The following is a 1,153,433-nucleotide window of genomic DNA, read 5'->3' on the forward strand; positions in this document are numbered from 1 at the left end:
CATATAAACCGAAAGAAGAAAAAATAAGGTTAAATTTCAACTTAGTAAGATTAAGTTTTGTACTAAAAGTAACCAGAAGTCACTGAATGTTTTGGAGGAAGAGCATTTCATGAGCAGATCTTTGTTCAGCAAGATGAGTGAAGAATGAATTAAGTGTAACAAGTTGAAATTGGAGGCTAAGAGATCAATAAAATTGAAAAGTGATTTTGAACTAGAGCAATGATTGTAGGAATAGAAAGAGTGAGATATAAATTAGAAATGTTTATACAAAGATTTGAAATGATTTGGAAACTTAATTTTTAGCTGTATGAAAGCCAGTTAATTTGAATTTGGATGAATGAAAACAGTCCAATGCCATTTATAGAAACGGTAATTTTTGAAAGGAGAGAGAAGGTTAGGGAAGAAATTATTGTGTTCAGTTTTATATGTAATGGATTTGGAGTTCCAGCAAGAAATCCAGGCACATCCAAAAGGCAGGGGGAGATACAGAACTGGTATTAAAGAAGAAATTGGTAATGGTTATATAGACCAGAGCTTCAACTACTTAGACAAAATCATAGATCCCAAGAAGGAAGATGAGATGACTAAAGAAAAGACAGTAAATAAAAGGATGACCTCTGGAAGTACCTTAAGTTAGATATTTGTTCCTTCTTTAAGAGGAGGAGGATGGTCCAGTAAGGGAAACACAAAGAGTGATCAGACAGGTAAGAGAATATTCAGGAAAGAACTTGAATAAGTGAGTCAGTGAGTCAGAAGGCAATAAGCATTTACTAACATGTATAATGTGCTAGGCACTGGTAATAACAAATAAAGGCATAAAATATTATATTTTTTCAAGGACATCACAATCTAATCAGAATTAGAAAATTTTCCTATATACCTATATACAAACAAGATATATCAATTGTGAAAGACTTAGTTCTCCTCAGTGTTCAGTGATCCAAGGCAATCCCAATAAACTTTGGATAGAAAACGCCATCTGCATCCAGAAAAAGAATTATGGGGTTTGAATGTAAATCAACACATGCTATGTCCACTTTTTGTTTGTTTTTCTCTCCTGTGGTTTTTCCTTTTTATCCTGATTTATCTCTCCCAATGTGATTCATAAAGAAATGTGTACTAGACATAAAATTAAATTGAAAAGAACAGGAAAAAATGTTAGTATAGGAAAAGCACTAGCATTAAAAGTGGTTGGGGAGAACTCAGGAAAGGCTTCTTATAGGAGTTATGATTTGAACTTGGACTTGAAGAAAGTCAGAGAAAGCAGAACATGGAGATGGAGAGAGAATATTTCTGACACAAAGGAAGAAATGCACAGTTAGAAGATGGAGCATCTTTGATAAGAAACAGATCTCATGTAAATACAAAACTGTGGGTGTGTTTTCTTCTTTAAAATATAAATATATGATGGTTCTCTCTAGGAGAAGGTTTCTCGGGCAGCGGGCAGGTTTTCTGGAGGCAGCCTTAGTATCAGTTCAGATCACTAATTACCCCAAATGCAGCCAGATGCTAAAAGTTCAGATCTTTTATTGTCTCCAATATAGCCCAGTTAGTTTTTCTTAGAGGCCTATCTTTCTCCTTGGTTCTAAGAACTCTTGCAGCTTTGCTTTCTCCTTTGCTCCTGCCTCTACTTTCTTCAGCCTCCAGACAGCACCAAGGTAAAAGTTGTAATGAATCTCTTTTGCCTTGGAGAGAGGGCTTGTGGGCTTCCTCCCAGAGTGCTCCTCTCCGATCCCTGAAAATGTTCCAAAGTCCTTCCTTGAAGCTCTAAGAACTTCCTCTATATATATGATCTTCCAAAGATTAACTCCTCTAAGAGAATGGAATTATGGGTTTCTCCCAGAGTGCTCTCTGGCCCTAAGAGCTTCAAGGGAGGTGTGAATTCAGATATTTCATACTAAACCCTGAAATCTCCCAAACATGTGAACTCCAATGAGTACTTAAATCCTTCTTGCTTATAAGAGCTCTCTAAAGGTGTGAACACAAGCATTGTTTCTATCAGTCGTAATTAGTACCTTGTTTCAAGTTCTGGCCCATAACATCTCCTGCTAGGATCAGATCAATCATACTGAACCATGCTAAATTAGATAATTATTATCTCTATCAACTCTAATGACTTAACAGTTTGTAAAGATTCCCACACAAAACAAACAAAAAAAGAAAAATACCAGTAAAAAGAACATCTAAGCACATATAAAAATATTCAACATTCTTGGTTCAATCATGGCAAAATAATAAAAATGACATATGCTAAATGACTACTACTGAAATTTCTTTAAAGATTTAGCACTATTCCAATGAATTTGCCAACAGGTGATCTTATAAAATTAGACAAAATCATAATGAAATTATTATGGAAGAATAAAAACTGAAGTCTATGAAAGGAGTTACTTGCCAAAGAATTGAAGTACCATTCCTTTTAAAAAATGTATATTGTATTAAAAAAATTAATTACCAAAAAACCCAAATAGAAAAGAAAAATAGAAAAGTAGATCAATAGAATTGATTATTGAAGCAAGATCCCAGAAACAAACATAAATAAGGGTCTTGTTTAAACCTGATAATAAATTATATGAAAATATATGAAAATAAGATATTCTAAGAAAGTAACTGGTTGATAAATAGGTTTGAATCACTTTTAGCCACATATCATAATAAATTTAAACTGAATGGAAGGTCTAAATAAAAAATAGTTATATAACAAAATGATAAAAATGATAAAATAACAATATAGACACTAATACATTGTTGATGTAGTTTTGTACTGATTCAACAGTTTTAGAGAGCAATTTGGAACTATGCCCAAAGGACTATCAAAATGTGCATACCTTTTGTTTTATCAGTATTTCTACTGGCTGGTATCTTAGAGAGATCATAAAGGAGGAAAAGGGACACATGTGCAAAAATGTTTGTGGCAACCCTTTTTGTAGTGGCAAGAAAATGGAAATTGAGTGAATGTCCATCAATTGGACAATGGCTGAATAAGTTATGGCATATGAATGTTATGGAATATATCCTATATCCATTATATTGTATATATATAATGTATATTTTATATACATTCTACAAGAAATGATCAGCAGCATGATTTCAGAGATACCTGGTGAGTCTTATATGAACTGATGGTAAGTGAATTGAGTTAGAACCAGGAGATCATTATATATGGCAATAACAACCTTATACTGTGATCAGTTCTTCTGCTATAGCTCTTTTCAGCAATGAGATGTTTTTTGTTGTTGTTGTTGTTTTTATATATATTTTTTATTATAATAACTGTTTAATGACAGAAACCATGCCAGGGTAATTTTTAACAACATTATCCCTTGCACTCACTTCTATTCCGATTTTTCCCCTCTCTCCCTCACCCCCTCCCCTAGATGGCAAGCAGTACTATATATGTTGAATATGTCACAGTATATCCTCGATACAATATATGTGCAGAACCAAACAGTTTTCTTGTTGCACAGGGAGAATTGAATTCAGAAGATAAAAAAAACCCGGGAAGAAAAACAAAAATGCAAACAGTTTACATTCATTTCCCAGTGTTCTTTCTTTGAGTATAGCTGCTTCTGTCCACCACTAATCAATTAAAACTGAGTAAGGTCTCTTTGTCAAAGAAATCTACTTCCATCAGAATATATCTTTATACAATATTGTTGTTGACGTATTTAATGATCTCCTGGTTCTGTTCATTTCACTCAGCATCAGTTCATGTAAGTCTCTCCAAGCCTCTCTGTATTCACCCTGCTAGTCATTTCTTACAGAACAATAATATTCCATAACATTCATATACCACAATTTACCCAACCATTCTCCAATTGATGGGTATCCATTCATTTTCCAGTTTCTAGCCACTACAAACAAGGCTGCCACAAACATTTTGGCACACACAGGTCCCTTTCCCTTCTTTAGTATCTCCTTGGGGTATAAGCCCAGTAGTAGTACTGCTGGGTCAAAATATACAGTTTGATAACTTTTTGACCATAATTCCAGATTGCTCTCCAGAATGGTTGGATTTGTTCACAACTCCACCAACAATGCATCAGCGTCCCAGTTTTCCTGCATCCCCTCCTACAATCATCATTATTTTTTCCTGTCATCTTAGCCAATCTGATCAGGTGTGTAGTGGTATCTCAGAATTGTCTTAATTTGCATTTCTCTGATTAATAATGATTTGAAACACTCTTTCATATGAGTGGTAATAGTTTCAATTTCATCATCTGAAAATTGTCTGTTCATATCCTTAGACCATTTATCAATTGGAGAATGGCTTGGTTTTTATAAATTATGGTTAGTACTCTATATATTTTGGAAATCAGAACCTTTAACTGTGAAGATGTTTTCCTAGTTTGTTGCTTTCCTTTTAATCTTGTTTGCATTAGTTTTGTTTATACAAAAGCTTTTTAATTTGATGAATCAAAATTTTCTATTTTGTGTTCAATAATGGTCTCTAGTTCATCTTTGGTCACAAATTTCTTCCTGCTCCACAGGTCTGAGAGATAAACTATCCTATGTTCCTCTAATTTATTTATAATCTCGTTCTTTATGCCTAAATCATGGACCGATTTTGATCTTATCTTGGTATATGGTGTTAAGTGTGGGTCCATGCCTAATTTCTGCCATACTAATTTCTAGTTATCCCAGCAGTTTTTGTCAAATAATGAATTCTTATCTAAAAAGTTAGGATCTTTGGGTTTGTCAAACACTAGATTGCTATAGTTGACTATTCTGTCTTGTGATCCTAACTTGTTCCACTGATCAACTTATCTATTTCTTAGCCAATACCAAATGGTTTTGGTGACTGGTGCTTTATAAAATAGTTTTAGATCAGGTACAGGTAGGCCACATTCATTTGTTGTTTTTTTTTTTTTTTTCATTAATTCCTTTGAGATTCTCGATGTTTTATTATTCCATATGAATTTTGTTGTTATTTTTTTCTAGATCATTAAAATATTTTCTTGGAAGTCTGATTGGTATAGCACTAAATAAATAGAATAGTTTAGGGAATTCTGTCATCTTTATTATATTCGCTTGGCCTATCCAAGAGCACTTAATATTTTTCCAATTATTTAAGTCTGACTTTATTTGTGTGGAAAGATTTTTGTAATGTTGCTCATATAATTCCTGACTTTCCTTTGGTAGATAGATTCCCGAATATTTTATGCTGTCGACAGTTATTTTGAATGGAATTTCTCTTTGTATCTCTTGCTGCTGGATTTTGTTGGTGGTGTATAAAAATGGTGAGGATTTATGGGGATTTATTTTATAACCTGCAACTTTGCTAAAGTTATGAATTATTTCTAATAGGTTTTTAGTAGAATCTCTGGAGTTCTCTAAGTATACCATCATATCATCTGCAAAGAGTGATAGTTTGGTTTCCTCATTACCTACTCTGATTCCATTAATCTCTTTCTCGACTCTTATTGCCGAGGCTAGTGTTTCTAGTGCAATATTGAAAAATAATGGTGATAGTGGGCAACCTTGCTTCACTCCAAATCTTACTGGGAAAGGTTCCAGTTTTTCCCCACTGCATATGATGCTTACTGATGGTTTTAAATATATGCTCCTGACTATTTTAAGAAATAGTCAATTCATTCCTATACTCTCCAGTGTTTTTATTAGGAATGGATGTTGGATTTTATCAAATGCTTTTTCTGCATCTATTGAGATGATCATATGGTTTTTGTTAGTTTAGTTATTGATAGTCAATTATGCTAATAGTTTTCCCAATGTTGATCCAGCCCTGCATTCCTGGTATAAATCCTACTTGGTCATAATGTATTATCCTGGGGATGATTTTCTGTAATCTTTTTGCTAATATTTTATTTAAGATTTTAGCATCAATATTCATTAGGAAGACTGGTCTATAATTTTCTTTCTCTGTTTTCAGCCAACCTGGTTTGGGTATCAGTACCATGGCTGTGTTGTAAAAGGAGTTTTGTAGGACTCCTTCAATCCCTATTTTTTCAAATAGTTTATATAGCATTGGAGTTAATTGTTCTTTAAATGTTTGGTAGAATTCACATGTAAATCCATCTGGTCCTGGGGATTTTTTCCCAGGGAGTTGGTTAATAGCTTGTTCTATTTCTTTTTTCTAAGATGGGACTTTTTGGGATATTTACTTCTTCCACTGTTAATCTGGGCAAGCTATAATTTTGAAGGTATTCTTCCATTTCATTTAAGTTGTCAAATTTGTTGGCATAAAGTTGGGCAAAGTAATTCCTAATTATTGCTCTAATTTCCTCTTCATTAGTGGCGAGTTCTCCCTTTTCATTTTTAAGACTAACAATATGATTTTCCTCTTTCCTTTTTTTAATCAGATTTACTAAGGGTTTGTCTATTTTGTTGGCTTTTTCATAGAACCAACTCTTAGTTTTATTAATTCCATAGATTTTTTTACTTTCAATTTTATTGATCTCTCCTTTTATTTTTAGAATTTCAAGTTTAGTGTTTGACTGGGCTTTTTTAATTTGTTCCTTTTCTAGCATTTTTAGCTGCAAGCCCAATTCATTGACCTTCTCTTTCTCTATTTCATGCAAGTAGGCCTCTAGAGATATGAAATTTCCCCTTATTACCACTTTGGCTGCATCCCACACAGTTTGGTATGACATCTCATTATTGTCATTTTCTTGGTTGAAGTTATTAATTATGTCTGTGATTTGCTGTTTCACCCAATCATTCCTTAGGATGAGATTATTTAGTTTCCAATTATTTTTTGGTCTACTTTACCCTGGCTTTTTGTTGAATGTGATTTTTATTGCATCGAAAAGGATGCATTTAGTATTTCTGCCTTACTGCATCTGAATTTGAGGTTTTTAATGTCCTAATATATGATCTATTTTTGTATAGATTCCATGAACTGCTGAAAACAAAGTGTACTCCTTTCTGTCTCCATTTCATTTTCTCCAGAGATCTATCATATCTAACTTTTCTAGTATTCTATTTACCTCTTTGACTTCTTTCTTATTTATTTTGCGGTTTGATTTACCTAATTCTGAGAGTGCAAGGTTGAGATCTCCCACTATTATAGTTTTACTGTCTATTTCTTCTTGCAGCTCTCTTAATTTCTCTTTTAAGAATTTAGATGCTACACCACTTGGTGCATATATGTTTAATATTGATATTGCTTCATTATCTATGCTACCCTTTAGCAAGATATAGTGCCCTTCCTTATCTCTTTTAATTAGATCAATTTTTGTTTTTGCTTGATCTGAGATCAGGATGGCTACTCCTGTTTTTTTGACTTCACCTGAAGCATCACAGATTTTGTTCCAACCTTTTACCTTTACTCTGCATGTATCTCCCTGCTTCAGTTGTGTTTCCTGTAAACGACATATTGTAGGATTCTGGCTTTTAATCCATTCTGCTAACTGTTTCCTCTTTATGCGGGAGTTTACCCCATTCACATTTATGGTTAAAATTACCAATTCTGTATTACTTGCCATCTTGTTAACCCCTGTTTATTCTTTTCTCCCTTCTTTTCCCCTTACCCCCCTTCCTAATATTAAAGTTGTGAACATCACTTGCTTCTCGCAGGCCTGCCTTTTTAGTATTCCTTCCCCCTGCCTTAGAGTTCCTCTCCCTATCTTACTCCTTTCCCTCACAGTTTCTGTATTCCCTTCTGCTTAGCTTATTCCTTCCCTTTTCACTTTTCCCTTCTCACTTTTCAATGACATGGGAGAAGTTTCACCATAAATTGAATATGTCTAATTTTTTTCTCTTAAAGCCAATTCTGATGGCAGTAAGATACCCACTATATTCATCCCCCTTCATTCTTTCTCTCAGATATAATAGGTTTCCTTTGCCTCTTTGGGAGATGTAGTACCCCCACTTTACCCTTTTTCTGATACAATGTCCTTTCCACCTCTAATTTCTAGAACAAGGTATATATGTATTCTTTATACATCTTTACAGCAGAAATATAGTTCCCAAGATTTCTTTTTGCCTTTTTAGGTTTCTCTTGACTTCTATATTTGTAGATCAAACTTCTTGTCAAGTTCTGTTTTTTTCATCAAAAATAGGTGAAATTCACTTATTTCATTGAATGACTATCTTCTTCCCTGGAAAAAGATGCTCATTCTGGCTGGGTAAGTTATTTTTGGTTGCATACTGAGTTCCTTAGCCTTTTGGAATATCATATTCCAGGCCCTTCCATCTTTTAATGTGGATGCTGTGAGATCCTGGGTGATCTTTATTGTGGCTCCTCTATATTTGAATTGGGGTTTTCTAGCTACTTGGAGTATTTTTTTCCTTCATTTGAGGGTTCTGGCATTTGGCCACTATATTTTTTGGTGTTTTGATTTTAGGATCCCTTTCAGTAGGTGATCGATGAATTCTTTCAATGTGTATTTTACCCTCTGTTTCTATGACTTCTGGGCAGTTCTCTTTGATAATTTCCTGGAAAATAGTGTCCAGGCTCTTTTTTTCATCATATTTTTCTGGGACTCCAATAATTCTCAGATTGTCTCTCCTAGACCTGTTTTCCAGGTCTGTTGTTTTCCCAAGAAGGTATTTCACATTGTTTTCCATTGTTTGATTTTTTTGGTTTTGCTTGACTGATTCTTCTTTTCTCCTCAAGTCATTCAATTCCATTTGCTTGATTCTGATTTTCAATGAAGTATTTTCTTCATTCACTTTTTAAATATCTTTTTCTAATTGTCTAATTGAGTTGTTTTGTTCTATGGAATTTTTTTCCATTTCACCATTTTTGTTTTTTAGAGAGCTATTTTCTGTTTCCAGTTCACTAATCCTATTTTTCAAGGATTTGATTTCTTTATCCATTCTGTCTTTAAATGAGTGGGATGACTTCTCCAGACTCTCTTGCCAAGCCTCCCTCTCCTTTTCCAATCTTTCTTTTAGCTCTCTTGTGAGAGCCTTTTTAATTTCTTCTATGAGATTCATCTGTGCTGAGGAACAGATGATCTCCTCCTGTGGGGATTCACAGTCTGTTTTTAGTCTCCTCAGGGTTTAGAGTCTGCTCTCTATCCATATAGAAGCTGTCGATTGTTAAGGTCCTTTTCAATTTTTTGCTCATTTTGTCAGAGAAGAATCAAACACAAACTAGCAAAGAAAAAAAGAAAAAACCCAAAAGGAATCTGATTTCTTTTTTGGGCTGGGTGGTGTTACTCTACAGATTGTGGGGGGTAGCAGCGAGGCACTAGCAGGACAGTGATGGCTGTGCTGTGCCTGTGTTCTGAGAGTCTGAGAGCATGCTGAGGCACTGTGGGGGAGGGGTGGCCAGGTCCCAAGAGACTCCAGCTGTTTGGGGTTGTATTCTTCACTTCTGGTGTTTTTAGCTTCTCTGCTGGTCTACTGACTTACTGCCAGGGCAAAGTATCCGATCCTGTAGCAAAGCTCTCCCCCAGAGATGGCTGAGATCACACCCCACCCCATTCTGGTCTGCTCAGCTGTGAACAGCCTGCTGTACTCTTGCTGCTGCTGCCTGCCCTCAGCCTGTGCCCGATCTAAAACCTTCTCGGTCTCAAGCAAAAACAGACATTTCCTGGTGAATTTCAAGGATGTCTTCTCTTGGTAACTATTTGTGGGTTTTTTTCAGTCAAGCATTAATTCAGAGGCTTGTCATGAAATGAATTCTGAGAGAAAACTCAGAGCTTATGCAGCTGTGTGCCTTCTCTCTGCCATCTTGGCCCGGAAGTCCCCAGTTAGCTTTCTTAAAGGCCTTTCAGAGTCTTGGTTTCAGTGCAGAAACTGCAGGAGGACAGCCTTGCCACCAAGGTGGTATGAGATGGGATGAATAAATCTGACCCCAAGAGCTTGTACTTAAGCCTCCAGTCTGCTTGTCTTCCCTAGCTCTGAATCTGTCTGCGGCTCCCAGCTTATATAGGCTCTGAGTATAAACCAATCATTATATCACTAGGAAACTATTATTTGTTGTAAGATTAAATCAATCATACTGAATTTAGAGAATTATTATGCACCATGCAAAACTAGACAATCATTGTCTCATCAAGACAATAAAGAAATAGCACCTTGTAATAATCCTTGTTTCATGTTCAGAGTTCTAGCCCATAACAAAATGTAGTGAGGTAATAAAGATGCAAGAGTTGGGGAAGAACAGTGTTTCTCCTGGGACAACCAAAGAAGATACAAAGAAAGATACAAGGCTGGAGGTTTGTTTCATGTGAGTTGTAAATATTTTCAGGCTTCTAAATAAGTGGTGAGCCCTGGGGCTAGCTGGGTTGGAAGGAAGTCTCTGTCCCAACCGCCAAATATTTTACCTCCTGTACAATGTGGAGAGTTAAGCAGGGGAAGATTGAGGGAATTTCCGCTGATAAAGGATACCAGGCCCAGCTGTGCTGCTGAGTGAGAACAAGAAGCTCACTTGGGTGAAAAGGAATCAGCACCTACCCAGATGTTGCTGGCTATGGATGAATACTAAAGGTAGAACTCTTGGTTTAAGTTTCATGCCAACCTTTTCCTACATCCCAAGACTAGAAGAGATTAGAATTACAAGCTGATATAAATTTAAAAAATGAGCAGGTAAAGGAGAAAGAATCCAATTATAAAAAATCACTATGGGAATAGAGAAGAATGGGATTCATTTTCAGACAATAGTACAGAAGCAACAAAAGCCTCTCCAATGCCAAAGAGTAATATCAACTGGTTGTCTTCCCAAAAATAATTCATAGAACTCAATAAAGACTTTAAAAATAAAACAACAGAGATTGAACTAAAATATTTAAAAAGAACATTCTAAAAAAAAAACAACAACAGTAAAATATGAAAAGAAAGTCAAACAAACAGAAAAGGAAATCCAGAATTTTATAGAAGAAAATGAATCTTTGAACTTAGAATTAGGTCAGGAGAAGCCAGTGAAGTTATAAGAGATCAAGAACTAATACAAAATATGAAGAATGAAAAAAAAATAGAAGAGAATGTGATACATCTCATAAGAAAATCAACTGATCAGGAGTACAGATCAAGAAGATAAAATATAAAAAATGCACTACCTGAAAGCTACTGTAAAAAAAATCTTGATACAATGGTATAAGAAATAAAGAAATTTATCCTGAAGTGTTAGAAGACAAGAAAATATAAAAAGAAAAAAAAGTGATCCACTGATCACCTGAATGAAATCCTCCAAGGAAAACCAAGAGGAGTATCATAGCCAAACTCTGTTATGCTGAGATCAAAGAGAAAATATTATGAGTAACAAGAAAAATATAAATTCACTTATGGAGGAAATACATTTAGAATCACATAATACTAAGCAGCATCTACTACAAAAGGTCACAGTAATTGGAGTAAATATATATTGAAGAGCAAAAGAACTAAGCTTGTAGCCCAAAATAGCATACCCAGCAAAGTTAGGCATAATTCTTAAAAGAAACAAAATGAAAATTTAATGAATTGCCAGACTTTTAGAATTTTGTTGCAAAAGCCCTGACCTTGATGTGGATATGCAATCCATAAAATAAAAAAAGGTTGGAGGAGTGGATCATGTGTAAAACTATTCTGTCTGTACTGAGCTCTCTGCTGATACCCAAATATGTATTGAACTCCCAGAGGACTCACAGGGAAAGAAAATTAAAGAAGCTGAATCAATTAGACTGCATGTAAGATTACCCATCTCCTGACTTCCACTTTTAGGTGCTTGTGTAATTGTCCAGTGTCAATTAATTCTGATTCTTCAACTCTCAGATTTCTGGATCTCTGCTAGGTGGTACATTATATGTAGCACTTGACTTGGAGTTTGGAAGACCTGAATTAAAATCTTTTCTTAAACCATTAATAGCTGTGTGACTCTGGGCAAGTCACTAGAAGTCATGTAAAACTCAGATTTTTTTTTAATTTATAAAATGAGGAAAATAGTAACACCTAACTCAGAGCTATTGTGAGTTTCAATATAAGTAATGTATTTCAAATATTTTAAACCTTTAAAAGATTACATTAATGTTAGCTATTATTGTTGTTAATAGTTTACAACCCACAGCCCACACTATTATGAGGACAATGATAGAAACAACTAAAAGTCAAACACAGTATGACACACTTTTCTCACAAAGCCAATCCCTGGAAAGTTCACTTAGGAAATAAATCTTCCACCTTTCATTATAACTGCTTACCCTTATTATTGTGATTCAGGGGATGTTCTGGGTGACCTTGCATGTTCATGACATCTCCTGGTTATCAAAGAAGATCATGTTTCCATCCATTTACTTTCACTAATAGGACATCCAATTATGCAATATAATTGTTGAGCCATATTGATTTAACAGCTGCTGACCTTGTCCTCCCTGGCAAATATTGTAGTATCATAATGCACTCATTTACATCATACCATGGCATCTGATTTCTCCCAGGAATTGATATGAAAATTTAGAAGAAAGTGGTAGATAATAACATCAAACAAGCTTCATATGACCATCCATTTCTCCTTAAATGCTTGTCCTTAAATGTTTGTCATATGCAGAAATGTAAGATGGACAAAATTCCAATTAAATAATATGCAAGGCTCTTCTAATTCTTTCCAATTCTACAAATATCCTAAACTTGATTCTCATTGTACCATGGGCCAATTTACAGATGACAATAGTCAGTTAACAGCTTGATAAAAATGGTTCATTTTTTGATATATGTTATATTTTCTACCATCCCTGAAATAACTCATTTGTTCTCATAGGTGGACTTTCAGTTTCATGGAATTTCTGGCCTCAATTTAGATTAAGGAATCCCACTTTACGTAATATTTCTGGATATCACTGTTTCCTGAACTTTTTTATTTGAAAATTGTTTATTTTTTTAAGTAATAGTAATAATTTGAACCACTCATATAAGATGCTCCTTAGTTAGCTCCCTTTTTTTCCCACCATGATTTTTTTTTTCATTCTGTGGGACATAGAAGGATAATTTGCCTTCCAAGGATACTAGTTAATTTAATATCTACAAATATATGTATATTTTCTAAACATAGTTAAAAGAAAAAACTCATAAAATGATGGTTCTGTTTTGCATTATGTATGAAGCTTGTTTCCTAAGGATCCTCCACTACTGTACAGCTCTGAGGTGATTTTCAATGTTTATCTTTTATTGAAATGATCACTGTGAGAGTTTATGAATTCTCTGCTATGGCCCCTAAACACATATCTATACTGAATACAGGATATCTACCAATCCTTTCTAAATAATACCATCTGAACAAACTGCAAAATGCTAGGAAAATAGATTTATAATAAAAGTCATAATAAATGACAATGATATATTAAACTTATGTTACATGTTGCTATCCACTTTCTTTTACTCTCTTCCCCTTTATCCATTTCTATCCCCATGTTAACACAAATAATAATAAATTCTTAGTTTGTTGATTCTTCCATGAATCCCCATGATAAATATCATCACATCATATTTGGAACCTTCTGGGTTTCAGCAAGGAGTCCTAGTTCCAGAAGACCTATGTTTTCAAACAGTATGCATAGACCATCAGAGCTCCACATAAAAATAGTCAATTCTAGGGATTTCAAAAGATAAAACATTCTAAACTTGGACAACTATTACTAATATTTGCTGAAAAATAAGCATAGACAATACACTATAGGAGGAAAGGCAAGAAAGCTACTTATGGTCCTGAGAGCAGTATTGGCTCAGAGATAAAGTCTTTCTAAGCCATTCTCTTCATTTTGCTTTTAGTAATAGTACTTTGAACTTGAACAACTTATGGAATTGGCTTATCCTTTAGAATGAAAACCACCAATAGTTAGGAGGCCTTTGGTAGATTTTATGATTATATTTTACTCTACCAAACTGTTGCAAGGTAGCCCTTTATTCAGAAGATCATGAGGCCTATCAGAGTCAGCACCCTTATAGATCACATTCTTTAGTATCTAGGTCATTATTTGTGAAGATCGTGTATTTTTAAATCAGCAGGAGTCAGGAATTCAGGTTAGGGGAAAATCGTCAGTCTTTATTCTCAGTGAAGAGGGATCGGAGGTGGAAGAGAATCGGCGATAGCAATGTGTGCAGCTGAGTCAAGAAGCTAGCTCGACCAGCTGCCACACAACCAGCAGCTCGGAGTCTCGAACCCAGGCCCAATCTCTCCCAGCTTCTCTTCCTGTCTCTCTCTCTGCCTCCACCCACCAAAATCGTCATTTCCTATACAACACATCAGGACTTGCACAGAGAGTGGGCAGGGACCATTCTTTATCCAATCATGTATATTAATAGAGTATAGCCCAATTACTATTTAGCCTCACGTACTTGGGACCTCAGTGCCTCAACTCAAACCTCAGCCCATTACAATTATTAGAATTTAAAAAGGACATGTAAACTCCCATTCTTTTTTATTTATTTATTAAATAAAATAAGACTTGATTTTATTAAGACAGTGATGAGGAAATTTAATAATGAGTAAGAGAATAGATATTTTTAAAATACCTTTTTCTATATTTTATTTTCTAATCAATATTTTCTCCATTCTGAAAGATCCCTAATTGTGTGTCAGTCACCTACATGACTGATGTCAAAATGAACTAGTGGTTGTGATGAAATACATTCTATTCAAACCATATTTTTAAAGTTACTATTGAGTACAGAGCACTATGTTAGATGCTAGAAATTACAATCTTTTAGTAAAGAAAAGGCCCAGCCTCTATGAAGCTTACAGTTTATTTGATAGAAATGGCATAAAGAAATATAAATATACATATAAATGTTATATATACATGTTATATGCATACATACAAATAAATAATATAAACCAATTCTATAGTCATCTGAATAGAAATGACAGTTGAAACCAGAGGATTCAATAAAATTGTCAAGGGAGAAAGTGTAGAAAAAATGAGAAGTTAAAGACAGAACCATGGATGTGAAAGTTCAAGACAGAGCATAAAAACCAGAACAAGATCAAGGAATACTTAAAGTAGGAAGAGAAGCAGCAAAATTAAGTTTTCTTTTTTTGATTACTCATTCCTGGGTTCCTTCACCTAATTCTCATATGCTAGAGATTCAAGGCCTTTCAAAATTCTAATTTCCTACCTCTGGATGTTTCCCAGATTATCAATACTCTCCACAAAACCAGAGAAGAGCATAAAGGAATAACATTTTGTCTTTTGTTTTTCTTTTGGCAGTTATTCTTCCCTTGATACAGCCAAAGATCTCATTAGCTTTTGTGTATGCCTAATTATACAGTTGTAGTCTGGCAAGAATAAAGATCTAAACTCAAAACCAGCAAAACATATGTTCAGCTCCTGCCTTTGACACACCCTGAATGAGTGATTCGGAGCAAGTCATTTCACTTCTCAGTGATCTAGTTACATTATAAACTATAAGTTAGATAGGCAAGGCTAACTTATAGTGGTAGATGGGATTTGCTCACCCTGGAAAAATGAAAAAAACAACAATGGAATCCTTACTGTTGTCACAATTTGTCTCATATCAAGCTTACAGGCTAAGATTATTTTCAGACAAACATTTGGGGAACTCTGCCTCCCCTATTTTGTGCTTGTAGATAATTAACAGATCTGAAGAGATACAATAAAAGTTCAAGTTTATGTAGCTTGATAGTGTCAGAATGAGGCATTCTAAATTTCTTGAATGTTTGCATCCTATAGTAAGCACTTAATCTCTTTTTCTCTCTTTCCCCTCCTTCCCTTCCTTCCTTCAGCCCTCTGTTTCTGTCTCTCTGTGTCTGTTTTCCTCCCTCCCTTTTCCCTCCTCCCTCCCTTCTCCTTCTTGCTTCCCTCTTTCTTCTTCTTGGTTTCCTTCCTCCTCCTCCTCTTTCCTTTTCCCCCTTCTCCCTCCCCTTCCCTTTCTTTTTCCCCTTCCCCTTTCTTTTTCCATTCCCCTTTCTCCTCTTGTTCTTGTTCTTCTTATTCTTGTTCTTCTTCTTGTTCTTGTTCTTCTTCTTCTTCTTTTCCCTTTCTCCTTCTCCTCCTCCTTCTCCTTCTCTTCCTCTCTCTTTCTTCCTCTCTCTCTCTTTCTTACACCATCACTCTCTGTCTCTTCTTCTTGGTTCTATCAATCCCTCTCTTTATCTTTGTCCCTTCTCCCTTTTTTTCTGCCCCCTCCCTCAATTTTTCTCTTCCTTCTCTTTCTCTAACTCCCAAACGACTTAAAACTCTAAAAAATATTTTTTTAAATACAGTAATTCCCTTTTATCAGCCACATCACCTCTATTAATTTTATATTTTGAAAAAATAACTCAAATTAAAATGAATGCTTTTAATATAGAAAGACTATGCAATGAAGAAACAAGCACACATTGCTTCTATTTTTGCACAGTTAGAGCATGGAAATCTTTTTTTTTCCCCATAGAGATCATTTTTTCAGAACAGATAAGGACCTGAGGAGCAAGGTAACAGGACTGACTACCTAAAAGGTTAGACATACTTAAATTATAGAAAGCTCATGGTCCAAATAGCATATATTCATGAATACTGAAATTGGAGAGAAAGTATATCAGAACATCTCTAAAGGAAGAGTTGTTTCTTATTTTTTAATGTTTTTTTTGTTTCTTATTATATGTTTTTTTATGTTTTTAATGTTTCTTATTATAATGTTTCTTATAATTTTTTTAATGTTTCTTATTATAATTCCTTTAGCTTACTTTGGAATAGGCACTATTTCTATGAAAATTCTTTTTAGATACTAAAATTCTCCAAATGAAGTATATATAAAACAATATATCTATCCATGGTTATTAAGAATAGTAGATGAAGGGGAAATGCATCAATTTTATACTGTCTAAGGATTGACATCTGAACATCATTTCTAAAGTTACATTTTGTTTCATTTTGTTTTTTAATATTATTTTCCCAATTATGTCAAGACAATTTTAGCATTTATTTAAAAAAAATAATTATTCAAGGGAGTAGATGATATAGATTTTATATATTTCCTTACAAATCACGTTGGGAGAAAAATCAGAAGAAAAGGTGAAACTATGAATGAAAAATAAAAGAAAAGAGAAAGAAAACAAGTGAACATAGAATGTTTTATTTGCACTATGTCTCTGTACTTCTCTCTTCAGATGCAGATTTTTTATTTACCTTGGATCACTGAATTATCAAGAAAACCCAAGTGTATCATAGATGATCATGCTACAATCTTTCTGTAGCTCAATGTATTTCTGGTTCTGCTTGTTTCACACAGCATCAGTTCATGTAAATCTTTCCAGGCCTCTCTAAAATCAACTTGTTCATCATTTTTATAGAACGATAATATTATATTACTTTATATACCATAGCTTATTCAGAGATTAACCAATTCATGGTCATCTACTCATTTTCCAGTTCTTTGTCACCACAGAAAAAGAGTGCTTACAGATACAGTTCCATTCTTTATGATTTTCTTGGGATAGAGATAGAGATATCTGAGTACTCTGACGAAGGAAGTAACAAGTGTGAAATACTGACTGACAAAGACCAGTTTTTTTTTTCTCCCAAAAACATTACTTATTGGACACAAAGGAATCTAGAAAAAAAAAGACTAAATAAAAATTGCAAGTTCATTATACCATATTTCCTGCACTATATTTCTATTGCATTATGCTTTTGAAGCCAGGAAAAATTAACAGGATTTGAATTATCCTTCATTTTTCATGACAGGGATATTGATGAAGACCTTACATTGATGAAAAATTTATTTTAGAAATAGAAGTGGTGTTTCTTATTTTGTTTTATTATAGCTTTTTATTTACAAGATATATGCATGGGTACTTTTTCAGCACTGACAATTGCAAGACCTTTTGTCCCAACGTTTCCTCTCCTTCTCCCCACCCCTTCCCCCAGATGGCAGATTGAGCAATACATGTTAAATATATTAAAGTATAAGTTAAATACAATATATGTATACATGTCCATACAGTTATTTTTTCAATTGGAATTGATTTGGTTCATCTCATTGTTGAAGAGGGCCATGTCCATCAGAATTGATCATCATATTTGTTATAATCCTCTCCTGGTCCTGCTCATTTCACTGAGCATCAGTTCATGTAAGTCTCTCCAGGCCTTTCTGAAATCATCCTGCTGGTCATTTCTTACCATTGATCTTATCTTGGTATAATTTTTTTTGTTTGCTTTCCCTAATGGAAAGAGAACAATGTGACAAAATAGAATGATATAAACCAAATCTCAAACATCCAAATAATTGAATCCTACTGAAATTAAGATTGGAAATATGGGGCTGGAAGATGATTTCAAAAGAGCTTGGAGAGACTTGCATGAACTGATGCTAAGTGAAATGAGTACAACACAGCAACAGCGAGCTTATACAATGATCAAAGCTGAGGGCCATGACTCTTTTCACATTTTCACAATGTTTTGCAAGGATGAATGTTGAAAATTATTGATGTATATGTTTTGAAAATAAAAAGCTTTAATAAAAAAAGAAAATGCTGGCTGGGATAAACCTCACAGAGTAATGACAGAGTAGGATAGAAGAGAAAAGTAGAATTATTTCTAGTAAATATATCATGAAAAAAATCTGTTTTCTAGAAAACAAAAATGCTAAAAGGTTTAACTATCCAACAACTATAACACAATTTTATTTTTGCTTTTCAGAAAAATATAATATCTTTTTATTTGACATCTAGAAAAGAAAAGTTAATCAAGAAATCATAGGTAACAAAGACCCCAACTTTTGACAAAAATTGCTGGGAAAATTGGAAACTAGTATGGCGGAAACTAGGCATTGGCCCACACTTAACACCATACACCAAGATAAGATCAAAATGGGTTCATGACATAGGCATAAAGAATGAGATTATAAATAAATTAGAAGAACATAGGATAGTTTACCTCCCAGATTTGTGGAAGAGGAAGGAATTTATGACCAAAGAGGAACTAGAGATCATTATTGATCATAAAATAGAAAATTTTGATTATATCAAATTGAAAAGTTTTTGTACAAACAAAACTAATGCAAACAATATTAGAAGGGAAGCAACAAACTGGGAAAACATTTTCAGTTAAAGGTTCTGTTAAAAACCTCATTTCCAAAATATATAGAGAATTGATTCTAATTTCTAAGAAATCAAACCATTTTCCAATTGATAAATGGTTAAAGGATATGAACTGACAATTCTCAGATGAAGAAATTAAAACTATTTCTATCCATATGAAAATATGCTCCAAGTCATTATTAATCAGAGAAATGCAAATTAAGACAATGCTGAGATACCACTATAACCTGTCAAATTGGCTAGGATGACAGGGAAGGATAATGCAGAATGTTGGAGAGGATGTGGGAAAACTGGGACACTGATACATCATTGGTGGTAGAATTGTGAATTCATCCAGCCATTCTGGAGAGCTATTTGGAACTATGCTCAAAAAGTTATCAAACTGCATACCCTTTGTTCCAGCAGTGTTACTACTGGGCTTATATCCCAAAGAGATCATAAAGAAGGGAAAAGAACTGTATGTGCAAGAATGTTTGTGGCAGCCCTTTTTGTAGTGGCCAAAAACTGGAAACTGAGTGGATGCCCATCAATTGGAGAATGGCTGAATAAATTGTGATATATGAATAATATGGAATGTTATTGTTCGGTAAGAAACGACCAACAGGATGATTTCTGAAAGACCTGGAACTGATTCTTAGTGAAATAAGCAGGACCAGGAGATCATTATATACTTCAACAACAATACTATATGATGATTAATTCTTATGGACCTGGCCATCTTCAGCCATAAGATGAACCAAATCAGTTCTAATGGATCAGTAATGAACTGAACCAGTTAACCCAGTGAAAAAACTCTGGGAGATGACTAAGAACCATCACATCAAATTCCCAATCCCTATATTTTTGCCTGCCTGCATTTTTGATTTCCTTCACAGGCTAACTGTACAATATTTGGGAGCCCAATTATTAAATTATGTATATATAAGTAATATAGATAGGTAGTAGATTACATATATTATACAGAGATAAAGAATAATATAAATAGATAATACATAATATATATGTTACGTGTAGGTAACACATAATATATGTGCATTGTATAGAGATAAATAATATAGATAATATGTATTCTATAATAGGTAATATAGGTAGATAATAGCTATTATATATAATATACATTATATATAGATAGATAATAATATAGGTAGATAATATAATATATAGATATATATATATATATATATATATATATATATATATAGAAAGAAATCATGAGCAAAAGTATAGCAGAAAATTAAAATCTTCTATGTTTATCTCCATGAAACAACAATTCTATCTCTTAGATTTCAGAACTCTGAGTTTTGTAAGAGAATACGTATAGAGGGAGAACTATAGCAAAATAAAAATAAACAAATAACTACAAGCATCACCTTGATCCTAGGAATATAATGAAAAGAAGTAAAGTATAGTAAGACAGGGTCTTACCTCTATAAAATTATTAAGGAGAATGGAAATTCAATTTATCCTTATATAATATAGAGTGTGAAAAGTGTCAGGGAATGCAATTTTGTCAGCACTACTCATATCCATGTCATATATAAGAATCAATTATAGTAATAAATTGCAACTTATTAATAGTATTTTAGGATTTTAAAAGTCCTTTACTTGTATTCTTGTAGGTGATCCTCAGCATAGCCTTGGGACTTATGTATTACTTTTATCATTTTACCAATAAAAAATTTAGGTTGGGGGGGTGGGGCCAATATGGCAGAGGAAAGACAGAAATTTATCCAAGCTTTCCTCAAAATTGTTCCAAATTCCTTTCAAAATAACTCCAAACAATTTTTTAGAGCATCCTAACACCCAAACAGTTGGAATAAAACATTTTCCAGCCAAAGGCACCTTAAAATTCTGCTCAGCAGAAAAGGTCTGTGGCATCAGGGAAGGAATCCAGAATGCAGTCCCAGTATAGTGCACACCAGCAAAGTCCTGGATCCAGCCTTAGTTTATTTCATTAAAAACAACAACAACAACAACAACAAGAAAAACAAAAACAAACTTGGGAACACTAGATGGTACAGTGGATAGAATACCAGCCCTGAAGTCAGGAGGCCCTGAGTTAAAATATAGACTCAGACATTTAACACTTACTTCCTAGCTGTGTGACCCTGGGCAAGTCACTTAATCCTAATTGCCTCAGGGGAAAAAAAGATAAAGAAAAGTAAGAAAAAAAAGACTAAACTGAAAATAAATGCAGAAAGAGATCTTTTAAAAAGTATTGGTTTTCCTGAACATTATGATTGAAAAAAAAAAAAAAGTTTGGACATCATCTTTCAAGAAATTATTAAGAAAAACTGTCCAGATATTCTAGAATCATAGGGTAACATAAAAATGGAAATAATCACCACCTGAAAGAAATCCCAAAAGAGAACTCCCAGAAATATTATAGCCAAATTCTGGAACTTCCAGATCAAGGAGAAAGTATTGCAAACATTCAGAAAGAAACAATTCAAGTATAGTGAAACCACAGTTAGAATAATACAAGACTTAGCAGGTTCTACATTAAAAGACCAGAGGGCTTGGCAAATGACATTCTGGAGAGCAATGGAGCTGGGACTGCAACCAAGAATCACTTACTCAACAAAACTCAGTATGATCCTTCAGAGGAAAAGGTGGCAGTTCAAGGAAACAGGATTTTCAATCATCTGTGATGAACAGACCATAGTTGAATGGAAACTGATTTTCAAATACAGGACTCTGGAGAAGCATAAAGATAGAATCAGAAAAGATTTTATATATATATATATATAATATTTTTTATTATAATTTTATATATATATATATAAAATCTTTTCTGATATCTATATCTATCTATATCTATCTATATATATAGAGAGAGAGACATTTTTAGATATTTATATAGACAGAGGGCATGAGTGTGTGGTGAATATGAAAAGATAGTATCTGTTTCTTAAATGATGAAATTAAGGAGGACAGAGGAATGTACTGGGTGAAAGGGAAAGAGAGAAGCAGAATGGCGCAAATTATCTGCCAAAGAAAAGAAGCAAGAAAAAATTTTTACAGTGGAGGGAAAGAAGAGGAGAAGAGGGTGAATGAATTAACCTTACTGTCATCAAAATTGGATCAAATAGGAAATAGCATATAAACTCGGGCTCTACAAATCTATCTTGCCCTGCAGGAAAATAGGATGGGAATGGGATATGAGATGGGGATGAGGGTGATAAAAGAGAGGGCATATTGGAGGAGGGAGTGATCAGTAACAACATAATAGCAATATTCTGGGATGAACAACTGTGAATGACTTTGCTATTTTCAGTAGCATAATGATCTACAACTAATCTGAGGTACTAATGATAAAAAATCCTATCCATACCCAGAGAATTGATTCTGCCTGACTACACATTGAAGTATTCTCTCTGTCTCTCTGTCTCTCTCTCTCTCTCTCTGTCTCTCTCTCTCTCTCTGTCTCTCTCTGTCTCTCTCTCTCTCTCTCTCTTTCTCTCTCTCTCTCTCTCTTTCTCTCTCTCTCTCTCTCTCTCTCTCTCTCTCTTTGGAAAAATGTTCTGGAAATTGTCATAACTTCACATGTGTTTTCTTAATAGGTCTGTGGATGAGTATGAAGGAGAGAATCGGGAACTCAAAAATTAAAAAAAAAATAAATATAAAAATTGTTTTAAATGTAACTGTGAAAATATTAAATAAATTAATTTTAGAAAAAAATTAAGGCTGAGTGACTTACCCAGCATCTGAGGCAAAATTCAGAATAGAATCTTGTTTTTTTATTTTACCTTTATTTTTAATTACATGTACACAAAAATATTTAGCAACTATTTTTTTTTTTTATTTTGAATGGCCTCCCTCCTACTTCTCTCTCTAACTTGAGAAGAGAAGCTATCTGATATAGATTAAGGATGTGCAACCATGCAAACTTTTTTTATATTAGTTACATTGCAAAAGATAACAGGCAAAAAATGTAATAAAATTTTAAAGTATACTTCAATCTGCATTAAAATCCATCAGGTATTTTATGAAGATGGTTATTATTTTTCATCCTAAGTCCTTTGGAATTGTGTTGGGATTGTTTTGTTGCTATAAATAGTGAATCATTCATAGGCCATTGATGTACAATATTGCTGTTACTTTGTTCACTGTTCTCCTGATTCTGCTCACTTCATTTTGCATCATTTTATATAAATCTTTCTAGGTTTATCTTAAAGCAATATGCTTGTCATTTTTTAAGGAATTATAGATTCCATCACAATCATATACCACAGCTTGTTCAAACCATTTCCCACAATTGAAGGATATCTCCCCGATTTTTAATACTTTGCCACTACAAAAAGAGTTACTGCAGTTATCTTTGTATATATAGGTCCGTTTCCTTTTTTCCATTTATTTCTCTGGGATATAGACCTAATAATGGCAATATTAGGCAAATGGTATATAGAGTTTTATTATCTCTATTTTCCCACATCCTCACCAACATTTGTCATTTTTCTTTTACTTTCATATTGCCAATCTGATGGGTGTTAGATGGTACCTTAGAACTGTTTAAAACTGCACTTTCCTAATCTATAGTAATTTATACAATTTTTAAAAATTTGATTATGATAAAAACATCATGTTCATATCATTTGTCCATTTGTCAGCTGGAGAATGATTTGTATTTGTATAAATTTGATTGAGTTATCAATATATTAGAGAAATAAGTCTTTTATCAGAGAAACTTGTCATAAAAATTTCCTCTAGTTTCAAGATTACTCTCTAATCTTGGCAGCATAGGTTTGTTTAGGGGGAAAAACATTTAATATGATGTAATTATAATTATCCATTTCACATCTTATAATGCTATCATTTATTTTGCCATAAATTTTTCCTTTATCCATATATCTGATTGGAAAAATACTTTATGCTCCCTAATATATTTATGATATTACCCTTTTCTAAATCATATATCCCTTTGACATTAAATAACAATATAATTTTTTGACTTAAAGTCTATTTTACTCTATAACATAAATTCAAATTGTGTCAATAGTAAGATGTATAAATTAAAGGAAAAGAAGAAGTATATTGATATTATTTATACAAATGGAATCTAGAGGAAATTCCTGAACCCATTAGAATTAAACTAATAGTTGAAAATGCTAGGCATAGGTCTCTATAACAGCAGATAAATTTGCTGAATAAAATTATTTCTCTATATTTAATTGTCTATCCTAAAACATAATGAAAAAAAAAGAAAACTCTTTTGCCTTACAACAAAGATGTTAAGGAGCAAGCTAATAAGTATTGTAGCTTTTGGTATCCTTGCCTTGCAACCCCCCCCCCTTTAATTTCAAGCAGTTTTATTTTTATATAAAAAAGTTTCATTTGTTTCAAAGTATTAAAATGTTTTATGTTAACAGTTAAAACATGTTTACCATCCCATTACTCTCCAAAAAATATCTCACTGATGTAGAGTAAGCTCTTTAGGGTCAGAGAGTATTAGTTTTTCTCTTTTGACCTCTAGAACCTAACACAGAAGTTAGCATATAGTAGACATTTAATCAATGTTTTCTGAATTAAATTAAAATATTTTACTTTCAAATGCTAACTCTTTACCCCACCACGTGAAATGCTCATCATGCTGGGACATTTTAAAAATTGTATTCACTTTTCAGGCTCTATGGTAGTTTTTTTGTAAGCTTTATCCTCATTTTTTTTTTTTTTTATTTCACCATTGCTTTTTATTCTTTTGCTTTCCTTGAGGCTATTGTTGCCATTTTAAGGAAGGGAGGTATATTTAGATATAATCTTATTATGTTTATTCAAAGTTTTCTCTGTATCTTTTACTAGTTTATTGAAATTACTGAAGCAGTTAGTTTGCCAATTTCTAATAATTTACTGTCTTTGGCAGGAAGCAGTGTTGAATTACTAAAAGGACTGCTTAAGTCATTGTATAAGTAAACTAACTGTTCCAGATATATTGACTGATACATTAATCCATTGAGTTGCCATTCTACAGAACAACCATGGAACATATCTTCATCTGAACAATCCACATATTTTTAAAATATATACATGATGAGAGAACTTTTTTGAGTATTCATAGATACTATTGATGAGGCTCTACAATATTCTTGAGAGATATGCAGTGTTCTTGGAAGGAACTTTAATTATATAGAAAGAATATAGAGAGCTTTATACTTTAATTTCCCTTTATTTTATGTTATGCTATTTGGACTTTACACAGGATGAGGCTCAACACATGGAATTTGATAGGCACATAATATATATTCATTGATTTTATTGGACTGGCCCACTATTTTTTGATTAGAAATTTCACAGATGATATTTTTTTTTGTTCTTTATATTTACATCATTAATAATCTATTTTTCCCTAAGATAGGTCACTGAATTGCCCTTTGTGTCAACTAGACTTTTGATTCTTTGAAGAGAATGGTGCTCCATCATTTGTCAGTAGAATCACACAATTAATATAGGATTTGAATAAATGGGCTCTGTTTCAAGAAGTCACTAAATATTATTGAAATTCAATTCTTAAATATATATATTTTTAATTTTAATGGCTTTTTATTTACAGGTTATATGTATGGGTAACTTTACAGCATTGACAATTGCCAAACCTCTTGTTCCAATTTTTCCCCTCCTTCCCCTCACCCCTTCCCCCAGATGGCAGGATGACCAGTAGATATTAAATATATTAAAATATAAATTAGATACACAATAAGTATACATGACCAAACCGTTATTTTGCTGTACAAAAAGAATCAGACTCTGAAATATTGTACAATTAGCCTGTGAAGAAAATCAAAAATGAAGGTGGGCAAAAATATAGGGATTGGGAATTCAATGTAATGATTTTTAGTCATCTCCCAGAGTTCTTTCGCTGGACATAGATGGTTCAGTTCATTACTGCTCCATTGGAAATGATTTGGTTCATCTCATTGCTGAGAATGGCCAGGTCCATCAGAATTGGTCATCATATAGTATTGTTTTTGAAGTATATAATGATCTCTTGGCCCTGCTTGTTTCACTCAGCATCAGTTCATGTAAGTCTCTCCAGGCCTTTCTGAAATCATCCTGCTGCTCATTTCTTACAGAACAATAATATTCCATAATATTCATATACCACAATTTATTCAGCTATTCTCCAATTGATGGGCATGCACTCAGTTTCCAGTTTCTGGCCACTACAAACAGGGCTTCACAAACATTTGTGCACATACAGGTCCCTTTCCCTTCTTTATGATCTCTTTGGGATATAAGCCCAGTAGTAACACTGCTGGAACAAAGGGTATGCAGTTTGATAACTTTTTGAGCATAGTTCCAAATTGCTCTCCAGAATGATTGGATGTATTCACAATTCCACCAACAATGTATTAGTGTCCCTGTTTTCCCACATCCCCTCCAACATTACACATTATTTTTCCCTGTCATTCTAGCCAGTCTGATAGGTGTGTAGTGGTGTCTCAGAGTTGTCTTAATTTTCATTTCTCTGATTAATAATGACTTGGAGCATATTTTCATATGACTAGAAATAGTTTCAATTTCTTCATCTGAGAATTATCTGTTCATATCCTTTGACCGTTTATCAATTGGAGAATGGCTTGGTTTCTTATGAATTAGAGTCAATTCTCTATATATTTTGGAAATGAGGCCTCTATCAGAACCTTTGACTGTAAAAATATTTTCCCAGTTTATTGCTTCCTTTCTAATCTTGTCTGCATTAGATTTGTTTGTACAAAAACTTTTCAGTTAGGTATAATCAAAATTTTCTATTTTGTGATCAATAATGATCTCTAGTTCTTCTTTGATCATAAATTCCTTCCTCTTCCACAAGTCTGAGAGGAAAACTATCCTGTGTTCCTCTAATTTATTTATAGTCTCATTCTTTATGCTTCATGAACCCATTTTGACCTTATCTTGGTGTACGATGTTAAGTGTGGATCAATGCCTAGATTCTGCCATATTAGTTTCCAATTTCCCCATCAATTTTTGTCAAACAGTAAGTTCTTATCCCAAAAGCTGGGGTCTTTGGGTTTGTCAAAAACTAGGTTGCTATAGTTGTTGACTGTTTTGTCCTTTGAACCTAACCTATGCCACTGATCAACTCATCTATTCCTTAGCCAATACCAAATGGTTTTAGTAACTGCTGCTCTATAATATAATTTTAGATCTGGTACAGCTAAGCCACCTTCATTTGATTTTTTTTTCATTAATTCTCTTCAAATTCTTGACCTTTTGTTTTTCCATATGAATTTTATTGTTATTTTTTCTAGGTCATTAAAATAGTTTTTTGGGAGTCTGATTGGTATAGCACTAAACAAATAAATTAGTTTAAGTAGTATTGTCATCTTTATTATATTTGCTCATCCTATCTAAGAGCATTTAATATTTTTCCAATTGGTTAGATCAGACTTAATTTTTGGGAAAAGTGGTTTGTAGTTTTGCTCATAAAAATTCTGATTTTATCCTTGGCAGATAGATTCCTAAGTATTTTATACTATCAGTAGTTACTTTGATTGGAATTTCTCTTTGTAACTCTAACTGTTGGATTTTGTTAGTGATATATATAAAATGTTGATGATTTATGTGGGTTTAGCAACATTGCTAAAGGTGTGGATTGTTTCTAATAACTTTTTGGTATAATCTTTGGGGTTTTCTAAGTATACCATCATATCATCAGCAAAGAATGACAATTGGGTTTCCTCATTGCCTACTCTAATTCCTTTAATGTCTTCTCAATGCTTATTGCCAAAGCTAGCATTTCTAATACAATAATGAATAGTAACGGTGATAGTGGGCAGCCTTGTTTCAATCCTGATCTTATTGGGAATGGTTGCAGTTTTTCCCCATTACATATGATGCTTACTGATGGTTTTAAATTGATGCTACTGATTATTTTAAGGAAAAGTCCATTTATTCCTATACTATCAAGTGTTTTTAATAGGAATGGATGTTGGATTTTATCAAATGCTTTTTCTTCATCTATTGAGATGATCATATGGTTTTTGTTAATTTGGTTATTAATATGGCCAATTATATTGATAGTTTTCCTAATATTGAATCAGCTCTGTATTCCTGGTATAAATCCTACTTGATCATAGTGTATTGTCCTGGGGATGATTTTCTTTAGTCTTTTTGCTAATATTGTATTTAAGATTTTAGCATCAATATTCACTAGGGAGATTGGTCTATAATTTTCTTTCTCTGTTTTCAACCGACCTGGTTTAGGTATCAGTACCATGTCTGCGTCATAAAAGGAATTTGGTAGGACTCCTTCATTCCCTATTTTATCAAATAATTTATATAGCATTGGGGCCAATTGTTCTTTAAATGTTTTGTAGAATTCACATGTAAATCCATCTGGTCCTGGGGATTTTTTTCTTAGGGAGTTGACTAATAGCTTGTTCTATTTCTTTTTCTTTTCAAGCAATTTACTTCCTCCTCTGTTAATCTGGGAAGTCTATATTTTTGGAGGTAGTCATCCATTTCACTTAGGTTATCAAATTTATTGGCATAAAGTTGGGCAAAATAACTCCTTATAATTTCTCTAATTTCCTCTTCATTGGTGGAAAGTTCTCCCTTTTCATTTTTAAGACTACTAATTTCATTTTCCTCCCTCCTTTTTCTAATCAGATTTAGCAAAGACTTATCTATTTTATTGACTTTTTCATAGAACTACCTCTTAGTTTTATTAATTAGTTCAATAGTTATTTTTTTACTTTCAATATTATTAATTTCTCCTTTTAATTTTAGAATTTTAAATTTATTATTTGATTGGGGAGTTTTAATTTGGTCTTTTTTTAGTTTTTTTAGGTCCAAGCTCAATACATTAATCTTCTCTTTCTCTGTTTTATTCAAGTAAGCCTCCAAGGATGTAAAATTTCCTCTTATTACTGCTTTGGCTGCATGCCACAAATTTTGGTATGATGTCTCATTGTTGTCATTATCTTGAGTGAAATTATTAATTGTATCTATAATTTGCTGTTTCATCCAATCATTCTTTAAGATGAGATTGTTTAGTTTCGAATTCCTTTTTGGTCTATTTACCCCTAACATTTTGTTGAATGTAGTTTTTATTGCATCATGATCTGAAAAGAAAGCATTTACTATTTCTGTCTTCTTGTATTTAATTTTGAGGTCTTTATGTCGTCCTAATATATGGTCAATTTTTGAATAGGTCCTATGAACTGCTGAGAAGAAAGTATATTCCTTTCTGTCTCCATTCAATTTTCTCCAAAAATCTAACATACCTAATTTTTCTAATATTCTATTTACCTCTTTAATTTCTTTCTTATTTGTTTCGTCGTTTGATTTGTCTAATTCTGAAAGTGCAAGGTTGAGATCTCCCATTATTACAGTTTTGCTGTCTATTTCTTCTTGAAACTCTCTTAACCTCTCCTTTAGGAAGTTGGATGCTATATCACTTGGTGCATATATGTTTAGTATTGATATTGCTTCGTTGTCTGTGCTACCCTTTAGCAAGATGTAGTTTCCTTCCTTATCTCTTTTAATTAGATCAATTTTTGCTTTTGCTTGATCTGAGATAAGGATGGCTACCCCTGCTTTTTTGACTTCACCTGAAGCATAATAGATTTTGCTCCAGCCTTTTACCTTTACTCTGTCTGTATCTCCCTGCTTTAAATGTGTTTCTTGTAAACAAAATATTGTAGGGTTCTGATTTTTGATCCAGTCTGCTATCTGCCTCCTCTTTATGGGAGAGTTCATCCCATTCACATTTACGGTTAAAATTACTAATTATGTATTTCCTGCCATCCTCATATCCCCAGATTATGCTTTTCTTTTTTCTTGCCTCCCCCAATCCTTTTTCCCCTTTTTAAACTTATGTGCCCACTTGTATCATGACACACCCTCTTTAGAATCCCTCTCTCCCCAACTTTGAATCTCTTCTTGTACCCTTCCCTTATTACTCTTTTTCTTTTCCCTTTTCCTCTCCCCGTTTTTAATGAGGTGAGAGAGGATTTTCTCTAAAACAAGAATGTCAATTATTTTCTCTTTGAGCCAACTCTGATGAGAGTAAGATTCACAAATTGTTCCTCCCCCTCTCTAAATTCCCTCAGATATGATAAATTTCCTTTGCTTCTTCGTGGGATGTGGTTTCCCTCTTTTTATCCCCCCTTCCTACCTTTTCTGCCATCATCCCTCTTCCATATCTACTTCCCTTTTTTATGTTATATCAGTAAAATCAAATTATACATGTAGTCTTTTTGTATATCCACAATAGAAATACAATTCTCAAGAGTTACTTTTACCTTTTCTGCATCTCTTGAGTCCTATGGTTGGACATCAAATTTTTTGCTTAGTTCTGGTTTTTTTCCTTAGAAAAAAATGGAATTCATTTGTTTCATTAAATGTCCATCTTCTTCACTGGAAGAAAATGCTCAGCTTAGCTGGGTAGTTTATTCTTGGCTACATTCCAAGTTCTTTTGCCTTTTGGAATATCAGATTCCAGGACCTTTGATCCTTTATTGTGGAGGCAGCCAGATCTTGGGTGATCCTTATTGTGGCATCTTGGTATTTAAATTGTTTTATTCTGGCTGCTTGTAAAATTTTTTCCTTAATCTGATAGTTCTGAAATTTGGCCACAACATTCCTTGGGGTTTTTATTTTAGGGTCTCTTTCAGAAGGTGTTCGTTGAATTCTTTCAATGCCTATTTTACCTTCTGATTCTATTACATCTGGGCAGTTCTCTTTGATGATTTCTTGTAAAATAGTATCTAGGCTCTTTTTTTCATCATAATTTTCAGAAAGTCCAATAATCCTCAGATTATCTCTCCTAGATCTATTTTCCAAGTCTTTCATTTTTGCAAGTAGATATTTCATGTTTTTTTCCAGTTTATCATCTTTTTGGTTTTGCTTGACTGATTCTTGCTGTCTCAATGAATCATTAGTTTCTATTTGTTCAGTTCTGATTTTTAAAGAATTATTTTCTTCATTAGCTTTTTTTTTTACTTCTTTCTGTATATGTCCAATTGAGTTTTTAAATGAATTGTTTTTCTCTATGGAATTTTTTTCCATTTCACTAATTTTTATTTTTAGTGAATTATTTTATTTTTCCAATTCACCAATCCTACTTTCTTGAGAGTTCTTTGTCTTTTCCAGTTCACAAATCTTACTTTTCAGAGATTTTTTTTACTTATTCCAATTCACAAATTTTGTTCCCCTGCACTTCCTGGGAATTTTTTATCTTTTCCAATTCATATTTCAGGAAGTTGTTGCTCTCTTGTAAAGCTTCTCTTTCCTTTCCCCATTTTTCTTCTAACTCTCTTTTGAGACTTTTAATGGTCTCTTCTATGAGAGCATCATGTAAAAAGGGACAGGTAACTTTTCCCTTTGGGGTATTGTCTGGTGCCTGTTTGCTATTAGTCTCCTGGGGTTTGCAGACCTGCTCTTTTTCTGTATAGAGGCTGTCAATTATTCTTTTCAGTTTTTTATTCATTTTTTAAAGCCTTTAGGGTAGGCCTTCTAGGCAAGGGGTTACCAGCTTCCGCTGCAGAGCAGGGAGAGGTAAACTGGGTTCTGGATCAGTGGAATAGGAGTGCTCTGGGTGAAAGTTTCCCCTTCCCCCAACTGGAGGTGATTTAGGACTGGCCGAGCTATGGAAGTGCCCAGTTGAGCTGTGTGGTTTAGCAACTGCCCTAAGGCTAGAGACTAAGTGGTAAAAGTGTCACTGCCCCAGGCCAGAGCCCCTTATGTGGCTGTGGGTATTAGCAGCTGACCAGCCAATAGCCTGGCTGGACCTGAAGTCTCTGCCTGGAAGTCTCTCCCCAAATGCAAATCGCTCTGCAAAAGCTCTGTTGCCCCAAGCCAAGCCCTCCACTGTGCATATTAGAGGCTGCCCTGGGCTGTGCCAACCTTCTGTGCAGGTTTGTGAATGCCCCAAGGAAAAGCCCTGTACTATGGGTTGGGGCTGAGGGTTTGTGCTGCAATCTGTGCTCTCACTTCCAGTTTGGGGTTCTGCTTGGAGCCTTAGTTCTCTCCCTGCTTGTGCTGATCTCCCTCCCAGCTCCGAGGATAAACCTTTTTGGTGAGACTCCAAATTATCTTAGGCTGGTGAGTTGTTATACTTTTAATCTTTATGAATTGTAGCCAAGTCTATTTTTGAGGCTCGATATAATATTGATAATGAGGGTAAGAGAGGAGCTTAGAAAGTCACGTGTGCCTTCTCCACCATCTTGGCTCTGCCCCTCAATTCTTAAATATAATAAATATTATAAATCTTACCCTCACATTCCTATTTAATTCTAGGTTCAGTTCATTATACTTTTATAGTACCTGTCCTGTAGATAGTTATAATGATGGGCTAATTCAATAGGCTAAGTATTTCGTTACATGTCACAGTTTGAATGATAGGAATTTTTTGGCTATTAATTTCCCCCATGTTTATTGTCAATCTTTTTTGATGAGACAATGAGGATGCAATGAGGAAACTTGTTCAATCTTAACATTTGATTGGGGTAAAACATTTAAGACTGTATGTTGCTCTCTGAATATTTTTTTCCCTTTTTTTTTTTTTTTTTTTTTTTTTGGCCTTTGGACATGCAATGAAATAAACTTCACTAACTCATTTTTGAGCCAATGAGTATATATGACCCATCATTTTACTTAACTGCAATAAATCATCAAAATCATGCAACTTGCATTTCATATTAAGCACTTGCACATGCTGTTTTGACTATCAAAAAGTTTGAAAGGTAGTTCAAGTAACTTGGGAAGAAATTGAAATAAAGCTCAGCTAAAAGACAAGGCAGCAGTAGAATAACGGCAGCATGATGGACAAAACCAAAGCAAAACTCTTCCCCAAACATAAGATGGAAATAATAATCAGTTCTAAGATAATTTTGAAGAATTCTGGGATGAAAAAATTTCAATAACAAGTGATTTCTCAGAATAGTCAGAGACTAAGGGAATAATAGCTTTATTCAATATTATCCAGAACATCTTTTTTAGAAATAACAGAAAATAGTGTAATATCATAAAGGTGCCAATATCAAAATTCCTGCAACATAAAGATAAATTCATTGCTCAGCTGTCTTTTATTTAAATCATCAAGCACAAACAAAACATTGTTGTTGTGATTTTTAATCCCATTTTTTTTATAGTAATCCTCTCTGACTCTTTGGCAGGTAAGGCATTCTATAAACTTTGCATGTAAGTAATTTCAAATGATAACAGACTATTAGTTCACTTATATTTATAGTATAAATGTAAATAGCTTAATGCTTATTTCTGTATTAATAAGTAAACTCACTAGGCTATACCTTAGTATCTCCCAATTAGGGTCCCAATATTTAGTTTAATATTTATCAACAGTGTTAAAAATAGCATTTTTTGGTGGTCTGTTTCTATTTCTGCCATACAGCCATTCTTGCTTCAAAAGTGGAAAGGGGACACAAAGGACTGAAGAATATTTTGTATTTGTACTTGCTCACTGTTTTCTCATGCCCAAGAGTTCACTCTTATTAGCATGGTATTGATAATGCTCTTCAAATTTTGCTTACTTGGTTTTTAAGTAACAGAATGTATTACCATGGCAATATTCCACTAAAATTTTCAGACTTGTTGAGCTATAGTAGCAATTTCCAACATTAAATTTTCATGCTTTAAAATTTGACAACATACATTTTTACAACCTGAATGATTTGATTAACTCTGTTATGATAATATATATTTTGGTAAATAGACATGGTCATCATTTCAAGTGTCATTGAAGAACTGCCATATATTATAAATTCGTGTGATATGAAAGTAAATCCTGTGATACTTGGTATAGACCAGAGGCATTCATGATTAGCAATTAATATATATATATATTTATAATAAAATATTATAATTTTATCTCTTTAAGAAAATCAAATTTGAATGGATCTATGGGTATGAGTCTATGAGTCTGTGAAACAAAATATTTTCAATGCATTGTCTATAGATTACCATTATATTGATCAGAAGCAAGCAAAGAAAGATAGCTAAAAGAAATCTCTAAATAAATAATGGTATGAATGTAAGATAAACTCATAAGAATAAAAAAAGTCTAGTGACAATCCAACTTGCTCTTCTAAACCTCAAAGTATATGGTAATCCAAAACCATTCAATTTAAATGTCTTTATTTACAGGAGTGTTGACTTTAAGTTTTTGTATATTTTGAGAATTAATTGCCATCACTCATCAGTTCCACCAGAGTTTTTATTTTCACTCCTGTTTTTTCAGCCTCCTATTTCATCTCCTATTTCAAGATTAAGTTTACTGACATGTATCTCACAAATTTTTAATGAAAAACAATTAAGGATATTTATATCAAATGGCTACCACTTGTGTTCAGACACAGTCCAATCTCCATAAATCAATGAGTTTTAAAACTTCTATATAATATACCTATTTTTTTTAGTTTTCCCATGATTTATCAAACTTTATTCTCATACCATCATAGTGTGGTAGTGCAGAGAGCCATTATCTCCCATTTTGGAGTTGGTGAAATTAAAGGAGAGGAAGTTAAGTGGTTTGCCTAATGTCACATAATTTGTTAATGACTTCATTCCCTTGCAAGCTAGGATACCCTACACCAGGAGACACAGAAAAGATGATAAAGATCTTTAGAGTACTTTTCATATATCATTCCATTTGATTCATAAAACTTCCCTGTTAGAAATTGCTGGGAGTATTCAATTCAATTTAGCAAACTTCTGTTGGTGATCTACAATGTTCTAGCCACTATGCTAGGCACTATGAATATAAGTACAAAAACAAAACAAAACAAGAACTCCTTGATCTCAGGGAACTTTCATTCTACCAGAGTGATGTGTGAAGAAAGGACTCATATACAGGTTGTCTTAACTTTGCTTTGAAAAAAAATATAAGAATTCTACAGGGAAGAGGACACAATGGACTATAGTAACAATGTGGGGGACTTTCTGCAATGATATAAAGGTGGAAATAGTAATTAGTAAAAGAAAATTAGAAAGAGTGCATTGGCAGAGAGGATGCTGGCAAGATAGAGGAATAGGTCAGAAAATTTCAACCTTTCCCAATTTTCCCCCACAAACTAGAAAAATTGTAAACATAGAACAGCAAAAGCAAATAAGAGTTGGTGCAGAACATTAATGCTTCTTGGAAAAGTAGATAAGACCCAAAGAGAAGTACTCTTAGAGAGGTTTGACCCATGTGAAATATAAAGACTTTCAGAATAATTCAGCAGAAACAACAAGCAGAGAATGCCAGGACTAGCTGGGTTAGAAGGTAGTCTTGGTCCCAGTCTCAGGAATACTCACCTCCCAGACAATTTATACATTTGAGTGTCTGATTTGGGGGAGACTATGGGAATCTTTGCTAATGAAGAATGCCAAAATACCTATTTTTCTGAAAGGCAACTCTGAGTGAGGTGGAAGCAGCACATAATCAATGAGTACAGAAGCAGTAGGGTAAGGATACTGGTGTCTGGGGGCACTTAAAGGAGAATGGAGTTCTTATTTTGGGTTCCAGGGCAATGAAAATAGGACCTGAGACTAGAGGGACCATCCCCCAACCCAAGGACTAGAGGTGATTATACCTATAATCCACTACAAATTTGAAAAAAAAATAATTGGAAATAGGATAATCTAATTCTAAAGAATGAATGGATGAAACAATAAATTATAGACACAATCAATAATTTGAACCAAGAGAATGACAAAAATGAGACAACATACCAAAATTTTGGTGTTGCAGCCAAAATAAGGGGAAATTTTACATCTCTAGATGTTTATTTGCATAAAACAGAGAAAGAGAAAATCAATGAATTGGGCTTACAACTAAAAAAGGTAGAAAAAGAACAAATTAAAAACCTTCAATTAAATACTAAAGTTAAAATTCAGAAAATAAAAGGGGAGATTTATAAAGTTGAAGTAAGAAAACTATTGAATTAATAAATAAAACTAAGAATTGGTTTTATAAAAAAAACTAGATAAGCTTTTAGTTAATTTGATTAGAAAAAGGAAAGAAGAAAATCAAATTGTTTGTCTCAAAAAAGAAAAGAAAGAACTTTCTAATAATGAAGAGGAAAATAGAATAATAATTAGGAGTTATGTTATCCAAGTATAAGTTAATAAATTTGATAATCTAAGTGAAATGGAGGATTGCTTACAAAAATATAGATTGCCCGGGTTAACAGAAGAGGAAATAAATTATTACATAGTCCCATTTTAGAAAAAGAAATAGAGGGGCATAGCCAAGATGATAGAAAGGACACACTTCTTTCTGAGCTCTCCTATTACCCTCACATGAATTACAAAATTCAGCCTCTGAAATAGTGCCGGACTGGCAGAATCTGCAAATATTGGAAGTGCAGCAAATTACCTGCAGAAGAAATTTCGAAGATTGCCAGAAAAGTCTGTTTTGGTCAGGCATAGGAGGTTGCCAGGCAGAGGCAGGGAGGAAGAGCATGGAGGCCAGAGAACACTGAACAGATCAGGGGGAGTGCAGTCTCTACAGGGTAAAGAATCTATGAAGAGGACTCTACCACAGTGTTGGCTACTCTGCCCTGGTTGCAAGCCAGTAGATCAGCAGAGAAGTTATAAAACATCCAACACAAACACAAAAGGTAAAGAGTGAACCCCTAGAGATCTTTTTTTATGCAAAAATCAACAATATAGATATATCTTTGGTAAATTTGATTAGAAAAAGGAAAGAGGAAAATGAAATTTTAATCTTAAAAAATAATTTTAATTAAAAATGAAAAGGGAGAATGAAATTATAAACAAATTAGAAGAACATAGGATAGTTTAATTCTCATATCTGTGGAGAAGGAAAGCATTTGTGACCAAAGAACTGGAACTCATTATAGAACACAAAATAGATAAGTTTGATTATCAAAAGTTTAAAAAGTTTTTGTGCAAACAAAACTAATTCAGACAAGATTAGAAGGGAAGCAATAAAATGGGGGGGGGGAATTAAATCCAAAGGTTCTGATAAAGGCCTTATTTCTAAAATATATAGAAAATTGATTCAAATTTCTAAGAATTTAAGCCATTTTCCAATTGATAAATGCTGAAAGGATATGAACAGACAATTTTCAGATGAAGAAATTGAAAATTTCTAGTCATATGAAAAGGTGTTCCAAATCATTATTGATCAGAGCAATGCAAACAGAGACAAGTCTGAGATATCACTACACCACTCTCAGATTGGCTAAGATGACAGGAAAAGATAATGATGAATGTTGGAAGAGATATGGGGAAACTGGAACACTAATACATTGTTGGTGGAATTGTGAATGTATCCAGCTATTCTGGAGAGCAATTCTGAATTATGCTCAAAAAGTTATCAAACTGTGCATGCTCTTTGATCCAGCAGTGTTTCTACTGGACTTATATCCCAAAGAGATCTTAAAGGAGGGAAAGAGACTCACATGTGCAAAAATGTTTGTGGCAGGCCTCTTTATAGTGGTAAAAAACTGGAAACTGAGTGGAGAATGGCTGAATAAGCTAAGATATATGAATATTATGGGATATTATTGTTCTATAAGAAATGACCAGCAGAATGATTTCAGAGAGGCTTGAAGAGACTTACATAAACTGATGCTAAGTGAAATGAGCTCAAACAGGAGATCATTATATACGGCAACAATAAGACTATGTGAGGATCAATTCTGATAGAAGTGATTATCTTCAACAATGAGAGGATCCAAATCCGTTCCAATTGATCAGTAATGAACAGAAACAGCTACACTCAGTGAAAGAATACTGGGAAATAAGTGTGGACCACAATATAGTATTTACACTCTTTCTGTTATTACTTGCTTGCTAAGTGGTGGAAGAAGTTGGAGAACCTGGAAATGCCAATGGGGAGCAAGGAGTATTCTAATTCCCCCACCTCAACAAGTAAGCTTAGGAAAATGAATAAACATGAAGCAAATATTGGAAAGGGTAGACAGGAAGGCTAGGCAATCTAGAGGGAGCCACATTTCAGTAGAAGCTAGTAGATTGAAAGAATGATAGAAGAAACGGTTAAAGGAAAAGGGAAATGCTATGAAGCAAACACTCCAGAGGGCAAAGTGAAAGGACACTATTTGGCTGAAATCCTGGGGTGATAGTATTGAGGGGGATGAAAATAAGGAGTAAGAGGAAATGAGGAATAAGAGAATACTATTCCTTGCAATGGAGATTAAAGATCAGGCTGAAGATAAGAAAAGCGTGAGATAGGAATATAGGCAGACAGTTCAATGAAAGAGGAACTATTTCACTACTTCTCTTCCCTTAAAGGGTAGAAATTAGGCAGAAAAGGGGACAGGAAGATATGCAAGTCAAACTTACATAGCAAAAGGAAGAAGTCCTGTTCTGCACCAATTTTTTTTTTCTCTTCTGTGAATTTCTAAGAAATAGAAGACACCGTCAAAGAATAATGCTACTTTTGGTACAGATGTTTTCCACATCCAATTTTGCAGACTAGGCTGTCAGCAGGTGGTAGATGTTCCCAAGTGCAAGTACAGATATAAAACATTTCTTTCAGGTAAAGGAAGTCCTTTGGGAGTGCTAGAAGAGGACTCCCTTCCTTATGGGACATATGGTGCCTGAGAATATGCTGTTTTCAGGAGAAGAATGAAAACACAAAGTGTATTTCCAAGAACAATTGGCCACTCTTCATGTAGCCTTTGCTTTAAAAATTCTATGTATGGGTCACTTACAAATAAGGAATTCTATCTCACCTTTCAATGGTCCTCATATAGAAGTCTTATTCTACTTCGTCTAAATTTACTTTGTTTTTTCCCCCAGTCTTTTTGCCAACTTTTGCCCTTTACAATCAAACAAAACAAGTCTAATCCCTCTACAATATGGAAGCCCTTAAAATAGTTAAATACATTCTTTTCCTGCCAAATTCTTTCTTCTGCAAACCAAGCATGCTTATGTTCTTATACAGATCCTATGAAACATACATTTTTTTTTTTAAAAGTGTAGGAACTCTTAGTTTTGGTGGACTATGAATGGAATGTTGGGGATTTCTAGTGGAGTATAGCAATAAGAATGTCATCTCTACACATTATCTTTTTATTTGTTTTTTGTTTTTTTTTTTTAGTTTGAGTTCCAAATTTTCTGCCTCCTTTACCCAGGAAAGAGAAAGCAAGCAATAGGATGTCCATATAATAACATATATAATCATATGATAAATGCTTATTGGTTGGTTAATTGATCATCAGACCTCCCAGAAATCATAGGAGACAGTTAACTGATGTTAAAGAGATCATGTAACATAAATGGTGGTTTTAAATTCTGCTTCCATATCATGAGTTACAAAACCTATTTTGCTTGATCAATGGGGCAAAATGAGGAGTAATGAATAGAGATTTCAGGGAGGTAGATTTCAACCCAAGGAAAGGTAATATATTTGCCTTAACAAAGATAGTTGTAAGCATGTTGATCCCTCATTTTTCTCTGATTTGAATTAAGTTTGATAAACATTTTTTTTAAAAAAAAGCTTTTTTATTTTCAAAGTATGCATGAGTAATTTTTCAACATTGACCCTTGCATAGCCTTATGTTTTAGATTTTCCCCTTCTTCCACCTAAGTGGCAAACAATCTCCTAAATGGCAAACAATCTATATGTTATATATGTTAAGATACATGTTAAATCCAATATGGATATCTACACATTGTTAAGCAAAACATTGTATTTCTATCTCCACAAGCCTCCACAACTCTTTTCCCTCTTTCTTTCCTTTTCTGATAGAATAATTCTCAATATACTTCACCATTGTGGATATCTTCTTTTTGACATTTTATACCTTATATCATCTTTTATATGATGCTCAAAATTAACTTATTGCTTCAGAAATTGTCTCACTAAGAGGGAATTTAATAGGATTTTCTTCTCTTTTCTTCTATACATTATTTTTAATTCACTCTAATATTTTTGGCCATCTTAGAGCAATGTTTCTTTGGAGATGGTGTCACAACTAAAATTTGAACTTAAGATATAATTTCTACTAGAACTATTCCCGATTTTTTTCACCAGCTCATTCTCTAATCTTGACCTATTGTGTTCTCTAACTAGCTGTGAAAGTCAATCACATATGTTTAGATTATATTCAATAATTTTTTTCTTGGACTTAGTTCTCTTGATTTTTGGCTTAGGTTTCTTTTTAAATATGTATCACAGGCTGCTTAGTTTATAATTGATTTTTCTCTGTAAAATGCTAGCTATTCAAAATACTACATGTTGCTAAATAAGTTTTTATATGCTATGATGCATCAAGCAGGGCTTACATTTCAAAACATTTTTAGTAGTTTTTATTTTTGCAAAGCTGTTCATTTTCTGATGATAACAGCACTAAAAACACTCAAAAGAATGATTTTCTACAAACTCCCACTAATTTTCTAGTCAAACATTGTCCTTTCCCCCACTCACTATTTTGGCAGGCTTAACTTTTTTTTGGCAACTGCGTTATTGCTAGTGCATTCAGATTTGATGGGCTCTCTCTAAGTGTTTTATTGTAAATCAACAAAAAAGTCTCGTTCCTATTCCCTACCAAAATTTTTATTCTTTCCCTGTTTCTTTAGTACTTAATGTCTCATTGGGTATGAACTTTCTTATACTTACTTTCAAATCTGAAGTACTTCCAAGTAAAAAATTATAGCACAATTGGTAATGTAAACAATGAAAAAAAGAAAATTATAGTAAGCCATCAAAAACAAATATTCAGAGGTCTGAATGTCAATATAAAATATGTTTGAAATTACATTTTGATGTTACTGCCTTCCAAGAAACCAATAAAAACTAATATGTGGTAACCAAATATCAGTAATCAGAACAGATTAATCCTATATGGTATCTCTCTCTATATATATATGTATGTATATATATATATATATATGAACATATATGTGCATATATATGCACATATGTGTTCATAAATATGAATTGAAGTTGTGACTGAGGATGTTTTTCTCTGTTTTTTATCATCTATGTCTCTTGTAACAAAGATTTTTACGTTTTTTTTTTAATTGTTCAGCAAAATCAATTAACACATCAATCAAATCACATCTGACAGTGGAATATTTCATATCCATTGTGCCACACTTATACAATAAATGAAAGATTTCATCAATCCTTATTTAGGGCCAATTTTAATCATTGTAATTACACTAAATTAATCTACATTTTTGTTCTTTCTTCTTTACATTTTTTTTTATTCATTGTGTACATTGCTATCTAGATTTTATTTCTTTCATTATCATTAAAATTTCCAGGTACTTTAAAAATTCTTCATAGTACTCATTTATTATGATTATCTAATATCCCATTATGTATTTGTGGCATAAATTATTTGACCATTCATCATTGGGGTTGGGGGAGGCATTGTTTTTCATTCTTTAATACTGGATAAATACTGCTATGAATATTTTAGTGTGTGAGATCTTTCCTTTGCATTTCTCTTTTCCAGTCATGTAGTGCTATCTAGTTGACAACCATTCCTTTTCACCCTTTCTTTTATGTTTCTCCCTTAAAAAATATTCTTGATGGAGGTTTGGGTGAGAATACCAAAGTAGTGTTTAAAGATTAGATTGAAAACTATTAAAACTATTCTTATTCAATGAAACCTCACAGATTCATGTTCAAGCTAAATAATTAGATGTCAATGACTGAGTCTATCTATTACTTCAATATTGTAGAATTATAGAGCTGGGAGGGGAAAAAAAATTCTAATTTTACATATGAGGAAATTGAGACCTGTAGGTTAAACAAGATCACAGTTATTCAGTAGTAGGAGAAAAAAAATAGATCCCTGACTGAAATTCAAATTATTACAGCATCAATTTTTTTTAATTGAGTGACTTTTCATTTCAAGTCTTGTTACAAGGTAAATTTTTGAACCAAAATGCCAGGCAACATGATAGACTTCCCCAGAAATCCATACTAAAACATTTATCATATCTGATTTATATTTCCTAAATATATGGATTTGAAATTTGAAGAAGGCATGTAAAGTTCATTACGTTAAAAATTTCCATGTATTTATGATGTCCTTGATGTGTGAATTCCAATTCCACCTATCCCTGTCTGTACATTCTGTACATTTTTGGTCATGTCATCAAATAAGTTTATGCTAGGTGGATCACCTGTCCTATTATGAGCTATTTTTACTCTGTTTTAACTTGGATGCCAATGGAATAAGCAAACGGTCTATCACTTGTCTCCCACTCTCATCACATAACCATACCCTTTTCTTTTTTCACAACTACATTTCTCTTATATTTTTGCATTGTTTCACTTTCATAACACTTTATTTGCAATGTGTCAAAGTGTGTAAATACAATACAGATGTCCACTATGTTGTTGAAATTAATTATCCTTGATTTCAATCCTTAACAGATTTTAGTGCTCTATAACTTACAGCTGAATTATATCACAAGTAAAATATTGATATCCAAAAAGTGCTTCTGTTTTGGGGGATAATATGGGGAATAATTAAAAGAAATTAGCAATTTCAGAAAAAAATTGATACAACCTCTGAGAAGAGGACTCAAATATAAATCCAATTTATGTACAGTGTCTGTCATATCTATAAATACTTTTCAGAATCAGCTCTATTGGATGTCCATTCAACTGCAGATCATAATTTAGTTAATACACATTCTTTACACAAATAGTTTTTCCTGTGTGGATAATGAAGTCACATTCTGCAGAGTGATTATGTCTCATTTAGAAGTATCAGCAATGTTCCAGAGTTTTATGCATTCAGAACAAACTGGAATATTTGAAAATAGCACTATGGGGAAAATGTCTTCTTGACTTGGACTCTACCCTGTATCTCTTCTATGACAGTGGAAGGATACTAAAATCTAAAGAAGAAAAAGACTTTACATATCAGTATAATCCATTTATTATTTTCAATTTATTTTTTTTCCTTTTCAGTATATAGCACAATGCTTGAAGTAAAATTGGTGTTTAATTAATGCTTGTTGATTGCATTATTTGAAAAGTTCAAATATTTGTCAGATTATATTTCTCTCAAGGAATCTCTGAGACCTAAAGCAAGGGAAAATATCATTATCATAGTCCATTTATTTTAAATAAGAAAATTGAGTCCTAAAGAAGCTGTGATTTTCCTAAGATCACTTAACTTGTAAATTTAGGAGCCAGAACTAGAATGCAAATCTTTTTTAAATAATACTTTCTTCTTTTCCAAATACATGTCATAACAATTTTTTTTTGCATTTTTTTTAAGAATTTGAGTTCCAAATTTTTCCTTCTTTCCTACGTTTACCTCTTCCAAAAGTGATAGGCAATTGAAGACAGGTTATATATCTGTTCTATTGAAAAATATATTTTCTTATTAGTTACAATTGTGAAAGAAGAGACATATCAAAAAGAAAAAATACAAAAAAATAATAAAGTAAATTTTAAAAGTATGCTTTGATCTGCATTCAGTATTTACAAGTTCTTTATCTGGGTATAGATAGCATTTTTTTTTCCTTCCTGAGTTCTTTGTTTTTAGCTTGAATCATATTGTTGCTGAGAAGACCTGAGTTATTCATAGCTCACCATTACACAATGTTTTCCTGGTTCTACTCATTTCAATTTTGTATCCATTCATACAAGTCTTTTAAAGTGTGATCATTATTTTTGTTTTCTGAAATCTGCCTGTTTACATTTTCTTGTTACACAGCAGTATTCCATTATATTCATATACAACAGCTTGTTCAGCCATTCTCCAAATGATGAACATCTCAATACCCAATATTTCACCACCAGCAAAAGGGCTGCTGTAAATATTTTTGTGCATTTTTCCCTTTTTCATGATCATTTTGAACATAGATCTAGTCTAGTTTCCTCAGGGTTTGAAATCTATTCTTCTCTTTTGCCATAAAAGCTGTCTATGGTTAGAATTCTGTTTACTTTTTTTTACTCATTTTTAGCTCTTTTTTTTTTTTTTTTTTTTTTTTTAAGTTGTCTGCCTTTAGGGTGGGGGAGGTTTTCCAAGTGGCCAAGACTGATTCCTTCCTGATGCTGGGTGGGCGTGGCCAGGTCCTGTGAGATTCTGACATTTTGGGTTGACTATTGATTGTTTTGTTGCTTGTCTTCTGTGTTTTATGATTTCTCTGCTGATCTTGCAACCAGGACAGAGTGGCCAACACTGGTGTAGATTACTATAGATTCCTACCCCTAGATTTTTCTTCACACAGAATCTGGACCACCTGAACACTCTGCACTGTCTGCACTGGCATTTGTGGTAAGCTTCTTGTGTTGACTATCCACTCCCCATGTTTAATTGAAACAGATCTTTTCTGGCAATCTTTGAAATTATCTTCTGCTGATAATTTGTTGCACTCCCAATATTTGTGTGTTCTGATGGTCCAGAGCTATTATAGTGACTAGATTTCATAATCTGTGTGACAGTTGTAGAGAAGTTCAGAAGGAAATTGTATTGTCTCTGCCATTTTGACTCGGCTTACTTGAAGTCCCACCAATAGTATTTTCGAAGCGTTTTTTTTTTTAAAAATTTGCCAAGCTATTGACTCTTTTCTTATAATTCTCTTCTATCTTTCTCATTTCTCTTCCCAATTTTTCTTTTTTGAGTTCCTCTATGTGTTCTTTCTGGGCTTGAAATAACTTCTTATTTTTCTTTGGGATTTTTCCCATAGGCGTTTTGATGATGCTGTCCTTTTCAGAGTTTTGTGTAGATTTTCTCTATCACTATAATACATTTCTGTGTTCAGATACTTTAAAAAAAATTATTATTGTATTTTGTTCATCTTTTTTTTTTTGCCCCTTTCCCCCCTTTTTTTAAAATTTGAGTTCTACTGCTAGAGTGGAAGATATACTATCTCAGCTATTTTTGTGCCAGTGGCTGCAGGTCTTATTATATTTACCTGATGTTGCACTGATGTTGCTTTGAGCTCCACTGTCTCTTTCATGTCTCCTCTTACACTGAGGGGCAGGGATAGGGACTATTGGAGTTTATAGGGGTCTAGCAGTTTGCTTGCATTTTTAGCTGGGGTCCTAGTGATTGTGTATGGCATATGTTGAGGTTGATAGGGTGCTTCTGTGTTTTCAGAGCTACACTAAAGGATCCAGAGGTCTGCTAAGCTCTGGAAACTCCCTGTTTTTCTGGGGCTTTCTGAAAGCATTTGGAGGTCTAGTCACTCAAGAATGCCTCTTCAATCTCAGGCTACTCTGAAGCAAGTAGTGGTCCTCAGAGTTGGATTGTACAAGTTGAGCTGGCTATGCTAATGCATGTGGATGGTCCTGATATTGGCATTTATCTGCTCTATCAAACTCAGGTTCAGGATCTCCCTCAGGTTTCCTGAGGTGGAGCCTCTTGCTAACTTGATGGGATAGTTCCTGTCCTAGACTGCACTTCCCTTTTATTTGAGTGAGACAGATGTTTCCTATCTTCTCAGTTTCTTGGGTTAAAAATTTATTTCACTCCATCATTTTTACTGGTTTTGCTGTTTTTATATTTGTTTCAGGAAGTGAATATGACAGAATTTCATTTATTGTTTATTCTGCAATTTTGAGTCCTAGAAGTCCTTCTGGAACTTAGATGTTTTCATGGTAATCCACTGTAAAAATGGGGAAAGCAGTGGAATAAAGCCAGGAGAATTTAAGGTCTAGTGCTAACTGTTCCAGTAGCTAGCCTCATGATATTATTTGGTCAACTAAACTACCAGGGTTTATAAGGTTTTGTTTACAAGACAAAGTTATTCTTCTTATCTTTGTAGTCTTTCAAATCCTAATAATCTGAACTTGGAATACTACTTTATTATTTTAAAAAAGTACAGACATTGCAATTATTCTATTCTTGTCTTGGTTATATTCTATTGGTTATACCCCTGTTTTATTGGCTTTTGAATTCTTGGGCAAGAACATAAAGTGCAATTATAATTTTCCTTTTTATTGGAAAAATATAAACCAGTTTAGACTATAGTTTCTGAAAATGCACTGTAGTACAAAGGAGAAGAGCAAAATATGATAGCTTGTTTTGTTTTTCTTTTTCAACAGACCACAATTACAGACTAAAATTTTAGATTAATCCTTACATTTGCTTTAACTTTTTTGCTCTCTACCTAGGTTGTAACCACTATTCTTTATCTGCTCATTACCACTGTAAACATTTTGTGAGTATATGCCTGATTCATTAGTAGCTAAGTTTTAGCAAGAGAATGAAATTAAATGTCTTGCACATGCAAGGCGTTCAATAAATATTTGTAGAATTGAATCAAAACCTGTTTGTAAATTTTCTCATTGCAGTGGAAATAAAGATTGCCAATCAACACATCTTAAAAATAAACTTTCAGTTTGAGTAGTCTATTTCCAGCTAAAATATGTTGAAATACTTGGCACATCCTTAATCTGAACCAAATGTTAATAAAAGTCTAAAAATTAAAGTAAATATTGTTAACCTAGGAAATTAGTTGAAGGTAACAAACTAATAGAAACGATCACCCAATTTCTCTTTCTTATATTCTCCTAAAATATTTTATTGAAATAAAATCTTGAACTTATTTATAAAGGCAGGTATTTGAGGGGAGAAATAAATTTCATATGGAAAATATGATTGAATTTTTAAAGTCCAGAGTGATACACACTTTATTTTAGTCACTTTTTAAAATCTAACATAGCCTGATATAAATAATTTTGACTGTCAATGAAGCTCATATATGACAGGGATGGCAGTGGATTTAAAAGAGTATAAATATAAGACAAACTCCAGTTTTTTCAATTGGGCATTCCATAAATTCAAATAAAATTAGATATTAAATAATAATTTGTTTTGGTTAGCTCTTTAAAAATGGGTTATGTTTAAAATTGATTGAGAAAAACAAATATATTGGCCCTTTTATTCTCAAAGAAACAACTGTGGAAATATTAATATGATAGAAAGTAAGTATAACCAAATAAATAAGAAATATATTGACTGAATGACTATTCTTTAGTATTTAATAATTTACCTTTTGATGAAACTAATATTTTGATAGCACAAAAATGGCAGTAACATAAAAATCAAATTGCTTATTATTAGAAATAATAATTAGTATTATATGTTTTGGTCACTTTTTATGTCAACAATTTAAATAATCTTCAGACATCACATCTATAACTGCCTTTATATAAGCCACCATATTGCAGAACATAAAGTGACAGCTCTATGCCATTAGTTTCTGAAACATTGCCATCTAGTGGGAAAGATTATACACTGTTTTTCTGCACTAGCCTTTAAACAAAAAAAAAAAAAAAAAAAAAACTCAAACCGATTTAAACACATGCAGCTTAAAATTAAGCAAACAAAAGCAGTGGTAGTTATCATAAATCATGACACCTTCACAACTCTAAGACTTTACTCAAAGAACACAGGTATGAATTACTAAAACAATTATTTGGTTAGCAATTACTTTAAAGATAACAAACTTTTAGGAAAATTCTAAGAGGAAGAAAAGAATATAATTTTCAAAGCTAGTCTTATCTGTGAGGCAAGATTCTGTCTATTGGCATTCTGATGAATATGCTGAACCTCTGATCACCACCCCCAACTCCCCTCCATCCTCTTCCTTCAGAATTTATAAAAGAAACCTTTAGAGAATCAATTGGAGAGATGATAGGTTAAATTTGAGGCTCTTTAGCAGCTACACTGACAAAGTGACAAAACTCAGAATATTTTTTTTTTACTGTTTCCTTTTTTTTTTAATTTACACAGCATATGCATGGGTAATTTTTGCAACAGTGACCCTTGAAAAACCTTTTATTCTAAATTTTCCCCTTCTTTCCCCTACCCCTTCCTCTAGCTGGCAGGTAGTCTGATACATGTTAAATATGTTGAAATACATGTTAAATCCAATATATGCATACATATTTATACAGTTATCTTGGTGCACAAGAAAAATCACATCAAGAAGAAAGGAAAAGAAAAACTGAGAAAGAAAACACAATGCAAGCAAATAACAAGACAGAAAGTGAGAATGCTATGTTGTGTATCACACTCTTTTCCTACAGTTCTCTCTCTGGGTGTAGATGGCTCTTTTCATCACTGAACAAGTGAAACTACAAACTCAGAAATCTGAACGACATATTTTAATGTTTATGGATATATGAAGCCAAGATGATGCTTTGGTTGCTATCTATGGGAAATTATTTAACCTTTGTTGTCATATAATTATTCAAATTATATGTTTGCCCACATTTTATTTTTATAATGGAGTTTAAGAATGATTTTTAAAATATGTAACATAGCAATATTTACAGAGAGTAAAGAAGGCTGAAGAAAACATTCCATTATGCTACTCTTAAAAAACAGAGACTTTAGGATTCATGTTTGTTATTTATTTATTGAAGAGAAAGAATGAGAGTTAAAAACAAGTGATGATATATAATGCAGCTTTTAAAAAATACATCTTTTTTTTCCTAGTAGATTTATTTAGTTTTAATAGACTTTTTTTTGGAATCTTGTTGGGAGAGAAAAATCAAAGCAAAAGGGAAAAACTAGAGAAGAGATTAAAAAAGCAGAAAAAAGAAAGGAAAGTGGCATGTGTTGATTTACATTCAGTCTTTTTAGTTCTTTTTGTGGATGTAGATGGCATTTTCTGACCAAAAGTTATCAGGATTGCTTTGGATCACCGAACCACTGAAAAAAAAAAAACAAGTCTTACATAGTTGATCATCACATGTTCTAGTTGTGATTGTGTACAATGTATATCTGGTGCTGATTATTTCATGCAGCATCAGTTCATGTAAATATTTCAGGATTTTTAAATTTTTTAAAATGGGCTTGTTTATCATTTTTGATAGAACAATAATATTCCATTACTTTCATATCCCACAACTTATTCAACCATTACCCAGTTGATGGGTATCTACTAATTTTCCAATTCTTTTCAACAAGAAAAAGGAGCTGCTACAAACATTATTGTATTGGCTTCTTTTCCCTTCTTTAAGATTTCCATAGGATACAGACATGATAATGTTACTTCTGGATCAAAAGGCACGCACAGTTTTATAGTACTTTGGGCATAGTTTTAGATTGGTCCTCAGAATGATTGGATCATTCCACAATCTATCAATAATGTATTAGTATCCCAGTTTTCCCACATGCCCTCCAACATTTATCATTATATTTCCCAGGCATCTTAGCCAATCTGAGAGGTGGGATGTGGCACATCAGAGTTGTTTCAATTTGCATTTTCTCTCATTAATAGTGATTTAGAGCCTTTTTTCAAATACCTCAAGAGGGCATTAATTTTGTCATCTGAAAAATTGTCTGTTCATATCATTTGGCCACTTATCAATTGAGGAATGACTTCCATTCTGATAAATTTGACACATTTCTTTATATAGTTTAGAAATGAGACTTTTTTCCCACAAATACTGGCTGTGGGGCAGCTAAGTGGCACAGTGGATAGAGCACCAGCCCTGAACAAGAAGACCTGAGTTCAGATCTGGCCTTACACACATAATACTTCCTAGCTTTGTGACCCTGGGCAAGTCACTTATTTCCAGTTGCCTCAGGAAAAAGAAATGGCTGTAAAGATTTTTCCCCAGCTTTGTATTTCCCTTTTAAACTTGTTTCTGTTGGGTTTTTTTGTGCAAAACCTCTTAAATTTAATGTAATCAATTTTTTCCATTTTCCCTTTCATAATGTTCTTTATTTTTTCTTTGGTCATAAATTTCTCCCTTCTCCAAATATCTGATAGGTAAATTATCCCCTACTCTTCTAATTTTTTATATGATATTGTCCTTTATTCCCAAATCATGTAGCCATTTTGACCTAATTTTGATATGGGGTGTGATACATAGATGTATGCTGAGTTTCTGATATATTATTTTCCATATTCCTAAGGAATTTTTGTTAATTAGTGAATTCTTATTCTAGAAGATGGAGTTTAAGGATTTATATATTTGATTAATATAAATTAAATTAGGCCTTGATTATTGTATCATGTGTATATAATCTATTCCACTGATCAACTACCCTATTTCTTAGCCAGTACCAAATGTTTGTGATGACTGGAGCTTTACAATATAGTTTCAGGGTGGTTACTGCTAAGCTACCATCCTAAGCTTTTCTTTTTCCAGATGAATTTTGTTATTAATTTTTTAGTTCTATAAAATATTTTTGACAGGTTGATTGATATGGCACTGAAAAAGTAGATAAATTTAGGCAGAATTGTCATTTAATTATATTAGCTTGGCTTTTCCACGAACAATTGATATTTTTCCAGTTGTTTAGATCTGACTTTATTTGTGTGAGAAGTGTTCTGTAATTGTGTTCAAACACTTCCTGAGTTTGTCTTGGAAGATAGAAGCCCAGTGTATTTTGTTTTGTCTAGAATTATTCTAAATGTAATTTCTTTTTCTATCTCTTGGTAATGGGCTTTGTCAATAATATATACAAATGCTGATGGTTTTTGTGGGTTTCCTTTATATCCTGCAACTTAGTTAAAGCTGTGAATTGTTTTCAGTAGGTTTAATTTCTTTTTCTTTTCTCACTGCTAAAACCAACATTTCTAGTACAATGCTGAAAAAAAAATTTGATAATGGGCATCCTTGTTTCACCCCCAATCTTACTTGGAATGCATTCAGCTTCTCTCCTTTACAAGTAATGCTTGCTGTAGATTTTATATACATACTGCTTATAATTGCATGGAAAGCTCTCTTTATCCCTCTGCTGGCTAGTGTTTTAATTGGACTGGGTCCTGTATTTTGTCAAAACTTTTTCTACTTCTATTGAGATTATCATATGGTTTCTTTTGGGTTTCTTATTAATATGGTTAAATGTGGTATTAGTTTCCTGATATTGAACCAGCCTCGCTGATAAATGGATGTAATCTTTTTGCTAATATTTTATTCAAAATTTTGCAACGATTTTCAGTAGGGATATTGATCTATAATTTTCTTTCCCTCTTTTGCCTCTTCCTGGTATAGGTATATCCTAAAAGGAATTTGGCACTACTCTTTCTTTACCTATTTTTCCTAATTGTTTACATATGTTTGGTAAAATTCACTTCTCAATGCATCTGACCCTGGAGATTTTTTCTTATGGAGTTAATTAATGACTTGTTCATTTTTTAAAATGGAACTATTTAAGTAATTTATTTTGAGCAATTTATATTTTTGTAAATATTCATCCATTTCAATTAGATTGTCAGACATGCTGCCCTAGAATTCACCAAAATAACATCTAATTATTGCTTTAATTTTTTTTTGTAATTTCTGATAAGTTGAGCCTTTTCATTTTTTATGTTAGTGATTTTTTTCCTTTCTTTTTCCTAATCAAATTAACCAGACATTTATCTATTTTGCTGATTTTATAAAATTAAATCAACTCTTAGTTTGATTTATTATTTCAATAGTTTTCTTAGTTTTTATTTTAATCTCTTCTTTGAGTTTCAGAATTTTTAATTTGGTATTTAATTGATGGTTTTTAATTTGATCTTTTTCTAGCTTTTTTAGTTATTTGCCCACGCCTTTGATCTCCTCTTGCTCTATTTTGTGCATGAAGCTATTTAGAGATATAAATTTGCCCCTAAGAATTGCTTAGGCTGCATCCCTTAGATTTTGGTAAGTTGTCTCATTATTGTCATTCTCTTGCATGAAACTATGGATTGTTTTTATGACTTATTGTTTCACTCACTCATTTTTAGAATTAGATAATTTAATTTCCAATTGATTTTTTGTCTAGCTTTTTCTGGTCATTTATTGAATATATATATATATATATATTTGCATCATGATCTGAAAAGGAAGCATTTACTACGCATGCCTTTTTGCATTTGATTGTGAGGTTTTTATGTCCTAAAACACATGATCTATTTTTTCCATATGCCATGTACTGCCAAGAAAAAGATGAATTTCTGTACATCGCCATTCACTTTGCTCCAGGGTCAGTCAAATTAATGTTTCTAAGATTTTATTAATTTCCTTACTTTCTTTACTGTTTATTTTGTGGTTAGATTTGTCTGATTATGAGAGGGGAAAATTGAGGTCCACTACTAGTATAGTCTTGCTTTCTAAGTCTTCCTGTAACTGGCTTAAAATCTTCTCTGGGAATTTGGCTGTTCCACCACTTGGTGCATACACAGTTAGTATTACTATGTTATTTGTATATTGTCCTTTATCAAGATGTACTTTCCTTTCCTATCTCTTTAAATTGGATGTATTTTTACTTTTGCTTTATCTGAGATCAGAATTGCTACCCATGCTTTTTTTTTTTTTTTTTTTTTTTTTTAATTTACTTCAGCTAAAGCATAATGAATTATGTTGGAGTCTTTTACTCTCTCTGTGTCTTTCTATGTCAACTGTGTTTCTTGTAACCAACATATTGTAGGATTTTGTTTTTTAATACACTATGCTATGCATTTCCATTTTATGGGAGAATTCATCCCATTCACATTTACAGTTATGACTACCAGCTCTATGTTTCCCCTTTCTTATTTTGTTTTTTTTTTTTTGGATTCAAACGATATTTATTTTAGCTAACATATATTTGAATATGTAATTTCTTTTTTTTTTCTTTTTTCTTTATTAAAGCTTTTTACTTTTCAAAACACGTGCCTGGAAAATTATTCAACATTAGCTCTTGCAAAACCCTGTGTTCCAATTACCCTCATCCTCCCCCATACACTTCGCTAGATGGCAAATAGTCAAATATATGTTAAACATAGTAGAAATATATGATAAATCCAATATATGCAAATATATTTGTACAATTATCATGCCAAACAAAAGAAAAAGTGAAGCAAAAAAATGCAAGCAAACAACAAAGAGTAGAAAGCTCTATTGTGCACCACACTCAGTTCCCACAGTCCACTTTCTAGGTGTAGATGGCTCTCTTCACAACTGAACAATTGGAACTGGTTTGAATTATCTTATTGTTGAAGAAAGCCATGTCCATCAGAATTGATCATCATATAATCTTATTGCTGTGTATAAAGATTTCCTGGTTCTGCTCATTTCACTTTGCATCAGTTCATGTAGGTCTCTCCAGGCCTCTCTGAAATAATCCTGCTGGTTATTTTTATAAAACAACACTATTCCATAACATTCACACACCATAATTTATTTTGACATTCTCCCATTGATGGGCATTTATTCAGTTTCCAGTTTCTTGACTATAAAAAGCGCTGCCACAAACATTTTTGCAAATGAGGGTCCCTTTACTCCTTTAAGATCTCTTTGGGATATAAGCCCAGTGGAAACACTGATGGATCAAAGGGTATGCATACTTTGATAACTTTTTGAGCATAGTTCCAAATTGCTCCCCAGACATTGATGCATTGTTGGCAGAGTTGTGAACGAATCCAACCATTCTGGAGAGTAGTTTGGAACTATGCTCAAAAAGTTATCAAACTGTGCATACCCTTTGATCCAGCAGTGTTACTACTGGGATTATATCCCAAAGAGTATGTATTAGTAATTATCTTTTCCTGTCATCTTAGCCAATCTGAGAGGTGTGTAATGATAACTCAGAGTTGTCTTAATTTGCATTTCTCTGATCAATAGTGATTTAGAGCCTCTCTAGAAAGTTTCGATTTCATCTGAATATTGTCTTCATATCTCTTGACTATTTATCAATTGGAGAATGGCTTGAATTCTTATAAATTTGAGTCAGTTCTCTATATATTTTAGAAGTGAGCTCTTTATGAGAACTCTTAAATGTAAAAAATGATTTCCCAATTTAATGCTTTCCTTGAAATCTTGTCTGCATTAGTTTTGTTTGTACAAAAACTTTTTAGCTTTTGATAATCATACTTATCTATTTTGTGTTCTATAATGTCTCAGTTCTTCTTTGGTCACAGATTCGTTCCTTCTCCATAGATCTGAGAGGTAAATTAACCTATGTTCTTCTAGTTTGTTTATAATTTCACTCCTTATGTCTGGATCATGAATTAATTTTGAGCTTATCTTAGTATATGGTATTAAGTGTGGGTCATTGCCTAGCTTCTGTTATACTAGTTTACAATTTTCCCAGCAGTTTTTGTCAGATAGTGAGTTCTTATCCCCAAAGTTGGGGTCTTTGAATTCATCAAACACTAGACTGCTATAGTTATTGACTGTTTTGTCCTGTGAACCTAACCTATTCCACTGATCAACTTGTCTATTTCTTAGCCACTACCAAATGGTTTTTGATGACTGCTGCTTTATAATATAGTTATAGATCTAGTACAGCTAGGCCACTTCCATTTGATTTGTTTCTCCTTCAGTTTCCTTGAAATTATTGACCATTTGTTCTTCCAGTTAAAGTTTGTTATTATTTTTTCTAGGTCAGTAAAATAGTTTCTTCAGAGTTTGATTGGTAGAGCACTAAATAAATAGATTAGTTATTTAATACTGTAGTAGAAATGTTGGCTTTATCAATGAGAAAAGCCAAAAAAAATTAAAGGAATTAGAATAAACAATGAAGATAAAAGCTATTAGTCTCTGCAGATGACATGATGATTTGCTTAGAGAATCTTATAAAATCATCCAAAAACCTACTTGAAATAATTAACTTAAAACAACTTTAGCAAAGTAGCAAAATATAAAATAAAGCCACACAAATCATCTGCATTTTTCTATATTACTGACAAAACTCAGCAGCAAGATATAGAAAGAGAAATTCCATTTAAAATAACTGTAAACAAAAAATATATATATTTATGCATATACCTGTCAAGAAAAACCCAGGAACTATATGAACACAATTACAAAACACTTCTCACACAAATAAAGTCAGATCTAACCAATTGGGAAAATATCAATTGCTTGTGTGTAGGCTGAGCTGCTGTATTAAAAATGACAATTCTAAATAAATTGGTTTGATTCTTCAATGCCATCCCCATCAAACTGTCAAAAATATATTTTATAAAGCTAGAAAAAGAACAACAAAATTCACTTGGAAGAACAAAAAGCCAAGAATATCAAGGGAATTGATAAAAAAAAAAAAATACAAAGGACAATGGCCTAAATGTACCAGACCTAAAACTATATTACAAAAAATAGTCATCAAAATCATTTGATACTGGCTTAGAAATAAAGTCATGGATCAGTGTAATAGATTAGAAACACATGACAAGCTAGGTGGCACAGTAGATAGAGCACCAGCCTTGAAGTCAGGAGGACCTGCGTTCAAATGCGACCTCACACACTTAACACTTCCTAGCTGTGTGACTCTAGGCCTGTCACTTAACCCCAATTGCCTCAGGAAAAAAAAAAAAAAGAAAGAAACACATGATATAATAATCAATGACTGTAATTATCTAGTATTTGATAAATGCCCAAACTCCAGCTTCTGGAATAAGAATTCACTATTTTTCTTGGGAAACTGGAAAATAATATGTGAGAAATCAGCATAGACTTACATCTCACATTCCTTACCAAAATAAGATGAAAATAGGTCTATGATTTGGGCATAAAGGGGGTTACCATAAGCAAATTAGGAGAGCAAGAGATAATTTACATATGAGATCTTTAGAGAAGATAGAATTTATGAGCAAAGAAGAACTAAGGAACATTATGACATGCAAAATAGACAACTTGGATTAAATTAAATTTAAAAGTTTTTGCACAAACTAAAGCAACAAACCCAAGATTAGAATGAAGCACAAAACTGGGAATTTTTTTTTTGTATCCAATATTTCTGATAAAGGCCTTATCTCTAAAATAAAGGACAGTGTCAAATTTATAAGAATACAATTCATTCTCCAATTGATAAATGGTCAAAGGATATGAATAGACAATTTTCAGATGAGGAAATAAAAATCATCTATAGTCAAATGAAAAATAAATGCTCTAACTTGCTACTGATTAGAGAAATGCAAATTAAAACAACTCTGAGGTAACACTTCAAGCCTGTCATATTGACTAAGATGAAAGGAAAAAAATAATGGTAAATGTTGGAAGGTATGTGGGAAAACTGGGACACTAATGAATTGTTGATGGTGTTATGAAATGATTCAGCCATTCTGGAGATCAATTTGGAAATATCCCCAAAGGCCTATCAAACTGTGCATACCTTTTGATCCAGCAGTCTCACTATTGGGTCTGTATTCCAAGGAAATTATAAAGAAGTTAAAAGGACTCACATGTATAAAAATGTTTGTAGTGGCTCTCTGTATGGTAGCAAAGAATTAGAAAATGTGAAGATGCTCATAAGTTAAGGAATGGCTGAATAATTTGTGGTTTATTAAAATAGTGAAATACTATTTTTCTTTTTAAAATGATGAACAAAATTACCCATGCACATGTTCTGTCAATAAAAAGTTATAATAAAAAAAAATGATGAACAGACTGATTTTAGAAAGGCCTGAAAAGGTTTACATGAACTGATGCTGAGGGAAGCAAGCCACACCAGGAATACATTGTATACAGTAATAACAAGATTGTGTAACCATCAATATGAAAGACTTGATTCTCCTTAGTGGTTAAGTGATCCAAGGGAATCCCATTAAAGTTTGGATAGAAAATGCCAGTTGCATCCAGAGAGAGAACTATGGAGATTGAATGTAAATCCACACATGCTATGTGTACTTTTCTTTTTCTTCTGGTTTTTTTTTTTTTTTTTTTTTTTTGGTCTTTCCCTTTTGTCCTGATTCTTCTCTCCTAACATGATTCATAAAGAAATGTGCATTAAAAAATTAATGTACACATGTAACCAGAAAAAATAAAACAACTTAAAAAAGAAATAACTCAAAAGGAAGAGCATCTTGGGAAAAAAAAAAACTCATGCTTTTATTTTATTATGGTTTACAAATATAACAATTCCTCTATGCTCGAATTAATATGAATTCCATCTCACTACCAAAAATAAGTTTTTTTTTCTTATTTAGTAGTAACAACAGTTCATTTTTATGGTTGTTGTTTTTACCTTTTCTATTCAGTTTTTGCCTTGCCCATGGGCAACAAAATTGGAAGAAAAGTAAAAGTTTTGTAATTACAAAGTCAGGAAATTGGAACCTACTGGCAGCAGGTTGAAAATTTTCCCTTGTGTTCTCTTATGTTAACCAGAATCTTGAAAACTCAAAAATAGCCGTCCTTCTTCCCTCATTTTCAGAGAAAGTAGGCTACTGATAGTTCATTGGGTCAAATTCATTGCTTTCATAATAGGAAACATCACTTTTTTCTTCCTCTGTTACATTTTTCTTTTTGTCTATACCTTATGTACTTCAAATTCACAAAAATAAAAAAAATACATGCTCATGTCATTTTGGGGGAAAAAAACACTGGTTAAATTGAAAGAAGACACAGCTATTTTTTTTTTTTCTAATGTAACTAGCATTTTCCATAAAATTGCTTACTAGATTGTAAAAGGCAGAACTCTGGAGAAGTATACTTGAAAGAAGGTGTTAACTCAGAGGAATTGATAAGACAATGGTTATCTAGTTTAGCATATGAGTTCTCTAGTTCAGTATGGTTGAGGTGTTAACTCAGTGGAATTAATATAATGATTCTCAACTTTACATGTACTTAGTACTTATTATAGTCCTGCAAGATTGACACCTACAATGATGTAACTATAGTAGAGTATATAAGAGCCAACAAGAACTGGACAAGAGACATTCCATCTTTGATCAGGCCCCTGGTGACTCTCCTTTATTTCTCCACTGAAACCAAGTCCCATCTGAAGGCTCTCCAGAAAACTAGCCAGGCCCCAAGTGAAGGAGACAGACTGTGAAGGAAATAATAAAGAATTTGGACTTTATCTCTGGCTATTCTCATGGTGATTACTCTGCTGAAACAAAGGCTGGTCCCAAGACCTCCAGAAAGCAAACCGGAACATTATACTACATATCAGAAGTTTCCTAAATGATTCCTTTTTAAGGAAAAGTTTATTACTTAACCTCTAGTTACCTAGATCATCCCTTGATGTGTTTATATTGACCTTCCTAGTAATGGAGTTTCTATCTTTCCTCTTTTCCATATGGCTAAGGAAATAAAGTAAAAATCATTCAAAACAAGTATCTATCTAGTTTTTAGGATAAAATATAAATTTCTCTTTTTAGTTTATCAAGTTCCCCACAATCTGACTCAATCTACCTTTCTAGCCTCATTATACATTAATCTCCCTCCAGCCCTCTTTAATCTAACCAAAATAGCCTTTTTCTGTTTCTCATATATCATTCCCTACATTCATTCTTTTAAATTGACCATCTTATGTGCTTGGTATTCACTTTTGTTATTATCTCAACCTCATAGAGTCCCTCCATTACTTTTAATTTTTAACTTAAACAACCTGTTCAACTCAAAGACTTGTTTGATTCCTTCAACTTTTTATATGTTCGTATTTCAAAATTCCCTATATTTACATACTTTGCTATATTTATGCTTCTTCACTTTGTTACTCTGTATATATGTTTATAAGTTATCATCTTCACTATTATCTATTTCATTTATTACAGTGGTATCTTCGTCACCAATTACAATATTTCAAGTACTTAAGTTCATGATGATTGAATGAATAATATAAAATGAAGCACTGTTATCCCATCACTGGAAGATCTTACTGCCATAGAGTGTTGGCCAATAGGGGCTTAGTCTTTCAAGACAAATTAAAAACTGCCTAGTGCTTACTCATATATATATATATATCACATATGAATGTTGCTACATTAAAACCTCTGTAAGGATATGCAAGGATGTAAATTTTGTTTCTATCACAGTAATTAGCACCTCACCAAAAATGCAGTTACATTAAAATGGTTACTTAAGTTGAGACATCCAAACTGACTCTTGGCAGTTTTCTATCCTCATGTAAAAATTCTCTAAATAAGTATTGATTAGAAAAATGAAAATTAAAACAGCTTTGAGATACCACCTCACACCTATGCAATTAGCTAAAATGACAGGAAAATTATTAATGATAAATGTTGGAGAGGATGTAGCAGTAAAAAAAAATGACACATACATTGTAGGTGGCATTATTAACTCATCCAACTATTCTCTAGAGAAATTTGGAAATATATCAAAGAATGATCAGACTATGCATATCCTCTGATCTAGCAATTGCACTAGTAGATTCATGTCCCAAAGGGATCATAAAAAAGTTAATGAGTCTATATGTACAAAAATATTTGTATCAGCTCTTTTGTGGTGAAAAAGAACTGAAAATTGAAGAAAAGTCTCTCAATTGGGGAGTTGCTGAAAAAGCTATGGCATATGACTGTAATAGAACATTATTGTGTTATAAGAAATAATGAGCAGGCAGGTATCAGAAGGCCCTAAAAAACTTTCATGACCTGAGAATATTTTATACAGTAATAGCAACATGATGAGATAATGAAATAAGATTTGATGACTCTTCTCAGCAGTTACAAGAATCCAAGACAATAACAAAAGATTAACGATGGGAAATGTTATCCACATCCTCAGAATGAAATATGTAATCTGAATACAGATCAAAGCATATTATCTTTGTTTTTTTTTTCTCTCCTGACTTTTCCTTTTTATTCTGTTTTTTCTTTCTCTGTATAACTAATGTAAAACTATGTTCAACATACTTGTAAAACTATCCCAGATTAGTTGCAATGTTGGGGGAAATGATTGCCTTCTAGGGAAAGGAAATCAAAATCTTATTTAAAAAATGAATGCTGGAAACTATTTTATATAATTGAAAAAACTATTAAAAATTTATCATTTTTAATATACAGATATATGTTTATAAGTGTTTGTGTGTATACATTTATATCTATAGGTAAAATCATACACATTCACATCTATAGGTAAAGCCAGTTTTAATCTGACATAGTTGCAAGTAAGCTCATTGTCAGATATACTGTTGTATATGAAAAATATGAAAAACTCTCTAGAAAAAATTAATGGATTAGGAGAAAATCTTACTATCACAGAGCAGAAAATCAATATTTATTTGCAGACAAAGAGAAGCTTCATTAATAGGTTATGAGGAATTAATTGTGTGAGACAGCTAGACTGTTCATTGGATGAAACATTGAGTCTGGAGTCAGAAAGATTTGAGTTCAAATCCATCTTCTTGAGTTCAATCCACCTTTAGCTATGTGATCTTATTATTAACTAAGTAACAAATCACTTAATCTCTACTTACCCTAATCCACTGAAGAAGGGAATATCAAGCCATTACCATATCTTTGCCAAGAAAAACCCCAAGATTGAACTGACCTACTAAAAGCCACAGAGTAAGAAAGAGTTGAATCTGATTGAACAACTTAATAGTAAGCTAATTATATATGGAGTTATATACCCAAAGGCAATATTTGTCCCAAAATTATATTTAATTTTATACTTATTTTACTTTAAGTTAATGAGCAATATAAACAGGCTTGGAATACTACATTGAATTATTAAGAATTCTGCTAAATTAAACAAAGTTGACCACTCAGTCTAGAAATATATTCTCATAACAATTCATTTTTTGAGAAAGAAAGGAAAAAAAATAACTAAAATTTAATCTTCAAAATTTTGACTTTTAAATTATCCTCTCTCTTTCCCTACTCTCTTTCTAGGACTGTAAACAAGGTGATATTCCCTAATAGGGTAATATGTTTTGTATGATTGCACATGTATATCAATATATACAATATATTGTATATATCTCAATATCTGCTATAATCAATATCTCCTTTTAGTCACAACTTCTTAAAAAAATGAAATTAGATTTAGTACAGAAGCAACTTGACCAAGGACTTTTACAACCTTCTCTAAAAGTTCTTGGAATTCCCATGTATTTGTTGTAAAAAAAAAAAAAAAATCTGGAAAATGGAGGATGTTGACTGATTCTAGAAAAGTAAATGAACAGATGGAAACTATGGGAATTCTTCAACCTGGACTTCCATCTCCTACTTATTTGCCTAGAGAAGGGCCTCTTTGGGTCATAGACATTACGGATTGTTTCTATTCTATTCCTCTAGATAAAAAGGATATGAAATGATTTGCCTTTTCAGTACCCAGCTATAATTTAACAGAGCCTTATAAGATATGAATGGACAGTTTTGCCTCAGGGAATGAAAAATAGCTCTGCATGTAAAATCTGATACTGTGCACAAACGTGTGCAAAATATTTAGAAGTATTTGCAGATACTTTATCTGATTTTATGGTTTATGGCACACCCATAATTGCAAAAGCTTGTATAAAGAATTCGGTGACAACTTGGCCTGTTTCTTTTGTTGCAGGTATTGCAAAAGTAAATCCTGAAAAGATGTGTATTACAACACAAATAAAAGACAGACAACCAAAAAATTTATAATGGCCCACATCCATTTGTCAAATTTTATTGGGTTTCAAACCATGAGAATTCTTCCCTGAATGGAATGTAGGAGCATGGAAAGGAAGGCAAGCTTTATAGGCTTTTATTATACTCCTGGGTTCTTCTTTTTTATCTCAAATTCCAAACATAAAGCTCCAGCAGCCTGATGATATTTAGATTGAAATTCTTGGGCTGCCTGAAATAAAGGAGTATTGACTAACATGGTTAGAAAGTGATCTGGCTTTTAATTTCCGTAAAAAAAATAGGACCTGGAAGCCACTGTGAGAGTGGACATGGAAGATATAATACTTAATTGGAGGTTTTCTTACTTGCTCTCGAAGTTCCTTAAAGAACTGATGTAAATTAGAAGCTACAAATTTTATTTGGGCTGTGGCAATTCTTTGTACTACATCTACTAAATAGGCTGAATCAGATATTGTATTTATATCTCCTGGATATTAAGTAAGAGCTAGCATGGTTGCATACAATTCATTCTGCTGAGTGGACTGAAAAGTTGTAACTACTGTATAGTTAAGTCATGAGAGTATATAGCAGAAATGTTATGTTTGTATGTATCTGCAAAGATAGTTTGTGCTTTAAGAGGAAACTTAGAAATGTTTTCTTCAAAAATCCATTGCCAATTATGTAAAAAAAGGTGACTAGAGTAGTGAATGGGAGGCACTAGATAGGTTAACTGCTTGGGGAAGAGGGTTTACTTGTATCTCTACAAATGGAGAAGGAACCAAATGAGTGCCAATGAGCCATATCTGCCTTGTCCGTCAAAGAGAGACAGGAAAAGAGAAGACCCTTGAAATGAAGGAGAAGACAGAGGAAACATCTAGTGGTTCTTTCTCTTGACTGCTTTGCCACAAAAAGAGCATGGCTGTTAACCCAAAGTGTATGAATTGATTCAAGACCATCAAAAATTGTTAATGAGACACTTCATTGTTGACCATCCTGGTGGCTCTCTGGCCTACTTCACTCCTCCACTAAGATCAGGGCTGGTCCCAAGATACTACAGAGAGCTAGTCCAGACACTACACAATAATTCTTAAATTAGAAAATCTATTTTCCATGTTAGTTTCTTTGCCAATGACACATTTTATATTTTCTTATGTTTTTAATTCTTTTGTATTGTTTTGTTGTTTCTTGATTTCAGCAGCTTCCATTTACCCAATTGTTTTCTTCAATTAGCATCTGTACCTCCAAAGGAAATTGGAATGCAGTCAAGAATAAACCATCTGCTAAACTGAGCATTTTCTACAGGGGAAGAAGATAAGCATTCAATGAAACAGGAGAATTCTGTTTATTTCTGATTAAAAGACCAGAGCTAAACAAAAAAAAATTGACCTCCAAATATAGGACTCAAGAGAAGCATAAAAAGATAAAAAGAACTTTTGAGAACTTCAATTCTGTTATGGGTATACATAGAGGGTTCGTGTATAATTTGATTTTATTGCTATAATATAAAAAAGAAACTAGAGATGGAAAGGATATTGTACCAAAAAAGGGAAAAGTGGAGGTAAAATGAGGGAAATTGCATCTCACAAAGAGGCAAAGGAAACCTATTACATTTGAGGGAAAGAGGAAGGGGAATGAACATTGTGTGACTCTTACTCTCATCAGATTTGGCTCAAAGAGAAAATACAAAACATATTTGGGTTACAGAGAAACTTCTCTCATCATATTGAAAAGTGGGAGGGGAAAGACAAAAAGGGAAGGGGTAGGCAAAACTGTACAGAAAACAGAAATAGTAGGTGAAAGATATAAGACAGGGGAAGGGACTCGAAAAGGGGAGAGATTCTAAAAGGGGAGGGCTGCTGGAGGCAAGTGGTGCTCATAAGGTAAATACTGGGGAGGAGGGAAAGGGGGAAACGAAAAAGAAAAATATAATCTGGGGATAATAAGATGGCAGGAAATATGGAATTAATTGTTTTAATCATAAATGTGAATGGAGTGAATTGTCCCAAAAAAGGGAAGCGAGTAGCAGATTGGATTAAAAGCCAGAGTCCTACAATATATTTATAAGTAACACATTTAAAGCAGAGTAAAAGTAAAAGGCTGGAGCAAAATCTTTTTATGCTTCAGGTTAAGTAAAAAAAAGCAGAGATAGCCATCCTCATCTCAGAGCAAGCAAAGGCAAAAATTGATCTAATTAAAAGAAATAAGGAAGGGCACTATATCTTGCTAAAGGGTACCATAGATGAGAAAGTAATATGAATACTAAACATATATGCACCAAATGGTATAGCATGGAAATTCCTAAAGGAGAAGAGAGAGCTGCAAGAAGAAATAGATAGAAAAACTTTAATAGTGAAAGATCTCAACCTTGTTCTCTTCTAACTAGATAAGTCAAACCACAAAATAAATAAGAAAGAAGTTAAAAAGGTAAATAGAATATTAGAAAAATTAGGTATGATAGATCTTTGGAGAAAATTAAATGGAGAAAGAAAGGGGTACACTTTCTTCTTGGCAGTTCATGCAACCTATACAAAAATTGACCATATATTAGGATATAAAAAGCTCAACATAAAGTGTAGAAAGGAAGAAATAATAAATGCATTTTTTCAGATTATGATGCAATAAAAATTAGATACACTAAAAAGCTAGGAGAAAATAGACCAAAAAGTAATTAGAAATTAAACAATCTCATCCTAAAGAATGAATGGGTGAAATAGCATATCATAGACACAATTAATGATTTCATTCAAGAAAATGACATTTAATGAGACAACCTAACAAATTTTGTGGGATTCAGCCAAGGCCATAATAAAGGGAAAAATTATGTATCTAGATGCTTACTTGCATAAAATAGAGAAAGAGTAGATTAATTGGGCTGCAACTAAAAAAGCTAGAAAAAAGCAAATTTTAATCCCCCAATCAAATATCATACTTGAATTCTAAAAATAAAAGGAGAGATATATAAAATTGAAAGTAAAACAACTATTGAATTGATAAATAAAACTAACAGTTGGTTTTATGAAAAACGCAACAAAATAGATAAATCATTAATAAATTTGATTCAAAAAAGAGAAAATGAAAATCAAATCTTTAGTCTTAAAAATGAAAAGGGAGAACTTTCTACCAATGAAGAGAAAATTAGAATGAAAATTAGGAGTTACTTTGCCCAACTTAATGCCAATAAATTTGATAACAAAAGTGAAATGGAGGAATACCTACAAAAATATAGATTGCCCAGATTAACAGAGGAGAAAATAAATTGCTTAAATAGTCCCATTTTAGAAAAATAAATAGAACAAATATTAAATCAACTCCCTAAGAAAAATTCTCCTGGACCAAATGGATTTACATGTGAATTCTACCAAACATTTAAAGAACAATTAACTCCAATATTATATAAATTATTTGAAAAAATAGGGAATGAAGGACTCTTACCAAATTCCTTTTATGACACAGACATGGTACTGATACTTAAACCAGGTAGGTTGAAAATAGGGGAAAAAATATAGACCAATCTCCCTAATGAATATTGATGCAAAAATCTTAAATAAAATTTTAGCAAAAAGATTACAGAAAATCATCCCCAGGATAATACACCATGACTAAGTAGGATTTATACCAGGAATGAAGGGTTGCTTCAATATTAGGAAAACTTTAGCATAATTGACTACGTCAATAACCAAATTAACAAAAACCATATGGTTATCTCAATAGATGCAGAAAAAGCATTTGATAAAATCCTAAACCCCTTCCTATTAAAAACACTAGAGAATATAGGAACAAATGGACTTTTCCTTAAAAGAGTAGCATCTATTAAAAACCATCAGTAAGCATCATATGGAATGGGGATAAATTGGAACCATTCCCAATAAGATCAGGAGTGAAACAAGATTACCCACTATCACCATTACTATTCAATATTATATTAGAAATGATAGCTTTGGCAATAAGAGATGAAAAAGAGATTAAAGGAATTAGAGTAGGTAATGAGAAAATCAAATTATCACTCTTTGAAGATAGTATGATGGTATACATAGAGAACCCCAGAGATTCTTCTAAAAAAGATATTAGAAATAATCCTCAACATTAGCAAAGTTGCAGGATACAAAATAAATCCACACCAGCATTTTCATACATCCCTAACAAAATCCAACAGGAAGAGATACAAAGAGAAATTCCATTTAAAATAATTGTTGATTGTATAAAATAGTTGGGAATCTATCTGCCAAGGGAAAGTCAGGAGCTATATGAGCAAAACTACAAAACACTTTCCACACAAATAAAGTCAGATCTAAACAATTCGAAAAGCATCAAAGCTCTTGGATAGGTCGAGCAAATATAATAAAGATTACAATGCTACCTAAACTATTCTATTTAGTTAGTGCCATAACAATCAAATTCCCAAGAAAATATTTTACTAACCTAGAAATAATAACAAAATTCATCTGGAATAACAAAAGATTAAGAATTTCAAAGGAACTTATGAAAGCAAAAGCAAATGAAGGTGGCCTGGATATACCAGATATAAAACTGTATTTTAAAGCATTGGTCATCAAAATCATTTGGTACTGGCTAAGAAAAAGAGTACTTGATCAGTGGAATAGGTTAGGTTCACAGGACAAAATAATTAATTACTATAGCAACGTAGTATTTGACAAACCCAAAGTCCCCAGCTTTTGGCATAAGAATTCACTATTTGACAAAAATTTCTGGAAAATTTGGAAAATAGTATGGCTAATACTAGGCACTGACCCACACATAATACCATATACCAAGATAAGGTCAGAATGGGTTCATGATCTAGGCATAAAGAATGATATTACAAATAAATTAGAAGAACATAGGATAATTTGCTTCTCAGAGCTGTGGAGGAGAGAGGAATTTGTGACCAAAGAATAACTAAAGATCATTATTTATCACAAAATAGATAATTTTGATTATATTAAATTAAAAAGTTTTTGTACAAACAAAACTAATGCAAACAAGATTATAAGGGAAGCAATAAACTGATGAAGGCCTCATTTCCAAAATATATAGAAAATTGACTCAAATTAATAAGAATTCAAGCCATTCTCCAATTGATAAATGGTAAAAACATATGAAAAGATAATTTTCAGATGAAGAAATTGAAACTAATTCTAGTCATATGAAAAGTTGCTCCAAATTGCTATTGATGAGAGAAATGCAAATTGGGACAACTCTAAGATACTAAGATGACAGGAAAAGATAATGAGGAATATTGGAGGGTATGTGGAAAATCTGGAATACTAATACATTGTTGATGGAACTGTGAACAGATCCAACCATACTGGAGAGCAATTTGGAACTATGCTCAAAAAATTATCAAACTTTGCATGCCCTTTGACCCAGCAGTGTTACTACTGGGATTGTATCCCAAAGAGGTTTTCATGGAAGGAAAGGGACCCACATGTGTAAAAATGTTTGTAGCAGCCTTTTTAATAATGGCTAGAAATTGGAAACTGAATAGATGTCCATCAGTTGGAGAATGGCTGAATAAATTATGATATATGAATGTTATGGAATATTATTGTTCTGTAAGAAATAACTAACAGGATGATTTCAGAGAGGCCTGGAGAGATTTACATGAACTGATGCTAAGTGAAATGAACAGAATCAGATCATTATACATGGCAACAATAAAATTATACAATGATCAATTCTGATGGACATCACTCTCTTCAACATGAGTTGGGTGAAACCAGTTCCAATTGTTCAGTAATGAAGAGAGCCATCTCCACCCAGAGAGAGGACTATGGGAATTGACTGTGGACCACAACATAGCATTTTCACTCTTTCTGTTATTGTTTACTTGTGTTTTAGTTTTCTTTCTCAGTTTTTTTTTTTTTCTAGATCCGATTTTTCTTGTGCAGCAAGATAACTGTATAGATATGTATGTGTGTGTATGTGTGTGTGTGTGTGTGTGTGTGTGTGTGTGTATTTATAGGATTTAACACATAATTTAAAATATTTTTAACTTGTATTGGACTACTGCCATATAGGGGATGGGGTGGGAGGGAAGAGGGGAAAATTTGAAACAGAATGTTTTTTCAAGGGTCAAAGTTGAAAAAATTACCCATGCATATGTTTTGTAAATAAAAATATATAATAATAATAAAATTGATCTATTCTATTTTTAATGTTTAATTTCCTTCAGAAATTTTTGTGCCTCCTTTACCAAGATATTAATGCTTTCTTGCCTATTTTATCACTTTTCCCCATTTTCTTCTTCCTGTCTTACTTGAGTTCCTCCCTGGTTTGAGACCAATTCACATTTTTTGAGGCTTTACATATAGCTGCTTTGATCTAATTATATCTTGAGTTTGTGTTTTTAATCTTTGTCACAAAGTAATTTTCTAGGCCAGATTATTTTAATATTTGTTTTTACTTATTTTCCTGGCTTTCTCTCTTGATGTTAATTTTTTTTTTCTTTAATTTCCATGCGAGTTCCACCTCTTCACTCATCTTCTAAGGCTGAGGACCCGAGTTTGTATCGAGATCCTCCAAAGAGCTTGTCTGGACACAACACTCACTTCTCCAAAGATCTGATTGGTAAATTATCCCTTGTTCACTTAATTTGTTTATGTTACCATCCTTTATGCCCAAATCATGTATGTATTTCAACCTTATTTTGGTATGAAGTGTGAGATGTAGGTTTATGCTGATTTTCTGACTTATTATTTTCCATGTTTTCCAGCAATTTCTGTCAAATAATGAGTTTTTATTCAAGAAACTAGAGTTTGTGGGTTTTTTTTTCAAATACTAGATTACTGTAAGTTTTTTTTCATAATTATAACTTTTTATTGACAGAACCTATGCTTGGTTAATTTTTTACAACATTATCCACTGCACTCACTTATGTTCCGACTTTTCCCCTCCCTCCCTCCATCTCCTCCCCTAGATGGCAAGCAGTCCTATACATGTTAAATATGGCACAGTATATCCTAGATACAATATATGTATGCAGAACCAAACAGTTCTTTTGTTGCACAGGAAGAATTGGATTCAGAAGGTAAAAATAACATGGGAAGAAAAACAAAAATGATTACTATAGGTTTTGATTATTTTGTCATGTGTATCTAATGTATTCCACTGACCCACAATCCTATTTCTTAGCCAGTTACAACTTACAAACACACAATCACACAAACACATGAACACAAATCATAACTTACAAAATAGTTGTCATTTCTACTGCTTTATAATATAATTTTAGGCTTAGTGCTGCTGTCACCTTCCTTTATATTTTTTTCCATAATCCCCTTGATAGTCATGATCTTTTGATCTTCCAGATGAATATTCTTTATTGGTTCTATAAAATAATGGGTTGACAGTTTGATCAGCATGGCACTAAACTAATAGATCAATTTAGACAGAATTGTGATTTTATTATATTAGCTTGGCCTAGCTATGAACAATTGATATTTTCCAACTTGATTAGATCTGATTTTATTTGTATGAGAAGTATTTTGTAGTTGTGTTCATATAGTTCTTGGGTTTGTCTTGGCAAGTAGACCTCCGAGTATTTTACATTATCTATAATAATTTTAAATGGAATTTCTCTATCTCTTGCTGATGGGCTTTGTCAGAAATACATAAAAATGTTGATGATTTTTTTTGAGTTTATTTTATATCATGCAACTTTGCTAAAGCTGTGAATTGTTTCCAATAGGTTTTGGGATGTTTTTCTAGGTTTCTCTAAGTATATCATCATATCTTCAAGGAGTGTTAGTTTTATTTCTTTATTGCCTATTCTAATTCCTTTAATTTCTTTTTCTTTTCTTACAGCTAAAGCCAACATTTTTAGTACAATGTTGACTAAAAGTGGTGATAATGGGTATTCTTGTTTCACCCCTGATCTTATTGGGAATAAGTCCAGCTTCTGTCCATTACACAATATTTGTTATAGGTTTGAGATAAATATTGCTTCTTATTGTAAGGAAAACTACCTTTATTCCTATGCTTTATAGTCTTTTTAATAGGAATGGATGCTGTATGTCAAAAGCTTTTACTGTATCTCTTGAGATTATAATTTGATTTCTATTTGTTTTGTTATTGATATGGTTGATTATGCTAATAGTTTCCCATATTGAATCAGCCGTGTATTCCTAGTACAACTCTCACTTGGTCATGTTGTATTATCCTGCTATAAGTTGCTGTAAACTCCTTTCTAATATTTTATTTAAAATTTTTGCATCAATATTCATTAGGGAGATTGGTCTGTAATTTTCTTTCTCTGTCAAACAACATCAGCAAAAATTCTCTTATGATCTCCTTCTTACCAGTTTTTGAACTCCTTACTGTATAAGCTCTGGAAGACATCTCTGCTAATTCAATCACAATCAAGATCAACTGCTAATTTGGTGTGTGTGGTCTGTGCTGGTGTGGCCTACAATAAATGGCATGTACTCTTTCCTTAGACAAACGAGACAGCTCTATTTAGCAACCATTTAAGTAGGATTCAGTTGAAAAATTGGTTATGACATTTCAGAATTCATTCTGGGTGTAATTTTAATATTGTTTAAAAGAGAATTTGGAAAAGCTCAAGGGAGTCTTTTTATTCTATCAGTATGCATCAGTTTCATAAATCAATATTTATATTATTCATTTTTTTATAAACCCAGAAAAATGTCTGTACAAATGAAAGGTTTATGGTGAATTGGGAAATTCATTTGCAAACTCATTCGTGAGACCATTAAGGTGCTAGACTTTCCTTCCCCCCCAAAAAAAAGGTAACTGTCATCTCTTCTGCATGTATGATTTTCTCTATTTCAAAAAAAAAATCAAATGTGGGGATATGGAAAGAGTGATTGAGATATTGTGAAATGTTTGAATGATACAAAATAGTATATTAAATTTCTTCCTTCAATGAGGTTTATAATCCCAAAGTAAATGAAAATCAATAGAAATCTAGAAATTGTGCAAATGAATAGCAAATCTGAGTGCTTATATCATTCAAGAAATCATTCCACCTACTCAACAACAACAACAACAACAAAAATCTTTGAAAGATTACAATCCCTTGTTGACAAATTTTCCAGCTGAATATCTTACACCCCATATGTTCAAAAATAGCTTTTATGATCGTTTCCATGCATATTCAAGAAATCTAGCACAACAAATTGGAAGTGTTTTTATGAAGACCAAATGTAATATATTTTCTACTGAAGAATATTAAATTATAACTTGCTGTTATGAGATAGTTCTTTCCTCCTAGTTAAAAAGTAATAAATAATTAAGAAATCAAGGAAATTATTCAATTAGAGTTGATCTGATCTTGCTTTACAGGTTGGGGGAAAGGAAAATATTATCAAGGGTTTTTCTTTAAAGCATCTCACCTTTTATAAAAGAGTTCACAATTTCCTCTATAAAAGAGATGTTTAGTATAATAACATTTTTAATTCAAATTATCTTAATACAAACTAAAACTTGACATTTTTATTTGGCTAATGTATTAATTGCAATATATTAGAGAATGCAAGAGAAAGTTATAAGCACCTGAAAAATGTTCCTCTTTTTTCAAAATTTCTATACTATATCTTACCTTATTTAAAGATTTTATTTGAAAGTTGGTTTTGCCATGTAGGTGTTCCAAATATTTAGGGAGACTATTTGTATTTCTTGATTTGACTTTTCATATTCAAAGCAGTTAAAGTTTTAAATCTTATTTATAATTAAAAACACTTACTTCTGAAGGTGTTGTGATATAATACCATTCAATAACTGCATTCCACTTTATATAGTGAGTTTTTTTCACCTGACACAGCCAGCAGTTGATATGTAAAGTCATATGTAAATAAAGTCATGATAGGGAAGTAAATGATGTATAATATTGTGTTTTGAAAGTGAGAATAAATTATTATAAATGCTGAAGTTACATTAATTCATGAAGGGAATTAAGTCTCGTGACAGAAAAGATAATATGTACATGGCCACTCTGTTACACATTCACTTGATTATGCAATCTTCTTTTGTAACCAGATTGAATTTTTATAATCAGAGTTGAATGGAGCATACAGATTTAATTGATGGCACATTTAATTTAGGCATATTTAGTTAAAATTTTTGCCGGGTCGTCACCAGCTGAAAGCATCAGCTTTAACCAAACCATTCCACATTGGATTTCTAATACCTTGAGACAAATAGAATTTCAAAGCATTTTCTCCCATCCATAGTTACATACTAGAAAAGAAGGAGTTGTTGTCTTTACAACCATGGGAAAAAAACTGATACAATAATGATTTGAATATGTATAGTTTCTTTCTCACAAGGCTTTCAAATTGCTTGACATTATAAATGTGTCACTCCTGAGGTAGAGTAAAGCAAAGATTACTGATGAACAATGGAATTAGTTCATGCCAAAACTTGATAACATAAGCAAGTATAACATAATCCTAGACTTGAAATCAGGAAAACATGGGTTCAGATCCTGACTATAACTTTTACTTTGTTTAACCATGTAATAGTCTCTCTAAATCTTAGGTTCTTCACCTACACCAACAGGAAAATCATACCTGTAGTGACAACTTCAGAAGATGGTTCTGAAAATGATAGAATGGACATCTTCCTCCTGACTTTTAGTAATTTTTCTCTTCCTACAATAGACTTAATCTTATCCTCTGGTCATGAGGAAAATCTAACAAACTTTACTCCCTTTAGTTTCTGAGATCACCAGTCAACAAACATTTATTAAGCATTGACTAAGTATAAGGCATTCTCCTAAGTTCTGGGAATACAAAATAGAAAAAATACATTTAATAGAAAGTTTGAGTTGCAAACTATTTTAAAAGAAATGAAATTGTTTTTATTTTCTTCAGTAATTTGAATGAAAAAGTAGTGCTCACTATCAAGATGTCTCCATACTACTTTAGTAGGTGATTTATTTATTTTAGTAGTGCCTATATGTATGTATGTACATACAAACCGTTTAAATACAGAACAAACTGTTTAAAGATATTATATATGGTATTTATATATTATGTTGTGTACTGTATTACACGTAAGCATGTTATTATGTATGCATATTTGTATTACTACATACATGCATATGCTAATAATTTATTAACCAAATCATTCAATTTTGAGTCAATGGAAGTTCAATATGTATAATAGCAATAAATTACTCTCTTTGTTTTCCTCCTGGTTGAAGGAATCTATGGTAAAAGTTCTACTAGGTGATGTAGTTTTAATATAATTCTTTAACCTGCCATCTAGAATAGTTATAGTTTAGATAGTGCACAGGCCATTAATAATAGTTGCTTTATTGAGGGAGGAGAGAAGGTTAGAAAATGTTTATTAGCCATTGAATATTTATACAGTAATAGCAAGAATACTTTGCATTTATATTGCACTTTTCAAACAGAGAAGCTCAGACCACTTTGTAGATATTACCTCCATTAAATACAAGATACAAGATATTCTTCTCCTTAACATACTAGTGGAGGAACATGAGTGCCACTCAAGCAGAAATCTGAATAAACAGATGGGACTAGAAGCTATCACATGCTAGAAATGAATCAAGTGGAGAAGAAAGTTGAGACGCAAAGGGGATCATTTTCTTCAATTAGCCAAAAGAATATTGGATACGATTCTTTGGTGAAAATTAAGAGAGTAGCTTTGGTCTGGCTAGATTAATTTTAGTGTTATGGATCATAGGGAGATTTATAACTCTTTTTTTTTTCTTTCAAGCTTTTTATGATACTTTCTAAAGCATTGGGATAACCCTCAAAATTTACAACTTTCCAAACTGAAATATATGGGAACATTGAATGTAGAACTAGGGTACATATAAGAAATCATATAGCATGACCCTTTCATTTTTTAGATAAATAAAATCAAGAGGCTATTGATTTATTGGGGATATTAGGGAATATATAATGATAAAGGGGAATTAGGACAAAAGCTTACGAGACTATAAGAATTAAATTAACTTTTTCTAAGATTACAATGTAGTAAATAACATAACTAAGGTTGGAAATTATGTCCAGTGGCTTTAGGACAACTAAGTGATATAGTGACCAGAGTTTCAGGCAGAACCTGAATTCAAATCTGGTCTTAGACACTAGTTACATTAAGGAAGTCACTTATTCCCTATTTAGCTCAGTTCCTCATATTCAAAATGAGCTGGAGGAAATAGTAAATCATTCTGTTATTTTTGACAATCCAAACCCAAATGGGGTCATAAAGAATCTGAAAGGACTCAATAATAAACCATTGACTCTAAAGTTGTATCTACTTCATATTCACTTTTTAAAGTACTCTGTACTTTCTGTACTGATTCTGAGATTCATGAAAAATTGTGAAGAAATTTTTCCATTGACATTGTCTTTCTCAAAAAAATAGATGACCATTGGGGGCTGGAATAATGATGTCCTATTAACCTGAAATCATTATATACTTCAATGTTGTGAGATGATATTTTGTCAGATCTTTATTGGATCTTTTATCTACTATGTTAGTGGATGACGCTTCCGGTGATGTCTTTTACACAGGAATTATCAGTGAAATGGGATGGTAGTATTATCAGCTAGAAATGTGAAGTATAAACTTTGTGTCTCTTTAAAATAGCTGCCTTGGAAAAGCAGGGGAGTTTATTTCCAAGGTGTGCACAGCTTGAATACATAAAAATTTTAGAAATGAAGACCCTTAAACATGTCTTGTTTCTAAGTAAATCATTTTCAAATTTATTCCTCTCATCTAATTTAAGCTATTTAGCTTAAAGGAAGTCTACAAAATTATTCCTAAGGTAAACAATATCATTTACAATTATTACTCAAAGATTGGGTACAATGAATCATTGTCCTAGACAACTACAGAATCGATCATGTGTTAATGTCTTGGGCTTGATTGGGGCAAGATGCTCCATAAGAAGGTTGTTTATGAGATTCAGCTTTGACTTCCTCAGATTCACTATATCTGACATCCAGCCAAAAGAGAGATAGCAAAGATAACCACAGAATACAAGTTGTTCTAGAGTAAGAAAAATAAAGACACAGCATTTTCTGGTTACTCTTCCAAGATTTGTTAAAGTTTAAATGACACAAAGTTAAATGCCAATGTTAGAGAGGACTCCAGGGAATCACAATGTGACAGCACACTCTTCCTGAGCATCAGAGGTTTTCTGGATTTTAATTGTGCTTTAAGAAAAAAGAAAATTAAAGCTGCTTACATGACTCTAAAAAGAAGGATGTTTATATCTGCTTTCGGTAATCTCCAGTCTTCTAAAATCATTCACTGAATATTCTGATATAATCACATAATGGCAGTACAAACAAAGGAAGTTTTTGTGTGTTTTTTCTTGTTCTTTTCTCTCAGGTTCTTCCAGCTGCTAAGTGTGACAATCATATTATGGTCAGATATTAATTCTTTATAACACGGGAATTAATGGTGCATGAAAGATACAGAGAAAAGTTCAGTCCACGTGTTTATCTTCACTTCTTATTTATCTTCAAGACATTAAAGAAAAAACAATAATTGTTGGGGAACATAATTACCATATAATATAAGTAAAAATCATTGAAATTCTAAAATGTTAAATAGTTGGTGTTGATGATGGTGGTGAACATGGTGGTGATTATGGTGGTAGTAGCAGCAGCAATAACAAAAAGAGAGAATACCATTAGAACTATTTGCAGTAGTCTTAGAATAATAGCCATAAAACCTCAGATATGTTCAAAAGAAGACCTGATCTAGTTTACACAAATGCTTCTGTGGTAGTGCTAGAAGCACTATATAATTAATAATAGCATTGCTAAATTAAAATACCCAGCAATTTTAAAGTTTTTAAGGCACTTGTCATTAGAGAAACCTAGCTGTTAACATATATACACAATACTCACACACATACATATAATAGTTTATATAAATATGCTATATGCTTATGTTTAATGTGTAAATGTTAGGTAAAAGTTATATGCATTTATGTTAACAATATATAAAATGCTTATATTATATAAAATATATGATATGCAAATTTCAAATGGTCATCTCTATATAAAATTGAGAAATGGTAAATAGAATTAAATATAAAATTATTTGTAAAAATGAAAAATTAAGACATCTTAAAAATAAAGGACATGGAACTCTTTGTGATTAGAAATTATATAATGATAGTGTTAAAAAGGTAATTGAGCAGTAAATTATATATGAACTGATCAGTATAATGAGGATTAGATAGTAATATTATATGACAGGAATGACATAATAATGACAAGTAGTAATAAAGGGATATTATAATTATTCAATTATATTTGGAAAAATACCTTTATTTTAATGAGAAGTGGAAGTAAGGTTTTCAGAGAGGACAAAGGGCTGTTTCCTAGAATAAAGCATTAAAGAAAAAAACCTATAAAAAGAGATGTAGAACTGGAGTTGATCCAAACTAATAAACAGGTACCTGTCCAGAAAGAAGTTGTGGATAAGCTTTTTATGTAACTGTGATTGCAACACAATTCAATTCCTCTTTACTTAGAAAAAGTGAAACCCAAGAAATCTGTCACAAGTACCAAATTACAGAAATGAAAACCAGAACAAAATGTAGAAAACAAAAATAAAAGCAGCATTTCAAAGTCAATAATCCCTGAGAAAGTTGAAAGACATTTTAAAACACCTTACTTCTGCCTGAAGAATAATATACAATTTTTAGAATTACCAGGTTGAGGCCCAATGAATAACTGACACTTATAGAATGTGAAAGTGAGGGGAGGATGTTTTGTTTAATAAGAATAGCCCAAGGAAGTAGTCCAAGGAAGTCAACAGAAACAGTATAACAGGTTTATAACATAAAACATTAATTAGAGAATATTTGAACACATTTTCATGAGTAATAAAAATAGGAATCGAATATTATTTCTAAATTACTTGAAAATATTTAAACAGAAAAGTCAACTAAACAATCAGCAGGATGCCTTGATGATTGTAGGACAAAGGATGTATTAAGGACAAAAAAAAAAAAAGATGTTGTTAATTGTATGTTTTTGTATATTTTATTCATCTTTACTAAGAACAATGTTAAAATATCACATTTTCAAATTTTCCCCTACATTAAAAAAGTTTGAAATACTAAAGGGACTAATGGTCAGTATGTAGAATGTACTTGGTCACATAAACAAAATAAATATAGCTAAATCACCAGGACCAGATGGCATCTTCCTGAGAGTTTTGAATGAATTCAAGGATGAAATTAGGGAGTTTTTGGCCAAAGCATATAACCTGTCATTGCAAATGGCCATTGTTTTATAATACTGTTGGATGTCAAAAATGGCTTCTGGTCCTAAGAAAAATTCTATAAGGTGTTTTAGGAATTGAAAACTAGTAAGTATCATCTAAACAAGGCACTGGAGTCTATAATAAAGTATAATGTGATAAAAAAAAATAAAAATATTGCATGGAAATAACAATATAAAACTTACTCCATATGAATACTGATAATCATATGCAAAGTGCTTTCTTATATATTTTGAAATAGTGGTGCAGCAGAAGCAGGAGCAACATTACAATCTCTGTTTTACAGATGATGAAATTGAGATTTACAGATATTAATAAGAGGACAAGTACTTTCACAACTGATTCTAAGGCCCATTAAAGGTATCTTAATTTATTCCCTCCCTCATTTAAGAAGCTCACATCACTCTTACATATGTGGTACATACAAAGAAATAAAAATAACCTCTAAAGAGTGTTATGCTAAAATCTGATCTGATTTCCAAATGATATATTTGGGAAACAAAGACTGGCTATTTATTATCATGGCAAATTTGTGGTAGTATCTTTCTCAGTTAGCATAGAATGGGGTATAAAAATGGTAAATGGCTCATGAGAAATTTTTTTGGTATATATTCTAAAGAATATATTGTCAAATTGATTATCTGTATTTATATTACTATGTAAATAGCTAAGAAACTGTGACATTTTCTTTCATAAGATGATAAATATACCATTTTTTTCTAAAACAAATACAATTGCAAGAGTCCTAACAAATTTAATTGGGAATAGCTATATTGAATTATAAGCTCTAGAAGGTTTGAAATTGCTATGTTTGCCATCAACTTCTACTGTTAAAGTCAAAGGGGAATTAGGACAATGGTAGACATCTAATCAGACTCCATGGACATTTAGAAATCAGGTCAAAACTTTCTATTAGTTCAACAAGGAACTGCTACCAATAGTCAATTGATAGTATGAATTAAGAATAAGACTAGTCCCAAAGTCAACTATTAATACACAGTTGAAATAGCTTAAATGCATAAGGATAACTAAGCTCTTTAAGCACATCATTCAGTTGAATATATTATATTTAGCCATTTAAAATTTAAAATCCATTCTCTGCTTCTGTTCCTTTCCATCCTTAAGCTACTTAGTTTTCCATTTTAAACATAAGTAATTACTATTAGTTTGTAATATAAAGTGCTGCTTCCACAATGCCCATGATCAAGTTCTTGATACTCATTTTCAAAATTAAATGTTTCCTTAAGTTTTTGTCCATGAATTTTGGGGGGAGCTTGTCATAGTTTTAATGGCTGTTATAAAATAATGGCATGTGCAAAGCTAAAATGGTGATTGATAATCTTTCAAATATTTGGAAATTTGGTTCCATTTTAATAAACATCAAATAGTTATATTTGCAATTAGCATTAGCACACACGCAGAATGAAGGGAAAATATTTTATTTTTTCCAGTATAGAAAGTCAATTATACATATTCAAACCAATATGTATTTATCTAGCCAAAAGACATGAAAAATTTATATTTGACTGGCATTCTCATTTTTTACTTGTAGATTTCTAGTACTGAAAACTTCCAGAAAAAAAATATGGAAAATGCATTATGATATGGCTGCTACTGGAAATAATACAACTTTAAGAAAGTTCTACATATCCTTTACTCCTATACCACTTACCATAGAGAACAGAAGCTCAAAGAATGACAAAGAAAGATAGAGATTTGCTAAGAGTAAAGGAAAGACAACAAACAAAGAAGTGTCTACTGTGGGATTTCAACTGTAAAAGTTCATATTTTGAGGAGAAAAAAAACTCTACATAAAGTACAATTGATAATTTCAGCACTATGACAGAGCACTAATTCAGCTTGATAACAGCTAGTATGTATCATATATTTTTTAAAAATATCCATTGTATTTATGTTGAACTGAATAACTGCTGTCTATTGAAATCATGTCTGCTGCTCACCATGAACAAGTAAATAGGGCAATGTGTGTGTGTGTGTGTGTGTGTGTGTGTGTGTGTTTCTTTTTTTTTTCCTTTCAGTACAAATGAAAATGTTTTCCAAAAATTGACTAAAAATTCTATTGTTTAGGTGCACTTCAGCCAAGGTGATTTAAATCTTGGCTGTAATATTGTGTTCCTAAGCTACAGAAGATCTATTAATAACAATATTTTTTTCAATTTATGCCAAGTCACTTAAAATTAATTCAAAATACCTCTCCTCCTTCTACATGATTTCAGCATTGGTCCAGAGAACACAACTTTTTTCATCTATGATGTCTGTTTAAAAGTTATTTATACATGAATTTCTAAAACTCTTGTGGTCTTTAAGGAATGAATTCTTACTTTCAGGAATCAATTTCAAAACAGAAGATATTTTTATTTTATGTGCAAGATACCTAAATAGGTTAATCAAAATCAGATGCTTTGCTTCTTCTTTATATTTTTGATAATGTGATTTTCTGACTAACAAGATTAAGTCAAGAGAATTGTTTTAGCAAGACTGATATACTAAAATTATTATGGCTTCTTTTGGGTACTATGGTTTATTTCATTTTTGAAGCTCTCTCCTTTTCCTTGTTTTTGCCCCCAAAAGTAATTCAATACTTCAAGTAAGCACACGTTGAAAATTGTTTGTTTTGGTTTTTTCATTTTCAGTGTCCAGAAATCTTTGGCACAAAAGATGCTTATAATAAATGTTTGTTGATTCATTAATTAATTGATTAATAAATGCTATAGTAGATTCCTATAGCAAGAGGAGAGAAAAAGATGGGGAAAAGGTAGGAAGGAAGAAAATAAAAAAGGAAGGAAGGAAGGAAGGAAGGAAGAAGGGGAGGAAGGAAAGAAGGAGAAAGGAAGGAAGAAAAGAAAGAAGGAAGGAAGGAAGCAAAGAAGAGAGGAAGGGAGGGAGGGAGGAAGGGAGGAAGGAAGGAAGCAGGGAAGCAAGGAAGGAAGGAAAGAAGGAAGGAAGGAAGGAAGGAGAGAAGAAAGGAAGGAAGGAGAGAAGGAAAGAAGGGAAGGAAATGAGGGGGAAGAGAAGAAAGAAGGGAGGAAGAGAGGAAGGAAAGGAGGAAAGGAAAGAGGAAAGAAAAGGAGGGAGGGAGTTCTTTTGAAGGTCTAACTACCAAATGATTATGATTAACAACTGAAGTATAAATGGAAGTATCAATTCAGGTATAGATAGAACATCCTAGATTCGGGCTCATGAAAATAAGGGAAAAGACCATGTAAAGTGGCCAAGTTATGGAAGATCATTTTTCTCTCTAATGTTTTTTCTTTACACCTCCTCTACCTCAGCATTTCGTCATATATTCTAGCTTTATTTTTAAATTTGTTTTCCTGTCTTTTCTAAATCTTTCTCTCCTCTTGAAATATAATACTTTAAAAATGTGATCATTTGAATTCACTTCTATGTTTACTGTAAATACAAAACAAGGAAGTAAATACTCCTCTTTTTTAACCAGAAAGTTCAAATACCTCTCACTTGTTTCTCACAAGAAAGAGGTCACATATAGCTATTAAATTAAAGGGCCTATGAAGGGAAGAAATAAACTTTGATAGATTGTTCAGCTATAAATTGTAAAGAATGATCACAGGAAACTGACTTGCCAAAAGTCTCTTCCTATTAAAAGCATTTTAAAATATAGTTTCAAGTAAATACTTCCATACTTCATATCCAGTGCTTATCAATATGTAATAATTTTCCAATCCTGATTTTCCCAAACATTTCAGTTGTCTAGCTTGGTAAGGTGATAGAAGAAGAAATGCTATTTATAAAACAGATTTCATAAAAGGTTCACTTTTATACTCCTGAAGAAAATATAATATTTTAATTATATAAATGTCAAATTTGTACATGAAAACTGGCTTTCTGAATGCCCAATAATTCTCAATATCTTGCATGAAAATGCAAGTTACTTTCAAATTCAGCTGTTTTTATTCTTGATGAAAGAGAAAAATAACTTTCTTTTTTTTTCATTAAAGCTTTTTATTTTCAAAATATATGTATGGATAATTTTCAACATTCACTTTTGCAAAACCTTGTGTTCCAAATTTTTTCTCTTCCTTATCCTCATCCCCTCCCCTAGATGGCAAGTAATCCAATATATCTTAAACATGTGCATTTCTTCTATACTTATTTCCACAAATATGCTGGACAAGAAATATCAGATCAAAAAGGGGAAATGAGAAAGAAAACAAAATGCAAAGAAACAATAAGAAAAAAGAGTGAAAATACTATTTTATGATCCACACTCAGTTGCCACAATCCTCTCTCTGGGTACAGATGGCTGTCTTCATCATAAGAGTATTAACACTGGACTGAATCATCTCACGGTTGAAGAGAGCCATGTCCATCAGAAATGATTATTGAATGATCTTGTTGTAGCCATATGTAATGATTTCCTGATGCTGCTCATTTCACGTAATATCAGTTCATGTAAGTCTCTCCAGGCCTCTCTGAAATCATCCTGTTGATCATTTGTTATGGAACAATAATATTCCATAGCATTCACATACCATAATTTATTCAGCCATTCTCCAACTGATGGGCATCCACTCAAAAAGGGATGTCACAAACATTTTTGCATATGTGGGTCCTTTCCCTCTTTTATAATCTCTTTGGGATACAATCCCAGTAGAAGCACTGCTGGATCAAAGGGTATGCATAGTTTGATAGCCTTTTGGGCATAAATCCAAATTGCTCTCCAGAAGGGTTGAATCGGTTTACAACTCCATCAACAATGTATTAGTGTCCCAGTTTTCCCACATCCCCTTCGACATTCATCATTATCTTTTCCTGTCATCTTAGCCAATCTGAGAGGTGTGTAGTAGTACCCCATAGTTGTCTTAATTTTCATCTCTCTGATCAATAATAATTCAGAAAAAAATCATTATCTTTATATTACTGGAAATGTTTTTAATTTCTTCATCTGAAAATTGTCTGTTCATAATTTTTGACCATTTAAAAAATTTTAGTCAATTTTCTATAGATTTTAGAAATGAGGCCTTTATCAGAACTCTTTAATGTAAAAATTTTCCCCAAATTATTTCTTCTCTTCTAATCTTATCTGCATTGGTTTTGGTTTATACAAAAACTTTTAAATTATTTAATAAAATCATAATCAAAATAATAAAATCAAAATGTAAAAATGATATTGAATCATTTTGTATTCAATAATGCACTCCAATTCTTCTTTGGCCACAAATTCCGTCCTTCCCCACAGAACTGAAAGGTAAACTGTCCTTTGTTCTTCCTAATTTGCTTACAATATCACTCTTTATGTCTAAATCATGAACCCATTTCGATCTTATCTTGGTATATGTTGTTAGGTGTGGGTCAATGCTTAATTCCTGCCATACTAATTTCCAACTTACCCAGCAGTTTTTGTCAAATAGTGAGTTCTTATTCCAGAAGCTGTGGTCTCTGGGTTTGTTAAACACTAGATTACTTTAGTCCTTGACCATATTGTCCTGTGAATCTAAACTATTTCACTGATTGACTACTTTAAACCAGTACCAAATGGTTTTAATGGCCACTGTTTTAGTTTTAGGTCTGGTCCAGCTAGGCCACTTTCATTTTTTTTTATTAATTCCCTTGAAATTTTTGACCTCTTGTTCTTCCAAATGAACTTTGTTATTATTTTTCCTAGCTCTATAAAATAATTTCTTGGGAGTTTGATTGGATATGACTGAATAACCACATTAATTTAGGTAGTATTGTCATTTTAATTATATTCACTTGGCTTATCCATGAGCACTTAATAGTTAAGAAATAACTGATTTCATCCCCAGTTCACATAAGATCTAAGGGGAAATTTAAACTTAAACTTAGGGACCAAGAACTATTATTGAACCCATTACAAAATGTGCTATACCATTACAGTATGCATGGCATAACTAAAGACATATAGAAGTAATTAATCATGGTTCTTATAGTTCAACTATTAATTATTATTATTTTGGTATTTATATTTTCAAAAGTCTTTCCTACACTATTTCATCCCTTCTTTCCTTTATTCTTTCCTGTCTTCCTTTGTCTTTTCTTTCCTCCCTCATTCACTCCTTCCCCTCCTTTATTCCTTTTTCCTTTTTTCATTATTTTTTTCCTTCTTTCCTTCCTTCCTTTCTTCCCTCCTTCCATCTTTGTATCCTTCATTCCTCCTTTCCTTTTCTCTATCTATATGGCTGAACCCATTGTTAGAAAAAAAAAAAAAAAAGAACAAATTGCATGAGTCACAAATCATAACCACAAACACCTGTAAAATGCAACTTCCTACTATCTTGTGGAAGTATAATAATTCTTGATAAACTTTAATAATATTAGCAGTATGAAATTAGCTTCAGGAATGTCCCAATAGTTGAAATGTTACCCTTTTCACTTCCATTTACTGGGTTCCCTAAGTTACTTTAAATCTCAGTGAAAATTCCATTTACAAAATAATTTACCTAATTCTGCTTTATTTATGTACCTTCACTTTTCAAACTCATTTTTATGAATCCTCTCTATAACTTGCTTGTATATATTTATTTTCTTGCTGTCTCTCCCACTGGATTGCAAGCTCCTTGAACACAAGGATTCTTTTTGCTTAACAGTGCTTTCCACAGCACCCAGAACAAAGAAGGTATTTATTAAATGTTTAATTCCTGATAGTTTTAGATTTTTACTATCTGCCACTTTTGACAGTACTGACTACCCTCTTCTCCTCAATGTTTTGTTGCACTTTTAATAATTTTTCCTGGTTCTCCTCTAATTGTTTCTTAATCATTTTCTTAGTTTGTGATCCATATGATAACCTCTGAAAGTCAGTGTTTCCTAAAAGTCTGTCCTGCTTTCTTCTCTAGTCTTTAGTTTTTTTTTTTGTTTGTTTGTTTGTTTTTTTAATTTTCAGTTCCAAATTATCTCTCTCCTTCTATCTTCCCTCCTACTCATTGTAAAGGCAAGAAATACAATATCCATTATGCATATAAACTCAAGTAAAATGTAATTCTATATTTGTCATGTTTCTCTAAAATAAAATGTTTTATCTTTCTGCCCCATACCTTTACACTGGCCTTCTCCTATACTTAGATTGAACCTCTTATTACTTTCTCTTTTCTCCAAGCACCATCTTTTCAGGGAAGATTTTCTTATACTTTCCAGTTATTAATGAATTCCCTCTTAAATATCTGATTTTGTACTTGTTTATATTTATTCTATATGTATTCTGTATACACTTGCATATGCAGTTGTTGTCTTCCTATTAGAATGTTACTGCCTTGAGGGTGAGGATCAATTCATTTTTTGTATCTATACCACCTAATACAGAGCTTGGCATATAGTATGTGCTTATTAAATACTTATTTGTTAAGTGATTAATTTCCCATATCAGATTTTAAATTCTTTAAAGGCTAGGATCATGCCATGTTCTCATCTCTGTCTTCTCTCAGCATCCAACACTGACCCTAATATATTTAATAATTTAAATTGTTAATACAATGGTCGTCGGCAGGAAATCAATTGAATTTAATTTTCTTTAAAAAATAAAAACAGCAGAAATGGATCTACCCAGCACAGAAGTAGCATTTCTCCCTCTGGATATGATCCCTGAGTTAACAGTAGCCATTTCAAAGAGATTCACATATTTAATCTTGACACCACCTATTCTTGTGTAGGTCTCCCAACATAGTAAAAGTGAAGATCACTGCTAATGAACAAGGAAACAAAATCACTCCCAAACAGTTTTCACTAACCCAGAACATTCCACAGATATTCTTTAAAGAGTAAAGTTTCAATGGACTTCATCAACACAGTTTTTGATGTCAAACATCTGATCCATCACTCATCTGATGTTGTAATTTTACATTCAGTCAGGAAGCACTGGTTTCTCACAGTAGTATATAACACATTAGTCCTAAGGTTCAAGATTTGTACACAGTAAAGACCAAGTAGTTGGTTTTTTGTTTGTTTGTTTGTTTGTTTTGTTTTTTGTTTTCCCAGTAGAAGCATCTTCTAAGGTCTTGATTGAAATTGCTGGTTTACCTTGAAGAGACTGTTAAAAATGCTGTCATGACAATATTTCTCTATTGCAACAATACTCAATGCTAGGCCTTCAAAACCATCTTAATGGTTCCTAAATCATCAATGAGCCAAGTGTTGTTGCTACTGCTTATGGCTTGGCCCAAAAGTTTAAAGCTGAGATAAATGTGTTGATCTTTGACCTTGGAGGTGGTACATTAGATATCTTCATTCTTACCACTGAAGATATCATCTTTTGGGTGGGAAGGACTTTGACAATTTCATCATCAACTATTTCATTGCAGAGTTCAAGCAGAAGCCCAACGAGTACATGAAAGAAATCAAGAGTGTTATCTGCTGTCTACAAACTGCATGTGAATGTGCAAAGTAACTCTCTCTTCCAGTTCCCAGGACAGTATTGAGATTGACCTCCTCTACCAACTTTCTCTACTTCCATTATCCAATCCCACTTGGAAGAGCTGAATGATGACACATGGCACACTAGACCCTGTGGAAAACACTTTAAGAAATGGTATGTTTCTTAAATCACAAATTCATGACTTTATCCTTGTAATGTTTCCACTTGAATTCCTAAAATCCAGATATTTCTGCAACACTTCTTCAATGGCAAAGTGTTCAACAAGAGTATTAACCTTGATGAGGCTGTTGCCTGTGGTTCAGTGGTCCAGATTGCACTTTTGTCTGGAGATAAATCTGAGACTCTGCAGGACTTGCTGCTATTGGATGTCACTTCTCTTTACCCAGGAGTTGAAATGGCTTTTGGGGGGGTATGACAGTTCTGATCAAACATAATGCATCCATTCCTCCAAAGCCGACACAGATCTACCACTTATTTGGATTTATGAATGTGAATAGTAATTACAAAGAATAGCAACCTGCTTGACATGTTTGAGTTCACAGAAACCACTCCCCTCCAGCACTCAGGGGTATTCCTCAGGTTGAAGTAATTTGACATTGATACAAATGGCATCCTCACTGCTTCTCCTGTGGCTAAAAGCACAAGAAAGAAAAACAAGTTGACAAAGGTTGTCTGAGAAAAGAAGACATTGAGCATATGGTCCAGGAGTTTAAGAAAAATAAGACTGAGGAGGAAAAAAAAAAAACAAGTAATCTGCCAAGATTTCTTCTGAAATTTGTGTGATTGAAATGATCAGTTGACTGAATAAGAACTATATTCCTTAGAAGTAAGAATTTGATTATCAGCAGAAAGAATTGGAGAAGGTCTGCAACTACAATATTACTAAAGTATACCACAGTGTAGGGAGTAGGGAGGTGGATTCCTAGAGGGTGCAGCAGTCCTCTCTGGAGGTGCATCAAAGGGGCCTACTAAATGCACCAGAAGAAAGAACATTTTATTCAGCTTTTCAAAAATTGGAAGACTCAAATTTATAACAAAGGCAGTAGCACATTTAAAACAGTTAACCCACTCTGTAAATCTAGAATTTCTGAATACTTGAATTGTGCAGAAGGAGAGAAGTAAACAACATTTTACTATATCAGTATTATAAACAAGAGAAAATGAACTTTTTGTCCTAGAGAATAAAATCTATTTAAAATTAACTCCATAAAAATTTCAAATGAAATGGCAACTTTAACTCTCATTAATGAGAGGCTGGTAGGTGTTCCCCATTTATTAACAGTAATCTAAACATGTACTTGAACTACATTGCTTATCTAAATTGCTGTCTAATTATTATAATGTAATGCTCTCAGTTTTCATAGAAATTAAGGCATTTTTTACTCTAAGGGAAAGACCCTTAGAGGTAGCCTTATCTTCTAAGTCTGTTTACTTCATTGAATAAGCAAGCAGATGAGCAACTAAATATTACGTCTAGAACATTGATCCATTAGTTGACTTTTTATATGCTTTCCTTTTTTTTTCTTTTCTCTTTAGTATCTTACCATTTCAAGAGAAAGTTGTGTGACAAACATAAATTATTTATATCTACACTAGTACAAAGTCGCTTTAGCCACATACTTGATTTGACTAGTCAGCTCAGATTTTTAAAAAATTCAATTAAATTCAATGAGCATGTCTTTAGAGACAACTATGAGAAAAGCCCTGTGCTGGTACTTTGAATACCCTACATGTTGTAATTGCACCACTGCTTACAAGAAAAAAACAAAACAAAACAAAACCTCCATAATGCCAATGCCCTCAACACCCATAAATTTTATACATTTTTATCAATATAGATGTTTTAAAATAAAAAACCTCTATAGAATAATAGCATGTTGATTTAATATAGAGTAGCAATTATGTGCAGTTATTGTAATCACAAAGAACAATGGTATGAAAAGTGATCTATAGTTAATATTGAAATGCTTATTGTGGAGTTATAAAGCATAGAATTTGTAAGTGTGGGTGTGCTCTACAGTATAGTTTTTCTTTTTTCCATCTGCATATATAGTAGACATTTCCTTAGCTTTGATATCATGGTATCTAATAATTCCAATAATTCAAGATCCAGAGAAGACATCAAAAGTCATTTAGTCCAAATTCCCATATATATAGCTGCAGAAATTTGGTCATAGGGAAGTGAAAAGTTTTTCCAAAGATAACCAAGTTAAAAATGACTTGAGGAAATATTAGATTCCTACTCTTTGGAGTCTTTTCACTTTATCACACTACCGCCCTATCAGAAGACTTTGTTCTGAATATTGATTTTATCACTACTAATATTACCTTAAACATATAATTATATTTCTCTTATCCTCTGTGTAAACTGAAGTAGATATATTACAGGAACTCCTGAGTTTTGTTAATCTCTACATTGATACTCAGTCCCACTAAGTTCTAAACTTAGTGCAGATGCTAAGGATTTGAATGGTGTTTTAAAATGTCATTTGTTAGAATTTCTGGGAGCCAAAATGACAGAGTAAGCAGTAAATTGCTATATCTCTCACATTCACCTCCAAGAAATCATAAAATAGCACCTACAAATAAATCAATCAGTATCAGAATCAGCAAAAAATAAAATAAACAAGTTTTAGACAAAGAAACTTAGACAATTGGCAGGAAGTCTTATCTCAGACTTACATGAACTGATGCTGAGTGAAACAAGCAGGGCCAAGAGATCATTATATACTTCAACAACAATACTATATGATGACCAATTCTGATGGACTTTTTCCAAGTAAATATTTGACTTTTTTTCCCCAATCTTTCATTTTTTTTTTTTTTTTGGTTTTGTTTGATGGATTCTTGATGTCTCAATGAATCAGTCATTTCTATTTGTTCAATTCTCATTTTTAGTGAATTATTTTCTTCATTAGCTTTTTTTTACTTCTTTTTGAATATGTCCAATTGAGTTTTTAAATGAATTGTTTTGCTCTTTGGAATTTTTTTTTCCATTTCACTAATTTTTTTTAGTGAGTTATTTTCTTTTTCCAATTTACAAATTCTGTTTCCCTGCACTTCTTGGGAGTTTTTTACCTTTTCCAATTCACATTTCAGGAAGTTGTTGCTCTTTTGCATAGCTTTTCATTCCTTTCCCCATTTTTCTTCTAGTTCTTTTTTAAGGTTTTTAATAGTCTCTTCTAGGAGAGCCTTTTGTGTTGGGGTCCAACAATTGTCTGGAGACTGTCTGCTATTAGTCTCCTTGGTGTTGAAAAGCTGCTCTCTTTCTGTAGAAACTATCAATCGTCCTTATGATTTTTTTTACTCATTTTTTAAAGCCTGTAGGATCTGCCTTCAGGGACAGGAGGTTACCAGCTTCCTCTGCAGAGTAGTGATATATGTATGGGGATAGCTGTCCTGCCAGCTGGCTACAAAGAGCAGTGAGTTATTGGAGTACTCTGGGAAAGAGTTTCCCACCTGGAAGTAACTGCTGGGAAAGTGCCCTGCAAAGAACTCTGCTGTGCAGGTTAACAATTGCCCTGGGGTTAGACATTGAGCAATGAAAGTTTCACTACCCCAAGCCAAAGCCTGCCCTGGGGCTGTGGTTATTAGTGGCTGAGCAGTGAATAGCCCTGCATGGACAGGAAGTGTCTCTGGCCTGGGAAGCACAGTCTGCTGGGGAAGTTCTATTGCCCCAGGCAGAGCCCTCCACTGTGCAGATTATAGGCTGCCCCGGCTGTGCCCCACCTGTCATGCAGATTTGTAACTGCCCCCTACAAAAGCCCTGTACTTCAGGATGTGTCTGCAGGGCTGTGTTACAGTTCTGACTGAATCACTCCCGGGTTTGGTTGGTTAAAGCCAGATCTTGTTAGGTTCTGCTGTTTTTTAGAGAGTACCCTCTGTTTTAGGCTTTAATTTTTCTGTCAATTTACTGCTTTTTAATCAAGGCAGAGCAGTTAGCCTATAGCAGAGTTATCTCTATAACTTCTCTAGCCACAGAGATCACCCCCGCCCGTGATGTGCTCAGGATACTAGTCTCTCCCTGCCTGTGCTGATCAGTTCCTGGCCCTCAGGATAAACCTTTCCTGGCAATCTTCCTGATTATCTTCCACTGGTAAGTTGTATGCTTCTAATCTTCATGAATTTTAGCAATCAAGTGCTATTTTTGAGGCTGAATTTAATAGTTGGTTGTGAGGGGATGAGAGGAGCTTAGAAAGTTGTGTTTGCCTTCTCTGCCATCTTGGCTCTACACTCTAGCATTTTCATTCAGAGAAGAAGATGGACGTTCAATAAAACTGGTGAATTCCATTTATTTTGAACTAAAAGACCAGAGCTAAACAAAAAGTTTGACCTCTAAATATAGAACTCAAGAGAAACATAAAATGGTAAAAAGAAAAAAAAAAAACTCCTAAGAACTTTATATCTGTAATGGGTATACATTAAGACAACATGTATAATCTGATTTTACTGTTAAAATCCAAACCAAAATCCAAAATCAAAATATATATATAAAAACTAGAGATGGAAAGGGGATGGTAACAGAAAAAAAGGGAAGGTGGATGTAAAATGAGAGAAATTACATCTCCGGAAGAGGCAAAGAAAACATATTGTAATTGAGGAAAGTAAGGGAAGGTGAAGAATATTGTGAGAATTTTACTCTCATCAGTTGTGGCCCAAAAAAATTAAATGGTTTCACCAAGAAACATCTCTCATCATATGGAAAAGTGGAAGAAGAAATTTGCAAAAAGGGAAGGGGTAGGCTAAATAGAAGGGAAAACAGAAATAGTAGGGGAAAGGTATGAGAAAAGGGAAGGGTTTCTAAAGGGGGAGACTACTCAAGGCACATAAAGCTCCTAAGTAAAAATGCTGGGGAGGAGAGAAAGGGGAAAAGGAAAGAGAAAAAGTTTAGTTTGGGGTTACTAAGAGGGCAGGAAATAAAGAATTAGTAATTTTAACTGTAAATGTAAATGGGGCGAACTTTCCCATAAAATGTAAGCAGATAGCAGACTGGATTAAAAGCCAGAATCCTACAAGATGTTGTTTACAAGAAACACATTTAAAACAGAGTGATACACACAGAGTAAATGTAAAAGACTGGAGCAGAGCAGAATCTATTATGCTTCAGCTGAAGTAAAAAAAAAAAAAAAAAAAGCAGGGGTAGCCATCCTGATCTTAAATCAAGCAAAAGAAAAATTCTATCTAATTAAAAGAGTTAAGGAAAGAAATTATATCTTGCTAAAGGATAACATAGATAATGAAGAAATATCAATATTAAATATATATGCACCAAGTAATGTAGTATCTAAATTCCTAAAGGAGAAGTTAAGTGAGTTGCAAGAAGAAATAGACAGCAAAACTATAACAGTGGGAGATCTCAAACTTTCTCTCTCAGAGCTAAATAAATCAAACCACAAAATAAATAAGAAATAAGTTAAAGTTGTAAATGTAATACTAGAAAAACTAGATATGATAAATCTTCGGAAAAAATTAAATGGAGACAGAAAGGACTACATTTTGTTCATGGGTTATATACACAAATTGACCATATATTAGGACATAAAGACCTCAAAATCTAATGCAGAAAAGCAAAAATAGCAAATGCATTTTTTTCAGATCATGATGCAATAAAATTACATCAATAAAGGGCCAGGGGAAAACAGAACAAAAAGAAATTGGAAACTAAATAATCTCATCCTAAAGAATGAATGGGTAAAAGAGCAAATCATACACACAACCAGTAATTTCATCCAAGAGAATGACAATAATGAACAACATATCAAAATGTGTGGTTTGCAGCCAAAGTGATAATAAGGGGAAATTTTACATCTCTAGATGCTTACTTGCATAAAATAGAGAAAGAGAAGTTTAATAAATTGGGGTTACAACTAAAAAACCTAGAAAAAGAGCAAATTAATAATCCCCAATCAAATACCAAACTTAAAATTCTGAAAATGAAAGAAGAGATCAATCAAATTAAATCTAAAAAGAAACCTATTGAATTAATAAATAAAACTAATAAAACTAAGATTTGGTTTTATGGGAAAAAACAACCAAATATATAACCCATTAGTTAATTTGATTAGAAAAAAAAGAGGGAAATAAAATTGCTAGTTTCAAAAATGAAAAGGTAGAACTGTTTATCAATGAAGAGGAAACTAGAAAAATTATCAGGAGTTGTCTTGCTCAACTTTATGCCAATAAAGTTGACAACCTAAGTGAAATAGAGGAATATTTACAAAAATATTCACTGCCCAGATTAACAGAAGAGGAAATAAACTACTTAGTCTCATTTTAGAAAAAGAAATAGAACAAGGTATTAATCAACTCCCTAAGAAAAAAATATCCAGGACCAAATGGATTTACATGTGAATTCTACCAAATATTTAAAAAAACAATTAATCTAACAAGGTATACCAACATAAGGCCAAAATGGGTTCATGATCTAGACATAAATAATGATACTATAAAAAAATTAGAAGAACATAGGATAGTTTACCTCCCATATTTGTGGAGGAGGAAGGAATCTGTAACCAAAGAAGAACTAGATATCATTACTGATCATAAAATAGATAATTTTGACTATATTAAGTTAAAAAGTTTTTGTAAGAGCAAAACTAATGCAGACAAGATTAGAAGGGAAGCAATAAACTGGGAAAACATATTTACATCCAAAGGATCTCATAAAAGCCTCATTTCTAACATATATAGAGAATTGACTCAAATTTATAATAGTTCAAGTCATTCTGCAATTGATAAATAGTCAAAGGATATGAACAGACAATTTTCAGATGAAGAAATTGAAAATATTTTAGTCATATGAAAATAATGCTCCAAATAACTATTGATCAGAGAAATGCAAATTAAGACAACTCTAAGATATCACTACACACTTGTCAGATTGGCTAAGATGACAGGAAAAGAATTGGTGGAGCGTATGTGGGAAAACTGGGACACATATATTGTTGGTAGAACTGCAAATGGATCCAACCATTCTGCAGAGGAGTTTGGAAATATGCTCAAAAAGTTATCAAACTGGGCTTATCCTTTGATCTAGCATTATTTCTACTGGGCTTAAATCCCAAAAAGATCTTAAAGGAAGGAAAGGAACTCACATGTACAAAAAATTTTGTGGCAGCCTTCTTTGTAGTGGCAAGAAACTGGAAATTGAGTAAATACCCATCAGTTGAAGAAGGGCTGAATAAATTATGGTATATGAATGCTATGGAAAACTATTGTTCTGTAAGAAATGACCAGCAGGATGATTTCAGACAGGCTTGAAGATACCTACATGAACTGATGCTAAGTGAAATGAGCAGAATCAGGAGATCATTATACATGGCAATAAAATAAGATTATTTGATGATCAATTCTGTTTGACATGGCTCTCTTCATCATTGAGATGATTCAAACTAGTTCCACTTGTGTAGTGATGAAGAGAGCCATTTATACTCACAGACAGAATCATGGGAACAGAGTATGGAACACAATATAACATTCTCATTATTGCTGTTGTTATTTGCTTGCATTTTGGTTTTCTTTCGCCATGTTTCCTTTTCTTCCTTCTTAATCTGATTTTTCTTGTGCAACAATATAACTGCATAAATATGCATGAATACATTAGATCTAACATGGATTTCAACATATTTAACATATATTGGACTACTTGCCAGCTAGGGGAGGGGTTGGGGGGAAGAAGGGAAAATTTGGAACAAAATTTTGTGCGTATATGTTGGAAAAATTGTCCATGCATATGCTTTGTAAAGAAAAAGCTTTAATAGTAAAAAAGAAAAGAGTGAATATAAACATTCATGAAGATGAAATTAAAACAATTAAAATCTATTTTGATTATAGTCCAATAAATCTAACAATTTAAGTGAAAAATGTTTATAAAAATATTAACTTCCCCAATTAATAAAATTAAAAATGAATGCTTGAAAAACTATACCTTAGGGAAGAGAAAAGAAGTGGAACAAGGTATTGATGAGCTCTGTAAGAAAAATTCCCAAAGCCCAGATGAATTCACAAATATAATCTACCAAATATTGGAAGATAAGTTAATTCTAATACTATATAAATTAGTCGAAAAAATAAGGATTCTTAAGAAATTTCTTTTATGCCACACATATTTTGTTTATGCTTAACTCAGGAAGAGCAAAAACAGAGAAAGAAACTACAAGTCAATTACCTAATTAATATTAATGTAAAAATTGTAAATAAAATATTTGCAAAAAGGTCACTGCAATATTTCACAAGGATCATAACCTATGACCAGGTGGGATTTATACCAAGAATGCAGGGTTCAATACTGAAAAAAGTAGTAGCATATTTAGCCATATCAATAAATGAAGACAAGGACTTTGATAGACTATAACATTCCTTCCTATCAAAAACAACAACTAGAAAGTATAGAAATCATTGGAGTCTTTCTTAAGATGATCTTTTAAAATGAAAACAATTACAAAATATGTTTATACAAATAAAGACAGATCTAAAACAATTAGAGAAATAGTAATAATACATGGCTAGGCTAAGACATATAATAAAGATGTCAATTTTACTTAAGTTAATTTATTAAGTGCCATGACAACCAAGCAATGAAATGTTTATTTTATAAAGCTAGAAAAAATAACAAAATCTATCTGGAAGAAAAAAATGTCAAGAATATCAGAGGAATAAATGTGTGTGTGGGAGGAAGGTTAAGAGAGTGAACCTACCAGGACATGATTCCATACTACATTACAAACTTATAATAATGAAAACAGGAATGGCTAAGAAATAGAATAATGGATCAGTTTAATAGATTAGATACACAATATAGAGGAATAAATTACCATAGAAGCAAAGTGTTTTATAAACCTAGAAATCTAATCTTTTCTACATTCATCGTTTGAAAAAAAATTATTAGGAAATCTGAAAAGTAGACATAGATTAACATCTCATACTACATGATACAATGAGGTCAAAATGGATAAATGACTAGACATAAAGGGTGATATCATACTTTTAAATTATGGAAATATGGAAAAATGTACATTGTCATAACTATGAATAAAGGAAGATTTTATGATAAAAGACAGAGAAATTATAGGTAGCAAAACAGATAATTTTGATTACATCAAATTAAAAAGCTTTTGTGCAAACAAAAATAATGTAGGCAAAATTAGAAGAAAAAGGAATCTAGGACAATGTTCATATCTATTTTCTCTGATAAAGGCCTCATTTCTCAAATATATAGAACACTAGCCATATTTATAAATATAAAATAACATTTCCCAGTTGATAAATGGTAAAAGTTTATAAACAGGCAAATTTCAGAAGAAGAAATCAAAGCTATCAATAGTCACATGGAAAATGTTCTAAATCACTCTTTTTTTTCCCCTGAGGCAATTGGGGTTACATGACTTGCCCAGGGTCATACAGCTAGGAAGTGTTAAGCGTCTGAGACCAGATTTGAATTCAGGCCTGGTGACTTCAGGGCTGGTGCTCTAACCACTGCACCACCTAGCTGCCCCATAAGTCATTCTTGATTTGAGGATTTCAGGTTATAAGAACTCTGAGATAATTCATAACTCTTAGATTGCCTCCTATGACAGAAAAGGAAAATGTACAATGCTGGATACAAGTACACACTTAGAGGAATTGTGAATAGTCTAAATATGTTGGAGAAAAATTCTGATATATTAAAATAGTTATTAAAAATTGTACATATCCTTTAATTGACCAATACATCTCCATCAGCAAGAAATAAAAAACAGGTTAAAAGACTAATTTGTATAAAAATATTTGTAATGCCTCTGTTTTTTTGTTGAAAAAGAATTGGATGGGGTAGCAGAACCAAGATGGCAAAGAAAAGATACATCTTTATCTGAGCTATTCCTAGTGTCCCTCAGAACAACACCAGATCAAACCTCTGAACTGGTTTTAGAGCAACAGAACCTATAAATATTTGAAGTGTACCAAATTTCCAGCAGATGATACTTTGGAAGAACTTCAGAAAAGTTCCGTTTCAATCGGTCAGGAATGAAGGAAATAGAGTGCAGACACAGGGCAGGGAGTCAGGGCTTGTGACTTCCATGTGCTAGGGAATCTCCTAGGAGGCTCTTAAAGAAAGTACAGCTGTATTGGCTACTCTGTCCTGGTTACAAGCCAGTGGATCAGCAGATTAGGTTAAGATATCCAAAGCAAATACAAAAGGTAATAGTGAGCTTCTGAACCCAAGAAAAACATGGGTCTCACATTTTTGCCTCACCTACCCAGAACCAGAAATCTGTCAGCGGCACTGGCCTGAGGGCAACCAAAAGAAGATTCAAAAGAGATAAGGAAGGAAACTACATCCTACTAAAAGTTACCATAGAAAATAATGTAATATATATAATATTATACTATATATATATAAATTAAACCCCCCAATTAAATACCAAATTTGAAACTGTGGAAATAAAAGGGGAGATTAATAAAATTGAAAGTAAGAAAACTATTGAATTAATCAACCAAATTAAGAATTGTTTTTATGAAAAAAATCAACAAAATAGATAAAACATTAGTTAATTTGATTAGAAAAAGGAAATAAGAAAATCAATTTGTAAGTAGAAAAAATAAAAATGGAGAACTTTCCACCAGTGAAGTGGAAATTAAAACAATACTTAGGAGTTATTTTGTCCAACTATATGTGAATAAATCTGATAATCTAAGTGAAATGGAGGAATACTTACAAAAATATAGATGGCTAAGATTAACAAAATAGGAAATAAATTACTTAAATTGTCCCATTTTAGAAAAATAAATTGAACAAGGTATTAATCAACTACATAAGAAAAAATCTCCAGGGCCAGATACATTTACATATGAATTCTACAAAACATTTAAATAATAATTAATTTCAATACTATGCAAACTATTTGAAAAAATAGGGAAAGAAGGAGACCTAAATAATTCATTTTATGGCAGATATGTAGTGTTGATACCAAAACCAGGTAGGGTCAAAACAGGGAAAAAATTATAGAGCAATTTCCCTAAGGAATATTGATGCAAACATCATAAACAAAATATTAGCAAAGTGATTACAGCATGTCATCCCCAGGATAATACGGCATGACCAAGTAGGATTTATACCAGTAATTCAGGGCTGGTTCAACATTAGGATAAGTAAGTATAATTGACTATATCAATAACCAAAATAAGAAAAATCATATGATTATCTCTACCAAGATTTGACAAAATCCAACACTCATTACAATTAAAAACACTAGAAAGTATAGGAATAAATAGAGTTTTCCTTAAAATGATCAATAGCATCTATTTAAAACCAGCAGCAAGTGTCATGTGTAATGGGGACAAACTAGAACCAGTTCCAATAAGATCAGTGGTGAAACAAGGTTGCCAACTATCACCATTACTATTCAAGATTGTATCAGAAATATTAACTTTGGCAATAAGAGGAGAAAAAGAGATTAAAAATATTAAAGAAAATAATGGGAAAACCAAATTACCATTCTTTGCAGATGATATGATGTTATCCTTAGAAAACCCTACAGAATCAACTCAAAAACTACTAGAAACAATTCAAAACTTTAGCAACATTGTAAGATACAAAATAAATACACAGAAAATATCAGCACTTTTATATATTACCAACAAAGTCCAGCAACAAGAGACACAAAGAGAAATTCCATTTAAAACAACTGTACATAATATTGGGAAGTGTACCTGCGAAAGCTGTCAGTAACTATATGAATACAATTACAACATATTTTCCACATAAAATCTAATTAGTCAGATCTAATCATTACTAAAAATGTCAAGTGCTCATGGGTAGGCTAAATGAATATAATAAAAATTACAAAACTACCTAAATTGATCCATTTATTCAGTCATAAAACAAACTCCCAAGAAATTATTTTACAGAGTTAGAAAATATAATAACAGTGTTCATCTGGGAGAACAAAAGTTCAAGAATTTCAAGGGAATTAATGAAAACAAATTCAAATGATAGTGGTCTAGTTGTATCATACCCAAAACTATATTATAAAGCACTAGTCATTAAACTATTTTGTACTGACCAAGGAGTAGAATAGATTAGGTTCATGGGACAAAATAGTCAATGACTATAGTAATCTACTGTTTGACAAATCCAAAGATCACAAATTTTAGAAGAACTGACAATTTGAGAAACACTGGTCAGAAAATTGAAAATTAATATGCCATAAACTAGGCACTGACCCATACCTAACACTGTATACTACTATAAAGTCAAAATGGGTGCAAGATTTAGATACAAAAGTTGACATTATAAGCAAATTAGAAGAACAAAGGATAGTTTACCACACAGATCTATGGAAAAAAAATTTTGTAACCAAAGGAGAACTGGAGAAAATTTGAATACAAAATAGATAATTTTGACAATACTAAGTTTAAAAGTGTTTGTACAGACAAAACCAATCTAGATAAGATTAGAATAGAAGCATTAAACTGGGAAAACATTTTTACATTCAAATATTATGATAAAGACCTAGTTTCTAAAATATATAGAGAATTGGCTCAAATTTATGAGTTCAAACCATTCTACAATTAATAAATGGTCAAATGATATGAACAGACAATTTTCAGATGGAGAAATTGAAACCATTTCTTATCATATGAAAAGATGCTCTAAATCACTATTTATCAGAAAAATGCAAATTAAGGCAACTCCAAAGTACCACTACATTTCTCTCAGATTGGCTAAGATAATAGGAAAAGATAATGATAAATTTTGGAGGGGATGCTGGAAAACTAGGACCCTTATGCATTTTTGGTGGAGTTGTGAAATGATTCAACTGAATTGGAGGGAATTTGGAACTACATCCAAAGAGCTATAAAAACTATGCCTAAACTGTACATCCAGCAGTGTTTCTACTGGGTTTGTATCCCAAAGAGATCATTAAAGAGGAAAAGGGAGCCACATGTGTGAAAATGTTTGTGGCAGATCTTTTTGTAGTGTCAAGAAACTGGAACCTGCGTGGATGTCCATCAGTTAGAGAATGGCTGAATAAGATATGGTATAGGAATGCTATGGAATATTATTTTTCCATAAGAAACAATCTGCAGGATGAGTTTAGATTGGCCTGAAGAGACTTACATGAACTATTATTAAGTGAAGTAAGTAGAAACAGAAGATCATTGTACACAGCAACAGCAAGATTATATGATAATCAATTTTGATGGATGTGGTTCTTTTCAACAGTGAGATGATTCAGGCCAGATCCAATGGTTTTGTGATTAAGAGAGTCATCTACACCCAGAGTGATGACTGTGGGAACTGAGTGTGGATGACAACATACTTCTTTCACTCTTTTTGTTGTAGTTTGCTTGCATTTTCTTCCTCATTTTTTTTTTCATTTTTGATCTGATTGTTTTGTGTAGCAAGGTAATTGTAGAAATATGTATAAAAGAATTGCACATATTTAACTTATATTGGATTGCTTGTCATCTAGAGGACAGAGTGGGGAAAATGGGGGGAAAGTTTGGAACACAAGATTTTACATGAGTCAGTGATGAAAAATTATCCATGCATAAGTTTTGAAAATAAAAAGATTTAATTTAAAAAATAATTGGATAGTGATTGATTTGTTTTTCTTGCCCTGCTCTGAAGCAACCCCTATTGCATCTCCCCTAGCAAGCCAGACACCCATGACAACAAAAGTAGGAGAGACCTGTGGGCCTCTGCCTCCTCCACCTCTCAGAGCACTCTACTGCCCCTCCAAGGGGTTGGCACATTCTGATAGTATTACTTGTATAGTGTCTATGATTATACAATACCAACCATGGCCTGGTGAAAACAGACATTCAGATCTCTCTCTCTCTCCTGGGTTCTTTGGTAGAGGTGTTCTCCTTTCTAGTTTGTTTGCAAAATATTTCATAGATGTAGGAGCTATTGTCATAGATGAAGATTACAGTGGAAATGTTGGTAATGTATTATACATTTCTTAGGGAAGGAGAGGAGTCTGTGTTTTCTTTTACTGTTGTTCAGTTGCTTCAGTTGTGTCCAGCTCTTTGTGACTTCATTTGGAGTTCCATGGCAAAGATACTAAAATGGTTTGGCATTTCCTTCCCCAGTTCATTTTGTAGATGAGGAAACTATGGCAAACAGAATTAAATGAATTATGCAAGGTCGAACTGATAGTAAGAATTAGAAGCCAAATTATACCCAAGAAAACAAATCTTCCTGATTTCAGGGAAGACACTTTATCCACTGCTCCACCTACCTGCTCCTATGGTTTTTGTTTGGTTTACACATGTATAATCACCATCATATTGTTTTCCTTTTCAAAGAGTAGGAAAGGGTGAGAGGAAGAGAGGGAAAATTTGAAACTCAAATTTAAATATATATGTATATATGCATATATATGTATATATATACACATACATATATATGTATATGTATATGTAATATATGTTGAAATATAATGAAATAAATAAATATTTTTTAAAAATAGAATAAAAACAAAGAAGACACATTCTAAATAGAGATTAGAATACCAAAATCACAGAGATTCTGTTAACAAGTTTTGAATTTTAGACAAAATTGTCCTCTTTGCAAATACAAAAGAACAAGTTTATATAGGCCACAACGTTCTTATACAAAATTACCATACCAAGCATAAGAAAAATAGAATTTCTTTCTCTTGTAACTGTTGTTTGGATAGACACAAAAGCGGGTTTAATGTATTCAAAAGTTTAATATAGAATTAGTTTGTGAAATGCTAAAAATCTAAAGAATCAGCAACAAGAAATAAAATATATGGGAAGGGAAGTAGTCCTCCTACTGTGAAAACAGGTATAATGACCTTCATATCAATTGCTTATAGGCATATCCCACTTATATTTAATAGATTTGTAGAAAAGTGGAGGGGAAATTTAAAAAAAATGTGGATGCCTTCTTGTACTCAATAATGGATCCTAAGTGTTTATGTTATTTTGATCATTTTACTACAGATATTTAAAACAAGTAACTGTGTAGCTTATTAAAGGTTTAAGAATTGAATTGAACAACAATTGTGATATTTATATTATTTCAAAATAATGTTGGGTCTCTCTAAGAAAGTTTCTTTCTTAAAAAAGCAGAAAATATAGTTCTACCATTTTCAGATCCAACAATTGTTACTAGAGAAGCAAGATTTATCATTATGAATTACTGGTTATTTGAACTACTGGCAACATATTTTGGTCAACAAGCTTTGATTTGATATCTATATATTTTGCAGCCTGGGTATCAGGAAAGGATTCATGTGGAAGAAGGTAGCCCCTGATCTGAACTTTGAAAAACAAATACTTCCTTCCAAAATTCAGAAATTATGAGGAGCACATTCCAGGCATGGGGAAATAACCTTTGTAAAGGTATGAGGTTTAAAAAGAAAATCACTGACTAGAAATTATCCATATATGTGGTATTCTTTTTATAAGATAAATTCCTTAATAACAAGAGATGTCTTTTCTATTTGTACCCTAGAGTTTAATGTTTAAATGTTAAACATAATAAATTCATTTTTCATAAATTCTTCTCTTTATTTGCTATTATGAGAATAACTGTCAGAAATACAATGTTTCAGAAAATATCTCCATAACCTACCAAACACTGAAATAGTTTAATGTTTACTTCAGTGAAGCTATACTGTGATCTATGTGGTTAATCCATTATTCAGTGCATATAGAATAATTTATGCCTTTCCATCTTGGCCAAGAGTCTTGTCCATGTCCTTTCCTAAATCATCCATGAAAGTCCATCTAATTTTCAGGGTATATTTCTTTTGGGTTATTGACCCACCATTGGTGAATTATCTATTAAAACTTACTCTTTCCAAATGATTGACTTCTTTCATTTTTTTCTAAAACATTTCTTGGATTATTTATTTTATTATTACTAAAAAGCCCCAATTCCCACCAGCTCACATGCAAATCCATTCCAAATAAGATAGAATAGAGCTATAAAAAATAATGTTTTTCATTAACTCCTCTGCCTCATCATTCAGTGTAATGTTCGAGCTAACTTTTTGGAGGTCCTTCAGAAAGGTCTTGGTTTCAGCAGGATAGTCACCCTGAGGATGGAAAAGAACAGACTCCAGTCTTTATTGTGTTCGGCACAGTCTGTGTCATAGTCTGACCCAGTCTCAATCTGACCTAGTCTCCTCCAGCAGTCTGCAAGTCTGCTAGGCTCAAATAGTCTCAGTCTATCTGACTTTGTCCCCAGTTCTCTAATCCATTAAATAACCTATTACAATTACATTATTATAGTATACTGAGTATAAGCCAATCTAGAGTAATTATATCATTATATCAAACTAGAGTGATTACATCATTATATCAAACTAGAGTGATTATATTATTATATCATACTAGATATATATAAACTAGAGAACCATTATATGATCAATTCTAATGAGTTAACACGTTGTTTCAAGCATACTTCTCCAAAGTTCCGGCCCTCTCCATCACCTGCTTTCTTTTGTTTTAGAACACAGGTGGTCATACTCTCCCTGATTTCTCAGGAAGAAAGGTGAAAACACCAAAAAAAAAAAAAAAAAAAAAAAAAAAAAAAAAAAAAAAAAAAAAAAAAAAAAAGGAGGTGATCAAGCCCTCCCTGACTTCTCAGAAAGAAAGGTGAAAATACCGAAAAAGAGGTTCCTGGGCTTCTCAGGAAGGTGAGAATACTAAACCAGATATTGTTAGCAGGTTTCCTCTGGAATGAAGGCTTTTACTTCAAACAGGTATACATAAATCCATCAGCATGGGAGATATTACACAAGCACATAATAATATAACACAGGCTAGTAGTGATGTAAGAAACAACATGAATCAATATGAGGAATTTGATGTTCACTTTCATGGTTTTTCAGTGGCACACATTGTCAGAGATGGGACCATTTGATGTTTCTTGGGTCTTGTCCATTGTTTAAAGGGTTTTCTCTGTTGCTTTCTGATGGACAAGGCAAATATGGCTTGTTGGCACCCATCTGATTCTTTCCATATCTGTAGAGATACAAGCAAACCCTCTCCTCCAAGCAGTTAACCTATCTGGTCCCTTCCATTCACCACTTTCTGGATCTCTCCACATCACCTGGTGATTATCTAAAGATAGTGGAGCTGCTCACACTGAACACTGCCCTTCTGGTGGGTTATAAAAATCTGTCTTCCAGAGCCAATGCATCTTGTCAAAAACTAAAAAAAAAAATAATAGTATAAAGAGCTAAATTTAAAAGTACTTTAGGGTTACCTCTGGCTCCCCTTTCCTTTTGTTTCTGGAGTAGCTTCTTGATGTCTCTGTTTCTCCTTTCTACTATTGCCTGTCCTTGAGTATTTAAAGGTATGCCAGCAGTGTGTAAAATCTGATACTGTGAACAAAAGTGTGCAAAATGTTTAGAAGTATATACAGGTCCATTATCTGTTTTTATTGCTTGTGGTACACCCATAATTGCAAAAGCTTGTATAAGGAATTCAGTGAGTACTTGGGCTGTCTCTTTTGCTGTGAGTATTACAAAAGTAAATCCTCAGAAGATGTCTACTACAACATGGATAGAAGACAGACGATGAAAAGATTTATAATGGGTTACATCCATTTGCCAAATTTCATTGGGTCTCAAACCATGAGTTGTTTTTTTTTTTTTTTTTTTTTTTTTTTTTTTCCTGATGGGAGTGTAGGAGCATGGAAAGGAAGGCAAGCTGTACAGCCTTTTACTATGCTCCTAGCTTCCTCTCTTGTTATTCCAAAATTGGAAATGTAAAGCTCCAGCAGCCTGATGATATTTAGAATGAGATTTTGGGCTGCCTGAAATAAAGGAGTATCGGCCAACATGATTAGAAGGCCATGTGCCTTTGAATTGCTGTAAAAAAAATAGAACTTGGAAGTCTACTATGAGAGTGGACATGCAAGATATAAATCTTATCTGGATGCTTTCAAACTTGGTCTTGAAGTTCCTTAAAAAGATGATATATATTAAAAGCTACAAATTTTATTTGTGCTGTTGCAATACTTTGTATCACACCTACTGAATAGGATGAATCAGATATTATATTTACATCTCCTCGATAATAAGTAAGAGCTAGCATGATTGCATACAATTCATTCTGTTGAATGGACTAAAAAGGAGTTCTGACTACTCTTTTTATAGTTAAGTCATGAGAGTTTACAGCACAAATGTTATGATTGGATGCATCTATAAAGATGGTCTTTTAAGAGGAACCTTAGAAACCTTTTCTTCAAAAATTCATTGCCAATTATGTAATAGCTGGCTTATTTTTAATGAAGACCATGTGTAAAATTTGGAGTTGTGGCCTATAATGCCTAGGCTAGTTTTCTGGAGGGGATCAGGATCATTCAGAGTCAGGATTAGTCAAAGTCCTTGGTTTTTAGAAGGAAAAATGAAGGAGGCAGGCAAGCTGCCAAATGGTTCATGAAAGATGAATGCTGTAAATGGTCAAAGATATGAACAGACAATTTTCAGATGATGAAATTGAAACTATTTCCATTCATATGAAAGAATTTCCAAATCACTATTAATCAGAGAAATGCAAATTAAGACAACTCTGAGATACCACTACACACCTCTCCGATTGGCTAAGATGACAGGAAAAAATAATGATGAATGTTGCATGGGATGTGGGAAAACTGGGACACTGATGCATTGTTGGTGGAGTTGTGAACGAATCCAGCCATTCAGGAGAGCAATCTGGAATTATGCCCAAAAAGTTATCAAATTGTGCATACCCTTTTTTCCAGCAGTGCTACTACTGGGCTTATACCCCAAAGAGATACTAAAGAAGGGAAAGGGACCTGTATGTGCCAAAATGTGTGTGGCAGCCCTGTTTGTAGTGGCTAGAAACTGGAAAATGAATGGATGCCCATCCATTGGAGAATGGTTGGGTAAATTGTGGTATATGAATGTTATGGAATATAATTGTTCTGTAAGAAATGACCAGCAGAATGAATACAGAGAGGCTTGGAGAGACTTACATGAACTGATGCAAGTGAAATGAGTAGAACCAGGAGATCGTTATATACGTCAACAACGATATTGTATGATGATATATTCTGATGGAAGTGGATTTCTTTGACAAAGAAAAGATCTAACTCAGTTTCAATTGATCAATGATGGACAGAAGCAGCTACACCCAAAGAAAGAATACTGGGAAATCAATGTAAACTGTTTGCATTTTTGTTTTTCTTCCCGGGTTATTTCTACCTTCTGAATCCAATTCTCCCTGTGCAACAAGAGAACTGTTTGGTTCTACACACATATACACCATGGCCTATTTAACATGTATAGGACTGCTTGCCATCTCGGGGAAAAGGGGGAGGGAGGGAGGGGAAAAATTGTAACAGAAGTGAGTGCAAGGGATAATGTTGTAAAAAATTACCCTGGCATGGGTTCTGTCAATAAAAAGTTAATAAAAAAAAAAAGAAAGAAAAGAAAAAAGAAAAAAAAAGAAGCAGAAAAATACGAACAACAACAACAACAACAAAAGATGAATCCTGGATTCTGGAGTCTGAAGACTGAAGTCTTCTCTCCTCAGCATGCTTTGGAAGAGATAATCTGACCCTCTTCCTCAGCCCTCCAATCCGTGTCTTCAGTTGCGTCAGCACAACACATTCATCAAGCACCAATCCTGAGGAGAGCCATCACATCACCATATCATATAGAACAATTATCTCATATTGAGCAGGTAATTAGCCTTAAGTGTTCTGCTGTCTTACATTCAAATATACCTTTTTCAGAGTTCCAGCCCTCTACAGTGGACAATAAAATTTGCCACTCTGGGATGGTTTCACAGCATACATTAATTTGTGCATTGGTATAAAAGGTATATATTTTGTCAGATCTTATCCCAGATACTTGTAATACTCTCTTAATGCCCTTTAATAAAATTCTAGCCACAAGCACTGGATAAGGAGTAAGGTTTTAGTCCAGGTTGTGCTGGTAGGATCAGTCACTCTAGCACACTGTCTCCCTGACGAAGGATTGCTTTTGCAGCAAAAATTGATATTTCCAAGGGTTTCTGAGTGACTCCTTCAACCACATTGGATAAAGTCAGTTCAACTTCTGTCAAAGCCTCTTGAGTTTCTTTTGTAAGCTGACATGGAGAGTTTAAAGCAGTATCTCTCCTTAAAATGTCATATAACTATTGTAATTGATAAGTAGTTAAGCCTAACACTGGACACATCTATTGGATATCTCCTATCAATTTCTGAAAGTCATTTAAGGTATTCAACTTCTCTGTTCTTAAACAAAGTTTTTGTAATGTAATCACCTAGGATATACTTCATATCCTAAATATTGAAAAGGAGCATCTCTGAATTTTTTCTGGAGTTATATGCAATTTGTAGTTCCTTAGTGTTTCTAAGGTCTTTCATAGACATAGTTCTAACATTTGCTGCTCAGGTGAATACCCCAAGATATCATCCATGTAATACAATGTCATAACTTTTGTAAATGCTTTTCTTACTGGATTAAGAGTGGTAGCAACATACATTTGACACATAATAGGGCTAGTTTTCATTCTCTGTGGCAAAACTGTCCATTCATATCTTTTATAAGGCTCAGCTAAATTAACGCTGGGCACTGAAAAGGCAAAACTTTTCTTAGCTTCCTTATTCAGAGGGATAGAATAGAAAGAATCCTTAATGTCTATAACCCAAAGAGGCCATTCTCTAGGCAATTGAGTAGGAGATGGAAGTCCAGGCTGAAGAATTCCCATAGTACCCATCTCTTCATTTATTTTTCTCAAATCAGTCAACATCCTCCATTTTCCAAATTTCTTTTTTACAACAAATACTGGGGAATTCCAAGGACTTAGAGAAGGTTGTAAGTGTCCTTGGTCAAATTGCTCTTCTACTATATCTAATAAGGCCTGATTTTTTTTTCTTTTTAATTGTTAAGGGGCACTGTTCTACCCACATTGGTGTATCAGTTTTCCACTGAATGGTAACAGACGAGAATGCAGGCAGGCCTTCAACAGCAGCCCTGTCTAAAAAGCTGAAGTTATTAGGTTATAAAATCTATAAGAACACATTTGTAATCCTAGATGTTGTAAATGTCTTTTCCCTATAGATTGATGTTTTTTTTTTTCAAATTCAAAAGGAGGAAAAACTCCTGTTTCACTTTCAAATATCCATCTCAAAGGGGTAGCATTAATTTCAGCTGTTATTGATCCTTCTATGCTAGACATATAGGTTTCTGCCTTAATCTTTTGCCAATAATTGGGCCAACTCGGCACCTCTAATAACTGTACGATCTGCAACTGTGTCTATCAACCCTTTCAGTGATATTCCATTTATATAGATAGTGAGCATAGGAAGGTCAGCTGCAATGCTGCAGTTCAAAATATTCCTGGATTCTGTTGATGGGAGTCAAAATATGAATAACTATCATCAAATTGCCTATTAGGAATATATATCAGTAACCCTGATTCTACTACTTCTTATGGTTGATAAGTCACACATTGTCTATCTTTGTTAGTGACTGGGATATTATCTACACATTCCCCAGTTTCCCACATCAGTGTATGGATGGACATTGTTTTGTAAGCACTCTCAGGAGGTGGAATGGTCAAGCCTACTGTGCCTGGAAGGAAAGGATCCATAGGCCAGACAGGAATAAATTTCACCTCCCCAGGTGATGTCTCAGTAGTCCCAGTTGCAGACAACTCTATTCTCTTCTATTGTATTCCCTTTCTCCCATCAGATTGCTTCTCAGCTGTTTGATCATGTAATCTCTTTCTCCCAACAGGTTGCTTTTCAACTGATTGATCATGTTAGATCATTTTTTTTTGCCTGGGGCCCTGGAGCTGGGCCCCATTTCCCATTTCTCTGTGTCAATCTACATTCTGATGTCCACAGGGCCCCTGGAGCTGGGTCCCATATCCCTGTTTTATTCTACATTCTACATTCTGATGCCCAAAGGAAGCCTCTGTTGCATTTTGGACATAGAGTTTTGGGTCTTGTTCTCCCACCCTGTCTTCTGTGCCAACATTGAGCTTTCAGATGCCCTGCTTTACCACATTGAAAGCATTGACAAGTCTCTTTGGAAGTCCCTTGCCAAAAGGGATCTTGTCTTCTCATGTTCAGATCTTGAGAAGTCTGTATCATAGCCTGAGTAGAAAAGGTATTTGTGCCCACTGTGGCACAGCATCTTATGATCTCCTCTAACGGTACTTCTTATACTAATTCCTATTATAAGTCTTCTTCAAACCTCATTAGCATAAATTAGTAGCATAATTTCTGTTGCTACATTTTCTCCAATATTTCATATGAAAGCTGTCTGCAGAAGTCCCACAAAATCAACAGAGGGTTCATTTGGACCTTACATTATTTTCTTGAAGGCTTTCCTTCTATCTTGTCTTCCTGGGAGGGTGCCCCATGCTTTTTAGCAGCAGCGGCAATTTGCTCATATGCTGCTATAGGGTAATTAATCTGTGCTAAAATGTTCTACATAAAGACTTAAACCTGCTAGTTGATCAAAGGTGACTGGTATATTAACTCCAGGTTGTCTATTTCATTCGACTTTTATTCTACAGAGTTCACTATACTCAGAAAGCCATAACAAATTTTGTCCAGGTTCTAAATATGTCCTTGCTATAGATTTCCAAGCACTAGAGGTTAAAATTTCAGAAGTCATATTCTCTTATAACAATATAACATGATGTAGACTCATAAAAAATGCAAGACTTTTTCAGATCTTTGATAATTTCCAGATTAAATGGAGTGTTTTCTTTTCTTTTTTTTTTTGACCTGAAGAGTCAAACTCTTTAATCACAGTGTATGCTTCTTTGCTTAAGTCAGATATATCCTGTCCTTCGTTTTTAGCTTTAATTAATGCCTTTTGTAATTGTGTCATAAGTGGCCAACAAAGCTGCTGCATGGTGGTGCTGATTGAGAAGCTCCACACTCCCTAATTTCATTAGCACTGTACTTAACTCCTTTCTTGTCTAATTCTTCATGTTTTTCAGATGCTTTGTCAGTACCATTCCTATTTACTCCTTTTTTCCTTGTTTTTCTTATTCTCTTATTTTAAACTTGTTGGATTAATTAAAGCCAATTGTATTATGTTGTATATATAGGATGTTTCCTTAGGAATTTAATCAGGATGATTATCATTGCAATATTCAATTAGTTGTTCTCTCACTAGTTTCCATTTATCTGACTCTAATTTTTCTTCCTTAGAGAACCAAGGAGACATGCACTCTAATGTATCTAAGAGTTCAATGATCTGCTCCTAAGTTACCAAAAAAAACCTTGCTTCTTTATTAACCTATGCATTCTACATACTTCACTTGGGGTGGGGAAGACTGTTTTCCTAGTATTTGTCCCAATTTAGTTGAAAAACGAAAGTGACTAGTTTACTTACCCTATTTCCTGGTCACAGCTACTTCTCCACTGAACTTACGATCATGCCCATCGAACTGCTGAGTGTAGGTCCTTACATCCAGAGCCTCAAAATGTAATGTGCTTCTTTTAGTGTCCCACATTTGGCCGCCAAAATGTAATATTCAGGCTAGCTTTCTGGAAGTCCTCCAGAAGGACCTTGGTCTCAGTAGGATAGTCACCCTGAGGATGGACAAGAATAGAGTCCAAAGTCTTTATTGTCTCCTTCACAGTCTATGTCTGTAATAGTCTGACCCAGTCTTCTCCAACAGTCTACCAGTCTGCTAGTCTCAACCAGTCTCAGTCTGATTCTGACTTTATCCCCAGTTCTCTAAGCCCTTAAATACACTTGTACAATTATATCATTACAGTAGAGAATCAGCCAATCTAGAGTGATTATATCATTATATCAACCTAGAGTGATTATGTCATTATGTCAAACTAAAGTTGTTGTTTCATTATATCCATACTAGATATATATGAACTAGAGAACCATTATCTCATCAGTTCCATTGAGTAAACACCTTGTTTCTAGTATACTTCTTCAGAGTTCAGGCCCTCTACAATTTAGAATAACTTAAATTTTTGCAAGGTTCTTGATGTGTTGTTTAGTAAATTGTTAAGTACATAAAATAAAGGTATTCTAATTATGCTGAAAATTTGAAGTAATTGTATTTCACTTAAGTCCCTGCTGAAATGCTTAGTATGGATGACCAAAACAATTAAATCCTGGGTTAGTCTGGGTACTAATCTGAGTAACAAACATTCCCTGCCTTCTATAAGACTTCTTTGCCAGTCTTTTGTTTCCCTTACTTTTGGATGTGATTGGTCCATTTTAATAATCAAATGTACCTTATATTTTAATTTTACTTATTCTGAGTATATAGGCAATCCAATGAAGAAACACTTTTTTTAAAGAGTTCACAACACCTTTGTGTTTTGTCTGTGTATGTGTGTGTGTGTGTGTGTGTGTGTGTCATCACAGAAAGAGAAATTGCAACACTATGCTATAGTTTGCTTTAGAAAAGAAAAAGAAAAGAAACCAGTCATAGAACAGCAACAAATTTGAATGTCTTCTTTGGCATTTGATGATTTGGGGATTGATAAAAATTTAGTTCTTCTCACCCCCATGGTATAGGAATTCATGGGGCAAGAGGAATTTTGAGAATAAATAACTTTGATTTTGAAAGAAATAAATTATCCAAGCAAAGAAAAACATGATGGCAGGAAAACAGGTATGAGAGATACAGATTCAATTGGAAATGTGTCTCAAATAAAAATTGGTCCAGCAAATTCTAATATAAAACTGTCAGTTGATAAAGAAATATCCATCTTAAAATCATGCTATATGAAATTTTAAATATTTATATTAGTTCTTGTTCATCTATTAACTAAAGTCCACACTCCACATTTACAACAGTAAAGTGGTTGTGTGTCCTAAATGCTTTCCAAAAAAAAGTATCTTCAGTAATTCATATAGGCTATTTTCCTAATATCTTTGGATAGAAATAGATATTTATTAGGACTACACAAAACTTACCTGTTTGAGAGTTTGAAATGGATTTGACTGCTTTTCCAAGTATAGACTTTTATTTTCAGGAATTTTTTTTTGTTGTTGTTGTTTTGGTTTGGTTTGATTTGGTATGATTTTTTTAGCTATGAGGTTCTATTTAGCCCTTTGATTTCCCATTAAAGTCTACGCTTTCAAAACCTAAATTCACTCTAGTGGTAAAAATTTCACTGGAACAATTTCTAAAGCTTCTGGATCATTTTCTAAATAATAAACATCTCCCTGCATGAAATCCCTCAGCAGCAGCATTATCCTTTCCTCTGTGATGATGTTCTAGCAAACAGAGCAGTAAAGAGAAATTATCCCACAGAGCCAAAAGTTCTGCCTGTTCAAACTGGACCAAATTCAAATCTTATTCTAGACCCATTACTACTGTGTTTTTCAATCTGCAGAATTTATGAATTAGGCCCACCATGAATAGATAAAACCATTTCCCTGGAGGGAAGAGGAATTAAATAAGGAATTTTTGTAAGGAAAACTATAGTAAGGGTTAGAAAAAGAAGTAATGGATTCATCACTTCTTAGAAAAGGGAGGGCTGATTTAGCCTTATCTTCCTATGAGGACAATGTTATTCTCTTCTTTGTTGTCAATTTCTCTTCTAAACCTCTACATCCTCTTCTTTAAGTAAGATAGTATTCTCAAAAATCAATTACCTGCCAAGCCCCTTGTTACCTGTAGACTTCAATAACCATGTTATCCCAGGATACAAGTCAGGGTTATGAATTCACATTTTAATTTGAAAATTTATAGCAGTTTTATGTTTTCTTTCTTTAATAAGCTCAAGGCTGTGATGAAATTCAACATGATTTTTGTTGTTTTAGTTTAGCATTTCTGGTTCAATTCATAGTTTTTTATACTTATGATCTTATTTAAAAATATTTTTTCCACTGAGAAGATCTATTCAATACAGAATCCTTGCTCTAGAGAGTGTTGCAAATGATAATTAATTCATTATTAAGAATAGCTCTCTAAGGTCAGCTAGGTAGAAGAGACGTATTTATTAAAATAAATACAAATAAATGAAGGAAAATCTCCTTGAGAATTCACAAAATAACACAAAATATGACATATAAATGAATGCAGAAAATCAAAGTTTAAGAGAGGAAAAATTCAGAAGGAATTCACATTAATAAGAATTATGGCAAGACTAGCCCAAGGCCTCAGGTTGGCTAATAGATGGATTTCTAAAAAGTTCTTTCCTTGTTCTTATTTTTCCAAGCCCTGGGAAGACTATTATATAAATGATTACATTAATTCCATGATATTTCAATTATTCAGTTATACTGCCTTTAGATATGATAACCATTTTTGTACTTTTCATGCTTTAAAAATAATCTCTTTAGAAATGTGATCAGGAATCTATACAATGTGGAAATGAAATAGGACATCATAATCTGGAATCTAACTCCATCTCCATTCTCAAAGCATATATTCTCACATACTACTCAATGTAGGCAATTAAAATTAGGAAGAAGACTGTTTGAAAGAGTAAAGGCATCTATAAGAAATGACCAGCAGGATGAACACAGAGAGGCTTGGAGAGACTTACATGAACTGATGCTCAGTGAAATGAGCAGAACCAGGAGATCATTATGTACTTCAACAACGATACGTTGATAGTATGAGGATGTATTCTGATGGAAGCAGATTTCTTTGACAAAGAGATCTAACTCAGTTTCAATTGATCAATGATGGACAGAAGCAGCTACAACCCAAAGAAAGAACACTGGAAAATGAATGTAAACTGTTTGCATTTTTGTTTTTCTTCCCAGGTTATTTCTACCTTTTAAATCCAATTCTTCCTGTGCAACAAGAGAACTGTTTGGTTCTGCACACATGTATTGCATCTAGGATATACTGTAACATATTTAACATGTATAGGACTGCTTGCCATCTCGGGGAGGGGAAAAATCGGAACAGAAGTGAGTGCAAGAGATAATGTTGTAAAAAATTACCCTGGCATGGATTCTGTCAATAAAAAGTTATTAAAAAAAAAAAAGAAAAAGTAAAGGCAGCATTCTCTGCTTAAGAAAAAAGATTTGCAAAAATTAGATATGTTTCATTGTTGACTATTAATTGAAAGTAGAAGATTGACTAGGTAGAACTGGTTATGTAGATTAAAAGATTCAAACTTATCTAATACACATATTTATATTATATAATTATGTTATGTTTATGTATTATTGTTTATATTAATATTCTATTCATTCTATTTTTATTTATATTTATTTAACATTTATATTATAAATATGTATGAAATAATTATTTAAAATAATATTATAGATTAATTACCATAATTATATATTGGGTTCTATAAATTCTTGAAGCATCATATCTAGGGACTAAGAGCCACATTATTATTCTTTTGCAATTTACAGCTGAATATTTTTGTATTATATACACTTTGCTTGATCAACCAAAAGAATCTTCCTGAATTTAAGTAAAAACACTTCTACTACTTATTGAACATTTTAGGTCACACTATTATTTATTATTTTAACTTTAAATTTTAAACTACTTTAACTTAACTATAAACTACAAAAAAAAAAACTGCAGGGACTCTCTACTATAAAGAAAATTAATAACAAATTGATTAGCCTAGTATTCAAGACCCTCCATGATCTGCTGCTTCAAACTTAACTCTTATTATTTTTCCTTCATATACTTTACATTCTGAATGAACTAGATTATTCATTGCATTTCATTTTATCCTATCTTGTGGGCATGTAATCCTTCCTGCTACATCTTCACTAAATGAAACTATTACTTTCCTTCAGGGTATCACTGGAGTGACATCTTTATCAAGCTTTCAACTTTTTTCCTGTATACTTTGTGTTATACTTCCTATCACAGTTTTCTAATAAAATTGTTTAGATTTTCATGTGCTTATATTCTTTTTTAAAAATTTTAAAGATTATTTTTTTAAAAAAAGTATTTCCCTCCAATCCTTACCTTGCCCACTGAGAAGACAACATTATACATGTATAATTGTGCAAAACATATTTTCATATTAACCATACTGCCAAAATACAGTAAAAAGCAAGAAACATATATTTTAAAAGTTTATGCTTCAATCTGCATCAATACTTTATTATTTCTCTTTCTGGAACTGGATAGCATTTTTCTCATCATGGGCTCTTTGGAAATGTCTTGGATCTTTGTCTTAATCAGTTACTGAGTCATTTACAATTATCTTTATAATATTTGTTTTATTGTTCACAATGGTTTCTTTTTGTCCTGCTTACTTCACTTAGTATCAATTCATTTAAGACTTCCCATATTTTTTCCTGACAATATCCTGCTCATCCTTTCTTAGACCATAATATTGTTCAAATCATATCACGATCATACATCACAATTTGTTCAGCTATTCCCTAACTGATGAATAATCCCACAATTACCATTTCTTTGCAAAGAATAAAAAGATCTACTGTGAATTACTTTTGTATAAATAAGTCTTTTGTCCTTTTCTTTGTTCTCCTTGCTATATAGAACTAATAACAACATTGCTAGATAAAAAGAAATGCACAGTTTTATATCTCTTTAGTTCTAAATTGTTCTGCAGAATTGGAGCAATTGACAACTGCATCAGCTATGCATTAGTGTCCCTATTTTTTCCACATGCTGTTTAACATTTGCAATTTTCCTTCTCTGACATGTTAGCCAATTAGTGGTATGATATTTCAGAAGTGTTTTAAATTACATCTCATTATTCAAGAATGATTTAAGGCATTTTAATGTAACAATTGATAGCTTTTTAAAAATCTACCTATTCATATCTGTTGACCATGTATCAGTTGGAAATGGCTTGCATGTTTATAAATTTAGCTGTTTCCTATCTAGTAGAGAAATGGAGACTATCAGAGAAATTTGCTATAAATACTACCCCATGCCCATTTCAAATTTTCCTTCTAATTTTGTCTATGATTTTATTTGTGCAAAAGCTTTTTAATTTGATATAATCAAAATTATACATTTTGTCTTCTGAGAGTCTCTCTAATTCTATTTTGGTCATAAAATCTCCCTCTATCCATAGATTTGACAGAAATATATTCCATATTTGTAATATCTGGGCTAGCTTCCTGGAGGTCCTCTGTACGGGCCTTGGTCTCAGCACGATTGTCACCACAAGGATAATCAGGAATAGTGTCTAAAGTCTTTACTGTCTCCTTCACAGTCTGTCTTCTTCATAGTCTGTTCACTCTGACTCACTGACTGACTGACCCCCTCCCCAGTTCTCTCAGCTTAAATATCTTATTTCAATTACATTATTATAACATACTGAGAATAAGCCAATCTAAAGTGATTATATCATCATATCAAACTAGAATGATTATATCATTATATCATACTAGATATATGTGAACTAGAGAACCATTATCTTATAAATTCCACTGAGATAACACCTTGTTATTAAATATCCTTGTTTCAAGTTCTTCTCCAGAGTTCTGGCCCTCAACACATATTTCATTTCCCCTAATTTTAGTTATGACATTACCTTTTATATAAAATCATTTATCCTTCTGCCCTGATCTTATTATACAATGTGATGTATTGGTCTATATCTAGTTTCTTCCAAAATCTTTTTCAATTTTCCAAGAACTTTTCATCATATTGTGAATTGTTACTCCAAAAATTTAGATCTGAGGGTTTATTAAACATTGGATCCATTGTCATTTTCTATAGTATATTACATAACTAATCTATTCATCTGATCCATCACTTGATTTCATAGAAATGTTTTCATGATTCCCATTTATATCCAATTTTACGATGTTATTTTTGGTTGTAATTCTAATTCTTGCCTTCTATAATATCATATTTCAAAGTTATCAATCTGTGCATACCCTTTGATCCAGCAGTGTTACTACTGGGCTTATATCCCAAAGAGATATTATAGAAAGGAAAGGGACCTGTATGTGCAAAAATGTTTGTGGCAGCCATTTTCATAGTGGCTAGAAACTGGAAATTGAATGCATGCCCACTAATTAAATAAATTGCGGTATATGAATGTTATGGAATATTATTGTTCTGTAAGAAATGACCAGCAGGATGAATACAGAGAGGCTTGGAAAGACTTACATGAACTGATGCTGAGTGAAATGAGCAGAACCAGTAAATCATTATACACTTCAACAACAATACTATATGATGATCAATTCTAATGGAAGTGGTTTTCTTCAAAAATGAGAGGGTCCAAATCAGTTCCAGTTGATCTGTAATGAACATAACCAGCTACACCCAGAGAAAGAACACTGGGAAATGAGTATGGACCACCACATAACATTTCCACTCTTTCTGTTATTGTTTGCTTGCATTTTTGTTTTTTCTACTCAGGTTATTTTTATATTCTTTCTAAATCTGATCTTTCTTGTGCAACAAAACAAATTCCAAATCTAGGCAATGAATATGCAGACTTAATTGATAATTAAATTATGAAATAGGGGAAGGATTCTGGGAAGATGGCAGAGTAGGTCAGAAAGTTTCAAGCTCTCAATATTTCCAGCAAAAACAGAACAAATTTGCATTTCAGGGTGAACATAGAACAGTGAAAAACAGAAAAAAGTCTTGGCGCAGAATAGGGGTCCTCTTGGGATAATATGAGAAGACCTGAAAAGACCCCCAGGATGTGGTTTAACCAATGTGATATGTAAATACTTCTAGGCTACTTCCATGAAACAGCAAGAGGGACCCTGAGGCTAGCTGGGTTCAGCAAAAGCCTTATCATGAACCACAGTTGTTTTTACCTCCCAAATAGCTAGAGAAGTCAGAAATCTAAGTCCAAAAAGACTGAGGGAACCTCTGGAAACCAAGTCCAACTGTACTATTGCCCTGGGCAAGAAGAAACCAGCATACCCAGTGAGTACAGAAGCAGGAGGGCATAGATACTGCTAAGTACTTCCAAGAGGGCAGAAGTCAAAGGGGAGAAATGAAGTGAAGAGAGAGGCACCATCATCCACCCATCTCAAGATGAGATGTACTTACACTAATAATTCTCATTTTTAAAAAATGGACAGGAAGAGAGGATCCAAACTTACTGTGGGAATAGGGAAGACCAGGGTTCATCTTCAGAGGAGGACAATAAAGTTAAAAAAGCATTTTCTACTCCAAAGAGTAACATTGAAAGTACAATTTGAGTAAAATTGAAGAATTTCAGAACTTTGTCTAAATCAAATCTGAATTTAATAGAAAATATAACATGTAAAAGGCAACATCAAAGATTAATTTGAAGGGATTCAACATGGACAAATAGTTTAGGGTATTTTTTTTGTTTATTTTTTGCACAGAAATGTACACCACATATTTAAGATTAATATCAGTAATTAGATAGCTTGAAAAAAAAGATTTTGGCACTTCTAAAAACAAAACTGTCTAGGAAAAGGTAAAATAATAAGGATGTAATGAGGGGCAGAGGAAGAATAGACACAAAGGCATTAGACAGGGGAGGAAGAGTGGTAGTTCTAAAAGCTTCTCACATCAAGAATGGGTTAAAAAGGAAACTATATAGATATAGATATTGTAATATATGTCACATATACATATCTTTCTATCTATATATACACACATGCAGACACACACACAAACATATATATATATATATATATATATATATATATGTATATGAAATCATCCTCCAAAATACATAAAGAATTGGGGGGGAAGGAATAAAATAAGATGAGGTATAGAAGGATGTTTAAATCAGTGGGAGTGGGATAAAGAGGGGAGGAAAGATTAGAGGGAGAAAATATGGGAGGGATCCATGGGTGGGGGGAGGTTAAGTAATGGCAAGGCAAGTTAAAAAAAAGAATTAAAGTAGAATAGTTAGCAGGGATAGGAAATAAGAGATATATGCCAATGCTATGACAAAAATCAGGAAAATAATTTATTAGAAATTTTTTAAAATAGGACTAGTAGTCATGGACCTATAAAATGAGAGAAATCTATATTATATGTTGGCCATATTCATATTATTTTAGATGCATGTTTACATATTTGTAAATGTGCCTGTATATATACATATATATCTATGTGTGTATGTATGTAGGTGTATGTGTGTGTGTATAGATAGATAGAGAGAGAAATAGATGTGAATGTGTATAAACATCCTACCACATATATATACATATGTGAAAGGGGAAAAAAGAATGAAGTAAAAAGTACACAATAGAGAACCAATAATATATAAGAAATATAAACAAACAACAATCATGACTATAATCTCATCTATTATTATATATGCTTTTCTAGGTTCGTGTATTTTCCCCCAGTAATGAAAGAGTTAAGGTTGCCCAAGAGAATCAAGGTTTTCAGATAGGGGTAAGTTTCTCATTCCATTACTTAGGTTGAGTCAGCCCTTCTCTAATGTAACTAGTACTTCCTGTGTTAGTTTACAAACTAAATTAGTGGTGTCTAGGTTAGCAAGGTTATCTCAATGCATATGTAACATTTTTATATACACATAATGTAATTACTTTTGTTTATCATGCCTGAAATGCTTTCTGTACTGGCAATTTGCCACTTTTGTTTGATTTTAATAAAAAGATACCAAAAAGTCTAAGGGTAATGGGGCAGTGGGAAGACAGAAGACAAAAGAGAAGGAAAAAGACTGCAGAGATGTAATACCACAGAAGTGGCAAACAGAAGTTAAGAGCAGTTAGAGAGAACTACCTTTGAGTATAGTTAGTGTCTCAAGTTAACAGACAATGAGTTATAAGCACACACACACATACACACACACACACATACACACACGCACACATAAATTTATATATCAGCTCTTGCATAGAAACAGCTAGCTGAGAGCTGAGAGTAGCCAGCTCCTGATAAGAGGAAAAGTTAGAATTCCAGTTACTCCTAGGAAATTACTTAGAGATCTGCCTCCCTGTATCTTAGTACTATTTGGTTATGAAAATACTGGACTTGCCTCCTTTTGTTGATATGAAATAAACCTGAGGGAAGAAAATATATCATCCCTCAGAACACACACAAAGACCTTTCTTGAAAAGGAAATCTATTGTTACATATTTTGAATTCTCCCTGATGTTCTACTATGCTCATGACAATGTTTTGTTATTTGTTTTGATTTTCCTTTTCTGTCTTTCTTTTTCTATTTCATTATATTCTTATTTTGTATTTAGTTTTAAATAAATAAATATGTTTAACAATTTTTTAAATGAATTATGAAATAGGGGAAGGTATTCCTGGTTGTTTGGGTGTTCAATGGGAAAGAGCACAATTGGCAGCAAGAAATCTAGTGGCAATCACACTTTAATCACACTTTAAACACAGTAATTATAAGAGCAAAAAGGCCATATTAACAGAGAAAAGTGGTGAAAAGTGGTACAGAAGCAGAAAGCAGCATGTGGACAGGCAATGGAATTGTAAAGGAAGGCAGGCAGCATGGAGGAAAGAATAAGGAAAAGTAGAAATAATGAATCTCACTTACATAACCACTTATCACGGTTGCATAGAGTGACATGGATCTGATTAAGATGAAAGAATACTTGGGGGTGGATTAAGGTTTGAATTTTCTTTTTTTTCTTTTTTTTTTTTTTTTTTTAGTTTTTTAGAATTTTTGTCAAGAAAGAAAGCAATACTACCACCTCGAAAGTAGTTCATTAATCCATTGAAATCATCTCAAAGTTATTTGTAAAACTTCAAAGTTATCAACTCAAAATAATTAGCACTTTTTTTTTTTTTTTGGATAGTCTAGAGCTGAGGAGATCTACAAACTTTGAGAAACCACCTAGATGGCTTCCCTTGGTTCAGCACATATTATCAATGTGTATTGTTGTTAATATATCATATAAATTATATGATATATGTTATATTATTTCCCTGATAGGGAGAAAAGACTCCAAAGATCATTTATTTTATATCACATATGATTTATTCATATCATATAATTATATCATATAATATATGATTTCTCCCTATCAGGTTCCCTTTTGTAATATTATTTCTTTCTATATTACCTTTATACTGGCTACTTACGAACTTCTTATTCTGACTAGAAGTGGGGAGATTGAGACCAGAATATGAAACAAAAAATAATAATTAATATTAACAATCATATCTGTGCAAAAATTGAATAATTTGAACTTGGTGTTCTTACTGGCTTTCTAATAATTGGAGCTCTTTAGCTAAAACTTGATTACCATGAATCAGGGATTGGGATGTTTTTGGTGTTGCAGTTTTGTTTTGTTTTATTATCATTCCTTTAGCATAGTTTGGATAGATTTACACTAGAGTTCTTTCCAATTTGGGGATACTATAATTCTATGATTCTTACTTCACACTACTTTGAATTAAGTGAATGGCCCATTATGATAGTTTATACTGAGATTTATGTCAGGACTTGCATTTGATATAAAAACCAGCTATAAATATATTAATTTTGAGGTATTTTAATTGTTTTTCTCTTTCATAGTGATTATATTCAAGTTAAATATGTCAACACAATTTTAATTACTTCTAATTTACATTTTAACTTCCTTTAACATCTGACAATTAATCACTTTTTACTATATGAAGCCAATTATGATTCAGATTTTTTTTATCATTTGAACAATGAAATCACTATCAGATATTGATGAAACACAATAAAAATTGATTTTTTTCCCTTTGAAAAAATTTGCAGAATAAATAAGGTTTAAATTTCTGTAACTTTTAATTATTCTATTTTACATAGAGAAGAAAGATCTAAAGATGTATATGATTCATTAGCAACTATATATTACACTGATATCTTCTAAGGAAATAATAATAATAGCCATAAATTGCCACATAAAAAGCCATATTAGGCCTTCCAATAGCTGTTTTAAGAGCATTTATCAAACTGATCAAAGTAGGGCCAAAGATACTTTATATTTCTAGATTTTTTTCAAGGGGAATATTGCACCCATTGTTAATTTCAATTAAATCTTCCCTGGTGGCAACTAAACTATATAGTGAAGACATACTAGACAAGGATGTATACATATTTTATAGATAAATATTTATGTAAATATACGTATATGTGTGTTTGTAAATTATTGAAGAACTATCAATTAGTATTGAGTGCTTTAATTTTTTAAAGAGAAATATTCCATTTCTATTTGAGAAAGTGAAATCTTCTATCGCTTAATTTTTTAAATCTTCTGTAGGAGATATATGTTCTTCCCTTAATGCAATTATGTCAGTTGATCATCATAAACATTCCTCTTTTATTCAGGTTTCAACCCATTATCTTATCCAAAACAAGTAGATTCTTTTCAGAATCAAATGGTACATTGAAGGTGTACTTTTTTGCAAAAAAAAAAAAAAAGAAAGAAAGAAAAAATAGAGGTAAATGTAATGTATATTCCTCAAACAATATGGCATTCTTAGAAAATAATGGCACTTTTTAATGACCTATCTTAAAATCATCAAAAGTAGACAGCAGTGCCACAAGATAGCTATTAGAGAGTCTTTCTATGGAATGATCTGAAGTATTCTCTATTGTTACAAATGCTGTTGGAAAATTCCTTTATTTCAAAAAACCACTCAATATATTGATTAACATCTATGAGTAGACTTAGTCACAGAATTGAATAGTTGAAAATAATTATTTACCTCCACAAACATCCAGGTAAGGTTGACCACATACTTTCTCACATACACACACACTTATAAATCTCTCTTGAACTGACCTATTTTGGAAGTTTAAAGTTCCATTACAATCCAGTCTTTCATTAAGTTAAAGAAAGCTTTCTTCTGAAGTTGAGAAATCTTTATGATGGATAACATATAAAGGACAGCAATAACTTTGTATCAATTGGTTTATAAGATCCTTTTTCAGAGGACAATTAAATTAAACCTTTGATAAAAATCAAAGAAATAGATAAAGACTAGCAAAAACACAGAAATATCCATATTTGAAAGGTTTCCTGAGGTCCTATCCATACTTGATTAGGAACTTTCTCCACAACAATCCTAATGAGTGGTAATCAAAGTTTTTCCTGAAAATTGCTAGTGAAAAGGAATCAGTTACATCCTTTGGCAATCCCTTCCATTTTGGGATATTTCTAATTGTTAGAGAATAACCTTGTCCTACCTAACTCTATCTTTATAACTTTCCCTATAATATAAGCTTTGTCTTTAGGAAATATAAAAATAAATCAGATTTCTCTTCTATATGATAAACCTTGAAATACTTAAGGACAATTATTATGATTTCCTTAAAACTACTCTTCTCAAAGTTAAACATTCTCAGTTTCTTCAATCACAGCTCTCATGGCATTGTCTCCTAATTCTTCATGATACAAATTACCTTCTTCTTAATGTTTTCTGAAATGTTACTGATGTTCTGCTAAACTATAGCACATTTTAAACATATAACAATACATCATTCTGACAAAGGAGTAGACAATATTTTCATCATCTCTGGTCTTTTCAGTTTTTTTCTTTTATTTATTTAATATTTTTTTCCTAATTATATCCAAAACAAAAAAAAATTACATTTGTTTCTAAAATTTTTGAATGCTAGGTTCTCTCCTTTATCCCCATCTACATGCAAAACATTTCCATAGAAGTCAAGGTGTGAAAAAAATCACAGATCTCCTAATGAAAATAAAAATTCTCAAGAAAAATTAAGAGAGAGAGAGGAGGAAGAGGAGGAGGAGGGAGAGAGAGAAAAACAGAGGAGACAGAGAGATAACGAGACAGGAGAAAGAAAGAGAGAGAGAAAGAGAGAAAGAGAGAGAGAGAGAGAGAGAGAGAGAGAGAGAGAGAGAGAGAGAAAATGAGAATGATTCAGTCTGTATTCAGACACAGTTCCTTCACTGGGTATGGATAGGATTTTTCAGCATAAGTCCTTCAGAGTAGTTGTGGATGATTGTACTACTAAGAATAGCCAAATCATTCACAACTAATTATCTTGGAACATTGCTATTACTTTGTGTGTAGTAAATTTCACTTTGCTTGAGTTTATAGAGGACTTTCCAGTTTTTTTTTTCCTTCCTGAGAGCATCCTGCTCATCATTTCCCATAGAACAATAATATTCCATTACAAACACACCACAGATTATTCATCAATTCCCTAATTGATGGGCACCTGCTCAATTTCCAATTTTTTTCCTCTGACAAGAGAGTTGCTATGAATATTTTTATACATATAGATCATTTTCCCTTTTAATGAATCTCTTTTGGTATTCATGACAAGTAGTGGTGGTGTTCTGTCAAAGGATATGCATGAATTTATAAACCTTTGGGTACAGATCATATATTTTGATCATTTATCATTTGGGAAAGACTTTTTTTTTTTTTTATAAATTTGACTCAGTTCCTTTTATGTTTGAAAAAAGAGGCCTTCTCAGAGAAACTTGCTTCGAAATTCTTTTTCCAATACCTATTGGTAAGTGTATTTACCCTATTTATTTTCTTCTTTCACCCTTTTGTCCCTCCTCAGAAGTGTTTTGGTACTGACTATTCCCTCCCCCAATATGCCCTCTCTTTTATCACCTTCATCCCTTCCCTTATGCCATTCTCTTTCTATTTTCCTGCAGGATAAGACAGATTTCTATACTCTTATTGAATACGTATGTTATTTTCTCTTTGAGTAAATTCTGATCAAAGTAAAGTTCACTTTCTCCCTCTCTCATTCTCCTCTTCCTCTCAACTGTAAAAATCTTTGTTTACCTCTTTTTTAAGACAAATAATTTGCATCATTCCACTTCTCCCTTTCCCTTTCTCATACTACATTGTTCTCTCACCCTTTAATTTCATCATTTAAAAAAAATTACCTTTTGGTATTTAACCCACATATATGCCCTCTGTCTACATATACTTCTTCCTACTGCCATAATAATGAGAAAGTAATTTAGAATTGCAAGTATCATCCTCTAATGTAGGAATATAAAGAGATTAAACTTTATTATGTTGCTTATATTATCACTTTACCTCCTTATGCTCCCACCCTGGTGTCGCAGAACTTTCTTGCTTACCTTCTAAATTCATTTTGGCTGGAAAATATTCTATTCTCTCTTTTGGGGTGTTCTGATGTTCTAAAATTTATTTAAAGTCATTAGTTAAAGAAATTTGGAGCATTTGGGGAAGAGGTTGGGTGAATTACTGCCTTTACTCCACCATTGTGGCTCCATCTCTCTGATCTTTTGAAAAATAATGTTTAATATTCTTCTATTTAATTAAATCTTTGATTCACACAGTAACTAATCCTCCATTATAAACCTATGAATTGTGGCATCTGTTATTGTATCGTAAAGTTGTTTTTTCTAAAGAATCTATAAGACCTCTTGATCATAACAGTTGTTCATTGTTATTTGGACTGGATGTATTTGGATTTTCTTTTTATGTAGTAGCTCTGAATTTTGGCTAGGAGATTACTAGGATTTGTAACATTGGGGTTCCCAAAGTTCCTAGAATACCTCATATTGGATCCTTCCCCTATCTATTCCTAATTCCATAAGACATCTAAAAGTCAAAGTGTGCTCGAAGCAAAGTTATGCAGTGGAGTCTGCAAGTCCTAGGAATTCAGAATTTTCTAACCATCCCTTATACAATAATGCCCCAGTTTTTAATGTTTATGAAAAGTATATCTAGCTCAATTCTACAGGTACAACAAATAATATAAAGGAATTAACTAGATGCAATGCATATGATAAAGCTTGAAATATTATATAAAATCATGTTTTTATTCTACAATCTTCTACAAATTACATGCAACATCCAATTCATCATAGTTTAAGGAGCTTTCACAATTTCAAATTCACAAAACATGTGGGATGTGAAATCCCACATCCCAAAATAGGTTGACTGTTCTGCCATTAGCATTGTTTTTTACATAATCAAATGAAATGAAAGATGTCTGTCAGTCATAGTAACATTTTCACATAAAAGATATATGATTTTTGGAATGTGACCTCAGGACTATTTTCCAGTATATTTTTGAAAAAGAAAAAAGTAATTAAATTTAAATATTTTTTAAATTTATATTTAAAATGCAATTTAAATATATTAAATATTTAAATATTAATTAAAATTAATTAAATAAAAATTTTAAAAAATAATTAAATTACAATATTTAAATATTTTTTTAAATTTATTTTTATAAAGAATAGCTTTCCTGGTAGAGCCAAGATGGTGGAGACAACACCAGTTTCTCTCTGACCTTCTCTTTAACCTTCACACTAATTGTGAAATCCAGCCTTTGAATTAGCTCTGGACTGGCAGAACCCACAAATATTGGGAGTGCAACAAATTATCAGCAGAAGATAATTTTGAGGATTGTCAGAAAAGATTTGTTTCAATTAAAACTGGGGGGAGACAGCCTAATACAAATAGCTCACCACAAATTCCAGTGAAGACAGTGCAGAGTCCTGGGGCATTGCTGACTCCGCCAATGTTGCTAACTCTGCAGGGCAGTGCAGACTTCACATGGCAGAGATTCTATGCAGAAGAATCTATACAAAAGATCAATAGTGAACCCCAAAACACCAGAATCTCACAGGACCTGGCCACGCCCACCTAGCACCAGGAATGAATTATGACTGACCCAGCACAGTTGTGACCCCTTGGAAAAACCCCCCTTTGTCCTAAAGGCAGACCTTAACTTAAAAAAAAAAGAGCAAAAAAGTAAAGAGGACTCTGACAATAGACATAGAACAGGGGAAAGGGAAAGAGAAAATTATAATTTGGGGTTATAAAATGGCAGAAAATACAGAATTAGTAGTTTTAACTGTAAGTGTAAATGGGGTGAACTCTCCCATAAAACATAAGTACATAGCAGACAGGATTAAAAGCCATAATCCTACAATATGTTGTTTACAAGAAACACATTTAAAGCAGAGCAAAACATACAGAGTAAAGGTGAAAATAGTATGCTTTGCTCTTCATTCAGACCCTAACTCTTCTTTGGAAGTGGATAATGTATTTCATCAAGAGTCATTGTACAGTATTGCTATTATTTTGTACAATGTTTTCCTGATTGTGCTCATTTTACTTTGATTTGAATTAGTTTTAGGTCTTCTAAAACATCCTGCTGGCTATTTCTTATACAAAGTATCCCATTACAATCTTTCATCATAAATAATTGAGCTTTGAGTTTGTGTCTTGATCTTCCCTATAAACATAGTAACTTCTGTGGTCTCATTGTTTTTTGTTATTGTTTTGTTCACATTTCCAGTCCAATTTGTGACTTTATTTACTACAAAGTTGGGCTTTATTCTTGGTGTTAAGAGGACATTGTCTCAAGCTTATTGTCTAAAAAGCATGGAAAACTAGCCAGTTACCTTCATTATGTTTGGAGGTTTGTTGTGCTGAGGGAGTCAGGTGGCCTACTCTACTGACATGAACCTGGACCTCCCATTGCTGGTTTATCCAGAAATCACATGCTCTAGACTAAATTCCTCTTTTACCTGAGTGACACTTTTCTACCAATCTTCTGAGTAATCTTGTGATGTGTTTTGACACTCCAAAATTCATTGAATAAGATCTGGGAGGGTATTACTGGAGAAAACTATTTAAGTTCCTCATCAAAATAGCTAAACTTAAAAAAAATAGCTAAATTTAAAAGTTTTTATATTGTGAAAAAAATCTAAAGTAATAACCATTTATGTATTTAAAGAACATAGTATATGATATATGAAATATCTTAAAAATTTAGTATTATCTTTAATCTTAGCTAAAATAAGCCTACACATTGTAAGAGATGTGTCTAATGATTTATAATAACTTAGCACTTGAAGATGGTGGTTTTATTTTTAAAAATGTAATATGCTGACCTATCAAATCAAGGTATAAAATTATTTTCTTTTAAAAAATGAAAATTTTTAAAAAATGAAATTAATCATATTATTTAGTTCACCTAGCCCCTTTCATGCAAGCCAAATGACATTTATATAAGTATCTTGATTGACACTTCTTGAGTCTTATAAGATCATAGACTTAGAACTAATTGGCATCTTAAAGGATTGGTTCTCTTATTTTATAAATGACAAAGGTAAAATAATTTGCATAAGTTCACAAAAGTGCATTCTTTCACTTTATCAAGAGATATTACATCATCTTTGTGGTTTTGGGGTAATTCCCTACAACTTGTTTATTAGCCCTAAATGGCTTTTTTCTTCTGAGATAATAGAATTTCTACAATGAGAGCCAAACAAACAACCATATCCACAATACCTTCTTAAAATCACAGGTGTGTATTTTTTGAGATTTGAATATTTGAGATTTGAACATTATAATCTTAAAATAATATTAAGCACAAGACCTTCCAAAAGTACATAAATAATATGACTCATCCTAGTTGTTTAATTTACTTATAAACACTTACAAAAGTATAATTAATTCTATTCCATCTGTAACAATAAAAAGTAGCCAGAAAAGAGAATTTATTTAATAATATTAGTTTCTTTATGAAATGTTAATAAAAAATAATTTTGACACCAATCTTGTCATGCTGGTGCTTTATTTTCAATGTAAATAAATACTTCAAGGAATAGTGCTTAAATCAATCATTACTTTGTGAAACACCTACTATAAGCCACATATTTATAACACTAAGGATAGTATACCATCCAATGGTTAATACTATATTTCTCTGGGAGCTTTTAAATAATACAAAATGAGGACAAAAAGTTGGTGTGAAGTGCCTTCAATTGTAGCCTTAGGGAAATTTTCTTTTTAAATACTTTAAATATCTCACCAAGGCTGGAAATAAAGAGACCATTAGTGGACCTGACAACATTGCCTTTTTTCATGGAAGCTTTGACTGTTTCTTTTCTGATTTGAGTCAATTTGCCTCTCCTTGGAAAGCTTTAGTGATTCACTTATTTTCAAGGGTCTATCCTACTGATGCAGGATATAATACGAAGACCCAACTGCATTTAGTTTTACTGCATCTCAGAATTTTCACAATTAATTGATCCACCAGCCTCAATCTTTCCAACAAAATGGATAAACAGATACACCATTAGACTTCAAGAATTTGATTATGGTAAGATAGCCTAGATTTTAAAGCTTGTTAACCTTAAGAATACTTTTGTGTGAAATTTTCTTTACTTACAAGTTTGTAAGCCATGAATCTGATGAATCATAATGTTATGAAAATGTGGTCCATAGATTTTTTTCCCAGGATAAAAGAACTAATTAGCCACTTGAACTACTTAAAATTACTTATCATAAACCTTCTCAATACCCTGTAGTGTCAAATAGAGAGAAGTAAAGTACAAGAAAAAGGAGAATGAAAGATCAAGGAATCCTATTCTTAAATTAATTATTCAGTCACCCTGGGCTCTTCCTCCAGTCCCTATTTCCATATGCTCTTTCTCCCTGTGCTGGCTACACCCTTAGCCAGATATCAAATCTTTTTAGCAATCTGGGCAAATATAAGGCCTTCTAGAGCAAATGCCATTGTTTGAATACCTCTATCATAGGTATCATATAATCGCTTTTCCATATGAAATATAGTTTAATAACTTCCATTTGAGTTCACATTCATAGGAAAATGACACGAAGGAATAAAAGAAAATAGTGTATCTCATTTCTTATTTGGTCTGAAATCTAATCTTAATTAAATTTATTCTAATTTCTTAAAGCACTGGACTTTTGTTTTCTTAGACACTTGAAATCATGAGTATATACTCAAGTTTGGGCATTCTGCCTGATTTTTAACTTTAATATGACATTCAAGTTAAGACAGCTTTGAAACAAATTACATTAATAAATGACAACTGAAATAAAGAAAATATTAATTTGTTGTTAAGTGGAAATAATGTTTATCATTTTTATTTTAAATATCCTGACAATCTAATATAATCTTTTTTTAATCTTTTAGGTCACAGTAGATTTGAAATATTATTATAAAGAGGGATTGGAAATAAGTCTGAACAAAGAAAAAAAGGTCAAAGAATGAAGCAGTTGTTAATGACTTAGATGGTTTTCTGGAATTCAGCTTTTCAAAGGTGTGTTGGGGGTGAAGAAGAGGAATAAGGATACTTATATAGTAACAGAATTCTAGAAAGAAAGAAAAAGCATTTGCCCTTTGCCCTTGGAGTGGGATTCACTTCAGCAAGAGCCTTAGCTGTTATGTGGATAGGACAAACCTGAGCTTTTTTTATTGCTGTGAATAATTTGGAAATGAAGTCCTAATGAAAAAGAGGTTGCCTCTCTAATAACCAAATTCATTTTGAGGAATGCTCAAAGCATTTTTGGAGCTATAAGTTTGGAACTCTTTCTATATCACTAGAAATGCTGAAAATTGAAGGAGAATTGTTTTGCTTGTTAATGGATTGCTATCAGTTTTTAATGTTGTTGATTTTCTGTCAAGTGAAATAAAGGATATTTTTGTCAAAAATATATTAGTGAGAGGATGCTTATGTGGTTTATAGTCAATAAACAGTTATGTCCCTGCTGCGTAGTAGTCACTAAACTAAATGGAAGCTGAGATTTTTCTTTCTTTTTTTTTTTTTTTTAATTTTTTTTTTTTATTTATTTACTAGCCTTTTATTTACAGGATTTATACATGGGTAACTTTACAGCATTAACAATTGCCAAACCTCTTGTTCCAATTTTTCACCTCTTACCCCCCCCACCCCCAGGGGGTGGGATGACCAGTAGATGTTAAATATATTAAAATATAACTTAGATACACAATAAGTATACATGACCAAAACATTATTTTGCTGTACAAAAAGAATCAGACTCTGAATTATTGTACAATTAGCTTGTGAAGGAAATCAAAAATGCAGGTGTGCATAAATATAGGGATTGGGAATTTAATGTAATGGTTTTTAGTCATCTCCCAGAGTTATTTTTCTGGGCATAGCTAGCTCAGTTCATTACTGCTCCATTAGAAATGATTTGGTTGATCTCGTTGCTGAGGATGGCCTGATCCATCAGAACTGGTCATCATCTAGTATTGTTGTTGAAGTATATAATGATCTCCTGGTCCTGCTCATTTCACTCAGCATCAGTTCGTGTAAGTCTCTCCAGGCCTTTCTGAAATCATCCTGTTGGTCATTTCTTACAGAACAGTAATATTCCATAATTTTCATATACCACAATTTATTCAGCCATTCTCCAACTGATGGACATCCATTCAGTTTCCAGTTTCTAGCCACTACAAAAAGGGCTGCCACAAACATTCGTGCACATACAGGTCCCTTTCCCTTCTTTATAATCTCTTTGGGATATAATCCCAGTAGTAACACTGCTGGATCAAAGGGTATGCACAGTTTGATAACTTTTTGAGCATAGTTCCAAACTACTCTCCAAAATGGTTGGATTCGTTCACAACTCCACCAACAATGCATCAATGTCCCAGTTTTCCCGCATCCCCTCCAACAATCATCATTATTTTTTCCTGTCATCTTAGCCAATCTGACAGGTGTGTAGTGGTATCTTAGAGTTGTCTTAATTTGCATTTCTCTGATTAATAATGACTTGGAGCATCTTTTCATATGACTAGAAATAGTTTCAATTTCTTCATCTGAGAATTGTCTGTTCATATCCTTTGACCATTTTTCAATTGGAGAATGGCTTGATTTTTTATAAATTAGAGTTAATTCTCTATATATTTTGGAAATGAGGCCTTTATCAGAACCTTTGACTGTAAAAATATTTTCCCAGTTTATTGCTTCCCTTCTAATCTTGTCTGCATTAGTTTTGTTTGTACAAAAACTTTTCAGTTTGGTATAATCGAAATTTTCTATTTTGTGATCAGTAATGATCTCTAGTTCTGCTTTGGTCATAAAGACCTTCCCCTTCCACAGGTCTGAGAGGTAAACTATCCTATGTTCCTCTAATTTATTAATAATTTCATTCTTTATGCCTAGGTCATGAACCCATTTTGACCTTATCTTGGTGTACGGCGTTAAGTATGGATCAATGCCTAGTTTCTGCCATATTAGTTTCCAATTTTCCCAGCAATTTTTATCAAACAGTAAGTTCTTATCCCAAAAGCTGGGATCTTTGGGTTTGTCAAAGACTAGGTTGCTATATTTGTTGACTGTTTTATCCCTTGAACCTAATCTATTCCACTGATCAACTAATCTATTCCTTAGCCAATACCAAATAGTTTTGGTAACTGCTGCTCTATAATATAATTTTAGATCTGGTACAGCTAAGCCACCATCATTTGATTTTTTTTTCATTAATTCCCTTGAAATTCTTGACCTTTTGTTTTTCCATATGAACTTTGTTGTTATTTTTTCTAGGTCATTAAAATAGTTTTTTGGGAGTCTGATTGGTATAGCGCTAAATAAATAGATTAGTTTAGGTAATATTGTCATCTTTATTATATTTGCTCGCCCTATCCAAGAGCATTTAATATTTTTCCAATTGGTTAGATCAGACTTAATTTGTGTGAAAAGTGGTCTGTAATTTTGCTCATAAAGTTTCTGATTTTCCCTTGGCAGATAGATTCCTAAATATTTTATATTATCAGTAGTTACTTTAAATGGAATTTCTCTTTGTAACTCTGACTGTTGGATTTTGTTAGTGATATATAAGAATGCTGATGACTTATGTGGGTTTATTTTATAACCAGCAACTTTGCTAAAGTTGTGGATTATTTCTAATAACTTTTTAGCAGAATCTCTGGGGTTCTCTAAGTATACCATCATGTCATCGGCAAAGAGTGATAATTTGGCTTCCTCATTGCCTATTCTTATTCCTTTAATCTTTTTCTCAGAAGCTGAGATTTTTCTACCTCTACCTAGATGTCTGCTAAATTGTGTCATCCACAAATGAAAAACTTGAATAAGCAGGATAATTCAAAGATATTTATTCTCCAATTTTTGAGAAGGCAAAAAAAAAAATTGAGCCAAATCTTTATAAACTCAGGTTGCTATATCAGAATTAAATACAGCTTAAAATATTTTATCTGTACCTTTTTATTTTCAAAAAATTCTTATTTATATCATTTATTTTTACAATGCTGCATTTTCCCCTTTATTTCTCCAAAAGTCATTCCATATGACAAAGAATATTTTTGAAGAAAAAGGAGGAAAACTAGCAAAACTGATAAATATACTGAAAAAATTCTGAAAATATGTGAAATGTTCTTTACTCATAGACATTTTGCTTTTGCCACAGGGTGAAATGGAAGTGTCTTCCCCATACTTCTTCACTGGGGCTATAGCTTATTCTTTAGAATATTGTAACATGCATTTTGTGTATACTTTCTAATTTTCTGATAGGCTCAGTTTTTCAGGGCATGTAACTTCAGATTGTCTGGAGTTCATTTGCTTTTCAGATTATTCGAATTTATTTTCCTTTATCCTGGTTACTAGCAAAATTTATTATCTCTCATTGGTGTTGTAAAATGTAACTAACATAGGTCTTTAAGTTGGAATAAAGTGATCTGTATATTCTTTATATTTATGCCTTATTCTATTCAGAAGTTCTATGTGGTATTTTTGTATTATTTCTCAAGTTATGCTGCTTATTTTTTTTGACTTGTCATATTCTTCTTCAAGACCTGTAATTCTCAAATTTTCTACTCATCCTGTCTTTGAAGTAAATGTGTTTTGCTTGCCTAATGATCATATAGTTATTTATTATTACTGCATTTTTTTCTCTCCATATGGTCCTTCAGCATATTTCTATTCCCATTAACTTATTTGTTTTGTTTCTTTAGAGACTGATTATTATGGATTAATTGTTTTTGTTGTAATAGTTGCTGCTAATTATTTCTGTATAGGACTTAAATTCTGCCATCTTTTCCAGTTTAATGCTTTCAAGATTCTTAATTTTCTTTTGAGCCATTCAGGAACGTCCTTCTGTGGTTCATTCTCCTTAAATATTGGTTTAGTTTCCATTATTTTGGAATATTTATTTATGGACTTTTGATTTTATTTAGATACCATGGTGACTGTCTTCCATTTTGTCTAAGCACATTCTTTATTGATATTCCTCTATCTTCACTTTCTTATTCCTTCCCCTTTGATTGCAAATCAATATGGACTAGATCTCAATCCTGTCTCAGTCTTCTCCAAGATTAAAAAATTCACTTTCCAACAGCCTCAGTCTTCATGAATAGTGACTTTGTGGGGTGGAAAGAAGGCAGAATTGCTCCCAGTTAGATTCCATTTCCATTTTCTTTGGGCCTTATGAAACCACCTGCACACTCTGGTACTCAGTCCCATTTTTTTCTGTTCTTTATTTGACTGGTGAATATTGCTGCAATAAGTTACTGCCCTGGGCAGCACTGATGTGTTATTTTCTATTGCTGTATTTTACTTTTCCTTACTCTAGATAGGATGGGTATTATAGAATACAAGACCAAAATAATAATAATAATAGCCTGTCATCAATAACCTTATATTTTATAAGATCTTTCTGAATAGAAAATTGGAATAATGATAATATTTCAGGCCTGCCCAATATTGGGAGAAAAAGACAGGGGAAGAAAACAAATATTTGGAAAAATTCAAATGAATATCAAGTATAACATAGTAGAAGAACATGTGTTTGGAATAAAATTTATTGCAAAAACATAAGAATTGGTTTAATAAAAAAGTACCAAAGAAGTTCATATGTCATAAAATTCTTGTTTTTTTTTTCATTTATCTGTAGTTGAAGAGAATACCTCATTTAATCTGAGCAACTCTAAACTGACAATATTCTTCACCTAGTACTTCTACATAAAATGAAAACAGAAAAAAGTTCATCCATGTTCAAATGTCTGCCAAGAAACCTTATGGTCTATATTAGTGATTGAAACATTACAAGATTAGCCATTTCATTGAGATGTTTCTTCTTTATGAACTTTGGCTATACATCCATGAAATGAATGAGTAAGCATTTGCAGGTTTTGCCAAAAATGCTACATTTCAGGGAATCCAAGGATTCACTGGCTAGAGATAGATGTTTAGGTGTTCTTAATAAGTATTTTAGACTTCTGGAGTTACTGTAAGATTTTTCCAGCCAGCTCAAGGAGCTGGGAAAATATGATAGTAAATTACAAACATGAAAGTACAGAGGGGAAAGAAGACATCTAAACCACAAGAGGATGACAGAAACATATTCAAATTCATATGATTAATGAAAAACAATAGTTATGTGTATTGGTTTTACCTGAATACATGTTCATGTATGTATATATAAATAAAAGCCTGATATACCATGTGTGTTTATATATACATGTGTGAATATATACACTTGTGTGGAGGCAGCTATATAGCTCAATGGATAGAATGCTGGGCCTAATGTGAGAAAGACCTTAGTTCGAATTCAGCTCAGCTTACTTACTAGCTGTGAGATCTTGTCACTTAATATCTGTTTGCCTTAATACACTGGAGGAGGAAATATCAAACCACTTTAATAAATTACCAAGAAAACTTCATACATAATCATAAAGATTCATATGTGACTGAATGACTGAAGAAAAACAATATATTTATGTGTTGATATATACATACATACATATAGGAATTGTCTAGTTTTAGTACTAAATCCTGAGTGAAAGACTGAATCATTTTTTCTAAAATGAACACATATATATGTGTATATGTAAAGTTATATATGAATATATATATATATACATTCATGAATCTCAGTGTATATAGTAGTAAATATACCCACATACATGTATATATGTATGTATGTATGTGTATACGTATACACACATGCATACATTTATAAGCTCACATAAAGTAACATTTTGTGGGATTAGAAAATACTAGCACATTGGGTTCTCAGAAACAAGAAGGGAATATTATAAAAATGATGAGGGGAAGAGAAACTTATCATGAACAAATACTACCAAAGATAAACATTTCATAAACACTTTAATAATGGGACGAGGCATCCTAACTGATGAAAGATTTCCCAGAATTTTGGTTTTCCTTCTTCCACAAGGTCTTCCAATTGTTACCTCCATAGATTTTTGAAATTGTTTGGTAATTACATTTAAGAGGAATAAATTTTCAGAGATCACAGTTTTTTAGCCTTTTTCTGTTCTAAATCATTGGTAATCTGGGAAAGCCCATGGACCCTTTGAGAAATATTTTTAAATGCATAGAACATAGAGAATCACAAAGGACACCAATTATAATGAAATGTAATTTTAATATATACACATATACATGCTTACATAGGCACATATAGTGTACATACATGTGTGTGCATGTATGTGTATGCATGCACATAGACATATGTACATATGTGTGTATTAATGTTCATGTAGCTCTTCTTAAGAATCTCTGCTAGAGCCTTATTCTCACTAATAAAATGATTCCAAAACTTCTATTCAATAAATTAAAGGCTTATAAACTAGACCAGAGCAAATAAGTGAAAAATTCCTATGATGAATAAAAATATCCAAATTACAGATAGGCAGATAGGTACATAGATAGATAGAAAATTTTTGTTCATTGCAGCATTTTCTGAGAATTTTACATTAGTTTAAACAATTTTTATATATGGCTATTTGTCTGATCGACAAAATTTAAACACAAAAGAACAGTAAACTAATGATTACAATATACCATTCTTAATTCTGACTCTTTTCAAGTTGCTCACTGACATTCTTCATTTTCTGAATTCTACTGTATGAAAACATGAGTTTCATTTTCCTTTGGTTTTAGATTTTTTCTTTGTTTGGGAGGGAGTTATTCTTTTAATTTCTTTTATCTTCTTTAAAAAAAAACATTCTTATCTTGATTGTGTATTTATCTATTATTATAAAAAACAACAACAACAGTTTTAAGTATCTGTCCCAAACATTGTGGTTCACTGGAATGAAAACAGGATGAGGTGGCAAGAGGTTAGATATCTAATCCCATCTACCACCTACACTGTAAAATGAAAATATTAATATTTATTATCTTGGAGCTTGGTGAAGGATGTGGGTCTGCAAAACTAAATAAAATGAAATGTAAAAAGAGTCAAATATGAAAAATATTAGATTGGTGGATAAGATAGGAAGATGTGGATTTATTCTTCGGTTAGTCTATATAAAGTACATATTCAAAATATATACATAAACTTGCTATTCTGTGTAACAGGTAATACAAAACTGTGCCCAAACCTATATGTTGTATGTAGTATATATATATTTTATTTACCTAAGTTATGTGTTCTTTGATAAAAAAAAATGAACTTCATAGTTCCCTTCTGAGGCAGTTTAATATAATAGATCACAGTTAGAATAACCTACTTGAACACATGCACCTCATTGTAAATAATAATTTACAATAGTAAACAAAATGTTTATTAAATTTTATAATACTTATAGGTTATTCATTACCTTAGTACTTTGGTACTAAATAAAGTTATAGTTCCAATGTTCATGTATATCCTGTGTCTCTTTCTCTCTGTCTCTGTCTCTCTCTGTCTTTCTTTCCCTCCCTTCTATCCTTCTTCTTCTCCCTCCCTCCCTCTCTCTCCCCCTTCTCTCTTTCTTTCTCTCTTTCTTCCCTCTTAATACCTCTCTGTCTCGCTTCATCCCTCCTTTCCTTTTTTCTGCCCATTCTTTTTCCTCTTCCCTTTATTAATCTTTTATTTTCTTTAATATTTTATGTAGCCATAGCATTTCCATTACATCACCAATTCAAAAGGAAATTCACCAATCTATCTCAACTTCTGGAAGATATTTAAAAAAAAACACTGAAGGCACAGAAGTTCTATTTATATGAGTTAGGAATATAATCTATTTATGTTTAGGGAAAAATTCCATACCCAGATCCCATCATTTCCTGAACTGTGCTCTGCATATGATTACTATAAAAATAACTGTGAAAGTACTTGATTATTTTCCCTCTCCTCCATCTGCTTCCATCTCATTTGCATTGTTTGCCATGTATTGTCCCTTTACGATAAACAATTGTCTTAAATTTGCAATGTATTCACAGTCTCTATAGATCAGAAGTAACTAATAGATTTAATCCACTTCTTGCTGCCATGTATTTCACAGTATCTTAGGAATAATTTATATGAACATGAGAGACACTGCCATGTGGATATTTTTGAGATTAATGAACCAATGCTTTACAAGAAAACAGACATTTAATGTCAAAATCATCATGTTAATTGTTTCACTGAGTATCATGAACTTTTAATTTTTCATTCAGCAATACCCTAGAGATATATTGATGGAGTATCTATGAGATGTATTCCAGAAGTTTAGCAAAAGTGGCTCAAAAATTCAGAAATTCTTTATGTACATATATATGTTTAGTTTTCTAATCTTTATTTAATTATTAAAAAATCAATAAATAAAGAAAAAAATTTTTAAGTTCTTCCTTAAACCTGTCATTAATATTGCTCTACAAACCTCCACTCTTTTACGCCTAGCAAATCTGATAACATGATATGAAGATATGTCTGAATTTATTTACAAATTGGTAGCAATATGACAGCATAACAGTATGAAGTTCCTTACTATGTTCCATATTCTATATATATTCTATGGAATATATTCTATATTCTATATCCCAGGAAAGCTACAGTGCTTGGAGACTAGGATAAAACATCTCTCCCCCAACTTAACTCCTAATATGAAAATGTTTCATGGAGAAGTTACCTTTTTTTTAAAAAAAAATGTGTGTATATATGCTGAATCTGAAATCTGAATTTGTATTTCTTCCACAGTAATTTTAGCATATCATCACATAAAGAAAAACTTGTAAAGGAGGCCTTCAATATTGTATCACATGCAAATTGTCTGGAACTTGATGAACCAGTAAACAAGCAAATTTTATAACTTGCCTTTTACTACACTTTTAGAAGCTGTTGCTAAAGTTTAAAATTTAAGTTGGCAACAGACAAATTTCATCATTGTCTTAGTTGCAATTATTTTTAATCTATCCTGAAAATATAGGCACCCAATTTTAGTCTGATAAGGATGCACATATGTGCATGCATGTTTAATATTGTCAGAAGTAGAAAAATAGGGATGAGACATATGAGAAATAATCCTTATCTTCAGTTCCTCACAGAATATATATCATAATAAAAAATAACTATGATTTTTGTTCCCAAGAGAAAATGAGGATTTTAGGTTCTATTTTAGGAGACAATAGAAGAAAAAATCCACATTAAATGGTTATGTCACAGATGCCTTATATCCACAATCATCTAGTTGTGGATTTAATCTGAACAAACACGTTGAAAACTAGCTAGAGTTCTCTAAAGTCACTGAATGTATCAGTAACGTGATTTCCCAGATATACATTCTAAAATATTTAAGTGGTCAAAAGCAATGGTAATTATAAAACAAATATGAATTCTAGGCCATATAGGTATGTTCCTCACAAACACTCTTCCCCATTCTATCAGCCATTTCAATGGCCTACTCTCATTCCTAGAGTGATTCCCCTCTTACCTGTCTCTCAAGACACTTTGCTACTTTTAACACCTGAATATTTAAACACCAAATAATTGCCCAGAATTCTTTCTGGTTCTCTCAATTATTAATACCTTCCCCACTAAGGTTACCATGTTTACTCTGTACATATTTTGCATATGTCTCTTTCTGTATGTGTTTTCTGACCTATTAGAAAATAACACCTTTAAGGGCAGAGGTTGTTCTTGCTATTTTCTTTAATTTTATCCATAACACTTAGCATAGTGACTGACTCATGGTATTAAAATTACTGATTGATGGGTTTATGTATAGATTTGTGACTCCTTGCCAGCTATTTAATATACAATGTTCAATTTTTTAAAAGAATAACCCTACTCTTACAGATACAAAAGTATTTTGGCAGAAGATAGGGCAGAGGTGAGGGACTGATAATTGATTAACATTTGCTCTTATTGCATTGACAGCTCCTACACAGGCACCAAAGAAATACCAGAGGGGAAAGTAAAAGAGCTTACAGCTATTGTTATGTCTTAAAAGTAGAAGACAAGAATCTTTTGTCAGAAATGGAATCAAGAGGGGAGAGATTATAAGATACAAACTAAAAGATAGGGTGAAGGAAAGAGAGAAAAATGAAATAGAGGTTGAAAGGGAAAGAGAGGGCTCAAAAGTCATTTACATATTCAAACATTTCCCAGCACTTTTAGTATAATTGGATCACATTCAATTTTTTGCCTTCTGTCTAGTCTCATAAATGTTAGGATTAAAGGTAAAAGCATATCTTTTGTATTTCAAACTTTATGCCAGATCAGTGAACCAATACAGTTCATTTTAAGGGACAATTCAGCTTAAAGACAGTTCAAAGATGGTCCAATCCTGTTAAAAATACCAAGTCACTTCATCAATTTCACCTGTGATTCCTTTATCACTACTTTTTTTTTTTTAAAAGAACTAATGTTCTGGATAGAATTGAGTGGTTAATAGTCAAGTTATAACCTTGATTCTAGCTATTGGATAAAAAGAAGTTAATTGATAAGGTATTAATTACCAAGCAGAAAATTAATTACTATATTTTTAAGGACAAGTAAATAGGTAGGGTCCTAAGATTGCATAGAATGAGCAACTCCTATGGAGAGAAAATTTGACTAAATCTTATAATTTCCATACAATGATTAGAGGATATTTTGTCTATATAAACTATAACATATACTTTTATTTCAAGAAACATATTCATTCATTCTGAATCAGACCTAAATTTTTATTAGTAAATAACAATGTATGTTAAGTCTATAGGAGTACATATTTGTATATCTACAAAGTGTATAAGTGTTTGTGTATATATATATATATACAAAATCTCATATAATAAATTCCATAATTATTTTTTGGCAATTTGTTTTTCCCTAGGTAGAATATTAATGTCCAGAATCATTGCATAATGTCTCTGTTACATTTGTATGGTTTATGAAATAGTTATATATGGGCAGATAAAATGAATTTTCCCAGACACAGAAAACTGATTAGTGACAGTGACAGGACTTGAACCTAGATGTTCTCTATTTTCTAGTCCAATATCTTTCCATCAAATGTTATTAATTGTTTGTTTTTGACTATCATTTTCAGAATCATAGAAACAGACCTAAAAATTCTCCTTAAAGAGGACCTAATACAGTCAGTCAGGTAATAAGCATTTTTAAGAGTTTACCATATGCCAAGCTCTGTCTTAAGCACTGAAGATGTAAAGAAAAAGGGGGGGGGCGGAGTTTATAAACTGTTCTAGAAATATGGATGCCTGATGTACTACCTTAATATACAACATTTCAAAGATGATTTTCAAAACAAAAATTTACTATACCATCACCTTTACTAATCATGGTCAGAATAAAATTGATTAAAACATATGGGAACTTTGAAAACTTAAATAGATTAATAGTCTTCATCATACTTGCAGAAAATCAGCAAGCTATTAAGTGTGGGTACATTTTTCAGTAATAATCTGTCATGGCAGGAAAATCCATTGTTTGCAATTTCGAACAAGTGGTTTTATTCTATATAAAAAATTACAAGCTTATTAATAAAGGGAGAAATATTAATTGACACAAAGAGAAGGGAAATCTTTCTGGGCAGATGGTACAATCCATTTTCCACAGATATTTCCAATACACACACACACACACACACACACACACACACACACCTCAAAGTGCTAGGTTCAGAATCAGTGAACCTAGCTTCAGAGGAATTTTGCTGGTTTTAAGCTAGGAAAAACAAAGACTAGTTTGTAATCACGTGTCTGAGACAAGGAAAACTATATTTCTTTGTTAATATTCCATTATAACTTGGGAAGGTAAAGGGAATTCAACATTTAGCACTAAAAGGAGCTTATTCTAAGTGGGTATTACTTATGTGGAGAAATGAAATCACATATCAAATTGAATAAAGATTATAACTGCAGTTTTAAAGTTTGATTTGTAGCAGGGTTTCCTGTATAATTCAATTTTTTTTCTTAGGGTTTAGGAAAAATAATCTTTCATTTTCAAAAGAATCTTGAATTTGGAATTGTCTCCTTTTTATTGAAATTTGTATTTTTGATTTCTTCTTTTTTGTTAAAACTATCGCTTCTATAATTATGTCAAAGAATAGTGGGAAGAGGGATGTTCCTCCTTTTTACTCTCATACCTATTGGAAAGTTTTCAGTGTTTGTCTCTATTTTAGATGTATATTCTTGACTAATTTTAATAATTACCCTTTCAAACTAATGCTTTTTAGAAATTTTAATATAAATAAGTGCTGCATTTTGTGGTAAATATTTTATTACAATTCTGTGGTCTTGATGTATAAATGATTAATTAAAACTTATCATCTTTGGGCAGCTAGGTGGTCCAGTGGATAGAGCACCAGCATCTAACCTCAAACACTTAATATTTCCTAACTGTGTGACCCTGAGCAAGTCACTTATCCCCAATTACCTCAGAGGGAGAAGGAAAAAAAAAGTATCATTTTCCTAATGTTAAATGATTCCTGTTATAAATCTAACTTGATCATAGTAAATAGTTTTAGATATATTTCTGTAGTTCTTTTGCTAAGATTTTATTTTAAAATTAGTTAAGAGTATTATTTCATGAGAAGAAGCATTTTTTCAAATATTACAGTACCTTCAGGTCTGGCTTGTTTCAAATATTTCAAATTCACTTTTGTGATCTTGAACAAATTATTTATCCCTTCACCTCCTTAAGATTATAAATTGAATCTAAGTAGCTTATTTGTACTTGTGGAAACAGATCCAGACTTAAGAAATCATAACTCTTGAGTTTAAAAAAAATTGTTCTTAGTAAGTATGATCTATAATTCTTTTTTTTTTCTTTTATGCTTTATGAGTTTGGGCATCGTAACGATATTTGTCTCAAAAAAGGAATTTAGTGTGATGGTTTCATTCTCAATTAGATCTAGATTATTTTAATAATTTAAGTACTAATTGTTCCATTTCATCAGTATCAATAGTTATATATATATATATATAGATATAGATATATATATATATACACACATGTACATGTATAATTGAAGGGAAATGCAATTTGATCAATTAATTACATCTATAGAAGTCAAGATATTTAGATTATAGAATATAAAAATGAATGTTATATTGAAACGACATCTAAGATACATCATTAATTCTCATAAAAATCTAAGAATATTTAAGAATTTATTCTTATTAAGAATATTAAGAATAAGAAAGAAGATTTAAGAATCAGAATAATGACTTATTCAAGCTATTCTCATTGCCCAGCTGATAGGAGAACCAAATTTAGAAACTTTATAAGCCTATGAATAGTAGAATGACATGCAAATGCTTAATTATTGCTTGATTGATTACAAGGTGTGTGTACCTCCTTTCATATTATGCAATTTCTGCAGAAATAGCCTCAAAAACCACTACCCATAAAATGATAGCACATCATAACAAGAAGTATCATATATCTCAAAACAAATGACTAATTTCCTTTTTGTTTTCAGAACTTTGTGTATTCCACCCAACCCCTAGTGGTAGCTATTGTGCCAGAACAGGGATTTCACCTCATTTTATAGATGAAGAATTTGAGACCAATGATATTTAAGTGACTTACCCATTATTAATCAGGTATTGAGTAGCAGAGACTGTCAACTCAGTTGTTATAACTCTATAATTATTCCCATAGAAACTTTCCACAATGCCCTGATTCCTGTTCCAGGCACCTTGAAATGATACAATGAATAAATGAAAAAGCTGTTAAATAAAAAAAAAAGTAACATATTCTTCTTTACCTCTAAGGTCAGAATTGGAAAAGTTCCAAAAGATTCTGAAGAATAAAAAGCAAATATAACTGGAAAGTCAAGAAAAGTAAAGAAGGGAACTTATAAAGGGGACAGAAGAAGAGGAAAAAACTTATAAATTTTTTTTTTAAATCTGTTCATTGCAATAGTATACTTATGTCCTTGGCAGTAGGCCCAGAAATATGCAACGATACTGACAATGATTATAGAGAGCATCTTCTGCTCAGGCGAGGCTGAAAGGTTGCTGTGGAGGTTTTTGCCACCACTTTCCTCTAGCTATTTCTTGTGCTTACAAAAGCTTCAATGATCAAGGGAACTAAGAAGAAAACTTGTTGTGGCCTCTGCTTTCATAGTTATTCTACTGTATTTTGGAAAGAAGTCATTTCTTATCCCCTAAAGCCACATCCTTTTCTGCTTTATTGTCTCATTTTTTGTGGGCAGACAACACAGGTACTAGTTGTCACTAGCCAACTGATTGCTGAAATATTGAATCTTTCCATTGATAATATTTTCCTTTTAAATTTAGCTAGTAAATGTTAACATCTGTAAATCAATAAAAATCAAATCCTTTATGTGTGTAAGTGGAGCTAACAGCTACTTTAACAATGTAGTGTACACTTTAGTAAATTAATGGAGTCCTTTTTAAATATCAAGAATTTTTTTACACATTGGTAGTGTTTTAAGTGAAACATTTTTTTCCATCTTGATTTGACCTGATATTTTAAAAAATACTCTTATTTTTCTTGGTTTCTTTACAGGTGTGCAAAATAAATTTGAATTTAAAAAATCAATTCTTTCTAGACTTATATTCTATACCTCACTGTCATTTAGGAAAAATATTACAGATTTTCTTCTAAACATATTTTACTCTCTTCTTTGGGGTTATTTATTAGTCAGATGCTTCATTCTGGTCCTATCAACCATTTGTCTCCCTGTAATAATGTCTCTCTGTGTAATTACTGAACAGAATAGGGAAAGTGGATTAAATTATTGTGGTGTTCTTTTTCCAAAGCACAGCCAGGTGATAAAAGAGTTCAAATCTTTTATTGTGTTCTTCAATATAACCCAGTTAGCTCAGAGGCCTATCTCTCTGCTTAGTTCCAAGACTCTTGCAGCTTTGTCCTTAATTGCCTCCAGCTCAACTCCAACTTGTGGCTTCTCAATCTCCAATTGAGGTGAGTAGGCTTCTGTATATCCCAGAGTACTCTGTCTTCGACCCCAGTCAATGTTCCCCAGAAAAACTCTCCCAAGTGGCTTACTGGAGCTGTATTTATGCTACTTCCCCAAGAGTGGGATTGTGGGATATCTCCTAGCATGCTCTCTGGCCCTAAGGGAGGTGTGAATTCAGATATCTCTTTCTAAATCCTCAGTTCTCCCAAACCTGTGAACTCCATTGAGTACTTAGATACTTATGAGCTCTCTAAAGGTGTGAACACAAGCATTGTTTCTATCAGTTGTACTTAGCAGTACCTTGTTTCAAGTTCTGGCCCAAAAATATCTCTTTCTAAGATCAAATCAATCATATTGAACCATGCTAAATTAGATACTTATTGTTTCTATCAACTCTAATGGCTTAACAGTTTGTAAAGATTCCAACAAATTATCTACATGTAAGAAATTACAAATTGTCTTTAATAACCCCAAACTTCTGCTGAAAACAAGCAAATCCTTTTTAATGCCAGCATATTCCAGTAACTCATACAAATAAATAAATTTTAAAACAACAATAAATCCAATTGGTGATATCTCTTTTTCACTTTGTTTAAAATTTTTTGAAATGAGTTGTCTACAATGTGCAGAGGATCACAGATAGTGGGGGAACATGGGGTGAGGTATAAGACCTTCCAGGCCAGGAAGGCAATCTACTGAAGTGTCTGGTTGGCTCCTCATTATTCCAGCGATGTCTTGGACTTCCTGAGAAGTAAGGGGGTGTGACAACCGGTGTTGTAATTAATGCAGAGTTATACTAAATGGCAAGGAAACATTTGCACACAATAGCAAGTTGTTTATGTGGCCCCCACATGTGCAGTATATAGTTAGTGCATGCACAGTGTACAATACTTATGTAAGAGTATTAGGGTATATAAAGCTGAGGGAATTTTGAATAAATGAACTCCTGTTTGGTCATCTTCATGATTTCCACCCCTTTACTCCTCACCCATGATCAGGATTCAGGCTTGTACTGAAATCCTCCAGTGAGCCAGTCTGGACACAATGGGTACCATTCTTTCCTTATCTTATAGTTATTGTTCAATTCCTCTCATGAAATGTAGCTTGTCCTTGTACCTCTAATGTTAAATAGTCCTCTTGAGGAAGACCAACAATTTTCTAATATTCAGATTAAAACTGTCTTTATCAATTCTCTTCAACATTTCTTTCACATTTCACACTTTTTTTTACCTTTTTTTTTTTTTAGCTCCAAACCAATTAATTAAATAGATCCTATGATTTTTCCTTCTTAAATTCTCTCCTCCTTCAGATAACATAACAAAGCATTCTCTAGGTTCTCTTCTTACTTCTCTGATAATTTTGTCGTATATTTTTTCCTGTTTTACTGGAATGTATTGTTACTGATCCCTTCCTACTTAGCTCCAAGAAGTTGACCCCAGCATTCTATATCTAGAGGTGACCACTTGTTTTATATTCTGAAAAACCTGATTAAAATATTGATCTTACTGAAATTTTAAACATATGAAAATTGAACTCATCATAACCTTTTATATTGGATTATCAGATAATAGGACATTTTCCCAAAAGTCTTAACACCTCAAAGTTACAAGATTTTCATTATTCTTTTTTAAAATTTGTTTGCTGCTTTTTGTTTTCATATCACAGTACATATATATATATATATATATATATATATATCCCTATTCCTAAACCCCAGATTATGTTCCATTATGACAAAAAAAAGTCAAGCAAAACAAACTAATATAGTAATCGTGTTTGATAATACATAAAATTTCCTATATATTAGTTCTCCATCTCTCAAACAAAATGAAAGTGATGAATTCTCCTGTTTCTTCCCTGAAGAAAAAAATTAGTAATTATAATTATACAGCACCATTTTACATTGTTTTTAATTTATATTTTTTATTTAAGTTTAAAGGAATACTAACTAAAGGCTCCAAACCGGTTTACAGAAAAGGAGTACAAAATATGTTATTATACAAACTATAGATATTTGGCCATAACAAGAGATCTCTGTGAATTATTTGAAAACACAAAATGAAGAATAATAAACTATGCCTTTTGGTGAACTTTAAGAAATTAATTCAGTAGAAAGACTTCAAGAGGAATCATACTCCTTATTGGACTCAAAACAATGTCCTAAGCTGGAGCAGTAGAGGCTATGGGGAGATATAGGGAGTTTGAAAAGCAAGAGCAAAGTTAGAAGCATCAGAAAGGAATGAGCTATAGTTTTCAGAATCAGACTACTTGGGGAGAACCAAGAGATCATTATATATGTCAGCAACGATACTGTATGAAGATGTAATCTGATGGAAGTGGATTTCTTTGACAAAGAGAACCAATTCAGTTTCAATTGATCAATGATGGACAGAAGCAGCTACGCCCAAAGAAAGAACATTGGGAAATGAATGTAAACTGTTTGCATTTTTGTTTTTCTTCCCAGGTGATTTTTACCTTCTGAATCCAATTATCCCTGTGCAACAAGAAAACTGTTTGGATCTACACACATACATTGTATCTAGGATATACTAGGACATATTCAACATATATAGGACTGCTTGCCATCTAGGGGAGGGGGTGGAGGGTGGGAGGGAAAAATCGGAATAGAAGTGAGTGCAAGGGATAATGTTGTAAAAAATTACCCTGGCATGGATTCTGTCAATAAAAAGTTACTATAAAAAAAAAGACTACTTGGGGAACTTGCAGGGTCATGTTGGGAAAAGAAATTGGCAAAACTCTATCATCCTCAAGGAAATGATCTTTTAAAATGTCTTTGTCACATAGAGCTCCTTTTTAGAAGACAAAGTCTTCATATCTGAGGAAAGCAAAGTTTCCTTTATATTTTTTAAATGTTTCCTTTTTCTTTGAAAACAATACAAAAACATACTAGTTTAACCATACTTACTAGTAAAAAAAGAGGAAGTTATCTTCATAATTGAGGAAAGAAGGGAAAGGAGAAAGAAACTGAAACAGAGATATAAATAAATAGAGAGAGGAGAGGCATAAGGGAAGTTTGGGTGGTAGAGGGAAGAATAAAAGAGAGGTGGAAAGAGAGAAAGGAAGAGGGGGAGGGAAAGATGAGAATCTAACACTAGGGTAGTTTGTCAAAGTCTAGTCTATAATTCGAGTCTCATAGGTTCATGAGATGGTAAAAACTGCAAGAATTGCAGATCCTTTAATATAACTTTCCAAAGAATAAGAGGAAAACTCATACCAAGAAAATTATCAAAGCATTCAGTCATAGTGAAGGAGAGCCTTCAGGCAAAGAGAGAAAGGGGCAAATGGAAGCCTTTGAATTATCTTGTTCATCCTACAACTTCTGCCTATTGTTTTGATGATTCTGCATCCTTCACTCTGCCTCAGTTCATACAGCTCTTCTGACGCTTCTTTGAACATCATGTATTCATTGTTCCTTATAAAGAAATAACAATCCATTATGTGAATCTTAATTTATTCAGTCATAATTAAATGAAAAGTGTCTTATTGTTTTCCCAGTTCTTTGTTACCACAACATTTCTAGAATGAATATTTTGGTATTTATTTGATTGTTTTTATTTTCATCTTTGATATCTTTGGAGCATATCCTCAGAAATGAGAAATATAAATCAAATGATATGAACAATTTAATTACATAATTCCAATTTTGGGGGACTTGATTAGACTATTTAACTACAACTCTAGAGCTCTTATTTGAATTGCTGTCTTACCGTAGCCATTCTAATCTTGATTATATATTTCATAATTTTTGCTTATTCTTATGACTATTCATCTTTCATTATTAATGACAGAAACAAAGAGTAAATTCCAAAAGGTTTCTAGATAATTAAAGTTCACTGTTATGATGATGCCATGTTTCTATAATAAATTTGCATTTTTTCCCCAAATTACAAATTTTCTTCCAGTTTAGATTAGGAGGATTTTAATGTTGCTCAAAAGACTTGAATATCAAAAATGCCCTTTATAACTATATTTTAATAAAGTTGATTTTCTTTATAGTATGATATTTTATATAATTTAAAACATTATATATCTGTATATACATATAAAATTATATATGTAAACATTATACAAATATGTATTATATTATATATACATATATAAAATATTATATTATATCATTATATGTGCATTATATAGGCACAGTGTACAATACTTATGTAAGAGTATTAGGGTATATAAAGCTGAGGGAATTTTGAATAAATGAACTCCTCTTTGGTCATCTTCATGATTTCCTTTAAGCTTTAAGAAATTAATTCAGTAGAAAGACTTCAAGAGGAATCATACTCCTTATTGGACTCAAAACAATGTCCTAAGCTGGAGCAGTAGAGGCTATGGGGAGATATAGGGAGTTTGAAAAGCAAGAGCAAAGTTAGAAGCATCAGAAAGGTATTTCTCCAGAGTTCTGGCCTTTTACAAAGAACTCTGGCCATAGATAGTTTTTATGGTGAAATAGAAAAACAGATTTCAAACCCTGATGAAGCACCAAAGGATGATATAAATTGATTCCCATCACACAAGGCTCTCTTAGAAGAAATTTTAAAAGATCTTAAAAGAGAGCTAGAAGAAAAATTGGGAAAAGAAATGAAAACTTTTCAAAACAGTTTGGAAAAGGAAACATTGAAATTATCTGAAGAAAATTCATTACAAAATAGACTTAGTGAAATGGATAGATTTGACAAAATGGAAAAAGAAAACAACTCCCTGAAAAAAAGAATTTATGAAATGGAAAAAGAAGATAACTTCTTAAACAATCAGAATTTGTTAAATGTAAAAAACAAAAATCCAAAGAATAAAACAACTCATTTAAAAATTCATTTGACCAAATACAAAAAAAAAAAACTTAAAAAAGTAAATGGAGAAAATAATTCACTAAAAATCAGAACTGTACAAATAAAAATGGATCATCCAATGAGACATCAAAAATTAGTCAAGCAAAATCAACTGACTTGGAAAATACATCTAGGACAGAAAATCTAAAGATTATTGGACTTCCTGAAAAACCATGAAGAAAAAAATAAGAGTCCACACATTATTTTTCAGGAAATCATCAAAAGGAAGTGCCCTGATGTTCTAGAATCAGAAGGTAAAAGATCCATTGAAAGAATTCACTGATCACCTCATGAAAGAGACCCCAAAATTAAAACTTCAAGGAATACCATGGCTAAATTTTAGAACTATTGGTCCAAGGAAAAATATTGCAAGCAGCCAGGAAAACAAACAAACAAACAAACAAACAAACAACAACAACAACAAAAACAATTCAAATACTGAGGAGGCACAATAAAGATTACCCAGGATCTACTCAACTTCCACCTTAAAATATCTATAGGGCTGGAATCTGATATTTCAAAAGGCAAAAGAGCTTGGAATGCAGACAAGAATAAATTATCCCACTAATGTGAATATTTTCTTTCAGGAAAGAAGTGGACATTCAATGAAACAGGTTAATTTCATTTATTTCTGATGAAAACACCAGAGCTGAACAAAAAATGTGACCTACAAATACACAAGAGAAGCATAAAAAGGTAAAAAAAACTCTTAAGAATTATATCTCTGTTATGGGTACACATAGGGAGTTCATGTATAATTTGATTTTTCTATTATAACATAAAAAAGAAACTAGAAGGGGAAAGGGGGTAGTAGGAAAAGGGGGAAATGAAGATAAAATAAGGGAAATTACATCTTACAAAGAGGCAAAGAGAACCGATTATAATTGAGGAAAAGAAGAGAAGGGAGTGAACATTTTTGTGAACATTACTCTCATCAGATTTGGCTCAGAAACGATATTAGACATATTTGTTTTCACAGAGAAACTTCTCTCACCTTATGAAAGTGAAAAGGAAAAGGAAAGAGGGGGCTAATAGAAGGGAAAAGAGAAATAGTATAGGAAAGGTATAAGAAAGGGGGAGGGACTCTAAAAGGGAAAGGCTGCTTGAGAGAAGTGGTGCTCATAAGTAAAATACTAGAGAGGATAGAAAGGCAAAAAGTGAAGAGAAAAGCATAATTTGGGGTAAATAAGATGGTAGGAAATACCGAATTATTAGTTTTGACTATAAATATAAATTAGGTGATCTTTCCCATAAAACAGAAGCAGATAGCAGACTAGATTAAAATGGAGAACCTTACAATATGTTGTTTAAAAGAATAACAGTTAAAGCAGAGTGATTATTATGCTTCAAAATTATGCTTCAAATTAAGTAAAAAACAAAACAAAACAAAAACAAACAAACAAACAAAAAACCATAAACAAACAAAAACAGGAGTAGCCAAAGGATATGAACAGTCAATTTTCAGATGAAGAAATAGAAACTATTTCTTTCCATATGAAAAGATGCTCCAAGTCATTATTTATCAGAGAAATGCAAATTAACACAATTCTGAGATACCACTACACACCTGTCAGATTGGCTAGAATGACAGGGAAAGGTAATGCAGAATGTTGGAGGGGATGTGGGAAAACTGAGACACTGATACATTGTTGGTGGAACTGTGAACATATCTAGCCATTCTGGAGAGCAATTTGAAGCTATGCTCAAAAAGTTATCAAATTGTGCATACCCTTTGATCTAGCAGTGTTACTATTGGGATTATATCCCAAAGAAATCTTAAGGGAGGGAAAGGGACCTACATGTGCAAAAATGTTTGTGGCAAGCCTTTCTGTATTGGCAAGAAACTGGAAACTGAATGGATGCCCATCAATAGAAGAATGGCTGAATAAATTATTTTATGTGAATCTTTTGTAATATTATTGTTCTGTAAGACATGACCAGCAGGATGATTTCAGAGAGGCCTGGAGAGACTTACATGCACTGATTCTGAGTGAAATGAGCAGAAACAGGAGATCATTATACCTGACAACAACAGGATTATACGGTAATCAGTTCTGATGAATATGACTCTTTAAAAATGAGAAAATTCAGATCAGTTCCAATGGTTTAGTGATGAAGAGAGCCATCTACATACCAGAGAGTGGACTGTGGGAACTAAGTATGGTTCACAACATAACATTTTCATTCTTTTTGTTGTTGTTTGCTTGCATTTTGTTTTGTTTCTCTCTTTTTTTTTTTTTTTGGTTTGATTTTTTTTTTATGTGGCAAGATAGTTATATAAATATGTATGCATATATTGGATTTAAAATATATTTTTACCATGTTTAACATATATTAGACTACTTGCCATCTAGGGGAGGGCCTGGGGGAAGAAGAAGAAAAATTGGAAAGCAAGGTTTGGAAAGGCTAATGTTGAAGAATTATCCATGCATATATTTTGAAAAATAAAAAGCCTTAATAAAGGAAAAAGAAGATTAATGTGCCTGTTGAGTGGAAAGTAGATTCAGTGATGGGAGAGATGAGGCAGTCAGGTTAACTAAAAGGCTATTTCAATTATCCATTCATAAAATGATTGAAAGCCTGAACTAGGATAGTGGCAGTGACAGAGGAAAGAAGGAAAATGCTTTATAAATCCCAAAGTTCATATAATTCATTTTTAATTTAGTGCCTTGTTTGTTGTAGATACCCAGCTAAATATTTGTTTAAACTGAATTAAATTGGTCATTGAACATCTAAAGCAATAACTATAACATAAGATTTTGCTAAATATAATTTTGAAATTCGTTATATAAATGAGAGGACTAGGAATGAAAGAAGTCCTTAGCAAGGATACATATTCTTCAAGAATATGCATTTATTTTACTTAGATTAACCAAGTTCTCTTGTGAAAGCAAAAGATGTAGGAAAGTATATTAATTGAGTAAACTTTTTTTCTTGTCATTGTTATGAGAGTGACTATGATATATAAGTATACTTTTGTGAAAGTAATATGGTTCAACCTTTTTGAAAGAGTAACTAGAAATCACTAGAAAATAGGAAGAACACTGAAGAAAGTCAGCAGAAAATATTCCCAGGAAAAATGAAGATTTTGGTACTTTTGTTTAAACCTATTGTCTTGAAGACCTGCTCAAATCTAGCCTAGAGTTGTGCAGAAATGGTCACTTTTGGAAGTTAGCCAATTAATTAATAGTTTGCCTGAGGATTTCTGAAATATCTGGAGGGAATCTAACTACTAAATTTTCCTTTGTTTTACTGGGTTTTTTTTTTTATCAGAATCCATTGTTATTTCATCAATTTGGGGGACTTTTAGTATGAAAACTTCTTCCTTTGATGTAGATTAGTATTTTTCTCCCAACTTATGAACTGATAAAATTTATAAGACTTATTCACATATTGTGTGGCTTATCTTCAATTATTCATCTATGACACGTCAGAGACAATATTTGAATATTAATCTTCCAGATTTCTGAGTTGAAGTTGTAATCACTAAACCATGATACATCTTAACCCTATTGTATAAAATTGCCTGTGGTGACACTTGAAAGTAAATGCTATGATTCAGTTAGTAGAACACTGGTTTTTAACTTGTTTATGTCATGGACCCCTTTGGCAGTCCACTGAAGCCTATGGATGCCTTTTCAAAAAGACATTATCTCAAAATAATGCATTTAAATGCATAAAAGAAAATACATATGATTGCTAAGGAAAACAATTGCATTTAGATGGAGTTGTGAGGTAAAGTAATAGATAATTAGACAGACAGACAGATAGATAGTTTCCAGTTAGGTTAAGAACCCTTCTCTTGGAGCAATAAATGGCTAAGACAAAAAGAATAGAAGATGTATTATTTCTTTCTTACCTTTAAGGAATTGCAAATAAAAGAGTTCTTTCCAATGGAATTCAACTATCAATCTTTGTACTCTGTAGGTGACATTTTTCTGAAACTTTCAGGAAAAGGCAACTATATTTCTGCTCCTTTCCCCCAAATATTCAGATATGTTTCTGTTTTGCATGAAACCTGAAAGTTCAGTTCACAGAAGACTATTTTGATTCAACAAATACTATGGATGTCTAGAAAACACAACTAAATAAATCACTGCTCTCCCAATTTAATAAGACTAGAATTAAGGGGAAGAACTGAACTATGTTCTTGAGATATTCTCACTTCCAAGTTTTATAGATTCATAGATTCTGGTACTATTTTCCTCAGTGTCAGCTCTCCATTCCACTCCAAAATCAATGTACACAAAACATACAATATTCCTAGAACTCTACTATTAAAAAAAGTGTCTACCCATTTCTTTCAAGGTGATTTACTCCTAAAGACACCCTTAAGGGAGGTGGGATTAAATAAAAGTTATAACAGTCTGTCCATAAACCTTATCAGCTATAAAATGGCTAGGGGTGAAATTGGATTTAAATTAATTTTTGAGTCTTAAATTTTATTTTATTTTTATTTTTTTTATCAGAGAAACTATGGAGTTTTGGGATATGGGAAAAAGCTAACCTCACCACTCACTTTTGTAATAGACTGATCCTATGAATATTGAAGAGCTCTACATTTATTAAACACCAGCAAAATGGTGAAGCCATTTCTTTTTCTCAATCAGATTATTTCTCAAGGCCCAAAACCAGAGTCCCTTTCCCAGCTTACTTTGCTGACCCTAGGTTTTGACTCTGTATCCCATTAATTGATATAACTTGATACCTTCACCAGGTGATCTTAAACTTTGTGTATGTTGTAGGCAGTCAGATGGTGTAGTGAGTAGAGAGTGCTAGAATTAAAGACAGGAATACAAATTTACATTCAGTCTCACATTGCTAGCTGTGTGATGCATAGAAAGTCATTTAATCCTTGTCTATCTCAGTTTCCTCAAATGTAAAATGGGGATAATATTAGCACCTTGCTCCCAGGATGTTAAATGGATGAAATTAAAATTTGGAATTTTTTTTCTTCCTTCTTCCTTCCTTCCTTCCTTCCTTTCACAATTAGGAAAAACTTATGGTTTCTTCAGAATTATGTTTTTTAAATGAATAAAACAAAATAAAGAGGAAACAAATTATGTTGAAAATAGTTATGAAAATATATTTTTAAAAAAGTCATGAACCCCAATTAGGATAGGATTTCCCTATTCTGTTCCTGAAACAGTTTCCCTTAAAAACTATTTGAAACAGAATTTCAGAATAGGCCAATCTGTCAAGTTTTAGAGAATTCAATGTGTGTGTGTGTGTGTGTGTGTGTGTGTGTGTTGGGGGGAGACAGAATGTTCTAGAAACATTTTGGAAAAAGATACAAATACTTGTTTCCTCAAGATTTAAGAAAAAAACTTCAGAGATATATTGGACTCTCCAGGTTTCATCTTGTTATCCTTATGTCTCCCCTTTATTAAGCCACCCCCAAATCTGTCTTTTTCAAGTGAGACCCAAAAGAGGCTGCAGCCCTGAAAGATGTATAATGGGCTGTCCAGCAATCTTTCTTTTGAGTACTTATGAATTAATGAATTGAGTTTAAGATTAAAGATCCAAAACAGAGGATTTTGCAGGAAAGAATTTGTGGAACAGAAGTAAACCTGAATTGTCAATTCTGCCCGAGCCTTTGGCCATCAGTAAAAGGCCAGATTAAGGTCTCAGTCTTCAGAGATTCAGTATGGTTGAGCCAATGGCCCATAGTCTCCTAAAATAAATAAATAAAAATAAAAATAATTTTAAAAAAGGCTCAGCCTACAATGCAGTAACTCTTAACCTGACAATAATTTAAACTAAAGGTACTATGCTGGAAATGAGGCTGGATGAATAAGTAAACAAATTAAAAGAGACAGTGATGGGGAAGGGGCCACAGAGTCAGAGTGTTTGTCTTTGTGTGTGTGTGTGTGTGTGTGTGTGTGTGTGTGTGTGTGAGAGAGAGAGAGAGAGAGAGAGAGAGAGAGAGAGAGAGAAAGAGAGACAGACAGACAGATAGAAACAGACACAGAGACACAGAGATAGATAGAGATAGATAGATAAAGAAACAGACTCAGAGACAGACAAGAAGAGACCGAACACCGTTGTAATGTCAAGAAACCCTTAAGGAAGAAAGAAATGAATAATAATTTCAAACTACAAAACAAAAACAAATAAAACTAGAGTTTCATCACAAGATCAATTAGTATTCCTAGAAGAAATGATTTAAAAGTTTGGGGTTTTCTTATGAGCTTAAAATTTTAATAAATGAAATAAGAGCAATACAGGAAATAATTTGAAAAGAAATGGGATCTTTGGAGGAAAAATTTGGAAAGTGATTTGATGACTTCATGAAGTAAATAGAAACCACAAGAAACGTTGAGAAAAAGTTAAAAGATGGAAAAGAAGAAAATATAAGTTATCTCATAATAAAAACAACTGAACTAGAAAACAAATCAAAGAGAAATAATGGAAAAATTGTTGGACTACCTGAAAGTCATGAAGAGGAGGGTGGGATGAAAAAGGAGGGGGGAGAGAAAGAAAAAGAGAGAGAAAGAAAGAAAGAGAGAGAGAGAGAGAGAGAGAGAGAGAGAGAGAGCGCACCTGGATATCAAATCTGAAGAAACAATGAAAAAAAAAAGCCCCAATATTTTAGAATAAGAGTGAAAAATGAAATTAGAATCTGTTGTAGTCAACTCATGAAAAAAATAACAAAATCAAGATTAGGAACATCATAGGAAAGTACTTTGTAACATTTAATAATTCTGATCATTGCAATGACTAGCCATGATTCTATAAGACAAATGATAAATTCTGCTACCTCCTGACACATATTTTTTTTAAAGTGAGGCACTTGGGTTGCAAAGTAAGATTTAAATATAAATTAAAATATCTGTATATATATACGTGTGTGTATTTAACTTCATATCTCTTAGAAGAATAACTAGAAAATGACTTTTTGACTGAATTTGGGTCATTAGTGTACCTAGTCATGTATCTCAGATTAGGTAACCCACTCATAGAATATGAATGAAATTTTCAAAGACATTAGTTTTTAGGGTTTATGTAAATCATCCTCAGATTTCTAAGCATATTGCTTTCTATCTTTGCCTTCCTTTCATCTGCTTGGTAGCAGTTTTACAGATCACTTAATGTTCTAATTCCCTAGCCATATGTAACTTATGCTCACCATAACAAGTAAGCTGTGTCCCCTTGCTTACATTTACAAAGTATTTATATTTTTCAAGGTCCTTTCCATGCATAATCTTTATTTTCTCTTTTTATTACTTTAACAATTCTGTGAGATATAATGAATAAGTAGTATGTCCATTATATAATTATGAAACTCAGTCTCAGAGTAGTTAAACAGATTATTTCTTTCTCTTATAACAAGCATTTTCTTTTAATTTTAGCAGCATTAACATTTCTCACTTATTGCACCTTCTAACTTTACAGATAGAAACTTCGTTATAACAAATAAGTATGACCAAGCCAAGTAAATCAAAACATTTATCACATCTGAAAATGACCTCATTTTGTGCTTCTAGTCCAATAACTTTGACAGTAGTGAGAGAAAGAAGGTCACATTTTATTATCAGACTTTTATAATAGTGATTAATCATTATATTAATCAGGATTGATGCTGATATCTTCTAGTGTTAAAAACACATTTCCCAAGGCCAAGGGAATAAAATGGCAGAAAGTCTTTCTTACCTCCTGGACTAATATCTTTCCCATTTGTGTTAAAAGGATCAACCATTTCAAACTTGTCTTCTACTTCAAAGACCATCATTGGGAAGATGTTTTCTATACGAGAAGTTCTCTGTCCTAATAGATTTGTGGCTTGTCTTTTTCATGTTGATATCTTCTGTCATTCCTTTTACAATCTTTCACTTGCATTCACACTAAATTGCTGTTCCCCAGTGCAACAGCTGCCTAAGCATAACAGACTGTTGTAGTTAGAAAGAAATTTCATTCTATGCCCTCTTGAACAATTATATTAATCTTTCAAATGATCTTCACAGGTACAGGGACCACCCAGATCTTGAGAGGACAAAAAGCAAGCAAAGAAGAGACTGGAAAATACAGGCACGGAATGAGGGTATGACGTCTGAGGAAGTTCGATTAAAAAGATAAAACTAAGAATTTTAAAAATACATAATCAGAAAAGTAAATAAATATATTCTTTCTATAAATAATACTTTTGCTGATATGAAGCAATGTGATACATAAATATTTCATTTTAGTGAAATTATAGATTTCAGAAAGCACATATTCTCCTCTATTATAATATCCATTTAATGAACATAAAGCAATTTGCAAATCATAACACACTAAATAAATGTCAACTATTACTATTAACTAATATTAGATATACTAAATGTAATTAAGAATCTAATGACCAAATGAATATAGCAATCACAGACTCATGTATAATCTGTGTATAATTATATAAGTATATATAGTTACATAAATATACATTATATATAGTGTATGTATGTATATGTGTGTTTGTGATATAGAAAATTTGTTTCATGGAAGTGTTAAAATTTAATTTAATCAAATGTTATTTCTGGTGCCTGGAATCAATAATCATTAACTATATTCAAGACCTCTTGACAGTGTAATAGATAGAATGGTGGGTCTAAAGTAAGAAACACCTGAGATGTCTCAGACATTTATTAGCTGTGTAACATTGGAAAGTCATTTATCCCCCTTTTACCTCAGTTTCTTCAATTGTAAAATTAGAAGAATAATAGTACTTACTTCACGGAACTGGTATAAAAATAACATAATAATGTAAAACACTTAGCACAATGACTAGAACATAGTAGCTACTTAAGTGCTTGTCTTATTGTTTCGTATGTACAAGATACTATCATTAGAAATAGGGGAAGAAAATCACATTCTCTGCCCTTGAAGAATTTATAGTCTAAACTGGAAAATACAAAACTTTAAAAAAAAATACTAGCTCATTTAATCTTTATAACAGTTCTCTAAGCTTAGTACCTTAATGATATTATTAGTACAGAATTATTAGCACAAATATTTCTAATTTTATTATTGCATCTGAGAAAATTGAGGCTGAAAGTCACAATGACTTGCCTGGGATCACAAAGCTGCTAACTACCAAATGCAGGACTGGAACGTAGGTGTCTTTAACTATATAAGTCCATGCTTAGTCACTATGTCATGCTGTCTCCCTCAAGTCTGATACAAGATAAAATGTGTCGAGCAGGAAGAAACAATTCCGAGAATGTGGTTTAAGAAAATTTGGGATGGAAAATGATAGTTGTGTTCAATCTTCAAACATACAGATATATAAAGCCTTATTTGGAATCTTGCAGCACATTCACTTGATTTGCTATCACTCTACTGAGAATCTTTTCCTCCTTGATATTTTCTCCTTTTGGGGCTTTCAGGATTCTGTGATTTCCTGCCTATCTATCTGATAATCCCTAAGTCTTTTTTGCTGAATGTTCATCTGTTCACATTAATCATAATCACATTATCACAAAGTTCTTTCCTGGGCACTTCTCTCTTCTCCCTCTCTATTGTTTCACTTGGTAATATTATTGTCTCCCATCAACATTCATCTTGTTCCATATGATTGTTAGATTTATTTGTTCAGGTCTAGCCTTGCTCCTGACATGACCAATTGCCTATTGAGCATCTTGAAAATTTCTCATAGCTGTCTTAAACACATATATCCAAAACCAAACTCATATTTTGTTCACCTCAACTTCTTCCTGCAATTTTACTGTTGAGTGCATTACTGGAATCTGATAATCACCTAGACTCACAACTCAGTTTTCATCTTCAGCTTTTTACTCTCTCAAACTTTCAATATCCAATCTCTTGCCAAGTAATATTAATTCTAAATTCTTAACATTCTCTCCTTTTAAACTGCCAATACCCTAGTTCAAGCCCTCATCATCTCTTGCTAAAAAATTATTAAATATGCTTCTTTTGATCTCCCTGCCTCAAATTTCTTCCCACTCCAATTCATGCTCTTTTCATCTATCAAAGTGATCATATATCCTCCAACAAGCAGCCCTTCACATGATTCAGCACTGACCCCAGCAATCAGGAGGTCAGGTCACCACTGACTTCAATATAACACCAGGCAAACAACCAGCCTCTAAAGATCATTTTGACAGTGAATGTGAAAGGGATAAACTCTCCTATAAAATGGAAGTGGATAGCAACAGCATTAAAATCCAGAATCTTAAAATATCTTGTTTACAAGAAATACGTTTAAAGCAGAATGACACATATAGAGTAAAGGTCAAAGAGGCTGGAGCAGACTCTATTATGCTTCAGGTGATGTAAAAAAAAAAAAAAAAAAAAAAAAAGCAGGGGTAGCAATCCTGATCTCAGATCAAGCAAAGGTGCAAATAGTTCTAATCAAAAGAGATAAGTAAGGAAACTATATTTTGCTAAAGAGTACCATCAATTATGAACTAATATCAGTACTAAATATATGTTCAACAAGTGGTATAGTATCCAAATTCTTAGAAGAGAAGTTGAGAGAGTTGCAGAAATAAATAGACAACAAAATTATACTAGTGGGGGATTTTAACCTTGCTCTCTCAGAACTAGATAAATCAAACCACAAAATAAATATGAAAGAAGTGAAGGAGATAAATAGAATACTATAAAAGTTAGGTATGATAGCTCTTTGAAGAAAATTGAATGGCGACAGAAAGGAGTCGGTGGTTCATGGAATCTATACAAAAATTAACCATAAGTTAGGACATAAAAACCTCAAAATCAAATGCAGAAAGGCAGAAATTATAAATGCATCTTTTTCAGATCATGACACAATAAAAAAGTACATGTAATAAAGGGTCAGGAAAAAATAGACCAGAACTTAATTGGAAACTAAGTAATCTGATCCTAAAGGATGAGGGAATAAAACAACAAATCATAAGCACAATCAATAATTTCATCCAAGAGAATTACAATAATGAGGCAACATATCAACATTTATGGAATGCAGTCAAAGCAGTTCATAGGGGAAGTTTTATATCTGTAGATGCTTACTTGTATAAAATATAGAATAAAAAGATCAATGCATTGGGCATGCAACTAAAACAGCTAGAAAAAGAACAAATGAAAAACCCTCAATTAAATATCAAATTTAAAATTCTGAAAATAAAAGGGGAGATTACAAAATTCAAAATAAGAAAACTATTGAACTAATAAACAAGCCCAAGAGCTGGTTTTTATGAGAAAACCAAAATAATAGATAAAATTTTAGTTAATTTGATTAGAAAAAGCAAAGAAGAAAATAAAATTGTTAGAATTAAAAATGAAAAGGGTGATCTGTCTACCAATGAAGAGGAAATTACAGCAATAATTAGGAACTATTTTGCCCAACTGCATGACAATAAATATGATAACCTAAGTGAAATTGACAAATACTTACAAAAATATAGATTGCCCAGATTAAGAGAAAAGGAAATAAATTACTTTTTTAAAAAGTCCCATTTTAGAAAAAGAAATTGAAGAAGCTATTCTTATTTATTATCCCTAATAACTCCCTAAGAAAACTCCCTAAGAAACTCCCTAAGAAAAAATCTCCAAGGTAATATTGATTTATATGTGAATTCCACCAAAAATTTAAAGAACAATTAACTCCAATTCTATATAAACTATTTGAAAAAATAGGGAAAGAAGGATTACTATTAAATTCCTTTTATTGCCACAGATGGGGTACTGATAGTTAAACCAGGTGGGGTAAAACAGAGAAAGAAAATTATACACCAATTTCCCTAATGAATATTGATGCAAAAATCCTAAATAAAATATTAGCAACAAGATTACAAAAAGTCATCCCTAGGATAATACACTGTGACCAAGTAGGATTTCTACCAGGAATGCAGGGCTGATTCAATATTAGGAAAACTATTAGCATAATTGACTATATCAATAACCAAAGTAACAAAAATCATATGATTATCTCAATAGATGCAGAAAAGGCATTTGACAAAATACAACAATCATTCCTATTAAAAACAATAGGGAGTATAGGAATAAATGGATTTTTCCTTAAACTGATCTACATCTTTTTAAGACCATCAGCAAGGATCATATGTTATAAGAATAAACTAGAACTGTTTCCAATAAGATCAGGGTGAAACAAATTGCCCACTATTACCATTACTATTCAATATTGTATTAGATATGTTATCTTTGGCAATAAGAAAAGGAAAAGAAATTAAAGGGATTAGGGTAGATAATGATAAAACCAAATTATCACTCTTTGCAGATGGTATGATGGTATACTCAAAGAATCCTGGAAAATCAACTAAAAAACTATTAGAAACAATCCATAACTTTAGCAAAATTGCGGGATACAAAATAAATCCACAGAAATTATCAGCATTTTTATATATTACCAAGAAAGTCCAGCAGCAAGAGATACAAAGATAAATTCCATATAAATTAACTATAGATAATAAAAAATATTTAGGAGTCTGTCCAGGCAAAGTAAGATACTGTATGAAAACAATTACAAAAAACTTTCCTCACAAAGAAAGTCAGATCTAATTTCTTGGGAAAATATCAAAAGTGCTCATGGGTAGACCAAACTAATATTATAAAAATGACAATACTGTCTAAATTAATCTACTTATTCACTTCCATAGCAATCACACGTATATGAAGTTATTTTACAGAGCTAGAAAAAATAATAACAAAGTACATATGGAAGAACAAAAGGTCAAGAATTTCAAGGAATATATATATAATATCATAATATATAATATTCGAGTTTTTATACAAACAAAACCAATGCAGACAAGATTAGAAGGGAAGCAATAAACTGGAAACAAAATTTTCATTCCAGAGTTCTGATAAAGGCCTCATTTCTAAAATATATAGAAAAATATGTATAGACTCAAATTTATAAGAATTAAAGCTGTTCTGCAATTGATAAGTGGTCAAATGATATGAATAGATAATTTTCATATGAAGAAATTGAAACTATTTCTAGTCACATGAAAAGATAGCCTAAATCACTATTTATGAAATGCAAATTAAGACAACTCTGAGATACCACCACACACAGCTCAGATTGGCTAAGATGACAGGAAAAAATAATGACAAACATTGGAGGGGATGTGGGAAAACTGGGACATTGATACATTGTTGGTGATGCTGTGAACCAATTCAACCATTCTGAAGAGTAATTTGGAACTATGCAGGGTTTCTTTTGGACCTGTATCCCAAAGAGATCTTAAAGAAGGAAAAGGGACCCATATGTGCAAAAATGTTTTTGCATTTGCATTTTGCAGTCCTCTATGTAGTGGCAAGAAGCTGGAAACTAAGTGAATGCCCATCAGTTGGACAATGAATAAATTAGGTATATGAATGTTATGAAATATTTTTGTTCTGTAAGAAACAACCAACAGGATGATTTCAGAGAAACCTGGAGAGACTTACATGAATCGATGCTAAGTGAAGTGACTAGAACCAGGAGATCATTGTACATGGCAACAGCAAGATTATATGATGATTAGTTCTGAAGGACATGGCTCTTCTCAACAAAGAGAGAATTCAGTCCAGTTACATCTGCATACAGGGAGAGGACTATGGGAACTGAGTGTGGACCACAACACATTGTTTTCACTTTTTTTGTTGTTGTTTGCTTGCATTTTGCTTTCTTATTCATTTCTTTTTCTTTTTGATCTGATGTTTCTATGCAACATGATAATTGTGGAAATATGTATAGAAGAATTGCACATGTTTAACATATATTGGATTATTTGCCATCTCAGAAGCAGATGGGAAGAATGGAGGGTAAAAGGTTGGAACATAAAGTTTTACAAGTGTGAATGTTGAAAATTATCAATGAATATATTTTGAAAATACAAAAGCTTTAATAAAAATTAAAACTATCAGAAATTATGATTAACAACAAATATAGAAAAATGTTTTAGCAAAATAAAGCACCCATTCCTTCTAAAAACACAACAGAGCATAGGAATAAAGGGAATGTTCCTTAAAATTATAAAGAGTATCTTTCTGAAACCATCAGAAAGAATTATCTGGAATAGGCTTCAGCTAGAATCCTTCCACTAAAGATGCCAGTTATCAACACTATTATTCAATTTAGTAATAGAAATGTTAGCTTTAACAATAGGAAAAGAAATCAAAGGAATAAGAATAGGCTATGAGGAAACAAAATTATTACTTTTTGCATATGATATTACTGTATACTTAAAGAATCCCAAAGATAAAACTAAAAATTACTTGAAATAGGTAACAATGGGGCAGGTGGGTGGTGCAGTGGATAGAGCACCAGCCCTGAAGTCAAGAAGACCTGAGTTCAAATCTGACCTCACACACTCACTTCCCAGCTGTGTGAGCTTGGGCAGGTCACTTAACCCTGATTGCCTCAGGGGGAAAAAAAGGTAACAACTTTATGAAAGAAAAAGTATGTGGATTAAAGCCACACAAAACATTAATTATATGACCACAAAGAAACAAGAGATGGAAAAATGTGTTTTAAAATAAAGAAATTCAATTTTAAAAATTGTAAACAATATAAAACACTTGAGACTCTACCTGCCAAAACAAACTCAAGAACTATATCAGCACAATTACAAAACACTTTTCACACAAAGTCAGATCTAAATAATTGGAAAAATATTAATTTCTCATGGGTAGGCTGAATCAATATAATAAAAATGACAGTTATGCCTGAATTAATTTACTTATTATCTGTCATGCTCAACAAACTACTAAAAAAAAAAGCTAATCAACTAATAAACAATAAAAAATAACAACAAAATTAATCTGGAAGAACAAAATGACAACAATATCAAGAGCATCAGTGAAAAAATACAAAGGATGGTGCTCTAGAAATTCAAGATTTCCTACTAAATTACAAAACAATAATCTTCAAAACTATCTAGTATTGGCTAAGAAAAGGAGTGGTGAAACAGTGTAATAGAGTTGTACACAGGACATAATAATGATAAAGGTAATTTAATGTTTGATAAACTAAAAGAACCCTGCTTTTAGGACAAGAATCACTGTTTTCCAAAAAACTTCTGGAAAAACTGGAAAATAATAGAATACAAACTAGCTATAGACTAACATCTTACACCACATACAAAGATAGAGTCAAAATAGATACATGATTTAGACATAAAAAGTGATACCATAACCAAATTATAAGAGCAAGGAATAACCTACCTGTCAAATCTCTGGGGAAGGGAAAAATTCATGACCACACAAGAGATAAAAAATCATTACTAAATGTAAAATATATAATTTTGATTATGTTAAATTTTAAAAGATTTTATACAAACAAAACCAATGCAACCAAAATTAGAGGAAAGCAGAAAGCTGGGAAACAATTTGACAGCAAGTATTTCTCATAAAAGCCTCATTTTCCAACTATATAGAAAATGGAGTCAAATTTATAAGAATACTAGCCATTTCCAAATGATAAGAACAGGAAGTTTTCAGATAAAGAAATCAAAGTTATCTCTAGGTCTGTGAAGAAGTATCCTGCATCACTTTTGATTAGAGAAATGGAAATAAAAACAATTCTGAGATACCAAATCACATATCAGATTGACTAAAATAAAAAGAAAAAGGAAAATGTTAAATGTTAGAGAAGATATGGGGAAAATGGGATACCAATGCATTCTTGGTAAATATGTGAAATGATTCAAACATTTTAGAAAACAATCTGAAACAGACCAAAAGGCAACCAAACTGTGCATATCCTTTAATCCAACAATATCATAACTATCCCAAAGAGATCATTATAAAGGGAAAAGAATCTATATGTGCAAAAATATTAATGGCAGCTCCTTTGTAGTGGCAAAATATGGGAAATTGAGGGGGTGCCCATTATTTGGGGAATGATTGAACAAATTGTGGTATGTTATTATGATAGAGTAGTATTGTGCTATAAGGAATGATGAGCAAATTGCTCTCAGAAAATCCTGGAAAGACTTACATGAACTGATGTAATGTAAAATGTACCCTGTACAAAGAAACAGCAATATTGTAAGATGATCAGCTATGGATGATGTAGTTATTCTCAGCTGTGTGTGATATAAGATAACTATGAAAAACTTTTGATGAAAATTTTATCCCTCCTCTGAGAAAGAACTGATGGTGTTTGAATACAGATTGAAGCATATTTTTTATTATTATCTTTACTTTTCTTGAGTTTTTTGGTTTGTTTTCTTTGACAACATGACAATTATAGAAATGTCTTTCTTGACTACACATGTATAATCTATTTTTAATTGGTCTCCTCAATGAGAGGGGGAGGTAGGAAGGGAGAATATTTGGAACTCTAAGTTTAAAAATAAATGTTATTTTTTACATGTAACTGAGGCAAAATAATAATTAATAAATTTTTAGAAAAAGGACTGCCAAAATATATATGCTTCATAGATTTCTCTTTGTACTTGTTATCTTTCTCCAGTAAATTGTAAGCTCCTTGAAAGAAGGCAAGTGTCTTAGTCTTAGACTTTAGTCTCATCCCTGCTGTGAGTCATGCCTACTAAGAAAAAGATTGTAACATGCCTTTCAGTGGTTAGCTCTAAAACTCCACTATCTTGTATTTGGCCACAAATTTATCAAAATATTAGGAGATACCCTATTTCTTTGAAAACTAAGATCCAGCAAGCACTTTGTGTCCTGAGATTGGCATAACAACAATCCTTTTCATTCACTCCCTGGTATGATCTCACCCACTAGAAAAATGTATTGCTTATTTCTCCTTATTTCCCAGACAACTGAGAGACCAAAACAGCCAACATGCAGCAGCCAAAATGATCAATCATCCCTCTTGACACCTGTGCTTGTATAACTGCACAGTGAACTAAAACAGAGGTTGCACTCCTTTCCCATCATGCTAATTTTGTTTCTGTATCTTGCTGGATAAAGATTCAAAAACCCTTAAAACTTGAGAAGGGGCAGCTGGATGTCATAGTAGATAGAACAGTAGATATAATACATTTTTTTAGCCTTATCTTTTTTATTATAATAACTTTTTATTGACAGAACCCATGACGGGTAATTTTTTACAACATTATCCCTTGCACTCATTTCTGTTCTAATTTTTTTCCTGTCTCCCTCCATCCCTTCCCCTAGATGGCAAGCAGTCCTATATATGTTCAATATGTAGCAGTATATCCTAGATAACAATATATGTGCGCAGAACCGAACAGTTCTCTTGTTGCACAGGGAGAATTGGATTCAGAAGGTAAAAATAACCCGGGAAGAAAAACAAAAATGCAAAGTTTACACTCATTTCCCAGTGTTTTTTCTTTGGGTATAGCTGCTTCTGTCCATCATTGATCAATTGAAACTGAGTTAGGTCTCTTTGTCAAAGAAATCCACTTCCATCAGAATACATCTTCATCTTCATACAGTATCGTTGTTGAAGTATATGATATAGATCAAATTTAATTAACTTACTAGGCTCTGTGACCCTGGGCAAATCACTTAAACCCAATTGTCATGGACAAAGAGAGACAGAGAAAGGGAGAGAGAGAAAATAGAGACAGAGACAGAGACGAGACAGAGACAGAGAGAGATACACACAGGACAGGAAGAAGGAAAGGGAGACGGAAAGGGAGAGAAAGAGAGAGAGAGAGATAAAAGATTCAAGAAAATCAACTTGGGGAGTGTTCCCACAGAGACCAAGTCAAAAAATGCCTGCCATGAGACCTTTTTTCTCAAGACCTAAGGATCATGGTGTTTAGTTCTACTTTTTTTGTGGTTTTTCAGGAATATAAGCCCTATGCCTTCCCCAAGAAGTCAATATCTCCTACTAAAGGGACTCAAAGTAGGAATTTTGGCTTGTAAACTCATTTTCCTCACTTTAAAATTAATGAAACTGCTACTTGACTCCAGACACTACCTGTTTCTTTTCTTTGTTTGGCTCCAGCCACTTATAGGTCAGAGGTCAGTTCTAGTCCAGTTGACAATGACAATCCCTCTAAATCCTTTGACTCTGGGCACCAAGAAAAATAAGACTTTTGGATACAAAGCAGTAGTAAGTAACTGGGAAGTCTTTTTCCAGTTTTATAAAATATCAGATCAAACAACTGCTCCCTCACCACCAGCTTATCATTGGACAACATAAAAGTTAGGGGACAGAAGCCAAAAATAGCACAATTAGAAATAGTCCTAATATACTAATATAAAATACTCCAAACACCATTCTGTAGTCCTGACAAAGCAGTTATAAAGGCCTGGCTATGTGGAGATTTTTTTTAAATAGTAGATTGGTAGATTTCTCTAGAGCAAAATCAAGCATTTTTTTAAATAGATTCACAGCAGAATTAAACAGTTTAATCAGCATTCCTATTTACTCATAAGAGAAGCTTCAGGAATTACAATACAAAAACAATATTTTTACCTCAAAACATGATCTCTGTGCTCAGTGAGAGGCAATTTTCAATTACACCTGCCTACAGTTTACATCATTCCCTTAAGCTATGGAAGCTGCTCTGTTAGAGTGATTACAATAGAGCTAAAGTGATTTAAGAACATCTGCAATATGAATTTCTGAAGAAAAAAATCTTAATATAATTAATTCAGCATCAGATCTAGATACTTTAACTACATTTATAAAACTCTAAACAAAAAAAAAAAGTACTTTCTGCATCAGAACGTTAAATAAGTTTATATCTGTGGGTATACAATAAAAAGATAAAGGACTAAACAAAAATGTCCTAGATATAGAATTTAAAGTAATCACATAGGTCACTGAATACAACTCCTTTATTTTAGAGATGAGGAGAAAAAGGCTCAGAGAGTAAACCTAACTTGCTAAGTGTTACCCTGGTATTAGATGGCTTAACTGACTGACATTAACTAGGTACTCTGTCTCCACATTCAATTCTTTTTCTATTTTACAACTCTACTTACATTATCATTATTAAAACCTAGTAAACACATTCAAATCCTTTCTCCTAAAAAATTTAAGGTCTTAGGTTGAATCAAAGACAGGGATTAGTCTTTTAAGACTGAGTTGGTTAACTGGGCTTCAAGGAGTAATTGTCTTTAATACACTTCTCATACTTAGTATTAATTCCTAAAAAATTAGTATTAAAAATGATTTCAATATATAGTGAAATCTATGCATGGAACACATGGAACCTGCACTCTATCAAATTCAGTAGAGCTCCCTAATACTTGCCTTTGGATACTCCTTCCAGATGTAGTTCTGTATTTCTACATTATTGCAAATAAATATTGGTGTTTGTAGGCATTTTTCTATTTCTCTGGTGAAGCCATTTTATTAAAAAATATTGATTGAAGAAAGTAATAGGAAATCTTTTAGGAATAATTAATAATATTTTGTCATCATAATCTCCCACAAAGCAAGAGAGTTTATTAGACATTGTACACATTATTCGGGCCTACTCTCCCAACTGGCAGTTAGGGTTACCAGAAAGTAATTGCTACCTTTTTCAGGGTTTTAGGTAAACTAAAAGGATAAGGATGATTTTCTAGTACTAATGTACCAGTGTGATTTCTCATTGTTTATCTGTTGGTGTAAGTTTGCCACAAGACAATTTTTAGAAAAAAGGTATTTACTAAGGTACTATAGTAAAAAAAAAAAAAAAAAAAAAAAAAAAAAAAAAAAAAAAAAAAAAAAAAGAAAAGAAAGAAAGAAAGAAAAGGAAAGGAAAAAAAAAAAGAAAGTTGATATAAAACTGCTTCCTCAACAGTCTGGTACATATTCCTCCACCATACATAAGAAAACCAGAGGAAAGTGGGCTTCAGCTTAGGGTGCATAGATGATATAGATACAGCTCCCAGGTTCTAGTTACAGGAAATCAGTATGCCTAGTTTGTCATTAGTTCTCAGTGCAGAGACATCTACAACTGCTACTGTAATATTACTATTAGGATACAGAATAAATGTGTAAAGCATTTCCAATCAATCAAAACTCAATGAATCCTACTGTGATCAAGGTGATGAGTAAAAGAGACAAAAGCTCTACTCTAATTCTGCCTCTTGTAAGTATTTTCTCTCAAAGATTTGGCTGGAACTTCTTTCTTCCTTCACCCCTGGATATATCTAGGTTTGTGAACTAGTCTGCAACTGCTTCAGAAAAAATCTATTATTGTGACTAATTTTTTTTTCAGCCAAATCTAATCCATGTTCTATATAGTATCCTTTCACTTCATGTATTCTTTCAAATTGATCAAGGATATTTTCACACATAGTTAAAGTGGTTTTGCTTTATTGATTAATTCAATAGAGTCTAGGTCTTTTTCATAACTAGTTCATTTAAAGAGAAATATAGGTTATTTTTATTTATTGAGATAAGTTTAAGAGAAATGCATCATTTGGTGGATCTATAGGATTCCTAAGAGAACATAGAATAACCTAGTATGGGTCTGAATATTGAGTTGTGAATTGCATCATTAAAGAAAGCACCTACACTAATGAAACCAGGATTGAAAAAAAAAGAGATGACTTACATTTTTTCTTGATTCATTACTTCTGTAAAAACAAAACAAAACAAACAAACAAAAAAAAAAAACAATCCCACACCATACTAACTACTTATATTCCCTCCAACTTGTGTCTCTATTCTAAAGTTAGAAACAGTAGAACTTTCTGAAATGCTAGATTTTGAAAAAATGTACCCAAGAGCAAAAGTGATGCCAGTAGTAAAATAAAGTCTTTGATGTTTCTTATTACTACTTGACAAAAAAATCACTAAGTTAGTATTTATTTGCTTCATAAACTTCAGCATTATCTATGATCATCCTGTAGACCAGCTGTTTCGATCATGAAACTTCAAATAGTTACTCTAATCGCCGCCCTTTCATGACTATCTTAAGTTCCAAAAACAACTTAGGATAAATTTAGAAATCAAGAACAAAGAACATATGAGACTTCGGTTTCAACAGCTTGTGGCTTTTACTGGCATCTGTCATCATTCTTTTGAAAAGCTATTTATCACTGCAATTCCCTTACTGTACAATAAGGAATTTGAGGCCTTTTCATCTTCTTAACCTAAACACTTCCCAGAAGCAAGATCAGTAATACGAAAATAGAGGTGCCATATTTGATGAAGATCTTAGGTTGTGACTACTTGATATCACATATCCAGAAATATTAGGATAACAGAATTATTTTTGTTTTTAGTTTTCCCTTTGATATCTAGAATGGGTATTCATTTGAAATATACTGGAAAGTATAGTTTCATGTCCCATCTTAATTAAGCAAAGAAGGGTAGAGTTGAGTAATTATCTGTTGAATTTAGATAGTGTAAATTCTAGTGATTATTCAGTATACCAAAAAAACTCCTCATTCTTTTCTTTTAATTATATTTATTAAGGACTTGGGTGGGAGCAGGGAGAAATCTAAATTATAATAAAAATTCACCAAACTTTATCTTTATTTTATGTAATCATAGTTAATCATAACTTATTTTCATGAAAGATATATCAAATTGATCATATAAAAAGTGGGTGAATTTTTATATTTCTATTTCATACTTGATGGATTTTTAAATTACATTAGATGGCAGAATAATACGTTTAGACCTATAACGAATGTTGAATGTCATATTGGATCATTACCTTGAAGCTGAAAAGGACATAAGAGTTCAACTAAGGTAATCAAATATCCTTAAAGATAAGAAAATATAGGCCCAGATAAATAATGTTAAGAGTCAGATTAATAATTAAAACCTAAATTGCTGGGTTATTTAAGCTAAATCAACATTAATTTCCCATTGCAATATAATCTAGCTCCATTATTTTAGATGACAATTAATAGATTAATTTTTATAATGTCTGTAAATACCTTAGTTTGATTTACTTTCTTCCAGTTATCTGAGTTTTATGTGTTCTCTTTTTCTGTCTCTTTCTGTGTCTCTTAATTTCTCTTTTTCTTTCATAGTCATACAGGGGACAAAAGCTACTCCAGTTCTGTAAAGCAAAGCATGACCTACCAAACTGAAAATTCCATCTCATGGCCAAAGATAGACTGTGCTTTCTGAAGACCATTCTAGATAAGGAGAAATTGCAAGTCTGGTAGCCAAAACGATGGAATAAATAGAAAAATCATCTTTATGCTACTCTATTAACCCTCAAGCAACCATAAAATAATACCCTAAAGATAATCCTGTTACAGGAGAATCAGAAAAAAAAATAGGATGAAACAATCTTTTATTAGGTAAAGAAACTTAGAAGATCCGCAGGAAAGGTCTAACTCACTCCCAGGTAAAGGGAAAAGGTAAAGGTAAAATTTACCTGTCATTCAGTGTAGACAGTATCCCAGCAAGCAACAGCAAGTTCTACCTCAGGAAACCAGTGGGAGATATTGAGCCTCAGTTTGGTGGAGCAGGCAAACATCAACCACAGGACTACTCACAAGTCTCAGGAATGAGGGGGAATGAGCATCCTCCAGGCCAGAAAATTACCACATATTTAAGTGTAGCCCCAGGCAAACAGGCTGCCTCCAGCAGACAGACTGCTTCAAGGTAGCCCCAGGAAAACACAGAGACACCCTTCTCATCTCAGCTCAAAACAAACATCACCAACTAGGATCCTGGCTAAACAGCCATTAGCATCTAGAGCTTTCTAGATTCCAGTACTGACAGTCACCCACACCCCAGCTCCAGACATGAGGGTCTCCTCTCATTCTCAAGACAACATCGTTGTAGCATTAGGTAAACAGCCAGGTACAATTGACCTAATAAAATAGAAAGCACAAAAATCTAAGTGAGGAAAACAACTCCATAAAAATCAGACTTGGGCTTGATAGAATTGTAAACTGATACAACTATTCTATTTTTTTTAATTAAAGCTTTTTATTTTCAAAACATAAGCATAGATAATTTTTAACATTCACCTTTGCAAAACCTTGTGTTCCAAATTGTTTTTTTCCTTCCCTTCCCCTCTCCCCTCCCATAAACAGCAAGTAATCCAATATGTTAAATATGTGCAATTCTTCTATACATATTTTCACAATTATTATGTTGCACCAGACAAATCAGATCAAAAAAGGAAAAAAAAGAGAAAGAAAACAAAATGCAAGCAAATAACAATAAAAACGTGAAAATACTATGTTGTTATCCACACACAGTTCCCATAACATTTTCTCTGAATTATGATCCAATCATTCTATAGAACATTTTAAAATTATGTCCAAAGGGCAATCAAATAATGCATATTCTTTGATTCATCAGTACCACGCCTAGGACTGTATCTCAAAGAGATCATTAAAAAGAGGAAACAACCAACATATGCAAAAATATGTATAACAGCACTTTTGGGCATTGCAAAATGTGGAAAATTGAGGAGATGCCCAACAATTGGAGAAATAGCTGAACAAACTGTGTTATATGAGTATAATGGAATACTACTGTGCAATGAGAAAAGGTGAAAAGGCAGATTCAGAAAAACCTGGATAGACTTTTACAAACTGATGTAAAGGGAGCACCAGCAGGAAAAATTGTACACAATATTAGCAATATTGTATGATGAACATTATGAATGACTAAGCTCTTCTCATCAATGAATTAATATAAAACAAGTAACAAGGAACTCATGAAAGAAATTGCTATCCACATCCAAATGAAGACCTGATAGACTCTGAACATGGGTTGAGCCATCCTTTTTTCATTCCCTTTATTCTTTTTTGTGTTTTTTTCCTATTAGTTTCTTTTTTTACAACTGTGACTAACATTAAAAAAAAAATGATAGCGCATGTGTAATCTGTAAAAAAATTGCCTACCATTTTCAGAAGAAGGAAGGGCTATGGAGGAAGGCAGAAAAATTTGGAACTCAAAACTTTGCAAAAAATAGGTAATAATAGAGCTCAATCAAGTAAAGTTTTTTCATCATGAGAGAACAGGAATTAGGAGAGATCTCAAATGCCATCTATTCTAACCCATTAATTTTACAGATAAGAAAATTGAGGACCTGATTGTGATTCTTTCACACGTCTACACAAATAATAAATATTAGAGATTAGATTTGAAGACAAGTCATTACTTTCTTATTATTAGGAATGAAAGAGCAAATATTTAATTTATTAGGCACTTACTGTCAAGCACTTGAAATGAGCAAAAATATAAAAATGCCTCTCATTTTTCTGCAATCTTCATTTCCTTTCACAATGAGAGTGACATAGTAGGGGAAAAAAGGAAAAATAATAAGAATCACAATTCCATAAATGCTATACAAACATTAATTTAACTATTGATCTTAATATACAATATTTGTTCAATGACTAAGAGACTGATGTACTATAGGTGAAAATAAAACATATCCATACTAACATCAATAAAAATGAGGACACATGATATAGAAATGAATGAAAATATAACATATTTTCCTCACAAATAAAGGAGTTATTAGTGCTAGTTTCTTGCTCCTGAAAATAATAAGAAACATAAGAACTTTGGGTAATCTGACTTTTAGAGTTCATAAATAGTATAAGCAAACAGACCAACATAAAGGGAATGTGATTATATGAAAATATACATCGCAGAGGAAAAAAATGAGAAATTTGGTGGTTCACTTACCAAGATGCTCCAAACTAAGTCAAAATGTTAAGAATTTTTATTCCTTTGAAATATTTAACCAGTATAAACCAATCAGCCAAACATGGGAATCAAAAGATGCTTCACACTTGATTATAATAATCTACTTGTAGAGACATTTAGTCTAATGATAATATCAGTACAAGGCAATTTAAAATGCAGTACAGAAAAGGATGTTACATCATGAGCAATATCATTTCATGAAGGATTATTTGAAGGAAAATTGCTCTACCATAATTTGGTATGAGATAATTTACATCATCTCATAAATGTTACAAGTAAACCCGCAATGATACTGAATGGAATTAAAAGAAAAATCAGTTTTCCTCCATCCTACTGATCTGGAAGGGTCCTCAGTGATCATCTACCACATCTCATTCTTGAAAATGCATTCCATCTATAACATACATGACATCCAAACTTCGTGTGAATAATTCCTGTGTCCGTTTATAGGCAATTTCAAAGTGCTGCCCTTATGCAAGCAGACATATAATAACCTTCCACATGATAACTTTTTAAATATTCAAAAATATGGGGCAGCTAGGTGGCACAGTGGATAGAGCACCAGCCCAGAGGTCAGGAGGGCCTGAGTTCAAATTTGACCTCAGACACTTAATACTTCCTAGCTGTGTGACTCTGGGCAAGTTGTTTGAGCAAAATAAATACATAGATAAAGAAATAAATGTTCAAAGACAGATATCACTAACCTTCTAATAAATCTTCTAATTATTCCATCTGACCTCATATGGCATTAATTCAAGGTTCTCCACAATCTGGTTGCCTTCTCATGATACAACTTGCCTGTCTACCTTTACCAGTACTGCTTATACTTACACAGATTAGAAGTGAAATTAGTCTCATTGTTTAATATTTCCACTTCCTTGGTCCTTCTCTATAATCACCACTCAATATTCACTTCTTGTTTCAGCTTTACTCAATCTACATTTATCTCCCAATCACAATTCTTTCCTGTTTAACCCATTTCTGATGTGAGGATTCTAAAATTATAAGTTCTCTCCCATCTAATGGGAGTTTTTTTGTGCCAGTTCTTACTCTTGAACCTCATTTGTACTCATACCTCATAGTTATTATATTGACCTTTTCCTACATGTTTTTGCTTTTTAAAATCACATCATACTTAGCTCTACCCTAACCTTTGTTTTGAACTACCCAATTAATAATGACAATCTTAGACACATGTTTTACATGTACATGTATAAAACAGTTTGTCCATATTGAGTCCCTTGAAATGTCTTTGACGTTTACATTATATTACTCTTGGGTATCATATATCAAATTTTTATTAAGTTAAAAATTTTTTTGCAACAAAATCCTGAAAATATGGTAATTCATTGAATGTTCATTTGTTTCTGTTCAGGATAATGCTTACTTTTGCCCTACTACTTCACTGAGAAAAATGAAGCTATTTACTGAGAATTTCTTGTTCTCCCCTTTTCACCCCGAATCACTTAGACACTTTTATCCTTTCCTTCTAACTTATAAGAAGGGGTACTTCTCCTAGACAAGGTTAATCTCTTTACCTGCACATGTGACTCTATTCCATCCTATCTTCTCTAGAAGATTGCCATTCTATCCTCCCTAGTCTTGCCCTCATCTCCAATCTGTTCCTCTCTATAAGTTGCTTCCCTACTACATATAAACTACCTACCCATCATCAAAAAAGTCATTTTATACATCCATATTTGCCCGTTAGCCTTTCTTTTGTGAGAGATTTATCTAAATGAGTACCTCTACTTCTTTTCCTCTGATTCTTTTATTTATTCTCTGTAGTTTGGCTTTTGATCTTATCATTCAACTGAAATTTTTCTCTCATAAGTTATTTTTGTTCTCTAAATCACCTATATTTAATCATATTTTTTAGTCCCAATCCTCTTTTATCTCCTTATAATTTTATGACTCCTTTATGGATACTTTCTTAACTCCTAGTATTCATGATTCTACTGTTGTTCTTGTTCTCCTAAATGTCTATCCATCCTTTCACATTCTTCTTTGATGGATCTTTATACAGGTCATTCCAACTAATTATAAGTGTCTCTCAAGATCCTCTCCTGGGCCTTCTTCCCTGCTCACTCCCTCACCATTTCATTTGGTGACCTCATCAGGTCTCTGGATTCAATGATACTGATATCTCTCAGATTTATTTTTCCATGCCAAAGTATCTCCTAATATTCATTTCCCTACTTATAATTGCCTATCATATATCCCAAAATTGACATCTCATAGATATCTTAAATACATGTCCAAAACAGAATTCATCTTTTCACTAGCCTCCCAGTCACTTAGTCTCACAAATCAGGTGACATCCTCAAGTCCTTATTCTCTCACCATCACACTCATATTCGATTTGTTGCCAAATCTTATTGATTCTACCTTATTAATTACTCTTATATGTGCTCCTTTTTCTTCTCAGACACTAAAATCACCCCGATTCAGACTATCATCACCATATTGAAATTGCCTTGCCTCAAGTTTTTCCCAAAATTAGTCATTATGATACTAAAATTGATATTCTTTAAATAATGGTTTGATCATCTTGTTCCCTCCCCACTCCCTTCATTCAATAAAATTAATGGTTCCCTGCTACATATAAGATAACATATAAAATTCTCTGACATTCCAGTATCATTATAATCTAATCCCCCTACCTTATCAGTCTTATTATACCTTACCATCACCCTGTACTCTCTCACCTCTGTACATAGTCAGTGACCTAGTATCACTGGCCTATTGTACTCCATCTCCCAAGTCTGCATTTTCCCCGTATTTCCATCCTATCTTGTCTTCCTTGACTTCCTTGTCTACCTTCAAGGATCACCTGAAATCCCACTTTCTAAAAGAAACCTTTCCGGCTCCTCATGAAGCATTTAGTGCTTTCTTTATCTTATTTCTTATTTATAATTTGTACTGTGTATATCTTGCTTTTATGTAGTGTTCTGCATGTTCTCTGTCTACTTTATACTGTGAGCTCCTTAAAAGTGGGAACTGGTTTTTCCTCCTTTTTTTGTAACAAATTAGGTTATATTTGTAAAGTATTTAGCACAGTGCCTGAGACATAACAGTTGCTTAATAAATATATATATACAAACCCCTAGGTTTGTATCACTATAAGCAAAAAGTTGGGTAAGAGATAAGGATCCACATGTATGAAATCATATTGCATATTTTCTCTGTGAATTGAAAAGAGGTGGGGGGGAAAGAATTTGGAACTCCAAAATAATTAACGTTTAAAACATATAACTTCCAACAGTTCCCAGATGTGTGACCTTGGACAAATCATTTAATATCTATTTGCCTCAATTTCTTCAGCTATAAAATGGAGATAGTAATATCACCTACTTCACAGAAAAGTTGTTGTAATGACCAAATGAGATAATATGTGTAGTGCCTGAAACACAGTAGGTATTTAATAAATGTGTGTTTTCTTCCTTATTTGTAACATATAGATTTTTTTCTTCTACTGGATGCAAATGATCATAATTTGAAATGGTTGATTATTGGAAAAATTTTGGGTATAAATTACTTATAATTTATTTGCTTACATTTCTTTCATAACGCCTCACTTGATTTTCTTTTTCTATAAATGTGAAAAATAAGAATGACATAGATTTTTCATAATTATTCATCACAACTTATTATCTGTGTACTTTAAAAGTAAGAAATCTTAACTTATTGTAATGAGCCTTGGTCAAAAACTTATTTTATATTAAGGTATTCAAGAATCAATAGTATAATATAATAATAAAATGCTTAGAACTGGAAGTACACTTAAAATCATTCAACTCAATACCCTCAGTTTACATATTTGAACTCAGGAAAATGAGTCTTTGTGCCAACAGGCCTCTATGCACTATGGCACCACCTAGCTACATTATTTGTAGTGTGACTCTTTCTTTGTTCCAGGTCCAAAACATCTTTATGAAAATTTCTATCCTTTTGTATATTTATACCCACATCCACTAACTCCTAAGTTAGATAGGGGAAATGCTCATTCTTATAATATTTTTTTTTTATTTATTTAAAACAAATACAAAATAGAAAAAAAAATTTATATGTACAGCAAAATATTGAGAGGACTCAAAATATGAGACAATAAATTTCCATTTCAAGAAAGCCTATATAATAAATGCTACATATTGTTTTCAGAGTTATCCAGCTTTGCTTTACTTCCTTGTAGTTTTTGTTGTTGTTCTATCTTGTACACTTTTTACTGTATACTTTTTCCCCTTTCCCTTCCCCTCACTTTTCCCAAGAATGTTACAATTAAGCATTGATATATTTATTTATGCATATACACATTTACCCGAATATATACATTCATACATCTAGATACTATTATTATACACATGTAAACATGTGTTCTTATACACATATGTAAGCCTATACTATGTTAGTTTGTTTTTTGTTTCTCTAAAAGTAGATAACATAATCCTTCATAAGTCCAATTTTTTACATATTTTTCTAAATCTACTAACTCAAAATTTTCTACAGCATAGCAATATTCCAACCTTGTACTATTCATTTATTTTAAATAGTCTAAAATAATATTAAAATACTGACATAAATTTTAATTTCCTTATTTTTTTAATCTTTTGGTTTTGAAACTAATTTTAACTTTGTTTGAGATCAATGATTGCTACCCCTGAATTTTTTTCTAGTAAATTTTATTCCTGATCATTATTATCATGTTTGGATGTATTTCCTAATTTTTATTTCCTAATCCTGCTAACTTCTCTGCTTTACTTCTACCAGTCACTTTGCTCGTTATTACCTAGCCTACCTTCCCTCCAAGGATCCTTCCTTTTTGCTCTTCCCCCACCCTTTCATTCCCTCTTTATCCCATTTCCATTCATCTACACATCCTTCTATATCATCTTTATCATAGTCCCTCTCCATCTTGTTAATCTATAAATTTAGAAGACTTTTATACTCTCCCACATATATATGTATTGTTTCCTCTTTAACCCATTCCTAATATGAGTAGAATTCCCACAACTTCCAGTACTGTTCTTTCATCTAATTCTTTTATATCAATTCTTCCTCTTGTACCTCATTCAAATAACATAATTATCCTGTTTACCTTTTCCTATACATTTTAGTTTTTTTTTTTAAATCACATCATATCTTTCTTTTGAATTACCCAGTTAATAATGACAATCTTAGATACATGGTTTACATTTACACATGTAAAACATAAATAGTTTATCCTTGGGTCCCTTGAAATGTTTTTTTTTTTTTTTTTTTTTTTTTTTGCCTTATATCTTTTTTGGATCTTATATATTAAATTTTCTATTACTTTCAGGTCTTTGCAACAAAATCCTGAAAGTCTGGCAATTCTTTAACTGTCCTTTTTTTGTCACTTAGGATTATGCTTAACTTGACAGGTTATGATATTTTTGATCCAGGCCTACTTTTTTTTTTTGCCCTTCAATATATAGTGCTGCAAAACCCATGGTCTTTTCATGTAGCTACTACAAGGTCTTATCTAATTTTAATTGTGACTTTGTCATATTGAAATTGCTTTTTGTTTTTTGGTTTTTTTTTTTGTTAGTTTGTTTTTCCCTTGTTGCTCATTATATTTTTCTCCTTGATCTGGGGGTTTCAGAATTTGACTATGATATTCCTGTATATTTTCCTAGGATCTCTTTCAGGTGATTGGTGTATTTTTTTCCTTATTTTCCCCTCTTATTCTAACACATCAGGACAATTTTCCTTAATTATTTCTTGTGTTATTGTATGAAGATTCTTGTTTTGATTATACTTTTTGAATTTTTTTATGTTTTCTCTTACTCTGTTTTTAGATTTGTTCTTTTCCTTATATGATATCTCATATTCTATTCTTTTTTTTTTTATTCTTTTTATTTTATTATTTTTTGGCCTCATAACTTCACTAGTTTTCCCTTGCCTACTTTTACTTTTCAAGATGTCATTTTCTTCTTTAAGATTCTGGATCTCATTTTCTCATGTGTTGAGTTTGTGTACATAATCTTGATTTTTCTTTGATTGTTTTTAGTTTCTGTTTTAGATTTTTCTGAATATTTTTCAATTTATTTTTGAAGTATTTTTTTGAGTTCTATGAATCTTTTTAGGCAGGAGAACATTTAATGATACTCTTTGGGGTAGGAGAGGAGTTTTTTGTAGTTTAGAGGGGTTTTTTTTGTTTTTTTTTTTTTTTTTGGTTTGGTTTGCTTCAGTATCCTCCTCTGAATATGAATCCCGGTCTTCTCTTTTTCCTTAGTAACATTCTATCTTTGGGTACTTTCAACTTAGCCTGATCATCTTTTTTGTTTTTTTTGTTTTTTTTCTGTAAATTTGTCACAGATTATTGACATAATTACCTCTAATTCTGAAGTATAGGAAATGGTGCTTCTGTCCTAAGGTACTCCTTTAGGTTCCCCCTCTGTCCTGGAACCTGAAATCAAGATCTCCACCCTCTTATAAGCGTCTATAGGCATAGCATCTCTATATCGTAGCATTTCTTCTGCAGTCATTGGGTATATACTTGTTCCTTCTTGACCAGGGCAAAGTCTCAGCAGCACAATGGGATCTGTAGATCCTTATCAGCAAAGGTTTCTTCAATCTTACCCGACTCAGATATCCAATTTCCCACACTGTCTGGAAAGTTAAAATTCCTATGGCTGGGTTTGAGGCTCCCTCCTCAACCAAGTAGTCCCAAGGCTTGGCAGAACTAGTCTGGAGATGTTTACACTTCACAGGAACCAAATCTCTGCTCTTCTGGCCCAATTTTTTTTTTCTTTCCTATGTTTGCCCAGAAGTACAATTTTGTGTTTTTTTGTGAAGAAAATCTGGAGAGCCCCATCTCCACCATCTTCCCAGAAAGCTCTTCTCCTACCATTTTAACAATTTCAATTATCCACTAACATGCATTAGGTAAATCAGGCTTGTTGCTCCTTCTCTTTCCCTTTCCCCTCCCTCAATCATTCCTAATAATTAATTTTGCTCATTGAGTCTTTTAAGGACCCATAATGATTTGGAGTTAATCAAGTTCTCCCTATAAAGTCACTTAAAGTTAAAGAGAAAGTTCTTTACTCCTTTTGGGGTAATAATAATAAATATTAAATTTGTTTTCAGGGTGATTTACTCTCCTCAAGCTAATATTGGAAATGAGAAAAGTAAAACCTATCCCACTATAAAAAAGAAAGGTCCCTAATGTCTGAGAAGCTGTGTTCAAATCACATCTCAAAATCTCTTCACTAACTGTGTAACTTTGAATAAGTCATCCTTCTTGAGTCTTTTCTATGCTAGAAGTTTCCTTCTCCAACAATGACTTGCTCCTGAGATCTTCTGACCAGGAAATTCCCAGACCAGCCAAACTTCATTCCCCTCCTTGAAGATCTCTGACTCACTATATCATGGCCCTAAGTAGATACTTTCACAACCTTCTTCCATTACTTTACAGCTCTCTTTTGGATATTTCTTTGATTATTAGATTGTAAGCTACTTGAGAGTAGAGATTGTTTGCTTTTATTTATATAACCAGTGCTTAACATAGTGCCTGGTTTACAGTAAACATTTAATGAATACTTGTTGAATTATCTTGCCTCTTCTTTGTGACAGGCAGTTAGATATTTGAAAACATCAGTACTACAATTTTATGATTCTTTGAAAATTTAAGTAATAATGCAAAACCAGAGAAAATTTGACAAGACAACAAATGATTAATGTTTAAATAAGTAGCATAAATAGTGGGATGAATTCAGAGAAAGTAGAGATTATTGTGTACTATGGTTATCTAGGAAGTTTCAGGGAGGAAGAGAAGTTTAAGCTTGACCTTAAAGAATAGGTAAGAATTGAATGCCTTTTGCAGAAAAGCCATTTTTGATAGAGGAAATGGAATGTAAAAAAGTATGTTTGAAACTGCTAGGCAAATTTGTAGAAGATAGAATAAAAAAGTTTGAATGGATTGAAGAATTTGCATAGGACAAATACATCAAGTTACAAAGTTGGACAAGTAGTTTGAGTTTAAATTGAATAAGTCCTTAAATTTCAAGCTGAATTTTTAATCTATTCCGTAGATCAAGTGGAATTAAATGTTTTGGAACAAAGGAATGATATGGTTGAAAGAATATTGATCTGAAAGTGATATGTCAGATGGATTAGAGAAGGACCTAGAAACAAAGAGATCATTTAGATATGTATTAGTATAATTGAAGCATGAGAATATATTGATTTGAACTCACCTAATGGCAACAAGAATGTACATGAAAGAATAGATATGAAGTATTATGAAGGAAAAGTTGATGAGACATGGCACCAGATTAACTTAAGAGTTCAGTAAAAGATAACAGTCTAAAACCAGTGTTGAAATTTTGAGCTTGGAAAACTGGGAAAATGATGACTACGAAAATAAACATAGAAATATCAGGAAGGAAAAGACTCAGTTTCGAGGGAATCTGATACCTATTTTTTAGACATGTTGGATTTGAAGTGATGTTGAGATACAATCAGAAGCAAAGATTTGATATTAAAGTTCAGAAGAAAAGACCAAGATAGAGATGCAAATTTAAAAGTCTTCATAACAAAGTGCTTCTTGAATGAGTTTTTCCAGGGATAGAGTACAGAGAAACTAAAGGGTGATATTTCATAGAATTCCTACAGTTAGAAAGGATGAAGAAAGAACAAATTATAGAAAAGTAGCTGAAAGTAGGAAAAGAACTAAAATTGTAGATTGCTAACAGTAAAAATTGCTTCTATTGTCTCCCCCTTGGTAAATTCTATATGTCACTGAAAGATTAATCTTCTTAAAATACTTTTTATCAGGTTGTAAAATCAAGATAGAAAAAAACAATTAAAGTAAGAGAGATCAGTATCAAAAGATTCAGAAGGATCAAAGAGACTTAAAATTAAGAAAAGACCATAGAATTTGTAGATAAGGGATTCATCAGTAACCTTGATAATGGGATCAAGTAATAACCTCTTTTTGAAATGAAACAATTGCACATCATTTGTCTTGTTCCATGATTAGACTATAATAAAAATGTTCCTAAACCTACTGTAATAATTAACTTTGTAGAGATTGCTACATTTCTTTTGAATATTATTTAAGGAAAATATACAAACTGGAACTTTGCCCAAATGGTTAACAATCAATTTAATTTTTCTCTTCCCATTAAGTCAGGGGAAAGGAGAGGAATGGTGAATCTAGATTTCATGACCTTTTTCCCAATAAAAGGACAAGACATTTTCCTATAGAGCATAACTGATTCATTACCAGGGATATGTATTCAATTTAACACATGACATGTTTTTTTTAAGCATCTACTATTATTTCCTTAGGTGCTAGTGATTCAATAAAAACTAATTAGTCTTTTTTGTGAAGGATCACACCTTCTACTTGAAGAATACAGTATGTACACATAAGTAAATTATCTCTATATTTATATATATGTGTATGTGTATATATGTATAGATACACACAGAGAGAGCTAATAACATTTGGAATCCCTTTCACCACTTAATACCCAACATCTTCACTTCTGGTCCTCACTAACATCTGGAAAAATTAAAAGTATGAATCAAGTTGGAAGGGCCCTATTAGTTCATCCAGAACCACAAAAAGACTCATATTCAGCTGTTTTATAGAGGCCTCTAATTCGTTCAAACATCCTGGACTGATATTCAGCAAGCTAGACAAAACTCTAAATCTAATAAAACAGCTAACTTTTGTATTACTCTCACAATGTCCAGATGCTGTCCTAAGCAATTTCTGGTTATTATTTTAGGTGATCCTCTCAACAATCCTGGAAAGTTGGTGCTATTATTATTTTCTTGAAGAAAATTAAGTAAACTGACATCTTTAGGGTTACACAACTAACAGGGGTCCTAGACCTACAAATGTCTAGAAACAAATCTATACCATGTGCTAATGTGCTAACTATGGCACTAGAGGCAATTTTCGAGAATTATACACATTAATAGATTAAGCTATCTCAAAATCCAACTTCTGTTCAGAGGTTAAGTTCCCAAAGAGCAGCTGATCATTTTTGCCCTTGTGAGTTCTACACTTAACCCTCAAGAAGTTCCCTTCATTCCCCAGTATATATAGCTCATGAGCCCTTATGGTATAATTACTCCCCTGATTATCAGTTCATGTCATTTAACCAGTGAGACATAGTAAGCTTTTAAAATCAGATAATTAATAAGACTAAAAGAACAGTTTGAACAAAATATCTGCCCATCAGGAATCAAACTCCCTCATCAGTACATAAAGAGTCCAAGGAAAGAATGATGATACAAACTTAGAGAAAACATGTGATAAAGGAGCAATTCACATCTCCAGGTTGCTGGAACAACTTTTTACTATTTTATAGGATCCTGATTAAGCTATCCTTAGACAAAATATTACTTTCTGACAAGTGACTTAGTGTTCTAATTTGTCCTCAGTTCAGAGACTGTTCCAGGAACATGACTATTAAACTTATAGAAAGTCCAAAATCTTCTGACCTTTTGAACTGAATAAGGTCATTCTCTGATAAAAGAGGAATAGAAAGATAAAGGCTCTCTACACTGCCAATGAATTCTATCTTGAAGATTGCTTAAAACTGTTCCTATACCCAGGTAGGTTAAATTCCTGGATTCTCAATTGGCTTGCTATTTTATGTAATCTCTAATTGGCGTGACTGAATCTCCTCAACCAATCCAATACAAGCCCTGTGTAGTGTCATTTCATTTTATCTGATGGTTTTCCTCATTCCCAATAAGGGATTTTTCCCACATATTTTAACATTGTTAGTTGATTGAGTTAATAGAATTTTTATCATCTAGTTAACATCAATACTTTCAGTGTCAAGAGGGATTAAGTGAATAATTCAATGAACTCAGACTTATACATGAATACATACATATGCATGTACTTACACACATTTATACGTAGTGTACTGTATTATGTATAATTTAATATAATCAATCAATTGATGTTTCATTTTGAGAAGAAAATACCTCCAACCAAACACAAAGGGGAAAGCTAGCCCCAAAGATAAATGTAGACAGATTTAATGTTAAAGCAAGACATACAAAATAGATTAGATTTCAGATAATACAATGGAAGAGAGAATCAGAGCTAAATCCAATGAGTGCAAATTACATACACTTCTTTATACTATAATATTTCTTATGTTTTCATGCTTTTAAAAATTCTTTAAAAGTAGATTTTTCCCTTTATCTTCTGCTATTGTTTTCTAGAGATTCAATCAGTTTAGGGTTTTGTTTTGGTTTTTTAATACTGAGGCAATTGGAGTTTAGTGACTTGCCCAGAATCACACAGCCAGAAAGTGTTGTGTCTGAGTCCAGATTTGAATTCAGGTGCTCCTGACTTCAGGATTGGTTATCCAGCTTAATTTTAAATCTTGAACAATAGTGAGGAGATTTAGTAACACAAAATATTGAAAATGAATAGGCATCTACCATCTCCACCTAGTGTTAAAAGAATAAATTCTGGTGTTCATTTTAAAAATTAGGCATCCAATTGTCATAAAATGGTGATAAATTAGATTTCATGAATCATTTTATTTTCACCATAACTTGATCTCAAAAGGGTAATCTGAAAGTGAGAGTCATCATAGTTCTTAACAAGGTTGCAATTAATTTAGCATGTGTCTCATAGGGAATGAATAGGAATAATAACAAAAAGTTAAAGAAGGAAGAATATAGAATGAATGGTAGGAATATATGCTATCATAACAAGGAACAATTATTTTTAGGAAGATTCTTTTTAAGAAAATGGTGGGATAGCACTGCTTTTACCATTTCCATTTAAAATGAAATAAAATGAGAGAGATAATAATGAAAGCTGTTTTCATTAACCTAAAGAATGGAGAAACTAAAATCAGGAATGCCTTCTTGTTAATTGTTATTCTATAAAATTTAATCCTTTTTTATTTGAAAAATAATTTTTAACATTTAAAGATGCTTGAAGAGGCTATAACAATTAAAACAGCAATAAATAAATAAATGAACAAGGGACAATTTGAAAAAAATAAAAACACCATGATCTCAATATGATATTTTTTTTTCTAGAACACAGATGTCCCTGTAGGATTCTACATAGTGTGAATGATAAAATGTTGAACCTAAGGTTAGGAAGAGCTGAGTTCAAATTTAACCTCAGACTCTTAAAAACTGTATGCCCTGGACAAGTCATTTAAACGCTATCTGTCCCAGTTTCCTCAGCTGTAAAATGTAAATAATATTATTGCCTACCACCCAGGTAGGTGGTCAAATGGGATAATCCCTGTATAGCACAAAGCCTCAAAGGCTGAGACATAGTAGCACTTAGTAATGTGTATTTCCTTCCTGTTTCCCCTTTAAAGTAGATCCATAACTATCTTCAGTCAAAGAGTAATACCAGAATCCCGAGAACATTATTAAAAGAGGTTTGTTGATATACTGGGAAGAATTAGAAGTAGTAGTATATTAGAACAGAAAGAACACTAGATTTGGAGCCAGAGGACTTGAATTCAATAAGTTAAGTAATAAACATGTATTATCAGATGATTATATATGCCATGACTTATTTCAAAAGTTAGTATATACAAAGAAAAATAAAAACATGAAAATACTCCCCACTCTCTTCCGGCTCTTATTGTGAAAGGAGGGATACAAATTGCAAATAAATACAAGATAAGATGCCTAGTAAAAAGAAAATAATGTTAGACACAAAGGATCAGTAGATTAGGGCTTTTAGGAAAGCCATCTTTCGAAAATGTACTCAAAGTGGGGAAGAGCAGCTGTACTACACAGAGTAGAAGAAAAGAATGAATATATATTACTGGACCATCAAGTACTTGAAGGGAATAAAGATGTAAGACAACTAGTAAGGAGAAAAAGTACCAAGTTATAAAAAAGCCTTAAATACTACATAAAAATTTTTATATTTTATCTGGAGGCAAGAAGGGACACTGAACTTTAATGAGAAGGGTAGGAGACATGATCAGACCTGTATTTGAAGAAAATCCTTTTGGCAGCTCTGTGAAAAATGAATTGGAGTGTGGAAACATTTCAATCAATTCAGAAAGCTATTGTGATAGTTTGCACAACAGGTGATAAGAAGTTAGGATTAGTCAGAGTGCTGAGTGTGATAATAGAGAAAGGGGATGGATAGATTTTCTTTAAGGGTAGAAATAACAAAATTTGACAACTGATTGAAGGTGGAGAAAGAAGTTTGAGAGTTAAGGACAATAGTATTGTAAACTTGGGTAACTGACAGGAGGGTAGTTTGCTCATAACAGGAAAAAGAGTGTTGTTTTGAATATGCTGATTTTGAAATCCCTCCAGGACCTCTAATTTGTAATGGTCATTGGTCCATTGGTAGAATTGGAATTGAGAATAGAGATTAGGCAAGATATGGGAATTGTCTACATAGAAATAAAAATTGAATCCCTAGGAGCTGACATCACCTTGAAAGTGTAGGGTGGGAGGACATAAGGGAGAGACGACATAGAAAGGAAAGAAGTTCAGAGAAAGGCTGATATTCAGTGTTACAGGGCAAAATAAATTGTCAGGCAGTCAACTAGTATTTAGCCTAATGTATACTGGAACAGCTATAATGCTAGGGGTAGGAAAACTCTTCCTGAGTTCAAATATGACTTCAGATAATTACTATATAACTCTGCTTCAGTTTCCTCATCTGTAAAAGGAGCTAGAGAAGGAAAATGGAAAACCATTCTAGTATCTTTGCCAAGAAAACCCCAAAAGGGGTAGTGATAGTCAATATAACTGAACCAATAAGACAATAACAATGATATGTACTGGGCACTGTGGGCACTATGCTAAAAACTACTTTGAAAAATTGACAGAGTACACTGAGAAGGAATGATCAGCCAGGTAGAAGCTCACAAAATAAAACCAATGTCACAGAAGCCCAGAGAGGAGAGAATACATAGGAGAAAAAGACCAAGTGCCAACTCGGCAGAAAGAAAGGTGAAATTAGGAGGTTGGAGAAAGGCCAAAATTTGACAATTAAGAGATAACTGGTAACTTTACAGAGCAGTTTCAGTTCAATGATGAAGTCGGAAGGTAGGTAGTAATGAGTTTAAAAGAGAGTAAAAAGAAATGAAATAGATGCTCAAAAGGATGACTTTTTGAGGAATTTACTAAGAAAGAGAAGGGGAAATAAAGAGCTATAGCTAACAGGATTGGTAGATTAGCATGGTGATTGGCTAGATGCTGCTCAGCAGAGGCCATAGGGCACCTAGGGCCTGGTGACCTGAATTATTTCTTCTGCTTTTACTGGCCTTACTATTTGTCCTGAGTGCATAGCTCTAGATTTGCTTCTCTTTTTAACAGGGGAAGTGAACTTCCTATTTTTAAGTTATTGGTTCCTACCCTTATACATGGAATACTCTGGAGTCAATCAAAGGGAGAAGATTGAAAAAACAAACCCCCAGAGGTACATTTACCTGAATCAGGCAAGGAACAAGTAATCTTATTTCCATAAAAAAATGCTATCCAATAAAGAATCATACAATGATTAAGTAACCTAGTTACATCACAACTATTATGAATTAAAAAGTTAATATTTAACTTTTGTTGGGAAATGTTTAGATAGTTTCTTTACTACTCCTACCCACCCTTAGTACAGATCAGAAAGTTGTGCTAGTTTTTTCAAAACCATGAGAAAGAGAAGAATTATGGGGCAGAATGGGGATTGTGCTTTTAGTATAACTTCAGAGAAAATAGTCAATTAAGATATTTCTATCTACTTAGTAAGATCCCCTAATTCATTTTGACTGGCAAGAGGCAGTCAGAGAATATCTGTATGTGCTATAAAGTTATCGCATGCAGGTTATAGCAAGCAGGTCTGTTTCAAATATACATACTTTTGCCTAGAAACAAATTGAGCATCCGTTAAGGTATGTCCCTGGGTATATTGAGTGTTGTAAGATGGGATAAACTTTAGTGTTTTTGTTGGCAGTAGGTAAGGGATCAATAAATCAGGAGAGAGACAATATTAGAAAGTTTAGGGACAATAATAATGACAGTTTGCTTCAAAATATAGGACACAGGATCCAATATATAGCAGATGGCTTATTTTAATAAGAAAAGCCATCTTCTCTTGCAGAACTGGAGGAGAAAATGTAGGAAGATATTTTAGTAACATGTAATAGAATATATAGAGCAGTACATGTGAGGCCTAAATTTTTTTCTGTGTATACGGAGAGATGCCCACAACTGACAAGGTGAGAGAAAAGGGTAACATAGACACCAATTGGTTTGGTTTGGAAAATGTTTAACAATGAGAGAGGAGTAAGATTGGTTTGTGCAGAGGATCCAGTCAGCAATGTTCAGAGGCTTCTTCTAGCTCCATTCAAGAATTTATGAGTAACTTATAATGTTATCTAAATTTGGGCAAATTATTTCATCCTTCTAAGTCTGTTTCCTCTTCTGTAATAACATGAGAGTTCAAACTTACAATTTCTAAGTACCCTTTTAAATCTAAATTACACAATCTTAAGACTTGCATTCTATTCCCTGCTTTGCCATTTACTTAGTCTGTGAATATGGGTAAATCCCTATTTCTCTCTAAGCCATGGTGGGTAATAATAGTACTATGCCTCCTAGAGTGGTAGTGAAAAACAAATAAGATGATAATAGCTAAAATTTACATAAGATTTCAAAGTCTGCAAAGTACTTTTGCCTCTATTATCTTATTTGATCCTCACAACCATCCTGGGAGATAGGCTCTAATAGTATCTACCTTTTATAGATGAGGAAACAGAAGCTTAGTCAGGTTAAGTGATTTACCCAAGAATCACATAGTTTGTAAGTATCTGAGCTGGGATTTGAACCCAGTCTTCTGACTCCAAATGTGGAAATTTCTACTCTAAAACATCAAAATATTTGAGCTATTAAAAAGCACCAATTGCCATTTTTCTTTCATGAATGAGGAAATTAAGATACCAGAGAAAAGTGACTTTCTTAAAGGCCTGACATTATTCATCTCCAAAGCTGAAATAAAAACCCAGCTTTTTAAATTCCAACTTTACTGAGTTCCTTACTATATCATACTGTTTCCCAGTGTACTAATACTGTAGTATTAATGGGAAGGGCACCCATGTAGCTAATTCACTATATATATTTTTTTCAGGACTTTAAGATTGATTCTTCAAAAACATATATATGTGCAGATGTATGTATATGTACAAGTATATATGTGTGTATATGTGTATGCATGTGGGTGTGTATATATACACATATATACATATAGTGTATGCATACATATAGTATCAATGTTTATACATACATAGCAACATTTCTATATCAATTTCTATATCTTTATATTGATATAGATAGATCTAGATCTATCTATATGTATATACATATATTATATATTTCAGTGTATATATATATGTGTGTGTGTGTATATATATATATATATATATATATATATATATATATAAAATGTGTGTGTGTGTGTGTGTGTGTGTGTGTGTATGAAATCCCTGTATCTAGTTTGTATTGGTCATTGGTCGATTGCATAAGTAGGACTGGAATTGTGTGTGTGTGTGTCTGTATGTATTTATGTGATTTTCTCTTTGCCTGAAACATCCTGAAATTAAAATTTAGGGAATTCTGAATTTGCTTCAAGACCACCTAATCCAATTAGGCAGACTCAGACGAAAAGAAACATATCAATGATTGTTTCATTTTTTCAGTCACTTTTTTGTTATAATGCACTCATAAGATTTATAAGAATTATGTTGAGAATAGTAATAAATGTAATGCTGGAGAAACTGAGGCAGGAGAGAGATTAGAGAGTTTTCAATATTTTATTAATTGGAGAGTATAATTGACTGGACAGGACTCTTGTCTCAAATTATCCAGTCAGACAGAGATAAAGATATACTGGGACCGAGGAATCCATGTTGGTCCTAGGGCTGGGGGAGACTGTCATCTCAAAGAATCCAGCAATCAATAGGAGAAAATCAGCTTCTTAAATACCCCCTCTAGAAACAAAGAACCAAGAAACACAGGAAGACTTCTGTCAGGATGGGGGGAGACCATAAATCCTAAAAGCCCAGAGACAGGATATCTGAATACCCAGAGATAAAGATGTCAGTGAGGTATCTTGGAATATTTTAGAGGGATATTGTAAATTCTTGAGGACAGGGGAGGGTCAGGAGTTCTGCTCTCTTGTTTATCTTGCTAGCAATTTATAACCTTAGAGTAAACGTTCCCAATCTTAATGGACCAGAGTGGGTTTTTACAGTTTTAAGGAATTGAGACAGAACAGTTAAGGAAACTGACATAAAGGAAACTAGTTCAGAGAAATCGAGTCAGAACAGTTAAAGAGAACTGTGGCATAACATAAACATTTACAAAACTGTTTTGAATTCTTTTTTTTTTTTTTTTAGTTCTTATAGTCACTTTTATACAACCAATTCCATGCATTTCCTTCAGGAAGAAAGGAGACTGGAGACTTCTGGTCAAAAAGGAGACAACAGTCAGCCTATTTTCTTTCTCAACATTTAACATGTTCTTTCATAATTTTTTTTGAACAGCAATAGTAAAAACTAGGTGACAGAGTGGACATTGTGTTAGAATTGAAGTTATTATGCTAGAATTAAAGTCATGAGGTTGAAAGTTCAAATATGAACTTAATGAGGCCAATACAGCCTGGCCCAGAAGTACATTCCCTGGGAAAAACTCTCTTCCCACACCTTATCTCAAGTATGCTCCTTTTGGATGCAAAACTTAAATGGCTTTCAATTGTTTTTTTGGTATAAAAGTAAGTCCTGAGAAAATGTCTCTTTGCAATTCTTTGTCATTGCCCACTAAGTGAACATCTTGGTGTCTCTCTCTTTAAAAAAGTGCCTTTTCTTATCATAGCCTTTGGTGTAGCGAATTTCTCACTGGGAACCCGCCCTAACTTGGTGTTCTGGAGAACTAGGAGACCAACCCATATTCCTGCCATGATCCATACCTCATCAAACTCAGTTATTACTAGCTGTATGACCTTGATTGTATTATTTAATAGCATTGTCTCATTTTCTTTTCTATAAAATGAGAATGACAATAACAGCTTCCTCTCCAGGTTGTTGTAAAGATAACATTAGATAATATTTGTAAAGCATTTTGCAAACTTTGCTGCATAAATGCTCCTTATTATTATTCTCTTCATAATCAGTAAATCTAGGAAGACAGGGATTTAGTTCAGATGGATGAGAGAGTGACCATTAAGGCTTTTATTTTTTAATACATTTATTTTATTTCTTAATTTTTTATATTTTACATATTTATAAAATAAATTTATAGACTACCAAGGATTCCACAAATAACACAATCCAGGATTACAATTTTCCTTCTGGCTATTCTTCTCCCTGATTATTGTGGAAGACCTAAGCCAGAACATACTTATTTCACTTTCAGAAATTGGGTCATCCCCCAATCTCTACTACCCCACTTTCTGCTCCAAGTATTATATAAAAATTGCTAACTTCATCTATGGTTAACCCTGAAAAAATTATCTTACTTCATTTTATTTTCTTCCTGGAATTCTATTACTGTGGCACTCAGGTTATTAGTAACTTAAAAAAAAATGCAAATGTCTTTTAAACTAATTCCATAGCTTTCTGACCTTTTCTGGTTATCACCAGGTCATTTATCTGAGAATAAACCATTCCCTCACTTTGTTTTACCTATTAGCTTCATTAACAATCTTTTCAGGAGGTGTAGAAAGAAGTAGAGAATAGGTATCATTTCAATAATTACCTAATAGGAAGCCTGTTGGATGTTACAACTTCAGGGCACCAAGTTTCAGGAAACTGGGAGAGAAGTACACAACTGACATCTAACACATTTCTGTGGGCTATGGCCACCTGAATCCCTTCCCACACATACCTCAATCTCTTTTTTGTTAGTGAATTTAACATTAACACTAGACACTGATCTGGATCCCTTTTTGCCTTCCTGTTTGCTTCATTTGCTTCTGGCCCCTAACCTGTTTTTTTCTCAGCCTCAGACGAGTAAACTGAACCTGACTTCTGAATGTTGCCTTGTTGAGGAATGCTTCTCCTGGTTAAGAATGTAAAAGGTGGAATAATCAAATAGATTGTTTAGTGGAGAAGAAAGATGGAGTGTTCAGTCTTTGGCTGAATAGATGGATGATTAAAAAATCAGAAGAAACAAATTTCAATGTATTTATCTTCACCAGCTTGGATACATATGCTGCAAGTCATAGTTGCCATTCCATAATCACCTTAACAACTTCTTCCTTAGGGATAGGCAAGATGATGTGAATAAAAGAAAAAGGCAGGGTTCCCTTCTTTTTTTTTTTTCTCCCTATCCCATCCCTAACAGCTTTTGTGATTTACTTCCTCACTTTTATATAACTCCAACTTTCCATGTATATAAATGGCACAAATAATCATAATATGTATGAATAGTGTTAATCCATATACATCTTTTAGTGTAAGGCACTTTGGAAGTGGCATCCAGTAGTAACCAGGGAATAATTTAGTAAATTATATTAATGTTTCAGGTGCATCTCCTATAGCACTAGGGAAATTTGGTTCAATGTATTTTTAAAACATTTATTAAAATTTATTAATATAATGCAAAAGTTTAAACCATGCAGAACACGGCCCTACTCTATTTGAAGTATGGAATCTTAACAGAAGAGGTATAACATCCCTGATTAAATTACCTAGAATCTGAAACACCAAATTCTCCTTTACTAAGCCAGTGGTCACAGGAAAAAAAAGAGAAAAAGCTAAACAAAAAAACCCAACATCTTAAGATAGATTGTTAATTATCTTACTATTTAAGCATGAATTCCCAGCAGGGTGTTCTGAGTCAGAGGTATCTCTGGAAAAACTCTGTCTCAAGGCATGATCAGCTATTTATGTGAAAGTGTTTATTTAGGTATCCTAATGATTCTGTGAAGGTAAATTCTACTTTGTCTGATTTTCATTTTAAGGTAACTGCAAATTGCATTCTTATTGATGATTCTGCTTTTTCTCTTCTGAACTATTTACCTTTATTGCTTTCTTTTCATCTAATTTGAATCACAGGAAACATCTAACATGGAAAACAGTTTTCATGTCATTCAAAAAGACAAGTGTAATGATTTCCAGTTTTTCTTATAAGAGTAATATAAAGCCAGAGATTTAAGAAATATAATTTTGAAATAAATATTCAAGGTATAACAGAAAACCATCCGGTCTGTCAAGACAAATGGTCATTCTGAGCTTTTAAGACAAGGTTTATAAACTCAGAATGTTAGGTGGAAATTTCCTAATTCATCACCATGTTAGCATGAAAGTGGGAAGGGGATATGGCAGGATGGTAAACACTGACCTGGAAGAAATTCCATCAGCTTATTGTATGCAAGAAATCTAAGTTTCAGTCAGCTATTGATGGTCATTACCTTCACAATTCAATCAGCAGTAGACTGTAATGCAAACATTTCATTATGTTTATGCTTGAGTTTAAAACTTATTCTAATGATAACTACAAAAGTGTTGGTAAATCCATATGCTACACTCTAAAGGGAAGTCTTAATATTTTTAATAGGAAGATACAATCAGGAAATTAATTGTGTTTTTGTGTATAAATCCATTTATACAACTAAGTATTTTATTAAAGTATTATGTCTTGATCAAAGATAATACTGCATAAACTATCATATATCTAGATTACTACTGAACATGCAGGTTATTTGAAATGGTTTGATTTATTAATAGCTTTTTTATCAATGTGCCACTCAAAAGAACAAAAACTTAGCCTTCGTGATAGAAACATAGATGTAAGCACATGTAATTTACCTTTGAATCTTTAACCTTTCTTCCTTCTAATTTCTTCTCTCCTCCAAACTAGAGAAATTATGTGTCTGTGTGTATGTTTGTGTATTAAAGAGAAATACTTTTTGGAGATGAGTGTATATATGTATATGTGAATATAGGTATATACACATATACTATGTATATATAACTATACAGAGCAATTTACATATATGCATATAGATATATGTATATTAAAATTCCTAATAAAATCATATAATGTTGTTATGAAACTTTTTTTCTTGATCTCTATTACTTATCAGAGAGACCATAAAGCATACTAGATAGAATATTGGAGTTGAAATCAAGAAGACATAATAAATTCAAAACCAGCTTTTGACAATTATTTTTATGTCTACAGTCAAGGCATATAATTTCTTTGAGTCTTAGTTTCATCATCTATAAAATGAGGGTAATAATATCTGTACTACCTACTACTTCAGGTTATTTTGAGGCTCAAATGATACACTGTGCATAAATTGTTACCATTATCATTTGTAAAATGGATATTTTTTTTCAAGTAAAGAGATTTCTTCTTAGCAATGCAGTGATACAAAACAATTCCAATAAATTTGAGATGGAAAATGTCATTTTCATCCAGAAAAAAAATTATGGAAATTTGGAAACTGAATGCAGATCAAAGCATACTATTTTCACCTTTTTTTTTTTTTTTTTTTTTTGCTTTTTTTTCTTTCCTTGGGTCTTTTCTCTGTTGTTCATATGTCCTTGTCTTTTAAAATACAAAGCGGTACAGAAAGCATTCTAACTTCAAGGGCTTGTTGCCCTGCCTGTGTTCATGATGCATTGGTAATAGATTCCTTGGTCTCATCAATTAAGTCTTTCTTAAATGATCACTAATGAAGAATTTTCAGTTATTTTAAAATTTTGAAAGCATTCAATAATCATTTGTGGTCAAATCTAGGTAAAGGAATTCTTTCCAATAATAGACTTCATTTCCTCCTATTCTCCTTTGTCTGAAAGTTAAGTTCAAATGTAGAACTTAATTTTGCAGCCGCAAGAGGGAAAAAAGTGACTTCAAAATATTGCCTCATAAGTTAATACTGAGTAATTAAGTTCAAAGTTAGATCATTAAAGCAGAAGCATTCTAAAATGTAAATAATACAACCAATAAGTCTCACTGCTGAGTTTCTTTGTGAATTAGGAACTATGGGAAGAGGCTTTAACAGAACAAACTTTTGACTAAAGCTATACTACTAATGACTAGAAGAAATGCTTTATGCATTTACAAAGCACAGCATCAAATGCAAAGCTTTTAAATTCAAATCTCTTACAAAATTGGCTCCCTCAAATGACTTTTGTCCATGTTTGGTATTTAAAGATTTTAAAGGGATGTCAACTGTAAATAGCCCAATAATTAAGCATGCACTCACATGTTCCAACTGAAAATAATTAAACAAATTGCAACAGAAAGTCTAACTCCCCCTCTGCAAAAATGTGTATTGTTTCTATAATATAAATGTTTATATATGTGTATATAATGCTTAATTTAAAAAGAATGTAGCTGAATTCGAATTTTTAAAAATTATTAATTCACTAAATTTGTTATAACATAATTCTTCAGTCTCCCATATTCTTTTAGCCTGTGTTATTTTTCTCAAAATAGAGTACAAAGAGAAAACTTCTAAGTTATCATTATTTACTATGATCTTTCAATTCTTCTAAAGTATTAGTCTATTTCATAGTGTTCTATTATTTTGTTTAGAACTAAACATAGTCAGTTTGGATGTCATTTTGTTCTTTTCCGAAGAAAAAATATCTAACTGCTTATAGCCTGCTTTTCATAATGACTAGAAATGAGACGAAAACAACGAATTTATAATATTTTCCTTCAGATCCTATCTTGAGAATAGATTTATGTCATTCCATTTCTATCTTAATAGCTACTTCAGCCATCAGGATGGACGACTATTTTGTCTTTTTCAGTTCCCATTACAATCTGTGATGAGAATAAGGTACTGAAATGTTAATGTTTTATATATTTTGTGACAGAAGTAATGTACAATTCCATTTTGACCTTTCCACTATGATACAGATCGATTACCTGGACATTTTATTTCTTCTGAGGTCTATTCCTTTAATAGTCTATGGAGAAAAGGGCGCAGTGATTATTCAATCAAACTTTCAAATCTGTGGTATAACAACTGAAACAAGAAAAAAAATTCCTTATCTACCATGTATAGACTTGATTTTCTGGTGCATCAATGCATATTTCACATCTTAAATCTACTTTTTACAAACCTGATTTTAATTATTCCTCTATAGTCTATTCTGGTTTAAGTTCTGATTATTTTAAACAATCTTAGAATTGCAAAATTGATAAAGGGCCTTTCAGTTCATCTTTTGCAATCTATACCTGAATCCAAATTCTCTCTACAACATCTCTGAAAAATGGTCATCTATTTCCTACTTGAATTCTATCTTATATTACCTGTCTAATCTAAAAGTGAATTAAAAAAGTTTAATGGATGTCTCCCAAAGGTCCCTAATCAGGTTAGTATGAATATAAGAAAATTACTTCCTGGGCCAGCCATCTCTTTATTTCTTATGAGCTTATTTCTTATTATTCTAAATCCTCCAGAATTCCTCCATACTAGCCATCTTTCTGCTACTACCTTTTTCATCTATCTTCTGTTTTCTTCCTGCATTAGAATGAAAGTTCTTTATGTGGGATAATATTTTTCCTTGTACATGTATTTATATTTGCTGATCTTAAGTATTGCTGCTTGGAACACAGCATTTAATAAATATTTGTTGACCAACTGACTGTTTAACTGGCACTATAAAATGAGGAATTAACATAACCCTTTAAGCTTGGAACATCCTCTCCTACAGATAAATACAAGGTCTAGGAGAAAATAAATTGACACATGGAAAGCATATGCAGCAAAAGCCTAGCTCTTAGTTCCTGACTTCTTAAAATTCTTTCTTCCAAATCATGATGTCCTCGTAAAATTCCCCTCAGACATGAAGCAGATTTTTTATGGCCTCCACACAGAATCCTTAACTACTTTTCCTCATTATGTCTCAATTTTCCTAGTTCAAGACTGCTATAAATCTCTGCTTTTCTAGGACCACTAGAACAACAGTAGGAATTCCAGTATTTATTAGGACCACTAGAACAATCATAGGAATTCCAATATATTCCAAATATTCCAAGTACTCAAAGTCAACTGGTTAAGATAGAGTTGGGATGGGGAAGAAAAAGCTTCCTCCTTCAATTCAAGTAATTCCCTCTCAGGATCTCAGGTACAGGTGCTGCTATCAATGTGCCATTGAAATGCTAAATGATTAACTGATTTGTTATTTTATACAAATCACACAGAAAAGAATTCACTTGTCAGCCAACACTAATATACTCTCCTTATAGTACCTTTTAATTTGACCAAATGGATGAAAGTGATGGGATTAAAAGGTTTTTCACCCCAAAAATATATTGGGATCACAAAGCAATGTTAAGGGTTGTCTCAAAAGAATTTGGAGGGTTAGCTCTTCTGCTAATAAAGGGGCAAAGTTTTTATTATAGTACCAAAAACATATAGGTTTTTAGCTAAGAAAATGTATTTTGGCAATTAATAAGGAAAAATAAAAACAAGCTCCCTAGTAGAACTCACAGTTAAACAAAGGGAAATGTCCATTAAGAATGAAGATGACATTAAGGCAAGTTACTAATGAACCCTGGACTCTGAAAAGTAAAAAAAAAAAAAAAAACCTGGACACACACACCACTAAAAAAACCCTTTTTAGGGTTAGCAAGTTAGTGAGATTGTTTTACATGGGAACTATAATATAGGGACAGGTGTGATAGCGTGATATCTTGGCTTTCTGATTGGATACAGTAAATGTGGTGTTATGATGGTTTTGTCAATGCAAAGATTTCCATGGAGTTATGTAGGTTTTGTCAATGCAAAGAATTCTGCTAAGATTTCTAAAAGATACCTCTTCCTGGGACTGAACTGTGTGTGTGTGTGTGTGTGTGTGTGTGTGTGTGTGTGTGTAGTTGAAGAATTTCCAGCAGCTGCATTTAGTAAAGATAAGGTGAAGAACTTCCAAGGACATTTAAATTCCTCTTCTGTATTTAAGTTTCTCTAGGTCTCTGCGACCTGCATGAGTATGTTGAGTGGTAGCCAATATGTGCTTAGATTTTAGACATATGTATTTAACCTCGAATGATGACATTTATTGCTGTTCAAGTTACTAACATCTGGACAATTAGTTGCCTGATGTATGGCTCCTCAAGGAACTAGGAATCTGCTGTTTTTGGCACAAATAACATCCAATTAAGGGGGGGGAGGGGCACCTATTCTTTAATGTTCTCCAACTCAAGATGTAATCCTTTGTATCTAAAACCTATAAAAATTGTATACCTTATCCCCTTCTTTAGCCCTTCTCCCATGAGCTCTCTCTCTTTCCCTCCTCGTGGTGGAATTGCTCATTCTCATGAGAATTAATTAAATAAACAACTTTTCTGCTTTTTTCTTTGAGAGGTCTCTGAGTAGTCATTTTTGGATAGGATTTTCTGTCCCTCACAACTGTAATAAAGATGCACTTAAAAAAATTTTTTAAAAATTAAGATAGAAAAGTCAAGATAATCATTGTTCCTCCTTACCTATCATAAGACATATCTATTTTTCATATGAGGAAGTTGAGTCTCTCAGAACTTCATTGACTTGCTTTTGATCAATCAAGTAACAAAGTTCTGAGTGATTTGATCCCAGGTTTCTGGTCTCTAAGAACAAATAACACACACACACACACACACACACACACACCACTAAAATGAGCAGATTTACCAAGGAATTCACAAGTATTAAGATACCCCCCCCAAAAAAAAAAGGAAAGGTACCTTAGTCAACACCCAAAGTTATTCAGTTTTAGCCAAAGGGGAATAGAATATGAATAGAAAATAAAACCATTTAAGAGATTCCTTTGAAAATGGGGGATCTTTCACCTCATTTTTCTGAAACCCATATCAATAATATTATGCTTTTTGAAGTCTTTCATGTTTACTCTCTACTCTCTAATAGATTAATAGCAATCCATTACAAACAAAAGGTGTTTCTATATGACTATACTGAAAGATCTGAATCTTTCTGCTGATAAATGAGATATAGTGAAAGATAAAGACAAATGAATTAAGTATTTTATTCTTCCTGATCATTTATTAGTGACAATGCAAATGAGGTAAGAATAAAAACAGCTAAAATCTTTACTTTTCAAAGTTGGCCTCACTTCATAATTTCTAAACTAATGATTCCCAGCTTCAAAACAAAGAGGCAGTTATACACATTTAGCAAATGCATAGTCTATTCCATTACTATCATAATTCTGAAAGTAGTGGAAATATCAGGACCAGGAATCAGAAGAAGCTTTTTAGGGAGGGAATGTTGTTCTAGGATCCCATAGGCCACAAGCATGAAAATCATTCAAAAGTCATAGAATGATTAGCATAAATGCAGGAAGAGTTCCCAGAGTCAATAGACTCCATTTTCACCTTGTCAGTAGTGTTCTAACAGGAATATAATAAAGCTGAAATATTTGATTTCACAACTCATTTGACTGCTTTGAAATGTTTTGAAAACTAGTTGATTGTCATTGCTTATGTTCCTCCTTAAACTTGAGGTTTCCATCAGAAACATTTATAGATCAACCTTATTGGTACAAAAAATATTCTAAGATTCCATTTTAAAATTAAATGAAAAAGTCATATATAATTTAGCTTCTTTTTTTGCAGGGCTACAGACAAAGCTTATAGTAGGGAAGAAAAAGAAACCAGAATATAGTACTTTCTTATTACAATTTCTCCTTGACCTGCTTCTTGCTTATTTTCCTATTTCCATAGCCAAAATTTTTCTGACTGAGCTTTACGAGAGATGTAGGAAAGGAAAATGAAAATAAAGAGGAGAAGGAATGAAATTCTACTACTGTTTGTACTTGTTGAGCATCAAAAGAAGTCAACTGAGCATCTAGTGAAGTGTTTTATGCATGATACATCATAGCATTCTAGGATTTAGAGTTGAAAATGACAGTGATTGTTGAGATATTAGAAAAAAAGTCAGCTCTAGAATCAAGAGATTCAAGTTCGTATTCAGCTTCTAGCACATTCTACCTAAAAAACCATAGGCAAATCATTGCATCTCTCTAAGTCTCAGTCTTTTTGAAAATTAGGAGGTTGGATTAGATCTCCTCTGATGTTCCTGCTAGCTGAAGAACTATCTATGTATAATCCTATAAAGAAAAACTAATAAAAAGGAGTTTTTGAACCCATATATCTTTTTATTCAAAATCTGTTACTCTTTCTACCATTCTATGTTGTGATAAAAATATATATTGATGATTAATTAGAGTTCTCTCACAAGGACTGAAACACTGGTCTGTATTCTACTACATTCCTTCTAAGGTCAAGCAAGAATGTCCTATTATTTCTTTAAATAAAAATGCAAGTGAAAATATAAGAAATATGTTTCCAATATGGAATTATTTTGTAATTATGATATGTGATATGAAGATGTTTTGGTAAATTGTTAAAAAAAAAAAAAAAAAAAAAAACATTTTTAGTTAGAATTCTAAAATCTCTTACCCCTCCTGCCCTCTCCTTCCCCTTTGAGAAGACAATAAATTTGATGTCGGTTATATATGTAGTGCTCATGTAAAACATAGTTCCATATTGCTAGGACATCAGGGGAGTTTCCTTGATAACTTTTTGAAAGATAATATCCAGCCTCTTTTCTTGATCATGGCTTTTAGGTAGTCTAATAATTCTTAAATTGTCTCTCCTTATTCTATTTTTCTCAGTTGTTTTTCTGATAATTTATATTTTCTTCTATTTTGCTTTTTTATGATTTCTTGATGTCTCATGGAGCCCAAATCACATTTTTAGAGAGTTATTTTCTTTACTAAGCTTGTGTTCTTCCTTTTTCATTTGACCAGTTCTCCTTTTTTAGAAGTCCTTTATCTCAGTAAACTTTTGTACCTTTTTTTCTCATTGGATCAATTTTGATTTTTAAGGAATTCTTTTCAGTGGATTTTTGTGCCTCTTTTACTATTGGACCTATTCTGTGTTTTTTAATTAATTGATTTAAAAAAGAATATAAAATAGAAAAAACAAGGAAAAAAAAACTTTCCATGTCCAAAATAGAACATAAGAAGATTCAAAATATGAGATGAAAATTTGATTTCAAAAAAGGTGACATAACAAATAAATAATAAATTAATGAATGAATGAATAAATGGAAACAAGAAATAAATAAATAATAAACAAACACTCCAGATCAGCTCCACCAAAAAAAAAAAAAAAAAAAAAAAGTATATGTTGGCTTCAGAGCTATCCATTCTTTTTTTTTTTCCTTCCTTGTAGGTTTTCTTTTGTTCTCAGCTGTGTACTAAGTAAACTTTATTTTCCCCCTTTCATCCCTACTACCTCCCTCAAAAAGGCTATAATTAAATAAACTTATATATAGAGAGAGGGGGGGGACATATCCATATATACACACACACATATATGCATCCCTAAATACACAAGAATATATATATATATATATATATATATATATATATATACACACGCATATAGAGAAATATCTATAATTATACATACATATACACATATACATTCATATATATATCTATGTAAGGCCATACTATAGTTTTTTGTCCTCTATTTCTCTTAAGATAAATAACACTATTCTTCATTAGTCCAAGTCGTTCCTTAATTTTCTAAACCCACTAACTCATCATTTCCTATACCACAACAATATTTTAATCTTATAATATCTAGTTATTTTTAATGGTCTAAAATAATATTAATTAATATGGCTGATGTATAGTATAGTTTCACTATATTTATTTTTGGATTAGATCTACTTTGAGATCAATAATTACTACTCCTGCATTTTTAATCAGTTCTACTCCTTATCATTATTATTATGTTTATGTGTATCTCTGCTGACTCTTCTGCTTTACTTCTACCTACTTTGCCTTGCTATTACTCAATCTACTGTACTTCCAAGGATCCTTCCCTTATCCTCTGCCCTTAGCCTATCTCTATGTTTTTATCTCACTCCCATTAATATGCATAGCCTCCTATAATCTCATTTGGTTTTTAGATATTACATTCAGTATTTTTTGTGCTTCCTTTACCAAGTTGTTGACTAATTTTTTCATGACTCTTTTGAACCCCTCTTATTCTTTTTCCCCAATTTTTGCCCCACCTCTCTTAAAACTTGCAGGGCCTGAGATCAATTCACATTTTTTATTTGAAATGTTGTATGTAATTTCTTTAATTTCGTTGTCTTCTGAGTTTTGATAATTTCTATAACCACAGTAACTTTTTATGTTCAAGTATGTACAGATATTCTTTCCTCTTTTAATCAAATCACATGAGAGTAAAGTTTAATCATTTCTTGTCAACTTCTTCCATTTTCTCCTACATTGTAAAAATTCATCATTTGCAACTTCTTTTATAAGATACTTTGTCCTATTCTTTTTTTTTATTTTTCCCTTCTCCTAGTACATCTTTTTTTCTCATCCTTTCATTTTTTGAAGATTATTACAATGTAATTGACATTCTATTTTATGTAGATTCCTTTTAACTGATTTAATGATGATAATGTTCTTGGGAGTTACAGGTTTTATCTTCCTTTATAGTAATGTAAACATTTTAACTTTATTGAGTTCCCTATGATTCCTCTTTTATGGTTCTCTTGAGTCTTTTATTTGAATGTCAAATTTTCTATTCAGTAGACTCTTTTTATCAGAAATGGCTGAAAGTTTTTTTAAATTAAATATCCATTTTTATTTTGCTGAAATAAATAAACTGAAGGATTTAGTTTCTGAAGGATTAAATACAGTTTTGCTGTTTAGGTTGTTCTTAAGTAATCCAAGCTCTTTTGCCTTCTGGGATATCATATTATATCCTCCTTCCCCCACCACTTGTTTTTTTTTTTTTTAAATATAGTAGCTAAATGTCTTGTGATTCTCACTGTGGTTCAACAGTATTTGAATTATTTCTTTCTGACTGCAATATTTTTCCCTTAACTGCGAGCTCTGGAATTTGGCTATAATATTCCTAGGAATTTTTATTTTTAGGATTTCTATCAGGAAGTAATTGGTGGAATTTCTTATTTTATTTCTATTTTTATTTATCTATAAAATAGCAAGGCAATTTTCTTTTAAAATTAATTGAAACTGTGTATGCCAGGAGAGAATTCTGTGAAGGTGGCACAGTAGATCAGAAAATTTCAAGCTCTTCAGATTTCCCTCACAAACAAAACAAATTTGTATCTCAGGGTGAACATAGATTGGTAAAGTACAAAGAAGACTTGGGACAGAATAGGGGTCCTTCTGGCAAAGACTAGAAAAAAGAGCCCAGGGATGGGATTAACCAGTATGAAGTACAAACACCTCCAAATGAACTCCACAAAAATAGCAAGTGGGAAATCCTGGGGATAACTGGCTTCTGAGGGAGCCTCACCCCAAACTACAGGAACTTTCAATTCCAGACAGCTTGAGAAATCCCTGATCTGAGTCCAGGAAAACTAGGGAATTTCTGATGATTAGGAATGCCAGGCTGTACTAGGTGAAAAAGAACCAGCATACCTGGTGAGTGCAGAAGTAGTGGGGCAAGGACACTACTGGCTGTAGGCACTTGCAGGAGGGGGCAACTTTAGGTCTGGGGATGAGTGAGGAGAGCTGAAGTGAAACTAGAGACACATCCCCTTCTCCCTCCAGGTGTTTACACTAATAGTTCGTATATATATGTATAGTGAACAGACAAAGAAAAAAGAATCCAACCATAGAAACTTACTATGGGAATAGGGAAGACTAGGATTCATCTTCAGAGAGGAAAAAGTAAAAATAGCCTCCTCTACCCCAGAGAGTAATGTTACAAGGCCCAAACAGAATTCATAGAACTCAAAAAACACTCTAAAATTTAAGTGACAGAGATTGAAGAAACACTAAAAAAATAAAAATGAAAACCATTCATTAAAAACAAGAAGATTATGAAAAAAGTTAAGCACCAACTAGAAAAGGAGATACAGAATCTTAAAGAACATAATTCTTTGAAAATTAGAATTGGGCAAGGGGAAGCCAGTGAAGTTATAAGAAACCAAAGAATAATTAAACAAAATATAAAGAGTGAATAAAAGAAGAGAATGTGAAACATAAGAAAAACAATAGAGTTGGAGAACAGATCAAGAAAAGAAAATATGAGAATAATTAGATTACCTGAAAGCTGTGATCAAAAAAAAAAAAAAAAAAAAAAGAACCATGACATAATAATGCAAGAAATAATCAAAGAAAATTGTCCTTGAATAATAGAACATGAGGAGAAAATAGAAATAGAAAAAAAATCCACCAATCAACACCTCAAAGAAATCCTTTATAGAAAACACATAGGAATACCTCATATATTAATCTTTACTAATGATATTTCTCTTATCTGTTTCTATTTCCTTCTTATCTCCATCTCTCTTCTTCAAATACTTCTCATTTACTTCAAATACTACTCATTCTTTAACTCAAGCTGTACCTTTTCCACAAAGCCATTTTTGATAATCCTCTGGTACAAAATATCTCTTTCAGGAATTTCTATATCACTGATAATGTATGGAATCGGTATATCATTTGGGCATGTATTTCTATGAAGCTGGGTCCTTGCCTTATACCTTTGTTATAAGTATTGAATAATAGGCTGAATTGATAATGTGTATTTTTTATTTTATTTGAAATCCTAATAGAATAAGTTAAAGAAAAGGATGAATGATTTTATCAGTGTAAGATTTTCCAGTGTGGGACTCTACCACATTATTATAAATTGAAGTCCATCCATGACTTATCAGGTCACATAGGTTATAAGTCCCAGTAACTAGATTTGAACCAAGATTCAAGCCCAAAGATTTCAAACCTAAAATTCCGCCTAATTTATACTACAGCAGCCATTAAAGTTTTGTCAGAATGGTGTAGTAAAAACAATTCATATTAGGCATGATGTAAAGTTTCCTTAATAATGTTTTTTTTTTCCATTCAGCTCCCAAAGATTTTGTTTTTTTTTCATATCATAATTGATATAAAATAATCTTTACATACTATAAATCTGAAATTTTTACCTTGATGCATTTTTTTAATGTAAGGACCAACTTATGGAATGTTTGGCAGCTTGGAGACAATCAGGAAAAGTCTGTTGTCCTAAGTTTACCATTTCACATGGCCTTGATTCACACATATTTAAATTCATGAATGCACTATGCATCATCATAATCAGGTGCAAGGATTTGGACTTCAGAAGTATCCACAATGTTTTTGTTTTTTATTTTTTATTTTTGGTTGATGTTTATCTACATGTTTTGGTGATTACCAGCTGCTATTTTCACATTTGCAGATAACAAGAGATTGTTAGTGTTCTGTTTTCCAGTTTTGAACTCTATCATAATTGGCTTATTTGCATTTGGTTGACTTGATAAGACTATCAAAACTACTGCAGGATTCTTTTTTTTTGTCATGGATTTAGGAATACAAGACAAAAGTGTGTGTGTATGTGTGTGTGTATGCATCATATATTATGTATGTTATATTTAATATGCATTTAATAAATGAAATATATATGTACATTATATTGGTGATGGTTGGAGAAAAAGCAAAGGGAAACTAAGATTTAAATCAGCTATAGAAACAAATCAAAACAAAACTTCCACCTTTTATTAGGAAAGGCATAAATGCTTAGAACAATGCTCTTTTCAATTTTTTCTCTTCATCACTGTCTTGGATTCTGGATTTAATGAATAGCTCCTTTCTAGTTGTTCTGGGGAGAAGACACAGCAGTAACTCATATAGCTCAAAATATTTATTAAGCTGCAATAGGTTTCACAGCTGGGGCCACAAACTCAGTTATACTTTGATCTGTTGGGTTTTAGCTTTAAGGAAATGGACCAATATGTAGGGTTTTCAATGCCACTAGTTAAAAACATATATCAGTTAGAGTGTGAATCATAGGGCCTCAGCTAATTCTTTCCTTTCTATGATGATGGAACAGTCCTAGAACAGAATTCTTTCTAGGATATTTGCACAGGGCTTAGCATTCATGCTCCTTGCTTCAAAACTCAGCTCAGGTACTTCTTTACCAGTATAAAAGAGGCTTCTGTAGCACAGGAGAGAGATATCTAATCACAATGAAGAAAATGAACCTGAAACTGCAGTTTTTATCTGCATTAATCTAAATTAATTAATTAATTTGAGCTGTAGTAATCTATAATGCATATGATAATCTGATTAAATATTCCCCGAGATATGATTTTACTTTCATAAAAAAATCATGACAAATCAAGCCATTTGTAATTTTTTTTCACTCTATTGGCCTCAACAGAATTAATGGAAAACTACCCATCATTACAAATACCCCCAAAAAATGAGTATCAATTTTGGTTGTTGTGGGCATGGATTTTTTCCCCCAGAATTTATTACAGCATGATGGCTACCTCTCTTGTTTTTTTCTTTCTTTGTTTGTTGTTGTTGTTTTAATCAGTACTGCTAGTTTCACTGTGACCAACTAAGCTAGCCATTTTCTATTCACCTAGAGCTTGTCTCTCTTTTTCCTACAATTTGATTTCATTCTACTTGCTTGCATAAATCACTTTTTACTTTTCCCAGCCCAAATATATCCCATAAAATCTTTTCCTGTCTCTTCCTTCTAGAATTTAACTCAACCCTTCAACACAAGACTATTTGTTATTGTTTTTGCATGTTTTTTTTAATGCTAGGCCTTAAACACACACACAAAAATATACATTCATAAATTGTATTTCCCACTAATCCCTTTTCTGACTTTAAATGGTTTTGTTGGTATTGGCCTAGTTCAATTTAACAAAAATTCTCTTCACCAGGAGTTTTTTTTTTTTCCAAAAAAAATTCTTACTTGAATTTTTCATAAGGTGTACAATTTCTTCAATCTGGATATTCCATCCACTATTTTAAAAGATAACTCATTCAATATTAAATAGATGGTATCATGAATTGTTATGGGTAAAGAAATTTCCTAAAATGGTAGACTGATTTTTGATGATGAGCAGTTTAATCAGGCTGGCTATAGATAACAAGATGATAATAACATACTAACCTATTCTCAAAACCTTTCCAGCTTGGTAGAACTAGTTAACTCTTACAACTCTCTAGCATAATCTTTGAGAACCCGAGGTTACATGAATACCACAATGGTAGGGTTTAGTAAGAATTAGAAGAGATTTCTCACAGTTAACAACTGATGTTTTAGTATTCAAACATTTAACATTCTAATGTCAATAATTCAAAACTCAAAATTAAAAGTAAAAATTAAACAAAAGAAAATTAAATTCTCAATTTGTTTTTAAATCAGTGGAAGCAGATAGTACCTATACTGTATATGTATGACGGTGTGTGTGGTGGGCAGCAAGGAATAGAAGTAATTTTTCATACCTGCTGTGTTGGGATTATATCTGGTGAACTAATTCCTAGAATATAAGTATTAGATTGTCCATGCTATCTGCCATTTTTTTCATACTGAAATCTTCTCTTTTCTAAATCAAAAAGAAGCCTATTTTTTAAGAAGGTAAAAGAATCCAAGAAATTTTTTCTTGACCTGAGCTAACCTTATCTCACCAGAAATATGATAAAATAGTTATTGACATATTTAAATTTCACTAACAATCACCCAGATGGATTTTTGACAAATTATACTAAAGAAAAATTCCCTGAATTGGAATGGAAGAAATCAAATTTACTTTGTGGAAATTTTTCTGTTTTATTTTATTTTTTATTATTCCATTTCAAGCCAAAGGATGCAGAAACTGCTAGCAGAAATTATGCTTTAGTAAAGGGTCCTTTTTGATAAAATGGTCCCCTGAGGTTCTGTATTGTAGTCATGACTATTCAAGAGAAGGTTTTCCTCCTCCCCCCAACTTGGTTTAAAATGTGCTAGATTGGGGATTGGAATATATATATTTTTTTTGGTCTCCCTTCACCAATTCTTTTTTCTTGACTACAGGAAATGGGTTAGGAAACAATTTGGTCCAAATACTGTGGGAGACCCATAGGAGTCTGTTCATAGTGGCTCCCCAGGGCACACAGAACATATGGTTGCTGGGCACTCTGACCTTGGGTGACCATAGCACAATATGTACAGCTTTTTAGAAGACAGTGTTACTCAAAAGAATCTTAGAAAAAAATGCATTAATTTTGGAATCAGGATCAGTATTAATAGTCTTCCAATTAAGTACAAAGATGTTTTAATAATATACAGCACTATGCCTTATTAATAGGTTCTACATTTTTAAAGTTGTAAAAATTTTATGTAGAAAACTTTTATAACTGTGCTTCAGAAAAAAAAAATGTATTAATGTGGCAGCAACCTTATATAGAATGTAATGAAGTCTAAAAGAGAAGGTTTCAGGTCAAAATTAGAACTTTGTCATTTAGAGTCATTATTTTAAGTGTTATGCAGAGGTGTTATAAGGATTTGAGTTCACATATTTAAAATATCCAATTTAGAATATTGTCACACTCCAATAATTAAATAGTTCTTCGAAATTACTCCATATAGGAAACACTAGCTGGTCTCCCCTTCCCTCTTCTCTCCTCCCTCCCTTTCAAGAAAGCAAAATTATTATAAACTTTTTAAGAAATGTAGTGCCCCCTTAAAACACACTCAGGTGATATTCTAGGCAAGATCATAAAAGTTTGAGGTGAGTCTGCTTCCAGTCATGCATAATAGAGGGGCCATTCCCATCTTCTCCACTTCAGAGCAGGTGAGGAAATCTGATATTATGTCTTAATGGATATAATATAATGACTCCTAAGTTCATTCTATGAGGTAATGAAAAAATTTTAAGAGGCTACTAAGATTAAGCTGTGGATAAAATATAGAGATGAGTTTCACCTCTAAAGCTTTTTCTTTAAGCTAACTGTTATGTGCTAGAATAAGTCTCCGAGATATTGGTAGAGACCATTGCAGGATTCTTTTCTGTTCCTCAGAGGCAGAAACAATTACCCTATGGACCTACTGGATAAACCTATGCTTTCTATTTGAGTCTTTCTTCCTTTGCTACAGGGTTTTGTGACCTCTCAATATACAACCTGCATGTCTGTCCCTCCACTTGGCAGACAGTAAAGGAAGAGAATAATAGGCCCAAGAGTATTGTTATGGGCAACAGTCAAAGAAGTAGATCAAATGGGAGGAGGGGGAGAGACTGAGTTGGATTTGATTAGATAGTGGATAGTGGCAGTAAAAAATAAAATAATAATTACAAAGAAACTACAAATATCTCAAAGCGATTTTAATATTAACCTTCCAACTGATTATAAAAGTAGTAATAAGTTACTGGAATTTGTTCTTATCATTTTATGACTATTGCTAAGCATTTTGTTTTCTGTGTGAGAGTGCAACTGCAACTACTTTTCTCATAGTAGATTCCCCTTCCTCTCCCTCTGCTTTTCTGGGGGAGAATCTTTATACTAAGGCCAAAAATAGAGTCATGCCCAAAATAACCAGCATAGCAACATGATATAATAAATGCTACAATTCAGTGTCTAATTCTCCTATTGAGAGCTCAGGGTGGCTGAACTAAATTTGAGTAAATCATAAGAGCAGATAAAGAATAGAATGGGTACAGGATACCAACTTCTAGCATATCAAACAGATGGTGACTGACTAGCTCCTGTGCTAAAGGCATATTATAATTTATAGTTGCAATACAGTGAAATCTCTATATAACACTGTTTGCCACAAACCAGACATCATTAGGAGGTTTTCAAGAACCTACATTATACAATGGCTTTGTCTACAAACTTTAATTCCATATAGATCTTTAAAGAAAACATGAGAAAATCTCATGATATATGTTAGAACTTCTTTGTAATGTTGTCTTTTGAAAGTCCATAGTATCTCAAAAGATTTATAAATCTTTACTCAAACTCCTTTGAACTTCTAATTGAGTTTTAAAACGTTTTCAATTTTTGCATCTATTCTCAATCCTTTATATTTAAAAGTTAATTAGTATTTTCTCCAGGTAGGAATTGTTAACCATTTATATGTCTACAGAATTTAGAATACAGCAAGAACTATTTTTTTTTTAGCATTCTGAAGTTTGAAAATGATTCTAAAGACAGAAACAAAGGCTGTCTATGAAAAAGCAGCCTCAGAAAACTTAATAGTAAAGAAAACTCAAGAAAAGTAGTTGAGTTTTGTATAGTTAGGTTAGATGTGTTTAAATAGTTGTTTTGTAGAAAAGAATAAGGAGCAATTTGGTGGTACAGTAAGTAGATGGAGTGCCAGGCCTGGAATGAGGAGAATTTATCTTCTTGAGTTCAAATTTATTAGCTGTGTGATCCTAGGCAAGTCACTTAATCCTATTGCCCCTTAACTATTAAAAGCAAAGAATCACAGTTCAAGAAATTAAAACAAAACAAACAAACAAAACAAAAAAACAATCTTTAAAAAACTCTAGAAATCATAGGGCAAAGTATATGGGGGTAAGGATGTCAGCAGAAATGAAAGAACTAATAATAGGCCATTGAAGTAAGAATTCATAAGAGCATTATTCTGCCAACTGGAAGGCTTAGCATCCAATTAATTCACTGGTCTGTTGAAGTGTCATAGTGTGATATTTCTACGTTCAGCTAAATCATTAAGCCTATTGTCACCTTATATCCCACCCCATCTCTACCTATTGTTTCTTCTTCTTAAAGTATAATTCAATGTTTTTAATGTCTTTTATAGATGTATATTTATAAATAGATAAACATATATCATATATATATATATATATTTGTAACTTTTTTATTCTTTCTTTTTTTTTGATAGGTCTTGAGAAGGTTGTGGGAGAGAGAAAAGTCAGATTTTCCTTGTTCAGTTATTTTTCAGTCATATCAGTCTTACCCTTTTTAATTTGGCTTTGCCTTTGGGTTGTTTTTTGTTGTTGCTATTGTTTGTTTGTTTTGTTTTGTTTTTCAAAGATGCTTGATTCTTTGCATTGCCTTCTCCAGTTCTTTTTAGAGATGAGGAAACTGAGACAAATTGAGGTGAAGTCACTTGCTCAGATTCATAAAGCCAGTAAATGTCTAAGGAGATTTGAACTCAGAAGAAGAATCTTCCTAACTCTAGGCCTGGCACTATATCTACTGTACCATTTATCTACCATGCTGAATCCTAGAGAAGTGAAAAATGGAAATTGATTATTTAGCATAATAATCAGTCTACTATTTTTTTAATGCAAACTCTTAAATAGAAGTGATAAGTATAAATTTAATGTATATTTACTATTAACTTTGTACTGGTTGAATTATATTTTGTTTAAATTATTATATTTTGTCAAAAACAATCTGTTTAAATCAGCCTTCTTTCCAAGCAGGTTGTACTTTGTTTTTCTTCAATGTGAATCCTTCATCCCCATTCTATTTGAAAGAAACTTGCAGATGCAGGACATGACTTGTTCCATTTTCCAAAGGACTGAATTGAAGAAAATATCACATATGAAGCAATCTTAGAAACAGATCAATGTCACATGAAGAATGTGTCATTCTTAAAAATTGGGTCAATCATGGTCACAAAATAACAACAGAAAAGTTTTGCTATGAGTAAAATTTCTCAATTATTTCCTTTTTTTTTTTCTAGATAAAAAGAAATAACACAAGCGTCATTTTTCCAAATGGCAATTTATGCACACACACACACACACACACACACACACTTGTGTGGCTATATATTTGTATTTAAATGTAGAAATAGCCTTTTTTAAAAAGGATTTTAGCTACAAAATGAAGGATTATTTGTCTAGTATATATGTCTATGTGCGCACATACATGATAGCTTGATGGGATGACAGGATCAAAAGAATATTGTTTTTTTTAAGAATGAGGAAAATTTATAAATGTTTGAAAGCACAAAGGAAGAATTTAGTACATCAAGAGAGACTGAAAATGAGAAAGAATATAAGGAGGAAAAAGAAGAAGAAAAACAGGAAGAGGAAAAGAAATGATCCAAGGTCCAAGCTTTTGTAGGAGATGGAAACATTTGGCATTATGAGATGAATAAATAGGAAGTATTGCACAAAATGAAAGAATACCACATTATCTAACAATGGAGCAAAGGAGAGAACTGGGTCAGATAATGTGGTGATTTGAAATATGGAACTGGAAAGAAAGAAAATTTGTGGTGGATAATGTCAAGTTTTTAAGGCTGAGAGGAAAGTGGTGGTATAAAAATCTTGGACAAGAAGAGAAAGAAAAACAAGAAAATAAAAAATTACACAAGACAAAGTAAGACATAGCATTAATTTCTACAAGATAAAAGAAAATATAATTACCAATTCTGAATGAATTAAATCAACCATAAAATGAAAATAATAGAAAAATTTATTAAAATAAATAAAAATATAATAATCTGCTACATTAAAAACCACTTAATACATATATACAGATACAGGATAAAAATATAGTTCAAAATAATTACCAGAAACTATTTAATTACATACTAGCAAATGTAAGAATTCAAAGGCAACTTCTGAATACTTAAAAACATGTAAACATGCAGATTAACAAAAAACAGAATAACAGGAAACAGAAACCTTAAGCAATCCAGTCTCAGAAGAAGAAGAAAAAAAAAAAAAAAAACTGAGAAAACCTTAAATGAACTTGCAGTGAGAAAAGTAAGATAAAAAGAGGAAAAGGTAACCCTAGTCAAGATGTATTTACAGGTGAATTGAAATATTGAAAGCACAAAGAGGGTTCTTGGAAGGTAGAGTAGGTGCAACAATCCCAAATTCTCCAGAGTTCCCCCAGAGACAAAACAAAATTGTGATCCAGAGCAAATGTAAAATAAAGAAGAATGAAGAAATGAGACTTTGGACAGAACAGGAGTTCTCCTTGGACAACCAAATAAGACCCCAAGATTCTGGGATTTAACCTGTGTGAAATATAAACACTCCCAATCTAGCTCTGCAAAAAAAAAAAAAAAAAAAAAAAAAAAAAGCAAGCTAGGAGCCCTAGAATTAGCTGGTTTCTGTTGGATACCCAGTTCACACCATAGGAATTTTCATCTCCCAGACAGTGGACAGTGTAGGGAATCAGGTCTGAGTCAGGGAAAACTGTGCTGATTAGGAACACGAGGTCCAGCTTTGCTGCTGAGACTCTGTTCTGGAAGGAACAGCACACCTGGTGAATGCACAAACAATAGAGCAGAGATGCTGCTGGCAATGGACACTTGCAGAAGGAGGGAGCTTTTGGTTTAGGGTTACAAGTCAGAGGGGAAAGCTGAAGGTAAAGCAAGATTCATCATCCCTCCACCCCAGTATTAGTAGTGCTTACAGTAAGGGAATACAGAAGACTACATGTCATCTTCAGAGGACAATGAAGTAAAAAGAAAAAGTCTCTTCTACCCCCAAAGAGTAACTTTGAATGACTCCCCTGCTCAGAAAGAATTTATAAAATTCCAATGAGAGAGATTAGGGAAAAACTTAAAAAAGAAAAAGAAAACGAGGAATTGGGAATCATCCAAGAAAAACAAGATTATTGCAGGGGGGCAGGGAATAGAAACCAAATAGAAAAGGAGATCTAAAGTTTTAAAGAAGAAAATAATTCTTTGAAAATTGGAATTGGTCAAGGGCAACCCATCAAGCTATAGGAGAACAAGAAATAACAAAACAAAATATAAAGTGTGAAAAAATAGAACAGAATATTAAACATCTAATAAGAAAAATAGATCTGGAGAACAGATCAAGAAAAGAAAATATAAGAATAATTGGACTATCTGAAAGCTATTGTGTGGGATGGCAGGACCCTCACTCAAATTGACTACTCAGACGCATCCCTAAGTACAGACAGAAAGTTTCTTTATTTAGAATCTCAAGAAGCAAACAATCCAGCACTGAGTCTAAAGGGGAAGCTCAATGTTTGGAGGCAGTGGGACAGACATGGACAATCACCTTTTATTACCAAAAAACCACAAAAACCACACTACTTCCTTAACCCACCCATTCCTCCTTGTCTGTAGGGAATAAAAGTTCATGGTCTTTCTGCAAGGTACTTTCACAAAGGCTTTACAAAAATATAATTGTCACAATAGCATTTTGCAAGGTCTGACATGAGCATTATTGAACAGATTCGTAATCTTATTTCTGAGAAATGGAAACTGAGACTCTCAGACTTTAATTGTTTTAATAAACTTTTTGGGGGGAGACTTCCTATATATATATTTCACACACTATGATCAAAAAAAGAACCTTGACACAATAATACAAGAAATCATCCAAGAAAATTGTCCTTCAGAGATAGAGTTGTGGACTAATCATTGGATCTCAATTTGTAATAATGAAAGAAATGTTAGTAAATAGTTTATACCTATCCAATGATCTTACTGCTGAGCACATATCTCATGGAAGTAAAAGACAGAAGCAAAAATGCAATACATACAAATTTATTTTGTGGTAGAACACTCTGCATTAGAAATGAACAAGTTGTAAACTAGGTGTGCACAAATTTGAGAATAATTGACAAAAGGCATGAATATTTGAATAACTTTCTGTCTCAGTTTGATCCTTCATATAGATGCCAAAAGAATATTCTGAAATCTAAATATGTTACTTCCTTTGGTCAAAATTCTCTGGTAATTCCCTATAGTTTTAAGTAAAATATGAACGTTTCTTTTTGGTATTTAAAACCCTCCACAAAATGGCATTAACTTACCTTTCTAGATGCATCATATGTAATAGATATTCCATAGAATATAGCATATTCTATATAATATGATATATTCTATATTATACCATAGTTAATCTACTATTCCCTATACTTGAAATTCCAATTTCCATCTCTGTGCCTTTTCACAGGCTGTCCATATTCTGGAATATACTTTCCTCTCAATATAGCATCATCAAATTCCCACAGATTTTCAAAGATAAATTGAAAATCCACTTCCTATATAAAGTCTTTCTTGAATCTCTCAAATAGGGTAGTACCTTCCCTCCAATTATATAATAATTATCCAGTGCTCCAATAGGTCATAAGTTCTCATAGGAACCTATCTTTCCCTCTTTTTATATCTCTAGGATTTGTTGTAGTGGCTGGAACATAGTAGGTGTTCAACAAATGTCTATTAATTTATTAGTTTACATATTATACATAATATTACATATTATATACCTTATATATGTATATATCATTTCTTTTAATAAACTACAAGTTTATTAATATCAGAAAGCTGTGTTTCTTTTATTTTTGCATTCCAAAAACTTAATGTTTGGTATATGGTAGAATAAATTTCTACCATAAATAAACAATAAATAAATAAATATATGTTTATCGATTGATTACCTTCCTAATCAAAACTATTCACTGATTTTCCACATGAAATTTCAAAACATTATGGTTGTAATAATAATAACATATATATATATATATACATATACATAAGAATATATATATGGTGAAATTTATTGATTGTACATATTTTGAAAGCATTTTTAAAACACAGAAGGTTTTTTGACCATGCATTATGGAAGCAACCTGCTAGTGACTGCTGGGGATCTAAGTGTGATTAGCAGAATAGATCCCTTCATGTGAGAGGATGATGGCAATACAAGGAGACTGAGAGGCAGTTGCATTCTGTGCCCTGTCTCCTCATTATGATTCACAGCTCTGAGGGCTTTCAGAGAACCAACCTGCCCCTTAATGGTACAGTCCCCTTTAACCCTTTACAGGCTTTCTGGGTTTCCCACTTAGGCGTGGTCCTTAACAATCATGTTATACATGTAAAGTTTATTTTTTTGTAGAAGATAAATACCTCATTGCAAACAGAATGGGATTTCTTAAATCTAACATTTGCTTTGAAACTTAATGGCATGATTTCATTTTTACCACTGAGCAAACAAATGCATTTGATTCTCTAGAAATCACATATGAGCAAAACATGTACCTGTCACTTTTTTTTTTAGAAAGCAATCAAAACAACTATACAAATGTGGTTTTTTTTAAATAAATGACATAATCAACACATAGAAACTTATTTAAATACCTGTCTCTTCCAGAATGAAATGGCCAGTCTCATCTTCATCTTGTGTTTCTCAAAAACTTATATAAAAAGGATAAAAGTGAGCAACTGTTAAATAGTCTTTATCTAAATATTATTTCCCCCCAATTCATAGGAGTTAATAGAAATGAAAGTAAAATAGGCAGTCTAAGGCAAACCACAAGTCTCTAAAAACTGGTTCGTGGTCCATTTGATTAACTTTGAAAGAAATAGAGCAGTTTTGTTTTGTTTTGTTTTGTTTAAGCCCAGTGAATCTACTAAATAAGCATTCATTAAACATCCACATAAATATGTGCAAAATACTGTGCCAAACACAAAATCAAAAGAAAATCCCTGCTCTCAAGGTTCTTCTTTTCTACTAGGGAGAAGAAAACTTATACACATATGCAAATACTAATGGTTTTTAAAAATAAATATATCAACATAATTTTAAGGTATATGGAAATGATTTTGTGGTTCAGAATTTTCAGATATGTACAGCTATTTGGGTTTTTCCTGATAAAGATGCTGGAATAGCTTGCTACTTCCTTCTCCAGTTTATTTTACAGATGAGAAAATAAGCAAACAGGATAAATTGACTTTACCCAGAATCACATAGCTAGTAAGTATCTGAGGCTGGATTTGAACTCACTAGCTGAATCAACTGCACCACCTAGTTATCTATAAAGATAATAGAAAAAAGATTTAAGAGGCATTGACTCTATATTCTAGGAACTGTGTTAAATGCTGGAAGTTGGTTTTTTGGTTTTTTGGGTTTTTTTTTTTAAAGGAAAAAAAGAAAAGCAAACAAGAATGGCCTCTAATCTCAAGAATGAAAAAAAAATAAAGAGTGAGCAGCTCAGAGCCTTCTTAAGACATGAGGGTTTCGGGCAAGGATTCACCAGACATTGAAATGGTCTCAAGATAGAATCACTTCCAGAGGAACAAGAGACTGACTAGTTGTAGGAGGAACTGAGGACTGTGGTTTTGGTGCAGGTTGGAGAGTGAGTCAGAGAGAGTGCAGCATTGCTAGGCCTTCTTATGTCAGCTCTAAGCAGAATTTACCAGTCCCTTAGTCAGACTCAGTGAGGTCATCCTCAGTGGTCAATTAACCAATATGGGAATGGAGCAGATTAAAGGATGAATGAGAGGATGAAATAAGTCCCAGATTTAGAATCAGATGGTATGGATTTGAATTTCAGAAATGTTCCTTACTGTATCTGCAACCTTGGAAAATTAATTATATGATCACAGACATAGAGCTAAAAGGAAGCATAAAGGTCACTGAGTCCAACCTTATTTTATAGATGAAAAAACAAAGCCTGAAAGTTAAATGACTTAAGTAAGTTAAATGACCAAGGTGATACAGATAGAATATCTGTTTTAGGAATTGAACTCAGACTTTTCTAAATACTCTACTGTGCCATTTATCTTTCTCTCTACATCTCAATTTTCTCACCCTTAAAGTTAGAATTTTTCCTGTTTTTTGTTAAAGCTTTTTCTTTACAAAACATATGTATAGATAATTTTCAACATTCACCCTTGCAAAATCTTGTACTCTGAATTTTTTTTCCTTTCCTCCTCCCCAAGACAGCAAGTGATCGAATATATATAAAATTAGAGTTTTAAACATAACTAGATGACTTCTAGGATTTCTCTGAGTTCTAAATAAATAATCCTAAAACAAATCCTCTGGTCTGACTTGACATGTCATTTGAAATCTAATGAACACATTCTGAGAGTTCTTCTGTTTCTTACATAGGACAAAGTTATCAAATGCTATTGAGATATGAAGAGTTAAGTGTTGGTATAAAAAATGGAATCATGACTTTTATGTTACCTTCTATAACCTTTGTCATTTCTATTATAACAATTATAGTCTTACATATTGTTTCCCTTAATTTGAAGGCAAACTCAGTGCTAATAAAAATATAAAATCTGCTATAATTTAGTCATGGTATTTTACAGAAATAAAGTAGACACTACTAATCTACCTAGGTGAACATGGGTTTTGAGTTGCTTTTATAAGTGACCATTAATTTTTTCAATTAACTTTTAGTCTTTTTTTCTGTTATCTCTGTTACCTATAGCAACCACCTCTGAAAAGACAAATGGTCTGTGGTTCAGCCTGTACTAATAGAAAATAGCAATACTTAAATGAGCAAAATCAGGACTTAGGAATCATTTAGGCCCCATTAGCACCAAGTCTGAAACAACTGATATAAATTAAGGGTACTTATTCTTAAAGAGCATGGGGCAAGAAAGTTTGATTCACCCTTACCTTATTGGTTTATATAAGTTTTCTTTTTCTTAGTTATTCCCCACCCCCCATTTGTGAGTACCCACTGTGTATTGAAAAAGTTAAAGCTATTTTCCTTCTTAAAGAACCCAGTTGGGTTACAATGGTAACCCAAAGTAGAGAAAATAGTAATTTCTCTATTCTACAATCCATTCAGTTTCAAAATTGATGTAATGATGCATTTTCTTTTGAGACTACTGTATTACTTAATTAATGTTTGCTAAATACTTGGGAGATTCTTGGCTTTAAGAGGATGCATAAGTGCCAAGTACTTTATTATTTGATTGAAATTAATGCCAAGATAAAACATAATGTTGAAGGTGATGGCCTGGAAACTGTTTTCTATTATAAGTTGTAATGAATATATTTGTTTGACAGCTTTAAAAATAAAATGCAAGCCAGGTATTCCCTGGAAAAGCACTTTATCCAACTAGGACAATTTATCTAAGATAATTTTAAGTTTTCTGCTGAATTCTCTGGATAATTGCATCAATTCCAAATTTCTATCAGACAATGAATACTGACAGCAATTATGTGTAAAAGAATAAATGATAGAGTTTGAGACTATAAAGGTGCTGGAAATATAGTCTTATTGCATACTTTAGTATTTGAAGGGCCCTTTGGTATTGACCCTTGTCACAAAAAAAAAAAAAAAAAAAAAAAAGCTAACTAACTAAAGAGATGGAAGAAAGTGATAAAGGCCCCACAAATATAAAATTATTTAGGAACATTTTTTTGATGTTACAAATAACTGGAAGCAGAAGGGATGCTTATCAACTGGGAAACAGTTATACAAATTGTGGTCTATGAATGTAATGGAATATTATGCACTGCAAGATCTATAAGAATTTAAAGAAATCTGACTAGACATGTATGACACCAAACAACCAAACAAACATTTGCAATCATAAAAGATTTAATAATATTAAAGGAAATTAGTGTGACTTTTATTTTCCTTTGATATATTTTCCCAATTACTTCTTTGCCTCGGTCTTCTAAAGTTTTTCCAAGCCTTTCATTTTCACAGTAAAATTGGCAGAAAAAAAGACAAATTGAAATGATGCTGTATAGCTGTGAACTCCTAGTAAGTATTAGAAACTGCTCACATAAAAGCTACATATAAAAGATTGTCTTTTCTAAACTATTGCTGTTACACAATTTGAAGGAAGCCTCAAAGGATTATTTTGTTCTAACAAACCAAAGACGCTGATTAATGAAAAAAAAATGTTGGTTTTTTTGTTTATACTCCTTAATTCAGTTGTATGACTAAAAGTTTCATGTTATAGAATATTATTTTTGAAAGGCAGCAGATTTCTTACCTTCATCCAGTTAACCCTCAATATATATGAAATAATTTTCATAAAGATGGGAAAGTCGGTATATGTTTTAATATTGATATTTTCTTATTTGAAGTTCAGTGGTACATTTTACAATCAGAATTTAATTTTTTTTTACAATTTTTATTATCTTTCAGATGTTTTGCAACTTGCTCGCTCTTGCTGACCCTCACAATTGTGTTGCTTGCAGCACATATATCAACTGGTTTAGTCTAGATATTTTTTCCTGTTACCTTGTTTTCCTTAACACAATTTCTACCTCATGAAATATAACAAGAACTATGATATCTGAATCAAAATGTGATGACTCCATTATTGTTGATGGTGAAGAAAAATTTGTTATAGAAATCTTAACAGAGCTTTTCCTTTTTTTATTTCTTTGTTACTCTACTTGTGAGTTCATTCTCAAATACCCTCACTGTGATTTTTGTTAATTGGGTGTTTCTATCTAAGGATTGTTTTGTTTTATTTTATTTTTTTTCCTTTCCACTGATGTCTCTTTCCTTCTAAAAATGTTTTATTTTTTATGTTTTTTTCCCCAACTATAATTCCTTTCCTTCACTTGCTCCATATACCCTCTACCACCATATCCTTTATGATTCACTAGAACAAAAGAAAATTATTTAACAAAATCAATCTAGCAATTGACTATCCAAAATGCCCTACCTACTACCTCAATAAAAGAAATAGTTCATCTTTTTTTTTTCCCCAAGAACCAGATAAGGTCCAGATAAGATATTCTAAATTTATAATATTCAGTTTCATAACTGAGTCCTCTTTTCATTTCCATTGATTAGTCATTCAGATGTATGAGCATATGTATATATTATATTGTTTTCTGAATCTGTTCCCATATCTCCCATATATCTTCCTCTGTCTTTCATTTATCCCCTCATATTCATCATTTCTTAAAGCAGAAAAATACTTAATTAAAAACTATATGTTGCAATTGTGTAGTCATTTCACAATCAATGAGTACCCGCTCTATTTCCAGTTCTTTGTTAACACAAAAAAATGCTGCTATAAATATTTTTGTACTTATTGATTGCCTTTTCCTCTGAGAGCATAAGTCCAACAGTGTGATCAATACATTAAACATTATAAATAGTTTAGTTACTTTTTAAAATACAGTTTTAATTTATGAATGGTTGAACCAATTCAAAGTGCTACCAACAGGCTATCTGTGTGTCTGCATTCTCATAATCCCTTTAATATTACTTATTTACATCTGTGAAAAGATTGGATCATCTTTGTCAATCTTTATGGTTTTTTGGTGAAATCAGAATTATTTGAATGGGCAGTTTTTTATGACTTATTTGGGCTATTCTTTCATTCTACTATATCTGTGGTTCTCAAACTTTTGTTTTCAATATCTTTATCCTATTAAAAACTATTGAGGATCTCTCCAAAGCATTTTTGTTTATCTGGGTTATATTTATAGACATTTACCATACTGGAAATAAAAACTATTTTTGAATTTGTAGACCTTCTAAAAGGGTTTCCGAGATCCCCAGGATTCTCTAGACCATACTTTGAGAACCACTGTATTATATCTTATGAGAACTATTTGCTCACCATTGACTACATTTTTATTGGGGGAAATTACTGGTCTTATATATTTGTGGTAATTCGTGACATAACTGAGTTGTTTGCAACAAGTTTTCTTCCTCCCCCCCAAAATAATAAATTAATATTTATATTTTTATCAAATGCGAATTTTAAAAAAAAATAATTTTATAGAATTGAAATGATTTATTTGGTTTTGATTGTCAATCTAATCCTATTTGACTGAGCATTTTCCCCCAACCATAGCTGGTCAAGGGGTTTCAATGCCAGAGAAACTGAGGCAGGATAGAGATAAGAGAGTTTTTAATATTTTATTGAAAGGGAGAGATTTATTGGGACCAAATGGATCCATGGTTTGGTCCCAGGACTGAATAAGACTATGCTCTCCAAGAACCCAGTATTCAGCATCCAGCATCCAGCATGTAATTGGAGTTCTCCATGACATATTTATACACAGTAGCTAAACAAAGGCAGGTGGGTGGAGTCCATACTCTGGTGAACGGGAATTTCCAGGCAGGAACCATCAATTCATTTCTGACAGGTTGCGGGGTAGGACCAAAATTTCTTACTAATTGGGAGGTAAGAAAGTGTCTGACTAGAGACAGAATGTCTGGATTTCCCCTTTATGAGTTTACACATTAACAATTTATAACCCCTGAGTTATACCAGTCTTAATGAACTAGAAGGGGGATTTGCAACTAAGGGGATTGAGGAAGAACAATTGAAGAAACTGAGTCAAGACCATTTAGGGAAACTGAGACAGAACCAATTCAAGGAGACTGTGACACAAAAGGGTATCCTATTTATGTCTATTTTAAAATATATGTACACTATCATTTTGTGTAGGTCACACATCTTTTTTGGGATTTATTGCAAAAAATACAATATAACATATTGTACAACAGTTTGGTTGAAACCTACTTGTACTTGGCTGCTTTCTGGTTTTCCCAAAACTTCTTGTCAGATAGGGTTTCTTTTAATTGACTCTGTTCCAGTTGATCAATTTTTCTGTCTTTTAACTAATGCAAAAATGTCCTGGTTACATATTTTTAAAACAAATTTTATTCTAATATAGTTTTTCACATTATTATAATTTCTCATAAAAATTTTCCCCTTCCAGAGAGTCATCCCAAATAATAAAAAATATATATTTTTTAAAAACAAAAATGAAGAAAAAAATCAGCAAAACTGATCAATACATCAACACTGTCTAAAAATATATAAAATGTTCCACACTTATGGACAGATAACATCTTTGCAAGGAAGTAGGATGTAGTTGCATAATTACTGAGTTTTAATATATTTTGAAGTTTTTAAGTCTTCTCATAGCATTCTTCCTACTTATTTATATAAGTTCCAATAAAAGATTATGAATTATACTCCTTCATGTGAAGTTTGTTACTATTTACTTAATTTTATTGTGAGGGGGAGGTAAAGGAAATACATACATATACACATTATATATATATACATACACACATATATGAGCATGTATACACATGTATTTATGCATACATAAACATGTGTATTTGTGTGTATGTCTTTATATACAAACACACACAAAGTACTTAGCACATTTTGTGTATGTGTGAGTGTGTGTATGTGTGCCAGACACTGTGCTAAGTACTTTTAAAATATTTTCTCACTATCACATGTGTGTGTATTTCTATAAAGTAAGCTCTTGGTAGTTTAGTTAGCATAATAATAGCTAGCAATTTATATAAGCTTTCAGGATCATAAACCATTTTTCATATACTATTTTATTTGAATAAAAACTGTAAATTTATGTATAATGACTTGGTGAGGTAGGTGATATTGTTATGTTCATTATATTGATTAGGAAACTGAGGCTGAGATAAAGTGATTATATCCAGAAATACAGTTAGTGAATATCTGTGTATTAAAAACCCAAATCTTTCTGATTTCATTTCTAATATTCTCCCCATTGTGTCATGTAGAATCCTAGATATATCAAAAAATCCATTAATTTAAGTAATGATAAGGTCCAGCTTAACCAGGTGTGTATTGACTGAGAAAGCCTGAATCTCTGTAAGCAATTTGATAGCCCAGCTACTTCCTCAGGCAAAAAGGGAGGAGCACTGATAGGATTATAAATGGGTCTTTTTGATTTTGTTTAGACATTTTTTTGTTAAGTTATTTTTCTTTTGTCCTTCCTTCTCTAAGAGAACCCTGACATCAGGGAGGTGATGTCATGATACCCAAGTGAGTTGGATTTAAGTGAGGAAAGCTATGCAAGGTCTCCTGCCTCATTTTCCACTCCAGAGCTATTTGGGTCCACTGGCCAGATATAGCTCAGGACAATTGGAGATGGCCCTAGATAAAAGGAGACAGGCATTTTTTAAGGAAAGGTCTTTAATAGATCTCAGTTTAATTGAGACTGCACACATTCAGTGAAAAAGGTTAGATAGCAATGCAAAGAATCTCCTCTTTCACCTAATCCAAAAAAAAAGAAATCCAAATAAATAAATGAATCAGGGAGGAGACCCTCAGAGTTTCCAGCCAAAGCAGAAATGATTGCTATATACAGTTAATCTGAGTCAGTCTGGGCCTAACTAAATAGGGCTTTGCTTAAAACTTATTGGTGGCCAATTAGAATTAGGACCAGGCCATAACCCAAAAGCAACCTGTTCTTAATCTAGAGGACTTTTGGTTTCAGTCCCACTCCAAGTAGAAGTCTCTAAAAAGCCCATCTTTACTGTATGCAATCAGAAAGTCCTGTTACCAACCTTTCCCCTGACCTCAGGCTATATTTCCCCCATAAAATATTATAGATCTTCTTTAACTTCTCCATGAATTTAGTCCACAATCAATGGTTTAATTCCACCTCAAGCTACCTCCCTCTTATTGATCTTGGTAACTCCTAGGGAACTTGTCTTTCCCCTTGTTAATTGTGAAAAACCCTTTCCTTACTAAAAAAACCCTATAGGAATTTAGCCTGCTCTTAGCAGTGTAATAAAATCTTTGCCCCTTGATTTAGAGGTTTGTGTCTACAAATTCTTTTGAGAATACTCTTGACACCATTCCTTGATCTCAATATACTTTTGGGTCTCACCCCATACCTCTTCTTTGGGGTATCCCATTCATTTGGGTAGCTTCACAAAGGGAGAGTCTAACTGCACCCCATAACCTCAACAGCAATATTATATATATATATAACCCAATCATTGAATAATGAATATCTTTTTATTTATGAAAGTTTTCCTTTATTTCTATAAAGAATATAGCTTTATCAGTGTGTCTTGAGTGTTTCTTAATTGGTTAACTCCTAGATCCTCAGTTTCTGGCTATTTTATGTGACAATGCTATTCATAATCTCCTACCATCCCTCTCCATAGGATTTTGTAAATTTAACTGTCAAATCTCTCTAATTGACAAGGGGATCTTGTTTTTGCTGGCTTGAAATATTCTAGGTCCTTTTGTTCTTTTCATTTTGGCAACTAATTTTAATAAGATAATTGCTTTGGAAATGGTACTAGTCTGTGACAATACATGATCTCATCCATTTGTCTTTTTTTTTTTTTTCAGAATTATTAGATTACTTCAGGAAACATTCCCTCAGTTTCATGTGATATCTATTTTCCCTTCTAATTTGGTATTGATTTTGATCTTTGTTCTTACAAGTAAGTTGTAAGACAATAATATAGATTGCTGTCTCAGAAATGGTTCCCATATCAGGAGCTTGTTGTTTTTTTTTTTCCATACTGTTAAAATAGAATCTTTTTTCATGATGTTATATGGTACTTGCCATTTACAGAACCTCTTGAATATCTTTGTAAGGAAAATATCTATTATCTCTGTTCATGTGTATGTCTTATTTTGTTTATGTCTTTATTATGAGAAATACTGCTTCTGTATAGTATACCAGTCTTGTTTCTCTTTCAATTTGTCTTTTAATCATGTTTTCCAGCATAGTTTTCACTATAATTCCTTATATCTACTTTTTCATTGAAGCAACCAAATAAAACATAGATTTATTTCATTCAGAATTTTTTATCAAATATTTTATAGTATTTCTTTCTCTCCTTATCCCTGAAACATACTTTGGTGAATTCAACATAATTTTCATAGAGTCTCTTTTTTTTTATTTGCAAGTGCTCATCATGAACACTGCAAAATATGCTATTCAAATATTCCTTTAAATGATATTTATTGTTGACTCTGAACATAAAATAAAATAATTCTACCTATACATATGTATGTGTATACACATATGCTTACCTATATACAAATTCATTTAATACATTTATATAGATCTCTATTTGGACAATGAATTCTATGGACCAATTATAAAATTTTATGTTATTAAAACTATGAATAAATATCTATATTCAAATATTGTGTGAATGTGCATATATTAATATGACCTTCCAGGAAATTATGAACCTTTATACAATTAATTGTGGCTATCCTTTCCTGGACCCACTCTCTTATTTGGATTTCAGGTTGATTAATAACACCTTCACTTCTTTAGAAAAGAGGAGCAAGGAGATGAGTACTGAAGGGAATAAGTTAACAAAAAGAGTAAAAATGAAAAGAAATAAAGAAATGATTGGGTCACATGGGAGAGAATAGAAAAAAAAATCTTAGTGGTTTGCAAATAAGAAATCAAATATTAATGTGTGGGATAAAGACCACCAGCTCAAATAAATTAAAGAGTTTTCTCAAGGTAAAAGCAGAAAGGAATGTATTACAATCTTGCGAGAAAGGATGTCTCTCCCCCCGCCCCCCCACAAGCCATCAGGCAAGGATAGGCAGTTAGCAGACAAGGATTATATAGAGGTCTTGGGTACCTTCCTGTAGGCTGGACCTTTGACCTCACATTCTAAGTCATAAATAAGGAAAAAAATTCTAACTCAGCCACATCCTTAGGATTACTAAATTATCTTATATGGGAGATTTAATGCCAAGGTGGCTCTAACTTAGCTCACAAAGAAAAAGGCTATATGGTACTATGCTTTGTAAACCACATGATCTCCGGACAGAAACCTGGCTCTGGGGCACAGCCAACCTTCACTTAATTTTTAGAACACTGTCTTGATCTTGTGAGATAGCTTTCACAGTTCACTTCATTCACTATTAATTTGGCCAGAAAGTCTACTTTTTTTCTCCTCTTATTCCCTTATTGTTAGGAACCAACTATAGTACTTGATTATGCAAGTTTTATGTAAATGTAGTTCTTCCTTTTATAGTACTCTTTTTCATACAGGTGTGTGTATCTTCTCTTTCCATGTGAATTACAAGCTCTCATAGGGCAGGGACCATACTTAGAAAACCTAGTAAAACCTAAGCAAGTCTGAATTAAGCCCAACCAAAATCTTGTTAAGTTTTGGATTATAATGCTGGAGAAAATGAAGCAAGACAGAAATTAGGTTTTTAATATTTTAATAGTGGAGAATTTGGGCTAGCCATAGTTATCTGGTTGGATGGGACTCTTGTCTCAAAGCATCCAGCAACCAGAAAGTAATTCCAGAGACTTTTATAAGACTCCAGCTATCAGGGAAACAAAAGGCAAGGGGGGCAGAACACTGGATGAGTGGAAATTCCAGGAAGGACTATAACATTTAAATTCTGACAAGTTTGGGTGTCAAGAAAATGGTCAAGCAGGAGATAGGAAGTCTGAGACCAGAAGATACTCAAGCATTTGAGATAAGTCATCTGGAGTTTCGTGACTCTTTGAAATGTAAGAGTGGCCAGAGCTTTGAAGCCCCTATTTTCTCAATTCCAATGGGGTAAGGAGGGGGTGGTGGTGGTGACCATGAGGTAGGGAAACTGAGGCAGGAAAACAGGTATTTCAGGATTATGACAATATTTCCTGATGGCATGCATTCCAATTCCCATTTCATTGTCTTTACATGTGTATATGACCTAAAAAATGATTCTTAGAGTAATAAAATACTCCTGTAATGGACAATGAACTTGGATTATTTATAATTCTATTCACTGTACCACCTAGCTGTTCTCATATCCTATTTCTTACTGGAAAACCACTTAGATTTAGTTTTTCTATCCTTTTCTGTTTCATTCATTGCTAGCTATTAAATATATTAAAACTTAAAAGTGAACACCACCATTTGGGACACCTTGAATATTAAACCTTTGTTTTGTTTTATAAAATACTTCCATGATTGGAAATATACATGAGAAACAAAAGCCTTTCCATATTCTTAGTTGGAATTAGTCAGTTTTCCCAGTGTCCTTTTCATATACATTGCTATACTTATGGAGGGAAAAAATTTGAGGAGCCAAAGTTATATAACCTAAAACTGCTCATGTGTGGTATATAACTTGTGATTTAGGAATTTGAAGAAAGATTAAGAATTTTATCACAAGAATGGTTATTATTTTCATTAAAAACAAATCTACAATAAGGATTCAGCTAAAGGCATTCTCAACTTCCCAGCAATAAATACTTCCAACATCATCCTAAGTGCTAATGTAAATTAAGGAAATCAAGATAATTTCTGATTAGCCATTACTTCCCTAGGCTAATGTATAATAATGCACATATATAGATAAGGTTTAGAGACAGGGAGATCAAAATTTTATGCAAATCGAAAAATTCAGCTTGGCAAGAGCTTTTTGCTTAATGATATGTCTAAAAGAAACTAACTTTGGAAAGTGGCTGTGATTTTCCTGGTTAGAACTATACTAGCAATGGCCAGTATAACTTGCTTGTTTTAAGCTTCTCTCTGGCAGAATCACGTAATTTTGATGTTATATTCTAAATAATTTAATTGAAAGTACTAAATTATGATAGCTTTTGTTTCCTTTTCATCAACAACTGCAGCACATAACCAGGATTACGGTGTCCTATAATTTGGCAATCTGGAGAATTGATATGGAATGACTAAAACTTAAGTACTGCACTATTAGGTACTTTGTAGGGGTTTTACAATGTTTCACAGAAGCAATCAGCATCATATATTGTTTAGAGAAGATTCTAGAGAAAAATAGGTAGTTTGGCCCTCACAGTTTTCTATTATTTTATCAAAAATTTGTCAGGGGAAGGTGAAAGGGGAGACAAAACCTTTGCACACTGAATACTTTCAAAAACCTTACTAGTATAAATTCTTCTCTTTAATATTTTCATCTGTATTAAAAATAAAGAAGAAACAAAATGAGACAAAACTCACCCATAAGTAAGCATAAAGGCAACTAGTTTTTCATTTCCACAAAAATATTTCATGCTGACATAGCAACAGTAAGATATGCATCAGATACTTACTAGAAAGAAAACTCTGCATTTTACATCTTAATTAGATATGTGTGATAGACATATGTGTGTGTATGAACATATAAACCTAACTTCAAAGTGACCCAGACAACTAAAATGAATTAAAGAAATTTATTTTCTACATATATCTTCTTCCTCCTTATTAACATAATAGGTAGAATTCATATAGAACTTATGTGACAAACTCTATGCCAAACAGTTTACAATTATTGTCTCATTAGATCCTTATCATAATCCTGAGAGTCAGATGCTATTATTATTCCCATTTTGCAGATGAATTACACAAGCAAACAGTTAAGTCTCTTACTCAGGTTGTTCTGACTTTCATTGCAGTTTGCCGTCTATAAAAGATTGATATGTACATATATACATAAATACAAATATGTGTGTGTACAGACTAGTAATTCAAATAATAGGAGTACCTTCCACACCTCAGATTGTACCTTCCAATGATACAAATCAGCAATTCATTTGAAGCACTTGCAATTTAGAGATTAGCCCTGAACTATAAAGTAACTTGCTCATAGTCACAGAGCTAGTTTGTTGGATTTTAACTGGTTCTAAAGCTAGTGGCTATTTATGCATTATTTCTAGGCTCCCTTCATGAATGACCTTGAGAACGATGGCCTTTTCTCATTAATTCCAATAACGGCACATAAAAGACACATGATATGTTACAATGCTACATTCTTTTATGCTTGCTAACTGTTTGATTGAAAAGAAATTCTTTGAATCTCAAGCAATATTTTAAGATTAAATACTACATTTTGGAAGCCACAAAACCTGTGTTAATGAAGAGAGTTTCTAAAGAAAATCATAAATTGGTGAAATATCGGTATCATATAATTAAAAGATTATTTTCTACACTTTTGGATTTTTTTGAGAAATACAAAAAAATCCAATTTCTATTTTACAATAACTTGAAAATTATCTTCTTGACAAAGACAAAGCAAAACATAGCAACTATATCTCAGGATATGCCATTTGGCATCCCTGAATGAAGTCTCTCAAGTCTCTGCTTTATGATCAGTGATGAGGAGATCTCTACAAATCAATTCATTATATCATTTGGCCTAAATGTTTACTATACGTTAAAAAAATCTATTGAGCATAAAACTGTTTCCCTATGCTTCTTCAAAAATGTATTAGTTGCTTTGTAGATTGAGATAGATATATCTTTCTCACTTTAAAGCATATTTTTACTATCAAAATAATAGCAAGAGGGAGTAATAGTAAGAGTTTAGTGCATTAATAACTACATTCCATTTTTTGGTCATCTATTCAGAACAAGCAATTTTAAAATGAAACGAGATTAATTAAATTAAAAAATTTTTAAATGTTAATGTGGAATTTTCAAACTGATATAATTTTTTTGTATTATCACTTACTCAACTGATTTTTTTCCTAATTGATTAAAACATCACAGTTGTATTTTTTAAATTAATTGTAAAAGAAGCAATTTCTTCTGTTGAGAGGGGATCAGTCTGAATAATCTGAACTTCTTATTCACTGTAGATGTATTTAGAATAAAAGAAAAGGAAGACTGCAGGCAGAAATAATCTTTCAACTATATGAACAACTTTGTTCTAAATGTTTCCCTCAATGAGTCTTATAGGGTAAGTATGAAATAATTTGCTGAAGGGCAGCAAACTGAGGGCAGGAACCATATTTTATTCAACTTTCTATCTCACTTAGCCAACATACCTGTTATATGAGGTACCAAAAGTGTCAAAGTGTCTGTTGGATAGTAGGCAATAAGTCATTAGATAAATATCTAAACAAAAGTTTGTAGCTTTATAACTTATAAATTATTTTCACCAAAGTTACCTTAGTGATCCTAATGATTCTACCGATTAAGCAGAAACAGTTTTGTATCAATTTTCCAGAAGAAGCAAACCATAAATCAATCAGTAAGACTTTAGAAGGTAATGAGATGTGAGACTATTCTAGTAGGCAGTGAGAATACCTAGACAAAAAATGAAACAGTATCTTCTCTCAAAGAAATTAAATTTATGGGGATATAGGAAAGATTAAAAAGTATATATTTGGTGAGAAGTATTGGCTGTTTGGAGATTAGGAAATCTCAGGAAGAAAGTGGAAGATTCAAAAGGAAAGTTTTTCAGGGATGAGGTGGTATAAAGGTGGAGACGAACAACCTGTGCAAAAACAGATGAAAAATCCGGTGGTGTTTATTTTGTTTTTATTTTCTTTTGTAAGGAACAGCATGAAAACCAATTTGACTAGAAAAGAGAACATGAAGGGAAGTCATGTATATTTATAAATATGGAAAGAGACAGATTGTAAAGGGCTACTATAATAGAGAGTCCCTGGAGTTTTATTTTATTTCTTTTGTTTTTAAGAAAGGAAGTGATGTTGTCAAGACTATTTGAATAGTTCAGGTAGAAGAGGTATAAGTAAAAAGAAAATAAAGTCAGAAAGGTGATGTAAATGACCCAGGACCACCTATTTAGTAACTGATCAGTCTAGTCATAAACTCTGATATACACTTTGGCTATATACCCTTATATACACTATCTTCAGTGATACATTTTATATCAATTCAGAGATGGACAGAGCACAATATATATGTAAATGTTTTGAAAACCCTTTAAAATATAATATTTTGGGTAATCCACAATATTATACATAACCAACAAATATAATAAATAATTTTGTGATACCTTTAAAAGTCAGGGAGAGCAGAAATATTTTGTATTATTTGGTTGGTTGGCAGCTTTATTTTTAATCACCAAATATATATATATATATATATATTTATATGTATTTAAATAAAGCTTTTTTTCAAAACATATTCATGGGTAATTTGACAATATTGACCCTTGCATAGCCTTTCGTTTCAGATTTTCTCCTCCTTTCCCCTCCCCCCTCCCCTAAATGGAAAAAAAATCAATATATGTTAAACTTGTTAAAATATCTGTCAAATCCAATATGTATAAACATTTATACAATTCTCTTGCTGAGTAAGAGAAATCAGATAAAAAAAAAGAAAGTAAATGAGTGAGAAAACAGAATGCAAGTGAACAACAACAAAAAAAGTAATAATGTTATGTTGTGATCCACATTCAGTTTCTACAATCCTCTCTTTGGGTGTAGATGGTTTCTTCATCATAAGATCTTTGGAACTGGCATCAATCATCTCAGTGTTGGAATGAGTAACATTCATCAGAATTGATCGTCGTATAATATTGATGTTGTCATATACAATGATCTGGTTCTGCTCATTTCACTTAGCATCAGTTCATCTAAGTCTCTCCAGGCCATTCTAATATCATCCTCCTGATATTTCTTATAGAACAATAATATTCCATAACACTAATATACCATAACTTATTCAGCCATTCTCCAACTAATGGATTTCCCCTCAGTTTCCAGTTTCTTGTCACTATGAAAAGGGCTGCCACAAACATTTTTGCATATGTAGGTACCTTTCCTTCCTTTAAAATGTCTTTGGGATATAGGTCCAATACAAAACCTGCTGGGTCAAAGCATATGGACAGTTTGATAACTTTTTGAACATAGTGCAAAATTGATCTCCAGAATGGTTGGATTCATTCACATGTCCACCAACAATGTATTAGTGTCCCAGTTTTCCCACATCCTCTCCAACATTCATCCTTGTCATTTCCTGTCATCTTAGCCAATCTGAGAGGTGTGTAGTGGTATCTCAGAGTTGTCTTAATTTGCATTTCTCTGATCAATAGTAATTTAAAGCACTTTCTCAAATGATTAAAAATTGTTTTAATTTCTTTATCTGAAAATTGTCTGTTCATATCCTTTGACCATTTATTAATTGGAAAATGGCTTGGATAATTAAAATTTGAATTGATTCTCTATATATTTTAGAAATGAGGCCTTTATCAGAATCCTTAAATGTAAAAAATGATTTCCCAATTTATTTGCTTCCCTTCTGATTTTGTCTACATTAGTTTTGTTTGTACAAAAACATAAACTTAATGTAATCAAAAATATATTTGGTGTTTAATTAGGAGTTTCAGTTCTTCTTTGGACACAAATTCCTTCCTTCTCCATGATCTGAGAGGTAAACTAGCCTATGTTCCTCTAATTTGCTTATAGTATCACTATGTCTAAATCATGAGTCCATTTAGATCTTACATTGGTATGGGGTGTTAGGTGTGGGTCGAGCCCTAATTTCTTCCATACTAGTTTCCTATTTTCCCAGTAGTTTTTGTCAAATAATGAGTTCTTATCCCTAAGGCTGTAGTCTTTGGGTTTGTCAAACACTGGATTACTATAGTTATGTGAACTTAACCTATTCCACTGATCAACTACTCTATTACTTAACCAATGCCAAATGGTTTTGATGACTGCTGCTTCATTTATTTATTTATTTATTTTATTATATATCTTAAATTTATTTATTTACTTACTTATTTTATTTTATTTATTTATTTTGATGACTGCTGCTTTTTTAGTTTTAGATCTGCCACAGCTAGGTCACCTTCATTAGTGTTTTTTTATTCATTAATTCCCTTGAAATTCTTGACCTTTTGTTCTTCCAGATGAATTTTGTTACTATTTTTTATAGCTCTGTAAAATAATTTCTTGGGAGTTTGACTGGTATGGCACTAAATAAGTAGATTAATTTAGGTAGTATTGTCATTTTATTACATTTGTTTGGCCTAGTCATGAGCACTTGATATCTTTCCAACTGATTGATTAGTTCTGATTTTATTTGTGTGGAAAGTATTTTGTAGCTGTGTTCGTATAGTTCCTGACTTTCCCTTGGCAGATAGATTCCCAAATACTTTATCTATCAACAATTATTTTGAGTGGAATTTCTTTTTTTATCTCTTGCTGCTGGACTTTGTTGATAATATATAAAAATTCTGAGGATTTATATGGATTTATTTTGTGTCCTGCAACTTTGCTAAAGTTGTGAATTGTTTCTAATAGTTTTTTAGTTGATTCTCTAGAATTCTCTAAATATACCATCATATCATCTGCAAGGAGTAATAATTTGGTTTCCTCATGACCTACTCTAATTGCTTTAATCTCTTTTTCTTCTCTTATTGCCAAAGCTAACATTTCTAATACAATATTGAATAATAATGGTAATCATGATTTTATAAAAATAGAGACCATAAGAATTGCACTGATTTGCCCAAGGACTGGTTTATAAATTTTTAAAATGGGATTCAAACATGCATCATATGATTCACAGCAGTGACAGTTGAATGACTTTAAAGATCAACTATTGAAATCACCTAATTTTGTATATTAAGGAAAAGAGGTCTAGAAAAGTTAGATGATTTGTCCAAGATCACATAAGCGATAAGGACTGCATCCCAAACATATATATATATATATATATATATATATATGTATGTATATATGTATAGATGTATAGATAGATAGATAGATAGATATAAATCCTTACAGCTAAATCTAAAAAATTGTAGCCACTGCTTGTTTTCTACCTCAATTTGTAAATGTTTTTTTTTGTTTTGTTTTTTGTTTTGTTTTTTTTTCAATTTGTAAATGTTTAATTATGACTTAATTTTATAACACCTAGCCCCAATGATTCCATCTATAGTTTCCAGACTTTTTTCACAGTATGCCCCATGATGTATTCTACTTTTCAGGAATAATAACCTCCTTAATCTTTCTGAAACATGAAATTTCATTTCATGCCCAAGTATTTTTGAACATATTTCAGGTATCCTCCCGTCCTACACTGTACCTTTTGAAGATGATAGCTATCTTCAAGGATCATCTCATATGCTCCTTCTATAGGTCTTACCTCCTAATTGCTAGTTCTTTCTTTTCTACCATTATTCTTTTGTATATGCTTTAAAAAGATCTTTGTATTAAATCCAAATAGTACCTTAAGTGCCTTTTAGCTCATTTTTTTCATTTTACATATGCAGAAATAAAGCAATAAAGCAAGAACAGCAATTTGTCCCGTGTCACATAGAAACTCGAGATGAGAAGAAGCATTTGAACTCACATCTTCCAACTCCAGGGTTAGCACTTTTTTTCCTACTCTACCATGGGACCCTTTATGCATTGTAATGACAGAGATTTTTACACTTTTTTGTTGGTGTCTCTAGAATGTAGTAAAATCCAAAGCATAAAGTGCTTATCTAAATGATTGTAGGAGGAATAAATATTATAAGGGACAAAGAAGTAAAAATATTTCCAAATAAAATTTATAATTTCATTTCATTGTATTATTTCAATTCTATTTCTTTTTTAAAACTTTATTAAAGCTTTTTATTTACAAAACATATGCATAGGTAATTTTTCAACACTGACCCTTGCAAAACCTTCTGTTCCAAATTTTCCCCTTCTTCCCCACATCCCCTCTCCTAGATGGCAGGTAGTCCAATACATGTTAAATATGTTAAAATATACATTAAATCCAATATATGTATACATATTTATAGAACTTTCTTGCTGCATAAGAACAATAGGATCAAGAAGGAAAAAAATGAGAAAGAAAACAAAATTTAAGCAAACAACAACAGAAAGATTGAAAATGCTATATTATGGTCCACACTCAGTTTCCACAGTTCTCTCCCTGGGTATAAATGGCTCTCTTCATCACTGAACAATTGGAACTGGTTTGAATCATCTCATTGATGAAGAGAGCCATGTATGTCAGAATTGATCATCATATAGTCTTGTTGTTGTGTATAATGATCTCCTGATTATGCTCGTTTCACTCAGCATCAGTTCATGTAAGTCTCTCCTGGCCTCTCTGAAATCATCCTGCTGGTAGTTTCTTACATAATAATAATATTCCATAACATTCATATACCATAATTTATTCAGCCATTCTTCAACTGATGGGCATCCATTCAGTTTCCAGTTTCTTGCCACTCCATAAAGGGCTACCACAAACATACCTTTTATAGTCAGAGTCTACATGCTTGACAAAAATACTATTTCAAAATCATTCTGACCATAATTTTTTGTCAAATTCTGTGGAAGTATAAATTGTTATGCCTAAGACCCCATTAGGACACCCTTCAGGAAGGTTGAGCAGTCTCAGAGCATATAATGGAGTATGCAGATGGACAATGAATCTGAATTACAGACTCATTGCAGACTCATTCCTTCAGTCTGGTCTCTTCTAATGTGTCCTAAGAACAATTACAGTGAATAAGATACTTAAGAGAATGAGAAACACATATGTAGCAATCATTTTTTGAAAATACCTCTCTTGGGAATGAGAAGGAAACATACTATCCAAAGATATGTATTTGTGGGGGAGGGTGATGAGAAGAGAGCAGAAATCTGGGTTATTACATTAACTGTAGTCATGCTTTTCTAAATCTCTGCCTCTCTTTCTTTCTCTTTCTCTCTGTCTCTCTCTGTGTGTCTGTCTTTCTCTCTCTCTCTGTATGTCTCTCTTTGTGTATCTCTCTCTCTTCTTCTTCTTCTTCTTCTTCTTTTTCTTTCTTCTTCTTCTTATCTCTCTCTCTCTCTCTCTCTCTCTCTCTCTCTCTTTCTCTGTTCCTCTCTCAGTGTATTTCTCTCTGCCTCTTTCTCTGTCTCTATCTCTGTCTCTTTGTCTCTTCTGTATCTGTCTTCGGATTGGATCTCTGTTTCTGTTTTTGTGTATGTGTGCGTGTGTGTGTTGTATTTCCCTCACACCTTTGATATACTGGGCTCTGAGTCCATCTTTGAATGATTAGAGTAATGCCTCTATAACTTAACAAATTTAACTAAGACAGTTTCATTATCTATGTGTAGAGCTACATATACCTCCCAAAGAATAAAGTACCACTCCTCCATGGTCAGGTTCTTTGCTTCTTTACTGTAGAGACTCAGTATTATAAATGGCATTAATTGTTCCTACACATAGAAAAATTATATTCAACTGAAGCAAATGAAAATTATGACCAGAATGGTTCTGTGATTAAGGCTGTAAATTTATGCTAATTTTTAGTTTTTGATGAACTACATAAATATTCCTTTAGTTCCATCATATTTCAATCAGAGTATTAAAAAGAAATAAGATATTAGAACTTTCTTTAAAATAAATAAAGCAACTAAAAGTATACTGAGTACATGCCTGTTGTGGACCCTATCAACATTATATATTGTAGGTTTTTTTTTATTTGTTTTGCTTTTTTTTTAATATATTTTTTACTATAAAATTTGTCGTAAGCTTTAATTTATATAACTTCCAACTTCCTCTCATTAGTATACCTTAAGGAGAAGGGGATTGGTCTGCTGAGCAGAGATTTATGGTAACTCCTTCTAATGCATAAAGGAAACTAATCTATAATTTCTACTTGGAAAGATATTTATGAAGCTCTGAGAAGTTAGGTGACTTAGCTTTAGCTAAGATATACATCTAATATGTATGCCTAAAACAGCACTTGAACTCATTCCTGATTGATTGATCCTTAAGTTCTCTGTCATGAGTTCTCTCTTTCACTTTCTAGAAGTTGCACTTGAAAAGTTTAAAACAGATTTTTTTAGGAAAAAAATGGGAAATAACAAGAACAATAGTTCTGAAAACATATTCATAAAATAAGTCTAAGATCAATCCAATGAATATCAGCTGCTTTTGCGTTAGTGAAATGAATGTTTAGTCATGGTAATTTTCCTAAAAGCGTCAACAAATTTTAAGATCATGAAATCAACACAATAGCATTTATCCAGGTAACTTAGCTTCCCTTGTTGCTGTAACATTATTAGCATATTCATCTCTCTGATTTTCTTTTGGCTGTTTCTTTCCTAATAGCGCACATCCATTAAGATGATATTTGCTTTTATAAGAAGAATAATTGCAGGGAAATTAATTTATATGGTCAACCTCTTGCAGAAAATCCAGGTAATGGAGTTATTTGCATATGGCATAGCTTGTACTTTGTAATCAGCCATTTAATTCTTAAATGTTTCAAGGGCTGTATCTCAGATATACACTACATATATCTCTGCAAAGCAACATTCACTTAAGTGTTCTGCATTCTGGGTTATGTATCTTATCTTATAGAAAACATATCTTTAGGAGATTAAAATAGTGCTGCCTCTCTGCAGGTCCTAAAATAATACCTCTTTAAGGGATTTACGTTTTAAAGTTTAGTTTAGAAGAGTAAAAATTCTGGAAAGTCCTCTCACATAGAGAAAGCATTTCATGTTGACCATATGAGAAAAGTCTTAATCATCCCTGATCAAGCCTACTTAAAAATGTAAGAAAGTTTATCATTAAAAAAGTTGCCCATGCAGTGATGGATTTTCTTTTTGTATAGTAACTCCTAAAAAACAGGCATTATTTATTTTCACTTTCTGTCAGTGATATCTAGCACAATGACTTATAAATACTTAAATAATTTAATCAATGAGTAATTTTACCCATTTGAGCATTTCCTCAAAAAATCCATATTATAACCCAATCATACCTACAGATCCAGGGTGATTTCCATTCATATTCTCCCACAAGTTTACTATAGCGATTTCTTCCAATTTTGTCTTACTTTCCCTTAGTATAACATGGATATAACATAGAAATTCTTGGGCTATCCTTTGGCCTACCAATGTCTTCATGTAAATATCTCTCTCTTTCTTTTTTAAAACCAGGTTCCTTACTCTTCATTGCCTTTAAAATTACTTGTTTATGATATGTTGCAATCTCATCACACTCAGCAAGTATTTTGACACTGATGTTAGATCATAGTAGGCATTTAATAGGAAATTGTTTTTCTTTTTTTATTAAAGCTTTTTCTTTTCAAAACATATTCATCAATAATTTTTAGCATTGATCTTTGCAAAATCTTGTTTTCCAAATTTCCCCCCTCATAACCCCACTCCCTCCCCTAGATGGCAAGCAATCCAATATATTTTAAACATGTTAAAATATATGTTAAATCCAATCTAGGTATACATATTTATGCAACTATCTTGCTGTACAAGAAAAACCAGATCAAAAAGAAAAAAATGAGAAAGTAAACAAAATGCAAGCAAAAAATAAAAAGAGTGAAAACACTACGATGTGATCCATATGCTATGAATATGGTTCAGTTTCCACAGTCCTCTGTCTGGATGCAAATGGCTCTCTACATCAAAATATCATAGGGACTGGCTTTAAATCATCTCATTCTTGAAAAGAGCAACACACATCAGAATTGATCATTGTGTAATCTTGTTGTTGCTGTGTACAGTGATCTCCAGGTTCTGCTGATTACACTTAGCAGCAAGTCTCTTCAAGTGTCTCTGAAATCAGATTGCTGATCAATTCTTATGGAGCAATAATATTCTGTAACATTCATATGCCATAACTTATACAGGCATTCTCCAACTAATGGGCTCAGTTTTCAGTTTCTTGCCACTCCAAATTGCACAAGTGATTTTTTTGGGATATAAGCCAATAGAAACACTATTGGATCAAAGAGTATGCACATTTTTATAGCCCTTTGGGCATAGTTCCAAACTGCTCTCCAGAATGGTTTAACTTAATATAATCAAAATTATCTGTTCTGTGTTCAATAATGAACTCCACTTCTTTGTCCACACATTCCTTCCTTCTCCAAAGGTCTGAGAGGTAAACTATCCTATGTTCTTCTTATTTGTTTATATCACTATTTATGTCTAAATCATGAACCCATATTGACATTATGTCGATATATAGTGTTAGCTGTGGGTATGCCAGTTTCTGCCATGTTTATTTGTAATTTCCCAGCAGTATTTTTTCTTTTTTTTTCAGTTTCATATATGTGGTGGCTTTCTTTAATTATTATTATTATTATTATAGCTTTTTATTTACAAGATACATGCATGGGTAATTTTTCATCATGGATGATTACAAAACCTTTTGTTCCAATTTTTCCCCTCCTTCCCTCACCCCTTCCCCAGATGGCAGATTGACCAATACATGTTAAATATATTAAAGTATAAGTTAAATACAATATATGTATATATGTTCATACAGTTATTTTGCTGTACAAAAAGAATCAGACTTGGAAATAGTGTACAATTAGCCTGTGAAGGAAATCAAAATGCAGGTGGACAAAGAGGGATTGGAAATTCTATAGTGGTTCATACTCATTTCCCAGAGTTCTTTCACTGGGTGTAGCTGGTTCAATTCATTATTGCTCTATTGGAACTGATTTGGCTCATCTCATTGTTGAAGAGAGAGCCACTTCCTTTTTTTCTTTTTTTTTTTTTTATTTAATAGCCTTTAATTTACAGGATATATACATGGGTAACTTTAGCATTAACAATTACAAACCTCTTGTTCCAATTTTTCACCTCTTACCCACCCCACCCTCCCTAAATGGCAGGATGACCAGTAGATGTTAAATATATTAAAATATAACTTAGATACACAATAAGTAACATTACCAAAACATTTATTTTGCTTGTACAAAAGAATCAGACTCTGAATTAGTACAATTAGCTTGTGAAGGAAATCAAAGATGCAGGTGTATAAATATAGGGATAAATTAATGTAATGGTTTTAGTCATCTCCCAGAGTTCTTTTTCTGGGTATAGCTAGTTCAGTTCATTACTGCTCCATTAGGAAATGATTTGTTGATCTCGTTGCTGAGGGATGGCCTGATCCATCAGGACTGGTCATCATCTAGTATTGTTGTTGAAGTATAAATGATCCTCCTGGTCCTTATTTCATTAGCATCAGTTCGTGTAAGTCTCCAGGCCTTTCTGAAATCATCCTGTTGTCATTTCAAGAACAGTAATATTCCATAATTTTCATATACCACAATTTATTCAGCCATTCTCCAACTGATGGACATCCATTCAGTTTCCAGTTTCTAGCCACTACAAAAGGGCTGCCACAAACATTCGTGCACATACAGGTCCCTTTCCTTCTTTATAATCTCTTTGGGATATAATCCCAGTAGTAACACTGTTGGATCAAAGGGTTACAGTTTGATAACTTTTGAGCATAGTTCCAAACTACTCCAAAATGGTTGGATTCGTTCACAACTCCACCAACAATGAATCAATGTCCCAGTTTTCCCACATCCCTCCAACAATCATCATTATTTTTCCATCATCTTAGCCAATCTGACAGGTGTGTAGTGGTATTCAGAGTTGTCTTAATTTGCATTCTTGATTAATAATGACTTGGAGCATCTTTTCATATGACTAGAAATAGTTTCAATTTCTTCATCTGAGAATTGTCTGTTCATATCCTTGACCATTTTTCAATTGGAGAATGGCTTGATTTTTATAAATTAGAGTTAATTCTCTATATATTTTGGAAATGAGGCCTTTATCAGAACCTTTGACTGTAAAAATATTTTCCCAGTTTATTGCTTCCTTCTAATCTTGTCTGCATTAGTTTTGTTTTGCAAAAACTTTTCAGTTTGGTATAATCAAAATTTTCTATTTTGTGATCAGTATGATCTCTAGTTCTGCTTTTGTCTAAAAACCTTTCCCTTCCACAGGTCTGAGAGGTAAACTATCCTATGTTCTAATTTATTAATAATTATTCTTTATGCCTAGGTCATGAACCCATTTTGACCTTGTCTTGGTGTAGGCTTCATGGATCAATGCCTAGTTTCTCATATTAGTTTCCAATTTTCCCAGCAATTTTATCAAACAGTAGTTCTTATCCCAAAATCTGGGATCTGGGTTTTCAAAGACTAGTTGCTATATTTGTTGACTGTTTATCCTTGAACCTAATCTATTCCACTGATCAACTAATCTATTCCTTAGCCAATACCAAATAGTTTTGGAACTGCTGCTCATAGTATAGTTTTAGATCTGGTACAGCTAAGCCACCATCATTTGATTTTTTTATTAATTCCCTTGAAATTCTTGACCTTTTGTTTTTCCATATGAACTTTGTTGTTATTTTTCAGGTCATTAAAATAGTTTTTTTGGGAGTCTGATTGGTATAGCCTAAATAAATAGATTAGTTTAGGTAATATTGTCATCTTTATTATATTTGCTCGCCTATCCAAGAGCATTTAATATTTTCCAATTGGTTAGATCAGACTTAATTTGTGTGAAAAAGTGGTCTGTAATTTTGCTCATAAAGTTTCTGATTTTCCTTGGATAGATTCCTAAATATTTTATATTATCAGTAGTTACTAAATGGAATTTCTTTGTAACTCTGACTGTTGGATTTTGTTAGTGATATAAAGAATGCTGATGACTTATGTGGTTTATTTTTATAACCAGCAACTTTGCTAAAGTTGTGGATTATTTTAATAACTTTTAAGAATCTCTGGGGTTCTCTAATATACCATCATGTCATCGGAAAAGTGATAATTTGGCTTCCTCATTGCCTATTCTTATTCCTTTAACTTTTCTCAGCTTTATTGCATAGCTAGCGTTTCTAATACAATATTAAATAGTAACGGTGATAGTGGGCAACCTTGTTTCACTCCAGATCTTATTGGGAATGGTGCAGTTTGTCTCCATTACTATGATGCTTACTGATGGTTTTAAATAGATGCTGCTGATTATTTTAGGAAAAGTCCATTTATTCCTATACTCAAGTGTTTTTAATAGGAATGGATGTTGGATTTTATCAAAGCTTTTTCTGCATCTATTGAGATGATCATATGGTTTTGTTAATTTGGTTATTGACATGGCCAATTATATTGATAGTTTTCCTAATATTGAAACCAGCCCTGCATTCCTGGTATAAATCCTACTTGATCATAGTGTATTATATCTTGGAGATGATTTTAGTCTTTTGCTAATATCTTATTTAAGATTTTAGCATCAATATTCATTAGAGATTGGTCTATAATTTTCTTTCTCTGTTTTCAGCCTACCTGGTTTAGGTATCAGTACCATGTCTGTGTCATAGAAGGAATTTGGTAGGACCTTCATTCTATTTTATCAAATAATTTATATAGCATTAGGGCCAATTGTTCTTTAAATGTTTGGTAAAATTCAATGTAAATCCATCTGGTCCTGGGGATTTTTTTAGGGAGTTGTTTAATTGCCTGTTCTATTTCTTTTTCTGAATGGGAATATTCAAGCAATTTACTTTCCTCTGTTAGTCTGGGAAGTCTGTATTTTTGGAGGTAGTCATCCATTTCACTTAGGTTATCAAATTTATTGGCATAAAGTTGAGCAAAATAACTTTTATTATTTCTTAATTTCCTCTTCATTGGTGGAAAGTTCTCCTTTCATTTTAAGACTACTAATTCCATTTTCCTCCTCCTTTCTAATCAGATTTACCAAAGGCTTATTCATTTTATTGGCTTTTTCTAAGAACCAACTCTTAGTTTTATTAATTAGTTCAATAGTTTTTTACTTTCAATATTTTAATTTCTTTTTAATTTTAGAATTTCCAATTTAGTATTTGATTGGGGTTTTAATTTGTCTTTTTTAGTTTTTTAGTTGGCCAATTCATTAACTTTCTTTTCTGTTTTATTAAGTAGCCTCTAGATATAAAATTCTCTTATTACCGCTTTCTGCATCCCACAAATTTGGTATGATGTCTCATCATTGTCATTATCTTGGAGTGAAATTTTAATTGTATCTATAATTTATCTTCACCCAATCATTCTTTAAGATGAGATTGTTTAGTTTCCAATTACTTTTGGTCTATTTCCTAACTTTGTTGAATGTAGTTTTTATTGCATCATGATCTGAAAAGAAAGCATTTACTATTTCTGCTTTCTTGCATTTAATTTGAGGTCTTTATGTCCCTAATATGGTCAATTTTGAATAGGTTCCATGAACTGCTGAAAGAAGTATATTCTTCTATCTCCATTCAATTTTCTCCAAAGATCCAACATACCTAATTTTTCTAATATTATATTTACTCTTTAATTTCTTTCTTATTTGTTTTGTGGTTTGATTTGTCTAATTTGAGAGTGCAAGGTTGAGATCTCCTTAACATTACAGTTTTGTTGTCTATTTCTTCTTGCAACTCTTTAACTTCTCCTTTAGTTTGAGTGCCATACCACTGGTATATATGTTTAATATTGATATTGCTTCGTTGTTTATGCTACCTTAGCAGGATGTAGTTACCTTCCTTATCTCTTTAATTAGATCAATTTTACTTTTGCTTGATCTGAGATAAGGATGGCTACCCTCCTTTTTGACTTCACCTGAAGCATAATGATTTTGCTCCAGCCTTTACTTTTACTCATATGCATCCCCTGCTTTAAATGTGTTTCTTGTAAACAACATATTGTAGGGTTCTGACTTTTGATCCAGTCTGCTATTCTGCCTCCTCTTTATGGGGGAGTTCATCCCATTTACATTTACGGTTAGAATTACTAAATCTGTATTTCCTTCCATCCCAATAACCCCAGATTGTGCTTTACTTATTCTTGCCTCCCCAACCCTTTCCCTTTTAAACGTATGTACCCTCTTGTATCACGATACTTATCCTCTTTATAATCCCTCCTCCCCTTTGAGTCTTTCCCCTTCCTTCCCTTATTACTCTTTTTCTTTTCCTTTTCCTTCCCCGTTTTAATGAGGCGGAGAGAATTTTTCAAAACAAATGTCAATTATTTTTCTTTAGCCAACTCTGATGAGAGTAAGATTTACACAATGTTCCTCCCTCTCTAAATTCCTCAGATTGATAAGTTTCCTAGCCTCTTTGTGGGATGTGGTTTCCTTTATCCCTCCCTTCCCACCTTATTCTGCCATCATCCCTTTTCCATATCTACTTCCCTTTTTATGTTATATCAGTACAATCAAATTATATGTATTCTTTTTGTATATCCACAAATAAAATACAATTCTCAAGAGTTATTTTTACCTTTCTGCATCTCTTGAGTTCTATTCTTGGAGATCAAATTTTTGTTTAGTTCTGGTTTTTCTTCAGAAACAAATGGAATTCATTTGTTTCATTAAAGTCCATCTTCTTCCCTGGAAGAAATGCTCAGCTTAGCTGGTAGTTTATTCTTGGCTGCATCCCAAGTTCTTGTGCCTTTCGAAATCATATTCAGGCCCTTCTTTCCTTTAATGTAGAGGCAGCCAGATCTTGGGTAATCCTTATTGTGGCACCTCGGTATTTAAATGGTTTTTTTTGCTCCTTGTAAAATTTTTCCTTAATCTGATAGTTCTGAAATTTTGCCACAATATTCCTTGGGTTTTATTTTAGGGTTTCTTTTTCAGAAGGTGTTCGATGAATTCTTCAATGCTATTTTACCTTCGATTCTATTACATCTGGGCAGTTCTCTTTGATGATTTCTTGAAATAGTATCTAGGCTCTTTTTTCATCATAGTTTTCAGAAGTCCAATAATCCTCAGATTATTCTCCTAGATCTATTTTCCAAGTCTGTCGTTTTTGCAAGTAAATAATTCGTGGTTTTTCCAGTTTGTCATTTTTTTGTTTTTGCTTGACTGATTCTTGCTGTCTGATGAATCATTAGTTTCAATTTGTTCAGTTCTAATTTTTAAAAGAATTTCTTCAATAGCTTTTTACTTTTTCTGTATATGTCCAATTGAGTTTTTGAATGTATTGTTTTGGTCTGTGAATTTTTCCATTTCACTAATTTTTTTTTAGTGAATTTTTCTTTTCCAATTCCAGATCCTACTTTCGGTGTTCTTTGTCTTTTCCAACCAAGATCCTACTTTCTTGCGAGTTCTTTATTTTTCCAATTCACCAATTTGTTCCTGCACTCCTAGAATTTTTAACTTTTCCAATTGTATTTCAGGAAGTTGTTGCTCTCTTGTAAGGCTTCTCTTTCCTTTCCATTTATCTTCTAATCTCTTTGAGACTTTTAATGGTCTCTTCTATGAGAGCATTTGTAAGGAGACAGTCTGATGATTTTGTTGTTTGAGGTCCTTCAGGTTTGCTGACCTGCTCTTTTTCTTGTATAGAAGCTGTTGATTGTTCTTTTCATCTTTTATTCATGTTTTAAAGCCTTTAGGTAGGTCTCCCTAGGCAAGGTTACCAGCCCTCTGCAGAGCAGGGAAAGATGTAAACCGATTTCGCCTCGGAGGTATGGGAGTGCTCTGGGTGAGAGTTTTCCCTTCCCCAACAGGAAGTGGATTCAGCACTGGCTGAGCTATCAAACTGCTTAGTAAGGCTGAGGGATTATCGATTGCCCTTGGCTGAGACTATGGTGAAGTGTCACGCCCGGCCGGAGCCTCTTGTGGGACTGTGAGGTATAGCAGCTGAGCAGACAGCGAAGCAGACAGCCACAAACTCTGCCCAGTGTCTCTGCCTGATGCAATCGGCCCTGGAAAAGTTATGGCCCCAAGCCGAGCTCCCCTGGCAGATTGAGGCTAACCTGCTGCGTCCTCCGCTGCAGGATCACAACTGCCCCAAGGAAAAGCCCTTACTGCGGGTTGGGATGCGCTTGTGCTGAGATCTGTGCCTTCACCCTGGTTTGAGACTCTCCTCGGAACCCACTTCTATCCCAGTCTGCTGACCTCCCCTGGCCCCGGAACCAACCTTAGCGACGATTTTTTTCGGCTGGTGAGTTGTTCTACTTTTATCTTTACAAATTGTAGCAGTCAAGACTATTTTTGAGGCTCGATATAATATTGATAAAGAGGGTAAGAGAAGAGCTTAGAAAGACACGTGTGTCTTCTCCGCCATCTTGGCTCCGCCCCTCGAGAGAGCCACTTCCATCAGAAATGATCATCATATACTATTGTTTGTTGAAGTATATAATGATCTCCTGGTCCTGCTCATTTCACTCAACATCAGTTCATGTAAATCTCTCCAGGCCTTTCTGAAATCATCCTGCTGGTCATTTCGTACAGAGCAATAATATTCCATAATATTCATATACCACAATTTATTCAGCCATTCTCAATTGATGGGCACTCATTTCCAGTTTCTGGCCACTACAAAGAGGGCTGCCACAAACATTCGTGAACATACAGGTCCCTTTCCCTTCTTTAAGATCTCTTTGGGATATAAGCCCAGTGGTAACACTGTTGTATCAGATGTTATGCACAGTTTGAAAACTTATTGAGCATAGTTCTAAATTGCTCTCCAGAATGGCTGGATGTATTTATGATTCCACCAACAATGTATCAGTGTCCCAGTTTTCCCATATCCCCTCCAACATTCCGCATTAACTTTCCATGTCATTCTAACCAATCTGACAGATGTGTAGTGGTATCTCAGAGTTGTCTTAATTTGCATTTCTCTAATTAATAATGACCTGGAGCATCTTTTCATATGGCTAGAAATAGTTTCAATTTCTTCATCTGAGAATCATCTGCTCATATCCTTTGACCATTTATCAATTGGAGAATGGCTTAATTTCTTATAAATTAGAGTCAATTCTCTATATATTTTGGAAATGAGGCTTTTATCAGAACCTTTGACTGTAAAATGTTTTCCCAATTTATTGCTTCCCTTCTAATCTTGTCTGCATTAGTTTTGTTGTACAAAAATTTTTCAATTTGATATAATCAAAATTTTCTATTTTGTAGTCAATAGTGATCTCTAGTTCTTCTTTGGTCATAAATTCCTTCCTCTTACACAGATCTGAGAAGTAAACTATCCTATGTTCTTCTAATTTATTTATAATCTCATTCTTTATGCCTAGGTCATGAACCCATATTGACCTTATCTTGGTGTATGGTGTTAAGTGTGGGTCAATGCCTAGTTTCTGACATACTAATTTCCAATTTTTCCCAGCAATTTTTGTCAAACAGTGAGTTCTTATCCCAAAAACTGGGGATTAAATTAACCTATCAGTGAGTTATTAAATCCCTATCAATCACAAAAATATAGGTTCAAAGAAATTGGTGGAGAGGGGTAAAGTTTATTGCTGAATTCCAGTTTAATAAATGTAATAGAGATGAGAAAATTATGAGCAAAATAGATTTGTTAAGAAATTGAAATAGAGGTTTTATTTTAGGCTGCTAATCATGTTAACAATTTCTTGAAAGCACCTGCTTAATGGAATTTTATTTTGAGTAGCTTAAACAAAAGAGGAGGTGCCTTCTTAATTAAATATAGTTTAATAGTCCTTAGCTTCCCTTTTTCTGTAAAAAAAAAAAAAAAAAAAAATATATTTGCTTGTGACCATTTACAACTTGCAGTTAATAAGTCTCTGGAAGAACAACCATAATGCTATTAAAAAAACAAATATTAAAGAAACTGAAGATATCCAGATAAGAAAAATAGAAGATCCTTTCAGCATACACATAAACTCTTGGCACTTAAATACATATTTTTGTTATAGTTTTTATTTACAAGATAAATGCATGTGTAATTTTTCAGCATTGACCCTTGCAAAACCTTTTGTTCCAACTTTTCCCTTCCTTCCCCCACTTCCTCCCCTAGATGGCAGCTAGACCAATATATGTTAAAGTTAAATGCAATATATGTATACACATTTATACAGTTATCTTGTTGTACAAGAAAAATTGGATTTAGAAATAAGGTAATACCTGAGAAGGAAAACAAAAATGCAAGTGGACAATAAATAACAGAAGGAGTGGAAATGCTATGTTGTGGTCCACACTCATTTCTCATAGTTTTTTCACTAGGTATAGCTGGTTCTCTTCATTACTGAACAAGTGGAACTGATTTGGTTCATCTTTTTGAAGAGAGCCATGTCCATCAGAATTGATCATCATATAATATTGTTGTTGAAGTGCATAATGATCTCCTGATTCTGCTCATTTTACTTAGCATCAGTTCATGTAAGTTTTTCAGGTCTATCTGAAATCATTCTGCTGGTCATTTTATACAAAATAATAATATTCCATGACATTCATATACCACAATTTATTCAGCCATTCTCTAATTGACTGACATCCATTCAATTTCCAGTTTCTAGCCACTACAAAAAGGTATGCCACAAACATTCATGAACATATAGGTCTCTTTCCCTTCTTTAGGATCTCTTTGGGATATAATCCCAGTAGTAACACTGCTGGATCAAAGGGTATGCACAGTTTGATAACTTTTTGACCATAGTTCCAAATTGAACTCCAGAATCATTGGATCTGTTCACAACTTCACCAACAATGCATCAGTGTTCCCGTTTTCCCATATCCCCTTCAACATTCATCATTATCTTTTCCTGTCATCTTAGCCAATCTGACAGGTGTGTAGTGGTATCTCAGAGTTTTCTTAATTTGCATTTCTCTGATCAATAATGATTTTGAGCATTTTTTCATAAGGGTAGAAATAGCCTTCATCTGAAAATTTCTGTTCATATCCTTTGACCATTTATCAATTGGAGAATGGCTTGATTTCTTATAAATTAGAGTCAATTCTCTATATTGGCCTTTATCAAACCTTTGACAGTAAAAATGTTTTCCCAGTTTATTAATTCCCTTCTAATCTCGTCTGCATTAGTTTTGTTTGTACAAAAACTTTTCAATTTGATATAACCAAAATTTTCTATTTTGTGATCAATAATGAACTCTAGTTTTTCTTTGGTCATAAATTCCTTCCTCTTCCACAGGTCTGAGAGGTAAACTGTCCTATGTTCTTCTAATTTATTTATAATCTCATTCTTTATGCCTAGGTCATGAACCCATTTTGACCTTATCTTGGTGTATGGTGTTAAGTGTGGGTCAATGCCTAGTTTCTGCCATATCAATTTCCAATTTTCCCCAGCAGGTTTTGTCAAATAATGCACTCTTATCCCAAAAACTGGGTTCTTTGGGTTTGTCAAACACTAGATTATTAAAGTTATTGACTGTTATCCCTTTGAACCTAACCTATTCCACTGATCAACTAGCCTATTTCTTAGCCAATACCAAAGGGTTTTGGTAACCACTGTTTTATAATATAATTTTAGATCTGATACAGCTAGGCCACCTTCATTTGATTTTTTTTTTCATAAGTTCCCTTGAAGCTCTTGAGCTTTTGTTTTTCCATATGAACTTTGTTGTGATTTTTTCTAGGTCATTAAAATAGTTTTTTTGGGAATCTGATTGATATATTGCTACTTAATTTAGGTAGTATTGTCATCTTTATTATATTTGCATGCCTTATCAAAGAGTATTTAATATTTTTCCAATTGGTTAGATCTGACTTTATTTGTGTGGAAAGTGTTTTGTAGTTTTGCTCATATAGTTCCTGATTCCTCCTTGGCAGATAGAGTCCTAAATATTTTGTACTATCATTAGTTACTTTAAATGGAATTTCTCTTTGTCACTCACAAATCCTGTTTTTCTGGAAGTTCTTTATCTTTTTTCAATTCACATATTATGTTTCCCTGGGAGTTTTTTGTTTTTTTTCCTTTTCCATTTCACAGTTCAGAGAGTTGTTTTCTTTTTTAAATCTTTCTTTTAATGTGTTATATGCCTTTTCCATACTCTCTTGCAGAACTTTCCCTTTCCTTTTCCCATTTTTCTTCTAGTTCTCTTTTAAGATTTTTAAAAATTTATTCTAGGAGAGCCTTGTGTGATGGGGACCAGAATATATCGCCCTTTGAAGTTTGTCTGGAGATTGCTATTAGTCTCCTCAGGGTTGGAAATCTGCTCTCTTTGTGAATAGAAATTTGGTCTCTTTCAGTATAGAAGCTATCTATAGTTAAAACTTGCTTTGCTTTTTTACTCAATTTTTTTTAAGCCCTTGAGGTCTGTATTTAGGGCAAAGAGGTTCCAAGCTTCCTCTACAGAGCAGGGATAAACAGTGGGTATCCTGCAAACAGACTGCAAACAGGCTGTGAAGAGTGGCCATGCTATGGGAAAGGGCCTGCCCTGCAAAGAGCATCTGTGCTGTGACTGTGCTGAGTAACTACTGGTGCTGGGTGGGTATGGCCAGGTCCTGTGAAATTCTGGCATTTTAGGGTACACTCTGTCTTTTGCATTTGTGTAACTTCTCTGTTCATCTACTGCTTTGAAACCAAAGCATATCAGCCAACTTGTGGTAGAATCCTCCCTGCAAATTTTCTACCCACAGAGTCTGCACCCTGCCCCGATCCCCTCAACATGTGCTGGCCTCCTTGTTCTGCCTCCCTGCCTGCACTGGCCTCCTCCTGCCCAATCAAGACAAACCTTTTCTGGTAATCTTCCAAATTTTCTTCTGCTGGTAATTTGTTGTACTCCCAATATTTATGTATTCTATCAGTCAAACATTATTTCAGAGGCTGAATTTTATACTCAGTAGTGAGAGTAGTAGGGGAGCTCAGAATGAAGTGTGTGTCCTCTCTGCTATCTTGGCTCCATCCTCTAAATGCATATTTTTAAAGAATGAGTGTTATTTACATAATAATCTATAACAAGTAATCTAACCCCTCTTTGAGATCTCTTTTGCCAAGCCTATTAGGGACTTTGAAGGGAATTATTAGATTGTAAGACTATAATACTTATAAATCAGTGATTACTCTCTATTAGATCAATAGAGGAGCAATCTGTGTACTAGTTGTTAAAAATAAAAATTACAGATATGTAGCACAGTTTACACAGATAAAATATTTCATTAACTTCTTTCAAAATACAAACCATGTGTTTTTTAGGAAATCAAAGATATGAACATATCCCTGAGAAGGAAACACAAAAGTATCATTGCCCCTACTTTACAGGGGAGTAAACTGAATCTCTGAGAGTTGTCCACTGACATTAAACAGATAATAAGTGTCAGAAGAGAGTTGTCAAATCAGATTGGATCCAGAGCCAGAACTACTTCTGTTATACTACAATTATCCCTCATATAAGGAAATTGAGGTTTCATGAGGTAAAATGACCTAAAGCTAGGATTTTTTTTACTACAAAAGGAGTAAAAACTCATGTCTTATCTTCTAATTTTCATTTCAAATGGGTAGTACTAATTTTGCCACTATTGATTTTCCTATGACAGACATATGGGTGTCTGCTGTAATTTTTGGCCAATGACTGGGCCAACTGATACCTCTAATGACTGTACTATCTGTACCCATGTCTACCAACCCTTTCAATGGTATTTTCAATGGCCATTTACAAAGATAGTAAGCATAGGACAGTTAGTTGTAACAGCTGCAGTCTACAGTATTCCTGGATTCTGTTGTTGGGAGGCAAAATCTGGATAAATATCACCAAATTATATTTCAGGAGTATCAAGAAGCCTGATGCTACTACTTCTCCTGGGTAGTTCACCATTGTCTAGATCACCTATTGTCCTGGGATATTATCTACACATTCCCCAGTTTCCCACATCAGTGTATGGATGGACACTGTTTTGTAAGTACCCACAGAGGTGAAATGGTCAAGCCTACTGTGCCTGGGGGCAAAGGATCTATAGGTGAACAGGGATAGGTTTCTACTGTCCAGGGTATATCTCAGTAATCCCAGTGGCATACAGCTCTATTGTCCTTAATTGCAATCTCCTTCCCCCACAGGCTCACTTAAAGATTCTCTGGGTATAATAGCAGTTGCCATCAAGCCCCAAGTGTTTTTTGCCTGAGGCCCCTGGAGCCAAGCCCCACCTTTTATAATGAGGACATAGAGGGTGAGCAAAACTGCTTCACCAAAGTGGAGTTGAAGAAGGAGGAAGGAGATGGGGAATACTGTAAGGGCACATGCTTGGGTGTAGGCAGAATTGAAAAGGAGCTTTGACGGTGAAAAGCTCATCAGCATGGTACTTAGGGTACTTAAATTGGCCCAACTGGCTATGCCCTCCAACTATGGCCCAACTATGTCAGTATCATCACCCTCCTGCTTTGTCTTCTTACACTTCCTTGTCTAGCCATCTACATTAAAATCATCCCTTGTTTTTAAAGTTGTGAGATTCTTTAAAGCCAATTGTATTATATTGTACATAAGGAATGTTTCCTCAGGAATTGAATCGGGATCCATAGCTTTGTAATATTCAATTAATTGCTCTCCCACTATTTGCCACATCTCTGGCTCCAATTATTTTTCCTTAGAGAGGCAAGGAGACATGCACTCTAATAAATTTAAGAGCCCAGTGATCTGCTTCTGAGTTACCAACAAACTTTGCTTCTCTATTAACCTAATTACACATGCTTCATACTTCCCTCGGGGTGGGGGAGGTTCTTTTCTTAGAATTTGCCCCATTTCCGGTGAAGAATGAAAGTAACTACTTTAGCCCTTACTGAATCTTCCTGATTACCTATTTTTATACTCACCCTATTTCTGATCAGTGGGATTTCTCCACTGAACTTGCTGATTGCATCAGTTAAGCTGCTGAGTGTAGGGCTTCACATCTACGGCCTCAATTCTAGGGCCCCACATGTAGGTGTCAAAATGTAGTGTGCTTTCTAGAGCCCCAAATTTTTGCACCAAAATATATTATGCTTTCTAGAGTCCCCACGCTGGGATGTTAAAATATACCATCTGAACTAGCTCTCTGGAGGACCTCAGGACCAGTCCAAATCCTTGGTTTTAGTGGAGGAATGGATATGGTCAAAGATGGAGTCCATTTATTTCAAGTCCTCTCAGCCCTTAAATATCTTAGTATGATTATATCACCACAGGACACTGAGCATATGCCAACTAAAGAACCATTACATCACCACATCATATTGAGCAAGTACTAACTATAAGCACCCTGCTATTGATATATAAATGCCTCTCTTTACTGTAAGTATCCCTTGCTTCAAGTAGAACACAGTTGATCAAGCCTTCCTTGACTTCTCAGGAAGGATGAGAGCCCTTAGGGGAGATGTGAAGCCAAACCAGACATTGTTAGCAGGTTCCGTTTAGGCTGAAGAGTCTTATACCTTACCCAGAGTTCCTCCACTGTCTATAACCCTCTACAGAAATTCATTTTCTATGAGTATGACTCAGTAGTATTCATCTGTACTAAACTTCCTGTAGCTTCTGATACACAATATAAATTAGGGAACCAGACCACTCATTTAAGACTTAAATCTACTTTACCCTAAATCAAATAGGCAATAGACATTAAAGTTTTCTTAGGTGAATTTTCTACTTTCCTTACAAAGACAACTAGGAATATGTTGGCTTTAGATTACACTGATTCCTAAGAGTCAACCGTTAAAATTTTAGAGTTAACCATTAAAATTAAAATTTTCATTTACACTTAGAAATTAGCAAATGCTCAAAATCAGGATTTGATTTATTGGGGATATTTTTGATTATTTTTATTATTTATACATAAGAAAGTAATAGAGAAAATTTAAATAATAATGAACTAAAAAGCATGCATATATGTATAATTATATAAATATAGATTGATAGATAAACATACATAGACATATATAGACATATACGTACTTTTTTCTACTTTTTTCTTCTTTTTCCAGAGAGCTTATTATTAAAACTTTTCTAGCATACCTTGGAATACAACCTTACTGACCTTTCCCTTAACTATCAAGTTCCATGTTAACCAATTAAGAAGAATCTTCTTTTCTCTATTGAGAAAAATACAAACCTTTGACCCAGAAGGCAATAATAGAAGTGCATACAAGTGTCAAGAACAACCTGTGGTAAATCCAAAAGTAAAACTCAAGGTAATAAGGAGAGCCACAAAAAAGATGGTGTTGAGTGGGATGAGGAGAACAGGTCAACTGTGATTTAGTCTATATAGGGAAAAGTAAGTGAAATGCAGGGCAGGACACTTTGAGTTTACTCTATGTCCTTAGCATCTATAGTTCATATGGTTTTTAATTTCCTTATTTATTTACATTTTATATCTTCCATACCCCACATAGAACAGAAACTCTTTGAAGGTTTTTTTTATGTGTTTTTTTTTAATTAATAGCCTAGCAAGCTAGTATTCTTTGCTTACTTGGAGGAAACTTGATAATTATTTAATTTAATTATTTCATTCTCTTCCTCATGTTTATATTCAATTTTGAGATTAATCTGAATATAATATTCTAATCACACTCAGTTGAATGGCAAGGATAATGGAAGGACTTCTCTTTAAAGAAGGTCTGTCAATTTCCAGTAAATTTCTAAAATATATTGAAGAATTTCCCTTGGCATCTCTTCCCACCAAAAAAACAAAAAAAAAAAAAAAAACAAAACAAAACACAATAAGATTCTGTACTTGGTAGAGGGCAAGTACAGGGATGGCATTGATGACATTATACTTAATCACTTGTAGAAGAATATACAGAGATTTTGTGGTCTCCTGAGTAGTATTTAAAGTATTAACAAAAGAAAAGGGAAAAAAAAAGGAATGAACCAAATAGCATGTTGATTTCTGTCCATGAACAATCTCTACAAGATGCTCCTTTAGTCTCCTCAGGTAGGAATGAGCTCATTGGAAGGGGACTTATACAACAAATAATATTGATGATGTAGAATGAGATTTCTGGTACTCTGGATAGGAATAAGAGATACAAATTAAAATTAGAGTACACAACACTTCAAACAGCTTTTTGTCTTTCTAATTTAATATTCCTATCCAAAGCCAGGATATGATTTTATTTTGACATTTCATGTCCTTAGCATAAGGAAAAGTCATTGTGATCTCAGAATTTGTGCCAGCTATAGTTATTAAGCACTAAATGGGGATAAGGAAGAAGAAAGAATGAGAGGGGAAGGGCTAAGGCCAATGCTCTTTTTCTTATCCATAAAGTATTCTGTTTCTTCTGAGAAATAGAAAATTCTTGTTATTTTCTTCTAAAACAGATCCAAGTTCAGTAGTAATCATGTAGATTAAAATTAAGTGCATTTAATGTTCCAGAAAATATAGGCTTTCTAAATCTTGCTAATGAAAATAACTCACTTTATGTATTTGGACAACTGTTTATAACAACTGCCTATAAGAGTGCTTTGTATTTCAATTTCCCTGATTAAGCTGAATTACAGGTATTTAGTGTGCAGTTTAACCTACTTTTAGTTCTGGAGGAGCACAACCACACCCAAAAATGAACATTAAGAACTACCAAAGTCTTTCAATTTGCTCTGATTATATATAGTTAATATTCTTCCTCTGCCATTGTAAAATATCCACATCAAGACAAGGCAGCTAGCATAGAATAAGTACTTATCATGTATAAAGCACCATGCTAAGAGCTGCAGAAACAGAAATAATAATGATAAACTCCTGCCCTCAAGAAGCTTACATTCTAAAAAGAAGCTAAATCCATAAAAGGAAGCTGAAATAATAGGAAGAAAATGAAGGTTTCCAAGTTGAGATATGTTGGAGAAAGAAGTCAGAAAAGTTTGGATCTACATCCAGAGAAGAATGTGAATTTGGATGGCACTGGGGGCCTTCCTTTAACATTAAGATTATAAAGAAAGCTATCAATCAGAGGAAGGAAAGAGGTGTGATCTTTCAATGTGAGAAAACTGCTACTGATGGTGGCAAAGTCATTTTCCAAGGTGACAAACCTATTAGAATATGATGGGGAAGGAAGTCTGAGGATTCCAGAATAGATCCCAGAGAGAAATAAATCTTTAAGTGATACATGTTGAAGGAGAAAGTGTTGGAATCTTTACAAATTGTTAAGCCATTAGAGTTGATAGAGACAATAATTATCTAATTTAGCATGGTTCAATATGATTGATTTGATTTTAGAAGGAGGTATTTTGGGCCAGAACTTGAAACAAGGTACTAAGTACAACTGATAGAAACGATGCTTATGTTCACACCTTTAGAGAGCTCATAGAAGCAAGAAATACTTAACTACTCATTGGAGTTCACATGTTGGGAGATTTCAGGGTTTAGAAAGAGATATCTGAATTCACACCTCCCTTAATCCCTGCCTCCAAAATCGGAGTCAGCCTTTTACACTCAGCATAAATACAGGTCCAGTGAGCCACTTGAGAGACTTACTCCAGAATATTGACTGGGGTCAGAGAGGAGCACTCTGGGAGGAAGCTCACAAGCCCTCTCTTCAAGGCAAGACAGATTCATTGCATCTTCCACCTTGGTGTTGGCTGCAGGGCTGAAGAAAGCAGAGGCAGCAGCCAAGGACAAAGCTGCAAGAGCTCTCAGAACCAAGCAAAGAGATAGGCCTCAACTAACCGGGCTATTTTGAAAGGAGAAAATAAACATTTGCATTTTTACCAGCTGGCTACATTTTGGAGTAATTATTTATTTCAACTGAAACTAAGGCTGTTGCCAGAAAACCTCCCTGAGAAACCTTTCTCGTATATCTGAGAGAAAGAATGGAGGGGGATGAACATAGTGTGTAGTCTTATTGCCATCAGAATTGGCTTACAGAGTAAAATATAAGACATATTTGATTTATGGTGAAACCTCCCACATCATTGAAAAGTGGGAGGGGAAAAGTAAAAAGCGAAGGAGTAAGCTAAGCAGAAGGAAATACAGAAATTGTGAGGAAAAGGGATAAGATAGGGAGAGAAATTCTTAAGGTGGGGGGAGGGATACTAAAAAGGAGGACTGTGAGAAGCAAGTGGTCCTCACAAGTTTAATATTGAGGCGGGGGAGTAAGGAGGAAGGAAAGGAGAAAAGAATAAGCAGGGCTTAACAAGATGGCAAGTAATACAGAATTCGTAATTTTAACCATAAAAGTGAATGGGGTAAACTCCCCCATAAAGAGGAAGCGGTTAGCAGAATGGATTAAAAGCCAGAATCCTACAATATGTTGTTTACAGTAAATACACTTGAAGCAGGGCAATACATATAGAGTAAAAGTAAAAGGTTGGAGCAGAACCTACTATGCTTCAGATGAAGTCAAAAAAGCTGGGGTAGCCATCTTGATTTCAGATCAAGCAAAAGTAAAAATTGATCTAATTAAAATAGATAAGGAAGGTCACTATATCTTGGTAAAGGGTAGCATAGATAATGAAGCAATATCAATATTAAACATATGCACCAAGTGGTGTAGCATCTAAATTCTTAAAAGAGAAATTAAGATTTCTTAATCTTAATTAAGAATAATTCTTGCAAGAAGAAATAGACAGCAAAACTATAATAGTGGGAGATCTCAATCTTGCACTCTCAGAATTAGTTAAATCAAACCACAAAATAAATAAGATAGGAGTCAAAGAAGTAAATAGAATACTTGAAAAGTTAGATATGATAGATCTTTGCAGAAAACTAAATGGAGACAGAAAGGAGTACACCTTCTTCTCAGCAGTTCATGGAACCTATGCAAAAATTGACCATATTTAGGACATAAAAACCTCAAACTCAAATGCAGTAAGGCAGAAATAGTAAATGCACCCTTTTCAGACCACAATACAATGAAAATTACATTCAATAAAAATTCAGGGGAAAATAGACCAAAAAATAATTGGAAACAAAAACCATTCAATCCTGAGCAACTGAGGCAAGGACATTTTATAGAGTATTTTTAGCTAAACAGGATATATGATCTGAGTATACAAGGCAGATAAGGTGGGGTGAGGACACTGGGTGGGCAGACAAGCCATAATTCCAGAAAAGGACCAAAACTTAGTCCTGACAGGATGAGGGCCAAGATAAGAAGGTTAAGGGCAGGAGACAGTGAGGCAAGGCATAGTACTCAAAAGGAAAGGAAATTATTCCAACAAGGATCAAAATAAGACACCTGGAGTTTTATGATTCTATGGTATGTCAAGGTTTCTTTTCTGACTCAATTCTCTCAGTCCTAATGGCAAGGAAAAGGTAGGGCCTATCATAATTTTATTCAGGGCATCACAAATTCTCTCCACTGTCTCTTGTAAATTTAAATTCTGTAGTGATGGAAGAAATGGATTAGGCATCTTCTTGTTGCAGCTATGTTTCTACCTTCTCTAAGAGGACCATGACATTAAGTGGATGATAACATGACATGCAAATGAATTGGATTTAAGTGAAGGAGGGATGTGCAAAATCACCTGTCTCACTTTCCTTTGCAGAATTATCTGGATCCAATGGCCAGATATAGATCGGAATGAGATGGCTCTTGATGAATTTGGAGATTTTGGCCTTTTTTAAGCTAGTGTCTTCAGTAGTTTTCAGTTTGACTCCAGCAGAACCCATTAGATAAATGGGGTTAGGTTGCAATTGAGGCAAAGAATCTCCTCTTTCACGTAGTCCAAATAAACAAACAAAACAATCTAAATAAATAAATAAATAAGTATATAAATCTGGAAGGGGAAGATCTCTGGCCAGAGCATTAATGACTGCTATTTGCATTCAATCTGAGTCAATCAGGACCCAAACAATGACCAAATAGGGCTTTGTCTAGTACCTGTTGGTGGCCAATGATAATCAGATTGGTTTTAGTCTAAGATATAGTTCTTATAATGACATAACAGCCAAAAGACCTAACATAATCTTAGGCTACATTAAGAAGCTGATGACAATAATAAAAGCTAACATTTATATATAACATTTATATAAAAGTTTTCAAAGCACTTTTCAAAAATTATCTTACTTTGTGGAATAGATATTTTTATTATACACATTTTGTAGATGATGAAAATAAGAATGAAAGAGGATACATGATTTATCCAAGATAACATAGCACATACATGTCTGGTGGAAAATTTAAAGTTTTCCATACCTTCTGTGCTCCCTAGCTGATTAGGAGAAGCTTATTTAAAGAAGGTAGTAATAGTCCTATAGTATCTTGCTCTTGTCAGACCATATCTACAATATATTTTCAGGTCTGCACACTAAACTTTAGAAAGAACATTGATTACTTGGATGATGAACAGAGAAAGGAAGGTATCCAGGTTCTTGAAGGGCCATGAGCTTATCTTATAGAAGAATTGCTTGAAATAACCATTTGTGTTAGTCTACAGAAGAGACAATTTTAAGAAGAATATTACCTTGTAATATTTGAAGGCTGATCATGTGAAAGGGGGCTTTAGTTTCTTCTGCTTGGTCCCAGATAACTGAACTAGGAACAATGAAGGATAATAGCAAAAAGGCAAATTTAGATTTAAGGAAATTAGATTTAAGGAAAGCAGAGAAGGGGGGTATTCCCAACAATCAGAACAACCCAAAAGTATAATGGGGTATATTGTATATATATTATATCAATTAAGTTGTAAAGTAGCTTACATAAGACCTCTGCATTATTATGATTTCAGGTCCTTTATGATTTTTTTGTATACAGTAGATAATTTATATTGTTGACAGATGAAACTCTAAATGTTTGCAAAATTCTATTATGTAGGTTTAGAAAAATCTGGGATGCCTTAAACTTTTGACATAATTAAAGTCCAAGTAAAATTATTCTTCAAAATTACCAAAAATGATCTCTATTCATTAAAATACACAGTCTGGTTAGATGGTTCAGTGAATAGAAGCTGCCTGTAATGAAGAAAAATTCATTACATAAAGTGAATTTCTCTTCTGTGCCTCCTGCTCTTCAATACACTTTATTTCATTAATCTATATCATTTTGTAATTCTTTTCCTCACCAATCTTCTTGATCCAGATTGTCGATGATTATTACCATAATTTATCCCCTTCATTTGGAGGAAATCAAAAAAGAATTTACTAAGTGCCTACTATGTGCCTCGCAATGTGATATGTTTTACAAATATTACCTCATTTAATCCCCACATATCTGAGAAGTAAATGTTAGTGTTATTTATATATTATAGTTGAAGAAACTATGTCAGATAGTGGTAAAGTAATTTGCTCAAGATCACAAAGCTTGTAAGTGTCACCATATTTGAACTCAGGTTTTCCCAACCTCAGGCACAAGCCTCTAACTATAAAATCACAGATAGGGGAATAAAGTTTATTCTGATAGATTCTGTCATCTAAACCACACATATAATGGCCCAAAGATAATTTAAACTAAAAACATCTGATTTGATCTAATTTCTTTTCCCAGTGGCTTTCATTCTATACTTAATTATTACTTGATTTATTATTTGGCAACACCTCAATAATGCTTATATACTGTTTCCAAATCTAAATCTTTCTAACATATTATTGGCCACTCAGGTCATAAATTGGTATCATCCTCATTTTATTGTTTTTCTCTGGATCTAGTTCTGTAGCAAAAAAGTTCTTTCTTAGTATTATATGCCTTTTAGCAGTGCTCTTCAACATGTTATTTTAGAGATGATGAGGTCAAAGACTAGTATGGCATTTATTAACATTGTTTAAAATGTCAAAATTATATGAAGAATGAAATAAAGTGGAATTCTAATAATACCTTGAGGCACAAAGCAAGATTAATTTGAGACCCATATTATAGAAACTGAAATGGAGAGAAAAGTATAGTAGAATCTCACAGCCCTTCATTGAACAGAAAAGCTAATCTTAAAATGTGAACTGAAAGTCCAAGGGTTTTTTTCAGGTATTCTACCACTTAGGGCTCTTTTATCTTTATTATATACGACTATATCACCTAATATAATGCATATAATATTTAAATGGTTTTGTTACTAAGTTATAATTTATGTTAGTTGTGTATATGGAAAGATGGATGGATTGATGGATGAAAGAAAGGATGGTTAGATCCCCTGAGGGCTCACTTTTGGATGCCCACTGAAATTTGCAGGTTGGCTTCTCATAAGGGTAACTGCTACTCCTTAAGATTCAGAAGATTCAGAATCCTGTGAATGGCCATATTCCTAACATTATTTCATAATCCCCTTCAAGTGTGCCTTACTATGATTAGCTGGCAATCTCAGTTCTTTTGCAAAGGTGTATACTCAAATGTCATAATGAGAGTAGTTGTTACCAAGACTTTCTCCCCAAAACAGGGATGTACTCTACTATTCACCAGTAAACACTAAGACCATGAATCTGGGGGATGAGAATAGGAACCAACTTAAAATATAGTGGAAGTAAAACACATTTTAGGGGAAGATATACAGCCAAAACAACTCATAACTCTGTAAATACACACCATTATTACTTATTTCTCCAGAAAATTCTCTCAAACTCATGGTATGTCACTCATCTATTCAGCTGGTTTTTCTCCTAATAGGTCATAGCATCTATTCTTAGTCAGACAGGTCAGTCTATTGCTGCTTTAAACTACACTGGTTGCTTGGCCACTGACCTTGGCTTCATAGGTCATTTGATCTAGTCATTGGATCTATCAACTACATTAGTAAAGTTAAATCCTCTAGTCCTTCTGTTTACTGTCACTGGAAAGCCTCAATCTTGGACCATTCTCTTCCAGTCTCATCTGACTCTTCATGACATATTTGTATGTTTATGGTTATATTTATGTTAATGTGTGTTGTGTTTTTTTTGTAATATTTTGTTGTTGTTGTTGTTGCTTTCAGAACTGTCCAACTCTTTTGTGACCCCATTGGGGTTTTGTTGAAAAAGATATTGGAATGGTTTGCCATTTCCTTCTCTAGACTATTTTACAGATGAGAAAACAAGCAAATAAGGAACTCGTCCAAGATCACATAGCTAGTAAGTGCCTAAGACCAGATTTGAGTTCAGATTTTGCTGATTCTTGCCCTACCTAACTGCCCTAGTAACAGAAGAACAGAAAGAAACAGAGGGAGCAGAAAAAAGATCCAGGAGTATCATGTAATGAACAGATAAAAAGGAAAGCAAAACTGAGTTTTTTGATATGAAATCTTTCATCTGGACGTTTTCTTCCTTTCTCTTCTTTGCTTGTTCCTCACCTCTTGGCATTTTTCTCACTTAATGCTATATGTGATAGTATGAAGTGAACATTAAAATATTTTATGTAACAAAATAGGAAATAGTACAAGGACTTTTCATTCAAATTTGGTGAACATATTCACTGAGTTTATCTAGTACTATAACTTTTCTCTCTTCTCCCTTGGCTGGCAATAAACTTCAACCAAATGGCACCACATATCTATTTTTCTTATATTTTAAAGTAGATTTTTTAGAATGTATTTTAATATACTCCAAAAGGGAAAACTTTTGTGCCTTGCATATTTTGATCTCACAATTAACATTGAGGCAATCTTTTAAAAAGGAATCCTCAATCATTTTCTGCAGAAAAGTTACTTTGCACATCTCCAAAATTTTTTAGTCTATCAGGGAGATGGAGTAATAAAGAAATAAAGAATTGTTTTATACATATTTCATCATTTCAGGTTTGTCAAACGATGGGGCTTTTTGTTTGTTTTTCATTCTTCCTTGCCTAATCTCTTTCATTGATATACTTTTTTTCATTCTTTTTTTTTTTTTCATGAGACTAATTCATTTTGATGATTGTGAATTAGTAATTGTTGAGTTTTGGTAGAACTATTCTTCCATCATTCCTATTTTGCTCATTATTTCCTTTGATAATCTTAGGGCTTCCTTCTAACTCCCAACTCTAGCCATGAATCTTTCTTATAATTTTATGTCTCTGATGCATTAGCTAATATTTCACAGTTTTTTTTTTACTTCTGTTATATTTAATCATTTCTTTAGTCTTTCCTATGTATGAGCATTAAACATTCCTGCAATTATTCATTTTTCTTTATTTATTTAAATGTGAATTTGACAGGTGTGTGTCTAGAGGTACTTTTTGTGTATTTCCCCAAGTGACTACACTACTAAGAAATCAAAAGTATTATCATTCAAAAAAATCTTCACACTAAAGACTAAAGATCTTGATGACAGAGTTCCCTTTAAATCATGAAAGAAGTATTTGAATAATTATAAATTTCTGGCCATTCTATTCCTCAATTTTTCTTATCTGTATCTAACCCATTCTCATATTAGGCTGGGACAACTGAAAATAAAAAAAGTAAATAATATTTGGAGTATAAAAAGTAATATTGGGAAAAATGATGGGGAATGGTCATTGTACCAAAAACTATCATGCTCTTCAGAAAGTTATTATGGATTAGTAGATGATCAGGGACTCAGCAAGTATATGTGAGATAAAAATGGAAATCATACCTGGTTGGGGATCAAAAGATGTATATTCAAATAAAAACTCTGCTATTGACCATCATCAAACAATGAAAAAAAAAACTGTTAGTATTAGGTACCTACTATATTCCAGAGTCTGCCATACATTTTGTAGGATCACTGAACTTCAAGACAAAAATTAAACACTCCATGATGTTCACATATAGTTACATGCAATACAAAAATAAAGTAAGCACAGGATAATCAGGAAAGTAGATATCAGTATTTTCAGGGATAAGAAAATATCTTCATGTCAGAAGCTGTGATTGAACTGAGCTTGGAAATAAAGAAGGAATTCAAAGAGATGGAACTAAGAAGAGAGAGCACATTCTAGACTTGGGAGACAGTCAATGAAAGTTATGAAGATAACAGATGGAGTGACACTTTGGTTGTCATTAAAAAGATCTTTTCCCTTATCTATAAAATGGACAGGTTTATTAGATGACATGAGATTACTACCAGCTTTAAATCTGTCTTTCTACAATCCTAGTGTCTCTTCTTCAAAAGTCAATTTTCATTTCCTTCAGCATGCCATTCAATTGAAGAATCATCATCACTTCATGACATTTCCTTGTATAGGGAAATCTTACATTTTTTATTTAAATTTTAATAATATTTTTCTAATTGAATCAAAGAGATTATAACTTTCTTGAGGGAAGTTTTTTCTTTCTATATCCTATTTTTTTTCATAAGATATAGTACAACAACTTAAATCTAATAGCCATTTAATAAACATTTTCTAAATGATTGACAGAGCATATTGAATAATCTAAAATGAAAATTAAACCATCTGGTTTAATATTCTGTAATATAATAATAACATTTTTTTGTTTCCCAACTACGTTCTTTCTTAAATTTACTATCTTTTAAAAAACTATTATTTTCATTTATTGTTTTTATATGTATCATTGTGTTGTGATTTTTTTTTTACCATGCCATCCTGGCCCATCCAAAGGCTCAGTATGAGCCCTAAATATCCTTTGCTTTCCTCTCACAAAAAACTTTTCTTTAGTAACATTCCCATTTGTTCTCTGGGCTGGGACTCAATGCAAATGCATTCAGCATGGTTATATAATGCTGTGTGATGACAAACATTGTATATCACTCCATACAGTAGTAAGAAAACAACCTGTGATATAGAAGGCAAAAGGCTACCAACCCAGATAATTAGTTTTTGAAGAATCTGCACATCAGAATTTGAGTCTTACTAAATTTTTCCATTCTTCCATAAGAGATATAATTTCAATTGCTTCCTAGTAAACCAAAGTGAAATATTAAAAGTTTTAAAATTTCAAATGAGCTTTAATAAGGCTCAGAGATTTAATAATGTACTCAAAAAACTTAATTCATTCTTTTAAACTCCAAGATTGAGGGAAATACCATGGAAGTTCAACATTGTATCCTATAAAATGGCATTTGAATTGAATAGCTTGATATTATTGAACTGATAAATTGCCTGTGTTATCATAACTTATCATTATCTAGCTTTTTAATAATTTTTATAATTTTATATTTTATAATGTCATCAAACAGTACATCTCAGCTAAAAAGAGTCCAAAATAGAAGTAAAACAGCAGTCAAATTTGTAACACAATCTTTTCAATGAGTATTAACATCTATTTTTATGTATTTACTTAATTCACAAATATAATTTTCTATTAAATTCTTACTAATTTAGAATTAAGATTAAAATACTGTTTCCGGAAATAAATTCTCCATACATAATTGCAATTCTCTGAGCCAGGATCACATTTCGGATCGAATTTTATGAAGTTAAAATTTAAAAGTGATATTGAAATTTATTTGTTTTAAAAATAAAATAACCTCCACTCAATCATTAGAAACTGTAAGTTAAACATTCACATTGTAAATGAGGAATAACTTCATACTTTGGCTGATATTTGCATTTTGTACATGCAGTCTGAAGAAGTATTTTTAAAATGGTAAGTAGACAATGCTAAAAAAAAAAAAAAAGTAATCAACCATGACTTGAATAGAATCTAGGCACCAAAAATACAATTATATTTGACAAAATTCTGCTGTATTTTAAAAAACATATCTCATTTACTGTATATGGTTCACAATTTCTATACATTTGAGTGTTTCACATTTAAATGCCTCATATAATGTGATAGTAATATTTTTAGAAAGGCTAATATCTTAAAGTAAGAAAATTATAAATGGCCATATAATCACCCAATCAATAAAGATTTTTCTCACATTTCCTTGCTCTAACAACAAAAACACAAGGCAAAAATGGACAAATCCTTGTACCAATCAATAGTTAATCACAAGTCCAAACACTCTATGTCTCTGAGACTGATGTGCTTTATTGAGGTTACTTTCATTACCATAAAAATTCCCTTTTGCTCACTGCAATGATTAAACTGAAATAATATAAAATGAGTTTATTTTTTTCTGGGTAGATTGGATATCTTCACCTGCTGCTGAAATAATAGTAAATTTATAATATATTTCCACACAGTAGAAGCTTATATTCACTCCACATTCTAAGGTTCAAATTTCAGTACAGAGATGAGGTTAGGAAAGAATCTATCTTTAAGCCCTCCAGAGCTATTATTATTGAAAATATCAAAAGAATAGGTTGACGCCAAGATGGCTGCATCTAGGGAACAAGAGAGTTAAACTCTCCCAATATTCCCCTTCAAATAACTTTAAAATAACTCCTCAAATCAAATTTTGAAGCAGCAGAGGCCATAAGAGATAAGAGTGAAAACATTCTTTCTAACCTAAAGCAATTTAGGAGAGTTTGTAACCTGGGTCGGGGCAAGGGGCCAGAGAGTCCTGCTAGGAGAGTATGTTCTACAATGCCAGGAGCAGTAGCATTAGGATCTCTCAGCCCAGAGCTAGTAAGTGGGTGGACAGCTGGTCAGAAAGAGGTTACAGGGAACCCTTTACTGAATATTGAACCTGGCACTGACTGGCAATTCTATTGCCCATTGCAGTTAAAGTTCAAAGTTCTGCTGTAGAAAGGAATGCTTCTCATTGTTCACAAAGGGGCAGGAGCTGAAATTCCATTTCTAAGATTAAGAGGAGTACAAGTGACTGTAGTTGTGAGAAAGCAGGGAAGCTTGTCACATTCCAGGGCCAAGAGAAGCACTGGCACTTGCAGCTGAAAATGAGAAGGGATCTTTCCTAGGTTAAAGAACAGATGAGGAAAGCACTCATTTCTCCCCAGATCATATTATCTAAGAAACATTAAAAACTTGCAGAAACTCCCAGAACTACTTCTGAAAATAGCAGCACACACACACAAAGACTGAAGATTAGGACACTGCTTTCTTATCCTTAGATCAACAGAGCCCAACTTTACCACAAAAAACTACTACTATGGCAGGAAAAACAAAGACAGACTTAGAACACAGCAATGAGAAAACAGCTACAAGACAAGTGTCTGAGAAAAATGCTAAGTTCAACAAAAGAAGAGTTAAAGGAAGTGATAATATTGGTAGAGAAAAAACTGAGGGAAAAAAAGAGAGATGGAAGAAAATTAGGGAAAGAGAATTAACAACTTTGTAAAAAAGTTGTTAAAAAAAAAGAAAAGAAAATACCTTAAGGAAAAAAAAATTTGGTTTAATGCTTAAAAAAAAAAAAAAAAAAAAAAAAAAAAAAGAGAGGTGGGAAAAGTCACTAAAAAAAGAGGTGGGAAAAGTCACTGAAAAAAATCACTCCTTAAAAACCACACACACAAAAAAATCTCTTCATTGATGAAATGGAAAAGATGCTACTAAAACTCACTGAAGAAATATTTGTTGGACCTGTGTTTTGGGGGAGAGGTGTTGAAATTACCATAAGGAATTTCCTTAACCAATGTATATTGGCATCTTCTTGGCTAATAATAATTTTAGATAATTGTCCATGACAAATCAATCAGTACGTCATAGGTAGGACATAAAATCCTAAATCCTGCATCAGCTTCCTACAATCACAACCCACAGACTGGAAGATAATTAGCCTTAAATAGGTCTTTATTTCAGAAAATATATTGGTTATAATAGCCTTAATAATTATTGAAAGCCTTCTCTAATTCCATTTATTTTTAGTGTCTTTTCTCTATTATTTTCTATTTACCCTATATATAGTCTACCCTGTATGTGTTTGTTTGCATGTTATCTTTCTCATTATATTATAAGATTCTTAAGGGAAGTGTCCCTATTTGGTGTTGGTTCTTTTTATAGCACTTAGCAGAGTGTCTGGCAAAAAATGGGCACTTAATAAATATTGATTAATTGATTCCCACAAGTAATCTCATCTTCTATTTTTTCTATTCAGTTTTTGGTCCTTTTATTTTACATTTGCAATATTATTCAATATATAAAGACCTACATGTGAATGTGTATTATGTATTTTTATGTGTTATTTTTGTTAGTCATTATTTCAGTTATATCTGACTCTTCATGACTCCATTTAGTTTTTCTTGGCAAAGATATTGGAGTCATTTGTAATTTCCTTCTTCAATTCATTTTTCATATGAGGAAACTGAAGCAAAGAGGGTTAAATGACTTGCCCAGGGTCACACAGTAGTAAGTTTTTGAAGCCAGATTTGAATTCACAAAGATAAGTTTCCCTGATACTAAGTCTGGCACAACTATCCACTGTGCCACCCACCTATCCCTATATATGTGAAGACATAGATATAATTACATATTTAGTCAGTCAAAATCATTTATTAATCACCTATCTATGTTATAGGCAGAGTGATAAATACGGAGGATATAAGAAAATCTCTGCCCTAAAGGAACTCAGAACCTAATGAGGGAGACAACACTACAAACAGCAATGTACAAACACATCATACACCAGAGAAATGGGAAACAATTCATAGAAGAAAGACATAGGCCTTTAGAAATTTTTTAAAGGCTTCTTGTAGAAGGTAGGATTTTAGCTGAGATGTGACAAAATTTAGGAGGTAAAGAAGAGGGCAAACATTGTAGGCATGGGAAAAATCATTCAAAATGCCCAGAGCTGAGAGATAGCATTCCCTATATCAGTAAAATTACAAAACTAGACAAAACAGACCATGTGTTGCTTCTGACCAAATCATGATGCTAATTTTAATGAGCAAGGAATAAGCAAGGTAGTCTTTTCAGAGTACTGAAAGTAGGATAGATAGTGCATGAGTGAGTTTTTGAACAGGTGTATAAGAAAATTTCAGAGACAATTTCATGAAAGAAAACATTAGAGAATAATATCATGAGTCACTTTACTCCATTTTCCAAAATAATTTTAGTATTGAATCTTGATGCAGACAATACCAAAAATGTTTTGTACATATTTGTATTAGGTGGTAACTCCCCATTTGCAGATTTCATTCTGAGAATTCTAGTCAGAATTATCCCCCAAGAAACTTCTGACAAGAATCCAGACACATAAGGCAGAAAAAAAGACAATATGAAAGATCATCTCATTTTGGAGATCTATGAAGACAAATTTGCTTATGTGTCCTGGCACTGGCCAGAATCTGGAAACCACATTCCACAAGCGGTTAGCTAAGCTGAGGAAATGTAATATTGACCTGTAATCACCTTGGGTTAACCTATATAACTATAAAACAAAGAAACAAAAATTAAATGTCCTCTAATAATATAGATAGGAAATAAGAATAATTTCTTCAAGTATATAATTGTGAAAATTGATGCATTCTCATGAAATAACCTATGGATTAGAGTTGGAAATAGTCACTAATAGATAACAAGTTCAAATTTTTTTTGTTTTGTACTTGGGCTAATTCATTCAGAAATATGTACAAAGAAGGTACTTAATAGATGTTTGGTTAATTGAATTGGACAGCATGGTTTTTGTAAGGCAGTTCTTAAATGGAATAATTATGCCAAACTATATAAAAATAGATTTATCACTTACAAACATTGAGGAGTCTGATTTATGTCTAAATAAGAAGAGGTAATATATATATATATATATATATATATATATATATATATATATATATACTAAAGAATTAACAATCCGTGATGCTTTTTACATTTTTAAAAAAATTATAAACACAAAAATTGTAAAAAAAAATCAAATAAGTATACAAATGAAGGACAAAATCTTAAACAAAATGTGTGGCATTTGATGAGGCACAACCATGCTAACTAATCCAGAATAATTAACCAAAGATTTTTGTTCAATGTTCCCTTTTAGGCCTGCCACTTGTGGCTATATTTTCCTTCTTTTTCTTTTCTGTTTTTTTTTTTTATATAGTTGTAGTCAGTCTCAAATAAGAAGAGAAATCCCAATCAAAAATCTCTGAGTTTTTACTTTACATTCAGTAAACTGATAGTTGACAAACTATAGAAATAGTTAATATTGAGGAAATGGGGCAGGGAGACTGGCACACGCATATTAATGGTGGAACCATTATGGAAAATAATTTAGGATTAGTTTTGATTTTTTAAGTATCAAAATGCCCAAACTTTTTGACCCAGATATCCAATACTAGGTATATTCCCTCAGGAGGCAAATACAAATGATGCTATATGATATATACTGAAACATTTATGGCATCACTTTTTATGGTAGAAAAGAAATGGGAATAAAATAGCTGTCTGTTGATTGGGGAATGGCAAAACAATTTATGATACATGAATGCAATAGAATACTATATAGTAAGAAAATATTATTTGAAGAATTTAGAGAGATATGGGATGGGGAAAATTATATGAAACAGTATAAAGTACAAGAATTTAAGTGGAAAAAAACAAACAAAACAAAACTGAGCACTGTTTATTTATATTGACTAAGCTTAGCCTTAGAAAATAGTGGGAAAATGCATCCATCCCCCCTCCCCCATTCTGTCTGTCTCACTTTCACATGCATATGCACACTTAGAGGGGACTACAGATGTTGAATGATGCACAAAATAATAAAATTTGAAATGTTGGTTAGTTTTGAAGAACTGCTATTTTTAAAAGTCCTTGTCAACAGGAATGGCTCATTAAAAAAGAAGGGGAGAAATACATTCAGGAATAGATGTAACAAAAATTACCAATAATTATGATTTTAAAAAAATACCTGTGATTTCATTTGTTATAGTTACTGACATTTAACTTCCTTTAGCAATGCAGATTGATACCTTCTTTGCAAATTATTCTTACAAAGTTAAAAAAAAAAGAGGAAAATGAAAAACAAACATACAAATAAATAAATAAATGCATGGATAAATGGAATAATGAAAGAGAATTGTTTGTTTTTAGGTCTATCATAAACCTAGTAAGCCATCCCTAGAAATGGTGAGAGAAAAGAGATTAAATTATTTCTGGCTAAGGTCAATTTTTTTATCACAATTCTGAGCCCTGATGGCCATCTTTCTGACAATAGTATAAGATAATGTGCCTTCTTAGGTGTCCAATGAATTATTTGTATAGCATTCCTTGTCATTGCCTGTGGAGAATAAAAGACATCAATCTTCATCCCACATACAGATTCCCACTAGGATAGTGCATCTATTTGTATTCCCTAACTCACCATAAAATATTTTTACCAAGAGCTCAATATTATGAAGCACCATTAAGTTGTCAGCAATTTAGAACAAATATAAACTATACTTGTAAATTCACTGAACTTCATTAGATGCACTCAACAGTTCAAGATGTTTTCTTTTTTTGACAATTTAAATAAGGACTGCTAAGTACCTGATGTTTTATCATTTTTACCACATTTTAACTACCCGATGTCATTTTTAAATGAAGCCAAAAATGTTTGATTCAAAGCTTTCACTAGATAATATAATTAAATGCAAATAATTGGTACTGTATTTTTAATCAGAACTTCTTAATCACATCTTTAAGTTAATTTTCTAATGAGTAACACTACCAATAAAGGTCCAAGATTTTAAGGAACAGAGTAAGTGTCTCTTACACAATTGTTCCAAATTTAACTTTTATTGACTGTATATGAACTGAGAGAATGATACTGAGGATTCATATACCCTCACTAGTTTATTGTCACCTTTCCATAGAGTTAATCTGATTCTAGTCCTTATAGGTAAGAGAACTAATACTTCAAGAATTACCAGTTCTATCCAGAAATACAAACTCTATCTTAGTGGCTTATGACAATTTGGGCAAACACTCAATTTTTGATTCATTTCCTTTTGAAGCAAATCTGTCAAGAGTTAGAACTTAATGAATAATTGAGCCATGTTTTAAAAGCACACAACCCTACTTTTTCTCTTGTACTCAATGAATAAGAAACATAATTGATTACAATTTAGATGCTTTGGTTTTAGCTCATGAATTAATATTTTCTAAGATTATCTGTTATTTTTAAAAAAATATATTTAATATACATTTATTTGAAGTTTTCATATAATTGAAAATAAACATTCTTTTAAAAGTCAATCCTTTCTTCTCATCTCTCTCTTACCCACTGAGACAGAAAGAAATTTAATGTCAATGGTACATAACAAATTATGCAAAATATGTTTCTATTTTTTAAAAAAGTAATATTAAGAGAAAAATAGGCTTTACTATATAATTAGACTTCAGTTTTCTCTTTGAAGATGAATAGCATTTTTCAACATATATTAATTGGGATTATTTTGTTTCATTATATTGCTGAAAATACCTAAGTCATTCACAATTGATCAGCCTTACAATATTTCTATTTGATGTACAATGTTCTTCTTGTTATATCACTTTACTTTATATCATTTCATATGTCTTCCAGGATTTTCCTGAATCCATTATCCTTGTCATTTCTTACAATACAATAGTTTTTCATCACAATTATATAGCACAACTTGTTCAGGCATCCCCCAATCTCAATCTCCAATTCTTTGCCACAACAAAAAGTCATTATAGATATATTTGTACAAATATATTCTTTTACTTTTTCTTTAGTATGTTTGAGAAACAACCATAGCAGTAATATTGGTGGCTCAAAGAGTTTTACAGTTCTTTGGAAATAGTTTCAGTTGTTTTCTGGAGTGGATGGACTAGTTCACAATTTTGCCAGTGATGCATTAATGTCTCAACTTTTCCACCTCCCCTCTAATATTTGTTATTTCCCTTTCCTATCATGATAGTCAATCTGACAGGTGTGTGACAATACCACAGAGGTATTTTAATTTAGATTTCTCTAATCAATTGTTTTAGACAATTTTTTCATAAGATTATAGATAGCTTTTTTCTGAAAACAGTCTGTTCTTGATATTTGATTATTTATCTATTAGGGAATGAATATTTTTTAAACAAATTTGACTCAGTTCCCTCGCTATCTGAGAAATGTGACTTTTATCACCTTAATTGACCTACTCTCTGAGGAGTTTAGATCTTTCTTTATATATGTGAACAGTGCTTTGCAATTATGTTCATATGCTTCCTGGGTTTTTGTTAGAAGACAGACTCAACTATTTTATACAGTCTTTTAGTTATTTCATTATATGTTGTGTTTTCCTATTTACATATATGACTTTTTTATGTTTGTCTTAAAACTTTTGAGTTCCAGATTTTTTCACTTCTTTCCTTTCCACCACCCCCATCAAAAAGGCATATGTGAAGTTATGTACATTTCAATAAAACTCATGTTGCAAAATAAAAAATACATCTTTCCCCAAAACAAAAACACAAAGTCTCAAGAAAAATAAAGCTTTAAAAAGTGTGTTTCAATCCATATTCACACACAATTAATTCTTTCTTAATATGCATAGGATTTTCCTCATACGTCCTTCAGAATAGACTCAGATCATTGTGTTACTGAGAATAGCAATCATTTATAAGCTGATGATTCCAGAACATTATCCTTACTTTGTACACAGAGTTTGAATTCATGGAGGACATTCCAGATTTTTCAGAGAGCATCCTGCTCATCATTTCCCACAGAACAATAGTATTTCATCTTATTCATATACCATAATTTATTCAGTCATTCCCTGCAATTTCTCAACTAACTCTTTGGAGGATCTCTGGATGGGCCTTGGTCTTGTGGAGAAGTGATGAAGGCAGGAGAGCCACCACGAGGATGGTCAAAGATGGTGCTCTGAGTCTGAGTTCTCATCTGTGAATCCTCTGTGTTCATGTCTGAGCCTGAGTCTGAATCTGAGATCAAGCTCGAGTTTGCACACATACTCCTCTTCATCCTCTCAGCCCTTAAATACCTTAGTACAGTTACATCACTACAGCACACTGAGCATGTGCCAATTATAGAACAATTACATCACCATACCACACTAAATATATGGAACTAGAGAACCATTTTCTCATCAATCATATTGAGTAAACACCTTGCTGTAAGTAGCTTTGCTTCAAATAGAACACAAGTGGTTACACCCTCCTTGACTTCTCAGGAAAAGGTGTGAACACCAAGGGAAATGGGGAGCCAAACCAGATATTGTCAGTGGATTTCCACTGGGATAAGGGGTCTTATACTTTACTCAGAGTAAAGTATACTTTACTATCTGCGGCCCTCTACAATTCCTCAATTGATGGGTATCTCCTCAATATACAATTCTTTGCCTTAAGAAAAGAGCAGCTATGAATATTTTTGTACCTTTAGGTCCTTTTTTCTATTTTTGAAATATCTTTTGGGATACATATCTAGGAATGATATTGTTAGGTCAAAGGTTAGAACCTTTTCATAGCACTTTTGGAATAGATGATATCTTTTGATCTTTAATCAATTGGGGAATGATTTTTAAAAAGTCTCAGTTTTCTATACATTTGAGAAATGTATAGAAGGCCTTCATCAGAGAAATTTACTTCAAAATTCTTTTCACAATTATGCCCCCCATTAATTCTATTCTCTTTCTTTTTTCCTCCTGTCCTCCTCAAAAGTGTTTTGGTTTTTGACCATTGCTTCCATCAATATGCCCTCTCTTCTAATACCTTTCCCCCTTCTCATATTTCCTCCCCTTTCTACTTTTATGCATGGTAAGATAGATCTATACCCATAGTGAATGTATATGTTACTTCCTCTTTAAGCCAAATGAGAGTAAGATTCACTGAATTCTCCCTACCTCTCTTCCTCTCCACTGTTAAAGCTTTTTCTTGCCTCTTTTTAATGGCAGATCATCTACCTAATTCCTCTTCTTCCTTTCCCTTTCTCCCAATGCATTCCTCTTGTCCCTTAATTTTATTTTTAAATATTATTCCTCCATATTCAACTCACATCTGTGCCATCTATTATCTATGTATCTATCAGTTTAGATAGAAGTATACACACACACACACACACATACACACACACACACTCCTTTCAACTGCTCTAATAATGAGTAAGTTCTTATTAGTTACAAGAATCATCCTCCCATGTAGAAAAGTTATTAGATTAATCTATATTAAGTCCCTTATGATTTTCTTTTCTTGATATCCCCTTTATGCTTCTGTATTAAAAATCAATTGTTTTACCTGTGTTGAAAGCCATTTTTTTACTCAGCTGTAATCTATTTTTTCTTTCTTTCTTCCTTCCTTCCTTTCTTTCTTTCTTTCTTTCTTTTTCTTTCTTTCTTTCTTTCTTTCTGTAGGGGGTTAAAAACTTGGGGGTCCGATTAAAATAATAAGTGTCTGGTAATTTAACTCAGGCCTCTTCTTGGGCGGTCTCTGTCACTTAAACTAACTCTCCCAGTTGTGGTCTTTCATCTGCTTTGAAAGTTCTCTGTTTCAATGAATGTCCACCTTTCCCCCTGATGGTTTATACTCAGTTTTGCTAGGTAGGTAATACTTGGTTTAATCTCAGGTACATTGCTCTACAGAGTATCATACTCCCATATCTCTCATCCTTTAATATAGAATCTGTGAAATCTTGTTTATCTAAGTATGTACTATTTTGTGTTTCTTTCGAATGGGTTTTTTCTGTGGCCTGGGAATTCTAGAATTTAGCCATAATATTCCTAGGAGTTTTCATCTTGGGATCTCTTTCAGGAGGTAATTGGTAAAATCTTTCAATTTCTATTTTACCCTCTGATTCTAGAATATTAAGACAGTTTTCTTTGAAAATTTCTTGAAAGATGATGCCCAGTCCTTTTTTTTATCATGACTTTCAGGTAGACTGATATTTTTAAATCATCTCTACAGGATGTATTTTCCAGGTCAGTTGTTTTTCCAATGCATTATTTCACAGTTTTTTTTTTTCATTATATACATTTTGTTTTATTATTTCATGATTTCTCATAAAGCGGCTTCTATTTGTTCAATTCTAATTTTCAAGTAATTATTTTCTTCAAAGAACTTTGATATCTCCTTTCCTATTTGGCCTATTTTGATTTTTAAGGCAATCTTCTTATAACTTTTTGTATTTTCTTTTACTTCACTTCATTCTCTTCCCGATTTTTCCTCTATCTCTCTTTCTTATTTTCATAGTCCTTTTTGAGCTCTTTCATGACTGACACCAGGCTTTGGATGTAGGAGTTTTGACTTTGTTATCTTTTGAGTATGTGTTTTGATGTTCTTTTTCAATATACTTTTTATGGTCAGAATCCTTTTCTGTTCTTTGCTCCACTTAGTATCTTATTATTTGACTTTTAACTTTTTGTTAAAGCACAACTTTATTTGTAGGGTAGATACAATTTCAGGGTTATCGCTGTTTTTCAAGGATCCTTCTGAGACGGGTTATGAAAAAAACTTATCTGTGGGGGGCGTTCAAAGCTTCTCCTCTTGTTGCTGCTGCTACTGCAGCTGATTCAGAAGGCCCAAGACCCACCTCCTGTTTCTCTAATTTTTTCTTTTCTTTTAAATTTGGTTTTTGTCTTTTTTTAAGTTTAGTTTGGTAACTTCATTATTCATGTTATCTTTAGCAAGATCTAATTTATCTACTTATACTACTTTTAATGTAATCTATTTTTGATTTTTGCTCTGTTTGAAATTTTGCCTCACATACAACATGATTGTGTCTGCTTTAGCTCTTTATTTTAACTCTCTTCATATCTCATTTTTTCAAGTCGGATTCTAGTTCCTAATTTATTTTGCTATTCATTTCTGTTTAATGGATGAATTATCCTACTCACATTAAAAATTATGGTTACTAATAGCATTTTTCTCTATATTGTTTTCTTTCATTTATCCTTCAATGCCTCTATATATCACTTTAATCCTTTTTTTTATCTCACCTCAAGTCCATTTTTTCCCTTGAATCTCTCTTTCCTACTAACTTTTTTTTTTTTAATGTTTTTTTTGGGATTATACATGGGTAACTTTCACTTAACTTCAAAATCTTTTTCCAATTTTTCACCTCCCCCACCCCCTCCCTAGATGGCAGGATGAATGTGTTAAATTATTAAAAATAAAATTAGATACCAATAATATACCACCAAAAACGTTTTTTGCTGTGAAAAAGAATCAGACTCGTTTGCTTGCGGAAGGAAATCAAAATCGGTTATTTATTAGGGAATTAATTTTGGTTTTTTTCATCTCCCAGTTCTTTTCTGGGCTATGTTCGTTATTACTGCTCCATTAGAAATGTTTGGTTGATCTCGTTGCTGGAAGGGCCTGATCCATCGGCGGTCATCATTATTATTGTTGTTAATATATAATGATCTCCTGGGTCCTCATTTCCTCAATCAGTTCATGTAAGTCTCCAGGCCTTTTAAAATCTGTTGGTATTTCTTACAGAACAGTAATATTATTTTTTTAATACCAAATTTATTCAACCATTCTCCCTGTGGACATCCATTCGTTTCAGTTTTAATCCACGGCAAAAATCCCAAACATTGTGCACAGGGTCCCTTTCCCCTTCTTTATAATCTCTTTGGGATAAATCCCAGTGAAACTCTGGATCAAAGGGTACACAGTTTGATAACTTTTGACAAGTTAAACTACTCCAAAATGGTTGGATTCATTCCCTCAAACAAAACATCAATTCCCAGTTTTTCCCATCCCCTCCAAATCATTTTTTTCCTGTCATCTTAAATCTACGGGTGTAGTTTAATTTAGGTTTCAATTTGCATTTCTATTAATATTGGACATTTTCCATTGACTAAAATGTTTTTTCTTCATCGAATTGTCTGTTCTATCTTTGACCATTTCAATTGGAAATGCGATTTTTTATAAATTAGGTTAATTCTCATATTTTTGGAAATGGGCCTTATCAGAACCGACTGTAAAAAAATTTTCCCCAGTTTATTTTCTTCCCTTCTAACTTTCTCATTGTTTGTTTTCAAAACTTTTCGTTTGTATAATCGAAATTTTCTATTTTTGTGATGAGATCTTGTTCTCTTTGTTCATAAAGACCTTCCCCTTACAGGTCTAGGGAAACTTCCTGTGTTCCTCTAATTTTAAAAATTTTCATTCTTTACCCTAGGTCATGAACCCATTTATTATCTTGGTTCTGTTAATGGATCAATCCTAGTTTCCCATATGTTTCCAATTTCCCACAATTTTATCAAACAGTAAGTTTTTCCCAAAAGCTGGGATCTTTGGGGCAAAGAACTGTTTATATTTGTTGACTGTTTTATCCCGAACTAATCTAATCCACTGATCCAACTAATCTATTCCTTTAAATCCAAATGTTTTTGGTAACTTTCTCTTAATAAATTTTTAGATCTGTTTAGCTAAACCCAATCTTTGATTTTTTTTCATTAATTCCCTTTGAAATTCTTGACCTTTTTGTTTTTCCATATGAACTTTGTTGATTTTTCTGGTCATTAAAATGTTTTTTAGGTCTGATTGGTATGCGCTAAATAAATAGATTTTTAGGTAATATTGTGATCTTTATTTTTTGCTCGCCCTTCCAAAACTTTAATATTTTCAATTGGTTAGATCGACAATTTATTGTGAAAAGTGGTTTAATTTTGCTCATAAAGTTTCTGATTTTCCCTTGGCAGATGGATTCTAAATATTTTTATTTCGTAGTTACTTTAAATGGAATTTCTCTTTGTAACTCTGACTGTTGGATTTTGTTAGTGATATATAAGAATGCGTGACTTTGGGGTTTATTTTATAAACAACTTTCTAAGTTGTGGATTATTTCTAAAACTTTTGCAGAATTGGGGTTCTCTAATTATACCATCATTCATGGCAAAGGAATAATTTGGCTTCCTCTTTCCTATTCTTATTCCTTTAATCTCTTTCTCAGCTCTTTTGCTATAGCTAGCGTTTCTAATACAATATTAAATAGTAACGTGATGGGCAACTTTTTCCTAATCTTTTTGGGAATGGTTGCAGTTTGTCTCCATTACATATGATGTTACTGATGGTTTTAAATGTGCCTGATTATTTTAAGGAAAAATTTTTCCCTATATTAAATGTTTTTGGAATGGATTTTGGATTTTATCAAATCTTTTTTCCCTGCCGGGAATCATTTGGTTTTTGTTAATTTGGTTATTAACAGGCCTTTTGATGTTTCTAATATTGAACCAGCCCATTCCGGTATAAATCCTCGATCATGGTGTATTTCTTGGGGAAGGTTTTCTGGTCTTTTTTGCTAATATCTTTTTAGATTTTTACATCAATATTCATTAGGGAATTGGTCTTAATTTTCTTTCTCTTTTTTTCACCTACCTGGTTTGGTATCAGTACCATGTTGGCATGAAGAATTTGGTAGGACTCCTTCTTCCCTATTTTATCAAAAATTTATATAAACATTGGGCCAATTGTTCTTTAAATTTTTTAAAATTCACATTAAATCCATCTCAATTTTTTTCTTGGGGAGTTGTTTAATTGCCTGTTCTTTTCTTTTCTGAAATGGGACTTTCAAACAATTTACTTCCTCCTCTTTAGTCTGGAGTTGTTTTTTGGGTATAACCATTTCATTAGGTTATCAAATTTATTGGCATAAAGTTGACAAATAACTCCTTATTTTTCTCTAATTTCCTCTTCATTGGTGGAAAGTTCTCCCTTTTCATTTTAAGACTACTAATTTCATTTCCTCCCTCCTTTTCAATCAGATTTCAAAGGCTTTCTTTTTATTGGCTTTTCATGACCAACTCTTGTTTTTTAATTTTCTGTTTTTTTTCTTTCCATTTTTTAATTTCTCCTTTTCATTTTTTTCCAATTTGGTTTATTTGATTGGGGTTTTAATTTGGTCTTTTTAGTTTTTTTTGTTGAAAATTCATTAATCTTTTCTTTTTGTTTATTCAAGTAAGCCTCTGGGATAAAATTCCCCTCTTTTTAACCCGGTGCATCCAAAATTTTAATGATGTCTCATCATTGTCATTATCTTGAGTGAAATTATTAATTGTTCTCTAATTTGCTGCTTTCAATCATTCTTTAAGATGAGATTGTTTGTTTCCAATTACTTTTGGTCTATTTCCCCCTAACTTTTTGTTGAATGTGTTTTATTGCATCATGATCGAAAAGAAAGCATTTATTTTCTGCTTTCTTGCATTTAATTTGGGTCTTTTTCCTAATATTGGTCAATTTTGGGTTCCATGAACTGCTGAGGAAAAAAATTATTCCCTTCTATCTCCATTCAATTTTCTAAATCCCATACCTAATTTTCTAATATTCTTTTACTTCTTTAATTTCTTTCTTATTTGTTTTTGAGGTTTGATTTGTCTAATTCTGAGGTGCAAAGGTTGAGATCTCCTACTATTACAGTTTTTGTCTATTTCTTCTTGCAACTCTTTCTTCTCCTTTAGGAAGTTGGTGCCATACCATTGGTGCATATTGTTTTAATATTATTTGCTTCGTTGTTTTGCTACCCTTTTGGGATTATTCCTTCCTTATCTCTTTTAATTAGATCAATTTTTTTCGCGACAGATGGATGGCTACCTCTTTTGACTCACCTGAGCATAATAGATTTTGCTCCAGCCTTTTACCTTTACTTATGTACCCCTGCAAATGTGTTTCTTGTCAACATATTGTAGGGTTCTGACTTTTGATCCAGTCTGCTATCTGCCTCCCCTCTTTTGGAGTTCATCCCATTCACATTTCGTTAAATTACTAAATCTGTATTTCCTGTCATCCTTAACCCCGATTTGCTTTACTTATTCTTGCCTCCCCCAACCCTCTTTCCCCCCAAAACATGTACCCCTCTTTATCCCACGATCTTATCCTTTTGTAATCCCTCCCTCCCCCTTTGAGGTCTTTCCCCCCTTCCTTTTTCTCTTTTTTCTTTTCCCTTTTCCCTCCCCCGTTTTTTAATGGGGGAGAATTTCTCTAAAAACAAACGTCAATTATTTTTCTTTGAGCCAACTTTGATGAGGTAAGTTCCACAATGTTCCTCCCCCTCTAAATTCCTCAGAATTGTAAGTTTCCTTAACCTCTTTGGGGATGTGGTTTCCCCTTTTTATCCCTCTTCCCACCTTTTCTGCCATTCCTTTTCCTTTCTTCCCTTTTTTTATTTATTCAGTACAATAAATTATCATGTATTCTTTTGTATATACAAATACAATTCTCGGTTATTTTTTTATCTGCATCTCTTGGTTCTATGTTGGAATCAAATTTTTTGTTTAGTTCTGGTTTTTTCTTCAGAAAAAAGATTCTTTGTTTCATTAAAATTCCATCTTCCCTGGAAGAAAATGCTCAACAACGGGGTTTTAGGGCTGCATCTCAAGTTTTTGCCTTTCGGAATATCTATTTTCTTTCCTTTAAAATGGGGCAGCCAGATCTTGGGTGATCCTTATTTGGCACCTCGGTATTTAAATGGTTTTGGCTGCTTGTAAAATTTTTCCTTAATCTATGTTCTGAAATTTTACAATATTCCTTGGGGTTTTATTTTAGGGGTTTCTTTCAGAAGGTTTCGTGTTCTTTCAATGCCTATTTTTACCTTCGATTCTATTATATTTAGGCATTCTCTTTGATGTTTCTTTAAAATAGTTCTGGTCTTTTTATATGGTTTCGAAAGTAATATCCTCGATTATCTCTCCTGATCTATTTTAATCTGTCGTTTTAAAGTGATAATTCATGGTTTTTCGTTTGTCATTTTTTTTTGTGATGATTCTTGCTGTCTCAATGAATCTTGTTTCAATTTTCGTTCTAATTTTTTAAAATTATTTTCTTCTTGCTTTTTTTTTTTTGTTTTCAATTGGTTTTGAATGTATTTTTTTGGTCTTGGAATTTTTTCCATTTCATAATTTTTTTTTTATAATTATTTTCTTTTTCAATTCACAGATCCTGCTTTCTTGTGTTCTTTGTCTTTTCAATTCACGGATCCTACTTTCTTGTGAGTTCTTTGTCTTTTAATTCCAAAATCCTACTTTCTAGTAATTTTTATTTTTCAATTCGTATTTCGGAAGTTGTTTTCTCTTTAAGGCTTCTTTCCTTTCCCATTTATCTTCTTCTCTTTTGGTTTTAATGGTCTCTTCTATGAGAGCATTTGTAAAGGAAGATCTGACATTTTGCTGTTTGGGTCTCTTCAGGTTTGCTGACCTGCTCTTTTTCTGCATAAATGTCGATCGTTCTTTTTCATCTTTTTTTCTGTTTTAAAGCCTTTAGGGTGGGTCTCCTAGGCAAGGGGTTCCCTTCCTCGCCAGGGGAAAGATGTCCGATTTCGCTCCAGTTGGGTGCTCTGGGGGTTTTTTCCCCAACGGGTGGATTCGCACTGGCCGACTATCAAAATCTTAGTGGGCTGGTGGGTTGGTTGCCCTCGGCTGGCTAAGGGTGAAATGTCACTGCCCGGCCGGGAGCCTCTTTGGGACTGTGATTTACGCTGACCGCGACCACGACCCGGGAACCCGACCACAGACTGCAGACGCGACCCGAACCAAACCGCGACCGCAACCGCCGGAACTCTCCCCGGTTCCCCAATGCAAATCGGCCCTGGAAAACTCTTGGCCCAAGCCGGCTCCCCCTGCCCGGGTTGGACTAACCCGGGCGCTCCCCTCCATGCAGGATCCTGCCCAGGAAAGCCCGTACTGGGGTTGGGGCTTGGGGCTGAGATCTTTGCCTTCACCCTCGGTTTGAGACTCTCCTCGGAACCTTTTCTCCCTTTTGCGCTGATTCCCCCCCCAGAACCAACCTTTTGGTGGACTGCAGTTTTCTTAGGTGGTTGTTCTCTTCTTATCTTTACGTTTTGGCAGTCAAGACTATTTTTGGGCTCGAATAATTTGATGGGGTGAGAAAAGGCTTGAAATCGCGTGTGTCTTCTCAAATTCTTGGCTCCAATCTACCTACCTTTTTTTTTTGAAACGGAACTCTTCTTTTTCTTCATCTTTTCAGCTTCGTCCATTTTCCTTTTCTTGGCTAAATTTAGAAAATAATCTCAATTTTCCTCTTCTTTTCCTTTTTTCTTTTTTTTTTTTTATTTTCTTTTTTTACAAATTAGCGGGGTTTTTTCCGTGGAAAAACATTCTGTTAAATTTTCCCCCTTACCCCAGATGGTCCAATATTAAAATTGTTAAAATTTCTCCAAATGTTTATTTATGGGTTTCTTTTGCCGGAAGAATCTGATCTAAAAAAAAAAAAACGGCAAAACAAAAATCAAACAAAAAATAACAAAAAGGTGAAAATCCTTTTGTGTCCACGTCATTCCCTCGCCTCTCTCTGGTGTAAATTCTTTCTTCATTTAACAATTAGAACTGGTTTGAATCATCCGTTGAAGAAGACTCATCAGATTTGATCTTCTAAGTCTTCTTGTTGTCGTATAAAAGTCTCCCTGGGTTCATTTCCCTCGGTGTCGGTTCTTTGGTCTCCCAACCTCTAAATCTTCTACCAATTATTTCTTATGGGAATAATAAATTTCCATAAATTCACATGGCAATTTTTCAGGTTCTCATTGGGGGCCCTTCGGTTTCGTTTCGCCACTACAAAAGGGTTGACAAACTTTTCTATGTGGGCCTTTCCCCTTTTGATCTTTTGGGATTAAAATGTGTTTTGGGTCAAATTTATCGGTTTGATCCGGGCGGTGAAATTGTTCTTGGAATGGTTTTTCGCCGGTTCCTTTTATCATTTCCCGGTTTTCCCCTCCCTCAACATTCTCTTATCTTTTTCCGTCTCTGTCAATCTGGGTTGTTTGGTATTCGGTTGTCTTTTTTCTTTCATTGTGTTTACTCTTTTCTATATAAAGTGTTTCTTTTTCTCGAAATTGTCTGTTTATCCTTTCCTTTTCAATTGGAATGCGTTTCTTTTTTGGTTGGTTCCCTTTATATATTTTGGTGGTTTATCAGAACCTTTGGATTAAAATGTTTTCCTGGTTTTTGTCCCTTCTAATCTTGTCTGCTTGCTTTTTTACAAAAACTTTTTTTTTTCAAAATTATTTTTGGATCAAAAGATCTCTGTTCTTTGGTCACAAATTCCTTCTTCTCCGGGTCGGGGAAACTATCTTGTTCTTCTAAGTTTTTATAATACCATTCTTTGGTCCGATCTAAACCCTTTTGATTTTTTTGGTTTTTGGTTGGGTCAATGCCTGTTTTGGCTAATTTCCTTTTCCGATTTTTGAAAAATGTTTTAAAACGGTTGCTAAACACTAATTTCTATAGGATATTTTGTCCTTAACCTACCTATTCTTAAACTATTCTTCTTAACAAGGACCAAATGATTTTGATGACTGCTGCTTTATAATATAGTTTTAGATCTGGTACAAGTAGGCTACCTTCATTTGATTTTTTTTTCACTGGTTTCCTTGAAATTCCTTACCTTTTGTTCTTCCAGATCAATTTTGTTATTATTTTTTCTAGGTCGGTAAAATAGTTTTTGGGGAATTTGATTGGTATAACACTAAATAAATAGATTAATTTAGGGAGTATTGTCATCTTTATTATATTAATACTTTTCCAATTGTATACATCCGACTTTATTTGTGTGGAAAGTATTTTGTAGTTTTGCTCATATAGTTCCTGAATTTTGCTTGACAGATAGATTCCCAAATATTTTATACTATTGTCAGTTATTTTAAATGGAATTTGTGTCTCTTGCTGTTGGATAATCTCTGGGTTCTCTAAGTATATCATCATATTATCTTCAAAGAGTGATAATTGGTTTCCTCATTGCCTATTCTAATTCCTTTAATCACTTTTTTCTTCTCCCATTGCCAAAGCTAGCATTTCTAATATAATATTGAATAGTAATGGTGATGGTGGGTAACCATGTTTCACTCCTGATCTTATTGGGAATGGTTCCAGTTTATCTCTGTTACATATGATCCTTACTGATAGTTTTAAATGGATGCTACTGACTATTTTAAGGAAAAGTACACTTATTCTTGTCCTCTCTTGTTCTTAATAGGAATGGTGGTTGCATTTTATCAACCGCTTTTTCTATTATAATTTTGCTTTCTATTTCTTCTTGCAGATCTCTTGACTTTTCCTTTAGAAATTTCCATGCTATACCACTTGGTGCATACATATTTAGTATTGGTGTTGCTTCATTATCTATGGTATGCTTTAGTAAGATATAGTTTCCTTCTTTATCTCTATTAATTAGGTCAATCTTTTCTTTTGCTTGATATGAGTTCAGAATGGCTACCTCTGTTTTTTTGTTTGTTTGTTTGTTTTACTTCACCTGAAGCATAATAGGTTCTACTCCAGCCTTTTACTTTTATGCTATATGTATGACTGCTTTAAATGTGTTTCTTGTAAATAATATATTGTAGAATTCTGGCTTTTAATCTAGTCTAATATCCACTTTTGCTATATAGGAGAGTTCACTGCATTTCCATTTATGGTTGAAACTACTAATTCTGTATTTCCTGCCCTCTTTTTATTCCCAGATTATAACTTTCTTTCTTTTTCCCCTTTTTCTCCCTCCCCAGTATTTAACTTATGAGCACCACTTGCCTCAAGCAGCTCTGCCCCTTTAGAATCCCTTCCCCTTTAGAGTCCCTCCCCCTTTCTTATATCTTTCCCCTACTATTTTGGTTTTCCCTTCTACTTAGCCTACCCCTTCCTTTTTTGCCTTTCCCCTCCCACTTTTCAATAAGCTGAAAAATTGATTGGGAGGTTTTAATTTGCTCTTTTTCTAGCTTTTTTTAGTGACAAGCCCAATTCATTAATCTTCTCTTTCTGTATTTTATGCAAGTAAGACTCTAGAAATATGAAATTTCTTATTACTACTTTGACTGCAAACCCCAAATTTTGGTATGTTGTCTCATTATTGTTTTGGATTGTCAAATATTTTCTTTTTGAGCCAAATCTGATGAGAGTAAGATTCATACAGTGTTCACCCTTCTCCCTTCTTTCTTTCAAATATAATAGGTTTCCTTTTCCACCCGGTTTTAATTCGCTGGTCTTTGTGTCTGACTGCCTCCTGCACCGGCCTCCCTTGCCCCAAAAAACAGACCTTTTCTGGACGAAATTATCTTCTGCTGTAATTTGCTCCTCCCAAAATTTGTGGTTTTCTAATTCCAATAATTATTCTTTTTCGTAATTGTGTGGGTAAGGAGGTCAGAAAAAAAGTTCCCTACCATCTTTCGTCTTTCCTACCTTTTTGTTTTAGGCTAGAGGAATATTATATCCTGGCCTATTGTTGACTTTGTCATGCCAGAATTTGGTTTGAGGTATTATTTTTAAATGGTTCAAGGAAATTTTTGGGAGAGCTAAGCTTGGTGTTTTTTTTTTTCCCCTACCATTTTGTCTATCCCTTGATAGCTGTTTCTGATCAGGTTTCTTTGTTTTTGTCATTTACTCATTTTTTCAGCCTCAAGGGAGGCTAGGCCACTTTCCTAAATTTCAAATTTTTTCCTACTTTTTCAGAGCTAATTCTGGAACATCTATAAGTTTTCAGAGCTTCCAAAATGATCATTGCTTTCATAGTCTCTATTTTTAGTCAAGAAGGGATCTTGCTCCCTATAACTACATGTGCAAGTACTCCACTTTACCCAGGAAATGTGACCAGGGTCTCTATTTTCCTGTAAGTATAAGTGCAAATGCTCCTTTTCATCTTGGAACAACAAATCAAAACTATATTTAGGCAATGTAACAGAGTTCTATACTTAGTGCTACCAAAGGGTTTCCTGTAATCTCTTTCTGAGCAATTGTTGGACACCCTTATCATCTCTGGTTGAGAGCTTGAAAAGCTGACTGCTTCTCCAGACCATCAAGCACTACAATGTTACAAACCTCTCAAGTTTACTTGATCTTGGGGGTGGGGGTGGGGTCTCAGCCTGAATTTTTATGGACCTTACAACTCTAGAAATTTATTTAAGGCATTATTTTGAGAGAATTTGGCTGTGTTGCAGCCTCTACTCTATCATCTTGTATAGAGTACCAGACCTGAAGTCAGGAAAACCTGAGTTCAAATCTGGCCTCAGACACTTAACACTTCCCAGCTGTGCCCAGGGGCAAGTCACTTAACCCCAATTGCCTCAGCAAAAAAAGAAAAAAAAAACATACCTTCTAAAGTAAATTTGATACATTGTGATTAGAAAACTACTAAATTTCCTTTTTTTTTCTTTTTTTCCTAATCTGTGATTCTATAATTTGAAATACTTTTTTGTTTTGAAAAACAAACAAACAATTTACTGCATTTCAACAAAAGGACCTAAAGAGATTGGATGAGATGCCCTTAACACAGATCACAATCTGTATCACATTCCTGGTGACCTCTTTTGTCTATCTTGGTCCTCCCTTGACTTAATATATATTCTTTCTCTCTGTCATATATTACCAACTTCTAGGACTCTTTGTCAGTTCTGATTGTTGTGTAAAACCTTCTATAGAAGAGAAAAAAGATATACTCCTCATTAAAATAATAGTAACTGAGACGAATATAAATAAATATAGAATCTACTCAAGTATATTAATGTGAGCTTTAAGTATAGGTTGTATGTTATATTTTTCCTGAGAAAACTTGAGTAGAAACCACTAATGTCTTCATTACTATGTCTTAATTCTCATCCTCTTTCTTTTTCTATCTCCATCTCTGTCTCTGTTTCTCAATCTCTCCTCAGCACATGGGCAATAATTACTTTATAGCCATGTCCTCTGTCTTTTTAAAGATTTTGCAATACTTTATATAATGCACCATGTTGACAGGATTTAACATAAAACAAATGAAACAATATTTGTTTTATATTTATTTTTTGATTCAAAATCAATCAATATAGGAGGATAAAGATCAGAGCAGTGCTTTGTATGTAAATTTTTCAATCTCTTGTGTGATGGAGAGATTGATTAGTTGGATTTACCCTTCAACTGAGTTACAGAGAATATTCAAAGAGATTATCTCCCCAGTAATAATCCACTATGTAGAACTTTGTGAAGAATTTTCTTAGTCACAACCAATGGAGGCACTGATGCTGTGAGATAATCAAAAGTGTCTCAACTATTTGATAAATCAAAAAACAAAGAAACAAAAATAAAACCTGATAATTTAGAAGATGACATATTCCCCAAATGCTAAGCACTCCAAGGATATGAGTAGTCTGTTCTTCAAGGAAGAAAATCATAAAAAGTCATAAAATATTCAAAATCACTAAAAACTAGTTTAAAAGGGCATGTAGGTGGCATAGTGGATAGAGTCTCAGAAATATTATCAGGAAGACCTGAGTTCAAAATCAATTTAGATACTTATTAACTGTGTGATCATGGGCAAATCATTTAACTCTGTTTCTCTCAGTTTCCTCATCTGCAAATTGAACTGGAGAAGGAAATGGCATACTACTTCAGGATTTTTGCCAAGAAAACCTCAAATGGGGTCACAGAGTTGAACATCATCAAACAGACTGAACAACACAAACAACAATAATTAGTGATTATAAGATTTCACCTTATTCCCCTAAAATATGGTAAAGTTGACCAAAAAAATTGATGAAGGAAAAAAGGCACAATGATGTATTATTATGAATCTATAAACGGGTAGATCCATTGGAATTGTTTAGAAAATGTTATTAAACAGTAAACATCCTTTGATATGATGGTATCCCTATTAGGATTTGTCCCCAAAGAAATCAAGGAATAAAAAAGTTCTACATAGAAATATTTATAGATATTCTTTTTGTGTTGGATAAAAAAAGGATGATTAGAAACTAAACAGATGTCCATTCATTGACAAATAACTAAACAAATTGTGGTACATGAATGAAACTAAATATACTATTTAAATATAGCAAATAAGGAGGATAAGATGATTTTCAAGAGACATGGAAATAATTGTATAAATTGATGCAGAGTGAAATGAGAATACAATAACAACCAAAAAAATAACAACAACAAAAGCAAAATCACCGTAAAGAGACTATTCAGTTATATCATTCTGATATTAGAAAGAGATAAGGCTAAAAAATAAAAATTGAATAGAAAGGATTATGAAGGAAAAAACAACCAAAAAGCATGAATTAAGCTCCACATGAAGAAACTACAGAAAGACTAGGAAGGCTCAAAGGGTCACAAATTAGAGAATAGAATAAAGTCTAGATTAAATGTTATGGTCAGAACTCTGAACTAGAAACAAGGATTCTCTCCTTTCCTAGGGCCTGGTTAGCTTTCTTAAAGGCCTTCTGGAGTCCTGGTTTCAGTGGAGAAGCTAAGGAGGACAGCTCTGCCAAGAGGGTGGTGAATGAATCTGAGTCCAAGGGCTTGTGCTTCAGCCTCCATTCTATTTGTCTTCCCTACCTCTCTCTGAATGAATCTAGCTGAGGCTTCTAGCTTATATGCTCTACATTGAGTATAAACCAATCCTTATATCACTAAGAAACCATTATTTGTTGTAAGATTAAATCAATCATACTGAATTTAGAGAACTATTAAACACCATGTTAAACTAGATAACCATTGTCTCATCAATTCCACTTAGTACCTTGTAAGAATTCTTGTTTCAAGTTCAGAGATCTGGCGCATAATAAATAAACATGAGGAAGAGCTATAGTAAAGAGAATTTAAAGAACAAATCTTTTTGACAAAAAGAAAGAGAAAGTGTAAATTTAAAAAGAAAATGAAGAGGAGAAAAAAATGAATTTGCCCATCTATTTTCTTGAAAAAAATTACAAATAGAAAAAAAAAGAAGAAAAAATGAACAATTATTAAAACAAAATACTTAATATTACAGAAATGGGAAAGATGGGAGAAGGCAGATCCTGAGAATGAGTGATAACCATCATTATATTTTTCAGTTAAAATTAATTAGGATAAATAATTGAAGAAATGTCTTTAAAGTGGAATAAGAAAATAATCATAATTTAGGGTGGAAAACTTACAGACAAAGAAGAAAAATATAAATAGAATTCTAATATCTTTAAATATGAATGAATTTATTCAGTCCAATTAATTGAAAGAGAGTTCAGAAACAAAACAAAACAAAAAACCTTATGTGACATTCATTTTAAAAAAAAATTGTACTAAATAAAAATTGAAGAAATGTTATTCAGTTTCCTATTTACTAGATGAATGATGGGGGGAAGGGGGAAACAAAAATTGTAATCCCATTACCAGAAAAAATAACAAAAATTCATGACATAAAAAAGAGATTAAAGAAGAATCTATATTAGGCAGAAATGAACCATAGATAACAAGCTAACATCAATATTAAACTGTATGCTTCAGGTACATTAGCATATAATTCTTGAAAGAAAGTCAACTGACCCACAAGAAAACATAATAAAAATGAATAGTGACTGGAGACTTAAATGGCCTTTTCCTAGTGTTTTTTATAAGTCTAATAGAAAAATAAACAAAAGGAAAAAGATATGATAGAATAAATTATTGAAAAAATTATAACTAAAAGAATTATGAAATCTTTTAAATGTGTCTAGTAAAGAAGATACATTATTTCTTAACACCACATAGGACTTTTACAAGAATTGATTTTGTATCAGGGCACAGAGATTTGGCAAATAAATGTAAAAAGGCAGAAATAGTAAACTTCTATTATAGGTTATAATAACAATAAAAATACAGTAAGTTTTTTGAAATAAAAGCAAAAGAGACACACCCAAATTAAGATTTTAAAATGTTGTTCTAAATAATTAGTAATGAAAAGAACAAACTATAAAAAGCATTAGTAATCATAGGAAAATGATTCATGAAATAAGAACATGATATTTGGAATACAGGTAAGTGGAACACAGTGAAATCTTGATATCCCTAAAAATATGTGTCAGTAAAATAGAAATGAATATCAATTCACTGAATATGCATTTTTAAGATTAGTAAGTCAACAAATTATCCCGTTTTTTAAAAGTGAAGATAACAAAAATTAGGACCAACATGTTGCAAACATATATAGATATAGATATTTATAGATATGAATGGATAAATTTAAATACCTAAATTTTTTATAAATCTTTATCCAAATTGTTTAAAAAGAAGAGGTAAAAATAAAATCACTAAAATATTTTTAAAGATGATATGTTTCTAAGGTATTTAAAAAAAAAGAAATATAGAAGCCTGTAATGAAACTACCAAAGTGGGGCAAGGGGACCTGTCACTTCTGATTGATCCAAAGGAAAATTCTATCAATGTTTTACAAAAAATCAGTATCCAAGGGAATTAATGAAAAAAATGCAAATGAAGGTGGTTAGCTATAATAGACCTAAAACTGTGTTATAAATCAACAGTCATCAAAACAATTTGTTATTAGGTAAGAAATAAGAGTAGTTGATCAGTGAAATATTCGGTTCACAAGACACAATAGTTATGAACTATTGTAATCTAGTGTTTGATAAACTCAAAGACCCCCAGCTCCTGCAATAAAAACTCACTATTGGACAAAAATTACTAGGAAAATTGGAAAATAGTATGGGAGAAACTAAGCACTGACCAACACCTAACACCCTATACCAAGATAATGTCAGAATGAATTCATGATTTAAACATAAAGAGTGATACTATAGGCAAATTAGAAAAAACAAAGCGTAATGTATCTCTCAGATCTGAAGGAAAGAATTTATGGCCAAAGAAAAACTAGAATACATTATGAAATATAAAACGGATAATTTGATTAAAGTTTTTTTTTGTATAAAAAAACAATGCAGATGAGATTAGAATGGAAGCAGAAAACTGGGGAAAATTTTTTCATTCAAGGGTTCTGATAAAGGTCTCATTTCTAAAATATATGGAGTGCTGAATGAAATCTATAAGAATACAAACCATTCTACAATTGATAAGTGGCTAAAGGATATGAACAGAAAATTTTCAGATGAAGAAATTACAGCATTTCTAGTCATACAAGAATGCTCTAAATCACTATTGATTAGAGATAAGCAAATTAAGACAACTCTGAGGTACCACTACACACCTTGTAGATAGGCTAAGATGACAGGAAAGATAATAATAAATGTAGGAGGGGATGAGGGAAAACTGGGACATTAATAAATTATTGGTGGAGTTGCAAACTGATCAACCATTCTGCAGAGCAATTTGGAACTATGCCCAAAGAACTATCAAATTTTTCATACATTTAGATCTAGCAGTATCTCTACTGGGTCTGTAGCAGTCTGCGGCAAGGAATTGGAAACTGAATGGATGCCCATCACTTAAGGACTTTTTGAATAAGCATATGGATATTATAAAATATTGTTGTTCTATAAGAAATGATTGGTAGAATGATTTCAGAAAGGCCTGGAAACATTTACAGGAGCTGATGCTAAGTGAAATGAGTAGAAACCAGAGAACATTGTACACAGTAACAACATTAGGGAATGTTCAATTATGATGAACTTGATTCTTTTCAACAATGAGATGAATAAGACCTGTTTCAATAGATTTGTGATGGAGAAAGCCATCTACATCCAGAGACTGAATGTGGATGACAACATAGTATTTTTGCCATTTTTGTTGTATGCTTGTTTTTTGTTTTCTTTCTTATCTTTTCTTTTCTTTTTGAATTTGATTTTTCTTTTGCAGCATGATAGATGTGGAAGTATGTGTAGAAGAATTATATATTGGATTGCTTGATGTCTAGAGTAGGGGTGGAGGGCAAAGGAAGGAAAAATCTGTAACATAAGATTTTGCAAGGGTAAATATTGAAGAATATCTTTGCATTATCTTGAAAATAAAAATCTATTATTTTTCAAAAAAGAAAAATTAGTATCAATATTTCACTAATTATTCTCAAAAAACAAACAAGAAATAACTGTAGCAAACTTTTTTCTAAAGCTAATATGGCCCTCATATGTAAAAAAAGAAAAAATAAAGTACAAAAATAATTATAAAACAATATCATGAGTGAATATGAGTTGCAACTTTTAAAATACATTTCCATCAAAAAAGATTATGACAATATAGATCTATGTGGATAGATAGGTAGATTAGACAGATAGATAGCCAGAAAGAAAAAAAATGAAAGAATGAAAGAAAGAGAGAGGAAGGAAAGAAGGAAGGGGAGAGAGAGAGAAAGAAAGAAAGAAAGAAAGAAAGAAAGAAAGAAAGAAAGAAAGAAAGAAAGAAAGAAAGAAGAGAAAAAGTGAGAGAGGAAGGGAGGGAAGAAGGAAGGAAGGAAGGAAATAGGAAGGAAGGAAGGGAAGGAGAGATGAAGGGAGAGAAGGAGGGAAGAAGGAAGAGAAGGGAGGGAGGGAGGGAGAAAGAGACAAAGGGAGGAAGGAAGAAAAAGATAGACAAATAGATATTTGAAAGTGATGATTTCTCAATCTTCCCTAGAGTCTTTAAATTAAGTAAGATTGCTAAACAATGACAGATCAGGAAGGACCTTGATGCCTTTTCCTTCTGAATTATCAGGTAAATTTGAGAACATATTATTTGCTTATTTTGTGATTTGTTTGGGTTTTGCTTGTTGTCATTGTTTCCTAAATTTAGGTAAATGACCTTCCAGAGAGAATAAACCATGTTATGACCTTGTTAGATTTGAAAGATTTAAAATGCCATCAAAAGTCCAGAGGACTACAGAAAACTGACTGTCTTATTTTCTGATGGGGAAACATTAGTCCTGGAGAATAACAGTGGGGAATACAAAGTATCTCACAAGTTTTCATGACACTCTGACATAGTGAAAAGAGTAGTAGATCTGGATGTAGAACACCTGAATGTGAAATGAAATAAATTTTGTACTATTTTACACTGTAATTATAATGTAGGTACTTTAAAATAAAATTCATTATTAATGCAAATTACATTTCTCTTACGTGAGTAAGAGAAAGAAATACAGAATTGTAGAGAGCCAGAACTCTGGAGAAGTATACTTGAAACATGATGTTAACTCAGAGGAATTGATAATACAATAGTTATCTAGTTTAGCATGGTGATTAATAGCTCTCTAGTTTAGTATGACTGACAATCCTACAACAAGATATTAACTCAGTGGAATGGATGAGGCAATGGTTAGCTAGTTTACATATACTTTGTACTTAGCATGGTGATATAATAGTTCTACAGTTGATGTAATTGTAATAGGGTATTTAAACTGAAGACAAAGTCAGCTACATATATTCTATCTTTGATCATCTTTGTAGTGGCTCTCCTGCCTCCTGCACTCGTGGAGAGACTGGTTCAGACTGGGAAACTGAAGGAGATAATAAAGATTTTGAACTCTATTCCTGACATTCTCGTGGTTATTATTCTGCTGAGACCAAGGCTGGTCCCTGAGACCTCCAGAGAGCTAACCAGAACATTACATATTGGTACCCAAACATGGGATGTAAGGATTTATACTCAGCAGTTCAACTAACACAATTGTGAGTTCAGTGGAGAAGTCCCCATGACCAGAAAATAGGGTGAGTACAAAAATAGAGTTAAAGCTAAAAAAAGAAGGACAGGATATATCTGATTTAAAAATAAAAGCATATCCTGTGATTGAAGAATTTGATTCTTCAGGTCAAGCTAGAAGAAGATACACTCCTTTTGATCTGGAAATTATCAAAGATTTGAAAGAGGGTTGTTGCACTCTTTATGGGGACACATCGTTTTATGTTAAGATGGTATTAGATAATTTGACTTTTGAAATTTTAACGCCTAGGGGGGCGGAGCCAAGATGGCGGAGAAGACACACTTGACTTTCTAAGCTCTTCTCTTACCCTCTTTATCAATATTATATCGAGCCTCAAAATAGTCTTGACTGCTACAATTCGTAAAGATAAGCAGTAGAACAACTCACCGGCCGAAGAAAATCTGCAGTCTCACCAAAAAAGGTTGGTTCCGGGGCCAGGGGGGAGATCAGCGCAAACAGGGAGAGAAATTAGGTTCCGAGGAGAGTCTCAAACCGAGGGTGAAGGCACAGATCTCAGCACAAGCGCACAGCCCCAACCCACAGTACAGGCTTTTCCTTGGGGCAGTTGTGATCCTGCATGGCAGGAGGACGCAGCCCGGGTTAGCCTCCAATCTGAGCAGTGGGGAGCTCGGCTTGGGGCCATAGAGCTTTCCAGGGCCGATTTGCATTGGGCAGAGACACTGGGGCAGAGTTCCGGCGGTCTGCGGTCGCGGTCCTGTGGTCCGCGGTCCTGGTCCGCGGTCGTGGTCCTGCGGTCTGCGGTCCGTGGTCCGCGGTCAGCTGCTAATACTCACAGTCCCACAAGAGGCTCCGGCCTGGGGCAGTGACACTTTCACCCCTTAGTCTCTAGCCAAGGGCAATTGCTAACCCACTCAGCCCTACTAAGCATTTTGATAGCTCGGCCAGTGCTGAATCCACTTCCTGTTGGGGAAGGAAAACTCTCACCAGAGCACTCCCATACCTCGGAGCCGGAAATCGGTTTACATCTTTCCCTGCTGTGCAGAGGAAGCTGGTAACCCCCTTGCCTAGGAGACCTACCCTAAAGGCTTTAAAACATGAATAAAAAGATGAAAAGAACGATCGACAGCTTCTATGCAGAAAAGAGCAGGTCAGCAAACCTGAAGAGACCTCAAACAGCAAAAATGCATCAGACTGACCATCTTTACAGGATGCTCCTCATAGAAGAGACCATTAAAAAATCCTAAAAAGAGAGTTAGAAGATAAATGGGGAAAGGAAAGAGAAGCCTTTACAAGAGAGCAAACAACTCCTGAAATACGAATTGGAAAAGTAAAAAATCTCAGGAAAGTAAGAATTGTGAATTGAAAAATAAAGAATTCACTAGAAAGTAGGATTTGTGAATTGAAAAGACAAAGAACCTACAAGAAAGTAGGATCCGTGAATTGAAAAGACAAAGAACACGCAAGAAAGTAGGATCTGTGAATTGAAAGAAAATAATTCACTAAAAAAAAATTAGTGAAATGGAAAAAATCTCACAGACCAAAACAATACATCTAAAAACTCAATTGACATATACAGAAAGAAGTAAAAAAGCTAATGAAGAAAATAATTCTTTAAAAATTAGAACTGAACAAATTGAAACTAATGATTCATTGAGACAGCAAGAATCAGTCACAAAACAAAAAATGACAAACTGGAAAACCATGAATTATCTACTTGCAAAACGACAGACTTGAAAATAGATCTAGGAGAGATAATCTGAGGATTATTGGACTTCTGAAAACTATGATGAAAAAAAGAAGCCTAGATACTATTTTACAAGAAATCATCAAAGAGAACTGCCCAGATATAATAGAATCTAGAAGGTAAAATAGGCATTGAAAGAATCTACATCGAACACCTTCTGAAAGAAACCCTAAAATAAAACCCAAGGAATATTGTGGCAAAATTTCAGAACCTATCAGATTAAGGAAAAATTTTACAAGCAGCCAAAAAACCATTTAAATACCGAGGTGCCACAATAAGGATCACCCAAGATCTGGCTGCCTCTACATTAAAGGAAAGAAGGGCCTGAATATGATATCTGAAAGGCACAAGAACTTGAGATGCAGCCAAGAATAAACTACCCAGCTAAGCTGAGCATTTTCTTCCAGGAAGAAGATGGAATTTAATGAAACAAATGAATTCCATTTGTTTCTGAAGAAAACCAGAACTAAACAAAAATTTGATCTCCGAAGCATAGAACCTCAAGAGATGCAGAAAAGGTAAAATAACTCTTGAGAATTGTATTTCTGTTGTGGATATACAAAAGAATACATGTATAATTTGATTGTACTGAAATAACATAAAAAGGGAAGTAGATATGGAAAAGGGATGATGGCAGAATAAGGTGGAAGGAGGGACAAAAGAGGGAAACCACATCCCACAAAGAGGCTAAGGAAACTTATCATATCTGAGGGAATTTAGAGAGGGGAGGAACATTGTGTGAATCTTACTCTCATCAGAGTTGGCTCAAAGAAAAATAATTGACATTTGTTTTAGAGAAAATTCTCTCCGCCTCATTAAAAACGGGGAGAGGAAAAGGAAAAGAAAAGAGTAATAAGGGAAGGAAAGGGGAAAGACCAAAGGGGGGAGGGAGGGATTATAAAGAGGATAAGCATCGTGATACAAGAGGGGTACATAAATTTAAAAGGGGAAAGAGGGTTGGGGAGGCAAGAATAAGTAAAGCACAATCTGGGGTTATTAGGATGGCAGGAAATACAGATTTAGTAATTCTAACTGTAAATGTGAATGGGATGAACTCCCCTATAAAGAGGAGGCAGATAGCAGACTGGATCAAAAGTCAAAACCCTACAATATGTTGTTTACAAGAAACACATTTAAAGCAGGGGGATACATATAGAGTAAAGGTAAAAGGCTGGAGCAAAATCTATTATGCTTCAGGTGAAGTCAAAAAAAGCAGGGGTAGCCATCCTTATCTCAGATCAAGCAAAAGCAAACATTGATCTAATTAAAAGAGATAAGGAAGGAAACTACATCCTGCTAAAGGGTAGCATAAACAACGAAGCAATATCAATATTAAATATATATGCACCAAGTGGTATGGCATCCAACTTCCTAAAGGAGAAGTTAAGAGAGTTGCAAGAAGAAATAGACAACAAAACTGTAATAGTAGGAGATCTCAACCTTGCACTCTCAGAATTAGACAAATCAAACCACAAAACAAATAAGAAAGAAATTAAAGAAGTAAATATAATATTAGAAAAATTAGGTATGTTGGATCTTTGGAGAAAATTGAATGGAGATAGAAGGGAATGTACTTTCTTTTCAGCAGTTCATGGAACCTATTCAAAAATTGACCATATATTAGGACATAAAGACCTCAAATTAAATGCAAGAAAGCAGAAATAGTAAATGCTTTCTTTCAGATCATGATGCAATAAAACTACATTCAACAAAAAGTTAGGGGGAAATAGACCAAAAAGTAGTTGGAAACTAAACAATCTCATCTTAAAGAATGATTGGGTGAAGCAGCAACTTATAGATACAATTAATAATTTCACTCAAGATAATGACAATGATGAGACATCATACCAAAATTTGTGGGATGCAGCCAAAGCGGTAATAAGAGGGAATTTTATATCCTTAGAGGCTTACTTGAATAAAACAGAGAAAGAAAAGATTAATGAATTGGGCTTGCAAACTAAAAAAAACTAAAAAGACCAAATTAAAAACCCCCAATCAAATACTAAATTGGAAATTTAAAATGAAAAGGAGAAATTAAAAATATGGAAAGTAAAAAACTATTGAACTAATTAATAAAACTAAGAGTTGGTTCTATGAAAAGCCAATAAAATAGATAAGCTCTTTGGTAAATCTGATTAGAAAAAGGAGGAGGAAAATGAAATTAGTAGTCTTAAAATGAAAAGGAGAACTTTCCATCAAGGAAGAGGAAATTAGAGAAATAATAAGGAGTTATTTTGCTCAACTTTATGCCAATAAATTTGATAACCTAAGTGAAATGGATGACTACCCAAAATACAGACTTCCTAGACTAATAGAGGAAGAAGTAAATTGTTTGAATAGTCCCATTTCAGAAAAAGAAATAGAACAGGCAATTAAACAACCCCTAAGAAAAATCCCCAGGACCAGATGGATTTACAAGTGAATTTTACCAAACATTTAAAGAACAATTGGCCCCAATGTTATATAAATTATTTGATAAAATAGGGAATGAAGGAGTCCTACCAAATTCCTTCTATCTCACAGACATGGTACTGATACCTAAACCAGGTAGGCTGAAAACAGAGAAAGAAAATTATAGACCAATCTCCCTAATGAATATTGATGCTAAAATCTTAAATAAGATATTAGCAAAAGACTACAGAAAATCATCTCCAAGATAATACACTATGATCAAGTAGGATTTATACCAGGAATGCAGGTCTGGTCAATATTAGAAAACTATCAATATAATTGGCCATGTTAATAACCAAATTAACAAAACCATATGATCATCCTCAATAGATGCAGAAAAAGCATTTGATAAAATCCAACATCCATTCCTATTAAAAACACTTGAGAGTATAGGAATAAATGGACTTTTCCTTAAAATAATCAGCAATCTATTTAAAACCATCAGTAAGCATCATATGTAATGGAGACAAACTGCAACCATTCCCAATAAGATCTGGAGTGAAACAAGTTGCCCACTATCACCGTTACTATTTAATATTGTATTAGAAACGCTAGCTATAGCAATAAGAGCTGAGAAAGAGATTAAAGGAATAAGAATAGCAATGAGGAAGCCAAATTATCACTCTTTGCGATGACATGATGGTATACTTAGAGAACCCCAGAGATTCTGCTAAAAAGTTATTAGAAATAATCCACAACTTTAGCAAAGTTGTTGGTTATAAAATAAACCCACATAAGTCATCAGCATTCTTATATATCACTAAAAAATCCAACAGTCAGAGTTACAAAGAGAAATCCATTTAAAGTAACTACTGATAATATAAAATATTTAGGAATCTATCTGCCAAGGGAAAATCAGAAACTTTATGAGCAAAATTACAGACCACTTTTCACACAAATCAAGTCTGATCTAACCAATTGGAAAAATATTAAATGCTCTTGGATAGGGCGAGCAAATATAATAAAGATCACAATATTACCTAAACTAATCTATTTATTTAGCGCTATACCAATCAGACTCCCAAAAAACTATTTTAATGACCTAGAAAAATAACAACAAAGTTCATATGGAAAACAAAAGGTCAAGAATTTCAAGGAATTAATGAAAAAAAAAATCAAATGATGGTGGCTTAGCTGTACCAGATCTAAAATTATATTATAGAGCAGCAGTTACCAAAACTATTTGGTATTGGCTAAGGAATAGATTAGTTGATCAGTGGATTAGATTAGGTTCAAGGGATAAAACAGTCAACAAATATAGCAACCTAGTCTTTGACAAACCCAAAGATCCCAGCTTTGGGATAAGAACTTACTGTTTGATAAAAATTGCTGGGAAAATTGGAAACTAATATGGCAGAAACTAGGCATTGATCCATACTTAACGCCATACACCAAGATAAGGTCAAAATGGGTTCATGACCTAGGCATAAAGAATGAAATTATTCATAAATTAGAGGAACACAGGATAGTTTACCTCTCAGACCTGTGGAAGGGGAAGGTCTTTATGAACAAAGCAGAACTAGAGATCATTACTGATCACAAAATAGAAAATTTCGATTATACCAAACTGAAAAGTTTTTGTACAAACAAAACTAATGCAGACAAGATTAGAAGGGAAGCAATAAACTGGGAAAAATATTTTACAGTCAAAGGTTCTGATAAAGGCCTCATTTCCAAAATATATAGAGAATTAACCTTAATTTATAAAAAGCAAGCCATTCTCCAATTGAAAATGGTCAAAGGATATGAACAGACAATTCTCAGATGAAGAAATTGAAACTATTTCTAGTCATATGAAAAGATGCTCCAAGTCATTATTAATCAGAGAAATGCAAATTAAGACAACTCTAAGATACTGACTCACACACCTGTCAGATTGGCTAAGATGACAGGAAAAATAATGATGATTGTTGAGGGGATGCGGGAAAACTGGGACATTGATGAATTGTTGGTGGAGTTGTGAAGGAATCCAACCATTTTGGAGAGTAGTTTGGAACTATGCTCAAAAAGTTATCAAACTGTGCATACCCTTTGATCCAGCAGTGTTACTACTGGGATTATATCCCAAAGAGATTATAAAGAAGGGAAAGGGACCTGTATGTGCACGAATGTTTGTGGCAGCCCTTTTTGTAGTGGCTAGAAACTGGAAACTGAATGGATGTCCATCAGTTGGAGAATGGCTGAATAAATTGTGGTATATGAAAATTATGGAATATTACTGTTCTGTAAGAAATGACCAACAGGATAATTTCAGAAAGGCCTGAGAGACTTACATGAACTGATGCTGAGTGAAATGAGCAGGACCAGGAGATCATTATATACTTCAACAACAATACTATATGATGACCAGTTCTGATGGACCAGGCCATCCTCAGCAACGAGATCAACCAAATCATTTCTAATGGAGCAGTAATGAACTGAACTAGCTATGCCCAGAAAAAGAACTCTGGGAGATGACTAAAAACCATTACATTGAATTCCCAATCCCTATATTTATGCACACCTGCATTTTTGATTTCCTTCACAAGCTAATTGTACAATATTTCAGAGTCTGATTCTTTTTGTACAGCAAAATAACGTTTTGGTCATGTATACTTATTGTGTATCTAATTTATATTTTAATATATTTAACATCTACTGGTCATCCTGCCATCTAGGGGAGGGGGGGGGGGGGTAAGAGGTGAAAAATTGGAACAAGAGGTTTGGCAATTGTTAATGCTGTAAAGTTACCCATGTATATATCCTGTAAATAAAAGGCTATTAAATAAAAAAAAATTAATTAATTAATTTAAAAAAAAAAGAAATTTTAATGCCTAGTGATTGGAAATCTATTGCAAGGATATGTTTAGAACCTGGACAAAACTTGTTGTGACTTTCGGAGTATAGTGAACTATGTAGAATATCAGAGCAATAAAATAGGCAAACTGGAGTTAATATATCAATCACCTTTGATCAAGTAGCAGGTACAAGATTATTATGCAGACACTTTAGAACAGATTAATTACCCTTTTATAGCATATGAGCAAATTGCTGCTGCTGCTATCAAAGCATGGGGCACCTTCCCAGGAAAACAAGATACAGGGGAAGCCTTCACAACAATAGAGCAAGGGCCAAATGAACCCTTTGCTGATTTCATGAGATGTCTTCAGATAGCAGTCATACAAACTATTGGTGAAAATGCAGCAAAAGGAATAATGATAAGACAACTTGCTAGAGAAAATGCTAATGAGGTTTGTAGAAGAATTATAATAGGCCTACATAAAGATGCTCTTTTAGAGGAGATCATAAGACACTGTGCCACAGTGGGCACAAATACCTTTTATACCTTGCTGTGATGCAAAACATGGGAAGATAGGATCCCTTTTGGCAAGGGACTTCCAGAGAGACTCAGCAATGCTTTCAATGTGGTAAAGTAGGGCCTCTGAAAGCTCAATGTTGGCATAGAGATAGAGTAAGAAGATAGGGTGGGAGAATAAGGCCCAAATCCCTATGTCCAAAATGCAACAGTGCCTTCCACTGGGCATCAGGATGAGATTGACTCAGGGAAACAGGATGTGGGGCCCAGCTCCAGGATCCCAGGCAAAAAACAGGTGGGGCATGATGACAGCTGAGATTACACCCAGAGAGTCTTTAGAAGTTCAGTACTCCGACATAATCAATCAGCCAAAAAGCAATCCAATGGGAGAAAGGGATTACAATTGGGGAGAATACAGGTTTTATAACCTGACAGAAGGGGCAGTGTCCAGTGAAAACAGCTCCAATATCTTTACATAATCTCCAGGTGATGTGGAGAAACCCAGAAAGTGGTGAATGGAAGGGACTAGATAGGCTAACTGCTTGGGGGAGAAGATTTATTTGTATCTCTACAGATGGAGAAGGAATCATATGGGTGCCAACAAGCTATATTCACCTTGTCCATTGGAGAGAGACAGAGAAAGAGAAAAACCTCATAACAAAGGAGAAAACTCAGGGAACATCTGGTGATTTCATCTCTGGTTATATGTGCCACTAAAAAAGTATGACTAGTAACTCAATGTGTATGGCAATTGACTCATGAACATCAAAAATTGTTGATAAGACTGTTAACAGAACTTTAAAACCTGCAGGAATCATTGGATTCCCTGAGACATAATAAGACTGACACAGTGTGATGACTGCATATTTTAAAATCAGCTAGAGTCAGGAATTCAGGTTAAGGGAAAATCTTCAATCTTTTTTCTCAGTAGAGGTGAAGAAGGGTTGGAGGTAAAGGGGAATTCGCGATAGCAATGTGTGCAGCTGAGTCAAGAAGCTAACCAGACCAGCAGCCACGAGACCCGAAGCCACCAGAGCACAACCTAGCCCGCAGTCTCTCCCATCCTCTCTTCCGGTGCCCCTCTGCCTCCATCCACCAAAATCCTCATTTCCTATACAACACATCAGGACTTGCACAAAGAGTAGGTGGGGGTCATTCTTTCTCCAAGCATATATATTAATAGAGTATGGTCCAATTACTATTTAGCCTCACGTGCTTGGGATCTCAGTGCATCAACTCAAGCCTCAGCCCATACAACACAGGACTTCAAATCTGAAGGATGAGACTGGAAGAGAAAGATTCCATTTTTGATCAGCCTTGTGGTGTCTCTCCTGCTTCCTGCACTTTGGGAGGGACTGGTTCAGACTTGGAGATTGAAGGAAATAATAAAGACTTTGGACTCTATTCCTGACCATTCTTGTGGTTATTATTCTGCTGAGACCAAGGCGGTCCCAAGACCTACAAAAAGCTAAGCTAACCAGAATATTACACAGAATCAATATGATGGATAACTATAACCTTGAGTTACCAGGAACATAGCTTATTCTGTCCCCAAGGAACCCTGTGCTTGATGTAGACCAGATAAGAATTGATCTATCTTCTAAGACTCCATATCATGGTTGGAACTTTGAGAGGGTTCTTGGAGAAAAAAATGTTTCCCAGGCCAATAGTTGCAAAGTGTCTGCTCTCCTGTGGATGCTTAAGAATCCTCCTTCTTAGTCATTTGGAGGCCATATAGAACTACTGTAATTGCTATAACTTGTCCTTACATACTTTTCTGTAAAATCGAATTAATAAAAACTATTTCGTTGATGTTGGGAAGAGCCATGCTATATAAAGCTACTTTACCCCTAGATTCTAGGGAAGTAGTCATTAAGGTCCACAGTGGACTAACATGCTAATGTGAGTGAAGGTTCATAGAATGAAACCAGAATTGGAGACAAAGTGAAGTGAAAATAAATTGTCATCACAAAGTATCCAAGTTGTTTTAAAAATTTTTATAATGTTCAGAGCTCTCCTACCATAGTTAAAAATGTAACTTGCTATTGAAACATGCATTTAAAACTTTCTATATAGGATTCATACATTAGAAATTTCCTGTCTATTTCTAAGTTCATTCATATTCAGTTACTGCTTATATGTACTAATCTGAAGAAAAAGGAAGGCAATGATTTTCAAAATGAAACACTTGAAAAGAGTATTGCTTCCATTTAAAGTCATTGAGTTTATTTTAATTTGTTTGCTGATTGAGTCAAAATCCTCAAGGAAATGTCTAAAATTCCCATGATGTTTCTGAGAATAAAATACACACTGAGACCTTTATATTAACAGATACAATATAGCTATAAAAAAAAGGCTTCAAGATTTTTATACCAATGACCCCGTGACTCCCTATCAAAGCAGATTGAATTAGGCAAGGAGTGACTTGTACTCTGATAATGCCTTCAAGTAAGTAATTTTCAGACAATTAAATGGGAATAACATGCTGCTATCTTTAAAGCATTCCTTTCAGAAATTGAAAGGAAACTTATACCTCAGTTTAAACAACTTTATACTATAATGTTCAGGATGTATTAAAACCATGCAACACATTTTTAGGATCATGGAGTTTAAAATCAGGAGATTAAACAAGATGGCTTTTTAAGTCCTTTTTAAGAGGAGGAAATAGGCCCAGAGAGTTTAAATAATTTGCCCAAGGTCATATAGGTATTAAATGCCTGCTTGGAAATTTGAATCCTGGCTCTCTAAATCCAGTGTTCAGATTCTTTCTACTGTACTACACAAATAATAACCATATTAACAATTCGTGTTTTTATATCTGTTGGATATTTATAAAGCATTTTAAATGTTTCATCTGATTCTCACAACCATATGAGTCTGTAAAGTACGGGTTAGCTCCCTAAAGGGCCTTGGGGTCAGCCAGAGTCAGGATAAATTAAAGTTCTTGGTCTTTAGGGAGAGAAGTGAAGGAGGTAGACAAGCAAAATCCTGGATTCTGGAGTCAGTCACCAGCCTCTCTCCTCCTCCTCCTACCACCAAGTGCCTCTGGCCTCTCTCTCTCCACCCTCCTCCAATCCTTGCCTGTGATTATCTTAACACCAAACATTCAGCAAGCACCAACAGTGAGAAGAGCCATTTATCCAAATATATGCTAATAGAGTCATTATCTGGCATCTACTAGGTAATTAGCCTTAAGTCCTTAGTTGTCTGATTTAAGCATACCTTTTTGGAGTTTCAGCCCTGTATATGAGGCCATTACTATTATTAAATGTCATTTACAGATGGGGAGACTGAATAAGTTTAAGTGCCTTGCACAAGACCAAACAGGAAGTACTTATGGGAGAATTTGAATTTGGATCCTTATGACTCTTAATCCTGCCATTTAGGCTAACTGTAGTTTTGTTTTTCTGCTTTGTGTTGTGCTTGAAGTAAAGAACCTAGAGGCCCATGAAAATAATCTCTGTTGGCATATTTATGACCCACAAGATTCCTAGGAGCCAACAGAAAGGTATACTAACAGGAGTACTAGACCTAGAGGTAGGAGATCTGAATGGCAATGCGCTTACAGATTCTGCCTCTGTGACTGGAAGTGAGTCACTTCTTAAAACCTCAGTTTTCTCATTTTGAAATTGAGCTCATCCACAGATTTATTATGAGGCAAAATTCTAATATCAAGATCTATATGAATGTAAGCTATTATCCTCTCATTTGAATAGGAGCATGAAATGACAAAAGTAGATAAGAATGATCTTGGAATATTAGTCCAGAAGTCCAACAACTTGAGAAAGAGTCAAAGAAATAAGGTGGGGAAATTCTGAGCAAGAAGAAAGTCGGGAGAATCAGAGAATCCTACTCAGAGCTGTTCAAAAAACCAGAAAAGCAGACAGGCAGTAAAGATATCAGTAGTTGGAGTGAATTTCCCATTATTCCATACTACTCTCAGGGATGAAAACCTCAGAAAACCTAAAACCTGACATTTTCAAGGACCCATACAAACCCAAGATAGACATACATTCAACTCTGCTACATCTAATTTGTGTGACCTTGGTCAAGGTTGCTTAACTTTTCAGGGAGGCAGTTTCTTCTTCTAAGACAAGGTGATTGAATTGGATGTCAATTAACTCTAACTCCTACAGTTTTATGACTGTTCTTTTTCTACATCTATGACTCTGATACATTACCTCTCTGCTCACCTTGACATGGTTCCCAACTAAGTACCTTGTATTTATAATTCAGTACTATTATAAGATTCTAAAATTTCTAACCTTTGTCACTTTAAGGGGCTGAGAAATATCAGAAAGTTTAGGGGTGGAAAGTAACTATGAGTCATTGAATCCATCAATCAATATGGCATTGCTCTTAACAATATAGTTTCTAATGTCTTTTCCATTATAAATTTTGAAAGGCCAAAATGAAGACATTATAACCACTTCACTTGAAAGCCTATTAAACAACCAAAGATAATGACAAAACTTTTCCAGATAGCCAGCATAGATTTCTCTTAATTCCCATTTAGTAATCCTGGAAATATATATCTTTATTTGATGGACAATGCTTTTATCTTCAGTATTAAAATATCATTGTACTTCCTATTTCTTTCCCTTATTAAAAAAATTAAAACACCTATTTAGATAATTTCATGAAGTAAATTTTTATATGACATGATCATTAAACATCTATATAGAATTTTGCTTATTTTGTATATTGGTTAAAGTATCCCTTCTTCAAATTGGTCACCATAATAGGCTTTTGCCTTTATATATGTGTGCTATTACACAAAAACTCAGCTTGGTTTGATCCCACTGTCATCATGTGTCCATTCCCCTTTTTTGGTTTCTGTATTGTGCCCCTCCCTCCTCTTTTGCCATCTTAGTTGAAAGGTTCTTGATGACAGATACTAAACATCTTTGTATTATATTGTAAAATACATATCTATATAATAACAATTTAGATAAGTTATATAAGAAACAACTAAATTTTATGGTATGTAAATATAAATAGATATATTTGTTTATGTAGATATAGACTTCTAAATGTATATCTATATACTTGTATAAATGTATATGCTACAAAATTGAGTTGTTTCTGGGGCCTTCTAATATTTTTTATCCTATGCATATTTTCAAATTATAATTTTTATAACTGTATGTGTTCTGTTTTTTCTTTTTTAAATTGTGCATCACTTTTTAATTTTTTATCTTATATTTTATTATCAATTTATTTTAGGTTTAGTAATACTTCATTATAGATAAAAATAGGCATATGATTTGGCTTATGTTTTCATTGACATAAATAGTGAAAAATCTTCTATTATGCACATTAACATGTTTTTTGCAACTTATACTCTTCAAGAGTTGCCTAAAGCATAGACATTTTCAGTGATTTGACCAAGATCACCCATCCAAACTTGAATCCAGGTCTTTTTGGCTCTAAATCCAATTCTCTATCCACTATACTGTACTGCATCCATTTTAATTCTTATTTTTTATACCATAACTTTTCAAGATTACCTAAATTGCTGAATATATACCACAGAGGTTACAGTTGTTTCTAGTTTGATCTATTGTTTTTGTTGTGTTAACATGAGATAACATGAGATAAAATTAATATTTTATTTATATAGAACTCTTAACATTCTTAGGTCATAGTCATAGTGGTAAAATTGGTTGGTCAAAGATTATGATCAGTTTTAAAATCTTGTGTGGGTAGTATGTTTGACACCTTTGCTCTAAATTTTTAATAGAGAAATGCAGAATAAAACTATGAAGTTCTGCTTCTTACCTTGCCAAAAGAAAGAAATAAGAATTGTTAGAAGGTCAGGGAATGAAGGGTGAGCAAAGAACCCTAGTATACTGTTGGTGGAGATGAAATGTGATCTAGCTATTCAGGAAAGCAACTTGAATCTATGTCCAAATACTTAAACAGTACATGATTGATCTACTACTATTAGATCAATACCCCCAAAGAGATCAATGAAAATTGAATGAAAATAAATACTTTAAACACTATTTAAATCTTTTGTTATGGCAAAGGAAAGAAAACAAAGGAGTTGTTCCTCAAATGGAGAATGACTGAATAAGTTATAATATATGGATATTATGGAACAAAATGTTGCAGTAAGAAAAGAAGCAAAAAACATCTATGACAAAACATGGAAAACTTAAATGAAGTAATGCTGAGTCAAGTGAGCAGGATCAGAAGAAATATTTTGCATAACAACAATAAAATTAGGAACAAATAATGTGATCAAAAAAATGATTAACCAGAATTCTTAAAACTTATGATGAAACATGTTATCTATGGAGAGTTGATATATCAACTCACAGGGCAGACATACATACCTACATACAAATGCACACATTTATGCATATTATATATGTGTACTTGTGTGTGTATACACACACACACACACACACATATATATATATACACACACAGGATATCTGCATATTACATAATGGTGCATATATAATTATATAAGGATTAAAAATATATTAATGTTACATTAAGACATTATGCAAGATATTATTATACATGACATTAGAATAACAAATAATGGTATTGAAACATTGTTGATGAAAATATTAATAACATGTCATTACATACATACATATATGTGTCATCAAAATTCATTAAGCATTTACTATGTGCTAAGCATAGGACTAAGTGCTCAAAATACAACAAGAAGCAAAATGCCCTTACGGCATTTATCATCTAATGGGGGCCACTAGCAAATGAAGACATATAAACAAGTTACACCCATGATAAATAGGGAGAGAAACTAAAGAGGAAAGGCAACATAATTAAGTGGAAGGTTTTCTGTAGCATATGAAATTTTGGAGGGAACTTGAAGGCAATTAGGAAAATCAGTAGGCAGAGAAAAAGGAGAGATTCCAGGTATAGAGACTAGTCAGAGAAAATGCTCAGAACCAAAAGATGGAATGACTTGTTCATGGAACAGCAAATAAAATAATGTTACTGCATTGAAGTGGTAGGGAATTAAGGTATAAGTAGGGTAAGTTGTGAAACTTTGAACATCAAATTCAAGATTTGTATTTGATTTTTGAGTTGATAGGGAATCAGAGGGTTTTTGTTTGTTTGTTTTCAATAAGGGAGTGACATGGACAGACGTGCTTTAGGGAAACCATTTTGGTGACTTAATGGATGATTGGGAGTTAGAGGAGAGATTTGAGACAGGCAGAAACACCAGCAGGCTACTTCAGTAGTTCAGGGGTGATGTGATGAGATTCTTTATCAAAGTGATGGAATAATAGAAGGAGCCATACTCAAGATGAAATGAACAGGTCTTGAAAATAGATTAAATATTTACAGGGTACAGGTGGAGAGGAAGAGGGTTGAAGGTCCTGAGAAGTCAAGGATGACACAGTTTTCATGCATGGCATATTGGAAGGATGGTTTGCCTCAGTAGTAAAATAAATTAGCAACAACATTAGCACTGAATAGACAGATTTGAGAATTTTAACATAGAGCACAGATTTGGTAATTATTGCCAAAAGAGCTGATGAAATAACCAAGTGAATTCCTAGAAAGAGAAAAGAAGATAGGATCCATTATTAGACTCTATAAGATACCTATTTTTAGATGGCATAATCTAAATGAGCATGTGGCAAAGGAATGGTCTGATAGGAAAATCCAAGAAAGAGTATTGCCCTTAAAATCTAGAAAGAAGAATATTTTAAGATGAAGAGAATGATAAAGAATATCAAGGAATATAGAGAGATAGAAGAGAATAAGAATTGGATTTGGCTGTTAAGAGATCATTGCTAACTCTACGTTATACATAAAACATAGACTATGTATTATGTATACAAAATGTATATTAACACATTAATGTATAATAGAAATATATAATTATGTTTATATATGTAAATTACATATGTGCATAATTTATATGATTTTCTATGTCTATACAAAATGGAAAGTGCAGCATATCTTTAATTTGTTGAAAGAAAATATTATCTTTATATAGAAATTCTATATACTTCAAAAATTAATTGCATCTTTAAAATATACTAAATGTAGTTCTCCATGAATTTCTGTTTCTTCTAAGAATATTTTTAATAAAGATAACTTTCATGGGTTAACATGATATCTTACTATTTTGTTAAAATCGTTCAAAAAAATAAAAATATATATTTTAGAATCCATGAAATCAGGAGATATATTTTTGTTTTTGTTTTGGTATCTCTGGAGTCTAGTATAATGCCTTTCTTTCACTTATAAGCATTTAAAAATGATTGTTAAATTCGATAGAAGTATATTGAGCCTTTACAGTTTCTAGATAATAAAGTATACAAATGGAAATGTTTAAAAACTATTCTTTTTCCATTTTATTACCTTTTCCCCCTTATTTTATTATTACAGTTTACATTCTAAAACCAGGTCAAATAGTCATAGTGGTATAGATAATATTACTCTATGCCTTCTGGATAACCTCTATTTTTTTCTCCATTACTTATGACATTTCCTTATGTTCTTTAGTTGTTTCACTTGTGCCCACCTTTTTGTGACTCCATTTGGAGTTTTCTTGACAAAGATGCTGAAGTGATTTACAATTTACTTTTCCAACTCATTTTATAAATGAGGAAATCAAGGCAAACAGTTATGGGACAAGTAATCTGTCTGGGGTAGCACAGCTAGGAATATCTAAATTCATATTTGAGCTCATGAAAATGACATTTATGTGACTTCAGGCCTTGCATTTTGTCCACTATGTCACCTGGCTTCTTATATAATACTAGTTTGTGTTAATTTTTCATGTTAAAAGAAATAATATATTTCATATATTTTAGTGTTTTAAACATAAAATAATATTCTATTGTTTCTCATCATCTTTCCAGGATATACTGATATTATAATAATATGATTTCTTTACTTTCCAATTCAATGGAGCCTACTATGTGGAAGAAACAGTTTTAGGTCCTGGGGAAATAAAGGCAAAAATTAAAGAGTTCTTTCCCTTAAGATGGTCTCAATCTACTACTAGAGAATATAACATCCTCAGAAATAAGTAAATTCAAGGGAATTTAAAAAGGGAGAATACTAGAATATTAAAAAAAATCTGTCAAGGTTTAAGAGCAGAAGTAACTGATCTTTGAATGAAGATAATATTCTGAGTAGTATAGTTGAGGAAAAATGAATTTCAAGAATGTGAAGCCAAACTTTGAAGTTACATGGAATGGAGATGGAATGTCAAGTTAAGGAAATAGCCAGTAGTCTAGACAAGTGCATAATAGGGGGAATTTGGAAGAATGTGATAAATTAATTTTGGAAATCAGATTGGAACCAGATTTTTGAGGGCATTAAATGCCAAGTTGAGAAATGTGTGTTTAATCTTAGAATTAAAATAAAAGCAAATTAAGGATTTTTATTTTTTAAGGATATAATGATTACTTTGCTTTAAATAGATAGATAGATAGATACATACATACATGCATACATATATCTGTAGTATATGTGTATGTATTATCTAGTTTTCCAGTTTTGTGAATTATTAATTAAAAGGGAGAAACCAAAAAAGTGAGACAAGTTAGGAGACTTTTTAAAAATTTTAGGTGAGAGATAATAATTTTCTGAATTAGATAGAGAATGGCTTGGGTATAGGTTGAGATAGCTTTAATATTGTTGAAGAAATATTATTAATGCTTGAAAAATTGATTGGATATAATGGTTGAAGGAAAGAAAAAGGTAAAAGATGACTGTAAGATTATATACATTTCATGAGACTTCTGCATTAGGTGGCCAAGAGAAAAGAGGAATAAATTCATTCTGCTACCCTCCTTCCATTATTCATTCACATTTAAAAAGTAATAAATTTTATATTTATGATTTCTTTTTCTTAATTGTTTTGTATTGAGTCTACCACCCCAATCATTTATGTCTGAATTTGGACCTAGACATTGAATATATTCATACTAATTTGTTGTCTTCTTACAAAGACACTTTCTACTTCTTGTCTTCTAACACCCAACATCCTGTCTTCTTCTAAGCTTATTGTGATTACTTAACTTTTTCCCTCTTTCTTTTGTTATCTTGCTTAAATTTCCTTTTTTTTAATCCTCTCTATCTCATACCAGTTAAGATTGGTCGTTCTTAATGTTCCTGGCCCTCTTCTATCCTACCCTGTCCTTTAGGAAGAATAATAGCTAAAATTAAAAAAAAAAAAAGTAAAATGGCCATTTTGGGACTTACCATTAGTATCTCCACCTAAATTCACTGAAACAGGAGAAAATATTTCAGTTAGTCCTCTACTCCCAAATTACATTGGATTTTGTTATTTCTGTGTTATATTGTACATTATATTGAACTTGATTCAGAATATAACCTTTTTATATCTTTTTTTATATTACTGCTTACTAGAGTTTTCTTTTCCTAATAAGCATCTACATTTATTTATTCCTTTATTCATTAATTCTTTCTTGTTCTTGAATTATTTCAGTTATGTCCCACTCTTTGTAATTCCATTTGGGGTTTTCTTGGTAGTGTAGAGTTGTTTTATAGATGAAGAATTGAGACAAACAGGGTGAAGTTGTTTACCCAGGATCACACAAGTAATGTCTGAGTGTCTATGTGCCTGGGGCTGGATTTCAAGTTCAGTACTTTATACATTATGTCACCTAAAGAATTAATGGATTATTTATGTGATGTGTATGACTACTGTAGGTTTATTTATTTGATGCTTTTGACAGATAGTCTCAAATGTTGCAGTTATTAAGTATGCAGTCACCATATCTTCCCTAATATGGATCATTTGAAGGCTTGATTTTCCCAGACCTTATTGAAAAAATCAAATATGTCTGAAGTACTGCATAAGAAGCTCCTTTTTTATTGTCATGGTGGCTAGCTAGCAAGATGGTGCTCCTTTTTCCAAAAAGAACAAGAGATAGGTAGATCAACCTGCTAGAATAATACAGATACATAATGGCAGGCCATGATTTTCCACATACACACATCCCAAAGGAAATCTATCAACTGCCTCCCACCACTACCACCCCTACAAAATGTATATTGTAATTTAGCTTGCAGAAGACAGATTTATTAAAAAAAAAAAGTCAGTCATAAACATTTGCTGGATATTTACTATTTGCCAAGCATTATGAGACACACTGGGTATACAAACAAAGATAAAAACAATCCCTGGCCTAAAACATATTCTAATAATGGAGACAACATATAAAGAGCTATGCAGAGGTTATGAATATATTTTTTAATGGATCTAATTAATTTTATTCTGTAGGTTCAAATATAAAATAGTTTCAATACTTCTATCTGCTAGTAACTATAAGATCTAGTCAGAAATTGTGGACATGACTAAGATTTCTGGGAGCTGGGCTGTCTTTCCTCTATTAGACCAGAATGAATAGCTGAAAAGTGAGTGACCAGCTGGGCTAGCTGACACATATATCCTTGAATTCTTTTTGCATGTAACATTGATGCATTATTTATTAACTTTACATTGCAGAGGTAAAGTTGAGGCAGCTTTCTTCTTATTCCTTGACATCTAGGACTTAACAAATATTTTCATTCTTTTTTTTTTATTTTGAACTAGAATTAGACCTGTTCAGGCTGCATTGTATTAAATCAAAATAAAATTAATCATTTTTGTTTTATTGTTGATGCACTTGGAACCAAAACAAAGGGTAATGCTTTGATTTGTTGCATTTGCTCAATTTTAAAATGTCAATAAAATTGAAAACATTTAATTTGTAATTAATTGCTATCTGAAGAGTAATGGTGTTCATTGTTGGTGCTTACTTAGTGCATTCAACATTTATATATGTCATATTATTTCCTAATATTCTAAAGACATATTTGCTGACTCTTCCAAAATCATTCTTCTGTGAAATTAGCACCTTGTTTGCTTTTTCTCCCTAAACCTCATGTTAATTGAGTGGTTTCTAAAAATGATAGAATTTCATTTTATGCAATAGATAAATTATCTCAATAAAAAAACAGAACAACAAAACACACATCTTTAAAAAATGACATATGATAAATAGACCATATTGACGTTTTCCTTCAGATTTTCTTTTTTTTTCTATTAAAAGGGAGGCATTTCCAAACAATTTTCCCTTGTTTAAAAAATAGTTTTACACAGTCTGTATCATTATTCCTCAATTATGCAAACCTTTTCTATGTTCCTTTTCAGGACAGCTTTTAAAAATGAGCTCAATATCTCAGCCATTTTAGAGTCATCATTAACTTTCCACTCTTTATTTATTAATATCCCTTCTTTCCTTCTAGTGCTTCTTTTGCTCCTAGAGTATTTGTAAAATTCTTTATTCTCTTCAAGCCCTTTGGCTACCATAAATTATTTCATCCTTTTTCTTTCTGCATTATATTTCCCCTGCAAACTACAAATAAAATGGTGAACCCTTGTTAATATTCCTCTCCCATTTTCAATATCACTTTTAAGAAAATAGTTATTAAATCCATAAGCAAGTTTTTGAGAATTAAAAAAAATTCTAAAGTTTCATCTTTTGTTTCCTCTAGTTACCCAGTTCACTTAATTTTGTTTCTATAATATATGTTTCATTCACAGTGATTTCCATTCTCATTGTCTCTGCTCACATGATTTCTCATATGGATCAATTGCCTCATTACCAGTTTTCCTGCTCTTACTATGATACCCAAATCTATTTTCCATAATATTGGAAGGTTAAACTTCCTTATAGACAATACAATTCACTTCAAAAAGAATTAGTTAAAAATCAAAACCATTTGGTACTGGCTAAGAAGTATAGCAGTTGATCATAAGTGATAGATTATTTCACAAGACACAATAGTCAATGACTATAGTAATCTAATGTGTGATGAACTCAAAGACTCCAGCTTCTGGGATAAAAACTCACAATATAACAAAATTGTTGGGAAAATTTGAAATTAGTAAGGCATAAATTAGCCATTGACTCACATCTAACACCCTTCACCAAGATAAGGTTGAGGTTCATAAGTTAGACATAAAGAGTAATACTATATGCAAATAAGAACAAAGCATAATCTACATCTCAGAGCTGTGGAAAAGAAAGGAATTTGTGGCAAAGAAGAACTAGAGTACATTATGGAATGCAAAGTGGATAATTAATTTTTTAATTAAAAGTTTTTGTCAAACAAAACCAATGCAGACAATACTAGAAGGGAAGCAGTAAACTGGGGAAAAAATACATTCAATATAGATCAATGTCTAATATATAGAGAGAATTGACTCAAATTTATGGGAATACAAGCCATTCTCCAATTGACAAATGGCCCAAGATATAAATAGACAATTTTCCTGTTCCAATGAAGAAATTAAAACCATTTCTAGTCATATGAAAACATTTCTAAATCACTATTCATCAGAGAAATGCAAATTAAGATAACTCTGTGGTACCACAGGTACATATCTCTCAGACTGACTAAGATGACAAGAAAAGATAATGATGAATGTTGGAGGGGATATGGGAAAACTGAGACACTAATACACTGTTGGTGAAGTTATGAAGTGATTTAATCATTCTGGAGAGCAATATGGAACTATGCCCAAAGGGCTATCAAAGTGTGCCTACCGTTTGATCTTGCAGTGTCTCTACTGGGCCTGTATCCCAAAAGAGATCATAAAAAGAGAAAAAGATCCACATGTGCAAAATGTTTATAGCAGCCCTTTTTTTGTAGTGGCAAGGAACTGGAAACTGAGTGGATACCCATCAATTGTTATGGTATATGAATACTATGTAATATTATTTTTCTATAAGAAATGACCAGCAGGATTATTTCAGAGAGGCTTGAAGAGACTTACATGAACTGATGCTAACTGAATTGAGTAGAACTAGGAGAACATTGTACACAGCAACAGCAATCTTATACAATGATCAATTCTGGTGGACATGACTCTTCTCAACAGTAAGGTGATTCAGACCAGTTCCAATGGTCTTGTGATGAAGAGAGACATCTGCACCCAGAGAGAGAACTGTGGGGACTGAGTATAGATCACAATATTGTATTTTCACTTTTTTGTTATTGTTTGTTTGCATTTTGTTTTTTCTCATTCTTTCTTCTTTTGGATTTGATTTTTCTTGGGCATTGTGATAATTGTGTGTACAAAAGAATTGCATGTTTAATGTATCATGATTACTTGCCATCTAGGGGAGAGGATAGGGGGGAAGAGAGAGAAAAGATTTGGAACACAGGGTTTTGCAAGGGTGAATGTTGAAAATTATCTATTCATATTTCTTAAAAATAAAAAAAGTTTTAATTAAAAAAGAATTAAACATCTAACTGCTGTGCATGCAAAGACAAAAAAAAAAAATATAAGGCAAAACAGTATCCACAGTCTTTACTATAGAAATGTGATACTGTTATTACCATACTACATTCAAAAAACCTTTCAATGGCCTTATATTGTGTGCCAAAAAATAAAAGTACAAACATCTGATTATAGAATCCTGGAGCGTAAACTTAGAACAATGGATATTTCCAACATTATTCTACATGGAGAATCAGGATAATAAAGAACATTGGAAATGTAAATTTCTTACCATAACTTCCTTAAAGCAATGAAATCACAGGTCCAGACAAATAGTGGAGAAGAAGGAAAGGAGAAGAAAGGCAAGAACAGCAAGAAATGTAAACTCAATATTTCTTCCAAATAATTGATGTGTTAACTAAAGTAAGATACTTACAATTTCAAAGTTTCCCCAATGCCGTTCCTTGTGCCAAGAATGCTATCATATTATCAGCTATGATATATTTAGTATCCAATACAATTCCATTAGACATCAAATGGAAAATGACATCTATATCCAGAGAAAGAACTATAGAGACTAAATGTAGAACAAAGCTTACTATTTGTACTTTTTTTTTTCTCATGTGAAGGATTTTTCTTTCACAACATGAATAATATGTAAATATGTTTAAATTCATTGTATATGTATAACCTATATCAGATTGCTTGCTATCTTGGGCACAGGGGAAGTAAGGGAAGAAGGGAGAAAAAGATGGAATTCAAAATATTACAAAAATGAATATTGAAAACTATCTTTGCATGTAATGAAAAATATATATTATTGGAATTTTTTAAAAAGAATACTATCATAAATTTTTCAATTTTTTATAAGATGACTCTTTTTTTTTTAATTTTTTTTTTATTTAATAGCCTTTTATTTACAGGATATATACATAGGTAACTTTACAGCATTAACAATTGCCAAACCTCTTGTTCCAATTTTTCACCTCTTACCCCCCCCACCCCCTCCCCTAAATGGCAGGATGACCAGTAGATGTTAAAATATATTAAAATATAACTTAGATACACAATAAGTATACATGACCAAAACATTATTTTGCTGTACAAAAAGAATCAGACTCTGAATTATTGTACAATTAGCTTGTGAAGGAAATCAAAAATGCAGGTGTGCATAAATATAGGGATTGGGAATTCAATGTAATGGTTTTTAGTCATATAAGATGACTCTTAATCTTTGTGTTTACATATGTAGTAACTCATTTGGAGCTATTTTCCAACTCCCATTTTCATTAGAAGGCCAAGTTCCCACTAAACAGTCATTTTATCTTCTTCTATGTTTTTATGTTAAACAATGAAGAGCTGGGAGAATTTTCTAAAACTATTGCAAACAAGCTTCCATATACATGCTATTAATTGGTCAACCCATAGCCAATCTTAATTCCCTTTTACAAAGGGATGTTTACTGAAATGGTACAGGAAGGAAGAACTATTGGTACAAAAATATTTCCCCAAAAGATTGTAACTCATTCTCTCTTTATATATACACAGGGACCCTGACTCTGTAGATAGTGGGTTCAAAGTTATAGAAGAGTAGGTACAGAGTAACTTACAACTTCTTGTTTTGGGAAGATTTTTTCTCCCTTTGTTAAATCCTGATCAAGTTCCCTTTTCTTCTAGCTTTCTTTCAAGCTCCAAAAATCAGTTCTCTCTTAAAGCAGTCTTTTTCTTAATGTGTCCAGTTTATACTTATGTTTATACTGTTGTCAAGATGATAAAAATATTCATATGTACAAACTTGGAGAAATTTTAGAGCTTGTATTCACTATACTTGTCCATTCCCATGCATTACTGCTTTATTCTTAGCTGTGTCAAGTGGGTGTATTAAATGTATTATGCATTAATGTAATATATGCCTAAAATTACACTCTGGAATTTCTCTTTAATTAAAATAAATATGCATTCTGAATACTCTATGCTATGAATACCTTATGCTGTAAAACATTAAACCTACCCACTTGTATGAACCTTAAGGTACCTTTGACTGACAGATAGATTAGCAAATTGAAGAATTATGAGAAATGGAAAAATGTACAAATGAAGTTTCTCATATTATAAATGACTGGAAATATTTGCATTTGATATTTTCCTTGACAGTCTATAGATATTTCAAACCTCTCAAAAATTAATAAACTTTAGTAAATATCAACATTTTTACCAATCCAATCTTTTTACCATTTACTTTTTGAATATCCATGTTATTTTCTTAAAACAGTGTAGGTTTTTTAAATCAAATTACTATGAAATATGTATTAATACATGGAGAAATAAGTATATAACACATGGAGAATATGCCTTGGAATAGTTCTAATTTATGTTTCTTGTATTCTGTCTCATTTTATTCAGTTTGGGTCACATTTTTTTTTTTTAGAAATACTGCTTTTTGGTAGATCCCATCCCAGAATGCAAACTTTTTTTCTCTAAAATCTAAGTTTCACTCAAATCAATGTGTGTGTGTGTGTGTGTGTGTGTGTGTGTGTGTGTGTATGCATGTGTAAAATTATACTGGAAGTTAACTTGATTTAAATGAGCAGTAGCAGTATTCTAAGAATTAATGAAGATATAGACATTAATCATCTAAAGTGTAATTTCAAAATTGTAGCGATGGTAGGAATGGCTAAAGTTCAGATTACTAAATACTTTTTGATGTTCAATTCTAGTTTATTATCAGAACTACAAACAGCCCCATAGTCACAATATACTACTATAATATTAAAAAAATAAGATCACTAAGCTTCTGTTTTTTCTAGTAATAAATACTGTGTTCTAGTAGTAGTAGGTACTAATAGTATATAAATTCTTCAACACAAGTGCTGTTTTATTTGTGTTATTCCCTTCCTATTACTTAGTAAAGTGTCTGGAACATAGCAGGCCCTTGAGTTGAATTGAATATTGATAAGTCTAGTTCATGAGTTGATCTAATTTTATATATATATAGAAAGAGACTATAATTTATTCCTCAAAATAAAATCTGATTTTTTTAAAAATCATACTACTTAGTTAATTAGAGACATACACAGAATTTCTTTAAAGTGAATTTTGGTATGATTGTTTCCCCGGATCAAACATCCTTTCCCTCAATAATTACCTAGCCTTTAATCACTGAATGAGTATTGCATCAAATAAAATGGGAAGACCTTAGTTTAAAAAGGTCAAGTTCTCCCATTGCATCTAGGGCCACCCACTATCTGCATTGTCTTGCCAATCAATCAGATGGGGGAAGGTGGCCAAGTGCAGATGCAGCAGGAGACAGGGCTTTGTAGTATCCACATGTGAGGGAATCCACTTAGAGGCTCAGCCTAAATATAGCAGTGTTGGCTACTCTATCCTGTTTACAAGCCAGTGGATCAACAAATTTCCTGTGAAACATCCAACACAAATACAAAAGATAAATAGTGAGCCTCTGAACCCCAGAATAAAGTGGAACTTGGCCACACCTACCCAGCAATAGAAATCAGACAGCCTTGGCTTAGGGCAGTCTAAAACTGTTGTTGCCTATAGAGCAAGCTTGGGACAATCTCCCTTCTGCTCTAAGAGCAGCCCTTAATATTTTTTTTAATAAGAAAAAAAATAACTATGACTATAGATATCTTTTATGGAGAAAGAAAAGAACAGACCTCAAACCCTGAAAATCTTAAAGGCAAATCATCTCCAGATGAATCCCAAAGAGTGATATGAGTTGGTTTCCATCACACAAGGCTCTCTTTGAAGAATTCAGAAAGGCTCTTAAAAGAGAAGAAAAATGGAGAAAGGAAATGAGAACTTTGCAAGAGAATTTGGAAAAGCAAAAATAGAAATTAACCAAAGAAAACTCCTTAAAAATAGATAGTGAAATGAAAAAATCATATAACAATTTACAAAATAGATTTCATGAAATGTAAAGAGAATAAAGGACAAACAACAACTTTCTAGAGTAGAAAATGATAATGTATTATATCAAGTTGCATTTGTAATATTCTCCTTAATATACTAAGCCAATTATGAATTTAAAACATTGTATGAGCTAATTTTATTATACATAAATATCTACATATATATGTGTATATATATGAATATAAAAAGAGAATTAATTATAGAGGTGATTTATATATCAACATCCTTGCATTTCTTCTATGCTTTTATTATCACTATGCCTCTACATCTCCCATCTCTAGAGAAGTATTCTTGCCATTATTATTTGCTTAACTTGTTATCTCAGTAAAAGAGATGATATGGATGAGTACCACATATTTTTCATTTTCCATGAAGCTCTACTGAAGGTACTTCTACTTTGACTATCAAAATGAACTTTTTAAAATATAAAATATCACATACCAAAAAACTATACTAATCGTACGTTTCTATCCTTTTCAATTATAAAATAAAAACTGCACTTTAAGAGATTAAGTGCTTTTCCTAGGATAACATGATATGCAATAATAGTATTTCATATAGTAGGAAGAATTGAAGATAGTTCCATTGTAATGAAGTTATATAGAGGGTGATAAACTTAGGACCTCAAAAGAAGGGGAAGCCAATTCATGTTTTTCCATATATTATAATGAAAATTATTCAACTTAATGGCATCAGTAATAGTACCTAAATGCACAATGTTATTTAAGATTTAGAAAGCATTCTGAATACATTATTTCATAAGATCTCACAATAATCTTGTAAAATAGGTAATGTAAATTCTTTAATACATGGAATGGATATCACTAATATAGATAGTACCTTCATGTATTTCATTTAATTTTGACACACTAAACATGTTATTTGCTATAAAATAGTTTATTAATATTTAGTAGTTGTCTCATTATTCCAATGAGAATGACTTTGATAAATGTATAGATTATTACCATAATAATTTGTAGAATTTGAGAAAGTTGAATAAGCAGTTGTTATTGTGTACTTGATTGCTTTTGGGGGTATCATTAATATTCAATAGTTTTTCTGAGTAGGTGATGCTTTATCTTCCTTCCAAAATTCTAAACATTATTCTCTTAAGGTCTTGAACATAACTTCACCTCTAAAAATAACTCTTTCTCTATATGTGGCTTGGTATATATTATTATCTTATCTTCTTATTTCATTAGTAAAAATTCTACTTCCTCATTTCAACACATCAGAAATCCAAATATTGTGGCTTGTTGTCATTGGTGGAGAAGATGGATCGTTAAAAGAATTCTGACAGATAATTCATGATTTATTGGAACAGAATTTTCAAGGGTTGATAGATAATTATACCTCCCATTGTGTTTTCTTTATTTTAGAAATGAGAGAATAAAGAGGCAAAGCTAAGATGGTAAAGGCAGGAACTCACCAGACCTCTCCCCTCAACCACTCCAAATTCCTTTTCATAATAACTCTAAGTAAATTTTAGAAGTTTAACTACTCACAAAAGACAGAGTAGAACATTTTCTAGCTGAAGACAACTTAGAAAGACAGCAGAAAAGATCTGTGACAGCAGGATGGGAATCCAGCAACTCATTCTGTTGCTTTAGCACACTAGATCTTACAGCTATGGTGGGGCAGGGACACTTCTAACAGTTCCAGGGCAGAAAAAAAGAGTTTGTAATCAGGTCACTAAAATAATCTCTGAGAAAAAGCTGCACTTTCCCTAAGACTTGGAACAGTGCATTTTCCACCCTAGAAAAGAGTCCTACTTTAACAAAAAGTTGAAAGTGAAATAATAGGCTAGGAACATGAGCAAATAATAAAAAAAAAGATTCTGACAATAGAAAGTTATTATACTAACAAGTAAGATAAAAATACAGACTCAGAAGAAGATAATAAATTCAAAGCTGCTACATCCAAAACTTAAGAGAAAGAGTTGGGCTCAGGACATGTAAAGAGCTCAAAAGAGATTTTCAAAATCAAGACAGATAAAGGAAAATTTTAGAAGAGAATTGAGAATGAGTGCAAAAGTAAATACAAAAAGCTAATGATGAGAATAATGCCCTGAAAACAAAATTGGTCAAATGGGAAAGGAGGTAGAAGTGCTTACTGAAGAATTGGACAAATAGAAACTAATGACGTTATGAGAAATCAAGATGCAATAAAAACAAAACTAAAAAAAGGGAAATAAAAAAAAATGTGAAATATCTCATTGAAAAAAAAAATGACCTGGAATTAGGAGTGATAATTTTGAAATATTGATCTACCTGAAAGCCATGACTAGAAAAAGAGCCTGGACATCATCAATAAAGAAATTATCAAGGAAAATTTTCCTGATATTCTAAAACCAGAGGGTAAAATAGAAACTGAAAGAATTCACTGGTCACACCCATGAAAAAAAAAGATGAAAGCTCCTAGAAATATTATAACAAAATTCTGGAACTGCCAGTTCAAGGAGAAAATATTGCAAGCATTCATAAAGAAACAATTCAACTATAGTAGAGCCATAGTTCAGATAAAACAAGATTTATCAGCTTCTATATTAAAGGAGGAAAGAACTTGGAATATGATATTCTAGAGAGCAATAAAACTAGGATTACAACTTAGAATCAACTACCAAGCAAAACTGAGTGAAATCCATAAGGGGACAAAATTCAATACAATAGAAGATTTTCAAATATTTGTGCTTAAAAAAACAGAGCCAAATAGAAATTTTGATTTTCAAACACGACACGAGAGAAGCAAAAGGAGACAATTAAAAAATGCTATCATAAGGGATATTCCTATATAGAAGAGGACACTTGTAACTCTTTATAGAACTTTCTCATTATTATTATTTCTCATTAATTAGAAGTAGTTTATATAGACAATAGGCAAAGGTATGAGTTGAATATGAAGGGATAATATTTAAAAACAAATGAAATTAAGGGGTGAGAAAGAAATATACTGGGAGAAAGGGAAAGGGAGAAGTTTAATGTTATGAATTATCTGCCATAAAAAAGAGGCAAAAAAAACTTTTTATAATGAAAGAAAAGAAGGGAAGCAGAGTGAGTGAACCTTATTCTCATCAGAATTAGCTCAAAGAGGAAATAACATACATACTTAATAAGGGTATAGAAATCTATCTTGCTTCCTGCAGGAAAATAGTTGGGGAATGTAATAGAAAGGAGAGGATAATGAAAGAGAGAGCATATCGGGGAAGGGAGTAGCAAAACACTTTTTTTTGTTTTGCTTTTATTATAGCTTTTTATTTACAAGGTAACATGCATTGGGTAATTTTTCAGCATTGACAATTACAAAACCTTTTGTTCCAACTTTTCCCCTCCTTCCCCCCACCCCTTCCCCCAAATGGCAGGTTGACCAATACATGTTAAATATGTTAAAGTATAAGTTAAAAACAATATATGTATATATATGTTTAAACAGTTATTTTGCTGTACAAAAAGAATTGGACTTTGAAATAGTGTACAATTAGCCTGTGAAAATAAGTAAAAAATGCAGGTGGACATAAATAGAGGGATTGGGAATTCTATGTAGTGGTTCATAGTCATCTTCCAGAGTTCTTTTGCTGAGTGTAACTGCTTCAGTTCATTGCTGCTCTATTGGAACTGATTATAGCAAAACACTTTTGAGGCGGGACAGGGTGAAAGGAAAGAGACAATAGAACAAATGGAAGATACAGTTCACAATAATAATTGTAAAAAGATAAGGCCTCATTTTTCAAGCATAAAGGGTAATGAGCCCAATTTAAAAAAAATAAGAGCTATACCTCAATTAATAAATGATCAAAAGATATGGCTATGCCAAAGGACCATAAAAGTGTATATATATATATATATATATATATATATATATATATATATATATATATACTTTGAACTAACAGTACCACTAATAGCCATGAATTCCAAAAGATAATTTTTTTAAAAAGGAAAAAACCCAAATGTACAAAGATATTTATAGCAACTTTCTTCCCAGGGCAAAAATAATTGGAAATTGAGAGGATGCCCATCAATTAGGGAAGAGTTAAATAAATTATGGTATTGATTGTGATGGGGTATTATTGTTCCATGAGAAATAATGAGCAGAATGCTCTCAGGAAAACCAGGAAAGTCCCCCATGAACTCAAGCAAAGGGAAATGCATTATGTACAAAGTAATAGCAATGTTGTGAAATGATCAGCTGTGAATGAGTGCTATTCTCAGCAGTACAATGATTCATGACTACTCTGAAGGACTTATGATGAAAAATCCTACCCATATCCAGAGAAAGAACTAATTACTAATTGTATCTGAATACAGATTGAAGCATTCTCTCTCTCTCTCTCTCTCTCTCTCTCTCTCTCTCTCTCTCTCAGGAAAGACCTATGTTTTCTTTCACAATATGATTTTTATGGAAATAAATTTATATAACTTCACATGTACTTTCTTAATGAACGCAGGAAGTGGTGATAAGTGAGAGAATCTAGAACTCAAAGTTTTAAAAACAAATGCAGAAAACTTAAACATAATGGGGGGAAATCTTAAATTAAAAGTCAAAAGTGAGTGAATAGAAACTTAAATAATTATGATTGAAGAAGGGAGGGAGAGAGAAAGAGACAGAGAGACAGAGACAGAAACAAAGATATATAGAAACATAGAGAAGGAGAGAAAAAAGAGGGAGACAGAGAAAGATAATAGATTTTCATCCTTAGCATTTATTCTCTACACATCAAGATGGATTTGGAGAGATTAAACATCTACTAATTTTATAGCTATAATTCTTATTATCTTCCTCCAAATCTTAGCTCAAATGCCTTCAAAGTCTTCACTTCTTGGATATGTGTTTATATTTAGAAACTTTTTACAATGTTTGAGTTTCTCCCAATCAAAATATAAACTTAGGTAATATCTTTTGGATGTGAACAAACTAAAAATTATGCTACCATGTCTTTGCTGACATGTATCATTACTTAGAAATTCCAGATTGGCTAAATATGCATATTTCTTTTCATTAAGATCTAAGAGACTGTCTCCTCAGAGTCAAATACCTTTAGATAGGCTTTAAGTTTATTTCAGAGGATGACTGAAAACAATTATTCAATGGATTTGCTATCAATCTCAAGCAAATATTCTATTATTTAAATGTGCACAATCATTTTAATTCATGGATTTATGAGTTATTTAGGAATAGGTCTAGCAATGTTGGAGGAGGTACCAGAAAACTGAGTCACTAATAAATTGTTGGTGCATGTGTGAACTGATTCAACCATTCTGAAGTGTAATTTCAAACTATGACCAATGGGCTATCAAGCAGTTTGATCTAGCAGTGTTTCTACTGAGCTTATATCCCAAAGAGATCATAAAAAAGGAAAAGGCATCCACATATGCAAAAATATTTGTGGCAGCACTTTTTGTAGTAGCAAGAAACTGGATATTGAGTGGATGCCCATCAATTGGAGAATGGCTGAATAAGTTATATTATAGGACTGTTATAGAATATTATTGTTCTATAAGAAACAATCAGCAGGATGATTTCAGAGAGGCCTGGAGAGACTTACATGAACTGATGCTAAATGAAGTGAGCAAAATTAGGAAATCATTGTACACAGCAATAGCAAGATTATATGATAATTTTGATGGATTTTGCTATGGCTCTTTTCAACAATGAGATGATTCATGTCAGTTCCAAATATCTTGTGATGTAGAGTACCATCTGTATCCAAAAAGAGTACTGTAGGAACTGAGTGTGAACCACAACATAGTATTTTGACTTTTTTGTTGTTGTTTGCTTGCATTTTGTTTTCTTTTTTCATTTTTTTTCCTTTTTGATCTTATATTTCTTGTGCAGAATGATAATTACAGAAACATGTATAGAAGAATTGCATATGTTTAACATATATTGGGTTACTTGCCATTTAGGGGAGGAGGTAGGAGAAAGGAGGGGGGGAAATTGGAGCACAAGGTTTTCCAAGGGTGAATGTTTAAAATTAACCATGCATGTTTTGAAAATTTAAAAAAAAACTTAAAAAAAAAGGAATAGGTCTGGGGATAATCATTAACTGAGGCAGCTTCTACCTTCAATCCCTTCACCATTTCTCTGTTCCTGATTTTGTGTTCATAAGACTATTTCCATGAAAACTGCAGTTGGGTCTATACTTGGAGGGCATTCAAATTTCAGTGGTCCATTTTGCACATGCTGATAACATAAGACTAGTCAACACTTCTTTGAGTATAGTTGCAGCTGTAATTTTTTTTAACCAAACATGAAATAACAATTCCAATTTAATTTTAAAATTAAAAAAATTCATAATAGACCAGATTCTTCATTTAGCTTCTGAGTTGTGTGCTGCTTAAAAATGCAATGATATTAAATCATCACTTTCATAAATCACTTTCTGAATTCATTGACAAGAATACAAGATAGAGTGTTATTATTTTTCATTTGAAATCAAAGATAGCTAATTTCACAATATTGGAAATGTTAGTGTAATTTTCTCATCCTCACTCTCATAAAAGCCAGTGACAATCTATATCACATGATTCTGTTGAAAGATAGCTTATCCAGAATCAGAAGACCTTCATTCAGATTTTGACTTTGCTATCACCTCTTTATCCTAAGGCAAGTCTTTTCTATGCCATGGTCTCCCTGATCTTTACTATCCTGATGTGTAAACTGTGAAATTCAATTAGATTATTTTTAATATCTTTGTTAAAAATGAAGATCAGACTCATGTCATCTTTCACATTTTCCCCAAGACACACAAATACACACACACAAATGCAAAATTTATTTTAAAATCTAGTTGATCTCCAGGATCAAATATAAAATTCTTTGCTTGCAATTTAGTCCCTATATTTCAGTTTTCTTAAACTTCACCCCTCATATTCCATCATTCAATCACACTAGCTTCTTTGCTATACCTCAAAAATGATATTCTATCTTTGAGCTCCTTGACTTTTCATTGTCTTTTTCCCATGCCCAAAATTCTTCCTTTCTCCATCTTCATCCAATCTCCTGGCTTCTCTAGATTCTTTCAAAACTCAGCTCAAATCCCACCTTCTTCAAGAGGCTTTCGAGTCTTTTTAGTGCTTTCTCATGATACTATCTTCATTTTCTATTGTATATTGTGTGTATTCTGCATGTTGTTTCTTTAATTTGAATGTGAGCTTCTTGAGGAAGATAGAATTTTTTTTGAGTTTTTTGTATATGTATGTATGAAGGTAAATGTGTGTCTGTGTATCTGTGTCATCACAAGTGTGTGTCTCTCTGTCTCTGTGTATATATTCCAAGTAGTTAACACAGTGCATGGCACACTGTGATGATTTACTGATATTGCTGACTACTTGACTTTTCTCTCTATAAATCAATGATGATCTTATCAAGATGAAATGAAACCTGTTGTCATTTCCTCAATATTAATAATAAGCATCACCAGAATATTTGTTTTGTAGGAAAAAAGACTACAAATAAATGCTCAAAGTATACTTGAATTTAGAACTCCCTACATTAGCTTTAAGGAAAAAATTCAGGTTTTTTAAGAGTAGAACTAGTGTTCATGGTTTGTTATTTATTCACAGTCACCCTAGATATCTATATTTTTCTATGTATTTTAATGTAAATGATAATTGATAGTGATGAAAGAAGAGAAAGTAGAGGGATCACATAAGAAATAAGCAATAAAAATGAAATAAGGATGATAAGAACTTTCATCAAAAGAGCTTGTATTTCATTATTTTATGAACCTGAATCTTGAAACTTTAATTCATCTTTGCTTTGTATTAAACTATGTAAAAATGCTTCCTCATGAGTGGATTAAAAATACCTCTTTGTTAGGGATATAAATTCTAGTCATGCTACTTTGAAAATAAGTAAAATATCTACCCTATGGAAATTACAATAGAATGTTCATTAAAGCATCAAATTTGGTGATGAGCTGTTTCGACAACTAGCTTATGATATGCTATTTTAAAAAATTTTTCCAAGTAAATACAACTGCACTGGTTATGATGCTTAAAGACCTCAAAATACCTTAAGCTCATAGTTAGTTCAACACCATAACTTAAAAAGGCATGAAGCGAAATATAAAATTGAGTGCCAATAATTCCAAATAACAAATTGTACAAAGGGGTCACATCATTCAAATTCAACTATCCTAAGTTAGAAGTAGGTTTAAAATGTAGTCATTGGTTCCAGTCCAATAGAAATGTGTAATGTGAGTTCAAATGATATGGTCATTTTATAAGTTCATCATTCCCACTAATCAGGACTTAGTTGTATATGGTATCATTTACACAATATAGGTATATAGTTATCATTTACACAATGGAATCTTGAGGAATCATCAAATATTTCTGAGATTCCTGTTTCATCTCATAATTCTATTTATTTTAATTCTATTATGTATTATTTACTTGTTTGCATATTCTGCAGTTTTGGACATGCAAATTTAGAATAAAAAAGTTTCATCTCCTAAATGACATTATGAAAGTTCAAAATAGTTCTAAAATATCTCATTCATATATTTTGCATTATTTTCTCTGATAGCTAAGGTATATTTGTTTTATTTACTTATTGGAGTATAAGATCTATATAGATAAAAACCAAGATATGAAAACAAAAAAAGTTCCATTATCTAATGTTCTGCACATTATTGATAACTTGACAAATGTTTATTGAATTCATTTAAAACATATAATGAAAACATGGATATAGCCAAGTTGGATTTCTTAAATAAGTTTAAAAAAGAGAAATAAGTACATGATTAGACTGATGAAGTAGTTTGGAGTAACCTTGTTGAGGACCTGATCAAGAGAAGGTTTAACTTTTTTCAACAGAGTACGGGAAGCTACTGGAATTTTTGAGGAGAGGAATAAAATAGATTAATCTCTGTATTAGAATGACCACTGAGGAAACAAAATATTGTACTAAAAAGGGGCTAGACTATATGCAGGAAGAGCAGTAAAGATAAGGTACAAAGAAAAGTGGCCTGAAAATGGGTAGCTGAATAAAAATAAAGATGATAAAAATGTATTGGAGAAATATTAAAAATCAACAGGACTTGATGAGTAATTGAGTAGAAGGGATAATGTAGAGAAGAGACCTCTGATATTTTGTAAAAATCTCTCATTGTTAGTGAGTAATCATGTATTATATTGAGTGATGAAAGTGTGATATGGCAACTACTTATCCCTAAAGCCCTGAAACTGTTAATAAAATGAAGACTGAATATAATATTTTTATCATAAATTTTCAAAATTTACATTTATGAGCCATTCTGGTTTTCATCCTTTCTATTTTTCAGGTTTTTCGGTGTAATGTCACAAATCCTCAATATGGCCCTGGGTGCCATATATTGAATTCAGATATCTGATTTAAGTCAAGGAAGTGTAAAATCCCATGTATCTGAACGTATCTTTATTGACTATACATATGAATGGGCTTAGAAGCATAACTTAATTCTTCCAATGTTTATAACTTTCTAATCAGGTATTGGATGCATCCAAAAGGTTTTTGTTTTGTTTTGTTTTGTTTTTACATTGATAGACACAATTTATAAATTGAAATTGATAATAGGAGAGATCTTTACTGAAAGACTTTATGTATTTTAAATATTTAAATTTGAAAATTAGTGTTTCCCTAAAAAAAAATCTATGTGCATAGCTATCATCTTCATTTCTATATTTTGGAGTCTGACTATACCGACATCATGCTAGAATTATAGTCATATCATAAGTCTGCTTACTAAAGTACAGTTAAGGATAATTATAAATAACAATCCAATAACTATTTTCCTATCCAGAATGATACTTTAGGTCATCCAAATTAATTTGGGTTCAATTTCAGTTACATTGTGTTACTTTAAGAAAAGTAAAACAGGTCTTTAATTTGAGGCAATAAACTATTTCTTTGTAGTCATATTGTTCCCTTACTTAAATCTGTTGCTGTATCTTCCATTAATATCTCTCCCTGTAAAAAACAAAATCCAACTAAAAATCCCACTAAAAGGATGCATACAGTTAGAGATCATTTAAGACAGCATTTTATTATCGTTTACAATTTAATTTCTCATAGTGACATTATTGAGAAGCCTATGTGAAATACAGTTATTCCTTCTACATTGTGAATGTAGGGGCACAGTGCCCCTGAGATCTTGAAAATCTATACTAAATTTTTTGTCCCACCCTTTTTACCAGAGAAGAAGTCTGATTTTTTTTTTCTTTTTCTTTTATAGAGTGCTTATAGTGTCTTACTGCAAAATTTGGGTTGATATACAATATTATTCATATATTTTATGCATTGCTGAGTTTCAATTTTTTGTGTCATTTGTTGGCCTTTGACTCTTGCTGCAACTTCTTCAAAATTTCCCCAAAATTCCTATTTATTTTCTTATTCTGATTAATGATATATTGAATCTATGATGGGTCAAGTTGTGTTTGGGAAGGGATAACTATAGTTCTCTCACTTTCTAGAGCCTGTGGACTTGAGTTCTAGTCTTTACTTTTCCACTAACCAGCTTTATAATCTTGAGCAAATCACTAATCCTTTCCATATCTTAGGTCCTCCATCTATAAATTAGGGTAAATAATTTTTTACCTGAATTCTTCACAATGTATGCTATTTAAGGACTGAAGAAAAATGAGGTTTTGCAACTAAGAATTCCAGAATTGCCTTTAAATAAAATTCCAATGCAAAAATTTAGGACATATGTGACATCTACAAGTATTTCTTCAAAACAATTTAGGAACTAGAAAAGATCTGAAGTTTACTATGCCATAATGATTAGGTAGGGCAAAGAAATCCAATTTATTCACAACTTGGGGAGAAAGCAACCAATTAATACATGATAACAAGGAGTGAGGTCCTAAAGTATATCAAGGAGGATATGTGAGTTGAAAAAAATAAATAAATTGGATACATAATAAAAATGAAAGATAATCAGAACAAGTAGCAAACTTGCAACACTATATATAAATATATATTGATTAGCAACAGTAAAACTATAAAGAATCAAATAGGAGAATAGAAATGACACACACTAATTAAAAAGCCGTAGCCATTTACCCTCTCAATATAAAATACAACTTCTGATAACAGTAAACTAAAGAAATACAAATGTGCATCTATAAGGGCAATTTCTTATAGTGATGGTGTTATAATTCTAGGATCAAAAGTCGTTTCAAGCTAATACTTTATCCATATTCAAGAGACAAGTGTGATTTTTAAATGCTGTTTCACAAAACCTATAAACTTCTCTGCCAAGTGTTAGGCTTTCTTCATAGTAAATCTTTTCTTCCATGAAGTCTATGAATATTCATAAGTCTAGAAAACTATGGTAACATATGTATCCTTTAGCCCAGTGTTTGGAATTTTCCATTACTTTTTTAAACAAACTGCTCATTTATTTTACTTTATTTTAAAAAGCACACACAAACACTCTGATGTGTTGCTTACTGAAAACACAGAACAAGATTTGGAGTCTGTTCCCAAGTCTGACATTCTTTAATAATGTGACCACAGGTAACATATTCAGAGTTAATATTACTGGAACATCTGTCTGATGTATTATGTTGGTGTGATGCCAAATATCTGAATGTTTCAAAATATTAAATGTTTAAAATTACACATTCATAACAAAATTTGCCCATTTAACTTCATGAGGATTTAGTATTGTATAGACTTACTCAAAGTGTTATAAAACTTTCCATCTTGGAAAATATGATAGTTTCACCTGCACATAATAGTATTCCACAGATAAATATAGATATAAATATACATATATATATATATATATTATCAACATGAAGCAAATCTTGGATTATAAAACTTTCACTTTTCATAACACCTCATGTGAAACAAGGAAAATAGAATATCTTTACATTGCACTTACATTGAAATGTCTCATCTGAATTGTTATCATTTTCAAGAAAAGATTATTTATGTAAATAAATTCTGAATACAGTGCATGTGGAAGCACATTTTAAAAAGGCTGATTTCAAAATAGAAACAAAACAATTGTATACTACATTTTTCCCTTATTTAATTTTATATTGTGCTATCTTTATATCATACTGAATTATCATATTACACTCTTTATCTCTAATTTTTATTTTGTAATTTTGCACTAATTCATACTTTCATTTTTTTCTTCATATTTAATGGTAATTGGGATTTGTCACTTCAACATTTATTTATCCTAGGGAAATTTAAAGGTACATGATCATTTTTAACTTTAAATGAGCTATATTTACCCAAGAAAGCAATCTTGATGTTTTTCTGTTTAATAGAAGGGATTTTTCTCATCACCTATCTTACTGAAAAGGATTACTTCTTTTTTGCAAACATTAAAAAAACAAACTTATTGGAATTCATTTTTCCCATCTATGTTAATTAACATCATAAATTTCATCCAACAGATAAGCTATGATTTAATTCAATCATACATTTACTCAGCCATTCCAGAAACAAGCAATAGATATCTACTATATACTAGGCATTGTGTTTAATTTTGTAAGGAATAAAATAATAAATATAATATGGTCCCCTTGCTTTAAGATTAGAACCATAAAGCATCAATTTACTTCAACAATTCTGGTGACCTGAGATTTCTTTGTTAAGGATATTTTCTCTACCTATATGTATTAAAATCTTTCAGGTCTTCAAGATAATTTTTTTGTAAAATATAGTTGATCCCCCAAATTTATCACCCAGTAAGCTCTTATATGTAGTTGCTCCCCTGATGACAGATACTACATTGTGTATTGTTTCTCTGAGGTAAGCCTTAAGATATATGTAATGGAAGAAAAACCATTAATTGGATTAAGAGGAGATCATTAATTACCTTGGATACAAGTAAAAAGTATCTGAATCTTATGTAGTAGACAATGAGGAACTACTTCAGTTCCTTCACTGTATCTAAGGCAGCTGGATGGATCAGTGAATAGAGCACTGGGCCTGGAGTCAGGAAGATGAATTTCAATATGGCCACTAGCTTTGTGACACTGGGCAATATTTAATTTCTGTTTGCATTAATCCAGTGAAGAAAGAAATGGCAAACCATTGTGGTATCTTTGCCAAGAAATCTCATGGATATTGTTGACATTTTTGGTCAAACCGGTCTCTAAGAATCAGACAGAACTGAATGACTGAAGAATAAAAATTAGGAGTCATTGAAGATTTTTAAGATGTCGAATGACACAGTCAGAAATTGTGCTTTAGAAAGATTATCTGGCAAGGAATGTATATCATTGTTTCTGATGTTAGGGAGTCAAATTATTTCAAGAAACCTGGCAAAGGAAAAAGGCAGCAGTGGCAATGGAAAGAGAAAGAGAGGATACTGTGGCTATAGGATGAATAGTATTTCATAAATGGTTTCACAATATTTTAGACTTAGAAGTTTGATTAGGAGCAGACAAAAAAAAAACAATTTAAGTTTGGCAAAATAATGATGCCATTAAGAGAAATATGAAAGTCAGAAACAGGATCAGGTTATGGCATGGGAATAGGAATATGAGGATTTTAATTTTAAGTATGCTGTATTTGAGAATCGGGTGGCATTATCTACTTACCAATTAGAAATATAAATTATCTAAGGTCCTTGTGAGAAATGTGGTATAGATGTATGCATGTCATCCACAGAGAAATGGTTTTGAAGCTGTAGAAATAGAAGAAACCCAGATAGATGAGCATGTAGATAGAAGAAGGAGTTTTTAATGCTCAAATTTAGGAAATTACTATATTTATCATTTGGGATTAGGTAAAGGAGCCTATGAAGGAGGCAGCAAAGCTGTCAGAGAATTTAAGTAGAACCATAAAAAATGGTTTATAACTCACTTTTCATTCTGATTGGGGGATATTCCAAGGGGGATTTTTAAGAAAACTGCATTAAGAAAAGTCTAGGATACTTAAAGAGCATCAAGGGAACAATTATTACATAAAACTGCTGTAAATGAGCACTGGATATCATTATTCAACAAACATAATACTTACTCTGATGCCCTGAAAGATCCTTGATTTCATCAGAATAGATACTCACTTTACTGACAAAGATAGCAACCCCCTGGGAGTTTCCATGTTTCAAAAATTCAGCACCATTTTTCTGATGATGGACCTCTCTGAATTTAGCTAAGCTAATCCTAGGACAACATATCAATGAACAATAACCCTTTACAATAAGCTTTCCCAGCTTTTCAACCATAGGTCACTGGTAAAGTCTAACATTTTCTAGATTGTGACTTATAAACATAATCTTGAAGAACTTCTACAAGCACTTATGTGTCATTATACTTAAATGTGAGTTTTCATTTATCAATGTTAACAATGATATTCTCTGATGAATATAAAAATATTTAGGAGAATTGTACATATTTAATCTAAATCAAATTACTTGCTGTCTCAGGGAAAGAGAAGAAGGGAGAGCAGAGGAAAAATTTGGAACACAAGGTTTTGTAAAGGTAAATGTTGAAAAGTATCTTTGTATGTATTTGGAAAAATAAAATATTATTGAAATATATGCTCCAACATATTCAACACCTTTATGCACATTCATAATCACCTACACACACACACTCAATATACCTATCTATCTATCTATCTATCCAAACACCAAACACACACACATACACACACACAGAAAGAAACAGAGAGAGAGAGAGAGAGAATAAATGAAAGAGAAACAATTTGAATATTTTCATATACTGGCAAATTAATGAAATTTATATTTAAACTCAATGGAGTATGAACAATTAAATATGTTAGAATTAAAAATCAATATAGGAAGGTAACAAAACACAAATTATTGACAGACGATGGAGGGGAGAGACAGAGACAGAAAGAAAAGGACAGTCAAAAATAGAGAGGGATATAAAGAAAGAGAAAGAGGAAGATATAAAGAGAATAAAAGATCATTTGTGAAGTCAAAAATATATGGAAGAACACAAATAATCAGTTAACTAGACCAGATTTTGTAAACCAATACAAAGTTCATTGAATTTGTCAGTGAGAGTGGCTCTACCTTTTAGGTAAAGTCGCACCATCCAGGGAGGGAGCAATGTTACTATAAGACCAAAGAGAAATAGGGATGGGATATCTGTACATGGTGGCAGATATAGCTTCACATTTGTTTGTCCAGTGATTTCAGAATATTGCAATTAAGCTACTTCTAAGAATAAGGGTACAAAATGGGCATGATGATACTTTATTCCAGGTTGCTTGCAATTTCAAGGGGGAAGCAGATCAGGGAGCATGCTTGGGCTTGGTTGGAGGGCTTACAAGAGAAGGTGACAGGAAGTTAGGATCAAGATCCACAAATATAGAACCTATCTTCAAAACATATTGAAATATCTAACTTGTGTAATGTGGCAAAGTTATAATCTCTCTCATCAACATCTTAGTGACCTAGAAATTCAATACTCTACAATCATTCATTGTATAAATTAAAGACCTAGATCAGTTAAATGAGTTTACACAACACATGCCATTTATATGGATGATCAAAAGTACAGTCCTCCAATTACACTCACAAGAAAAAAGAAAAAAGAGAGAAAAAGTAATTCAATAGAGCATGTTAAAAGACAAATGTAGATATGTAGATGTGTAGATATGGAAGGGTCTATAGAGACCATTCCATTCAATCTATCCACTTAATAGAAAGCAAAATTCAGGGAAATCATATATATTTAGTTTTGAAGAGTAACTGTGTGGTATAGTGAATAGAGCACTTGACTTGGAGTCAGGAAAACCTGAGGTCAAATCTTCCCTCTGATTCTTATTAAGCATGTGACCTTGTACAAGTTACTTAACCTGTTTGCCTCAATTTCTTCATCTGAATATGAGGATGTTTACAACACCTATCCGCCAGAGTTGTTGTAAAAATAGAATGAGATTATCCTTGAAAAGTACTTAGCCCAATACCTGCTACATAGTAAACACTGTTTTATGTTTTTATTATTATTTTATTTGTTTTATTTAGTAAAAAATATTTTTGGTTTTGTCATCCTCATCCTTCTCCCCTTTCTTTTACTTCTTATTCACCTTTTTTCAATCTTCTTCTGAATCAAATACATCTGAATATATAAAGAAAAGAATAATTCAAGATTCTTCACTCTGAGTCATAGTAGAAAAATTTTAAAACAGAATACTTCGAATGGACAATAAAAAGTGCAGAGTTAGTAATGTTCAATTTTGAAATTTTCTCTTATGGAGAGAGTTCCTTAAAAAAATACACCACCATATATTGATTTATTTCTAACCCACTACTCTTGAGACCTTTTCTTAAAGCAGACTACTACAGAATGAAGATGAATAGCTCTGTTATGTATCATAAAATGTTTAAAAGTCACTTTTTTTGCTCCCTTTTAAAAGTGGTGTTACAATGAACCTTTTTTTTTTCCTATCAAAGAAATGTCCTGTGAAATATAAAACTGAATGACAATATCAACAAGGAAAGTAAGTTTTAGAATCCAAATGCAATTATATAGTCTACTATGTAAATGAAGATACCTCATATATATCAAAATTTATATGAAAACTGGACAATGTATTGTCATTCCTTGAAAAAAGTGATTAATTTAAAGTGAGCTTCAAGTGTATCATTATATAAAAGAATATCATTTGATAAAATTCATTAGATTTTAATAATGTTGTGTGGTATATTAGCCCATCAAAAATCACAATTAATTTAGCTTAGAATCAGTAAAAATGAATAGTATCATGAACTATTTTTCTACATAGCATAAAGATAATATATTTTTCTGTCTTTTCTATACCTTTATTAATTAGGAAGCAGTATATTTGAAAGCCAATTTTTTAACTTTTAAATATTTTAAATAAATATCAAATTATTAAAAAAAGTTTTAAGAAACAAAATATTCTAAGTGAGGATTAAAAAAAAAGCAGTTTACTAAATTAAAACAGAGGTGACTTCAGGAGAGGTAAGAGTAAATCAAAGAACATGATTTGTTGAAGTTAGCAGTGTAACTTCTCTGTACTGAATTATTTTCAAAATACCTTTTTGTTTATATGAATTCATGAAGGATAATCTCTTGTATTCAATTCACCAGTGTTGAGATTCTATATGCTTGACCAGGATAATCTTTGGACAGTATATACTGTCCAGACTCTGCTCATCTGTAAAGTGAATTGTATCTTAACTTATATAAAGGTTAAGTCATCAACATTGAGAACTATTAAGGATAATTATTATCAAGTGTGTCTACCACTGTCATGAAGGATTTTTATGCAGATTTCTGATGGAGGAAAATTTCTCATAAATAACAAAGTTCTTTAAATATTCTTATTTGAAGATGATAAGAACTAAGCCAAGTTTTGGGAAATGGTACAACCTCCTCAGCAATACACACTATTGAATTAATCCATCAGTATATTTTTTTGGACAGGTAATAGATTGATAATGAGCTGGGTCCTGAAATTAAGTGAATGAATATATCAGGGTACATTGTATGGAAATTTTTGTTGGGCTTTCAGAAATCCATAACTGCTTCTTGACATAAAAACCTATATCGTTATTAATATTCTCCTGTTCATGTAACATAGCTGCAAATTAAGGACAATCAAAAGTTAAAATCGAAGGTGACTCAAAGAATAATGGAAAAGCATAAATGGAATATATATATATGTATACATATATATATATATGACAAAATAACCTGAGGCATATTGCCAACAATGATTTGCGTTCCCCAAAAATTAAATGTCATTTGAACAAAATGATTTTTATTATATGATTGGAAACTGATCAGAATTAATCATGTAATAAGACTGAGGGTTAATAGATGAATAGTTCCAGTATTGTATTGTTTTTCATTGGGTTGGGAGCAATATGTACATAGACACAGGCACATAAGCATATGTATAGATATAAATATTTGTGAAAGTATAAACATATGAAATTTGTATATACATATATGTATATATAATGCAATAATAATGCACAATAAAATATTGGGACAGAGAAAAAAACTAGAAGTTGAGGGGTTAAAAAGGGCTTTATGTGAGAAAAGTTCTGAAGGAAAAAAAAATAGATAATAAGATCAAAGGTTAGAAGATAGTAAATCCCAACAAACACAGGAGGAGATAGGCAGTGCCCAAGCTCAGAGATAGGAGATAGAATTCCTATATCAGAAATAATAAGACAGACAGTTGGTTAAATCATATAATGAGAAGAGATATAATGTAAAATAAAGTAAGACATGTCAGTTGAGTGCAGGATGTAAGGGCTTTAAAAGTCAAATAGGAAAGTTTCTGTTTGATGTTAAAGGCAACATGACACTACAGAATTTTATTGAGTAAGGAAATGACAATGAAACCTGCACTTAAGGACAATCATATTGACAGCCATATATAAGATAAATCAAAAAAGGAAAAGGAAATTTAATACCAGAGACGAGAGATTAGCTAACAAGCTGCTTGAAGAGGTCAAACTCCTGGTTAATTCTACAACAGGAACTTAATCCTATATCTTCTGATTCTTTCTCAAGTATAATTTCTCTTGGATATTCTTCATGATACTTATAGTTTCCAGTAATTGTTTAATTTACCTGTTCTCCTATGTTCCCTGTTGCCATTTACATCACTGCTTGCCCCTTTTAGTTATGAAATCATTTGCAAGAATAGAAAAGCTTAGCACTCCCCTTTAAGTTAATTCAGAGTACAATTCATGTTTAAAACATGAAATTGAAATGAGGTAACATATGTGAAAGTGCTTTTTAAATTGTAAAGAGCTATACAAATGTGTGGTATTAAGGTTTTATTCCAAGAGATGATATCAGAAAGTACCAGACCAAGTACAGTAAGTGCAATTATTGAACAAGCATTTGAAACCACTAAGTATATTTTGGTTACTACAAACAAACTTCTTTCTTTGCATTGAGCTCTTTTCAGAGGTAATGAGTATTCTTGAAAAGATTTAACAGAAATTTAAGAATTCAGCCATAAATAAATAGAACAAACTTAATAAGCTTTTTCAAAAAGTATATACCTGAGGGACAAGAACAGTTGCAATGTAAATAGCTGTTTAATAACATTTTATTAATTTTTCTTTTTTTAAAATTACAATTCAAATGGTAAGTAAACTAGATTTACACAGTATTAATTTTAGACAAAGAGAACTTCAGAGATTTGATACTCTTCACATACTTGAACTCATTAAAATTATTTTGTTTTTATATCACCAGGGTCAAATATGGCTGCTGATATAAAGCAGGTATTTCATAAATGCATGTTGAATGATTGGTTTTGCTGTATATTTCTATCAACTACCATTATGAGTAATGTCTTAAGGAAGGAGACATGGATTTTTCATTTAAAAATACACAAATTAATGCTTTGTGAATATGCAACTAGCACATTAGAGCAAATCAAGTAGTTTTGAAGAAAGTAAACAAGTAAATTAATTGCCAATATATACATAGAATGTGGTTACTTAAGTTATGAAAACCTTACATATTTCTTTTCTAAAGCTTTCAACTTTCATAAACTATTTAGAAGCAATTCATCTATTCTGTCAAATGTGCCATATGCAAGATTCTGCATCTCACCATTTTCAGAAAAAGAAGACTTTTGTCTCTCCAGGATACTTCTACCCTTAAAGAAATGATTCTCACTCTATAGTACTGGAACTACTTCACCACAATTAATTTTAATATTATAAATATGATAGTGATTTCAAGAAGAAAACAGGTATTCTCATTTCTTTCCTTCTTTATTCCTTTTCTATAAAGTAGACATGGATCTCATTGAATGATGCATGCATACACAGTGATGCCAGAGAAAAAATAAATGCAGGGAATGGAGTAAGGAGTCCTGGGTTCCAATGACACATATTAGCTGAATGAGTATAGAAAAATGATTTTACTACTTTTGTCCTTAATTTCTTCCTCTGTAAAATTAAGTTAATAATGCTCACTCTCCCATAAGGTTGTTGTAGGAAAAGCCTTTTGCAAAATGAAAAGCAAAAGAGGAAAGAAATAAATTCAGAAGGAATTAGAGAAATACAATGCAGTGTTCTACTTATATATTGCAAAATGTGGCTCAAGTTTCAGAAATGAAAGAGAATAAAACTGGCTATATTTTGAAATATAGAAATGGCTATACCTATTCCACTTTTTTAGCAAGGATTACATTTAGTTGTCTTTGTTCAATCAACTGTATCAAGTAGTTAACACAAAAATAAAACAAACAAGGGATACAATTTGAATAAAAGATAAAGACCAGAAAATAGCAAACACATATTCCTCCAAAAATTGGGCCAATGTATATCACATCAGTCATCAAAACAAATAAACAAAAGGAGTCAAGAAACTCCCAGAGATTGTGTATACTTTCTCTATGCTAAGAGGAAAGATAAAGAAAACAAAGACTGGTTTAAGGAATAAACTCAATGGTAAAATTCAGTGGCAGGCAGAGATATAAAATTATAAGTAATGATAAAAACATGAAAAAGAAGTTCACATGAAAACCAATGTACAAAATTTTGCATGAATTCCCCACTTGATCAGATATTCTCAAGAATGATAAAAAATAAAATAGAAGTGGCAGGAAGTAAAACAAGTAAACAAGCATTTACAAATTTACAATGTGCTAAGAACTATGCTAAGAAATGAAGGGATAAAAATAGATTCAGTTTTAAGGAATTTAAAGAATAATGGAAGTGAAAATATGTCAGAAATAAAAACACATTTGTGCATAATATACAGAGTATATACAAGGTAACTTGAGGGAAAAGCAACAACAAATGAATCAATGAGAAATCCTCTAGTAGAAAATAGCTTTTGTTCTGAGTTTTAAAGTAAGGTAGGAATGGTATTTTTCAAAGTAGAATTGAGAAGGGAGAGCATTGTAGGCATTGATGCTAATAAATACGGGGCAGGAGCTTGGAAAGGGCATCTTGGAGGTCAGGCAATCTTGATTGTTAGAAAAATTGTGATACCCCTGACACTAAGAAGGGATTTTGATAGAACGGTGCACTTAGGGGCAAATATAATGATTTTTGATCTTGATATGCTGAATTTGAGATACTTGGCAGATATTCAATTTGAAATATTTAGTACGCATTTGATAATATAAGATTGGAGATCAAGAGAGAGACTAAGGTATTGGGAAGACCTGGGTTCAAATAATAATTCAAACATTGAAAAGTTATGTCAACTTGGTAAACCAGCCTCATTAATGTCTCAACCTCGTTTTACCAGTTTCAAAATATTATTATAGCTTTTTTTAAATTTTTTATCTTTAATAGTATTTTATTTTTTTCTAAATACATATGAAGATAATTTTTAACATTCATTTTTGTAAGCTTTTGAATTCCAAATTATTTTCCCTCTATTCCATCTCTCCACTCTCCCAAGATACAGCAATTTGATATAGGATATACATGTATAATCATGTTAAACACATTTTCATGAGTCTTGTGAAAGAAGAATCAAAACAAAATGGAAACACACAAGAAAGGAAAAAAAAGACAAAATTTTAAAGTGAAAATATTATGTTTTGATCTGTATTCAGATTCTATAGTTCTTTCTCTGGATGTGGATGGCATTTTTTTTATCACAAGTCTTTTTAATTTGTCTTCGATCACTGTGTTTCTGAGAAGGGCTAAGTCTATCATAGTTGATCATTGCATTATCCTGCTGTTATTCTGTACAATATTTTCCTGGTTCTGCTTACTTCAGTTCATGTAAGTACATGTTTTTCTCAAATCCGCCTGCTCATCATTTTTCATAGCATAATAGTCTTCCATTATTTTCATATACTACTACTTGTTCAGTCATTCCCCAATTGATGGACAGTCCCTCCATTTCCACCTCAATTTGCCACCACGAAAAAAAATTATGCTACCATAAACATTGTATACATGTGGGCACTTCCCCCTGATACTATACCTTCTAAGATCCCTTCCAACTCCATATCTATAATTTCATCCTATGAGATCTGAAAGTCATCTCATTGGGATGCTAATGCAAGCTCTAAAAGTTCATAAGATCACCAAGAGAGAAAAGAATATTTGTGGAGAGGACTAAACAAATCACTTTTTAAAAATGGAATAGATTTCTTATTAGTATTTTGTGGGAATCTATTTCAAATAAAGAAGATTACCTTATTTGGATCTTAAATACCTCAGTTCTTAGTGGACTGAAACAGAAAAACCCCTGAAAGCTAGATACTATAACCAAATACATAGTAATAAAGTTCTGGACGCAATATGATTTCACTAAGGTATTATTTTGTAAACTATCTCTGAGAAAGGAAAATTTCAAAAGAATGGAAAAAATTATGATCAGTAATAATATCAAGAAGAGATCAATAAACACTGAAACATTTACTTTCTTATTTCTATTAAATCATATACACAATATCAAGCATATTATGAAAGACAACAGTTAGACTTTCATACCTCTTTCCATTGGTATTTTTGGTAACAAAATTGACTGAAAGGTACAAAAAACACAAGATTCTGAATATATGTAATCTGTTTAATTTACCCCCAAAATTTTTTCATATAAGAGAAAAAACTCTTAAAGCATCTACTGTATCAAAGGTTTTTTTCTACATATGATAATATAACAAAGTTCCATCTATGAAAATAAAAAGGTAATGTTTCTCTACTCATTAACTTTTAGCAAAGTATTAAACTGGAAGGTCCAAAAATAGATTTAAAATCAGTAGAATTTAGAAACAGTAGAATTCTCATTACCAGCATAGCTATGAGCAAATTACTTAACTTTTTTTTTCCTTCATGTTTCAAATGAAAGTGTCAGACTGGATGATATTTAAGGTCCCTTTTAAACTATGATCCTATGAAGGATGCCTTTTGTAAAAGCTTTTTATGGGGGAAGGCTTATCCATAGATGGTGGGATCTCTTTTTCTTATTAGCAATATGGTATTTTAGTCAATGCATCTATGCCCAAAAATGACAGAGCATACATAATTTATTGTTATAGCAGGGAATACAGGAAGGAAAAAAAAACTCAGTTATGAAAATAGCTAACAGCACGCATTGTGCAGTTGGATGGACAGGTCATTGAATTAGTCTGAGAAAACATACATCATGCACTGAAATTTTAGGTGGACAATATGCTGATCCCTGAATGAAGTAAAACTAAAAGAATAGGCCAAATTGTGTTTGAGGAAAAAGCAGGGTTTTCAGTGATTACAAACTTCTCTCATGGACAAAATAAAATAAAGCACAAGTGAACCAAAAATCATGATATTAAAATAAATGGTATCTCAGTCTCTACTATTTCCTGCCTTAAAATGAAACACTCTGTAAACAATCAAAATTTCAAATGACTTAGAGAGCAATAGTTGAGTCCAGTTAGTAGTTCTAATAATGATCTATGAAGAAAGTGTGGTATAAAGGTATTTCATAAAACAAATGTAGTATTTTTAAATGAGGCTTCCTGGTTATATAATATGACCAAAGATGACAGATGGACAACTCAAAATCTGCAGTGGTAAAGAGAAAATTAAAAGAAACAAACAAACAAAAAAAAAAACTAACTCAGAACCTCTAATATATTGAATCTTGCATATATCTTGAATGGAGTATCTATGAAACAATATAGACAAGGACTAGAGAGCAAGAGAAAGAGTGAATAAGTTGCCATCTGGATTAATAGAAAACTCACATTAATGAGATAACAGAGATACTAAAATGCTGAAATATGTCTAACCCCAAATTTGAAAGTTCCATATTTCTTGATATAAACTAATCCTGTTAATATTTCATCTGATTTTAGGAAAGTTACTATCATTCACTTAAGGTAAGCACTGAGTTCTTCAATAATCACAGATATAACTTGATAATAAAATTGAAATAGTAACCTAATGATCTAAATTTCCACATTTAAATGCAAAACATGTTATCTAGAGTATTTCATTTGAACAGGCTCTGAAATAAGATGTTTAATTGACGATATACATCCCTATCTAGTTCAATAGAAATATTTATAGTTTTAAGATGTTCTAAGAAAAAGAACAAAATGTTTTAGAAATATGACAGATTTACTAGAGAAGACTGTTTCTCAAGAAAAACAGATAACAGATGATCCTTTTTTTCCCCTGAAGCAATTGGGGTTAAATGATTAGCCTAAAGTCACATAGCTAGGAAGTGTTAAATGTCTGAGACCAGATTTGAACTCAGGTGCTCTTGACTTCAGGGATGGTGCTCTAACCACTGCACAACCTAGCTGCTCCCAGATGATCCTTTTAAGATAAATTTGAAAAGGGATGTTGATATTGCCATTAAAGGAAAAAGCCTGTTGAACTCATTAAAATAGTTTTTTTAGTTTGAAAAAGTCCTTTTGATATCAGCAGATCAAAGGTAATATTCTTTTCATGATACATGTATTTAAGAATATTATGGCTATTGTTTAAGGTCTGCGAAACATTTTTAAAAATATTAATTCAGTGATTAAAAACAGCAACAAAATGTTCTTCTGTACTGCACACTCATATGTATCTTCTCCATCACATTTCATTAGGAAACAAATTTAAGTCTAAATTAAAGTGATTCACTGAATTTGATATCCAGAAAACTAAAGCTCCCATGTTATTATTCATATCTTGAACTACCATGAATTCAATCCCTAAGAATAATAGAACCCATATAGGAAATAATATTCTTTGTTGCCTTAATTTATTTTTTCTATTTAAAAATTAATAAGAAAAGCTTTCTATTGTTTCAAAATACAAGCAAAGATTGTTTTCTTCTTCTTCTTTTATTTAATAGCCTTTTATTTACAGGTTATATGTATGGGTAACTTTACAGCATTAACAATTGCCAAACTTCTTGTTCCAATTTTTCACCTCTTACCCCCCCACCCCCTCCCCCAGATGGCAGGATGACCAGTAGATGTTAAATATATTAAAATATAAATTAGATACACAATAAGTATACATGACCAAACCATGATTTTGCTGTACAAAAAGAATCAGACTCTGAAATATTGTACAATTAGCTTGTGAAGGAAATCAAAAATGCAGGTGGACATAAATATAGGAATTGGGAATTCAATGTGATGGTTTTTAGTCATCTCCCAGAGTACTTTCTCTGAGCATAGCTGGTTCAGTTCACGACTACTCCATTGGAAATGATTTGGTTGATCTCATTGCTGAGGATGGCCAGGTCCATCAGAACTGGTCATCATATAGTATTGTTGTTGAAGTATATAATGATCTCCTGGTCCTGCTCATTTCACTCAGCATCAGTTCGTGTAAGTCTCTCCAGGCCTTTCTGAAATCATCCTGTTGGTCATTTCTTACAGAACAGTAATATTCCATAATATTCATATACCACAATTTATTCAGCCATTCTCCAACTGATGGACATCCATTCAGTTTCCAGTTTCTAGCCACTACAAAAAGGGCTGCCACAAACATTCGTGCACATACAGGTCCCTTTCCCTTCTTTATAATCTCTTTGGGATATAATCCCAGTAGTAACACTGCTGGATCAAAGGGTATGCACAGTTTGATAACTTTTTGAGCATAGTTCCAAACTACTCTCCAAAATGGTTGGATTCGTTCACAACTCCACCAACAATGCATCAATGTCCCAGTTTTCCCGCATCCCCTCCAACAATCATCATTATTTTTTCCTGTCATCTTAGCCAATCTGACAGGTGTGTAGTGGTATCTTAGAGTTGTCTTAATTTGCATTTCTCTGATTAATAATGACTTGGAGCATCTTTTCATATGACTAGAAATAGTTTCAATTTCTTCATCTGAGAATTGTCTGTTCATATCCTTTGACCATTTTTCAATTGGAGAATGGCTTGCTTTTTTATAAATTAGAGTTAATTCTCTATATATTTTGGAAATGAGGCCTTTATCAGAACCGCAAAGATTGTTTTCAACATCCACCCTTGCAAAACTTTGTGTTCCAAATTTTTCTCCCTTCCCATCCCCCCCTTTCCTAGATAGCAAGTAATCCAATATAGATTATACATGTGCATTTCTTCTAAACTTATTCAGGAAAGAATTATTGACAGGAAACATTACTTATTTGTCTGGTTGTAGGGGCAAAAACTTACTTTGAAGTATTAAAACAATTACTCTTATTGATTGAATGCAAGTTGTGGTATATCATTGTAATGAAATATTATTGTATTGTGAGAAAGGACAAGAAATTTAGAGAAATCTTTGAAAACTTATAAAAACTGATGTAGAATGAAGAGAACAGAAACAGGAGGATTAAAATATTTTAAAGGGAAGCAGTTTTGGAAAAAACTTAAGAATTCTAATCAGAAATATGACAAATCATAACACTATAACAGGACTTAAGGTGAAAGATGCCCCTTAGTACTGAGCTACTGGTCCAGTATGACAGGGATATATAATTCAGGGAACATGTGAGTTTATTTTGCTTTACTATAATTCTTTGTTAGAAGAGAAGAGTGGAGATGGTACCTTAGTGGAAATTACTTGAATTATATTAGTATGCAAAAAAGAATAATAGTTGTTAATGAGCCATTTAAGCATATACACAATCAGACCAGAGAATGGATTAAAGGGGAAAATCAAGAAATTCAGTGTTGATATTAACATATGAAATTTAAATATTAAAAAACTGTAGTAGAGACATGATTTCATGTTTAATATTTTATTTCTTTGTTTATATATGGAAAATCTTGTGTTTGTAAAGTTCATAGAAAAAATAAATTTTTAAAAAGATAAAAAGTTTATAAATCAGACAAAAATTTAGGTTTGAGGTTTACAATAAATCACTAACACCAGTTATTACTTAATCTTGTTTTATATTTAATTGTCACTACTGGTCAAACTTTTTTACTAATTTTACAAATTGGTTGCATCAAATATTTTATAATTAACTAATTTTATGTTAAGATTATGGGGACATTATATAATTAATCATTTTACTATGTATTTATATCATCAACTGTTTTCCTACTTCTTTGGTAGAAGTATTAAGGGTTATAGCATTTGGAAAATCTAATGAAATAGTTGCAATGATGCAAATTTATTTTATTATTCCATACCCAAAAGTCCTATCTTTTAGGCCAAAATATTATAGGTGGTATTATAATTTTCACATAATCACATTGGCTAATGACCAAAAAGATGATAAAAAGACAAATGATAGATAAAAGTTAATGCTAATGAAAAGTGATATAAAAGACCATGAAAGACGTAGCTTATATGAATGGAAAATACTTGGTCAAGTAGCAAAAGAAAAGGATCCTAGTCTAAATTCTGTACTGGTATATTTATCAGATATCACATGTATGTGTTTATGAACTACTAAGACACTTTAATTGGTAGCTTCTCCCTAGAAAATTAAGAAAAATGCATGGACAAAGATGATGAATTGCATTCTATACTAATAAAGGGAATCCACAATTTAATGAAATAATAGATCCATTGATTTTTAAAAGAGTTGCTCTTTTACACATGAAATTCATCATAGGTAGATAAAATTCTGTATTTTTATCTACATATACATATGGACACATGTATATCTTTATAGATATGCATATACCTCTAATCATATATGTTCATGTGTGTTATATGAAAAATTGCATCCGTCTACACATATGTAGGAAGATAAATATGTCTTTACATCTATCAAGAATTTCACTTGTAGAAAAGGCATTACTTCAATATATCATTGGATCTTGATTTCATTGGGATGTGGATTTCCTGTAGTAGTATACTACACAATCCATAATCAATTAATTGATTAAATGATCTGTTTACCTACCTATTGTTGTCTATCTTTCTGACTGTCTTTTAGTCTACCATGAATTTCATGTATAGAAGAGCCATTACTTCAATATGTCTATGGATCTGCAACTGTGTTTGAGTGCATTTCCTTGTAACTGTGTAGGACATTCCCCAAAATCAATCTAGTTGGCTGGCTACAAATGTCTACATTTCTATCTAGCCATCTTAGATGTTTTACAAGTTAGGTGAAGTATAGAGAACTGAATATATTACTAATGAGAACAAGTCTTTCAGCATGCTTCTTGTACTTTATACAAATTTCCCTCTTCAATTCGGCACATTGAAGTATTTCCTTTGCTTCAAGGCAAATTTTAGGAAGAACACAAATTGTCCCAATTTCCTCCTGGGAAAAAAATGAACTATGCAGACTAAGGCCAGTGAGTTTGCCTTTGATTTTGGAAAACATCAAAAAATATATTGTTAAAATACTTGGAAAAGGACTGTGATCACAGCCAACTGGGCTTGATCAAAAGGTCATGCTAAAGCATCCTCATTTCTCTTTAAAATATTTTGATATATTTATTAAGTTGGTAGATAATGTAATGCTATAGAGCCAGTTACCTAGATTTTAGTAAAGGATTTGATAAGGCCTCTCCTGCTTTTTTATATAAAAAGTTTGTTTGAATTTAGAAATATAGAAATAATTTGATTGAATAGCTGAGCCCCAAATAGTTTTTCATGATTCAGTGTCAACTTAGAAGAAAGTATCCTATGAGATACTCTAGGAATCTGTATCTATATCTGTGCGATTTGAAATTTTAATCAGTGACAAATCAAAGAACAGATATAGACTTAGCACATATGATGATGATATAATTCTGGGTAAAATCTCCAACAAATTATGTGACAGGATCACGATCTAAAAACTCTTGTCAATCTAGAACATGGGGCCAAATATAAGATGAAATGTAATAGAGATAAATGTAAATTCTTATACTTGGGCTTGAAAATAAAGCTATTTCATAAATATAAATGAGTGAAGTAGAACCCTCACAGTTTATCTGAAAAAAAAAATGGAGTTTTAGAGGAATGTTTGCTTAAAACAAGTCAAAAGCATAGCAATCAAAAAGAAACTAATATTCCAATAGGAGCATATTGTTGGAAGTAGGAAGATAATGGTCACACTGTGCTCTGCCCTTAAAAAAGTCATTATATTGTAGTGTGCATTTTGTAGTACCACATTTTAGAAAGGACATTAATAAGCTGGCAAGTGTCCAAAAGAGATCATATAGAATGATGAATGATCTCAACATCATGCCATATGAGAATCATGTAAAGAAATTGAGGATAAACTTGTAGAAAAGAAGAACTGAGTGGGACGTGATAGCTGTCTTCAAATATGAGCTGTCTCTTTTAAAAGGGGATAGACTTTTGGCTCCAGAAGGCATAACAAGAATCAGTGGTATTGATTTGTAAAAAACAAAACAAAACAAACAACTTAGTTCAGGACTGATGCAAAGAGCTTAACAATTAGAGCTAGTCAAATGTGGAATGGGTTAACTGGAACAAAGGAGCTCTTTCTCTGACCACCACCTATCTTCTATCACCGTTTTTTCACCCTAGAATTCACACTAGTGTGTTCTCAGCAGTATTTTTTTTCCATGTATACATGTACATGAATTTTTCTCTGACTCTACCCACCAGAAATGTCTTCTACTTTTTCACATTTTCTAGGAACAAGTTGTCTTAGATTTTTCTTTAATCACATTACATTATTATTATTTTTGCATATGTTGTATCGCTTTCCAAGTACATTATAAACATCCAGAGGACTAGGTTTGTATAAATGTTCTTTCTTATTGTATCACTATGCAGAATCATAAGAAGTTTTTAATTATTTATTGAATTGAATCTCACAAATTAACATCAAAGGAAATGTGAGAAAATATATGAATCTCTCCCCATAACCTCAAAAAAAATTAAGTACCTTACTGTTGGCACACTAGAAGCTTCATTCTCAAAGGACAACATTGTTTTTAATAGTTATAGACTCTGGGAAATACAATAATTTCTATGGACAAGATCTTTAGTTGTAATGATAATGGCAACATAAATCTTCAATAAAGCAAACCACCACCATCATCATCCTTCTCATTAATAAAACAAATTGAAAGAAATGATTTACTGTATATTAGTCTATACAGAAAGCAAAAGTTTTTGTACATTGATAGTATTTCTGAGTAATTATATTAATACATGTATTTCTAATAGAGACAAAATGTTATTGTGGCAGCCTAGGAGCTAAGGACTTTTCCTAACTACCTCTGAATTTTACTAGTTTCTTTGCAATAGACAAATCATTAAACCTCTCAGTGTCCCCAAGAAACCTTTTATGATTCTTACATTTAGTAAGCTAACAATCTATCTTGTGGAAGAATTTTCTACATGGGAAGTTCTCCCTTCTCTATCCATGAAATCAAAGTCAACATCTTGCCCCAAGTTCTTTCTTTAACCAAGTAGGTAATGAAAAATAGCAACTCTTATTTATATATCACTTTAAAAGACAGAGTCTTTTAAAGCTAACCAGATATTTCTGTAAGGTAGAGGATTCAAATATTATCATTTCCAGTTTTCTAATGAGTGTTTTAAAGGCTTAGAGAAATTAAAGGACTTGTTCATGATCACTTGTTTATTATGTGTCAATCCAGAATTTATACCCAAGTTTTTCCTATCTCTAAAACCAATTCTATTTTATTTGTTTTTGTTCATTTTAAATACTCTCTAATGATTAGGGAAATACAATTTCACCTTTCAATTGAAAATTTAATTTAATTTAAAATTCACAGAATTTTAGTCAATTTTCACCAATAATTATTTTGAGATGTTTTATTTCTTTTATTTATTTAACCTGTATTAGTTTTAAAAATCTATATTCTGTTATGTATTGGTCAAATTAAAAGAAAAATATATTTTATTATGACATATCATTAAAAAATTGAATATTTCACATTTTGAGGACATTTAAGTATTCTACTTTCCTTCCTGTTAATTCTCAATCTCAGAAAGGGAAGTATCAAAAGTACTACTCAGATCACCTTATACTGTGATATATCCACATCTCTGTGCGTTAGGACAATTTGTGGTATTACTTATGTATTCATCAATCTTCAGTTTCTGGCTGGTTATATAGAGTATACTTTGTTTCCTAACAATGCCATATCACCACATAATTCACGAGACTAAGAGTTTTTTTTATAATAATAATCAGCTAATATGCCCTTATCTTTCTTTCTGCTGAACTTAAATTTTCATCTATGGTCCCAACATACATCTGAATTAAAATAGTTAAACAGCAGACATCTTGCACTTCTTAGTCCCAACTAAATACATAATATTTTTTTGACCTCATTAGTTTAGATGTCTGATTTTACAATGTGAATCCTTTCCATTTTTTCGTACAAATCATTGTGGTATGGAGTTTTATGTTCTTCTGTGACTGTTTTATTTAAGTGATGATTTCATAGTTCAGTTGTTGCCTCTGTGTGTGTGTGTGTGAGAGAGAGGAGAGAGAGAGAGAGAGAGAGAGAGAGAGAGAGAGAGAGAGAGAGAGAGAGAGAGAGAGAGAGAGAGAGAGAGAGAGAGAGAGATAACATTTCATATTTCCAAGGCTAAGATGTTATAGCTATGATCACTGGTGGAAGAGAACATTCCTGTACTGTCCCTTACAATCCATTTATTTCACCAAACCAAATGAAGCAAAACCAAGGAAAGGTAATTTGCAGACAGAATTTTAGCCAGCTTTCATCAATAAATATTGATGATGGCCTATTATTTTGAGATGTTTCATTTCTTTTATTCTCCTGTAATAGTTTTTAAAGTCTGTATTTTGTTATATATTGTTCAAATTAAATGAAAAAGATATTTTATTTTCATTTAAATGTTTCTTCTTTCAGTGCAATGCCATTAGAAGACTCAGACATTTAAAGAAAAAGAAAGGAAGGAAAGAAAGGAGGAGGGAAGAAAGGGAGGGAGGAAAGAAAAGGGAAGGAAGGGGGAGGGAGAGGGCAGAAGGGAAGAAGGAGGACAAATGAGAGGAGAAAGTGAGGGGAAATGGAGAGGAATAGGAAAAAAAAATGAAAGGAGAACAGAGCTAGGGAGAAGATAGAAGAAAGAAAAACGACAAACGTAAACAAATTACTAGACTTTCATTGTCTTTCCTTCACTTTTGGGTAAGAAACTTTAGTCTTTCTACGTCCCTAGAGTTGCCAGTTCCTTAGGCAAGAATTTAATTTCTCGTCATTCCCGCCATCTAGTGGTATAAAGAGGTTTTTGCTCTGTTTTATTTGATTTTAAAGTAAGGAAGGATAAAACCAAAAGGGTCACAATTTCCCTACGCTTACCACTCCTTTCATCCTCCCACCTCAGCCTGTTTCTTACATACACACATTCATATACACACGTGTGTATGTGTGTGAAAGAATATGCATTGAGAAGAGATGAAGTGAGAAGAGAAGGGAGGAACTCAATCTCTCTTTCTGTGTCTGCCTCTGTATTTCTCCGTGTCTTCCAATCTGTCTATGTAGCATTGCCTCTCTGTGTCTTTCTATCTTCCTCTCCGTCTCGCTGTCTTCCTCTCTTTCTGTCTCTCTGTCAATGTCTCTTCTGTCTCTGTCTCTCCTTCAAATGATCGTTTTAGGGAAAGGATCTAAATGCTTTACTGTTAATCAGAATGCAATAGAGAGGGAGTTGTGCGAAGAAGAGGACAGACAAGATTCTTTGACTTCCGACAAGTTATTATTATTTTTCTCTTCCTGGACTGGTACCATAACACCAAAATAAACAAGTACTTAAAATTAGCCCCAGACTTTTCATGTCTTGACATTTCAACCCCTACCCTCCATACCTTAACTAATTTCAGCTATCCGGTTTCCCATGCCCAGTTTTTTTTTGGAGGTGGGGGGGGGGGGGGGTGGGGGGGGGGGGGTGGAGGTTGTGCGTGTGTGTGGTTCTTAATGTGTATGCCTGTTTCCCACGGTCGTCTAGGACAGGGACCTAGGAAGGAAGAACACACACACACACACACACACACACACACACACACACACACAGAGTGTCTCTTTTCTCCACCACCACCATCACCACCACCACCACCACTACTGCCACCGCCGCCGCCGCCACTGACACTACCAAACCGCCGCAACCTAGAACGTGAGGATTCCCTTTGTTCCGCTTTTAGATCTCTGTCCTTTCCCACAGAAGATCCACCTGGCTGCTTTTGCTCGGTGACATTTTGAGCCTGGGGGTGGCAGTGGGTAGGTGGGTAGGGAGGAGAGAAACAAGATGTGAGAGGAGTGGGGGAGGGAGAGAGGAGAAAGGTCGAAGGTAGGGGGAGGGAAAAACAAGGAACCTTTAATAACCTGCGGTGCCAGGGGGTTGCTTGTTTCTTGATTTATTTATTTATTTCGCGTTTCTTTTTTTTCTTTATTGGCACAGCCAGCCGCGCAGCCCCGGGAGCTCGGGGAGATGCGGGACCACCCACTGGAGGGGAAGGAGAGAGAAGCCCTCCCGCGCCCTCCTCCTGCTCCCGAGCGCCTCTTCCCGAGCCAGTGCACAGACTGCCAGCACCAGCCCAGAGCCACCCACCGGGATGGGCAGCACCTCGGAGGCGGCTGCTGCGGCGGCCACTCTCTTCTGACTCCGGCAGCTTTCGAGCTGCAGGATCCTGGGCTCCTGCACGAGCAGGAGGTGCATTAAGTTGGCAGGGGAGATTTCCCTCCCCCCCACCTCCCACCTTTTGAACTTGTTGCTCCTGCCGGGTCCCCTTCCAGCCAACCCTCTCTGCTCTTCCAACCCCCTCTCTTTCACCTCCTCCCCACCCCGCCTCCTGATGCCCGTGGGCTCCTGAAGCGTGGAAGGGAAAAGACAGGCAGGCAGGCAGGCAAAGAGGCATGGGGGAAGGGGACGAGCACCAAGCGACTGGAGCTTTTCGGCGGCTTCTTCCCCAGAGGAGCTGAGTCGGCTTCTCGCTTTGCCCTGTCTCTCATTCTGGATGCACGGATAAAAGAATAAAGTCTCTATGCAACTCAGCTCCGCGCCTGGACTTTCTCAGGTACGTACCGCAGGCGAAGCACGTTCTTGTGGGCGGCAGATGCTGCCGCTGCTGTCACCGCTGCCAAAGGGGAACCTGCTTGGGGTCTGTAAATGTCAAATTGCACTGGAGCCAAACTTGCAAAGAGAGTGAAGGGAGGCTTGAGCAAACGGATTTTTTTATTTGTTTGATTTTTTTGTAGTTTTTTTGGGGGGGTTATTATTTTGTTTTTTTTTCTTCTCCCCTTCACTGTGTGTGGGTAGGCTCTGCGGGAAGGGACGATTTGGAGTCAGCCCTTCTGTTCACTCCCCATCATTTCACGGCAGGTAGAGGGCAGGGTACCCAGTTCCCAAAAAGAGGAGAACGGAGGGTCTACTACTGTGATTGCATCTCGAGAGCAACAACAACAGGTCGCCTTTTGGACAGACTGCTGGAGGAAAGGGGAGAAAGAATTGGGTTTGGAGGAGGGAGGGGGGGGCGACGAGGCGGCAGTTAGCCCCTCTCCTCTGGTGAAGAAAAACAGGTGACTGACAGTTATCCCCCTCATCTCCTAGGCGTAAGCCCTCTCCCCAACATCTGGACCCTGTGTGGGAGAAAATCAGAGACACCTGCTTAGAGAAGAAAGGGCTGCATCTGAAGTCACCTGTGTGTATATCTGCCTGTGTGTGTGGGAGGGTGGTACCAGCTGCAGGTGAGAGCTTGGGTAGATTCATTTCACGGAGGCTTGTGAATTGCTATATTTATTACCACTATTTTAAATTTCTGAGTACCTGGTTTCTGTGTACCTGGCTGCCTCTCTCAGAATTGTGTCTTCAGCAACATCTCTACTTTTGAAGTTGCAGTATTCATCTGTACCACGATCTTAATCAGTAGTATTTCTTGGGAAGAGAAGGGCAACTTGTAGTTAATTTTGTATCCACGTATAAAAGACCTCCCTACCTTCCCCTGGAACTTCCGAAAAGGAACCATGGCTGCAGGGGTGGCAGCATGGCTGCCCTTTGCTCGGGCAGCAGCCATAGGCTGGATGCCTGTGGCCACAGGACCCATGCCAGCACCCCCAAGGCAGGAGAGGAAGAGGACTCAAGATGCTCTCATTGTCCTGAATGTGAGTGGCACTCAGTTCCAGACATGGCAGGATACCCTGGAGCGCTACCCAGACACACTGTTGGGCAGCTCGGAGAGGGACTTCTTCTACCATCCTGAGACCCAGCAGTATTTCTTTGACCGTGATCCTGATATCTTCCGCCATATCCTGAACTTCTATCGCACTGGCAAACTCCATTATCCAAGACAGGAGTGCATCTCTGCCTATGATGAAGAATTGGCCTTCTTTGGCCTCATCCCAGAGATTATTGGTGACTGTTGTTATGAGGAATATAAGGACCGTAGGCGGGAGAATGCTGAAAGACTACAGGATGATGCTGATAATGAAAATACAGGGGAAAGTGCTCTGCCTTCAATGACTGCCCGGCAGAGGGTCTGGAGGGCCTTTGAGAACCCCCATACTAGTACCATGGCCCTGGTATTCTACTATGTTACTGGGTTCTTTATTGCTGTCTCAGTCATTGCCAATGTTGTGGAGACAGTTCCATGTGGCTCTAGTCCTGGTCACATCAAGGAGCTGCCATGTGGTGAGCGCTATGCCGTAGCATTCTTCTGCCTGGACACAGCCTGTGTGATGATATTCACTGTTGAGTACCTGTTGCGCCTGGCTGCGGCCCCAAGCCGCTACCGTTTTGTTCGTAGTGTCATGAGCATTATAGATGTGGTGGCCATCCTGCCTTACTACATTGGGTTAGTGATGACCGACAATGAGGATGTTAGCGGGGCCTTTGTCACATTGAGGGTTTTTCGAGTCTTCCGGATCTTTAAATTTTCCCGCCACTCTCAGGGCCTTCGGATCCTGGGCTACACACTCAAGAGTTGTGCTTCAGAATTGGGGTTCCTGCTCTTCTCTCTCACCATGGCTATCATCATCTTTGCTACTGTCATGTTCTATGCAGAGAAGGGGTCTTCAGCCAGCAAATTCACCAGTATTCCTGCTGCTTTCTGGTATACCATTGTCACCATGACAACACTAGGGTAGGTGCCATGATGGGGAATGGAATGCCATTGAAGGGTGGCCACAAGGGATTATGGTTATAAACCAAAGAAAGTAGTATTTCTGAGTATCTCTATGTGATGATTGAAGAAAAAAATTGTGTTAGGTTTTTGTTTTGTTTTGTTTTTTGAGGGAAAGTTGTCTGTGCTTCAATTATTTAGAAAGTATCTATGATGATAAGGTTTGGTACATTTTAATAGGTGAATGCTACTGCCCAAACTTCTAGTGATAAAAGTGAATTCCTGAATGTAAATAGTCATTCCCTATGCTAAAAACTCTCTATAAAATATCCAACTTAGCTTTGGAAATACAAATTCATGTTCACAGACATATGGATAGAAGACAACAATTTTAGACTTGATTTAATTAATCTATTCCTATTTTCTAAAAATTATTATACATATATGTACATACATATATATGTGTGTGTATATATATGCATATATATGAAACCAAATAAAAAGTTAGCATTATACTTTCAAAAAAATCATATAATTAATATCTGGATGCTGAAAAAAAATAAAATTAAGAATCACCTTTGCCCAAATCCTGTGATCTATATTGTATAGCATCATGCATTGAAATGAAATATATATTTATATTTATTGAATAGTATTATTTATGTCACTTTTATTGTGTAGTAAATCCCATTTTAAAGTTCTTTTTCATCACAAAAGATTTAAGAAATGCATAGAAATTTCATCCATCTACAAAAATAATTCATTTAGCACTTACCTGTTGTTTTTAGACATATGTGTACATGTACATGTACATGGCCATATACTTAGATGATTATTAACTTTGAAATTGTCTAAATCAAACCAATTTGAAGAGAACAAACTTTTGAGGAAGTTAAAATTGTGTGTATGTGTGTATGTACACACATACTTGCCATCTAGTTTGTTGTTGTTTGTTGTTGTTGTTAATCTCTCAGTTCTCTAGATTCCATCATGCAATATATTAGTTTGCCATGGTTGTAAATAAAAGTAGAAGAGTAAAGTGTAGGAATGTTTGCCCTCTAAAATTCTCTTATATATTTCCTTAATTGTGGTATAATGTGGTACATGCTTTCAAAAGAAGGAAACAAACACAAAATGGCTTATTTTTAAAAAGAAGTTAATATATTGAAATAGAAATTCTTACTGTGCTTAAGATTCAAATAAGAAAATCAGCCAAATAGTTAATATAGTATTCTGACTGGAGAAAAACATAGATACATTTTAAGCCTTTTTAGGTTTTCAGTCTTTTACTTTTATAAGTTCTTAGCTCAGTCAATGAAGAATGTCACTTCCCTTTCTGCAGTTTTATACCTTCATTGCATATGATGTCAATGAGTAAAGGTTTGGTGATGGTTATAAAAAGAAAAATATGTTGTTCTTCAGGATGTATTTTAAGTTCTATGTATGATTCTATGGATGATTTAGTTAATGTCTACTCAGTTTCATAAGTATTGTCCTGTCAAGCTAGAGTGCTAATTTTTTTTCATATGGCTAATTGATGCAACACATCTTATAGACTAAAGCATTATTTCCAAATTATGAATGATTAAGAGTAATGTTAGTAGTTATTTATCATTTTCCTCTTCCTCTCTTTTTGCTGATAATCTACTTGTGCCTTATGTAAAAACTGTGGGAACTGGTTTATTTTTGTCAGGGAAATGTATATCCTATTTCTATTTCATCTGTTTTTTTAAGGTGTCTGTAAAAATCTGTATTTTGACTGTTGAAGAACTCATTCACTCTGGGTGCTCACTTCTCATGAAAAGATTCTCACTCCCTCCTCCCCTGTCATATTATTGGATTTATTTTTTGGAGAGAATTATTGGGTAACAAGCAAAGCAGTGACTTCTAGTTAGAAATAAAAAGTGGCAGATTCACACTAAATGAACAGAGACGTGTGTTTCATACAGATTTTCATGTTAAAAAGAAATGGAATATAGGAAATACATGGAATTATTTCTAAATAGAACTGTTGTCCATGAGATGTCAGTGAATCTTCAGGATTGTGATTCCATAGGTTGAAGACAAAGATTGCTATCCTAGTGAGACCAGAGGCTAGATTCAGAGAAGCGATTTAAATGTTACATTATAGACAGGAAATGAGTTCAGTAGTTCTGGCTGTTCATTTCTTAGAGATAACTTTCATCTGTTGATTAGGTGATAGTAAAATCTTTTGTCTTTTCTGGGAAGAATAATTTTAAAACTACTGACATTTTATTATATAAATGAAATGCAGATATAGAATCAATCTACATTTTGAAAGGTTTGGGAATCTGAATCATAATGTATGAATAAAATCTCTACAGTGGGTTTTATTTCAAGTATTCCATATGTAGGAGCTTTAGAGGAACCAAATGCATCTTTTCTGAGAAATTGAATGTAAGCTAGATTCTACTTTCAAGATATCAGTTCTGCTGATATCTTAGAATTAGGGGAACATTTTTTCAGGAAATTGAAGTAAATAAGAGATGATATACTGTATTTATATATATACATATATATATATACACACACACATATATATTTGCCTCCATTCTTAGACTATTAAAATTTGTTAAAATATCTGTAGTTCAGAATGAATAGGAAATTCATTAAAGAGTATAAATATATTATATAAAAACATATTGTAAAAACGTATTTATTTCAAAACTGAAATTAAAAGTTTCAAATCAATGACTATAAATTCAATCATCTTTGTTCAACAAATTATGTTGTTAGTATGTCCTACCTTTAAACTCTATTTTAGAGATAACTGAAAGGATATGTATGCCTAAATTATGTAGAGCTTATCTTTGTGCAATGAATCAATGTTGCTTAGCCAATATAAAATGTAATAAAAGGTCATAATCTAGCATTATCCTAGCGAGCATAATCTAGCATAAATAATAACATTATTATTTGTCTGGGCTTTTAAATTTGACAGTATTCCTAAGATTGATGCTAAACTTAAACTTTCTGGAGAAAATATGTGATGCCAGGAGTTAATGGCAAGCTCTGTTTGGTAGGAAATCAAAAAACTTTCCATTACATTTGCTGAACTATTTTACAGTGGCTATTATTTTTAATAGTGTTAATATACATCACTAATGATAATAGAAGCAGTGATAATGGAATCTAAATCAGTGGTTATTGGAAGTTCCAACCAGTAAGAACATTAACCACGGGAGGTGAAATTCTAAAAGCCCAGTCATTAGGTGTTGGCACTAACATCCAATGTCACCTAGATAATTGTTTATCTAACCATTTGTTGCTGTTTTATGTGCAGTAATAAATGGGTCCATCTTAAGATGAGTTTATCTACCTTAAAATTATCAATTGCTCTGACATCGTATACATTAGGAAAGTAGATTTAGGCCAATATCATGTGAACAATTATTTCAGGGATGGGTATAATACAGTATTGTTATTAACATTCTTGTATTCATTATTAAGAAATACTTCTTAAACTTGGAAACAACTACTAAACAACTTTGATATTGAGTTTATTTAAATTTTAAATAAGTTTGAAGCAATTTATAGAAGCAAAGCAGCATTTACTGTTTAAATTGGGTAACTATTGAGTAAATTAAGTTGGGTTGCTTTGGTAACCTCTTACTTTTTGAAGGGGTGAGGGATAAATCTGATAAGTAAGTGAATATGTGTTATACATATATAGGCATACACACACACATACACATACACACACACACACACATATATGCCATGGGACAAGATTACGACTAGACTTTCTTTTGTCTTCACCCTATTTCCCTAATGATTATTGTTCTATAAGACAATAGTAGAATAGAAATTTGATATGTATGTATATATGTAGTCATAAAATACTGAGTACAAAGTATTCATAACAGTTCTCTCTATTCAAATTCCCATTCATAAACCAAATGAAGTTCTTAAGCTGAATGGAACTAATTGGACTTTGTATATATTGTTATTGTAGCCAAGTTCAATGAGTGATTTGAAATGCAGTGTGTATTAATAAAAAATAATTAGCAAACGAGTGTGAATTTCACAGGGTCTCAATTCAGTTTTCTTAGGGTACCTCACTCTCAGAGCTTTAGAACTGGCAATGATTTTGAGTAACTCCCTTAGTAATTTAGAGAGTTATTATCTTGGAATAACAGTTATGTTAGATTTTTTTTAGTTCTTTATGATTACCGTGCAATTAAATCATTTTTTAAAAACAGATTAAATTTATTGTTATGGCATACCAGAACTAGTAACATTCTTCTGAACTATCAAGGATGACCCAACTATCAATATATTTGCTCTGCCTGTTCCCCTGTGCTACTTTTCATGAGTAGAAAGAGAGCTGTATGCATGCATTCAAACCATATCTACAAGAAAAAAAAAAAGACTGAAAAGGAACTTGGAGAATAAAAATAAATGAAATATAAATAGAACATAGTAATATTCTTGAGAAAGTTTGCTTCTCTGGTTTGTACTTCTTCCTAATTAAAAAAGAATAGTTTGCACCTCAGAAGTCAGTGTTCTTTGATGGCTAGAGAGGACTTTAGACTCAGGAAAACAAACTGAAGTCCCATTTCTAACATATAGAGAAATAGATCTATGTAAGATGAATAAATTCAGGTACTCAGGAATTTATCTAAGACTATAGATTGCAGAATTTTTATATATAAATATTGATAATGGGATTTTCCATACACCAGTGAACTATTTTATCCATACCCTTCAAAAAAAAGCATTGTAATGTTCCATGTTCCAAGTCAAAGCTTAGGATCTCAACTTTGATGAAATTCCAAATAAATAAAGAAAAAGTTATTATTTTGATTACTAAAAAGTTGGGGATATGCAACAAAAAAGGTAAAATAGACATTGAACTTCCTCAGAAATTATATATGAATTTTTTCCTTTTTAATCATTTTAGTGTTTTGGTTTATCTGTTTTTGAAAAGGCATAGTAATTATTGATATACCATTTTCATTTTAAAATGTTTTGTGAAATAATATTCTGACAAACAAAAGAGCAAGACAATTTTTAACTGTATCAAAGGATAGTCTGTTAAGAACATCAATTGTTTAAAATGACATAATATGAAAAAGAATTTAATATAAACACAAGAGGATGTATAGATTGTCAAAAGGATGAATAACTCTATTAAATAACTTTTATTTATTAATGCCTGTCACTGCAGATTCTACAGCTTTGGACTATTGTGTATATGTGCGTGTGTGTGTGTGTATACATATGTATGTATCATTTAAAACCATTTGTTCAGAGATTTTTGATTTGCCAAAGTATTACTCAGAATGGATGAAAATATTTCCCCAATGCTACAAAAATATTTATAGTATTCATCTCAAGCAGATTTACAGTGGTCAATTCCCTGACAAAAGACCACATTCTTATAAAGTGCTATTTTGAGAATGGGTTATGATAACAGATTTATAAAATATTTTAGTGCTCCTTAAGTTGTCAAAGAAATATAAAAATTATGTTGCAATACATGTGAAATTTTCTGTTATTTTCATTGCCACTGGGGTGTAGCATATTTCAAGTTATAAACAATAATGAGTTGAAATAGAGATTGTATGAGGACCGCTTTTTTTAATTTTCATTCAGTTCATGTAGCATGTAGAGCTTATATTTGTATTCCTAGATCAATTACAGAGAGATAGAGCAGGTGGAGGTACTTTATACTGTGTGCTTGGTAAGTTCCTTTTTCTGAACAGATAGGCATAAAGCAGAATAAAAAAAATTGTCTGAAGTTTTTATTTGTTTCTAATCCTATCAGCTGACTTTTAGATCATATGGGTATGCATGTGTTATATATATATATATATATATATGACTAAGTTGAGAGATAGGGAAATGAAGTCGAAATTGATAGTAAGTTTTTCTCTGTTTTCTCACATCTTTGATAAATGAACTGGTTCTTGTCCTTCATTTGAAGAGACCTGAAAGGCCATCACTTTTAAGGTTACTGTACAACATATCCAACGTGTTGATCAAACCAAATGAGCTTGAAAGATTCTACTACAGGTTGGGCACAAAAGCACTCAATATTATCATTAATTACTAACTAGAATCATAAAATGATAGATCTTGAGTGACTGAAATGATTTAAGAGATAGTCTACCCAACTGAGATATACAGAGATGTTAAATAGCATCTATAGTTAAAGAACAGTGCAAGGTGAGGCACTTTTTAAAATTTTTTTTTCTCTTTTTTTAGATTTTGTAATCCTCTTTACTCTGTAGAGTTCAAGGCATTAAATATTTTATCACAAAACATCTAAAATATTATCAGGAAAATAAGGATATAGATTATCACATTCATATACTTTGTTTTGTTGTGTTTGTTGTTGTTGTTGTTGTTGTTGTTGTTGTTGTTGTTGTTGTTTTACCTTGGGTTCCATTATGTGATACTTATTCTTTCCCAAGTAATTTAGAGTTTTATTTCCAAATGCCCTCCCAAAAATTATTCTTCTATAACTGGGGAATAATAAAAGCGTATTATGTATAACTCTGCTTTGACTGTCTCTCAGTCAGTGTGGATTATTGATTCATTTGGTGTGTTGGCCTCCTTGATTGCTAATTTTCTGGAACTGATAAGGATATCCACAATATAAGCTGTCCCTTACCATTATCAGTTCAAAAAATGAGAGAGAGGTAAAATCAGATAGCTAAACATAATGTTCCTTATTGGACTGTTTAATATGAAAGTATACTGAAAAAGGTAAGAGACAATTGTCTAATATGCTGACAACTGGAGTGGGATTGGACCTAGGTTTAAATAGCACATGATGTTTTTATGTATTACTTGTCCCCTTCCCTCAGTGACTTTTTTTCTCATCGTTTTGTTTTCCTTAACTTTTTAAAGACAGTGTCACCTTATGTGGGAAAAGAAAAGGAAGGCTGGAGAATGTCACAGAGAACACTAATAAGAAAATGAGAAATTAATTCCATTTTTGGAATTTAGAGAATGTGACATGTTTGTCATTATGTGTTATCCTACTTTATTTTCTTCCTGAAAATTAGCAGTAAATTTTTCAAATAATAGTTATTTTGAAGTAGTGAAAGAAAAGTGTTAACTTCAGTCCATGTGTATTTACTTTTTGAGTAATTTACTTGCTATTGCAGCTCAGTGTGAGAATAATAATAAATTACATATAAATTCTTTGTACAATAAATTGATAAGCTATCTTTGAGTAAGATTGTTCAAAGACTCTTTTTATCTAGATTTTCTCTGAGGTAGCTTTCAAAGTTACAATACAGTTGAAATAACTATAATACAAAGAAAATATGTGAAGAATGGATATACTTGGTATAAGCATTGATTCAATGCAATTGAAGCTTAAATTTAATCTTTAAACTTGATGCTAACTTAGCCACAAAGGGAACTATGGAATGAAACAATTCTCAGTTTGAAAAATGAAAAATACCAGTTCTTTTGGGGAAATAATCTTTTGCCTGAATCTGAATTCTAAAATATATTTATTGCATGATTCTTATTAGAAGTGACATTGAATAACACTATAAATTTATAAATGGAAGAATTCTTAATGAACTTTTACTTTAATCCCTCAACTTTACAAGTGAAAAAACTGAGGTCCAGGGAAGCAACTTTGCATTAATAATGCTGAACAGGTGGCAAAGCTTGGATTTTTAACCAGGTCCTCCTCTATATCAAATTCCAGTGTTATTTTTTCTACTCATTAAGCTATCTTTAATTATTATTTTGCAAGGAAGAAAGAGAGAGAGACAGAGACACAAGAAGAGAGAGACAGAGATAAAGACAGAAATAGAGCTCTAGAGAGCTAGATAAATAAAAAAAAAATCTTAATTTTTTTCTTTTTCTTTAAATTCTTAATTCATTCCTCTATAAAACCTAGGGGTATAATATAACTCTATCTGAAGCATGTAAAGATATTTCCAGACAGGGGAATAAGATATTGTGGTTTAGATAAACATCTTGCTGATAATTTGACTTAATACAAGAATGGATGTTTTAGAGAATCCAGAGAAATGAAGAATAAACATGTCCATTACAATGTCTCATTCAAGTATCAGTTATCTAAAGTGAGGTTTTGGCATGTGCTGTATAAAAATCAATACATCGTTGAATTCTGTCAGTGCCTTACATATCAATATTCTTGATGATGATTGAAGAAAGATCTTTACATCAGAGATAACAGATGCATGTGAGACAAGCATTAACAATATATTATGAAAATTTAGGATCTCGATTCCCAGAAATGGTCATTTTGCCTCTGCAGGGAGGTTGGCTATGAGAATGAACTTTGAAGTACTTTTGTTCCACTAAGCATGAAAGGAATAATTTGGCCAGGAAAAAAGTAAACTTTATGTGGGACCATTAATGAGGAGGTCCTTAGCTGCCCTCCTTGGAGTGAATCAGAATGGGATATGTTGCCTTAGGCTTTTGCCTCTGAAATTGAACTAAATCCCTAGTTCATTTATAGTCCTGTAGACTTCTCAAACTCAACAAGATGAAAAGAGAATAACTTTTCCCCTAAAATACTCCCTTTTTAAACTTTTCTACTGTTGAGGACACTGCTACCTCTTAGTCATTCAGATTCATCCTTCTATGCTATTATCAATTCCTCTTTCACATTCATTTCCCATTTCCAATCCTGGATATGACTGCCAGGTCATATCTTTTTTATGTTCATAACATTTCTTGTATACATTCCCAGCTCTCTAGTCATGTAGCCACCATGCTGGTTCTTTCTCTCATCATCTCTTGTACAGTTTATTGTGCCTCTTTGACTAAATTTTTTTCCTCCTCCTTCTCCCAAAGGAATTCCCCTTAGTATATGCCTGGACAAATGATTCCACCTCCTCCTTTTCAAGAAATTACAATGGCAACCTATTACTTCTAGAAGCAAGTATATGTTGCTTGCCATTTACAATCATTCACAACTTTACTCCCAAAATTGTGTCTACCTTTTATTTTTACAATTCATTTCCCTTTATATACTTTTTAATCCAGAAATATCAACCTTCTTGATTCCAGAATACCCCCTCTTCACCTCACCTCTACCTCCTGTCTACTTTCAAAAATCAATTAAAAGTTCACTTTGTATAGAACTTTGCCTTCCTCCCCACCTCCTGTTTTTCCACTGAGATTACCTCATGAACCCTCTATTTGTCTTTTGTGTACATAGTTGCTTTCATGTTGTTTTCTCCATTAAAATATATACCTCTTCAAGACAGGGACTGTATATTTTTCCCTTCTTTGTATTCCTGGTCCTTAACATAGTGCTTGGTACACAGTAAGTGCTTAATAAATATTACTTGTCTGATTCACTGACTGACTGGGAGCAATCATTCTGTTCTATAATATACAAACATACAACGTACACCTATATAATGTACAATCCCTGAAAACGATTAAGTAAAACAACTTACAAGAATGATTGCCATTGATCACACATAAAACACACGTAGTGATTTTCCATTTCTTCAAAAAAAAAAAAGAGGAGAATATTTTATATGCTAATACTCAACTAATCTCAGAGTCAAAAAGAATAATAAGGAACACCTATTTCCACCAATACCTGAATCAGAATTCCTCCTGCAACATGCCCTACTTGAAGATCTACAGTGAGGGCACCATTATTGTCCAATGATTTTCATCCAGATTTAATCATTATTTAATGTCCTTTTCATTTGCAAAGTTGATATCATTGAATATTTTAATATTTTATTATATTTTTCATTTGTATCACTTCATATAGTTCATCCCATATTTCTTTGAACAATTTATATACCTACTACTCCAAATAGTACATTAGCATCTGGTTATATTTGTATATGCAATGTATATGGACATTCTCCAAGTTTTATCAAAGCTCTCTGTTTTTATTTCTCCATCTCTCTCCATCACTCTTGCTGTCTCACTCTTGCTTTTGTTCTTTCTAGTCCTTTCTCTCTTCCAAAGAAGCAGATGGTGGCACAGGTGGATAAGGGTTAAATTTTAGTTCAAATGTCATCTTAATTACGAGTTTTGTGATCTTGGGGAAGTCAGTTTATGTTTTTCTCAATCTCAAATGGGCATAATAGTAGTACTTAACTTATACAGGGTTGTTGTGAAGATCAAATAAAATGTTTGTAGAGATAATATTTGTAAAAGAAACACATATCACAATGGCTCATAGTCCATGTAAAAAAAAAGTTTATACTCCCTTCTAATCTTCCTTTCTTTCTTTCTAGTTCCCTTCCTTCCTTCCCTCCCTTGTTTTTTTGTGTGTGTGTGTGTGTGTGTGTGTGTGTTATTATAAGAATGCTGCTATGACCATTTTTGTACTTAAAAACCTTTTCATGTTGATGATATCTTTGGTGTATAAATCCAAGGATTTAGGATTGGGTCGAAGGCCATGGACTATTATGTAACTTGTTATGCATATACTTAGATTGTTTTCCAAAATGGGAAAAATTCTTGATTTGGCCAATAGTAAATACATGTCTATTGATTTCCTGCTACCCCATAAATGTTGAATTTTTCCTCCTATCTCTATTAACTAATTTGACAGGTCTGAGGTTATAAATCAATGTAGCTCATATCTCTAAATATTACTAATTTTGAATCTTTTTTGTATGAATATTGAGAATTTTTGTTTCTTTTAGAACTGTTTACAATGCTCATTTTGTAATCATTTAGAATATATATTGATAGTAGAACAATTAAAATGTTTTCATCTGAGACAAAACTCCTGGATGAAGGAGGGAAGGAGGGATGAAGGTACCAGAGAGGAGATTCCAATTATATGTAAAGGCCTGCTAGAAGAGAAAAAAATTAAGACACTATGACTTGTGGGAGACTGTGGATTCAGGAAAGAGGTGCCACTATTTCAGGAACAACTAGATATAAGGCTAGAATACGGACCCACTAGTGGGAAAGGGATTTGTGCCCTAAACATCAGCCCTTATAGTGGGACCCTTAGGCAAAGTCTCATTTGCTTCATACTATTATTGGCTCTGATTGGTAGCTATTCTCCCCCCCCCCTTCTCCTAGATTTCCTCAAGACAGCCCATCTATTGAGCAGTACAGTAGATCTACCAAAGACCAAAGAGTGCCCAACTTTAGATTAAATCACATTCCTAAGTTTAATAGTTAACACCATGTTTTGCTGCCATATGAAAACTTTATTTCCCCACAATTTTGGCGCCAATACAGCCAGCCAGCCAGCCAGAGGAAGGGAAAGAGATGAGGAGAGAGAGAGAGAGAGAGAGAGAGAGAGAGAGAGAGAGAGAGAGAGAGAGATTAAATGGCAAAGCTTCTATGACCAAAAAAAAAAAAACAAAACAAAACAAAACAAAATCCATTACCTATTGACCTCATTACTAGAACTGTTAATGAGCCTCAAGGGCTTAACTAGTTCCTTGGAGGGAAGGGAGAAAGTCCATTCTAAGATAGAAAGTAGCTTTGTATTTTTATTGTTATCTGCCAGTGCACACTGACACATTTTTTTTGCAATTTACAATCTTAGAGAGTTACCCTAAATGCTGAGAAGTTTGGATTTGCCTAAATTCACATAGCTTGTATTTGTCAGAGGCAAAATTTTCAGACAGCTCTTTCTATTGACCAGACTGCCTCGATCATTGTAGGAACTGTTGCAAATAATTCAAAAATAAAAAAGTATCAAAATTGTATTACCATAAAATAAAAAAAGAGTATATAAGATATAATCTAGAAGAAAAGCTTAGTTTAAGACTTTTCCACAATCACTATTCTGACTATAAAATTGACAGTATTGGAAAAGAGGCTAGGTAGTTGATGGTAATCATGAGTTAGATTGTAATCACTGATCCTTATTTAATATCTCGTCTATGAAACTCTTTCTCCTGCACATGAAGAGGATGAACTTCTTCTAAATGTCCATATCCATCCTCAGTGGCATAAAATGATATTTCCAAATTCCATTCCATTTCTCTGAAACAAAATTAACCTTAATATTATACTTGTGACATGCATAATCCACTGATTTGGGGAGGGTAAAATTGTTACTCATGCCTTCAAAGGTATTTGGGGCAATTGCTAAATTAAATAATAAAATAAAAGGAGTATTCTGTTTTATAATGAAACATGATTAAATTAGATTCTTACCTTTGGAAATTGCCTAAAATGAAACTAATTCAAGTGGAAAATGAATTCTGTATTATGGATGGAATAACTGTATTATAGATGGAATAATCAGGGGCTATGGAACCACTTGGGAGACACCTCAGTAGAAGTATTTATTTCATACGTAAGTTTTCTCAGTTAGAGATGTCAATTCTAACATTAACTTTCAGGAAAATCACATAGCTTTAGGCTGCTAATATAAGGAATTTTGTTCCATTTAAAATGTGTCAAGTGGTACTATGCTCAGTAGTTAGAAAGCTGGACTTACTTGGAAGCTGGAAGATCTGAGTTCAAATTTCACTTCTGAGATTACTTGTGTGGCTTGGGACAAATCATATAATATCTCTGGTCTGTTTTCCCATTTGTAAAATGTAGGACTTGGACTAGAGGAGTTTGAAGTTCCTATAAGCTCTAAATGTTATTTGTTTTCAGGTTTTAGAAAAATAAATAATTTTTTTATATTTTGAGCTGAATGCAGAATGCTGTGATAAATATTTCACTACAAAAATAAAGTATGTAAAATATTTCATATCAAATTTTTAAATTGACATCATAATGACCAAAATTCATTGCAGTGACTTATCATTATGAAAGGTAACATGGTATAATACAAAGAGGTCTGGCAATGAAGTCACAGAAACTTGGATTCAAGTTCTGACCTTGAAACTTAATGACTTTGTGACCACAAGCAAATTACTCAGTCTCTCAGGATCCCCAAGTAGTTCTCTATTTCTATAAAAATTACAGTTTCCAATTTGTATTTACAGGGGACCTTTCAGGTCACAACTTCAAAACCCATCCCTCAAAAAATATTTTAGTATACTCAATAAGAACATAGTTACAGGAAATAATTTTTCAAAATATGTGGAGGTTTTTTGAATGTTTTATTATGTGTCATAGATATTAAGGTTTGTCATAACTAAAGACTAATATCCACAGTGTCAGGAGAAGGCAAGAACAATTAACAAGTTAATAAATTATATTTTCATTTACATTTCAAGCTAACATCATGCATAACTGCTTAGCTAGTAAATTTTGTCTTGATTAGAGACCAATGATATTTATTAATAAATGGAACTCTGTTTGGATTTCACAAATTTGCAGCAATTTTTTGTGTATTTTATATGCTAACATCTGTCCATCACTACATCAGATATGGATTATATGACCTAATATCAGCTAGTATGGTATAAATTCTGTTTAATATTTATCAAATGTGTTTATACATACGTACATATTAATGAGCCTGAAATCGGGAAAGAATTGAGTTTAAATCCTGCCTCAATTACTCATTAGCTGTGTGACCCTAACAAGCCATCTAATCTCAGTTTGCCTTAATTTATTAGAGAAGGAAATGGCATACCCCTACACTATACTTGCCAAGAAAACATATATAAGGTCCTGAAGAGCTAGATATAACTAAATGACTAAATAACAATTAAGTAAAGACTTTCTTAAATCCTTTTCCCCTTTGTTATTTTGCCATTAATGTTACTTATTAACACTCAAAATCTCTGTCACCTTCATCATCAATATCCTCTTATCCTACAATAGGATTTTGTGGTATTTAACTTCATCTGTGCTCTTGAATGGTAATCCCTTTATTCTTCCCTGACTGATATTCCCCACAATTTTTCCCCTCATCAAATCCACATATCTAATCTCTTCCCCATTATTCCCAAAATGATCTTTCTTTATACCTTATAAAGAAGATTGGGTCTATCAGAAATGAATTCTCTCGACTCCCTTTCTTCATTCATTCCTCAGGTCTTCACTTGTCTTGCATACCCATTCTACTTTTTCTCTACAATCTCAGTAGAAATAGCCCTTAATCTTTCCATGATAAATGATTTTCCATGTATTCTGGATATCATTTCTTTCTGTCTTTCTGTGATATTGTGACATCTTAACTATCTTTAATACTTTTCACTATTTCCCAGCAATAGAATTCAAATGAAAGAGAAAGAGAAAGATATTCATTTCCTTAGATTAAAATTGTAATAGTTTTTATACAATCTTTTAATCTGAAGAAAATTATATTAATAATTATTTATTTAAGGCGGGAGTTTCAAGTTTGGAAAATGCTAGTCTCACACTAGCTTTTTATGGTAATTAGCTCAAGTATTTTTATTTCCATTTTATAAGTGATAAAAAGAAAAAAAGGCAGTGTTGTAATGAATAGTGTTTATGCTTGGATTTAGGAAACTGTGGTTTAAATCCCTCTTTAATATTTACTAGATTTTGACATTATACAAATATCCTTTATGTATTTCAGGTAACTTTATCTCTAATTCCCCAAGCAAGAAAATCCTAAATCATTCATAATATGTAAAAATGGGGAACATCCCATTTTTCACAGAACACCTTTTTAAGTACCAAATCTTCATTTAATGACAGGGTGCTCTTTGGAGAGCTGCATGGACAATATATCCCTGATTCTAAATAAAGCCATGGATATTCAAAATAACCCTGGAGTGATAAGATCAAAGATCATCTCAAAAATACTTTAAGTTGCATTTAAATTGAGTTTCAGGAAGAACCAGATATAAAGAAATGGAAATATACCTTTGTTCATGTTTCACTGATATTTGAAAGATGTTTCAAAGAGTGAGGACTGGAAGAGGGGAAATGTTTGAGTTAATCTATTCCAGAAATGCAGACGAAGGGCAATAAACCTAGTGTAAGTTACTTTTTATATAAGAGGATTGATTCTAAAGAGAGATTTCAGGGACAGAACTTGGCAAACTGATTAGATGTGAATTACTAAAATATAATCTAAGAGTTGGAAGGCCATCTGTTTTCACCTCAACTCGTATGACTCTTAGAATATCTAACCTCTAGTTTTAGATTTCCAGTGGTAGTAAACTCACTACCATGTGAGGCAGTCTATTCTATGCTTCTAATTTTATGGATTTTTTATTATATTGAGATTAAATCTGGCTCCCTGTAGTTTACACATAGATGAGGAAATGAAAGGAGTCAGTGGTTAGTTCAAAGTTGGTAATTATTACTTTATTTCCCAAAAGTTTTTTCAACAGAGGAGAATTCCTGTAAAAGCACGAATCCATTGTTGTTGTTTTTTAATAATAGAAGATTGACAATGAAAACTGGCTATGCATGCAACAAAGTTCAAAATTTAATGTTCTCCAACCCAAGGAGCAGAGAAAACATACAACCTTTCACAAGTTCTAAAAACCATACATTTTCTTGTTTTTGAATTTCCACACTTCAGAACAATTCATTTTCATTTAATTTTCACATGAAATCCAAGGACAAGATACCATTTTTGATGCTATTTGAAAATTGCTTATACAATTTTTAAAAATAAGTTACTTTAGTTTTCTAAATGTGTACAGCCAAATAAGCTCTCACATATTCAATAGAATCCCATCTCTTGGTATTTCCTAAATTATTCCACATTGCTGGAATAAAAATGTACTCATTTCAAGTATCTCATTTAAGGTTCAGAAAAGAGTACATTATTGTGGATTAAGCTCTAAGACAGAAATATCAAAAGTGTCTTCAATTTCAGAAAATTTCTTATTACATAAAATAATGTGATAGTTTTTCAAACTCTTTGTAGATAGATGTGTTTAAAGTAAAAAATAAATAAATAAATAAAACGGTTTCAAATAGCATAATTAACTTGGGGACTACACATGCTGCTCTCTTTCCTGGTTTTCCAAAGTTGACATATCCTCTTTAAGCTTTAAAAGTCCAGTGAATTACAATCAATGTGAACAATGGATGCTATAGCAATTTTTCTATTTTATAGTAAAGAAAAAAGTGGATGGCAGCTTAAACAAAGAGCTATAAAAATCGCTGTCTAATGCAAATAGAGGGCACTTTATTCATTGTTGGCATGGTCTGAAAGTAGTGATAAGTAAAATGCAAACCAATTTCAGAAAATGAGTTTTATATTTTTATGGAAAGAGTCTAAAACCAAATCATAGTGATCTAAATTAGATTATCTGAACCTCAAAGGATATTCTCCAGAGAAGACAACCACCTAAAAGATGAAAAGGCTTTTCAGTAAAAGTAGGAAGTTAGCTGTGAGTGTGGAAATATATTATTTTTTACCAAAGTGCTGATTAAGTAAAGAAATGTCTTCACAGACTCATCTTCCTTTTAGCTCTCTCTTCACTCCTTGACATAGCCTTTGTTCTTAGCTTCTGAGAATTTATAGATGCCTGAGGTATTGTAGTGACAATTCGTTTTCTCTTTTCCTTTCTTCCTTCCTTTTTTCCTTCCTTCTTTCCTTTCTTTTTTTCTTCCTTCCTTCCTTCGTTCCTTTGTTCCTTCCTTCCTTCCTTCCTTTCTTCCCTCCCTCTCTCCCTACTTGCCTCCCTCCTTCCCTTCTTCCCTCCTTTCTTCCCTTTTTCCCTCCTTCCCTTTTCCCTTCCTTCATTCCCTCCTTCCCTTCTTTCCTCTTTCCCTCCTTCCTTTCCTCCCTTCCTCTTTGCCGCCTTCTTTCCTTCTTTTTTCTCTCCCTCCTTCCCTCTCTCCCTTCCTTCTTTCTTCCTTCCTTCCCTTATTTCTTTCTTTCTTGCTTGATTTCTCTCTTTCTTGCTTTTCTTTTTCTTTCTTGCTTGCTTTTCTTCCTTTTCTTTTTTCTTTCTTTCCTGCTTTTTTCTTTTCTTTCTTTTCTTTTTTTCTTTCTTCTTATGAAGTCTAGACTCTCTGTTCTCCAAGGACATATTTTCGAGATCTCTGTCTATAGGGAAATGTTTAGGAATCCCTGTTTTTGACCCAAAATGTTTTGGAAAACTGCCCACTTTTTTTTTTTTACAAAGCTTTCTTATGTTCTTTCAGTTCTTTTTTTAGAGCTTTACAAAGTTAAAACTTCAATTAGGTGATAATTGTCTTTATCACCTTTCTTTAACACTTACTAATCTTCTTTTTTCTCAGGAAATGAGAGCAAGAAGATGGGAGTCTGTGTGACAAATATATGTCCAAGGAATCCTGAATTAGTGGGATTTCTGTTAGTATATGTAATATACAAAAGGCTTCATAGAAATTTTTTCCTATTAAATTGTTGACAGCTTTGTTGTGAGAATTCACTATTATATTGAACCACTATATTCTAATATTAAGGAGTAAAATAAACCACTTATAATAATTATGGTTACTTGTGTCCCCTCTGAATGAAATAAAAATTCTCTGATGTCAGGGACAGTTTTGATCTAGTCTTCAAATCCTAAGAGGCTGGTCCCTGTATGAGTGCACCTAATCCATGACTTCATTTCTTTATGGAACTCCCAGTGAAGAAACTTCCTCAAACAATGCAGTCCAGGGCTCTGAAAATTACAATTGTGAAGAGTTGATGGGGGATACTGAAACTTGAACAGATTATACTGAAATTGTGAAATATTTAACTAAATATTTTCTAATAAAATAAAAAATTTCCCAAATAAATACAAGGGAACATAAATGATGTTAATTTGTGGGGCAAGAATTCATTCCTATTTGAGATTGACAGTTTGAACTAATACAGCCTCATCTTTTCAAGATGTGGACAGTGGTAGTATAATTCACACATGTAGCACATATCAGAATTATAGTCTAATTTTACATATTCAGCATTCTTTATATTGTAGCATGAAAAAAATAGGACAAATGGATCTACTTATCAGAAGGTAATCCTTATTATTTATGGTTGTAAGCATGAAAATTTATTTTAGGATTTTTTTTAATAATGAAAGAAAACTATATTTATCTTTTGTGGATTTTTTCAGCATAGGAAAAGTATAACTAATACTTTCAATTAAATTCAAATCTCGAATTGCATTGTCCTATTACAATTCAAAAACTATGTTACTCCTTTCTGCTAGTTCTTCTCACACAGTAAGTTATTAATCCAAGGACCTAAATGTCCATCATATATTCTATATTTTTCCTGTTTATAGCAAGGAATAGAAATGGTCTGGCATCTATCACAATGACCAGGAAAATAATTATTTCCCCCTTTAGATTTTTGTTATTAAGAGTTTAATAAAAGATAAAGCTATTTAAACTTATCTAAATCAAATTCATGAAAATACATTATATGCAGATTTAAAAATACTATTTCTGTGGCTGCAACTCTATTACCATCTGCAATAAAACCTTCTCCCCCCCCCAAAAAAAAAACCAAAAAAAAAAAAACTATGTTACATAGAAAATATGAGCAAAAATACTGAAAATGGTATCTGCTCTTAAGAAATTTAGTAAAGGGACAGGGACTAGGTCAACCATTTATCTAGACAAGTAGATAAAAGATAATTGAGGAAGGAGAGCTATAGACCATTAACAACCAATGGGATGTAGAAAATTTCTAAATAGATTTATAAGTTGATGAAACTTCAGAAGCTATTTAATTAAAATTGACCCCAGAATATTTTAGATACTTTGTTCAACCCCCAGAGATAGCATCAGTAACAGAAAGTATAATCAGGTCCTCAAAATTCAAAGCAAATAATTCTTCCATTGTAGCAAAATAAGATAACATAGAAACATTGAAGGATTCTAAAAGGTCTAAGAAATAGAGAAATGTCCCACAGGCATTGAGAATGGCCTGGGATAAGTCATGGGGGCAGGAAAAAATTTCACATTCTGGAAACAACAAGTAGCACACTTTGAACAAGATGTAAAATGAGTGAAAGAGATATCATGATACTGAAAGATGTATCTAGAAAGAAAGATTAGTATGGAATCATGGATGACCTTAAATGTCACATTAAGGCATTTATATTTTGCAAGAGAGTTACACTGGAGAATTTTGATGAAGAGAACTATATACTGTATTATTCTTTAGAAAGATTATTTTGAAAGCTTTCAGTAAATTTTTCTGGAGCTAGAAGAATCAAGAAGTAGAGCAACCAATTGGGAGTCCATGTGAATAGGGTAGGTCAGAAAGACCTAAATTAGGAGGGTAGCCAAGTGAGTTGAGGGACAAACCCCACAGATGTAGACAGCAGAGGGACAATTACTAAAACTTAGTGACTATGACATATGGATATGACAGATGAGCAAAGAAATAATCAAGACAAATGTAAAATTGCAAACTTTAGTAAATATAAGGATAGTGGTGCTCTCAAACCACTCAAATTTGTAAGGAAAAAATAGTTATGTTGTAGAGTAGGGAGATGTAATGAGCTTCATTTTTAGAAATGATGAGCTCCAGATGTCTATGGTATATGCAGGTGATGATTTCTAGTAGAGAATTTGTGATACAACCGTGGAATTTAGTAGCTTGATTAGGGCTGGATTTAAATGTTTGGGAGACATTAACAAGAAGAAGGAACTTAAACCTTTAGGAGATGGTGAGATCACAAAAATAGAAGAGAGAAAAGGACTCACAATAGAGCACTGGAGGGACGTTTGTGCAAAGGGGAAAAAAAAAGATGCAGCCAGAAAGGGAGGAAGAGAACCAGATAAGAATAGCATCACGGAAATAAAAGGACAAAGGAGTCCGTCAAAAATTCTATCACACTCAGAAATTAAGAGGAGTGGGCATGCAACAATAGGAAGGCAGCATGGCAGGGCACTTGATATTAATTTAGGATCACTTGAATTCAAATGCTGACTCAGAAGTTATCTGACGCTTGGCAAGTTGCTTCTCTAAGTCTCAATTTTTTATCAGTAAAATGAAGATTATAATAAAAGCAGCTACTTTCCAAAATTGTTGTGAGAATCAATGGCATAACATCTGCAAGGCACTTTGCAAACCTAAAGAAATATCAATGTAAGTCATGATTTTAAGAGGAAAGATATTTGGCATCCTTTGAATTAACTATTTCACGTGGATGATGATGTCAGGAAGCAGATTGTGGGGAGAATATATAATTCTATAGTTGAAAACAGTTGTAAATAGTATTTTTGCTTTTAAATGCAAATGAATAGCATAGACATTTAAAAAGAAAGCTCTCTTTTCATGAGTTTCACTTAGAAAATGGTTTATAATACACTTGCAATTTGAGATTTGTCATATTACATTTTAGCAAAGAAACTTTTCTGTTGTAAAGCAACTTTGACCTGTGGTAATATTTGTGGCTGTCACTAAAATTGTTTCTATCCAAAATGAACACCTATCTCAAAAGGCTGATATGGGTTTAAGTAAGATTAGACATTTTCTATGGATTTATGAAAATGGGAAAGGAAGAAGACCTTGAATTGGACAAAGTAGGGAAACTTTTTATGACCTCATGAATTATAACTTCATGAGTGTCTTCATTTTTTGGTGGGGGTAGACCTAATGACAAAAATTCAGGGATAGAGAATATGCATCATTCAAAAGAAACATTTTATATAAAGTGAAATGGAGGAACTAGCACTCCTATATAAAGCTAGCTCTCATATATAATTGATATATGTTGGTATAGATTTTATTTCAAAATTTGAGTAGTATCACAATAGATGACATTTGATTAACAAGGAAAGGTGAAAAAATAAGAATGATAGTTATGAGAGTATAACATAGGAATTGAGACAGCAAAACAATGAATCTTCAATTTTGCTCCTGTCTTTTCTATCCAGAATAATCTACATGTGAAAAATGATAGAATTAACTCATTCAAGGAGGAATTAATATAAAAGTTAGCTGATAGGATAGTATAAGGACATCTAATTATTTTGCATAAGTGTAAATATTCAGACCTAGGTATATTACAGCCTAAGGCATTAAAAACATCTTATTATAATTATGAGAATGGGGAAATGCCTTCGTTTTTAAAGAAATGGACTCTGTAAACAGACCTGCAAAGTTAAAGCAAGTTTCTGGCATATGAAAAGAAAAAAGAGTCTTAAGCAGTAGGTGGGAACAGATAAGAGCCTCTGTGAGTATGATAAAAAGAAATTATGAAAAAGTGAACAAATTTCTTTATGTATCAGAACTATAGGATTGTTTGATCAACTGAATTCCATAGATATTATATATTTTGATTTTAACAAGAATTTTACAAATTCTTTCATGAAATCTTTGCCCCCAAACAGAAAAATGATACATGATAGTGCTATTACTTATTTTTTTAAAAAAAGTTTTGTTGATTAATTTTATTTGTTAAAATATTTACAGATTATTCCATCTACTTTAATTTCAGTAAACATGCAACATTATTGATGGACTGATGCCAACAGGGTTATCTCAGGTCAAATACTGACAAAGCCAAGCTGGCAGAATCTTAAGTACATTCATGCTGATATATGAAGATAATGCAGTTGTCCATCAATTTGAACATTCCTTGGCATTATTCATCTCTAGGACTGGGATATAAATTAATTTTTTTGATCCAATGACCACTGTTAAATTTTCCAAATTTGTGGGTATATTGAGTGCAGCACTTTCACAGGATTGTATTTTATAATTTTAAGTCTTTTAGTGGTATTGTATCACCTCCAATAGCATTATTCTTAGTAATGCTTTTTAAATCTGTTTGGCTTCAGTCTTCAGGATATCTATCAGTAGATCAGTAATCACACAATCATGGTTACCAGTAATGTTAAGATCTTTCTTGTATGGTTCCTTTATGTATTCTTGCTATCTCCTAATTTCTTCTATTTCTAACTCACTACCATTTTTGTCTTTTATCATGCCCCCTTTTGCATGAAACATTTCCTTAATGCCCCTAACTTTCTTGGAGAGATATCTGGCTTTTCAATTGTATGAAAGTTTTCTATTTCTTTGCATTGCTCATTTAAGAAAATCTTTTCTCTCCTTGCTTCTTTCTCTTCTTTTTTTTTTAATTATTATAGTAACTTTTTATTGACAGAACCCATGCCAGGGTAATTTTTTACAACATTATCCCTTGCACTCACTTCTGTTCCAATTTTTCCCTCCCACCCTCCACTCCCTCCCCTAGATGGCAAGCAGTCCTATATATGTTGAATATGTCCTAGTATATCCTAGATACAATGTATGTGTGCAGATCCAAACAGTTTTCTTGTTGCACAGGGAGAATTGGATTCAGAAGGTAGAAATAACCCGGGAAGAAAAACAAAAATGCAAACAGTTTACATTCATTTCCCAGTGATTTGAAGGGATACCCAGCTTCTTCTGTCCATCATTGATCAATTGAGACTGAATTAGGTCTCTTTGTCAAAGAAATCCACTTCCATCAGATTACATCTTCATACAGTATTGTTGTTGACGTATATAATGATCTCTTGGTTCTGCTCATTTCACTTAGCATCAGTTCATGTAATTCTCTCCAAGCTTCTCTGTATTCATCTTGTTGGTCGTTTCTTACAGAACAATAATATTCCATAACATTCATATACCACAATTTACCCAACCATTCTCCAATTGATGGGCATCCACTCAGTTTCAGCTTCTAGCCACTACAAACAGGGCTGCCACAAACATTTTGGCACATACTGGTCCCTTTCCCTTCTTTAGTATCTCCTTGGGGTATAAGCCCAGTAGAAACACTGCTGGATCAAAGGGTATGCACAGTTTGATAACTTTTTGGGCATAATTCCAGATTGCTCTCCAGAATGGTTGGATTCGTTCACAGCTCCACCAACAATGTATCAGTGTCCCAGTTTTCCCACATCCCCTCCAACACTCATCATTATTTTTTCCTGTCATCTTAGCCAATCTGACAGGTGTGTAGTGGTATCTCAGAGTCGTCTTAATTTGCATTTCTCTGATTAATAATGATTTGGAACACTTTCATATGAGTGGTAATGATTTCAATTTCATCATCTGAAAATTGTGACCATTTATCAATTGGAGAATGGCTTGGTTTCTTATAAATTAGAGTCTCTTGCTTCTTTCTCTTCATTTGGCTATATCTTTACATTTCTCCTTTTCTTTTTGCTTTCTTTCTTTCCTCAACTATTTGTAAAGCCTCATTAGACAGCTAGCTTTTTACTGTTGTTGGTACTTTCTTTACTGTGAGCCTCAATCCATAATTCTATAGGCTCTCTCCCAGATCTAATATCTTAAATAAATTCATCAACTCCACTTCATATGCAGAAAGGACATTAATGAGATTATTTCTATATGATTTGATGACTTTCCCTAATTTCGTCAATTTGTCTGAATTGTTCGATAGGAAGCTCAAGATGTGAACCACAGTCAAATACAGGTATTTTTTTAATTGACTATATAGAACTTCTCTACCTTTGACTGCCAAGTATATAATTAATCTGGTTTTGTCATTGACCATTGGATGATGTCCACATGTAAAATCACCTTTTGAGTTGTTGAAAAAAAAGTGTTTGCTATAACTATTGTGTTATCTGACAAAATTTAGTCTGTCTTGCTTCATTTTTCACTCAATGGCAGTAGATAGTAGAATGTTATGGCAAGGATATTACAATGGTTTGCCATTTACTTTTCTCTTGAGATATATACATATGAGTGTCTGTGTATGACAAAGATTTAAAAAGAAAACCTCTAAAAAGAATGTTAAAGAAACTACTAGAATGATTGATTTTTGATAATTTTCTACCCCTATCATTCCCAATGTGTTAAATCAAAGAGAGCTGGTGCATTTTTTCAATATTTATCTATGTCCAAAGGTGATCATTATAATTATACAACATTCAATTTAGTTTTATTGTTATTGCTTCTGTTTATATTACTTTAGTTATAATGTATATAATTTTCCTAATAATATTTAGGACCTCTGTATCAGTTCTTATGTTTTTGTATATAATTAAGATTATTTTAAAACAAATTTAAATATGAATATATAATGGGAGGTTAATAATATCCCACTATATTCATATACTACAATTTGTTCATTCATTTTCAAATCTATAGACACCTTTTTCCCATTTAGTAAGTATACAGATGAAATTGAGAGGCAGAATTGAATAGTAGATAGCCAACTGTAGAGCCAGGGGGAAAAACAAAACAAAATGAGAGTTACAAATATACTTGTTACATGGTTGGGCAAATCGCTTTATGAGTAATTCAAAAAAATTCACAAATGATTGAAAGACAAATGGCTTGAATTTGGTATCTAAAAGCAAAGTCTTACATTTAATGGATTATAACTTATTACAAAAATGCAAGATAGGGACATCTGGCTTATTATTGAGTATGTGAAAAAATATTAGAATTTCATTTGATCACAAACACAATCTTAGCTAATAATATAATATGGCTACCAAAGAAGTAAATGCCCCAGGCTATTAAAAGAGGAATCAGAATCAAAGGAGAAACTATTCCCACCTATTCTGTTCTGATCAGAGCAGAATGTGTGAGGAGAAATGGATTCAATTTATGATCTTTGATTTGAAGGGATACCTCAAGAATATTCATAAGGTGTTATGTGAATGTCAAGGAGATTGAAAAAGCAAGTCATATTAGAAGAGGTAGGAGCTGGATAACAAAAGACTAATGAGAAACATGGCACAAGGAATGATGGTGGAAAGGTTCATGGGGAAGAAGGAATAGAGTTATTTTTTTCTTTCTCTAGAACAGAGGTTGTTAAACATTTTATATATAATGGATACCATTTGGCAGTCTAATGAAGGTTATAGGCCCCTTCTCAGAATGATATTTTTATTAAAGCTTTTTAATTTTCAAAACAAATGCATGGATAATTTTCAACATTAACCCTTGCAAAATGTATGTTCCAATTTTTCCCCCTTTTCACCTTACTCCCTTCCCTAAATGGCAAATAATCCAATATATGCTAAACATGGTAAAATATATGTTAAATCCAATGTATGCATACATATTTATACAATTATCTTGCTGCATAAGAAAAATCAAATCAAAAAAATGAGAAAGAAAATAAAATGTGACCAAACAAAACCAAAAAAGAGTGAAAATGCTGATGTGATCCATATTCCGTTCCCACAGTCCTTTCTCTGGGTGTAGATGACTCTCTTCATCACAAGATCATTGGAACTGGCTTGGATCAACTCAGTTGAAAAGATCTATGTTCATCAGAGTTGATCATTGTATAATATTCTTGTTGCCATACACAATGATCTTCTGGTTTTGTTCATTTCACTCAGCATCAGTTCATGTAACTCTCTCCAGGCCTCTCTGAAATCAACCTGCTGATTGTTTCTTATAGAACAATAATATTCATACGCTATAACTTATTCAGCCATTCTCCAGATGATGGGCATCCATCAGTTGCCAGGTTCTTGCCACTACAAAAAGGGCTGCCACAAACATTTTTTCATATGTTGGTCCCTTTTCCTCCTTTAAGATCTCTTTGGGATATAAACCCAGTAGAAACACTAATGGATCAAAGGTTATGCACATTTTTTTGATTATAAAGAACTCATTTCTTTTTTCATTGAAGGTTTTTGTTTTCAAAACATTTAAGCAAAGATAATTTTTCATTTTGACCCATGCAAAACCTTATGTTCCAATTTCCCTCCCCCTCATCCTACCCCTTTCCCTAAATGGCAAGTAAGTCCAAAATATGTTAAACCTGGTGAATATATATATATATATATGTAAATCCAATATAGGCAAAAATATTTATACAATTATCTTGGTGCACAATAAAAATCAAATCAAGAAGGAAAAAAATGGGAAAGAAAGTAAAATTCAAGCAAAAACAAAAGAAATAAAAATGCTATGTTGTGATTCACACTCAGTTCCCATGGTCCACTCTTTGGGTGTAGATGGCTCTCATTATTACAAAATCATTGGAACTGGTCTGAATCATGTCATTGTTGAAGAGAGCAACATCCATCAGCATTGATCATCATCTAATCTTGCTATTACCATGTACAATGATCTCACTTCATTTAGCATCAGTTCATGTAAGTCTCTCCAGACCTCTCTGAAATCATCTTGCTGATAACTTCTTATAGAAAAATTATATTTTATAACATTCATATACCATATCTTATTCAGCCATTCTCCAACTGATGGGCATCCACTCAGTTTTCAGGTTCTTACCACTACAAAAAGGGCCGCCACAAACATTTTTGCACATGTGGGTCCCTTTCCCTCTTTTAAGATCTCTTTGGGATATAAGCCTAGTAGAAACACTCCTAGATCAAAGGGAGGCACAGTTTGGTAACCTTTTGAGCATTCCAAATTGTTCTTCAGAATGGTTAGATACATTCACAATTCCACCAATAATGTATTAGTGGCCCAGTTTTCCCACATCCCCTCCAACATTTGAAATTATATTTTCCTGTCATCTTAGCAAATCTGAAAGGTATGTAGTGGTATCTCAGAGTTCTTAATTTGCATTTCTCTGATCAATAGTGATTTAGAGCATCCTTTCATATGACGAAAGATGGTGTCAATTTCTTCATCTGAAAATTGTTCATGTTCTTTGACCATTTACTAATTAGAAAATAGCTTGAATTTTTATAAAATTCTTTTTATATTTTAGAAATGAGGCCTTTATCAGAATCCTTGAATGTAAAATTTTTCCTAGTTTATTGCTTCCCTTTTAATTTTGTATGCATTGGTTTTATTTGTATAAAAACTTTTTAACTTAATATAAAAATTATCTATTTGGTATTCAATAATAGCTCCAGTTCTTCTTTGCTCACAAATTCCTTCCATTTCCACAGATCTGAGAGGTAAACTATGCTGTGTTCTTCTAATTTGCTTATAATCACTCTTTATATCTAAAACGTGAACTCATTTTGATCTTATCTTGGTATAGGGTAATAGATGTTGGTCAATGCTTAGTTTCTTTCAGAGTATGCACATTTTGATAGCCCTTTGAGCATAATTTCAAATTACTCTCCAGATTGGTTGGATCCATTCATAATTCCACCAACAATGTATTGTTATCCCAGTTTTCCCACATCCCTTCCAACTTTCATCATTATTTTTTCCTGTCATGTTAGCCCATCTGAAAGATGTTTAGTGATACCTCAGAGTTTTCTTAATTTGTATTTCTCTGATCCATAGTGATTTATAGTATCTTTTCATATGACTAGAAATTTTAATTTCTTCATCTGAAAATTGCCTGTTCATATCCTTTGACCATTTATGAATTGGAGAATGGCTTGAATTCTTATAAATTTGAGTCACTTCTCTATATATTTTAGAAATGAACCCTTTATAGAACCTTTGGATGTAAAAATGTTTTCGCAGTTTATTGCTTCCCTTCTAATCTTGTCTATATTAGTTGTGTTTGTACAAAAATGACTAAACTTAATATAAACCAAAATTATCTATTTTTTGTTCAATAATGAATTTCAGTTTTTCTTTGACTAGAAATTCCTTCCTTCTCCACAGATCTAAGAGTTAAAATTTATTTTGTTCTTCTAATTTGCATATAATATCACTCTTTCTGTTTAAATCATAAATCTATTCTGACCTTATCTTGATTTATAGTGTTAGATGTGGGTCAATACCTAGTTTTTGCCATACTAGTTTCCAATTTTCCCAGCTAGTTTTTGTCACATAATAAGTTTTTATCCCAAAAGCTGGGATCTTTGGGTTTGTCAAACACTAGAGTACTATAATCATTGACTATTTTGTCCTGTGAAGCTAACCTGTTCCACTGTTCGACTACTCTTATTTTTTAGCCAGTACCAAATGGTTTTGATGACCACTGCTTTGTAATATAGTTTCAGGTCTGGCACAGCTAGGCTACCTTCATTTGCATTTTAAAAATTAATTCCCTTTAAATTCTTGACCTTTTGTTCTTCCAAATGAACTTTATTATTATTTTTCTAGATTTATAAAATAATTTCTTGGGAATTTGATTGGTATTGCACTGAATAAATAGATTAATTTAAGTAGTATTGTCATTTTTATTACATTTGCTCAGTCTATCCATGAGCACTTGATATTTTTCCAATTGATTAGGTATGATTTACTTTGTGAAGAAAGTGTTTTGTAATTGTGTTCATATAGTTCTTGACTTTGCCTTGCTAGGTAGACTCCCAAATGTTTTATATAATTAAAGTTATTTTAAATGGAATTTCTTTTTGTATCTCTTGTTGCTGAACTTTGTGAGTAATATATAAAAAGCTGATGATTTATTTGTATTTATTTTGTATCCTGCAACTTTGCTAAAGTTATGAATTGTTTCTAGTAGTTTTTTAGTTGTTTCTCTAGGATTTTCTAAGTATACCATCATATCATCTGCAAAGAGTGATAATTTGGTTTCCTCATTACTTACTCAAATTCCTTTAATCTCTTTTTTTTTTCTTTTATTGCTAAAGCTAACATTTCTAATACAATATTGAATAGTAATGGTGATAGTGCGCAGCCTTGTTTCACTCCTGATCTTATTGGGAATGGTTCTAGTTTGTCCCCATTAAATAAGATTCTTGCTGATGGTTTTAAATAGATGCTGCTGATCATTTTAAGGAGAACTACATTTATTCCTATGCTCTCTAGTGTTTTTAATAGAAATAGGTGTTGGATTTTATAAAATGCTTTTTAATCATATGATTTTCATTAGTTTGGTTATTGATATAGACAATTATGCTAATAATTTTCCTAATATTGCACCAGCCCTGCACAAAATGATATTTTAAATGCATAAAACAACATTCAAAATATAAGAACAAATTGTATTAAATAAAATAGAATAATCATTTTTTTAAATCCAAGTTTTACATACTCCATATTAAGAACCATTTCCAAAATGAACAGTATGAGGGAAACAATTAGTTTGAATTAGGATAGAGATGACAATTTAATATTTATCACAATCATACTTATTTAAAATGGAAAACATTGCCTCTCAAAATAGTGATTATACCATCAATGAACACAGTGAAATCAAGGCTGATAGCTCATGTGTAAGAAATGTTGCAAAAATACTTATTTTATTGAGTGACAAGCAAAGACTACATGGTCTTCATAGTCCCTTCCAAATTTTATGTGCTGAGCTATTTAAAGGTTCTCTCTCAAATCTTGTACAAAACAGTATTAGAATAAGTGCTAGCTTAGCTACCTAAGCTGATATGAAAGTGATTTGAAAACCAATGCAAATATGAGGAAGATTTTACTAGAGAATAAAAACATAGAGGCAATTAAAATGATATTTAAAATATTATCTTCTTTTGATTATGTTGAATATGTATGAATATGTTGACAGCAGTGGACTGCCTTATGTAGTATACTATATATAATTATCTAAAGTATCTGCGTTTCAGATTATATTAAAGCTTTTTTTTTTTCTGTAAGTCCAAAGACACTGTTAGACTGGCATTTATACTTTATGTCAATTTATCCTGCAAAAGGTAGCTACTTTGATAGCATTAAGTCTACACATTGAGGAATCCTTGCTTATTTATTCATACTGAACAAGCAGTATACATAATTAAATGAATGGCCATAGTCCAGTGCCTACATCAGGTATCCCACCCATCTTTCATTTATTTAGTCTCTTGGTCACTTATGAAGTTACTCTGACCCTCCTCTCCCCTTGAAATATATTTCTATACTTTAATGGTGACAATTTATGGAGAGTCCTCTGGCTTTAGAGGCTATAATATATTAGACTCAAGGAATTATAAAAAAGATATCATCAGCATAGACAAATTGAACATGATGATGGTCATATAAAAACAGGGAATAATAAATAAGGGGAATTACTTAGGTGATATTTTCTACTGGTATATTCATGAAGTTAAGAAAACAAAGGAAGAGTCCCAGAAGGTAAGAAAAATTTTCTTTGTTGAATTTTCATAAGCTCATAGAGAAGAATTACATAGGCTGGGGAAAGAAGGCTAGGTCATAACTTGCTTCACTGAAAGAAATTGTCATAGTAATGAAATTGTATATCCATTGACATAAATCATCCTAATGGGGAAAAGTCAAAACCTCTTCCCTCAGTAGCATGCTTATAGATTAAATAATCTTTGGAACATGTCTCAAACCTTATTGTTCAACCCAAAGAAATGACAATAATTTTGAAAAGTTCAATCTGGAGTTGGAGAAGAAGATGGCCTTGCCAAGAAATAGGAATTTTTTTTGTCTGCTAATTCTTTAATGTCACTTTGTTTGTGATGAATTTGTGAGTGTCCTCTAAGTATCGGACTACTCCAAGAAAACTGTGAGATTGTGAGAACAAGTAGAGAAAATATAATAGGTTATATGTTTAATTCTTCAAGATATGGGGTACAAAAATATTTATAATGAAATAGTTAATGATTTGTGCTCAGAGGCAGTTCTACTGGGAAATTTTCACCTAGTAAAACATACCTTGAAACATTATTGGTCCATCTTTATGCCAAAATATGAGGTTGAAAAATGGGAAATTCAAATAAATTAATTAATATCATATAAACCAAGTAGATGCTGTTTTCTGAATTAAACTATTTTAATTTAATTTAATATTTTCTAAGTATAGACTGTTTCAAATAAAACTAAGAGAGCAAAATATTAGTGTAAACTTAGCATTTTTAAAGTACCCACATGACTTAACATAAGCAAATTTTGTTCTTTAATTGTTATCTTCTCTCAGTGACTTTCTGTATTTAGTTGGATCCTCAATAAATGGACAAATTTTCAAAGGATTTCTAGCTGGAAAAAAGTTTGCTTTTTATAACTTCCACAATGGTCTTTTAATTTCTTTTGGAAAGGTCATGGTGAAAAAGAGAATGGGGAGAATAATGCTTGCCTTTTTTTTTTCATTTTTATGTAGAGTATTGATGAAGAGCAGAATAAGGTCAATTATGGGATCGTAGAAAGTATGAAATCATATGTTGTAAAAACTGCAAGGAGCCTTGAAGAACAAGTATGTTTCTCTTATTTTATAGAAGAGAAAATGGAGACCCAGAGAAGTTTAGTTATATGTTTAAGGCCTAACAGCTAAGACTAGACCTACATTGCTGAACTCCTGAGTCCTATACCCTTTATACCACATTATAATTGAAAATCAAAACAATGTCCGGTTATGTAATTTGGCCACTGATTTTAAAAAAAATCTAACTAGGAAGAGAACATTATAATGACAAAATAACACACTAATTTAGAAATAAATTCAGCCAATTTATTTTCAACATAACCTATGGTTATTTCTAATATTCAGACCAATGACTAACTTAGGATGCTATCAAATACAAATTAAGTAAACATGTTTCAGAGCTTCCCTGTGAGTTTATTTAATCATATTATGAAAATGAACCTATTTACTATGAATTAGATAAAGCATGTTATTTTGAAAAAGTCATCAGAAAATTCCATTCATCATTGCAATTATGTTTTGTATTAATCAATCTAAAGAGACCTTGATAAATCAGCAAAACAAAACATTTGAGTTTAAATTGCAAGAAGGGGATCTCAGGGAAAACTTTGGAGGTGGAGGCTGAAAATAAAAGAATTAATTGTCCTAATGAGCAAGTACTACTGAATTTTCCTAACACCGCCCTAATCATTCCTGATCTCTGTTCATCAGTGACATTCTGAGGATAAAGAGTCAAAAATATTCAGATTCTTATTTCTTTGTTGCACTATCAGATTTCAACTGGAATTCTTTGTAAAAGTAGATATATCTAGCAACTTTGGACTTGGGAGCAAACATCTAAGATTATACTTGAAGTGCCCCAAATAATCACTATCTGTAAATAATTTTTTAAAAAGTAGTTAAGGGTAAGTGCATATGGAGGAAATCAATCTAGTAGAAAGAGTACTTTATTTAAGGTGCAAGTACATGGTATACTGGATATAGTACCAGCTCTGGAGTCAGAGAGACCTGAGTTCAAATCCATCCTCAGACACCTAACACTAGCTGTGTGACACACTAACTAGGTAAGTCACTTAGCCTCAACTGTCTAGTCAAAAAAAGCGGGGGAGGCTTTTTTTAGAGTCTTTGAAATTGGATTAACATCACAGGTGAACCTCTTATTAATACTACAGTAAGGCTTCCTAAACTTTTTCAACTTGTGATTCCTTTTTGCCCAAGAAATTTTTACGTGACTCAAGGTGTATGGGTATATACAACAGATATACAAATCAAACATTTGCTGATAATAAATCATAATTTTGCAATTCCCACATTTAGCTATGAATCACCCTCAGGAGTCATGAACTACAACTTAAGAAGCTAGCCTCTACAGCATAATCATTGATGAACCAATTATTTTCTTTGGGCTTCAATTTTGTCACCTGTAAAATAAGGGAATTCGATGTAGTACTTTGCGATCCCTCCCAGGTCCAAATATGTGAACCTTTAAATTGCCAAAATAGACATGAGATGTATTAATATGCATTAAAAAGAGAATTGTATTCAGATTTGAAGTATCTAAATTCAAAATCCCAATTCTACCACTTACTATCTTTGTCTGTCTGTCTGTAAGTCTATCTATCTATCTATCTCTATCTATCTCTATCTTTATCTCTATCTCTATCTATCTATCTATATGTAAATAAAATGAGAGAGAGTTGGTCTAGGAAATCTCAAAAGAAGTCTCTTGGCATGCGACCTCTGGTATCTTGATAACATTATAAAGTTCTTTTCCTAGGTTTTTTTTTTATATATATCCATGGCCAAATTAGTATATAAAGTACTTATCTTACTTATTTACTCCTAAAGTACTGGTATGTACTTACTACTAAGGGACGAAAACTTGAAAGATAAGTTGAGGAGAGACAATGAGGGGTCCTTGGCAGAGCCTCTGAGATATTATTTAAAGCTGTCCCTGGTTTGGACACCTGAGGTGCAGGATAGTGCCACCAAGAGTGGACAGGAAGCTTATACTACCTGGGAGCTTTTGATTTTAAATCTGAATTTTGCTAATAGATAATTGAGTCTCTAGAGTATATCCACTTATATAATAGAGGCAGTTTTAGTTATTTGGGAAGTAGAAGTTGTATTGTCATTATTAGTATTCTGGATCTATAATAAAACTATCAATAGCTCTGAACTTAAGATATTATTATGTAGCCCTTAATGAATTTATACAATTTTTCTTTACATCAATCAAATGAAGCAAATAGGTGCAAGTTTATTATCCCAATTTTAGAAACTTTTACCTGTCATGTCTTTTTTTCATTTTATTGGTCCAGACTTATAATTTTGCTTGTAGAGGAATCTCTAATGAGGAAACTCACTCTTCCAGTGTTCTGTAACATTAATAGGCTGAAAGAGTTGCTTAAGGTTCTGAAAAGTTAAAAATGATTTACTGATATTCATTTAACTACTATATGACAGAGGCAGGTTTCCTGAATTTCTTTAACCACCTCATTATGCTGCCTCAGATTTCTTTAGTATTTGTCCTAAGTGTACAAAAATAGGTTTCTTCTGATCAAGAACAGGCAGTTCAGAGAAAGGATAATCAAAACTATCTAAACTACTTTTGGGAAGAAAGTGCTATTTGTGTGTGTGTGTGTAATTTTTCTCATTAAAGAAAAATCTAATCAACTATAGATTAGAACTTCTTAAATTAGAAGTTTAAGACTAAGAAATCTTCTATAGGTCACATTTGGTTTCAAACTGTCATCACAAATATCATGTGAATTAATGAATGTTCATCTTCGGCCACCAAATCGATCCTGTTACATCTGAAGAAACTGAATTTGTATTGAATAAAGCAAGTTACAACTTGCTATATGACTTGTTTATAGATGTCACATTTGCAAAAATGAACTGTCATTGAATCTAAAAATATGTCATCTTACTTTGGATAAATGAACAAGTAATTTTTTGAACAGTCACAGATCATTAGTTGATCCAAAAGTAATAATGACATTTATTATACATTTTTTATAGAATCCATAGTTAAGAATTTAATTAATGCCTACATGAAAAATAGATATTTAAAAGGTTTGTAATGGCACTTTAATTTGACTTGTATACAGAGAATATATACATGTTATAGTGAGGTACTTAAAATAGCACCATAGTATGCAGTAACTTGATTAGGACTTGATTTAAAAACTTCCATGTGATGAAAGAGTTTACCAAAATTTTTCATAAATCTAATGAGGATTTGCTGGAAAAACATGTCTATCAAATGAATAAAGAAGGCATATTATCATTCAATTCCATAATTTTATGTAGTTTAGAAAATTCACAATGCATCAGATATTTATAAATAAATGAATGAATAAATGCAGCACTATGTGCAAAACTGTGCTATGATGGAGATAAAAATATTGAAAAATCAAAGGCAATCCTTATGCTCAAGGAGATTCTAAGAGGGAGAGTACACACACACACACACACACACACACACACACACACAGTGGTCACAAGCAGGTCACTTGGATCCAGAAAGTTATCAGTATGCTGAATCGATCAGTAGGTGAATGTGATGAAAGATCCCTTCCAGGAATAATAGTAGAATTGATTTAATTATATTACAGAATCATATAGCTGGGTGGATTGGGGGAATACATGTTTTTTGGCAAGGTGGTTGTTGATGTTGTTAAGAAGATGGCCACCCTATGCAAGGGTCAGTATTGAAAAATTATCCGTGCATATTTTTTGAAAATAAAAAAACTTTTTTAAAAAAAGGCTAGCCATTTGTGGGGCAAGGAGGAGGGGGGAAAAGAAAAAAAATGATAAGATAATTTTATCGTATATTTAAAAGAAATACTAAGTTGCATATGGTAGAGTTGCAGTCTCATGTGCTATCATTTTTTTTTCTTTATCACACTGTTATAGAAATGTCTTTTTATTTTATAAATTAAAAATAAAATAATGTTAAAAAAAGAGGAGATAGCTACAAATTATAGAATAAAATGAAACCGCTTTAGCCTCCCTGAAAAACTGGTCCAAAAAAGGCAATCATTAATCAGAAGTCTGGGGACACAAAGTGAAAGTTTCAGTGCTGAAAGGTTTCAGATCTTTGTGACATGGTTTTTGTTTCTGTTAGCAAGGCACTTGCTAGACAAAAGAGAAATAGTCAACAGGAAGAAATAGTGCAATGAAGAGAAAACGAGTTGGAGGCAAGTTTTGAGTTTGACTGTATCCCCAGACACTACAAATGTCTGTAGTGGACATGGTAGCTCCATGATTCTGGGCAAATTACTTCTACTTCTTATGCCTCAGTTTCCTCATTTGTAAAATAACATCTTCCAAGGTGGTTGTGAGGATAATATGAAAAAAATTGCAGAAAATTAAAGCAATATGAAATGCTAGTTATTATCATTATTAAGCTATTATTATTAGTCCCTTTCTTACTGGAAGTTATAATCTATTCAATTGGGGAATATGACATATATGTGTGGTATGTGTGAAAGCATTTTGTAAACTAGAAAAAAAAAACATAAAATTCAAGGCAGAATGGAATAGCCATGAGTTCAAGTCCTTCTTCTCAAAGTTACATATGTAAGATACCTTAACTAATCCAGGCAACTAAGACTGTTAATTGACAGGTAAATTTGCTACTAAATTAATGGATGGAGTTTCATTTCACTGAGCAGCAGTGGTTTTTAATGTGCAATGCAAAGAATATATATTGACATTAGGGAATCAAAGCAAATATATCGATTCATTTCAGATTTATTTTAGAGAATATTAGAATTTTCAAGATTGGCTTCACTCAACTTAAAAAATATGCATATTCTTTTCTAATATGAAAAATATACTATGTACATTCTAGGTAAATACTTAGCACTTTTGATGTTACTTATAGAAAAAAGGATTGTGTTTTTTTTTCTTTAATATGCAACAGAAAGGATTTATTTCTCTTCTGATATCATTAAACAGGTAAATACATCTGTCATTGGTACTGAGGAATTCATATAATGCAATTAATTCTTCTTTAGCTGAAGACAAAATTCATTTGCAATATGTCTGTCTGGAATTTGGTACTGAAATTTCTCTCCTTTGGGAAAGCTGCTTTTTCCACTGTACTTTTTATTAACTTTTCCCCACAGAAATCCTAAAATGGAAAACAAGTGCTAGATATCAAAATCTAAAAGAACTGGATCATTAAGTTAATTCCAGAGGCCCTGAATTCTCTTTTCCCAGTCAGTCCCATAAATGAAGTTCTTTTTTTCTATTTGCTTCACTTCACATTTTCTTTATTTTCTTATTTTAAAATGGTAACAGACCTGGGTAGGCACTTAATGTACTGTGATATTGTAAAGGCTGTTATTATATGGAAAACCCTTTCGTTTAGATTCATTGGGAAATAAGACTTCTTAGAAAGGATTATTATCAAATTTTAATTCATTTATTGTATAAACTATAGTAATACTCAGGTTGACTATACTTAAAATATTTTGTCTGAGATTTCAAACCAAAAGGAGAAGTTACACTATAGCAGATTTAAAGCTAGGGTAAAGGTTTTAAAACAGTGATAAAGACCTTATTATTTATGGATCAGTTTAATATGTAAAAAATTCAGTAAAATATAAATTAATTTAAATCAAATTTGTATTTAAGCCATAATCTAAAATATGAAGTTGCATTTAGATCATTTTGTCAAAGAACAAAGAAATAAACCCACTCAAATGCTCAAAGATTCAATATTTCATTCAAGAAAATACTTTTATCAAATTATCTAGAGTACCCCAATCCAAAATTAACACATATGATTCTCATTTGCATCTTTCCATAAATTTTCACAGATTAATATTTTTGGGACCTCTTCTGGTTTTTTTACATCATAAAGGAAAGAAGGAAGAAGGGGAATGTTCATTTCTTAATTCCTTGCCCTTAATATCATCTTGGTGGATTTCATCTACCTTCTTTTTTTCTTTCTCTCTTTACATTAAAATATTTTTATTTTCTTCTTACATGCAAAAGCATTTTTACACTTGTTTTTAAAAATTTGAGTTCTAGATTCCCCGACTCATTCCCATTGAGAATACCCATGTGGAGTTGTTCAAAACATTTCCATAAAAATCATGTTGCAAAAGAAAGCATAGATTCTGCCCCCCCCCCAAAAAAAATCCCTTAATAACAAAAGGAAAGTAAAATAAAAAGTATTGTACAGTCTGTATTCAGACAGTCTGTATTCTCTGAGTATGGGTAGCATTTTTCATCATGTCCTTCGATTCTTAGATTTATGTCTTCTATCATTTTATTGTTGAGAATAGCAAGTTATGCAGAGCTAATCATCCCACAACATTGCTATTACTTTGTATACAGTATATTTCCTTTTACATTAGCTTATGAGGACTTTCTAGATTTTACTGAGAGCATCCTGCTAATCATTTATTATAGAATAATAGTGTTCCATCATAATCATATAGCACAATTTATTCAACCATTACCCAATTGATGGGCATCTCTTCATTTTCTAATTCTTTGCCCTGAGAAAAGAGCTGTGTTGAATATTTTTATACATATAAGTTCTTTTCCTAAAAAAGAATCTCTTTTGGGACTCATGCCTAGGAGTGGTATTATTAAGTCAAAGGATATGCATGATTTTATAACCTTTTGGGCATGGAGCATATCTTTTTTTCCTTTATCAATTGAGAAATGTGTCTTCATTTAAAAATTTCATTCAATTACCCATATATTTGAGAAATGAGGCCTTCATCAAAAAAACCCTACTTCAAAATTATTTTCATAATTGCTATTGCTGAGTGTATTTCCTTCTTGTTTATTCTATTTTCTCTTTCCTTTCACCTTGTCCCTCCTCAAAAATGTTTTACTTCTGACCAACCCCTTCCCTCAGTTTGCCCTCTGTTTTATCATCCTCCTCTCTTCTCATATCCCCTTCCCTTTCCACTTTTCTTCAGGGTGATCTCTCTCTCTCTCTCTCTTTCTCTCTCTCTCTCTCTCTCTCTCTCTCTCTTTCTCTCTCTCTCTCTCTCTCTCTCTCTCTCTCTCTCTCTCTCTCTCTCTCTCTCTCTCTCTCTCTCTCTTTATACACAGACAGATAGTCCGATTCAGATAGATAGATAGATACCCATATTAAGTATGTTATTTCCTCTGTGAGCCAATTCTGATGAAAGTAAGGTTCATTCACAGCCCTCTCCTCCCCGTCTTCCCCTCCATCATAAAAGGTTTTTTTTTTTTTTTGCTTCCTTTGTAGCAGATAATTTACACCATTCCACCTTTCCCTTTCCCTTTCTCCCAGTACATTTATCTACCACCACTTATATTTTTATTGTTTTAGATATTATCCCTTCATATTCAACTCACATTTTTGCCCTCTATCTATATATACTCTGTGTAACTGCCATAATAATGAGAAAGTTCTTATGAATTACAACTTAACATTTTCCATGTAGGAATATGAACAAAAAAACCTTGTTTCTTATGATTTTCCATTCCTGTCCTTATGCTTCTCCTGAGTCTTGTATTTGAAAATCAAATTTTCTCTTCAGCTGTGGTCTTTTCATCACAAATGCTTGAAACTATTCTATTTCATTGAATGACCACCTTTTCCCCTGAAGGATTATACTCAGTTTTGCTGGGTAGGTTATTTCTTGCTTGTAATCCTAGCGCTATTGCTCTCTGGAATATCATATTCCAAGCTCTCCAGTCCTTTAATGTTCTACCTCCTTTTTCACTTGTCTTTCTTCAATAGCATCCTTTATACCAGTTCTCAAACATTGTTTCTTAATTGAAAAATCCTGTAGCCTGTTCTTGTACATTGTGTTTTTCCCTATTGCCCTTTGATTATTTTTGAGACCTTGTGGTACCATACAGTATCACTGGAATAGTATTTTAAACACGAGTCTTTGATTTAAGCAAATTCTGATGTCATTACACATATTTTAACATTTTGCAAAAGGAATTATTTTCTTTAAAGAATGATAAACAATTTGAGTTTCCATGTACTAGAATTTTAACTGTATAGCCTGAATATTCTTTCTGATATGATTTACTTATGGGAAATGGGGAGGAAAACACACTCTTTTACTTTTCTAAGATTATTCTACCAATTGAGTAATCTAGGACGTACTTTACTTGTTAACAATGACAACATTTATGTATATTTATAATGTATGCATATATATATGTGTGTGTATGTGTTTACATATGATTATATAAGCACATGCATATGTGTTGCTGTTTAATCATTTCCTTTGTTTCCAACTATTCATGACCCTATTTGGGTCTTTTTTGGCAACGATATTAGAGTTGTTTGCAATTGTCTTCTCCAGTTAGTTTTACAAATAGGGAACTGAGGCAAATAGGGTTAAGTGACTACCCAGACAGAGCTAGCAAGGGTATGAAACCAATTTTTAAATCTGATCTTCCTGATTCCAGGTCTGTTGCTCTATCCACTGGTCTACTTGGATATGTATGTATTTATATAAATACATATATATATATATATATTACATATATATACATATTTGCATTTGTGTTTGTACACACACATATATTATATATATATATATATATATATATATACATATGTATGTATGTATGTATATACACATAAATACACATATCTTTACAAGAGTGTGGAGATATATAGGAAGCTCAGCTTTCTCTGTTAGTTAGAGCTGAAATTTGCTCCACAAGTTAGTCTTAAAAAATTTCGCTGACTTCCAAGGTCACGTAACCATTGAGTCACAGTTCTTCCTGACTCTAAAATCAGCTCTCAATCTACTATGTTAAGCTGCTTCTCAATTGACAATAGCTGGCATTTATATGCACTTTAAGGTTTGCAAAGTACTTTTCATACATTATCTCATTTAATAAATTGCCCAATTGCTTTTCAGAATGTCTTCTAACCACTAACATTCCTAATCAACATTTATTTCTTTAGTACCATCATTTCCTAGAGACTTTTGAAGCTATTGGCTTTCTAACTATTAACGTTGGAATGGACAATTTTATTTTTCCTGATAGGTTTATTCTGCTGAGCTAAAGTCATCAGAGAAAATTTTAAATTTTTTTTCCCCAAGCCACTTTCAAAGTGTGTTGACACTGCAGTTGAGTCTTACTAGACTGAAGATTTGTAGTTGGTAAAATGCTTTTCTTTTTGATATGGAAATGAGACATTATCCCATACAATTGCATATTTCTGAAAGAGAATTCTCCAGAATATTTTATGTCATATGCTGAAACTATTATTTCACTGGACCACTTTGGAGGTATAAATATATTTATCACTAATTAGAAAATCTAGTTTAAAAGAACTCTGCCCTCCCACCAACAATCCAGGTAACTGATGTCACTAGAAGTACAGCTGAATAGTTCTTCATGTGCAATATAGCAAACAAAAAAATGAGATTAATTTACTTGAACAATATATATGCAATATGTTATATTCATAATCTTTTATTTATGTGGGTTATTGATTTGTTTCTAAATGGCTCGGTGATCCAGTGGTTCATGTTAGGTCTAAAATTAGGAAGACTTGAGTTCAAAATTCTTTCTCAAATGCTTTCCAGTTTTGTGAACACAAGGTTGCTAATATAGAATTTCTTACCAATTATATAACAACAGTGTTTTTGGGTTTTTTGGACCCCTGCTATAAATAACCAGTCAAAAGTAGTTTTGTTTCTTTCCCATGTGAAGTCCATCAATTTGGAGTTATTTTTCCTCCTTGTTTGACATTTTTAAAGGTATGGCATCAACAGAAATGAAAAATGACAAGGTATTTGAGGTCTAACTGCCCTCATCTAGGCCAGATGGTAATGGTTATACCCCTTTTCTCAGAACAGGAGCATTCAAACTATATCTGCAGTTCTCTGCAATGGTTAGGCGAACTTGCTGAGCCAGATATACAAATAAACAGAACTGGGGACAATTCACCAGCTTCTGGCTGCATCTTTCACTGGCTTATAAGCAGCAGAGCCTAAGAGTTGCTTAGGACAACATTTTACTGATTGAGGAAATAGTTCCAACAAATACCATTCAAGTACATAAGCAAGTCAATCTATTATGGGGAAAGACCAACATTTCAAAACATGTCACCATGATTCATACTAAATCAAAGGAAGTCATTATCTCTCCACCTTACTTGCTAAAATCAAGATTTGTACATAACTTAGATATGCCCCCATCTAATATTATTAACTGATTCTATGACAAAAATAATTTTTGACAAAACAGTGTTACAGAATGCAGTCATTTCCCTTAGAAATAATATTATAAATGAATGATTAGTTGAACAAGAGAATGATGTTTCGGGAGAGACTCACAAATTGACTATCAAGTTTAATTATAATGTAGTAATAAGGTCATTGTGAAAAAAAATTGTCTTGTGAAATGTATAGCTTGTATCCTTTTTTGGCTTTCTTCATAAGTGTAGTATACCTGAACCTAGAAAAACATCACAAATTAGAACAATGTGAATGATATTTGGGGTATAGATTAGTGTCTCATTGAGCAAAGTAATTTTTTCTTGAGCCAGAAGCTCTACCACCTGTCATCACCAGAATAGGACAAAGAACAGTTACAAGGGTATAAAAGAGAATAATTTCTGTAATTATTCGAGTATACATAATCCTAAAAGGGAAAAAGCCTTAGCTTGTATAACTGGCTACAGAGGGAGAAGTATGTCATACATGGGGGTTATTCTACATTGAAAGAAAAATATTCCTACAGACCCCAAAAGAATGTATTTGGTAGGAGTCATTGTTTTTGGCTTTTTGTTGTTGTTTTTTCCCCTTAAGTCCTTGACACCTCATTCTTTTGGTATATTAAAATGAGTCAAGCAATAACTTTATTTTGTGCTCATGGATTGCCTCAAGTTTTTAATAATTTTTTTGCCTTTTCTGAGACAATGACAGTAAGTGATGCAAATCTGTGTGAACAAAAAAAAAGATTATATGGGAGTCATGGATAAGAAAAAAATCTGCTTTACATAGAAAACTTCAATGTTCTAACTTCTATAATAGAACATAATTCTACCTGGTGTCCAAGAAACTGATTTAAAAAAAATTGGTTAGAATAGATTAATAATGTTTGGTGTGTATTTATCATAAGAACTACTCTAGGTAATGTTTATATCTTTAAAATGTTATATAAATTGCTGAACTTTAAATATATTAAATGTAGGTTATGTGTTAAATGGAGTTAGTGGAGATAGCACAAAATTCTAAAGTATGTGACCTTGATTCCCTAAGCCAAAGGAAGCAATCATCTCCCCAACCTTTTCCCTAAATTTGGGTTACCACATCTAGCACACATATATTTGAGATAAAGCCAACACTGAATATATGCTAACAATATGTTCTCCTCTCATGCTAACTCAGTAATATAGGAACAATATCATTGTTTACAAATTATACAAATACAAGTACAATTACACAATAATAATGTACTCTGTGTGTCTCCCACCTTAGTTTCAATACATATCATATGTTCAACCAAGAGAGGAACAATTCCATCCATCCAAATGAATATTATGTAAACGTGTAGGCCATGCCAACTTTTTCTTCAACTTGTGCAAAGATTCTAATTCTAAAAATTAGATGAATCTAGACAGATAAAAAAACAAAGTTATTTATTTTTCTGCTGTCAGTTTTTGGTGTTTTGAGAGGTTTCTTTTAGGTATGTTTGTTTTTTCTTCAGCAAAGACATGTGACTGAAACTCTGACTTTTATAATCCTTAGCTTCTTTGAAAGTTCAGCTGAAGTGTTATCTCATACATGATGACTGCCTTTTCTGAACCTTCAGTTGTTAAAATGTAAGTTCCTTGAAAGTAGGGTCTGCACTATACCTGTATCCCTAGCAACAAGTAAAATATCTAATAAGTGTCTGATAAATTCTTATTGATTGATTTAATACTAGACCAATTCCAATGAAAACTATATATAAACTTTGTATTTTGTGTATTTATATGTCAGTAGGATAATACATTTAGAGTTATTAAAAACCACAGAAACTAAATGGTCCAAACTTATGATTTTACAGATAAAGAAACTGAGACCCAGAAAAGTTAAATGACTTGCTCACTTTTTTTTTGTTTTACAATTCTAATAGCACTTTAATAAAATTAAAATGATCCATTAATCCAGCCCAGGAGTAGGAGAATTACCAGGTCTCAATTTTACAGGACTCTTCCACATTAACAGCATTGTAGTGATTTACATTTCTTTGATATGTATAACACCATGATCTCATCTCCCATGGAAAGACTTAGGGTGAGGAAATTAATGTTCTTAAGGAGAGAGCTAACAACAGAAATCACTATCCTAGGACTTCTTTGAATGTTTTACTTTTTTTTGTTTGTTTTTATAATTAAAGCTTTTTATTTTCAAAACTTGTGCATAGATAATTTTCAACATTCACCCTTACAAAACCTTGTATTCCAATTTTTCTCTCCCTTCTTCCTACCCCTTCCCCTAGACAGCAAGTAATTCAGTATATGTTAAACATGTGCAATTCTTCTATAAGTGTTTCCATAATCATCATGCTGCACAGATCAAAAGGGGGGAAAATGAGAAAGAAAACATAATGCAAGCAAACAACAAAAAAGAATGAAAATACTATGTTGACACTCAGTCTCTACAATCCTAACTTTGGGTAAAGATGGCTCTCTCCATCAACAATCCATTGGAACTTGTCTGAATCACTTCACTGTTAAAAAAGAGTGAAATCCATCAGAATTGATTATCGCATAATCTTATTGTTGCTATGTACGATAATCTCTTGATTGTACTCATTGCATTTAGCATCAGTTCATGGAAGTCTCTTCAAGGCTCTCTGTATTCATCCTGCTGGTCATTTCTTATAGAACAATAATATTCCATAACATTCATATACCAAAAATTATTCAGCCATTCTCCAACTGATTGAATGCTTTTCTTGCTTATAATATGAGAACATTTCATCCAGACTTTAGTAAAAGGGAGGATTTGGTGATTTCACTAGAGTCAGATCCTGAAGTATCATGTGAAGATCCAGACTAGTTTCAAGACTGTTACTGAAATGATCAGTTCTTTTCTGGATCAGAAAGTAATCTAATGGTGAGACACACTTAGGCTCTCTTTTAGCCTTGAGATCTGATTGCCTCTTTGACCAATGACCCCTCCCCACCCCAAAAAAAAAAATCCTTCTTTCCTACTCTTGGATGTAAGGGACTCCTGGCTTGGTGTCTTCTCTCTTGGATAATAATTTTCAGCCTGCTCCTTGGGGCAGCTAGAATTACTTCTGATACTAGTGGGAGAGCTCTATCACTTCTCCATATTCTTCTTCAGGCCCATCATCACCCTTTAGCGCTTTCTTCTTTTTCTGCTCAAGATCATAGTGTATAAAAACACAGGGTTATGGTTTTACCCCATTTCCCCATTCAATCTAAGTTCTTTGAGAACATGGATTATTTTATTGTTAGAAAATCCTAGCAAAAATGCTTGACAAAATACAAGGCTTAACACATAGTTCTTAAATGATTACAGAAAAAAAAAAAAAGAGAAAAAGAGAGGAGAAGAATGGAATTGTTTCTGCCTTCATGATCTTTTATATAACAAAGGTTTAATATCCTCCTAGTTTCAATGATGAAGTCCACACTCTAAACAGATTATTTGAATGAAATGTTGAAAATCAGTTGGTGAATCTATTTGGAATTACAATTCAAGTGGAATATCATTTTATTAAAGCCTGTCAAGATCAAATTTTCATATTAAGTATATACCATGGAGCCTTCTACCTTCATTCTGCCCAGTTCGTTGCAGCCAGAATAATAAAAAAACTACTAACTCCTACATTCCATCATGGAATACCATTTTTCCTTGGCATGTGATTTCAGATTTTTAAGATTTCTGTATTTTATTAGATATAGAAAAATGACATACCATGAAAATTGAATTTCAGAGGCAAAATACAACAAATAAGACATGATTCTACATGTAACAATAATAAATTCAGGGATATTACTTCTGAAATCAACTTATGAACTTAAAGAAAGCCTTATTAAATAAAACAAAATTGAGAAATAAAAGAGATAGGTCACTGTATACACCTTATACACGCACATAATGATTAAGAAAAAATTAAATTATCTTAAATGATTTGAGTAAAAATATACCATGCTTTGCTTTTATTTCCTCATTTCTACACTTTTCTGGCTTATGTAAATAGAATTGTTTTTAATACTTCAAAATGGTCAGGCCATGATACAACCAGTATAGATATTATGGTCATCTATATTTGTCCTAGCATCATCATTTGGGGTGCAATCAGTACTGGTTATGAAGACTTCCAAAATTATCAGTATAATTCAGTATTAAATAGGATGCCCTATTTCTATCCCCACTCATTATTTTTTTCTTGACATTAGAAGTAATACTGTTCGGAACTTCCCTAAATGTATAACCAGGCTAGAAATATATATGCCTGGGTTTAAAAGCTAGATTTTTTTAAAAGCGAGATTTAAAAGCTTGAATTGGAAGGAAATTTAGGGACTATTTTCTTATAATTTCTGTATTTTACAGATGGAAAAAACTGAAGTAAATGTTAGTGTCAGTGAGGAAAAGTTCATCCAGCTATAAAGACTAGAGAGTTGGTCTTGGAGATGGGAAGATTTAGCCTTAAATTCTACATTATATTGTCTGCATGTCCTTGCCAAGTCACTTGTACATATTACATCCACCCTTGCCAGGAATCCCTATTTCCATTTAGATATTTACATTTTACATTTCTTGAATCAAAGAATTTTAAATTGGTAATGAAATGGGAGAATGGAACATTTACATAGAGAGAATCATCCAGGCCACTTGATTTGTAATTAAAAATCTGATTTCTTAATTCTAATTTATTATTATTCTTTTTTCTTATATTTCTCCTTTTCTCGGTGGCCTAGATAATTCTTTAAGGATCTAAGTCAAAAAGAAGGTGCTTCCAAAAATAAACAGATAAATTGACTTGAAGCTTTTATTAAAATTTGAATTTACATTGCATTTTAAAGTTTAAAAAGAACCTGGCCTCGTGATAATTGCATTAGGCAGATATTATTATTAGTAGTAGTAGTAGTAGTAGTAGTTTTACAGAGGAGGAAAATAAGAAAGTGAGATTAAATGATTTGCCTACAGCATTATGCAATTAAGTGATTGCCCATTTGCCCATTGTTCACATAAGTAATAGAGGTTAGAACCAGGATTACAATTTAAGTCTTCTATAATTGTAAGGTTATTTTTCCCACTATATTTTGCTGTTTCTATCAGATAGAATCCTTACAGACTAGTTCAGAATATAAGATTTGTCTGCTGTAAACTTCCTTGTGGACAATCTTCCATGATTACTATGTCTTGAAAAAATATTCTCCTGATGATACTAAACACATTGGTTCTAGAATGATCATTTCTCTGATTGTAATAGAATTTCAAGTATATCTAACTGCTTATGTTTTCTTATACCAACAGTAACTATATTTTGAAAATGAAATGGTATGGTTAAACATATACTGGCACCTTTCTAGACAGAGGTTGGTTAGACCAAACTTCTCAATACCTTTGAAAAGTTCCAAAGAAACAATTTATATCAGTGTAACCTTCAAGATAAATTCTCCTATGTGGAAAATGTCCAAGGTACAAGAGGATTAGTTTCATATTTTTTCCCTCATGTATTTCTCATCGACTTTGTTTTCATATTTTGATCCTTTTGTCAGGAAGCAATGAAATAAGTGGGGAAAATGAGATGGACCACTTGCACTAAACAAAAAGTCCCCCCTCCCCGCCCCCGCCAAGAAAAACGTTTAATATGTTCTCTTCCTTGTAGAAGTTTCAAAAAGTCTAGCATGAAGACTCATAGCCTAGGAGGTTGTTTTTTTGTTTTGTTTTGTTTTGTTCTTTAAAGAAATGAAGCATGCTAAAGTATACTGAGAGTGAATGATTCTTTCCATGTTACTGTAAGGAAAAGTATCATCATGTTTTATAAATAGTATTCCTCACAATCTTTCATCATCAATTTATGCTTATGAAATCTATTGTTTTAAAATTTATACTTTCATCACAACTACTCTTTGATTTATGAACCAGCATTTTTAATAAGTATGATTATTTTCCTCAATCCTGACTACCTTTTTTTAAAAGCTCCTTAATTCTTTGTTGCATAAATAAGTTTTTACTATTTTTTTAAAAAAATGTTTATTTTGGAGAACTGTTTTATTCCACCATTCTTCCTTAGTCTTAAATATCATAATTCTCAATATTTTTTACAATGTCTCTAAAACAAGGGATCTTAACCTTGGTCTGTGAAATTGAATAAGAAAAATATTCTTATTTTGATAACTGTTTCATTAAAGTTGATTCCTTTTGTATGTTTCTGTATTTTATTTAATGTAATTCTGGCACATGTGCAGACTTCACTAGTTTGCTAAGATGACATCATTCAAGTAGAAAGTACTAGAAAGCTGCTTCTGAAAGAATCCTGAGAAATGGACCATTTGTGGACATTTTATACCTGGTTTTGGTTGATTTCCCATCACCAAGAGAAGAATCCTTCTCCCCCATCAGTTTTATAGCCAGAACTGTTGGCATTTACAAAGGGTCTTGTTCTCATCCAATAGAAAAAAGGCTTTTATCAACCACATAGTATATAAATTGGAGCCAGGTACAGAATGGTTATAATGATCCAATGCTTACTATTCTCCTGGAAATAGAGCCCTAACATTTTCTAAGTGAATGCTGACATCTTGGCAAATTGATGGGATGTGCAAATTTGCCTGTCACACTTTTTTAATGCATTTAAAAGCATTCTTCTGTGACGAAGTTAAGAACGTAACCTTTCTTCTAGAAGCAAAAGATATATTTGTCCTAGGTAAAGATGAGGGAGCATCTATTAGTCATCCAGAAACTACCATGTATTACAGAATAAATAACATTCTATTAATCTAAACTGTTTTCATTATTTCTGGTGATAGTTGTTCAATCTGCAGAAGAGGAAATGGAATAGTAACTTACTTTCAGGAGCTCTTATTTTATACTTAAATACTAATATATATCAATGCAAATTTTTGGTAGTTTTAGGAAGGAGAGCATTAAAAACTGGAGGAAATCAGGAAAATCTCATGTGGAAAAGAGAACTTTGGCTTATTCATGAAATTAGTATTGGATGCTATAAGGTAGACAGAAGAAAGGAATTATAGTTATTCTTGGGTCAGGAGAAAGAGGGATGAACAGAAAACTATAGAATGTTCAAAATTATATAAGAGGTATATAATCTTACCCTCACATAATAGAGAACTAGTACTACAATATATTCCCAACATGTGTTCACCTAACTTTAAATCAACAATTTTTATCAATACAAATACTTTTTCCTTATTTCTTCTTTTGAATGACCTTCATCAATAGCCTATTTCAGTCCTGGAAATAAAAATTCACCTTTTTTCTGTCTCAAAATGTTCATCCCCTAGTATAGTTCTATCTGATCCCACTTCAAAGGTTTTCTCCATAAAAAGTTCTCTCCTTGACCATCAGAAAAATAAGACTTCTAAAATATATAGATTTCCTCCTTTCAGAATATAAACAATTATTTGGGGTTAAACTTTTCATAACAAATAGACTTGTTTATCTTTATTAAATTTCTTTCTTTTAATGAGTATTAATGCTTGGTTTTCCTCTGGTTTCCTCAATAGCAGTGTTCTGAATTTCTCTATCTTGCTGAATAATCACCTTTTCTCAGGAAGGAATACACTCAGATGTACCACTTTACATTAGAGGACAAAATGATTATATTTGCCTTTTGATATATATTTCAATTTATATTCCATAATTAACTTTAATTTCACATCATGGATAAGTGGTATTCTATTATTTTAGAAGTTGTTTCTTTTTTCCTGTGCTATATTGTCTCCTACTTCTTGAAAGATTTTTTTTCTTTAAAAAAATTATTTTTTCTTTGGTTATTCTGGAACTTCATGACTACATTTCTAGGTTGACCAAACTCAGAGTTCCTCAGGATTTCTTATGAAATCCTATTTATTCTATCAATATCTATTTTGTTTTTTCTGTTTCTAATATTAAGCAGTTTGTTTATATGGTTTCCCAATCAGACTATAAATTCCTTGTAAGAAGAGATTGTGTCTTTGTATCTATAGCATTTAGCATATTGTCTGGCTCATTAGACATTTAATAGATACTTGTAAACTGATTGAGCCATTGAACTATACACTTTGGGATATTTGTTTCAGGATGTTTTTCCAGAAGACTATATATATATATATATATTTGAAGGGGGATTAATTTTGACTTGTAAAGAACTTGTATTCTTCAAATGTTGCTTTTATTTGGTTCTGGTATTCTTTATTTAGTCTATTAAATTTTTAGTTATGCAGAGCTAAATCTCTTTTTGAGGATTTGTGCTTCTTTTGTTCCATTGATTGTGGTAGAATGTAGCCATCTCCTAATAGAATGTGCACTTTTTGGAGACAGATTACTGACTTCATAACCCTGACACAGAGTCCAATAAATAATAACTACTAAGAAATGTTTGTTGATTATAAGCTGTCTTTATCATTTTTCAGTTATCTTCAAACTCAAATTTATAACCTTTCTACTCTTAGGACTAATCAGAAGCTTAATCAAGCTTTTAAAATTCTTTGAAAATTCTTTCAGTGATGATGTTAATTTTTTTACTTGATCAACCACTTTCTCCAAAATTGTCATTATTTTATTGTTCACATGTTCTTTAACAATTCTTTAAATGACATGTTATTATTGTACCATCCATGGAAGCCACTATTGTCCTATAGGTTGTTCCTCTTTTTAAAATTCTATTCCCCTTTTGTGAAAATCCATTTCCTCTTTCTATCCTAGTTATACTAAACCTGTACTAAAGTATACTATATATAGTATACATAATATATATATATATATTATGTATACTATATATGTATATATAGTATATATAGTATTATATATGTATGTGTATACACACACACACACACACACACACACACACATATATATGATGCTGAAATGTAGATATGTATTGCAAATCTTTAATTCCACATCTGTCTATCTCAGAGATACAGCTTACCATGTTTCTTTACTTATGTTTCTACATTTTATCATATAACTGTGTAATATACATATATACTATATATATAGTCTGAATATGTACAATACATATATGTACCTGTATATATACATACGTCCCCAACAGTTTAAATATTTCTACTATTAAAATTAATAATATCTTAATTAAGTTACTTAAAAGTACTTTGTTTATGAGGTAGACTAAATAGTCTTAAGAGTTTAAAAATATATTATACTACGTATTCCCTAATTAAATATAAAAATTTTAAAGACTGTATTATAGTTCTTAAGTAATATGTAGTCTCAAGTTATGTAAACATTGATATAAATATATATAATTATTAAATTTCCACTGAGTTTCACATTGTATTTTGCAATGCATTTGCCCATATATTTTAAGGAATAAAGTAGAAAGATTATTCATAGACAAAGTAGCATTTGTATCTTTTAAGTTTTTTTTTTTTAATGGAAGTCAAAGACTTTCTATAGAAAAGCTGTAGATTATCATGGTGTATTGAGTATTGAAAACAATCTGTCATTTTTTTTTTCTTTTTGAAAATGCTATTCTAAGTATATAACTATATCTTCCTGGATGACTGGAACAACTTCAAGAATCTAGAATTTTAAAGTATTAAAAGACCTTAAGGCTTTATGCAGAATACAGATATAGAGTAGCTAAATGTCATTCTTTTTTATTAGTAGTATTTTGTTTTTTAAAGCTAAAGATTAATTGATGCATTTTGAAACATATAAAAACATAGTATATCAGTCACTATTTCTTAAGGTGGTAATGATAAAAAAAAGAAAAATTAGCAAACCCAAAAAAAAAAACCTAAATTTATTCATTCCATAATTACTTAGTGAGTATTAACTTTATACAGTGTTCTTGCTATTACTGGTTAGGGGACCAGTATCTATAGTCATTTCAAGTTCTTTCTCCGATACATGCTTTCCCATTATGATCCTGGGAAAGTCATAAACTCCAGTTATAGAGTGTTCCAGATAATTGTCTAAAATTACACATTTCATTGGACTCATTGACCAATATTATTACAGGGAATTTCTTTTCCCTACCCCCCCCCAAAATCTAACCTACCCCATGGCTATATTATATATATATATATATATATATATATATATATATGCATGTACACACACATGTACACATATATACATGCACATATACTATATGTAAGGTATCTGTAAATGCTTATGCATATATCAACATCCATGCATGCAAACATCACTTGATATGCACAGATTGCATATATATATTTTGCATTTATATGTATATATATAGTGTATATGTGTATATATGTGGATGCATCCATTTTACAATTAGAAGAAAACTTATCTATCACCTAGTCTACCCCCTTTATTTTTACAGATAAGGAACCTGAGGACCAGACAAGTAAAAAACACTTGTCCAGAATCTCTACTCGTTTACCACATTCTAACAATTAGGCAAGAAAGACTCTTTATATCACTACTTAAGGGTATTTGGATGAGATTTAAGTTAGGCAGTGTTCTTCCTATTTAACACTATTCCAGATAATGAAGATCACACAACGATCCTGACATTTATGTGAATAGGGCAATCTGCCTAGTGATAGATTCATGTTGAACAGGTATAAGAAGTGTCTCTTAGACATGTTTGTTTTTATTCGATAGAAGATGTATCATGGCATGCATTACCTATATTGTGTAATCCACTCCAAAAGCATGTCTTGACTATCTGACTAGAATGCATCAATATGCAAAATTGGAGTTACTCTTCAGAACTGAGGCAAGCTTTAATAGATGCTGTGCAAGCTTCTGAGACTAGACAGCGTGACGATTTTGTAGGCCATCTCATTAACGAATTGTATCTCTGCAGCATGCACTGCTTACTTATTTATTGAAGAGATAATAGGAAATAACCAGTTTCTTTGTGAAGTCATAAATAATATGACAGAAGGATATTAAGTGCACTGAGATGTGACAGAAAAGCTAAAACTTGTGGGGTTTTGTATTTTATAATGCCAGCCCTCTTTTCCCCCCATGGGTACATGCAAAATAAACAGATATGTTTGAGATGTTTATGCGGCCGATTATCAATTTAACATTGCAGCAGCTGAAACGTGGGTGTCCTAAACTGTTGTGAACTCCCTGTAGTTTTTTACAGCATCATGTGCAAAAGGCCTTTAATAGGGGAGGGGAGAGGGAAGGAGATTTGCTTTCTTCTGATCTTTTCCATAGTTCAGCACCAAATAATGCAAAAGTTCTTTATGAATACAAAGATGGTCTTCTACCTATGCATCTTCTAATCAGCTTGCTGTTCTTAAAAAAGGTGAAAGTATGGTGATTTCTCTTTTGATCTGACTTAGTTTTACCCAGTTTACTAAAACAGTTCCAAGAAGTATCATGCAGAGATGATACTTTACTGTTCTTAGTGTTATCAGCAAGAGGGCTTTTTTAGTTGCCTTTTGAGAGCTTAGCAGAATTGCACATTTATTTTTTTTTTAGTGAATAATAGACTCAAGTATAGCTGAACACATAAATGTATGAATATATGTGTAGAGATAATTTGAATGTTGAATGTGGTAGTCATTAGACATAAGGTTCATTGTCAGTTGCCTCACCAAGATGAAACATGTATATTTCTTGGCCATCTCAGACAATAACAGAATACTATCATTAACTTACAAAGCAGAGCTTCACAAGTCAAAAATTGTATAACTTTTTTTCTTGTCCTCGTGTTTAAAACTGAGAATACAGTAGTTTTCTTTCTAAATGCTATGTCCTTAATTTTAAAATATGAAGAATATATTTCACATGAGTATAATAATCCAACTTCATATACTTGTTTTAAGAAATAATACAATGAAGTAGAATAGCAGAACATCTACGGGTTGTGATAAACTTCCAATTTCAAGCCCATTGTTCTACAGCACATATGGTTGTGCTGTGGAATAAAATCATTTTTTCAGGTTTATATCATACAATTGTATAGGATTCTTTCTCGACAATACAGTGAATTCCATTTTAGCCCAGAACAATTCTGTTAATACATGTCAGTGTTCAAATAATCAGAGTATTTAGAATTAAAAACCTATATCTGAAAGGGATCCCCACCATAACACACTTTACAGTGCTCATCAATCCTCTGAATGAAAAGCTCCCAAAATGGGAAATACATCTTCTCTTGAGGTATCCCAGTCTATTTTTAGGCAGATCTATTCATTTAAAAGTTGTTTTGGTTTGTTTTTCCTCTGCCTTTCAGACTAAATTTGGTCATTATGATATTCACTCATTTTGTTGAACAGGGGAGGAGTTCTTAATAACTATCTTCTGAATATTTTTTTAGAAATTTGAAACAGATTGATGGCTTGACTCACAATTCTAATGTTGTAGAATAAATTTAGGGTCTTTAAAATGCTGATGAGAAGACAGTATATTAAATTCTGAAGTAGCTTTCAGACAGTTTTTTGCAAAACTAGAAGGTGTCCTCTCCTTATGCACCCAAAAAGAACAAAAAAAAAAAGCTTCTAAAATGGCAGTGATTCAGCAGCAGAATGAGAGGAATAGTAATTGTTCTCTGTGACTATTTTAATAATGACAATTAAAATAATATAATAATGTTCTTTCCCTTGAAAATAATCTCTTACCAGTAATGAACTGAACCGGCTACACCCAGGGAAAGAACTCTGGGAGATGATTATGAACCACTACATAGAATTCCCAATCCCTATACTTTTGTCCACCTGCATTTTTGATTTCCTTCACAGGCTAAAATTGTACACTATTTCAGAGTCTTATTCTTTTTGTACAGCAAAATAACTGTTTGGACATGTATATGTATATTGTATTTAATTTATACTTTAACATATTTAACATGTATTAGTCAACCTGCCATCTGAGGGAGGGGGTGGGGGGAAGGAGGGGAAAAATTGGAACAAAAGGTTTGGCAATTGTCAATGCTGTAAAATTACCCATGCATAAACTTGTAAATAAAAAGCTATAACAAAAAAAAAAAAAAGAAAATAATCTCTTGTATATCATAGGCTAGAATAGATTAGAACTTTTTTCCTATGTAGAGTGGAATTGAATATTTAGATATAATATAAAACATATAAATATATTGCATATGAATATGATACTTTAGTCAGCCAGTCAATAAACATTCCTTAACTACCTGCTTAGATACTGTGCTAAGGGTAGGGAATACACAGAAAGGTAAAAGACAACACATACTTTTGAGGAATTTGCATTTCTGAAATTTTTGTCCTCCCCCTCTTGTGAAATTTCCTCTTGGTAATGTTTCTGTCTTTAGTACAGTTGTAGTTACTGAAATATGGAAAAATAAACTCTGGAAGCTAGCATTCATGTATAGCATTTTAACCCTTCCAACCAGAAGAGACACTTCAAAAGGTTCTGTAGAAGATATTCAATGAGCCTTTCTTTGGATAAGATATTAGGCAAACATTTTAGTATAGTGTTGAACTTTGTAGAAATGGCGAAGTATCATCACAGCTACAATTATAAGTAAAACTCAGTCAATAACCTGACTTACCAATACTATTCATAGGACCAAAGAATTAAATATCAAGGACTTCCTCTAGATATAGAGAAGTTAAGCAATTTGTCTAAAATCTCACAATTGGTAAGTAAAGGAAGAACAATCCAAGTTTAGCCCTTTCTTATAACAAGTTCAAAACTCTCTTCATTGTGCCAATTAGCTACCTATTATTGTTTAAATTGCAAAACACAATCTGCATTTCTCTGTCTCTGTGTCTTTTCATCTCTCTGCCCCACTCTGTTTCTTTCTTTCAAATCCCCATTACAGGCTGGAAATACAATGATTGAATGGCCTGATTCCATCATAGATTTTCACATGAGCATTACTTGTTCCATTTCCAAGATAGTTCAGTTCACCACTCCTAGGCATTATAGTGTCTTAATATATTGTCAGAATTAGTGCAAATACCTCAAACCACATTAGCCCCACTGCAGCTCAGAACCTCTGTATGCAAATGATTTACCAGCTATATCATCTCCAATAGCATGGCTTTTACATTTTGTATTACAATAGCATTTGCCACAATTCACACCTCAAGCCACATTTTGTCATATATGTTTGTAAATGTTCGTTGAATGGTTTTAAGATGTTGTGGAAAGAGATATGTTAGTTATTTTAAAGAACCTAAATTAAGAGTCTATGATACCCTTCTACTGTGCATACCCTTTGATTCAGCAGTGTTACTACTGGGCTTATATCCCAAAGAGATAATAAAGAAGGGAAAGGGACCCGTATGTGCACGAATGTTTGTGGCAGTCCTTTTTGTAGTGGCTAGAAACTGGAAACTGAATGGATGTCCATCAGTTGGAGAATGGCTGAATAAATTGTGGTATATGAATATTATGGAATATTATTGTTCTGTAAGAAATGACCAACAGGATGATTTCAGAAAGGCCTGGAGAGACTTACACGAACTGATGCTGAGTGAAATGAGCAGGACCAGGAGATCATTATATACTTCAACAACAATACTATATGATGACCAGTTCTGATGGACCTGGCCATCCTCAGCAACAAGATCAACCAAATCATTTCCAATGGAGCAGTAATGAACTGAACCTGCTACGCCCAGAGAAAGAACTCTGGGTGATGACTAAAAACCATTACATTGAATTCCCAATCCCTATATTTATGCCCACCTACATTTTTTATTTCCTTCACAAGCTAATTGTACAATATTTCAGAGTCTGATTCTTTTTGTACAGCAAAATAATGTTTTGGTCATGTATACTTATTGTGTATCTAATTTATATTTTAATATATTTAACATCTACTGGTCATCCTGCCATCTGGGGGAGGGGGTGGGAGATAAGAGGTGAAAAATTGGAACAAGAGGTTTGGCAATTGTTAATGCTGTAAAGTTACCCATGCATATAACCTGTAAATAAAAGGCTATTAAATAAATAAATAAATAAAAACAAACAAACAAACAAAAATAATCGTTAAAAATCAAGCAATTCACACACACACACACACACACACACACACACACACACACACAAGAGTGTATGATACCCTTCTAACAAAATTAGAACACCAAAATTAAGCCATAATCATTATAAAAATAAAAATAACATTTAGTTTATATTTATATAGCACAAAAATGTTTAAAGAGTGTCTTATTTTATGTTGTTTTAGTCTTAAAATAGTATTATGATACAGTTTGCATAAGAATCATTCCCTTTTCACAGATGACAAAGCTGAGGCTCAGAGAAGTTAGGTGTTCTCTTCAAAGTCATAAAACTAATTATGTAAAAAAAAAAATCAAATTCAGGTCTTCCCACTCTAAAGTCAAACACTTTCTAATATGCTGAATTGTATTATTCAATGTTAGAACCATATAGGCCCCCAAATCACTTGGGCCTACCCCAAATCACTCTGATAAGTTCTTTGTGAAGGGATTCAAGAAGACAAGTTTAATTATAGAACCAACCCAGAGCTACTATTCTGCTTAGTCTATGGATCTCTTCATTATTGCAGTAATTATATCTCCTTGATTTGGACCAAGAATGACCAGGCTCATAATGAATTCTGTATCAAAAAAAAAAAAAAAATAGAGCTGTAGTTCAAATCTTTGTAATATCATAAGAGCTCTAATTTTATTCCTCATCCAATAATAAAATCGGAAGGAATATTCCCTTTATCTTTATTAGGTTTCCTGTGCCCTTTTCTTATTTTTAAATAGGAATTAGCTATTAATAGTACTATATCAGCTTCCTGATGGCTCAGAAAAAATAATCCAATCCAATTTGACAAACATTTATTAAGCACCTGCAATTTGCAAAGACTATGATTGATCTTGGGGAATAAAAAGGGGCGGGGGGAGGAAGGCAAAATAATCCCTATCCTCAGTGAATTTAAATTTGGCAGCAGCAGGATATGGTACTTATATATGTTAATATAATATAATTTGTGAAGAAAAAGGAACTAAAAATAAATAAAAATCTATTTTGATTAAAAACTATTTTGATTATAAAAGATTTTCAATAGAACACAGTACCTGAATTGAGACTTGAAAATTTTAAAGGAGTCTCAGAGGCAAAGGTAGAAACAGAAACATTTAGATTGACAATCTTTGTGAAAGCAAAAAGAGATGATAGAAAGTAGACCAATTTCAATGGATTATGTAAAATTGAATGTGAAATAAGTCTGTCAATGGAAACTGAAGCTAGGCTGTTAAGGACTTTAAATGCCAAACTAAGAAGTTTGTATTTATAGTGTAGATGGTGATACATATTGATTGAAAAGCTTGTTTGTTAATATTAAAGAGGAAAACCTGCCTGAAATACATCACTAAATAGACAGATGTTTATCCTCTCATTCTAATAGAAAAAAATGTTATATGGGCAAAGTATATGCATCAATAAAATTAACTAGATGAAAAAAGACCAACTGTGTTATCATTGATATAAAGACTCATTTGGAAGGAAAAAGAGTATGAGTTATTCAGTGTTTTCCTTTCAAAAATATGATGTTCCTAAGGGCTTTATAAAAAACCAATTCATTATAATAACTTTAAATATAGAAAGTACAGTATTAGATGTTCTAAATCACACTCTGTTTTCTATATCTTCCTCTTTCTCTTTAGGTGGTAATTACAAGACCCAGATGGTAGGCATAGGAAGATTTCTTGAAGTGGTAGCAGCTGGGTCCATAGTGAACTCCATAGGCAGCCTCGTTGGTTGCCTCCAAATTGCTTCTAGGTCTGTTACAGCTTTTTCTGCTGATGGAGGATCTAAGTTTTATTTTTTTAAAGAGAAAATTTTGCACAAGATGTCTCTAGAGATTTTTTTTTTTTTTAAGATCAATGTGTTTCTTCAGCAATATGGAAGTTATTTGTTTGTTTTTGGATTCTTCAATATTTTGCAGGTCATAAATCAAGAGTTTATACATCTGAGTCCAGTCAGCAGTAGTATATATGGTTATGGAAATTTTGCCTCTTATTTCAAGCATCTATAATCGCATTATCAACTCTAGGATATTTGCCAATGGCTATCTACATACCGAACTTTAACTTCAATGGTAGGATTACTTGGAAGAAATAATACACGGTTTTTTTAAAAGTACTTCAGTGAAAATAACTTATCAGAAAAAATGAATTCTCATTTTCAGAAATTAATGAGTTAATACAACAAATTTGTATGCATACATATGTATACATAGTGATAAAATCATTTTAAATAATTTCCAAAATCCTTCACAATATATATTTTCACTCTGCATAGTAATTAACAAGAACTTATAATTAATAGCATTTGATTATTCAATAAATATTTTCTAACTGCTTAAATTGTGCCAGGAACTTATCACAGGATTAAGATTTATACTCTATATTGCCTAGTCATTTGACTTTAATAATTAAGGAAACAGGCAGAGAAGTGACACTAAAAAAGAGAAAGATTCAGTAAAAGGTAAAGTTGAAATGTAAGTCAAAGATAGAACCCCTAAAGAGTAGAAAATTAATTATATATATATATTAAGGACACATTAAACTTTACGTAATTTTTACCTAAATTCAGGATTATAGGTCTTGAAAGGACATGATCATTAAATATTGCTCTACAAATTTGGATTTGCACCTAAAAATTGCATGCCCCAATGATGTCCATCACAGAGCATGAGGAAAGTTAAGTGAAGTTGTTAGGGACAATGTCAACAATTCCTGAGAATATAGAGAGTTCTAGTGTTATTTCCTAAATTTGACAAAAAAGATTGTGATTTTCTTTAAAAATAAGGAGAAAAGCATAATCTTGGAAGTCATGATTCTTGTATAGTACAAATATTGGGAAACATACTGAAGCAAATCACATATTTACCAATTGATTAGGACTCAGTATGGGCACAATCAAATTGCCTTTGTTAGTGACAAATTGTTTCAGAATGCTATAATTTGTTTCAGATTCATGCTAGCTTTCCATAATTGCTTGTTACCCAGCATCTCATTTTAGGTTGTTGCTCCCTGGCTTATCTCCCAAACTCACTGGCTCTAAGTAAGCTAAGAATCTCCATCCCTAGAAATTAAAGTTGTTCTGAGGATATTTCTGAAGAATTTCCTAAGAACAATGATAGTCTCAATCTTTTAATAAAGGATCTTAAATGTCATAGGAGAAATAAGACATTTTTCAAACTCCACAAACAATCTAGCCACCTCAGAATCTTGAGAGCTCTTAATAAAACCTGAAACAAACTCCTTTCATGAATTTAAAATATCAAAAGCTATTGGAATTATGAAAATAACATGGGAGAGAGAAGGAGGGGGGGAGTTATGATATCCCATTATCTTAGGCATCTTTGGTATCCAGACTTTTATCAAATGGGTATGAATTTTCCAAGTTCATTCTGAGAGAATCCTTGGAAATATCTCTGGAAGCTCTAAATCAAAAATTCTAAAGTCACCTTGAAATATATGGGGTAGGAATCCAAATTCAGGAACTTACATCAGTAATAAAACACATCTGACACTATGCCTATTCATATGGGAATTTCTAGCAGTTATAAAGAACTTGGGGCCTAACTTTGAAAATTCTTGGCCAAAATGTTTGACTTGTTGCAGAAGGCCTATAAATTGTTATCGTAGTCATTAATATATAAGAAGGATTTCAGAAAAAAACACCGTTATATACAGATATGATATCTCATGCTCATACATAATTTGATACTAGAATCTATAATAAATTAGAAGAAAAGTACACCTGTAAGAGCCCAAAGCTACAAGTGACATGTAAATTGCTCTAATGATAACAGTATATTCATTAGAGCTTTTCAAAAAGAGTTGATATACATGTAGCTAAAGGAGAATGTGTTAATATCTTTCTTCATAGAATCCCACGGTTTCACTATTGGATAAAACTTTAATAACCATTTAGTCCACATCACATCTAAAATCTTCAATTATTTGATCTTCAGTTCACAAATTACAAATGGTTACATCTTTGCTTGGAGACATGCTATGAAGGAAAAACTATTTCTAAGGCAGCCTAATAAACTTTTGCATTTATCTATTAGAGTTTTTATTTTCCTTTCCAAAAAAAATCTAAATTGACTTTTTTACAAGCCCCTCTCTTTGTTAAAAGTTTTGTTGTACAGGAACAAGTACAGCCAGTCTGATCTTTCCTCCAGCTATCATCCCTATGGCCCCTATCTACCTCTGTAGAGATATACATTTATTTTTTCTTCTCAAAATAAGGCACTACTCTTCCTTCAGTGTAATGGAATGTCCTTAACCATTCTTGTTATTTTCCCCTTTGATTTTCTCAGGCTAATAAAAGATCTTCCTAAAGTGCTGAACCTTAGAACTGTATATACCACAAGAGATAATCATATAAGCATTTGACAAAAAAAATTACACTAAAATTAATTGAAAAACAGAAGTGTCACCATTGGATTAGGAGTGATGTTTCCTAATGGTTGAGGAATTGCTTTAGGAAAAAAAGTAGGATTAAATGATCCTTTTTTTCCCCTTTTTGGTGGAGGTCTGTAACATTCCTTAGGATTGTTCACTGAGGTGTTTAACTTAATATCTAAAAAATTAATCTGAGGTAGAGATAAAGTTTGTAGGTTACATTAAAAAAAATCAATAGGGACAAATTCAAGACTTTACACATTTGTCGAAATAGGAAGAAATATGTCAAATGTGTTTTGAACAAGTGCAGGGTACCAATTTAAGGAAAAAATAAGGAAAAATATATAGCATGATGATAGAAAGAGCCATTAATTTTAATCCTGAAATGGAAATGGGATTTGTGGGATGTCACCCAAAGACATTGATTCAATCTGCAATAGTGACCAAAAAAAACAAAATAAACAAATAAACAGACAAAAACTCTTATCCTCAAAATGGATGATAGAAAAAAAAAAAAAAAACCTCATCATTACTCTATGTTCTAAAATAGTATGGTTTGTTTAGACCTATGGACTGGCATACTGTACTATTCTTAACACTTCAGGAAGATAAACTATATAACAGAGATGTACAGAGAAGAGCAAAAATGATTGAGATGAAGAATCTGTCATAAGACAATAATGATTAGAACTCTTAATTTTATATTGAGGAAGATCTGAAAAGAATAAGATTAATGTTTAAGGAACTATTAAATAAGAATGAGATGCATATGAATTTCATACCCTTTTAATCAATAATAAATATTTATTGACCAGATATTCTATACCACACGCTATGCTAGGTACTGAAATAGAAAAGACATACCGAATATGATTCATGCCTACAAGAAGTGAATCATCTATATATGGAAGAGAGATGGTACCTATAAAAAGATAAAATACTAGACAATAAACATGTGTTAAATTATTGTAGAGTGAGAGATATAGATAGAGACAGTCAGAGACAGAGTTTTAGGAAGGAATATAGAAGCTTCAAAAGAAAGATGAGAGAAAGATACAAAATGGTGGATGAGGCATACATGTAGGGAATTTGTTTAAAGTGGTCCAATGTGCTTCTAATTGAACCATCTATTAATAGTTCATACTTTCACTTATTATTTTGACCCATCTTCCTATTCTGATTATCTTGAATCTTGCCCATTTATTTTGGGCTATATTTCTCTCCTTTCCTGTTCCTGATAACTATCATGAGCCCTGCTGGAAAAAAAAAAATATTAGCAGCACTTCATTGACTATCAGTCAAACAAATAACATTTATTGGCCTACTCTATAACTGGCATGGGGAATCCACACAAAAAAAGTGAAACTGTCCCTATTTTTTTTTCTTTTTTTTTTTATCTCAGCCTGATTTTTTTTTTCATAATTATAACTTTTTATTGACAGAACCCATGCCTGGGTAATTTTTTACATTATCCCTTGTACTCACTTCTGTTCCGACTTTTCCCCTCCCTCTTTCTCGCTCCCTCCCCCAGATGGCAAGCAGTCCTATACATGTTAAATATGTCACAGTATAACCTAGATACAATATATATGTGCAGAACCAATAAGTTCTCTTGTTGCACAGGAAGAATTGGATTCAGAAGGTAAAAATAACCCGGGAAGAAAAACCAAAATGCAAACAGTTTACATTCATTTCCCAATGTTCTTTCTTTAGGTGTAGCTGCTTCTGTCCATCATTGATCAATTGAAACTGAGTTAGATCTTCTCTATGTTGAAGAAATCCACTTCCATCAGAATACATCCTCATACAGTATCGTTGTTGAAGTGTATAATGATCTCCTGGTTCTGCTTGTTTCACTCAGCATCAGTTCATGTAATTCTTTCCAAGTCTTTCTGTATTCATCCTGCTGGTCATTTCTTACAGAACCATAATATTCCATAACATTCATATACCACAATTTACCCAATCATTCTCCAATTGATGGGCATCCATTCATTTTCCAGTTTCTAGACACTACAAACAGGGCTGCCACAAACATTTTGGCACATGCAGGTCCCTTTCCCTTCTTTAGTATCTCTTTGGGGTATATCTAGTTAGCACTGCTGGATCAAAAGGTATGCACAAACTGTCTCTATTTTCAAGAGGCCTATATCCTATTGGAGAAGACAAGATATATGGATTGTATTGAAGTAACTCGGGGTATCTTGGAACCAATGATACCTGGACTGTACTGCTCTGTGTGGTACTACGCTGGTCTGTTTTCTTTTTTCTCTTTTCTGGGACTTTCTCTTATAAGATTTTCTGACTTCCCTGGTATAATTTCAATGAACCCTTCACTTTTGGTGCTTCTGGACAAAAATTTAGAACAACATGTTCGATTGAGTAGTCTTTCTGGGAGACTGAGATTATTTGCTTTTTTTTCTAGGAGCCAAATTTCCTCTTACTTATGAGCTTCTGCCTGGCATTTTATATAGTTACAGGGTGGAAGAATTTAACTCATGCAGTTTTAATTGAGGTTTTTGATTTCCAGATTTTGTGGGGGAAAGTGTGTGGAAGCTAGGAGGTCTGCTTCAATTCAGACATCCATAATGGTCAAAAGTTTTTTCCATTTTCACATGGTGGGGGGAGAGGTTGGAGGGGAGAGAGGGAAGAAGGGAGGGAGGAAGTGAAGGAAGGAAAGAGAGAGGGAGGCAGAGAAAAGGAGGGAGGGAGTGAGGGAAAGAGGAAGGAAGGAAGGGAAGGAGGAAAGAAAATAGAGGAGGAAGAGAGGGAAGGAAGGAGGGATGCAGAGAAGAAAAGAGGGAAGGAGGAAGGAAGGAAGTAAAGAAAGGAGGGAGAGAGGAAGAGAGGATAAGAAGGAGGAAGGAAGGGAAGGAGGGAGGGGAAGAGAGAGAGCTAGAGAGAGTGGGGGTAGAGAGATACTTATTTACATTTTTAATAAAACTATTTTAAAGTATTGTATTAATTTTCCTTAGATTTTGAAGTTTTGTCTTCAAATATATATAAAGTTTAGGTTGAATTTACATTTCCCTTTATGATTTATGTTTTAGCAAAACTAATCAAAGACTATTTTAGTTTTAATCATTTTGCCCTAGCATTTTATTAGGTAAAAGAACAATAAATTATACATCAGGGGATTAAACTCCAACATGGACTTCATATATGACCCTTGGCAGCTCACTGCACTTATGTGGACTTCAGTTTTCTTATCTACAAGGCAAAAATGTTGAATTAGATGAATTTTATTGTCTAAAATTCTCGGTTGCCCTAAATTTCTAAACAAAATTAAAGAAAACATATTTGTCTTGAAAATATAAAATTGTCAATATATAAAAGTTTTCCATTTGGCAAAGTGGCAGATACATCTTTTATAGTATTGAGTTATTCGTCGTGATCAACGTAAAAATAAGATTATGACATTTTAATTATAGATCATTTATGTTTATTGCTAAACTCTTCAGTGATTTATTGAATGCAAATATTTGATCATTCATATTCTTTTACTAGGAGAGAAGGATCATTTAGTTACAACCTGAATGATTTTTATTCCTACTGGTAGCTTTACTAAGAAGGGACATTAAAACAATGACAATGTATTTTCTTATATATTCTATCAATTGCATATGAATTAAATTTGTATATTTCTGGTTGTGTCAATGTTTATATATCATAGATCCTAAGAGTTTGTGTTTTTTTCACTATATATGATATTATCCTATGGAATTCTGAAATGAAATTATATTTTTCACTGGATAAGGAATATATGAAGTCTTCTTTATTCACTGGTGCGTTAAGTATAATATGAAGCTTCTTGCTATAATTAAAATAACCATCTATGTTATGTCTATATATATAAATATTATGATATTAATCAATAGATACGATATTATATTTATATCTTATATAGTACCCACCTAAGGTTTAAAAGTAGATTATGAGTATTGTAAAGCAAAACAAATTGCTTCCATTCTTATACTTCATTCCAATCTGATTTGTATTAAACTGTGATTGGGTTGAGAATACAGTACATGGTTTCAGAAATTAAATTGTCTTTAGAGATTACAGCTACTGTGCATGTGTAATTAAGTATACTGATTATTGTCTGTGAAGCTTTTAAAGCCTGCAGTTTTATGGTGGGAGCTTAAAACCAATGACTTTGAATCAATCAGATGGAGAGAATTCAAGATTTTTCAAGCCATTAGTTTTTTTAAAGAAACTTTGAGACATGCTCTCTTTTTGCAGTCAATCTGGACATTAAAATCTGGCAAATGTTGTGCCATATTCATTAAACATGCATTATTCTGCACCTGCTGCTTGAAGAACACCACTAGGTGTTGTGTGGGAGACAAACGCATAATGTTCTGCATTGGATGAGAAAACTAGCCAAAAGTTACTGTTGCAGAAATGGAAGGGATTTTATAGGTGATCTAATCCAAACCTATAATATTGTAGATGAGAAAACTAATGATCAGAATGGGGAATTGTTTAGTTAAGGTTTCTTAGCTTGGCAATAATAGAGCCTGAACTAATATGTGAAAGGAAAGAACTAGGATTCACAATTAGTGCTCAACTATGTTAGGAAAAAAAACAATGAAATCAAATGATCCAATGTTTTAAAAAGTTGTTGGATCTGGAGATATAATAAGGTCTTCTAATTAAAATCGAGGTAAGTTCTCCATTTAAGTAGCAAGTATAGGAGACATTATTTTAGGAATTTATTCCATTATCAAATGAAGTTATACTGTTTGAAAAGGAATCAGATGGGGTAAACTAGAAATTTTCTAGTTTATTAATTGTAGAAATATTAATAGCATATTAATTGTAGAAATTACTCCTAAACGAGTTTTCTTCATACATTGCCAATGACAAAATTACATACACATACATACACAATGTGTGTTTACATTTTGAATCAAAAAGAAGATAACCTCATAATCATATACAGTCTACTACCAACCAACTGTGGCCTCTCAGCCTTTATATTCCATCTTCCTTTTGCATTATAATCAGTAGGGGGAAGAAGTGACTTCTCTAATTTCATATCCTGTTAGCTTTTATTTTCTTCTATTTATATGGATAATATAGTAACATCTCTGGGTATGTGTCCTCAGATGACTAGGCTTCCTTCTTCCCCCATCATCATGCAAAACACTTAAAAATATCTTAATCGTCCTTTCTGCATTATTGGGAACTAACAAAGTGCTTACTATTAGTAACTGATAGATGAATTAAATCACAGTGTGACTGATACCTTTCCCCATAAACTTAAACATTAGTGATGGTGATGGAAAAGATAACCAGCATAAACATGCATATAACATGAGTCATGTCTGCCCATAGTTTTTTCCTGCCCATGGTACTCAGACTTTTAAACTAAATACCGGTGCTAGAGATAGTATATTAATATATCTTAGCTAATGAAAGGGATTGTTCTATGGCTTGTTATATATTTCTAGAATAGAAAGGATAATTGTGACATATTCAGAAATATTCTAATGATCTTTATCAACACAGATATATTACCATCATTAGAATTTACTGTGTGATCTTATACATTGCATTTAACCCCTCTTAATCTCAGTTTCTTCAACTGCAAAATGAAAAGATTGAACTTAATGATCTCTTGGATAACATCCAGCTAAAATTTATCATAACATCATCCCATCATGCATTCCTATGAATTTTTGTAGATAAACTACAAATAATCCAAGACAACAAATAATCTGTTGAATATATTCCCAATATAAAAATGTTCTTCAAAAAAACAAGACAACAAATAATTTAGTATGAATTGTTTTTCAATGCTGACATTTTTAAGGCTATTTAAAAACTAGTTTAAAAAGATATCTAACCTGATTAATCTAATTGTATAAATTTAATTTTAATAATTGCTATTATAGAATATAGTATCCTTTAAATTAATAGATGTCATTACAGAGTGTTATAACTAATAGTTCTATCTAGAAAGGCTATTTTCTGGTATTTATCTCAAGGCATAGAAGAGATTCTTAGCTTAAAGAATTAATTAATTATTAAAGGGTAGAGATGATTTGGAGACTGTGAATGCTACAGTTAAGAATGTTGCTAAAAGAATCAGTTCTACTGAGAGGAGGAAAAAAAACTATACTAAAGATTCAGGGAAGTAATTCCTGCATCCAAAATAATCTTTCTAGCCTCAGAATTCCTATAATATATTATTTACTGTGTATATAAGCATGAACATGCAAAAAACATTGGAGTGGGATCTGAGAGTTGTGCAATTCAGTTATTTCCATCATTGACTGATTCTTTGACCTTGAGATCACAAACTCTGAAGTATCATATCCTTGCAGGTTAAGGGAGCTATATCTTCTACCAATGAACATATTAGATGCTTTCTATTTAAATTACCATGGAAAAAAGACTAAGTTAAATAACTCTTTATATCCTAAGAATCTTACAGTGCTTTGTATTTAGGTGCTACCCAATCAATCCTTATTGTATGAGTACATTACTAGATTTGTTTATGATATTTTTATATGGGAGAAAATAGCAAAATTACAAAGATAGCCATTATAATATCCATGGTAAACTTAAGGATTTTGTATTTCTCCCTTCTATAAACTTTACTGTGTATTTTACAATCAAGAACAGGGATTCTTAAACAGTTTTGTCAAAAACTCCATTTTTAGTCTAGTGAAGCCTTCTCAGAAGAATGGTTTAAAATGTATTTTTTTAAAGAGGCATCTACTGTGGAGGAGGGAAGAATTTTTGACCAAAGAAGAACTAGAGATCATTATTGATCACAAAATAAATAATTTTGATCATATTAAATTAAAAAGGTTTTGTACAAATAAAACTAATGCAGACAATATTAGAAGGGAAACAAAAACTTGGGAAAATTTTTTTTTACATTCAAAGGTTCTGATAATGGTCTTATTTCTAAAATATATAAAGAATTGACTCAAATTTATAAGAATTCAAATCATTCTCCAATTGATAAATGGTCAAATATGATATCATATCATATGAACAGACAATTTTCAGATGAAAAAATTGAAACTATTTCTAGTCATATGAAAAGGTGCTCCAAATCACTATTGATCAGAGAAAGGCAAATTAAGGCAACTCTGAGACACCACTGCACATCTCTGGGATTGGATAAGATGATAAGAAAAGCTAATGATGTATATTGGAGGGAATGTGGGAAAACTGGAACACTGATACATTGTTGGTGGAACTGTGAATGGATCCAACCATTCTGGAGAGCAATTTGGAACTCTGCTCAAAAAATTATCAAACTGTGAATTCTTTGACCCAGCAGTGTTTCTACTGGGCTTATATCCCAAAGAGATCTTAAAGAAGGAAAAGGAATCCACATGTGCAAAAAAGTTTGTGGCAGCCCTTTTTGTAGTGACAAGAAACTGGAAACTGAATGGATGTCCATCAATTGGAGAATGGCTTAATAAATTATGTTATATGAATGTTATGGAATATTGTTCTGTAAGAGATGACCAGCAGGATTATTTCAGAGGAGCCTGGAGAGACTTACATGAACTGATGCTAAATGAAATGAGCAGAACCAGGAGATCATTATACATGGCAACAACAAGATTATACAATGATAAATTGTGATGGATGTGGCTCTCTTCAACAATGACATGATTCAAAACAGTTCCGGTTGTTTAGTGATGAAGAAAGCCATGTACACCCAGAGAGAGAACTATGGGAACTGAGTGTGGACCACAACATAGCATTTTCACTCTTTCTGGTTTTTTTCGTGCATTTTGTTTTGTTTTTTTCTCAATTTTTTTTTCCTTCTTGATCCGATTTTTCTTGTGCAGCAAGATAACTGTATAACTATGTATACATATATTGGATTTAACATATATTTTAACATGTTTAACATGACTACTGCCATCTAGGGGAAGGGGTAGGGGGAAAGAGTGGAAAATTTGGAACAGAAAGTTTTGCAAGGGTCAGTGTTGAAAATTACCCAAGCATATTTTTTGTAAATAAAAAAAAAAAAACTTTAATAAAATTAAAAACAAGAAAAAAGAGGGACATCTAGATGGTGCAGTGGATAGAATACTGACCCTGGAGTCAGGAGGACCTGAATTCAAATGTGACTTCAGTCACTTAACAGCTACTAGCTGTGTGACTAAAGAAGTCAATTATCCCCAACTGCCTTGCAAAAACAAAACAAACAAAATAACAGTAAGATGCTACTTTCTGCTATAAAATGGGCACAGGGCAGCAGCAGTGACTACTGAAGTTATGCTCTTATGTCACTTCTAACCTCGTTACCATCTTTCTCATCAACACAACTCATAAACAATAAAATAGTCAATTGATTTAGTTTTGGGTCTCAATGTTCATTCTTGTTTGGCAGGTTAGTTGTAGATACAGCAACTGGCTCTGCCTACAACTTCAACATCTGTTACTGGTTGGTTTAGACAATGAAGGTCTTTGGGATTTTTAGATGGAAGTGAGTAGGTATTAGAAACCTTTTTTCCCCTAAAATAGATCTAAATTTAGAGAAAGCAGACTCCACACATCTTTGAACACTAATCATTAGTAAAGATAAACATGAGAACTGATAGAATTCCTTTGATGTCCAGGGTTATACTTAATTGACATTAATCATTTTAGCTATTTCTATCTATATTCGTTGCCTTTCCTTTTTTGGGGGAAGGGACTTGATTTAACCCGAGTTCATCAAGAAAGACGTAAATATGATGAAAAATGACTGAAACAGAGATAGTCATTGTCATGTACAAAAATCTAAGATAATATTCTCATGAATAAAGAAATATAGAAAATGAAAAGAGGGTAAATGGGAATGTTAATCACATAAATTATTAACATGTAAAAGGAAATACATTTTTTAGACTGGTAGGTTGGTGAATATGAAGAATTCAGAATTTTCTAAATTCTCAGACTAAGCAAGTCTTCATGAGAGTAGAAGACTTAAAAATGTGTATGAAGGGATGTATTAAGAAGCTACGTTCTTGAAATAACATATAATCAGAGGGAATATTTTGTTTTTTTTTTATTTAATAGCAGAGGGAATATTTTGAATTGGTTAATCATAAAGATGAGGACAAAGTGGTAGAGAAAAGGAAAGTGAAAGAGAAAGGGAGTGGAAGGTATAGAAAGAAAAAGAGAGAAAGACCAATGAAGATCTTCAAAATCAATTAATCAATTGATGGTTTTGATCCTGTTCCTGTTCTAAAGTAAATAACTCTATATGGACTCAATCATAGAATGTCATAGTTGATATGAGAGTTGCATAACACCTCTTAAATTATAATAAGAAACTGCTAAGGCTTAGAAATCTGAAAAAAATTTAAAGATGGTAGTTGGTCAGTCAGTCAATAAGCATTTGTTAAGTATCTACTATGTGCCAGGCACTGTGCTAAACTTTGGGATTTAAAAAATATATATATCAAAAGACAGTTCCTGCCTTCAAGGAGAAAGTAGGTGGTACAGTCAACATAGCTAGGGGCCTAAGGCCAGGAAGTACCAAGTTCCATATCTGGCAGTAGATACCGATTAGCCATTTGGCCCTGAGCAAGTCATTTATTGTCTGTTTGCCTCAGTTTCCTTATCTATAAATGAGGATAATAATAGCATCTACCTCACAAAGTTATAAGGATCAAATAAAATTATAGTTGTAAAGCACTTTTCATAACACCTAGCAGAGTAAGTACTATATAAATATTAAAAGGTAAAAGCAATTATAACCAAAATATGTAAAGGCAAACTATGTAATGATCATTAGGAAATAAAAGAGGAATGACACTAGAATTAAGATGGGTTGGGAAAGGTTTCCTATAGGTGGAATTTTAGGTGAGCTTTTAGGAAGTCAGGGTAGACAGTAGATAAAAGTGAAAAGGGCATGGGGGTATAGTCAAAGATAATTCCTGAGCTAAGAAATGGAGTGCCTTATTTGTTGAACATCTAGGAGGCCAGTGTCACTGGCTCAAAGATGAAGGGTACTAAAGTGTAAGAATATTGGAAAGGTAAAAAAGTGGGCTAGATTATTAGGCCTTTGAACCTTAAATAGAAGACTGTATTTGAATGTTGAGGCAATAAGGAGAAATAGGAGGTAAATTAGTGTGATGAGGTGATGTGATCAGACCTATAATTTCAGAAATAACTTTGGTATTTAGAAGATGGATAAGTATGGGGAAAGCCTTGAGGCAGGCTGATCCACCAGAAATCTGTTGCAATAGTCAAAGATGAGGTAATAAGAACCTGTACCAGAGTGATGGCAGTTTTAGAGAATAGAAGAGATATTTGAGAGTTGTTGCAGTTGGCAACATGTTTTATATGTGCAATGAGAAATATGTGCAGGGTGTTGTCTGGGTAGTGAACCTAGGGGACCAAAAGGATCGTGTTGCCCTCTGCAAGAACAAGGATGTTAGCATGGGTGTAAAGTTTAGAGAAAAATAATAAGTTCAGTTTAATGATGATGTTTATGTTTAATATCAGCTACTTTCATGTTGTCAAATGGATACACTTCCCAAATATTTCAAACATAAACTCAGGTTAACAGAGTCAAATGGTATTTCTTTAACAATAGATATTGAACTATTTATTTCAAACACTTTTTGAATAATTGGGAAAGGACAGCTTAGCAATGATTGAGCAAAAACAACAAAAATATAATCTAAAATCTCAATTTTTTATTTATTGCATCCTCTTTTTCTAGTATACCTTTTATGATATCTGTTAATAAACAACAAAAATACCTTTCAATTTCATCTTATCTCTTTTTTCCCATTGTGGTTAATGTGGTTATCCTCAGTGTCTATAAGTTTTCAGTTATAGAGGTGAAGCAATATAAATCTAGGAAAGAAAGAAAAGGAAAACCAGATCAAAGGAGCAAGGACAGTGAGTTAAATATAAAATCTAAGAAGGATTTAGAACTAAAGGAGTACCAGAATTGGGATAGGAGAGGTTCTTCTTAGGAAAAAGAAAAGTGAAAGAAATTCTGTGAGATTTATTTAGAAGCTACAGCTTGGTCCAAAGTATATTACATCAGAAGTGACTTATGTTCTTTCTATTCATTCACACAATAGAGTTCTAATTTTGAGTTCACCTCTTCCTTAAATCTCCTGCTTCTGCTTCCTCCTAGTGTGGCTATAGGAGTAGTGCCTATCTTTAGGGGTAGAATCCAGAAAGTGTGTAAGGATTGGGGTATCTTAAACATTTTCAAACACAGAAACAGTGTGATTAATCTCCCCCTCCCCATTAATGGTTCAGGAAGAATTCTTGCTAAAATATAATTTAATCTAGTCAATTTCTGAGATTTTTTCTGGTCCTGAGATTTTGTAATTTTGTGTTAGTGTAGATGCTTAAAGATCATCAGTCCAAATTTCTCACTTATAAAACGAAGAGAATGAGGCTGAGATTCTTGGTGCTCTTACCCAAGATTGTACAGCAAATCTGTGACAGATTTGAGGAAGTCCAGTCAGACTTCCTGATCCCTAGGCCTGCCTTCTAATATTATAAGACACTGTCTCTTGTTATAGTTTGTTATATTAGACTGTTTTAAATGAAACATTTTATAAGCAAAAGGAATACTCTCACATTATTTAGATTAGAATTTGGTAGTAAGTGATTATTTCTTTTAAAAACTGAACATGTAATTTAATTAATATATAGGATTTGTAAGCTATTTAACCTGCTGCAGATCAGCAACTACTCTGTAACTCTTATATTCTTTAAAAGTAGTCTAGGAGACTTTAGGGTTAAATGATGTTAATGTCATACAGTTTGGATCATAGGTATGATAGGACAGTAGGACATCCTGACTAACAGACAGAGAGTATAGTAGTGTAAAGAGCATTGACTTTGGAGTAAGAAGACTTTTGACACATTTGGTACTATCTTAGGTGACATGGAAAAAGTCATTTGATTTTTATATACCTTGGGTCCTGCTCTATAAGAGGATTGAAATAGATGGGTTTTGAAATCCCTATCATCTCTGCTTCTCTAATCTTATAACCATCTTTTCATTAAACCATGTTGCCTCTTTGTGATTAAATTCATGAAATCCTTTATGGAATACTCTTATGCACTTCAGGTATAGTTCATTCTCTATTATTTGTAAAAATTTTAGTCATGGCTTTAGTCAGCTTGTCAAAAAAAGAAAATATATAATATGCTTAGCATATTTATGATTTAATTATCTAGTTTGCTATTGCAGTCACTGAGTATTTAGAAAACATACATATTATTTGCTTGTTGTAACACTAGGTGACATCCCTACCTTGATAACTGGTTATTTGTCTTCTTACAATATTCTAAGTAGGAAGTAACGTACATAGCATTTAGTGACATCTGTAACAAGTTTGTGTTTTGTAAGCCATATCTAATGAATTTCAATAAATATCCAAGTTGGAGTTTGTTAATGGTGTGAAATAGAACCTTTCAGCTCCAATTTTAAGAATTATGGTCCCAACTAAAAGTCACATTTTTCACTCTAAATTATGTCTTTATGATTGTCAGTCAAAATAAAACATTCTGAAATGAGCTTCTTTTAGTGAAATTGTATTATTAATGATTGAGAATGAATTTTCAATAAATATATTTAGTGCTTTTAAAAAATTACCTATCTTTTGGAAATAAAGGCTCTTAGTTTGCATAATTTTGTACAAGAAATTATTGATGCTATGGCACTGTTGAGTTGGTGTGTTTTTTGCTCTTATGTCTTGTGAAAGTCTTTTGCCAAATAGTGTAATAAAAATGTTAGCATTTCAGAAATAAATAGCATATCAAAAGAGAAATCAGTGGCTTAAAAGCAGCCACATGTTGAAGAAACAAAATTTGACTACTTCAAAGCAAAAGTTAAGCAGCATATGTTTGACCTTATATTAAACCCCTTAAACAAATAACTAGTCAAGTACATTTTGTATCTCCTTCCTTATAAAAGACATACATATTTACTCAATAAGGTATAGCTGAAAGAAATAACACCTGCTCCAGCTGTCACTTCTCTTCTGTGGTGTTTGGAAAAATACACTCTCCTTAATTGAATGCAACCTTTTCAAATTGTAACCCCATTAATTAATATTTCATTTCTTTGTCAGAGAACATAATAAGGAAAGGATTTATTTGGTAGTTGCTGCTGCTGAGCATTGACATCTGGTCAAACAAAGTGGAAATTTCTGACTTGATTCCAAAAATCTGAAGAGATAAAGCAATTATGTATCATATTCAGCATAATATATTTCTTGGGAAAACTTTTCTAATTGCAGCTTCTATATAATCACAGATACTTGAATTCATATATGAAGATATTAAAACTAACTGTCCATGACAATTATCAGAATAGTATTAAATTACCCGTTGGTTGACTTTCTGTGATAAGCCTTCAAATGCTTAGTTAGACTAATCATTTGAAGAGAGACATAGACTCCATCAAGTCCATGCTCCAAGACTTCATCAGTTGGTGAAATCCTGTCAGACCTTGCCCACCATTGTCATTAGTCTTTGAAAAAGTAACACAACTTCTATCCTAAAATAAAGCATAAGTGAAGGGCCTTGGTGGAGGATAGCATCCAAATAGAAGTGATTTTCTCTCTCTTTTTTTAATTTATATCTGCATCTAAAACTTTAATATTCTAATATTTATTGATATGAAAGTTAATTGGTATAAATAATGCCGTAAAATAAATAAATGTTTACATTCAAAATACAAATGGTTTCTTTGATGGCAATTAAACCCCATAGTTTCCCATTCTATTTAAATGTATTTCCATTTTAAGAAAATTTCAAAAACAAACTCATACTTATAAAACAGGATCCTGGGAAAGTCACTTAAACAGTTTTCTCATTTGTAAAAATAGAATAATAATAATAGCAACAGTGTCCCACTATTGTTTTTGAGGATAGCATGTTTCAAACCCTATAACTCTATGAAAATGCAACAATTTTGGTGAGCCAAAGTTGCTCATTCAATCCAGTAGAATTTAAAGGATTTATTGAGCCAGCTTTGTAATTGTCTTAAATGAAATTTGAAGCCAGGACTTTTTGATTTGAAGTTCAGTGCTCTATCTATTAAAGCAAAGACTGGGAAAGAAAAAAAATACTAATATAATTCAGTTATAAGAATTTCACAAGTAGATACTGTCCTACTCATTAAAGAAAACAAAAACATCTGATAAATGCAAAATTTTTGTTGCTTTAAGTCTAGGTATTAAGCTTTTAAAATGAGATAGACCTGCATTTAGAGAAAGAAAAGAGAAAAGACTTCTATGTTTCATTGATGTCTTCATATATCAAGAGTTTTAGAGGAAATCCCCTTTAGTGGAATCCCAAGTGTAAGATTTATGGTAGGACATGGACAATGTGGGTAGGCCTGAATGGGGGCTTGTCATCTGCATCAATAGAAAAAAGGAATACACAAATCAGACATCACAGATACACCAAATTCTTGAGGAAGAATTGAAAGACCATTGAGGTCTGAATCTATAGATAGATTTTGGAATCCCTGTCTTGATATTTTTTAGTTGTGCACACAGATCATTGTTTTTGATCATGTGTATTTAAGATAGCAATATAGTAATTCTCACATTTTCTTTTGCTGATGACTTTTTAAAATTTTGTTATGTATTGCTCTAGCTATTATGTGAATTAACAAATAAATTCCAATAACTATCTATTTGAAACATAACATTTCCTTAACAATTGTGGGAAGTACATGACATTTATCTTCAATAGGTTTAGTCTGATGCACTTAAGTCATCTGGAAAATGCTATAAGGAGATTTCATTACAAATTCTTCCATAGATTACATATTTACCCTGTCTTAATTCAGTTAAGATTTGTCTTAATCAAGCTAATGGACAACAACTGCAAGCTGTTGTCATGAAAATAAAATAGTAAAATGAAACAAATAGTTGTACCATGGAAATGTAATTGGTTTCATCTATACATGTGCCCTGGACTTTTTTTGCTTTATTAAAACTTTAATATGTTTTTCTTCTCCTCCAATAATTTTTTAAACATGAAAGAAGCTTAAAGATTTCATTCTCTTATCATTTATATTTTCTAGAAAGCATGCATCTTTACTTATTAAATCTTTGGTAAATCATTTTGAGATTTTTGTGCTTAGTGAAATGCATTTTCTAAAATCCAAAGGGTTTTTCAACAATGAAGCCATATTTTGAATTCTCACATTACTGTTATGCTTCAACATTCCTATTTTGGAATTGCAGTGGAAGATCTTAAAAGCACTTGATAGATCTGCCAAATTACCTCTAAATTGGCCTCCATAGTACTGTGAAGCCATCTGTGGTTTAACTATTATACTGAATGAATGAGAGCATTTATTAAGCACTTACTATGTGCAAACCTGTTTTCAAAGAGCTGAGAATACAAATAGAAAAGAAAAGCATTCCCAGATATTATGGAACTCACATTCTGAGACAACAAGATAACTCATAAGAAGATTCAACTTCAGGGAATAGTGATTTGGAAATTTTAAAAGATTCTATAAACATATAAGAATCAGATATTGATATTATCATTATCATTTTTGATAAAATTTATTATTAGGTTACCATAAATTGTTTTATCTAATAACTTTTTTTTTACTTTTTGTGAAATACAATATGTGTGTGTTTATGAGTGTCTCTCTCATACATGCACACACACACACACACACACATAAAACATGTAAAATTTGATTGCTTTTCAAATCCATTTATGTTCAATTATTCAGGATTCATGAAACAAGTAGGTTTATCTTTATTCTTCACTAGTCCTGATAAAAAGGGCAGGTGATACATTTGAGCCACTAAATAACATTGAGTTTTTATAATATATTGCACTTTTGTAAGATTCTTTTTGCAGCACTCTTGAGTAGGTCTTCTGTTCTAGATATTGTGAAAGACTCTTTAAAGAAGCCACAAATTGGGATGCCAGGTTATTAAACATTCAGTGAAGCATTTAAGGAAAAGTATGGGATATAAAGACTTCAATAAACATTCATTTACTCTGCAAACACTACTTGATTAAATCAAAGCTAACTGCATTTGGACTTCTTGCATTATAAAGGGGAAACTTCCAAGAAATGGTAGTCATGTCCATCTATTTTTTTCTTACTTGATATAATTAGTCCTCCTAAATCCTATCATTGATTTTAAATGCATGAATAAAATATACTGTGGTGTGCTGCCTTATGTCTAACATCTGGCACTACAGGGGAAAATAAAGACATTCATGATGTGCTAAGGTAAGAGTTAATGATGAGTTTCATTAATACTGCATTTAATAGAAAAGGAACATTTTTTAAAATGACTTCACAATGATATATTTATGTATCATGACTTCTCAAAGGATAGGTTTTTTTCCCTAAAAAAAAAAAAAAAAAAAGACAAAAGTGGTTGAAAGGAAGCAAAGTTTTACCTTTATTATCCTTTGTTTTTCATAATAATGGTACAGTTGGTAGAATTTAGAAGAACTTAGTAATCCAAGCCATCCATGAACCAGTTAATCCATCAAAAAAAATTAAGTATACAACATACTTCATAACAAAAGCTGTGCTAAATGATGAAATTATGGATGTAAAAATGAGATAGTTTGTGTTCTTAAGGAGTTTTATGCTATCAGAGAAGAAAATATATACATATATAAATAGATAGATATTTTATTGATAGAAAAAAATGTGAGTGTAGGTATTATATCTACAGGGGTCCTCAAATTATGGCCCGAGGGCCAGATGCAGCAGCTAAGGATGACTATTCGCCTCACCCAGGCCTATGAAGTTTCTTTATTTAAAGGCCCACAGAACAAAGTTTTTGTTTTTACTATAGTCCAGCCCTCCAACAGTCTGAGGGACAGTGAACTGGCCCCCTATTTAAAAAGTTTGAGGACCCGGTAGGATATGAAGGAACTCAATAATAGGTGGTGAGATCAGGAAGTCTTCATATATAAAATAACACTTAAAGTAACCCTTAAAAGTAGTAAGTAAGTCTCTGAGGGACAAGTAAACAGACTGTGTTTTCTAGGCAAAGGAATAGATAACTAGTACAAAGCATGGGAATTGGAAATAATGATGAATTTCTAAATAGGCATGTATTAGTTCTTCCTCTCTACCCTCTCAAACTTAACAATGCAAAAAGGAGGATAATGTTAAATGAGGCTAGAGAGGTAAGTAGAGCCCAAGTTGAAATGCGCTTTATATGGCAAAGGGAAGAGCTAATATTTGACCTAGAAGCATTATGGAGCCATTGAAGCTTATTGATGAATGAAGAGATGTGACATAATGTTCCAATAAGGAAATTTGCTTTGGCTGTTTGTGTGGAAGATGGACTTGAGTGTGGAGAGTTTCAACCAGAAAAAAAAAAATAATAATGGTGACTAGAAGGAAAGATTTAAATACACCAGAGGTGATGAAAGCTTGAACTAGAGTTAGGACTCTGTGAGTAGTAACAAGTGGAAGATGCAAGAGATAGGAATAAGGATAGAATAGGATAGGAATAAGTCAAAAAGGACTTCAAGAAAGGGGCAGAGTATTAAAAGAAAAAATAAACAGAAAAAAAAGTGAATAAAGTCTTCTCTCAATTCACCCCCCCTTTACATTTGTATAGTATTTGACATTACTGAGCTAATCCATTTTTTGAAATTTTCTTTTTTTTAACTATCCCAGTTCCTTCTATCTCTCTGACTTTTCCCTCTTTCTCTTTCACTGGTTCCTCTTCTGTTGCCTACTTCCTAAATGTGGCTATCTCCCCAACCCCAGATTTAATCATTAATATTTTTTCTTTTTTTTCTGTACTGTATTGATAATATAATATGTGTATTGTCTTTGCTGATATAGCTTATTTATCATGGTGATTCTCTTTTCTTTTCCATTTTCTACAAAATCTGATGCACATTTTTCAAAGGCACATCAAATACCTTCATGAACACCACTGAACACCCAACCAATTTCTTCTTTGAACTCTCAAAATAAGTTTTTATAACCCAGTTATGGGATTTTGAATTAACCTATTTTAGGAAATTCGATAATATCAAAAACACCATATTATAATATAGACACCAAGTTATATCTTAGTTGAATTTGAATTTAAAAAAAAAATCTTAGCTAAAATTAGTGTGTGCATACTAAATACATACAATATATTCTGATATTTACCTAATCTAAATATATATAATAATTTTATATCTATGTTCAAATTTAACTATATATAGCATATTGTTTTAACATTAAATATATATAATTTTATTATATATAATACTAATACATATACATAATTTCAGCTAAGATTTTTTAAATTCAAATTCTTTTTTTTTAATTTTTTATTTAATACTTTTATTTACAGGATATATACATAGGTAACTTTACAGCATTAATAATTGCCAAACCTCTTGTTCAATTTTTCACCTCTTACCCCCACCCTCCCTAAATGTCAGGATGACCAGTAGATGTTAAAATATGTTAAAATATAACTTAGATACACAATAAGTATACATGACCAAAACATTATTTTGCTGTACAAAAAGAATCAGACTCTGAAATATTGTACAATTAGCTTGTGAAGGAAATCAAAAATGCAGGTGTGCATAACTATAGGGATTGAGAATTCAATGTAATGGTTTTTAGTCATCTCCCAGGTTCTTTTTTCTGGGTATAGCTAGTTCAGTTCATTACTGCTCCATTAGAAATGATTTGGTTGATCTCATTGCTGAGGATGGCCTGATCCATCAGAACTGGTCATCATCTAGTATTGTTGTAGAAAGTATATAGTGATCTCCTGATCTCTCATTTCACTCAGCATCAGTTCGTTGTAAGTCTCTCAGGCCTTTTCTGAAATCATCCTGTGGTCATTTCTTACAGAACAGTAATATTCCATAATTTTCATATCCACAATTTATTCAGCCATTCTCCAACTGATGGACATCCATTCAGTTTCCAGTTTCTAGCCACTACAAAAGGGCTGCACAAACATTCGTGCACAAACAGGTCCCTTTCCCTTCTTTATAATCTCTTTGGGATATAATCCCAGTAGTAACACTCTGGATCAAAGGGTATGCACAGTTTGATAACTTTTGAGCATAGATCAAACTACTCTCAAAATGGTTGGATTCGTTCACAACTCACCAACAATGAATCAATGTCCCAGTTTTCACATCCCTCAACAATCATCATTATTTTTTCCTGTCATCTTAGCCAATCTGACAGGTGTGTAGTGGTATCTTAGAGTTGTCTTAATTTTCATTTCTCTGATTAATAATGACTTGGAGCATCTTTTCATATGACTAGAAATAGTTTCAATTTCTTCATCAAGAAATTGTCTGTTCATATCACTTTGACCATTTTTCAATTGGAGAATGAGCTTCTTTTTATAAATTAGAGTTAATTCTCTATATATTTTGGAAATGAGGCTTTATCAGGAACCTTTGACTGTAAAAATATTTTCCCAGTTTATTGCTTCCTTCTAATCTTGTCTGCATTAGTTTTGTTTGAAAAAACTTTTTCAGTTTGGTATAATCGAAATTTTCTATTTTGTGATCAGTAATGATCTCTAGTTCTCTTTAGTCATAAAGACCTTCCCCTTCCACAGGTCTGAGAGGTAAACTATCCTATGTTCCTCTAATTTATTAATAATTTCATTCTTTATGCCTAGGGTCATGAACCCATTTTGACCTTATCTTGGTGTACGGTGTTAAGTATGGATCAATGCCTAGTTTCTGCCATATTAGTTTCCAATTTTCCCAGCGATTTTTATCAAAACGTAAGTTCTTATCCCAAAAGCTGGGATCTTTGGGTTTGTCAAGAGACTAGGTTGCTATATTTGTTGACTGTTTTATCCTTGAACCTAATCTATTCCACTGATCAACTAATCTATTCCTTAGCCAATGCCAAATAGTTTGGTAATCTGCTGCTCTATAATATAATTTTAGATCTGGTACAGCTAAGCCACCATCATTTTGATTTTTTTTTCATTAATTCCTTGAAATTCTTGACCTTTTGTTTTCCATATGAACTTTGTTGTTTTTTTTCTAGGTCATTAAAATAGTTTTTGGGAGTCTGATTGGTATAGCGCTAAATAAATAGATTAGTTTAGGTAATATTGTCATCTTTATTATATTTGCTCGCCCTATCCAAGAGCATTTAATATTTTCAATTGGTTAGATCAGACTTAATTTGTGTGAAAAGTGGTCTGTAATTTTGCTCATAAAGTTTCTGAATTTCCCTTGGCAGATAGATTCCTAAATATTTTATATTATCAGTAGTTACTTTAAATGGAATTTCTCTTTGTAACTCTGACTGTTGGATTTTATTAGTGATATATAAGAATGCTGATGACTTATGTGGGTTTATTTTATAACCAGCAACTTTGCTAAAGTTGTGGATTATTTCTAATAACTTTTTAGCTTAGAATCTCTGGGGTTCTCTAAGTATACCATCATGTCATCGGCAAAAGGTGATAATTTGGCTTCCTCATTTGCCTATTCTTATTCCTTTAATCTCTTTCTCAGCTCTTATTGCTATAGTAGCGTTTCTAATACAATATTAAATAGTAACGTGATAGTGGGCAACCTTGTTTCCTCCAGATCTTATTGGGAATGGTTGCGTTTGTCTCCATTACATATGATGCTTACTGATGGTTTTAAATAGATGCTGCTGATTATTTTAAGGAAAAGTCCATTTATTCCTATACTCTCAAGTGTTTTTTAATAGGAATGGATGTTGGATTTTATCAAATGCTTTTTCTGCCTCTATTGAGATGATCATATGGTTTTGTTAATTTGGTTATTAACATGGCCAATTATATTGATAGTTTTCTAATATTGAACCAGCCTGCATTCCTGGTATAAATCCTACTTGATCATAGTGTATTATCTTGGAGATGATTTTCTGTAGTCTTTTTGCTAATATCTTATTTAAGATTTTAGCATCAATATTCATTAGGGAGATTGGTCTATAATTTTCTTTCTCGTTTTCACCCTACCTGGTTTAGGTATCAGTTACCATGTCTTGTGTCATAGAAGGAATTTGGTAGGACTCTGTCATTCCTATTTTATCAAATAATTTATATAGCATTAGGCCAATTGTTCTTTAAATGTTTGGTAAAATTCATTAAATCCATCTGGTCCTGGGGATTTTTCTTAGGGAGTTGTTTAATTGCCTGTTCTATTTCTTTTTCTGAAATGGGACTATTCAAGAATTTACTTCTTCCTCTGTTAGTCTGGGAGTCTGTATTTTTTGGAGGTAGTCATCCATTTCACTTAGGTTATCAAATTTATTGATAAAGTTGAGGCAAAATAATTCCTTATTATTTCTCTAATTTCCTCTTCATTGGTGGAAAGTTCTCCTTTTCATTTTAAGACTACTAATTTCATTTTCCTCCTCCTTTTTTCTAATCAGATTTTAAAGGCTTATCTATTTTATTGGCTTTTCATAGAACCAACTCTTAGTTTTATTAATTAGTTCAATAGTTTTTTACTTTCAATATTTTAATTTCTCCTTTTAATTTTAGAATTTCCAATTTAGTATTTGATTGGGGGTTTTTAATTTGGTCTTTTTTAGTTTTTTAGTTGCAAGCCAATTCATTAATCTTTTCTTTCTCTGTTTTATTCAAGTAAGCCTCTAAGGATATAAAATTCCCTCTTATTACCGCTTTGGCTGATCCCTGAAATTTTGGTATGATGTCTCATCATTGTCATTATCTTAGTGAAATTATTAATTGTATCTATAATTTGCTGCTTTCACCTCAATCATTTTTTAAGATGAGATTGTTTAGTTTCAATTACTTTTGGTCTATTTCCCCTAACTTTTTGTTGAATGTAGTTTTATTGCATCATGATCTGAAAAGAAAGCATTTACTATTTCTGCTTTCTTGCATTTAATTTGAGGTCTTTATGTCCTATATATGGTCAATTTTTCAATAGGTTCCATGAACTGCTGAAGAGAAAGTATATTCCTTCTATCTCCATTCAATTTTCTCCAAAGATCCAATATACCTAAATTTTCTAATATTCTATTTACTTCTTTAATTTCTTTCTTATTTGTTTTCTGGTTTGATTTGTCTAATTCTGAGAGTGCAAGGTTGAGATCTCCTACTATTACAGTTTTGTTGTCTATTTCTTCTTGCAACTCTCTTAACTCTCCTTTAGGAAGTTGAGTGCCATACCACTTGGTGCATATATGTTTAATATTGATATTAGCTTCGTTGTTTATGCTACCCTTTAGCAGGATGTAGTTACCTTCCTTATCTCTTTAATTAGATCAATTTTACTTTTGCTTGATCTGAGATAAGGATGGCTACCCTTTTTGACTTCACCTGAAGCATAATAGATTTTGCTCCAGCCTTTTTACTTTTACTCTAATGCATCCCCTGCTTTAGATGTGTTTCTTGTAAACAACTATATTGTAGGGTTCTGACTTTTGATCCAGTCTGCTTTCCTCTCTTTGTGGGGAGTTCATCCCATTTACATTTCGTTAGAATTACTAAATCTGTATTTCCTGCCATCCTAATAACTAGATTGTGCTTTCTTATTCTTCCCTCCCCCAACCCTCTTTCCCCTTTTAAACTTATGTCCCCTGTTGTATCACAATGACTTATCCTCTTTATAATCCCTCCCTCCCCCCTTTGAGTCTTTCCCTTCCTTCCCTTTTACTCTTTCTTTTCCTTTTCCTCTCCCCGTTTTTAATGAGGCGAGAGAGAATTTTCTCTAAAACAAATGTCAATTATTTTTCTTTGAGCCAACTCTGATGAGAGTAAGATTCACACAATGTTCCTCCCCTCTCTAAATTCCCTCAGATAGTGATAAGTTTCCTTAGCCTCTTTGTGGGATGTGGTTTCCCTCTTTTATCCTCCTTCCACCTTATTCTGCCATCATCCCTTTTCCATATCTCTTCCCTTTTTATGTTATATCAGTACAATCAAATTATACATGTATTCTTTTGTATATCACAACAGAAATACAATTCTCAAGAGTTATTTTTACCTTTTCTGCATCTCTTGAGTTCTATGCTTGGAGATCAAATTGTTTGTTTAGTTCTGGTTTTTTCTCAGAAACAAATGGAATTCATTTGTTTCATTAAATGTCCATCTTCTTCCCTGGAAGAAAATGCTCAGCTTAGCTGGGTAGTTTATTCTTGGCTGCATCTCAGTTCTTTGCTTTCGAATATCATATTCCAGGCCCTTCTTTCCTTTAATGTAGAGGCAGCCAGATCTTGGGTGATCCTTATGTGTGCACCTCGGTATTTAAATGGGTTTTTGGCTGCTTGTAGAAATTTTTCCTTAATCTTATAGTTCTGAAATTTTGCCATATTCTGGGGTTTTTATTTTGGGTTTCTTTCAGAGGTGTTCGATGAATTCTTTCAATGCCTATTTTCCTTCGATTCTATTACATCTGGGCAGTTCTCTTTGGTGATTTCTTGTAAAATAGTATCTAGGTCTTTTTTTATCATAGTTTTCGAAAGTCCAATAATCCTCAGATTATCTCTCTAGATCTATTTTCAAGTTGTCGTTTTTGTGAGTAGATAATTCGTGGTTTTTCAGTTTGTCATTTTTTGTTTTGTGACTGATTCTTGCTGTCTCAATGAATCATTAGTTTCAATTTGTTCAGTTCTAATTTTTAAAGAATTATTTTCTTCAATAGCTTTTTTACTTCTTTCTGTATATGTTCAATTGAGTTTTTGAATGTATTGTTTTGGTCTGTGGAATTTTTTTTCCATTTCACTAATTTTTTTAGTGAATTATTTTTTTTCAATTCACAGATCCTACTTTCTTGCGTGTTCTTTGTCTTTTCAATTCATGGATCCTATCTTTCTTGCGAGTTCTTTGTCTTTTCAATTCACAAATCCTACTTTCTAGTAGATTCTTTATTTTTCAATTCACAGATTCTTGCTTTCCTGAGATTTTTTCTTTTTCAATTCGTGTTTCAGGGAAGTTGTTGCTCTCTTGTGAGCTTTTTTCCTTTTCCATTTATCTTCTAACTCTTTTTGAGACTTTTAATAGGTCTCTTCTGTGAGAGCATTATGTAAGGAGGACATCTGATGCATTTTGTGTTTGAGGGTCTCTTCAGGTTTGCTGACCTGCTCTTTTCTGCATAGAAGCTGTCGATTGTTCTTTTCATCTTTTAGTTCATGTTTTAAAAGCCTTTGGGTGGGTCTCTAGGAGGGGTTACCAGCTTCCTCTGAGAGCAGGGAAAGATGTAAAACCGATTTCTGGCTCCAGGTATGGATGCTCTGGTGAGAGTTTTCCTTCCCCAACGGAAGTGGATTCAGCACTGGCCGAGCTATTAAACTGTTAGTAGGGCTGAGGTGGATTGCGATTGCCCTGGCTAGAGACTAAGTGAGTGAAAGTGTCACGCCAGGCTGAGCCTCTTGTTGGGATCTGTGGTTAGCAGTGACTGCAGAACCTGAGACGCCAAATCTGCCTAGTGTCTCTGCCTGATGCATCGCCCTGGAAAAGCTCTGATGCTGAGTCCGGCTCCCACTGCTAGATTGGAGGCTAACCTGAGCTGATCCTCTGCGTCAGGATCATAACTTGCCCAAGGAGAAGCTCCTGACTGGGGTTGGGGCTGCTCATGTAGCTGAGATCTGTGTCTTACCCTTCGTTTGAGACTCTCCTCTGAACTATTTCTGTCCCTGATCCTGCATCTTCCCCCTGGCCTGGAACCAAACCTTTTTGGGAGACTGCAGATTTTCTTGAACGGTGAGTTGTTCTACTTCTTATCTTTGCAATTGTTAGCAGTCAAGACTATTTTTGAGGCTCGATATAATATTGATAAAGAGGGTAAGAGAAGAGCTTAGAAAGTCGCGTGTGACTTCTCCGCCATCTTGGCTCCGCCCCCCTAAAATTCAAATTCAACCAAGATTTAATTTTGTGAATATATTTATAAAACTTAGCTTACTGAAAATATTTGCAGAAAACTGAAAAACCAATTTCAATAGTAAAATATAAATGACCTTTGTGTGGGATGGGAGGGAAGAAAAGAAAAATAATTATATTAGGGAAGGTGAAAGGGATGTAACCAAATTATTTTATTTGTAATTCCTATTTTGCTTTTATAGTTGGCATAGCCTCATGTGTTTATTGATATGGAATAATTGTTCCTAAAGTATAGATATTTCATAACTTTAATATCAATTTTTCTTCTTATCAAAATAATCACTAGCTAAAAATGATAAATCTTGAAGATCAAAGATTTAGAGGTGGAAGGGAATGTATTGGTCATCAATTTCATCAGGTGGTTGATACTATTAACTATACCCTTTAAAAGATAAAGACATTGAGTCTAAAAATTTGCAATTTACTCAAAATTATCAAATAGTAAATCGCTGAGGCAGAATTTGAACTGAGATCTTGATTCTATATCCAATGCACTAATTATTATGCCTCTTAGCTGCCTAAACATTGAAGAAATTCAAAAAATGTCTTAAATATGAAGTATAGGAGAAATGCATTAATTTTAAAATTTGTTCCTAGCTCATTACAATTAAGACCAAAAGAGTGAGCTATCAATAATACTTATGGAGTTATTATGATAATCTGAATTTAAACTAAGTTATGAAATGCAATTTATAATATATTTGAAAATCACATACTACTAAGATTACAATGAAGCTGATAGATTAGATTTATAAAGACAGCTATAATTAAAATCCCGTTTCCCCTCTCTTTTAATCTTGGCTTTCTGATGCAGATATTGATTTCAAATTTGATTTCATCCCAAATTTGCATTTCAGTTGGGATGATATATGGTTTTTACACAGGTAACAGCAATGATGGCTTATAATCTATTTTTAACTTCCCTTCTGCAGAAATGAACTCATCATACTTTATTTAGAAAGAGTACATAAAAAATTAATTATATAGCCAAATATCTGCATATATCAATTGCTTTATACCCACCAGATTTAAGAGTAAAAAGAAGTATTATATATTCATCATCATTGAAATGTATTGACAAACTTTATATATCTGTGAGTATAAAATTCTTTCTGGAATTTAATGGAGAAGGCTAAATTTAAGATAAAAAATTATTCTATTAATTTCAGAACCAGAATGTGATATAAAATTTTACAGTTTAGCATAGTAAAGAATTATTGACCTCAAATTTACTATTGATTTTTATAAGAATAGAAGAGTCTCTTTCCTATAAAAAGGACATTTCTAAAATTAATTCAAATTTTAATAAACTTTTTCAAAAATCAAACTCTTCTAAAACAGAATACCAAAAATTTTCGATGGACATGTTTAAAAAAAACTTCTGTCATATCCCTAAGTGATTTGAATTATGCAGAACAATGGCACATTGGTTAATTTTTCCCACTACTTGTTTATTTGCAAAAAAAAGATCTGAAAATATTTTTGTATCATCAATAATCTGATGACTTCCCTGTTCAAAAAAAAAAAAAAAACCCAGCAACTATGCAGCTCTTAAAATAACACAATAAGGTTCCCCTATTTACTGCCTCTGTGATTTATTCAGGCCAGTTAGCCTTCACATCTTTCCATCTATTAAAGGGCTTGGCTTATATAAACTTTTAGATCCCTTCTAGATCTAACTCTGTGATTCTATGAGTGATAATAATGTGCCTTTGACCTGTGCTCAAGAAATGTATGTATTTGTACGTAATATAAACCATGTACTCAAATGACTCTGCATTCCAGGACCTCCCTACCTCTCACTGTGGACTTTCTATGTCACTGCAGATGAGGGCACATATTACAATCTTATTTGTATGTATATTTATCTAATATGAATGCTTATAAGCTTATTGACATAGCACATGTTTAATCAATGTTTTGAGTGAAAAAAAATGAATAAATGTTCAGCAAACCATACTGAATGATATTTTGTCAAACCAACACATACATTTTCAATGAACAAGCATATCTGAAGTCATTCCAAGTTTCCATTGATTCAATTACTATATCAAGCTCTGAATGGAAGTTTCGCTTGAACTGAAAAAAAATTTGGAAAAATTCAGGCTTAAAAATTTCTTTTCTCATTCGTTATTTCTGGGTAGTTGAATACATTGAAACTGTATTCCCAAAGAAGTTTCCCCCCACAACACTTTGAAAAACAATTCGGATGATCATCCCAGAAATATAGCTAATATTTAGCATGGTCTGCTTATTTGTTATCCTGATGCTTATGTGGAATGGAAAACAAAATGAAACAAATACACCAACAGTTATGTTATAAAGCAAACACCAATGCCATTCCAGTTCTGTACCTCATTGTTCAAAGATCTGTTTCATGCTATTGGTTGCATTTAATTTACAGTGGAAATTTTGAATCGAGGTCTAATAAGATATTGTTTTCCTTTTACTGATGGCATCTGTTGCATATGTTTTTAGATATTTTAGATATTCACTCGAGTTCAATCTGTGGAAACATAAAGAATGTCATAAATAAATTTATAGGCAGATATTAATTGTAGTTGAAATTAAAGTGATTTTTTCTCAAATGGAGGAAAAATGATTAATATCCAGATATTCATGTTATTGGTTTGCCTTCTGGAATAAAATTTAGAAAGTATGTATAGAATCAGTGTAAATTTAAATAAATCAATAAATAAATGTGTCTTAAGGCTCTTCTGTGTGCAAAGCACTTTAATTTTTTAAAAATATTTTTGTAGTCAGTGTTTTATTTTATTATATTAGGTCATATACATGCAATCATTTTTAAATATTTCCACTTTTTGTCATGTTGTGAAAGAAAAAAACAGAAAAAAGGAAAAACCAAGAGAAAGAAAAAACAAACCAAAACAAACAAACAAATCCAAAAGGTAAAAAGAGTATGTTTCAATCTTTATTCAGTTTCCAATTTTCCCTCTCTGGATGTGGATGGCATTTTTCATTCCAAGTGTATAGGAATTATCTGGTATCACTGTCTTACTGAGAAGAGCTTATAATCTTGCTGTTTACTTGTGTACAATGTTCTCTTGTATCTGCTCACTTCACTCAGCATCAGTTGATGGCCTTTCTGAAATCAGCCTGCAAAGCACTTTTAGATACTAAGAATACAGATGCAAAATTTAGATAGTTGTTACCATCAAGGACCTTATATTTAATTTTTTAAAATTTGTATCATTTTTCATTTCCATATATGTTTCTTTTCTTTTTACATTGCTGTGTTATATTAAAAAATAATGTAAAAGCAATTTGGCAAAGATGCAGTAATATAGTAACTGAATCTAACAATGTATGAAATGTCCTCCATCCTTAGATGCTGCCTTGCATCTTCCTACGCTTTTTAAAAGATGTGAAAAAAGATCATTGTTTTCATTACTTCTTTGAGCTTAAACTTGGTCACTGTAATAATAATACTTTGTTCAAGATTTTGTCTGCTTTTGTTGTTGTTCTTTATATTTATTTTCTTGTTATCAATATGCAAATTATTTTTATAAATCAATCATTTTGTTTCAATGTATATGTTTCCTCATCCATGCTTACTGCTTACTACAAATCAATAATATCTCATTACATACAAGTTCTACACTTTGTTTATATATTCCAAAGTTGGTAGTTATCTACTTTGTTTCTCATTCTTCACTACAAATCTAGAGCTTCCAGCCTATCACAGTAAAAAAAGATATTGGAAATAAGGTATATATTGTGCAAATAATAAATGCAGAAATGCAGTGTAAAACTAGAACTAAGTGAAGATCAAACAGTAATTCATTTTAGCAAAATAAATGTGAACTTTTAAATAAAAGGATGAAATTTCTAAATTTTTCTTCTCTTTAGCTATGTAATAGTGAGTCTGACACCTCTTTTGTCCTCTTGAAAATAGGCTTTGGTATACTGAATCTTCCTTACATGACTAACTTATAGGCAGACATGAATAAGAGATCCAATTGGTAGAACTACTAAAAAGTTGGTGTTGGTATTTTTATAATTAATGCTTATATTGATAATGAAATCTCAAGTCTATATAAGCATTCTGATATTATTTCCATATTATATTCATGAATCCAGTATGTGTGTAAATATAATGTGAATATATGAGGAACATATACTTTGAAATATACCTAATGTGTTATTGAAAAGCAATATTTTAGAATTCTGATGATAACTTCGCAAAATTGATAGACTATATGGAAAATAACATCATTAGTCATTATCATACTGTATCTTTAATCAATATTGATAACTTTTAAATAATTTTCCTTAAATGGTTAAATTGAAAAGGATGCATGGTGTCCCACAAAAAGATGGGAAACCATAGTTTCACTTCATCCTTTTTATCCTTTACTTAAACAAGTACTTTTTGAAAGAACAGACTCCTAAAATGTTAGCTTACTAAAGATCTTTCTAAAGTTCTTTTAAAGAATTCCAATTACAAATTTAAAGACAGTTATTCTGTTTGGCCTGCTTTAAAAGTTTAAGTTATATTTAGCTACAACAAAATAGTCCATTTAAATATATTCCTGCTTGAGAGAATCAAAGATGTTAAACTTTTTTTTTTTTACATTTCATATTTTCACAGTAATGCAAAATAGTATCCTTATCCATTAAATATTTTAAAAAATAAAATTAGCATTAAAATGAAGATTCATCAGATGAAACTCTGGGAAATTGGGAATTTAATGATATCCAAGAGTACTTGAATTTATTTTTCATGAATATTGTGTTGTCCTAAGGAATCCCTGATGATGTATTTATAAGTTTCTTGTATAATACTGGCTTTTAAAATTTTGAAGTACAAAAAATCCAAAATCTCACAAAGCAAGAAATATTTAAATAAAATAAATTTAAAATATCGATCTGATCCTTTATAAATAAAAGTACAATTATGCATGGTCTAAGTTCTCCACAGAGAACTGAAATATTTGTTCCTGCAATTTAGGTAATGAGTTTTTGCCTGAGAAGCCTATTTTGAATTCAGATTTATTTGCCATAATAATCTAGATAAGTACTTCAGTAGTTTTAAATCTTCTATAAAATTTGCATATTTAACATTCAGTTTAAGAAGTAGGCTGGATTGGAACTAAAGTCCTTGTGGAATATTCTACTACCCATTGTAAATTCTAAATTTAGTTCTAAAAGTGCTATCTATTAACATTATGGCTAGTAGTTAAAAGGAAAATTTGGGAGAGTAGAAGCAAGGAAGATTGTTTTGGGATGACCTTTCTCCTCGGTATCACATGCAAATTTATGTATTAAACCCATTGTTTAAAAGTGGTATCACTTTTAAAGACATCACTTTAAACTGAAAAGTGTTATTATATCATGCTACTTTCACAATTGATGCTTTAAAACATAAATAATTATATTTTAATGAAAGTTATTTTTAAATATTATTTTTTTAAAAATTCTACATGGAGAAACAGGCTTGTCAATTCTATTGAGGAACTGATTGACTAAACCAGTAAAAATAACAATCAAATCAAGCAATGGTTCAACTTGTTCATTGAAGCAGTGATTTCCTTCTGTCAGTCTAGTTTGTAACATATAAATTTTCTCTTCTAGTTACTTAGTGATATCCAGTGAATAGTGTGCTAAACCTTAGTCAAGAAGACCTAATTCCAAATTCACCCTCAGAAATTTATTAGCTGTGTGACTTCAGGCAAGTAAAGTTGACCTTGATTTAGTTCAGTATATTCATTTGTAAAATGGAAATAACAGCCCCTATCTCCCAATGAGATTATGAACATAAAATGGGATAATATTGTTGTAATATATATAGAATTGTAGGTATTACATAAATATTAGCTATTATTCAACTAGTCAGAGTTTTCTCAATATAAAATCCACAAGTTTACATTAATATATTCTGATGATTTTATTTCAAAAGAAATTAATTTCCTTGGTGATTCTCTATGTATTTTAATTGATATATTTCAAGTATTCTGAGAAAGGATACATAAAACTTCATTTGATTGGCAAAGGAGGCTATAATGGAAATAAGACTACAAACGTATGTTTTAGGTTTTTAAATCTTTTTAGAGAGTAGAACATCATTCTGAGAGGCAATACATTATCCTGTCGAGTACACAAGCTATCATTTTCTTAATCATATATGGCCCTATTGGTACACATTCATTGCTTCAACTATGAAAACCATAATTAATAGTACACTACAGCCTACTTATGCCAACATTCTGTATTCTTTATATTTTAATTGGATTTTCATTTTTCTTGCCCTAAATGGAATGCATAAATAATGACTTGATATATGAGTTCATTGATGTAAGAACTCCTTCCACAAACACAGATTCCATCCTTTCTACCATCCCCTTTCATTCAGTATGACATATGTCTATATTCTACTGAAATACACCAAAACATTACTTTTGTACTTGTTCTGAGTTACATTAAAGTGTAATGATTCCTTTCTCTTAACTTCTATAACACATTGTGCTTTCTTAGCACCTCTTTTAATTCACCTAATAATTCTAGCTTGTTATGAGTCTTTCTATCCTTGCCTCATCTCCCTTATTAAATCATAAAATAGGTCAGTGACTCTATCTTATTTAATATTGTATAAACCACCGTGCTTAGCCACTAATCAATGAACAAATTAATAAATATTTATTAAGCATTTTCTATGTGCCAAACACTATGTATATAAAAAGAAGCAACAGATAGTCCCTCATCTCAAGTATTCTACAATCCAATGAGGGAAGTAACATGCAAAGCAATATATACAAAGCAAGCTGTATACAGGATAAATGGGAAATATGAAAAAACATGTTATTTTCATTAAAAGGAGATACTTCCTGTATTCCTGTAAAACATGAGGTTAGAGCTGGAACTTAAAGCAAACCAAGGTGGTCAATAGTGAGAGAGAAAAAAGATCAACTATAATTGGCAGTCAGTAAATGAATTAAAGAATAAATAAATTAATGTTGATTTAAAATTTTTCTTTAACACAAATTACATGCTTGATTTATCTTTATAGCCTTCATCTATTTGTACAATTACTCTCTAAATCTTTATTTCTCTTCACAAATATCTATTAATCTGCGTATATCTAAACATGATAAAGAACTCAATAACATACTATGAGAAGCATGATGAATCATGGGGAATAATGGAAGACAAAATTCAAGTGTCTCTTTATTGGTATCTGACCACAGAGCAGGTGTGAGAGCATAAATATGAAGGATTGCTATCACTGATGCTAGTTAACTCAAAAAAAAAAAGATTTTTCAAAAAGAGTTTAATTCTGAATGGTGGTTATTCAAAAGTAGAAGGTTATGATACTAATATAATATGCAAATTCCTGAACTGGTTTTAGAGAACTTGAATAGACAGACTTGAAATAAATATATCTCTACCACCACTGATGTTCATAAAGATATAATATATAGGGTCCTCATACTTATATAACAACTGTTTGTAATTTTGGTGATTATAGAAAGTATTTTAGGAACATTTTCAAAGTTTTCTGTTACTACTATCCACATGTTCATGTAAATATTTCTAGAAGAAAGTTCTGAGGAGAAAAAGGAAATATAAATTTTGCAGGTATAGCATCTACTATTTTTAATTAGGAGAAATGGTAAGTTAGAAAGACCACTTAGTAGAATAAAAATAAATGAATATAATAAATGATTGTAAACCCCCTAGAACATTTTGGGGATAAGCGTATGTGGTAAGGATACATGAGGATATAAAAATAGTATCCATTAAAGTAAAAAATGACTATGAATTTATTAATGCCTACTGTAGCTCAGCATTGGCAGATAACTGCTGTAGGATTTTGTTTTTGTTTTTTAAATAAAGAAATACCATCTCCCAATTAAAGAGTTTATCCTTTTATTATAGTTTCAAGGTCAACATATTTAAGTTTATGGAAATAAAAGAACTGAATGGAATTAATCACTGGGGGTCCATATGGTCACTGAGAACAATCCATATCATTTTCATTTTGACAGTATCACTGTGGTGATGTATCAAGACTGCAATTTAAACATGTTAAATTTGGGTTACTACAAAATACTTGATAAAGTCTTTTATGAATTTAATGGGGAATATTAAGTAATGTGAACTAAAAATAGAGCAAGTAGACTCGTTTTGACTTTTAGCTAATTTTCTCACAATATAATTCTTTTTGAACATTGGATAATACCAAAGATGAATGGTACATCATAATGGTACTTCATAAAGCATTGAGTCTCTATGTATCTCTGCTGTAGACTGTCAATGAACCAAAACCAGCTTAAAATAGGGTCTTCATAGGGTTTCACCAAATGCACCTTATTTCCATCAGTTTTATATTAATTAAATAATATCTATAATAAATAATTTTGTAATTATTTGACCCATTAGACCCATATTAGAAAGAATTTCCACAAGCAATAGTGAATCATACCAGATGGCCTCTTATTTTATCTTTCAATTCCCATTTTTAATATTTATGCAAGAATAAACTGAAAATAATATAGAAGTGTATAGACCAGTGCTAAATTCTGTCCTATGTGTCCTAAAGAAATTTAGAACAGTGGGATGACCATGGTGAGATATGAAAGCCATGGCTTCATAGGAGAAATGATGATTGCGATAGGACTTGAAGGAAGCTTGAAATGAAAAGGAATGGGAATATCATTCCAGAGGAAATGACTAAATATGAAGGCGAGTATAAACACAGAAAGAACAGTAAGTGAATTAAATGGACTGGAGCCAAAATTGGTTATTGAATAGATATTAGAAATAAGATTGGATTGGAAAAGGGTAGTCCATATGGGAATGCTTCCTGAATCTTTGACTGAGGATTAGTAGGGTTTATTAAAAGCTCATGTTTCTGCTCTATTATTATACATCACAGATAAGTTAATTTTGGTAATATTTTAAATGAAGAATTTGATCACAAATACACAAATATAGTGTAAATATTTTTCCATTTTGAATGAAAGATTCTTTCTTATTTGATGTTAATTTTACTAGAGTAATATCCATGATGTTCAAAATTGGCTTCATTTTTAGAATGTGATTTATAAATTTATGCATATGCACATGAACATATAAATAAATGTGTAATCATAATTGTCACATAATTTTTAGTTTTCACTGTCAACTAGCATTAAAAGTACTATTGTAGGGAATTTTTAAAGCATATCAACATACTTGTTTTATAATCTACATTCCTCCTGTCTTATTAATATCAACTAAAATGCTTCATTTAATATGTAGAAAAAGTCCTTGTGGCTGTTATAACCCATTGTTTTCCTAAAAAAAGCTTTCCTACAGCTAAAATTAAAGAGGCATAAGGAGAGGTGATGGCACAAAAACAGCTATACATTAGATAAAAATATGAAGCACAGACTACACCTCCCACTCAGAAAAGTATCAGACATGATGAAATATATAGGAACAAACCTTCCTGTAGAGAGAACACAGCTGTTTAGGATTCCAGTAAAATGCATAGAAGATAACCTCAAAATGGCAGAGGGAACAAAAACAAAAAAAATAGAATAAAGAGAACAGCTATACAACATTTTTGTTATGTAAGAAACAAAAATATCTTTCAGTAGAGAAAATTATATTGAGTGATATAGGGTCAGGAGTAGGAAAATGCATCATATATTTTCTTCAGGAGATGACATTATCCAAAAGTTCTACATTTCCTCTTCATCTAAGCAGCAGCTATTCTTGGTTGAGAAACTGTCTTCAGAACAATTACCATGAGCTTCAAAGCATTCCAAAGTCTGTTCACTAGGCTCCTTTCTTGACCCAGTTTGAATGACTTAGGTTATTATTACTTGTTTGCTTGTTTATTTCCTATCATACTAAACTCTTGATTAGTTTAATATTCTACTAATGTACACTGTGTGATTAAGGAGGTTTTTCACACTGTAAGCTTGCCTTCTAGTAATCCACTCATTTGGGATGGGAGAAGGAAAGGGAAAAGGAGAAAGGTGGCATGAGACATGTGCAATATTATGAGTGCATAGAGGTAAACAAAAAGTAAAGCAAGGCAGATCTAGAAAGCTTTTGACCGGCCATCTATTATTATAGCTTGGAGTCTGAAAAAAGGTGGAAAGCAAAGGGGAGAAAGGAAATATGATACTTCTTACAGCTCAAGAGAATGGGTAAAAAAAGAGAATTTTAGCCTCTTAAAGTGTAAGCAGGAGGGTAGATAACCCAGTCTAGAGAAAATTGGTAGTAGTAATAAATAAATGACAGAATTAAGGAATACTAGTTTGTTTGATTTGTCTATGTGTAGTAGAAGGCACATTTCAAAAACAGTTGTTTCTGATCCATTCCACAATCTGCCCTTTTGCTAGTCCCTATGATACTGCTTCACATTAGTTTAGCCTACTTATTTAGCATTTGCTCACCCTCAGTCACCTAAGGCCTTTTGTAATTATACTCTTTGCCTATACCCTATATACCAATTACAGTAACATTCTCCCCTTTCATATAAATTTTAATTCCATCTCAAGGAAAAATAGTGACCCATAGAATTTTCTTACATAAATATGCAGATGTTTGTCTAAAATGAGAATCACACACATTCATATTCATATATTCTGAACAAAAAGTACATAAAGGCTCTAACATATTAGGTAGACTTCTCTGTAGAAAACTTATGAGATTACATGGGGCAACAGCTGAATTTTCAAATATATAAAAAATAGAAGATAATTAACTTTAAAAACAACAACAATGATTTTAGTAATCATAATAATAATACCTAACATTTATATGGTGTTTTAAACTTTGCAAAGTACTTTATACGTATTCCACTTTATCTTCACAACAGCCCTGGGAGATAGATGTTATGATTATTCTCATTTTACAGATGAGGAAACTAAAGTAAACAGAAGTTAAATGACTTGCTCAGCCTCACATATCTATTAAGTATTTGAAGTTGGATAGCTCTTTAGGATTTTCTGATTCCAGGTCCAGTGTTCTATCCACTACCAGATATTCTATAGAGAAAATATCCACATTGATAACATTAAAAATCAATTGATTTGAGGGATACATTCAAATGGGAATTTTAAGGGTCAAATGAGATAATGCATACAAAGTACTTAGGAAAATTTAAAGCACTACATAAATTTAGTTATCATTGTCATAATCATCACCACCACAACCACAATTAAACTATCTTTGAGTATAACAATATTTTTACTACTTTTTAGTCTTTTGATATTATACAATTCATCACTGGGACATAGATATCTTCATTAAATTATTACCTTCATCCTTTAAAACTTTATGCTATTCTAAGCATTGAAATATATCTGTATTACATGATATATAGATTTCATTCTTGGTACCCTTATTTAATGGATATTCATCGCTGCATTATACCCACAAATAAAAATCTCACAAATTTGGCAGGCATAATCAATATTACCATTTTATGACACAGCAGAGTGCTTTATGAGTATTTATAAAATGATTTAAAATTGAAGGTTCTTTCTGCATTCTTAAAATTCATATATCTTAGAGTTTGCCATTCAAGAAACATCATCTCTTTAATTGAATGAAGACAATTTTGTTTAGTTTTTATTAAATTTCAGAATTCCATGGCAATATTAATACAGTATCGCAAATTTAAACATTCATTTGTCAAAAAATGAAAACTAAGGATTTTCATAGCAGCATTAAATTTCTTACCTTACTTATGTCTTATAATAAAGCATGCATTTAAAACACTAACACATAATCAAAAAATTATATATAATCAAAGTTAGACAAGTTAATGTTACTAAAAGGATCTTAACTTTCATATTCTCTGATTTGTTTTCAAATTTACAGTTTTAACATTGCATTAATGGGGATCCTCTGCATTTGATTTTCTAACTTTTATGAAGCAGGAAAGAAATGAAAGATTGAAAAATTGATAAGAGCCACACTAATATTATAAAAATTAAGGGACATAATTAAGAAGTTTGAAAATATGATCTTGAAGGTTCAAGTCATAATTCCCTAATATCTACCTCTTTGTATTCCATCATCTTTTTTCTTTTATTTTTAATGATTACTCCAGGAAAAATTTCTGACTTTAAGACAGAAATTATTACAAGATATGTTACAGATCAAAACCTAAATTCAAGCAAACATCCATAATAAGGGACAATCAATTAGAAAGTCACATGTCAGAGTATTAACATATATATATATATATATATATATATATATATATACACACACACACAATTATACACACATTTTCTACACATACATAACTAAATATTTTCATGTACCAGACAACTCTCTATGTACATATATCTATTGTGTTCTATACATATACAAATGGATATCGATAGAGATGTTTGTATGCATAAGTGTATGTTCATTTTTTTATTAAGCTGAAAGGGCACTGAGTTTGACTTTAATGATAGCTTTGCATTAATTATTCAAGAAAAGTGTAGGCAAATTTTGAAAGGCTCATCACTATATTGGCTTTTGAGCAATGGATTTTTTAAACATAGAACCTTTAAAACACCTAATACCAATTTGTAGAGAGGTTACAATCCATAAAAATTGAAGGAGTTTTTAAATTCATTGATGCATTGAACATTTTTGTATAGGTGCATGTGTGTGATATGTTGTAGGTGTAAAATATAGCATATATATATAATAAGCATATGTGTAATATTCTATGTGGGGACATATAGTGTGTACTGGTTGTTGTTATCCTTCATACTCAAAGAGGACCAAAATGACATCATTATGTTAGGGTCTAGCTACTGTGTGTCCATTTCAGACTGATCAGACCAGTATAAGCTCAGAATGGTTTGCTGCAGGTCGGGCACTTGCCTGTGTGTATATATGTATGTATGTCTATTTATATGGATGTATACATTTATATATGTATATATATATATATATATATATATAAGTCTTATGTATATGAAAAAGAAAATAGTATATATATAGTAGGTATGTGTGGGTATTTTTTACCACAACCAGAAACTCAAAATCAACTCCTCTTTCAAGAAGAATAAATTTCAATACAAATCATACTTTTACTATTCAGAAAATATCACTTGACTAGCTATGAATGTCTGTCAATAAGAAAATGCATTTGTATTTCTTCTTTGTTCGTTCATATGTATTGTGTATACTATCACATTGTCACCAAAATTATACTTGGGCATTGCCTCAAAACTGAATTTTTTATCTGCCTGTGTAAATCTGTCTCGTTTCTTTTTTAAAGAAACCAACAAAATCTGCTATTTTCTGTGGGTTGAAGTCGACATATATAAGAAGAATGAAGAAGAGACATTGAATTTAATATAGAGATTTAGAATACAGTCTTGATTCTGCTACTAACTTACTGTGTGAGTCTAAGAAAAGTTCTTCATATGTTTATTTTCAATATAGTAAGAACAACTTTGGATTCATCAGGTACAAATTACATCAGGATGATGTCTTTTCTTTTATTGATGGATTTACTAGGCTTATAGACCAGAGTAATGCAATAGATTGCTCTCTCAACTCTGACATAAGAGCAGTAATTATTGTTTGGTTGATAAAAATCAATTGAGTTTATATAGGTAAAACAGTAGATAAATGGACATTATTATTTTGATGTGGCATTTTATGAAATCTCTCATGAAATGCTTTGGAGGAGATGAATAGAGATTGTAGATTAGGAACTATTTAAATAAACCAAGTCAAGAAGTGAAGAAAATGAATATCAAGCACCTACTATATTCCAGGCCCTATGTTAAGTACCCTAAAGAAAACAAAATAAAATACCAGACCAAAAGAATGAGGTCAATTCTACTTTAATTAAATAAGGGAGCTATTTCCAGTGGAGTACCATGTTACTATTTCCTTGACCCTGTACCGTTTAACATTCTTAACAATATGTTGAATGAAAACATAAATCTCACATATTTGAAATTTAATGATAATGACAAGCTAGAATAGTTAAGAGATTAGATGACAGAAGCAGAAAGGTCTCAGTGAGCTACATAGATGGATTAAATCAAATCGTAAAAAAATTAGTAGGGAAAAACAAAGCACTATACTCAGATTCAAAAATTAATGGAAAATTACAGAATGGGAAATTGTAGCTGGGAAAAAAATAGTTGACATTGAAAGGCCTGTGGGTGTTTAATAAACTACAAGCTCAATATTTATATGTCAACAGTGTGAGGTGGATAACTCATAGAGTGGATAAGATATTAGGAATAGCCACTAGTTTGGTATAGAGAACTCCTAGATAAGGAAACTGTCATAAAGTAACTCCTAATCTTCTTTGTTATTTTAAGTCTTAGAGAATTGCCTACAGCCCCAAGAGGTTTAAGTTACTTGCCCTGTGTGACAGCTAGGATATGACAAAGTTGGGGCTTAAATCTAGATTTCTTGGCTCCTAGACCAGCTCTCTAACCATTAAACCAGGCTGCCTTTCTAATATCTTAATCCCATTAAGATCATTGTAATGTCCAGAATGAGCAAGGCTGTGGTCTGAATACCCATGATTGTCACCCTAAGTCTGGTATATTGTAGTAAGTATTGTCCATTTTAAAGGTGTACATTTTATCTATATTTTCTCACTTGATCTTCACAACTTCACAACAGATTTTAAGAATGGTACTGATTGTATGTCACCTAAGTGGAGTCAACCACGATAATGAGGTGACAAAACCATTACAAGCACTGGCTAAAAATCACAGAATCTTGTCTCAGAGAAGAGAAGGTTTAGAGGAAACATTCAAGTATTTTTAGGTCTGCCATCCTACCCGTAGAAGAATTTGAATTGCTTTGCCTGACCCAGGGGGACTTTCAAAGAGGCAGACTTCAAGTCAGTGTATGCATCATTTATTTTTTTCTTCCCTTTAAAGGAAAGCTTCCAAACAAAGCCCAGAAGGTGAATTAGCTGCCTTAAGATATGGTAAATTCAACTTCATTGATAGTTTTCAGGCAGAGGCTGGATGACCAATTATCAGGCACATTATTGAGAGAATGCATACTCAGGCATCAGTTGACCTAGGCTATCTTTAATATTTTTTTCAAATATAAAATTCTATGAATCAGGGAAAATTTCCTGAAAGATGAAGCATTAGATCCAGACCCTGAGAGATACTTAAGCTTTTGACAGATAGAGATGAGGAAAGGCAATTTCACACAATTCTAATAACATGAGCCATACAGAGGCAGGAACATATGAGGAATATTTAGAAACAGTGAGTAAATTCACTTTGGCTGGAGAATATAGCGTTTGTAGGTTAAAGGTAGGAAATGAATGTAGAAAAGTAGATTGAAGTCAATCTTCAAAAAGTAGTTTGAAATTAGAGGGTCTCACCAACTCAGAGGAAAAGGAAATTTTACTGTTAAGCAATGGGAGACAACTGAAAGTTTTTGAAAAGTAGAACAACCTGATTGGGACTATATTTTGAGAAAATTAATCTAAGAGGAATGTTGAATAAATTGGAATAGGGGAATAATCCAGGAAAGAAGTAATGAGAACCTGAACTAGAGTAGTGATGCTTGTAATGTAAACAGTCTCATGAGCTATTAACTGAACTGATTAGGGGAAGTTACTGGTCCTTCTATCTCTAGAGATCATTAAAAATCTTTTTGTTGTTGTTGTTTTCATTTTCTTTAGAGAATCTTTATTATTTAGGGGAAATTGCCTAGGCTGAAAAAAATCCAAATAGTCTGTTCTCCTTCAAATTTTCCAGAACAAACAGATTGTTCATTTGCATACCTAAAGGCCCACTTTCACGTGAAAGCTGAATGAATACTCTAGAGAATGTAAAGAGCTCAAAAATGGCTAAAGAAGTATTGGATTTCACTGCATGAAAGTAAATCTTAAACATTGAAGAAAATGAAAAAAATTATGAAAGTAGTTTTGAAGCAGTTAGAACATTAAAAAAATCTGCCAAAGTTACAACAAAAAATGCCTCCTATTTTCTAAGACCAAAGTTGACTATAAGAGATATTTCCATTTGGGAAAGAATATAATGGATTTATTTGGGAACTATTAAATGATTATTAGTTTTACTTTTAAATTATTTCATGTAAATATGTTATATAGAAAGTTCTGACTTCCTCAAGAAAGACCATGCAGTGAGAAAGATAAAAGGATAAACCAGAAGTAAAAAAGACCTGTTTTAAAATCCTGAATCTGAAAATTACTAACTCTGGTTTGATAGGCAAAAAAGTATTGCCTTATACCTAAAAATGAAATTATATTTCATCAGCCACTTTATCTGAATTCCAAAACTAGCATTAAAGAAACAATTAAAAAATTTGTACTTTCCCATTGGCTGAGAATAGTAATAGGCCCAACAAGTAATCAATTAGCCTTTAAGACCTCCTATGCAAGACAATTTTATATTTGAGTGACTATAATTATCAAGGGGGTTTGAGTTATTTTTTAGTTGTGTCATAGATTAAGATCTTAACTTTAAAAATAGAGGCCTTCAAAAATTATGCCTTTTTTATCTTCTATAGTGTCTTGCAGATGGTTGTTCCTAATGAAGGAGTCAGGGACTATTTCCTTCTTTTATTTCCATTTCTAGCCTAGAAGGTGCCTAGTATATGCTAGGTACTTAATAAATACTGCTGACTGATTATATGCACATGAAGAAAGGTCTTTTACATAACTAATGAGTTCCTTAATAAGTATTCTTAATGTGTTTTTAAAGGATCATAATTTTTAAATAACTAGTATATGTGTAAAACTCATTAAAATGTATTGCTATGTGCTGAACAGAAGCCTTAAGGTATAGAAATGTAAATAGACCTGTAGATGAATATTTCAAAATAAATTAAAATTCAAATCTGTAACTTGAGGTTGACTTTGGAAAGCTTTTTTTTTTCTTTGAACTCTTCCCATTAATGAGGTTTAGATTTGGGGTACCCAAATGAAATTAGGGTTTCTGGTTGCCAGGGAGTTAAATAAGGTCTAAATAAGGTCTAGTAGCGGTGCAAGGGTAAGAAGTTCTGGGATTCCCTTCTGGTAGCTCAGAGTCCCCTGTAAAGGAATTTACATTTAAATTTATATATGAAAAACTCAAGCTTTATTTACACATGTGTAAATTATATATACATATATACAAATATATATATACATATATATATATATATATACAAATATTTATATGAAATTGTATCTTTGGACAAATAAAAATATCTGTTTATATAATGTCTACTATGTACCTGACACTGTGCTGGATGCTTTACAATTATTATCACATTTCATCCACACAACCATGGGAAATACTGCAATTATTATTATGTTACATATTATTTTACCACAAATAGAGGTAAAGTGACTTTTCCAGGGTCCGAGATTACATTTAAACTCAGACCTTCCTGACTTCAGGTCCAGCCTTCTATTCCCTATGCCATTTAACTGAATGATCTATACCTAAAAGAGTAGTTGAAATTACTGTAAATTGGCTTTTCCCCTCCTTAGGGTTTTACTCTCCAGGGTCTGCCATGGCAGAGTCCTAATTTAGCCATGAATTACTCAAAAAGTAAGGGCAAGCAATGTAAAAGATGTGTGGGGAGAATAATGAACAGAGCAATGGGAATAAAAATATGGATCAAGCAAAGAAAAAATAATAGTCATTTGAGAAGTAAAATGGGCTCTGGCCAAGCAGGAACAAAGTATTTTAAAACACATCATAACAATTTCACTTGCTGATTTGCTGTAACAACAGTTGACTTATTATAATGAGAGAAGCTAGATGAAAAGAAGCTGCAAATTGTGCTGTGGTGCTATTTAACAGAACTATTGTGTTAATATATTATTAAATCAACTTAGAGGACATTGAGTCCGACCTTCTTGACAATATTGAATAACAAATTTTACAACTCCTAAATAATCAATCATCTTATCTATCTATTCTCAGAAGACGTTGACCTCTTATACATGTCCACAATTGAAGGGAAACTCAAAAATAAGCAACTAAAATTCCAAATAACTGCATGATTTGCTATTGTATCAATCTGCATCACCCTTTTGGGAGTCATATGTTTTGTTTTCAGCTCAGCAAGAATTATTTTAACCCAATTCTCACCTAATCACTCTTGTTATGGGGATTAAGGGTGGCAGGGGAGGGGGAAGTGGAAAGATGTGGGGAAGGAAAAAACTGTGATCAACAGCAGCTTTTTTTTCCCTTTCAATTTATAAGATTTAAGTAGAGTTTAAAAGAACAAAGAGGTCAACTCTCTATCCCCTCATATTTTGGAGAAGGAAAAAAATAAAAATCAGGACAGGTTATTTGACTTACCTGAAGTCACAGAGATAGCAAATTGCAGCACTTGGATTTTAACCTGGATTCTCAGTCTATAAATACTATACTCTTTCTACTATGCCACCTTATCTTCAGGCTAGACCAGATCTGACCACAACAAGCATGTTTTATTATTTTGTTTTGGTTTGGTTTCTTTTTTTATGCATGAGATAATAATCACTACTGGATCATGAACAACTTCCCTCAGACATTTATGACCAAATGCTATATACATATGAGCTTTATTAATCTGATATACAATACTTGTATGTATATACTGCAACCCAGACTGATAGACACTGATGAACAGTCCTCACATGAAAAGGAAAGCTAAAGGAAAGGAGAGTTCTGGAAATAAGTTATTTGTTGTTCATTCATAGTTATATATGACTCTCCTGAGGTTTTCTTGGCAAAGATATCAGAGTGGTTAGTCATTTCTTTTTCCAGTTCATTTAACAGATGAGGAAACTGAGGAAAGCAGGGTTAATACGTAGTATCTGAAGTCAGATTTGAACTCAGGTACTCCTGACTGTAGGGCCACTGCTCTATTCACTACATTACATAGCTGTCCCTCTGGCAATATACACTAGACCTATTTCTCCCAGCCTTTATTAATGTCTTCCCCACTCACTCCTTTAACATCACTTGATTTTTTCAAGTACTCTCCACTCACCCACCTACAAGTATCAAATAATAGCACCTCTTTGCATTCACCAAAATCTCCTTAACCAACAGTATTACTATTGCCTCTCTCCTTTATTCATCTAAGTAAGAACATTCAGTTCATGAAAATCAACCACATATTGAATACACTGATAACACAACACTGTAGAAGTAAAGGTGATTCTTTAAGGACTATACCTGGAAATCCCTATACTCACACTGGTTCCTAAACCTTACAGTATTTATGTTTCCTGAAGTACGGGATTTCATCATTGTTTTTCTTTGTGATTCTCCCTTTAGGTGGTCTTAACTTTTTTCTTGTAATTGATTCTTTGACAATCTGGTGAAGCCTGTGGGACCCTTTACAAAACCATGTTTTTAATTCAATAAGAAAAAATGTATACTATTACAAGGAAAACTAATTGTTTTGAAATATATCTTTAAAATGAACAAACTTTTTAATAAAATTATAGATATAGCAATCTAATAATGGTATATCAGAAGGTGATACTGGAAAATCTGTCCTCCCCAAATGTACCCAGAACAATAAGGCACAAATAATTTCCTCCCACCCTTTCTCATTCCCAAAAATATAGTATGAGAATATTCTGGATTTTTAATGTAGTTCAACTGTATACCTTATGCCTTTTTTAAAATCTGTTACAAATCTCAGGAAGGCTCATGAGTCTAAAGGAGTTATTCACTTGCCCTTTTTATCTATCATTTTACCCATCTTCAAAATGCCAAAAGGCTTCTTTAGGGGTTTGATTTCAGGGCAGAAAGAAAAAAAAAACAGACAAGTCAATTTTCAAGACTGCCAAAAGTATGAACCTGAGCACAAAATCAGCAATTCCATTTTTGCAAATAGAACAGTTTTGTTTTTTGTTTTGTTTTTTTAAATAGAGAATAATATCCCTTTCTAGAGCTTCTTTGTAAAAATCCTAATCAAAGAATGTAAAATTAATATAACTGCTGATTATGAAGTGACGAAATAAATTATTTCTCTACACTAAAAATTATAATAGCAAATAAATGTGTTTCATAAAACGAATTGTGTCAATGATAGAAATTAGCTTAAGGGCCAGCATACTCTGGTAGAAAAAACATTGTACTAGAATGAAGGCAATGCTACTAAATTGGACGATAACTTTGGGCAAATTGTTTTCTTTCTGCTTACTTTTACTTTATCATCTGTTAAATGTGAGTCTTAGAGCATGTGATCTATAAAGTACCTTCATGACCTAGTATTTTGTGATTCTCTGATAAATTCTCTGATAAAATACTATCTAGAGTCAGAAGAAACATCAATGATTACTTAATTCAAATTCTCCATTGTAGAAGTGAAAAATCAAAGTCCATAAAAAATGTCTGAAGACCACTGTGAGGTGCGCGCATACACACACACACACACACACACACACGACAAATTCATAAGAAAGGTGCAAATAAATGACTTGAAATCTAACGAGAAACATTGCTGTATTTGGGTTAAATCTTAAAGAATGAGAAAGAATTCAGTAAATGAAGGATGGGGGGTACTGGAAATCATCTATCCCCATGTCTTTGTATAGTTCTTTAATATCTTAGTATCCTCCATACAGAAATTATATGTCTATGTATATATAGATATAATATATGTAATTTTCAGGATACATATTGTTTTCTTCCTGATAAAATGCAAGCTTCATAAGAAGGACATTTTATTTTGTTTTGCTTTGTGAACCCTGCCAACCCAAGTATAGTGGGCAGAGTATCAGTGTAAATCGGAATATGTTAAAGGCCCTTCCAACTCTCATATGCTAGGCTTATTTTTGTTGTTGTTGTTGTTTTGACTGACAGACTGTCCCATGAAGATCTGGGTACTGTGATGGGCTCTAGAGTGTTAAGAATATATAGGGTCTCATACTTTCATTATTAAGGGCTCCATAAAGCCCTTAACCCAAAACTGTAGTCTTTTCTTTCTCTTTCATTTTCTCCCTTGCTGTCTATGATAGTCTTAATATAGACATTTCTGTCACTTACATTATGAATGTAATGAGTATTTTTATCTTAGGATGATACTTTTAGAGCTGGGAATACCCTTAGAGATCATCTGGTTTATCTGTCTCATTTTACATATGAGAAAATTGAGGCATCTAGTGACTTTTTTCCCCCAAAGTCACACAGTTTTGAACCCAAGTTCGAAATATAGACTTGTAAAGTCTGGGCTCACTCTCTGGAGGGCCTCAGGATCAGTCAGAGTCCAGATCAGTCAAAGTCCTTGATCTTTAGGGGAAGAAGTGAAGGAGGTAAGCAAGTTGCCTTGTGGCATGCCAAAGATGTATCCTGGATTATGGAGTCTAGATTCTCCAGCCTCTCTCTTCCTTGTCCTGCAGCTGAGTGATTCTGACCCCTCTCTCTCTCAGCCCTCCAATTCTTGCCTACAATTACCTCACTACCACACATTCAGCAAGCACCCATGGTGAGGAGAGCCATCACATTACCATATCATCTAAATATATGCTTTTATAACAATTATCTCCTACGGAATAAAGTAGTTAGCCTTAAGTGCTCTGCTGTCTGATTCAAGTACACCTTTTCAGAGTTTCAGCCCTCTACATAGACTAGAGACTAGATTAAGTGAAGGGAAAAGATTGTCAAGGAACAAGTGGTAAAGGTAGTGGGGAAGGCATTCCAAGTAGAGATGAGGTAACTAATTATAAATGCAGTTTACATTCTGGTAGCAGAGAATTTCGGATGTAAACAAGAACATGCAAAAAGTTTTCATACAGGTAAAAACTATGAGGATGAAGAAACATTTAGTCCATAGAGGGCACAATCATGTTGAGATTGGGCATATAATGGATATGAAAGTATAAAAAGCTAATTTGTTTCAAGTGATTGACTTATAGAAATAAGAAAATAAAGGTTGTGTAAAGGAGAAATATAGACATCTATATTATAGCACAGAAGGCAAACTTTTCTTACAGAACTAAGGTTAAATTTGTTTGAAATTAATCTAAATTTAAATTTAGTTTAAAATTGTTTTCAGAATCAGTTGAAGTGGTTCCAAATAATGAAAAAGCTGCCAAAATCCAATTTTTACTAGTGACTGCCACTAAACTCAAATTTCTACAAATGAGGGAAGTCAAGAACATCAGTTAGCCTGCTTGAATGTCAGTGATTTATTTGCCTAACAGTTTTAAGGTTGTGAGGGTGATGCTGATGGCATTGCCCAAAATACTAGAAGGATTATGTTGAATATTAACATCATTTGATCAGTTATTTATTCACTTTCTAATCTAATGCAAGTTATATGGCAAACTTGTCTGACCAAAGTAAACAGTGATGTTGAAAGTTCAACTGAAGAAGTTCCTTAGGGTTCTTCCTGGTGCATTTTTTAAGCTTTTGAATATCCATCTAGGTATTTGCTTTATTTGATATTAATTCAGTTGAGCAAGCTATATACAGGAAATTTGTGTCTAAATGATTGTCTGAGTGCATTGCTCATCATTACTCTGTGGCTGTTCTCAAATTATAGTATTGTGTCAAGGCTCATTTGATCCAAAATGTATCAGCTTTGGTCTTTGGCCTCTGACAGGCTCTGATAGAAGATATTTTCAGTGTGGGAATGTGGAGGTTTCCTTAATCTTTAATCATTTCATTATATTATTCCTCAGATTTCTGTTTGAGACATGAAGCTAGATTTTTCCTGTTGGTCTTGAAAATGTAATTCACAAGCTGAAAATAGACTAGATTTCTTTTACCTACTTTCTTTCATTTCAGTTTCTTTTTTTTCCCCCTATATATAATTAATTAAATGTCATGTGTTTGCTGCTCTTGAGGATCATTTTGCTTGGTTTTAAAAACATAGGTCATATCTTTTTTTTCTTCTTTTCTTTTTCTCTTTCTCTTTCTCTCCTTTTCTCCTTCCTTCTTTGCTCCTTTTTTCCTTCCTTCTTTCCTTCCTTACTTCCTCCCTTCCTCCCTTCATTCTTCCCTCCATTGCTCCCTCCTTCCCTCCTTCCTTCCCTACCTTCATTCCTCCCTTCATCCTTCCCTCTGTCCTTCCCTCCTCCTCCTCCTCCTTTTCCTCCTCCTTATTCTCCTCCTCTTTCTCTCTTTATCATTTTCTTTCTTTCCCCAGACTTGTGATTTCACTGGGTTACAGAGCTCCCAATGAGGAAACTTCCCCTACCACCGAAAATAAGTGGCTGTTCTGCAATAGGAATTCCCTAGGACACTAAGAGGTTGAGTGACAGTGCCCAGGATTATCCAGGGCTTGGTTGCAGGTCTTCTTTACTCATAAATTAGTTCCCTATGCATCATTCCAAGGTCAAATAAACAAATATCAATGCACTTAGAGAACCAAATGAAATAATTTTAAAAAGTTCTAGATGATTATCATGTTTTAAAGCATGAGAAAAATATAATTTGAGCTCACTTGAATATTGGAAATAGAATGTAGAATTCATTCCAAGATCACACCAATAATCAAAAGTAAATCAGTTTTTGTAGACACCACCAATTTCCTCACATACAGATATAAGATTTGACAAGCAGACATGAATATTTCTTCCAGTAGCAACCATGCTATCATGAAAAATACCATGGTATTCACCTTGGCAAACAAAATATGTGTTAAAAGTTTTCACTTTTTTTTTGAAGTAATTCCTCTGTGCAAAATATTGTAATGCTTTAAAAAAAAAAAGACTTGGCTCCCTTTTTCTCTAAATATTTTTACTTCCCACAAATTTTTCCTAGGTACTTCCATATTCACAACATTGGAGACTTCCTTAATTCTTCCCTCTTATGGGTATGATAGAACTGTTGTTGTTGTTTTTAATCTTATTAATTTAGATATTTCATTTAGAGATAATTCCATTCAATTCCTTATCCCACTACATGAAAGCATTAATAACTTCTATAACATCTCTAACACATGGTCCTTTACCTTCTTCTGAAAGACATTCAGTGTCTAGAAATGCTCTAATTTTGAAGCAGGATATTCAATTTTTTTGACATTTTTATTTATTGGGAAGTTTGCTTTTAATTTTGTGGATGTTGTTTTTGTTTTATTTTGATTGGAAATTTGGCTCCTAGTAGCATATTCCTACAGGGTCTTATTTCAATCTCTAAGTAAAATGGATTGAATCCTTCTCCCACAATAAAAAAATTGAAGGCAATATGCCTTTTCCCCTTCCCTGCCATCTATCCAAGTCATCTTCTTTCAAGATTGCATCCCTTCTACTAATTTGCATATCTTCATATTGTCTTTCAAATAATCCTTAGATGCACTTTTCTTAAGAATCCTAGTTTCCTTCTTTTGAAAATGTTTAATTGAAAATATATTCCCTAACTTGATCATCCAGAACTAGTTAATACTTATATTCCCTGAGTCAAGATAAAAAGGACAAAACATGTTTAGAGAAGTTTAATATTTACAACTTAGATTATTTTGATATCCACTCTAAAACACGCAAAAATTGGCTTTGTTCATAATTCTGTAGCAAGTAATTCATAGCAAGTATCTAATTAGTTATCTTTCAAATTTTGCTTTAGTTCATTTTCAGATTTCTGAAGTGAAAAAGATGTCATGTAAGTGACTTTCTTTATTAGAAACAGAAAGACTTTTTCTAATCTTCAAAAAACAACAGCTTGTGGGGGTCAATCTTTTAAAGTATATGCTTCAGTGGATGCAATTATTAATCAGTTCCCTTCAGGAAATACATGAAATTAAATATTAAAGTACAGATCTAAACAGTGTTAAGGGCCCAGAGCTATTGAGCACATGGTTCCAAATGCATTTTAATATGAGAGAACTGACCTTCTACAGTGCAAATGTAGAAACAGCATGTATATAAAATGATTTATCCTGCCTTCTTTTCCTTTCTTTACTTTTTAGTACTTTATCCTTTTAAGAATTATCTAGTGACATAGAAATTAACTTTCTCTAATGAACAATCAATTCTTGGCTAAAATATTTATTTATTAAAAGGAATTTTTCACAATATGTCAATACAATTGAATTTTGAAAGGCCTGAGATTTGGTTTTGAAGTAAAAAAGTATTATCTTAAGTAAAAGTAAATAAGAACTGTCCATGAATTTAGTCTGATATATCTTCAAAATCACAAATAAAAAAAGTATGGTAGATGGGGATCTGCAACATTTTATAATAGACCATCCTTTTTTCACTTTTCTGAAATAAAAATTCACTACATGGGAAAAAATTCACTACATGAGAACAGAGTAGATGGGGGCTGACAGTAACATACTTTAGGAAAGAGTTATATAGTCAGGCATATTTAGCCACAGCTGTCAGAACTAGGGTACAAGTAGCAACCAAATGGGTCATTCTAGAAAAAAGGCAGGACTCTAGAAATGGACTAATTTCCAGATCCCAGTCAAAGATGAAGGAATTCTTGTGGTGTACCATTGCTGGCCACCCATGAATATAGCTACCAAAAATAGGAATTGGAACTGACACTATGGAGATATGGTAGCATAGTATAGAGAAAGTGTTCCTCTTAGAGTTAAGAAGACCCAGTTGCCTCAGACATGTCCTAACTATTTAGCCATAGGGAATTCACAGCCTCTTAGGGTCTCAGTTTTGGTGCTTTTTAAACTGAGGAAATTGAACCAAATGACCTCTAAGTTGCCTTCAGCTTCTAAGTCACATGATCCTATGCTACTATGTCTAACCTTTGATATAGGAATCCTTGAATTAAGATATTGATTCATTGTCTAATAAACACAAAGTTAAAATAGGTGAAAGAAAGAATAATTTAGTAAGCAAACTCTAACCTTGAGCTTGTTAGTGGAAATATTTCTATAAATCAAATAAATTTATTATTTCAATTTTAGGTCAACCCTTATTAGCAGAGCTCCTTGAAGGAATGAATACACTCACATATGTATCTCTAAAAGAATCGATTAAAAATATACACACACATGTATGCTTATAGTATATATTTCTATCTATATGGAATGTTTATATGTCTATAAATCTATATGTATATGTATACACACATACATGCAATCACACACATATGCTGCAAAGACCTAAGTTCAAGTTATCTACATTTGGACACTAATTGTGATATTCTGGGGGAGAAGGCATCAAATAACTTCTCTGTGCCTCAGTTTCCTGAACTGTAAAATGAAAATAACACCTACCTCCCACAGTTGTGAAGATCAAATTAGATATTTGTAAATAAATAAGTAGAAACAATAAATTTTAAAGTGCTATATAAATGCTTGTTGCTATTTTTATATATATAAAAAAATAAAAGGTATATAAATTCTGCAAAGTAATAGGATCTGGAGTTCTGATTTCTACTGGCATAGGGAGCTCCCTCATGAGAAATCTCTCTTCACTACTATAACAGGTCAGCATCTTCTCTGTAACTTATGTAAATCAACTTGTAGCACTACCTAGAGCACTGAGAGGTTAATTAATTTGTCCAGGATCTCAAATATGTGTGAGAGGCAGGCCTTTAACCTTACTGGATTTGAAGTCAACTTTTTATACAATGCTGCACAAAATGAAATATCATACCAATTTATAGTTTGCCTTGGATTTTTTTTCAAGTCTAACTTAGGAAGTTAGTGTATCTTAATTTGGGCCAACATAGAATAAAAGAATGACACAAAATCCTGACCTTTTTGGATGCCTGCTATGCAGGTGTCCCCTAAAAAGCTTCTTTAAAAAAATTCATCATTTTCAAAGGTTTTGTCCCAAAGCGCATCTTTTTGAAAAAGACTGGCTATTATTGTTGAATCCATAGAGTTTTAACATAAGGCAAAAAAGTGAGATATTAAATAAAAGTTCAGTATTTGTAAAATATATTTATTGCATTTTATTCTTCAAGAGCTCACTTTTCAAAGCTGATATTTTAAATGCAAGCTTTCTTCTCTGTTCCAAGTTTCAAAAAAGAACAGAAAATTTGAGATGATATGCCATCAAATATCAAAATAAAGTCAACTTCATTAAAATATGTGATAATGAAGCAACTTGCCTAATAACCGAACTTCTACTTTGAATAATTTTTGACTCTTAGAGTTCTTTTATTTACCTCAAAATAGTCAGTGGCTGACTTTAATGTTTTATCTTTTAAAAAGTCTTTATTCTCCACTCCTTTCTGTGATCTGTATAAATTTTCTTCAGGATCTTATCTCCTTTTAGGGAGTAGTAGAACATTTCATAGTAGATTAAAACATTGAAATTAGAATGTTTGGGGCTCAAATCTTGATTTTGCTAATTGCTGGCTATTTGATCTTGAGTAAGTTGTATAAACACTCTGTATCTTAGTTTTCTTTACCACAAAATTAATTAATAATCCTACATGATCTCTCAGATCTTTTCCAGCTCTAAATTCCATTTGTAGTAATCTGATAGTACAGTGGTTAGTGTTGCACCCAGAGTCAGGAAAATCTGAGTTCAAATCTAGTCTCAGACACTTACTAGCTATGTAACTTTGGGCAAGTTATTTAACCTTGTTTGCCTCATCTTCAAAATGGGGATAATAATTGCACCTACTTTCTAGGTTTGTTTTGGGAATAAAATGTAATAGTAATTATAAAATCAAAATACTACATAAATGCTAGCTATTAATTATTATTTGTTGACTATTGTAACAGCCTCCCAAGTTGTCTTTCTGATGTTAGTCTATTACACTGTCTAAATCATCCAGTTCAAATAATCTTAACTCACTGCTATGATCCCATTTGGAATCTTTACTTAAAAATTGCATTGACTACCCATCATCTAATAAATTATAAGCTCCTGCCTCTGGTTTTTCAGATCTTCCAAAATATGGGTCTGATCTTTGTTCATACTGTCCCTTTACATGCCAGATCTCGCTTGTTATTTTTTATTATTCTTTATTCTTATACTTCCGTTGCCTGTGACTGTGCCTTTTTCTAGGGCTTTTTAAAATTTACTATCTTTGGTTCGTCCCCCAAAAGATTAAAGAGCCCCAGAAAAAGTCACAGTTTGGTAAACTCACGGATCCTTTCTCAGAGTAAGGTCTGTTGCCTACATTGTAATTGAAAGAAATAGTAAATTTAATTTAAAGATCAATGTGGGGTGGGGTGGGAGAAGACATAATTTTCCTTCCAATCAAGTTGATAGATTCTCTGAACTCTATCCATAGATTGTTTTCTTTAATAACTTTTCAGCATTTACCTTTGCATAACCTTGTGTTCCAAATTTTTATCCTTTCCTTCCTCCTACCTCCCCCCAGACAACAAGTTTTCCAATATATGTTAAACATGTGAAGTTCTTCTATACATTTTCCCACATTTATCATGATGCACAAGAAAAATCAGATCAAAAAGGAAAAAAAATGAGAAAAAAAGCAAGAAAACAACAACAAAAAGGTGAAAATACTATGTTGTGATCTACACTCAGTTCCTGCAGTCCTCTCTTTGGGTACAGATGGCTCTCTCCATCACAAGTACATTTATTCATAAATTCTTTATGAATCTATAGACCCCAAATTGAGACCTTGCTTTATTCGTACTGTTCCCTCAATGCTTACTAAAGGGCATGAAATTGATGATATAGTCATCATCCACACTGGCATGGTTTCTTGTTAAAAGAATACCTATGGATATTTAGGTAAATATTGTGATTAAAAGTACTGAGAAGAGATAGTAGGATAAGGGACAACCCCTGCTGTGGGGAGGTTGCTATGAAGGTGTCTTTCAAGGATATGATAATTATTATTTTCCTTTTAACTCTATTTTCCATATTAACCCCATTCTTCCATGCAGTCATATGTTCTTATACTCTGGAAGGCCTACAATATGTAATTCAAAAGTTAAAATAATCCTGGATAAGCCTCTACAATATAATAGGCAATATGTATGTTCAGGTCATCTCCTTTTCTTGGTATCTAATATGAGTCTTAGGGCTCAAGTTTAGACTTTTTTCCTAGCTACCATCTACTTTAAACCTGTCATATTAAGTCCACTCATTAAAAAATCTTTTTTTTGCCCTTACATTTGATTAATAGTAGGTCTCATTAATAGTAGTCGTATAAGGTTTACAAGGGCAGCTAGGTGGAACATTGATAGAATACCAGGCCCCAAATCAGGAATACCCAGCTTCCCTAGTTCAATTATGACTTCAGACACTAATTAGCTATGTGACCCTGGGCAAGTTACTTAATTCTACCTTGTTTCTTTATCTATACAATGAGCTAGGGAAGGAAATGGCAAGTCAATCCATTATTTTTGCCAAGAAAATCTCAAATGGGGTCATATAATATTAAACACAATTGAAATGACTGAACAACAATAATAAATAAGGTTTGCAAAGTACTTCATGTGGTTTATATCATTTGAACTTCACAGTAATTCTGTATTATTACTATGTCCATTTTACCAGTGGGAAAACTAATACTCAGAGAGAGTAACGAGACCTGCACAGATTGGGATTGAAACACAAATCTTATACATTACAAATCCAGTATTCTATCCACTAAAGTATACTGCTTCCTTAACTAGCCATCATCATGGTATAAAGACTCCATCAGTATACAGTCCCATTAGTCCCAATCAACCCAACATCATCTTTTCTCACATTATATAGAAGCAGCTGGTTTTGCAGTGGATAGAACTCTTGGTCTGAAGTCAAAATTACTAAGTTTAAATTTGGCTTCAGACATTTATTTGTCACCCTGGACAAGTCACTGAAATTATTTTTGCCTCAGTTTCTTTAAGTATAAAATGGAGCTATTAATAATAGAACCTACTTTGCAAGGTTGCCATGAGGATCAAATGAAACAATTTTTTTAAATTTTTTTTTGGTTATGAGGTATTAATTATTTTAATTTTTTTTTATTTAATAGATTTTTATTTATAGGTTATATGCATGGGTAACTTTACAGCATTAACAATTGCCAAACCTCTTGTGAAACAATTTTTTAAAAGTGCTCAGCACATTGCCTGACATATAATAGACACTATGTATAAAGTCTTATTCCAACTTATTCCCCTTGCAAACATAAGAATGTAAATATATCCTTTTCATGACCCTAAGGTAAATCTAGCAAAAAGGTGGAAAATGATGAAATAACAACTGTAATGCTGGAGGACCACAAAACATGTTGGTCTTAATGCCTAGGTAATTGGTGCTATTTGTTTCAGTGAGGCTGAAATATTAGGAATCAGCTCAGTTGTTCAGTTGCCACTGAGAATGTGTTATTGAAATCTTCTCAGGGTCTGTAAGTGTAAGAGTCAGTCAAATATTAGTACAGAATTAATATCATTATAATGACAATTTTCAACTTCCTCAGAAAAAAGGTAAAACCTCTGTTAATAATGGCAACCCAGGAAAAGGAAACCTCCACTTTTGACCATGGTTTTCTTTTAATTTTTTAATCCTCCAAATTCTCCAGCTATTATCAAGAGCTCTTATGTAAAGCCTCTAAAGAAGTAATTGGAATGTACTTCTGGAAGTAAATAAATTTACTTTTGGAAAAACAGAGTGTTAATAATTAACATACTCCTAAAGAATGGGATATAGCCCTGAGATCCCCAAGGCAACTACTATTCCTTTTTCCCCAACCATTTCAACTCAATGAAATTCCCATAGTTGCATTCATAAATATATACTTGCCTCCAAGCAGACTGTTTTCCTTTGCCATGTCTTTAAAATCTGGGATGAATACTTATCCTCCTATTTCCATGGGTCTCTTAAGGTACAGAATAGCTTATACTTTTTCTTTAAGATTTTCCCAAAGTTTACACCATCATCCACTCTACTCTATATATACCATTTGAAAATAATTTCTTCTTTATCAAAACCTTCCCACTTCATTCTGAGTAGCTCTCTCTCCCTTATACTTATCACATTCTCCCTTATAATAATATTTATTTTTGCACTGGTCTCCACTTGAATTATAACTCCTTAAACATAGGATTGGTTTCATAGCAATTTTTTATTCCTAGAATTTAGCATATAGTTGATTTTAATAATTGTCTATTGAATTAAATTGTTGAAGTATAATCAACTCTAAAATTCCATTTTTGGTCTTTTGATTGTTTTTTTCTTGTGTATTTCTGTACAGAAATGTTCATAATTAAATAGGAATCTAATGACAGATTTGTCTTCCATTTCACTGAAAGATTTTTATTTTCCTTTTCTAATTCCCTTAAAGGGAAAAAGAAACACAGGACTCCTAATCTTAGTCATTTCAGACCAAATATCTATGCTAACTTCCAGAAATAGAAGGGTCACCATAGATCTTTTAATTCTCCGTCTTCACAAGGTTTAGTATTTTGGGGCAGGTGCTAATCCCCTAGGGATTCAATTCTTCACTATAAAGTTTTATTTCATATTGAAGCCCTTGGCTTCAATTATTCATGGATTTTATCCCTAAAGATCATTGAAATTCACTAGAGCATAACAGCATATGGTATTTTTTCAATGACATGCAGAAGAATCCTATTAGAATGGTCACGTTTGTTATCACTATTCCTTTGGGCACTTAAGTATATTCATAGTTTGTCCTTCCAACTCTTAACCATTATGTGGGCTTCAAATATTATTTAACCTGTTTGATTGGAGATTGTCCTTTTTTGGCAATCTTCTCTCTGTGTGTGCAAGAAGTGGTTGTCCAAAATACATTGCCTTTGTTCTTCCTAAAAAAAAAAAAAAAAAAAACAAAATAAATACACACATGAGATAATATGGCAATATTTTGTTTTTTAGCGGTTGAAATTCAGTTCATCTTTTCTCTATGTATTTGCACAAAATTTAGATCACTTGGATTACATAAACATGAAGAGAGTGAGTGTGACACAATTGGAAAAAAAAAAGGTGACAAATTTGTGATTATAGGAACTGATTTAGAATCCTAGCTTTGCAGCTTTTTATGAAAGTAGTATTAGGAAACTCACTGACTCTTTGTGGGCCAAAGTTTCTTCATCTATAAAAAGATGAAATTGAACTACATGGCCACAAGAGTCTTTTCTAGACCTAAAACAATGACCTCTGAGAATTGCAAGTAGTGGGCATTGATGATTTCTCTTGTCCCAGATCACCATTTCCATTGGGGACCATATTCCTTGTGTGCATGGTATGTCAAATAAGAATCAAGAATTGTAGTGGAGATGTGCAGTCCAAGGGCCTGTTGTTGAGATGAGAGGAATGAGGGGTCATTTTAGATGATTTGCTAGCATTGAAATTTCCTTTTAAAAGACCTCACTTATAATGATGCAAAATAGAATAATATTCTATTGAATATTCTATTTAATAGAAAAGAACAGTTTGGACATTCAGGGATGGGAAAAGCCTAGATCTTATCATCTTAATAATACTTCTATATATAAAACTTTATGCTATTGGGGGCTATTGGGCTCAGGTAATTTTGTTTGTTTTTAGGAAATGTGATCTGTTAGGGGGTGGTGGTAGGGATTTTCTTAATAAGTGGGAACAGTGTGTATGATGTGATATATGAAGGGTTAAAACAGTTTTAATATTGAATTAAATTATAGGTTTGCTCACATTATTTTGAGGTTTATCATGTTTGTGGTGACTTGGAATATTCTTTATAAAATTACATTGAAGTTAATTCTAGGTAGTAAATTTGTATTTGCCAGACACATAATGTATACAGAAATAGTAACAATTGATCATTTCACCTAGGTATTATTTATAAAAGTCATCTATAAAATTAGCTTTATAAAGGAATTGAAGAAAAGGCTATATTTTGCCATTCACTAAGCAGAACACCTCCTAGTATCCATGTAAGAGACTTGGTTGCTCTTCAGTTTTGACCATATCTAATATGAAAATAGGAACTTGGGGCTCATGATCTGGGTTCAGATCTTCCTTTTGAAGGTTACTATCTGTAATGGGCTGAGGCTTGAGTTGATGCAGTGAGGTCAAGCACGTGAGGCTAAATAGTAATTGGACCATACTCTATTAATATATATGCTTGGAGAAAGAATGCCCCCCGCCCACTCTCTGTGCAAGTCCTGATGTGTTGTATAGGAAATGATGATTTTGGTGGGTGGAGGCAGAGGGGCAGGAAGAGAAGCAGAGAGAGACTTCTGGCTGGGTTCTGCTCTGGGGGCTTCTGGTCTCATGGCTGCTGGTCCAGCTGGTTTCTCTTTGTACCTCCGATTCCCTTCTACTTCTGATCCTTCTTCACCTCTACTGAGAATAAAGATTGAAGATTTTCCCTTAACCTGAATTCCTGACTCTGGCTGATTTTAAAATACATGGTCATCACAACTATCTGTGGGACACTTGACTTTCTTTAATCCCAGTTTTCATGGGTTCAAAAGTGACAGTTGGAATAAATACCCTCTGATTTTTCTTCTGATTCTAGATCTATGTTCCAGTTCCAGGAACATTTATTAAGCGCTTACTATATGCATGACATTGAGTTCAGCTTTAAGAATTAAAAAATTAAAAATTTAAAACAATTCCTGCCCTTAAGGAATTTAAGTTTTACTGTTAAATATATGTCATAATTTTGGTCATCTGGTTCTCATTTCCATTATAGTACCAGAAATATTTTCAAGGATCTGTCTTATTGTACCTAGACTGAACAATGAACTTTCTTTTTAAACATAAACTATTTCTAAAATAGCCAAGGTAAGGATAAGGATATAAGTGTGAAAAATATTTTAGAATGGATTTGTATTGAAGAAGTCCTAGAACTTTTAATGAAATGCTATACTACTCTGAATATTTTACATATGTCTGTTAGATAAATTTTAGTTTTCAATTGTATTTAAATTTGTATATCTATTCATAATTCCTAAAATAATTTAAATAAAATATATCATCAAAGGAAAAAAATATAAATCTTAAGTTGGCTGAGGATATCTGTTCATATATATTTAGGCCATACTGTACTTGGAAATTCAGATGGTTTTCAATTTTGTAAGTATAAATACTAGTCTACATAATGTACATTGCATATCAAGTCAGATCTTTTCAGATCAAAGAATCATTGTTCAATCTATTTCTTGTAAGTTGAAGTGTACCACAGCAATGGAATTAGGGCTTTTCACTGGACTACAAAAATTCACTAGGCTATCAAGACTTGATGACTGCACCATCAGAAATCCTAAATTCATCAGAAATTGCATTACTTTTATGTAGATAAAAAGATATGGTTTTCAATTCTGTTACATGAATTGTCATCACAATATTACAGTTAAAGCTAATGAACCATCATCTGGCATTTGAAAAGCCAGTTAACATGGCATTTTCCTGAAGAGGCTCAAGCTGATAAATGAATTAAGTCTATTTGCGTGGGTGTTATAACTATCCTGAAATTATTTCTCAGTGTTATTAAATAATCTCCTTACTGCCCCCACATTAAGGGCTGCATGTCTTATGAAAAGAAATGTATTAATTTAATCAAAATAGAATGTAGGTCTTTAGTATATGTTTTTGCATTTATATGAATGTATTTAAGTAAATATACATTTAGAATGTAGTAGTTATAGCAAAACTTGAAAATCTAAAACTGAGTGTCTTTGAATACTGTGGATACTTTCAGAAAATGTTAGTTCTATGATACCTCTTCTCCTAAAATCAGATAGCTCTCACTTCTGAATATTTGTCTTACCTGTGGACAAAGCACTCCATTATTGACACTTACACATCTTTAGACACACAATTGATTACTACCTAAAACATCAGGCAAAACATAGAAATAGAAGGCTCTATAGATTCTTTCTTCTTACATGTCTTTTGATTTCCCTTCCTGGAGTTTTATTGAATTTTAAATGAGATAGAGCTAATAAAAAAATAAATATAAAGCAACGTGTCACACAGTGTGCAAAGAATATAATTACTTACAGAATTGAAAATCTACGTGGATGTCTTTTGAAAAACTCACATTGAATTTCATTTGCCTTTTTATAAGAATAAATATCAAATAATTACTATTATGTTATGTTACAGAAATTCAATGTCTTCTTCTAATTGCTTACTCAATAAAACTGACTTTTACTATTTTCTTGAAAATTTGATCTAGCACATTACCTTATAATATGTGCATGTATGTATGTACATAGTAGGAATGAAGATTTTTTTCATATAACTTTATAATGAGCTGAAAAATCAAATAGTACTATCTATTGGTTGCTTATTGCAATAACTTAGTTTGGCAGAAATTAAAATCTATCTATCATTAAACATATAGTAAGAAACTGCTATATGTAAGGCACCATGCTAAGCTGTCAGAATAAAAAGAAAAGAATCAAAATATAGTCTCCTCCCTTAATGAGCCTACAATCTAAAGAGAAATCAGCATGCAAACAAATATACACAAAGCAAACTATGTGCAAAATAAATAAAAAAATAATTAAGAATGAAGCCACTAGAATTAAGAAGGGTTGGAGACAGTATCCAGTCAAAAGAAAGATTTTACTTGCAACTTAAAGGAAATTAGAGAGGGCAGCAGTCATATGAAGGAGGGAGTGCATTTCTGGCATTTCAAGGAAATGCTCAGAGCTCAGAGAATGCTCAGAGCCTAGAGATGGAATGTCTTGTTTATGGAAGAATCTGGTGGCACTGGATTAAAGATGGCATGGTAATAAGGTATAAAAAGACTAGAAAAGTAGAAGGAGACTAAGTTATAAAGTATTGTTTTATTATTTTTTAATAACTTTTTTATTGACAGAACCCATGCCAGGGTAATTTTTTACATTATCCCTTGCACTCACTTCTGTTCTGATTTTTCCCCTCCCTCCCTCCACCCCCTCCCCCAGATGGCAAGCAGTCCTCTACATGTTAAATAGGTTACAGTATATCCTAGATACAATATATGTGTGCAGAACTGAACAGTTCTCTTGTTGCACAGGGAGAATTGGAATCAGAAAGTAAAAATAACCCAGGAAGAAAAACCAAAATGCGAACAGTTTACATTCATTTCCCAGTGTTCTTTCTTTGGGTGTAGCTGCTTCTGTCCATCATTGATCAATTGAAACTGAGTTAGATCTTCTCTTTGTCGAAGAAATCCACTTCCATCAGAATACATCCTCATACAGTATCATTGGTCTATATATATGATATATATATAATGATCTCCTGGTTCTGCTCATTTCACTCAGCATCAGTTCATGTAAGTCTCTCCAAGCCTTTCTGTATTCATCCTGCTGGTCATTTCTTACAGAATAATATTCCATAACATTCATATACCACAATTTACCCAACCATTCTCCAGTTGATGGGCATCCATTCATTTTCCATATAAAGTATTGTTAATCCTAAACAGAGCCATTTGAATTTGCTTCTGTAGGCAAGAGGAAGCCACTGGAATATTTTTGAGTAAAGCGTGTGTGACAAGAATGGGCCTATACTTTTAAAAAAATCACTTTAGTGGCAGAATAGAGGATGGATTACAGTGAGGAGAAAATTAAAGAAGGCAGAATCACCAGGAGGTTACTGTGGTAATCCAGGAGTGAGATATTGAGGTTCTACCTGTATCAGAGTGTGCCAGTGTCAGAGAATTTCAAAGGTGAAATCAACAAGCCTTGATGATAGATCAGAGAGGATTGTGGAGGAGTGACATGGAATTAAAGATAGTGAGAAACCAGAATAATTTCTGGTTTGCAAGTTTGAGGGAATGGGACGATGATCTTACCCTCCATGGTAATTAAACAGGTAGGAGGATGGAGGACTGGGTCAGGGGAAGTGAGGGGAAAAGTTTAGTGGGAAAGATAATGAATTCTGTTTAGGACACACTGAATTTGTACATATACATATATAGTTATCTATATCTTTTACTATTTTGGCTTACAATTCAGATCCAGATCTCTACACCATATTCCCTCTTACAGTATATGAAACATATCCCTATTTCTCAATTTTCTTTTTTTCAGTTGTGATGTGATTTTATCTCTGAAGGGGTACTCCCAGCATACTCTCTATAGAATATAGATTATGTAACTCTTTTTTGAGATTTCCCTGGGGTCATTTAAAGGTGCTTGACTTATTTTTAGTCGCATAGTATAGTCATGGCTTGAATGCAAGTCTTCCTTCCAAAATAGTCAGCTCTCTCCCCACGCTCTATTCAAAAATGAGTTTTTGATGGTTCCTAAATACAAAGGCTTATTAAGGCTTATATTTTTCATAGTATTATCAGGATTGGAAGTTTTGTCCTTATAATTCTGTGATGAGACACTTAGAAGAAAACAAGGAATTCTTCACCATGTTTCCTCAGTGGCCAATGAGTTTCTTGGAATGTTGTCTATGTTACAGATTAATACAAAAACAAACATGCTTATCTATTTCACATAATAAAAAATAGTGCAGATTAAAAAAATTTTATAGGATATAAAATTATAGAGATCTTTAAATCTCATCTCATTTACAGATGAGATTATAGCTTGGAGACATAAAGTCATTTGGTCTTGGTCAAGTTCATACAATTCCTTATTGTTTAAGACAGAACCAAAACCTTGAGCCACAGATAAAGATTAGGGCTTCCTAATCAATTTTAAATATATAAATGCCCTTGAAAATCTGTTGAAACCTATAGACCCCTTCTTAGGATGCATAAATATATGAAGATAAAGGAAACCAGTTATGCTGAAATGTGATTATCAAAGCATTTGTAAAAATAATTTGATAAAACTCAAGTTAACTCTTTTTAGAAGGTTAATGTTTTCCCCTACTCCATAATGCATTCAATATAAGAAACTTGAACCCCAAATGGAATTTTTTTAATATTTTATCATTCAATGGAGATATGCCATTTGAAATTTTAGTCATTTTAAAATGTATGGTTAAATAGAATGTCTTCCTCAGAAAAATCAACTGCATTTAAGAAAAGTAGAACAGCTACAGCTATACAAAACTGTTCACTGAAGAATTGACTAGTGCTTTGATCAGCATGCATATTTTTAATGAATCTCATACATTGAAAGTCTTCTAGTGACTGAAAAGGGTGATAAAATCTTAGTTGTAATATTACTTTTCTCTGGTAGTAAATGACTCATGTCTTCCGCTGTAATCTGTGCAGGATATTTATATGCCTGTTTAAGAAAAGAGCTCATTTGTATCTGAAAATACAATAAAGCTGAAATAAATGGCCAGAAAATTTTAAGAGTCATTTAAGGGTAGACAGATCTCTCTGTAAGCATTTTTAAAGGAAATATTCAATAATCTTTGTGCTACTAGATTAACTCTTTCTTAGGATTTTGATACATAAAACTCAATTAGATATTACATAATGAAAATCAAGACTTGAGTTAACATGGATTATTTCAAATCTTAGGGGTATTATCAAAACATATAGTTCACTTCCATATCATTTTGAGTTACTTTGTAAAAATTAAAAATGAACAATATTTATATGATATAGTTTTTTTTTACAATTTTCAAAATGCTTTTACATTGGCATAAGAATTGGACCTGCTTTCCCCCCTGTTTTTCCTATATATTTTCATTACATTAAATTGCCTTACCCTAATAATTCTTTTAATCTTTTTGGAAGGGAGTTGGAGTCATTAATTATACTGAAGATAAAAATGGAAGGAATTATTATGAAAGAATTAGATTAAAATAATTTTAGCTTTTGGTATCATCTCAGTTCAAAAGGTTTACACAAATTTACACTAATTTTTGGCATCAATACTTCCACTAATCAAGGCATATGATTGTCTTTGCTTTTAGATATTTTCTACTTGTACACATTTTAAGAAAACTTTTTGGAGCACTGAGAGAGCTCTTCTTTTGTATTTTGGAGAAACAGTCATGCTTATTCTTTGCAACTAGGGGAAACTGATTTCAGGTTTACAGAAATTATAATTTTTAAAAGGGAAAAATTAGCCACGATGGATTTCTGCAATTTACCAAACCTTACCTATCCTTACAAATCACAGAAGTAGGAGAAAACTTTTCAAGTGATCATTTGAGAAAGAAGTATAGTTAATGAGGTATAAAATACTGAAAAATATAGGCCATTACAAAGTAAAGCATAAAATTACAGATTATTAGACATGGAAGGAAACTTAGAGATCATCTACTCCAATTCTGTCATTCTTCAAATGAGGAAAATTATCTTGCAAAACATGAAGCAACAGCTTCAAGGTCGTAGAGCTCGTAAAATACAAAGTCATACACTTAGGCTTCTCACCCTTTAGTCTTCTGCTCTTTTTTATTCTTAAGAGTACAAAAAGGAATGGCAGACCGATATGTGAGCAGTAGCTTTTTCTTAATTACATACTTCTTTAAAACTATCTGATAAGAAGGAGCAAAAGCTGTCTGTGGCACTTTCCCCTATGGTTTCCAAAACCACCTCGGGCACAGACACTTCAATCACAGCAATTCCCCATGGTAACTCCACAGTATTCAGTATTCATTCTAACCTCTATGTTGTTTGTCATGCTATTATTTCCATTTTCTGGAAAGCCTTCCCATGATTTCCATTGTACTTATCATATTCTACATATCCTTTAGGGTCCAAATCAAACTTTACTTCTTAGAGGAAGTCTTCCCTTAACATTTGGGCACCCACTGAATGATCTCTCCCTTAGCAAAACCATTTAGTAATAACCATCTGCATCATACAGCTTACTGTTCCCTAGTTTTTTTATACATATGAATTTTCTCTCTCCAAATAGATTATGACTCAGGGGCAGTTCTTATATTTCTTTGGGCATTGTCCTCGACATCTTATGTACTGTTAGGCACCCTGTAGCTCTCACAAAATATTTATGAATTGATGGTGATATGTCAGGTAAGCACATCTGTTTTCAGCTGGTGTTATCCAACAACTCAGAGTCACACACTACTTTTTGAAGACAGAGTTCAGAATAACATATCATTCAGGATTTCTGCTGTTGGCAATCAATCAGTTCAACTGATTAGTTAGTTGTCAGCCATTCTCTGTATCCAGTCTGCTCTAGAGAGCAAAACTCAGGAATAAGACATTTCAAAATTGTAGGCAATGAGGATCAGCAGGGTGGTCCTCAGAGGCAAGTTGACTGACAAACGTTTTCAGAGCAGAGATAATCAATACTATGGACTTACTGGTCCCAAGCCAGCAGAGAGACTTCCTGGCTTGTTATAGATTTAAAATAAAATAAAGTTAATATCTTAAAACAAGAAAGGATCTTATTCTCAATCCCCTTTTCCCCTTCTTATTTTGGAAATGGGGAAACAGTATTAGAGACTTAAAGTGATTAGTTCAAATAATTTTTGACTCAGTCAATCAATCAGGAAAAATTTACTATATCCCCACTATGGGCCAGATACTGTGTTAAAGATAAAGAGTCAATGGATGTCATTCTCTTCTTTATTCCACAGTCATTAATAGGTACCACTGGCCTAGAAGCCCTTTGCCCTCTAGGAATTGCATCACTTGCTTTCAATAATAGAATAGGGTTTTTGGACTGGGCACTGCATTTTGATTGTGTGTCCAGGAAAAAAAATATTCATTGTTCTGCTGTCACTGGAAGAAAAAAAAAGCTGGGCTCAATCTCCATTTTCCATTTTTGTGATAGATGAGTATGGACAAATCCAAGGAAAAGGAATGTACTTTATAGAATTATAAACTATTTCCTTCATTATAAATTGCCTTTGGAGTTATGTAAAAACCCATTCCATTATAATCTGAGTATGAGGACAAGAATTGTTTTCATTTTTTTTATTTTCTCTCTTTAACTTCTAGCACAGTGCTGGGGATAAAATAATTTCTTCACAAATGTTGATTAATTTTTGGTATAGTAATGTATATGAGAAGAAAAAATCAGGGTATGAAACCATACCATAAGTTGACACAAATTCCTTTATATATCAATACATGAAGTAAGTCCATGAATCTACAACTCTTTTTTCAGTAAGTATTTTAATGTTTTAGTAAGAGAGAAGTAATTTCTGCTGTAGCCACCCTAATAAATGGAGAGAATTGCACTAGATAACTGATTTATGTTCATAGATAAAGATAAGCAAAAATTGAAGATAAAATGAGTAAAGGAACTAAGGGAATATAGTATTATGAAACAACAAAGAAAGATCTAATATATTGTTAATATCTGTATTAACACGATGTATAATTTTAGGATATTTTCAGTTTGGAGTTTTGTGCCTTTCCATACAGAATAATCTAACTCAAGTAAAATTGACTTTCTAGCATATTGGAAAACACCAGTTTTCAGTATGCTCTATGACACACAGATTAAAAGCAAAAGCAAATGGAAAATTTGATTATGCTTGGAGACAGAACCAAAAGCAACAATGATAATAATAAACCAAACTAAGTATCTATCTGATTTTATTTAGTGAAAAGAAATAAACATGGTCATTGGGGCTATACAATTTCTGTTCTTCACTTTAACAGTTCCAGTTTTATCTAGAATCCAATCAAATTTTTTGTGTTGAACTCATCCTTCTCTTGATGAGTTTGCAGAATTCAATGGAATAAAATCTTGCTACAAACCAACTTATGAGGTAGAATCTATTTCCTATAAGGGGAAGGTTTAATTTCTGCTTTTATTTAGAATATTATTAAAACAGTCTAGAATCTAAGAGGAATCAAATTTCTTTTCACCATTCTCACATGAATGGGCAAACCAATCCTTACTTAGATTGATAATTAAAATTGCACACAATGGCAGCAAAATGAAAGACATTTTTATCTACTAATGAATGATATCATATCCAAAGCAAACAAAAATAGAATACTTCTTGTTATGCTGCTGGAAGAATGTATACATATTAAAAACATTTATCTTTAAAAGAATTTCAAAAATATAACCCAAATTAAACAATAATGCTTACCTTTAAAATAATTTTAAGGCTGGCATTAGTGACCTGATTATTATTTTTAATCCCTATTTTTACTTTATCTTTTGATATTTTCTGTGAAAAGTAATGATTTTTTCATCTATTATAAAATATTACTTTTGACTCTAGTCTTGTATTCAGTTCCTTTTCCAAAACTCTAATCATCATTCTATAAGATAAATATTTTCTAGCAAAGACTTACGTATTGCTATATGAAATTGTTGATCCAAATGATACATTGTTATTATAGTGTGAAACTGTTCACTTAGCTTTAATACCTTAATGAGAAAATGTGATATTAGTTTTAATAGTAATATGTGATTAATATATTATGCCCTTGTAAATTACATTTTAATCCTAGTCAATCATAAATGTTGGAGATGACTTTCCTAATTTTTCTTTTCTCTCTATCCCTTTTCAATTTCCCTTTCATCCTTTCCCAAACCAAACACATTTTAGAGAAATATGGGAATCTATTTATCTTAGAATTAAGATTTCTAGACATATGTTAGATAGCCAAAGGTGTTTTGTAGTAGTTGATAATATGCTTATTAGTATTCTATTGCTCTCATCATAAATAAGCTTTCTTTTTGTCATTTATTCCTTTTCTTTATCTTTTCTTCTAATTCCTTTCTCCCTCCCTCCTTTCCCATTCCTTCCTTTTGTCATATATATATGAATATGGGCTCTAGAATTCAATCCTATGTTCTGAATTCAACTTTCCATGAGTCCAGAGCCTTGGGAAAGTGAATTAATAATAATAATAATAATTTTCTTATCTTTAGGGATAACTCCCATTCATATTAATTGACCTTTTGGCCATGTGTAGTATTACAAGAATAACCAAATCTTATTTCAAAGATATGCTCTGTCAATCTAAAAATGTAAGGCTCATTTCTCATTTCACTGTGTATCACACATACTGGCTCCCCTACTTCTAGCTCATCAAAGCATAGTTTTACCTTTGAAATCAAGGATCCCAGCACTGATGTGAGCATACCAGGATGTGGAAATGAACAGGTCCATGCAGACAACCTAACATCAAGGATTAAATATAGCATTACATTATTCTTCAATAATGAAATGTAGTTAGACACTTCTCAAAAGTCAAGCAAGAAAGAATAAGTACACCTATCTAATTATCATGTCTTTAGAAACTCAGAAATCCTAATGTGAACCTGTCATCCTTTCTTAATCTGCCAAGTCTGATTTTTTAAAAAAATTCCCTTTTCTCTGTTGGTACTCCCAAAGATATCACTAGTTTGTAAGACATCTGATGACACTTTAACTCTTCTTGTTGTATGACCTTTCTTTGTATTTTAATTAGCTTCTAAAAATAACTTTAGGAATTGGGTAAGAATGTAGGGGAGGAGAGTGAGGAACTGAATTTTGATTTTTGAAATGGGAAATTGTTGCTTAAAATAGCATGTGGTTAGTGCTCACATTCAAATTAAAGTTAGAATTATAGGATGCTTTTGCTATATAAATATGACTTATTGTAAGGTGAAACATTATTAATAACAATTCTCTGAATTTATCACAGATAAAATATTCTCCTTTCATCTAAATTTTCACACTATTTTACCTTCAAAATGAAATCAACACAATGACCCAAGAAAGAAAGCTAAAAAACCATCTGTTTTTTTCCTTCCCCCAAAATAATATATAGTCTAAGTTTTTATTCCTAATCAAAAATGTGTCTGAAGCACAGTGAATAGAGATTTCCATTGATCTCTTTGGTCTTGATAGTGATACTTCTGTTTTGTTCTTATTTTTATTTTGAAAGCTATTCAGAAAGTAATATGAAACCCAAACTGCATTTGCTTTTCAAAACATTTGCTGTCACACACATAATTGGCTCAAAAGAGCAGAACCTTAAGATTAACACAAATCCTAGGAGAATGGGCGAATCAGCAAGTCAAGATCAAGCTTGCAGTCTCAAGAATATTCAGTTTTTAATACACTACACCATCTTTTCTGTTTGGGTTTCAAATTTTGTTAAACTGTTTTAGTTGGTATTTTATAATGAAGATAATGTATTTTTCTTCTTTAAGAGACTGAAAGTGCATCAAGATCTTCATTTCAAGTATCAGTTATCATTGTGCATGACTATTGCGAACTAATAAATACAATTTATTGGGCTAGGCACTAAGGAGTTTATAAAGATGAAAGACATGGCACTTGGTCTAATGATCAATTCTTATGTGTTGAATGCTTTTTTAAAAAAGGCTATGATTCCTTATGTAATGAAAAGTCTAATAACAATCATAACTAGCTAACATTCCTATTTTTGCTTCTTACCAAAAATTATTTTACATATTTTTTGTAAATTATAAGACAACAAAGTCTTTAATTGCTCCAGATTTAACTAGAATGAATGCTATATTTGTAGTCAGAGAATCAGAGTTTAAGTTTTGGTTCTGATCCTTACTTCCTATGGAAACTTGGGCACATCATTTCATTTCACTGGGCCTTAGTTTCTTCCTCTAAAAAAAATGATTGAGTTACATTAGATGATGTAAATCAGGCAATGAAACTTTAATCAGCTCAATCAATTCAAGATATCCTCAATGCTTCTCCTCGTTGAATACTCTTTTCTGCTTTAACCAAGTAAAACTATTCGTTCACTGCTTACTTTGTTGAATGAGTTTGCCATTCATTTTGTTCTAATATTAAACAAAAAAGTACAGGGACAGGCTTGAGTCTAACCCAGCTCCTAACAGGGAACAAAGAGAAAAAGGCCACTTAATAATACTGAATAGCCTTTGACAAAATTTGACTATAAGTCTTTCTTTTAAGGATATGGCCTCCTCTAGATAGCACCAAAATTTAAACTTTTTATTTCCCTCAGATTGCTAATTTTTCTTTTGTTTTGGTTTTTGGTTTTGGTTTTGTTTTGTTTTGTTTTATTCTGTTATTTTTAATGGTAGAGTTTAATCATTTGATTTCTGCCAGCTTCATTGCCCCTCAGATTCTAATTAAATTGACCATTCCCTTTTATGTAAAAATCATTATTATCACCATTATACATAGAGAAGGCACTTTTTAGCTTGCTTATAACTTTGATCTTATTCCTCTTCCAAGTTAGCCTCCTTCTTTGAGAACTCTAATAAGGAACTCTCTTGATCCTGCAGTGCTTATGCTATAGGCAAAGTTAGTTCAGGGGGCACTGAGCTGATTATAACCAACACTTCAAGGACTCAACATTTCTGTCATTTCTCATAAGTCATGCTTCTAGGGGTACTTGCTCTAGCAAGGAAAATAACAATCTCAAAAAATGTACAAGATGCCATATTAATCCAATACTATGTAGCAAACATGTAGACTACTAATAGAGCTTTATTTTGAAAATGACAGGCTTAGAATCAAATTAACATTATGAACTATATTGCAAAAATTACACTCATCCAATAACATTGTGAATGCAAAATACTTTTTGGCTTTTGTCACTTTTCCCTCTATTGAATTAACTGAGATGTTTCCTGTGATTGCATGCAGAAATGGAGAATAATGAAATGTTACATTTGTCAACTTTATATATTTCTAGCTTATAAATTTTCAGCAGGAAATTCTGTCATTCATTTGTCAATTTCCCTCAGAAAAACCATTTTAAGTTCTTGACCCCTGTTTCTTGACTCACAGTGGTAATTTTAAAGTGAGTTTTGCAAGATATAATATTTTAACATTCTCTACTCAGTTTTCATCCCAATTAGTAACTTATACATGCTTGGTAAGACTTGAACTTTCAGTTTCTATGTTTGCTATCCCCCTTAACCATTCATTCTCTCACCACATATCAGCTTATTTTGGTGAACTTAATTTTTTAAAATTAATTGCATCATTGATACATGATTATGCAAATGTTTAAAGATTTTTCAGATTTATGAATTTTTTTCAGTCAGCCAACACATCTTATTAGTTACTATGTACCACTAATTGTGCTAAGCAATGGGAATATAAAGAAATATAAAACACAATTCCTACCTCAATGAACTCAGAGATGAATTGGAAAGATAGCATGCAAAAATATTCCTATAAGACAGATATAGTATTTAAGAAGATAATCTAATATATACTAGAAAATATAAACCAGGAATATTTTATAAATGCATGTATTTTTTATACACACACACACACACACACACAGATGTGTTTTGAGAGGAAGAAGGGATGTCAAGAACAATAATTTCTTGGATATAAAATAATTCTCATCAGAAAATTCTCTCTCCCCTAATGCAGATCGATCATTGTTTCACTACTTAAGAGTGTGGAGTTCTTTAGAGTACTGAGAGGTTAAGTAACTTGCCCAGGATCAGACAACCAATATTTTTCAGGGGCAGGACTTAAAAAAGTCCTGGCTCCAAGGCTCAGTTAAGCTTTTTATCCAAATAGGCCCTGTAGACATTTGTAGATAAGGCACTTAGGTTCAAAATTATGATTAGGAAATTAGCTAGGATTATTTGTATAGAGATAATCATTGGATTTATTTTTTAATTAATTTATTTATTTTAATAACCATTGTTTTATGAATCACGTTGGGAACAAAAAATCAGTACAAAAGGGAAAAAACATGAGAGAAAAATAAACAGAAAAAAAGAAGTGAAACATAGCATGTGTTGATTTGCATTCAACTACCATAGTTCTTTTTTTGGATGTAAGTAGCATTTTCTATCCAAAGTCTATTGGACTTGTCTTGGATCACTGAACCATTGAGAAGAACCAAGTCTTTCATAGTTGATCATTGCATTCTTGCTGCTATTGTATACAATGTATTCCTGGTTCTGTTTGGTTCACTCAGCATCAGTTCTTGTAAATCTTTCCAAGCCTTTCTAAAATCACGCTATTCATCATTTTTAATGGAACAATAATATTTCATTACCTTCATAAATCACAACTTGTTCAGCCATTCCCCATTTGATGTACCTGTACTTATTTTCCAATTCTTTGCAACCACAAAAAGAGCTTCTATAAATATTTTTTGCACATGTGGGTCCTTTTCCCTCCTTTATGTTTTCCTTGATATATAGACACAGTAGTGGCACTTAAATGTCAAAAGGTATGCAGTTTTATAGCCCTTTGTTTATAAGTCCAAATAGCTCTCTAGAATAGTTGGGTCATTTCACAACTCCACCAACAATGCATTAGTTTCCCAGTTTTTCCACATCCCCTTCAACATTTATCATTGCATTTTTCTGTTATCTTAGTCAATCCAAGAGATGTGAGGTAGTACTTCAGAGATGTTTTAATTTTCATTTCTCTGCTCAAAAGTGATTTAGAGAATTTGTTCATATGACTATAGATGGCTTTAGTTTCATCAATCTGAAAATTATCTGTTTGTATTCTTTAACCATGTATCATTTGGAAAATGACTTGTATTTTTATAAATTTGACACAATTCTTTATATATTTTAGAAATGAGACATTTATCAGAAATATTGACTGTAAATTTTTTTCCAGCTTTGTACTTTCCTTTTAATCTTATTTCTGTTGGTTATGTTTGTGTGAAAACTTTTTAATTTAATGTAATCAAAGTTGTCCATTTTGCCTTTCATAATGTTCTCTAGTTTTAATTTGGGCATAAATTCCTTTCTTCTCCAAATATCTGGTAGGTAAATTATCCCTTGCTCTCCTAATTTGCTTATGGTACCAGCCTTATGCACAAAATATATACCCATTTTTACCTTATTTTAATATATGAGATGTAGGTCTAATGTTTCAGACATATTATTTTCCAGTTTTTCCAGCAATTTGTGAAATAGTGAGTTTTTATCTCAGAAGCTGGAGTTTGGAGGTTTATCAAATACTAGACTACTATAAGCCTTGATTATTGTGTTATGTCTATCTAATCTATTCCACTGATCCACCTATTTTTTAGCCAGTACTAAATGGTTTTGATGGCTAATGCTTTATAATATAATTTTAGAACTGGTATTGCTATACAGACTTACAAATTTCAAGACAATTGCATCATTTTTGAGCTCAGGTGTTATGCAAATTATTTGGCATATAGATTCTCCTGTTGTCCTTTGAAATATCTACAGAAATTACTAAAAAGAGATAAGTCCTATAGCCTTCTTTTTTTTCTATCACCACAGTAATCTGTCTTATTTTTAAAGATTGTGGGGCAGCTAGGCCAGCCCTGAAGTAAGAAGAACCTGAGTTCACAAATGAATTCAGGTACTTAATAGCTATGTGATCTTGTACAAGTCACTTAACCCTAATTACACACCATAAATAAATATTGTGATTTGTGCTTTTAGCCAAGATATATCGAAATTATTGTACTTCTTCTAAGAGCCAATATTTTCTCAAAAATATAGATGCGTATATGTATGTGTGTGTATATATGTGTATATAAATCCTATATGCTATATGTGTTGTGCTTTATATACATTCATGTGTGTATATGTGTGCTATATATATATATATATATATATACAAAATGTTTATGCATACATACATAATTATATCTGTGCATTGTTTACTGGTGTTTTCAAATACTAATGTTAAAATTATATAATAAATTTTATGAAAATATAGTCATATATGAAATTGAACAGAAATTGCAGAATTGATTATATAGGAGCATAAGTAAGACCTATATTTGATTATTTGTTCTGATTCCTTTCTTTACATAAATAGAAATAAGATAATTTATTCTAAGCTACAAAATCCTCCTAATTTAAAACATTACTGCCATTTCTTCTTCCTCTTCTAGCTGTGATGCTAGAATCCCTACCATAATGAAACAAAGGGTTCTTGCTGGAATTTTCCAAATATATGATGCCCAACAATGTCAGCATATATCCACGAGTATTTAGATCATCTTTTCTTAAATAAATGATAAGCTCCTGCAGATCAGGGACATGTCCTTTAGTTGTAGTTGCATATTATATCCAGTACAGTTCCTTATTTAGAATTTTACTTAGCTAATATTGAAAATTTTAATTCCAAGGTCAGTATAATTAAAGTTTTATTAATTATAATCATTCCTGTTGTCTTACCAACTTCCATTTAAGTGTTATTGAAAGAATTCATATTAATATTAATGTGGGTTTTCTGACACTCCATTTTCTCAATTATATAAATAAATATATAAATCAGAGATTTTTGCTTTGTTATAGTCCAGAGAGATTGAGCAAGCCAAAGTGACCAAGCTCACCTCAGGTTACAAAGATTTAGGGAGCACTAGACGAATCTGTAATACATTACTATTTTAGGAGTAGGGCAGGTAGATGATGCCTTACTAAAAAGAGAATTGGGCCTGCAATTAGGAAGACTTATCTTCCTGAATTCAAATCTGGCCTAAGATTCTTACTTGCTGTGTGATCCTAGTGAAGTCATTTTACCCTGTTTGACTCAATTCCTTATCTGTAAAATGAAATGGAGATGGAAGCGTCAAACCACTTCAGTATCTTTACAAAGAAAACCTCAAATGGAGTCGCAGTGCTGGATACCACTGAGAAAATAACTGAACAGTTTAGCACCTACCATTTTTTTTATTAGACCTGTCATTTAATTGGTTTAGAGCAAAGTTATCAAATGAAATATCCCACAAAACTCCCCAGTGTGGCCAGAACACGGTTAAACATTAGAAAATTTTAACAAAATAAAAATAAAATACAGCATAGATAATGCTAATTTGTGGTTTCCTGAGTCAATATACGGCAGGTGGAGATCCATTTCTATTTGAATTTGCTACCAGTAATTTAGACTAGAGAATTCCTGGAAAGGAGATTCCCTTTATGTATGCAGGCCAGATCCAGTCCTATAATTTATAATCTTGAGAAATTTCCTGGAGCACTGAAATAAGATAATTTAACTAGTCACATAAAAGATATAACTATCCATTCTACCATGCTGCCTCTCAAGTATCACATTAATGGGTTAAATTAATATTAAAAAGAAGCTACCTGCTGCAATGTTTTTCCTATTTTCCATCCCAATGATTCTTAGAATGTTTGGCTCAATACATGTTCAAGCTGACCCTTTCCTCCCTTGGCAGTAGCTTCAGGATATCCTTTGTTTTTTCTCCACCATAGCAACTTAGAATAAGAAGTTAAAATTCCTGGCTCCTATACCAACTAGCTGTGTCTTTTAAAAGTTGATTTGAGAACACTTTGTACTACTCTGCCTCAGGGAATGTTCTATGGTGGTTACCCAAGGAGTCAGAATTGCTAGCTATAGCTCTGTTAAGAGTCATATAGCTCATTATGTTCCTCACCAAACTCCTCATGGACTGCTAAGTGTCCTAGCTACAAATGCCCATTGGTATAGAACATGTAAGTGTAGTAATTCATAACCATAAAAAGATGGAAAAATTTTATGCCATTTTTCAGTGATTTCCAGGTGCTATTCATTGCCTTGAATTCAGATGGTAGGCTTTTTGAGACCAGGACAAGTAATGTTGTTTTAAGCAATTATTGAAGAGTGAAGGTGATTAAAAAACATTAAATGTTGCATACTTAAATACATTAAATGATTTAAAATCATTTGTATTTAAATATTTTAATTGTGATATATGTGTATTTATATATTATATATATATTTGTATTTAAGTAATTTAAATCATTTGTATATTGTATTTAAGTTAATGTGAAATGTTGCATTTTGTTTTCATGAAACTTTGCTTCTGTATTGATCAGATCAGTTTTATAATGACTTCACTTCCCCTATATCTTTATAGGAAGCCCTTCACAATCATCATGTTTCTTTCTAAAAGTTCCATTATTTAGATTCTAATGATCTAAAAATAGGCCATTATCTGCTGGAAGTCCACATCTGTTCAGCTACTTATTTGAACTAATCTGACATAACTCTAGATTATTAACTGTTTGAGCTAAAACACATTTTATGCTTGTAACTTTTTTTCTCATAACAGTCCTAATCTATTCTCAAATATATATACATATATATAAATATACATATACATATGTATATACATATGTATATGTATATATGTATATTTATATGTATATAGGATTTGAGAAAGGACTTGACAAACCAGAACAGTGGACTGAATTTAATAAGATGAAATGTAAGAGACATAAACAAAATTAAAATGACTTTATAAAAACTAAATTCAGGAGGCATTGACCAAACATAATAGCATTTTACACAAAAAAGACCTTAATTGACTGCAAGTTTAATATTTATCTGTTGTATGTCAAAGCTGCCAAAAAATTCAGTTTTAATGTTAGCTCCTTTAAACAAGGAAAATGATATTCACCTTGTACTTTGTATTCTCTGTTCTCATTGAGGATATTATATTTAATCCTGGGTGTTATATGTTAAAAAAAAAAAAGGCACAAACAAATGGAATGTATTCAGTTAGGTGACTGACATGGTAAAGACACTATAGCTATTTATTCTGTACAAGAAAATAATAAGGAAATATTTCAGTGTGATGACTATTTTTGTTACTTACTATGCATAAGGCATTATACAAATAGATACACAGAGATAAAAAACAAATAGCCTTAATTATTAAAGAGATTGCATTCTGTTTGGGGTAAGGGTGAGCACAAATAAAATTTGAATGCAAATAAAATGATGGGAAGTCATATTGGGAGCCAGTTAGAACTGGGAGTCATCAAAGAAGTTTTCACAGGAAGTAGACCTTAAAATAATATAAGAATTCAGGGAGGTGGTGGTCACCAGAGAGGATTATGATTTCATCAGTGTAGAAAAGGTCCCATCTCTGCTATGGAGTCTCAGAGCGCTTCTTAGAATGAAAATTAAGTGAATTGTCAAAGCTCATATAACTGGAACGTTTCAGAGAAAATTCTTGGCCCTTTAGTATGGTCCCTATAGGAGACAGAGTATCTTGAAGACTCATAGGAAAAAGAGATAAGAACTTTTTTTTTTTTTTTTTTTTTTTTTTTATCTAGAGGCAGAATAAGAAAAAAATGGAAGTTGCATGGAGGCAGATTTTGAACAACACAACAATATGAGTTCAAACTTCAGAGTTCAAATGTCATTTTTTTGGAGGGGGAAGATAGGGAAGGGTTGAAATACATACATGTAACTTGCTGTATGTTTTCATTGTTCACTTTATCCATTATTTTACTCCCTCAGACTTTGTGAAACCAAGCTATGCTCATTTAATGCTTTTCAATTTTCCTGAAGTTAATCTTCCTTAGTTGTTCTTGTCATGCTTATCTAAATTCCCTCCAGTTTATCTACATGTTCCTGGAAATGAGGTACTCAAGGCTATGTTGTTGTTTCAGTCTCTGTAGAATAAATAATGAAGCATTAATATTAACATAGCTTATCCGACCATGATAAAATTCACTATTGCCTATGACTTAATACCTTGCAGGTCACTTTTGATAGTTGTTTATAATAAAAATTCAAGTAAATTTTAGGCTATGTTTATTAAAATTACTACTCAAATTAGGCAAGTTACTTTAAGTAAGCTTTTTAATCCAATCTAAAGATTAATCTTTTAGGTACCATTACAGATTTTTTTTTTTATTGTATCTCTACCTTACATAATCCACTAGACAATTATCATACCTCTTTTATCTATAATAGTAATACTGCAGTTATGTTTTGTGCATTTTTTCAAAAAGATTTTAAGTGACTTTTCTTTAGGATGTTATTTGGACTTTATTTTAAAAAATAAATGAGGGGCAACTAGGATATATAGCGTTAGGGCACCAACCCTGAAATCAGGAGGATCTGAGTTGAAATCTGACTTTAGACACTTAACACCTCCTAGCTGTGTGACCCTGGGCAAGTCACTTAACCCTAATTGCTTCAGCAAAAAAAAAAAAAGAAAATCAAAAACTAAATGATAAATTATGCAATTCAACTTAATGAACATTTATTAAGCCCCTAGCAATTGGTAGACTTCCCATCAGAGAACTAAACTGCTCTTTCATCATGACATGGAAAGAGTGAGGAATTGAGTTGCATGCTAGGGATTTAAAAATGAAACTTGACAGTTACTTCTTGCAATGATTTCCAGTATTACAGAGCTGACAAAGGAACACAAGATGCTTGATTTAATCAAGATTCTTTCATTCCAAGATTATAACAAAATTATCTAAAATAATTTATTTTGTCTCGAAAGTCCAAAAATTTTCACAATCATTCAATTAGAAATGTTATTTCATTCTTTTCAACAAATGATTTTTAATAAGAGAAAAATTTTTGAATGTTGGTTGTTGTTGTTTAGTTATTTGAAGTGATTTCTGGGTCTTAGGAACCCATATGGATTTTTCTTGACAAGATTACAGGAGTGCTTTGTTATTTTCTTCTCTGGTTCATTTTACAGATGGGGAACTAAAACAGTTAAGTGACTTGCATAGGGTCGCACAGCTAATAAATGTCTCAGACCAGTTTTGAATTTATGAAGTGCTGTGAAGTTACAGCTTCACAGCACTGGAACATGGACACAATCTACTGAAATACAAATACCAAGATTTCTAAGTCAAGGAACCTAAGAAATTAAGGTCACATTTTTCATAGAAACCATAAAATATTTTCATCACTATTTAGAGAACATTTTGATAAAGTCAAAAAGAAGATGGAGGAAACAAGTATACCACATTATCATAATTTTAATTATGGTGTTAATTATTGGTATTAATATTGGTATTGGTATTAGTTAATGGTATTAAGGCATATACCAACGCTTGGAATTTTTTGAAAAATTTATTAAAACAATATGCCACCTTTTTATGGGTTTCAAAGGATCATTCCTATATACTTTCTGATCATTATATAATTTTGGAATTTTTAGGGCAGATAATGATAAACCATATTACCCCTATAGGAATGTTATTATAACAATTTGGTATTGCATTCCTGATCAAAGACTTGAGTATCAAACAATTACTGATATTACTGAAGCATGCTATAGAAAGAATCCATAGAACTCATTCACTCCTAATTGATTTCAGTTTGTGCAGTTCCTGTGATGGAGAATTCATTACACTAGCTCTGATCCATTCTAATTTCAATAGCTCTAATTGTTAGGAAATACTTTTTTATACAAGATGACATTTGCTTTCTTCTAATTCTCATTTAGTGTTCCAGGTAATGTTTGCTGGAACTAGGTAAAAAATTCATTTTCCATATGGCTTTCTTGTAAATATTTGAAAACTGTGACTCACATTGTACCCCTATTATATGGTAAATACCTACTTGTATTATGAAGCTGGTTCAGCTAGGTGGGTCAGTGGTTGTATGCCAGGCTTGAAGTCAGGAAAACTTCAGTTAAAATCAAGCCTCAAACATTTACCAGTCGTATAATCCTAAACAAGCCACTTAAATCCATTGACCTCAGTTTTACCATCTGTAAAAAGAGCTGAACAAAGAAATGACAAATCACTCCAGTATCTTTGCCAAGAAAACCCCAAATGGGCTCAAGAAGAGATGTTACTGAAACAACTGAAAAATAGCAAATGTGAGCAATAGGGTATATAAAGGTTATGTAATTTCATTAAGGTTCTCATGTTGAGATTCACTCCCAAAATGGAAATCTCAACCAGTCCTAGAGTATTGTTTGTAGAACATAAAAATAAAATTACTTGCTAACAGTGACATGTGTCAGAGGCTAAAACCTTTTCAACCTAATTCTGTAACCCACACATTGGCCATTTTATACTACCTTTACAAACTATAGAAATTACTATGAAAAAGGGAAAATATAGAGGGCATAACTGTATTTCATAGACATGAATATATACTCCAGTGCTTCAGAACTCTAAAAAGCTTTTCTCTAAAAATTAAACAAAAGCCAGAGCAATTGTCCTGAAGGAAGGCTTTGTCTCCATTTCAAAAGGAGGATAGTTCATATCAATATCATTATAGTAAATTCAAATGGCCTGAGGCTGCATGTAAGGAAAGCAGGGATAGTAGGTTCCCTTATAAATACAAATTGTTACAACCAGCATATGTTTGCTGGTTGGAGTGGAAATGGTAGGTATTTCTTATGTTGTCATCTCAGCGGGGAAGCAAGATAGGTGAGTGTATATGGATCAATATGTTGTTATCCTTTAGCTTTTGCTTTAACTCAAATTATTTTAGAATTAAGACACCATGCAAACAACCAATGCAATCTCTAATGATACTAAGTGGTCCAACCCACTTTTGCATAAACTCCTTCTTACACAAACATGCTTAGTTCAATGTTTCTGTATGTTAGAAAAAAATTTCCCCATATTTTTATCATCGTTTAAAAAATATCTAGTTGCCCCTTTACTTAGCTAACTTATTATGAAAGCAAAGCAATACGATTATTTATTTAGGGTCCATATTCTCCAGGAATTAAAAAATTTTAAATTAAGAAAGCTAACAATAATCTTTCATCTTGCCTTACATTCTTTACATAACAATTTTATTGTTTGAATATTAAAGTATATAGTGTTGCTGGAAACCTGAAGTAAATTACAACTTGGAGAAAATTAGCCAGAAATAACATACAATTCAAAGTTTCTTTTTTCATTATAATGTTTGTATTTTCCCTCATTTTCTCTTATTTATATTTCTGCCTCTGCATAATTTTCTTCTGGTTAATTACAAAGTAAAAACTAAGGCTGTGTCTATGCAATGCTATCAACTACAGTGTCATGGTCAAATATACATATATATATATATATATATATTTATATTTCTACTAAAACATAATAACAACAGAAATTGTTGTACCATCTTGACTATCTATACAGTTAGTAGAATATAATTATTTTTTGAACAGAAGAGTGTTTCATTTTTATTTTTGTAGTCACAATTCCTTTCACATAGTAAGTACTTAAATGCTTATTGAGTTAAATAGAACATTAAATGGGGGAAAATATTCTCAATTCTGTCTGCAACATTTTAAAAAATCATCTTTTTTAAGTTCCAGTGATTTTCAAACTTTATAGAATTTTAATTTGTCCTTATTTGATCAAACTGTAAAGCAATGTAGTCTTAAAGTTTCCAAAAATATGCAATGCTTTTGGCTAATAAATAATCAAAAATAGGCGCTATAGAGTAAAATGAATACTCTGATCATTCAAACATTTTTTCTTTTTTTTTTCATTCAGACATTTTAATGAAATAGCTATTGTTAAAATTCTTGGGAAAATTTTTTCCCATATATGGTTTAAGAATTTCAAGAGATCATGGACTGAAAATAGAGAGTAACTTTAGAGACCATCTACAATAAATCCAATCCCTTCTCTTTTTTATAAGCAAGGAAATTGAGATGCCTAGAGAGATTGGACATCTTGTTCCAGATTACAGAGGCAGTAAGTGACAGATCCAGGGCTTTTGATTCCAAGTCTAGCATGCTTTCTATTCTTCCATGGTTTATCTCTCTATACTAGGTTCCAGTCTCAGTAAGATCTTCTGGCATGTGCTGCTCCTTAGCATGGGACAGGTTCAGCAGACAATGGTAATAGCTAGTAATTCAGAACCACTGAGCAGAGCTCTGGTAATCTAACCCTTTTTTCAATTTAAAAGCTCTTTAAAGCTCTTTGTATCAAATTGAGATGAATATGAGTTTTGTTGCCCCCCCCCCCCTTTAACCATATGTCTGTTATCCATACACGTAACTTATGAATACTTCTTCCCTTTTTACCATAGGGAGATACGTCCCTATCTAAATTTTCTTTGGAGGGATTCTTGTTTTTTAAGTTACTCTAGCATTTCACACATTCTCTTATCCATCATTTCTGATCCTAAAGACTTATTTTCTTGTTTTATGTTCTGTTCAGTTCAAACACTGCAGCAGTTTCAAATTATATGCTATACAGCCCAATTTTAGCACATCCTCAGAAATAAGACACAGCTGACAAATCTGTAAAAGCGAAAACCTAAGGGCATAATATCCTAAGGGTGCCCTGGGTCCCAACAAAATGAACAAAGTTGATATAAATGTAAGGAAATGGGAAAAGGACAATAAAATGGAAAAGGTTACTGATCGAGTTTCAAGGGAAGAATTCAGAAGAGAATATGGGATCATCTCACAACTCCTTAAGACCAAAGTTAGAATATATTGCTTTTTAACTCATTTATACAATAGTTACACATTTTTGTTTGCTCTGTTTATTTGTTCTTGTTACTATAAATAACTCCAATTAGCAGGTGTTTTTGAAAGCCTCATAGAAAAGAAATTGAATTAAGGAAATATCCTGCTTCCCATGCTTCCTGTGCCCCTCAAAAAGTAAATAAATAAATAAACATCAGAGCATTAAAAGCAGATAACCATATAGTGCCATAGTTGTATCCTATGTGATATCCTATCACTGATATTATAAGTGCAGTTTCTATATGGTATAATGAAAATAAAGGTGCAAGTTAGCTTTTAAACAGATTTTCCCCTTATTGCTGCCTTAAGATATATGATATTAAAAAAAAAACTAAGGACAAATCAGTTGGAATAGCTGGATTAAGTCATTATTAATTACTTTTTCTCTGTGAAATCAGAATACATTTTAAGATTTTTAGTCATATGCTATCATACTTTGGAGTAGGACTTTTCATTGTAGCACAAAGTGATTAATTTTGTGGTTTTGTAGGAGAAATTTAGAAAATAAATTCCTTGCATATTCCAAAAGTTATGGAATTTCACCTAACAATTTAATACATACAACATATTTTTCCTTTCTTCCCTCCTTCCTTCGCTCCCTCTTTCTCTCTCTCCTTCCCTTCTTCTTTCCTTCCTTTCCTCCTTCCTTTCTCCCTTCCTCCCTCCCTTCCTCCCTCTATCTTTTCTGCTTGATTCAGTGAGACAAGAACTTTTGCACAAGCCCAAACCAAAATGTGATTTGAGCTGTAAAATATCCCAATTTTGATAATTATGCATAATATAATGATATTGATATTCTTAGTTACTCAGAATAATAAAGGGGACAAAATATATGTATACATTTGTATATATGTATACATTGTATATGTGTTTGTAAATATGTTTGCTTATGTGTAATGAATTAAAAAACCATATATCCCCCCAAAAAAGCTTTCCAGAGTATACAGATTCTTAAAAGGTCAGCTCTAAAAAGTTCAAGAAGAGACTCATAACAAAGGAGAAATACAAAGAACTTCAGGAACCTTTAAGCAGAGGTTTGGAAATGCTAAAATCCAAAGGACACCTTGCCAATATTTTTTTAATGAAAAAATTTTTTTAATTGTGTTTGGAATAAGAACAGGGAAGTCTTTATCTACTACTACAACTTAAATGAAGAGAGAGGAGAAAAAATACAGAACCCTCTTTCATCTCCTTCTATATCAAGCAATAATAGTTTTCAGTTAAGAAAAGGAATTGAAATCCAAAGTAGTTGTCCAGATAGTAATCAGCTGCTCTATAGGAATCCATCTCCAATATCAAATCAGTAATTGAAAAATACTTATGAATGTCACTGCTGAAGTAATTTTAGTGATCTTAGGATATTATAAGAAATCAGAAAAGTGGCAGAAGACCAGTTAGACAAATGTCCTGATTTCCAATAAGAAGTGAATAAGAGAGACACAGGGATTCCAGAAACCACCAGTGAACTTTATTGCAAATTTCTAGCAAATATTATAAGAATTTTAAAATAGTCAGATGTCTATGTGTATGTGTGAGAACAAGACAGACAGACAAAGAGACAGAGACAGAAGGAGACTGAGGGGTGGGGGTGGAAAGGAAGGAGGAAGATAGGGAGAGAATATGATGATTAGAAGCCAATATGAATGTATGTTTAATAAAGCATATGATCAATATTATTTATTCTTATTATATTGTTACTAGATTCATAGAAGCAAATTCCAAAGACTGACTTTATATCTTGATTTCAGCAAAGCACTTGAGAGAGTTTCTTGAGATATCCCTATGAACAAGGTGTAAAAATTCAGGGCAAATTATACATTATACTAATTATACCATAGTTAGCATTGATTGAACAATTGGTCATGAATGGATTGATAACAATCTAAGGTGGCGTCTGGTGGAATACTGAAAAGGGCAGATAGAACAGATATGAAAACTCCTCAAATATTTGGCATCCTACTATCTAGAAGAGAAATTATACATATAGCCACTCAAAATATATAACATATAAACAGTAGATACATCTCAATTCAATAGCTATATTTGACACAGATGTTATTTGAACCTATACAACTTTATTTATAAATATATACACATATATATAGAAAAATTAAGAGTAAAGGCACAACAATGCTAAGGAAAAGCAAGAAAGAATTCTTATAGAAAGTAAGATTTTAACTGAGACTTGAATTGAGGTAGGAAAAGAGAGAGTATATTCATTTCTACCAACAGCTTTGCCTTCAGCATGTGACTATATCTGATACCCTTAATCATGTCACAACATCTTGGGAAAGGAAGATTACATTATGTTTAGCATATTCTATTTAATAATAGAAGTATAGATTGTACTTTATAAAGTTAGATCAAAAAGATTCCCCTTAAATAGTGGGTACTTTAATAATCTAAAAGCCATCTGAAATACTTGAAAATCTCCCAAATTTATGAGTTGTGGTCTATCTGTGGTTTTCTATGCATGTATAATAACAATTCAATAAGACAGTAGAAAAATATTATATAGTGGGGTTTTAATTGGCAATTGAGTTGGATAGACAGTAAGTATTATTATATAATACTTTTTCATAAAAAAGCCTTGTATTATTAGTTTCACTTGTATGTATATATCTTTTGTCCACATGTTGATTATGAAGTCTTTGAAGACAATTACTATTTTTTGTATTTTACTTCATATTCTGTTATATCCTGTTTATGTACTCTAGAACTCAATAACCCTGGTTTTCTTTATGTTCCTCAAGCAAAACATTCTATTTCCTAATTCCTGGAATGGAATTTTCACTGGAATGGAACTCTCTCTCTCTTAGTGAAACTAATAATACAAGGCTGTTTTATGGAAAGCTATTATATAATAGCACTTACTGTCTATACAACTCAATTGCCAATTAAAACCCCACTATGTAATATTTTTCTACTGTCTTATTGAATTGTTATTTAATATATGTATAGAAAATTACAGATAGACCAAAACTCTCAGAAATTTGGGGGATTTTTAAGTATTTCAGATGACTTTTAAATTTTAAAAGTACTGGCTATTTAAGGATAATATTTTTGAGCTAATTTTCTAAAGCACTCTTATTAAATAGAATATTCTAAATATAATGTAATCTTTTTTGCCAAGATTTTGTGACATCATTAAGGGCATCAGATATAGTCACATGCTGAATGCATAGCTGTTGGTCGAGATGAACATGCTGCTACAAATGCTGTGAACAAAAGAGAAAATGAATACTGACCCTAGTAATCACCCTGGAAACTTGATTTTCGAAAAGTCACAGATGTCAGTTTGCATTTTCACCACTTACCTTCTTCAAGTACAGGTAGAGTGAAACATATTTAACAAGATGACCTCCTGGGCAGCATTTCTACCAAATGAATTAGAAAATCAAAAACTGAACATTGTTTTCTAAAGAACAAAGTTCTAAAGAACATTGTTTTCTTACCCTCCAGAAAAATCTTTTTTTTTTTCATTCTTGTTATTGGTGTTCTTAAGAATTGCCAGCTACATTCAAAACATTATCGTTAAGTTTAACACTGTGATCCATAACCCTATTGTACCATTGTACTTAGTCTTCACTCTCACTCTGATTGTTCATGGAGGATGAAAGGAAAAAAAAAGTCTCACCAATTCAAGAATTTGTGCTAAAATATTGTGAAGAAAGCTTATAATAAAACCATCAAATTTTCGTTATTATCAGAAGAGAATGATATTTCTACTCACAATGAAGCAGTCTACAATTTCCTCTAACCTCTCCTTAATGCTTAATTTCAAAAATAAAAGCCTAGTTACAACCAGTAGGGCACAATTGAAATTAATGAATGGAAGCAGCAGAAAGGAAGCTTTAAATTAGACATACGGGAAAAGGTCTTGACAATCACAGACATCCAGAAATGTAATGGGCAACCTCAGTTGGTAGTAGACATCCATTTATTTGTGGTATTCCATCAAAAGTTAGGCAAGTTAGAAGGAATCTTTTTTTTTTGGTAGGAATGGGTTGGGACCACTGAGGATTATAATTATAATTAATATTATCACAAGTTATAAGGTCTTATTCTGCTTAGTGTATATATGATAGAGCAACTTTCTCATGAATTATCTTTTGTAATAGAATTTTATGTTCTGAATAATTCTTTGATCTATATATTAAATCAGTGAAGCAATACTAAAAGGTAAGATGGACTGAAACATTAATTTCCTCAAGCTGAATCATAGACTTTGGCCTGCCTGAAAAAGAATCATGAAAAACTTGAATTCTCTGAAAAATAAGAAAATTATTTTACAATTTCATAGTTGCTGTTTTTCACAAACTATATCTAGTCCCTGTTAGCCTTCCAAAAGATACACATTAGCTTTATTGTTGAATTTGCTGACAAATGCAAGTTGCCCTTTCAATGAACACTGGTCCATATAAAATGCCATATGGTTTGTTCCCCACTAAAAATTACACATACTGAACAGAGTCTAAGTGCTCTAAAATATATGGATTCTTATTATGATTTTGCAATGCAACTTGAACAGACTTAAAATCTGCAACACATTTTAACTGAGGCTGCTTTCTATGCCTTGATAAGATAGAGAGTTATGGTATTGAATTATTAATAGTTTCTTTTGCCCATTCTGTTCAAGTCATTTATAGACATCAATTTGCTCTTGTAAAATGACACAACACTCTTATTTTAATGCAATATTGGCTCTCGCAAGGGGAGGATTAGAATTTTTAACATACATTCTAGGAGTCACCCTGCTCTGTGTCATTATCACTTTGTGGCTTGGCAAGTCTTGCATAGGTTGGGATTTTAAAGTTTTCAATGTTATTCTAGACATTTTTGAAATATTTGTGAAACCTTTATCCATGAACATTTCAGATCAACAAGTTGTGCTTTGACCATTCCCACCTTTCCTTTTTTCATATTGACTTTAGGCTTAGATATCTCGGTTTCCCAAAGTAGTCATTCTTGTCTTGCATTCTTGTTTGCCATAACTCTTAGTTTGCTTTTCTGGAATTATGATTCCGTAATTATTATCCTGAATTATTATCCTATTGCTCATTCCACACTCCAGAATTTGCATTTACTCTTCTTTGCTTCAGTTAGACAAGACTATAAACACCTGTATATTTTTCCCCCTTTCAGCTTATCTTTCCCAACTGTAAGCAATGACTTCATCAGTTATTCAGTCAGGTCACCATCAATCCTACACTTCCCCTTGGCCTTTTATTGACTTCTATAAAATTAAATAAACTTGAAATATCAGTACAGTTTAAATTTTATCCCTTTTAGTCCTAGCATTTCAGTTCATAGCATGACACAAATTCCACAATACTCAATAAAGTTATAAGTTGACTTTTCAATGGAGAAATGTCAGGACCTTTTCCCTTAAAGTCTTCAATTAGTTCACACACAACCTTCCTTCCTCCCTCACCTATACAAACAGATCTATCATGTTCCTTTTGAGACAAATAGTTGTTTAATCTCTAATCCACAAATCAATTATTCCTTTTTTTTCTGATGGCTGGTTTTGCCTTATCTCACCTTCTTTACCACTAGTTTTGGATACTTTCTTTTCTTTTTTGATCTAATGACTTTTATTCTTTCTTAGCTTTCACACGAAAAAGTGGATTGTTTATCAATAGCCATTAGGCAACTACTTCTACTTCCTTTCTATTTATCAGCTGTATAATCACAGTCACTTGGGTATAAGATTGGGATATTTCCAAACTATGTTTTTGTTTGGTAGTCAAAAAAATAATTCTTTCCCATTCTATATGTGTATAAAGAGGAGTCAGATATCTTGTTATATGCACACATGCATATATATGTACATTCATATACATTTATTTGGTTAATTCTCTGTTCAAAGAATTTCTAGGTACCTGATGAGGGGAATTTGTCTCTTATTAGCTAAAGTTATTGTCCTCATCCAATAGTAGTATGTTTATATCTCCTCTTCTCCATTATACATTAAATTCATCATAGAATACACAATACCATACCATTCCCAGTTACGGATTTTGACAGTTGTAAGGAACTTCAGAACTTGTGTTATCAAATGCCTTTATATCAAAAAAAGAAAATGAAGAGCTAGAGAAATTAATTCCTTTCCCCAGGTCACACATCGAGTCAGTGGTAGAGCCAAGTCTTCTGTTGATTTCCCACTGCCCTTATGCATTTTTTAATGTTTTTATAAGCATACACCAGATCCAAGCTTTGTGTGTGTGTGTGTGTGTGTGTGTGTATATATATATGTGTGTGTGTGTGTGTGTGTGTGTATAAATTAAGAAAACACCATCCTTATAATGTAAATGCATTGGAATATTTCAGAACCACATTTGAATATCAAGCTATAATTGAGTCACTAATTTATTATGTACATTTTATCCAGATGCTATCACTAGAAATTTTAATTTTACAAAACAGAAAAAAAATCAAAGTGAATAAATATACTTTCAAAAAAATCCTACGACTTTGCTCACATCCCTTTAATTCTAGTTGCATATTTCTATATTCAGAGCATGGAAAAGACGTTGTAGCCACCATGCAAACTTGTAAATGAAAGATTACAGTTTCCAAGCTTATCTATTAAAATGCATTCACTCTATGTCTGGTAACCTGATTTCAGGCAACTTGCATAAATGATATTTTATACACTAGAACTGATGACAGGAACCCAGTTGCACTGGGTATAAACAGGAAATTCTCAATCTTTTTTTTTTCCTTTGTTTGCAGAGATATCATTTCTGCACTTCCCTTCTTAATAGTACAGGGCTTAGTGGCAGCTGGGGCAGTACCTTTTTCTATCTGTCCTCTAGAAGTGATTCGCTCCCAAATCCACTACTCTTGGCACAATCAACATGATATAGTAATGAACATTAGAGAATGTAAAGATGGCAGCATCATACCAGCATCTGGCATTTGTTCCACAGATCTCAAAAGTATCTATTACTTTTTTAAGCCCTTAAAGCTTCCAATTGGAATATAATTGAGGCTTTGCTTCTCTGAAATTCTAGAAGGAATGATATTCTCTTAACCTAAACTAGAAAAGAACTCATTAGATGTTCAACATGTTCTGTAACAGTGAGTGACACAAAATGCTAGAAGCACTGTGCTTTGTGGAAAGTCCACTTGCAAATAAAGCATCGAAAGAGGGGGAAATATGACCAGTTGTCCTTGTGGTAAACTCTGAGGACAACAGCATTATGAAATAAGAGTTTAATGATCTTGAAGTCAGAATTGTTGGGATTCTAGCAAACTGTAGGGATCAGAGTGTATCAGTGATGTCAAATTCAAATAGAAAAGGCAGTCAATAAATCTTGCATAAGGATCTCTGTGAGTCATATATTTACTCAGGTTTAAAATATAATATAATCTATGTTTTATTATATTTTAATTTCTTTCGTTAAATATTTCCAATCGTATTTTAATCTGGTTTGGGCTGCACTCGGGAATATTATGAACACTGTGTTTTACCACTACTGTAAATAGTACTTAGAGAAGGAGACTTTGAGCTGGTGGTTAATCATGAAGAGGGATACACTTTTTACCCCATGACATCAGTCACCATCATCATGTGTCTTCCATCTGCACATGGTGCTACATGATGAATATACCCCCACATCCCCCTCAACCAGGATCCTATCACCAGTTTGCTTGTCTAGGCCCTGTCTTCTCTTTTAACCTATAAAGAGGTGAAATGATGCTTAACCTCCATCTTGGGGAGAATGTACCCTTGTCAGAGTTTTTTCTGGGCTATTGTCACCATGTCCAGTTCTGTCTCCAAATGAATTTCCACAAGTGTAATTAGAGGCATAACTACAATTACTAGTTATGGTTCTGATGATTATAAAGATCCCTATAAACATTATAGTTTCATGTTCCCATGCTAAGTATAAGGATTTGCTATTAGCTGTTAATTTTTGTGTAAATTATATAGTCAAGATCTTTGAACTCATAAGTTATACAGAAAACATAATAGGAAATGTATTTTTAAATATACTATTATTATTAATTATAATACTCTACATTACTTCATATTACTAATAATGATAGTGATGGAGAACCCTAACTATACTTTGCATTGATCTACCTCTGGTAGTTTTTCAAAGATGGTTGGCTCATATAGAAGACCTCCTTTTTATTATATATGTGTAGAACATTAGATTCTATTTTTTACAGTCTAATATAAAATGATTCATATTTATCATAGCACTTTTTCCTTAAAGGTCAAATCCAGAAATAAAAACTGCATTAAAGTAAGTCCACTGCACCAGTGCATCATGCGCTATTTCAGATTTTGGAATTAACATTGACCATGTGTTACTGGAAGTCAAATTTACAAAGCCTGTCATTTGATGGTATCTAACTTGATGGATCCCAGTTGAGTTTCTAATGCCTCTTCATGACATTTCCTCTGGAGTGAATGATAGTTTGGTAGGTCTAGTTTTACTGAATTGTGTGGGCTGATGGAGATACTGCTAAGCAATAGTAGTGAAAATGAGTAGCATATTTTAAAAATTGTGTTAAATTATTTTCAAAACTAAAAATACAGTTTCAATTCATTAAACTTAAAGAACAGTGCATACTCATACATGGAACCAATTCAATTTACTTCAATTAAGCATTAATGTAGCACCTATTATGTTTAAGAGACTGTGCAAAGCATGTAGTATAAAAAGGAAAAAAGAAATAGTCCTCTGCCCTCAAAAAAATTTACTTTCTATTAAGGAGGCAGCATTCTCTTGGAAGACAATTATTAAGGTTACATATTATATGCAAGCAATTAAGGAAATATATTTTTAAACTTAAATTAATCACCCATGTGTCAAATATAGCAAAAGCATTAAAAACACAGTTGTAAGGTTACACTAGCCAAATTTATAACAATAAATGTCATTTTTAAAATCAAAAGCAAGTGAACTGCATAGAACAGTTAAAAATCATCTGATTTCCATTAGGGTCTTACTGAACTACTTGTCATCAGATGACTAATTTGTCTTTCTAATGGCAGACTCATGACAGATATTAAATGTAGAATGGAACTTGGACTATTCAATATTTTTTCACTGTAACATTTTAGCTCTCAGGAAAGAAACTCCTGGGGAAATACCATATGCTAGTAAGAATATAAATTGCATTGAGCTTTTATTGGTTTCTGTCACGGTATGGTAGATATTGGCTAGTGATGAAAAGAAAGAAAAATTCATTTGTTTATGGGTTTCATTTTTAGTCTATATACTTACTAGTGGATACATTTGTCTTATAAGACTAAGAGAGATAGAAAACTTTTGTTTTTAGAATTCAATTCAAATAATAAAAAAATACCCTAGTCTTTAAATAATGTGTTAGTAACTTGGTATAGGGAACCAAATGAAGTAAGGAGAATGAATGGTTAAACTCCATTGATACATTCTTGGCTTATTTCTTGGCTACAACAGTATTTCTTACAAACATACTATTCTTTCATGTGATGCAGATATAAATCGTAGCAATATCAATAATAATAATAATAATATACTTTTAGGGCTGTATGGAACACTCTCCCTACAACAACCCTGCAATGTTGATAAACAAGTATTATTATTCCCATTCTAAATGTGAATATGTAAAGCTAAATCTACTCATTTTAGGTATGAACTCCTACCCTACCCAAATTAATATGATGTGTCCACTTGCTTTCAATGTACTTTGACAAAGATGATAATAACAATAATAGTTTTAATTTATATACTATTCTATATGTAAGTGATTCTAAAATATTATTTGGTATGGGAAATACCTCTATCAAAATTGGCTAAATTGCATGCCAGCCAGGCCTTCTCATGTTTTATCTTTCCATAGAGAGCTTAGCCAACATATCAGAGGTCTTCTTATTAGTTAAAAAAAAAAATTATCAAAATTAGGTCAGTGTTTGTATTACTACAGTTAAATGTTCAAAGCACATCAAATTAGTCTGCCAGTACTCATCTCTTAGAAAGGACCATCTTGTTAAAAGTGAGTTAGATCTAGGTGTATATAAGAGAAGTGTAAGCAGCAATAGAGAATCATTCATAATTGCAAGCTAAATTTCTGCTAGGAATGCCTTTTGGTTTAATATGAATATGAATACCCAGAATGTTGAAATCTGGATATCCGTATACTAATGAAATCATAGATCTAGATAATGAAGGGAGAAAACCCTCTTGATATTATAAGAATCTGAATCATGAATCACTATGATCTCAGAAGAATTAGAAATGTATACTTTAAGAGTAATACAAAGTTCAAAAGAAGGATACATGTTATATGTAGGTAGCAATACATTAACAGTTATGAATTGCTGATGAGAATCATTATATAAAATATCAACAAATAAATAAATATATGTGTGTATGTATGTGTATATATATATATATGTATATATATATATATATATATACATATATATATATATAAAACCAGAAAAGGAGGTAGTTTCATCATTCATTAAAAGCAATGGGTAAGATATGTTGTACTGATATCTGTGAAAGGGCATACTTAATAGTCTACAAAGTACTTTCCCACAGGTGGAAACTCTATAAGTAGATTAATATAATATTATTATATTAATATCATATTATATTATGCCATATAATATAATAATAAATTAATATAATGTTAGAAATTGATGCTAATTGATACATAATGAAAACTTTAGTGAGTCCAAATTGCTTAAAATAGTCAAAATTTCTATTTAACTGAACACTTACTAAATTTCAGTTGTAGAGCATTATTAAATGTATAAAAGTAAAAGAAATGATGCCTACCCTAATTTAATTGTAACTTAATTGTGGAGATAAGAAACAAGCATATGAGACTCAAAAAAGTCAGAAAAGTTAGAGTCCATATCCCAACTCTGCCAGTACTTCCTTAGTTAAGTAGGACATCAGATTAATCCTTTTTTCAGTCATTTTAGATATGTCCAATTCTTTGAAACCCCATTTGGGATTTTCTTTGCCAAGATACTGGAATGGCTTTCCATGTCTTTCCCCAATTCATTTTACCAATGAGAAACTGAAGCAAACAGAATTGAGTTGTCTAAGGTCTCAAAGCTAGTAAGCGTATGAAGCCTGATTTGAACTCATAAAAATGAATTTTCTGTCTTCAGGTCTGGCACTCTATCCCCTGCACCATCTATCTACTCCTATCTTTGGTTTTTTTGTAAGTCTTGGAGATGTTTTTTTTTCTCTTTTTAATATAATAATTACAACAATATTTGTAGTAAACAACTCACAGATTTACTGTGAGCAACCAATAAGCTCTTACACAGAAAATATGCCATAATGCCGTTACATGGGATATTATTATAAGAGATTTAAGTAATAATTTACATTAACAAATAAAAAAGGCATACAGAATTAGATCATTCCCTTTTTTTTATTTTTTGCTTGATTGTCTCTTCTTTCTTCAGATATTTTCCCTAGTGATCTGATTTTTCTTGTTCAGCATGACAAATATGGACATATGTCTAGAAGAATTTCATGTTTACTTTATATCAGATTGCTTGCTGTCTTGGGGGTGAGGAGAGGGGAAAAATGTATATCACAAAGTTTTTCAAAAGTAAATGTTGAAAACTATCTTTGCATATATTTGGAAAAATAGAATACTATTAAAAACTAAAAGCTACATGATTTCTTATATAAGTCCTAAAGACAATAATTTAGAGAAGAAAGAATTAATTTTACTGTGATAATTTGAAAGGAAGTAATATTTGAGCAGCGTGTTAAAAGGATATGATAGAGAGAATGGAAAAAGTATTCTAGGTATTGTGAACAATATAATTAAAAGGGGGAAATGCACAGCTTGTTTAGAGATAGTGAGTAAACTATTATTCACTTCAATTGGAGAATTCATATAGGGAATTAAAATCCAGAAAAATAATATAACAAATGTTGTCTAGTGCTACATGCTTTGCACTTTATCCTGTGTAACAAGTAAAAGTTTTTGAGGAATAAAGTGGTAAAAGTGCATTGTTTATTTTCTGATGTTTTATAAACATAAAATTAGAACAAATGTATCTTTATTAAAGACTCCTAATCCTCTGGCTGGACAATCATGTTCGATATTAATACATTGGATAGCTCCTTGGTCAACTCACCCACAAAGAATTGTCCTATGGCTTGCTGTCTGTAAACTGAATTTCACTGGTTTCTTATCTCAGGGAGAACCTTGACCTCTTGCTATTATATCTATATGTAAATGAGTCCTTCACTTCAACTTTACCCACTTGGCACAGAACAATGACTACTATTTATGTATCACTTTGGAACATTGCAACATGAAAACCAATATGTAACAGAAAGGTTTATTTATGCCAAGAAGAGGACAATTGCCAAATAACAGTAAAACAGTTGATAAATGGATTGATAAATATTGTTTTACTGTTATTTTCTTTCCTTAGCAGAAGTTTTTAAGAGCAAAGATTCCAAACAATATTTGCTTCTAAGTCATCACCTTATCATGTAAAGTGGACTTCATGGAGACAATACCCACTACAAAATTTTTTTCACTGCCCAGGGGATACAAATGAATATGTATAGAAAGATGAATCAGACAATACTATGCGGGAAAGATTGGTGAGATATAGGTTAAGGACAAATAGAGAAGATTATGGACCAAAATTTCAAGCATTTGATGTTTATTATAAATGATAACTGATGTGAAATATGTGTATATGTGTTAAATGAAAAGGTCACTTTTTAGGATTATGTTCTCAGACATCGGAAAGCAGCATGATTTACTGGACTAAACTTTGGCTTGGTAAATAAAGTATCCCCCAAAGTAGGACCCATTTTCATGATGTCCAAAGTTTCTTTGATTAATGTGCAGTTTAACTCACTGGCTAATAGACCAATATCCTCTGAGTATAATAGTTGAACCATTTAACCCCACTGGAAAGCTACATCGACTGTATCAATCCCAGCCCTGCCACTGGCTTGTTTATAGTGCTCTATTTTGTGTTCTAACACAGTAGGGCCCTGTTGTAATTCATTAGTATTTGGCTTATGATTTCCTCTAGGTCAAAATTTGTGTCAGAAATATTATTATATTTAGGTGGACCTTAAAAACTGGGGTTCATTCCTGTTTACATAGCATGACATCTAAATGAGGTGGGAAAAGAAGATAAAATGAACTCTGGTCCTAGATTAGGCATGGCAGTTCAAAAGAAAAGGAGGAATAATTAGTCACTATGTAAAAATTAAAGTTCTCCCTTCCAATCCCTTTTTCTCCTTTGATTGAAAGTGGTTCTTATCAGGTAAAATGTAGTTAGATTGTTCTATTTGTTGATGTCAGAGCAATCTTAGTGTAAATGTCACATGCCTCATTACCTGCAATATCAAGGGCCACTGCCTTTTGGAAGTTAGAGAATAAGTTTCCCATTTCCAATCTTATCATCTTAAGACATGAAATTATAATATCCACTCTCCCTTCTACTGTGTTGTAAATTAATACAAGTGGTTGTGAACTGTTCTTATATTATATAGACATCTCCTGAGAAGATACTTGCATAAGGGCAAAGGCTTAAGTTCCTGAGGTCTATATCAATGGATATGCATTCACTGAGAAAAGTAAAGTAATATAATTGAGATAACACTAGACTTGAACTGAGAAAATCCCCTACCTCTGAAATTTGCTAGTTGTATAATTCTTGAGTAAGGTAATCAGACTCTCTACACCTCAGTTTATCAATCTGTGAAATCTAGGTGATACCTTTACTGCCTACCTTAGGCGCATTCTAATAAATGTGCTTCAAAAAGCATTGGGAAATGTCTTAAAATGGAAATATGCTTTGCATAATTGCACATATATAACATATCAAATTTCTTGCTGTCTCACAAAGCAGGGAGGGAAGGGAGAGAGAATCTGGAACTCAAATGCTTTTTTAAAGAAGGTTAAAAATGTTTTCAACTGAAATTGGAAAAAATAAACTGATATTTTTAAAAAGCATAGGTACATTTGAGGAGGCCACTTCAATCTGACGTAGGAGAGAACTAAACACAATCTTGAACAACTCCAGAAACTTAGGGGTGACTGCATGATAAGTTACATAGCATGTTACATGAAGTCAAAAAGTTGTGCTTTGAAATCCTAGTTAAAAATCTATTCGCGGGGAGGGGTGGAAGGGAGGGAGGGAAAAAGTCAGAAAGAAGTGAGTGCAAGGGATAATGTTGTAAAAAAATTACCCAGGCATGGGTTCTGTCAATAAAAAAGTATAATGTTTTAAAATTCTATTAGAATTGTGTCATTTGAAAGTCACTCCCTTCAATAGTCTCAATTTCTTTATATATTAAAAAAGTAATTATAGCAATTACTCCACAGGATTGTTGAGAGAATCAAGTGAGATTACAAGCAATATTGTATATTTTAAAGAGCTATGTAAACATTAGTTATCATTATTATAAAATGTAACAAGAATTTTAACATTGATCAGAAATGATGTGGTGACAAACTATGATGGATCTCTTCCATGTCTTATGCCCACAAGGGCCATAGAACAAAGTTGCCAGCTCAGACATGATGCTAAAAAATATCTTCAATAGCACAAATTGTTTTGTACTTGTCCACATGTTCTCATTCTGTGTGATGCTTGCCCATTTTTTTCTTTCTCCCCTCCATAAATCTTTTATGTAGAAACCACTTCACATTATGGAGAACCTCTTCAGATTCCTTCAACTGTGCAGATACTGATGAAGTACCCAAGCTTATATAAGAAATGCCCACAAAAGAGAAATTTAGGAATTAGAAGGTCTTACTTTAGGAGCAACCATGTGGCAAACAAAAAAGTGAAATGGTCTAAAGAGGAGAGTGGCCATGTATTTGAAGAAAGAAAGATTATGGAAGAATATACTCAAATATAGCATCTTCCTCCAACCCAAATCAGGAATTGCATTATCTCTATTAGCTAGTAGTTTGGACAGATATAAAAAGTACTGTATAAAGAAGATGATGGTAGAAATCAAGAAAGCAAAGGAAGGAAGGAAAACAAAGGAAACAAAATTACTCATTAACAAATACTTGGCTCTCTTGGAATTTCTTTATATTTGAAACTAATGATAAAGTTTTATTGAATAATTAAAGCCATAGTGTCCTTCTTTTATATAGTACTGCTTCTTTAAGGATTTGTTGTTTAATGTACATATACTTATTCAAACACAAATGTACAGTAGAATTTAGGGATTAGATTCTCTACAATCTAAAAACAGTCAGTTGGCAAGCACCTGGTAAGCAGTGTCAGACACTGTGCTAAGCACTGGAGATGCAAAAGAAAAGAAAAAACAGTCCCTGCTCTCTAGGAGGGAAACAGACCATAAATAATTAGGTACAAAAAAATCAGTTAGTTTCTATATAGATGGATAAATATTTATCTATCTATACATGTATTTGTGTGTATATATGCATTTGTATGTGCCAAATGCTTACATATATTTACATGCATTAGTGTGTGTATGTATATAAGCCTCTTATATGTTTATACAGAAGTAACACAGAGAAAATAGCTGGAAGACAATCTGATGGGGAAAGATGCTATTAGCATGGGATCAGGAAAGGCCTTCTGCAGAACGTATGATTTGAACTGAATCATGAGAAGAACATTCCAAATATATAAGAAAGCTACGACAAAGGCACAGAGACAAAAATAAATTGTTGTGTTTAAGGCATAGAAAATAGACCAGCTACTTGCCTGACTATAAAATATAAATATAAACAGCAGAGTTTTTATTTGATCCTGTAGATAATAGGAAACCACTAGAACTCATTAAGCAAGGAGTGATAGGATCAGGCCTATACTTTAGGATGTTGTGAAGGCAGAAATGGCAAGATTTGTAATATATTAGATAGGGGACTGAATGAGGTTGAATGGTTGAGGATGACAATGAGGTTTGGGGCTTGGGTCACTGAGTTATCAATAGCAAGTATAAAGTGTGAAAATGTCATAGAAAACAGTTATACAAGAGATTTGTCTAAGCCCAGATTTTTAAAGAATTTCTTTTTAAGAGAAAAAGTATGTTTAAAAGCATATAATAATAATATTGCTATAGTATAGGAAATGATGAACTGGTAAATTTAGAAAAATGTGGAAAAGTTATGCTTATAGGGAAATATGTTATTGTCCTTCAGAGAAACAGAGAACAAACAAAAAATATAGTACAGCCTTACATAGATACATGTGAATGTATATGTGTATATATGTTTATAGATATCTGTATATATTTATGTGTATGTATATATATTCATATATGTATGTACACACATATGTATGTATATGTGTGTAAAGGAAGCCATGGAAGAGGAGAAGAAGTGGGGAAAAATAAAATAAAGATGCATAGCACAGAACAAAAGAAAATTTACAAAGAAGCAAAGAAAAGATGGACAGCTCTGAACACAATGTGTAGTACATATTGCATAGGCTTTATTGAAATGGAAATTTGTTATTTTATATTTTAATAATCTCATGTTCTGCTGTGTGCATAGCAATTTTTTTTCCTTTTTCTATTTTGTATTTAAGTTTAAAATAAAATTTGAAAATATTAAAGGCATATATTGCATTATTCTTTACAATGGACATTGCATATGACCAATATATTTAAATATCAATTGTAATTTTGAAGATTTATGAATTTTAATAATAATACTTTAGTATAGCTGGTAGAGATGTTAAAATGATAAGTATTTTATGGGTAAATGGGCACTCAATAATAAAAGTTACTATTTTATGAAGATTAATATTCCTTTACTAGATCACTCTGATATCCTATGTTATGCAACATGACATATTTTTCCTACTTAATCAGCCATTTTCATTTATTTTCTGTTTTATATTAGATTCTCAATAGAACAAAATGTATATTTAATTATTTTAAGACATATATTTTATTATTGCCACAGTGTAACGAAGGAAAGGTAATCTAGTTTTTGCCAAGGATGCTGTAGTTAAAATAACACCAGGAAAAACTGACTTGGCACCTTCTTATCAAGGAATAATTACTTAAAATAAGAAACTATTCCCTTCCTGACAGTACTACAGGTGAGCCTTTAATGCAATAATAGTCATCTTAATAGTGCCTGAAAGTTGTCTTTAGGTTGTTCCTTCCACAAAGCCTTGTTCCTAAGAACCATCTTCCTCCAAATGAATTTGTGTTAAAGAGTTTATTTAAGGGTATTTATTGTCCAGCTTTCCAAGGGGGCACATTTTATGATGTTTTCCTTGGATTGGAAAAGTACTAGTTACTTCTTTAATTGCTACTCTTAATAAGAGAATCACAATATTATAAATCTTGAGAGAAGCACATATAGGTGTAATCTTTTTCAAGATCCTAACAGTTCTGATTTTTAACTTATTCTTCATTTAGATCTAGCTTATTCACATTGACCAGCCTTGAATCTGGCCTTCTTCTTTGTTCTCAGAGTAGCAGTCTGATATGCTCTCATGGAAGAATTATCTGGAGTTCTGTGGGAAACTGCATTTCATTCGATAATGTGAATTTTTTTTTTTAAATGAGGCTCCTCAATTTGATTAGAAAATAGAAAATCATGTTTCATCATGTCATTTCCTACCTGAATATATGAAATAATGCTTCCTATTTAGATTATTAACATAGGCTGGTTTTAGTTGATTTTTTTTTTCTTTAAAGAGCTTAGCATCAACGATTCCAGTATGCTTTTTCTTTTTTTTTGGCACAACAATATATGGTTCTGTTTTATCTTCAAAGTGATTTATGTTACAAATACTTCCTAAGCAATTTCCTCTCCCTCACCCTCAAATATACACAGCAAGTTAATCTATTAGACCGAATTCCTTTTTTTTCCCCCTCCTTTTGTGGTAAACCTAAATGGAAAGGATGTAAGTCTCTTCTTCATGCAGAAAGGAAACACCTTCTATTCATAGAAAACCTTTTTGCATTTTATTATTATTTATTACTTTCTGAGGCCTGATCAAATTCTTAGTATACTGTAAGCAAATATAGAGATGAAACTTTAAAAGCTAACTCACATAGAAACACATTAGCTTTAAAGGAAAGAAAATTGTAAAAGTATATATAAGCAAAACTATTATCATGGATTACTTTACCATTTTACATAGATTGTAGACCAATTTTGTATAACTGCCAAAATGCAACCAGCAAAAAATAATGTATAATGGCTTAATCATCATATCAACCAGCTTGCTTTCCTTTATTCCCTCATTATAAGTTGTACTAACAACATAACCAGCTATTTTATAAATTAATATCCTCATTGCCAAATAAGGATGAGAGAGCCAAAACTCAATTTCTTTCAATTCAATTCAATTAATAATTTTATTCAATTCCATTAATGGTTCAGGGCAAACTAATCAGCATCACTAAAGAACTAAAGAACAAAACAAACAATTAAACAAGAAACCTCAAAACACATCCTCCCCCTCCTTGTTACAAACTGAATATTTAATATTTAATAAAAACAGTGTTTACCTTAGTTCAAATACAGCCTTAGACACTTACCAGCTGTGTTATATGGGTCAGGTCATTTCTATTTACTGAAGTTTACTTAACTATATAACGAAGACAATAAAAACAGCTTCTAATAGATTTGTTGTGAAGATCAAATGATATCATATCTGTGAACATACTGCCCGGAAAACAGAAGGTACTACATAAATAACTATTTCTTCTGTTTAATATAATTGTACCTATATAATTTATATTAAATTATTTGTTGTCTTGGGAAGGGGGAAGAAAAGAAAAGGAAAGGGAGAGAGAAAAATTTGGAATTCAAAATCTTATAAAAAGTTGAAAACTATCTTTACACAGAATTGGAAAAAATAAGTGGAGGAAAATGAGTGATTTAATATTAAAAATAAATAAATGCCTTTTGTCTTTCTTTCTACTATATAAAAAAAGCTAACACCATATGATGGATAGAGTACAGGGCTTAGAGCTAGAAAACCCTAAGTCCAAACCTTGTTTCTGGTAATTATTAGCAGTGTGGCCCTATGCAAGTAATGTAACCTCTTTCACTATTAATTTCTTCATCTCTAAAATGAGGATAATAACACTTCTAGTAATAGCTTTTAATGGCCCTGCGAGTTAAATGAGATGACTTATGTAAAGTGCTTTATAAATCTTAATGCTCTACAAAAATCAGTTGTTGTATTGCATTTGTATTATTATGCTATACTTTCATTTATTTCATTTTCTTGTTGAAAATCTGGCATAAAATCAGTTGAAAGAAGAGAAAGTATCTCTTTCATAGAGGAAAGAAAAATTAATATGGGAATAGGTAATCTAAGCAATGACAGATTCATTATAAATCCTCCTCCTCAACATAAACTTATATTTATACTAAACATTAAAGTGTGCAACATATTTTATATACATGAGCCCATTTGAACCTTACATCAACCCTGTAAGATAGGTGCTACAAAATTTATTACCTCTATTTTACAGATGAGAGAACTATAGCTATAGAAGGCATGCCACAAATCCCTCTCTGGTGACATAGACAAAGTAGTATTGGAATTTAAACTAATTTGAACCATCAAATCAACCTGAAAAAGAAATACAGTAGTAACTGCAACTAAATTACTTTGATACTTTAACAAACCTTTTCTAAACAATAAAGTTAGCCAAAGACCCCAGCTTTGGGATAAAAACTCATTATTTCACAAAAATTGATGGGCAACATCTAACACCCTCTACCAAAATAAAGGTTGAAATGGGTTCATGATTTAGACATAAAGAGTGATGCTACGAAAAAATTAGAAAAAAACAAAGGATAGTTTACCTCTCATATCTGTGGATAAGGAAGGAATTTGTGACCAAAAAAAAAAAAAAAAAAAAAAAAAAAAACTAGCGTACATTATGAAACACAAAATGGATGATTATATTAAGTTAAAAGGTTTTTGTACAAACAAAACTAATGCATACAAAATTTGATGGGAAGAAGAAAACTGGGGGAAAGGTTCTGATAAAGGCCTCATTTCTAAAATATATAGAGAACTGATTCAAATTTAGAAGAATACAAGCTATTCTTCAATTGATAAATGACCAAAGAAAATATTCAGCTGAAGAAATTAAAACCATTTCTAGTCATGAAAAATGCTCTAAATCACTATTGATCAGAGAAATGCAAATTAAAATAACTCTGAGTTACCACTGTATACCTCTCAGCTTGGCTAAGATGACAGGAAAGGATAATGACAAACGTTGGAGGGAATGTGGGAAAACTGGGACACTGATGCACTGTTAGTGGAGTTGTGAGCTGATCCAACCATTCTGGAGATCAATTTAGAACTGTGCCAAAATAGCTAGCAAACTGTGTATACCCTTTGGTCCATTGGTTTTTCTACTGGGCTTATATCCCAAACACATCTTAAAGGAGGGAAAGGGACCCACATGTGCAAAAATGTTTGTGGCAGCCCTTTTTATATTATTGTTCTATAAAAAGTGATCCAGAGGATGATTCCAGAGAGGCCTGGAGAGATTTACATGAGCTGATGATAAGTGAAATGAGTAGAACAAAGAAAACATTGTACACGGCAACAATAAAATTATGTTTATGAACTATCAATTCTGATGGATGTGGCTTTTTTCAACAATGAGGTAATTCAAGCCTATCCCAATGTACTTGTAATGAAGAAAGCTATCTATATCTAGAAAGAAGACTGTGGGGACTGAATGTGGATCACAACATAGTATTTTCATCTTTTTTGTTGTTGTTTGCTTGCTTTTTTGTTTCTTTCTCATTTTTTTTTCCTTTTTGTGTTCTGATTTTTCTTGTACAGTAAGATAATTGTGGAAATATGTATAGAAGAACTGTACATGTTTAACATATATTGGATAAACTTGCTGTCTAGAGCAGGCAGTGGAGGAAAGGAAATGAGAAAAAAATTGGACCACAAGATTTTGCAAGGATGAATACTGAGAACTATCTTTGCATGTATTTTGAAAAGAAAAAACTATTTTTTTTTTACTGAGGCAATTGAAGTTAAGTAACCCAGGGTTATACAGCTAGGTAGTGTTAAGTGTCTGTGACCAGATTTGAACCCAGTTGCTTCAGGGGTGGTGCTCTATCCACTGCACCACCTAGCTGCCCTAATAAAAAGCTATTATTTAAAAAAAAGAATAAAGCTAGTCGAAGCCAACATATATATATAGAATCTCTATATACTGATTGGAATATGAGATTTAAATACTAATCATGTATATGCTAATTTAATTGTGAATTATTTATATGAAGATTATATGGGAAAATTCATTAGTAACTGAGGAAGAAAGTTGCCTAAATGAAGGTTGATTGAAGCCAAAAAATATACAATTAGCTAGAAAACTTACATTTGCACACACAAAACCATCTCAGAGACAAAACAATGAAATATAACTTTAAACATCATTTAAAGTTCAAAAATGGTGATAATTTTAGTTTTAGAATTTTTTAATTCAGTAATTTTTTTAAATAAAGGTAAGTCAAGAATTAAGACTTTTCCTAAATTTGAATGGGTTCCACTTTCTGCTTTGCAAATGGCTTGACTGAAGGTTTATTAGCTGATTTCTTAACATAGAACTTAATATACGGCCCTAAAACAAATCATATTTTATCAGATACTTTGTGCACTGTCAAAATATAATACTTTTCATTTATCTGTGCTCTCATTTAGTTTTAACGTTCTAGTTAATGTTGGAGATTGCTTATATTTAAATTTTGTCATCCTCATCTTGTATAATTCTTATCCAAGCCTTTCTAGAAGTTATATATAGATGAAGTGCATAATATAATGAGAGTTTTACTCTTTTAAAAAGAAATATTTCATTATGCATGACACTGTAATAACTGGTCTGTCCCTCCACTATATCTTAGTTAGTATGTCAAAAGAGATAGTCTCTACTTCTATCATATGTTCTTGTTGATGTATTTTTATAATGACTTTTATATAAGTTTTCAAATAGTGGTTGTGGTGATGTTTCTTCCCTCATTATCTTTTTTTTTGGTCCTCCTCTTCCTCTCTTTTCCCCTGCTCTTTCCCATCTTTCTTTTGCTCCTCTTTTTTCTCTTTTTCTTCCTCCTCTTTTTCCACTTTTTCAAATTTTTTTTCTCTTTTGTCTCTTCTTGTAGGATGTTGATTTAATCAATGTAGAGAGCTCTCAATTAGCAAGTTATTTGTTTACTATATAACAGGAGCTTCTTTGTAACATCTAGTCCTTGAGAATCATTTAGGAACCATGAGAGAGTTATTCATAATTCTATCTCAGGTCTCTTTGTCTTTGAATCTGGCTCTCTCTGCTATAGCACATTGCTATCTTCAATTAAGCTATTGATGATAAACCAAAATATACTAATAATATATCTCTCTCTTTTGGGTCACTTATAATTTGGTCTCTTTTGAGATTGTGATGTTTCATGATGTGATATCATACAGCATTAATGGTAAGAGATTTTTTTTAAAAGGAATCATTTTGGCACCAAGATGATAAATTGTCAAAAAACCAAAACTGAACAACAACAACAAAAAAATCTTCCTTCTTCTTGATAAGGAAGTGCAAAGTATATATGGGCACAATATTGTATGCAATGGATCTGAAACTCTTTTTCTCAGGTATTAACCACTATTGAGAATATGTCCAAAGAGTTTTTGTTTATATGGGTTACATAATAGATATTTATCATAAATAGAAAAAAAGTTCATTTTGAATTTGTGGACCCTCTGAAAGGATTTCAGAGACCCTCCAGGATTCACTGCACCACACTTTGAGAACCACTGGTATAAACTATCAGATGAGCTGGTTGGTTTTGTTTAACTAATTTTCCTTATTATGGAGGCAAGGAAAAGTTATCAGGCTATGACTATAATATCCAAAACCAAACACATTTATGCTAATAATTTTTACCAAAATTATGAGGACTTTTGTAATAGTGATCACTTTGGGAACATAAAAGGAATTGTACAGTTTTCTAATTATTATCTAGTCCAATTTCTTCCTCATATCCATCCTAACATTTAGAAATTAATTTTAATCATTAGAAATCATTCAAACAAGTTGCTTAGCATCAGGAAATGCCATTTGAGAGTCATGTTGAGGTTGGGAGTAAAGTATCAGATTTGGAATCAGAAGACATTAGCATTAATCCCAGTTCTTTCACTAAGTTGCTGGGGGATAGAATGAACAAAGTACTTGGAGACAGAAAGGCGTAAGCTTAAATCCAGTCTCAGATATGTACTAGCTTTCTGGCCATGAACAAGCTACTTAACTTTTCAATGCACAGTTTTCTCATCCATAGAATGAGAAACATAATAGCACCTACCTCACAGAATTGTTGTAAGGATCAAGTGAATTAGCCTATGTAAAATACTTAACAAACCTTAAACTAGTATATAAATGCTAGATTGATAGTACTTCTATTTTCCTATTCTCAAGGTTCTTAAATTCTACTGGGATGTAAACATTATACAGCATAATGAATACAGTATGACATGAAGAGGGAGAGAACAGTACAAACTTGGGAGATAAGAAAAGACTTCCTGTAGAACATGACTCTTGAGATGATCCTTCAAGGAAGCATATTATAGTGAAAAGAAAGAACACTGCACTTTTAAGTGAGAAATCAGTTTAAAGTGTGGCAAAGCCATGTATCAAATGAGATAGTGTATACAAAGTGCTTTGTATTGTATAAATGTGAATGTTAGCAACATAATTTTAAGGAAGTATGGATTTTTTCTGAGTTTCAATTTCCTTATGTTAAAATAATCACAATAATATTGGCACTCCTTATTTCATATAAATTTTGTGGGAATGAAATTACATGAGATATTATGCACAAAACATTTTATAAATCATAAACCATGATTTGAATATGAATTATTATCAATAATAATTGTTATTAGAGGCTTTCAGGTATTAAGGCATCATTTAATGCATCATTCAAACAGCTGATGAAGATAATGAATTTCATACTGCAGGTATTGATACAGTGGGAAAAGGAGATAGATACAGGTTGAACTTCAGACATAATTGATTTACATTGGCATCTGCAGTTTATCTAACTCATATTCTGAGATTCTGTGAATTAGCAGAACTTCTTAATGTTTAAGCTATGTAGAAATAGAATGGGTGATCTCAGGAAGTAATAAATTCCCTATCAGGGAAGCTCTTTAAAATAATACTGAACATCATAAAGAGAGTTTATGATTTAAGAGCAGACTTGACTGCTTGATATATGGGGCATTTTGGCAAAGGGTATGAGGCAGTGAAAAACACATTGCATTTGGAGTCATTCTACCCTGGGCCAGTAATTTAATCTCTTTGTGCCTCAGTTTCTTCTAATGGAAAAAAGAAGCAAATGGACAAGATCATTTCTAACATTTCTGCCAGATCTGAGTCTAGTTTCATATAATTCCTTCCAAATCTAGTCATTCTATGAAATGTCAGCTGACGAAAGAAAAGCCTTGCTTAACCATTTAATTAATATTGATTTGAGGCAAAATCCCTGTTATAGAAACTGTGCTGGGAACTAATGGGGAATCAGAGGAGAGAGAGGTTAAGATAAGGCAGCTGAGTAATCTAAAAGAGATATAAAAGCATTTCTGGTAAAATAAATAGTACTTCTCATTCTCATACAAGTCTGTGTTCTCACTGAGAATTACTGTACCCCTCAAGCAAGGAAAAATTTAGTCAGTAGAAATGAAATTTTGAAGAGAATTACACAAAATTGCACAATTGCTTTTCTGGGTGGCTGGGATAAATCTGAAATGATTATGCTTTGCCCTTCCCCCACACATACCTTCCCCCCCTCCCCCTTTCTCCTTTTTGCAGAATACAAAAAAGATTTATTGAGACCTTAGGGCTGCTCACTTCCTAATAAAGTTCTCCCTCAGTCATCTTCCTAATTTGGTTGACTGGTCTATTTTTAAAAATTAGCAGTTTTCAGAAGCAGCCTCCAGTATTGTGGCTGTGAAAAATCTGTTGAGAACAAATAAAAGGCTAAAACAAAATCTCATATTGTAAGCAAGGATAAATTTGGAGAAATGATATACATGACTTTGTTGTGCCTGTTCAGCCCCCGAGGCAAGGAAGAAAAGCAATCTGGTTTTCTGAAACATTCAAATTCCTCACCTAAGCCCAGCTAAAAATATATCACTACAGAAGCAGACTGGAAATTTACCATGTCTACATTTTAATTTCCAGGGTTGGAGGGGTGGAGACTAAACCAGGTTAAGAGTTGAAAGGACCAAAAATCAACCTAGTTATGTGTAAGTAATAGCAAAGTTTTCATAGAGGATATAAAAATGGTGTATGTGTATGTCCCCCATGGTCAAATCTGAAGAGGTTGGACCAGGAATCCAGAGCTTGCTCTGTAGAATTAATATTAGGAACCGTACATTTCTTGGAATTCCCTTTTACAACTTCCAGAAATATTTTAAAGTTTCCACCTCCTCCCCCCCTTAAAACCACTTAACCCTATTAAATGTCAAGATTATGCAAATAAAAACTTGTCTGTTTGGTAGAGGTTTGTGGATAGTTTATGGTTGGTGATGAAGAACACACATTATATGCAGACATTTATGGATCAGAGTAGCTAGACCTAGAGCTGGAAGCAATGTCAGAAACAATATAGTACTTGCTTACATATTAGGAGCCCAGAGAGGGTGACTTGTCCAGTGTTACAGGGGTAGTAATTATTAAAGTATTAGATTTGTTATTGTTGATGGTGGGGCTGGTATTGGTAGTGACCATTCATTCAGTCATATTTGACTCTTCATAGCCCCCATAGACCATAGCATACCATACCCTTCTATTCTCTATTGTTGACCCAAATCTACCCAAGCTCTTTTTATTTTCTCTATGACACAATCCCTTTCATTCTCTGCTGTCCCCTTTTCCTTTTGTCGCCAATCTTTCCCAACGTTAAGACCTTTTTCCAGTAAGTCCTGTCTTTTCATGTGAACAAATTTTTTAAGCTTCAGCTTGAGTATTTGTCCTTCTAATGAATTGTCTCGATAAATATTTTCAAGTTGTTATTGATTTGATCTTCTTGTCCAAGGGGCTCTTAAAAATCTTTCTCAGCACTACAATTCAAATGAACCCCTTATTAAATATTAATCATTGTGGCAAACAATCCTCATCCTATCTATAGCTACATTTATATTTTCTTCCAAATATGTTGTGTACCTGTGGACTAATTGGAACAAATATTGTGCATGTATGTACAATCACCTCAAGCTATTTTAAAACTTGAATCACTGTTTTTCCAGAAATAAAGAGGTCTAGAGAAAGGGGATGGAGAGGGTAGAGAAAGGAGACTTACCTCTCATATATAAGTCTCAATCATCTTCACATTTTTTATTCATTTCTGGAGTTAGCTGCTTCTAGTGAATTTGCTAATGCTCCCTCATCTTTTATGAAATGGAATTTTGAAATTGTTGTAGGAAAGAAAATTTCTTTCTTTTTCTATAAAATACATTAGTTATTTATAGAAATTAAAAATTCAATGGCATCTTATTTTTACTTGCCTTCTTATTTCATGAATCAGATTATGTACTTGAATCTCTAATGCTAGGTGCTACTCTAAAATGGAATTCAGTCTTAGGCCATTCTTATAGTCCTCCCACTGAAGTGTAGATATTAAATTACTTTGAAAAAAATTTTGTTATATGATGATTTTATAATGCATTGCAGGAGGGGAAAAGCAAAATTAGAATATAGGAACTGCAACTGTAAAAAATTAAAAATCAGAACAAACGAATAAAGCATTCTGATAAGGCCTTAGGGGAAAATGAATGAAAAGTTATGACATTTTATGAGATGAATTTCATTTATTTAAATATACATAATTTCAAAGTGAGTTAAAAAGATTTATATTGGTGTTCAATGTTGTTTCTAATAAATAATTTTAATTAAATATTTTTATGTAAAGACACCTCCAAACTTATCATCTTCCCTCCTAAACAAGATTTGCTTTATAATTCCTGTCACCTATGCCTTAGAACTATCTGTCACCTTTGGCTCTCCTTCCTTGCTTTACTCCCAACATCCAATCAGTCATTAGCACCTGTCAATTCATCCTTTATACTGTCTCCTGCATGTTTCCTTCTTTTCTGTTCCCATCATCACTATCCTACCTTAGACTTCATTATCTCTTATTGATATACAACAATTCATATGGTCTCTCACAACTAGAAACTATTCTATACATAATGGCAGATAAATCTTCATAAAGAATAATTCTCATTTCTTTGTTACTCTGTTTTTCAGCCTTCAAGGACATCTCTGCCACCTAAACTTCCTTGCCTGGCTAGCAAAATCCATGTTCTGCCTCAATCTGTCTCTTTTGCCTTCTCTCACTTTGTATCTTACACACCATTTTATAAATATAAAGACACTAGGACAATCTTTGAGACTTTTGGCAAGTAATTTGACCTTTATATATATGCTTGTTTTCTGAATTGTACAATGCACATAATAATGATACCTACTTCCTAGGGTTCTTGCACAGATTCAAATGACATAATAAATGTAAAAGTTGTAGCACAGTTTCTGGCACATATTAAGGGCTATATTAATGTTAGCTGATACCACTTTTTATCTGAGGAAATATTTGTTCCAACAACATGAGTTTGCCTTTCTATACCAAACCAAATGCTTGAAAGATAGGGCATTATCAAGGTTTATTTTTTTTGACCTGAACATAACTCAAATAGAAGATGTGTTTTATTTTATTTTTAAAATTGTATTAACCAAACCAACACCACAACTTCTATAAAAATGATTATACAATTTCTATGATATATGACCATGAGACAGAAAGGACGCATAGTCTAATAAATAGTTGGATTAATCTTCAAGTCATAATGATCCCACTTTACATTCTGCTTTTGCAATAGTAGGTGAACATTTTGGATAAATCATTGGAAAACTCTTTAACATCTCAATAGCTAAAGAGAGTTTTATCCCTCAGGTTTCCCTCAAAGTTGAAGAAATCATATAAATAGACACTTCATATCCTGACCATGAAAATGTTCACTATGTCAGTTAGGTACTTCCAAAGTTGATAAAAATATCAGAAGTTCAGACTTTCTTAAAGGTCATTGAAACATGTATACTAAGATTACTTACTCTTTTAATACAGTGACAGCCACAAAATGTCAAAGTGGATAGAGTTCTGGGATTCTATCTGAGTTCAAATTGACCTCATAGTTTTATTGGCTATGTAACTCTGAGCAAATCATTTAAGCCTATTTGCCTCAGTTTCCTCAGCTTTAAATGAGCTGAAGAAAGAAATGGTAAACCACTCCAATATCTTTGCCAGGAAAACTCCAATGGCCACATAAAGGCATTTGTGACTAAAACAATTGAGCAACAATTAGGAAAAGATGCATATCTTATGCCATAGAAGAATTAGGTATGACAAGATGATGGGGTAGGTCCAATGCATGGCATTTTATTAAATGGTGGGATTGACATTTACATAGAAAGACCACAGCTAACTGGACTGATCAGAGAGACTATTAGAAAGCATTCAGATAATGTTTAACAAATAATAATATTAATTACTAACATTTACAATACAATTTAAGGTTTTCAAAGCATTTTATTGAGGTTATCTTATTTGCTCTTCACTGTAGCCTTATGCTATCAATGCTGTTAATTTCTTCCATTTACAGATGGAAAGTAAGGTAAACAACATTTAAATTACTTTCCTAGGAATACATATCTGATCATGAAATAGAAACACTGGTCTTACCTGAAACTAGATCTAGTGTTCGATTTATCATCCCTACTTAGTTGCCTCAGTAGATGAGTTTGTCAATAGATAGTTTTGAATGAATCACTGAAATGCATCATAGTAAATTGTTTGGATTTTTCTTTTGTCTTTTGGACATTATATGAGTGTTAAAACATTGATTTGTACCTTGAAGTCTAAAGGCCACTTCCTTGCGCTTATTTGGAGTAGAGAAAAAAAACCTGAAAGCAAAAATTCTTCCATACTCAATCTGTAAGATGACTTTCCTCTAGTTTATTATTTTCATATTTACATCTCCTTCAAGCTCATTTTACAAGCAGAATTCTAGAACAGTCTGCCAATAATCACTATCATTTACATAACAATTTGAGGTTTTCAAAGCACTGTGCTGAGATTATTCCACTTGTACACAATAGCCCTGTGAGGTCAGTACAGTTATTTTCTTCTATTCATAGTCAAAGAAACTGAGGCAAGAATCAGTTAAATGGTTTGCCTGGGGTCATACAGCTAGTAATATCTTTGTACTTTTGAAAAGCAAAAAGAAACCAAAGTTTCCAGAATCCCCTTTTGAACTTCTCCCTTCACTTTTCTCTCTCTTTCCTATCCACCCTTCAAATTTGTTAAATCCAACCCCAGCAGCACTGAGACATTAACGCATATTTCATTGTACCAGACTTCTTAATGTCAACCTTTTTCCAGAGTTCTAAGAAAAACAAACAGAGTTAGGTTGCATCCATTGTTTTATTCCTCCTAAGAAGGCAGACACCTATACATGTATATATGGGAATACAGTTAGAACTGAATTCAGAGAGGGACATAGGCAGCAAAGTTTATAAAGAGAAACATCACAAGGAAGATGATGTAATATGGTGATTTGATCTGGCTATCCACCCAAAAATCATGGGACTAGAGGCAGGGAGTAATTTCAAAATGGTCTTATTTCTTTATCCCTAGGCTGGATTGTTTTTCACAAGGTGAATCATGGCCAGTCAGGTTTGGTCATTGATCTTGGGGGTCTTGAACCTGTGTGAGTTCTGTAGCATAGCAAGGGAAGTTCTGGGATCGGCAAGTGATTTCAGCAAAGCATTTCTGAGGTGCCCAGATTAAGGAATTTTTAGTTTGTTTCCTGCTTGGCTGATTCTAATTCTCAGGTCATTCTGGCTTACTCTGAATTGTGGGGGAGATTGAATAAATTGAGGTGGTTAATAAAAATCATTAAGTGCCTCAGTTCCACACTGATAAATTCCATTGAGTGAAGGAGAACTTAACATGAGCCTAGGAGTAAAAAACCATTGTCATGCACAAAGCAAAGTACTCAAAACCATTAACATCTGGAATCAACTGAGCAAGGCTCCAGTGCAAGATATGACCAATTTACCAATATGACCAATCCAAAATACAAACATGTCTGTTTGTATATATTAGCAAGATTATCATGCCTTTATATGTGCCTTAGAAGATGTGAGCAGAGTTGTCTAGCACACAGGTATGTAGGAGGAAGACATTAGGAATAAAATTTATACATCTAGACATAGATCTAAACATCACACATAACTGTGTGAAATGCATACAGGTATACATTTCTAAAAACTGAAAACTTTTTTGTGTATGTGTGAATCAAGCATAAAACTAATAAGTAAAATAGGAAGGAAACATACATTACCATCATAATAAAACTGTTTATTGTCATGTATGTCGACTAGTGTTTGGATAATATGATTTTCTTTCTTTCTTTCAGAGGGTATAATAAAATTTCAAGATTCTATGGCATGTATCATGGTGTATACCATGGTGGTTGATCTTGCATGTTGCTGTTGCTACTCTCTTTTCTGTCAGACACTTACAAACAGCTGCTAATGGGTGGAGATCACCCTAATCTCCATTCAGCACTGCAGCTGACAAGTGACAGATTTTTCCTCCCCCTCCCACCACCCACTCAACCTCAAACCCTGCTATTTCTGAGAGACCTTCAGTGTGACATCCTTATAACAAGATATCCTCCTATACAGTCATAAAAATGACTGAGATTTAGACCTGTGCCCTCAGTTTCCACATGTATGTCAAAGAATTACAATAAAGTGAGGATTTGACCTTCTGAGTAATTAAACTGACTTAAGTCACTGTAGAAAGTACCATTAAAGGAAAATCTTGAGGGTTAGAGAATTTTCATTAAGGATTTTAAGCTAACACATTTTAATTTTAATATGATACAAAGTTGAACAGTACATTTTGGAACAAAAATGGACTTGTCATATTAAACTTGGTATTTTAAAAAGATGTCTGTGACAGCCTATTTTTTAAAAAAATCCATTCTATTCTCCAGGCTCTGTAAAATCAAGTCACCGTGTAACTAATTCATGTAGGTTCATAGTATTCTAGCTACATGCTCTGAAATGCTAATTAAAATCTTTCCAATTTCTTTGAGCTTTTCTGCGCAGAAAGGACAAAAATAGCATGATAATATTCTTTAGATTGTTCTAAAAACAAAAGTTTTAATGTCTCACCTGGTTGTAGGTATGCTAAGAATTATAGTACTAAATAAAGTTAATTTATATTTTTGGTTAGTTGTTATTAGGTGTTTTTGTTCATTTGTTCAGAAATGAAGCACCCCTTAATCCATGTCTTTTTTATATATATTAGCAAGATTGCATTGCCTTTACATGTGCCTTAGAAGATGTGAGCAGAGTTATCTAGCATACAGATATGTAGGAGGAAGACATTAGGAACAAAAATTTATACATCTAGACATAACTATGGTTTCATTAATGTGTGCATTCTAACCATCAACACAAATAAAATTATCTGAAACCTTAAAATACTATAATTATTATCACCTACTGTTACTACGATGATAAAGACTATGACTACTATTACTATTACTACTACTACTACTACTACTACTACTACTATTATTACTGCATTATTCAAGATCTATATAAAATGAAGAGTGTATTTTTGGGAATGGGAGCACTACTAGGCAGAAGTAGATTTGTCTCTCCTTCAGGAGACTTTTGAAGAAAACCAAGAATTCCAAGAGATGGAAGTAAGGAAGGAGTTTTTCCCAGGAATAACAAAAAAGGATGCAAAGTCCTTGGAAAGAACATTTACTATAGAACAGTGTAGTGAGAGCCAGACAGCAAAGGATTTAAACAGTGATTGAGTGAGTAGAGGGTAAGATACAGGATAGTGTCTGGTAATAAATATTCAGTGAATGAATAGAAGAATAATTCTTTCATTCCAAACCTCACATTCATTTGGAAATCCATTCTATAGACTTCTTATAGGGACACAATTTAAAATCTACTTAAATACGTCCAGTGGCACTAAAAAGTTTGAGTCATTTTGTGATCATGTCCAAATTTCTTTAAATGTTCTGACATCTTTTCAAAAATAAGGGATTTGGTTAAATATGCTCAATATTCCTGCTCCCATCACTTTCACATTAAATACATTATTCTGAAGTTTGCCCAATAGTTTTTAATATATTACCTTCTTTCATCCTTATGGTAAACCTGATAAGTAAATTACCTTTCTTTTTTTTCAAAAACAGTTGAAATTAAGGGAGATTATTGGATTCCCAGGCTTACATAGCTAGTAAATAATTAAATCAAAATAATTTTCCTGATTCCAACTCTTCTGGGCCATACACTACATCATACTTACAGTCACAATTTCTACCTTGTATTTCCAAATGAATTCTAATTTTAGATCCCCTGATTTACACTTTTACCTTTTGCAAAGTACCAAGAATTTATCAGATTATTTTCTTCGAGGGGAAGACTTCTGATAGATGCCAGGAAAAATGATTTCTATCATGCTGTCTTCCCTTTTTTATTGATTACATTACTTATAATATGAAAACATTGTCCATCTTTCTCCTTTATCTTACAAAAATGCTTCATTTTTTCTTCCTTAATATATACCTCATGTGCTAAACTGTGTTTTTGGATAACATTTTTAAAATGTGAATATACAGTATTACTCCATCCTTTCTTTATATGTTTCTTAGATATAAGATATATCCTTCTCTTGTGGTATTTTACTCATTAGTTCCCTTCTTTCCCTCCAAGGATTACTTATAAGATACTTATGATATATAGCTTTCCAGGTAATTTAGAAATTTAAAATTCATTTTGTCAGCATGGGACAACTGGGTGGTAAATGGATAAAGCTCTGAGCTTACCATCATGAAGAACTGAGATCAAATCCTCAGAAATGTACTAGATGTGTTCTCCTGGGCAAATCATTTAATCTCTGTTTGCCTCACTTTCTTCATCTATAAAATGGGGACAATAATAGCGCCTCTATCCCAAGGTTCTTGTGGAGTGCCTGGCACATAGTCAGAAGTATATAAATGTTAGCTATTATTTATTATTATTATGGTCACTATTTTTATTGACAATAATGCAGTAATATGTATATAGATATTTGAGGCCATATATTTTAGTCCACTTCCCTGCTTCTCATACCTGAAAATTTCATGATACCTGCCATATTTTGCAGTTGTTTCTATGTCATAATATTGAGCTGGATCCTGGTGTGCCTCTGAGAGGCACAATAAATATTGAGTTATATATATATTTAGTTAATCATTTCCCCGTCTTTCTTAATTTTCATTGCAAAGGCTTCTTGATCAGGTTAGCAGAATTCTTACGCAATCCATTATCCCCAGTTTTCTTGGGATGCATTCTATTTTTTGCCAGGAGGCTACCATTCTATGATAAACCATGATTTGGAAAATTAAATCCAGTTCTCCCACATTACATATATGGTAAGTTTTTCATTTTTTATAATCCTTTTCATCCAGTCAATAAGAAAAATTAAAATAATACTTGTTTCCCTAAACACTTCATATTACCCCCCAGAACTTTAGTGTCCACACATGTTTCTTCTGACCATATTATTTATTTCTACATAAATCAATTTTAGGAAGTTATCTGAGCTTTAATATGTTCTGGAAAGTTTATTGTCCCATCAAAGACAGCATGGTCTAATAGAAAGAGGACTGGAACTGAAGTCAACTACCACCGTTACTTTAAACAATTTACTTGAACTCTAGACTCTAGTCTTCATGTCTTTAAAATTGAGATGATAATTTTGTATTACCTCATGGTAACTTTTTGAATAAAGAGATTTGTAAACTATAAAGTGTTATATAAACTTTCCCTATTAGAATCTTGTCCTGTGCTATCAATGGGAGTATAAAATATTGTTTTCCACTTTACTGGAGGCACTCCAGGATAGAATCAAGCATAAGAGTGATACCTAATAGATGTATTTTTCTGTTTGCCAATAGCATTATACTGAATGCCTAACGTCTCTGAGATGCACAATTACTCAAAAGATTTTAGCCTAACAGTCCACAAAGGCTTTTGGATTGGTGAAATCCAGAAAAATAAGCACGTCTATGCAAGTATATGGCATTCATTCATTTTGTTCATAAGCATATAAATCTTGGTCGTATAGCATGTTGAACAATGAGCAGAATTGCAGAGTAGGAGAAAGTGAGTTTTGCATTGTTCTTGGACAACTGTAGAGTGCTTTCAACATTAGCCAGGTTCTCTCTGAAACAAAAGCCAATCTTTAAATATAGGATTCTTCTTAAAATTTATGGCTATGAACCCTCAAACCATGTCTATGACCATTATAGACCATACAAAGGAAAATTAAATGATTCATGATGGGCATACATATGTTGCAGCATATTTCCGATGACAAATTATATGCAAATAGCACTATATAACATGTAACCAAAAATTATTATGGCTTATAATCTAATCAGGGTAAGAGACAATTGTCAACTCATCCAAATGCTGACTTTATACTCATTTATTGAGCCTTGGAGAAAGAAATCAGAGTTTCAGCCCTTTACATTTAGTCAGAAAATGCAGAGAGATAAAAGCAAGATTAGAGTATGAACATATAGATTGGTAAGCCATAAGAAAGAAGATAGATATGTGGTAGACTGTACTGGCAATTATAGCAACCAATGAGACTGAAATCCATTCAATAGTTCCTTCTTTTTCTCCTGCTTTATAGAGCAAAATATTAAGAAAATTCTGCCGAGAATCTAAATCTCCATTTAATATAATATTTCAAAGAAATATATCACCTGTAAAACATTCTCACTGAACACAGAGATGGTCTCACTTTTGTATTTATATGCCTACTGCATAACAAAATGTCTAAGATATAATAGTACTTAATACTTATTGATAGAAATCAGTGATTTAGGTTTTTCTTTACATGATGAAAAGAGCAGTTGATGCACTGGGGTCGGATAACCAAGCACTTAAGGCTAACTACCAATTGGACAATACTCTATTAACATATGCTCGGAAAATGGCTCCAAGCTGTTCTGTGCTGTCTCGATCTTTTGGTATATTCAGATAATTGTAGGAGGGATTAGGGGGTGAAGTAAGACAAGCCACAGTCTCTTTGGCTGTGGGCAAGGAGGAGGCTATGGAGAGCTCATGGAGTTTTCGTTCATCTCTTTTACTTCTCCCCCTAAAGACCAAGGATTTTTGCTTATTTGACTCCAGCTGATTCTAAGGCATCCAGGGTGCTAACACAGACACCACAACTAAATAATGTACTGAAGGCTGGTTCTCAATGCTTCTGTAATCTTCAAACAAATTGAGCTTTCCTGAATACTTGTGAATAGTCTAACCCAAAGATTCCCTATCATCTCAGGCATGTCTTCAAAACATCCGATAAAGGATTTTCAAAGCCTCTATGAGAGTAAGGAAATCCTCATCAGAAACTGGAAATTACTTGCTCTTGGAGTTGTCTTGATTCTTCCCTCTTTTTCATCTTTCACATTTAATTAAATACTAATCCACTTTCACCTCTTGTCCATTCATTGATCCGTTTCTTTCTGTTTCCTTTCCTGGCATTCAAGTTGCCCTTGTTGGTTCTTTTCTTAACTAGGATAAGAATCAAAAGCTCTTTAAAAGCTTTCTTCCATCTACTCTGTTTGTCTCTTAAATCACAAATCATATTTTTTTAGAACTTTTCCGTTTAAAAAGTGCTTTCTCCACAGCAATATCCTAAGAAATACAGGCAATAGATTTATTATTTCCATTTTACAAATGAGTCAACTGAGTCTTGAAGAAGTGATTTGCCTAAATCCACTCATTATTAGTAGAGGAATTTAAAGCTATCTTTAACCTTAAGTTAACTTTTCCTTTTCCCTTTCCATTTATAAATCACAATTCTATTTGATAGTGAGGAAAAGTAAAAAATGTCCAAAGGAAAAAATATTAAGTTCTCTACTTTATGGAGAATGCATTTACATTAAAAGTATGCTGATTCTTTTATACTTTCTCAAAGAATATTATTTATAAAACACAAAGACCTAAATGAAGGAAACTATTGTATGTTGTAATGAAGGGTCATGAGTGAGATTCAAAAATATAACAGGTCTCAATGACATCTTGTTTGAGTAAAAAGCAGTGCATTCTCAAGGTATTGTCAAGGAATATCTTATCTCTGTTTTCTGGCAGATAATCAGCCTAAAGGACTAAAAAGCAAGATTTCTCTATTAAATGTTTAGAGAAGAAATAGTCTGGACCCTCAAAAGATAAACATAATATTTTTTCTTTATTATTACCACATGCTCACACAAAATTTATACCCCAAATCTTATTTTTGTCTGTCTCTTACTACTGTTACTTAACTTATTCTTACTTACTTATTACTTTGCCTTTAAATACCTTTGCCAAGTTAATATATGACTGTGAACATTCTTCTTATCTCTATCGTTGAATTATAGCTATATATTACCTCTTAAAGTCTATTACAGAATTGACTTCTCAGTATTTTAATCAAATACCAAATTAATTCACTTAATAAAATAAATGGTTTTTAATCATATCCATTATTTACTTCCATAAAAAAAGCAATCACAGTCTTAATTTTCATCTATAAGATTTATATCATTATAAGCTAAAAACCCCATAAAAATTGAATAGGTCAATTTATTCAATTGTCAATTTTAAAATATCAGCTAATTTCCTGGGAAATTGATCAAAAAAGTTATTTGACTCCATATATGTAGCTAATTAGTTGATTAGTTAAACACTACATGTCAACTTTTTGCTGTGATATCATATAGTCACAACCATAATGTCCCCTTCTGTAGTAGTTCTGAACCATTTGCCATCTTTGGTGTTTGCAGAAGTTCTGAGGCACATGCCTAGAAATCAGAGAATAATTATTGCTTAATTCTGGGCAAGAGTGAGAAAGTCAGTTTTGTCAACTATTTCAATATATAGAGTGATCCCTATTTAACTTGGAAGGCAAAGAAAGAATGAAAGCTTTATGGCAATCTATATAATTATGAATGACATATTAGAATAAATGGGTACCCAACAGGCAACTCGATGAGTAGAAAATGGAAAATCCTTTTTAAACAACACATAATTAACCTGTAGAACATTTCCCTTTACATAGTTGGAAAGCAATTAATTGTTGAGTGAGTTTAACAAATGACCAGAGATGAAACTAAAACTAATTAGGGAGAAAAATCATTGTGCTTTAGGGAATAGGCTTATCATCAGTTGTGGTCAGAAAATAATATATGTGTTCAAAATTTATAGCCACCACACCTCTGCTGGTGACTATAAATTTCTTCCTGGCAACCAGCTGTTACAGCAGGCCTGCTGTGCACTTCCATAAATATGGCAGCCTTCAGGATAGTGGTTTCTGCTCAGAAACTACTTAGCTGTCAGTTTCCTGACATAGAAACTCTTTTGAGAGCATTGCACAAGAGCTCTTTAGCAGATGGAAATTGTTCAGATAGAATAAAGGTCCACCTGCCTACCCCCCCCCCCAAAAAAAAAAAACAAAAAACTAGGTCTATCATTCTAACAGAGTTATGGTACCTACATGGGAATACTAGTACCTCAGCCATTATGTCAACAAAGTTCCTAGTTCCTTTTTCAACTGACAGAATTAGCTATAAGAGGTATATAGTTATATAGAGCGCTCTGATCAAAAATATATATCTATAGTTGAGAAGAGTTGATTTTGTCCACCTTTGCAAACATAACAGTCAAAATTTCAGGACTATTCATTATTTCTCAGTCCTATTCATCTCTCTCTTGCTCACTTAAAAACTTTTGCCAGCTACTGACTCCTGTTGCCAACATCTTCTCCATCTCTGGACATCATCCCCTTTCTTCAAGGCATGGTAGCAACTCCTTCAGAAACAGTATTCTCTAAACCCCCTCAGCTAGGAATAATGTCTCCCTCTCTAAATCTTTTAAGCTATTCTCTTTTATTTTTCGAAGGCTCTTGATCTTTCTATAATTTGTGTTTTGATGGATATAAGTACAAATACTCCCTTCACTAGAGCAAACCATAAACTTCATTCTGCTATCTCATCTTGTACAATTCTTGTTTATGTTTATTTATTTGTTTCGTTTTCTCCTATTTATTCTCTAAAGAAAGATCTGTGCAATAACACTGGAAGTATGACTCTGCTTTTGTTGTATTATTTCAAACGACATTGTACTTATTTGTGTTCATGCACAAAAATAATTAGTTCATTATAATCTCTGAAAAGTCTTGTTTTTCTACTTTATATTCACTACATCAAGTATGGTACTTTGTATAGAATGGTACATAATGAGTATTTGTTGAGTTGGATTGAATAACTATTTTGTTACAATCTATAGGTTAGTGAATGAAATATAAGAAAAATATCTAAAAGTTAATATAATAAAAATAGGCAGCAGAAAGTATTTTATATATCATTACCATATAGAATTTTTTTCTTAACTTAGTAGAAAGCAATTGATTGCTTGAAATGTTTAACAAAAGAAAGAAAAATCCAGAATCTTCTAGGGGATAGATACATCTGCACAAAATGAACAAGAAAGTTTTCAAGGATACAGCATTATGTACTTAAGTGATGTTACCATAAGTTTTAATTATTAGTCAGCAATTCTGATAGTATTGGAGATCAAGATAACTTAGAAGCTTTCTAGTATAATCCTGTTGTTTTAGATATGAGGAAACTTAGGCCCAGGGTTATTGAGTGATTTGTTGAAAGTCACATGGCTTGTCAGCCTGATTTGATCCTGAATATTCTGAATCTAGAATCAATGATCAGCCACATTTCCAGAGAACAATGATGATGAATGCTATTCATATCCTGAAAGATAGGTAATAGACAAATAAGCAGAATGAGACACATAATTTGGACATAGCCAGTGCAGGAATTTGTTTTATTTAACTATACAATTGTTATAAGGATCATTTTCTTTAATTTTCATTTCATTTCTTTTTTTTATTTCAGCTTGAGGAAAGAATGTTGGAAAGAGAGAAAATAATTGCTTGTTAACAACCAAAAAAACACCTAATGATTTTTATAGGATTAGTAGTTTTTCCTATGTGTCATTGGAGAGAATGTCTAGGGCATTTTAACATTGATGTTTGTATTTTCATAGTTCTTCACAATGAAGATTTCTCGTATGTTTTCTTCACTTGGCAGTCTAGTCAGTACAGAGACTAGGGATAACAGGAGAAGAGGTTATCAAGTTAAACTGATTGACTATATAGTTGTATATTCTATCTTGAGCAAAAGAGGTAGGGTTATAAGCAGTAATATATCAGTAACACCATTGGATTTACTTTTGTTTGACTTTTTTTTACCACAAAAATGTGCCTAGGTTGTTATTTAGAATGATCTATAAAAAGCTGAAGATTTGACTAGTGCTTGAGCTGTGCTTTACTACTACTCCTTTACTGAAACGCTATATTCTGAAATTTTGCAGCTGATAATAACTGGCAAATTCAAGGAAAGTCTAGTTGTACTAGATCAAATTGAGTATTCTTTTCCTCTCCTTTAAGACCCTAGTCAGCAGAAAATATTGGCCAGAGAGCAGTTAGTTTTCACATAAATATGAATTTGGAAAGATTGGAAAAGGATCTGTGTAGCAAGTTTGTTAGGTACTAAGTCTTTCCCTAAAACATCTAACTACTATTATAGACAATATCAGGGGTTAAGAAACTTATTGTCTGAACCTCAAAAGAAGAGAGAGACTTTATAAAAATCACAAACACTGGTACTTTTCAAGGAAGATTATTCTGAAGAAATCAGAGCAATATATCATTTGTTTATGTATTGTCACCTTTTCAACCATAATTTCACAATTATCATAAAGGTTAGGTGAGCAGTTATTATCCTCTTTCTCCAACTTCCCTTCCTGGTACATTTCCAGCTACAGATACCATAGTATAAGCTGCTGCTTCATTACTCAAAGATTCTAGTACCCTAAATTTTGACTCTACCATAAAGATAAAGAGATTAGGAGTTAGCTAATGATGGTTATAAAAATTATTTAAGTCAGAGAACCAAACTTTAAATATTAAGACTATTCCCAAATAGGAACTTAAGAGTATTTTAGTTGTACTCAATATTTTGTATAAAATAAACTTCTAAAGGCTCAGCAGATAAAATCACACAGACTTTGGTCTGTGTGGGATATATTACATATATGTGTATATATACATAAGTATATGTATTTTTACTAGATAAAAGAGACCATTTTATGCCTCTTTTTGTACTTAGTTACTAATTGGATATACCCTCAGTCAAACTGAGACTTGTTAAAGACCTCAGCTTAAAAAGCCATAGGTCTTCTACTCCATCCAGCGCCATCTGCAGTCATTCTGATCTATATCTTGCCACTAAATCCAGATGCCTTTGGAGGAGAAAGTAAAGTTGATGAACTTTGCACAGCCCACTCTCACTTAAATTTATTACACTTGTATGTCATGGTATCTCCTTCTTGATATCGTGGTTAAGAATGAAGGATTAACAACAGCAACAACATTGCTCCTAGGTTTAAAATAAGGCAATCATTATAATATCAACTATGCAGCATAGTGGAGAAAATGCCAAAATTGGAATCAGGAAATTCAAATTTTAGTTCAAATCTTGACTCAGATTTTTGCTACCTGAGTCACTTAAATGTTTTCTAGTTTCAATTGCTTCATCTATAAAGTGGGAGTAATAATAGTAACATACTTCCTACGATTGTTGTGAGGATCAAAAGATATATGTGAAGCATTCTGTAACCTTCAAGTGCTATACACATGCTATCTATGATCATTGTATTTTTACATGTGGAAATTAAGGCTGCAGACTTCTAAGTGACTCATCCAAGATTACATCTAGTTAGTAGAAGATCCAAGACAAATCCTGGTCTCAAAATTTCTTTTCAGTGCTCTCTCAGAACCATCATAATTTTTGTAGTGCCTCATTCAATTTGTATACTGTCATATTAAAATAAAATGCTTAGGAAAAGTTTAATATTCTGCAGTTACCAGATGTTAGCAGCAATGTTTCAGTGCGTTTGAAGGAAGGGTAGTCACACAATTTCTATTAACATCAATGAAAAGCATGTGGCAAAATCCACACATATCTCTCTAGAAGCATGACCCCTACTGTTATTGAACATGTTCCTTTTTCGTGGTGTGTGATTTTCCCCTCTAATTTGAGGCAATTTAATTTTCTGCTTACTTCACAAAGAAATGTCAGGCTGAATTGCTGGAGCATTGATGTTGAAAATCTTTTTTTTCACACATTGTATTTACACTAAAATTGACTCTTATACTTGATATAACCAAAGTAAAAGCAGAAACTGCATTATCCTTTACAATATCCTTGCCTTTGAAGAAAATGAACCTGGAAACAAATTATAACCACAGTGGCAAACATGCTTGTTATAAGGATGGGGGTTTGTGGCATTTTAGTAAACAAATATGAGAAGCCATTACTGAACACCAATTATGAATTGTGGCGTATATGTTTTGTATCTCAGATCAAAGTAAATATAAACTAGGCACTAATGATTATTCCTAACAATTTTAGCATATTCAGTTTTAATAAATGTGATAGGTGCCCGTATTGAAAATTCTAGGTAAGATGCCAATACATGATATTATGTTTAAATTACATAATTTTGAATTCCTGCGTTAGAATTATATTGAATTTGTATATTTGATATCCTTCCATGGAATAATATACATTCTGACAAATACATTACAGTGTTAAACAGAATATTATTCTAGCAAATATTGCCTTCATAGAAATCTTAGTATAGTTCCAGTCCATCAATTATGAATCATCATTTTGAATCATCATTCACATGTCATGTCATGATACTTATTTTATTTATTATTACACATTCTGTTCTCACTCTATCAAGATTACTTCCCATTAGTCCCCTTCATGAGCCTTCCATTTAAATCACTTCATTCCCTCATCATCTGTATAGGGTAGTAGAAAAAGGAATGAATTCTGAATCATCAGGAGAGACCTAGCTTTGATTCATGGCTCAGCCATTTATTACTTTGGGGCCTTTGAGTTACTTCCTTAGCCACTTTGTGCCTCAGGCTCCTCATCTATAAAATGGGCAAAGTAATATGTATGTGAAAATTCAAAGTATATCTAAATGCACATCATACCCTGCAATACTTATTCCTCCTTCCATATCTTTGCTTATACCATTTCTCCCATCTAGAATATCAGTCACCTCTTTTAAATCTCTATAAAGTTAATTTATTCTTCTAGACCCTTGAATCCATCCACCACTAAATTATCCTTCCTTAAAATACCAAATTTATCTTCTCATACCTTAAAATCTTACAGCACTTTCAAAATAATTTTAAATATTTTCAGATACCTTATCTAATTTCAGCTTTACCATAACTCTGGGGAATATTATTCAGTCCCCTTTTTATAGTTTTGTTTAGTAAACATTTATGGAATGTTTATGTTCTAAGCATTGCTGTAAGCCCTACATGAAAAGAGAAAAGGAAAAGACAGTCCCTGCTCCCAAGGGGCAGCTAGATGTCAAATAGTAGGAAACATTTTGTTTTTTAATGAGATATAATTTAATCAATTAAAGGAGACATTGAAAAAAATATGATTTTATATTATTACAGTAGAATAACCCACTTTCTTATGAAAAATCAACTTGCCCTAACTCTAGAGGAAATGCCCTAAAGAAGTCCAAAGTTTTACTAGTAAAACTGGGTCTTACGAGCCTTATTCTGCTTTTAATCTAATTTTTCCTTGATTCTTTGAGGTTCATATTGCTACATTTCCAGCATTTACAAGATCTTAAAATTATGAAAACTGTTTCTCTTTTATTTTTCAGTAATTAGAATTCACATCACCACATAAATAAGAAAATACCCCAATTGGTGAATACCTCTTGAAAATTTTTAAAATCCCAATTGTGAAAGTATAACTTATTTTGGTATATATCCTCTCTTTCTTTCTCACAACAGAACTGTTTTCCCTCATTCAAGTTCTTTATTATTTCTAATTTCAACTTTCTGGCTATCAGTGCTACCATGATTTCCATAGATGATTACAACTTTGATTCATGAATCATTAGCTTGGTAAATGATTGAAAATAATATTAAAATACCTTATAAAGAAATTAGCATTTGATCAAGTCAGAATGGAGTCATTTGAATAATTTGGACTTCCCTTGCATTTTTGTAGCAATCTACATAGACAAGAAGCTTATTTCAGTGCAAATACAGCATCTTCTCCATCTTGCCAGATAACTTGGACTCCACATTGGGACTTTATGATGATAGTTAAATGAAAACAGATTAAATATCTATCAATATCATACTTTCTTTGACAAAAAAATGTCAATAAAAGCTTCCCTCTTTCATTCTAAAGGTGTACCTGAACTAACTCTGCCAACCCCACTTCTACAAGTCCATTCCTGCTTGAATAAGCATAAGAAACAAGAACCATAGAAGACCTTTGTAGGAAATAGAACACTATGTTCCCAGTTTTTCCAACCATGGTTTGATTAAAAACTATACATTTTAATATTAATAAAATCTATCCTATGCTAATGCCAAAAGGGTATATTCTTTTTTGTGATAAGTAGGAATGTACTTGTACCTAGCTTTCATTAGAATTAATAGAAGCAAAATGTGTAAATTCTAAAGGAGTGAGATAAGAAAATCCTCCCATAGGGAGAATTTCAATTGACAGAAGCAACAAAGTTCATAGTTAAGCCTGCCACTCACTCTATAATTCACCTGCCGTGCCTAACTATGTGTGATGTCACACTACATAACACAACAGCTTGCTTAACCAATTTAAAATCTGAATCTATAATGACAGCTTATGTGCCAGGTTTCAGTCTTTTGTGAATAAAACAGCTGAGCAAAACCCAGCAAGTTAGAAAACATCACTGCAGTTGCACTCTAAAATGGAGAACTTTGGAAGAATTCAAATCATTAGGAATTCCAAATGTGAAGCATCTCATTAAGTTCTGTAAAGATTTTATTGAAACACTGTGCAGTGTATGTCACCAATTCCAATGCATAACAAATCCAATTCTCCATGCTACTGGCTACATAGTAGGCACTCAATAAATAAATTTTAAATTGAAATTAATTGCCAAAAGAGGACTGAAGAAGACAAAGGAAGAGAAGAAGGATCATCAAAGGAGAGAAATTGAAGGGGAGGAAAAAGACTGTCATAATTTGAGAACCTTCCCTAAGCTTGCATAGGAAAGAAAGACTTTCCCTTTATATAGAAGTTGATATTCTGAATTCAGCTGTAGGGTGCCAATGTCTAGCCCTCAGTTTGCAGCCTCATTTGTAATCATGACTGGACATTAAAAGAAGACTAGTAGGGCTGATATAATTCATCTTAGACCCCTAGATGCTGTGGCATATTTTTGACCATTACTAATAGTATATTGGTGACAAAACCATTCTCTAGGATCTTTGGGAACTGCTTCTTAGAAACCATTTGGGCATGTATGAAGATAATTCTGGTGTTATCTTATGAGGTTAAATATTTTTATTCTTCTGAGTCAGAACTGGACAAATGAGTCCATAAAGTTAAATTCAAAGTTAGCTAAGTTGTAGTTGATTTAATTAGTAAGAAACAATATTGTACATGCATAGAGTCAAGATATTCATCTTCCTGAATTCAAACCTTATCTGAGATATTTACTAGCTGTGTGGTTCTGGGTAAGTTATTTAACTGTTTGCTTTAGTTTTCTAACCTGTAAGCTGAGCTGGAAAAGGAAATGGCAAATCATTCCAGTATCTTTGCCAAGAAAACCCCATATGGGGTTACACTGAGTCAGTCACAACTGAAAAATGACTAAACAAGTGAAAATAGTCAGATAATCTCAAAGGTCCTTTCAATAGCTAAAATTCAGGGATTCAAAGTGAAGTTAGAGACTCAGAAGTAAATAATTTATCCCAGTCTAGATCTAGACTTTTGATTATTACTATAACCAGAAATCTTTAAAACCCAAGAATTGGGGCAGTGAGGTGGCACAGTGGATAGAACACCAGCCCTGGAGTCAGGAGGACCTTAGTTCAAATCTTTCCCCAAACACTTAAAGTGTCCTAGCTGTGTGACCCTGGGCAAGTCACTTAACCTCAATTGACTCAGCAAAAAAAAAAAAAAAAAAAAAATCAAGAATTTACATACCTATATCTTCAGAAAATATAAAGTTACTAGTTGGACAAAACTAAAATAAAACAAGTAACCAAAAAATACCATCGGCATTATGATGTCTACTTTAAACATAATGGTAGTAGTACTGAGAGGGGTGATCTTGGATCAGACCATCGCTGGATCAAGGATGAATGAATGAAAATAATTAAGGGGTTGCTAGATATAAACAAGAAAGTGAAGATAATCTCTGCTCTCAAGGAAATTACATTCTAATGAGGGAGACAAGACAAAATATATGGAAAGGCCTAATAGTCCTTGGGGATTTTAAGAAGCTGTATCACCTCTCTGCTACAGAGAGATAAAGAAGGTTCAGGACTGAGGACTTTCAGTTTGGCATTTAAGAAATCACTGGTGACTTTAGAGAGAATAGTTTTAGTTAAAAGAGGTTAGAAGCCAAATTGCAGAATCGAAAATAAAGTAAAAACAGAAGGAGAGACAATGAAATGAATAGTAATATATCCTTTTTAATTCTTTTCCACTGGGGAAAAATGTTTTTCTCTTGTTGAACTTTTTGACAATGCCAAGGATCTTGGTGTTGAGAACTTTCTTTTAGTAACTGTTGTGGCTGAGACTTTAGATCTCCCTGAGAATAGCTTCCTTTAATGAAAGCTGAGAGGGGCTAGACTGTAAGAAGGTGTCAGGTGAGTGACTACATTTCCAGAACTCTTGACTAATCTAGTCTTTGATAGCAGCAATTGGCTAGTAATTGATGTTAATGATGGCAAGAGAGGTGAGCTCTCTTTTCTGCACATATTGTTATCCTTTATATATGTTGTCCCTTAATTGATGAGTATCAGAGCCATCATGGAAGCAAAAGTCATGATCTGAGAGGTGTGGTAGAGGTAGTAGTAATAATCCCAAGATTCTTGACTTCAGGGTCCTAGGCCTAAACTTCTGACAGAAGTTAAAAGGTTCATCTCTTCCATTTAGCATGTACTAGCTTAGTAACCATGGATAAGACACTTAACCTCTCAAATATTATGAATTAGGGAAGAATTACAGAACTGCATCCTCAGGGTTTTCTATACTGATGAAATCATAGGTTTGCCAACCCTCCTTACCCCCAAATTCAACTTTTTCAAGTAATAAATTTTTTAAATGTTCCCTCCAACTTACAAGTTAAGAGATTCCCTTCCATTTTAATTGTTTTAAAGAATGTTTAGATGACATATAAAATGTTTTGCCCAAGATATATTTTATAGTTGTTATTGTTTTTATTGCTTAAAAATATTTTTTCTCATTTTTGTTTTGGGGCAGATCTGTTACTTCATTAGCTTAGGGAGCTCAACCAATGCACATAACAATTGTCTACAGTTATACATTTTTAATTGAGGTGTTTTCTTTTAAATATTACCCTTTATGTATCCCTACTTTCTCAGTAAAACTCCTAGTAAAAGCAAACAATTCTTACTCTCCTTTTGCTTGCTTCTCTAATTCAGAATTAGACAACTCTGGTGTCAAACTTTATCATTCAATTGAAATTAGTCTCTCCTAAATCAACAGTGACCTTTCAATTGCCAAATTGAAAGCCCTTAGTCCTCATCCTTGTTGACTTTGACTTCTGACTCTATTGGCCATGATAACTTGGAAACTCTCTACTGTTTATTTTCCTGACTGTGCTCCATAAGTGCCACAGAGGATATAGTTTTGGGCTAGGAATCAGGAAGAACTGAGTTGAGAATTGGCATCAAATACTTAATAATTGTGTAACATCTGGCAAATCATTTAACATCTCTAACCCTCAGTTTCTTTATCTGGAAAATGGAGATGATAATAGCACACAGATAGCACACAGAGATGATAATAGCACATAGATATTCCCAGAATATTTGTGAGGATTAAGTGAGATAATATATGAAAAGGTATATTGTAAAATTTAAAACACTTTAAATGTTCTTATTTTTATTACTATTGGTTTTCTTCTTTTCTTCATTACTTTCCTTATTACTATTGGTGTGACTGAATCTTAGACTTTTATTGATAGATTATCATTTGTACTGTGATCTCTAATTCTGGGTGAATCCCAAGGGTTTGTCTTATGATCTTTGCTCTTTATTCTCTTCTCTTGCTCTTGGTAAAATAATCAGTTTTCCAAGGATTTAATTTTCATATTAACTCCCAGATCTATTCTAATACATATCAAGCCATAGTTTTCTGTTTGAGTTTTAATTTATTCCTCTACTTTTCATTATCTACTTTTCATTAATCCTCTATTATTCCATTCCTCTACTTTTCCATTTGTTGTCCATTACCAGATCATTTGTTAATTACTGCTTTGTAGTATTATTTGACTTTTGTTTAATACAAGCCCCTTCCTTCCTACATTTTTTTTCAGTTGTATATTTTAATATTCACAACCATTAATTTTCCCAATTTATTTTAATATTATTTTGTCTAATTCTATAATGCATCCCTTTTGAATAATTTGGGTAGGATTATCAATATTACCTTAATGGTACTACTCAGGCATAAACACCAAATATCTCTCCTATTTTTGAAGTCTTCTCCATTTCAATAAAATTTGTTTTATACTTATATTTATTTAAGTTCTATTTATTTCTTGATCATTTAATATCCTGATATCTACTGATTTTTGTTGTCATCTTAAGTAGATTTTTCCTATTTTTCTCCTGAATCTTGTTAGCAATGTAAAGAAAGGTTAAATGGCTTTTCGAATTTATTTTGTCTCTTGCTATTTTACTGAAATTATTGCCTTGATTTTTTATTGCTTCTCTGCAGTTCTCCAAGTAAACCACAATATTGTGTACAAATAGAGATAATTAGACTCTTTTTGTCTATATTTATTCCCTCTAATTCTTTTTCTTGCCTTATTGCTTTAGCTAGCATTTCTAATACTGTGTGAAATAAAAAGTACATTTTATGTAATGTAGGACATATATATATATATATATATTCTTTAAATATTTTCTCAAATTCACTTATAAATCCAATGGGATCACTTATTTCCCTACCACCACCACCATAATCACTTTGGAAGTTCAGTTTCAGTAATTGGTTAATAAGTTTATCTTTTTGAGATGGAGGTTTTTGGATTTTCTTTAAAATTGTTTAAGCAATATTTTTTTACATTTTTAGAAATTTATTCATTTTATTTACTTTTCTAGTTTTATTAGCAAATAAATGGACATGGTTGTTTGTAATAATTTTCTTGATTTTTTTCTCCACCAGTCATAAATTCTCATCATTATTTCTTTTATTTCTTTTAGTAAGTTGATTTTTGTTCTTTCTTTTAATAAAATTTGCAAATGGTCTATTTTATTTACTTAGTAGATTATTTTCAATTTTTAAAAGCTTTCTAATCTGTTTAATTTACTATTTTAAAATGCTGATTGTATAGTTACTATTTATTTCCATGTGATATGAATTCTCTTTCTAATTCTGCTAATATGTATTGAGAGATACATTTTTGTTGAATGATTGCTTTAGTTGCTTCCCACATATTTTGTTATATTATCCTGTGATAATTTTATTTAACATAATTTATGAAAGGCAGTTTATAAGGAAAAGTATTTGTTGGGTAGGCAGAACTGTATTGTACAAGTTAAATTACACTGAATAGATTGGCCTCTATTCTATTCCCTGTAGGACCAGTCTTGCAGAATAATATATCATTGAAGTTTTTTGTTTATTTCATGATATATAAGATTAATTCACGTCCTAAATTCCTGCAGTGTGTGTATGTGTGTGTGTGTGTATGTGTGTGTGTGTGTGTGTGTGTGTGTGTGTGTGTGTGTATACAGGCACTAAAATGTTTATACATACATAAATAGGCACTAAAATACATAATCTTTTAATTTAGTTGTTTTTTTTTTTTTTTATTTTCCTACAGCATGGTTTAAATGAATAGAGACTTGGCCTTGAATCTCCAGGAGACCTGCATTCAAGGCCTATCAAGGACACATACTAGATTTTGTGACTGGGAAAGTCACTTAACCTATCATTGTTCTAAGTATTTTTCTAAGATTTTGTAAATTTGCACAGGTGACTGTCTATACCAGTAGAGATGTTCCTCACCTGCCAGCCCCACCCATGCCAATGAAATTGCAAATCCAATTCATTTTCTATTCCTAAACTAATAAATTAAACAGTCCCCCCCAAAATGCAAGTAATACAAGTGGGATTCTCAAAATCCTGCCAAGTTAATACTAGAGAGTAATGTCATGTAGCAAGTTGAGTTATCTAGAGCAAGTAGAATCCTAAATAAAATTAATTGCCTTGCAGCAGATTGGGAAATGTCATTCTTCTTTGTTAAAAGTATGGAAAAAAGTAAAAATCAGGGAGTAGAGAATGACAAGAAATACATACTTACATCTGGAATGCTTTGCTATAAAGTATATTAAAGAGACTTACCTGACCATAGTGTTCACTTACTTTTCTCATAGATCCCATCTAATAAACCAAGGGAAATATGTGTATGATATTATGTTATATGCCTATGAGGAGGTAAGTCTCCATAGTATAGGGAAAAAATTTTAAATGAAAATACAAAATGGAAAAATTTGAATGAATTCCTCAAAAATAAGGATATCCTCTCAGCAACCCTCTTTCCAAGGTCTTTAGAAGGATTCAGTCACATATATAATGAGACCAGGTTTCCATTCTCCCATAATTCCATTAGAGCCCATAATTCCATTAGAGTCTATCTTCTCTCTCACATTTTCCTTTGGAGCCTCACAAACACTGAGTTAGCTCTGACAATGCATGTGTTAACCCTATCATCTGAATAACAATTACCAGTTGCTTTTCTCCTTTACATAAAACTTCCCATCCAAGTGATCACTGATCCTTTGTTGAGGAGGTGACAAAACTCCACACTTTTTGCACAAAGATATATTGTTTCATCAGTGTGGGAAAATCTCTCCAACTAACAAATCTTACTGGTTCCATATCTTTGCTGATTAATCATAGGGAGTTATTTAAGGCACATGGGGATTCAGTGACTTGTTCAAAGTCAGTTAAAAAAATTTAGAAAAAAGATTTAAATTACATTTTTCCTGATCCTAAGCCTAATTGATTTTTTTAAAGAGTAGAGCTAAAGTGAACTTTGGGAGAACTTCTAATTTTTTTTGTTTTAACAAGCATTTTTTTTTTTTTTTTTTTTTTTTTTTTTTTGCTGAGGCAATTGGGGTTAAGTGACTTGCCCAGGGTCACACAGCTAGGAGTGTTAAGTGTCTGAGATCAGATTTGAACTCGATCCTACTGACTTCAGGGCTGGTGCTCTATCCACCTAACTGCCCTGAAACCCTAACTTTTTGTAAATGACAGGAACTCAGGATAACAGGGAGAACTACTAGGGGGAATCTATGCCATCAAAATCTGTCTACAGACATAGGGGAAGGAAGGGGTTCAGCTTGAACAGCTAGATGGTACAGTAGTTAGAGCAACAACCCTGGAGTCAGGAGGACCCGAGTTCAAATGCAGCCTCAGACCCTTAACCCATCCTAGGTGTGTGACCCTAGGCAAGTCACTTAACCCTGATTGCTTCAAAAGGGGGAAAAATAGTTTAGGGGATTAAAACAGTTTGGGTGGTGAACAAACTAAGGGAGAGATTTGATTTACATAATGCCAATTATTGTTTAAATCCAGTGCACAGTGAATTTTTATCAGCCAATTGTTAGCTGTTTCTTAGTTTTCCCTTTTCCTTCTCTTTTCCCTCTCTGCCCCAGGATCAAGATGATTGTCCAAATTTAAGGATATTTCTTCATTAGATCTTGAATAATAATTACTGTCCTCTAGTGAGGAAAATTTGAAGAATAGCTTAAAGAAAAAAAGGGGAACTTCTTCCCTTCTTTATATTTTAGATGTGATTATTTTCCTTAATGACCAACTTTTTATTCTGCTCTCAACCAGTATTTTCAATACCTCCAAAATCCAGAAATTTATATTATAATAGTATGCGATGCCTAAATTTTGCCTTTAATACCTGGTTGCTAGAGGCACTGACAAGGTACAGAAGTTCCTCAGGCTATCATTAGCACATACAATGATATGTATCTATTGACAGAAAAGCAGCTAATTAGACTGACTTGTCCTCCAGACTTGTCAGTGTCCACTAAGGTCACTTTGCCTTTGTATCCTTTGACAGAAGGATCCAGCAGTGCTATGTTTTCTCACTAGGGTTCTTAGAACATATTCTAAGGATTGGCTTTATCTTTGTAAAAGAAAATGCTTCCTACTTTACTGTAATGTCTGCAAGTATCCAAATGCAACATGGGTTCCAGATATCCTACCAACTATTCTATTCTTTAAAATGTATTGGATCTTGCCCAAATCCTCCACTTTAGTTCTCTATCTCACTTTCTGATTTTGTCTTTTCCTTCTTCATTCATGTTATTATATCAGCCTTGCCTAGAGTTTTGAATATTTGGAAAGACAGTTAAATATTTGAACTACAGTTTAGGATGATATAAATGCCACTAAGATATATTGACTGTCGGTGCCTTACATGATGTGCTAGATATATTTTTAAAGAAACCTATAAATATATGTAAGCAAATTCATGGAAATTACATTATTTTTGTATTAGTGTTGTTTTTATAACCAAATAAATCTTTTTTTCCCAATTGGGTTTGCTTTTCTCTTCTTTCTATAATCATAACCAGCCCACACTTGTACTTCTAGCTTCCCATATATAGATCATTTGTGAATCTCTGGGCAGATTTAGTAAATTCAAGAAATAGTCAAGTAATTTTGAAATTCATTCTAGAAAACAATATGGCATAATGAATAGAAAGCTGGTTACAGAATCATACTTCAAGTCCTATGTATGTGCCATACCAGCTATGTGATCACTGACAAATCCCATAACCTCCCAACTGTTAACTTACAGTCAGTTGATGATCTGTCTCTATTGATAAAGGGAGTTTCTATGCTGGGAGTTCCCTATGTTAGTAGAAATACAAATGTAGGTATTGTCTCCCACCGGCTTACTACTATTCACTTTTCCTTTATAAACATTTTATTATAAAATATTTGGTTACTCAGTCTATACACTGATGCTTACCTATGAGAGATATTTGAGTTTTTAAACTTTAAGATTCATCCATTTACAGCCATAGGGAAATGTAAATCTATATGTATTGAGAGATTTTTGATGACTATAACTTTCCTAAGTTAATTGTCTTTGTTTCCTTGGGACTCATTTAGGTTTTTCTGTCCCCACGAGTCTCAAGAAGAAAAAAATCTATGTTTGGTATCCGACAGTCTGAAGTGTTAAGACTATCAATTTCTATTTATAACTTGGCATCTGAAATATAGACCTACAAAGTGACATTGATTTCCCTTGTTCTAAGATTTTATAAGAATGCAGCTAGCTAAACCTGAGACAGTAACTGTGGTACAGAAACAAGAATATTGATTTAGATTAAGAGATTATAAATTCAAATTCAGACAGTGACACTGACTATATTGCCTTTGGGAAAGCCAGTTAATTTATCTGAGATTCAGTTTCTTTATGAGAGGTTAAGATTAGTAGATACTTAAAACCCCTTCTAGGTCTAAATAAGATAATATTTTGTAGGGCTATACAAAACCTTGAAATAACTATACAAATACTAATTATTATTACTATATTTATGTTCTTATGATCATGTGATTAATATTCAAATTGCTAAACATCAAAAGTTTGTGCAGCCCCATTTGAATGCTCACTAAACTGTTTTCCACACAGGTTGTAGATAGGAGCCTGAAATCTATTAGTTGGCAGTACCTAAGAATCAGGTTGCCTTGGGAGGATTGTTGCAGTCTCTGTAAACCTTAGGTAACCTGTAGGATATAAAGGATGACTGTAATGGGTATCCACCCAGAAATGAATCTATTCCCCACAGAATAACTTTAATGGCATATTACTTGCCAGCTTCTAAGCACCTAATATGCTTTTGAAAGAGTATCATTATGGGAAAAGGGAAAAACACGTGCCCCCTGCCCAGAGCCACCTCTTTTTAACTGGACTCAATGTCTACCTTGCAAGTTCATCAAGAAATAAGTAAAAACAATTCCTATTTTCACACACAACCTGACGCTGCATTACAGAAAAAGCAATAAACTAAGATTATGACTACAGAAGAAACAAAACCCTTTAGAAGTAAGAACAGATAAAATCACTTACAAATAATTGATCATCAAATTTTAATAGTTTTCAATACTAGAAAATCAAAGCAAAACCAAATTGACTCTGCTCTTTATTTTTCTTTCTCCTTTCCACTTCCATTTTTTTCTCCATTCTTCCCTATGATTCCCCTTTACAATGACTTTAATACTTTCCCACTCCACATTTTGCCTTTTATGTATTCTATTTACTTCTCTATCAACCTCCATCTTATCATTTTGGTATTCTGCTGAGTCAGGAAAAGAACTGAGAACAGACTAAAAGAATGAATGTTCATAAGGGAATTACCAATTGAGTTTTACTCTATTTACTTTACTTATATGCCTTTTATAATAGCAACCACTCTCTCCTTTCATCCTCATCACACACACACACACACACACACACACACACACACACATCCCAAATTTCTCAACCCTGATATGCTAATACTGACTCTTAACATGCTGTTAGTATATTAAGAAAATGAGTATATTTCTAGGAAATACAAATGTTAAGTCTACTGAATTGCAACTACTAATTCTAAATAACTAATTCTAAAACTTGACCTAGAATCCTTACATATATATATATATATATATATATATATCTTAAGAAATTATTTTGCTTTTTAATAATATGTTCCATTAAAAAGTAATTAAGCAGCTTTGGGAAAATGTGACTTTCATCTTTCTTTGCTAAAAAAAATTTTCTTTAAAATTAATAAACTAATGTACATCATAGTTAGGTACTTTTAAACTTCCACACATTGATGTATAATTTAATAATCACTAATTCATAATAAACATGCTGATTAGATAATATTTTGCATACATGAACACATTTGCTCATTATAATGAACAAACATTTCTTTGTATTCCCAGTACTCAGCATAGTGCTTGGCACATAGTAGATTACTCACTAAATACTTGCTGATTATTAATGCTCTGAGATAATTGCTATAGTTATGAGTACTGTATCCATTTTACAGATTAGGAAATCAAGTCAACACATGATTCATTCACTATCACTCACTAAATATCTAAATATAAGGTATGAGTTCATTCAAGTCTTCCACTATCCCCTCCTTTTCTTTTGATGGGCTACATTATTTTTTTCCTCTAGCTTTTTCTTCTCAAAGTAGCCTTGTAAATATCACTGAATCTCATAGATCTCTGAAGCAGGTCTTCTACCCTCCAAATTTAATACATGACCATTTAAATCAATAACAGGCCAAAAGAAAAATTCTTCTTCTTAGATATTCTATTTAAATGTGCTCAGTTCATCATATATTCAATCTAGTTTGTTAAGAAATGCTTGATATCAATTGTCTTAGAAACCTATTCCTTTGATAGACATATAGATGGTTGAGTAACATGTGAAATAATAGCTAACATGAAATAATAAAGCTATTACTCTTTCCTCTTCTGTATGTACTCTGAGATTATAAATTAGAAAATAAACTTTAACATTCATAAAACAGTTGATATGGAGAAACCAATAGAGGAAACATATTTGAGGGATTTATATTAACAAATTCTTAAAAACAATAAGTTACACCCATATTTCCATACCTCCACACCTTCCCAGTAACACCCTACAAAAATAAGGCAGTGGCTTCTGACCACAATAATAAATATAATAATATTCACAAATAATAATTAGAAAAACAAATATTCTTTCATACTGATTAATCATATGTCTTGATGTTCATGTTTAGATTTTACACATTTCCACTTATCCATTCAATTATTTCTATTTTATTCCTTTTAAACATATATTATCTCTCATTACCACATTATAATCAGGTTTAATTCTGTTACCCCCTAATTGACAAACAATTTTCAAATTGATCTTTTTTGTAAGACTTTCTTCTAGATGAGTTTACGGTCATGATCTGATGTGAATAACTCATTCAGCTAGTCAAAGCCATTAAAATGTTTTTAAATTAAAAAAAGAAAAAAGAAAAGAAATTGTGCTAAAATCATATCTGAATTCTAATTTAATTCAGACACTTAACTGCCTATATGTCACTTTACTCCCAGTTTTTTCATCTATAAAATAAAAAGCATGGACTCAATAACTTCTGATATTTCTTCTCAATCTAAATATCTGAACTGAGGATCAAACTCATTGTCAATTTCATTTATATGCTATACAAGAGTTAGTCTCAAAGGATCTGAATTTGAATGCTAGTTTTTCCATATACTTTCTATGTAATCTTGATAAATCACTTCTCTCTGAGCCTCAGTTTCCTTATCTTATAAAATGAAAGTTTAGGTCAGGTGTCCTTTGAGATTTCTTTTATTGCTACAGCTGCACTACTATGACCCTTCAATGAATAAAGTACTACTCATTTTTATGAAATGTCTATCAACTCCCAAATTTACATGTTTAATAGAAGTAGAATCACAGCTAATGAATGGAGCTGAGATTTGCATAAGTAAATAAACACAAAAAAGTGTTGAAAATATAAACTGTTAAATGGCAAGGACTATTTATACTTTCTCTTGTTTTTATTGATCAACATAAAACTTCCCATTTCGAAATTCCTCATTTCAACCTTTCAGAAACCTCAGCTCTACATGAGGCCTTTTCTGATACCCCAGATGCTAATGCCTTTTTTTCCTTTCCCCAAAATTACCCTACATTTATTTTCTATATACTTATATGTATACATGTTGATCCTTGCACTCCTCCCCAAACCCTCCCCCCCCCAAAAAAAAAAAAAACATAGGTAGATTTCTTGTAAGAACAGATTATTTCATTTTCATCTTTGTAACATCACCACCAGCACAATGTTACAAAGTGCTCACTACATGTTTTCAGGTGGATTGATTAATTTATTGGACAAATAACTTATTAGCCCATAGTTAAGTAGAGTATTTTATGGCTCAACTTGTTCATAATGTCTTACTTAAATATTAGTTTTGATCATTTCTTCAATTAACAAAGTTAGTATTTCAGCGGATTGTCATTGTATCTTGGTAAATGTGTTAAGAAACGATTACAATAAGTGCCAATAAGCTAAAGTCATTAAAAATAGAAAAGAGAGGGATGAATTTAAGGGAGATTTTGATGAAAAAAATCACTTAGGTCATGGGAATAAAATATTTGGAGTTACCTCAGAGGAAATCATAATAACTTAAAATAATCAGCAGCATCTATTTAAAACCATCAGTAAGCATCATATGTAATGGAGACAAACTGCAACCATTCCCAATAAGATCTGGAGTGAAACAAGGTTGCCCACTATCACCGTTACTATTTAATATTGTATTAGAAACGCTAGCTATAGCAATAAGAGCTGAGAAAGAGATTAAAGGAATAAGAATAGGCAATGAGGAAGCCAAATTATCACTCTTTGCCGATGACATGATGGTATACTTAGAGAACCCCAGAGATTCTGCTAAAAGTTATTAGAAATAATCCACAACTTTAGCAAAGTTGCTGGTTATAAAATAAACCCACATAAGTCATCAGCATTCTTATATATCACTAACAAAATCCAACAGTCAGAGTTACAAAGAGAAATTCCATTTAAAGTAACTACTGATAATATAAAATATTTAGGAATCTATCTGCCAAGGGAAAATCAGAAACTTTATGAGCAAAATTACAGACCACTTTTCACACAAATTAAGTCTGATCTAACCAATTGAAAAATATTAAATGCTCTTGGATAGGGCGAGCAAATATAATAAAGATGACAATATTACCTAAACTAATCTATTTATTTAGCGCTATACCAATCAGACTCCCAAAAACTATTTTAATGACCTAGAAAAATAACAACAAAGTTCATATGGAAAACAAAAGGTCAAGAATTTCAAGGGAATTAATGAAAAAAATCAAATGATGGTGGCTTAGCTGTACCAGATCTAAAACTATACTATAGAGCAGCAGTTACCAAAACTATTTGGTATTGGCTAAGGAATAGATTAGTTGATCAGTGGAATAGATTAGGTTCAAGGATAAAACAGTCAACAAATATAGCAACCTAGTCTTTGACAAACCCAAAGATCCCAGCTTTTGGGATAAGAACTTACTGTTTGATAAAAATTGCTGGGAAAATTGGAAACTAATATGGCAGAAACTAGGCATTGATCCATACTTAACGCCGTACACCAAGATAAGGTCAAAATGGGTTCATGACCTAGGCATAAAGAATGAAATTATTAATAAATTAGAGGAACATAGGATAGTTTACCTCTCAGACCTGTGGAAGGGGAAGGTTTTTATGACCAAAGCAGAACTAGAGATCATTACTGATCACAAAATAGAAAATTTCGATTATACCAAACTGAAAAGTTTTTGTACAAACAAAACTAATGCAGACAAGATTAGAAGGGAAGCAATAAACTGGGAAAATATTTTACAGTCAAAGGTTCTGATAAAGGCCTCATTTCCAAAATATATAGAGAATTAACTCTAATTTATAAAAATCAAGCCATTCTCCAATTGAAAAATGGTCAAAGGATATGAACAGACAATTCTCAGGTGAAGAAATTGAAACTATTTCTAGTCATATGAAAAGATGCTCCAAGTCATTATTAATCAGAGAAATGCAAATTAAGACAACTCTAAGATACCACTACACACCTGTCAGATTGGCTAAGATGATAGGAAAAATAATGATGATTGTTGGAGGGGATGTGGAAAACTGGGACATTGATTCATTGTTGGTGGAGTTGTGAACGAATCCAACCATTTTGGAGAGTAGTTTGAACTATGCTCAAAAAGTTATCAAACTGTGCATACCCTTTGATCCAGCAGTGTTACTACTGGGATTATATCCCAAAGAGATTATAAAGAAGGGAAAGGGACCTGTATGTGCACGAATGTTTGTGGCAGCCCTTTTGTAGTGGCTAGAAACTGAAACTGAATGGATGTCCATCAGTTGGAGAATGGCTGAATAAATTGTGGTATATGAAAATTATGGAATATTACTGTTCTGTAAGAAATGACCAACAGGATGATTTCAGAAAGGCCTGGAGAGACTTACACGAACTGATGCTAAGTGAAATGAGCAGGACCAGGAGATCATTATATACTTCAACAACAATACTAGATGATGACTAGTCCTGATGGATCAGGCCATCCTCAGCAACAAGATCAACCAAATCATTTCTAATGGAGCAGTAATGAACTGAACTAACTATACCCAGAAAAAGAACTCTGGGAGATGACTAAAACCATTACATTGAATTCAGTCCCTATATTTATGCACACCTGCATCTTTGATTTCCTTCACAAGCTAATTGTACAATAATTCAGAGTCTGATTCTTTTGTACAGCAAAATAATGTTTTGGTCATGTATACTTATTGTGTATCTAAGTTATATTTTAATATATTTAACATCTACTGGTCATCCTGCCATTTAGGGAGGGGTGGGGGGTAAGAGGTGAAAAATTGAACAAGAGGTTTGGCAATTGTTAATGCTGTAAAGTTACCCATGTATATATCCTGTAAATTAAAGGCTATTAAATTAAAAAAAAAAAAAAAAAAAAAACTAAAAATAAAGAAGTTGTCAAAGACTGATTCACCTAATCTGTACCTAACATCATTATTGTAATTGACAGTTTTTATAGTAATTTTAAGTTTCAGTATGTATTGTCTTCCCTATTACAAAGAAGCATTTTGAAAGTAAGGATAATGTCAGCATTTGCTTGTAGAAGCACAGTGTTTTAACATTTATTTTTTTCTTGTACTTGAAGGGTTGTCATGGGTTAAAAAAAATACACACACACACACACATTTATGTGTGTGTATGTGTGTGTGTATTTTTGTGTGTGTAATTATCACTAGGTAAGCATTTAGAAAACATTAGGTATGTATAAATACAGATTCATAAGAAAATAAAGGTCCAGATCATGTAGCAAGTCCACCTTTACAAAGGATTAGTTTGGCAGGTCTATTTACTTGGAATATGTAAGCCATGTAAACATGTACAAATTTCCATATATATGTATTCACATGTATATATACGTATATGTATATATATACACATGTAGGTATATGTTGATAGGTGTGTGTGTATATCTCCTTCAAGAAAATAATAAATTAAGCCAAAATAATGTTAACTAGAGTCTAAAATAGAAAAAAAAATACTTGTTTATTTTGATTTTGTAGGGAATATTAATATTATTTGGGAATGGAATTCTATCTTGATATTAATTATTCACATAATTGCTGTTGTTTGGTTGTTTTTTAGTCTTATCTGGATTTCTGTGACCTCATTTAGGGTTTTCTTGGCAATGATATTAGAGTGGTTTTCCATTTCCTTCTACACTTCACTTTACAGATCAGGAAATTGAGGAAATTAATTGTGATTTGTCCAAAGTCATATAACCAGTATCCTAAAGTCTAAGACCAGATTTCAAACCCACAAAGATGAATCTTCCTGACACCAGGCCCAGACACGAACATAAGAACAATTAGGCTCCTTTTTCACCATTATACACCTAAGATCAAAATCATATTATATATTAAAACACATAATACACTTGCCTAAGCAGAAAAGCAATGAAGTAAATTAACATAATCAAAAGCTGAATTTGATCCCTAATATATGCAAATGTATAAAGGAACTTTAGATAATAAAACTAGCTCCCATATGGCACTGCCATCTGGAAAATAGATATATAAATATATGTTTAGCTTTTATGCAATGGAAAAAGGTTTGGATCTTAATAAAAAAAATTTTAATGGTCACTTACCCAAAGTTCACAATTATTAGTGATGTTAATAAATACCATTAAAGAAGAAAAATGTGGAAAAAGGGATCCAGAGACATACAGATCAATGATACTCTGCTTAGTTATGCCTCTATATAAATGAAAGGTGAAGAATCATAAACGAATAGCTATCTGAGGCAGTGTGTGATTCTGTGTCGATAATTCAGAGCAGAAAGTTTATGGTTCAGAATTATCAACATATTCTCCAGTTCAGAAGTCTGAAAAATACAAATGAAAAAAAAATTCTAAGCATCATTTTTAAACTATCATTTAGTAAATGCAATAACTAAGATATACACACCTGATAACTTATTTATTTATATCTATAAAGGAAATGATGTCCTGAAACTTAACTATATTATTACTTAATGTAGAGTTTTGATAGGAGGGTTTTATTCTGTTAAAATAGTTTTTACATTTCAGTAAAGGGAACGATGTAAGAGATAAGAATAGAGACCCATCACAAAATAATTGAAACCAACAATATTTGGCTTAGTTGTACCTCTATGAAAAGGAAATTTATCCTGAAATAGCAACATATCACTTCCAGGTATGGAAACTCCCTTCACCTTCCAAAAGGTATGCAACTACGGCACCTAGGTGGTGCAGTGGACAGAATACCAGCACTGAAGTCAGGAGGACCTGAGTTCAAATCTGACCTCAGACACTTAACACGTCCTAGCTGTGTGACCCTGGGCAAATCACTTAATCCCAATTGCCTCAAGGGGGAAAAAGTATATAATTTAAAAAAAATCATTAATTTATCTTGTTAAATAATTGCCTGGAGCAATGAGAGATTAAATGTTGTCCATGGATAGAAGAAAAATTTTTAACTCAGAACTTACTGACACTTTTCCAGATACTTCCTGATTCTTCCTTCATACAAGTTGTCTCTCATAATTTACAATAGATTACTGTACATGAATTACTCATTTGGACCAGGCAACATTCAGAAAACACAATTTTTGGATGTTAGTTTTGGTGGAATAACATTTTCTTGTAAGCAATACAGACAAAAATCCCCAATAACTCAAGGCCTACCTGGGGTTTCATAGAAATTTTATTACCAAATTGGTTTTACTACTGCTGATTTCTGAACAAAGAAAGTTGAACTTCAAGATTAAATCTCCAATGAGAGCTGTGAAATACACAATAAATAGCAAATAGATTGATTTCTTAGCAATCTATCATAATGCGATTGCACAATGAGTAGGCAACACTTCTGGCAAATTCTGGATTGATCCCTACCAGAAGGTGAGGAGATTTCAAAGCTAGAAAGATATAGACTCTCTCCTTATATAGGAGGGGGAAAAACCTTTCAGAAAGATGGTGAGCAGTCATTTTTGTCAGGTTTGATAAGCTCCCTACACAGGTTACCTTGATGATTAGATATTACCTCCCTGTTTCCTTTCCCATATTTGCAAATTGAACTAAAGATTTATTAGGTTTTAATCTATTGTACATTTTAGTTGGTAAATTCTTTAGATGTCAAGCATGAGTGAGTCACAAAACATAGATGAATTGGATCCTCTCATTTGAGACCCTAAGCACTTCATCTTTGTCATGCCTCTGTAATTCAATAGGTCTAGTTATTAATCTGGAGAGAATTTATTATGATGTGTATTTCCAATTAATATCTTTTACACATAATAATATAATCAAGTTTGTAGTTTCACCAATAAGAAAAGTATTTCAATTTTCAGAAAAGCTTTTCACTTTAATATTTTAAAATTATTTTTAGTGCATGCCTAACATTGAAAAGATCTACTGTAAATCCCAGTGCCTGAAAATAACAACAAAAATGTCCCACCCAAGTATTTTTAATATGTATTTGTATATTTATGCAAAATGCTCTTTAGCTGTGGACTTAAAGGAGTCCTAAGTTTTATTTTCATTTTAGTTCATGTTCACCTGTGCTTTACCATTAATGAAATTTTCCTACTTAAAGATACAGTAGGACATAAGGAAAGCAGCAAAATAGAAATGAGAGAAAGAAGACCTCTTATTGATCTGATATATTATAGTAGAACATCTGATTAAATTAACCACTCTTTCAAAAGCATCTTATAAACTTTATGGTACTATATGAATGTGAATTTTATTATTGTTTGTTACTGTCCCAAGGATATTATATTATCAATTACTAATACTTTTCTTAAAAAATTATAAACAAACACAAAATAAAATAGAAAATTTTATGTATATAATAGAAATGAAAGAGAGAAGATAGAAGGACTATTTATGAAACTGTGGTTCTCTATTGTCTAGCAATACATTTGACAATCCTCAGAGGAAAATAATTGCAAATATAAACAAGGAATAGTTAATGAAAACCTACTGGGTTACACTAATGTTAATAGGTTTGTTTTACTATCTTTCTATATATGCGTCCATAGCTATAGATACATAATCATCACAAAAATGTTTGTATATACATATATATGTGCATATATATATATATATATATATATATGTTCAAGTGTCAGCAAATACACTCTAATGCTATTTTTCATTTACCCAGTGTCTCTATTAAGTAATTTGACTGTTCAATATTTTCAGATTACCATGATACATTCATTAAATACTACTACTTTTGTCCAAGGTTAAGGAAGCATTTTTTCCCCAGATTAAAATTTCCATTGTATCCCCCAAAGGTTTTTGAGATTCCTTTTGTCTATTAATCTATAGTGGCATATAATCTGTAGTGACATATGTGTGTATATATGTTTATATACACATATATATGTATGTATTTCCAAATACCAGCATTTTTTGTAGTAACAAAGAACTGGGGGAAAAGTGGGAAAATTGGTTGTCTTATCACTGGAGAATGGAGAAACAATTTGTCTAGATGAAAATTATGGAATATTATTTTACCTTAAGAAGTTATAAATATAAGAAAATCATAGAAACATGGTAAGACTTGTATAAAATTATATGGAAGGAAAAAAAACCCAGAATGTTCACAGAGAAACTGCAGTAATTTAAGTTCAAATTGTACTAATAGAAATCAAAAATAAAATTATATACAATGACTAATCTTGGTTCCTGATAGTGCTAAAACATATATGTCCCTTCTCTCAGTAGAGAGGTAGAGAAATGAAAGCAAAGAATTGTTTCATGTGCCATCAGACAATATTGATATCAATTTATTTTGTTTACCAGTTTTGCTCTTTTGTTAGAGATGGTTTTATAATTAGGATCAAAAATGGGTAGTTATTGGAATGTTACATGATAGAGATATAAAAAATTTCAATAAAACAAAAAAGGGAAAATCATTAGGTATCATAAACAGTTATGTTAAGCCCTTATTGGCCATAAACAAAGCCACAGATATCATTCTGGCATCTTATACTAACTGAGGGAATTGTTACTCTGTCATCAACCTATTAAAGATTTATAGGTGCTATATGATCTCAAGAGAGTCAGAGGAATCTACTTATCTATGCATTTATTTCCTCATTCTGTTTTCACATCCCCACTATAATCCAAAGCAATATTAAACAATTTTTATTTTTCATTTTAAATTCTTATTTATTGCTAGTGAGACTCCATCACCATAAAGAAATTATTATTGTTGCCTTTTTCTGTCCTTATCAATGATTTAATTGATAGAAGGAATTCCCCAAATGAAATCTTCCTTTATTGATGCATATAATAACTTAGTTCTAAATAGTTCTTGAAGCATTGAAAGGGTAAGTGATTTGCCTATGATGATTCACTTAGTGTATGTGTCAGAAGCCAAACTTACACCTAAGCCTGTTTGATTTGCAAGCTTTTCTCTCTACATACTCTACCCTACTGCCTTTCAAATATTTTTAAAAAATAAAAAAAAATACCACTGCTCACAAAAATCAGTAACTTAAAAAAAAAAAAAAACCCTTACACACACATACACACAATCTTTAATGTTTTTTCTTTTATTTTTATGCCAATTCAAATACATGGTGATACTTGTCCTTGAGAAATATAAAAAATAGCTTTTTTTACCTTGGACAAAAGTAGTAATAATAATCTGAAAAATAGCTAATGATATAGTCATGTTATTTGATGCTTAAGTAATGTCTATTCACAACTTGACTTTGCTACTTACTATGTCCTTTTGACTAAGTAACATCATCTCTGATCCCAAATTTTCTCAAATGCAAAATGAAAGTCTTGGACTAGATGACCATTCAAGACTCACCCAATTTTGTCTGATTTTTATATCCCATATACCTAGTATTTATATTAAATAACATGACTACATCATTACTTGTTTTTCAGATTACCTCTACTACTTTTATCCAAGGTAAAGGAAAGCCATTTTTTATCAGATTTGCATTAATTAAAAATATGAAAATTCCTTTTTTCCTCCCCAAAGCTTTTATATTTCTTTTTTTCTATCAGTCTATGCTGGCTTATAGCTAACAGTTCTCTCGATACAAAAGAAAAAAGAAAGCAAATAGAAAAATTGGCCCAGCAAAGGGGACCAGTAGGAGAGCATAGGAGAGAAGAGAAGGGGAAAATGCCATACATTTTTCTCACCTTTTAATTCATTTATTGTGATATTAGTAGAATCCATAATAGCCATGTCCATCATTCACATTGTTAAAAAGGTCTAAATCAATTTCACATGATCTCAGAGCAGATAGTAGGTGAGCTAGAAATAGCTCTTCCTCCCTCCCAAACTGCTGTTTTCATTAAAACATCACACCACTTCCCTTTAGCTTAGGTCAGGGAAGGGAAAAGCACTGTGGATAATTGAAGCTGTGGGGAATATTGAAATAAGTATAGTTCATTTAACAGGACAAAGACTGGCTGAGGAAACTAAGGTTAGCATGTTTTGCCTCCCCATAGCAAGCCCATCCCACTTAAGTATTATATAGAATGTAAATGAGAGAAAATGGCATTTAAAAAAAAAAGTAATTTAAATGCTACCTAAGAAAATCTATTTTTGAAATACTTTGCAGTGTTCTAACTTCTTAGTAAAGGCTAAATTTGCTTTTTCTAATTAGTACCACTTAAGGATCAATAAACAACTTTAATTCATTATCTCTGGCATCTCTACCTGTCCTCACACAGAAGACATCATTAGTTTCCCTTAAGATGTTAATCTATGACAAGATAAAGGTAATTCATTGTGGCAGTTTTACAAATAACAGCAGGTCATAGCCCACTTGACTGGAATATGAATTATACTTTTATTCAAAAGAATAGGTTCTAAACCTAGATAGGAAAAGCACATCCTTGCAAAGGGGACCTCATATTATTCTCTTTTCACTTAGCATTGTTATTTTATGCCCAATAATTTGCATGTTCTTCTGTAACTGTCTTCTTTGACTTTGGCTAGATTATTTGAATTCTCTAGGACTTTAATTCACTAGAAATGCATCTGTCTTCAGGGTCAAAAACAAAGGGTCACCTAATAAGGGGAGATAGCTTTATGATGAAGTCTTTTTTATTCATTCATTGATTATTGCTCCTCTTGAATGGGACATTGAAAACAATCTAACTTTTATTGAATTCTACCTTAATAAAAATACAGAGGTCACAAGATCATTACAGGAAAAATTATAAAGTGGCTTTTGCAAATTATTTTAATATCCTTGGGATAAGATGTTATGGAAGGCAAAATATTTTCTATTCCAGTATTTCTCTCATTGTGATACTTCCCATATTTATAATGTGACAAGGAAATAGCCAAAAAACAGAATAGCACATTAAATAGTTTGTTCATTGATAAATATTGTAATGGTATGGTCAATAAATATTTCTTTGATCATATTTCAAACACAAATACATAACTATCCAAACAGTTAAGCAGTGTTTTCCTCCTCAACAACCAAGACAACAACAACAAAAAAAAAAATTCAGTTAATAAATTTGCTATCCAAAAGTACAAACAGATTGAGGGAAGGGAAATTAAAGAGAGAAAATTGAATGAAATTCTGTCTAACTCTAATCTGTCTGTCTTGCATCATGTCCTGAAGATTGATGAGATATGACTCTGCAAAGCTGGCAAATGTGGCAGCTTTCAAAGCTGAAGACACATCATTATTATTACCAACCCTGAGAAAAGGATATATCTCAATTCTGATGATAAAACATAAGACAGGCTTTTAGATAACAAGGTCCCAGATCATTCAAGCCCTTTAAAAATAGCATTACAACCTTCAGTTGTTCTTGTAAATGGCTGGCAGATGACATAGCCAGAGCATCAAATGGAGAGCTAACTCCAGCTATGGCAATTTTTCCATGAGCTCCCAGAATTCATATTTTTACCATGAATTTTTTTATTATTAAACAAGGTTATTTGATTATGTTTTAAGAACAGGACTCTTCTTTTTTCATGCCAAATTTATTCCATCCTTTTCTACTCCTGTTGCCAGGTTCAGTAGTAAATAATAAGTAGATGATCCCAAGAATCATAATGGAGCCAAGAGATCACTTTATCCAATCTGTACCCTTTACCTACTACCTCCCAAACCAGTCTATTTTACTTTTATACAATTCTAGTTGTTATGAAACTATGCCTTATATCAAGCTAAAATCTACCTCTATTTAACTTTTACATTGTTTCTAAGTCTGCCCTCCAAAGTTATATAGAATTAGTCTAATTCTACTTTGTTTAGTCACTTCAGTCATGTTTATGGGTCTTTGTGAACCCATTTTGGGTTTCTTGGCAAAGATAAAAAAAAAAAAAAAATGCTTTCTATTTCCTTCTCCAGCTCATTTCCTAGATAAGGAAACAGAAATTAAGGAACTGGACTAGGGTCAGATGTGATTTTTAAAAAATGAGTCTTCCTGATCCCAGATCTGGCACTCTATCCACTGTGTCACCCAGCTGCCCATATAGCAAAACTTAAAATACTCAACAATTGCTATCACACACCCCTCAAGGCTTCCTTTCTCCAGTCTAACACTCCCTATTCTACACTGATCTTTGTATGTCATGGTCTCTCCATCCTGTTCACTCATTTCTTGATGCATTCCTGCACATCAGGAGCAGAGGGAAGAGGACTAAATTTGGAGACATGCTTCAAATTTTGGCCCTGCTTAATAACTTAATTGCATATGTAATTTCTTCCAATTTGCTTCACTTCTCTGGATTTCAGTTTCTTCAGTTATAAAATGAGACTGCCTATGAGGGTTCTTATATCCCTTCTAGATCTAACTGTATGAGCTTATGCTCTTCCTCCTGCAGGGCACCCAGAATTCATCAAATATGAGTGGAAGAATGGGATAGTAGAAACAGAACTAGATTTAAAACCAGGAGAACTAGATTTAAATTCTGGCTCGCCCATTTTTTTTTTTCTATATGACTGATCAAATAAGCAAGTCAAGTCAATAGGCATTCATAAAGTAATGACTATATTAAAACAAAACCAACTAAAATATGAACCAACTAAATTACTTTTTTATATAGTTTTACCTAGAGACTACATATTTGTGATAGTGGAAGAGGGAAGAATATTCTATATACACATGCATATACATAAACACACACATGAATACACCTATGTATATACACTGCTGTACACATACATCCACATATGTACAATACACTTGCATACATACATAATGCACATGCATATGTAATATGTGTGCACATATAAACATACATGCATGTAGTCATGTACACATATATGCACATATATGTATATTATGTACTTAACACGCATACACATATGCATACAAATATACAATGTAAATAGTACACATGTATGCATATGCTTATATGCATATCTACACACACGTGTGTGCTTACACATACATACATACATACATACACATAACATAGGCGTTTGAAACAATCCCAATATGTTATCTCCCCAGAGCAATGGTCCTTAAATTACCAGTAAACCTGAGCTCAAACTTTGGATCTTCTCCCTGTGCGATCTTGGCTAAGTCTCCTTCTATCTCTGTCTCATTTCCCACATTTGTAAAATGAAGACAGATGAATCATTTGATGGCTATTTCTTTGTTGCCTGGACATTTTTCAGTCATGTCCAACTTTTAATAATCCCATTTGGGGTTTTCTTGGCAAAGACACGAGAATAGTTTTCCAATTTTTTCTCCAGCTCATTTTACAGGGGAAAAAACTGAGGCAACTAGAATTAGTTTCGTGACCAGCTAACAAATATCTGAGAAGAGATTTGAATTCAGGAAGATGAGTCTTCCTAACTCTCTCAGGGGTCCTCAAACTATGCCTGTGGGCCAGATGCAGCAGCTGAGGATTTTTATCCCCTTCACCCAGGGCTATGAAGTTTCTTTATTTAAAGGCCCACAAAACAAAGTTTTTGTTTTTACTATAGTCCTGCCCTCCAGCAATCTGAGGGACAATGAACTGGCCCCCTATTTAAAAAGTTTGAGGACCCCTGTGGCTAGGTCTTATGTTCTATTGATTGTGCTACTTACCTATCCTTGATTGCAATAGATTCTGCTCTAATTTTTTTTCATTTAAATAGTATTTGACGAATTTGAAGCAAGTTCACATGATGAATATTTTGTTTAACTTTTTCATTGGTTCATGATGACACTGTTGCATGCAAAGGAAGTATTATCCTCATGTTTTTTGTATTAAGTTCTAATACACATTGCTTTATGAATCATGTTGGGAGAGAAAAATTAGAGCCAAAGAGCAAACCATGGGAAAGATGAAAAAAAAAGAAAAAAAGTGAACCTAGAATGTATTGATTAACATTCAGTCTCCTTAGATTTTTTTCTGGAGGCATATGGCAATTTCTGTCCAAAGTCTATTGGGATTGATTTGGATCACTGAACTGCTGAGAATCAAGCCTTTCATAGTTGATCATTGCACATTCTTGCTGTTGTTGTTTCATTCAGCATCAGTTCATGCAAATCTTTCCAAGACTTTCTATAATCAGCTTGTTCATCATTTTTATAGAACAATAATATTCCATTACCTTCATGAACCACAGCTTGTTCAGCCATTCCCAATTAATGAGCATCCACTCCTTTACTAATTCTTCACTACCACAGAAATAGCTGCTACAAACATTTTTGCACATGTGGATCCTTTTCCCTCCCTTTTGATTTCCTTGGAATACAAATCCAGTAATGATACTGCTAGGTCAAAGGATATGCACAAGTTTTATAGTCCTTTGGGCATAGTTCTAGATTGTTCTCCAAATTGTTTGGATCATTTCACAACTCTACCAAAAATACATTAGTGTCTCTGTTTTCCCATGTCCCCTCCAACATTTATCATCATCTTTTCCTGTCATCTTAACCAATCTGAAAGGTGTAAGATGGCACCTCTGAATTGTTTTAATTTGTATTTCTCTAATCAATAGTGATTTAGGACATTTTTTCATATAACTATAAATGGCTTTAACTTCATCATCTGAAAATTGTTTATTTGTGTCCTTTGACTATTTATCATTTGGGAAATTACTTGAATTTTTATAAATTTGACATAGATCTATATATTTTAGAAATGAGACCTTTATCAGAAATACTGGCTTTAAAGATTTTTTTCCAGCTTTGTACTTGTCTTTTAATCTTATTTCTGTTTGTTTTGTTTGTACAAAATTATTTTAATTTAATGTAATCAGAGTTATCATTTTATCTTTCATAATGTTCTCTAATTCTTTGGTATCCTCATCTATAACATAAGGAAATGAAGACATAGAGAGATTTAATGGGGGAATCAAAAAGTTGTGGGGTATAAGTGGTAGAATTATTTTCTTAGATCAGCCCAGTGTTCTCTCCAATACCAAAATCTTTTGTTGGTAACATTAGACTGTCAGTGGATATAGAGCTAAAAATTCATTCATTCAACATTCATTATTCATTCATTCATTCTCTACCACATTTGGGAGCATATGTAGATGTTAGGCAAGCTACAGTTAAAAAAAATTATAATCTACATAGTCCCCAGCTGTCTCTTTTCGATTAATTCCAGTAGAGAAGTTATCCTAGAACACTTTTTATCTGGGCAGGTTTTCCATTTCTCCTCCCTAAGTATTGCAAAACAGAAATCTCTATCTTTTAAAGCCCCATCATGTCTTTAAGACTCAAATAATATGTTACCACTTCTGTGAATCCTTACATGATTTCCTCCTTCTCAGTGAATTTTATCATTATTTATTTATTTATTATTTTTTTTTTCATAACATTTCATATGCATTATATCTGTTTCATGTGAATGTGTATAGATGGATAGATAGATAAATGGATGGATGGATAGACAGATCCCCACAAATTTCAGGAAGGAGAGATATGTATGCATTTTTATCCATAAATCTGTTCCCCGCCTTCACCACCTCTACAAGAATTAAGCTATTCTATTGTATCTTAGGTGAATTTGCGTTCAAATTCTGACTATATATATAATTACTTAGCACAGAAAAGCATTTTTAAAATGTTATCAATTTGTTAAAACATAATAAATATCCTTCTAGGCTGATAGATTGAGAAGTAGAAAGAATCTAGATTCCATCAAGACCCACACTATTATTTGTACAGATAAGAAAACTATAGTAAAGAGAAGTTAGATTTGCCTAAGTTTTTATACCTAATGAATATCTAAGGTGATACTTTATACCAAGTCCTTATTCCCTGCTTTGGCCCCTATCTACTATAATGCATGGCCTTCTAACCAATTATTTATCCTTCCATCATCTAAACAAATGTCTTCCTCTTTCCCATACTCTGGCTTTTGATGCTATTTTAAATGTTTTATCTGAAAATATCAATACATAGAGCATTTTCAGTTTTCTGGCAGGAGAGGACTTGGGCCAGGTAGAAATGTAGCTTTCATTTCTTCTTGTTCCCTAAGGCTCTGAAAAAAGTGGAAAAGAATTTTTCTGTGAATAGGATAATGAAATAGGACCACTTGCCCTGACATAACTGTGAAAAGTAAAGTATTTTTATAGAAAATCTCTGATGATCTAAAAGAGATATGAATAAATGCATTTGAATAATACAATTATGCAAAGAAGAAAAAGATGTAAAAGAATTAGGGGAAAAGCAGACTAACATTTCATTTTCCTCATATTGTACATATTTCTCTTACTGGCCTCTGGCTAAAATGTTTTCTCTAAGACTTAACAGAATGATCTTTTATCTCACTCTTAGATAAGCATTGAAAATAACCTTACTGAGATTTGATTGTTTTATCTCAGAGTAAGATAGCAAGAAATCCTGATGATCTCTAATTTAAAAGCATTAATCCATTAATATTTTGTTTCTCCTCATGCTTTAAAAAAAAATCAATACCTTAGATCTTCTCCTTATCCCAAATTAAAAAAAAAAAATCATTCTAACTAACTAGAGAAATAAGTGTTTTTTTTCTGGATCCTTGTGCCGGAAACAGTTGAAACAAATATTTTGAAATTCATGACTCACATTTTACTAGAGGCAATATCAACTTAAAATTCAAGGTTGTAATGTTGCATGTGAGTTATAGGTCTTCCCACATGCAATATCATCAACTAGAAACAAACCCAAAAAATCTCATAATGTTTTTTGATAAGAATCTCAAGGTGTGGTATTTTAGGAATCAATATTATGTGACTTACAAAACAACTAGAAAGAAACATATACAATCATGTGGGTGTGGGTGTTTTTTGAATGTTTTGATTTATACAAATGGAATATGTTTCTGTATTAGGAAATGACATAGTGAATTTAAATTGCAGATTTTTAGATAAACATTTATTATCATAATCATGGAAAAGACTGATGATCATGTTCTCTAATCTCTACATTCTACAAATGAAGAAAATGCAGTGTGGGGAGAATTTGACTGACCTTCTCCATCACAAAACTGAGAAGCAGAGCTTCAATTAGAATCCTACTCTTTTGGTTCTCAGAACAATATTTTCCTCAGGAACAGATAATCTACATTTATTATGTCAGCCACAAATTTCTATTTAACTAACTTAAATATTAGAGTCAAATAGTACTTGGAAATCTATGAGATGATAAACTTCATGTCATCTCAGAAAATCAGCATAGGATTATTCAGTAAATAAGCAAGTAAATCAAATAATATGTAAAATATCACTGTTAACTTGACTCTGAAATATAAAAAAATAATAATAATTTCTATTGGAGAAGTAACCAAAAAGTTAAATGCAACAAAATAAATGAAATAGGATTATAGCATCACAAAGGAGTTAGAAAAACTAATTCAATTATAATATCAATATTTCCTTGAGGAAAAAATAATAAAATACAAAAAAACTGATAGAAAATTGTATTGATTTACCAAGAAAAAGCTGTCCACTTAAGAGAGGTGATTGTTTTGTTTTGTTTTGTTTTTTTAGATTTCTTTCAGAGAACTCATTTAAGATGATCATAATTGTAAACATCTAACTTTCTTCAAGACACAACTCAAATTCTACCTCTATATAAGCTCTTTCCCAATGTTTATAGTTGTTAATGACCTCTGTCCTTTTTTTTTTCCTGGCTGAGGCATTTGGGATTGTGATTTGCCCACAGGACACATTAAGTGTCTGAGTCTGGATTTGAACTCAGGTCCTCCTGACTTTAGGGCCAGCACTCTAACCACTACACCATCAAGCTGCCCCATGCTCTCTGCTTTTTTAAAGTTCATTTTGTATCAAATTGGTATACTTTATATACTACTTAGTCTTTTCAATAGACTATAAGCTTTTTTAGGTCACAACTATTTTATTTTTCCCCTTTTTATAGTCAAAATCTATCAAAGACATGTATGTTTGTTAAATGTGCATTTAAAATGGTTTAGAGAAGTACTTCTTTGAAAATATAAACCATCAAATTTTCCTCTTTTATATAAGAATGCAAACCAATGGCATAATCTTCTCTCAAGTGTAAAGGATTTAACTTGTAATGGAAATATAAACTAATGGTTCTTCCTAGTCTGGAAAAAAAAAAAAGTCCTTGGGATCTATGAATCAGCCTTCATGTTCTCATTAATTGACTAGGCCATGTATTGATTTCAATTAGATGTGGAAACGAGCCAAATTATAATTCTTCCTGAACCTAGTTTAGGAATATGTTAACACTTACAATAGAAATATCTGCAAATGTAGGCAGAGCTAAAGAAAGAGCAATTTTGAAACACCTTTAATAAATGAACTACTCATTTAATGTTACATAATGGCATCTGACAATGAAATTCAGCACTCTACAGGAAGAGTTACTTTAGAATGTGGCCAAATATAAGGTCACAGATAAGTTAGACCAGCATAATTTTTAGAACTATAAAGAAAATGTTTTTCCCCCTACTGTATTATCAGATCTTTAATTAAATTGAGATTACAGAATCTTTTTTGAGGGTGTCAAAAGAATAGCATCAGAGAAATGCTATTTTGGGTGACATTTAGAATTAGGTCATCTGTTATCCTTTCTTTTTACCTTTAAAATCTAATTACAAATATTTTTGTTATGGTTTTATATCTTTTCATCACTCCAAACCTAGAGTCACCTTTATCCTATTCAAAACTATTCTGAAACTGATTCTTACCAGATTTTACCATGTTAGCTATAAATACTTCTCTCTTAGAGGTAATCACTGGATAGATTAATTACACTAATCAAGCCATGAAACTGATATAATTAATGTTAATTAGCTGATCTCTCTACTCCTAAACCAAGATAGCCTCATACAAGATAATTCACCCTATGCTGAGCCAAAGTGAATCAAACAAAACACATTTTAGGAGTAAACTATTCTCCACAATGCTATTTGAAAATTGTTGTTTCAATAGCATTGAGTAACATTACTTTGAGAACATTAAAAGAGTTAATGGTCAAGGAATTGAATGTAAAGCAGTACTCAGTCTTTCCAGTTCATTTAAGTATTTAGTCCAAACATCATATTTGCCTATACTAAATTTCCATCAGTCCCCTTTTTAAAATTTCAGTCACAAGCACAGCTTACTAATTTTGGAGAAATGGGAGGTGGTTTAGGCAGAATGTTAAAAATAGAAAGAACATTTTATCTGGCATCAGAGTGCCTGGATAGGATTTGGGAAAAGCCCAATCTTTTGGGGCTTTATATGTAAAAAAGTAATAATAAAGATGGGGAGGCAGGAGAGGGTAGAATAGATATGCTCTAAAATCTGTTCTGCCTCTCAATTTATGATCCTATACACTGATGAATATTTTCATTCCTCATTCCAAATCAAATGAGTAGAGAACCTCTCTAGAAATCTAGAAAACTCCTGTTCAGTGTTTACTTCTGACTGTGTGACCTTAAGCAAGTCATTTAACTTATCACTACTCTAAGAAACACTCTAACACTAAAACTTGGAGAGAAGTTGCCTGTTTAAGTTAGTAGAGAAATTTTCTTCACCTAGGAATTTCCTATATCAGTAAAAATACAGGTCTAGTCCTTATACTTATCCCTATGTGCCTGGTACTACACTGGGTATAAAAATAAAAATTCCTACTTTCACAGGAATTTGCATTTTACTGTCAAGTGGGGTGGAGACTGTGCTTATGGATGATTAAATACAAAATATATACAAGGTAAATACAAGGTAATAATATAAAAAAAGAGATGCTCATTTTTGAGAATTTCTCATGAGTCAATGTCAACCTATCTAGGAACAGTCATTGTACCTCCTTAGGGCAGCCTCTGTGCCTTCCACCTTAATATTCTTTTTTTCCAGCAATTAATAAATCATTTAATAAACATATATTAAGGCCTTATTATATACCTTGTTTTGAGCTTTTAAGTGGGCTAGGTATGTAGATAAAAAGCAAAAACAATCTCTTATACCAAGGATCTTACATTTTAGTGTGAGAGACAGCATATAAATAAAAAGTACATTCAAAGAAGATGGAAGATAGTCTTAGAGATAAAGGTACCAGCATCTGGAAGAACTTGGAAAGGCCTGCAGGAGATGGTACCTGAATTTAATTTTATGAGAAACTAGATTTTCCAAAATCAGAGGTTAGGAATGAGAGCATTTCAGCTCACTGTTTTATCTGACTAATTTACTGACAGTGATAATGCAAACAGATATTAATCCATCTGAGTTATTTAAAAGGTCACAGTCACCCCAGCTCTTCAGATCAAATCTCTGTCCTCACCCACCCGGCCATGCATGATAACACATTTCCAATTTTAAAAAAAAATCAGATTATGTTTTGTTTGTTTTTATTTTTCCATATCAAAGAAATATCATTCTATGATCCTTCATCAAATGTGCATTTAAAAATTGATAAAAATCTAGAAAAGGAGATCCAGACTTATCAATGGACATTGTACCCCTGAAATATATACTTCAGTAGTGGTTGACAACCAAATGCACTTGTCTCTTTCCTTTTCTTAGGAAACTGACACTAATCAGAGAATCCTAGAATAGAAAAAGATTTTAGGTAGTCATATATTTCTGAAGTATGCAATATAGATGTTTATTTCTAAAGACATCCAGGAACAGAAAATCCTCAGCTAATGAACCATTTCAGTTTACCCCTAATGACTAAGTCCATATTTCTCCTGCTTTAATTCAAATCTATCACATGTTGCATTCCTGAATATAAGCTCAATAAAGAGAGAAAATAAAGATAGGAAACTTTTATTTTTTTCCTTGTATCCCCAGCATCTAGAGTACTGCTTGGTACACAGTAAAATCTTGGTTAATTTTTTGTTGAGTTGATTTTATTTCTTTCTTGTTAATTGCTTCATAGACATAGAAAATTTAGTATCACTCAACTTTGAGAGATGAAGAATAGAGATTAAGAAACAATATTTGAATACTATAATCTAATTCATCAAGCATTTAATCTCATCTTTTTTTTAATTAAAGCTTTTTATTTTCAAGACATATGCATAGTTTTCAACATTCATCCTTGTAACCTTTTGTTCCATTTTTTTCCTCCCTCCCACTCACCCCCGCCCCCCACCACTCCCTTCTCTAGAGGGAAGCAATCCAATATATGTTAAAAATGTGTAATTCTTCTATCTATATTTCCACAATTTTCATGATGTACAAGAAAAATCAGATCAAAAAGAAAAAAATGAAAACAAAAAAACAAAAAGCAAGCAAAAAACAATAAAAAAATGAAAATAATATGTTTTAATCCATATTCAGTTCCTGTAGTTCTCTCTCTGGATGCAGATGGTTCTGTCCATCACAAGTCCATTGGAACTGGCCTGAATCAACTCATTGTTAAAAAGAGTCATATCTATCACAGTTGATCATTGTATAATCTTGTTGTGTAATGTTCTCTTGGTTCTCCTCACTTCACTTTGTATCAGTTCATGTAAGTCTCTCCAGGCCTTTCTGAAATAATCCAACTGATTGTTTCTTAATATTGCAATAATATTGCATAATGTATAATTATACAATTGCATAAAGGTATAATATATTATATACCTCATTCAGTCATTCTCCAATTGATCAGTCTCATCTTCTTTAAGCTAAATCATTTTATTTTTCCTGAAAGAAATTACTTTTGCATTTAATCATTTTTTCCAATTTCTTCACACTATTTTGAGATTGTACAGGATAGAGTAGCATGATATCACATGTAAAATGGCCCCACTATATCAATAGTGTTGCTTTCCAAGAAAGTGGTAGAGAAAAACCATATTTCCATTTCATCTTGGCAATTAGTAAATATTGTTTACTATTTAATATTCACATAAAGCAGATCTTTTCAAAGTTTTGAGCATTCAAAAAGCCAAAAGTCTTTTTTTCTGTTCTGTGGTAATCAATTTATTTCTTGAACTTTTCTCTTCATGCCAACTAAAAGGGGGAAAAATATGTCTAGATCCTATTTGATTCACATGATAACTGTTTCCAAAGTCTAGTTCCTTGGATCCTCTCACTTTCCGTGGTAGTAGTAGGGAATCCTAAATATTAGAAGAGATCAAGTTATTTGCTTATTTTAAGTTGATATATTCCAGCATTCCCATGGAACAGTATCTGGCATATAGTATGTGCTTGACAAGGCCTGTTAATTAAACAATTTTTTCCCATCAACTTTACTATATCTTCCAACAATAAAAATCACATTCCATTTTTGCATGTTTATACTGTGTGATTCTAATCTATTTCCTCTTGTGAGTTCTGCATGGTAAGCCAATCTACTAGGAATTTTTCTTCTTTCTGAAGCTGTATGGTTGCACAGATATGCACTGATTGTCTCTTGCTTTTACTATGTAACCAAAATATCTTCTTTTTATAATTACACATTTTTACTTTGATCACATTTCTTGCATTGTTTCTTCTATATAATTCATCATGTGTAATGGGTTAAAGACTACCAATCCCTGCCCACCATAATCTTCCCATTGCCCTTTAAGTAATCCTCAAATCAAGTTCTTTGGAAACTGTATCAAAACTAAATATTTAATACTGTTGGCTAGATTTTTCCTTTCCTTAGATTGATTATGGAAAAAAAAAACACTCTGAGCAGTAAATTAAGTCATCATTACTTTGTTACAGTAACTGGCAGAGTTGGAATTACATTAATGAAGGGGAGAAGAACTTAATTAGTTTGCACTCTGAATGTACCTTTTGCATTTCATTAAATCATCATTGAAATATTGTGTGTATTCCATAATGGAAGTGTGATATACTTCTATAAAAATTCTAATTGGAAGGGGTTAATTGAATATTTAAAAATTAATTCAACTGATGATAAATAGAAGTTTTTCCTTCAAAGAAGAGCAAAGCAAGACTTTCCAGCTGTGAAGATTTAGGCTAAATTTCCCATTCATTTCGGAAACACAGATTATCAAGTATGCTTTTATCTTTATCACTGTCATCTTTTTAGTCTGACATTTAGATAATAACATATCTTTTTTTGGATAAGCAAATGCCCATACCATTTCTTCCTCTATTAGCCACAAAAATCTACATAGTTTTTCAAGTAGAAGTAGAGATGAAGTTGAAATGGGGAGAATTTTAATTGAACCGGGTGCTTTGAGGAAGGGGGAGTGATGAAAACAAGGAGTTCTATGCTTTTTCTTCTCCTATCCTTTAATGTATTCTAAGTTGTCTGTTCCCATAGCCTTCCATAGCTCTAGGAGAAAGAATAGATCACAGTAATGCTGTTCTATACTCTCCTTTCATGCAGACCCCCTAGAAAGAAAGTAGATAAGTTTCCCTTAAGATATGGCTCTGCATTGAATTTACCCCTACCAGACTTAATAATCGTCCTTCCATATGGTATTTGGTAATTTTGCTAAATTCCTTTCAGAAAAGAAAGAGAAATAAGAACAAAACTAAAATGATCCAGTTTATAAATGTATATATGAAACATATTAATGAAAACAACATATATTAATGAAAATACATAATATAAAATGGATTTTAAAGTATCTCTGAAGCACTTAATAGGTTACAATCATTATGCTAAATTCTAGGAAAATACAAGAAAGTAAAATAATCTGCTCTCAAAGATCATACATCCTAATGGGGAAAGTCAAAACATAAATGACAGCTAGAAAAGAGGAGGCGAGAATAAGTGAGAAAAGATTTGGTTTGGAAACTACTAAAAAGTGGTATGGTACTCTGGTTTTGTAAAAGATAAGTCCAAAGTTCCTCTATTGGCTCCCAAGGGCTAAGTCTAATTTCAGAAGTAAAAGAATGAAGAGGATGGTCAGAGAGAAGCTGACATGGTTTGCAAATATGTATATTTGTTTGTAAGTATTTATTTTGATCCAGACCTGTGATTTTGTTAATATAAGAATTGACCTAGGGCTCAGAAATTCACTCAACTTCTTCAAAAGACCAACTCAACTCATAGTTGCCTTGTAGTCTTAGAGAGCTATGCAAAGTCATTAATAAATCAATGTACTTAATGATTGCTGCACAGCTAGTGAATGCCATAGGATAGACTTGAATTCAATTCTTTTTGCTTTCCAGGTTAGCAATCCTATTTAATGACTTGTCCATGATGTCCCAGAATACTTAATATAGTTAAAAATCTTAATAGCTTTACAACTTTAATAATGTAAAATGGTATGCTATTTTGTGGACATTGTACCATGTCAATTCACACAATGCCAGTGTCATACACTAATTTGAAACATAATTTCCTAGAGTATATAGTTGTACCATTTATTCATTCAACAAAACATTTTTTCAAAGTTCATACACCACATTGCATTGTGCTTCAAGTAGGATCATAATCAGAGTATCTATCTGAAGAATAATTTAGGAAGCACATCTTGTCAGCTCATCAGCAATTGAGAAAACTCTGGTCTAGAGAATTACAGTGGCCTACCTAATATACATTAATTCAGGTAAATTAAGGCAAATTAATGTCCTTTGATTCTAATGTGAATGACTATGCAATAATGTCTAGTCGGAACATATATACAGTATATATATATATATATATATATATATACAGTATTTAGTAATCATTAAATGTAGAAAATTAGTAGGAAACACAACAATCTAATGCATGGATATATAAAACTGTCATTCCTTCAGAAATGTCTCTATGTGACATTATAGGACATTCTGTTGGGAAGTTCCTCCATCATGTCTATTTGATCCTAGAGAGGAAGAGTTCACACTTTTTCCCCCCTCTAGTATGAAGCAACTACTTCATTTTGTTTGTATTCTTCCTTATTTTCTTCCAGCTCCTGTGCCCTCACTTCACAGACTATAAACTTTGATTCCCTTGAGAATATGAATGTGTTCCTATTCATCATTCATATGATCCTTGGGAAAATGTTATAGGAAGTCATTTGTCTTAAATATACGGTCATTTCTTAAGTCATCCAATGCCTTATTTTCATGCCTCCCCCTATAAATCCATGAATCTTCTCTCCTAACAACTTCTCCTCTAAGAACTTTACAATCCAATTCTCTGAGAATAATAATCCTTGACCCAATGTGTTCTCAATAACTAGATAGGTACAAAGATACAGAGATGTCTATAGGTATAAATACAAATTTATCTTATCATCTTTTATCTCATTCCCTGTAAGCAATCCAAACTTGAAAATATCTAAAGATTAGAATATGAATTTACTTCTCTGAACCAGCCTCCCAACTCCATTAGATAAGGCCTTCTTCCTAGTGCTTATCACAATGATCTAACTAGTTACTACTTAGTAGTTAGATTCCTAACTATCTGTAAAGTGAAAAACTGATCTTTCTATCTTGTCTGTCAATAGAGAGTATTTGTATATGAATGCTCCTTTTGAAAATCTGGAACTTTCTTGAGAGAAATACTTATTTGCTATTGAGAGAGTGATTATAAAAATAATGGGAATTTCAGACTCAGGTGCCTGTTGGGCACCTGATCTATGTAGCAGGTCAGTGCTATGTATGTTCTATTTTTCAACCTAACATATGTATTTGTGTATGTCTGTTGCATCACAAACTGAACACTGCATTTAAAATTTTGTTGAGTGAGGCTATAATTCTATGGAAGAGGTCATAAAAACAGTGCCCTACATATTTGTTCACAGTCTGAGTTTTTGCTCTCTGAGTATACTGAGCTCTCTACTTTTATACAGAGATTTCAAGTAGGTTTTACTTGATATGAATGAGAAGTTTTGACTGTACTGCTTTGTAAATGATAAATGTCCATATCCAAACACAAACTTCAACAGAAAATATTTCCAATTTAGGATAAAGATTAGAGTAGACTATATCTATGTTGCTTGCAATTCTTCTGTTAAAGATTGTGTGGTAGAAGTTTGTGTGGGAATAGTTAGAACTATAGACAGGAGGTATTATCAATTAATCTGAAACCTTACATGATGCTCTGGAATATTTTTATTTATTTTTATTTATATGACTCATTGAGGATTATGTCGACTTTAATTAAAACTCAAAGTTTGTCCCTTTCTAGCCAATCAGTACTTCTGCCCAAGGATCATAACCTTGGTAAACTCTCTTATTGAATTATATTTAAAACTTAATAAAATGCAAACAACAGATATATACATCTCAGAAGTAGTAACTATTACAATTTCCACCTACCCTACAGGGTGGAACCTCTCTTCCTTGCTCTTTGTTAAAGGTGAAAGAAACAGAATGTTCAGGTGCTTAATATGTCTTCACTCCCACTGGTGTAGGGGTGGTAGTGCTGCCAATCACCCTTGACAGTCAATGTTGGCTTGAAGCAGGACTGCTTATCTACTCAGATGGCTACAGAACCATGGACCATCACATTAATCACATATTTATGCTGCTCCCTCCTTAGTTCAATGAAATAGAAATATATTTGCTTTTCTATAGTCATCACTGTTTACACTCAGGTTCAGCTCAGTTCTGTCTAGGAATACACATTATAGGAAAGGCAATTTACTATTCCTTTCCCAGATCTGAGAAAAGATCATATTCTTGGAAATCACCTTATCCTCATCACTGTCTTTTACGTCCTTCCAACCTTCACTTTCTTATTGCTTTTGTGCAGTTATATTAGAGCATACCACTAGCATAGATCTCTTTGACCGAAGCCTTTTGGGAAATGTAGTCTATGGAGAAAAGCAAGTCTACATACATTGATATACTACACTTTGTTTCTCAGACCTTCTAAATCATATTTATTCAACACCTCTCATCCTGAGAAGTTAAATAACTAGCCCAGGAACAGATGGCTAGTAAGTATCTGAAAGAGATAAGATTTAATTTCATGTCATTCTGACTTTAGGTACAATGAGGCAACTGAATAGCAAAGTGAATGTAACAGTAGATGTCAGAAAGATCTGAGTTTAAATTTTGCTTCTGATACTAGATGTGTAAACCTGGATATTTCCCTTTGCCTCTCAGACTCAATTTCCTTTTCTGTAAAGAATGGCTATAATAACATTAATATTATTATTGACAACAATTAGTAATGATAATAACAATAATAAGCCTTAGAGGATTGTTGTGAGATACAAATGAGAAAAAAAATTAAGTATACTGCAAAACTTAAAATATCATATAAATACTAGCTAGCTATCGCTATTAAAGTGACTAGTTACTGAAGTTATTTAAAAAGTTATTATTAGTATAGTATCTACTAAGCATATTACCCTTTTCTTCTTTTTACCTACCCCACCCACCACCTTATCTCCTATCACCTCTTTCCCTTTTCTCTTAGTAACCTTTTTTTTAACCCACTCCACCCACTATCTTATCTTCTATCATTTTCCCTAGTGTCTCTGCCTTCCCTTCTATCCTGTCCCTCTCTTTTCTTTTCCTCTTCCTCCTCCTACTTTTTTATGGGGTTAAATAAACTTCTATACCCAACTGAATGATTAAATTATTCCCTCTTAAAGCCAAAACTGATGACATCAAGTTTCAGACAATGCTCATCTCCTTCCCTTCTTTCCCTCATTTGTAATAAGTCTTTTGCATCTCTTCATGTGAACTAATTGTTCCATTATACCTTCCCTTTCCTCTGTTTCCAGTACAGTACCACCCCTTAATGTATTTTTCTTTGATGTCATATCAGGGACCATTCACAAACTACACCCTCAGTCCATGAGATGCCCCACTCTGTCTGTCCCAGTAATAGATACAATTACCAAGAGTTACAGGTATTTGTTTTCCTATATAGGGACTTAAACAGTATCCTTTAAATATATATATATATTTTTTTTTCCCTTGTTTATAGTTCTTTTGCATCCTGCATTTGTATATTAAATTGTCTGTTTAGTTCTGTTTTTTTCAGTAGAAATGTTTGAAAGTTTCTTACTTCATTGAAACTCCATGCCTCCCCAGAAAGATTATGCTGAATCTCGCTAAGTAGTTAATTCTTGGTTGTAAGCCCAGATCCTTTGCCTCCTGAAATATGGTATTCCAAGACCTCTGATCCTTTATTGTAGAAGCTGCCAGATCCTGGGTAATCTTGACTGTTCTTCCTTGATATTTGAATTGTTTTTGTCTTTCAGCTTGCAATATTTTTTCATTGAGATTATAGTTTTGGAGTTTCACAACAATGTTCCTTGAGGTTTTCCTTATGGGATCTGTTTCCAGAGTTAATCAATGGATTCTTTCAAACATCTGTTCCTAGAATATTGGGACAGTTTTCCTTAATGACCTCTTAATAGAATGATATCCAGGCTCTTTTTTTAGTCATGACTTTCAGATAGGTCTATACTTTTTAAATTGTCTCTTCTGGATCTATTTTCCAGATTGATTATTTTTCCAATAAGGTATTTCATGTTTTCCTACCATTTTTTCATTCATTTTAGTTTTTTTGTTTGTTTTTGTTTTTTTGCTGACTCTTGCTGTCTCACAAAATCATTAGCTTCAGTTTGCCCTGTTCTAATTTTTAATGTGTGATTTTTTTCAATTATCTTTTGTATCTCTTTTTCCATTTGGTTTATTCTACTGTTTAAAGAGTTGTTTTCTTCAGACAATATTTTTCCTTCCTATTCCAAATTGTTGACTCTCTCATGTATACCTCTCATTTCTTTTCTCAGTTTTTCTTATACCTCTCTTATTTGCTTTTTGAAGTCTTTTATGAGCATTTCCAAAAAGCCTTTTTGGTCTTGAGACCAATTTATCTCACTCTTTGAGATTTCTTCTGTGGACATTCTGTCCTAGTCTGAGTTAGTGTTTTGGTCTTCCCTGTCATCATAGTAGCTTTCGATGATCAAGGTTCTTTTCTATTCGTTTCTTGCTCATTTTGTTTCCTTTCTTTTCAGTATTTCCTCTTTTTAACTTTTAATGTGTAATTCTGATCCTGGGGTAAAGGTAGTGCTGTCCCAAGCTTCCTGTGCTACTCTGAGCTTTGGTTTTGAGCATAAGGATCCCTTATGTTTGTAGGGGGACCTTTGCCTACTCTGTTCAGGAAACAACCTCGTTTCCCAGAATATGCCTTCTAAGCTGATATTGGGGACCGCCCTACTGATTTGCTCCTCTACTGAACCAGGACTGAGAGTCTTAGTTACTGATTTGCTATGATTAAGAGTCTAGCTGACCTGGGTTGAGCACCCTTTTCATTTACCTTTCTTGGAGTTTTTTTGCCTATATTGAGCTGGAGAGGGGTTTCATTCTGTTGGACTCCGTTCAGAAGTTTGGTTTCCTGTGGTTTTTGAGGAAAACTGGGAGAGTTCAAAAGAGATTACTCTGTCATCTTGAGCATATTACTTTTTTTTAGAGAAATAACTGGAGTATTAATATAAAACATTTCATACCCTGAGTTTCTGACAAATATTTAGAGAAGATTGTGGAACTAAAATAAAATGTAAAACAATTATGTTTTTGTCAGTATATATGAGGAATGGTATCTGTAGAATGAATACAGGTGCCACATTTTCCAAAATGGAGAAGTTTCTCACCTTGCTTTTGAATGTTGAGATGTGTAGAATCTCTTGGTATAGGAACTTCTATGGACTATTTATGAGTGTTGCAAATAATGAATTTTTCTGGTTTGGTTTTAAGTATGAATGTTTTGGGGGAAAAAGTATGAGATAGGTCATAGATGATGAATCAAGTCAGGATAAGCAATTCGTTTGAATGTCAGTTAGTCAAGTTCATGAAGAGATATAATCCAGCAGATCTACATTTCTTCATATCCTGTAAAATAAAGGGTTTAGGCTGAATCATCTCTAAATTTCCTCCCTTTAATTCCTATTATTTAAACCAATAGCCCAATCGAATAGTTTATTTTGAGATGTTAATACACATATGCACACACACACATGCACACACACACACACACACACACACATACACACACAACACACACACACACACACACACACACTGAATTTTTATTTAGCAGTCTAGATTCAAATCCTGCCTCTAACACTTGCTAGCCTTGTGACAATGGAAGAATTGCAGAACTTTTCTGAGCTTCAATTTTCTCACTAGGATGTAGTGAGAAAAGCTCTTTGTAAATCTTTAATATCAATATATATGAACTATTATTAAATTAAATACAAAATGGCATAGCTGTAACTTCCTAAATTTTATTTTGAAACATCTTAACTCTTTAGAGCTAGAGAACTTCAGAAAGAATGTGAAAGTGCCTGATTGGGTTGTTTTGTCTGTTTGTTTGTTTTAGCTTAACCAAATTATTTGAATCATTTTATAAGACAATATAACCCAAGTAGAAATGATACAAGATAGAAGGTAAATAATTCTGCTATTGATGATGATGTCTGAAGCATTCATATAATAAGCATAAAATATATACTGCTTCAAATTGAGGTATGCTGGACATTAAAAAACAAAATCAATGCTAACTTTCAATTCCAATTTAAATGAATTGAACTTTTAAAAATCTGAGGGACAAAGGAAACATGCTGCCACAGAGAGATTTTAATGTTCATGACTGACATAAGCAAATTGGAACTATAAGAAGGATCAGGGCTGCAAATGGCTTTGAAAGCCATAAATTGTAAAATCAATGTGGTAAGCTATTGGAAGCCAATGTGAAAGGCACAGTACAAGAGTACTATAATGATCCAACTTGGCTCCCATCAACGTCTGGCATCTGCGTTCTATAAATTAAAATACAGCAGGTTTGGCTTACACTCCAAGAATGAATGCTGCACTTACTAGGAAAAAGAAAATTTCTCTAAGTCCCTAAAGAAGAGACCATATCATTTAAATAAGAATAAGTAACATTTTACCCCTTGATGAGATTAAAGGAGCTAAGTAATACCTGTGGGTGACTGACTAAAACAAAGAAGAGAGAAAATAATAAAAAGATCAGGGATTAGAGATTAGATATAGAGACAGAAAGAGAGAAAGAAAAGGTTGAGACAGAAAGACAGAGACAAAGATAGAGGAAAATGCAGAAGTCCTAGTAGCATGACAAAACCAGGACTGAATATCCCAGACTTGTACCTCCCTTTTAAATCATTATTTAAAATAACCATTGACCAGAGTACTCAAAAGTAAAGGAAAGATGCAATTCATCTCATTTCCCCAGTTTCTTCTACTTTTATCTCATCTTTCCCTTCACAAACTAAAATACAATGATATTAAAAATGATGTAGAGTCCTTCATTTGACCTGTGAGAACATCAGGGCACTGAATTTCTTTCCTACTTAAAAATTCTCTTGTTTCCTTCCTTCTGTTCCTCTGTTCTGTCATAGCCATGACTATTTGTATTCTCCATGCTTGGGAGAGCAAGGCAAGTGAGTCTTCATCACTCCTTTAACCTTAACTCTAACAGACAACAACATCATCTATACATGAATTGATTGGCAAGTCTTTTGTTAAGTATTTTGCTTTTTCCAGGAACAGTGTTAAATGCTAGAGATACAAAGCTAAAATAAATATTTGAAGCAAAGAGAAAATGGACTCCTGACTCTATGAAATCCATTCCACCTCTCCTTCCAATTATTGCAAAATAGGTAAGGTTTACTAATATTCTTATTAAACCACTTATATTGCTTTTTAAAATTTGTATTCTCAAACTACTTATGCAGCTGAGTTTATTTCTATTGTACAGTCATGAAATTTTTTTTGTTTGAAAATCTAAGGTTTTTGTTGAACAAAAGTTTTCCTTTGAATTTTAAAAAAATTAAATATACTCTTGTAATTTTGCTCCATAATCTCTTAGAATTATTTTTTTCTCTAGCCCTTTGAAAATGTATAAAGTTAGAATGGGATACATTCTCAATTGCAGTTAAATCATAACAAATGTCCTGATTAAAATTGCAACTCTGATGCAGATAAATTATATATTTTGAATATATATTAGTATTTCACATATTTCACATCACATTTAGGTAAAAATATATCTTACAGTCCCATTCAAAATAGGTTATATTTCTGTAACCTGACTTATACAGGAATTAATCTATACATTCTCTGAATGACAACTTGAATGATGAAAAGGACAACAAATTTGTAAATTAAAATGTTATTTCTACAGAGAAATAACTTATCCCTTTAATTTGTAATTTTTTTATTTTTATTTTCCTTTGAGTAAAGACATCCAAGGTTTTCGTGCAAATGACATTTGCACAAGGCAAAACACAAGAAGTATCATCAGAGCACCTAATAAAAAAAATCACTGTCTTTCTCTGAAAATACATACCCATATACAACAGCCTCTTACTTCTTATTATTACTGAACAATTTTCCAAATTACTGGCTGAAGAATGCATTCAGTACACAATTGAATTATTTCCTAAATCTTTTTTCCTGGATTTATTTCTCATTCATAATCAAGATATAATCTTGATCATTTGAAGTGTTTTTATACATCCATCCATACCTGGGTCAAAAGAAGGTTAACTTTGCCTAGGTGTTTTAAAGGACAAATAGAAAACATGCTACGATATAATACAAAAGGAGATGGCCAACAGCTCCACCTCAAAGATAAGTAGATGTTTCTAAAGAAAATGTTTAAATTAAGAAATATTATGTGACTTGCAAAGAATAAATATTTTTTTTTTTGAGCTCCAGGAAATGGAGCTTATTGCCACTGAGCTAAGAAATGCATATATAAAGGAATGAGACAAGTCAAGAAGACTTGTCTTCCTCAGTTCAAGTATAGCCTCAGAAACTTTCTAGGTATGTGATAGATAGAGTGATATTAATACCCTCATTTTTATCCCATAGATGTTCTGGTGCAATGTATTGTCTGGCCCGGGATAGATTTACTTCAGAACCTATATGGAAAAAGATTACCTATGTCTCAGGCTCTAAAAGAAACAAAATACCTTTAGGAAGTTGACAGGATTTAGGTCACTTACTCTAGATTGGTGAGGGGAAATGAAACTTCTTGGGATTGCTCTAGGTCTCACAATAGTAGGCTCTCACTGAGCATCTTTAAATACAGGGTATATGCATGAAAAATAGAAATAATTAGATTTCCCATCTGCCTCTTTGAAAAGAGTTCTTATGAATGTTTGGAGTTAACATTTATAAAAGGATTCTAGGTGATGAGATGAAAGAATTATGTAAATATAAAGTCTGAAAATCAATCAAAAAGTGAGGCCTAATTTTTTTTTTCTTCCCAGTTTCCCATTTTCCATCAACATCTGATGAAAAGACTGTTAAAACAATTAAGCCTCACAACTGTGCCCCTGAAGTTATACAGACATTCATTGTAAGATAGCAGAGGTGCAATGACTGAATTCTGAATTTTAGGGAACATCATATTTAAAACTACAAGGAAGGGACCTAGAGCTTATTGAGTCCAGGTCATTTATGTTAGTTAAAGAGTTTTGCTGCCCCTTTCAGGGTGTTAGAAACTGCAGGATCTATCCTCTTCTCTCATTCTTAACCTAATAACCACATTTCTGCTGATCTTGATTTAACTAAGTTCAAAATTCAATGCATACAATAAATGAAACATAAATTGCATTTACCCATATGGAATGCAAGAGAAATGGAAACAACAGACACTCACGTTACCTATTTCCCAAACAAGCATGTTCCCAGTTACTGATGGTTTCAAGACTATTTATTTTTACTGCTCATGGAGGCTGATTAGTCTGACATAAGCTAGTGCTACAGAAAGAGCATCTTTGAATTAGATTGTTTACATCTCCCATGTTGTCTTACCTGTCTGTCACTATAAATAAGGGAAGAATAAAAAGATGTTAGAGACTTCATCAGAAAAATGTGATTCCTGAAGAAGATTGATTCTTAATGTGTTGAAAGGGGCAGCTAGGTGGTGCAATGAATATAGAGAACTTGGCTTGGAATCAAGCTTCAGACATTTGCTAGTTATGCAATCCTGGGCAAGTCACTTAAATCGCTCGTTACCTCAGTTTCCTCATCTGTAAAATGAACTGGAGAAGGAAATGGCAAACCACTACAGTATCTTTGCCAAGAAAACCTCAAATAAGATTGTGAAAAATTGGACATGATTAAAACAGCTGAACAATAACAATAAGAACAAAAATTTCTAAACACCCTAAAGGTACCTTTCAGTGAACTGCTTTAAATGGTTTGATTGATATTTCTCTGAAACTGAAGGAGAGCTTCTGGCTGTTCTCTCTGTCTTTGGGGAGAAAGAGACAAAGACAGAGATGCAGAGAGACAAAAAGACAGAAAAGAGAAAAGAGAGGCTGGATTAATCATGTACTGCATATTAGATACTTCTAAACCCTGTAAATACAAAGACAAGTCACCAATACATTTCCAGCCCTCAAGAAGTTTATATTCCAATACAAGGAAGAATAATACAGAAATGGGTTAGGATTTGCTGCTTCTGGGGAACTGAAAATTAAAAATACTAAAATCAGGCCTCTCCTACCGTAGCTTCAATGTCATCTTTTAGATGTCTTCCTTACCTCTCTGTTTTCTGTTCATCTTGTATTTCTCATCTGATGGTTCTTTGAGAGAATTCACACTTTTTAAAGAGCATCTATTTTAATTTAGTGAGTCTCTCCCAATTACCTATAGACACTAAAGGGGGTTGGTATGTCCAGATGAAATTGAGATCCAGAAGGGGGAACTGACATGTCCTAGGTCATATAGATAAGCTCAATGTTAGAAAAATTGCTAGTAATCTTTGATTTCTAGATATTTACTAAATTGAATTGAGAAAATCTGAAACATAATAACAATAAAAATTCTAGGGATTTTAAGATTAAATTTACCCTCTTGAAAAAGGAAAATATCCATTAATTGCTGATTTGGGGTAGGGAGACAAATTCTTTCAACCTTACATAACCTCCAAAGTATTTTGCTCTGTTTTTTACTTTGTGTACTTTCGTTTTAAAGAATGATTATCAGTATCATCAGCCAATCAATCAGAAACATTTATCGATTGTCCTCTGCCCACTTATTATCTTGTCCTCTGAGAAGGGACAAGACCATGTATTTGACACTAATCCCTACTTTGCATATATGTCAACAAATCAATCAGTACATTTTTGTGTCCCTACTATGTACAAGGCACTCAGTCATCATTACCACAGTTGCCAGAATTTTTCATGCCTCTAGACTTACAGGCAAGAAAATTCTGGTTTTGAGAAAAGGATTTTTCACCCCTTTATAAGTTCCTGATGGTTGACAAGGGAAATAAAAATTAGATGACAGAACATTCTGACTGACATTATTTCTCTCTTTAACTCTTGGAGTTTAGCTGTCTCTTCATTTGTCAGTGTGACTGTGCTAAGAAGATGTTTACACTCCCTTCACATGGGAATTATGGCCTAGATTTTAATCCCCCCTCCAGCATTTCTGTTTATCTCTTCAATGAAGCTTTCTTTAACTTCTAAGGGAACTCTGTGCTTGAAAAAGGATGCCTTGAAGTCTTATGGGTATACAAAAAAGTTTGGACTCTAATTCTTTGAAGTCTATTTTCCTTCATTTTTGTGTATTTGTCTCTCTCTTTTTAATACTCATTTCTTATGGGAGTGGTTTTTGAGGTAATTAGATGCTCATTTTAAAGTATTTTAAAATATTTTAAAGTATTTCTTATTTATGTGATTAGTGTTACTGTGTGATTAATGTAAATACACATAATCATGCAATTATAATTTCTCATTTTTAGTAAAATTCCCATAAAACTGCCTGTAAATATATTGTATTCATGTAGAGGTGGTTGCTTTTCCCACAATGATTTGATAAATTAAAATATGTGATTTTTTTCCCTGTTTCTACAATCATTGAATTAACGTTAGGAAATTTCTCTTTAGCTATGATTATGCAACTTCTTATGGCAAAAGCTCTAATTCTTTCTACTGCACCAGCATTTACTTAGCCTTTACTTTATTGAAACTTTTAACTAAATTAATAAATGTTGATTTTTCTAAATGTCATGCTTGTATAGTGAAAATAAGGCTAACAATATACCATACCTTTTCAAATGATAGAAAATATCTGAAGATTTCTGTAGGTGGAAAATATAAACCAGGTGATTGATTTATGGTCACTCCATTATGAAGTTGAGAATGGATTTGTGTTTTTTTTTCTTCAAGTGATTTCTCCTCTCAAGTGATAATTGATAAAAAATAAATATACATTATCTCTTCTACTGTTTTCTCATTGTAGTGAATAAATACTGAGAGCTTGATATTAGAAGAAAGTGAACTTGGAATGAGTCCCTTAAACTAAATATCTACTAACAGCCTCTATATCATAACCATATTCCTTTCTCTACCAGTTGCTTTGGGCTTTGGAGAGGAATGAGCATAAAAAAAGAAAGATGATTGGAAGTAAAAGGGAGAAGTGTCCTTGAGTTTCTATTCTTTCAGAATAGTTACATATCAAAAGAATTTGAACAGTGTTCCTCCTGGCTTCTACTTTCCTTCCAAAAAATCTTCACCTACACCTGACATACACAATCTCATTCAAGCATTGACTATGTAGCAATCAAGAAATTCTTGGCTTTAGAAAAAGTTATTTTCAAAAGAGAAAACTAGATAAAGATAAACATTTCTCAAGTAAATTTCTTAAGTAAATCCTATGCAATTAAAAATTAAACATTGCTTCCAACCCCTTTTGTAGATCAAGGCTTTGCATGCTTGAAAGGAATCCTCTGGATAAAAGAATAAAACATTCAGTACAAAAGATCATCCAAATGTCTTGTCTTCATAATCCCAAACTTTTGAGTTAGTGACTTCATCTCTCTCTTTTCAAACAAAAGATTTTTTATTACAGGAATAATTATAGAAACTTTTTAAAAATTATATTTCAAAATTTCAGTGAAGATTCACATTAATGAATTTTGCAAAAGCTACAAAAATCTCAAAAAACCCTAAAGGTGATAAACCACTCAAATTCTAATTTTGTTCAGATCATATTTCAATACAATTTTTATTTCATTTCTCTTCCATTAATTAGAATAGACTCACTTTTTAAAGCCAATTTTCTTTCAGTGCTATTGCATGACTAGAAATCATGGGATGCCATAGTCTCTGAAGAAATGATGTTGAGAATATGGAAAAAGTAATGGAGATGTTTATGATGGTTGTGAGTAGTCTGTAAACATACTAACAATAAGCAATATTAATGAAGATGTGGCACAAATGCTGTCATCAAGAAAATTATATAGCCAGGAAAAAAAAAAAAAGATCTAATCTTACACCATCATAGCTAAAGGAATAGACTGAGAATCTATGGACATTTTGTGTTCCCCCTTATCATTCATATAATGTCAACCAAATTTGAGGAAAGATTCCAGTAACCAATGAATAAGATTTAATATTCAACTGAAATCCCAGGTTATTAACAGTAGAATCTTTTTTCTGGTTTATGAAAGCAGTTTAAAATGACAATCTCAGGCCTCTTTGAAAAAACAAGTTCCTATGACCACTGGTTATTAAACTGCATAACATGCTTTTTGTCTGGAGTTGGTCAAAAATAAATGCAAATGAGTGTTTCAAGTAAGACCTAATGGGACTGTTCAAATAGGCTTGTTGAAATCTGACCCATAATTGTGAATGTACCAGTATGTTGTCAATTTTACTTCCCACTGCTAGTTCATCACCATAGGCTGTAAATAGCTGTGGAGTGCATAATTGGTGCTATGGTTCCACAAGTACTTATTTAAATTCAGTACTTCTTGGCTCCTGTAAAATCATATGCATTGGTGATAATAAAATTGCAGAAAGAAGGAGATGCTTTGGAAACAGAATCAATTCTTTCAAACTTGTTAGTTTTAGTTAATTCTCCCCTAGATTATATTAACCTTGAAATACTACACATGTACATTTTCAAAATTTTACTTTTAAATCTATCTTTCAAGCCATAGACTTTTTTTTTTTTTTTTTTTTTTTTTTGTGAAACAGTGCTTAACCAATGAATAAGATTTAATATTCAACTGAAATCCCAGGTTATTAATAGTAGAATCTTTTTTCTGGTTTTTGAAAGCAGTTTAAAATGACAATCTCGGGCCTCTTTAACCCAATGCAATATGATCTGGACCCTGAATGTAACACACTCTACGACTGAGGTAAAGGGAAAGACTGTCAAACCAATTTTCCCAGGTCACCAGGCCCCTTTCAATCAGTGAGGCAGGAACTGCAGTGTCACTGACCCAGAACTATGCAGATTGCACATTAGCATACTGTCTGATCAGACTAATGCATTTTAATGCCATTCACTTTGTTTTATCCTGAGAAGAGAAAGGGAGAAAAAGTAAAAGGTTACTATTTTGGATGTGTCAGTGGCAGCTCTTTGACCCAGATTCTCAGAATTCCTAAAATATTGCCGACTTTAAAAGAGTTACCTATGGAAGTTTTCACTCAGGGTGGACCCAGAATTGAGAGAAGCCGCATTTGGGGGCTGGGTAACAGAGGACAGAGAATCTCACAGTAAGACATCCTTGCACTCTAAGTTGTGAATCATATACATTATCCCTTGTTATGTACCTAAAGGTTTAGCTTGTGATCAAGAGTATGCTTTTCTAAATTAGAGGAATCTTGAATTTCCTCATCTCTCTCCCAGGGACAATTGATAAGAAAGGCAGATCTATCATAAAGGTAACCTATTCTCAAGAGTAAAGCTGTGACAAGATAGTCTAAGTCATGCTTTATTTCACACTGAAATCTTGATCTCCTTTTCTTCACACAGTGAAGAAACTTTTGCCCAAGAATCCCATTCTTCTGATAAGTAATAGTTTTCTCCTTACCCCTATTTCAGGAAGGAAAAAAAAATCTGCCATATTTCACTTCCCTCCTAATGCTGTGATCAACCCCATCTTGTCCTTAGCCTTGTCTCAGTATGGGTATTCTTTTCTTTTCACTTCCATTCCTAATTCTGAGACTATGGACCATGATCATATCAATTCTACCATTCATTGCTCCTAGATGGAATATTCTTATCTACTTCCCCATCTGACTGTTCCTCTGATTTTCTAGACCAGAGTGCCCCATTTTTAGCCACTGCTTCTTTTGTATGTTGTCTTCTCCATAGAATTATAAATACCCTGAGGGCAGGGACTTCTTTGCCTTCTGTGTTTGTATCCACAATATATAACAGGATGTTTGACATGTAGCAAACACCTAATAAATGTTTTTTCTTTTATTTATTTAAGTCTCCATCTATTGAACTGAAAAATTCTGTAGCTAATTGTGTCTGGAAGAGAGCAACTATTAGGAAGCAATCACATGTCATACATCTAGACCCATGTTGATTATTCCCTCCCTCACCCACCTTCTCACCCCCCTCCCTATTTGACATGAATTCCTTCTGGAAAACAAACAAAGCAAATCTGATGAATTATCATCAAGGAAGGATTTGATGCTGATGACTTGATCAGTTGTCTTCTTTCATAGAAGAAGTTATTGCAGTGTGGGAACTCTATACTTGCAGAGATCAAATGTTTATGAGAGACCTTATATACCAAAGAGCTCCATTGATATTTCCTTGGTATTTTTTCTTGGGCTGGTTATTTCTGTATCTACCTGGGTCAAAGTCTCAGGTACTGGTATTAGAGAGATTTGTAATTTTCCCAGGAGAACAGTGACCTGTGTGATCCCACCACTCAACAATCTCATTAATTGTTATATTTCTGAGAAGAGAAGGAAATAATAAAAGAACTATCCTGTACTGGTCAGGTTAATATAGACAGAAACCACTATTAATGACTAACCCCAAACTGTGTTAATTAGGCTTCTATATGACCATGTGGATTAATGCCTTCCAGTAACTTTAATAGTTTACTGAAAGAAAAGTTTCTTTCTTGAAATTTTATGGAGGTTTTGCGTGCTTTCACCCTGATATTTCCAAAGGTATTCTGGAACCCCAGCTCTCTTTAAATTTTTCTCTAAATTTATACTTACCTATTACTGTGGAATCAAAGAAGTATAATAGTCAATGAATCAATCAATCAATCAATTAATAAACACTTTGTAGGTGCTTACTATGTACTAGACTTGAAGATTATTCACAATGAGCATTTGTTTGCTCAATGAATCTCTTTTGATCCTTACATTAAATGGAAGGACCATGTCTTCTGGCCATTTTGTGTATATATATAAGACTACCAGTACCCTTTCCAGGGCCCAACAGGCTGATTAGGTTTCGAAGTGATGAGAGGGACTTGTTCTGTTTTGCATCTAATAATATGCAGTGAATAGAGTGTTGGGCCCAGAAGAAGAAGGATTTGAGTTCACATCCTAGTTTGGACACTTATGATCTGTGTGAGCTTAGACAAGTTATTTAACCTCTTAGTTTCCTCATTTCCAAAATGGGAATTATATTAGCATCTTTATCCCAGGGCTATTATGAGGATTAAACTAAATAATTTTTTTTTAATTATTAAGCACTTTACAAATACTTATTTCCTTTCCTTTCATCCTCCCTTTATTTCTCCCTTCCTCCCTTCTACCTTTCCTCTTTATTCTGGTTTTCTTGTCTTTCTTCCTCCTGTCTTACCTTTTACCCTTCCTTTCTCCTTCCCCTCCCCCCCCCCCCACCTCTCTTCTGCCAAGTAGAGGATAGAATTTTAGCCTCAAACTAGAGTACAAATATCTTTGTTTCTCCCAACTTCTTTTTTAAATTTTTATATTTTTAATTTATGGAATAAAATATTTCCGTAACATGGCATAATAAAAAAATGATTACACTTGAAACTTCAAGTCTATTATGTATAACTTGCTATTCCTTTAAAATATAAAGTTATCATACTTTTTTCCCTCCCCTGTAGATATGACAATAGGCACAGATTATATATACATACATACATATATGTATGCATATACACACAAATACCTATATAGGTATGTATGAATGATATATGTATGTATATATAATATATAAAACCATTCAATACATACTTCTATCTATCAGTTCTTTTTTCTGGTTACATATAACATCTTAATTCATATGTCCCTTGTAATTAATTTGAATATTTATAATAGTCAACATGACTTATAGGCTTAAAATTTTTCTTGAAACAACCTTGCTATTTTTGTATACATTCTCTTATTTTTGTTCATTTCACTAATCATTATTTCATGTAAGTACATTTATTTTTTCTGCATATTTTTCAAAATATTATGAGAAACATATTCAATGTGATTCTTATACTGTAAATCTAGTCCAAATTGAAGGCATGATTATCACACACTATTATGTAGCACAGGATTTTGGACCTATAGTCTTTGCCAGTTAATTATTATGAACTCTCATAGAGCCAATTTTACATAATTTTGTGAATAATCTATTTTATTATTTACATAAACTAGGTTTGAGGAAGTAGGCATTACAATCTGTTAGTCTTAGTTAAGGGTCTGCAAACTAGGAGATAAATCAGGCCTTCCACCTGATTTGTGTAACCCAAGTGCCAAGTATGATTTTTACATATACCAATCAAAGTTTCACAGTTTGTAAAATATAAATAAATTCTTAATTCTAAAACCATATATGCAAAAAGAGGCAAAAGGCTGAGCTGTGGATCATATATTGTGAATTACTTTCATCAAGGCAGAGGACAAATGGAAATACTAGAAGATTGGATATGCCTTCAAGATTATCTAATATTTTGAGATTAAAAGCTACTATTCTGGGGTTTTGTTTTTATTTTGTTGTGTTGCTATTGTTACTGCAAAGAACTTGATGGAGTGATTGCCAAATTGTGGTTCCAGGTTTTCTATATATGTGCAGGACTTTTTAAAAAATACATTGATAATTAATATATTTTTTATATAGGCTTATGATCTGCTTCAGAAAAGATGAAAAATTAGCTTGTGAGTTATATAGCTTAATGAAGTATATTAATAGTAATGACAATCACAGCAACAACAATAATAATTACTTAGGAAAGTACCCATCACATGGTAGGCACTTAATAAAAGCTATAATAGTAATAATAATAAAACAACAACTAGCATTTACATAGCACTTAAAGATTTGCAAATTCCTTTGCATGTGTCATCTCACTTGAAATATGTATAGAATCAATAGCAAGCAAAACAAGGTGGGGGAGAAAATCACCATATTACTTCATTGGTGTCCTGAGGCTTAAAAAAATTCATTTTCCTATACAAATATGGAAAATATGGTAAATCAATGCTCTCAGTCAGAAGTTAGCTGGTTAAAGAGCTCCACAAATTAGAATTATTTGTGAAGGAAAAAAGGAGTAAAAAGACTAGCCATAGATATCTTCTGGCATGCTTTGAAAGGAATAATCTTTGTCAAGACATCTATACTAATGGTATTAGTGATGAATCATTGCAGTGTGGCTATAGCATGATGGGAAAAGAAATTAATAGAGAGTTAGTTGGAAAACTTTATTTTTGAGACCCATTTCTACTACTTACTGTTTCTATCATCCTGGAAAAGTCATATAATCTTTTACAAATGCAGTTCCATTATCTACAAAATGGAAGTAACAGAATCATTAGCTTTGGAGTTAGAAGTAAACTAGAATAATTAGAGAATTACAGAATTAAAGCTGGAAGGGACTGTGCTAGTCCAACCCCTATAAATTCCTGATAAATGAATGTCCAGCATGTACTTGAATTCTTCCAAGGAGGGGAAATTCAATGCCTTTTGAGACAACTATTATATAATATATATTATATTATATTTTCTTAAGGAAACCATATTGGTTCTTTATAATGACTGCTTTGCCTTTTAGAATTTTGGAAATCATTACCTTAACAATTCTTCTGTAATTTATCCTAAAACCAAAGTCAAGCTCACAAACTTATTTTCAAGTTTTGTTCTGTCTCTGTCTCTCTCTCTCTGTGTCTCTGTCTTTATTTGTCTCTGTGTATCTTTTTCTGTGTCTGTATCTGTGTCTATCCCTCTCTTTCTCATTGTCTTTATCTCCCTCTGATAATACTTTCCTTTTCTCAACTTTCTTGTTTCTTCTCCCACTTTCTGTAATCTTTTAAATATTTTTTCAGCAACCATTTCTACTAGTTCTTTCAGAACTCAAGGATAAGGTTCATCAAGGACAAATTATCTGTATTCATCAATGATAACTGGATTTTCTCTTACTATCTTCTTTTCTTGCATATCATTTCCGCTACTCATTTTTGTTCTGTCATCTTCAGGATTTTATCATATGCAGAGAAAACATAAAATAATAATTGAGCAGCATAGCTTCATTCCTATTGTCATTTTTCATTGTCCCATATAGTCCAAGTAAAGGTCTTCCTTTTTTTGATCCTTCATTTTCTCTGAAATTCAATTTAAAAAAATACAACCTTTATCCATTGTTCTTATCTTTTATCACCAGACTCAGTTTATTTTGTGACTAGTATTCCGGACACTATTTTTATAAAACAATATATTCAATTATCCATTTATATTGTGGACTTATTTCCATTTTATCTAGCTTATTGTTATAATTAAAATTAATGAGTGTATTCCTTATATATCTACTTTTATTTCTTCAGACAAATCTCAACTTTCCTTCTCAATAGTATTATTTGCCTTTGAATCTACAAAGTTTCACTCTCAAATATCTTCTGTCCCTTCTCAGCTGAATTCTCCTTAGACATTTCATTTTGTGGGATCATATCCAAATTTTCTCCAAACCTTTAATTAAAAAAAAAAAAAAAAACTGCTTCACACGTGAGAATATACCCTGGTGTGTTCTCTCTCTCTCTCTCTCTCTCTCTCTCTCTCTCTTCATAAACTCTTTGATAGAGTAATCACTTCCTCCAACAATCTCTTCATGTCTATTCCAGCAATCATTTCCTCATTTTGAGAATTAGATGTGCAATAGAATGTCCACTTATACTTAGCTTCATCTTTTGAAAGGTAAAATATCAATAAAATAAACCAAGAAACTGATCTGTTTCACAGAGAGAATGCCAGCAAATATCTGGATAGTGAGATCTCCAGTTACTTGTGATCCATTTCCCAAAATCCTCATCCATCTCCTCTTTTTGTTTAAACTGTCTGTAATACACTCTGTTGACAAAGTCACTTTTTCTCTCTGTTCTTAGTTTCATAAAGGTAATATCAAATTAAATAAAACATATGAAATGCTTTGAAAAGTCCTGTGTAACTGTCATTATCATTATTAATAAGGAGGATGAATTGCTTGTTGCCAAAGTCCATGATGACCATAGAATAGCATTTCACTAAATTGCATGTGTTGCATTTGATTTGTTTCAATGATCTTACACCTAGACCTATACTTCATATGTAGCCACTATCGTGATACATACTCTTGAATAGTGTGAACAAAAATAACCAAGTAGCTGGATGGAGTCTTATACCATCTATAATAGCCTTGTTGCATGGTGAAATAACTTCAGGACTTGGCACTTAGGGAGATTCCCTAAGTATCTGGTCATATTTTCTAGAATATAGAGAAATTTGCATTAAGATATTACTTAGTATAACATTGAATTGGTAGTTCCCAATGATTTGGGCACAAAATCTGATTTCAATCCATAGTATAGTTATATTCAGATATGGTCAGCTTTCTAGAAGGATGAGGTTGGAAACTGATGAGAAAAAATTCCAAAATAGATTGAAGTAGAATTAGTTCAATGACAATTTTAGATAATTTATTTTCATAGCTTAAAAAAAGTAATTGGGATTGGGAACCCATGTATTCATGAATGAAGATTATGATGAAACAAAATGTCAAAAAATCAAAGGCTAGTTGAATGGCAGAAGTATTATGAAATGTTTGGATTTTTTATAGGAAAGAATATGCTACAATAAAATAAATTGAATAGTATCACAAAATTTGGCACTTCTAATTTAGAACTGGAGCCACTTTAGATAATATTTCCATTTCTTAACTTGAAACAAATATTTCAATAATCTAGGAGCTGACTAATAAAGAAAAACAGATTCTATTATCATTTGCCAAGTGTCTTCATCTTAGATTCTGTTACTGGATCTTCTAGGATTTGGTTAGGAAGAACTACTGGTTTTGATTCAGTTGCTGGGTTTACTTAGGTAAGACACTGACATCGCATCCAGTTATTGGGGGCATCCATATGTTGAGGGATGATGTAAGATCTATTTTGATTCATGGACAAAAATTACAGTAATATTCAGCCACAGAATATGGACTGAGTGAAAAGAAGTAACTCATTGGGCTATATACCTAAGATGCTTATTAAGAGATGGGCAGAGATTTATTCTATGCAAAAGTATTCCTATCTATGTTTTACACACACACACACACACACACACACACCACACGGATCCAGAATCCAAGTTAAATGATTCTATAACAGCTATTATTGTTCCTTTGCACTTTTCTCAAGCCTAGGAATCTAGAAAACAGTTTGTGTCACTTACATTTGTGAGGTGACATTTCCTTTAACTAACTGTGATTGGCAACTCCCCAGGTTTTACACATCAAGTTATTGATGAATTGTGGTCTGTACTGATGGGGAAGTCTCTACACAAAGAGTTTTTCATGCTGAGACTTCAAGTATTTGCACAGTTTATAGAATTGCTTGATTAATGAGTTCAGCAATCAGAACCTGATGTCTCAGATATTTACATCCCTACAAGCAGTTCAGAACTTGCTATTGAAAAGCTGTCTATGTCTCTTGGTTGCCATTTTAGAGGATAAGATATGTAGCTATACATATGAATTAATCATAAATGACATGTATATGCACACAGAGATATGAATAAATTATAGTAGATGTATTATTGTGAACACCTGGTATAAGTGTAAACTTAAGTTATATAAGGTACATGTCAAAAAATCAGATAGCTTGCACTATGGACATATGAAACTAGGAAATCATGGAGCAAGGCAAAATGATATAGTAAATCAAACATATAGATTTTAAATCAATGTCAGACTATTTCTGTTGTTAAGCATCTAACCTGTTTTCTTCTCTTGGAAAAAGATTACTCCAGGAGGATCTGAAGGCATATTAAGAAATAGTTTTGTACTTTTTATTCCAAACCTTCATGGGTACTTTCTGGGTTTCTCTGAATATTAAAATAATCTTGCCCCTTTTATGCCATGTTTAGTCTTTTGTGGTTCATTTGGTCCTTTTCATCTCTTTTAAAGCTTCCATATATTAAAAGAAAAAAAATCTAACTTGATTTGGGGATGTTCAGAGGAATCCGTATCCTCAGTGTCCTTTGAGGTGGCCAAATAGTGTATTTTCCCCTCTCTAGCATTGCATATTTCATCCTTAGTGATTACACTCTCTCCCAAATCAAGGACTCAAGTGATACTTCCTCACTTCTCTCTTTGATACAATTAAAAGTATGGAAACTATCTAAAATTAAGCACCCTACATCCCTGGCCATAGAATTGCAGACTCAAGTTTGTTTCTGTTTATTTTTCAAAATGGAAAGGGACTTTCGAGAGTATATCTGTTCCAATTCCCTTAATTTCTAGATATGGCTGATTGCAATTGTTATTTGAGATCACACAAGAAGTTAATGCCAGATTGTATGTGTTTAATGACAGCCTTGAACTCATAAGAATTGAAGATACTGCAGCATCTTTTTACTTTTTCAAAGATATCAATGATTTGGCCCCTCCTTCCCAATATACATTAGTGACAAATTTTCCTCTCTTTTCCCCCCTTTCCTAAGGAGGGAGAGCATTGAACTAAATGATGGTGATGGCATGAAAATTAGATTAATTTTTTAAAAGATGTCAGGCAAATTCATGGAAACTGTCATTTAAGAGAGTGTTTAAAACAGGTTTAACTATATATCTATGCTCTGTTAAGTTCTATCATTTATGTCATCTAAATTAACTGCTTGATTATTTTATTTGTTAATTAGATTGCAATTTAAAGTGAAAATAAAGGGCAAATGTTATATTTAGAGATAGAAATAATAGGTAACATCTCTAATGCTGACATGAGACCTTTAATTGAATTAATCAATTGGCCACAAATTATCTATGACACCATTGAAGCCTTTGGGGCATGTCATATTGAGCCCTTCCTCTTGAGGATATATATGGTCACAATTAAATGCTCAGATATTCACATGTACACAGAGAAAGATGAAGGGTCACTTTGTCTGGAAAAGCTTTGTGGAGGAGGCAAATTCTGAATCAGAAGATGTGAGCGAGAAACCATCTAGTTATGAAGGACAACATAAACAAAACTCTAAAGTCAGAGAAAAGAGGAATAAATCAAAACCAGCACACTGGACTGATTCAAAGGAAGCTAGAAATCCTAATTATTTTCTAGAGTTCTCCATATTACTTCTCTTCTGTGACATGAAGGTTAAACATTTTCTATTTATCCCAATTCTCCCAAGTGCCCAAGTTGTGCTCTGAGTATATCAAGAATATTCATTCTCTCAAGATATGAGACCATTTAGTTATCTACTGTGCCAAAGTAATAAAATATTTTATCATCATCATAACTCATATTTCTATTGTACTTCATGATCTCTGAAGCATTTTCTTCATAAAATCCATAATGTCAGTGTAGTGAGAAAAACCTATGTCAAAAAGTGAAAGAAACAAATGAAAAAAAAAAAAAAAAACCAAAACCTATAGATAATCCCAGGATAGCTAGCTTCTTCCAGGTGAGAAAATTTGCCTAAAATGCAGAGATTGATCAGTTTAAAGAAAGAAGGAAGACCTAGTGGGAGGAAAGTTTGAAAATGGGGAGTAAGAATAGAGCCTAGCTGAGCAGACAGAGTGGAAGAAAGAGATGGTTTTCTGAGGAGGATGGAGAGAATTGGAGTTTAGGGTTTTTTTTGTTTTTTGTTTTTTGTTTTAGTTCTCAGGTCTACCTAATACTTAGGAGACTCATGAACAATATAGGAATAGTAATAGAAAACATCTCCTAACCCATGGGGCTTGTCTCCTAAGTGTCTAACCCAAAAGTGTCCTCAACTCACAACACTTTCTTTTTCATCTGAGGAGAAGAAATAGCTCAATAATTGGTTTGGAATATGTTCCTCCCATCATTATTATTTATAATGAAATATAATAATAAAACAAGGAAGGGAAACAGAAATACCTGTGTCCCTGCAGGAAATCTATCTTTCTCGAAACACCTTTATTTCCCACATCATATAGATTTGAAGTCTGCAGGTTAAAAGTATTGCAGACTGAACTACAAAGGGAGAATGAATGAATGAATGAACAAATGAATAATAAAAGCCATTTTTGAGCACATGCCATACGTCATGAACTTTACTAAATTATGGAGATATAAATACAAAACCAAAATAATCCTTCCTCTAAAGTAGCTCATATTCTAATGAAAAGGAAAAACACATATAGGAAGATTAAATTTCACGGTAGATGAAAATGTTCAGTGGTCCTAAGGGTATACTGAGAGGGTACATGGTCAAGCCTGGTAATATTAACACATATAAATCCAATTTCCCTGGAGTATAAAGGGAAAATAAGATCGATGTATAAACATCTTCTTTACTGGCATTTTAATTAATAAAACCATATCAATTCTGATGCTGATATATTGAAAGGGCCAAAAATTTTGGTAGTGAGAATTTTCTTTTCTTGGTCTTCAGTAGCTATGGTTGATCAGGATGTTGGCACTAGAGTATTGGCAAGAAGCAATTGTTGGACTGTTTCTCCATTGCTACTTTTGGGTTTATGATATATGGCCATTTCTACTGCTTCTTAGGATTGAGGACTGCCTTTTTCCAAAAGTTGGTGTTGGGAATCCTCCTTCCTTTGGATTGTTCTTTTCCTGAATGATGGTGGCAAGGCTCACAAATCTCTTGCATGTGGATTACTAAACAACTTCTATAAGGGTCTTAGAGGTGACAGTAATAATTATAGATTAAATCTTTAAATTAAGGAAGTTGATGGTGCAATTGATAAAAAGCCAGACCTGAAGTCAAGAAAATTCATCTTCAGTTCAAATCTGGTCTCAGACATTTACAAGTTGTGTAATCCTGGGAAAGTCATTTAATCCTATTTTCCTTAATTTATTCTTCTGTAAAATGAGCAAGAGAAGAAAATAAAAACCACTCCACAATCTTTGCAAAAACAAACAAACAAACCAACCCAATCTATATGGAGTCACAAGTCAGACATGACTAAAAACAAGTGAAGAACAACAAAATCCCCTCAATGAGAATAATCCATGCTTTTTTCTTTTTGGGGTACCTTATTGTTTTACCTGGACTGTCTTGCCTGCCAGTAAGTGGCGCATGGTTGGGCTGAAGTTAGTGATAGTGGTTGTGGTGATGGCTAATCTACATTGAGGTTATTCCCCTGAACAATGGCCAGAGTGATTTCAGCAATCCTAACCCTTTAAGGGACCAGGCTAATCCGGAAAGGAGGAAATGTTTGCACAACACAAGTAGTTCTCCACTATTGTTTAACATGTTATGTCCATGGAAAGGTGGGAAAATAGAGATCCAGGGGTATTTAATGTGGCCAATCCTTGAAGCAGGGAGTCCTTGATATCCCTATTCTTGGGAGTTTTATTTCCTTAAAATCTTTTTTTCTCCTCAAGCAATAGACAGGAGTATGATGGTTAAATTTATTACCATAATATGCCAAAAAAAAAAAAAAAAAAAGACCAAAGAGACTCCATTCTCTTCAAATACTTATTTTAGTCTTATAAGACCAGATGCTTCTGCTTCGAAAGGGAATATGCCCATTTCCCTATGGATGCCAAATTTCAAAGACCTATCAGGACAGTTTGGTTCTAATTGCTTCTCTGACACTAACTCTAAATCCTTGTTGCCTCCTTCCTCTATAAAATGAAAATGTTAGACAATGTGGTTTCTAAGACCTAAGATCCCAATGGTTTTTAAGTCTATAAATCAACCTTAATTCCAGTGTGAGTCAACTTTCTTGATCCTCAACTTTCTTCTCTATAAAACCAACAAGTTGTACTGGTTAGATGATCTTTATTTTCTTAAATAAACCATACACAGTAGGGGCCTCCCCTTCTTTTCCCCACACCATCTTCTTAACTTACTATATCTGGCTTCTGACCTCATCATTCAAACCAAACCATTCTCTTCAAAGTTACTAACAGTTTCTTAATTGCTAATTTTCTTTTCTCAAATCTCATTCTATTGGAATTTCCTGTAAAGTTTGACACTGTTTAAAAAAACAACAACAAAAAAAAAAAAAACCCTCCTTTACAGTCTTTTTTTCTCTAGGTTTTTATTACCCTATCTCCTAACTTCTGACTGCTCCTCAACTTCCTTTGCTGAATTTTGATTCAGGTCATTTTTGCTGACTTTGGGTGCCCCACAAAGTTCTGAGTCTGTTAAATTATTGTGTTATTTGGCTTATAGGAAACTTTTCAGAAGAAATAGCATAAGAAATCTGTGATTTGACTCATTCAAAATTGTGGTGAGGAAATAGTTCATCCACACAAGGCTTATAATTATACCCTAATTACTTAACTTGTCAAATTTCTACATTGTTAAATGTTCAGCTAAAGCAAGGGAGAAGAAACATCACTACAAATTAAACTATATTTAAAGCTAAGGAAGCTTTTCACATAGTAAATTCCTATAACTTCTTAGATGTCAATGTGTGTTCAAGAATGAGGCATCCATTTGTTCAACTTTAAATATAAAGTCCAGAAGTCAACACAAAAATGCATTTATTAGACTTGTTCTTCAGTTCAGTTCAAATCTTAATGATCCTATAGACCACACTATCCATGATAATTTCTTAACAAAGATACTAGAGGAGTTTATTTTTCCTTTACTATTTATTATTTCCTTTTCCAGAGGATTAAAACAAATTAGAAGTTTAATGACTTGCTCAGGATCACACAGCTACTAAGTATTTGAGGTCAAATTTGAACTCAGGTCTTCCTGATTGCAGGGCGAGAGTTTTATCCACTCAGCTACCTCATTTTAGTTTAACAATAATTTATAATATAATACTTTAGACCATTAAAAATGGTTCAATGAATCATCTCATGGGGTCGTTACCACCTCTTTAAGGTAGGTGGTATTATTATCGTTCCCGGTTTCTGCTGCTTACAAGTATTCGAAGCAGAATTCAAATTCACATCATCCTTTCTCTTATTATTAACACTATACAAAGCTGAATCTCTAGTTTTCACTTACTGTATTAAGTTTACAAAAGATTATACAAATCATCATATGGTTTGCTTGATGTTTGTACATAGTATGTGAAGTCAGCTTTAATAATTGACTACAGTTTTAAATGTATGATCTTATGCTACTATATTTAAATGGATGTAACTATTTCTCTGAAGTCCTTTTCAATGCCCATTCAATAACAACAACAACAATAACATCATAAAGTATGAAAAGTTCTAAATTTATACAATCTCACTAGATTCTCAAAACTACCCTCGGAATTAGGTGCTATTTTTAATCCCAGTTTTACAGATGTAGAAAATAACATTGAAAGGTCTAAAGTGATTTACCTAGCATCACATAACTAGTATTAATCTGAACTGGTATTTGAACTCAGATCTTCCTAGCTCTAATTTTACTTCTGTTGCTCCCTGAAGCACTTAGCTGTCCAAATAGAAAAGAGAAAAGAGTATTCTTAAGGACTATACCAGAAGAGTAGGCAACCTACACTAATATAAAAGATGTCCCTGGTTATAGAGCATATATATGATCATAAGTTTATCTTCAAGATTTTTTTATGCTATAGCAACTCTTGAAGAGTATGTACTAAGTTATATAAGAGTTGTGATCTTTACTCGAAATAGTCATTCTTATTTATATTGTGTTTATTCCTATATATGTATATATTGTCTAAGAATAGTATATAAGCTGTTGTATGGCAGGGGAGGTATTGCTTGTTTGTGTTATTTTGCTTTATTTTATATAGCCTTAATGCACTTATGAGGAAATTTGAAGTACGTAATTTTTGTCTAGCAAAAATCAAGCACATAGTAGATGTTTAATAGGAACTTGTCTGATTGATAGGCAGAAAGAGTAGCAAATCTATGAAATTATAGATTTCTAAGTTAAATAAGAGCTACCAATATAATTGAAAGTTTATGTAACACTAATATTTATACTTTACAAACACTGCCATTTGCATATTCCAAATTCTTCCTGTTTTGTAACATAAAATGTCCCAGTGAGAGAAGCAGTAAGGAAACTTATTCCAATTGTATTAGTAAGGTACTAGACAAACCATCAAGTACTATGTCCTAGAAATTAATTTGAAGAAAGTGTTGAAAGAATAACTGTTGATTCATAGTGTCAAAATTCCTACAAAAGAAAGCAAAATGAAGAATTCTTATTGAGGTTTGTTCCCTGGAGACCTTGGGCAGCTTAGTGACACAGTAGATAGAGCCCTGGGTCTGGAGTCAAGAAGATATGAGGTCAAATTCCTTATCTGTAAAATGAACTAAAAAAGGAAATAGCAAACTACTTCATTATTATTGCCAAGAAAACCCCAAATGGAGCCATAAAGAGTCAGAAATGACTGAAAGAACTCAAGAATAGCAACAATAGATGTTAACAAGTATATCTATGAAGGTGAGAAAATGGAAATCAGCTGGAACAAAATGCTGGAAAAAGTAAGATTTAAGAAATGGGAGATATTTGAGTTTATTATTTTCTGCTTTATCTTGTTAATCTATCTTATTAAGATGGACAAAAGAAGGAGTATATTCCATATTATGTGTGAGATGTCTTGTTTTACATTTAATCATTTGTTTGCCCGTTTTTGTATGGACTTATTACTACATTTAGTGTACTTCCATTTTTTCCCATTGCCAAAACTCCTGTTTTGCCTAATATAATTTAACTTTTAGTCTTAGAGAGCTACAAAGAGTGTTCAGAGGGACTTGACCAGCCATATGATTAGTATAGGTTTTGAGATAGACTTAAATTCAGGTCTTCCTTATTCTAAGCCCAATACTATATTCCCTATGTCATATTACCTCTCATTGTAGATTTATTATTGTATGATCATTTAAAGTATAAATAGGACATTGTTTATTCATATTAGCTAGCTCATTACCTTCCTCAAATTTATTAGAGAATTAAACTCCCCTATATAGCAGAAGTAAACTTTTGGGTAGTCAAAATAATTGATTTCATAAAAAAAATTATTAAAAGATACATCTGTTAATGGTTAATTAAAGTCTTGGCTTAAACTTGATTCCATTACCCCCACAAATAATGCTCAAATCAAACACAGCTTTCTGTTAGAATATATTTCTTTGTATAGAGAATACAAGGCTAATTCTAGGAGGTATCAACAGTATTCTTCAAACTTGAAACAAACTTTGATATATGTTATTTTCTTGAGTTTTTTGGTTTTCTTTTAGAAATAAAATTGCTCCAAGATATGTTAGCATATGTCTTTTCATTGCTTCTTCATTAGTTTTTGTATTTTGATATATATTTTCTTGGAGTAGAGACTCATAGAGCAGTAATGACCTTGCCAAGGATCAAGAGGTGTGTCTAGAAGAATTATAATCTCTTGTAACAGGATTTATGTGATTACTGTGTAAAACAGGACTTGTTCAGCAATGATTGATGACAATGCTGGAGGTATTGACTGATCATTAGAAATATTTATATGACAGGTCCCTTAAGGTGGTGGTAGAGTTGCAGGAGAGATTAACTGCACAAAATAAAAAAAAGGTTTCTACGAGTTCTCAGTGAATGATTTGAGTTCTTTTGCAATGTTCTTAATTATATTTTTGTTCTTTGTTCATGATGAAAACAATACATTTATTTGGCAAAGTGAAAGCAACGAATAATGTCTGCACATGTATTTCTTTGAGGAATCTTTCATTCTCTCTCCTTTCCCTTCTCTGCAAGAATACTTAGAATTATATAAATAATCTGAGAATTATTTGAAAGAATAATATGTGATACATTGAAATGTAAAATGTAAAAGCCACTCGAATAATTTTGCTTGTAGATTTAGCATGTTATTATAATTTATTGAACATGAATGATGCCATTTGTTAGAAAATTGCAATTCCAAAACTAAATCACAAATAATCAACAAAATAATCAACAATAATCACTGTCTAAATTGGGGAGAAGAGAATTTGACTTTGATTCTTTAATCTAGATCTCTTAATCTGAATCCTATTGATTGCTAATGAATAAGAACAGGATTAAGGCAAAGAAAAAGAATGTTTTAAATAAAAGTTAAAAAACAAGAAAGTAAAAGTATAATTCTCAGAGTTTATACAAGGCATAACATGGGATACTGGGAGGCACCTGATAATATTATTTATCTCATTGCTCATCCAGAACTCACATTTCCTACTGCAGTTTTCTATATTGCTCTGAGTCTGCAAAACATCTAAAAACAACTTTCCTTTAAAAATTAATTTTCCTTGAAATATTCATTCCAGTTAAATTGAAGGAAATATCTAATGAGTCTCTGAAGTGTCAAGGAACAAAAATTTAGAGAGAGGAAGTTTCAAAGAGCCATTTAAATAGAACAGATTTTAGTGTTTGACTTCTACCCCATTTTCTTTTCTCCAGGAATTTGAAAATTAGCAAATGTTTCAAAAAGCAAACACTATGTTCTATAAATATGACCCAAAATTCATGAATATTTTATTAAAGCATAATTTTGTTATTTATTTTGCTTTACTATTAATCTCCCAGAGAAAGCCTCAGTTTCCATACCTATAAAGTAGGAGTGACAATGCCTCTACAACCTATTTTACAAAGTTATTATGAGGAATAAGTTAGATAATAAATGTTATATCAAAAAGGATAACAAATATTAGCTTTTGCTGTTATTATTCATATTAGGTCTAAAACAAATTTTAACACAATAGTTACTTCTCTACTGATTTTTCTGATGTGATAAAAGATTAAGTTAGGAAAGAGTTAGTACCTTTTTCCAGGATCCATGAGTGGGTGGTGAATAAAAAAGGCATGTCATGGTGATTAAGCAAACCTTATCAGTATGCGTAAATATGTTGAACAGAACAAAATCATAACTTTAGCTCATTTGACAGACTGATACTTACATAATCAGTGATGCCAAAGTACTATAGCTGTGTTGCTTGAAAGATTTCTTTAGAATTAAACATGAGCTAAAGAGACAAATTCCTAGTACTTCATCAGATGGTTATTTCTTTATTTTTGCTAACACATTGCTTAAAGATAATGAGAAAAAAGAGCAAGTTGTCCTACTTCATTTCATTGGTATTCTATGTAAACCAAAGAACTAGAACCTCATGTATATTTATCTATTTTTAGTCATTCATTGAAAAAAAAGCTTTTTCATACCTTTTATTGTAAATAACTAAATTTAAAATGCTTGTCCCTTATGTTATAGTGGATGAAAGTTAATTGTTAGTTGGATTTAATTATACATCATAGCTTTTGTCCTGGAGACAATCCAAAAAGTAGATCATCTTGGTGTGTAATTTACCGAAACAGTTTCCAGGCAGCCTGCCATGTTAAAGACCATGTGATGCAATTGTCATTAAAATTAGAAAAAATATTAGTATACATATTTGAATTAGGACTGGGGGTGGAAATGAATGTTCACAGTGCTTTTAAAAGTGTTACTTATGGTCAAATTCAACCAATGATATAATTTCTACTATGGCAGTAATTAGATTCACAAATCATCCTCTTCAATCTCCCTATTTTGATAGCCTATTTAGACTTTTGATACATCTTACATTCTGCTATATAGTTTTTAATCTAGAGTTGTGCAATTTTTAAAATTTAAATAACTACTTTAAAATGTAATTAATTTCCTTTCTATCCTTTGTATATTATGCATACAAAAACATTATTCTGAGGAGTCCATAGGTATCACTAGTATACAAAGGGAGTGTGTGATATGAAAGGTTAAGAAGACCTTTTCTTTATGATCTTTTTAATGCTTTCTCTACTTCAAAAAATAATGCTTATTTCGGTTATCAAATGAAATTTTGAACTCTACCCAAGTACTTACTGTCATCTTTTAACTATTTTTTTAATCGGGACGCCTTATGTTCTTTATTTTTAAAAATACAATTAGTTCCTAAACAGAAGAATTCATTTTTCCATCAAAACATGGGAAAATATTTGGTATAGTATAATCTAAGCATTATTTTTTTGCCAATGGCAAAATCCATATCAATCAAAATTTGTCATTTTTTCTTTCTTTAAAGAACACATGAAAAAAGTTTTATTTTATCTCAATTAATATCAAATAATTCTGATTATCACAAATCTCAGAATGCTTTTTGAAAAATAGTTTTATGGCATCTTAAAACCATTTAGCATTATTCTTCCCTACTAACTAGCTTGTTATTTTATTAATTCTGCCTTATTAAATCTACTTAATAGTTATGAATTGGAATTACTTTAGAATGTATTTTAAAGTACTTAAAAAGGCAAACTTTTTTCTTATGGATTAGTTAGTAAATTAGCTTTGAGCTCCCAACAAGGAAATTTGAGTGCAACTCAGGATTTCCAACTAAAAAGGTAATTAAATTCATTTCACTCCAAATAACTCTTCAGACTCTCTCAAAAATAAACTTTTAAATCATGAAATTCATCATTCTTTCATCACAGTTAACTATAGTCTCGCATAAATTTGTTCTCCATAGCTATTCAGTCACTAAATGTTTTTAGGAAAGTTCTCTGTCATCTCTCAATGCTTCACACAGCTCTTTCAAAGATCAAAGATTACAGTTGAATGTTGATTCATCAAATTCTATTCCCTTTCTCTTAAAGATATAAAGACAATATTTTAAAACCCTGCGAGAGGATCAATTTAATCTGGAGTTGCACATAAGTTGGAAAGTTACACTCACAAGTGTGGTACATTGAACATATCTTCAGATTTTTTTTTTAATATTTTATTTTTCTATTTTTTCTCTTAAATATATTTATAATGTTAAATATTCCTCTGGTTAGGGAATGGGAGGAATAAAGAAGGGAAAATGTTGAGATATAAAAAATAAAACATTGATTAAAACCTATTTTAAAAATAAACAAGATCTGGGTTTGCTTCTAACTTCAACTCAAAATGGAAAATGTTCTGTATGTTACGATCATATATTTTACAAGTGTGTTTGGGAGAGAGAGAAAGTAGTAAAGGAGAAAGTTCAAAGTAATTGAAATGTCATATTTAAACTTAGAATTTCATTTCCTTTCAAGTTTTTGCTTGGTTGCTTATAACCATTATTGCAGAGAAAAATAACTGGGCAGATGTTTTAGCTTTAATTCACTACTTCATTGCCAATTGGAAATATTAAAAGAAACCAAGCCTATACTTCAGTTCCAAAGGAATATGATAAAGAAAATTCAATAAATGAAGAGTCTAGGAGAAGGGCAACTATGCAGAGGAAGAGTGTTATGTTGACCCTTTCTCCATTTTGGCTAATAATAAATGACCTAAGCTTTTAGGAAAGTCTTTAACGTAATTTCTTAAAATGACTTTGTGCAAAAAGATTTTCAAGGTGGAAAAAAAATCCCTACTTAGGAGTTTAAGTAAGTCATTGTTGATATTTTACATCCATCTCTAGCTGTCAAAGGATATGTTTTAAAAGTTCTGTAAAAATATAGCTGGTGCATTGGAAAGGGTACTTGATCTGAACTCAATAACACTACTCTTCATGAATTCATATCTGGACCAAGACACTTACTAATTGTATAGATCTAAACAAGTGACTTAACCCTGTTTGCCTTTGTTTACTCATCTGTAAAAATGACCTGGAGAAGGAAATAGCAAACTACTTTAATATCTTTACCAAGAAAACATTATGTGGGGTCACAAAGAGCTGGATGCAACTGAAAATTACCGAACAATAACAACAAATGATGTTGGCAATCTTGGTGATTGTCTCAACTTTAAAATGATAACAACAATAACAAGTGGTTTATATGATATTATAGGAAATGTATTTTTTTCAAAATAAAAGAGGAGAAATAATATTCAAGTATATAGATCAAACTGTAAATTATAGAAAGGCTAAGACTGGTTAAGTATACTATGCTAATGGAATATATAAATGTATAATGTGGTACGCAGTAAACACAGTCAACGAAAGAATATAAACCTTGAGTACAACAGTATTTGATGGAAAAAATAAGATTCATATAATAATTTTAAAAATGAATACTGAAGAATTACAAAGAACAAGAATGATCCCAAAGAACTACTTTATCCAATTCTTTGCAGAGATGGAGCTCCACAGAGGTTGGGTATTGCATATATGTTCGCATTTTTTCTGTGTATTGATTGATTATAATGTCTTTTTATCTCCCTCCTTTTTCTTTTTTTTATCTAAATTATTTTATATGGCTTGGCTTATATGGTTATAAAGATAACAATAAAAAGTATTTTTGAAAAAACAATAGGCTTAAAAGAACAAAGTCATATACTCTATGTAGATAGAATTTTTTTCTTGCTCCTAAGAGTGTAAACCATAAATTCAATCATTCATCTCAAAACTGTGTTCCATTAGTTATAAGAAAGACCAGGCAAAAAAAAATAGAAACATATTCATACAAATTATTTATTACTGTTAAAAATTAATTTAAAAGATATGCTCTTTTGTCAGTATCTAATCATAATATCAAAAATTTATAGCACCATGCATTTTAATTATGATTATGAGTAAGAAGACTTGCTTTTAACATCTAAATATTGCCTTCTAAGGATTTTCCATGAATATATGGTTTCTGGCATATTTTTAAAAATTATTCCTGCCTCAGTCAGATAATATACTTACTTTGATACTTATAAATATATGTAACCTAGCTGTAACATGATTTTTTTAAAATTCTGATTTAAAATATTCTGCTTTATTTTAATATCTTAAAAGTTAAGCCATATTTCCAGGATTTTCACTCTAAAGACCTTTGAAAAAGATAAAGTATTTTATATTATGTTTAAATTTTTTGATTCTCTTAAGTGTACAAGCCAAAATTACCATGCATATCCCTAACATTATATGTGTATATATTGCATATAAACATACATATATGTACATATATGCATGCATATATAATAGGAATATGTATGTACATATATGTGTGTACCTATGAAAAAATAACAGAACTGTCTCTTAGAGACCTTTTTTCAAAAGTCATTTTATTAGATGAATATCTTGGTCCATTAAACAAAGATTGCATGCATAATGTTCCATTCAATATAGTAGTCAGAGAAACATTTGAAATAGTTATCCAAGGAGGAAAAGATCCAAATATTCTTCATCCTACCCATTTTGGAGGAAACCCAAAATATAGCAAATAGATATGAAATAAAGCTATAAAGAACTTTATAAAATTCAAACACTTCATTTAATATCAGTTCCAGATTATCTGTAAGTAAATATTCTATGTTTATCTCCAGATCTCATATAAAATAATTTCTACTTCAGCATTATTCAACATCACTAACTACTCTTGGTTACTTAATGTTTTAAGTAATTTAAAACATTAAGTCATCCCCATACTATTGTATAGCCCTATCTCTTCACTAGTCCTCAAATCATCAGGAATAATAGATAAAGATATTCATAATAAAATCATGTAGCATGGGCCTATACAATACCAAAACAAACATTTATTAGCTTATTTGTTATTTATTTATTAGTTTGAACTACTATGTTCAAATCTGTGTTTTAAGTGCTGAGTATATAAAGATTTTTTTTTTTTTTTTTTTTTTACTAACGTAGTTATTTCTGTCCTCAAGGGAGAATGTGGTGAAAGCGTAAGAAAGACCCTGGGAAATCTTAAAGGAGAGGATATTTTAGACAAGAAAATCAAAGAAAGCCTGAGATGGCTCCTGAGTTAAGCCTTGAAGGAATAAAAGGAGTGTGGAAGGTAACAGTAAAAAGGAAGTACAATCCGGTATCAGTCAGTGATGGCTGGATAGATATTTGGAGGAAGGAGAAAACATGTTGATTTCAGAGAAAAAACTAATAATGCAGCTTATCTAGAATGTACTGCATCATAGAAGGTTAAGTTTTGGAGCCATATTGTAGAAATCCTCAAATGCTAAGTAGGCTAATGAGTCATAATTTTCACATATAAGCCATGAGGAGGCATAAAAGCTTTTTGATCAGGATAATTCTATCATCGTTCCTTTGCTTTCAGAAATTGTTTTCATAATAGGAAATGTTTAATGAAATAAATAAAAATATATTTTTATTTTTTTCAAAATTATTTAAAGTATAAAGGGAAGAGGGAAAAAACAAATTAAAAAGACTATTAGGAATCTACTACAGTAGCTCAGATGAATGGTTATGAAGGCCTGATCTAGACTTCTTAAACTTTCCCAGTCCCAACCCCTTTTCATTCAAGTAATTTTTATATGATCCTGGGCATATAGGTTTATAAAATAGGTATACAAATCAAACATATGCTGATCACAGTTTTGTGAGCTCCATATTTAATTATATGACCTCAAAAGGGGTCATGAACCACAGTTTAAAAAGCATTTACCTAGAATTTAAGAAGTATGAGAGAAGAAGAGGCTCTAAATAGGATTTTAAGCAATTTTAGTACCAACATAATATTAGTGAAACTGGGTGTTTGCTATCATTCAGAGAGAAGGATTGATCCATCACATTCTTCATTTTTTCCCTATAGTTATATAATTTGTTTTAAAGTTTTTGCTTACTTTCAAGCCACTCTCACCCAAAATATTGTACATTTTAAAAGAATACAACGTTGGAGAATTGGCAAGAAATTTCTCATTAACCTGGTTCTTTGCAGCAGTCTAAGAGGTAATGTTTTTTCAAAACTAGTATTCAGTTAAATGGGAAATCTGGAAGAGGAGACTAGTTATATAAGATTCTTTTTTATAAGAAGATTGTGAAATCAAATAGGTGGAAAAGCAAATATTTGTATTAACTGTACTGAAATTGAATCCTAGGTAAAATCCCTTTCACAAACATGTTTGTAGTATTACTTGGGAGAATGCAAAAATTTTACATATTAGCATTTCACAAACAGAGAATTCTTGGAATAAAAAAGTCAAAATTTTGAAAAGTTCCTTTCAGGAAAAGTGATATTTTGATTAAAATAATTAAAGTCACTTGATAATTTAATGGCATGATGGGTTTAATTGTTTTTAAAAATGCTTGTTCCCTGTAGATTTATTAAGAAGTAGGAAGAGAATATGTTTCTACTTTGGTCACTTTAATGAGATTGAGCTTTGATTGCTTATTAGCTTATTAGCTGCCATGCAAACTGTCACATATTTTCAAGATTTTAATTGATTCTGTATTAGTAGATAAATACAATCAAAGTATAATTAGAAGAAATGTGATAAATATTTTTCCCTTCTCAAATCACTGCAAAAAGTTGTTTGTTTGTTTGTTTGTTTGTTTGTTTTCAGAGAACAAAGCAAATTCTGCCTAGTCAGCTCCCTTGTCATGGAGATATCACAGTTGATTTTCAATTTTTATAGTTTTCCATTGGATGGGTGGAGAGAGGTATTTTATTTAATTTGAGGCAAATTCCTTCTCATTTAGAAAACATTTTCAGTGAAAAGCCACTGCAGGATTTCCTATTTGTTTTCTCCCTTCTGTTCTTTTTTTTACATTTCTTCTTTGGCATTAAGCATAAATTTCATGTTATGCTAATTGAATACAAGGAACAATGTCAGTACTACCTTGTTCAATCTAGAGCACAAGGCCATGCTTTCTTTCAAAAAATATTTAACAGAGTGTGCAGTTTTATGGATAACTATTCTCTATCATTTGTGTATGTATGTGTTTTGCTTAACTTATTTTAGAGGGGTTGGGTCTGTTTGCATGTATATGTTGGTGTTTTATTATTTGTTGATTGCTTGATTTTATCAATTTAAAAAGTCCTTTCCTGGTGATGAGGCTGAAGAAGGAAAACTTGTAAACCCTGAAGAGTCCCCATTATAGATGCTTTTAATGATTTCCTTTCCTATCGGTCTGTTGGATTTTTTTTTTTTTAATCTTGTTTTGTTTTTAAGTTTCATGTGTCTCTGTGGTGGTCTATGCCATTGGATATGACCTGGGCAGATTGCAGGGAGGGCAGATTTCTTTTTGTCAAAAATCCATTTGTCTGTTTTTGTCAGTGTGCATAAGGGAAAACAGAGGAAGAACCTATCATAGGAACTGCAATCTAAAGGGAGAAGGCATTCGAGGCAATGTAGATAACCCCCTCATTCTATATATGTGGAAACTAAGGCCCAGGAAAGATGAATAGTTTACATAAGGTCATAAAGATATTATATATAAGAGTTGGAATTTAACCTCAGGTATTCTGATATCAGGATCAGTACTCTTCCCACCATATTACATTTTTCTTCCTTAGGGAATAATAGACATGAAATTGAGTGCAAAATTTGGCTCATTTTGAAATTATATATGTAAATGTGTGTATGTTAGTGTGTTTGCATATGTTTGTGTGTGTAGTCATTCATTTGTTAATTCTTTCATTTGTTTAAAATACAAATATGCTCTGCCATCCTGGATCCATACCAGCCCTCCTGCTATAGTTGTCCCTTCATTATAAACAACTCAGTCTTTATTGATAGCAAAGGTTATATTGTCCATGCAGTACATTTTAGAAGAGGCAGGCTGGCCAGTACTCCAAGTCAGTAATAGCTAGATTCAAGTTCTACCTCCTTTTGTATGACTCTGGGAAAGTCACTTAACTATTCCTTCCTCTGGGCAATGTTTTAAAAATGTCATTTTGTGGTGAAGATGCTTATCTGCATTACTGGAAGGATTTTCTTCATCTAGTTATTCCTGATTAGTTCTAATCTCTTTCCCTGTCCCATCATATATACTGTGAATTGGCTTTTGATGTTCGGTTATTTTCAATCAAGTCCAATTTGTGATCCCATTAGGAGTTTTCTTGGCAAAGATACTAAACTAACTTTCTCACTTTCTCTCTCTCTCTCTCTCTCTCTCTCTCTCTCTCACACACACACACACACACCACACACACATACACACACCCATATAGATATACAAAATGCCCACACAATGGGGAACAGAGACAAGCAAGGGCAAGTGACTTGCCCAGGATCTAATTAATCCATTATAATCTAGAGGTTGGATTTGAATTTAGGTAATCCTGATGCCAGTCCTGGTGCTCTATTCATTGTGCCATCTAGCTGCCTTTATAACTTACTACCCTGACCGTATAAAGCAACATGTTGGTAATGCCTTATTATATGCATGAGAATTTTCTATTCTATAGATTACTTACACATCTGCAGGGCCATTCTTCCCCGAATATCAGCAGGGTCATAAAAAATCCATTATAAGAAATGAACAGGAAAATTGGGCATTATGGATGGGGCCACTATTATTTCCTAATTGAGAACCATAGTTCAATACCTTATCATATAACTTTTTTTGCCATTGGAACTGCACAACCAGCCAGTAGATATTGTAATTGCCTCAATTAGGGAACATATAGTGAATTATTTGTATCTCTCTAGGAATTTAATTATGTCCAATTTTGAATTGTGATCTCTTCTGACCTGTGTCAAGTTTTTCCTTCTAGATTTAAATCTAGAAATCCAGAAAGGTAAATTTTTTTGTTTTGAGAATTACCCCCGATATTGTCACTAATTTGAATTAGTTCTATTTTTTTCAGTATGCAGAATTTTTCTTTAAATGAAAAGGAGAATTAATGAAGTTCTTTCTTCTATTTTGATTCCTATATTTAATAGCAAATGCATATCCAGATTTGGGATACTGTGTTGAATCAGCATCTTACTAAAAAAGGAAGATGATTTTTTAAAAAGTCCATTAACAAAATATACATATCCAAATAGGATTGTAGCATATATTCTTTATAGCTAAATAAAGCCTCAGAAAGACAAGAGTTGGAAGAGATAGGAAAGATGGAAGTATTTGGAATCTCCAAATCTCAGTTCAATCTCAGTCCAGTACAGTATGCTTCAAAAAGAAGGTATATATAAATGTCACTGGGGATAGGGACTGGAGATGGCATGAAGGCAAAGCTAAGCAGCTTATTATAGATCTTTCCTCAATTTTTTTAAAAAAAAAATTTGTGCTAGAAAGGTTTCAACACTGAAGTGTGTAGCTCATTTTTCTGTGCTTCCCAGGGACTGTCAAACAGTGGTTCCTGAAGAAGCAATTCACTCTGTGATCTATATTTTGAAATTTCTGAACATTGTAACTAGTTTATAGATAAAGGAAGAAGGAAAGAGATGGTGTGAGATAGTCTGACTCAGCCTGTGAATTAACTTTGGACTTGTTTCTCATTGGGGTATGGACCTAATTTCTTTCCTTTATCAAGACTGTGAGGAGCTCCTCTTTGTATGTGTGATTCTAAGTACAAAAGTACCAATATCTATTCATTGCCTAAATTTCTAATATAGCTTTCCAAAGTCATTCTCTAGCCTCTAAAGCATGCTATGAGCACAGTAAACAGATTTAACACTTACCAAAGCCTTCTTTCCAGTCCATCATATATTGTTGTGTCATCCATCTAAGAAAATGAATAAGCAAATGCTACCTGGGGCTAAAGTAAGTTCTAATAAACCTAGATGCAACTTGCTACATTTTCTAATATTAATTTTTCAATAAAGACACATCTCTTCAGTGTACTACCATATATAAACTGGGCTTTGAACTTTCCATGATACATTTAACTTTACTCAGATTTGATAAATTTTAATAGCACAAGAAAAGAGTGATACTTTTGAGGAACTCAGAAATTTCAATAAAGTAATGTAACAAATATTGATAACTTATCCAAAAGGAAGGAGTTCATGACTGGACTTCGTGAAGAAGAATCTGTTTTTCTGGTACATTTATAAATGTCATTTCTGGTACACAAGAGTTATATAAAAGTGTTTTGTTTTCCCCATGGGAATAAAAGTAAGAAAAATAGCTTTTAATTCCTGGATTTTTTCCTCCTAAATTTAAACTGTTCTTTTCATATTTTTTTAATATATTGTACTGATTAGAGTGGATTTCAAATAGGGGCATAAAAGATGTTGTTTTAGGAACAGTCATGGTTGTCTCTTTAGAACAACTTTTTATTTTCCTTTACTTGTTAGTAAACAAGAAATTTCCTTGCATCAATAGTGTTACATTAGCATCCTATTAACTTCCTCTAACCTTCAGAAATTAGGAAAAGGTAGCAATTATGCTCTTAACAATTCACTTTAGAATTAACTAACTAATCATTCATTGCCCATAGCACTAATAAGTCATTAGTCTTATTGTGGCCCATTATAAGGTGCAATATGTAGAAGAGTTCATTTAGGTAATCCTTTCTGAGTGTTGATGAGGTTATTTATAGAGAATACAAACTTGAGATGATCAAGTGTAGGTTAAATCAGTGAAGCATGTTGGGTTTTTTTTTTCCTTTAGAAATATAAGGTTAAATTGTGGATATAAATCTGAATAGTTGTAGCTTTCAGAGGAACGGAACACTTACACAATGAAATCAATAAATTGACCATTCAGTTAGTGAATTTAACCCAACCTATATAATTCTCCTACCCCAAAACAAGTTTTGAATACTAGTCTTAAATTTCTGATCCTTCGAATCCAACCATTCTGGAGAGTAGTTTGGAACTATACTCAAAAAGTTATCAAACTGTGCATACCCTTTGATCTAGCAGTGTTACTACTGGGCTTATATCCCAAAGAGATTATAAAGATGGGAAAGGGACCTGTATGTGCATGAATGTTTGTGGCAACCCTTTTTGTAGTGGCTAGAAACTGGAAATTGAATGGATGCCCATCAGTTGGAGAATGGCTGAATAAATTGTGGGATATGAATATTATGGAATATTATTGTTCTGTAAGAAATGACCAACAGGATGATTTCAGAAAGGCCTGGAGAGACTTACACGAACTGATGCTGAGTGAAATGAGCAGGACCAGGAGATCATTATATACTTCAACAACAATACTATATGATGACCAGTTCTGATGGACCTGGCCATCCTCAGCAATGAGATCAACCAAATCATTTCCAATGGAGCAGTAATGAACTGAACCAGCTTATGCCCAGAAAAAGAACTCTGGGAGATGACTAAAAACCATTACATTGAATTCCCAATCCCTATATTTATGCACACCTGCATTTTTGATTTCCTTCACAAGCTAATTGTACAATATTTCAGAGTCTGATTCTTTTTGTACAGCAAAATAACGTTTTGGTCATGTATACTTATTGTGTATCTAATTTATATTTTAATATATTTAACATCTACTGGTCATCCTGCCATCTGGGGGAGGGGGTGGGGGGTAAGAGGTGAAAAATTGGAACAAGAGGTTTGGTAATTGTTAATGCTGTAAAGTTACCCATGCATATAACCTGTAAATAAAAGGCTATTAAATAAAAAAAATTTTTCTGATTCTTTCTACCCATATGCATTCAGATTTAGATTGTCAGTCCATTGTATTTATTAAATGATTATTGTACATAAAGGACTGTCTTAAGAAATGGAAAAAACAAAAGAAAAGCCAGGACAGGAGGTGGATTCTGCCCTCAAGAAACTCCCTAATGATAGAACTTCTACTGATAGAAACAATATAAGGATACCAAATATTACACCATTTTTAATTTATTATACTGATGCTAGCTATTATATTACTTATTATGCTAAATATAAGATATATACAGAATAAAGGAAAATAAATCAAAGAGAGGAAGACAGTATAATTCGAAGAAACTGAAAGAGGCCTTCTGCAGAAGTTATGATTTGTACTAAGTCCTGAAGAAAATCAGGGAAACTGAGTAGAACATTTCTGGCTTGGGAGAGAGAGAGACAACCAGAGCAAAGGTTTGAAGATGGAAAAATGGAGCATCTTATAGGAGCCAGAGCAAGTAGACCACTGGATTATTGACTTTTACAAAAGTAGGCACTTAATTTTTTGTCAAAAGGACTCAGTGACTTCTATCACTACATTTTCTCTGTTGAGTAGGATGATTATTTTGGAAATGAGTAGACACAAACTAAATAAATGAATATAGTTTAACAATAAAATAATTTTTTTCCTATTTCTCTTAAATATGAACATATTTATTCTAATTGTTCATCTCATTCTTACTATTCACACATAAAAATTACATACTATTTATACATAAGAAATGATCATTCTGGTAGACTTCACATAGGATTGCTGAAATTTAAATAGTAAAGGATAAAATGTGTGCTATAAATTAATAGTTTCATTAGGGAGCCCATAGGAAGCCACTATAGCATAATGGAAACTATGTAAAGAAGTCCTTATCTTTCCCCAGCATCCCTCAACATAGCTGTTTCATTTTCTAGGTTTTTTTTGTTTTATCATTTTCTGTTTCATGTTCTAGGCAGTGTTTCATTTTTGTTTTTGCATGACTAATACCAAGAACAATGTCTACCATGTAATAGAAATTTGAATGGGATAAACTGAGTGAAGAGCTCTCATAAGTATATGATCTTGATCTATACCCTGATTATAATTTATTTGTGCTATAGCCAAAAACCACAGGTGTTCACTTACATTTACCTCCTGTTCCCTCTGTCATTTTCACCACAATTAGAATTAAGTTCCTAACATGGTAAAGAATGTATCATTGGCAAGTATTCTTTGGGATAGATTTTACTCTCTGAGTAATTTTCTTCATTAGAATGTTAGCCTGAACTCCCTCAGTCCATTGGAGAAAAAGTCAAAAATGGGTAGGGGATTTTGCATTAGGATCTATATCATTCTATGATTGTAGCTTGTAGTTTACACTCCTCTACTGAAAACTTGTTGGGAATTGTCCTTTCTCTTGAGATCAAAAGAAATTCTTTTTGCTTTTTATCTAGAGAGTCTGATTTTAATTTGGGTGATGTTGTCCTGCACAAACTTAATAAACCTTGTTGCATTCAGTGAAATGTTTCCCCGTTGTGAGTAACACACTCGGTCATCATAAGAAATCAAAAAGAAACCAATTAACATTGGTTACAATTACACCTATTTATTGCTTTTTACCTTGCATGGAGTTTTCATTTTCTAGTATTTCTGCCCTCCTTTCTATCCAGCCCCTCCCTTTTCTTTCCCCTTTCTTCTCCTACGTCCTTATATGGTAAGACAAATTTCTATACTCAACTGAGTAAATACATTATTCCCTCTTTGAGCCAAAAACTAGTGAGATTAAGCTTCAGACAATGCTCACCCCCTTCCAAACTTCTTTCCTTCTATAGTAATAGGTCTTTTGTACCTCTCCATGTGATCTAATTTATCTCATTTTACCTCCCCTTTCCTCTTTTCCCAGTACAATTTTTTCCATCCCTTAATGTCTTTTTCTTTGATATCATAATATCAAAGTCAATTCATACCCAGTCTATGTATGTCTCCTTTAACTGCCCCAATAAAAGATATGATACAGATTTACAAGAATCATTTCCCCATCTGGGGATGCAAACAGTTTAGCCTGTTTTTTCACTGTTTACCTTTCTATGTTCCTCTTATTATTTTTGCCATTGAAAATGATTGAAAGTCTCTTAATTTATTGAAGATCTATCTCCTTCCCTAAAAGATAAGGATTTTTGTTTTTTTGTTTTTGTTTTTGTTTTGTTTTATTGCTGGATAGTTAATTCTTGGTTGTAACCCCTGGTCCTTTGCCTTCTGGAATATGGTATTACAAGTCCTCCAGTTCTTTATTGTAGAAGCTGCCAGATCATGGCTATTGCTTCTTGGTACTTGAATTGTTTTTTTCTGAGAGTTTGCAGTATTTTTCTATGATATTATAGTTCTGAAGTTTTGCAACAATGTTTCTTGGGTTTTCCTTGTGGTATGTCTTTCTGGGAGTGATTTATGGATTCTTTCAATGACTATCAGGGCAGTTTTTCTTGAACAATCCAGCATCTATTTAATTTTTTAAAATTTATTACATATATATTTTGGTGATGGCCATTAGGTGGAGCAATAATTTTTCAACTGTCTGTCCTCCATCTATATTCCAGATCAACTGTTTTTACAATGAGGCCTTTTATGTTTTCTACCACATTTTCCTTATTTTTTGCTTGTTTGACTGGTTCTTGATGTCTCATAGAGTCATTAGCTTCCATTTGTCTGGTTCTAGTTTTTAATGTGTGATTTTCTTCAGTTAGCTTTTGAATCTCTTTTTTCTATTTGATTAATTCTACTTTTCAAAGTGTTGCTTTCTTCAAATCAATTTTTTTTTTTTGCATTTGGCCAATTGTATTTTTAAGGAATTCTTTTCTTTTTTTTTAAGCTATCTACTATCTCTTGCATACCTCTTATTTCTTTCCCCAATTTTTTCTCCTATCTCTCTTATTTGGCTTTTAAAATCTTTTATGGACATTTTCAAGAAGCCTCTTTAGACTTGAGACAAATTCATATTACATTTCTCATGTGGGCATTTTGTCCTCATCTGAGTTGGTATTTTTGTCTTCTATGTCATCATACTTTCTGTAGTTAAGGTTCTTTTCCATTTTTTGATATATTTTTTTTCTTTTTTCCCCCTATTTTATGATTGAGTTCTATTCTTGGATGCAGGGTTGATGTCCCAAGCTTTTTGTGCAGTTCTGAGCCTTGGCTTTGAGCACATGGCCATTTGTGTTTGGTGTGCTGCTCACAGCAGGAGGCATTCCTCCCTACTCTCTCCAGATAATAGCCTGGTTTCCTTCAGTGGTGATTTGCCTTCTGTGCTGAGTTTGGAGGCTGCTCCACTGGTCTGCTTTGCTACTGAGCTAGGATAGAGTATCTCAGTTACTGATCTGCTGGGATTAAAACTCTCTCACTGGTTTTCCCAGACACTATCTCAGCTGAGCAGAACACCCCTTTCATTTCAGTGAAACTGACCTTTCGTGAAGTCCTTCTAATTTATTTTGAGCTTTACAGTGGTTTCATACTATCATACTCTGTTCAGGGAACTTAATTTCATGTGATTTCTGAGGGAAACTGGGAAAGCTAAAAGCAGCTTTCTGGCTTTACTGCAACATCTTAGCGCTCTGCCCTGGAATCCAAGCTAAAATTTCTCTACATGGTAATTGAAGTGTTGAGATGCCAAATGAAATTCTATACAAGTGCACAACAACACAATCTAGACATTTTCCATTTGATAGACAGCCTCTTTTCCATCATCCTTTGAATAACTTTACCCTGTTCTTTACAGGGATTTCTATGACAAACTCATGGAAACTTGGATTTTCATTGGGGAATCCATTTCCTGAGGTCTCTCTCTGCTATGTTGGACCCAGGTATAAATGAGTGTGTTGATGCTTGTCAACCCCCAGAAAAAAAAAAAAAAAAGATTCCACCTTTCTTTTTTGAGGCATACCTGTTTCTATAATTATAGAGAATTACCCTGTGTAGGGAAAAAGGAATGTGTCACATATCCCATTTTTAGTAACAGATCAAAATTATAATTATAAAATCCATTAAATAACCTACAAATTAAAACTACAGGGCATTTCAGGAAGTGTTTTGAAAACAGTTTGATTTAAAATATGCTACAATTAGAGTACAACAGATAGACTAATGTTTAATGTCTTGGCACCAACATTTTAAACTATTCAGTAATGAATATTGTAATATAAATTCATTAGCAGTAATAGGCCAGAATTTCTCCTCTGCCCTTGGAAACTCACATGCGTTTTCTATTTAGGTAAAATAGGACTTGAGTTTAAAGGTTTAGTTTTTTCATTTTTTTAAATTTTGTATGAGAGTTTATATATTATTAATACAATCTTCATATTTAATATGTTATATGTATTTACTTTTTTAGAAGAAAAAACAAATACCCAATAATGGAAATTGAACATATTTTTGTTGGGGGAAATAGCATAACAGAGCATCATGCAATCAAAAGAGAACGAAATTTGTGGTCATAGGTTTGGGGTTCAAATTTTGGCTCTGCATGATGCCCTCCTTTTTAATAACAATATTACAAGTGCCATACTTGATTAGATATCATTTACTAAGCTAAATAATAATATAACCAAAGCAGTCAGTTACATAAAATTTATAATAACATGTTATGAGAAACAGAATAGCAGAGTAGATGGAAGACTGGTCTTGGAAGGAAACAAACTTAAATGAAAATCTTATATCTGACACATAACAGTTATTAATACATCTCTCAATGTCCCCATACAACTCTTTAAAACTATAAGAAAGCTATTTTACCAATTTGCTGATTTGTATTTGTGGAAGAAATTTCTTCTGTTTTTTACATGGATGTAATCACTGTAAGCCTAGACAAAAAAGAAAATACTAAATTTGTGCTCTATAAAGTTTTTATCCTACTTTTTAATTTTATTTTTAATTCATGGAATAAAGCAAGCATTTCCATAACATAATAAAAAGATGATTGCACATGAAACTGCATATCTATTATATACAACTTGCTGTTTTAAATATATAATAAAGTTATCATGTAAATTTATTTTTTCTTCCCTCCTCCCTACCATAAATATGAATACCATTGGATAAAAGTATGGATAAAAGTATATTTTATATATGTAAAATCATTCTATATATACTTGTATTCATCAGTTCTTTCTCTCATCCATAATTTTTGTTTTATTTAGCTTTTAACTTCAACAAATCCAAAGATGCAAGAATATCTCTACCAGGAGAAGATAACTCATAGGAGTTTATATGGGGGGGGGGGGGGTATGACTAATTTCTATGGTATTTCAAGTCTATGAGCTTCACTCTCCTCACCTATAAAATGGGAGAGAAGGAAGATGAACTGCAAAAGTACGTGGTCCCTTTTAGTCCTATAACCTTATAATACTAAAACCTTTGGGGATACTTAAGATTACTCATTGAGATAGTGATACAGAAGTATCTTTTGATGCTTTTTTCTCATTGCTTAATGCAGAGAATTTTATAAAGATATTACAGGTCACCTTGTTAATTCTGCTCTCTCAAAAATCCTTAAGGGGCTCCTTATTTTCATAAATTTGACATTTATGAATCTACATCATCTGGAGCAACGATACCTTTCTTTCTTGTCTTATCTCATATTGCTAACATTCCTCCACCAATTGACTAACTGGTATCACCCATATACAGTCCTATGGTTCTGCTTTTGATCTTGATATTCCCTCTGCCTACAATGTCCTTCCCCATCTTTGCCTATTGGCATCCTGATGATTGATCACAAGTCTCAATTTAAATGTTTCCTCTCCCATATATGCTTAGGTCTCCTTTACCACCCATCCTTCTATAACTAACACAATAACTAACGCATAAGACACTAATAATCCTTATCTTTTCATAGTTTTCTTGATATTTTATCTGCACTTCCTTATATACATACAAATTTCATTTGTTTTATAGTTAATGGTGCCTTTTATACGATTTCTAGATTATCATTTTCATGAAGGTTCATGATTGTAAATAAGACCACATCAAACTTTATGTTAGATTATAGGTATGGTATAGAGGATAGAGTATTGGCCTTGAAGATACAAACACTCATTCAGGGTCTGCCTTTGGCTGCTATTTTTCTAGAAGACCCTAGACAAACCATTTAGTCTCTCAGTATTCTAGGTAATTCCTTAAGAAAATAAATTGCAGGGGAGAAGCTAACAAATAATGAAATCACAAGTCCAGCTCCAATTCCTCATTTAATCTTTTTTGTTTGTTTGTTTAACATGTTTTATTATTTTTTTTATTATAACTTTTCATTTACAAGTTACAGCATTGATAATTGCCAAACCTTTTGTTACAATTTTTCATTTCTTTCCCCCCATCACCTCCCCCAGATGGCAGGTTGATCAATACATGTTAAATATGTTAAAGTATAAATTAAATACAATATAAATATACATGTTCAAATAGTTATTTTGCTGTACAAAAAGAATCGGACTTTGAAATAGTATACCCTATGTGTAACCCTATGAAGGAAATCAAAAATGCAGGCAGACAAAAATACAGGGATTCCTCATTTAATCGTTACAGCATATCACCAACCTACTCCAAAGTAGGATAGGACAGTGAGCTATGGATAGTAAAGGTTAAATAAAATTTTGCTATAGTTGTGAGGTAAATAAAAAGGTAGAAAAAATGAACCTTTTGAATTACTTTTTCAAAAAATACTCTCCTTTCTTCTGATATCTTTGTTTTTGCTCCCTCCCTTTTTATCTGTTTCTCTCAGCAGTCACTGCCAAACACACCCATGTCATTATCTAAGGCATTGGTTCTAGGCAGCAAATAAAGGTATGAGATGCAGTCAAGTTTGAGAAAACAGATACAAACTCAGCTGTAGCAGAAAGACTGATCAGATAGTCTATAAGATCTGACCTGTGGATGATTTAGTCAAATTTAGAATTGGTAAGCTTGTAAGAAACCTGACATTTGCTTCTTGGAAAAAAAAAGTAATTGTGTGTATGTATATATAACATATATGTATACACATATACATATACACACTTATGTATATATAGTTATCCTTTATACATAACAACTTTCCCCATCATATTTCTGATATATTGAGGGTCAGCATAAGAAACAAGAAATTTGGGGTTTTGCAGAAACTACAAATGGCCAACAGATGACACAGAAAAAAAAAATTAGAAATTCAGAAATGTGAAAAATACATGTATAGTATTGTCCCTTTAATGTAGAAGGGATAACTGTATGCTTTCTGTCTGTATCTATGTGCATTAGGAAAAGTCCAAATTCAAAGGAAAATTGAAATGAGAAAATACATGAGTAAAATAGGTAAACAAAACAAATATTTGAATGTCAACTCCTTAAAAAGTCATTATCTGTACAAGCTTTTCCAAATCATCTTTGCAATCTCCCTAAATGAAATCTGTTTTAGGTCATCCCTATAAAGTTTATTATTTGGTTTATAGGAAAGCTAACACAAGATTTCAATGGAATAAGCTAAGAATTGTTACAAAACAGTACACATTAAATATACTTTTGTAATTAATTCATGCATTGCCCTTTTAATGTATAGGAAGACAATTTAGAAAGCTTTAGGATGTGAATTTAACAATTACAATGAGTATAATTTATTAAATATTTGGTTATGCATGGGGTTTGTAGATATTTTTATTTTTTTCAAAGAGCATTATCAAGTCCTATAATATAAATCTAACATCTCATTACAGAATATTTCCGTGGGAATGTCAAACTCATATTGCTTTTATTTGCTCATGTAATTCTTCTTTTTAACGTCTTATTAATACTATTTGTTTTTACTATTTAACCAATTCTTAATATGCTGCTCGCCAAACCCTCCCCCTCCATTTAAAACATAAGATCTTTCCATGAACAGAGAAAATTCAAGCAAGGCAATATGTAACATTTGACATTCATGATTTAATGCTTTGTTACTATGAAAAAGAAAGTTTATACACATTCTCTATGATATAAATGCACTGACTGTTACTGAATTTTCTTATATCATTAAATAATCTGATTTGATGAACAAAAAACAGTTTCATGCACAGAATTTACATTAGTTGCTTCCAGTGTTCATGCACATGGCAAATAGGAAACTTTTTTCATGAAGAAGTTAGTTTTTTATCACTTCTATATAATAGGTGATTGGTTAGAGCCTAAATATGAAAAGTATAGTGAAAAATTGAGGTATTATGGAAAATATGTATGCACATATTATTCTTTCTCATCATTTTGGAAAGAAACCAGAGGATCTAAGATGTTGTAGGAGGACATCCCATACAAACCTTAAGCAAGGCATGGTGGTGGACTATGGAATATGTTGAATAGTCATGGCTAGAAAAAAAATCATGAGATAGTAACCAGAAGTTTACTGAAACGTTTCAGTAAATTTCTGGTTACTGTCTCATGATTTTTGTCCAAGATAAATATCAAGTAATGTACACCTAAGAGTGACCATTTTCTTCCAGGAATTAATCCTCTATATGATTTAAACAGTAAAGACTGATATTACAAGTTGATTGTAACATAACAGACTTATTCTGTATATATTACTACTTTCTATATGCTTCTGTAACTAATGAGAAGAATTATTATGTCTGCCGAATTATTTTTTCTCTATGCAAATATTATGATCTTTAATAATTATGATAATTTGTAATTTATATTCATAGCTTACCTGATAAAATCATTATATGTCTTAACATCAATTTTGATTGCATAAATTTTACATTAACTTGAATCACAAATATTTCAGAAACACTCTTTTAAACAAATGTAAAGTAACTAAGCAGTTTGGAGACAGAGCAGGAATTTACATAACAACTATTTTTAAAAGAGATTTTAGTTCAAATCCAGCCTCAGACACTTAACAGCTATGTGACACTGGCCAAATTCCTTAAACTGTGTTTTACAAGGTTATTATGGGGATCAGATGACATAATATATTTGTTTTAAAAAGAAGAAATACATCTGGCACATAGTAGGCAACTTTTAGGTTTTAGAGACATGTTATCTCCATACATATTTCTAATCATATTCAAATGGTGGCATTTCTGGAGTAATAATTCAGATGTTTCCTTTCCATTTTAGCACTATTATGGCTCAAGAATATCTCTGTATTGCAAAATCAGTGGAATAATGACTAAATCTGCTCAAAAATTTTCTTTTATGGGTTGTATGAGTTATTAAATATTTATTGTTTGTTTTCTTGATAGGATTTTATTGATGCTGTTTTACTTTTCAGACATTATCAATTGCATTATTATTAGATTGACTCATGAATTCCTTAAAATGTACAATTTGCAGAACATTTAACTGGCAAAACATGATATGATTTTTTTATAGTTACTTATTTTGTATATGTCTTGAAGACATTCTTGAAGAAAGAGAGGACAGATAGCTAAATCAGTCAGGGTCCCTGCCCTGAAGAAATCTGAAGATGTGCCAAGATAAGGACAGCAATAACTATAATACTAATTAGAACACGAGTGTAAAAGGGGAGCTCAGAATTCCATGAGACTGCATGAGAAATAGCTATTACTGTGTAGAGGCGGCTCAGGCAAGTTGGAGAAAATACCATTTTATTCAAGTTTTGAATAGAAAAGGATGTATCTTAGCTTGTTGGAAATTTGAACCTCAATTTTCTGATCTATAAAATGGAGATGATATCTATTCTTTCTACCTCTGTGAATTGCTATTAGGATTAATTGGGAAAAAATGGATGAGAAAGACTTTGAAATGAAGCAGCTTTAAGCTATAAGGTAGTATTATTATTGTATCCAATATTTATTCTAAGTCAAAGAATTTGTGTTATTCAGTCATTTCTGGCTATTAGTGACCCCTTTAAGGATTTCTTGACACATATACTGAAGTGGTTTCCATTTCCTTCTCCTGCTCATTTTATAGATGCAGCAACTGAAGCAGACTTCTCCGGGGTCACATAGTGTCTGAGGACAAATTTAAACTCAGTTCTTTGTGATTCTAAGCCCAGTGCTCTATCTACTATATCACCTAGCTGCCCAAGTCAAGCAATAAAGGCTACAATAACGTGGTAGGTAAAAAATGAAGACAATTAATGGAATGAAAGAGAGACAATAGCCAGTGATCATGTAGACATTAACCTGATTAAAGGCCAGAAACTAAAAGGCACTATAGAATGTAAAGGACAATTGACAGACTTAGAAAGGATCTTAAATATCATTTAGTACAATTGTCTTATTTTATATATGAAAAATCTGAAGTTAAGAAGTTACTCATAATCAAGAAGTAATTAAATAAATAAAATACTCATCATGATCAAGCAGGTAGTGAATAGAAAATTTGGGATCTAAACCCAGGTCCTCTGATTCCAAGGACACATTGTGTTCCACTAGACTCCACCTTTCCCTCTCTTTCTTCCTATTCCTGTTGGCTTAGTGGCTCTGGTTTCCCTTCTTACAAATTTGTTTTACTTTCAGATTAAATTTCTATTTTGGCTTCAATGGTAGCTATCAAATGGGCTTTCAAAATAATTTTGTTATAAGTGCTATTCAGAAATCTGACTTAAATCACTGCAGTTGGGCCCTGACTCCTTTGATGCAAAGCATAGTAAAGTAGAAATCCAGAGGATTTAATTCTCCATGTCAGATATATGGTGTGACCTAGAGCAAATCACTTAATTTCTTTATGCCTTAGCTAAGGGAATTGCCATGTTCACTTACAGATCAGAATAGTGAAAGATCAATGAGATAATCTATGTAAAGTGGTCTTTGGAAAGAAGCTGGGAAATAAATACAGTTTGTTCTTTTATTATTGCTTCTGTGGTCACTTTCAAAAAGAAACCACTCTACTGTACTCTGTTATGATTGTCATATAGAAGGCTCATTTTCAACCTGGACTACAAAGCTCAGAAATGTGGTTATTCAGTGCTGTACAAGATGAGGTGATTTAGAGGAGTTAGAATAATGCTTTTCTAATATGTAAAGAGCTATGATACTGAAAGGAGATTAGATTTTTTATATTTTTTTACTGTGTGAGCCCAGAGGGCAGACCAATGGCTGAAAGTTACATGGAGGCAGATTTGGGCTGAATTTTAAGGGAGATATTTATAAAAGTCAGAACTTCAGCAATGTGCATGAAAAGCCTATTAAAGTGGTAGGTTCTTAATCACTAGAAATGTTCAAATACTGAATAAGAATTTGCCATGTAGTATATGCAGTGGAGTTCAAGCTTTACTTAGACTAGTTAATCTCAAAGGTCTTTTATGATTCCATATTTCTAACATGAGCCTTATAAAATAGGCTGTATATGTGCTTTACACACACACACACACACACACATACACACACACACACAAATAGGTACATGCATATATGTGTGTGTATACATACATATGTGTATATTATATGTAAAATTATATAACTTCTTTTTAATAAAATCTTTAGAATGTATGTATAATACCTTATACTTTAAGAATCATGACATATATGTATATATGTATATATATATGTATATATTCAGATGAACACAGTACCTTAAAAATTGCCACATAGGAGGCAGAAACAAAATGGCAGAGAAAAGGCAGGAATTCTCCTGAGTTCTCCACCAAATCTTTCCAAAATGCCTTTAAATAATAGCTCTAAGCAAATTCTAGAGCAGCAGAACCCACAAAAATACAGAGTGAAACAATTTCCCAGCACAAGACAACTTTGAATGTTGGCAGAAAAAGTCTTTTGCACCAGGGTGAGAGAGAAGTGTAAACCAGCACAGGGCCAGGCCAGCTCAAACACAACCCCAGCAAACTAGCAGCAGGCTTCATGCTGATGAATCTGTGGCACCAGTGGTGGTTTCCATACCACTTAGCCCACATATAGTGAGGGGATTGGATCCCTTTGCTGGCACCATCATCAGGACTATGTTGTATTGCCTAAACTTGGATTTGGGTAGTAGTTCTTGGTCTTAGTCCCAATTCAAGGAGGAGTGTTAGCACATAGGAGTTTGCAGCTTCAGGGGAGCAGGGACTCTGGTCACACGTTCCAGGGTAAAAAAAGAAAAAAAAAATAATTTGACTATAGAAAGTTAGTATGGTTACAAGGGAGAGCAAAATGCACACAATCACACAAAAGAAGAAAACAAAATCAAAATTCCTGAATTTAAAACCTCAAAGCAAAATATGAATTAGGCATAAGCCATGAAAAAGTTCAGAATGATTTTAGAAATTGAGAGAAGTAGAGGAAATCTTGGAAAGAGAAATGAGTGATGCAAGAAAATCATCAGGGAAAGAGTCAACATCTTGGTAAAGGAGGTGCATGCACAGCAAACATACACACACACAAAATAGTAAGGAACATAACGCTATAAAAAAAAAAAAAAGAATAGGAGACCAAATGGTAAAAGAGGCACAGAATTTCATAGAAGAGAAGAATTCCTTAAAAAGTAGAATTGGCCAAATGGAAAACAAGGCACAAAAGCTCATTGAATAAAATAATTTCTTAAAACAAATAATTAGAAATTAATTGCTTTATGTAATATCAAGAAATAATCAAACAAAATTTAAAAAAAGAAAATATGAAATATCTCATTGAAAATATAAATGACTCACAAAATAGATTGAGGAGTGATAATTTAAGAATTACTGTACTACCTGAAAGTCATAATTAAAAAGAGGTGGGTTTAGACATCATCTTTTAAGAAATTATCAAGAAAAATTCTTTGATATCTAGAACAAGAAGATAAAATAGAAATTGAAAAAATATATCAATGACCTCCTGAAAGAGAACCCAAAATAAAAAGTCCCAGGATTATTGTGCCAAATTCTAGACTTCTGAGATCAATGAGAAAATACTGCAAGCAGCCAAATTAAGCAACTCAATTATCATGGACCCACAGTCAGGCTGAGAGAATTTTTAACATCTTTTACATTAAAGGATTGGCGGATTTAGGATATGATATTCTGAAAAACAAAAGAGCTAGGATTACAACCAAAAATCACCTATCCAGATAAACTGAGTATAATCATTGGGGGGGGGGGGGGAGGTAAATATTTAATAAAATAGAGGACTTTCAAACATTCTTGATAAAAACAAGAGCTGAATAGAAAATTTGACTCTCAAATACAAAATTCAAAAGGAGTATAAAAAGGTAAAGAGAAAAGAAAAATCATAAAGGATTCAATAAGATCCATCTATTAACATCCCTAAATGGGAAAATGATATTTATAACCCCTAAAAACTTTTTCATTATTAAGATAGTTACAAGTATACATAGACATTAAGCAGAGGTGTGAGTTGAATGTGATGGTATAATTATTTTAAATAATTAAATTAAGGGATAAGAAAGTGTAATGGGCTGAGGTTTGAGTTGATGCACTGAGGTCCTAAGTACGTGAGGCTAAATAGTAATTGGGCTATATACTCTATTAATATATATGACTGGATAAAGAATGGTCCCTGCCCACTCTCCGTGCAAGTCCTGATGTGTTGTATAGGAAATGATGATTTTGGTGAGTGGAGGCAGAGAGAGAGACAGGAAGAGAAACTGGGAGAGATTGGGCCTGGGTTCGAGACTCCGAGCTGCTGGTTGTGTGGCTGCTGGTCGAGCTAGCTTCTTGACTCAGCTGCACACATTGCTATCGCCGATTCTCTTCCACCTCCGATCCTTCTTCACTGAGCATAAAGACTGACGGTTTTCCCCTAACCTGAATTCCTGTCTCCTGCTGATTTAAAAATACACGATCTTCACATTTGGCGCCCAACGTGGGGCAGAAGTGCCTACGGCAAAGTGAATAGGGGTTCCCATTATTTCAGGTATTTTGAAAAAATCTACCAGTTTTCCAAATATTCTATCCCTTCCTCCCTTTTTTTTTTCTTCTCACGGAAAGGAATTATCAAATGATTATTCCCCATATAAATCCCAAGAGTGAATTAAAATCCCTATACATAACAGACTAGTACAGTGGCATTTTCTAAAAATCCCTCAAACATAACAGCAATAATTACACAGTTTTAACAAATCCCATCCCAAAATTTTAAACACAGAGTGATAGATGATCCAGGCAAGGTTCAACAGTCAGTCATCAAACATTCTCAAAGTCCCTCATATCAGTCCAAAGTACAGTAGATGCAGGGTCCAGTCCATGGTCTCATTTTAAAAACTACTGCTTCAGGCCGTGAAGTGATAGGAGGCTCTCATTCCATGCAGACTGGGTGTGCCATGCTGACAAAGCTGGTCAAAGCTGATCCAGGTTCCAAAAGCAAGCCAATATCTGTAATTTGACCAATTTAGATCAGTCTCAGATGGAAAGACTCAGTTCACCAGACTGCTGCAAAATATGAGGAGGCCAAAATAAATTGTTTCCTATGTGAAGAGATGAGTTTGCTTTACAGGCCAGGCAAACGGCTGCTGTCTTATAGACCCCTGTTAATTGTCCTCTTATCAAGTAGAAACCTTAAAGAAACCCAAATATCCAGTAACAGAGAGATGACCAGGCAAAATACTTAGTTGCCCAAGCATTTACGATACAATGATTACATATAACCAGACTGAAAATAGCAAGGTATGACATAAGTGAATTAACAGTTTCTATTGACCATTGCTCTGATCATAGAGATCAGTTACAGGAGGAAAAAGTATAACATAACATAAGCAGTTAAAACTCAACCTTCAGCACATATAGGATAAAATAGCCTTAACCCAGTTTTATTCCAATCAATTGTCCCAGTAACTGTCAGAGGGTGGAGCTTTAAAACTCCCAAATAGCATTAACTGATTAAAAATCCGAGAAATTTTACTTCCAATAACAAATTTCATTAATCAAATTTCTGAAAAGACTTATCATAACCTTATAGTAATAACAGGAAGAAATTTTGTCTAAGTTCACAACTTAAAACAATGATCATATCTAGGTAGATGTTACATAAGTGAATGTTATACATACAAATCATTTTGCTTTTAAAATGCCCAATACATAGAAAAATATCCCAAATTGCATATTGGCCATAACAGAAACATTTCCCAAAAGGACAAAGAAAAAATTATTTTCAGAGGCCCTTTAAATAACCTCAGGATGACACAATACATTCAATTTAAACTTATACTGACTACCCAATTCCATTATAAGAATTCAAGAAGTTTCTTGAAATTAGTAATTTAACTTTCAGAAATATTCTTACCAAAGTATGGATCACATTTATGACCATATTCCTTAACCAAGAAAACTTATGTATCAAGAAACAAATATTCAATCAAGTAACCTAAAAGTAAGCATGTTCCTTTAAATCAGTTTGCTGCACTGTGGGGAGAGAGGAGAGGAGAGAAGAGGACTCCCTTCCCCCACTCCTGTCCCCTAGGAAAAAACTTCTCAGGTTCTCTGCTCAGTGTCCTACATAGGAATCCTTTTCAAGATTTAGCCCATCAGTTTTAATTACTTTCTTCCCAAATCTACCCATTTCCAGTTTTCTCTTTCTCCCTAGCTATAATACCTCCCATGCTGATAGGTTTGTGCATAAAAAGACCCTTCAGCCCAGAAACCCGCTAGCAACCCCCATTTCCCTTTGGTGCTTTTCATCTTTTCATCTCCCTTCCTGAGATGTCAGGTAGGGCGTGATCGTCTCCTTTTTAGTGCTTTCACCACCTTTCCTGAGAAGTCAGGGAGGCTGTGATCACCTCCCCTTGGGGGCTCTGACCTCCCTGAGGAGTCAGGGATGGCATGACCACCTGTGTTCTAAAATAAAAGAAAGCGGGAGATGTAATGGGCTGAGGTTTGAGTTGATGCACTGAGGTCCCAAGTACGTGAGGCTAAATAGTAATTGGGCTATACTCTATTAATATACATGATTGGATAAAGAATGGTCCCTGCCCACTCTCTGTGCAAGTCCTGATGTGTTGTATAGGAAATGACGATTTTGGTGGGTGGAGGCAGAGAGAGAGACAGGAAGAGAAGCTGGGAGAGATTGGGCCTGGGTTCGAGACTCTGAGCTGCTGGTTGTGTGGCAGCTGGTCGAGCTAGCTTCTTGACTCAGCTGCACACATTGCTATCGCCGATTCTCTTCCACCTCCGATCCTTCTTCACTGAGAATAAAGACTGACGGTTTTCCCCTAACCTGAATTCCTGCTGATATAAAAATACACGATCTTCACAAGAAAGAAATATACACTGGGAGAAGGGGAAAGAAAGAGGTAGAATGGGATAAATTATTTGACGTAAAAGATGCCTAAAAGAGATTTTTCAGTGAAGGGGGAAAAGGAGGAAGCAGGGATGGAGGCACATGGAACTTGGTCTCATCAGAATTGTCTTAAAGAGAGAGTATTATGTACATTGAGTTAGGTATAGAAATCTACATTACCATGCAGGGGATAAAGAAGCTGATAGAAGGGAGGGCAATTCAGGGAAGGTAAAAGTAAGAAGCAAAACTCTTTTAAGAAAAGATAGGATTTTTTTTTTTTAAAGGAAAGAGTAAGATAAAAAGGGGGGAGGGAGAGAAATATATAGTAATAATTGTGAAAAAAAATTTACAGTGAATTTCTCTAATAAAAGTCTTCATTTCTCAAATAAATAGAAACTAATTCTTCATTTGATAAATGATCAAAGGATATGAACAGGTAGTTTTTAGACAAAACCATGACAGTTACCTATAGTCATACAAAATGCTGTAAATCACTGTCAATGAGAGAAATGCAAATTGAAACAACTCTGAATTACTATCTCACACTTGTCAAATTGAATAATATGACAAAAGAAAAATGACAAATTTTGGAGAATATTTGAGAAAATTTAAACACCAATTTGCTATTGGTGAAGCTGTATACTGATTCAACCATTCCGCAGAGTAATTTGGAACCATGCCCCAAATCATGCATATCCTTTGGCCAAGTAATATCACTATTAGGTCTGTTTCACAAAAAGATTTTTAAAAAAGTAAAATATTTATAGCTTTCTTTTAGCAGTGGAAAAATTGGAAAATTTAATAAAATTTTTAAAAGAATTTAACAGATATATACACACATGCAATCCTTAGTGTATTTGTTAAAAAGAAATTCCCAATAAGAGAACTACTTAAATTTTTTCATGTCTAGTCTTCTTTCCCCTCCCCAGATCACAGAATAACAACATTTTAAAGTTAGAAGGGACCTAAGGGACCATTTAATCCAATCAATATGCAAAAGAATTCTTATTGTAATATATTTGGCAAGAGTCATTTAGCCTCTACTGAAAGAACTCCAATGAAGGAAAACCCAATAGCCTTACATTCATTACTATAAGAAAATTTTATCGTTTTTTTTGGTTTGTTTCTGTGTTTTCTTTTTTTTTTCCCCCTGTTATAATGTCTAAATTTTCATCTTGACATTTTCCTTCCATTCCTCTCAGTTCTACTCTCTGAGGCCAAATAGAACAAATCTAATCCCCTTTCTATAGGACAATGCTTCAAATATTGGAACTTTACTATTTCCCCCAAATCTTTTTCCTTCATGCTAAACATTTCTAGTTCTTTGTTCGCATGCTATATGATGAATTCAAGGTCTTTCCTTGTAATGCTCTCTTGTCTAAAATATAATCGTTCTCTGTGAGCAGGTTTCTTGGGGGACTTCTGGAGGTAGCCTTAGTTTCAGTTCAGTGTAATAATCACTTCAAATGCAGCCAGCTGTTAAAGTCCAGATCTTTATTTTCTCTTTCCTTCACTTGGAACTCGGCTAACTTTCTGGAGGCCTTCCAGATCTTGGTTTCAGTGTTCTCCACAGGGTAGCCTGCCACCTCTTCTCTGTCTTCCTTCGTTCTGCCCAACTGAATCCTGGCTTCTCAGTCTCCCAGAGTGTTTCCAGTGGGCTTGTCCTTTTATATGCTCTTTTAGAGGTGTGAACTCAAAGGTTGACTCCTCCTCCGAGAGTGGGATTGTGGGCTTTTGACTTGTGAATCTTCTCCACTCCTCTCTGACTTGTGAATCTCCTGGACTCCTCTCTGACTTGTGAATCTTGTAGAACTCCACTGAGTACTAAATACATTAGTGAGCTAGAGAACTGTTAAGTACCATGCTAAATTAGATAATTGACTTAGCACCTTGTAAGAATTCTAACACTTCCTCATCTTGATTAATAATCTTTGGATACTTTCAAGGTTACCAGTTTTCTTCTTAAATTGTGTTGTCCAGTATACAATACAATACTAAAGATATGGTATGATGAGGATAATTCAGAACCATCATTTTCTTATTAGAATAAGCTGTGCTTCTATTAATGGAGTCTAAGGTTCACATTGGATTTTTTTTTGATAGTTATATTTCACATTGGGGGAATATCTTTTGATTCCTATTGACCCTCCAGGAGAATAGCTGGTTCTGATCCTGTTACTTGAGAAAGTGATCAAAAGTCAGAGGTTTCATTTTTTGGTACATTACCCAAGCAGGATACATTAGCATCAATATTTGGAAATCTTAAATTAGGGGAAACCATCATTAGAGTCTCAGTCTCTGCCTCTTAACTTCTTGTTTAAAAGTAACTTTAAGTAATTCTCAGTACTCCTATTTACTAATTATGTTTCCCTACCTGAGGAATTAAGTTTTTCTTGGACTTTGTAACCCAGAATCTTTCAAAATTACACCTCCAACATTAATATCACTTAAAGTCTTCCATCTGTGAATTGAAGCAGGATGGGAGTATTGAAGGGGTTTCATAAATCCAACAGTTTAATTAAATATTGTGCAGTTCCTTGTTTGAAAATCTTGTTCCTTTCATCATGTAGTTTTTCCACAGCTTAAAATTGGAAAGTTTGAAGATACTGATTTGATTCATGATTAAGTTTATAATTTTATCCAGAATTTTTTTTGTATATTTTAACAAGAAACTGAAAAAATAAATTATTTCTATATCCAATGAGGGACCTGATGATTATACATTTATGCTGCTTTTAGGTGAAGGTAAAGGATTCATCTTTTTGTAAGCATTTTGAGAGACTGTCCTGAAGTTAGTTCTGTGATAGGCAGGTAGGCTGACTTTTCTGCTTTGCTTTTGCCTGGCAGTCCTGAAGATAGGTCTATGATAGGCTGCCAGGGCATATCATAGAATACTAGAAGTCATACATAGAGCATCTCAAGAATTGTTTGAGTCTGACACTTTGCCTCCAGAGAGTTGAATACCAATATAATCTTGAAGATCTCTCATCATTAAATAATGTACCAGCTTCCTTGGCAACCTATTTCACAGAAATGAAGTGATATAACAGGGATTTTCTGACACAAAAGAAAATTCTGAGGATAAAATTTGAGGAAAGAAGCAAATGTTTAAATCCTTCCATGTCTCATAGCAAACAAAAATGGGCTGGCCATATACAATAAGACACCTATTTGTTGACTGGAAGTTGTTTCAGTTTGAAATGAAAGTAAATAATTTTTCTGCTTGCTCTTCTGTTTAAACTAAGAGAGAATTTCTCTCCATGGACTTATGACAGTCTGCTATCTGAACTCTGACACTAAGAATTGTGTGTTTCTCTCATTATAGAAATTGTCTTCAGTACCACCAGGAAAAAAAAGTACTTTGACAACTCAGTGGATCTATTATCTCATTGATGTTCCAGCATCTCTGATGTGCCAGTTCAGATGATAGCATCTCCACATTTCATTCTTTGTGAGTCGTACAATCTCCTATAGATTATCTATAGAAAATTTACCCAATCTGCTAAAGGGCTTTCCTCTAGTTCTCTTGACATTATTCAATTATGAGTGAAGTACTCCGTATCTCTTATTCATTCTTTCTTCTCATTATTACATAATGACTCACCATCTTTTGTGCAGATATATATTTCTGATGTCTTCTGAACCACTTGTTTTCCCTACAAGATAGTTAACTAGTAATATGTTGCAACCTACTCATGCTCTCCATGTCCCTTTCGAATGCATTTTGGGTAAATAATACAGGACTTTAGTTCTTTGGGAACTATGATGTTTTATGATAGTTATACAGTAGCAGAAGAGTACCAATCTTCATGTCAATATTTAACTAAGGATAAGCTTGGTCACTAGAAGTACTAGCAAAATTCACAAATGCAATTTGTTCTCCTCCTCTTCCAACTTAGTTTTAAGCCCAGGTTTTCTTTTTATTTATTTATTTATTTTTTGTGTGTGTACATTCCTGGTGTCTATCCAATATACTGTATACTGATGTACTGATGGGCCAGCTTTCTGATTTACAGTGTTTGGGATTCAGAGCTGGATGTGTTGATCCAACTGAATCTCATAATCTGGACATCAGGCACTCTATCTATTTGGTTATTTTTGTGTGAATAGTTAAATTGATTTTTTTTTAGTCAATCAGTTAATTAACAAATATCATCAATAGCTTATCATGTACCAGGTACTAATTAAATGCTATGGATTTCAAGATAAGATAATAGCTCTCACCATGGTGATTACTTTCTTTTAAGAGAAGCACCATATATACTTCTATATATATTTTATCAAGAGTTATCAGAAAACTCATGTTCAAATTCTACCTTTGACACTAATTATATAACCTTGTCTTACTCAGTCCCCAGGTCTCAGTTTTCTTAGCTACAAAACGAGGGGGTCAGATTATATTTGTGGACTCTGACTTTTTTGATCACATATCCATCAGGAGGAAAAAAAAAACACATCACATGGGTATTAACTGGAAAGGAAAAGAAAATTTTAATATTGCGATCCTAAATGATCTCAATATGTATAATATTAAGTGATGAAAAAGAGAGAAAATGAATTCTGAGATGAAGGAAAATCGGTATTTTAAGCTTTATTTTTTTTTTTTTAACATACAAAGAATCGGCTAAAAAGTCTTGCATGGCAACTCAGAGTTTTATTGCATCCTGATCAGGGGAAAATGTCAAAAAGAGAAATAGTAAGAGAGATGAGTGAGCTGACAATTGAAAAATAGAACTGAAACTAATTCCAAGAAGAAACTTCGCGGAACTGGTCAATTGTTTTAAAAATGTTCATTCTGAGTGGGAGATAACTTTTAAAAATATATGTTTAAATTCTTTATCCTTGTGTCATTTTATCTGCCTACAGGACTAAGTGGGAACATAACCTCTACAGGACTAAGTGGGAACATAACCTCCATTTGTTTAGAAATGCAATTTTGTTTTCCATAATTACCATCATAACTGCTATTACAATAGAGCCTTGTTAATTCACACTAATGACAGGAAGACAATTGCTGAATTTTGCAAATTAGTGAGTATGTGAACAAATATAATGAAAGTTGTGGATATTTCATCACCAAGTATAGTTTGTTCTTTTGTTTTGACAACTTGAGTTTTACTTTAATTATTTCTACAGAGTTTAGCAGTATACTAGTCAAAGTCCCATGGCACATTGTAGAAAAGTTAGGAAATCTTAATAAGGTGAAATGTTTTATCCCAGAGTTTATATTATATTGTTTTGCTTAGCCAGCTAGGGACTCTTTGGGGGTGGAGTCTGGGGGAAATTACTTGAACAAATATTATAAAGACTTTAGTAAGGATCACTTAAAAATAATTAGGACATGGTATTCACTTCCATATAATTAATATACTTTGAAGCAAAGTAAGACCTAATTAATTTGTTCCCTATTATTTGGAATCTTTTGATCCTTTGGACTAGGGATCTATTGAAGTTGACCTTTTCCCATTTAAAAAAAAAAAAAAAAACTTTCCTGGTAAATGAATAATGTAAACGAAATTTCAAAAGCACTATTTGCATAAGGAAACGAATTACTTTAAAGCACTTCTGAGGTACTTATCTATCTGTACTTGTTATGCTTATTTAAATGACTCATTCTAAATTCCTTGGTGATACTTGTTAGCCTACATCTGGTACTCTGTATATATGAAAGCAGAAAAAACTATATGTGTATAAAAACATCATAAAATTCAGATGCATTTCTTTTGCTAATTGTTATCTACCTTCCCTATGAAAAAATTAGGGAAAATTCTCTGAAGTTAGTTTTATACAATTTTTTAGGCTGACTGACAATTTCAGTTACTCTGAAGCATCCTTAGTTCCAGAGTCATGGATGACTCTTACTTAGTTTCTTTCTCAAATCCAGTCTAACCATCAGTCAAAAAGTGTTTATTAAACACTTTCAGTACAAGGTACTGTGCCAGGTTCTTGGGCTTTAGAAGAAAAAGAAACACAGAAAAGTAGTCCCTATGCCCTCATACCACTATAGGAATTCAACATGTAAAGAAGGAAGCATTGAAATGGTAACCTCAGCTGGCAGAAAAAAAAATTAAGAATGAAGGAAACAGTAAATGCTTCTAAGTGGAGGTAATATTTAAGTTACATGTTAAGGAAAGTGAAACATTGTGAGTTGTGAGAGAAAGTGTCAGTTTAGTGTCATATGTAGATTTAACTTGAAGTTCACTTTTGGTTATTCAAGAGATTCAAGTTGATGGTAATCTGAAAATCCTTTTAAAAAACTTTCAGAAAGTCTCTGGTCTGGTGAGTAAAACTTCAAAATAACAATGGCATGAAATTTCACATTCTTAGATATTTAACTTCAATCAAAAAGTATTCTAGGAAACATGCCTTAAAGTCTGTGTGTCTCAAATCTCAGCTCAGACAAATGCCAAAGTTTAAATTTTAAAGAGTAATTTCTTCCAGCAGACTTGATAAAATTTTGATTCAAATTTTGTTTTAAGAATTGAACAGAATATAAAAAGTGTATAGTGCAATAAGATAGACAGAACTTGGAGTGCTACTTATTATCTTTATAACCTGGGGAACATAATAACTCAAAGATTCCCTTTCCTTAAGGAGATTGGGCTAATAAGTCTCTAAACCTTTCCAAATATAGATCTTGTGATCTTATTCATGATTCTAATTAATAAAATAATAGTGAGCATGAAAGAAAAAAATCTTAAAAACAAAATATTAATGTACAGTTTGATCACAGAGTCTGCTGAACTTTATAAAGGTAAAAGATTACTAGTGTAAGAAAAGCATCTAAATATCAAAAATCACCTCTCATGCAACATTTCCTTTCTCCATATAATTTGAATTGACATTTTTTAGGAATAACTTCTGATGCTATATCTTCTTCATATCTCTCCAACAATACATAATAACATATTTTTCAATAGTTTGGCACATTGTCTTATGCAAAATAGATATTTGATAAAATATCTGTTATATGAATAATAAATTAACACACAAATGCCTTGTTTATACCTAATATGGATAAAAAGAAAATAAACCTCCATTTGTCTGCTCTGAAAGGTCTCATCCTTGCTCAACATCTCCACCTCTTATATTTTTCAAATATAAAAGCTTAGAATTATCTTTAATTCAAGTATTTTCTCATCCTTGATGTTCAATGCAAATGACCAAGAGCCAACGTGTCTTTCTCGGATCTATATAAATAATTGATAACCTCTAAGTTTGCATCCACCTCTCAAATTCTATTAGTGTATATGCCTTTCATCTATATTTCAATTATTACTTCTTTCATTCAACCTTTTTCATATCATAACTTATCAATCAGTGTGCTCTACTTACTCAATTTTCTTAGTTTTTATTCAATTCTCTCAGAATGGCACCAAGACTGTTCTTTATTTCTACCTCATCAGTCTACCACCCATAGCCTTGTCAAGTGCATGATCTTTCCAGATACCACAGTCAATCCACTGTCCATAATGATATGGTCATCTGTTGTTCACTTAATTTAATTATGTTGTCAACTTCTTAAAGGCAGGCATCCTGTCTATTGACTCATTTTATTCTGCACTCCCTTACAGTCCCTTCATAATCAAATTGAACTGCACCTAGGAAATGATATAGATAGTTTGGAAAGAAACAGCAGAAAAACAGAATGTTCTGAATATACTAGATGGTCAATAAATGTTTATTGACTACCTAACTAAATGCTTGACAGGATATGGGAAAAACAGTGAAAAGGTCCCATTTCAGTCTTAAACATTTATTATTGATATATAGTCACTGCAGGGAAGCCAATCCTTGAATTTATACAATTTATTTTAATGTCTTAAAATACATCATAATGTTCACTTTTATACTTTCCTACATAAAGACTGCTGCAGAATCTTTTCATCTTTTTGATTTCTATTATTCAACTGCTTAGTGAATAAAGACCGCATTTCATACTTGAACCCACCTGCCTGATCTGCTGTCCTATACCATCCAGAATCAATTTTGAGAAGAGAGTAACTCATCTCTTTTATGTCTGAAAGTATACAATATTTGATTTTAATTTAATCCTAATAACATATTGTTATAGTATATTTAATCAAGAACCAATATTGTCATGATAGCCTACATCACATTCATTTCTAAATCTCTGCCAGAATTTTCAGAGAAATTTATCCACTTGAGTTTATGAGATAATATCTTTGCATGTATTTATATTATGAACATTGTTAAAATAAAAATTATATTTGTTTAGTTATTTGTTTTGCCATATAGTATAATAGATAGAGAGCTGTCCTCAAAGTCAGGATAACTGGGTTCAAATCCAGTTTCTTATACATACTGGCTTTGTAAAGCTAGAAAAATTTCTTAACTTTTCATTGTTCCCAGGAAGTTCTAAAAGACTACCATATATATTAATAGAAGTTCTTTACCCTGAAGGGGACTGAACAAGTGAACAACAAGTCCAGTTTAAGAAATAAATAAAGAAAATCAAATAAGTTTTATTTTCCAAGTATTTGATAAAAGTTTATTGCCTATTCCTGATCACCACTTTCTTTTCCAAAAACTCATAAGTAACCTTTTTAATGATATTTTTAGAATATTTATAAAGAATCTAAGTCAAGCAGGAAAAGATAATGATAAATGTTGGAAGGCATGCAGGAAAATTGGGATACTACTACATTGTTGGTAGAAATGTGAAGTGATCCAACTATTGTGGAAAACAATTTGGACTACACCAAAAAGACTACAAAATTGTGTATACCCTTTCATCCAACAGTGTCTCTACTGGGTTTAAATTCCAAAGAGATCATAAAAAAAGGAAAGGACCCACAAGTGCAAAAATGTCTTTTTGTAGGAACAAGAAACTGGAACCTGAGTGGATGTCCATCGGTTGAAGAATGGCTAAATAAGTTATGGTATATGAATGTAATGGAATATTGTTCTTTTTTATACTAATAGCTTTTTATTTTTCAAAATGCATCCAAAGAATACTATTGTTCTATAAGAAATGATCAGCAAACTGATTCAGAAAGGCCTGGAGAAACTTACAGTGACTGATATTAAGTAAACTGAATAAAACCAAGGGAACACTGTACTCAGCAATAGCAAGATTATGTAATGCTCAGCTATGATGGACTTGATTCTTTTCAACAATGAGATGATTTAGGGCAACTCTAATAGTTTTGTGATAGAAAGAGCCTTACACATCCAAAGAAAGAACTATGTGAAATGAATGTGGATCTCAACATAGTATTTTCATCTTTGTTGTTGTTGTTTGCTTGATTGTTTTTTCTTTCTCATTTTTCCCTTTTTGATCTGACTTTTTCTTGTGCAGCATGATAAATGTGGAAATATATTTAAAAGAATTGCATATGTTTAACCTATATTGAATTACTGTCTAGGGGAAGAGGGAGGGGAAGGGGGGAGAAAATTTTAGAACACAAGGTTTTGCAAGGGTGACTGTTGAAATTTATCTTTGCATGTATTTTGAAAAGTAAAAAATCATTATTTAAAAAAAAATGAATCAAAGTCAAGGTCAATAATTTGTCCATTTAAATCAATTCAATAAACATTTATTAAATGCCTATTATATGTCAGGCACTGTGCCAAGCACTGAGGACATAGAAAATAGAAAAAAAAAAAAAAACAGGTCTTAAAGAGCTCACACTCCAATTGGAGAAAATACATGCAAACAACATAAAAATAAGATAAAGAGAGGATAAATTGAAGGCAGGATAATGTCAAAGAGAAGACATTAAGTTAGGAGGAAAGGAAAAATGTGTCTTATAGAAGGTGGGACATTAGTTCAGATGGGAAGAAATCCAGAGAAGAGAGGAGGTGAAGATGAGGAGAAAAAAGAGTTCTAAGTTTAAGAAAGAGCTAGTGAGATTGCTCAAATCTCTACTTGGAAATTGAGTATCTTGTGTGAGGAACAGGGAGTTGACCTTTGTTACTGAATCACAGAATACATGGAGGGGAACAAGGTGTAAGAACACTGAAATATTAAGAAGTACTCAGGTTGTAAAGAACTTTAAAAAGCAAATAGAGTGTTTTATATATGATGTGACAGCCATTGGAGTTTATTAAATGGAGGTCAGGGTGGGGTGACATGATCCTTCTGTACTCCAGAAAGTAAGAAATGTTTTTTTCTTTTTTTTAAATGCATCTGGATTTCACATATTGAAATCTCAAGACATCATAAATAGCTTTAGTTAAATTTTTAAAGATCAATAAATTATGATTTTAGTAGAAACATAAATATTTTTCCACATGGTCCTGGCTATGCTTCTGACCTTCCAAACTTTGCCATCATGTTTTAGCTACCTTCTTATCCTTTGACTTCTCTCATTGCTTACAGCTTTCTTACCTGAGAACACCACCATGCTATGCTAGTAACCTTCTTCTATTAATAAGTTTCTATGGGGGCCTTCCCTTTTGTGCCTAAGATAGAAATTTTTATTACTCACCTGGCTGTGCTTATGATTCTCTGATATTTCTACCAAGCCTTCATATGGATACCTTCTCTTTCTTTTGCTTCCTTTTTAATTTTTTTTTAATCTTTGTCTTATCCCATTAGAATGCAAGCTCCTTGAGGACAACCTATCTTTTTGGCTTGTCTTTTTATCTCTAATACTGAATACAACACCTAATATAATGAACTCAACATATTACCATTTTCTACCTGTCTTCTAATTTAAAAAAAAAAAAACTTCTTTATATTAGAAATTTTCCATTCAGTTTTTAACAAAAGCATTGATAAATGGTAGCACTTAACATATCTAGTATTGCTGGATCCTTTGTTTTTTTTTTTTTTTTTTTTTTTTGAGGCAATTGGCATTAAATAATGTGTTCCATCTCACAGCTAGTAAGTGTTTGTTTTCAAATTTGAACTTGGGTCTTCCTAATTTCAGGACCAATGCTTTATCTACTGTGCCAGTAACTCTCACTAGAATAAATTTTCGTGGTAATTAAATTTACCCTTTTAAGAGACTAAAATTTAAATTTTTAATTTTTAAAAATTTTCTGAAGAAAGCCTTCCAAACTATTTCCCTTATTTCCTAACAAAAGCATCAGCACACACTTATTTGAAAACTTAGATGGGTCCACATAAACATCATTGCTTTTATTGTATTTTAAAATGATAGATTTCTCAGGTACTATTTATGTAGGAATGTTTGCTCCTACAGTAAATTACATCAGAATGTTGTTTTTTGTATAGTTTTTTCTTCTGATTTCCATATTTTTCTCTTTCCCAATGTATCATCTCCTAGTACTATCGGTGTCCCCTATTTATAATCCATTGAAATATTTTATTAAAAAAAAAAAAAACTTTCTCAGGAAGGGCCTAACATTGCTATATACAGTATCCAAAAAAGTGAAATGGGAGAGGTAGGTGGAACTGTGCACAGAGTGTCCCATCCAAAGTCATAAAAGCTCATCTTCCTGAGTTCAAATTTGATGTCAGGTACTTAGAGCTGTGTGATCTTGGTCAAGTCACTTAACTCTGTTTGCCTTGATTCCTCATCTGTAAAATGAGCTAGAGAAGGAAATAGCAAATTACTCTAGCATCTCTGCCATTAAAAACTCCAAATGGGATCAAGAATTGGACAAAATTACAATGACATGCTATTCATGAAGAGCCCAGCAGAACTCTGAAACGACTGCACAACAATAAAGAAGTAAAGTACCTGGACTGTGCTGGATAATTATTGCCAATGAGGGGCCTTGTGGGCCTACCCCTGAATTTAGTGAGTTTACTGAAATTAAGTGGGATAGTAATCTACCAACTTTCAGACTCAAATAGTTTTGTTCATAGTTGATACGTCTTTGATTCATTCTAGTGAAATAGGTGTCAAGTATAAATTTGTCCATTTTATGTAGTGAAAAAACTGAAACAGAATTAAGTTTTGTACTCCAAAATGACTAGCAAGTTACTAGAATAGCTTTGTACATGTAATACATATATGTGATGTGTACAAATATGTGCAAGTATGTACATATTTGTATATTACATATGCATATGTGTGTATCAGTTTGTATAATGTGTTGAATAGAGATTGTTACTATGATAAAACCGTGTGCTATAATAGGAAAAAAAAAACAAAAGAAGTATTTTCAAAAGTGTTCACAATATTATCATATGTTATCACCTTGACTTTTGAGTTCCAGCTGCTAGTGTTTGGGCTCTTCTTTTCACCTTCTATATTGCATTGCCCATCAGAGTATTAATACAATGCAAATTTTCTTACTGTTTTACTGTGATTTTATTTTCTTTCTGTTGATCCCTGAGACAATCATTATTATTATAAGATTTAAGACCTTAAGGGAAGAGAGAGCAATTTTCTCAGGAGTTTATGCAAACTTCTCTCTTTAAATTAGATCAGTACAGTTTCCATAAAGATTGCTTTAACACAGTGAGTCTCTCAATTGCAAAATGTAAAATAAAGATCTGAGAGTCTTCCCTGATTATTGCTGCAGGGTACTTGGAGATGGGATTAAAAAAAAAATAGATGCAGATAGCAGGTATCTGAAGCCTGATATGGAACATTTCTATTTCCTTGGTTAGCATTTTATCCTTATTAACTTAAAAAATTGGTAACAGATAATAAAAACTTAGAGTTATATATTTTTCAGCTTACAAAACACTTTTCTCATAATAATTATGTGATATGGGTAGCATAAGTGTTATAATCCCACTTTAGAGATGAGGAAACCAAGGGTATGGATAAACCATGGTCAGGTGATTGCTATTTCATTTTCTGGGATTATATAATTACATTGGAGGTGTGATTAAAATCCTGAAAGCATATGAGTTGGAATTCAAGTGCAGATCATTTTTCGCTATATCCCTATTATTTTCATCATAATACAAAAGTCAATATTCCCTCTTAATTTGAAGGTTTCCTTTTCATCTTTTCCTATTTATGAGACATTTAAATGATAACCATCAAACAGAAAGAGAGAAGCTAAGAGACAGATAGAGAAGTGAGCAATGTAATCTTTCTCCATATTCTACAATGAACAATGTAATGTATTATGAAATAGCCATGCTTCTAAGAGTTACAGGATAGCAGAATTCCCAAAACTACCCTGGTGACAGATCTATCCCTACTATACACTCCTGTTTCTGACTTTTGGCCCTTCCCAGGATACAATCATGTCAAAAGGAGGTGAAAAGAATATCCTTCTCAGCATCATGCTAGATACTGGAAATGATACTTTGGATTAAACTCAATCTTTAGCTCATAATTTCCCATTGTGAATGACACATGATTTAACTATTTTATTTTCTTGGTTGCTGTTTTTTTTTTCTTGAATGATGAGACTTTCTATTACTAGATTTTGTACAATTTTTATCTTACTCAGTTTTCTACTTCCTGTTTTCTTTTACCCCCTTTCCTCCTTGTCTGTATGTTTCATGGTAATATGGACCACTAAGAGAGAGAGAGAGATGGGAAAATGAATAAAAGAATAAGGGAATGTATGCCAGAGATGCGGGGAGGGGTGGTATTTGACTTTGAAACCATGCATGTTTCCCTATATCTTACTTTTTTCCCTTCTTCCTTAATATTTGAAAGATACTCGGTATCTCCCTATTTCAAATGCAATTATTCTCCAGCCCTTCTCACCTTCAGGTGGCTGAATCCCATGGAAACTTTTTTTTTTTCAAAAAAGAAAAGAGAGAACTAGGAAAGCAGCCATAGAACATTGTAGATCTTCAGGTTCCTGATCTGTAAAATGAGTGGGTTGGATTACAAGATCTCTAAGGTTACTCCTAGCTTGAAGGCATTGATTCCATGAACCTTGCTGAAGTAACTTTTGTGAAGAACCATTATGGCATGGTAGTTTATCATTCCTCACAAACTTTCCACTATTTATCCTGAGGAAGTCACTTTCCTCATTTGTAAAATGGATTTAATAATAACAAATCTAATTATCTAGAGTTGTTTATAGAAGTGAAATGAGAATGAGAAATACTTACTTATATAAAAATACATACATGTTAGTTTGGAAGGCATACATAGACTACCAAACACCAGAATTCATCCAGGATTGCTAGGCTTCTAGAATATTACTAGTTCATCCCTTGATGTCTACTTTGGAATCTTCTTCCTGACCTTAAGAAATCTAGAATCCCTCTATGATGATTGAGTGTCTTCTTCTTCCAAGTTAGGGGATATATTATTCATCTAGATGCCACTGTACTCCCTTTCTTGTACCCAAGTTTTCCCAGAAACCATCCATGATGGCCAGATGGCAGGAATACCCAATCCCACCAGAGGTACCTTTCTTGTTTACTTTCCCTTTGCTTGCTCTCCTGGCTCAGGATACCTAGAACCTATCAGAACTATGTGATTGTTAACAGTGCTTTTATGAAATAAAAGGCAGCAACAGTATGACTTATTGTGAGTTAGAAGATCATGAAGATTCACCATCTGCCCTCTCACTTCCTGCTTAGACCTATATTCTTGCTACTTTTGTCTAAATCTCTCCCTGAGCACTGTCTTCTCACTTCCTGATATAATCTAAGGACTGCAAAAACTTGCCCATCTTCCATAGAGCTGAACTGTTATTTATTGTCTTTCCCAAATAAAGCATGAGTTCCATGAAAATAGGAAATGTTTCATTCTTTTTTATTTATATCCCTAACACTCAGTACTCTTACATATCATGTTGTTATTGTTCAATCATTTCAGTTGTGTCCAACTCTTCAAATTACCTCCTTTGGAGTTGTCTTGGAAAAGTCATGGGAGTGTTTACCATTTCCTTCTCCAGCTCATTTTACAGATGAGAATACCTGAGGCGAAGTTAAATGACTTGCCAAGGGTTACACAGCTAGTAAGAGTATGAGATTTGAACTCAGCAAGGTGAGTCTTCTTGACTTCAGGTCTGGCACTCTATCCACCATGCCACATCATAATAAGGGTTTAATAAATGCTTTTCTTTGCTTGATGGATTCATTTACCTATTAATCCATTGTCTTCTTCTTTCTACTGTCAGTTAATCCTGGTTTTAATCATACCAACTTTGAGGGCTTAAATCAGAAAAGTATTTGTGAAGAGTCTCAGACAGCAAATAAAACTTCATTGTAGTACCAATTCTTATACTTACTAGCTACATGGCCTTGGGCAAATGCCCTCTTCCAATTGCAATTTCCACATATGTAAAAGTCACCAAATATTTGTATTTCTTACCACATAATGCTCCTATGAAACTCAAATGAAATTATGGATGTTAAGGCATTTTATAAACTCTAAAGTACCATGAAATATACAATATCATTTGATTTCCAACTCTAGGACAAGCATGGAGTCAATTATCAATAATATTTATTTAATCTTCCTGAACTAGTTTGATGCAGTGCCTGAGTGTCCTTTTTATGGCTCACTCAAAATGAGAACATTGGGGTATTCAGAAAGATTTGTGAAAGTTCTCAATGTTTCAGACATACAGAGGGCACCTTTACTCTAGGTATCTCTTCCAGAAAGATGCATTTTTGTGGCTCTGGCCCAGCTGGTTTACTTCCAGCTGAACTTGAAATGCTCTATCACTTTGGCTAAATTTCAACTATGTCAGTTAAATCCCAAAGAGAGAATCAGGCTAGCACCAAAAATATATTTCCTAAAGACATAAGAGACTAATCCCAAAATAGTACAAGGGACACTGAGCATCAGGACTATTTCCAATTCTGCTTTCACATGAACAGTCTCCACCTGCATATATACAGGCATCTGCTAAAGTCAAATGTGCAATGTTTTATATATACACGGTGATATGAATTTGCTGGAATGAACTTTGCAGTATGTTACTCCATTTGCAATATCCAAGAGTCTGTTTTTATATAAAGATTTAATAATATGTAAAGAATTTAATATTTAATAAATTAGTACTAGCCCACATTGACATATAACATCCTGAAATTTGTAAAATATTCTTTCAACATACCTAAGAAGCAGGTGATATCACTGTTATTATTCTCATTTTACTGATGAGAAAGAATGAGGTTTAGAGTGACTGATATTTGCCTATAGTGACAATATTGGTAGGGCCAATAATTAGCAGTATTCAAGACTGCTTCTTGATTTCAAGACCAATGTGATCTATTAATGAAAGGGGATTTCCTGCTGCTCCAATTGGCTCATACTTTTTATCTTTGTTTTTAAGTCATTCTTTTCTTCTTGTCCTCAGATTTCCAAGTAATAAGTAAGATAGTCATAATTTTGGATATTTTTGTGCCACCAGGCTAATACTCAAGCCATTGATTTATAGATCAAATATAAACTCTTCCAATTTGCATTTAAAAATCTTCCCAATCTCAACTTTTTCCAGATTTTTTGCCTATTATTATTCTTATATACTCAGTAGTCCTATCAAGCTGGCCTACTTAATATTATACTCCATCATCTTTCCCCATGTACCATCTGTTACCAATGCTTAGAATGTCCTTCTTCATTGGAAGCTCTTAGAGTGCCTAGTTTCCTTTCAGATTCAGGTCCTGTGACCTTTAAGGGAAGACTTTCCTAATTCCCCCCCAGATGCTAATATCTGCCCTCTGCTGTTCTGCCATAAATAATATATTTATTTTGTAAATAATTTAGAAAAAGATGAACCAATCACTACCATCCAAGAGCTTGTAATTTAGTCAGGAGAAAAAGGGACCATGATGTCTCCTCTGTACAGGTAGGCTCATTGATGGCAAAACAAAGTATCATATTTTTGACTTTGTATTTCCAGTGCCTAGTGCAGCGACCCTTACATGATAGACATTTCACAAGGATGTTGGATTTTTTCAGTGTGAGCCTTTATATGTGGAAAAATCAACAAATATTACAGACTGCACCTTGATTTGTTGTTTTGTTATATTAGACTTAAGAAAGTGATACAGAAAATATTAATGTGAATTCAACTTAGCAGTATGTCCTACAATTTTAAAGAGATGGTTGTTAAATATTTACTAGCACACCATTAGCTGCATTTGTTGAGTGCTTGTTGGTTGATTGATCGATGGATTGATTAATAGTGTTGCCAGGGGTAGGAGAAATCAAAAGGGAGCAAAGTAGGTTGTTGAGGATTGAAATAAAGTGACAACTGCTGAGTGTAACAAGAAACGACCAATTCCACTATCTAAAATGGAACTTAGCAAAATACCCCACTGATCCTTGGGGCAACTATGAATAGTTCTTAGATTTCCAATTGTGGTTTGAAAGACTCCTGCATATTTCCTGGATATGCTGTTTCTACTTTGTTCTCCTTCCATGTTTCCCTATTTTGTTGGCCATGCTCTTAGATCTTCTCCAATGATTTCAAAGCCCAGCTCAGATAGCACCATGAACCTTCCACTCTACTTTTGATCTTTCATAGCATTTTGTAACTTAATTCAAAAAATTTGTTGGTGTTGCTTTTATTTGATCAATGTTTCATCAATGGAGGGAATTTCTGATAAGGAATTTCCTTCACCAATGCAAACAGGTAACTTCTTTGCAAATTATAGTGTTAAGAGTGTTGCTTGAAGATCATTAAGAGACTTAGTGACGTGTTACATAACTAATATGTCAGGAAGGACTTAATTACAGTTAAGACCTTATGAATCAGAGGCCATATCTCTCTTTTATTCTAAGTTGTCCCTCTTCCTATATCACAATCTATGATTATATTACCATATATCACATCATACTATTCCTATATCATATTCTATGATTCCCATATCATGTTATATGATTCTCATATATCAAATATAAATTATCAACTATCTCTGTATCTTTATAAGACAGCAATTTCCTTAAGATCAGGTTTTATATCTTATATATCCTAATTTTGCCCTCAAGTAGATAAGAAAAGTTTAAAGGTACTTATTTATTAACCAGGTCCTTAAGAATTCTGTTTAATTTAATTCAACTCAGTGAAATAGATAACAATCTTATGACTCTAGTTACTCTTGTTCCTCCAACAAGTGAGGCTAAGACTTAGAGGAAGATTATTAGTTTTGCTTTACATGGAGACAGGAGGTAGCACAGCATGGGAGTCAGATCTTTTTTAGAGAAATTAGTCATATGCTCCACCCACTGCACAATACCATCCAAATTGCACAGAACACCCTCTGCTTACCACCTGGAGAGCAGTATAATATAACCAAGACTCCCTGATGATTAAGATTTTTAAAGCATGCTACTTAAAACTCAGATATATCCTAGAAAGATAATCTGACATATTTCAATGCAGTTGGTGTCTCACTTGATCCTTTGAGGAATCATAATTTTTTGCAAATGTACACAGTACATGTGTGTAATATGTATGTGTATATATGTATGCACATATAGGCAAATAGTTATTATCTATCTTGTATGTGTACATCAAATATGTCCACATTTATTATATGGATACAAATGTGCATAAAAACTGTGTATACATACATGTATGCAATACAGTTTATATGCACATTTTATACATACACACACACACACACAAAAAGATAAGGGTAAAACAAAACTCTGATACTGTGACAATCTTCTTGAAAATTATGGAGTATCTCTAACCAGTTGCAAGTCTTCATGTTGCTAAGTCAAGGGCATGACTCAGTTCCATCCTTCTTTATTTCTACTCACAAATAGCAATAAAGTAAGTTTAGTGTGACCTTTGTGGCTGTCAAATCTATTTCTAAAAGGCCAACTTACAGAGATAGATTTGTACACTACCAGTGGAGACATAAAACAGTAGCTCTAGTAGCTTCTAAATTCTTTTCTATAGTTCCATGAAAATTTGAACTTCTTGAGGAAACTAAATCTTAGTAGAAGTCTCCTACACATAGTTTAATTGCCAATCATTTTATGCAAAGGCTTAGTTTGTGCATACATGCCAGGCATCACCTCAGAAAAGGTATGCAGATATGTTCTCTGGTAACATATCTGCAATAGAATTTGTCTACTTTTTATAATTCTCCTAACATTCAGCAACCAGAAGTTTGAATTTTATAGCAAATGGGAAATTTATTCTGAAATTGTGCATATTATTTGCCTGTAGAAATAAGAAGGAAAATCAATGTCTTATCTAGCAAGAAGACTTTCAATAGAATATAGGATATCCATGATTCACCACGAAAAAGTCTTGAAAATCTATAATTCTTTTATCTAATTTATATAATTCTATTCCTTTATTATCTTAAAAATGGAAGACAGTATGGTATAGTGGACAGAATGTTGCACTTTAAGATAACAGCATTAAAATCCCACCAGTGATACCTAATGGTTGTGCCAGCAAATTACATCATTTCTTTCAGCCTCAGTTTCCTCATTTGTAAAATGAAGATAGGAATACTTATAATACCAAATGCACAAAGTTGTTATGAGGTTCATATAAGATACTACCCCTTTCTTATGTGCATAGTTTCTCTACTAGGGGGAGCAGAAAATTAACATTTGTTTGAGAAATACAGAGGAAAAAATAGCTTGAGAAAAATACACATAGGACTGAGAGGACTTGAGAGAACAGCCTCTCAGATAAAAGTAACTGAAGAGAGACACAGTTATAAAGAGCATCTGAGTGGATGCAGTACCTTAGAGGTGAAAGTAGTGACTGATGTCTACAATGCATTCTTTCCTAGTAGCTAATTTGCATGTGTCTGTTTTTAAGACTTTGAAGTGTGTTACTAGGAAATACAGAATCAAAGAACTGTTTGGGGACTATGGGAAAATTATATATTTACTATTTTATCATATCTGACAGAAATATGGATTTGAGTTTTCACAACATAAGAGTGGTATCCCTGATTTGAGGCATTAGAAGCTACTTTAGAAATCACATAAGAAAATGGAGAACTTGAAGTTAGAAACTGTTGAGGAAAGCTGCTTATAGAAATTAACACATCAGAAGCCAGACAACAGAACACAGAAGCCAACATAGCAAAAGTATGACCCAGATTAACCAGATTTAGACAGAGAAAGATTTTGGAGTTCATACATAAGATAGGCGACTATCTGATTGATGGAAAGCTCATGCTAAGAGCTGATTGGAGAAAGCAGAATCCTCTGTTGTTTGAAGAATTGGGGAAGATTGCCTTGCTTTTTTTTTTTTTTTTTTTTTTTTTTTTAGCACTATCCAGATTATAAAAGGGCAAACTTTAGGTAATCATGCCTACATTAACCTATACTATCTTCTGTGACTTGACAGAGCTGATCTGAATAGCTTTTCAGATTCTAGACTTAAAGGAATCGCTTTTCATGCTGACTGTAACATGTCCTTCCTTAGTACCTAACCAAAGAAAGATAAGGTAGGATATTCTGCTCAGCCCAAACTCAAGAAATTTAGTATTGTTTCAATGGATTAAGAACAGCAAAGAAGCTTCATCCAGCATGAGACCTGAGTGGCCCAGGAAAGTGATACAATCCATTCCTCAGGTGAGATGGGATGCAGACTACACCCTAAAGAGACCAAGAGCATCAAGGCCTGTGGTCCCAAATTGTGGTTAACTGAGACATATGATTTTCCCTATTTATATGCCTCACTGACACTTTTATTCAAATTTCTGTCCACTGTCCCCTAAGGATAATGTAAGTATGACCCGCGTCTGTTGGAAGACTTTTACATTATGATTTCTTTTTCTCTGCTTCTCTTAGAAAATATTTCATTTTAATAGTATATGTTAGCATTTTGGCTGATACATTTACATAAGAATGACACTAGTAGAAGCTTAGAAACCATAGTTTAGAACAATATACATGTATGCCTCCAGGTCTCTGAATGATTGTAAGAGCCTACAGTTATTCTCTCTAGGGAACTAGTTTGACCTGCCAGTGTGAATGCTGGTAGGATGAATAAGCTAGCTTTACTTCAGGAACAAAGAAGCTATCAAGAAATGGAGGGGTAAGGTTAATGGCCCACTCACCTTTGTGCTACATGTATAAAGCACTTTTCAAATTTAAAATACTATATATAAATGTTTGTAGTAATAGTAGTAGTAGCTAGTAGTAGTAGTAGTAGTAGTAGTAGGATGGTGTTAGTAATGACAGCACTAGTGAAAATCTAGTCTAGTTTCTAGATATTTGCTCTGTAACATTATTAGAATCTCATAGCAATAAAATATTTTCTAAAACTCTGATAGTCAAAAATTAACCCAAGGTGATTATATTTAATGTTAAAAGTTTATGGATATTATATATTTGGGAAATGGATATAGATATATGGACTTATATACATATTTAAGCATAATTAAATAATATCTATAACTATGTTCCATGTGACATATAGGGACATGGAAAGGACAATTTAATTTTCAGTGTAGGCAGTTAGTTGGAATCTTTTCTACATCATTATAATTTTTTAAAATGTGTACTTCTTCAAAATTTAAATCAAGTTACAAAAATAAAAACACATCTTTAAATGATCTGATTACATGAAACTATCGAAATTTCTCTAAAGCTACCTCTATTTATTAAACTATTTTGAGTATGTATACCCTGAATCAGTATATAAATTGAATATTCATTTTTTCTAATGGCTTTGAATTTCATTTCTTAGTGCAGAAATTTAAATGTAGTTTATTTATACAGAAAGTTCAGTATATAGCATTTTTATTGTTATACTTTATTGATATGCTAAATTTGAATATGTTCTAAAAACATGTCAAGACACAGGATTGACATTAGGATTTTTCTTAATTGCAATTTCAAATATTTGAATGATACAACAAAATGATAAATTTATATAAATATTCATAAAAATCATGCTCATATTTTACATGTATATCTACCTAAATTTTCCTTAGGAAGCTGTTCCCTTGTAGGCAGACTATGTCTTTACATGCAAGTGAGTCAAATGTTATGACAGATAAATCAGACAAAGTATCAATCAAGTCTTCTAAAAAGGTTTTGTTTTTAAACTGACAAGACTGATTTCCTTGCCAGAAATTGAAAATATTTGATTTTTTTGAAATGGGAATAATTTTAATTGCTTTTATGAATTGAACTGCTTTTGCATGTGAAACATCTTGTCCACATCAACTTTTAAAATGGATTAAAAGTTAAGAAATAAAAAGTGATAGGAACAATGATTCAATAATTAAAGAGATTCTAATACTTTCAGTTTTAACATTCTCTAGTTTATCATCTCTACTTCTGTCCTACATTCTCCCCATAACTGTTCTTTTCTAAATTAAAATAGAATTTAGCCAAATTAAAGCAACCAAACTCAGTTTAGATTCTATTTTATTGGCTAATGACATGGCAATGTTCATTCAGAACTAATTCCAAAACACATTACATTCTCAAGGTAAATGATTCTAAGAGTACATTAAGTGGGCTGAATTTTTGTTCATTTGTTTTTTATTTTGTTTTGTTTTGGCAAAATTATTGTTCCTTTTTGATGGGTTTAGTGTGGAAAATGTTGGATTCTGAGTCTAGAATAGGTTCAAATTGTACCTTTCAAATATATTAGCCATGTTACCATATACAATTCACTTATCTCTGGGCTTCCAGATTAGTTAGGGGATGAAAGAACATCTGATGATTTCACTCTTCCAATGGGAATGAGACATATTCTATTGTTCTAAGGATTTAGAGAGTGTCCCGTCCACCCATTACCACACCCATTGGAGCTTGAATTTTGACATAAAAATGTGTGAACACATACATACACACACACATACACACACACACACACACACACACACAAATATTCCAAAGCTAAGAAAAAAAAAAAAAAAAACATGGATATAGAAATTCAGAAGTTTACAAGGGAAAATACATACTCTAGAGCAACTCTAACAATAAGATCTCTCAATTGGCAGCCACAGATATAGATTATGATCGTTTCATTTTCTAACTGCCTTTAACCTATATGCCTACATATATTGGACAAAAAAAAAGAAATAAAGAGAGAGCACATTATAGAAGAAGGCCTTTTCCCTTATTGCCTAGAAAGATACCACTACTATTTTCCTAAATTGAAATAAGAGAAGCACTTTATTGCTAGCCATGGCATGCAGATTTCATGGAGGAGTAAATAGATATGCATTCATAAGTATATATGTGATAGATTTTATAGAATACTATGCTTCACCAAATAAGTTTAATGTATATTATATCCTATATTGCATGGGTCTTCTAATCATCTGAAAAACTTTGAATTTATATTTTACATTTATTTCCAATTTTATAGCTCATATATTGGTATAATGTGATGTTTATATGCCATATTTGTTAAATATTTCAAACAAATATCATTATTGTTTTATTACACAAGTAGGTCAAGTTGTTTTCTTGACAGGACTACTTGAATTAATGGAGCTAGAAATAAAACCCAAAATTTTAGGCTCTTAGGACTGAGCTCTGGTATCTGAAATGCATTAAAAATCATAGACAGTCAGTTGTCAAATAGTAATATCACTGGGCTGGATTAGATTTAGCTTGTTTCAGAGCTCTTGCAATATTTCAGAAACAGATGTAGAATGAATTTGTTTCATTTGCAAATGTCAGTCCCTTTTAAGTGATTTTAAATCACTTTTATAACTTGATAGGGGGATAGTAACAACACTTAAAGCTACTTACTTGGCTAATTAGTATGTTGTCTGAAAAGGCTGAATCAATTTCAAAGAAATTGGCTCAGTTCATCCCCTCCCCAAACAGTGCAAAGGTCTCTGACTCTTTGGTCTTGTGCAATTGCCAATGAAATAAGAAAATTACCCAGCTATTTTTTAATATCAAAGATAGCAATATCATTGAATGAATAAGAACTAATGCTAAAGTTGTAAAGTTCTAAAATCTGTTACCTTTTCCCCAGATCTTATCTGTATTTGAGAAATGTATTATGATGTGGTTTGACTAATCACATTTGGGAGAACCTACATTCCTAACAAAAACCGAAGGCATGTTCAGGCCATCCAAAGATCAAGTGATGCATGATGCTAGCTATTATAATTACACATATCAAACAAATGGTTCGTTGGAGTTAGTCTATCATCATGCAACATTATACCTCATCTCTAGTACTATCATCATATTCTCTTTTTTGTAGCCATCTTTCCATCTATATATCTATCTATTTGTCTTCATATCAACCTATATCTAGTCAATTTTTCTACCCATCATCTATGTTTGTCTGGCTGAAGCAAGAGAAGTTGGAAAATTTGCCTTTTAGCTTAAGTATATCTATTACTTTTAAGCCATTTATTTTGGATAATTTTCATGTCAATGTTACTGCATCTATGTTCACAGTATCATTGATTTCACTAGAATGAGACATAGAGTTCATGTGGTTTAATGCTTTCCTTTCACATTTGAGGAAATGGAAGTAAGAGGAGTTAAGGATCTCACCTAAGGACATATGGGTAGTAAGTAATAATGATAAAATATAAAATCATGTTCTATTATTCTAAATCCAGAGCTCTTCTCAGTCATAGGAGGTACATTTTAAGATTCTCTACAAGTTCAAAAACTGGCACAGAGTGAGCTTGGTCATGAATGAGATACATCATAAGGCTCTCTGGCAACTGAGAAAACAAGAATTGAAAACAATGATCATTCTCATGATTCATTTAAAACACAGATGAGCAATGATTTTAGGATTTCCAGGGAGGCATTGAATGATCAGAATGTGCTTACTAAAATGGAAGCATTAATTGAGAATTGCCTGTAGCATGAGATTCCATTTTAGCCTCCAAAGGAGCTACATTACTAATGGTGCTGAATTATCAAAGAGTTTGTGAGTGGAAGTAGACAAGGAGAATCACAACAGACAAGATTTGTAATTTGCATTATTAAGTAAGAGCACAATTTTGTTGAGATCAGCTTGTGTCCATTGAGTAATTTTAAAAGGTAGCATAGTATTGAGAACACAAAAGCTATTAAATTTCTTATTTCCTATTTCAAAGTTAGCCTAGGGAAATAACTTTTAAGTGTTAATGTATATCTCATTACAACAAATGTTCTTAGAGTTATCATCATTAAAGGAAGATAGGTAATACAATGAATAAGAGTATGGGACATTTAATTTCAAAAACTGATTTAGACATTAACTAGATAGGTGTAGAAAAAAAATCATGTTTTTCCCTTTCGACCTCAGTTTCTTTATTTGTAAAAGGGAAGTGAAATTGGTACCTACCTCAAAAGATTGTTTCGAGGATCAAAAGAGATGTTAAATCTTTAGCTCTTTTGCAAACCTGAAAGTGCTATATAAATTGCTAGCCATTCATCTTATTACAATTCTATAGCAGAATGGGAGACAAAGGATCAAAATGTAGTAATTCAGTGCTTAGATAAGTACTTGGTATGTAGTAGTTACTTAATACATGTTTATTGACTTAGTTATTGACCTTGTATTAAGTTGATTCATGAGATTGTTGAAATTTAATCTTCTATGATAAAGAAAGAGAGACAGCATACCATAATTGATTGAGGGCCCTCAATCAATTGGAATCAGGAAGAATTGGGTTAAAACCCTACCAAAGAAACACTTATGTTCCTGATCTATACCAGTAGTGAAAATTTCCATATTGGGAATTCTACCTATGCCAAAATATCAAATACTTCCTTTTACCTATCCCTAATTTAAATAACCATTTCAAATTTGATCTATCTAATAAATACTAGGCTGTGTGTGAGCACAATGTTTATCTGAAAAATTCATGGTTTAGTGGAAAATGTATTGCATTTGATATCAAACAAAAGGTTTAAATCCTAGCTCTGACAGTCCCTGACCATGAATGGACAATTCTCTTAAAACTCTCTGATCCTCAGTTTCCTCAAATGCAAAAGAAAAATAATTGTTGCTCTACCAACTTTATAGCCATTAATGATTGAAACACTTTGAAAGGATTATGAGAATATGAGTTGCTATTCTCTAAACTTTATCATGGTCAGAGAGTTTGATGTTCTAACGTGTGGTACTAAATCCTTGGTCTTATTTATGGCTTCCACAAACATAGAGAACATCTTCCTTTCCTTATGAACTGTATCACTGGCTAAATATTTCTAGAAATGTGTTTAAACATAAACATTTAGACAGAGAGGAAGAAACAGACAGATAAACAGAAAGGCAGAGATAGATAGAGACAAAGAGAATATATGTATATTCCACAGGTTAAGGGACACTTTCTATATATTACCATAATGTTTTTTAAACTCATTTTTTTGTCCTCAGAAATTCAGATTTCCCCTCAGAAGTTCTTGAATTCTGGTATAACTGGATCAAAAGTAAATACTTGTTAGATTGTATTATTCCCTAATACCCCAAGGATTGAATACAAAATCTTCTGTCTTTCTAAGCCCTTCCCACTGTGACTCCTTCCTATCTTTCCAGTTTTCTTACCTTTAGCTCTCCACATAGTCTGTGATACAATGATACTAGCTCTTTTGTGCTTCCTTAGTCGCAGCACTCTATTTCCTGACTGTACCTTTTCACTGATTGTCCCCCATTCTTGAACTACTCTTCCTCCTCATCTCCACTCCCTGGGTTCCCTGAATTCCTTCAAGACTCAGATTAAATCCCAACTATTTCAAAAGGCCTTTTGAGAGCAAAGACTATTATTTGTGTATTTTTTTGTATCCTTAGCACAAAGTCTGACACATAGCAAGGCTTTGTAATATGTGCTTGCTGATTTTACTTTTCTTAACTGAGGAATATAAGGAAAAAAAGATGCCTATGAAAACATAGACAAAAGTGTTAACAGAGTATCTAGAATGGGAAAGACTATAAAGGTATATTTTCCAACTGGTTTTCTTGTCATGAAGTACATGCAATCTGAGATGTAGTGATATTTTAACCTAATTTGGACCATGAAACTGTCAAGTGGTGTCCTGAAAATGAGAAAGTAGGAAGTTCCCATTTAGAAAGACAACTATTTTTCAGTGGCCAATTGAATTAGCTTAGATATCGACATCATTGTCTCTTCATTGCTAATTGAAATTGAATATTGCCATTCAAGTCTATATATCAGTCTTTCTCTGTCCCTGGATCTTCCCTCTCTTTCTCTGTGACTCTGTGTGTATCTGTCTTTGAATATCTCTCTATGTCTGTCTCTCTCACAATCTCAGTCTCTGTCTCTTTATGTGTACCTCTTTCTCCCCTACTGAGGCTTACCATAGGTATAAATATTTAGTTTGTAAGCCCAGGAAATTTCTTTCAAAGAAAAATTTCTGGTAAAGGAAACTTGATTCATATTGTCATTGTGTGCAGAAATTACTTTTATTCCCTACCTATCAATCTCTGCATTTCTACAGTGCCTGTCACTGTAGGAGCCAGGCACTGAGACGATGATATTAGAACAGAACAAAAGGCAGATCAATCCCCCTTGTATCTGTCCCATTGGAGCCAAGTCACATGTTGTAGAAAAGGGAGAAAAGACAGAACTGGGGGAATCCAGGATTATTTTAACATTCTGGAGAAAAGAAAAAAGAACTTTATATACTAGAGTATTGAGTAAAAAGATTTGTTTGTTTCTTTTCTGATTGCAGACTTTTTTCTTTAAAATTTATTGCCTGCTAACCAATAGTGAATAGGATACTAGATCATTTCTGAAATAATCAAGACTTCTCATGCAAGAATTTACTTGTATATTCAATTCTGTATACTGATTTTAGTTCACCTGGAGTATATTGCTATTTTTTTTTAATATCAATAGAATTGTAAAACAATCAAATTGATATGCCATGGCATATGATAGTTTCCTTAGAATTACAATTTAAAGTCACCCAAAAGTTAATGGAGAGGCATATGATGAGTGGAAACAGGCTATAACATTACAAATAAGAAATTATTCAGATGAAATGGGGTAAAGGATTCTTTCAAAGAAATGTATAAATTAGAAAAAAAAGGTGGGCAACTTATGTTACAAGATGGATAGTCAGTGATCTGATTTGGCATCTGCGCATTATCAATAAACTCAGATCCTCAAAATGATGAATGGATCATAGTTCATAGATTTATTAGAGAACATAAGTAAAGGTCACACAGAATGATCAGAGCTTGTTGGGCTGCAGTCTACACTGACAATGAGAATGCCTCCATTACTTACATTGGAGTATTAGAAATATTTTTCATATTCTTCTCTATATTTAATCAATACAAATTGACTGTATAAAAAGGAGAATTCCACAATAACTCTGTGTACCTCTTATTGAATGCCACAGATTTGTTAATGTAAGTTGGTATGCCTTGAAAGTACAGTTTCAAACTTACTGGACTTGGCAAACAATTCACAAATAATTGGTATTTCAAAATAGTTTGGGGAAAGTCTCTCTCTTTCAAAAAGAAAGTACTCAAAATCCAGTGAAGAGTTTGCTTGATCTTGGTCTTGCTTGGTCACCACTGCTTCTATAAAATTCAATTAAATATAAATCTCCCTTATACCAGCAAGCCATTAGAACTCAAGAGGCATTGATCTTGGAAACTAAGGTCAGCTTCCATAAATCTGTGAGCTGACCACATAGGCATAAATGTGTTTCAAAAAGGGGGAAAAAAAGTAGTCAACTTGACAATTTGCCTGATATGTAAGCAAAAATTTGTGATTCTAAAAAATTAAAATGACCTAGACAAGATAGAAGTAGATATTCCTTTTATTTACTAAATGTTTCATAGAGGTATGTAGATGATTCAGTGAAGTAAATCTGAAGTCAAAAAGTCTTTAGTTCAAATCCAATCCTAGACACTTTACTAGCTGTGTGACCTGAGCAAGTGATTTAGTTTCTACTTGTCTCAGTTTCTTCAACTTAAAATAGGGATAATAATAGCCCAGGGTCATTATAAGAATCTATTCTTTTTTTCCTTCTTTTTTTATAGAATACTATTGATAGAATGGGGACCAACTATTCTAACACATTGCTACCAGTAAGTTCAATAACCAAATCATGAAAGTATATTCCATTTTGTAAAATAAACTTGCTGTAGGAGATAGAGTACTAGATTTAGAGTTAGAAAAAATGACAAACTCAATCTTTTCACTAACTATCTCTGTAATCTTGGTTAAGGTTTTTCAGCTCATAGAAATTCAATTTTATCCGCAAAATTAGAAAAACAGTTCCCTTCTGACTAATTTCTATAATTTATTGAAATTATATGAATATTTCAAAGAGCTATAATTTCATCAGTGTAGATCCTCCCACCAATGCAAAATGTAATCTGAAACTTTATAAGTGATTTTTACAAGTTGCTATGGCTAAGAAATAGTACTATTTGATAAAAAGTGTTGAATGATGCATCTCTCCAGACTGACTAGGCAACAGACATACTTCTAGTACATCAAAACCCTTTTTAAAACAAAAACCATCAGTTTAGAAGAACTGCCATAATTTGTATTGACCTGTTATTGACATTCATTGGTCTCCTATTGGCTTCTAAGGTTATCAGGAGATTCTAGAATATTTAGCAAAAAAGTTGAAGACCCGTAAGGAGATAAATTTCTCAGATTTTCTCAGAAAGCCAGCAAGTATAACAGGTGAGGCAAAAAAAAAAAAAAAAAAAAAAAAAAAAAAAATCAAAACCTCTCTTCTGGGCACCATATGTTTGGGATCAGAGGAATATGACAGTAGTTAGGTAGAATAGTGTATAAAATGTTGGACCTGAAATTAGAAGACTGAGTTCAAATCTGTCCTCAGAGATATACTAGTTCTATGATCTTGACCAAGTCATTTAACATGTTTGCCTAAGGTTTTCTCACCTGTAAAATGGGGATAATTAGAGCACCTGCTTTCCAGGGTGGTTGTGAGAATTAAATAAATTGATAATTGCAAAGTACTTAGAACAGTACCTGTCACAGAGTAGGTGCAAGATGTTACGGTTGTTCTTAATTATTTTGACAAGCAAAAGTGAATCTAGTAAAGCAATACCCAGACAGGAAGAAGACATAAAACTTTGTCCAATCAAGACAGGTTAATGGAATTGAGAATACAGAGAAGAAAGAATGAATAAATGATTGAATGTAAAAGCATTCATTTCATCCATTTCAGTAATGTCCTACTCTTTGTGACCCCATTTGGCAGAGATACTGGAATGGTTTGCCATTTCATTGTCCAATTCATTTTAGATAAGGGACTGAGGCGAACAGGATTAAGTGACTTGCCCAGAGTTACTCAGATATAAGTGTCTGGGGCAGGATTTGAATTCATAAAGATAAGCCTTCTTCACTCCAGGCCCAGGACTCTATCCAATGTACCACCTAAATGTCTTCATAAAGTTGTTATTACCCTAGGGACTAAGTACTTTACTAGACATTATGCATGAAAATACAAACCCTCCTTTCAAGAGCTGATATTCTAATGGAGGGAAACAAGAAATATAGGAAAAGGATGTTGAGAGAGATAATTTGGACTGAAAAGTCACCAGGAACTAGAAGGCAATTAATTGGTAGAAATACTTTTATAAAGCTGTGATATTATTGATGCAATTACTTCTCCCAGAGCAAAAAATGAAAAGAGGGATATAGATTAGGGAAGTTGAAGTGCATACATGACTGGCATGTCTGGAAGATGATGGTTAGAGATCTGGGTCCATCTAAATGTGATGGACTCTCACCACTCAGGACAGATTAGCCTCAGGACAGAGGTTTGAGTGGCAGCTACAACAGTGGGAGGGCAATATGGAATGAAAATAACCAGCATGAAACATGGAGTAAAAAAGTGACTTAAGTGACATATGGCTCTCTTTAAAGGTTTGATGGGTTTTCATGTGGAAAAGGAATGAAACTTGCTGCTTTCAAGGGAGGAAAGCTAAGAACAAAGAGCAAAAGTTATGAGGAGACATTTTTGTTTACTGTGGGGAACTGTATAACAAAAAAGAAGATGAGGTGGTCATGTAGGGAGAGCAAAGAAGGACAGATAGATGACCACAGTGCACTTCTAGTACCTTCACAATATTTGCAGACAGCAAGGATAGCCTCTATTACACTGGATGTGGGAGGACATGGACAAGATGAATGGGTTTTGATCTCTGTCACTGATGAGAATGCACAAATCAACAAGGTCATAAATTTATTTCAATATTAGAAAAATATTGGATATAAGGAAGAAAATTCTAATCCTTAGACATGTTTGAAAATAGAACGAGCTGTCTACATCATTAGAAAGTCTTGACTATTCCATCATTGGAGATGAGAAACTAGAAATTTGACAATCACTTGCTAGAGAAGTCTTAGAGAATTTTTATATTATCAGATCACAATCTTTATGTGGTGTGTATTTGAATCAAATCAGTCAATAAGCATTTATTTTTTATGTGCTTCCTATTTTCTAAACACTGCACAAGTGCTGAAGAAACAAGAAGAGGCAAAAGACAGTTCCTGTTCTCAGGAAGCTTACAAAAGTCTTTTCTAAACATGAAATTTTATGATTGAAATTGCTATTATTTAACTTTTTTTAAATATAACAACAAATTCTGAAGTTGTTGATGGCATGGAAAAGTCTTCTTTTATTGTATTTGCAAAGAAAAGAAATAAATTCTATTTTTCTCTGTATATGTTCTCTCCATACATTTATAATAGCCCAATTTTCAAACTACAGATTGGTTAAAAAAAAAAAAAAGGCTGATTAACTTTTTGGAAGATATATAATGAATGAATATTCAGTGCTAAAAGAGTAATTATTTATTTTCATGGAAATATAACTCACTATTAGAACTATATAAGTTGTAGTGTGGCCCACAATAGAAAATGCCAATGTGTTGTAGTTGAAAGAGTCCTGAGCTTGGAACTAAGCAGGAACGCTGAGTTCCTGCCACTAAGATGTAATAACTGTGAGAAAAATCACAACTTTTCTTGAGCTTCAGTGATTTCCTTATCTATATGTTTGCAATACCTAATTTAATGAGTAATTGCAATTAAAGCTCTTTGAAAACCTTTAAACACCATATAAACTTGTTTTTTGTTTTTTTTGTTATTCTTGGTGTATTTTAAAAATGAATAATTTACATAGAGATAATATATGCATATATGGTGTGAATATAAGCATGTTGTGAAATATATAATTAACAATTAGATGTACTTCACTTATAAACAATAAAAAGAAGCATATCTTTTTACATATTCTACACAATGTCTAAAAGATTGTAAGCGTTCTCTAAATATTTAATGATGATAACTGTATTTTGCTAAATCATTTCTTCTTTCTGATTTTACCCTAAAATCCAGTGTTCCTATTATATTAGCATAAATAGAAATAAAAATACCTGGCTTATAAGCAAAGTTTTTGAATGGCCACGTGCACCAAATCCTAGGCCCAGAATGATTAGTTAAGTATAAGTTGAAATATATTGAATTTAGAATTATATTTAATCCATTTGATCTGCCTAAACTTAATTATATATTATGCATTTTAAATGTTATATATAATAGTATATTTTCTTTCTGTTAAATAAAGATGAGGTTAAAAAGGACTAAAGAACAGAGGTAGATTGTCAATGACTAGTCAATTTCAGAGTTTTTTGACTTTTATCTCTAGCTCTAATATCACAGAATGTAATGAGAGTCCACTGAGTAAAAATGACCGCAATCACTCTCCATTATACTCAGCTTTTAACAGCTTGGAGATGCTCTATCTATGATTTTGATTTCTAGGGAAAAGTTGGTTATTTGTATGTGTGTCAGGTTGCCCCTGACTATTCTTACCATTTTTCTTTTTGGTATTTACTTGTAGAATAGTCCTCATAGCCTCTTGCTCTGGCAGCTTGACAAATAACGAACTCAAAGGATGCTCTTGTTGTAGTTCTAATGGAAATATTAGTGCTCTTTGTTGCCTCAGAAATCTCCCTTCTGTTGCAGTTAAAGAGTCCTGATTTCCCATCTCTGTAATACTGTGGATTATGTAGCCAGGCTAAGAAGGGGATAAATTATTCACTCCTTCTAAAAAGTGCCTTCTTTAATTGAAATGACTCCTAATAAGCAGGAATTCTTCTTTTGGTTTCTATTTGAAATATTATTCTTAAAAGGTTAAGTGAAAAGGAGGGCTGATTGCCTCTTCTTTATTAACAGTATAAGTAGTACCATAGAAAGTTACAATAGGCTAAAGTTTACAGAAATTTCCATAATACTGATTTGTACCTAAAGCAGTATATTTATAATTGGATAGCACAGAGCCAATTCACTCCTCTGAATACTGTAGAAATCTGGCAATATATACTCTCTATCTGTGGACAGAAGTTGTTATAATAAAGAGTTCACTTTTTTTTTTCACTTTGAACAAATGAGTGTGCCATTCAGAACCTACCTCAATTTCTCCACCTATAAGATAGCTGCATGAGAAACAAAGTTTAGATTAGTTGATCTATGAAGGACCTTTGATCTCTAAATATGTCTACATAGAAAGAAAATAACTTTTTGCATGCCATGTTTCATCTGGAGGGGGAAAACTTTCCCTCTGACTAATGCACAATTATTTATGGTATCCAAAGAATAAACAATGCTCACTCTGTTCAAGAGAAAGTGAAAACCTAAAGAGATAAATTATATTAGTTGTAAGAAGGGATGTCCATAATAAAGTCTTAATAGGATAGAAAGGACTTTTCTATCAGGAGGCATATGAATGAATGAATGAATGAATGAAAATTTGACCTACTTCACAATTTTGCTTGCAGTTGGCCCTGGAGGAAAATCAGGCACATTGATTCTGTGACAAAATTTTGTTCCAATAACATCATTTTGCCTATTTAAGTAAATTAACTGAAACAAAATATCATTGCATTCTTTTATTTGTCTTAGTTTTAAAAAGATGTTGTCCCTTGAATAAGTTTAGTTTTAGTTAGCTGGTCCCAGAGTTTAAAGTAGGATTATATATAGTGTCATAAGCCAAATACTATTTCTTGTTCACCCCAGGAAGGAGATTTCTAGTACTAAATATGCCACTTTTTGAACTATAGGCAACTTATTTCACTTCTTGGGACCTCTGTCTTCTTTGTAAAATTAGAGGTTTGATGAAAATCAGTGGTGTCAAATTGAAATAGGAATGGGAGCCACAAAACTGTCCACAAAGATCTCTATGGGAGATATTGATGTAGAAAAACATGATTTTGTTTTATTGTATTTTTGTTTTATTAAATATTTTCCAATTACACCATAATCTGTTCAATTATGTCCAAGAGTGTTATGGGCCATGTGTTTGACTCATCTAGGATAGATGATCCTAGGAATCCCTTCCAACTCTAATAAGCTTTGATTCTCTGATTATATAAGTAGTAGGCAGATCAATATGTGAGCTAGAGGTCAGGAATTCCAAAGATGGAACACATTTCAGGCAATATATTTAGTTGAATGAAATGTGGAGATTAAAAAACAATACCACTTTTGAAAAATTGGAATTCTCTTTCTAGATTGAAATCAGTCAATTCACAAGTTAGGAAATTGCATATGTATATATGTATATCTACATATACACTTAAGTATATGTAGATATACATATACAAATACATATAGACAGACATATACATATAGACATTTATAGTTTTGTACAAATATTTGTGCCTTTCTCTTGAACAAAGATATTAATAGATACGTTATAATAGCAAAAGAACTCAAAAAACCAAAGAGAGAGATGAGTAGGGTGAAGGGAGATATTAGCAGTCTGTAAGTATTTTAAAAGCAATCACATAGAAGATTTATTAGACTCATTCTGTTTGGCCTCTGAGGGCAGAAGCAGAAGTAATGGGTGGAAGTTGAAAAGAAGCAATTTTAGACTTATGTCAAGGACAATGTCCTAACAATTAGAACCATACTAAAGTAGAATGAGATGATGGATTAACCCTCACTGGAAGTTTTCAATCAGAGATTGGATGACCATTTTTTGGTATGTTATATTCAGGTTTCCTGATGGCTGTGTGTTTTACTAGATATTTCCTGAGGTTTCTTAAAATCTAATTTTGTTATATGAAATTTAAAAATGAATACATTTATAATATAAATGCACAAAATAAATCCTTAATGCTTGGAGAAAAGCTAAATTAAGTGTAGTTGAAATGTAAGAATGTATATATGCATGTATATGTATATATACAAAGAAAATAGATATAGATACTTATGACATTTATTTCTATAATATATACAAATATATATGTATATATTGCACACATTTTCCTGTATACATGTATGTATGTAATTTTTTTATGTAAATTGACTTTTGCTGAAGTTGGGGTAATTTGCATACTACTACATTTTCAGAAGAACAGGGCTCATCATATAACTTTTATTCAATAGAGACAATAATAGTACAAAACTTAAGGTCTCTGTGGTGTATGAGAGAGACAGAGACAGAGAGAAAGATACCCTTGGCACTAAGCCTTCAGGATCAATGAGAGAAGATATGGGAAGAGGGCAGAGAAAGACTTTGAATGGCTCAGACTTGTGGTGGGAGGGAGGAGTCAATTCCTTAACTTGCCTACAATTTGCAATGGTTCTCTTCCTCCTTCCTGAAGTCAGTCTCAAAGAATGTCTAGAATCCCATGCCTCTCCCTCCCTGAAGATGACTCCTCCAAAAACTTTCATACTAATTCTACTCCTTATATAGTCATGGATAATGACAGCATTATCTCCACCAATTCAAAGTCAGGGATAAGAAGCAACATGTAAATAATTTAGGTTTAAGCTCAGTTATGCCTCAAATTTGTGATGTAGGGAGAGGGAAGTGGATAATTGTTATCCCAACTTACACATTTTGTAACTTGTTTTTACATTAAAAAGTCTTGATTTGGGGCAGCTAGGTGGTGCAATGGATAGAGTATCAATCATGAAATCAGGAGGACCTGAATTCAAATCTGGTCTCAGACACTTAACGCTTCCTAACTGTGTGTCTCTGGGCAAGTCACTTAATCCCAGTTGCCTCAGCAAAGAAAAAAAAGTCTCTTGATTTTTTGGGACCAAAGATAGCAATTAACTGGTTGTCATGTCTCTCATAAAGAGCCTCTCCCAACTTCATTACACTAGTCCCTCACAAGACTTACAGAATACATAATCAGTTTGATGTATAAAGCCTTTCCAATTTATAGAGAGAAATAAGAGCTTGTGCCTCACTGGTATACCTTAGAGAATCTAAGGCCATCAAAATGGGCCATCAGAAGAAAATTTAGTAGAGAAATATATCTCAATGAAGAATGACAAACATGAAGATTTCAGGATTGAATTGCAAGTCAAACGTGAGTTAGCTCATAACCTGTACTTCTCTCCTCCAAAAGAAAACAAAAACTTATACAATTATAGATTCCAACAATAGAATCGTGGCATCTAGAACTAGGAGAAGACAGTCACATTTTTCTCTATCTTGGTCAAACCACTTCTCAAATTCTGTGCTCAGTTTTGTGTGTCAATTTTAGGATAGACATTGCAGTCAAAATGGAATTATTGGTTTGATGAGTGGAGAATTATGCCATAGGAAGCCTGCATGTCCTGGGAAGGATTAGCCTAGAAAAGAGATGATCAAGAAGGAGCATGATAAATATCTTAAAGTAGAAAAGAGTTTAAACTTGTTTTGCTTGGCTCCTTGTGCAAAACTAGAAGTAATGGGTTAAAGTTACAGAAGTAGATTTAAGCTCAATGAGGGGAAAAGTTTTTCAACTATTAGAAGTTTCTAAATGTGCAATTGGCTATCTGGGGAAATAGTAAATTTCCTGATCAATGGAAGTTTTCAGGTTGAGATTAAGTGACTCATTCTTAATATCATAAATTTAAATCAAGAAGGGCATGCAAAGGCCATATAGTGTAATCCTCTGATTTTACAAATGAGCAATCCAAGGCCCAGAGGTAAGTGATTTATTTGATCAATGTTATACATGTATGATACAACAGTATTAGAGTTGAATGTGGGTCTTTTCATTCCAAATCTATCATTCTAATGTCTAATCTGAGGTATAGATTAGTAATAGAGATAAATAAAACACAAAGATTCTACTTTAGATATTGTTTGGATTAGATGAACCTTGAGATCCCAACTAATTCTGAGATCCCATGTGACTCCATGAAGAATACAAAGAAATATGGGAATACACGATAGCCATGACAACAAAAATAAGGCAAAAAACAAAGAGCATACTATAAATGTTCATTACAAATCGGTACTTTTCTTCAAAATACCAGTGTTTTCATTGATGTGCATTCTTCCTCCAATGATATTCATTACAGTTCTTTATTAATCTGTTAATGATCTTCATGAATTAGAATGGCTAATTTAGATACATCAACAACTAGGTTTAAAAAATGTGTACTCCAATAAATTTGTGATCTCATTGATGAACACCCAAAACTGCGAAGTTCTTAAACCAATCCATACATGATGATCCATACCATTTAAGTCTGGTCCATGTCCTCATGCAAATTTACCACAAGAGGTCCACACAACCTATTAGAGTTTTACTGTTATTTACTTGATATTGCATAGATATCAGTAGAATATGTATCAGTTATCTCAAGGAAGAGTAGTGATGAGTGGAAGATTAAAATCATAGAATCTGGATTCAAATCCTGCCTTTAAACTTCCTACCTCTGTAACCTCCCTGACCCTCTGTTTCTTGGCTTGTAAAATAGGTATATGGAGATGATCTCCAAAGTCCCATAAAATTCTAAATCTATTCTCTATTGTCCATATAGAGGGTAAGAGTTATGATAGCTATATATCTATATAGCAGTGTTCAAACTGCTATAAACATTTTGGACTACCCTGAATAAATATATTTGTATCATCATTACAAGGAATTTAGAGTGCACTATCGATAAACTAATAAAATTACTCATATCTTTAAGTATATTTTATTTCAATATTCATCATGTTCTTTTTAATATAGATATACTTTTCTAGTAAATTTTAAGTGAAAGAAAAAATGCCAATTAAAAGAAGCAATTCACCCATTTTGGGCTTTGTTTAATGTACCAAGTCTTCATGCTATATATCAGTTATCATACTTCATAGAAAATAAACCATTTTGGGAGCAGCAAGGTGTTACAGTGGCTAAACCACCAACCTTGAAGTCAGGAGAACCTGAGTTCAAATCTGGCCTCAGACATTTGACAATTACTAGCTATGTGACCGTGGATAAGCAACTTAACCCCAATTGCCTCATGAAAAATATAAAAGAAAAGGTTGATCAGTATTCTAAACAAACAACCAACAACAACAATAACAAAAAAAGATGAAAATAAGAGGGAGAAATGGACAAGATGACTAAGAACTTAAGCATAATAAGACTGCTACTGATTTCCTTGCTTTTCCATATCTAAGATGCTTGTGCATTGATTAGTACATTTGTAGTTTCACATGGCAGGAAATTGCATCCCCTTACTGAAGCTCTGTAGTAGATTATAGATACAAATTACTCTTATAATAATTTCTTTTCTTTATACCTAGAGGAATTGGGAGCTCAATAGTAAGTTTTTCCTTTACTTTAAAAACATCCATCCTGCTAACTGAATAAAAGGCCTGCTTTTTGGCTCATGCTGAGTTTTAAATGTAACCTGTTATAAGATGTGTATTCTCTGGCCGATTAGCTTCCATTAACATTAATGGGAATTGCCTAAACAAATTTTCCATGCACTGGCAGAAGAAAGGGCCTCTCCTTATATTTCTTTATGAATAACTACTCTCAAAGAGAATTGTTGCTTTAATCTCAGGTACCAGAAAGATTACATCATTTGATGCACTACTCTTTCTATCAATAATGACAAAGCAGATGAATATTATGTTTATATTTAAACATTTAGAGCTTTTAAGATTTCTGAAGCATTGCTACTACAACCACCTTTAGAGGAAGAAGAGGTCAATACTAGAAATTTCATTAGCATTATTTTTACAAATGAGGAAACTGAGCCTTAGGCAGTTTAAAAGATTAGTCCAGTAAGTACAAAATCCAGATCCCAAGCCTAGTCTTTTCTTTATACTGGGTTTCCTCTTTCACAAAGTAGTGACCTAATGAAAATCAGTAAAGGGGACAAGGATAAACAAAGAGTACCAGGTAGAAAAGACAGCATATGAAACAGAAGCTTCTATCCCTTATATAATCTCATATACAATGTTAACCTTGGGCATTGAAGTGGAAGTTATTCAAGTAATGAAATTCAAGGGATTCCCGAATATAGATCTCATTGATTCATAAACTGCTCCAGAGTCTGAAATTTCACTTTTAGAAATCCCTTCTTTAAGATTAAGAGTTTCTGTTAAACTATAGGGAAGAAAGAAATTAAAAAAAAACCCCTCTCATTTGTATTTTAGTGTAATCAGTTTATTAGATTATTTTCCTAGTGACAAGAGAGGACAGTTTTTGGAAATACCTCATAAGATGAAAATGAGCCATTTTTTGATAATCTAGTTATAGGTTTACAAAAAAACAACAGATGTCTTTGTACCCAAACTACCAGCATTCACTGCTGATGAAGCTAGTTCTGCCTTAGTGAGATCAAGAGAATTTGAAGATACAAGTGTCTGGCTAAAGAAGATGAACTGTGTAGGGTGTGAAACTCATTTATTATCAGCTACCTCCATGGGAGGCAATTAACTGGAGGAGTTGAAGAACCAACAAAACAAATTCATCTACTTGGCTATCTGATTGTTCCTCCAGCTCATCACAATTGAAAAGGGATATGTAACAGGGAAAGATATGTGATTTCACTTTGTGATGGTAGCGTGCAGTCATTTCAGTCATGTTGGACTCTTCATGACCCCAACTGGAGTTTTCTTGGCAAAGATATAAAGTGGTTTGCCATTTCCTTCTCCAGCTCATTTTTTTTTTACTGATGCAAAATTGAGGAAAACATGGTTAAGCAACTTGCTGAGGGTCACATAGCTAATAAATGTCTAAGGCCAAATTTGAAGTCAGTAAGATGAGTCTCCTTGATTACAGGCCCAGAACTCTATCTACTACTACATCACCTGGCTTCCTTGTAATTTAATATGTGATGCTTACATAAGATTACCTCAACCACAGTATTCCCCTTTCAATCTCTGGTGCTACTTCTGAAAATAGATTTTGTTATGGAATTTTGCATGGGATTAGCGTAATTTGATGGAGAGTAGTAGTTCCCTGGGTTGTAATAACACTACTTTTTTCTGTTGTGTTGCTTGTACAAAGTACTATAGAATAAATCTGATCTGACCTGAGACTGTGACTTTCCAATGGAATGGACAACACCTAACATTTATGCTCTATGTCTTGTATAAAGAATTGTCTTCTGCATTAGAAAGTGAACTCAATGTTGGGGGCTATGTCTTTGGCTTTCTTTATATCCTTAGTGCTTAGCAACCTGCCTTACTAGTAATCATTTAATATGTTTTTGACTGACTGTTGAAAGAAGCTAATACCCTAAAGAATAGAAGATTGGAGAGTCTAGAGCAAAGGTTGCCAAATTAAGCTGACCCTCCAACTGTATTTTTTAGTGTATAAACTTCTTGATAAAAGGAATTGTTCCTTGTTTTTTGCCTTTATATCCTTAGAATTTAGTGCTGTTCCTGGCACATTGTCCTTAATAATTTTTTTTTATGCTTAAGAAAACTGAGGCTCTTTAGGGAGCTGAATGAAGTATGTATTAAAGCTAGGATTTTGATCAAGATCCTCCAACTTGAAACCTAGAACTCTTAGAGAAATAAAATTAGATAAAAATGCTGAAAGAGGTGAGAAGAGACAGGAAAAGAAAAAATAAATTTCACCTTGAGAATTGTATCATTAGGTTTTTTGTTTGCTTGTGTTGGTTTGGTATTTTACCCAGGTTTTTATGTATGTTCAAGGAGTTCACAAAGAAAAGGTCAAGTTTATACTGGCCATTATCAACCATGGCAAAAAAGTGTTTCCACTAGCCCTAAATTTGTGAGCCTGTTTCTATTTGAAACATGTTCTGCACCTAGTTTTTTCCTATATTATACATATAATATTCTCCTCACCCCAAATCTTCATCAGCTGTAATCAGGAACGTTCCTATCTTTATGATGGTAAATGGTACCATCTTGGATCCTCAAAGCTTGCTACAGAAAGTGACATTTTTATTCCCCACTTTACAAGTGGAGAAATTGTGGCAATAAATATTGAAGGGTAATGTCATTGTCAGAGGCCCAAAATAATATAGATATCTGCCCTGTATCCTTTCCACACAGTCCTAGGAGAATTTCTCCCCTCATTACTTTTCTTAAAGGTAGGAGGATATAGAGGCAGGCCAAAACAATAAAAAGGTTTTAATCATGAAAAACTGGTCAAATTCCAAGGTGTGTGAAAATACATATATATTCTTGTGATGAGGTTTAACTTGACATAATTTCCCTTCATTTCATGAAACTGGGTACATTTTGCTGCCAACCATTGGCTTTTTGCATTCACATATACTCCTACAGTCCCCTAGGGAACTATTTCAGGATACAATATGCCTTCTTAACTGGGGGCCTCTACAATAAGAACACTTCTCTTTTATGTCAGAACTTTTATATGGGAGACATACAGAGAATTCTGAGGACAGAAGTAAAGTAAAAGTGCATTTTAATATGGATTTTCCCATTCAGATGGGCATATGAATGAAGTTAGTGAAGGAAATATTTTAAATTAACATTTCTCACAGATGGCCTGTTTTCCCATTTTTTCAGAGCAGTAAATTGGTCTTTCCATTATGTTAAGCACTGGATAGGCCAATATTGGAGAATTATTTCAGGTCTTTTAAATGAAGAGGTTCAAAAAGAGATGGAATTCTATTGATTAAATAGCTAGAAAATAGCATCCAAAAGGATTCTAATTCAATTCAATTTAACAAGCATATATTAAGCACCTACAACATGCAAGACATTCATTACCCTAGGCTTAGACACAAAGTTTTAAAAAAATTGCTTTAAATTTACTTATACTCTAAAATGTGATATAACAAGTTGAATAAAGAGAAGTTCAGAGTATGGGAAGCATAATAATGTGCATTAAGACTCGAAAGGTAGATGGGCCCAAATCGGAAACAGTTTTAAAAGAAAAAAAGATAATTTGTATTTGACCCTTAGAAGTATTAGGGAGTCTTTGGAGTTTGTAAAGTTGGAAAGTGACTTGAGCCCGACCTGCACTTTAGGAAAATCACTTTGGCAACCAAATGCAGAATAGCATGGAGTGAGGAAAAGACTGTTGCAATAGTTAGAATGAGGGATGAGGAGGGCCTGACTGCCTGATGAGGGCTATTTGAGGAGAGAGAACTTGAGGGGTGTGAGAGAAGTCATAAAAATGGAAAGAACAAAATTTAGCAACTGATTAACTGTGTGAGGTAACTGAGAGTAAGGGATGACACCAAAGCTATGAACCTGAGTGTCTAGCTCTCAGTGTAAAGAGGTGATTTCTTGGTGGTACTCTCAATGTTAATAGAGAAGTTTGGGAGAGGGAGGGAAATAATTAGTTCTATTTTGAATGTGTTGATTTTGAGTTACCTATTGGACTTCCATTTTTAAAAAGTCTAAAAGACAGCTGATAATGAAGGAATGGGGGTCAGGAAGGAAATGAGAGTTGAACATACAAGGGTTTCATCTTCGTGAAAATTGAAAATTCTTCTACATATTTACTACATATTTATTTTCTAGAACAAAAAAAAACTTATTGATTCCCACTCTCCTACTTATTTAGAGTTTCTGTTTTTGCTTTGTTGTTTGGGTTTGTTTGTTTAATAATTCTTTCAATGTGCCAATAGAAATTAATGTTTCTCTGTAACAGAAATGCAAAGAAAATACAAAATTTTATTGGATTCTTTTAACTTCTTAATACAGCAAACTTTTTGAGCCTCCTTAAGAATTTGAAAATCTTAATTTGAATGCGAATGATGTGTTAAAATAGCATACCTTTTTTATTCATCAAAATAAGTTCCCTAGGGACCTCTAGTGGGTTTTATCAATTCTTTTTTATTATGTATATAAAATTAATAAAACTCCATTCCTTAAAAATCCTAAAATTCAGACTTTTCAGCACTTCAAAAGCAATCCTTCTCTTTTCAAAAAAATAACTTTCTCCCCTTTTGACCCTCCTAAGAACTCTTCCAACATTTATTATCTATTAAATGTCATTGAGCAGTTAGCATATGATACCTTACAGTGGAATTTGTCTTTTTTGCACATATCCTGTTTCATGTCTTTTGAGTTGCAAGTCTCTTGAGTCATCTTACAATATGTCTTACTATATTCCACATACTTTACGTCCTCCATCATATATAAAAGGCTCCAGTAAATATTTGTTGATGCTGACAATTTAAGAAAAACTTGCTGAAAATCACATCAGTACTTAGATGAATCAGTAAGCATACTGGAGTGTGTACTTAAGTCCCTCCAGAGGTGGATTGCAATAAGTTATGTAATTCTTGTTTTCCACATATGGTTCAAATTGCATAGTGAAGGTCTGTCTCTAGTTCTTTCAATATAGGCTTATAAGCTTTGCCCAGCGGTTAGAATTCTAAACTTGTATTCTGAAAGTTGATTTCAAATTCTGCCTCAGTTTCTTACTAGTCATGTAGCATGGAGTAGGTCAGTCATACTCTCTCAACCTCAGTTTTCCCATCTATATAATGAGAATGTTAATAGCACTGACCTCATATGGTTGAGGACAAAAAGAGACATATTTTTAAATGGCTTTTCAAGGCTTAAAGGATATAATAACTGGTTTCCTTTTCTTTTCTTCCTCTTCTTCTCCTTCATTCTTTGTCCTCTTCCTTTTAATATTATTATTATTTAAATCTGAAAAGGACTTAGAAAGTCATCTAATGTAACATTTTCTTTTGATGAAGAGGAAACTGAATCCCAGAAAAGCTAATACAGCATTCTACCTTAAATGTAAATCTGTTATGCCTCACCTTCTGACTAATCTATATTTTTTCTATATTCTTTTACATGTCCTTCATGGTATCTTTTATGCTACCACAAACCATCTTCAATAATCATGACTCCACTAATTTTCCTGCAAAGGATTACTAAATATAAACATATACACATATACATACATGTATATGTGTATTTATTTATATTTACACACACATATGAAAAGTGATCTTGTTAGCTGGTATGGCATCTCATTCTATCTGGGAGAAATTTAAATGTGGGATAATTTGGTGTACTTGTGAGCATAGAAACAAGACTTGACCTATACCAAGCCAATAAAATGTTCATTATATCAGAATACTAAATAAAATTTTCAGAGAATATGTAAAGTTGGGTCAGGGCAGTCATAGGGAGCACAAAATTCAAAATGCCTTCTCTATTCTAAGACAAGATTCCTCTAACATGATTCTCTGAATTTAATGTGTTTTACATGTGGATTATTGATGGTTTGATGTCTTTCCAAATGTGATAGACTTCTTTGGACTTCTGCAGCTATTCAGTGAAAAGGTCAGAGGAACTAAATGATGCATCAAAAAAATAAATAAATAAAAAATCATCAGGCATCAGCAAAGGCCAATAATCAGTCACTTTAAGGTTTCTTAAGAGTAAAAAAAAATTAAGGAAACTCAATGACAAACAGATCAGTCAGCCTATAAAATTTAAATTCAATTGCCTACTCCAAAAGAGTTCTTTACTGAAGTTTTAGAATGTGAAGGGAAGAATACCAAAGTCATAGAATAATATGCCTACACTTGTTTCTATCTAACTCTCTCACTCACTGCTCAAGTCTCCTAGCTTAGGATCTCATCAGTTTCTCTCCAGAGTTACCAACCATTTTTTAATTGCCTATTCTATTATTCATTTTTCAGGCCTCAGCCTTAGCCTAATCTGCTACATTTGACATACTGACTACCTTATCCTTCTAAATAAAGTCTACTCATGTGTGTGTGTGTGTGTGTGTGTGTGTGTGTATAACAGAGAGACAGAGAGACAGACAGAGAGGGAGAGAAGGAGAAGAACAGGAAGAGGGAGAAGGAAATGAAGAGGGAGAGACAAATGAAGAGGAAGAGGGAAAGGGAAGGAGAAAGGGCAGGGGAGACAGAGGGAGAAAAAGGGAAAGCAGGAAGGGGGTAAAGAAGGGAGGAAGAGAAGGATATGAGTCTGATTATTCTCCTCATATCTGTCAGATTACACCTACATCTCCTTTATTGGTACATCATCTATATCATTCTCCTTGACTGTCTATGTTGCCCAAAGTTCTGTGCTAGACCCTATTCTCTTCTCTGTATACACTTTCTCTTGATAACTTCATCAGCTTTCATTAACTTATGATCATTTCTATTGAAATGAGACATATAATAGATTTAGATACAGTTTCTTCAGTTTGAGCTTCAGTTCTGCATCATCAATTGCTTCTAGGGCATTTCAAACTGAATATCTTAGAAATATCTTAAACCCACCTGAACAAAAGTGAACTCAGCTAAACCCTAAAATACTCCCCTCATCCATACTTTTCTATTTCTGTCAAAGGTACTACCGTATTTCCAATGCTCCATTTACTGTACTTTTGAACTCTTCACTCTCCCATCCAATCAGTTGACAAATCATTTCTAACTCCATATCATCATCTATATCCAATTAGTCTCTACTCATAAAACTAATGTTTTAGTTCAAGTTCTGATCATTTCCCCCCTTGTTTATTATAATAATCATTGATTTCCCTGTCCTTAGTCACTAATATACTCCTCCTGAAAATACTACATGTTGTTGATCAAGTGATTTTCTGTAAGCCAAGAGTTGACCATATCAGGCCCTATTCAATCATTTCCAGAGTTTCTGTGTTGTCTCTAGGATAAAATATAAATTCCTCTGTTTAGTTTTTAAAGCCCTTCACAAACTGGCCCCAACCTATCTTTACAAACTCATTGTAAATCATTCCCCTTTCTGAACTCTAAAAGTGAGCCAAACTTATCTGCTTTCCTTTCTTCAATCATTCTACTCCACCATTCATTTCTTTGCTGATTCTGCTGACCCTTCCTTATGCCTGGAATACATTCTATTTTTACCTCTGCTCTGTAAATTCTTTCTCTTCCTTCAAGACACAGTTTTAGCATCATCATCTAGAGAAAGCCCTTCCTAGGTCCCCCCAACTTCTGGTATTGCACTACTTTATACTGTGTTGCTTATTTTCTTATTCATTTTAATGTAATATTTTCATAGCAGCAATTGTTCCTTTACTTTGTAATTGCAGAGTCTGGGATTGGTAGATTCAATAAATTCTTATTGATGGAGTTAGAAATAGAAATCTGCCTATTGGCCTCAACTCCATAACTGCAATTGCAATTGCAATATCTGTCCTTCTTTTTTAAGGCCAAGGTGAGTTATTCCACATCCCTCTTCTCTGAATTTATAAGTCTAGACTGAAAGTTTCCCTTTAACCTTTCTTCTAAGGGCTTTATTCTTTCCCAATATGACCACACTCATGCTAAGGAAAAATCATCTCATGCTATAGTAGAAGTAAAGGATGTAGATTTAGGGAAGGTGGCTTCAAATCCCATTTCTATTAATTAATATTAATGAAACAAATACCACTTAATCTCACTGAACCTCAGTTTCCTCATTTGTACAATAAGATATTTGGACAGGATGAACTCTGAAGTCTTTCCACCAGTCCTTAAATTTGAAGCCTGTTTCTCTTTGAAATATGTTCTATCCCTATTGAACTATCTGAAATCTTGGATTTTTTTTTTTTGGTTGTCAGAAACAATACTGATTCACATCCCTAGTCTCTGCTGCCCCCTAGTGCCTAAGGATGCCTTCCCCCAGTATTGATTTTTGAAATACTATTAAAAACAAAGCTTTTTCTGTGAGGTCTCAGAACTTTTGCAATAATTTTATTTTTATTTTGAGAGATATGCTCGTCCTTTATATGTACTTGTAGTCTTAAACAGTGAGACCATCCCATGAAAATCATTATCAGATAGGCAGTTTTAATTCAAATATATCTAACCTCTTATATTTTATATTCAACTTTATATCTGCTATGAATTTAGAGAATTGAAATAATTGAGGTAGAAGACTTTAATTACAAAGAAATACAGTTCATTGTCTATTTGAGTTCCAATTGTAGCATATATTAATTATGTCAATGACATTGTGAGTTCAGTATGTCTAAGGTATATTGTTTCACATTGAAATTTTCAGTTATCATTGAAGCTGAGTGCATCCTCAAGCACAAACAGACATTTTTCCTCAACAAAGTCAGTTGATAGTTGCTAGAATAATTTCTAAGTGAATTTCAGGGACAATCTTTGGCTTCTAGGGGTTTTCAAGGACAAATAGTAGTACTTCCAGTACAATTCATATAACAAAGGGACAAAGTAGAAGAAATTATATTAACAGTGGCCAATAAAGTAAGATATATTTGGGTTAATGGATAAGCAAGATGTGGGCTTAAGTCTAAATACAGTTATTATAAGATCAGGGCATAACACTGGACAGCTGTAGGAGAGGAGTTTTCTGATTGGCCATATAAAAGAGGCCCCTCCTTCTTCCTTCAAGTCCATCAAAATATTTATTTACTGAAAAAAAAAGTAGGTCACAACAAAAGAACTAAGATTTATATAAAATAATTTATTCCAATATAAATCATAGGATCATTGATTCAGAGCTGAAAGGCCATGTAATCCAAGCCCCAAATTTTACAGGCAAGAAAAATGAAATTCAGAAAGGTTAACTGCTGTCCCATATAAACAATTATTAAGTATCTACTATATACCAGAAATAATGGTCTTCACAGCCACTATAGGAAGTAGTTGATAACTATCACCATCAATTCCTTGCCCAAGATCACAGAGCCAGTAAAGTTTCTCTGGCTAAATTTAAACTCAGGTCTTCTTGACTCCAGACCCAGTATTCTATGCATTGTTCCTCTTAGAAGAGGAAAATAGAAACCAGTCTGAAGCTTTCTGTCAAAAAGAGCAGAATGTGTAATTGACTCAAGGAGATCACAGAGATGCCTGAATTTGTGGAGACTGTTTCATAATTTAGTAATTTCCTCTTGGAATGGGTAGAACTCTAGCCAAGATTTGTTTCTCTTTTATCAGTATTTCAAAGACTTTTCCTGGCAGGTCCTTTTAGAATGCTATCAGATCTATACTTATAATACTTTATTCGTTGTGACATTTTGCTTTATTGGGATGCAGGATGAGCACTCACTACCACTAAAGCATAGATTTTGAAGTTAGAGATTTATTGCACCCATGCACTAAGAAACAGGACTACCTGGAAAATATATATATGTGCAGACAATCTACTTAGACTTACAATATTAATAAAACAGATTTACCTTCATAATAGATATGAAATATAAATCATTCTCAGGAATTTATGCTACATTAACATCACATGAAAGTGAGTGAGTTTGGCTAGTAATCAGTCTCTCCATCTCTCTTACCCTAATAGAGGAATTTTATGGCATTATCCATTCTAACAGTTTTTTGCAAAATTTATCTAGGCAAATTTAGAAATGAACAAATCTATTAAAATATAAATTCCCAATTCTTGAGTGTGTGTGTGTGTTTTCCCCATCTAGAGTTCCGATTCTTGAATCATTTGAATGGGCTGTCTGGTCTAGAAAATCCCCAATCTTTCATTCTCTTATCTTTTCAATTTTATCTCTCACTTCTCCCCACCATAAAAAGTCTTTGGCCCTAGCCAGGCCAATCTCATTCTCTGTAGACTTAGGCCATTCTTATTCTCAAATCATTTATTTTGCTCCTGTTGCTTTTGGTGTGTTTCTTATTCCTGCCCCTTTACCTCTATTTATCCTGAAATGTTGTTTATGATGGTCCAGCTGAGAGAATGTTAGGCTTGGAATCTAGAACCCCTGGGTTTAAACCCTTTCTACAACACTTACTGGCTATGTGGCCTTGGACAAGTAACTTGATATTTCTGAGTTTCCTCACTATAAAATGAGATATACCTACAGCTCTTTATAAACTTTAACACACTATATAAATATCAGTTAATTTTAGCCATCTTTCTATTATCAGCTTAAACCCCACCCTAGCTGTGAAGTCTTTTCCTGACTATTCTAGCCTAGATTGCCCTCTCATCCCTTTGAGAACTGAATCACTGATTCATTCATTTTAGCACTTTAATCTCATATCACCTTAAATTATTCACTGTTAAATGTGCAAATCCTCTCTCTCCAATAAGCCTAAAAGTAATCTTGGACATTGACTTATAGCATTCCTTACATAACTGAACATAATGCTAGTCTAGAGTAGTAGTTGCTCAGTAAATATTTGTTGGGTTGAATTGAATTCTACATTGGGTTATATAGACCTGGCCAGAAAGTCCTTTTCAAAGTTTTCTGTGAGAGATAGACCATATCACCATTGGAGAAATCAAGTATAGACTTAGTGAAATATTGGGCAAGCAGGAGTAGAAGGGAAAGTAAAAGGGCCTTGACCTATAATTTCATATATGAATTTACTAATTTGAATTTACCAATATGAAATCTTCCTTTACCAAAGTCAGCAATTCATATAAATTATAGTCTTAAAGAACTGTCTGTGGGCACTAATTTTTTCTGGGGGGCCTTGGCTATTATTTTCATAAGTAGGACCTGAACCCAGATTTTACTTCTATTATTTATTCTGATGTTTTGAAAATTACAAGTGATTAATATTAAGAAAGATTAACATTTAAAACAATTTAAGGTTAAAATTATTATATTTTAAAATTTTTACTTTGAAGAAAAATTGCAGTTGGAAGGACTTGAGTGGCCCTGGCTGATTTTATTGAGCAGAACAGTTAATTAATTTAACTCAACTGTACAAGTCTAGATTTTCTGTTTGTACTGCAAATAGGTATAATCATATAAAAGTTAACAAATAATATCAATTTATTTTTATATAACTAATGCTTAATAAATATTGTACTCATCTTAACAATCTTGTGAAGTAGACAACAAACAGTATTGTATTCTTTTTGGGGGGTGGGGAGATATCATTCATGCTTGTGTTTCCTTCTATATAGAGAACTGGTAATTCTTTGTCTCTTATACTTTGAGAGTTGCCTGTAGCCCTGAGACTACATTTCAGAAGCTAAACTTGAATTCTCACTCTTCATCACTCCAACTCTGATCCTCTTGTCTCTGGGCTAGAAACAGCCTCTTTACTTTTCCTTTTATAGATAAGTAAGAAAGGAAGGAACAAACAATGAACCAACAAGATGGGGAAACTAAATGAGATTCAGAGAAGTTACATGTTTTTAGGATCACATAGCCAGCAACTGTCAGAGCTCAGCATTGAACTAATCTTCTGACAGTTTATTTATATAAAGATCAGTTCTCTTTATGCTTTACCAAAATGAACAAGAAGATACTCCATACAGAGTTTTTCATATATTAGCACCTTAAATGCTACTAATATTTTCCAGTGCTGTTTTATTATCTGGCATTTGTGTAGTATTTTACCTTTTCAAAAGTGCAATTTTTTCCCACAGAGAATTCAAAAATTGGAGTAGCATTTCTATTCTATGTGCCTATGGTTTCATAGTTACCATCTACAGGGTACTTTGAAAATGAAATTACAAACTGTTTCTTGAGAGGCAACTTTATTTCAAACTCAAATTTGATTCAACAATTTGATTTCAACAGTTTTTAAGTGCCTATTATGTCTAAAGAAAGCAGTGTGCTGAGCCCAAGGGATGCAACTACAATGGGTTCCCACTGTCCTAAGGATATGGAGCATTTATATAGAAAAACAAATAAAAGATAATTTGAGGAATTTCTATAACTAGGAATATTCATTTTAACTAAGTCAGTTTTATTATTAACAAAATGCTCAATGAGTACAAAAAACTCTTAAAAACAAGGATTTTCAACATTCACCTCCAGAGGCAAAGGCTGACTATATTTTACTTAAAGGACACACTGAGATTTCATGGGATAATAAACCAAATTGTAGTTATGTAAAAAGAATTTAACAATGTTCTTTAGTTGAGTATTATAAGTGATAGTTCCCCCATGAAGTATTTTTACTTAAACAAACACAGGGCTTAGTTTATGTTTCTCACTTTGCAGATTATTCATTAGAAGAATGGGATGAGATAGTCACTAAAGATTTGAAGTTGAGGCTGTTACAAGTAGCAATGTAGAGGCTCATGTTGTTCATGAGACAACCACAGCTCACTATAAAGGAGAAACTGCAAAGAAACAACTTAAATTTAGTGGTCTGACAAATGCACAAAAAAGAAACATGGAATCCATAAAGTGGCAAGAGCAGGAGATAATTAGCAGGTAACCCTCATTCTCCCTCAATAGCCACATAATGTCCAGAGTTCAATAGGAAAATCTGTAGCAGGACGAGTAAACACTTTATAACAGATTTGTGGGAGAAGAACAAGAGTTGAGATAATGTAGAAGAATGGAAAACATTTTGGGTTTAGAATAAAAAATTCTGGGTTCAAATTCTTCCTTTGCTACTTAGCATCTGTATACTCTTGGATAAATCAGTAAATTTCTCTAAGCCTTCATTTCTATATTAGTACAATGTAGGCTGAGGGGACAGGGTAAAGTGAGTGGTCACTCCAGCTCTAAATGTATGGTCTGTGACCTGACTGAGTCCTGTAGGATAGCCAGGTATGTGTAGGTTACCATCTATATGGCATTTCATATATTCCTACAGTTACAAGTTTAGATAGTTCTAGAAAAGCTAGGAGGAAAGAGACCTTACTATAACTGGTCCAATGCCAGTTTGTCCCTTATTCTATGACTTTGAACAATCTACTTAACCTTCCATAGGCCTCAGTTTCTTCTTTTGTAAAATGAAGTTATTAATAATAATAATTATACTTTCTACATCAGGGAGTCTATTTCTGACTGAGGTTATGAGGATTAGATAATATATGAATCTGAAACTATCTCAAGCCAACTATTACTAATATAAGTATTTACATGAGTTGTCAGATGCATTTTTCTCCTCCTCTTTATACATTTCCACTGTGTAGGATATATGTACATATCCCCATTTCTGTTCACCCCCAGAAATGTAAGAAGGAAACCTTAATATTTTTAATTCAGCTGAACATTCAATTTAATCTATATTTAAGAATTTCACTATTTCAGTTCTTCCAGGAAGATTTGAATGTTTATATTGGACATATATGGAAAAGTCATTAATTACTCTGTCTCTTATCTTCACTTGAGTGATGTTCCTCCCAGTGAAAATAATGGTCTAATATTTATGTTTTAACAGATTGAATTAATTGTATTTTGTGCTTATGAATTCAATGAGATGATTACTTAGACTATGCAAACAATTAGAATAACTCAGGCCTTAAATCCCCATATTCAAAGCTTTCCCCTCCAAATAATATAGATTATTAATTTATTTGTCTATTTTCCTTAATCGTATAGACAGGAGTAGAGTGTAGTAACTGATGACATCTTCTAGAATACTAGAGCAGAACAGTGTTAGGGAAAAGATCAGGACATAAAAAACAGACCACTAGTTTTGAGACCCTTAGTATTTAAGTCATGTAAGTGAATAAATGATTAAAAAATAATGCTTGTATAAATGCAGTTCACTTTCATTTCTAACAAAGGAAAGTTCCTTTCTTCCTGAACCTAGCCTAACAGGATGTACCTCCACTGTTGTTATCTTATTTTCTTTTGCATACATAATAATAATAGCTGTTACACATGATGCTTTGTCATACAAATGTCAATGATAATAGGGAGAATCCTTCCACAAACAGATTCTATTTTTATTTAGTAGATATTATGAAAGATTAGGAGGTCACAGAACTATCAAGCCTCAAAGGGTAAGACTTAAACCAAAGGTATTTAACCATCTGTTGTGCCTTGCTTCCTCTTAGGTAAGAACAGCATACAGATATTATGAAAGATGAGGAAACTGAGGCCCAGAGAGATTAAATTTTTGGCCAGAATCACAGAGGTAACATCAAGGTTATGTTTTGAATCTAGTTTTCCTTGATTCTTTGCCCAGTACTCTGTTTAATAATTATAATGTATTTGAGTACAATATATTCCCTACATCCCAAGAGAATTTAAGCTCTATGAGGGCAGGGATTTATTTTTACCAAGGCTAAGCATAGTGCTTGTTGAATGAATAGCTATTTTTTCCCCCTGAGGCAATTGGGGTTAAGTGACTTGCCCAGAGTCACACAGCTAGGAAATGTTAAGTGTCTGAGACCAGATTTGAACTCAGATCCTCCTGACTTCAGAGCTGGTGCTCTATCCATTGTGCCACTAGGAAGGAAGGAAGGAAGGAAGGAAGGAAGGAAGGAAGGAAGGAAGGAAGGAAGGAAGGAAGGAAGGAAGGAAGGAAGGAAGGAAGGAAGGAAGGAAGGAAGGAAGGAAAGAAGGGAGGGGAGTGAAGGAAGGAATGAGGGGTAAAATCTATATAGATGTACCAGAAATATCTAACCACCATCTAAGCAAAAATTTCAGATTACTATAGTTTGCAAAAGCTTAGGTCTAGAGATATAATTAGTACTTTGGTGTTGTCCTTAAGTCAGTTATTTTAAATTTGAAATGAATCTATTACAACATTGTTGTAGAGTAAGAAGGATAAGCTTTACTTTATCCTCTTGAGAAGATTTGCTAGTTACATTTTGATAATTATAGCACAATATCATTTAAGTGCATGGGAAACATGCTATTGTAGAGCAAGATGTTTCATATTGAGCTCTATTCTTTAAAAGTTTATATTAAACTTACCCATCAAAGAACAAGTTCTTGAACTTATTATCTAATGAAAAGCATCTGAAAATGAATAAAGGTCATCTTAATAAATAATAATTTTTATGTAATAAATTGATGCTATTTTTTTAAAATTAAACTTTAAAGGCCCAAAGTTCTTCTATACTGAAAGGCAAAATTATGGTCATTTAAACTATTTATCAATGGATTTAAATTAACCTTTCATAAAAATGATGAAACTGGAATAGCTGTCCTATTTTGTTTCCCAAATCGGCATGTGACTGTCTTTGATAAAATAACACTTTTCATTTTTTTAAGCATACATCTGGGCCAAAAACTTTTTCTCCTCATTCTCAGTCAAAATTTAGCATTAGCAAAGCTGGCTCATAAATAATTCAACATTGCTATAAACACTGCTGTTTTCTACAAGAAAATCTTTTTTTTTCCTAGGTCCTAGAAATCATTTTTTGCAGAGCATTTTATTATAAAAAAGCATGCCACAAATTATTCCAACAGTAGAAGAAAATTTAGGCATTCAAAAGTTTAAAAAGTAACATTTAAAAGCCTTGCTATATCAAATAGATCAATGAATCAAATTTGATTTAAATATTTTACCTTTTAGAAAACCCCCCAATCAAATAACAAGGAGGGGAAAGTATCAATAAAGTGTTGTTAAGTGGCAGATTTTTAAATACTTAGAGCATCTTCAATGATTAAGACTTCAGTTTAACTGTACAACTCTTTCCTGGAACAAGATCAAAACTTTAATGTGGTTACAAGCTTAAAGTAAAATAATTTTCACTTGTGAATGAAGGGGGAAAAAATTGAGATTGGTGGTTAAATCCAATGCAAACAAATTACCAAAACATGAAAATCTTACAGAATTCAATATAAAGGAGATGGGTTCTAGTAAATTCAGTCTTACCAGAATGTTTCATTTAGCTAAGCAACAGGCTGGAAAATCAGAGGTTATTAGTTTAATTCTGACAATCTCAAAATTTCCATATGAAGTTTAATTAAACTCTAAATCCTCTCCTCTTCTCTCTCTATTTTTCTCCTCCTCTCTCTCCTTGCTTTCGCTTTCTTCTTCTTCCCCTCCATTCTCTTCTCCCCTCCTTTCCTCTTCCTTACTCTGTTCTCCTTTCTTCTTTTTTTCTTCCTTCTCCCCCTTGATTCCTTCCCTTTCTCCTCCTCCTTCCCTTCCTCTTCCTCCTCTTCTTCCCTTCCCCTCCTCTCCCTCCTCCCTCTTTCTCCTTCCCATTCTCTCCCTCTTCCTCCCCCCTTTTCCCCTCCTTTGCCTCCTCCTCCTCCACCAATCCTTTCCCCTCCTCCTCCTCTTCCTCCTCTTTCTTCTTTCTTCATTTCTCCCTTTCTTTCTCTGTTACATAGCTAAATTACTGGATTATGAAGCTGGAGAAAACATTCATGATTTTGTCTAACCTAATTTTATAGACATGAGGAAACAACCCAGAGAAGTTGTAATTAGCCCAAAGTTACACTATTAAGTTAGCAATGTGTTAGCAATTATTACACATATAAGTTAGTGCAGGATAAATTTTAGTGATCTAGTATTTTATGATACATCCTACCTATGTGACTTTGCTTAATCTTTTGGGTCTCAATTTCTGAGAAAAACAAAACCATAGATTTGGTATATAAAAACTTATATTGTAGAAGATGCTTTTGAAATGAATCTTAAAGGAAATTAGAAGTGAAAAGAGACAGCATTCCAAACATAGGTAAGGTAATCTAATACAAAGAATTGAAGAAGGGAGATAGTGTGACCCGAATAAGAGGGGGAAAAAAGGTAAATTCATCATATGGAAGGAAGTAATATTTAATAAAGTTAAAAATATTTTTCAGTTGGGATATAAAAGGCTTTAAATGTCAAACAAAAAGACATTGATATTTGCTTCTAGAGATAGGTAGAGACCACTGGATTTTAAGAAGGGGCATAATGTAGCCAAATCTGAAAATGACTTTATATAAAATGCTTTTTTGATATAAAAGTTATTTAATAAGAAGCAACTTTGAGTGGTATTCAATAAATATTAAACTTATACAAAAATTTCCATTTACTTCAACACACAAACACATATATACATATGTTTGTATGTATATGTGCGTGTAATATAATGACTTCTTCAATTCCCATAGTTTGCTATTTCTTTTTCTTAGTAAAGCCCAAGGAGAAAAATTTTGATGTGATGAAAAATTCTTTTTAATTAAAGATAAAATGTTTTGACATGAAAAATAACAATACTTTATCATGGAACAAGAGAAAATATTAAATACAATTTAAAGGACATATGAAGGGAATTTTCCTTAATGAAAAACATCAAAGTCTATGCTGTGTGATCCTCTATTTTTATTGGTTGAGAAAATTCATTTATGTATTTATTGTACTTATATTGTGAGCTTGAGTTATATTAAATCATACTTTTGGATGGAAAAAGATCTGAACAAGGAGCTATAATAGAGCAAAGTGAACAGAAAAATGAATATAATATATTCACCTGAGCAAGAAACATTATTGACTGTCCCTGAAGAATGTCTGTTTGCTTCTACTACCAAGTGACCTGGAAGTCAATGGAGAACCATCAAGAAATATGGATATGAGATTACTAAACTAAGGGGAAGAAAGAAGAATAAGGAAAGGATAAATAAAGAGAAGGGAACAGTCATATGTTAAACACTTAAAATATTCCAAGCACTCTGCTATGAAATGCTTTAAAATTTATTTCATATAATCCTCACAATAACTTTGTGAGATAGGTATTATTATCACCTCATTTTACGGATTAAAAAAAGTGAGACTGAGAAAAGTTAGTTGAATTGCCCAAGATCACCCAGCCAATAAGTGTCTAAGTCCAGATTTGAATACAATCCTTCCTAAATCTAAGATCTGCATTCTATCTACTATATCATCCTCTTCTCTATTATATCTATTTTCAGAGATTATCTCATGTCATCCTTTTTATCAGGCCAAGTTAAAAGATTTAACTCTTGAACTTTTCAAGAAGGATGTAAGGTTGGTTTTCAAGGGAAAATTCATTGATTATGTTACCAAATAGTTTCACTAGATATCTATGGGATAGAACAAATCTTTTACTATTTGTAATATTGGCACTGTTGTATTTTCTCTCTTCAACTGTCAGAAACAATGAGCAAACATTTATTATGTGTCTACAATATATGAGACACTGTCCCAAGTTCTGATGATTCAAAGGAAAGAAAAAACATGGCCTCTGCCCTTATGATTCTCTTAAGTTCACATTCTAATAGGTGGGACAGAATGTAAACATAAACCAACGAGATATATATGGTATAAATGGAAAATGATTTCAGAGGTACGGAAGGTACTGGGGGAAGAAGAAAAGTGGAAAAAAGAGAAACCTTTTTTCAGAAGCTGAAAAGATGATTTGGGCTAATTACTTGCTGATAGCATTTTCCCAATAAACTTTATTTGGATATATTGAACAGAAAACAATGGCACTCTACATAATTGCCATAAATTTGAGAAGATGAAGAAAAAAGAATCTTGACTTAATGTTCATATAATATCTTGCAAATTGCTTCCTATAATTTAGCAAAAATTTGCAATTATTCACATTCCTCTTTCAGGCAGAAACACTGAGGTTCAAAAAGTCAAGCAAATAATAACCATGTCAAATTTAGAAGTAGTATAGAGAAAATATTATGATTATTATTGCTTTCTTGAGTTGCTTTGAATAAGTAGTCCCCACCTAAAATTTATAGTCAACATTTTATTACTGTAATAATAGCAGTTTTAGAGCTTCATATATATATATATATATATATATATATATATATATGAATCTGAAAAAAAACCAAGCCCATTTTTGACTACACTTCTGAGGTTGGGTTTTTTGGTTCTGTTTTGCTTTGTCAAAGTACTTCCAAAAACCAGAATGATACTTTTTAACCTATTTTGTAGAGTAATCATCCAAGTTTCCCTTCAAGTCCACATAAATTATGATTCTATATTCCTGAAGACCACATTGAGCAGTCATCAAAATGAATATATAAATTTGCATGTGAATCTGCTGGCATTTTTTAGAAAGAGGATACCATTTTTCATTAAAACATCTATTATTAAAATTACTATCCACCAGAGAAAAAGAAAACATCACTTGAGCAGAATCACAAGGTCCCTGTTGGACTTATCTGTGTTCACAATTTGACTTATTATCCCAAGTTCATTTATACCATCTCTTTTATTATCTCTTCTATAATTGAAATGATTGGTGGTCTTAAGGTTTTATTATAAAGGGAAAAGAATGTTCTTTACTGGAAAACATCCTTTTAAAAATCATTTACACTACTGTCACAGCACCCAAGTTTATAGATAGCCATGTATAATTGTCTATACTTAGTATAATATTCCAGAAGTTTGCAATCTCAATAGAGTATACAATTTATATTTATTCTATCATCTCCTTTCAGAACAAATGGATGCCTCAGGTAGTTTTGCTATGTTATAATCTATGCATTTGTTACCTAAAAAAAAATTTCCATTTCTAGATGGAGAAAAAAATGTAGGATATTGTTTGTAATTTATAGTTCAGAAAGAGTTTTATATATCAGATAAGTACAGAATGGTCTAGCTGAAGACTTACATTCTTAATGAAATTATGCATTTGTTAACTATCTGAAACTCTTTGTCTAGTTCAAGAAATTTCCAAGGATCTTTAAAGTATCTGTCTTTCCATATAAATGTATTAAGTATTAGGTCAAAACAAAACACCACAATGTTCTGGAATTCTGGGAGTTGGGAAGGTGTGTGTGTGTGTGTGTGTGTGTGTGTGTGTGTGTGTTTATACTAGATCACAAAAGCATAGATTTTCATTACTGTTTGAGTGTCACATTCCTTGATAACCCGGGGTAATAGACCATAATAGTAACAGGGCCTGAGTTGTGTTTATGTTTTTTCAGTGTTCAACACTGAAGATAGATTACCAAATGCTGATGGAAGCAGACCAAAAGAACTCTTTGAACTATAGTCATTTCTTAGGAAATTGAGAGAGTAATCATGAGAAGTAAGGAATTCAAGTCACCAAAGCCAAAATACAAGGAAGCAAAGGCAGCATAATATTGGAAATAGCATTGCATTTGGAATGAGAAAACTAGGATTTAAAACTTGACTTTGCTATTTACTAATAATAGTATCTTGGGTAAATCAACTTTTCCAGTTCTCTTCTTCTCCATGTCCAAGATGAGATTGGACTGTTTCTTTTTTAATTTTAAATCTGTAATTAACGGTGTGAAATATAAAAAGTTCATGACAATAGTTTTGGGGTAATTAATCATTTTATTAATTATGTTAGTAAATAAATAGTTACTAAAAGTAGCGTTCTCAAATGTCAGAGACCCCTCATGGAACCTTCTTAGTGCTTATATGCCCTTAGAAGAATGGCTGTTCTTGAGGGTGGCAATTGATTCTGATCGGTTAACAATGAAAAGAATGAATATTATAGCAAGAGGTGGATTTATTTTACTGAGGGGCTCTGAGAATGGTGATTCTGATCATGTCACTTACTTCCAAATCACTCCTACCCCTAAGTAATCTAGGTAAAGAATCCACATCCCTGTCCATGTCTTCCTGAGAGGAACACAATGTGCTGGAATTTATATTAGGTTAAATTCTTTGTAAACTTCTCTAATTGGGTGAGGAAATAAGATAGATAAAATTGTCTAGGTGAAGTAAAATTTTGGGGAAAGGTCAGAAATCTCCCCAATAATTTGTTATTTAATTTTTCTCAACAGAATCACGAATTTGAGAGTCAGAAGTGCTATCTAGTCCAATCTGTCCATGAAAAAAAAATCCCTACTATAATTCAATCCAATAAACATTTGCTAAAATCTTAATATCTGTGAAAAACGGTGGCATATGCTGGGGATACAATTATTGAAAAGAACAACAATCTCTATTCTCAAAAAGTTCACAATCTAAAAGAGACATAATAGAAAAAAGGAAGCAAGGAAGTGGGGAAGTTATTCAGAAGGACCAGATGTAGCACATCCATCTTATTCTGTCAAGTTAAAACTAAGCAGAGAAGCAAAGGGAAGTCAGCTAAAAGCCTTATCTCTATTCTCTATAAAGAAAGGTATTAGGGGGACTTCAGTACTCTGTCCTCCAATCAGAGGGAGATAATATCAATCAAGGTTTGAGTTAGCAGCATGGTCGTGAGAGTTTAGAAGTAATGAGTTTATCTTGGAAGGGACATCTTGTTCAGTGATATGCAAAGGCAGAACAGAGGATACAAAGTATAATGAAGTGGGAGTCCAGCATAAGTGGTTATCCAATCTCTGCTTGAACCTATAATATCTATATATAGGAAGACCATCCTACTTGTGTACAACTCTAATTGTTAGGAAGTTTTTTTATTCCTTTATTTCAGACTTTTTGCAATTTGCATTTTTGTAATTTTCACCAATCTGTGGTTCTTTCCTCTGAAGCTAAGTAGAACTAATCTAGTAACCCTACAAGATATCTCTTGAAATAACTGAAGACAGCTTTTTGCTCCCTTATCCTCCTCTCCCAACTCCTCATTTTTCTTTTTCTTAAAATTTTTTTTCTTCTCAATTCTTCTAAAGGAAGTAGCCAATTATGGCTGACCCTAGCAATATCTTTGAAGGCTTGAAATTTTGAAGCATTGTCATAAGACAAACCTATCTGGTTCTTGGAGGGGTTGGATGGACTTTCTAGTTAAGATGCTGACTCCCAACTAGCCCTCCATAACAGCACAAATCAGTTGAATTCAGCAAATATTTATGAAGTGCCTCCTATGTGCTAGGTACTGTCCTTAGTGTTGAGAACACAAATCAGACAAAAACTGCTCCCCCCGCCGAAGGAGCTTACAATCTAATGGGAAAAGATAATATACAAAGTGAAACTGTAAAGGGGGTGGGTCACCAGGAAATATCCAATGTGGAGAAATTGTATTCCTTAGAATTCTAACCAATTAGAGCTGTAGACACAAAGTGGAGAATTAGCTGATAAGTCTAGGTTCTCTATAAAATAAACCTTTGGCAGATATTTAGCATCCCCTCCTTCACTCCTGCAATTAGAGGAGAGAAAAATCTGAAGGAGTTATTTGAATAATAATTTTGAAATAGTTTAATTTCAAACTGTGTGAGTCTGTGACTTCCTTTAAATGTCAAAATTTCTATTGGCCAAGCAACTCAAAGTAGTGAAGTAGCTACTGTCAAAAAATTAAGATAATATTAAAGAAGGCTAAATAAAATTTGTCATGTATAGTTTGGCTACCTTTTCTAAGAGAGATACTTTAATGATCAATTATGTGTCCCTGAGCAATACAGACTAAGAATATCCTAAGATCGTTATAGTAGCTCATATGTTTATGGGTTTTAAGGTTTTCAAAATATTTTAATGTTATCTCATTTGAGCCTATCAACTCACCCTTGAATTAAATGCTTATTATTATCTCCATTTTATAAATACAGAAACTGAGGCTCAGAAAGGTAAAGAGGTGTTCCCAGTGCCAAGCAACTTTTAACTAACTGAGGTAGAATTTGAATCCAGATCTTTCTAATACTAAATTCACTCCTCTGCTGTGTTCCTGCTCAAAATTAATTTAATCCAAACAAAATTTACCTTTCATGAGGAAGGAAAAGAAAGGAAACAATCATTTTTTTTTTAAATCCCTACTACATGCCAGGTACTTTGCTAAGCATTTTACATACATTTTTATTTGATCTTTAGAGTAATCACTTGACATAGGTTCTATTATTGTTGCCACCTTACAATTGGAGAAACTGAGGCTGAGATTAAAGAACTTGCCCATGTTCACACAGCAAGTAGTTGTCTGAGGCTGATTTTAAACTCAAGTTTTCCTGACTCTAGGCCCAATGCTACATCCACTCTGCAATCTAGCTAACACAAATAAATAAATGCTATCAATATGTCAAGTGAGGGGAGAAAAGAAAACTCTCCCTCTCCATTCTCCTCACTTTAAGTGACATCTGACAAGTCTAGCCCCTGGATTGCAACAATATCTCCACTGCCAGATGGGAAAACTTAATTCTATAAACACCCCTTTCTATAGACAGAAGTATGTCCTGAAGCTAGGGAAATATGTAAATAAACTTTGGATAACAACCATACCATCATAAACATTATCTTCTTCCCTAAGTATTGTCTTTAAAAATCTCTTCTGTTAGCAATGATAGAACTTATAGAAAGAGATATTACATATACAAGGGCAGATCCCAGTGAGCTGATAGGACAAATAGAGGAACTGAATTGAATTTTTTTCTGGGAAATCTTTTGTGAAACAAGTGAATTGTTCATGTCTGTAATACCACACATTTGGAATGAGTATTTTGAGATCTTATAAAAATAGAGGTTCCTAAAACAGATGAAACCAATTGGAAATTTGTCTCTAAACTTAACAGCAATTTGTAAGTCTCAAATCACAAAGGAGCTCAATTTCAGCAGGTGTGGAGGAGTAAGGAATCGTGTTAATGACCTACAGTGACTATGCCAAACATATTTCTGCCATTGGCATTCAGCAACAAGTGTGGGTTTACAAGGTACAAAATGATCTCCCTTTAATGAGAGAAAGTAAAAGGTGTAAAGAATTACCTCTATGTTTTCCAGTTTATTAGAGAGGGGGAATAGAGTTACTATAAATTGCTAAGAGATAATTTCTATAGAGAATAATTATAGAATCCCCTTTGAAGAGGAGGAAAGCAGCTTTTCATGTTCACCAGAAAGAAAATAATGGTTCATAGGTGCCAACAAGAGCTTAGGCATCTACTATTGGTATTGGGAAGGAGAAGCATGGAAGCATGTGCTGAGATAAGTGATCCCCTGCTAATGATTATAGAGACAATCATGTATTGAACTGATAGGTATAATTGAGAATTTAACTTCTTTCCCGGGATATGCACACGTTTGCCTAATGTGAGAGTTGCTCTCCACTTCTGACAAACCATACAGGAACAAATGATACAGTCCAAAGGAACTTACAAAGAACCTCTGATGATGAAGAAGACATGAGCAGAAGAACAAAGAGGCATAGAAGATGTTTATAATTGTTGTCAACTAAAACTAAAATTTCAGAAGAGGAAATAGGACTTGAGGAGTGAGTAGCTGCCTAGGATGATACTGATAGGCTTTGCCTTTCTGCATCAGAGAATAAAATTTAAAAAATATGGTAATCCTGACTGGGGGCAAACTATATTTGAGAGGGGAGTATATTTACTTGAAGTTTAAATTATCAGACTAAGAAGGCATTAAATTGAATAAGCAAGGGAAGCTAGGAATGTGTTCAATTATAGATGATAAAGCAGATGTTTCAAAGAGAAACAATAACATAGAGAAAAATTTAGCAAGTAAAACACAATGCAAAGAGACAATGGCAAAAATGAAGGGTAGAAATTATCCTCATGGAGCCAGATAACTTTGCAGTTCTTGAAAATCCAATTTTATTCAACAAACATTTATTAAGTACCTTCTATGTCCCAAGCATGGGACTTTATAAATATTATTTCATTTTAATCCTCACAATAACTATCCTGGGAGGTTGATGTTTAAGAAAATTAAGCATTTGAGAAAAGTGAGTAAACAAAGGTTAAATGGCTTTTCCAAAGTCACACAGCTAGTAAGGATCTGAGGCTATATTTTAACCCAGATCTTCCAGGAAAAAACCCCAACAAATTAACCCCCCCAATTAAATATCAAATTAGAATTTTGAAGCTCAAAGGAAAGATTAATAAATAGAAACTAAGAAAGCTATTGAACTAATAAAATTAAGAGTTGGTTTTGTAAAAAAAAAAAAAAACTAGCAAAATAGATAAATCTTTGTATATTTGATTAGAAAAAGGAAAGAAAAAAAAATTACCAGCATGAAAGGGGTGAACTTGCCACCAATGAAAAAGAAATTAAAGCAATAATTAGGAGCAATTTTACCCAACTCTATGGCAGCAAGTTTGAGAATCTAACTAAAATGGATGAATATTTACATAAATATAAATTGTCCAGGTTAACAGAAGAGGAAATAAAATACTTAAATAGTCCCATTTTAGAAAAAGATGTTGAACAAGTCATTAATGAACTTCTTAAGAAAAAATCTCCAAAGCAAATGGATTCATAAGTGAATTCTATCAAACATTTAAAGAACAATTAATTCCAATACTATGTAAAATATTTGGAAAAATAGGTAATGAAGGAGTACTCTCAGATTCCTTCTATGACACAAATATGCCATTGATACCTAAACCAGGAAGGGTTTGTAACATATCAATCTCCCTAATGAATATTGATGCAAAAATTATAAATAAAATATTAACAAAGAGATTACAACAACTTATCAATAGGATAATACACTATGACCAAGTGGGATTTATACAAGGAATACAGGGCTGTTTCAATATCAGGAAAATTATTACTATAATCAACCATGTCAATAATAAGACCAACAGAAATCATATTATAATCTCAATAGATGCAGAAAAAAAGCTTTTGATGAAATACAGCATCCATTCCTATTAAAAAAAAAAAAACTAGAGAGCATTGGAATAAAGGGAGCTTTTCTTGAAATTATAAGCAGTATCTATCTAAAACCTACAGCAAGCATTATTTGTAATGGAGAGAATCTGGATGCATTCCCAATAAGATCAGGAGTGAAAGAAGGATGCCCATTATCACTACAATTATTCAGCATTGTACTAGAAATGTTGGCTTTAGTAATATGAAAAGAAAAAAAATAAAGGAATTATAATAAGCAATGAGAAAATAAAACTAATACTCTTTATAGATGATATGATGATATACTCAGAGAATGCTAGAAAATCATCCAAAAATCTACTGGAAACAATTCCCAGCTTTAGCAAAGTTGCAGGATACAAAATAAACCTATGCAAATAATCACCATTTCTATATATTACTTACAAAGCCCATCAGCAAGAGATAGAAAGAGAAATTCCATTTAGAATTCCTGTAGTTAATATAAAATACTTGAGGGTCTAACTGCCAAGACAAACCCAAGAACTATATTAACAAAACTACAAAACACTTCCCCTCCTCTGGGTAATTTGGGGTAAGTGACTTGCCCAGGGTCACACAGCTAGGACATATTAAATGTCCTTGAACTCAGATCGTACTGACTTCAGGGTTGGTGCTCTACCCACTGCACAACCCAGCTGCCCCTATGAAAACTTTTAATGAAAATAAAATCAGATCTAAACAATTAGAAAAATATCAATTGTTCATGATTAAGTCATGTTAATATCATAAATATGACAATTCTGCCTAAATTGGTTTATATGTTCAGTGTCATACCAGTCAAACTGTCAAAGCATTACTTTATAGAACTAGAAATAACAAAATTCATCTGAAAGAACAAAAGGTCAAGAATTTCAAGGGAATTAATGGGAAAAAAATTACAAAGGATGGGGGCTTAGCAATGCCAAATCTAAAACTATATCATAAAGGAGCAGTCATGAAAACCATCTGGTACTAAGATATAGAGTTGTGGATCAATGGAATAGATTAGATATACATGACCCAATAATGAAGGCCTCTAGCAATCTAGTATCTAATAACCCCCCAAACTTCAGCTTCTGGAATAAGAGCTCACTATTTGACAAAATTTGCTGGGAAAACTGGAAAATAATATGTCAGAAACTTAGGAAAGACCTACATCTCATACCCCATACCAAAATAAAGTCAAAATGGATATATGATTTAAGCATAAAGGAGGATACCATAAACAAAATTAAGAGAACAAAGGATCATTTACCTATCAGATCTTTGGGAAAGGAAGGAATGTATGATCAAAGAAGAACTAGAGAACATTATGAAATGGACAACTTTGATTCTATTAAATTAAAAAGGTTTTGCACAAAAAAAAACAAGATTAAAGAAATTACAAAGCTAGGGGAAAAAATCTTAACAGCCAGACTTTCTGATAAAGGTCTCATTTCTAAAATATATAAAGAACTAAGTCAAATTTATAAGAATATAAGTCATTCCCCAACTGATAAAAGGTCAAAGGATATGAACAGACAATTTTTATATGATGAAATTAAAGACATTTATAGTTATATGAAAAAATGCTCTAAATCACTATTGATTAGAGAAATGCAAATTAAAACAATTCTCAGGTATCACCTCATACCTCTCAGGTTGACTAAGATGACAGGAAAAGATAATGATAAATGTTGGAGGGGATGTGGGAAAACAGAGACACTAATGCATTGATGGTTTTACTTGAGAAACAATACAACCCTTCTGGAGAGCAATCTGGAACTATGCCCAAAGTGCTATAATACGCATATGCTTTGGCCCAGTAGTGCCAGATCTATATCCCAAGAAAATAATAAAGTAGATTAAAGCACCCCCATGTGTAAAAATGTTTGTAGTAGCTCTTTTTGTGGTAGCAAAGAATTTGAAAAGGAATGAATGCCTCAATTGGGGAATGGCTGAACAAGTTGTGGTACATCAATGTAATGAAATATTATTGTTCTATTAAAAAAAAGATGAACAAGCTGATTATAGAAAAGTCTGAAAAGATTTACATGAACTGATGCTGAATAAAACAAGGAAAACCAGGAATACAATGTACACAATAAACGCAAGAATGTGCAATTATCAACTATGAAAAACTTGGTTCTTTTCAGTGGTGTAGTGATCCAAAGCAATCCCAATAGATTTTGGACAGAAAATGTCATCTGCATCCAGAAAAAGAACTAAGGAGACTGAATGTAAATCAACACATGCTATGTTCACTTCTTTTTTTCTGTTTTTTTTCTCTCCCATGGTTTTTCCCTTTTACTCTGATTTTTTTCTCCCAACATGATTCATAAAGCAATGTGTATTAAAAATAAATAAGCTTACTACAATAAAGATTAAATAAAATTAATACCATCTAAAAATATAATATGATGTCTTGAGAAGAGGAGAGTCAAATCTGTTATTTGGAAAGATTCAGAATAGTGAAATCCCATTTCTTCAAGTAGAAGCATTTGTTGGTGATTGTTGTTACGTGGAATTCATGATCTAGTTTTGACTTCTACTATAAATTATCAGTATTATTCCATGAGGTTCTAATTCTTAGATATGAGGTAGAAAAAGGAAGAAGAGTCTTCAGTGCTCTAATAATATCAGTGTATATCAAAGTCTCTGCCTCTATTCAGACAGAAACCTTCAAACTTAAGTCTAAGTCTTTATGTCCCAAATTTCCTCTTTGTCAGTTGCTATAGTATGACCCACTCATTTGTAACAAACATCACAATGCAATAAAAATCAGTTTATGTTTAGCTAGAGATGAAACCCATTGTAAAAAGTACAAATGGTGAATAAGATTTAAGATTAAGTAATGGCAATTCAACAAGAACAAGAAAAGAATAAAAAGAACTAAGGAGGCTAAATTCAACAGATCCCAAAAGAAATAGGCAGAAAAAAGATCATTTCTTAAGTGGGTCAGGGAGTCAAAAGAGTCTTCAAAAGCTTATTATTATATTCAATTGATTATAGCAGCACCTTTCACTTGCAATTAATGACTGCTGCTGCTGGCTATCTAGGATGTTTCTATACCATTCTCTTCTCCTCAGACTTCCAAAGCATCACCTCATCCCACATATACCACCCCCCACATAAACCCAGTCCTCTACAATTTCTGCCTTTTATCATCTTCTCCATACCTTTTCCCTCTAGGAAAAATTCTGCTTCCTATCAGGTCCTTTACCAATAAAGGACTACATCCAGAAACCATTTAAATAAGTCCCTGTTTTCCTAGAAAAGAGGTCAGTAATCATGAATTAGTCAGCAAACTGCACTTTTCTGAGTACAAAAAAAATTACCATATAAACATAAGTGGTGTTGAGTCAGGGTGGGGAAGAGAGAAAAACAGTTTCTTCTATTAAGACTAATAGGAATAAGAATTAATAAGAATTTTTGATGAATTAATAAGTAATTTGAACTCTTATATAAGTTCTCAGTTGCCAGTTAATTGTGAACAGTTTTGAATGATGTTCATTTATACTTAGCAAAATATAGATTCCAAAGAAACTAAGAGGGGGAAAAAACTAATTAGTAAGATCAAAAGTCTCCTTGAACATCAAATAGGTCTTTCAAAACTACTGGAAAGGGATAAGAAATTCATGGATTATGTATTCCTAAAGTATATTTGCATTTAAATATGAGGGGAGAGTATTGTTAAATGCAAATCCTGATTCTTCAAAAATTATTCAGGATATCTGGCAGATGTTCCAATTGTACTTTCAACGTACAATTAACAATCAGAAGTAGGAAATTCTATTATGGCAAATTTGTGATTATTGAGAGACTGTGATTTATCTAGAGCACTTTTTGCCTTCTCATCCCCTTTCCTACCACTTTGACCATTTCATTGCTTAAGAGTATCTACACAAGACAAAAAATTAAAAGGAAAGAATAGTTGGAAAATTGTAATTTGTTAATACTGATGCTTGTTTTGATAAAAAGATTGATCTTGAAGGAAGTTGAAGAAATTGAAAGCATTGATTTCTAGGAGAATTTAAAATTTATTCATGCTGTGTCAATAACGATAATAACTGATATTTAAATAAGGCTTCAAGATAGGCAAAGCTTTTTATATATTATCTTGTATGAGCTCCTCAATAATCTTATGGGATGCATAGTAGGAAAATAAGGGATTCTTTGATGAATTCATTAGTAAAGAGAATTCTTGGGTAAGGAACTCTCTCTATTAATACCGCTCAGCAATTTCTCTGCAAATTATGTTAGTAATGTGACAATTATTCTGAGAGATTTATAGATCTAGATGATAGACAAATATATAGATAGATCTATCTAATTAATCTAGGTAAAGAGAAAGTGCAGTATATATATAAAAGATAAAGATTTGTACTCCTTTCTTATTGTTTCTGAGGTAGGCACTCCATCTACTAAGCTATGGTGCCTCTTATAGCTCCATAATAGAGGTATTATTTCCACTTAATTGATAAGTAAACAGAAGCTCATGTCAAATAGGGAGGTTGGGGTCACACAAATAATAAACAGTCAGAGGTAGGATAATAGTCCAGGTCTTTTTGACACTGTCTAGCACTTATTATTTATTTCTAGGATGGTGATTTTTTTTTCCTTCGATTGCAATTGTCTATCAGTCACAAGGTTAATTTCATACTATATTTAATTAGTCTTAAGGAAAATAAAGTACCCTCCAGCAGTATACTATATGACTAGTCTCAGTAATTGTTGACCCTAAAAATGACATTAATTATATCTTGTTTCCCTCATATAAATAAAGTATAATCATTTAAAGTACTTCTTACACTTCAGGAGACATTGTTTGTGGAACAAATCAAAATTTGGAACTCTTGGATATACAAAGAAATCTTTAGACTTCCAAAAGATTTTAAGTTAAAGATGAAAAAATAATAATAAAAACTTGACTCCAGTTCAACAAATATTAATAGCTGCTATATGGATAGTTTCAAGTTTTTCCCATCAGCCATTACTTAAAGTAGATCAGTTGTTTTTGATGAAGAAATTATACTATTAATTATTTAATCCCAAATTGAGAGAGATTCCTCACATAAAATTGTTTAATTCCTTTTAAAGATGATTTTAGATTCCTCCTTTTGTTAATAAATGAAAATGCCAAAACAAAGGACAGTTGAGGTTGATTTGGTATTGAATCCTAGACTGCACAGAAGCATAAGATTGACAGCTTGATTGAGATGTAATGGACACAAGGGACCTTTCAGACAGGGATTGATCTTTTTTTGACAAATGCTAATGTTGGTAGAAAATAGATAGTAGAAGAACTCAAATTCCTGCCTCTCTTATGTGATAAATTAATGATATTTAGCAAACCATTCATCTTCTCCTTTATTTAAATACTTATGGTTTTAATTGATTTTATTATCTCTATGTCCTTTTAAAATTATGTTGGCCATTCTATTTACCTTGAACACTCCTAAATATTTGGTCGCTTACCCAGAAATGTAAAAACTCTAATCCCAATTTTAAATTTATGTGTGTGTATATATAATATTTATATGTATATATATATGTGTGTGTGTGTATGTTTATGTGTATATGTATGTATATATATACATATATATGTGCATGTATATGTAAAGATATATCTTCATCTTTCCTCCCACAACTCTTTTAGTCCTTAAGGATACTTTTTCTTCTCTTTCTCTTGGCAAAGATAGAATTTTATTTAATCTATATTGTTTTCTTTTGTACTAGATCTACACTTTCATCTATGAGTTGATCATCCCTTATTCTGATTCTTACAGTGGTTTCCTCATTGATCTGTCTAGCTTTTTGGTCTTTCAAAACACTAATGTTCATATAATATTCATATCAATATCCGGTTTTCACCACTTCTCTTCTTAAAATTCAGGGTGACCAAAAGTCTTTGAACATTCATTTCTTTCAGTCATGTCTGACTTTTCATGACACTCTTTGGGTTTTCTTGGTGAATATACTGGAATGATTTGCTATTTCCTTCTCCAGCTCATCTTACAGATAAGGAACTGAGGCAAACAGGGGTGAGTGATTTCTTCAGAATCACACATCTAATGAGAGTTTGAGGCCAAATCTAAACTCATGTTTAGATTCTGTAGGAGTTTCCCAGTTTCCAGGCCTAGTGCTATACTCACAAAGCTACCTTGCTGCCCATTGCATGTGAATTTATTTTTTCAATTATTGACAATGGTTTGGAAAATAGAAGTGCTACATACTAAAGCAGAATGTGATATTTGGGGGCATTTCATGGAGCATTAGACACAAAATGTTATCAATAGGAGGAGCTTTAGAGGTCACCCTTCTCATTTTTAAGGTAAAAAACCTGAAGTCCTTAAAAAAAAATCTTCCCCAAATAGCAAGTGGTAGAAATGGTGTGATAACTGGGTCTGATGATTCTAGAGACAGTGATCTTTCCATCATGTGTAACTAAATAAAATACATTTTTAGTTAAACTTTAGTTAAAATTGAAGTGTTAAATTTTAAATTAAGCTTCTCTTAAAACTCACCACATTCCATTTATGGCCGTACTGCCCTACCGTCTCTTGACATTCTATATTCTTCAATGTTTCTCCTACCTACTCATTCCCCACCTTTGTTTTGCCAAAGAAGGCCTTTTGATTTCTTATTCCTTTGCTTTTATGTGCCAATGTTTTGTCCATATCTATATACTCATTCTTTCTCCATAATAAAATGATCTCCAAACCATATTACCTTCAATACATATCTATTGCTCATATGTTCTTATATCTTCTTGGCAATTTAGCTTCTAACCATACCATTCAAATAAAACTGCTTTCTCCCACATTGCCATTGAACTTTGTTACCAAATATAAAGGCCTTTTCTAAATGTTTATTCTCTTTGATCTTCCTTTGACACTGTCAGTCACCATTTTCTGGATACTCTCTTCTCTTTAGGTTTTCATGAAAGTGCTTTCTACTGGTTTTCCTACATGTCCACTACTTATTTTCAGTCTTCTTTGCTAGATCTTCCTTCAAGTCACTCTAGCTAACATTGGGGCCCAAGGTACTATATTTCCTTTTTCTCTTTTCCTTCAGCACTTTTATTTGATGATTTCATCAGCACCTATAGATTTAATTATCTCTATATAGATGATTTTCAGATCTCCTTAATCCATATATAATGTCTTTTCTGGTCTTTAGTATCACATTCTCCTTTATCTATTGGACATCTCAAACTGAATGTCTGGTAGCCTTCTTAAAGTCAATATGTCCAAAATTTGAAAATTATATTTCTGACCAAATCATCCCATCTTCCAGATTTCACTATCATTCTTGAGGGTTCCACCATTCTTCTAGTCACCCTGGCTCACAACATCAAAATTATCCTCACTTACTCATTCACATTCACTATACATATGCCATCCATCATTCTTCTAGTCACCCTGGCTCACAACCTCAAAATTATCCTCACTTACTCATTCACATTCACTACACATATGCCATCTGTTGCTAGATCTTGTTATTCTGCCTTCATTACATCGCTTACATATGTCCCCTTTTCATCTCTGACAAGAGTTGTTATATTTACACAGATTCTCCTCACCTCATGACCACACCTAGGTGACACAATAGATAGAGCCCTGGACTTGGACTGAGAAAGACTCATCTTCATGAGTTCAAATCCATCTTCAGATACTAGCTGTGTGATCCTGGAAAAGTCACTTAACTATGTTTGTCCTAGTTCCTCATCTGAAAAAAGTGAGCTAGAGAAGGAAATGGGAAACCACACCAGTATCTCTGCCAATCTAACACCAAATGGGCTCATTAAAAATCAACACAACTGAGATGACTCAAAAAACACTTCACCTCATGCCTGGACTGTTGCAAAAAAGGCAATAGCTTTTTGGTTGTTCTCCCTATTAAGTCTCTCTGTACTCCAATCTATCTGCCTCACAGATGTCAAAATTACCTTCCTAAGTGAAGGTCTCACTGTCACATATATCTCAAAAACTCAGTGGCATCCCTTTACCTCCAAGTTCAACTATAAAATTGTTTCTCTTTTAAAATCCTTTCCAACTTAGCTTCATCCTACCTTTCTAGTCTACTTAGACTTTATCTTCACTCTATAAATCTAAAATCCAGTTATACTGGCTTTGTTGCTATTCCTTGTATATGGCAATTCATCTTCTGCTTCATGCTTTTTCTGTGGTTGTCCTCTATACCTGGAATATTCTGATTCTTCAGTCTTCATTCTCAGACACCTACTTTTTTGACTAGATCTGTAATTTCATTGACTAAAAAAATTCTCAATGCAGAAAACTCTATCAATGGACATGATCCCCTTCTTTTAAATTTATACATTTGAGAAGTTTGCAAAGTGGATTAGTGGGATTAAATGACTTGCTCAGGGTTACACAGATGATAATATTTGTCAAAAATGGGATTTAAACCTACATATTCCTGATTCTGAGGACAACTTTCTACTATATCTCACTATTATATTTTTCAGACATTCACTTAAAGCAAAATATTCACACTACCCAAATTGCTTTTTGCTTATTCTCAATGTTTCTGTCTCTGTCTCTGTGTATGTCTCTCTCTTTGTCTCTGTCTCTGTGTGTCTCTCCCTGTATCTCTTTTATTACACACATATATATATACATATATATATATATTCTATAGATTTTATATATGTGAAATATATTTCATAAATATGTGTGCATATGTTAGATATTTGTCTTATTCATTAGAATATAAGTTCTTTTTTTACTGTTTGATAAAAATTGCTGGGAAAATTGGAAACTAATATGGCAGAAACTAGGCATTGATCCATACTTAACGCCGTACACCAAGATAAGGTCAAAATGGGTTCATGACCTAGGCATAAAGAATGAAATTATTAATAAATTAGAGGAACATAGGATAGTTTACCTCTCAGACCTGTGGAAGGGGAAGGTCTTTATGACCAAAGCAGAACTAGAGATCATTACTGATCACAAAATAGAAAATTTCGATTATACCAAACTGAAAAGTTTTTGTACAAACAAAACTAATGCAGACGAGATTAGAAGGGAAGCAATAAACTGGGAAAATATTTTTACAGTCAAAGGTTCTGATAAAGGCCTCATTTCCAAAATATATAGAGAATTAACTCTAATTTATAAAAAATCAAGCCATTCTCCAATTGAAAAATGGTCAAAGGATATGAACAGACAATTCTCAGATGAAGAAATTGAAACTATTTCTAGTCATATGAAAAGATGCTCCAAGTCATTATTAATCAGAGAAATGCAAATTAAGACAACTCTAAGATACTACTACATACCTGTCAGATTGGCTAAGATGACAGGAAAAATAATGATGATTGTTGGAGGGATGGGAAAACTGGGACATTGATGCATTGTTGGTGGAGTTGTGAACGAATCCAACCATTTTGGAGAGTAGTTTGGAACTATGCTCAAAAGTTATCAAACTGTGCATACCCTTTGATCCAGCAGTGTTACTACTGGGCTTATATCCCAAAGAGATTATAAAGAAGGGAAAGGGACCTGTATGTGCACGAATGTTTGTGGCAGCCCTTTTGTAGTGGCTAAAACTGAAACTGAGTGGATGCCCATCAGTTGGAGAATGGTTGAATAAATTGTGGTATATGAAAATTATGGAATATTACTGTTCTGTAAGAAATGACCAACAGGATAATTTCAGAAAGGCCTGAGAGACTTACATGAACTGATGCTGAGGAAATGAGCAGGACCAGGAGATCATTATATACTTCAACAACAATACTATATGATGACCAGTTCTGATGGATCAGGCCATCCTCAGCAACGAGATCAACCAAATCATTTCTAATGGAGCAGTAATGAACTTAACTAGCTATGCCCAGAAAAGAACTCTGGGAGATGACTAAAACCATTACATTGAATTCCTAATCCCTATATTTATGCACACATGCATTTTTGATTTCCTTCACAAGCTAATTGTACAACATTTCAGAGTCTGATTCTTTTTCTACAGCAAAATAACGTTTTGGTCAGGTATACTTATTGTGTATCTAATTTATATTTTAATATATTTAACATCTACTGGTCATCCTGCCATCTAGGGAGGGTGGGGAGGTAAGAGGTAAAAATTGGAGCAAGAGGTTTGGCAATTGTTAATGCTGTAAAGTTACCCATGTATATATCCTGTAAATAAAAGGCTATTAAATAAAAAAAAAAGAAGAATATAAGTTCTTTTCAAAGAATTTGTTCAAGAATTTGTTTCATTTCCCTAGTGCCTAGCAAAGTGCTTGGTATATAACATAAAATAAATGCTTATCCATTGATTGAACAATGACTTAAGAAAAGCATCACTTAAAAATGCCAAATGTTTGAAATTGGGCACTTTGTCCTAATGACCAAATATCTAATTTATATTGTTCATCTGATGGAATCATCTGTGACAGGCAAACAGTAATTTCCTTGAAATTTACAATATTAACTATAGCAGCAGAAATCACTATATTTGGTAGGGGGCCTGAATTAGATACAACTTCTTCCCCATTTTTCCTCCAGCTCTAAGTTTCTCTGAGTATAAGACAGAGCATGAATATTTTATCATGAAACCAACCACTTTTCCCCCTTTGTTCCAGTAGCACTCAAATTATTGACTAAGTAGCATATAAAGCCCATCTGTTGGACCAAACATTTGCTTAGTGGATGTAGGTGGATTAGATAAAGTAGAAATTAAGTGTTGGAGGCATATACGAAAGAGTGCTTTGCAAAGCTGTTTCTAGCAAAGTAACTATCTTCAAAAGCAATATAAAATATCATTGTTTTATAAATAGATATCGTGCATTACTTCAAAACAAACATAGAAACTAAAGCAGCTTACCTCCATAATATATGGGAAAGAAGTTAAACGAAGTTGTTTCACACTTATGTGAAAACTTGTCATAGTCTCTCTGTCAAACTTTATGTATAATCAAAGTTTGTCATCCTATTTTTATGTTCCTAAAACATAGCATAATGTTTTTATATGAGATGTTTAATAAATATTTGATGAATCTGACATGGTACAAAAATTCTTTTCTTTCCATGTCAGCTGCATGTACTCAACTTCAATTTTCTACATTAGTTTGAATTTGCGTTTGTGTGCATGTGTGTTTATGTGGCTTTATAGATAAAATATATGCATATGCACATAGGTGGCTTGTATATGTGTATATACCATTTTACACACACACACACACACACACACACACACACACACAAACACACATAAATAAAAGGAGGAAAAGGTAATCCCACAGAGAAGGCATTGGAAGTTGCAGGTAGAAAAGATCATGAAAAGGCTTGTGCAAAAAGTAAGATTTTAGCTGAGTATGGAGGAAAACTAGAGAATTCAGGGCATATGAATCAATAGTGAAAATATATTGTTTATGAGAAAAAATGAGCCAATAAAAAGCCTGGAAATCAGGAGATATGTAGTTCTGTGTTTGGAGCTGCAAATAGGCCAATGTATTTGATTAGAGTGTGCAAAGGGGATAATGGAAAAAAAATAGAAAGGTAAAAAGGGGCCAGATAGTTAAGGGCTTAAATTCCAATAGGTCAGTTTTATATTTATTGCTGGAGGTGATGATGAACTAGTTGAAATCATTGAGAAGGAGGGCAAATAGTTTTTCATAGATAAATAGAGGATGGTTTGAAGTGAGAGAAGTCTTGAGAAAGGGACACCTATTAGAATCCTATCATAATAATTCCAGGCAAAAGAAAAGGACCTCTTCTAAGTTGGTAGTTACATAAGTAGAAAGAAGACATAAGAGAAAGATGTGAAGGCAGAACAAAGGATATTTGAAAGCATCTTGACTATGAGGAATCAGTAAGAGTTAGGAGTCAAAGATGAAACTGAGGTATTGAGCCTGGGTGAGAGTGGGGATACATTGCACAAGAATAGGAAAATATAGATGAGTAAGAGTTTAATTGAGATAATGAGCTTTCTGTTGAACATGTTGAGTTTGAGATGTCTATGGGATATCCAATTTGAAATGAGATTATAAAATCATTGAATGGAAGATGATGAAAGGTCAACAAGTGAGATAAAATGTGGGTGAAAGAGAAAGGGCCTATAACAACTCATAGTTAGTTAGAAGTGACCTGTATAAGGCAAAAAAGACTGAGAAGGAGCAATGAGATGGATCTTTGGAGAACTAAGAGATATCAGTGCTATCATCATCTAGAAAGAGGAAAGTTGACAGTGTCTAAAACAGCAGGAAAGTAAAAGAAGATTTCTTATTACTCTTTTTGGCCCCAAAGGTCATTTAACCACCACCACCACCAATACCACTATTAGTGTTTCAACAGTGAAAAATGCCCATTCATCCTTCTTTTCCGAACAAACACACCAGCAACGATATATACACATAAACATGTGCTCAATAAGGAAGAACTTATACACTTGGCAATTTCATTGAGGACTGAGTAGGTTGTACATTTTTATTTGGGCTGGGTTAAGTAGGTGGGAATATTTTTTAAAGCTTAGATTTAATTAAGAAATGCTAGCTTACAAACATCTCTATGTTGTTAGCTTTTTATTTATTTTTAATGTGTTAATAACAAGGTTTTGTGTAGGAGGCTTTCCAGAACCAGGGTAAGCAAGGCCTCTAACAGATAAATGATTCTTAAGTTAAAACCAGAAAAAATAAGTTTAAAATGCTATAATAAAATCCTAATTAGAGTGCTCAATTTTAATGAGCTACTTTTTAGCTCATTAAAAATCCTTTCAAGTCACCTTTCCAGCTATACAGTGTTGTTTTTGTTTTGTTTTGTTTTGTTTTTTGTTACCTTGATTGTATTAAGAACTTGAGGAAATGAGTTCAAAAGTATTTTGAAGTTTCTAAAGGAAAAGGCGATAAGTTAGCCATGAAGCAAAAACAATGTGTGATCACAGCCAGTTTGAGTCCAGGAATGATTAAATTCATAGAGTAAAATCTCCAGCATTTTAGGTAGATATTTTGGGGAATATTTATGGGAAGCTATGACCATAGGATATAAAGATGTGGGTGTAACATGATCCTCACCATTTGAAGGAACATTTGCATCAATAAGATAATATATCTTATAAGCATAGTGGAAAAATTTTAAGATTTCATTTCCTTAAAGATTTCCCCTTTTTTCTTACTAGTAAGACATGATGTCATTCATATCTCTATATCACAGAATTTTTAATGTAAAGTAGAAGCAAAAAAGAGAGCCACTGCCAACTGTTAAATTTGTAGTTTGTTTAATTTGTACAATTGAAACAGATGAACTTCTATTTAATTGCTTCAAAAAATAAGTTGACTTTAGGGATAGATTGAATGAAAAATGTTTAAATTTTGCCATATAAACACAGCATGATAATACAAACAGATGATTAAATAGAAGCAGTATTGTTGTCTGCCAAGCAAAGATTAACATTAAATATATGAAAATAAAAGTTGGACTAATTAAAAAAAATAGCAGATGCTCTAAAGAAATTGTTAGTTAGGAGCAACCATGATTATATAATCCAGGGATTCTTAAACTTTTTTGTATTATGGACTTTTGCTCAGAATAATATTTTGAAATGCAAAAATAAAATACATAGAATGTCAAAGAAAATCAGTTATAATGGAGTACAATTATCAAGATATTTTTAAAACACAAGTTAAAAACTCCTCATTATGGGCCTCCTATCACTTTATACATTGGGACACTGAGGCTCTGAGAGATGAAGAAATTAAATTAATAAATGTCAGAGTAGAAACTCAAGCCTTCTGGTACCATGCTGTTCTTCTTCAGCTATAACATATTTAAGGAAAAGTATGAATTTCCCCCCTAATTGCTAATTCATTATCAGAGTAGAGAGCTATAAGTAACTTTTTTATTTGTAAAATTATCTTTAATTCTCAGCTTTACTCAAAAAAATAACACAAATGAGTATTTGTAGTATAATCTTCAATGCTAAGTAGATAACATTTTCTATACTTTTTTCTCCATCTGTTTTCTTGGACATGTACAAAATCCTCAGTGATTCATTTTCCCAAAAGAATAAAAGTTCCTTGAAGGGATGTATTTTTTTCTCTGTGCCTGGTACAGTACTGGATATATTGACATTCAGCTAGAGTCAGAGGTAAAAAGAAGGAATATATATAATGAAAGCAAAAATGACAAGATTTGACAACAGAATGCATATATCATGTGCTTTGGATACAAGTGAGAAGTAAAGGATGGCACTGAGGTAAGAAGTCTGGATCCCTTTCAGGGAACTGTTTCCTCTTTTGGCTTCCTTTAAATGTGAACTCATCTAGTTCACATAGTCAATTAAGGCCCTTCAAAGACATGTCCACTTTTTGTCTGTTCAATGAGGTTAATAATAATAATAGCTTTGTTATCATTTGTTTTGTATTATTAATAATTGTGCCTACTATGAGCTAGGCACTATGCTAAGCACTTTACAACTATTATCTCATTTGATCTTCACAATAACCTTTGGAGTTTGGTCCTGTTACATTTCCCATTTAATAGAATGGGAAACTGAGCTAAAAAAGGCCAATTGACTTCTTCAGGGTCACACAGCTAGGATCTAAGGCCAGATTTGAACTAAGGTCTTCATTACTCCAGATGTAGCCTTCTTTTTTCATTAGTTTCCAAAGTTTCAGCAAGTCATTTGATACCTCTTGAGTTTCAATTCCCTCATCTATAAAATGAGAGGAGAGTGTTGCATTGTCATTTTTCTGTTGTGCTGTGACCCCATTTGGAGTTTTCTTAACAAAGATACTGGAGACATTTGTCATATACTTCTCTGACTCATTTTACAGATGAGGAAACTGAGACCATCAGGGTTAAGTGATCTGTCTGGAGTCACATATCTAGTAAGCATCTGAGACCAGATTTCAATTCATAAATTCATAAAGATGAGTCCTTCTGAGGCACACAGCTGCCCAGCTGAGAGAAGATAGTCTCCAAAGTCCCTCACAGCGCTAGTTCTAAGAATATTGACCTAGATGTCGGATTAGATGACATATGGCTCCAAGTTTGCAGGTAAGTAAAGGAGATTGTTATAATTTAAAACCACCGCTACAACAATATTCAATAGGGGAATCTGTTCTGTGTTTATAGCTGTAATCATTAAGAGAAATGTAATAAGCATAAAGATGAAATTTTATTTTAAAAATCTGCAAAACTTTGAGTCCCAATTGTCCATCTCCAGAAGAACAAAATGGTGAATGGAGGATGATGTGAGAGAGAATAAAAATTCTATGACTCAAAACAAATCATTTTCAATTTTCTCTTGTGATTTCTCCAAATACTGTAGCTCTTAAGTTAATATAAAGTAGTGTTCATTGCAAAACCCATGCTTATTTACATATGTATCATTTCTATAATTTTATTAAATTACTTTCTCATGGACTCATAGATGACTCCAGGGATCAGAATAAAGCACACTTTGTCTATCATCTTATTCTGCATCATGGTATCAAATATGCTATTTTTTTAGCTTAGTATAGAAAATTTGAGAAGGTGGCTTTAGGAAAAAAATTCTCATCTAATTTGAAATGATAATAAAGGAATCCTCCTGGGTTAACAAGGGAAACAGTCATAAATTCAACTCTTCTTCAGTGAAGATGCAAGCATTAAGTTATTATAAAAGATGTTACTCTTGCACAGTAATTCTAGCTTTACCTATTTATTTCCTGACCTGTGCTCCTGCTTTCTGCTAACCTGCTCTTTTCCCTTCATCCCCTCTCTCTCAAAGAAGAATAAGGAAAGATGTTTCACTCAGGGAGTAAATGAGGCTTACAAAAATATCCAAACAATCTATCAAACTACCCACAAAAGCCTACTCAGAAACAAGTTCTATAAAAAATTAATTTCTCTGGGGGAGCCTCTAGACATCACATAGTTCTGAAGTTTGATTATTATGTTGAATAAAAAATTTATATATGGATATACATATATATGTGTATATTCACATATGCATATGGTATATGTATATGTAAAGGGCCAGGTAGTCTGGAGAAGTATACTTGAAACAAGATTATTTACAACAAGGTGTTAATTCAGTGGAATTGATGAGATGATAGTTCTTTAGTATACATATACTGAGTACTTAGAATGGTGTTGTAATGATTCTCTAGTTCACACATATTCAGTATGCTGTAATGATGTAATCATGTATTTAAGGGCTGAGAGGACTGGAAATGAGACATTCCATTTTTTGACCATCCTCCTGGTGGCTCTCCTGCCTCCTGCGCTCCTCCACTAAGATCAAGGCTGGTCCTGAGATCCTCCAGAAAGCTAGCCCGAACATTACATGTATATATATATACAATATTTCAATCACAATAGGTAACAGTGAGCCTGAGATTTAGGGGTAATATATTGGTTAGTAATGCCTCATTCCTAAATAGAGATTTGGAGAAGCATAATATTGTTATAAGGCACAAATCTTAGTCAGGAAAGGTCTTGACTGAGACATATACTGTCTTTGTGATTCTGGCAATTCATTTATTCTCTCAGCATCCTAAGCATCTTATAAGGCTAGAAATTGCAAAGAATGTGCTGACTTTCATCGGTAGTTTCCTTATTTGGGAATTGTCTCTACCTTAAAATCATTTTTTCTAGTAAATTTATTTATTTTAATACACATTGCTTTTTGAATCATGTTGAGAGGGAAATATCAGAGCAAAAGAGAAAAACCATGGGAGAGATTTTTTAAAAAATGAAAAAAGAAGAGAACATAGCATGTGTTGATTTACATTCAGTCTCCTTCTCTATGTTAAACTTATTATGCCCAACCTCTATCACATAACAATGTTTTATTTTAATAATGCCCATTTTATAGGTGTGAAAGCTTTGGTTCCATTCAGATAGCTACTAAATATCTCCAGCAAGTTTTATATCTTTTTTTTTTTTTTTTTTTGGTAACTTGAGAGTCACTTCTGTCAAATCTAGTTCTGGATGACAGAGTCAGAATCCAAAAACATATTGCCTCTCTGGGGCAAATTGAAGTTCATTTTCCAGAATAAGTTTTAAAATCTCACCTGTTGGTTTAAAATACCCACTTTATGAACAGAAGGTAATATTCTATAAAATATGTTTTTTTTTCTTTTAGCTTGGTTTCTTGGTTTTGGTTTTGATTTTTGTTTGTTTTGGTTTGAGATTGGATTTTTTTATGTGTGGACTCACTGTGAGTCAACACTGTGATAGCAGAAAAAATCAAATGAAATCTTACATGGCTATAAAAGAGAAATAATGGTCCAAGAAAAGTGATGTTGCTAATCTCCTTTGCCTTCCTCAGATCACATTTCCCAATCCTTCTTAATTTTAGTGCTTCCTCTCTCTTGATTTCCTATTTATTCTGTATATATCTTGTTTGTCCATTATTATTTGCCTATTCTTCCCCAATGTATTATCTATCTTTTGCCTTTGTTTGTATACCCCACACTTATAACAGTGCCTGAGACATAGTAGCTGTTAAAAATAAATGCTTATTGTCTGACTATCCTCTGGTATTACATTCATTCAAATAACAACATGAATAAACCGGAACAGAAGTATCAAACATGGATCTTCCAAGTGGGTCTCAAAGCAGATTACAATGTAATTGGGAAATATTTAACAAAATAAATAAAAATATAATATAACATTAATAATGTTAATATGTTTTCTCAAATCAAAAGGTGGCAAACAGGCATTCTTACATGCAATTTATTATTACATACAAATTATTCTGTCTGAGTTTAACACCATTGAGCTAAAGAAGAATAACTAGGGTGGTGAGTCCCAGACAACATGCTTCTTGAAGATCTGATAAAAGAAATAGAAATGCTTATCCTACAGAAGAGAAAGATGCTATATGGCTTGATGGGGGAGGGCAAAGTGCGCTTAACATCTGTCTTCAACTATCTTAAGGATCATTATAGTAGGTAGGGATTACATTGTTTTATCCTGCTTGATACCTGGGAAAAGAACCAAGAGATGAATAGAAATTACAAAGAGGGAAACTGGGGCATGGTATAATGGAAAAGCATCCTAATGCTCATTATTGTAGAAAATTGGAATGGGTTTTCTTTCTTTTTTTTTTAAATTAAAGCTCTGTATTTACTAAAGATATGCATGGGTAATTTTTCAAAATTGATCCTTGCAAAACCTTTTGTTTCAAATTTTCCTCTTCTTCCCCCACCCCTCCCTTAGAGGACACATAGTCCAATACATGTTAAATATGTTAAAATATATGTGAAATCCAATATATGTATATATATTTACACACTTATTTTGTTGCACAAGAAAAATCGAATCAAGAAGGAAAAAACTGGGAAAGAAAACAAAATGCAAGCAAACAACAGAAAGAGTGTGAATGCTATGTTGTGTTCCACACTTAGCTTCAAAGTTCCTCTCTTTGGGTATAGATGATTCTCTTAATCACTGAACAATTAGAATTAGTTTGAATCATCTTCTTGTTGAAGCTACATCCATCAGCATTGATCATCATATAGTATTGTTGTTCCTGTGTATAATGATCTCCTTGTTCTGCTCATTTCACTCAGCATCAGTTCATGAAATTCTCTCCAGGCCTTTCTGAAATCAACTTCCTGATCATTTCTTATAAAACAATATTCCATAACATTCATAACCGAATTTATTCAGTCATTTTCCACTTGATGGGCATCCACTAAGTTTCCAGTTTCTTGCCAAACAAAAAGGGGTGCCACAAACATTTTTGCACGTGTGGGTCCTTTTCCTTCCTCTAAGATATCTTTGGGATATAAGCCCAATAGAAACATTGCTGAGTCAAAGGATATGCACAGTTTGATAGCTTTTTGAGCATAGTTCCAGATTGCTCTCCAGAATGGTTGGATCTGTTCACAACTCCATCAACAATGTTTCAGTGTCCCAGTTTTCCCACGTCCCCTCCAATATTCATCATTGTCTTTGCCTGTAATCTTAGCCTATCTGACAGGTGTATAGTGGTGTCTCAGAGTTGTCTTAATTTGCATTTCTCTGATCAAAAGTGATTTAGAATACCTTTTCATATGACTACAAATAGTTTCAATTTTTTCACCTGAAAATTGTCTTCATATCCTTTGACCATTTATCAATTGGAGAATAGCTTTGGAATGGGTTTTCTTTGGCAAGTAGGAGTTTCTTCTAAGTGGAAGTCCTTAGGCAAAAGACATGTGTCATGTATGTTAAAGCAGGAATTCTCTTTAGAGGTGAGTTGAACTAGATAGTCTCAAAGGTTTCTTCCAATTTTGCAATTCATTGATTCTGTGACATTGTGAGATAAATACATTAGTTGTTAAATTTGTTATAACATTGTCTGTACTGCATAGGGAATAAGAGTATAAATATACACAAAACAAAATATGAAAATAGGCACAGTTTTGTCATTCTGTACAGTTAGACAGAAGATGAGCTATTAGAATCAGAAAAAAATATTTTCTCCTCTTTTCTTTAAGCCTAGAAACACTCCTTGTCCTCTTCCTCCTTCTTTCCTCTACCTTTTCCTTCTTCTACTTTTCCTTCTCTTTCTTCTCCTCCTTCCTTCCTTTTCTCCTCTCCATTTCCTGCTCCTCTTCCTCCACTACCTTTTCCTTCTTTTACTTCCCCTTCTCTTTCTTCTCAACTTCCTTCCTTTTCTCCTCCCCTGTTCCTACTCTTCTTTTATCTCCTCCATCTCCTGTTCTTCGTTCTCTTCCTCTTTCTTCTTCCCTTCTTCCTTTTCACTCCAATTCTAAACAAGACCTATGTAATAAATAGTAAAATAATCCAAAAATCTTTTGCAAGACTTTTCCAGAGCTTAGAGTTTCTAATGTTCCTTTTTAATTAGAGAAAACCATTCACTTTTCCTTTTAACCTCTACAGTGCCATCTACTGTAATAACTCCAGGATTCTTGATGTTTGACATTCTACTTTAAGATGTCAGATTCTTTGCATAGAAATATATTATGTTTAGGTAGATTCAACAAAAAGTAGCTCCCATAATCTCAACTTTCCAATTTAAAAAATTTTTATTTTATTGTTGTTTTAGAAGACCCAATGAAAGCAAATTAGTGATCTTGCTGTTAGAAGAAATTGTTCAAGCAAAGGACAGATGACAATTTGTCTAGTGTATGGAAGAATACATTTCTACTTTGGGCAGGAAATTGAACTAGATAAAACTTAAGAAATCATACAGTTCCTCAGGTATTATATAATCCTTTTTGATAATGGGGAAACAGAAACACAGGAAAAGAGAAACAGATGGTGATGTGGTTTGGTGGTCATGCTCTAGGACTAGAGTCCATAGGACTTGAGCTCACATGGAGCCTCAAACACTTACTGTGTGACTATTGACAAAAAACTGTCTTAGTTATTTGTAAAATAGGAATAATCTATAAAAGATGAATAATAATTACACCTGCTTCTCAAAATTGTTGTGAGAATCAAACAACATAATAATTACAAAGCACTTACTCATAAATAAGCACTCTACAAATGATAACTATTACTGGTATTGTTTTTCAAGGTTACCCAACAGATTGTGATATGGTCAAGACTGAAACTCAAGTCTCCTGTGTCTCAATTCAATTGTCTTTGCACTACTCCATCAAGGAATGTTGGAGAGATATCAACTTCCAATTCATGAGCCTTAACAGCCAAATTAAATTTAAAAGCAGTCTTCACAGATATTCTCTCAATAACATCATATCCTTAACAAACTTAGCAATGTGACCCACATCAATAGGCTGCAGTAAATAAGTTAGTTGAGATGCTTCTCTTCCTAGAAGGAAAATAACAAGTGGTCCATTTCTTTCCTGGTAGTCCTCCTTAAAGCTTGTAGGAGCTTCTCTGCCCATTTAAAGAAACTATGTTCCATGTTGTTTAAAAAAAAAATCTTTGGTCTCTGAACACTAAAAAAATCAGTACTGTTGGCCACCGAATTAGAAGACAGGGGAATAAGGTCAAACAACCAGATACAAAAATGGGATAAGATAGAGTTGGTATGTTATACAGAAACTAATTCTTGACCTACTTATCATGCATGGGATGAAACTTGAGATCCTTAGTCAGATAAAGACTAGTTAGGAGGAACAATCAGGGTGCTCTTTCCCTGCAGTCATGAATGGGTGGATCCTAAAGTAGCACCAAACTCCCCCTCAAAATAGAAAAAAAAAGTTTAATTATATACAAAGATGGTATTGCCACCCTATTGTCAGTACAGAAAAGAAAATATTCTTTTTTTTTCTGGTTTGGTGAATCACAGTATCAGAGAATTTGAGAATTGGAAGAGGTTTATTAGCCATATGGTCCAACTCATGAATAAAAATAATTTTCACTATAATCTACCAGACAAGTAGATATGCAGACTTTTTGAAGAGCACCAAGGTGGAAGAACCCACAACCGCATAAAACAGCCCATTCCACTAGCAGTTTCTTTTATACCTTCAAATATGCACAGTGCTTTCCTGTCTTAAAAAATAAAAAATCCTTCACTTGGCTCTTATGTCTTCTCACCCATCACTCTATATTTACTTCTTTCATAGTCAAATTTCTTGAATGATTTGTTTCTGGCAAACTAGCTTCTTTTCTTCTCAGTGGAAACTATACTTTCCCAAGAACTCCCTAAAAAATAATCTAATGGTTATTTTTATTCCATGTTAGTTGTGATTTTTTCTGGAGCTAATTATACTAATGACCATCCCCTTCATTCTGAGAACAGTTTCCTAATTTAGCTTCTAGGACCACATAGCCTTCTTTTGTATGGACTCATTTTGGTGTCTGATGAAATCTATAAACTGGTTCTCAGAATAATGTTTTCAAATGATTAAAAGAAATGCTAAATTTCCATGATAGGTTACTGAAAAATATAGATATTCTTGATCCTTCTCAAGTTCACAAACTCTCCTAAAAGCATGATAGCTCTCATATTGAAGAATAGAAATCTGTATCATTTCTAGACTTTTTCCTACCTTTGACTGATTCTTCTAAATTTCCATCCCATTTTTCTGCTTTCCTCTCACCACCTTAATTCTGACTTGAGAGTTCTTTAAAGCTTTCTTCTGAGTTATTTGCTCCTTTGTAATTAAGCTCTCTCTTCTGGAAATCCCATTTATTCCCAGGGCTTAATTTTAATGTTTCCAAATAGTGAATATTTTACTTTCTTCCTTTCTTCCTATCTTGGTTGTATCTCCATTTATCTGGATTTATATTAGAAAGACATCTTAGACTTTACCTGGTTTCTCACTGCATTCACTACATCTAATCAGTGACTAAATCTATTTTGTTTTTTCTCTAGAATATTTCTCCCATTACATTTCTTACAATTTCTTACCTCCTAATTGCACAACACTTAGAATATTTTAGTAACTTCTTATTTGAGGCTCTTATTTGTCTCTTCCTTTTTCTGTCCATCTAACTGCCACATTAATCTTTCCAAAACATCACCTTGGTCATAAAACTCCCTGAACATGTATTGGGCTCTACCTCTTCTGTGAATATGTCAGTGCTATTTCTCTTGTTCCAAATGCCTGATCTCTCAATGAAAGCTTACCCATTCTTCATAAACCAGAATCTCCAACCTTCCTTAAATAAGTCTCACGAAAATTATCTTGCTTGGAAATCCTAGAAAGATTTAGAATATATGCTATTTTATCGAATTTAAAAAAAAAAACCTTATAATTACCATCTTAGTTGTATTATGTCTTGACTTTGCAACAAGAACATGCCCTTCTGAAAGGAAGGAATCCCACATGCAAGTATAATCAAAGATTTAGAGCTCAAAGGGACATTAGTGATCAATTAGCTTAATCTCCTCATTTTATACACCTAGGGCCAGAAAAGTAAAATGACTTTCCTAGAGTCACACAATTATTAAGTAGGAGACTCTATGCTTGAACAAGGGTTGTTTTTGTTTTTGTTTTGTTTTGTTTTTAATAACTTAATCCAGAATTCCTTCCCTTAAGGCCATTTGCAATTAGCATGGTCAAGGAATCCAATGAAATGGTCACATTATATGAATTTGTATTAAATGTTTCCAGTGGGCTAGGACCAATTACCACATTTTACATGCTTACAATTTTAAATTGTAAATAGTGACCATTTCATGGGATTCATTATTTGTATTTTGGGAACATAGCTGCACATCATACATCCCCTATCTTATTGTTGCTTATTTGAGGGGAGGGGAAGATTCTTTCCCCCTTTCCACCTTCCACTACTACATAGTGTAAAGTACTGTACCTTGACCCAAAAAATTTTACAAAGTAGCTTCCATTCCATCTGAAATAATGCAATCTCAGAAGTGGGTAGGTCATTAGTGATTAACTCCAAATTTTCATGACTATTTAAAAGCCGAGGCCTGAAAAAGTTAAAGGACTTAGTCAATCCAGCTAGTGATAAAGATACTATTAGAATCTTGATCTTTGGACTTTGCCTTTGCCATCATTCAAATAAAATAGTGAAGAACTTTGCAAAATTTTAAGTGCTATATAAATATAAATATTGGCTATTATTATTATTGTGTTTTTTTATTAGTTATTTCAAATTGGCTCAAATCTCATACTCTCTCCTTTTCCAAATCATGATTTTTAATATTCCTGGGTATCCTCTTGTGGATTCAACTTGATTCCATTTGATGTATGAGACACTTCAATTTGCAGCACAGGTAGGTAATTTGGATTGATAAATTAATAATACATTGAATTCATTAACTTCAGCTAATCCAGCCAAATGAATTAAAAGAAAGTATGAGAAAGTGGGGGAGGTATTAGATAAGTGTAGGCATTAAGACTTTGAACAAAAGCATAGAGCTACATAAAAAAGAAGCCACCTCCCATGCATTTAGAAAGTTTAGCTAGGTAAATCTCTATGCCCAATTCATTTCTTTTTTCTTCACTTGGAATAGTTGCTCAATTGGGGAGGGATGAAGTTGGGGAGGGGGAGATTGTCTGATAATCCAATATGGTTATTTCAATGAGAAAGAAGCAATAGTTAAAACATTAAATGGAAATTTTTAAGAGGGAGGTGGTGATGTTAATCATTTTCATTTTTGTTCCCTAGAGAAACTATGATAAAACTGGGGTAAAGATCTGGAATGTGCAATTGACAGAGACATATGGAGAGCATGTTTTCATAATATAAATAAGCTCTTTATCCTCTTTGGGATGCACACGATCCAATTTAAATTACCTCATATAACATATGCTGACCTTATGGATCAACAGTTTAGTATTCCAGGCATATTTATTTCCCAAAACTAACCTTGTAGGATTGAGGTCACTCACTTATTGATTGCTTTTGGTCATGGCTCCTATTGATCATTTTCTGGTCACAAGTTCAGGTAGATCTTTCAGAGCATTTTAAAGTTTCCTTTCCAGTACCCCTGTTCTTGTTTCTTAAATGACTCATGTTGTAATTTTCCAGCTGGCTTTCCTAACAGGAAGCATAAAAGTATTCATTCAACTGAGATGAATTTTGTGTTCAGTGCCTTTCTAAACTATCCGTAAAAATAATTTCAAACATGTTCATTGTTGAACAAGCACAGGGGAATCAATATAAAGGGGATCATGTAGAAAACAATTGCTTTCAAACAACCTTCATTTCCTTGGAAGACTCCCCCTACCCTTGAATCATTTCCCAGGATCCCACAGTGATCCCATCTGCTATGATCACTGGTGATGAGCATACCTGGGTAAATAGATGTCATACATCTAAATGAGTGACCTTTCTCAACTTACTTAATTTCAAAAGGGGGTTGGTGTAAGTGTATAACACCAATTTAGAGTCAGAGAAAATGGGTTTAACTACTCTCTCTGTCTCATGATATTGTGACCTTGGACAATTCACTTATTTCTGGGTCTCAGTTTCCTCATTTGTAAAAGAAGTAGACTAGATTTCCTCTAGGGTCTTTTAATTCTCTAAATATATGACCCTATAATCTTATGCAAAGGCCTTTTTTTTAAATTAATATGATGTATTGGGGAATTTCTTAGTCTTGTTTCTTGACAGTTGAGAGAGACTCTCATCCACCAAAAAGTACACAAGATTACTTGCCAAATTTTGTAAATTCAACTTCTCTAAAATCTCTTGTATGTAACCCTTGGCTCTGATTTACACCCCAAGTACACTTCTTCAAACCCTCATCTTGAATCTGGATTATAGCAACAGTCTCCTAGTTTGGCCTCCCTGCATCTATTTTCTCTGCTTTATAACCCATCATTTATTAATTGTCAAATTGGAATTTCTATAGTAAAGTTCTAATTATGTCAGTTCCTCTACTTCGGAACACCAACAATTCTACTTTATCTTTAAGATAAAATGCAGACTCTTCTGTTTGACATTTAAAGCCATCCACAATCTGGCTCCAACTTTTCTTTCCAGATCATCACACATTGTTCTCCCTCACATGTTTTAATTTACTCTATAGTACACTTGTCACTTGCCTACAAACCTTTGCACAGGTTATCCTCCATACCTAGAATTCATTCCCTCTATAGTACTGCCTTTTGGACTCCATGACTCCATTCAAGGCTTAATTCAATTCCAATTCCTTGATATTTTCCCCCAATTTCTCCAGTTTGGTCATGTTTACTTATTGTGCATCTAATTTATATTTTAATATATTTAACATCTACTGGTCATCCTGCCATCTGGGGGAGGGGTGGGAGGTAAGAGGTGAAAAATTGGAACAAGAGGTTTGGCAATTGTTTTTTTTTTTTTTTTTTACATGACCGAAACGTTATTTTGCTGTACAAAAAGAATCAGACTTTGAAATATTGTACAATTAGCTTGTGAAGGAAATCAAAAATTCAGGTGGGCATAAATATAGGGATTGGGAATTCAATGTAATGGTTTTTAGTCATCTCCCAGAGTTCTTTCTCTGGGCGTAGCTGGTTCAGTTTATTACTGCTCCATTGGAAATGATTTGGTTGATCTCATTGCTGAGGATGGCCAGGTCCATCAGAACTGGTCATCATATAATATTGTTGTTGAAGTATATAATGATCTCCTGGTCCTGCTCATTTCACTCAGCATCAGTTCATGTAAGTCTCTCCAGGCCTTTCTGAAATCATCCTGTTGGTCATTTCTTACAGAACAGTAATATTCCATAATATTCATATACCACAATTTATTCAGCCATTCTCCAACTGATGGACATCCATTCAGTTTCCAGTTTCTAGCCACTACAAAAAGGGCTGCCACAAACATTCGTGCACATACAGGTCCCTTTCCCTTCTTTATAATCTCTTTGGGATATAAGCCCAGTAGTAACACTGCTGGATCAAAGGGTATGCACAGTTTGATAACTTTTTGAGCATAGTTCCAAACTACTCTCCAAAATGGTTAGATTCGTTCACAACTCCACCAACAATGCATCAATGTCCCAGTTTTCCCACATCCCCTCCAACAATCATCATTATTTTTTCCTGTCATCTTAGCCAATCTGACAGGTATGTAGTGGTATCTTAGAGTTGTCTTAATTTGCATTTCTCTGATTAATAATGACTTGGAGCATCTTTTCATATGACTAGAAATAGTTTCAATTTCTTCATTTGAGAATTGTCTGTTCATATCCTTTGACCATTTTTCAATTGGAGAATGGCTTGATTTTTTTATACATTTGAGTTAATTCTCTATATATTTTGGAAATGAGGCCTTTATCAGAACCTTTGACTGTAAAAATATTTTCCCAGTTTATTGCTTCCCTTCTAATCTTGTCTGCATTAGTTTTATTTGTACAAAAACTTTTCAGTTTGGTATAATCGAAATTTTCTATTTTGTGATCAGTAATGATCTCTAGTTCTGCTTTGGTCATAAAGTCCTTCCCCTTCCACAGGTCTGAGAGGTAAACTATCCTGTGTTCCTCTAATTTATTAATAATTTCATTCTTTATGCCTAGGTCATGAACCCATTTTGACCTTATCTTGGTGTACAGTGTTAAGTGTGGATCAATGCCTAGTTTCTGCCATATTAGTTTCCGGTTTGGCAATTGTTAATGCTGTAAAGTTACCCACGCATATAACCTGTAAATAAAAGGCTATTAAAAAAAAAAGAATTGCATTAAAAAAAATAGAATAGGAGTTCTAAACCTTTTTTGTGCCATGAACACTTTTGGCAGTCTGGTGAAGCCTATGGATCCCTGCTCAGAATCATGAATTTAAATAATTGAAAAAAATTAACTTTCTATTAAAGATTAATGTAAACAAATAAATTTTTTCTCATCTAAGTTTATGGACCCCTTCAAATCTGCCCATGGAGTAGTCCCAACCATGGACCCAGATTAAGAATTCCTAATCTAGAGTACTCAAGATTTTTAAATTCAGTTTTAGAACCCAAATAGATGAATTGTAAGCTTCACTTTGTTCCAAAACTTCTGGAAATAGGGTGAGATTGTGTATTCCTGAATATCTGAGTCTTTTTAGAGAATAACTATATAGAGAATAACATCAGGAATAATCATTTTTGTTCAAGTCAATATTTTTCCCATACTTCGTTGAAAGGGACTAGTAATTCCAAGATAGACCTACCTTCATCATTGAGCAAAGTCTCAATCTCATCAGTTTTTCTTGCCATTTGTAATGTGAATTAATAATTATAAGTGTGAGGAAAAGAATGCACTACTTCCAATATCAATGAGCATTACTTTAGCTTGAATAAAATGAACTGTGCACTATGGGGACCATAGAGTAAGGAAAATTAGTCCAACCTAAATTACCTAGGTTGATATGATTATAAAACTATAGGATAATATAGTTAAAAGTTAATATAAGGTGCATGAATACAATTTCCATTTTGACTTTTTGAATCTTGGGGTTAAGTCATGAGAATATATTGGAAGCTTGAAAAGGGCATGGTTTACTATTGATAGGATATGGGTCTAATGAACAGACCTCTGCTGAGTAGTAATTACTATGCACAAATCCAACCTGTTTGAACATAGACTCTTATGTAAAACAGTATGTGTTGTCAATACCAATTTACTCCTGTTTCCTGAGTTATTCAACCCAATGAAAGTCGAGGTTCTTTCCAGCTGTCTGAGAACCATCCCTCACTATTCATTCAGAACACATTCACAGGAAAATCCCCCAGGTTTCATTTCTGAGTGCTGGCAGCATTTTAAGGTTGAGCCTTTAACAGCCAAATGGCTCAGTTCAGCAATAGCTCAATCTCTATTTCTTTTGCTCCCTCTTATAGTCCTTTCTTAGGGAAAATGCCCAAGGCTGCCCTCCTTGATTTTCATGAAAGCTTTTCTCCTACAAAAAGATTATGCGAGTGGCCTCCCAAGTAGTCCTCTATGTAGACTTCTTGGCTATCTTTGCAACCAAAAAAATGCTGTGACAGTCTGCAAGAATGTCTAGTTATTACAAAATGCTAACATAATCATGTACTTGACGAGAATCCCATGGCTTGAATTTTTAGGACAAAATTGAGATCAGTTGTCCCAATTTACTAAATAGTAACCTGTGTTGCCTTCTTTTTCCTCCATATGAATACCAAAATTCTTATCATTACTTATTTTTTTTTCTTTGTTCCTCTAAATGGACAGGGAAAAAAAGATCTCTATTCACACTTAACATGCACCAGAACTTTTGTTCATAATTAAAGTTGTAAGATAGGATATAATTAGGAAAATTACCATAAATTGAACCTGTATCAGGAATTGTTAGGCTCAGAGAAAGCATATCCTGTCATATTTAAACAATTAACTCCCCTTTCTTGTTTTCTATCCATCTGTACAACTCTCGTACAATTTGTAGACTAACTGTCAAATAGCCAACGTAATATTATCAGTGATTTACAATGTTTTATTGTTAGGATTTTCACTCCTTACCACCAACATTAGAATCATCTTTTTTCAATAGTTTCCTGACTTTGAAAGGTTCCCTACCCTCCTCCTTCTTCTTATTTCCTACCAGAGTAGAATGTTAAATAGCCCTTATAAATCTCTGCCAAAAGGACATTCATAGCTGTGCCTGAATGGTCTTTTACATCCATTTAAACTAAAACTACTGTTACCTTTCAAGTCTCTTCAAAATGTCTTTTGTATAAGATCTCTAGCATGGTGAGATAATACTTTGTTTTGATATTAAAGGGTAAACAGCCACTTCCTTTTCTAAATAGCCCCCAGAATTGTCTATAGAAAAATTTCCTGATCTTCTGAGGAAGCCAATTTTGCTTTGAATCTTGTTATTAGCATACGTGCATACCAAGGGTCTGTGATTTCAGCTGTACAGAAATTCATTCTACTAGCCTACATTCTAACATGATTATCACTTAATAGATATGCCTTAGGAAGTTGTCTGAAACTCTAAGGGTCTAAGTAACTTATTCAAGATTCATACAAATATTACATGTCAGAAAGGGCATTTGATCTTAGATGTTCCTGACTTTAATTTTAGTCCTCTATCCACAAAATTAACTGACTCATATACTCAGACATATATATATATATATATATATATATATAATTATACTTATCAATCAGTCAAATTTATCAATTACCTGTTCATTTATATACATGTATACTCATACTCTTTTGAAAGCTGAAATCATAGAATATTTTCAGAGCTGTAAAATTAGTGCAAATTCTACCAAGAGTACCATTCCAATACCTAATTGCTATCTCATTCTAAGAGTTTTTAAAAGTTTAATTATTTTTTCCAGATGAGAATTCAAAGCTTTAGTTGTTGAAAGGAACTGACATATACATGGTACTTTCCAACATATCTTGGCCCCAAGCTTTCTGTATCTGGAAAAGGAAAAGTGCCAAGTCTTAACAATAGGAAGATACTCCCTGAATTAGAAGTTTAGCATATTTTGTATTTTAAAGTAATATAACCATGTAAGGAGATACCAAGAATACTAATTTCATGAACAGCATCACAATGTTTTTTTTGAATTTGAACCTAAGGCAACCATATATTATTCTTGATCTTTTTCAAGATCAGTAAGAATGATTTATTCATGTGGTTTTAAATGACTAGGGATTCCATCTGCTAATGACTTACAAATTTTTTCAGGTGAATAGCTTTCTTACCAGAGAGTGCCTTTGGGACAGGGAAAAAGAAATGGACTAAGTGAATCACAGACAAGACAACCTTTCTCTGACAACATTTCATCTGTAATGCCAGTCACTCCACTTCCAATATAAAAATGAGAAATAACCACTTTGAGAGGTAGTAAAATGTCCATCTTCACAAATACCATTTTCCAAAGAGCACAAGGACTGCCTCAAGGACAGGGAGGCAACTGCTTGGTGCTGATGTTGCTCAGTTCCAGAGCAATGTATGTGGTGATACCACACCACTCTTTCATTCCATTAAGCTTTACAATTTTGGGACAGGGGACTCTTTTTATCATATATACAAATTTCAAACTCCAAAGACCTGTAGTCAATTTTGTGGCAGCAATTCAGCAATTCCAAACTTTTATAAAAGTTAATGGAAAGATTGAAAGTCATATAATTGTTCATGACAGGGAAATAAACCCAGGGAAAAAAGTAAAAAAAAAATCTCCATCCATCACTTCACTCGATAGATGGAATAATGAAAATATATAGGCTTTTACTTTAATACTTATTCTTCCCTGGCACTTAATGTGGGTAAGGGCTAATTTGGAGAGTATCATTCTCTAACCCATAAGTTAATGTCTTTAAGTTTAATGTTTGTATTTAAGTTATACTGAAGAATTAGTGATATTTTGAAATTTATTCATTATTGATTTTAGTCTCACAGTTGAATGAAAATTGCTTGAGAAAATTTTTTGAACTTTCCTATTTTTATCATAATGACTCTGTTCTATTCCAAAGGAATATTTTAATCCTGGTTATTGGCAAATCAAAATAAATAATCCACTAATCTTAAAACATTTAACTGACATGTTACTCTTTTTATTATTATTTATTGTTGTTTAGTTATGTATGACTTTCTATGACCCAATTGGAAGACTTTTTAGGCATAAATGCTAGAATGTTTTTCCATTTCCTTTGTCAGTTGATTTTACAGATGAGAATTTGAGGCAAACAGTACTAAGTGACTGGACCAAGGTCACACAGCTATCTGAGACTAGATTTGAACTCAGGATAATGAATCTTCCTGATTCCAAAACTAATGTTCTATTCACTGCATCACCTTAGCTGTCTTTTGTTTTAATTATTAGTTGTCCTCAATATAGATAAGAAAAATAAAAATAATTCTGTTTTGAATCTACACTCTATCAAACATAAGATGAGAAAAAATAAGAATAACAACAATTATAATATGCACTCTATCTCTCTTCTATCTTTGTTCCTAATAGAATATAAACTTTAGGTCAGATATGGTTTCATTTTTTTTTCTCTTCATACTCCTAGCATTAAGTACATTACATTATCTGTAATAGGTATTTAATAAATGTTTTTGAATGGATGGATGGATGGATGTGTGAGTGGACATCCTTAGGTGCTAATTCTTTTCTGTAGTGATAAAAAAAGGTTATTCAATAGCTAATCAGTTCGGTAATTATAAAATTAAAATAAAATAATAAGATTTTGGACACTGGATTTTAACTGCACCTGAACATATGCGAATGTGACTGCTTCAGACATTACCTCAGGCTTTCTAGACTTCACATAGATAATTAGATAGATAATAGATAATCTTAAAGTTAATCCTAATTTTAACCATCTCATTGAAGACAGTGCACTATTCAAAAACTTTCCACCTACCAGATTGACCATGCTTAATTTGATTTTCTTTCATAGCTACATTCATTCCTACTTAACTCTTTTTTTTCCCCTGTAGGCTGAGTATAAACATATGCAACAGAATATACTCAGATCTCACTCATATATCAAGTAATGACAGAAGTCAGATTAGAGTATGTAGGAGGAAATAGTGAATATACTGGCAAGGAAGAACTCCCAAAATTTAGTCTATATGTTTGCTAAATGTTTATTTTATTTATGCAGATGTGATAGGTATTCCACTTAACCTTGGGATCACTCCATTATTTGAGTTTATTGTAGGGGATGATATTTGACCAGTGTGTTGTCTACCAACTGTCCTGGCAAGGACTATAAATCAAGTTTTTAAAAAATGAAAGAGAACATGCAAGGGGAAAAATAGAGGGGAATCACTCTCAGCCCCTCCCATGAACAAATGAGTACAGTCTTCCATACAATTCCACCTTTGGGGAAAAGATCAAATCCCCAGAAAATCTACATGCCTTTATATGTATTATCAGTGCTTAGCACAGTGCCTGGCACATGGTAACCAGTTCATAAATTATTAATGACTAATATGTCAAGGTGGGTAAATCTCCCCACATGGTTCCTTGGCAAGGTCCAGAGAGTTCATTGCTTCTATATTTGCTCTGTACATCCCAGGCAAGACTTCTCTGCTGGTTCTTTCCTGCTCTGCCTATTTCTTCTCACTGACACTGATGCTTCAAAGAAGTGTGATTGCTCCTTATAATAAGACTTGGTCAAATATGTCTTTGGTTAACAAACATAGCTTAAACTCTGTTGTTCAAAATTGCAAATTCTCAATTCAGTGGTGCAGTCTAGAACTTTTTCTGTCTCAATTCTATCACATGGAGAGGCACCAGACCTCAATTCTAGTTGAGAAAGGGCAAATAAATACCTTTAGCCTCTTTCATATCTCATAGAAAATATAAAAAGGCTCAGAAACTTCTGTTGATTGCACCTGAGACTGAATAGGGAACCTCAAATGTTTTTGTTTCCATTTGTCCCTTCTAGTCCTGTTGTACTTCCTGGAACTTAATGATAAGCAGTGTGAATCACTCTAAACCTCCAATTAAGACCCACAAAACAATGGAGGGAAGCTGATAAGTAGCTGATAATTTCTACTAGCATTGCTGCTCCTACAGCAGAATTTCCATCACCTCCTATCTGTTATATTTAATGCCTTTTTAAATTTCTTAACCTCATGATCATTTAAGAATGTACAGAAGCATCTCAGTTCTTAAAAATACCATTTCCTATTCTTCAGAAGATAAAACAAAATTATTATTTAATTATTTGGTGTCATCAAGTAAAATTTCAAAAGATTGATGAAGAAGCCAAATCCAATATATTTTTGCAAGATTGCAGATCAAATTAAATAAATGTGAGAAAGCCATAAAATTGTTAGTAAATATATGCAATCAGAGAGAATTTTCTGTTAAGCAAATGATAGAAAATGTTCCTTTTTTGAAATAAGAAATTTTAATTAACATGAATTATGGAGTAAAAGATAATGAATGGGAATGATATTTTAAAAATAAGTAAATAAGCAGGATCATTAGAGAAAGAACTGGCACAAACATTCTCAAACATTAACTTTTAGTAGAAATCTGACAGTGGAAAGAATCTTAAGAAAGCTCAAGCATATAACCTATTGGCTATATATATCAATTGTAAGATATTGACATGTGTTGCCAAAAAGGGAAACTATAGAATTTTTCCCTACAAGTAGAAGGAAATAAGCATTTTTAGTGCCTATGATCTGCCAACCAACCACTGTGCTAAGTATTTTAGAAATATTGCCTCATTTTATACTTAAATGGGAAGGAGATGCTATAATATTTTCCCTTTTTAACAATGAGGAAACACAGGGAGACAAACATTAAATGAACTTGCTCAGGGTCGCATACATAGTGTTTGAGGTTGGATTTAATTCAAACATTCACTGTGCCACCTAATAAGTCAGAATAGAATTGACACCTCCCTGTTCCAAATGGAGGCATAAATTAAAAGGGCATATAAAGTGACCTTTGAAGGGGTTTTCCAGCCCAATGAATTCCTTAAATAAAAAGAGCACTAGATTTCTACATAGATCTACCCTTGGTTTTAAGGTTTTAAAAGATCTTTTTTATTTTAACTATATTTCAAATACCATTTTTTTCAAAATTTAACAATACAAAATAAATATATGAACTTAAGCTGAAGGATCAGTTATTCACACTCTAATTCCTGTATTCTTTTGGAAGAAAATAAGATTTTTGAGGATAATATTTTTCATATATTGGCCCATTGCCAATATTTCATCTTTGTTAAGTCACTTGAAAACTTGCGCTTTGATTTTCCCCTTCTAACATAGAAATAATAAAATATAGCACTTTTTTCATTACTATTAGTATTGATAGAGAAAAGCAACATAGTTTAATGGATAAATGTTGGGACAGTCAAGAAGACCAGAGTTCAAGACCATTCTGGCATTAGCAAGTCACTTAACTCCTACGTAACCCACATAATTTTCTAAAATAGTTGCAAAGCCCCTTGCCAATCTTCTTGGTTAGAACAGTAAAATCATGGGCCTGGTACCTTCCCAAAACAAACAAATATGCTTACAAGATGACATGACTTTAAGTTTAGCTATTTTAATATACTGATGGCTCTGTAAACTCATAATAGTCACTTGCTATAAATGGAAGAAGTGGATTGATTGTCGACTAATTCTTGTCTTCTCTACATCATATTTGGTTTGGTTGTTAGGGAATTGGGGATGGGTTTGAGTAGTGATAACATTTATCAGATCACATTCTTTGAATTGAAATATCATAAGGATAGTTAAAAGGCATTGACTCAGACTTGAGCAAAAGCAATTAAGCAAGACATCATCACTAGCTTTAGATTTTGAAGTGAGTCCACATAGAAAAGGGATTAGCTTTATTCTGCTTGCTCTCAGTGAACAAAATTAGGACCAACTAATGGGATCCACATGGAGCAGCTAGAAGGCTTAGTGAATAGATCCTTCGGTCTGGAGTAAGGAAGACCCGAGTTCAAATTTGACTTTAGACATTTATTAATTGTGTGAACCTGGGCAAGTCACTTAACCTTTATTTATTTTAACCCACCAGAGAAGGAAATGGTAAAGCAATTCAGTATATTTTCCAAGAAAATGTCATGGCCTTGAGGTCATGAATAATTGGACACAATTGAACAACTGAATGACAACAATGGGAGCTAGAGTTAGCTAGAACTAGAGAGAAGTAACTTTTAGCCCACTTTAATGATGGACTTTCCAATAATTAGAACTGTACTAAAGTAGTTATATACTACTATTACTACATTATGTAAGGGCAAAGTAGTGCCACCAATGGCTTACATTCATTTTACAATGACCACTTGTCAGATCTATCATAGAGTAAATTAACCTTTTAAATAAGGGGTCTAGTTAGATGATATCTTCCAGTTCTGGGATTCCATGTTTTATGCTAAAGTGAACTAGTATTTTTTTTAATAGTTTGGCATATTCAGTATATATTATGTATAATAAAACTTTTAGTGTACAACTTATTTAAAATGTAAAAAAAAATGCTTTATCCAGCTTTTTGGCTTAATGCAAAATTTTAACAAAAATCTTGTTATGCTCTAATATGCAGTGAAATAAAATTAAATAATTTAAATTTCACAGACATATTCCCTATTCATTATGCAATTTTTTACCATGACATTAATGTTAATAGGGGTTACACAGTGAAAGCCCTTTTCAGTTGACTAAAAATATAGCCTTAAGCTAAAAGCATTTCTTGTGTTAGTAATTTACAGAACATGCTTTTTGTTGGGGGAGGAACTGAGTGCAGACAATAAGGTTTCAGGTAACAGATTACCAAGGTTATAGTTTCTTAAGAGTTTTCTTTTTCCCGAAATGTTACATTTGAATGTTACATTTGACCATATTTGCTCAAGCTGAGTTTGGCAGCAGCAGTAGCAATTGTGTTGTAGGGATGTGGCTGTGGCTGCTTGAATCATTTGAAATGATCACGCTTTCAGGTGTGCTCTGTGCTGGAGGTATGTTTTGTCAGCCAACACAATGAAAGTTATGTCAAATAAATCAATCAGGATACTAGAGGCTCCTGGCATTTAACTTATGTTATAAAGAAGTGAATGAAATGTAATGTTCCATTAACTTACCCTGGATAAGTTAAGATATGAAATTATAACAGGAACAATTGGGCATATTTTCTTGTAAAGTCTCTGAGACCTCCTCATAGCATCAATCATCCCTTCATTCATAAATCCCTTTACTACATAGTACATCTGGTAGAAAGCATTCACATGAATTTTAAAGAAGAGTAGGGATTAACCTTCTGGGTTTATTTTGGTCTGTAGAAAATTAAAACAAAAGCTCATTTGAGACTGATTGTGCCACTCAAAAGCTGTTCACCATGTATTTATTTTTCCAAGTAGTTTATACAGGCTTCAGGACTTTTTGGGCTCATTAAAAGAAAAGCAGAGAAAACTGCCAGTGGGGTCACACAATGATCCTAAGGAGCACTCTTAAAGCAATATGTGCTTATATTTTCTTGGAGAGAGATTTATATGTTGTCTGTTACCATAGACAAATTATCTCCCATTGCAAGGAAATATATATTTTGTTACAGCTTACATGGGTAAACTCAGATTCCATAAGACCAACCTAGTTGTGATAGATTAGTGGATTTAATTAATTAATTCACAAGTGGATTTAAAATATGTATCTCTTTAGTCTGTCTCCCAAAATTAAATGCAAGAAATAGAAAATTACTGTCTAAGAATTTTTTTTCTTGAATGAGTAATTGCCTCCCCACCTTCATCATCCAACCTGAAAAAAAATATCCATTTGGAATTTTAATCCAATAAAAACCTAAAAAATATCATTTTGACTAAGAGCTGGGAACTGTCTGTTTTTCAGTTATCTGACAATAAGAGTAAATATCTAATCCTTATATTTGAACTCAAAGAATAGCAACTTTGAAGCATATTGATAAAAATTCAAACATTTAGTCATTCTTTCAGCAATGATTAACTATAGTATTACATTATTCTATGAGCTAAAGAAGAAAGATAAATAAAACATGTTTCTTGATCTTATTTAGTTATCTATCTTAACATTTTGCTGTGGAATTTATTGCAAAACTTCAAGCTATCAGCTTAAAAAAAATCCAGTCCAATTAATTGGCAGAAAAGGAAATAATAAGGGTATATATGAAACGTATCAGTGCTCTCCAATGTCAATTTTAGCCAATAGATGCAGCCTCCCATCTCAACAGAAAATTTCATAAAAACATCTGGACAATTAAAACAACAACAACCACAAAATTCATTCAATTACAAAATGTAAATCAATTCCACCAAGGGCCCATATGAGCTACATTTACATGTTTGTAAGTCACATAAATTTGTTATTATATCTTCGGGATATTGAATTTGTTTAACCAAAGGAATTGCCAAAGATCATCTAATAAATATAGTGATCAAATATAAGATACTTATATCTTGGCTATAAGGGTGGGATAGATTCATTTGGTCTTTCTATTCCTAATGAGCAGTATAGTGCACACTGCTTAATAAATTTGTTGACTGATAGTTTCAGAGATTACCTAATACCCTACTAGAACGATGATCACATCTTCTATGTGTATACTCACTCCATTCTTGCCAATCCTGTGGGACTGATGTCCTAAATTGGCCATCTAATGTACTGAAGGCCTCCCTCCTGTTCTCTTGCTTGACACGCAGGAATACCAGTGAAGTATATGAGCTCTAGTTCTCTCTCTCTCTCTCTTTGTGTGTGTGTGTGTGTGTGTGTGTGTGTGTGTGTGTCTCTGTCTCTCTCTCCATCTCTTTGTCTGTTACTGGTTCATCCTTTTTCTAGTCATACATTTTTCTGATGATAGAGTATCAACTATATCAACAAAAATGCAATCATATTAAAGCATTATTAAAATACAGATTTGCTAACGTGTATGAAATGATAAATTGAGCATGGTTATTAAGAAGAAAGAACAAAAATAAGGATTCTGTTTTGTTCCTGATTTGAATGATCAACCTTGATTTAATGAGAGCTGAATGAATCACTTTAAAAATAGGGCATAAAAGGAGAAGAATTTTAACAAGCCATTAAAATATGGCATATTTTCTTAAGCAATGGAAAAAATATTGCCTTGATACCCAAAATGTTTAAATAGCTATTTAGACATCCATATTCAAAGTTTATTATGGCTTTATTTTCTAGCATAAGTTGAATTCTTCAAAAATGCCCATGTGGAAAACTTATTAATATCTTACTGGAGCTTGGCATTCCCAAAGACAATTTTAGAGGTATGCGAAGCAAGAAACCATTAAAGGTATCAATATATACCTAAACTTTTCAGCTTATTGGGCAGTATAACAAGGTTAAATGATGAAAGCAGCAGTAATGTATTATTAATGTTTACCTTAACTCTTACTTCAATTTCACTCCATTTTAATAAGAGAAGAAAAAAATTCATTCAATTTCTTTCTTCAGTGGAGTAGCAATAATTAAATGATAAATGATAATATATAGCCAAGAAAACTTCATCACTATTAATTTGTTGGAACAAATTTAATAGAGGAAGTAGTAGTACAGTAAAATATATTACTGAACATTGGCTTTTCATTATTTCAACTTCTTCTATATTCAACATTAAAGTATTAAATGTGAACATATTACCTCTTCAGGTTATTGGTGATAGGAAATGCTTGAATTTGGCACCTAAGAATGAGTTCTCCTCACTTCCAACCTCAAGGAAGAGAGTGCTAGATGGCTAAAAATGCCAGCAAATTCTAAATGGACTTCAAACTCCATTAGCTTTTAATTATAGATAATCTCATAAATGTTCCTTCAAAAGAAAATCAGCAGCCTGTGAAGGTAAATTGTAAATTGATTTTTCAAAACAGAAAGGGGGAAACAATGATGTGGTCAATTATCATTTGGGCATCATTGCTTTTAATAAGACATCATTTGCCATCATCTATTAGCGACTTAGGGCCCTGATTTGGAGCTGTGAGAATTCCTTTTTGTTCCCATTAAATCCTAGAGCATCTCACCTACTATCCACTAATCCACTAGTTGCCCAATTTTTTTGATCATATGTTGATAGCAGTCAAGCATTTTTGAACATGTACCTCCTCTATGTTATTTATTTATTTTTAAATTTTATGCATCTGCTACTACATTAATAACTGTATTCCTTATATAATATATATTTTAAAAGATACGAAAAAGATTAAATATATTAGATATTATGAGTAGGGAAATGCTCAGACCTATGCACTAGGAAAATCATTATGGATTAGAGTGGGGAGAGACAAGGTAAGGAGAATAAGAATGTTGCAATGATCCAGGAAAAAGATGATGGGGACCATAACTAGAAAAGTGACTGTATGAGTAGAGAAAAGATGAAAGACAGGTACCATGTAATGGAGTAGAAATGATCATATTTTCCTACTAACTAGATACACAGAGTGATGGAGTGTAAAAAGTCATGAATGACACCAAAGTTGAGAGCCTGGCTGACCAGAGAGATGATTATGCCCTGAAAAAATGTGGATTTGGGGGAAATAATAATGTAATGAATTCTGTGATGAAAATCACAACCCATCCATAATTAATTATCCTATATGAAGTACTTTATTGCACCTAAAATGAAAAATGGGGAACTAGAGCTTTTACCTCCCAGTCAGCCCATCATCAGCTCTCCAAGTGGTGCATCAGACAATCCCAAAGTTAAAGGAATAAGGAAAGAGGAAATATTTTAATTTTCCCTATAAGCTCTAGAAGAGGGAAGTTTGGAAGTCTGTATTTGAAAGGTCAGTGTAGACTAAGGGAAGTATTGACTGATAAGCATAGAAATGATTGTTTTAAAGTACCACAATAAGAAATTGAGGAGAGAGTGGGTCCCAGTGTGACTCATATTCCTTTCCTCAGGGTTTGTTCAGTTTATAACCTCTTATAATCTTCACTGTGAAAACAATAATTGTAAAAATAACCTTATCATATAAGTATCCAAATTTACTTTAGATGTTTATCTTAAATTTAATAGCTGCAAGACCTACTACAGTGGAAATAAGTAGAAAATGATAAGCAATGAATGAATGAATGAATATGAATGAATGAATGAGATTATTATAATTTTCAAAATCTCAAGAAAAAATATATTGTATTTGTAATGGTTTAAAATCATATCCCCTCAGTTATATATCTAGCAAAGTTATTTCATAAAATAATCATCAGTTATATCTATGTGGTATACATATACATTATTTCATGATATAACTTTTATAAACCATTATACATATATGCATTTTATATAATACATATGGATTTAAATATATAATATTAATGACATGTATATGTGTTATTCAGTCTATTCAGTCTTGCCTGACTCTTTGTGATCCTATTTGGAGTTTTCTTGGCAAAGATACCACTAAAGTGGTTTGCCATTTCCTTCTCCATCTTATTTTACAGATGAGGAAACTAAGGGAAACACGTTTAAGTAACTTATGCAGGGTCATGTAGCTAATAAGTATCTAAGGCCAGATTTGAAATAACAAAGATAAGGCTTCCTGACTTAAGGCCCCATAATCTATAATTTAGATAGATTAAATAACAGTGAAATATTTGTGTGTCTATATATGTGTGCGTGTGTACGTGTGTGCATATGTTTACATATGTGTGCATGCATTTGTGTGAGTATACACATGAACAAATAGCAAATAATACAACATTCCACAGATTCATATACTTCTTAGGGAAGGAAACATTACTTACAGATCATTGTTGAAAAGAATATATTCCCACTCCAGTATGTTGAATACTAAGAACAATTTCAGTGGCTTATTTGGCACAATTGGATCTCAATGCCAAAGAAATCCAGAAGACGTAGCATACTGAAAATATATACTATCCCAGACACGAAAATATTTGTGAGTTAGAAAAAGGTCAGATTTTACATGAAGGAGAAAGGACATTCATTCTTCTTTTATGGAGCTTCTCTATCACAATTCATTCTCACTCTGGGTCTTTCCTATGTGGTATAGTTTTTGTGAGGGTCAAATAAGAAGGATTATGTGTGAAATAGCTTCATAAATTGCAAATGTCTATAGAAATTTAAGTCGTTATTAATAGCCTACAAGTTCCACAGAGACATAAGATAAGGGTGAAAGAGGAGATAGTTGGAAATCTCAAACCATGTACTGTTCAAAAACCACCCTTATCACAAATTTCCTACTCACTTGGTTTCTTCAATTCAAGAAACTTTGTTTCTTTGCTTTGCAGAGCTGCAAACCCAATTACTAATGACACCCACTTTTCTCTTGTATAATATTAAGTACTAGCATACTTAGGCAGTCTAATTCCTTTCTCTAAAGTTCATTTTCTATTGGAGATAAGATATTTCTGAAATTTTTTGCTATATACCTCTTCGCCATCTAAAAGGATAGATTGAAAGTTGGAAGAGACTTCTTGCCATCTGCTTCAGCCTATTCATTTTTACAAAAACTGATTTGAAAGAAGAGTAAATGGTGTGTTAAAGGCTACAAAGGTATTAGTAAATGTCAAGATCAAGATTTGAATCCAAGTTCTTCAGTGATTGTAGATGTTTGATAATTGCAAAATGAGGTATGAAGAGTGAAAGAAATTCTCACTGTAGGAAGGAAGAGGAGTAAAAAGAGGGATGATATTGGATACCAGTCCCACTTCTGTCCATGATTTTACTAGTAAATATGAAGCTTTACAGTATTTGGGGGAAATTTTTCTGCCAATTTACCTACCATAAGAATCTGACCTTGAGAGTGAGAAATGTGAATACAATCCCCTTTAGGACTTTATCTTGTCTTGAAAAACAACTGCCACAGACCCTTGAGAGTAAGTGTCCAAAACCCACAAAGAAGCTATTGAAAATGTCAGACAACACATTATTCTACCCTCGAATCATTTCTGTTAAGATGAATTTTAAAGGTGCCATGGAAATAAAGCTAAGAAAAAAGAAAAAAAAGCACAAAGATCCAAGTAGTGAAAGCTCATTAAGATCACCCTTGGAAACCTATCAATATATTTACATCTAGTCCTTGGATCAATAAGAATGGTAGTTCTATCCAAATTTTATTCCTTGGAAGTTACATTATTATTAAATTAGGAATTCATATTATTCTGGGCCAGAGTTTTTCTTTACACAGTAGTGTGTATAATTATACACTGCCTTTCTTTGGAAAAAATAATATTCCATGTATTTGAAGCACACATTCTCTACCTTGTTATTACAACCAGAGGTGATAGATATCAAAATAATAAAATCAAGGACTGGAAGGAATCTTTTCTAGTCACTTCTAGTTTTTAGGACCTCTGGGTGATAAGAGACCAGACTACTCTTAATAACTTCTTGTCAAGACTTTTCTGACCCTTTGGTTACTCATCTTTCTCAATAATCCACATGAATGTTAAATAATGCCCAGGGCCTGTTTAGGTATTTTTATTTCCTTCCTTCCATATTCAATGGAGAAATAAAACAGTTGGTTGCCATCCTTTTAAAATAGTGACATGTCCTCAGGGGCTTTTTCAATATGTTTCCTAGCTTTTCTCTATAATTTTTGCACATTGCAAATTGCAAAATACTGGAAGGGTCAAATTGATTGGCCACCCTTCATATACTTGAATTGTTCTTAAATGATCAGTAATCAGTCTTCTTACCCCCAGGCCAGACAATATATACTAGATTAAAATCTTGATTAAACAGAATTCAAGAAATTGAGTGTTTTGATTAATTTAATTTTATGGTAAAGCAAGAGTCAAGGAAGGGTCCATTTTGATTTCAATCCTTGTTTCTGAAAATCTGTCTAAAATGCATTCATTCTTCTACTGGGTTTTTAAAAGTCATAGTGCTATTAAGAACATTAAGCTGTTAAAACTTAAAATTACTCTGACATTTGAGATAACTTATATTAATAAGTATAATCAATATGATTCACTCTTTTGGGATGATTGAAGTGATTGATTCAAGGTCATTATTCAGAATATCACTTGTCATTGAATGTTATGTATGCATAGAATTTTCATTTATTCATTTACTTGTTAATTCAACAGATTACCATTGTACTCTTGCTGGGAATAACATGATAGGATGTAAGCCTCTTGAGTGCGAGGATGTTTTTGTCATATATATATATATATATATATATATATATATATATATTTATTTATCCTTAATGTCTAACAGAATATCTGGCATGTGTTACATACTTAATAAGGATATATTGGATAAATACATGAGCACAAGCTTTCTAAATACTGTAGGTACCAAGTTAATGTCTCATCAACTAATATGCAAAGAATAGAAATATAGGAAAAATAAATATGGCAATTTACATATTTGGGAAGATTTGGCTGGAGGAAAACTTTTTGGTACAGGTACTACCAAGACTCTGACTAAAAAATGACAGATTTTCAAGAGATGAAATAGAGCAGTGGTACTAAAAATGGGAAGGGTTAAATGTGAGAAAGGTGAAACTCCTATTCATGAAAATTGGTACCACCTTTGTAATTTATGGTTTAGAGTTGCCTAAAGTACTGAACTTTAAAATTAAGAGCCTTACTGAGGGTCACAAGGTCTCTGTCTCCGTCATTCTGTATCTCTGTATCTATCTTTTTCTTTTTCTATCTCTATGTCTCTGTATCTCTGTCTCTATCTCTATCTCTGTGTCTTTGTCTCTGCCTTTCTCTGTATCTCTCTCTGTGTGTCTCTCTGTGTGTGTCTCTGTCTCTGTCTCCTCTCTGTCTCTCTTCCTCTTTCTCTACCTTTCCATTCATTTCCCTCTCCCTCTTCCTTCCCCTTCTTCTCCCTCTCTCTCTCTCTCTCAGTTTCTCTTACACACAACCAGAATATGCAAGAATTTGGAATTCAGCCCAAGTCTTTCTAACTGAGGACAATTCTCAATCCACTGTGTCTTGCTGCACCATAAAACTGGAGGGTTGATTATTAGATACTAACTAATAGTTTCAAACCCCATTAATTTCTGAAACTTCATGAGGTTAATTCCTATGCTGCTATATCTCAGGTATAAGGTCTTATACCTGTGTAAGATACATTCGGGGGGGGGGGGGGGGGGAAGGAAAGAAGGAAGTAAGGGAGGGAGGGAAGGAATGAGGAAAAAAGGAGGGGGAGAGAAAGAAACAATGAAAGAAAGAAAAAAGGAAGAAAGAAGGGAAGTAGGCATAGAGGGAGGGAAGGAGGAAGGAAAGAAGGAAAGAAGGGAGGGAGGGAGTGAGAGTGAGAGGGAGGGAGGGAGGAAGGAAGGAAGGAAGGAAGGAAGGAAGGAAGGAAGGAAGGAAGGAAGGAAAATAATATAAAGAAAGAAAGAAAAAAATCTTCACTTTTGAGCTTAGCTACTTGTGCTAGTTGGTCTTCTTGTGAATTAACAAACTGACTTTCTACCCTTAACAAGGCAAGCAAAACCTTATTTTCCTAGAGACAAAAGATGAGTCAATGTTATCCCAGTGCATAAACACAGTGCCTGTTACATTATCCATCTCTTTATCTGTTTGTTTATTTATGCCTCATATACCTGTCAGGTTACATAGAATCACATCTGTGATGTAGTAGACAGGAGGAAGGATGGGGTAAAGCTATAAGGAAAGGATCTATATGAACAAATGTTGGGGCTGCAACATCCATTTATTGTTGGAGAGTGTCATGGGTTTCATTCACAAATACTAGAAAACAACCCAGCTATCTATTGAGCTCAGTATCCCAGATATAGGCACCAGCAGTAAGGCAACCTCCCCATTGATTATTTAGTATATCTTTTGCTTCAGTTAGGACAAATCGCATTTAGTTTTCTGTGGCTGGGCTTCAGACATTCACAATTGATATGTGAGGACCATTGCTGTAGCACTGATATCAAGAGGTCGGACACAGGATAACAATGCCTTTCATTTCCAAGGTCTTTGCAAATCATCAAGAAGTAAAAGGAATAAAATAAAAATCTCTAAAAATAGTGGGGAATCTAGACAGCTTTATGGATTGTCTATGAAATTTCTTACATCACCTAAACAATACACATTTGCTATAAACTTGGTGTTCCTGTGTGCATACTTAGGTAGACTTCTTTTAAATGATTATTGATCATTTTTTAATTTTCTGGGTTTTGATTCAGTCAAGACAATGTCATCTCCAAACAGGAGTTTATAGGGGAACTCAGCATCTTTAGGAAAATCCCTTCTATTTAAACTCCACACTAGCTATGCCCTACAACACTGACAAATATCTTTGGCAAATATGTTGTCCTGTTTTATGCCTTATTTGTTATAAGATCATTAGGTCATCAGACAGTCACTCAGTGGTTATCTATTTTAATGAATTCATTTTGAAGGAAGCTAGAGACATGAAATGGTTTGCCATTTCATGCCAGAGATAGTACTTTGAATACTTAAATTTAAGTACGATTGGAGTATGTACATGGGAACTTCCTTATGGGAGGAAAACTTTTGATTCTAACACATCAAATTTTTTAATAGCTGAAAAATAATATGTTGAATGAAGTCTTGTGTTCCTTATACTTTTCAGCCAATTGTTGATAGCAAGTTGGATTGCCTTTTACAAGTTGTTTTTAATGACCCCAGTCTTCTCTCTGAAAAAAGGACCATTTCTTAATATCAGAATTCTTTTAGTATTGCAGTATAACTGTGAGTTATGAAATACCAGTCTCTAAAGATTTTGAAGTTCAAGGTCATTCACAAGGCAATGAAGAAACACATGTTGAAAGTGAGCAGGCTGCAACATATAATGAACAAAGTCTTCAGGAAAAAAAAGTAGCACAAAGAATATCATCAGAGAGAAGAAGGAACAGATAAGGAAGGCTAGTCATGTAGTGAACATAAGAAATAACTGAAAGAAAGCCTTCATGCTCCTTTACTATCGCTACAATGTCAGAACTAGCATTTATATGTAAAACACAGGCAAGAGTGGGCCCAGATGAGAAGATGTAGATAAGTTTCATTCTGAACCAGTGGAGGGATGCTCATATCCATAAAATCATGGAGGTTTTGAAGGACACTTTCTATTATCTTTGTGTTAAAATGGATGATGTGAAAATCACTATTGTTAAATTTGTCTAAATGATTTTGATAAAATCATTAATGATGAGTCCAGTGAATCCCATTTCAGTGTTCTTTATTGATATATTGGAGGTGACAATGAAAAGAGTAGACAATGAAAATGTTGGGAAGATGTTTCCTGTATTTAAATACAAAGGTAGTTTAAGGAATTCTAAAATGTGTTTCCTAGATCCATCACATCAAATGATTGATTACTATAAATATAAAGGTCAAGACTCAAACTATTTATGAAGTGAGGGGATCATGTGCTAGATATTATATTAAAATAATATATTAATTATAATAATATTTATTAATAATAATTAATAATAATATTCCTAAATTAATATTATGAGCTACAAATTAATCATATCAAAAAGATGTTGAGATTACTTGAAAATGTTACATTTAAGAATCTTTTTGTGACTGTTAGATAAAAAACTATTTTTCATCAGGAGGAATTATTCTTCCAGTTAATAATGTATTTTACACTATACCAGATAATTTTCTCTGTTTTCTGCAATGATTGAAGCATAATTATGTAAATATAGATTAGTCAAGCTTTTGCATATTCACAGTAAGAGAATGTAAGAAACATTTGCTTCTTTTCTAAATGCCATTATTTTCACATGACATTTGACTGAATTTAGATTCTCCAAATGATTAGGATAAAACAAAATAACAAGAGAAGAAAAATATTACTATCTCAGATAGGTAAAAATATGCTCCAAGATCTTAGAGAGGATCTGCATAAATAAAGAAGCTTGGTTATATCATTTAAAAGGGGAGATTTCAGGGTGACACCTTTGGCAATAGTGATCAGTCTAGTAAAATATTTTGTCAAATGTTTTTCCAAAATGATAACGAACGTAGATTCAAGGCTCTCCTGCAATGGAATTGTGAAACTAGATTGACAAAGGTAATGCTGGACAGAGCCTTATTTCAGTCAAAGGTCAGATTGTATCAATCATTGGCAGAATAGTCATAAAGAGATGAAAGTTGAAGGTGAGTCTAAAACCAGGAGATAATTATTTTTTTAATTAATTAAACATTTTAATTAAAGCATTTTATTTACAAAACATATGCATAGGTAATTTTTCAATATTGACCCTTGCAAAGCCTTCTGTTCTCAATTTCCTCTCCTTCCCACCCTCTCCCCTAGATGGCAAGTAGTCCAATGTATATTAAATATGTTAAAATATATGTTAAATCCAATGTATTTATACATTTTTATACAGTTATCTTGCTGCATAAGAAAAATTGGATCAAGAAGGAAAAAAGGGGGGAAAAACAAAAAGCAAACAAACAGCAATTGAGAATGCTATGTTGTGGTCTATACTCAGTTCCCATAGTCCTCTCTTTGGATATAGATGGCACTCTTCATCACTGAACAATTGGAGGGATATAGGCCAATAGAAACACTACTGGATCTAAGGGTATGCACAGTTTGATGGCTTTTTGATCATAGTTCCAGATTACTCTCCAGAATGGTTGGATCCATTCACAGTTCCACCAACAATATATTAATGTCCTAGTTTTCCCATATCCCCTCCAATATTCATCATTATTTTTCCTGAGAGATGTGTAGTGGTATTTCAGAATTGTCTTAATTTGCATTTCTCTGATCAATAGTGATTTAGAGCACCTTTTCATATGACTAGAAATAGTTTCAATTTCGTCATCTGAAAATTGTCTGTTCATATTCTTTGACCATTTATCAGTTTGAGAATGGCTTGAATTCTTATAAAGTTGGGTCAATTTTCTATATATTTTAGAAAAGAGGCCTTTATCAGAGGCCTGTACAATATGAAATGTTCTGTCTTCAGTTGGTTCCTTCATCTCTTTCCAGCTGTTACCTTAATAATCTTCATCATCTGAGAAGCTTTTGCATGAAAATGAGAAATTTCTTCTGTAGAATTAAGCACTACTAACATCGAATGACTCTATGGCTGCCCTCCCCCATATCACATGGTTGAGCAACCTATATTCATTAAATCCTAAAACAAGAAAGGAAGGAATCAAATCCTCAAAAAACTGATTTCAAGTCAACCCCATAACCTTTATGACTTTCTCAAGAAGATATTAGTAACAACCATTAACATAACTTTGCCATAGTTAAATTATAGGTTTAAACCCTGCATATCTTATTTCAAGATGCTTTCAAGATGCTACCTCCCCCATCATAGAAGAACTCATATATTTTTACAACCACACACTAATACTTGTCTTCTTAATTAGCTCATTAGTGCTATATGTAAATATATATTATTTACATATTTACATTACAATTGAATGTAAAAATGTTTCCCAATTTATTGTTTCCCTTCTAATCTTGTCTGCATTAATTTTGTTTGTACAAAAACTTGTTAACTTAATATAATCAAAATTATCTACTTTGTGATCAATAATGATTTCTAATTATTCTTTGGTCACAAATTCCTAAGGAGATAATTCTTTAGGAAGAAGGAATAAAGTAAAATTCATATACCAAATAGCTAGATAGTCTATAACCTGGCATGGTTGAGAAAGAAACTAGGAGGAGTCCAAAGAAAGCTCAATAGACTTTAGTGATTTTAAGCAGTAGTGGGATAGATAGGGAGAAGTATTATATGGAGAAATTTCCTGTCCAAATACACTTAGGGATCATTTTCTACACATCTAATACGACAAAAATGGTGGTGTTTTAAACAGTAAAGCTAATCTGTTACTTTTATTTAATTATGAATGTAATAGAAGTAAATGTAACAGGAATAGGTTGAGTTCTACCCTTAGTTTATTCTGGAATCATGCTTTGGCTTGCAACTTCTCAAAAAATATACTTGCTTTCTATAATTTTTTTTAAAAAGGTTTTTCCCCATTTTAAAGCAAATTACTATATTGTTAGTATTCTTTCTAAGTTTTTCAAATCTACAACTTACAGTACCATAATACCATCAAAATGTAGGACAGATTAACATAAAACTTTGATTTCATCAAGTTTATCTTCACTTTACAACACTGTCAATCTTGCAAAAGTACTGATAATCTTGCACATATTATCTAAAGTTAATGATTTCCCAGAGATACAGAAGCATATTATTAAAAAAACAGTTTTCATTTCCCCCATTATATTTTAGTCCATAGATTGATGGACCTCATTGCATCACTGTGCTTTACTACTCAATTGGTGCTAAAGAATAGACTGCCCAGCACTCTACCATCTCTGACTCAATTGGTCATACCATTGTGAAATATCCTTGTTCAGTCATTCTAGTCATGTCTAAGTCTTTATGACCCCATCTGAGTTTTTTGGAAAAGATACTGAAGTAATTTTGCCATTTCCTTCTCCATCTTATTTTACAAATGAGAAACTGAGGCAAACAGAGTTAAGTGACTTGCCCAGGGTCACACAACAAATAAATATTCTTAGAAAGTGAATGAATATTTCTGGAACATCAAACATATTTATGATCTGTCAGAATTCTGACTTCCTTATGTGGTCAAATCAATATTTTGAGAAGTTGATGAACATGATCTCTCAATACTGAGCAATTCTACAATGTGAGAATAACAAGTTCAGAGCAACTTTGCTGAAGTTCTAAAAGGTTAATTTTTTAAATCAATGATCACTAACTAAGACTTTGCTGATGAACAGCAAGATGTCATTAGATGGCCTTATTCAATTGTTTTTGTAATTTTCCTTGATAATGAGTGTACCATTTTGGATAACTGTGTACTTTACACTTCATATTATAGGGAAGACTCAATATGTTAACTATCTCCCACTCTTATATTATGAAATGATATCTAAACAACCCATATATTTTTATTACCAAGAAAGGAACCCTCCTCCCCCAAAAAAGAAAAGAAATGTGAAAGTAGACAAGTAGAGGTCTAAGATTTTCCTATTTACAAATTCTATGAGAGAATGAAAAAAACTGAATAGCTAAATAATTTTTAGTTTGAGGGGAAAAGACAGTAAAGCTCATTCACCAGTATTAAGTAAAGAAATTCTTTGCCATCAATTAATGACAGGATCATGAGATCATAGATTCTGAACTAGAAAGAACCCTTACAGAACATCTAGTCTAAAGCAATAATTTTATATATAAGAAAACTGAGGCACAGAGATATGCTGGCATATAGTAAATGTTTAATAAATACTTATTTGTTTACTATTGACTGTCATGAATAGGAATTGTTTCATTTTTTCACGTATTTACTAGCACCTAGCATAGATCTATCACACTGTAGGCATTTAATAAATGTTTGTTTATTGATTTTCCAAATTCAAACTCAGGTCCCTTGACCTCACATCTATCACTTAGCAATTGTTATAAATCCTCAAACAATAAGGGTAATTAATAAAATTAGTCTGTACAAAATAGTTAATACACAATATCACATTTTCACAAATACTAGAAAAGGAAAAAAAAACTGCAGATCCTTCAAATTGGAAGAAGAAAGAAAAAAGATGGAAATAATAGAAAAAGGTATGGCAATTTCAAAAAGAGCAGTAAGAATATGGATAGGGATTGGAACCATAATTTCATTATAATAAAAAATTCTTTCATGAAGTAATTCCTTCCACTAATGCAGGTCAATACCTCCTCTGTAATTTATACTCTTAGTGAACAGAACACTAACAAGTTAAACAACTTGTCCAAGGTGAAAAAGAATGTTTATATCACAGACAAGACTAATTTAGACCTTTCTTACTTTGAAACTGGGGATGGGTGAGGAGGAATTCCAAACTTTGAGATAATAAATTCAAACTCTGCCAACAGGAGAAGTCTGTATATTATGGGATCATCTTCTAGAAAACTGAAGGGGACTAGAAGCATCGGAGTCTGACTAAGAATGTGACTATAATGTAGGATTTTGCACCCTGTACATATTTAATTCTTCCATTTGACCTACGGATGGGCAAACAGGCAAAAAACCTGTAGGCAATTCTTTCTTAGGCTTATTTCTGAGAGCCAGACCCTACTCTTTTCCTCTTTCTATTCTTAGGAATCAAAATGAGGAAGGAAGAGTTATAGGGCACTCCTAATTCTTTAGTCTTCCCTGGCTCTGTGAAGGTCATCTTGATTTCATGACCAGAATCTTTGTGTTTGACCATTAATTGCAAGCTACATGCTACATGACAAAATTCATAAATGGACATAACAAAAACTCATAAAATGTCAAATGATAGTAAAAATACAAATGGCAGCGAATGTTGGATATATTTCCCCCATTATGCAACCACAGTAAAGAATGGTTTTAGAGGTAAGAAACAAAGAGTGAATTGATAGCTGTCCAAATTCCTTTATGTCACTGAAACTGCCTCTAACAAATCTCTTGAGGGTCAAGATTTTTTGCATCATGTAGACATCAATAATCAAAGTTCCTGAAACCTGGATTCCACAAAAAAATTTAATAATTTTATTTGAGAGAGTAATATTTAATGGAAAATATCAAATATAAAAATTGTAAGGGAAATTTTTGACTTAACAGTAAATATACAAGTGCAATATAAGTTTAAGTCAAGCATGCAAATTGTTAGGAAATTCCAAGCTCAATACAAATAAACAGTACTAAAAATATTATTGCTACATAATGAAAGTAGAGTTTTTAACAGTAAGTCTAAGATTGTACAGTTGTTCCTGAAAAGATGATGATAGGTGATCTATTATCAATATCCATTACTAGGTCTAGGTGGGCTTACCTTGACTTAAGGCAACTCAAGATTTACCAATGTCTAGAGAAAGAAAAAGAGATAGAATAAAATATAGCTGTTCATTTTAAAAGTCAGATGTCATTACTATATTTAAATTGTACATCCCTTATATTCCCTTCTTTATCTTTCTGTTCTTTTCCCACCCTGAAAAGTCACACTTTATAGCAATAATAATAAAGAGAGAGAAAAAAATCTCCCAAACAAAATAATATATATCTTTCAAAATCTACCAACATTCACAAGGTTCTATATCACTCATCCATCATCTCTACAAAGGAATGGGAGAAATCATCTTATATCTTTTCCTTAGAGACAAGCTTCATCAGTATAATTTTACAACATTCAATTTCACTCAGTTTGTTGTTCTTTTAATTATATTTCTTTATTCATTGCATTAATTGTTTTCCAGGGTTTGTTTTATTTTATTTTATTTCAACTTGTATAATTTCAAATACATGTATATCTTAACTTTCTTGATATTCATATATATCATTTCTTACATATTTATGTACCAAAATTTATTTATTCCCCAATACAATTGATGATTATAAGCTTTATTTCCTATTCTTTGTAAGAATAATAAATGCTGATGTAAATATTTTGATGTACATGGAGCTTTTCTTTTTGTCATTGGTGTCCTTTCGGAAGCATGATTAACTTCTACTCATGAATGAGGAGCTACTATGTCCCCATTTCTCCATCTTCCTAAACAAAATAGAATGAAGGCATATCATATTTGGGGCAAATCTGATTTCATGAGTCTCATCATATTCCTTTTTTCAAGAATATAAGGTTTCCCCTCATTTTCTACTAGATAGATTTCTGAGCTTCTATATATTCTGTGTCCTGCCAGTGTTGAAGGTCACTGAAGATGACTTCTTTTTCTAAGAAAGGAGTCAGTTTTTAATTAAGGGGAACTTGTCCCATTAATGTCTGTTTGAGGACTATTCCTATACTGTATTTAGCCAGGTAAGGGAGACACAGATTATTTACAATGTTTTTCACATATCTAGAAGGGGGTCAGTGATTGACTGTGATATTGACAAGAATGACTAAGTTAAAGAAGTCTAGAACACTTGGGAGCAGATGAGTCAGCTTCCTGATAATAAATCTCTCTCTCTCTCTCTCTCTCTCTCTCTCTCTCTCTCTCTCACACACACACACACACACACACACACACACACACGCACACACACACAATGATGCATTGAATTTCAGAACTAGAAGAGATATTAGTGATCATTTTGGTTCATTTTGTCATTGTATAGCTGAGAAAACAGAAATCTATGTTTAAGGGAAATGACTTACCCAACCAAAGTCACACACACAGCAATTTAGCCATGAAGACAGAACTAGAATTTGCTCCCAGTGTTCTTGCCACAACAATATATATTATGTTTAATTTACTGGTACAGACAGATTTAATATCCCTACTAAAAAAAACTGCAGAAAAGAATAGAAAATCATTTTTGCTTCCTGGAAAACTCAAAACAATTGCCCAGAAAATAAAAGGCAGAAGAGACCTTATGTACAATCAGTATTCATGAAGAAACTAATTACTTTCATCTGTAGAGGCAGTAAGTCATTATATATATATATATATATATATATATATATATATATATATATTGTTTTTTTCAAAAGCCATAGTCTTTTTTCCAATGTATCAGATATTCATTTTTTAATTATAAAGGGAATCATTAGCAGCATGCTATTCAGCCTCTCACCTTGTATTCATGGTTTAGTTATAGAATTATGGAGGCAAGCTTTCTTTTCAACATTGTGAACTCAAACTACCCTTTTGTTTCTCTCACCTACTCATGTGCTTCCTTGAAGCAGTATTTGCTTCCCAGCCACCAAAATCATTTTTCTCACATAAATCTGAAATCATACCTTCATGTTTCAAGGTTTTTGCACTCCAAATTCGTTGGCCAGCTTAGATTTTTAAAAGTCATGTATAGTAGTAGAAGGAAGTTTTCTGAAAGTTTACTAGTCATCCAAACATCACATCATTTGTCAAAGTAGAACAATATTAAGACCTTATTTCTAAGTCCCAAGTAGCTCTTGAAAAACTCTGTGACTGAACAGCCTCCCATCTTTGGCCCTCTGTTTTCTCATTCATACCACAGGGTATCTTGGACTATCAGTTCTAATCCGCATGTGCTCTATTGTCCATGATTCTGTAACATTCTTTCCTACTAGTTTGAATACTAAAGTAGACCATGTGAAGAATAATTAATAGTTCTACTAAATAGAAGAATCAGTCACTAAGAAGCTGCCATAAAGAGAGTCCAAGTATAATAGAATCAGAGAAGCTCAGTGGTAGAAGAGACCTTGAGGCCATGTAGGATGGAATTGCAAGTTCAAAGAACAGTTAGCTGACTGATTTGACTGGAGTAAATGTGTAAAAGGGTTTATTATGAAATAATTCTAGAAAGATAGTTTGGAGACAGATGGTAGAGGGGCTTTAAATGCTAATCAGAGGAGTTTGCAATTTGCCATGGAAACAATAGGAAACCACTGAACATTTTAAGAAGAGGAATGATATAGAAAGATCTGTGTTCCAAAACGATCATTTTGGAACACAGAAGAGGATGAATGAAAAAAGGAAGGGTATAGACATGGGAAGAAATCTATTGACATAATCCAGTTAGAAAGGCAATAAGGACATGTGAGCAGTCATAAGGAAATAGATTAAGAGATGAAGATATTACGTCAAAAAGACTCAAAAAATGGGTTGGATATGAGGAGTGAGAAACATTATCCATTCTCTTTGCATTCTTTTCCTCATCTTCAAGCATTCCTTATTGATTTACTCTTCTCAACAACCTTAAAGTCCTTCAATTGATCCTCTCATACCTCAAGCTAAATTTTTCCCTTTACTCAGAATACTAGAAAAGGTTTCCTATAGTCTTCACCTTAACTTTCCACTTCTGACTCACTTCTTTTAAAATTTCTAACTCCTGTGAACTGATCCAACTATTCTGGAGAGCAATATGGAACTATACCCAAAGAGCTATCAAACTGTGCATACCCTTTGATAAATCAATGTCTCTACTGGGTCTGTTTCTCAAAGAGGTCATAATAAAGAGAAAAGAAACTACATGAGCAAAAATATTTGTAGCACTCCTTTTTTTGTAAACAAGGAATTGGAAACTGCTCATCAATTGGAGAATGGCTGATTAAATTGTGGTAGATGAATATTATGGAATATTATTGTTCTATAAAAAACAATCAGCAGAATGATTTCAGAGGGGCTTGGAGAGAGTGACATGAACTGAAGCTAAGTGAAATGAGTAGAAGCAGAAGATGATTGTGCACAGCAACAATAAGATTATACGATGACCAATTCTGTTGGAGATGGCTCTTTTCAATAGCAAGGTGATTCAGGCCAGTTCCAATGGTTTTGTGATGGAGAGAGCCATCTGCAACCAGAGAAAGGACTGTGGGAATCAAGTATGGGTTACAACATAGTATTTTAACTTTTTGTTGCTGCTGTTAGTTGCTTGCATTTTGTTATCTTTCTCATTTTTCCCTTTTTAATTGATTTTTCTTGTGCAGCATGATAATTTTGGAAATATGTATAGAATTGCACATGTTTAACATGTATTGGATTATTTGCCATCAGAGGACGGGATGGGGAGGAGGGAGGGAGAAAAAAATGGAACACAAAGTTTTGCAAGAGTGAATGTTGAAAACTATCTATGCGGTATTTTGAAAAGAAAAAGCTTTATAAAAATAAAATTAAATAAAATTTCCAACTCCAAAATCTTTCATCTCTAACATTGAGCCAGAATTATTCTCTTGGATTTTCTTAAATGCTAAATCTAATGACTATATCAATGGTAACTTATTATTAGTCAATATCAAATTCACCATCTACTTACTTTAAAAAAAAAAAAACAAACTTGGGACACTCCTGTATCTATCACTACTTTACCATTTTTATGATTCTTTCAAAGATCACTGACAATGGAACTACCAAAAATTGTAGTCATCCTGGGCTAAGCAACTTCAACTCTTTGAGTGAACCTTTATTATCATTTCTGACAACTTGAATTTCAACTTCTTATTGACCATTAAACTTTAAACATTCTATTTTATCCATCCCAGATCAAAGATCTCTTTCTTTGATAAAGAAAAGAGAATGAAAATAAGAATGAAGTAGTTTTAGCTTATTACTATCAATAATGATAATTATGGTAATTATATCAACATATTCACACCATGTGTTGCCAACAATGAAATTTTTACAACTCCTTTTGGTTGTCTATAAACAATCATCACCAATCTCAACTCATTATCATATTCTGAATCTTAATATTCTTATAGTATTAAATGACTATTCCATATTTTCCTATGTTCAATTCCCTTGCTTCCTTTTCTATACATGACTTAAAAATCTAACCTGGCCAATGAATTCACAATACATTCACATTCATCTCTTTGGATAGCTCTCCCCTTTCTTATAAGAGTAATTTGTATTTGTGTTTTTACAATGTAATTCTTAGTAAACCATACCTACTATGGTAGTTAGTAAACCATAACTACCATAAATGTAGTTATAGAATTTTATACTGTGTGATTCTAATTTTTTTTCTTAACTCTTTGAAATGAACTCTCTCAATATCTAAATTTTTGTTAGGTTATAGCCATCTTGTCTTTCTTTTTTCTATCACAAATTCTAAGGAAAAAATTTCCAAGCTTTCTGTCATTTCTACCTTGGCAGGCTTCTATCAGTAGAAATAAGATACAGAATAGTAATTCTCCTCATAATATTTTCTCTCAATAAAAGACTCTAGAGTCAGGAAATCTGAATTTCTATAAATTGCATAATTTGTTAAACTCCAAATGGAATTTTGTTAAATTGTATCATTACTATTCACACTCCTTAGTAAACTACTCTATACACTGGGGACTTGTATGAAGTGTGAAAACAAGAACTATATTTCTTATTCATTCATAACTCCTTCTAGCAGAATATGACTTATTTAGAACATGTATAATACATCATATTTATACAATGTCTCATATATGTTATGGTTCTGAAATTAGGAGTGAACATTGTGGTACTGGAAAGAGTGCTGAACTTGGAATTATAGCAATAAAAATAAATACTTATGTAGCATTTTAAGATTTAGGAAAACTTTTAAAACATTATCTTAGTCTACTCTTACTATATCCCTTTGATATAGGTGTTATTATTCTCCCTGTTTTACAGATAAGAAAACTGAGGGAAATGGGATTGAAATAACTTATCCAGGGTTGCCCATCTAGTAAAGGTCAGAGGAAGGATTTGAACTCAGCTCTTCCCAACTCCAACATTTTATCTATTGCAGCACTTAGTTGCCTACATAAAAGCTTCAGAGATTTAGAAATCAGTCCCAATTCTGTTATGCAGAGAATTATTGATCTTAAAAGTTAGAATGGAATCCAACCCATACCATAATTGGATTTAACGTGAGTTCCCACCCACATGTTTACCTCAGATGTCCCCAAGATATAGACACTGGGGACCCAGTTTCTTCATCCCTTAAATGAGGGTGGGAGGAGGGGAAGGACAACAAAATTTCTTATCTTATTTCCATTTTATATATGATTTTCCTATAATTTCAAAGAAGTTAAGTGTCTCAATCAGGACTTGAGACATTAAGATATGACCTACATTTGTTTTTTGTTTATTTTATTCCAAATTATGATAATCTTTCTGTTATACATTTCATCAAATAGTAATTATAACAATTCTAAAATAATGACAATATTTATGGTAAATGATTTTGACTTTGATTTTAGATCTAATGCCCTTTCATGAGAGATGAGGGTAAGTTAGTAAATAGCTCTTCATCTGAGAGCTATATACAGAGAGAGAATAATGTTGCTCATGTTGATTTTGTTGTTGTAAGAGGGCAGAAAAGTTTTCTGTAATATTCTATTATATTATTTCAAGATTAGTTTGCTAGAACTAGACATAAATCAAAGAAGGCCTTGAAAATGATAATTTGAATGATACTAAGATTTCATTGTGTTTTCTACATTATTAGGTAAAATATGAACTTACTTCAAAGTATCCCCTTCTATTAAATATCCTATCAAGTCTTCTAGTCAATTATTGTTTTTTTAAAAAATATCATCTATGTTTATAGAATCCAAGAAGCCCTATGGTGTCTTTGCTGTATTTTTTATGAGGCAAAATGATAGAAGTGAAAAGAGTAAACTACTTTTCTTGGACAGTTGTTCTTGTTAGACATAACAGATATCATATAGTAATGTATAAAGAATTTTCTAATACCAATAGGAAACATCAGGGAAGAACTTGGCTGTACCCAGAATTTGGCAAGCACACATATAGCAACAGATCAAATGAACTTGTCACTCTGATACCTTTAATGTATAACTCATATTCAATACTACAGAAGTTCTAGGCATGGATCCATTAAGTGGCCCCATGGATAAATTGCTGGGCCTGGAAACAGGACGAACAGAATTCAAATACAGCCTATGACAATTAACTACTAGTTTTGTGACGCTACACAAAATACTCAACCTGTTTATTTAATTTTCCTTATTTGTAAAATAGGAAATGAGGACAGCAGAATTCATCTTCCTGAGTTCAAATTTGTCATCAAACACTACCTATATGATCCTGGACAAGTCATTTAATCCTGTTTGCCATAGTAGATTTATTTGAAAAAATGACCTGGAGAAAGTCAAACTACTTTATATCTTTGCCAAGAAAACCCCAAATGGTGTTATGAAGAATCAGACACTACTGAGAAATGAGTGAACAATATTACCACCAAATGGAAAAAAAAAATTAGCATCTGGCCCCCAGGTTGCTGTGAGGATAAAATGAAATGATCATTGTAAAGCTCTTGGCATAGTGCTTGACACATTAAAAACACTTACATAAGTGTTATCATTATTATTGTTATTTCTTTACAAATTTGGAATATTTACATATTCTCTGGGCTATGCCCCACCCTTGACACATACATTTATGGAATGTATATAAAGAATGTCCTTTAGAGGAAGGGAATGTGTATTTTTAACGTGCATACTATATGGCAAGCATTATACTAATTTATTTACAAAAATTATTTCACTATATCCTCTCAAAAATCCTGGGGGTAGTGAGTGAATGAACCTTACTCTCATCAGTATTGGCTCAAAGAGGAAAATGTATATTCAATGGAGATATAAAAATCTATTTTACCCTCCAGGAAAGTAGGAGGGGAATGGAATACAGAAAGGGGAAAGGGTGATAAAAGAGAGGGCATATTGGGGGAGGGAGTGGTCAGTAAAAAAAACATTTTTGAGATCAGACAGGATGAAAGGAAAGAGAGAATAGAATAAATGAGGGGAAATACAGTTAGGAATAATAATTGTAAAAAGAATTTAGAAGCAGGTTTTTCTGGTAAGGCCCCATTTCTTAAACATAAAGGGAACTAAATCAAATTTATAAAAAATTAAAAAAAAAATAAGAGCCATGTCCCAGTTGATAAATGATCAAAAGATATGATCTAGGTCCAAAAGGCTATAAAATCATGCATATCCTTTGATCTAAAAATACCATTGCTAGGCAAGAATCCCCAACGAGATTTTCTGAAAGGCCCTGAAAAGGACCTATATGTACAAAAATATTTATAACAGCTCTCTTCTCAAGATAAAACATTAGAAATTGAAGTGATGCTCATCAATGGGAGAATGTCTGAATAAATTGTGGTATACAATTATTATGGAACATTACTATTCTGTGGGATATGATGACCACGATGCTCTCAGAAAAAACAAAACTGAATTCAAGCATAGCCAAATGTACTGTATACATAGTAATAGTAATGTTCTGGGACCAGCTGTAGATGACTTCTCCACAGTACTATGATCCACAACTACTATAAAGGACTTATGATGAAAAATTCTGCCAAACCCAGAGAAGGAATTGAAGCTGTCTCTGTCTTGTCTCCTTCTTCCTCTCCATCTCACTCTACCTCTCCCTCTCCTTCTCTTTCTTTCTTTCTCCTTCCCTCTCTCCCTCCTTTTATTTTTCTTCAGTTTTTTTGCATAATTTCACATATGGCTTCTTAATGAGGACTAGGAATGAGTATAAGTGAAAGAATAGGAAACTCAAGTGTTAGAAACAAATGTAAAAAAACCTTTTAAATATAACTGGGGGAAAATATTAAATAAAGAAAGAAATCTTTGTATGTAAGTGTGTAGGTGCTATTATTATCCCCATTTTATAGTTGAGTAACTGAGCCAGATAGAAATTAAAAATTTGCCCAGGTTCACACAACTAGTAAATGTCTGAGACTAGATTTGCAAACTCAGGTGATAGCTTCTAAAACTATACATCATGAGCTCTCATCGCACCAACAACAGGTTGTAGCTAGTAGCAGCTAGTATATAACATTAGACATTGGCCAAAATATTTAATAAGATGGCATAAAAACTACAAAATACTCTGCTCCCCTGTAAGGGGGGCTGCGGAAGTGAAATGACGAAACTAGGGTGAATTCTTCCATAAACACACCTAGTGACCCCAGAAAAAATGAGTTCAAATTCAAACTACAATTGTAATAAGGGATTCCTAAGTGGCAAAGACAATCCTCAGTTCTTACTACTTCAGGATCCTCAAGTCCTTCCTCTTTCCATGTGGTCATCATACAGTTCCTTGTTGTACATGGTGTCTGTTTTCAACAAGCTGCTCATCTGGGCTTAATTTTCCCAGATCATCTTGTTTCTGCTAGGTAGGTCACTCGCTCAGCTAAGCTTCTTCTCATATGGCATGAAAACTTTTCTCTGCTGCTAGGAATCTTATATCCCAAAGTTATTTCTCTTAAGTCATTGTCTTTCTCTGCCTGTGTAGGTCGTGTGTTTCTGATCTCCTTTGAATCTAGGCTCTCCTCTTAATAAAGTAACCCCCCTAAAAGCTACCTTCCAAATAGGACAGCTTGGAAGAGAAATTCTATCATCCCCAGAAGGATGTTTATCCAATCCCCAGACTATTAAACTTGTGAAGTTCACCCAGGGCTTTGGGGTATGAAAAAAGTATTTGTTCATCCTAGATTATGTTCTTCACTCAAGAAAAGAGATGGTTGCATTTCATATAGGAACCACAGAGTTCCACCTTGTGAAATATAGTGTTGTTATTGTATTCTCTGATTACATCAAATGAGCTGGTCTCTGAAGAACAATATTCAAATCTGAGATCTTCCATTTATAACCAATGTAATCTTAAGAAAGTAATTTATATCTTTGGGCTTCAGTTTTCTCATCAATAAAATGAAGGATTTGGAAAAGATGGTTTCCCCAGTTCTTCCTGACACAAAATGTATGATCCTTAGACTGTATTTTCCTGAAACACACAGCTAAGAGAACACTTAGCTTCCAAAATAATTCCTTTTCATAATACTTTAGTTTTATATGAAGTAATATTTGCCATTAAACAAAGTAATTAGGAAATACTCAGCAGTGAAAGAAATATTCTTTAATTTATGCAGCTAAAGCACTAAATTTGGTATGAGATAGCATGTTGAAAAATAAAATATCCAATTTGCTTTAAATATATTTCCAAGATGCATACATAGTTATTTCAGGTTCTTTGCAATTCTTCTACATAATTAAGTTTCGTACTTTTATTAGTATTCATCAATATAATACTTGGACTATTTCCTGCTTGCATACACTAAAAACCCTATACATAATTCAGGGGCAGACTATTAGTCTAGAAAATGTGCAATTCAGATTTGGAAGTTGATTTCTTAAAAAGACTAGTTGTTGCTGTTGTTGAATTTTGGTTTTGAAGTTGTTAGGGTTTTTGTTTTGTTTTTTTAACTTTCAATGTGCTAGATTTTAGAAAATCTCATTCAAGCAATTTGATACAGATGGGCTGAATTGAGCTCATCATTATTGTCATATTCACATCAGGATTACATATGACTCATTTAACTTTGCATTTTAGACGATTAGAGTAAGATGGTAGAACTTGAATAGTTGGAAAAGGTTTTTCCTTGTATTCTTTTCTGAAGGAAATTGATCAGTCTTTAACAAAATAATGATAATGGTGGTGATGGTGATGATGGTTGTATATATAGAGGACTTGAAGGTTTTCAAAGTGCTTTATATCTGTTTGTTTTTTGTACTTTAAACAACCTTGCACCATAGGTACTATTAGGTCTATTTTTTAAATCAAATAACTGAGGTAGAAAGAGCAGTCCAGCACTGTGCCATTAACTGTCTTCACAAATCTAATTAAAGAGAACTTACATACTCAAATAGAAAAATTTGGCACATGGGCTAGGGAGAAAGAAAAAAAAGGACTTCTTAAGTTGCTGGTGTTTGAATTTTCCTCTTTTGTTTTATTTGTAGATAGCCATGCAGAACTAATGTGGGCTTAGGGAAAAACTAATGAGTTTTAAACTGTGTTTCAGAGAATCATGGAGCCAGTAGAACCTCAAGAGGTCTCATGGATGAGCTCCTTATATCTCGGCAGCTGAATAACAAAACCATGGGGCCAGAGGGTTAGAACTACTTATATAACTGAGATTAGTTATCAATTCAGTACAGGCTTGTTTTCTCCCCTGTGAAGCAACAGAAAGAATTCTACCTTGGGAATTAAAAGCCTGAGCTTGTTATCTAACTCTTCTACTATCTAGCTGTCTCATTTTACAGATAAGAAAACTGAACCTTGGAGACTTGACTTGCTCCAAGTCCCCCAGATAGTAAGTGGCAAAATTTGGATTTAAACTCAAATCTTCACTCTACCTTGATATTAATTTCACTTTTTCTTGTATTAAAGAAGCTTTCAAGATCCAATATTCTCTCTCCTTTTTTCTCTTTTTGTAGGACTTTATAATTTTTAATGGAAAAATGAGAGTCCTTTCAATCTTCTTGACTGGCAGAATTCCTAGATTTCTTGGCAGCAATAAAAGGAACACTTACATTGAGGGAGTTATAGATGCATTGAAGTATTGAATTGTTGAAGAGGAATAGACAATAGAATTAAGTTACATTTTACAGACCCTTTAAATGCTTACAGTTAGCATCCACAGAGGAAAAAAAAAAAAACTAGCTGTAGCTAAATGACACAGTGGGTCAGAATACTGAGCTTAGAGTTAGGAAGATCTGAATTCAAATTTATACTCAGACTCTTGCTAGCTGTGTCACACTGGGCAAATCACTGAGTGTCTCTGAGCCTCAGTTTCTTCATCTGTAATGTGAGCATACCAAAAGCATCAACTTCACATAATTATGTAAGGATTAGCTGAGATTTTGCAAATCTTAAAGCACTATGCAAATGCTATTTATTATTGATGTTGTTAAAAAAAAAAAACAAGAAAGATTTCCCTTCCTTTTTAAAATCAATATAATGTGAAAACTCAAGTAAATTTTCATTCTGTACATAACTTAGAGGGCAGCGAGGTTATTACAGTGGATGGAGCACTGGGCCTGGCGTCAGGAAGACTAATCTCCCTGAGTTCAAATCTGGTCTCAGACACTTATTAACTGGGTGACCCTGAGCAAGTCATTTAACCTTATTTCCCTCAATTTCATCATCTATAAAACGAGCCAGAGAAAGAAATGAGTCATGAAGAGTCAGACAGGACTGAAATAATGGAACAATAATAGCAACATAACTCAGATAACCTCATCCTAGGATACTTTTTCCCCCATTGCCCAGATTGTTACTTCAACTTTCCATTTCACTTTGCATAGATATAGTTTCAGATTCCTTTGCACAGACAAATGTGCACTTCTACCCTGAACGATGTAGCTAGCAATTATGGAAATCTATGGTTGATGTGAAATGAATGAATGGATGAGCAAACAGTGGAAAATCAATTATGTCCATGGTCCTAAAAAATGCTCTGAAGGATCTATGAAACCTACATATCTTGTCCTGATGTGATCTCTAAGGCATTGTCATTATTAGGGTGATTTAACATTGGTCAGTACACTGATATCTGCCATACCAATATTACTCTTTGAGGGATGATTTTAAGGGCTTTAGCATACAGCACAAAGTTTTACATGCCTGGCACATAGTGATACAGTAGAGAGTTATTTTGGAGCTCTGTTTGATATGACTTTGGCTTCCCTCTAGCTGTAATAAACACTGTAGTATTAAAAATCAACTTCCCCTCACTTTATGTGCAGTTGCAGAACTCTGCTGCCACATTACAATTCCTTTGTCAACAATCCTCCTTCCCCTTTACCTCTCTACCCCACCTCCTTCCCCATGTCTCCTATTTATAGTCACCAACTTCCCAATTAAGAAGCTGAACATTGGATTGGTATTCACATTACCGCATGATGCCTTTAACCCTTTGCTCAAATAACGAATATCACAAAGACAAAAGTATTCATTGGAGGATTACAGCCTTTAGATACTGAATTAAATAGATGATCTGAGGATTAAAAAGAAAAATATTTCTTTATTTAAATAAAATATTTGCTTAGGAAATAGAAAATCAAGCAAAGAGAAAAATGAATTTTCTAGTCTAGCTGCCTCGAGGGTAACCAGGTGGCACAATAGAGTGGCAGGCTTGAGTCAGGAAGACAAATTCAAATCCAATTTCTGATACTTCTTGGCTGTGTGACAATGGGAATTCATTTAACCTCTCTAGTTCAGTTTCTTCTTCTGTAAAATAGGGATAATATTAATACCCACTTTCCAGATTTGTGAGGATTAAATGAGATATATATATATATATATATAATGTTTTATGATCCATAAAAATTGTAGTTATTATTCTTATAAAATTATCTTATAATCACAGTGTTGGTGACAATGATCATAATAAACATCTTCTGTATAGAAATGTGTTACTAAAAATGCACATCTTTTGTTTTACCTAAGAATTATAAAATTTGTATTTGAGGCAGTATAGGGATAGGACACCAAATGCTGAACCTGGAATCAGAAAGAACTATATTGGAATTCTGCCTTGAGACACTCCATGGTACAGGTCAAGTGTCTCTTCTTCATTTTCGTTATCAGTAAATCTAGGTTTAAAACAACACTTATCTCACAAGGTTATTGTGATGATTATATGAGACAATATATGTAAAGCATTTTGCAAACCTTTAGGCACTGTTTGAATGTCAACTAGTAATAGGAGTACTAATAGTAGTAAAGGTAAGGTAACTTACTAAATATGTAACTACTAATAAATCATTTTCCTTCTTGCTACCTTAGTTTTCTCATTCATTAAAAAACAATGGGCTAGATGATCGCCGAGAAAAATGTGATTCTATGATATGTTTATATACATATATGAATAAGAAAAATGGAGGAAATTAGCATAGCTCAAAAGTGCCATATTTATTCTGCAACTTTGCTTTTGAATGTATAGAATAGCATCTACCTCTTCTAGCTCTAAATCTATGATTCTATAAAGACATATATTTGGCTAGAAATCCTATTTTAAAGATGAGTCTGCTGTGATGCACTTATTTCCTTAAATTTCACCAGATACCATGTTCTTTAAAATTTCATATGCTACCTTAAAATTTGAATAATTAAACCCTGGCTATAATTTTAGTAGTGAAGCATTACAGCTGTATATATCTGAGCCCTAGCTATAATAATTTCCTAAAAGGACTGGAATTGATATCATCCTAAGAGTTGATGTGGCTCAATAGATAGAGAGATTTACTGGAAACCAAAAAGACTTGGGTTCAAGTGTGACCATTGACAAATTTAGCATTTAACTCCTTAATGTTGGAGGCATATCTTTAGGGATGAAAAGAAGACCCTGACCTGTTTTGGTACCATGTTGTGTCACCTTGGAGTTCCCTATATTTATGAAATCAAGATGCAGTTCATGATATCTACACACATATACACACACACACACACATACAGAGAGAGAGAGAGAGAGAGAAGGAGAGGGAGAGAGGAATAAGAGGAGAGGAGAGGAGAGGAGAGGAGAGGAGAGGAGAGAGAGAGAGAGAGAGAGAGAGAACGGGCTGTATGGCATAATCAAAATACCATCAAAAATAGGTTTGCTGAAGCAGACATAAATCTATGTACTGCTATCATGAAGGACTCAGTTCAATAACCCTTGACTTCCATATCCTCCCAACCTCCATACAGCCAGATCTTCCAGGTGTGCTTAGCATTTTAGCATTTCAGCATTCCAAAACAATGACTCATAGCACTACAGACAATGAATGTCCCATGGTCCATAAATGGATCCTGCCTTATTAGGAAAACAGAATTAGGAAGTATATACACTCACTGCATCCCAGACTATGACCAGTTGTCTTGACTTATGTCTTGCCACTGGATTTTCAATTTTTGTGCAAATCAAGACATTCCTCCTTGTGATGTTATTGGTCTTCAATAAGAACAATGACATTATAAGGGGGAATGTCTTGATTTGTTCTTTATGATCTAACTGCTTACCCAGTTCTAAACTCTTGTTCTTTCTTTACCACTGGCTTCACTTGTCCTTAATTCTTGACTATTTACTACAGATCTTCCTTAATGTTTTACCTTAGCCTCTGAGTATCAATTAATTTTTGACATTTAGTCACAGAGCAAATTTTGATGTACAACTGTTTGTATCTCCACGTTCTGCATGTTGTTTGTAACTCCACGTTCTGCATGTTGTTTGACTCCTAACATTTTTAAAATTCATTTTATTTATAGAAAAACATTTGATTCACAAAGCAACTTGGTGAGAACTAAAGGTATTGTTATCCCCATTTCAAGAAAAGAAAACAAAGACTAAAAGATTTTAGGGTGACTTTCTTATGATCATAATTCGCAGCTGTAAAATTCAATGTAGTTTGTCCTGACTACCTGAACCTATTGGTTCCTCCTGCCTCTGGGTACGACTCTTTTTCCATTATACCACAAGACAATCTGTATTAAAGCTGCAGAGAATCAGATTATAGGCATAATAAATTTAAAGCCTTCTAATAATTAAAACTATATAAAGGTGAGTTCCTTTTTATTAGACATCTTCAGACATTAGTAGGTTGATCACTTATTGCATCAGAGATCTTCACTCTGTTCTTTGTTAGGTTAGACTACCTCTCCAGTCCCTTATAGCACTAAGGTTCCATAATGCTTTAATCCAAACCATTCTTTGCTCTTCATTATCTATCATCACTTTGACTGGTCTACTTCCTTCTGTACTTTCAGCTTGATTTTCCCTTTACATACTAGCATAAAAAAAATCAGTTACCTCATTCTGTATCATTGATCATGGGAGTAACATCAAGAGAGTATGGATAAAGTATTACATCATCATATTAATCATCTTGGATATAACTGGCACCGGAAATTGTTTCATCAGCAGCATAACTGTCATGTTCATAAAGCAAAATATAATATTACACCCCTATATACATACATACACACATTTTAAAATTCTTTCAAGATGAATGTTATACTGAAGAGTCATTTGGATATAATATATGCCAAGGTCATGTTGTATAAGAAATGATCTAACAATAAAGTAATGAGATTTTATTTTAGTAATGAACATCCCCCAGGGAATTTAGAATGAACCTAGACTATGTTCTATAATCTAGAATGTTATAGTGAAGCTCCAGTGCACCTGGAACTACAGTGGAACTAATTTTAAGATATTTTCACTTATTTTCTCAGACTTTAAACAAAATGCTATGAGGAAACTTTTGAACATAGATTATATGGTCATTTTCCTCTTCCACCATAATTATCTGAAGCTGTACCATAATACATAACGTACTGGCCCTAAAGTTAGGGAAACATGGGAGGAAATACTACATCTGACACCTGCTAACTCCAGATAAATCACTTAATCTCTCTGTAACTGAAGCAACACCACCACATGCATATCATTGTATCAGAGAGGAAAAAACCCTGCTTGAAAATCAGAGGACCTGAGGCCACCTTCCATTTCTGCCTTTCTTATTTCCTTGAGATCTTGGGCAAGACATTTATCCTGTTGGGCCTCAGTTTCTTTCCTTATGAAAGGAATAGACAATATGTCCTTCCAGATATTCCTTCCAGATATAAATCTATGATTCTATGATATATTGAATCATACACAGGTGTTTTTCAGTTGTTTTCAGTTAAGTCAGACTCTTCATGATCCCATTTATTTTGTTTTCTTGTTTTTTGTGCATTTTTTTTTTCCTTTTTGGCAGAGATGGGTAGCAGTCTTCATCAATGGAATGGTTCTTATCACGTGTTCTCTATTCTAATAAAATGATCCTTCCTATCATGTCTATAAAGTAACATTATGTGATTTCCTTATGGCTTCCAGAATATGTCAAAGATCCTATTCACAAAGATCTAATATACTATTAAGAGACTTGAACATTTTCAAGACACCATTTATGGACCATGTGGCTAATTGTATAATCATCCGAAAAAAATAACCTATTTAAAGCTGTTAACTTCTGACTGAATCCCCAGATTGAATTAGTGTATTATATTTTCCTTCCTTTATTATAAATGTTCTTCCCTTATCTCACATCTTACAACCATCAAAATAGCAAAAATTGTTTTCTTTCAGATTATCATTTGATTTTTAAAAAATGAACTTTTCCCCAATATTTTCTCCAATTATCATTTTAGTGATTAATTTAAACTGAACTATGCTATTTTCATTACAGTTATATCTAGTATGAACTGACTTCAGTCAGCAGCATTTTACTCTATGTCAGCCAGGAAACAGCAATAAAAAAGAAAAGACATCAATTCTTATGAATGCCCTGTTTTCACATCAGTAGCTTTGCTTTTCAAAAGCATCTCCAGAGTTGAAAATCCCAATTTATTATTCCCCTTGGTGGGAAACTTGGAACTCTTAAATTTGTAATTTATTATGAAAATGTACCCTAATTTTTTTGCTAGTATCATCAAGATTTTAAGACTGTGGGTATGAGACACAATTTTTATATTATTTTTATTTACTTTTGTTTTGTTTTGCTTTGAAACATAAATGTTTCAAAACTCAAACTCCATTTAAAAGCATGGTTGAAATAGAGTAGCTATTCATGTGTATGTGTTTAGAAAGTCAGGTAACAAAACACATAGATCACACTGTGCTTTTGTGCATACAAATTCAGGAAATATAATTTATGAAATTTATAAGCATGAAATAGAATTCATATCAATGGTGATAGTCACTCAAGAACCAGAGCTATGTTCATGTACCTTAAGAAGCTTTAGCTTCTCAGGAAGGGACATTTAATTTTTTTTTATTTTAGTTTTGTCCTTGGCTTTCTCTGTCCTTTGTAATTCATGATATGCCTCTGTTTATCCATTTGTCGAATAGAAATGTAGCAGCCACATTTTCCCTAGTAAGGAAAAAGGTAATGCTAAAAAATGAGCCAGACTTTTTTGAGCCTGAAAAAAGAGTTTCAAGAAGTATGAAACATTATTGTTTTTTATTCCTTAAACCATTGTTGGATAATAAAAAAATTCCTCTTTTCAACTCTTTGAAAATGAACATTTTCAGTCCAAATACATGTAAAAAAAAAACTGTTTATAGAACCCTGAGTTAATATGGTACTTGAAAACAGTTTTCTAATCAGGATCATAATGAAGCTATTAATTATGAAAATTAAGTGATATCAATTAAGTAATACTTAAAACTCAGTGTGATGATTTATTCATTTTAAAACTGTCAGTCTCACTGAGAAGCAGGAACTAAAGCATCATAACTGCATGAAGCCTTCTTCCTCCTAGGAGGCACTGAGATATTTCCATTCATTGAAGGCTGATAGCTGCAGGCTTAAGTGTTTATTAAGAAATAGATAAGAAATTTCAAGTCAAATTAGCTAACTATGATACAGTGGGACTATGGAGTAGCTAATTATGACATAGTTCAGCTTCCTAAGTGTTTCTCATCTCATCAAAGCTTTCTCTTAATAATAATAATAAATACAGAAGCTAGCATTTATATAACACTTCAAGGTGTATACAACATTTAACTTATCTTATTTGAAATTCTCAATAAGGCTATCAGGTGGTACTAATATTATTCCCATTTAACAAATGAGGAAACTTGAAAGAAGTGACTTAGCCAGGGTCAAATGGCTTTAAGCATTTGAAAGCAAATTTGAACTTTATACTTTATGAAATTCTTTCTCCTCTAAAGAATGCAATAGGTTTTGAGTTTTTTCAGAATACAGAATTATAATAATGACGATGTTGATATAAATTATCAGTACATAAGGCTTTAAAGTTTTCACTGTGTCTTACATACATTATCTCACCTCAAAACATAGATTAAATAGGATAATATATAAAGACATTTGAAAACCTTTCTAGCTAGCATTATTATTGTCATTAATTTACAAATGAGGAAATTGAGATTGCAAGAGTTCAAGTAACGTGCCTTGAACCATACAAATAGGAAGTATCTGAGGGCAAATTGAAACTTGGGTCTTTCCCAACATTGTATCCACTATTCCACCTATTTGTTTAAATGCTCATTCAAACCTCCCTAGTCTGGAAAACATGATTATAAAATACTTCCTTTCAATAGTGTGGTTTCTAGGAAAAGGGAAATTCCAAAAGGTGGTGACAGTAAAGAATAACTCAGTCTTGATCTGGAATAAATAGACATTAAATATAAAATACTCCCTTCATTACCAGATTCATCACCAAAACAGCATCATCTAAAGAACTCTATTCCCTATGTATTGCCCTTTTCTGTCCCTTTCTTTTGACTGACTCCTTCACTCAAAACTTTTTGCTATATAGCATTTAATTAGCTTCATCTTCCCAAGATATAACTTCAAATTAATTTATTCAATACCAAACAAAACTTTATTAAGAAATGCAAGTGGTTCTTAATTTCCATGAAGTAAAATGGAAATTCCTTTTATCTTTTAAAACTAAACACAACTTGACTTGTAATTGACTTGTCAGCCCCACTGAACATTATTCCTCCTCCTGTACTCTACAATCTAGTCTGCTTCTGTTCTTTGCACACTCTACTTCTCCCATTCCCATGTCTTCACACAAGCTGTCCCATATTCTTAAAATGCACTCTCTCCACTCCACTTATAGATTCCCTCTTCGTTCAAACACATTTCCAAGAAATATCAGCTAAGTAAGGAGGAAGACTTTCTTGATTTTCTAACTACTAGTGCCTTCCTTCCTTTATATTGAACTACTTTGTATTTATTCTCTGTATTTATTCTACTTGGTATTTATTTTGTACAAGCTATATATGTAATTTTTGTCTTCTCCATTTAAATGTCATTCTTTTGTGAATAAGGATTAATTTATTTGTAGTGATGGCAATCCATGTTCCAAGTATATTACTTGGCAAATAATAAACACTTAATAATTGTTTGTTGATTAATTGACTGAGAGAAGTATTTAATATTTGTGGAGAACTATGCTAAAACCTGAAAGAAATGCAATTTTTAAAATGAATATATTTACTACATTAATAGTGCTTCAATATAGTCAGGATTTGTAAGAGTTAAATACAAAATATAATAAGCCCATTAGAAGATGAGAAGAAAAGTGCATTATGAGTTCCAAGGAGAGAACGGATAATATTGATGGGATATAAAGGTTGGTTAGGATTTCAGTGTGCAAAGAAGGAGAGGGTGGACATTCTAGGAATAAGTAATAGGAGGAACAAAGATCCTTAGAAGAGAAAATACAAAAAGTATTTTAGGGAAAATCATGCAAGGGATTAGTCCAGCTTTGTTTGGAAGTAAGATACATGGAGTAATTTGGTGCAAGCTACAGCCAGAAATGTTGAATAGCATTGTATTTGCAAGGACTTTAAATAACAAGAAAGAGGGTTTTACCTTTACTTATTAGGCCATATGCAACTACTGAAATTATTGTTCATAATCGAAATGTTTCAAACTACATCTCCTCTGAGTGGGCCAACTATGGTTCTAAGCTATCAAGAAGCTTTAAAATGATAACCTATTCAGTGGAAAACTAGATTAGTAAATTAGGGACTCAAATGGTAATAATTCCAAGGAAGAAAAATGTCTCTATAGATTGAAAGGGAGGTATCCTGGAAGTTGAAAGCTCATGGCTCTCCTTGAATAACCCCATGTAGGTGGGTGCCTAATTCACTTATTTAAAAGACTGCCTCTGAATATAATTCAGAGTTTCTCAACTTATTGGGGTTCATGGTTCACAAAAACGAAATTATCTCAAAGTGGATGCCTGGGAAATAAAGGCTAAGCTTGGCTCCTTTTATCTGAGAAGCTAGCTGATAGAAACCTGTAGAGTCAGCAGGAGCGGCAACTAACTCAAGAACCAGGTCCACATAATCCACAGTGCAGATTATCTACATGTCGACAAGTGGGAGTTGAAGTACATAAGGGCAGAAATTAAATAGAAACAAATTCAGAGGGAAAACTTGGATGACTCACTGTAAGAAGAAAGGACTAGAAAAGGAAATGTTAATGTGTCAGGAGGAGTGAATAAGAGCTGTCATTGATTGATGAAGGGAGAATATTTGGGGGTTCTTTGAGTGGGTGTCCTTCCTCTGATGCACATCCTTGCTGACAGATTTAAGCTGCCCCTGATACTTCTAGGAGGAAAAGCATTCTCCTATATTAAGAAGTGGAACTCTTTTTTTGAGAAAGCACATTTAGTGGTGGCCCAAAAGCTTTTTTTACATAAATTATTTCTAGTTTGCTTACTTCTCTTATGATGCAAACACTTTAAAGTAATATATATATATATATATATATATATATATATATATATATATATTGTGTATCCTTTTTCAGTACTTTGAAAGATCTGTTATTTCTGTAAAGGAAGCAGCATTATGTGAGACAGGCTGTATGATATAGTAGAGAAGTCTCAAAATCAGCTAACTCTGGGTTTGAATCCTACCTCAACCCATTTACTGGAAGTGTGACTCTGTTGCTTAACCTATCTGTATCTATCTGTAAAATGAGTCTAATAATACCAAGGGTCTCTTTCTTCATTGGATTTGCCAAGAGACTTAAATGGCATAAAGCATTATAAAGCATTCTGCAAACTTTCAAGAACTATATAAATATTGCTGCTGCTTGGTTGGTGAGTCCAGTGTTATTTCTAGAGTCAAGATCTGCCTGCCAATCTGGCCTCAGAGATGAATTGTGAGACCTGAGAAAGTCACAATCTCTGTTTGCCTCAGTTTCCTCTTTCTAACTTGGGGAATAATAGTACCTATCTCCCAGGGATGTTGTGAAGATAAAATGAGATTATTTATGCACTCCAAAATAGGTTCATTACTTAGTGGTTAAACTTCTGGTTATTAGCCTCTTTGCATTGTCTTAGCCTCATTCTCTAACAAGAGAAATATAATCTATTGCTCGATCTATACTTGAAGCCTTGCCGATTATTCCTCATAACATGTATATTTTTTTTTCTTTTTTTATTTAATAACTTTTCATTGACAGAACCCATGCCAGGGTAATTTTTTACAACATTATCCCTTGCACTCACTTCTGTTCTGATTTTTCCCCCTCCCCCTCCCTCCACCCCCTCCCCCAGATGGCAAGCAGTTCTATACACATAACATATATTTTTAAAAGAAGAACCGAAGAAAAGCAATCTGCCAAAATCAATCAGCACATTCATCTCATCCATCAGTACTTAGAGCATTCTACACTCATAGCATCTACCTCTTTGTTGAAGAAAAGGAGGCTTTGTGGAAAGACTTACATAAACTGATGCTAAGTGAAGTGAGTAGAACCTAGAGAACATTGTACATGGCTACAGCAAAATTATGTAATGATCAATTCTGGTGAACACGGTTCTTTTCAACAGAGAGGTGATTCAGGCCAGTTCCAATAAAGAGATAAAGAGAGCACCCAGAGAGAGGACTAGGGGACTGAGTGTGGATCACAATATAGCATTTTCACTCTTTTTGTTGTTTGCTTGCATTTTGTTTTCTTTTTTCGTTTTTTCCCATTTTGATGTGTTTTTTTTCTTGTACAGCATAATTGTGGAAATATATATAGAAGAATTGTACATGTTTAAAATATATCGAATTACTTGCCATCTAGGGGAGGAGGTAGGGGAAGAGAGGGAGAAAAAATTGGAACACAAGCTTTTGCAAGCGTGATTGTTGAAAATTATCTGTGCACATGTTTTGAAAAAAAAAAAAGCTTTATAAAAAGAAAAAAAAGGTGGCCTGTTCTCTCGACTCTTCTGCAGGGCCAAGATTGGTCATTTTGATTTCAATATTATTGTTCTTCCCATACAGATTCTTCTAGTAATTGTTCATATTGCTTTTCTGGTTATGCTCACTTCACTTCACCAGTTCCTATAATTGTTCTCTGACTTTGTCAGAGAAATTCAATAAAATTCTGTTACACATATGTCCCAAAATTTGTTCAGCCCAGATGGGCATTTATTTCTAGTTCTTTGTTATTATGTAAAGAGCTTCTAAGAATATTTGGAAATATGGTGGAATCCTTCTCTCTTTAATGTTATTGAGGAATCTAACAACTCTAGTAGTGATACCTTTGGTCAATATGCATGAATGTTTTGCCCACTTTCTTTCATGAATATATGTTTTAACCATTATTCCAAATAGCTTTGAGAATTCACAAATTTTTAACTTTACAAATACTGTCTGTCTTGATTTTGCCCTTCCAATATGATTTCTATTTGCAAATACTTGCTTATTGATCGATTGATCAATTATCATCTTGGCAAAGTCAATTCACATCCAACAAATTGGAGAGTTTTTTTTTATTTCCATTTCTTCCATTATAAATTATTTGGAGCAATCTTTCATGTTTGTTAATAGCTTGCAATTATTTTAAGAGCAATTTATTCATAACCTTTGGTCACCAATACAGTGAGGAATGGCTTATATATTCCTGTATTTCCCTATATGTCTTGGATATTAGACACTTATCAGAAATATGTAATGGAAAAAATTCTTCCAATCACAGCTTCCTTTCTTATCATGGTTGCATTGAATTTATTTATCCAAAAGCATTTTTCCATTTAATACTAAAAAGTATCTAAAATGAGTCACACATAGTAAGTGTTTAATATATATTTTTTGATTGATTAATTTTTCATGGTTTCCTCTACTTCTTATTGTATTGAGTGTTTCCCCCTAGCCATAGTTAGGAAAGGTGTCATGTTTCTCATTTTAATTATATTTTGTGATTTTACTTTTTATTTACATTTAAAACTTATTTATATTACACTTATATTTATACATTTATAAATCTTTTTGTGTTTATTATCTTATCATATATTGAATAAGATGCTGCTTTAAAACTTTTTTTCCCAAAAATACTTTCCAATCCTTCTTTTCAGTTTGAGACTCAAGTAGTTTATGTTCTTTGATTTCCCTGACACTTGGATACTGTATTTTATTGCTTTTGGATTTTTGCTTCTATATATTTTCAACTGATATATTTTTCTATTTTTAGCAAGCATCAAAAAGTTTTTATGTTTGCCACAATGTGATATAATATAACTTGAGTCTAGAATCATAATTTCTACTTTTTCTTCCATTGTTTACCAAGATATTCTAAAAGTTTTTTGTTCATCCAGAAATCAAAGAATTTTTTTTGCCAGAGCTAAACAACTGCAAAATATGTTTTCATAAGTTGTATTTCTCCAGCTTTCATGTCAATTTTTTTTCTCCCTACATTGGGCAAGTATACATCTTTTATGGGACTGTACAAAAGTATCCATGCACACATAAAACTACAGTACTTTCTACATGGGTCCAGAAGGTGTAAATATTTACTAAAAAGATTCTTAACTCTAAAGGTACCAATCAAGACTATTGCAAAAGCTTTCTTCTTCAGCAGGGATACTGTATAGAGGAAAGAACAATGTACTTTAAATCAGAAAACCTGGGTTCATATCCCTCATTAACACTTAACTTTCACATTACTATAAGCAAATCACTTATCCTCTCTAACACTATTTTCTGGGAAATAATAATGCTTACATGACTTATCTCACAAGGAAGTTGTGAGGAAAGTGTTTTCTAAGTAATAGGATGCTATAAGTATGAGTTAATGTTATGATAAAATAATTATACTTTTTAAAATAATGTTATTTACTAAGAACCTAAAGACAAGTTCCTGATGAAAGGATTTATAGAAAGCTTACTTTCTTCAAAGAGCTCACTCTCTAATTTGGGAAAACATGAAATGCTGATAGAAAACTTAATAATGATAAATTGTTTAAATAAAAGTTCCCATCGAACAGAGAAAAGATACCATATGGCATCTCATGATGAATGCCAAATGAATGCCTATTAACTGAAAAAAGGGAATAACTGATAAAGGGGTTCATAAAAGAGAGGGAACATTTTGGGTCAAACTATATGAAGAAGAATCAACTGATAAGGTTAGAACAGGCCAGATTTGAAGACCTTCAATGTCCAGCAGTTTGAACTTTTTTCACACAGGCAACAAAAAAAAAAAATAGAATGATATGATCTAAGTAGTGCTTTAGAAAAATTTACATGTTGGCATTTGATGTCTGACTCACATCCTTTATTGTGTCAAGTCATGGGTATTCAAAAACAAAATGTCAGTAAATTTTACCCTTCTGGAGCATAACTTCAAGCATGGGCCCAGTCCTCTGAGGACTTGTCAGTTTATATAGTGGATTTATCCCAGACACACACATACACACACAGACAAAATGTTGCTTGACCACCAAGTTATGTTTTTCAACCACAAGCCATGACACCATATCCTAAAATACATAAGGCTTGCAATGCACGTCCATGGAAGTGTTCACTCTCATAAATGAAATCACAGTATTTTTTAAAATATGGTGGTAATCTATAAAACTAATTGAAAATGATAAAAAAAAATGAGAAGCAGGTAGGTCAGTTAAGAGTTTGGGTAATAAAATGTTTTTTAAATATTTGATTGTATGCCGAGGTTTAAAATCTAGAATACTGGGAGAGCAAATTCTCACTCTTTCCATATGGATAACTCCATGTTGATTTGCAGAGGGATATTGGTATCTTTATCTGTTTTAAAATAGAACTATCCAACTTTCCCCATCACTACCTTATAAAATAATAGAGGTAGTTTTCCATAATTTATAGGGAACTGGTCTCGGAATTAAGGAGAAATGGATGTTAATCCTAATTCTGGCTCATAAAAATTCTGTGTGATCAGGAACAAATCATTTAACTTTTTAGTATTTTAGGACATTTTTTCAGGCTGTAATTTACAAGAGTGTTTTCTGATCGGGAATGAAACAGGGAGTTCCTCACCAAGGAACTCCTTAGACTGAAAAAAATCACAGGTTTAGATCCTATCATAGAAGTTTTTTTTTTTTTTAATCCTAGCACTTCTTTCTCTAAGGAAGAAAAACAACATAAATAAAGCACAATACATTCAAAAAAGATTCACCCTTTGAATGCTTTCCCTTTTCCTGAATTATAAATAATGATATAACTCAACAAGTAATATTGCATGAAACTACTAACAACTATTGCAATTATTTAAAGGCACAAGGTCAGTTCTATAACCCTCTTATCAAATGAATGCCAATTTAAGATAATGGGGAATTTTTCAAATAGATTATAGGAGAAAGAGAAAGCAGCTGTAATAATGTTTCTAGAAAGCTTCTTTCTGGCAATAAACATATTTCACACAATTTATCCCAATTTTATGAAGGTCTCAAATGCAAAATTCATTTTATCTCTTAGACAGTTGTATAAGTCAAGATGCTTGATTCCCAGCATATACTGGGAATTGTCTAACATGTTTAACTTGTTGCAAGAAAAAAAGAAAGAGAAGGAAAGATGGTCCATCTAACTGTCTCGTCTAGCTAAAATAAAACTAACCTAACAGTAACTTTTGGAGCTGATGGCTAAAATCAAATGATCTAGAATAGTATATCACTTAGAAGTAATGAAGCAAATTAAGTAACTGAAGAAAAACTAGTAAAAAAAAAAAAAAAGCAAAGTAACAGCTATTAATAGCTAAATGTAATCGTCTCATTAAACATTTTGCATGAAAAAATATAGTCTAGGATTTCAGTAGCAATACAAATTTCAGGGCCTCCAAATTTTTCTCTAAACTTTAAGAAAACATTCTATATAGGCTGATTTCATCTTTTATTCCCAATATGTGAAATAATAAGAATTATATCAAATATATGTTATGCTCACAAATAGTATTCCATATATAACATTGATTTCTTTAAGACTCCTTCCTATTCTATAAATTCATAATTTATCTTATTCAAATGAAGCAGATAACAGGCCATTTGTTCATAATAAAGATACTAGAAAAAAAGTTTATATTACATATGGAATACTGAATAGAAGATATGGAGAATTTCAAAAGATTAATAGAATGGGGGATATTCTGAAGTCAAAGTAAGCCTTCTGAATCTGTGAAATCTGGCTGAAAAATTCATGAGAATGACTTTCTTGGCATCAATATAAAATGAAACTGAGTATAAAAAAATTCTATGCAAATATCTATGAGCCTTGAAAAATGTTGAGACATGGTAGGATCTCTTAATTAGAGGTCACTATGGCTAGTAAGAATGAATCCCCAGTAATTTTCCTTTTTAGCTCCAAGTAGAAGCAAAGGCTTTTAATTTGTCTTTTAAAATTCCTTAGTGAAAAAGGATTAGAAAAGTAAAGAGAAAAGGAGGAACATATCCACACCCACACATACTTCCATACACACTGTAAAAAGCATTTAACCCTAGATGAGACCTTATTATAAATGTTTGTAACTACAGAAATTGCATGTTTTTTAGTCTTTGTTTTAAAGTTTAAGATCTATATTAATAAATGTGTGGTCTGAATTAATATTTAATGAAATATCATTTTGTTTTCCTTTTCTTTTGGTTTCTGTGAAAATTGTGTTTGTAAATCTGCCTGGATAGTAGGTTGTCTCTTACATAGGAATTGAAGATAAGAGAGAGAATTAAATTTAAAAAATAGTTCAAATTGCCAAGAAGGGATTGCAAAGCCATTTATTGAGTGCCCACTATTTGTTCAGCATTCCCAGAGGGTAAAAGAACAGAATAATTGTAATAATAGCAACTAGCATCTAATATTACATTTTAGAAAACCAAATTGTGAACAGAAAACCCTTGCTAGAGGAAGTGAATTTTGAATGGATTTTTTTTGTCAAGAAAAAAGGAGATATCAAAAATATCAAAAATTCCAAAATAAACAAACCAATATTCCTCCAAATTTTGGAGGAGAAATTTATGATCAAACTAATATGATGCTTTTTTTCCTACCAGAGACAAAATCACCATGGGAAATTCTTACACATACATATTTTATTTTCTTTAAATGTCCAGTGGTAGTAGGAATAATTACTGGAGAGTGAAGTTAACACTGATTTTGTTTTGATTTTTGATAAGCAAAACACTAAAAATCATTGTTAAATACTCTTAATTCATCAAGCTCATTGCTGAAAAATAAAGCATTCCATTGCCTGACTATTGATTTTGTAACACAAAATAGCCTTTGTGGTCATTCTGTACATAGCAAAACATGAAATTAAGATGGTCAACAGGATTGGGGGGTTTTAAAGGGTTTAACCAGATGGTCAGTAATTAACCATTCAACTAGCATTTATTAAGAAACAAGTATGTTTGAGACACTGTGCTAACTTCATGTAAAGGTAGACTCCTTGCTGCCATGTGCTTGTGACTGACTTATCTGCTATTAGGAAACAAAAGGAGAGAGAAATTCTCCCTTCCTTTGCTATAAATCCAAAGAAGATGCTGCTTGAATCCCAAGTAACATGTTCAAAAGAGAAGAAAAGAGAAAGGGGACAAGATTCTGTCATCTCTTTTTAAAGCATAATGGACAGCTCCTTCTCGCTCATACCAATGATCTTTGGCACAGCTCCATAGGAACTAAGGGATCACCCAGGAGCCTCTAGTTCATACATGTCCTTTAGCAAATGGTATATACCACATGTCCACTCATAGATAAAGTAACATTGATATGACATTAAAATAGCATTGACTATATGTTGAGGAAACCTGGATTAGTCAGCTAGTCCAGGGAAGGTAAATGGCTCAGTGGTTGGATTCTAAGGCCTAAAGTCAGGAAAACTCATTTTCCTGAGTTTAAATCTGTCTCAGATACTTATTAGCTGAGTGACCCTAGACAGTAAATCACTTAACCCTATTTGCCTCAGTTTCCTCATTTGTAAAATGAGCTGGAGAAGGAAATGGCAAACCATTCCAGTATCTTTGTCAAGAAAACTTCAAATGGGGTCATAAAGAGTCAGAAACAATTTAAATAACTAAAACAAAGTGGATTAGTCAGATCAGAATTCTAGTTTCTGTTCTGCCATTCACTCTGTAATCATTACCATTACCAAGTAATTTAAATAATCTCGATATCTACAAAATGGATATAATCATTGTTACCTTACCCATTTTGTGGGGTTGATTTTGGTTTAGACTTGGATGTCCATCTACATAAGAATTTCAATATAGAATTCAAGCCATATAAATGGTAATGGATTGTGGAAAGGGTACTGGATTTGGAGCCATAAAACCTGCATTCAAATCATAGTTCCATCACTTTCTGCCTGTGTAATTTTTAGCAAATCATTTCACTGCTCTTTCTCTAGAACTCAGTTTTCCTCATCGATAAAATAGGTAATTGGACAAAATCAATGTATCAAACTCATATAGAAATAAGAACCACTAAACCCTACATAAGAATCCCTGAAGATACATATATTGGCTTAAAAAACATATATTGATATTATCCATAATTAATCACATTATTATTTATTTTGTTCAACTTTTCTCAATTATTTAATTTGACTCAGACTACACTTGGGAGTGTTGTAGACTATACTGGTCATGTATGGGATAGCTAACCTCCAAAGTCCTTTCCAGCTCAAAATCTATTATCCTCTGAACCAGTATATGTCAGAGGCAAGAGATAATTAAGTTAAGGGCTTCTTTGTCTTTAATGCCAGTCTCTAGCCACTGCACTAGCCTGCCTCTCAGGATTTAAGGAGATTAAGGGGATTAATGTAAATGAGAGTTCTTTGAAAAGAAAAAAGATAAAATTGTATAATTTCATTTTCTCAAACCCCTTCTGCAGACCTCTTTGTATATCTCGGTGTTCTGCAGACCTCCTTGTATATCTCGGAGTACCAAGAACTCACCAGAGATATGTTCCATATATACTTCAGGTTTGACATTTGGTAACTAGCATCTTAGGCCCGACTGGTTCTTTTCTTTTCTTTTTTTGCTGGGTGAATTATTCTTTTTATTATTCTTTTTTATTTTTAATAATAGCTCTTAATATTAAAAATATGTGCAAAGATAAGTTTTCAACATTCATCCTTGGAAAACTCTGTGTTTCAAATTTTTCTCCCTTTCTTTCCCTCACCTCCTTCCCTAGAGAACAAGCAATCCAATATATCAAGCATATATGATTCTTCTATACATATTTCCACAATTATCATGTTGCACAAGAAAAAAATAAGATCAAAAAGGAAAAAAAATGAGAAAAATATTAACTATTAATTATTAACTAATATTAAGCCTTGTCGGAATACAAGGGCTAACTGAAGGGTTTTTTAACTATTGAATGAATTTTTTTTGTCTGTATGATTTAATATTGAAGACAGCATGTTTATAAACCCCTGGAAAAGAGCAGAAAGGGAGAAAGGGAGGGGCTGGGGAGGTGGGAAAGGGGAAACATCATTTATTGATTTTACTACACAAAGGAAAACCAAAATACAAAGAAACGTATTAAATAATGGTGAAAAGTATATATACTGGTTAAATATTAATGACTGTACCAAGAATTCACATTTATAAAAATTAGCAATCAGCATCCTAATAGAGGAAGAAAGGAGAAATGGATAGGCTGCCTAATATAGCAATAGGATAAGAAACTTCAATTAAATAGATAAACATTAGCAGTGATGAGTCTTAGGTATATGTACTTGCAAATGACTCAAGGAATTCAATGGAGAAATTAATTGAAAACTATAAATGAGTTCTGTAAAGTAAAGGGATTTAAAATAAACCCACACCCTTTTTCTTGGATATTGCCAGAGAAATCACGAAGAATTGGTAAAAATCAATTGCTATTTATATGCAGGTGCTGGTTTTCCTCAAATTTAGCAAGAAATCATAACCAAGGAATTCCAAGATGTGTCTGAGAAAAATAGCAAGCAAGCTAAAGTTTTTCATTTCATATTCCTCCCAAGAACCAAGAGTAACGTATTGAAAAAGTTAAGGATAAAAAGCTTCAAGTTGCCATCCACAGAGTAAGTGCACTTACGGGAATAAATGAAGGCATTTTCAGAGTTATTGCGTCTTACACTAAGAGCTATCTACCCACTGCATCCATCCATTTTAGAGTACACATGCTGGGGAAAGGAAACTCAATACCAATTATTAAACCAAAGTCATGAACCAACTGAAAAATTTTGTGAAGCCCTGATTTGGAATCGCTAGAGATATAAATCTAGTCTCTTCAAAGATCAAAAATTCCAAAAATTCAGAATTTCAGACTAAATATATGGCAGGAATAAGGTCCTGAAAGTAGACAAGCATTGTTTTCTATCACAATCATTCAAGGATCTGGGTTTGGACAACTAACCACCTGAATGACCTGATACAAGTCTATTCTCATTTGTGAGCTTAAGTTACTTCATTTATGAAATAAAGATTTGAATTAAAGAATCTCAAAGATCTCTTACACCTCAGCTCTATAGCTACATTATTATAAATAACAACTAATAGTGTGGTCCAACAGACATTAATTAATGACATAATAAATATAATGTAATAATGTAACATTCTAAGGATAAGGAAAGTTATAAAGATAAATAATACAATATCCTTGTCCTTGAGAAACATATAGTAGATGTGATGCATAAAATATAAACAAAAATAACTATTTTACAAAATGAAGTTGGTTGCTATCCTTCATTCTTAAAGAGGACCAAAATAATATCACTATGTTAGTGTTAAGTTACAGTGTGTCTGACTGTGGTTGATCAAACCAATATGAATTTGGAATGCTCTGTCACAAATAGGACACAAGTAGTCTCTATGAACATTAAGTATAGCTTCTCTAATTTTGTGCATCTCACTTTTCTTTTGGGCTAATTTAATTCTGTTTTACTCATAGAACACAGCACCTTCTCTGATGGGGCCACACCTGTTAAACAGATTTATGCCAGTGTCTCACATGTCATGCAATCGATTTTAAAGCTCTTAATAGAGATCTTGAAAGTGTGTTAGTATCACTTTTTCTGACCATCTTCTGAGCATTTGCCCAGTGTGAGTTCTCTATAAAATAATTTTTTGGCAAGTGTGCATTTGGCATTTGGACAATATGGGCAACCCCGTGAAGTTGTACTCTCTTCAGTGGAATTGGAATGCCTGATATTTTAGTTTGAGAAAGGACCTCAGTGTCTGGTGTCTTATCCTGTCAAGCAATCTTCAGCATCTTCCTAAGAAAATTCACATTTTTTCTATTCAGTTTCCTGGCATGGTGCTGGTAGACTGTCCAAATTTCACCAGAGTACAACAATAAGTCAGCACAATGGCTCTGTAGACCTTCAGTTGGTAGTCAGTTAAATATGTCTTTTCTCACACACTTTCCTTTGGAGTCTCCCAAACACTGAGCAAGCTCTGGCAATGTATGTGTCAATCTCATTATCAATGTGGACATCCCTGGAAAGTATATTGCCAAAGTAAGAGAACTTATCCACAAGATTTAAATATTCACCATTCAAAACCATTGATGGTTCCACATATGGTAGAGCAGAGGACTGTAATGGTTAAGGCTATGGTCATCCTTAGGTCACTGTTTCAATTCCTACTTGAAGGAGGAATAGGAACAAAATGAATTATTATAAATTTAAAAGAGTTGAAAACCTGTAAGGGCTTATAGGGATAAGGAATGGATTCTCCTTACAAAGCTTATAGAAGGTTTAAAGGAAAAGGTAGTATTTCTGGCCAGGTCATGAAGGAAACTCAAAAAGCAGATATGGGAGAAAATATTCCAATATGGGGGGGGGGGAGATATATAACAGGACTGAGAGTCAGGATAATAAGTTCAGGCCATATTGAGTTTGAAATCCTGGTGAAATATCTGAGTAGAAATATCTAAAGTAAGAAAACAGGTTTAAGTCCCAGAGCTGATATCTACTAGCTGTATTGCCATCTGCAAGAGACTTCATATTCTCAAACCTCTCTTTTTCTCAATTGCAAAATGGGCATAATAATATTCATATTATCTATTTCACATAGTTGTTACTATAGGCACTAATATGTCTTGTAATTCAACTTAATAATCCCCTTACCTTTTCATTGATATGACACATAATAAATAACCAAGAAATGTGATTTAATGCCATACTACCTATTTTTTCTGTGTCTGGGTATATTTATTTGGTTACAATCTTTTTTTTTTCAACAATTTGCTTTTTAGGATTTAATGAAGTAAGCATAACATATAGGCTAAATATAGAAAAGTATCATCTGGACAAGAACAAAATATTTGTTCAAGATCATTTCTTTGAAAACATGGGGATTATGCTGTCTTATTCAAAAGCAATTTAGAGGATTATTGTGATTTGATATACACTGAGGACATTAAAACTTTCTAAGATCCATCAAAAAGCTTTGAAAAGATCTAACTTAAATTTTCTGCTTCTCATTTTCATTTGTTAGTGTGTTAATATGCAAATTATTCTTGCCAGAAGCAGATTTAACATAATCTCATATGGCGAAAACCGATGGTTGTTAATGTTATGAGAATGGTGCTAACTGCATCTGCTAACGAAATCTGTAAATTAGAAAATCTTTGGTTTAGTGATCACATCAGCCTTGAGGAACTGCAGATTAAAAGAGATTCGATGTATTGTTAACAACTGTTTGCAAAGCTGTTGACAGAAAAGGAAATGAGTACCTACTATCTTGAAAAATGGCTGAAAATGTGATCAAGGTAATATTTTGATATGTTTTCAATTTAGATAGTATTAAATCAAATGCAGGGCATCATAAAATACTGCTTATGCAAGTTTAAATAATGTTTATGATGTTTTTCATTCTCTCCCCAATACTGTTTGCTGAGATAATGTTGGCTCTTCTTTGCCTCCTTCATCCTTCCTCTGAATAAGCATGGTGGGGAGAGGGAAAGAGGCAAGAGACAGAGACAGAGACAGAGAGAGGTATTTAGATTAAAACTAAAAATATTACTTCTGGTTCTTAAATAGACTATAAGAAGCAGTTCCATTTTTCAATAAGTGACAGGAACATTCAATTTTTAAGCTTAGTGATTTTTAAAAACTAAAAATACTTTTTAGTTGAAATTGAATTATTGAAATTCATTATCTACTGCAATGCATTATCTACTATAATGCAAAATAATGCATAAAATACACACTATTTTTCACAATTTTTTATTTTTATAAAGACTAAAATAATAATCAGTTTTTCTTGGTAGGAACCACAATGTTATTATCTGCTTGATGTAATGGCTTTGTAAACAATATATTAGACTTTTTATGAAGTTTAAAAGGAAAAAAATAAGGGAAGTGTAACTATTACATGCACTAGAGTTTATAAAGAAATGATTTTTTGATTAACATATGGAAAATATTTTTTATTCTTACATGATATAGTTTAACAATTCTTAAAAATATAATTAAATACAGCTATTTCAACCTTTTGAATTCAGAAAACAAATGGAAATTATAGAATCTTTCATACTAAAAATGTGCAAACTACATCCTTGAAACTTTTTTCTTAAGAATAACAATGAATAGATAAAATTATGAATTCCCTTTGAAGTAATCGTTGTCTTCATTTTATTCATCTATTCAGCATGGCATGGCTTTGTGAAATAAATTCTATAGGATACCATCTCAATGTATGATGTCAAAGCTCTTGACTCAATTATAGGTTTTGTCATTAACTCCTAAGATATTCATTTCCTTGGGGGATAAATGGATTCCTACATTTGTTTATAACCTTTCAGGAGTATAACATGGTTCCCATGTGATTAGAGTACAGCAATTCCAGAAAATTGCCTTCATAATGCAGGATCTACTATTAAGTATCTTCAGTCCCCAAAAAATAGTACAGAATTTCTCATAATTCTGCCATTTGGCATTTGTTAGCATTAATGCACAATTCAAATAGACATGCTAAAAAGCAGAAGAGAGGATCATAATTATACAAAATAAATACTATAGCCTTGCATTGGTATTCACATTTCATATAAAGTACTCCAAGTACTTAAAACACACACATTAATTAAGCCAGAACAACAATTCAAGAATGGTAGGTTATATTACCCTCTTAGGTTAGAAAAAGACAGAACCAGAAAGTTCTTTATCCAGAACTACTAAGAAAAACAAAGGTTTAATCCCAATAATACATTTCTCTTATTGGGGAAGTTTTTGCTATATGTTTTGGTGTACCTTTTTGATATAGATACTCCTGCCAGTTATGTAGATTTTAAGTCATTCTAGACTTCTATTCTGCATCTTCTTGTCCATATCACCATAAATCCAACAAACTAGGGGACTTTCATTTGATCTCTTAATATAATATGAATAATAGTCAAATGGTTCAATTAAGATTTTATTCTCATCTACCCTGTTTTCACATCATGCATCTCTATTAACATTCTTTTGGTTTCTTATACATACTTCTCACTGGTATCATTATATACTACTTATACTCACCATGTGAATCTTCATCACTTTTTGAGTGACCCTCAACTCCAAGTCTTTTAATACCATGTTCTTCCCTTGACGCTCAATCATAGGTAAATCTCCTACTTTATATTTGCTTTTTTTTTAGTAATCATTTGTTTTGGTGAGAACCTTGTGATTATTAAAAGCACTATTTAATATCACAAATGCAATCCAACCCGTTATCCTCTTCATACTAAATTCTGAAAATTCAGTTAGCATCATAGATTCAGCTCCAAAAGGTACATGAGAAGTCACTGAGCCCAATCCTCTCATTTTGTAAACCAGGAAAAGGAAATGAAGAAGTTAAATTACTTGTCCAATGTCATATATTAGTAATTGGCAAAGCTAGGATCCAAACCCAGGTTTTCTAAGTAAAATCCTATTCCCTTCCCACTAATAATAATAATAATTATAGAAATTTGGGTAATGCCTTAAAGTTTACAAAGCTTGATACATATATTGTCCTCTCTAATATCTAAGATATATAATATTTTCATGCAATTGCCTGTCATAGGCTATCCTATGATATTTGTAAATAATTACTATACCATAATTATTTGTACATGCAAGCATATATACATATGCACATTTACATATATACATATATAAATACAGATGCATCTCTATATGCATGTGAATATATCCTTTTTTCCTATGTAGATATATATGTATGTTATTAAAATTTTATTTCATGAGTGTATGGTGCTTCCAATGAGAAATTACTTTCACCAGTGCTGTTTACCACTTGCTCTGCCACTTCTAATCTTAAGATACTACCTGGGCAATAACTGAGAAGTGAGCGGCCACCCTAGGACCATATAGTTAATATATGACAAAAGTAACACAAAAATCTAGGTTTTCATGGTTCAGAAATCAAATCTCTAACCACTATCCCATTATGTGACCATAAATCAAAAGTCACAGAAATGAAGATATCAACATGGTGCTGTATTTTAGGCAGCTAAAGGATTTTGTTACAATCACCAGTGTCTTAGGAGAAAGTTGAAGTCAATGGCTTCCCTCAAACCAATAAGGGTTTTCTCTCACCAAAACAGGTTTATCTACTAAGCTTAGAGCAAAGAGAATATTTATTACATACAGCATTATTTTCACTTTTAAAAAATTACAAGAAAGTATCCTCATCATGAACCTCCATTAATAATCCTGTGACCTATTTCAAGGGATCTGAATTAAACTGGACAATAATTACCATTTTAGTTGTGGTTGTATTTGTTTTATTCACTCTAGCAGCAAGAAGTTGGAAAGAGGATATGAATAAAGAAGTATGTCTTTCATTTAAAATTAATAATTAAATAGGTTATTGTTGCTTTTAACAATGAGTAGAATTTTTTTTCATTTATGATAAAGCCATCCATTCATTTAAAAATATTTAGCAAGCTCTCTAGAAGGCATTTAATGAGCAACAAATAATAATAGTTGACACCAATTTAAAACTTTACCTACATTTTTCCACTTGGTCATCATATCAACTCAATGCTGTGATTACAAGAGCCATTTTTTTCAATAAATGAACAAACTGAGACTCAAAAACATTAATAAAATTTGTACATGATCATAATGACAGAGAGTCAAAGGCAAAATCTGAAACCTGGTGTTCCTGACTCTAGATACATACAGGAATTTTTCCATTCAATACTCTATGACATAGGTTCTAGTCACATAATATTTATTATCTAGTATAGAGTTTGGAACATATACTATGTACATATATAAAAATGGTCTTGGAGGAAAGTCCTTTAGAAATACTTTATCAATGAAAGAATTTTTTAAAAAGATAGGCTATAATGAATAAATAAATAAAAAACAAGCAGTCTCAGTGATTGTGTGCTTAATAAGGATTTGTAAGAATTAGACAAATCATTACTCCAAATGACTAGATCCACAGAAACTGGCATCATAGCATGTAGCATAAACATAGACTTATATAGAAAGAACATTTTTTAGAGTTGAATGAAATTCAAAACCTAGAAAATGATCATGTCCCATTATCATTTGGAAAAGACAAATTTCTGGCACTTCTTTGAGCAGAAACTCTTGGGATTTTGATTTTTATATCTGAAACTTTGAAGAAATTATAGAGAAGAAAAGGAATGAAAACTATCTTTGGGATGCATGGGAGGGAAAGGAATGTTCCTTTTCTAAAGACAAAATTACATCATGAGAAAGAAGCAAAAATTAACTGCTTGTGCTCTTGGAGGTTATTGTGATGCTCTAGCCATAAGTGGAGTTTTTAACGTTAATGTCCTTTTCTATATTCTTATTCAGCAATTACAGGAAACTCTGAGTAGGCAGAATGCAATTTCTAAATGGAACAAAGGTTAGCAAATTCTTTTGTTTTAAGAGCAGCCAGCAGTTCGAAGTAATGCCCATCTGTACCACTTATCTCTTGTTTTGTCATTTCATAAGAAATGTAACTGTAAAATAATATGACATTTTTAAAACAAACATAACGATATTATACATCAAAGTAAGTTTTGTCCCTTTCTAAGTAGTGACCTTGAGCCATTGTGTTATTATGTTACTTAAAAAAGGAATTCCCTTCTCAGCCAAAAGCTCCCAAGATATTAAACATTTAGCTTGTAAAGCATTATGGTTCATGGAAGCTCACTCAATCAACCAACATGACGTTGTGGGGAAAGAGGAGCATTATATTCAATAAGCACTAGTACGCATGTGTATTATCAGGAAATTTACAGCTCAATATAAACATCTAGCTATTTAAAATTATTTCTATAGACTAAGAATTCGGGGTTTTTAGTAGTAATGATAGTGACAGATAAAGCAGTATCATTGCAAAGATTAGATTACCTCCAATCAATGAGTCTCCTAGGATCTAATTGGGCTTATTGAAATAAAGTCACTCAATTTTTACCAATCAGTCCCCCTGAACGTGAAGAAACAAAGAAAAGGCTTTGAGAAAGGGGATATCAAAAGATCATGGTCAGAAAAAAGAGAAAGTGAAGCAATCACAAGGTGACTTCTAGCTAATGGGGAGAGGGGCAGAGAAGGCAATGAGAGTGGGAATGTGAAAAAGACAAAGAGGGGAGAACAGACAAAAAGGGAGAGACAGAAAAAAAGAGACAAAGATAAAGTTTTATCTGAATGTTCCCAAAACCCCTATCGTTAATTTTCATCAGGTCATATGTACTTCAGTCTTAAAAAAAATGCTTCTTTTACTAGTTATTACATTGGACTATTTCTTATGAATTGCTGTTTCTTATGAATGACAATTATAAGATCATGCAGAAATAAGAGACCTTTGAGGTCCTCTAATCCAATTCTCCTGTTTCAGAGTTAAAAGAAACAAAGGCCCAGAGAGAGGCCCACCATTATATAGATAATGAATGGCTGAAACAATATTTGGATCTATATACTTTGTCGAAATCTATCAGACATTCCATTATGCTATGCTGTCTCTCAAACATAGAAGTACCACAGGAAACACTTTAGAAATCATTCTCTCATTTTAGAGCTGCAGAGACTATGGATCAAAGGTTAAGTGACTTGGCTAAAGTCACACAACTAGTATGTAGCAGATCCATTTCTTTTCCATTACACTGGCTTCCTCCCAAGCCTATAATTTACGCTGGCCTTGCTTTTGCTTTTTAGAATTCATTATTTCTTTTAAAACTGCTCATGCACCACCTTCTAATGAAGTCTTTCAATAATCCTCCCAGATACTAGTGACTTTCCCTGCCCAAATATACCTTGTATGTACATGGTATATATTGTATATATAGTGTTTTATATGTATATTATCTTTCCTCTAAGAGAATAAGTTCCCAAAGAACAAGGCTTGTATTTGTATTTGTATCAACAGTACCTAGCACAGTGCCTGGCATACAGTAGGGGTTTAATAAATGATTATTGTGTAACTGCTTTGATTGTTCATCACTGTCACCATGAAGTTTAAATGAAAGATTGTACCTTATGGATTTACTAAACAAAATTGGGGGAGAGAGGGTTATCCATATAAAGAGAACAAGAACATTTTAAATTAAGAAGACTCTATCCTTCATAATCTGAAAATTAAGGTCCATGTTCAATCCAGTTACCTGATCAGGAACTGTGCCTTTTTCCCACAATTTACTGTTCTGGCCAGAACTATAATACAAAATATTATTAAGCATCCCATTCCAAATAACTATAAGATAACAAGATCTCATTTGGTCATCACAATACTATGCTTCTTAAAATAATGCATGTATTTATGTGTATGTATATGAAATTGTCTCGCAAAATGATTTTCAAAGCCCATACACCTACTTAGAGATGTCTGAAATGATGGGAGAAGACATTGTTTAAATTTAGGGAACAGACCAAAGTCTTTCAAAGAGTCTAATGATTAACATGAGTGATCAAGATTAATACTACTGTTTTGGAGTCAAAAGCAACAAAACTGATTTTATTATGAACCACTCAAATTGCTTCAGGAAGTAATTCCTTAAGGAATTCAAAAAATAGTTATGAGTATTAGTAACAATATTGGAATCTGTGTGAGATTTCCAAAATGATTGCTTTGTAAGTTAAAAATGGATCAAAAGTTTTTATTTGTTAAAAAATAAATCTCTTATTCTTTGCACATAAGAGTTACCTACTCCAAGATGGAACAAAGGTCAGCAAATTCTCTTGTTCTAAGAGCAGCCAGCAGTTCGAAGTAATACCCATCTGTACCACTTATCTCTTGTTTTGTCATTTCATAAGAAATGTAACTGTAAAATAATATAACATTTTAAAAACAAACATAACAGTATTATACATCTGCAACATTTGTATTCTAGAAGAGATTATGCTTCAGTAGTGGGTAAAATAATTCCTTTACATTATATGTAACTTTGTAAGAATCCTTTGATGAAATTCAAGATAAATGTAAGTTTCTTTCATTAATAGTACATATTAAGTGTTCTTTCTCATTATGAAATAATTATGTGCTGAGTAGAGAGAATGAAGCATGCTTCTATATACTTTTAATACTATTTGATGAGAGAAATTTGTCAGTGATGCTGTTATTTTTTGCATAATTAAGTAATGAAATATTTAGCTCAGCAGACACGTGTCAACTAAATAGTGGTTAAAAACTTGTGATGAAATGGAATTGTTTCTAATTTTGCTGATGTTATTATTCCCACCTAAACACCCAAATTAATTACCTTTGAACTTTGAAGAGGTGAAATCCATCCAAATGGGAAGCTTGCAGTAGAATGGCAAAAACCTCTTTACTTTTGACAATAGTAACCAGAAAGGTGGCCAGTTTAAGGAAAAAGATCAAGTCACACTGAGATTTTTTTCCTTTGGAAACACTGGACATATTCACACTTTCCATTAAAACCACTTATTTCAGCAGTTGGAATTTACTGAAATGCAGTCATTGCTTACTGTATGATACAAAAAGGATTTAATTCTTTAAGTCTGGCATTTAAGCATTAGCCTACAGCCATAGTTTCCCTTGCTTTTTCTTAGCTTTGAGAAATGTAGCAGAGTAGATTAATTTGATTTAATCATCTTGTAGGTGAAAACATATCAGGGGAGGGAAAACTTTACTAAGTCAGATTTTGGCAATAAGCTCTTGGTCTTTTAAGATGATTTAATTATTCAAGCATCTTTATCCCTATCAGTAGTCTGGACCCAGAGTGTACCATCTCACTATTCCCACCTCATGTCTAGGAGATTAACTAGTATGTGGTCTGTGCTGAGCATTTGAAATTTAAGACAAAAGTTGAGTATATGGGTAGCAAAGAAAACATCACAGAGGAAGTCCCGGAACATGCTCAGAGAAGAGCTCTTTTGACAAGAAGACAGGAACACCTTTAACAGTAAAGACAAACAAATTGGTTGCTATCAGTAAACACAAAATAATGGAGGGAAAACTTTTAGATATGTGTTGAATGCATAAAAACTCAGAGCAAGGTGATCTACATAAAAGTTGTAAGTTTTACCCCTATCCTGTGTTTGAAACCAGTGTCCTATGTGGTAGTATCTTTAAAAAATATGTGTAATTATAAAGAAGTATGTTACAAGTATAAATGTCACTTCCCAATAAACTTTATTGGTATTGTTTTCCTTCAAAAGGTATAAATTGTGTATGTATACATAGGAATTGATTCTGTATATGAATATATAATATTCGATATTTGTGGCATAGATATAAATATACTTATATGCATAAATCATTATATTATATATCGATATCTAAATAAAGCAATAGGTAGGTTAGATAGATAAAGAAAAAAGAGGAAAGAAGGAAGGAAGGAAGGAAGCAAGGAAGGAAGGAAAGAAGGAGGGAAGGAAGGAGGGAAAGAAGGAGAGGGCAGGGAAAAGAGAAAGAAGGAGATAGAGAATATCACAAAATTTCAGAGTTGAAAGAGATCTGTCCTAGTCTAATGTCTACCTGAAGAATTTCTTCTATATCATATCTGTTATCCAGCATGAGAGCCCCCAATTAGAGAGTGCCCACTTTATCCTGAGGCAGCCCTCCCCCTTTTAGATAGCTAGTTGTTAAGAAGTGTTTCTTTATATCAAGCTTGCTTTTGACTCTTGGCAGTTTCTACCCCTTTCTTCTAGCTTCTACCCTCTGGGGCAAAACAAAACAAATCTAACAACAGGAACCCAGGTGACATTCCATCCAAGACTTGAAGCCAGTTATTGTAACCTCCCTAAAGACTTCTCTTTTTCCAAGAGAAATATTCCTTCCTTCCTTCCCAATTCCTTCAACTGACATGAACTGTATAACAAGAACTGAATGCCCTTCCTGATCCCAGTTGCCCTCTTCCTTCTAGTTTATCAATTCCTTTCCTAAAACGTAGCACCTAGAATTGAATACAATACCCCAGATATATTCTGATTGAGGTGAAGTACAATGAAACTGTCACCTTCTTATTCCTGGAAGTTTTTCGAATCTTAATTCAGCCTAAAATTACATTAGCATTCTTGGCTCTCATTCTGTACTAAAAAATAATTATGTGAAATGACCGTATTAAAAGTCACTGGGAAAGCATTTTTAAAACATTTTTTCCATTCAAATAAATGTTTTATTAATTTTCATCATCACTGCTCTCTTTTTATGAGATTTTTTTGTTCTCTTTTTTCCCAAACTTCCCAAAAGACTATCTCCTTCTTGCCTCCCTGCTGTTAATCATTCCTGCTAGTTAATAACTGCCCTTTTAAAATTAGCTGCATTTTAAATCACACTGATAGATTTTTTTTCTGGTAATCTGTGTTTTTACAATCCAAATAAAAACATAGTGCAACCTCCTTGAATTATCTAAAAAGGAATAATAATTCATATGGCTGCCATATTTACCTAATTATGTGATCCTTTAAAGAAAACTACAAATGTATAGTTAAGTTTCTTATATAACTGAGGTCTAATCTATCCATCTAACATCTATCTTTCTATCATTTAATATCTGTCTACACATCTAATATCCTTTTTGTGATTATTGATCTGTCATTTTTCAGTCATGTATGTCTTATTGGAGTGCTTTGCCAGTTTTCTTTCTAGTTCATTTTACAGACAAGGAAACTAAGGCATACAGGTTTAAATAATTTGCCCAGAGTCACATAGCTAGTAAGTATTTGAGATCAAATTTGAACTCAGGTATTCCTTACTTTGGATATTGTGCTCTATCCACTATGCCACCTAGCTCCTCCTCATCTAATATCTATCTAATATAATATTGATCTTATCTATCATCTATTTATCATCTAATATCTACCTATCATTTGTCTATCATCTAATATCAGTGTTTATCTTTTTGCTCTACCTAGTGATATCTTAAATAAGAATTATGTATGTATTTGCATATATATATATACACAAATGACACATATATATAATATATAAAAACAAATCCATATGTATGTAAATGCATACATAATTTATATATTTTCTTTTCAAAAAAAGTAAGATATGACTTTTATTGGAGAGTGGCTTATATTCATACTACTAATTTTGTTACAGTTTCTAACCACAGTGATGTATTTTGTATGAGGCTGTTGAGTTTTTTGTTTTGCTTTGCTTTAGAAAAAAGGAAGACCATTCCTATTATTTTTTTTCATTATTGAAACCCCATGCAGGTCAGCAGTCCATGTATAATTTGTAATCTTACAGAGAATTGTCTGAGCACTCAGAGGCTGCTTCATTTGTCCAGGGCCACTTAACTGGAGTGACAGAAGTAAAATTTGAAGTCTTCCTAATTCCAAGACTGGTCCTTTATTGATTATTCTATGTTGTCTTAATAAATTCTCTCCAAAAGGAGTGTTAAAATGGGTTATTCATGGATTTTTTTTAGTAATCCAGGTGTTAGGGGGAGAAAAAAAAAGGGATAAAGGTAGGAAATGCAGCCTTAGTTTAGGCAAATGTGCTACGATTTTACAGTATCCCTTCTTGAACCCTTATATTGTATTGCATGCAAGAGCTGCTTACTTGCTTATGGTTAACCTTGCTCAGATTAATTGGCATCATTTCTTTTCTGTTTTAGTGAAATTGAGGTTAGAAAGCTGAGATATCCAGACCAAGTCATGTAATTTGGCAGTTAAACTTGAGGTAAAAGGTTGTGACTTGGGAATTCTTAGAGGTAAATATAAAAATAGGTACCCAGTCAATAAAGAATTTCTTAGTTCAATAGTTCAGGCTAACTATTTCCATAAAAATGAATTAATTTCTCTGGAAATGGGAATCCTAAAAAAGAGTATTAGGTATTTATAAAAGTGACTACTGGGAGCAGCTCTGTTTCAGAAACATCCTGAATCAATTATAAGAGGCAGGGGATTTTTGTGTGAAACACAAAATAATGTATTTTTATGGATTGAGAAGAAATGCTATTTTAAATGTGTGGTTAATTAGGTAAAATGATGTATGTTCAGGCCTACCCTCCAAAATAGTCAATCTGTTTCCAGGACCTCCTTTGTGGTCTGGGAAGTAGGAAAGGGAAAAGAGAGAAAGAGACAAGAAGAATATTCAAATGGTTAGATAAAGATGAAATAGGTCATGGATGTGAGATGAGATCCAAGGATAAGAGCAAAAAAGAAGAGAATGGGAACCAAAGCAGAAGATCACTAAAGTGTGGCATGGGAAAAATGAGGGAGCTCATGGTAGATGGCCTCTGTTGAAATAAAATAAGGAAAGATTCGTTCAAAAGGCTTAAAGAGAGAAGATTTAGAATACCTCCTGTGGGTAAGATTAGATTAGAAAAATAGATTAGAAAAATAAGGGGTGTGTAATTTTTCTAGCATTGGGCACAAAGTAAAATAGAAAAAAGAAAACTATGCACGAATTCTGAGTGTGGGTTATTTTTTTTAACCTTTTTAGGAAACTGCCCCTATCAAGAGTGCTATCCAAACTTTTGAGTAGCTGAGGGCAAAGGTTAAGTAACAACAAAGCTGATTCTCTGTCACATATGCCAAAAAACATTATTTTATAGTATATTTATTTCAAAACCATAATTCTTAATTTCCTTTTAAAATAGAGCACCTGATCTGACCCAAGTAGTATGTTTAACCCTTCTCATTAACTTGGATGCTATTAATATGGTACAACTCTCTGGAAACTATATTGAATTATGATCTTCCTATTCTTGAGAATGAAAGGCTACTGAACATTTAATCAGCACCCTTGGTTGGAAATCTCACTAGTAATAGCCAAATTGTGGATTCTCTGAAGTTTCATCAGAATTTTTACTGAATGTCATAGCTCACAAGGAAAGAATTAAAACTAGGGAAGAGAAAAGATAACTAGACATTAGCAAATGTGTCAATACAATCATGGGATCCCCAAAAGGGATTTTATTAATTTCAATTCATCTACTCTTGGAACCAAGAAGTTTGCCTGTTTTATCAAATGTCTTTGAGATGTGCCTTGATTTATTTTTTGCCATTTAGCAAGTGCAGTGGTTGGAAATTAACAAATACTTCACTCCAAGAGATTTAAGAGATTTTCTACTTTCATGGGATGGGGCCTATGGCATAACCTTAGCATTACTAAGACTAATAACCCCACTTTATTTCTTTATGTTCATATATCAAGTGATTTTCATATTTGAAATGGAAGAGAAAGAATATATTTGATAGAAATCCTTTCTACACATATGTTTCATACCACTTTCGACACATCCATTTTTTAGAATTATGGATATTTTAAATGTAGCTTTTTTAATAACATCAAATGCTTTCAGAGATTGATTATTCAATAGCATTTCTTCCTTTGCCTTTTGGTGATTTCAGCCTTCCCTCTGGTATGTGCTGATGAAAAGTTGTGTAATATATTGAGTCTTCAATGAAATTTATTGGCCTTTTTTTTTAGATGACACATATAAATATCCTAAATGAAATGTTGGCACCACCATCAAAGTACTAAAATATGTCATCATTCCTCTCCAGCAAATTCATATTTTATGTGTGTATGATGTGATATTCAGGCTTAATAAATATACGATAAGGAGAAACGTAAATGCCAAAAGGCTTCATTGAACACTTTCATTAAATGGCTTCACTGCACAAAAAAATGTCTTAAACATGAGACGTTGTAAACCCTATGCAACAACACTGTGTCATTCTATATACTTAAATGATTTCTATTTTAAAAATGTATTTGCTTATAAAACAGACTAACAGTATTATGGTGATTCACTCAAATATCAAAAAAGGGCTTTTTTTGCTTATTTGTGTGCTAGAACTGCGAGGGGGGATGATTTTTTTTCTCTTTCTACTTTCATTATTACATTTTTGGTAATTCCTTCTCAGTTATTATAGAAATTTATCCAGGAAAATTATGGTGTGGTATTGTAGTGTGGTAGGAGAAAAGAAGGGTAGTTAACTGAGGGGTGTGAGTTCTTAAAAATAAGTGGAAAAATGGGAGGTTCAAATTACCCAGAGAGTTCAAATGACTTCCAATGGTCTAAAGTTCCCATCTCTTTCCTTTGGGGCAGCTACCTGGTTAACCCCTTAGATCCAATTATCTGGATTCTTTATAGATTTGCCACTGGATCATTCAGGGGACTCTCATCTTGGCACCCCACTGTACTATAATGTGACATCTATACAGAGCACCTGGGGGAAGTGTAATGAGATGGTCTTTCTGGAACAGCTGTTTCAAGCCCTGTACATTCCCAATTCCCTAGAGTCAGGCAAACAAGAAGAAAGGGTTTTCAAGCCAAGCTTTGAGTTCTCTTCCCACCAGTTTGCCTTTAGAGATTCATACACTTCCTGCCTTTGTATAAATCGCACTGATAATACCCTTTTTCCCCCTCTAAGAGCTGGTGCCCTTCTGGGTGCAAAACTCCTACTGACTTTAATTGGACTTCACCATGTGAGTTTGAAGACACACACCAGGAAAACCGGTCACTGTGGCCCAAGTGGCCTCCAGATGAAAGGCACAACTGTATATAACTTCAAAAGTATCATTGCTTAATATTCATGAAACTACATATAAATGGAAAACAGGAATTATCAGTGACATGATTTCATAACAATGTTGAGTGGATAAAGTGTTTGGAAAGATCTTTTGTCAAGGGTGAAGTTTATTAACACTTGAATGTTTTAGTTCTTTAGATGTATTTTATACTTTTTTGTTCCAGACCTATAATTTCACTGGTATAGGTAATCCCTGGTAAAGCCACTACCTTTGCTAATGCAAATTAACGACTGATCTACAACTATAGTCTTAAAGAGTTGCCTGAAGCATGAAGGGATTAAGGTATTTGCCCAAAATCATATAATCAGTATGTGTAAGAGGAAGGATTTTAATCATGAGATTCCTGACTCATAGGCTATTACTTTCTTACTATCATGTTTCCTCTATTAATACTTTATAATCTAAAAAGTTTTGACAATGAAAAATAAATCTTGATAAAAATAGAAAATGTTGAGTATTCTGAAAGCAAAGAAGCAACTGTACTCTAAACTCTTCCTAGCATTACATGGACAGAAAGAGCATCATTGTAGTGTCTTAGAAAGAATAGGAATCTTCAAAATTTATTTTTGCCTTCTTCTGCTCAGAGTACATTGCCTAGTTTAAATGAATTTATCTTTACCTTACGCAATAAAATACACACACACACACAAGTGCTATGATTTTTAAAGCTTCCCATAATAGCATTTCAGTTTCTTCTAGACCTTGAGAGAATAAAGCTATCACTAGCTCTTTTTGATTTTCCTTGCCTATCTACTTTTCTAGTACTTTTCAGCATCAAAAGCATGGACTTTGTCCAAAAGGAGAATTCCTCATCTTTATATGAAGAAAATTTTTTTCTTATCTAAAGTGTTATTTGAAAGTATTTGGGGATGAGAGTATAGTGGTTTTATTAAGTCATTTGTACAGGATTCCCACCTCTGAATGCTTTTCTTTTATGCAGAGAATATTCTGATTTGTACTTAAAGTTGTTTTGTGCTAGGACTATGGCAACATAGATTAGGAGCTGGGACAGAATTTTGAGGTCCTCTAGAACCATCCCCTCATTTTTACACATGAGAAAACAAAGACTCAGAAAGACTGAGTGATTTCTTATACAAGTAATAAGTGACAAATCTGGTAGCTCCAGTCAGGTCCCTTGACGCCAAATTCAGCAGAATTTCCAATGCAACAACTAATTTTTATTATTTATATTTTTATTAAAGTATCTAATATGTACCAAATATTTTACTGCATGCCTAAGATGCAAGTACAAAATACAAAGAACAAAGAATTAAATAATCTCTACTTGCAAGAAACCCACATTTTAAGAGAAGACCATGAGGACATATGCAATTATATGCAGGATAAATCTAAGTGAAGTGTTTCAACACAAGGTAGGGTGAAAGGGAAGGCACTAGTAAGTAATAAGGAAAGACTTCAAGTAGAATTTAATACATATCTTGAAGGAGGACAGGGATTCTATAATGCAGAGGTAGGAAGTGAATTCCTGATATTTGAAATAGCCAGTACAACAGCAAGGAGATAGTAAATGATGGAATGTCCTTGGTGAGGAACAGAGAGAAGACTGGTTTGGCTGGATTGCATATGAACAAGGGAAAGGAACTAAGAGCTGGAAAGATAGCATGGAATAAAGACTATATGGGGCTTTTAAAATAAGCGTAGAAATTTATGTATTTTATTTCTGACACAATATAAATTCCCCAAAGCTTTTTTGAATAAGAGAATGATGTGATCAGGTCTATACTTTAGAAAAATCACTTTGGTTGAAACATAAAGTTTATATAGAAATTGTGAGAGACTTAAGGTAGAGAAAGCAAGTAAGAAACTAGGTAAGAGTTGAAGAGATAGTAAGATAGTAAATTGTCAGAATAGAAAAGGGACATGTGAAAGATATTGTGGTATTAGAGAAAACTTGCAGAATTTAGCAATCATGAATACATGAGCAGAGAGAGAGTAAGAAGGCTAAGATAATATGGTTATAAACTTGGGAATTTGAAGAATGGTTGTATCTTAGCAAAATAGGGAAGTTTGATAGGTCTTTGATTAAGATAATGAGTTCTGTTTCTGACATGTTAAATTTGAGATGTCTCTGAGATATTCAGTTTGAAATAGCCAAAAAGCAATTAGTGAAGCAGAAATGAAACTCAGGGGAAAGACTAGGATTAGGTTTTTAGATCTGGGAGTTATTAGCACAGAAATAATTAAATCCATGGGAACAGATGAGAGAACTTATAGTAGGGGACTGAGGACACTGATAGTGCAGAGTTAAATTTACTAGCTATAGGATCAATATGGGCAAGGGGGCAAATGACCTGAGAAGGTACTGAAGGGTAGAGAAATTGGAGGAGTTGATGAGGACAAAGAATAGGTACAGTAGGGATGTGGTATAAAGAATAATAGAATGAGAGCATATTATGTTCACGTAGAGGAATATCAGAATTTTTAATTAATAAAGTAGAACACTTATACATCATAATCCCATGGGTACTTTCTCTATACGTGACTGTTAGTGAAAAGGAGAGATCACATGCTATAAATAGATTGGGAAAGTGGGAAGGTAGGGAGTTTAAGGGAGTATCTAAATGGAAGGTAAAATTCTTAAGTCTAAGAGCTAGAGTTAGGGAGGAAAGCAGGATTGGGAGCCAGGAACAAAACATCTTGAGAAAAGAGAGAGAAAGAAGTCCAAAGGGGCCATATAAAAAATCTCTAGCATGATTCAAATTGAATGGAAAATTTTGATTTTGTTAAGCTTCAGAGGAGGGAAAATAGATGAGTGCTAGTGGCAAAGTGAGGGTCTGGAAAGTGTCAGTTGGGAGCAATGGGCATAACAAGATACTTGACTGCAAAAACTCTTAGCATCTCATGGGATGAATGGATGGATGGATGGGTGGGTGGATGGGGATGGATATTGAATTCAGGACAATAATATTAGCATTTTTATTGAAGTCAAGGATGCTGGGTTCTAAAATCACTGAACGTACCAAGTATGTTTAATATTTATTTGAAAGGAAAAAAAACTAAGAAAATCAATCAATTTCAAAAAGTAAAAATTTCATTTACATCTATTTTGGACAATAATTTGGGCTCCTATCTACAAGGAGTCATCAGTGGTAGAGTAACTTCCACTAGAATTTCTTGATTTTTGTGTTTGTTTAAAAGATGAACAAATAATGGACACCTATGGAATATCACAATGGTGCTTTACAAAAGGAAATTAGTCTCAGTATGATGGTCTTCTATTAATATAATAAATACAGAACAGATACACCTAGTTTTCAGACAAATGGCCACTGGGTGTTTGATTTAGTTCTAGAAACTGGAAGCATGCATGCAGCTACATAAACTGAACATAATTACTAGATATAGAAAAGTTTCAGATACTATGCTTATCAAAATGAACTAAATTGGTCATTCCAGATTCCAAAGGCAAACTCAGATGCCACAGGTGTGTATGCCAGAATCAAAGTTAATAGATATTTATACCTTTAAAAGATAAAATTGCATTTTAAATTGCTGTAAAGGATTTTAGGAAAATAAATGACTCACTATCATTGAACTCTTTTGGGAAATCATTTAAACATATGAGAAGCCAAAATCCTTTGAAAGTCTAATCATTGCTTAGAAGGCTGACAAATAAAGACAGTGACACTTCTTTTTTTGTCAAAAATGATTTAATTTCAAAATTATCAATTTTCCAGAGGAAGTAAAAAAAAATTATTTTAACCAGTACTTCAGTGGTTAAAGAGAAACTAATTTCCCTACAAGAGTAGGTAACTTTATAAAATTTTCTTTGTTCATTGATGATCCATTTGCAAGATATTATTATTATTACCATCAAGAAAAAAAATTTACACTTGTTAATAATTATAAGTAGACATTGAAATGAATAAAAAGATTATGAAGCATAATACTGAAGAAATTAAGTTAATTCCTGTCTTCTAAAACATGGAGAATATTAGGTGATATCAAAAACTGAACTTGATATCAAAGAGATTAAGTTTAAATCCCATTCAGACAAATACTTCATGTTTGTTCCTGGGCAAACACTGTCCCTCATCCTCCATTTCCTCATATGTCAAATGTCAATAACACCCTTCTCTTAATATCGTTTTGATGATCAAATAAAATAACATAAGTAAAGCACTTTACAAACTTTAAAGTGTTAAATAAAACTAATTATTATTATTAATTTCTTAAGGAATTGAATGAAATATTGGTAAATCCTGATGACTTCCAAGTTTCTAAGTTCAAAGAAGTACATAAAGACCCAAGAAAGAATGATAGACAGTGTATGTTCAATTTTTTTTTTTTGGGGGGGAGAGCTTTGCCAAAAAGACTTGTGCATAGGGAATTGTACCATATTTCAGTGTTGGCTCCTGCTTTCAGCTGCTCTGTGTGGGATATATAATGGTCCCTCAGCTGAATTCAGTATTTTTGCAGCCCACTGCCTCCTGGCAAAAATGAGTCCCCTATGTTTGAAACTGAAATCTAACAGCTTTAAAAAAAAAAAAAAGTAAAGCTCCAGAAAAAGGACTGAAAATGATAGATAATTCTATTAGGTTCTAGCCTCTAGGAAAATGTTGGGGGTAGATAATTTGAAAATGAATGTGTAACACCTAATGGAGAATAGATTCCTAAGAAATAGCCAGGTTTGGGGCTAAAGGAGAGAGAGATGTCCTTCTCATCTTCCTCCTCATTTTATATTTGAAGGGCTTTACATGCCAAACTGATATGTAGTCAGTGCTTTATGTAGTGGAGACTCAAGTGACACAAGCCATATATAGGTACAGAAACATATCTTAACCTGACAGATGGAGTAAAATGAGCTCAAGTGACTGCCAACCAAAAGCAACATTATAGTAACACAATCCAGAATTCTTCCTCCTATGGAAATAGCAGAGAATACTAGGGAAAGGCTCTGGGTAATCCATCCAACTTCTAAATATTTATGTATAATTTTTTGAAAAAGAAATAATAGAAAAGCTGGAGAAGGGTTAATTGGTGATAATACTCGGTGAGTATTTAATTGTAACTTCTGTTTTTGTGCCTTGGATAGCCCACGGAATGATGTAATAGTCATAACAGATTAAAATCAGTCTTAACCTTGATATTTAATAATTCTGGGTATCTAAGCAAGTCACCTAAGTTTGGTTATCCTCAGATTCCTCCTTTGTAATTTGGAATTTAGGTAAAAATAGGAAATGAAATCAGACAGGTGACACAGTATATAGAAACTGGCTTGAAATAAAAAAGACTTACCTTCCTGATTTCAAATCCAGCCTCAGATATTAGCTGTGACCTAGGGCAGGTCACTTTACCCTATTTGTCTCAGTTTCTCCACCTGTAAAATGATCTAGAAAAGACAATGGCAAACTACTTCAGTATCCTTACCAAGAAAACCCCAAGTGGGATCACAAAGAGTCAGGTTTGACTGAAAATGTCTGAACAAGAAAAATTCTGGAGAGGTGTTGTAACATAATGGATAGCAGACTCACCTTGAAATCAGAAGAAAATAAAAACTTGCTTTAAGTCCTGTTTCTGACACATGGAAGCTGTGTGATCTTGAGCAAGTCACTTAACCTTTAATTACCTCCAGGGAAATCTATAAGGACAAAAATTATAGATGAATTACCAACCCACATTCTAGGAGTTCTCTATTTTGATGAAATCAAGATCTAGATCAGTAGCATCCCATTCAAATAGAAACAAGTATCATTGATTTAATCATAGAGATTCTTATGAGCTGCATATTTACAGTTTTAAAATGAATGATTATCAACATGTTATTCAATTTTATTTATTTTATTAAATTTGTTCCCAATTACACGTTAATCTGGTGTAAGCAATGCTCAAGAGAATTGTGGGCTGCTGTGTTTGATACCTGTGACTCTAGATAAAACTTGTCCTATCCATGTAAAGGCTTGTCAGGAGATTTCATTTTAATCAACAAAACATTACAAAACAGTATATATTCCCATTAGTCTGTGAGTTCTGAGCAGGGACTGATTTTGTTGTTGTTTTGTAATTGTTCTTTTCTTTTTTTGCCTTTCTTTATATTCCCAGAATTAAGCATAGAACCTAGGGTATAATAAGTGCTTAATAAATGCTAGCTACTTGAGTGGTATAAGCATATGCTTTGATGGTTTCCTAAGTTAGAATACAATATTTTCATATTCAGACTTACCAGTAATAAGGAACACATTCATGTTAATTCTCAGTCCCACTCAGTCCCAGATGGTAGGGCCCTCAGAGGCCCCAGTACAACCCACACTTGGCCAATAATTTTCCCTACAATATCCATAGCAAGTCATCATCCACCTACTATATCCTACATACAGTTTATTTTACTCTTGGATAGCTCTGTTAGGTTTTTCCTTAAACTGAAACTAAATTTCTATCTCTGAAATTTCCGATTTACTTCTATTTCTGCCCTGTGGAGCCAATCTGAATAATCGGAATCCTTCTTATACATGACAGCCCATGAAATACATATACCTATCATATCTCCTCAAAGTCTTTTCTCCTCTAGACCAGGGAGCCTGTATTCCTTCATCTGAATGTCACAGAGCATGAAGTGAGACCCTTCACCATCCTGGTGTTCTCTTCTGAATCTTCTTCATCTTACAAATCTTCCTACTAAAATGTGGCATCCAGAACTGAACCAAATATTTCAGATTTGTTCTCACGGAGGCAGAGAATAGCAGCAATAGTTAAGTGACTTGCTCAAGATCACACAGCTTCCATGTGTCAGAAACAGGACTTAAAGAAAGTTTTTATTTTCTTCTGATTTCAAGGTGAGTCTGCTATCCATTATGTTACAACACCTCTCCAGAATTTTTCTTGTTCAGACATTTTCAGTCAAACCTGACTCTTTGTGATCCCACTTGGGGTTTTCTTGGTAAGGATACTGAAGTAGTTTGCCATTGTCTTTTCTAGATCATTTTACAGGTGGAGAAACTGAGACAAATAGGGTAAAGTGACCTGCCCTAGGTCACAGCTAATATCTGAGGCTGGATTTGAAATCAGGAAGGTAAGTCTTTTTTATTTCAAGCCAGTTTCTATATACTGTGTCACCTGTCTGATTTCATTTACCTTGCTCATTATGAGCTCCATGTCATTGGCACAACTATTAAGAAGCCTGGACTCTAAAGAAGTATCTAGGGAGTGTGGTGGAAAGAGTACTAGACTTGAAATCAGGAACATCTTACTTCAAATTCTGCCTTAAATACTTCATTCCTTAGTTGTGTGAAGCTAAAAGAGTTATTTAACCTTGCTTAACCTGTTTCCTCATCTATAAAATGGGAAGAATAATAACACATCCCTCATGAGGTTATGAGGATCAAATGAGGTAATAAATGTAAAGTGCTTTGCAAATCTTAAAAGAACTATGTAAAGGGTCTAAAATAATAATAATGAATATAATAATGATAATAGCTAAATCATTATCATTTTCATTATTATTACTATTAGATTTCAGATTACAATGAAACACAATAGCAGTGGAGTTTTTTTTTATAATTTTTGTTTTTTCAAAGGGAAACTGTACAAAATTCTCAGTACAGAAACTTTTCCCCACCAATACAGATTAGCAATTCATCTATAGGATACTATCAGAGATTTAGTCCAAGAGTTAAAATATAAGGTAGAGCAAGGGCAGAAGCTTATTCTAAGTCTTCCTGACTCAATAAATGGTCCTCTCTCTACCATTCCATGCTGTCTTTCATTTAATCTTATTTTACATGGGAGAAAATGAAAACCCCTATATCAACTTTTAAAGCAGGAAGCTCTTAAAAATGAAGCATAGTCATGGGGATCTGCAATATCATAAGCAAAGAAGGAAAAGGATGAAAGATCCCTTAGTCACAGTAAAGAGAAAAGTGTGGCAAACCTCAACTGCAACAAATTGTTCTTCTATAGAAAAGCACATTTTAGAGAACAGAAAGGTTTTACATTTCTGCTGACCTGAGTTCTTTGGCTTCTGAATTCCCCCTTTCCATCTTGTTATTATTTTCTCAGACTGTCACCAGACTTTCATTTTTATTTATGGAATGCCTAACCATAGATTGTTCTTTCCAATCAAATAGCAGAATCTTTTTCCCCTCGATTACAGAGTACAACTTGTTTGAAATGTTAGATGTTAACTGATTTTCTAAACCTAACAAAAGGGTATTATAACTTCATTGTTACTGTTGGCTGGAGAGAGGTAACTACAGATTGATTGAAACAGCATCAAAGTGGGAAGGGATACTAGAGATAGATGCTTCAAAAGTGGCAGTGTTAGCAAAGAGTACCCTGATCTTCTTCCATAGTTCAGAATATCAGGAGACAAGTAAGAAAAAATATCCACTACAAATGAGAATGATCAGAAATGAGGTATTATCGGCCAAAAACTAGGTTTCCACCAATACCCAGAAAGGAAGGAACTTAAGGGGAAGTGAGATAAGGGAGAAGTATGATAATGACAGATTAGTTTTCTAAAGAGCACACTGAAAGGTGGGAGAGCTACTCTGCTAGGTGTTGAAGTGAATAGACTGCTGGGGCAGGAGCCAGGAAAACTCACTTTCCTAAGCTCAAGTTTAGCTGTGTGATATTAAGTAAGTCATATAACCTTGTTTGCCTTAGTTTCCATAACTATAAAATTATCTGCAGAAAGAAATGGTAAACCACTCCAGTATCTTTGCCAAGAACATCCCAAATAGGTTCACAAAGAGTAGGACACAACCAAAACAACTGAAAAACAACAGAAAGAAGGTGGAGATGGGGTAGAACTATATAGGAATAATAATACTGGGAGAGGTAGTAAAGTGAAGGAATTTTTATCTTTATAAACAATAATTATAGTATAGAGATCAGAGAAGTAGAAGATAGAAATTTTCTAACGGAAGCAAAGCAGAATATTCCTTAGCATACTTGGCACATTACTCTGTCTCTCAAGAAATCATGTAAGGATGAAAATATAGAATCACAGCAGTTTATGGTTCAGAGTTCAGAGTATGGTTCTCTATGGATCATAAAGACCTGGATGGGATTTTATAGGTCATCTACTCTAACTCTCTCATTTTGCAGGTCAAGAAACTGAATCTTAACAGAGAAATTTTTGACTTGCTCAAGATCAAACCTATAGTAAGTGACTGACTGGAAAGCTAATGCTTTTCCCACTATATCACTAAAAAAAGGAAATAGGGAAACTAACCAAGACAAGAAGAGAACCATGAAACACAGAAAAGGAGCAGGTATAGACAGAAACAAAAAAAAAAAAAAAAAGAGCAAGCTAGAAATGTAGATAAGAAGTAAAAGAAAAAGAAACTGGACCACATTTATTGCTTTCAACTACTAGTGGAGAGAAATGTTTCTGTATTTTTTTTAATTGACAAGCTTTTAAGAAACTCAGCAGGCATTTTAAAACAATAGAATATAGACCCATACCTTAGAAAGCCCTTGAAGAATTAGTCTCTAAGATGCATTTGAATTATTAGCATTACATGGAATACTTTGGTAATATATTAGATTAGTTGGTTTGTGTGTTTTTAATTTTATGTTTAATGAATTTAATTAATGATTAAATAGAATTCCTATAAAGAGATTCCTTCTACCATTCTAGGCTGGCACTTAATCTGAAATTTACAATCAGGTCAATGAGACATTTGTAGAGGGCCGGAACTACAGACATTAAATGGTAGAGAGGGTTTTTTTTAACCCAACTCTTCCTAAACATGAAGTAGGCTGTGTATCCATTCTAATACTTTGTCTTAAAATAATGGTAAGTTTAAAATAATTCATCAGAAATAAAATATTCCAACCAAATAATCCTTTCCAACATGCCACTTGTCTCTTTAAAATTTTGATGTGTCTTCTCTAATGCAACAAAAATCACTCAACTTTACAATTAAATTTGCTAAAGAAAACTTTTTATCAAAGATCTTAAAGAGGCTTAAGAAATTAATCCCCCATGTAATCATATTAATAAAATTTCTCATAGTTGGTGTTTTAGAGTCAAGTCTATTGAAAAGTCAAGTAGTGAAAATGAGCAATCAGAGATACTTTCCTCATCTTAATCAATATGTGTAGTTTTATACTTGCTTTCATACTGCTTGGCATTATTATGTCAGGAAAGCATCACTGAATATACATTCATGCTAATGTAGTAGGTTTTGTTATTCTATGGAGTTTGGGTAATGTGGATACATTCTAAACTAGAATTCACTGAACCAAGAATAAACTGCTAAAATAAGGATAGTCTTAAGTATAAACAATAGAACATCATGACCTTGCCTACTTTAAACATAAGTATATATCATGTGAAAACATAGAGAGCAAATAAAATATCTCTCTGCCAATGAGGAAGAGTGTTTCTTCAAAGGATAGAAGAAACCATTAATCTTCATTTGACTTAGATAGAATAAACCTCATTTTTATGAGTCCATAAAAATCAGATAAAAAAAATGTACCTTCAGACCAGTGCCTGAGTCAGATGCCATGTATTGAGTACAATTTCAAATAGTGAAGGAAATTCTCTGCTTTTTTGTCTTAAAACTCTTCACCCTTTCTTGAGCTATAAAAATAACCCCCATACAATCCAAACACACACACCTTTGTTTCAACATTCCTTCCTTCTTCAAAACCCCAATCTATTTAAGTCATGGCAGCTAAATGACTAGGAATGAGGCAATGAGGAGAGAAGGTAAATAGACTGAAATTTACTTTATTTGGAATTCTTGACTATCTTGATGGCCAAATTTTCCTGTAAATAATCACTTTGATAGATGAGAAACAGGATGGCTTAGTGATAGAATTAGACTTGGTATTAGGAAGAACTGGATATTTTTGATATATATTACTTGTGTAATATAGAAAAGTCATTTAACATCTGAGTTCCCTGGATAATTAAACACTGTAGGATATGAGAGGTACTGACATGCATTGATAAGAGCAAGTTTCCTCACTAGGAATTCCCCAGAATCAATAAAATCATTTGTCTGGTCTCTCTTTACCCGTCTCATTTCACAACCACCAAAAATAATTCATATTTAGAACTATATGGGATATTAGGAATCATTATTTTATAGGTGAGGAACTTGAAGCTCAGAGAAATTAAGTAATTTGCCTAAAATCATACAGTTAAATGGACTTGGGATTTCAACTCAGGTCATCTGAATGTAAATTTAGTATTCGATCTACTATATCACATACACAAATATGACTAATAATCCTAAAACAATGACATTATAACTAATTCTATAATTCCATTATATCCATATATTCATTATATCACAATCATTGCCACCCACATTTAGAACTAGAAGAAACTTTACAAGCTATTTAAATCCAAATCCCTAAATTTAAAAACAAGGAAACTGAAACCCAGAGAGATTCAGGAACTTTTATGAAGATAGCAAGTTATATGTTATAGCTACCAAGTAGAATGAGATCCCCTTCAGGGAAGAGAACATCTTGCTTTTTGTCTTTGAAACCCCAACGCTAAGCATAAGGTCTGGCCAATAAAAAATACTTGTTAAAAAGCTTCCAGACTGATTAATTGATTAAATGTCAGGGACTAGGATTGGAACCCAGGCCCCAACTTCAAATCAAGTTTTTTTCCCACAATGTAATTTGAGTGCATAAAAATTTATAACAAATAATAGCAATAATTTTATTATATCTTTTGTGATGCTTTCATATATATTTGAATGTTCATAAAGAGCTTGGGGTTAGGACAACAGACATTATTACCCGTTTTGTGGATAAAGAAGGTACTATTTAAATGATATGTCAAAGGTAACAGAAGTCAGTGGTGTCTGCTTTTAGGACCCAGTTTTTCTGACCCTTATAATGCTTCTCTTTCTTCTGCACTGAGCTGAATTCAGCTATTGGGGGAAAGAAGGGAAAGAAATAAGCATTTTATGTGCCTATTATGTTCCAAGCACTTGCTACACATTTTTATAAATATTATGTCATTTAATACACACTATAATCCTGAAAGGTAGATGCTATTATTATTGAAAAAACTGAGAAAAACTGAGGTTAAGTAACTTACACCAGTTATCACGGGATCATATCACTTGTAAGTTTCCAAAATTAAATTTGAATCTGTCTTCCTAAATCCAGTTCCAGTACTTCATCCACTATTCCACCAAACTTCCAGCTAGCATCCTATTCTTTTACCTTCTAAATTAGAGACTTGACTATGCATACAATATTTAATAGTTGATCCTTTTTTAATAAGAGTTTTAATGATAACCCTTGTCTTTATCCCCAAGTCACCTGTTCTCTCTCCCTTAAGATACATGGTCTCCTTTAACTCTATTCCAATGTACGGTGGATTTAAATCTGGGCTTGAAGTTAGGCACATCGTGTATCATTAAATGTCAGAAGCAGAACCTCCAGGCCTCTAATACATCCTGAGGATTTGTGGGATGAAACACTTAACCTCTAAGTGTCCTAGGCAACTCTCTAAGGCTATAAATTGTACTGCATTTGAATCTGCATAGTGCAGTTGGTTTCCTCATTCTTCCTTCTACTAATCACACATGCTTACCAAAACAATAACAGCTCCATTCCCAAAAGAAAACAACAACTCTCCAGGAATACTCAATATTTCCATTGTCTCCTGACTTTATAATAATTAGACCCTTTCTTTTCCTTTTCTACAATGTTCTTTTCAGCGAACACTAGAAGAATAGGCTGCTAGAAAGTCACAAAGGGAGTTCTGGTACCATTTTCAGTGGAAAGAAAACTGTTCATTTTCTTCTTGGCCACACAGCCAAATCTGGTAGTATGACTTGTTGGTCAGCTGGCAACAGGATAAGTTAAGGGATTTTGCAGTCCTGGCTGATGTACCAAGATTCCTTGGCTAGTTTCTGATAATTTAGGAGCATACTTAAGGGAGGAACTGATAAGAACAAAAATCATCATCAATGAATTAAACATGAAAGTTGTAGTTACTAAGAAGAATCCCTGCTTTCTTTGATCAATCCAAGAGGAGAGAAATATTCTCCCTACAAGTGACCTTCAACATATTTGGATTTTTCTCCCCAAGATCAGGGAATCTCAAAGCAAATAAGGTGCTCGTCCCCTAGACTTGAATTCAGAGGACTTTAGTTTGGCTCAGTTTTTTGCCACACTTGATTGCTTTAGATTTTAATTTCCATCTCTAAAAAATGAAATAGAGTAGATGATTTCAAAGTCCCTTCAATGATTCTTTAAGTCATCTGTTCTAACCTATGCCTCTTTTACACTATTCACTATGGGTGGTCCTCTTAATCAGTGTTACAACTATGGAAAAGGGAAAATTATTGGAAATGTGATTCACCAATAACTATAAAGACAGAAAGAAACTCAAAGGCAGCACCTTGTTCTATTCCATCAGGCACTTCTCTACAATGCTAAACATGATTTCATTATTCGGCATTCTTCAGATCTAGCCATTCAAACTGTTCTGAAGTCATCTATTTCACATCTCCATTTTGTCTGTGTTCATAAAGATTATCAAATGCATAACAAAAATCCAGGCAGATATGTCTATATCTTTCTGCAGAACTACCACTCTAGAAACCTCATGCAAAAAGAGTTTCCTTGATTAGCTGTCTCAGAGATGGCACCTACCTTTCTAAATGCTCTCCAAACCATCAATTTATTAATGTTCTCTGCAATTTTTCCAGAAGCCAAATTCCTCATCTTATCATTTGAAAAATAGACTTCCTTCTTCCTTTTTTGAAATTGGATACATTTGTCCATCCTCATTCCTTTGGCATCTTCCCTTTTCTCCTTGATTTTTCATAGATTACTGACAATTTAGTAATCAAATGAGAATATTATTTCAGTGCTAGTGTTCAGTTGAGCATGATGACTTGAATTTATCAAGATCAACTAATCATTCCTTTGACCTGTGTTTTGGTTTCTTGTTCATCATTTCTGTTCTAGAACTTTTAATCTGGGTATATTTTTCTCATTAAGGACATTTTAAAAAATAAGAATTGAGTTCTGCCTTTTCTATGTAGTAAATGAATAATTTCCCTTCAAATTCAAACAATGGTCCTAATAAATTTTTTTTATCATTCTTATACCCCAAGCATAGTTTAAAATGAAACCACAACAAAACAAATTTATAAGTCTCTACTGATTCTGAGTACTAGCATTTCTGACATTACTCTGACAAGGATCCTGCTGTTCTTTTATGTTTATACTGTTACCTGTCATTGTTTCCATCTTGGGTACATTTTCTTTTTTTTCCTTTTCTGTTTCTTTCTTTTTCCTTCCTTTATTCTTTCCTTCTTTCTTTCTTCTTTCCTTTCTTTCTTTGTTTTTTTTTTTTTGAGACTGCCTTCCTATCTCTCCAATGCTGAAAATGTGGTTTCAGCCATCCTAGTTCTGATGTGAGTAGATTTGCCCTTCCTTAGGCAATCTGTTGGCCTGCTGTTCCAAAGGGCTCCCTATATTGGTACTAGTCATGGTACAGACATTCTGACAACCTAGCCTGCCACAATTCAGAAATCCTGAGTCTAAGCAGATCCATCCTGCTTACTAGTGGGGACTACACATATGTATCACAAAGCCAGGCCTGTAAATTTTTTATAAAGATACAACTCAGCATACCTCCAAAAGACCTACAGAAACATTTATGTACCTCTTGACAGAGAGAGAAGGGAAGGGAAGGAAATGAGCATTTTAAGTGATTACTCTGTTCCTGGCACTTTGCTAAATACTTTACAAATATTATCTCATTTGAAGATATGAGCTAAAGTCTGAGAAAGAAACATATGTTTTTAAAAATAGCTACTAGAAGTTGCTGCTTTTTTTCTTTCAGTTTTTTTAAGTGAGAGGTAATATTTTTAATGCACAGAAGAAATTTCAGAAGTAAACATAAAGAGGTAAGATAGTTTTGAAAGTAATATGCAAAATTTATTATATACTTTTTTAAAAAATATTTACTAGAAATTTATGAGTTTTTGTAAAATTCATTCTATTCTTCTATATGTGTGGATTTGCATCATCCGGTTTTAAAATTCATTATTTAAATTTAATTTAAAAATTGAACAAAATCCAAAATAGAAACATGTTACCTGTGTATCTGTATTAATCTTTTTTGACTCTCTTCTTATTCTCCTCAGAATCATGTTCTTAGCATCAGAATTTTATTCTTAAGAGCATCATACCTTCTTTGAACCAATGTCCTTATTAGAATCTTAGGCCACATACTTCTAATTATCCTTTCTGTAAATTCTTTGAAATCTACTCTTTCAAAATCCAGGATACCTCTTCCTTATCTATAAGAAACTATAAGATATAGTAGTCATTTTTTCCAAGTTTTCTTTCTATTTTGACAATTTCTTTATATTTATTAGAATTAAATCTATAAATGCAATCCTTTTAAGATTAAAATGATTATCAGAGAAGGTTTGGAATTACTCATATGTTCTGGTTTTAGTAGAGAATGAATGCCCAATAATTGAAGTCATTAATTATGACTATATATTGGCTTTGCCATCTACTTCAGAAACTAATCATGCATTTCTTTCTTCTGGCTTGGCAGTTCTTCCTGGGCTTGCAACACAATGTCGTCTTCCTTTATTTATCTTCAACCAAATGTTCTATCTTTATAGTGCTTTTCCTACTAGTTTATGAATTCTTCATAGAATTATATACTTATAATATACAGTGCTATTGTATAAAAAGGTAATAGTATTGAGTTTTATGGGAAATGGCAGACACTAAAGTAATATAAAAATATGTGTAGGAGTTTTTTTCTTGAATTACTAAGGGTAAACTAATTAATGTTCAACAACCACACTGGGAAATTACATAAACACACACTTTTGAGTTTAATCTGCATTATTCACATTTTCTTATGTCTAGACAATTAATAAAACTTTAAGTCCTAGTTGTAGTGAGGGCTAATTTAGTGAGATGTGAATGTAAACACTTGAAAATTTAACAATTGACTTATAAGTCAATGCCCCAAGACACTATTTTGCATTACAGTTATGAGTCAAATAGTACCAATATAAATTTGTACCTTCAGATTCTTTTGTCTTATTATATCCTTCCTAAAGCATTTATTCCCATTCTTTTAAGTAATATTTCATTCTTTCCAGATAAGCCAAAAAAGTAGGGTAGCAGTCTGATAGTCTTCTTGCCTTTCTTTCTAAAAGAAATTTTTTTGTTCTTCAGTTGTTTTCCAGTCTTGCTTGACTCTTTGTGACCCCATTTGAGGTTTTCTTTGCAAAAATACTGGAGGGGGTTGCCATTTTCTTCTCCAGCTCATTTTATAGATGAGAAAACTGAGACTAAAAGAATTAAATAATTTGCTCAGGATCACCCAACCAGTATGTCTGAGAATTGAATTCAACTCAGGAAAATAAGTCTTCCTGCCTCCAGCCTCAGTACCTTATCCACTATACCACCTAGATGTGGTATCTAACAGGGATATCAGTCTCTTATCTCCTAGATATGACAAGTTATTTGTGACAGAAAGAAATACAAGGAAGGAAAAACTTAGCTGATATACATTCTTGTAATCACTTAAATGCAAACAGTAGCTACTTATTTCTGCTATTTGAAGGAAGAATATGCAAAGATGTTTGTGGCGGCCCTTTTTGTAGTGGCGAGAAACTGGAAATTGAATGGATGCCCCTCAGCTGGAGAATGGCTGAATAAATTATGGTATATGAATATTATGGAATATTATTGTTCTGTAAGAAACAACCAGCAGCATGATTTCAGAGAGAACTCGAGAGACTTACATGAACTGATGCTGAGTGAAATGAGCAGAACCAGGAGATCATTATACACTTCAACAACAATACTATATGATGATCAATTCTGATGGACGTGGCCTTCTTCAACAATGAGATGATCCAAATCAGATCCAAATGTTCAGTAATGAAGAGAACCAGCTATACCCAGCAAAAGAACTATGGGAAATGAGTGTGGACCACAACATAGCATTTTCCCTCTTTCTGTTATTGTTTGTTTGCATTTTTGTTTTCTTAGGTTATTTTTACCTTCTTTCCAAATCCAATTTTTCTTGTGCAGCAAGATAATTGTATAAATATGTATGTATATGGATATATGTGTATATATATATATATACACATATATGTATATATATATATATATATATATATATATATATATATATATTGTATTTAACATACACTTTAACATATTTAACATGTATTGGACTACCTGCCATCTAGCGGAGGGGCTGGGGGAAGGAGGGGGAAAGTTGGAACAGAAGGTTTTGCAGGATCAGTGTTGAAAAATTACCCATGCATATGTTTTGTAAATAAAAAGCTATAATAAAAAAAGAAATGCAAACATAAAACAAATCTCTTTGCATCATAGAACTTCTCACCTTTCATATTCACCAACATTGAGGTCATTTATTCTCTGTGGCTCTCTCTGATTCCTCTTCCAACTAATAGCTATAGCAGACTTCATATTTAGTTTGTATATCCATTTGCTCTGAAAGTACTCAGTATTTTGTTGTTTCTAAGGAAGAGCATTTTATGATGAGCTTTCTCACCTTTTTCTTGAGCATTTCTGACTTTGCTCATATTATCTGCTACTCTGTGCCAAAACTTAGCTGATTTACATTCTTGTAATCACTTAAATGCAAACAGTAGCTACTCTTTTCTGCTATTTGAAGGAACAATATCCACTTTCCCCAATTCTTTTACCTCTTACCTCACTTGTTCTCTTTGCTCAGATGAATATGCCTTTCTTCATTGCATCACCATCTGTCACATCCTGGGAATAAGCCCAACTATGGTACAAACAAAAGTAGAGAGGGACTTTTTGTTTTGTATTGTTTGGTATTGATGGCATACAACAAATATTTATTATGATAGTGATCACATATCCTCTTGAATTTCATTCTACCATGTATAAAGACAGTCCACCAGTGTCCAAAATTTATACACGTTTATTTCACTGACCAATCCTATGCTGTAATAAGTTTGAATATCAGCATGTGATTCTTGGCTTGTTCAAATCCTTATTTTCCTCCCAGAATACTAAATGCTCAGTAGAGGAGAGATGACAAAAGTGAATCATTTTTATAGGATGTCATGTTTCATGCTCATGTGAAGTCTTCAATTAACCAGTCATTTGTCTTGTGACTAGAAAAAGATGAAATACTTTCAGTATACAGAAATGTCCTTTATAGCCCTATCTTTAGTAACTGACACTGCAGAAACACTTTTTTCTCATATTCACAAGGATCATTAATGTTAAGGATAGTTAATCTAGTTTCATATTTTTGTGGTGGGGGGAACAGAAATTGGATTTTTTTTCCTTGAAGCAGAATGGATTTTTTAAAAGATTCTTTAAATTTCTATTCCTCCTCCTATAAGTCAAAGAACTTCAATTACTTTACTCCAAAAGAAGCAATGTCAGCTATAAAGGAGGGACGAATACCATATTTGATAGCATAAATGAGGCATAATCATCAAAGAGAAAACTTTTTTTTTTTTCCCATAGAGAAAGATGTACAAACTACTGGATCCTTGGGACAGTAGTAATTTACACACCATTACTTATTCAGGGTTGCATTCCTAATTACCCCTTAGAAAAGGATAATTATTATACTGTAGTGATTACTCCTTTCATCACATGATAGAAACAATGCTGATACAGGCATTTCTTAAAGAAATACAAGGTTGATAGGTTTCTAAAAGTATATATATTGGGAAAATTTTTGAAAAAAAATTGATGTAATAAAATTCAGCTCTTTTTAAAGAGTTATTGAAGTTTCCAACAAAAAGCATAATTTATTGACAATTCAAATTTGCCTCAAATAAGTAGAAATAGAATCAGAGTTAAATTACACATCACCTGCATGGAGTGTCTTTGAATGTTATTTTAATATTTAAGATTCCAGGTTGCTAAAGAAAGAGTCCCTTTCAATCCCAAGATGTTCTTTGCACATTAAATATCAAATCCAAAAGCTAAGATGAGATAAAAGCCTCTTCTCTCATAGACCTAAATGATTATCCTCAGTTTATAATTGTAAAAGCAGAGATAGCCACCTGCCACAACTTTCCTAAGACCATATTTGATTTAAGGTGTATAGAATAGCATTTATAATTACATCCCTTTCTATATGTAACTATATTGTTATGAATTTTAAATAATATAGAATCACATCAATAGAGAGAATCACATCAATAGAGCTAGAAATAAATTCATGTAAAATCAACTCTCTCTGGGCTACTTGCGGGTCATTCTGTTTGTACTCCTAAACTAGCTTCAACATTTCTTGTCTGATTTATCTATTCATACCATTAGGAGGGGGTATCTTTTCAAAGATTGTACCCTCATTTCTGTAGAATTCAACTGAAGAGCATCTTGCAGGGGTCCTCAAACTTTTTAAATAGGGGGCCAGTTCACTGTCCTTCAGACTGTTGGAGGACCAGACTATAGTAAAAACAAAAACTTTGTTTTGTGGGCCTTTAAATAAAGAAACTTCATAGCCCTGGGTGAGGGGGATAAACGTCCTCAGCTGCCGCATCTGGCCCATGGGTCGTAGTTTGAGGACCCTAGTAGTTAAGCACTTCTTAATGTGTTATGGATGCCAGGGAGTCAAGATAAAATTAAAAGTCAAAAATGAATTGCACTGTTATAGGCCAGAAATTGAAACAAGGCTCTAAGTCATTGGAATTGATAAGAGACAATGAAGAGAACATATATAAGGAGAAGCCCACAAGCCCACTCTCTCAGAGGTGGAGTCAGATTCATTCCATTTTCCACCTTTGTGCTGGTTGGAGGCTTTGGATACAGAGGGAGCTAGAGGATGAAGCTGGAAGAGACAAAGGACTAGCGTCAAGAGCTCTTGGAACCAAGGAGAGAGAGAGGCCTCTAAGAAAGCTAACCGGGCCCAAGGAAGGAGAATAATTAAAAGGAAACAATAAAGGATTTGGATTTTAACTCCTGGCTGAATTTGAGGTGATTATTACTCTGAACTGAAACGAAGGCTGCCTCCAGAAGCTCCCCGAGAAACCTGCTCACAGAGAACTTTATATTTTAGAGAAGAACATTACATGGTACCAAAAGAATAGTAAGTCTGAGAGACAAAGAAAAAGAGACAAAGTCAGAGACACGGAGATAGAGGCAGACAGACAGATAGAAACTATAATAAAAAGGGATAGCATCAGCCTTAACTTTAGGAGGATTTGGGTTCAAGTGCTGCTTCTGATTAGGTGATTTCCATATAGAAGGAGCTAAGAATAGAAGTTATAAATCATTTGACTGACTACGTTGGTTTCTATATTAAAAATTCTCTTAACTAATGAAATCCCAGGTGTTGACATTTGAAAGGTAGCTAAGTAGATTGCCTGCAATCATATCTAGATACATATCTAAATAGACACAAGATACACACTTCTACCCCCTATATACATAATAGGGGTAGTGACAGTCATAATCCACAAAGTATATACACACATATACACACATATATACACACCCACGCCATCTAGTTCTGGAATATGTTGGATTTGTGATACAGTTATTAATACACTACATTTCAGAGCCAGGTGCCCACACATGCTTTGTGGATTGTGTTTTCCACTATTCCTCTCCATTACTATGGATTAGACTTAACTATATCAAATGTTTTAGTAAATGAACCATAGAAGGCTATTTCCTTTTACAATTTCTCATTGCAAAGCAAATGTCTACATCCAAAATGCTTGAAATGGAATTTTCATTGTATTTTAAAAGCACAAAAACCACCATCTCAAAATTAAACATTTAAAATTCATATCCATGTATGATTGATTTTCTGCTAAGGTCATAGCTAACAAAGCAGTTTTATGCAAAATGGGAATCTGCAAACAGTCACATGCAAGTGTTATTTATCCACGAGGTGTAGATCCATTGTTATGGCTCCCTTTTCGTAAATTTCATTTCGACTTATGGAGCCGTGTCATAAGCAGCCTAATTAATATGACTTATCCTTCAGCTAAACAGGCATGTTTTTCACTTTTCCTTTATCCTTTCACCTTGGGTCAAATTATTATTCCCCTCACCACCCCATTTATCTCTTCCACTCACCCTGGGGAGCCCCTCGTGCAGAACAACTGTGAGGGGCATAGAAGGGAACAACAATCTGGCAGCCTCATCATAAAATTTGATATGTAGCTGTTTCCCTTTCCAAGGGACCTATCCAGCTGAGACTGTATGAGGCCTCTGGGCCACACATGCAAATGCAACACGCTGACATCCCAAGAAAACTTATTTTTGCAGATAACCAAACAGGGGGAGGAAGGGAATAACCCTTCGATAGAGAAGCAAGGAACTGACATCCATCAGGCAGAGAAAAACCTTTCGGGTGGCTGGGAGCTTTGTATTTGGAAGAGAGAAACAGCTAGATGCATCTGGCAGTGGAAAACATTTTTACAGCAGCATGCATGCATGCATGGCATGGGATCCAGTTGTCATAACTGGCATTCACAACGTTAACCCCACCAGCACAATTGCATTATGAATTTGTTAGAGCTGAAGAATAAACACAAGCCAGTAACATGAGCAGAGAAGAGAAAAACTAGCACATCAGTCTAGTAAGTTCCTTATTGATCCAATACTTGGTGAGATCTGAGAGTTTACTGCATACTTCCTTCACCAATTCAGCTCAGGCCTTTTCTGTGCCTTAAGAGGTAGTCAGGCTTCCTGAGTTTCTATGGTCACAAAACATTCTCACCTGATGACCAACATTATGGTGATGTAGCTGAAAGAGCAACATGGAGTACTGCACTTGGAGTCAGAAAAAATTAATTATCAACCTTGCCACTGATACTTATGTGTAATGAGATCAAAAACTCCCTGAGTCTCGGTTTCCTCATGTATAAAATAAAGGAAATAACATGTACAATTTCTACTTCGAAGGGTTGTGATGAGGATCAAGTGAGATGTCTACAAAGTGCTTAGCACAATGCCTAGAACATAGCTATATGTTATATAATATATAATGTAATATATTATAATATATTCTTATTACTATATAATATATAATAAATTTATACTATAATAATATATATATAATAAATTCTTGTTTCCTTTTTTCCCTTCTATTGCAGAAAACAATATATACAAAATGAAGGAAAGAAGGAAAAGGAATGGAAGGAAATAATGAAGGAAGAAGGAGACAGAGAGGGAAGAAACAAGGCTATAAATGCCTACTCTGAGCTAGGGAGTGTGCTAAGTGTTTTACAAATATTTTCTCATTTGATCCTCTATAAATCCTGAAAAGTAAATTACTACAGAGAAAAGTAAACGGAAATGGAGCAAAGCTATAGGCCTGGATAAAAACTTAGAAGTCTTCACAATTTTGCTCTTATCCTAATTTAGTTAAGTAAGAAAAACTTGTATACCAATATACTCCATGTCCTGTATAGGAAACATACAACTGTCCTTAAGTATCTTTATCTGCAGAGGGATAGTGATGATTATATCTATTTAGAAGATCGCTAATTCAATCCTATGATCATATGATCAGGGGGCGATAGTCTAACCTAACTGGCAAAAGCAATTAATGCCACATATCACATTTAGTCACTGTATAAATACCTTGATGTGTTAATTAGGATATGGTAATAGAAGTAGTCTATGAGTCCTCTACAATCTACTTATGACTCATGTCATGTCAGAGGCAATCAGGAACAATGGAAATAATAGTTGCCCTTGAATCAAAGGAACTCTGGAGTTTAAATCCTACTCCAGTCCTGTGTGACCTTGGTCAACTTAATTAACCTTGTTTGGTCTCTATTTCCTTACTTGCAAAATGTGGGGGTTGGAATAGCTGGTGTCTAAGGCCCTTTACAACTCCAAGATTGTTGTAGTTAAGTAATGATATTTGTAAAACTCAGTCACTCTATCTGTAAAATGGAGATAATCTTTCCTGCTGGAAAATCATATGTAATAATAAAAGCACTTAATAATCTAGAAAGCACTAGAGTATATTATTGATGGGAAACTACTAGTTACGTTGTTATGATGTTAACATAGTCATGATGTTAAACTCAAAAAGTTATGGGTTCAAATCTGACTTCTAGTCCTTACTTTTTGTGTGACTATAGGCAAATTCTCTACCTAACAGCCTCAATTTGCTTATTTCTAAAATGGGGTTTGTAAATAGCTGAAGTATCTGCTTCACAGGGTTAATGGAATAACTAAATGATGTATATATAACATGCTTTGAAAATTTTAAAACACCATATAAAAGTCAGTTATTTCTTGATTGCATCCTTCATTGTCACCACCATCACCATCAACAACTCACTTGAGTGAGTTTTATGGATAACCCCTTTTCCCTAAAATTAATAAAGATCTAGGCATAGAGCCAGAGGCTGGGAGAACCTCCACTCTCAATTCAGTTCATTGAACTATCAACAAACTGGAAACAAAAGAATAAAGTTAGTTCCTTCTACAAGTCTTCCATTTAAGTACCAATGTTCTTATTCCTCCTATACCCAGATTCCCAGTACTAAAAATATTTTCACTAAGCTTGAGCCATTTAACCTATTTTGGTCTCAGTTTCCTTATTTTTAAATGAGGAAATCCAGGATATGGACAATCACTCTAATATTGGCATTGTAATATTGGCAAATATTCTGATCAACTAGGGTGGTTAATAAGGAACTACATACCTGAGTCCAACTTTTGTGGCATATTGTCTAGAAAGAGGCTCTCATTTCCCTGGTGAATCTAACCTATAATCAGTAAATCTACTAAAGTTTTCTGTGTTGCCTTTTTTACCTTTTTGTATCACCCTAAAGGAAACAGGACCTGAGATTTACATGTTACATATATTATACATATATATGTTATACATATATATATATTATACATATATATATATGTATATGTAACTAAGATTGAAGAGAAAAACTAATGATGTCTCCTCCTAATTCCTTTGGCAGTGGCATTGAGATGGTGTGGCCAGAATCAGCTATTTCTACAATTAGCTAATAACTTAAATAAATTTTCTATTCTTAGCTCTCAACATGACATGATTTTTCAAAGAATATACCAAATGAATGCAAACCCTAGTAGATTCTACCAAATTGGAAAGGTGTGGGCTACAAGACTTGTTATCTGCCATCTAAGTACTATTCTAGTATATATGGAAAGGCTTACCACCAAAAGACTGGACACCAGATTACAAATTATTTTAAACAAGGCAATATTGTGATCTGATGGTGATTCAATTGGTGATTCATCACTAATGAAAATATTAAAATGATCACCCTTCATGTTTCCCTCAATCTCACATGTATATGTGTACAACATACATATAGGGAAGATTAATTGATAAATTAAGGATTTTTTTCTATTTACCCCATTAGGAAACCGGTTTAGTTGGAAGACTGTAACTCCTGATAACACTATAGTAATAGTCAATGATGAATGAAACTAATAAAGCTTAAAACAGGACTAAGACTTTTAGAAAATCCTGTTTTTTTAACTAGTCTTGCTTATGATAGTAAGGAGGATGACCAAAGGATTTGGACTACATCAGTGGGTTTAAATTTTAGACACATACTTAAGATTATATCATTAATCCATTTGCATTAATACTATATAAATCCCTTTTTCATTTCACAAAGACCTGTTAATACAATTTCATATTTGATAGAACAAAGGGACAATGAGCTGCATAATATAACCTGAAATTGAGAGGGAAAGAAGCCTTCTGTAACATTAGTTTGAGATCTCTTGACCAAATTACTTCTAAAGTTTATCCTTGATCTAAGATTATAGTAGTCCATGATTCTAGCTAAGTTTTTATAGCATGATCAGACAATATCTTGCCATCAAAGATTAAATCCCATGTCTAACATTAAAGAGCTCCCAGAAGCTAGCACTAACTTACTTTTCTAGATGACATTTAGGAACAACAAATAAATCCTACTTAAACAAACAAATTTCTAAGGGAAAAGAATTTTTGGCTCTCATTGCTAGTTCTGATAACATTTTTCCCCTAAGAAAATGCAATGCCTATTTTACAATCTGTTGCTATTCCAAATAGAATAAATTAGTTCTTTTAAAAAATAAAAGAAAATTCTAATTTTGTGTGGAATGTTTCTTAATTGAGAAAAATATTTTTCTTCAAATTCATTAAAAAAGAAAAATTGAAGAATTGATTATCTAATTTTTACATATGCCCTGACCTTCTAATTCTTTCCAGTAAGTTAGATTCCAATTAAAATAATTTTTACATTAGAGTTGTTTAGCTTTGATTTTGTATAGTTAGTTTACTATTAAAACATAAACCATGTCATTATTAATAATTATGTTAGATCTGACAACTTGGCCTTGGAAAGCCATTCTACATAAGTAATTGAGCATAAAAATTATAGTCGGGCCGTTCTGCAGCATACAAAAGTGGGAAATGTACCTTTGTTATAAAGAATGTGCCAAGAGTATAATGCAACAAAGATAGCATTCCTACTCTTGAATCTTTTTTGTTTTATTATTTTTTGAATCTTCTTATTAGTGAACAACTTTTCATAATTTAAACTTTCTCTATAGGCCATTGTGATAAACTGACTCACAACTATCAGGTCACCTTTTTATACAGTGGCCAATACTATCTGCCCCCAAAACCTCCTTCTCATGACTTTAATGTTTCTTTAAAAAGCATCATTCTCACTTGGTCTCCCATGTTTGAATCCCAGCAATAGATTTTTATTCCTCCCTTTTCTTCCTTTCTCATAGCTGATCACTTACCAAGTCTGTCCATTCTACTGCACCTACATCTTCCATTTATCATTTCCTTTCTATTTCCATAGCTGTCATACTGGTTACAAGCCTTCATTATCACCCATCTAACCATTCTCTCATTCATCTTGTCCCAACTCTAATTTCATCTTTCATGTCACTGCTAGACTTTTTGTTCTCTTATATAGATTTGAACATGGCATTCTTTGGGTGAAAACCACTCAGATAAGCTCAAAGTACCTTATAAATGAAGTTTAAATTGCTTTGTTTGGCATTCAAGGCCTTTCACAATCGGGAACCACTCCTTTTTTGGTTGCTATCACGTAGCTGAGCTAGGCTGTATCATGCCTCCTGTACTCTCACATCCTTTTCCATTTCTATCATGTTGCTCTTGTTAGGCAAAGTAACTGTTTAATTCCTTTCTTCCCCTTCTCTTTTCCAATGATCAAATATCCTGTTCATCTTCAAATTCCAATCACATGCCCTTTGTCCTTCCCATCAGTAATGACTCCCCCAATCCAATCTTCTTATAGAACTTAACACATATTATTCAAGAGGGACATTATTAGACTGACAGGGATTATCTGCATCACAACAGGAAATGACCACATAAATGAGCATCAGTCCCATCAGAGTATCAGTACTACAGGTTGTTGCCTTATACTCAATTAGGCTAAAAGCTTTATGAAAGTAGTGCCCTATTTAAAATTTTAAAAGATAGCTCCCCAAATATCTAGAAAAGTTATATGTAGATAATATTCACTTTATAAATATTTATTGAATCTCATTCATAAACCTTGTTCCACTGTCATTTTGCAAGGCTATTTATTTAAAAGTCCTCTCCTCTCCCCATTAAATTAAGGCCTTTTGGGGGGAAAAAACAAGATGTGGAGTTGTCAAGTTTGCTTTAGAACATTTGAAAATGTTAGATAGATCAAGGATACATTTCCTTGGCTATTATGAATTAAGTTTTTTGGGTTTTTTCTCCCATCTCAACTCTTTTTTTCAGTGGAATCCATTAAAAAGTTTCAGACTAGAACTTTCCAACTTCTCAATTATTTAAAAGTAAAAAAGAAAAAACATTAACTTGACCAACTATTCATCACAATATTCTAAAAAGAAAAAAAATCTCAGAATCCATAAAATTTTTGAACAGGGAGGGATTTAAGAAGTCATCTACTTTATGAGTTTACAAGGAGATTGGGAGCTTGATAGCTGTACATAGAGCACTGAACTTAATTTAAATCTGGAGGTGATATGTTAACTATCTATATGACCCTGGACAAATCACTTAACCTGTTTGCCTCAGTTTCCTTAAGTGTAAAACAGAGGTAATAATAGTACCTACCTCATAGGGTTGTCGTGAGTATCAAGTGACATAATATATGCCAAATGTTCGATATAGTACCTAGTATGTAATAGGTGCTCTATAAATGTAGATTCCCTTCCATCCCCTTGGAGCCAAGAGGAGAGTTATGTGCTAAGATCACACAAGCAGTTCATGGTAGAACTAATACAGTTTATATTGCTAATAGTTGCCATGGTATTTATGACCAAGAGTTCTTCCAATTTAGTATCCTCCAATCTCTAGCAAGTAGTAGCACAATAGTAGAGACAGCAGGTCGCATGCTTCATCTTTTCCCTAGACTTCCTCCAAATATGACCTCTGAAAATGAAGAGATAAAATAACAGGAGAAATAATAGGGTACCAAAATATCGTGTGATTTCATAGCTTACATTATTTTGCACATTTCTTCCAAATGTCTCAACATGTTTTGATTTGTCTCCATTTCTATAGAGGCAAAATCCCATTACAGCAAATCTCATTGCTATTTCCAAGGATAGTTCTATATACAAAGTGGTTTTTACATCCCAGCTGATGGTTCATGCAAACTACACTTTGATGATCTGTTTACCATGAATTGTAGACATCATAATCCTATACAAGTGTTTCTTCTTATCCCTGCCCTTGAAATAGTCATGCTTAGTAAAGAAAGAGCTTGATTATGCCCTGTTTGCATTCAGGGAGAGAATGAAGATGAACACATATTCCCAGATATTAAGTCCAAAAAACAGAAGACTTGAATAGACTTGATAGCTGTCTTCAAGTAGTTGAAGGGCTGTCATATGGAAGAGAGATTAGATTTGTTCTGTTTGACCTCAGTGAGTAAGGCAAGAAATGAAAATTGAGGAAAAGAAAGCAGATTTGGTCTTGACAGAAGGACATATTTCTCAACAATTTTAGCTGTCAGAAAGTGAAATAAGAAACCTCAAGAAGAATCTCCTTCACTAAAGTTTGTCCAGAAATGGTTAATTACTACATAATGGTTAATTGGATGAGCTGGCTGCTAAGGCTCCTTACAACTCTGAAATTCACTAATTCTGTAATGTTCTGAAGTAGAAATTTAATTTATTGTCTATTTTATTTTGATCTCTCTTTATGTCTAAGAAACTATCCTTCAAAATTTCCCTAAAACTTTACTACTTAAAATATTCTGGTTGCCTTAAGCAAAATCCAATTAAACTGGGCTAGTTGGTATAGTAGAGCCCATATGGCCTCAGTTCAAGGACAACCTTAAATACTAACTAGATGTGTGATCCTGAGTGTGTCAGTTTACCTCTGTCTGCCTCGGTTTTCTCATCCATAAAATGAGGATAATAATAGAAATCATTCCCTCGTGTTGAAGATAAAGAGAGATAATATTGGTAAAGCACTTTGAAAATCTTAAAGTATTATTTAAATGCTAGCTATTGCTGTTATTATTATAATTCTTTCTATTTATATTGAAGCAACCTAGAAACATTTAAAATATTTGGAGAAAGGAGTAGAAAGGAATAAAAGTTTTAATCTGATCCCCTCTGGAAAAAAATAAAGTGAACTTCAAATTAAAGTAACCTGATTCCTTACTTTTATAATGTGCAAAAGGAAATGGTTGAGCAAGATGATCTTTAAGGTCTCCTCTCTTGTAAGTTTATGATTCTATTGAATCTCAGTTCAGCAGACACTTGGGTATGTTCCATTTATATACTTAGTTGAGAAATAAAAAAAAATAGCCCCTATGCTCAAGGAATTGATTTTTTGGGGGTAGCATATATAAGTAAGTAATGATAGTATATTGTATAATAGTATAAGTAAATAATACATAATGATACTAATTATCAATAACATCAATAAAATATCAATAATCAATTTTATATCATTTATAAGTAAATAGTAATAGGTGTACATCTATGTGTATGCAAAGAAATTTCTGAGAAAGACCTAAATGTAATATGAAGGAGTATTTCTTAACAATAGAGCAGAGATTCTAAATAATTCAATGGAGAAGTAGAGGAGAGTGCAGTGGTGATATCAAAGGGATAGGTTGAACATGGAAAGATATCCCAGAGTAAAGTGGAAGGTCAGAGAATGGAGTCTGTACTTCCTAACTATTCCTCAACTATATATATTCTGGCATATTCCTAAACTCCTGACTGGCATTCTGACATCCTGAAACCTGGGCTTCTAATTAGTGTGCATTCACCATTTCCATCTAAGTCTCATCATGCTCCTCTATAGCCATCTTGATGTATTTCTTCTGTATCTTCTCTCATCTCTAACTCTAGTTCCAAGAACACTAAGGAAATCAGCATTACTGTTCTTGGAAAGGACATAGCAATCAAATGCATGTATCTCCAGTCACCATCCCTGAGACTTCAGTGATCAAACCACTACTCCCTTGTTACTACTACTAATGACATTTTGCCTTCCCCTATAAGAATGTAAGCTTCTTGAGTTTAAGGACTCTGTTGTGTGTTTATTTTTATTTTTAATCCTGCTGTTTAGTGCAATATTTTGCACAAAAAAAGAACTTAGAAATTTTCTTCATTCATTCATTTAGGCAATTATTTGATCAATAAGTTAAAGATTTATTAGCTGCCTACTATTTGCCAAACACTGTACTAAATTCTGAGGATATAAAGAAAGTGGGGAAGGTGAGTAGGGAGTCTTGCCTTTATTAAGTTCATGTTCTAATGAGGCACCAATTTGTAAGTAAATGTGTTTTGTTATTGTTCAGTTGTTTTAGTCCTGTCTGAGTCTTTATGATCCCATTTGAGGTTTTCTTGGCAAAGATACTGAAGAGATTTGCCATTTCTTTCTCCAGTTCATTTTAGTGATGAAGAAACTGAGGAAAACAGAGTTAAGTGACATACAGCTAGTATCTTAGGCTAGACTTGAACTCAGGAATTCAACTTCCTGAATTCAGGCCCAGCATTCTAACCACTGTACTACCTAGCTGCCCTAAATTAACTCTAAATACAAGAGTCATGCAGGGTACATGAGAGTACCTGGTATGACTAGGAAAAACCTCCTACAAGAGTAGAATTAAGCATAGTCTTGGATGAAGCAAAAGAAACCAAGAAGCAAAGGTTGGGATACAGTACATGCCAGTGATAGCCAGTAAAAAGCCATAAAGATGAGGCATTGAATGTCCTGCACAAAGAATGACTAACAAGCCAGTTCAATGACTCCATAGACTGCAGTAAAGTATAAGACCACAGAGGAAGCCACCTAGTTCTGGAGAGTTTTAAATGTCAAAGAATGAACTTCATATTTTAATTCTGGAGGCCACAGGAAGGCACTAGAATTGAGTTCAAGTGGGGTGGGAAGCACAGAGTGTCATGGGCAGACCGACATTTCAGAAAGTAACTGTCATCTGAGTGGACAGTGGATTGGAGTGTAGTGATACTTGAGCAGGAAAACAAATTAGGAGGCTATTATACTACTCCAGGTGAGAGGTCATTAAAGTCCAACTAGGATAGTTGGTGTCTGTATAATAAGAGAATAGACTACATAGATGGAAGATTTTGTAAAGGGGAGAAAAAAGGTTTCCAAGAGATTGAATATACGGGACGTGGGAGTGATTCATTCATTCATTCAATGCAGAATTACGGTCGTTGGTTGGTTGGTTGTTGTACTTTGTTCTCAAAGAGAACTAAAATGACATCACTTAAGTCAAGCTACAGTGTGTCCAACTGGCTGATCAGACAAATATGAATTCAAAACACTTTGCCACAGGTCAGACACAAATAGTCTGTATGAACATTTGGGGTGGGCTCTCTAATCTTTCATGCCTCATTTTTTTGTTTTGTTTTGTTTTCTGAAATATTTCAATTCTGCTTTCCTCATAAAGCACAGCACCTTCTCTGATGAGAGCCCACCATACTGGAGGGGTCCTGCGCCAGTGTCTCTCACATCATCTAATCAATTCTAAAATTCTTAAGAAAGATCTTGAGAGTCTAAGAGCATCCTTAAAGCAGTAGGCTGTCACACTCATTACAGTTGCAAAAGTAATATTGTATTGATTATAATATTTTAAGAAAATATGGGGGCAGGGTATATACTTACAGAACAGATGTCCAGACAAGATGATCGAGCCTGATGGTGGAGTCTGGAGTTAGTGGAGCCCTGGGACCATAATGACTAAGATATGTGTGAAGTCCTCTTTGTCAAGCAAGTTTGTCAAAAGTATCAATACCAATGTTAAGCAGATTATTATGCTTAGATTGTGTAAAGGGGAGAAAAAAGGTTTCCAAGAGATTGAATATATGGGATGTGGGAGTGATTCATTCATTCATTCAGTGCAGAATTACGGTAGTTGGTTGGTTGGTTGTTGTACTTTGTTCTCAAAGAGAACTAAAATGACATCACTTAAGTCAAGCTACAGTGTTATTATTAAGTCAAGCTCTAGATTATTATAGAGATTTTTCTCTGCTACTTCAAATATTCTGATTACTTAAACAAAACCCAACTAAACTAAGCTAATTAACATAATGGATAGAGTAGTGGGTCAGAAATTAGGAAACCTACTTCCCCAGATGCTAAGGCTTAAATGAAATCATATTTGTAAAGTGACAGTACCTGTCACATTGTAATGCCAAAGAAATGAGTGTCCTTTACTGTTCAAAATGCTTCCCACTTGGGGATATCGGATTTATTTTATTTCTGGAAAGACATATAGTTTGATCATTTGTCTTCCAAAAATGTTTTAACAAACACAATTCTGAGAATTTGGATGTAAGAATCTGGATGTCAAATAGAGTATATTATAAAGTTTTCCTCTCTAACTTCATCTATCCATTCCACCCCTTGGGAAAATAGCTCATACCAAAAGTTCTCACCTACACTGTATTCCATAGAAATATTTTGCATAGAAATTATTCCTATTTTGGCTTTTAGTTGTCTAATTACTTGAAAGAATAAAATATTTTCATTGGCAGAAAGAGGCAGTATGGCATCCTGGTGTCCTTGTAGAAAAATAAATCCAATATATTTCATGATTATATAAGCTAGTCATTTATTCCATCAAAAAGTATTTAACTATCTTCTACAAGCATAGTATTTTGCTAGTGATACATGTGAATATACAATATGATCTCAGCCTTCTAAGAGCTTTCAGTATAGTGGAGCCTTAACGGACATGAAAAGTTAAGCAATGATATTTAGTATCAAATTCATGGTAAACTATATATTAGCTAATGAAAATTCTAAGAAGGTAAGAATACTATGAACTGTCCTGACTAGGAAAGATACCTTTGAGGAAGTAAAATTTGAAGAAAGTCATAAAAGATGAATGGGACCAAATACTAGCCAATGTTTCCAATAAGGGATGAACAATCAGCAATAACAATAATTCAAATTTATTTGTTTAAATATAGTGTTTAAAGAATTATATACATTGGGGCATCTAGATGACACAGTGGATAGAGCACTAGCCTTGAAGTCAGGAGGACCTGAGTTCAAATTCAGCATCAGACACTTAACATGTATTAGCTGTGTGACCCGAGGCAGGTCATTTAACCCCAATCACCTTGCCAAAAAAAAAAAAAAAAAAAAAAGAATTATATACCTTATTTAACTTCATCTTTCAAATAAAGCTTGGAGATAGGAAACAAATAACTAGCATTTCCATAAAACCTGCTCTCTGTTAGGCATTGTTCTAAGAACTTTATAAATTTGATCCTCACAACAATCCTGGGAAATAAATGACACTATTATCATCTCCATTTTGCAACTGAAGAAATGAAACAAGTAGAAGTTAAATGACTTGCCCAAGATCACATAGCTAGTGATTATTTGAAGGTGGATTTGTATTCATGTTTTCCTGACTCCAGACCTAGTATTCTATCCACTGTTCCAAGCAATTGTCCCCTAGGAAGTTAGGCTTATTGATTGATAAGCTAATAAGTGAATTACCAGTCTATTGAAAATAGCTGTGTAGGAGCAGCTAGATTGCACAATGGATAGAGCATCAGGTCTGAAGTCAGGAGGAACTGAGTTCAAAGCTGATCTCAGACATTTAACACTTCCTAGCTGTGTAACCCTGGGCAAGTCACTTAATGCCAGTTTCCTCAGAAAGAAAGAAGGTAAGAAGGAAGGAAGGAAGGAAGGAAGGAAGGAAGGAAGGAAGGAAGGAAGGAAGGAAGGAAGGAAGGAAGGAAGGAAGGAAGGAAGGAAGGAAGGAAGGAAATTATCTGTATAAGAAGTAGGGCTTCAGCAAACTCTCAGCTCATTATGTACACTGCTTCTCACAGAGTTCATGTATATATATGAGGAGAGGGGTTCATGTATATATGTGAGGAGTGGGCAGAGAGAATAGGAACTTAAGCCTATGACTGTTGATATGGGGAATACCAGGTTGATGGGACTCTAGCAATTCAGGGTAGCACCTTTGCTTCAGTCTTAGACATTTGCCTGGACCATTAAGGGATGATATGTTTTGCTTGAGGGTCACACAACCAGAATTTACTAGTAAAAACCAGATTTTTCTGTTTCCAATTTAAGCTCTGTTTTCTATATAACATTACTTCCTAAAATAAGATCATATCCTATAAGAAAAAGCTTTTTTATAGAAGCTGGAATACCCAGAGATAGGACAAATTTAGGAGGGAACTTATTGAAAAATGATATTAATATAGATGTTAAAGAGGGAGAGCAAAGAAAAGTTAATACAATTCAGTTATGTAGAAAGAGCTCTAGATGAATTGGGAGAGAGGGTAGGTTAGAATTAGTGTGTTTTGAAAAAGATAGCTGAATAGAGACAAGACTCAGAAGGAACTGAAGAGCTCCCTTGAGATCTTAGGAACCATCTAGCCAAAAAACATATGATTTTATTTCTTGGCACCTTGGTTTCTCGACTTCAATGCAGGTTTTGACCATTGCTAGAATGCTGCAATGCATTATATTCAATTTCAATAATCAAGCCCTTTTGAAGCCTTAAAACACTATATAAATGGTAATTTGGGGTAAATTATTTTACTGCCAATGTTGTGAAAGGAAGCAACCTATGGGTCAGTTTTTCTTTTGAACTCTCAAATGTCCATTCACTGTTTGCTGAGTGGAATTAAACAAACCACCAGGACTCTCAGTTAGTAGAAATTAACTAGTCTTAGTATTTCAAAAGAAAAATATATCCCAGTAGCTGAGTAAGAAATTGATTCATATTTTCCAGTCTAGGTTTTGTGACTCCATTTTCTACGTTATAAAATAGAGTTGGTGCAATAGCATATTTGACAATATGTCCAGGAACTTTATAAATATATGGAGAAAACCATATCTGCTTATGAGCCTCCTTATCTAAACTTTGAACTGGACTTCTTTCCTGATCACCCTCATATTGCCTTATACATATTCTAGCAAAGAAATCTCTAAATAGGTTAACTTTATAATCTCCAGTATCTACAGACTGTTTTCAATGTCTAGAATGATTTTTAAACTTCTATAGCAGAATTGAATTCAGAGGTTGAGCAAGAAACTTCATCTCTCACAAAAATTTGTTGAGTAAATATTTGTTTACCCTGGAGAAGATATGAGAATAATTAATAATTATTTGTCTGCATGGAAGTGGGAAGAAGTTTTAATGAGGAGAGAAAGAAATGTTGTGTTTACTATCAGATGTGGCAAATGTACTCATTTTGCAGAACTGTTTTTTGCATTTTTTAAAAAATTATTTTTTAAGAGATAGTTCACTGGTTAGGGAAGTTAGGCTATATTCATAAATAATTCTGATATTAAACTGATACTTAAAATTATGCATTCACAGGCATGCAAATGCACAGGTTTGTGCACACACACATACATCCTTTTTTTTCTTTTTTTTTTAATTATAGCTTTTTATTTACAAGATATATGCATGGGTAATATTTCAGCATTGACAATTGCAAAACCTTTTGTTCCAATTTTTCCCCTCCTTCTCCCCACCACCTCCCTGAGATGGCAGGTAGACCAATACATGTTAAATATGTTAAAGTATATGTTAAATACAATATATTTATACATGTCCATACAGTTATTTTGCTGCACAGGAAGAATCGGACTTAGAAATAATGTACGATTAACCTGTGATGGAAACAAAAAATGTAAGCAGACAAAAATGGAAGGATTGGGAATTCTATGTAGTGTTTCAACTAATTTCTCATAGTTCTTTCTCTGGGACACACACATCCTTTTGAATATCTTTAATGTATAAAGCACAATGCCAGGCACAATAAAGAGTTTCCAAGGCAAATAAGATGTGGCCTCTCTATTGTACAGTACGATGCAGTGAAAAGAAGGGTGACTTTTATGTCAGAAAACCTGAACTGAAATCCCCACTGGCAATATATATAACCTCTCTGGATTTCAATTTCCTGATCTATGCTTCTATAGGTTTCTAGGATCAGTTTCTGGAAGACAAATTATTAAGTTTGTCTTACATACAAAGTCCTTATTCCATCCTTCTAAATATTGGAAACTCACTTTACAAAGTCCTTATTCCATCCTTCTAAATATTGGAAACTCACTTTATATTCTTCCAATGTGGATATCTTGTACAAATAAATTTTTTATTTATCTCCAAAATGGCCTATTAATTGGTCTCCTTACCTCAAGTTTCTCAGCATTCCAGCTCATTGTACTAAGGCCATGCAATTGTACTAACTGCAGTGGTTTCCTACAGTCTCTACAATAAAATCTAAACTTTGTTTTGTTGTTGTTTTTTAGGTTTTAGGGCTCAAACAACCTGCTTCCAATCAATCTTTTGAATCCCAATCTACATTTAGCATTTTGTGATCCAGATATTATGGTCTTCTCTCTGTTTCTCACATATCCATTTATTTTTGGTCTTGATGCATTTGCTTGGCTGTCCCGCATTCCTGAAATGCACCCTCACCTTTCTTCTTTCTACATTTTAGAATCCTTTCTTCCTCAAAGGCATAGACTTCATGCAGAATATATTTCTTAAGTTTTCTTGATCTCTTCATCTGGTAGTTTTTTTTAACTAATTTTTATATTTGTACATTTAACTACTTGGTACATATTTGTAATTGTTCACTTTATATCTAAATTATATGTGTATATGTAAGGAATATGGGTGAGTCTTCATTCTTATCTCTCCCCTCTCCTTTAAATGATAAAATCTTTGCAAGTAGGAGTTATCTCATTCTTTGTATATGTTTGACCAGAACCTAGGACAGTTCCTGATATAAAAGTTAGTACTTAATAAATGCTTGTCAATTGATATATTAATTCCTCTCCCCTCTTCCATTTCATTTCAAATTGAGTAATCTTGAGGGTATAGATGTTAAATAGGAGATCTGCAAAACAAATCCTGTTAAGATGTTTATAGGAGAAGAGTACTCTTACAAGTTATAGTACTTTATGTACTTATAAGTACAAGTGCTTTGTAAGTCAAGATCACAAAGTTTAAACCTTAAAGATTTTAACAATCTTCTAGTTACCAGACTATGACCTAATTTACAAATAAGGAACCTGAGTCTAAGAGAGAGAGGTAATGTGATTTGTCCAAAGTTATAAGAATTATAAGTAGCTGGGCTGGGATTTGAACTTAGTCAATTCTCTTATTTCAGAGACATTAATCTTTCAAGTGCACCATGCTGTCTCATTATGCATTTATCTTTAGGGATAAGATTGTGAATATGGACTTGATAGTACTGTTAAATGGATTGGCAGCTGGGTGAATAATAATATTCAAAGAGTATTGTTCTTGGAATAGTGTCAACTTGTAAGGAAGTTTCTATTGAGGAATCATAATACTCTGACCTTGACCCTGCCTTTCCTGCTCAAAGTCTTTATCAATCTCATGCAGAAAGAAATTATAATAGCTTTTTATGTAGTTTGCACAGATAATATAAACCTGTGAAGGATATTTAATACAATAGATCATAAAATCAAAACCCAAAATTGCCTTGCTAAGCTGAAAACTTCAAAACTGAACAGGAAGAATAAATGTATAATTGACAGAAATCTTAGGGATCATCTGATCCAACTCTCCCCCCTCATTTTAAAGATCAGATAACTAAAGTCTCAAAAAAGAAATGACTTCTCAAGATAACATAAGCAAAATGTATCAAAACTAGAGATTTAACAGATGTGTTCAGGCACAAAACTGCAGTCTTCTCCCCATCCCTATACACACACACACACACACACACACACACATACATATATATATATATATATACACATTTATGTATATATTTATATACATACATAATTTAATATAAAAAATAAATTCTATATTTTGGAAAAAATTACCTGAGGATTTTGTGAGCATTAATGTGAATATGATCCAACAGTATGATATTGCTGGGTTATTTTAGAGGGGAAAAAAAGCTCTGTTAATTAGGTTCTATTAATAGAATATAGAATAGAATAGTATTCAGATCATGTATCTTAATAGTCCCATAGTACATTTTGCTAGTCTAAAAATAGCTAAATAAGGATAGTGACTGGACCTGTGAAGTCATTAGTATATGAAACTTTCAATGCATATTGGTACCTTTTCTGCAAATTATAGTCTTAGAGAATTACTTAAAGCATTGGGAGGTAATGACTTGCCCAGAATCATGCAGACAATAGATGACAGAGATAGCAATTAAGCCCAGGTCTTCCAGGCTTAAAGGCCAGTGGTCTCTCTTCATTATGTCTTCTTTTTAAAAATTTATTTAAAACTGAATTACAAAATAACAAAAGAAAAAAAAAGTCCATATGAATTGTAGAAGCTAAGAGATTCAAAATATAAAGCAACACATTACTTATTTCAAGAAAGCTTATAAAATAGATACTATGCATTTTGTTCAGAGCTGTCCATTTCTTTGCTTCCTTGTAGGTTTTCTTTTGTGCTCTGCTCTGCAATTTTTTACTTTATTCTTTTCTTCCCCTTTCCTTCCCACCATATCCCCAAGAAGACTACAATTAAGCATAGTTATATTTATATTCATTATGTCTTCTTACTGATAGATATAGATATTTAGGTAATTTTATTTAATTTCAAGTTCCCCGATTTAATATAAATATGCAAACAGTCCAAATTTGCAGCTGTTTTTTCATAGACTTTAGATAATCACTTCATATCAGGATGAGGTAGATAAATGGTTATCTTAAATCAACCAGCAGGTGGCGATAATACTCCATGATACATATCTAGCATTCTTCCATGTTTGGCAAAATGTCTTGCTAATCAATATTTTTGCTCCAGACAACTATTGACAACTTAAAAGAGGAAAAAACCAAAAATACCATGACACCAAAATGCATGTACAATATCTTAATCAAATTAAAAACAATCATAAATTTTTGCAAGTGTAGAAATGGGCTAAAATAAAAGTATTGGGGTATTGGCCATGTCTTTCTGAAGTTCTAGATTAGCAAAAAAAGAAGTTTGCATGTCATTACATTCAGCTCTTACCTAGAAAATACTCTAGCTCAAAAGGTTTTGTGTATTAAATTTTATGAGATGTCAGTATACTTTTCCTTACCATAAGTTAGGTTAATTCCTCATTAACTAGTTTTATTTTACTGAGTTGTCTGCCTCCAAAGATTTAAGCTTTTCCACTTATCCCTAATATTTTCAACAGCTTTCCTTCCTTTAGGGTATGAAAGAAAGGTGTTACATATGCCTGTGAATTTCTTAGTAATGTGTCTAACATAAAATTCTTTAGGAAAAGGTAGGAAATTAAATGTTTTTCGAGATTTTTTTAATGCAAACAATATTGAAATTGTTTACTTTGCATTATCTTTACATTAAGTGACTTAGCATTAGTCACTTCTTTAGATATTTTACCAAGAAACAGTAAAACATCTTTATGACAAAATTTTCCAAAAAAGAAAAGAAAAAATATCTAATCAAATAGAAATCAACTGTATTATAGTAATCAACTGATTATACGATATGGTCAATATTTTATTTTTAAGACCTATTTTCCTTACTCCAATAAATTATAACTATTTCTGAGGGGAGGAGGCAGATAGGAAAAGAAATGAAAAGAGAAAAGAAAAAATGGGAAAAAAAAGAAAAAGATGATAGTGATTTATACATATATATCTATCCCATATTTTAGATATATTCATAGCTATATGTATATGAACATACTATATTTGGGTGACCTATAAATATAGCTATATATATACATATATATATATACATGATTTTATTTATAATTGTGAATACATATGTGTGTTATATAAACTGAAATTATATCTATGACATATTTCAACTTCCTTTTCCTTGAAAATTCAAGCATACTTGCATGGAAAACTTGTAGATTATGTACATCAACATATGTATTTTTTGATAGAAATTGAAAATGGACAAAGAACTAAACCCATATTTTAAAAGGAGGAGAATGGGCCAGTTTACCATTGGAAAATGAGCAGTTTTATTATTAGGACCAAGCTATATTCAGAAACAAAACCCTATCTGTATAATAATAAACATAAAGTTATTCTGTATGTCTGTGAGTGATGGAATAGCACAGTATCTGAAGAACTGAAGTTTGAATATACTATATCAACAATGAAGAGATGAATGGTTGGCACACATGGATTGTAATAACTTATACATGAAGAATTATTCAGAAGAGACAGTATAAAAGATTTTATCAAGGAAATACATAAACAAAAGAAAATGGGGGCTAATCACAAGGATTCCTAAGGATCAACCTGCCTACTCTTTTAGATTGTACACAAAGTCAAAAGAGTTGGATGGAGGCTGCAAACCTGGGAAAATATCCCTTTTTAATAATTTAGGAAAGGACATGAACAAGATTCACTTCAAAGAAGAATTGGATGGATCTTCCTTGTTGGAAGAAGTCACACCAATGATCTCTCCCTCTCAGATTCACTGAAGTATTTAAATATATGTGTTTATGAAACTAAAAAAAGAGTATTCACAATTTCCCAGGCAATTTCACTTTTAACAATAATAATAACTAGACTTTAATATGGCACTTCAATTTTTTTCAAAAGGTTATTATGTCATACAAGCCTTATAACAGCCTAAGTAGTAGATGTTGTTAGTATTCCTATTCATGAGGAAACTGAATCAAACAGAATTTAATGACTTGTCAAATGTGTGAGATAAGATTTCAATTCAAATCTTCTTGTATCTGTCCACTATGTCACACTGATGTTTTCTTCTTTAAAGATAATTCATGAAAGAATGATCTCCAAAATCATTTATAAAATACTTTACTATGACTTTCCTTATATCATACAAAATATTTCACTTTGGAGATAAATATTCACCAAAATATTCAGGCAAAAGTCCAGATGAACTATTTCAAATAATTAAATAAATTTGATAAAGTGATTTAAAAGCATAGTATATCCATTGCAGAATGAGTTGAGAACAATTTTAATAACAGTTGCACATTTTAGAGAAGAGGAGAGAAGAATGGCATCAGACATTATTTCATTGATAGTAAAAATTACTAATAAGAACATTTCCTCTATCAATGAAGATCAGCAACTATTCTGGTACAGTAAGAACTTCTAACTTGAGGAAGATCTCTCCACCAATGTAAGTTGTCATCTCTCTGGAGTTTATAATTATTCAACTTATAAAGTTATTAGTCAAAGAGAATTACCTGGAGTAGTGATGTCAAAATCAAATAGAAACATGGAGCAACTAAATGTACATAAAGATATCTAAGACAACATATTGACTTAGAAAACCACATATTAATATTAACACAAATCTGTGATTTGTTGTATTATTATTTTTTTATGTATTTCCTAGTTACATTTTAATCTGGTTGGGAGTATTGGCGGTTGCACATTGTACATTTGACACCTGTAGCCTAGAGTGCTGAGAAGCACAGTGCTCAAATTTAGTTAGCTTCCTGATTCTGAGATCAGAACTTTCTAGCTTACCAAGTACTTTTCTCATTTTGCAGACTACTACTGCCCACCATGTCTGTCCTCAAACACAGTACCATGCAGCTCCACTCAACAGACAACTAGCAATGAGAAAAATCCACAGATCTCTATCATACTCCCACTTAGTTTGCCTGTCATTTAGAAATTATACCAGGGAAAGCAATTGGAAATCAAGGCAATTCTCTAGAATTATTGAGACATAATTTTAAAAACCCACTTTAATTACTGATAATTAAGACAGAATGGACTTGCAACCAAAATTATCCAAAATCTTACTCATTTCTGCAATCTTTTTGTAGATTGTGTTTCCATTCTCGAAAAGTGGAGGGGAAAAAAGTTATACTAACATAGGATAAGTATTTTTACAAATGGAATGTTAGTATTGTATTTATCATCTAGAAAATCTTCATTCAGACCTCACTTTGAACACTAAACCACATGGCTATAAGCAGTTTTCTTAGCCTCTGAACCCTGATTTGTAAAATGGAGAAAATATTCAGAGCACCTACTCAGCAGCATTTTTATAAATCTTACATAAGAAAACATGTATAAATCCCTTTGAAAATTTTAGATTGTATATAGATTTCTACTGCTGTTATAATTCATTGTGTGTAAATTTTCTATAACAAGTAAAATTTTGTTAGCATTGAAGTGTTTGATAATGCAATATGCAAATAGAGATATTTTTTGTCTAGACCTCTGCCAATTCAGCAATTGTTCTGCAACTTTGAGTCTAGACAATTGATAAAGGCAACTGAGGGGTTAAGTGAACTACCAATGTCACAAAACCAGGATGTGTCAGACATCCAGACCAAAATCCGGACTAGTAAATAGATGAGGACTAGTAATAGATGAGGACTCTGGGACACAAGGAAATTAACTCAGGATTCAAAGAATTTGGAGTTGTAAGAGATTCCAGCATCCATCAAGTCCAACCCATCAATGAAAGGAATCATCACTATGAAACATGCCCAACAAGTGGCCATCAGCCTCTATATGAAAACTTCTAGTTAGAGAAAACCACTCAACTCTTAATACTACCCATTCCATTTTGGGGTAAATAAAATGTTAGGAAGTTATTCCTTACATGAAGCTTAAATGAATCACTTTGTAACACACCTACCTACTGCAGCTGGTTCTACCCTGTAAAGATTTAAAAAAAAAAAAAAAAACTTTTCAATATGGCAATCCTTCAAATCTTTGAGCTAAGTTATCATATGCAAATTGAATCATCTTTTGTCAAAGTTAACCAACTAAAGTTAACTAATTGTCTTCTGTGGATTATCATAAAACGTGAACTCATGGCCCTTCATCATTATATTGTCCTCTTCTATATGCTTACATATAATATGGTACCTAGAACTGCACATGATATGCCATATTCAGTCTGGCAAAAACAAAGTACAAAAGAATTATTAATTCCTTATTCCTGAAAGCTATACCTCTTTTTTTGCAACCCAAGATTCCATTAGGTGATGATGGTGTTGTTGGTATTGTTGATGTTGTTGTTTTGGTTCAGGGGATTTTTTTGTTTGTTTGTTTTGATTTTGGTTTTCTAACTCATATTGAGTAAGTGACTTGCCTAAGATCATATAGAAGCTTTGTGACAGAATTAGGAAGCCAATCTTGATAGCCAATCTAGAATATTCATTTGAATATGGTTGTACAGAAAACCACAAATAAAACACAATTCACAGAAGCATTCTCAAATGACTCTCTGATAAACAAATAAACATGTTAGGAATGTGTTGCTGGAGTATGAAGATTTTCCATTTAACTCTTCATCCAAGAACATTCCCCATCTTCTATTTTATTTCTGCCCTATGCAGTAGAATGTTGTCTTTTCCTTATACAAAGTATCTGGGCATTATACTCAAAGTATATCCTATGTCACATATGTGAAAATGTGTATGTGCTTAGAAAATCCATTGTGCACATGCAAAAACAATGAAATAAAAGGCATCAAAAATTTTTTAAATAACTTTTTATTGACAGAACACATTCCAGGGTAATTTTTTACAACATTATCCCTTGCACTCACTTCTGTTTTGATTTTTCCCCTCCATCCTTCCACCCTTTCCCCCAGATGGCAAGAAGTCCTATACATGTTAAATAGGTTACAGTAGATCTTATCAAAAATTTTTAATCCAATATTAAAAATAGACCTCAAAAGATCATTTTTCCCAAGGGGAATTTTTTAGTGGTTAGAAATCTTTACTTTTGCTATTAATTGTTCCGATCATGAAGAAAGCAATCAATTAATTAAAAAGATAAAGTGATATTCTATATCATTATATTATCAAGCCTAGTAAGATTTTAACAGAAATATATTTAATGGGCTTAGCTCATTCTTGATTGAATAGTGCTCTTCTGAATTTCATAGCATGTGACTAGATGAAAGATTAATAAGAAGACAGATAACATTCTTTTGTAAAAAATATTTGCAGGAAACCATTAGAAGCTGAATAAGTACAGAAAATCAATAACACTCCAGTACCAATTTCAGCAACATTAAAATTATGGTGCCTTTTGTTATTTATGATGATATAGGTACCAAATCATTTCATTTTAATCTCCCATTGCATAGTCATTTTTCTTTGTTATCCAGGAGCATTGGAAACCTTGATCAGTTCCTTGTATAAGTATTTTATGGGAGCTCTGGGTTTCAAAACAGCTGTTCTCAAAGAAGATCTTTAACTTTAACAGCCCATTCTTGCCAATTTAATATACAGATGGATTAGTAAACCCTTTCCTTTTGGAGAAGATATAATCACTGCAAAAGATTAGGACATTCAACAAGCTACTTAAAGACATCCAAGTAAATAGGATGATCATTGAAAAGGACTTTTTTTCTGATTAAATAAAATAGTCATGTGTTAATCTCATCTTTTTAAATAGTAAAAGTTAGGTTCAAAAGGTAATTTCACTAAAGTAAAAATATTATAGGATAAAGAGATGAGTCTCTTCCAACTCCCAATTTCTTTTCTTTTTGTCAAATATGCTGATCTGGGCTTTTATCCAAGGTTACTCAACTTATCACAGGTACAACGATAGAGATCTCAAATGTATCTGGCTTCTAAAATAATCCTCCAGTTTCTGTTTTAATGTTTTTAATTATGCAATTTTAAAATACATATACATATATGTATATATATATATATATATATATATATAATTACTTTAACAAAGAAAAGGAGGAAAGTAAGAGTGATTAAAAGAGCCCTTTGTTGAAAGTCACAGGTCCTGGGTTTGAATTCTAGTTTTATTTTTTACCCTGCATAATCTTAAATATATCTTTTCAATCTCATGGGAACTCAATTTCTTCATCTATAAAATGAGGAGGTTGAACTAAATGACTCCTGAAGTGCCTTCCTCTCCATATTCATGATCTCTTAATGACATGCCATATGCTTTCCAATAAAAATACCCTCACAAACACCTCCTACCAAGTATATTTTTTCCAAGTTTTTCAGTTAAGTTGAAAGTGTATCCTTCAATGCTAAGAAGATAGCAGTTCCATTTATCAAAGTAATTGAGCAGAATCATCTCCTCTTTCCATGCTGACTTTATTTGGTAATCATCATGCCTATTTTTCTTTTGCCTCTGGTCTATTATTTTGTAACTTTTCATACAAGTCTTCCCACATGTGGATTTGTTTTATTTTTTCCACATATGTCCTTTTAAGAACAAATATATACCATTTCATTCATATATTATCATTTACTCAAATAGTCTGCAATCACTAGGCACTAATTTTGTTTCTACCTTTTTTGATACTGCAAAAAAAAATCTTCAAGGAATTTAAGTAAAACACAAAGTTAGAAAAAAAAAATATTGCTAGAATAGAACTTATTTCCCCTGCTAAGGTATCTTTCTCTGCAAACTCAACAGAAAAGTTTAGAAGATTAGAAGTCTCAGTTATCAACAAATAAAGTTTTTCTCAGAAGAGGAGACTTTGAAGATATATATCAAAAGATTGTCCACAAGTAAATTGTATTTAACATTGAAATAGAGAAGAAGTTTAATAACTTCCTAAGTAACTAAAGGGTATGATAACAGCAACTAACTGTGGCAAAATTACACCCAACCATATGCATATATATGTTTATTTGTGTGTTTGTGGGTATTTATAAATATATATGTAAACACACATACATATATACATCATAACAAAAGATAATAAACTAAAAGAAACCTTTCAGATATTTAAACTAAAGCTCTCAGCCATTCTTCATTTTCCAAAGCAATAAATCTAGCACCTTTCCTAAGCATTAGCACAGCAAAATGAAACAGACAGAAAATGTTCCCACTAGGCACTAGAAGCCTTGGTAAAGAATGAATATACTAGCTACAGAAATTTTCAGCAACTTATATTGATTTCTGTGGGACTTGATTTTCAGACAGCCACATAAATTTATTTGTATCCTTATTATCTCTCCAAATTAGTTTTTAGTGCAATAGACTGCATTCTTATTCAAAGAGCTCCTAGGTTCTCTTGCTCTCATCACACAGGCAAATTTTGAATCAAATTTAAATCTGAATAACACATGCTAATATTAAGACAGTAGAAATAAATGCATTATTTTACCCTGCTTTGTACTTTAGATTTTTTTTTTCATTGCTTCTGATTAAATTTTTAGTAAATTAAGCATTGTCAATTTTTTTAAAATGCGTCATTGGCCAATTGTCAATGATAGGCTAGCATTTGTCACTGGTTTTTTTCCCTTCCTCAATATCATCACTAGCCTCAAATTGAGTTCCCTATCTGAGAAGAAAGTGTTAGGTCTAGAGAGTAAATAGAAGCAGCATTTATTAATATTATTAATTAATACTATAGTCCTTTCTTCCCTCACCCCAGAATGCCAAGAGGAAAGGGGGGAGATTTCTAGGATCATAGAGTTAGAAAAAGAAGAGATATTAAAGACCATAGTGCTATTTTCATGCACTATATCACACTGCCTTTTTGCCATGCCCTTTTGAAAATGTTCACATTGTATATGACAGACTTCATATATGGCTCTGTAAACTCCTGTAAGTGAGATTCATTAAATTTCCTATTTAGTTCTGCTTTCCCCTATTTTCTAGTACTTGTATTTTTTTTCAATTTTGATTCAAAAGGATATTGTATATTTTATCTTGATTTGTCAAAATTGTTGAAAATGTTTTGCACTTCTGCTAAAAGTTGGCTAGGAGTTTCTTTGATTCAAAACATAGATTCTAAAATGAACAGAAAAAGCTCACACTAGCAAAAAAACAAAAACAAAAACAAAAAAAGACAAAAGACTAAAAACATGTGTAACTTGATAAATATTATGCTCAGCTTTATCAAGGCTGCCCCCTTCTTAAGATCTAATTCTTGAGGGGGTCATCGAATTCTGTTTCCTAAACATTATATCATTTTGATCAATCTTTAAAAGCCTAGCATTTTCAAAGCTTTCTCCTGCATTTTATTTAATTATCTGTAAATAAAGGAACTATAAAATTCATATAAGTATAAATGTTTTAGTAATTACCTATTCCCCTCCTTATCATCATCATTTATTCAGTTGCCTATTGGATGAAAGGCACTTAAAATCACCATGTCCTGTGCTGCATTCTAGGTTTTCTTTTCCCTACTGTCAAACTTATTTCTGACTTTCTATTTGAGTATTATTTTCTATTAGCTTTCTTTTGAATAGACCATTTCTTTTGAATTCTTCAGTTTAGTGATTCCTTATATCAAAGGGATAAATTACCAAAGCCAAGGTGAGATTTTTATATATCAAGGAATGACTTAGAACAGATAAATGTTCGGTTCTGATGCTTCTGCTTTCTTACTTAATTACCCTCACTCTTCATAAATTGCAATTGCAGCCATGATTTTCATTTGATTTAGGTGTCTTAACATATACATGCTCAAAGATCACTGAAACTTAACACACAGTGTACCAAGTGCAATATTAAGCTATTAAAACTTAGTTAATTCTATACCAATGAACATTCTGCATTCTCATCTTTCACAGAAATTCTAACAAATTCCAAATTTGGAAAGGACTTCAGAAACCATCAAGTCTTAGACCTACCCCTTCAGAGATAGGTTGGAAGATGTTATAGAATCTATTCCTGCCAAAATATTCCTCTTTGTAGTTTTTATTCATTGTTTGTGGTTCTGGCATCTGAATCCAAGAAGTATGAATTCAGTCTCTCTTTCATAAGTCAGCTCTTCAAATACTTGAAGCACCTTTAACATTTCCTCTTAGTCTTCTCTTCTCCATATTAAATTTCCAAATCTTTCAGCCAGCCTGGAATCAACTGGCAGCTTTTTTCCACACTGGGTGCCCCTCTCTATACACTCTTCAGATTTTTATAATCTTTTTCAAAATGGGACGTTCACAACTGAATATAGTACTTAAGATGTGGCCTAATTATTGCACACTACATTTGGATCATTGCTTTCTAAGTCCTGGATACTTTACCTCTTCTCCTAATAAACTCTATTAGAAGCTTGACCTGCATCACATAAAGAACTAAAGCATCAAAAATAGATTTTTATTTCTAATTAACTTGTGATTAATGAGAAGGCCATTGCTTTATCTCTTATCATTTGAAATAATGTTAGGAATTCTTTCTGTCACCTTCATGCAATTAATTTTAAGGGAAAATCAAAGGTTTTTTCAGCCTTCCTCCACAAAAGTCTTTTCCTCTTGCTGATATTTCTTCAGTGTGACTTTCTACCTACCTCATTTCCTCAAATATTTCCACAAATAACTCCACAAATTCCTATCTATCCAGATAATTAGAATCAATATCAATTGCTCAATTCTATTCACACCAGTGAGGCTCAGTAACTTCCAGACTTTTTAAAGTTTTGGGGCTTATTAACCTTTCACTGTTCTCCAGTGGCTAGTACATGTATCTCTGCAGCATATAACAACAGAATTGATATATAGGGGGAGGGGAGGAAATGTGTGTGAAGAAGCTACCCATTGAAGACTCCAATTTACCTCCTTCCTTTTTAAGATACTACACATATAACTGAGAGCAGAAAAATCAAGGAGGGAAAATAACTGAGTTTGGCTAGCATAACTTTGTATTTGCTATTTTAGAATGAATTTTATACATTACTTTTTTCAACTTTTTATGTCATTCTTCATTTTCACAAGTAAATTTTAAATCATTTTCTATAAGCCTATTTGGAACATTTCAAGCATTTAATTGCTACTGTTTTATTTTGTTCCTGAAACTCAACTTTCCTGTGTCTAATATCATTGGAATTAACTTCAGTAACTTGGTTACTACATGTCTTTGAGTTGTTGGTCTTTCTGGGTTGAAGAGGTGCCTTAAAATAGTCAAATATAATCCAATTAATTTGAAAATTAATTTGCTTTAAAATATAAAAAATAAATTAAGGAATGAGAGCAAGAATTTTGATTCTGAGCTTATATTTCTTCTGGGAGTATCAATAAATCTATTTACTAGGATAATCTGGTGTTTTTCTATTTCTCTTATAACTTTTTCCTTCTTTTCTATCTGGCTATTTCAAAATACTCAAAACAACAAACTTTTAGAAATGTACCATTTTGTTGATATGGAAATGAATATAAAAGACGGTTAGGAAGAAGCAAAGATAAAGATTTAGGGAAAAGGAGGATCCTTAAGTAGTCAAATAAAAAAAGCTTTCTAAAAGTCAGAAACAAGAGCAGCTTGCTATGAAATCATGACTAATAAAATTTGTCCTCCTGAAGTTCTGATTTTTTTAAGTCACTAGAATGAAGAACTAAAAGCCTCTTTTGTTAGGAGAGTGGGAGAGGGAGAAGATGGACCTATCATTTCATTAGTTTAGAGAACATGTTGCCTCCTTAGTGTTCCTTAGGATTTCACTCGTATCACTGTTGCCCATAGAATGTAAGCTCTTTGAAGATGTTAGTTCTCTTTTGTATTTCTCTCTGTGTTGCCGGAACCCATAAAAAATTTAATAAATGCTTGTTGTTTGACAAATTCCTTTACCATTTTATATCTTACACTGTAGTTAATAATCATAAAGCAATGGTTCTTAACTTGGGGTCTACAGACTCCAAGTATCCTTGGGGAGATTTTAGGGAGTCAATGAACTTTGATGGGGGGGGGGAATACAACTTTCCTTGAAATATAAAGAAATGTAAAAAAAAAAAGTAGTAATGCTAGCAGCACCAATGACTTGCTACAAAATCTTGTATATTTTCAGATATATATTTCAATTAGTAGATATTTCAAAATATTATTTTACTTCATCATTACTTTTAAATTACTGCAGTTACTGGACTCAAAATTTGTTCACTCATTATTACAATATTATTCATTAGAGATTCTATTTCAATATAATTGGTTTTTACTTTAATCCTAATATTCTCTGAAAAATATTCTGATAAAAGGTCCATGAGCTTCAGTAGATTCTTAAGAAGTACACAATAGCCAAAAAGTTTAAGAATTCTAGTCTTATAAAAATATCTAAGGTACAAGAGATTAAGTGGCTTACCCTTATTCATGTAGCTAGTATGTGTCAGAGGGAAGAATTAAATCCATGTATTACTGACTCACAAGTCTCAGCTATGACATGGCTTTCTATGTAATCTTAGCACTTCTTAACCTCTCTGGGCCTCAATTTTCTTCATCAGCAAAGTGATAGAGATGGACTAACTGTCCTCCAAGATCATTTCTGGTTCTAAATAAGCCTTCCATTCACCTTTTTGGAAGTCCATATAACCAAACAAAATGAAATGTTGACACTTCCATTCTAAGGACCCAAGATTGATAGCTAGCCATGCTTATAGCATTCAAGGCCAATAAGGAAGGTGAATGTCATTAATTAACATGGCTAGTCCATATTATTATGAATTATGGGAATTAGAAGATGGAAGTACCTAAAATTCAGGATTTGTGGAGCTCTAAGTGAAATTTGAAACAAAGCAGAAGTTGCTTAAAAGAAGAGGGTCACTGGGACCAAATGGAATAATTTGGAGACTGCAATTAGCACTAGAATTTCTGTAGCAGCAGGAACCAGATATTAAAAAGGAAAAGTACTAAGAAGAAGCAGAGTGTGAGGACTTGAAGCTTAACAAGGACAAGGAAGACATTAGATCCAATTATTTAAAGATAAAAAAGAAGGAATTCATATTAGGGGGAATGGTTAAGTCTTTGTACAAAATCCATAGAGACAAAATTATCTATAACTGAAATAAGTTGCTCCCTGGAAGAGAGAAATAAAGGGTCAGTGGATGAGAATGATTTCCATCTGCTCCTTCTTAAATACTGTTAGTTAGGGGACATGTTTCCCTCTCCTTTAAGTGACAGCAGCTTTCCTGGTTGCCATCTCCAAAAGAACAAGGGAATATAGAACACCTTGTTCCTATCAAGAAAAAGTAAAGTCTCTAGGGAGGCATTATGATAATCACAAACATTTTGAGGAACCAAATGGATGTCTACCTTCAAAAGTGTTTATCTCTGTTTCTCTGTCTGTATCTCCACATGTCTGTCTGTCTGTCTTTCTTTCTCTCACTCTGAGTGTGTATGCTTCTGTCTTTCTCTCTTTCTCTCTGTCTCTGTTTGTTTTTGTGTCCCTCTGTCTCTGTCTCTCTGTTTCTGCCTCTCTCTATCTCTTTCTGTCTCTGCCTATCTTTGTCTCTCTGTTTCTCTCCATTTTCCTCTGTCTCTCTCTGGAAAAAAAAGAATGCTTTCCCTCTTTCAAACTCTTGTCAAATATGCCTCGTGTAGGCATGCAGCATCAAGTCATCTTTCTCTTCACCAATGAAGAGAGTTTTAAGCAAATATTCTGTATGTGAACCTGGGTTCAATACCTCAGGTCTGCTGTTGTTTCTTCTGTCCAAGAATCTTATCTATTTTACACATGCAAGAGAGAGACTCCAAAAAGTCTGTACAAATGTACAAAAGTTTGTACAAATGGATTTTGTACAAAGACTTAACCATTCCCCCTAATACGAATTCCTTCTTTTTTTATCTTTAAATAATTGGATCTAGTGTCTTCCTTGTCCTTGTTAAAAAAAAAAAAAAGTCCTTTGTTGAAGGGCTTCACAATCTTATATTCGCCATACCATTTAAACATACTTTTGACTAAAATTGAATCTACTAAAAATTTTATCTACAAATAACCGCCTCTATACTTCACAGACCTTAGTTGATGTCCTTTGTGTATGTATAGATTATTCTCATAAGGATTTTAATTGACAAGGGTGGGAAGGGACGAGTTATGATGTAAAGATATTTTTGATTTGATTTTTCTATGATAATGTCCATAACTTTTTTCCAAGTTTTTGATATCTTATCTTTAAGAAACAATGATAATCAATTTTTAATACCTTCAAAATTATGTCACCTCCAACATGGTGTCTACTTGGTCTGTTCTTGATCTTATCATACTTTTCTTTGGGGCCAGTTCAATTTTTTTCACACAGCACATCAAGAACTACATTTTCAGAATCCAAATGTTGATCTCACTAGCAGGGATAAAGAAAAATGTTTGTGATATATATCTTTACCTGACATCTTCCATTTTTTTGCCAGTTCATTATCTCCCTTTTAGTTTTATTCCTAAATTCTCTCTGGATGATCTGGCTTAATTGGACCTCTTGCCAAGCTTTATTTAAGCTTATTTTTCTTTCTACTGCTTCTCACTGTTTTATGAGGCAATTCTGCTCAAAATCTTCATTTCTAAGATTTTACCCTCAAAAATATATTCTGAATGACTAGAACCCATGGCTGCTACACTTTTCTAATTGGCAAGAGAAACAAGATCATGTATAAGATTATGTCTAGGTTTTTTCTTTTCTTTTTTTTTAATCTATTGTGCTGATAAGTTTATATTAGTTAATCTTCCCTAGGAAACGGTGACTTATTTATGTCTGATCTTTATCCATTCTTCATTTTTTTTCATAAACAGATTGTTTAATTTGATCAAGTGATTATAGCCACAGTTTCTCACTATTTTATTTGGTTTTTTTTAATCTTTTGAGTTTGGCATTGCTTTTTAGTCTAACAAGGGCACAGGATACAGTGGAACAACTGGGTGAGTCCCCACATTGGTGACCAGGCATTTCCTATCTATTAAAATATAAACAATTTCTTTTTTTATATTATTCAGCCCTTGGTTTATCCAGTATATCTCAAATTTCCTCTTTAAAAAGTGAGATGACATTTATTCTATCTATACATCATGATATTATGCTACTATTATTCTTTCTAGCGTCTAGAGAGTCACCTGGATTATTGAAATATAGCCAGTATGAGACAGATGTGGACACATTCTGAGGCTAACTAGGTCATATTGATAAACAATTTTAAGATCTCTTTAATGAACATAATAAAAACTATTAGAACTAGAATTTTAGTGGAGAAATACTAATCTCTTCTATAGAATAGTTATTACAGAAAGATACTACAAAATAAAGAAATTCTTAAATTACTAACTGGTAAATTTGGGATTGTTTGCTAAAAGATAGTGTGTGCATAGTACTGAGTATATTTATAACCAGTGTTATTTTAGGGTTCATGAAACTAATCAGCCATTCATATCATTTAATCAGTGTTGCATCTATATATTTTACTCAGAACTCAATCATTAATTTGTGATCCATTTTTGTTAAGTTGTCAGGGCAATAGATGGCTTTAGTGAATTGAGATTGAAACTGATCTTCTACTCCATTTATGGAAAATATGCCTTATCTGAACAGAACACATGCACTCTCTATATTTAAACTTCATTATGATTCTCCAATATTAACTCAAAGGTAGTTCCTAGTACAATTCTGACCTTCACCAGAACATCATTTTCATTTACACCAACAACTAAATAAGGGCTATGTATTTTTCCATTTCCATCTCCATCTTCATGTGCACATTGAATTAGTTTCCCTTTTATAGCATAAAATTTGGTAATATAAAATATGTATGACTTTTATTCCCTGGAGTACTCATTTGAAAAATGTAAATGTATCATTCTTTTTCTATGAGAAGTTACTGTGGATATATAGGACTAGAGAGATACTTTATTTGAAATGGATATGAAGACATTTAAAATTGGATCCAATTTAAACCACACTCAATATTTAAACTTTGTACTAGAGCAATACCATTATCATTTGGTGTCCATTGGAAACTAAGCCCATGGGATGTGTTAAATGTCATATACAATGTATAGAAGACATGGCCTAGCCTGCAGTTACATAGTTTACATAGCCAGCAATGTTTACATATTGGTATATATTTTATTGCTGTATATATTCTTCCATCTGGTAGCCTATCCTGAGGCTTGGTTTTATCACTTTGCTTGTCCTGTAAAATTCCTTGAGATTTTTATTGAAAGCAACCATGAAAATGCTAATTAGCTTTATTTTCCATCGAGATCTTTTTTTTTATTAACAGGATGATTCCACTGCCTTTATCTTCTTGCTTATGCAGTTCTACTTCCAATGAGTTTCATTGCCCCAAAGCTACCATTTTCAGACTTCTAATATTTTTTTTCTGTGCATTGGGCTTAATAACTATTTATTTTCCTAATGGATTCAGTTTACCTTTGAGGCAAGCATTTTGGAGAATTCAGCTTAAATTAGGGCAGGATTAAAAACTTCTATGTGACTTTGAAGTCTTCTTGCAGAAAATAAAATGGTTTGATCATTTGACTGAAAGAAAAAAAGAATTAATTTCTTTAAAATGAGAATCTTGGGATTTGAAGGGAAGCAAAGTGGGAAGTATCTTCCTTAATGTATCTAAGCATATATTGTGTATCTTTTGATGATTAATAGTAAGATTTTTGTTCAAATGTAATGTAGACACTAGATGTTCAACCAAAAATAATAATAATAGTTTGGATCTGTATATCCTTTAAGACTTTTTTTCTTGAAAAATGACTAAATATGAGACCCTTCATCCTTATGTGTCCATTCAAAGTCTAATCCTTTTATTTAAATTAAATAGTTCCAAGGTGAGTACCACATACCGAGGAGATACTCAGTTCCTTCAACAAATATTAACTGAGCACCTATAGCGTTTATAGCATTACACTAGGCATCTTGGAGAATAGTAAAACATCTAATTATATGAGATTTATCTAAAGAGACATCATCTGTTAGGGGAGAAGGCATGCAAAAAATTGCTCTAACAACATAATATTAACAACATATGGCCAAGTAAAACATATAGACAATAACTAGAATTGTTCCAGTGACATCTTTCTATTGGTTGAAATCATTCCATTCCGTTCCTCCCAGCCTAAGGTGCCAGAGTCACCTTCTCCATTAAACCTTCTGTAACACCCTCAGATTAAAGTCATAGCTGATATTGCCATTGTGCCAGGTAGGATATAACTCTGACGCTTTCTGGATCAAAAGCTCATCATCTACTTCACAGAGCTATCTCTAACACATACTCCATGAGCAAATTACTTAGCCTCTTACTACTCTATGAAACTCTCCAATGCTCAAAGTTGCAGAAAGGATACAGAGACAATTTGCTCATTAGGGAGTTTTTTTTACCAGTGAAACTATAGATCCAGTCCCTATAGCTCTCAGTGCTAGTACCTTCTCTCTGTTGATTACCTCCAAATATTGTATATATGTGTATGTGCCTTGTGTCATATATACATATGTGTGTATGTGTATACATATACGAACATATATTTACAGATATGTAATGTATGTGTATATACACACTGTACATAATTTTTGCAGTTTTTTCTGTTCCTTTTAGACTATGAGCTCCTTGAGAGCAAAACTGCTTTTATTGCTATTTTGTCTTAGTTTTGCCTTTCTTTGAATTCCTAGTGTTTAGCATAGTGTCTGGCATAAAAGAGGTGCTTAATAAATGCTTGTTACCTAATTGCCAGGCTCTGGACTAGGAAATGGGAATAGAAAAACAAAGACCAAACTCTACCTTTCAGAGACTTACATTCCAGTGTTGGAGAAAAGAATGTGTTCTCAGATAAGTAAATTTAAAATACTTATAGAGTAATTGGCAAGGGAATAAATAATTAGGGAAATAAATAACTTGGGAAAGATGAGTAGAGGCTTCATACACAAGGTCTTCACTGACCTAAACAGAGCCTGTGAGGAAACAAGATTCTAGGAAGCAAATGCAGGGAAGGAGATTATTTCAAGCTTGGGGAACAACCTGTACAAAGGTGCTTAGGCAAGAAGTAGAATGTTATGTATTCAGAGAAGTGAAATCAAGGAAAAATGCTTTCTGGGTATGAGAAACATTTTGAATATAGCAGAGAGACAAAAGCAAAGTTCAGGAAACTGCTAGTAATCAAGTATTGATAGACTAAGGAGGGCACACATGGAAATTACATAACATAATGGGGGAAAGATAGCTTAAAGATAGGTTAGAGAATCTTAAATGCAAGACTGGAGTATTTATATTTTATCCTTGAGGCAAAAGAAATCATTTAAGTTATTTAATCATAAGTGTTAAAGCCAAAGGTAAAATTATTTTGTTACCTATATTCAGAATGGTTTGGCAAATTGAGAAATTATAAGCTAGACCAATTAGGAGTCAGTTGAAATGTATTAAGTCTTAAACTGGAATGGTGGTCATATAAATGGAGAGGAGGATAGAAATAAGGAAGACATTACTCTAATTTTGATTTGCAAATGATTAAAACCAAAAAATGAAAGAGAAGGAAAAAATAAACATAACTCCAAGGTTACAAATCTGAGCTACTAAGAATATGGTTATTTTCCAACATAGAAATGGGGAAGTTTGGAGGAGTGTTATGATTAAAGATAATGAGTTTTATTTTAAAAGTATCAAGTGTTATCGATACCCAGGCTTTCATATACAGAACCAATTGGCAATCCTTTAGGAACCAGAGTACAATAAAAAGATTAGGAATGAACAAGTTGATTTGAGTCATTCACATACAAATTATGGTTGAACTCATAGGAATTATCACAATCATCAATAGAGAAAATGTAGAAGAAAAAGGGATAAGGAAATAAATAGAATATTGAAGAACATCCAAGTCAAGGTGGTGCTGATGAATGATGAACCATAAAGGCACCTGACTGGTCAAAAGAATCGGTTAAATAGGTAGGAAAAGAACCCAGAGAGGGGGGAAAAAAGTACAGAAAGTATTAGATGGAGTGGTAAATAGTTTTAAAAGCTGCAGAGAGGTCAAGTAAGTTGAGAACTAAAAAAAGGTCATTGAATTTACCAAGTAAAGATTTAGTAATTGTGAGGAGATTCATTTTAGTAGAGTGGTAAATCAAGAGTTAGTGAGGAAGTAAAGACAGTAACAATAAAGATTATACAGGGTAATACATGGATCTCACAAAGTGCTGAGATAAAAACAATCCATTCATTCCAATGATAACAAACACATGTAGAAAGCTTTATATACCAGAGGATATACATGAATGGAATGATAATTCCATGACCAAAGAAATATCCCTAAAAATGATTTAGTCCAGACATGTTTTTCTTAGCAATTTACTAATTTTTAAAAATATGTGTGCAAGCAAGGAAATTCACTATTAAAAAATGATGCAGCCAATATTGGCATTTTCATAGATTATTCAAATATTCCAATTTGAATCAAAAGTCAATGGATCTCTTCTACATAATTCTTATCCAAGTAGAAAATGTATAAGAGTATAATAATGATTATTTATATTTTTATGTTTTGAAAGTTTTGCAAAATAAGTTGCTTATCTAATTTCACATGTATGTAATATACATATAAATAAATTACACAAACTACACATAATGGAGCTTAGAGCTAGAAGGGTCCTTAGGGATTGTATTCTACCCACAAATCACAAATCAAAATGTTGAGACAATAGGTATGTGCTGTGGTATCACCTTTGAAAGAATTTAGGCTCAGTTTCCACATCAAGCAAAGGCATTTTAATGAGATTATGCACTCAGGGAACCGACCAAGCTCCTTGAAGAAGTTAGCTACCCAGCAAAGCAAAACAAGAATTTTTATAAAGTACATGGTGGGAATTACAACACAAGATATGTAAATTTTGAGGTTATAGAAAAGTGTGTATTAGTAGGAAGGTCCTTTCAAAGCCTTAGTTGAATTATATATGTGTTTACCCAGAATGCATACAAAAAATACACTTGGAGGGGATATTAATGTATAGAACTGATATTATAATTACCATAAGTTCATCCAAGGACAGCAAAGAAGGGAAACTGTGCAGATACTATATTGGGAGGAATGGGGTGGACATTTATTGAGATTTATACTTTAAACATCTTGTTCTGCATCCTCTTGGTGCTGCTTTCTTATTGACTGATTTCTGTGTTATGTTTTAAGGTAAATGTCATGGGATAACCTGGTGATTCTTCTAGTGAGATTCATGATTAATTATTCCTATGGGGCTCAGAGGTAGGGACAACAATCAGAATTCCATCAAAAATATTAAGAATCTTAGCGGTTAATGGTTGGCCCCATTTAACATAGGTAAAGCTTCAATTTTGTCTGAAGTCTTCTGATTCCAAATGCAGTCCATTTTCCACTATAGTGTGATGTCTGACATAAGCACATCTCCAGAAAGAAAGTGGATCTGACATCAGAAAACCTAGGTTCAAATCCTAACATGTGACTTTAAGCAAGATATTTTATTTTCCAGCCTCAGAGTCCTCATTTATGAAATGTGATAGGTTAAAGTAGATAGCTCTGAGTCCACTTTTAATTTTAAATGTATAAACTATGCTCCTATGAATAATTACTAAGATTTTTTTCTTTTCTATACCTTTCCCTTTTTTCTTCATTGCTTTAGGCATTGAAAGATATGAATCCCAAAGGAAAGAAAAGTAAACATGACAAAAGCTCTAATCAGTAGAAGAATTGATCTAAAATAATGTATACAATTTAAAGAATGAAAAAAAATTTCATATTAAGAGCATGCATTGCCTTTTTCCCCCCCTTTGCTTTGCTTTTTCTTTCTTTTTTTGGAGACAATCTAGGTTAAGTGACTTGCCCAGTGTCATATAGTTTATAAACGTCTAAGACCAGGTTTTAACTTATGTCTTTCTGACTTCAGGGCAGCTGCTCAACACACTATGTCATCTATTTACCCCAGTACATTGACTTTTCACGTCTCTCTGAAACATTTTTTTCATTTATAATGAACTTGATTGATTTAGCCAGATAAATAACCAATCCCAATTGAAGAAAATAAAATAAAACTCCCAAAGGATAAAAACTCTAAATGAATAATTGAGAAATTACTATGCAAAATTGAGAAGAGAAGCATATATTGTATAAATCTAAATTAGCCCTAATAGTAGTTCATTCCAAAATAATACATATCAAATTCATTAAAAATAAGTTAGTATAATTCGTGGCAACAAATATCTTTAATGTTGTAAATTTCCTTTCCCTCTTTTTTTTAGAATTCTGTGATTTGAGAGTAATTTAGAGTTTAGATAATAATTTTTATTTGGGGGGAGAATGCAAGAAATTATTTCTGTCCACACAATACTCTTAGCAATGTTTTTTTTTAAAAAAGGATAAAACATAATAATAAGAAAGATATGTTAATATATCACTTGTAGACAGTAAAATAGATTGTCAATTAACTGAAAAAGAAAACAATTTCTCAAAGCTAGTCTCGGAAATGGCCTTATTTTCTAAGCATAATAATTAAATAAAAAACTAGAAAGTTGTATTTGTTACACAACAGAGCATTATACATATTTCATATTCACTTATATTTATATATGTTTCTTTGATAGAATGCAAAGTCTTTCCTTAAAGGCTGACACTGTCATTTTTGTTTTGTACTCCCAGCACCTAGCAAACACCTGGTACACAAGGAACAAAGGAAGGAAGGAAGGAAGGAAGGAAAGGAAGGAAGAAGGGGAGAGGGGGGAGGGAGGGAGGAAGAAGGGAAGAAAGGATTGTAAAAATGTTTACAAATTTCTGACATTTTCTGTGGTAATGTGAATTACTCACAATCATAGCAAGTATTTCTCTTTTAAAATATAAGATATAATTATGTATGGCAGGATTAGGAGATATTATAACAATTTTTTAAAAGTTGATTGCAAGATCTGAAAATTTCAGAATGATGCTATAATCATTGATTAAAGCAAATCTGTAGATCTATTAAGAAAACAGTGAATGTATAGAAGCTTTAGTTGAACCTCTGAACCTAAAATAGGGAAGATTAGAATTTCCAAAAAGACTTGAAGAACTTAATTGCTTTTAAGTTTAAAAATGGCATAAAAATAGTATTTCAGAAACCAGTAGAGAGATGCATGTTTATAATTTGAATGCTAATAAGACAAATGATTAGCAATAATAACCCTGAAAATGCTGATAATAATTCCAGAGAAGCTACTTTCATTTTAAGCCTCGTGTAGCTGCCAAAAACCTGGCTTTCAATAGGATCTCCTCATTTAGTAAAAAAGTTAATAGTGATAAAATTAAATGTTGGACCTCATTTTCACCACAGGCAAGGAACAGGGACACTGCTTAGGAATCATAAAAGGATCTTTTTATTCTAAAAAGGGTTGAAACTGTATAGATGCATGACTAAAAAGGAGTGATTTTCTAAAGAAAGAGCATTCAACTGAAGTAAACTCATTTTCTACAAAATACATTTAGCAAAATTTCTAGCTAGTTCCCTTAACCTCAGTGCCTCAAGGTCTAACATTTAGATGGGCTTCTTGTAAGTAAAAGTTATTTTCAAGATAGCTAAGATATATCAAAAGAAAACACTGGAGGTGAAAATCTCAGAAAAAGAGTATGTGTTTTTCCTTCACAAATTATAATTCTGATAGTGTCATGGATACTGTACTATTAACCTTGAGTGAAGGTATCTGCGTTTTGTATTCAAAGTCATTGAAGGTCTTTGCCATACAACTTTATCTTCAAGGTCCTCTATGGCGTTCAGACTGAGAATGATATGCCATGGAGTCTCAGAAAAATCTTCAAGCAGAGATTATATGAAGAAATCTGGGTATCAGTCCAGTGCTCCCCATCTGCAAAACCAAGGCTAAAAGAGTATTAAGACTTCTCATGCCCAGATCAACTTTGGGATTAACTATTATTTTAGAAATGCATATTGTACATTCAGCTTGCAGCTGATGTCTGCCTCATATAGTGAGGATGTGATTCTTTGATGCAATTAGATGACTAATATGTCTGATGATTGTATCTATGCATGCATTCATCCAGATCATTGGCAGATATTATTTTCTTCTTGTTATATTGATCATGTTTTTCACCACTGTGATGCTGAGACAGGCAGCCTAGCGCTACTTCTTTAGGTGAGTGATGGTTATAAGCGTATCCTGCATGCTCAGGAGCGCTTTATAGATAGAGAAGAGTATAATGTATAATCTACTGGATTTAGCATTAGGAAGAACTCCATCCCAATCCTTCCTCAGTAACTTACTCTCATAGCATTGGGTAAATCCACTTACTTCTCTCTACTTCAGTTATGTCTTCTGTAAAATCAGAATAATAATAGAATCTATCTCACAATTGTTATATGAGATTCAAATTCAACAATAAACATGAAACACTTCAAAATCCTTAAAGTACTATTTAAATGGTGACTTTTCACTATTACTGTAACAAGAATCAGATTTTCCAGTTGACTCCTAACAGTCGCCATTCTCAAATGAAAAACATCTCCTAAAGGAAGCAGTAGAAAAAGCTATTTCTGTTAAAAAAATATAGTTTCACTCAGAAGAACCATATGAAAACTATTGCCATGAAAACTATTTTGAAATATTGTCTTGTTCAAAATAGTCTATGATGTGAAGTATATTGAGAGGGGGAGAAGAGTTATTTAAGGATTTTTTCATGGAGTTCACTGAGTTAGAACTCTCGTGTAAAAAGAACAAAATGGAAAGTCATTTAGTTCCCAATGAAAGACATTCTAGTACTGGGTGATTTGTTATTTCCTTAGGAAAGGACATGATGGAAAGTTGTTTGTTGCCACACATGGGAAAAGGAAGCAAGAGTTCAGAAAATTACTGCAGAAATATTAAGAATATTGGTGAATATTAAGAGAATTGGTGAGTAGGTGAATTAAAATAATCTCTGTCATTAATATAAAGGCCTCTTTCACATAAGGAAAGTAACTACCAGTTCTTGATGTAACTAACTGGGAAGAATTTAGCTATCAACCTGAGCTGAAGCTTTAAATGGAAAGATTTTATTTTTATTGCAATGTAAGGAAAACATGAGAAATTGATAAATGGATAAGGTTTAGAACAAAATTAATAACAACTATAGGTTATATTCATAGGAGTTTACTTTTTTTTAACAGGGAGCCTGGAGATCATATAATCCATCCCTTTTTCATTTTTTAATGAAGAAACTGAGAGGGCTTAAGTTACTTACTTAAAGTGGTATCTAAATCACCCAGTCCTTTGTTCTTTCCATCATATTATTGTCTTTCAATGGGAGAAAGTTACTAAATAAAGCAAGTGCATTCTATTGTTGTTACTACTTGCAATATACTATAAGAAATAAATGTTTCATCAGTTAATAGTGCTGAAATTTATCTGTTGTGTACACTTTGATAATATAAGTAGAATTAAATTCAAGGTTACAACTACAGGAAACTAAAGTTGAAAGTGAATGGATCTGATTCTTAGGCATACTGAGACTTTGGCCATTGGACAGTATAACCTAACAACTAACGTCACCTATTGGCAATGTGCTCAAATTGCTGCCTCATTTATGTTGCAGGATGATTTGGAGTTGCAAATTTCCAACTAAGCAGAACCATGAAAAGATTGTACACAATAACTATCTTGACACAAATAATAATAACAAAGAAAATACTAAGACAAATCCAAGTCAATTAAAGTTGTAATGCTCAATCTTGGCTAGGGAAAAGAAATGAGGAAATGAACCTCCTTATTTTCCTTGGGAATGAGAGGCTGAGTATGGAATACTATATATGTTAAATGATATAGTAATGGTCTTAATTCCTTCTGTTTGAATATTTATTTTGTAATAAAGGACAACTCACTGAGTGGATAGAATAAAGTATATCCAGAAGTGACATTTAAATAATAATCAATAAAATTTTAATCTTAAAAGGAGAAACTTTAGCCATGCCATGACAACAAAAATCACCTTTATGTAATTTGTGTACAGTTGTTGCCACTTTTACCAGATTGTTTTACAGTCTATTGTCTTGTTGTACAATGATGTTCTAATATATGATGACAATTTTCTTTTAATAAGGTAGGTTTCTGTCAAGGTAATAATTACCCAGAGCATAATTATGACCATAATTTGACTCCCCTATTCTTTTATTTGGCAGCAAATGATTAGAACACCTCAGTATTAAGTGGGTGACTCCTATTTTAAAGTGACACTGCTAGCCTGGGTGGCTTATCACATGCTTCCAACTAGCTTCCGGACATTTAATTTGAGACTTCTAACCATAAATGGGAGAGATACATTTTGGCTTTTTTAGAAATAATATTAATTCAGTCACCTTTTTTTGCAACAGAATTGAAGGGACCTCATTAGCCAATCTGTTGAACATATACGCCCCCCCCAAAAAAATAACCCTCACTACAACATGCCTGATATGGTCATTTAACCCCTACTCAACAATTTCCACTAAAGGGAAATCTGTTAGGTCTCCAGACAATCCATTTTACTTCCTAAAGTAACTTTTTTCCTGAACTGAAGACCTCTGCCTTTGCCCCTGCTTTTAGTTGCCTATACAATTTCTAATGATCACCCCTTGTTTTATTTCTGGTGTAAACCCAACAAAACTGTTTTCAACGTTATAATGTTTCAAATACTTTGATAGCTCTCATTCCCTCTCCAACACACACACACACACACACACACACACACACACACACACACATAAACAAAAAAAGGGGAAGGGGCTTTCATCATCACATAGAATCTATTTCCTCTCTTAACAAGGATAGAATTTTTTTTATTCTACTTTATACAGTGAATCTATCACATTAATCAGGATAGTAGAGTATTAGAGTTATAACATACAAAAGGTCAATTAAAGGAACAATGTGTGGGGGGGGGGAGAGAGAGAGACAGAGACACAGAGAGAGAGAGAGACAAGAAAGAAGGGAGAGAGGGAGAGGGTAGGGGAATGGTAGGGAGAAGGAGAAGAAGAGGGAGGGGGAGAGGCAAAGGCAAGGGCAGGGGCAGAAAAATTAGAGAAATAGGAACAGAAAGTCAGATAGAGATAAACAGAGACAGAGAAAGAGACAGAGACAGAGAAACAGAATAAAATAGAAAGATAGAGATAGACACAGACTTTATTTTTAGTGAAAAAATCCATTTGGTTTGTTAACATTTAAGATGACAAAATTAACTCCCTCAAGATAAAAAAAAAGCCCAGTTATAGCAAATAGAAGAGAATAATTTTGAAACATATATAGCTGTGTGTGTTTCTCTCTCTCTCTCTCTTTCTCTCTCACTCTTTCTCTCTCTCTCTCTGTCTCTCTCTCTCTCTCTCTCTCTCTCTCTCTCTCCATATATATAATATGGTAAACTTTCTGCATATTTATTTACTACAGGGCCAGAACTCCAAAAGATAATTTTCTTTTGTAAGCATCCCTGCCTTCCCCTCAAAATGGTAGTGATTTCTTTCCTCATTCAACCCAATGGTAAGATTCTGAGAGGTTTATTTCCTTTGACAAGATATTTACTTTTGTTCATAGAATGCGGATTAATGAAAAATTAGAGAAAAGATACTATAATGTTACTCCACCACACTAAATAATAGCAAGGCTCTCTATGCTTTAAAAATGTCCTGATTTTTAGAGAGACTTACCATGGCTGATTAATAAAAATGAATATTACTATTTTACCAGTCAGGAAGAAAGCAATCTTGTCTTAAGAGGAATGAGGTATGTTCAGAGATTTATACAGTAGTTGGCAAAACGATAGTTTCTCCTACCATGCAATACAATATTTTCACTCCGAGGAAAAGAAAAATGTAGCTCAAGTAACAAGGACTGAAATATTTTGCAAGAACAGTATCTGACTAGAAGGAGACGATTTGTTTCCTGTTACTATGTGTTTCCTAGTTTTGATTCACAAATTTAGAGTGGTGTAGAAGAATGTCTGGTGTCTGCAAATTAAGAATCAGGGTTCTAATTTTGACTCTCTTAACCACTGTAAAATCTCATGCATATTTCATATCTAGTGTTGGTCTCAGTTTCCTTAGCTATAAAATAATAAAAGAACATAGAATAAGTTAAAGTTAAGGTCTCTTTCTGTGGCCTATCATTTTATGTATTCATGATTACTAAAATATATGTCACATTATAATTTGCATTTTTATTCTTTAATCACCACTATGATGAGCCTTAAACACTACAGAAATTTGTTAACATATTATTTATCATTAAATTTAAAAGTTTCTAATTCTATAATATTTAAGAGATCTAGGTCAAGGTAGATAATATCCTAAAATCCTAAATCTAGAGTTGAGAAAAAACTTTATCCAATCCTGAACATTTTACAGATGAGGAAAGGGAAGCATGGAGAAAAATGGGTACTGAATTATCCACGGTCAAACAGGGAAGACCTATGTCAAAATTCTGCTTCTGAAACATACTTGCTATCTGACCACAGGCAAATCATTTACTCTCAAGACCCCAAATATTTCATATATGATTATATAAAGGTATTCATTTACTGGTAGTTCCACACACTAATGAAATCATAGGCTCAAGGAGGAAAAATGGACAATTATTATCCTAAATTCTACTATCTACATAGTTGTGCTATAATATCTATTTGAAATATAATTTAATATTAAACTCTTATAGTTATGTACTATCAGAGGTTTCCAAACGTTCTTGGTTTACAATGCTCTTTGTTTCTCAGTATTTTTTTCCACAGGGCTCCTAGGCCAAAAGAAATTTCTAATAACTCTATTAAGTAGTTAGGTTGAAATTTTAAATATTCTAAGGAGCCTATGTGAGTTCCCTAAAGCATATCAAGGTAATGCTATGCAGTTTAGACATAGATTCTAAGTAGTCATTTACCTTGTCTCCAATAAAGACCAAATGAAATATATTATATAAAACAACCTTTATCTTTTTTGGTCATATATAGTTATGTGATATAAAAGGATCTAAGAAACATTATACAAAAATTGGAGTCATGATCCTTCATTTTAAAACCACTAACAGATACTTTTAATAGTTATATAACCTTGAGAAAATCAGTCTCTCATAGCTTCAGTTTCCTCATCTGCAAAATGAGAATAACTATACCTGAACTACCTACCTCACAGGATGGTTGTGAAGAAAATTCTTTGCAAATCTTTAAACACTACATAAAAATAAATTATTATTATTACTATAGTTTTCTTCCATCTTTGTTCAGCCAACAGTCACTCATGGAATGAGGAGAAGGAAAAGGTGAGGAACATCTAATGTTGAATCATGTAGGATCCATAAGCACAAAGGAGGGAATAAGAGCAACTGCCTAGTGCAACAGAAACCTCATTCTCCAGTTAGAGCTAACAGAGGAAACAAGAAATACAATTTTCCCAAATAGATTTCTTTAAGAAAGCAGTGAACTTAGGCAACCACTCAGAATTCCGGCAGGGAACCAAGCTCCTGCAAGGTGAAACAAGATAAGAGAAAGATTATCCAATAAGAGAAAAAATTTCTTGCTGTGTTTTAGCCACTGGCTCCTGCCTTCTGTCTTCTCAGTGGGGAGAGATGTTTTCTAGTCAGGAGTCACAGAGCTGTGGGGTCCCATGCCCCTTCCCCACTAGGGATTACCCACTGTATAGTGGTCCTAGTGCTAATCATTACCATGAAATTCCTCTTCAAGAAAAGAGGTGTGCTTTTCCACTGAGTGGATGCGATGGAGTCAGATCTATAGTTTCTGAGTGTCCCACTGTTTTGAATGCTGTATTTCATATTCCCTAGGGAAGAAAAGCAACCACCACTCACTTAATCAAAGAAACAGGGAGCCTGTAAAATACACTACTAAACAACCTTATGAAAAAAGTGGTTGAGAGCAGCAAACAATAGATCTTATTAGGTTAGTTGGATTGTGAACCTTTTTTTTTCCCTCTTGATTCCAAGTTCCAAAATACATACATACACACACACACACACACACACACACACACACACACACTCCTTCAAGCCTGAATTCACAGGAAATACTTATTTTATAGAACAGTGTGAACTAAAGAAAAGATACCAGCAATTTTTAGAGAGGCAAGAGATGTGAGAGGAAAGTTGTAAATATTCGAAATTCTTTTAAAAAACTAATTCTACTTATAACTATGATACAATTTTGTATATCTGTATCGATCAGGGCCAGGAATTATTAATATATTGAATATAAAAATCCAATTAGTCCAGGAAGTCATTTCAAAACTCTTAGGAGAGAGCCTAGACATGTTGGGAATAGCAATAATAAAAATAATAATTTATACGTGTTGAAGTCCTTAAATTTACAAAATCTCTTCATTACAACAACCCTTTAAGGCAGGTATTATTATGCTCATTTAACATTTGAAAATACTAAAACACAGAAAGATCCCCAGTCATACAGTTAATAAACACTGGATCTGGTTCTGCAATCCAAGTCCATTAGGCTTTCCACTGAAGTATACAACTGTGTAAGCAGACATCCTGGGATTTCACCACCAACCAGCGAGTTCCAATGGCAAGGAAGGCCTTTTTATTAATTGAAGGATTAAAACACTCATCTAAATTCTCATCTAAATATATGTACTAGAGTAATTCGGTTAAACTGAAAATCAACAAGACTTTACTACAAAAACTACAAAAGAAAAAAAAATAATGGCAACAATCTGGGCATGTATTTCTCATTCTTTAATTTTCCAAATTATTACTTTCAATTTATTGAAATTATTCAAATTATTACTTTCTTCCATGGTGGGATTTTATTTTCTCAAAAGAAAGTCTTTGAAACTTCAGAAAAGATGCTCCTAGAAGTCTAAGGCTTCTCTCTATACATATACACATACCTAGATTATACATGTACCTGGGTTATTCCTTTTCTCTATCTTGAGATTGAATGACATTGTTTTGAAGTACGCTGCCTTTGTTCAACTGACAATTGATATTTAATCATCATTACCATTACATAGGCACAACAATAAAGTTTGTTTTTAGGCAGATAAATTGATGTTATTGTAAAAGCTAGTATGACTTTGAAGTATGTTTGATTTAATAAATCAGGAGGATTGAAATTTCTCTGATATTGATCTGGCCTATCAAGATCACTAAATTTCACTTGAATATGTTAAACTCTATATATTGCATACTCTTGGATATATGTAAATGGGTAAGTGGGATCTATTAAATCTGTCCACAGACATACGATTTCCCCTAAATATAACCCATTGACTGTCCACGCAACTCATAATGAAACAGAGTAATATATTGGCTTGTACTTACCTTAACTTCTCAAATAGTTTGGTCTAAATCATTGATAAGAGCATCCAGACTTAATTTAAATTAATAGCCCATTGTATATCTTAGATTATAAATTAATAAAAGGACATCCCTAACTGAGAAAAGGATCATAAAAGTGGTGGTATGTATAGAAATGACTCGATGCAAAAAAAAAAAAAATGCAATCTAGCAAGGCAGGGTGGGAAGAATGTTGATTTTGATGTGAGAAGACCTAGGTTTCTATCCCAGCAGTGCTAATTGCCAAGTCTTTGATTTAGAGCTGTCATGTAAGCTCTGTGCACTAGAAAACTAAGTAAGGTCATTGATACCTCACCCTACATAGCCTCCACCTTGGTTCTTAGGCATTTCTGTAGATCCTTTCTTTCTGCTAGTTCACTATCCAGGTCTTTTCTTCTTTTATTACAAACCTCTTTCTGTCACATTAAAGAATTACAATTTAGGAATCAATAGGTATGTGTAATAGTCTAAAATAATCTATTTACTACAAAAGAGAAGGATTCTGCTTAGCTTATCTCAATTTTAGCTGTGCAAATTCATCTTCCATTTCTTTCCAATATTTGCTTTCCTCCACTAAGATTGACCTTTTACATCATTGTTTTCAGCATTTTCCCTAATCATTTCCCACCCATGTTCTTTTGTTCCTATTGTTCCTATTGTTCCTGGCCCCAGAAGTATCCCCTTACTTCTTTCTACACAGTTCATTCTATTCATTCTTTAAAATCTAGCTTAAGTTGTACCTCTTAAATGAAACTTTTCCAGGCCACACTAGTTTTTCCATCTTCAGAACTTTTATTATATGTGTTTTATATAATTCATTATAAAAATATCCTTTATTTTAATCTAACACTATTCCTACAATAAGACTATAAGTTATTTGAGGACATACACTTTGTTTTATGCCTCTTCTACATCCTCCTTATTGCTTAACATATATTGATTACATATTTACTTTGATACTTCAAAATCTTTCTGATTTCATCAGAGTGTATACTCATTCCACTAAAGTAAACTATAACTCTGCCTCCACAGATGATGTTTGCATGTTGCTATGGCCCCATATTTGATCATCTAGTGAGATTATACTGGAATTTTTATCTAGTGATGAGTCTCTCTTCGAATCATGATTATATATATATATATATATATATATATATATATATATATATATAGTATTCGCACCTGGAGTTTTCTAGCCATATTAAAGCTTTCATTCTGCTAAGAGATTAAAAAAAAACAGTGATTTTTATGTCACTCTGAGTCACTAGAACTTAAATTTAAAAGAGATCTAAATAAATGTATTTGATAAAGTTATTTACTAATTATTGAGTTGAACCCATTAGCACATTGCCACAATTCCCCTCTTTTTGGTATTATCTAGGAAACAAGGCATAGGATCCTCTTGGCCACATATGGATCTGGGAGTATTAGAAGAAGATAAAGATTTTGATCCCCATGGATATAAAATATATTTCAGAGAAAAGCATGTTGAAAAATACAAAAAGAAAGATTATATCTGATTGTGAAATCAGACCTGTTTATAAAAGTTTAATATTTAGAACTACATAAATAGGACTTAGAAGCTCCATTTCCCCCAAAAAAATGGGGAGGGTGGGTGGACATAAAGGTTATAGTATGGGGAAGTGGTTCTTACCTGAGGCTAAGTAGGAAAAAATAATTTCCTACTTAAATAGGAAAATAGGAAAAAAAATAATAAGGAAAAATAAGAGAAGATGAGATTGCATTAATGGAATAAAAGGAAGGTTTTAAGTGATCTTCCCAGCATAAGGGATTTCTATGCCTTTGATTGCATATGCTAATGATTCATTACATAGAATCATAGATTTAACTCAGGAAGAGAACCTAAAGGACATCAAGTCCAACACCCTAATTTACATATGAGAAAAATGAGGTTCAAGTTAAGTGACTCTGCCCAGCTAAAGAAGAAACTTGAACTTGGGTGTCCCTAACTTTCAGTCCCTTTCCCTAAATACTACACCATACTGCCTCCTTCATGCAGATGAAAAATGGATCTACAACATTGGAGTGGAATATGTATAAGGGTGGAGAATAGGCTTTAGGGGAGCTACCTTTATGTTTGTGAGAGATCCCTGATAATATATGATGTAACTCTTGCTATACAAAGAGTTGAATTTTAGTGGAAAATGGACTAAAATCCATTCCATCAATAGATTGGATACTGTGTCAACTAAAATTGAATGTAGGATAAATTCCTTACAACCCTGGCTAAAAGTGAGGATGGGAGAGAAAGAGAAGCAAAAGCTAACCATGGGAATAATCAAAAGTTTTTGCTAAGTAAGCAAATTATTTCAAATACCAAATTTCCTTGATGGGCTATGTATTGTTCAGCTCTATTATGAAGAAACTAATATAAGTATCTAGAAAAGGGCTTTTCCTTTCTATGGTAATGTTCACCACATTTTGACACAGATCTTAGACAAGACTTGACCAAAGAAGAATCACTGAGTCATAAGTATCCATATTTCCCTTGTTTTCCTGCAGTCAGGGGAAAAAATAAAGATGTTTTCTATATACTTGATAAAACTTTCAAATTTATGTCAGACATGTTTTATAAAAACCATGCCCATGAATTGTCAAATTGGCTTATATTCCAATGTGCTATCTACTGCTTTTTAAGTAGGCCAGGCATTGGACTAGAATTTCAATTAGCATGGTTTTTAGTAATTCATAAATTCCATTGCCTCCAAGTGAGACTGTAATGAAGAGAGCAGTAATGGGCCAAGAACATGCAGAAACTTAATAAATACTATTCGATGATGATGGTAATGATGGTGGTGGTGGTAACAACGACAATGATGTTTTTAACTTTGTGGTTCCTTAGAGTTCTTTTCATGCCCCTACTATGAATGTCATGTCCCAAATCTTTCAGCTTTTTTAATGAAACTTTTTATTTTCAAAACATATGCATAGATAATTTTCAAAATACACCCTTGCAAAACCTTGTGTTTCAAATTTTTTTCTTTCCTTCCTCCCATCTCCTCCTCTAGATGGCAAATAATCCAATACATGTTAAACATGTATGATTCTTCTATACATATCTTTCAGCTTTTAAAATGAATATACCTTATTAGACAAAGGTGTCTTATTATGTTTATCTGAAAGGCTTTTATATAAAAACATTTAATAGTTTAAAAGAAATGAGTTGATGGACCTCAATGAAGTATAATAGTATTTCCAAGAAAAGGTACAATTAAATGAGAAGGTAAATCAATGAGTCAACTAATTCTTATACAAGGGACACTCTTGACTTGAGTAGCATGTCACACCAGCTCTTTTATTTAATAATATCACAGGGAACTGCAGCTAAGAACATTCAAAGCAGGCAAGGAACCAAAAATGTCACTTGACTAGCCAACATTTCTAAAGCCTAAAGCCATCTAACTCAAACTGCAATTTATTTTTAGAAAAACTACCACTGTAATTCTGTCCTGCAAGCTGATGTAATATGAATTTCAATGGAAATTCATAGTAAAGGTGAAAAAAAGTATTTTATAATGAATAAGTAAGCTGTAAGAGTAGTATTTTTAGAAAAAAATTTTCCATTTTTCCTTTTTGGTTTTTTTTTTCTTTTTATAATAATGTAAAAAACCTAGATAGGTAGGTAACATGGTAGATAAAGTACTAGGCCTGGAGTCAAGAAGATAAGTTCAAATTGAACCTTTGACATTCTTTAGTTGTTTGACATCTGACTGTCTTATTTTCCATAAATATAAAATAAGAATAATAATAGTAACTACTACTTGCATGAAGATAATATTGTAAAGTGTTTATGTCCACAACACAGCAGGCATTTAGTAATGTTTGTTTCCCTTTGTCCCTACATAAAAAATATTTTCTCAGTAAGAAAATTTTGATTTGTCTTAAGGCCAAATTCTAGTTTAAATGGAGCCAAGTTTCAATTAGCCAACTTTATGAACAGGTTTTTGTTTTTGTTTTTTGCATTGTTCTAGATCTCTATTATCCTTTATCCTGGCACTTTGTTCAAATATTGATGTACAATGATGTCAATGTCCCTTGATCTAAAACCTTGTTCTCCACTACTGAGACCTTAGTTCTAGCCTTCTTATAGTCATTTCAACACTTAATCATTTATTAAGCAGCTGATATGTGGCAGATACTTAAGATACAAAGACAAAAATGAAAATCCCTGTCTTTGAAAAGTTTACACTCTTCTGGGAGAGACAGATATCTATATATATATATATTGTAAAATAGTTACAATATGACCTGGGAAATGATCTAAGAAACCAGTCAAAAAGAAAATATATTGAGAAATTAGTCCATATAAGCCCAGAAGTTCAGCTCTGGGCAAAGGATTGTAGGAATCTGGGATACACTACAAAGAATAACAGTATTTTTTTGAAAGAAGGATTTTATAAATTCAAGAAAATCATTGGCAACATTAAAGACTGGATATCAAAAGGTTTATGGCTTTGTGTGCCAAACTTAACATATTAGATTGAATTTGCTCTGCCTGGCAGTGCTTTTAAATCAAGGCACCATCAATAATAATGTCTATAGTTTTTCAAGTAGTAAAGAATCTAAATGTTAAAGCCCCTTAATGGGAGTGGGGGGAGAAGGGAAGAGGGGACAGAAGTAGGTTTGTTTGCGACTAATTGCTTTTCCAACTCAAATAAAATTGAAGACATTGTATTTTACTCTCCTCCTGAATTGCTGAATCAGTGAAAGAAAGATTTACCATTTTTCACCTAGGAGAAATATGTGATGAGGGGATCAATCTTTCCCGTGCACTGATAAATGAGGAAGCTCACATTCTAATTACAAATATAGTTTATGTATTTTCTATTTTCAAATGTGACAACTGGGAGACAAAGCAATCAGGGGATAACATTTTCTTCACTACAACCTGTGCTCTTTGCATAACTAAGTTATACATCTTTTTTTGCAGCAGATTTCTTTAATGGTATTTTTTAAAGTTAATATTTATTCCTGCCTCCAAAGGCAAAATAAGTTCTTCTTTAGATTATTTGTATATGTTCTCTATGTGTTTTTTGCACTAATGTTTATTTGTTTTAGAAGTTATTATGAAAGGGTAAAATATTTACTATAAAGAGTTCCCAATTTGACATGTTGAGCAGATTTTAATAGTGAACTTTACAAAAATTTCCCATTTATTCTTTTTTTGTTATTTATTCTTGATATCAAAGATGTACATGAGATGTTTTTACATGTTACTCCACTTAAAGTAGTATCATAGGATGGAGTGAGAATATAAAATTCAGGAAAAAAGGGAAGAAATAAGATAGGCATTTCATAGACTAATAATAAGAGAATAAAATGCCAATGTCAAGACACTGAGAGAATGATAATAGTACCTACTCTATTTAGGAAAACTAGGAAATATGGTTAAACTACAAAAAATATTTTAATAGGTTTAATACTTCTAGGAAGTTAACATGGTTAGCATCATTTATAACTCATATATTAGACTTAAATAATAGAGATTTGTATGATTCATTCAATAATTCCATCATTATATCAATATTTCAAGGATTTATGATTTTATCAGTATAGGTATTTCTTCCATCCCTTAAGATTTTTTTACTTTAAGAGATTCTATGATTTAGATCAGAGGGATCAAAAACAGGAAGACCAGCAATACTCCAAAGTACAGTGTGAATTAGATTGAAATGCAATTGGGGAATATTTAACAAAATAAATAAAAAATACAGTAGAAAATAAGGTTAATATGTGGTTTTCTAAGTCAAGATATGGTTCATATTAGTATTCTTATGTATGACTTAGTAGCCTCTATTTATATTCAGGCTTGACACCACCATCATAAATCTAAAGCTAAAAGACACCTCCAGAGCACTTCTATCTCTCATATTATAGGTAAGGAAACTTGAGCAGGAAGCCTAATATCAAATGGGAAATAAGCATCACAGGGTAGATTTGTACTAATATTCTCTAATTCCAGAATTAGTGCTCATCTTTGAATTGCTGTGAATTTTTTTTAAATTATATTCTTCCAATAAGTTGCTGTAACTCAGTGAGTCTCATGTTCATACTCAATGTCTTTCCAGCTTGGATGGATCTGCAAGAATATTTGCCCCATCAGTATTACTATATTTCAAGAAGATATATTTGCTTAGAAAATGTTACATATTTGATCATACAGGTATTTCTCTGAATATTTAGAGACCTCTTGGCCAAGAATTTTGACTTGGACCAGAGGATTACATATGGGTACTGACCCTGGAACTAATTTCACTACCTGAAGCAGGTCATATTATTATGGGCCTTTTCCACTTATTCCAGCATGCCACCAGGATGAATGAGATATTAGTCCCTAAAAAGATAATAATGAAGTAATGTTTTCTTTTCCTAGAAAGATATTTTGGTAGGAGCCCATTAGTTGGTGATATTCCATCATAACTCTCCTATGGAGGGACAAAGTGTGTTCCTTAAAAATCACGAGATGGATCAACAAGATAATAGTACTATGATTCTTATAGAATACAATTGATCATCTACACATTTGTGCATTTCAAGTTTAAAACTGCCAAAACCTTTGGAACATTATGAAGTTCAGGAGAAATCTATACTTGGAGGAAGATGATTGAAATCTAATTGGTGTGAAGTGGAGTGAGATTAGATTAAGGTTGATTTCATGCAGGTGGAACAAAGATTTGCCATATGTGTATATCTCTGCTTCCTTCACATACTTGTGAATCTGTGTCCTTTGCTGATGCAGATTACAAGCCTTCTACAAGAGTTAGTATGATCGAAAGAATTAATCATCTAAATAGACACCCTTCCAGTTATGAGACAAACAGGTTGCTCCTTGGATAATAAAGAGAGTCCCCTTGCAGGGGACGCATCTTAGAAGCCATTCTAATCTACTAGGACTCACTATTTTTGAAGATTGCTTGAGTCTTCAAAAATTCACAAGCAAAGAGGATCAGATAAAGGCTTTAATGGAAGAAATATCTATATCAATTTTCATTAATTAGCTATCGAAAAAAATAACTAGTGACACGTGACTGCATCCCCTTGAATATCACTGAACACATGGAATTATGCATAGTATCCTATCACAAACTAAATGGTTCCATTTAAAAAGTAATTTATTAAAATATATTCTAGCAATCATAGGTATAGATATGATATGATTAATGTATTACCTCTTAGTTTGAAGTCAAGCTTCTGTGTAGATCTGATCCGCTTGCAACCATGGTGCTAATCCTAATTAAAATACAAACAAACCTGCTCTGCAAGTAGAATTTCAAATACAAAAACTAAAAAAGGGATTATGTTAAAGTCCTCCATTTCAGTTTGAGAGGACAGTTTCAATCAGTTTAGTACATTGAAAGGTGACCAAACAAATGTTGAACCCAATTTTCTCCATCCTTTGGTGAGGAAATAGCTGTCTGATTGATACTTTTAAAAAGATTAGGTGTCCTTCCAGAGTCTCACCCAGGGAAGATAATAGCTTCACATACATGGAAAGGAAGATTTCAGAATACTCCATTATAGTACCACTCAAAATGGAGCTACGCCAACTCTAAAAACTCTGTTCCAAAGGCCTGAACTGGAAACCCTCTGAGCACTAAATCAGTGAAAATTCTCTCTTTGATGATTGTGCCTTATATTAAATATATGATTGTATGAGGGGAAAACATTCTCCTCATTCTCCTGGTAGCCCATGTATAGGCTGCCTCCTGACTGGAAAAGAGAGTCATTAGGTGAAATTGATGAGGTTTAGATTTAGGGAACCAAAGTGAAATTAGGGTTTCTGGTGGTCAGGGAGTTAAATGATAAGGTCTAGTGGCAGGTTTGGGGTTCAGGGAACTAAATGGAGAGGTTTAGTACCCCTGTACCCCCTTGGAATTCAGTGCAAGGTTTGGGAGTTTTGGGGACTCCTTTCTGGCTGTGCAGAGGTTCTCTGTAAAAGAATTTACAGACCCAAAAACCTAGATTGATAAAAGAGGTTTATTATGGGAATTGGAAGTAGGGTTAAAAATCCTGACAGAGAGGCATAAAGTCTGGTTAGGGAAATAGGTGAGGGTAAAGAGAGGATGGCACTGGAAAGAATATTCCAGTGGACAGAGGCTCCTTGGGATGCCAAGCATGGAAATGGCATGTTTGGAACTTCTGCAAAGTAAAGGTTTTAGTTGGGTTCTTTTTATGAGAGCTTTGGCTACAAGCTGAATGGGGGCCCATGGGTGGAGTCCCAAGATGGCTCCTCTCTGGGTTTCAGCTTGAGTTGGAATTTGAATTGAATTCAATGAGTTTCAGGACTGAGTTGACTCCACCCAGATAACAAGGGTGAAACTGTCCCTTGGGGCAGGCTCCCTTATTGAGGCAGAGTTGAAGGAGATTTTCTCCTTCAAGGATTTTCAGAGTTTTGGGATCCCCTCTTCAAAATGAGAGAAGAGGTATGAACTGGCTCGCCTATATGCAGAGGGTACATGGAGTTTATACATATTTGTGCACAAAAGAAGGGCCCTTATCATGTGACATCCATCTGTTTATACACAAATAATTCTCAAATCAATATTAGCAGATATAATTGAGTATATTTTATAATATAATTTTTTTACAAGTGGAAAATAACAAAATAGCTATATGAGAAATGTTAAAATATCTAGGTGTTGCTTTTTTTGTTTGTTTACAAATATCAATACACATTGATGGCTAAGAATTTGATATTTGGAACATCTGATGTTTCATCTCAGGTAAGTGTGCCAAAAATGGAACAAGGGACTATATAAATTAACAAATGGGCTTTCAACCACTGAAATCCACTCCTAATAACATAAGAAAGCCATCATCAGGTACACAGCATGTTCCCCCTACCCCCCAGGAGAACCTAGTGAAGGTATCAATCCATCTCAACACCCTCAACATTTCTAACCAACAGTTAAACTAAAAATCAGCAAACCTTTTGCTTATGACAAATATAAGTACCTCAGAGAAAAGGAGCTGGACGCTTGACATATGATTGCCAAACATTTCCAACCCATAATATACTAAGTACCTGAATATTCTAAATTTTTAAATGTATGTACTTTGAACATTTTGGGGGGAAAAGCAATAACTACTGCCATTTATTTATCCCTTTATTGCAAAACATGTTACATGCATCATTTTATCATTATAAAAATCCTACCAGGGTGAATGATATAGTTAATATAATACTCATTTTGTCGATGGGAAAACTGAGCCTGAAAGAGATTAATAAGCTTGCTTAGAATCAGACAGCTGAACCTACATACTTCCTAATTTCAGTTTCAGGACTATAGCTAGTCTACCCACTCTCTCCTTGAATGTATTACCTCAGCCTTTGATTATTTCTGATCCTAACATTTCCAAAGGGATGTTGCATAGGGAATAGTACTATACCAGTTGCTAAAATCTTCTGGAAGATATTCATAATACAGAATCATGACTTAAAGGAAGGAAATTTGAACAAATCTGTGATAGATTTTTGGAGACAAATTGCTGGTAGCTTACAGGTGAAAAAAGATATATTCTGGTTATAAAAGTGTCAAATAGTGCAGTCTTCAATAATAATTGACAAGGACTTTGACTTTGAATTGAATGCAATAGAAGAGACATGATTTTTAATAATTAAAAATTCTTACAACTCTGTAAGACAAATTTTTCCAGCACCAGCAAATCAAAATTAGTGATCTCAAGGATCATCAACTTGCACATCAACTTGAAAATATCTGGTCAATTTTATTGCAAATGTTAGCCAAACTGTTTATCCCACCCTACTTACTTTCCCTTCTTGACAGATCAATAGAGTGGAGGAAAAACAATCTAGATATAGAACATTACCTTTCATAGCCTCTAACTATTTGTGCAAAAAGGACCAAACTTATGTGTTATCACTGACCAAAACTAATGTCTTTTTTTAAAAAAAGTAACATTTTAAAATCAGAATTTTACATTAAATCATGGTTATTTTCAGAGTACATGTTATACAGCTTGATAAACTTCTTAGAATGCTTTTTTCCTAGAGGATTAAGCAAATCCTCAAAATCTTTGAGCTACAAGCTAAAATTCAGTCAATTACTTTGAAGATCATATAGTTCTGACAATCTTGATTTTTTCTCTGCTACTTTTTCTTTTCTTTAAATAGTCACCCACTGCACATCAAGAAAAACCATACCAGACCTTCCAGTTGGTGTTATATTCTCTGATTTCTACCCAAGGAAAAATCCATAAGATGTGGACCAGATGTTTTATTTCAAAAACAAACAGTGATTGTTTCATAGGGAGTAACAAAAGAGAACTGGGAGTTCAAGGAAATAGATGAAGTCATATATAAATGCCTAAAAAACCTGGCATATTAAAAAAAAAAAACAAGCCTCTAACATAATAGGCAAATTTCTCTTTTTAAATATATTACAAGAAACTTTGAGAACATCTAGCAAAACAGCATATTCTAGTATGTCTTGCTTGTCTTTGGGGACTTTAAGTTCCATAAAGGAAGTAAAATGGCCAGAGATGCTAAAAGCAATAGGTCTTTATTAGGTACACAAGGGAAGGATTGTGGTTAATCTAAGGTCATGAATTAGTGAGACAAGAGCACATTAGCATCATCGTTACAGTAGCTCCGAAGAGGCAGGAAACATGGACTATCTACCCAGGGATGGGGGAGTGTTTAGAGAAGAAGAGGGCAGGAATCCAAGTCTCAGGTAAGATGATTACTCATCCATGTCTGGAGGTAAAATTAACATGAATGATCCAAACCAAAATTCTTCTGATCTTTCATCCATGTTATGCTAAAATTGTATCCCTTCTTAATTTAGTGCTGCCACACTTAGATTATTTCATATAATGCCATTCTTCAGGAATGTGGAAGAGGACCAAGAGTTTCACAGGAAGGGTGAAGTTTCAGCCTCATAATTTGTTCCCTAAGATATCCCCAAGCAAACAAGGAAAATGGAAGATTCCAACAAAGTTTCCAAATTAGAAAAGAGACCCAAAATAAAGGACAAGAACTAGGTATTAGACAGGAAGAAGGTACATGTCTAGAACAGAAAATGTCTATCAAAAAAAAAAAAAAAAAGGTTAGGTCAAGGAAGCTTAGAGGATTTTTGACTAGCCATATGGTATAAATCTTAATACTTTCCAGGTTTGATTTTCCTACATCCTGTAAGGGCTTCTACTAGTATTAAATTGAATCAGTATTTTAACCTCTAATTAACTGTTAATTTTGCTTTAGGCACAGGCTTTATTTAGCCCTTGATAGATGCCAAGTGAAGACTTTGACCAAAATACATTATCAGTATGTCAACAGAATGTCCACTGTGGTCCAACAAAAAATGTAACAAGATTTTCAAACAGAATTAAAATGGCTACAAATTTCAAGGAATCAGATTTTCTCATGTAGGTTGTAGAAAATCATGCATTTGCTTTCCTAGGCATATTGTAGGTAAACTTTGGATATTATAAATGTAGGTATGATATGTGCTCCAAAAGTGTTCTTCCTAAGTAAAGTTCTTTCCTATTATAATTTACCTTCAGAATTAGAAAAGGTGAAACCCTAGACAATCAAAGTCAAAGGAGCAAGTAAATGAACAAGGAATGTTTTATTAACAATCAATTATTAACAACACAATAGAATTTTAAGATCTGGAAGAGACTTGAAACGAGTACATCACCAGTAATCTATTGCAATAGTCTAGAAATTCCTACTGTCATGATCCTCTTTGAGAACAAAAGAAAAACAAAAATCTCTTTGAGTAAAGCTGGTCTAGAATTGGTCAGTTGGAAGACTCCTTCCTTCTTTCTTTCCTTCCTTCCTCCCTCCCTCTATCTCTTCTTTCTTCCCTCATTCCATCCTTCCCACCTTCTGTCCACAAAGGTACCATACCCTTATCTATAGATCCTTTTAAAAGGATTTTTTTCTCTTTTGCACCTCTGAACTCTTCCAAGATATCTTGGGAGTTTTCTGGCTAGATTTCTTTCTTAAGGACCAGGCCTTAAACCTGGTCCTTAAACCATTAAGGTCCAGTATTGAGTAATGGCAGTATAAAAGGAAAGGAGGAAGCATATTGAAGAGATATAGTAAAAAGTAAAATTGACAGACTGGCAACAGATTATAAGTGGGGATAAGATAATTACAGAATTCAAGAATTGTGAAACTGAAAGACTGGGAGGGGGGGATTGTATTTCCCTCTACAGAAATAGGGAAGGTAAAAGGGAGTAATACTTTAGGGAAAAACAATAATTCAGTTTGGACAGGTTAAGTTGAAGATGTCTACTTGACATCCAGTTTGACATCCAACAGCAATTGAATGTGTGAGATTAGAGATCAGAAGATAATTTGGAGCAGGATAGTTAGAATTGGGAATTACCAGCATTTAGATGGTAAATTAATCCATGAGAATTGAGGAAATCAATTGAAGTGGTACAGGAAGAATGAAGGTAGCAGAGTGAAAAGAATATTTTACTCATAGTCAGAAAGGACTGAGCTAAAATCTTACCTTTCTCAACTACTACCTGTGTAGTTCTAGCCAAGTCATTTAGCTTCTCTGTTCCTCACCTCACCTCTAAAATGAGGGGGTTAAACCCTCAAAGGTTCTTTCTAGCTAAGTTTATGAGCCTCTAATCCTCTCTGATGATTCCTGAAATAGAAATCAATATATTATTAGAGAGAATAAGTCAAGGCAATACAAGTTTGTCTTTGGTCATGTTTGGTGTAAGATGTGAGTGGACATCCAGCTGAAGAAACACATAGATAATCAAAAATAAGAATAACAATAGTAATAAAATATTTATTATACTTATATATTATATTTATAGTACTTTGTTTTTATTATAAGGCCCTTTCCTTACAACAGCCATACAGGATTGGTAGTGCAAAAAATACAGCTTTGGAGCTCAGAGGAGAGACAGTGTAGAAAAAGGAATGGAAAAAATGGTGAAGGGTGTCAGTGACAGGGTAAGTCAGTCTCCAAAAATGAAGGAAATTCTCTCCACCCTGTACCTCCTGACAATTGCTGAAGCAGTGGGAATGGGAAATGTGCTGCCCTGTGGCCAATTTGTTGGGACCAAATGTTGTTTCCATAGATTCTATCTTCAACAGGCTCTAGAAATACTGATCTCATCTCCCTCTAACACAGTAGATGTTTTTCTGGTGTGGGAATAGAAATTATGAGTGTCTTCTGCTAACCCAAGAGTCTGGTAGGCTAGCTTTCTCACTCTTGTCTCTCTAGTTTAGGAAAAATCAGTTAATAAGGAATCCTATGGGGCTCCAATGAATGTCTTCTCCAGATAGGGCAAATGAGCAAAAATTCATTCATTCCTTACTCTATATAGAACTATATAATAACTACTTACAGAAATGATACATTTGGAGAATATGTTAGATAGATAGATCAATAGAAATGGGACTGATTAATTGATCATCGAGAAAATAAAGTCTTAGAAGTTGGTTGGAGAGAAATCATAACTGTTTCCAAGTAATGAATAATAAAAGCTGACATTTGAACAACATCTTAAGTTTTTGCAAGTTACTTTATATACTTTATCTCCTTTAATCACTTTCATTTAATGCTAAGTAGAAAGTTTAGAGAAGCATGTTTTGGCTTGATCTTAGGAAAAATTATCTACTAGTTAAAGCACTCCAGAAGAAAAGCTAGAAACTTTGTGGTGATGGGCTGCCCTCTCATTGAAAGTCTTTGGACAAAGTTTGGGTAATCACTTATTGGAGATGTTGTAAAGAATATCCTTACATAGAAAGGGGTTGTACCAGATGATCTCTGAGCTCTATTTCCACTCTTAGATTCTGTGATACCATAACCCAAAGCACATCTGAGATATCTCCATCCCCAAAATTTATTAGCTTCCAGAAGACTCATACATTAATATCTAGGTGATCCCCGAGTCTTATTTTACAAGAGGAGAAATTAAGCTAGAAAAGTACTAACATACAAATAATATTGGTATGAATCTGTGATTCATACCAATATTCATAAATATAAGGAATCCTTAATGTAGAATTTATATCTATTGATCTAGAGCAGCATCTTGTCTACAACATGTAGACAAGATTATATAAATTCCGTGTAATGTCATAATTAACATGTATCAGAGGAAATATATGAACCTAATTCTTAACCCAAAGGAGATTTCTGTGTACCAAGCTGCTTCTCATAGAAATGTTGGGGACAGTTTAAAAAAAATGTTTAGGAAAGAGACAGAGAAAGAGAGGAAATAAAAGGGATAAATTAAGGTCAGCAAATGTCAGCGATAAAGAAATAAATATGTAATAGCAATTTTAAGTTTTATTATATAAAATATTATACTCTGCTGTCTGAAAAGGCCTAATGCATCAATTTAGACTAATGTAATTCATTATTGGTTTTTTAAAGTGTGTAATATTCTTTTTTATTAAAGGCTATGCATGGACAATTTGTGTAATGTACTTGAGAACATGTTTTTTTAAAAAAAGAATGTTTAGGGGATACTGGGAGTGATGGTTATAGGATGCAGCAGTATGGGGAGAAAGAATTTGGGGGCTAAAGAAAAGGACAATCAATTTTCAAAAGTTATCTTTTGTTATTTTTAAAATAAAAATATAATGGAGAAAAAATAGGATCTTTTTTTTCAGCTGGAAGAGACATGAGAGTTATCTTAACCAGTACTCGTCTTACAAATGAGGAATTTGAGGCACAGAGAGGTTATGTGAAATGCCTAAGGTAAAAGAGAGGAATCTCAATCTCTCTAGATGTGATCTAATTTCAAGTTGTAAATGTTCCAGGAACTCTTCTGGGGCACATATAGAAGTTCTGACCCCGAAGCAAAACGTCAGAAAAGACAGTGCATCTTGCTTTTTGTTAATTGCAAAATAAATAGGTGTATGCCTATGGAGAGAAAAAAAGTGGAAATAAGCAAGGATATTTTAAATATCCCATTTTTTATATATAGCTTGTTCTGCCTTATTTTTTTGCTTTCCAACTTGGTCTCAACATCCTAAGTTGTTGAGTTCTCTCTATAAATTTAAAGGTATATTTGAAATATTAAATAGAAATATTACGTGAAGTTGGAAGTCTAGATGCCATCCATAGATCTGTCATTTAACTAATTATATAACCTTTGGGGAATCACTTGACCTGTCTGAGCTTCTTTTAACTTATCTCTAAAATGAAAAAGGTGAATAAAATGGCATCTACTGTTTCTTCTATCCAAACCTGTGATTATGGAGGTTTTAGCAAAACATTTAACCAATACCACAATTTAGCAGAATTTGGAATTAAATGATTTAAAAAAGCAAAAATTATTCATTGAAGGTGCAAGATCAACTTGCAAGGTCTCTAAATGGAGGTATTATGGCTTGTCTTTGTGCCTTTTAATATTTTTATCAGTGACTTGGGCCTTGAAGGGATTATTAGCTGTTTCGGTGACAAAATCAAACTCATAAAGGTTTTATATGTTAGAATGAGAGAGCAAATCTAAAAAGATGAAATTTAATAGGGATAAGTATAAAGCTTTCTTTTAAGGTGCAAAAAATCAATTTCACAAGTACAAGCTGGAAAAGGTTTGGAGAGACAGTGGTTTCCCTGAAAAAGATCTGGAGTTTTCATGAAACTGAAGTTCAGCAGAAGTAAATAATGTGGTAGGGCAGTCAAAAAGAGATCTAAGTGATCCTTGTATCAGGAAACAAGGAGTACACAGAAATAGGGATAAGGCCTCTCTGCAGACTGCAAACAAAATCTGGAGTATTGCATTCTGGGTTCCATAGTTTATGTTGAGCATTGAAAAGCTGGAAATTGTCTAGAGAAGAGCAAACAGAATGCTAAAGGACTTTGAGATCTATTACATTCTTAAATTCTATATATCAGGTGCTTGAGATACAAAGACAAAAAGAAAAGAATAACTACCTTCAAAGACAAAATTCTACTTGGAAGGATCAGGATGTGTTATCTGAGAGGAGACTTAAGAAAGACATAATAATTATTGTCAAATATCTGAAAGACTGTCACATAGAAGAAGAATCAAATGTGTTCTACTTTCAAGAAAAAAGAGCCATGGGTGAAGAAAAAAAGGGGAAATTTTGTCTTAAAGGTAAAACTTCCTAAAATTAGAGGAATCCAAAAATAGAAATTTTAAGGATTTCCTCACTTCCTGGAAGTGGGTTCCCATGTGCAGTGATCTACTGAAGATGTCATAGATGGAATGTTTGTTCAGGTATGTATTAGCCTATTACTATTGAAAGCCTATGATTCAAAGTCAATTATTTCAATCATATTTATCTTTCTCTGAAAAATAAATGAGTATTGAAGGGGAAAAGGATGTAGTAAGAAATGTTGCTGATAAGGAGCTTAAAGAGATACCTAAAATTTAAGATAGTGTGAAAGGAAGGCAAACTTCCCTAATGTAGTTCAGGAGTGGTGTTTCGAACCATAGGAATATATGAAGTACCCAACAGAAGAACCTAGGGCTAACCAAGGGAGAGATGGAATAGGGATGCCCAAAAGGAAGGTCATCAAAACCAAATTTTACTTGAGTGAACATTTTGCCCGTGGCAAGATTTACTTAGGCTAGAAAATACCAGCAGATAGGCTCCCCATTTGCCTTTTACTTCTGCAACTTGCTAACCAACTTTAACCTTAACAACAGACTGGCATCAGATAAGGGTCATTCATAAGAAAGTTTCCAAATTGAAAAGAGCCATTGGGAAACATAAAATCAATTATCACCGAGAAGGAAAAGCCAACTGTGAAACTATAATGACTAACAAAGAAGAAAAAAAAATTGTTTTCCTGTTCCTAGCAGTTGTTTAACAGCAGTAACTTGTACAAAAAATAATAAAGGGAAAGTTCTGGACAGACTCCTGCTAAATGAAGAGATATCATGCTCAAAGATAAACATGTTACCTGAAAAAAAAAAACTAAATCAACAAATAAGACAGATACAGTATAAATATCAAAGTTCTCCCAGTTAAATCAATTGGATGTTGATGATTGAATGAAAAAAAGAAAATATGGCCCATAGAAGAGAGGTTTACAGAGCCACATGACACAATAGGCTGAGGAATTAAGGCAAATTAAAGCAAACAAATGACTACATTCATGAAGGAACTTTATAGAAAAAATGCCTACATAGCCATGCAAAATAAATTTCTTTATTGAACTTTTATTGAACAAAGACAATAAACTCATCTTTACAATATCCTACCAGCATCTTGAATTCGATATATTTAAAGCTGAAATCTTTTGTTTTGAATTAATTCCTTTTCCTGACATCTCTGCTACTATTAGTGACTCTATTATTTTCCAAAATCACCCATATTTAAAATCTCAGCTCCTTCTTTGATTCTCTTCTGCAGAGTCATAATTAGAATGAGGTGACTGAGGCTTTGTTTACCAAAGGGAAAATTGGTGACTATTTTGAAAGGGAAACAGTGACTACAGAGAGTCATTGTTGCTTCATCAAGATCAAATTATGCCAGACTAATTTCATTTCCTATTCAAATACTAGATGTAGAAAATGCTACAGATATAATTTACATATATTTTAGCAAAGCTTTTTATAAAATATCTCATCCTATTCTAGTGGACAAAAGAGAAAGAAATTGATTAGATAATACAGTAAATTACTTCAGAACTAGTTGTATAACCAGGATCAAAGAATCATTATTAATGATTTGATGTTAACATGGCAAGAGGTCTTCAGTGGAGTGCTGCAAGGATCTGTGATTGACCCCTGCTATTTAGCATTAATCAATGGCATGGATAAATGTATAAGATGATATGAAATGCTCAAAACAGAAGATAGCTAACACAAGGAATGATAAATTCAGGATCTAAAAGCTAAATAATTGGATTGAATCTAAGAATATTAATATAATATAAGGTCTTATATTTGGGTACAAAAATTCAAATCAATGAGAATAAGGCAAGGGAAATATAGGAAAACACAATTTTTCTGAGAAAAAATCTGTTGAATCCTGGATTTTGAGATCAATATGCGATATCAGTGTGATGTGGCAGAGAAAAGGACTGATCAGAGATTGAAATACATTAGCAAGACTACAGCTTTCAGTAACATGGAAGTGATAGCCCTCTATAGGATGCCTTTGTCAGATCTGATTTGAAATATTTTACTCACTTCTAGGCTCTATGGTTTAAAAAGGATATTGATAAGATTGTCTAGTGAATGGCAAAAAAGATGGTAAAGGGCCTTTATTTTACAGCATATAAGGGTAAATGGAAGGAAGTGTATAAATTTATTCTGGAGAAAAGACTTGAGGAAGACATGATAGTTATTTTCAAGTATTTCCAGGGTTATCATGAGGATGATCATTAGATTTACTCTGTTTGCCCCAGTATAAAAGAACCAGGAGCAAAAAGCAAAAGCTGCAAAGAAGATAATTTAGGCTCATTGTCAGGAAAATTTTCCTAACTAGAGGGCTTCCAACGTAGAATACCTTGCTCTGACAGGAAATGAATGTTCTCCCTTCAAGCAAGGAGATCTTAAAAAAAAAAAAAAAAAAAAAAAAAAAACAGGAAGTCCACTTGTTGAGTATATCATAGTATACAGTATATATATATATATATATATATTTATATACACACACACATAGTATACATATATACATAGTATATATATAGTATATAGTGACTATATACTAAGTGACTAAGAAGTTCCCTTCCAATTCTCAAATTCTTCCTGATTCCTCACCCACCTGCCAACAAATCTTTACAAACGATCTCTCCCCATTATCTAACAAATAAGATATAAAATTTTAATCTAGCATTCAAGGCTCTTCAAATTTTCTGATCTATGTTGTCAGGTTTATATCGCATTGTGTCATGTACTCAATGTCCTGGCCAAGCTAACCTTTTGGTTATCTGTAATGTTCTGGTTTAGGTTTTTGGAGGTCTTTGGACCAGCTTTCATTTCAGCTAAATAATCACCATGAGAATAGCCAGAGATAAAGTCCAAAAGTTTTTATTGTCTCCATCATACTCTGTCTCCTTGCCTGGGGCTTGGCTAGTTCCCATGGGCCTTGCTTTCAGTGGGGGAAGCAGGAAGACAGGCCACCACCACAAAGCTGATGAAGATGGAATGTCTCCTTGGAGTTCGAGAGCTTGAGGTCCAGCCTCTAGTCTTCTGTATTTTCCAAGTCTATTTCCCAGTCTCTTCCATCCCTCTTCTAGATCTGACTCTGACCTCTTAAACTCTCTATTACAATTAAATCCATTCATCACACTGAATATAAGTCAGTCATTATATCACTAGGAAACCATTATTTGTTGTAAGATTAAATCAATCATACTGAACTAGAGAACTATTAATCACCATGCTAAACTAGATAACCATTGTATTATCAATTCCATTTAGTTAACACCTTGTTGTAAGTATCCTTGCCTCAAGTATATTTCTCCAGAGTTCTGGCCCATTACAGTTATCTTTAAACATAGATCATTTCTTTCCTACCTCTATTTTTCTCACTATTCCTTATGATCATACATTCTTAATCTTTTTATCCCTGTTTCTACCTGTTGAAGTCATAATCATTGAATAGCACTTTTTCCATAAACTCTACTCTGATTTCCTAAACTAGTAATTATTTCTCTCTCATCTGGATTCAGATAATCTTATTTTTTTATTCTCTTACCATATTCCAATTCATATTATACTTATCTTGTGCAGGTTTGATCTTTCCTAATACACTGTAAGCTCTTACAGAGACCTTATATTGTTTCTATCTTTGTACATAGTAGGATCCTAATAAATTCCTATTAAATGTTATTGGAAAGTAAGCATAGAATTAACTAAATGTCCTTATGAACTTACAAAGCCACTGATAAAGCAGGCAAGTAAATATGTTTAAAGAACATGGAGGAAAAAATAACTTTATTTCCAGACAGTTATAATTGCTTTGCCAGTGCCTGCGTCATTAAATATTCAAAATCTAGGCAGGGAGCAGGTAGATTTAGTATTATAATTTCTTCTCCCCCATTTTATCTTACTGTTTTAGACTGAACTTGATCTTTAACAGTAACCAAGACATTATAAGTATTAAAACATAGACAATACAATAAAGCACAGAAGAGTTTAATTAACAAGTCAGAAATATATTATGTCTTTCAGATTCTTCATAAGGGAAGAAAGAACAAACCTAGGATTTAGGTCACAATGCTTACTGGTTTCACTGTGTTGTTTTTCTTTCATTTTTCTGGGCACTTTTTCTCGGACATAGTACCAAATTCTTAGTACTCACAAGATGGGTAGAACTGCTATGTCAAGAGAATATTTCCAGATTATCCTCACATCATAAACTGAGAGACCATTTAATGATTGCCAGTGATGCTACTTAGCTCGGTGGAAAGAACACTGGTTTTAGAATCAGAGGATATGAATTTGAATTTAGCCCTTAATTTCCTTCATCTGGGATTTTTGAGCATGTTGCTTAACTTCTCTGAACCTATTTCCTCATCTATGAAAAAATATTGGATTAGAGGACCTTAGACACCCCTTCCAACCCTCAATCTAGAACCCCATGTATCCATGAGTTGACAATGAATGAATAGCATATAAAACAAAACAAATAAAAAAAAGATAAGTTTTTTTAACCCTACTGCTGAAAGGTTAGTTAATGGTAGTGATAGAAAGCAATCCATAGAAACTGAAAATAGGTAGGAAGTAAAAGGAATAAATTACATAAGAGTTGTAAGTTTTGTAAGAGTACATCCTGGTCAGAAATACATTTTCTTAAATTAACGTTATTTTTGAATTATTCATTAGATGGAATTATCTAGACAATTATTTGCATTCTCCTTTTTATTCAGCCTAACTTTCTTTGGTCACAAACAAGCTATCAATTAATAATGAATATCAGTCTCTCCCAAAAAGAATGAGATTAAAGTCAAACACCAAGGGATGAAAGGTTCCAGATCCCATTACCAGACCCAAGCCATCTAATCTCCCAATTTTTTGTAACCAAAGCTTTTTGCATTGCTGCTGATTTTTCTATTTTATTTTTTTTTACTTTACATCCTCCTTAATAAGACATTGGTTTGTCATCTTCTTATGCATAAGGGAGCATATTTGTATTCTACCTACAGTGTTTCTTAAATCGTTCTCAATTTTCTGCCCCTGTGTGCTTGTAGAAGGAAGTTCCCTGAGTAGAGTTTCCAAAACCATGCTGTTAAAACTGTCACAATTCCTCAACAGCAACCTCATCCCAGCCCCCAACCCATATGCTTGTGCCTGAAATACACAGATAATTGAATCACAAGTTATGGTGTGGAAATTGGCTTAACTTCTCTGGATAATTGCTTAATTTCTTTGCTCACTTTTCATTTTCTATTCCTAGATGCCAATCTTATAATACATATCACACATAATACTAAGTTACTGAAACTTATATTTTACAAGTATGTGTAGTGTTTTAGGGTTTTGAACATGCACTAATCTGCATTATTATCCCATATGACCTCCAAATCAGCACTGTGAAGTAAGCAAGGCAGATATTATGATTCCCATTTTCTTCCTACAAAAATAGACTTCATATATTAGAATAGTGTTCTGTAAGAAATGATCAGCAGGATGATTTCAGAGAGGCCTGGAGAGACTTACATGAACTGAAGCTAAGTGAAATGAGTAGAACCAAGAGAACATTGTACATAGCAAAGCCCAATCATACGATGAATAATTCTGACTGACATGGCTCTTTTCAACAGCAAGGTAATTCAGACCAATTCCAATAGTCTTGCAATGAAAAGAGCCATCTGCACCCAGAGAGAGGACTGTGGAGACTGAGTATGGATAAAAAACATAGTATTTTCACCTTTTTTATTGTTGTTTGCTTGCATTTTTTTCTTTCTCGTTTTTCCCTTTCTCATGCACCATGATAATTGTAGAAATATGTACAGAATTCCACATGTTTCACATTGAATTACTTGACATCTAGGGGAGAAAGTGGGGCAAAGGAAGGAAAAAAATTTGGAACACAAGGTTTTGCAAAGATGAATGTTGAAAATCATCTATTCATATGTTTTGAAAATAAACAGCTTTAATCAAAAATTTAAAAATGGACCTCAAAGGTCCAATTTCCTCATTTTACAGATGAGAATATTGAAGCCAACAAAAGAGAAATATAGGGAAATGACTCCCCTTCAGGTACATTATGTGGCCCACTTGTTTTTCATACAAAACATTCCATTTTCCACCACTTTTCCTTTTCACAAATTTGTCATATCTGAAATATTCTCCCCCCCCCCCCTTCATGTACCCATTAGAATCCTAACTGCTTTCCTGGATTAGGATATTGGATTAGAGGACTTTAGAGGCCCCTTCCAATCCTTAATCTAGAACCCCATGAATCGATGAGCAATGAATAGAAAGCATATAAGACCAAAAAAAAAGTGAAAGGGTAGTTAACGGAAATGGTAGAAGAAAATACATGGAAACTGAAGTGCTACCTCCTTCTATAACAAATATTCTAATCTTTAGCCTTATGAACTTGTTTTTAAAAACTATTTTGCCAACTTTATTTAATGTAATTGTTTTTCTTTTTCATCTATATTGTTTCATGCATTAAAAAATATTATTCTGAAGAATCCCACAGCCTTTGCAAGAGGGGTCTGTACCATACACACACACACACACACACACACACACACACACACACACACACACACAGAAAAAAAAATTAAGCCTTTCCTAATTCTCCAGGTTGTTAATACTACCATTCTCCTAGATACAAGTGCTTTGTATCTATTTTATTTTAATTACCTGTTCACATGTTTTTCCACAGTACCAAATAATCTTTTAGGACAAATGTTATCTTGGTTTTGTCTTTGTATACTCAAAGTTCAGGGGTCCTCAAACTACGGCCCGCGGGCCATATGCAGCAGCTGAGCATATTTATCCTCCTCACCCAGGGCTATGAAGTTTCTTTATTTAAAGGCCCACAAAACAAAGTTTTTGTTTTTACTACAGTCCCACCCTCCAACAGTCTGAGGGACAGTGAACTGACCCCCTATTTAAAAAGTTTGAGGACCTCTGCTTATGGAATAAAACAGAGGAAAACAGAGTAATACCAGATCATACTACTGCAGTCAGCCTGTAAAACCAGATCCTCTGAAACCAAATATTTTATTATGGTTGTTATTATTATTTTCCACTGAAGCAAATAGAAACTGTGCCTCAGAGAGATTAGATAGAATGAGATCACAAACTAGGCCTTCCAAGTTCCAATTCATTTTTCCTAAACTATGACATGTGTATATGTATATGTAGATATAAATTATCATAAGTAACATTCACTTATTTATAAAATATTAAGCATCTATCATTTTAAAAAGCATTGAATGACATGATAATTTCACTAATTCATATTTTCTCTGACTTCAAAAGGTAAAAGAAGGCGATGGCTGACCTTTATGGAGGTCTAGATCTAGTTGAAGAAACATATTTTATATCCTTGCTCTCAGAAACAAGTAATAAGTCAATATATGTAAGCACATTTGGTGTGTATGCATATCAATTCAAGTAGGAGCAGTTTAGACAGCATTCTATTAGAAGTTTCTAGGGGGCAAAATAAATAGAATTTAGATGTGAAAATCAGGAAAACCTGAGCTCAATCCAGATCTCAGACACATAGTAATTATGTGACCTTGGGAAGTGACACTTAAGCTCTGTGCCTCTGCTTCCTCATCTGCAAAATATGAATCATAATAGCAACTTTCTCCCACTGTTATTTTTGGAATAAAATGAGATAACATGTCTAAAGTCCTTGGCAAATCTTAAAGCATTATAGTTGTTGCTACTGATGATGATGATGATGATGATGATGATGATGATGATGATGATGATGGTAGTATTGTGGGTCAGGAAAATCTAGAGGAAGCCAGCCCAGATGTTAAGGAGATCCAAAATTATGTCACTAGAGGATTTTTAGAAGAATTGGAGAATATTTAGCTTAAAGAAGAGAAGACTTAGAAGAGAAGATTGTCACAATCTTCACTTTTATGAGTAGTTATAACTTGGAGGGATGTTTCTTTTTGCCCTCAATGCAGAACTAAGTACATGAAATAGAATTAATGGGAGAGAGTTGAAGATCTATGCCTTCCTCAAATGTAAATAGCCTACAATGAACAGACAATATTTCAATAAAGAAAATTTGTTTTTCAGATAAAGATTGATCTGAATCTCTTATTTGTTTCCTCACAACTATGAGGTTCAATGATTCTAAGATTTTATGAACAGATGCAGGTTTTAATATGCTTTAAATTGTTTCTGTAAGTATGAATAGTTTATGGATGTTGGGGTATTTTATGTTTTGTTTTTAGAGCTATTGATTCAATTTATAGTTAGGTAAAATGATGAGAGAAAAGAAAAGACAATGTGATGTTCCTAAATAAATACTGGATTTATCGTTAGAGGGTTCAAATCTCATTTCTGTTACATACTATTCAAATAACCATATGACCTGGAAATAAGTCTCTTTATCTATCTGATCCTTAATTTTATTATCCGTAAAATTGGGTACTGAGTTATATTGCTTCTAAAGTACATTCCAAATATCTGATTTCTATGGTCTGGAGGAAAGATATTGAATACATAGCCTCTAGAAGAAGACAGAAAAGATCGTGAAGAATCATAGGTACATACATTAAGAATTGACTGGAAGGGACTTGCTGTTATTATTCAGTGATTTCCAGTCATACCTGACTCTTGGTGATTCTATTAGGTTTTTCTTGGCAGAGACATTGGAATGGTTTGGCATTTCCTTCTCCAGTTCATTTTACAGATCAGGAAACTGAGAGTAAGTGACTTAGTCAGGGTCTCATACCCAGCAAGTGTCTGAGGAGAGATCTGAACTCAGCAAGATGAGTCTTTTTGAATCTAAACCTGATACTTTATCCACTGCACTATTAGCTATCTCAGACAGAATCATAGAAATCATTGGATCCAAAGCCCCAATGAGGAAGCTATAGCTCAGAGAAAGTAAACATAAACTATTCTGGAGCAGAATTCAAATTTAGTTTTTCCTCTCCCCAAGTTCAATACTTTATGCATTGTGCCACTTAGCTTCATTGAGATGATAAAGATGAAGATAATGGTGATGACATATATTTGGTTTAGTTCGAGTCATCCCATCAGCAAAAATGATTCCAAATTGGGGTTTATGGTCAAGAATACCACTTGACTCAGCCAAATAAACCAATCAAAATGGTGAACATTAAGGAGTAACCATATTGTTTATCAAATTGCCAGATTTCAACGGTTGGATATTTTAATGAAAAGTAAAGATTCTGTCTTCAGGATTTATCTGCTTCACTCAGTGGATGATATCCAGTGAAAGCAGTGTCTCATAAGTTACAAAGAGGGTGTTCACTTCCACTTAAAAGATTAAAAGAAAATGGTAGTGAAGGAGAAACAAATGTGATTGGCCTCAGCTGGAAGTACTCACTGTGTTCTATGTCAATAGCAATTTTTAAAAGCCTGAAAAAAAAGAAAACTATTTCTTTTCTGTTGCTGTGATTCTCATTTCTTCTAAAGTATCTCTCAGACTAAGATTCATTTAATTTAGGGACTTAACCTCTATAGTTTTCACTCAAATTCTGAATTCAATAAAAATAATCCTCTCTTACATGACTTAACCTGTCCTTGGTGAACTATAAATGAAAGACATCATGTGTATTTATATAGAAAAAGATCTTTATTTGGAGTCAGAGGGCTTAGAGGAAATCTTTCCTCTCCTATTAATGGAGACTGTGTGATCCTAAGCAAACCCTTTTACTTCTCTGTGCCTCAGTTTCCTCATCTGTAAAATAAGAGAACTGAACTAGTTATCCCTTTCATATCGTGGGAGTTAGGGATGCAATGCCCCTGGTGATCTAGAAAATCTGCATAATTTTTTACTTTCCCTTCATATTAGAGATATCTGAATTATCATGGTATTAAAAAGATAAAAAATGTTAGTATTATATCATATTATAAATATATTTTATGCATTTCTGAACTTCTAAACTTTTTGTGTTATCAATGAGAGTTTCTGCAAAACTCCCCAAAACTTTCCATTAATTTCTTATGTCTGCAAGGGAAAGTCACAATGTGAAAAGGACAACTGTAGATAATCTTTGGGGTCCCTTCCACTTCTGAATTATGATTTTAAAGTTATCCCATAATCAATCATTAAAAAATTCCTGCTTAGTATAATAGCTTTTTATCATTTATAATGGAAATGGAATAAGAGAAAGTAGTCTTAAATATCATTCTACAAATGAAAATAAAGGTTTATAGTGAGAATAGTATAGGGTGCCATGCCTGGGGGTCAGGGTAATTTGGTCCAAGGTAGTAACATTTAGAGCACTTTGATAGTACTTGCATTGCTTCAGCAGCACAACTGATTACCCAGTATATAAGTAACTAGTTTGCAAGAATAATTAAAGTAGGAAGCTATTGCTATTTTATTTATATTTATTATTATGCCCAATAATATATATTTCTTGTCAGCCAATAGCAGAATTACCAGTAGCTACTCACAGTATCATGGGATGTTAATTTATAGAAGCTGATGACAGAGTCTCTGTCTCCATTCCCACATACAAATTGGTTCCCATGCATCCGAACTGTGATTTACAGTTTTGGTAACATTTGACCTCATATATGACTAATCTTCTCTATGGCTGCTTCTTATATATCCAGCTTCTTATATACATTTTTTTATTTAATAAGCACACCTCTGAATTAGATCCAATATGAAGTCATATTAACAGTAAATGTTAGGAGAAACACCCAAATACTGAGGTCCTAGGAGAGAGAGAAAAAACAATCACGGGCACTAGGCAACACATCACAAATCCAATTGCTGGGAATATCATCAACCAGGTACCCAAGCAATTGTGCTGGGGTGATCTAGAACACTAATTTAAGACATGCTATCACATCTTATTAGGTTTAAAACTTGACCGTTTTTTGAAATATTCTGAGAAATTTAGAGTAAGGTTAAAAGTTAAGTCACTCTAAACAAAGCTATCTTTTTCAAAATTATTCTTACTAAAAGTCAAAATATTTAGTTGATCTAGAGGTCATTTAGTTACATGGCTCTAATAAATATTCATTATTTTTATATGTGTATACATATATACATACATATACATATATGCATGTATATATAATTATGCATTATGTACACATGTATATGGAGAGAATTTTGCAAACCTTAAAATGCTATATAAATGCTAAGTACTATTGTTGCTATGATTATCACCCTCCCACTGAGCCTCAGTTTCTTCATCTGTAGAATGGGGATAATATAACTTACCTAAATTGCAAGGATGATATAATTTGTAAACTGTAAATTATATTTAAAAAGTGAATTAATAATTTTCAAATTTGCATCCCCATTCTGATCTTTCCTTCTAAGAGAAAAAAAAAAGAGATGATGTCATAAACCTTTATTGATGTTCTCATGGAGATGAATCTATATTGGTGGCTTATGTGGAGGGAAGAATTCATTTTCAATTGTTGATTGCAATATAGTACTACTAGAAAACCTGCCCGCAAAGGACAAAATGACTGTGTTTTAGAGCATGGGTAATATTTAAGAGTTCCCTAAAGAAGTCTTCATCTTCATCTACTCTTAACCTTCTCTCAGGCCATTTATGATTTGTGGTTATTACTGAGGAGTAATTTTAATACTAAGTAATAGTAGCTGCCCTCCCCCCCAGGGAACCAATTTGCCAATTCCAGTTGAGCAATGCTTTCTTGTCTGCCTTCTTTCTTTCCTTTCTTTCCCTTTTTCTTCTCCCTCTTTCCTCTCCCTCTGTCCATAAGGAATCATATCCTTATCTGTTAGTGCTCTGCCCAAAGGCATATAAATTTTTGACTGCTAAAATCACACAAGATATCTTATAATTGATGGGCTAGATTTGTTTCTTTGGGACCACTCCTTAAACCCAAATCACTCTGACTCTCATTGATTGACCAACAATAGGTCCCAACTCAAGCCTTAGTTGGTCATTGTTTGGCCCTTGATGGCTCAGGATAAGTGTACATAGCAGTTTATTTCTGTTTAGATCAATCTGATTTTTTATTAGGTAAAAGTGGCCATTATCTACTTCATTTCTTGCCTATTCTCAATCATTAAATGGGTGTTACCTCAGTCAAACTGATACCTAGGAAAGACCTTATGTTAAAAATTCCAAGGTCTTTCTTCTGTATCCGGAGCCATCTCCAGTTGTCTTGTTCTATACCTTGCCACTGGAGCCAGATGGCTCTGGAGGAGAGAGTGAGGCTGATGACTTTGCACAGTCCTGCTTCACTTAAATCAAATTTACTTACAAGTCAATGGCATCACCTTCCTGATGTTATGATCTTCTTTGAGAATGAAGGACAAACAATAACAACAAGAGAATCATAGATCTAGAGGTAAAAGGACTTCAGAGAATACCTAGATCAAAAATTCTGAAGTTTTTTCATAACTGTTTCAATGTAATTGGTTTCCTTCATAATTCTTTGTGTTTTTAATGCGCTAAAAATGTTATTTTAAGAAGTGATCTTATAGATCATTTGACTTCCAAAGGGTTCCATGATGCAAAAAAAGGCCAAAAAATGATCTAGATTAATTATTTTGTTTTGTGGATAAAGAAACTTTAGCCCAGGGAAGTTGAACCACTTGCCAAAAGCTACCCATCTTTTTAATCTCATAGCAAGAACAGACAGCTACTACCTAAAGTTGGCTTTAGACCAAACTGAAAGCAACATAGTTGATATTGAAGACCTCCAAATTTCCTTTATTTGTTTTTCCTCATCCTTTACTATTCCTATCTTCCCATCCACACAGGCCCTTTTCTCCACCCCTTCTTCAATATACAGTTTCCTCTGTTCATGCACCACTTATTTAAACCCATCTTAGGAGCAAAGATAATAAAAAAAAATCACTCCTCATTAAAAAGAGAGTCTGTACTAATAAAAGGAAGACAGGATTCACACACAGCTGGAATGCTGAATAAGATGCTTGAATTGAATTTAACCAAATTGAATCATATTTAGAGTTTGAAAACAAGACCCTAAATCCTGGTCCACTCTTTTGCTTGTTGTGTGAGCTTAAGAAACTTACTAACTTTAGAGAAATCTATAATTTGAAAGGATTGGGCTAGATGTTTTCTGGAGTCTCTTCCAGCTCTGAAATTCTACCATTTAATAAGTATATAATGAAAAAGATTTAAAATATAATAATGCTCAATGGTTAATTCATGAACTGGGAATCAAAACATTAGAACTCTATTTATATTCAATATATATTTTATAAAAACCTTTTTTCTTAAATAATATATCCATTTCTTTCCTTTATCTGTTACCTAATGAGACATACCCATCACCTAGTGGCAGCTACTCAAGTTTAAAGAGCATACCATACATAAACAAACATCAGACATATTACATTTTCATTTTATTACTAAATTCTTCAGCCATACTTTTGATGTATTGATTTATGCTTTCTTTTCCTTTAATTATCATATTTCTTACTTTAATTTCTACATCAAAGTGAAGCTTTGGCATTTTTAGCTACAAATGAAAAAACATCTGTATTTTGATAATAGGGAAAAAAAGTTTTCCAGAGGGCCCTGTTAATATCTTTAGACGTTGTTAATTCTTCAAGGCAACTCAGTTGGGAATATCTTTACTATCCCTTGAAAGATTAGTTTATTAGCCGTGGCATTTAGATAATCTGCTCCAGGATTCAATTCAGCAACATTTATTATGTGCCTACTATGTGTGAGGCCTAGCAGTGCTGGCTGCAGAAACATTTACTCTCATTAGTGGTCACTTCTCAGCACTTAGTCCCCAGAAGCTTGGAATCTCCAGAGACCAGCTCTTATAACCACTTATAGTGCCTGTCTCAAGCAAGTGGAACAGTTTGCAACTATCAGATCTAATTTGATATCTTTATAATATTGCTTCACGTTTGGCATTTTTTCTTACTCTGTCAAAATAGACATTTTTGGTCCTTAGCTGATTATCATTTTACCTTGGATCAAAATAGGGGGTTTTGACAGAAACTTACTTGCCTACAGCTTACAAGCAAGCCTAGATTTTTCCTTTGGTTGTTAAGACTGCTTTGCTTAACAGACACATTTAAACAAACAGTGCAGCAGGAAGTTGCAAATACTTCTATTTAGTAAAGTATACAACACACCACTGCTCTGGTCTCAAGCCATCAGAACATTTTGGTGAGTTTGCAGGGTTGTGAGGTAATAAAACTAATAATTCTGTTTTGGCTAAGACTCAAAATCCTCAAATGAATCTTAGAACCTCAGGATTGGAAAGTACGTTGGGATTCATTTAAATCCAAACACTTCTTTTGGAAGATTAAATACTGAGGCAATTTATCAATATTCATTTATTAAGTACCTATTATTTGTCAATATCTTTGCTAAGAAAACTCCAAATAAAGTCATAAAGAGTCAGACATGACTGAAAAGTGACTGAACAACTGAACAACTATGTGTCAGGCACTGTGTTAAGTACTGGGTATAACAAAAAACAAAACAAAACAAAAAAAGCAAAGAATAGTCCCTAGCCTCAAGGGGCTTACAATCAATTGACAGGATTGGGATCAACATCCAAAAAAGAAAAACTATACAAAACAAGCTATATACTATATACATTATAAATTTTTGTTATTCAGTCATTTTTCAGTCAGATCAGACTGTGACCTCTTTCAGGGTTTTCTTGGTAAAGATACTGGGGTAGTTTGCCATTTTCTTCTTCAGGTCATTTTTTTATGGATGAAGAGTGGAGGCAAGCAGTATTAAGTGACTTACCTAAATATCATACTGCAAGTGTGTCCAATACCAGATTTGATTCAAAGAGAGAGTTTTCCTGACTCTAGGCCTGGCATTCTATCCATTGAACCACATAGCTGCCCCATACAAGATAAAAGTAATTAACAGAGGGAAAAGACTAGAATTAAGAGATTTCGGGAAATCTTCCAGTAAAATTAAATATCATAGTTGAAACTTAAAGGAAGCTGAGGAAGTCAGTAGGCCAATAAAAAGAGGAAGAGCATTCCAGACATGCTTTGGGCAGAAAGAATGCACAAAGTCAAGAGATGGAGTGTCTTGTACCTTGTACTATATCACTGGTGTAGAAAGATCAAAGTGGTTTGTCCCAGAATATATACTTAGTTGTCTTAAAGGGAAGAGATATGTGATACAGGTCTTACCACAAATAATCAAGTGTTTTGTTTTGTTTTCCACTGTCTAATTGTTTAGGGAAAGTAAGATTAACAGAATTTCAAAAGTTGCAACCAAAGGTCTTTATAAGAGTACACTGACATTGAAGAAAATAAAAATAATTAACAAATTCAATTCAACAAACATTTATTAAGGGCTTACTATGTGTAATGAACCTTATAAGTTTTCCTGCCTTTGTGGCGCTTACACATAGGGAAGGAATAATGACATAATTATTATAAAAGATAGATAAGCATACAATCATACATACATAGCATTTGAAGTATAGGGGATGCTATTATTTGAAGGAATCAGGGAAGAAAGAGGTAAAGACAAAACTAAGCCTTGAAGGAAACAAGGATGCTGAAAATCTGGAATGCATGCTACTCCAAAAGGAAATTAAGTCAGCACTAAAATCAAGAGAGAACTAGTAATCTAGGTCATGGATTGAGAATATCTGAACACCCATTGGAAGAAATATCTACTGCCAGCATTGCTTATGAGCAAATATTAATCATATACACTGAGCATTTTTTAGCATTTGCTGAACTAAATTCTCTTAAAATAATTTATAATGCCTACTATGTGCACAGTCATTCTGCTCATAGAAATAAGATAAAAAGCAGCATGCTTTAAGCCCTAAAAAGGTTTAAAATATGATAAGGCAGAGATGACAGATGGCACATTTCACCACAACAAAGTGTTCTAAGAAATTTTGAGAAGGGAAATAATACTTTGAGTTAGGGAAACAGTAAAGCCTTCTTGGAGAAGACAATAGCTGAACTGAGACCTGAAGGGAGAGAAAGGATTCCAGCAGGCAGAAAAATGGAGAAAATATGTCCCAGGCATGAGGAATAAAAGGAATAAGGCATAGGTGTGGGAGTGGTGAGAGTGGGGTAGGAGGATGGCAAGGAATAAAACTAGTGGTTTTGTTTGGTTGCAACATATGATATGTAAAAAGGGAATAGAGTAAATTAGATCCAGATTGTAGATGAATCTAAATATAATTTTTATTTCATCATAGAAATCATGGGGAAACATTGAATTCTAGTTTGTTTCTAATGCATTTGATTGATTTTTTTTTTATTTTAACATCACCTACATTTCCCAATAGATCTTTCCTCCATCATATGTACACACATTCTCAGAATAATTCCTTAGAACAAAGAATAAAAAAAAGAAGGGAAACCAGTTCACAATAACCAACCATCATTTGAAAAAGTTCGACAATGTATACAATGTTCCTTTCCCATACTCCCTCACCTTTGCAGAGAAAAAAAAGATAAGTGCCTTCCTATCTCTTCTTTGGAGCAAAGCTAAATCATAAGTCCATAGCATTCACTTTCCATCAATTTGCTATTGCTAATATTTCAAGTTACATTGTTCCTGCCATTGTATATATTGTTTTCTTGGTTCTTCTTACTTCATTTTGCATCAATTATCTGTTTTCCATCTTCTCCATACTCCATACTCCGTACTCCATCATATCTTATAGGATAGTAATATCCCATTAAAGTCATATTGCATGATTTGTTTAACTATTTCCCAAAGAGTATCTACCTTGTTTCCAGTTGTTGGCGTCTACCATAAAGTGCTACTATAGATATTTTGGTTCATTTATTTAAAGCAAGAAAGTGTGTAACCAGAAAATTCAAGGGAAGAGATTCAGACTAGATCTGGTAGCCATTTTCATAGATGTGAGAAGGTTCCTATCAAGGAAGATAACATAAAAGAAGAAAAGTGGGATTTGGGGGAATACTCACAAGAAATGAAAGATAAGCAGTCAATGAAACTCAATAGAATTAGTTATAAGGAAAGGGAACAATGAGAGAGAGAGGTCTGTTACAGAAATCAAAGGAAAGAAACATGAAGGAAAGGGTTATAACTGGTATTAAATAATAATAATGAACATTTAAGTACATCTGGTACTATTTTAAACACTTTACAATAATTATCTCACTTAATTCTCAAAACAACCATGAAAGGTAGGAAATGCCAAAAAAAAAAAAAATGAGAATAAAGATTAAGGAGGAAGAAGCAATAAAAATTCTTTTGATTTGACAGTTAAATGATCCTTGGTGACTTTAGTGTCAACACTTTCAGTGGAGTGATGATGATTGAAATCAGATTACAGAGGGTCAAAAGCAAGCAGGTGATGAGGAAGTAGAAAGTACAAGTGTATCTTTCTTTTATTAGAAGACTTGCAAGGAATGGGAAAAAAGGACTATTGTATGATAACTTAAGGGAGGGGTAAAAGGCAAGAGTAAAACTGTCTAGATGTTTCTAGACATAAGAAAGAGACTATGATTGAAGATGAGAAGAGGTGGTAAATGGGCCTGGGAGACAGGTGAAAAGATGGCATTCAAATTTTAGGTGAAAGACTTTATTCCATAAGACTAGAGAGAAGGATGAAAGAATAAGTGAAAACAGATTTTTGAGTCATGAAGAAACAAGAGATCCTTTGATGAATGATCTTAGTCTTCTCAGTAAAATAAGAAAACAAGGTCAACTACTGAGAGAAAAAGGACTGAGAGAAAATTGGAGGCTGAAATTCAAAACAGAAACTGTGAAGTATATGATAGGAAGTTAATCAGAGGTGGATAGAAGTATTAATTCTTATTCAGCAGAGAGCCCAGATGAGGATAAAGAGCATGAATTCCTATGAGACCCATTTATCATAGATTCTAGATTTAGAGCTAGAGAAGATCTTAAAAGCCACTGAATCCATTTATAATTTTACATATATAGATAGGGGGCAAAGAAAAGTTAGATGAATTGCTCTGGGTCACATCACTATTAACTGTCTGAGGCAATATTTGAACTTTGTTCTTCCTAATAACAAGTCTAGCTAGCTCTATAAGCACTCTGCCATGCCTACTTTCCACTGTGTGGTGACCTCCAAAAGCATTGCTTTGTAGCTTGAGAGGAGGCTGAGAGAAGGCAAATTGTGACAGTAAACAGAGTAAGGGATGAGGGGGAAAGGGCTTCATAGCTAAAAAACAAAACCCTGCTGAAATATCCAACTAAAATGTCAAGCCTATAAAGATAAAATCAAGAAGTCAGAATGTATGTGATGAACTAGATGAACAGAAACAGAGCCAAGATCAAAGTAATGAGGAGCAGGTTCATGAGCAATGAAACGTGGAAAGGCAGGAACTTGTGAATGAAGAGAACTGCAGTATTAGTATTCTTACAAGTATAGCAATTTGAAAGCAAGTCAAAGTTGTAACCATCTCTGGGTAGCTGAAGTCAAGTGACTAAAAAAGTCATGAGTCAGAAGATCAGTGGTAGAAACATCATTAAGATAAATATTGAACATATTGTGATAAAGAAAAAGGCTTTAAGCCAGGTGCTGAAGCTATTGAGGAGAAAAGTAATATATCACAGAGATTGGCAGATGAGAGGGAGAGAGGTCTAGGCAAAGTCCTCTTATCTGATAGTGAAAACTTTGAAGGAGTGGTGGTGGCAGCTGAGGAAAGGCCTGAGCGTAACAATGAGCAGCAAAGAATCCGCTAACTCCTCCTCATGGCCCAGTGAATGTAGGTGGATGTGTGAGCAGGGAGCAGAACAAATGACAAGGAGAAGTCTAATTAAGGAATACCAAATACAAGAACATTTTTTATTATAAGAACTGTAACACTTAGAATCATTCCCACAATGTACTGAGAGATCTATAGAAAAATAACCTTGTATACAATGTTTTATAAACTATATAGGTACCCAGAGTATTTCTCTTACCTTCTCAATTTCCATTTGGCTCATCTACATGGATTTATGGCTCTAACTCAGAAGATAAGAGAAAATAACTACAGTAAAACCTACATTAATGAGAATGTTACAACAGTAGGATGATCTCATTAATTGAATTCTCCAGTTAACTGAAGGATAACCTCAATAGAAAAAATTCCATTTCTGCCCGTGTTAAAAACAAAATCTTCCCAAAATGTATTTTTCTGTTTTTTATTTTCATGTTTTAGTTCAATACAATGAGCTTAATTAAATCATTCCTTGAGGATATTGCAATGCTTTTAGGTTTGTAATTTGAAAATCAGTTCTTTATAGAAAACTAGAGATGACAACAGAGGTGATCAGTCACTGACTACACTGTCCCTAGGACATACGGTACAAGATCATGGTATGACTTACTCTCTAGGGTGACCTTGTTTCCTCTCCATTCATCTTTTTTCTTAAACTAACAGGGAAAAAAATCTCTTTTATCACGCTTTCAGATTATACCACGTAAAAATGTAGCATGCCAAAAGTACCTGTAGTCAAAACTATCAGTATCTTGAATTAGAAGAGAGAAAGGGAGAGTTAAGACCTCACTTCTTTTGACTCAAAACTCCCTGCTCATCTGGGAGAAAAAATCATTTTCTTAACCTGGGAGGCACTTCTCCCATTTCATAACCATATGTTCTTTGTATGAAATAACAAATAACAGTAATAATAAAGACTTTTAAAGACTGCTAAGTACTTTACAGACATCATTTCATTGGGCTGGGATAACAAGTTTGAGCTCATAATGGATTAAAATAAAATGTTGATAAATTAATCAAAAGCCCTTTAATGTAATAGATTTTTATTGAACTTCTGTTTTGTTTTGTTTTGTTTTTTTAACATTGCCTGGATTCCCTTCTGTTTTCTTTATTGACATTTCTAAAAAGTCAACTCTTACAACCAAGGACAACAAAAAATTAATAAGAAAAAGACAAAAAATAAAGCAAAACCAGTCAATACATTGGGGAAATTCTCATGTTTAATTCACTGTACCACATTTATCGAAACTCTCACAACTTTGCAAAGGAATGAAATGGGAAGACATGTTATATTCTTTCTGGCCAGAATTGTTCTTCATAATTGACTACACTCATTTTTGATTTTTTTGTGCTTGTTCTTTCAATTTACATTTATTCATTTGTTATACAGTTTTCTTGGCTCTGTTTACTTTTCTTCATTCAAATCGTTCCTTGCTTTTATGCATTTATCATGTCCTTTCCATAAAGCACAGTGATATTCCATAATTTCATTGATGTTATTCAATGTATTTAAGTCATTCTTCAGTTAATGGTAATCTACTTTGTTTCCAGTTTTTTAATACCCCCAAAATTGCTGCTAGCAGTATCTTGGTGTATTTGAAACTTTTCTTTTTATTAATGACCTCCCTGGAATCCATAACTTGTAATGCGTTCTCTAGTAGTAGATTAAAGACATTGTGGTTACTTTATTTGCATAATTCAAATTGTTTACCAGAATATTTGCACCAATTGACTTGTCCACCAATGAATGACCATTCTCCACAACTCCTCCAACACTAACTATTCCTGTTTTTTATTTGTCAATTTGTTGAATGTGAAATAAAACTTCAGAATTATTTTGATTTGCATTTCTCTTATTATTCATTATTTGTAACATCCTATCACAGACTTGATTAACAATTTACAATTCTTCTGAAAACTGTTCATAATCTTTGACCACTTTTTTATTGAGGAATGGCCCCTTGGTCTTGCATATTTCTTTTAGTTATCTATATATCTCAGATACCCAAAATTTTCAGATATATTTTTTACAAAGATTTCTCCCAGGGACTGTATTATTTCTTGTTTTTAAGGCATTGCTTTTTATGTAAAAGTTTACAAAGTTATGTTATCAGAATTACCTATTTTATCTTTTATTATCACCTCTAAGTTTTTTGGTTAATTATCACTAAGCATTTATTAATCACTGTTTCCCAAAACTGTGCTAAACACTGGGGGAATATGAAGTAATGCAAAAATATCACCTGCCTTCAAGCTAATATCTTCCCTCTCAAGGCTAGAAACCAGATGCCCCCCAAGTGACTTGACGCTTAAAACTTGGAGTTCCCAAAGAGAACTGAAGAAGGTTAGAGCCCCCCATTACAAACATCTCCACCCCACCCCTCAAGCAGAGCAGAATATTTATTTCCACCAATGAGGAAAAAATCTCATGTCAATGAACTCTGCAACATATATAGCGGTTATATTTGTGTAGCATTAGCCTCCCAATAATTGTCACGAAGATAACATGAAATAATATTTGTAAAGCATTTTGCAAAGATTAAAGCACTATATAAATGATAATTACTGTTTTTAAAAGGAGATTGTTTAATGCCAAATAAACATTTCTAGGTTAAGATTATATTAGTATCTTTTTTTTTCAAAATTTCTAAGAGGCTTTATAATACTAAATAAGTGAAAGTATGTTATTCTTTTTTTTTTTTTTTAGACACATGACTTTTACACTCGAATGTAGAACTTTTGAGAAAATATACATGGAATAATGAACAATCAGTAATATGAGTTGCTAATTAGTTATATTAGAGATAAAAGAATAAGGGAGAGAAATTACAAGAAAAGATTCAAATCTTGGTTTGCCAGGTCCAAAGACCTAGCCCCCTAAAAGGAAGGAAATATTCTAAAGATCAGAAAGATATAAATGATAGCCCACTACTATTTATCAATGACCAGTTGCCAAGTTAAAAGTTACTTGAAAAAAAAACTTTCAGTTTTAACCAATAATAATTGCCATATAGATATAAATTCATTCATTTGTTCATTCCTTTATCCTTAACAATAGAGTTATCTTAATAGGCTTGGATCTCAAACTTGAGGCTATAATAACTCAAGTTTGTGAATATGAATCAGGAAAAGTTCAAATCCTGTTTACCACTTCCTCAGATGTATACTTAGTTTTGTGGCTATAATCTCAGTTTCCTCATTTATAAAATGCAAATAACAATAGCATCTTTCTTATAGACTTGTAAAACTCTAAATAATGTGCATGAAGAACTTTGCAAAACATAGTTTTATATTAATGTGATCTATTGCTCTCTAGAATAGTATTTTTAATTTAGTTTTTTTTTAAAGTAGATGGTATTTTTTATGAGAAACATAGGCTCAGAAAGACATCATTTGCAAAAATGAAAAAATGTAAAATATTGAATTAATGAATTATGCAAATTATTTTAATCATTTAGATAAGAATATTTTCTCAAGCTTTTAAATCAGTGGTTCTGCCACTTAATAGCTGTGCATCTTAGGTAAACTATTTAGCTTCATAAGCCTCAGCTTCCTCATCTATAAAAAAGGAAGGAATGGGATTCATTCTAGCTTGAAATCTATAAAAGATTTCTTTTTTATATTCATAATATTTATAATATATAATAATATAAAATATTTATAATAAATATTTTGTATTTATAATATTTTATATTTATAATTTATGATATTATATTTATATTACATATAAATATAATAATCCTTTTGCCTCCCTGAAACAAAACACTAGATCTGAAATGGACTTCTGAGCTCTAGTCTAAAAACCCTCATTTTACATATGAGTATCAGAAGTCCAACAAGATTAAGTGACAGCTGGCAAATATCTAAGGTAGAATTTCAGCTTTTGTCTTCCTGATTACAAATTCAGCTCTCTATTTACCACAACATGAAGCATCTACATCTCCTCCCACATACAAGACAGGAAAAGATACACAAATGGGGGGGCGGAGAGACATGGTGCCAGGGGAATAGAGAGTCAGAGACAGACAGAGACATAGTGAGAGAAAGAAAAAGTGGCAGACAGACAGAGACAGACAGACAGATAGACAGACAGGGAGAATCAGAAGATAGTGTTCAAGCTTTGACAATTGTAAAATTCTAGTCTAAGTGGCAAAACCCAATTAAAAAAAATTTTAAATACAGTTGCTAAAATGTCTGTCTCTTTCTTTGTCTGTTTCTGTCTCTCTCCTCCTCCATTCCTTCCTCTCTTTTTTCTCTCCCTTTCCAATTCTCTTTCTCTCTCTCTACCACTTTCTCTCTCCCTACCTCCAACTGCCCTCTCTTCCTTTCCTCTTTCTCCTCCTCTCCTTCCCTTTTTTCTCCATCTCCTTTCCTCCCTTTTTTGCATTCCTTTCTTTTTCTGCTCCCTCCCTCCCTCCCTATCTCCCTTACCTTTCTCTTTCTTCTTTTCTCACCCTATCTTCCTTTCCCTCTCTCTTATCCCTTCCCACTATAGAGTTCTTATTCCTGAGTGTTTCAGATGAAACTATATTACAGTTTCACAACACACAAATTACTTTTTTCTTTTTTAAAGTAAACAGAAAAATGTTTAAAAAAAACATCAAGATGTTTTCTGGATTGTTTATGTCTTTCTTAAATGCACCCATGCACATGCACATGAGCACACACACACACACACACACACACACACACAAACACACAGAGTTATCTTCCTGCCCCATCTCTCTTTGACTTTTTTTCTTGAACGAATAAGTTGCTCCACATACCTCTAAATATTGTATGGGTCTAGATAAAAGATAAGGAATCAGTAAAGCAATTTAATGGGAAATACTTTTCTCCCTCTTCAATTGTAGAGGACACCTCAATACTCCGTAGTGTTTGCCAGCTGTAATTTAGCCTTTTCTGCCCCCTGGTGGCATTTTTGTGCTATTGCAGTTTTAAAATAATAAGTTTAGAGTATTTCTTTGATAAATTGCCTTTATGGGCAAACAGATAGATAGATAGATAGATAGATAGATAGATAGATAGATAGATAGATAGATAGATAGATAGATAGATAGACAGACAGATAGATAGATCATATATACTAATAATCAGTTGAAAAATATTTAAACAAAAATATTCCTCCCTTAATTTATTAGAAATGATCAGAGTTCTAATTTCTGTCATTCTTGCCCTGATTTCTTTGCATTTTTCATTTTGCTTCTTTTTTTGCTATTTTTTGTCAATAATTTTGTAAGAAAAACATGTCGTGATATGCCTTTTGACTATCTTTAAAGGAGAAAGGAAAAAAGAAAAACAGGATTTTTTTTCAAATTAAATATATTAATGACTAAAGTAGCCGGAATATTATTATAATGGGTTCCATGTACGTGTAGTAATAGAAGACAAAATTTCAAGGAAGAACAAATATCACTTTCCAGATCAAATATATTTATTAACAGGAGACATGTGAAGTTCTTTCTCATATGGAATGTTTATTAAATAGACAACCTATTAAAGTAATATCAAGGAAAAAAAACTGGGCTGTTTGTAAACATTGATCATCACATTGACAAAGTAGATAAAATTATCCTAGAAAACCAAAATGATTAACAAAAAAGTCTGAGGTAACGTAGTTACCAAAACCATTGAAGGTTAGAATTATTAGTTAGTGAGCTAGATTATACAGTAATGAATTCTGATGAACATGGCTCTTGTCAACAGTGAAGTGAGTGATTTAGACCAGTTCCAATTGTTTTGTGATGAAGAAAGCCATCTGCACCCAGAGAGAGGACAGTAGGAAACTGAATGTGGACTACAACATAGTATTTTCAATCTTTTCCTTGTTGTTTGCTTGCATTTTATTTTCTTTCTCATTTTTTTCTCTTTTTGATCTGATTTTTCTTATGCAGAATAATATTTGTGGAAATATCTATGGAAGAATTGCATATGTTTAACATATATTGGATCACTTGCCAACTGGGGGAGGGAGGAGAAGAGAAGAAAAAAATTAGAACACAGGGTTTTTTTGTAGGGGTGAATGTCAAAAATTGTTCAAGTATATAATTTGAAAATAAAAAATTATATATATTTTTTAAATTATTAGTAAACTAAGACAGCTTTTACATCTATAAAACTGCTGCAGAGCTCTCTCTGACCCACACTCAGAAATTTCTAGTGACCTAGTTGCAGGAAAAAAACTTAAACATAGAGTCAATAATTGTTTTTAAAAGAAATGCAGACAGCTAATGGCTTTCCTAGGGTGTTATACACACTGCAGTCGCCTTCATTTAACTTTTTTAAAGATATCTTTTATTTGCAATACAATATACTTACACCCTCAAAATAAATGATGTTTTAGATGCCATTGTAATCATTGAAATAAAGAGTATATTTATTATAGCAGCACCTGTCCTATATAATGCACACACTATTTCTGAGTTTCAGAAAATCTGTTTAGAAATCCATTCACTGCTGTCCCTTATACCTACTAATTTGGGCTGTGCTAATTCTAAGAGGAAAAGGAGTTAAAATAAGCATCCAGGCTTTATTTTGAAATTAGCATTTTTCTTCCTTTTTGCACCAAGATCCAAACTATTTTTATGGCTAGTTGCAAAATACTTGCTTCCCTTTTTTTCTCCTTCAAAAGCCTACAATAAAATAACCAATGTCAGTAAGTATCTGGCTGTATCTTTTCTAAAAAGATAAGCTTTACCCAACCAAATAAGGAAACTGAGCCCCAAAGATATTAAATGACTTTATAGATCTTTCAGGGTTAGTAATTAACCAGGCTAGGACTTGAAACTAATTCTCTGATCCATCATAATTTCTGCCTTAGTTCAATACACTGTCTAGTCATTTTTTAATTATGTCCAACTCTTCATGACCCCTTTTATGGTTTTCTTGGCAAAGGAATTAGAATGGTTTGTCATTTCTTTCTCCAGTTCATTATACAGATGAAGAAACTGAGGCAAAGAGGGTGAAATTACTTTCGCAGGGTCCTGACAGTGAACTTCTGAGGTCAGATTTCTCAAAATTGTAATTTTTTATCATAGGTTAGATGATGCTTTTTGAAATTGTTCAATTGGTTAAGAATCGTTTTAAGTGCCTACTATGTGCAGACAAGGTACAAAGGATACAAAGATAATAATGTAACTATCCCTACCTTCAAGGAAACATGCTACTAGAAGGAAACAAAATGGATACAAATTTAAAAATACACATATACATGAAATATAAAATAATAACAAAATAATTCCAAGAGAGAGATCATGGAAAATTCTGCATTGGAGGTGCCTTCTGAATGGTGCTTTGAAGACAACAAGGGACTTTACAAGGTATCTCAAGGAAGAAGTGTACTTCATATATAGGGTTAAGCATAGGCCAGAAGATTTGATCTTTGCCAAGGGAATATCCAGCAAGCTTCTTTGATTGTAGCAGAAAGTGTTTGAAGGGGATTCATATGAAATGAGACTAGAAAGGTACTTGGGATCCAGATGGTGAAGGGCTTCAAATAATTTCACTAGACTGTGAGCTTGTTAGAGAGAAGGGCCTATTTTCTGCTTCTCTTTGTATCCCTAGAATTCAGTGCTAGGCACTTAATAAATGTTTTTCAACTAATTAACCAAAATGAAGATTGTATATTTTATCCTAGAAGAAATAGGGAGGGAAGGCAACTGACACTAGGGAGAAGAGGTTAAATCAGAAGACCTTAGAAGCAATAATCCCCTGAGAGCATATCACCATGGAAATATAATCAGTTCCCACATGAAAAATTCAGTAAAACAAATTGGATTTTTTTGAGTTTCAAATGCTAAATTACTATGGATATCATCCAAGTTATTTCATACAAGAAGCCTTATATCATGAAAAACCATCTCTCTCTCAAATAACCAATTGTTTTTAATCACATTAAAAGAATACACCAGGTTTTTTGTATCATAATGAGAACCAATGAGAAAATTGTGGGAGAAATTTCCTTAAGATGCTGTGGAAAGTTCTGAAGAATTTTCTAGATTATAATGTTGACAGACCAAAGGCTGCATGATTTGTCAATAATTGTCTATCCTCTTATCTTGAAGTACCCTACTTCAAGGGTTTGCTCCTCAAGGGAGTTGATATTGTACCTGTGATTTCACTGCTTCAAAGAATTGTTATGTGCTACCAAAATAAGATGGCACCTTCTGTAAAACTTGTATCAGAGAATTGCTTAAAATAATAAAAGATTAAGTGATTTGTCAAACACCACAAAGTCAACATGGATCAGAGATTTGATCCCATACTTTCTGACTTTATGGCTGGATATCCATTCACTGTGGCACCCTGCCTCTCAATCCTCAAAACCTAATTTTAAATGTAGTATTTGAGCCTAATTTTACCCAGCATGCCTGTACATATTTAAAGTTATTATTATGATCCACTTGTAACTTCTTTATAACACTTAGCTAATAGAAAGTACAAGAAGAAGGCAGATATAACATGAAGCCACAGTAAATAGGGATCAAAAAAATAATTCTTTAATTTCATTCCTATCTTACAACTAATAAGAATAGGAAAAAAGACAGAGAAGACATGGAGCTATTGGGTGAAAAGATATCTTCCCAAAAAAGTATAATTCTTATCTCTAATTTGAAAAAACCTCAATACATGACTAAGAATTCTATTTTTTCTCTATAAAAGGTAATTTATGTTTCTAGCAAGTTGATTTGGGTTAAGTATTCTTCATTTAAGGCCCTAGGGATCCTACATGATCCATGGATCAAGTCTTAAATAAAAATAACCTTTAACTTCTTCTAGGAGTTTTTGAAGGAATTTTAGATTAGACTAATAACATAAGATTAAGAATCTGAAGGACAGCAGGAAAAATGGAATATATAATACTGCTAGACTTAGCACAAAATTTTAGGATCACAGAATATGAGGAACAAACTATGAGGAGCTAAATTTATATAAGCAGTTTTGCCAAGGACAGAAAAAGATCATCATTAAAAATCAGGCAGTCATGGAGGCAATATCTATAAATTTTGAAAGCTGTCAAATACATACATATTAGTAGTTAAAAGTCTGTATTCCAAGATATCTCTTCATTTGAAATTGAAGGAAATTGTATTTTTCATCCTAAAAATATTTTTTTACTGGAGAAAATTACAAATGACATCTTCAGTAAATAGTTAATTTGGTGAGCAAAAGCATCATGGCATAGCTAAAAGAGATAGCCCTATCTACTAGCCTTCCCCTGAGCAGGTCCCTTCCTATCTTATCAGTCACTGGATCAATCAATCAGGATACATTTATGGAATGCCTACTATGTGTCAGGCAGTGTGCTATGCACTGTCTTAGCCAGATCTCAGCTTAACTTTTGTCATTACCCAAAATCATCATAGAGCTTAAATTGAGCATGGAATACTTTTAATCCAATCCTTTATTTTATAGACAGCAAAACTAAGGTTCAAAAAATGACATACAAAAAGGTAAATTCCCACAACTAGCAGAAAAATAAAATCTGAACCCAAGACCTCTGGCTCCAAATCCAGTATTCTTTTCATCAAATTATGGTGTTTCCTAAGGAAATCCAAAGCTCAGTAGAAATTATACTGCGTACTCCACATCTCCAACTATTAATTTGTTACCAGATGAGATATGTAAAATGGATATCACATTCTGATCCTTTTTCAATATTCTTCACCCATTCCCACAGATGTTCTAAAGATGTCCTAAAACACAGTATCATTGCCTGATAGCCAACCACCTCAGGCATGGATATTACCTTTTTGTTAAAAATTTCCATTTGAATTTCATAATCTACTCAATTTAGAAAAGGGAATTATGGAAATTTTCATAGGATCTACACTGTAACTTTCAGCACAAAAAATACAGAATATCAATTACAGTTTTTTTTAAATCATCTAGATAAAGTAATAATTGAAGAATTACTACTGTCCTTTCCACTTTTGCCCTATTTCCAACTAAAGATATCTCTAAAGTTTAAAGGAATATTTTGAATGGTTGGAATAAAAATGTTGATATTCATAACTGAATTTTTATGGTCATTAAAGTCAGAAATGGTCTATGATGAAGCCAAGAGCTAGTAATAGAACAACAGAAACCTGACATGATATAGAAAGCTTAAGTCACTCTCTGGCCTTGAATGAGTTACTAAATGAAGACACTAGATTGGATCAGGAATTCTTAAACTCTTTCCACTCATGACCCCTTTTCACCTGAGAAAATTTTATATAACTCTGAGTATTTAGGTAGATAAAATAAGCATACAAGTCAACCTTTATTGATAATAAATCACAAAGAAATTTATTTGGAAACAATTCTTTGGCATACATAAAATTTTACCATTTACTAAGTACAAAAACAAATGTGCAGAATTAAATCATGGTAGAATATTTGCTATCTTTTACTGTTGCCAAATTTCTTGCAACCCCCACATTCAGTTACATGACCCCATATAGGATCACAACCTACAGTTTAAGAAGCTTTGGATTATATAGTTTTTAAAGGCTTTCATAGCTCTAATTCTATAGAATAAAATGGGGGGAGGCACAAAGAAAATATCTAAGATGAGAAGGTTCCTTTTAATTAAAAAATTCTATGCATATGGAATATTGGGCAAATAGCCAAAATAAAATTTTACATTACAATGCTTTTGATATTTCAAAGACAAGTTTGTATTAGATTTTAAAAATTATATACTTTTTTGTCTTTCTTAGGTATGGTGATATGGTACCAAAGACCATTGCTGGAAAGATTTTTGGTTCCATCTGCTCCTTGAGTGGTGTCTTAGTCATTGCTCTGCCTGTTCCTGTGATTGTCTCCAACTTCAGTCGAATCTACCACCAAAATCAACGAGCTGATAAACGGAGAGCACAAAAGGTATATAAATATAAGTTTCATTAATATATAATTATGTCATACAATGTTCATCTAAAGGAACTACAGTAGTTTAACCTGGAAAAACTACTAACCTGGAAAAGACAAATAGGGAAGGGACAATCACAATCCCAAAATATTTGAAGGTCTGTCATATGAAAAATAGAATTAATACATCAATAAATAAGCATTTATTATGCAAGTATTATACATCCAAGCACTCTGGTAGGCAACAGGCATGGAAAGATTTAAAAAGGAACACTTCCTTCAAATAACTTGCAGTCCATCAGAGACAACATGAATAATTATGTGCAGAATATAAGATAAACTATAAGACATTCTGTTTGACTCAAGAGAGAAGAACTAGAATTAATAGGTAGAAGTTACAAGGAAGCAAAATACAACAAAGTGTAAAGAAAAACTTCCTAAAAGTTATAAATCATTTAAAAAATGGAACATATTGCTTGCTGTGTGAAGTAATGAATTTTCACAATTGGAGATATTCAAAGAATATCCAGATGACTACGTAAGGACATAGTAAAAATGATTCATGATCAGACAGTCAGTTAGTTTAGATGAATTGAAAGTTCATTTCTTACTCCAAAATTCTATTATCATTGTCTCCAGCTTTGTGCTAAGGTCTTAAACACACTTTAAACAGTGATTTAATTTTCTAAGTATGATGTGTAGTGATTTCAAAAACAGTTCTTGATCACATTTCATCAAAATGAAAAGGCTAGACATAACAGGTCAGTGTTTAGCTTTGTACCCTCAATCTCCTTTTATTTATCAGGGCCTAACTTGTCTATTAAATGCAGATGCTTCTTAGCTCCAATCAACAATGGATAATTCCTGTTTGCTTTATAGCATTATTACTTGAGACAACCCATTTTCCCCTCCTTGAGCAATGTTAATAGCCTACAGGAAAGTATGGAAAGATGCCCAATCATTGTGCCATGACTAATGCAGAGAGGAGGAAGGCTATGGAACTAAAAGAACCATATTTTGTATAAAGATAACAATCCTTATATATTGTTTGCAAATTGCACAAGGCAATAACTGAAAAGCTAAATCTACTTATGGCACAAGAATAAGATGATACACAATATAATTCTCTCATGTCCTTAAATCAACAGGCTACTATCTGGAAATCCAGCATTGCTAAAATAGTCTGTTATTTAGCAGCAACTGCTAAAATAGTTAGAATGAAAGATCAGCTTAAAAAAACATCTATGCCAGTCTTCTTGAACGTCAGAAAGTCTAGAAACAGAAATGTTATCATTACCCTAAAGATATTGATCCAACATCAATTTATAACATTTTTCCTATTTTATGGTTTATTAATTAAATATGCTTTCTCTCCTGCATGGAATAAGTGTGTAAGACCTATATTTCCCTTCCCCTCATCCTGCCCTGGTATGCCTAAGAAACCCTAGCTTCATTTATGGGAATCAATAGAGACAAACTTATACAGAACCTTTTATCAAACAGAACAGAACACAAAAGGCAATAAATATATCTCAGTGGGGAAAAACATTAATATGTTTGTAATGCTTCTTTTTAATGATTAAAGGGGAAATAATTTTTCCAGGGCTCCCAGTTGTTATATGAACAGGACTGCTAAGTCCATTTAACATTTCATAATAAGGTAACCATCTTCTTATAATGAATCATAGAGAATAAACAAATTGTATCAGATTCTTCATAAAGAAATGCATATATATGTATATACATATATATATCAATTTACATATAAAAACAAAGCCATATCTGCCATTTTGGCAAATAGTAAATTTTACAAAAGATCACCAATTTAAATAGCACAATGTGTGTTATAGTAGAAAGAATACTGATTTTTGAGTCAGAAGAACTGGGCTCAAATCTCATCTCTGATGCTTACTATCCAAGTAACTTTGCCAACAACTCTCTGGGTCTTTGTTTCTTCAGCTGTAAAATTAGGAGCTAGGATTAGATTACCTCTAAGGTCCCTTCCAGTTCTAATCTTTGCTTCTGTGATCCTGTCAGCCAATCTATACCCTCAAATGAGTTTTTGTTTTAAAAAAGATAATCAATGGAAGAAAGACAAGACCAACCCTGGGACACAAGCCTTTAAATAGAAAAAATACAGACACCCTGGGACATTGTTCCATATGAGCAAATGCCCTAGATCATCATGAAAACACTGCTAGGGAGGCCATCCCCCAGGGTTTGGGGTAAGAATGAGGATCATGTTTTGTCTAGGAAAAGAAGTGTACCATCTGGTAACTTCATATTATAAAAGAATTTTTATTCAAATTATTCTTATTAACTTAATGATATACTCAGTTATCTACTTTTCTAAGTTAATTATCTACTTGTTGAAGGAGATACTATCAATACCTTTTAAATTTTAGTGCTCTAAGGCAAATGCCAATTGTTTTGTCCTTATATCTCTATAGAAAAATTGGTTGTTGTTTTCCAGTCATAGTAGCCATCTTGGAAAACTATCTGCTTATTACAGTAATATTTCCATTACTCAAAACATTTTGTGGTCAGCCAAAATATATTCAAAGCCAAGTCTGGTGAATGAAATGAGGGTGATTAATGTAAGTAATATCATTTAGGGTCAAAAAACAGATGTAACTACAAAATAAGAAAACAGATTTTCTTGCATGATTCAACAGACTTTGAAGATGATACCAAAAATGAGTTCCAAAGCCATTTTGATCATTGATGGTTTTCTAAAGAGGCTTCTTTAATTAATAGAATGTCTTTATCTATAAAATAGGTATTACTATTATTAATACTAAGATACATAAGCTTTATTCAATTTGGCCAAATAATCTTCTTCTCATTTCATGAATACTGTTTCTTTTCAACAAATGAGGATGAGGAAAGGGGTAACTGAACAGTGAATTTTCCTTCACGCTGATGATGAATCATTTTATACAATCCGCAGTTCTTGATAAATACTCAAGACTAAGCAAATAAAAAGGTTTTCCGTGTGTTAGAGCAAAGTTGCCATAGTACAACTAAGCTGAATATATATAATGTGCTCTTTGCTTAAAGATGCATAAAACCTATAAAAATTATAGTTGGACTTAGCTCCTAGCTATCCATTTTTCTTGGTATTAGAAATTTCTCCTTAAATATAAATAAGAGCTGCCTAGTTGAATACTGTAAGGAAAGAAAATAGTAAGAAGCTGAATGTTTGTCAACTGAGACTATTCCTAAAACAATCTCCACTCCTCTAAACTCTATTATCTGTAACAAATGGAAATCAATACAGAAAAGCAAGAAACACTAGATCCTTTGTTGTTAAATATGCAAGACTATTTTAAATGTCCTTTTCATTAAATAAGTTGAGTATACAAAAATAAATAAAACAAGCAAATTCCCTAGAAGATAATTACATCAAAAAATATCTGCTCCTTATACCTAAAAAAGAAGACTGATAAATTTAAAATATCTATCAGGTTCTGTGTTTTAGTACAACAGCCTCTTAATATAATGATTTTTGCATACCTAGACTGCTGGAAAAATCTTGTTAGGGAAAGGAAAATAATAATTTAATGTAGTATGACTAGTAAATACTCATGACCAAAAATCTGAATATTATAGTTGGAGAGAAGAGCAGGAGAGAGAATAGGATGTTATCAAGGGACTTAGTTGATTTCTTTTCAGGAAAAATCTTTAAGTCTAAATATGCATTATTTTAGGCTTTGTCTTCATTATGCCTTCATACCAAAGGTGCTAGTGGTACTCCCTAATATCCCATAAACCCTTTTTAAGACTGCTAATCCATTTTTCGTTTCCACTATCACCAAACTCTCATGTGTGGGTCTAAAACTCTGTAGCACATGCTACAACCACACCTCACTAAAACAATCTCAGTCAATGGACTAAACAAAGTTGAAGGTAACTGACAGGCCTCAAGTTTATTGAGTTGGGGGATGTCTACCCCAAGGATATGAGGAATTCTCCCCAGCATAATGGGCAGATGCCAATGTTTTGTACTAATATCCATGAAGACCCATGGAGCAATTAGAGCTTGGTAAGATGTTGAAGATGCCCAGGTTATACAGTTATACATCAGTCATCTTGACTTTTGTCCTCACACTGAATACTGATGACTCTAGAAGAGAGAGTGAGGCTGAGGGTTCTGCCCCACTTAAATCCAAATGAAATACAAGTCAAGACATCACTCATTATCCACTATTTAACCTGACATCATGATACCATTCATCATCTCAAAAAACAAAGAATGAACAACATTATTCCAAAACAACTCCTTAATGCAGGAAAACAGTCCAAACCAACAAACATTATTAAGTAAATCAATGTACCAGGCACTATGCTAAGTTCTCAACAACTGATTGATTCAGAAAAAAATCGAAGTAGTAATTTTAGGAGGTCTATTGAGAAAAAGAATTTATTTTGATAGTAGACTTAAGAATTCAATTAATTGAATTTGATAGTCATTTATTAAGAACTTAATTCTGTGTGGTAATATGTAATGATAGAAAGAAAGATAATAGAGATGTAAAGAAAAAGATGATAAAGAAAGCACACTCCAAATTCTCAAAGAATTTAAGATAAAATAGAAGGAGATAGTGTAAAAATATTTATCATAGAAGAAGAATGTGACAAGGGCAGAGAAGCAGTCAAGACAAAGTCCCACAAGAAATTTGAAAACCAGACATATCATTTTTCACATAGAGTGGTTGAGAAAAGTGGCTGAAGGAAAAAATCTTGGAAACTACCAACAACTGAGCAGCAAAAGATGAAAGAAGAATCAGAAAAGAAAGAAAGTGAAAGCACAGTCAGAGAAGTCAGAAAAAGAGTAGACTTCTGGAGGTAGAGTCAAGATGGTAGAGTAAAGAGAGGAAGCTGCTCAAGCTCTCTCAGTTTTCCTTAACAACCACATGAAACCAAGGCTCTGAACATAGTCTGATGGAATGAAACGACTATCCAGCTCAAGATAGGCTGGAAAAACTTCCAGAAAGGCCAGTCTCAATAAGATAAAAGGGTGTTCAGGCTAGCTCAGATAAATTCTGGGAAAGTCAATGAGAGAGTCTTTACCACAGTAAAGCAGCAACTGAGACCCTCAGTCTTAACTCAATAGAAGAGCAAATCACTGGGGCAGTTTCTAGTCCCAACTCTAGGAAACTAGGCTGTTTCATGAAAAGGGAAGGCAAAGCTACCTTCTACAAACAAAAGGGCCCCTATACTCATAGCCAAGGCTCAGAGCTGCATAGCAAGTTTAGGACATTGTCCCCTTTAGCCCAGAAGCAGAACTCAACCATAAAAATTAAAAAAAAAAAAAAGAGGAAATACCAAAAAAAAAAAAGAAAAGAAAATGATCAAAAACAAAAAAGAACCTTCATCATAGAAAGCTATTATGGTGACAAGGCAGATCAAAAAAAAAAAACAAACTCAGTTGAGGACAAAATATACACAGAAGAAATTTCAAAGAGTGATATGAATTGGTCTCAAATCCAAAGAGGCTTCTTGGAAGTACTCATAAAAGACATTAAAAGACAAATAAGAGAAGTATTACATGACAGAGTCAACAGTTTGGAAAAAGAAGGGAAAAATTGTCTGAAGAAAATAACTGCTTAAAAAGGAGAATTAATCAAATGGAAAAAGAGATACAAAAGCTAATGGAAGAAAGTCACACATTAAAAACTAGAACAGGGCAAATGGAAGCTAATGACTCTGTGAGACGGCAAGAATCAGTCAAACTAACTAAAAGGAAAGAAAAATGGAAGAAATTATGAAATATATCATTGGAAAAACAGCTGACCTAAAAATAGATTCAGAATACACAATTTAAAAATTATTGGCCTACATGAAGGCCATGCCCTCCCAAAAATAGCCTGGATAGCATTCTTCAAGAGACAATTAAGGAAAATTTCCCCAATATTCTAGAAGTGGGGGTGGGAAGGGAATACTCATTGAAAGAATTTATCAATCAGCTTCAAAAAGACATCCCACAAGGAAAAGCTGAAGGAATTCCAGAACTATAATCTCAAATTTAAAATATTGCAAGCTGCAAGACAAAAACAATTCAAATATCAAAGAGCCACAGTCAAGATTACCCAGAATCTGAAAGCTTCTTCAATAAAGAATCAGAGGTACAAAAGACCTATTCCAATAAAGGCCTGGAATATGATATTCTGGAAGGCAACGGATCTGGGGTTACAACCAAGAATTAACTACCCAGAGAGACTTAGCATCATCTTTTAGAGGAGATGATGGAGCTTTAATGAAATAAGAGACTTTCAATCATTTCTACTGAATAAAAAATAGAGCTAAACAGAAATTTTTAAACTATAAGCACAGGACTCAAGAGAAGCATAGAAAGGTAAACAACAGAAAAATATATATATATATATGGATGGGTAAATGATATCTGTAATTCTTGAGAACTGTATCTAAATAGCTACATGAATAAAATAGATAAAGAGAAGATCAATGAATTAGGCACACAACTAAAAGAGCTAGAATAAAGAACAAATTAATACCCCCCTAATTAAATACCAAATTAGAAATTGTGAAACTCAATGCAAAGTTAATAATAAAGTTGAAACTAAGAAAACAATTGAACTAATAAATAAAACTAAGAGTTGGTTTTTATGAAAAAACCAACAAAATAGATAAACTTTTGGTTAATTTATTAGAAAAAAGAAAGAAAAAATTGAATCACAACCATCAAAAATGAAAAGGGTGAATTTACCACCAATGAAAAGAAAATTAAAGCAATAATTAATAGATATTTTGCTTAATTGTATGGCAGCAAGTCTGACAATCTTACTGAAATGAATGAATATGTACAAAAATATAAATTGCCCAGATTAACAAAAGAGTAAATGGGCCGAAATAGACCCATTTTAGAAAAAGAAATTGAATAAGCCAATAATGAACTCCCCCCCAAAAAAATATCCAGGGCCAGATGTATTCACAAGTGAATTCTACCAAACATTTAAAGAACAATTAATTTCATTCTATATAAACTTTTTGGAAAAATAAGTAAAGAGGGAGTACTGCAAAATTTCTTCAATAACAAACATGGTACTGATCCCTAAACCAGGAAGAGCCAAAAAAAAAAAAAAATTACAGACCAATATCCCTAATGAATATTGATGCAAAGATTTTAAATAAAATATTAGCAAAGAGATTACAGCAACTTATCAACAGGATAATACACTATGACCAAGGAGAATTTATACCAAGAATGCAAGGCTGGTTCAGTATCAGGAAAACTATTATCATAATCAAGTACATCAATAAGAAAACCTACAGAAATGACATGATAATATCAATGGATGCAGAAAAAGCTTTTGACAAAATACAGCACCCATTCTTATTGAAAACACTAGAGAACATAAGAATAACAAGAACTTTCCTTAAAATAATAAGCACTATCTATCTAAAACCAACAGCAAGCATTATTTGTAATGGAGAGAAGCTGGATGAATTCCCAGTAAGATCATGGGTGAAACAAAGATGCCCATTATCAACACTATTATTCAGCACTGTACTAGAAGTATTGGCTTTAGCAATAAGAAAAGAAAAAGAAATTAAAGGAATTATAATAGGCAATGAGAAAATGAGATATTTTGCTGAAGATATGATGATATGCTTAGGGAATCTTAGAAAATCATCCAAAAACCTACTGGAAATAATTATCAGCTTTAATAAAGTTGCAGGAAATAAAATAAACCCCCCAAATCATCAGCATTTCTATATGTTACTGACAAAGCTCATTTATAAGAAATAGAAAGAGAAATTCTATTTAAAATTACTGTAGACAAAATAAAATACTTGGAGGCCTACCTGTCAAGACAAACCCAAGAGCTATATGAACATAGTTACAAAACACTTTTCACACAAATAGAGTGAAATCTAAACAACTGAAAAAATATTAATTGCTCATAGGTAGACCAAGATAATATAATAAAATTGACAATTCTGCCTAAATTGATCTACTTATTCAGTGCCATACCAAACTGTCAAAAAATTATTTTGTAAAACTGGAAAAAAATAATAATAACAGAATTCATCTTGAAGAACAAAAGACCAAGAATATCAAGTGAATTAATGAAAAAAAATTACAAAGGATGGTAGCTTAATAGTACCAAAACTAAAGCTATATTAAAAAGCATCAGTCATCAAAATCATTTGGTACTGGCTAAGCAATAGAGTGGTAGATCAGTGGACTAGATTAGAGATATCCAACACAATAATTAAGACCTGTAGTAATTTACTGTTTGATAAACCTGCAAACTACAGGCTCTGGAATAAGAACTCACTATTTGACGAAAATTGCTGGGAAAACTGGAAAATATATCAGAATCTCAGCATAGACCCACATCTCACATATCATACCAAAATAAGATCAAAATGGATATATGATTTAAGCATAAAGGATACCATAAACAAATTAGGAGAGCAAGGGATAATTTACCTAGCAGATCTTTGAAGAGAGGAATTTATAACCAAAGAAGATGTAGAGAACATTATGAAAACCAAAATGGACAACTTTGATTATATAAAATTAAAAAGGGGTTGCACAAACAAAACCACAGAAACAAGATTAAAAAGCTGGGGGGGGGGGTGGGGAATCTTCATAGCCAGTGTTTCTGTTAAAACACCTCCTTTCTGAAATATAAAAGAACTTTCAATTTTATAAGAATACAAGTCATTCCCCAATTGATAAATGGTCAAAGGATACGAACAGACAATTTTCAGATGATGAAATTAAAGCCATCTATAGCTACATGGAAAAATGCTGTAAATCACTATTGATTAGAGAAATACAAATGAAAACAACTCTGAGATGCAACTTCACATCTCTCAGATTGGCTAAGATGACAGGAAAAGAAAATGATAAATATTGTAGAGGATGTGGGAAAACTGGGACATTAATGCATTGTTGGTGCAGTTATGAAGTGATCCAACCATTCTGGAGAGCAATTTGGAACTATACACAAAGGGCTATAAAACTGTGCATACCTTTTGACTTAGCAGTGCCATTAGTGAGTCTGTAGCCCAAGAAATTCTTAAAGGAGGGAAAAGGATCCACATGTCCAAAAATGTTCATAGCAACTCTTTTTGTGGTAACATAGAATTGGAAAATGAGTAGATGCCCAACAATTGGGGAATGACTGAACAAATTGTGGTATGTAAAGATAATGGAATATTATTGTTCTATAAAAATGATGAATAAGCTGATTATAGAAAGCAAATCAGAAAGAACCAGGAATACATTTTACATAACAGCAAGAATGTGCTATGATCAACTATGATCAGTGTTAATGAAAGAGTTGGTTCTTCTCAGTGGTTCACTGTGATCCAAAGCAGTCCCTATAAACTTTGGACAGAAAATGTCATCTGCATCCAGAAAAAGAACTAAAGAGATGGAATTTAAATCAAATCCTGCTATATTCATCTCTTTTTTCTGTTTTTTTTTATCTTCCCCATGTTTTTTTCCACTTTTGCCCTGATTTTTCTCTCCCAACATGATTCACAAAGTAATGTGAAACAAAAAATAAATTTATTAGGATAAAAAAAGAAGCCAAAGAAAAATCACAGTAGTCTACCATCAAAGAAGTCCAAGAGGGAAAAAGGGAGCCTCAGTTTCAAATGATGCAGAGGTCAAGGAGGAAGAAAACTGAAGATTGTTGATTATTCTGTTAAGGAGAGCATTAATAACTGGGAATGGGGTGTAGTAGGAGGAAGAGTTTCAACAGAAGAATAGAAACAAAAATTAGATTGCAAAGAGTAGTGTAATGAGTAGAGAGTGAGGAAGCAAAAAACAAAATCAAAACAATAAAACTATCATTGTCTGATGATGGGAGGTGAGACTGATATTTTCAGGCAGGCAGTTTACTGAAATCATATGACATATAAAGCCACTTAGCCTCTCTGAAAATTAACAAAACCATCCTACAGAAACAGCCTAAGATTTAAAGTCTTCCGAGAAGCCAACCAATATAATGATTCTATTAATCTTGAATTTTTAAAGTAGAGGATCTTATCCTGAGATCTAAGAAATTGCCTTAAAATACTTTGGTAACTATATTTCATTATTGTTTCTTTTGTCATATTATGTATTGTTTACATTTTAAAATATACTTCTGAGAATTCACTGGACTACCAAAGAAGTCCAAAAATTAAAACAGGTGAAAAACCCTTCCCTACTCTAGAGATTTTCTAAGAAATTATTCTAAACATATCTAAATGTGTAGAGTCATTTCAAGTGCAAATCCAGAAGATAATAGCCAAATGTTATTTTTTCAATTCTTATTTCATAGTCTAAAGACTATGGGGTTTGCACAACTTCCTAACAAAGTCTTTGTGCTTAAAGCTTATGGCCTTGTTCTAAAGATTCGAGACTTATAATCTGCTGGTGTTCTATTTAATATTTTCATTCTACTAGTGGTGAGAGTCATCACTATGGAACAAATGATCTGTTCATTTTTCCATCTGTCTTTTGTCATCCTTTAGTGAATAAAACTTTACTCAAGGCAAAGTTCTCAGATTGCTGACATGGAAGGAAAAAAATCACAGATTTTTTGTTTGTGTGTGTGTGTGTGTGTGTGTGTGTGTATGTGTGTGTGTGTGTGTGTGTGTTCCATTAATGATTATTTGAACAGTGAAAATGAAAATGGCTAATCTTGTTTTAAATAATATTTTCTAAGTTTATTATTATAAACAAATATTATTAATATTAGTGGTCACTCATGACTTATTACTACTAGCTATTGCTGAAATTTTCCTCTCCCCACCCCTGATGACCCAGCTTCCTTAACCATCCATTCTCCTCAGTTAACTGGTCAAAACTGCAGCAGAGAGTAGAAAGAGGGTTAGATACTCTTTGCTAACTCTTGCCACTTTCAGGTACTCCTTCTCTCTCCTTTACTCAACAACATATCTTCTTTTGAGGTAGATTTTATTCATATTTACAACCTACTTAAAATCTTAGTAGTTATCTATAGATCTTTAGATCATTCTCCTGCCTTCCTTTATGAGTTTGGGACTTAATTTATAATTCTCTCCTCTCCAAGTCTTATCCTAAATACTACATATTGACTTTCCCTCAAACATACTAACCCCTCATTTTCCATGCATACTCACTTCCCATGAACTTCAATCACACACACAAATATGAACTTACACTCAATCTTACCATCATCCACAAATGCAGCATCTCTACATTCAAAAATTCTGAAATCCTCTGGGTTTTAACTTCTTCTTTTCTCTTTCTTAGCAAAACCCTGATTTTCATCCTCCACATGACCTCCTGTTCTTCAATCCTTCAGTTATCTCCCAGATCATCTCCCCTGAATCAACACTCTCTCTCTCTCTCTCTCTCTCTCTCTCTCTCTCTCTCTCTCTCCTCTTTTCTCCATCGTGACCCATTGGTGAACCAGTTTGACACTACAGTCCTCCTCTATTAAATTCCTAGTTCTCTTATCACATCACGAATTGTACCCAGAAGACCTCAACCTTGCATTCCCACAACTCACCACCTTTGTTTTTATACATGTGCTGCTGAATGAAGATAGAAAAAACTCATTTAACCATTCTAAATGGATCCACTACAAATTTATGTTATACAACCTCAACTGAACCCTCATTGCTGCTAGGCAATCTTACTATATATCTCCTTTATCAACTCACCATACTACTCTCTACAGGAACTCTTTCAACCCTTTCCCTCTCTCTTCAATCTTCCATAGCTCTACCTTCTCCCATTTTCTAAGCTAAGAACATTACCTTATATTTTACAAAAAATCTTGAAGCCATTCACCAGGAACTTCTTCTTTTTTTTTCTGATCTCTTATCATTGTTGTAAATGCCTGTCACAATCTCCTCCTTTACCCTGTCTCTCATGATGTAATGGGCTTACTCTTTATCAAAGATTAATTCCATTCTAACCCATCTTCTCCAATATAATGTCATGTCTGTCATTACCAATATTTCAGTTACTTTTAAAATTTTTTCCTATCTCCTGGATAATTTTTATTGGGTACAAACATGCCTATGTCTCCCATACCCTGAAAAAACTCTCATTTGATCATTCTTTCTGTGCTAACATCCTACATTTCTTCTTTCCTTTATAAAGGAAACTCCTCAAAAAGCCTATCTACAAGAGGTACCTGTATTTTCTTTTCTCTCTCCTTAATCCCTTACAATCAGTCTGGTTTCCAATCTTATCATTCTACTGAAACTTCCTTCATATTAGCATTCAAAGATACTAATGAATCTTAGTTGGCAAAATCAATGGCTTTTTCTTAATTCTCATTCCTCTTAATGTCTTTGTAGCATTTGACACTTGATCACTCTCTTCTCCTTACTACCTTTTTTCTAAGTTTTGGGGGCATCACTCAATCTTGGTTCTTCTTTTATGTATATATTTGACTTCTCTTTCTCTGTCTCCTATGCAAGATCTTCTGGAAAATCTTCACTCTCTCTAACTATAGGGTATCTCTCAAGATTCTATACAAGGCCCTTTTCTCTGCTCCTTCTATGTAACTTGGATTGCTATTCTCATCAACTCCCATGATTTAATTATTATCTATATGCTGATGATTTTCAAATCTACCTAACTTGCCAAACTCTGCTGGCCTCCAACCTCACAGCTACAACTGTCTTTCAAACATCTTGAATCAGATCTTGAATTGGATATGCAACAGTCTTGAACTCCCCAAGTCTAAAATAAAACTCATTTTCTTTCCTCTTAAACCCTTTACCATCCTTCAATCAGCTACTAAAATGATTTTCCTAAAGTGTAACTCTGATCCTACTTAATAAACTCTATTGGCTTTCTATTGCCTCTACCTAGGTTCCTCCTACCTTTGTAGTCTTCTTACACATTCCACCCCAAAATATACTCTTTAATTCAATAGCACTGTTCCCCCAGACAGTTCCACAAACAAAATACTCAAAATCTCTCACCCCTGAGAATTTTTTCTGAATATCTCCCATTTCTGTAACAGTGTCCCTTCTCTGCTCCACCTACCAATCTTTCTAATTTCTTTTAAGTCCCAACTAAAATTTTATCTTTTACTGGAAACCTTCCTAACTTTTATTAACTTTATTTTCTTCCCCCTAATAGTTCCTATTTATTCTGTACAATTTACTGTATATTTGTGTGTGTGTTTCACATTGTCTCTCCCATTAGACTATAAGTTCCTTGAAGAAAGAGGCTATTTTTTGCTTCTTTTTTATCCCCAGCTCTTAATCCCAGCCAGGAACATGGTACATACTTCATATATGTTTATTAACTAATTAAAGATTTTTCCTCTTTAGACTTACCAAGATATTTTGAAAACTTTCAAGAACAGCCTGCCATAAAACGGTTAGATGATAGATTGATTGATTGATAGATCAATAGATTGATGGGTGGATAAGGAGCTAGATAAATATGGATGGATGGATAGATAAATAGATCAATAGAGGGATGGATAAAGAGCTAGATAAATGAATGGATGGATAGATCAATAGATGCATAAATAGATCAATAGATGGATGGATAAAGAACTAGGTAAATAGAGGATGGGTGGATAGAGAGATGGATAGATAAATAGATAGATTTGTTATATTGCCTTTGGTACCTTTCCTTCTGTTTTATATTCTGATACTTTCTCATTTTCCCCAAAACCTAATGCACACTCATGCTACTCCTGATTATCAAGAGCCCTCTGCATTGTTTCCCCAACTTATCTTCCCAACCTTGGGCACAGCCATCTAAACCAAAACTTCCTAAACTGTGGGTTGCAACCCTATGTGGAGTCACATAACTGAATGTGAGGATCATGAAAACTTTGACAATAATAAAAGCAAATATTCCAAGATTTAATTCTTTATGAAAAATAAACAAGCACATCTATTTAATTAGTATGTGAATTTGATTTCATCTTTAATAAATAGTAAAAATGACATGTATACCAAAGAAAGGTTTTGAAATATATTTCTTTATGGTTTATTATCAGTAAATATTTTATTTGTATATCATTTTATATACCTGTTTACCCAGGATTGCATATTCTCAGACAAAAAAAGGAGTTAAAAGTAGAAAAAGTTAGCCTTTCTTTATGGTTAATTATCAGTAAATGTTTAACTTGTATATCTATTTTACATACATATATATGTATGTGTATGTGTATTCTATATTTATAAGTATTTTAAATACCTATATACCCAGAACCCACTTCTACATTTCTACAAGATTCATTCTTGATTCTTCTTTCTCCTTCAGTCCTTATATTCAACCAAATGTTGTCTTCTCTGTTCTAACTCCACTTTTCTGAATCTTCCTCTTCTTCACTTGCAGTAACATTACCCCTCTTCAGTGACCTCATGACTTCTCATTTATAACTTCAAAAACATCCTTTGTTCTCTAAGCTTTTTGGTCTTCCTCTTCTCCAATCAATGGTCCATATAGCTGCCAGAAAGCAAGGCAGGCAAAAAGAAGTTGAGAGTAGAAAAAAGTTTAAGAAGGCCTTCTCTCTGTTCTTTCTTTTATTCACTCTATGATTTACATAATATTCTATAGAGCGCTTAACAGGGTGGGGGAAAGGATGTGTTCAACTAATTAATGCACACTGAATAGTTAGTAGCTGGCATTGTTTAATGTGTTACTACAGTGGTATTTTTAAAAACATTCCTTAACCTAAAGGAATGGCTCTGTAATGGTTTGAATTTAAAGAGTTAGCAATGGTAGAATTTAGGTTAGAAATTCTTCCTGGCATTTCTCCAATCACACCAGAGTATTTTCCTAGTCTGCTTACTTATAAGCCTGTCCCTGGACACTTTTATTGTTCAATGGCAATGAAAGCATATTGGGACTTAGGCAATAAAATGGTCCAGTAATCTCCCACATTCCTCATTTAGTAGGGTGAAATACACTTGAGGGAATAACTCTTTTAGAAGTACTTGCCTTCTCAATAGCTCCTTGATTGAATTACCTTAGATAATTTCAACCCTCTCTCTCTTCAACTACAGCGTTAGAACATTCAGAACTAACACCTTCCCTCAATAACCCCCCCAAATTAAAATGAACTGCTCTAGTGTCACCACTCACTAAAGATAGCCTGAAATTCAAGAACAGAACCCTAATTATGACCTTTACCTACAATACTCATGTGCCCTTTTCTGTTTCCTCTTCCATTTGCATCTTCTAAATATAAATTCTTTAGAGCTAAGACAGTTTACCTGGTACAAACAGAGGTTTGTAGGCTGCCCAACTAGGAGGTTTCCTACATCTGAACTGTCTTTTCTTGTCCATGCCCCACACAGAAAACAAAAGATGATCATAGAGATGTCATATTGGTATCCATAATGTGGATGTATCACTTTTTAGCAAGATCCCATACATACTAATGGAAACAATTTATGAGGAGGTGAGATGCTAGTCATTGGTCTGTCAATCATCATTTATTAGGTATCTGTTATTTGCCAGGGAAAGTGCTAAGATGGCAAAGGAAAATTCATTTATTTTACTTCAATGAACATGTATTACTTGCCCCACTATATGAGAGGAATTGTACTAGGAACTAGAAATACATAGATATTAAAATACGTGCTACATTCAACTAAGGCAAATAGATTGATTTTCAACATCAGTTTTTCACAAAACACTTTTCCCACTTCTATCACCCATGTTTTTAATCTTGGATTCATTCTTGATTCTTCTTTCTTCCTCAGCTTTTATATTCAACTAGGCGTTGTCTTCTCCACTCTAGCTCCATTTTTCTGAATCTTCCTCCTTTTCAGTTGCAGGAAAATTACCCCTTTTAAATGGCTTCACTTATGCCACTTCAAAAACCTTTGTTGTTCTCTGAGATTTTCATCTTCCTCTTCTCCAATCGATGGTCCATACAGTTATCAGAAGGCAAGGCAATGGCTGTGCCAGACTTAAAACTGTATTATAAAGCAGCAGTCATCAAAAACTTTTTGTACTGGCTAGGAAATAAAGTAGTTAATCAATGATCACCTTTTCCACTGATCAACTACTTTATTTCTTATACCATATACCAAGATAAGGTCAAAATGGGTTCATGATTTAAACATAAAGAGTGATATTATAAGCAAATTAGAAGAACATAGAGTAGTTTACCTCTCAGATCTGTAGAGAAGGAAGAAATTTGTGACCAAAGAAGAACTGGAACTCATTATTGAACACAAAATAGATAATTTTGATTATATTAAGTTAAAAAATGTTTGTACAAACAAAACTGATACAGACAAGATTAGAAGGGAAGCAATAAATTGCAAAAAGATTTTTATATTTAAGGGTTCTGATAAAGGCCTCATTTCTAAAATATATAGAGAATTGACTCAAATTTACAAGAATTCAAGCTATACTCTAATTGATAAATGGTCAAAGGATATGAATAGATATGAATAGATATCAATTGTCAGATGAAGAAATTAAAACCATTTCTAGTCATATGAAAAGGTGTCTACATCACTATTGAACAGAGAAATACAAATTAAGAAAACTACATACCTCTCAGATTGGCTAAGACGACAGGAAAAAATAATGACGAATGTTGGAGGGACTGTGAGAAAACTGGGACACTGATACATTATTGGTGGAGCTATGAACAGATCCAACCATTCTGGAGAGCAATTTGGAACTATGCTCAAAAAGTTAACTGTCCATACTCTTTGATCCAGCAGTATTTCCACTGGGTTTATATCCCAAAGAGATCTTAGAGAAGGGAAAAGGACCAACATGTGCAAAAATGTTTATGGCAGACCTTTTTATAGTGGCAAGAAACTGGAAACTGAATGAATACCTATCAGTTGGAGAATGGCTGAATAAGCTATGGCATATGAATGTGATAGAATATTATTTTTCAATAAGAAACAATCAGCAGGATGATTTTAGAAAGACAAAACTGATAATAATTCAAACTGATGCCAGTGAAATGAGCAGAACCAGGAGAAACACAGCAACAAGAAGATTATATAATGATCAATTCTGATGGACATGACTTTTCCAACAATGAGATGATTGAGGCTATTTCCAATGATCTTGTGATGTAGACAGCCATCTACACTCAGAGAGAAGACTATGGGAACTGAGTGTGGATCACAACATAGCATTTTCACTCTTTTTGTTGTTGTTTGCTTGCATTTTCTTTTTTCTCATTTTTTTCCTTTTTTTCCTGACTTTTATTGTGCAGCAAGATTAATTATTGTATAAATACATATACATATATTGGAATTGATACATATTTTAACATGTTTAACATACATTGGATTACTTACCATCTAGGGGAGGTAGGGGAAGAGGGAAAAATTTGGAACACAAGGTCAATGTTGAAAAATTAGTCATGCATATGTTTTTAAAATAAAAAGCTTTAATAAAAAAAAAAAGAAGACAAGACAAGGCAAAAACTATATTTGAAACGCATGTTATTTGCTAGGTACTATCTTAAAGAAGATTAATCAATACCTTGGAGATAATCTCAAAGAAAGGCACTAACATTAAGGAAGAGTAGGAAAGGCTCCTTATAGAAAGTGGAATTTTATTCAAGCCTGAAGGAAGCCTGAGAAACCCAGAGACAAAGACTAGAGCATGTAAAGGACCTCAGATTGTGAGGGAATTCTGGGTGAGGTATAAGACCCTTCAGCCCAGAGGAAACCTGCTAACAATATCTGGTTTGGCTCCCCATTTTCCCTTTGGTGTTCTCATCTCCCTTTGGTATTCTCACCTTTCCTGAGAAGTCAAGGAGGGCTTGACCACCTTGTTATACTTGAAACAAGCATATTTACAAGGTGTTAACTCAGTGAAATTAATGATACAATGGTTATCTAGTTTACATATACTTAGTATTTAGTATGGTTATGTAATAGTTCTCTAGTTCACACATATTCAGGATGCTATAATGTAATTGTAATAGGGCATATAAGAACTGAGGACAAGCGTTAAAAGGACATGATTAGCTTTGTCCATAAATCCAAGGGAAGTGACAAAGTCAGACCTGGGCTTTTTAGCAAGATTACTTTAGCTGAGTGAAGCTGAATGAAGAATGCACTAGAATAAGGAGAGACCTGAGGCAGAAAGGACAACAAATAGGTTATTGTAACAGTGTAGATGAGAAGTAATAAGAGCCCACACCAGTGTCAGAGGAAAGTGTCTGATGAGAGAACAGGGAGTAGACAAGGGATTTTCTGAAGGCAACTAATTGGATAAGAAGGTGAGGGAGAGACTAGATAGCATTTAGGTTATGAGTCTGAGTGACTGGGAAGATGGTGATACCCTCAACAATAACAGGGAAGGCTTCTAAGGGCAAATACTTTATTTTGCCATTTTTAGGCTTCCACAATCTAATTTTGACCTATTTCAATACTCATACTCATATTAATAATGTTAGTAATTGAATATAGCTACCTGAAGATCTGAGTTCAAATCTGATCTCAAACGTTTATTAGCTATGTGCCCCTAAGGCTAGGCAAATCACAACTATATTTTCCTCTGTTCCCCCATCTATGAAGGAAGTGGCAAATCACTACAATGTCTTGGCCAAGAAAACCCCAAATGGGGTCACAAAGAATTGTACAAGACTGAAATAATACAAGAAAAATAGTATTTGATAGTAATAATTAATAAAGTACTTTAAAGTTTGCAGAATGCTTTTAACCTCAATATCTCATTTGAGCTTCTTGGCAATTGTCTATACTAAAATTAATATCCCCATTTTACAGATAGAAACAGATTCAGAGAGATTATACATCGCTCATGGTTTCTGCTACTAATAAGTATCTCAAGTAGGATTTCAACACAGGTCTTTCTGCCTCTAAGTCTATCCCTTAGCCTCTATGCCATGCTATCTCTCATTACCTTTCATGCATTCTGTTATCTGGCTTCTAAATGGACAATTCTCTAAACTCAAGATCCTCTTTCTGCTTTGATATCTTTGTATAGTCATTTGTATAGTCATTGTACACTTGGAGTGGATTCCTTTCTCTGTGTCTCAGAATACCTTTATCTCTTCACAACATTTAGTGTTTTCCCTCTTCTCTGATTACCTTGCACTTACTTCTCTATGTACATGATATATTTCTCCCAGTCAAATCTCACCTCCTGGAAGGCAGGAATTCTTTCATTTTGTACAAATCTGTGTCGTATCTTCAACACCTGGCACAAGGCACTTTACATTTGGCAAGAATTTATGAAGCATTTCTATCCTGCAGTTTCATCAGTGTGGTGATTCCTAGAGTAGAACTTATTTTCATTAATGCAAATCAGCAACTTAGAGTTTTAGAAACTGAAGAGTCTTAGACAGTTGCCTTCAGCAGTTAAAGGTGAAATTGCCCATGTTTACAGCTAGTAATAATTCTGCAATAGTCTTGAAACCTGTTCTCCCTGACTTCAAGGTAAGCACTTTCTCTTACCTGTATAACATTAGGGAAATGATCTAGTTTCTCTGGCCTCAGTTTCCTCATCTATAAAATTAAATGACCAGACTAAGTGATCTCTAATATATCTAATATCTTATATATATGAACCTATTATTCACTTTGCATGTTGCTTCTTGCCTTGCACATAGTAGACACAAGAATTAGTTGAGTTTAAACTTGAATCTGCAGCTGATTTTCTTTTAACCTTAGCAATCCATGCTGCCAAAACTATATGCCTGAGTGGGGCAAAGATTTAATGAATTTCTCTAGTGTTTTTATGGAATAATTTCCTTCAGTTACAAATTGGACCAAAAGGTATAACTCTTTGCATATAAAAGGTAGCTAGCCTTCATTAGCCATATGGTAAGGTGTTTTACAAAGCCTATTAAAAACCTATTACCAAATATAAAATACTATAATCATATTTGGAGGAGGAAAGGAGGACTTATAGGTTTAAATTAGTGTGGTTCATTTTTTAACAATATTGTTCATAGCTAGTTGAAATGGCTGTTCTCTTATAAAAGAATTGGTATTTTTCCATCTGTGTCTCTAACTAGTCCTATGGTAGTTATTACTTTCAAATACATGGACTTATCTTTGTGATTAATATATTTAATTTTCCTGTATTGAGCATTACTTGGATTAAGGTATTTGTCTCATAAATAAAGGAAAGCAATGTTTCCCAGTGCTGCTACTAAGTGCTAAGAAAGTAAAAGACATACAGATGGATAGAGTGTCAGAGAAAGAGAAAACCAGAATTTTTAAAGTAACCACATCATAGGCAACATAATCACTATGTGGTGGCAGAAAGTTAATAACACCTAGTGTGACCAGATTAAGTTTAGGAATAAATTTCCATGCCAAGCCAGTCTCTACCAATTAAATGTATATATAAGTAGAATATTAGCTTCTAGAGAGCATCCACTATTTTGATTTTCACTATGTATCCCCAGTACCTGGATACCTGGAACAAAATAGGTACTTCACTAATTGATACTATTTTTCTTTGTACCTGGGTTTCCCTATCTTTCTTGACTAAAAGTACAATAGCTATTTCAAGAACCTCCTACCTTGCCCATTGTATTATCTAGTTGTTTTCAATAATCATCAGCTTTAAAATAGTAAAATTTAGTATATTTGTTAAACATGAACTAATAAAATTTGGACCAATATAAATAATTTTCAGAAGGAAATAAAATAATAAGCCTTATAGTTTCCAAAATCATGATAATAATAAATAGAAAGTATTAAAATGCCATTGCTGAAAAGGATGAGCTCAGTCAATAGTTCTTTTAAAACTTTAATCATATCATTTATGAAGTTGAGTCTTTTAAAGATAAGGAAGAAGAAGACAAGGTGAAATACCATTCTAGCACTTTTTTGAGGATTTGTTTGTAGACCCAAAGCATCCCAGCACAATGTTAGTGAGAATATTGATTAATATGCTATTTTATCTGAGATTGGGGAACAGAAATTTGGAGGAAAATTCTTATCCAAAACATCTTACGCAAACACTTTTCCTCCTCATCTGAAGTATAGAGTTAATGTCCCACTGGTAGTATCATCACTAATGCAGTACTGCCTAGGAATCTTGGTTCCATTACCTAGAACCATTCCTTCATGATGTCATAGATTTAAAGTTGAAAGACACCTTTGAGTTCATCTAGTCTGAGCCCTTCATTTTATAGGTAAGAAAACTGGGGCCAAAAAGTTACTTTACATCTCGTCACAAACAAGACCAGAGCCTGAATCTGAAGTCAAATTTAAAGCCTCTGATTTCAAATCTAGAACACCAAACTGGTTCCCTTATAATAGCTATCACCTAAATATCTTATTGTTGTTGTTGCTTTTGTTAATTCCATGGCAGCTCTAAATTCTCCCAGAATTAAAAAAAATCACATTTACATAATACTTTTAAGGTTTTTAAAGTGATTTATATGTATAATCTCCTTCAGGTCTCACTATTACTTTATCTCACTTTTCTGGAGGAAACAGACTCAGAAAATGAATTATCCACATTCATATAGCTAGTGAGTATCAGAGGCAGAATGTGAATCCAGGTTTTCTTGATTACCACACTGTTATATTCCCTCCCTCTTTCTCTGAAAAAAAAATTCTCTGAAAAGATTCTCTATGCAAACTTCTCTAAGTAAGTTTCATAAAAAGTTTGTAGCAGCCCTTTTTGTAGTGGCAAAAAACTGAAAATTGAGTGGATATCCATCAGTTGGAGAATGGCTGAATAAATTATGGTATATGAATGTTATAATAATTGTTCTATAAGAAATGATCAGCAGGACAATTTCAGAAAGGCCTGGAGAGACTTACATAAACTGATGCTAAGTGAGTAAAATCAGGAGATCATTGTACACAACAACAGCTAGATTACATGATCATCAATTCTGACAGACGAGGCTCTTTTCAAGAGGAAGGTGATTCAAGCCAGTTCCAATGATCTTATGATGAAGAGAGTCATTTGCAACCAGAGAGAGAACTGTGGTAACTGAGTGGATCACAACATAGTATTTTCATCTTTGTTTGCTTACATTTGGTTTTCATTCTCATTTTTTTTCTTTTTTATCTGATTTTTCTTGTGCAGCATGATAATTGTGGAAGTGTGTATAGAAAAATTACAAATGTTTAATATATTGTATTACTTGACATCTAGAGAAGGGGGGTGGGAGGAAGAGAAGGTAAAAAATTTGAAACACAAAGTTTTACAAAGGTGAATGTTGAAAATTATATGTTTTGAAAAAAATTTTTAAATCATAATAAATAAATTGCACAGAACTTCTCTTTGTAAGCTTGCTTTGTTCACACACACACACACATTCACACACACACTCAAATTAATCCAGTGTGGTACAAGAGAAATATCTTGCTTCTTGAATTTGATCCACAGAAGGATTGATCATTCTGGAGGTAATTGACCTCCTGAGTGAAAATGTCCCGTTCTGAGATGAAATATTATGAGTTGTTACCCTAACATAAAATGTCCTTGCATAAAATGACCCCTGTATCTGACAGTTATTCAGTTATATTGGTCATTGTTCACAACTAAAGCAGATAGATAATTCATAAAAGTATACTATTTGGTAATCTCATGTGATCAGTTTATCTAGAAAATGGGCAAGAATATATTTATCTTTGGACTACAGAGATCGAAAATGTACACTTATTTGCCCCCCCCAAAAAACACATCTGTATACATAGTGGGTTAAATGGCAGGGCTTTTTATTTTTTATTTTTTTTTTTATTTAATAGCCTTTTATTTACAGGTTATATGCATGGGTAACTTTACAGCATTAACAATTCCCAAACCTCTTGTTCCAATTTTTCACCTCTTACCCCCCACCCCCTCCCCCAGATGGCAGGATGACCAGTAGATGTTTAATATATTAAAATATAAATTAGATACACAATAAGTATACATGACCAAACCTTTATTTTGCTGTACAAAAAGAATCAGACTCTGAAATATTGTACAATTAGCTTGTGAAGGAAATCAAAAATGCAGGTGGGCATAAATATAGGGATTGGGAGTTCAATGTAATGGTTTTTAGTCATCACCCAGAGTTCTTTCTCTGGGCGTAGCTGGTTCAATTCATTACTGCTCCATTGGAGATGATTTGGTTGATCTCCTTGCTGAGGATGGCCAGGTCCATCAGAACTGGTCATCATATAGTATTGTTGTTGAAGTATATAATGATCTCCTGGTCCATGGCAGGGCTTTTTAAATGATTGTAGTTGTCCTTGGGCCACAAGGATACTCATTATTTTCAGTGAATTATTGTCATTGAAATAAGCAAAAATATATGCACAACAATATTGATTTCTTTTCTCTCTGATATGATTATATCCTTGAGGGTTAAGGGGGTAGGATGGTGTAATGATATTCAATACTGACATTAATGGATCTTCCTATTTGATTACTTAGTGAAAGCTTTCTCAAGCTCAACTGAAGTCACTCAAAGGAACAGGAGAAAGAAAGATGCAACAGGAGAAGGATTCTGGGGCAATAACTTCTCCTCCCCAAAAGTAGAGAAAATCTGGTATTCTACACATGATATTCCATCCCTGTCTTTGTGCCTTTATACAGGCTGTCCCCCAAATCTGTAGTGGAGTCCTTATAAATCAGTTTTCTTGATTTTATGAGATACTAGTTTCTCCCCCCCAAAAAATTATTTTGTATCTATTTTGAATCTATTTATGTACCTATCCTTTTTCTCCCTACATAATTCCTTGATTGTGAAGACTGTTTTTTTCTTTTCTTTTTTATCTCCAGTGCATAGCACAACACTGAAATATAATAGGCACTTAAGAAATATTTGTTTATTGATGAATTGATTGACAAATTATGCCCACCTATCATTCTTCATGCTCAGACCATAAATAATACCGCTATAGCAAGACAGAGAGGAGCTCCACCAGAGGTACTACTAGGGATCTTGAGGAATAATAGTCTTCAGACCATAGCAGGAAGAGGGAGTCCATAGTGATCCTGAGATAAGATGATTCCGGGACATGAGGCTTTTTCTAGAGCTCCAGAGCCCACAAGTCCTTTCATTCTTCAGGACAGCTCATTGATATAATCAAGCTAATTTTAAGTATTTTATAGGAAAAGAAAGTGTCCCACATCAGATTCAATTAGATCTATATTTCCAAAGTAATAGGTAAGAAGGCACCAATCAATCAGAAAACTCAAAGTTTCTAACCTACAGTCTTTCAGGCAAAGAAGATCCAGCTATGAGGAGTTTCAGAGAGGGATCAGAACAAAAGAGATAGTAACCAGAAAGAAGGACTTTTTGGATACTGAAGGACAAGCCTCTCAAAGCTGGAAACTGTATATTTGTCTTTTTTTAATTGACTACCACACATCTGTGTCAGAAACAAGATCAAAGGAAGAGAATTTAATAAAATAGAAAACAAAATAACTATGCAATAAGAAAATTAAAATATATTTTAAAGAATACCAGTTCTTATTGGTACATTTATACTCAGGTAAATCTTCTGAACACAGCAGTTCTTACTAAAAAGGTAAAACTTTAATACTCCAAATAAGGTTGTATATTTCTTTCCATATTTTTCATGTGTTGAAACTATATTATCAGAAGGGCTGCCTGTGTTAATGAGATCATGGCTATATAAGTAAGATAGAATCATATTTTCAAATAAATGTTTTAGAGGAAAAGCTAGAATGCTTAAAAATAATACTAATATATTGTGTTTAATTGAAATATATTTAACAACAAGGTGAACCTAGCAAAAAGATATTTTTCTTTTTTTATCTTTTGATATAGAAAGCAAGGCTTGCAAGAATTCGGGCAGCCAAGAGTGGAAGTGCTAATGCTTACATGCAGAGCAAACGAAATGGATTACTGAGTAACCAGCTCCAGGTAATATATTGACAAGAACCTTCCTATTTGGAAAAAAAAAAACAACAACAACTGTCCACAGTTATATTAACAATGTTTCAAACATCTTACCCTACTAGTTGCATTGTCATTTTTCTTCATTAGTATAACAACAATGGAGCTAGGGACCAATTAGCAAAAATAATTTATCAATTTAGCACTCTACCAGATGGCAAGTTGACAATTATGTCCAGAACAAACTCTACCCTGTTTCTGCTATCTCTTTCCCTTCAGAGAGATTCCCCAGCAAGATTTGGGGATCCATTTGTTCAGGTGTGTTTCACGTCTCTTATCCACCCATAAAAATTGCTGTAGTCTCCAGTTAACTGGAAAAATGATGTAAAATTCTCCCAAAAAGTCTCAATTATTGAATTCTTTTGAATGTGTTTTAATTCATAATACAATTCTTAGCCTAGAATCCATCAGTTTAATTTTTTAATATTTTGGAAACTATATTTTATTATAATTGGTTTCCTTTATATTTTGTGTGTTTTATTTCATAATTTTAAAGACATTATTCCAGGAAAGGGTACATAGGCTTCATTCCACTGCCTAAGACAAACAAGTTAAAAGCTCTTTTCCTACATGGATAGCTATGATTTCAGTCATCTTCATAACAAGGATGCTTTGAGATATGCAGTTTTGTGTATGATTCTCTTTTCTGTTTTACTAAATATTTGAAAATGCTTGTTTTATTTGGCATTCATAAAATTCAGAATAAAATTTTAAAATAAAGTAACTTTTATATCATTAAAGAGGCCTTCAGAATGTGTCTATAAAGTACTTATTTAAATTTGAAACCAACATAATGGCAGACTGACCCAGAGTTATAACAATAGTTAAAGCTTCCTAAAACATGATTTAAATGTTCAAATAAAGGAAACACACTAGTCGTTTTGACTGCTGATCATATAACTCAAGAGCTGTTTTTCTATCTGTTCGGTTTTGCTGGCAAACACTGCAATTATGGCTCATTGTAGCCCAAATCTTGCAGAAGCATGTGGCTAGCATCCCCATTGTTTGCAAATAATATAGTCAGTAACACTGTATTCTCTGTGTTAACAGTCCTCTGGAGAAGATGAGCAGGCCTTTGTTAGCAAATCTGGCTCTTGCTTTGAAACCCAGCACCACCACCTGCTTCACTGTCTGGAAAAAACTACGGTAAGGAGATAGCATCAATGCCTTCCCCTGGACTACTAAAACAATCTCATTTGCTTTTGCAGAACCTTGTTGTTTATCATCATTCTTTTTCATAGAGTGACTCATCAACCTTGTATAAAACCAATACTGAATTGCATTGTATGACTATTGAAAGTTCAAGCTGAGAAATATTTTCAGATATATTTGGGAAATGTTTATGCACATTGTATTATGGCATTTGAATGGGAAACCAAACAGTTAATAAGGAGCTTCATACAAATACAAAGCCATTCTACTTTTACAAAAGTCCATAAGCCATATTACATATAATAATAAAAGATTTCTTTGTCTCTAAATGTCCTAAACTGAAAATGCTGACCAACAGAAAAAGATGGTCAGACACTTTCCTGAAATGTAGCATGCCAAAATCAATCAAAATTAAATGAAAATAATATAGTGTGCGATGCTTTCAGGTTTGCTAAGGACTTTATACACCTCACACCAAACCCAATAGCAACAATAGAGTCATCTCTAATCCCAGGGTTAGGTTAAATTCTGAACTATGTTGAAAAACCTGTAACTAATTCAGAAAGGTCAGTAGAATGTCTTTAAGCATATATAGTTGGGAAGGAGCTAAGTAGGCTAGGTTTTTTTTTTTAAAGAAGACATTCTGTTTTAGAAATCAGACAAAGGTGATGTGGTTGCTAAGGAAACAATTGAATATAAACTATTTTTTTCACTATGCCCAGCTTAAAGAAAAGGATGGGAACAAAGACTTCTATTCATATAGCAGAAAACAAACACAGGTTTAAAAAAATGTCAGGAAAATTGATGATTGGGAGAAAAGACTTACAAAAAGTACTTAACACATAAGCATGATTACTTTTGAAGATGGTGTACAAACATATAATTGTTGCTTTGCCCTGATTTCCCATGAAATAAAAGAATAGACAAGGAAATCAAAAAGAATAATGGGACACTTTTAGTTGACCAGGAACATGTTAGAGAGGAAGGATAATTTAAGATTTTCCTTAAAGTCTACACGTCTAGGATGAAAAAGATATTCTAGAACTATATATAGGAAGGGGATATCCTCACACTCGATGAGGCATGTGTGAAGTGAACAACGGATTCACATATACTCAATCTTTCTACAAAGTACAAGCTACCTAGTGGAATGGAAGCATAACTAGAGATATTTAGTGTTTATAGATGAAATCATAAAATTTATATCTGCTTATGATGTGCCTCCTTTGCAGGGCTGATATCATTATCCCCATTTTACAAATGGGGACCTAAGTTCAATAAGAGGGTTAGAACGATTAAGTTGAACTTAAACTCATGCCCTGTAGACTTTAAAACCAGCACTCTATTCACTATATGTTGCCTCTCCATTAGTGTGTGATTTTGTGTTAAAGCTTTGAAAAATGAATATAATGTGGTGTGGAAAATTAACATATTAACATAATTTCTTTCTGACCTATCCTTTTTATAGGTACTAGAGTTTAACTTGCTTTATAAGTGATGCATCTTGTCTCATGTTTTTCCCCTAGGGCATTTCAGTGTACACACAGTGCCAGTGGTTTTGTGTTATGTCATGGCTTCCTTAGGATAACACAATGATTGTCACATTCAATTAGGTTTAGACCTCATGTGAAATTAGACATTTATTCATTAAACAAGTGTAATATGCTTCCTATGCTTCCTAGGATCATAGATGGAGAATTGAAAGAAATTTGGGGGGCATTTCTATTCCCTCACCATAATGTTACAGATAAGGAAAAGGTAGTCCAATAAAGTTGTGATTCCTCCAAAATCACATAGACAGTAACAGAATTGGAATTTGAATTCAGACCTTCAAGTTCAATACTACTGCCAGTGTATCAGTTATACACTGATTAACTAAATTAAAGCAATAGAAATTTTATTATTGTTAAGCATATCCTGTCTGTACTCTACCCAACTAGTCCTCTTGATAAAATAAGGAGTAAGGTTTTCAAAATAAGAGGGAAAAAACTTTATATAAATTAAGTAAATGATTGAGACTCTAAATTGCTAAATTAGCAATAAATCTAATGTAAAAGCATTTTGATTCAGATCTAGATATGAACATTTTATGGAAATAAATACTAATAAAGTACAGTTTTCTGAACAGTCCAATGAAGTATTGCTCTCACATTTTAAAATTTTTATTCATTCAAATATGGGAGAAAAAAGAAACCATGGAAATTTTCCCTATAGTTTTTTTTAATGAAAACAATACATCATTTAGTAAGTTTGCTTTCATGGCATTTGCTTGAAATTAAAACATTCAACTTCTGTCAAATTTAATATTACCATCCTATAGATGCTTGTGTTATTTAACGGCTCTTTATTTCCAATATATCAGATGATTTTGTGTAAGAAAATTTATCCTATTCTGTACTATTACCATGTTTTGATCCATATGCCCTCTGAATTGCATTTTTCTATGTTTAATGCATGTACTTAATGTAAGTAGCTTTTCTTGTACATATTATATTCTGAAAATAAAGTTTTGATAATCCAAATACAATTTAATCAAATAGGAAGTGTTACAAAAAGTACATTTCTCAAATACATTCTCCTTTTTTAAAAATGTAAGGTTATTTTCCCTTGCGGGCAATGCAATGAGTTAATGAAGGCAATATTGGTTATTTTTGTCTGAGCATTATGTGATTATTCAAGAGTTATTGTGAAACCTTCTGTGAAATTCATAGATCCTGAAAAGGCTTTGCTTTTTCATTAGTGGTAGAGAAGGTAGTTTGGTAGTTTGTTACTGGTACAGGGTTAGGGTGGAGGGTAGCAAGAACATAGGGGAAAGGGAAAGATGAAGAAAGAGGGGAAAATGTATGGAAGGAGAGAGTGGGAGAGCAAATCTTTCATCATGACAACTCTAAGCCATTTGTTAATTAAGCCATTCATTTATTTAACTAATAAATAATTCTATTATTCTATAATTTTTCTGCATCCCAAGATTTTAGAAAAAAATCTGAAGACATGGAAACTATAAATGTATAATTTCCCAACTAATTTTTAGAATCTTTTGTCACTGAAAATGTTCATATGAAGCAGAAAAATCAAATAATAATAATGATTTCACCAATAATAATAGATAGCATTTATATAATGCTTTAAAGTTTTCAAAGAGCTTTAAAAACATTTATCTTTGAGGCAGCTAGGTGGTGCAGTGGATAGAGCACTGGTCCTGAAGTTGGAGGACCTGAGTTCAAATTTGACCTCAGACACTTAACATTGCCTAGCTGTGTAACCCTGGGCAAGTCACTTAACCCCAATTGCCTAATGCTAAATATATATCTCTTCACATAACTGAGAGGTAAATGAGGTAACTGAGGCAGATCAAGAGCAATTTATTTGTCCAGAGCCACACAGCTAATAAATTCTGGTCAGATTAGAATTCATGTTGATTCCAGGACCAGACCTAGTGCCATCTGGTCACCTCCAAAATCCACAGAACAGTACAGTTTCTTATATATATTTACATATATATATATATTATATATATATATATATGTGTGTGTTTATATGTTGGGGTTAGTTTTATTTTTAAAGATAAAACCTCCTGAAGATACTTCAAACCTACTGCTGCTCCAAAGTTTTGCATTTTTAACTTTTAACATAGAGATTTTGTGTGCAGATGTTGAGAAAATACAATTTGAAAAGGGATTCAGTCATCAAATTAGGAGTATATCAAAAACACAAGTATCTTTGAGATTTTGCTTGAAAATACAAATGTTCATTAGCAGCAAGGTGGCTTAGTGGATAAGGGATAAAGCACTTGATTTGGAAACAGGAAAAGTTATTTTCCTGATTCAAATCTGGCCTGACACTTACTGTGTGACAGTGGTCAAATCATTTGACAGTTTGCCTCAGTTCATCATTTGTTAAGAAAAAAAAAAAGAGCTGAAGAAGGAAATGGCAGACCATTTTAGTATCTCTACCAAGAAAACCCTTAAAAGGTTCATAAAGGGTCAAAGGGTCACATAACTGAAACAACTGAATGATAACAAAAATAATTATTTGTATAAACATAGAACTTTATACTTATGGTTGAAAGATTCCTCTTAAAACAAAAGTGTCAAACATATAGTCCATGGACTACACTCTCATGCAGTCCAAACTGGATTAAAATGTAACTGAGAAATATTTAACAAAATAAATACAAATACAAGAAAACATAGATATATTTTTCTAAGTCAATATGTGCCCACAGGGATCCTTAGGTACACATTCATGGTTCCTATTTCTATTTGAGTTAAACTCCATCCTGCAGTTTTCTCAGAACGGAAAAGACTCAAACTGGGCCTTTTCACCAGAATTAAGCACTATGCAAAGCCTTAATGTATGAAAGCAAAAACAAGTTCTGAATATATTTTGTAACATATCTATGCTTTTTTTTTCATATGTTTTCAACCCACATTCTTAATGATGTTGGACAGAATCACGAGTTTGTGGATGAACAGGTTTATGAAGAGAGCTGCATGGAAGTTTCAACAGTCAACCGGCCTTCAAGTCACAGCCCTTCTCTCTCATCACAACAAGGAGTCACCAGCACTTGCTGCTCAAGACGACACAAAAAAACTTTCCGGATCCCAAATGCCAATGTATCAGGGAGCCGCCAAGGCAGTGTACAAGAACTCAGTACTATCCAAATCAGGTGTGTGGAGAGAACACCTTTATCTAACAGGTACTTGGAATGTTAAATTTGATCTGAGTTGATGACATAAATCATCCTCACTGTCATGGCAGGTATATGAACTTGCATGTGAATTTGTTCATGTACATATGCCTGCAACAATTTCGCACACACTGCCAGAGATATACAACTGAGACCAGAGCAGTCAATGTAATGGGCAGAAGGAGGTCAGATAGACATGTACAAGTACACATATCCATTAAGGGAGAATCCTACTTAATGCAATCCTGCTTAAAAAGTAGGAAAATGGAGAAGGGAAGGGAAAGAGATAGGGGCATTCTACCTTTAGAAGCACTCTTCCTTCTCCTATATAAGCACAAATGTAAGTCTCTCTGCATTCAGGAAAGGAAACCCTTCGGTTCATTTTTTTTTTTAATTTAGAAAAATAGTAACATCTTTCAGTGCCTTTGAAGTTAAGCTTTTCTACTTGCCCTCAAAGTACTTAAAATGCAACTTAAAAGATAGAATTAATAAAAATGAAAACATTTTAAAAAACTTATGAGGAACTAAAAGAATTACCAGTTGACCAGATGAAAACTAAGATGACAGCTGTACAAAGCCATTAACTCAAAAGTGAGATGCTGATCAAAAAACATTTTTTGAAAATAAGAAAAGCATTATCATGGGAAATTTTTAAAAGTTGATTCAAACAAAATGTATTCCAAGTCTCTTTTTATTTTTTTCTGTTTCCATATGTATATATAGGGAGGGTATGTGTGTGTGTGTGTGTGTGTGTGTGTGTGTGTACATTATAGCATATGAAGAAACTAGGTAAATAGTTCAATCTATGGCTTTTTGAACATAGCAGAAGGCTTTGGAAACACAGCTCAAACTTTTAAGACCTTAAAATGTTTCTGTCTCTGAAGTCTGTCGTGTTTATATACAGTACCATCTAGAGTGGGAAAAAGTAATGTGCATTAGAGAATAATTCCATTCCCAAAACATAAACACCAGCAGCAGCTCTTGGCATGTGGTTTTAAATCATTGCCTAGGTAATCTAAAGAGGATTTTTAAAAAATAATAATAGTAATAATTCCTAAGGAACTTTTTAAATACCATTGACTTCAAGGATGTTAATTCAATCAAAGTAAAAATCAATACACTAGTGTTGTTCTACTAAGAATAAAGCCTCAGAAATTTTGAATTATCTAACCAAAGTCAACTAGTTTTTAAACTTTAGTTTAATACTTCAGGATATCTTCAGTTAATATTGACTGTGTTTTCAGGTTACACCATCTGCTTTTCTTTTAAAGCATACCCAAAACGATCATAATTATTCTTAGGTTTAAAAATTTGATTCATGAAAACTTAGAAATCTTCACCTCAATTCTGTGGTAAAGGCATATAAGAAAAATGTGGATAACTTACCTTGTTTTATTAATCCATTCTTTCCCCATCAGCCGATCCAGTTTAAATGCCAAAATGGAAGAGTGTGTTAAACTAAACTGTGAGCAACCTTACGTGACTACAGCAATAATAAGCATACCGACACCTCCAGTTACGACCCCTGAAGGAGATGACAGACCAGAATCTCCAGAGTACTCAGGAGGAAACATTGTCAGAGTATCTGCTTTGTAAAACAATTGGAATAAGGACAGAGAGCAGTTGAGTCCTGACTGTGAAAGGGCTCTAAAGAGGAAGATGCAAGAAACATCCAGTCTTTTACAAATTAAATAGCAAAATGGAAGACCCAGTTGGTAGCAAAACCAAACATTGTTTCCAAACTTAAGGATGTGCATAAAGGGCCACCAAATGGCATTTCTGGGCATAAAGTTGACCTATTATACAGCGGAATAATCTGTGATCCTTTGACTTTACAAATGAGCACAATGAAATGCCTCCCATTGATGCTTCTTAAGATAAGAACTCTTTTTTTAAAAAAATAAAATGAAATTTAAAAAACAACTTTGGACACCATGTTCCAGTTGAATGAAAAACACATATGGAAAACATTTTGATAACATGTTTTTTCCTGTAAAAACAAACAAATGTGAACATTGGCAAGTGAAGTATGTTATGTTTTAAAAGAAAACCTCATATGACAGGTTTGTACTGACTGAAAGGAATACCATCATAATGCATGCTGAAATTCTTTGGAGCAGTGATCTCAGTTTACTTATGTTGTCTTCAGATTAGGCATGATAAACTTTAACTGTAGAAAGGGGCATTTCTGGGCACTTACAACAAACTGATTGTTCCCATTCCATGGTAAACTCTACAAATAAACTCCACTTAGCAGGGAAATCTTTCTGGGTGAGATGCTCATCTGTGAGCCTGTAATGTCCAGCTAGCTCAATATTGATTATCATTTTACCTTGCTTCCTAGATACTGTTACAACTGCAATAATCCATTGTACACCTGTTGTATCAGGAATCAGGACTTTCTGTTTGTTTGTTTTAATTTCCAGAACCCTTTAACAGTTAGTGCAACAGTCAGAGAAAAAAACTCTTTGATGTAGCCCAAGTTTTTTGGTAAGTTTTAAATCCAAACTGTTGTATGATAGATTTTGTTTTTCAAGACTAGCCTTCTTGTCCACTGTAGTCCTGTGACACGGTGAATTGTCAGTTCATGTATTTCTAGCTCACCTCTCTAAAGACATTTTAAAGGTTTCTCATTAGCAGCTGGGTTAACCTTTTTTGTAGTACCAATGGCTTTCCTACTTTTATATTAACTGACAAGGTCTCTTACTAGTTAAATATGATAATCAACCCCTCTGCCCTTATCAAAAAGTAGTGAAGGGGGGCAAAGGAGTTATTTGACAAATGAATACTTATCTTTAAGCCTCTTTGCTGTTAACAACTAGCCCGGATATTGAATTTATCATGAGGTGTTTTGTGCAAACAGTCCCAATAGGCTGGGACAAATGCCACAGCACCAAGTAGTCTTACAGACGTACCTACACATTTTTCTACTTATTTTGCTTTGGGTCTGATTAGATTACCTTTTCTCAAAGATATTTTGAGAGTAACTAACATGAGTCTAAATATGGAGCTCAAGCTAGGAAGCTTTCTATACCAATACTTAAAGAAAGATTGCTTTCTCTCTTAGTTCAAGAAAGCAACACAAATCTTTTCTAGAAAGAGATTCCTGTAAACAGCAGTTTTCTCCCATGATGGAGGACAAGGTGTTTGGTGATGCAAACTTGATCTCTGTGTACATTAAGTGGAAACGTGTTTATATTTTAAAGACTATTGTATCAGCAGACATGTCTGCATGTACCAGTGTGAACAGTTTTATGTCAATCAAAAAGCTCTGTCCATTCCAAGATTCTACTACAAGGGATACAGTTTAACTTCTATATGTTTTGGGGGAAAGATTACTGTTCCCTTTAAAAATTTTTTTCTTAATGTTTGTCATAAGAAGACAAAATGTCATCCCCTGTATACTAATTTGTGATTTTTTTGAGATTTTACTTGGCTTTACATTTTTATAGTTGCCCCAAGAAAAGGTTGTAAACACAGTCGGCATTAGATAAATGCTTATAGAATGAAAAAAAATAAGAAAACTTAAATTTTACTTGGGAAGAAGTGACTTTACTCCTAATATTTCTTGAACAAATTACTAATTTGCTAGCAGCTTGAAAATTAATCATTCCTAAAGCCTGCTTCTTATCACTTTGTGCTTTGAAGTCCATTGTACAATGAAACTTCTTTGATAACAGATAATGAAATTTTTGTTATTATTAAGTATAGACTAAGGAAACTGCAATGCAGGAATACTTAGGGTTTTAACTCCTTAATTACCAATTTTATTTTTAATATCCTAAATGTTCAAGAAAATGTGGCAAAAATTCTCCAATTGGTAGTTGGCCCCTCATCCTACTCATCACTTATGCAAAACTCTTTCATTTCTACTGAAATTAAAAAAAGAAAACTTTTTTGGTGTTTTAGGTGGTTTTTCAAATACTGTGTTGGTAGTGAATGACTGTTGATGACTGTGTAAAATGCATCTGTACTGTAAATGAAATGTAATTATTTCTGTGTACCATATGAAGCAACCAAGGTTGTTGTTTTTGACAATTTTGTTTGAAATTCATATATATTTTGGAGGATAGCATAATAACTGCGTTGTGCTGAAAAAGAAATAGACATTTGAGGAATAATAAAATAAAACATCTGCATGCTTGAACAGGACTAATGGGTTTTGCAATAACTAACTTTCTCTTCCTAGACTGTTTTCTGCATTTCCAAATTCCATGCACAACAGATTTAATTTCTGTAGGGCATTGTATTTGAGCCAGGTCCCCTAAGAACATTCTCAAAAGTCATACCAGAGAAATGGATGAACCCCTGTCTTTGGAATCAGTAAAATTCAAGTTATCATCCTGCCTTTTGACATAAAGTTACTCACCTTTACTCACAGGCCTATGGCCAACTCTCTATGATCTTAATTTTCTGAGAAGTTACTGATACTGAAGTTTGTCAGGAGTTTCCAGAAGGTATGCTCACAAGTTCTAATCAGAAAGAAAATCTATAAAGTTAGACAGCAATGGACCTTATTATTCTAATCATGTGACATATAGATAGCCTGGGCCACCCATTAAAAGAGTAAATTGCTATCATGAATCTGAACTTGAGTAAAATTTGGTCTGGTTTAGTGGTAGAGGTGGTGGCAGTGGCAGTAGTGGTGGTGATGATAATAGTGCTCATGATGGTTAGTATATTTCACCACAACTAGAGTATGTCAGAAGGAAGAATTCAAACCCAGATTTTCTTTATTTACCCTGAAGCCAGTTCTCTTTTTTTCATATCACATTATCACTTGCAAAACTATGAATGTTGGTATGCAATCTCTATATTATATGGCTCCTACCCAACTGTAATATTTCAATTCTCAAGTTAATTTTGCAAATATTTGAAAAACTACATATTAGCAGAGAACAAGGCGAATATCCATACCACAGTATTATTAATTTTCAATAATATTATACCCAGATGCATAAATACAATTAAATTATAAGGAGTGCAAGGAATCACTTTTTTAGCATCACATTCCTCAAATTACTGAATAATCCTGGATTTATGTCCCTTAGTATTAAAACTTCTGGATAAGAAAATAAAAAAGGTAGTAAACAAGTTCCAAGATTCATGTCATTGATCACAGAAAGAAAAATTAGAGAAATAGAAAAGAATAGGAAGTTAAGAGAAGAATGTCACGTCAGAAAAAAAAAATTGGTCTGAGGAGAAAAATGTATATTTTTGCATCATTTAAAGAATCGGATCCTATCAAATATCTATATTTTGTATAGATTTGTACAGAAATATTTCAGTAATAGAAACTTCTATAAGATTGAATAAAGTTATATCTAAATAGGAGAGTCTATCATACTTATAAAAAGCTACCTATTCAAGATTTTAATAAGAAAATGTAGGTATAGATAATAATATCATTTTCTTGAAATATTATCTCATAATAAATGCAGTTTCCTCATGATACGGATTCTCCCCACTTTCTTTCCAAAACTAAGTCTAGTCTCAAGAAAACCTTCCCAATATTTTTGTAAACAGCAAATGAACTGAAAGAATTTCCTAGAATGTAACACAATGGAAGGGCAAATGCTAAAAGGAGAAAAGAAAGGTGATAAATCCTTTTTTTTTTCCAGCACAGAAATAGAACTTGAAAAGAGCTAATCAACCTATTCATCATTTATTCATTCAACAAACATTTAAAAATATCTACTGTGTGCTACATAATGCTAAAAACTGAAGAAAATATATAGTTTAGATAAAATATGATTCCTGCCTTCAGGAAGCCTACAATCTATTATCAGATAGGTATAATACCACAGAAACTGAAATATAAAATATAATATGACAAATTAGAGAAGTATGAAACAAAAGATCTGTAAAGTTCAGGAGAAAGAAGGAATCCAGTGAAGATCCATGAAAGAAATAACATTTAAATTAAATTTTAAAGAAAAAATGATGTCAATATAGTTCACAAAAGTCAAGAAAACATTAATTTTTAAATGAATCTCATATACACAAATGCAGGTGCATACATATACAGACACACACAACCACACATAGAGACACATGAAATCTATCACTGGAAGAGTCCTCAGTAGAATCCTATAGGTTTCTTTTTTCTGTTTCCTTCTTAATCATTTTAAAATAATAATAATCATATTTTCCCATTTACAAGGAAAAACAATTTTAACATTTTTTTATTTAAGTTCTACATTGTAAATTCTCTCTCTTCTTCCCTCCTCTCTCTTCTCCCTGAGCCAGTAAGTAATTTGATATAGGTTATACATGTGCAGTTGTACAAAACATATTTTCATGTTAGAAATGTTGTAAAATAAAATACACCAAAAATTACAAAATCATAGTAAAAAAGAAAGTGGAAAATGGCATGTTTTATCTGCAATGTCTCCATCACTTTATTTTTCCTCTGGAAGTTAATAACATTTTTCAACTTGAGTCCTTTGGAATTGTCATTGTATTACTGTCATTGTGTACAGTGTTCTTCTGGTTATGCTCCCTTCACTCTGCATGTAAGTCATTTTCCAGATTTTTCTGAAAGCTTCCCATTTGTTCTTTCTTAGAGCACAATAATATTCCATTTTAGCCATTCCCCAATTGATAGCACCCTCTCAATTTCTACATTTTTTGCCACTACAAAAAGATCTGATCTAAATATTTTTTGTATATAGAGAAATCATTTTCCCTTTTAAAAAACTCTTTGCAAGTCATAGAGAAAGTACAGTTTTATAGCCCTTTAGGCATAGTTCAAAATTGTTATCCAGAATGGTTGAATCAGTTCATAACTCTAACAAAGTATATTGTTGTCCAAATCTTCCCACATCCCCTCCACATTTGTCATTTTCCTTTTCTGTCATATTAGCCAATCTGATGGGGGTAAAGTACTAACTCAGAGTTCTTTTCATTTTCATTTCTTTAATCATTAGTGACTGGGAGCATTTTTTTCATATGACTATTAATGGATTTGATTTCTTTGTCCAAAAAAAAATTGTCTTTGGAATATCCTTTGACCATTTATCAATTGGTGAATGACTTGTATTCTTATAAATTTTACTCAGTTCTCTAAATATTTGAAAATAAGGCATTTATCAAAGACACTAGTTGTTTTGATTTTGTCTCTACAAATTCTTTTAAACTTAATATAATCAAAGTTATTCATTTTACATCTCATAATATTCTCTCTCTTGTTTAGTACAAATTATTCCTTTATCCATAGATCTGATGGCCAATGATTTCATGCTTTCCTAATTTTCCATGGTATCACCCTTTATGTCTAAATCCTGAACCCATTTTGACTTTATCTTGGTATATAGTATGAGATATTTGTCTAGACCTTTTTTCTTTTTTAATATTTTCTTTTTTCAGTTACATGTAAAACATTTTATGGTTTTTTTAAAAAAAAACTTTTGAGTTCCACATTCTCTCCCTTCCTCCCCTCCTACCCCAGCCAATTGAGAAGAAACATGAAATTATGTAAAACATTTCTATAAAAGTCATGCTGCAAAAGAAAACAAAGATTCAAACATTCCCTCCCAAAAAATACAGGAAAAATAAAGTTTAAAAGTATGCTTCAGTCTATATTAAAACAGAATCGGTTCTTTCTCTGCATATGGATAGTATTTTCATCATAAGTTCTTCAGGGTAGTCTTGAATTATTTTATTCCTGAGAATAGCAACGTCATTCACAATTGATCATCCCACAACATTGTTATTACTTTGTATACAGAACAATTCACTTTGCACGAGCTCATGGAGGACTTCCCAGGTTTTTCTAAGAGCATCACACTCACCATTTCTTATAGAGTAATAATATTCCATCATAATTGCAAAGCACAATTTATTCAGCTATTCCCTGATTGATGGGCATCCCTTCAATTTCCAATTCTTTGCCCTGAGAAAAGAGTTGTTATAAAACTTTTTGTACACATAGGTTCTTTTCCTTTTTTAAAATATCTTTTGGGATACATGAGTAGTAATGGCATTGTTAGGTCAAGGAATATGGATAATTTTATAGCTCTTGAAACATAGATCATATCTTCTGATCATTTATCAATTGAGGAATGTCTCTTATGTTTTTATAAATTTCATTCAGTTCCTGCTACACTTGAGAAATGAAGCCTTATCAGAGAAATTTGTTTCAAAATTCTTTTCACAATTACTATTGCTAGTTGTATTTCCTTCCCATCATTCTCATTTTCCTTTCACCCAGTCCCTGCTCAAAAGTTATACCTACTTTCTGTTTTACAAACTGTTTTACAGTTTTTCCAGACTTGTTCACTTTTCTGCCATTATTGGCTTATATTTATTGGACAGTTAGGTGATGCAGTGGATTAAAATGCTGAGTCTAGAGTCAGGAAAACTCTTTTTCCTCAGTTCAAATACAGCCTCCAATACTTTTTTATTATTATTATAACTTTTTTATTGACAGAACATATGCATGGGTAATTTTTTACAACATTATCCTTTACACTCACTTCTGTTCCAATTTTTTCCTTCCCTCCCTCCACCCCCTCCCTTATGGTAGGCAGTCTTAGACGTGTTAAATATGTTATAATATATCCTAGATACAATATATGTGTGCAGTACTGAACAGTTCTCTTGTTGCACAAGAAGAATTGGATTCAGAAGATAAAAATAACCTGGGAAGAAAAACAAAAATGCAAACAGTTCACACTCATTTCCCAGTGTTCCTTCTCTGGGTGCAGCTGATTCTGTCCATCATTGATCAATTGGAACTGAATTATATCTCTTTGTTGAAGAAATCCACTTCCATCAGAATATATCCTTATGCAGTATTGTTGTTGAAGTGTAAAATGATCTCCTGGTTCTGCTCATTTCACTTAGCATCAGTTTATGTAAGTCTCTCCAAGCCTCTCTGTATTCATCCTGCTGGTCATTTCTTACAGAACAATAATATTCCATAACATTCATATACCACAATTTACCCAACCATTCTCCAATTAATGGGCATCCATTCATTTTCCAAGCATCCAATACTTTAATGAGTTCTGTGACCTTGGGCACATGACTTAATGCTGTCTTCCTCAGTATCGTCAGCTATAAAATGAGCTGGAGAAGGAAATGGCAAACTATTCCAGTATCTCTTTCAAGAAAGCCTCAAACAAGGTCATAGAATTGAACACAACTGAAAAAAAAAATGAACTAAGCAACAACAACAAATCTATTTATTTAGGCAACAAACTTTTTATCAGAGAGACCTTATTTATTTCTTCATTTCTTCAACTCCCACACAGGGCATGAAATTTTCCCTAGCAATTTACTTTTAAGATCTGGGCATATCTATCAGCCCAACCTAATCAAAGATTTGTGGGCTTTGAAAAAATATCTTCTTGATATTAAATGGATAATGCCTAAATGTTTCCAAAGAAAAGTTCCTATTCTTCCCTGGAGTATTATTAAGATGTTTGTTTTGTTATTCATTCACAGGTGCAAAAGTGGTTATTTCCTTGTGCTGAGTACTTCATAAGAGTTGATCATGATCATCTTGTAGTCACAATATAATCAACAAAGGAAAAGTTGAAATTGTATCCACTTCAATTAGTTACATTTATGTTCATCTAAGGTTTCTGAAACAGTTGAATAGAATCATTTTTTACAGAAAGGAAAAATTAATTATTTTTTCCTGAATCCTAGAGAGAATTATATAAAATAATTACATCAAAGACATTTTAATTTATATTAGTAACACTGTATTATAAGAAGATAGGCAATATGGTAGGACAGGATGATTATACTTGGAGCCAGAAGACCTGAATTTGAGTCTTCGATCCTGCCTTTTTAATGTGTTAATTTGGTCAAGTTTATTTCATGTCTCTGAGATTCAATATATTCATCCTAAAATGAAGATAATAATATTTGCACTATTCTTCTCATAAGTTTGTTGGTAAGAAAGTACTTTGTAGTTGTAAACTTTATAAGTATTAATTATTAGCATAAAGAATCCTTCCTTTTCCTCTTCCTCTCTCTTTTTTTTACTCCCTCCCTCTCTCTCTGTCTCTCTCTGTTTCTGTCTGTCTGTCTGTCTCTCTCTCCCCTTTTACTTTTTCTTTTTTTTTTTTTTGAAGAATGGCATTCTTTCATCCAGTTACTAAATATTTCCTCATCTTTCCTTCCTTCAGTTTCTTATGGATATTCATTAGATCTTTAGGCAACTATTGCAACAAAAACAGAAAGGTCCAATTTCCACAAACATTGTGACCATAAGTTTCTTTCAACAAAAGGACCTGAATTAAAAACACCTAGAAGAATCAAGTTGAACCAACTGACATAATGGTAATTGTTTATAAGGTAAATAAAATAGAGGTAGGATAAAAATGTTAATATTTTAAATATATAATCAATTTTTGTATCAACTGACATTCTTTTTAGTGTTAGCATATAACTGCTATTACTGTTTCTCATGGTATATTAAAAGATCCAAAAGAATACATAACATATTTTTTTCACAAAAATACTTGTTCCAACCAACTACTCTTCCTGAATAATCAGGTGGTGCCATATGTATTTCTCTTGAAAACTGGATCCTAAGGTGTTGGAGTAAATTTGTAGTATTTTTATTCATCAGTCATGAAAATCAATGACCATTATAATGATTGCATATTCATTTTGTTTCACATCAATCTATTGTGTCTCTTCCCATTTGTTTTTAAATGCTCCTGGAAAGATATCTCAGTGTCTCTAATTTCTGCACTATTTTATACTACTCAGACATCTCATTTTTCTTCTTTTGTTTTCTTAGTTACTTTTATTCTGTTTCCTGTCTCCTTCCTCTCTTCAGCTCTGAGCCCATATTACTGTCTATGTATAGTTCCTACCCAATATATATGGATTAACAGACATAATGGACCTTTGACACTGCCAGTTACGTTAATATTCTCTTCTCTCTCCTGACAGTTCTCTCTCATGATTCTCTTCCTACCTCTCTGACCATTCTTCAGCCTCCTTTGCTGAATCTTTATACAGTTTATGGATGCTCACCATGAATGTTTCTATACTATTATCTCATTCTATGATCTCATCATTTCCCAAGGATTCAGTTATCATCACTATGCTAATGATTCTCAGATCTATTGATCCAGTCTTAATTTCTTTAATTAACTTCAGTCTCACATCTTTAACTTGTTATTTAACATCTTGAACTATATATTCCATTGAAAACAACCTCAACTCATCTAAAATTGAACACATCTTTCCTTCCAAAACCTCCACTCTTTCTAATTCACCTATTACCATTAAGGGCAACATCCTCCTTCTAGTTATCTGGATTCATATCCTAAGTGTAATCTTCAACTCCTCATTCTTACCCTCTCCTCCTCCCTTTTTTATGCACTAGATTGCCAAATCCTGTCTAATCTACCTTTCTAATGTTTTCTTCAAAATTGACACCACCTTGATGTAGACCCTCATCTTCTCAATTCTAGATTACTAAATTGCCTGATGGTTGGATAGTCTTGTAGTTGTTGCTGTTGTTGTTGTTGTTGTTACTGTTGTTTGTGTATCATTCTTGAAGAGGACCATAATATCAGGGAGGTGATGTTATGACATGCAAGTGAATTGGATTTTAAGAGAGGGAGAGCTGGACAAGATCACCTGCCTCACTTTTCCCTCCAGAGATATCTATGTCCAATGGCCAGATATAGATCAGCATGACTAGAGATGAACCTGAATTCAATGGAAGACTGGGTCTTTTTAAGTTAAAGTCTTCAACAATTCTCAGTTTCACTGAGGCCATACCCATTCGATGCTTAAGGCTAGGAAACAATTAAGGAGGGGGGGGGAAGTCATCTTTCACCTAGTCAAAAAGTAATGATAACAATCTAAATAAATAAATCCCGGAGAGGAAGATCCTTAGATTTCCTAGCCAAAGCAGAAATGATTGTCAGTTACATTCATTCTGAATCAATCAGTATCCAATTAGTCCTGATCACTTGGTTGGATTGCCTACCACTAATCTCTTCCTATTTCAATTCACTTATCTATTAAAGTTATCATTCTTTATATCCTCCAGGATCACATATAAGATATTCCATTACTCTTCAATATCATTCATAACTTGCCCTCCCCTGTCTTCTTTTACCTTACACTTCATCACCACTAATCAATCCAATAGCACTGGCCTCCTTGCTGTGGCCTTAAAAAACACTCCATATCCTGAGTCCAGGCAGTTTCACTGCCTATTTCTCATAACCAAGAATACTCTCCTCCTTATGGCTGTCATCTGGTTTCCCTGGCTTCTTTTAAGTTCTAGCTAAAATCTCAAGTTCCTATAAGAGGCCTTTCCCAGTCACTCTTAATCCTAATGCCTTCTTTCTGTTAACTATTTCCAATGTATCCTGTATTTAGCTTGTTTGTACAATTATCTGCATATTATCTCTCCCATTAGATTGTGAGCTCCTCAAGAGCAAGAACTCTTTTACCTTTTTGTACATCCTGAATGCTTAGCACAGTGTCTTACACAACAAAGTAGGTCTTTAATAAAAGTGTATTGACTGACTAATATACGATATATATATATATATATATATATATATATATATATATATATATATATAGTTTATTCACTTGGCTTTCGTACAAGACTTAATGGATTTACTAATTTCTTTTGAATGTCTATGAGGAGAGGCTCAATAGTATATAATTTATAGGCAGCATCTGGAGGACTTCACCATCAAGAATCCTTCACTGATTTACAGTCTGCATAGAATATCTTCCATAACACTAAGTATAAATTTGATTTGGGCAAAATCATTAAATAAAGTTATCTCATCCATTGCATCTATCAAGGAATCTTTCATGACCTTAACTCAATAAGAGATAGTTTATTAGAAAAGAGATTAATCCAAGTGTAACATATATTGGGTTACTTGTCATTTAGGGGAAGGGGGGGGGAATTGGAACACAAGGTTTTTCAATCATTCTTGCATATGTTTTGAAGATAAAAAAAAATTCAATTAAAAATAAAAATTTATTCTTTAAAAAAAGAAAAGAGATTGATGTCTCTTCTATAGGTTGCTATAATTTTGCTTTACTAAATCAAGGTCATCAAACAACAATAAACAAAATGAAATCTTTCAGATAATTGTGGGACTATGAAGATATGATATTCTCTCAAAAATCCACTGATCCTTCATTTCATCAAAAATGATAGAGTTGTTATACAGCCCAGATAGATTATTAGCCATCGATGTTTTTTTCATCCTTGCAAAATTTGTGTATATTCTCTCACAGATCCTCCAGAGGAGGTATATTGAATGTGTGTGTGATCTTCTTCTAGATTTATCTTCATTATGTAGACCACAATGAAGCACACAAACTGATCAAAAATTATCCTTTGTTCTTGTTACAAGGAAGAATTCTGTAAGATAAGGGCCTTTAATGGGTATATGATTTAAAAAGTAGCTATACTGTTTTATAGTGTTCTGTGTTTTGATGCAAATGGGAGCATCTAGAAAACTTTACCATCATTAAAGAATATTTCTACTTGGATAATCCATTAGGCATCCTCCATGATAATGATATTCTGGGTCAGCAGATATATCCTTTCTCCTTTTTTATGCCTTGTAAGACAGTGATAATCATATCATGAAAAAGGTTACTTTTTAAAAGAATTCTAATATGGCATTATCTTATGCATGGGGACACCTTGTTAGCAAAAACTTTTAAAAGAAAAATTTTGCTCTCCTGAGTAAAAAAAAAATTAAATAGTTGACAAATTAAGCACAGTATTTTGTATTTTCAGTATCTTTCAGTCAGCTATATAAATATAAAGATGTAGTCTACTATGGAATTTAGTTTGTAAAAAGTTTGCCTGTTCCCCTCCTGTATTCTCATCAAGAATGCCTTTAACGCTGATGAAGAATGATTTGGTAAAAACAGACAAGTAGAAGGTTCAATTTTAAATACTGGTAATTTTCTTGATCACCTTTTTCAGTAATGGTGAAGCCCATCATTTTCCCAAGCATTGAGTAATCTCTCCTATTTCATATATTTTGAGCATCAATATCTCAAAAACCTCAAAACTGTGTAATATTCAACTCAGATGTTCTCTGTGAACATTTTGTCTAGCCCAATTGCCATCCCCATCTTTGTTTGCTTTGGTTCTATTTGTTTCTCATGCAATATATTGAGAATTGAGATGATAGAGACTAATTGTCACCCCTTTTATTTATGAATTTATTTTAAAAGTTTTTTTTTTGTTAAAATGTAAATCTTAACAGATTTGTTCCACTGTTTGCTGAACTTCTTGAAGTTTTATCCTTAAATGCTCTTTGGATGGTCTGGATTAATTAGGTCTCTTTCTAAGCTTTTAAAAATTTGTTTTTTCCCTCCATTGCTGCTCATTTTTTTTTGTTACTGCTTATAATTACCATGTTCCTCCAGAAGATTATTCAAATGACTTTCTGTTCTAAGGTAATATTTCAAATGCTTACTGAGATAACCCAGTCATCCATGAAATGATATTTCATGTTTCTTTTGAAAACACAATAAAACCAATTCAACCAATTCCTTTATTTGTCTCTCCAAAGACAACTTTTGAATCATTCTTCCATTTTGTTTTACCTTCCTTTTTAATTATTTCATTTATAATACGAATTTCAAGATTAGTATAGTTTTCCCCAGTACCATGTCCACCACTCATTTGCCAGTGGGCAAGGAGCTTATATTTATAGTTTTAATGCATAAATTAATGTGCAGAAGCAGTCTCAAAATTATAATAGTTCATAGTATCTTCTTTCCATTTTTCTGCCACATTCCTAACATCAGTGTTGGAGTAGAAGAGACTCATGCAAGCCTAGAGGCCATTCAATACTTTTTCTTATTTTTTTAATTGCCATGAACAAAGAATTCCTCATCTTGTTGCTAAGATACTGATAAGATCCACTCCTTACTTTATGTACTAGATTGATTGTTAGAAAGCAATCCTAGTATGCTGCCAACATCTTACTCAAGTACTCTCCATGGTGATAGAAGGTACCAGAGTTTATGGGATTACATTTGAAAGCCTAGAGTTATTGCCACACAGCAATGAAATCACAATAGTAGTTCTTTACTTAGTAAATGAGATTGTTTTAAAATGTGTTGTCTCAGGTTATCACATCTCTGGGATTGACAAGGAAATCAAGTTTTTGATGGCTGATTAATTTTCTAACTCTTATATTTTAGCATTTTATAATGGTTAAATTTCTCAGAAATGGAAGTAATGAGAGACAATGATTTATGGTTATTCCTTATTTTTCACAGTCAACAGCATTTTTAAATAGATCAAGTTAGAGCTGTTGTTCTTATACATAGTTTCTTTTCATATTTGAGATTAAAATTAAAATGATATAATATTATAGATGAAAGATTCTTCAAGACTATCATATCAGACCAATGGCATCTCCATTTAAAAATAGAAAATGGAAGCCCAGAGAGGGAAATTGACTTGACCAAAACCACAATTGATTTGTGATTGTTGTTTGTGCTTTGTTCTTGAGGAGGACCATGACATCAGGAATGTGATACCATGATTTGCAAGTGAACTGGATTTGTGAGGGAGGGCTGTGGAAAGTCACCAGCCTCATTCTCTAGCCATCTGGGTCTAGCAGCTAGATATAGATTAGGACAACTGGAGATGGCCCTGAACGTAGTGAGAGACCTTGCTCTTCTTAAGCTAAGGTCTTTAACAGGTCTCAATTTGACTGAGGCAAGACCCATTCAGGGATTAAGATTATATAAGAAATGAGACCAAAAAAAATGAATTATTTTACCTAGTCAAATGAAAAATCAATCTGGGAGGTGAAGACTCTCAGGATTTCTTGTCAAACAGAAAGAACTTCTATTTACATTCACTCAGAGCCATCTGGGCCCAAATGACACAATGAAACTTAAGTTGGACCTTACTGTTAATCAGTCAATGAAAGCCAGAGTGATTTGAGTTTAAGGCATAGTCCTAGACTATAAACTCCAAGATGTCTTTCAATAAAATCATCAGATTTTATATTCCTTTGGGCAGAGCACCCACAGGTAGGGTATAATATCCTATCTGGACAAAGGGAAAAGGAGGAGGCAGGGAAGAATGGAAGAAAAAATGGAAAGAAGGAAAGAAGAAAAGAAAGAGGGAGGAAGGGAGAGACAGAAGGAAGGGAAGGAAGGAAGGAAGAGAAGGAAGGAAGGAAGGAAGGAAGGAAGGAAGGAAGGAAGGAAGGAAGGAAGGAAGGAAGGAAGGAAGGAGAGAAGGAAGGAAGGAAGGAAGGAAGGAAGGAAGGAAGCAAGGAAGGAAGGGAGAGATAGAGGGGCAAGTTGTATTGCCCAACTGAAGCTGGGCAGTTGGGTCCCCAATAAGGCAGCTACTACTCCTCTCAGGTTGTTGTTTGTCCTAGTCTCAAAAAGGACCATGACACTAGGAAAGTGATATCATGTCTTGCAAGTGAATTGAATCTAAATGAGAGAGAGCTGTGCAAAGCCATCAGCCTCACTCTCTCCCCCAGAGTCATCTGAGTCCAATGGCAAGATATAGATGATGAATGATAACAGGAGATAATCCTAGATACAGTGGGAGATCTTTGGTCTGTGTGTGTGTGTGTGTGTGTGTGTGTGTGTGTTTGTATTAGTGTTAAGACAAAGACCTAAGTCTGACTCCTCATTCAGCTATATTTACATTAAATTATTCTGTCTTGAGCAGAAACTGATTTCCTAAATAAAGTGCTTAAGATTGAGATTGTGAAGTCATAAACACAAATGACTCTGAAAGGAAGAAAAGGGAAGATTACTTAGAGAACAATTTATAGATGCAAAAGGAACTCACATCTGAATTAGATTTCAAAAAAGACATGGCATCTAGAATCAAGAACAGGTAACAGGATGATAGCAATATAGTTCTGTAGGTCATCAAGAACAATAGAGATAATGAGCTACATTTGACAAAAAACAAAGGAAAAAGGAATTTTTAAAAGTTATCTATAGTATAAAAAAGACTTTAAAAATGGATAGAATTCATCCTTGGAATGAATGGAATTTTTAATTTATTCACTCCTTTTGGGTAGTAAACTGAAGGTCTCTGTTAAAACACATACATTATATGGAAGGGTCACATGAGTATGTTAGTTATTATGCTTTGGCTTTAATTCATAAAGAACACTTAGAAAAGGTAAAATAAATATGTAAGTTTTAATAGAGAAGAAGAGGGCAAGCTTAATAAGTGTCATGCTTCAATGGGAACTGAAGAGGAGGGCAATCAAAAACAATGGGAGGATAGTCACAATCTTGTTTGAGGTTGATTCTACACTAGTCATTAGAACTGACAACTCACCACTACAGAGCAATTCTTATAGATCAAAGTTCTTACTCTCCAAGATCACCCAATTGAAAATATAAATTGTTCCCTGGAAATAAATATTTTACAATTATCAAACATTAATATTTTAACATGAATTTCCTGAGTAAACAAAGTTTTTTTTATAGGAAAGCAAGGTGGAAAATTGAATATCATCCAGATAAACTTGAAGTGTCAGGAGAGATGGAAGGATCTAGTTAAGCCCAAAGCATAAATATATAAACTAGACTTTGTTTCCTTTTATTGACAAATTTCTTTTCTATCCTGAAAGAAATTTTCCAGACCAAAATTCCCTGATTCATAGTGAGTAATTCTCAATAAAATCACATAAGCTTGGCAGATGGATCTAACAAAAATTACTGTTTATGATTTTATATCCATTGATGCAGACAGTGCCTTGTCCAAAATTTGAGTTTTCTTTTGCTCAGAGAGGCATTTTATGCTTTATTGTCCTATTACTATCAACTAAGATATAAAATAGTGTTTTGCAGAATCACCAAGGTTAATCCTTTGTCAATTTCAAGCAAAAGTAGATTCCCTTTTGATATTAAAGTTCTCCAAATGATTCTATTCACAGATGACATTCAAAGTTTCTTCAGGGAATTCTACAATAATTTGAAAGGTGATGGTCCAATCAATTACACTTAAAAATCAAAGTAGATGATATGAAACTTCATTCTATTAGTATTTATGTCTGCATAATTATATGTATATATGTATATGTATACATGTGTATATTTTGAATTTTGTATGAACATATATGAACAACTAAGTAGAAGGGAGAGAGTTCCAAGACTGTAGTGGGAAACTAAGCAGTGCTTTCATAACTGTTTATTGTTGTAGAAGCACATCTTTGTGGCATCATTATTTTTCCACTGTCTCTCCCATTTAAAAAAGGATTTCAGAAGTCAATTAATCCAATTTCTTTGATATTTGTGAATCACCACTTCAACATCCTTGTCAGGAGGTCATCTAACTTCTGCTTGAATATTTCTATTGGTTGGAAAGCAACCCATTTTATTATTAAATGGCTATAATTATTTTGCATTTCTTCCTTATAAAGATGTGAAATCTGCCCTTTGTATCCTTGTAAAATGCATCCAATACTTTTCAAATTCATGTTAACCTTTCAAATATTTGAATATCATATATTCATCTAGTCTTTCTTCTTCTAAATGAAATGTCCTTAATTCCTTCCATTCCTGCCTAAATGGTCTGGTGTCAAAATCCTTTATTCATCCCAATTACCCTTTCCAAACACACTCCAATTTATTAATGTTTCTCCTATAACTTGATTCTCAAAAGTGAACATGTAATACAGATGTAATCCAGCCATTGAAGAGTACGATGGGACAATTAGCTCATGTATTCTGAATACTATACTTCTATTAATTCAACTTTTATATATTCACATTAATTTTTTGGTATGATATTCTCTACTAATGATTCATGTTGAGTTCATAGCCATCTAAACTCCTTAGGACTTCTTCATAAGAACTTCTTCTCGATATTTTTACTTCATGCTTATACCACTGAGTTTTTAACTTAAATTAATTACTTTTCTTCAATGATACACATTTGCAAACATATTGACTAGCACTAAAGATGTATATAATTTAGAACTGATCCATCCTGAAATTGAGACAAGTAAAATAATAGTCTAATTTCCAAATAGCCCAAAGTACTTTAAATTATATGACAATGAAACTATGATTTTCTCCCAACTTGACTAATAATATTAAAATTTGCTAAGGCTTATTTTTCTAACATTTAATTTCTGCTGAAATAGGAAGCTTCAACAAAGATATAAACATAGACACTAGATTTATATAGAATTGTAGGATAGTTAATGTAGCTTTGAAAATGGTACTTGGTATGTAACTACTCTCCCTAAAATTTGTTCTTTGGTTTTCACCATTTACTTGTTTTATGTTCCAAAATAACATGAAACTATTAAGAATATCATTTCACCTTTATCCTCCTCCTTTCTTGCCACCTAAGAGGTAACTGAACTATGAAAAATTATTATTTTGTTAGCATGCTTGAAACTATTTTTATGATGTTAATTAAACATTCAGCATGATTATCAATGGTTTTATTAGAGGACTTAAAAAGAAATGTATGTGGTTTATCATTACTTAATACAAAACTAAAGCTTAAAAGGAAAAAAGTTATTAATATAATTTATGTGGATGATTAAATAATGAAGTTCTCACTTATTTTAAATGTATCAAACTTTCATGTAGACAGTTCAAAAAAAAACATTCTCTGTGTTTATTACACAAAAGTACCAACATTAAGTAAATGCCGTTTTTAACCCTTCAAAATTCTGTAACTTTATTTGTATAAGATCAGAACCCCTCTAGAATTCAATAAGTGGTCTCACTAAAGGCATCATTAAGAAAGCAGGATAGTTGTTTTCTTTATAATCCCCAACCTAAAAAACCTCAAAAGGATGAATTGTGCCAAATATATTGTAACTAAAGTTGAATCTAGTACATTAATTAATAAACATGTATTAAACATCTACTATGGGCCAGGCACTGTTCAAGAGGCTGAAGAGAGACAAAACCAAAAGTCTCAGGATCAAGAAATTTATATTCTAATGGGGGAGACAACAAGCACATATTTAGGTAAAGATAAAAAAACTGCTAAACCTCAAGGGCTTTATCCCTGAATATCCTTTATCCCTTTATCCCTGAAGCGGATAGTTACTAGGAGCAGGAGGATAAGAATAGAGAACAGAGGACAGCCAGTACAAAAGCATTGAGGCAGGAGTTGGCATCATGTAAGGAAAAGCAAGACTATCATTTGGCTGCACAAAGTAAAAAGTCTCATGAGAAATTAAAGAGCTTAGATATTCAAAGTCCTCATTTCTCCTCTTCAATATCATCCATTACCTCAACCCTCTGCATCAGAGGTGGCATCAGCCACCTTACAAGGCTGTTTCAGAGTCCAGATGTAGGCTCCTTAACTTGCTGACCTTTTAAGGGTGACTCATTCCCAAGCAAAGTACAGTAATTCAGTAGAGCTCAGTCACTGAAGGGAAGGAAATACAACTTAAGGATGGAGATGGTATAAAACATAAAGCATACATATGGCTAAGGAAGATTGGGTTTTCATGCTGAATGGGAAAAGGACTAGAAACCTCACTGGAGTCAGTCTTCCCACCATAGAATTTTCTTTAAACAGGAACTCAGCTGGTCCCCAAAATCACCAATTCAGAAGGCTGAGGAAAATTACATGAAAGGGTCTGTGCAGGAGAGGTCTTCCATAGCGCTGGAAAGGAGAGTAGCAAAAGAGTAAACAGGGAATCTTAAGACAAAATATTGGGAATACAAGAAAAAGTCTAAAAGATTTTTTTTCAATGTTAAGAAAGAAAAACTGGACATAAGCCTATTTCCCACACAGATAGATATGACTCATAAAGATAGAAAGAAAAATGAGTAAACATTCTGCCAAAAGGCCATAACACATTAAATAAGAATTAGACTATGAAGGGATCTGAACTAAAAATTGCCAAAGAAAAAGATAATTTTGTGGATTTTCCCAAAGATTGTGGAATAAGAACAACCAAAAAATCACCCAGAATAATTTAGCAGAGAAATACAACTTTTAAGAAAAATACATAAAGATAAGTTAGATTGTAAAGCAGAGTTCCAAAAGCAGAAATAGCAAAGAAAAACAAGAAATGGACAACATATGATAGAAAAGTATAAGAAGTTTTGAAAAAGAGAATTACAGGTTTAGAATTTAAAAATCCATAAGGGGAAGGAAAACTCTCAAGAGAAACAAAGACAACAGCTATGAATAATATGAGTCTGTACAAATCAAAGCAATTGACTGAAGACCATACTTCTCAAGATGACAAAAAGTATAGATCTAGAGGATTGAGGGTGGGAATGACAATTTAGAAAAAAAAAAACTAAATAATACACTATGGGAACTAATAAATTTCTCAAAACTTCTGAATATAGGAAAAAAGGAATTGATTAATCAAAACCACAAATCATTACCAGGGAAATACTTCAAATTTAAAACTCTAAATTTAATTTCAGAATTTTAATGTCAAAAAATAAACCTTGCAAGCATCCAGAAAAAAATGTTGTCAGCCTCAAAGGAATTTTAATTCAGATAAGTGATGGATTGTTTGATAGCCATGAAAAACAGCAAGGCAGGTGGAGGAGATGGAATATGATATTCCCCACAGCAAAGGGATTCAAAATGCAACTCAAAATACAATATCCTAACCTATGCTTTATGATCAAGACTTTCAATAAAGAGAAACATCTGAGGTATTTCTGAAAATGAAACAATAGGTAAATATAGTATTCAACTTGAAGACAATCCAAATAAAGGAAACACAAGAAAAGTTTTTTTAATAAGTATAATTATCAAAAAAGACAGTAATTAAATTAATTTTTCCACATTTCTAAGCTATTCTTTTTCTTTAAAAAAAAGTTAAAATTGATCAAGAGATACAAGAAAGGGATCTAAGGAATTAATTATTTGGAATCTTATACAATTGAGAAAAAAGAAAGAGTTCAATACATTCACTTATTAGTGAATTGTTATGGCTTGTGAGATTGGAGAATAATATAGGATAAGACCCTTCAATAGGAAGAGAGAAATCAAAGAAAGCTAGAAATGTACACCTACTCAATCTACAGATGAACAAAGAAGAGATAGCAATTTTTTTCAGTCTTTCATAAAGTGTAAAGATAAAGTTGGCACTGATGTAAAACTCAGAAATAGGGGCCATTAAACCCTACCTACATAGATCCCTGTGGACCAAATACTGATTTAAAAAAGCAGATATCAGCAAGGGCCATATTTAGAAGCGTTAGGGGCAACAACGTGGCCCCAGGCTGGGTATGAGACATCTCTACATTAAAGAAACGAAGTGGAAAGGAACTGTGATGGGAAAGGAGAAATGACAGAAAGGTCTTGGCTTGGAAAGAGAAAGAAAACATGCTATTAAAAATGTTCCCAGGTGTAGAAGGTAAGTATTTAATTATTGGGAGAGAGAGGGGGTCTTTTTAATGGGTTTCATCTGATTGAAATTGGTATAAAAAGTGACTAACTTCTCTGAACAAGTTCTAAGCCTCACAGCAATGTATATCACTTATGAAGAGAATATAGGTGACCAGCACCAAGATTTTTGTGGAAGTTCATAAATTAAAAGGTTGGTTATGCTGTCATTGATGAGGCAATCAGGAAAAGAACAAGGTTTAGAATTAGACCTTATGATTTGGGATTCAGAGTGATTCCCATGATGCCCACTTCTTCATTCATGATTTAGGCTTTTTAGGAGTGATTTACAATAGAAAACCAAATCAAAAACCAATCCAAAAAATAGAATAATATATAGCACAAAGTAGACAATAATGTAAGATCTATAAACGAACTAATATAGAAATGGGATAGAAGAAATGTAAACTTGGTGCTACAGAACTAATATAATGCATGAACAAAATATAATTCCTAATTGGCTAGAAGTTGATAGAAATAAGAGAGAATATAAAATAACTGAAAACTTCTTAGAAAATAATACCGAAAAATGCTACTTGGAGTAGGGGAATTGATAAAGAGATATATGGAACTTCAGATCAAATGAATCTAGAACTGGAAGGTATTTCAGAAGCTAACTTGTCTAACTCATTCATTTTATAGTTGAGGAAACTGAGTTTCAGGAACACAAATGATTTGTCTGTGGTTCCACAGGGAGGAACTGTTAGATATAAGACTTCAATCTAGGTGTTGATACCAAAGTCAGTGCTGCTTCCACTGTACCACACTCACCTGAGAAGACAATGGAAGGAATGGAAAGATGAGGTGAAAGGTACTAAATAAATAAAAGAGAAAGTAACAAAGTAAATTCAAGGAAGATAAAGAAGGCCAGGGTATAGATAGTAGCTAGTGTAAGCATAATTAATTGCAAGGACAAATTGTTCAATGAAAGGAAGAAAGGATCAAAATTAATACAAAAAGAAGTGGAGAAAAATACCAACCTAACAATCATCACATAAAATTCAAAAGCTTTTGTACAAAATAATGCACCTAAGATTAGAAGTGAAATAGTTAACAGGGAAAATCTTTGTAACATGTTTTTTAAAATAAAAAAAGTTTTCTAAGATATAACAAACTGATACAAATTTGTTGGAATAAGAGGCATTTCCCACTGAATAACTAGTTAAAGAATATAAATAGTTTTCAAAGGAAGAAATAGAAGCTATCAATAGCCATGTGAAAAAAGTCCATATAATAATTATAGAAATATAAATTAAAATAATGCCAAAGTTCCATTTTGAATCCAACAGACTGGTAAAACTGACAAAAAGGGAAAAAATAAATGTTGTTGAGGCTGTGGGAAAACAGGAATATCAATGTGCTATTGAGGAAGTTGTGAATATATCCTTTTGCAAATGAGGAAACCAAAGGAGGGAAAGGTTGTCCAAGGTCACACAACAAATAAATGTCAGGTGGGAGATTTGAACCTAGAGCTTCCTGACTTTATTTCCCATATTCTATGCATTATGCCCCACTATATTTTGAGGATTACCAATAAAGCTAGTTATTTCTATCTGTGCTTTAATTCACATATATTTTAACGTCCATTCTTGTATCTTATTTTCAAAGACTGTAGTTATATAAAATAAAAGGATTATATTTGAATCCAATATTCATGGCTTCGGAAAAAGAGAAGGTTGAGATTGGTTGGCTTTTCTAGCATATTGCTTAAAATCAATGAATGTCTCAAGGAACACTGGACAAAGATGCTTCTTTAGATAGACTCCAGAAGCACAGGCCACAAGATTGTTTGTGTTTCCACCAAATAATCAACTCTGAATTATTTTTCTGTATATGAATGATTCATGGCTCATTGACAGAATTTTTCAATATAATAGGGATTATGAAGCATTTCAGCAATGGTGTTCAAAAATAGAAATGTGGGCCATCTATTGACTAAGTTATAAAATGTGACATCATCTATGTCTTATCTCATGTATTACCTTTGCATTGATATTTTAAGACAAAAGAAGGCACAATTGACATTCCATGCAAGATAAAGGAAATACCCCAGTGCACTCTGTTTGTATTGGGAAGGTAAGGGACAGCTGGGTGTTAGAGATTGATTGCACAGGTAGCAACTAGTTGCCCATTAAGAAAAGATAGACAGGGCACAAGCAGCACTGGTATATTAACTTCTATGGGTAGAAGAATAAAAAGAAACTATTGGAGATGTCAGGTAGGTTATTGTGTACAGATTGCTGCAGTTATTAGAATTTACTTTTCTGAATTCATGTGGCAAGCATAAGGTACTACTGAATATCTTTATCAGTCCAAGGATATTTTTCATGTTGACCCAAGTCAGGGTCTATGAACAACAATGAAAATATTACCCAAATTCAGGCTAGAAGAGTTTGATTATCCTCTCTGAGCTTATTCTCCCATTTTCCTATTTTAAGGGGAAAGTACCTAGAGTGGAAACCCAGCCCTGATAGAATTAACTTGGGTTCTAAATTAATGAAAATAAAATTATAGAATCATAGATTTAGAACTAGAAGGATCCTTAGAAGCCATCGAATTCAACACTCTCAATTTATAGATGAAGAAACTGAGGCACAGAGCAGTTAAGTGATTTTCTCAGGATGCACAGCTAGCAAGTATCTGAAGTAGAATTTGAACCCATATCTTCCTCAATCTGTCAAGCATCCTGTCCAATTAACCATAAAGAAGACAGGAGAAAGCCAAGTAAGCATTTAAACGTATGAATCGGCAACTATACCCTAGTGAAAATATAAATGAACATAGATTTAACCATTTAAAATGTATGTTCTGAGGTACTTTTATTCTCTATTACTTCAGATAATTTAGTTGAGTATAGTCAGTACTACATTAATGGGGATTGGGAAATCAAATTCTCAAAAAGGGTATTTCAAATACTTTACCTTTTTTTTTTCTCACTTTGCCCTTCCACTTCTTTTCTTTGTTTGCTTTTGTTTTTCTCTCTCTCCTCCTTTTCCACTCTTCTTTCCCTTCCTTTCTTTTTTCTCTCCCTTTTCATCCTTCCTTCCTTTCCCTCCTTTCCCCTTCATCCTTCCTTCCTTTCCACTTCATCCTTCCTTCCTTTCCCTCCTTTCCACTTCTTTATTTCCCTCTCTCCCTCCCTCCCTCCCTCCCTCCCTTCCTTCCTTTTTCTTTCTTTCCTTCCTTCCTTACTTCCTTCCTCCCTCCCTCCTTCCTTCCCTCCTTTCCTCCTTCCCCCTTCCTTCTCTCCTTTCCTCCTTCCCCCTTTCCTTCCTTTCCTTCTTTCCCCTTTCCTTCCTCCCCCTATTCCCCCTTCTCCCCTTCTTCCTTTTCCTCCCTTTCCCTCTCCCTTTTTCCTTCCTTCCCTTTTTCCCTCCCTTTTTCCTTCCCTCCTTCCCTCCCTCCCTCCTTCCTTCTCTCCTTCCCTCCCTCCCTATCTTCCATCCTTCCTTCCTTTCTTTCTTTCATTCTTTCTTTCCTCGCTCCCTCTCTTCCTCTCTTCCTTTCTTCCTTCCTTCCTTTCTTCTTTCCTTCCTTCCTTCTTTCCTTCCTTCCCTCCTTCCCTCCTTCCTTTCTTCCCTCCCTTCCTCCCTCTCTCCCTCCCTTCCTCTCTCTCTCTCCCTTCTTCCCTCTCTCCTTCTGTTCTTCTTCCTTCCTCCTTTCTCCTTCCTTCCTTTCTTTCTTTCCCTTTATTGACTTCCTTCCCTTTTTCTTTGATAAAGCACTATTACAGAAGTATCGCAGCTCATCAGCAGTGAGACCAGGATTTAAACCTGAGTTTTCTAACTTGAAGGCCAGATTTCTTTGCACTATTACATGATATATCTTGATACTTCAGTAGATTCATGATAGAATCAAAAGAGATGCTCCTAGTCTGATTATAATTCATATATGTCTTTTCAATCTGTTTGATTTTGGTCTAAATCTTTCCATAAATCATCCAGAAAATATTCATTCAGCATAATGAAAAATTTTCTCTGGGTTCTTTAATATTTCTTGGATGCTATAGCATCACTTACGTTTTTCATCTGTTATATTTGAATCTCAAATTTTAAATAGATAAACTTTTTTTGGGGGGGTAACATATGCTCTATCTAATTTCTTTTTTTCCTATTTTTTATTATAGCTTTTTATTTATAAAACATATGCATGGATAATTTTTCAACATTGATCCTTGCAAAACCTTCTGTTTCAACTTTTCCCCTCCTTCCCCCACCCCCTCCCCTAGATGGCAGGTAGTCCAATACATGTTAAATATGTTAAAGTATATGTTAAATACAATGTATGTATACATATTTATACAGTTATTTTGCTGCACAAGAAAAATCCAATTTAAAAATAAAGTAAAAAACAAAAAAAAAAAAAAAAAAAAAAAAAAAAACAAACAAAAAAAAAAACCTGAGAGGGAAAACAAAAATGCAAGCAAACAGCGACAGAAAGAGTGGAAATGCTATCTTGTGGTCCACATTCATTGCCCATAATTCTCTCTCTGGTTGTAGTTGATTCTCTTCATTACTGAACAGTTGGAACTGGTTTGAATCATCTCATTGTTGAAGAGAGCCATATCTGTCAGAATTGATCAGCGTATATTATTGTTGTTGAAGTATATAATGATCTCCTGATTCTGCTCATTTCACTTAATATCAGTTCATGTAAGTCTCTCCAGGCCTCTCTGAAATCATCCTGTTGGTCATTTCTTATAGAACAATAATATTCCATAACCTTCATGTACCACAATTTGTTCAGCCATTCTCCAATTGATGGACATCCATTCAGTTTCCAGTGTCTAGCCACTACAAAAAAGACCTGCCACAAACATTTTTGCACATGTGGGTCTCTTTCCCTTCTTTAAGATCTCTTTGGAATATAAACCCAGTAGTAAAACTACTGGGTCAAAGGGTATGCACAGTTTGATAACTTTTTGAGCATAGTTCCAAATTGGTCTCCAGAATGGCTGGATCCATTCACAATTCCACCAACAATGTATCAGTGTCCCAGTTTTCCACATCCCCTCCAACACTGATCGTTATCTTTTCCTATCATCTTAGCCAATGTGAGAAGTATCCTACCTAATTTCTTAAGTCATTGCTGGAAATATGTAGCAATCATTTTCTACCCATCAAGTTATATTTCAATGAAAGTTGGAAACACCATAAATTTTCATTCTTTTTTATTTTGTGGTCTTCCATTGTTCATAGCCATCCAATGTCACCAGAAGAAAACATGTTAAAATAATGGGCTTCAAAAATAGGAAAGAACTTAGAGTCATTGAATGTGTTTTACCAAAATTGAGCCACCACACATGTTTCTCTTTAGTTCTGACCCCAGCATTTTGTCTTGCTGCTATTCTGTAAAAGAGATAGACAGACAGATAGACATTGACTTGAAAGGAAACAACATAATAGGACAGAGCTGATTTCAGAGCCAGGAAGTATCCTCCCTCTGACACACTCTAGTTAAATCTTCATGGACAAGACACTTAATCTCTCACTACTCTAGGCCACTGGCATCAAACTCAAATTGAAATGGATCCCCACTGGCTTCATATTGAAAACCACAAATTAAAATCATGTATTTGTATATTTATTTTATTAAACATTTCACAATTACATTTTGCAATATAATTACAATTATAATTTAATGTGATTCCTAGAGTTTTGCCTGGGCAGTGAGTTTGACAAATCTAGGAACTTTCTAATGTAAGGGTTCTTAGCTTGTAATTAGAATCTATGCATAGATTTCATCAAATGGATGGACGAAAATATTGTATCTCCATTTTTTGCTAACCTCAAAATGAAATTTAGAATTTTCTTCCATTGTGATTTTTAAAATAAAAACATTCCTCTGAGAAGGGATCCATTGATTTTACCCAACTCCCAAAGGAATCCATAATACAAAAACACAATTAAGAACTTCTACTCTAACAATAAAATGTGTACAGGTGCTATCCTGCATTAATAAAGGGAGCATTCTTATCTTGGAATTCCCTATGTTAGTAAAATCACAGATCAAGTCAATTTCTTAGTGATAAATTTACTTAATGTGTTGCTTATCCAACTACATATTATCATCTGATTAATAATAATTTTTCATGCACCTTTATTTTCCAGTGTAGATTGCTACGCTAACTTCTAACTTGATGTAAAACCCATTTATCAAGCCCTGAAACTGATGCACTTATCTAGTATTCTATCTACAAACAAGATTATCTGGATAACCTTACCAATTTAGGGAATTAATCTTCTTTCTGGGCATAGGTCATTCTCTATAACACTAGTTAACACTTTTAACACGTTTCCCTACTTTATACTTCTTTTTTTAAACCTTGTAATCAGAAGATCTCAAATATTCATATTCAAGGAGCTGTTCTCACCAATGTTGCAGATTGCAATCATCCAAGTTTCCTCTCATATCCTTCCATAAATTAACAGGGGTTTTACCTGAAGTGCTGAGGCCTTCCTCACTTTTTTGCATCATAATTTTATCACTGGATACACAAACATTCCAGTTCTTATTTCTTACTACTGACAAGGAACTAGCCCATTTTTGATGACATCCTTATCTGTTTTTTTTTTCATGATTTCTTTTTTATGTTGTACAACCTTGATATGTAATTTCATTAGCCTCTGATAATTCTCATTTTTAATTTTTTAGAGATTGTACTGTTCCATGATGTAAATCTATAAACTATCAATACTATTAAAATGTTTGTGGTTTTTTAATGGACTTTATTTCTGGGTGAAGTTTGGAGTCATTAAAGATTTGTAATTTGTCAAAAACAGTAGTCTTTTCTTCCTGCTCTATTCTGGCCTCAACTTGATGTTCATTCTTACAGTTTGTTATGAATACCTGAATACTGATGAATAAATACTATGGGTTATTCAACTAACTGTATTTTATAATCCTGATAATGGGCATCTGTTATCCTCGAGTGTTCATGGTTATAACTACTTTTTCTAGGAGGTTCTATAATATTCCAAGCATAAGAATGAGGGTCAACTTTGTCCCACACACAGAATTCCAGGATTTCTTCATTTACCTAATGAACTTCACCCAAATAAAACCAATGTTACCAGGTGAGAATGTCTCTTTGCTTCAGTTTATCATATGTATAAACAATTCCTAGATAGTTTATCAAAAGTATAATATTCTAAATCAGGAAATGTTTTAAAATTGGTGAATTTCTACTCCTAGACCTAGGTATATAAGAGAAGATCTCACCAGAAAATTCCAGCTACAGCTTTGAGAATTGTTTCAAGAATACTGATCCTGTAAGCAGAGTGCAATAATGTGGAGGGTGGGTGGGTAGGACTGAATCTAGGTTTGAAGAGAGTAATTTCATGAGGATTCAAAAAAAGGACTTCTATCCAATAAGAAACTGTTGCCTCTTTACTACATGTGTTCTCTAAGCTCGAATCCTCTTTGTCCTGGACTCTGTAAATACTTGTGAGATATTATATTTCAAACTCTAGGTGGGAAATACTGTATGTTAAACTTTGCTCATACTTTTTAGTAAAGGTCAATTTTTCAGTTATTGTTCAATTCTTCAAAACTCCATTTAGGGTTTTCTTGGCAGATAATAGAGTGGTTTGCCATTTCCTTTTCCAGCTCATTTCAGATAAGGAAACTAAGACGAACAGGGATAAGTGACTTATCCTATTGTACATGGCTGTTAGTGTCTTAGAGCAGATTTGAACACATGAAGATGAGTCTTCCTAATTCTAAGCCAGGCATTTTATCCACAGTATCACTAGCTGCCCTAAAATAAACTTGAGTGGTTTTTACCATTTCCTTTTCTGCCTCATTTTATAGATGAGATTTAAGTGATTTATCAGGGTCACATAGCCGGTTTCTTTTATTTTCTTTATTTATTATTTTAAAAAATTTTATTTTAAAAACACATATATGGATAATTTTCAACATTCACCCTTGAAAAACCTTGTGATACAAATTTTTCCCTCCCTTCCCCCCACTTGCTCCCCTAGACAGCAAGTAATCCAATATATGAAACATGTGCAATTCTTCTATACACATTTCCACAATTGTCATGTTGCACAAGAAAAATCAGATCAAAAAAAGGAAAAAATGAGGGGAAAAAAACAAAATGCAAGCAAACAACAATAAAAAGAGTGAAAATACTGTGGTGTGATCCACACTCAGTTCCCACAGTCCTATCCATGAATACTCATGGCTCTCTTCATCACAAGACAAAATTGCCCTGAATCATATCATTATTAAAAAAAAAAAAAAAGTTATGTCCACCAGAACTGATCATGTAATCTTGCTGTTACCATGTACAATGATCTCCTGGTTCTGCTCACTTCACTTAGCATCAGTTTGTATAAATCTCTCTGGGCTTCTCTGAAATCATCCCTGTTGATCATTTCTTCTAGAACAACAGCATTCCATAACATTCATATACCATAACTTGTTCAGCCATTCTCCAATTGATGGGCATCCACTCAGTTTCCAGTTTCTTGACACTACAAAAAGGGCTGCCACAAGCATTTTTTCACATATGGGTCCCTTTCCCTCCTTTAAGATCTCTGGGATTACAACCCCAGTAAGAACACTGCTGGATCAAAAGATATGAATAGTTTGATAGCCTTTTGGGCATAGTTACAAATTGCTCTCCAGAATGGTTGGCTCAGTTTACAACTTTACCAACAATGTGTTAGTGTCCCAGTTTTCCCACATTCCCTCCAACATTTCTCATTAGCTTTTCCTGTCATCTTAGATAAACTAAGAGGTGTATAGTGGTATCTCAGAGTTGTCTTAATTTTCATTTCTCTGATCAGTAGTATTTGCACCTTTTCATATGACTAGAAATGGTTTTAATTTCTTCTTCTAAAAATTGTACATTCATATTCTTTGACCATTTATTAATTGGAGAATGGTTTGAATACCTATAAATTTGAGTCAATTATATATTTTAGAAATGAGGTCTTTATCAGAATCCTTGAATATAAAATTTTTTCCCAGTTTATTGCTTCCTTTCTAATCTTGTCTGCATTGGCTTTGTTTGTACAAAAGCTTTTAAACTTAATATAATCAAAATTATCTATTTTGTATTCAATAATGTACTCCAGTTCTTTCTTTTTTGGCCACAAATTTCTTTCTTCTCCACAGATCTGAGAGGTAAACTATCTTTTGTTCTTCTAATTTGCTTATGATATCACTCTTTATATCTAAATCTTGAACCCATTTCGACCTTATCTTAGTATAGAGTGTTAGGGGTGAGCAATACCTAGTTTCTGCCACACTAGTTTCCAATTTTCCCAGCAAGTTTTGTCAAATAGTGAGTTCTTATCTCAGAAGCTGGGATCTATGAGTTCATCAAATACTAGATTACTATAGTCATTGACTATTTTGTCCTATGAACATAATCTATTCCACTGATCAACTATTCTATTTCTTAGCCAGTACCAAACTGTTTTGACAACTGCTTTTTAATTTAGTTTTAGGTCTGATGCAGCTAGGCCACTTTCATTTGCATTTTTTTTTTCATTAATTCCCTTGAAATTCTTGACTTTTTGTTCTTCCAGATGAACTTTTTTATTTTTTCTAGCTCTGCAAAATAATTTCTTGGAAGTTTGATTGGTATGGCACTGAATAAGGAGACTGATTTTTATTATATTAGTTCAGCCTACCCATGAACACTTGATATTTTTGCAATTGTTCGATTTGACTTTATTTGTGTGGAATGTGTTTGGAATTGTGTTCATATAGTTCCTGACTTTGCCTTGGCATGTAGACTTGCAAATACTTTATATTATCTCCAGTTATTTTAAATGGAATTTCTGTTTGTATTTCTTGTTGCTGAACTTTGTTGGTAATATATTAAAATGCTGATGATTTATGTGGATTTATTTTGTATCCTGCAAAAGTTGTGAACTGTTTGTAGGAGTTTTTAGTTAATTTTCTAGGATTCTCTAAGTATACCATCATATTGTCTGCAAAGAGTGATAATTTGGTTTCTTCATTATCTGCTCTAATTCCTTTAATTTTTCTTCTGTTATTGCCAAAGCTAGCATTTCTAATATAATATTGAATAGCAATGGTGATAGTGGGCAGCCTTGTTTCACCCCTCCTCTTATTGGGAATGGTTCTAGTTTATTCCCATTATATATGATGCTTGCTGATGGTTTTAAATAGATGCTACTGATCATTTTAAGGAAAACTCCATTTATTTCTCTACTCTCTAGTGTTTTTAATAGGAATGGATATTGGATTTTATCAAATGCTTTTTCTGTATTTATTGAGATAATCATATAATTTTTGTTTCGTTATTGATATAGTCAATTATAGTTTTCCTAATATTGAACCAGCCCTGCATTCCTGGTATAAATTCTTCTTGGTCATGGTGTATTATCCTAGGGATTATTTGCTGTAATCTCCTACATAACTAGTTTCTGAAGTCAGATTTGAATTCATGAAGATGATTTTTTCTGATTCCAAGTCCAGTGCTCTCTCTAATGTGCAACCTAGCGCCTTTCAATGAAATATCCATTTGTAATACCCAACTTATGTCAATTGGCTAATTGATATTATTGGTTAATTCTTATTAGAAATCACAATTGGGTATATGAATATTATGGAATATTACTGTTGTGTAAGAAATGACCAACAGGATAATTTCAGAAAGGCCTGGAGAGACTTACACAAACTGATGCTGAGTGAAATGAGCAGGACCAGGAGATCATTATATACTTCAACAACAATACTATATGATGACCAGTTCTGATGGACCAGGCCATCCTCAGCAACGAGATCAACCAAATCATTTCTAATGGAGCAGTAATGAACTGAACCAGCTATGCCCAGAAAAAGAACTCTGGGAGATGACTAAAAACATTACATTGAATTCCCAATCCCTATATTTATGCACACCTGCATTTTTGATTTCCTTCACAAGCTAATTGTACAATATTTCAGAGTCTGATTCTTTTTGTACAGCAAAATAACGTTTTGGTCATGTATACTTATTGTGTATCTAATTTATATTTTAATACATTTAACATCTACTGGTCATCCTGCCATCTAGGGGAGGGGGTGGGAGGGTAAGAGGTGAAAAATTGGAACAAGAGGTTTGGCAATTGTTAATGCTGTAAAGTTACCCATGCATATATCCTGTAAATAAAAGGCTACTAAATTAAAAAAAAAAAAAGAAATCACAATTGGTAGAGATCCATGAGTAATAGTATTAGAAATACAGCCAACCACTAGAACCCAATGGCAAGTAACCATCCTCTTGGAATCTAGACAGTCAGTGCAAGTAAGAATTAGATTCAAGGAGTCCGGAACATGTTCTACATAATTTTAATGTAATCATCACAGTGTCACCCACAAACAAAAGCTTTGGGAAGAACTTTCCATTTCTCAGGAATTCCTGTTTGACTTGGAATCTGCTCTGAATCTCTTCCATGAGAGTGCCAAACACTTGGCAAACACACAGCACCTAATTTTATACTCCCTGATGCTATGATCAGAATTCTGGTGATCAAATAAATTTATCTCTGCATAATTTTAATTATGGATGGAGGGAGGAAATCATGTTAAAAGGCAATCTCTACAATAGGGTTTACTGAATCAAGTGCTGTAAAAAATAATAAAAATATATGTACAGTGGAGTCTTGTATTTTTTTTTGCATCATTCCATCAAGTGTATGTTATCTACCTTAGAAAATGACATGAAATCATCCCTTTTCCAAATGCTCCTCTCCTTCTTCCCTATCCCCCTGCTATGTCTTCAGTTTCTGAGCTTGCTAGATATGGCAAACATTAAATAACATCACAAAAAGTCAAGTTAGCTATATTTTAATTTGAAAACATGTAGGATAACATAGGAATTTGTTTATCAGGGAGAAGACAGGTGAGACCAATTAAAAGCCTGAAAGGGGGTTTTGAGAGTAATTAATAATCAATTTTAATTAGGCTAGCTGATAATTGATGGTCAATGGTTTCTCTTTGTAAACAAAGAAAAACACATAGAAAACTGAATATTTAAATATTTTTGGAAAAGGGAGTATCTCTGACAGGTGAAAATCTGATAGATGAACAATTAATGAGGGGGAAGAAGGAGGACTTGGCCTGAAAACCCTTAGTCCTTCCTGCTGAGAATGTGGCTTGATCTGATAAGACTCAGCAGTTGCCAGTAGTCTAGACAAAGGGACCTATCTCTACCCATATTACTTTGATTGGTTTTCTCCTTCATGAGTTAGATTATCCCAAACTCCAGTGGAAGGATGCAAAGATAGTTTAATGCTTTGGCCTGGAATTAGATTAATTCCAAACAAAAGTATGGTCTTCTCCTTGGGTAGTATCTATCCTATGTTCCCAGAGGATTTAGACTGTCTCATTTTTGAGCAATGTCCTTCAGACATTGACTGACTTGCAGGAGTAGGCCCCTGAATTGAGGAAATAGAAAAGACTTTAATCTTAATTTAATAATCAGTTATTAGTATAATAGAAAATAATTTTTCTCTCAAGTCAAAAACTGGAGTGCTGGAGATAGCTAACCTGGAATTAAGCAGATAGGAGATAATCATTTCATAAGTCTCCTAATAAGCATGAGGGGTTATGAGAAAGTAGGACAAGAGCAGTGAATTGCAAATATAGGATTGGTGGGGAATAAAACAGAATAAAAGTCTTGCCCAAAATGAGGAAAGGAAGGGTTGTCAATAAAGAATATCTCCATGTAGTTTAGGAGATATTTATCAGTAGTGACATGAGATCACTTAGTACTCTTCTTGGGCTACCTGGGCAATGATGAACAAATTACCTTGTACTTCTGTAGATACCATTTTCTGCTTCTGGTTGGGGGTTGAATGGAAAGGAGAAAACTACCCACTGATATACTCTTGGCTAGAAATCTAGGAAAAAGATGTTTTATATAACATTTTTAGGGACCAAGGCTAACTCTTCCAGCAATAATCTCTTCCCTGACTTTGCCCCGAGTCATCATGAGGTATCTGTCTTCTCTGAGGACCAATCCAAGGATTTCTCTGCATTCTCTCAGCAAAGTTCTAAAGTTCCATGTGATGCATCCTTCAGTTGAATGTCCTCTAATCTCAAATTGATTGAGGAATCCATCAGATCAATTAGGCACTCCCCATATTATAAAAAGAAAATCTTTTAAATAATTCTGAAGTTTATTTTACTTGAATTACTCTTTTGTGTCAGCTGGGAGGCTTAAAATTAAAATATTTATTTGGGGAGCCATTTAATTGGCCTCTCCTGCAAAATTTGGCACAGTTAACCCTCCAAAATAAAAATTTCAAACAATAATATTTTATACTGCTATTCCATGAAGTTTGTGCTTGAGCTTCAACCTTGAACAGACTTTAAAGTTCATGCAGTGTGACAGCCTCATTTGACATGCTAATGTGTGGCTAATTCTCCCATCTGTGTCTGGGAGTGAGCATTCATCAGAAAGAATTTTTTTTTTTTTTTTTTTTTTTACCCCTGTGGACAAAGAAAAACATAAAATGACACCTCTGGGAATCCTGTGTAGTTATCAATATCTCTATGGTGGGGGAGGGAGGAAATTTTAATATATGCATCAAAAACATCTAGATGAACTTCAGCAGAATTTTGAGGCAGAGTTTATTTCCTTCTTTCCCATCTACTTTTCTACATCGCCATCCTACCTCATATTGTCCAACCATCTGTAGTCTAGCCCTTATACATGTTGACATAACTGATATAACTGCCCTTCACAATCTGGCTCCCATTTACCTTTAAAGAAATGATTTCAAAAATACTCCACCTAACATAACTTAAATTTCAGCCAAACCAGCCTACAAGATATTTCTCACATAATACTGTATTTATCAACTTCTAGAGTAGGGGTCACCTCCTCCCCCTTGCCTGGAATCCACTCCCAGTTCATCCCCACCCCTTAAATTCTCTGTAGTCCTTCAAAGATCATGTCAGATGCCACCATCTAAAAGAAGCTTTTTATCATCACAGCTGTGAGAACTCTCTCCTTTCTAAATTTATGTTGCATTTTCTTCTCTATATGCATGTATATCCCCATAGACATATAAATGTAAACTCCTTAAGGGCAGGGACTATTTTAATTTTCTCTCTGGATTCTGCATGGTGTTTAATAAATATCTTTTGAATTGTTTGTAATTCAAAGTCTCTGACTTGAACATTCAAAATGGAATATCTACCTAGGTACTGTTATCTTCTAAAATTTTCTGCTTTTTAAAAAATTACCTTTTGTCTCAATAATCCAAGCCTTAAATTGTACCCTCCCAACAATCAAGCACAAATTCTTTGGCAGATCAAAAGTCAAAAAAATAGAACATGAGAATGGGAAGAGATTTTAAACCATCTGTGTAAAATATGATAAACCTCAGGCCCAGTGCAGAGATTAGAAATATTAGGAAGGTCATTGGATTTAAATCAGTAAGAGGTTTTCCTTAGTTCTTTATTCACTCTAATCTATCCTCCAGCGAGCTATTAAAATGATTTTTTCTAAAATATCTTAACGCCTTTTCAGTGATATTCAGTGGCTTCCGATTACCTCCAGGACCAAATATTAAGTCCCTAATATTTAACTCTTTTTGTCTTGGTTTTGTCTCTTTTTTCCTATTGAAGAAGCACTAAATAAATGTTTATTCCTTCCCCTCCATCATTTGATCCCTTCTGCTTTACTTTCTTCCTGTATGGGATAAAGATTTGAACTAATTGATCAGTCAACAGGCCAAAAGCTTTTATCAAACATTACTCACTATGTGCCCAGCTGTGCTAAACACTTCACAATTGCCATCTTATTTGACTCTCACAATAATCCAGGGAGTTAAGTATTGTTGTTATCCCCATTTTGCAGCTGAGGAAATTGAGGCAGAGATAGAGACTAGCCCCAGTTATGCAGCATATTTAGTGAGTAGCAGAACCTGAACTTAAACTTAAGAACTTGATATCATCTTTTTCAGAATTTTATTTTTTTCTTTTTATTTGAGTTTTTCATTTTCTATGTATATTTTATTTTTAATTTATTTTATTTAAAATTTAGAATAAGAAAATGAAAAATAGAAAAGGAATACAAAACAAAATAAAACAAAACAAAAGAGAATATTGTCATGTGCTCAACAGAACATTAGGGAGGATTCAAAATATCTACTAATTTATCAATTCAAAAAAAGTATATATGTTAGTAGTTGAAATTATTTTCATTGCCCATCTTTTCTTCCTTGTAAATTGTTCTTTTGTTCTCTGTTATGCACTTTTTTTAACTTTTCTTTTTTCTCCCTTTTCATCCCCCTACCCCAAGCAGGCTATTGTTAAAATAGGATATATTTATGTAGCTATATACATACATATACACATACCCCACCCCCTACATACGCATATCTTTCCTATGCCTGCTTACTCTGCTTTAATTCTGCTCCTTAACTTGCCTTGCTGTTACCTAACCCCCCACCCAATGATCCCTCCCCTTATCTTCTTTCACCCTTTGCTTCCCCATCCTTCTCCTCATGTTTCTTTATAGTTTTTTCAGAGTGTTATACCTGTCATGGTATATATGTAGTGTTGCCTATTTAACCCATTCCCAATGTGAATAGGTTTTCAGAATTACAAGTCCTCCTTTCTCCTTTAATGCCTTTGTATTTATTCTTCCCTGTACCTCATTTATATAAATTAATTACAATTATTACCTTCATTTTGTCAATGTTTCCTTTGAACCGATATATAGTGGATGTCAATCTTAATTATATGGTATATATTTCCCATATAAAAAATGACAGTTTTCTTACATTATTGTTTCAAGGTTCTTTTCTTGGTCACAACTTTCAGGCAGTCCAATTATTCTTATTTTTTTCTCTTCTTGATCTGTTCTCTAGATCTGTTATTTTTCTTATGTTTCACATTCTGTTCTATTTTTTTCATTCTTTATAATCTGTTTTGTTATTTCTTGGTCTGTCATAGCTTCACTGACTTCTGTTTGTCCAACTCTGATTTTCAGAGTTATTTTGAGACTCTGTATTTCCTTTTCTAATTGGTTAACTTTTTTGATAATCTTATTTTTCTTAGATTTTTTTTATTTTTTCTTTAGTGAGTCTCATTTGATTTTTAAATTCTTTTTTGAGTTCTTCTATAAATTCTCTTTAGACAGGAGCCATTTCAAGTTATTCTTTGGAGAAGAAGTTCTTTTTCCTTCAGTGTCCTCCTCTCATATAAGTCTCTTTGGGTTCTTTTTCTTTGCCAGTTCCTTTGTGTTTGTTTGTTTTTTGTTTTTGTTTTTGTTTTTGTTTTTGTTTTTTTTTAGATAAAAGGCATTAGTGCAAGTGCCTCTAATCGTGGAATGAGGAGATGGTGCCTCTAGTTTTAGTTCAGCTCTCCCCTCTGACCTGGAATCCCAAACCAAGAGCTCCCCCCACCCACCCTGCCCCACTGTTTCAGCACTGACATAGTATGCTGGTTACTTCTTGCCCAGAGCTGTATTTCAGCAGCACATCCTGGCATTCCCAATCAGGTAAGTTTCCCTCAATCTTCCCAGACTCAGACTTGAATTCCACAACACTCAGAGAGGTGAAAGTCTCTGTGGCTCCCGCATAGACTTCAGCCAAACTGGCTGGCCCTAGAGTTCCGTACTTGCTTTCTGTGGCACTAGCCTGGAGATTTGATCTCCAGCCTGGGGGCTTTCTTCAAATCTTGATTGTATCAAAAAAGATCCTAGTTCTGCCCCAAGTCATCTTGATTTTTCACCAGTCTGTATTCACCCTGAAGTGTAAATTTGTTCTCTTTGTGGGAGACATCTGGAGAGCTTGAAAAGTGTAAGAGTCTACTTCCTCATCTTCCCAGAATCATCCCAGTATTTTGTTAGTAATGTTATTTTGTATTGTGTTTGAAAGGACAAAGTAAGATATTAACTAAAGGAATTATTGTATACATCTGATCCAAGCTATTTTTCTCCCTGAAATATTCTGGTTAATGAAGCTGAAGTACATGAATTCAATGATAATATTTGTAGAGTCAATTTAGTATAACTGGAATCTGGGTTCCAATTTTGCCTGTGATACATAGGTGTTGGGTGACTCTGGAGTCACTTAAGTTCTGTGAGAGGCCTCAGGAAATTCTCTAAATAGACTACTTAGTTATTGATGAGTTATTCATCTTAATACTTATTATTATATTTCAATAGATATGAATTGAATTAAGCAATGTTTTGCTTCTATCTTTTATTTAAAATAAAATTTACTTCCTTGTGGAGTGAAAGAATGTATTCTCTCTAAAATAATAAAAATAAATTAAAGCAGGAAATGCTAGTAAATAGTACTAATAGTTATGCTTAGTTGTTGCCCCAAATGCTTCCATTAATTTAAAAAAAAAAAAAAAAAAAACCTTAGTAAGTTCCTACTACATGCAAGGTACACAGAGTGATCACCTATTGGGGAAACTAAGACTTAGATGTTTTCTCCCATATAGGGGCAAGTACAGCTTGTCTGATAGGCTTTCACAGTCACTAACTTATACTGGAGCCTAGATTCTAACCTAAGAATCCTAAATCCAATCCAGAACTCTTTCCACTACTTTATGGTCTCTAACTTACACAGCATATTAACACCTCATAAAAAAAATTTCATAAAGCTTATTTTAAACCTGCCACTATCTTCTTGAAGAGTATGGTGACACCCAAGCCAGCTCACAAATCACCTTTGTCTACTCAGCTGGTAGGTTGGGAAGGACAGGTGGAAAAGGTGAGTCAACCAGAATTCAGACTGAAAATGGAAGAAGTTTGTCATTTTCTGTCATTTCTCCAAATTGCTCACACAGTTCTCTCCTTAGCCAGCTCAAAATGGACACCCAGATCCTACTCCTCAGAATAAACACTTTTTTGCCATGTGAGTTGGCTTTGCTTATATTTCATTTACTACTTTATTGCCATGGGACTGGTATTTCTCAGCTTTCTGTTCTTTCTTTGTGAGTTATTTTAAACCTGAATTAGAAGCCTGTAAATCTTGCAGGGCATAAGAGATATAGTTTCTTGCCTAAGTTTTTTTCATTATGGACCCCTTGAAAGAGTATTATGACTTTAAGAAATTCAATAAATTATGAAAAATTGTAGCACAATACCATGGGAAAGAGAGTTTAATTTGTAATCCAAGGGACTGAGTTCAAATCCTAGCTATCTCATTCATCTATTTGACCCTGAACAAGACACCTCAAATCTAGACCTTCATTTCTTTATGTGTAAAATGAGATGATTGAATTAGAAGAATCCTTAGATGGCAGAGTTGTCAGAAGGGTATTGTGTTGTCAGAAAATGTGTAGTTGTTTTTGGTATACCTTTTTGTTGTCTTGAAAATATTCTTTCAGAGGAGCAAGAGAAAGGGAAGAAAGGAATAAGTATTTATTAAGTACCTACTATATCCCAGGCACTATCCTAATACTTTATAAGTACTACATCATTTGAAAGTCATCATTATAAGATCATGACATGATATGATCAGAATATCATGACATGACATTACATCATCATGACACTTTTTGTATCACCCCAAGGGATATGTAGTAGAGAGCGTTGGAGTATGAGGAGAAGGTACAATAAGCCTAGGGAACCTTGATCCCGAGTCTCAGCCTTGATCTTTAACCCCTACAATTTAATTCCATTTAAGTTTCACTTTTGTACATCTCTGAGCAAATAAATTACAAATTCCCACTAGTAATCATGTATTTACACATAGTGAGTATGTACTAGGTACTTGATGGATTGAAGAATTTGTTTTAAACTTTGTTTAAGCTTGATGATAATTGATAAGCTTATAACAAACAATGATAAACTTATAACAAACTTTGCTTAAGCTTTTCTACACAAGATAGCAAAAGAAAAATATTTCAAAAAGCCATAAAAGAAGAAATACAAATTAAACGACCAACATTAGGGTATCAAGAATGATTGATTCTAAGTTCAGAGTTGGACAAAAGTACATTGTACATTTCTCATAAAATATATTTTTAAAAAATCACCAGTTTTTTCAACAATGAGGTGATTCAGGCCAATTCCAATAGACGTGATGGAAAAGCCATCTACACCCAGAAAGAGGCCTATAGGGACTGAATGTGGTACACAACTTAGTATTTTCACCTTTTGTTGTTTTTGTTTTTATCGTATGCTTGCTTTTTTTCTCTTTTTTTTCCTTTTTTTTGATCTTATTTTTCTTTTGTAGCATGATAAATGTGAAAATGTTTAGAAGAATTGCGCAAGTTTAACCATATTAGATTACATAATGTCTAGGGGAGGGGGAACACTGAGGGAGAAAACTATGGAAGACAAGATTTTGTAAGGGTGAATGCTGAAAACTATCTTAGCATTTATTTTGAAAAATAAAAAGTTATTATTAACAAAATTTGCCAGAAAAATAGCTGCCCAGAGGGAAATAAATCTCTCTGTGTGTGCATGTGTGAATCCTGACAATACAAGACTAATTCTGATAATACTAGTTCAGTGAAGAAAAATACATTATTTTTGATTTGACAATTTGATTTCAGGAAAATTCATCTATTTTAAAGCTACTATAAAGCTGTAGATCCTATGACCCTGATGAATATATGAACAAAAAATGTTTTAAAAAAGTATAAAACATATTTTCCTCCCCAAGTTGGCAACAAAAAAATGTTAAAAAAAAAAGTATAAAACATATTTTCCTCCCCAAGTTTAATTCTTTTTTATTGGCTCCTGTTGAGTGAATGAAAGATCACTACTACTGATGGAGTTTGAATGGAGATTGAAGCATACCTTTATTTTCCTTGGGATTTTTTTTATCTGTTTTCTTTCACAACATGACTAATATGGAAAAATGTTTTGTGTGATATCACATGTATACATCAGATTTCTTGTCTTCTCAATGAGGGGAGTGAGAGAGTGAGAAGAGAAAATTTGAAACTCAAAAATTAAAAATGAAATTGTTAAATCATTTTTATTGTATTATTGGGAAGAAAATAAAATATTAAAATTTTAAAAGGAAAGATCAATACTACTTAAGGAACTTTTGAACTAACCTTTTTTCTAAATACAAGAAGGAGATACAGTCCAATAACCTTACCAAAGTTACTGGCTTAAAACAGGAGTATATTTAGGAGATGTTAACACTTTGTTTATTGATATCTGAGAAGATTCTTCTTTGGCAAGTATACATCATACTATGTCAAGCAGGACATCTTTATTTCTTCTATTCCTATCATCACGTTTATGTGAAAGAGAAATGGGCTTAAAGTAGGGAGAGAAAGTTCAATGTAAGAAACAATAATAGTAATAAGAATTATCACTGGAAAATATTATTGAACCAGGGGCATAAGCAAAACTTACAAACTGTCATGAAAGGCAGCATAGACCAGATGGAGAAATGTTACATTTGGGAATCAGTCAGAAGCAGGGTATTATTGGGGGATTTGCCCCTAAGGAACTGCAGCTGAGAAGGTGCAAAAATTTTTAAATAGTGGTTTTAAAATACCAGATGGTTTACCTCCTCCTGCCACTCAAGACCACACACGAAATAACCTCTCCCCAGACTGGCTCTATGCGTTTTCCAGAAGCAGCAGCAGTAGCTTGCAAGCAATACTCTGCACAGTGTCCCATAATTCATCTCCCCACTTCATGTGTCTCAGTCCTAGTTGTCCTTCCAGAGAGTGATCTCTCCCCACCACCACCATCCAAATGATTCAAGATTATATTGCTCCAGGTACCAGAATGACTAGATATGGCTCTACTGGTAATTCAAGTAGACCTAAAGGATAAATGAAAAATCCAATAGGAAACCGTGATTAGGGATCTATTATCCTACAAGTAAGTCTTGAGGTTAGAAAGTAGATACAATGGAAAGATCAGTGCAAGATGGGAAAGAAATGGGAAGGCATTTAAACTGTTACCCAAGTTGTAAATAAAGTACAGGATCAAAACCTTAATCTAATTCAACAATGGACAGACAAATGTCATAGGATGAAGTAGGGTAGTGGATAGACTACTGTAAGGAAGTTCTGAGTTTGAATCCTTCCTTAGGTGTTAACTGTCCATGAGAAATACACTTAAGCTTTTAGAATCATAGTAAAATGAAGTGGTTGGATTTAGTGGCCTCCAAGTTCCCGTCTAACTTAAAAGCAGTGATCTGAAGTAGAAAGCAAGCAATAAGTAGAGGTTACTAAAGTCAGCATCAGTAAAGTCTAGTACAAACTATTTGGAATCAATTGGGGATCTAGCCATGTAGCTGAGCCACTAGATGCCACTCTGGATAAAGTGCTGGACCTTGATTCAGGAAGATTCATTTCCTTTGAATTCAAATTTGGTTCCATATACTTACTAGCTGTATGACCCTGTGATAGTCATATAATCCTGTTTGCCTCAGTTTCCTTATCTGTAAAATGAGCTGGAGAATGAAATGGCAAATCACTCCAGTATGTCTGCTAAGAAAATCCCAAAAAAGTCATGAATAGCTGGACACAATTGAAAAATAATAACAAATATATCCAATTATGGACCAGAAGAAAGACATGCTGTATGTTGAACCTGTAAAGAGTTGCTATGTGCAATTTTGTTTTGCCTTCCACCCATAGACTAGAATAAATTCTAAAGTCTGGGGTAGAGCTGAATCTACAGGTTTAGAATAAGCAGGTTTAGAAGCTGTTGTTATTGGTTAAGAACTAAGTACAACATGGCAACTTTGTGGAAATTCATTTCCTAGAGATTTTAAAGAACAAGTATTTTCTGTGTGGAATGACTTGTACAACATGAAGGATAGTCATGTAAAGAAAATGTTTGGTATTATGGAGGTGGGTGTCAACCCCTCCTCCTTCTTCTTTTATTTTTTCTTTGGATTTTCTGAGTGGGGATGAGGCAGGATAACCATCAAAGATGACTGAACCAAAGAAGATGGTAGATTGGCTGACAATGTCATGATCTGAATTTAAAAATTTTCTGGGATGGAACTGATTTCTCCCATTTTATTTCAGGTCTTATGAGTTTTAACTATAAAAAGATGCAAGAAAAAGTGGAAAGGTCTAGAAAGGCATTTTAGTGGATATGAGAATTAAAGATTAAAATGTAACAAAGGAGAAGATGGAAGATTATTGACACTTTTATTTCTTCTCTTCTTTATTCTCATACCAAATCCAAAATTCTATGGACAGGATCTGAGTTAGAGAAACAAATGTGAAATGAAGTCAGCTAAGTGAGTAAGGAAAAAGAAACAAGTCCAAATGCAATTTAGGTTTGGTTTTAATATTGTTTTTCATTCTTTTAATACATAAATAACTAATTTTTCACCATTGGAATTGATATATTCTTAATAAAGGTGAGTTCATCTGAACTAATTTAGAAGTGGAAAAGAACTTAGAGATCATTTCAAACAATCCTCTTATTTCATAGATGAGGAAATTGAGATGCATAGAGTCAAGAAAATTGTTTATGGACACAGAGGTTACTGTAGTCCTTCATACTCAAGGACTAAAATAATATCGTTATGTCAAGAACAATGTCTAATGACTATGGTTGATTAGATTAATATGAGTTCAGAAGGTTCTAACACAGGTGGAGCACAAATTGTCCATGTGAACATATGAAGTGGAAACATCTCTAAATTTGGGCAAATTATTTCTTTTGATCTACTGCAATTCTGCTTTGCTTACAGAGCACAGCGCCTTCTTTGATGTGGGCATGTCATTCTGGGTGGTACTGTGCCAGTGTCTCCCATGTCTTACAATGGATTTCAAAGCTCTTCAGAAAGAACTGAAGAGTGGTGCCCTTGTATTGCTTCTTCTGACCACCATGTGAGTGCCTGCTTCATGGGAGTTCTCTTACTACACACAATTAATAAATGGCACAGGAAGGATTGGAATCTCAATCCTATGACTCCAAACCTAGCATTCTTTCCACCTCCCAATAGCAGCTAACATTTACCTAAGCTTTTAAAGTTTGGAAAGAGCTTTGCATGTATTATTTCATTTGATCTACAGAACAAAACAATGAGGGAAATACTTCAAAGAATTAAAATTCCTGTTTCATTTTATTCTCAATTCATGGATGAGAAAACTGAATTCTTAGAGAGGTTATAACTTTCCAATGGTTTCATGACTAGTAAGTTTTGGAATCTAAATTTTGATTTAAATCCTACCTCAAAGTTCAGTACTCCTTCCATTCACTACACATGCTGCCTAAGTTTGTTGCTAAGGAAGGAAAAAAAAAATGGAAGGAATTAGTTTTTACATATCTTATCCCAAATCTGACAACAGAGGTAGGGAGAAAAATGCTGTATAAATGATGATGAGAATGCAGTATAAATGAAAATGATAAAAAGAATCAAATGTAAAAAGAGGTCATAAGATGCTTGAATTCATTTATTCATTCAGCTCACACAGTTTATGTTTACTTTGTCCTACAGGTCACATTTAACTAGAACAAAATCTATGCTGATAAAGTCCTTACAATTTTGTGAGGGAGTACAATAAAAATATAATAACCTATCACATATTACATGATAAATACATTAGAGAGTGCAAAGCAAAGTCTTATGTGAGATTGAATGGAACAAGTCATATAATAATAGAAAACAATAGATTTTGTGTAAAAGGTAGCAACTGAGTTGAGTTTTAAAGGACAGGTTCAGGACTTCAGTAGCTAGGTAATGAAATGGATAGAGTTTTGGGCCTGGAGCCTGTAAAACTTATCTTCATGAGTTCAAATCCAGCCTCAGAAATTTGTTATATGACCCTAGGCAAGTCACTTAACTGCATTTGCCTATTTTCTCAAATGAGCTAGAGAAGAAAATGACAAAACACACTAATCTTTGCCAAGAAAAGCCCAAATGTGGGCACGAAAAATGACATCACTGAAAAATACTGCAAACACAAGGACTTCAACAGGCAAAGAGGAGAAGGAAAGAATCATTACAAGAGTAGGGGTGGTTATTGTTTGTGTTTCCATTTTCAAAGAGGATCATAACATCAAGGAACTGACATAATGACATGCAAGTGAGAATGGGCTGTCAAGAATAGGGAGGATCTGGATTAATGATATAGAAATGAGTATTCAAAATGCATCCAGAAGGCAGAATTGGACAAGTGTGCTGAGAGCACAGTGACATGAAATAAAGCTACAAAGATATAGTGGTGCAAAATTGGAAGTAGATAGCAGTAATCTTGTCCTTAAGTAATTGAGGATGATTAGGATATCAGGTCAAAATCTTTTACTTAGAAAAGGGTAAAGACAGAAAAGGGACAAGACTTGGAATTTCATGCATACAGGAAATGCTTCTACCAATGCAGATCAACTGCTTAATAATTAAAGCCTTAGAAAATTGCCCACAGCAGAAATTCTCCAAGTGTAATTTGCTAACCAATTTGGGTTCCCCAAAACTTTTTCATAGAATCTGAGAGATCAAAATGATATTCATAATACTAAGATGTTATTTGCCTATTAAAATATTCTTCCCTTTTCCAAATACATTTCTGTGTGAGGCTGGATTTTTGGCATATATTTCAACCAAAATATATTACAACTAAAAGAGTGGATAAGCAAATATGAAAGTTCAACTGTCTTCTATTAAGTTAGATGTTAGAGATTAGCAAAAATATGTAAAGCAATTCCATTCTTCTCACTGATTTTTCCTTTTCCTTGGAAAATAGCTATTTTTCATTAAAATGTTATTTAGGTTAACTTATAATAGGTGTATTGGCATTATTTTAAATGAATTAATCAATATGTATGCTAAATAAGTCAGCTTTAATTTAAATTTAATTTAATTCTAATATAGCCAATTTTGATAGATATAACCAACATGAACCAATCTTTGGAATCTTCAGTTTTAGAGTGTAAAGAAGTCCTGAGACCAAAAAAGTTTGAGATCTGCTTGCCTAGACCATTAAGAGGCTAAGTGATTGTCACAGGGTCACATAGTCAATATATGTTTGAATAGTTCTTGAACCCAGATCTTCCTGGCTCTGAGACCAGTCCTCTGTCTATGACAGTTTTAAACAAAAGGAGCTGGGGGAGGACAATAAAAAAACATTGAGAAAAGTCTTAGATAAACCATAAATATGATTTGTGAAAAAATTGTGTATGAGTTATTTGAGGTTTTTATTTATGGGTAGAAAAGGAATGCATATTTCAAATAGTGCAAAAACATTTTGAATTTTGGGTAGACAGTATAGTGTAACAACTAGGGAAGCCCCTCACAGCTCATAGATGGTCTTTACGGGAGGACCAACTTTGCTTGTCATGTTGTCTGTGATGGCACCACCCTCTCTGTTTGGCATCTTATATCCACTGGGCATTATGTTGTTGCCTTGTGTTTACCAAATTTCTCTCTGCTACCAGTTTCTAGTATTAATTTTTCAGGACCATGTGTTAGCTATTTCAGGTATAATCTGCTAAGGTACAATGACTAGAATTTTTTTTTTTGATAAAAACAGGTAGATGATTCTTTAAAATATATAGATAGAGTTCCTTACAAGTCCTATTTAATCTACCCAGCCCTCCCTTGGGGGAAGAAAAAAAAGATATTTCAAGGGATCTTGACAATGAAATCCCAGAGGAGCCTGGCTTGGCTAGACCTCTAGTGCTACTTTTCTACAGAGATTCTCTCCAGATTGTTACACAAATGAATCCATGCAAAAAAAAAAAAAAAAAAAAAAAGATAAAAAGAATAAACTCATTTTCCTTCATCCTGGCTTGGAGTCGAGAAGATATAAGTTTGAATCCTACTTCATATGTACAGTGTATGATCTTTGGCAAAACCTTTAATCTCTCTCTCTCTCTCTCTCTCTCTCTCTCTCTCTCTCTCTCTCTCTCTCTCTCTTTTTTCTTCTTTGAAATAGGGATGTAGTAGATAGCAAAATGGATTACAAAGCAGAATCAATCTACCAATATATTTATAACATATGTCTTGAAACAGTCACACAGAGAAAGTTAAAATAAGAAGATAGAAGAGACTCTGTTATGCTATTTAGCATATTTAGAATCAATTTAGCTAAAGCTAAAATAAAAGAGGTAGCAATCCTGATCTTGAACAAAGCAAAAGCAAAAATAGATGTAATTAAAAGAAATAAGCATGGAAACTATATTTTGATAAAATTATCATATCCAATGAAGTAATATTTAAAAAATTATATCTAGTTTCTCTAATAAAAGCCTCATTTCTCAAATATGTAGGGAACTGAGTCAAATTTATAAAAATAAGATTTCCCCAACTAATAAATTGTCAAGGAATATGAACAGGTAGTTTTCAGAAGAAACCAAAGCTGTCTATATTCGTATGGAAAATGCTGTAAATCACTATATATTGGAGAAATGCAAATTAAACCAACTCTGAGTTACCACTTCATACCTATCAAAAATGACAAATGCTGGAAAGGATGAGGGAAAATAATGCGTTGTTGGAGTTATAAACTGGTCCAATCATTCTGAAGAACAATTTGGAACTATGCCAAAAAGGGTAGAAAACTGTGCATACTTTTTAGCCTAGCAATACCAGTGCTAGTTCTATATCCAAAGAGATTTAAGAAAAAGAGGATATATATATATGTGTGTGTGTGTGTGTGTGTGCAATCCAAAACAATTCTGAACGACTTGATGAAAAAATGCTATCTACCTCTACAGAGAGAGTTGTTTAACTCTGCAAAATAAACTGCAATTTTCTTGTTTTTTTTCTTTGGGTTTTTTCCTTGGGTTGTTTTTTTTTTTCCTGGTAAGATGGCTAACATAGAAATATGTTGTACATAATTTTACATGTATAATTATCATATTGCTTGGCTTGTCCCTGGGTGGTAGAGGAATGCAAGAGATAATTTGCAACTCAAAAAAATGTTAAATACAATGTTAAAAATAAATAGTAAATTTTTTAAAATAAAATGGGGATAATAGTGACATCCATGTCAGTTATTGTGAATATCAAATGAGTTAACATGTCAAGTGCTTTGCAAACCTTAAGGTACTATGTACATGCTATTATTATTATTATTATTATAGTTACTATTGCTGTCATCTTTTCACCCCCTTTCTAGATTCCAGTTTTTAATGCATTAAACTTTCAAAAGATTTGAACAAGAAGGCTTGGAAGAGTTACTGTAATAAGATAATGAGTTAATTATAAGTGTGAGGGGATTTCTGAGCCATAATGAAGACCCAGTCAAGGTTATATAACATGTTTGAAATGGACCAAATCAGCACATTCATGATTTTTTCCAGCTTCATTCAGTAGCACATGTGTAAGAGTGATGGTAACATATGGTTGGAGTAAGCTGCATTTGAGACTTGGCAGCACAAAATCAGCAATACAATAATAAAGGGGCAAGAAATCCCAGAGAAACCTACAGTTTAAAACTAACTTGGTTCAGAAAAGGGTCAAGATGGGCATGGAGGGGAACTTAGTACAGGCCTGAGAGAGAACAAGAAGGACTGAGGGATTAGAGATTAATGTGAAAGAAATACCAAGTCAAATCTGAAGTTTTAAGAAAGAGTGGAGAGGGAGAATGCCAATAGCTTCTGATTGAATAAAGATTTCTGAGTTCATGAACATGGCATTGTGAGTATGGCAAGATGAAAAATATGACTCTCTTTGTGTGTGGCTGAGGGGAGGTAGAGGAGTAGGTCATGGGAAATGAGTAAATTGAACTGGGAGGTTAAAGTCTTCAATGAAGTATCAATATATATGTTGAAGTCCTCTATTAGAAGGCAGGAGTTGGAGAGGAAAGAGTCAGGCACTGAACTCCACACAGTTGCCAAAATTATTGTGTTAAGAGGCAAATCTAACAATGTCATCATTCCCTTCCTGAAAAAAAAAAATCTGTAGCTATTTTTTTTCTTTTCTTTTTTTGAGAAAATCAAGCTTATGTGATTTGCCCAAAGTCATACAGATAGTAAGTATCTGAGGCCAGATTGCAACTCAAATCCTCCTGACTCCAAGGTCAGTGCTCCTAGAGCTACCTAAGCTATTTTGAGGATAAAATACACCCCCTGCCATGAACTCTGCCATGAATTAAATTACTAAGGTTCTCTGAACTGAACTTGGTATATTCTAGCTCTGATCATTCAGAAAGGCCATATTTCATGCCTGTCATTCACTCCCTTCTTTCAGTAAAATTTTCAAGATTAAAATTCTCATATCTCTTTTTCAAGAAGCTTTCACTTATTGCCAAATGAAAGTATTCACCCTTTTCTACAATTTCTTTTGTGCAAAATTCTACAAATTTATGTGGATCTTCTTCACCCTTATCACTTCCTTTCTTGTATCATTCTTATCTGTGTAAGTTCTTCCTATTCCCAGGGAAGAACTAAGTCATTTTTCTTTTTTTTTATGCTCAGTGTATAGTATGAGCATTACAAATAATAGGCACTTAATAAATGTTTGTTAGGAATACCTAAGTGACATAGTAGATATAATGTCAGGCCTAGAGTCAGGAAGACCTATCTTTCCAAGCTCAAATCTGGCCTCAGACATTTACTAGCTGTGATCTTGAGCAAGTCACCTAACCTGTTTGTCTTAGTTTCATAATCTGTAAAATGAGCTAAAGATGGAAATGGCAAACCACTCTAATATTTCTGCCAAGAAAACCCTAAATAGGGTCACAATGAGTCAGATAAGACTGAAAAACACCTGAACAATAATCACAATGATAAATGCTACTAAACTGACCTACTAAGGTTAAAGTCCAAGTCAGTTATTTCATTGTGGTATGCAAGGAACATTGGCATATGTATATCAATAAATCAATAAACATCTGGGCACTGTGCTAAATTCTGGAATCTGTAGAACCATGAATATGCAAAGGAATATATAAACAGTGTTTGTAGAGCATAATAGGTGCTTAATAAATGCTTATTGATTTATGACTGAAAATCAATATTGTCATCTTTGAGGTTTGAACTCATATAAGAGGCTAGCTCTTTTATCAACTTTGTTACAATGCCTCTCACAAAATACCTGTTACTATTCTACTATATCAGCGAACAGTTGGATCATGTGGTGGATAGAATGCAAGACTTGGAGCCCCGAAGATCTGAGTTTAAAACCTGCCTCAGAAAAATACTAGCTTTGTGACTGTAGTCAAATCACTTTACCTATCTTCATTTATAAAATGGAGATATAATGGCAGCAACAACATAGGACTGTTGTAAGGATTAAATGAGTGAACATATGGAAAGTGCTTTGCTCCACTTTAAAGTACTATCTAACTAGCATTATTATGTTGTTATGGATACATAATGTAGGTTATCCACATCTATGCTCTTTCTGGGAAACTTTTGTGTACCTTTTTTTAGTAGTCTCAAATAACTGGAAATTGTAATACTCTACCAGTGTTTGTGGGCTTTTCTGGAAATTCATTTTAAAACTTTTTTTAATTTAATAATTATAATTTATTTTTAAATTCCTTTTTAAAAACATAAGTTCCCAATTTTGTCCCTCTTTTTGATCCCTTCCACACTCATTGAGAAGGCAAGCAATATATGATATCAATTATACGTGTAAATTCATATAAAACATATCATTTTAGCCATGTTCACAAAAGGAAGGGGAGGAGGAAGAAAAATAAAGTAACAAAAAATTATACTTCAAACTGCATTCATTTCATTAGTTATCTCTCTAAAGATGGATATCTTTATCATAAATAAATAGTATTGAATTATTGTCTTGATCAGAATAATTCAGTCTATCATAGTTGATCATCCTTACAGTATTGTTCTTATGTGCTCAATGTTCTTGTTCTTTTGACTTCGTTTTGCAACAATTCATATATGAGTTCCCAGGGTTTTGTTTTTTTTTTTTCAAAACAATCCCCTTTATCATTTCTTACAGTGCAATATATTCAGTCATAATCATATGGCACAAGTTGTTCAGCCATTCCCATTGATGGAGATCCCCTTGATTTCTATTTCCTTGCTACTGCAGGAAAAAAAAATGCCACAAATATTTTTGTACAAACAGGTCCTTTTCCTTTTTCTTTGTTCTTGTTGAGATGGACAGCTAGTTGTAATATTGCTGGGCCAAAGAGCATGCAGTTTTTATAGCTCTTTGGGTATAGTTCTAAATTGTTTTCCAGAAGAGTTAGAGCAATTCACAACTCCAACTGTAATATTCTTCTCCAAAATGTAATATTCCCTTGTTGGGGTTTTCGTGGGGTGTCTGGAGGCAGCTTTCATTTCAGTTCAGTAATTACCCTAAATGCATCCCTCTACAACAGACCCAACAAAGAGTCATAGACCTTTTTGTTAGAACTCTCCAATAAAGTGGAACCCATTAATATACAGAGTAGCCTGTCTTACTTTTGGAAGCTTTTCTGAAGGGGTAAGTTTCTCCTAATAATAAATCTACATTTTCTGCTTTGAAAATTCCACTAATTTATAACATAATAGTTTCACTTTTTTTGTTGTTATAAGTGTGTATTTTGTTTTTTCTCATTTTTTTCCTTTTTGATTTGATTTTTCTTGTGCAACATGATAATTGTGGAAATATGCATAGAAGAATTGCACATGTTTAACATATATTAGATTATTTGCATCTAGGGAAGGGAATGGGGGAAGAGAGGGAGGGAAAAAATTAACACAAGGTTTTGCAAAGGTGAATGTTGAAAATTATCTATGCATATATTTTGAAAATAAAAAGCTTTAAAAACAAAAAAATAAAAGTCCACTCATTGCTTCTATTATTGCCCTTTGGAGAAGAACAGAATAAGCCTAATTCTGCTTGCTTGTGACAGTTCTTCAGATGTATCCTCTGTCAACCCCTGCCAAATCTTCTCTTCTCCAGGCAAAATACCCCATTTCCTTAAACTAGTCCTTATATGGTATGAATTCTAGGATTTTTATAATTAATATTTAATAAATGTTTTTGGAGCAGCCAAGAAAGACTTTAACAAAGGGTAAGCAGGTAGACTCAAAGATACAAGTGGAAATGGCAGAGCTAATTAAGTAATAAGGTATAAGAATTGAACTGGAAAAAACATAAACTGTTTTGAAGTCCCTAAAAAAAAATTAGCACAGTTAGAGAACTGACATTAAAGAAAATATGACTTAGATTCAAGTCCTACTTTCTAAATATATTGGCCATGTGATCCTTAACCTCAAGACCCTTAACATAAGACCCTTAACCTCAGAGTGCTTTAGGCCAATAGTGACAAACTCAAATAGCAATAGAAGCCATTAAACTGCACAGGGATCCCCAAAACACATATTGACATAGAGAACGGCCTGTTGCCATTATGTTTTATCGTAGTTTTACTTATTTTGCACAACATTTACCAATTACATTTTTATCTAATTGTACTCATAATTATTGTTGTAGATTCCAGGCTGACTGGTGGGCTGATTGGTTTGCTTTCAGCAGTTTTCTAAGATTTGAGGTTGAAGAGAAGGGGCTTACTTGCCTCAGTTAAGAGAGTTTCCCTAGGGAAGCTAGATGGCACAGTAGATAGAGCACCAGATCTGAAATCAGGAGGACCTGAGTTCAAATGTGTTCTCCAACACTTAACACGTCCTATCTGTGTGACCCTGGGCAAGTCACTTAACCCCAATTGGTCTCAAGAAAAAAAAAATAGTTCTCTCATGTGGGAATTCCTTATAATTCTGAAACCCCAGGTCAGTCCTTATCTTTAAAAAAAAATACTAATCCAAGAAAAAGAATATATATCTAGAAGAAAGAAAAATAAGTCATACCAAAGAATTTAAAGAAATATATATATTTAAGTGTTTAAATTCCACCCGCCAAAAAAATGTGCTCCCAGTATGAAAAAACATGATAAATCCAACGTAATACTTGTATGCTTTGGCCTTAAGTGTAATTTGGAATTTCACTCAGACATTTGTAATGTTTGGCTGAGTGCTCAAGCCGACATACAGAGCCAACTGGTATCCCCTGATAGATTCAAGAATTTCTCAGTGATCTCAAGCCTCTGTCCCAGTGGTATTTGATTCTATTAATTACTCTATTCATTCACTCATTATTTATCAAACACTCATTATGTTAACATCACCGTGTTATGCTTATGAAAAATAAAATAGTTTAACTTGTATCATACAAAATATTAGGATACCAGATAAAAATGGTATTCTTATCTTTTCTGCTTTCAACTTTCATAGAAGGTTGTGGGAGAAGAGAGAAGGCTTAGAATTGAATAAGAAGCAGATCAGGTGCTTTGAACAGGTGTGAGCTAGTGATATAGGTTAGGGGTTGAATAAGGAGAAATATTGCAAAATTTGAGAAAAATCAAGAAAATTTTGGAAGCAAAAAACTCCAGGCCCAGATATTGATCTAAATTCTGGCTCTCAGTTGAAGTTTTAAGGAAGGATCAAGGATCTTTAAAAAAGACATAAAGGGATCAAGGAAGATTAAGAAGTAGGATCTAAAGTAGTAATGGTAGTGGAACAAATAACAGATAAAAGGATAATTAAGGATTTGTATAGCACCTCCTATGTGTCAAGCACATGATAAACAAGCTTTTAAAATATAATCTCATTTGAACAATGCAATAACCCTAGGATGGGTAGGGTTATAATTGCTTTTAATATCAAAATGTTATAGTTGCGGAAACTAAGACAAATATAGGTTGTGACCCACCAAGGGTCACATAACTAGAACATGTCTGAGGGGCTGATTTGAACTTAGATCTTCCTCACCTCAGGCCTAGGTCATTCTCTACTTTCCCCACCTCATTGTCAGCTGAAGGGGAAAGCAAGTGTATTTGTGGATGGTGAGCTGTTGAGACAAAGGACAGAAATTTGACCAGGGGGATCATGTAATTAAGAAGTAATAATTAGCTATGAAAATTTTTTACCAGGTGCTTACCTTAGAATTGAAGAGTTTATACTCACAAATTGATGTGTTTATACTCAAAGAAGGCTGAAAATCTTATGAAGTCTTGGGCAAGTAACGGAACACTATAAGGACACTTCCTCTACCTTACACGTTGAATAAAAATGATGAAGAATAGAACAACGAATTTGGTTAAGATGGTGTAGAACTGAATTTCTGAATTACAGTTTACAATATTAACCAAGGTGAAACACAGTTAATAAAGTCTACTAAATTGTGTGATGTCTTAGTAAAGCCAAGTGACTTGCAAATTTAATGAAAAAGCTTATCAACTATAAAGTAAACTATAGGGGCAGCTAGATGGCACGGTGGATAGAACACCAGCCCTGAAATCAGGAGGACCTGAGTTCAAATCCTATCTCAGACACTTAACACATCCTAGCTGTGTGACTGTAGGCAAGTCTCTTAACCCAAATTGTTTCAGGAAAAAAAAAAGTAAACTATAAATATCCCCCAAGTTAGACACCTAGAGAATAGCCATAAAGAAGGAGCAAGATCCAGTATTATCAGCCAGACTAGTCTCATTTCGTTTTTTGACAGGATTACTAATCTAGTAGATCAGAGGGATGTTGAAGATATGGTTTACCTTTATTTTACCAAAACTTTTGATAAGCTATTTCATGCTGTTCTTGTGGAAAGGATGTAGGGATATAGATTCAAAAATAGTACTGTCAGACTGAGAACTAGTCACATACCAAAAGCAAGTGTTAATGATTCAATGTCAGTGGGACAGAAGGTCTGCAGTGATTTGTCACATTTCTATCAATAACTTGGATAAAGGCTTAAATGATAGACTGCTCAAATTTGTGGATGATGAACTTATTAAATGTTTATTAGTCTCTGTTCTTCCAAAAAGTTTCAAATGTGTTTTTAAGCTCTGTGTTGCTATCCTCTCTATTACGTTGTACAATTCTTTACCACACTGACAAGGGTCAAATATTCCTTCCTCTATCTCAGATCTAGGAGAAGTAGAAATTAGGCTGAATCTAATAAGATAAAATTAAACAAGAGTAAAGATAAAATCTTGAGGTTGAGTAAAAAAAATTACATATATAAGGCATGGAAAGAATAGTTATATAAAAGTTGTTTTGAAAATACAAAACAACCAAGTGACTGTTGGATCCTCCTTTTGGGGTTTCAAGTACAGACTAGAGGAAACATATGGATTATGTTGTAATGGGAATTCCTTTCACAAATAGGTTGTATTACATGACCAATGAGCTGCTTTTCAACACTCAAATTCTTTGATTCTGTAACTATCCTCAAAGACTTTATAATTTAATCCAGGACAAGACAGATGCCGGTGAAAAGTCAAATAACAATATAAGGTATTAATGATAATATAATATAATAATATATAAGATGTCAAATGATCATATAAATATCAAATACTATTACATCACATGAAAAAAATGTCACTGTGGATTGGAGTGATCAAAGATGACTTCATAGAATTCGTAGAACTTGAAGTTGGTATTAATGGATGTAAGGGGAATAAGAAAAATGTGTAGGAATAATAAAGGGAAGAAGTTATCTAAGAAGTATCTACCAGATTCAGAAAAAAAAAAAAAAAAAAAAAAAAAAACCTCAGAGCCAAGATAATACAAGTTAATTCTTGAGGAGAGTATTTGCATTTAGAGTTTGTTATTGTGGATTCGAAATTGGAAGCACAAGTAAGAAAATTCCTTTGATCACTGGAGATCTGCACTTTCTCTGCAATTTAAAGTCTTAGATAGTTGATTAGCTCTCTGAGGAATTAAGTAACTTGCCTAGGCTCAAACTCCCAGTATCTTTGGGCACTGGGACGTAAATCCAGGCTTTTCTATTCTTCAGGTCAGTACGCTATGCCAGCAATTGTTGAACTTTCTGTTCTCTTTACACCCTTTAAAAACTTTGAAAACAATGATTATTCTTTTATTAATATTTTTATTTATTATTTATATTATCATTCTTTTATTTATGAATAATATTTTATTTCCTCCATTACCAGTAAAAATTTTTAACATTTTAAGAAAAGTTTTGAGTTCCAAATTCTATCCATTTCTCCCTCCCTCTCTCCCCCTTCCCTGAGATATAACACATACATACATCTGGCATGAAGTATAAGAAGAAAATCTGACTCCACATAAATATGTAGTCGGAAAAGGAAGGAGTATTTTAATTCAAATAACACATTTATGTTATTATGAAATTATTATGAAAAGAGGAACTAGATGACACAATGGATAGAGCACTGTGTTGGGAATCAAAAAGACTTCCTGAGTTCAAATCTGACCTCAGACACTTACTAGCTATATGACAACAGGAAAGTCACTTAATCCTGTTTGACTCAGTTCCTCATTTAGAAAATGAGTTGGAGAAGAAAATAAGAAATCATTCCACTACTTCTACCAAGAAAATCCCAAAATGTAGTCACAAAGAATCAGAAATAATAATAAAACAACTTAACCAATTACAATGAATTTAGTTTTGACTTTCCTGAAAAGGTATTGGATAATTCTAAGAACAACATTGAAGAACTGAAGTAATGAATCTATCTTTGTTGAAAGTCCTAAAATATAATATAGAAAAGGCAGTCTGAGTAAGATTCATTTCAATTGAACAAATATATATATTAATCCCCTACTAAATGCCAGAGACTGTGGAGGGATTTGGCTAACAATCTAATGAGTTGGGACTATATCTTGTACTATACTGTACAGCTCTTTAATGAATGGTGACTGAGACTTTACAAAAATTTGAGCAAGACAACAGTATTTTAAAAGATATATCTTGAAATAATATTCAGGATATAGTAGAAAATAAAAAATTGTAAGAGGTTGGCAGGATGATTAAACTATTACAGTAACTTGGGCATGAGAGGAAAGGGCATTGTAAAGTCTTTCTATAAGAAATATTGCAAAAAATAGTTATATTAGGTGACTTGGAAGTAAAGCTTCATTATTCAAACCAAAAGAAGCCAACTCTTTTATTTTTTAACAATGTAAGTACTATATTTCTACAATAAATTATTAAGGAGGGGACAGGAGAAAAAAATACTGGAGGAAAACAGGATAGTTAAAAATATAGAAGTCATGAAAAAGCTCTCAGACTCTTTCCAGGTATACATAGGATACTTCATACTCCCTTGTTCTTTCTCCCTCTCTCCTTCTCTTCCCCCTCCTCCTCTCCTCTCCCTTCTCCTTCTCTCCTCCCCTCCCCCTCCTCCCTCTTTCTTCCTTTTTCCTCTCCTCCCTCCCTCTCTCTCTCTCTCTCTCTCTCTCTCTCTCTCTCTCTCTCTCTCTCTCTCTCTTCCTCCCTCTCTCTTCCTCCCTCCTTCCCTCCCTCCTCTCAAATCTCCATTATCTTCCTCTGAATATGAATCAATATCCTCTTAATCCCATAGTAACTAATTATCAATGGTGAGGTTTTTTTCTTTTGTTTATTCATTTTTATTTGTTTTTAGCAACTAGTACTGTAATCAAGTTTTAGTCTCCCTGATATAGGAAATGATGACCCAAGTCTTAGATCCTACTGTCATTTTCTGAGATCTCATAGCCCAGGGTCCTTGTATTTAGTTGTGTTTTCATGATTTACCCACTGCCAAAGAACAGAATGTAAGATTTTTAAGAACAGACATGATTTTTCACTTTGTTTTTAATCCTCAAAAACTTATCTTATTCAGATTAATGAATGAATGAGTAAAAACATAGGTATGTGAAAGATGTTCCAATTTTTTAAGTGGGGGGGGGGAGAAGGAAGAGCCTTCCAACTATTCCTCATTTTCTTGATTTAATTAATTAACCCCTTAATTAATTCTTAATTCCTTGCCTTAAAATTACATTAAATTATTAAAGGATAATTTCTGAACAGAAAATGGAAAGGATCATCACTAAAAGTTACATGGTTACATCAAGAATAGGTGGCTCAAGAGGATTCTGGGAAATGGAGGAGTAGATCAGAAAACTTTCAGTTATCCAAATTTCCTCCACTCGAACAACAACAAAAAAAGACAGATCACCTCTGATTAGCAGAAATAAACACAAGGTAAAGCAGCTGTCATCCTAAAAAGATTCCAGGTACAGAGGTTGGCTTAAGTGAAGTGCAAATACCTCCAGGTCAACTCTACAGAATCAACTAATGGCAACCCCTAGGTGTAGATGAGTGGAGAGGATGGGTGGAGAGGCAACTCAGCCTTAGAAACTTTTAGCAAAAAGTTTCTGGTCTAACAGTTGACCATGAGATTGAAGGACCTTCGACCATCAAGAGATGCCACACAGAACTGTCAACCTTATGCGTCCCAGGATGTGGCTGTGGGGAGAAGGAGCTAGCACACACATACTTGGTGAGGGGCAGGAATCCTGTTGTCTCTGGGCACTTGCAGGAGAACAGAGTGCCTGATTTTAGTTGCTGGACAAAGAGGACAGCTATCATTTGCAGTCAACAGAGAGACTGCAGGGAGCAAGATCATTTGTGGAACAGAGAGGCTGGGGACCCTAGACATGAGTTAGGAGTGGAGAGGTAAATCCAAGGTTGGGCCATAAGATTCAAAAAATGACAGAAGGACCCAAGGCTTGGGGCATCATTTCCCATATCAGGGGTACTACAACTCCATTACACTACTAGATGGAAAAAATTTAAAAAATAAAATAAAAAATAAAAATGAGTAAGCAAAGGAGAAATCATAGATAATCACTTACTTTGGACTTAAGAGGATCTTGATTCATATTCACAGGAAGATTTTTTTTTAATAAAATCACTTTTTTTTTTGGTTGAGGCAATTAGGATTAAGAGATTTGTCCAGAGTCACACAGCTAGGAAGTATTAAGATTTGAACTTAGGTCCTAGGTCTTCCTGATTTCAGGGCCAGTGCTGTATCCACTACACCAACTAACCGTCCCAAATCACTCCTTTGCAGTGAGAAATGTTAAATGGTCCAACACACACACACACACACACACACACACACACACACACACAGTTCTTGTAAGAACATTAAGAGGAATTTTAAAATCAAATAAGAGAGATTGAGGAAAAATTAGGGAAAAGAAAAAAAAAGTAATCCACGAAAATACAGAAAAATATGAAAAGGATGTCAACCAACTTGAAATAGAGAACCAAAAAAAATTTTTTTAGAGGAAAAATAGGTAGTTTTATTATCTTTTTTTTAATAGCCTTTTATTTACAGGATATATGCATGGGTAACTTTACAGCATTAACAGTTGCCAAACCTCTTGTTCCAATTTTTCACCTCTTACCCCCCCACCCCCTCCCCCAGATGGCAGGATGACCAGTAGATGTTAAATATATTAAAATATAAATTAGATACACAATAAGTATACATGACCAAAACAGTATTTTGCTGTACAAAAAGAATCAGACTCTGAAATATTGTACAATTAGCTTGTGAAGGAAATCAAAAATGCAGGTGGGCATAAATATAGGGATTGGGAATTCAATGTAATGGTTTTTAGTCATCTCCCAGAGTTCTTTCTCTGGGCGTAGCTGGTTCAGTTCATAATGCTCCATTGGAAATGATTTGGTTGATCTCGTTGCTGAGGATGGCCTGGTCCATCAGAACTGGTCATCATATAGTATTGTTGTTGAAGTATATAATGATCTCCTGGTCCTGCTCATTTCACTCAGCATCAGTTCGTGTAAGTCTCTCCAAGCCTTTCTGAAATCATCCTGTTGGTCATTTCTTACAGAACAGTAATATTCCATAATATTCATACACCACAATTTATTCAGCCATTCTCCAACTGATGGACATCCATTCAGTTTCCAGTTTTTAGCCACTACAAAAAGGGCTGCCACAAACATTCGTGCACATACAGGTCCCTTTCCCTTCTTTATAATCTCTTTGGGATATAATCCCAGTAGTAACACTGCTGGATCAAAGGGTATGCACAGTTTGATAACTTTTTGAGCATAGTTCCAAACTACTCTCCAAAATGGTTGGATTCGAGAACCAAAATCTTAAGGAAGAAAATAATTCCTTGAAATTCCTTGAGAACTAGAATTGGGTAAGAAGAAGCTAATGAAACCAAAAAATCATAAACTAAAACCAAAAATATGAAAAAAAATGGAAGAGAAAGTGAAATATCTCATTAGAAAAACAACAGATCTAGAGAACAGGTCCAACCCAGAAATAGTTTAAGAATAGTTGAACTACCTGAAAAATACAATTTAAAAGTATCTTGATGTTATATTACAAGAAACAATCTGGGGAAATTGTCTTGAAGTTCTAGAATAAGAAGCAAAAGAGAAAAAGAAAAAAACTACCAATTGGTATCTGAATGAGATCCCAGGAATAAAACCTTTTCTTCTTTTTTTAATGTTTTCTTTTTTCTGGTTATACATGTACATTATTTTTGAATATTATATATTATATATATATATACATTTTTTATGAATCATGTTGGGACAGAAAAATCAGAACAAAAGGTAAAAACCATGAGAAAAAACAACAGAAAAAAAAAAAGGTGTGTGTGTGGGGGGGAAATGGAATATAGCATTTATTGATTTACATTTCAGTCTCCATATTTTTCTTTTTGGATGCAGATGACATTTTCTATCCAAAATTTATGAAAATTTCCTTGGGTCATAGAATCACTGAGAGCAACCAAATCTTTCATAATTGATCATCACACAGTGTACAATGGTATTCCCCGTTCTACTTGTTTCACTCAGCATCGATTTATATAAATCTTTCCCAGCCTTTCTAAAATCAAGTTGTTCATCATTTTTTAAATTGTAATAACTTAATTTTTAATACACATTGCTTTATGAATCGTGCTCAGAAAGAAAAATCAGAGCAAAAGGGAAAAACCATGGCAGAAAATTAAAAAAATATTTTTTAAAGAAGTGAACATAGCATGTATTGATTTATATTCAGTCTCCTTAGATCTTTTTCTGGATGCAGATGGCATTTTTTTCCAAAGTCTATTAAAACTGCTTCAGATCACTGAACTACTGAGAAGAACCAAGCCTTTTATAGCTGATCATCACACATTTTTGTTGTTATTGTACACAATATATTCTTGAGTCTGCTTGTTTCACTCAGCATCAGTTCATGTAAATCTTTCCAGGTCTTTCTATAATCAGCTTGTTCATCATTTTTATAGAACAATAATATTCCATTATCTTCATATACCTCAACTTATTCAGCCATTCTCTAACTGTCAGGCATCTACTCATTTTCCAATTCTGTGCTACCACAAAAACAGCTGATGTAGAAGGCTAGAACTCTGGAGAAGTATACTTGAAACAGATATACTTTTTTTTTGGGTCCCACATTGGGCACCAAAATGTAGTGTTCAGAGTAGCTCTCTGGAGGATCTCCAGTCCAGCCTTGGTCTTAGTGGAGGAGTGAAGTAGGCAGGAAAGCCACCAGGAGGATGGTCAAAGATGGAATGTCCTGTCCTCTCAGCCCTTAAATACCCTATTACACTTACATCATTACAGCATACTAATTATGTGTGAACCAGAGAACCATTATCTCATCAATTCCACTGAATTAACACCTTGTTATAAATAGCTTTGTTTCAAGTATACTTCTCCAGAGTTCTGGCCCTCTACAAACTGCTACAAACAGTTTTACACATGTGAGTCCTTTTTCCTCTAAGATTTTCTTGGGATGCAGACTCAGTAATAGCACTTCTAGGTCAAAGGGTATGCAGAGTTTTATAGCCTTTTGGGTATAGTTCCACATTGCTCTCCAGAATTGTTGGATCATTTCACAACTCCTCGATAGTGTATTAGTACCAACAACATATTAGTACCCCAGTTTTCCCATACTCCCTCCAGCATTTATCATTATCTTTTCCTGTCATCTTAGCCAATCTGAGAGGTGTGAGGTGGTATTTCAGCATTGTTTTAATTTGTATTTCTCTAGTCAATAGTGATTCAGAGCATTTTTACATATAACATAGGTGTCTTTAATTTTATCATCTGAAAATTGTCTGTTCATATCCTTGACCATTTGTCAATTGGGGAATGACTTGTATTCTTATAAACTGGACATAGTTTTTTAATATACTTTAGAAATGAGATCTTTATCAGACATACTGGCTGTAAAGATTTTCCCCCAGTTTTTTAGTTCCTTTTTAATCTTGTTTTTATTGGTTTTGTTTGTACAAAATTTTTTAAATTTGATGTAATTGAAGTTGTCCATTTTACCTTTCATAATGTTCCCTAATTCTTCTTTAGTCATAAATTCCTCCCTTCTTCAAAAATCTCATAGGAAAATTATTCCTTGTTCTCCTAATTTATTTATGGTATCATTCTTTATACCCAAATTATATAGCCATTTTGATCTTATGTTGGTATAGGGGTGTGAGATATAGATCTATGCTGAGTTTCTGATATTATTTTTCCAGGTTTCCCAGCAATTTTTGTCAAATAGTGAGTTCCCATTCCAGAAGTTTAGAGATTTATCAAATATTAGATTGCTATAAGCCTTGATTATTGTGTTGGGTATATCTAATCTATTCCACTGATCCATCACTATATTTTTTATACAGTTTTTAGCAGTTACCAAATGGTTATAATGTAGTTTTAGGTTTGATACTGCTAAGCCCCATCCTTTGTATATTTTTCAATTAATTCCCTTGATATTCTTGACCTTTTGTCCTCCCAGATGAATTTTTTTTATTTTTTCTGGTTTTGGTAGTTTGATTGGTATGGCACTGAAAAAGTAGACTAATTTAGGCAGAATTTGTTCATCATTTTTATAGAGCAATAATATTCCATTACTTTCATATACAATAACTTATTCAGCCATTCCTTAATTGATGGGTATCTCCTCATTTTCCAGTTCTTTGCCACCACAAAAAGAGCTGCTACAAACATTTTTGCACATGTATGTCCTTTTCCCTCCTTTGTGATTTCCTCGGGACACAGACCCAATAATAGCAATGTTGGATCAAATGTACAGTTTTATAACCTTGTGGGCATGGTTCTAAATTGCTGTCTTGAATTGTTGGATCATTTCACAACCCCACAAACAATGCATTAGTGTTCCAGTTTTTCCACATCCCCTCCAACATTTATCATATTTTCTTGTCAGCTAATCTGAGAGGTGTGAAGTGATATCTCAGAGTTGTTTTAATTTGCATTTCTCTGATCAATAATGATTTAGAACATTTTTCATATCACAATAGATTAATTTCATCCTCTGAAAATTGTCATGAAATGAAAATTCATATTCTTTCACCATTTATCAATTGGGAAATTACTTGTATTTTTCATAAATTTGACCCAGTTCCCTATATATTTTAGAAATGAGACCTTTATCAGAAAAACTGGTTGAGAAAATTTTCTCCTAACTTTGTATTTCCTTTTTAATCTTGTTTTGTTTGTGCAAAACCTTTTTAATTTATTGTAATCAAAGTTGTCCATTTTGCATTTCATAATATTTTCTAGTTCTTTGGTCATAAATTCCTCCCTTCTCCAATGATCTGATAAATTAACTCTCCCTTGCTCTCCTAATTTCCTTGTGGTGTCACCCTTTACTCCCAGTTCATTTTTCCCTTATTTTTTAATATGGAATGTGAGATGCAAGCCTATGCTGAGTTTCTGACATAATATTTTCTAGTTTTCCCAGCAATTTTTGTGAAATAGTGAATTCTTATCCCAGAATCTGGAGTTTTGCAATCTAATCAAATATTAGATTACTATAGTCATTGATTATTTTGCCATGTGTGTCAAATGGTTTTGATGACTGCTGATTAATAAATAATAGTTTTAGGTCTGGTGCTACTGGGCCACCATCTTTTGTATATTTTTCATTAATTCCCTTGATATTCTTGATCTTCTGTTCTTCCAGATGAGTTTTGCTATTCATTCTTTTTTCTAACTCTATAAAATAAATATTTTGTAGTTTGGTATAATGCTGAACAAATAGATCAGTTTAGGTAGAATTGTCACTTTTATTATATTAGCTCGGCCTTCCCACAAGCGATTGATATTTTTCCAGTTGTTTAGATCAGATTTTTTTGTGTGAGAAGCGTTTTGTAATTGTGTTCATATAATTCCTGGTTTTGTCTTAGCAAGTGTTTTATTTTATTTCATCTTCATTTTATTTCATTATTTTATTTTATTTTATTTTTTACTGAGGCAACTGAGGTTAAGTGACTTGCTCCGGGTCACACAGCTAGGAAGTGTTAAGTATCTGATGTTGGATTTGAACTCAGGTCCTCCTGACTTCAGGGCCAGTGATCTACCCACTGCACTATCTAGCTGCCCCTATCCATGGTTATTTTAAAGGGAATTTCTCTTTCTATCTCTTGTTGCTGGGCTTTGTCGGTAATATAAAGAAATGCTGGTGATTTTTGTGGGTTTATTTTATATCCTGCAACTCTGCTAAAGCTTTTAACTGTTTAAAGTAGGTTTTTGGATGATTCTCTAGGATACTCTAAATATATCATCATATCATCTACAAAGAGTGATAGTTTTGTTTCCTCACTGCCTATTCTACTTCCTTTAATTTCTTTTTCTTTCCCAATTGCTAAAGTCAACATTTCTAGTACAATATTGAATGAGAGTGGAGATAATGGGCATCCTTGTTTCATCCCTGATCTTATTGGAATGTGTCCTTTTTTCCTCCATTACAAATAATGCTTATTGATTGTTTTAGATAAATGTTGCTTTTCATTTCAAGGAAAATTTCCTTTATCTCTATGCTCTCTAGTGTTTTTAATAGGAATAGATGCTGTATTTGTCAAAAGCTTTTTCTGCATCTATTGAGATTATCATATGATTTCTGTTAGTTTTGTTATTGGTATGGTCCATTATGGAAATAGTTTTCCTGATATTGAACCATCCCTGCATTCCTAGTGATAATGGTCATGTTGTATTATCCTGCTAATAAGTTTCAGTAATCTCTTTGCTAATGTTTTATGTAAATTTTTTGCATCATATTCATTAGGGAAATTGGTCTGTAATTTTCTTTTTTGTTTTGGTTCTTCCTGATTTAGGTATCAGTACCATATTTGTAGCATAGATGGAATTTGGCAGTATTCCTTCTTTACCTATTTTTCCAAACAGTTTATGTAGTATTGGAATTAATTGTTCTTTAAATGGTAGAATTCACTTGTGAATGTGGCTTGTTCAATTTCTTTTTCTAAAATGGGACTATCTAAGTAATTTTCTCTTCTGTCAGTCTGGGCAATTTGTATTTTTATAAATATTCTCCATTTCAATTAGATTGTCAGATTTGCTGATTTATCTATTTTGTTGGGGTTTTTTTCATGAAACTCTTAGTTTTATTAATTAGTTCAATATGTGTCAATTTTATTAATCTTTATTAATCCTTTTGAGTTTCAGGATTTCTAATTTGTTATTTAATTGAAGATTTTTAATTCATTCTTTTTCTAGCTTTTTAATTGCATGTTCAATTCATTGATTTTTTCTCTTCCTCTATTTTATTCATATAAATATTTAGAGATATAAAACTCAGATCTAAATAACTAAAGTAATATTTATTGTTCGTAGGTAGGTAAAAACCCATATATATATATATATATATATATATATATATATATATATATATATATATATGCTGAGGCAATTGGGGTTAAGTGACTTGCTTAAGGTCACACAGCTAGGAAGTATTAAATATCTGAGGTGGAAATTGAACTCAGGTCCTTCTGATTTCAGGGCTGGCACTCTATCCACTGCATCATCTAGCTGCCCCCAATATAATTTTTAAAAATAACATTTTTATCTAACTAATCTACTTATTCAATGTCATCCCAATTAAGTTACTAAAAATTATTTTATTGAGTTGGAAAAAAAATTCATTTGGAAGAGCAAAAGATGAAGGACTTCAAAGAAATCAGGAAAAGAGAAGTAAATGAAATAAATTCAGCTGTCTCAGGCTTTGAACTATATTATAAGGGAGAGCACTGTTGAAATATAAATATGATGATTTCAGCTTTTATTAAAGATTTCTTATATAAATAAAATTTATGTAGTAAAGAATAGAAAGAATGCAGACAATTTTGGGAGAAATTTCATAGACAGTCTCTCAGTATGTGATTGGGTTGAAATATTGCTGTGGTATAGGAAAAGATGAGTTGATTGATTTACAAAAATGTAGAAAGACTTGGACCTATAAAGAAAGATGCCATTCACCTTTAGAGAAACAGATGACAGGTAGAAATCAGCATAATACAGTCTTACATATAGGTATATGTGTGTATATATGTTAATATTTATAGATATCTTTGTATATATAGCCACCCTTAATTGTAGTCTTCTAAATTTAGATTTGGGGCAGGAATGGGAGAAATAAAGCAAAAGTACATAGCAGAAAACTTAAGAAAATCATAAAACAGGGTTTCAAACAGGGCTGCAAAGAAAAGCTGAGAAGCTTTGAAAATCATATGTAGTATTTATTATATAGGTTTTCTTGAAATGAAAATTCATTGCTTTATGTTGAATCCTCTTGTAATCTGCTGTGTACATGGCATTTTTTATTTTTCTTATTTCATACTTGATTAAAATTTTAAAAATCATTAAATTTAAAGAAAAAGAACAGGTGGTTCATGCCTTACTTACTGTCTTTACTTTTTTTTGACAAGGTTACAAGAATAAAATAGATTAGAATATTTTAGCCACAGCATGCATTGGTTTCACAATATACTTGAGAAAGTCTTTCTTGAGATTCTTGTGAATAAAATAGAAAAATGTGGACTGGACTTATTGTTTGAAGACCACTTTCTAATCTAAACACTAGATCAAAATTGTACTATTTATATGCATTAGTTAATCAATAAATAGTTATTAAGCATTCATCTTGTCCCAGGACTGCTAAATTCTGGTGATTCAAAGAAAAGCAAAAACAGTTCCTGCCTTCAAGGAGCTCAAAAAAAGAAGCTCAAGAGGAATGGGGTGGAGGAAGAAGAGGATAGCAGAAAGGTACCTGGCTTGGAGGTCTGTTGAAACCTAAATTTCTGAAACTATTTCTGACCTGGGTATATTCCTTAAGTGGAAGTTCTGGGAGAAGCTTGCTGCTTTCCAACCTCTATTCTCTCCAACTAGAGGAAGGCAGGAAGGAATCTCAGGGGCAGGCATATCTATGAAGAGTAGGTTGCACAATACTATATGATGATCAATTCTGATGGACGTGGCCCTCTTCAACAATGAGATGAAACAAATCAGTTCCAATAGAGCAGTAATGAACTGAAGCAGCTACAGCCAGCAAAAATCTTTGGGAAATGAGTATGAACCAATTCATAGAATTCCCAATCCCTCTATTTTTGTCCACCTGCATTTTTGATTTCCTTCACAGGTTAGCTGTACATTATTTCAAAGTCTGATTCCTTTTGTCCAGCAAAATAATTGTATATTCATGTATACATATATTGTATTTAATTAGACTTTAACATATATTGGTCAACTTGCCATCTGGGGGAGGGGGTGGAGGGAAGGAGGAGAAAAATTGGAACAAAAGGTTTTACAATTGTAAATGCTGAAAAATTACCCATGCATATATCTTGTAAATAAAAAGCAAAAATTAAAAAAAAAAAGAGTAGGTTGCAGGCTTGTTGAGATAAGTTCCTGTAAGCATGTTTAAGTCCAGAAGAAAGGAATGAAAAAACTACTAATGGCATCTATCTTTCATTTCATTGTGAGAATCAGATGAACTGATAATTGTAAGGGGCTTTGCACAATATATGGCACATCATAAGCAATATAGACAGGTTAGCTATGATTATGATAAAAAGTTACTATGAATTTGGTAACACTAATTTGTATTTTATTAATATGAAATTTAAAGAAGCAGCTAGATGATGAATCCTAGAATCTGGAAGAATTGAATTCAAATCTGAACTTAGACACATAAAAGTATGATCATGAACAAGTCACTAACTCCTGTTTGCCTCATATTCCTCATATGTAAAATGGAGCTAATAATAGAACCTGCTTCCCAGAGCTATTGAAAGAAAGGATCAAATGAGATAATATTTGTAAAGAGCTCAGCACCTAATATTTGTTTAATAAATGCTTGTTTCCTAAATCACAGCAGCAGGTATATTTTGAAAAAAAAAAAAAAGTATGTGTGTGAGTGCCTGTGTGCACACAAATAAAACATTTTTTCAGTTCATAGAAGCTATATTTGCTCATAGTACGAAGTCATTTAATGAACTAGTTAGAACTGTCTCGTGGCTTTGAGAGATTTGAAACCTAGTTAAAGCAATGCAAATTTCAACCTTAGAGTTGGTACCACATCCAACTTGCTTTAATATTTAAATCTCTAAACTACAAACATAGAAATTCTACTTTCATGAACATATATTACTGGAAAAAAGCCTCAGTTAACTCTTGACTTGAGTTAAACAGCAAAGAATACTTAGAACAAAAATGACCAGAACTAAACCTTCTTGCATGAAGATTACTTTTTTTTTTTTAACTCTAAAAAGTAGCTGTGCCTTTAATTCTGTATTATCTATTTACATAAGCATAGCAGAGTTTTCATTTTAAGGGAAGAATGTTTTCTAAAGACTTCATTCAATTATTTGGAGTTCTGACATCATAGTATCTGCCCCTATTAACCCTTAAATAAGCTATTTCCAAGAGTTGAGATTTTAAGCAAAGAAGGGATTTTAGAAGTTATCTAATCTAATTACTTAATTTTATAGAGACGAGACTGAGACCAAGAAAATTTAAGTGACTTCCCTACAATCACACAAGTATTAAGTGTCAGAGATATAACTTGGACTTGATTCTTCTCACTCTAAATCCAGCCTTCTTTCAACTGCACCATCTTGGTTCTTTCCTTATGCCCTCAATGAAGGGCATTCCAGCTTTTTTTTTTTTTTAATTTAATAGCCTTTTATTTACAGGATATATACATGGGTAACTTTACAGCATTAACAATTGCCAAACCTCTTGTTCCAATTTTTTACCTCTTATCCCCCCCCCATTCCCTCCCCTAGATGGCAGGATGACCAGTAGATGTTAAATATATTAAAATATAAATTAGATACACAATAAGTATACCTGACCAAAACGTTATTTTGCTGTAGAAAAAGAATCAGACTCTGAAACGTTGTACAATTAGCTTGTGAAGGAAATCAAAAATGCATGTGTGCATAAATATAGGGATTGGGAATTCAATGTAATGGTTTTTAGTCATCTCCCAGAGTTCTATGAAGATTACTTTTAAATAATTTTAGTTTTATTAGGCACAAATGAAGGATCAATAATATAAGCTCAAAGATACAAAATCCATTATTCACACTGCATGTATTGTTGTAGATAAATGGATTTAAAATGGAAAAATATTAGTGTAGTTATAGTTCATAAATTGTTAACCAACAGTCTTGGTTGGATTATCTCCAAATTATCAGGGAGCAGGTAGAGGATTATGACCTGAATCCAAAAGGATCATCCAATGGGAAGGTAGGAAGGTGTGTGTTGAATCCCTCCTTTTCCACAATATTTAATTCATCATAGAGCCTGACTCCAGCACAAATATACCTTATGCTTATACACCCACCCTTACTATCACTGAACTCTCAATAATGCAACTCTTAAATTGAGTACCTCTTCAAAATTCCTCACTACCATCAGGACATTAACATTCTCCCAATCACCCAAATCTGCAACCTTGTTGTCTACACCTCAATGTCCCTCATCTTATATATCCTATCAATTGTCAAATCTTTATTTCTTTCTTGAATTCTCACATCTGTCCCCTTCTCTCTGTTTACACAGCCATCAGATCTGTTGAGTACTTCAACACTTGGACTAATGCTACAGGTTCTTAATTGTTTTCCCTGTCTCAAGCCTCTCCTTTCTCCAAGCATTCTCTATATAGTTGCAAAATGAGTTTCCTAAAGGAAGATTAGACCTTCCCTTTCCCCTTCTCAATGAACATCACTGGCTCCCTATTGACTCCAGGGACAGATGTTATTTCATCTTTGTTTCATTTCTTTAAGTATATTTATTTTATTTTTTCCTCCAATTACATGTAAAAAAGCTATTTTTGAGTTCCAAATTCTCTCTCCTTCCTCACTGAAAAGTCCAGCAATTTAATATATATTATACATATACAGTCATGTAAAACATATTTCCATATTAGTTGTGTTGTAAAAAGAAATACAGGTCAAAAAATCATGAAAAAATAGTTTAACAAAATCTGTTTTCATCTGCATTCAGACTCCATGAGTTCTTTCTCTGGAGATAAATATCATTTTTCATCATAAGTCCTTTAGAATTGTTTTGGATCGTCATGCAGCTAAGAATATCTAAGTTATTCAGTTTATTATTGTACAACTTTGCTCTTATTGTGTACAATGTTCTTTTGGTTCTGTACTTTGCATCAGTTCATGTAAGGTCTTTCTAAGAACATCCTGCTCATCATTTCTGATAGTACAATAGAATTCCATCTCAATTATATAGCATAACTCATTCAATCATTCTTTAGTTAATGGGTATCTCTGCAATTTCCAATTAAAATTTCAGCTGTAATATTTGTGTACATAAAGGTTCTTTTCCTTTTTTAAAAAATCTCTTTGGGACACATATCAATAATACTATCGCTGGCTCAAAGATTATGCATGGCTTTATAGACTTTTGGGCATAGTTCCAAACTGCTCTTCAGAATGGCTGAATCAGTTCAAAACTCAACTATTAATGCATTCGTGTCTCAATTTTCCCACACATTTGTTATTTTCCTTTCTTATCATATTAGCTAATCTTTTAAGTATGGGATAGTACCCCAGAATTGTCTTAGCTTGTATATTTCTAATCAATAGTAATTGAGAACACTTTTTCATATGACCATAGACAGCTTTGATTATTTCATCTGAAAACTGTCTATTCATGTCTTTTAACCCATTTCCTTTATCAGTTGGGGAATTACTTGTATTCTTTTGATTTATTTTTCTGTATAATTGAGAAATGAGGCCTTTGTTAGAAAAACTTGCTGTAATTTTTTTTCAGTTAGCACAATTTATAGTATTTCCTCTTGTTTAACATATTTTTCCTTTTACCCTCTCCAGTCTCAAAAAAAAAATATTTTGCTTCTGATACTGTCTCCCCCAATCTGCCCTCCCTTCTATCATCCCTGTCTACTTCTTATCCCCTTCCTCTCCTACTTTCCTGTAAGTTAGATACTTAAATACTCAACTGAGTCTTTTATTCCCGCTTTGAGCCAATTCAGATAAGAATTAAATTCAAGTGCACTCCTCCAACTCCTATCTTCCCTTGACTTTAAGTGCTCTTTCATGCATGTTTTATGTGACAAATTACTCCATGCTATTTCTCTCTTTCCTCTTCTCCCAGTGTGTTCCTCTTTATTACCCCTCAATTTTATTATTTCAGATATTATCCCCTCATATTCAACTCCCATCCATGCCCTCTGTTTATGTATACTCCTTTTAACTTCCCTAATAAAGAGAAAGTTCTTAGGGTTAAAAGTTATGTAGAAATATAGCTTATTGAATCCCATAGGATTTCTCTTTCCTATTTACTTTGTTATGTGCTAGAATCCTAGTGTTAACTCAATGGAATTGATAGAAACAGTGCTTTTGTGCTTGGGTTTACATCTTTGGAGTTTACACCTTTAAGAGTTTACACATTAGAGCTCACACCTTTAAGACAGTTACATATTAGAGCTCACACTTTTGGAGTTCATAAGTATGGGAGATTCACAAAGTTAACTTTGTAACTTTGTGAATTCAAACCTCCCATAATCTCACTCTCAGAAGAGGAGTCCACCTTTGAGTTTACACTTCTAAAAGAGCATAAAAAGAGAGTTAGTGAAATGAGTTCAGTTCGGGAGATTGACAAGCTAGAGACTGCAGTCAGACAGAACGAAGGATTTGGAGGAGTAGAACCAAGATTTAGAGGGAACTAGAGGCGACAAAGGACAAGGTGCAAGAGCTCTTGGGACCAAGCAGAGAGACAGGCTTCTAAGAAAACTAACCGGGCTATTTTGGAAGAGACAATAAAAGACTGTATTTAAATCCCTGGCTGGGTTTGAGGTGATTATTACTTTGAACTGAAATTAAGGCTGTCTCCAGAACCTCCCTGAGAAACCTGCTCCCAGAGAGAACGATCATATTTTAGAAAAAGAACACCACAGTTATGCTTCTCTTGAGTTGTGTATTTGAAAGTGAAATTTTCTGTTCTATAAATGTAAGGGACACTGCCCCAAGCTTCAGGCCTTTTTTACTTCTGTTCTCAGAACTCATTTTGGGTGTCTGTCAAGTTTTCAGTTCTTCCAAAATGTATAGTCTGAAGCGAAGTGTCTTTGCCCCTCTCCTGGACTGTGCTCTGCTCTGTGAATGACCACAAGCACTCTTTTCTGTCCTGGACCCAGGAAGGATCGCTGTTCTACTGTGGCTGGAAACTTTTCATGTGCTAGTAGTGCTCTTTCTCACCCTGGGACGGTGATGTATGACCAGGATCCACATATGGTCAATACAACAGAATACTGCACCCAAGTCCAGCAATGGGGCCCTTGTAATCCCCTTCTGACTAATTATCTGATCCCCACCCTTGCTGTTTAGAAGCCCCCTCTCTCACCCCTGATTCAGTCACCTTCAAGGTCTGCTCCCAGTTTGTTGAGGGCATATCTTGCACTGGGCTGGGCTGCACTTTTAGACATTGTGATGGACCTTTCCTTTTGACTTTATAAATTTTCTTCCCTTCCATCCTTTTGTGAGTTTTGTCACTACAAAATTCATTTTAGGGAATTATTCAAAGTTGTTCAGAGAGAAATTTGTGTGTGTGTGTGGGGGGGGGGAGCTCGGGTGAGTTTCTGACTTTTCCCCACCATTGTGCCTTGAATGTTTCCTCTGAAAACCTATATATTTTACTTTTTTAAAAAATGATCTGAGAAGAGGTCTCAATCAAATTGCTATAGGAATTCATGGCACCAAAATCATTTAAAACCTCTGGACTAGAGGATCTAAAAGTCAATTTAATCAGTATTTTCAAAGTGCTCATTCTATATGTAAATACTCTGCCAGGTACTGGTGCTACAAAGACAAAAAAGACTGAGTGAAATAGTTTCTTTCCTTTGAGGAACTTACATTCTATTCTAATGAAATGATGGGTACAGACATAAATATATTCAGGATAGTATGAAGAAGGAATAAGCACTAATAATTGAGGTGAGGGAAAAATCGTGGAAGATTTCATAGAGGAAGTGGCATTTGATCTGAGATTTGAGGGATAGAAATTCTGAGAGACAGAATATAATCCAACAAGCATCTGTTAATTAGTCACTATGAGTAAAGCACCGTGAAAGGCACTGGAAATATAATAAAAGCTGTTCCTAACCTTAGATACATTCTCTGAGGGAAGATATAATACAAAAACTGATGTAAAGAGATGTCTGTGGTCACTGTAAAAAGAATCCAAAAGACATTGAATTCTGGGCATAAGGGGAGAGCTCCATGAATGTGAGAGATGGAGTCTTGAATATGAGGAACTAGTAACCTAGTCTGACTGGAATACAAATTACATGAAATCAAGTAATGAGAAATAAGGCTCACAAAATTTGTTGGAGTCCAACTGTGAAGGGCCTTAGATATCACCATGAGAAATTTATGTTTTATATTGAGGCAACGGGGAGCCACAATAAGGATCTGAACATTAGAATGATATGGTCAGACCTGTGCCATAGGAATATTAAGAAATATTTTGAATAAGGGAGAAAGTAGAAGCAAACAAAACAAAACAAAAACCAATTATTCTTAACAATATTTCAGGAGAGAAGTAATGGGGGTCTGAATTAGGATGCTGGTCCCATGGGATTAGGGGAGGAGTTGGATCACAGAATCAAAGGTGGAAGGGGCCTTTTAGACTGACAAGTCTCAAGTCATTTTACAGATGAGAAAATGGACACTCATTTGCTTAAAAAAAAAAACTTGTGTAGGACCACAGGACTAGAAATTAAGGCAGTCAGGGTTTGAGCTCATCTCCATGATTCCACTGTTCTATCCACTCCACTCCACTGCTCCACTGCAATGTTGGAAGAATTTTGGGACCTTTGAAACCCCGATTTTGTGTATGTACATAATTCTATTTGGGATACGCTAAAGAGAAACAATAAGGATGGCCTGTCCTGACTAGGAAGAACTCTTCTTCCATGGGTGTTAGAATTTTGTACTTTAAAATCCCCCTTTAGGATTTAAAGAGAAATTGCCTAGGCATCCCTAATGATAATGATAAGATTACAACCTCTAAAAGTTGTAGTGTCTACTCTTTCAGTTGGAGGATTTAAGTCTTTAGGTCCTTTTATCTCAGGAATCCTGAGTTCAGAAAACAAGGAATAAAACTTTTCAGGCTCAACAATAAACAACTCAAAGGAAATTAATTAGTAATTGTGTTATAAAGTAATTTTCTTGAATTTTGATTACTAAAGTAGAAAAAAATGAATCTAAACAGAAAGATTTAAATATATTGAATGCTGACTCACTCTTATTAAATATCTCTCCTCTTTTTCTAATATATATGTAAAATATGTCACTTGATATTTTCATGGTCTCAGCACATTTGTATATTTGGCAATTAGATTTATTTGAAATATCAATAATCAACACTTCAATTTGGAATCAATGCAAAATCATATGTTACATGTGCCCAATCCTCTATTTCTCCCATACTTTGAAATCCCCAGGACAAGCCTTGGCACTTTTTTTTGCAAAATATGAAAACTGAATTATTTGATTTCTAAAAATTCTGGCAGATTTAGTACTTCATGTTGATGCTATTGGGGCCTTTAAAAAAATCTGCTCTATCCACTATACCAACTACCTGCCCCATTTGGGTTTTTTTTGATACAGATACAAATACAGAGTGATTTGTTATTTCCATCTCCAGCTCATTTTACAGACAAGGAAACTGAGGCAAATAGGGTAAGTGACCTACCAAGGTCATATGTCTGAGACTGGATTTTAATTCAAGTCTTCCAGATTCCAGGCCCTGTGCTATACTTGGCTCCCCTACTTTAACTCTTTAAGAATGTCTGGGAAACCATTGAAACTGCATTCCTCTCCCTATTTTCAATATGCACTTAGCTCTTCTCAGTTGGAAGGGTTATAATCTCCATGACTCCATACTCATTTTGAATCATAAAGCTTTTGGAATTTTGAAGAAGAAAAATAGAAATTTGACAAATTAGCTAGAATATGAAAAGCATGAGAAGCTAAAATGTTAAAAGTAAGGTCAGTTTAGCTTTACTTGAATTATATTTTTTTTTAAAAATACAAGAATAATGAAAGTTATGTTTAAAAGCAAATAGATCTGTAAGCTCCTTTTGAATTTTTCTGAAAAAAGATAGACACTATTAAAAGATAATCTTTTCCTCCCTATTGTTGTATGTTTTTCTTAGGATTTATTCCAACAAAATGGTAAGAATGACATTAATGTATAAGAATAAGGACACAGAAATGATTACTCTTTACAAAAGATTTATTGAAACTTGTTTAATTTTCTTTCAAATATTCTATTAAACATACTATACAAAATACAGTAAAATGCACTTTTCCCATTTCAAATAAATATATTCTAACTTTTGTAGAAATTTTATAATTTGTGTAACCCCAGTGTCTTAATTGAAGTAATATAGCAAAAAAAAAAAAAAAATCTCTAATCAAATAATATTTAATTTACTGAAATTATTTATACTCCAAGTATGTCACTGAATAATAAGAATAGTATATTCTACAGGTTGAGGACAGTAATAAGTGTTTGAAAATGTGCTAGTTCCATATAAAGCCATAGTTTGGAAAGGTATAGCTCTCAAGTCATACAGTATAAACTTGGTTAAGTGGAAACTGTCTTGTTAAAAATTTTCTGGCGACAGGATCATATTCTGAAAAAACAAACAAACCTGTTGCCTGTTTATCACACTGGTGACTCTCCAAAGCTATGATATTTAATACTTATAAAATAAATGGTGGAATTTAAAAAATCATCTTAGGAAAGACTAAAAGGTGCTGTGCAAAGGCAATATTGTCCTTTTCACAATTGTTTTACCATTTACTAGATTGAAATCTACTAAAATATACAGACTTAACACAAAAACAATCATTTACAAACATCCCTGATCAACTTTTAAGACATTGGGTTAGTTCTTTTTTTTTTTTTTTAAAGTGGTAAAGTTCATTTTAGAAACTACAGAAAGTCACATTTAATTAGTAACCAACACAGAATATTCTGCTGTAGAATCTTTTCAACATCATCAAAATAATTCACCATCCAAGAGTAAGGATCATTAGTATTACCTTCCTATATTAGTAATTAATCAGTGCTTTTTAAACTAAATAGCCTATGGATGTAAGTCAAAATTTTATCATAGTTAACTCCCAAACATAACTACATCTACAAACAATAAAAATCTTATACAATACAGTCTAAAAGGCCAATGTAGTTCCCCCAACACTATAAAGGAGGTGTTTGTTCTTTTTAAAGCTGAATAGTCAGTTCTAGTATACCTAGTATGATATGAAATCCTTTTCTCCTTGATTAAGGAAGCAGAAAATCAAGTCTTCGGGTATTCTTTTATGGAGATATTTCATAAACAGATGGACAAAGTATTGTATTTAAAAAAAAAAAAAAAAGTCCGATCCAAGAATTTTGTGGCCTCATCTTCTTGCATTATCTACAGCTCTTCCATTTCAAAGTGTGTATTAAAGCTGTTTGCCATGGTTGTATGTTCAAAGATCCTGGATAGACTTGGTTTCAGTAGCTCCACTGAATGACATGACAGGTGCTGTGAGGTGTCATTCTTCAAGGACATCATTTGATCTGTCCCAGGATCTCTTCTGTCATAATACAAAGCCCACAGCAGGGTAATAGTGAGAATCATTGCCAGAATCTGAGTAACTCCAATAGAGATACCCAAGAATCTTAGAACTTGCAGTTGTTTGGTTCCTCTCAAGAAGGTGTACATTTTTTTCCCACAACCCTGTAAAACAAAATGTGATTAAAATGATGTAATTAAAATCATTTGGGATGTGTCTCTTGCAAAACTTTTTAAAGACAGCATGGATTTTGCATTAGTTAACATGATCAAATGCTGTTTGTACATCCAAATCGTTTAAGAAATTAGTTTACTTTGCATGATGGTATGTAAGACAATCAAACATTCTGACTAACAATCAATTAAAAAGTTATTTATTAAGTATGTACTATGCTCCAGGCAATCAGCTAGGCAATAATGTTTCAAAGGAAAAAAAAAAACATAGGCTTCAAAGAACATACATTTATATTGACAATATATACATAAATATATACAGAATTTATAACTGTTTTGTTCTATATTTTTTCCACATGAAAAATCAGCCTTTTCACTTTTACTGACAGTGTGAAATGAAATAAGCATTTATTATGCAGCTACTAAATATAGTCAATACTCTTTTTGCCACTATTCTCAAAAAAACATCACAGCTTTTCCTAAACCACTACATTTGTAGTAAGAGATCAAATCTCAGCTTTTGCTATTAGGCTATGTCCCTAGAAGGAGAGACAAAGTGAACCTTAGGGAAGGAATTAAACTGGTCGTCAGCTACTGCTTTGAGCAATACTGGCAGTCAAGAATAGAGGAATCAGGCAATTCTACCTCTTAGTTGCTATTTATGCAAACATGATCAAGAGCTACTACTATACTATGCAATTCATGCCAATGGGGGGAGGGGGAATAATTTGTTTAAATCTCAAAATGTCAATGAATGCACTGAAATATGCTTCTTTTACATATGTATAACCAATATACACAGGAAGAATTACCAATGTCATCTTATAGGTCATTTCACACAAAAGCTCTTAAATAGGTACAAGGCTGGGAAGGAGCATAAAATACATTAACATAGATTATACAAAAATCATTCATGTATAACTTCAGGTTATAGCCAGTAATATCTACAAAGATATACACTCAATGACTTCATTTGTACCAAGCTGAACCTCCAGGCATATTCAATCTTATCAGGAGCCTAGCCTAACAACCACCAGGAGGATAGGGAGGAAAAACACTTAACTCACTGTCAATAATCTACTAAATAATACCTATTTAACAAGTGTTTGCTGAAAGTCTATTTATCTTCCCAAACCCTAAGACTTTAGGTTACTATTTTTCTATGTGAAGGAACTAATTTTCATTTTTTCAAAGCAGTATAAAGGGCTCTGGGGAAGACAAGCCATCATTTATTATTCTCTGCTCCTTGAAGCGGATCATGACAGTCCAAGATGTAAGCAACCAGCTTGAAAATATAGAAGGTAAGGATTCAAGATCATCTACTGCGTATGGAGTTTTTCTATTTTTCTACACCAAGAATAAAACAAACATTTTGGCCCTAAATCAGAGTTACATTAGACCATTTTAAAAAGGGCAACTAGAACAGTTGAAGCACAAATTTTTAGAAACCTGTTAGTTTTTTGTTTGTTTGTTTGGGAGGCAGAGTTTTTTGACCAGGAATTATGGAATAACAACTAATATTTCCAATAAAAAAGCATTTTATAAAAGCTATGATGTCTTCTTAAAAGTCTTGTTACTATATCTTTAAAAAATAAGTTTGCATTGATATCTTTTTCCCCAGTATCTTTCCCCCATCTCTCCCATAGTATACAACAAATATTTTTAAAGACAAAAAAGAAAAAAAATGGAAAAAATGAGTACCAAATGAATAATACATTGAAAAAGTTTGAAAACATGAACAATGTGTAATACTTATGGACTTCTCACACACAGAAAGGAGGGGAGGTGGGAATTATTTTTTCATATTACTTCATTTGAAAACGTGCTAAATCTTTATAATTTTGCTATATTTATTTTGAATTTATGTGTGTGCTATGTTATAGTGTTGGCTACAATTACTTTACTCTGCATCATCAGCTCATGTAGATTTCCCCATGTTTCTCTATGTTCATCATTCCTTATGGTGCAGTAAAATTCCATTACATTCATTATGTTATAAGATATTTAGCCATTCCCCAGTCAATGAGCAATGACACTGTTTCTATTTAGTTACAATCAAAAAATTGCTTCTAGAAATATTTTAATCGAGGGCTTTATTGTGGTATAAGCCCTAAAATGGAGACTGTCTTCCCTTCTTCAAGCTTCCCTCTTTTCATTATTTCTCTTGATATTCAAAATCTTTAGATTTGTTTCCCAAATGAATTTTGTCATTCCATTAAGTATCCCCTTGGTAATTTGATATTTTGGTAGCATTGTCATTTTTATTGAATCGAATCTATTCAAATATTATGAATTTTACTCACTTTCCTTGCTGAATTACAAATTGTTTTCCAAAATGGTAGTACCAATTTATAGTCCCACCAATAGTGCACTAGTGTACCAATTTCTTTGTCTTGTAGTATTGCTCATTGGTAGCATTTACAATTGACAGCTAAGTAATGCAGTGGATAGAGCACTGGGCCTGCAGTCAGGAAAACTTGAGCTTAAATCTGGCTTCAGACACTTACCAGCTTTGTGATCTTGGGAAAGTCATAACTGTTTACCTCAGTTTCCTGATCTGTAAAATTAGTTGGACATGACTGAACAACAACAAATCAAGTTATAGTAGGGATAATGGGCATCCTATGTTTATTAATTGTTTATATATTTTGAATACTAAACTCTATAGAGATTTGTATTAAAAAAAATTTTCCCCCAATTCAGCTGCTTCTCTATCACATGTGCATTAAATTTATTTGTGCATAAGCTTTCAATTTGATACAACCAAAGGTACCTATTTTGCCTTTAATAAGGTCCTTTTATTCTTGTTGGATTAAAACTACATCTGCTACTTCTAGTTTAAGAAGTATGTGATCAGCTTCTGTACTTATATTTTTACAGTATGATTTGAATATTAAATTCATGTATCCATTTTATTTTATTTATTTTCATGTACCCATTTTACAATGTCTTATGGGATATAATGTAAAACCTATGTCTATTTTCTGCAAGAGGTTTTTGTCAAAAAATGGAGATCTTTCCAAGGGAAATTGTGTGGCTCACCTTATCAAACACTGTGAAATTAAGTTCCACGGATCTATCTCTCTCTCTTTTTAACCTTTCCCAGATGGTTTTGATGACTGCTACTTTATAAGATCTAGAAGTCTTTCTCCTCTTCATGCTTACTTTTTTTCATCATTTCTCTTGATATGCAAAATATTTAGTTCTGCTATTCTATCAAATTCTATAAAGTATCTTCTTGGCAATTTGATTGATACTTGGATGATATTATCATTTTTATTATATTGGCATAGCCCATCCATGAGCACTGAAAAGTCCTCCAGCTATTTAAATTGTTCTTTATTTCTTTAAGGGGTACTTTGTAATTTCATCTACACAAGTCTTTAGAATGCTTTGGTAGGTCAATTCCTAGATACTTTATGTATTTCCTAGTTATTTGCAATGGGATTTCCCTTGCCATTATTTCTTGTGCTTTGTTGTTATTAAAAAAAATTGATTTTTGAGGATTTATTTTGTAGCCTGGAATTTTGCTGAACTTATTAGTTCTCAAATAGTATTTTTGCTGATTCCTTGGGATTTTCCAAGTATACTATCATATCAGCAAAGAATGCTTTATTTCTTCTTTATCTATATTTAAACCTTTAATTTCTTTCCCTTGTTTTATTGCTGTTGGTAACTTTTTTCAGAATTATGTTCAATAATAGTAGAGAGATTGGATTTTCTTGTTTTACTTCCCTATTTATTAGAAAAGGTTTTAGTGCATCGTCTACAAATGTTTGCTTTTGCTCTTTGACAGATGCTTTTTATCATTAAAAGGTCCCTCTTGCCTACACTTTATAGAATTTTAGAATAAATAAGAATATTTTGGCAAACCCATTTTCTGTATCTCTTAAGATAATCATTTTGTTTGGGTTTTTTTTAATAGTTAGGTTGAATGTGGTTCCTAATATTGAACCATCTTTGCATCCCTGCTACAAATCCCATTTGGTTATAATGAATAATTTCTAAAATAAATCACTGTAATCTGTTTAATAGAATTTTGTTTTCAAATTTTGAATCAATGTTCATTAATTTTATTGTCTTATAATATTTTGTTGTTTTATCCTTCCTTGATTTTCTGGATTAATGAGACCACATTTGTTTCATAAAAGAATTCTGATAAGAGTACTTCCTCAATTTTTGAGAACAATTTTTATAATATTGGTATTAATTATTTTTTAGAAGTTTCATAGGATTCCCCTATAAGTCAGCTTGCTTTGACTCAGTTATTATTTAAGGTTTCATTGTTAAGTCTCAGTTTGAATTTGTGCCTTTTTTGGTCCTCAAACAAATATCTATCTTGTTTTTTTATTATGTGGTCTATAAAGGATGTTTTTATTGGTTTGCCTTATAATATTTACATGTAATAACATGAGATGATCAGTTTTTTCTGAATGTTCCAAGTGGTGCTAAGAAATACATATATTATTCTCTCTGAAGATACATACATCTTCTAGTTTTAGTTTACCAGCAGTTTGTTCAAGTCCTCATTTTCTCTTGAGTTTTTGTTAGTCATATCCAAAACTGAGAGACATTGAATATTCATGTCACTGCTGTGTTAGTGTTTGCCTTCTTGTAGTTCAGTTAGTTTCCTTGTTTATCATTATTTTTTAAAATGTTTTGCTTTGTCAAATAGCAGGAGTCCAAGTCTTGCTTTTATGGATTCACTTGATTTGTAGTAAAAAAAAAAAAAAAATTCAGTCTCCCAGGTTTATTTGTTTAGCTTGGCAAAATATGTTTTTTATATGCAACAGATGATGGGGCTTTGTTTTTTCATTTGTTTATCTGCCATTTTTTCATTTTATTGGATTTTTTTCAAGTTATGATTTTTCTCTCTTTTGTTGTAAGTACAATACTGTGTCTCTTTAGTTATTTTAACTTAATGAGTTAAATGAGTAACTCATTTAACTAAATGAGTTAGAATAACCCTGTTCCCATTGTCTCTCTTTCACTCCCAATTCCCCAGTTTATTAAGTTTTTAAATGTTTCTTTTTTTCCCCCTTGCCACAGAGGATTTCTGTCTTACTCTATTCACTGTCCATCTTCCGTCTATATATCCACTAGACCCTCATTCCCTGGTTCACAGTTCAGATAATTATTTAGTTCTTATTCTCTGTATTCTTTACAGAACCAAAACTACTAAGACACCTGTGCTGACAACTTCCCTCAAAGCAGTTTCTGCTCCTATCTTGCCTCTTCATTTCCAAAAAATCCAATTCTGGTAGATGACAGAAGATGCTACCTTATGGAAGGACCCTTCCCAAACATCACTTTCTTTCTCCATTTACCTCAAAATCTTTAATTTGAGATTATGCCCTAATTTTTTCCAGGGCTAATTTCTTCCCAGAAATCTATTCCTGAGGCAAGACAAGTAGCCTCAAATTGCCAAATTCTTACAGACCACATGCAATACATATCACTTTTTAATTTCTCTCTTCACTCTAGAAAAACTCATCAGAAGCATCACCCATCTCTTTTCAGTCTCATTCACCTCCCTGCAAGATCTTCTCTTCTTAAGAGACCACAGGAATCACCTTCCCCTCAGTCCTCTAACTTTCTAGGCACATGATTAACAAGTAATTTAATCCCACCAAAAATATTAATATGTAAACAAGGTGATTCATAATTTTGTCGTAATTTGTCACAGATTGTTTTCCAAGGAAATTTTATAAGATAAGAAATCTTTCCTTGATAAAATTTGTTTTTCACTTTCTCAAACATTGGCTTATTAAGTTCTATTATTCTATTTCTAGGTTTTTAAAAACAAATACCAGATGACTTTGATGACTGCTGCTTTATAACATAATTGCAGATTTGAAAGATTCTTGAGAGTGTACTCAGAGCTCTATTGTCATCTTCAGGATTCAACATTTTTCAGAGTGAGACCAATGGAAAAGGAAGGATTTGGGGACAGATTATACAAGATAAAGACAGAAACTGCTTTGAGATTTGCCCAGAATGAGTACCTTGGAGACTTAATGATGAAAACCTAAATAACATAGGGGTCAAAGAAAATAGATTCACAGGACAATGCCAACAAAAAAAATCAAAGAGTAATTAGAAGCCATACTAGGAAATCATTCTCAAAAACTGAGAAAACACCCTGTTAAGAATGTTTTTGTGAGACAATATATTCCTACTACTTCAACCAGAAAATGCAGCAAGAAAAGTGTAAGTCTATAATATTATTGATACATTATTGACTCAAAAGTTTTTAAACAAAATCCTGTCAAACAGACTAAAGCAATTTATCTTCCAAATCATTCATGAACGAGTGGGATTTATGCCAGAATGTAAGTATAGTTCTACATTAGGAACTATAATGAACACAATCTTATTAAAAGCCTAGACATCTAAAAGCAAAAATCATGAAATAGTAACATATTAGAACTGTTTTCAATAAATATGGGACTTAAAGAAGGATGCTTACTGATATTTGACATAATTCTGGAAATGCTACCAAGAATAATAAGACAAGAGGAAGAAATTAAATACTTGGAAAATTGTATGGAATTGGCAAAGAAACTAAGACAACTAATAGCTTCAGCGAATTTTCATGTTACAAAATAAACCCTTAAAAATCAACAGAATTTCTATATGATAATTACAAAATTCATTTGGAAAAGCAAAAAATCCTGAATATCAAGGAAGATGATAAAAACAACTAAGTATAAAGGGATAATGGGACTTCTAGATCTCAAATCATGTTATAAAACTATAGTCATATAAGTTATCTGATATTGCTTTAAAAATAGAGCAACTGATCAATGGAACTCAATTAACATAGTGTTTGACATTACCTAGGATCAGACATTACCTAGGAAAGAATTCCACAGTTGATAAAATATCCTGGAAAAACTGAAAAGTAACCTGGAAAAAAGAGGATAGACTAACACCTTATACTATATATCACAAGATGTTCTAAATAATTATACATGACAATATTTAAGATCATACTATAAAAAGTTAGAACAGAAGTTGATCATACATTTCTGATATCTATATCTCAGATTGCATAATGTATTATTAACCCAACAAATGATGGAAACACTCATAAAAATTAGATAACTTTGGCTAGATTGAACTAACAAGAAACAATTTACACACTTTTCATAAAAAAGGAAACAGGGCAGTTCGATGCTTGAGTGGATAGAGTACCAGCATTGGAGTCAGGAGGACCTGAGTTCAAATCTGAACTAGGAGACTTAATACTTATTAGCTGTGCATCCCTAGGCAAGTCATTTAACTCCAACTGCCTCACGGAAATATAAAAACAAATAATAAATGTATTTAAAACTTAACCATTCCATAACAGTTTGTCAAAAAATATGAACAGTTTTCAAAAGAAAAAATGCTTCAAATTTCTGATGATAGAAATGCAAATGAACAATGGAAACAAAAGATGGCAATATTTAATGTGGGAGGATAGGATCACTAGTACATTGTTGGTAGAGCTGAGAATTCATGCAAGCAATTTGGAATTATGCAAAGTGCAAACAAATTTCTATATCTGTGACTCACAGATTCTCTTTTCTAGATTTATATCCAAGGAAATCACTGATAATCACTACTTACACCAAAATACTTCTAGTAGCACCTCTTGTAACAGCAAGTAATTGGAATAAAACTAGATACCCATTGATTATAGAAAGGCTTAAAATATCATGGTACATGAACTGAAGCAGAGTAAAGTAATATAAAATAACTAAAATAATGTAAATGGAAAGCAAACTACATTTAAAAAACAAAAATAAAGGTACTGAACATTTTAAAACTTTTTCAATGTATCAATTAGTTGTGCTGATATTTCCTCTTTTGTTTTAAAAAAAATTACCATTTGCTACATGGGATGGATCTCTGGGAAAAGCAGAAGGGCATACTGGGGAAAACTGTGAAAATGTAAAAACAGACATCAATAAAAACATTTTAAAAATATTAAGGCTATGTGTATATATTTTTGTGAGTTGACGATCTGAGGCAAAGGAGGTAGAAGTAAAAAGACTTCTGGATTTGGAATGAGAGGATCTATATGTGCAAAGAAAAAGTGAAAACAAGCCATTTTTCCAATCTATATTTGTTCAGGGAGGCACAAAAGAGATCTACAGAAAATGGAGTGAGGTTATTGGACTACTGAATGCTAGGGAAGAGAAAGAAAATCATCTCTGAAGAAACTGCAAAACTGCCTAGATTTCTTAGAAACAAAAAACAAAAAAAAAAGGAAAAAATCCACAGATTACCTCCTAAAAGAAACCCTAATACAAATATTTCCAGAAACATTATAGTCAATAGTACACAATTTAGCAGCTATCACCATGAAATGGAGGAATTTTAAACAGAGGAGTTAAAAGAAACATAGAGGTAATATAGATATTATATAGATATAGATAGAGATAAAACAAGGATAAACTGCTTTCAGTTAGATATGATGTGTTCCCCTCTGAACCATAGAGTTTTCAGAAGTCATAGAGGGACTTGAATTAGAAGACGCTATGGAAAATCTTGACAAAAGGGTAGAATAACACACAAGGAGGAGATAATGAAAGAAAGTTTTAGGAAAATTCTCACATAATCAGGGTACAAAAAAAGACATATATACAAACAAGGAGGAGGAAGTGGAGACAACAGCTGAAATGAACCTCATTTTCATCTGATCAGAAAAAAAGAATATGTACAAAAATTGGCTACAAAAATACATTTCACTCAACAAAAAATAGAGAAAGAGGAGGAGGAATTAAAAGGGAGAGAATATTAAGAAAGGGAACAATCTTAAACAAAATAAACTCTAAGGACATGCAGTAATATTATACTTCTCTTTGAAATGGAAAATATTTTGAGGCAGTGCCTATAAACTGAGGAATGGCTGTAAAAGTTATAGCATATAATTGTGATGGAATACTATTTTAAGAAATGATGGAGATAATTTTACTGAAACCTGGCAAGGCATGTATGAACTAATGCAGAGTTCATAAAAATTAGGAGAATTTACAATGACAATATGATAAAGACAAACAACTTGGGAGGAATTAGAAACTCTAATCAGTGTAAAAAACAATATTACTTCTACAAGATTAAAGAAAAAACATGTTACTACCTTCTGATAGAGCAAGGAAGGATCCAAAATACAGAATAAAATATGGGTCAATACAGAAGTTTGTTTTGCTTGACTATACATGTTTATAACAGGGGCCTTGTTTATATATGGTCAATACAGAAGTTTGTTTTGCTTGACTATACATGTTTATAACAGGAGTCTTGCTTTTGTTTTGGTTTCAACTGGCAGTTGAGAATATGTTTCCTGACTAAAAAAATAAAATATAATTTTAAAAAAATAAACTGTGTGACCCTGAAAAAGTTACTTTAAATTCCAGGTGTTTCAAGTCTTCATTGATAAAAAGAGAAGATTAATTTTGATGATTTAAAATGACCCCCTTCAAAATTCTATGCTTCATTCTGGCAAGCCTAAAACATGAGTAAAAGAGAATTTTGAAAGAGACAATAAAAGTTAAAAGAAAAAATAAGGAAGTACAAGGAAGGAAAAAACAAAGAAAGGTAAATGGAAAAAAGGAAGTATATTAGCATACCACTGGTAACTGGTTAAAGTGCCCTCCAGGTACCACAGCTGGTTTGCTGTTGCAACAGTATAATTCAGTTCTTGAAAGGGAAATTAATATACAACCATTTCATCTGTACTAAAATCAGAATGTCTTATTCTAATTGGAGCTAAATTATTCTTCTCAAGTTAAAGCAGAAATTTTCTAGAATGAATGGTCTTAGTTAAAAAAAAAAGAAAAAAACAGTTAGTAGGGAGACTACTTTCTTTGTAAAACTAGAAAAAAGTATGATTTATTTGAGGAACAAAAAGATCAAGAAATTCAAGTAAAATGTTGAAAAAGTAAAGCAATAATTTCAATGTATAATATTCTATAGCTAAGTCATAACAAACTATATTACAAAAAGTAGTCATCAAAACTATTTGGTACTGGGAAAAAAAACTACTAATTAAGATCAGTAGAATAGAAAAGAAAGACTCAGAAGCAAATAAACACACTAGCCCATGTTTACCCTATACAAAATTCTGGGGATAGAAAACCAAGTGAAGACCAGCCTCTGTACTCAAAGGACCTGGTATTCTACCAGTGGAAGGGCAGTGGGAGCAAAGGAGGGTTATTTATTATACATAAATGGTATCTGTGTCCATGTTATTTTGAGGAGGAAGAGTAGAATATTAATAACCAGGGGGATTAGGAAAGCTTTTCAAAACTATTATACTTGAGCTGAGACTTGGAAGAATGTAAAGATTCTAAGAAGGTGAGGATGGAATACATTCCAGATATGGAGGAAGTACTTGGTGCAAAAACTCAAAGGAAATTTGATCAATCAACAAGCACTTATTTATTCCTGATTATATGCTAGATATTGAGAACACAAAAAGAATGAAATGATTCCTATTTCCCAAGAGCTTTCATGGGCAAGACAAGTACATATCTGTCATCTATCTATCTAATCACATCCAGATCTCTACACTTTCATAGTAATGTGTAGGACATATTAGAGTGTTGAGAAGGTGACCAATCAGGAGGGTGAGGCAGGAGAACCTGAAAAAGAGGTAACTAAGAGATTGAAGAGATTGAGTTAGGTGAATAAATGTGAACAAAGAATCTACAAGATCTGACAACTGAATCAATATAAAGGGGAGAGAGACTAAGGTGAAGTAATAAATCTGAGAGAATGAAAAGTCTAGTCTGCCTTCAATAGACATAGGGAAGTTTGGAAAAAGGGGAAATGTATTGAGTTCAGTTTGGGACATTTAAATTTTAAAATATTTCTGAGATATCTAGTTTGAAATGTTCAATAAGCAAATTCAGGAAAGAACAAAAGTTCAGTTTACTTGGAGTAGAAAATAAGTTTAGGAAAGTAATGTAAAGTAAGTACCAAAAGTTAGGCTTGTATCTAGAAAAAGCTTTAAATGCCATTGAAGGTTCTTAAGTTTTATGGTGATATAGTCAAAGGTGTATTTAAAATCTTTTATAAACTGGCTGCTTCCAACCTTCCATTCTCCTTATTTAAATCTTGCTCTACCACTTAACCTTCATGGTATCATGGTCCCCTCCAAGAATGAAGGACAAAACAATAACTACAATTATAGGATCCATTTACACTGGGCCTCTTTGCTATTCCTTATGCTAGATATTCCATCTTTTGACTGGGCATTTTCTTTTGCTGCACATCCCCTTTGCCTGGAATGTTCTTCCTGCTTTTCTCTCATCTCCTGGTTTTTCTATCTTCCTTCAAATCCAGATGCTTAGTATTAGTGTCTTCCTTCTTTTAATTATCCCTAATTTATTATGTGTGTGTATATATTTATCCCGTATGTACATAGTTGTTTGCATTTTCTGTCTTCCATTAACAGCATAAGTTGTTGTTTTTGTTGTTTTTTTAATCCCTGCACTTGGTACAATTCCTGACACTTTATAGGTATTGATTTGACTTTAGCTTTAACCAAAAATTTTAAACAAATTCCATTTCTCTTTTTGTTACATCTGTGCTAGTTACTGCATTAAAAAAAAGGCAGAATAAATATCTGTTTAAAATGTACAATGCCTTTCTGGTACAAATTAAATGCATTTCTGAGTTCTATAGATTATATTTTGTATTAAAATGAGAATTTAATCTTGTTACTTTTGTAGAAAAATGCTTATCCAAGGAGAAATTTCTGATTACCAATTTAAATCTTGATTTAATCAAATGCATCCCCATACTCTATACAGTTTAACTTTCTTTTTACCTATATTTTATTGAACATTTCTAATCTTTACCAGATTTATTTTTCTAAAAATAGATTGTGTTACTATGACCATTCATCTACCAACCAGTCAGGTCATTCATAATTTTCTCAATTATTTTAGCACTTGATTCTTGATCTTCCTCTTTATACTACATCCTGCCATAACTTCTCTAACAACCTAAACACAAATTCTTTTGACTCCTTCAACATCAAAAATACTTTTGATTCTCCTTTGGACACTCATGTTCATGGTTATAACTATTAGATATTATCTTCCCCATTTCTCATAATTGTCCTACCTCAAAGAAATGGAACTTTGAAATTCTACTCTCTAATGACAATTGCTGATCCTTTCACATCTCCTGTTAAATTACTCACCAAAACTAATCTTTACCCTTAATGTCCTTATCATGATCATTTTTTAAAATCACTGCTCTTCATTCTCTCCAAATTCTACTCCAAATGACTATTTTGTTGTTTCTCACACATGGCACTCCATTCTATATGTCTGTTCCTTTTTTCAGGCCAACATTCCCTATGTCTGGAATGCATTCCTCCTCATCTTGGACTCACAGCTCTTTACTTCCTTCAGAACTTATGTGCTGTTATGGGTCAGAACACAAAACAAGGTGCTAAGTCAGTGGAATTGACAGAAACAATGGTTGTTTAGCATGAGGCTTTACAGTTCTCTAGTTCAGTATATGTACTTAGTACTTATTATATAGTTCTACAAGATTCACACCTTTGATAAGAGCATATGAGTTCGGACAAACTCAGCCAGAATCAGAACTAGGGAAGACAGAGAAGTGGTGGCAGGCTCTCCTTCGCTTCTCCACTGAAACCAAGTTCTGGAAGGCCTCCAGAAAACTAGCCGAGCCCCAACTGAAGAAGATAAGACTTTGAAGGAGACAATAAAAGATTTGGACTTTAAACCCTGGATGTACTCGTGTGGTGATTATTGAACTGAAACAAAGGCTACCTCCAGAGACCCCAAGAAAAGCTCAACAGAGGACATTTTAAAGAGAACATTACAATGTGCCACCATCTATGAAACTTTGTTCTGACTCCTAGCCCCAACTTATGTGCAGCCACCCTATAAAGTCTTATATTTATTCTGTATCTACATTTATGTACATGTTGTTTCTCCCTAAGAGAAGGGATAGTTTAATTTTTGTCTCTGCATCTCCCCCCACTGAGCACAATGTCTGGCACACAATAAACAATTAAATATTAGTTTAGTAATCTAATACCTTCGTTAGTGACAATTATACCAATTCATCTCCCTTATCTAGCCTTGACTTGGGTCTACTTAACTTATATTTGAATGAACATTGTTCTATAATTCCTTACCACCAAAAATCTTCTGATCACCAAATGCAGTGCCATTTCCCCCCCCACAATCTTCAGTCTTTGATACTATTGATACTCCTTTTTAATGGGAAAGTCCTTCCAACTCCTTGGCTTCAGAGAAAGAACATTTTTTTTTTTTAGTTACCCTCTACTTCTCTAACAATTCCTTCTCTGTTTCCTTTGCTGACTTATCCCATTGTCAGCTTCCTATTTAGGATGTTCAACAATATCCTCTTCTCTATATATAAATTTTCCCAATGAACTTATACAACGATTGAAATTGCCAGTTTGACTTAACTAGCAACTCTATGTAGAAAGTTTCAAAATCCATACCTCTAATCTTGACCTCTTCTGAGCTCCTGACCTTCATCTCTAGCAGCTTAATGAACACCTTGAACTGAGTATCTAATCAGCACTCCAAACACATTTTTTTTATTTTTTTAAATATATATTTTTTATTATAGCTTTTTATTTACAAGCTATATGCATGGGTAATTTTTCAGCATTGACAATTGCAAAACTTTTTGTTCCAATTTTTCCCCTCCTTCCCCCTACTCTCTCCCCTGGATGGCAGGTTGACCAATACATGTTAAATATATTAAAGTATGAGTTAAATACAATATATGTACAAAATATATATTGTATACATGTCCATACAGTTATTTTGCTATAGAAAAAGAATCGGACTTTGAAATAGTGTACAATTAACCTGTGAAAGAAATCAAAAATGCAGATGGACAAAAATAGAGGGATTGGGAATTCTATGAAGTGGTTCATACTCATTTCCCAGAGTTCTTTCATTGGGTGTAGCTAGTTCAATTCATTACTGCTCTGTTGGAACTGATTTACTCCAATCATATTTAAAATTGAATCCAACACCCCTCCCCTTAAACTTCTTCCCCAAATATCTCTCATTTCTAATCATTTACTAAATCCTACTAATTATACTCATCATATATATTGTCACTCACATTAGTTCCTTCCTTTCTATTTTGACTCTTATCAAAACTTTATACCATTCATTAAGACTATTACAACATATTTTCTCACCTCAAAACCCCCCTTTACCATAAATACTAATATCCTAGAATAATCTTCTTTGTATACAGATATGGTTATAACAATCTTATGACTATAATCTTCATGGCTCTTGATTGACTCTAATGTTGTTTTTAATGTGATTCTTCATGATTGGAGAGGCCATTCATACCTCCAATGTGTTTTGGTGAAGCCATACTTTTCCTTCTTGGACTGATGCTCAGTGTTCCTGTGTGGCATAAAGCCTCTGTCAGATGTGTATTCTCTCCCAAGTATATGGGCATAGTCTATGGTCCCGCCAAGTACTGTTCCCAGATGATTTCAAGTAATCTTTGCGAGTGGTGCATTGATCATCCTCTGGGAACTCTAGTTTAGATGCTGCTTTTTTACCCACAAGAGGAAAAGAACAAGCTTTACCATTTTTCTTTTAGCTTAGAGTCCAAAAGCTTAACTTTAGCTCTTTTAGCAAACCCATCCTATATCCAATATCAAACTATGGAAATGCTTTAGAAGCTTTTCTCCATGTAAAGAAAATCTGCCAGTTTTCAAAGAATTGACTAATATAGATTTTTCCTATCCAAGTGGAAAATTTTTACTTCCGGAGGTCAGCTCCTTGGGAACAGAGATCAGTCAGCCAGTTAGGTAATGCCTGCAGGCATTAAATCTGTTATTTTAACCTTCCTGTTTACCAGAATTAGAAATTTTGTGCCTACCTCTCCCCCGTTCGATTTGGGATTAGAAAGTCCTTGCAAACCTATTTAATTTTGGATTGCTAAAATGAAAAAGAAAAATGGCTCTGAAGATAACCTGAGTTCAAATCTCATCTCTGACACTTAAAATAATGTTGGGCATCTCACTTAATTTTATCGGGTCTCACTTTTCTCAATTATAAAATAAGAAAGTTAAATCAAAGATCTCCAAGTCCCAGTCATCTTTCCAAATGAATCAAATATCAGGGCTTTCAGGTCTTGATTACCTCCTAATTCAAATTCTTCCCTCTTCAGGTTTGGAAAGGTAAAGCAAACAAAACCTTTGATGGGACCCACCAGGAGATACCTTTCAACTTAATCCTTTACTCTAAATTCCTGCAACAAATAGTCCTACTGTTTTTGCTTGCTCTTACTTCTGCCCACTAGAATTTAAGGTAAATGGGTAAAATCACCACGTTAATGGTATTATTTGGAAACTTGGTCTTTGCAGAATAAGCGCAAATGACTATGATAAAAGTGCCAATAAAAAAAGTTTTAAAAAGCAAAAAATGGCATTTTCTTAAACATCTACTCTATTCAAAGGTCTTACAAGGACAAAAATAAATATTCCCTTTAAGGAGCTTATATTCTAGTAGAGGATATCACATACAGATAAATAAATATAAAATATATAAAAGTAATACTATATACTTTCAAAGGGTAAACCTAGTATAAGAATTCTGAGGATGAGGAGGTAGTAAGGGGAAAATAAAGTAGAGTAAATAAAAAAGTTTGTTCTACTAACCTCCAGCTAGATGGCACAATGGATAGAGTGTCCATTTTGGAGTCAGGAGGACCCAAATATAGCATCAGACATTTACTAGATGTGTGACCCTGGCAAGTCACTTAACCCAGTATGCCTCAGTTCCTTTTTTATAAAATGAGCTGGAAAAGGAAAGAGCAAACCCACTCTGGTATCTTTGTCAAGAAAATCCCAAATGGATTTGCAAAAAGATGAACCTGATTGAAAGGACTCAACAGCAAGGACCCTACTTATGTAAATTGTGTCCCCTTTTAACCTTTGGAGGGGGCCTGAAACTGTGTTCCCCCTTTGGTGGGGGAAGTTCCTGAGTCTCAAACTCTCCCACCCTCTGGAAGGGGCCACACTCATTCATGATAAGTAATCTCATTCAATTGGAAATCTTGGCCTGGAGCATAGTCAACATCCTTTTGAGTGGCTCAAACTCCCAATTAAGTAATCTCATTCAATTTGAATTGAACTGCATCCCCATGCTTAAGAAGGCTAATAAAAGGCAATTCTGAACCCCAAATCTTTGCTAAATCCTAAAAGGATTTTGCCCACTGATGAAGATGTTTCCTTCTCAATGTAAACAGATCTTTGCTAATACCTAAACAGGACCCTGACCACTAAGAAAGCTGTCTTCTTAAAATAAATCCCCTTTTGCCATAGACTTCAGGTTTGTGGATCTGCAACATTGATCAGAAGGAATCTCTCACCTCCATTCTCCCATCTCATCATTACTAGCTCCTCCACTGCAAAGACAGAATGATAGAGGCAAAGGGACTTAATAAGGAAAACCTACTAAGTGCCTCAGTTAACAGCAAAAAGGGTTCTATTATTCAGACACAGTAAAACTCTGATCCATTATCAGTAAGTCTAAACCATTCATCTAGAAAGACATTCTTACTCCAGGAGAACTAAATATTTTAAAACAAAGGTGAACATAACGTTGAAAATATTTGTAGACTAGATCTATCCTGATAACACTGCCAAAAACACCATATATAATGATGGACTTTGAGGGAGAAACTAGCAATCATTATGGCTCAGTGTTTTGTTTTTGAAAGTAGACATGATCCAAAAAATTTTAATGATAACCATGAATGAATCTTCATTGATGTTCAGTTAAAAGTTATTAATACAAGTTTGGTAATTTTTTTTCCTTTTTCTTTTAGAGAGGTGGGGAAAGAGGAAGGTGGGAGAATAGATCTGTGATTTCACTGGCATGGAGAATTTGCAGTGAGAAGATTCCCTCTACCTATAAAGATAATTACTTGTCCTATAATTTTAAGTCTTAAAAAGTAACCTGGAGCAATGAAATATTAATTACTCTTTCTAAGGTCATTTCAGATGGACTTGAACCCCCACTTTCTTAACCAGTTTTCTATCTACAACAGCTCTCAAAACAAAAATGTATAATGCATTTATAAGCATTAGTGATCTATAATGTGGCCAGAATTAGACAAAAGGAACATTATATTAGGAAAATGAAGTAGAGTCCATGCTAAATAAATCAGAAATTTTAGTTACACTATATTTTTGCTTTGTCACTAACAAAATTACTCCATTTTTCATTCTCATTGTTTCTTTTCTTTTTCTTTTTTCTTTCTTTCTCTATTTAAAAGGCAGATAAGAACATAACACAGACCTGGGTTCTTCCCTGGTAGAAGAGAGGGAGAAGGCAGAACTGAGGGGGAAAGGGTTGACACATGGGTACAATCCTTCATCCTGCCCCCAGTTACTACTGGCTTTTTTTGGAGGGTAAGGAGAAGAAAAGGGAATAACCATTCATATGATACCTATTATGTTCCTGGAACTATGTTATATACTATACAAATATTATTTTATTTGATCCTGAGAATAATTCTGTGAAATAGGTACTGTTACCATTTCACAGTTGAAAAAACTAAAGTAGACAAAGGTTAAGTGTTGTCTAGAATCATACAGATAATAAACATCTGAACCTGGATTTGGATTAAAATCTTTCTGACTTTTAGGTCCAGCGCTCTATTTATTCACTGTGTCACTCATTGCTTCTTGATTTCTTAAGGAAAATGTTTTTTCTTAATAAGGGTTTCAGGTGCTCATTCAATCATAATGGAAAGAAAAGTTCTTGAGATTATAATTTTTCTATCCTTAGGAATCATTAATGGTTGTTTTGGGGTGAGAAAAAAACAGGAACCCATGTGGCCTTAAATTATCCACTGCATTTCTAAAACTCAACCTCCTGTGGTGAGAGGGATAGGGTGAGTGAATCTAAATTTCCTAGACAGTGTGATCCCAGAATCCAACCTAACAAAGATCAGATGGTACAGTATCAGCTCTGTGAGGTTATCTCAAGGTAATTCAAGTTGAAGAGTTGAGGAATCAGATATTCAAAGAGAGAAGTGGATTTCCTGAACAACTTCTCAAGGAAGTCAATGGATCACACCCACAGCTTTCAAAGCTCAAGCACAATAATGGATTAACACAACTAAGCAGAAGAGGAAATGGTACTTCATTTCCTGATATTACTATGAGTTATTCTATCAGTAGAGGACAAATAGAAATGGAATTACCTGTCTAGGAGCCTCAATGTATGTTTGCCTTCTGTGTGATACTATGAATCCGGAAGATTCTGTTTTTAAGATTACATTGGAAAGCTGTTTCACTAGAACACTGTAGCTGACAATTCTAACTTCAGTTTCCTCCTGAGAAGATCTTTTAAACTACCATAATAACTGTCTGAGATTTCTATATTGGTTCATGGATCCCTGAATCTTTTGAACTATCTAAGTTTTCTATGGGGTGAAATAAGGCTGACTTCTACACTACCCCCTTAAAAATGACTGCAAAGGGGTTAGATTTCAGTTGAATTCCTCTCTCCACAAAGAAAGCCAAATTGACTTAAAATCTAAAGATACGTGTTTGTGTTCCAGGTCCTATATTTATTAGATGTGAGCTGGGACAAATCAGTTAGCTATTTAAAGTCCCACTTTTTATTTATAAAATGAAAAGAGTGTGTGGAATAGAGAGATAAGGTGAAGAACTTATAGGAATATATGAATTCTTTTTCTGTATTTTATTTTTATTATTTCTGTGTTTCCCCTATGACCTGTATAATATGTCCAGGTCCATGTTTACTTGAGCTTTAGCCAGCTATAAACATATTTACTTAATTTGAGCTGATGACATTTATCAGTATTTGACATTTATTGATCTTTAGTCTATTAGCTTAACCACTGTCTGTTTAATTATCTGAAGCTTGAAGGCCTGATTTTCTGTTTCCTAGAAATCAGGTGATTTTGGGGAAACAGAAACCTTCCATTCCAATCTCTCTGGATAGCAACAACCAATTAAATGCCTCCCCCTCCCCTTCTCAATGCTCTCTTGCGATGTAATCTCTTGTATGAAAGTTGTGTATTTTTAGTACTTCTTTAGCCTCCTACCACAAGCTTTCTCTTTCATATCTCATGATGGGCAGCTCATCCTCCAGAGGTTTAATAAACAAACTTTCTGCTTTCTATTCTGAGATCTCTGAGTACTCATTTTGGGTAAGGGTCTTCTACATCCCTAACAAGAGTAATGCTTAATTTCTCTTTCAGAAGGTAGGAAACCAAGCACTTGATATATCATAGATATCATTACCACCAAAACAATGTCTTTTAAGAAAACATATGCCTACTTTCTCATCTCTTCAAGATCTTTATAAAATAAAGTATTCATCCATGTATCAAGCACATTCTTAATGAAAATCTGAGAAGAGAATTGATGGACTATTTATTCTCTAGCAGACTTCTTTACATAGACTGATTGAAAAGTGAAAAGCACAAAATCCCACTGTATTTAATCTTTTTTAACTATAAAAAACATTTGATTCATAGGCCAAAATTCCATCTTAAATGCTCTTCTCTAATAAGATTTCTCCCATCCATATTTTAACTTATACGATATCTTGAAAGATATAACATATCTTTTTTAATGATGCTCTAATTATTCATCTCAAACAAGGCAGAAAACAGAGAAAGCTATGCTTTTCAAAAGAATCTAAAGACAAGAAGTATTAGAATTGCAGAATCTCCTGACTGAGATTCATCATTCATTCAAAATCATTTGTCCTTAACTACCCACGAAGAAAAAATGAACTGGGGAAAAATGCCTATCTTTTCAACTATTGTATATAGTTGTATGGATAATTAGTAAGATAGTGGCACAGCATCTGGAACAAAAAAAGTGTTTAAAAATGTTCAATCAATACTAGTCAAAATTAGTGATAAACAACAAACTGGGCTCCTAATTTAATAAGTGGAAGACAAAATGTGGGACTCTATTTGGCCACACTACTCTGTTTTGGTAACACCATAGCTCTCATTGAAAAAAAATTATATTTTTAGTATTGATATTCTTCCAGTGATGCTATATACCCATAAATCATTAACACCATAGTTATTTAAAAAATGGCTTGAGAGTCAAAGGACAGAAGCAACCTGTAGGGGAACCAGGTTGCAGTGTATTAGCAACGAAGCATTGTAAAACAGAATAAGCACTACATAAATCTTTAGAGAGGTGTATTGCCAGAAAGGAAATGGAACAATTAGGTGGCAAAAGTGAGAATTAACCCCAAATGGCAGCTTATGTGCACTCTTCCTATCCACCCAAAGTAAAGAAATCTAGAAAAGGCCCCCAGAGTGTTGGGTTGCTCCCCCATTCCCAATTCATGACAATTTTTTAGAAGTCTATAAATAAAAATGAGGAGGCATAGATGGGTTGCCATCTGTACCACTGTTCAGTGGTAGTCATGTTAGGGAGACTGAAGTATATGTGTTATACAGTAAAACCAAAAATCTGGGCCATAATGATTTCAAATTAATATTGGAATTTACAATTACAAAATGATTTGGATACTTCATAAGTTTTTTTTGTTCATTCATCCATTGAGCCCATGCATTTTTTTCCTTACAATAATACTGTATGAGGTAGGTAGTCCTGGCATTAGCCCCATCTGATAGATAAGGAAAATAAGGCACAAAAAAAAGTTAAATTGCCCCATAGTGGGTGACAGAGCTAGGACCCAAATTAAAACTTCTCCTTTCAAATCCAGGACTCTGTGTACTGCATCAGAATACTGCCATGACAGAAATTAGACAGGGACCCACACTTAACACCATATACCAAGATAAGATCAAAATGGGTCCATGATTTAGACATAAAGAGCGAGATTATAAACAAATTGGAGGAACATAGAATAGTTTATCTCTCAAACTTGTGGAGGAGGAAGAAATTTGTGACTAAAGACGAACTAGAGACCATTATTGATCACAAAATAGAAAATTTTGATTATATCAAATTAAAAAGCTTCTGTACAAACAAAACTAATGTAAACAAGATTAGAAGGGAAGCAACAAACTGGGAAAAACATCTTCACAGTTAAAGGTTCTGATAAAGGCCTCATTTCCAAAATATATAGAGAACTGACTCTAATTTATAAGAAACCAAGCCATTCTCCATTTGATAAATGGTCAAAGGATATGAACAGACAATTTTCAGATGATGAAATTGAAATCATTACCACTCATATGAAAGAGTGTTCCAAATCATTATTAATCAGAGAAATGCAAATTAAGACAACTCTGAGATACCACTACACACCTGTCAGATTGGCTAAGATGACAGGAAAAAATAATGATGAGTGTTGGAGGGGATGCGGGAAAACTGGGACACTGATACATTGTTGGTGGAGCTGTGAACGAATCCAACCATTCTGGAGAGCAATCTGGAATTATGCCCAAAAAGTTATTAAACTGTGCATACCCTTTGATCCAGCAGTGTTTCTACTGAGCTTATATCCCAAAGAGATACTAAAGAAGGGAAAGGGACCAGTATGTGCCAAAATGTTTGTGGCAGCCCTGTTTGTAGTGGCTAGAAGCTGGAAACTGAGTGGATGCCCATCAGTTGAAGAATGGTTGGGTAAATTGTGGTATATGAATGTTATGGAATATTATTGTTCTATAAGAAATGACCAACAGGATGAATACAGAGAGGCTTGGAGAGACTTACATGAACTGATGCTGAGTGAAATGAGCAGAACCAAGAGATCATTATATACTTCAACAACGATACTGTATGAGGATGTATTCTGATGGAAGTAGATTTCTTTGACAAAGAGACCTAATTCAGTTTCAATTGATCAATGATGGACAGAAGCAGCTACACCCAAAGAATAAAACACTGGGAAATGAATGTAAACTGTTTGCATTTTTGTTTTTCTTCCCGGGTTATTTTTACCTTCTGAATCCAATTCTCCCTGTGCAACAAGAAAACTGTTTGGATCTGCACACATACATTGTATCTAGGATATACTACGACATATTCAACATATATAGGACTGCTTGCCATCTAGGGGAGGGGGTGGAGGATGGGAGGGAAAAAATTGGAACAGAAGTGAGTGCAAGGGATAATGTTGTAAAAACATGACCCTGGCATGGATTCTGTCAATAAAAAGTTACTATAATTAAAAATAAATAAATAAAGAATACTGCCATGAATAACATCCGGGTTCCTACCACAATGAACAAAGAAGCAAAGACTCATCCATCCAACTCAAAGAGCAAATCAACCACCATTAAGTGAAATTAACACAATACTCATTAAGTGATGTGAAATAAAAGTCTTGATTTTCTTTCAAAGAAAAGACTTGAGTAACTATAATTGCAAGCTGAAAAAAAAAGTAAGTTTCACACTTTGTTGTAATTTATGTTCAGCTTGTGAAACGGTAAATATTTCCACTAAATTTATTTTCATTGATTTTTTTTTCTTCCATTTGAAAAAGGAAAATATAATGATTAAGTTGCACATTTTGTAATCATACTTGCTGCTTTCAAAAAAAGTTGTTTCAATTCAAATAGATGTTGCTATTGAGAGTCTACTAAATATTGTTTCATTCTTCTGTTTTTACTCTTTAATACTATTGACCCTGGGCCTGATTTCAGAAGAAGTAAACAAATAACACTTAAGATTTTTTTTTTGGGGGGGGGAGGGGGAGGCAGAATGCTTTATTACCTTCCACTGATTTCTCTGAAGTCCTATTCTGATAGTTTGTCATAATTTGGCCATGACCTGATTTGACAAGGTCTATGAGAACAGAATATTAAACTCTGGTAAATCACATTAAGATGGAAAAGTTTTGAATACAGACCTAGAAATGAACTTGATGTCTACTGTTCAAGTTGTTTGAGAGATTCCTCACTGACAGATGCCAGGTCTTAGCAGTTCCATCTCCACATCTCTAGCATCTACCCTCTTTCTCTTTACCCACAAGACCTTGGCTACCCTAATAGCTTCCTCATTGTTCTGTCTGACTCAAGTCTCTCCCTTTTTCAACCAATTCTCCCTTCAGTTGCCAAACTGATTATCCTAAAACACAAATTCAAACCAAGCTATTTTCCTGATTGATAATCTTCGATAGAACTCCATTACTTCTAGGATCAAATACAAATGTCTTTATTTATTATATAAAGCCATTCAAATCTTAGGTATTGACTACCTTTACAGATATGAAATAAATTGTGAAAAAAGACTTTGTAACCCATAAAACAGAATTCATTCTTCATGGTGGAACGTCAGGCCCCTGTGACAACTGTTTGCTACAGAAATCTGAGTCAAAGGTTTTTTTTATGTCTCCTTACAAGAAAACACAGATCATCTAATTTTTTTTCTCATTTATCACAGAGTCAAAAGAATGAAAATTATGTGCAAAGTACTGATTGCAATAGAAATAATAACAATATATAGAAATGCATTCTATGTCTAATAGAAAATATAATAAAAATCTGTCCTATTGGACAGAATTGAATGTTGACACTTTAAATGAAAGATATTTCAATTTGAACCAGTGATTATGAAATGTCATTAGAAATGAAAGTTTATTTCTTACTTTAATTTTTTGGTAAAACTTGCTAAAGGAAGAAAGTATTTTTACTGGTAAGTCACAGGATCTTATATACTGGAAGGATCTTTAAAGGTTATCTAGTCTAACAACATTCAACGAAGGAATCCTTTCTTTAAGAAGGATACTCATCTGGTCTCTGCCTGAATATGTCTCATTACAAAGATAAATATTTAGTAAGGGAGCCAGTTCAATTATGAAGCTTTATTTGGAGAATTTTAATAGTCCTTTAAAAGTCCTTTTTATAATAAATTTAAATCTGACTTACTCTAAATTCTATCTGCAATTCCTAATTTTATCTTTGGCGGTAACAAACAAGCAAAGGAGCAGATCTAATCTATCGCACATATGATTAAAATTACTTATTCACTTTAAATGCTTATTTGTTATATAATTACTATTATGTAGCAAATGAAAAAAGTTCATTAATCTGATAAAAAAAAGATCTAGCATTGTCAAATGCTTTGTTTAACAGAATAAAAATTCATATTAAATATATATAAGTATATATGTGTATTATACATTATATGTGCATCTATGTGTACACACACACACACACACACACACACACACACACTGCTTTAAAGTTTATAAAAATTTTTATCACCACTAACTCCAGAATGAAAATTTATCCCTACAAAGCAGGAGCTATCTTTGATTCTCTAGCACCTAGCATACACAAGCTCTTTTGTACTTTGGGTTGTGGGAGAGGGGTTTGAAGCAATTTTTTCCACCAGTTTAAGGGAGCCCTCGTTTAAAAATTCCCTCCACTGATGCAAAACAGAAACCTGTTTTTAATTTATATGCTTAGAAAATTAATTGGGACACTGAAAATTTAAGTAGCTTGCCTTCACAAAGTCATTAAGTGTCAGATATGTGACTTAAACTGGGGGCTCCTGACTCAAAGGTCAGTTCCCTGTCTACTGTGCCACACTGTTTCTTTCCATGATGGCACTGAAGAAATATGTTTGAATAACACAATGAGATATAGAGTACAAATATTAGTCCAATTTACAGATGAGAAAATGAACATTTAAATGAATTATAAGATCCCAACATTAACATAGAGATCTAAAGTGAGAAGGGATCTCAGAGACCGAGTTCAAGTCTTTATTTGACAGATGGTGAAGTGACTTGATCAGGCTTAGTCAGCTAGTAAATGGCAGCTCCAGTATTCAAATTCAGGTTCTACCATATCAGTAATGCTTAAAGTTTTTTTGTTTCGGGACCACTTTTATACTCTTAAATTGCTGAAGATCCCCAAAAGCTTTTGTTTATGTAGAACAAATCTATCAATATTTACAATATTTTTTAAAAACCCAAAATATTTTAGTATTATTAAGAAAATGGTTTTAAGTTTTAAGAAAGGCTCCCAGGGACTCCAAAAATTCTCTAGGTCATACTTTGAGACCTATTATACTCTTTCATGCTGCTTTTTTATAATAGCACATTAAAGAATTCTTATTTTTGGTTAAATTTTTATTTCTATCTAATATGTCATTTGATTACTATGTAGATTAAATGATATTACATGAAAATATACAATGATAAGAGTTTTTTATTAATATAATCTGCATTACACTTATTGCGTGTTCCCTCTCATCCCCATTTTTATTATTGTAATGGCTAGAATTCTAGTACTATAAAACAGATACCACCAACTAATCAGAAAAATGCTTTTAAAAATAGACCAAAGCTATGATTTCATTGTATAGGCAGCTCCCAAAGAGGCAAAATATAAATGATCAGAACATGCTCCTCAATTTTATAATTTTAGGAAGTTACAGGAGATATTGAGAGGTTATATCACTTGCTCAGGGTCAAAGAGCCACAATGTGTCAGAAGGAGAACAAAAGATTCTAAGTCCTCCTAACTTTGAGGCTGTCTCTATCTTCTATGCCACACTTAATATACTTTTAAAGTTATAATAATGCAAATGTAAATGATATAAAGCAATACAAGCATAATTTGATCAAAATAAATCTTGAGGCAGCTTTAAAAACAAGAAAGTCTGATAATTTCTGAAATGAAAATATGATTAAAATAAAAAGTTGATTAAAATTATTTTAAAATAAAATAAGGCAGCAAGATGGATAGATATCCAAGAAAACCTGAGTTCAAATGTAGCCTCAGATACTTATGATCTGTATGATCCTAGGCAAGTCACTTAATCTGATTTGCCTCAGTTTCCTCATCTGTAAAATGAGCTAGAGAAAAAAAAAGGCAAACCACTCTAGTATCTTTGTCAAGAAAACTTTAAAAGGAGTCATGGAGAGTCAGGCATGACTAAAAAACAATGAAACAACAAGAAAAATAAAACACAGTGCTAAAACATTTGACCAAAATCTATAAATGAGTCTTAAGTAGATCTGTTCATTTTTGATCAGTAAGGATGGCCCCCAGTCAGCTCAATCAATAACAATAGTAGAAATGAATGGTTCTCCAAGTTGTCCAGTCATTTTTCTCACTGAGATGCTATATTTTAAGAGCTAAGACTGTAAAAAATTACCAGCAAGGAAAAGTCTATTTTCTTGGTTTTAGTTACACCTTTACTGTCTAGCACTAAGTATCTCCTGGCTTATCTTAAGTACTTGGTATGAACTAGAAATAAATAATGAGGTGTTGAATTTCTACAAGTTTTGTTTGAGTTTTAGCTGTCTTATCTTTTTCATAGCAGAAGCCAAAACTCAATATTTTGGTAGTACCTACCCCAGAATATAAATTTGTAGCTAGTGGGTTGTTTTAGTTGTGACCAACTCTTCATGGTCCATCTGAGGTTTTTCAAGGAAAAATACTAGAGTGGTTTGCCATTTTCTCCTCCAGCTTATTTTACAGATGAGAAAACTGAGGTTAACAGGATCACACAGGTAGTAATTGTCAGAAGCCAGATTTGAGCTCAGAACTTAGTGGCACTTAATTCATTGTGCCACCTAGCTCTCCAGACTATAAATAAATCTGTGTGTGTGTGTGTGTGTGTGTGTGTGTGTGTGTCTGTCGTTTAACATGGAAAAAACCTAACTGTTGAATATTTTAATGAACTTTCTTGCTATAGATAGTAGCCACTGAATAGCCTTTCATCCTGAAAGCAAAATCCCTAATTATCCTAGATAACAAGGACACAAACATAAAATCTGACTAAGGAAACCTAATTGCTAGTCCAGCATACTTTGTAATCAAGTCAATTAACTTTTGTTAAGTTACCATATGCTAGCCCCAAATCTAAGAATCTAAAAAAAAAAAAGGCAACAAAAAATAGCCTCTATCCTCAAAGTGCCTACAGTTTTAGGGGAGTGAGGATGACAAAAAACAATGTGCAATCAATATATACAAACAAGATATATACAGGAAAAATTGGAGATAATTATATATAGGAAGTCCCTAATACTGAGGGTGACTGAGAAAAACTACTTGCAGATAGAATTTTAGCTTTATATCCCTTAATGATAAATAACAAGGGACAGAAAACCGGAAAAAAAATTTTAGAGAATAAGATTTAAAGCATTTCCAATAAACAGGGCTTCACAGTAAATTCAGCTCTATTCAGTTCGATTCAACAAGCATTTACTAATTGCCTACTAAGGACTAGGCAGGAATTGTGGTAGGCAATGGGGATCAAGAAAGAATTAACAATATTTCAATAAAATTCTGAAAAAATACAGAATGTTAAATTAGGAAACAAACTGGAGTCCAAAGAAGTTCAATCACATAACACAGAAGCAAAAAGGAAACTGGCAGAAGAGCCAACACTAAGAGCCAGGTTGGCTGATTCTAGGAATGATTAATTTTCAAATGTACCACATAAACATAGCTACAAAGTAACATCTCTCATTTGGGGTGACTATAAAACAATTTAAAATCCAAAAGAATATTGTTCCCTGCAAAACTGAGAGGCTATATACTTATTTTGATGATTCTACCATTGCTTAAAACATTTAGGAATGCATTTTTTAGAGGGTTTTTTTCAGAGTCTGTGGGGTATATTACTTTCAATAGTGGAAAATTTTTATCCTTTGAGGGTAGATTTGATTTCTGAAAACAGCCCAAAATCATTTAAGAGCCAAGTATGAATAAGGTGAATAATGAAACCAGGCAATACAGCTGTTGTTAAAAAAAATGTGGTATGACTATATAGTAATGACATGGAATTTCCTCTGTGTCTGTCTCTGTCTGTGTAAACTGTCTCTGAAGACAATTCCAAAACATCATGAGTAATGGCAGTAATACTGGCATAATGCATATCCTGCTAATCTGACTACTTTAAAGGACAGCACTTACTCTGTAGCATAAGTTCTAATACACATTTAAAAAATAATTTCGTAATATTCAAATCTTGCACGAAAACTATACTTTAAACAAAAGATTGGAACACTTCTGCTAATGTTAAAAAAAACTTGGAGTTGTTAAGAATAACTGCACAATACAAACTATAAGTATTTTAGTAAAGCATATTCTAGAATATTGCCCTAAGGATTTAGTGCTGAAAAGGAATTTCCAGAGCAACTAATTCAAGTCTTTCATTTAGATGAGTTAGCTCGTAACCTTTATCTTTAATTATTCTTATCAATATATTCCTAGTCTGATACTTAAAAAAAAAAAATCCAATTTCTGGAGTTTGAATATTCTTGTTTATTGACAGCTTCCTCCCTATGAAATAGATTCTAAGTGCTTGAATATAAGGATCATGTCCTTCTTACTTCAACTTGGTATCCTACTACTGAGCATCTAATGTTATGTCTTCAACATAGTGCCCACTTATCACCACCACCACCCTATCTCATCCCATCCCTCCCCAACCAAAAAAAATTGGTTAACTAAATGAATAACTATGTAAAGTTAATAGCTTTAATCATTAGCCAGCAGAGGGAACTGGAGAACAATTCTGATAGCTGTTCGGGGTTTTTTGTTGTTTTATTTTTTTTTTTTTTTAAGTATCAAAGGTTTCCAAACTTTTTGTGTCTCTCTGTGACTCCTTTGCTGCATGCTATTCTCAAGTCATCCAACCCTAGGTACAATATTGGTAGAGGTCAAACACAAGTTTATAATGTATGTGTTTTTAAGGAAGCTTTACTATAGGTTTCAGAAAACAGAATCTGAAATCCATTCAATAAAAAATCGACTTCTAGACAGCATCAATATTTTTAGTTGGTGTGTTTTAGAATCAAACTCAAGTGGATGATATGTTTATATTTTAATGTTTAGACATATTTATCCTTCACTGGTATTCTTTCTGACTCTGGCAAAGAAGAAATTCGGGGGGGGGGGGTTAAAGATAGAGAACATTTTACAGCACCAATATATTCCAGACCTTATGCTAAGCATTTCTGCATTTAATTTTTGATTGCTTAGTAGATTTTTTAAAAGCAGTATCTTTAAAGTCAGTAGAAAATGTCTATATAAATATTCTTAAGTCAAGTATTGATATTCAAATCTTCTTTTCTTCATCATCAAGTTAAAATCATAGAATACTTGCACTTAAAATGTGGTTTCTTTCCTTACCTCTTGAAAAAGGTCACTTAAGTCTTCACGATTTGCCTGCTTTGAACATCCTGGAAACTCCTTAACACAGCAGGAGTCTGGAGGCCAGTCCATTTCTGTCATTTCTAGCCAATCTGTGAAATACACTACTCCACAGCACTTAAACTGCAAAAGAAAGACCAGCCAGGATCAGGGAATACAAGAACATTTTCTTTGCTCAAAGGAGATAAGACAGTAAGATTTCTTGAATTTCCATATCAATAGCAACTCCATGTCTGCTATCCATGATTATGACATGTATTCTGTATCAATAGTGGTCGTGTATTCAATTATAGCACCAATACAGTCCTGAAAACTAATGTGTATAATATACAAAAAGTTGCCAATCAGGTTATCCCTTTAAATCCTTGAACTCTAGGAGAGATTTTTATAAAAATCTTATAGTAACAATAGAACAAGATGTAATTTGATCACTATAATTAAATCTTTAAGTACATTTACTTCCAAGTCATTAGTTTAACTTTTGGCTAAATCTAAAGGTTTCTTATGTCTATATTAATAAATTCTGTGATAATGATGGATAGATCCAAATCCATACCCAAGTTTTCTGTATCCTTTTAATTTGCATGTCTTTTCTTCCAGCATTACATTTAACAATAACCTTGAGCCTCCCTTAGAACTTGCTACTTCTAACATGCTATATGCTGGGGGAGAAAAGATAACCAATTTTTTTTTTTTTAAGAATCTTATCTTAAATAGAATCAAGACACCTCTGAATAAAGACCTACAGAAAAAACAGAACAAGTGGAATAAGGAAGACTACTATGTGAACTAGGGAATTTCTTACTATCTATAATGAATGGAGGGGATTGAAGAAAATAATTTCTAAAATTTCTTTTGATTTCATTCTGCGATTTTTGTGTAGGAAAATACTTAATGTCAGAGAATTTTAAAGCTTTTTTTTCTTTTCTCTTTTCTTTTCTTCTATAGGATGATTTAGAGGTTATAATGAAAGGCCCAAAAGACTGACCTCTATTATAAGTAGGGTAAACATCATGTATGTGGGCAATTTGAATAAATTAATGCCAAAATAAATAACTCCATTTATAGCACTTGATGATAATATTGCACATCTTCAATCATCAAAAAGAAAAAAAAGTTTAATTTTGGACTTCATTTTTATCCAAATGGGTTTTTTTCTTTTTGGCTTTATGGTGGATGGGGGATGGACATATGATTTCATAGTATTATGAGATTCCATAGCTCCCATCAATCAGTTTTCTTCATAGGCTCTAATACCCTCATTAGTTTTCTTTATGTTCTTTTTTTTAGTACAAACACAAACTAAACAAATAAAATTAGGAAGTGTTCAAATAAACAGGTAATCACTACTAGTGTAAGCCTGAGCATTTCAACAAATTTAGTATAATGAGTCTGAATTAGCCCCAGAAAGGAGTAGAGTCCCTACTTGAAAAATGGAGAAGCATTTGGATGTCATTTGATCCCCATGTTAGAATAAAAAGACTGATGTTTGAACCCTTACAATCTATAAGAATATAGACAATTCTCCTAATCGCTCCAAGCCTCAATTGCTTAATATGTAGAATGAGATAATAATATCTCTATTACCCATATCACAGGATTATTAATACAAAGATACAAAGACAAACCTTTAAGTGCTTTATCAATGTAAGTTGCTATCTTATATATGGTCTCTATACTACCTTTCTACAAGCCAGTGCTTTTATAAAAAACAGAATTACAAACAACAACAAAAAAGCCTGATGTCTCATAAATACTGTGATTACAGAAAGAAGAGTCATAAGTAGAGCAGAACAACTGGGGCTTTACTCTAAAGCTGAGAGATTTTGACTATAATTACAATACTTCAGCACTTAGCACTTAGAAAGAATAATTAGTTAAAATTGGAATGTACCAGACAATGGGTTTCCTCCTTGGTTAAAGACCAAGTCTGCCTTGCTTTCTTTATCTCCCACTTAGTTTGTCTTTTTGAAAAAGGAGGATGTATTCCATATTATTTGTCCCAGATGCAAAGAGTGCTAGATAGAGGGTGTAAAGTATCATGGGATTTAAAGATTAGTTATTCCAACTTCTTCACTTTATAGATGAGGAAACAGCTTGTAGTCAAACAATGAAATCAGAATTTGAACTTATATCCTATGATTCCAAATTCAGAGCTTTTTCCAGTATAATATGCTGATCATTAGAGAGAATGCACAGAGGCAGATTTGAAAGTTTAAGTTCTAATATTCTTAAAAGAACAGATAAGTCATTTATTAATTATCAAAGAAAAAATAAAACAATTTGTTTTTTCTAATAACATTAAGTGCTTTTAAATAACTTGAAGAGAACCTGAATGTTTTTCAAGAATACTCTCTGTGCCCACCCCTGAGAAGAATCCTGGCTATAGTTCAGCAAAAGAACTATAAAAAATTCTGGAAATACTAAAAATAATAATATGCAAGAAGAAAAGGGAAAATAAGGATGGAAATAGCATTTTCAGAGATTTAAGGTATTTATCAATGAAAATAAAAACTTACACACAAAAAGATTGAATAAGTGTCACTTAGTCTTCACTCACTTATTTCAATGGAGTTCTTACCTCTCTCTGAAAGAAGTTCCAAGCATGAGTCAGCCACCGGTATCTAGGTAAACCATAGTTTGTCATTCTAGCTTTCAAAGTGACCATGTCTGACCACTGCACTGGGACCTAAAGATCAAAAGCAAAATAACAAAAATAAATTATGTTCTGCACTAAACATACCATCTAACAATATGCATTTATTAGAAAAAAAGCAGTCTACAATTGATATTTGTTTAATACAAAAATGTGAGTGTCTATACTGTCATTGAATTGTTGAACAAGGCATCAACTGAGCACAGAAACTAGCAGCAGAAGGAAATGAAACAGCTCCACTTCCATATTTACATTTTAATGGGAAAAAAAAAAGAGAAGCAACTACCAATAATCACAATGGATAAAAGTAGGAGGGCTTTAGTTAACAAAGCATATGCAATTCTCAGATGAAGAAATTGAAACTATTTCTAGCCATATGAAAAGATGCTCCAAGTCATTATTAATCAGAGAAATGCAAATTAAGACAACTCTGAGATACCACTACACACCTATCAGATTGGCTAAGATGACAGGGAAAGATAATGCAGAATGTTGGAGGGGATGTGGGAAAACAGGGACACTAATACATTGTTAGTGGAATTGTGAATACATCCAGCCATTCTGGAGAGCAATTTGGAACTATGATCAAAAAGTTATCAAACTGTGCATACCCTTTGATCCAGCAGTGCTACTACTGGGCTTATATCCCGAAGAGATCTTAAAGAAGGGAAAGGGTCCTATAGGTGCAAGAATATTTGTAGCAGCCCTCTTTGTAGTGGCCAGAAACTGGAAACTGAGTGGATGCCAGAATGGCTGAATAAATTGTAGTAAATGAATGTTATGGAATATTATTGTTCAGTAAGAAATGACCAACAGGATGATTTTCAGAAAGTCTTCAGAGAGACTTACATGAACTGATGCTAAGTGAAATGAGCAGGACTTCAACAACAATACTATATGATGATCAATTCTGATGGACCTGGCCATGAGATGAACTAAATCAGTTCCAATGGAGCAGGAAAGGAATAAACCAGCTACACCCAGCGAAAGAACTCTGGGAGATGACTAAGAACCATTACATAGAATTCCCAATCCCTCTGTTTTTGTCTGCCTGCATTTTTGATTTCCTTCACAGACTAATTGTACATTATTTCAGAGTCTGATTCTTTTTTGTATAGCAAAATAACTGTTTGGACATGTATACTTATTTTGTATTTAATTTATACTTTAACATATTTAACATGTATTGGTCAACCTGCCGTCTGGAGAAGGGGTGGGAGGAAAGAGGGGAAAAATTGGAACAAAAGGTTTGGCAATTGTCAGTACTATAAAATTACCCATGCATATAACTTCTAAATAAAAAGCTATAACATAATAATGATAATAATAATAAATAAATACCAACTAGAAATTCTGAAACTCAAAGGAAAGATTAATAAAACTGAATGTAAGAAAATATTGCAGTAATTAATAAAACTGAGTTGATTTTATGAAAACATTCATAAAATTGATAAACCTTTTCTTCATTTGATTAGAAAAAGGAAAGAAAAAAAAAACAAATTACCAGCACTAAAAATGGAAAGGGTAAATTTTCCATCAATGAAAAGGAAATTAAAGCAGTAATTATATGCCAGCAAATCTAACAATCTAGTTGGATTGGATGAATATTTACAAAAATGCAAATTGTCCAGATTATCAGAAGAAAAATAAATTACTTAAATAGCCCCATTTTAGAAAAAAAAGAAATTGAAAAAGTCATCAATGAACTCCCTTAGAAAAAAAATTCCCAGAGCTAGATGAATTTACAAGTGAATTCTACCAAACATTGAGAGAACAACTAATTCCAATGCCATGTAAACTATTTGGGAAAACAGGTAAAGAAGGAGTCCTACTAAATTCCTTCTATGACACCAATATGGGTTCTGATACCTAATTCAGGAAGAGCCAAAACAGAGGAAGAAAATCAAAGACCAATTTTCCTAATATTGGTACAAAAATTTTAAATAAAACATTAGCAAAAATATTACAGCAATTTATCAGCAGTATAATAGACTAGGATCAAGGGGAGATTTTATACTAGGAATGCAGGGCTGATTCAAAATCAGGAAAATTATTACCATAACAAAACTAACAAAAATCATATACTCTCAATAGATACAGAAAAAGCTTTTTACAAAGTACAGTACCCATTCCTATTAAAAACACTAGAGAGTATATGGATAAAGGGAATTTTCCTTTAAATGTTAAATAGCATCTAACACCATCAGCAAGCATTATTTTTAATGGAGAGATGCTAGCATCTCACATTCCCAACAACATTTGGGGAGAAATAAAGATGCCCAATATCACCACTATTATTCGATATTGTACTAGAAATACTGGCTTTAGCAATAAGAAAAATAAATTAAAGTAGGTAGAATAGGCAATGAGGAAATAAACCTATCATTCTTTGCATATAATATGATGATATACTTAGAGAATCCTAGAGAATTATCCAAAGCCTACTTGAAACAATTGAAAGCTTTAGCAAAGTTGCAGGATATAAAATAAACCCACACAAATTATCAGCATTTTTATATATTATTGAATAAATCCATCAGCAAAAGATATAAAGAGAAATTCCATTTAAAATAACTGTAGGCAAAATAAAATATTTGGATGTCTATCTCTAAAGACAAACCCAAGAATTTTATGAAGACAATTACAAAACACTTCTCACACAAATAAAGTTTGATCTAAAGAATTGGGAAAATATCAATTGTTCATGGGTAGGCTGAACTAATATAACAAAAATGACAATTCTACCTAAATTGATCTTGTTCAGTGCCATAGCAATCAACTGCTAAAAATTCATTTTATAGAGCTAGAAAAAAATAATAATGAAATTTATCTAGAAGAACAAAAGGGCAAGAATATCAAGGGAATTAATAGGGAGAAAAATATAAAGAATGATGGCATATCAGTGCCAGAAATAAAACAACATTATAAACCAGCAGTCATCAAAACCATTTGGTTCTGGCCAAGAACTAGAGAATAGGTTAGATTCATGTGACACAATAATTAACAATTATAGTAACCTAGTACCCAGACCAAAATGGGGTTGAAATGGGTACATGATTTGGATATAAAGGGTGATAGCATAAGCAAATTAGGAGAGCATGGGATAGTTTGTTATGCCACAGTTCTCTTTTATTGTCCTGACTCAGTTTCCCTAATTATCCTGACCCAGTCCTGACTCAGTTTCTCTGCATCAGCTCAAAGCTCAGTCCTGTAAAACCTTCCCTCTCTCTTTATCAGAATATTTGATAAGGATAAAAGATCTTATGTTTTAGAATATCAGAATGCCTCTCCCCATCCCAAGCTATAGGAATGTCAGATACCGTCTTATCAAGATGCCTCCCCCCATCTCCAATGGCTCACCCCACCCTCTCAGAGTCTCATTTCCGCTCTCAGCACCCAGACTTCGCCCCTGCCTCAATCTATCCCCTGAGTTTGATCCATGTGTATATAGGTCATTGAGAATTTACATTGTTTGCTGGATTCTTGGAGATGATAGTCTCATTCAGCTCTGGGACCAAACCATGGATCTATTTGGTCTCAGTAAATCTCTCCCATTTAATAAATTATTAAATCTCTCTAATCTCTATCTTGCCTCAGTTTCTCCTACATTATAAGTTTATCTATTAGATCTTTGAAGAAGGGAGAAATTTATGACCAAAGAAAACATCATGAAAGGCAAAATGGGCAACTTTGATTACATTAAATTAAAAAGTTTTTGCACAAACAAAACCAACACAAACAAAATTAAAAGGGAAGTACAAAATTGGGGTGGGGGAGGATTTATCACCAATGTTTCTGATAAAGGCTTCATTTCTAAAATATATAAAGAGCTGTGTCAAATTTATAAGAATATAAGTCATTCCCCAATTGATAAATGGTTAAAGATTATGAACAGGCAATTTTTAGATGATGAAATTAAAGCTATCTATAGTCATATGAAAAAAAAAGTTCTAAATTAGCATTGATTAGAGAAATGCAAATTAAGACAACTCTGAGGTAGGACCTAACAACTCTCAGATTGGCTAAGATGACAATAAAAAATAATGATAAATTTTGGAAGGGAGGTGGGAAAACAGGGACACTAATGCTTTTTTGGAGTTGTGAAATGATCCAACCATTCTGGAGAGCAATTTAGAACTATTCTCAAAGGGCTATAAAACTATGCATACCACCTTTCATCTATCAGTGCTACTACAGAAATCAAAAGGAGAGAAAAATCCCACATGTGCAAAAATGTTTGTAGCAGCACTTTTTGTGATGCCAAAGAGTTGGAAAATAAATAGATGCCCATCATTTGGGGAATGGCTAAATAATATTATTGTTTTATTAAAACTGTTGAACAAACTGATTTTAGAAAGCTCTAGAAAAATTTACATAAACTGATGTTGAGGGAAATAAGTGGAACCAGGAATACATTATACACAGTAACAGCAAAACTGTATGAAGATCAATTATGAAAGAGTTGGTTCTTCTCAGCCATTCAATGATCCAAAGCAATCCCAATAAACTTTGGATAGAAAATGCCATCTGCATTTATTTATTTTTTCTTTTCTCTCATGGTTTTTCATTTTGTTCTGATTTTTCTCTCCCATTATGATTTACAAAGACATGTTTATTTTTTTTTTAAATTAATGTACCAGAAAACAAAAAAAAACAATTAAAAATGGGGGGAAAGAGGTGTATGAGCAAAAGAACAAAACACAGAGAAGAAAATTTGAACTGGAATTAAATAAAACACCTAAGAAAAATAGAATTTATATGGAAGAAGGATAGTATGTTTTTAAAAAGAACAAGGAAGGTCCACAAGTTCTTCTTAATTGTTAACAGGAAAATTTCTAACTTGCACTAGAAAAATATGTTAGGCCAAATGGATCCAGCTGAGCAGTACAGAGACAGGACCGTGAATTAGGTAATATGTCACAATAGCTGTTTTCAGCATAATTGCTCCAACCTAACAACCTCAAAAAAAAAAAAAAAAAAAAAAAAAAAAAAGAAATAAGCCAAATTTATAGTAATTAAGCCTGAATCAACAAGATAAGAAGGCAGAAATAACACTCAAGATCAAAGTATTGTGGAATAAAATCAGAGCTAAAATACTTAGAAGGTTCCACTCATCTTCCCCACAGACAGCACTTCCCCCAACTGGCATGGTAAGAACAATTAATGAAGGAAAACTCACACACTTGTATTTTGAGGTCTGGGTATGGTAACTCCTAACAAATCCTCCCATGACAGCGACTCAATCTGACCCCACAATATATCCTTCAAAAGGTGGGAAACACTGATCCAGACCAGTCATAGGAAGGAAAAGGAGCACAATTATTTGAGTATTGTATGTTTGTGAGTAGTGGTGGCAGTGAGGGAATGATATGGTACTCCAATTAGTGAAAGGGAAAGACTATTCTATGACTAAGGGAGGAAGAAACAGAATCCTACTTGAAATCCAATGGAGTTAATTACAGTCAAAAAAGAACCCAGAATTCAGACATCCAGTGTTGGGGAGAGGGGAATCTGTGCAAAAGTAAAAATGGATGCTACAATAATGGAAAAAAGGAGAGCTTGCAAAGTGAAAAGGAAGTCAAGATAAGCTATTGGGAGTAAAGTGAAATGGCCAAAACAAAAAATTCAAGGAGAAAAAGTCTGTCTTTTGCTTCTCTTTTGCCAATTTTTTCCACTTCTATATTTTTGAGTTCCAAACTTTCAGATAATATCCAACAACAAATTTAATCAAAACAGAAAGGAAAATGAGTAAGAATCCCCTTCACAGGACATAACAAATATGATATTTTGAAGAAAGCAATCTAAACAGACAGCTGTGCAAATTCCCCAAAGAAAATCCAAAATGATTCAAAAGAGAAATAAAACTTTTAAAAGAAAGATTGCAACAGAAATCAAAATTCTCAAAGAATAAGGCAAACACCAAAGTAGAAAACTTGAAACACATGATGGAGACTCCAAAACAATAGTATCTAAAAGGCAACAAAAGTTTGGAACTCAAAAATACTGAAGTGGATAAAAAATTGGCAAAAGGGAAGCAAAAGATAACTTTATTATTAATTCTATACTATACAAGCCAAAGTAAATAACATTAAAGATGGGATTTACAGAGTTAATTTAAGGATCCTAGGTCTCTTAGGAAAACATGACATTAATATAAAACTTAAATTCCATATATTATAGGAAAAAATAACTACCCAAAGTTTTGGACATATATAATAATATAATGATTGACTGAATCCAAATATTTCTGTAGAGAAAAATATTTTCCTTCTGAAATATCATGGCATATAGCTGATAATTTTCAGAATTCCAGTGTCAAACAGGAAATTTTAAAATCTATTAGGCAATTCCTCCATTATGATGAAATGCCAATTCAAATATCCTAACATCATTTCAGTTTTACTTTTTGGAAAAGGCTATCATGTCAGAATAAAACTTAAGCTAAGAGATTGGTTTCAGGGAGGAGAAAAGAGAAATTTCGAATCATATGCCTATTTATAGGATATAGAAGGTCAGAGGATGAAGCAAGAGATAACTTATAAAAGAAAGAAATGTTAGCAACTTAAATAAATTCATGAAACTTTGGGTAAGAAAATTGAGGTGATGGAGAGCCTGTGAAAATAGACTAGCCTCAGATATACTCACAGTGCCAATCTCTCTATATAGTAGAAGTTGGGTATAAATTTGATCTATCTGGTTGCCTATTTTTATTAATATGTTTTTGGCATAATCTTAGATGATATACAATAGAAGTTCAGAAGGCTTGTGAAGTTAGGTGTACTGACTACATTCAATCTGATTTGGTGCAAAAAAGGAGACCAGAAATAATCAATGAAAGAGGTATGCAGAAGGAGAATTAATTAGAAAATATATGAGATACTGTGGGTGAAACTAATAATTAGATTTTTTAAAGGAGTTTAGGATTATAGCAAAAGTTTTTTTAAAATTCAGTAATGAAGGTGCTGCTAACCAAACCACTTACTGATTCCCATTTTGATGGTTGGTTAACCAGTAATAAATGACTTTGTTCAAAGCAACTCACGAAGATAGTATGATACTATGTTGGAGAGAGATCTTTTGAAGAATAATAGTTTATCCGGATCTACTTTAAGTACCTACAATCTTATAAAAGTTCAACAAACAAATTCATCCTAATTGTCAAGAGTAAGGTACATAAGCCCAAATATTCTAGGAACTTGCCATCTAAATCAGGCTATGAAGGCAAATATCTAGAGACAACATAGCAAATGAAAAGTAATAAAATTCAAAGCATAGCTATACCAGAGGGGTACAGAGGACATCTAATTTTAAATTTCTTGCTCATCAAAATACTGCCTATTTCACTAAATAAAGTCTTATTAATAAAATATACTTGTCATCCTACATCACAACAATTAGCCTGAAACAAATTCTGGAAAGAAAAAAGATAAGCCATTAAGGATGTGATATAAAATGTTGGGATCTGTTCTTTTATTAGAGTAAACTTTTATTAGTTTTTATTAGTTTATCAATATAAAGGACATTTTATATGAAGTTTGGATTCTACAAAATTTGGCAGATGCTAGAGATCTATGGAACTTTCATTCTTAGTGTTATCAATGTACACAAAAAAGAGAACAGAGAGGGAGAAACTTTTGCAAGGTCACTAGATCTATGATTATCATTTATGGTTCATAAATAATAAACTTACAATTTGAGCAGTGCTTAGAAACCATCAACTATAGTTTCTTAATTTTGCAAATGAGGAAATTAAGAGGTCAAATGACTTATTCAAGGTTATATATGCAAGGAGAAGCTTAAGTAAGATTTCAACTCAGTGCAGTAGCAGAGTTAGAATTGAAGTCTAGGTTCTCCAATTCTAAAAATCCAACGTTCTTTTTGTTAAGGGGCAGGAAGGAGGAACTTTCTATACATTTTAATTACTAACTCTCCTTCCTGATGAGTAAATAGGAAACAATACACAAGTAACATAATAAAATATCCCTAATTGCTTCAATAAAATTTTACAAATATATATCTTTTCAGGACCTTTATGAGGCAGTTAGCACCACAAAAAAAAAAAATGCTATAATGTGCAACTGATACCATTATATTGCTGTGTTCCAAATGAGGTAAATCAAGGCACAAAGTTCTGAGAATGATTAATTTGTTAGAAAATGTTAATTTACCAAAAAAATAGGATATAGATTTTCTAGGTAAACTTAAAACCTTAAGATAGAGAATAGTTAATCTTTTTTTTTTTTTAACTGTTTTTAGGGAAGTACAAAGAACAGGACTTCATAGTTGAGGAGCAAGTTATGATTAGTAAAAAGAGCTCTACAATATAAATGATGAAATCAATATGATTGCTTACAGAGCTGAGGCATGGGAAATTATAAATAGCTGGAGACTGGGAATGAAGGGCTAAAAACAACCCATTCCTTCCCTCTTGTGGCTAAGAAGTGTTTATTGTTTGAGTCCACCTGCAAGATTAGAGATAGTGGATCAGACTTCTTTGGATAACAAGCCAGACATCCTTGAAGGATAGCTTGGTGGTATAAAGTACTAAATCAGACTCCCTGGTATCCACCTGCATTCTTCAAGGATAACAGATTTCCTTGACACAAGAACAAAACAGTGATTAACAAGAAGACTGGATTTGTAAACTTAACTCACTGCAAGCCAGCTGAATTCTCAACTAAGCTCTGAGAGAAATAACCATGGCTTGGGCAGTTGCAGGACAAAATCAATTAACTGTAAATAGGATCAATTAAAAGATGATACTGAATCAATCTGATTATTTCAATATCAAAATAGGGAAAGAATAGCAAATGACTAAATTGCAAATCAACATTTAATTCCACAACTTATATGTGTGTATGTGTCTGTATCTGTGTGTTTGTGTTTGTGTGAATGTGTTTTTAATATAGTTGGGGTAAAATATCTCCTTTGTAAATATTTTAACTCATGTTTATTTTTAATTATTCATCAGAGATTTGTCCAAAGACAGTCAATTGTTCTTTAAATCCCCTGACTTTTAAAAGCAGCATAAAGAGTACTATTCAAAAGCAATTGCTTGGACAAGGGAATAAAGTTTATTTTAAAAGGGCTTTCCACTGCATGAACACTAAGTTGATAGATTAATTTTTTAGGATGAGAACAATTTAAAAAGAGCACTAACTTTACCAGCTATGCATATAGTAGCAGCAGGATCAATTTTTATAATCAACTGGCTCCATTTTGCCCCTCAAAAAAGCTACCATCTGAACTTATAGTAAAAATAAGATTTTTTAATATGAAGGGTACACCTATGTTTTTTTTTCAGTTCAATAAATCAGTATAATTACATAATATTTAATTTTTAAGAAAGACCTTATTATGTTATGTTTAATAGTCTACCCTAGCTTTTTAATCTTGTGGATGGAAGAAAATTGTCATAAGTTCTTCTTTCAAGCTTAAAGCTGTCTTAAATTGGAAGCACACATGTTTATACAGAGTCTCAGATTTGTACAGGTGCCAATATATACTCTGCACATGCCACTTTAAAAATGCACAAAGAATCAACATAATATGTAATTTTCACTTAGTTTTCAAAGCTTTTTTTTACATCAAAGTAGCATATTCACCATCAAATCTCAGGGAAAAAAATAATTAATGCCCCAATATGAATACACAACTGCAAAAATTCCTTTGGTTTTCTATGAAAAATGCCAAATACTTCTTCTCCCCCTATCTTTCTACCAAGAACACAATTGCCATGTGGCACCTATGTTTTAGATGATAGGTTGGAAAGATCTATCTTTTGGATACATAAGAAGGTTCAAAAAAGACTTCTTTTTCTTTTCAAAAATGTGAATCAAAGCAAAAACAAAATTATTTTTTCATTCAATAATTATTTAACAAGCATATCAATTTTTTGAAGTACACTGAATTAGAAAAAAAAATCATATGAAGGGGTCAATCTGGTTCTTAAAAAACTACAAAGGACAAATTTTATTATTAAATACTTTTCCAGAGTTTAATAAAACCTACATTTACTGGTTTTACTAATAAGTTGAAAAATTAAATTAGCAAAACAAAACAAGAGCCCTAAATAGTCTCTAGAGTTAGTCTATCACTTTGCACATATATTGTGAATAGATACCCCAGATGCACCATAAACTGGGGTATAAAATTAAAGAGGAGGAGAACCAGCTGGATTGCATTTGGTAAATTGTACAGTACTTTTAATGACCTCAGGCTTCTCTCTGAAACAAAGACCCATCTCTTTAACACTAATTTTCTTTCAGGGATGTTATGTGGCTATGGAGCATGGAATATCATAATTTCCAAAGAATAAAAGTTAAGGTCACCTAAAGGACAAGAGAAAGTTTCATGGTGGTCATAAGCTATGGCATATTACCAATGAAGAGTGCACAACAAAATCAAACACTACCAATGCACTGGTTTGTTTGGTTTGAATGCACATTTTTCTTAAAAGGAAGGGTTTCTGTAGGTGGGTGAAGTGTAAATTAGTGATAAATGATAGAAATACAAAGAAGGGTATTATCAAAACATTAAAATACATAGAAGAAACAAAGATGTACAGAAAGGAGCACAAACAGTAATTTACTTATTTTTATATTAGAATATTCATATTTGCTGATTATTGCATTCATAGTTCCCTCCCCTAATTTTTAAAAGATTTACAAAGGAAAAGCAGCCCCCCCAAAAAAAACATTGTTGAAGAACTATATGACCAAGAAAGAAAGTGGGCAAGTCATGAAGTAAAAACAAAAGATAACCCAATGAATTAAATAAATTCATGTAGAGAGTATGTACTCCATTGGCATTCATTACCAAGAGACCTCAGGGGGAAAACTCCAGAGTGGCAAGTGAATCTCTGTTAAAGATTCATAATAGAAGGGCCCAGACAAATAATATGGAGAAGCAATGGATGGGGAGTGAGCTACTTCCCCTGGAGATAATACCCACATTGAAACTGAAACATTTAGGAATGCACATTTCAAAAAAACAATGCTAAACCTACCCAAAAATTAATATACAACTTCATCTTCCAAAACCCTCTATTAAAAAGTCCATTTATTTAGATGAATGTATGACAAGCTTTAAAAGCTGGAGGGTTTAGAAATATGACGAAGTGGATTAACTCTATAGCAGGATACTTTTCAAATGGTACTGCATTTGGTGCGATCACATGAGACTGAGTGATTTGGTTCCAGTTCCAAGAACAAGATGTAAGATAAAAGAAAGGAAAAATAGAAATATATTATCTGAGACTTTAACAATGCTAAAACAACGTGAAGAAATGAAGCTTGGTAAATGTTAGAGGTAAAAGGAATATTTTTTAAAAAGTGCTGCCTAGTTGACAAATGCCACTGCAATGGCAGACAGAATTGTTATTACAAGTTTTGTAGCAAAAATCTCCCTCCATTTGTATTACAGATGCTCTTGACTAAGCTACCAACAATGAGCCAGAGAATTTTAGGTTCACAGGATTTCAACATGATACAATTTTAATTTGTAAATCTATAGAATTCTTAGCCCAGAAGGACAAATAGCAGCAAAGGCATGAAAGGCAAACATGAAATGTAACCAAATACATTTTAACTTTATCCAGATTGCCTGGATTTAACTTGAGAAGTATATTTTGATTTTTTAAAATTCATTTCATAAGTATACTGGGTAAATTATGTAAATATCACTAATTTACTACCAAAATATGTACTTGTAATGTGAATATGTTATGATATATAAAAAAAATTCATGATCACTCAAAAAACAGGGTTAAGGCATAAAAAAGAAATGTTTTATTTTTAAAAATACATGGACAGAAAAGGATATAAAGAGAGTATATGTCTGTTTAATATTTATATTAATATAAATTTTTGATATATATATATATATATAATATATAAATATTTTAATATTAATAGCCATACAAATAAAGTATTACATTATCAGCAAGTGTTTCAATTATAATGAATAAAGTTTTCTTTTCTATGATGGAACCTAGATATGAGGTAAATTGAGGAAATATCAAAGCAAATCTCTCATGACAAAGTTTAAATAAAACCTTGCAACATGTCCCAAAATAGGAAAAATGCTCCTCAAATATAATGAAAAAAAGCAAATATTATTTTGACTTTGAAAATAAAAAGTATTATTCCTATTTCCCTAAATCATATCAGTTGAATATGAAGGAGACAGAACAGAAGGAAGGGAGAAAGTTATTTTCAGATCCATATGATGAAATGTGTATACACTTAAACTAAAAACTCTTCAAATAATAGTTGTTAATGAACTGGAAAATTTTTTGGCCTGTGAACCTGGGCAGCATATACTTTCTACCAACAAGTATAAATTTAGACTAGCTAAGTCATAGTGATATTCCAAGCAGTATTAAAGAAAAATCTGAAATAAATTCAGTATATGTCTCATATTAAAATATTCTCAGAACCTTATCAAACTTATTTTTGAAGAATATCAGGTTATATATATTAGACAACTCCTAAATGAATGCCCTCCCTCACCCTCAATCAAAAAGTATCTATTAAGTACCTACAATGAACCAAGAAAATGCCCTAAATTTTCCAAAGAAGAAAAAAAGATTTTTATCATATGTATCACATTAGAGAAAAATGTTCCTTCAAACTTATGGTAACACTCTTGAGAGAACATTTATTTTTTGAAAGTTGGTTCAACTTTAATCTTAGAACATTTTCGTTTTCTCCTTCAAACTTACCATAACTTCCTGCTCATAGGTCCAAACACCACAGGCTAGCTCCACACAGAAAATTACAAGCAAACTTCCAAAGTACTAGAGAAAAAGCACAAGATAAAAGGATATTAGTGGAGTATAATTAAATTTAATTTCTGTTATCAAAATCAGGCTAAATATCTTCAGTGCTATGTTTATCTAAAGGAAAAGAAAACAGATGCCAATCATTACTGAAATAGGAAGCCACTCTCATCAACAGATGGGGGAGAATATCTTACAAATTTAAAGGCATCTGCAAAGGACATTAATTCTTACAAAAATAGGCCATTATTTATTAATCACCTCAGGATAAATATCCTTGAGAAATGTCAGTAATTCATTAGTTTAAAATCTGAATTAGCATGTAAAAGTCTAAGAAACTATATATGCTTAATCCAAATTATGGGTCAGAAAACCATGTTTATATAAATCAAAACCTATATCTAATAAGGAATGATTCAGAGATCATTATGTTTGCTCCCCTCATTATGAGCATGCTTTACTCTCACCATTCTCTATCCATTTTTAGATGTTTATAAGTGACAGAAAAACCTAACAATCATATTCAACAAATTAACAAATCATTATTTGTGTGTGCTATGTGTAAAGCACATAATGATTTATTAATTGGTTGAACATAATTAAGGTAGGTTATTCTGTGACTTGCAAACTTCTGAGAAGTACAACACACTGGAAAATAAGTAACTGACTAAAAGTCTGAGACAGCTTTTCCTCCAGTTTGAACCTCATCTCTAATTCCCTCCTTCACTTTCTATAGCTCTGTCATTTGACTCCAGCATTTGATTTGTATTTCTTTCTGTTTTAATAGTACTATATGCCACTTCAAGCTCCAAGCTATTTGTTACCACTTTCATTATTTGTAAGCCTTAATTTGAAGCTTTCAAAGTATGAGTTTGTCATCAGAAAAAAATATATTTTTTTCAACATAATAGTAAATCACAATTTTTCTCCAAATCTTCTTTAACATTCTACTTATGAAAAAAAAATTCTACTTATGACAGAAATCCGACCAGAATGCAATGTTTTAAAAATATATTTTCAGACTGAAAAGCTTTATTATGCAGTCTATCCTACAAAAACATCTCACACAAGGTCACAAGTAAGGTCACATACCCAAACCTCTTCCCAATCCCTAATTTTTTTTAAAATGTCACATCTGAATATGAACAATAGATGAAGATTTCATATAATTGATTAAAATGAAAATCAAGGATGGCCAAAGGAATCATGTTAAAGGCAATTCCATTTCCTTTGCTTAGTGACAAAATAGAGTATTATAGTATGATTTTATGCAGAACTCCTTTTCTTTTTGTTTCCATTCCCTTTTCTCTTCTCCTCTTAAGCCATCCCTTGTCTAGTATAGTAGCAGCCTCCTTGGGCCACTTGAGAATGTTACCAGGTGCCTGTTTTCTGGGGCAAAAAGGGTCCCTCAAAAGCACAGCACAATGAAAAAATTGCCACAATTTATTATAACCAGAAATTATTGTCTACTCCAGAGGTAAAAATCAATGAAGTAACAGTGGAAGGCTGTGGCTGACAAATATATATAAGGAAATATAAGGAAACCCAACTTAGAGAGCTTTGGATATGCTTTTCATTTGGCTAGAAATAAAATGTTTTTACTATTCACCTAAGTCTTTTTCTAAAATATTCTTTCAGTACAAAAACAAAAATATGATGGATACAATAAAAAATTCTTTATTCACATGCAAATATATAAGTCTTTGAAAATCTCAAATGATTCCATTTTCCAATTGCCAAATGTTTAATTTTATGTAACATTAGCATATGATCAGTATGTCTTTATTAAGCTCAAATCCTGCAAAATTTAATTTCCTCACATCAGTTTGATCAACAATTTTATTCATCAAGTTATGTCATATTCTTCAATTCCATTTCTAGAAAATCCAAAAAAATTATTCTTTACTGCAAGGTCATCAGACTGTTTTTTTTTTTTTGTTGTTGTTGTTAAAAGCTTTTTTATTTGTGTGTGTGTGTGTGTGTGTGCACACGCGCGTGTGTGTGTGTGTGTGTATGCATGTGTGTTTAGAAGATAGATATATTCTACTAACTCCATAATAAGTTTTAAAGGTCAGAGGCATCCTTCAGAAAGTATTCATGGCACAATCAGCTATATTTACTTGTAAAAAAAAAATTTGCCTTCTCAACTATCCAAGAGCAGGAGCTTCTGAAAATGGCTCTGATAAAATATAGGCTATATACTGTTGTTCAAGAAGATACAAATTATGGCTTTACTTAATACTTTAATTTAATAATAATAGAATATTTTATTTAAGTGTAAATATGAGTCCCATCCTATCCCATTTCCTTCACAACAACATAGGCAAATCAATACCTTGGAAAGAATAATATCTGGACAATAGAACTGTCTGTCATTGATATAACTAGTTTGAACTCCTGCTACATTTTAGGCTACTCTCTAGACTGTGAGAGAAACAAGTCACAAATAAAATACCAAAAGATTGTTTTGGCTGCTCTCTCAAATCCTCGCCAATTAGTTGTCCAAGTTAATTTCTTAGTACTCTCTAAAATTGTCATGAATGTCTTAATAAGTAGCTTCCTTATGGATACCTGTCAGAAAGAAAATTTGTTCCCTGATGTAGTGCTATTGTCTTATTTTATCACTTTCCTGCTCCACATGGTTATTTCTTTTTATTTCTTTGAACTCTCTCTTCATCCTTGTTGAAATTTTCCCTTCCAATTCCATGAAGGACTTTGTAATTTCATTTGCTTTTCACTACAATTCTGTAAATTTAATAATGTTTTCATAGTAATGAATTCAAGTATCCTTAAAGTAAAAAAGGTGTGTGTGTAGAGTGGGGTGGGATGTATGTTTATAGCAATGAGGACAACCCTTGGAGTCAAGGTAACTTGGTTTAATTACTGTGTCTTTTAGCTTTTACTCTACAATCAGGAACTGTGTTAAAATTGCTTTTTGTTCTGGTTCCCCGACCACCCTTTCCATTTCAGTGTGGTAACCAAGTTTATAAAAAGCCAGTATAGAGTAACAAAGCAAAAAAATTGTGAAGGAGAAACTAGAAGTCACATACAGACTGATCCAAAGAACAAAGGAGTATAATTTGCAAATTACATCAGATAATGATCAAAAAATGGCATCCTGAGACTATGTGTTAAATCATGGGCCTTAATGTCAAGATTTTGGTCTTATATGTTAATCTCAGATAAATTCCAGAAACCACAGTAAGACCAACAGAATACCAAATATTGCTTAAACTTTGAGATAATGTGAATATGCTAATGAACTAACTTCAAGATGGTACAGAAAAGAGCACAAAAATGATACTAAAAATGAGACCCTAAAGTCCTGCCACTCCCTACTGTACCCTTTCCAGTTATTTTTTCATTTCCATTCCAGTCCTTGCTGAAACGTGCTCCCAATTCTAAACCAAGGTTAAGTAAATTATTTTTTGTTTCACCCCTATCCTATTTTCTTCCTTATAGCGCCTGCCTTCCTTCACTATATTTGCCCCATTCCCATGCCATCTGGTTCTTGGCCCCTCCTTTTATACCACTTGTCTCTGTTCTTTTTGTGCCAAATGCCCATGCACCTTCCATGCCTTATTAAAGTGTGATTGAAGGATTACTCTTACTACCATTGTGGTCTTTCCCTGAAAGTACTCAAATAACTGAGTGTGCCTATTCCTATTTCATAATTCTATAAATTAATTAGCAATTTGATGACATTTAAATAATCCCTTTTATTCTTTCTTTGAATTCCTTGCCCATCTTTAACAATGCCTCTCTTAGTAACCTTAGAAATGGGGAAATTTTCACTATCTCTTTATTAAATTTTTACTGCTATGTGGATTATTAATGCTGCTAAAGTAAATTAAGACATCATGGTCTATGCATATGATTCTCAAACTTGTCCACCCAGAATCATTCCTCTGAGATTTAGTTTCACATCTCAATTTTCTGCTAGACAATTCTTCCTGGATATCCAGCCAGAATCTCAAACATGTGTCAAAAACTAAACTCATTACTTTTCTCCCTAAACTTGACCTCCCTCTCAATTTGCTTATTTTCACTGATAATCCCAACATACTCCATCACCAAATTCAAAACAGAAATCTCTGTTTCCTTACTCCTACTTCTCCAATATTTAGTCAATTTGCCAAGATCTAATCACTCTAATCATATAATCTGTTATATCTTTCCTTTCTTAATTCAGGCCCTTATCACTTCTTGCTTATTTAATGCCTCCTAGCTTGTCTGTCAGACTTCACTCTCTTTCCTTTCCAATTTAGTCTTCCCATAGCTGCCAAAACAATATTCCTAAAGCATAAGGTTGACTATACTTGCTTTACTTGAAATCTTTCAGTGGCTTCCATAGGTGAAATACAAAGGAACTTGGGCACCACATATTTAAGACCCTCAGAGCAATATGGCTCACTATAAACCACACCTATGTTAATAAACAACAATGCAGTTAGTGTCAATAAATAACATAAAATCTGACCACCTGAGATATTAGCTTTTCTGTTCAGAAAGAAGTATCCAGACCCATCCAAACCAACATGGTGCTAAAAATAAATTAACCAAAACACAGTCAGCATCATATAGTTATGATAAAAATTTCAATTAACCAGAACCTCTCAAGGGACCCTTTTTTTGTATGAAGACAGGAAAGTCAAGATCTCAGAGAAAACCAAAAGATTTAAAATTGAACACAAAAGTTTCTTAGAAGCCTCTTCTCCATCCTCCTCAGCTCCTATATACAACCTCATGTTGTATTGGGTAGATATTGGAGAAGTAGGAGTAAGGGAACAAACAAAGAGATTTCTATTTTGAATTTGGTGATGGAGTATGATGGGATTATCAGTGAAAATAAGCAAATTGAGAGGGAAGTCAAGTTTAGGGAGAAAAGTAATGAGTTCAGTTTTTGACACGTGTTTGAGATGCTGGCTGGATATCCAGGAAGAATTGTCTAGCAGAAAATTGAGATGTGAGACTAAATCTCAGAGGAATGATTCTGGGTGGGCAATGAAGCATGATAGAGTAAAAAGAATACAATAGAAAAGAAAATGGTTGCATGACTTTACTACCTGGATCTGAGTTCTTTTCTTGATACTAGCTGTGAGTCTCTACCTCAGAAGACTTTCATAAAGAAAGAATTTGTTTAAGAACCTTAAGTGACTTACAAAAATATAAAATATTATATGCTACTTTGGAAGACTGTAAGTATGGTAGTCATCACAGTCATTAAAAGCCATTAAGCTTGGCATTTTCAAACCTTGAACCTGATCAGCCTTGTGAAGCACAAGGGTAATTTTAGTAAACTTGCTGGAAGCTGTTTTTTTTTTTTTTTAAAGCATACTTTTATTTTTAATAAAGTATACCTATATATTTAATGAATATATAATTAATGTTATATATTAGCAATTGTAGTGTTATATTTACATATATTACAAGACTATATATGAACATGCCATATATTTTTCATATATATATATATATATATATATTTAAAGGAAGCTTTTATAATTTTTGCTATTTTAGAAAACAATTACAGTCACAGCTCTTATAAATTCTTATCTTATTATCATTTTAAGTTGAAAAGAAAATCTAATTTCCTGCTTTGAAAATGAGAGGGTAAGGGCAGATTGGATCTCATTTTGAAGCTTGCCCAGGTTAATTATCCCCATCCTGTGAGCTTTTAATAAAGAACTACTTGACAGAAAGGAAATAGATAAGAAATGCAAATGAGAAATACATTTTTAGTGTGGTTACTGTGTTGATTTGCTTTGTTGAATTATACATATTTAATTCAAGGGAAGGCTTCTACAAAGGGGATAAGAGTGGCCACTTAGTGAGTAATGTTAGAAAAAAACAGGATCAATAAAATTTTAATGAACAAAAGAAAACAAAACTGTGGAAGAGGAGAGGCACAAAGCAATTTTTATAAATTATATTGTAAAATTATATTATGAATTATACATACATATATGTTTGTTTCTTTTTTCTTTTTCTTTTTTTTTTATTGAGGCAATTGAGGTTAAATGACTTGCCCAGGGTCACACAGCTAGGAAATGTTAAATGTCTGAGGTCAAATTTGAACTCGAGTCCTCCTGACTTCATGGCCGATGCTCATTAATTAGATTTTTTTAAAGTTTGATGATTCTAGCTATAAAAATGCATCGTAATGAAAATGAATTTTAATAATTCTTTTTAATTATTATTGTGAACTTATTATCTTTATTATTATGAACTTAATCATCAAGAACAAGAAAAACACTTGTATAAGAAAATATGAACTGTTTTGTAAATTGTTCTTTTAAGAAACAAACATAAAGGGCAGCTAGATGGGGTGGTGAATAGAACACCAACGCTGAAGTCAGGAGGACCTGAGTACAAATGTGACCTCATACACTTAACACTTCCTAGCTGTGTGACTCTGGGCAAGTTACTTAACCCCTATTGCCTCAGAAAAAAAAAAAAAAAAAAACTAATTAACTAGATCTAATTCTAAAAAAAACCTGAGATGTCCTTTTTTTTAACCAACATTGAGACTATATTATTTTTGTTCTCTCCCCACCAATTTTCATGTATATTTTATATATTTAAACATTTTTATCATTTGCTTTTAATAATATCTTAACATTTCTAAAAATACCATTACCCTTACTCAGCAAAATCTTTAGCTAAATTAATCAACATCAATGAAATATGACATTATATGCAATTTTCCCCACCCACTATCCTTCATCTAGGCAAAGAAAGGGTAGGGAGTTGTGGTACTACATTTTGTTATCTCTTTTCCAGAGCCAACTCTAGTCATTATAATTATACAGTATTTTATTTTAAGATTTTGTTCTTTTCGATGTATTATATATATACACACACACATTGTTTTACTGGTTCTACTTCATTCTTCTTCAGTTTGTAACTATTCCAATGCTTCTCTGAATTCATGACATTCATCATTCTTTATGATATACATTTCTTATATGAGCATTTAGTTTGTTTCCAGTTTTTTTTAACCAAGTACTGCTACGAATATTTATTTTGAATGTGAATAATATCAGTCTTTGACTGCAAAGAAGCATATACCAACTACTGAGATGAGAGTCAAAAAATTACTATTGTATTTGATCCATATTAATTATTAAATGAAAATGCCATGGGGCCACTCCTGTCATTAACCATAAAGCTGTTAAGGTGGTTGGAAAATAAAAGTAAAACACGTTAGGGCCCATAAATACAGAATGATATCAAACAGGTCTAAAAAACTGCCAAAACTCTAAGTCAGGGATGAGGAAATACAGGGAGTAAAAAAGTTAAAAAAAAAAAAAAAAAAGTAAATATGGTGGGGAGTAATAAGTGAAAAAATGCTTTAAGTACACTCATAGTACTTTGGCCCCAGTTGTGGGCCCTGCTCCCATTCCCCATAGCCTATTCAGTCACAGTTAAAGGCTTTCCTAACAACCTAACAAAGTCAAAAACCAAAAACCATACGTTTACCTTAGAAGTGTAATTAGGTGGTTTTTCACCAGGGGCAAACACAGTCAATGAATTCCCTCACAGTGCCAGGGCGGGGAGGACTAGAATTCAAGGTTCCTGGACCTTCAACAGACTCAAAGCAGTTTGCTCAAGAGAATGATCAAGAGACACCAATAGGGAGAATATTGCAAGGTCTATATCCTCCAGGAAAAGGAGTTGAGCTGTTGGAGGGAGAATGTGGTATGCTTTTGCAGACTTCAATCCTAAATAGGGACACACTTCTCTGAGTAGCAGAATAATTCCAGTCCATCAATGGTGTTGCCTAAAGAATTTTCGTCTCATCTTCAGACTTTCTAAGTAATCTGGGGATGAGGAATTTAAGAAACAAGGAAAACTTAAAAATTGATTTGGTAAAGCTCCACTAGAATGAGGTTCATGGTGCACCACTTTACCTACTCCCATCAACCCCATCTGATTGTCTTCTAGTTGCCTTGCAAGAGGGAGCAAAAGCACCTCTCCTTGCTCCACTTCATTCTCTGCTGCTCTCTAACCCCTGTCCCTGGCACCCTCTTAGGAGCTACTTCCAAGTTCTGTAGGGGTATAGTGAGAGATAATGTGAAGTATTGGGATTTAAAAGAGTCCAACAAGGAAAGAAAGCCTTATAGCAACAGAATTCTCCTCTCTCCACCCAAATCAAAATGTTGGCACCCTTGAGAAACATTAGGTTCTTTCTAGTGGAATATAGAATGAATTTTCTTTCTTTGATAACACAATAGAATGCCATGGAGTCTCTGGTCTCTAAATAGTCATTAAGCATCTAAACACTGATAAACTCAAATTGTTGGATTGAAATTTTTAAATATTTTTTATAGTTCACTCTAATATAATGGGTATGTATAACATTCGATACAGAAACTTAAAATGAGTATTGATGATGAAAATATAACTACATAGTTAATTTATTTCAGTTTTTCTAATTTAATAATTATTTTTGTTGAACTTGTAAAAGACAATACTCAACATTTACTGAGCGCCTATTCTGTGAACACTAGTTAATTAGTAAGCAAAGATGAAATCAAAAGAAAAAATATTGAAATTTTTAGAAAATCATTGAGCCCTATTTGGTTTATATTTCTCAAATATTAATGTGTCCCACGTGTTTGAGACAATGTCTAGTGCTGTGAAATATACCACATTTAGAAAAAGCATTTTTTTTCACTTATAGAGATTCCACAAATGTTAAGACAGGCAATTTATCTTATAACTTGGTTTCTAAATAAATGTCAATTAGCTTAAGTTTATTCATCTAAAATATTTCCACTTCTTCATCCTGAGGACCATGGGATTTTGCAGTTGAAAGGATCGTATATGTATTTAGTTCAAGTCTCATATTACAAATGAGGAAAATGAAGAACACTGCCATTAAATGATTAACTTAAAATAATGAAGTTATTCAGTTAGGATTGAAATACAGGTTCTCTACCTCAGATCCAAAGCTTCTCCCACTACATTAGCAGTTAACCTCTTAATTTGGTTTCTATGATAATTTGTACAATGTAGCCAAATAGCTCCCCAAAGACAATAGTAATAGTGGTTCCTGTGATAGGTGTCTGAAAATGTGGCCTTTTCATTTAAAAACTAAAAATATGCTCTTTACTACAACTTTTTTTAAAACCACAGTTACTAAGACAGGACCAGAGATTTAGAATTAAATAGGACATCAAAAATAGTCCAATACAAATCCTTTACATATGAGGAAACTGAGTCACATTAGGCAAATTCTTTGCCTAAGCTCACACAAGCAGGTAATAAAGAATATAACTCATATTTGAATCCATTCGTTCTCACTACATACCCATCATGACCACACAGAAGCAGAATAATCTGTCTGGTAATTTGCTTCTAGTTTGAAATCATCTGAGGCAATATGGTACATTATATACAATTCCTGGAGTCAGAAGATAGAGATTTGAATCCTGCCTTTAACATTAACCAGTTGTGTGAATAGGGACACAACCTCTATGTACCTTAAGAAATTTCCTAGGACTTATCTACAAACAGGTAGATATTTCCAAACACTTATTTACATACTTATCGGCCCCATCTTCAATTCAATAGTTTGCACAAGTGCACATGCACCCTTACAACCCATGCAGATATACCCAAATAAAACTATATTAAGGATGTTTAACATTAAATAAATTGTGTCCTTTTCATACTAGCTATTCTTTAAATACCTAGACTTTAATAAGCATAACATTTGATTAAACACCTAGACTGTGAAAATGATAAATGATAAACTCCAGTATCTAGCCTGTCTAATGCTAAACTTCAGACTATTAGTGTTAAGTAGCTCTCTGTCAGTTGCTTATTTTTCTTAACCTCAAGACAGGAGATTTTAAAATATTACATTACTTGTAGTTAGTAAATAATAGAATTCCAGTGTCAAATATTTGTACAAGGTAATGGAATAGCTGTCATTTTGTTAAGAATCTAGTGAGACCAGAATATACGGAATATTCTCATTACATTGGCACCTACACTACCTTCCCCCCCAGAAAAAAAAAGAAATAAAAATCTCAGTTATATCCTGTGGTCAAAAAGTAAAGAAATGAAATCAGTTCTAAGTGCAATCTCTAACAATGTTCAACATTTCCAGAGCATGGGTAACATTGAACAACCTTTTCTGAATAGAATGAAAGTACCTAAAACCTTAATAAATGGACATAATTAAAGGGAATGTTGGTGTAATACTAAAAATTTGAAGTATAGAATATTTTCAAATAAATAAAACTCTGATGCTTTCAAGAATATGCTGTAATTCAAATTTAGCCATCAAAATGTTGGAAAGTATGAAGTTCTTTAAGGATTTGTTTGAATGCATGGACCTTGGGGGAGGGGGGAAGAGTCTGGCTATAGTACAACAAAGTGCTTAAGCAATTAATTCCCTAGTAAATAGGTAACTATTTCCTCAGAGACTTTGTTTTATTCAGCTAATTTGCTACCTTAACTTTCTCCATTCTCCCTACTCCCATCCACCCCATCCATTCGCCAAAGTTCATAGTAAAACATTAACCAAATCTTTATTTAAGGATTCCATGGTTATGAATTTCAATCAATCAAAAATCATTTATTGTAAGTGCTAGGAATACAAGTACAAATAATAAAACAATCCCTATTCACAAAGTATTTGCATATTGCAGTTCAAATTAAATGATTTTCACTGAAAACCGAATGAGCAAAATAAAACAAAACAAACAAATAAAAAAATTAAAAAACAATGCTGAACTGATAGAACAAAGATTCTGAATAACTTGGGGACCAGGATCTAGGCTAACTTTACCCAAAATCTTCTAGTTGAGGTTCTTCATCAGTAAAATATACCTAATACCACCCCCAGATTCAGGGGAAAAAATAAGGCCCATTATTTCAAGCACCTATATAATATCCTCTATATGATAGGTTAGAAAAAAATCCAAAAGATAGGAAGAAATAATCTTGACTACTTCTTGAACTATTCAGTAATTCTTATTATCCAGTACTTCAGAATATGATATCCAATGTTATTCTGTAAATATTAACTTCTGGGTTTTAGTCATTTTTTTTTATTAAATTTTATAATTATTGTCAAAGAAGATATATTTACTTTGGTTTTTTTATTTGTATAATATATGTAGAAATAGACATATATCCTCAAATATAACAAAATTTCATTTTCTGAAATTATTTTTCATAAAAGGAAGATTTTTTCTTTTTATTTCAATTAAGAATATTATAATAAGAATATTTACCTGAATTTAACAAGTAAGGCATTTTGAGATTCTAACAGAGAAGATCTGGAAAATTTAGTAGGCTGCCATTTTCCTCCCTAGTCTTAGGAAAGTAATGTACTTGTAATGCCAAAGACATTTTATTTTTAAAAATAATTTAATTCAGTTCAATATTTATTAAATACTTATAATATACAATATATCATGCTAGACATTGATGATATAAAAACAAAAACCCATTCCAATCCTCAGCGAGGGCACTCTACAGAAAGGCTCCAACACACAGAGATAAATGCAAGGAAGTTTGAAGTGGAAATTGTCAGTAACTGAAGGGAAAAGAGAAAAAAAAAACTTCATGGAGGAGATAGTACCTGAATGGCACCCTAAAGGAAGATAGAAATTCTGAAAGGCAAAAATATATGTCAGCTTTTTTAAAATGCCCAGTGGCAGAAAAGGTAGGCTAAGTATTTGAAACAGCAGTTTGGCTGAAATACAAACAATGTGAAGCAGAGTAATGAAAACTAATACTGGAAAAGTAGGTTTGAGCCAAATCACATAAGACCTAAAATGCTAAGGCTTTTAAAAGCCTGAATTTTACCTTAAAAGCAATATGGAACACTAGAGATTTTTATCAAGGTATATAATCAGATGTATTTTAGCAATATTATTTTGGCATGGATAGAAGGAAGAAGAGATTGGTGATAGGAAGATCATTTTAGGAGGCTATTGAAACACCAGGCAAGTAGTGATAATTGTGACAGAGAAATGATAAAGGAGTGGAAATGAGAGGTTACAGTGGAAAAACTAACAGAACTTTTTAAGTGATTGAATTTGAAAAAGTGAGGAGGAAGTCAAAGAAAATAACTCTGAGTTTATAAATCTGGCTAATTGGGAGGATGTGCTCTTGAAAGTGACAGGAAAGTTTGGAAGAAGGATAGATTATTCAATGTTTGATAATTTGAGCTTGATGGGACATCCAAAGAGAAAAGACCATCAAGCAATTGGAGGAAAAAAGGACTGGAATTCAAGATAGAAATTTACTGCTTATGGAGAATTGAGTGTTATCTATGTAGAGATCACAATTAAAACTATGAGAACAGAGGAGATAATGAAGAGAGAGAGTTTAAAAGGATACATGGAAACAGGATGGCACTTTAAAGGATCCCCATGTATAAAGGGTGGAATGTAAATGACAATGACTCAGCAAAGGAGATCAGAGAAGTGCTACCAAATAAGCAAGATTAAAATTAGGTTTATATTAGAGAAGTCAATGTAGGAAAGAGGATCCAAGAAGAATGGATTTTCAAAGCCAAAGACTACATATTGTTTAATACAGTTGTGGATTGAAAAAAAAAAAAAGCCATTTTTTTTTCAGAAGAAAGGTCAGTTATAGATTGATAGAGTATAAGGATGACACAGTCAAGTAAAGAATGAGAGAGACGTTATCTTAGTAGCTAAAAGGGAAAGCTAAAAAGAAGCAAAATATGGAGACCCTGAAGATGACAGAAAAGGAATGATCAATGGGACAGTTTCAAGGATGAAGGCAAGAGGAATTGATGGAATTGAGAATATAGAGAGGGAAAGTACAAATAACATGTGCTGAGAATATGAGAAAATATCTCTCCAGAAATGGTAACTTTAAAGGTCAAAGAAATGTAGTCTGAAGGACATCAACCAGTATTCTATTCTAATTCTATTTAAAGAGTGGTCTCTACCATATTAGACTCCAGCTCTACCAAGATGGTCAGATAAGATGAATTGCATTGAAATACAACAATCTGGAACATACTTGATCTCAGGCAAGACCAAGATTACTCCAAAGTTTGGACATTCTTCCATAGAACTTTCAAGTGCATTAGAAACACAATGTTGAAAGTACTCTTTGTACACCTGTTTTTAGTGAATACATCAGAATGATTTATTAAACAGTACATCAATCATATGTATGCAAATAAGTGTTTTAAAAATAATAGGTTTGTTTTCAATTAACACATTAGAAGTACAATTTTGTAACATTATTTGCTTAGGGAAATTCTTTTTTCATGGCGAAAGAAAAATTGACCTTGATCTAGTTCACACCAAACTTTCACAAAACCTTAACTGCATCAATATTAACAACTGACAATTATACTGCATTATAAGTTTTCTAAAGTATTTTATGTGCATTACTTTATTTCAGTCTTATAACAACACTAGTAGTCTGGTACTACTACAAGTATCATTACTACCATTTTACCAATGAAGAAATTGAAGTTCAAAGACTACAACAAGCATACACATGATCACAGTAAATATGTATCAGAAGCTAAACTCAAACTTGTATCTCTATTGACTATAACACTTTCTTTTACCCCATGATACTTCATGAGATTTATTCGTGTCAGGAATGTCTGATAAAACAAATACTTTCTTCAAGTATACCATTAAGCTATTCAACTATAAAAGTATATTTATTAGTTTATTAATTCATAGCATGATGTTCTGAGTTTCCTTAAGCAAGGGATATTCAAGTTGAGACCAGATTTATTGAGAAATACTGAAGAAGGGAGTCATATTTCCCATCCTTGGAATAATTTACAATTTCTCTTTGAAATCACTATTGTGTTTTATTATATCCACTAACTTGTGAAACTGTTGTCTTTTTCCTCCTCAAGAATATGACCCCTCTTAGAAAAATCAGGCTTACTATCTTGTCAACTCCATTTACTCTTTTTGTTGTTATTGTTAGGCAATTGTCTAATGTACAACAGATCCCTTTAAGACAGTGTTTGCCTTTCTAAATTCTTCAATGTTCTAGCTTTGTGAGAAGGCATTTTAAAAAGGAAGTACAGAAGGAAGGAAGGAAAGAAGAAAAGAAGGGAGAGAAGGAGGGAAGGAAGGAGAGAAGCGAGAAGGGGGAAAGGAAAGGAGGAAGCAAAGGATGAAGGGAAGGAAGGAGGAAAAAGAAAGGAAGGAAGGAGGAAGGAAGGAAAGAAGAAAACAAGAAATGAAGGGAGAGAAGGAGGGAAGGAAGGAGAGAAGCAAGAAGGGGGGAAGGAAGGGAGGAAAGGAGAAAGCAAAGGATGAAGGGAAGGAAAGAAGGAAGGAAGGAAGGAAGGAAGGAAAGAAAAGGAAGGGAAGTTTATAGAAAAAAGATGGAGAAGTCCTGAGTATCAAGAATGGTTTCAGGAGAAGAGTAAAGGAGTAAGTTTGGCAGACTAGAGAAGTTCCTCGATGAAGTTTTGAGGAAGAACTCACCAATCAGAGGAGTGAGCTGCAGAAGAGTGGGTACCTTCTAGAGCAATAATGTCAGAGGAACAGAGGCATCTTCTACCTCTACAACATTTACTGGATTCTTTTCACATTAGTTTGGGTTACTTATCTATTCTTTACCTTTTCTTATTAACTTTTATTTAAAGTCCAAATACAAATAAGGATATAAAGCCAGTGTGACACAGTATAGAAAGTGGAAAGAGTTCTACCTAATAAAATCTAATTAGTATTAGGGACACACATAGCTTTTTTCTAAACCCTGCAGAAAAATGGTATGATTACTTAAACAGACTCTGTTTTATGTCTGCCAGATGTAAACTATATGTTCATTTGGAACCCAGTTAGATGAAGAGTGAAAATACTATGTTCTTGGCTCAACTCAAAGTGATGAAGCAGAAATTACATATACTAATAACATATATGATGCCAGAGAACTACAGTCAGATTTTAAGTATTATGTGCCCCAACAACAATTCCAAAAATATAAGGAAAGACCTATACCATTCTTTTTTTCCCCTAACAGCATTTTTGCCGGTATGCAAATAAAAATTTTGCAGACTATTTTAATTTTTAAAAGTTCAAATTAGGTTATTCTACAGTTTGAAATGGTTAAAAGTGTGACAATAAATAAAAAACTAAACTAATTTTAAAATACACAACATATCCTCATTCACCACAAGTGAATTTGAGTCAGCTTTTGTTGTTTGTTGTTTCAGTCTCTTTGTGACCCCATTTGGGGTTTTCCTGGCAAAAAACAAAATGGAGTGGTTTGCCATCTCCTTCTCCAGCTCAGTTTACAAATGAACTAAGGTAAACAAGGTAAAGTGATTTATCCATAGCCACTTAATAAGTCACATACTAAGTATCTGAGGCCAGAATTGAATTCTGGAAGATGAGTCTTCCTGTCTCCAGCCCCTGCACTCTGCCCATAGTGAAACTTAGCTATCCTTCAAATCAGCTACTGGTTTACAACCCTTCATCACTGAAAATTACTTAGGAGGGAAGATACTACAAGTCAATATATATGAACTATTTGAAATATATATTCCTCCTTCCTTCACAGTGAGTTTTAGATTCCAATTCAAAAGATATAATGCATTATGAAAAGTGTGACTTTTGATAATTTTGTAGCATGATGTAGCATAATGGTTAATAAGAGATGAAAAAATATGTTGGATATGTATATTTTATTATGATATTATAACCAAAGTTATCTCAAATATACAAACATACATGCATTTGTAGCCCTCAATAGATATGTGTTTATATATAAATATATATGTATTTAAATTTATACATATATATGCATACATAGATATAGATATAGATATAGGCAAAACCAGGGATTTTTTGCTAGTGTGAGGTTTCATTTGTGTTAAGAGTGCTCTCTGTGAGTAACATCCTCTCCCAATAGAGATCATTGTCTTTGTAACTTTGTGACTAAAGTCTTAGAGGATATGGTACATTGAAAGGTAAAGTGACTTTCCTAGGAGAATTAGTATGTGTCAGAGATGAGTATAGGACAAGAATCTAACTATTTATCTAGAGATGGACATATCTTGTATAAATCTTATTTTGTTTCACACACACACACACACACACACACATACATATTATATATGTATAATGAATGAGAAATGTGTAGGTAAATGTCTACATACCTATACTTTGATATAATGATTGTATTAGAAAAAATATTCTTGACAAAATACAACAGCTAAAAATCAGAATTCTGAAAATTTCAAACAAAACAAAATACTGAAATACAGTTTAGTCCCAAATGTAGGAGAAAAGCCTCTATAGGCATTCCAAATAGGACTAATAACCAAAAATAACTAGTCTTCTTTACTCTATGCCTTGAGCAAATAATTATTTATTCTAGGAACAGATCAGATTAGAGGCAGAGTTGGACTTGATCAAAAAGACAGAATACATTTTGGTAAACTACTCATTAAAAATGCTTAAAGTAAATCTGACAGTAACTGGGGGAAAGAAAAATATTAAATATTAAAGTAAATCTTACAATTAAAAAGGGATAAGCTTAAATCTGCATATTTGCTTTTACAGTAATTATAAGCAACCATGCCATAAATGTAACATGCAGCATCCTAATTATAAAAATAACGTACGTACCATCAATATTCTATATTTTTCCAATAAAAATAACATTTGCAGTGACCTAACCAAACTACTATCTACTCCCTTTTTTTCTGATATTCTATGCGGTACAATAGAAAGATTACTGATCTGGAGTTTGAGTTGGAAGATCTGGATTCCAAAACCACTTCTACAACTTCACCTTTGTGTTCTTTGGCAAGTCACACTGACTTTATGCATAAATTTCCTCAGTTTCTCTGGTAAAATGGAGGATTGGACTAAAATGCCTCTACTGTTTCTTCTAGCTTTACATCTATGATCACTACAGTGGACAGAGAATGAACCTGGAGACTCCAGGTGGGCAAATAAGTTTTTTTTTTTTTAATTATACAAAAATGATATGATTATGTTCTTATTAGAATTAAAAGTAGTACGAAAGGATTGAGGGAAGCATAAATCTTCTCATTTTTTGAAGGTATTTAAATGCTTTTAAAACATTAGTATACAATTCATTGTGCCAGAGAAATAATGAAAATTAATGTGCTTCCAAAAAGCAAACAATTTTTCTTTACTGCCAATATTTATGCCCAGTTTATACTGTTATATGTGAAAACTAGCTATGAGCAAAGTTTTTTTTTAATAATAGAATTATTAGTAAATGACAAAAAGATGGAAACAGCCAAAATACCCAGTATTTTTTTAAAATGACCAAATAAATTTTGCTAATTCACATAAAAATATTATAATACATGTAAAATCAAAAGAGGAATATAAAGAAATCTGAAAAATTCTTTATGAAATTATACAAAAAGAAAAGAATAAAACTAGAAGTACAGAGTACATACTAATTAAAAAAAAAACCTGATAGATTTAGAGTGAATGAATAATTTCTTTTAGCATTTTGTACATTGCAACTAATTAATTTAAATATAGTTTCAAAAGTTACTTAAATTGACTATATTGAAATTTCCTATTAAATGATACTGCTAATTCTAGGTTTTTATTCACAATAAAGATTTTAAAGTATTTTATATCTTATAAGTTAGATTAATATTGAATACAAAATGTTTTTATATAGAAATATGATTAATTTTAAGAGAAAAAATTCTCTTTGAGAAAACCAATGTTGCAAAATTATATTTCAACAATGTAAAAGTAATTTACCTATGAAATAGGATAATAACAAACAACAAAGAAAAAAGTCATGCAAAAATATTTTCATCACAGGGAAACAAAATAGATATTTTACAAGCTTAAAATTCATGTCTTAATGACATTGCTAAAATACATAATTCTGACATTTATAACTCATATCATCTACTCCTGAGAAGATCTTAATGGAAAATTGAAGGTTTTAAAAAGAAATGAATCCTTTTCAAAATATGATTTACTTCTGCATTATTAAACAAGAAGCATAAAATTAACTCTACTAACATTCACAATAGCCTGACAGTCATTAATCAGCCAGTTCCTAATATTGTTCTCTAAACTTCTGGATTAAAAACTAAAAAACTAAAACATGGAGTTATTTTTTTCAATAATGAAAAATATGCAAAAACCCTAGAACAGTCAAAATGAAAAATGTATCCCCTACTTAAGTATAATAAGCTGATCTGAAATGTTTACACATTCCTAAAACTTTGTTTTAGGTCTACATTTTATACTTAAAGTTTGCCTGCAACTGAATATACATAAAGTATCACAAGATGACAAATGATGATTTCCTGATGGTTACATTAAGCTGCTGCTGAACAGGGTAAACATGTCAGTTCAATTTGTTTACATCCCCACTGAGCTGGTGAAGCTTTCAAAATACTTGTTTTAATGACAAGGTGGAATTGCAATAACAAATGAATTCAATGATTGTCTATATAGCTAAAAGCTTTCAGTAGTACCAATCTGCTGCTTTCATTTCTAAGACAAAAACAATTTCCACTTAACTTCAATTTCTCTTTTGAAAAAAGAAGGAAGTTGTGCTAGTGAAATTACTCTAAAAAACAATAGTTCATTCTAGATTATATTTCTAATCATGTTTTTGGCTTAAATTCTAATTATGCTAGAGAAACTATTATTTCATTTCCTTCAGTGTTTCACTGATAAAACATTTTTTAAATATTCTGTCTCTGGTAACTGCAGATTTATTAAACAAAAATGTAACTAATTAAGGTTTTTCAGTTACTTGAATCTTTATTTTTAAAAAAGGAACAAATCAATTACTACAGTCCCTAGCAATATTTTATGAGAGTTTGCCTCTCACATCTGGCTTTATCTTATTTTATTTCATAAAAGTCAGTTCCCTTAATTTCTTACTTTTTCAAGTATTATGGACAACATTTTGAACATCATAACAATTCAATAGGAATTCCTTTTCAGTAACTAATCAAGATATGTGCCAAAATCCATGAATGTTTGTTGGTTTGTCTCTTTAATCAGTTTGCTCAGATGGCTTCCAGTTTCAAAAATAAAATTGCTATAGAGAGGTATTTCTGACTTTATGTATAAAAAGCTACATGCAAATCGATGGGCAAGAATTTTCTAAAAGTAGTATCAGTTTATTTAGAATAGGGCATTTGATTTACCTTGAATACAAAGAATGCCTTCCTTTAAAGAGATTAATAAAATATTGATATAAAAATTCACATGGTACCTTTTTGAGAACCACAAAGAGAACTTCCAAAATTTTACCAATCAAGAGTCTATATTTTATATAATTCTAGTTTATAAATATAATTCTAGCTTATAAAACTGGAAGCCATCAAATTTAAGCCCTTCATTTTATAAATGAAGAAATTGAAACTTAAATAGATAGCTTTCCTATAGTTGCAAAACTAGTTAGTGATAGAACCAAACCTCAGTGCCCACTGACTTCTTTCCACTCCAGAGTTATGTCAACAGCTCACTAATGTATTTGAATATTTAGGTGTTTGTTTAAAACAATATGAAGAGTAATATTCCTTCAAGACAATATCTTGAGGCCCTGCTGAATTCTTTGTCCTCAGGCCTCATAGGACCTCTTTGGGTGGTAACCTGACCTCTGAGAATAAAACAAACAAACAAAAAAAACTTGCTACTACAACACAGAGCTTAGAGAAACTGTTCATATTTCTACAACTCCTCAAATGAACACAAGACTGTAAATATACTAATTTCAACCATATCTCTCAGGAAAAGAATGTGTGCTTTCCCGCAGCATGTTTGGCAAACACTGCATAGAATCGCATTGCTATCACAGATCTCTGGGCATTTTTCTTGTGACACAGATTAAAAACCAACTCAACACATTACTATTTAATCTTTTTAAGGTAAAATGAGGGAAGATGTAAGAACCATACCCATGCAAGAAGCAACAAATTTCTTTTGACTGTTCCACAGTATCCTAACATCCCCACAATGATAAGGAAACAGCAGACAGCAATCATGATGGGATGAACTACAGGAAAGTAAGTTAAGATGACAGCCTCCTCTACCCTGAAAAGAAACAAACAAAAAAAAAATATATGGCATAAATTACCAAAAACATAAAAGACAAAGTTGTATATTACAAGAAAAAAATCATGATATTTTCATTCATATGTTTAAATCACTATGTGTAAATATAATACTGTTTTCAGCTTATTATGAACATATTCTTGGGCAAAAATATCTCTTAGGAAGGCAAATTAAAACAACTCTAATGTACCACTTCACACCCCTCAGATTGGCTAAGATGACAGAAAAGGATAATGATAAATGTTGGAGGGGATGTGGGAAATCTGAGACACTAATGCATTGTTGATGGAGTTGTGAACTGATGCAACTATTCTGGAGTGCAATTTGAACTATGCCCAAAGAGTTATAAAAGTGTGCATACTCTTTGATCCAGCAGCATTACTGCTGGATTTATATTCCTAGGAAATAATAAAGGAGGGAAAAGGACCCACATGTGCAAAAATGTTTATAGCAGCTTTTTTTGTGGTAGCAAAAAACTAGAAATGAGTAGATGCCCATCAATTGGGAAATGCCTGAATAAGTAATGGCATATGAAAGTAATGGAATATTAATATAAAAATGATGAACAAGTTGATTTTAGAAAGGCCTGGAATGATTTATGTGAACTAATGCTGAGCAAAATAAGTAGAACCAGGAATGCATTGTACATAGTAAGAGTATGTGAAGATCAACTATGAAAGACATGGTTCTTCTCAGCAGTTCAATGATCCAAGGAAATTCCAATAAATTTTGGATGGAAAACACCACCTGCATCCAGAGAGAGAACTATGGAAACTAAACATATATCAACACACGCTATGTTCACTTTTTTTTTTCCTTTTTCTTCTGTTTTTGTGTTTCTCTCATAGTTTTTTCCTTTTGTTCTGATTTTTTTCTTCCAACATGATTCAGAAATGTGTATGTGTGTGTGTGTGTGTGTGTGTGTATATACACACACACACACACACACAGGGGAAAAAAGAAAACAATAAAATAAAAAAAGGAAAGTAAAACAAAAAAGTCTCTCTTAACTGATAGACTGGAAGGCAGATTAGAGGAAAACCTTCAAGACTTGCTAGCAGAGATTGGGAATTGCAATAGAAATGAACTAAAAGAAGACTGGATCAGTGCAATATACTCTCCCCTGCTTATTAAGCTTATCCCACCCTCTCTTCTATCCTTACCAATGAATTTAAGGTTTCCAGAAAATTATAAATTAATCTCCCTCACAAAATGGGCATGGATTTCAACAATCCTATATCAACAAAAAAAGTGGTCAGGAAATGGACCACAAGAGGAAGATAATTTTGATTTAGACCAAGAATATCAGGAAGAACAGTAGCAGTAGATCTTTATATTGCCCAGAAAAAAAAATAACCAGAAAATATGTAGTCCCTGATATATAAGCTGATACTACTGATCCAGCATCAACAAGATATGTCTGATTGATCCATATATATATATATGCAGTCATCTGGTCTTCTCTGTGACAAACTGATTTGTAAAATGGCTAGAATGAGCAAAGGGACTAGTGATGACAAGGGAGGTCACACATACAGATAAAGCCCATGAAAGAGATAATGTGCCATACAAGTTCCGAATGAAAGAAAAAGAAGGAAAAATCCTTCATGTGTGATCTAAATGGACAATAGTGTGTTGTACCTAAGATTATTAAGATGATTATTTGAAAAATAGCATAGCCAACAATATTAAACTATATTATTGCATAATTATATCCTACCTTGTTTCTGCAGTTAAAGTCAGAACATTATTCAGATAATCCCTCATCCAGGCAGAAACTGCCAACACGCTGATGGACATCAACTGGGGAAAAACATATTTGTTATTGAGTATTTAATATAATGATACTGCTGGAACAATTATCAAATACATGATTTAATCAGAATGTTTGTGTCATTATCCATAATAACCACTTATTACTTACTGAAGCACAATATTACTATTATAATATATGAAGATGATCATAGAATTTTTTTGCTGTAAGAAAAATATTTACTAACCCTTATGGCTGGAAAGAAATTATGACCAACAGTTTAAAAATCAAAGTCCAAAAAAGGTTCCCTAGGGAACCTTAAGTGAAAGTGCTTCAGATGGGGGGTTGAGGATTGAAGTGACTCCCAAGGCTTCTCATCACCAAAACTCCCTGGGCACCATTGCCATGGGGAGTAGCTGAATTTCCAATGGGGGTCTTCCTGGGATGAACTACAAATCAAATCTAGAGAGGAGGCTAACTATACCCCCAAGAACACCAGTCATAATGGGAGTCCTCCAGACTCCTCTTCCATCACCAGCTAGAATGGCTATCAGACATCATCTAGTTCACTGGTTCCCAATTATTTCAAGTATTCCTTTTTACATCAAAAAACTTAAGGGATCCTTATATGATAGACTAAACATATGGCTTAGGCACTGACTGCTACATGGAAATACTTTTATTCTTTATTGACTAGTTGATAGATGATAGCTTTTTTTTTTTAATCACAATAGCTATTTCAACCCTTTTTTTAGTACCAATTCCAACCTTAGAAAATGACATTCATTTACTTTACTATAAAATCAAAACCATCAGTCATTGTTCACTCAAGTCTCCTACTCCACATAATAACTCCTCTACACATTTTCAGCCCTCCCCCCCTTTTTCCGTTGATTTAGTCTCTACAGGAAAAAGATCCCTTTCTCCTTGCTAAGACTAACCTCTCAGCTGATAACATAACCTTCATTGTATTCCTTTCTGTATCCTCTGGAAGCTTCCTCATCAGTCCCTCACTTCTTTTATCCCATTAATCTCCTCAGCATCATGAGCTAGAAAACTAGGAAGTGCCTCCTGAAAAAATAAGTGATCATCTATCCTCTGCTAAAAGACTTCTAATGAGGTAGAATCCAATGTTTCCTGAGGCTGTGTCCACTCATCTTTGGGTCAGCTTCTCTACTTGCTCTTTTCTTCCTGCCTATAGTTTATAGCATGTTCATGTCTCTCCCATTCCTAAAATAAAACAATTATAAAAATTTTCCATGTGACTTTCCTTTAATTATCATTCTATACTTACTCTTTATATTTTGGGGTAGTTAATAAAGATTTAAATCACTTCTAATGTGAATATAAATGCAAATATTCTTTTTTTATAAAGATTCTTTAAAATATCTCCTCCACCATTCTCCAGGATCCCAATATCAAAGATTCAGAAACACTTATCTATTTCAATCATTTCATTTTATCAATGAAGAAAATTAGAATTAGAGAGGATAACTAACTTGTTCAAAGTCACATTGCTAGTAAAGGTAGTTAGAACAATAAAGGAGTTAACTCATTTCATAGTGATTTTTCCTCTATATGACACAGAATCAGAAGTAAAAGTTGAAAGAAGCCTAAGAGGCCATCTGGTTCAGTCAGGCATAAAAAGCCTGTTCCATTCAGTCACTAAGCATTTATTAAGTGCCAGGAACTATGCTAAACCTTGGGAAGAAAGGAAAAAACAAAAAACAAAACAAACAATCTTGCCTTCACAAAGCTTATTTTCTAATGGAGAAACCAACATACAAACAATTAGGTATTTACAGTAGATTGTAGATGAAAATGTTCTAAAAGGGAAGGCATCATGACTTGGAGGGCCTAGGAAAGTCCTCCTGAAGAAGTAAATGATCATTTATACTCCACCTAAAGACTTCTAATGAGCATGATTCAATTGTTCCCTAATTCCATTCTGGGATAGCAATAAGGGGAATTTTTTTCCTTATATTAAATCTCCAATCTTTTCACTCTTCAATTCTCTCCTAGGCCATTTCCACTGAATTAAAGCTCCTCTCCTCTTTTTCCCTTTTTGACTCCTTGGTGACCCAATTCAATGTTACACCATTCACTCAAATTTTAGATGCTTTATTATATTACTAATCACACCACACCAAGCCTTACTCTCACCATTTGCCACCTATGTTACAAAACTTCAACTGGGTCTTCATTGCCGCTCTACATTTTCACTCTCCTATCTCATCAATTTATAATACCTTCCCCTCAGTAGCTCTTCCAAATCTTTTCATCCCTACTCAAATTCCCTATGGTCCTCCTACCCACTCTTTTAACTGAAAACCTCACCTCATATTTTACAGAAGAAATTGCCATGAACTCTCTCTTCTCTTTCTCATCTCCCATCATTCAGGTACCTTCTGCCACTTTCTCCCCCTCTCCCATAATGAGTCCTTATCTCACATAAAGTCCTTACCAAGCCTAACCCTTCTGCTTTTCCATGTTCCTATTCCATTCAGTCTCTTCCACTAGATTGCCCTCTCTGTCATTCCCATTCTTTCATATATTTTCAATCTTCCCTGTCTCTCTCATTCTCTTTTCCTTACAAACATGACCATGCTTTCCCCATCCTGAAAAAAATCTCACTTGACCCTTCAAACTCTGCTAACTATCAACCTCTCTCCCTTCTGACTTTTGTGGCTAAAAACCTTATAAAAGATGTTTCCAATTCCTGCTCCCCCCCCCCCCCCCCCCCCCCCCCCCCCCCCCCCCCCCCCCCCCCCCCACTTTCTCCCCTCTCATTCTCTTCTTAATGCCTTACAATTTGGCTTCTAATTATATTATCCCATCAAAACTGCTTTCTCCAAAGCTTCTCCAAAGACCAATGATCTCCATATTGCCAAATTCAGTTGCCTTTTCTTAGTCCTCAGTCTCCTTGTCCTCTCTTTTTTGGTATTGTTGATCATCTTACCCTTCTTGATTCTCTCTTATCTTAAGATTTTGAGGACACCATTGTTTCCTGGTTCTCTTCCTACTTATATGACTATTCCTACTCTGTCTCCTTTGCTGAATCCTCTTCTAGATCAAACTCTCTAACCATAATTGATGATATTCAGGGTTCTGTTCTGGACCTCTTTTTCTTCTCCCTCTGTACTACTTCATTTAATAATCTCATCAGCTCCCAAGGATTTAATTAGCAATATGCTCATGATTTTCAAATCTACCTATTCTGACCCCATCTCTCATCTCCAGCTGCCTTCAAGACATCTCAAACTGGATGATCAGTAGATATGTTCAACTCAACATATTCAAAACTGAACTCATTAACTTTCCCCTTATATCCTTTTGTGTTGTTGTAAAGGACATCATCCCCAAGTTCCGTAGGCATGCCAACCTAAGAGTCATCCTGAACTCTCCCTTCTTTTACTCCTGATATTCAATCTTTTGCCAAAGTCAAAGATTTTGCAAAATCTTTCAAATACACCTCTTCTTCCGATACTGACACCACTCTATTATAGATCCTTATTATCTTATGCCTGGCTTACTGCAACAGCCTGCTGGTAAGTATACCTACCTTAAGTCTTTCCTCACTCCAATCCATCTTCCATTCAGTCACCAAAGATTATGTCCATATATCATACCACTCAATAAACTCTACTGGCTCTTAACTGCCTCCAGGATCAAATAAAAAACTCTTGGTTTGGCATTTAAAGTCCTTCAGAATTACCTTTCCAGTCTTCTTCAATCAAGGAATACTTGTTTCAGGAACAAGACATACCATTTTTAAGTTCTGGGCATTTCTCTAGCTGATTCCAATGCATGGAATGCTCTCCTTTGTTCACTCTGACTATAGAATCCCCAGACTTCCTTTTCAGTCCCAAATAAAATCCTGCCTTCTACAGGAAGCCTTTCTCATTCTCTCTTAATTCCAATGCCTTCCTTCTGTTAGTTTTTCTCTATTTATCCTGTATGTAACTTTTTTTTATATTGCTCATTATTTTGCATATTATCTTCTCTATCAGATTATGAAATGCCCTGAGGACAGGAAAAGTCTTTTTTTAAATACATGCAAAGAGAGTTTTCAACATTCACCTTTGCAAAACCTTGTATTCCAAATTTTTCTCCCTCCCCAAGATAGCAAGCAATCTGACATAGGTTAAAAGTGTGATTCTTCTAAACATTTCCATATTCATTATGCTGTGCAAGAAAAATCAGATCAAAAGGGGAAAAAAATGATGAAAAGGGGGAAAAAAAGCAAACAACAACAAAAGTGAAAGTACTATGCTTTGATCCTGCATATGACACTTTCTATCATAAATCTATTGAATTGCCTTGAAAGAGCCAAATCCATCAGAGTTATAATCACATAATTTTGTTGTTACCGTGTATAATGTTCTCTTGGTCCTGCTTACTTAATTCAGCATCAGTTCATGTAAGTTTTTCCTGGCTTTTCTGAAATCAGCCTATTCAACATTTCTTATACAAAGTAATATCCCATTATATTCATATGCAACTTATTCAGCCATTCCACAACTAATGGTTATCCACTTAATTTCCAGTTCCTTGTCTCTATAAAAAGAGCTGCTACAAATATTTTTGCACATATAGGCTCTTTCCCTTCTTTTATGATCTCTTTGGGTACAGACCAGTAGACACACTGCTGGAACAAAGGGTAGGGAAGGGAAATCTTTTGCCTCCCCTTGAATCCCAAGTGCTTAGCCCAGTGCTAACTACTTTTTAAGTACTTAATAAATGTTTACTGACCGATGTCTAAATTTGCCTCTAGAACATTCATCCACTTCTCCTAGTTCAACCCTCTAAGGGTTACACTTTCTTCATTAATTCCAAGCCACATACTATATGTTTTATCAATTATATTTAAAATTTTACTGTACAAAATGAAAACATTTAAAAACATTACGTTCATTGTTATGGCCAGTACTATATCCTTCTACTTAGAATGAAAGTAGCAGCAGGAAATAGATATGATACAATAAAATTTAATTATCAAGAACACTCAAAAAGGAAAACATTTTGGAAAGGAGATTCTGATAGACTAAGACCTTTTGTATGCCAATTTTAAAAATATTTTACAGAAATCATTATAAAATGTTGAATATATTTCTTTTTTTTCTCAATGTAATGAATGTAAAGTACAATGAATGACCCCAGAAATTCAAAAGCTACGGAAGGGGATGTTACAGGGGAAAAGGAATAAATATTTATTAAGTACTTACAATGTACCAAGCATTGTGTTAAATATTTTGCAAATATTATCTCATTTGATCCCCAAAATAACCACAGGAAATAGATAGTATTATTAGTCCTGTTTTATAGTTGTGAAAACTGAGGCAGAAATAGGTTAAATGACTTATCCAGGGTCACACAATACATGTCTGAGGCTGGATTTGAATTCAAGTTTTCTTGAGTGCAGATCAGTTTTCTATACATTGTGTCACTTAGCTGGCTATGTGCCAGAAGAATAGAAGTTCTGACAAATCCTAAGAAGGCGATTTGAATTTTAGCATTAGTTTTGCAATGGACTTTGTCTCTTGCCCCAAAATCAGTCTACTATGAATATAAAAAGGCTTATTATTAGAATTCTGACCTCTATGTAATAGTTTGTTTTTTTGGTTTGCTTGTTTTGGTCACAACAACTCAATGAAACATCTATTAAAGCATAGAAGGGTTTCATATATAGCAGTGGAAGTGCCCACATTCATGAAGTCACAAATTATTTTAAGTACTGACAATGAAAATTCAGTTATCTTCATGAATGATAGTGTCTGTGATATATTCTAACATATTTTTGATACTAGGTGGACACAGTGTGGCACACATGCTAAATGAATACACCCAAACAGTTGTCCTGGAAATTGCTTTCAGGAAATGAAGAACAATAGATAAAGACATTAAATTGAAGGAACTGAGCTAGATAACTAACATTTTTAAAATTCTTTACATTTTTAAAGTTCTTTCTCCAACAATAAATCTGTGAGGTACATAGCAAAAGTAGCAATTACACATTATACAGATGAGAAAACTCCAGCTCAAAGAGGTATGATGACTTGACTACTTAGACAATCAATAAGTATTGAAGGTAGGATTTGAACCCCTGAAGTACTTTTGACCACATCATGCTGCTTCACACATACATTACTTTAAAGATCTATTTTTATTTTTAAATGGTAGGATTACATGTCATGTGAGTCTATAATTCTGACATTAGCCTTATTTTTGGTAATTTGCCTTTTTGTCATAAAGTTGGAGTAAATCTAAAGCAGGTGAATGATGTCCTGAGGAGCATAGGATGGTTCCTCTTCTGAAAAAATTAACAGGTGAATCAAAGGGTACAGTATCTATCTCCCATTCTCTTTGTTTTCTGCTGAAACAGAATGATAGAAGTAGATATTCAGTTATCTCTTGCATGTATTATTTTTTAGCAATGAAAAAGGAAAAAGGAATAACTTCCCATTTTAAGAATATGTTATATGAAAAAAGGCAATGTGTCATAGTTGATGAAAGAGACTTACATCTCCCCTCAGACAATATGTGAACTAGGTGATCCTAGACCAGTCCTTCAACCCCTTTATGATTCAACTTTCTCACAAATAATGAGGGGATTGTAATTCATGAATACTAAGGTTTTTTTCCCTATCTACATAAAGTGATACAGAATGAAGTAAATAGAATCAGAAGAAAAATACACAAAATGATTACAACAAATAAATGAAATCACCACAAACAGGTAAGTGTATTTGATTAATGGTAATGAGCTATCTTGAATAAAGATGATGAAAACCCTTCTCTGAATCCTTTTCGTTGTTCAGTCTTTTCACTCATGTCTAATTCTTTGTGGAGTTATTTTTATTTTGTTTTGTTTTGTTTTGTAATAATACTCCAGCTCATTTTACAGACGACGAACTGAGGCAAATAGGTTAAGTGATCTGCCCAGAATCACACAGCAAGTATGACTACACATGCTTTAAACTGTCACATCCTCTAGGAAGCTTTTTCTGTTTCATCTCCTTCAGGTTTTTAAGAGAATTTTATCTCCCTAAAATCAGTTGTCACATGAATATGTATTATACTAACTGACCATGAGTGTATGCACAATAAACATTTTTAAAATGTCTATTGAATTGAATGATAATAACTATGACTTCTCTAGGCACAATAAGCTTTTAAAAATCACAACTTTAAGATTATAACAACACCATAAAAGTTATAATATAATGGCTTTTGATCTCAGCAGTTCCCACAAGTGCATAAGATCATATATTTAGAGGATGGCATTCTAGAAGTCAGAGGCAAAACTCTCCATTCTGCAAATGAGAAAAATAAGGCATAGAAAGACTGTGTTTAGGTGACAAAGATAATTTAAAAATCAATTATCATCTCTAGGCATATGATTCCAGGTTCTATTTATCCTATATCATCAAATATTTCATATTATATATTCTGTAGGCAATTCAAATTCAGCATATTTAAAAAAAAAGAATTATCCATTTCCTTACAAATGTGGTTAGTATTATCAGTTTTAACTCTATGGCATCTCTTCTATCCTTCCCTTTCATTTTACTTACACAGCCTCTACCGTGGTTCAAGATCTCATCACCTGTCACCTGGACTGCAAAAGTCTCTTAACTGGTTTGCCTGTCTCAGGTATGCTCACACTGGAATCCATACAGTTAATGAATTACATTCTAAAGCACAGGTATGACTGTGTCATTTTGCAGCCCAATAAACTACACTGGCTCCTGCAGGTTTAAATATAAAACTACTGGTTAGTACTTAAAGCCCTTCATAATCTGGCCCCCTTCACACAATCTATGGTCCAGCTAGGGTGACCCTCTTGTCAACTTGGTCCTCAAACAAGATACTTCATATCTCCATACTTTTCCCTCCCTCCCATATCTCTGATTTTCTGAACTTCAATACCATGCCCGGTATCTTCATCCTCCATTCCTTTCTCTGCTTCTTTTTAATGTGTTATATTCCCCCATTAAGCTATAAGCTCGATTAGCTCTATTAAGGGCCAAAACTGTCTTCCTTTTTTCTTCTAGGTTATCCTGAGGAAAGCACAGTACAGGGCAAATAGTAAGTACTTAATAAATACTTATTGCCTTGCCCTTTGCCTGTCTCTATGGCTTTTCAAAGAGGCCTGTTCCCTGTGCCTGGAATATGTTCCCTCTTCAACTACACCTGATAGAATTTGTAGTTAACTTGAAAACTTAGCTCATATTTCAAATTCTACACAAAGTTTTTCTTGATACCACTCACTCCTTGTTGTTAATGACTTCTATCATCATATCCTCTACCCCCACCAAAACTTGTACTATTGAAATTGAATACTTGTGTGAACAATACTTGAGATAAAATGAAACAAATTTATTGATTGAAAACAAATATTACAACTTGTTACATCTTTTAAAAACTTTAAGTATGCAATATCTTCTTTACCTAGATTCTCTTGTTTTATATAATTCAGACTTGTATTCATAAGATTTTGTCAAAAATTCTTTAGTTCATCTTGAAACTATATTTTTATCACACTGTATATTAAGGATCTCTTTGACAAACAGTCCACTACTTCCCCTAACCCCAATCTAGACTTGATTATCTTCTATAGGTTTTTTTCTTTTTCATCCAAACTAATTCCTAAGTCATTGAAGTATGTTTATATATTTCATGGATAAATTTCTTTTTTTTTTGTTTTGTTTTTTTAATAGTAACTTTTTATTGACAGAACCCATGCCAGGGTAATTTTTTTTACAACATGATCCCTTGCATTCACTTCTGTTCCGATTTTTCCCTCCCACCCTCCACGCCCTCCCCTAGATGGCAAGCAGTCCTATATATATATTGAATATGTTGTAGTATATCCTAGATACAATGTATGTGTGCAAATCCAAACAGTTTTCTTGTTGCACAGGGAGAATTGGATTCAGAAGGTAAAAATAACCCGGGAAGAAAAACAAAAATGCAAACAGTTTACATTCATTTCCCAGTGTTTTTGCTTTGGGTGTAGCTGCTTCTGTCCATCATTGATCAATTGAAACTGAATTAGGTCTCTTTGTCAAAGAAACATGGATAAATTTCTTAAATTTTCATGATATAATGTGAAGCAAGGTCATATTGGGAATTTCTCTAATTGCAGTAAAATTTTGCTTCTTATTATGGAGATATTTATTATCTACAGTCATTATTTATTCCATAGGGACAAGACTTCTATGTCTAAAAACTTAAATTTTTTTTTGATGTAATGTTTTTTCAGTCTGATGAGGAAAGGATACTTAGATTTTAATTTTGCAGTCTTAAGCTTCTTTTGAGAATGATTTTTGGTATAGCATTTATTAACATGCTAATAGGTAGGCTTTATATGACACTTCTATGTCTGAAAAGTATTTTTACATGTATCCTCCTTTGATCTGCACAACAACCCTTTTAGCTGATCCCATTATTTATCCCCATTTTATATCTGAGAAAACAAGGTTGAAAGTGGTTCAGTTGTCTAGGATCACACTTATGAATGAAGCCAGTTTCATCAATAACAATTACTTTTTTCAGTTTTTCAGCACTCCAGTCTTTGCATTATTTTGTCTATAAAAAGCATTTTTTTCATAGCAATGGCTAACAGCTGATTGTTTCATAGGTCTCCTCACTATTTTTCTGACTTCAAAAAATCTATACTGCATTTGTAGGAGGAAATTTAAATAATCACCAGCCAGGACCCTTTTAAGTTCTCTGCTTGTGTACTAAAGACTAATTAGATTATTTTATAACAATTGTTTGTCAGTTCTTGGCACTGATTTTTTGGTATTTTGGTTTGGGTTTTTGTTGGCTTTTGCTTTCTGCCACAGTTTCATTTTGTGCTTCAGTATGACTGCTCTTATTTCTTTGTGGATTTGAATGATCTGATCCTTAAAATGCTAGATTTCCCTACAACAACCAATGAAATATTTTTAGTAGTCAAGTAGTCATTTAGTAGTCATAAAAGTAGTTCTTTTTGCCCATTTCCTTGGAGTAATACCCATTCTTAAAAACTATGGAATTATAAACACAATAAAAGAGGAATTAAATATGTAGGTTATTAATCCATAAAACTAAGGACAAACTAACTAGAGATGGGGAAATTTACTCAATCCAGTTTCGTCTGGTTGAAGTCAGTATCAATAGAAGTACATATATGACCATGGCTTGTCACAAAATGAAACTATGTCAAAAATATTGTTTGTCCCTAATAATCCACACATCACTGTATGTGCCTATATATTTGATTACTATTTTCCTTGATAGACACTAAACTTGTTTCATTTTTTTATATTTGCCTACTCAGGGCCTAGAACAGGAAATAGCAAGTGTTTAATAAGAATTTGTTGATTAATAAGATTAAAAGTTCTGTGTTATACTGTGTGAAGAATCAATTCTCTCAAGAAATAACTTTAGTTAAAATTTCATATTTTGAACAACCCTAAATAAATAAAATAATTAAATCAATGAAATAACAATAGTCATAAAAAAAAAAAAACTACTAGATACTAATCATTCCCTGCTATGAACACAACAGCTATCTTAATTGCTGTCATCTGGTTAACCTGTCTTATGCAGAATAAACTGATGATATTCTTGTAAACTTAGATCAAAATGACCTTCTGTCCCTCACTATATTGCTGAGCATACCACTTTTCTCACTGGTCTTTTTTTTGGGGGGTAGGAAATTATCTACTCTACCATTCTCACTGCCACTGCTTCTAAATACTACTATAGCCACCATCATCACTAATCTTTACAGCTCTCTTCTCACCTTTCTCTATTTTCCTTCTTGTTTGTTTTTTTTTTCACTTCTTTGTTCAATTTCCCATTATTTTCAGTTTTCATGCAAAATAGTTAATCTCCTGTAGACATCAGCAACCAATCTAAGAGATGTCAAAACTATGTTATTCAGTCATGTTCAACTCTTTATGATCCCAAGTGTCTGCTAGGTTTTCTTGGCAGATACTAGAATGGTTTGCCATTTCTTTCTCTAGCATGCCCCCATTTTACACATGAGGAATTGAGGCAAATAGGAGTTCAGTATTTGTCCAGTGTCTGAAGTCAGATTTTAATTCAGATCTTCCTGATATCAGTGTAGTTGTTGTTCAACAGACTGCCTGTGTGTGTGTGTGTGTGTGTGTGTGTGTGTGTGTGTGTGTGTATTTTTACCAATTACTTTTAGTTCCTAAAAAATCCAGTTTTACTATGGTTAGATATTAAACTACAAAGATCTCTAATACAATTCCTGAACAAACATAATATCTTCCAAAATTCAGCTCCCTGGCATTCATTCCTAACATGGTAAGAGGCAGTGAAGAGAAGAGATAGGAAAGGGCTTAAAGACTTGAAGAATGAGTCCTGGTTTTGAATCCTGTTTTCATATGTACTATCTTGTTTGCATGGACATTTCACTTAATATCTCTGAACTTTAGCTTCCTCTCCTGTAAAATAGGGATAATATTATCTACACTACTTACCTCTAAAGGTTTTTGTGAGAAGAGTGCTTTCTCGATCTTAAATCATTACATAAATGTTAGTTAGAGATAGGGATAGGGACTAGAAGTGTAATTACATTACTATAGGTAACTCCTGGATATAGAAGTTTCCTTTACTCAGCTGCAATTTACAATTTTAGAGAGTTGCCTTCATTACTGGAAAAAATGACTTCCCCAGGGTAAAAAATCCAGTGTGTGTGTTAGAAGCATGATTCGAACCCAGCCTTCTGAACTTTGAGGCTAATTTTCTAAGTACTACATCATACTTCTTCCTAAATCTAAGTTATTATGTGATATTTTAGGACTACATCTGCTTCCCTATAGTATTAGGTATAAGAATGCTAAATGAAATGGATTAAATTTTAATCCATTAAATTTCTATCTCCTCTGAGCCCAAGCTCTGATTGTTTTGTTTAATCACCACTTAAAGCAAAGAAAATAAAATCTTAGGGAAAAACCTCAATGTCAATTACTATAGTAAAGAAGATTTGATATTTAAATCATTCACATCTTCAAATGAAGTGTAAGCAGATATTAATTTTCTCCCTTCTGCAAGGTGATTTTTGGTTAGCCGTTTAAAAAAAATAGGGGTTGTTTCAAACCATACTGTAATACATCAGTGCTGGACATAGTATATAAAGCACCTGCCCTGAAGTCAGGAGGACCTGAGTTCAAATCTGTCCTTAGACACTTAACACTTCCTAACTGTGTGACCCTGGGCAAGTCAGGAAAGGAAAGGAAAGGAAAAAGGAAAGGAAAAAGGAAAAAGGAAAGGAAAAAGGAAAAAGGAAAGGAAAAAGGAAAAAGGAAAGGAAAAAGGAAAGGAAAAAGGAAAGGAAAAAGGAAAGGAAAAAGGAAAGGAAAGGAAAGGAAAGGAAAGGAAAGGAAAGGAAAGGAAAGGAAAGGAAAGGAAAGGAAAGGAAAGGAAAGGAAAGGAAAGGAAAGGAAAGGAAAGGAAAGGAAAGGAAAGGAAAGGAAAGGAAAGGAAAGGAAAGGAAAGGAAAGGAAAGGAAAGGAAAGGAAAGGAAAGGAAAAGAAGGAAGAAGAAGAAGGAAGAAGGAAGAAGGAAGAAGGAGGAGGAGGAAGAGGAGGAGGAGGAAGAAGAAGAAGAAGAAACCAACAAAAAAAGAAATAACTATTCTGAATACCTGTATTTAAATCAGAGGTAGGGCTCTTAACTAGCAGGAAATATGGCTATGATATGGGCTAGTCACTTAATTTCCTGAGGTCTCAGGAATCTCTCTAAAAACATATTTGCATATGAGTTACAATCTTTTCTGATAGGAGTTTTCACATCAATGCTACTCATGTTTTAAAAGTCTACATGTGAATTTCCCATTTCATCCGATTAAACCACCAAATTCAAGTCCTCCTTGAACTCTTCCATAGGACTTGACATCTATTCCTTCTTGTAAATTATAATTTCCTTCCGTTTCCTGATCACAGAATCATATGTTTAATGCCAGAAGGGAACTTAGAGGTACAAAAAGTAAAAGCCTAGAAAAGTTATGTGATGGCAAAGGGATTCAAACCTAGATTCTCTGACACTACATATGGTCCACACTTTCTAGTATATGCCTTCTCAGATCTATTATTTGAATGTCTTTTCTTCCTTTACTTAATTCCAGTACATTCAAATTCAAATGACATTCTCTTGATACAGTCTCTTGCCTAACCTCCCAACCACACCACACACACAGACACACACACACACACACAAGAACTTCTCTCCTCCCACCTTGGAACTCATATAATACTTTGTTTTATAGCTCTTACATGTAGTATTTTTCTATTTTTCCTTATATTAAAACTGTAAGCTCTATGAAGGCAGAGGCCTTTTTAAAAAATCTCTACTTTATATCTTCCCTAGGACCTAGTCCAGTATTCTACATGTTAAAAATTCCTGCTAAATTAAATCCAGATCTATAAATGTGTTAGGGGGAGATCAAGTAAAAACAGCAATAGTTCTGTTCTATACAAGGGCTTCTAATATATGGACACAAGGATCTAAAGATGACTTCTAGGGATTTGAGTTGTTATGTGTTGATTAGAGGAAAGAAGATCAATTTTCATGTGTTTCATTCCCTCTACTCAACATCTATTTAGACTATAAGCTTCTATAGAACAAGGAATTAAACTTTTTTAATCTTTATATTTATTTTCTGAGCCAAGTACAAAGCTTTGCCCATAATAGACAATTAAAAATGTAAACTGAATTAACCATCACAGGAAAGAAAATTTCAACTCAACATAAGGAAAATATTATTAACAACTATAGCTGTCCAAAATTGTAATATTCTTCCCTGAAAACTAGTGAACTCCTCATGTTCACTAGTAATACTCCTCATGTAAACTGGAAATGTTTAAAGAGAGGATAGATAGCTATTAGAAATATGTAAAACTCCTGAGTATATGGGTGTTTTTGATGACCTTGCTGGTTCTTTCGAGTCTGTAAGTCGACTGACTTATCTTACAAGATTATAGTAAGGGCCAAATTCGAAGAAAAAAAAATGCACAAAACACTTTGCAGCAATAAAGTACTAAATTAATGTGAGTAACTAGTTTAATTGGGTCACAGAGACTCTGAAAAAGTACTGCAGTACACATACCAACAATGTTAAAATAAGTATTATAAATAACAGTCTTAATCCCATAGTAATAAGAAGCTCTCAGAGAGAGTAACGGCATCTCTCCTATGAAGCCAATTAAGTACCATGAAAAAGAATCATTTAATACCTATTATAATTTCTTAATCTAGAGTAATAATAATAATAAGACATGTCTAAAAGGAGAGAACACTACTTCAGTAACAAACCATGAAGGGAGTTACTGGGATACTGTTAAATCCAGATCGGTGTATCTGGTAATTTCTAAATTGTTTACAATAAAACAACTTTGTAATTGAAAATAATCATTCCACTATGATTTGAGCTTACTGAATTTCTAAAATACTGTGATAATCCTATTTACCTAGGATTATGGCTCCTTATATTTTTCAACTACTATAAAAAACACTTTTTCACTCCATCTCAGAACATTATTTGGAAATGATGCAAGGAATATGTGCTAGCAATATCTTTCAATGGCTTTCTTAAAATAATTTAACTCTTGTCCTTTTAGACAATGCAGAAAAATGCATTTTTTGAGTAAATTAATGAATGACTCTAGATGCATTTTCAGCAACCTATAATTTGCTACACTGAGGTCATGATTTAGTTTTGAGACTATAACATAGGGAAGAAATATCCTCAATTAAAGTGTTTACTAATTTGGGATTATAATCTTATGCATATTTCTTGAAAGTGTTAATAAAATTAATTTATATTTAGAGATTGAATATGAGAGCATGGTCAATTTCCAAGCCATTTACAAGTACATGAGATTAAAAAATAGGCAGAAAGACAACAGTGCTTGTTACTTTTTAACATGTAAAATTTAGGGGAGACATGATAGTTGTATTCAAATATATGAGAGTCTGTCACAAGGAAAACAGATTACTCATAGACCTACACAGAATAATAGCAATAATGGCTAGAAATTACAAGTAGGTTATTTTGGGTTTGATGAAAGAAAAATATTTTTAAATATTATAGCTACCATAAAATGGAATACATTGCCTTGAGAAACAGAGGATTCATCTTATCTTCAAACAATAGTTAGATGATCTTTTGACTTATTTATAATAAAAGAGATTTTTTTTTTCAGATCTAGGTTGGAAAAAATAGCATTTGAAATAACCTCTAATTCTGAGAATGTGAAAGATTTTGGTTTTCTATAAAGGATTGATGGAGAGGATGACTAGATGTAACTAAAAGCAGGAAAATATTAATGGGAAAAAGTTCTTTTTTTCCAGGCTTCCACCCTTACTGCGTGATCTTGGTTAAATCACTATCTCTCTCAGCTTCAGTTTCTCTACCTGTAAAATGGGGATAAAACCAATACTAACCAATACATAAGATTGTTATAAGAAAGTAGCATTTCACAAGGAGTCCCAGCCATGCACAACTTGCATTTCAATGAATACTTTCTCTTCTCCTCTTTCTCTCCTCTGTTCCAGTTCCTCTTTATAGGTTGTCTTTTTCAACTATATATGAGGCTACTTACTACAGTTCCTGGCACACTGTAAGTATTTGCTAAAAACTTTACTCCCTATCAATTGTACAAATTATAAAACATGGCGTAAAATATAAATTTTTATTAAAATGGCTAACATCAGATTTAAGAATCTTTAAATGTGACTTTCTTTAAATCATTAACACAAATAGGATCACAGATTCAGAAATGGAAAGAAACTCAAAGACCATCTAATCCAATCCCTCATTTTACAGCTGGGGAAACTGAGGTCCACAAAATTTAAAAGCTTCATAAAAATTGTAAGTGGCAAAGAAAAGATGTTCACTGATGTCCTCTAAGTCCAAAGCCAGAGCCTTCCCACCTCCATGTTACATGCCTGCTAATTATAAACTGGATTAAATTTAAATAGTGCTCTATAGTTGCAAAATGCTTCATGAGTCTTAGATCTCATTTCCTTCTTTTTAATAATTGTTAGATAAGTAGTTCATATATTAACCCCATTTCACAAATAAGGAAATTGAGGTTAAAAAGACTTGCCCAAAATTACAAAGCCAAATAAGTGGCAGATCAGGTATTCTGATCCACATCTTATCTAGCCCCATCAAATATAAAACTCTTTCCACTATACCAAACCATCTTATGGGTATAAGACAAAGGTAAGGGGAGAGGATAAACAAGAAGTCTGAACAGCAAAACAGTAAATTTAAATAATCCTTTGAATTCTTCCCAAAACTCCTCTTATGAGGCTGACAGTGGTTCATATAAGCTACCCCATTATGAGCTATGCTACACTTTATTAAAGCAGTAGCTAATTTAGGCATGGAAAATTAGGGAATAAAACATTTACTTAAAGTAATTGAATGATATCATTATTCCAGGAATGTGCAATGAATTTTAATAGGCTAGTAGTAATAGCAACATTAGTTAAAGGGCGTTGCATAAGCTTAGATTTTGATTCTATAGATGGTCTTTATACTATATTTTAAAAGTTGAAGAATATTCAGTATTTTTGCATAAATATATGAATCAAATGTGAATGTGGATTTTGGTTTAATCTAATATTACTGAGATTTCCAGTGCTCCAAATCAGTAATAATTATAGAAATAAAAATGGAAGAAATTCTGAGGTTCTACTTAACAGCTACTAGATTGGTAAAGATGATTTAAAAAAAAAGAAAATGATAAATATTGGAAAAATTATAGCAAAGTAGGTACACTGAAATACTGTTGGTGAACCTGTGAACATATACAACCATTCTGAAAAGTAATTTGTAATTATATACAAAATGTTATTAAACAGTGTAATAAATGCCCTTTTCACTCTGTTCTATCATTTTATCATTTAGAATCCTATACTCCAAAGAGATTAAAGAAAGAGGAAAAGATCTTATATGTATAAAAATATTTGTAGTAGCTCTTTTGGTGGTAGCAAAAGAAAACCAAATTGGAAATCAAGACTATGTCCATCAATTGGGAAAGGGCTAAAGAAATTGTTATCCGTGAATATAATGAAATCCTACTGTGCTATACAAAATATGGATATATTATTTCAAGGAGACAAGAAAAACTTGTATGAACTGATGCAGAGTGAAGTGAACAGAAACAGAGCAATTTATACTATAACAACAGTAACAAAAATGAACAATGTTGAAGCCTTAAGCCGGAACAATTTATACAATAACAACTCTATGAAGACAAACAACTGAAAGCTACAAGATCTCTGATCAATGAGATATCCATCCACTACTGTAGAGACCAAAGATAAAGCCTGCTATATCCTGACAAAGAGGTGACAGATTCAGAGTACAGAATAAAACATTTATTAAAAAAAAATATTATCAATGAGAGAATTTAGTCTTGACTATTAATATTTGCTACAAGAAATTTGTTGTTTTTATGGCTTGGGGAATGAGAGGAAGATTTCTTTTAATAAAAAATAAAATAAAATTTAATTAAAAATAGATTATTGAGTTCTAATTCTTCATTGTCTGCACCAGCTGGAGGATTAAAGTATGGATGAATGAATAGTAACTGAAAACTGAGTCTACAGGAAGAGAAAAAATTTGCTATGTTTCACACTTCTTCCCTAATTTCATTGTGTAATAAATCAGGCCTTAAATCTATTCTACTATTGAATGTTTCAATAAATATGCTATGATAGCTCTAGTGTGTGAAACGAAGATTTTAACAAAACTGCAGAGAAACTATTATGTTTAAAACAACAACAAAAAAAAAAAAAAAACAAATAATTATACAAGAAATGTTAAGTGCTATCAATTTTCAGGCATTTTCAAAGGAAAAGAAAAAGGAGAACCTTGCTTCTAATTGTACCCATATTGGTAGTAGCAGAAAATTACCATCTGAAAGCCATTTGATAATCTGTAAAATGAGTAGATAATTCTAGGACTATTGAGTAGATAAATACTCACATCACAAAGCCACCGGTTTTAGTCCTAAAATTGGAAGATAAATTCAAAGAACACCACCAGCAAGTACATTGAAAGTGTTTCATAAATTTTAACTGATAATGACAGTATTAAGAGGGATTTTCACATATCCATTAACTCTGCCCATCATCTTTTAATCAGAACTTTTAATCAGTGCTCTAAGGTCTTAGTTTCCCTGCTTTATGCACTTGCTTTTATTCCCCATTGTGAACAAACTGAAAATAGGAACACTAAGAGATATCTATGGCAGAATTCCACATCCTTGAATCAGGTTCTATGTACACCTCTCAGAACTGCCATACAGAGCTAATCACAGACCCAGATGCAGTTCAGGACTTTGGCCAATTACTAGCCCCCCTCCACCCCTACCACTCAGACCCTTTGCCAATCCCAGTCAGCAGCCCTGAGCTCATATTTCCCTATGCCTTGGGAAAGTACACTCAACACATGAAAAATCAAGTAAAGCAAGGTATTTAACTGAAAAAAGAAAGAGAATAATATATTTGTAACTTTGAATGTTGCAAACTTTTTCTTCCTGGACCTATGTGTCATACATAAAGACCATAGAAAGTTTAGGGGAAAAAGTTTTCTCTTTGAATGCAAAGGTATTTCCATTGCCTTCCCATTCTTCCCCCAGTAACTCAGCAAGTTAAATTCTAGATATCTATAATGATAAAAGAATACATTATAAAACTCAAGTTTTTGCAGAAGAAGATCTACTTTTTACTACTCCCAATTCTGGGGGGGGAGAAGGGGGGTTAAGTGGCTGATATTACAGTCACTGATGGGATTGGGGTGGGGCTACTGTAAAGGTATTTGAGCCAAGAGGAAGGGGTGTGCCTCCAACTATGAACCACAAGGCCAGATTCCCTGGTTGGAGAATACACCCTGAAGAGCCAAAAAAAGAAAAACTTTCTTTCCTCTGCTCCACACTCAGCATGAGATGTCTATTTCAAGTAGAAATCACTTAAGCTCTAGCTGTCAAATTACTCCATTGGCCAGCTATGACATTTCCCATATCTAAGAGATATAAAAGAAAGTGTTGAAGCAGTTATTCAAGGCCATGGCTTCAACCCCAGAAAATCACCAGAAGCCCTTACACACTCGGCTGAAAAACAAAGATATCACACACATACACACACTCAAACTATTCTATTCCTGAATTGTATTATTTTCTACATTTTCCCACAAGTAAAGTGAACCTGGCTTCCCTCTGTCAGTTTTTTTTATAGTTCATTTTCTAACTACTGACTTGGACAAATATTCTACAATGGCATGAATGATTAAAAAAAAAAAGACATACACAACCCATTAAATTACTGTAAAATAGAAACAATACAATAACATTAACTAAATTATCAAATAGATTTAATGAACACCAATATACAATACCAGCTAATAATAACTTTTATGTAGCACTTATGATATGCCAGACATTGTTCCAAGCAGCTTTACAATTATTATCTCATCTGATCTATAAAACAACTTGAGAGATAGATGGGATTATTATCCCCATTTTACAGATGAGAAAACTAAAGCACAAAAAGCTTAATTGATTTATCCAAGGTCATGGTAATTAAATGTATTTCATATTGAATATGAGAAAATGACTTTTAGATTGATATTAAAATTATTGCATAAAATCATAGAATTTTGGAATAGGAGGACATTTTAGGAATTATCTAGCCTAACATCTTTTTAGAAGACTGAGTCACAGAAAAGTTATGTCAATGGTCACAATTTTTGCCATTTAGCAACTCAAAATATTTAATTCTTTATTAGAAAGGGAACATTTATGTTATCAATTTCAAGTTAGAAAAATATTAGACTTACAGGTCAATATTTGGGTTTTATCTTAGTTCTCTAAGTCTTATAACTTCAAATTTAATTTCTATCTTATTAAATGATGCCGATTTCACTGACAGTTTTTATCATTGATTTTTAAAAACAGCATCATGATGATGAGATGTACTTTATGAAAACTCATGTCAAAGCACAGCCTCAAAAAAATATCTAGCACAAAGGAAATTAAATTTATCTTCATCTCATTAAATTTTCTATTGATTATTTTGTAAAACAGCATATGACATTATATATCTGTATATATAACATAGAAAATACCTTAAATTTTTTCTAACATGAAATGGTTACATGAGAGCTATTTTTCAGTTGATTTCCAACCCTCAGAAAGTCTTCCTAATTAATATACCAAGCTAAACTTTTTATAAGATATCATATATAGAAAGTATATATGTAGAAAGAATTTGTGATAAACCATAAGACTTTTTTTTTTTTTTGCAGCCAGAAATTACATGTCCAAACTAGAACCCAAATGGGTTTCTAAGTTATCTGTTAACTCATGAAAACAAATAGTACCCTTAGAGGCATGTCACAATTTTCTTATCTGTAGCTACCAGGCACATGTATTTATTTATAACCCTAGATTAACTTCAAACTTAATTTTACTGAAAGGGTGTATGGTAATTTTGTTTAAATTACCAAATGGAATTTGAGGTGGTTCAAATTTACCAAGAAGGTTGGGAAAACATTAGGAATAATCCCATGTAATTAATTAATTCGAAGTACCCTTTGGTGCATTATCTGGTGACTGGTTGTAACTTGAATCCAGACAGTGCCACCTGTTTTAGAGAAATACTTACCCAAAAGAGCAGATTAAGGGCATAGAGAAGACAGCGCAGGCACTTGACCGAATCTTCTCTAGCCATTGTGAGCTCTCCTCTGAAGAAACCCCATCCTCTTACCACATCCTCTGCCACCAATCAAGGCAACAGCACTCTGCAAAGGATTTAAGACAGGAAGACAGGAAAAAGGAATCAGACCATTGTCTTTTCTTAATTCCACCCACAGACATCCTCTCACTGGCCTCAGAGTAAGATATCTTGCCTGACCAATAGGACACAGTCACTTCCCCTCATCTACAAAAACCATTTGCTAAACACATGGAGTTGAAGGATAACCTAAACTACATAAAAGTCCACTGAGCCCAGATTACACCTGCTGGAAAGGGAAAATATTTGCTCTGTTAACAAAAGGGTGCAGAGCAGACTATTATCTTTGGACTGTTTGTTTGGGGCTGCTGTTCCCCGCCCCACCCCCACCCTCCCAGTATGTTTTAATAAGATGCTTTTAAAAACTCATTCAACTGACTTCTACTTTGGGACTGCCGGGTTTTGTTTGTTTGTTTGTTTTGAAACAGTCCTAAAGGCTAAAATCCATAACTTCCTGACACGTAAAGGGAATTATAAATAAGTAACTGATGTATGGAAGGGAGTTAATGCCCCTTCTCATTAGGGAAGTTACATTTCTTTAAATCACTGCTCTCACTCACCCACCTATCACAAAACGTCATGTGTGAAAGTATCTGGAAAGGGGGAGGGGAGACAAAAGTTAGCTGTAATTCCGCTCTGCGACTTGGGTTTCTTTGAGAGAATGTGAGAAATGATGTTTTCTGCCCTGGAATGATAGATTATAAATGGGGAGGGGAGGCACAAAGGAATTAAGTCCAAGGCAGCTGTGCAGACACAAAGTTTCACACACTCACTCACACACACACTCAAAATCTCTCTCTCTCTCTCTCTCTCTCTCTCTCTCTCTCTCTCTCTCTCTCTCTCTCTCTCTCTCTCTCTCTCCCCTCCCTCTCCCCTCCCTTTCTCCCCCCTCTTCCTCCCTCGCCCTCTCTTTCTTTTTTTCCCACCCTTCTTTACCTTACCCTAGTCTACCCACCCCATCCCAATCATATTCTAAACAGATTAGAGCCGCCAACAAAGCCAAATCTTTACATTACTCCCAATCCACCACAAAATGCTCACTCCTAAAGCCTACTCCAAGGACAGGGAAAGAATCAAAGGAGAAAAGAGCCCAGGAATAGGGCAGCATAATCTAGTAGGAAAACGAAATCCCTTCTTTAAGTACTTTAGCTTGCTATTCGGAAGGTTTCCAATACCTCCCTCGGGACAGGAGCAGCAGACTAGCTAGCTGGTGGCGAAAGTATGGGAAGAAGAGGGAGGAGAGATTAAGGAGAGAAGAAAGAACCCGTCACTCACCTCGGACGTTGGGTTCAGTCCCCCACTCCCGTCCAGGGACTGTCGGGGACACACCGCGGGGACTCATCGGAGCAGCAACGCGCTACGAGGAGCTCTGCAGCGTAGCATTGGCTAGTGGACGAGACGCTTCCTCCTCTTCCTTCCCCCACTCCCCCCCAGTCGTCGCCTGGGGGGAAAAGTGCTGGGCAACAGTTGCTGGAAAGTCTCAGCAGCTCAGCCGCCTCCCAGCGCCGCTGTCCCTCCCCAGCCCTCGCCAACTCTCCAAGTCCCGGACAGACTAGACGACGAGGCAGTCGCTGCAACAGCCGTAGCCAGCTGCACAAAGTCTGCAGCGCATGCTCCGGACCAGCAGCTGCTCCTGGTTGGGTCCTAATGGACGTTCTTCTAGTTGCCCCCTTCCTGGGAGCAAGCATCCTCAGGACACACCTTCTCTCAGCAGGGGTGGCCCCAGGGAAAAAAAGGGTAATTCAGAGATTTGGGGAAAAACAGTCTAATAGGACGGACCCCTTTGGAAAGCTCGTGTTGGTACTGAGGGACAAAATCAGTAACTGTTATCATACTCAACTTTGTGACAAAGGGATTCTTTTTGAAGGTCTAGTGATCCCCAAACTGTAAATTGTTACTGTAGGTGTGATCCCTCTTTTGGTCTTTATTTTTTGTATTCATGCATTTCAAAAGATTTTAAAACTGTCCTTAGAACTAAGCCATCTAATTCAACTCTCACTTTTTTGAATGGGAAAATTGAAGCCTAGGGGAGACCAAATGACTTGCCTAAGGTCACCCAAGTAGTAAATGTGTATTTTATAATAAGCAGTAGTAAGAACTGGTATAGTTTCTCTTTGATTGCTTCACACAGTTCTTGTCATAACTGAAATAAATATTTGTTGAATTTGATTGATTCTTGAGATCTACAACGCAAAGTAGGCAAATCTTTTTTAATCCTTCAAATAAGCAATATCAAATTCCCTCACCTTCCATAAAATCCTCAGATTCTCATACTAAATTAGATTTGACTCTAAATTTAAACTGCTATGTTCATTTGAAGTTTGTATCCTATGATTGATCTTTAGAAATCTAAGTTATTTTAAAACTAGAAACCTAATTTATTAATATAATATTTATACAATTCCAAACATACTGTGCATTGTTTTTTTGTGGTGGTGGTTGTTTTTTAGAGTGTTCTCTGTACACTTCAACAAAAAAATCATTGTTCCAAAATTTTCCCTTAAATATCTGAAGATTTGGACTATTAAGAAGTTGTACAGTAGATAGACTACCCAGCCTAAAGAGTCAGAAAGACCTGCATTAAGATCCAACCTTAGGCATTCACTAGCTGAACAAGCCACCTAACCCTGTTTGCTTCAATTTCCTCATCTTTAAAATGAGCTAGAGAAGGAAATGGCAAACTGCAATTTCTGGGGGGAAAAAAAAGCCCAAATGGCATCAACCCAGGTTGGATCACACTGAATGGACTGAGCAACAAATAGTTCTTATGGCAAGTTTCTTCCATTGGTTCGATCTTATTAACTTTCATAAAAGTCCAGTTCCATACAAGTGGGAAGTAAAAATTCTATAAGTCTTTAATGGAAAGTCCTCTTTGGTATTCTGCCTAATTTCTCTTAAACACATACACATACACACACACACACACACACACACACACACACACACACCCTCAGTAGACCTGAAAATCCCTTCAACCTACAACCTCTCTTTCCCAGTCAAACTCTGGAAAATGTTCACTTTTTCACGTCCCTGGAACATTTCATCTCTTTCCAATTTAGAATCCAAACAACTGAAAATCCTCCTTCCAAAGTTAATAAAGATTTCTTAGTTGTCACATCTGACCTTTTCTCAGTCTATGTTTTGCAACCTCTATTGTAGCACCTGACTCCACTGACCACTCTTTCTTTCTTTATTTTTTTTGTATATGAGGCAATTGGGGTTAAGTGACTTACCCAGGGTCACACAACTAGGAATTGTTATGTATCTGAAGTCAGATATGGACTTCAGGGATCTGCACCATCTAATTACCCCAACCACTCTTTCCTCCTGGATCCTTTTTCTTCCCTGGGTTTCTCCTCCTGCCTGTCTGACTATCCTTTCTCAGTCTCCTTTGCTGGTTCATTATCCATATAATGCTTCCTGAACTTTGGCTGTTTCCCAACTAATTTGAACCTTACCTTCTTACTCTCTTAATTGTGACCTCATCAACTCCTATAAGTTTAATTTTCATTTTCATGAAAATGACTCTTGAGTCCAGAACTTCTAATCACCTATTGGACATTTTAAACTGGATGTCAATTCAGTACTTCAGACTCATATATCCAAAACAGAACTTATCTCCTCCAACAAACCCACCCCTCTTCTGAACTTCCCTATCTCTGTTGGAACTCTAGATTTAAAACTTAGGTATTATTCTTGACTCCTCATTATCCCTTACTCTATATGTGCAGTAAATGGCCAAATATTCTTGTGTCTATTTGCACAATATCTATCTGTACCCTTCTCTCTACAAAAAGGAGGCTAGCCAACACCCACTTCAGGTCCCAACTACCTTTTCCCAGAACTATTGCAATTATTGTTATTGTTGTTATTATTATTCATACATTTTTCAGTCATGTTGACTCTTTGTGACCTTATTTGGGTTTTGTTTTGTTTTTTTGGTAAAGATGCTAGAGTAGTTTGCATTTGCATTTCCTTCTCCAGTCATTTTATAAATAAGGAACTGGGCAAATGGAATTAAGTGACTTATCTAGAATCCCACAGCTAACAAGTGTCTGAAGCTGGATTTAAACTTGGGTTTTCCTGACTCCAGACCCAGCATTCTATCCAATTCATTCACTACCTTGTCTCCCCAAACTATTGCAATAGCTTCCTATTTAGTCTGTCAAAAAGTCTCTTTTCTCCACAATTTATCCTCCACACAGCTGCTAAAATGATTTTTCCAAAAGCATGAGTCTGACAATCTCAGTAACCTTCTTTGTAAAAGTCAGTGACTCCTTATTACCTCTAAAATAAAATACAAATTTCTTTATTCAGTATTTAAAATTTTACAGACCTAATATTCATTACTTTCCTTTCTACATTCCTCAGTCAATAGATAATTATTAGAAAGTTATCATGTATTAGTCAATACTCTAAAAATCAGATACAAAAAAAAAAAGGCAAATATCCATTGAATGCTAAAGAAGTTCACTTTCTAAATGAGGAGATAATCACTATGCAGATAAATGTAGAGTAGATGGAAGATCATTTTAGAGGGAAGGTGCTATCAGCATGTGGGGGCTAGTGAGAAGGACCAGGATGACATCAGGTTACTGAAAAGAAGGAGGTAATGAGGAAGAACAGTCCAGAGAAGAAGATGGAGAGGAGACGGAGGGTCATTCTAGAAGGCAGGTATGACTGGGTCAGAATGTTCAAGTCTAAATTCAAATTCTAGTCTAAAACTAGAAAGATTTTCACTAATGTGAAAAATCAGAAAAGGACAAAAACTTGTGAAGGGTTTTAAATGCCAAGCCAATTGTTTCCTATTTGATTCTGGAGGTAATAGTCACTGACATTTAATGAGTAGGTTTGGATGACTGTTCTGACCTGCACTTTATTAACATTGCTTTAGCAAGCCAATCATATTAGTCTCATTTGCTATTCCTCAAACATGACATTTTCCCTATCTCTCTACCTATGCATCAGCTATTCCTCATGTTTGGAACGCATTGCCTTCTTGATTCTGCCTCTTAGAATCCTTGGTTTCTGTCAAAATTTACCTGAAGTGCCAGCTTCTACACAAAATTTTTTCTGATCTAATCCTTGTTCTCCTTCCAAATTGTGTAAATGTATATTTTGTATATATGAATGCATATGTGTGAACACATATGTCTTCTCTAATAGAATATAATCTTGAAAAAAGCACTCTCTCTTTTTTTAACAGTCAGGTAAAGCATCTAGAACATAGTACAACTTGTTTGTTGATTAATTGAATTATTGATTCCCTGATTCTGTGGAAACTATTAGCAGTTAGTTAGGCTTACAATATCAGTCATCCTCTACTCTTGTCTCTCTTTTTACTCCCCAATATCTAATAAGTTGCCAAGATTTGTAGATTTTACTACCACAGCATCTCTTATGATTCCATCAGTCAGTCTTACTTACTTCTTCCCTATACATGATATTCCAAATCCTGCCTCCATGGTTTTTCATAAACTACTCCTATCTAAAAAATCCCATTCTCCCTTCAAAGCTCAATGGTTTTTCATTCAGCTCTGGTATTTTCATCAGGAATGTGTGAAAATCTTCTACTTCAGTGAATGTATACCTTTTCCCATTAAGGATTATATTCAGTTTTGCTGGGAAGGTAATTCTTGGTTGTGATCCCAGCTCCACTACTCTCCCGAATATCATATTCCAAGCTCTTCTGTCCTTTAATGTAAAAGCGCTAAATCATGTATTATTCTGATCATGCCTACACTCTCCTTGAATTACTTTTTTCTGGATACTTGCAGTATTTTCTCTTTGACCTGAAAGTTCCAGAATTTGTCAATAATATTCCTAGGAGTTTTCACTTTGTGATTTCTTTCAGATGTCAGTGAATTTTTTTCAATTTCTAACTTTCTTTACAGAAGTTTCCAAATAGACAACTCTTTACATGCATGTATGTATAAATAAATATAGATATAGATATCTTACTAATTATTAGAGTTTTCCACTCTCCCCAAAATAATTGGTAATTTTTTTAACATATCTTTTAAACTTATTTGTCTGTATATAAGGCAAATCTCTCCAGTAGAATCTAGTCTTTAAGGGCAGTATCTTTTTCTATATTTTCTCTTTTCTTATTTTGTTATTGCATGACTCAAAAAAGCAGAGTTTTTCATTTTTGTCTTTATATTCCCAGATGCAGAAACAAGTGCCTTGTACATAGTAGGCTTTTAATAAATGTTGGCTTGACCTGAATTGTTCATAATAGGATTTAAGTGAGTTAAACTGGGGGGGGAGGGGAAGGGGAAAGGAGGGGGAAGTACTTGTTACTGGTTCTAATTCTTCCTTCTAAAATTTACTTCTGAAAGTGATATAAAGAGGAAATATGCAGTCAGTAAAATCCATTAAGTATGCCAAATGGAAGCATGTATTCCTTGTGCCATCTGCACATAGTTTCTTTAATCTTAAGAAAATAATCAAATATGTTCTTCTTTACAGGTACAAACCTTTAGCAGCCTAATCAACCAATATAAATATAATCATTGAACTTAAGGGAACCTTAGTGATCATCTCCTTCAGATTCTTTTTTCTATAGGAAGCTGAGACAGCAGATGTAATCCAGCAATTTGGTATGACTTTTTCCTGGTCAAGGGAAATTATAAATGACATAATAAATGACAAAGTCATGACAGTAACCCAATTCTCTTTTCTACTAGTCCAGCATCTTTCCAACTGTGACATGGATCCCTCAAAACTTTTGTCTCTGAGATGTTGAAACAAGCTCTTCAAAATTAAAAAAAAAAAAAACACACATTAATTACAAAGTTAGGAAAAGAATATAGGTTCCCTGATTCTAAGTCCTAAACAGAATATTCAAAATCTTCTTCTTCTCTATCCCATTAAAATATGTTACTGTATAGCATCAATGCATTTTACATGTTCAGTTATGGAAAGCTGGGCAGTGCTCACCAATGAATTCTTGGAAAACCCTAGAATACTCTAAATATATTTCAGATTTTATTTAACTTGACTTCAATATGCAATACCAAATTATGCTATTCCTACTACAAACGAAAAGATGTGCACTCTGGGAAATCCTTATTGCTTCTGGCAAAACAAGCAGGGACTTTTTAAGTGACACTGTGTTAAGTTTAACCAAGCTAGACATTATATAATTCTTAGATTTTCTGCCATTTATGAATGGATATGTGACAAAATTCCCACAGAATTAGGTGAGTAATGCACCCCAATGAAATCAGCCTCATCAATATACACTACTATGATCTAATTAACCTTTCAAAAGGTTCTATCTATACATAAATGAAATATAAAATTGCAGCATTTGCTTATATGATTCAAGACCTACCAAAGAACAGAATATACTTTCTATACAAATCTGAATAAATAAGTCCTTAGCATTTTTGTGACCTACATTATCTCTCTAATTATCTCAATTTTGTGAAGATAATTTAGTTTTTGAATTTTTTATGTGGCCAATGCAGGTCTATTTTGAACTGGATAATATGAAAGATGTGATATTTTCAGTTATGGGATTTTAAATTTAAAGCTGAAAAGGATCTTGTTTAGGCAGAAACAAATAGAGAAAGTGACTTGTCTAGCTAAAGCCAGGATTTGAATCCAATTCTCCTGGTTTCAAATGCAGTATTTCTTCTATTACAGGGGAAAAAATGTCCTTTTCTAAATTAACTCATTTTTTTGAAAATCAGCTCCCATAGATTGTATTATCATCTCTATTCAGTTGATTCTCAAATTTCTGTATACAACCCTACTGTCTCCTGAGTTCTAGGCTTGCAATACAAACTGTTTATTGAACAATGAGAACTGGATGCCACTTAGTCCTTTAGGCATTACAATCTCAATACATCCAAAAGAGAACTCATCCTCTCTTTTTCAACCTTATCTCTCTTCTGAATTTCAATATTACTATCAAAGGCACTACTTGATGAGCTGGTCACCCAGTTCCCTAGTTTCTTCCTCATTTTCACTCTTCTGAAATATTCAATCAACTCCCAAATCTTTTTCCAACTTTCAAAACATCATTTATATGCATCTCTTTCTCTATACTCACACAGCTATCACTGGTTCAAACCCTCATCATTAGGCCTGCACTATAAGAATAAACTCCCAATTATTCTCTTGGCCTCAAGTCTCTCCCCATTCCAATTAATTCACCATACAGCCATCAAAGTTATATCCCTAAAATGCAAGTCTGTCCAACCCACCCTTCTGCTCAAGAAATTCAAAGGGCTTCCAATTACCTCTAAGATCAATATAAACTTCTGTTCAAAAGTTAAAGCTCCTAATAAGCTAATCCATTGTTACCTTTCTGATCCTTTAATCCCCTTGATATGAATCTGTAATTCTGGCCTATTTGGTATTGTTTTTTCCCTTCACATAGCACAATCTATCATCCTTCTCTATGCCTTTGCTCTAGAAATGTTGTCTGTCCTCACTTCTGCGTCTTAGAATCCAGTGTCTTTCAAAACTAAGTTCAGCCATCATTTTCTATAGGAGATTTGTCCTGGTTTACTTAACTACTAGTATCTTCTCTTCTAAGTTTCTTTTGACTATATTTGGTATACATATCATATATATATATATATATATATATATATATATATATATGTACATATTATATCCTCAATTAGGATATAAACTCTTTATTGCATGTTTTTAAATATTTTATTTTTTTTTCCAATATCTGTAAAAATTTTTACCATTCAAAGTTCCAAATTTCCATTCCTCTATCCTCACCTCTTTCCCTGAGATGGCAAGCAAACTGACATAGGTAATACAACTATAATCATGTAAAACATATTTCTACATTAGTTATGTTGTGAAAGAAAACATTGATAAAAAATAAAAATAAAGTTTTTTTTTTTAATCTGCTTTTAGACTCTATTAGTTCTTTCTCTAGAAATGGATAGCTTTTTTTTTTTTTGTACCATAAGTACTTTGGAATTGTCCTGGATTATTGTATTGCTGAGAATAGCTAAGCTATTCAATTTATCATTATACAATATTGTTTTTGCTGTATACAATGTTCTCCTGCTTCTGCTCACTTTATTTTGCATCAGTTGATAGTTCTTTCCAGCATCCTACTCTTCAATTTTTACAACACAATAATATTCCATCACAATCATATATTACAAGTTGTTCAGCCATTCCCTAGTTGATGGGCATCCCCTCAATTTCCTTTGCCACAACAAAAAGAGCTGTCATAAATATTTTTGTACATATAGGTACTTTTCCTTTTTTAAATTTTTTGGGCTACAGACCTTTTAGTACTATTGTTTGATCAAAGGATAAACAAACTTGTGTAGTCTTTTGGGAATAGTTCCAAATTCCTTTCTTGAATGGATGGACCAGCTTACAATTCCACCAACGGTGTATTCAAGCCCCAATTTTTCCATATCCCTTCCAATATTTGTCATTTTCTTTTTCTGTCACATTAGCCAATCTGATAGGTTTGAGATATTACTTCATAGTTGTTTTAATTTGCATTTTTGTAAGAAGTAGTGACTTAGAGCATTTTTCATATGACTGTAGGTAGCTTTAATTTCTTTGTCTGAAATCTGCCATATCCTTTGACAATTTATCAACTGATGAATAACTTGTATTCTTATAATTTCTCTAAATATTTAACTAAATAAGTTTATTTAAAGTTAAAGTAAATTTAACTAAATAAGTTCTTTAAATATTTGACAATGTAAACTCTTGTAGAACAGGGACTTTTTATCCCCACCCCTTAGTACACTGCCTGGCACATAGTAAGTACTCATTAAAATGTTTTTTGATTTGTAAATGAGTTGATGTGTAAAACATAGATTTTAGCCTGAAATCCAAGATCTTCTTAGTTTGAATCATTCCAGCCTAATTTTCTTTTTTTTTCTCTTTCTCTTAACATTTTCTCTTTTCCTTAATACTATTTTATTTTTTCAGTCACATGTAAAGATAAATTTTAATATTCATTTTTATAAGATTTTGATTTCCAAATATTTTTTCTACCTTCCTTCTTAACTGGTCTGTTCCCCAAGACAGTAAGCAATCTGATATAGGTTATACACATACAATCACCCTAAATATATTTATATATTTGTCATATTATAAAAGAAAAATCTGCACAAGAGGAAAAAAACACAAGAAAGAAAAAGCAAACAAATACAAACAAACAAAGGTAAAAATAGTATGCTTCAATTTGTACTCAGTCTCTGTAGTTCTCCCTTTGGTTACAGGTAGTCTATTGGAATTGTCTTGGATCATCACTTTGCTAAAAAGAGCTAAATATATCAAAGCTGATCATTGCATAATCTTGCTAATACTATATGCAATGTTGTCCTGATTCTGTTCAAGCATTCCCTCAGCATCAGTTCATATAAGTCTTTTCAATCTTATTTTCAAATGTTCATTTACTCAGATCTTCCACTTCCACTCAGATCTTCCAATGACTGACAGTATCAAAGATCTAATAAAGATTAGATGAACAAATATTGTATGTAAATATCTGTTCTATCTCTGGCATTTCTCCTGGAATAGTCAAGCAGCAAACACTACATTGTGTGGTCCTCATTCCTTTCTGGAGTCATACTGGCTTTTGAGTAAATGACCAATCTTCCTGGTGAAGGATCAGCCTATTAAGGAGGATTCTAGCAAGAATCCTGTCAGCAATAACTAGGAGAAAAGCCCTCTCCTTCCCCATGATTGTCACAGGACAACTTAATTCTCTTTCATTTATAAAGATGGAAAATAGAGACATCCTTGAATTCCTGGGGGATAGACCTCCTCTTGCCATGTAATCTGGGCAATTTCCATCACCTTTTATATATGCAGTCGGTCCACTGCCATGCAAATCTCAGCTGGAATACAATCAGCACCAGATGCTTTGCCACACAAGAGGAACCTAAAGGCATTCAAAATTTTTCCTTTAGTTGGAAGTTCAGTTAGAGAAGGATTCATTTTAACCTGAGGTACATGGTCAATGGCTTTAACTTTGATTGATGATGGTCTGTTGAGAATGATATGGGAATCCTTGCCAGGATCATGTCCTTATCACTTATCAATGTGATTTGATCAATACTAAATAGATGAGATACATCATTTGTCTTTGTCTCTTAAATGGTCATCAAAAGAAGTGCTTTTGACTGTTACTATCAGTGTAATATTGATTTTCATCTGCTTTCTTACTGAGTCAAGAACCCTGTCTCTCTCCATGCTTTGTTTGTACTTTATTTTTGATAGAGTTAAACACTGTCTTCTTAGAATTGAATGAACTGACTGGACCTTTTTTCTTTTCTTTTCTTTTTTTTAATCAGCTTCTTAATTTCCCTATCAAATCAAACTTGGTGTATATGAATGTTCTAGCACAGATGAGTAAATGCAATGTGATACATCAAATCTCTGAAAATACATGTCAAACATGTATTGGCTCAGCTTTCCCTGCAAATTAACAACAATCAGTTCTAACTCCAAGAAATGCTCTAATCTGTTGACATTAAATTTTCTGTTAGTCATCTTGCCTTGGGAACACCACTCTTGTTAAATGGAAAAGTTTAGCTTGGAGAGGATAAGTCTATCTATGATCATTCCAGCACTTTGTACCACACATCACCTTTGTCACTCTCACATTCTGACTTTTCTCTTTACAATGACAAATGATACTGTTTGATGATCATTAGTTTGCATCCATGAAGTTTTATTGCATTTAAGTAAATGCAATGTTGGTGACAGATGTCATGAAACACAAATCTTCAGTAGTAAGTGACCACTGCCTGTTGCATTTTGGCTTTTTTCTTTCCAAGGACTTCCTGCCATACATATCTAATAATCTATGACTACTTTTGTATTAAAGTCACCCAGAATTATAAACTAGTCTTCTTTTAGCCCATTGATGGTGGGGGTCTCCAGGCCTCATAATTTTTCTTTTATCTCATCAGAGTTCATCTTAATGGGAGTATAGGCACTGATGATGATAGGTGATCACGTTGTCATGAATCTGTCATTCACTCCTTTTGGTATACATAGAAGCTTGTTGACTAGATTAATTTTGATTGCAAAACCTATGCTAGTTTCACAGCAGTCCCCTTCACTGTGACTAATCCAGTGAAATATATATCCAGATTCAGCTTCAGTAAGTTTTCCTTCATTTTGTACTCAGGGCTGCTATTTAGATATCATATCTACTGAGTTCTCTCACAACAAGAGCTGTTTGTATTTCAGGTCTATTGGATTTTCTGTTGTTTATAAGTATACATGTACCAATGGTGAGTGGAATTATCTTTGCAGAAGGTTCTTTTGTGTTTCAACCACAGAGTGGAATCCCTATCTGCCATCAGAGTTGTAAGGCACTTTTTCTAGCCTCTTCCTTATACCAGGAAGTGAGCAATGCAGTCCTTAAAAGACTGCTCTAATACCTAATGTGAACTGCTTATGTGTAGGGTTGTGAATACAGTTTCCAGTGTATCGTTACCTGCTTTTTCACCACTTGCTTCTTATCAGGACTTTGAAGTATGTAAAAATGATAAAGTGGTATGGGTGATGTCTTTTGACATGTATATAAATTGAATCTAAGTGAGACTGAATTGTGTGAAGTCCCAGCCTCGCTCTCTCCTCTAGAGTCACTGGAGTTTAGTGACAGTACAAAAATCAAGACAACTGGTGATTGCTTGGGATGCACTGAATAATCTTAGTGTCTTTACTATCAAACCAAGCTCTAAACTCACCACAGCGCCTGCTTCAGTTGCTTTCATGGCTGTTGTAACTGGCTTGCCATTTCTTAAGTAAGTAAAAAAGATTTAAACCATCCATGTATATTTTAAATATTATTATAGACACTAAGATATCTTCTTTTCTTGCTTGGGGAATTGTATAAATTGGAATTCTCTATAGTGCTAGGTGTGTACAAGTCCAATGTTAATACTCTATGTTGTTCTATTGAAGTAACATACCATAGGGGGAAAAATTGTGAATTCATGGTGCCTATTTCCAGCAATCTTTATTCATTGGGTTCCTTTTATAATTCTGAATATTGTTTGTATAGTGCTTTAGTGCCTTTGATCTGATATCCTTTGATGCACACAAGTAAGATGACAATACTTTACACAAGTTACCAACTCATTTATCATAGAATGATCCCTGCACCAATATTCATTGATAAATTTGCATATGTGCTTTGGATGAACCATTTTCAAACAAAAGTTTCTTTATTCCTGTAAAATCTAATAGAAAGATTTTGTGATTTAAATTAACAGTCTATTAGCAACTGGAGGAAAAACAAGAAGTTCATTTATATTGGTTCATTCTCGAATACAGAAAGGTATTGCTCTTTCTTTTTCTCTACTCCCATCTCCAAAAGAAGCATTTAACATGCAACAAAAAATGCAACAATTATGCTATAAAAGAATCATTAGTTCATCAGAATACATTAGAATAGATATGTGTAAAGCTAATTAAACTCATGCTATAATTACCCTTCATTATAAAAATGAAAAACAAATCATGAATATTTGCTTAGCTTAATTAGCCAGCAGTATTAATGTGGAGTTGGTTTAAATTAATCTGTGTATCGTTCTGTATTTCTTTTCTTAATTTTCTATTTTCTTGGCTAATGAAGACATAACTTTTTATATTTTTTCCTCATTAACTATATGAGTGCTGCACAAACTTTCTTTTCTGCCTTTATGACCCTCACTCCCACCTGACAAACAATTCTCTGAGTTAGCCATTGTGAGGGCTAGATGAGTTAGTGAGTCAAATTGGAATAGAACTATGTAGGGGAATTTGAAAAGGTAGCAGGGAGCAAAATGAGATAAAATGAAGAATGAGAGAAAGAAGAGGAACATAGAAAATTGGGAAAATAAAATGAGGGGAAATTCCGGATTAACAGTATTCATACTTTTTTATACTCCTATTAGTGTCAAGTTATCAATAAATAATTCTCCATTATACTACTGATAACATATTTTGTATGAATGAATCAAGAAATTTATAAACCCAGAAATTCTGAAAAAAAAAGTTATAAGAGCATTAATTCATAATCTCCCAAAGGCAAACAAACACAATTTAATCTATCCATGTTTCCTGGGAAGGAATATTTAAGAAAAATGATCATATTTTCCAAAAGTTATCAAGGATAGGTGATTATTGAACTTTCCCTGGCAACTTTTATCTTCCTTTAGGGACCTAGCATACCTTGTACACCTATATTGTTTTATATTGTCCTTATCAATGAGATCAAGTCACGGGTTCGTGCCCTGACTGGGTCAAGCAATTTCCCATGAAAACTTAAGTCAACTATACTTATACCAATAATTTATATGTTATTATACTTTAAATTTTAATAAAAGTTAATAAATCTTAATTTTAAAATTTGTAAAACATTCTATAAATATATTTCATTTTAACCTCATAGCAACTCTGGGAGATGGGCACTATTATTTTTCCCATTTTATGGATAAAGAAATTGAGGCAAACAGTGATTGAATGATAGCTAGTAAATATCTTTTTTTAATAATAGCTTTTTATTTTCCAAATACATGCAAAGATACACACATCATTCACCCCCACAAAATCTTGTGTTCTAAATCTTTCTCCCTCTCTTCCCTCCATTCCCCTTTCCTAGACAGCAAGCAATCAAATATGGGTTAAACACGTGTACTTCTTCAGCTAATAAATATCTGAGGCTACCTCTGAATACAGTTCTTCTCTAAGTCCAATATTCTATCTAGTGCACTACTTTGAAAATGCATGTTCCCAGAGATAAGGTGCTAAGTTAATAGATCACTGTGTAAAATATCAGATTCAGTTGTTGTGTTTGTGTTGGTTGGTTTTGCCGAACTTTTTTTTGAAGTTTCTATTTGCTTTGTTATTTTAAAAATTGTTTTCTTGAAGAGGAGTTGAGTAGATACATATTGGAAACTATAAGTGATGCTAAGTGTTTTTTAAAAATATGTTCTTGGTCACCCAGGAAGCTGTTGAAAGAGTCTGAATGTCTTGTATCAAAAGCAAATTCATTTAGTGATTTGGCTTATGATTTCATTAGTATAGGTAGCTTCCTATGAGAAAATTTTACCTATTAATTCATATTGCAAATATTTTTTAAGCAAAAGTCTTAGAGAGGTATTGGAGTATTGAAAAATTATATGATTTGCCCAATCACATAAATACAGTATATATTAGAGATGAGACTGTCCTTTAGCTATTATTTTATAATACCTTTATGAATGCCTTATTAAATTTTATTTTATTAGAGTAAAATCAATCTTCTGTCTTATCATTATTTCTACTCTTTGTTTGTGTCATTTTGTGTGTTAACTAGGCCTGATTTTCTTATGAAAGTTTGATGTCTTTATCCAAGTTAGGGAAACATTGTTAAAGATTCCTTTTTTGCTTTATTTTTTTTTTTTTTTTTTTTTTTTTTTTTTTTTTTTTTTTTTTTTTTTTTTGCTGCTGCTTCTTTTTTGGAAGGGGGTAATTTTTAAAATATTACATTTAAATACAAAATGAGAAAAGAAAAAATACATTTCCATGTACACAGCAGACCATAAGAAAGGATTCAATTTAAAAAATCTATTTCAAGAAAACCTACATAATAAATACTACACATTGCTTACAAAACTGCCCAGATTTTCTTTGCTTCTTTATTTTCTTTTGTTCTTTGATATGCACTTTTTACTTTATTTTTCCCCTTCCTTTCCCCCTACCCCAAAGAAGGTTACCATTAAGCATATATAAATATATAAGTGTATATATATATAAATAAACATATATATATATATATATATATATATACATAGATATCTATAAACATAAATATTTAAACACACACACACATACACATACACATATATATAAAAAGCCATACATCCTTATTTCCTCCTATCATCTATTTCTCTGAAGGTGAATAGAATCTTCTTTTATAAGTTCAAGTCTTTTAATGTTTTTCTAAATTAATCAGCTCATTGTTTCCTATACCACAGAAATATTCCTTTCTGGATTCATATAGAATCTTATATAGAATCTGGATTCATATAAAACATTTTCCTTCACAGGATCTTTGAGGTTAATAATTTTTAATGATGGTAAGAATGATTGGTAACTATATACAAGGTTCTACTGGTTCTGCTCATTTCACTCTTCATTTTTTTCATGGAGCTCTCTTCATGTTTTTCTAAAATAATTTGAGATCACCATTTCTTATAGAAGAATAATATTTCATCATGAACATATACCAAAATTGGTTTAGCCATTTCTCAGTTAATGGACATCCTTGCAAATTCCAGGGTTTTTTTTGCCACCAAGAGAGCTACTATAAATCTAGCCCTTATGGATGTGGATTTGACCCTTTAGGCTCCGCCCATCTTCCATTCTCAATAAAATTTTTCCTAGTTGCCATTACATTCCTCCTATTCGACCTAGAAATCCTCCTACCACTACCCTGAGCCATCCAACTATGAACTACCAATACTATACTTGCCCTATCATACTCCCTCATCATCCTACTTACAGATGGCCTAGCATACGAATGGTTCCAAAAAGGTCTTGAATGGACCGAATAGGTTTTTAATCTAATTAAGATAATTGATTTCAACTCAATAAATCATGGTATTTTAGAACACATAGGTTCTTTTCCATTTTTCCTCATCATTGTGGTGAAAAGATCTAATAGTGGTATTATTGAGAAAAAGGATAGATAGATAGATAAATAGATAGTTAAATATTAAACTATCTATACCCTAGTTTAATAACTCTTTAGGCATAATTCTAAATCTCTCTCCAAATTGGTTAAAACAGTTTGCAATTCTATTAACAATGAATAAGATCCCAAGTTTTCCACATTCCCTCTAACATTTGTCACTTTCTTCTATTATTTTTGCCTTTAGTAGGTATTAAAAAAATGTTTTCTCAAGGTTGTTTTAATTTGCATGTCTCTAATCAATAATGATTTAGAGCATTTTTCATATCACTATAAATTATTTTTATTTCTTCATTGAAAAATTGCCTGTTCATATCCTATGACCATTAACCAACTGGGAATTGAGCCACATTTTTGTAGATTTGACAAAGTTCTTTATATATTTGAAAGATGAGACTTTTATCTGAGTAATTGTCTATACATTTTTTTCCCTCAGTTTTCTTCTTTCCTTATGATCTAGGTTACATTTGTTTTATTTGTACAAAGCCTTTTTAATTTAATGTAATCGCAATTATTCCTTTTACATATCACATTACTCTATCTCTTGTTTGTTCATAAATTATTCACTTATTCATAAATCTGATAGTAATATGTTTCATATTCTTCAAATTTTCTTGTAATATCTTCCTTTATAATGGTGTAAGGTATTGGTCTATATCCAATTTCTGCCAGCTCTCTTTCCAGTTTTACCAACAATTTTTATTAAACAATGGATTGATATCCCAAAAACTTAACCCTTTACAATTGAGAAATTGGGAACTGAGAAGAGCAACTGTATTTTATCTTTGCTGTGTCAAACACTGGGTAACTATATTTGTTTGCCACTGTAGCTGCATGTCTAGTGTATTCTACTGTTCAACCTTTCTATTTCTTAACCAGTGCAAGATAATTTTAACAATTACTGTCTTTCTTATAATATAGCTTAAGATCTGGTACTGCTAAATCTCCTTCCTTTGCATTTTTTTCCATTGATTCCTTTTACATTCTTGACCTTCTGTTTTTCCAAATGAATTTTGTTATCATTTTGTTAGAGATTCTTTTTAAACTGACATGAAAACATCAATGACTACTCTATAAACCTGGTTATTCAACCAGCTCCAAATCTACCTGCAATCTAATCTATTTAGCCCATATCTCTTAAGTTGATAGGATGCATGGTGGATAAAATACCAGGCCTAGAGTCCAGAAGACTCATCTTTCTAAGTTCAAATCCAGCCTGATCTATTTTTTAAGGAAGGCATTCTGATTCCTTTGTAACCATTGCTTCCTCTCCTAATGGAGATAACTACTAGTCAACTTGATGCTATATTCAGTAATTTTTCTAGGAGCTGAAGTCAAATTCAGTGACATAATTTATAGACTTTATACTCTTCTCTTTTTTTTTGAAACTTGGGCTAACATTTTTTTTTACTCTAATATTGTAGTTCCTTGCCCATTTACCACAATGCTTCAAATATAATAAAAAATGATTTGTAATTCTTATCTTCTAGTTCTTTCAGTATCTAAGGATGTAGTTCATCTGAGTCAGGTGGCTTAAAATCACCAGGCACAGCTAGTTGCTCTATTCTATCTTCTTATTCATATTAGGTAACAATTCCCTCTTTTTGTTCTGTTCCTTCTCAGCCAAAGGTCATATTCTGTGAGAGAAAAGAGAAGAAAAAGAGAAGAACAGCTTTATTTTCTCTTTGTTGCCAAGTTTAGCATCATTTCACCCAAACTAAGCATCAATCCCTTTCCTCCCCATCTCTGAACTTCTTTCCTAAATAGTTTAAAAAACAAAGCTTTCTTATTGTCCTTAGATTTCCTATTTTCATCTCTCTCTAAGCTTTAGCACTCTTGATACTGTTCTTACAGGATTGTGACACACTTTGTATTTATTTTCTTTTAAATGCCCTTGCTTCTATTTTCCATATATATATATAATTTTTGAAATATAAGTTAATTAGACTTAATTAACTCTCTGTGCATCTATGCTGGTACCTTTAGAAAATTCTTATTTTTTTCTTATCAGTATTCAGTTTGCAACTTGATTTTGGTAGGTCATTATTATCTTTTTCACATATGAAAAATAGATTATAAATTCATTTTTAAACAAAGTTATTGCTAAAATCTTGAAGCAATTTTGCTTAAAGATTAATGCTTTAAATTATCTGGTTTTCTGTTGTTTTTCAAATAAAAAGCAGGACTAGGACAACTTAAATTTGAGGAATAAATACATACACACACATACATATACATGCTTTTTTATAATTTTCTAATTGAGCTGCATTTGATAAGTTAATATTTTGTTTGCTTAAAAGTTGCATTAGTATGTAGAAATATGTTTACTATGCTAATATATATAACCTATATCAGATTTCTGTCTTGGAGAGGGATAGGGAAAGGGGAGAGGAAAAAATGGAAATCAAAATCTTATAAAAATGTCAAAAACTAATAAAAACATTTTAAAAATGAAAAAGACTGTACAAGTCTACTTATTCTAGAACAAGTTCTTTATCCGGACTCCACAGATGCTCAAGGGGTCCAAGGAGAGATTCAAGGAATCCATGATCTTGGATGAGAAAAATATACTTATTTCTGTTTGCACTAATTTGCAATGGAAATTTAGTGTTCCCTTCTATTATTTAAAAGCATTATTCTGAGAAAAGGTCCATAGACTCCATCCCTATCAAAGGTATCTGTATCTATATATGACATAGTCTTTAAAATATTTCATCTTTCATGTACAAATTAAGCTATAGTACAATTCTATTCATATGAACGACAAACCTCTTTAAAAATTTTTATAACTTTTGTTATTATTTTGAAATTACTCCAACTTTTTATATGAGTTATAAAGAAAAATAAATGTACTGACCATTTCTTCATCATAAGAGTTATTAATATGAATTGCAAAGGGATGCTGAAAAAATTTACTCAAATTAATTCAGAGAGCCAATTCCTACAAATATGTTGCACATCATTGATTTAAGTTTATGTGTTACTGGGTAATATTTTCTAAAGCATCAATCAAAAAACCTTTTTGGAAGCAATTTGTCTAAATGTATTTTCTTCCCAAAGGGAATACATTTCCCCGTATTTAACAGATATAAACATTTTATCCCATTTGCAAAAATTTCTGAAATTTTGAGTTGAAATAGTTCTTTAAACGACATCTTTGTTGATTTCTATAATTTTATATTACATGAAAAATAATTTCAGAAACAGGCTTTTATTAACTTCCTATATCTTTTGTGGAATTCTATGTGTTGCTTGATTGACACTTATTGAAATGCATCACATTGTTGTTTCTCAATGTCCATTTTAAAGATTTTATAAAAGAACAGATATGATGGATCACTGACGTGCTGTCACATGAAACTTTCCCCTTTCCTCTCAACTCTAATGAAAAAATTTGCTTTCCACTTAACTAACAAGTTTTTCTTTGAAACTTGTTGAACTTGTTTTTTAACTTAGTAACAATGCTGACCAAAGATACTTAGATTTTCATCTCTTTTATCCAGATATGAGAGGAAACTCTTAGGCTTTTATTCACACTGAGTAAGAGGTCTAAACAATTTTTTATGTTAAACTAAAAATGTTACTATTATATGCCTATTATCAGTATTTTGTTTAGTGATATGCTGATTAAAAATAATTTTGTTTTAATTTACTGTTAGAAATATATGTGCTTCTATTATGCAGTGTCATATTAACCAGAATAAACTAATGATTTTTAAAAATATATTGTACTTATTTTTAGTCAGTCAATAAATATTTATTAGATACCTACTATGTACCAGGCACAGTGCTAAATGACGGGGATACAAAGAAGGACAAAAATATTTCTGTTTTCAAGAATCTTAGTCTAATGGGAGAGACAACATGAAAACAACCAACTGATAATCTGGAAGAATGCTACTGTTGGAACAGCAAAGATATTTTTGCACTTTCCCAGTGCTAATAGTAGTGTTAATTTTGTATAAATCTTTAAGATTTACAAAGATGTTTCCAATGAAAATAAGCGGTATACACATTTTTTAATCCCAATTTATAGGTGAAACTCAGGGAGGTTAAATAATTTACATATATTCACATAATCCTAGATATAGGATTCAGTTATCTTTTTGAGAAATGTCATGCAACAAACCTTAATAGTAATTTAAAAATTTATTTTGATGATTATCTAGAAATAACAAAAAAAGATATTTCAGCATTAACAAGTATATTTTCTTAGCTGAGGAAAAGAGAAGACAGCATGTGCCAGACAAATCAAACCACCACCTTGACCACCATCTCCCCCTCAAACTTCAAAGGGAGGAATCATAGAACCCTGAACCCCAAGTGTTCTCCAAACCATGAGACTTGCTTCCAAGCTTATCTCCATAACCATTGTTTAGGGAAGAAATCATTGTGGAGAAATCAGTCTACCAACAACACACCACCAGCAACAGTAGCTGACTGCTTGCTACCAACAGGTATTTGAGCATAGGAATTCTGCAAGTGGCAGTGCCCCTTTGACCACCTATGCTGCTTCTATCCCAGTCTTCATAGCCATAATTCATGAATGTAACCTCTACAGAGAAGGGATCAGCCATCCCCATCAATTATAAATTAACTGCCACCTGAAGCAGCAAAGCATCCTTTTGGGGAGCAGAAGATAACAACCTTTAAACATATCAAACCATTTTTATTACCACCTTGACCTTTATGTCTCTTCAGATACTGATGGGGACTGTCCAAGATTCTTAACCCTAAAGTCTTGGGAATAGCAATGGTGTTTTAGTTCAGTGAATTCAGCCATCATTCTGAGAAGCAATCCTTGTTTGAGATACAGTATGGCAACTGCGACTGCTGGTGTTCCAGAAATATCTATTGAAGACATAGAAAATAAAGTTGTTCTTGCTTTCAAAGTCCTTTGCACAGTCGAATGATTCAATATCCAAAAACAGATACAATTTTAATTGTGTAAATACCATTAAAGAAGAGGCATTACCATTAGCTTTGCTACTATATCCAAAGGATTATGGGATCTTTCCATTTAATTTACAGCTCTAATATTTTATAGACATATTTTATCCCATTAGACTGTGAATTCCTTGAGAATAAGGACTATCTTGCTTTTTTTTTTATTTGGATCCCCAATCTTAGCAAATAATAAGAGCTTAAAAATTGATTTATTTACCTTTCTGAATATTAAATGCCAGAATAGCCATAGTTCATAAATATACACTAAGATCTATTCAAATTAATGACACATTCAGGTTCCTTAAGTAATCACTATGTGACACTATCTGAGAAGGTTGGTTATATAGGTGATGGAGCAGCTCCAATTTTTTTTTTTATTTATTCATTCCTTCCATATACTTCATTTCTGCTCCTATTAGAGGAGAGCGCATGAGTTTCCTAGGTTCACACCTTTATTATGTTACTCAATTCAGAGACAAGGAGCTGCACAGAGTATACTTGCACTCATCATCTGAATCTTGTTTATCCATGATTCCTTATCCTAAGAGTAAATAGTCCTAAATCATGAGATTGTTTTCTGTTATTTAAAATTTTATGAGTTATTCTTAAAAGGTCAAAACTTTTGAGTCCTTCACAATTTACAGCTGTGATCACCCCAAACCAGTGTGAAGCTCTAGATTCAAACCCCTGTCCTGAGTAAGTCTTTGTATTTAAAGCTGTTCAGTGGTTTCCTCCATTGTCATCTCTCCATTCAAAATTAACAGATATGAATTCCAGGACACTCAGTTTTACATAATCGTAGTTTCATATGAAAAAAAAAGGCCAGGAATTAAAAACAGTTTAATGAAATAGAAAAATTATGGAGGATATGCTTGCCAATTGCCAGTCTAGGGAAAGGAGAACTTAAACCTTCACTATCCTTTCACTAATCTCAAGGAGCAAAAATAGCCAGCAAAATAGCCAGCTATTCCCACTTCATACGATTTCTCAGGAATCTGACTAGGCAGAGCAGTGAGCAGGAAAGAGCTCTGGCAACATCAGCATTTCCAGTTTTAATGCCCTTCATTTAAATCATCCCTTGGAATCCTTCCATTTTCCTGATCATTAGACTGATGCCCACCATTATGCTAATACCATCATGCTTTCTTTTCTTTAAACCCAACCTGAACTTTGCACTCAGATGCTTGAATTCAGCATCCTCCTTTTTTAGTTTAGCAATCATTCTACCTAGAGAAAGAGAAAACCCCTACTGTCAAAATCTACAGTTCCCGGACGTCTTTGGGTGCTCATGAGGAAATCAGTGAATATCTGATTATATTCATATAAGCAAAATATTTGTATACCAACTTGAATTTCCTTTATTTAATCTACTATTACATCCTTAAAAATAAAGATTAGTAAAACTTAGAGGTCCACATATTTTAGGATAATGATATGTTTAGATGCTTAACCTGCCAAATAAAATTATTACATTGGACCTAATTAAATAGCTGTCAAATTGCTATCCAGAGGAGTTAGCAGCTGCTTCTATTTAAGGCTTCTGTGTTTGTGTATGTGTGTGTTATCTCCTCCCTACCCCATTAATTCATTTAGAGTATGATCTAGAGAGTTACTCTCTCTCTCCTCTAGGGTTGCATTCCCCTAGCAATGTACTGGGAGAGAATGGAATGGAGAGCAGCTGCTCCCCATTTGCTATTTGAATTTTTCATTAATACCTGTAACCTGCCCCTTCCTTATTATTTCATCAATAACCTCACCTCCCTTTCTGGATTCCAGTTCTCTTTTTTAACCATAGGGTGAGTAAATGAGTTAAATATATATATTTTCATTTCTATTTTAAGTAGTTTAAATTAATTGGCTTAACAAATTTTGTAGCAGTTTGACAAAGTAACTTTAAACTGAGATATATTTAATTATAATTCTCTAGAATACAATTGTGAATTTCACAGTTTTTTCTACAAATCATATTGCATTTTTCAGTCAGGTTTTGGATTCCTATCAGTAGTTTCATTAAATCTTTCATATGTTCTGGAAAAGCCTCTTTTAAAATTTTTTCACTTAATGGTATTTTTTTCCAATTACATGTAAAGATAGTTTTCAACATTCATTCTTGTAAGATTTTAAGTTGCAAATTTTTAAGCCTTCTTTAATTTGTCTTGCTTTCCCCCACTAACGTAAACTTGTTGTCAAATCCCCTTCTTATTAAGGCCTAAATAATTTTAAGTCTCTTAAAATAATAGCATTTATATAGCACTTTCACATTTGTAGAGCATTTTACATATGTTATCCCATTTGATCCTCGCAATAGTCCTATGAGAGAAATACAATTGGCACCCTCATATTTTAGATGGGGAAACAGAAGCAGATTGAAATCAAATGACTTTTCTAGAAGCACACAGCTGATAAATATGAGGCAGGATTTTAACTCAGTTCTTCCTACCTCTAAGCATAGCATTCTATTTACATTGCTAGTTGACCACCTAAAAAATGTTTCATATGAATAAATATATATGAAATACCAGAATGTATCTAATTGTTATATGAATTTAGAAATGAATTTTTCACTAATTACATTTTTGGAAATGACTTTCTCATAATAGCAATAAATTGTACAAATGAACTTTTAACTCTTTTCTAGCATAATATAATATATAAATAAGATATATACTATATATACTTATAACATAAGTTTATAAATATAGGTATACACACACTATATAAGTCAGTCTCAGGGCTGTTAGTCATGATAAGAAGCATATATTGTATATCTATTGTTTTCAATGTCAGAATGGAATAATAGTTTCTCTAGAAATACTTCACATATTATCAAAAATGATTTATAAAATTTGTTATAAATCAATAATTTCAATAATTATGGTTTTTAAAACTTACAAAATCAATTTGTCAATATGAAGAATATCACAGGATCATAATATTTAAAGATAAAAAGGGCCTTAGAGATAAATGAGTCCAATTTTTTATTTCTTTTTTTCCCAGATGAAATAAAATAAGACTCAGATGCTGTGACTTCTTCAAAGGCACAGGTACTAAATAGCAAACTTGGAATTCAAAGCCAGGCCTTCAAATTCTAAATGTTCCTTTCACAATATATTCCTTGGGAGGAACAATTAAGTGTAGTGAGTATGATGATAAAGTATTTGGTTTCAATGCTCTTCACTTTAGACATGGTGTCAATTTTCTTCTGTTATTCATTAGCTCCCAGCTAAGCTTTTCAGTCTACAAGGTGTCTATAGGTGTACAAAGCCTTCATTGAAAGCAGTGAATTTTAATAAGGGTTTTAATAAAGGAGATGCCATCATTTAAAAAAAAAATTAGCACTCTAACTCTCTACTGGCTCAAAATCTTGTCAGCATTTTTGATTCCTGTCCCAATTTGCTTTCCTTATCTAGACTAATTCTCTTTGATTCTTTGAACATTAAATTTCATTCTTTGGATCTGGTATTAAGTTCCACATTCAAGAGTTCATCAATGAAAACAATGTGTACCTTTTCCCAGATCCGACATGAGGGATTCAACTTTGAAAACGCACTTGTAAACAATCCTGGGACAAAGCAGTCATCCATTCACAAAGTATAAATGGAAACAGCTTAAGTTAGTGGACATTTGACAGGTTAAGTGGTAAAACAGAGCTTCTAGTGGGCACATAACTGTGGTAAATTCAAAACTTTGCAGAAAATATGAGATCACATGAATTTCTTGGGGTTACAGGGATTTCATTCTGGGGAATCTCCTCAAAGGTAAATGAGGAAGTGGGGAAAGTGGAGAGGAAGTACAGGATAGCTAAGAGAACTGAATCCTTGAGACATAGCTCTTTGTAAATCGTATTATGCTTCAAAGACAACTATATCTGATCATTGCTTGCCCTGAACAGGGATATCCAAAGCCTCAAATTGGAACCTCTATGGCATGAGCCAATGCAGCAGCATACTATTAAAGCAGCTGTCCCTACAAGCTGGACTTTGTCCCAGTTCCATGAACTCCTGATCCCTGGGATAAACACACACACACACACACACACACACACACACACACACATATATATATATGAAACCAATGTAGGAACTCCCCTCACCACTCAAGGTTAATTTCTATTTCCTCCTACTATATAAATGAGAATAGAGGCACAAGATTTTGTAACTGAAATATGTGACTAGATTATGAAAAGGATAGCATTCTGTTACAAAAGGATAGCATTCTGTTACATAATTATTTTATGTGCTGATATTTTTTAAAATAATATTTTACTTCCTCCTAATTACAAGTTAAAACAATTTTTAACATTTAAAAAATTTTTTTGAACTCCATATTCTATCTTTTCTTTGCTTGGTTTTCCTTTCCCTGTTAAGCAATCTGAAATTGGTTATATACATGAAATCATGTAAAACACATTTCTATGTCATTTTGTGAAAGAAAACTTGAATCTAAAAAACAAAGAAAGAAAGAAAGAAAAAGAAAAATAGTATGCTTTTGTATTTAGAAGCTGTGAGTTATTTTTCTGTAGTTTTTCATCATGAGTCCTTTGGGCTTGCTTTGGATCATTTTGTGGCACATAGTCAAATCATTCCAGTTGTTCATCATACAATAATGTTGTAATGGTGTATACTGTTCTCCTGGTTCTGCTTACTTTTGTTCTGCATCAATTCCTAAACATAATTCCTAAATTGTTTTCCTTATCATCAGATGTGAATTCCCTGGGAAGAATATCAACTTAATTATATCTTCTAAATAAATAATCTACTTTTTCAGCTAATTTGGATAACTATATTTTCGTCATAACATTGTGTTGTTTTTATGAAAAATCTGAAAGAATGTCATTTAAGAAAGTAAATTATTGTCCCTAATGCAGCAATATAGAAATTAACCTGCACCTAAGTCATAGAGTTGAAAGGCAGCTTGTCCAGACCTAGACCAAAATTTTAAAGTGCTGCAACAAAGAACAGTACTAATATGAGTGTCTGAATCTAACTCTCTCATTTCTGTCTCCGAATAAGACAAATATAATTAACTGCTAATAATCCAAAAATTATTTGTCCAATATATAGATAAAACATATTCATCACTTTTTGTTCTTCTCACTCTTATAATTTGCTTTTTGTCATTTTGATGGAAGTCTGTTCTATCTTCAAAGAATAAAGAAACAAAAGGGAAAAAGAAACAAAACTCCAAAAACATCTCTTTTGCTCTGTTTTTAAAAGGATATTTGAAGGAGAAAAGAGATTGAAACAAATGTGCAAAATTGGTTTTTTGAATTAGCAATTTATTCATGTTTCCTCTGTCCCTTATTAGCAAATATTAGCTGCATTTGAATTAACATGAAATCTAGTGGCATAAAAATTAAATTATGAGTCAATTTCCCCCAATAAAAATTGCAAATAAATAAATACATAAACAGATCTATAGAGCAGAGGCACTTTTTCATTTCTACATCCATATCCTGGCAAGTCAGGGAGTTCTTGAATAGTATGAGCTTAAAATAGACCCAAATCTACCCCTTATATATAAATTCTACTAATATAGTTAAATATCATTTAGAGAGATAAAAATCAAATTTAGATTGTTGCATTATAATACACTTTAAGTTTCAAATCTAATGCTTGGACACACTAAATATTTTACAAAAGACTAGATTATATAGAGACCTAATTCCAACAATTATAATAAAGAATAGTGTTTTAAATGTTTAAAAGTTGATTGAATGAAAGGATGTGAATTTAATTATTATGTACTTTCTTTTGTGGAATATAAAGGCCAGAATATAATCTTATCTATACATGCCTATATGTATACACACACACACACACACACACACACATATATATATAAATTTCAATTATGCCGCATTTACCTATGACTTAGTTTTGAAATTTAAGGAAAACTAAGATCAAATCCATTCATTTAAATTCCAGAAGTAGGTAACTATATGTAAAAAAAGTGATTATTGTTCTGCATGTTATACATAGAAAGTATATTAAATTTATGATATGTGATCTGAAGGGCACTGAACAGCATAATACATTCAAAATAGTCTTTCCTGCTATGTGTAACTAGTACTTGAAATTAAATTATTAAATATTTATTCTTTTAGAATGCTATAACAATGAAAAATCCTTTAGTTGAGAGTATTTGACAGATTAATGTACACATTAGCCTCCTAACTGGTCTCCTTCCCTCTAGTCCCTCCTTATTCTAATCCTTCTTCCAAAAAGCTCACTAAATGATTTTCGTTTATCTCAGATCTGACTATTCAATAAATTCCAAAAGTTTCTTACTAGCCATTGGATAAAATATTAACTACTCTTTTTAGCTTTTACAATCTTCACAAGCCAGCCTCAAATTTATCTTTCCTGCCTCACTAACCTTTTCATCCCTCTCCAAGTATATTGTTGGTTTAACTCTATAAGACTTCCTCTTCTAATCCTTATATCCTGGTATCTTTCCCCTACCCTCACCCTTTTGTCTTTCAGCTTGATTTGATGGTACATTTTTCCACCATTAGAATGTAAGCTACTTGAAGTCAGTGAATTATCTTTCTTTTGATTCCTATTTTTAATCCCAGCATTTAGCATAATGTCTGGTACTTAGTAAGCACTTAATAAATGTTTGTCTATTGATTGGCAAACTAAACTTGTCTTTATTCCTTTAAAAGATAAATACTTAAACTCCTTTCTTAGTACATTTGTACTAGTCAACTGCCATACCTGAACTACAATTCTTCTTCATCCCCTTCTTACAGCATCCCTTTGCTGTTTCAAGATGTAGCACATGCATGGCTTTCTGCATGAAGCTTTTTCTGATTCCTTCAAGTGCTAGTGTGTTCCTCTTTTCAAATTACCTTGTATGTAACTATTTTGTTTTTATTCATATTTATTCTTTTCACAAATATACTTTCACTTATTTTTTATTTCATTAGAACACAAACTCCTTGTAAATGAGAATTTTTCAGTCCTATCTGTATCATAAGCACCTAGAATACAGAAGATGCTAAATCTTATTGATTGCCTGATTGATAACAGAGACTAAAGTCTTGTGTGAATAAGACAGAGAATATGTCTTATTTTCTATGGAAGGAACAGGAACAACATTGGACAAAAGATACCAAAGAAAAACTATTTATGGCATCATTTTTCCTGGGTAAGTCCTGCTATCAACCATATGATACTGGATTCATGTCAACCAGTTGAGAGTGATCATGTATGTACAAGTATATGGGGACCCTTTGAGCTAGAGAAGTACCACTAATCATTTACCCTAAGCAAGTCAAAGATAAAGAAAAGTGTCATATATAGCAAAATATTCACAGCAACACTTTGAAGTTCCTTCAAGAAGTAGAAACAAAATAGATGCTGATCAGTCATAGAATGGCTAAACAAACTATGGCACATGAATATAATGGAATATTAACCTATATTGAAACAATGTAACAAATTCAGAAAACCATGACAAGACCTATGTAAAGACATAGAGACTGGGCTAAGAAGAAGAAAAAAGGTACACAAAGAAATAAGCAAAACAAAGAAAATCACAAACTATATATAGTTAACTATATATAGAAAACTATATATATATATATATATATATATATATATATATATATGTAACTAGAAAACAGTAAATGGAAAGGAAAAAAATGGAACTGAACAGTGTGAAACTATAATAATCAAACTCTTCCCATGAGTGAAGATGATAAAGTACACTTCCCTTCCTTTCTTTTTTTTCTAGAGATGGGTGACTTTGGGGATAGAACACTTGCTTTCCTATCAAACTCAGTTGATGTGGTGGTCTATCTTTCTGAGTTGTATTATTTCCTTCTCTTTCTTTTAAAAATATTTTTGTTACAAAGGATATTTTGCCAGATAGAGGAAGTATATATTTAGAAATGAAGATAATGCATGAATAAATATATCAATCAAAGCTGAATTATAAATTAAATTACCTAAACTCTGGAAGCATTCTTGAACACATACAAAATTAAAAGATAACTGTAGAGAGCCACAGATAGTGGGGGAACTCTGGGTCAAGATATAAGACCCTTCAGCCCAGAGGGAACCTGCTGACAATGTCTGGGTCAGCTCCCCATCTTCCTTTGGAGTGTCTCACCCTTCATGAGAAGTCAAGGCATGATAACCTGTGTTCTATTTGAACCAAGGGATACTTACAGTAAAGAGGTATTTACATATTAATAACAGGATGCTTATAATTAGCATTTGTGCAGTGTGCTCTGGTGATGTGGTGATGTAATGGTACTGTAGTTGGCACTTGCTTAGTATGCTGTGGTGATGTAATAGTACTATGGTTAGCTCATGCTCAGTGTGCAGTAGTGATGTAATTATACCAAGGCATTTAGGGGCTTAGAGGACTTGAAATATAAAAGGACTCCATCTTTGACCAGCCTTGTGGGTCCCGACTTCATCACTCCTCCACCAAGACCAAGGACTCGGGCTAGTTCCGAGATCCTCCAGATAGCTAGTCCAGATGGTACATTTTAGCACTCCAACATAGGGGCTCTAGAAAGCATAGTACATTTTGGCACCACAACTTGGGGGCTCTAGAAAGCACACTACAGATAACAATGCTGGATGAAAATTTTAAGCAACCAAATTTTAATTAATTTAATTAATATAGAATATTACATTTTCATGCTGAATTTTATGTAACATTTTTCTACCATGGCCACTGTTTTCTCATTTTTATCATCAATAACCCAGTTATCAACCACCTATGCATGACACAATTAAAAAGCTGCAGTTTTATTTAGAAAAAATTTTCTGCTTCAGCTCAAGTGTTAGAATGCTTTATATAACCATGGCATACTTCATTTTAAGCAGTCTCTTACCCTCATTGCTAGGCTAAGGATAGCCTGCTGGGCTCTATCTACACAGGATCAAAGGAAAACTCCCCATGCTTTATTTACAAAGACAAATTTAATGGGTAACCAAGGTACTTATTTCATTGAACTGACCAGTGTGCCTTTGAACTTCTATATCCACTGAGCCAAAAACCAGACTCCAAAAGTAGAGAAGAATCCCTTGAATCTGGAAAATGTTCTTAGTGGATTTGGTCTGCTTTCATCTTTGAACTGCATCCCATGGATGTTAGTTATGCCATAAGCACATATGAAAAGTTATTTCAAGACATAGCTATTCAATTCAATAAGCATTTATCATCTCATGTCTATAAAAATACTATGCTGAGGGAAAAGTTAAATGTAGATCAAACTTAGTCTTTGCCTTGATAGAAGTTGCAGTGTTCTAATCTGTAACTTAAAACTAAACAAAATCTTATGTACTCTAAAAAGTCATTCAATTTAATATAAAATCTAAATTTTAGTATTTTAGCTCAGACTTCCAAATTATAATTCATCTCTAAATTGGATACCTGGATATAGGACTATTTACCTTGTAAAATCTCATACTAAATTCAAGTGAAAATTTACTGTGTTTGGGGTAATAATAAAATGAATATTTATCATAAATTTATACATAAAACTCTATATAAAGCCCTAAACATGTACATATATTTGTATTCTATATACCATATTAAAAATGCTCATTCCCTTATGATAATGAGCTATTATCCATCAAAGTTTTATTCTGAAGCTTTGTCATGGCTTGGAGATAACAGTTGGATCAGAGAGGTCATGTAGAAAGCACAATAGCTGGCAGGTTCAGCCAAGCAAAAAAGGACTCATCTAGGAGTCTGACAATAAACTATATGTGCTGTCTAAAGACCACACTTGTTAAGTACAAAGAGTCTTGAGTTGTAGCTAAATGGGAGTTTAATAAAGCATATGCACAGAATTAGTTTCATCTTGTGCCCAATGACAATAAGAAATATAATTTCACAGAACATAAAGAAACCAATTATGCCAATTCTTTCATTTGCTTCTTTGAGAATATGCAAGTCTTATTTCAATTTAGCTACAACTTCTATAGATCTTATTTCATTTCTAGTGATCATTCCAATATAGATGTTGTTCAATTTCTCCTTCAAAGTAATGTCTTTGGGCAAAGATAGTACGTTAGGAATACCAAGAGTTCGTGTTCTAAAAGTGTGTGATTCTGAACATCTCCTGCCTCCTTTCTGCTGTGATGAATCCAACATGACTCAGGGAGTCACAAAGGACTGACCATTTAACATTTTTATTCATTTAATGTTTCTATGGTCAAAGAAATCATGACCTTATAGCTATCCTGCTGGTCATGAACCTCTCTGAACTTAACGAGGTTGGTCCTTGGAAAACAAAGGCAATATCTTAGTATAACTACACAATATAACCATGCTAAAACTTGGTCCAATTTGCACTCTCTTGGAATATCCTTTAAAAATCCAGAATAATGCCCATTCCACATTAAGACAATGGAGTAGATTTTTGTGGACCTGGAGAACCTCAATCTGTAGAAAACAATCAATATAATGAAGAAATTGAAAGAGGACAGAAACCCAAAGAATTCTGTGAAAGATTTAGGTAGGCCAAGTCATCTAAGGAGCCTTTGTAGATGAAACTGAAAGTGTAAAAATAGAAATGAAATGAAAAATACTTGTTTCTGATTTTATTGGTGACCAATATTCATCATATTTAGATTTTATCAGGACATGTTTCCTGTTCTATAATGTGAGGAAGTGGAAATACTAAATTAGGAAGAAAAGCTATACTTACAAGATGAAGAAACTTTGCAAGACGCAACAAAATCTTAAAAGTACTGGGGGATTAATTTTCAGATTATGACAGAGGGAAAAATACCAAATAAATGAAAAAGATCATGACTAATAGTAGTATTAGAAAAAAGTTAACTATGATATGTTTAATTACTAGCTTAAATGCCTTTATGATCTCCATAAATTCTATATAATAATGGTTTATCTATATTTCAAGGAGAGCTTTGCAAAAAAAAATGAAAGGGAAATATGTATATTATTTTTTGTATATTATTTTCTTCTGTATCTATTGTTTGACAATTTATAAAAAGCATTTGATTTGACTTAGTAAAGTGAAATTTTAAAGGCTCTTATAAAAGGTATCATTCAAATCATAAAAGATACATCACAGATATAACCTTTCAATAAATTGTTAAGTATCAACATCAAACAAGGCATAAAATCCTAAGGCATATGCTTATGAAATATGTTCAGCAGTTTTGGGAATAGTGTTTTGTGCCAAGTCCAAAGAGACAAGGGATACTTTTGGTAAGAAGGTTCTCTAGAAGCTTCTTTTGTGGCATTATAAGGAATGCATTTATTCCCAGAGCAATTCAGGGCTGTTTTAAAGATCTATAGTCACTCCAAAAAAGTTAGTCTGTCCATCAACATTGAAAAATCAAAATTTATTTGCCCAGATTAAAAAAACCACAATTATCCAAATAATGATTTATATAGTTGGACAGGCAACCCAGAGAGTTAGTCCTTCATTATGTCCATCAATATGAACGTATATGTGTGTCTACATACTTCTGCCTTTACAAGGCACTACTGAATGATAGTTGGACTTAGAATTGAAAAGAAGCAATACTATAGACTGAATTATATTTGGAAAACTATGAACTTTTGGAAATTCCAATGTTTCTTTTTGCAAATATCCATCTTTTTGATAAAATTTACCTTATGATGTCATATGGCTACAAATTATGTCACACAAAAGTTTTTAAAAGTTGCAAAATTACAAGTTACCCAAAAGGAAATGTAAAGATGAATGATAGATGTGAGTAGGATGCAATATAGTTCACATGATGACATATTTAAAAAGTAGTATAAAATCATAATTGAGAACATGTTACTTGAAAGAAGGCTTCTATAGTAAGAATGAAATATGATAGATTACAGTTCATGTATAAAAATGATTAAAAGAACCAGAAAGTACCCAGTGCATTCTAAAGATCATTTTTGAAAAGTTTAACAAAAGATATGGATAAGAATTCCATGGAATTAGAAGTTATAGAGAGATTATGATCTACAAATTGGAAAGATAGTATCAACAATACGATCATGTTTTATCCAATTAAAAAAGTAACCTCTAGAACTGAAAGAATGGTGGCAGACACTCTTCTCATGTCTCATAATTTTGACTTTCAACATGTGTCGAACTGCAGCAGAGTCAATAAAATTTTGACTTTTGCAATGCTTTCCATAATGTGAGGTGCCTGTACTGACTATTTCTTATTATGGTATATAAAGCTATAATTTGATTTATTAGAAATTTGTGCCTGCAAGTGCTATCCTTAATAAATCTGAATAATACTAAAGAATCAATATTGCTTGTAATAAAATATGTAGATGAATATACACACTTACATAGCTCTTTTAATAAATAAATCATTGTTAGGATCTTTCTATGTTATAAAGTTATTTATATGAGTTAGCATTTCATATGTAGACTCACAAAGAGGGATGGGAAACCTCTTAATGTCATTGATTCCTCATTTGAGAGAATAATCCAAGGCCATTTTCCTGGCACTTTTCCTAGATTTCCTGGGAATTCTGCCTATATGATTTGGCACATATTTTATAAGTATAAATGTTTCTGTGTTTTTTGCTTTTACTCAAAACAAGCTTACAAGGAATTCTATTCTTTTCCTGGGTGTGGGGGCTGAAGTTGTTATTGTGTTGTCCCTGACTCTGTGTGATTCCCTTCTGGGGTTTCTGTGAAGTGATTTGCCATTTCTTTCTCCAGTTCATTTTACAGATAAGGACACTGAGGAAAACAAGATTGAGACTTTCCCAGTCACAGAGCTAGTAAGCATCTCAGGGGAGATTTGAACTCAAGTCTTCCCACTCAAGTGCTTGACCTAATGGCATAGTGGATAGAGAACTGAGCCTAGAATCAGGAACTCATCTTCATGGATTCAAATACAGACATTAGCTGTGAGATCCTGGATAAGTCACTTAACCCTGTTTGCCTCAGCTGCTGCTTCTGTAAAATGAGGTATAAAAGGAATAACTTTGCCAAGAAAACACCAAATGAAGTCACAGAGACACAACTGAATAACAATAATTTCATTTTCTAATAATAAATTTATTGATAAATGTACATGTGGAACATGAGAGACTCCAAAGCATCTGACATTTTAGATCATAATCTCCATATTCTTCTTGCTAGTCAGCTTGGGCAATATTAGGGAGTACTCACCTTCCCTCTAACAAATTATAAATTGTACTGAAAAATCTAAAAGCATAGATCTAGAAGCACAAGTATCATGCTCCCCCCAATCAACACCTAACAAAATTGAGGAAGGATTTTTTTTTTCCATAAAGGGAATAGGGAAACTATCTTTGGAGCTATTACATTACCACCCTCTAGGGGACAATCACATCATACCTCCACTCTAAAGGTAAATTTGGATAGCCTGCAAACATTCATCATTTTCAGCTGGAAAAAATAGCCTTTGATAAATTTCTTTTGGACACATAAACCTCATAAATGAATTTATTTTCCTCTTCCTTAATAAGTGTGATTGTGTTATCCCATAGAATCTTATTTGTAGAGGTATTTACTACAAAAAAGAAATTAAAAGAAGTAGGAGATATTAAACATGTAACATCAAATTGAAATTCCTTAAACCCAAGAAATTCCAACTATAGCAATGAATGACTAATTGACTAACTCAAAATAGATTTTTAAAAGATCTCTTGGAACAGTGAAGTCAGACTCAAATAGAAAGCCTAATCTTGACTTAGAAAACCACAAATTACCACCATCTATATTGTATCACATTTTTGTTTATTTTATTAAATATTTCCCAAATATATTCACATCTGATTAGAGGCACACTTTAGAGTTTTCAGCTTCAAGTTTGACACATTCACCTTCATATTCAAGTTACTATTTTGTAGTCTGTCTCTGTCTCTTTCTCTCTCTGCTTTGTGGCTGTTATTTTCCAAGTAGTTTTGAATTCTTCCTGGTAGTAGAATGGCAAAAAACAAACAAAAAAACAAAAATAAACAAAAAACAAAAAAAAAAACCAACTAATTTTTTTCAATGAAAATATCACTGAATTAATGTACCTATAAAACTAATGCTAGATTTAGACTTAATTCACTTGGGTTTTCTCAAAATTACACCAATATTTTATAAACTACAATAGAAATTTCAGAAAAAGAAACTGAACTAACCATGAATGATCTATCAAAGAGGGGATAAGTACAGGATGGGCAGAGAACTCCTGATTCAGATGGATTTGCAAATGAATTATATTTTTAAAAGATAAATTAAATTATGCTATAAAAATTGTTATTACCAATGGAAAGTGTCAATGACAATATGATACTCAAGATTTATATGAAAACAATTACAAAAATTATTTCAAGAAATAATGACAACAAATTTAAGGGATATTCATTTTTCATGAGTATGGTATGCCAATACAATTGTATTGTTATCCGAACCAAATCAATTTACAGGCTTAGTGCTATCAGAAAACCAAAGGTGGTCTTTATAGAGATAAGAGAAATTGAAAATAAAACTCAGAGAAACAAAAAATCTAGGATATTAAGGAAAATGAGGAAAATATAAGGGATGAAGCGGGGATAATGCTTCAAAACCTCAAATAGTAAAGCAAAAATTAGAAACAGACCAACATCTTATAACTTTTGCCACAATGTCCAAAATGAATAATCTTTTTTGGGGGGAGGGAAGGTCATAACATAAAAGAAAAATTATTAAACTTATCCAGTTTTCTACACTATTTGCTGAGATATATTCATGGGTAAAAAAAAAATCTGGCTATAAAGAAACCCTCTCCATATATGTGGAGACCTAGACTTAAAAGATATAATCAAACTATGTTCTGAAGTTTCCTGGAGGCAGGTTTTTGTGGGGGCAATATAAGCCAGACGATGTGGGAAAGTATAGAGAACAGTGGATAGAGTACAAATAGGAATGCAGGAAGACTTGAGTTCAAACTGTGCCTCAGATACTTAATAGGTAAACTTTACCTAGTAAATCATTTAACCTCTTATCCTTTGCATCTGCGAAGAGTAGATAATAATGGCACTTTCTTCTTAGAGTTGTCGGAAGAATCAAATGAGATAATATACTTTAGTTCTTTGCAAACTTCAGAATATTGTAAAAAACTAGCTATTATATGACTGATAGATAAATATAAATTAAGTTGATACTGAATTAGATATAAATGGTATATGTTTAATGCTCAGGATTCCCCTATATTTAAAAAACTTGGCCTGCATTCCTTAAATTATCACTCTATATATACATTCATTGACTTCTCTTTCTAAACATTTTTTAACCTCTTCCCATCAATGGTCCCAATCTACATTTATAAATGCTTTATCTAACATTTACAATGATATTTAGCCATTACTTTTTCTTAGACCTTGTCTTTGTCTCTCAGCAGTTTTTAATAATGCTAATGAGTTTTCCTTCCCCCACCCTCTATATATTTTTTCCTCTCTTAGCTTCCTTCAATAGATGGAATCTATAGACATTACGATCTTAGCTCTCCTTTTTGTCTGAGTTTTTTCTAAGCCCTTTACTGGATCATCATCCATTTTCCATTCCCAAATCAAAATTGTCCCTCAAGACTCTGTCCTGATATCTTTTATGTTTTCTATAATTACATATATTTCCTTTCATGATTTCATCAGTTTCCATAGTTTTAGTATTTTTATGTACAAGACTCTTAGTTTTGTATATACAGTCCTGATCATAATCATTCTTCTGAACTCATCTTGTATTAATAATCTAAATCTCCACCTGAATGCCTGATAGACATCTCAAACTCATGTGTCCAAAAAGGATCTGTCTTTCTCCTTAAACTTATTCCTCCTCCAGATTTCCCTATCTCTATTGAATTTTCCACCATGCTTCCAGTAAGAGAAATTTATAACTTTTGTGTGCTCCCTGACTTTTATTCTTCACCTCCAAATATTTAATTACCTGAAAAGTCTTATCAATTACACCTCTATAACATCCCTTATAGCTATTCTCTTCTTTCTACTCATGTGATCCCAAGATCATAGATTTAGGATGGAAGTTGGAAGTGATTTTAGAGGACTAGTCCAAATGTTTCCATTCATTTCAACCTCTCATGACTTCTTTCATGAACTATTGTAATAGTTTCCTAATCGGTTTTCTCATTATTACTCCTCTCCAGTACAAACTCCACAAAGCTGCCAAAATAATCTTTATATAGTATAAGTTATTATTCTCCTGCTCAGTGACTCCATATTGCCTGCAGAATAAAAAGACAAAACTACTTATCCAAGTACTTATTATTTGGCTTTATTCTACTTTTTCCAGGTTTATTTTATATTGTTCTTTTATACATGCTTTTGTTCCAGCAAAATATACTATTAATTGTTCCTGAAATAGAAGTCATCTTTTGCTCTGGTAACTTGGTACATACTGACTCCTGTGCCTAGAATACTTTTTTTTTCTTCAATTGTTTTGTATAATCTATTTTACTCACTAGTAAAGTTTTGTATTTTATTGCATCACCCTAATAAAATATAAATTCTTCAAGGATAATGATTTCTTCTTTATTTATTAATTTTTATCTTTGTGTTCCCAGTGCCTAAACTAAGTGCCTTACACAAAATCAATGCTTACTAAATTTTTAAATTGAATATACTGCAAGACTTTAACATTTTAATTTACCAAATTGTAGCAAGATTATTGCTGTAGCCATAGTTTTGGATCAGCACGATTTTTGGATTCAATTCATAAATGTTCATATACATATAATATAATGTCCACATGTCTGATTCTTGAAAATTCATTCTTTGAAAGGAATAACAGAGTGTTGGATAGATGGCTTGGCAGCTATTTGCATTTGTTCAGTTTTTATTGTGTGAAATGCAGTAATTTTTCTAACAAAAGTAAGAGGAAGGTTTTAGTTTTACTTATGTATTAATTTTATATTCCGGAAGGGGAAACTATTAAATGAATGTATTATATTTTAAAGCAATTAATAACAAAATTGAATTTAAAGTATGCAAATGATTTAAATCACCAACATAAAAATGAAATTTTCAAGGAACAACAAATAAGGAGCAAAAGGTTTTTCTAAACTTACTTTTAAGAATCAAAGCACAATTTCATAACAAGATAATGTGGAATAAGATCATTTCTGTCATATGCCTAGACCAGTGGTCTTCAAAGTGTAGTTCAAAGAATTGTTGGGGTCTCTGAAACCCTTTCAGAGGGTCTACAAATTCAAAATTATTTTTTATTTCTAATATAGTAAATAGCTGTAAATATAACCTATGTGAACAAAAATTCTTTGAACAGATCCTCGATAGTTTTTTTTTAACAACATGAAGATACTGAGAACAAAAGTTTGAGAACTACTGGCCTAGACATTTATCAAATTTATGAAATTTTTTACCTCTTTCCCTTTTCCTACAACTATCTGTATGAGAATTTGCCAATATTTTAATCCATTAAAGCACAGTATAAATACCATCTAATTTTGATTCACATCACTTTACTGTAGAAGTTTAAAGTCTATGGCCACATTCCTTATGTAAAGAACTGTTGGTGCTTATATCACCACTTTATTTCAACTTCAATAAAATGATAAATAATACTTCTCAATAAGGAATGAATTAGTAACATAAACATTATATTGATCAGAGAGGGAGCAGAATTACCTGACAACCAGTGACCAATTATTGGACCTAAGTGGCTTATGGATGATGGTAGGCTGGGAAGAACTGTGATATATTCTTTAATGCTGAAAAGAAATTATATCATCGTATGAAATCAAGAGAATCACTTCTGGTGAACTATTTACCAGCTATTGACTTAATCATCAGACTTTCATCACAACCAATTTAGTAGACAGCACTAGGAAAACAAATCTTTGCAAAAGATTGCAAGATTTATAGGAGACTTTGGGCAAAGGCTGAAATGGGCAATTTGACTTAGGGGTGGGGAAGAGAAATGCAGAGAGAAAGTGGTTCTGGGAGTGTTCTCAGCAAATGGAGTATAAATTGGAATCAATTGCTTCCAGAGTTGTATGTACTCTGTAGGAGTTTCCCTATGATATTGTGATTCATGATAGTGACAGAATAGCTGATTATATTTAAATACACCATAACTGCTGATATTATTTTATTGTTCTATTTAGTAGTTCCAAGATATTTTTCTTCTGTAGATCCCTTTCAGCAACAACAACAACAACAGCAACAATAACAAAAATTTTATGAAGTCCCAAAATAATTTAACACATTGTTCATAGTTTTTTTAGATTTATTCATTAATTGCTTATAATGCCTACAATGATAACTTTTGCATCAAAAGATTAAAATCAGAAAAAAATGTATTTTTAATGCAATTGGGAAATTATTTACTTTTTATAGTGTCATTAAAAAAAATTAGTATAAACCCTTAGACTATGATAATAAATCCCTTTCATGAACCAGTAAATGGAAACTATTGTTCTTTTAACTCATAGTACCAGTAGGTTTTCTAGCAAGGCTTCTTGAACTTTTTCCACTCATGACCCCTTTTCACCTGAGAAATTTTTACATGACCCTGGATATATAGGTATTTATGCAAATCAAACATTACTGATAATCATAATTTTGTGAGACCCCATGTGGGGTCACGACCCAAAGTTTTAAAAGTTGGGTTCTATAGGATTGTATCGCTTCAAACACTTACCAGAAGCTAAGATGCTCAATGAAATCCATATTTACTGTCATTTGTTAGAGAAAAGGTGTATGTGATCAGAGAAAACATAATCAAGAGAGCTAAAAATGAGAGGGAATTGTTTGCTTTTTTCTTACCTCATGATCCTGCATATGTATGAACTTTTAAACATCAATCATTTAAAATATACTGGAATATATAGATAATTATTTATAAGAACTTTTGATATGTGTAACTAAGGTAGAATTTTGCTGAATGCTATAAGTCTATTAAGTCAGTAGCTTATAGATTCTATGTATAATTATTTCTAATTTCCATTTATTAAGAGAACTTTGCTTTATTTGATCATGCAAATATTAACTGAAATTACAACAAAAATATAATTTATAATACTGACATTTCAACAAGATAGAGTAAGAAACCACAAAAATCATAGCTGCTCAATCCCAAGTCCCACTTCATGTATACATAAAAATACAGTAAAAATAAACAAAATAAAAAATAAATAAGGGGAAGAGGAATAACCAAAATGGCTTAAAATAGCTTCTCAGAAAAAAAAAACCAAACAAGAGAATATAAATAAAATCTTGTACCATGATGAATAATGTTAGATATTAAAATTTTTATCTCCAAGAGAAGTCAGTAGAAATATTAAAAACTACTACTTTCATAAAATGAGTTAAATCTAGCATAAAACATCAAACTAGATAATAAACACTTTTAAAAAATTGAGGAGGATCTGGCATCACTAAAGAAAAAGAAGGTTTTGGTAAAGAAATACTTAGCAAGTATTTAACTTAACAAGGTTTAATAATGTGGGGGAGAAAAACAGGATAAGGCAAAAGATAAATGACAATAATGGTAGGTGGTGCAATTGATAGAGTGTTGAAGTTGGAGTCAGGAAGGTTCATCTTCCCGAGTTCAAATCTTGCCTCAGACACTCATTAGCTGTATTACCATAGGCAAGTCACTTAATCCTGTTTCTTCATTTATAAAATGAACTGGAGAAAGAAATGGCTCATTAATCCAACATCTTTGCCAAGAAAACCTCAAATGGGGTAATGAAGAGTCAGACATGACTAAAATGACTGAACAACAACTGGAGAAAGTTGTAGCAAATTTGAATACAAGAAACACTTAGGGAGCAGCTAGGTGGTGCAACTTTTAGAGTGCAATTTAGAACACCATCCCTGAAGTCGGGAGGACCTGAATTCAAATCTGGCCTTGAACACTTAAAGCTTTCCAGTTGTGTGACCCTGGGCAAGTCACTTAACCCCAACTACCTCAGCAAACAAAACAAAACAAAACACTTAGAAATAAAATTTTCAGAATGAGGGTTGAGTCACAAAGAGCCAGATTCAACTAAAATGAATCAATAACAATAACAAAAGTAGAAAATGCTGCCAAATAAGACATTTGACATCTGACTAAAGAAATATTTAACTGGAAAAACTTCAGATGCAATGATGACAGAATCAGAATTCAGAAAGTAGAGAGAAGATGATACTTCTCCTCTTCATCTTCTTCTCCTCTCCCTAACTACTTCTAACAACAGTATCATCAATATACCCTTATATAATGTTCTAGGATTTGGAAAGCATTTTACCTATGCTATCTCAGTGGATCTTTACATGAAAAATATAAAGATAATGCTTAAACTTCCATTTTTAAGGAATTGAATAAAAAATCTTCCCAGAGTTAGTAAGATCAAATGACAGATTATAAATGAATAGAATTCAACATCTGCCTTCAAAAAAAGAGCAATTCACTCAGGATCATCTCATATAGAAAATATATTGTCTTCAGAATTCAGTTTCTTACATCAAAGATCTTTCAGTCAAAGAGGACATTATTCCATATCAAGATATATCCATTCAAATGGCACAGGATTATTCACCCAAATAAGAAAACAAAAAAATCTTTATTTGTTTTCCAACAAAGTCAACTAGAAATATTACATATATATATGTTACATATATATGTGAAAGTTATACAGAGCTAGTAAAACAATTTGCATACATGTTATGTATACAAATACAAAATTATCTATACATGTATATGTGTAAATAATATACTCATATAAACACATATTGAGACACATTTTCCAGCATTTTAATTTTATTAAATAAACTTTCAATTGATGTTTTTTGTTGTTTTACATCATCAGTTTTCTCCCAAAATCCTTGCTCTTCTTCCTCTCAAACAATCAATCTATATAACAAATGGTATTTTTAAAGACAAAAAGAAAGCAAAAAAAGATGAAAAATTAACATAGCTGATCAATGTAAAAAAAAAAAGTCTGAAAATATGTGTAATGTGCAACACTTAAGGAGCTCCCACAAAAAAAGGGGGAGAAGACTCTTATCACATAGCTCTGGCTCTGATTTACATTTTTCTTATTGTTAGTGAATTCGAACATGTTTTCATTTGGTAAACAGTTTATAAATCTTCAGGAAATGTTCATTCATATCCTTTGGTTACTTATCTTTTAAGGAATAGCTTTTGTTTATATACATAAATGTATATGCATAGACACACACAAACAGGTATAACACATACATGTGCAATATACATGTAATCACATATATATTCACAATTTGCTCTGTCGTGCTTGTGCACATTTTTGCGTTTCATGTGTGTATTTCACATACATGTAATATATGCACACGCTAATTATTAATATATTTTATGAACCAAACACTCAGAAATATAAGAAATGAATTTTTTCCTCATTCAACTGCTTCCCTTCTTTTCCTAAGTGTACTGATTTTGTCTATGAAGAAGCTTTTCAGTTTCATGTAATCAAAATTATCTCTTTTATTTTTTATAATTGCCTGTATCCCTGATTTGGTCAGGAACACATATCCCTCCTATACCTATAAAAGTTTTATGAGCTGCTTTTCTTTTAATTTTTAAACAGTATGATCTTAAAGACTAAGATCACATATTTATCCATTTAGAATATTTTATGAACTATGATGTAAGGTGTTGGTTTTTTAAACCTAGTTTCTGCCAGACTGCTTTCTAGTTATCCTAACACTTTTATCAAATAAGGACTTCTTTTCTTAAATTTAGCCTTAAATTATTTTTAAAAAATTATTTTGGGAGGCTTTCATTGCCAAATAATTCATCAATTAGTGGCCAGTCCACTGGTGAAGAGCCTCTCCATCTTTAGCTAACTACTTCCAGAAAGTACACAGAATGCCACAAGGACTCCACTAAAATCTTTTTCAATCTATATGAAACTGCCAGAAAATAGGTCTTCTGGAATAGCCTTCCAAAATCCAGCGTCACTTCCATATCACAAGGAGCATTGCAATAAGAATTTATGGATTCTTTAACAATATCAATTAATGAATATATAATATTATCAACTATACCAATTAATAACAAATCATATTTTAGAACTAAAATAATCTGACATTGTTTTAATAGATATTAATAGACACAATAAGTATTAATTAAGGACAAAATGTTAAAAATTTTGTCACCAAGATTAATTATATATAACACAGAACTGTTTTTATGCACTCAGAACATGGATTATGCAAATCTATCCACTTTCACTATTATTATTTGACATAGTCCTGGAAGTAGTAGCTGTAATAATAGGGAAAAGAAACAAACAAAAAAATAGAAAAGAAGTTAAAATATCTATCAGCTGATGAACTAATAGTTTATTTGGAAGACCACAGAGAAAGAAATAGAAATAACAAATAACTTCTGAAAAATAACAATAAACAATAGAAAACATTTTATAATATAAAAGGACATAACAAAATCTTCTTATAGAGACCAAAATGAAAAAAAAAGTGTTTAAAATATAAATGGATTGTGAAATAATGACAAAAAATATGAAATATATGGGAATAAATTGACCAAACACACACACAACTTAAACAATCCTAAAACATTTTTATAAATAAAAAACTAAACAATTATTTTATATTCAGTGTTCATAGTTAGCTAAAACAACATAGTAAAGATAACAATATTTTAAAATAATTTCAAGTTGAAGAATATAAAAGTCCAAAAATGTCAAGGAAAATAATGAAAAAGAAGTGACAATTTATACCTTGTACTCTCAGATTTCAAACTATATTATAAAACAGTAAGTAGTTTTTAAAAAGATAGAAAATAAAGAGATGAGTAGAGTACGGTATACAATGATAAATTAAAACAAATGAACACTAAGTCAAATGTTTAAAAACAATACTGTGACAAAACACTAGGAAAAGAATTCATTATTCAACAAAAATTGTAGGAAAGTTGGATACAATTTGGCAAATAATGGTAACAAATCAAAATCTTAGGATATGCAAAAATAAAATGGAAAAATAATCTAAATATAAAACTATAACTAGTTAAAAATTAGAGAACAAAGAACAGTTATATTTTTCTTAACTTCAGAGTGAGAGTAACTTCAAAAACTAAAAATTTGTGGCTCAGAGGAAATTATAGTAGTTAAAATACATGATTTTGATTATATTTTTTTTCTTTCCAGAGCAATCAAAAATGCATCCAAAATTTAAAAAAAAGAAACAAACTGGATAAAATTTTTACCCAAAGTATATGACAAGAATCTGATAGCCAAAATTCACAAGAAAGTTCAGTAGATGGTCAGAGTAGGAATCATCCCCCCAATTGGTGTAAGTCATCAGAGAATATGAATAGGCAATTTTCAAAAGAAGAAACTTAAGTTATCAATAAAAATGAAATGTTCCAACAAAAAATTGTACAAAATCATAACAATCAGATAAATACAAAGTAAAATCATTTAGTCTCATTGATTCCCCCCAAAATAGGCAAAAATAAGTTTTAATTATATAATTTAATACTAATATGGCTTGTTAAAAAGGCATATAGGATAGCCTATAATTCTTTAAGGGAAATCAAATTAGGTGGTATTTTATTCCCCAAAAGTGAAATTCTAAAGAGACAAAGAAACAATTATGATGGAGAAGAAAGGGGAAATTACCTAAAAGACCAATGTTTTCACATATGGGATTCACAAATCAAATTAAAATTTTAAGACATGCAGCAAAAACAGAAGCAAGAGAACATAATGGAACAAATGTATAAGTATTGCATATTCCTGTGAGATTAGTGTCAAGACATTTAATAACAAGAGGTTTTGTTTGTTTTGTGCTATGCTGGGAGAAAGACAGGGATAGGATCACTAATTGGGGTGGATAGCATGATGACAAGAGAAGATGGAGAGAAGGTAGAACTGCTCAACTCTTATTATTTGTTTTCTCTCCCAGAAGAGACTAAAAAGGACAGAAAAATAGATAATATAGAGCTGATATTCAAAGTCATTAAAGAGATAGTAAAAAATATACTTAGGTGTCCTTAATCAGTTAAGTTATCAGTACCAGATATTCTTGGATGCAGAAAGAATTGATCAAAGCAAAAGCATTTATTAAGCCCCTATTACATTTCAAATAATATTCAAAGTGCTAGGAGTACAAATGCAAAGAATTACACAAACTTACTGTCAAAGGGCTTAGAGATAGTAAAAAATATACTTAGGTGTCCTTAATCAGTTAAGTTATCAGTACCAGATATTCTTGGATGCAGAAAGAATTGATCAAAGCAAAAGCATTTATTAAGCCCCTATTACATTTCAAATAATATTCAAAGTGCTAGGGGTACAAATGCAAAGAATTACACAAACACTGTCAAAGGGCTTACTTTCTGTTGGAAAAGATAAATACATATATAAGCATATATCAGTACATATAGAAGAATTAATACAAAAGAAAACAGTGTGGTCAAATATAAAGGTAGTTAAGAAAAGAAGGCTCTAGACAGTGGTTTTCAAAGTAAAGCTCAGAGATTCTCTGGTGGTCTCTGAAATCCTTTCAAAAGGTCTGCAAATTCAAATTAATTTTTTTCTAATATGGTAAATATCTATCAATATAACCCACATAAACAAAAATTCTTCAGACAGATCCTCAATAGTTTTTTAAATAGTATAAAGATAGTGAAAACAAAAGTTTGAGAACCACTGCTCTAGAATCTGGGGAAAATATCAGGAAAGGTTTTGTTTTAGATGGTGCTTGAATTGTATCTTAAAGGAACAAAATGGTTCAATTAGAAAGGAATGAATCCTAGGCATGGTGAATGGTTTATGCAAAGAAACTGACATGGGAGTTGGAATATTTTATGTGAAGAACTAAGAGAAGAAAATCATAAAGTAGAAGAGAGAGAGTAATGTATTATGGGTCTGGAAAGACAGACTGGGGGATAAAGACCTTTTTATCATAAAGACAATGGGAAGCTTCTAGATTTTATTGACCAGGGCACTAACATGGTCATATCTGAACTTAAGGAAAATTACTCTATTATGAAAAACTGAAGGACAGATGAGGCAAGAAGACCAAAGTCATTATAACAATCTATGTGAGAAATAATGATTGCTTGAACCAGATGACAGGAAAAAAAAGGATTAGGTGAGAGAGGAATTGTGGAAGTAAGAATGATAAGATTTGGCAACTGGTTAGTGGAGAGATAGATGTAGGAGAAATTTTGCCAAGGTTACAAAGCTGAGACATTGAAGGAAAAAATAGCAATTCCTTTAAAAGAAATAGAGAAGTTTGAAAGAGGAATGAGTTTCAGAGTAAAGATAGTAAATTAAGTTTAACAGATGTTGAGTTTATGATGTCTCTGAGACATATAGTTTGAAATATCTAATTGGCAGTTGGTGATGTGGGGCTGGAACTCAGAGAAGAGATGGTATGCATATATAAATCTGTGAGTCATCTGCATAGAAATGAAAAGTAAATCCATGGGAGTTGATGAAGTAACTAAGCAAGAAAGTTTAGAGAGAAAGGCAGATTCAGGACAGATCTTTGACATACATCCAAAATTAGGAAGTGAAGAAATAGTTATGATTGCTAAGCCATTGTCTATGGTTTTTTAAAAGACCATGGATAATGAGAATGACAGAACTAAAGAAGGATAGATTTTCTGATTTTCAAAAAAAAGGAAGGAAATAGAAATCTGAAAACTATAGGATAGTGAATTTGACTTTAATTTCTGGAAAAATTGTAGAATGTGTCTCAGAGATAGTGACTGAAAAGGAAAAAGAAATTATGAAGTAGACTAGTTTGAATTCTTCAATAGTAAGTTATGCCATACTAATATTATTTATTTTGTTGATAGGCATTTTGTGGATCATCAGCTGTTCACAGCAACAGATCACAAACCCTCACTGATAGACCAGAGGACACATAAATTCAGAGTAAAATACATTTAATGAATGAATCAATGAAAATATCATAATCATAAAAGCATAGCAAAATAAATAACAAGGTTTTCCATGCATTTGGGAAGATATTTCCCAATGTTATATCATATCATATCAGTTGAATAAAAGACACAGGTAGTAAACATACATAAGCAGGGAATATAATGGTTTCCTGCTATTTTATCCACTAATTTGAGGTCTTTTGCAACTCAATTTTCTCTACTGAGTTATTCTCTGCTAAGGAATTCAATGATTCTCTTCTATCTGCTGGTCTCAGTTGTTATATAACTTCTTCAAATCCCTGCCATCATGGAAAAGTTTGGGCCTGCAAAAAAGACTAAACTTTTTTTTCCATTGATAACCAGACAATAAAAGATCTGAGGCTTCAATTGTCTGTCTTTTGAATTATTTTTTTCTTGATATTATTCTATATCTCTCAACTTAAAGTTTTTTATCAGAGTTATGATCTGAGATGCTTTTTCATTACAATCATATACTTGTATAATCAACTGGACTCTCCTTCAAATCATGAGTTTGGGGATGAGGGAAAAATATGTGGGAAAATAAGGACATAGCTTATTAGAAGTACTTATACTTTGGAACAAAAGGAGAGCCACTGGTAGTTCTTTGATGTCTAAGAGGCTTTAGAGCAAAGATATGCTATTCAGGCTCTAAAAAAGCATAGATGTAGAAGCCAAAGAGAAAGGTGAAGATAGATACTAATAAAAGATTTCATAGAATCTGAAGCTCTCCAGTGAGTAATATGTGCCAAGACCATAATGTAAACTCATTGTGTCCTGCTCTGAACTCTGTTTCCTGTGTACGTGACTGAACTGTTTGTTGAAACTGACCTGGCAGCCCTATTTCATGCCTTTATGGTAATGACTTTAGGAACTCTGTTAACTTCTGTTCTTGAACTCTCTTTCTGCTTTTATTGATTCTTCACTTTATCTGTCTGTAAACCATTTTGCCTGATTTGATCCTGATGCTGAATTAACATTATGGGCTTTGAGAATAGATAGGTAAATGCCTTTGAATTTTTTTACATATTGTGGTATTTTCCATTAAGTTTTTGTCAAGCATCTACTATATATGAAGCATGGTGTTAGCTTTTTATCTATTCATAAATGACTATATTAATACTTTCTGTCTCAACTTTGAATTCAGTGATTATACTTTGTATTAATCCTAAGTATTTAATTACCTTTTCACTTCTTATTCCAAATGTCAGATGTATTGAATGTACTTTTAGACATAAACAGAAACCATTTTAAAATGACTCATTTCTGATGATGCTTGCAATTGTTTTTAAGTGCTAAGCAGAGAAGTTCAAAATTTGCCTTTAATTTAGAAATAATAATTTTTATAATAAATAATTCTATTGAAATTAGAATCTTTTGAATTCCCTTGAAATTTTAATTATAACAAAACAAAATTTGAAAATGACGTGTAGGACATATATTAATCTATAAATACAATTGCATAGAATGAAATCTTATAAATTAACAACTTTATATTTGCAAAACCTTAGTTCAAAATATGCATTTATGTTCAATTTGTTCTTGCTAAAGATTTAATAACAATCACAAAAAAAATTGTGGTAGTGAATAGAGCATCTCAATGACATTGGGTGATTTTTTTTTTTTAATGAGGAAGTTAAGTGGTTAACTGGACTGGAAGGAAACAGAAGCTACAAGGAAACTATGACTAAGTCAGCTGCAGATGAAATTAGCTCAAAGACAAGGTGTATTTGCTTGAATCTGGAATAAAAGTGCTTGAAGATAAACGGAAATTCTATTTTCCTGTTGGTGATTGCAAAAAATTAATGACCTAAAGCCTAAAATAAATAACTTTTTATGGGAAAATTATTTTTCAGATGATATAGGTTCAGTTATATCCTTTTAGAATGAGATATTTATTGGAATTGTTGTTTCATTGTATATGGCACTATGCATTATTTGGATCTTTTTCAAATATAGAATTCTATTTCTCTTAGACAGAATACCTCCCCTCTGGGAGTTTATAACCACAGAAAGGCAAATTGATACAAATTGAAATACATTATAGAAAGCACTGTCCGTTTTTGTTTAAAATTGTGTCTATCTTAGAGTAAAGTAAGTGAAGGGGGGAGCAAACACCATATACTTTTAACAGGTAGGTTTGGCATAAGAAGAAAGACTGCATTAATGATTAAGGAATCCAGTTTTGATTTAAATTCACCTTTATGCCAGCTGTAAGATTCAAAGGCAGACAATTAGGCGAAAATTCTTAAGTGCAAAATGGAAAATCCTGATGGAGAAAAGTTCCTTGGTCCTATCCTCTTTAATATTTTTATCGATGACTTGGGTGAAGGTATAGCACATTTATCATCCTTCTCTTCTCACCATCGTTATCATTTACGTAACACTTAACATGTGCCAGACTCTTTGCTAAACACTTTTTATGAATATTATCTTATTTGATCCTCATATTCTTAAGAGGTAGGTGCAGATGAGGAAATTAATATACACAGAATTTGATTGATTTTCTCAAAATAAGACAGCTAGTAAATGTCTGAGGCTAGACTTGAACTCGGATCTTCTTAATTCTAGGACTAGGATTCTATCTACCTATCTGCCTTAGACAACACAAAACTGAGGGAGATAACTAATTTGATTACATAACTTGCTAGGTTAGCATATTGGGCAGGGTCTAATAAGATGAAATTAATAGGGATAAATGTAAAGTGCTACATGGGTTAAAAAATTCAGCTTCCTAAATACAAGATGGAGAGGCATGTCTAGATAAAAATGCATCTGAAAATGATGTGGGAATTTTATGGCAGACCTAGGAGTAATAGGTGAACATGCAGAAAGTTAGATTTAGGCTTCCTGTAAGGAAAACTTCTTATACAAAAGGGGAAAAGTGCTGGCTGAACAATGCTAG

General features: G+C 32.8%; 2 protein-coding genes and 1 long non-coding RNA gene across 4 annotated transcripts; 1 reads left to right on the forward strand and 2 right to left on the reverse strand.

Moving 5' to 3' along the window:
- Nucleotides 1-351,137: 351,137 nt before the first annotated feature.
- On the forward strand, nt 351,138-939,954 carry KCND2 (potassium voltage-gated channel subfamily D member 2). Of its 2 annotated transcripts, none has more exons than XM_003771553.2 (7): nt 351,138-351,405; nt 351,939-353,466; nt 906,837-906,999; nt 931,698-931,793; nt 932,877-932,972; nt 937,430-937,677; nt 939,087-939,954. In XM_003771553.2, exons 2-7 carry the CDS (start codon nt 352,352-352,354, stop codon nt 939,262-939,264), a joined length of 1,896 nt encoding a protein of 631 aa, XP_003771601.1. In that variant the 5' UTR covers nt 351,138-351,405; nt 351,939-352,351; the 3' UTR covers nt 939,265-939,954. The 2 variants fall into 2 exon arrangements, with proteins under 2 accessions (XP_003771601.1, XP_031794750.1); XM_031938890.1 differs by having other exon boundaries at nt 937,430-937,647.
- A 74,972-nt stretch (nt 939,955-1,014,926) lies between these two features.
- TSPAN12 (tetraspanin 12) lies at nt 1,014,927-1,104,533 on the reverse strand. Its single transcript, XM_003771554.3, has 8 exons — nt 1,104,276-1,104,533; nt 1,102,872-1,103,007; nt 1,082,139-1,082,221; nt 1,080,262-1,080,397; nt 1,060,293-1,060,367; nt 1,047,494-1,047,601; nt 1,044,892-1,045,035; nt 1,014,927-1,015,759 (listed from the first exon to the last, which is right to left on the reverse strand). The coding sequence occupies exons 2-8, from the start codon at nt 1,102,935-1,102,937 to the stop codon at nt 1,015,454-1,015,456; spliced, it is 918 nt and encodes a 305-aa protein (XP_003771602.1). The 5' UTR covers nt 1,102,938-1,103,007; nt 1,104,276-1,104,533; the 3' UTR covers nt 1,014,927-1,015,453.
- A 15,394-nt stretch (nt 1,104,534-1,119,927) lies between these two features.
- On the reverse strand, nt 1,119,928-1,132,870 carry LOC116419219. Its single transcript, XR_004229472.1, has 3 exons — nt 1,132,809-1,132,870; nt 1,124,364-1,124,535; nt 1,119,928-1,121,321 (listed from the first exon to the last, which is right to left on the reverse strand). It is a non-coding gene; the product is annotated as an uncharacterized LOC116419219 (long non-coding RNA).
- Nucleotides 1,132,871-1,153,433: the final 20,563 nt, after the last annotated feature.

Source organism: Sarcophilus harrisii, chromosome 5 (assembly GCF_902635505.1).
Source record: "Sarcophilus harrisii chromosome 5, mSarHar1.11, whole genome shotgun sequence".
Lineage (NCBI taxonomy): Eukaryota > Metazoa > Chordata > Mammalia > Dasyuromorphia > Dasyuridae > Sarcophilus > Sarcophilus harrisii.

What these genes read in the sequence shown, in the direction of transcription:
- TSPAN12 (XM_003771554.3), bottom strand. Translation starts at nt 1,102,937, where the DNA reads ATGGCTAGAGAAGATTCGGTCAAGTGCCTGCGCTGTCTTCTCTATGCC. An exon ending in ACTTTAACTGCAGAAACAAG is followed by an intron (nt 1,080,398 to 1,082,138) that starts GTAGGATATAAT and finishes GTTTCTTTTCAG; the next exon opens with GGTAGAGGAGGCTGTCATCT. An exon ending in GGAACTTCTTTCAGAGAGAG is followed by an intron (nt 1,045,036 to 1,047,493) that starts GTAAGAACTCCA and finishes TTTCTTTTGCAG; the next exon opens with TTTAAGTGCTGTGGAGTAGT.
- KCND2 (XM_003771553.2), top strand. Translation starts at nt 352,352, where the DNA reads ATGGCTGCAGGGGTGGCAGCATGGCTGCCCTTTGCTCGGGCAGCAGCC. An exon ending in ATAAACGGAGAGCACAAAAG is followed by an intron (nt 907,000 to 931,697) that starts GTATATAAATAT and finishes CTTTTGATATAG; the next exon opens with AAAGCAAGGCTTGCAAGAAT. An exon ending in TACTGAGTAACCAGCTCCAG is followed by an intron (nt 931,794 to 932,876) that starts GTAATATATTGA and finishes CTGTGTTAACAG; the next exon opens with TCCTCTGGAGAAGATGAGCA.